This window comes from Gorilla gorilla, chromosome 18 (genome assembly GCF_029281585.2).
Source record: "Gorilla gorilla gorilla isolate KB3781 chromosome 18, NHGRI_mGorGor1-v2.1_pri, whole genome shotgun sequence".
Taxonomy (NCBI): domain Eukaryota; kingdom Metazoa; phylum Chordata; class Mammalia; order Primates; family Hominidae; genus Gorilla; species Gorilla gorilla.
In genome coordinates this window covers 75,919,869-77,073,301 of record NC_073242.2, presented here as the reverse complement: position 1 = coordinate 77,073,301, position 1,153,433 = coordinate 75,919,869, and the positions used below count along the sequence as shown (strand labels likewise).

At 40.6% G+C, this 1,153,433-nt stretch overlaps 5 protein-coding genes, 5 long non-coding RNA genes, 1 other non-coding gene and 3 pseudogenes across 32 annotated transcripts; 8 read left to right on the top strand and 6 right to left on the bottom strand.

The window, feature by feature from the left end:
- Positions 1 to 92,042: 92,042 nt before the first annotated feature.
- Positions 92,043 to 140,757, bottom strand: LOC115931081 (uncharacterized). Its single transcript, XR_004067648.2, has 6 exons — positions 139,410 to 140,757; positions 135,788 to 135,941; positions 120,955 to 121,191; positions 120,239 to 120,326; positions 93,176 to 93,328; positions 92,043 to 92,678 (listed from the first exon to the last, which is right to left on the bottom strand). It is a non-coding gene; the product is annotated as an uncharacterized lncRNA (long non-coding RNA).
- On the top strand, positions 113,255 to 150,055 carry LOC109023605 (uncharacterized). The gene is made up of 2 exons (XR_002003026.3): positions 113,255 to 113,944; positions 149,433 to 150,055. It is a non-coding gene; the product is annotated as an uncharacterized lncRNA (long non-coding RNA).
- A 105,145-nt stretch (positions 150,056 to 255,200) lies between these two features.
- LOC109023604 (uncharacterized) lies at positions 255,201 to 264,892 on the top strand. The gene is made up of 5 exons (XR_010131558.1): positions 255,201 to 255,317; positions 257,342 to 257,456; positions 260,422 to 260,585; positions 261,059 to 261,377; positions 264,736 to 264,892. It is a non-coding gene; the product is annotated as an uncharacterized lncRNA (long non-coding RNA).
- Positions 264,893 to 314,846: 49,954 nt separating this feature from the next.
- PHKB (phosphorylase kinase regulatory subunit beta) lies at positions 314,847 to 559,947 on the bottom strand. 8 transcript variants are annotated; one of them, XM_063700179.1, is made up of 33 exons: positions 559,803 to 559,930; positions 557,251 to 557,362; positions 523,519 to 523,608; positions 521,109 to 521,247; positions 517,909 to 518,008; positions 509,224 to 509,331; positions 505,405 to 505,485; positions 473,521 to 473,636; positions 467,087 to 467,245; positions 433,028 to 433,091; positions 425,611 to 425,706; positions 424,274 to 424,471; positions 419,916 to 419,973; positions 419,261 to 419,338; positions 416,946 to 417,104; positions 402,394 to 402,488; positions 372,261 to 372,316; positions 371,664 to 371,757; positions 366,249 to 366,332; positions 365,661 to 365,765; positions 364,239 to 364,321; positions 363,944 to 364,034; positions 354,285 to 354,346; positions 354,033 to 354,195; positions 353,052 to 353,133; positions 351,121 to 351,178; positions 348,820 to 348,910; positions 345,436 to 345,638; positions 325,680 to 325,814; positions 321,346 to 321,475; positions 318,361 to 318,468; positions 316,252 to 316,392; positions 314,847 to 315,618 (listed from the first exon to the last, which is right to left on the bottom strand). In XM_063700179.1, exons 2-33 carry the CDS (start codon positions 557,303 to 557,305, stop codon positions 315,481 to 315,483), a joined length of 3,420 nt encoding a protein of 1,139 aa, XP_063556249.1. In that variant the 5' UTR covers positions 557,306 to 557,362; positions 559,803 to 559,930; the 3' UTR covers positions 314,847 to 315,480. The 8 variants fall into 8 exon arrangements, with proteins under 8 accessions (XP_063556249.1, XP_063556250.1, XP_004057655.1 ...); XM_063700180.1 differs by having other exon boundaries at positions 557,251 to 557,345; positions 559,803 to 559,821; XM_004057607.5 differs by lacking the exon at positions 467,087 to 467,245 and having other exon boundaries at positions 559,803 to 559,929.
- LOC109023550 (NADH dehydrogenase [ubiquinone] 1 alpha subcomplex subunit 5-like) lies at positions 409,326 to 415,193 on the top strand (annotated as a pseudogene).
- On the top strand, positions 447,576 to 456,029 carry LOC109023549 (eukaryotic translation initiation factor 4B-like; annotated as a pseudogene).
- On the top strand, positions 559,883 to 864,830 carry ITFG1 (integrin alpha FG-GAP repeat containing 1). 6 transcript variants are annotated; one of them, XM_055366735.2, is made up of 19 exons: positions 559,949 to 560,392; positions 562,049 to 562,121; positions 567,111 to 567,256; positions 568,493 to 568,550; positions 569,810 to 569,884; positions 592,314 to 592,408; positions 644,194 to 644,304; positions 645,205 to 645,269; positions 655,262 to 655,343; positions 707,629 to 707,723; positions 710,030 to 710,202; positions 760,863 to 761,013; positions 762,816 to 762,924; positions 783,563 to 783,606; positions 802,302 to 802,380; positions 856,559 to 856,683; positions 857,387 to 857,469; positions 860,224 to 860,341; positions 863,446 to 864,830. In XM_055366735.2, exons 1-19 carry the CDS (start codon positions 560,185 to 560,187, stop codon positions 863,503 to 863,505), a joined length of 1,950 nt encoding a protein of 649 aa, XP_055222710.1. In that variant the 5' UTR covers positions 559,949 to 560,184; the 3' UTR covers positions 863,506 to 864,830. The 6 variants fall into 6 exon arrangements, with proteins under 6 accessions (XP_030858920.1, XP_055222710.1, XP_055222713.1 ...); XM_031003060.3 differs by lacking the exon at positions 644,194 to 644,304 and having other exon boundaries at positions 559,883 to 560,392; XM_055366737.2 differs by lacking the exons at positions 856,559 to 856,683; positions 857,387 to 857,469; positions 860,224 to 860,341; positions 863,446 to 864,830 and adding an exon at positions 826,795 to 832,190 and having other exon boundaries at positions 559,969 to 560,392.
- On the bottom strand, positions 701,508 to 721,961 carry LOC129527781 (uncharacterized). 3 transcript variants are annotated; one of them, XR_008672847.2, is made up of 5 exons: positions 721,471 to 721,961; positions 709,104 to 709,274; positions 708,710 to 708,811; positions 703,488 to 703,589; positions 701,508 to 701,791 (listed from the first exon to the last, which is right to left on the bottom strand). It is a non-coding gene; the product is annotated as an uncharacterized lncRNA (long non-coding RNA). The 3 variants fall into 3 exon arrangements; XR_008672846.2 differs by having other exon boundaries at positions 708,710 to 708,808; XR_008672848.2 differs by lacking the exon at positions 709,104 to 709,274 and having other exon boundaries at positions 708,710 to 708,808.
- On the bottom strand, positions 758,040 to 758,894 carry LOC115931093 (proteasome subunit beta type-5-like; annotated as a pseudogene).
- Positions 762,453 to 876,589, bottom strand: LOC134757506 (uncharacterized). Of its 4 annotated transcripts, none has more exons than XR_010131556.1 (6): positions 876,119 to 876,589; positions 865,417 to 865,581; positions 861,622 to 861,671; positions 857,629 to 857,670; positions 838,443 to 838,540; positions 762,453 to 762,557 (listed from the first exon to the last, which is right to left on the bottom strand). It is a non-coding gene; the product is annotated as an uncharacterized lncRNA (long non-coding RNA). The 4 variants fall into 4 exon arrangements; XR_010131557.1 differs by lacking the exon at positions 762,453 to 762,557 and adding an exon at positions 792,942 to 793,174; XR_010131554.1 differs by lacking the exon at positions 762,453 to 762,557 and adding an exon at positions 822,418 to 822,713 and having other exon boundaries at positions 838,399 to 838,540; positions 876,119 to 876,560.
- A 45-nt stretch (positions 876,590 to 876,634) lies between these two features.
- NETO2 (neuropilin and tolloid like 2) lies at positions 876,635 to 938,622 on the top strand. Of its 4 annotated transcripts, XM_063700184.1 has the most exons (10): positions 876,664 to 877,024; positions 886,180 to 886,429; positions 888,554 to 888,610; positions 891,217 to 891,357; positions 892,011 to 892,259; positions 897,687 to 897,731; positions 897,815 to 897,942; positions 910,820 to 911,048; positions 933,916 to 934,029; positions 936,457 to 938,622. In XM_063700184.1, coding segments are annotated over exons 2-10 (1,545 nt in total). In that variant the 5' UTR covers positions 876,664 to 877,024; positions 886,180 to 886,428; the 3' UTR covers positions 937,038 to 938,622. The 4 variants fall into 4 exon arrangements, with proteins under 4 accessions (XP_004057653.1, XP_004057654.1, XP_055222716.1 ...); XM_004057605.5 differs by lacking the exon at positions 886,180 to 886,429 and having other exon boundaries at positions 876,635 to 877,024; XM_004057606.5 differs by lacking the exon at positions 886,180 to 886,429 and having other exon boundaries at positions 876,657 to 877,024; positions 897,687 to 897,710.
- On the top strand, positions 899,569 to 899,671 carry LOC115931160 (small nucleolar RNA U13). The gene has a single exon (XR_004067707.1). It is a non-coding gene; the product is annotated as a small nucleolar RNA U13 (small nucleolar RNA).
- Positions 938,623 to 1,044,258: 105,636 nt separating the features above from the next.
- On the top strand, positions 1,044,259 to 1,061,742 carry DNAJA2 (DnaJ heat shock protein family (Hsp40) member A2). The gene is made up of 9 exons (XM_019012707.4): positions 1,044,259 to 1,044,819; positions 1,046,362 to 1,046,421; positions 1,046,744 to 1,046,967; positions 1,050,176 to 1,050,256; positions 1,050,694 to 1,050,827; positions 1,053,546 to 1,053,742; positions 1,058,931 to 1,059,075; positions 1,059,209 to 1,059,336; positions 1,061,115 to 1,061,742. The coding sequence occupies exons 1-9, from the start codon at positions 1,044,742 to 1,044,744 to the stop codon at positions 1,061,304 to 1,061,306; spliced, it is 1,239 nt and encodes a 412-aa protein (XP_018868252.1). The 5' UTR covers positions 1,044,259 to 1,044,741; the 3' UTR covers positions 1,061,307 to 1,061,742.
- A 24,526-nt stretch (positions 1,061,743 to 1,086,268) lies between these two features.
- GPT2 (glutamic--pyruvic transaminase 2) lies at positions 1,086,269 to 1,133,681 on the bottom strand. Of its 2 annotated transcripts, none has more exons than XM_055366732.1 (12): positions 1,133,529 to 1,133,681; positions 1,132,907 to 1,133,171; positions 1,119,850 to 1,119,939; positions 1,116,776 to 1,116,884; positions 1,110,560 to 1,110,693; positions 1,107,625 to 1,107,868; positions 1,100,846 to 1,100,925; positions 1,098,814 to 1,098,950; positions 1,095,156 to 1,095,330; positions 1,093,030 to 1,093,185; positions 1,090,528 to 1,090,640; positions 1,086,269 to 1,088,657 (listed from the first exon to the last, which is right to left on the bottom strand). In XM_055366732.1, exons 2-12 carry the CDS (start codon positions 1,133,147 to 1,133,149, stop codon positions 1,088,567 to 1,088,569), a joined length of 1,572 nt encoding a protein of 523 aa, XP_055222707.1. In that variant the 5' UTR covers positions 1,133,150 to 1,133,171; positions 1,133,529 to 1,133,681; the 3' UTR covers positions 1,086,269 to 1,088,566. The 2 variants fall into 2 exon arrangements, with proteins under 2 accessions (XP_055222707.1, XP_004057650.1); XM_004057602.5 differs by lacking the exon at positions 1,133,529 to 1,133,681 and adding an exon at positions 1,133,396 to 1,133,526.
- Between the last annotated feature and the right edge of the window lie 19,752 nt (positions 1,133,682 to 1,153,433).

Here is a 1,153,433-nt window from a genome sequence, read left to right as displayed (position 1 = left end):
ATAGCTGATGGTTATATGCTTCTCTGTTTTGCAGATGGGAGAACTAAAGCACAGAGAAGTTAAGTAACTCATCTAAGGTTACAAAGTCAGCTGGAGGAAGAGCTGGGATTCAAATCCAAACAGGCTAGTTCCAGAATCCATGCTTTAGTGGATTCCCAGTGTTCCCAGAAGAACCTTAAAAATTGACTTTCCAGCCATCATGGGACTGGAGGTCAGATGTGTCTTGTTATACCCCCTTTCTTCTGCAGATGGAACAACTAACCAGCACTAATGTTAACATAGAGATCATAATACTAGCAGAACAGACTATTTGTGGTAATGAGAACCTTTCATACAATCCATCCACCGTCATTGCCTGCCAACAGAGACCTCTTCACACTTCTTAAAGCTCTTTCTTCCAGGAAAAGGCCCCTTCCAGAACAGTCTCTAAGATCCACCAGAAATGATGATCTCTGGATTTGGTGCATACCATAGGTTAGTAGTGTTAATTAAAAGAAAGAAAAAAAGAAAAAACAAGCCTGTAATCCCAGCACTTTGGGAGGCTAAGGCGGGTGGATCACCTGAGGTCAGGAGTTGGAGACCAGACTGGCCAATAGGGCGAAACCCTGTCTCTCCTAAAAATACAAAAAATTAGCCAGGCGTGGTGGCAGGCGCCCATAATCCCTGCTACTCGGGAGGCTGAGGCAGAAGAATAACTTGAACCCGGAAGGTGGAGGTTGCAGTGAGCCGAGATAGCACCATTGCACTCCAGCCTGGGCAACAAGAATGAAACTCCAGTAGAAAAGGAGAGAAATAGACATTATTTCTTATGAAGGGTTACAGCCTACAAGGTGGCCATCCCATAGGCTGGGAAGCGAGTCTTTGGCAAAGAGCCCACAGTCTGGCACTTCAAAGGAGGAGGGGTTGGGGTGGGATCTTTGTGCTGAAGAGGTTGGTTAAACATACATATTCAACAGATTATGGGAGGAGCTATGAGTATTCATGAATATTCATAGTCCTGACACTTGCATATTGAACAAGCATGCATGTAACATACGGCCCATGTTTGCTCTAGAGCGGAGACTTAACATTTAAATGTATTACAGTTAGGCCTTGTATGTCAAAAGGTCTTTTCAGGACATGAAGGCACGCAAGTGCGCAATCTGTAAACCGACCAGAACCAGTCCATGGTCAGTGGTCTTCTCATCTGGAGAAAGTGATGGAAATCAGCCTCTTGTCCAATGAAAGCTACAGTTATGGCTGGTTGAACAGGGCCTGGGGGTCAATCAGCATCTGATGGGGCTGCGAATTGTTTTAATATGGCTTATCTCAGGGCCAGCACTTATTCAGCTTTTAGAAAGAAAGAAAAACCTTGTATCAGTTAGAACATAGTTTATTCTTTAAGTGTAGGGGGTGCAGGACTTAACCCTTGCCTGCCGGGGCCTTAGGTCACATTTGTAATTTGCTACATTACCACAAAGAGTCTGTTCTGTCAGTCTTATGATCTCTGCGTTAATAATAATGCTGGTCAGTTGTTCTGTCTGCAAAAGAGAGGGGGTATAACAAGACACATCTGACCTCCAGTCCCATTATGGCTAGAAAGTCAATTTTTAAGGTTCTTTTGGGGTCTCCTTGGCAAAGAGAGGGATTCGTTCAATCAATGGGGACTTAGGATTTTATTTTAGGTTTACAGAGCTTAAGGACCACAAAAAAAGCTAACAGCCCACCAGAATGTCTAGAAGAAAAAATCTTAACCTGCCTTGGGTTCCTGGCCCCTGTAAGAACTTGAAGAAAGCTATGGACCCACTATCCCCAAAAGTTTGTATATACTTGCAGGGTTATACATGACAAGGTTCTTATGATTTCAAGTGACAGAAACCCAATTCAAATCATCTTGCTCAAAAAGGGGAAAGTATTGGTTCACATAACTGTGGTAAGAGCAGAGATGCAGCCAGGTCCTACCAACAACTGGAACCAGGGACAAGGCCTTTCGTTTTTGCTTTTTTCCTCTGCCTCTTTTAACATGTGAGTTTCATTCTCTCTGATCCATGGTAAACAACATGGGTGAAATTGAGTCTCATTGCACATTGAAAAACCACATGTTCACCCCAGCTCCAGCTCAAAAATATCTGAGGAAGGGACTGTAATTGGTGTGAGTGTGGGCTCACACATGTGGCCATAGGAGCAGAGAACTGAGACCACAAACAGTTATCACCCAAGACAGAAGGTGGGATCCTCAAAAGAAGACAGGGTGTGAGGCAGACAAAACAGAGATGATCTCAATAAAGAAACCCAGGTAGGACCCCGGGTCTGGAAGCTAGAACTGTTTCTTACAAAATAAAGTGAAAAACTGAAGATATTATATGACTAATTCAGAAAGACACTGACCTCACACTAAATTATTGGAATAGTTCAAGGGAAATGTTTTGACCACGATTATCCAGAATGTAGCCTCCAAACTTTTTTTTTCTTTGCTATGAATTAGTAGCACAGCCCATATTCCTGTGACTTATAAAATAAAAATTACTTTAGAAAATAAAAAGAAGATATGGATTTATTTTTGGGAAATATAATGTTCTGTTAGCATGAAGTTTCTTCTGCTTCCAAATTTTAAAAGAGAAATAAAACACATTAGATCAGATTGATTTTGTTCAGGCTTTCTATATCCAATATTAATTGGGTACAATTGTTCGGAAGTGCTCAATTGTTAGGAAGTGCCTTTCTAAAGACATCCCCAACTCCAATTTTAGCCCCTTTCAACCTGTCCTCTGCATAGATGCCTGGCTAGTTAGCCTAAAACACTACTACTTCATTATGATTCTCCATAAATTCGTGGTTTACAAAACCACACTCGATGCGGATCCACCTTCCTAAACCAATCTCATCTCCAACTATTCCATCTGGGATTGCTTCCTCAACTCTTAAAGCTTCATGCTCATCTTCATTTCCGGCACCCTCATCTCCTTTTAACTTACTCTAAACATCCTCCACTGTTGAAAGCTCCATTCCATTTTCACCTTTGTAGAGGACTACCAAGCATCACAGAACATGCCAGTCATTTACCTTTTGCTCTTGATTCATTGCCACCTTTCTTCTGTTCTGCTCCATATGCAGGGAGCTCGTCCCTGCAAACTCCATTCCCAGGCATTCTTGTTAACTGGCTTCCAGACAGGTTCATCCATTAAGAGGTGAGATCCAGAAGACATCTCTGAAGAGTGGCATCTCTGAGGAGTGACTTCCCTCCTTTGTGGCCAACTCTACCTTCTGTGCTCTGGTAATAGCCTTTGCTGTCACTGATCTCTAGGCTGCCTCACTAACCCTGTTTGGTTTCCCAGGCCTTCCAACATGGCCATATCTTTGTAATGAGTCCCCCAAAATAAATTCTCTTTATTTGGCTACCTGGTATGGCTTCATTTTCCCTGGATGGACTCTGTTTGAAACTTCTGATCACCTCTCTAATCACTCTTTTCTCTGACCTCCCATAATAGATGTTGTATAGATTCACTTGTTTCAATAATATTTATTTACTTTTAAAAAGAGGTACAGTTTCTACTACTTCAAATAATATAAAATAATGAACAATGGAAACAGTTTTCTTCTCATTCTAAATACCCAGCCCTGTTTAGAGTAAACTAGAGTTAATAATATCTTGTATGTCCTTCCAGTGATTTTTATATGCATGTCCATTGGTACATGTTTTTAATAATGGAAGCATACCATACACATAGTTCTGCAACTTTCTATTTTCATTTAATAATATATTTTGTGGAGCATTTCTTAACTGTAGATATAGATCTACTTCAGCCTTTTTAATGGCCACTTGGAATCTCCTCGTATTGGGTACCATAGTTTGTTTAACCAGTCCTCTATGCATGTCATTATAAACCATCCCTGTACATGATTTTGTATACACCAACAAGTTCAGTAAATTTCTAGAAGAATTGCTAAGAAAAAAGATATGTACCTTTTTTTTTTGCCAGACATGGCCAAATTGTCTTTAAAATAAGTTGTACTTTTTACATTCCACCAAGATTATTTGTAAGCACTGTTTACCTACAACCTTTACAAAAATGGGTATTATCAAAAGGTTTTAATATTTGCCTATCTGGTAGGTGAAAAATTCTACCTCATCTCCAACCACTCAACTGGCATTATCTGCTCAGTCTTCCAAAGCTTTATGCTTACTTTAATATGCATTTTCACTATCTACTATTGTGGTTATACAAGTTAACTTGTAGCTCTTATTAGTATAACCACAATAGTAGATAGTGTATCAGAGCCTGTGCTAAGAGATGCTTTTCCTCCAACTTCAATAATCCTACAAGGAAGATATTTTCCTTGTTTTGTAGAGGAAGAAAATAGAGGCTCAGAAAGGCCAAACTCCAGAAATTTCTTCAAGGCCTCACAACTGGCAGGTGGAGGAGCTGGAATCTATCACAGAAGTTTATCCCCTGAGGTTATGATCTTTCCATCACACTACATAATCTATTGAATTACAGTTAGAATGTTAATCTTCTATTTTCAGTAAGGCTATTAGCTTCTTCAGCTTCTCAAAATAGGGACAATGTCTTATACTGTTTGGTAAATGAATAAAGTGCCAAATACTCAATTAGAATCTGTTAATTGAATAGAATACTTGTCCTAAGATACTACTTACCCACAACAGTGTTTTGTAAATGGTGAAATACTTTATAAATTACCACTATTCATCCTGGAAGTAAAGAGATGATATGATACTGTAAAATATGTGATATGAAAAATATGTGATTACAAATAATACTGTGAAAAAAAATTACCACTATTCTTTCCATGCCCGCAACTAGCACAGCACCCAGTACAATGCAGGAACTTAAAAAGTATTTGCTGAATGAATGAGTGAGTGACTTTTGGCCTGTGTTTAGAGAAGCTTTCCTGTTCTAAAGATGACCCATGAATTATAAGAAAATTGAAAGACCCCATTAAGTTTCAATGCTCAGACCCCATTAAGTTTCAAATAGTTTATCCTGGAATCCCCAAAGCCATCCTTTATGGAAGTTCTTTGATGTTTCTCAATAACCAGGCAGAATTCACATTTAGAGTACAGGCTCAGCTCCTGCTGGGTAGTGTGGACAGGTGAAGGGCTAAAGGACATAGCCATGTCACACAGATGGGAACCACAGTCCCCCAGCCCAGAGATCTGGATCCCTTCTGACGGGGCATCTATGGATAGGCTGGAGAAGCATGGCCTGTGCCATGACGGTAGGGGGAGCCTCACAATAACCCTAGAAGCCCGTGTAAACAAACCAGAAGTGATCCATCCATAGATTGACCCAAGTTAAAACAATATTTTCAGCCTCAGCCTCCACTCAAGATCAAGAATGTCATGAATTTCTACTATTCTACTGTATATTACTATACCACATGTACATTAATTGACTACTATAACACCTGTGTATTAATTGACTACTGGTCTTATTGATTCTCTCCTCAAACATTTTTTTTTGGTGGAGGGAGGGACTTACTTTGTTCTTCTTCCTCTGGTTTCTTAAGTTGAATACTGAGTAGTTTATTCTTAAAGTTTTCTAATTATAAAAACATTTAAAGTTTGAATTTTTCTATGAATTAACTTTATTTAGTCAGCCAATGCTTAATTATTGAGCATCTATTATTTACCTTTAAAATACTATTATGAGAAAGACAAGTTTCTTACCCTGAAAGAGCTTCCATTCTAGAGGAAATGAGAGGAAGACAATAAACAGGTATAATAAGTGCAATGAAAAAAACGAAATAGGTAATGGGATTGAGAGTGACTTGGGAAACTGCTTTAGACAGGTGATTCAACAAAGCTTTTTAAAGTAGACAACATTTATGTTGAATTATAAGTGAAAGGAAACAGCCAGGCAATGGTTTATAGCTGCACTATCCAAACTGGTAGCAACTAGATAACCAAATTGAATTGATTAAATTTTACACATTGAAATTAAAATTAAACTTAAAACTCAATTCCTCAGTTGTCATAGTCACATTTCAGGTGCTCTGCAGCCTCATGTGGTGAGGGGCTGCTTTATGGGATGTGCCTGGCATGGAATATTTCCATCCCCATAGGAAGTTCTGTTGGACAGCACTGGTCTGAAGCAGAGGAAAGGTTAAGACAGGAACTACCTTGGCACTCTGCTGGATGAAAAAAGGCAGTGCGGCTGAAGGGGAATGATAGAGGGGAGAGAGATAAGTGAGGAGGTTGGAGAGCTAGAGCTAGGTGGGAACAGACCATAGCAGTCCTTGATCACTGTGGCTCTTTATGCTGATTGCTGTGGAAATCCACCAAGGTGTTTTACACAGGGAGGCAACGATTCTGATTCTACCTCCAAAAGATCATTCTGAAGGTGTTGAAACTGAGTTTATGTGTTATTAATCCCAAACAAGTTTTGATTTCAGTTACAATTTTCTCTTTGAACAAAAAAAGTTATTTTAAAGATAGTATTTTTTAAAAATTTCCAAGTGGGAATTTTTTGAGGGGGCAGCAGGGGAAGGTTATAATTTCATTAATTTATGTTTTTACCGCTTTCTGGTCTGAAAATCAAAACTTGATTTCAGTTACAATTTTCTCTTTGAGCAAAAAAAAGTTATTTTAAAGATAGTATTTAAAAAAAAATTCCAAGTGGGAATTTTTTTGGGGGAGCAGCAGGGGAAGGTTGTAATTTCATTAACTTACATTTTTACTGCATTGTGGTCTGAAAATGTGGCCTAAAAAGTTTATGGTTTGAATAATTAAGGCTTTTGTTTAATTTTTATTTGTTTGAGTAAAGGGCCAATTTTTATAAATGGTTTGTGGGTATAAGCAGAAAAGAAAAGCAAGAATGAGTATTCCCTATTTATAGGGTATCAGATATATTTCAAGGTTGTTAATTGTGTTACTCTTCTCATTTATATCTTTTTAATGTTTCATTTAATTGAGCTGTCAAATTTCAAAGGAGATGTATCAAAGTCTTCCAATACTAATATGGTTCTGTCAAATTCTTCAGATATTACTAAACATTTCTGCTGCACGTATCTTCTTGATTAGTTGTTTGTTGCATAAAGATTCATATCTATTATTTTCTTCTCTGCATATTATATTTTTTGCTAACAAAAATTCTTCTGTTTCTGAAAGAAAATTATTCTTCTAGTCACAACACTTCTGACACCAGAGTAGGCACCCACAACACTTCTAACAGCAAAGGGGTGGGTTTTCTCCACACCAAGGAACTCTTTAACTCTCTGCAGACACCAAGTGGGTGTCCTACAGTTTAATTCAATTCCAACAATAACCACCTGGAATTAGTGTAGACCCCAAAGGTTAAGCGCTCAGTCCCACCAAACTGCCCTCATTCAGATACCAATCGCAAGTCTAGGCCTCCTGTACTTCTGACCAACCAGTTATAAATCAGGAGGGCCCACAACCACTCCTCAGGTTTGATCATTTGCTAGAATGGCCCCCAGAACTCAGGAAGTCACTTTGCTCATGTTTTCCAGTTTATTATAAAGGATACAACTCAGGAACAGCCAAATGGAAGAAATGCATGGGCAAGGTGTTGGGGGAGGAGAATGTGGACACCTTCTAGCACCTCCACGTGTTCGCTAACATGGAAGCTCATCCAATTTAATTGTTCAATAACTTTTTTAAAGTTTACTCTCCTGCACCTCTGTCCCCTTCCTGGAGGTGGGGGTGCCCAACTTGAGGCTATAAAGGGGCCCCATCCTAAGTCATCTCATTAGCATAAATTCTATGGTAATCAAAAGAGGTTCCTGCCAGGCACAGTGGCTCATGCCTGTAATCCCAGCACTTTGGGAAGTCAAGGCAGGTGGATAACCTGAGGTCAGGAGTTTGAGACCAGCCTGGCCAACATGGTGAAACTCTGCCTCTACTAAAAATATAAAAAATTAGCTGGACGTGGTGCCATGCGCCTGTAATCCCAGTTACTTGGATGCTGAGGCAGGAGAATACCTTGCATCTTGGAGGAGGAGGTTGCAGTGAGCTGCGATTGTGCCACTGCACTACAGCATGGGCCAAAGAGTAAGACTCCATCTCAAAAGAAAAAAAAAGATGTTCCTTATGAATAACAAAAAGCACTGATATCACTCAGGAAATTCTAAGAGTTTTAGGAGTTCCATGCCAGGAACTGGGGACAAAGACCACATATATTTCTTATTATACCATTATATATGTTTAACCTTTCCTCTATAGGTAGATATTCGAATTGTTTTTAATTTTTGCTATCTTCAACAATGCTCTTTATCCTAAACCTCTTTAGGCATATTACTCTCAACTCTGTTGTGTTGATGAAAAAAAAGAGAAAACATGAACCAATGTGTTTTGGGACACTATGAGATGTTTTTATTAGTCACGACCCTAAAGAATATGTGTGATGCTTTTTTAAGTTAAACTTTCTCCCTTGTTGACCCACCTTTATAGCTCTTGACACTTGGGAATTGATTTTACTACCATACTGTCAAAACTGGAGGTAACAAAACAAATTATGTTGAACAGCCTCCTTTAAGTTAGAAATTTAATACTAGTGATAAATGTACAGAAAGATTCACTAGATCACTGAGTGCAAAGTAAGAGTATTCAGAATAGAAGAAATCTTGCAGATGGTACAAAGACAACTTTGACATTTAATCCAACAGCATAAAACTGAATGAGATCAGAGGGACTTTGAAACTACAGTTCCATATGGCTGCTGTTACAGAAAATCACCAGGGACTGTTATCGAGTTTGTTGAACACTACCTATAATAAAAAATTATTATCATCTAAGGAAGGAAGAAAAATCATTGATTGCAAAGGTAGACACTCGATTGCTGTAATTCAAATGAAATCACTGGCACATTTGTCATGCCACAGAGAATACCATCTCCCACCTTTTCCCAATGAATTATTAATGGGGGGTTGGAGATTATTTAATAAAAGGCTGACAGGGAACTACTTTGAGCAAAACAAGTGTCGTTGACACTCAGAGAAGCAGGTGCTAATGAATAAACATTGTGGTGGTAGAGTACAATGAGGCGTGGAGATGATTTGGACATGCAGTGTGTGTGGACTAATTTGAGTGACACAGCCTATTCTGGGTGAAGAAAAATAAAACAATTAGAGCCTTCAAAGGGGAGATTTCATGCCAAGGAATCTATAAATATGATTTGTTTTGTGGTGATTCTTCCATTGAGATGCAACTCAGGCCAACAAAAGATTCAAGGTGAGAATTGAACTGACTGTGAAGATATCTTCCACCCTTACATTCTGGGATGAAATTCAATTAGACTCTCCCCTTGGATCAGAAATCTCCATGGGTCTCCATGCTGAAAGCCTAGCATGCCTGTAGCACACCTATCAGGTAGGGGGAACAGTCCCGAAGAACTAATAGACAAACATGCACTGAAATTTAAAACTACCTTTGCAAAAATTGAGACAGAAAAATCTGACATAGGAAAATTGTGACAGTGAAAGAAATCTGACCTAACCAACTCCATCTTGCTTCTAACCTCTAAGCCACCTTTGTTCATTCCTGAGTGTAGATTGAGCTAACTATGGGAGGAACTTAGTTTATAGTAGAACTTTGAAACAAAGGTAATAACAACCTCTTCCCAAAATAAACCCTCTCCTTGCTTGGGGTTCAGACCACCTTTCTAAAACCAACAAATTAGCCACAAGATTAGAAATTATGACTCAGGAGTCAGCCAGAGATCACAAGACTACTAACCTCCCCAGTTGCTTCTATAGAAAACATCACTATTGTAAAACCCGAGATTGGTGTTTGAGGTGTTTTTCACTCATTGCATATTGATGGACCAATTGGTGCCACCCAGGCTAGTAAACTGGCTTATCTGGTCCTGTGGTCTCCTCACCCAGGAACTGACTCAGCACAAGAAGATAAGCTTTGACTCCCTGTGACTTCATGCCCGCCTCAATCACTCTCCATTCCCTAGCTCCCTGCCCACCAAACTATCTTAAAAAACCCTAGCCCCTGAATTTTCAAGGAGGGTAATTTGAATCACAGTAAACTCCTGTCCTTCCACTTAGCTGGCTCTGTGTTTATTAAACTCTTTCTCTATTGCAAAAACCTGCTGTTCTCTGTGTATTGGCTTTTCTGGGCAGCAGGCAAGATGAACCCACCAGGCAATTACAAATTCACTGGCCAACAACTTGTTCAATGTCAATGCCTTAGGTGAGAAGATTTCTCTGACTTAGTGATATCCATGTCATTTCCTCCTTAGCAGATGTAAATTGCCTCTTTTTCTTGCAGAGCTGGGTTAGCAGTCACTTATTGGCAAGGCTTATGTGGTCGCGACACACCTTTAAATTGTGAACTATCACAGTGCATGTACGACTCCAGTGCTAAGGCAGCCCCATAATCTTCCAGGGCTACAGCTCCATATGTGTCAAGGATGGACAAGCTGGATGGACTGAAAGTTCTTGTAGCTTTTATACTCAACAATAATAAGAGACTTCACATTGTATAAATCCATTTCCTCCTGAACTCTGAACATATGATTAACAAGCTCTTTTTCCTCTATCTACTCTCAATGTTGAAAAAGCTTGAGCTGCTTTGGTCGAAAAGCCTTAGATTTTGTACCAAATGTACAGTTAACTAGTTCTTTTCAGCAATGTTAACATTGTTACATTTCTAAACAAATAACAAAAACAGCATCAAAAGTACCTGACCACCCACTTTCTCATATCTCATTTGATCCTTATCAAACCCCCTTTGCCCTCATTTAGTAAAGAAACCTATGTTCTAAAATGTAGGTAATTTGTCTAAGATCATACAACCAACAAGTGGGGAAGCCAGAGTTTGAATCTGTATTGGACTCCAAAGCCCAGTATTCCGATAATACCTTACTACTTATAAAGGGAGGTGGACTGTTGTAAAAAACACTAATGGCTAATTTTTTTATTGACAAATCATAGCTGTATACATTTACGGGATATAATGTGATGTTTTGATATATGCACATAATGTGGTATGATTACATCAAGTAAATTAACATATCCATCACTTTACTTACCTATCTTTTTTATGGTGAGACATTCGAGATGTACTGTCTTAGTTATTTTGAAATACATAATACATTATTATTGACTATAGTTACCCTGGTGTGCAATAAATCTCAAAAGCTATTCCTCCTGTCTATCTGAAACATTGTATTCTTTTGATCAGCAAATCCCCAATCCCTCCCTCCCAATGCCCTCCCCTCAGCCTCTGGTAACCATCATTCTACTCTCCACTTCTATGAGTTCAACTTTATCAGATTCCTCATACAAGTGAGATCACGCAGTATTGTCTTTCAGTGCCTTGCTTATTTCACTTAGCATAATGTCCTCCAGATTCATCCATGTTGTTGCAAATGACAAGATCTCCCCATTTTTAAAGGCTGAATGGTATTCTGTATACCACATTTTATTTATACCACATTTTATCTATTTTATATATATACCACATTTTCTTTATCTATTTATCCATTTATAGGCACTTATACTGTTTCCATATCTTGGTTATTGTGTATAATGCTGCAATAAACATAGGAGTGCAGATAACTCATTGACATACTGACTCCTTTCATTTGGATATACACTTAGTAGCGGGATTAGTGAATTATATGGTAGTTTTGCCTTTGGGCTTTGAGGAATGTCCATACCATTTTCTATAATGCTTGACATTCCTACAAACAACATGTAAGAATTCCCTTTTCTCTACATCTTCTCCAACACTTATCTTTCATTTTTTTATAAAAGTCATTCTAATAGGTATCAGATTATATCTCATTGTGGTTATACTTTGCATTTTTCTGATGATTAGTGTTGATGAGCATTTTTTTTCAGGTATTTATTGGTCATTTGTATGCCTTCTTTTGAAAAATATCTGTTCAAGTCCTTTGCCTATTTTTTAATCTGTTTGTTTTCTTGCTATTGAGTTATTTGAGTTCCTTACATATTTTGCATATTAATCCCTTGTCAGATGTGTGGCTTTTTTCCATCTCTGTGAAAAATGGTGAGTTTTTTTCATCTGAGCTTTTTTCATTTCTGTGAAAAACTACGTTAGTATTTTGATAGGAATTGCATTGAATCTATAGATCACTTTGGGTAGTTTGGACATTTTCAGAATGTTACTTCTTCTAGTCCATGAACACAGATATCTTTTCATTTATTTGTGTCTTCTTCCATTTTTTAAAGCAGTGTTTTATAGTTTCAGTATGCAGATATTTTACCTCTTTGGTTGTATTTACACCTAAGTATTTAAATATTTTTGTTGTTATAGTAAAGGGAATTGTGTTCTTAATTTTCTTTTCTGATAGTTCATTAGTATATATAATAGGAACACTACTGATTTTTATATGTTGATTTTGTATACTGCAACTCTGCTAGATTGATCAGTTTGAATAGCTTTTTTGGTGGAGTCTTTAGAGTTTTCTATGTATAAGATCATGTCATCAGCAAATATAGATAAGTTCCTTCTTTCCTATGCATATTCCTTTTGCTTCTTTCTCTTGTAATGGCTTTTATTAAGGAGTTTCTGTGTGCCAGAAACTATGCTGAATCATAATGCATCTATTCCTTACCAAAAACTTGTTAGAAAAGTAGTATTATTTTACAGAGGGAGAAGACACACTTGGAGAGCTAGAATCTCAGAGCTGAGGACGAAATGAGGTGCATCAGCTCCTAAAGTTCAATCACTGAGCCACTGAGCCATGCTGCCTCCCTCCCAAGGTGAAGAGAAAAGAGGTAGTGTTACCTACTCTCCAAAGCACCAGAAGGCATAGAGTTTTACATCAAATTATTCCCCAAAGAAAACCGGGTTTGCTCTCTCTCTGACAGCTTCCTAAAGCAATGCTGCTTTGGCACTGATGTTGAGAACAGAATGCTTCATTCGGAGAATCCAAGGCTCAACACAAGCCTTGAGAACACAAGGTTCCAGCTTCTCTGACCCTGAAAACACAAGGCTGAAATGCCCACTTTGGACCACAGCCCTGTGACTTTCTTTTGTATACAACACACAGCTGAGTTCACCATATGTCAAGGGAAAAACAGAAAACATGATGGAGTTTGAGAAGTTCTAGGGAACATTAGAAATGGAAATACAAATTATTAAAGCTTACTGAAGAAGCCTGATATGTAAGAGACCTATTCAGTCTGGAATAAGGAAGGCTGTGCGGATAAATGATTGAGCTGGATGGGAAAGTTGCCCTGCTGACCAAATCCTGCTATAAGATTTAGGGGATCCCCCAATGCCTTGAAAAGTAGTCTCCTACAGTCTTGCAACTTTGGAGGCATGTGTCCTGTGTCTGCAATGCCCTATACATCTCTTTCCCTATTTCTTAGTCATTTCCAGCCTCATTCATCAATGACTCAGGTATTTGGCTCAGGTCAGCTGTCCTTTCCCAGGGCCAATCCTGTCAGATCAATGGCTCAAAGCACTCTCTATCTGCCCATGAAATTCTATCTTTTAAGCTAGTTTTACTCAACAACCCCTCAGCACACTACTCTCCAACCTCTTGGAGACCTCTGGCCATTGACCCCTTTTTTTCCCTCTGTCTCCAACATTCTACCCCCTTCTCATTTTTCTCCCTATTTTAGCTAGACCCAAAGGACCACAACTCGTGCCTACGTGTCCCTTCTCTTCTTCCCTTTCAAGCACCTACCCTGACTTCAACCCTGAATGACTCTGATTACTTGCCACCTCCATGGCTGTATGTGGATTGCTAAGCACCACTAGAGAAAATTACACAAGTGGACTCATTGGTGCCACTAGAAATTCATGATCACCAGCCTTGAATGTCCAGGAAGCCTACCATGTTTTCCCGGTCAATCCACATTTTTATTATTTTCCAATTTTTCTCATCTCCATAATCTTAGATTCCCTTACCTTCTCATTTATTATTTATCCTCGAGCCTAAATATGCAAATGTTCCTGAACTAACATTATAGCATCTGCTGCTTGGGCCCCACCCAGATCTTCTTTTCAGGTATGGTCACTCTTTCCCCAGCTGCTGCAGGAGTTGCCACCCTTCTCTGGAGGATTGTCCTTGGGTTATATAAGCTGCCTTACCCAGAGATTGCAGGGAGGCTATGCATCCCACTCCACTTCCAGAAGGGCAGTCAATGGCCAGTTACAGACTGATACAGGAATATAGAAATCAAGCCCGCTTGCTGCAAGGACAAACTCTGTGGAAGCAATTCACACTCCAGAACCCCTGAGGGATCAGGCTGAAGCTTGGTTTCTGAAGCTACACCTAGGTCTAACTTTTACCCTACTACATCCTGCTTCCCCACCCTTTCTTACACATTTTTCTTGAGAACCCTTCTCAACAAATCACTTGCACAAAAATCCCCATATCGGGCTCTGCTTAGGGAACTTAACCTCAGATAACCACCTTCTTCTTTGCTTCTCCTTTCCTCCTGTGTTGAAGCTGAGTGATCTTATTCAAGGCCAATGCCTCCTCCTGTGCTTTGGGCCCCATGCTGTTCTGTCTTCCCAGGAACCTTGCACAATCAATAATCCTTATGTGTTTCCCCCCTTGGCTCCATCCCATCAGGATTAAAATAAGCTCAAGCTTCTCCCATCTTAAAAAAACAAATCTTCCCTTAATCCTCTCTCCTTTCCAGCTACTGCCCTCTCTCTCTTCTCTTCCACAGCCTAACTTCAGCATGAGGTTGTTGAAGCTTTAAAAAATTTCTTTTATGCTTACCTTTCCACTTCATATGCAGAACATAAAGAGTCCACACTGTGGAAGGATGAGAGATTTTGGAAGACCTCAAGATGTGGTGAGAAAGGAGCCCTTTGAGGACGTGCCTGCCGTTCTTACTGTTATTTTGAGCATTTCTGGCACCTGTGCTGGTGAATGTCGCCCTACATGGAGCTGTTTACATGCACCTCCTCCATTTCCTCACCTCCTGCTCTTTCCTCAACCCACTCCGATCTGGTCTCCTCTTCTGCCACTTCACCTCTGATCTCCGTGTTGCTAAATCCACTGGACATCTTTCAGTGCACGCCCCACTTGATTTTTCTCCTCCACTCTTTGCTGTGTTCGCTCTTTTTGGCTTCTCTGTCCTTGCATCCCTCGTGCCTGCCTCGCTGCCTCTTTTTGGCTCCTTTCAGTTGCTCTACCTTTAACCACTCATTCAATGTTGCTATCTCTCATAGTTCTGTCTGGAAGCAGATTTTTTTTTCACTCAGCGCCTGCCCTAAGCAACCTTATGCATTTCTAAGGCTTTAATCACCACGTCGATGAAATGGATCCCTAAATATACAGCCCAAGTCTTTCTTCTGAACTCCAGACTCATGTATTCAACTTTGTCACATTTCCACGGGGATACTTCAAATATGCCTTAAACAGAATATATCTAGAATTAAGTGCATATTTTTTCTACCAAAACTGCTTCAGCTTCAATCTTGATAGCCTTAAGAAGTTTTCATCATCACCCACATAATTTCTCAAGTCAATAATTTATGAGTCAGTTGTTATTTCTCTCCAACCTTGTATTCAATCAATCACCGAGTTCTAATAATTCAATGTCTTAAATATCTCTCAAATATATCTCCTTCCATTCATTCCCCAATGACAGTATGCTAGTTTAAGCCATCATTATTTCTTGTCTCAAGTATTTAAAAAATTTCTGTATCTATTGGGGGTTACTTGTAGGAAATGGAAATCACTTTACCTTTTAAGTCTAAAGGGATTTAATATGGGAAATAAGGAGGTTGCTTGCACAATCTTGGAAGGACTGGAAGGTTCTGGGCTAAGCTTCCTGGAATAACATCCAGAACAGCATCACAGAAAAGGCACAGCAGGGGAACTGCTACCCTAGCAGAACAAGGCTTTTAAAAGCACAAGACAGATTATGAAATCCTCCTGAAAAATCATTGGTGGTTTCCCATTGCTTGTTTTTTCTTTTCTTTTTTCCTTTCTTTGTTTTGTTTGTTTGTTTGTTTTTTGTTTGAGATAACATCTTGCTCTGTTGCCCAGGCCGGTGTGCAGTGGCATGATTATAACTCACTGTAGCCTCAAACTCCTGACCTCAAGCGATCCTCTGATCTTGGCCTCCCAAAGCACTGAGATTACAAGAGTGAGCCACTGCCCAACTTTCCCATTACATTTCAAATATAATCCAAATTCCTCATCACGGCCTATAGGTAGTGTTTATCATGTGCTTACGATGTGCCTGGCACTGTGCTAAGTGATTTTTGTGGATTAACTCATTTGATCCTCAGAATAAACCTATGAGGCAGATAAATTATCCTAGTTTTTAGAGATGAGTCAGTTATGATCTAGGAAGGTTAAGTAACATTCCCAAGGCCACCCACCCAGGAGGCAAGGCCATCAGACTTCCTGACTCATAGCCCATGCACACTTAGCACACTTCTGTCCCACTGTCTCCATCAAGACAGACCCTGAGAATGTCTCCAGCCTCGCTTCTCATCGCTGCCTCCTTCACTCCCTATTCTCTGCCAATGCCGGCCACCCTCAGTCATAGATGTGCTCTGTCTTGCCTCCAAGCTTTTGCACTTGGCTTCTTCTTCTTCTTCTCTGGAACATTCTTCCTCCTCTTTTTTCACCAGCTCATGTCTGCTTATCCTTCAGGACAACTCAATCAAATTCCCCCTCCTCCAGGAATCCTCTCTCCTGACCCCTTGGAAGTGGTAGAGTCTCCCAATTTCCCCATCTAGGGGTAATTACCCCCACATCTACTCTCCTGCAGCACTTCACACACATGGAATTATCCCCTAAATCATCTAGTAATTCTTTAATGTGTGCCCTCCCTATAAAGCTGCATGGTGGCAGCCACTGTGCCTGCTGGGTCCATCTCTCTCCTGGGGACCCAGAATTCTGCCTGCTACAAAATGGGCATCCAATAAATATTTGTCAAGCAACTCACTGGTAAGGGGAAAGAAATTTAAATAACTTAGTATCTAAAAGAAGGATAATAAAAATAAAAACTTCTCAACAAAAAGTGTGGGCAAACTCCCTTTGAAGAAAGAAAGAGGAGTGATTAAGGGAAGGAAGGAAGGCCCGCAGGACCTCAACCTCCTGACTTCATTAGGTGCAGAATGCAGCGGAAGACAGAAGTGGGACTGCAGTGTGACCAGCTCCCTGTGCGTAACTTTGTTCTCACCCCATGCCCACCTTGAAGCAGGACTCAGATGTTCCACGCTCAAGAATTAGTCCGAAATCCACAATGGTGTGTTGTTAGATCCAAATATGCAGTGCTATATTTCCAGGAGGTTGGAAGTTTGTGTTTCACACCGTGTGGCCAAATTGTGGTAAATATATCTTTAAACATCACTGCTCCATCCCCAAAGTCCTCTCTTGATGCCAGCCAATGGATCTCCTCTTTCTCCTTCGGAGTAGCTCTTCCACTCTGCAACCAAGACAGACTCAGCCTCCCTCTCACAGAGGCTGCCCATGTCTGTGTGTCCATCTTTCTCTCTTTGGATAAGGAGTATGTTTCACTCTTACCTTCTCCAGGGCACATCCTCACACTCAGTCCCTGCTCCATAACAAAGGCTCCTCTTTGGGAACCACGTCCCCTTGTCATCCAAAAGACCAACAAGATGGCTGAACAGAAAGGAGTGCTTTACTGGCAATCTCGATTTGCAAGCACAGAAGACAAAGTCTACAGTGTGGACCAAAGGTGCTCTCTCTTTGAAGAGGGGAATGTTGGATTAGGTTTTATGCCTCACAGGGCTGGTATCATATATACTCAGCAAGTTTAAAGGAAAAGTTATGCATATTTATGAGGGAAGCTGAGTGCATGTGGATTGGGTAAACATGTATGTAACATACATCTCATGCTCACTTTGGAGAGCATCAAAAGGAGATGGAATTTGGCTCTTTACATCAATAGGGGAACTATAGGATGCAAAGACAGTTTGTGTGCAGTCTCTATAAGCTGCCAAAACTGGCCTAAAATCTGCAGTAGCTTCTCAAAAGAGAATGTTTGGAAGGCTGGTCCTCTGTCCAGAGTTGTAGTGTCCTGATAGCTCCTATTTTAGTGAGTTTTGTAAGGGTGTAGTAGTTCTTACAGTAGGAATTTAAAAATGTACCATGGCAGCTGGGCCCTGAACTCTCAACCTGTAGGTACCTTTGCTTCCTTAACCTTAGGGCCTATCTTAGTAGACAAAGGGGTGTCTATGTTGGTCTCTCAGATCACATCCAAGGAGGTAGGGTGGACTGTAAATATAGTAGAGATATTTGGGGCATATTAAATCTGTGTAAGTTTAGGTTTTAATAATATTTTGTTCCCAACCATTGTAGACTCCCACATCAAGAACCATGCCTGACAGACTCAGATCACAGCTTCCTCTAGGATGTAGACGTAATATGCCCCCTTCTGCTCTTAATGCTGAGCTATAAATCTCAGTGCCCTGGGAAATAGAGGCTTCCAGAGAAAAAGTATGAGATGAAACAGCCTTTCCACCATAGTGAAACATGGAAAGAAGTCAGGTGACAATGTCAGACACTCATCGCCACGTTCTCCCTCATCCGGTAGACAATTTCCTGGGATTGGCAGAAATATCCCGACAGGTAAAGGAGAGTCAAGATCATTGTGGAGCTGGGGGTTGGGCAGTAGCATGCTTCAGTGGGCATAGCCTGGGTAAAAACTACACTTACCTGGCCATATGCAAGGTGGCCCAGGGCAATGATGTGGCATCTCAGAGTGAAAAGTCAGATAGATAGGAGGCTCTGTGGCAGCGTTTCTGACTCCTTCAGGCCTGTACGTGGACTCCTGGGGGCCCAGAAGTTCCTACATGCTCCTGTGAAGATCACAAGTACAGAGAGGACTACTGGTGCAGTGGAGGCCTGGGTCAGGAGGAGGGGCGCCATCAGGGGTGGGACCTTGGCTGGGTGTGGTGGCTTATGCCTATAATCCCAAAACTTTGGGAGGCTGAAGTGGGTGAATCACCTGAGGTCAGGAGTTCAAGACCAGCCTGGCCAACATGGTGAAACCCCATCTCTACTAAAAATACAAAAATTATCTGGGCGTGGTGGCTAGTGCCTGTAACCCCAGCTACTCAGGAGGCTGAGGCAAGAGAATCGCTTGAACCCAGGAGGCAGAGGTTCCAGTGAGCCGAGATCGTGCCACTGCACTCCAGCCTGGGCAACAGGAGCGAAACTCCATCTCAAAATAAAAGGTAGGACCTTGATGACCAGATGCCATGGCAGTGGTACCCAAGCAAATGGCAGTTCAGCCGTCGGACCAGCTGAGCCAGCCAACAGCAAAGATGGGAGGAGGAGGATAGCATACGGACCAGGTGTTATGAGCCCCATGCCAGGAGGACTCAAAGCTTTCCCCATATCCAGAAGTAAGGCAGAAGGAGGAGGAAAGAATCAATGGCTTTGAACTGACCAAATATTTTCTCCATAGAGACTTGCTGTTTAAATGCTAGAGGTGGTGAAACCATGATTTGGCAAGTTTAATGTGCATTGCCTGCCCCCTATCTCTTGCTCAGCAGAGATGGCTGAAGGTCTGTGAGGGTCTGGCAGCCCTGGAGCAACTGGAGATGCTCAGAGAGACCCAGCCCTTCAGGAGCAAGGCACAAGTCATGGGTCTAAATCCCAGTATCTACATAGCCTCAACCAGGATTCCAAGGGAGGCCGTGATGGAGCACAGCTCCTACCTTGACCTGAATGATCTGGTTGTTAATGAAACGTCATGCCCCTTCAGATCTCCCAAGATTGTGGCTCCCTGTAGCTAGAAGGCTATTAAAAAGAAAAATCCCAACTCTATTTTGAAATCCATATGATTATTTCTAGCAGTGAACCCCCCATCCCAGGGGATCATGAGGAGGAAGGAGTCAGCTGCTATTTTCATGGAGAATAAAGCCTGCCAAAGACACCCAGTGGGCTGGGAGAAGAAGTATTTCACAAGGTCATCAGGCTACAGCCTGTCTGCACACAAATTAGAAGTGGCATTGAGTGAAGACAAAGAAAGACAGGGTGAAGACCCCAGTTACAGGCTTCGTTTCAATGTGATTGTTGTGGTTTCTGGTTGTGGTCCTCAAAAGATTGTGGGTGGTGGTAGGCAAGACAGAGAAAGAGAGGAGCAGAGTTAGGAAGGGCTGAGCTGTTTAAATGCTATGGTTGGTCTTACAAAGTGATTGTTATCTCGAGGCCTAAATTCTACTGATTCAATTGCTCTTATTTGGATTTTCAAATTATTCTTGACAAGATAATAAGTCTCTTTCAAAACATTAAATCGGATAAATCTCCCGGCTGGAGGTCTCTCGTTCGATTTAATTTTCTGCAGATATTCTACGAATCTAATGAGAAATCAAAATGAAAGGGCTTAATTGGAATTCCTCTAATTCCCCAACACGAGGTCTCGTGTTAAAGAATGTGGAAGTAGACATGCAGTAAGATGTTTTCTTCTCTCTCTCTCTTTCTTTTTCTCTCTCTGGGTTTAGCTGAGTCCCCTCCTGACCTTTAGATGATCCTGTTAAACTTCCCAGTCTGTAGAAGGCTGAACATTAATTATAGAGCTTGATTTCTGCTTGTTTCTGTGGCCAATTTTAATACACTCCTCAGTTTTCTTTAGGTCTATTTAAGGCTGCATGTTGTGTCTTCAGCTAAGCTGTGTGGACACAGCAAATCAGATATCAGTTTTCAGAGCTGCTGTTCTGCAGAATTTGGAAGGCTGAGAACCAAGCTTGTAAAGTCCTGTGGGAATTGGTTTGCCAAAATTGACTGCTTCTATTCTTAGGAGCTTTCCCAGATTAGTGCCTTGGGCATCGTTTCCATCCATGTTAGGTAATAACCACTACCCTTTACTGAGCACTTACTATGTGCCAGGCACTTTGCCAAGCCTTTTACATGCCTGCTTTATTTAATCCATCTCCATGCAGCATCCCTGTGAGCCAGATGCTGTGATTATTCCCATTGTATAGAAGAGCAAGTCGGCTCACAGAGTACATGTCATTTATTCTAGGCTGCACCCTTAGTAAACAGTTTATGTACTGAGTAATAAGAACTCTCATTCTCATTACTCCAAGAAGAAAACATCTAAGTTAACATGAAAATCACTTTTAATGAGGTCCCAGGAATGATATACCTTTAGTTAACAGAGCACAATCCTTGTCATACATCCACTAACACATCCGTCCATAGGAACAAACTCTTAATTGCTTTTCAGGACTTTGTAAAAGAGGCAGGAGGAGGGAGGGGTGCTCTTGTTTCCTCACCAAAAAAGCTGCTGTCAACCAGATTGGGAGAGAAATTGACGTGACAGTAAGCAGCTTCATGTTCCCAGTATTGAAAGAGAAGGCAGAAGCATCACATTTGCTGTTCTTGGCAAAGATCCCACCTCATTAAAGAGGATATTGGTCACTTTAATGGTTTTGAGACAAATATGGAGAGAGTGCCTCACTAGAGAACCAAGTCAACTGACAAAAGAACACCTACCCCAGGCTTTACTTTCTCTCCTGCTTGCTACCTAGGCTGACAGCTCCACCTCCCAGAAGACAGATGCTCCTGTCGCACGCTATTAATGGTCATTCCAGATTAATGGAACCAAGAGGGTAAAGACCAGCCAGCAACTGCTTTGAATGGGGATTTGAAGTGTGGAGTTTGCTCTTGCCCCCATCACTTCTTGACTTTTATTACCGGCCATGATGACACTGCAAAAAAAAAAAAAAAAAAAGGAAAAAGAAAAAATTCTGGCCAGGAGCCTCTCTTAGACTGGGTTTGCTCACAAAACTTTACCATAAATATAAGAAGGTCTATGCCCTTGCTTCTAAATTCACAAGGAAGAAGTGCAGTGAAGAAGGGTAGAGGAAGTTTACTTTGGCTTAATCAGCACAAAAACTTTCCAAATGAGAAAAACAGTCATTATTCTAGGAGGCAGTGTCCTCCTTATAAATGGGTAACTATGACCTGACAGGGCTCAGCCTCGGCATCTGGAGCTGTAAGAACAGAGCTCTCCCCAACACCTGTCTTCTATCTGCAGCTCTTTTCCTCTCCCGGGCTGTCCCACACCCTCATTTTTGTCCTCCACTGGCATGGAAGGCATTTGTGCAGATGAGTTAAGGGAAATCCCCTTTGAAAAGCTTGACGGCAGGGACTAGAATTTGAGCTCTTCAGTGGAGAGAATAGTTTCTCCCAGTTTCCTATGTTATCCAAGAAGCAAATAGAGAACAAATAATTCAAATAGCAACATTGCAGCAAGCAAGGATGGAGCTCAGAGGGAAGGTGCTGACACTCATGCCTGTGCTGTGATGCTGTGGGTTGGGGCTTGCTATCTCTGAGATCCAGACCATGGCTGAGTCAAACTCATTATGAACCATTTATTATTTATACTTCTGACTGATTTCCAAGAGACTTGAGGTGGCTTACACCAAAAACCAAGCCTACACTAAGCCTATAAAAACAAGATTCAAATGAAAAGAAATAGGCATTGAAAAAAAGCAAAACTGAAAATATTATTGCAGAAACCTGGACTACAATAAGTAATAATTTTACTTTGAGCTTCCTGACATGCAAGGCAAAAAGGAACCATGACAAAGTACCTGCTTTCAACATCTGATTTTAAAAACATGCCAAATTTATCAGGATGTAGGGACTACTTTACTTTTCACTCTGTTCCACAGCTGCACACTATACCCCATGCAAAGTTCAGACAAAATGAGACCTTCCGGGATTTGCTAAGTAAACTCTTCAAAGCTCAAGGGAATCACAAATTTTTTCTCAAACAGTGACATTCTTTGATCATTTCTCTTATGGGGGAAGATAGAGTATTTGTTCATTTCTTGACAAACTCACAGTAGGACTCTGAACGGAAGTTCATTTCATCAAAATGCCCCCTGCAGGAGCAGACAAACAGTTTTCTGGTAGCAAAAGCTGAAGTTCACTTCTTCTGAGCCCCATGAAAAGAGATTAATTACTGTTTCCAAAGGACTGGTTACAGTGGGACACAATGGTATTCCAGAGAGCATTGAGCTGGGAGCCAGAATCACTGGGTTCTTGTTCCAACTGAACAGCTAACATAACTGTATGATATTGGGCAAGTCCCTTCTCCTTTCTGAGCTGCACTTTCCCATTTGTATCATGACAGGGTTGAAATAGTTCAGTGGTTCTCAACTCTGGCAGCATTTTAGAATCAGTTGGGGGAGGTTTTATCTTTTTTTTGAAGACAGGTCACCTAGGCTGGAGTGCAGTGATGAAATCACAGCTCACTGCAGCCTCAGCCTCCTGGCCTCAAGCCATCCTTCTGCTTCAGTCTCCCAAGTAGCTAGAGCTACAGGCACACGCCACCTTGCCTGGCTAATTCATATATTTTTAGTAGAGACAGAGTCTTGCCATGTTCCCCAGGCTGATCTCGATCTCCTAGACTCAAGCGATCCTCCCTTCTCAGCCTCCCAAAGTGCTGGGATTACAGGCATGAGACACTGTGCCCAGCCTAGGGGGAGCTTTTAAACATACACATGCCTGGTCTCTTCTACAGAGAAATAACATGTAATTTCCTAGGGGTGGAGCCCAGGCATCAGTATTGTTAAAAACACCTTAAGAAATTGTCAAGTGCAGCCAGCACTGAGACCACCGGATGCAATGATCTCTCAGACACCTCTCCAGATGCCTGCGTCCACAGAGACATCCTTATTGTGAGGGACACCTGGGTTATGATTCCCTTGGGCATGGGGCTCTTTCCCACAGAGTCAGCTAGGTTAAAAAGAGCAAAGCAGAAAGGTCCTACAAATCATGCAAAATGAGCTGTCTGCTTATGCAGCTGCACGGCAAAAATGCCTCAGTGTACAGCATGTATTTTCCCTTCTTGATGAGAAGCAGCAGCCTCAAACGCAGAGCATGAGCTCCATCGTCGGTGACCTCAGCCCACCTCTCCGGCTGCCTCCTCTCCCCACGCGGGCACTCTTACCTCACTTCACACGCCAGGTCCTCCCCACGGACATGCTGACGAGAAGCTGATACAGCTTGAGCTAAACCTCAAGGGCTGGCTGGCGAAATGTTACTAAAACACCAAATGGCTACTTCTGCCTTTATTTCAAGTATACATAATTCAGCACCTATGTGGCAGAGGCTGGATTAGGCTTGCTGCCTCATTTTTAAATATTTTACTGCATTTGTGAAACAGACGGATGATCTCCCTTCCCCACTGACCACGACCCTGAAAAGAATAGCAGCATCATGCAAGGAAGAGGTTTAGACGTAAACTTGATCCAGTGCTGCAGGGCCCCCTGTGGCTGTCCTTGAAGGATGGCCAAGGGACTCAGTGGAGCAGGTTGAGGACGGAGTCTACAAGGCAGTCCTCTCCAGGGAATGTGGTGGCAATGGCTTATCCTAGGACCTGGGGCCCAACTTGCATGGTTGAGCAGTAGGCCCATGCTCCAGCCCTTTACCATATCCCTCAAGTAATTTGATTGGACCCCATTTTAACATCTCGGTTAGGATGTCTTGGCCCTAGACTTTTTTTCCTTTTTTTTTTTTTCTTTTCTTTTAAAGACACGGTCTCACTCTGTCACCCTGGCTGGAGTGCAGTGACACAATCACAGCTCACTGCAGCCTCAAACTCCTGGGCTCAAGTGATCCTCGTGCCTCAGCATCCCAAGTAGCTGGGACTGCAGGCATGTGCCACCATGCCTGGCTAATTATAATTTTATTTTTTGTAGAGATGCATTCTCACTACGTTGCCAGGCTGGTCTCGAACTCCTGGCCTCAAGCAACCCTCCTGCCTTAGCTTCCCAAAGTGCTGGGATTACAGGCATGAGCCATGGTGCCCGGCCAAGAATTCTACATTAATTTTTAATTTCCTGGACCATTTGAAAAGAACATAATTGGTGTCTATATCATGATACTCTCACCTACTATACTTACCCTCTTCCTGCAAAAAACCAACTTTCTAGAAAACAGAACAAGTGCTATACCCAAAATATCTGACAAGAGTTCACCAACATAGAATAAACACTAAATTATTCAGAGGTTTGTGGTTCCACTATGGAATATAAAGACATAACACCTTGACAAACTGAAAATAATATAACCAACAAAAAATCACGAGGCAAGAGGAGAGACACAAAAACGTAAGCAGGATAAGGGACTCATCCACCATAGTTAGAGTCAAAATCCACTTCAGAAATTGAAATAGAGTTAACAACAGAAACAGAAAATAGAGTTAACAACAGCTTTAGAGTTAACAATTCAAAAGCTTTCCCAATATATTTTCTTGACCATAGAGAAATCCTCTTGGGATTTAATAATACTAGTTTTTTTTTTTTTTTTTTTTTTTTTTTTTTTTTTTTTTTTTTGTGAGATGGAGTCTCACTCTGTCACCCAGGCTAGAGTGCAGTGGTGCGATCTTGGCTCACTTGCACCCTCCATCTCCCAGGTTTGAGCAATTCTCCTGACTCAGCCTCCCGAGTAGCTGGGACTACAGGCTGTGCCAACACACCCAGCTAATTTTTGCATTTTTAGTAGAGATGGGGTTTCACCATGTTGGCCAGGCTGGGCTTGAACTCCTGACCTCAGGTGATCCGCCTGCCTTTGCCTCACAAAGTGCTGGGATTACAGGCGTGAGCCACAGCGCCGGGCCAGAATCTAATAATACTTGTAATAAGAAGTGTTTGATAGGAAATTTCTTCAGTTTCTCATCAGCTCTTTCCCATCTGTTGAATTCATACAGTTAAATTTAAATATTTTTATTTTTTTAAAGTATATATAGGGCAAATCTTTTTTTGTTTGTTTGTTTGTTTTGCTTTTTTGAGACAGGTTCTCATTCTGTCACCCAGACCGGAGTGCAGTGGCACAATCACAGCTCACTGCAGCCTTGACCGCTCTGGCTCAGGCAATCCTCACACCTCAGGCTCCCAAGTAGATGGGACTACAGGCATGCACCACCACACCTGGCTACTATTTTTATATTTTTTGTAGAGATGGGGCCTTGCTATGTTGTCCAGGCTGGTCTCAAACTCCTGGACTCAAGCAATCCTCCTGCCTCGGCCTCCCAAAGTGCTGGGATTACAGGTGTGAGCCACCCGCGCCTGTCCTAATTCAATTCTTAAAAGAGTATTTCTGTCTTTTGCTCCATGTATACATTCATTCCAGATGTCTGGAAACATGTTTACAAACTGTTAATACTAGACAGTGGAAGTTTAACTCGTTGTTTCAAAATTTGTGTTTTTCTGCCTTGTTTGCATTTTTACCATGTGCATGTACTGTATTTATATAAAAAAATGAAACCATGACTCAAAACAAGTCCATGACTAGGGGTCCATGGATAGCTTCAAGATGAACTCTAAAATGATGTGCAATATTTTATATATTCATATGTGCACATTTTTTTCTGGAAAATGTGTCATATTTTCATCAAATTATTAAAACCGTTCATGACTCCTGAGTGCAGTTCTCTATCTTCTACATTTCTTTCCTTCTTTTTTTTTTTTTTTTTTTTTTGAGATGCAGTTTTGCTCTGGCACCCAGGCTGGAGTGCAATGGCATGATCTTGGCTCACTGTGACCTCTGCCTCCCGGGTTCAAGTGATTCTCCTGCCTCAGCTTCCCAAGTAGCTGGGACTCAAGCATGTGTCACCACGCCCGGCTAATTTTATTTTGTATTTTTAGCAGAGATGGGGTTTCACTGTGTTAGCCAGGATGGTCTCGATCTCCTGATCTCGTGATCTGCCCACCTCAGCCTCCCAAAGTGCTGGGATTACAGGCATGAGCCACTATGCTCGGCCTTTACATTCCTTATACCTTTGGTTTTTAGGCTTCTAGCCAATAATACAGCTACTCTTGACTATCATCTCAGTGCCTCGCACTGTACCAGGAACTTTACATGTATTGTCTTTGGGTCCTCAAGCAACCTTATAAGGTAGATATGATCATTCCCATGTTATGCACAAATAAGGGTCACGAATGCTCAGTCACTTGCCCGAGGTCACACAGCAATCCGAGGTAGGGCTTGTGATCTAAACCCAGCTCTGCTTGTGTCTGAAGTGCACACTTGCCTTCCTACATTCTGCTTCCTCATCAGACAAGTCACTGGAAGTCATTCATCTGTCATTATTTGAGGACCTGCAGTGTGCTGGCAGGGTCCCAAGAGCTGGGAACACATCTGTGAACATCAGACAACAATCATGCTCTTCTGGAGCTGATATTTGATCATTATAATTCTCTGAGGCAGGCAGGTATCAGTACCCCTACTTACTAGACCATCCACCTAAACTTTAGAGAAGTTAAAGATTTACCCAAGTTATGCAGCTATTGGGTTATGGAGTCAGAATATCAAACCTGATAAGACTCATCCTTAAGTTTAAAATATGTGCTTATTTTTAAATCATGTTATACCTTAATAAAAATGGTGGAAGTGATAGAATATAAAGTTAAAGATAAGTTCTATCCTTCATTGTCTCTAGCCTCACCTAATGAAGGCTGCTGGACATCCTGAAACAGGCTATGTTTTTCCTCACCTCTCTCACATTTTTCCTTTCTGGCCCTTCTCTCCATTCAAATTGCCCTATTTTGTCACCCAGGATCCTCAACTTGCTCCCAATTGCTTAAACACAGCTGTCTGTCCTGCTCCCTCTTCTCCTACTCCCCAAAATACTACTTGGCACACTCTTTCTATGCACTCGTTGATCACTGAATACCTAGAGGATGCTGGGCATGATGGCAAGTGTGGGGAGGCACATTCAGAAAGAATAAGACACAGGCTGTCTCCCTCCAGGGGCCTGTATTTGCACTTTAAATTGGGATTTTTCAACCCAAAAAAGGCTCTAAGATCTAAAAATGCATCTCAAATGGTAGATTTTTCAGGTACTTTAAAAGATATTCCATTAGACCATTTGTTAATTATCCAGGAGCTTGCCAAAAATGCATATTCCCAGTCTCCCTCCTCAGATATTCTATACTCTATAGTTCTGGGGTGGGGGGCAGGAATCTGCACATTCAGCAAGTTTCCCAGGGTCCACGTACAACATTTTTTGAAAAGCACTGGTGTACTGGGGGAGATTGTATTGTGCACCCCCTCTAGGAATCCCACTGTGATGGCCACACCCATGATACTTCTGTTGAGGTTCTTATCACACTCGATTGCAGCTGTCTGTCCGTGTCTACCACCAGACAGTGGAACCCATTCCTATTCATCTTTGTAGCTCATGTCTCTGGCACATAGTGCCATACCAGAGACATGAGGTAAACATTTATCAGATGTATAAAGATGTGCACAACTCCACATTAGTCACACACACACACACATCATTGTCATCATCACTATCATCATCGTCATCGTCATTGTCATCTACTGTATTCACATGGAAAAAGCTGGTCCTAGCTCTGCCCCACTACATGGTGCCTGGCATGAATACCTGCTTTTGCAACATGCTAAGAAGGAAGGCTTCATAAAGCCATAGTTGACTTGGTAGCTGGAGAAAAGTACAAAGGCATATTGCAAGAAGAGAGTTAAACTCTTGATTTATTCCCATTTCCATCTAGCATGAAAGCTACAATAATAAAATTGAGTGTTTTGGTAAAGATCACAGAGCAAGTTGTTCAGATCTAGGGATAGAACTACACATTTTTTTTTTTTACTTTCTATGAAGTTCTTATTGCTCTGATCAAATCTAAGAAATCCAAACCCAAACATCTGTGATCTCATGCCACTATCTTATAGCACTTGTGGCACTAGTAAAAATATAATTATATATTTGTAAAATCTTATTTTTCATACTGTAGATACAATAAATATAACTAGAATATCTAATTCTTGATAGCAATGGATCGTCTTGCAATCACTCCACTTTGGGAAGCCCTACATTATATCAGGGGTTCATAATTGCTCTTCTAGTTTGGGAGCCACAGGGAAGGAAGCCCAGCATCATATGCAGAAATAAAAATGGAAAGATTTAAAAGAGAGAGAGAGATGAGGGAGAAAAGCAAGATGGAAAGGAGGGAGAGAGTGGAAGAAGGGAAAGAAGGAGCAAGAAGAAAAGACAGGAAGAAAGGGAGAAGAAAAGAAGCAAAGAAGGAAGAGAGGTCTGAAGCAACAGATTTTTATTTGAAGCTAACTGCATTATATGCACAGGGGATCATTTCACAACAGTAACTCACAAACAATAAGCTTGGATTAGTCGAAGGCACACTAAGGTCAGATTTGCTGTTTCCCACGCTTTCCTCATTGCAATGTATAATTAAGTGAATTTGGTAGGACACAAAGTAAAAATGCCCCTCCTTCATGGCATCCCTAATGCTTCTTGAGAGCCCACGAATGCATTTATGGCCAGTATCTCTGTAATCCTGGCAGCACTGTTTTTCACGTTCAGCTTCCAGGCACTTGATTGAGACTCCAGCACAATGCATACCTTATAATAAAACAGATAAGGTAGTTACTATGTTTAAATGGAGACAGCCCATTTGTGAATATGCCAGAATTTGCTGTAATAGAATTAAATAAGGAAAATACTATTGTGAACCCAGAAAATCTCTACAAGTGCTGAACTGCTTATAACACATTGCTCTGTACTTCACATATTTTGAAAAAACTTTAAAGGTCACCTAGTTCAATCTCCAAGCTATAAATTAAATATTGAAAAACAAAGTCACATTATCTTTTGAGAGGCCTCAGTTTCTTCATCTGTAAAATGAGAGGACTGAACAAGGTTTATTCCAGTTTCAACATCTCATAAGTCAGCAAGAATACCTAGGAGCAGTAATTAGTCATGGTCCCTTTGGTGCATGGTCAAGCATATTGAGTAAGGAATGAAAACTGTATCTCTCTTATTTGCTTCAAATATTAACTTACAAATGCTAACTTTAACTTGAACTGTGTAATGGCAATCTGATTTAGTCTGGAAATTATACCTAGATACATCTAGAAATAGAAACACTTCCACTTCTTTCAGGGATAACCTTTCATTTCCGTGATTTTACCTGACCCCTTACCAAATGCGAAACCTCAGTAGAAGTGTCAAAAGGGTAGCAAAGTTTCTAAAGAAAAAAAAAAGCAGGTTTTCTCAGACTTCCACAAATGCTAATTACTCATAATGACAAGTCATTATCCAAATCAATTTCTGGAAAGTCACAAGGACTTGACAGGTCAAAGCTGAAATGTCATCTCAGCCTCCAGTAAGAGACTCTGCCAAATTAACCTTCAGCATACCCACACACCCTTTTTCCAAAGGGAGGAAGCACAAATAGAAAGGAAGGTTCAGCACCTTGGAGAGAGGAAACAGACTCAAGGTATACACATGGGAAGATGAGAAAGGCCACTGAGCTCCAGGAGCTAAGGGCTGGTATAAGGGCATCCTCCAGCACAACTTAAGCTACATGACATAATTATGGCCTTTTGTGGGGACAGGACTCATGCAACAGACACAAATGCAGCTCTCTGAAATTCAGAAGTGGGGACATGGGAACATCTGAGCCCTTTGGGATAGGAAGAGGCTGAGACACTTGGCTGCCGATAGCACTGGATCTCATTAAAACAAATGCTAGTTCTAGACAGATTTCTATTAACAGATTTATTCATTATTTAATTTATGCATTTGAGCATGTATTTAGTCAACAAATGTTTTCTGAGTATCTACTTTTTGCCAACTACTATTCTAAGTTCTAGGAGTACAGTGGTGAATGACTTGGGTAGTGCTTGACCTCATCAGATTTCCAAAAGGAAAACAAATAGTAACTAAATAATCATTCAAATAAGAAAATATAATCAAGTTCCACACTTTATTGAATACACTAAAGAGAATGAATAGGGGAGAATGAGAGATTTGAACAGACTACTTGACTTAGTCAAGAGAGAGGACATAGATAAGAAGGCAGGATCTCCTAGTAGAGGGGCAGTAAAAGGACTAAGAGAAAGGGATAGCAGCATTCCAGGTGGAAGGTATATTTTGTGCAAAGTTCTGAGGTGGGAATATAAGAGGAACAAGAAAGTGAGGGCAGTGTGGTCGGAACAGAAAGCAAGTGTAAGGAGTAAGGAGTGCAGAGCCTGGAGTGGCAGGCAGAAGCCTCTGAATTACCAAGGCCAGGTAGGAACAGGAGAGAGGCAGAGAAAGAGGGTGGGAGGGAGCATGCTCTGAAATTCACAGGCCAAGTCTGGCACAGAGAACCAGATCCCTCGAATAAAGGAGGCTGCTTGAGGGCTGTAAGTACCTGAATAAATCATGGAGAGCATTGTAAGTGGAGGTAAAGAGTTTGGAATTTACCCCACATGCAACAGGAGGCCACCAAAGTATTTCAGTTGGAGGGCAATATGATCTGATTATTTTTTAAACGTCACACTGGATATACATGGTAGAAATGAAAGGACAAAACCACACAACATGGAGCATCTCAGAAAGATGATGAATTTGAAAAGCAACCCCACAAGTCTACGTACTGTGAGATACCATCTTTATACAGCTCAAAACCAAGAAAACTAAGCAATACATTATTTGAGATAATAATGTATTTCATCCGATAGATGGGATGAAAGAGTATTTGTAAAAGGGAACTATAAAGATGACATTCAGGATAGTGATTACCTCTGGGAAAAGAAAAGAGGGTGGGCTAGGGGACACAGAGATACTTAAGGTAGTTACTAGGTGCATGTTCTAGTCCTTAAGTTGGATGATGGGTTTTGGAGCATTTATTATATAAATTCATTAGGAGTCAACTGAAGTATTTCACTTGAAGACCAATATGATCTGATTATTTCTAAAAGATAACATTGGGTATAGATGCCAGAAATTTAAAAAAAACAAGAAATATACAACAGTTCTATGTATCAATTATTATATTTAAGAAAAAATTACTCATTCTGCCTACTACATGGAGAATGCATGAGTGGAATCAGTGAGACTAGTTAGGGGGCTGTTTCAGTTTCCTAGGTGGAAGCTTCCATTTTACAGACTCCAGAAGGTCTGAGATCAGGCCCATAGCCCACCATTATAGTGGCACCATTCCGTGTAAAATAATGGGATCAGTACATTTTTATTTAATAAGATCATGAATTTTCAAGTAGAAAGAGTGGCTAGATATATTGAAACTCAAGACATAGGCTCATAATGGTTATTGAACTATCAACTCTATAGCAACTGCATGTTTACAAATCACCTTCACATTCATTATCTGTTTTTCTCCAACTATACGACATTCATTCATCATGCAGGAGGGAAAGTGTCTACTCCAAGTTCACACAGCAAGGTGAGGATTGAGCTGCAGCTGGAACGCTCCAAGTTGGTGTACTCTTTCCAGGATATTTTGATGCCTTTCAAGCACCAAACATAAATGATTACCTTTAGTACTACCTCACCTCACCTCCCAAACCACTCTGTTTCAGCTCTATCATATTTTGGCAATTATCTTTCAAACTCTGTTGTCTGTATAGTTTGTTACACATGCACACACACATACAGAAATACACACATATATACGTATATATGTATATATATATATATATTTAGCATACCTATTCTCTATGAAATTTTCTAATTCTATATGCCCAGCCTCAACAATTTCATTTGTTCATTGAGGGTGATATTTAAGCTTTTTCTCTTTTTTTTGCAACCCATAGTGTTGCAAACATAGTGGGCATGTTGAGGTACTGCCACCTATCACCCCAGGGAATCCCCAAAATTGATTCAGTTACTCTAGTGACTAGGTGGGTTCTCCTTTTCCTCATTGCTCCAGGCTGCATGCTCTGTTACAGAAAAAGGCTTTCTTATACATGAGGGGACTGTTATTCAAGAAAACTATTCAAAACAAACTCACCCTCCTGCTAGAACTTTCTAAAATATAATCCCTACACCAGACACAGTATAGTTCATGAGCAAATCATCCTCTGCATTCTGGGGCAGCAGTTTCCAATTCGCCGGATGCTAAGACATCTGATTTCTTTTTACAAAGGCCCTAGGTTCCTTCCCTACTCTTTTTAATTATAATCCTGTATCCACCATCTCACTCAAGTCCACCATCAAGAATATAAGAAATCTATTCCTGAGCAAGGGAGTAACTAAGATCAGGGTCTATCCTAGGTCTAGAAGCAGAGCCATAGAAATCAAGATGTAGGATGCTGAGTAGGTAGATGCAAGGATGAAGCAAGGTAAAAAACTGGAAACATCAGGGCCTCAATGACCAAATCCAGGTAGGAGCTTAAGAGAGCAGTAGCAGGAAGTGTTAGGAAATCCTGTATTCCCAAGTTCACAAACTAAAACAGGAAAAAATGCACAGAAGGCCAGTCTCTAGGAGAGATGAATCTTTCTGAGGACCTTAAACATCTAGTGGATTTGTTTTTCTAAGAATAAAAATGTTAATATCTATTGAGCATTACATTCCAGGAACCACTATAATCTATTTCATGCATACTCTCATTTAATCTGCACAAAAATATGACTTTCCTTTTCTTCCATTTTGCCGAAGAGGAAGCTGAGACTTAAGAGAATGAAATGACTTACCCCATGTTACACAGCTACTGGGAAAGAGAAGAAACAGAGACAGAGAGAAGTTGGGCTGGATTTGAATCTAGACAGTCTCATGTGCAAGCTATCATTTAGCCAACAATTGATATTACTGTCAGGTGTTCTGTGGCCTTCAACTCCCTCCAAGATTTCCTGACAACATACATCTGTATTATAAACATTTTAAACCAATATATATTGATTTGGCATTGACAATTGCACATGTTTATTCTCGGAGATGACTAGAATGAGCTCAGGATTGAGAACCACTGCTTTGGGCTTGAAAAGACCCTGCAGATAAAGACATCAAGATGCTTTACCCTCGAGACCCCTTTGGAGGAGTCACTGTCTCCGTCGTAACTCTGCACAGTCCCTCCAGCAGCTGTTGGATGACTTCCATGCCCTGGAGTGTTAAAGGAGGAGAACGGGGGCAGAATTAGAAGATACAGAAGGACAAGTCGAAGCATCGTAATTCTGATTTTAAAAAATCAGGACACCATAGAAATTCTATTTCTGAAGATTTATACTCCACTTAATGCCATGAGGACTTTAGGTGGCTAAAAAAAATCTTGTAAACTAAACAGGGTTATTGGATTGTGAAATTGAGAGCCATAAAATTTAAAACAATTTCATATGAAACTTCAACTTTTTTTTGAATTTCAAAGTAAAAGAGGCAGTATCAAGAAAATTTGAATCTCAAACGAAGAGGAGAGGAGCCAAATTTCCCCTTTGCTGACAACTGAAAACCCATCATCAGTCCAGGGTGACTCAGGTTAAACACCTGCTCTGGGGCTGATGCCTGAACTTGCCCCTGATTCTTGCTGTATCAGGTTTGAGACTAAATCAGGCAACTCCTGTCTCCTAGATTCGTCTCAGTGTCTGCAGGAGCCCTCTTTCTTCTTTTCCTATGGAAAGGCCGTTATAATGTCTCACCCACTTTCGCCTCTTTGTGAACATGGCACCAGAACTTTGCACTTCACATGGTCTATAAGATGTCATCTTCTAATTTTTCCCCTTTTGTGTTAAATGTCTTTTTCCAGTTGAAAAGTAAGCTCTTTTAGTGTAAGGGCACTCTCTGATGCCACCCTTGCTTGTTCCATTCTCAAGTGAGCAGTAGCTTAGTGCAGTGACTATGATTTGAGTTTGAATTCTGAACCTCTGTGACATTGAACAGATTCCTTATCCATTTCTTCTGTAAAATAGGATTAAATAGGCAAAAAGTGCTTAACTCAGTATCCAGCATATATTCATTCCTCAATAAACCTTACTTAGCATTACCTTTTATTGACTGGAAGAAATGGCTTTAGGACTTCATACACAGCTGAGGCACTCTAATGGATGATTTCCTCATTTTTGCCTCTCCAAGTTCCCAGTCCTCCCTTTTCAATATTAGAAGCTGAACGCTTCTTCTATCCCCTCCCACCCCCATCACTACAGCTCCTCTCCATCTGATTCAAGTATCTATTACCATCTCATTGAGATGCCACTTAGACAAGGCCTTCAAATGTGGAGCTGCAGAAGGGGCTGGGTGTAGTCTGGGGTAAAGGACTGCCCATTAACATCCAATCCATAATAGAGACCATTATCTTGGCAGCAAAATACCCCAGCAGTAGTGATGTGAGGAAAGGGGGGTGGGTTACCAAAGCAACAGGGAGACTGGAGCTGCACTGTTTCTATGGCAACAGAGAGCAAGCACGAGCATTCTTCTAGTTGGAATGATGATTATTTAGGCTCTCACCAACAATATCAGTGACTCATCAGGTGGATTGTGTTGCAAAGTGTGGATTAGTAAAGGGTTTCTCTTCAAATCCTGGCAAGAACGAAGCCCACAATAGAGATCCTGACTCTTCAAGCTGGAGCCTGGACTCCTTTATTAGGAATGAAGGGTCTCTCTTTGGCTACTGGCCAATTAATTACCTCCCTAATATCAGCAATTCTTATTTATGATCTGCAATCTCCACGAGTAGCCTGCTTGGACAAAACCCATTTATGGAAATCCAATTCATAAGGTACATAAATTAAGTAGTAGAGAAGTGCCTACGCAATTTTCCCTTTTCCCTCAATTTTAATTTTATCAAAGAAACACACTCGCATCATTAAAAAGTCAATTTAGTGCTTAAAAACTTATAACAAGAAACATCAATCCCCACACATATAACACCCCTCCCTCTCCCTGGTTCCTAGAGGCAACCACTTTCAGGAACTTTCGTTTCATATCCTCTATTTACCTCCATATTTTCAAATATCTCCACATTGCCTACAATTTCCTATTAAAGTGGGTAGATAAAGCTCTTCACACCTTGCCTCTCTTAAACTCAACCTCCTAATATGATTATGCACCATTTAGTCATGCACCACTAAATGACAGGGATACATTCTGAGAAATGAGTTGTTAGGTGATTTTGTCCCTGTGCAAACATCACAGAGGGCACTTACATAAACCCAAATAGTAGAACCTACCACACACCTAGGCTATATGGTGTGGCCTATGGCTCTGAGGCTACAAACATGTATAGTATGCGACTATACTGAATACTGTGTATAGGCAATTGTAACACAATGGTGTTTGTGTATCTAAACATAACTAACCATAGAAAAGCTACAGTAAAAATATTGTATAAAAGATTAAAAATGGTACAGCTTGGTAGAGTATGTAGTATGAATGGAGCTTACAGGACTGGAAGTTGCTCTGGATGAGTCCGGGAGCTAGTAGTGAGTGAATGGGAAGGTCTAGAACATTACTGTACAATACTGTAGACTTCATAAACACTGTACACTTGGGCTACACTAAATTTATAAAAACTATTTCTCTTTCTTCAACAACAAATTAACCTTGACTTGACTATAACTTTTACACTTTATAAACTTTTAAACCATTTAAAACTTTTTGAGTCTTGCAATAACACTTAGCTCAAGACATAAACACATCGTACAGCTGTACAAAAAAATTTTTTTTTTTTATATCCTTATTCTATAACGTTTTTCCTATTTAAATATTTTTTAACTTTTTGTTAAAAACTAAGACACAGACACACATGCTAGCCAAGGCCTTCACAGGGTCAGAATCATCAAGACGTCACTAGGCTATAGGAATTTTTCAGCTCCAATATAACCTTATGGGACCACTGTCATGTATGCATGTGGCCCATTGTTGAGCAAGACGTCATTATGTGACACATGACTGTGTATCGCAACTTTTGAATAAATCCTATTTATGGATTATGATGTTTTCATCATTAAGGACATGGAAATATTGGCTCACTGCTGAACCAATTAGGGAAACTCAGTAACATGATTTTACACAGTCTGGGGCTGGAAGCTTCCCCATTCAAGATGCAGACCTGCACCCAGTCCTCTGGGTCTGGTTTGGTACATGGCCCTCCTCTGCACTTGGCGTCCGCATATCCGGAGGCTCTCTGTTCAGTTTCTCTGAATAATTCCCTCCCGCTTCTTGACAATTAGATCGGAAGACTCTGGCCCTTACCCAGACCCACATCCCTCCCTTGCTTGCAGCCTGCATTTCTGGCTCACCCTCAGCCATTGCTGGGGCCGTGGGTTCCTGAGCCTTTAAGTGGGCAGTTGGTTTGACCTTTCCTGCCACCGCCCTCTTGTACAAGCGGGTTCTGAGTTACAGATATCTTCTGGTGTTGTCCAAAATGGACTTGTGGTTCTGGTTCTCATGCTCTTGTTGTTTGGGGGTGACTTCCATAGAAGACGGCAGAAACTTCTTTGCCTTCATAAACCAGGGAAGTTTTCTTGAAGAAGTTGGCTGCCTGGAAGGTAATTTCCACTGGAGTGATTTTTGCAATGGAACTAAATTATATCAAAATACCTTCATAATTTTTAAATTACAGTACCTTACTTTAAATGTGTGACTATATAAACCTGTCCAGAGAATGATTTGGTTTGGAAAAAAGTGGATGAAATGTGAGGTTTTTTTTTTTGTTCTAGTATGTTATAAATCAAAGCTAGGCAATTTCACCTTTTGACTGAGGAAGATCACTTTTGAGACTCTATTCTAAGAAAAATAATTCAAGACAAGCACTAAATGAAATTGATCATTGCTCTGTTAAATATGATTGTGAAAATGGAAATGATCTAAATATCTAATGAGAAGAAAACTGATATGTGAATACAATGGAATGGTCTATTCAACATGGAAAATATGTCATTGTACTAAGTGAAAGAAGCTGAATGCAAAGTGGACTTTATGCTCTGGTTACAAGTGTGTAAAACAGCCATTTAATTTTTGTGTTGCAAATTCTCCATCTGTAAAATGGGATAGTAAATTAATTACCTTATAGAGTTGTCATGAGAATTAAAGGAAAGAATGCCCCTAAAGTTTTCAGCTTGTGCCTGACACACAGTAAACATACAATAAATGCTAGCTACTATTACTACTGCAATTACACAGTGCAATGGTACGTCTGTAAAGGTTGTGGGCTTATGTGTGTTCCAGTCTCATTTTTCTTGTTCTAGTATTACTTGTTCAGTAAATAAAAATCAAGACACACACAAAAAACCTCCATAATAATAAAGAAACCAGTATATTATAATGGCATGTTTGCAAGCATTTACATTCCCTGGCTCACTTGTTGGTTTAGAGCAATGGCTCTCAACATGGAGCCCCAGGACCAGCAGCAACAGTGTCACCTTCAAAGTTGTTAGAAATGCAGATTCTCAGGCCCCACCCAAACCTCTGGATCAGAGACTCTGGGGTGGGATCCAGCAATTTGTATTTTAACAAGCCCTCCAGGGAATTCTGTTTAGCCTGGGCTGCACTTTGGAATCATTTTAGGAGCTTAAAAAATAATAACGCCCGGCCCCACTCAGATCAATTAAATCAGACTCATCATGCATAGGGCTCAGGCATTGGTTTTTGTTTTTATTTTATTTTATTTTATTTTTATTTTATTTTATTTTTCTTGAGATGGGGGTCTTGCTCTGTCACCCAGGCTGCAGTGTAGTGATGCAATCTCAGCTCACTGTGGCCTCGACCTCCTGAGCACAAGGGATCCTCCCACCTCAGCCTCCTGAGTAGCTGGGACTATAAGTATGTTCCACTATATCTGCTAATTTTCATATTTTTTTGCAGAGACAGGGTTTCACCATGGTGCCCAGGCTGGTCTCAAACCCCTGGGCTCAAGTGATCCACCACCTTAGCCTCCCAAAGTACTGGGATTACAAGTGTGAGCCACCGTGCCAGGCCCAGGCATTGGTAATTTTAAAAAGCTACCAGGTGATTCTAATGCACAGCCAAAACTGAGAACCATTGATATAGAGAGAGATCACTATACAGAGAGGCCAAGTCAGATGGGAGGGGCAGATAGCCTTACACACAACCTTTTAACCCTGATCCACCATCCTTGGCTTCTGCAGGACTCTCTTGTTCCTATTCTTAATTGATACCAAGTCCAGAAGAGAAGAAGGGTGATTAGTAAGGCTCTTCCAAGCCTCCCAGACATGTGTTGATAGATCTTAAAGATCAAGTAGAAATAAAAATGAGAGAGGTCTGATGTGGTAATATGAGCCTGTAGAACATGGTTCTCTCTACATTTGAGAAAACTACTTTTTTCTCAAAAAAGGTCTTGGAGCATTGGTCTGGGTGCAAAGCTCTGGGTGCATTGGCCCCAAGGAAAACATGGCATTTTCTCAGCAGCCAGACCAGAGACAATCCCAAGTTCCCTCCATTTTCTGCTCATGACTCCCTCTCCCTTTGAGATTTGAGCTGTGTCCCATCAAAGAGTTTAAGGAATACCCTACAGGAGTAAGTTTTAGTTCTTGGCAAATTTTGTGCTTTCATCTTGGAGATTTGCCAACAAATTTCTATCAAGAAATGACAAAGAAATAAACACCCCTGTTTTATTTTCCCTTCGCTCCAATTTTCTCACTTGTTTGCTTTTATCCTGTTGAATCTTACATATTTGTATAATCCCCTCAAATCCTGTTTTAGAATTCAGTTGGGTAAAATAAATAAGAAGCTATAAAAGCCAATCAGTCATATTCTACATTTGCTTTTTTTTAACAGAATCCTTCATTTATTCAATCAGTAAGCATTTATTCAGTTCATTTTAAGACATTTCTATTGAGAACTTCTAGGTGCACTGGGAAAGCTACAAAAGAAATCAAGCTATAATGCCTTTCCTTTCTTTAAGCAATTTATTTACCATTGTTGGTAGATAAGAGAGAAACACCTGAAACAAACAAAGAACAGTATATGATAAATTACTGAGCTAAATACTATCAACTGTGACAGGAAACTGAGGTCTATAGAGTGCTTACTACAAATCAGGCAGTGGGCTAGATGTTTTCCATACATGGTCCCTCATGTTTTGGGTACGACCCTATAAGGTGGTAATTAGGGCAAGCCAACTTCACGGGCCAGAGCCTGAGAGCTTTGGATTGTGCCTGGGCAATTTACTTAACCTCTCTGTGTCTCAGAGTAAAATGAGGATAGTAACTTCCTATCTCAATGAGCAGCCCTGAGTCGCAAGTTCACGTAAAGCACATAGCACAGTGTTCAGTTCGTCTCAATTACTTAACATGCTTTGGTGCCTGGCACATACAGGCTATTCATCATTGTCAGATGGCATTTTAATTCCACTTTAAAGATGAGAAAACTGAGGTTGAAAGAGAATGTTATGCTTTCACGGAACAGCTACACTCCAAAACCTGTGTGTCTTCTCTTCTTTGTTTCTAAAATCAAGTGCCGAAATATTCAGCAGAGGTCCCAAGTGATTCACTATTTTGTTTGCATTATACAAACACTTTACAAACCCAAGGTTGAGCTCCACAAGGTCAGTTTGATTTGTCTCTTGATGTTTAATAAAGAGATATGTTGTAAGAAATAAGTTCCTTCCAGGCTAACAACCCTACCCAAGGCTCACACATGGCATGAAATCTAAGCCTCTGCAGGTCTCTTCACTGGGCCTTTGATGTTTTTCTCCTCTGGCTCAAGGCAAGCTCTCTTCCTGCCTTTGTGCCTTTTTCTCACTGAAACCTACCTGCCTCTCTCCTCTTCCTTCCATTCCTCCTCTTCCCCATCCCATACCCTCCCACATTCCAAGGCCCAACCCAGGCTCTCCTGTGGCTCCATCTCCTCCCTGCTTTCTCCTTTCTGCCTTCTCAGAGCCCATGCAGCCATGCTCAGTGCTTGGAACAAGAACCAGCCTTTGCTCACTGTGCACAGCACCCACTGGTATTATCTATTGAATCCTCAAAACCACCTTGATAATTGTGGTTTTAGCATGCTTACTTTACAGCTGAAGAAACTTAGGCTCAAAGGGGTTAAGAAATGTGTTAGAGGTCCCTCATCTTTTATAGAAACTGGAAGAGCTGACTATAAACCTAGTTCTCTGGCCTCATGCTGCAATCCATGCTGTTCATGCCTGGTAATCTTGGCCCTCCCACTAGACTACAAGTTCCTTGAATTCGGTGAGCACAGGAATGGGACTGTGTATAGAACTAAGCATTTAACAACTAACAGAGCAGTCCTCAGACAGAACTCTATGCCCTGGTAGAACTTTCCTTCCTATCACAGACCCAGATTGTGCAATTGAAGGAACCCCATTGGGCAGTAGACTGACACAGTAGGTGTTGCAAAGACATTCATGATAAAGAGCACAGACCTCAGTAGACCTCAGTGCCCCTCTTCAAATCAGACTTTCTGAGTAACTTGTCCCCTTTTCATTTGTTTCTATGCAAAATCCGAGGTCTTGTGGAGGATTATCTTGTTCAATACTTGAATGGCATGACTTCTGGACTTCTGGACTTCCATCTATTATTTATGCATTTAAAAATACCTATTGAGCACCTACTATGTGTATGGTCACTGTGCTAGGTGCTGCAACGTGAGGAAAAAAAGAGATGCAGTCCCCACTGTCATGAAATACAGCCATGTAATCAAAGAATCCCACAATTCTACCACAAGAAGTACTGTGATCGAGAGGTACATAATGCCGAGAGCATTTACGAGAGGATGTGGCCTGTCCAGGAGGTAAGAGAAAGCCTGCCTTGAGGAAGTGATCACTGAGCAGAGACCTGAATGAAAGTAAACACTATCTTAGAAAAGGAAATGGTGGGCTGCACACCACAGCTCACACCTGTAATCTCAACACTTCAGGAGGCTGAGGTGGGAGGATTGTTTGAGCCTAGGGGCTTGAGACTAGCTTGGGCAACATGGGGAGGCTCTGTCTCTACAAAAAATAAGAATAATTAACCAGGCACGATGGCACACGCCTGTGGTTCCGGCTACTTGAGAGGCTGAAGTAGGAGGGTTGCATGGGCTCAGGAGGTGGAGGCTGCAGTGAGCTGTGATTGAGCCATTGCACTCCAGCCTGGGTGACAGAGTGAGGTCCTGTCTAAAAAAAAAAAAAGGAAGTTGTGGAGAGAGCAGAGAAAAAGCCTTTTCGTGAGGCCACAGAAACAGACACAGGCGAAGGGAAAGTGATGGGAGGTGCAGCCGGAGAGGCAGGAGGGGTCATACTGTGAATGGCCTTGTGGACATGTGAAAGATTTGGGTTCTTATTTTAAAATCAATTGGAAAACCCTCAAGGATTTTAGGCAGAGGGTAACATCATAAGATATAAGTTTCAGAAAGCTTACATCATGGGAAACAGATGGGAGCCATGAACAAAGTAGACCAGGAGACTCAGCCAGAAAGGTGATGTGGGCCAGGGTGCTGATGGGAAGGCTCAAACAAGTGGGCCAGTGAGAGACATTCAAGAGATACAGTTGCCGCGATTTGTGATGGACTGGATGGAAGAGGATGGGAGAAAGACATGTCAGGGGAGATACCTCAGTGTGTCATTTGCAGCTTGGTGGATGAGGCTTCCATTCACAGAGATGGGAATATCCTGAAAGATGATGGCTTCTGAGGGAAACTCTTAAGTTCAGCTTTTATCAGGCTGAGTTTGAGGAAACTTTGATATATCCTTAAAGAATGTCAGGAAGGCAGCTAGGTGTATGGGTTTGGGATTTAAAAGACAGGCTTAGGCTTTTCTAACTTGAGGCTTATGAGGCATCTGCCTTTAGGGGGTAATTAAAGGAATGCTAATAGGAACTAGGACTAAGAATTGAGCTTCCTCAATTTTTTTTTTTTTTTTTTTTGAGATGGAGTTTCGCTCTTGTTACTCAGGCTGGAGTGCAATGGCACAATCTCTGGCTCACCGCAACCTCCGTCTCCCGGGTTCAAGCGATTCTCCTGCCTCAGCCTCCCTAGTAGCTGGGATTACAGGCATGTGCCACCACACCTGGCTAATTCTGTATTTTTAGTAGAGACGGGGTTTCTCCATGTTGGTCAGGGTGGTCTCAAATTCCCACCCTCAGGTGATCCACCCGCCTCATCCTCCCAAAGTGCTGGGATTACAGGCATGAGCCACTGTGCCCAGCCAGAGCTTCCTCAATATTTAATGGCAAAGATGAACCTGTAAAAAAACAGACATCATGGTCAGAGTGGTAAGAGGAAAGTCAGGACAGGACAGGGAGTGCTTTAAGCAGGATTTACAACATGGGGGTCATCTGGGCCCTAAGCTGAGCTTTGCAAGATAGTAATGCTAATAAAGCATTAGAAACATAATCTGTTGTCATCAGTGAATTTCATGGACATAAATGCCAAAAACCTCACATTGCAGCCCCCACCAAACACTCAAAACCTTGGTCTTGTTGAGTTCCAGTCAAGCTGTTTGAAAAAAAAAAGCTGGTCACTCATCCAAGCTATTCTAGCATTCCAATTCGGCAGAAGAAAAAAGACAAAGGAATCTGAATTCGTTGATAATCTTTGATCTATGGGTCAAGATAAGAAAGAGTAATTATCTGCAGCTAAAATCAAATCTCTCTCTCATCCAAAGGTAGTGAATCCCCAGGTGGGTGCAATGTGCACCTAATGAAGAGTCCATCTGTTACAAGAATTGTGGCAAAGCTCTGAGAGCATCGCAGCAGCCTATGACAAGACCACTTTGTCCTTTCAAGCATGTTATAAAGACTTGGGAAAGGCTTCGTTTTGCACCTGACATTAAAGCACCATTAAAGGATTTTGAATACACACTCAAAGCCAGGCAATTCTGAGGATGGCAGGAGTCATGAACTCATCCTATTACTCTTAGTGAGACAGAAAACATTTTAAAAAAAGAAGAACAAAGGTCTGTTTCAAGAACAGAAAAGCCCAGGAATGAAAGAGGAGGATTGTTACTGCATGTGGAATCTCAGCTTAAAATAGCACACAGTGTGCCTGACATCCTGTGAAGTAGCAATAGCTATGAGAACATCTGTGCTCAAACACATTGTCACATGGATGTGAGGCTTGAGCCCTTTCTTCCAAAACTCTGGGTGCAGGCAATTACCACCATGCTGGGGTGGGCAGGGGCCTCTCTGTCAGCCACATTTCCTCTCTGGTATGTGCTGGGGATCTGTAATTCACACCAAATTCACACAATGATTGGACCTAAGCATGCCTCTCACCTTTGGATAGCTAGTAGGTTCAACACCCATTGGAGAGGAAGAAGACAGAGGTTCTATGGTGGTGGTAGGGAGGGATAGGGAGGGACAGGTCTGTTGTTTCTCCATCATGAAGAATGATGCAATGGCTGCCATTTACTAAAGGTATACTGTGGGCCATAGACTGTACAAAACTCTTTATATAGGTAATCTCAAATCCTCACAAGAACTCTGAAAATTAGGTATTATTACCTCCATTTTACAGATAAGGAAACTGAGTCTGGGAGAGACTGTGAGTGCCCACGGTCACCCAACCGATAGCTAACCCAGCCAGGTGTGTCTGGCCCCGAAGTCCATCCTTCTTGGACCTTACCTGGGGTTCATACTTGGTTGTGGATGCAGAGTGTGAGATAGGGAGGAGGTGTTAGAAACTCAGTAGAAGAGGCCCGACACGGTGGCTCACACCTGTAATCCCAGCACTTTGGGAGGCTGAGGTGGGTGGATCATGAGGTCAAGAGATCGAGACCATCCTGGCCAACATGGTAAAGCCCCATCTCTACTAAAAATACAAAAATTAGGCCGGACGTGGTGGCTCATGCCTGTAATTCCAGCACTTTGGGAGGCCAAGGTGGGTGGATCATCTGGGGTCAGGAGTTCAAGACCATCCTGGCCAACATGGTGAAACCCCGTCTCTACTAAAAATACAAAAATTAGCTGGGTGTGGTGGCACGTGCCTGTAATCCCAGCTACTCAGGAGGCTGAGGCAGGAGAATCGCTGGAACCCGGGAGGCGGAGGTTGTAGTGAGCCGAGATCATGCCACTGCACTCCAGCTTGGTGACAGAGCGAGACTCTGTCTCCAAACAAAAACAAAAACAAAAACAAAAAAGCTCAGTGGAGGGGACATGCAGCGTCCATTGTCCCTTTCAGGAGACTGTCCCTCCCCCACGGGGTTAAATCATGCTGGGATGGAAATCTGGGCACCTGCTCTCCCACTGGGGAAGCTATCAGAGTTTCCAGAAGCTCCTTCTGCCAGATCTTTCCTCTGCTCCCCACAGACAGGAGTTTGGCTCCTGACCTAAGCTCAGCCAGCCAGGGTCTCTCTCCTGGGATACTGAAACAGGAGAAACTGGGTCCTGAGCAGAGAAACAAGGACAAAATAAATCATTGAGTTCATTCATTCCCACAGCAGAACCCACAAGAGAGTGCTGAGCACTTCCTGCCTTTTCCAGGCTCCATTCCTCAACCACTGCCCATCCAGTGAATTCTCTGCTGCTTGTGACCAGTTTCTCTTGCTTACAGTTGAAGAACCCTAACTAAAATAACCCAGTATATAAAAGAGTTCTGATACTTAATAAAACAAGGAGAAAGAACTTGGGAAAACATTTCAAAGACCATATAATGGGAGTAGGGGCCTAGAGGCCTTGGTGGAATCCACTGATGGCTGTGACCAACAGAACAGGGCAGAAGGGACAATCTACTGGTTCTGGGAATTGCCCTTAGCTGACCTGGAATCTTCCAGTTTTTCCTTTTTGGAACACTTTTTGAGGAGATACCGCACTTAGGAACCCAGCCACCAAGCTATGAAAACTCTAAGTCCCATGAAGAGGCCATGGAAGGGTGGCCCAGCCAGTAGCCCCCACTGAGCCCAGCTGCCAGCCAGCACCCACTGCCAGACTCGGAAGTGAGCCACCTTGGATGGCCGGCCCAGCCGAGCCTTCATCTGGCTGTGACCACGTGAGACCCTAAGCAAGAATCTCCAGGGGTACATGCAGAAGTGTGAACCATAATAATAAACTGTTATTTTAAGATACTAAGTTTTGAAGTGGTTTGTTACACAGTCATAGATAACCAGAACAGACGGCCTTGAGTGAGGATTGCTGGATAGAAGGAAAGGTGCTCTTACAATTTGATAGATATTGTCAAATTCTCCTCCTTGAAGGCTATACCAATTCACATATCCACCAAGGGTAGATGACAGTAAAGATGGGATTTTTTAAAGCCAAACTCCTTATATTTTTCATAGCTATAAGAAATCAAGGGCACTCATATATCACCTACTTGCACTCAGGATTTCAAAACTCTTGTCAAGGAAAAAGAATAGAAAAAAAGGTATTTGAAAGGAAGGGCAGGCTATTCAGAATTCTTTTTAACACCTTACAATATATCTTTGGCCTGTCACTCAATTTACTGGGCATCCTGGTGATAAATCATGCTAAAATTTGTGATAAAGGTAACTAAGCAGTGGCTTCTAATTAAATTTCATTTGTACAACAAATATTTTCTGAGACACAACTCTGTGCAAAGCATGGAGGGACCATGGAGAAGACTGTGGCACGAATGGAGCAGAGTTTACAGTGTCTCATAAATAAGTCAAGCCTGCTCCCTCTTTTCTGCAAAATTGGAGCAGCCAGCATTGCCTCCGCACCTTGATCCTGACGCTGGGCCAGCACCTTGATCCTTGCTCTTACTGCATGTGGGTTTCTTTATTCACCAACCTTTGTCTGTCTGAGAAGACTGACTGCCTCCAGTCCTGCTCGCTTTGGTTCCTAGCTCCCTAATAACATGACTTTACATAAAGTAGGTATTTTTGCTTTATTTGTTTTGGTTTTGCTTTTTTAGGGACAAGGTCTTACTCTGTCACCCAGGCTGGAGTGCAATGGCACAATCACGGCTCACTTCAGCCTTGAATTCCTGGACTCAAGCCATCCCCCCACCTCAACCTCCTGAGTAGTTGGGACTACAGGTATATACCATCACACCTGGCTAGTTTTTTTTTTTTTTTTAGAAATGGGATCACACTATGTTCCTTACCATTTTAACAAGCTGGTCTCAAACTCCTGGCTTCAAGCAAGCCTCCCACCTCAACCTTCAAAGCGCTGTGATTACAGATGTGAGCCACTGCACCCAACTGGGAAGTGGGGTTTTTACCCCTTCCTTCTTCACATCTGAAGAGACTTCCAGTATAGTCTCATTTTCATTTTGTGTGTGTGTGCATGCGCGTGTATGTGTGTTTGTGTGTGTTTGTGTGTGTGTGTGTGTGATTTCCAGATGCTGACACTTCTAGATCTCCGGAAATTAAAGTAGTTGGGAAAAGAAAGAGGGTGAAGTCAGGGAGAGAAGAAGGTGAGTGAGTAAAAGAGAGATGCCTCCTGTATCAGAGAGTGGACAGTTCTTTCACTCCAGGCCAGGGACAGTGAAGGAGAGAAGTCCTTTTTGCACATAATAATAAGAATCTGGACTACAACAAAGATTCTCTCCTTGAACAAACACTAATCAGGCTCCTCTGAGCTCTCTTTTCAACCAGCCCTCAACCCCAAGGTCTTGTCTTGTACCTACCCCACCCATTCTTAGCAAAGAGTCCTGCTAAGTCATCCCCCTACTGATCACGCTTGACATCTGATCAAGTTCTTCATCCCTCACCCTTGGTGTCTAAATCCTTGGCCTGCCTTTAGCGAGAATCCTATCAGGCCAGTGTTAAAGATCAAATGCGTGTGTCCTCTTGCCCCAAGTTATATGTGTCAGCCCTCACCCCCAGTGTGATGATATTTGGAGAAGGGCCTTTTGGGAGGTAATTAAGGTTAGATTAGGTCGTGAGGATATAGCCCTCGTGATGTAATTAACGGCCTTAAAAAAGAAAAAGAACTGACAAGATCTCTCTCTCTCTCTCACTCTCTCTCTCTTCATATGGACAAGAAAGGCCATATGAGGACACAGCAAGACAGCCACAAGCCAGGAGAGAAGCCCTTACCAGAACCTGCCCTTGCTGGCTTCCTGATGTCAGACTTCCAGCCTCCGGAACTGTGAGAAAATCAATGTCTGTTGTTTCAGCCATCCAGTCTATGGCATTTGTTATGGCAGTCCAAGCTAAGACAGTCAGTTTAGCAAGAAGTTCCTTGCCTTTGATGTCTCTCCTCAGTAATTTTCTATCCCCTGACCCCCTCACCCTACTGCTTGGCTGTAAATCCCCACTTATCCTTGCTGTATTTGGAGCTGAGCTCAATCTCTCTCTCCTATTACGATACTTCTATTGCAACAATCTTAAATAAAGTCTGCCTTACCATTTTAACAAGCTTCTGAATATATTTTTCTTTAGCAAGCAAACATGCAGGGTCTCTTTGTCTCTGTACCTGGCAAAGTTTCATCCATCCTTAAGTTCCAACGTTACCTTGTTTTCCATCTTTCCTTGAGGACCCTGGCCTCCCCTAATAGCAGGAAAGGCTCTCATTTAGCACCTGTCTCACTGCATTGTGGTTGGGGTTTTTACACGGCTGTCTCCTCTGTGGCAAACCCCTGGAGGCCGGACTGTGTCTGTCTTTGTGTCTGTCTTTGTGTCTCCAGCACCCAGTCCGGACCTCGCATGAGGAGAAGCTCACTTCAGCCTGTTTAACTGCACTGCCTCCCTGTAGAGTCAAGTCCTGTGCTCAAAGTGCAGGCAGACCTTTCTGGGCTGGGGAAGTCAGTGAGGGCTTCATGGTGGATGGGAAGGGCTCAACAAGGCAAAGAACAGGAAGGAGAGCACCACTGGCTTGGGAGTAGCATAGTAAACAAATGGAGGACTGTGGCACAGTCATCACGTGGGGAAGTGGTTCATCAGGCATCATCCAGCATCCAGAAACAGCTCAAGATTGGAGCAATTATTGTATATAAATTATAACTCAATTAAAAATTAGGCTTCTTATAAATTTATCTCCTGCAATGCAAGACATAGGAAACTTGGCAGGTTGTCAAGACAGACAGGACCAAGGACCTGGAATGTTAGCAAGATCCTGGACGGATGGCCTCTTACCTCTTGCTCTCTCCAAGCTCAACTTCTCTCAGACCAGCTGCATTGTTCCACACACATATAGTCCAGCCTGGATATCCCCAACTCACCCCCACAGCCCTGCAGTTCATAATACCTTCCAGCCTAACTGCACAGTGGATCTGCAGCATCTCACAGAGACACTAGTTAGTAGCAGAGTTAGGTTGGAAGGTATTATGGTCCCATCGGCTATGCTATGGGAAGGGGGATGCCTAAGAGGCTGTGAGGATCTACTTCCATGGTGGTGGAGAGAAGGAGGCCTAGGCTGACACATCCATGGATGTGTCAACGACAGGGCATGCTGTGGAACTTGTGATTGGGACCCTGTATTGAATCAGGACTGCAAATTTGAGTGCCAACTGGGCTAGACAGTTAATTTAAATGAATGAAGAGCATAACAAACTGGCAAGTTCATCCTCTGCCCCAAAGGGGAGCACCTGGACCAGAATAGAGGGTTTGCATAAAAATCGTTTAAAAATAAGAGGAAAATTGTGTCCAGAATTGGTTCCTTCCGGTGGGTTCTTGGTCTCACCAACTTCAAGAATGATGCCACGGACCCTTGCGGTGAGTGTTACAGTTAAAGATTGTATGTCTGGAGTTTGTTCCTTCAAATGTTCAGATGTGTCCGGAGTTTATTCCTTCCGGTGGGTTCGTGGTCTCGCTTACTTCAGGAGTGAAGCCGCAGACCTTTGCAGTGAGTGTTAAAGCTCTTAAAGGTGGCGGGTCCAGAGTTGTTTGTTCCTCCCAGTGGGTTGGTGGTGTCGCTGGCTTCAGGAGTGAAGCTGCAGACCTTTGCAGTGAGTATTACAGCTCATAAAGGCAGTGCAGACCCAAAGAGTGAGCAGCAGAAAGATTCATTGTGAAGACCAAAAGTACAAACATTCCACACCTTGGAAGTGGACCAAGGTGGTTTGCCGCTGTGGCTCGGGTGGCCAGCTTTTATTCCATGATTTGGCCCCGCCCACATCCTGGTGATTGGTCCATTTTACAGAGCAGTGATTAGTCCGTTTTTACAGAGTGCTGATTGGTGCATTTACAAACCTTTAGCTAGACGCAGAGCGTTGATTGGTGTGTTTTTACAGAGTGCTGATTGGTGCATTTACAAACCTTTAGCTAGACACAGAGCACTGATTGGTGTGTGTACAATCCTTTAGCTAGACAGAAAAGTTCTCCAAGTCCCCACCTGACCCGGAAGCCCGGCCGGCTTCACCTCTCAAAATTATGTCCTTTGCAGCAACATGGATGGAGTTAGAGGTCATTATGCTAAGCAAATTCATGCAGGAACAGAAAACCAAACACTGCATGTTCTCACTTGTAAGTGGGAACTAAACAATGAGCAAAGAGGGGAACAATAGACACTGGGACCGACTTGAGGGTGGAGGGTGGAGGAGGGTGAGGGTCGAAAAACGACTTCTCAGGTACTATGCTCATTACTTGGATGATGAAATAATCTACACCCCAAACCCCCAGGACACACAATTTACCCATGTAACAAACCTGCATGTGTACCTCCGAACCTAAAAGAAGAGTTTGCAAAAAAATGAAATTAAATAAAAACTAAAAATAAAATTAATTTGATTACAAAAAAAAAGAATTGGACCAACTGAAAGCCCCACAGGATCATGCACAGTATCTTTTAGGCAAGAAAGAGCCTATGCTCTAGAAATACTTTAATAGTGGGCTCCACGTTCCTCGGGGGGAGGGTATCCTGTACCCCTCCTAGAAATGCCTTTCCAAGCATGAGGACCACAGAGAGCAAGCACAAAGCAATCCAGGGCTCAGCTGCAGAACGGCACTCCATGCACAGAAATGCAGTTGTAAGCAGTGTAATAGCCTGCCTCCTCTCATTACAGAGGCTACCCTTCCTCACACCCCAGAGGTGCAGAGGCCTTCACATCTCCTGACAGCATTGGCAGGTGCACGTTGAGATTTCCGGGCCTCCAGATGGGGCTGCACCAACTGGCCCTAATTGCCATTTTGAGAAGCGGAGCAGACCTGTCTCATCTGGAAGGGCCCACGCTGGAAGCAGGAGCGTCTGCGTGTGCCCCAGCTGTCTCTCCTGGTGATCAAGCATTTCAACAGCACCCAGGAGAGGGCAGGAAGGTGCCGGGGTGAGCTGGCAAGGGCGAGTGTTCAGCAGTGAAGCTCAATCAGATTGCCTTTGTGTAGGTTACGCTCCAAACAGATCCTCTCTGGAGTTGGCTCTGGCAAGAAGCCAAGAGTGAAGCGCTGTAGGGAGCTCAGGGCCCTGTTTGCACTTCATCTCTGAGTCTTCAGCACGCCTACTTCATTCTTTTTCCACCCAACAGAGCAGCCAGCCCTACTTTCCTATCTACAAGGTAGCAGGACGGACCACCAGTTCCCGGTTCACATGGCCTCTCTTCCATCTCTTAGCTCCGTCTGTCTCTAACAGGAAGTGACTAATCAACCCAGCCGGCATTGGCCACCATGGACTGGCCACCAGCTGGCCTGTGGGGCATGGCCGCACCACACGAACATGGCCCTTCTCACTGCACAGAAGAAGTTGGGGGCGGGGAGCGGCAGTTCTCAGAGAAGAGGTAATTGTGCAGTGACTGGGAGACAACCACCAGGCTGTCCTGCACGCCTCCCTGGTGTGGGTACTGAGTACATGAAATCCTACTCTCTAATGTCATCAGTGACTCCTTCGTGCTCTGTGCTCCCCAAAGTTAGTCATCACCAACCATCTTATTTATTTATTTATTTATTTATTTATTTATTTATTTATTTATTTGTTGAAATGGAGTCTCACTCCGTTGCCCAGGCTGGAGTGCAGTGGTGAGATCTCGGCTCACTGCAACCTCCGCCTCCTGGATTCAAGCAATTCTCCTGCCTCAGCCTCCCGAGTAGCTGGGATTACAGGTGCGTGCCACCACGCCTGGCTAATTTTTTTGTGTTTTTAGTAGAGATAGAGTTTCACCATGCTAGCCAGGCTGGTCTCAAACTCCTGACCTCAAATGATCCACCCGCCTTGGCCTCCCAAAGTGCTGGGATTACAGGTGTGAGCCACCATGCCCAGCCCCACAAACCATCATGACAATTCTTGCCATCTTTGAGTATCCTCTCCAGTTATCTACATAACTTTAAAAAAATCAATACACATGTTTTATTTAAGTAAAATTTGGCCTTGGCCTAAGCAATAATAGTCATAAAGTATTTTTTTCTAGCTAAGATTATAATAAGGGCATGACATTAAATGAAAAGAGTTTGTCCATGATTTCCTAAAATGATTTCACATCCCCCAGTGATGTGAGTTCTGCACTTTGGGACCATTGCCCTCAGGAGGCCTCAGTAAAGAGGATATCAAAGGACAGTGGTCCTTGGAGCCAGACAGGACTCAGTTACAATTTCCTTTCTGGGCTATTCAATCTTTGGCAAGTCACAAAACTCTGCAAGCCTCAGTTTTTGCATCTGTAAAGTGGGAATGAACAACGCTTACTTCAAAGGAGTGTTATGAGGATTAAATGGAATGGAGTTTGCAAAGTGCTGGGCACAGTATAAAGGTTGCAGTGACTCGAAACCACGGATGCTTTCAAGGGTATGTAGAGTCTTCGAAGGATCGCCATTACTACCCACACATCTCAGAAATCATCTTGTATTCTTCAATGTGAACCAGGCTTCTGGGTGAAATCCCACCCCACCACCCCAAAAAAAAGCACAGGGATGGCAGCCCAGTGTGGTGGTTAAAGTGTTGGGAGTTGGCAGAGCCAAGTTTAAGTACTAGTTCTTCCATTTACTCGCTGGGTGACCTTGGGAAAGTAGCTCAACTTCTCTGTGCTTCTGCTTCTTCATCTGTAAGAATAATGACAATAGTGCCTACTTCCAAGAGGTTGTTGTAAGGATGAATGGAGGGGAGCTGGCCGTCCATGGCCTTTCATCTGCCTTTGTTCTAGGCCAGCAGAGTCATGACAGCAGTCACCTGCCATTAGTCACCGTGACTGTGACACTTGTTCATACCTTGACAAGAGCTATTTCAGGGATGTGATGAGCTGAGCCAGCTGCTGGAGAGGTACTCCATGGGAAAATGGGCTCTGCCATCAGCTTCATGAGCTCTGACAGTAATGTGTCTAGCAATGAAAACAGTCATCATTTTCCACGGCAAGAAGGGAAGGGGGAAAAAAGTATCTCCCAAACCTTTGTAAATGAGAAATAATTCATGCATGAAGAAAGTCATTCTAGAGAGATATTATTAAAATTCTGCCCTTTCCTGCTATTAGAAGAACAAAATAGGTAGAAGGAATTGGGGGAGGAGAATGGGGATTCTGCAGCTTCAAAACAAATAGGAAATGGCTTCTCTTTAAATGTTGACCTTAAGTCCTATCTCACTCAGGAGCAGACAGGAAGGAAAAGAGGAGGGGGAAGCAGTCACTGGGGAGCGGATGGGGAGATGGATGGGGGCCCCTTTAACGAACTTGTGATTGGGACCCTGCATTGAATCAGGACTGCAAATTTAAGCGCCAAATGGGCTAGGCAGGTAATTTAAATGAGTGAAGAGCATAACAAACTAGCGAGTTCATGCTCTGCCCAAAAGTGGGCAGCTACTGCTCAATGCAGACAATGCCTCATGTTAGAACACCAGCCCCAAACTGCCAGATCCTCCAGTCTTTCCAGAAAAGGCAAACATCTGGATTTTTCTTTTCAGTTTCTTTTGAGTGCACAATTTAAATATTTTTTTTTCTTTTTTAGACAGGGTCTTGGTATATCACCCAGGCTGGAGTGCAGTGGTACAATCATAGCTCACTGCAGCCTCAACCTCCTGGGCTCAAGTGATCCTCCTATCTCAGCCTCGTGAGTAGCTGGGACTACAGACATGTGCCACCATACCTGGATAATAATAATAATTTTTTTTTTTTGGAGATGGAGCCTCACTCTGAGGCCCAGGCTGGAGTGCAGTGGCGTGATCTCGGCTCACTGCAACCTCCGCCTCCTGGGATCAAATGATTCTTCTGCCTCAGCCTCCCAAGTATCTGGGACTACAGGCACGCGTTACCACACCTGGCTAATTTTTGTATTTTTAGTAGAGGCGGGGTTTCACCATATTGGCCAGGCCGGTCTCAAACTCCTGACTTCGTGATCGGCCTCCCAAAGTGCTGGGATTATAGGTGTGAGCCACTGTGCCTGGCTGTAAATAATTTTTGAACACTAAGCCAGCCAAACAACCAAACAAGCACCCATACACCTGTGGGCCCCATTTGATCCAGCAGAAACCAGTTTCCATCTCTGTTTTAACCTTTCTGTCTTTGGCCCACTGTCCCCTCACTGAGATGTCCAGGCTGTCCTGCTGGTACGGAGTCACAGCGCATGTCCCTGTCTTGGGGCCGACACACAAAATACTGAAGGACACATGCCCCTGTGTCGTTAAAGGAGGGAAAATTTACATCCACACCTGCCTACCAACCCTCTGGAACATTTTTTCCCTTAAAACCACTCAATTTTTTGAGGAGGAACATTTTTCAGCCTCAGATGTGTTTTCAGCCAGAATGTTCTCTCCGACACCAGCATAATCTGTTGTGACATAGCCTGTTTGGTTGACAAACGATGACACAGGGACTTGACAATTGGGACAGATTCCCACCGCAGGCTTGGCCCACTGCTCCTAGAAGGGTCCTCTTGGGATCCCGCATGGGGAGCACTGGCCGCCTCTCCCACCCCTGGCTGGTTGCCTGACACACAGCTCTCCCCAAGACGAAATCTTCAGCTTTTGATTGTAAATCCAAGAGCTGTGTTTTGTTCTTGAGTCATTTACACATGCAATCCTGAGATGGCGGCAGCCTCCCCGGAGGGTGATGTGTTTTGATGTCTGTATTTAGGGCTCGCATTAGAAGGCTTCTGGAGACACAAGCCTTGATATGAAATCCCTTCTGAGTAGATGACACACGGTACACAAACTGCTGGCTGGCTCAGCTATTTTTTTAATTGATAAAAATGGTATATATTTATGGTCTACAACACGATGTTTATATGTATACACACACATACACATATTGTGGAAAGGCTAAATAAAGCTAATAACATATGTATTACCTCACATACTTCTTTCTGTGGTGAGAACACTTAAATCTACTCTCTTGGTAATTCTGAAGTATGTAACACATTACCATTAACTGTGATCACCATGTTGTATGAACGATCTCCTGCACTTATTCCTCCTGTCTAACTGAGATTTCAGCTCACCTTTTATGACTGAGTGGAAACTCAGGCATCTTATAGAATATAAATTATTCTTATCATTATCATTTTAGAGATGCAAGTCTCACTATGTTGCCTAGGCTGGTCTCGAACTCTTGGCCTCAAACAATCCTCCCACTTGAGTCTCCCAAGTAGCTGGGATTAGAGACATGAGACACCGCACCTGGCTTGTTATAGAATATAAACTATTTCAGGGCCAAAATTGCCTCAGTAACTTAGCCATAAAATGCGGATAATAGCATGTATTCTTGGGTCCTTACTGGGATTAACTGAGAAAAGGTGCGTATCACATGTAGTTTTACAAGAGGAGATCAAACACTGGTTTCATTCTGGCTTTTCGTTGTTGTTGTTTGTTTGTTTGTTTGTTTTTGTTTTTGTTTTTTGATTTTTATTTTTTGAGATAGAGTCTCACTCTGTTGCCCAGGCTTGAGTGCAGTGGCACAATCTCAGCTCATTGCAACCTCCACCTCCCAGGGTCAAGCGATTATCCTGCCTTAGTCTCCTGAGTAGCTGGGATTACAGGTGTGTGCCACCACGCCCGGCTAATTTTTGTATTTTTTAGTAGAGACGGGGTTTTACCATGTTGACCAGAGGCTGGTCTCAAACTCCTAACCTCAGGTGACCCTCCTGCCTAGGCCTTCCAAAGTGCTGGGATTACAGATGTGAGCCACCACGGCCAGCCCTGTTTCTTATCTAGAAAATTTTAGCCCCAAATCAAGAGATCATTGGGGAGATAAGAATTACATTGATTTAAACATTTTAAACTTTATTACCAGATTTTACAAAAACCTTTTCCTACCATCAGAAAATCTTGGATTTCTCTAACACCTGTCCTCACTAGGTCCCAAAGTGTCCGTGTTGTTATTTCACTCACTTCATGTAGCAAAGACTAACGACTGAGCATCTGCCCTTGAACGTGTGGTTTATCTCGTAGTTTTGCTTACCTGGGAAGGAGATAACTTATGCTCTGTCTAATGCATGGGGCTGGTGTAGAGAGAAGAGAGTGGTAACCTGTGTGGGAGCCCCTTGAAGAACAGGAAAACCAATACGAAAACCCAAGATATCAGTCTGCTTGGCTCGCCCGGCGCATTCGAGAGTGCCTGGGAGCCGGTGTGACTTGGGCCATGCTCCTCAGAAGAGGTAGCAATGAAGCCCTACAAACCTGCTCAGTAAGGAAGCAGACAGGGCACTGAGGGGTGGGAGCACTGGCTCTAGGATGACACAGGCTGACAGGGTGAGCACTTTCACTCCCCTATCCCTTCACCCACCCTCAGCCCCTCTCTTTCACCAACGTCCCCACCCCGTCTCTCATAGACACTGTTGGCTTCCCCTTCAAAATGGACCCTGCCTTGACCATCCTCCCACTCACTAGTCCAAGCTACCACCATGATCACAACAGCCTCCTCCCTGGCCCCTCTTTCCCCTTGCCCCGCTGCAGTTCACCATCCACAAAACAACCAGAGTTATTTTTCACAGCCTATGTCAGCCCGGGGCACCCTGTCACTCCACAAGCCCCCAGTGGCCTCCATCTCCCTGGGGGTAACAGCCAAGTCCTACCATGGACCTGAAGGACCTGCCCATGCTGACCCCTGACCCCCGGCTCCCACCCCATGCCCACTCATCCCAGCCACACAGGCCACCCAAGAACTTCACATTCAGCCCTCAGCAGCCCTATGGGGAGGGGACTCCTCATCCCACAGGCAGGAAACATGGCTTGGAGAAGTCACTTGTATGAAGCCACACAATGAGGAGGTGATGGAGTCAGGATTTGAATCCAAGCATCCCTGCACACACTGATCATATTTACTTTTATCCTGCTATCTATATTTTAATAAGCCACTTCAAATCCACTTTGGAGTAGGTGAGGAAAAGAGGAAGAAAGACAGGGGGAAGGCACGGTTTTGGGCTCAGGACCAGCTACATCTCTAGACCAAGATTCACTGGAGGCCAAACTATTAAGTTGGTAAAAATCAGTCTAAATATTGTAGGCTGGGTTTGTCTGATGCTGCAGGAATTTGCAGACACAAAGGAAGAAGGCATATTTCTACCAGCAGAGAAATCCTGCCTAACCAGGCTAGCATTCGAGTTAACGGCACAGAAAATTTAGTTGAACCATCAGAAAATTGTTCTAATGTCCAGAGTTTCTGCTATTGTGCTGCTATTAACATGATGCTAATGAAATGTAATAAAATGTGGCTTGAAAAGGAAACCCATCTAATCTGAAACTTCAATTAATATGATTAAGATATAGCTTTTACACAATCAACTTGCATCTGATGCACATTCTGTGCTTTATGGATTATTACAGCAGAGCTAATGCAGTCAAATGAAGTTAAGTTGTGCCCAATTAACATTTGCAGCCAGCTCTATAGCCCAGAGCTCTGCTGAGGAAGATGGAGCGGAAGGGCCTGGGACCTGACTCCGTCCCTGAGGGGCACATCATCTCTGCTCTGCCTTCCACGGAACAGAGCAGCACCCAGCCTCCCCTGTCCTCTGCTTCTCTCCACTCCACAGCACCCAGCAACATGGGGAAGGGGCCATGACAATGGTCTTGTCCAAGAAAATGCAGTGTTCCAGGACTGAAAGAGGAGTCCTGCTTTGAATAAAAGGGGCTGAAAGTCAGTTGGCAGACACTGTCTACTTTTCCTTTCTTCCCTCAATATTCTATCACCAAATTCAACAGCTCTTGCTGAGCATCTACTATGCGCACGTTACCAGGGAAGAGGGAAAGAGATAGAAAGAGAAAAAAAAGACAGCTCTCAGGAAACACGGGGAGGCTTCAAGAGCACAGATGAGGCCGTGTGTGGTGGCTCGTGTCTGTAATCTCAACACTCTGGGAGGCCAAGGCAGGAGGATCACTCAAGACCAGGAGTTTGAGGCCACCCTGAGTAACATAACAAGACCCCTACCTCTACAAAAAATAAAATAATTAGCCAGTGTGGTGACATGTGCCTGTAGTCCCAGCTACTTTGGAGACTGAGGCAGGAGGATCTCCTGAGCCCAGGAGTCAGAGCTTGCAGTGAGCTAGGATAGTGCCACTGTACTCCAACCTGGGTGACAGAGTGACACCCTGTTTCTGAAGAAAAAGAAGAAGAAAGGAAGAAGAAGAAGAAGAGGAGGAGGAGAAGAGGAGGAGGAGGAGAAGAAGAGAAGAAGAAGGAGGAGGAGGAGGAGGAGGAGGAGGAGGAGGAGGAGGAGAAGGGGAAGAAACAAACAAAAAAAGGGCCACCGTGCAAAAATCTAATGTTGGTCTTCCGCCCTCAGAACAAAGCCCCTTCTCCCTGTCTCCAAATTGCAGCAGAGTTCAGCTGGGCATGGGCAAGGTAGCTGATGGCAGAAGCAGAGTGGGAAGGCTAGTCTTCTCTTCCTTCAGTGGTGCAGAAATCCAGAAGACTGTAATGGATTCTGCTCCAGGCTCAGTCCTCACGGTGTGAGTTGACCTCATCCCACCCTCTCCATTTCAAAGGCATGGCCTAAAGGGTAGTTTATACCTCTGACCATGGCAACTGGCTCAGGGATGTGCACACAATCAGGTTGGACCAATAAGAATCAGGCCTAGGACTTGCTCTGGGAACTACTGGAAAAGAGGTGCTCTCTTTTCCCTCTGATTGTTCAGCTGGAGGGGGTTGGCCAGGAGCTGCTGGGGGTGTTTTCCATCATGACGGATCCTGCTGAGAAAGAAGCCGACAAAGGAAAGCCAGACCAAGCCTGGGGAAAAAGAGAGTTCTGAAGACACTATCTGAGCACCTGGATCCAGTTGTGCCTGAAGGTGGTCCACCCCTCAGTTGCCTGCTGGCTAGGCTTATGAATTCTCCCTTTGAAAGCCAGTTGTAAGCCGGCTCATTGCAGTTCTGGCTGATACCAAGGCAGATGCCACAAGTACCAGAATTTTCAGGGCCCTGGAGCTGCTGGAGGGGCTTCCGCAGACTCCAGGGATGTTGCAGAACGGAGCTGAGGCCTCTCGTGGCCAGTTCTCTGTTCTGGTCAGTGGGAACTAAGCAGAGGATGCAAACTCACACAGCCCACCCTCCTCCTCCTCACTCCCCCTCCCCCTACTCCTTCCTCTTCTGCAACTCTGTCCCACGGAAATTTCCCAACAACCTTCAAAACCATTGCAGGGATCTTTCTCCAGTTAACCCACACTCTCTGTTTCCATTTGTGCCCAGCCTCCATGCAAGTCACATTTTCAGGAAGCTCATAGCCTGTGAGGCCCAAAGCAACACTAGCTGCTTTCCTTGGCTGACTTTTGTCCCAGCTCATGGCCTCATGTTCAGGAGACATCTCAGGGTAGGAGAATGAGGCAAACACGATCCTACTCTACATATCAGAGGTGTTACCATCAGAGTTAGTAGAGGTAGTGCCTGAGGACCTTACCTGAGAGGCTGCATTCTAGGTTTCTAGCCCCTACGACTGCTTTTGATTTCACTTCCAAACCCACATTGATAGTTCTCAAAGCTGAGTTGAGCAGGAAGACACAGAAATGAAGAAGGAGGAGAGGTGATCAAGATTTTTAATATTGGGTAGGCCTGGAAACAAAGCCCAATCCTGTCTTACAACAGAATGGCCTTTGTCAGTTACCTAACTTCCCCATGCGTTAGTTTCCACCTTGGCAAAATGGTAATACTTTCTCTATAGGTTCATTGGGGGACTCCATGAGCTGAGGTTGTGTATTGCTTATCTCAGGGTCTGACACATCCTAAGCTTTCTGTAAACCAGTTTGCATATTCCAGGCACCAAGCTAGGAGTGTTGGCTTGCTCTCATGCTTTCTCATTTAATAATCACAAAATCCCGTGAGGTAGATATTATTATTCTTACAGGCAAAGGCTATGTCAATCAGACTCTTGGTTGCAAAAAAAAAAAAAAAAAAAAAAGGCAGAAATATCTGGTCTCTTAGGAAAAAAGGGAATGTAATGAAAGGATATTGGAGGTTCAAAGAATCACCAGGAGGTCAGAGAAACAGGCTTGGGTGGGTCAGGCCACAGGACCTCTCTGGCCTATGCTTCCTTCCGCCACCGGCAGGGAGCCAACTGCCAGATGGTCTCCCAGCTTTTCCCAGTCATCAAGGTCATAGAAGACAGAAGCTGATGGACTGAACTTACAGCACATTTCTGTCTCCTGGCTGGGATGGAGGATGGAGGATGGAGGGAAAGTGGAGGAATGATTTGAGAGCCTCTGCTTCCATGGTAAGAGATGGACATAAGCACTGTCCTTCTTCAAAGTGTACAATGAGGTGTTTCCTGAATGGATATCAGGGTGATAATAGGATAAACGGCATTTGATTCAAGGCAGCCTAGAAGTCTAGAGGATCACTCGAAGGAATTAAACTTGGGAATGTTTAGTGACTTGCTCATTTAACAACAGCTCCCATTCACACACACCCATACACATTTGTAGCAGTCAAGGACAACTTGAAGTCTTGATTTCTGATCATCTTTTTTCCCACCCTTCTAGGACAAACTCATGCAAAGTGAGGGGAGGTGTGGTGAAAAGAGGTGCCAAAAGGGAAGTGAATAGGGTGCCCAGGTAAGCCTCACAGTTGTGCAGAGGGAAACCTGAGGCTGGTCAAATTGGCACGGCTGAGAGGAGATAGGGAGGCTATCTGGGATGGGAGCAGAGGGCATCTTCTCCAAACTAAGGAGGAGAAAAGAGAGAAATGCTGGGGGTGAAATGGGCATGTAGTGAGAAGCAAAGCACTCCTGGGGTTCCAGGTCTGGACAGGGAGTACATAGACATGCGTTCAGGGGCCAGAACGTTTGGACAGGCTGCCCTCAGGTGCTGAGTCAGTGCAGCCTGCAGCAGCAGCTCCTCCAAACACAGGAGCTCATAAATCACAGCTGACAAAGCAGGGGCTCTCTGCTGTGTACACCTTTTGTTTCACTGGAATATGCATGTGGACTTTGTGTGGTTAGGAAACTACATACGCACAGTGGAGTAGTTACTGGGCCAGAGAGCTGAAGTTAACAAAGGAAGAGATCATTTCTGCCCCAACCCCTTTGGGCAACAGCACAGTTTCCCAAACTTAAACTATTAGAATACAAATTGTACTATTATTTCATAAAATTGTCCTTTTATTCAGATTCACTTTTTAATCCAAATAAATATATATTTTTTAAATTTTAGATTCAGGAGTCCATGTGCAGATGTGTTTCATGGGTGTATGGTATAATGCTAAGGCTTGGGCATTTATTGAACCCATCCCCCAAATAGTGAACACAGTACCCAATGGATAGTGTTTCAGCCCTTGTCCCACTTCCTCTCTCCCACCTTTTGGAATTCCCAATGTCTATTGTCATCTTTATGTCCATATGTATTCAATGTTTGGCTCCCACTTATTAGTGAGAACATCCATTATTTGATTTTCCGTTTCCACATTAATTCACTTAGGATAATGGCCTCCAGATGCATCCGTGTTGCTGCAAAGAATGTGATTTTGTTCTTTTTTTAATAATTGCATACTATTCCATGGTATATATGTACCATATTTCCTTCATCCAATCCACCATTGATAGGTTCCTGGGTTGAATCCATGACTTTGCTACTGCGAATAATGCTGCAATAAACACATGAGTGCAGATGTCTTTTGGGTAGAAATATTTCTTTTCATTTGGGTACATAGCCAGTAATGGGACTGCAGGATTTAATGGTAGTTCTATTTTTAGCTCTTTGAGGAATCTCCAAACTGCTTTCCCCAAGGGCTAAATTAATTTACTTTCCAACAATATGTAAGAGTTCCTTTTTCTCAGCATCCTCACCAGCATCTATTGTGTTTTGACTTTTTAATAATGGTCATTCTGATTGGTGTGAGATGGTTTCTCATTGCTTTGAATCTGTAGATTGCTTTTGACAGTATGGACATTTTAATGATACTGATTCAATACATGAGCATGGAATTTCTGTTGTCTGTGATTTCTTTCATCAGTGTTTTGTAGTTCTCCTTGTAGAGGTCATTCATCTCTTTGATTAGATGAATTCTTAGGTACTTTTTGTATGTGGCTACTGTAAATGGGATCACATTCTTGACTTGGCTCTCAGCTTGAATGTTATTAATGTATAGAGGTACTACTGATTTTTATACATTGATTTTGTATCCTGAAATGTTGCTGAAGTTGTTTTTCAGGTCTAGGAGTCTTTTGGAGGAATCTTTGGAGTTTCTAGGTAAAAAGTCATGTCATCAGCAAACAGAAAATTTGACTTCCTCTTTTCCTATTTGGATGCTCTTTATTCCTTTCTCTTGCTTGATTGCTCTGGTGAGGACTTCCAGGGCTATGTGGAATATGAGTGGGGAGAGTGGGCATCCTTGTTTTGTTCTGGTTCTGAAGGAGAATAGCTTCAGCTTTTGCTTGTTCAGTATGATGCTGGCTGTGGGTTTGTCATATATGACTCTTATTATTTTGCAGTATGTTCCTTTGATGCCTAGTTTATTGAGAATTTTTATAATGAATGGATGTTGAATTCTATTGAATACTTTTTCTGCATCCATGAGATGATCATACTGTTTTTGTTTTTAATTCTGTTTATGTGGGGAATCCCATTTATTGATTTGCATATGTTGAACCATGCAAATAAATATATTTTTAAAAATATTTTAGACTTTCCACTACTGATGCGGCATGTAAGGAACTTGGAAATTGACACTCTGCCCCAACAAGTCAAAATCTGAGCAAGCTGAAAAATCAACAACTCTTCTTAGATCCATAAGACAAGTAAGGCCAGAGGGCAGACTGTTGCCCTCCACATTTGGAGAGACAGACAGGTGAATACAAACAACCAAAACTTCCCGGAGCAGAAACCCATGACCTGAAACCTCAGCAGAATCCAGTACTTGGATAGAAAAACCTGAACTGTAAATGAAAAATTGCTAGAGGCTCCTTGCAGACAAGTCTGAAAGTTAAACCTCCAGGGGGACCTAGTCGTGTGGGGCCCCCACACTTGTATGTTTTACACCTCCAGCAGCAATATCAGTTTCTCACAGTGAATATTGGAGAAAAATCCTCTTGTGCTTCCAACAGAGGAAGGAGAAAATGAATCATTCTGAAATATGCCAGAGCATTCTTCTTAACAAGACCTGTCCTTAGGAGAAGCTAGTTTACCAGAATTTATACTTCTGGAATTTTATCTGAAACTAACCGACCTGGGGAAAGAAAAATACCCAACTCCAGCCTACTCTGGCCAGTGTGTCCTACCTAAGGGTGGAGTTAAGGGGGCCTGAGAAGCATTTGTGAAGCCTACCACCCAGGGGTACGAGCTCACCAACAGACTGATCATAGGACTCAACAGTCCTAATCATAAGACTAGAGCATGCTTCCTATCCCCTACACCTTAACCATTACATTACTAAAGACTTTATTACTACAGTTCCTTTTACCCAGTACATTGTGCCTGGCTCTCAAAAAAAAAAAAATTACAGTCTGGGTGCAGTGGCTCATGCCTGTAATCCCAGCACTTTGGGAGGTTGAGGCAGGAGTGTTACTTGAGCTCAGGAGTTCAATACCAGCCTAGGCAACACAGTGAGACCCTGTCTCTACAAAAAAATTAAAAAATTAGCCAGTCATTTTGGCACATGCGTATAGTCACAGGTACTCAGAGGCTAAAGTAGGAAGATTGCTTGAACCCAGGAGATCGAGGCTGCAGTCAGCAGTGATCATACCACTGCATTCCAGCCTGGGCAACAGAGCAAGAGCCTATTTCTAAAAACAAATTACAAAGCATACAAAAAGGCAAAAAACACAGTTTAAAGAGACAGAGCAAGCATCAGAACCCGATTCACATATGGCAGGAATGTTAGAATGAGCAGATTGGGAATTTAAAAAACTATGATTAATATGCTAAAGGCTCTAATGGACAAAGTAGACAGCATGTAAGAACAGATGGGCAATGTAAGCAGAGAGATGGAAATCCTAGGAAAGAATGAAAAAGTAATTAATCAACTGGATATAATAGACATCTATAGACTACTTAATCCAACAACAGCAGAATACACATTCTTCTAAATCTCCCATGGAAAATTTACCAAGTTAGACCACATTTTGAACCATAAAACACACCTGTGCACATTCAAAAGAATCGAAATCATACAGTGTCTACTCTCAGACCACAATGGAATTAAACTAGTAATCAACAGAAAGATAGCTGGAAAATCCCAAAATATTTGGAGATTTAAAAATGCATTTCTAACACATTTGTAAAAGAAGAAATCTCAAGAGATATTTTTAAAAGTTTTGAATAAGATAAAAATAAAAATACAACTTATCAAAATGTGTAGGATGCAGCAAAAGCAGTGCTTCAAGGGAAATTTATAGCACTAAATGCATATATTAGAAAAGAAGAAAGATCCAAAATTAATAATCTAAGCTTCCATGTGAGAAAATTAGAAAAAGAAGAGCAAATTAAATTCAAGTAAGCAGAATAAAAGAATTAATAAAAATTGTCTTTTGCAGCAACATGGGTAGAACTGGAGTCCATTATCCTAAGTGAACTAACTCAGAAGCAGAAAATCAAATAGCACATGATCTCACCTATAAATGGGAGCTAAACAATGGGTACACATGGATATAAGAATGAAAATAATAGACACTGGGGACTACAGGAGGGGATAAGGTGAGGGACAGTGAGGACTGAGAAACTGCTTATTGAAGACTGTGTTCAGCATTTGGGTAATGGGTACACTGGAGGTCCAATCCCCACCATTGTGTAATATACCCATGTAACGCACATGCACGTGTCTCCCTTAATCTAAATATTTTTTAATCAATAACGCATTTAAAAAAATATATAATCTACCATTAATTCCATCAACTTCTAATACATGCCATAATAAACTGCCGTTGAATTTCTACTTGAAAGTTACATTTTTAAAGATCTTGCTCATAAACGGGATTTTCCTTACTCAAATTCTATTCAGTCTCCATGTTACAATATACGAATACCTCTTCTTTTCTTCTAAAAAAATTAAAAAATATTGTCATATCTAAAAAAAGTAATGGATATGTTCACTCATCTCCACGATATGTTTCAATTTAATAACGTAAAATATAATTTATAATGGAAAAGTAGTTCTGTAACAGTCTCAGATAACTGATAAAGTGCCATTGCATTGAGACTCACACTCTGGGAAATGGACTGAATTAGAGCATTGATACCTCACATTAGGATCAGAATGGAAGAAATCCGCTTTTTTGTGTCACAATATTTCAAAATTCAGATTTACATAAAATAAATGCACACAAATAGATTTCTGCTTTAAGCTATGTCAGCACAGTCACTGAGGAGCAGTATCTAGAATTCTGCCACCAAAGAGGTTTGTGGGATGTGGTTAGGTTTGCAAACTCCTGATGCAGCCTGTGTTGATCAGTGTGACTTCTTGCTGCAACATCCAATTATATGTGGTATATAGTGAAAGTGTCTCTGATCCATTCTTCCAAATTCCTTTCTTCTTTCCTGTCCCCACTTTTTTGGATGGCCTTTACTATTCATTACTTTATTGCCTATTTAGTAGTTTTCATCACATGTAAATAAACAATGTTCAGATAATTCACAGTACTCATGGTCAACTCCCTCAACCTAAACCTCAACTTCATTTTCGTGCCAATAATCTTGTGGGTGCAGGGAACTGTTGTTTCAAATATTCAGTCTTTTCTGTGTCACAGAAAAATAATCTGAGGAATTTTCCAATGATTAAATAAACAAGCGATATATTCTTTCCAAGTTTTAAGCCATGTTTGTATATTGGCAATACAGTTTGACAAATAATATAAATATGAATTGACAAATAATATTAACAATAATATTGAATGAAGATTCAAGTGTTTATCTTTTAAAGTTTGTTTGTTGTTGCATTGCTTCTGGCCAAGATGTCTCTATTGTAAAAACAAAAAATTAATGGTTATTTTCTTTCAAATATGCATAGTATATTTTTCAACGTTAGTCCAACAGTTTCATATATTCTCTGTTAACAAAAAAGATACTGGAGTTTAGGATGTTTTACATCTCAATAACAATAAAACTTATATTCAAAATAAGGATATAAAAAATTAAAGCAGAAATTAGTGAAATTGAAAACAGGAAATCAATAGAGAAAATTAAGAAAAAACAAAAGTTGTTTCTTTGAAAACATTAATTAATTTCTTAGCCTCTAGCTAGGCTAAGAAAAATGGAGATTACGTAAATCACTACTATCAGAAGTGAAAGAGGAGACATCAGTACAGATCCTGTGGCCATTACATGGATAATAAAAAAACTTTATGAATTACTCTATGCCCACAAATTTTATATCTTACATGAATGGACAAATTCCTTGAAATATATAATCTTCAAAAACTTACAAAAGAAGAAATAGACATTCCGAATAGGCCTATATCTACTGAAGAAATTAAACTATTAATTAATAACCTTCCAACTCTGAAAGCACCAGGCCCACATGAGTTCACTGGTGAACTCTACCAAACATTTAAGAAAGAAATTATACCAATTCTCTACAATCTGTTGCCAAAACTTAGAAGCAATAAAGATGTCTTTCAGTAGGTGAATGGATAAATAAACTGTGATACATTCAGACAATGGAATATTATTAAGGTCTAAAAAGAAATGAACTATCAAGCCATGAAAAGACATGAAGGAGATTTAAATGCATATTACTAAGTGAAAGAAGCCAATCTTATAATGCTACATACTGTATGATTCCAAATATATGATATTCTGGAAAAGGCAAAACTACAGAAATACAAAAGGATCAGTTGCCGGGGTTGAGGGTAGAGAGGGATAAATAGACAGAGACAGGGAATTTTGAGAGCAATGAAATGACTCCATAAGAACTATAATGGTGAATACATGTTATTATACATTTGTTCAAACCCATGGACTGTACATGATAAGGAGTGAACCCTAATGTAAACCATGGATTTTGGGTGATGATGTATTAATGAAGGTTCATCAATTGTAACAAATGTACGACTCTGGTGCAGGATATTGTTAATGGGGAGACTCTACATGTGCAGAGGCAGTGGGTGTACTGAATATCTCCATACCTTCCTCTCAATTTTGCTGTGTATCTAAAACTGCTCTTAAAAAATAAAGTATATTTTTAAAAAAGAACAGCATATATTCTGTAAGTGAAAAATGAATGTTAGCTATTCATTTTTAGAACAGAAAGTAACTATAGCTTTCTTCCTCCCTTCCTCCCTCCATCACTTCCTGCCCTCTTTTCTTCTTCTCTCTTTCCTTTCTTTCTGAAAAATTCAGTCCAAAAGCCATCACATGGGCCCAAGCAAGGTAGGTCTGTGTGGGTTTTGAGGCAGCCCTATGTGAGGTGTCACAAGTGAAAGAAGAAGGGCATCCCTGCAGCATGGGATGGGATGTCAGAGTCAGTGCATGAGGGTGGTAGGCAGTGGTGGTAATGCCCCAGTGCAAGGTGTTGAAGCTTGAGAAGAATGAAACACACCCATGTGTCGGGGAGGGGCAGTTAACAGCAGGGACCATGGGGTACCCTAAGAGGGCAACCGTGTAATCCAGTGTGGAGTGTTGGAGTCCCAGCTTGGTAAAGAGAACAACCATGGGGAGGGATGGCAGCAGTCAGCACAGGGTGTCAGGTCCAAGATGGGAGGGCAGCTGTGTGTGTTGAGGGGTGAGGGTAGCAGCAGCTGACAAGAAGTGTTGGAGCCTGAGCAGGGTGAGAAGCAAAAACACACAGGAATAGAAGAGCGATGGCCCAGTGTCAGGTGTCAGAGCCCAAGCACAGTGAGAAGGGCATCTGTGATTGAGGCCGCTATGGGGACTGGCCATGTATAGTGGAAAATGCTCCCAAAATAAATGTATTGAAGCTTGTGATATTGTGAAATATATATTTGGTCTTCATCCCCACTTCCTGTCATACAACTCCTAAACTCTCCAAAGTGCTGTTTTTTTGTATGTTGATGTTAACTGATAGCTTCAAGTGGGGCTGGTCACTGGAATGACCAAGGCAGGATTAGAGGGTTGGGACTTTCAGCCCCAACTGCCAATTTCTGAGGAGGGAAGAGGGGAGGGGGGCTGAAGGTCAAGTTGATCACCAATGGCCAGTGGTTTAATCAATCATGCCTACATCATGAAGCCTCCATAGAAACCCAAGAGGACAGGGTTGGAGAGCTTCCAGAGAGCTGAACATGGGGAGGTTTCTGAAGGGTGGTGAACCCAGGAGGACATGGAATCTCCACACCCCTTCTCTCATACCCCACTCTATACACCTCTTCATTAAATCCTTTCAATACACCAGTCAACGTAAGTGTTCCCCAGAGTTCTGTGAGCCACTCCAGCAAATTAATTGAACCCACAGAGGGGTTCATGGGAACTTCAACTTGAAGCTGATTGGTCGGAAGTTCTGTAGGCCCAGACTTGCGATTGGTGTCTGAAGGAAGGGGGGCAGTCTTGGGGACTGAGCCCTCAGCCTGTGGTATCTGACACTCTCGCCAGGTAGATAGGGTCAGAAATGAATTGGAAGACACCAAGTTGGTGTCTACTGCAGAATTAACTGCTTGCTTGCTGGTGGGGAGAAATCCCCACATATTCGGGAGTCATGAAAGTTTTCTTTGTTGATTGTTGTTGTGCTGGTGTGAAAGCAGAGGAGAAACACAGTAGGAGAGTTTTTCCAAAACAATGCTAATGGAAGCCAGGTTTCTCGTGGTTGGAGAAGGAGTTAAGAATATGGAAAGAGAGAAATGAAAATGAAACCTGTGGCATTAGGTTGGAATCAGTATGAACTCATGATAGGCAGAGAGATAACTAGAATTAAAAATAAATATAGATGTTTATATGTATACATATTTATAAGAGTGTGTGTGTGGAGAGAGAGAGAGAGAAAGAGAGAGAGAGAGAGAGAGAAAGAGCCAAAAGCCATAAGCACATTTATCACCCAGCTCTTACAATTTCTAAATACCATTCTCCACCAAAAGTAACCAGGATTCTTTGGAGAAGTGGCAGGTATCAAGGCTGGAGCTGAAGAGCCTGGAGAATCTTGTGCCAGAAAGCAAGGAGTGCTCAGAGAATGATGGAAACCTGAGAGAAGGAGAAAAGACAGACCGGAAAGGTTCTCACTGGTCAAATCTGGGACAGTTTGAACATCAAAATAAATAATGACAGTATTAGATTATAACTAGTTGAATAAAATAAGAATCTATCAGTCCATATAGATATAAATAAATAAATGGAAGAAAGAGAAAGCTTTTTCTCCCAGCAGAAGGAATGATAGAATTAGAAATTCACTGTTTGGCAACTATCAAGAGTAATGATTAATTCATCCAAAAAACATCAATGGATGCTAAAAGTAGTCCTTAAAATTTGAGGAGGAACAGGATATTTACATAGTATCAAAGTATCTCCCTATAAAATGCTTATAAATTACAAAGAATAAAAGAGTAGCTTTTTTATGGTGTAGAGACTTGACAGACACCACCTTAATCAAGTAATCAAAGTTAACATTAAAGTAATGGGACACATCAATGTCGTACGCCATTCCATATGATGCAATGGGAGGAACACAGCGTAACTTCTGTGACATTTTGCCAAAGATGCATTATCTTGGTCTAATCATGAAGAAATATCAGACAAATGCAAATTGTGGGACGTTCTAAAAATAACTGTCCTGTGATCTTGACAAGTGTCAAGGTCATAAAAGTCAAAGAAAGAGAAACTCTTCCAAATTGAAGAAGACGAAAGAGATCTAACTAAATCTAGTGGTGCTGGGTTGGATTATTTTGCTATAAAGGACATGTGGTATAACTGGTGAAACTTGAATGGGGTCTGGGGCTTGAATGGTAACTCATATTTTGATGATTGATTGTGGTTATGAAGAGAATGTTCGTGTTTGCAGAAATTACACACTCAATTACACATTCAGGGGTGATGGGCATCATATCACTTACCCGCTAATGGTCAAGGAAAAATATTTTGTAAATTGCTTAAACTTTTCTGTAAACTTGAAGTTGTTTCAAAATAAAAAATAATTATCTTTAGTATGTAAAAAGAAATTCACTGTAAAATAAATACAATAAAAAATAATGTTATGGCTGGGTGGGGTGGCTCACGCCTGTAATCCCAGCACTTTGAGAGGCCGAGGCTGGCAGATCACCTGAGATCAGGAGTTCAAGACCAGCCTGGTAAACATGGTGAAACCCCGTCTCTACTAAAAATACAAAAATTAGCCGGGTGTGGTGGTGGGTGTCTGTAATCCCAGCTACTCGGGAGGCTGAGGCAGGAGAATTGCTTGAACCTGGGAAGTGGAGGTTGCAGTGAGCCGAGATCATGCCACTGCACTCCTGCTTGGGCAACAGAGCGAGATTCTGTCTCAAAAAATAAAAAATTTAAAAGAATAACTTTATTTAACTAGCTAGTTCTGCTGCCTACCAAAAGAAGGGCTGGGGGCTTGAGATCTATTTTCCCCTTGTTTGAAATAGACATTAGCAAGTGTTCAGTGTTCAGGACATTCTTACAACAAACAGAATTTCTTCTGTCATTGGAAGGGGGAAACAAATTTTTTAAAAAGAATAACTTTCTGTTTGTGTTTACCTAAAATCATTTCCTCTACCACTCATAGTGTTTGGCCCACGCTTTAGGAAACACTGGAAAGCAATTACCCAACTATATATTTAATAAATGGTTATGTGTGAGTAGATACATCAGGATAAACTGTTTCTCTAATATCCCATTAATTTCTTGTAATAGAAGAATGCAGGCAATGAGAACATTGTTAATTGAAAATCTCAACTTATCTCCATGCTTGATCCCATTTATCTCAAATTCTTTCACACTTGACCAATGTAATGTTCAGCCTCCTTCTCTTGATACTCAGTCTTTGAGGCCTAGAGTGTCCATGGAATGTGTTCTGAGCTCCAGACTCCAATATTTAGCTGCCTAGTGGCACCTCAGTGTGTATACCACACCAGCAACAAAGCTAAATGTTTCCTCTCCTCCATCCCAACTCTCAAATATGCTCCTTTCCTGCCCATCCTGCCATGGTGAGTGGTGGCACCCTCATCTACCAGTTTCTCAAGCCAAGATCCTGGGCATCATTCCAGACCCCACCTGATCTCCCTTGTCATCTCCTTCCTTCTAGATTCTCTCCATAACTGAGGCCTGTGGTGCATACACATTTCCCCACATCCACTACCCCCATTCCAGGCCAAGCTCCTAACTGGCCACTCCACTCCCACCCCTGCCCCTGCCCCCCTCCAATTCACTCTCCAAGCTGCAGCCAGAGTGATTTTTTTTTAAAGAAAATACAATTTTGTAGCTCTCTTCCATAAAACCTTTCAAAGCTGCGCTGCCTAATGCAGTAGTCATTAGCCACGTGTGACTATTTAGATTTAAATTAATTAAAATGAAATAAAATTAAACATTCAGTTCCTCCATTGCACTAGCCACATTTCAAATGTTCAATAGTCATGCAGCTAATATAGGACAGCCCAGATGACAGAACACAGAAACTTTTCATAGGATAATGCTGCCTCAAAAGCTTCCCATTGCATTTGGATAAAGCCAAAATTCTTTGCGAGGTCTACATGGCCAACCTGATTAAATCTGAGCTCCTTTTCCAACCTTCTTGCCTGCCTCTTCCTCCACCATCACCAACTCCAGGCACACTGGGCTTCTTCTCATTTCCTCACACAAACCAAGGTCTTTGCTCTCTCAGGGCCTGACTTAAGGTGCTCCATCTGCCTTGAACATTTCCCCCATTCCCTGTCTCACTAACTCCCACTCACCTTTCAGACTTCAACTTAAACATCACTTCCCCCAAAAGGCCTTTCTTACCTCCCCAAACCAAATAATTAGACTATTATTATAACCTGTTTTTGCATCCTCTTTTTCTTCTTTTGTGTTATTTATCGTACCCACAATGGTGATATATTTATTTGGTGATATTTAATATATATCTCTCTAACACGGTTAGGAGAGAGACCCTAATTTTTTGTTCACCATTGTATCTCTGTTACCGAACCAAACTTGGATCCACTCACTCAGCACGCAGAAAAAGGAAAACAACAATACTAGGATTTGCAGTGAGAGAAATTGAGATGTTTATGCAGGGTACTAAGCAAGGAGAAGTGGGAGCTAACAATTACGATCTGAACTCCTCAATGGATTATAAGGGAGGGTTTTTAAAGGCAGAGTTACGTTTTACGAAAATAGAAGTTACAGGCAAAATCATGAATCAATACAGGGAGATTATATATTGCTTTGGCCTAGAAAGGCAGGAAATCTTGAAGCAGGGGCTTACGGTTCGGAGTGAGAGGTAAAGCTGGCTGGGCTTCTGGGTCGGGTGGGGACTTGGAGAACTTTTCTGTCTAGTTAAAGGATTGTAAACTCACCAATCAGCACTCTGTAAAAACGGACAGGTCAGCACTCTGCAAGATGGACCAATCAACACTCTGTAAAATGGACCAGTCAGCAGGACGTGGGCGGGGCCAAATAAGGGAATAAAAGCTGGCCACCTGGGCGAGCAGCGGCAAGCAGCTTAGGTCCCTTTCCACGATGTGGAAGCTTTGTTCTTAGCAATAAATCTTGCTGCTGCTTATTCTTTGGGTCTGCACTACCTTTATGACTGTAACACTCACTGCGAAGGTCTGCAGCTTCACTCCTGCAGTCAGCGAGACCAGGAACCCACCGGGAGGAGCAAAGCGTGCCAGAAGCGTGCCACGTTTAAGAGCTGTAACACTCACTGCGAAAGTCTGCGGCTTCCTTCCTGAAGTCAGCGAGACTATGAACCCACCGGGAGGAAGGAACAACTCTGCACGCGCCATCTTTGAGAGCTGTAACATTCACTGAGAAGGTCTGCAGCTTCACTCCTGAAGTCAGCAAGACCAAGAACCCATCAGAAGGAAGAAACTTGGGACACATCTGAACATCTGAAGGAACAAACTCCCGACACACCATCTTTAAGAACTGTAACACTCACCACGAGGGTCCGTGGCTTCATTCTTGAAGTCAGCGAGACCAAGAACCCACGGAAGGAACTAATTCCGGACACAAGAGGTAGATTTAGAGATTTTTTTTATTTGCAATTGGTTAAGGAAGTAAGACTTTGTATAAAACCTTGAAGTAAGCAGAAAGGAATGTTAAGGTTTGGCCTGTGGGCATGACTCTCCAGGCCTCTCAAAAAGAAATTGCAACAGAGGACAGTAGTCAGAATCTAAGTCCTCAGTTTTTGCTTATCTGTGGTCTTTGTGTCAGTGGTCAGAATTTTTCATCTGGTGGAGGTGTGGGGGTCCTGGTTTCTGAAAAACAACTCAGGGACATATATCCAGATGTTATCTTTAGCTTTTATAGGGAACCAAACATCTTGTGAATCTGGCTTCCTTGGGTGGCTATTGTTTACATTATTATTCTTTTTGTTTAGTGGGTTTTTTATTTGCTTTTTAAATTGCTAGTTGGCCGGCTATCTAGGTGCTTAGAATTTGTGTTGAGGGGATCAGAGAGGAGCCCGACAGGCCCATAAGAGGGGTCCCTATTCCATCTCATCTCTAGTGCCTAGCATAGTACCTGGCACAAAAAACCACTCAAAGATTATTTAATGAATGAAAAAAAGAGTGATTTTATAGCTATGTAATACTGTAATCTACAGGCTTTTGCAGGAATTCGGCTGTGTGTGATGTGAGTAGCAGAAATCAGGAAAAACAGTTTTCAACGCATCTTTCTACTTTACCGCTTCTTAACTGTGAGTCCCTGTCTTCAAGGAAATATTTTCTATTGAGGCAGTCCAAGAAAAGGCATTTTCTCTATTCTTTTGACTTCATAATCCAGTATCAGTTCCTCATCTGTGAAATGGGAATACATTCTCACTGCCTCATGTCCGGAGCTGTACTAGCAGATCTCCTGAGAGCCATTCCTGTTCCAATATATAATAGTATGACCCTGTCTAGGGGAGGCTGGTTTCCCCCCACTGGCAAATTTGAAACTTAAGTAGCCTACTACAGAGGCTAATTGCACAGGAAATGTAATTCCCAGATCATCAACTTCCTCCCTTCTCATGTTTCTGCTACTAGGCTGCCATTAACACTTAGCTTGAAAATGGCCTAATAGTATCAAGAAAGAAAAGAGAACAAGAAGAAACCGAATACCTGAAACACCCATAATCTGGATCATGTGCTACCAAAAAGGGATAGTTGATGTTGCTCACCAGAGAGCAGGCGTGAATTGGAGTCATTTCCACACAACCTGATGGGTAAAATTAACCATCTGTCTTGCCACAAATCCCTCTCCACAGGAGAGAGAAGACTCATCGGTCTCCTACTTAGATTCATAAAACAATAGAGCTGGAGGGGACATTAGCAGTTCTCATGTCCAAGCATGAATGTTCGCATTTGCAGAAGCGAACCAGGCTCTCAGGACACCATCCCGGGTCTCCACACTTGCAGCTCAGAGCATTGCCACAGCACCAGGTAACAGGTGGTGAGAGCTGAGTTCATATTGTGTTTCTTTATTGCCTCCCAGACCCAAGGTTGCCCCATCAAGAGTGACAGGCTAGGTGTATGTAATCACGATGCTGTCATACAGGTGTCAGAAGGAAGCTTCCATCTACATTCACCCTGAGGGCCTGACATTTGAGTCTTGCTTTAGATCAAATCAGAGAGTCAGAGGTGCTCCATTCTTAAACCACGCGCCTACATCAGGCCATGAGTCAGTAAGACTTCTCATACTCTAGGACTGATTCTTTCATTCCAAATGAGTGAGGGCACAGGATTCCCATTCAGTCATAAATTTCCTGCATCTTGGCATATTTAATGCAGAGACCAAGTCCTTTCCTCTATGCCTTCAAGACTCTGTCTTGATCTAGGTCCCAGGGCAGGAAAGTGGCTCTCTTATATCACCATATCCATCCAACAGGAACTGGACAATTGCAATTCAGCCGGTCTCCCACTTGCAGAAAGAATAGCTGACAAAAAGACATGTCATTCTTTTTCTGCCTCTCCTGGGTGAATCGAGTTAGGCATTGGGGCTGGGGAAAGGAATAGCTTGAGTATGGGGAAATAAAAATTGGAATAACTTCCCTACTGAGATCTCATTCAGACTGCAAACAATACTGATACAGCACAGAAAATTATTAAAGTTCCAGAGTACCCAAAATATGGTTTGGAAATCATGAAAGGAGGACCACAAATCAGAGTTTCTAGAGGTGAAGTCACTGATGAACCATTCTCCTCTGTCTCCCCACACCCATCTCTCTCTCATACACCTGAAGTTACTTTCACAGTATGCTAAAAACCTAGAAAATGGCTGCTCCAATGAAGAAATCTGAGCATTTTCTCAAAAGAAATACATTGGGATTCATGAGTTATTCAGAAGAAGTAAGAAGATTAAATTAATGTGGCCAACACAAATTCTGTTCTACCTGCCAAGGTCATGAGTTATAAACAGACAAGTTGCATCCTTTATTCTGCTACATAAACAGTGGCTTCTCTTCGGATTTCCTGCTGTTGGCTTCTGAGAACCATTGCCTGGGCTGCCAGCAGGGCTGCTAATTGGAGAGTTCAGCAGGTTTTTTCCTAAAAGTCAGGACAACATGGTGAAACTGGGCACATTGCCGCGGCTCCCCTAGCATCCTTTTGGAAAGCTTGCTCTTGTTCGCATAAATGAAACTTGCAAGGCATAGTAGACAGAAGGCTGAAGGTCAAATGATAAATTCTGAGTGCTAAGACATGCTTTACTAACTCAACTTCCATGTCCCACTGTGCCTCTGGTTATACAAGGCAAAGCTCCGGGGGTAAGGAGCAAAGATGCACAGACTCAGAGAGAGATGCAGGTTGCGGTCAAGACTGAGGGAAAAATGGTCACTGGCTGGGGACTAGTTACTATTGGTTGAACATCTACAATGTGCCAGGTATAGATAGATGGAAAGGTAGATAGGTGGATAAATATAGAGACAGAGATAGATAGAAGATACATATAGACAGCTAAATATAGCTAGCTAGATATAGATAGATGATAGATAATAGAGAGGGATAGCTAGATGATAGATAGTGATAGATGATAGATAAATGATAGAGATAGTAGAAAGATATAGATGATAGAGATGATTGATAGATGATAGATGTTTAGTTTCACATATAATGTGTATAGATATGTGTGTATAGGCACATATGCTTGTATATGCATATGTATCTTAAAGATATATATAGATAGATAGATATAGATAGATAGATATCTTTCCTTTACTGATGAGAAAATCAAAGCTCAGAAAAGTTGAGTAAGTGTATTGGCTTGTTCCCAAAACAACTTGAGACAAAGACTTGAGCACAGGTAGTTTATGTGGAGGTGACCCCAATAAGTGAGAGAGAGGGCATGGGAAGAGTGATACAAAAGAAGGAAGAGTCAACACAAAACACATCATTGAGCTGACAATTGCTATGGGCAGCTAGGCTCAATCCCACTGGATACTCTCTAGGAAACAGTGTAGAATATGCTTCAGAATTGCCCCTTCAAAGGATGAGAAGCCAGGCATCAATCCCCTGCATTTCTGGGCTGCACCCGTGTGATACTGTAATTTACAATAAGAGATGTATACATATATTGGTCTTCTTCCATGATTCCTGACACAGAGCTTCCAGAATTCTCTCTTAAAACTTAAGAATTTCTGGCATGGGGAAAATGTTGAATTGTCTCCACTAAGGCTTGACATCTTCCCCAAGGCAAGAACCTGTGGGAATGGGCTACAGGATGGTTGCCTAGAAAGTCCAGGCTGTCCTGACACTGCTTATGCCCAAACCCAGAAAAATAACACAACAAAGCGCAAAGAGTATGAGATCTGGAGTTGGGCAGGTCACTCTAGCAGGTTTCTGTGGCCTGGCATCATTTCCACTCAGCCTACCTGTGATTTCAGCTGCAGTTACGGAGAAAAGTTCCATAGACATGAACATTTCCCTCAAAGGCCAGCTGAATCTTAACCTATCAGCTTCCCTGCCTCAGATCTTCTCCAAAGGTGGGGATCCTCTCTCAGCTCACATGCAGGTTATGTGATAGAAAATCAAATCAATTGCAGAGTAAGAAAAACATTTTTTCCTACTACTGTACACTCTCAACACAACTCTTCTGTGACCAGATGTGTGGGGCTTTTCCCTGACACTAACCAATTATCCAACACCAGCTGGATGACCTAGAATTCAGTTCAATTCTGATGCTGTCTACCTGGAGTTACAGTCAGATTCTACAGATTGAGGACCCAGTCCCACAAGACTGGCCCTCACTTTGGATGCCAAATACCAGCCTGGGCCTCCTGGTTATAAATTGGGGTTCCCATGACTTCCTCCTTGGGTTCAATGATCATTTGCTAGAATAGCTCATAGAATTCAGAAAAACATTTCCTTATGTTTGCCAGTTTATTATAAAGAATATTACAGAGGATACAGATGAACAGCCAGATGAAGATATATATATATATATATATATATATATATATAGGGTAAAGTATATAAGAAGGGTGAGGAGCTTCCATGCCTTCTCCAGGTGACTTCTACATGTTCAGCAATGTGGAAGCTCACCGGACCCCACCATTCAGGGACTTTTATGGAGGTTGCATCACATTAGCATGATTGATCATTATCTCAATCTCCAGCCCCTCTTCCTTTCCAGAGGATGGAGGATGGAGCTGAAAGTTCCAAGCTTCTATCATGGCTTGGTCTTTCTGGTGACCAGCCCTCAACCAGAAACCCACCAGGAGTCACCTCGGTATAACAAAATATGTTCCCATCACTCAGGAAATTCCAAGGGACTGGGAGCTCTATGTCAGGAACCAGAATGAAAGACCAAATACTAGAACAGAAGATGCACCTAGCACCCCTCTCTGCTTAGGAAATTGTAAGGTTTTAGGAACTCTGTGCCAGGAATCAGGGATGAAGAGATATACACATGTAAAATATGTATAATATATATTATATATGTAAAATATGTATACCATAGATAATATATGTATGCAATACATATACATTAATATTTATATACATATATGTATATGTAAAATATAACATATAATAAAATATATATTATATATATTGGTCACAATATAAGGTCTTTTGAGATACACTATGTGCACAAGTAATGAGCTATCTATAAGATGTTCCGTAAGCCCAGGGTGAATGACAGAAAGTCATAATGGGAATGTCTGCACCAGATGGTGAATTAGACTTAGATATTAAAGGAAATTCCAGGGCCCTCAACAGATTGAGTGGTGCCCACCCACATTAGTGAGAGCAATATTCTTTACCCAGTCGACTGATATAAGTGCTAATCTCTTCCAGAAACAGCCTCACACACACATACCCAGAAATAACATTTTACCATCTCTCTGGGCATCCCTTAGTCCAGTTAAATTGACACAAAATTAACATCTCAGTGGCTGAAAACAACCACCACTTATTTAACACACAGTTCTGCAGGCTGACCATTTAAGGTGGGCTCAGCAGGATGGGTCTTCTGTCTTGAAGGTCACTCATGCAGGTCATGCTGGGTTGGTTCATCTCTGCTCTATATTGTCTCTTATCCTCCAGCAGACTAGCCTGGGCTTATTCTCATGGAAGCTAGCAGGGTTCCAAAGACAGCGTGAAAGTCTGCAAGGTCTCCTGAGGCTTAGGCTTAGAATTGGCACAGTGTCACTTCTACCACATTCTGTTGGTTAAATCAAGTCCCAAGGCCAGCCCAGACTTAAGGAAGGGGAAAAGACATTACCCACTGACCTTTTCATGAAAGAAGATGTAAATTCTTAATTTTAGAATTGACATGCATGATTATCTTGTGCAATTCCTTCATTTTATAAGTGAGGAAATGAGATTCAGAGTGAATGCTTAACTCATTCAAGATCACACAGCTTGTTAGTGGATATACCTGCTTCCCTCTAGTGAGCTGACCCAACCAGACCATATGGTAAAGTAATGAAACCAGTGAAACTACTCATCAAGGAGTGCAAGATGAGTCATTTGTGCTGAGAATAATGAAAATTTGTTTCATCTCCTTGCCCAGGGTAAGTCATGAAAAATTGCCCAGCCCACACTTCAAGCCACATTACTGCAATATTCCCTCAGTTAATCTATTCTTTATTGAGAATTAAATGATTTATAGCACAAAGCCCATAATTACAGGCATCTTTTAAAGATCTCTTCAAGACAAATGGCACAGGTATTGAAATATTCTGCTATGAGCCAATTTGGGTTTTTCAAAACAGGAAAAGGACACAAGGGACAGAAATTTTTAGTAAAGTTGTCATTTTTAGTTAATATACCAAGAAGAATGTAGCAGTTCATTGCATGCAATTCATCATTGTTCTTTCGTATACATTTTGATGAGCTTTCTTAAATTCTCTTGGTAAATCACAAATATTATGGGCTTTTTATTAAAACTTGGGAGCAACTAAGCATAAAATGAAATATGACTAGTTTCCAACAAGCCTGGCATTACCATTAATAGGAACATTTCACCAATGCAGGTTGCACTTGTAGATTTTGCTGAGTTATATTTTTATACTTCACAGTTCTGATTTGGGATAAGGAAAAAAAAACAAGCTACCCATTAGGCAGAGTACATAATTCATAACAAGAAACAACAAGGATCCTTTACATGTGCTATTCTGCAGAGACTACAGTCCTCAGCCACTGTCTGGACCTAACCTCAGGGCTGAAAAGGAGTGTGTAAGCAGTTTATTAAACATGTTTGCCTTTTCTTTACATTTAAATTTTACCTGGCACTTGAATTCTCGTGGTTAAAGATTAACACAATATAGACAAACTTGTGAGTAATGTCCACCTCCATATTTCCACCCCCAGCCACCTCCAGTGCCACTTACCTCTCAAGATGTCTTCATTTATGACACAGCATACAAAGGCTTTTTAAACTTTACATAAATGGCATTCCTTTCTACATTTTTGCACTTAAATTCACTTTTTACATTTAATCATATGTCTCAGAGATCTTTCCATATTGTCACATATAGATGCACATCTTTTTAAATGCTACATGGTATTTCGTAGTATAAAAGTATCATAATTTGACTCCCCTCTGTTGGTGGGCCTATGGATTATTTCTGATTTTTTTGTTATTACAACTAGTATTACAGTGAATATTCATGTGTGTATGTGTGTGTGTGTGTGTGTGTGTGTGAGTGAGATTGTGCTAATGCTTATTTCTATAGTATAACTCCTAGAAATAGAATTGCTTAGTTAGGGAAATAGGCATGCTAAGTTTCAATAGGCTTTGTCCAATTGTGTTTCGAAAAGGCTGCACAAATCATGTTTTGTGTTCAATGCAGACCAGATGGGGTTTGGAAAGCCCTGGAGTCAGACAGATAGAGTTCATATCCAGCCTCCACCACTTCCTAAGTGATGACGTGGGAAGTTATTCAAGCTATTTATGCCTCAATTTCCCCACTGCAAACATAGGACTAATGCATGTGCTTAAAGAGTCTGGAGAGTTTTTAATGATAGTGAGTTTAAATGGAAGTGCCTGGTCTATGATGGGTTTTCCCAAAAGTAATAATCTAATGTTCAAACATTCGTACGAATTAAAATCCCCTGTTTGCAGCACAGATTCTAAGGCACCATCCTCAGAGATGTGACTGGGGTGATCAGAAATACGGCCCTGAGTGTCACACTTTTTAACAAGTTTGCCAGAAGATTCTTTGAGAATCACCTCTTTACTAGGTAAGTCTCAAATCCACTGATGACTCCTTCCTCCTGAATGGAATCCTACTTAATGCAGACAGACAACGTCCTCCCCTTATTTCGAACTGTCTCTGTCCTTTGCAGTGTAAGAGTTAGAGTGAACGGGAAAGGAGCAGGGATGGACATAGCTATGTATATAATTTGTTAACCAGCCCTTTGAACTCCATGGGCTATGACTTATTTTTTGCTTTAAGGCAGAGAAAATTTTACATAATAAGTTTATAACAATCATAATTGCTCTTGGAAAGGAATAGTCCCGTATTCAGCTGGAGGAAATGCCATATGTAATCAAACCTAAAACGCTAAGAAATAAAAATGCTGTCACTTACAATTGTAAGATGTCTTTTATTGCAAGTTGCATTCTAATTTCAGAGAAGTTAAAATGTGAGAAAGTCTGTCTTCAAATTGATGAAATACAGAAATTTTTAATAAGTTATTCAACATGCAAGGGGAAAACACAAAATCATGTCCAACTACAAAAAGATGATCACCAAGCCGTCTTCTAAATGATGGAGTCTTGCTGCCTGGAGGTCATTTGGTTTGCTGAGCTCCCAGATGAGTTTGGGTATACAAAATGGGGTGAAAGGTAGGCAGAATTGCTGTGCTTGATAGAGGATAGAGAATTATGAAGTCCTGGGTGGAATACCAGGAGGTGAAAGAGAAGTGAGGATTCTGAGTACTAGAGGAAAGAAGAGCAAGAACCTTAAACACACGCACTCTTCATGAATGTGCACACTCACACACACATTCACCTTGCTCAAACACGGTCCCTGTGGAATATTCCTTAAATGTGGGAAGTGCAATGAAACCCCTTTCTCCTTTTCTTTACCGGATTTTCAGTAAGGTTGCCATTGCTCATGTAAACCAAAAATAAAATCCTAAGCTCCCCAACTGACTGAAAGGACACCCCTCTTGGCCAAAGGGCTCCCAGAGAAACCTGAAAAACTAAATTCCAGCCCAAGACAGGAAGGGAGGTCAGACACACTTCATTATACTCCTGCCTTTTTTGAAGTTTAGGCACAACTGACCAGCATCAACACTAAAATAGAGATCATAAGGCTTACAAAACACTCTTTGTGGCAGTTAGGTACCAAATTCCAACCTGGCTTTGGTATAGCATCACATGATGGATAGCAGACCCTGAAGGAAATCAAAATATTTTATACAAAAATGTATTTATTTGATATATTTTTAAATGGCTGTGCAAAGCCATTGTTTGTGGGGGAGAGATTAACTAGAAGTCTGACACCTTCTAAGGTCCAAAAAGAGACATTTACCATCTATTCTCTCTGAAGCTTATTACCTGGAGGCTTCATCTACATAGTAAGAACCTTGACTTCCACAACCTCCTTTGTCTTAATTCAAGCATTTATTTCCATTGACTTCATCTTTAGACAAAGCTTAACTGTTTCAACCAATTGCTGATCAGAAAACCTTTGACTTCACTTATGACCTATAAGTCATGACACCCCCCCACCCCACCCACTCCCCTACTTTACCCCCACCCCCACTCCCACTTCAAAATGATCTGCCTTTGCCAGCCAAACCAATCTATACCTTGCAAGTATTGTTTTATTGTTTTGCCTGTGTGTTCTGTGTCCCTAAAATGTGTAAAACCAAACTGTAACCCGACCGCCTCAGGCACACTTTCTCAAAACCTCGTCAGATTGTTCCGCAGGCCATGGTCACTCATACTGGCTCAGAACAAACCCTTTAAATATTTGACAGAGTTTGGTTTTTTTTTCATCAACACTCATTACACTCTTTATGTGAGTGAGTTCTTTGGGGGTACTTAGGTTTTATTTCCACCTTGGCCGTAAGCAAAGGCAGAACTCTCAAGCTGGGGGAACTGAAGGATGAGGAAATGGCTGCCAACTGGTTCACAGTATCAGGTTTTAACCTAATTCATAAGGAAGGAAACTGCATAAGAAGAGCTAAGAGGCTCATCTGACATCATTCAATGCATCCTAACCCCAGCTACAGTGCAGATCCCCTTGAGTTATCTCTGTTTCCAGGTCTTGCACTCCTCCTAAAATCAAAGAGTTGACCCCTCAGTAGTCAACATCGAATATTTTGCTCATTAAAATTTGCTTTGGGTGAAAATTTTAGACTCCAAGAGACCCGTTACTCCTAGTGAGTTATTCTGCTGTCCATTTTTCTACCGAAGCAATATTATACAACCTCCAGTCACTGACAGTGTGGCTGCACTCCTCTGTGAGATTTGTCTCCCTTTTCCTGGCATGCCCAAAGAGCTATGCTAACCCTGACCATGGCAAAAAGGCATGTGTAGTCAGGGAAATAGAGTTTTGTTCACAGTGGAATATCTGCTACAAAGAAGGGCAGCCATGTTGAGCTCTCTTCTGACCTCTCTTGGAGGAGTTATGACTGGATATCTTTGAGTGGACATAGCATTATAATTTGGATGTGCTGCAACTCTTGGCACTCTGGATGCCCCCAATTTAAGACTCAAACTGTCTTTAATAGAAAGGACCAGATCCATAGGCACTGTTAAACTTGGTTCTCAGCAATCATCCCAAAGGAACAAAGCCATCAAGAAAACCTGTTCTGCCTTTGCAAATTAAATGGAATGCTTAATAGTTCACATGAGGAAAATACAAAACCTGTAAACAGCTCTTTCAGGTTTAACAAGCTGAGGACTTACCTGAATGTTTTCTGCAACTTGACAATCAGAAGTGACGTCTACACAATGGGGTGTCACTCTTAGCAGATCCATTCTTTCTCTGCTAATACATGCAGGTGTCACATGGAATCCACTTCTTATTTAATTTTTTGCAGCATAATGCAGAACCAAATCACTAGCACCCCAGCAAGTTTCTAACGTGCTCCCACAGGATGAATAGAATCTCCAAAAGGACACACGCCTGTGCTGATTCCATTTTCTCACTGGGAAAACAGTAGAGGGAAAGAGAGGAGTTGTGCATAGACAATCATCTCTGGTGGGTCCATGCCTGTTTGTGGGTATTTTGTTCAACTTTATTGAGGCATAATGCACATTCAAAAGATTGCACACATTTTAAGTGCTCAGATCAATAACTTTGACAAAGGTATACACCCACATAACCAACACAATCAAAATATAGGACATTAAGGTCACCCCAGAAATTTTCCTTTTGACTTTTTGCAGTTAACTCCTCCCCAACCCACAGCCCTGGAAAATCACTGGTCTGTTTCTGTCACTGTATGTTAGAGTTCCCTTTTTTATAGTTTCATATAAATGAAACCATGTCACATATAGTCTTTCATGTCTGCATTTTTCACTAAGCAAATGTCTGTGAAGTTCATCCATGTTGTGTGTATCAGTTTTTGTCCCTTTTTATGGCTTTGTATGTTCCATAACATGGATGAATTACACTTTGTTTATCCATTCGTCGGGTGAGAGACATTTGGATTGTTTCCAGTTTGGTCTATTATAAATAAAGCTGCTATGAACATTTGTATACAACTGTTCGTGAGGAAGTATGTTTTCCTTTCTCTTGGGTAATAGTCTGAGACTGGAATTTCTGGGTCATATTGTAAGTGCATGTTTAACTTTACAAAATTTGTCCATTTGCCAATGTGTTTGCACTACTTTGTTGTTCTACAGTTCACCAACCCGTGGGATTTTTTTTATTTGTAGCACATTCTGGTGGATGTAAGAGGTATCTCGCTGGAGTTTTAATTCGCATTTCCCTAAAGACTAATGATATTGAGCATCTTTTCATGTGATTTTTGGTCATTCCTATATAGTGTTTGTTCAAATAATTTGCCCAGTTTTTACACTTTTTATTGAGCTGTATCTCCTTCTTATTGAGTGTGTGTGTATATATATTTCTTATATATTCTGGATGCAACTCCTTTGCCAAGTATGCTTTATATATATTTTCCATATGTTTTCTCCCAGTCTGTGATGTGCCCTTTTAAATTCTTAATGGTGTTTTTTTGTTGTATCGTTATTGCTGCTGTTGTTGTTGAGGGCGCAGATTTTTTTTTTAAATTATACTTTAAGTTCTAGGGTACATGTGCACAACCTGCAGGTTTGTTACATATGTATACATGTGCCATGTTGGTGTGCTGCACCCATTAACCCGTCATTTACATTAGGTATATATCCTAATGCTATCCCTCCCTCCTCCCCCATCCCAAACAGGCCCTGGTGTGTGATGTTCCCCTTCCTGTGTCCAAGTGTTCTCATTGTTCAATTCCCACCTATGGGTGAGAACATGCGGTGTTTGGTTTTTTTGTCCTTGCGATAGTTTGCTGAGAATGATGGTTTTCAGCTTCATCCATGTCCCTACAAATGACATTAACTCATCCTTTTTTATGGCTGCGTAGTATTCCATAGTGTATATGTGCCACATTTTCTTAATCCAGTCTATCATTGGTGGACATTTGGGTTGGTTCCAAGTCTTTGCTATTGTGAATAGTGCCGGTATAAACATAAGTGTGCATGTGACTTTATAGCAGCATGATTTATAATCCTTTGGGTATATACCCAGTAATGGGATGGCTGGGTCAAATGGTATTTCTAGTTCTAGATCCTTGAGGAATCACCACACTGTCTTCCACAATGGTTGAACTAGTTTACAGTCCCACCAACAGTGTAAAAGTGTTCCTATTTCTCCACATCCTCTCCAGCACCTGTTGCTTCCTGACTTTTTAATGATCGCCATTCTAACTGGTGTGAGATGGTATCTCACTGTGGTTTTGATTTGCATTTCTCTGATGGCCAGTGATGATGAGCATTTTTTCGTGTGTCTGTTGGCTGCATAAATGTCTTCTTTTGAGAAGTATCTGTTCATATCCTTTGCCCACTCTTTCATGGGGTTGTTTTTTTTCTTGTAAATTTCTTTGAGTTCTTTGTAGATTCTGAATATTAGTCCTTTGTCAGATGAGTAGATTACGGAAATTTTCTCCCATTCTGTAGGTTGCCTGTTGATGCTGATGGTCGTTTCTTTTGCAGTGCAGAAGCTATTTAGTTTAATTAGATCCCATTTGTCAATTTTAGCTTTTGTTGCCATTGCTTTTGGTGTTTTAGACATGAAGTCCTTGCCCATGCCTATGTCCTGAATGGTATTGCCTAGGTTTTCTTCTAGGGTTTTTATGGTTTCAGGTCTAACATTTAAGTCTTTAATCCACCTTGAATTAATTTTTGTATAAAGTGTAAGGAAGGGATCCAGTTTCAGATTTCTACATATGGCTAGCCAGTTTTCCCAGCACCATTTATTAAATAGAGAATCCTTTCCCCATTGCTTGTTTTTGTCAGGTTTGTCAAAGATCAGATGGTTGTAGATGTGTGGTATTATTTCTGAGGCCTCTGTTCTGTTCTATTGGTCTATATCTCTGTTTTGGAACCAGTACCATGCTGTTTTGGTTCCTGTAGCCTTGTAGTATAGTTTGAAGTCAGGTAGCGTGATGCCTCCAGCTTTGTTCTTTTGGCTTAGGATTGACTTGGCAATGTGGGCTCTTTTTTGGTTCCATATGAACTTTAAAGTAGTTTTTTCCAATTCTGTGAAGAAATTCACTGGTAGCTTGATGGGGATGGCATTGAATCTGTAAATTACCTTGGGCAGTATAGCCATTTTCACAATACTGATTCTTCCTATCCATGAGCGTGGAATGTTCTTCCATTTGTTTGTGTCCTCTTTCATTTTGTTCAGCAGTGGTTTGTAGTTCTCCTTGAAGAGGTCCTTCACATCCCTTGTAAGTTGGATTCCTAGGTATTTTATTCTCTTTGAAGCCATTGTGAATGGGAGTTCACTCTTGATTTGGCTCTTTGTTTGTTATTGGTGTAGAAGAATGCTTGTGATTTTTGCACATTGATTTTGTATCCTGAGACTTTGCTGAAGTTGCTTATTGCCTTAAGGAGATTTTGGGCTGAGATGATGGGGTTTTCTAGATATACAGTCATGTCATCTGCAAACAGGGACAATTTGACTTCCTCTTTTGCTAATTGAATGCCCTTTATTTCTTTCTCCTGCCTGATTTCCCTGGCCAGAACTTCCAACACTATGTTGAATAGGAGTGGTGTGAGAGGGCATCCCTGTCTTCTGCCAGTTTTCAAAGGGAATGCTTCCAGTTTTTGCCCATTCAGTATGATATTGGCTGTGGGTTTGTCACAGATAGCTGTTATTATTTCAAGATATGTTCCATCAATACCTAATTTATTGAGAATTTTTAGTGTGAAGTGTTGTTGAATTTTGTCAAAGGCCTTTTCTGCATCTATTGAGATAATCAGGTGGTTTTTGTCTTTGTTTCTGGTTATATGCTGGATTATGTTTATTGATTTGCATATGTTGAACCAGCCTTGCATCCCAGGGATGAAGCCCACTTGATCATGGTTGATAAGCTTTTTGATGTGCTGCTGGATTCAGTTTGCCAGTATTTTATTGAGGATTTTTGCATCAATGTTCATCGGGGATATTGGTTTAAAATTCTCTTTTTTTGTTGTGTCTCTGCCAGGCTTTGGTATCAGGATTATGCTGACCTCATAAAATGAGTTAGGGAGGATTCCCTCTTTCTGTTGATTGGAATAGTTTCAGAAGGAATGGTACCAGCTCCTCCTTGTACCTCTGGTAGAATTTGGCTGTGAATCCGTCTGGTCCTGGACTTTTTTTGGTTGGTAAGCTATTAATTATTGCCTCAATTTCAGAGCCTGTTATTAGTCTATTCAGAGATTCAACTTCTTCCTGGTTTAGTCTTGGGAGGGTGTATGTGTCCAGGAATTTATCCATTTCTTCTAGATTTTCTAGTTTATTTGCGTAGAGATGTTTATAGTATTCTCTGATGGTAGTTTGTATTTCTGTGGGATGGGTGGTGATATCCTCTTTATCATTTTTTATTGAGTCTATTTGATTCTTCTCTCTTTTCTTCTTTATTAGTCTTGCTAGCGGTCTATCAATTTTGTTGATCTTTTCAAAAAACCAGCTCCTGGATTCATTGATTTTCTGAAGGGTTTTTTGTGTCTCTGTGTCTTTCAGTTCTGCTCCGATCTTAGTTATTTTTTGCCTTCTGGTAGCTTTTGAATGTATTTCCTCTTGCTTCCCTAGTTCTTTTAATTGTGATGTTAGGGTGTGAATTTTAGATCTTTCCTGCTTTCTCTTGTGGGCATTTAGTGCTATAAATTTCCCTCTACACACTGCTTTAAATGTGTCCCAGAGATTCTGGTGTATTGTGTCTTTGTTCTCATTGGTTTCAAAAAACATCTTTATTTCTGCCTTCATTTCATTATTTACCCAGCAGTCATTCAGGAGCAAGTTCTTCAGTTTCCATGTAGTTGAGTGGTTTTGCGTGAGTTTCTTAATCGTAAGTTCTAGTTTGATTGCACCGTAGTCTGAGAGACAGTTTGTTATAATTTCTTTTCTTTTACGTTTGCTGAGGAGAGCTTTACTTCCAACTATGTGGTCAATTTTGGAATAAGTGCGATGTGGTGCTGAGAAGAATGTATATTCTGTTGATTTGGAGTGGAGAGTTCCGTAGATGTCTATTAAGTTTGCTTGGTGTAAAGCTGAGTTAAATTCCTTGATATCCTTGTTAACCTTCTGTCTCATTGATCTGTCTAATGTTGACAGTGGGTGTTAAAGTCTCCCATTATTGTGTGGGAGTCTAAGTCTCTGTGTAGGTCTCTAAGGACTTGCTTTATGAATCTGGGTGCTCCTGTATTGGGTGCATATATATGTAGGATAGTTAGCTCTTCTTGTTGCATTGATTCCTTTACTGTTATGTAATGGCCTTGTCTCTTTTGATCCTTTTTGGTTTAAAGCCTGTTTTATCAGAGACTAGGATTGCAACCCCTGCCTTTTTTTGTTTTCCATTTGCTTGGTAGATCTTCCTCCATCCCTTTATTTTGAGGCTGTGTGTGTCTCTGCATGTGAGATGGGTCTCCTGAATACAGCACACTGATGGGTCTTGACTCTTTATCCTGTTTGCCAGTGTGTCTTTTAATTGGAGCATTTAGCCCATTTACATTTAAGGTTAATATTGTTATGTGTGACTTTGATCCTGTCATTATGATGTTAGCTGTTATTTTGCTCATTAGTTGATGCAGTTTCTTCCTAGCATTGATGGTCTTTACAATTTGGCATGTTTTTGCAGTGGCTGGTATCAGTTGTTCCTTTCCATGTTTAGTACTTCCTTCAGGAGCTCTTTTAGGGCAGACCTGGTGGTGACAAAATCTTTCAGCATTTGCTTGTCTGTAAAGTATTTTTTTCTCCTTCACTTATGAAGCTTAGTTTGGCTGGATATGAAATTCTAAGTTGAAAGTTCTTTTCTTTAAGAATGTTGAATATTGGCCCCCACTCTCTTCTGGCTTGTAGAGTTTCTGCCAAGAGATCCGCTGTTAGTCTGATGGGCTTCCCTTTGTGGGTAACCCAACCTTTCTCTCTGGCTGCCCTTAACATTTTTTCCTTCATTTCAACTTTGGTGAATCTGACAATTATGTGTCTTGGAGTTGCTCCTCTTGAGGAGTATCTTTGTGGCATTCTCTGTATTTCCTGAATTTCAATGTTGGCCTGCCCTGCTAGGTTGGGGAAGTTCTCCTGGATAATATCCTGAAGAGTGTTTTCCAACTTGGTTCCATTCTCCCTGTCACTTTCAGGTACACCAATCAGATGTAGATTTGGTCTTTTCACATAGTCCCATATTTCTTGGAGGCTTTGTTCATTTCTTTTTACTCTTTTTTCTCTGACTTTCTCTTCTTGCTTCATTTCATTCATTTGATCTTCAATCACTGATACCCTTTCTTCCAGTTAATCAAATCAGGTGCTTAAGCTTGTGCATTCATCACATAGTTCTCATGCCATGGTTTTCAGCTCCATCAGGTTATTTAAGGACTTCTCTACACTGGTTATTCTAGTTAGCCATTCATCTAATCTTTTTTCAAGGTTTTTAGCTTCTTTGTGATGGGTTCGAACTTCCTCCTTTAGCTTGGAGAAGTTTGATCATCTGAAGCCTTCTTCTCTCAACTCGTCAAAGTCATTCTCTGTCCAGCTTTCTTCCGTTGCTGGTGAGGAGCTGCGTTCCTTTGGAGGGGAAGAGGCACTCTGATTTTTACAATTTTCAGCTTTTCTGCTCTGTTTTTTCCCCATCTTTGTGGTTTTTATCTACCTTTGGTCTTTGATCATGGTGATGTACAGATGGGTTTTTGGTGTGGATGTCCTTTCTGTTTGTTAGTTTTCCTTCTAACAGTCAGGACCCTCAGCTGCAGGTCTGTTGGAGTTTGTTGGAGGTCCACTCCAGACCCTGTTTGCCTGGGTATCAGCAGTGGAGGCTGCAGAACAGCCAATATTGCTGAACAGCAAATGTTGCTGCCGATTGTTCCTCTGGAAGTTTCATCTCAGAGGGGTACCTGGCCATGTGAGGTGTCAGTCCGCCCCTACTTGGGGGTGCCTCCCAGTTAGGCTACTTGGGGGTCAGAGACCCACTTGAGGAGGCAGTCTGTCCGTTCTCAGATCTCCAGCTGCGTGCTGGGAGAACCACTACTCTCTTCAAAGCTGTCAGACAGGGACATTTAAGTCCGCAGAGGTTTCTGCTGCCTATTGTTTGGCTATGCCCTGCCCCTGGAGGTGGTGTCTACAGAGGCAGGGAGGCCTCCTTGAGCTGTGGTGGGCTCCACCCAGTTTGAGATTCCTGGCTGCTTTGTTTACCTACTCAAGCCTCAGCAATGGCGGGTGCCCCTCCCCAAGCCTCGCTGCCGCCTTGCAGTTCAATCTCAGACGGCTGTGCCAGCACTAAGCTAGGGTCCATGGGCATGGGACCCTCCGAGCCAGGCGTGGGATATAATTTCCTGGTGTGCTGTTTGCTAAGACCATTGGAAAAGTGCAGTATTGGGTGGGAGTGACCCGATTTTCCAGGTGCCGTCTGTCACAGCTTCGCTTGGCTGGGAAAGGGAATTCCCTGACCCCTTGCACTTCCTGAGTGAGGCAATGCCTCGCGTTGCTTCAGCTCATGCTCGGTGCGCTACACCCACTGTCCAACAAGCCCCAGTGAGATGAACCCAGTACCTCAGTTGGAAATGCAGAAATCACCCGTCTTCTGCCTCACTCACGCTGGGAGCTGTAGACTGGAGCTGTTCCTATTCAGCCTTCTTGGAATTGCCCTTTTAATTGTGATGAAATCCAATTTGTCAAGTTTTTAAAAACTTACTTTATGTAAAAGCAGAGCATCTCCAAAAAACCTTTGTCTACCTCAATGTCATGAAGCTTTCTCTTATGTTTTCATGAAAAATCTTTATAACTTTATCTCTTGTGTTGAAGTCTATGATACATTTGTAATTCATTTTTGGTTATAGTGTAAAATATTGTTTTTTCCAGTTGTCCCAAATTTCAGCACAATTTGTTGAAAAGACTACTTTTCTCATTGAATTTCCTTGACTTCTTTGTCAAAACTCAATTGACCATAGATGTGTAGGGTTTTTTCCTAGACTGTATTCTGTTTCACTGACATATATGTCTGTCTTTATACTAATGTCACATTGTCTTAATCATTGCAACTTTATAGTAAGTATTCAAGTCACATAGTTGAGTCTTCCAACTTTGTTATTTAAAGAACGAAATTGAAAATTTATATTAATAAAACAACTAACAGTAGCATAGCAAATGTGAAACACTTAGGGATAAATTTGACAAAATATGTACAAGACTTGTACAATAAAAACTATAAAACGTTTCTTAAAGAAATCTAAGATCTAAAAATGAAGAGATATATAATGCTAATAAGATTGGAAGATTCAATATTTTAAAAATATAAGTTATCCCCAAGGTTGATGAGAGTTTTTTATCATAAATTGATGTTGAGTTTTATCAAATGCTTTTTATGCATCTATTAAAATAATCTTGTAGTTGCCTTCCTTGGTTTAATTAACATAGTGAATTACAGTGCTTGATCGTAGAATATAAAACCAGCCTTGCATTCCTGGGATAGCCACACCTTGTTATGAGGCATTATGTTTTAAAAATATTGCTGGATTGGGCTGGGCGTGGTGGCTCATGCCTGTAATCCCAGCACTTTGGGAGGCTGAGGCAGGCAGATCATGAGGTCAGGAGATCGAGACCATCCTGGCTAACACAGTGAAACCCTGTCTCTACTAAAAATACAAAAAATTAGCCAGGCATAGTGGCGGGTGCCTGTAGTCCCAGGAGCTTGCAGTGAGCCAAGATTGCGCCACTGCACTCCAGCCTGGGCAGCAGAGTGAGACTGTGTCTCAAAAAAAAAAAAATATTGCTGGATTGAACAGATACCCCATGAAAGATAATATTGAAAAGCCAATAACTACATGAAAATATATGCAATATCATTAGTTATTAGGGAAATGCAAATTTAAGCCACAATGAAATAATTATTTCACTTCCATTGGAATGACTAATGAAGAATAAAAATATCAAATGTTGGCAAGGACATAGAGCAACTGGAATTTTCATGTGATGCTGGTAGGAGTATAAAAATGCTGGAAACCTTGAGAAACCCCAACAGTTTCTTATAAACTTAAACATGTACTTTCTATATAACCTGGCCATTCCTCTCCTAAGTATTGTTTCAAGAAAAATATATGGCACAAAAAGACTTGAACACAAATATATACAGAAGCTTTATTAAAAATTGACAAAAGCTGTAAACAACCCAAATGTCCATCAACAGGTGAATTGATAAACAAATTGTGGTACACCCTTATGTACATACTCAGCCGTATAAAGGAACAGGTCATGCTACACACAGCAACATGGGGGAATCTCAGAGACATTAGGCTGAGGGAAAGAAAACATACACAAAACAATGTATGCTGTGTTATTCCATTTATATGAAATTCTAAAGTAGGCAGCAGATAGTAGGATTTAGATATGGGGAGATTGACTGGGAAGGCATATGAGGAAGCTTTTGGAGAGATGGAAATGATGGAAATGTTCTATATCTTAATTAGAACATAATTGGTGGCATTATTGGTTACATAAATGGTGGCATTTGTCAACAGTCATTGACCTATAGACTTCATATGTGAATTTTATTGTATGTAATTATATCTCAATAATATTGACTTAAATTTGATGTATTAAATTTTGCAATTATCTATTTATTTAGGTGAACGTCTTCTTCATTTGCCCTCAAGCTCCATGAGGTCAAGGACCATTTCTACTTTGCTCATCATTGAATTCCCAGTGCCTTCAAAGCACAGTATTTAGCAAATGGAAGGTACTCAACAAATATCTGTCAAAGGAAGGAAAGAGGAGGAACTTACAGTCATATTCAAAAATAAAAACATACACACATAGAAGGTGAAGAAGCAAAGCAGGGAATTAAATAACTGCTTGAACGGTTGAATTCACCAAGTAACAGAGCAACAGTTCCAGGATATGAGAAATAAATCTGTGTGTTCCAACGCCATTGAAGAAGGCACTTGGAAATAAGTGAGTTTTAAAAACTATAGAATTTAGAGGGGAGAAGTAGAGGAGAGATGGAATTTCTGGTAGAGAAAACTTTGTGAATAAAGGCATAGAAGTAAATGAGTGGTGAATGAGGTGCGAGGAGCTTTTCATCTTACTCCAAAGTATGCAAATAAAGAGAGTCATCCTGCAGCTCTAGCCCCATCCCTTAAATCCAGACCACTCTCCTTCTCCACTACCCTGTGCCATGCAGCCCCCGGGCAGCTGCCGTGATGGAGCATCCCACCCAGGCTGAGAACCCCACGACTCCAACGTTCTCACTGGTGCTTGGCGAGGCCCTGGTGCTTAATGGAGGTCCCAGGCCTGGGGCATGCCGCAAATGGGCTTCAAAGAGAGCATCACGGGTCTTCTCAGCACCGCGCTCACCGGAGACAGCAAATTACAAGCTGAAAATTCACTACATTTGTGAAAACCCTGAATTTATTTAGACAAAAGCAGATGGATAATCTTGTTACATTTCAGCACACCACACTTTATTCAGAGGAAATGAAACAACGCATTACGCGTTCCTTTCTTTCCATCTGCTCTCCCTTCCCTAAGTTCAGGTTTATTATTAATAAAATGAACTCATCCTGCCTCCCTTTCCATTCCATTAGCCTGTACTCCTAATTAAGTTTTGTTCACGTTGTCCTTTTCAGTGTCTCAGCAACTGTTTTTTCAACATAGCTTTTTTCCCCCAGACCTCAAATCATTTCTACAGATGAACTGCTGCCACCAGGAATATAAAATGTCTTTATCAAATTATAATTTTTCTCAAATGTTAAGAAATTATCTAGGCCCTTCTGTTCCCCCAAAAAAGGTCTGACTTGAAGGACAGATTCTGCAGAGGATTAGAATCAACTCTTGACTTGGGTTTTTGGGAGGAGGAGGCAGGAGTCATCTTCCTCTGATTCCAAGCAGCTTGACCTTGGTTAGTTCACTATTAGCCGGATTATTCACTTTCCCACTGCCCTCCATCCACCACTGGTTTGTTTATTTCATTTCCCAAAACAAATGTAATGAATGGGTACAGAAAGTGTCTCGAGAAAAACCCACTCTAAAATTAGCTGGGCATGGTGGTGAGCGCCTTTAATCCCAGCTACTCAGGAAGCTGAAGCAGGAAAATCACTTGAACCTGGGAGGTGGAGGTTGCAGTGAGCCGAAATCGCACCACTGCACTCCAGCCTGGGCAACAGAGCTAGACTCTGCCAAAAAAGAAAAAAAAAAAAAGAAAAAAGAAAAACCCACTCAAAAAAAAAAAAATGCCAGGGGTGGTGGTGGCTCACACCTGTAATCCCAGGTGTGAGGCTGAGGCAGGAAGATCGCTTGAGCCTAGGAGTTCAAGGCCAGCCTGGGCAATATAGTGAGACCCCATCTCTAGAAATAAATAAATAAATAAATAAACAAATGAAAAGCCCAAGCCTCAGAGACAGTAAAGACAGAAAATACGATTGTCAAAAAAGTGCTGAGAGGGATTCAGTGAGTCAAAGACGAGTCACCAGCCCTCCCTAAACTCCAGTCCACGTTCAAACAGGTTGGAATTTGTAGCATTTCTGTTCATAACCACGGCAGCTGGGAAAGCAGATTGTGCATGTGGCATTGTTGTCAACTTCTCTGGCCTGAGGAGTCTGAGTGTAGCTACTGCAATCTCTACCCCAGGCATTTTCCAGACCCCAGGCAGGCATGACTCAATGCCAGTGTCCCTCAGGCCAACATTCCTTTAGGTCATGTATATGCCTGCCTGGGAGAGGGAATTCTTCCTGGGGTTCGAAAGAGTGTGCTCTGGAATCTTGACTCTTGCAGTCAAATCCCAGCTCTGCCTCCACCTACCAGGGCAGACTCGATCCAGTGAATTTGTGCCTCTGTTTCCTCACCTGTAAAACAGGGCTAAAGATCCAAACCTACTTCATGGAATTACTGCAAAGATTGATGTGAGAAAGTCTGACAAGCGCTCAGCACAGGGCCTGGCACACGAGTGTGCAGAAAATATTGACTGTCGTTACTAATGGCAACTGCTGAGACTCTGATACTATTCAGGGAAAACTTCAGGTGTCCTGATTTGACCCCAGCTCATGCCGGCATACTTACTTCTGCACCCTAAGAACTAGGAAAGCCACATACAACTCAAGCCACAGTAGCTTACACCAGATATTAAGGAGATCGAAATGTCTCTCGGGTCAGTTCCATAGTCCACTCAACTGAGGAACCGTCATGCTGATGGAGGTTTTCAGGTAAATTTGAGTATTATCATGATTCTTCTCCTGGACACCAAACAAACCACAAAGGAAGTTATTCTCGACTACCTTATTTCAACCCTCCTGGAGGTTATTCATGTTTTCAGTTAGAATTTCCTTCCTGTGGCATTGCATTGCTAATAACGCCAGGTGAGACTGGTGTTAAGCATGGGTCAAGGAAGTCTGCTATTGGTGTTTCGAAAATCAGCAAGTAAAATCCATCCACTGCCCTCCACAATGCTAGGACCCAGATCACAGGGAAGCTGACCTGGCCTCTGGCCTTTCACTCTAATTGACTGTGGCCCTCCCCATGGCTGACCTCTGAAATCACCAAGCTATGGCAACTCGGACACTGAAGCCCTGATTAATGAGCTTTTCTGGAGCGCTTTACCTGTTACCTGTTTTGTACCTTGAGCAAGACACCTCTCTGACCAGGTGCTGTCCTTTCTCAAAGCAGGGGTGGAGCAAGCTGCTCAGGTCAGCCCCTGAGGCTGATCCTGCACTCTCAGTGAATGGCAGAGTCACTCCTGCCTTTTTCACAGCCTTTGAAAGGTTCTGGAATGAACCCACATAAACTACTGCTTGCAGAACGGATGGGCGAGTTCTTTATGACTCTGCTCCTGGGCTCTTAGTAAGCGCACATTTTCCCAAACTTAAATCTTCTAAATTGGAGTTGCCACCTTTAAAGGGTAAGCTGACCCAATGTCCTTGCTGGTCAAATAAATTTTTTGCAAATGCAGAAAAATACTTAACACTTTCCTTTTCAGACACAGGATGAAAGAGGGCACAAATAGGTCAGAATATTGGCTTAAATCAAATTGTGGGAGCCGTTTGAATTTACTTTTATAGATAGAAAAACTGGAAAACGTCAGTCCCTCCTACTTCCTCCTTCTGCCTATGTCTCTCACTCAGCCATTACATGGATGTGCTCTGGGGCCTCAGAATCTTCCAGGCAGACTGCCCTCCCCACTAAGCAGGCATGATCTGGACACACTGAAGCAGAAAGGCATGCCCCTTCAGAAAAGTCTGCCCCCAGTGCAGTGATTAAGGCAGGACAAGATGTCACCCCAGTGTTCCACCAGCACCTATGCCTCTCTGTCCCTAGGCTGTGCACCCACCCAGGCCAGCCGCATCACTTAGGTAACAGCAAATGTGAGCATCGCTGGTTGCTGTGGGAGGTAGAAAGACAGTAAAAGAATACCTCTGACCTGGAAGACTGTGCTGTCTTGGAGGGATCCAGGGTATAGTCCTAGAGAAACAACTTTAGGGCACTAAAGGCAAATAACATAAAATCTAGGGCTCTGGAGCCAGAGTCCCTGAGTTCAAATCCTGTCTGCATAATTGTATGAGCTTAGAGAAACTGCATTCCTTCCCTGTCCCTAAAACCTCATAGGGTAGTTATAAGGAAAATTCTGAATATGAAAAGTATTCAGTACAGTCTTGATTTTTAAAACTCTTATTGAAAAACTCAACCATCTCACATTACTGCCTGCCAACAGCTTTCACTCCCAGAAGGAAGAAGACCCAACCTCCCTTCATAGGACTGCACAACCTCCCCCTGCCACCTCTGTGGTCTTGGTTCCCCAACTCTCACCCTTGCTCACTCAGCCTCAGTCACGCTGGACTTCTTCTGCTCAAACACACAGGCCTTCCTCCCACGGCGGCACCACCACTCTGTCTGCATCTCCATCCTGAGTGCTCTCACCGCCTCCCCAAGCCCCTCACCACTACCGCTCTTCTCTCGGCTTATTCCCTAACTCTATTCAATGCCGTCTTTTCCGTGACCACTTTTTCTAGAATAAGAATGCACCTTGCTTGCTGTTTTGGACGTGGAGAAAGGGAAACCCTTGTCCACTGTTGGTGGGAATGTAAATCAATATAGCCACTACAGGAAACAGTGTGGAGATTTCTAAAAAAAAAAAAAAAAAGCTAAAAACAGAACTACCATACAATCCTACAGTCCTACCACTGTGTATCTATCCAAAGGAAAAAGAATTCAGCGTATTAAAGGGATACCTGCACTCACTTATTTATTTACTTTTTAATTTTTATTGATTTAATTATACTTTAAGTTCTAGGGTACATGTGCACAACGTGCAGGTTTGATACATAGGTATACATGGGCCATGTTGGTTTGCTGCACCCATCAACTCATAATTTACATTAGGTATTTCTTCTAATGCCATCCCTCCCCCAACACCCACCCCCCAGCAGGCACCAGTGTGTGATGTTCCCCGTCCTGTGTCTAAGTGATCTCATTGTTCAGTTCCCACCTATGAGTAAAAACATGCAGTGTTCGGTTTTCTGCCCTTGCGATAGTTTGCTCAGAATGATGGTTTCCAGCTTCATCCATGTCCCTACAAAGAACATGAACTCATCTGTTTTTATGGCTGCATAGTATTCCATGGTGTATATGTGCCACGTTTTCTTAATCCAGTCTATCATTATGGGACATTTGGGTTGTTTCCAAGTCTTTGCTATTGTGAATAGTGCCGCAATAAACATACATATGCATGTGTCTTTATAGTAACATGTTTTGTAATTCTTTGGGTATATACCCAGTAATGGGATGGCTGGGTCAAATGGTATTTCTAGTTCTAGATCCCTGAGGAATCGCCACACCAACTTCCACAATGGTTGAACTAGTTTACAGTCCCACCAACAGTGTAAAAGTGTCCCTATTTCTCCGCATCCTCTCCAGCATCTGTTGTTTCCTGACTTTTTAATGATTGCCATTCTAACTGCCACAATGAGATGGCATCTCATTGTGGTTTTGATTTGCATTTCTCTGATGGCCAGTGATGATGAGCATTTTTTCATGTGTATGTTGGCTGCATAGATGTCTTCTTTTGAGAAGTGTCTGTTCATATCCTTTGTCCACTTTTTGATGGGGTTGTTTGTTTTTTTTCTTGTAAATTTGTTTGAATTCTTTGTAGATTCTGGATATTAGCCCTTTGTCAGATGGGTAGATTGCAAAAATTTTCTCCCATTCTGTAGGTTGCCTGTTCATGCTGATGGTAGTTTCTTTTGCTGTGCAGAAGCTCTTTAGTTTAATTAGATTCCATTTATCTATTTTGGCTTTTGTTGCCATTGCTCTTGGTGTTTTAGTCATGAAGTCCTTGCCCATGCCTATGTCCTGAATGGTATTGCCTAGGTTTTCTTCTGGGTTTTTATGGTTTTAGGTCTAACATGTAAGTCTTTAATCCATCTTGAATTAATTTTTATATAAGGTGTAAGGAAGGGATCCAGTTTCAGCTTTCTTCCTATGGCTAGCCAGTTTTCCCAGCACCATTTATTAAATAGGAAATCCTAACCCCATTTCTTTTTTTTGTCAGGTTTGTCAAAGATCAGATTGTTTTAGATGTATGGTGTTATTTCTGAGGCCTCTGTTCTGTTCTATTGGACTTTATATCTGTTTTGGTACCAGTACCATGCTGTTTTGGTTACTGTAGCCTTTTAGTATAGTTTGAAGTCAGGTAATGCGATGGTTTGTTCTTTTTGCTTAGGATTGTCTTGGCTATGCAGGCTCTTTTTTGGTTCCATATGAACTTTAAAGTAGCTTTTTCCAATTCTTTGAAAAAAGTCACTAGTAGCTTGAATAGGATGGCATTGAAACTATAAATTACTTTGGGCAGTATGGCCATTTTCATGATATTGATTCTTCCTATCCATGAGCATGGATGTTCTTCCATTAGTTTGTGTCCTCTTTTATTGCATTGAGCAGTGGTTTGTAGTTCTCCTTGAAGAGGTCCTTCACATCCCTTGTAAGTTGGATTCCTAGGTACTTTATTCTCTTTGTAGCAATTGTGAAAGGAAGTTCACTCATGATTTGGCTCTGTGTTTGTCTGTTAATGGTGTATAGGAATGCTTGTGATTTTTGCACATTGATTTTGTATCCTGAGACTTTGCTGAAGTTGCTTATCAGCTTAGGGAGATATTGGGCTGAGACAATAGGGTTTTCTAAATATACAATCATGTTATCTGCAAACAGTGACAATTTGACTTCCTCTTTTCCTAACTGAATATCCTTTATTTCTTTCTCTTACCTGATTGCCCTGGCCAGAACTTCCAACACTATGTTGAAAAGGAGTGGTGACAGACAGCATCCTTGTCTTGTGCCCGTTTTCAAAGGGAATGCTTCCAGTTTTTGCCCACTCAGTATTATGTTGGCTGTGGGTTTGTCATAAATAGCTCTTATTATTTTGAGATATGTTCCATCAATACCTATTTTATTGAGAGTTTTTAGCATGAAGGGCTGTTGAATTTTGTCAAAGGCCTTTTCTGCATCTGTTGAGATAATCATGTGGTTTTTGTCTTTGGTTCTGTTTATGTGATGGATTGCGTTTATTGATTTGCATATGTTGAACCAGCCTTCCATCCCAGGGATGAAGCCAACTTGATCATGGTGGACAAGCTTTTTGATATGCTGCTGGATTCAGTTTGCCAGTATTTTATTGAGGATTTTTGCATAGATATTCATCAGGGATATTGGTCTAAAATTGTCCTTTTTTTGTGTCTCTGCCAGGCTTTGGTATCAGGATGATGCTGGCCTCATAAAATGAGTTAGGGAGGATTTCTCTTTTTCTATTGATTGAAATAGTTTCAGAAGGAATGGTACCAGCTCCTCTTTGTACCCCTGGTAGAATTCAGCTGTGAATCCATCTGGTCCTGGACTTTTTTTGGTTGGTAGGCTATTAATTATTGCCTCAATTTCAGAGCCTGTTATTGGTCTATTCAGAGATTCAACTTCTTCCTGGTTTAGTCTTGGGAGGATGTATATATCCAGGAATTTATCCATTTCTTCTAGATTTTCTAGTTTATTTGCGTAGAGGTGTTTATAGTATTCTCTGATGGTAGTTTGTATTTCTGTGGGATTGGTGATTATATCCCCCTTATCATTTTTTTTTTTTTTTGAGATGGAGTCTCACTCTGTTGCCCAGGCTGGAGTGCAGTGGCGTGATCTCGGCTCACTGCAAGCTGCGCCTCCTGGGTTCACACCATTCTCCTGCCTCAGCCTCCCGAGTAGCTGGGACTACAGCTAATATTTTGTATTTTTAGTAGAGACGGGGTTTCACCATGTTAGCCAGGATGGTCTCGATCTCCTGACCTCATGATCAGCCCACTTCAGCCTCCCAAAGTGCTGGGATTACAGGTGTGAGCCACCGTGCCTGGCCCTACCATTTTTTGTTGCGTCTATTTGATTCTTTTCTCTTTTTCCTTTATTAGTATTGTTAGTGGTCTATCAGTTTTGTTGATCTTTTCAAAAAACCAGCTCCTGGATTCATGGATTTTTTTGATGGGTTTTTTATGTCTCTGTCTCTTTCTGTTCTGCTCTGATCTTAGTTATTTTTTGCCTTCTGCTAGCTTTTGAATGTGTTTGCTCTTGCTTCTCTAGTTCTTTTAATTGTGATGTTAAGGTGTTGATTTTAGATCTTTCTTGCTTTCTCTTGTGGAAATTTAGTGCTACAAATTTCTCTATGCACACTGCTTTAAATGTGTCCCAGAGATTCTGGTGTATTGTGTCTTTGTTCTCATTGGTTTCAAAGAACGTCTTTATTTCTGCCTTCATTTCGTTATTTACCCAGTAGTTATTCAGAAGCAGGTTGTTCAGTTTCCATGTAGTTGTGCGGTTTTGAGTGAGTTTCTTAATACTGAGTTCTAATTTGATTGCACTGTGGACTGAGAGTTTGTTGTGATTTCTGTTCTTTTACAGTTGCTGAGGAGTGTTTTACTTCCAATTATGTGGTCAATTTTAGAATAAGTGTGATGTGGTGCTGAGAAACGTGTATATTCTGTTGATCTGGGGTGTATAGTTCTGTAGATGTCTATTAGGTCTGCTTGTTGCAGAGGTGAGTTCAGGTCCTGGATATCCTTGCTAACCTTCTGTCTCATTGATCTGTCTAACACTGATGTGGGGTGTTAAAGTCTCCCATTATTATTGTGTGGTTGTCTAAGTCTCTTTGTAGGTCTCTAAGGACTTGCTTTATGAATGTGGGTGCTCCTGTATTGGGTGCATATATATTTAGGATAGTTACCTCTTCTTGTAGAATTGATCCCTTTACCATTATGTAATGGCCTTCTTTGTCTCTTTTGATCTTTGTTGGTTTAAAGTCTATTTTTTCAGAGACTAGGATTGCAACCCCTGCTTTTCTCTGCTTTCCATTTCCTTGGTAGATCTTCCTCCATCCCTTTATTTTGAGCCTATGTGTGTCTCTGCATGTGAGATGGGTCTCTTGAATACAGCACACTGATGGGTCTTGACTCTTTATCCTATTTGCCAGTGTGTCTTTTAATTGGAGCATTTAGCCCATTTACATTTAAGGTTAATACTGTTTTGTGTGAATTTGATTCTGTCATTATGATGTTTGCTGGTTATTTTGCCTGTTAATTGATGCAGTTTCTTCCTAGCATTGATGGTCTTTACAATTTGGCATGTTTTTGCAGTGGCTGGTACCGGTTGTTTCTTTCCATGTTTAGTGCTTCCTTCAGGAGCTCTTGTACAGCAGGCCTGGTGGTGACAAAATCTCTCAGCATTTACTTGTCTGTAAAGGATTTTATTTCTCCTTCACTTATGAAGCTTAGTTTGGCTGGATATGAAATTCTGGGTTGAAAATTCTTTCCTTTAAGAATGTTGAATATTGGCCCCCACTCTCTTCTGGCTTGTAGAATTTCTGCTGAGAGATCCGCTGTTAGTCAGATGGGCTTTCCTTTGTGGGTAACCCAACCTTTCTCTCTGGCTGCCCTTAACACTTTTTCCTTCATTTCAACCTTAGTGAATCTGACAATTACATGTCTTGGGGTTGCTCTTCTCCAGGAGTATCTTTGTAGTGTTCTCTGTATTTCCTGAATTTGAATGTTGACTTGCCTTGCTAGGTTGGGGAAGCTCTCTTGGATAATATCCTGAAGAGTGTTTTCCAACTTGGTTCCATTCTCCCCATCACTTTCAGGTACACCAATCAAATGTAGATTTGGTCTTTTCACATAGTCCCATATTTCTTGGAGGCTTTGTTCTTTTCTTTTTACTCTTTTTTCTCCAACCTTTTCTTCTCACTTTATTTTATTAATTTGATCTTCAATCGCTGATACCCTTTGTTCCACTTGATTGAATTGGCTATTGAAGCTTGTGCATGCATCACGTAGTTCTCATGCCATGGTTTTCAGCTGCATCAGATCATTTAAGGTCTTCTCTACACTGTTTATTCTAGTTAGCCATTCGTCTGACCTTTTTTCAAGGTTTTTAGCTTCCTTGCAGTGGGTTCGAACATGCTCCTTTAGCTTGGGGAAGTTTGTTATTACCAACCTTCTGAAGCCTACTTCTGTCAACTTGTCAAAGTCATTCTCTTTCCAGCTTTGTTCCGTTGCTGGTAAGGAGCTGCGTTCCTTTGGAGGATAAGAGGCATTCTGATTTTTAGAATTTTCAGCTTTTCTGCTCTGGTTTCTCCTCATCTTTGTGTTTTTATCTACCTTTGGTCTTTGATGTTGGTGACCTACCAATGGTGTTTTGGTGTAGATGACCTTTTTGTTGATGTTGATGCTATTCCTTTCTCTTTGTTAGTTTTCCTTCTAACAGTCAGGTCCCTCAGCTGCAGGTCTGTTGGAGTTTGCCTGGGTATCACCAGCAGAGGCTGCAGAACAGCAAATATCTCAGAACAGCAAATATTGCTGCCTGATCCTTCCTCTGGAAGCTTTGTCCCAGTGGGGTGGCCACCTATATGAGGTGTCTGTTGGCCCCTACTGGGAGGTGTCTCCCAGTTAGGCTACACAGGAGTCAGGGACCCACTTGAGGAGGCAGTCTGTCTGTTCTCAGTGTGCAAACACTGTGCTGGGAGAACCACTGCTCTCTTCAGAGCTGTCAGACAGAGACGTTTAAGTCTGCAGAAGTTGTCTGCTGCCTTTTGTTCAGCTATGCCCCGCCCACAGAGGTGGAGTCTAGAGGCAGTAGGCCTTGTGGAGCTGCAGTGGGCTCCACCCAGTTCGAGCTTCCCAGACACTTTATTTACCTACTCAAGCCTCAGCAATGGCGGACGCCCCTCCCCCAGCCAGGCTGCTGCCTGACAGATCAATCTCAGACTGCTGCACTAGCAGTGAGCAGGACTCCATGGGCTTGGGACCAGCGGAGTCAGGCACAGGAGAGAATCACCTTGTCTGCTGGTTGCTAAGACCTTGGGAAAAGTGCAGTGTTTGGGCAGGAGTGCCCCCATTTTTCCAGACTGTCTGTCATGGCTTCCCTTGGCTAGGAAAGGGAATTCCCTGACCTGTTGTGCTTCCCCAGTGAGGCGACACCCCACCGTGCTTCAGCTAGCCCTCCATGGGCTGCACCCACTGTCCAACCAGTCCCAGTGAGATGAACCAGGTACCTCAGTTGGAAATGCAGAAATCACCCGTCTTCTGCATTGATCATGCTGGGAGCTGCAGACTGGAGCTGTTCCTATTCAGCCATCTTCCATTTTAGTGTCTGCACTCAAGTATTTATTACAGCACTACTCACAATAGTAAAGCTGTGGAATCAATTTAAATATCCATCAGCAGAGAAATGAATAAAGAAAACCTGGTATACCTACACAATTAAATACAATTCATCCATAAAATAGAAGAAAATCATGTCATTTGCAGCAACATGAATAGAACTGGGGGTCATTATATTAAGTAACATAAGCCAGACACAGAATGACAAATTTTCATGTTCTAACTCACATGTGGGAGCTAAAAATGTTGATATCGTGGAGGTGAAAAGTAGAATAATAGATACCAGAGGCTGGGAAAAATGTCGGGGGCAGAGGATATGAAGAGAGACTGGCCAATGGTTACAAACATACAGTTAGGCAGAAGTGCTAACTGGGCAACACAGTGAGACTTTGTCAAAAAAACAAAACAAAACAAAAAACCATACTCCCTTCCCTCTCTTCAGAACACAAGTTGGCTTCTAGCCATATCTGTGTCTTCCAAATTGCAGTTCTTAAGACTCCAATAAACACCTTCTTATATTGGATTGCAGTCTGGTCTTTTACCTCTTTTGAGTTGACAATTACTATGTGGCAGGTGGCTCAGGTGCCCCTCTTCCTATTGCCCAGCCTCAGTTATTTCCCTCTTGCTGGCTGGATCTCACCTCAAGCACTCATAGACTTTTCTTTCTGCCCCAGGGTCTTCTCTAATGTCCTAGGATTCCACTACTTCTGAACCCATGTGTCACCCTTGAATGTGAGGTTAATGTTCCCACAGGAAACCTACAACCAATGGAGGTGTTGTGAAAGCCATTGTTTCTTCCCTCCGTGCTTCAGGCAGACTGCCCTTCGAGGCCTTCTGCAGGCTTCCCCAGAGCAGTGGGATCCAGGCCCTAGGGCCCACAGCAGTAGCCTCAGTGTTGCATGCTTACAGAGGTTTCTTCTCATCCCTGTCTCCCTCTCCCCAGCCTCTCACATCTGCTCCCTGGGATCAATTCCCAGATAAAGCCCTTCCTCCACCAAGTCTTGCCTTAGGCTCTGCTTCTGGGGAAACACTGGATGCTGAGTTCCAAAGTGGCCTGAGGAAGTGGGGTCACAGAGCTGTGACCTGGGTGGATAAACCAAGAGGCTTCCTGGAGGAAGTGAGCTCTCAATTGCATTTCAGAGGAGAGGTATGAGAAAAGTCCTTCTGGGCTGTGATTCCTAAAGAGCAAAAAAGCTGAGTCCACAGTGTCACAGTCTCACTGTGGGAAGATAGTGACAGTGGCCCCAGGTTTCTGGCTTCTTCATCCTCAGCTCTTCTTCAGAGAGACAGGATTTATAAGAACGCTTTTGCCTTCCTAATGAAAATCTAGCCTTTGAAGTCTTATTATACTCTAATGGGGAAAAAATACCTCAATTTCATTTTTTCCGGCGGTAAGAGCAGCGATATTAAATGATCTAATTTACCCATTTTGAATACCACTCTGGTCGCTAATGAAGATGCATCTGCGACATAATGTGTGGTTCACACACAGGGCGTTGCTACTCAGATGAACACTGTGCAGATGGTTTCATGCAATAGGAAAACATCGCATGCAAATTTAATTTTTGTGAATCAAATGCTGCTTTCTTCTGGACTCACACGATAGTTAGAGAATCACAGTTTCTGTTGGTCAGGGCCTCGGCAGACGGTTCCCCCATACTCCCCTCCCCACTGCCAGGTGGCCGATGGCCCATAGGTAAATAGGTGGACAAGGGAGGGCTCCTTGTGCTGGAGCCATGCAGCACAAGCTCTGGGCAAGCACAAGTTTTTAGTAGTGTGTAAATAATTGCTAAATGTATTAATAATCACAAATAGGCTACCTGCTCTGCTGGTAGTATGTCATCACAACTGTCCTATGAGGTAGGCATACTATTATTTTCATTTTCATAACTGGGAAACCTAAGGCTGAGAGGCTAAGTGAATTGCCTGGGGGTCACACAGCTACCACAGCCACCCACTTTGCCTTAACTCTACACTCCTTTCCAGGAGGAGAAATTAAAATCCAAACTTGAGTCCTATGATTCCAAAACCTATGTTTTTGCTACTATGTCATAGAGTTACACAAGCTTCACAAATGATATTATACACTTTTATCTGCTTATACTGATAGACAGTAGTGCCCCTTTATCTGTGATTTTGCTTTCCACAGTAACCCATGCTCAGCCACAGTCTGAAAATATTAAATGGCAAATTTCAGATATAAACAATTCATCAGTTTCAAATTGCTCAGTGTTCTGGGTAGCGTGATAAAATCTAGCACCATGCCACTCAGCCCCACCTGGGATAAGTACCATCCCTTTGTCCAGCATATCCACACCATGTAAGCTACCCACCTTATACAATGTGATTGTATGGGAAAAACACAAGACATGTAGGGTTCAGTACTATCCTGTGCCCCAGATGATAATGATTGAAATTGACAGATTATTCCATTAAGTGTAATCTTCAAATTGAGGTTTTCAGGAATAGCATGCAAGAAGACAGTATGTTAGAGATTTATTGTGCTTATGAACTATTTTTGTACAATTATTATTATTATTGTTATTTGAGATAGAGTCTCACTCTGTCACCCAGGCTGGAATGCAGTGGCGCAATCTCAGCTCACTGCAACCTCTACCTCCCAGGTTCAAGCTATTCTCCAGCCTCAGCCTCCCGAGTAGCTAGGATTACAGGCAAGTGCCACCGCGCACCACTAATTTTCGTATTTTTTAGTAGAGATGGGGTTTCATCATGTTGGCCAGGCTGGTCTCAAACTCCTGACCCCAGGTGATCCACCCACCCCACATTGGCCTCCCAGAGGTCTGGGATTACAGGCGTCAGACACCACGCCAGCCTGTGCAATTATTCATCAGCTACCTTGGTAGTTCTAGCTGCGGTTTCAGGCATCCACTACTGAGGGTCTTGGAACGAATCCCCCAGGGAGAAGGGGGCACTGATGTGTACAGTAGTGGCTGTGTTAGTTGACGCTCAGGGCATATTAAAATGTTAGAAAAATTTCTTCACTGAATTCTTCTATCTGACCTAGTGCCCATCACAAGTGAGATTTATGATCTATGTTCTCTATGCTCCTTTTCTTCCACTCATCCTGGAGACATGGTAGATTAAGATGGAAATAATGATATAGGCAGAATTTCGAGAGAAAAACTCATTCCACAAGAGCTGGGGGGTTATGCCAAAAAGTTAACCACTGGGGACACTACCTTCTCAGAGAAAATCCATTATTCTAAGAGCAAGGCCCTGGGCATTTGGCCCTGCTTTAGACAAACTTGTCCTCATGAGCCATCAGCTGCCTTGGTGCTTCCAGCTTCCATGGCAGCTTGGCACGTATTCCTCTCAAATTCATCATTTATGTAATAAATCCCAAATGAGCTCCATTTCAAATGTGAATACACGAGGTGAACAAATTAATGATGAAAATTCATCTCTGAATATATTTATTTGTAATGATACATAAAGTCTGGTGTTTAAAAGAAACAATTCTCTAAGCAAAAAGGTACCCTTCACAATGTGAATTGTCGGAAGGCTAACTCCAAAGCAGAAGCAGCGCAGTATTTTTCTGCATATTAAATGCACAATCAAAGAACCATCTGCCCCAGATGATAATGATTGAAATCGACAGACAATTCCATTAAGTATAATCTTCAAATTGAGACTTTCAAGAACAGCATGCAAAAAGATGGTATGTGAAAGATTTATTATGCTTACGAACCATTTTTGTACGATTATTCAGAACAGACTGGGAGTAAATTATTTTATAAAATGTACTTGAAAATGAGTGTGTACATTTAGACCTTTAAAGCGTAATCATTTACTAAAGAGCTTCTAACAACCTGCCCTTTTATTTGGCATACAGTTTGTGTTTTAAAATGTCAGCTAAGTATTTCTTTGTTTAGGGATTTTTTTCAAGCATTTCTATAAGAAATGGAAAACAAAATGTGACTGCGAATTCAGTAAAATTACATCCGGAGGGACAGTGAACTCTCTGGGTGTGCTGTCCCCATTTTATAAATGGTGCTCGATGAAACAATGGAGGAGGTTGGTGTATTTTAAATATGGATGAGAAATAAGTAAGACAGGCACTAATGTCTTTATAGATTATTTATGCTGCCCTAATCTCACGCTTTCAGAAACTTTTAGCCACACTCTTACACCATAATTCAAGCTAAACTTCATTATCTTTCATATCTGTTCTCCTAGCGATCTTTCTTATGCCTTTGTTTCTTCAAGCAATTCAGACACTTCGCATTACCTCCTTCACTCCCTCACTTTGATCTTGTAGGACTTCAGGGTAATGCAGCATATTTCTCCTTCCTCTGAGAAGCCAGCCCCGGAATATTTGGATTTTATATGCACAATTATACCCTCGAATCTGGTCCACCTGCCTGTCTTCTCTTTTTGATAGCATGTTCTTTTTCATGGGGGAAGACCAAGGCAAAGGGGAGAGAAGGGCTACGTGGTATTTCTGCTGTTATGGCCAAGAAATATTTCAGAGTCTCTTGTTCTCTGTCCCATCCCCCTCTCGTGAATTCTCAGGGAAAGGAGGAAGACTTCTTACAAATCTAGCTTTTGGCAAACCTTTTGGAGGCTTACCACTGGCTACAAAATAAATTCTGCTAGAATGAAATATCAGCCTAACTAAGAGAAAATGAAGAGGTAAAGCGAATTAGGAGTTGTTGTACCATCAGAGACAGACATGAAGAAGGAGCCAGATTATTAATATTTTTTGTTTAATATTTAACAAACCAAGGCTCTACCCCTGCCAAAATTACTCCCCAAGTGTAAATCCGGCCCAGATGGAATGGGAGGTTTCTTTTCCCCACTGCAACATCTGATTTTTATTATTCTCTTTGCCACTCAAGAAATTGTCATGCACTCCAAATTTACTCTCTTCTCTATCTATCCTAGTATACCAAAACTCATCCTGTCCTTTACTTTGCCCTTGGGTTAAATACATTTCCAGTCCTTGAATGAATGAGTTCAAAGTATTTGCCACAGAGCTCACAAGTCTCCTGCTGTTTTCTCCTCCTTTGTCTAATGGTGACTTCAGATGCAGGGAAAGAACAGGGGTTTGTGACCAAATCAGAAAGCACTAATGAAAGCAATGCAGAGATCAGTTGGGGAAACCGAGGCCCAGAGAAAATGCAGCTAAGCCAAGGTCACATAGTCAGCATGCAGCAGATCTAGGGTCAGCCAATGTGAGGTGGAGATACATGAACTCTGAGGGCTGGCTACCAGGAATCCCAGCCTGGTTCTACTGCTTGCTAGCTGAGTATCCTCTTAAAGCCTCAGTTTTCCCACCTACAAATTGGGGTTATTAATTGATACTTGTGATAATTCTATGGGTAATATAGGAATAGTTCAACTAGTTATAGTTAGGCTCAATAACTGAGACCATGCACATTAAACTAACAAAAGACAGATTAGCAAGAGAAAAATTATGTGGATTATATTGATATTAATATTTTTATGTTTATAGGTACCTCTCATAGAAAAGGAAGTGATAATCCAAAGATGTAGTTAGGCCTGAGAGCTTACATACCATTTTAACAAAGAGTGATAAATGTGTGAAGTGACTGGACAAAGGAAAAGAGTTTGGGTTTTTAGGGGTGGTAAATTCTGGAAAGGTAATTATACAGGGAAAACTAAAGGAAGAAAAGGATTATTTCAGTAAGGTTTGTTTGTGCAGATTCAAGTCAGTGCCATCTCCCATGATAAGAGTCTTCTATTTTTGGTATGGGAGAAATGAGGGGGACACCTTCACAAATGGAAATTTATGCCCTGCATGTAGGCAGAAAGGAGGAGGATAGAGACCTTTGTTTGCATCTGCTGTTTTTGAATTGCCTTCAGCTCAAAATAATCTTCATGCTCAAGTGGCATATTTGGGGGTTGCATACTCTGAATCCCTTTGCAGTGTTAATGATTATACTAACAGAGTGATTAATTACAGAGTGATTATTCACCCAATAAAAGAATCTCCTCTTTACCCAAATGTTGCTACTATGGAACTCAATTTTCCTTTCTACCACCCTAAGATTTAATGTGCCCACTTACTATTCTGTCTCTAAAATTTTTATTCTCCCTATTCAAATTTGAGAATAAATGTTAATGAAGCAATCTGCCACTCCTTCTGCCCAAAGTGTTCTCAAAGACATTAAATAATATTCCCTATTGCCCTTGGTGATTGGCCACATAACTAAAAGTAAAAGGGAGGGGGCAGAGAAGGGTCAAAGAAGGAAGGAAAGGGAAAATGCACATAGTAGGAAAGGAATGGCACAGGAAGTGCCCTTCTGGATAGAACTTTCTATCCAGATGGATAGTTCTATCCCATCTGGATAGAACTTTTCAAAAACCATTTAATCCAACCCTTCTTATTACGTTTGAAGACACTGAGGCACAGAGAGAGATGGGTCTCCATAGTGGCAGAGACAGGTTATGAACCCAGGATCCACTTTCTCAAATTTTCCTCTGCCTAGAATGCCTTTCATTCTGAACCACTGTCCCAATATCACCCTCTGCCAAGTTAATGTCTATTAATTTTGAAATCTCAGCTCAAACATACTTTCTGGCAAGTCTTCCCTAACCTATCCCCTTCGTATCTGATCCAGGTTCCCCTAATGCACTCTCAGAGCACCTGCCAAGGTGTTTCTTCCCCAGTTCCCCATTCTCCACCCACCACCCCGGGCACATAATCGGCACTCCATAAACTCATGAGTCAATTAGCGAGGTGCAGACACGAAGCATGTGCTCTATGTGGGATGCCTTTCACTACAGCAAAGAAACATCTCCATACAATTCATTCATAAAGCAAGGGACAGAAATAGCTTCCATTCATGCATCTTTCAATAGGGAGATTCACACAGGATTCATTAAAGGAAACTTTTAATTGTGGCATTTACTCCTGCAGAGTCAATGTAGCTCTTTCTCTCTAGTCAGCTCCTTCTTTCAAGGCAAGCCCTGCTAGAGAGGACAAGAACTAATAAGCAAATTCCATGAATTGTTCTAGTGCTTTATTTTTTCTCTAACTCTTGCTGTTATCACCCCAGACATACTTTACGTGGAACAAGTTGATTAAAACATAAAGTGAAAATTCACTTTCTCTTAGGCTCTGCACTGTTTCGTTATTGGGATATAAAAAGATCCATGTGGCTTAACTAAATCCAAAAAAAAAAAATCCATCTCACGCTGTCTTATCTTCAGCTCTAAAGTTTAAGCTCCTTGCTGAGAAATGTGAAGCAAGAGAACTGACATTAATTGAGTTCCTACTATACTCCAAGCACTCGGCAAGAAAATCTTCATCATTTATTCATTCAGGAAATACTTGGGTACCAGGCACTGTTCCAGGAACTGGGGAGACAGCAATGGAAAAATAATAACTCCTGTTATCATGGAGTTTTGTTGTTGTTTGTTTGTTTTTAAGACAGGGTCACCCAGACTGGAGTGCAGTAGAGCAATCATGGATCACTGCAGCCTCAAACTCTTAGGCTCAAATGATCCTCCCATCTCAGCCTCCCGAGTAGCTGGGACTACAGGCACAATCACATGTCTCGCCTTTTTTTTTTTCATAGAGATGAGGTTTCTTTATGGTGTCCAGACTGGTCTCAAAACACCTGTCCTCAAATGATCCTCCCTCCTTGACCTCTCAAAGTGCTGGGATTACAGGTACAAGCCACTGTGCCCAGCCTTCATCAGAGTTTTCAGACAGACAGGAAGCAAATAGACATATCACATAACGTCAGATAGGAATTATGGCTATGAAGAGAAAGAAAGTAGGTTAAAGAATTCGGAGTGATAGGAGATATTTCAGGCTGGAGGGCAGGAAAGAACTCTTGCGGAGATGCCTCTGGAGGAGAGACTTGATTAATGTGAGCAAAAGGCTTGTGATTATTGGAAGCAAAACTGTTCCAGCCAGAGGAAGCAGCCAGCACAAAGGTCCTGAGGCAGGAAGATGCTTGGGAGGCTGGAGATGCAAGGAGGAGGCCAGCACACTGGGAGCACACAGAGCAAGGCAGCAAAAACCAGACAGATGGACAGAGAGGCAGACAAAGGTCAGATCGTGTAGCAGCACAAAGAATTTCAAACTCTATTCCCAATTTCATAACAACCCTTTGAAGGGTTTTGACTGAGGCCATGCGGCGATCTGACTTTCTTTATACATGGTTGTGTTTTATTTAGTCTTCAAAACTATCTTATGAGATAAGCAGCATTAACCTCACTTTACAGATGTAGGAAGTGGGAATGAGGGAGATTAAACATCTTGTCCCAGTTTATGCTGCTGGTAAATGGTAGATTTGTAATTCCAATTTAAAGTGGTGTGATTCCAAACCCCAGGCTCTTCACATCACCCCATGCCATCTGAGGACAGGAACTGTGTCTGGCATGACCCTGAAACATGATCAGAGTACCCAGCACGTGGCCACTGCCTGGTAAGTATTTTCTAAATGAATACATAAGACTCAACTCAAACTCTGCCACATTCCTGCAATGCCTGGGCGTTTGGGTCATTGACATGGCAAATATGGAGAGTACAGGGATTTTTACAATCCAAAAGAGAATGGCAAAGAATTAAGATGTTTTGATCTGTGCTCTATTTTGGGCAATAATTACCCTTCCATGGAAAAACATAACTTTTTTTCAGTGATTCCATTTTTTACCCCACTTGATACATTATCTCTTCTACATAAAGAGTTCTGCGTGCGCACACATGTCAACGCTATAACAGACAATCATCTTGCCCTTTCTAATAGTCCAAGGGTCTGTTGGAAATGACGTGCACTACAATTTAGCTGAGTGTTGAGTTTGCTCCTAAAGGCTATTCACATGCATATATCACGTCAAGAAGAGTAAACGTGAATGGATCCTATGCCTGTTCTCCTTCCTACACTCAAGTAACCCACCATGTAGCAGCAACTTTTTTTCACCCTTTCCCAGGGGTAAACTGAAAGACAAAAGACCATTTTCAGGTGAGTACCTATTATATACCCCTCTACTGACTCACAGCTCCCCACTGAATACCCCAAGGCTACTCCCTCGCAGCCATTCATACAATTAAGATGACTAAAGAAAGGAACTTGCATGTGCCAGCCTCTCCTCCCTACTGAATGCGCTGGTGAGCAGAGCCTCAAGCCTGCCCTGGCTCACAGGAGCCTCTCAGGTTCCTCAGGTGGAAGAGGCCAGGCACATTCTCACGCAAATATGAAATAGAAGAAAGGCACTGAAGGAAGCAAACCAGAGGTTCTAAGAGCTTTCCAGCCTGACCTCTTCTGGCGTGGAGGCACAGAGGCTTCTCTGATGACTGGTGACAGAGGATGGGTGGACACTGAGGAGATGAAGGGGGGAAAGGAGCAGCATTCTAGGCTTGGAGCTTTCTCGGGGCTCTGAAAAGCACAGAATCAAAGTGTGCAGAAGGCTAGCGTGATGGGTCACAGGGTCAGGGAGGGGGCTGCGGGTGGGAGACAGGGACTTTTAGGTTATGATCCTAACATCTCCTTTACGCCCCCAATACTCACAATACTGGGTGTTGACTCAGCCTCCATAGGAGATATCACAATGAGTGAGTGAAAACAGGCTCAGGAAATCCTCAGAGCTCCCAGGGTGTCTAGACACAGGGATTCTATAATCCTGCCAGGAAAGTGGGTGGGAGAGGGATTTGCAAAGAAAACCATTAACATCACTTCCCCAGGGCGAGGAACTCCAGGTGAGGCTCTGGGGGAACCTGACTATGTGCAGTCGTTTACAGCCTGGGTCTCCTGGAGCCTATGAAATGAGAAGCAGTCATTAGCACAGCAAGCGGCCCTCATCCTTCCTTCTCGATAATAACACTGTCACCAGAGGATGGAAAATTACCCTGACGTCTCTGTATCTCCAAATTGCACTTCAGAGACAGACTGCATAAGGCAAACAGACCCTGAGTGAAAACCTCCTGGCTAGACTTCCAAGCCAAGGCCTAATAAATAACCCTGAAATATACAAAGTGATGGCAGCTTTGCTCTGTGGCTCGTGGCTTCTGCCCTGGGAAGGACCATGAATTTCAGCATCTGACAGATGGGGTCAGAAAGTGGAGTCTGCCCGGTGGGTTGAGGATCTGCAAATTAACCCCATGGTGGTGGTTTCAGAACAAGTGTGCCTGCTCAGGCAAAGACTAACCTCTAAGAAAGGAGCAGGCCCAGAGGTGAGGCCCCCTGGGCGTGAAAGAATCAACCCCAGTCCACAAAGTCCAGAGATGAGACATCCTGCCTGGAGGAGGGAGCCCTGTGCATCGCAGAATCAAAGAAGCCAAACAGGATCTTTAGTGGTGACCGAAAATGCTCATGAGGAGAAAGGCTGCATGGCATTAAGTGAATCCCATTGAAAGGTACAAAATTTTCATAGTCTGTATTTTTCTTTCTCTGTCAAAAACACCACAATTTGCCAAAGCACTTTAGCAGTCATTTGTAAATTGGTCTGCCAGGGTCTCCATGAGAATGTTAAATGACAACAAGAAGAAATCAATATCTCATCACTGACGCGGGGCTGGGCATTCAAGTGAAATACAAGATTCAAAGTACCGATAGAAGGATGCAAGCATGTTGATCTCCTGGGAGGAAAAAAAGTTAAACAAAAGGTGACAAATGCCAAGCTAGAGAGACTCATCTAAATAGCTAATGCAAATAAATCCAACATAGACAGCTATAGATGTTGAAGCTTTTTTTTTAAATTAGATTTCTTCAGGGATTACTGATAAGCATCACATCAAAAAAGATGATCAAGAATAAATTGGTTCTCAAGCAATGGCTGCAAAAAAAATTGTGATGTGAAAATAAACAAAATATTCCTAATGTGAATAATTTAAAAATATAAACTTTGGAAATAGGAAATTTACAGAGTTTACTACAAAATCTGTATCCTAGAAGAGGTATTGCATTTAGAGGTAAGAGGCTGCATATAGGAAACCAATAATTGTTAGCATTTATCAAGTATTAGTTATGTGCCAGGTACATAACTAATAAGTGACTTTTTGTAAGTAGGTGGGTTTTTTGTGAACACTCAGTGAGCTCTACGGAGTATGTACATTTATAATCCTTATTTTGTAGATGAGGAAATTATGGCACAGAGAGGTTAACTATCTTATCCAAGATCACACGGCAAATCAGATCTAGGATTCCTGTCTCAGTTCCAGAGTTGTTGCTATTTGACTCTACTTTTTATAGGTGTCTATCCATTTGGCTTAGGAGAAAGGGAGTTTAAGAAGGACTAGCTACAGGTTCTCACTAGAACAAGAAAGAAATGGCTTAAGAGCTTTATCCAAATAAACTTTTTTTTTCTGGGAAGAGAGAAGGTAGGCATCATTTTGGGTGTGGCCGTCACCAAGGCTGAGTTTTGTTTTTGTTTTTGTTTTTGTTTTTCCCTTGATGCCTTTTCAGAGGCTTTAAGGTTCTGGCTGGAACTTCAAAGAGAATCCTGGGTTTTCTCTAAATACAGTTATATTTAGCAAAATAAATAAATAAACATGAATTGGGGAACAAGAGTCAGAATAATCACTTTCACATGTTTATCTCAAGCTGCTATAGGAAAAGAAAATTTAGCAAAGTAGTCATTTGAAATATTTTAAAATAATTACACAGCAACAAGCCAGAAAGCCAAAACATTTTCTTCTTTTTCAAGATATTCTGACTTCTTTTGCATTTCTACCTCTTGGAATAACAAGCCATCCTCTCTTTTTATTTCTTTTCTGTTTTGGAAAAGCTGCAAAAACACCTCTCAAACTCATGCAAATTATCAGTGTGTCCTGAAATATTTTCCTGAAACATTGCAAAGGCTGGTAATCAGATCTTTCAAGAATAAAACCGGGCTTTTTTTTTCTTTTTGGCTTCTGGTCTTAAACCACCAACATCTTTTTTTTCCTCCCAAATAAATATATGAATAGAATTCTCTTCCCAAACAACAAATGGATCATTTTCTTATTTTATTTTAGAAGGAAGATCTGGAGTCATTGTTGATGCAATTCAAGCCAACAGCTTCTACCAGTAAATGCCAATGGTCCTATTTTCTGTGCGTTTGATAGCCACGTTGCTTATTTATGGCTCTTTTATTATCCAGACCTGCTTGGCCGTGGATGAAGGCATTAAGTCAATTAATTGTGTTTGGATGCTGCAGGACTTGTGTTTTGTGAAGCAGCAGAGGATTGCAAGCTTGATTCTGAGGAAAGAGTCTCAGAGAGGGAGAAAGAGGATTAGATGGTTTTATGGGGAAAGCAGTGAAAGAGAGCCCACCGGCCAAGAGGCCCAGGTGTGAATTGAATGATGATGCAGAGAAGGCAAGGCGGCCAAAAGGAGCTGGCTCAGCTCAGTGGGATTCTTCCTCCCAGCCAGCAGATCAGGTCTCCCTCATGAGATCACAGCACACTCCCTCCTCCTCAGAGGTTTCTTTCTCTTTCTCTTTCTCTTCCCTTCTGTTTCCTTTACCATTCAGAAAGCCTTCTCCTTCACTCCTTCCCCTTTCTCGCACCTTCCCACCTCCTCTGTCTCTGTCTCCTTCTCTCCCATCTTCCTTTTATCTTGGATGCTTTACAGGACTCACTCCCTTTGGCTGGCAGGGAATTGATATGCAAGCTTTTGTTCTTTCAAGCTGTTTTTCTTTCCAAGAGACACAATACCTACCTTGTGTCATGTTCTCTTGTGTGTGACTAATGGTAACAGAACAGTTATAAGCTGTACATTTGTATTCTTAGAAAGCTTAAAGTAGTATGATTTTTAATAAAACAATTGTATTAGCACAAATTGTTTGCTTCTAAAACATCACATGTGAAAGCAAATTAAATGGCTTAAATTATATATGTCCATTGACTACTAAACCATTAGAAAGCAGAGACTAGTAATTCTTAGTTCCAAAGGCTGCATGAATTTTGTTGCCCGAAAGTTTCTAAGATGACTGTCTTTGGCTTCTAAGAACAAAAGGGCATCTGGGTGGGAGGAAATGGCAGATACCAAGACCAGTCATCTGCATCTGATTCCATTTCTAACATTCACTTTCTGTGCTGATTATCTCTTGACCTTTTGGATATAGCAATTAATATCAGTCATAAAATAAAAGGATTTAAAAACTATAGGTTTTCCCACAATTGAACTTTTACTGGGTGAATGAAGGAAGGAATGGATGGTAGAGGGATAGATGAATGGGTGAAAGATGGCTGGCTGGATGGTGAACAGAGGGATGAATGGTGGGTGAATGAAGAAATGGATAAGATGAATGGTGGATAGATGGATGAATGGATGGTGGATATGAATAGTCTCTTGGAGTCAAACCAAATCACCTGAGGAACATCAGCAACAAGTTTGCTCATTTCCAATTAAATGGGTGCCTGTTCTATGCAAGAGATCAAGGAAGTAGATGGATTTTTGTTTTTTTAAATTTTTTTTTATTTCCATAGGTTATTGGGGAACAGGTGGTGTTTGGTTACATGAGTAAGTTGTTTAGTGGGGATTTGTGAGATTTTGGTGCGCCTATCCCCCGAGCAGTATATACTGCACCTTATTTGTAGTCTTTTATCCCTCATCCCCTTCCCACCCTTTCTCCCTGAGTCCCCAAAGTCCATTGTGTCACTCTTATGCCTTTGCATCCTCATGGCTTATCTCCCACTTATTAGTGAGAACATATGATGTTTGGTTTTCCATTCCTGAGTTACTTCACTTAGAATAATAGTCTCCAGTCTCATTCAGGTCACTGTGAATGCCATTAATTCATTCCTTTTTATGGCTGAGTAGTATTCCATCATTCATTCATATATATATATATATCACAGTTTCTTTCTCATTGATTGATGGGCATTTGGGTTGGTTCCACATTTTTGCAATTGCAAATTTTGCTGCTATACACATGCATGTGCAAGTATCTTTTCCATATAATGGATTATTTTAAACGAGGTAGATGTTTTGAGGCAAAGAAGGAGAAGATGTTGTCCATGCCCTCAAAAAAGTTGCAATCTAATTTGGAAATAAGACAAAATAGAAATAACAATACACATTTGATTAAAAATTATATGGTACAGATTGTTCAAAGGAAACTCAGTCGGAAAAATATGGGGGTGGGGAATTGCAAGTAAGAAATGGAGTATTCAGGGAAGGCCTCATGGAAGAGTCCTCAACCAAGCAAGAGTTTAAAGGACAGATTACTTTTGAACAAGTGGGAAAGAGGGGCCATTCCTAGGGAGAAACAAATAAAATTTGGTGGCATCAAGTCATTTCTCTTTTACAGATAGTCTCCCATTGTTTGTTCAAGGGTTTTGAGGAAGAAACATCAAAATTTTGTCTTTTCTTCAATTGTATGCTCTGCTGCTAACACAGTATCTTGCACAAATGAGGAGCTGAATTAATTCATAGTGAATGAGTGAGTTGAATGAATAAATGGAGAGCTATAGCCAAAGTCTCTACCCAGACTATAGTCCCTCCTTGGGATTCTCGGCATGAAATGAAGCTCAACCACACTCTAGCATGGGTTGTATTGGATTAGATTTTTCCTGCACAAAGATCCCTGATAGCAACTTAAAATATGGATTGGGAGTAAGTTGACAAAATACAACTTGTACTTTGGCAATAATGGAGATAAACTAGTTTCTTCACATTTTTCTAAGAGGAACACTTTCATAGTTGAAATGAAAAGAAAAGGGCCAAAGGGGAAACCAGAGCCAAGCTTTGACACAATCTTAATTAAATACCTTTACTCCCAGCTTTTTAGAAAAATCAAATCTAGTAATATTTTGCCCATCGATTGTTCTTCAAGAGGATAATAACAAATCACTCCACTGGCTTTAGCCTTGCAACCAGCAGGGTGCAGTAATTTAATTAGCTGATGTGCTGTATCAGTAGTTTAGAGACTGCAGTTGTCTACTCTCTGAACTACATGGGAAGCTCGATTGGGAAGTGTTATGTCCTCTAAAGGTGAATGTCCTGGCCAACGGGTGGCTCGGGGAGTTTGCTAATGAGTTTTCTTTTCTTTTTTTTTTTGAGACAGGTCTTGCTATGTTTCCCAGGGTGGAGTGCAATGACGCAATCATGGCTCACTTGCAACCTCCACTTCCTGGGCTCAAGAAATTCTCCTACCTCTATCTCCTGAGTAGTTGGGACTACACAGGCACATGTCACCATCCCTGGCTATTTTTTAAAAAAATTTTATAGAGATGGGGGGTCTCACTATGTTGCCCAGGCTGGTCTCGAACTCCTAGACTCAAGCAATCCTCCCATCTCGGCCTCCCAAAGCGTTGGGATTATAAGCATGAGCCACCATGCCCATTCTATCTATTTTAACAACCCCATCTCCTATTCTGACTCTCTCTATTCCCTATTCCCTTGCTATGTTTATGCTTTATTTTTTTCCATTACCATGTATTATTATACAACATAGCTATATAGTAGTTGTCAGTCATCTCCCATGACAGTAAATGGGGTGAGAACCTTGTCACTTGCTAGTTGTACTCACTATGACTACTTTATCTTTGCCTGAGGCTAGAACAGTGCCAGGCACACAGAAGGCACTCAATATTTCTTTAAGAATGAGAAAATAAATTTATTGGGTTTTTGCTTTGCATATTTAGCCCTCAAAGAGCTAAGCTGCAAGTAAGAACTCCAACAAGACATTGTTTATTGAATACCCATTACGTGTGAGGCAATATGTTAATCACCTTACATTTATTAACTCATCTAATCCTCACGACACTGTGAAGTAGATACTATTATTACCCCTTTTATAGGTGAGCAGACTAATGAAGTCAGCCTGCTGGGCCTTGGGTTGTCAGAGAGAGATTCTGTATGAGGGCAATTATATTTAGGGCTATCCCCTTGGCAGCCTGTGTATGTTGAAAGTAAAGAAACCACTTGCATGATGATGATGACCTTGATGATGATGATGACCTTGATGATTATGATGACAACAACAATGATGATGATGATGACAATGGTGATGATGATGACATTGATGACGACAACGATGATGATGATGATGATGATGACAATGATGATGATGAGCTGATATATGAAGTACTAACCATGTGCTGGGCAGTACAGTGCAGTGCCCAGCACACGGTAAGTGCTGTGATATTTATTTAATCTGTACTGAAGCCTTAAAAAGTAGATGCTGATATTATCTTCAGACTATAGATAAGGAAAATGAGCATGAGATAAGTTAAATAGCTTGTTTAAGGTCACACAGCTACCAAGTGTCACAGTCTGGCTCCAGGGCCATGTAGAAATGCAAATGCCATCAAAGCAAAAAAATAAAAAGGAAAAAGGAAGTCCAAACAGAAGAGGATTCCAGAACTAGAGTCCACATCAACCTCGCGGATCCACAAGCTGGGACTCAGCAGATGCCCTCATCAGAGTGGAGTTATAAAGAATCCAGAGGCGAAGGCATTCTTTTTCCCTGAATAGACTTATACAATATTTACAGAAAACTGCTCATTGAAGAGACCATTAAAAGTGGAATCTCTTACCAAAAAGGACTTTTATACCTAATAATCACTAGATAAGTGAAAAAATTCATGCTCCATGGAGCTAAAAACACTCTCCCTAGGGGATGGAAGAAGCAGTCTCTAAAATAATAAAGGACATGTTGGATAATCAGTATACTAAATAATTTACACAAAAAAACACAAAAGGGCCCAGTTCCTTGCACTTACCTGAAGGATTTTTGTTGTTTTTGAATAAGGTTGTTTTACTTGCTTCTAGGTTATTTCTTTTTCCACTTGAACTGCCTCAAAAAGAGAACTTCAAAAGGAAAAGTTACTGGGAATGGAATTCAGTAATATTTAGGAAGAAGTGAAATTAAATATTATTTGATGCCATGATTCGTGGCTGTCCACACATAAGTTCCTGGCAAGGAGCTCACTTAGCTAAGCTTCAGGAAGAATATTCAATGGGTTTGTGAATTCTACAAACACACCATCATCACTCACTCACTCACTCTTACAATGTGGGTAGGACTCAGGGACAGGAGAGAAATAACCAAAGTCTGAGTTCTCTAGAAGCTCCCAGAGTAAAGACCAGAGGCTCCAGCTTTCCTATCACTTTTCTTCAGCCAACTAGAGTCTTAATAATTTAAACATTAATAGTTATTATTTGTTGAGCACTTTAATGAGCCAAGAACTATACTAAGTGCTTTCTGGTTATTATATCTTTTAAATTCTCACAATAAGCTCATGAGAGAGATAAAGGAATTAAGGCTGGAAAGGTGAGCGGCATTTACCCCAGCCTCCTAGCTAGTATGAGGTATGGCTGAGATTTGAACTGTGGCAGATCTCACTCCAGAGCCTGCACTGTCAGCCACCCCACAGTAGTGGTTAAGAACACTTTTGGAGTAGATTTGGCTCTAGACAGAGCTAAGTTCAATTCCTACCTCTAAACCTCACAGAATGAGGCCAGTTGAGAAATGGTTCCTCCAAATGAAAAGGTGGGCTCTTTGATCAGAAGAGGAAGTGGTGGGAGAAGAAACAGATTCAAACCAGCAGCTGTCATTTACACGTGCATGGATTTGTTTAGGAGGTCACTTTCCTCCTCACAGCCGGCAACAACATGATGGAATATTGACGCGTAGTCAAGGAACGCTGTCCAGATGTGACTGCCTTCTGAGAACCTGGGAATTAAGAGAGATAATTTCAAGGTACAAGAACCCTGAAGACAAGCCACATGCAATTCAGTGATGCCCAAGGCCACCTCTGCACTGGAAAGAGTGGTTTGTCACCTGTCGTCTCGAGTATCAGCTGAAATGTCATCTCATAGGGCATTAGAATAGAAAATGCTAGGCAGGGCAAGGTCAGCTGCAAGGTCTTTTTTTCATTTTCCTTTTTGAAAGGAGTCCAGCTTACTGTCTTAGGTCGGGGTCCCCAGAAGCAAACCCTGAGACAACTATTTAAGTGCAAGTTGCTTATTTGGTAGTTGATTCCAGGAAACCAGGAGGAAAGGGAAGCCAACACAACATGTTCATGGGTAGGCTCTTGCTGGAGGCATTTAGGGTTCAACCCTGCTCAGGACCTCCAGGGGACAATGTAGAGTGTGCCTCAGAGTCCAGGTACTTCTTCAACACCTCCCATCCATCACATCTTGAGGCTTGCTCCCAGGGGCAGCTCCCTGACGTTTCTGGTCCATCCTGCAGTTAGGCTGAGAATACTCAGGTGTCCAAAGAAACCTCCCAGGGAAAGAAGTAGAGGGAATTGCAGTCAGAAGCCACCTGGCTGGTGTGCATGGAGATTGGAGGTGCCAGGGGAGGAGGGCTAGGCACCAACAGTGCCTGCCGTGGGTGCAGAAAACTGTTTCTCTACTGGGAGAAAGGTGATAGCCTCTGTGTCAGTGAGAAGCTGAAGAAGCTACTTGGCTTCAACCAATTGTTGGCCATGCAAGAATGTGGACCCATTATTCGAGAGAAACTATAAATCTAAATTGTATTAGAAACCCCTAGATTTTCAAATGTCTTGGTAGCAAATTGAAAAATTTTAAAACACTGCAGGCTACACAAGCTCATGTGCTGGTCCCAGTTTGTAGCTTCTGATATAAGAGATCCTGATGCCATTGCTCAGTGTTGGTAATGCACTTGTTCCTTTCTTGAAAGGGCCCTCCAGCTGCCACCTCACAAGCCCTTCATCACATCCCAGGGAAGAACTCATTTTCTGAGTGAGGTTACTGCAGAGAACACATCTCAGAGTTGTCCCACCCGAGAGGTAGAATTCAAGGTGAAGGACTTTGCTAAAGGCATCACAGCTAGTTTGTGATACTAGGGTCTCCCAGCTGTCATCTTTTCTGACGATCCACCTGATAGTTTTATGATGATGCCACCTCTTTCAGGTAAGCCTTATCAGAAGTGGCTGCCTTAGATCAGGGCCTCTAGAGAGACAATATTTTCCCCCTCTTTTCCCACCTACCATACAGAGATAGAAATTTCTCAAGAGTGAATAGCAGCCATTTGATCCTATTTCTCTAATAACTTTCACACTAGGAAATTCTGTTCTCAACAGCCTTTCAACAGCATCCTAAAATGTAGAGTTTAACGGTAGACATGAGAACAATAAAAATGACTGTGGCAATAAAAGTGATTCTCTAAACACCCACAGACCACCTTGCACCTCTTTAAACTTCCTGAGAGGTCATAATCAGGGAATGAGGACCAGACTCATTCATTCATTCAGCAGGTAATTACTAGTGCTGAATGCCGGGCATGGTTCTAGGTGCTGAGGGTGAACCAACAAGCTCCCTTCTCTCATTCATAAACAACTTCTTCAGGGGAACACACACCCACATTGGAGAAGTTGAGAATGCAGCTCCAGCTTGACTTGAAAGAGCTGGGGCGCCTCCTTGACCAGATGAGGGTAACGCTCCTGACTTGCCCACCTTACAGATGTGTGTTGAAGTCAGATGAGGCGACAGGTGTGGAAGGAGTTGGGAAACTGAAGGACTCTTCAAGTTAAGGCATGTTTATTACTTGCCTTGTCTGTCCCTTTGGCCTTTCCCATGTGGAGGGGAACAATTGCATCTTGGGATCACACAGGATGAAGTGGTTAGGTAATGTCTTCAGTGTTTACCCCGAAGGAGGAGATGCCTGCTTTATCAATCGTTAGACAAAAAGGACTCCTGTCCACAAAGATTCACTGTTTCACAGCAAATTAAGGTGTTTTGCCTCAAACATTAGTGCTGGGAGATCCAAATCAAAGCCTGCAGCCCTGTGTTTGGATGTTTCTTATAAAGGTGCACTCAATAAATATTCATGCTATTCAAAGGAGTGAGAGCCAGAAAGGGTCACCTCAGCCATTCTCATTTAACCAGTGGGAAAATTGAGGTCCAAAGAGAGGAAGTGACTTGCCAAAGGCTGCTCAGCAGATTAGGGCAGAACAGAAGGGGAAGCCAGGTCTTAGTCCAAAGCACTTTCCACAACAAATTCAAAAGTGACCTTCCATATGAATGGTCTAGTTTATTCAATACATTTGTGCTGAGCACCTTTGGATGAATGGTCCTTGGGTAAGTGCCTTAGACAAGTGCTTTATTCAAATAAATGTCCCGGGTGCTTTTGGGGTTTTTCTGACTCAGCAGCTCTGAAGTGGAGCCTAGGAACCTACGTATTATGTATTACAGCAAATGCCTCTGGGTTATTCTGGGAGCCAGGCAAGTTTATGGAATGCCAGCCTGCATGGCCCGGGGCATGGTCTTAACCAAAGCTGGGCAGGACCATCTCAGAGCACACACTCCCAGGCTTCGCCTCCAGCGACACTTCATCATTATTTCACTGTACAGCAAATCCTCACTTCACGTCGCCAATATGTTCTTGGATGCTGCAACTTTAAGCAAAACAATATATAACGAAACCGATTTTACCATAGGCTAATTGATAGAAATAAGAGTTAAGCTCCTATGTTTCTGGTCACAGAAACATCACCAAACCTCTAGAAAAAAACCAAAACACTTCTGATATTAAACACTGAAATAAATGTGAACTATCCATACATCAAGAAAGATTAATTAAAAACAAGTAAGATAATTATTTACCCAATTATTCCAGTTAAGGATTTCAGGAGCCCATCCCAGCAGCTCAGAGCACAAGGAAGGAACTGACCTGGCTAAGATGCCATCCCATGGCAAAGCACACACACCCGCACTCACTCCAAATGGGACAAGGAGACGCACTAGTGAGCCTCCCATGCACAACTGGGATGTGGAAGGAAACCAGAGTATCCAGAAAAAATCACACAGGTATTGGAAGAACTTGCAGACTCCACACAAACAGTGGCCCCTGACGGGAATCAATTTCTTTTCCTTATCAATATTATAACAAAATGGCATTGAACAAAATGACATTATTTAAGGACCTGCTGTATTTCCAAAACCTTTCCAGGGTGAGCCTGATCCACACCATATGCTCAGGAAGTTCTGGCCTCGTTGTTAATTAGATCACTGCCATAGAGGCGGGGACACACCTGGGCTCAAGTCCCAGCTCCCCAATCACCAGCTGTGTCACCTGGGGTAAAGTTATTTACCCTCTTCAAAACACGGGGGATAATAGCAATAGAGCCCAGCTCAGAGGGATGTTTTGAGGATTAAATGGCATGATATGTGTTGGGCCTTTAACACAGTGTCTGGCGTATGGACACCCAAAGAATGCTAGCTATTATTTTTATTTTATGTAGTCTGGGAAACCTATACTTATCTGATAGGCGAAGACTCCACATAAAGCTACAGCCTCATGAACGTAAATAAGGTTGAAAGGGAGCATGTAACCAAACGTTTTGTACTGGACAGAAAAAAAATACAAAAACCTTATAAATCCAAGGCTGGGTATGGTGGCTCACGCCTGTCATCCCAGCACATTGGGAGGCTAAGGCAGGAGGATCACTTGAGCCCAGGAATTCAAGACAAGCCTGGTCAACATAGTGAGATCCTGTACCTACAAAAAAAATTGTTTAATGAGCTGGGTATGGTGGCACATCCCTGTAGTCTAGCTACTTGGGAGGCTGAGGTGGGAGGATCACTTAAGCCCAGGAGATTGAGGCTACAGTGAGCCATGATCGTGCCCCTGCACTCCGACCTGAAAAAATCCTATAGATAGGTAGTTTCAATAATAAACTTTGACCAAAAAAAAGAATCTGTTCCACTAGGTGAAAACTTCACTCTTTTCCTCCACATCTAAACTCTGTCTTCCTATATATTCTCCCCAGCTGAGGGATAATTCCCAGCATGAGCATTTCAGTATAGGAAGAGCTTGGAATGACCTTTGCATTCAAGCACACATTGTGGATTTCTCAGAAAATCTCCAAATCTTCCAAGGTTACTCAAGCACACACTGTTGAACTGATGATGTTCTGAATCAGGCCACTTTTTTTTTTAGCACCTTCCCTGATGAGGGGTTACCAGGAGCCATCCATTTTGTTGTTCTGCAAAGAAATTACCCCATTCCAGGGGATAAAACTGTTTCAAAGGAGCTAAGAAAATAAACACATTTTCTTTGTATTAAAGCCTCTGCCTTCTTTGAACTTCTCATTTTTAGAGTATCTCCACTGATAAGGACAAATGTAATTTTCACCATCAGTGGATCTGAACAGACAATTACATTAAGGCAAATAAGACAGGGTGAGGCCAATGATGTGAATCACATTGTATGCATCTCATGTGCAAACAAAACTCTCAGATAACAATGAACACCCTCGAAAAGCAGTCAACATTTTTTTTTTTGCATCTAATCAGGGCCCAATTTGCATAAACATTTCTTTACCTATCACCTCCACAAAATCAGTTACTGGCATTTGGAGATCTGGGAAGAGGCGAGAATTCAGTCAACATTTAAGACATTTTCCCTAAGGGAACTGCTCAACTCCCTTAGGAAGGGCTTACAGGTGCCTGGCAGAAGCCATGCCCTCCTTGCTGCAGCAGGGCAGGTTTACAAGGCACTCTCATGCGCGTTCCCTGATTGGTCCTCACCACAATACTCCAAGCTTGGAAATTCAGATCGTTTCTTATCTTTAACAACGAAGAGAAACCCAAGATTACAAGTGGTTTCATAGGAAATGGCAGGACTGGGATTGAAGTCTTACTTTCCTCTGGAGAAGCCTAGGTTTGCCTCTGAAATCTCCATCCAGTCAATGAGTATCAGCCAATCCAGTAGATTTGCAATGGTCTGATGCTGCTCTTACTCCCAAGCACAGAGGGAGACACTGGTTTAGAGCTCTGCAACGAAACAAAAACTTGGAAAAGGGCAGCAGGAACTGAGCTCTGCCCTGCTGAGGTTACCATTTTTGCAAGTGGCGTTTGAGCCAGCCAAGTGCGGGAAGCAAAAGGTTAGGCTCACAGAGTGAACTCCGTGTTGAGCTTTTGTGTGCGGGACAAAGGGAAAGAAATGATATTCAGGAAAGGAGTATGATGGAGACCATGGGGAGGGTAAGACAGGCCTGAAGCACATGTAGAGAAAGGCAACGGCCTGCTCCTTAAAGCCTCCCTAGTGCCTTGGCACCAAACAGAACAGAGGTCCAGGCAGATGTGCCTCGGAAAGGAAGTTGGCGGCTCGTGGGGTATTATTTGCAGGCTTCAACAAGCATGGCACTCAACGTTTGATGAGGGCCTTGGGTGCTATCCAATGTGGGGGTGCACTGGTGTCACAAAGCTAAGTGAACTCTCCCAGCCCACCCTCCACTCCTTGGCCATTGACTTGCTTCTGTCTCCCCCTAGCTGCTGATGTGGGTGGTGGAGGGCACTGATGCTACTTCTCTGTGTATGGGGGCAAGCATGGCACAAGAGGGAGGAAGGGATGAAGGTTGAGGTTTGCAGAATGGGTTTCTTTGGGTTTCTCCAGAGAAACAGATAGCCCATTAAAGGGTTCAGCCCTACGTTTTGCTACTTTATGCATCGTTCCCAGGGGGGGAAAAAAAGAGACAGAGAGAAAGAGAGAGGAAGGATGACAAAGGGCATTACTGGTGGGGAAAAACAGCTTGCAATCCATGACCTAGACATTTACTGGGGCTCCATCCAGCTCTGAGGCTCTAAGGTTTTCCCCTTTCTACCAAAAATGGACCTGCTTCATTTCTCTAGCCTAGTGTTTTCTTGCAGTGAGGTAAAATATCAGCAGGTATTTTATATGGTACTTGAAAAGCATTATTTTGATAGTTATGCATTTATTTTAAAGTATTGTCTCATGTTTACAGCAACTGGTGCTGGATTTGCATTTATGATAGTAATATGAAATGTCTTTTTAAAGTCGATTTATTTACACCTTTAAACAATGAGTTGCTTTCATTATTGAGTAATTATTAAGGAGTAGTGTATGTCTAACATGGCAATGGCAAAAAGCATGGCATCTCATTCACAACAGTTTGGTACCTGCTGTGCCAACCCAATTGGTGGAGTCGGCTAAGCACTAGCATAGAAGCCAGTGGAGTACCCAGCAGGACACCCAGACCCACCCCGTCTCATAGCAGGTCAATAGGAAACAATGGCTACTGCACAATAATTCACAACTGGCCATGCATGGCTCCCATCCCAGGGGCAAGGACAGGCTAAAGACACAAGATATAACAGGTGATGGCAAAGCAAAGGCACTGCCCACAAAGGGTAGAGTTGGGGAAGACCCATGGTCGGGGGGAAGGGATAGGACCCTTTCTGAGCTTGTGTCCAACCTCTGCCCTCTAGCCTAGCTGGTCTATACCATCCTATATCCCCGCTGTTTACTTTCACCTCCTTATTTTTATGTTTCCCATGACTGAAATGGCCTCTGCTCTCCTGTGTGTATTTCAGAATTCAAGTCCCACCTCCATAAAACCTTCCCTGAAACTCCAATAGCATAAATGTTCTGGTGCCTCCCTTTGGCAATTTCCATGCTCTGCCCCATATCGCTGCACCCTGCCTAGAGATGGCAGGAAATGCGCCCCATTGATGTTTGAGATGATTTAAGGGTGAGCTGACTCAGTCTTAAATAACATTAAATCACAAAGTGAGAAAGTCACTCCCTTCTGCTTCTGCTTCAGTGTGTCCGATTAAATCAAGAAGAAAGTCTCAGCTTGCAAGTAACATGTCTTTAACAACCACATCATTTGCTAATCTCCCCTTTTAACAAAGAGTTTTGGATGAGAACCCTCATCATGTAATAGTATTCGTCCAGAACTTAACATTATTTTGTTTTTTATATATGTATATATTTTTTAACTAAAGCAAATTATTCTGGGTTTTCATTTGAAATGGTGATTATTAAATCAACGTCTTTAAATAAAAATCTAGTCAACTGGAAGAAAATATTAGGCAGTAGCACATAATGCAGCTCCATGTAAGGTGCTGTTGTGTGGACATGGAAAACATTGGGAAGGTGCTATAGCAATGACCAACATTCAGAAAACATGGCAGCTTTTCTGTGGGTACAGTTAATCTGTTCATCTCCACAAGGCACAGATTGACTGGGATGCCAGGAGTGAGAGCCTGGCATCATCCTGTCCTGGCTTGTTGACCCCATCCTCCATCAGCTAGACTCTGTCATCCATAGAATAACAAAAAACAAGCAGTAAGCAAAAACACCAAATAGCAGCAACAACAACAACAAAACAGAGAAACAAAACACACTGGAAGGGGACTGAAGACTCATAGAACCAAGAGGAAGTGTGAAACTAGGGCAACCCAGTGACCTCTGAAGACCAAAAAGAGGGAGCATAGGAGTTTTCTGTGGGACGCACCCACCACTACCGTGAAAGAGCCCTGACTGACTATCCATTGGTGTGTTCAAAGTCTGTTGAGAGTGTTTGACTGACTGAGCTCAAGTCACAAGCTGGTATGTTGCTACCAGGGGACAGAAGAGGAAAGCACGGCCCCTCAGCTCCCACAGCTAGTAGCCAGGCACTGCCTCCTCACAAGACCACACTCAGTGGGGATTTCCTCTAACGAGGAGGGCTGCGTGGATGCTTAACAGCCCAAACATGACAAATGTTCACAAACACACACACACACACACACCTGCCTATGCTGCATTTCATCCCTGCTGCACTACCTAACGTACCTCCCTCTCAGTTATCCTCTCTCTCACAGGTATATTCAATGTTTCCCTCTGATATAGTTTGAATGTTTGTCCTCTCCAAATTTCATGTTGAAATATGACTTCCAATGTTGGAGGTGGGGCCTGGCAGGAGGTGTTGGGGTCATAGGGGTGGATCCCTTATGAACGATTTGGTGCTACCCTGGTGGTAATGAGTGAGTTCTTGCTCTATTAGTTCGTGTGAATGTTGTTTGTTTAAAAGAGCCTGGCCTCTCTCTTGCTCCCTCTCGTGCCATGTGACACGCCTACTCCCCCGAGCCTTCCGCCATGAGTAAAAGCTTCCCGAAGTATCACCAGAAGCTGAGCAGATGATGGTTTTATGCTTGTACAGGCTGCAGAGCTGTGAGGCACATAAACCTCTTTATAAATTACCCAGTCTCAGGTATTCCTTCATAACAACACAAAACAGACTAATGTACCCTCTTTACTTGCCTGTTCCCTTGAGCCTGTAAACACGTTTGAACCTCTCTTATCTTTAAAATCCCTCCTTTACCATACTTTACTTATAACCTATTCCCTAAGAGTTGGAAAAGTGGTCTTCACTCACCACCTGTACTTCCTCACCACTCATTCACTGCCCATCCCACTGCAGTCTGACTTCTGACTTCCCAGCCCTGGCACTCCCCTGAAGCTGTATTTTCCAGGGTTAACAATGAACATCAAGTTATTCAATCTGAACAGTACTCTCCAGTCTTGAGGTCCTTCGGGTGTTGATCACTCCCTGTTTTTCTGAAACACTCTTCCATCTTGGCTCTGAGACCCCTCACATCCAATTTTTCATTCAGTAGATGTATATGCATCACCATGACTCACTAGAGCAGGCACTGTGGTCATAACTGGAGATACCATAATAAGTAAGTTGGCCAGGGTCCTGTCCTGAAGGCACTGAGAACCTAGCGGGAAGACAAGCAACTAGGCCAAGGCCATAAAGCCTGACACTCAGAGGTGGTACTCAGCAGTGGAGTGGGTTGGATTGTTGTCCCCAATTCTTCACTTCCTTCCTATGATGAAATTGCATGCCCATGACCTCTGCCTTGTGAATCTGTACTATGGAGTCTGCTTTCCTGCCCCTCTGACTTTGAGCTTGGCCAGGTTCCTTGCTTTGATCAACAGAATGTGAGCAGATGTGACAAAGCAGAGGCTGTCTATGTGCTTACAGCTAGGCTTGGCCTCTTGCACTTCCACCACCTGCAAAAATAAGAGCATGTCCTAGAATGGAAGCACATCCTAGAATGAGAGACATGAGGAATAGACCTCATCAGCTGCAGCCTGCAGCAGAGCTGCCCCAGTTAGTGCCCCATGATGGGCAAAAAAATAAAATATTTGTCGTTGTGAGACACTGAGATTGTCAGTTTTCTGTTATATTAGCATTATAGCAGAACCCTGACTTTTTGTGTCAGACTGCTGACCCTCTGAGAGCACAGAGAGTGGGATCTAGCCTTACAGGGGTTGATGTGAGAAGGAGGTGTTGATAACTAAGCTGAGTCATGAAGGATGAGTAAGAGTTGGCCGAGAGAGTGGGATGGGGGGCAGAGGATTGTGGGGAGTTCCAATGGAAGAAGTAAATGCACTGAGATGAGAGAGGAGCCAGTAGGCTTGGAACAGACTCACTGTTAACTCTAGCTGGAGCGTGGAGTGCAGTACCTTGTTCCTCTGCTTCTCTGGGCCATCTCAGCACCTCCTATGGCTGTCTTTATCATCTTTGTGCTGACCTCCTGATTTTACAGCTCCAACTCAGACTTCTCTCAAGCTCCAGGATGCCATCTCAATGGGGCTCTCAAAGTCAACATGTCAGCATGTCCAATACTGACCTTCTTAGACCCCTTACACATGTTCTTACTGTGCTCCTGATCTCAGTAACAACTTCTGCCCCCACCCTTGCCAGTGCCAAGGCCAGGAGGCTTGGCCTCCTCCTGGAGTTACTTAGTTCCCCGCTTAGCTCTACATCCAATAGGTTCTGTCTAGTTTACCTTCTTACCTCCCACACCTGCTCCTGACTTTCCACTCCTCCTTCCACTGTGAATAGCCACAGTGTTACTGGACATCTTGACCTTGTTCCTAATTTTACTGGAAATCCTCTGATATCACCAATAGTAGGATGCATGTTAGTGACTTCTAATGTATACATTTATCAAGCTGAGAATTTCCCTTCTATTCATAGCTAAGACATTTTAAAAATAAGGAATAGGTGTTAATTTTGTAAATCATTTTCCTGAATTGATTGAAATAATCACATTGTGTTTATTTTTTAATGAGTTAATGAGATATCCTGAGCCATCATAAACCATACTTGGTGATGATGTAATATTCCTTTAATTCAATCCTTAATTTTGTAGAGGGACGGGTTCTGTTATCATTCTTGTGTTGATTTCTCCCAGTCAACATCTCCAACTCAGACTTTCTGCATTTATGTTCATGAGGGATATTGACATATCTCTTTCTTTGTAATATTATGTAATATTACATGACATATTTTAGTAATATTATTAAAAACTCATACAATAGGTTAGAGCCTTTTAATCATTTTCTACAATCCAGAAATTGTATGTGTATGTGTAAGTAGGTAGGTAGATAATGTTTACAATATGGAAATTATCCATTCCTTAATGGCTTTATAGAACTCACTTATTAAATTACTGGATCTAGGGTTAATTTAATAAGTGAGCTCTATAAAACCATTAAGGAATGAATAATTTCTAGGGTTATATCTTTGATTGCCTCTTCAATTGCTTGCATGATTATTGGTCTTCTAAACTCCAGTCAATTTGATTTTATCAATCAAATTTAATGAGTTTATTTTCTACTTTATTAACATACATTTTTATTAACTTTATTTAGCCTTTTTACTTTCTTTGGTTTGTTTTGTTACCTTTTCTAGTTTTCTGTGTTGAAGATGAGCTCATTAATTTTCACTATGTCTCTGCTTTCCATTGTATGCACTTAAAGCTATATATTTTCCTCTGAGTACCACCTTGGCCACCTCCCATTGGTTTTGATTTGTGGTGCCTCTATGGCATTTATTTAAAATGGCTTGTAACATCAATTTAGCTATCTTATATGGCAAGCCACTTCAAATTGTTTTTTGGCTCCATTTGGACATTTATGTCTTCCACATATACAGGTTGAGTATCCCTTATCCAAAATGCTTGGGACCAGAGTGTTGCGAATTTTTTTTTCAGATTCTGGAATATTTGCATATACATAATGGGATATCTTGGGAATGGGACCCAAGTCTCAACATAAAATTCATTTATGTTCCATACACCTTACACACATAGCCTGAAGGTAATTTTATATAATATTTTTAATAATTTTGTGCATGAAACAAAGTTTTGACTGTGACTCATCACATGAGGTCAGGTGTGGGATTTTCCACTTCTGGTATCATGTCAGTGCTAAAAAATTTTTAGATTTTGGGGCATTTTGGATTTCAGATTTTTTGATTAGGGATGCTCAACTTCTACAATAGACAGAATAGTTTAAGTTTCCTACTGTGGTTTTAATTGAGATTTTGTAATTGAGAGTTTATAGTTTAATTGGAAAGAATTAATGAGATTACCTAAGAATATAGTATATATCTACACTTGTTTAGATCTTTTATGTCCATCAGCAAATTTTAGTATTGCTTTTACATAGGTCTTTTGCATCTTATTAAGTTTGTTCTTGCTATTGTGAATGGAGCCTTTCCCCTTTATGTCTTCTAATTGGTTATTAATGATATATAGGATAACTAACAATTTGTACTTGTGACTTTCGTATTTTACTACATTATTAAACTCATCAGAATTAATAGTTATTTGGTTTATTCTCTTGGATTTTCTTGGTAGGCAATCAAATCACCTGCAAACTATTACACAAAATAGGTGTTCAATAAATACTTGTTGAATGTCTATGCTTATCTTCCAGGAAGTGGAGACAATCTTGTACAATTTAGATGTCCTCTAAGAGCCTTGCCCTACAGAAATCTCTTAACACTCTAAATTTGTTCAAAGAAATCTTTGTACCTTTGTGATTTATTTTACCACATCATATTAGCTATATTCTAGCCTTAAGTAATTTAGAAGAATCAAAACATAAACAATTCACACACAGCATTCTCACAAATATTAGGGCCCCAACAGCAGATACTTTCATATTTCTGAAAGGTCTTCCACATCAAATCTACGCTTCAAGAGTGGGAGTGGCACTCTCCTTCCACTTTGCAAAAGGACATTGAGGGAAAATGCCCTGTCTTCCTCTTTACAAGCACAGACTGACTTCTTGGCTCTACCAGCCCTTGCACACTCAGACTCTTCCTACAGAGAATGAGAAGAGAAAAGAAATGCTGAAGCTTGCCTTGGTGGCAACACCTATGCAGGATGACTTGAAAGATTCGAGAAAGGCAAACTATCCTCCCAGAAACAAATTTGCTTTTTCTATATTTGCTTTAAGCAATCCAAACTTTAAAAAAGCAATGCGGTCTAGGGAGAAGAAAGGAGGCAGGAAAATGAGCCCTTTGAAAATTCCTCTAGAGAGCCAACTATAGCCTATTAATATTAACACACAGTACCTCTACTCTTGGATGCTTTTGGAAAGCCATGGCTGACTCTCGGGAGCCCCGCTGTGCACGGTTCTTTTGAATGTTAGGAATAAAACCCACAGCCTCTGAGTCAGGCAGAAAAATGCCCATTTTCCTTTGTGCTCACACTTTCAGAGGAAGCTGCCTCGGGCAGAGAAAGGAAGAAGGAAAAGGATGAGAATTCTTAACAATAGGCAGTTCCTTGGCAAGGAACATCCTTTTTTATGAATCTTGCAAAGTGAAGGATGAACAGAAGACAATGAAATGAAACTCACATCCATCTTAAGAAAGTATATCTTTCTGAGATAGACTCAATTACTGATCCTGCGTGGACGGTGACTTGCAGCTGTTTGTACCTAAAGCAGCACAGTGAAAACAACAAAGAACCTCGGGTCTAAACAGAAAATGACTAGAGGGAAGGAAGACTTCACAAAATTAGAAGAAAGGGAAATAAGTGCCTCAGCTATTCCCTTAGGTACATGAGGCTGCTTACTGGAAATTCAGACTTGGCCTTGGACTTGAAATACTCACCAATAGGCTTCCTGAATGGGACCGGACTTACCAAGCAATGCCACGCTTGGCCCTACAGCTCCATATTGAGTCCCCTGAGCTGTGCTCCTTGTTTGCACATCCTTGTTTGCCATGATCTCCCGTTCCCCATTAACTTGCTAACTTCTGCGAGTCTTCACAGTCAGCTGAGATGCCACTTCCTCCAAGGACCCTAATTTTCCAGCCCCTGTGTCTGTCTCTAGCACAGCACCTATCACAGCAGATTCTAATTGTCTGTTCAGTGGTCTATCTTTTCCCAGTAGACTTCATGTCAGCTGGCATTGAATACTGCTCACCTGACACAGTGCCTGGTATAATACATGGTAAGAACTCAATAAATATTCATTGAATGAATGAATGAGCAAGGTATATAGACCAGCACAGCATTCCCAGGGGCATTAAGTTACGCTCTTGCCCTAGGGCTGCATTTCTGTTTGAAATGAAAACATTTTCAAGGTTAAACATATTCTTGGAGCCACATTTAATTGGCTGGCTTCCTGAACACTAAATCATTTAGTTTCAGGAGGAAGAATTTTTTTCCCTTGGCAAACATTTCCTAAAGAAAAGTGGATGAGGCAACTGTCAGAAGAAAATGAAGCATTGCTGTGAAGCTGCAGAGGTGTCTAAATACTGCCAAAGATGTCCCACAGGCTTGCCCACTCGGGGAATATCTATAAATATTTTCTGCAGTTAGCCTATTAAGACAAAATTATCTTGAAAACACTTTCTAAACATTAAGTCACAAGTGTTTGCTAATAATTCGTTGCCCTTCCTTCCTCTCCTTTCCAATACAATCGGATATGAAGGGTGCCCTTCATTTCACGACTCCATTTGAAATCTTTGCCCTTCCTTTTCATCTCTGATAAGGAAAGGCAAAATAAAATAGTTAAACTTTAGAGTTTGGTTAAAAGAATCTTTCACTCAAGTCAGGGGCTGCCATAATAAACTACCACAGACTGAGTGGCTTAACAACAGAGATTTATTTTTTCACAGTGCTGGAGGCTGGAAGCCAGAGATCAAGGTGTGGACAGTGTTGGCTTCTGACACCTCTGTCCTTGGCTCTGTAGATAGCCACCTTCTCCCTGGGTCTTCACATAGTCCTGTCTCATACGTGTCTGTGTCCAAATTTCCTTCTCTTGTGAGGTACCAGTCGTGTTGGATCAGGAGCCACTCTAATGACTTTATTTTAACTTAACTACCTCTTTAAAGACCCTATCTTTAAATACAGTCACATTCTGAGATACCTGGGGTTAGGACTTCAACAGATGAATTTGGGGGGGCAGCCCATAACAGCAGGATACAGTTTATTTCCTCAGACATTTCTGGGCACAAATGGAAGACACACGATCACAGACTCATGGACAACTTTTTTTCCAGAGTAAAAAGCTATCATCTCTTAAAAACCCAAGAAAAATGAAACCTGTCCATTCAACACAGGATGATCTGTACTGGGAAGTGCCAAGATGGGAAAAGCAGTGATTTGATTCTTCTTTGGTGTAAATGACCCCCCTCCCCATCTGTGTAGAAATGAGATCACTACAGACTTTCTTGGACTTCTATTCTAGTTTCCCCACCTACCTTTTCATTTCCAAGGTGACCAAGGACAAGGGTGGGAGTTGTCAGGGACTGATGAGGGTGGGTCCTTCCTGCCCTTCCCCAGGACTGGGATGCCCTTGTTGTGAGTGCATCACCTTCCTCAGGATTCAGGGCAAGAGCAGGAGGTTGTTCTTCTCTAAGGGAGAGAGAACAGGATGAAAAATGACTTTTGGATGTTGCAAACTACATCTGCCCTGACTTTGATTAAACATGCTGCTGACTGCCTTTAGTAGATAAGCAGTGTTTAATAAGATAGGTTAAACGTGCCATCACTCTTCACCTAGCCATAGAGATTTTTCTAGGCAGATGGGAACGCAGGCTGTCAGGAACATCACTTACCCTCATTTTGGCAACAGCAGGAAGACCTGGAAAGAAGTGTCAGAAGCGCCCGGGACAGGACCCTGCAGTGGACGCCTCTGGTTATTTCTTGTGCCCTGTCTCATTTCCCCCTTATTTTGCTCAGAACATTCTGATTTTCCTTTGGGGAAGATCCCTGATGTTCTTCCTACTGAGAAATTGCTGTGGTTCCTGTCCTTTCCAAAATCAGTAGGATTATTTATTTCCTCCTAATTACCTTTGATTCTGTGAACTAATATAGCTCCCACCCAGGCTTCGGTCTCCACCTTGACTCATATATCCAAAGACCTGTTTGACATCTCCACTTAAATATTTAGCAGGCACCCGAACTCCTAATCTAACCCCTGGTCTCTCTTGCAAACTTGTTCTAGCCACAGCCATCCCCATCAGCAGATGGCAACTCTGTTCTTGCAGTTACTCGGACAGAAACCTTGGAATCACCTGACTCGGGCTTTCACGTTCTACATGCAACCTGCCAGGAAATTCTGTGGACTCTCCCTTCAAAATTGATTCAGGACCCAACTTCTCTCACATCCCAGCCACCATCACCTCCTGCAGGATTTACCTCCTGGTTCTTCCATCACTTCCTACTGTCTGCTCCCCCCAGAAACCAGAGTGTGTCTTCCAAAACAAAAATCAGAGCATGCCTGCTGGACATGGTGGCTCACACCTGTAATCCCAGCAATTTGGGAGGCCAGGGCAGGCGGATCACTTGAGGTCAGGAGTTGGGGACCAGCATGGGCAATATGGTGAAACCCCGTCTCTACTAAAAATACAAAAATTAGGCAGGTGTGGTGGTGTGCACCTGTAATGCCAGCTACTCAGGAGGCTGAGGCAGGAGAATAACTTGAGCCTGGGAGGCAGAAGCTGCAGTGAGCTGAGATTGCGCCACTGCACTCCAGCAAGCCAAGATCGCGCCACTGCACTCCAGCCTGGGTGACAGAGTGAGACTGGGTCTCAAAAAAGAAAATGAGAGCATGTCAGTCCTCCATTCAGACCCTGCAGGCGCCTCATTTGATTCAGAGTAAGACTGAAAGTGCCTGCCACAGCCCTCAGGGGCCCATGTGATATCAGGCCCCTTTCTGCCTCTCTGACCTGGTCTGTTGCCACTCTCCCAGTTCAATCTGCACCAGCACATTGGCCTTCTTACTGCTTCTAGAACACACCAGCATGTGTCTGCCTTCGGGGAGCTCTGGCTGACAGCTCTTCACCCAGAGACCCCATGGCTAACCCCTCACCAACTCAGGTCTCCCCTTCCCTGAATGGCTGTCCAACCACTTGGGCACTCCTAATACCTTTGCCTTTGCTCAGCTTTTGTTTTTCTCACATATCCCATAGCTTACAGTAATTCCCCACTTAACACTATCCATAGGTTCTTGGAAACTGCAACTTTTAGGCAAAATGACATATAATGAAACCATTTTTACCATAGGCTAATTGATATAAACAAGAGTGATGTTCCTACAGCATATTTCTGGTCACAAAAACATCACCAGTCTCCTAAATAAGGACCCAAAACACTTCTGATATTAAACATTGAAATAAATGTGATCTATACATCCATTTAAGAATGATTAAGAAAAACAAATACGATCATTATTTACCCAATTTTTAATTTTTGGATTATGGCTGCATATGAGTTGTACATATTTATGGGACACATGATGTTTTGATGCAGGCATGCAATGCCTACTGATCAGATCTGAGTAACTGGAGTATCCACTACCTCAGATATTTACCATTTCTTGGTGTTAGGAATATCCCAAGCCCACTCTTTTAGTTATTTTTAAATATACAATAAATTATTATTAACTATAGTTAATTAATTATTAACTATAGTTGCCCTTTTGTACTACCAAATACTAGATCCTATTCATTCCATTTACCCAATTTTTGGTGAATCAGTGAGTCCCAGTGGTCATAGTCATAGTGGGTTAAACCAGGGAATAAACGTTTCCAAAGCAAATGTCTCAGGAGCACCTCCAGCCACCACAAAGTTCACAAATAATCACAAATATGGCAGGCTCATGGAACACATTCATGCCACGTCATTTAGTGTCATGTATTTGTGGGATTATCATTGACCTTACACAATTTTTATTTTACAATAATTTGCATTCATTCATTCATTCATTTATTCATTTCCCAACTCACTGATTCCAGTTCAGAGTTGCAGGTGGCCAGAGCTCATCCCAGCAGCTCAGGGCACAAGGCAGGCACCCACTGTGGACAGGACACCATCCCATCGCAGGGCACACTCACCCCCACACACACTCATTTCGACTGGGGCCATATAGACATGCCAGTGAATCCCATGTGCACAGCTTATGAATGTGGTAGGAAACAGAGTGCCCAGAGAAAACCCATGCAGAAGTGGAAAGAATGTGGAAGACTCCACAAAGACAGGGGCCCTGGCCTGGAATTGATTTCTTTTTCTTATCAATGTTATAATGAAACTACATTATCTGAGGACCTGCTGTACTTGCCTTTTCTTTATTGTTTACTGTCTGTCCACCCACACTTCCCCTTCCCCTCCCCCTTGCTGAACAAGAAACCAAGTTCTACATGCACAAGGATCTGTGTTTTGTTCTCTGAAGTATCTCAGCACCTGGAATTGTGTCTGGCACATATTAGGTGCTCAGTAAATGGTTGTTAAATGAAAAAAATAATAAAGCCCATATCCTTCCAATGAATCCCTCTTACTCAGTTTAGCTCAAATGTGCTACCATTGCTTGAAAGCAAAGCCCCCAACTGAGAGAGTGCCCTTCTCAGCACACCATGACTCCAAAAGAGCCTGCTATACCTTTCTGCACTAAGAAAAGGATCAAAATCAGACAGAAAAAGAAAAAATACAGACTTCCTGATTGTCTATATATAAATTCGGCTGGTCCTTTTGGCTGCCTGTGTTAGTCAGGGTTCCCTAGAGGGACAGAACTAATAGGATATATCCATATATATACATATATATGGATATATCCATATATATACACATATATAATCGTATATATATCCATATATATACACATATATAATCGTATATATATCCATATATATACACATATATAATCGTATATATCCATATGTATCCATATATGTATATATCCATATATATACACATATACGTATATATCCATATATATACACATATACGTATATATCCATATATATACACATATATGTATATATCCATATATATATCCATATACATATCCATATATATACGGGAGTTTATCAAGTATTAACTTACATGATCACAAGGTCCCACAATAGACCATCTGCAGGCTTGAAGAGCAAGGAGAGCCAGTCAGAGTCCCAAAACTGAAGAACTTGGAGTCTGATGTTCGAGGGCAGGTAGCATCCAGCACGGGAGAAAGATATGGGCTGGAGGCTAAGCCAGTCTCGCCTTTTCACATTTTTCTGCCTGTTTATATTCGTTGGCAGCTGATTAGATTGTGCCCACCAGATTAAGGGTGGGTCTGCCTTCCCTAGCCCACTGACTCAAATATTAATCTCCTTTGGCAACACCCTCGAAGACACACCCAGAAACAATACTTTGCATCCTTCAATCTGATCAAGTTGATACTCAGTATTAACCATCATGCAGCCCTTGTGGGTGGAAGTCAGTAGGAAAGTCGCTTGACCCAGGGCCAGGACACCCAGCTGTGCCTGCAGATCCTGCTGCTTCTGGAGGTGTGGCTTTGGGCATCACTAAGCCTCCCTGGACCTCAGTTTCTTCATCTGTAAAGCAGATCTAAAAACCCCTACACCTCAGGGTTGTTGCAAAGATTAAATGAGATCCTGAGTATCTGGGACTCTAAGGAGAGACCCCACACTCCTTACAGTCAGAGCAGCTCTGTGTTGCAAGGAAGGATTTGGACTCTGGGAGAGGCAAACCAGTTCAAATCCCACCTTCGCCACTTACTGCCATGCAGCCTCGGGCACATCACCTGGCCCCTCTGCGCCTCCATTGCCTGGTCTTTAAAAGGGGGATAATTAGCACAGCCTGTATCCGAGGACAGTCATCGGGATTGCTGAGTCCATGCCTGTGTTTTATCCCAGTGCCTGGCACGTGCAAAGTGCCCAATAATAATAATTTGTTGTTGCTATTGCAGGGGCTCAATAAATGTCATTTCCCTTCTCAGGACGAGAGCCTTGGCACCTGAGCCAGATCATTCATTTCTTTTTCTCTTTTGATGCCAATGATGACACATAACTTGCCCCAACAATGTAGCTCCCCGGGAAGATTTTGATGGGATAACAAAAATGTGTTTCTTGGGCTTTCTACAGCTACAGCCCTATGACTCCTGTCATGGAAGTGTCAAAACAAACCTGAAACATGCATGGGCTTTCTTCCAAGTCCTCTTGGAGAGGGAGAGATGTAGCATGCACTCCTTTCTTTCTCTCTGCACTGTCCCTACTCCCACCCACCCCAATCCTTCTGCAGCAACACACTGTGTCAGCCGTGCTTGAGTGGTTTGGTAAAACAGGGCTCATTTTAGCTCCCTTTGGCAGAACACAGGGTGGTGTGGAGACGGCCTGAGAGTAGAGGCACGTGAAAATTGTTCAGAAATGCCTGGGAGATGCCATCGGTTTGTACCAGGTGCTAGACGCTAGGGTTATGGCTGCTGTGCCCTCGTTGCTGACTTTGAGTCATGGCTTGTGAAACTCTGCATGCTGATCAGGAATCAGAGCAACTAAGGACAGACAAGGACACCCATCTACCTTGAGTCAAGTCCTTCAGAGTGATCTGAGATGCCAAGGGCAGCAGGTGGCTGCCAAACCTTATTGCCAAATTGTCATAGCTCCTTTGTTGTTTCTGGTTTTGATATCAATCTTGTAAAACAGAGACGCTCCTGCTTCCTAAGGTCTTGGAATCAGGAATTTGTAAAAAACAATTTCACTTCAAGCTTCCACAAACACACTGTTTCCCCTGCCTCTGCTTCCCTGTTGTGACCAGGAAGGCGGTACTATCATACAGTTAACCCTCCACATGAGATAAATAGGACTCTTTTGAAAGCCACTGTATTCCATCCATAAATTATCAGCTGTGCAGATGCAGACCTCTGGCTGACACAGAAATCACTCCTCCAAATCCCCACCATGTATAGGCATTTAGAAACAACTCATTGTACTTCACTGGTCCCCTGTTTCCCTTTAGAGAGGTTTATAGTGGTCAAGACTCTTGGGTACAGATGACAGAAACCCACCTGAAATTGATCTAAGCATGAAAGAAGACATACTATTCCCATGATAGAGACACTTGGGGGTAGTTCAGCTTCGGGCACAGCAGGATCCAAATGTCAAAAAAATATTTCCAGCCAGCTGCGGAGGTTCATGCCTATAATCCTAGCACTTTGGGAGGCCAAGGTGGAAGGATGGCTTGAGCCATGAGTTTGAGACCAGCCTGGGCAAGATGGCCAGACCCTGTCTTTACAAAAATAAATTAGCCAGTCATGGGTGATGTGTGTCTGTAGTGCCAGCTACTCAGGAGGTGCAGATGGGAGAATGCCTTGAGCCCAGGCATTCCAGGTTGCAGTGAGCTATGATCGCACCACTGTACTCCAGTCTGGGCAACAAAGGGAGACCCCATCTCACTCTGTTGAGCTCGCATTGTCCAGCTATATATATATATAGCTGACATATATATATATATATATAGCTGGACATATATATATATGTATAGCTGGACATATATATATGTGTGTATATATAACGATTTTATTACCTACATCTTACATCTTACCTACATCTTACCAGTTTAGCCTCCCCAGGAGAGTGAGGTTTGCTTTACTAATATTTCCAGCAAAAATCTTAGCAAAGGATGGCCATGTCTCTGAGTGGCCCTACCTGTGTCTCATGCCTATCCAGGACCCAACCTCTGTGGCTAGGGGTATATCCTCACACGATCCCCATGTTAATAGCTGTTATTGACTACTATGTGCTAAGTCTTTAACTATATTATTGCTCATCTCACAACAAAATGAAAGATATCTATTTACTATCCCCATTTTTCAAGTGATGGAACAGGATTAGAGACGCTAAATAACTTGCCCAAGTTCACATCCCCCAAATGGAGAAACTAAAATTTTGACTCAGTTCTCCAGGACTCCCTATCAGAGTGCCAAAATGGCCCATCTCCCTGCAGCTGCAGAATAAGTGAGCTGTCTCATAAAATGTGCATTCATTCCATAGACATTAATTAGGCACTGCTCTGTGCAGTCACAGGTTATGACTGGAAGATTCCTGGGGCATTTCAGCACTCCAGGCACTAGCTTCCTCAAGCCCCATATGGACCCCTTCTGGAAACCCACCTGGTAATAGTAGGACCCTGGTCTCTTGAGAGACACATGGCTCATCTGGTAATTCTGGGTAGTAGAACCTTTCCAAAGAGGAATAAGTCACCATTTGCAACTTCTGCCCTACCTGTTTGACTCACTCTCAAAAAGCCTACCATCTAGGTAAGATAAAAATAAAAAGTGGGTCACAGACCAAGTTTGCTTGGTCCCTATATTTTTTTCTGAATTGGATTTGTTGCCAATACTGAAAAGATAGGACTAATATTTCACATTCAAAGCCATGTTTCCGGTTTCTTCTAAATATATCAAATGTGGCAGCATTGAGGCCAGATTCTTAATGGCAAAGGTCAGTAGGAACTGACAAGATAACTGGCTGCTGCTTTGGGGTGGGGCGTGTGCTCTCCGGTTTGCCCTAGTCCCTTTCATTCCTTATTGCCTTACACCAAGGCTGCCTTACTCATTGACTTTACCTGCTGAGTGAGCAGCACAAATGAAGTGTGAAACAGCACAAAAAAGAGGCGATGAGCATGCAGAGAGAGGAGCAATGAGCTCCCCTGGGTGGAGAAGGGGAAATGAGAAAGAGGTCCCAGCCTTAAAGGAGGAGTAGGGTTTTAAATATCAAAGTTTCTTCACATGTAGGGTGGATTGTTATTGGTAGACTGGAGCACTGTGGGGAAGGGATTTGCCAAGGTGAGCGACGAGCATGGGGAAAGCTACAGGCAGAATGTCCACCTAGTGTTTGGGGAGCCCTGCCCGCAGAGGCAGTATGTCAGGAGGTCACATAATGGAGAACAGGCAAGATAAAAGACCAGCTGGACTGGATTCTGCAGCGGCCTCACCAGCCCACTGGGGCCTCTGAACACGCACACACACACACACAACCCCAACACACACAGGAGCTCATGGGTCCAGAGGTGCACTAGTGCCCACTGGGCCCTAGGGACCTCCAAGTGGGCCTGGGGCTGGGAAGCTGTGCTCCAGACTCAGGCATACCTCGTGCTCCCCATGAATGTGATTGTATCCTCCACCACCCTGGTGGGCATCTTGACCCATCCTGCAGGGGTCAGGGCCTCTCACTGCTCCTCCCAGCATCTTTAACACCTGCCACCCTGACTGCTCCTGAGCCAGCCTCCTCTCAGAACAGGGGCTTGTCCCCAGCTGATTCTGGGTCCCAGGGTTCTGTGTTGCCCTCCTTGGGCTGGGGCCAGTGAGGTGCATGAAGGGAGGGCAGGGAAGAAACAACCATGTGCCCAGCACGTCTGGTGCTTCCTCCAGCCCCACTTTGAAGGTCGACATCCTTATCCTGACTCTCCAAGGAAGAGCCTGAAGCTCACAGAGGTTGATGACTGACTGCAGACAAGGCCTCTCAGCATCCATCTCATCCTTTGTAGCATAAGGATCATGTACAAGTCTCCCAAGTTTTTTGTGAAATTTAGAAATAGTGTGTAAAGTGCTGGCCTGGTGCCTTGTATGCATTCATTAGTTAAAAATAATTAGTGAGCATCTATTATACCCCAGGCATAGTGCTTGGCACTAAGTTACAACACTCAACAAGGCAGACTGTAGAGAGTTACAGTCAGGGGTGTGTGTGTGTTTCTGTGTTGAAATTCTGTGTGTGTGTATGTTGGGGTTGTGTGTGTGTGTTGGATGTGTGTGTGCTGGGTATGTGTGTGCTGGGTGTGTGTGTGTGTTGGAATTCTGTTGGGGGTGTGCATGTGTGTTGTGTGTGTGTGCTGGGTATGTGTGTGTTGAGATTGTGCTGGGCTTGTTTGTGTGTATGTTGGGATTCTGTGTGGTGTATGTGGTGTGTGTTGGGATGTGTATGTGTGTTATGGTTGTGTGTGTGTGTGTTGGGTATGTGTGTGGTGTGTGTGTTGGGTTTGTGTTGAGGTTGTATGTGTTTTGGGGTGTGTGTGTGTTGAGATTGCGTGTGTTGGGGTTGTGTGTGTGCTGGATGTATGTGTGTGCTGGAGGTGTGTGTGTGTTGGAGTTGTGTGTATGTGTTGGTGCTGTGCATGTGTGTGCACTGGAGGCATGTGTATGTTAAGGTGGTGTGTGTGTGCTGAGTGTGTGTGTGTGCTGGGATTCTGTGTGTGTGTGTTGGGGGTGCATGTGTATTGGGGTTGTGTGTGTGTGCATTGGAGGGGTGTGTGTGTTGGGGTGGTGTGTGTGCGTTGGAGGTGTGTGTGTTGGGATTGTGTGCGTTGGAGGTGCATGCATTGGGGTTGTGTGTGTGTGTTGGGGTTGTGCATGTGTGCATTGGAGGTGCGTGTGTTGGGGTTGTGTGTGTGCGTTGGAGGTGTGTGTGTTGGAGGTGTGTGCATTGGAGTTGTGTGTGTGTGCGTTGGAGGTGTGTGTGTGTTGGGGTTGTGTGTGTGCGTTGGAGGTGTGTGTGTCGGGGTTGTGTGTGTGCACATTGGAGGTGTGTGTGTGTGTTGGAGGTGTGTGTGTTGGGGTTGTGCGTGTGCACATTGGAGGTGTGCGTGTGTTGGGGTTGTGTGTGTTGGGGTTGTGTATGTGCGTTGGAGGTGTGTGTGTTGGGATTGTGTGTGTGCGTTGGAGGTGTGTGTGTGTTGGAGTTGTTTATGCGGGTTGGAGGTGTGTGTGCGTTGGAGGTGCGTGTGTTGGGGTTGTGTGTGTGCGTGTTGGAGGTGTGTGTTGGGGCTGTGTGTTGTGTTTGTGTATGTGCGTTGGAGGTGTGTGTGTGTGTGTTGGAGGTGTGTGTGTTGGGGTTGTGTGTGTACGTTGGAGGTGTGTGTGTGTTGGGGTTGTGTGTGTGTCTTGGAGGTGTGTGTGCTGGGGTTGTGTGTGTGTGTGCGTTTGTGTGCTGGGGTTGGGGAAGTGAAGAGAATAAGTGACCATATACCACACAATGGAAAGGTGGCCACGGTGTTTTCGGAAGGATGGCAGCATGTCCCAGGGATAATATTGGATTTGGGAGTTCCGGGAGGATGTGCCATCTCCATGTGTTTACAAAACAAATTCAATGTGGCTGCACCAACAACGTGCCTTGGGGACAGGAGAGAAAGGAGGACAAAGAAGAGCGTGGGCTTAGATGGGGCCAGGTCAGGCGGGACCTCACCCACCGCGTGAAGGGGGTTGGTTTTCATTCCGAGGGCCCTGGGCAGCTGTGAGGGGGAGGAAATGAAGAGAGACAGGAGGTTCCATGCAGTAACCTCCCGGCTGGTCCTTTGGCCAGCCACAGTTTATCTCAACTCTGTAGGCAAAGCAATCCTGTTAAAACGTCCATCGGATCACACCGCGCCTCTGCTCAGCACCCTTCAATGGCTCCCTGTTTACCTCTGCATAAAAGCCGAAGTTTTCACAAGGCCCTGAGTGACCCGGCCATTACCTCCCTGCTCATTTCAGGCAACCCCACTCACCACCCCGCTAAATGAGATGACCCCAGCCACAGTGACCTGGCTGTTCCTGGAATGGCAGGCTTCCCACTTAGGGCTGAGATGGAACAGGGACCCCTCTTAGGGCCTGCTGCACCCCTCACCCCCACCCTCACTGCCCAAGTATGAAAATAAAGGAAAAATATTTAGTTCCTTCACGGGAGAGTCCAGGCACCCAGCTAGCCTTGAGGAGTAAAGGAGCCACCTGAGAAGTGAGGAGAAATGCAGATAGATCCCCACCAAATGGATCCACTGGCACACAGACCTCAGACCAGGGGAAACCAAGACAAAGCTCTGACCACCTGATCTTTGTTCTCAATTTCTTCCTGAGGGGCCTGGAGGAAGTCACGCCCACGGGTCAGATCTTACCATTCCTTTCTGCCGACCCCAAGATTTTAGAAAAAACTTCCCTTCCTTAACCAATCACAAATCAGAGTCTGAACCCACCTATGACCTTTTAGCCCCATGACTTCAGATATCCCACCTTTTTAGGCCACACCAATGTGTAACCCCCATGTGCTGATTTATGATTTTACCTGTAACTTCTGCTTTCCTGAAATTTTTCCCTGCCTGAAAAAACCCTTGCATGCAAGCCATCAGGGAGGTCAGGTCTTAAGTGTGAGCTGCCTGATTATCCTTGCTTGGCATCCTGCAAATGAATGCCCCTCTTTCTCTCACTGCAAACCCTGAGTGTGGACGTTTGCCTTTACTACACCAGGTAGGAAGACTCCATTCAGCTCCACCCTGGCTGAGCCTCTAGAAGGAATGCTCTCTCTTCTTCCCTCATCACCTTTATATCTTTGCTCAGATTTTACCTTCCCAGGGAGACTTACGATGACCACCTACTTTTTACTCAAAATTGCTCCCCACGGTACTCCTAATCCCCCCCTTTTTTGTATCTTGCTTTGCTTTTTCTAGAACCCTTATCTCCTAACATATTGTCCATGCCCTCTAGCCAAAACCCACCAGGAACACATACACAGCTGGGCTGTTTTTTTGGGGTGGGGGGGGTGGGGGGGGGTGGAGAGGACAGGGTCTCGCTGTTGCAGTGAAGGAGATCACATACCAGGGGACCTGAGGCTGCCTCCCTCATTGCAGTCATTGCAGCATGCAGTGGCACCTGTGCTCCTGGTGGCCCTTGCCTGGAGAACATTGACAATCCTATGTACGTTACTTGTTTGCTATGTTTTTCTTCTTGTCTTCCCCTTCTAGCTTCATGGAGGTAAGGAAGTTTTGACTGTTCCGTTAACTGATCCAAGTGCCTAGAACTATAATCACAGCAGAAGCCCAATTTATGTCATTTGCTGAGATGGGGAAGCCTGGAAAATGAGCGGGGTTTGCAGGCTGGGGCAGAATTAGGGAGGAATTGATAAGCTTGAGCTATTTCCAGTCACGGAATCATCGGTTCATCTTCCTATGTCAACCTCACCTACCACTCAGCATTGATCATAGCCCTGTCCTCGCCACCCCCCGCCACAGGCATGCCTCAGCCCTCAGTGAGCCCCTTAGCAGCAGCACGTGCAGCACCATTAAAACACACCCCAGGTGCCGTTCTAAACACAGCTTGTCTTAACCGGTTGGCACTCCTGTGATTTTTAGAGATGAGGAAACTGGGCAGGGCATGGTGGTTCACAGCTATAATCCTAGCATTTGGGGAGGTCCAGGAGGGAGGATCACTTGAGGCCAGGAGTTTGAGACCAGCCTGGGCAACATAGCAAGACCCTACCTCTCCAAAAAAAAGTGTTTAATGAAAAAAATATATTTTCAGAGGTGAAGAAACTGAGCACAAGAAGAATAAATAAGTTTTGAGCAGCCAAGCTGGAATTTCAATATAGATCGTCCAACCCCAGAGCCTAAACCTCTCAGAGCATTTCATGGCCATCAACTTAGATGCCAAGAAAGGAAGATGGGGTGAGGAGATGCGGCAACACCAAGGCAAACTTGATTTGAGGTGTAGCAAGAGGAGATAGTTTTCTTTCTGTTAGGAGGAGGCTGTCTGCAGCAAACACTGCTCTGTGTCTCGTGGGAAACCCCACAGGCTGCCCAAAGCCCTCACAGATGCCCGGTCCCATTCAGGCCTGACTCGTCCCATTGAGTCAGAAGGGTCTGGTGCCTCTGACACGATGCATCAACTGGGGCATTCATAAAAATGAAAAAGGAGCCAAGCCCGGCCCTTTTCCCCTATCAAAGGAGAGCAGCAGAGATCTGAAAAACAGGGTGATTAACTCCACCAGACACTCGAGTTGCCATGGATACTACCGACCAGCATGACATCTCTTCTGCCCCTTGGTTCTGAGGCTGCCTGTGCTCTTCAGCCCTGGCAGAGAGAGTTTTTCTCCTCACTTCCCCAAAACTGGTTCTAAAAGCACAAAAGGCATTTGAGGACCCAGAGCAGGGGAGAGCTCACTCCATCCCATGTCATCTTTTTCAAAACTACATTTTTCCGTCTCTGTTGCACATCATGTTAGCTGTATTCATGCTAATGGGAGATTGTGTGTGTGAGTACAGCTGTTCTAGAAAGTATGTATCTACTCTACGACTTATGATTAAATGCCTTGGAGGTCTGGAGAGAACTAAGAGGCAAATTAAAGAATTTTGTGGTTTTTTTTTTTTGGCGGCGGGGCGGCGGTGCAGGGGAACAGGGTCTCACTCTGTCGCCCCGGCTGGAGTGCAGTGGCGTGATCATAGCTCCCTGCAGCCTCCGACTCCTGAGCTCAAGTGATTTTCCCACAGGCACAAGCAACTGTGCTGAGGTCCATGAACCCTTGTGTCTGTGAATATGTCTGTTATAATGATTGTCACTGGTGATCTTGACAGCTATATTAAAATTACTGTTATCGGTAGAATGAAACCTAAACTTTGCCACTAAAGTGAAGTGCCCATATACGTCCACTCCAAGGACAGTGACTGATCTTTGTGTCCAGACTCAAGCTCTTACAAAAGACTGTGCCAGTCACTAACATTCTCAATAAACACTCATCAGATAATCATATTTGAGAGCTGTTTTTAACTTTTCAAATACTCATCTCATTTGAGCTTTACAACTAATGAAATCAACAGTAAGTAACAACTGTCTAACCCAGGCCAAAATCAGTAATATGAATTATAATCATTTTTAAATGCTACAGTGGGAACATATTTGAAATGCACAATCCAAGGTAGATTAATGGAAGGACAGAGGGACGACAGGTGGAGACGTATGTGAACAAGAAAATACAGCAGAATGTCAATAGTAGAATGCCTAGGTTGGACAAATTTCGAAGGTCCTTTCATTCCCCCAAATTCTATGTTTTTATATTGATTTTCTAAGTATTTTTCAGATACTCTAAAATGAAGATAAGTTAACATTGGTCAGCTAAGATCAATTTAAGGTTAATCTCTGCAGCAACTCAGAACTGATCCGAAATTTATCAATCGGGGGCTAGTGTATGCTGTGGTAGCAAACATCACTAAAATCTTGGGGCTTAAAACTACAGAGGTTTATCTCTTGCTTACACGATATGGGAACCACAGATGAGCTGGGGGCTTTGTGCCTGCATCGCCATTGACACTGTCCTCTTTGTTGTTCTCTTCCAGGGCCCAGTGAACAGAGCCCCTGGACATTGCCGGAAGGAAAGGAGAAAGCCCAGCAAAGCACACAACGTATCAGGCTTTTCATGTGTCATTGGGTGAAAGGAAGTCACATGGGCCAAGGAGGGGAAGCAGGTGTCATCAGAGCAGTTCCACAGTCCTGTAGGCACAGTAACAGGCATGCTCTTCTGTCCTTCTCTCCTTTTAGATTGTAAGCTACCCAAAGTCCATCTCCATGGGTTTTTTTTCCTTATGTGCAAACTACCATATGACAGGTGTGCCTGACAATAACTCAGGTATACCTGAGAATGATCCTGTAGTCCAAGAATGTTGGTTCTGAGCTCTGAACTAAGGAATCTGGGAGCTGCCAACCCAGAGGTTTACTCCTTATCTATGGAGCATAGGTGAACCCCTGGCCCATTTCTTGGAACAGCATGTGCCGGGAACCAAGGCCCTTTGTTTTGAGCTAGGTGGAGGTGGCCAGGTAGAGGTCGCCAGGAAGAGGTTGCTAAGCAAAGATTGCTATATTAACTGGGTGCTTTTTACAAACCATGGTGGTTACCCCATTCATCCAGCCACTCCTGGACTCCCTGTATGTTTAAGTTCCCCAATAAAACTTATGTCTTGCTCACTGTCTCTGGGTCTTTTCTTCAGCCTCTCAGACACGGTGCCCTCCCTGGGCTTGGACTCAGTGGGGGTACTACTCCACTACTACAATGCCCAAAAAATGCCCACCTCTTTCTGACACTCAGTAAACATCTGCCATTGGCAATGATTGAGCTTCTAACATCTTTACCCTATGAGGAAAAGCAGCTCTTTTCTATGTATGATACCCTTACTTTGCTGGCTCAAGGATGGTGTTCAGGGTGGGTCTTAGAACCTGTGGCACAAAAGCCTGTTGTTGTTTTCTTTGCCTGGTGGAGATTTGAGGCTCAGAGGTAGGAGGGTCTCTCTTTCTGGAGGCTCTCAACCTGATGCTTTGTTATTGTGTCTCTGCAGCAGGGAGCAGGGAAATGGGGAATCACTTAAGGACCCTGGGGCTCCTGTGGAATTTCTGCAAGAGAGAGGTGATAATAAAGACTCAATGGGGTGGGACAATTGGGAGGGAGGTAGCTATTAGCAGTCTGAATAAAAGGGAAAAGGGGGCTTTAAAGCAACCCTAAGGCTTGTTTTCGAGAAAAAGATCTCATCTCCTCATTCCTGTGGCTCCCTAACCCCCTGTGTGCCTCCCTTCCACAGATGTCTTTGAGTCTCTGTCTTGCAGTGATGTACGAGGCCAAGCTCCCTCCCCATAGGCCATCGAGCCAGATGATTCATGCTGAACAATCTAGTACATTCTAACACAGCCTTCTGTGAAAGGCAGCTTGGCTCCAAAGCTGCAAAATACAAAGCCTTTCACAGCAACAGCCAAACAGGTACATAAATGAATCAATACTCAAGCACTCAGCACATTCACGCATATTTACTATGGGAACACGCTGGACCAGGCCCAATACCTGGGCTCCTAACTGTGCTAGTCAATATCACTTGTCAATTAAAACCTAAAAGAGTTTTATCACTCCCCCTGACACCCCAGACTCCTGGCTCATAAAATGGATTTCAAGTCAGTGTAAATAGCTTGCTTTGCCCAGCAGCTGTGTTCCTGAAAAGTTTCTTGTAAATCAAATCATCTTTTAAAATGCATGAAACTTTCTGCTTAAAAGGGACCCTGTGATTAATCCTTTTGTAAGGCAAAACATCTTCCTGTAATATAAAAAATACTACTACCACCTCCCCCCATCTGGCTCTTCCTCCCCTTGCCACCTCCTGGTTGCCACCTGCCCAACTCCACTCCATTCCATAGGTCAGCTTTAGGTGCAAACACCATTTTTAAAGAGGATTCACATTTTTGTGACTTGGAAGCAAACCAAAGACCCATCTTTTTAACATGTATCTTACAAATATCCTGGTTGAAAAGCCTGCAGAATATACATCACTTGTTTGCAGATACCACAATACACAATCACCAGAAATGCTGATGAGCTTGGCTATGAAAGGAATGAGCTGATGCGCTCTGAGAGGATGGCTCATCATCCCTTACTCAAAACAAAATCGAAGGCAGCATCTTGGAAGGCAGGTGGAGACACGATTAAGGATGCCTTTACTTCCACTCCCCAGCTCACGCCACCGCTTCCTGCTAGTGAAGATTGAAAAGTAGAATGAATCATGGAAAATACCATTCTCCAAATGTCATTGGGAACATCAGTCTATACTTCTGCCTAAAAATGAGACTAAAGACTAGCCCCGCGTTTCTCCTTCTTCCAACATTTCAGATTTTTGTCATGCCTGTGAGCCACCTGTAGCATTACTTACTCGGTTTTAGTTAAATTGACTTCTTCTTACTTAGCCTCATGAGAACTGAGGGCCAAGGAAGAGCTTTCCCCTTGACCCTCTGAAGTTCTGCTGAAAAATCAACTCACAAAAGGCAGACAAATGTGTGTAATGTGTATACACAGGAGCCTTGAGAATGATGATGTAATTCCCTGGTTAGGTTCCAAAGCTTGCGTACCATCTCGAGGTTATAGAAATAATGCATGCTCAGAGCATGGCCCAAAACAGGTTAGGTTGGTAGATCAAGTTTAGTGCCAAGGCAGGTTATGAGAGGGGGAGAGGAAGGGGCCTGGCTACCAAAGGGGGTCTCGTTATGTAGAGTAAGCCTCTTGGGTGGCAGCCCTAAAGAGAATATATGGTAAATGTCCCTTTTCTGACATTTAAAGGGTCAGACTCTCAATCTCCCATAGATCCAGGAAAGGCCTAGAAATGGAAGGCCTGGCTGCATCCATGGAGATTCTCTACAGATGCAAATTTCCCCCACAAAAGACAGCTTTGTAAGCCACTTCTGTCTGTTGGCTCTGTGGCAGCCATTTCAAAATATGTCAGAGAAATAGATTTTGGAGTAAAATATGTTTATTTCCTTCAAGAAGCAATGAGATCCATGAAATTGCAGGTTTCAGATGTAGTTATATCTTTTCTAGAACACGTTAATGTGAGCTTATAACTGAAACCACCTTTGGAAAAATTATAACAGTAAGAAAATTATGACAGTGAATGAGATCTGATCTAACTCACTTCCATCTTGCCTTTAACCTCCAAACTGCCCTAATTATTCCTGGGCCTGGTCCAGGTTAACTTTGGGAGACATTTAGTTTATACTTCAAATGGTAATATCCCTTCCCCGAAACTCTACCACTTTTGTAAAGCTAATGAAAGACCACCAGGTCAGGAGGATGACATGAGCCTGAATTCTGCTAACATGTAAAGGATTACCAGTCATTATGCTGGGGTTCACAAGATTTGCAACTTTCCCAATTATTCCTGCAGATAAATCACTCTTGTAGAACATAAGATTAGCCTCTTAAGATGTCTTTTCAGGTTTTTTCATTTCTGATGACAGATGGCTCCACCTGGACCTACCAAGGGGTCTGGTGGTCCCACTCAGAAGCAGACTGAGCATGCAGGAGGATCACTTTCCACACCCCTATGATGGCATCCCCAACCAATCAACAGCACCCATTCTCTGGCCTGCCAAACTATCCTTGAAAAACCCTAGTCTCCACATTTTCAGGGAGACTGATTTGAGTAATAAAATTCCAGTCTCCCATTCAGCTGGCTCTTCTTGAATTAAACTCTTACTCTAATGCATTCCCCCATCTTGATAAGTCAGCTCTGCCTGACCAGCAGGCAAAATTAACACATTGGGCGGTTACATAACTATGTAAAAATGGGTTCATCCAGGTGCTACCTAAAGTCATTCTGTGGGCCACTATTGATACACGTACCACACTTTGCCACCACACTTTGAATGGACAAGGTAACCAAATATGATTGAGCCATGCTAGTCTTAATTCCCTTACCATTGTTTGCCTACCTGCGCCTGCATTCACTCAACAAACATTGGTATCTACCATGTATGGTCATTGTACAAGGCATGAATGAGGAGAGAGGAGAGACTCTGTGCCTTTGAGAGCTTACGGTTTGGTGGAGGAGGCTGAAAGAGAGAGAGTTGTGATCTAGCATGTTGTACAAAGAACTGGAGGAACACAGAAGAGACATGAGCTCTACTTCAGGAATAGGAACTTCAAAGACAGCACTTTGGCTGGGCTTAGAAGGGTGAACAAGATTCGCTCTGATGAGGGGAGTGAAGAGAAGACATTCCAGGAGAGAAAACAGCAGTGTACAAAGGCTCAGAGGTATGTGACAGGAAGATGCAGGCAGAAGGGGTGGGTGCTCTGGCTGGCAGGAGAGGGAACAACAGTTTTTAAAAACCAAATTATGGGAGTCTTTGGTATAGACTTGGTGATAATGTCCTCAAGGTTAATCCATATTGTTGCATGTAACAGACTTCCTTCCTCTTAAGGCTGAATGATATTCTATTACAAGTTGTTATAGATTGAATTGTGCCCTTACCCAAGTGTAGAAGGCTTAATTAACCCCCAATATAACTACATTTGGAAATAGGGCCTTTAAAGAGGTAATTAGGGTTACATGAAGTCATAAGTGTAGAGCCCTAACCTAATAGGACTACTGTCTCTATAGGAAGAGGAAGAGACACCAGGGAGGCACTTACGCAGAGAAGGGATGAATGGAAGGACATGGCAGGAAGGCAGTCTCCTGCCAGCCACGGAGAAAGGCCTCAGATAACCCAGCCCTGCCACACCTTGATCTTGGACTTGTAGCATCCGCAGCTGTAAGAGAATAAATTTCTGTTGTTTAAGCCACCCAGTTTGTGATATTTGGTTATGGTGGCACTGACAAATTAATAAATATGTATATATGTGTGTATCCATTCATCTGTCAATGGTCATTGGGATTGCTTCCACCTTGGGGTTATTGGGAATCATGCTGCTATGAACATGGGTGTGCAAAGATCTCTTCAAGACCTTGCTTTCAATTCTTTTGGATATATATCCAGAAGTGGAATTGCTGAATCATATGGTAATTCTATTTTTAATTTTCTTGAGGAAGTTTCATACTGTTTTCCATAGCAGCCGTGCCATTTTACATTCCCAGCAGCAGTGCACAAGGGTTCCTATTTCTCCACATCCTCACTAACACTTGTTGTTTTCTGTGGTTTCTTTCTTTTTTTTTTTTTTAATAGCAGCCATTCTAATCGGTGTGAGGTGGTATCGCATGGTAGCTTTTCTTTGCGGTTCCCTAATGATCAGTAATTCAGTGATATTGGGCATCGTGTCATGTGCTTATTGGCCATCTGTAAATCTTTGGAGATTCAATGTATATTCAAGTCCTTTAAACATTGCTGAATTGTGTTGTTTCCTTTTTTGTTGTTGAGTTTTAGGAGTTTACTATATATTATGGATATTAATCCATTATCAGTGTCTTCTTATATTAATAAGAAAAATAAAATGAAACAGTGGTAAAGTGTTGGGGCAGCAAAAATTTGGGGGGATGGTATGGAGAGATAATGGGCGATGTTTCTCAGAGCTGCTTTGAGTGGGATTAGGGGTGGGATGGGAACCTAGAGTGGGAGAGATTAAGCTGAAGGAAGATTTTGTGGTAAGGGGTGATATTGTGGGGTTGTTAGAAGGAGCATTTGTCATATAGAATTATTGGTGATGGCCTGGATATGGTTTTGTATGAATTGAAAAACTAAACGGAATAAGAGAAGAAGAAAAACAGGTATTAAAGGACTAAGAATTGGGAGGACCTAGGACATCTAATTAGAGAGTGCCTAAGGAAGTTCAGCATAGCCCTGCCAGCAAAGATTATTTATTTAAGAGTTGAGAGTGGCGGTTTGGGGATAGCACCAGGAGATATCAGCTGTGATGGCTTGGAGAAACAGTGTAAACTGGCAGTGTAAACAAGGACAGGGCATTTATGAGTAGTTGAGAATGGTGAATAGGAGTATGACTAGACAGAAGATAGTAGAGATGACAAGTTTTTTGGGGCACAGTCCAAATTGACCTGGTGTCTGGAATGAGACTGGGCCCTAAGAAAAAGGAGGGTCTACACAGGAGCTCAAATGGGCTGTACCCTGTAGCATTCCGAGGACAGGCCCAAATTCTCAGAAGGGAAAGTGTTAAGAGTATTGTCCAGTCCTTTTTAAGTTGGTGGCTGAGCTTGGTGAGGTGTGTTTTTAAAAGACCATTAGTTCACTGAATACCAAGAGCCTGAGAAACTGCTTGGGTGAGTTGACTAATAAAGGCTGGTCTGTTATCAGACTGTATAGAGGTAGGAAGGCCAAACCGAGGAATTATATCTGACAGAAGGGAAGAAATGACTGCGGTGGCCTTCTCAGACCCTGTGGGAAAGGCCTCTACCCATCCAGTGAAAGTGTCTACCCAGACCAAGAGGTATTTTAGTTTCCTGACTTGAGGTATGTGAGTAAAGTCAATTTGCCAGTCCTGAGCAGGGGCAAATCCCTGAGTTTGATGTGTAGGGAAGGGTGGGGGGGCCTGAACAATCCCTGAGGAGTAGCAGAATAGCAGATGGAACACTGAGAAGTGATTTCCTTAAGGATAGATTTCCACGACGGAAAGGAAATGAGAGCTTCTAAGAGGTGGGCTAGCAGCTTGTAACCTACATGGAAGAGGTTATGAAATGATGACAGGATAGAATTGGCCTGTGAGGCTGGAAGGAGATATTTTCCATGGTCTAAGAACTATTTGCCTTGTGTGGGAAGAGATTGATAGGTGGAAGTTTTAGTCGGGGAGTAGGTGGGAGTGGCCAACTGAGAAGGAGGAAAACTGCCGTGAGGGATAAAAGTTGGAATGCTAGCTGCTTTTTTAGCTAACTTATCAGCATAAGCATTGTCCTGAGCCATGGGATCTGATGCCTTTTGATGGCCTTTGCAACGAAAGGCCATCCAGCTTCCTTTGGAAGTAAAGCAGTTTTGAGAAGCATTTTTATTAAAGAGGCATTAATGATGGAGGACCCTTGCGCAGAGAGGAAACCTCTTTCAGCCCATATAAGAGCATGGTGGTGCAGGATATGGAAGGCATATTTAGAGTCAGTATAAATATTGATGTGTAGTCCCTTTGCAAGAGTGAGGGCCTGAGTTAAGGCAATAGTTCAGCTTGCTGAGAGGTAGTGGAGGGGGCAGAGTGGTAGCCTCAATGATAGGTGTGGAAGATACTATAGCATAGCCTGCCTTTGCTGGTGAGTGGCGATTAGGCCTAGTGGAACTGCCATCAATAAACCAAGTGTGTTCAGGGTGAGGAACAGGAAAGAAGGAAATATGGGGAAATGGAGTGAATGTCAGGTGGATCAGAAAGATACAGTCATGGGGGTCAGGTGTGGTATCAGGAATAATGTGGGAGACTGGATTGAAGTCCGGAACAATGGTAATTGTGGGAGACTTAACAAAGAGTGAGTATAGCTGAAGGAGCCAGGGAGCAGAAAGTATATGCATCAGGTGGGAGGAAGAAAAGAGATTTTAGAAGTTATGAGAAATGTACAGAGTGAGTTGAGCATAGTTTGTGATTTTGAGGGCCTCTAAAAGTATTAAAACAGTGGCAGCCACTGCACGCAGACATGAGGGCTAGGCTAAAAGAGTGAGGTCAAGTTGTTTGGACAGAAAGGCTATAGGGCGTGGTCCTGGTCGTTGCGTAAGAATTGCAACCACACAGCCCTGCACTTCGGCTGTGTGTAATGAAAAAGGTTAGGATGAGTTAGGGAGATCTAGTGTGGGAGCAGCTTTTAGGGCTGTTTTTAAGGAACAGAAAGGGGATTGGGGAAAGGATTTAGGCTCTGTGGGGTCAGCTAGGATTTAGGCTCTGTGGGGTCAGCTAGGTTTGCTTTTGTGAGTTTATATAATGGTTTAGTCAGGATGGTAAAACTAGGTATCCAAAGGCAGAAGTACCTAACCATGCCTAGGGAGGAAAGGAGTTGTTTTGTAGAAGGGATTTGGGTTTGGGAGATTAGCTGGACATGATAAGCAGGAGAGCACTTGTGTTTTCATAAGAATTATGCTGAGATAGGTAACAGATGAGGAAGAAATCTGGGCTTGACTGAAGTAATGGGGGCTGTCTGTGAAGCCTTGAGGCAGTACAGCCCAGGTAATTTGCTGAGCCTGATGGGTGTCAGGGTCAGTCCAAGTGAAAGTGAAGAGAGGCTGGGATAAAGGGTGCAAAGGAATAGTAAAGAAAGCATGTTTGAGATCCAGAACAGAATAATGGGTTGTGGAGGGAGGTATTGAGGATAGGAGAGTATATGGGTTTGACACTACAGGGTGGACAGGCAAAACAATTTGGTTGATAAGGCACAGATCCTGAACTAACCTGTAAGGCTTGTCTGGTTTTTGAACAGGTAAAATGGGGGAATTGTAAGAAGAGTTTATAGGCTTTAAAAGGCCATGCTGTAACAGGCAAGGGATAACAGGCTTCAATCCTTTTAAAGCATGCTGTGGGGTGGAATATTGGCATTGAGTGGGGTAAGGGTGATTTGGTTTTAATGGGATGGTAAGGGGTGTATGATCAGTCACCAAGGAGAGAGTAGAGTTGTACTATACTTGTGGATTAAGGTGGGGAGATACAAGGGGAGGATGTGAAGGAGGCTTTGAACTGGGGAAAAGGGCGGCAATGAGGTGTGGCTGTAGCCTTGGAATAGTCAGGGAAGCAGCTAATTTAGTTAAAATGCCTAGACCTAATAAGGGAACTGGACAGGTTGGGATAACTGAAAAGGAGTGCATAAAAGAATATTGTCCAAGTTGGCACCAGAGTTGGGGAGTTTTAAGGGGTTTAGAAGCCTGGCCATCAATACCCACAACAGTTATGGAAACAAGGGAAACAGGCCCTTGAAAAGAAGGTAATGTGGAGTGGGTAGCCTCCATATTGATTAAGAAGGGGACGGACTTACCCTCCACTGTAAGAGTTACCTAAAGCTCGGTGTCTTTAATGGTCCTGTAGGCTTCCGAGGCGATCAGGCAGTGTCAGTCTTCAGCAGCTAAGCCGAGAAGATCTGGAAAGGAGTCAGTCAGAGAGCCTTGGGCCAGAGTTCCAAGGGCTCTAGGAGTGGCTGCTGGGTGAGTTGGACAGTCTAATTTCCAGTAGGGTCCCACACAGATGGGACACAGCTTAGGAGGAATCCCAGGCTGTGGGCATTCCTTGGCCCAGTGGCCAGATTTCCGGCACTTGTGGCAAGCTCCTGGAGGAACACCTGGCCACTGTTGTTCAGGTGTTTTGAAGTTCTTGTGTGCTGGAGATGTGGCTGGGGTTTGTCTCACAGTGGAGGCAAGGAATTGCAACTCAGAAATACGTTGCTACTTGGCTGCCTTTTCTCTATTACTATACACCTTGAAGGCAAGGTTACTTAAGTCCTGTTGTGGGGTTTGAGGGCTGGAATTTAATTTTTGGAGTTTTATTTAATGTCAGGAGCAGATTGGGTAATAAAATGTATATTGAGAATAAAACGTATATTGAGAATAAGATGGCCTTTTGACCTTTTAGGGTCTAGGGCTGTAAAGTGTCTCAGGGTTGCTGCCCAACGAGCCAGGAACTAGGCTGGGATTTTATATTTGATGAAAAAGAGCCTAAACACTAACTGATTTGGGAGAGGTCAGATAAAGAAAAAGGAGTGTTAACCTTGACTATGCCTTTAGCTCCAGCCACCTTTTTAAGAGGAAATTGCTGGGCAGGTGGGGGAGGGTTAGTCATGGAATGAAACTGTGACCCAGACCGGGTGTGAAGAGAAGGGGTGATAAAAGGATTATAGGGTGGGGGAGCAGAGGCTGAGGAAAAATTGGGACCTAGCTCGGCCTGGTGATAAGCAGCCTGGGGAGGAGGGGAGAGGTCGGATGGTTCCATAGAAAAGGAAGATTCAAAAGAGGAAAGACTCAGTGATGCTTGGGCTTGGGACTGAGGGGACAGGCAGGAGAGAAAGAAGGAAGATTTGGGATGAGTTGCATGGGAACAGAGACTAGGGAGGGACTGCTGTGTAAAAGAATGCCTGGACATCGGGCACCTCAGACCATTTGCCCATTTTAAGACAAGAATTATTTAGATCTTGTAGGATGGAAAAATCCAAAGTGCCATTTTCTGGCTATTTGGAACCACTGTCAAGTTTGTATTGGGGTCAAGCAGTGTTGCAGAAAAAAATAAGATGCTTAGATTTTAGGTCACGCAAGAGTTGAAGAGGTTTTAAGTTCTTGAGAACACAAGCTAAGGGAGAAGAAGGAGGAATGGAGGGTGGAAGGTTGCCCATAGTGAAGGAGGCAAGCCCAGAGAAAAGAGAGAGTAGAGACATGGAGAGAAGGGGTCAGGGGGTGCTTGCCCCCCAGGAAAGTGGAGAAGGGGTAGAGACATGGAGAGAAGGGGTCATGGGGTGCTTGCCCCCCAGAAAAGTGCTACTTGCTGCTAAGGGTGAAGGACCAAGGCAGGCGTCCTCGCATGGTCAGACACCTCTGAAACGTGGGTGAATAATCAGGCAGGCATTAAACACCAAAGGAAAACTGTCTTTCTGAGTCTGTGACCAGCACCAGAGTTTTGGGTCCACGGATAAAATGCGTCTCCTTTGTCTCTACCAGAAAAGAAAAGGAACTGAAATTAAGAAAAGGGAGAGATTGAAGTATGGTGCCAAGATTGAAAGGAGAAAGAGGTTGAGGGATAGTGAGAGAGGTTGGAGAAGAGAGTAAAGAGAGGCCACTTACCAGATTTAAAATTGGTGAGATGTTCCTTGGGCTGGTTGGTCTGAGGACCCGAGGTCGTAGGTGGATCTTTCTCATGGATTAAAGAGCAGGAGGACAGGGGGTTGATCTCTCAAGGGAGGTCCCCTGATCTGAGTCACGGCCCAAATTTCACTTGATTTCACTCACGTCCATGTGAAGAGACCACCAAACAGGCTTTATGTGAGCAACAAGGCTGTTTATTTCACCTGGGTGCAGGCGGGCTGAGTCTGAAAAGAGAGTCAGTGAAGGGAGATGGGGTGGGGTCGTTTTATAAGATTGGGTAGGTAAAGGAAAATTACAGTCAAAGGGGGTTGTTCTCTGCCTGGCAGGGATGGGGGTCACAAGGTGTTCAGTAGGGGAGCTTTTGAGCTAGGATGAGCCAGGAGAAGGAATTTCACAAGATAATGTCATCAGTTAAGGCAGGGACAGGCTATTTTCACTTCTTTCGTGGTGGAATGTCATCAGTTAAGGCAGAACTGGCCATCTGGATGTGCAGGTGCATGTCACAGGGGATATGATGGCTTAGCTTGGGCTCAGAGGCCTGACAATCAGATATATGATTTGCAAATATTTTCTCCCATTCTATTGGTTGATTTTTTACTCTGTTTATATTGTATTTTGATGCACAATTTTTTTTATTATACTTTAAGTTTTAGGGTACATGTGCATAATGTGCAGGTTAGTTACATATGTATACATGTGCCATGCTGGTGTGCTGCACCCATTAACTCGTCATTTAGCATTAGATATATCTCCTAATGCTATCCCTCCCCACTCTCCCCACCCCACAACAGTACCCAGAGTGTGATGTTCCCCTTCCTGTGTCCAAGTGTTCTCATTGTTCAATTCCCACCTATGAGTGAGAACATGAGGTGTTTGGTTTTTTGTCCTTGAGATAGTTTACTGAGAATGATGATTTTCAATTTCATCCATGTCCCTACAAAGGACATGAACTCATCATTTTTTATGGCTGCATAGTATTCCATGGTGTATATGTGCCACATTTTCTTAATCCAGTCTATCATTGTTGAATATTTGGGTTGGTTCCAAGTCTTTGCTACTGTTAATAGTGCTGCAATAAACATACGTGTGCATGTGTCTTTATAGCAGCATGATTTATAGTCCTTTGGGTATATACCCAGTAATGGGATGGCTGGGTCAAATGGTATTTCTAGTTCTAGATCCCTGAGGAATCACCACACTGGCTTCTTACAAATAAATGGAACAGAACAGAACCCTCAGAAATAACGCTGCATGTCTACAACTATCTGATCTTTGACAAACCTGAGAAAAACAAGCAATGGGGAAAGGATTCCTTATTTAATAAATGGTGCTGGGAAAACTGGCTAGCCATATGGAGAAAGCTGAAACTGGATCCCTTCCTTACACCTTATACAAAAATTAATTCAAGATGGATTAAAGACTTAAACGTTAGACCTAACACCATAAAAACCCTAGAAGAAAACCTAGGCATTACCATTCAGGACATAGGCATGGGCAAGGACTTCATGTCTAAAACACCAAAAGCAATGGCAACAAAAGACAAAATTGACAAATGGGATCTAATTAAACTAAAGAGCTTCTGCACAGCAAAAGAAACTACCATCAGAGTGAACAGGTAACCTACAAAATGGGAGAGAATTTTCACAACCTACTCATCTGACAAAGGGCTAATATCCAGAATCTACAATGAACTCAAACAAATTTACAAGAAAAAAACAAACAACCCCATCAAAAAGTGGGCAAAGAACATGAACAGACACTTCTGAAAAGAAGACATTTATGCAGCCAAAAAACACATGAAAAAATGCACACCAGCACTGGCCATCAGAGAAATGCAAATCAAAACCACAATGAGATACCATCTCACACCAGTTAGAATGGCAATCATTAAAAAGTCAGGAAACAACAGGTGCTGGAGAGGATGTGGAGAAATAGGAACACTTTTACACTGTTGGTGGGACTGTAAACTAGTTCAACAATTGTTGATGCACAATTTTTAAAAACTTTCATGAAGCCTAATTTGTCTATTTTTTTCTTTCATTACCTGTGCCTTTGAGGTCATTTCCAAGAAATCATGACCAGATCAAATGTAGTAAAGATTTTGCCCTATGTTTTCTCCTAAGAGTCTTATAGTTGTAGGTCTTATATTTAGATCTTTCATCCATTTTGAGTTAATGTTTGTGTATGGTGTTAGGTAAAGGTCCAACTTGATTCTTTTGTGTGTAGATAACCAGTTTTCTCAGCACAATTTGTTGAAAAGACTATTCCCCATTGAATGGTCTCAGCACCCTGATCATCATCTGGCCAGTTTATTTCTGGGCTTTCTGTTTTATTATATTGGCTTATATGTCTGTCATTATGCCAGTACCACACTGTTTTGATTATTATTCTTTTTTTGAAACAGAGTCTCACTTTGTCACCTAGGCTGGAGTGAGGTGGTACAATCATGGCTCACTGCATCCTCTACATCCCTGGGCTCAGGTGATACTCCTACCTCAGCCTCCTGAGTAGCAGGGACAAAGGCACACACCACCATGCCCAGCTAATTCTTGTATTTTTTCTTTTTATTTTGTAGAGACAAGGTTTTGCCATGTTGCTCAGGCTAATCTGGAACTCTTGAGCTCAAGTGATCCTCACACCTCAGCCTCCCTGCTGGGATTATAGGTATGAGGCACCACACCTGGCCAATTACTATCATTTTTTAGTAAGTTTGGAAGCTAGGAAATATGAATCCTCTAGCTGTATTTTTTTTCTTAGGATTGTTATGGCTGTCCAGAATCCCTTGAAATTTCATGAAAATTTTAGAATATACTTTTCTATTTCTGAAAAAAAAGTCATTGAGCTTTTGATAGGGATTTCATTCAATCTGTAGATTATCTGGAGTAGAGTAACATCTTAAAAATATTGTCATCCAATCCTTGAACATATGATATATTTCCCTTTATGTCTTCTTCCATTTCTTTCAACCATGTTTTATAGTTTATAATGCGCAAATCTTTCACCTCCCTGGTTAATTCCCAATTGTTTTTATGCTATTGTAAATAGAATTATTCTTGTAATTTCCTTTTCATATTGTTCATTGTTCACACATAGAAATGCAATGATTTTTGTGTATTGACTTTGTATCCTACTACTTTACTGAATTTGTTTATTAGTTCTAACAGGTTTTTTGTGGAATCTTTAAAGTTTTCTACATATAAGATATCATCTGTCAACAGAGATAATTTTACTTCTTCCTTTCCAGTTTGGATGACTTTTGTTTCTTTTTCTTGCCCATTGCTCTGGATAGAACTTCCAGAACTACATTGAACAGAAGTGGCAAAAGTGGGTATCCTGGCCTTGTTCCTGAACTTAGAGGAAAAGCTTTCACTCTTTTACCATTGAGTATCATGTTCACTGTGAATTTTTCATAAATGGCTTTTATTATGTTGAGGTAGTTTTCTTCTAATCTTAGTTTATTTCATGTATTTTATAGCTATTTTATGCTTTTGTTTTTAAAATTCTATACAATAATTTACTTTCTCTGCAAGAATTTAAGGTAGATTTATGCACCAAAATTACAATGATACAGGTTTCTATATTTGTCCATATATTTACCTCTACTAGATAACTTTATATTTTCACATGTCTTCACCTTGCTGTCTAGTGTCCTTTCATTTCACCTTAGAAGACTCGTTAGCATTTCTTGTAGGGGAGGTTTAGTGGTAATACACTTCCTCAGCTTTTGTTTATTGGGGGAAATCTTAATTTCTCCTTCATTTTTGAAGGACAGTTTTGCCATATCAATTATTCTTAGTCAACAAGTTATTTCCCCCAGCAGTTTGAATCCCACTGCCTTCTGGTCTGTAAGGTTTCTGCTGAGAAATAACTTGATAATCGTATAGAGGCTCCCTTGTACATTGTAAGCCACTTTTCTCTTGCTACTGCTTTCAAGATTCTCTCTTTGTGATTCACCTGTGGCAATTTGATTAGAATGTGTCTCAGTGTGGGTCTCTCTCAACTTATCCTTGTTGGAATTTGTTGAGCTTCCTGAATTTGTTCTTTTTTTTTTTCTTTTTTGAGGTAGGGTCTCACTCTGTTACCTAGGTGGAGTGCAGGGGTGAAATCATAGCTCACTGCAGCTTCAACCCCCTGGGCTCAAGTGATCTTCCCAATTCAGCCTCCTAAGTAGCTGGGACCACAGGCATACACCATTATGCCTGGCTAATTTTTGTGTTTTTTTGTAGAGATAGGGGTCTCACAATCCTCCCCAGGCTGGTCTTGAACTCCTGGGCTCAAGCAATCCACCAACCTCAGCCTGCCAAAGTGCTGGGATAACAAGGAATTGCATATCCATTTATTTCCTCAAATTTGGGAAGTTTTCAGCCATCTTTTTTTCAAATAAGTTTCTCCCCTTTTTCTCTCTTCTCCTTCTGGAACTCTCATAATGCCTGTATTGGTCCACTTGGTGGCATCCCTTAACTCCCTTAGGTTCTCTTCACTTTTCTCCATTCTTTTGTGGTTTTTGTGATTTTCTTTTTTTTTTTGGTCTTATGACTTGAAAATGTAGAATGACCTGTCCTCAAGTTCACTGATTCTTTCTTCTGCTTGACTAAGTCTGCTATTGAGCTCTTCTACTGAACTTTTCAACTCAATTATTGTATTTTTCCACTTCAGAATTTCTGTTTAGTTCTTCTTCATAGTTTCTACCTCTTTGTTGATATTCCTAGTCTATCATACATCCTTTTCCTGATTTCTTCTCATTGTCTATGTTCTCTTTTATATGGCTGAACACCTCTAAAACCACTGACAGTTATTTTAAATGCTTTGTCAGATAATTCAGATATCTGAATGTCTTTAGTGTTCATTTCCAAAGATTTATTTCATTCCTTTGATTGAGTCATGTTTCCCTGTTTCTTTGTAAGTCTTGTGATCTTTTGTTGATATTTGGGGATTTGAATAAACACCTACCTCTCCCAGTCTTTATAGGCTGGCTTTGTGCAGAAAAAGACCTTCGCCAATGAGTCTGGCTAGAGGCTCGGAGACCTCTCAAACATTTTCTGGTCATATGTCTTCTTTGTACTTGTGAGTGTGTTTTTTATTCCAGTATATATGGCTGCTTTTAGCTGTCTTAATTTCCCTTACAAGCTTGCCCCTGCTTCTTCTCAGGAGCTTTTGGTTTCCATTTCTATTATATTCCTGTGACCATAATCTCTTGCTTCCCTAATGCCTGTCAGTGGAACTGCAGACTCCCTGCTGCTAACATGCTGCAGTGTTTGCCTCTATTTTCACTGTGGCCTCCAACCTGTTATCTAATCTATCCTTGGTATCTAAACTGCTGCCATTAGCACTCCAAGTTAGGAGAAACAGAACCAGTCCCTCAAGCAGCCCCCAATAAGCCAGAATGTTGAATTCAAGTTCCACTCTTTTCTTCCTGTCCCAAGGCAGGAGCCAGTAATCGGGAGGTTTCCTCCCAGTGGTGCTATGCACCGAGTGGGAAGAGAAGCTAGAGTGAGCAAAATGCCTTCAACTTTCCTTCACTTTTCAGCTTTTTTTTTTTCTTGGTTGTGCATTTCCCTGGGTCCTGTAGCTTCCCAAATGGCTTCCAGAATACTCAGAAATGTATTTTCATCCAATATTGCTATTATTTCAGGATCTCTGTAAGGGAATAAGGATGTTGAGCTTCTTAGTCCACCATCTTGCTGATCTCACCCCTATCAGTTGATTTTTGACAGAGGTAAAAAGGTAATTCAATGAGTAAATCATAGTTCTTTGATTGAATTATAGGCCAAATTGTAAAACCTAAAATTATGAAACTTTTACAAGAAATTCTAGAGGAAAATTTTTGTGACCTTGGTTATACAAAGATTTTTTTACATGTGATACCAAAAGCATGATCCATAAAAATTGTTTCAATATACTGGGCTTTATCAAATTTAAAACTTCTGCTCTTTAAATAATTCTATTAAAAGGAAAAGACATCTAAGATGGTAAATTTTATGTTGTATGTATTTTACCTTAAAAGAAAAATTGGGGAAACAGAAAAAGTCAGGACATGGACTGGGAGAGTATAGATTAGACTGGAGTAATGTATCAATTTTAATTTCATGAATTTATTGTTGTATTGTGGTTACTGTGGTTACTAAATTATTTGAAGGTAATGGAGCATAATATTAGCAACTTACTCTTAAATGGTTCAAGAGGAAATAAGTCTTTGTATTGTTTTTACAGCTTTGCGTAAGTTTCAGGTTGTTTCAAAAATGAAGGCTACTCTAACAATTTTAATACTTATTCAGATAAGTCTCAATGAAATTACAAATGTGAAATTATCAGAGCCCTTATCAGAGTAAACACAAGATGATGAGCATGAAATTGGCAAGACTTGGAGACTGTTTGGATGAGGGAGCAGTGATAACAGGTGGCGTCTAAGATGACACTAAATTTTGAGGTCTGGAAGATTGAGAAGATGTTGGTGTCTTATTAGAAAAAGAAGGGAAATAGAAATGCATAAGTCAGGAAGAAGATTAGGGTTGAGGAAGAAAAAGAATGAGTTTGTTATTGTGGAAACATTGAGTTGATAGAGTAGTTCATAGTATGTTCAGATTCCAGGTCCCCATGAGCATTTGGATAATAAGAGATGCTAGATGCAGTGTGTGTTTGTGTGTATATGTGTGTTTGTGTATGTGTGTACATGTATGCATGTATGTGTGTGTCTTTGGTTGGGGGAGCCAAGCAATGTTTGGCTTGGCTTGCTGTGGGTCCACCCCAATAACTGTCTGAATGTGCCACATCCCTACCATGAATTAGCCCTCTTACCAGTACCCCGGTTGTCCACACCAGTGAGGGGAATGGGCCTAAATATATAATTGATTATTCTTGGAAGATTGCCAAAAACAAAAGCCAGAAACCTCCCAAGCTGTTTCCAGAGCATAATGTATTTTCAGCGCACACAAATCTCCATTGCCAAATGGTCTGTCAATGGCCTGGATTGTTAAAGAGACTGAATGCATTTTGGTTGCACAGATGTGTCCTCTGATTACCTTATTATTTAATGCCCTCTATAAAAGTAACTTATGGCCTAGATACCTTATCTTGGCATTTGAGGTGCTCTCCAAACATAATTTTGTAGACCCCTTTCCTCTTGTCTCCCAACTAAGTCCTCACTCCAGCTAGCTTAGTCTCCTTTTCATTGTCAAAGCTTGTCTTGCTGTCTACCACTTTTGAGACCTTACTCACCCTGTTCTGCCACTTGGAATCCCCACTGTGTGCTGGCAGAGCATCATGCTAGGCACTGTGGAGGCACTGAGCTGATTAAGACACAACTTCCATGCTCAAGGAACTTGCATTCACAATAGAAATACAAGGTGCTTACATGAGGGAAATGAAAATCTTTATGAAGTTAGATGCGAGAGAGGAATGGGTGTGTGCACCTCTAGATTGGATAGATGCTTGCTTTTCCAATTATGACTTGCAGCGAAGCCAACCTGTCCCCAAATCATCCATTTACAAATGGCTTCTCCCACTTCCTGGAATGTACGCATCATGTTTTACCATGCTCGTTGTCTCTCATTCTTCAGGCCTAAATAAAAAATCTTTTCCTCAGAGTGGCCTTTCCTGATGCATTCCTACCACAGTCTACAATATGGTGAGAAAGTCTAAACTCATACTTCCTTTTTTTGTTCTTATCAGGTAAAACACCAGGTGCACTATAAAGAAATGGGGGCAAAAACCAAAGAGTTTCAGAATCTCAGACCTGGAAATGACCTTAGCCAGCCCAGCCTCTTGTGCAGCAGATGAGGAAACTGAGGTTCAGACAGGGAAAGTAGCTCACCAAACACCACACAGTTCATATGCTTGGGGTTGCAAGAATTAAAATCTCAATCCAAACAGGCTTACACCAAAAGGAATCTGTTAGTTCATATAATTGAACAGTCTAGAGGTATATCTAGCTTTAGATCAGACTTGATCTGGGACCCCAATACTAAGATTTGGATTAAGTCAGTCTCACTCTCCCGCCAACCTCTCTTCTCTTCTCCTCACTTCCTCCTCTTTCTTCTTCCTCTCTCTCTGTCTCTGTCTGTCTCTCTTTCTCCCTCTGTCTTTCTCTCTTTCTCTCCCTCTGGATCTCCCATTGTAGAACCAAAATGGGCATTAAGGCATCTTACATGCTTCCTTGCTAGGACTCCATTTTCCTCAGCAACTCAATTGAAGCTCCAGAAGTTAGCTTCATTGGCCTGATTCACCTGCCCTGGGACATAGTACATCTCTGAACCCAACACTGTAGCCATTGGAATGGGATGTGCAGATTGGCTTAAGCAAAACAGGACTTTGCCTTAGAACAGGAGGTAGGATCAGTTCACCAAAATCTAATGGCTGAGAAATGTTGGATGCCATTGTGAAAGGGAGAAGAGAATCAGTGCTAAGGATACAATCCACAGAAGTCCACCCGAGAAAGTTACTGGCAAAGTCAGGGCTGAAGGTCAGGTCTCTAGGCTCTAGGTCAATGGTTTCATCACATTCTTGGAAAAGTTCAGTGACAGCTAAGGCTCTGTCATAGCAAGATGTAGCCAATAGAGCTTTGCATTCAAACAATTCTGTGATGACTCCAAAGTGGGAATGCTAAATTCATCATTCCTCAGGCAGGGAGAGAGAAATAACTCCAGGATCTGTGTCCAGATAGAGACGGTACAAGAAGAAAAGGGATGATTCCTGGAACAAGCTGTAGATCCAAATCAGGAATTAGAAGTGGAGAACCTGAATAATAATTGTCCTCCATGTGTTGTCAATGGAATAGAATCTGCATAATTGATTTAATCTATACAAAGTGAGACAGGCCTTCTGGAAAACTGCCCATGAACAGATCAGCAAGACCCATAATTGGCATATTAGATGAAAATAAAGTGAAGACTAAAGATGGAATCCTTCCAACCTACAGTACTCAGAGCAAGGCAAACAGAGTCTGGCTGGTTGGAGTACAGCAGGAAGAAGGATGGCAGCTGTTAGTGATTCTGAGGCAGCCATAGTTTAGAGCTGGCTTCTTCAGGAATTCTTATCTGTGTGTTGTGTATAAAATTAAGCTCACACAATACACTCTATTCCCAATAATGTATCATTTAAGATGTGCTTGTTTCTTGGTTTAACCACATAAAAATATATCATCTGCTAAACCTCTTAGAGTCCTCCTACTCCTGTAACGATAACCACCCCTTGGCACATAATACTGTCACCAAATAAGCAGGAATGACTCATGAGTATTTTGATGATTTCACCTCCATCCTTCTTCAGTGTTCTCCTGGAGAGAAGGGCTAGAGAGACACAGGACAGTTCTATCCCACAAGAATCCCATTGTGGCACATATTTAATAAGAAAGAAAATTCACATTTCTTGGCAACTTGCTCCATAATCTAGTCCTGGCCTATCTTCTAAATTCAACCTGTCATGTGACCTGTACAGTTCCCATCACAACAAACATCTAGCAAAGAGTTTTCCCATATAACCCCCATGCTTGTTTGATGTGTTACCTTACACAAGTAGCATCCTTTGCTTTACCACACATCTATGGGCTAGACTCAGATGGTGGCCTCCAGTTTTGACTGCCAGATTAAAATACCGCCTTCTTGGTTAACCCTTCTTTGATTCTCAACAAGAAAAAAATGACTGCTCTCTCCTTTAGACACCACATCATTTTGCTTATTTCCCCCTTACACCATTCATTGCATGCCTTGTATTGCCAAGATTTGTGCATTCATCTTATCTTTCACATGGATCTCTGGATTTCCAAGGCAGATGCCACAGGTGATTTATGTCTTCAGTCCTAGCTTAGCTGGATTTATCAAAGAAAATGCATAGGGCAGGAACTGTGTGTATTTTGACAATGGTGGCATCTTGAGCAAGTGTGGTCAGATATCTTATGGAGGTTTTGAGGGCAAGGAAATGGGGAGAGCCCCTGGGTTCATTCTCTGATGAGACTCCCTGAAACCTTCCTTTCATTGCCTCAGTCTTAAGTCTTTCACTGTGGAGCTATTTGTCATCCTCAGCCCAGAGGAACCTTCACTCATTGAGTTACCATGACCCTGGGCAGTTACTAACCCATGAAGCAATTTCAGACCAATATTCTTGATGGTACCAATTATCTGTAAAACCATTTGTGAGGTGACATCCAGCTAGTAACATGCCCTGGGGTGGGATGTTTCCAGGAAAGTTGTCTAGATTACAAAAATAGACTCTTAGGCCACCAGTCACAGAATTAGATTCTGGTACCAACGACCATTTTGTTTTTATTTTGGATTTTTTTCCCACTGTGCTGCCACTACCATCTTATGCTGGGACTCCAGCTACCCAAACTGCCCTACTCCTGTGCAAAGTGACAGTGAATCTTCCACTAAGAATACGGGTTCTGGAGTTAAGATACAAGGTTTGGAACTGGCTCCTTTCATTGAGAGATCTTGAGCAAGTCATTTGACCTCTCTGAGTCTCCATCAATTTATCTGCAAAGCAATGAAAGCAATCGTGTCTATCAATAGGATTGTTTTGAAAATTAAGTTACCATGCAAAGAAAGCTCCTGGCATATAATAGCACTAAAAAATGCTAGCTAATATTTTATTGACTTCAATATCATTATTAGCAGAATCTCTAGTGACAAAATTCCCAGGTTAACATCTAAAGGGAGCCATAAAACAGACTCTTGACCACCCTCTTTCCCGGAGCTAAAACTCTCAAGATATCAAGACCCCTCTTCTGCCTGCAGAAATATCTGTTTTCATGCATCTTTGATAGAATGTACCTCATCCTTTTGTCAATCTGCAAGAACAAGAGCTAGAACCACCAGCTGGAAAATATGAGGATACTGGTGTCAACTCAATGTAACAGAACTTTCTCACAGACAGGGCTGTCCAATCATGAAATAGGCTGCCCTGGAGGTAGTGAATACCCAAGCATAGGAGATATCTAGGTAAAAACTGGACAAAGCCTTGTTGGAAATATTGTGAAATAACCCAGATATCATATCCAGGGATTGAACTAGAAGAACTTTGAGGACTTGACCAACCATAGAATTCAATACTATAGTTATCTTTTCTTTTTTTATTCCTAGCCTTTCCTTACAGAAAAATAATTTGATAACATCAAAAATTAGCCAAAACAGCTACTACAGCTGGAAGTCTGCTTTGTGGAGCATGGCATTTGCAAAGCAAAGATCCTGAAACTATGTTTTTTGAATAGTGGAAAAGAATTTCTAGTACACATGCTACCAACCCCTACAAAACTCATACTTGAGAAGTCAAAGAAAGCTCTACTTGGTAAGCTATTATTTTAAAAAGGCATTCACTGAATTGCTTAGCTATGTGCACCTTGAATTGAATTGAGTTCAGGAACAAAATGTATCAAAATATGTCTGCCTTCTAGGTTTTAATCTGTTACACTTTCTGGCATTGAATTATGTCCTTTATCTTCTGGGAAGAATAAAATCTCTCTTCCTAATCAAAGAGTACTTATTAGATGTCATAAGTATAATACAGAATTTAGTTTTTGTCATGGGAGATTCTAACACCCTTGGAATTTCTTGAGCCATAGGTGTCATTGTTATGCTAATAAGATTACTCATAGTGGGCCCTTAAATAGCTTGAGGATGGGGACTGATCACCAGAAAGACCAACAAGGTGATTAAAGTGTTGGGATTTTGGCCAGATCAACCTCCAGGAAGAGAACAGGGGCTGGAAATTGAGTTCAATCACATGGCCAGTGATTTAATCAAGTGTGCCTGTGTAATGAGACTCCAATAAAAACTCTGGATAACAAAGCTCAGTGTAGCTTCTTGGTTGCTAAACACACTGATGTGCCAGGAAAGTCACAAGCCTTACTCCCTGGAAATAGGGCATGGAAGCTCTATGTTCAAGACCTTCCTTCCCTATGTGCATCCTTTAAAATAAAGTTGTATTCATAAGTGTATTGCTTTCCTAAGTTCTGTGAGTCATTCTAGTGAACTATCAAAACTGAGAGGGTCATGGGGACCCCTAAACTTATAGCCAGTTCATCAGAAGTGCAGCCCGAAAACCCCCAGGGTGTGTTTGGTATCTGAAGTCAGCACAGTCTTGTGGAGGACTGAGCCCTTAAATCTCTAGAGTTGAACATTAATTCTGGGTGGCTAGAGTCAGAAGTAAATTGTAGGATACCAAGTTGTGGTTGAAATAGAATGGATGCCATAACAGAAAGTTATTACACTGGATAGGTTATGTCTTGGCTTTCCCTTCTATGAAAGTTTCGACCACAAAATATTGACAAGGATGAGGGGAAACCAGGGTTACAGACTAAGAACGTAAGTCTTAGGAGGTAACATAAGGAACCAGATGGGAAGAAACTGGGCCAGTGGAGGACACTGGGGAGCATGTAAGTTCTTTACTCCACAGGCAGCACAAGTAGGCCTGGTGTTGGAAATTTAGGAAAGGGTGGGAATATGGGCCAAAAGGAGTGCTTGTTATAAGTTTTCATTTAATTCTCCTACAAATTTATGATAGTCATCATCACTTTCTCTTTACAGATGAGAAAAATGAAACCCAAAGAGGTAGAGTAATAGGAAAAAGCCTGTACATGTCAGAGTCAAGATTCTTAACCCATATCTATTTGATTTTAAGCCCCTTGCAACATTTCATGCTGTCCTTCCCTGTAAGGGGGACTGGCAATGTCTCAGCACCCTGGTCACGATGGGAAGCCTCTGAACAAGAGATGGGAACACAGTCACTTAGCCAAGACTAGGGAGCAGTCTTTCAGTGGTAGGAGAGGGGAGAGGACAGGGGAGGAGAGGGGAAGGTTTTTGTGAGAAACTGAAGCATATGGCAAAGCTATAATGACTGAGATTCACATATGAAAACATAATACCATAAACAGAGTAGAGGGAGGAACCAGTCACAGAATCAAAGTAGAAAAGAGGCAGAGTCACACCAGCAGCATCTCCGTAGCCTGAGTGCTGAGCAAACTGGCTTTCCCCTCTTAGAGGTCAGAATCAATCCCAAAACCCCAGCTCTATGGCTGGAACTCCGTAGAGACAGGGTTTGGTGAAATAATGGAGTCATTGTTCTAAAAGGAGCAGCTAACGTAAGTACAACAGGCAGTAAGTGCTTGCATTGTGATGAAGCCTAAATCCAGCTGGATTTATAAGGAATCAAAACTCTTTTTAAAACTCAGTGTAGGCCCCCAAAAAATACATTCATCGTGTACCAGCATGTCATCCCAGGACAAGTGAAAAGTATAATATTCATTTAGGGAAAATAGGAAAAATGGGTGAGCTGGTTTCTTCCATCAGAAGGTGTTACAAGGCAGATACAGACCAGTTTTTTTTCTTAATTCACATAAGAATGAAATGTACTGACATCAAAATAGGAAGAATTGTTTGAGTGTCAAGGAAATTAAGAGGAATGAAAGCTGAATGAAAGCTGTGTCAAGAAGACCATAGATGGGTCTACCTTTCTTTTGATTAATAACCTTTCAGGGGTTTTATCAAGTTCTAACATCATGTTATCCAGTTTTTCAAGCACTATCATATGAAAGGCTATAAATTGACTTTTCATTTATCTAAATTGAAATTAAAGGTAAGTAACCCCTATCCTTTTAAATTATGTTGCATATTTAGGGTTTCACAAAATTTGAATCCACATATTCATCTGCTTAAAAGCAGTTAATAAAGCAACTGACTTACTAGATGACCCTCCAGCCCTGTGATTCTTAACTTTATTTTCAAACTTGTAAACTTTTTTAGTGTGACGTATATCACATATACAGAACAGTACACTATTCAGATTTTCTAATTCTTCTTGTGTCATTTTTAGTAAGTTGCATTTTAAAGAAAATTTCCTATTTTATCTATTAATGTTTTATGTCTGTAGGATTTGAAGTGATGCCTGCTTTGTTCATATCTGACATTGGTTATTTGAGTATTCCCTCTTTTTTTTAATCAGCCTCAAGAGAGATATCAAATATTATTAATCTCCTTAATAATTTAATATTTCATCAATTCTTCTCTTGGAGTTAGTATTTCCTTTCTTCTAATTTCTTCACGTTTGACTTCACATTCTTGTTCCAGCTTCGTAAAATAGATGCTTAGTTCATTGATAACAGCCCTTCTTTTTAAATATGCATTTAAAATTATAATTTTTCCTCTAGGCATAGCTTTAGTTACATTCCACAAGAAAGTTTTGAATGTATAATTTTTTTTTTTTTTCTGAGACAGTCTCACTCTGTCACCCAGGCTGGAGTGCAGTGGCGCAATCTCTGTTCACTGCAGCCTCCACGTCCCAGGTTCAACCAATTCTTGTGCCTCAGTAGCTGGGGTTACAGGCATGTGCCACTACGCCTGGCTAATTTTCTATTTTTAGTAGAGACGGGGTTTTGCCATGTTCGCCAGGCTGGTCTCAAACTCCTGGCCTCAAATGATCTGCCCACCTTGGCCTCCCAGAGTGCTGGAATAACAGGCATGAGCCACCACACTTTTTAAAGGGTCATTAATGCAAGTGAATAACTGAAAATGGTAAATTATTACAAATGATTTCTGTATGATTGAAAAGAATAAATATTTTGCAGTTTTTGTAGTCTTTTAATCTTTATAAAACACAGGTTATTCAAATATTGTATATTCTTACTGATTTTTTGCCTGCCTTTTCAAGCAGTTGCAGAAGGAAAGATACTTCTAAATCCCCGTTATGATTACAGATTTTCCTTTATTATTCTAGCTTTGTCATAATTTACTTTATACATTTTGAGGCTATGTTTTTAGGAGCATACAAATTTGGAACTGTAGTATTTTTCTGGTGATTTGAAAATATTATTATTTTGAGATATAACTCTACTGCTTTTACTATGTCTTATTGTATACTTTTTTTTAAGTGTCTGCTCTAGGGATTATAATAAACATACATCTGATCCTCATTATTTATGAATTTTATATTTGTGAATTCCCCTACTGACTAAAATTTGTTAACCACAGAGTCAATATTTGTGGCAGGCACTTTTGCAGTCCTTTGCAGACATGCAAAGAATGGTGACAAGTTTGAGTCACTCAATGTGCACATTCTCAGCTGAAGTTGAACCAGGTGACAGTCACTTCCTTGTTTCAGCTTTCATAATGTAGCCAACTGTCCTTTTCATGGTCTACTTAGTGCCACATTTTTTACACTTTTATGCTTTCTTTTTTGTAAATTCAATGTTTAAAATGGCCTCCAATCCTGAAGTGCTGTCTTGTGTCCTTAAGCGCAAGAATATTGTGCTGTGCCTTACAAAGAAAAGATGTGTGTTAGATCAGCTTTGCTCAAGAACAAGTTGAAGTGCTGTTGGCTGTGAGTTCAATGTCAATGAATCAACAAAATATATTAAATAAGGCACCTTTAAACAGAAACATACATAAAGCAAGTTTATGTATTGATCAGTTGCTAAAAATTTTGTGACCAAAGGCTTACAGGAACCTAACCCTGGAAGCAATAGTTTAATATTTGCTAATTCAATGCTCATGGAGATTTTATAGAACAAAACTACTATAAGTAACAAGAATCAACTGAACTTAAATTTTCACAGTCTACTTAGAATTAGTATTTATCACTTCATTTGGAATGTCAAAACTTTACCACCATACAGATTCCTTTACCCTTCCCTCTTTATCCTGCAATTATCATATGTAGTATATAAATGTATATTGAAAATTCTACTGGACAATGTTAATTTTTTTGTTTGTTTTTTTTTTTTTGAGACAGAGTTTCACTCTTGTTGCCCAGGCTGGAGTGCAATGGGCCGGTCTCAGCTCACTGCAGCCTCCACCTCCTGAGTTCAAGTGATTCTCCTGTCTCAGCCTCCCAAGTGGCTGAGATTACAGGCACCCACCACCACATCTGGCTAATTTTTGTATTTTTAGTAGAGACGAGGTTTCACCATATCGGCCAGGCTGGTCTCAAACTCCTGACCTCAGATGATCTGCCCGCCTTGGCCTCTCAAAGTGCTGGGATTATAGGCATGAGTCACCGTGCCTGGCCTTACAGTTTTTACTTTCAACCATCATTCATATCTTGACTTAAAAACTTGAAGGGAGAAAACAGTCTATTACATTTGCCAACAAAGCATTTCTGTTGTTCTTCCTTTACCTTGAATTTCTTTCTAGTATTATTTTTCTTCCACTTGACAAACATAAACATATTTTTACATATCTTTTAGAGCAGGTATGCTGGCAGTGAATTATCTTAATTTTCCTTCACCCAAGGGTGTCCTTTTTAAATCTTTATTCAAGAAAGATGTTTTCACTGGATACAGAATTCTGGATCTTTGAGCACTTAAAAAATATTGTTCCACTGCTTTATGGCCTCCATGGTTTCCAATGAGAAATCTGAAGTTATTCAGCTTACTTATGTCTGTCTTTCTCTGGCTGCTTTCACAATTTTTTCATCTTTGGATTTTAGCAGTCTAATTATGATGTGTTTGTGTGTATATTTCTTTGAGTTTGACCTGTCTGAGGTTTGCTGAGGTTCTTGAGTCTGTAACTTTATATTTTTTACCAAATTTGGGAAGCTGTCAACATAAAATATGTTTCTTCAAACATATTTTATTCACATTTCTTCTTCTGTTTTTTAGAAACTTCAGTCATGTAAGTGTTAGACCTTTTGATATTATCTCATGGGTAATTTTATTTTTTAATCTTTTTCTCCTCTGTCTTTCAGATTGGGTGTTCTCTATTTATCTATCTTCAAGTTCACTTACTCTTTCCTTTGTAATCTCCATTCTGCTACCAAGGATATTAAGTTAATGTTTTATTTCAGTATGTACATTTATATTCTAAATAGTTCTAAAACTTCCATTTGGCTCTTTTTTGTTTTATATCTGTGTATCTTTGCTGAAACTTTTTATTTGTTTCAAGATCATTCAAGCTTACTTCTTGGAGCATGGTTTTAATGGCCACTTTACAGACTATGTCTAATAATTCTGACATTGGAATCATCTGTTGTCTTTCTTCTTGCATGGTGTTTTATTTTTTCTGGTATTTTGTATGTTGAATAATTTCAGGTTGTATACCGAACATTTTGAATATTGTGTTGAGACTCCCAGTCCTATTTAAATCCTATGGAGAATACTTATTTGTTTGTTTATTTATGTTTAGGAGGCAATAGACTCAGTTAGGATCAGCCACAAGTTTTGATCAACTGTAGTTTCAATGTCAGTTCTGTTTTTAAATTATTTGCAATACTATTCAGACATATGCTGTGTGTGTCACCCACACCTAGGCCCGCTGGAGACTAGGCTGGTGGTCTACCCCTATAGTTCAGTTCTCAAAATCATTAGCATGCTGTTTACAATCAGCATGTGCTGCTTAGGGATTGAACCCATGGGTTCATCCATAACCTCATGGAATCCTTTTCTCAAGCTTTCCCCTCTCCACAATCTGATCTCTACACTCTCTCCTGGGGGCTGCTTTCCTGTCCTCTGGCTAGAAACCCTGGGCTTTAGTCTCCCTAAAGTGCTGTGCACTTCCCACCATTGGGGCCACCTCAGAGGCCAAGTGGTTTGAGTCTACAGAGAGAAAAAAGCAGTAAGGATCTCCCCACTTCTTCAGACAGCAGTTATAGCCAGAAAGAAGGATTTATGTTCCTTAGAATTTTAGGTGCTGGCCTGGCCACTGCTGCCATCATTGCCACAGGGAACTTTCAGGAATGATGAGAGAAATAAAAAATACAAACAAATTTCCCACACCTTCTCTGCTCTCTCTGTCTGCTAAGAGCTCCTCTGCCTACTTTTCTGACTCGAAAGGGGTTCCCTTGAAGCTAGCTAGCTTGCTTGCTTGCTTTGGGGATAGGATCCTGCTCTGTCCACCCAGGCTGGAGTGCAGTAGCATGAGCTTGGCTCACTGCAACCTCCACCTTCTGGGCTCAAGCAATCCTCCTACCTCAGCCTCTCGAGTAGCTGGGACTACAGGTGTGTACCACCATGCCTGGCTGGTTTTAAAATTTTATTTGGTAGAGATGGGGTCCCACTATGTTACCTGGGCGGGTCTTGAACTCCTGAACTAAAGTGATCTGCCCACCTCGGCCTTTCAAATTGCTGGGATTACAGACATGAGCTACTGCACCCAGCCTAAGGCTTTTTATTTTTTTTCACATTTAGTGAGCTGTTCCAGGATTCTCTTGCCTTTGAGCTAACACCAGAATATATAGAGGAGGAAATGGCAGGGACTTCACTGTCACATCAGCCATATTTCAAGTTCAGATTTTCTCCCCAGTCTGCCTGATCCCCATTTACTTTTCAGTCCTCAGATAGTTGCCCCACATATTCTGTTCCAGACTTTTAGTTGCATTCAGTGGGAAAAACAGAATAGAATGTGCTTAGTCCACCTTAATTGGAATTGAAAGTGGTTTGTGTATTTCTAAATTTTATAGAAATTGTATCAGACTATATTATTCGCAACATAATATTTCACCTAATTCTGTATTATCACATAGATCTGAATAATACAAACATATAAACTGCTGTATCTGGTCCCCTATTGATAAATATTTAGTTTGCTTCCAGATTTTTACTGTTGCAAGCAATGTTGTAAAGAACATCCTTGTACGTGTTTCCTTGTCCATGTGTGAGAGTTTCTCCAAGACACATACCTAGAGGTGTGATTGTTGAGTAGAAAGATATATCCTGTGTTTTACCAAATTGCTTTCTAAAGTAGTTGTATCAATTAACACTTCTTCTGGAAATGGTTTGGCATTCCTCACTCCTTTCCTACATCCTTGCAAGCAAATAGTGTTATCAGATTTTTAAAAACAAATGTTTCACTTTGATGGGTGTGAAATGGCATCGTATGATTGCTTTATTTTTCACTTCTCTTTGAAATTATCTTCTGACCTCATAAATACATATACACTCTAAAAGTAACATACGCTATTACAGAAATATAGAAAAATTGGGGAAAATAGAAAAGTATAAAGAAGATTTTTTTAAAAATCCAATAACCAAAAAAACTCCTGGTATTATCTTAGAATAGGAGGACAGGTAGTTAGAACTGGGCATGGTTGTTGAAGGGGATTGGGCGTTAGTGTAATATTTTAATTTTTTTATATAAAAATGTATTCATACATTTTATATAATTAAACATTAACTTTAAAATAAATGAGCCTCTTGTTGGGCTATGTCTTTCCATTGTATACATTGTATATTGATATGTTATATTATTACATAGATATGAGTAGACTATATTTGCAACTTAAAATCTTGATTTTTAAATTAATTATGACATAAAGACTTCTTTATAGAAGAAACATTTGTAAGCATCTTTAATGATTGCACAAAGTCCCATCTACTATAATTCACTAGATTGTTCGCCCCTTATGGGCATTGGAGTTAGTTTCAGTTTTTCCTCTTTGGTTGGAAAAATAACACTTCAAGGAACATCCATGCCAACATTCTGGATTGTTTTTTCAGGATAAATTCCTGGAAGAGTAATCAGCGAATTGAAGGATACAAATATTGTTAAGACTCTTGATATGTTCTACCTTATTGTTCTTCAGAAATATTGGGTCATTTCTAGCAATTCCATTATTGAGTATATATTCAAAAGAAAAAAAAATCGTTCGACCAAAAAAGACACATGCGCTCATGTGTTCACCACAACACTATTCCCAATAGCAAAGTCACGGAATCAACCTAGGTGCCCATCAATGGTGGACTGGATAAAGAAAATGTGGTACATATACCCCATGGAATACTACGCAGCCATAAAAAGAAAGAAATCATGTCCTTTGCAGCAACACAGATGAAGCTGGAGGCCATTATCCCAAGCGATTTAATGCAGCAACAGAAAATCAAATACCACATGTTCTCACTTATCAGTGGAAGCTAAACATTTGATACTCATGGACATAAAAATGGCAAAAACAGACACTGGAGACTGGTAAAGGGAGGAGAGAGTGGGGGCAAGGGTTGAATAACCATCTATTGGCTACTAGGCTCAATACCTGGGTGATGGGATCAATCGTACTTCTAACCTCAATATTAAGCAATTTACCCATGTAACAAACCTGCACATGTACCCCCTGAATCTAAAAGTTGAATGTATATTTAAAAAAAAAGAAAGAAGAGGTATTAGGTCATTTCAACCAATAATACATGAGAGCACTTTGTCAGTATTTGGAAGTTTTGTATTTTAACAATTCTCTAATTTCTATTTCACGTTGCTCAGAGAGGAGCTCTAAAAAATGTTATTTAATTTGTCTAAAATATAGTACACTACAGAGAGAGAGAGAGAGTACAGTAGGGGGGAGGGGAAGAAAAAGAGAACGCATTGTACTCCCAACTAAAATATCACGGTGGGCAATCACTGAGTGAATCAGATTTCAGGAAAGACAAAGAGAACAAAATTAATTTCCTCCTTAACAGAAAACTCTGTTTTCCAACTATTTTTTGTAGCAGCAGTCATGTCACTTCTCTTACTTTTAGGACCACCTTCTAGGCCCAGCCACAAGTAGGTAAGACAAAAAATTCCACTGGTAATTCCACTGGGACTTAGTCCACTTGCTCCATCCTGCAGGTGGAGGAAACTGGGAACCCCAGTCTTGCCCAGCAGAATTCATCCCTGCCCAAAACAACACAGAATGCTCATTTCATTTTACTTTGTGGCATTTTAGATCCCGTGGGAAACGCTATTAAGTGATTGAATTCAAAGCAGCATTTTATACTGTATATACAAAAAACAGCTTTTTGCCCACAGTAAACACACTTACAGGTTCTCTTTGCAACATTTAAATCATACAAAAATCAAATGCACACAAAATGTAGTCAGATAAACCAACTCATAATGCTAGAAGCTAGTATTAAACATTGAACATAGACTTACTTTGCAAAGATGAAAATAATTTGAGTTTACTACAGCATTATGTCTAATTTTTCTCTATGCATATTTTGTTATTGAGAAAAGAGCATAGGATTATTTTTATCATTTTTTTTTACTTAACTTTTTTAAGAGATAGGGTCTTGCTCTGTCACCCAGGCTGGAGTGCAGTGGCATGATTATACTTCACTGCAGCCTCAAACTCCTGGGCTCAGCATCCCTCCCACTTCAGCCTCCAGAGTAACTGGAACTACAGGTGCATACTACACTTGGCTAATTTTTTTTTTTTTTTTTGAGACAACAGAGCTCTTGTTGCCCAGGCAAGAGTGCAATGGCACAATCTCGGCTCACCGCAACCTCCGCCTTCCAGGTTCAAGCAATTCTCCTGCCTCAGCCTCCCAAGTAGCTGGCATTACAGGCATGCACCACCACGCCCAGCTAATTTTGTATTTTTAGTAGAGACGGGGTTTCTCCATGTTGGTCGGGTTGGTCTCGAACTCCTGACTTCATGTGATCTGCCTGCCTCGGCCTCACAAAGTGCTGGGATTACAGGCATGAGCCACCGCACCTGGTCCACACTTGGCTAATTTTTATCTTTTTTGTAGAGATGTGGTCTTGGGTTCGAGGCCCAGGCTGGTTTCTAACTCCTGGCCTCAAGCAATCTTTCTGCCTCAGTCTCCCAAAGGACTAGGATGACAGGCGTGAGCCTCTATGCCTGGCCTGATTTTTCACTTAACTCTTTAATGTAAGAAGTTTACCTGCTATTCATCACCCTCCATAATACTATTTTTAATAGCTGTGGAATAAACCATAATTTACCACTTGTCTTTAGTCGCCTGGAGAGTTATCAAATGTCAGGCCCTGTGCTAACCTCATTTAACCCACGTAATGTTCTTATAAGGCAGGTTCTATTATCATCCCCATTTGACAGACGAAACTGTTGCACTAAGTCTGGTATCTTATCTCGGGGATGAAAAAAGAAATCACGATCTAAACAGTGATCCCTGATTGCTAACTGAGATTTTCATAGAAACTGAGAGTCCAAATAATCTCTGTTTTAAAACTTCAGTTACCTTGTTTTAGCTGAGCTGGTGTCCATTTCTATGGAAACAGATGTAGCAGCAGAGGAGTGAAAATTGGCTTTGGTGAGCGTCAGAAACAATTGCTGCCCGAAAGCAGAACTGTCGCTTCCTAAATCACACCTGCCCAGCCTGAGACATAAGGGATATGGCTGGAGTTTGTAGATTATTGGCTTTGGAAAGTAGAAAGGAGAGTTCTGCCAAATTTGATGCTTAACTCCTCAGCTAAGTCTCACTAGTCAGTCTAAATAATTCAGGCAAAATTAGGGTACTTTTTTTTAACCCAGAGTTTGCAGAAACTCTGTCTAGTTGTCTCCAACATTTTTTAGGTAATTGCCAAATATTCTATCTCATTCACAAGGAAAAAGCTTGTTTTTACCAAAAAGTAATTACTGTCATTGAGTGACTATTCACTCTGTGCATAGCAATATAGGGTAATAATTTTATAATTACAATCTCACTCCTTAAGAAATTGTCACATATAACTTCAAGCACAAATAGTTTAAAGTTTATCATGGAAATTTTGAAACATCTACTAAACTAGATAGAATAAGGCAGAGTCGGAAAATTTTGTCCCGTGGGCTAAATCTGGCCTGCCACCTGTTTTTGCAAATAAAGTTTTAGTGGAATGCAGCCACATTTATCCATTTACATATTGTCTATGGCTGCTTTCACGCTGCAATGGCAGAGCTGAATAGTTGTGACAGAGACCATATGGCCTGCAAAGCCTAAAATATTTACTATCTGGCCCTTTAAAAAATAGTATACTGACCACTGATCTAATGAACACCTATAGACCCATCAGTCAGCTTCAGCTCATTAGAAGCATGCATTTGCAGGTGAACTTGACTGTTCGAAGTCTTTCTTAGTGCCCCTTATAAGCCATTCAATTATTTATGCAACATAAATATCAACAGTTAAAAATTGTTGCAAGTACAGGTACAATAACCAAATCGAGAAAATGTTTAGATAACAACATGGGATTGCTGTGATTTCTTCTTCCCTCTCTTGATGTATGTCACTCTGGAGTTGGGTACTGTAGGAAAAGAGAGTAGCACAAAACCCAAGGCTGAGAAAGTGAAAAGGTGCTTCAGAGAGGTGGGTGGCAGTGTAGGAGTGAAGGAAGAGCCGACAAGGAAATCTACAGAATCCTCTCCCCTTAACCCCAAGCCCCAGGAACCTGCCCAGCATACACCCCCAGCACTGATTCCAAGATTTTCTTAAGCTCGGCCCCGCGCTTGCTCTGCTATATAGAGCAGCTCATTCACCGGCTCTGGCCAATAAGTCCGCAGAAGACTCAAGTTTGTCCTGAAATACAAGGGCATGATCCTTGTCTTACCACAGGATTCTTCAGATCAAATGCATATATGCATACATGTGTTTCTTCAGAACACTGTAGTTCACACTCATAGTAGATTTGTAGTTCACACTGTAGTTCATAGTGTGGTAGATTTGAGAAATCATGTGGTGGGACCATCCAATTAACACTCAAGAATTTGGAGTGATGACATCACTATCATCACAAAAATGCAAGTTAAAACCACAATGAGATGCCATCTCACACCAGTCAGGGTGGCTATTATTAAAAAGTGAAAAATAACAAATGTTGGCAAGGCCATGGAGAAAAAGGAATGTTTATACACTTTTGGTGAGAATGTAAATTAATTCAACCCCATGGAAAACAGTATGGAGGATTTCTCAAAGAACAAAAAATGGAACTATCATTAAACTCAGCAATCAAACTACTTGGTATCTACCTAAAGGAAAAGAAATCACTCTATCGAAAAGACATCCACATTCATGTTTATCATCACACTGTTCACAATAGAAAAGTCATGGAATCAACCTAAGTACCCAACAACAGTGTATTGGATAAAGAAAATGTGGTCCAGCTACACCATGGAATAGTATGCAGCCATAAAAAAGAACAAAATCATGTCCTCTACAGCAACATGGATGCAGCTGGAGGTCATTATCCTGAGTGAATTAATGTGGAAACAGAAAATCAAGTACCACATGTTCTCACTCATAATTGGGAGCTCAACAATGGGTACACGTGGATGTAAAGATGGAAACAATAGACACTGAGGACTCTGAAATGAGGGACAGAGGGAAGGAGTCAAGGTTTGAAAAACCACCTATTGGGTACTATATTCACAGTCTGAGTGGTGGGTTCAACAGAAGCCCAAACCCCAGCATTATACCATACACCTGTGCAACACATCTGCACACGGACCCTCTGGATCTAAAATTAAAAATACTCCAGGCACAGTGGCTTATGTCTGTAATCCCAGCACTTTGAGAAGCTGAGGTGGGTGGATCATTTGAAGTCAGGAGTTCAAGACCTGCCTGGCCAACATGGCAAAACCCCATCTATACTAAAAAAAACAAAAAACAAAAAACAAAACAAAACAAAAACACACACACAAAAATTAGCTGGGCACAGTGGCCCATGCCTGTAATCCCAGCACTGTGGGAGGCTGAGGCGGGCAGATCACTTGAGGTCCAGAGTTCAAGATCAACCTGACCAACATGGTGAAACCCTGTCTCTTCTAAAAATACAAAAAATTAGCCAGGCATAGTGGCACTTACCTATAGCACCAGCTACTCGGGAGGCTGAAGCAGGAGAATTGCTTGAACCAGCGAGGCGGAGGTTGCAGTGAACCAAGATCATGCCATTGCACTCCAGGCTGAGCAAGAGAGACTCTGTCTGAAAAGAAACAATAATAAAAATTAAATAAATGACATTGAAAAAAATGAATTTGGAGAAAAACAAATCAACAACAATAACAACAAAGGGGAGAAGTTCTTCCTTTGTCTTCCCCACGTCTTGTAACATTTTTCAATGTGCTTTCAGATTTACCTATTTATTTTATCCTCAGAACCCGCCTTTGAGGTATGTAGGCAATTTACCTGAATCTGCCTTTTATAGATGAGGAGTTCAAAGCACCGAGAGCGAAACACCACTTCTAAAGGTCATGTAGGGGCAGGATAGTCCTGAAAGCCAGATGGGGAATCCAAGCAATCTGACTTCAACTTCAGATTCTAATGCATGCCACCTCTGTCTCCTTAAGCAAATTTCTTAACCCCATTTTATGTCTTTTTTCTCCTTTGTAAAAAGTGGATAACACCTAACAGGTATTTAACAAATTTTTTCCATAATGTAGTATCCTAGAGAGAAAAAAACAAGCTCAACATGATTTTTTAAAACTTGTCTGGAGTGCCCTGTGGGGTGGAGCCAAGATGGCCAAATAGGAACAGCTCCAGTCTACAGCTCCCAGCGTGAGCAACACAGAAGATGGGTGATTTCTGCATTTCCAACTGAGGTACCAGGTTCATCTCACTGGGGAGTGCAGGACAGTGGGTGCAGTGCACTGTGCATGAGCAGGGAGCAGGGAGAGGCATCGCCTCACCTGGAAAGCACAAGGGGTCAGGGAATTCCCTTTCCTAGTCAAAGAAAGGGGTGACAGACAGCACCTGGAAAATTGGGTCACTCCCACCCTAATACTGTGCTTTTCCAACGGGCTTAACAAAAGGCACACCAGGAGATTATATCCCGCACATGGCTCGGAGAGTCCTATGCCCACAGAGCCTCGCTCATTGCTAGCACAGCAGTCTGAAATCAAACTGCAAGGCAACAGTGAGGCTAGGGGAGGGGTGCCCGCCATTGCTGAGGCTTGAGTAGTAAACAAAGTGGCTGGGAAGCTCAAACTGGGTGGAGCCCACCACAGCTCAAGGAGGCCTGCCTGCCTCTGTAGGCTCCAGCTCTGGGGGCAGGGCACAGACAAGCAAAAGGCAGCAGTAACCTCTGCAGATTAAATATCCCTGTCTGACAGCTTTGAAGAGAGTAGTGTTTCTCCCAGCATGCAGCTTGAGATCTGAGAACAGGCAGACTGCCTCCTCAAGTGGGTCCCTGAACCCCGAGTAGCCTAACTGGGAGGCACCCCCCAGCAGGGGTGGACTGACACCTCACACAGCCGGGTACTCCTCTGAGACAAAACTTTCAGAGGAACAATCAGGCAGCAGCATTTGCGGTTCACCAATATCCGCTGTTCTGCAGCCACTGCTGCTGATACCCAGGAGTTTGTTGGAGTGGACCTCCAGCAAACTCCAACAGACCTGCAGCTGAGGGTCCTGACTGTTAGAAGGAAAACGAACAAACAGAAAGGACATCCACACAAAAAACCCATCTGTACGTCACCATCTTCAAAGACCAAAGGTAGATAAAACCACAAAGATGGGGAAAAAACAGAACAGAAAAACCAGAAACTCTAAAAATCAGAGTGCCTCTCCTTCTCCAAAGGAATGCAGCTCCTCACCAGCAATGGAACAAAGCTGGATGGAGAATGACTTTGACAAGTTGAGAGAAGAAGGCTTCAGAAGATCAAACTACTCCAAGCTAAAGGAGGAAGTTTGAACCAATGGCAAAGAAGTTAAAAACCTTGAAAAAAAATTAGACTAATGGCTAACAAGAATAACCAATGAAGAGAAGTCCTTAAAGGACCTGATGGAGCTGAAAGCCATGGCATGAGAACTACGTGATGAATGCACAAGCCTCAGTAGCCAATGCAATCAACTGGAAGAAAGGGTATCAGCAATGGAAGATGAAATGAATGAAATGAAGAGAGAAGAGAAGTTTAGAGAAAAAGGAATAAAAATAAATGAACAAAGCCTCCAAGAAATATGGGACTATGTGAAAAGACCAAATCTACGTCTGATTGGTGTACCTGAAAGTGACGGGGAGAATGGAACCAAGTTGGAAAACATTCTGCAGGATGTTATCCAGGAGAACTTCCCCAATCTAGCAAGGCAGGCCAACATTCAAATTCAGGAAATACAGAGAACGCCACAGAGATACTTCTGGAGAAGAGCAACTCCAAGACACATAATTGTCAGATTCAACAAAGTTGAAATGAAGGAAAAAATGTTAAGGGCAGCCAGGGAGAAAGGTCGGGTTACCCACAAAGGGAAGCCCATCAGACTAAGAGTGGATCTCTTGGCAGAAACTCTACAAGCCAGAAGAGAGTGGGGGCCAATAATCAACATTCTTAAAGAAAAGAATTTTCAACCCAGAATTTCATATCCAGCCAAACTAAGCTTCATAAGTGAAGGAGAAATAAGATACTTTACAGACAAGCAAAGGCTGAGAGATTTTGTCACCACCAGGCCTGCCCCAGAAGAGCTCCTGAAGGAAGCACTAAACATGGAAAGGAACAACCGGTATCAGCCACTGCAAAAACATGCCAAATTGTAAAGACCATCAAAGCTAGGAAGAAACTGCATCAACTAACGATCAAAATAACCAGCTAACATCGTAATGACAGGATCAAATTCATACATAACAATATTAACATTAAATGTAAATGGGCTAAATGCTCCAATTAAAAGACACAGACTAGCATTGGATAAAGAGTCAAGACCCATCAGTGTGCTGTATTCAGGAAACCCATCTCATGTACAGAGAGACACACATAGGCTCAAAATAAAGGGATGGAGGAAGATCTACCAAGAAAATGGCAAACAAAAAAAAGGCAGGGGTTGCAATCCTAGTCTCTGATAAAACAGACTTTAAACCAACAAAGATCAAAAGAGACAAAGAAGGCCATTACATAATGGTAAAGGGATCAATTCAACAAGAAGAGCTAACTATCCTAAATATATATGCACCCAATACAGGAGCACCCAGATTCATAAAGCAAGTCCTTAGTGACCTTCAAAGAGACTTAGACTCCCACACAATAATAATGGGAGACTTTAACAACCCACTGTCAACATTAGACAGATCAACGAGACAGAAAGTTAACAAGGATATCCAGGAATTGAACTCAGCTCTGCACCAAGCGGACCTAATAGACATCTACAGAACTCTCCACCCCAAATCAACAGAATATACATTCTTTTCAGCACCACACCACACCTATTCCAAAATTGACCACATAGTTGGAAGTAAAGCACTCCTCAGCAAATATAAAATAAAAGAAATTATAACAAACTGTCTCTCAGACCACAGTGCAATCAAACTAGAACTCAGGATTAAGAAACTCACTCAAAACCACTCAACTACATTGAAACCGAACAACCTGCTCCTGAATGACTGCTGGGTACATAACGAAATGAAGGCAGAAATAAAGATGTTCTTTGAAACTGATGAGAACAAAGACACAACATACCAGAATCTCTGGGACACATTTAAAGCAGTGTGTAGCGGAAATTTATAGCACTAAATGCCCACAAGAGAAAGCAGGAAAGATCTAAAATTGACACCCTAACATCACAATTAAAAGAACTAGAGAAGCAAGAGCAAACACATTCAAAAGCTAGCAGAAGGCAAGAAATAACTACGATCAGAGCAGAACTGAAGGAAATAGAGACACAAAAAACCCTTCAAAAAAAAAATCAATGAATCCAGGAGCTGGTTTTTTGAAAAGATCAACAAAACTGATAGTCCACTAGCAAGACTAATAAAGAAGAAAAGAGAGAAGAATCAAATACACACAATAAAAAATGATAAAGGGGGTATCACCACCGATCCCACAGAAATACAAACTACCATCAGAGAATACTATAAACACCTCTACACAAATACACTAGAAAATCTAGAAGAAAAGGATAAATTCCTTGACACATACACCCTCCCAAGACTAAACCAGGAAGAAATTGAATCTCTGAATAGACCAATAACAGGCTCTGAAATTGAGGCAATAATTAATAGCTTCCCAACAAAAAAAAGTCCAGGACCAGATGGATTCACAGCTGAATTCTACCAGAGGTACAAGGAGGAGCTGGTACCATTCCTTCTGAAACTATTCCAATCAATAGAAAAAGAGGGAATCCTCCCTAACTCATTTTATGAGGCCAGCATAATCCTGATACCAAAGCCTGGTAGAGACACAACAAAAAAAGAGAATTTTAGACCAACATCGTTGATGAACATTGATACATAAATCCTCAATAAAATACTGGCAAATCGAATCCAGCAACACATCAAAAAGCCTATCCACCATGACCAAGTGGGCTTCATCCCTGGGATGCAAGGCTGGTTCAACATATGAAAAATCAATAAACGTAATCCAGCATATAAACAGAACCAAAGACAAAAACCACATGATTATCTCCATAGATGCAGAAAAGGCCTTGGACAAAATCCAACAATCCTTCATGCTAAAAACTCTCAATAAATTAGGTATTGATGGGACGTATCTCAAAATAATAAGAGCTATCTATGACAAACCCACAGCCAATATCATACTGAATGGACAAAAACTGGAAGCATTCCCTTTGAAAACGGGCACAAGACAGGGATGCCCTCTCTCACCACTCCTATTCAACATAGTGTTGGAAGTTCTGGCCAGGGCATTTAGGCAGGAGAAGGAAATAAAGGGTATTCAATTAGGAAAAGAGGAAGTCAAATTGTCCCTGTTTGCAGATGACATGATTGTATATCTGGAAAACCCCATCGTCTCAGCCCAAAATCTCCTTAAGCTGATAAGCAACTTCAGCAACATCTCAGGATACAAAATCAATGTACAAAAATCACAAGCATTCTTATACAACAATCACAGACAAACAGAGAGCCAAATCATGAGTGAACTCCCATTCACAATTGTTTCAAAGAGAATAAAATACCTAGGAATCCAACTTACAAGGGATGTGAAGGACCTCTTCAAGGAGAACTACAAACCGCTGCTCAAGGAAATAAAAGAGGATACAAACAAATGGAAGAACATTCCATGCTCATGGGTAGGAAGAATCAATATCGTGAAAATGGCCATACTGCCCAAGGTAATTTATAGATTCAATGCCATCCCCATCAAGCTACCAATGACTTTCTTCACAGAATTGGAAAAAACTACTTTAAAGTTCATATGGAACCAAAAAAGAGCCCGCATCGCCAAGTCAATCCTAAGCCAAAAGAACAAAGCTGGAGGCATCACCTGACTTCAAACTATACTACAAGGCTACAGTAACCAAAACAGCATGGTACTGGTACCAAAACAGAGATATAGACCAATGGAACAGAACAGAGCCCTCAGAAATAATGCCGCATATCTACAACTATCTGATCTTTGACAAACCTTACAAAAACAAGCAATGGGGAAAGCATTCCCTATTTAATAAATGGTGCTGGGAAAACTGGCTGGCCATATGTAGAAAGCTGAAACTGGATCCCTTCCTTACACCTTATACAAAAATTAATTCAAGATGGATTAAAGACTTACATGTTAGACCTAACACCATAAAAACCCTAGAAGAAAACCTAGGCAATACCATTCAGGACACAGGCATGGGCAAGGACTTCATGTCTAGAACACCAAAAGCAATGGCAACAACAGCCAGAATTGACAAATGGGATCTAATTAAACTAAAGAGCTTCTGCACAGCAAAAGAAACCACCATCAGAGTGAACAGGCAACCTACAGAATGGGAGAAAATTTTTGCAACCTACTCATCTGACAAAGGGCTAATATCCAGAATCTACAAAGAACTCAAACAAATTTACAAGAAAAAAACAAACAACCCCATCAAAAAGTGGGCAAAGGATATGAACAGACACTTCTCAAAAGAAGACATTTATGCAGACAAAAAACACATGAAAAAATGCTCATCATCACTGGCCATCAGAGAAATGCAAATCAAAACACAATGAGATACCATCTCACATCAGTTAGAATGGCAATCATTAAAAAGTCAGGAAACAACAGGTGCTGGAGAGGATGTGGAGAAATAGGAACACTTTTACACTGTTGGTGGGACTGTAAACTAGTTCAGCCATTGTGGAAAACAGTGTGGTGATTCCTCAAGGATCTAGAACTAGAAATACCATTTGACCCAGCCATCCCATTACTGGGTATATACCCAAAGGATTATAAATCATGCTGCTATAAAGACACATGCATACGTATGTTTATTGTGGCACTATTCACAATAGCAAAGACTTGGAAACAACCCAAACAACCAACAATGATAGACTGGATTAAGAAAATGTGTCACATATACACCATGGAATACTATGCAGCCATAAAAAATGATGAGTTCATGTCCTTTGTAGGGACATGGATGAAGCTGGAAACCATCATTCTCAGCAAACTATCGCAAGGACAAAAAACCAAACACCACATGTTCTCACTCATACATGGGAATTGAACAATGAGAACACATGGACACAGGAAGGGGAACATCACACTCTGGGGACTGTTGTGGGGTGGGGGAAGAGGGGAGGGATAGCATTAGGAGATATACCTAATGCTAAATGACGAGTTAATGGGTGCAGCACACCAACATGGCACATGTATACATATGTAACAAACCTGCACATTATGCACATGTACCCTAAAACTTAAAGTAAAATAATAATAAAATTAAAAAAAAAGAAAATATGTGCAAGGCATAGAAGAAGAAAACTGTATAACTACTTAAAGATACTCCAGAAAACCAACATAAATGGGGAAATATACCATGTTCACGAATTGAAAAACTCAAGATGTCAATTTACAAAAAAAGAAAATACATGTACATTGAAAAACAAACAAACAAACAAAAAACTTGTTTGGGGCTTTTATAAGCGAGGTATGTAGGGTTAAGAGAAGCAGTGTCCTGCCCTGACTCTGGGTAAGTATTAAACGTAGATGATCATTCCAAATGGCAGAGAAGGATAGATGCCCATTGCTGGAGAGAATGCCCGCCATTTACCGGCTCTCACCTCAGACACACTTTCCAAAGCAGCAGCTCTAAATGATCAAACAAAGTAGCCACAGCTTTTAGTCTTGACGTTCAGAAACTTAATCTTCACCAAAAACTTGAGTGAGATGATTTTGGGGCTTAGTGAACAAAGTGACTTCTCCATCCAAAAGTCACCAAGGCATCAGGAATACAAGGGTGTTCATGCTTACAGGCTACTGACAACTGCACCTCCCCAGCCGTAGGGCTGCCCTTTGGGGAAGGGGAGATTTTGCAGGCCCTGTTGTGAAGACAGGCAGTGCAAGCAGAGGCTGTGGCACAAAACTACAGGGCTGCAGGCTGGCACACAATCAGCTAAACACGTGAATCGGCTAAATCACATTCTCTTCCTTCCGCCTGCTCAGAGTCACACCCCTGCATTCCGTTTGCCAGAGTGAGATTTTCTCCCCATCAGCCTATTCTCCTAGCATTCATCTGTCCTGTCAACACACCATAAATTGTTCATAATGCATCGCTCCAGAGCAGCACTGAAGTCATGAGAATAAATAGATCCTGATAGACATATTGCTACCCACCGAGATTGAACCGTTGAACAGCTCATGCATATTTAGGAGGTGTTGACTTGCTTCTCATCTCATCAGGCATTTGGGAAATTTTGCCGTAAATGTTCACAAGTGGGGGGTCTGATGTTGGAGGAGCCATGAAGAAGCAACGAAATGAAAGAGTTGGGAGCGGGGCACTTTCTAAGCTCTATCACTAACTGGAGTGGTTGGCTGTGAGTTTCTTAGCAAGTTTCTTACACTCTCTGGGTTTTAATTTGCTTATCTGAAAAGTATCTCAAAGGTCTCTCTTAGGTTTGAAATTCTGATTCTGAAGGAAACAGGTGTTTTCCACACGTCCCTTCTGTCCTCTTGCTCTCACCTGTCTTGGGGCCTTGAGTCACTTGTTCAGCCCCGGCCAGCACTGTGATGAGCAGCTCAGCCCAACTCAACCTCAGCCTCACAGGCACAAGACCCGACACTGGTTTGCCTTGGGCCTGCAGCACCCACCACTAGCTTCTTATCCTGGGACACACTCATTTGACACATGAACACCCAGGCTACAAAGTACTAGGCCATTCATGCCCTGTAGGTCAAAGGTTAGGCCAATGAGAGATGGGTATCTGGCAGAAACTCTCTTCCCTTACTCAATCAGATGGACTACGCTAAGGATTATCTTTTTATTTGGTCTTGAAGAAGATGGCCCCATGCAACAGAGCAACCAGTTACCCTTACCAAGTAGTGGCCAACTTATCACAGCTCTCCCTCCTTCTCTGGCTCACTCCCCTTGTCCCTGCGATTTTACTCCCTAATAAAGAGGTAACACATGAGCTTTGCCTCAGGCCTTGCTTTCTGTGGATACTAAGCTAAGACATTGGGAAGACCCATGAATCAGATCAGACAATGTGACAATTAATTTATAGTCCAATAGAAACACCCAGAGTCCTATGTTGCTATGTTGGGTTTGTGATGACTGTTGGGCATTTATTTGGGGCATTATCATTGAGCATTCACTTTTGTCTGTCTGTCTGTCTATCTATCTATCATCTATCTATCTATCTATCTATCTATCTATCTATCTATCTATCTATCTATCTACAGAAAGAGATAAAATTCCTTTTCAAAAATGATCTTAGTGGCCAGGCACAGTGAGTCACACCTGTAATCCCAATCCTTTGGGAGGCCAAGGGAGTAGGATCACTTGAAGCCAGGAGTTCAAGACTAGCCTGGGCAACACAGCAAAACCCCTGTCTCTGCAATTTTTTTTAATAAATTAGATGAGTACATTTGTGTGCACCTGTAATCCTAACTACTCAGGACACTGAGGTGGGAGGATCACTTGAGCCCAGGAGTTCAAAGCTGCAGTGAGCTTTCATCCTGCCACTGCACTCCACTCTGGATGACAGGGCAAGACTCTGTCTCTAAAAACGAAACAAAACAAAACAAACAATCTTCAATCTTTAAGTGAAACAAGAGGAAGACAAGACATGGACCTTCCTATGACTGAGATATCTAAGATAACCAGTGTTCTTTCTTCCATGGCTGCCTTGCTTGTCTTGAAGCCAAGAAGGCATCAGCACTCACCCCCATCTCCCAAAGGCTTTGACTATCCTCACTATCACCACTCCTTGCCACCATATCTGGGATTTTGATACTGGGTTTCTTCAGAAAATAATTTGACAAGAAATTTTTATGTGTTTCTACATAGCCTCACTGGAGAATAAAGGGTCCTGGTCATGAGAGAAAACACAAGTTCCAAGGATGGAAAACAAAATTCTAAGGTTTTATACAGAATAGTCTCGCTTCTCTATACTTTGGGTTATTCTCTCAGGCCCTGGAGATGCTCCTCAAATGTGCATCCTATCATGTATGGATTCTCCGGAGCTACCTCTGCCATCTACGCAGCATGCTTCCCCTGTCCCTACTGTCACCTTCTTCTGGTCACAAACATTTTTCCCTGCACAGGGCAGAGTATATGACCCAGGCTGGACCAATCAAGTACCTTTCCCTACTCCTCAAGCCAGCAACAGTTCTGGGGTGATAGGGGTACTTGACCCGATCTGGGTCACTCACAGAATTTCACTGTTGTTTTTCTTAACAGAACTAATATGAAAAACACTCCTTTTCCTTTGACAAAAGCTATAGAAATGAGATCCCAGAGTTTCCGGCAGCAGTGATCACAGCCACACAGAGAAGACGTGTCTGCTGTACAAGAGAATGAAGCCAAGACAGGGAGAAAACCAAGGACGAGAGATGAATAGAGACATATAGATCCTTGGTGTCATCAAGTTGCCAGTTCTGGTCTCTGAGCTTCACACAATCCTGCAGCTCATTTTTGTTCTCTGAGATACCCCAGTAACTTACCAATAAATTCCCATCTTTGCTTAAGCTGCCTGGAATTGGGTTTCTGTCACTTGCAATCAAAAGTATCCTGGTTAATATAGATGTGTATAAAATGCAAAGCTCTCACTCGAGTATGCCTTGCTAGTTTTTTCCCTCTGGGCACAAGAATAAATTTGATGCAGAGAGAAAGCAAGACCTTGCAGCTACCTTGTGCACTGGTTAGTTAAGTTGGATTTATAGATCATCCTTGGACATTGATCCATCCATCACTTCTTTTTTCATGCTATAGAGAGGTTTTATTTAGATATCTGCATAAACCAGAATAAAAAAACTGTAGCTTAAAATGACAAAGAAAAGTCAACAAAGCCAGTTTGCTCTGCTTGCTAATGTTAAATTTCATTCATGTGTATAGCAGATGGAGAAGGAACCAAGATGTTTAAATTTGTTTTTTGCCTGATTCAGACACACTGTCAGGTAGGTAGAAAGCCTGGGTTTATTCTTTGGATGGAGGCTTTTCAGCATGGACTTTTGTGATCATTTATTTTAATATATGTCAGAGGCACAGATAGTTAATTATGCAGTATGGAATACCTAATTGCAATCAATAATTACATGGGAAGCTACAGTGTGGAAAATAAAGAGTTACCAAAATAACACATTGTTTCTGACAAAATAAGAAGAAAGTATGGTTCTGGCTCCAGCAGGAACATCTGCCTACCATGCCCTGCCCACTCACCTGGGCAGATCTAACCCCCGTGCTCATGAACGTGAAATATCCCAAGATACCCGGAGGAGCTGACTCTTGTAGCTAGGACATGTCTTTCTCTGAAACAAATTATGTGGGCCCCTTTCTTGCTTGAAAAGAGCTGTGTTTTAAAAATCAATTCTCAGGCACCTGTCATTCTAGCTTTTGAAATGTCTTCTTCAAAGGTGTAGATGCTTCAGGATGGGGCCTCACAGCTCTACACTTGATGTGTCAGTTATCCAGCTCCAGCAGACCTGCTAGCCATGTGCTCTGGATCCCTGTAGGAGCCCATTCACTCCAATAAACAGCAGGAAATAAAATCCCTTTGCATTTGTGTGGCATTATCTGCTTCTCAAAGTCCTTCCATGTTAAACTTGACTTTCACCTATTAGGTTTATAAGGCAGGGATTATCATCACCATTTGATGGAGAGAAAAAAAACCGTGGATCATGAAAAGCTGCAAGATGAGTCAGCAAACTTATATAGATAGTATGACTTCCCTGTTACTCTACACATACCCGCCCCCCCCCCCACACACACACGAGAGATGTCAATTAGTAGTGATTATCTGCCGCCTGATTATTTACCCTGGAGATGTGAGACCACTCCTAGCCCTTCCTTACCTTGACCATGGTTACTCCATCACTGGATTAAAAAAGTTAACTGTATTAATAATCAAAGTATGGATCAGTGACCCCCTTCCTTCCTGCAATCATCAGCCAATTTTGAGTAACTGTGTGTCAATCCTCACAACTTCACAAGAAGAAAAATCTCATAATGTTATCAGTCTACCTCAAGACTCAGGATTCTTTTTGTTTTAATTTATTTCTAACTTTTATTTTAAGTTCAGGGGTACATGTGCAGGATGTGCAGGTTTGTTACATAAGTAAATGTGTGCTATGGTGGTTTGCTGCACAGATCATCCCATCACCTAGGTATTAAGCCCAGTGTCCACTAATTATTCTTCCTGATCCTCTCCCTCCTCTTACCTTCCCCCAGCCTCCGACAGGCCCCATTGTGTGTTGTTCCACACCCACCCCCACAATTTGTCCATGTGTTCTCATCATTTAGCCTCCACTTAGAAGTGAGAACATGCAGTATTTAGTTTTCTATTCTTGCTTTAGTTTGCTGAGGATAATGACCTCCAGCTCCATCCATGTCCCTGCAAAGGACATGATCTTATTCCTTTCCATGGCTGCATAGCATTCCATGGTGTATATGTACCACATTTTCTTTATCTGGCCTATCATTGATGGGCATTTAGGTTGATTCCATATCTTTGCTATTGTGAATAGTGCTGCAATAAACATACACATGCATATGTCTTTATAATAGAAAGCTTTATATTCCTTTGGGTATATACACAATGATAGGATTGCTGGGTCTAATGGCATTTCTGCCTCTAGGTCTTTGATGAATTGCCACACTGTCTTTCACAGTGGTTGAACTAATTTACATTCCCACCAACAGTGTAAAAGCATTCCTTTTTCTCCACAACCTCGCCAGCATCTGTTGTTTTTTTTGACTTTTTAATAACAGCCATTCTGACTTGTGTGAGATGGTATCTCACTGTAGTTTGGATTTGCATTTTTCTAATGATCAGTAATGTTGAACCTTTTTTCATATGTTTCTTGGCCACATGAATGTCTTCTTTTGAGAAGTGTCTGTTCATGTCCTTTGCCCACTTTGTAATGGGGTTGTTTGTTTCTTGTAAATTTGTTTAAGTTTCTTATAGATGCTGGATATTAGACCTTTGTCAGATGCATAGATCGCAGAAATTTTCTCCCATTCTGTAGGTCGTCTGTTTATTCTGTTGATAGTTTCTTTTGCTGTCCAGAAGCTCTTCAGCTTAATTAGATCTTATTTGTCTATTTCTGCTCTTGTTGCAATTGCTTTTGGCATCTTTGTCACAAAATCTTTGCCTGTGCCTATGCCCTGAATGGTATTGCTTAGGTTTTCTTCTAGGGTTTTTATAGTTTTGGGTTTTACATTTAAGTCTTTAAGTCATCTTGAGTCGATTTTTGTACAAGGTGTAAGGAAGGAGTCCAGTTTCAATTTTCTGCATATGGCTAGGCAGTTTTCCCAGCACCATTTATTAAATAGGGAATCCTTTCCCACATTGCTCGTTTTTGTAAGGTTTGTCAAAGATCAGATGGCTGTAGGTGTGCAATCTTATTTCTGGGTTCTCTATTTTGTTCCATGGGTCTTTATGCCTATTCTTGTACCAGTACCATGTTGTTTTGGTTACTGTAGCCCTGTAATATAATTTGAAGTTGGGTAGCATGATGCTTCCAGCTTTGCTTTGGTTATGTGTGTGTGTGTGTGTGTGTGTGTGTGTGTGTGTGTGTGTGTGTGTTTTCTCTTAGAATTGCCTTTGGCTGGGCAGGCATGTGGTGGTGCATGCTTGTAGTCCCAGCTACCTGGGGAGGCTGAGGCAGGAGAATCACTTGAACCCAGGAGGCAGACATTGCAGTGAGCCAAGATCAGGCCTCTCCACTCCAGCCGGGGTGATAGAGGGAGACTCTATCTCAAAAATAAATAAATAAATAAAAATAAAGAATTGCCTTTGGCCATTCGGGCTTTTTTGGTTCCATATGAACTTTTAAATAGTTTTTTCTAATTCTGTGAAGAACGTCAATGGTAGTTTAATGGGAATAGCATGGAATCTGTAAAATGCATTGGGCAGTATGGCCTTTTTCATGATATTGACTCTTCCTATCCATGAGCATGGAATGTTTTTCCATTTGTTTGTGTCCTCTCTCATTTCCTTGAGCAGTGGTTTGTAGTTCTCCTTGAAGAGGTCCTTCACTTCCCTTGTTAGCTGTATTCCTAGGTATTTTATTCTTTTTGTGGCAATTGCGAATGGGAGTTCATTTGTGATTTGGCTTTTGGCTTGCCTGTTGTTGATGTATAGGAATGCTAGTGATTTTTGCATGTTGATTTTGTATCCAAGCCTCAGGATTCTTAACATGAGTGTGTCAATTGACAAAAAATTAAAGTACCAACAAAGACCTTTAAAAAATCCCTCAAAAAAGTGGTACAGAGATAGAGGGAATATGGTCAGGGCACTAGATGGTAATTGAAATAAGCAATTTTCTTCAATCATTATTAAAAGAACATGAGCACAATATTACAAAAAAATTCTATAAAAATATCACCAAAAAATTGCAAAGATGCCTCTTTCATAAAACATTTGAAGTCATTGCAGGTGAATCTTACCAAGGAGAAACCTAAGGCAGTGGTGTCAGTGGAAGGCCAGCATCTAAGGTGAGGGAGAAACATGCCCTGATAATGTCTTGATGCATCTTTGTGATTTTGTACTATGTGAAACGTCACCATGCAGAAAGAGCACCAGAGAAGTGGTGATCAGGTCATCCTCACCTGCTATGATGAGGAGGCCTGGTGTCCACTGTGAGTCTATAGTAGATCTGCCACAAAAGGTCACTGGGGAGCTGTGACAAACAGAAGCCTGAATTCATCAGACAGTGAGTCGGTGAGAGGAGCTATCCCTGCTCAGAGTCCTACGACTTTTAAGCCAGCTGCTTATTGTTCCGGGTGCATAAGATCATTCCTGAGAGCTACTTACTAACTTGCTAACCTCAGAGAAAAGAGAAGAGTGGTTCTGAATAATTTGTGAAGAACATGGATAAACAGTTTTCAGAGCGTAGAAGACTGTTTAAAAATGGAGAGATAGAGATAAGGAGAGAGAGAGAGAAAAAAATGAGAGAGAGAGAGCTGCCTCTATTTTCTTTCTGTTTTTGGCTTCACATTGTGTATCTTCAGATCATCAAAGTCGGTGTTTCAAGCAACTCATGTTGAGAAGTGTGAGGACCACGCATAGATGAAGTAGGTGGACACCCACACTGTGATTTAAGGGGTGGGCAGGCTCCAGATCCTAATATAGCTCCTCCCCGGCTTGATGGAGCACATTAAATAGAGATTACCTCAGGTTCCTCTATTTAAATGCAAATAACTCTGGAAAAGATAATACATTATGAGAGTCATTAAACAGAAGTGTGATTAGCTTATCAGATAATTTTCCCACTAGACCCCTGAGAGAACCTTTTTCAAGGCTCACCTTGGCTTATGCAATAGTTTGTGATCTTGGCCAAATCCATTAGCCTCAATGTGCCTCCGTTCCCTGTTGTACAGACACCATGGTTTACCCCATCTGCCTCCAAAACACTTGTAAGAATTGAATGAGGTGATATGTTGGTAACAAAGAAACACAGACATTATGGCGGCATCTGAAGGAGAAGGATCCTGAAAGGTGAGAACTATGTTACACCCTAAGGACCAGTCTTGGACACCTATTTATTTTCATATCAGATGTCCCTTGGGAGTTCAAGGAAACAGCATTGACTTTAGAGTTAGAAGATCTGGATTTTAAAACTCTCAAACAGGAAAATAGGAGATTATGAGAAGGAAGTTACAAAATATTTAAACGACAAAAAAATGCTTGAAAAAATCCAATCTCACTAGTAATATAAGAAAGGCAAATTAAATCAGCAAGATGCCTTTTCACCCATAAAATGAAGAAAAGTATGTTTTTAAATAATAATACTCAGTGTGTATGAGTGTAGAGGAAAATGGGCTGCTGGTGGGAGTGCAAATTGGGCTATTTAGCAACTTGGATCAAAGGCCTTAAATTGTGTGACCCAGCAGTTCTAATTCTAAGAGTTATCTTGAAGAAATAAATAAAAACATGCATAAACATTTAGCTACAAGAGTTTTCATTACAGTATCGCTTATTGCAAAGACAATAGAAATGATCTAAATGTCCAACAAAAAATAATGGCCATAAATCATGGTATAAACCCACAATTATATACTCTTCCTATGTTGAAGTGTTGAAGAACTATGTTTATTAACACAGGGAAAAGTACCTAATAACTTTCTCAGTGAAAAACTTGTTGTAAATAATATAAATGAAGAGTGATGTCAGCAAGATAGCCCTTTGCACTCATCCCCCCTACAAGACATCCAAAGCAATGAATAAACAACTTTATTTTGATGAAAATAACTAAAGAAGAGTACCAAAGTACAGCAAAGGAGTAGCAGAAATCTTGTAGCAGATGCACACCCAGGAAGGCAGTATAGCAAAGTGAAGCAAACACTTACCACTGTCATCCTATTCCCCAGTCAGGACCAGTTGGAACCTGAGGGGAAAAGGTAAGCAAAAGGAACCCAGCATCCCCCGTCACCACCCTGGTCACAGTCTTCACCATTGATGACTCCTGTAGTCCTCACAGGTGCCCAGCTAAAGGAGCTGTCTGGAGTCCACATAGCTGTGCTTCTCCCAGAGAAGTAACTAATGGTGTTCTCCTCCCCTCCTGGCCCACGTGGCTACTGCTCTGCACCATCCTGGAACCAGAACCATTGCTGGAGTGTGCTCTGCTCCAGGGGCAAGTAGCTATTACACCCTTCCATTTCGGAGGGTTTGTCACCACTGAACACCCCTGCCTGGTGGCTCACCATATACAAGCCAAGCCAGACAGCTGTGCCCTTCCCCTCCCAGTCACTGCTGCACCCTGCCCTTTTGACACCTGTGCTGAAACAGCACCCACCCCCTAGGGAAACAGTGCCTTTGCCTCCCACAGCAGTCACACCCCTTGGCATCAGAGCTGAAATAGTGCCCCGCTTCATGAGTTTATCAATGTCTTGGCTGAGGTGAGTAGCTGCACCTCTTAGAGCTGGGCCAATGTGGCACTCTGTGTCCCAGGGAAACAGAGCACCAACTGAGCTGGGACACCTCACCCTCCAGGCCAAGCAACGATAGTACCCTGATTCCCTGGAACTGGACTAGCCCCCAGGGTCTGAGCTGTTGAGGCATCCCACCTCCCTGGGTGGTGGAGTCATTGCTGTATTGTTCCCTGCCCCTCAGGACCCAGGCTACAGCTGTGCCACAGCATTCCTGGATTCTTACTGCCACTGCACTTAGCCTTACAGGGCCTGAGATACTGCTGTGTCCCACCATCCCAGGGTCCAGAGCCACCACTATGTGGTGCCTCATCCCCCAAGGCCTGAGTTTCCACTGTGCCCTACTGACTCTGATTCCTGAATTGCTGCTGTGCCTTGCCCCCTGGAGCCTGAAACTGTAGAGCGCCTCTTCTTCCCCAGAGCTGGGTTAGAGTCACAGCTACAACCTAGCTCCTTAAGTCCAAGAGGCTGGAGTGTGCCTCAGAGTCACAGACTCTAGTTCTGTGATCAGCCTGCATCTACTCATGCCTGAGACAGTGACCTTGCACCTGAGATACCAGACACCATAGTAGAGTGGTGAGATCCTGAGTCTAGAACCTCCACTCTATAGCTGCTCTGGGCACCTGCACCCTGGACCCCAGAACCACTGTGGCTGCCTATGAGCCATAACTGAACTGACACCATAGGGGTGTCAGTTTATGCCCTTCAGCCATAAACTCCTGCAATCTAGGCCACTGAGATACCCACAGTCATCACCAAAATTGATCTCAGCTGAAGAACCTGTACAGAAGCTAAGCCACTGCATTCGCTTAGAAACAGATCCACTACATCCTTCCCAATTGTCACCCTAGACCCATCGGCAGGTGAAATTATTTCCTCATGAGAGTTTTCTCTGTAAAGTCTAGAAGATGTAACAGCTCCACCAGATGTGCAGACATTAATGCAGGGACATAGAAAACATGAAAAAGCAAGGACATATGATACCACAAAAGGAACACAATAATTATCCAATAATTGACCCACCCTCCAAAAAATGAAAATTTACAAATTGCTTGAAAAGGAACTCATCATAATGATCTTAAGGAAATACACTGAGATACAAAAGAATACAGTAGGCAAGTCAATAAAATCAGAAAAACAATTCATGACCTAAGCAAGAAATTCAACAAAGAGATTGACATCATAAAAAGAACCAAATATAAATCTTGGAGTAGAAGAATTCAATGAATGAAATAAAAATACAATTGGCAGCTTCAACAACAGATAGGTTAAGAACAAGAAACAATCTCTGAACTTGAAGACACGTCTTTTGAAATAACCCAGTCAGAGAAAAAAAAAAAGAATGAAAAAGAGTGAAGAAAACCTACAGGATCTATGCAACAGCATAAAGCAAACAAATAGTGATATTATGGAAGAGAGAAGAGATAGAGAAAGGCACAGAAAGCTTATTTAATGAAATAGTTACTGAAAACTACAAAGTCTTGGGAGAGATATGGACATTCGTATGCATAAAACTCAAAGGTTGGGAACAGATTCAACCCAAAGAGGTCCTCACTGAGGTACATTATAATCAAAATGTCAAAAGCCAAAGACAAAGAGAATTTTAAAAGCAGCAAGAGAAAAGTGTCAAGTGACACAAGATAATCCCAGTTAGACTATCAATGGCTTTCTTAGCAGAAACCTTGTAGGCCAGGAGAGAATGGGATGGCATAGTGAAATCCTGAAAATAAAAAAGACTGTCAGCCGAGAATACTCTACCCAGCAAAGCTGTTCTTCAGAAATGAAAGAGAACTAAAGTCTTTACCAGACAAGCAAAAAGAGAGAAAATTTATTACCACTAAACCTGCCCTATAAGAAATTCTTAAGGGAAGGAATTCTTCAACTAGAAATGAAAGGACAATACTATCATGAAAATATATAAAACTATAAAACTCATTGGTAGAGGTAAATTCATTGTCAAATTCAGAATACTTCATTACTTCAATGGTGGTGTGTAAATCTTTCAAATCTGTAGTATAAAAGTTAAAAATCAAAATGGCAAAAGAATAAATATGGCTACAATAAGTTGCTAAGGAATACACGATATAAAAAGATGTAAACTGTAACAATAAAAATATAAATTTTGGGGCAGAGGTAAAAGTCTAGAGTATTTTTATGTGACTGAAGTTAAGTTGTTTTCAGCTTAAATAGTCTATTACAACTGTAAGAAGTTTTATGTAAGCCCCATGGTCACCACAAAGCATAAACTACAGCAGATACACAAACAAGAAAGAGAAAGGAATTAAAACTTAGCACTATAAGAAAATCACCAAATCACAAAGGTAGACAACAAGAGAGGAAGAAAGGAACAAAGGAGATACAAAACAACCATAAAACAACAAAATAGCAGGTATAAGTCCTTACCTATCAATAATAACCTTAAATGTAAATTGTTTAAACTCTTAAGACATAAAGTGGCTGCATAGATTTTTTTAAAGATCCAATCATATGCTGCATACAAGAGACCTATTTTAGCTTCAAGGACAAACATTGGCTAAAAATGAAGGGATGCAGATATTCCATGCAAATAATAACCAAAAGAGAGCAAAGGTAGCTATACTTAATATCAAGTAAAATAGATTGCAAGTCAAAACTACTACTAGAAATAAAGAAGGCCATTATTTAATGATAGAGGAGTCAATTATTCAGGAGCACAGAAAAATTAGAAATATGTATGCACCCAATATGAAAGTACCCAAATAAATAAAGCAAAATTAATGACATGAAGGAATAAATAGAATGCAATAATAGTAGGAAACTTTAATATCCCACTTTCAACAATGAATAGATCAACAAACAGAAAATTAATAAGAAAATACTGGACTTGAACTGCACTTTAGACCAAATGGACCTAACAGACATATATATCATTTTCCACCTAATACCAGAAAAATACATATTCTGTAGTGCACATGGAATGTTTTCCAGGATAGACCATATATAGGACACATAACAAGTCTAAACATGTTCACGAAGATTAACATTATATCTACTATTGTTTCTGATCACAGTAGTATGAAACTAGAACTTAATAACAGGAGAAATCTTGGAAATTTTGCAAATATGTAAAAATTAAACAATATCTTTCTGAACAACCAATGGGTCAAAGAATAAATCAAAATGAAAAAAAATTGAGACAAATGAAAATAGAAACACAATACACCAAAAACCTATAAGACTCAGCAAAATCAATTTTTTTTTCCTTAGGGGGGTCTTACTTTGTAACTCGGGCTGGAGTGTGGTGATGTGATCATGATTCACTGATGGATCACTACAGCCACAACTTCCTGGGTTCAGGTGATCCTCCTGCCTCAGCCCCCTGAGTAACTAGGACTAAAGGCATGTGCCACCACACCCAGCTAATTTTTCAATTTTTTTAGAGAGGGGATCTTGCAATGTTGTCCAGGCTAGTCTCACACTCCTGACCTTAAGTGAGCCTCCTACCTTAGGCTCCCAAAGTGTTGGGTTTACAGGCATGAGCCACTGCGCCTGGCCAGTAAAAGCATTCTAAGTGGGAAGTTTAGAAAAATAAATGCCTCCACTAAAAAGAAAGATTCCAAATGAATAGCCTAACACTGTATCTCAAGGAAATAAAAAAGAAAAAGACAAAATAAACTAGCTAGTAGAAGGAAGGAAATAATAAAGATCAGAAGAGAATAAATCAAATAGAGAACAGAAAACCCATAGGAAAAAAATAATGAAACCAGAAGTTGGTTTTTTGAAAAAATAAACAAAATTCAACCAGGTATGGTGGCTCTTGCCTGTAATCCCAGCATTTTGGGAGGCCGAGGTGGGTGGACTATGGCATCAGGAGATCGAGACCAGCCTGGCTAACACAGTGAAACCCCATCTCTACTTTAAATACAAAAAATTAGCCAGGTGTGGTGGCATGCACCTGTAATACTAGCTACTCAGGAGGCTGAGGAAGGAGAATCACTTGAACCTGGGAGGCGGAGGTTGCAGTGAGCCAAGATTGCACCACTGCACTCCAGCCTGGGTGACAGAGTGAGACTCTGTCTCTAAATAAATAAATGCAAAACTTCTAGAAGCTAGACTAACTAAAAGAGAGAGACAGAAGACTCAAGAAATGAAAGTGGAGACATTACAACACTCACTTAATAAATAAAATGGACCATAAATGACTATTATGAACAATTATATGCCAATAAATTGGATAAACTTGAGAAATGGATAAATTCCTGGGAAATTATAACTTACTGAGATTGAGTCAGGAAGAAACAGAAAACCAGAACAGACTAGTAACAATAAAGAAAAGCCCAGGACCAGATGGCTTCTGATATTGTTTGGCTCTGTGTCCCCACCCAAATCTCATGTTGAATTGTAATCCTCAATGTTGGAGGAGAAACCTGGTGGGAGGTGATTTAATCATGGGAGAGAACTTCCCCCTTGGTGTTCTTCTGAGAGTTCTCCCCAGATCTGCTTGTTTAAAAGTGTGTAGCACCACCCCTGCCCTCCTGTCATCATGTGAAGATGTGCTTGCTTTCCTTTCACCTTCTGCCATGACTTTATGTTTCCTGAGGCTTTCCCAGAAGTGGAAACCTGTACAGCCCACAGAACCATGAGCCAATTAAACCTCTTTTTTTAAAAAAATAAATTACCCAGTTTCAGGTAGTTCTTTATAGCAGTGTGAGAATAAATTCGCACAAAAAAACTGGTACCAAGAGTGGGGTATTGCTATAAAGATACCTAAAAATGTGGAAACAACTTTGGAACTGGGTAATGGGCAGAGGCTGTAACAGTTTGGAGGGCTCAAAAGAAGACAGGAAGATGAGGGAAAGTTTGGAACTTCCTAGAGACTTGTTAAATAGTTGTGTCCAAAATGCTGATAATGATATGGACACATTGAGGTCTCAGATGGAGATGAGAAGCTTTTTGGGAACTGGGGTAAAGGTCACTCTTGCTATGCCTTAGTGAAGAGACAAGCAGCTTTAGTCCCCTGCTCTAGAGATCTTTGGAACTTTGAACATGAAAGTGATGATTTAGAGTATCCGGCAGAAGAAATCTCTAAGCAGAAAAGAATTCAAGATGTGACCTGGCTGCTTCTAAAAGCCTACACTCATCAGCATAAACAAAGAAATGACCTGAAATTGGAATTTATATTTAAAAGGGAAGAAGAGCATAAAAGTTTGGAAAATTTGCAGCCTGATCATGTGGTAGAAAAGAAAAACTCATTTTCTAAGGAGGAAATCCAGAAGGTTGCAGAAATTTGCATAACAGGAACTGAAAGTTAATAGACAAGACAATGGGGAAAGCGCCTTCAGAGACCTTAGCTGTAGCCCCTCCCACCACAGGCCTGAAGACCTAGGAGGGAGAAATGGTTTTGTGGGTAAGGCCCAGGGTCCTGCTGCTCTGTGAAGCCTCAGGACATGACATCCTGAATCCCAGCCACACCAGCTGCAGCCATGGCTAAGAGGGCCCAGATACACCTCAGGCCACTGCTCCAAAAGGTGCAATCAGCAAGCCTTGGTGACTTCCACGTGGTGTTAAGCCTGTGGGTGCACAAAGGGCAGGAGTTGAGGCTTGGGAGCCTCCACCTACATTTCAGAGGATGTATAGAAATGCTTGGATGTCCAGGCAGAAGTCTGCTGTAGGGGCAGAGCCCTCCTGGAAAACCTCTACTAGGGCAGTGCAGAGGGGAAATGTGGGGTTGGAGCCCCCACTCAGAGGTCCCATTGGAGCACTGCCTAGTGGAGCTGTGAGTAGAGGGCCACCAGCCTCCAGACCCAAGAATGGTAGATCCACTGACAGCTTGTACCATCTTCCTGGAAAAGCCACAGGCACTCATCACCAACCTGTAAAAGCAGTCACAGGGGCTAGACCCTGTAGAGCCATGGAGGCAGAGCTTCCCAAGGCCTTGGGAGCCCATCTCTTGTGTCAGTGTGGCCTGGATGTAAGACATGGAGTCAAAAGAAGAATATTTTATGGCTTTAAGATGTAATGACTGCTGGGTTTTGGACTTGCATGGAGCCTGTATCCCCTGTGTTTTGGCCAATTTCTCCCTTTTGGAATGGGAGCATTTACCCAATGTCTGTAGCCCCATTGTATCTTGGAAGTAACTAACTTGTTTTTTATTTTACAGGCTCATAGGAGGAAGGAACTTGCCTTGTCTCAGATGAGACTTTGGACCTTCGACTTTTGAGTTAATGTTGGAATGAGTCAAGACTTTGGGAAACTGTTTGGAAGGCATGATTGTGTTTTGACATGTGAGAAGGACGTGAGATTTGGGAAAAGCCAGGGGCAGAATGATATGGTTTGCCTCTGTGTCCCCACCCAAATCTCATGTCTAATTGTAATCCTCAACGTTAGAGGAGGGGCTTGGTGGGAGGTGACTGAATCATGGGGGGGGGGACTTTCCCCTTGCTGCTTTTGTGATAGAATTCTCTTGAAATCTCTTTGTTTAAAAGTGTGTCGCACCACCCCTTCTCTCTCCTGCTGCCATATGAAGATGTGCTTGCTTCCCCTTCACCTTCCACCATGATTGTATGTTTCCTGAGGCCTCACCAGTAGCAGAAGCCTGTATAGCCCACAGAACCATGAGCTGATTAAACCTCCTTTTTTAAAAAAAATTACACAGTTTTAGGTAGTTCTTTATAGCAGTGTGAGAATGAACTAATACAGCTTCACAGCTGAATCTGCCAAATGTCTAAAGAAGAATTATTATCAATACTAATTAAAGTCTTGCAAAAAAGAAATAGAGCTAGAGAATACTTCCAAACACATTTTACAAGGCAAGTGTCATCTTGATACCTAAGCTGGACAAAGGTATTACAAGAAAATAAAACTACAGGTCAATATCTCTGAGATAACTACAGGCCAATATCTCTGATGAATATTGATGTCAAAATCCTCAATAAAATATTAGCAAACTGAATTCAACAACATGTCAATAAGATTTTACATCACAACCAAGTGGGATAAATCTCTAGCATGCAAGACTGGTTTAACATATTCAAATCAATCAATGTAATACATCACATTAACAGAATGAAAAATAAAAATTTTGATCATCTCAACTGATGCAGGAAAAGCATTTGACAAAGTCCAGCATCCTTTCTTGATAAAAACTCTTAACACTTTAGGTATAGAAGGAAAGTCCTTCAACGGAATAGAGGTGTTTTATTAAAAACCTACAGCTAACATCATAATCAACAGGGAACAACTGACAGCGTTCTCGCTGAGATTCAGTACAAGGCAGAGGTGCCCACTCTCACCATTTCTATTCAACATAGAACTGGAAGTACTAGCAAGAGCAATCAGAAAAGAAAAAAAAAAGACACCCAAATCAGAACAAAAGAAGTAAAATTATCTCTATTTGCAGATGACATGGTCTTATATGTAGAAAGCCCGAGATATTTTACAAAACAACTGTTAGAACTAATAAGTTAATTCAGTAAAGTTGCAGGGTATAAAAATCAAACTGCATACATAAGTAACATTTCTATACACAAATAATAACCTAGCTAAAAAGAAATCAAGAAAATAATCCCATTTATGATAGCATCAAAAAAGATAAGAATAAATTTAATCAAGGAGGTGAAAGATATGTACACTGAAAATTTTAAAACCTTGATTAAAATGAAGGGTATCCCATGCTCATGGATTGAAAGAATTAATGTTGTTAAAGTGTCCATACTACCCAAAGCAATATACAGATTTAATGCAAACCTTATTAAAATTCCAATGGCATTCTTTATAGAAATAGACAAAAACATTCTAAAATTCAAATAGAATAACAGAAAACCATGAATAGCCAAAGCAATTCTGAGAAAGAAAAGCAAACTTGAAGACAACACACTTCCTGACTTAAAATTATATTACAAAGCTATAGCAACTTAAACAGTATGGTACCGGCACAAAAACAGAAACATAGACTAATGGAACAGAATAGAGAACCCAGAAATAAATCTAAACATATATGGTCCACTAATTTTTGACAAGGGCACCAAAAGGACACAATGGGGAAAGGATAGTCTCTTCAATAAATGGTGCTGGGAAAACTTGATTTCCACATGCAAAATAACAAAATTGGACCCTTATCATATACCACTAACAAAAATTAACAAAAAGTGAATAAAAGACCTAAATGCAACACCTGAATCTATAAAACTCCTAAAAGAGAGCATAAGGGGAAAGCTCTTTGATGTTGTTCTTGGAAATGATTTTTGGGGTATCACACCAAAGCTCAGGCTACAAAAGGAAAAATAAATAAATGAGACTACATCAAACGAAAAAGATTCCCCACAGTGAAGGAAGCAATCAACAAAATGAAAATGCAACCTATGAACTGGAAAAAAAATTTGCCACCCACATATCTGATAAGGGGTTAATATCCAAAATTTAATAAGAATTCTTACAACTCAATAGCAGTAAAAGAAATAACCAAATTAAAAAATAAGCAAAGGACCTAAACAGACATTTCTCAAAAGAAGACATAAAAATGACCAACAGGTATATGAAAAGGTGCTCAGCATCACTAATCATCAGGTAAATGCAAATTAAAAACACCATGAGATATTACCTCACACCCATTAGGATGGTTATTCTCAAAAAGGCAAGAAACAACAAATATTGGTGAGAGTGGAGTAAAAGGGGACCCTAGTACACTGTTGATAGAAATGCAGATTTGCACAGCCATTATGGAAAAAAGTATGGAAGTTCCTAAGGAAATTAAAATTAGAACTACCATATGGCTCAGCAATTTATCTTCTGGCCATATACCCAAATGAGATGATATCGCCACCTCATTAAGATATCTGCAGTCTCATGTTCATTAAAGTGTTATTCACAGTAGCCACGATATGAAAAAACCTAAATGTTCATCAATGAATGAATGGATAAAGAAAATGTGAGATATAAGTAAAAATAAACACTCACACATATACACACACAGTGCATATAGACAAACAATACAATATTATTCAGCCTCATAAAAAGAGATCCTGCCATTTGCCACAACATGAATGGACCTGGAAGATATCATGCTAAGTAAAATAAACCAGGCACAGAAGAAAAATAATGCATGATCTCACTTATGTGAGGAATCTTTTTAAAAGTCAAATATATAAAGATTGAGAATAAAACTGTGGTTTCCAAGAGCTGGTAGCAGGGAGGAAATGGGAAAATGTAAGTTGAAGGATACAAAGTAGCAGACATGTAGGATGAACACGTCTACAGAGCTAATGTACAACATGAAGACTATGGTTTATAAAATTGTACTGTATTTAGAAAAAATAAAAGGCTGATATAACAACTGTAAAGACAATATATGCAGGATTATATCATATATCTTCTATTAATCTATCTATCTGTATCAAGGGATGTTTACCAAAATGTTAGTAGTTCTCTATGGGTGTGGGGCCATATTTTCATTTTATTTTTTGTTTATCTGCATTTCTGACAAATTCTCACAATTAACTTTGCTTGCATATATTAAAAATATTTGTTTTACAAGACATCCATGGAAATGAGAGAAATTCCGATAAGAGTAGAGATTTTTAGATTCAAGCCAAAGATTTTTAATCCATAATGTGAGGGGAAAGGGAACTGCCTTCCCTACATAGTCTAGAGAACTCTCAGGAAAAAGGCATAAGATACGTGTGAAAAGAGTTTGAAACCCATAAATTTCCCTGTAGTGTGAAAGAAGTGGAAAACCACAGAAACGTTATTTCCATTCAGGCACTCGTGGAAAGAAAATTTGTTTCAGCACCACGGACAGCAAGACAGCCCCGTTGCTATGACCAGGGGCTGGGAAAGGTAGTGGGGGTGGGAGGTGGGTTGTCATGGGAGTGAGGAATGGTTAATGGGTACAAAAAATAGAAAGAATGAATAAGATCTATTATTTGATAGTACAACAATGTGACTATAGTCATTAGTAATTACATAGTTTAAAATAACTAAAATAGTATAATTGGATTGTCCGTAACACAAAGGATAAATGTTTAAGATAGATACCCCACTTACCCTGACATGATTATTATGCATTGTATGCCTTTATCAGAATAGCTCATGTACCCCATAAATATATACACCTACTATGATCCACAGAAATTTAAAAAAATTTTAAAGGAAGAAAGGCAAACAACGTTTTAAACCAGCTTTTAAGTGTGTCAGTTAACTCAAGAACTTATTTCGTTAAAATGGCTGCAGAGTGATTAGTCAATCCAATTAATTACTAAAATTCTCCTTTCTTCCCTCCATAAATATCTGCTTCTTTTACCTCTGGTGAAAATAGGGGACAGCCGGTACTTTTCTGCTATTGTCCAGTGCTCTCCACGCACGTGGTTCACTGGAAGCTTCATAATCAGAGAGGAGAGGACACATGCAAGGAACTTTAACCTCTCAACAGCAGCAGAACTACCCTTCCTGCATCCTCAAACTCTAAATCCTCACCAAAATGTAGTTCCTTGTTTCACATGTACCTGACATAATAAAGGGCTCTAAAGCACAATGCAGCCACTGGCATTGTATAACCTCCCACCCACTGAACCTCTCCCTCTGCTCCCTGCCAAGCACTTTGCAGGCAACAGCCACCCACATAGATCAGCTCCCAGACTCCAATCACAGCTCCAGGTCAGCAATAAGGTTCAGAACGAGAGGCAAGCCCATCTAGAGATGGGGCGAGGGAACTGGATGCCTCCAGAGATGTTTTCTGACCTCTAAAGCCCCTTTCTCCTCCATTCTACTCCTACAAAAGCCTGAATTTCACCTTTGAAGACATTCGTTCATTTTTCAGAAATATAATAAGGAAAATAGTGCCTGGCACTATTCTGGGCATGCAGGATACAGGCGGTGAACAAGGCAGATGAGGTCCCTGCAATCAGGGAATTTACATCCTGATGGAAGAGACAGACAACACACAAATAAATGAGACAGCGATAAGTACCATAAAGAAATTAGAAGAGGACCATAAGGAGAAACAGTGACTGGGTATTGGGTGGAGGCGGGCACCTTTGGATTGGGCGAAAAAGGAAAGCTTATCTAAGGAGACTTGAAAAATTAGAAGGCAGACATGAAAAATATCTGAGGGAGGAGTATTCCAGGCAGAGACATCAGTGAGTTGTAGAGGGTTTGAGTTGTGAATGAGCTCAGTGTTTTCAGGGAACCAGAAAGTTTAGAATCAAGGTGCAAGTGGGATGATATAGGACCAGGGAGGTGGGCAGAGGCCAGATCATGTGGGGCCTTGCAGGCCATGGTACAGAACTTGGTACATGCTTCTGTGTACAGTAAGAGGCCAACTGGGAGATTTTAAAACAGGAAATGACATGACTTTATGTATATTTCTAAAAGATCCCTCAGGCTGTTGAGTGTACATTTTTTAGTAACTTAAAACTCTACTTTTCCAGGTTCCCATTTAAAATGCAAACACCCTCATGAAGGTAGCATTTTAATAAAAGTCTATTGATCATACCCTCTTTTCCCATTCTCATTACAGTCCAGGAAGGGTGAAATCACTGGATGTCTGACTAAGGGCTCTGAATACAGGCATAAGTGTTTCAAACAGCAAGAACATACATATACCTAAGACCAAACAAAACTGACAAGAGATCTTGAAAACAGATTCTCCAGCAGGACGAGAAGGAGACATTGCAAACTGTGGAATCAACCAGTGCTAAATTCAAAATCTGGTCCCCTAGGTCCCCTGCCTACTAACAATGGGGCCTTAGGTAAGTTCCATTCCTAGAGAGTTGGTTACAAAAGCACATGGAATAAGCATTACTTGGAAATGTACTGAAATTCATCTCAGTTATCCCCGTGAATTCCTGAATTGGCTACCACACTATTGAAGCACATTAGGATTTAATTCAATATCATAACAACCAAATGTTTACAATATGCCCAGAACTATGCTAGGTGCTGGTGTTTCAAAGATGAATCAGTCAGCCATAATACCCAAATGCTTTTATGCACACTATCTTTCTCAGAAAGTGATAAAATTTTGGAAACAGACTTTGGCAAAGAAATCTTCTTAAGCTAAAAATAACAGGCAGGATAGATATTCCACCCACCCCAGTTTTCAAGCATTTTTAAATGTCTGTGTGACTCTCCACCGGTATAAAAGAATGTTGCTTTTTGGAATATCTTCTCATTCTGAATTAATTAGCAAGGTGAGCTGGAATCCATATCTAATTCTTAGGCGATTTGGCAAGATGGCAGTAGCTCTGCAGTGTAAACTGTTTACCAATGAAGCTAAAGCCTGTTCGTTTGATCTGCTGTGTGGCATGCTATTCAATTGCTCCAAGGGAGGGGAGGAGAGAGTATTTCTTCTAATAGTCAATCTTACCCATGATTGCAACGTCTGCATGCCAAATGAATTCACAACTACTAAAAAACACTTCTATGAAACAATCAGTTGCGGAACACATAGAAAATCTGCCATGACATGAATAGGATATGGGTGAAGGAGCAGAACTGTAGAGACTGCTGGAGAGAAGGGACCCTGTTGGATTGGGGCTCAAAAATGAGGACAAAGTCCCAGGCAGGATTGAGAAAAATGGACTAAAGTTCATTCTAAAGAGAAAAGGGAGGAAGGAGGGTCTCATTTTCTGACAGCTTTCCAAAGTTTCCTCCCACAAATTCTATCTTCTTTCCAATGCAACACCATAGCCACACACATCCTCAAAGCAAGGAAGGAGGTTGTTGAAACGGGTCATTCAAGGGCACATACCACCATGTTTGGATGTTTGACCATCTCATCCTTTGCTGTTCCAAATAAACAATTGGCATTCCAACCCACAAATTAAAAATCTCAAACATACTTTATAGCCAGCTCCCTCAAACCACAGCCTATCACTCAGCTCATATAGACAGGCCTTCATCCCTCAAAGTCAACTCACTGGGAATAAAAATATGTCTGGTCAAAGTTATTTTTCCTTTAAAATTGGAGTATTCTAAGAAGTTTTAAAAGGTTTTTTCCCTAACAATTTAGCTAATAGAGAGGGGAACCAAATATCGAAGTTGTCTATACCTTCCTAGTTCAATGCCAATTTGTTTTAATTTCAAACCTCTATATGATGAAATATAATGCAACTCAAGTAAGTAAATAAGTGACACTTTAGCAATCTTTACAAAAACAAAAACAAGAAAACATTTACTCAGGTCTTAAGATGAGGAGGTGGGATCATTGGTTAGTAACCTTGGGACCAATAACAAAATGATTTAAAAAAAAAACTTCAAAAACTTGGGGAGCGAATGTTGGTAGCTGTGTATAAGGAAGCATTTTCCAATGTAGTAAAAAGATTGGAATAGAAACGTAAACACTTGCAACATCATTTGTCTTACGTCAGTTCTCTGGGAAACAGACTGAGATGGAGATTTTCATGCCAGAAGTTTATTAAAGAGTGACTTAGGAATTAGCACCTGTTTGACAGTGAAGAAAGCAGAAATGGGTAAGGGGAAAAGGTGAACTTTGTTGCAGAAACAAAAAAGCCTCAACTGATCCCATGTGGAGCTCTGGTGCTAGAGTTACCCTTAGTTGCCCAGCCTGGAGGCAAGCAGGCTGGACCTTTGCATCCCTCATTGGCCAGCCCAGTCATTGACCTCAGGAACGGGCATGAACTTAGATGAGGTGGCTTTCTTGGGCTGAGGGCAAGTCCTACAAAGCTACTCAACCAAGAGCAGTTGGTTGCCACACTCCCTGCAGCTAAGGGAACAGATGCCTCAAACCTAAAGCAGATCTGAGCATCAAGCCACCACATTTTCTATATCACTGAAGGCCAGGGGTATGCCTGATTGGTCCAGGATGCACGTCTGCCCTCACAGAATGCCCTCAAACTTTCAACATTTCCATCCTGCCTTCTACCATTGGAATAGGTTCTCTTCCAACAGTACTCTCTGTTCACTGGCTTGGCTCTACCTGCCATCCAAACTGAGTCTACACAAACTTTGGTCGGCACTCTTATTTCCATTGAGGAGGGAAAAACCCGTTCTGGTGCACACGGACTCTCTGCTTCTCCTCTTTCCTCCATTCTAATGGCACTCACAGGGCTCCCGATGTTCTTGGCACTGCACTCAGCCCGGGATTTGCAAGATGAATAGGACACCATCCCTGTCCTTGCAGAACTCACAATCTGTTATTACAGGAAACAGTGAAGACAAATTTCAAAGCAATGTGGTAAGAGCAATGATAAATGTCATGAACAAAATATTTTTGAGAAGCTAAAGGAAGGAATGACCAAACTCTGCTTTGAGAACATCAGAGAAAGCTTTCTTCTGGAAGAGATGCTTGACCTTGACTTTGAAAAGTGGGTTGAGAGCTGCTGGACGGGGAGCTGGAGAGTGGATGTGCTAGGCAGGGTATGTGCAGAGGTGCGGGGTAGGGGCTAGAGTCATTTAGGTTAAGGTTTGGGGAACTATAAAGTGTGGCATGGCTTGGGTATAGGGTATGAAGAGCCCGTTGTGTCAAGCTAATGAGTTTGGATTTTATTCTGTAAGAAACAGAAAGCTAAGCTAATGGAAATTTTCAAGTCAAGGGTGACATAATCAGATTTATTTATTATTAAAATATTTAAAGAAATTGTGAAAGAAGAAAGAGAATGAAGGGGAATTTCCAAATAGGAGATCAGACAAGAGATGCGAAACATTTTGTTATTAAATATTCCAAATTTAGAGAATGTACTGAATATCTGGTTCATATAATAGATTCAATAAATCCTACCCTTTTGGGATATTTGCTTCAGATATTCTAAAAATAAGAAATAAAAGCATACAGACACTGTTGAAGGCCTTGTTGTGTCTCTTCCTTGATACTTCCCCTTCCTTCTCACTCCATACCCCCTGGGACAGGAGACAGGAGATACAGCCTGTGAGAGGAGGCTCTGGAAATAATTGAGGAGTGAGAAAATAAGGGATGGTTTAAAGCAATGGCAATTAGAAAGAAGGTGAGAGAACAGATTCAAGGGGCTTTCTGGAGTATAACTATAAAATTTGAGGGGAATAGATTAAATGAAGGAAAAGAGGAGGAGAGAAATGGATTACAATTCAGCCAGTGATACTGTTAAGGAAACTTAAGAATGGGTGTGGTCTTCGGAATACTACACAGCCACAAAAAAAAGAATAAAATCATGTCCTTTGCAGCAACATGGATGGAGCTGGAGGCCGTTATCTTAAGTGAATTAACGCAGGAAGAGAAATCCAAATACCACATGCTCTCACTTATAAGTGGAGCTAAACACTGAGTATCCATGGACACAAAGAAGGAGAAACAGACTCCAGCGCCTATTTGGGGGTGGAGGGTGGGAGGAGGGTGAGGATAGAAAAACTACCTACCGGGTATTATGCTGAGTATCGGGGTAATAAAGCGATCTGTATACCAAATCCCCACTCCATGCAATTTATCCACGTAACAAACCTGCACTTGTACCCCTTGAACCTAAACTAAAAGTTGGAAAGAAAGAAAAATCAGTGTGGCAAAGCAAGTTTGGATAAAACAATAAAGTTTGACTTGTATAGTTCTGGAGCTCCTTGAGATGTCAGGGCTAGAGTGACGCCCCTGACGTTCACATGTAGATGATGCGCTGAACTTTGGTCTCCTACACCCTCTGCCTTCTTGTTTCTAATTTTTGTCTTTATTGTAAACAGTATATAGATGGAGCTTCTGAGGGAACTGATTGCCAGATCAGAATTACAGAGCTACGAGGAAGGGAGCATTTGGCATCCGGGATTTGAACATACCAAGGATGCGCGGGAATTCCTCTCTTATAGCTCCCTCTTGCCAGAATCGACTATTATCATTTTGACAAACATTTGCTAATCTGATAGGCAAAGAATTGCTTCCCTTACTGTTGTTTAAATTTGCATGTCTTTGATTATACTGGAAGTTGAACATGTTTCCATATGTTTGTTTACTGCTTTGCGTTTCTTATTTTGTGAATCATCTGTTCATGTCCTTTGCCCATTTATCTAGTTAGGTTTAAATGTTTTCATCATCAGTTTTAAGAGTCCTTTATATAACAAAGCTATTAACCCAATGTCATGTGGCTGCAAATATTTTTTCCTCTGTGTTTGCCTTTTCATATGAGGTTGGGTTTCATTTTTCTTTTACATGCATATATTTTTCATACTTACGCTTCTGCTTAAAATCTTTCTGCATTCAATTCCTGAGCATGGTATGCAAGGCCCTTCAAGGAACAGCTCCTTCAACCTCTGTTCTGTCAGTTCATCCCACAAAATGCATGGTCTAGTTGTTCTCCTCCCACATAAATGCAAAAAGTCCTCCCATACTTCTAGGATGTAACACATCTTCCCAGGAGTCCTTCCTGCCCTCATTCACCAAAATAACTTCCAGTCCTTCCGGATGCACGGCAAGTCAGTGTGATGGAGGAGTTCCGTGCACGGGGTCCGGGTGAGAACTGCTGGCCTCGACTCCCAGCTCTTTGGCTTACTAGCTGCATTTGCCAGTTGACCTAAACTATCCAAGCCTCCATTTCCTTACATGTTAAATGGGGAAAAAAAAAAAAAAAAAGCAGTGGTTCCTCAAAACATGAACCACAGAGTTACCATACAACCCAGAAATTCCACTCTTCAGCACAGTCTCAGGAGAACTGAAAACCTACTGCCATGGTCTGAACGTCTGTGCCCCCCACTCAAAATTCATATGTTGAAAGTTAACCCCCAAAGTGATTGTATTAGCGGCCTTTGGGAGGTGATCAGGTCATGACTGGGATTAGTGCTCTTTAAAAAGAGACCCTAGAGAGCCTACCTAGGCCCTTCTGTCATGGGAAGACACATTAAGAAGGGGCCATCTATGAACCAGGAAACAGACCCTCACCAGGCACTGAATCAGCTTGCACCTTGCTCTTGGAATTCGGCCTTCAGAACTGTAACAAATAAATTTTCCTTCGTTGAAGCCCCCAGTTTGTCATGCTTTGTTATAGCCTCTCAGGAGACTCATACAATCACCAAAAGGCTGTTGAATGCCTGCTCGGAATTGAACACTCAGGAGAAAAGCAGCCCTAAGCGATGGATCAAGGAAAAGATGAATGCGGAGAGAGCCCAGCCTATGGGTCTCCCCGTCTATTCCTCTCCTCTCACCTCCTGTCCTTCTTTGCCACACCTGCGACCTCTCCAGCTGCAGAAATATTTACCAGGCATTGTTTAAACAAAAAGGAGAGCTGGTTCTAGGAAGAGCAGGGAAGAATAAGATGGAACCAATCCGGAGGCCAGAACCAATGTCCTGGCTTATAATTCAGAGCAGCCTCCTCCCTCTCCCACCCCCAGGGTGACTTTATCCTGTAAATTAATCCCATGAATGGTTTAAGACACAGGCACTGAATTAAATGTGGCTCATTTTCTATTGCAAATTCTCCTTACTGACTTAGTTACTTTATATGCCTGAAATTATTTTATTTTTAGTTAACACATTTTTTAAAAAACAGAATGAAATGCAAATCCTTTCAGAGCTTGTCCGACTCCTGTAAAGCTTAACTACATAAATTTCAATGTATTATTTATATCCAGATATGCTGCAGCTGAATTTCACATGTAAATGTTCAGAATTTCAAGTTCCTTAATTGAAAACTTAAAAAAAAAAAACTCTCTTCATCACCACTGGCTTTCTCCCCTCTTTTATGAAAGAGTCTGTTAATATGTTACAACATGGCCCTCTTGCACACCTTGGAAGGAGATCCAAGTCTTGTTCCCTTCTTGGTCCAGCCCTGTGACCTTGTGATGTCACATGATTTCAATAACATGAAAGTGAAAGCAGATGACTGTTTCATGCTCCGTGGAACTCCGGGTTCTAAGAATTTACACGGGGGTTGTAGAACGTTCTGGTAGGAAGGGGCCTGGGAGCTCCGTCCCTCCCCCTGCAGCATCGGGGGTATCCCTGCAGGCCCCAGGAATTCCGGTCTCTGGAGGCAGTTTCCTCCCCAACGCAGGAAGATGAGATAAGTGAGCTGGGCTCACGAGTGGGCTGCCTCTCTGGGGAGCTTGTCACTGTGCTGGCAATGACTCAGGGAACATTTTCTGGAGGAGGTGGGTTGCAGGAGCAAGAAGCCACCAGATAACTTGCCAGAAGAATGAATGAAGAAAGCCAAGGAGCCCCAAGCTCTCAGGGCCTAAGGAGAGGAGACTTTGTCCCTGGAAACTAGGAAGGCCAAGGGGATAGAGGCCAGGTGCAGACGGAGCCCACGAGGTCATTGTAGCCTCTGCCAAGTGCAGGGCACCCCGAGGGGCACATTCAACTGCATGTGTGTGGCTAGCTGGGCGCACAGGGGGTACCTGTGCACTGAGAACCACACCAGGAGACTGTTCCCAACAAAAGGGCGAAGTCCTAGGCATCTCCCCGAGGACTGCAGGGTGGGTGGGAGAGGGCTGGAAAGAGACCTTCCTGAATCCTCAAAGATCATGGGTAAGGAGGGAGTGAAAAGACCCCCTAAGTACAAACACTACCCTAATAATGGTAACACTGAGATAACAACTAGTGTTTCTTAAGCACTTAATATGTCAAGCAACAAAGTCAGCAGCTCACATTTATCTCAGTAATCTTCACCTGATTTCCAGGATGTAGATAAGATTACACCGTATTCCAAACGAGAACCCAGAGGCACAGAAGAATTAAATAATTTGCCCAAGACAATACAGCTAGGAAATTTCCCGACAGGGAGCTGTTCCTACAGGATCAGAGAGAACTTGAGTTTTCGGGCTTTTGGAAATGCGTGGAGCTTCTTGCTGTTGGTACCTCCTGCCTGAGCCCTACTGAATAAGTGTTTGGGGGTCCGTCCTGGGAAACCAGAAGGAGGGAGCTAGGGCGGTGCTACCCCCAGGCAGGTTGGGGGGAGAGAGGAACCCCTGAGGGCACAGTGAGGGTGGGGAAGTGCTGGAGAGAAGCGGGACACCGACCAGGAGGAAGGGGGTCCGCTGAGTAGCCTCGCCGCAACACCTCCTAACCTTCCATAAAATAGCAGGAAACATTGCTTGGGAATTTGGGGATTGGATCAGCCCAAGTTCTTGGCGGCGACCAACAAAAACACAGGGAGTCTGTTGAATGCATCAGCACCCTGGAATCTGGGGAAAAGGTAGGAAACCATGACATCTGGATGTTGAGCAAGGCCCGGGGAAGGGCTGCCCCTCCGCGCGCTTGAGCAGGGGCCTGAGCAGGGGCCTCCAAGTGTCCCCTCTGTGCGTGCAGCCCCTGCTCAGAGCCTAACCTCCAAGATATCCTGTTCCATCGCCGGTTCCCAGCAAACCAGAGGTGGGGAGAGGAAAGAGGGCTCTCTCCGCCCCAGTTCCTGCATTGGGAGCAGGACTGGAACAGGCCTCTCTTACCTAAGGTGGCAAACGCTGGGAGAGAGAAAACTCCCTGAAGGAATCTGGGTGCTGCTGGGCAGGGAGATGAATTTTAGGCAGGCAAATGTGAGAGGTGCACACTTGGGTGTTGGTGCAAATGAGCCTGAGACAGGAAAGTCTGAGGAAGAGAAGCCCATCCTCCCTGGCTCCCTCTGCGGAGGAATCCCACCTCCAAGTGCCGAGAGCGTCCTGCTGGTGCTCAGAGCGTCCTGCTGGTGCTCAGCGCATCCTGCTGGTGCTCAGAGCCTCTGGGGCGGCAGCAAGTCCCTCCACCCGGGGCACTGTTGTGGGTCCAGACGCAAAAGGTTGGAGGGAAGGGAGGCAACAACCAGTGAGACTCTAGTCTGAGGAAGTGGCTGGCAGGTCAGAAAGGACCCAAGGGTCTGGAGTGGACCTCCAGCAAACTCCAACAGACCTGCAGCTGAGGGACCTGACTGTTAGAACGAAAAATAACAAACAGAAAGGAATAGCATCAACATCGACAAAAAGGACATCTACACCAAAACCCCATCTACAGGTCATCAACATCAAAGACCAAAGGTAGATAAAAACCACAAAGATGGGGAGAAACCAGAGCCGAAAAGCTGAAAATTCCAAAAATCAGAGCGCATCTTCTCCTCCAGAGGATCGCAACTCCTCACCAGCAATGGAACAGAGCTGGATGGAGAATGACTTTGACAAGTTGACAGAAGTAGGCTTCAGAAGGTAGGTAATAACAAACTCTGAGCTAAAGGAGCATGTTCAAACCCATCATAAGGAAGCTAAAAACCTTGAAAAAAGGTTAGATGAATGGCTAACTAGAAGAAACAGTGTAGAGAAGACCTTAAATGACCTGATGGAGCTCAAAACCACGGCATGAGAACTTCGTGACCCATGCACAAGCTTCAGTGCCGATTGGATCAAGTGGAACAAAGGGTATCAGTGATTGAAGATCTAATTAATGAAATAAAGTGAGAAGACAAAGTTAGAGAAAAAAGAGTGAAAAGAAATGAACAAAGCCTCCAAGAAATATGAAACTCTGTGAAAAGACGAAATCTACGTTTGATTGGTGTACCTGAAAGTGATGGGGAGAATGGAACCAAGTTGGAAAACACTCTTCAGGATATTATCCAGGAGAACTTCCCCAACCTACAAAGGCAGGCCAACATTCAAATTCATGAAATACAGAGAACACCACAAAGATACTCCTCAAGTAGAGCAACCCCAAGACACATAATTGTCAGATTCGCCAAGGTTGAAATGAAGGAAAAAACGTTAAGGGCAGCCAGAGAGAAAGGTTGGGTTACTCACAAAGGGAAGTCCATCAGACTAAAAGCAGATCTCTTGGCAGAAACCATACAAGCCAAAGAGAGTGGAGACCAATATTGAACATTCTTAAGGAAAATAATTTTCAACCCAGAATCTCATATCCAGCCAAACTAAGCTTCATAAGTGAAGGAGAAATAAAATCCTTTACAGACAAGCAGATGCTGAGAGATTTTGTCACCACCAGGCTGGCCTTACAAGAGCTCCTGAAGGAAGCACTAAATATGGAAAGAAATAACTGGTACCAGCCGCTGCAAAAACATGCCAAATGGTAAAGAACATCGAGGCTATGAAGAAACTGCATTAATTAATGGGCAAAATAACCAGCTAACACCATAATGACAGGATCAAATTCACACATAACAATATTAACCTTAAATGTTAATGGGCTAAATGCCCCAATTAAAAGACACAGATAGGCAAATTGGATAAAGAGTCAAGATACATCAGTGTGCTGTACTCAGAAGACCTATCTCACATGCAAAGATGCACATAGGCTCAAAATAAAGGGATGGAGGAAGATCTACCAAGCAAATGGCAAGCAAAAAAAAAGCAGGGGTTGCAATCCTAGTCTCTGATAAAACAGACTTTAAACCAACAAAGATCAAAAGAGACAAAGAAGCCCATTACATAATAGTAAAGGGATCAATTCAACTAGAAGAGTTAACTATCCTACATATATATGCACCCAATACAGGAGCACCCAGATTCATAAAGCAAGACATTAGAGACTTACAAAGAGACTTAGACTCCCACACAATAATCATGGGAGATTTTAACAACCCACTGCCAATATTAGACAGATCAATGAGACAGAAGGTTAACAAGGATATCCAGGACGTGAACTCAGCACCAAGCAGACCTAATAGACATCTACAGAACTCTCCACCCCAAATAAATAGAATATACATTCTTCTCAGCACCTCATTACACTTATTCTAAAATTGACCAGATAATTAGAAGTAAAACACTCCTTAGCAAAGGTAAAAGAACAGAAATCACAACAAACTGTCTCTCAGACCACAGTACAATCAAATTAGAACTCAGGATTAAGAAACTCAATAGAAACCACACAACAACATGGAAACTGAAGAACCTGCTCCTGAATGACTACTGGGTACATAATGAAATGAAGGCAGAAATAAAGATGTTCTTTGAAACCAACAAGAACAAAGACACAATGTACAAGAATCTCTGGGACACATTTAAAGCAGTGTGTAGAGGAAATTTATAGCACTAAATGCCCACAAGAGAAAGAAGGAAAGATCTAAAATTGACACCCTAACATCACAATTAAAAGAACTAGAAAAGCAAGAGCAAACACATTCAAAAGCTAGCAGAAGGCAAGAAATAACTACGATCAGAACAGAACTGAAGGAGACAGAGACACAAAAAACCCTTCAAAAAATCACAGAATCCAGGAGCTGGTTTTTTGAAAAGATCAACAAAATTGATAGACCACTAGCAAGTCTAATAAAGAAGAAAAGAGAGAAGAATCAAATAGACACAATAAAAAATGATAAAGGGGATATCACCACTGATCCTACAGAAATACAAACTACCATCAGATAATACTATAAAAACTTCTATGCAAATACACTAGAAAATCTAGAAGAAATGGATAAATTCCTCAACACATACATCCTCCCAAGACTAAACCAGGAAGAAGTTGAATCTCTGAATAGACCAATAACAGGCTCTGAAATTGAGGTAATAATTAATAGCCTACCAACCAAAAAAAGTTCAGGACCAGATGGATTCACAGCTGAATTCTACCAGTGGTACAAGGAGGAGCTGGTACCATTCCTTCTGAAACTATCCCAATCCATAGAAAAAGAGGGAAATCTCCGTAACTCATTTTATGAGGCCAACATCATCATGATACCAAAGCCTGGCAGAGACACAACAAAAAAAAGAATTTTAGACCAATATCCCTGATTAACATTGATGCAAAAATCCTCAATAAAATACTGGCAAACTGAATCCAGCAGCACATCAAACAGCTTATCCACCATGATCAAGTCACTTTCATACTTGGGATGCAAGGCTGGCTCTTCATATGCAAATCAATAAACGTAATACATCACATAAACAGAACCAATGACAAAAACCACATGATTATCTCAATAGATGCAGAAAAGGCCTTCAATAAAATTTAACAGACCTTTGTGCTAAAAACTCTCAATGAACTAGGTATTGATGGAATGTATCTCAAAATAATAAGAGATATTTATGACAAACCCACAGCCAATATCATACTGAATGGACAAAGACTGGAAGCATTCCCCTTGAAAACCAGCACAAGTCAAGGTCGCCCTCTGTCACCACTCCTTTTCAGCATAGTGTTGGAAGTTCTGGCCAGGGCAATGAGGCAAGAGAAAGAAATGAAGGGTATTCAATTAGGAAAAGAGGAGGTCAAATTGTCCCTGTTTGCAGATGACATGATTGTATATTTAGAAAACCCCATTGTCTCAGCCCAAAATCTCCTTAAGCTGATAAACAACTTCAGCAAAGTCTCAGGATAAAAAACCAATGTGCGAAAATCACAAGCATTCCTATACACCAATAACAGACAGAGAGCCAAATCATGAGTGGACTCTCGTTCACAAATGCTACAAAGAGAATAAAATACCTAGGAATCCAACTTACAAGGGATGTGAGGATCTCTTCAAGGAGAATTACAAACCACTGCTCAATGAAATAAAAGAGGACACAAACAAATGGAAGAACATTCCATGCTCATGGATAGGAAGAATCAATATCATGAAAATGGTCACATTGCCCAAGGTAATTTATAGATTCAATGCCATCCCCATCAAGCTACCAATGACTTTCTTCACAGAATTGGAAAAAACTACTTTAAAGTTCATATGGAACCAAAAAAGAGTCTGCATTGCCAAGACAATCCTAAGCAAAAAGAACAAAGCTGGAGGCATCACATTACCTGACTTCAAACTATACTACAAGGCTACAGTAACCCAAACAGCATGGTATTGGTACCAAAACAGATATATAGACCAATGGAACAGAAGCCTCGGAAATAACACCACACATCTACAGCCATCCGATCTTTGACAAACCTAAAACAAGCAATGGGGAAAGGATTCCTTATTTAATAAATGGTGCTGGGAAAACTGGCTAGCCATATGCAGAAAGCTGAAACTGGATCCCTTCTTTATGCCTTATACAAAAATTAATTCAAGATGGATTAAAGACTTAAATGTTAGACTAAAACCATAAAAACCCTAGAGGAAAACCTGGGCAATACCATTCAGGACATAGGCATGGGCAAGGACTTCATGACTAAAACATCAAAAGCAATGGCAACAAAAGCCAAAATATATCAATGGAATCTAATTAAACTAAAGAGCTTCTGCACAGCAAAAGAAACTACCACCAGAGTGAACAGGCAACCTACAGAATGGGAGAAAATTTTTGCAATCTATGCATCTGTCAAAGGGCTAATATCCAGAATCTACAAATAACTCAAACAAATTTACAAGGAAAAAAAACCCATCAAAAAGTGGGCAAAGGATATGAACAGACACTTCTCAAAAGAAGACATCTATGCAGCCAACAGACACACGAAAAAATGCTCATCATCACTAGTCATCAGAGAAATGCAAATCAAAACCACAATGAGATACCATCCCACGCCAGTGAGAATGGCAATCATTAAAAAGTCAGGAAACAGCAGATGTTGGAGAGGATGTGGAGAAATAGGAATGCTTTTACACTGTTGGTGGGAGTGTAAATTAATTCAACCATTGTGGAAGACAGTGTGGTGATTCCTCAAGGATCTAGAACTACGAATACCATTTGACCCAGCAATTCCATTACTGGGCATATACCCAAAGGATTATAAATCATGCTGCTATAAAGACACAGGCACATGTATGTTTATTGTGGTGCTATTCACAATAGTAAAGATTTGGAACCAACCCAAATGTCCATCAATGATAGACTGGATTAAGAAAACGTGGCATATATACACCATGGAATACTATGCAGCCATAAAAAAGGATGAATTCATGTCCTTTGCAGGGACATGGATGAAGCTGGAAACCATCATTCTCAGCAAACTATCGCAAGGACAGAAAACCAAACACTGCATGTTCTCACTCATAGGTGGGAATTGAACAGTGAGATCACTTGGACACAGGGTGGGGAACATCACACACTGGGGCCTGTCAGGGGATAGGGGGCTGGGGGAGGGATAGCATAAGGAGAAATACCTAATGTAAATGACGAGCTGATGGGTGCAGCAAACAAACATGGCACATGTATACCTATGTATCAAACCTGCATGTTGTGTTCATGTACCCTAGAACTTAAAACATAATATAAAAAAATTTTTTAAGAAAGAAAGGACCCAAGGAAAGTTCACCATGGTGAAGTGAATGCACCTACTCCTGGGGAACAGGGAGGTAAAAAGAAACAAGTAAACCACCCATTAAAGAGAAACCATTCAGTTGCACCAGGCAGGTGCCAGGCATGGGAAGACATCAGCAGAGACGAGAAGCAGCACTCCCCCAGGAGCCACAGGGAGAGTTCCTCCCCACTTCCTCTATTTGCACATCTTTCTGTCCCACCTGGGGAAGCTGCTGATGCTTTTCTAAAGCTTGTTGCATGGCTGTTTTCACTTCCATTTGACTGCCCTTTGCCTTAGGTTTTCTTTCTCTCTCCAAGGCTGTTGGATTTAGAAGGAGGGGGAAGATGGCTCTGGACAGTCAGACACTGAGGGCGGTTGGAGGTGGACAGGGACAGAGGCCATGGACAGTGGGTGGGATAGAAGAGCTGCCAGAGTCTGGAGACCTGGCCTCCCTTCCCAGCCATACCACCTCTCCACCTCCCAACCCTGGGCACCCGGCTACCTCTAGCCCTAAAGGCGCCTTTGGGCAAAACAGAAAAAGCTACCCCTTCCTCCAGGAAGATGCAAGCTGTGGACGGCTTGGAAAATCTAGCACAAGCTGTATTTCAGCTCAACTCATGCCCCTCCTAGGTTCCTCATACAGTGAAAAACCTGTACAACTTCCTGTGGGAGTTCTGTTCAAATTACATAAACTCTGTGCCTCTGTTTCCCCATCTGCAAAAATAGGGACTAATACCAGCTGCCCAGCTTGAATTGCATATATGTATTCTTTTACTTTTTTATTGTGAAATATATCTTACAAACAGAAAAGTGGAGGAAACGATGTACAATGTCCCAGGGCTGTTTGAGGAGAATAAAAAAATGTCAGAGAAGGGACCATGGGAGTTAATGGTGCTGAGTTAACCTAACTGGTCATCGAGTCAGAGCCCGTGGTCTTCCCACCTTCAGAGGAGGTCTAGGCTGAGTATCTGCTCCCGTTCTGAACTGAGTGCCTTCTGGGGACTCAAAGTCAGGGGACTCCTGTAGCTTCCTGGCTAGGCCACAGTGGGGGCTCAGAGCTGAGCTACAGCACTGGTCCAAGCAAGTGGGAGTTGGGAAGGGGAGAAGGGGGTGTCTGGGAGGGTGAGGGCAGCAGTGAGGAGACGGACCCCTTCCTCCTGCCGGCACTGGTTCCTGTTGTGTGGTGCTGGGTTAAGGGCAGCAGCAGAGACACTGTAGGAGTTGGCTGGCAGCTTGCCCTGTCCTGTTCCCTGCTTCACAACCAAGGATGACTCTCCTGAGGAGGTGGAGCCTGAGTCACTCGCCCATTCAAACATTCAGCGTCTCTCAGTACAACAGATGAGAACTTCCTGACAGAGTCGGATTGACCTGACCCACTGCCTCGAAGCTATATGACCTGGGGCACACCACCTTACCTCTCGGAGCCCCAGTGTTTGTATCTGCCAACAGAAGTAATAGGACCTGTCTCATAGGATTGTGTCAGTTTTACCTGAGATAAGCAGCCAACAGACTCCAGCTATGGTTGTGATTGCAAGGGACTAGAACTCAGATCACCCAGTGGCTGGGCTCACTGCTTTCCCTGACCTCACGATGTTTCCTAATGGAAGCTCACCACCCTGCTCCTTTGAGAGGAAGCAACTCAAAGAACTTTTTCCTCCTGGTCACAAGGGTGATTTTTAATGAGAATCTTCAACAGCTTGAGAAGTTACGTAGGCATGTGCTGAGCAAAGTCACTTGATCCTGGCCTCTTGGAAGAACTCCTTGCCCTACTGACACTGAATGTGGTTGGGAAGAGCCTTGTCTCTTAGGAATGTTTTGTTTTTTTGTTCTGTTTTGTTTTGTTTTTGCAGAAGTCAATCTCTTTCCAGGTCCTTGGGAAAAATGTGTCAAAGACTATAGGGCTGCTGCCCCCAATATTCAACTCACCTTGCCTCTTGACTGCTCTATGTGGGCTGTGTCAGCCCCTCCTTTAAGCATAGGGGCACAGGGCCTTGGGTATGACAGCTACAAGGTGTTATTCATGGACAGCCATAACTGAATGGGCTCCACTCCAGAGAAGTGGAGCATTGAAGAGGATCCCCCACTTCCAGCCTGCTAAGGGGGATTAGAGATCATTTAGATGAAGGGGTTCATATACCTTTTGACAGGGGCTCGTCTATGGGTGGACCCAGAGCATTTCTAAAATCCCTGAAATTACTTACAAAATTTTACCTATGTGTAATATGTCAGTGACTTTAGGAAGAGACTGGAGAGTGTGCATTGGTTTTTAAGAGTGTAGAAGTCACGTGGTCACTTGGAATCAAAGGCCTACTGAAATCAACTGTTAGGTGGACAGAATGGCTGATGAGATGCATCATTATGGGCTTATGAAGAATGCAGAATGCAAGGTATTTCTCACTGTATTAAAAAATTTAAAGGAAAAAAGTTATAGGCTCTGAGTTATACATCTTTGGCTCAAGGCACAATAGGAGAACTAGGGAGTTTTTATAACTGCTACAAATGAGTCTTATTTTTTATATCCACAGGGTAGATATAAGCAAAAATGAGAATCAAAATCTGATCATTAAAGGATCAGCTTATAGCTGCTTAATTCTTAAAACCATTTATGATGCTTTGAGTACAAATTAAGGCATTAGATTGGTAAAAAATGGTATCTTGAGAATTAAATTGTTAATATTTGGGAGGAGTTAGTTGACTCTGAGTATTCTAAACCCCCAAATCCCATTGATGACCCTCTTGCAGTGGAAATGGCCATTCCTACTCTGTCTGAAGAGTGTGGTGCTGCCTCTGTTGAAGAGCCCACAATGACCTCACCTGAGGTGGTTACATTGCAAAGGAACATTAATTCTCCTCATATCCCATACTCAACGTCTCCCATTGCCTTTAGGCTGCACTCCAGACTCTAGAGTCAGATCAAACTCAAAGTCAAACCCATAAGGGGAAGGGCATAACACTAAAAATAATTGCAAAATTTGCAGATTCATCAGTAAATCTGGGGAAATGTATTAAATGGATTCTGAAAGCACTGTGCACAGGAGGCAGAAGCAGTTGTAGTTCCATCTGCATCCATCAATGTGAATGCACTTACTAGACTCTCTGGATTCAGTGTGCTGGAGACAGCTATGGTTCTAACTGTGGCTTATTTGGTTGAGTGAGAGTGGACTAAATGGTGAGTTACACTGAATGTAGTGTAAATGCCCGAAATTCCTTGGTACAATATAGGAGAAGAAATTCACAGACATAGGAGGATGGGAGTGTTGGAAGGGATTTATTATGCTAAATAAGATTTAGAGGAGGCTATTTATTTGTTTGAACTGAACTGTTGCACCAGGCCCAACAAACCAAATCAAACTGAAGTCACTCTTGCTGAAGTTCCATACCACCAAGCTGAAATTAAGCTGTTAATCTAACTTTCCAAGAAATCAGGAGAGAGATAGAATAACCAAATCTCCAAACAGGCCAGTTTAAGCCAGCATGATTTTAAAAAGTTCTTTCTGCTTTACAGGAAAAGTAACTTTGAAACAACCAACCCATTTTTTGTTCTGTTTCTGCTTTCCTCAGCCGTTTACTGTCTATAAAACCAACCTCCTTTGCTTGGCTCAACGGAACACTCATTTTGTTTTATAAGTTGTTGCCTTATTCTAGAATTGCAGATAAAAATCAATTAAGATCTTTAAACTGAATTTGTTGTAATTTTGTCTTTTGACAATCTTGTGTGACCTGCTCACCCAGCCCTTAACAATATGTTTCCAGAGGGCTCCAGAGACACTTCCTTCACTGGGGCATTGAGAGTTACATTATATTTCCACATGCCCAATTCCTTGAATCAGTCTCAATTCCTCTTTCTCTCCCATCCCAGATGGAACCCATAAGCAAATCACAGTGATTTTCTCTTAAAAATACATCCATAATCCAAGTGAGGTAAGAGGAAGGCTCAGACACTGGACCAAATTGAGGACTAGTTAAGACAGGGTCAAGGTGAAAGCAGCTTTCCATAAGACACCCCACCAGTGTTCCATGTCAGTTTACCATTGCCATGGCAATGCCTAAGATTTACCACCCCTTTCCATGGCAACACGAGAAGTTACTGCCCCTTACTAGAAATTTCTGAATACTCCATCCCTTAATTTGCATATAGTTAAAAGTGGTTATAAATGTGACTGCAGAACTGCCCCTGAGCCACTGCTCTGGGCACACTGCCTTATGGGGTAGCCCTGCTCTGCAAGGAGCAGGACCTCTGCTGCGGCCATACACTGCCACTTCAATAACAGCTGCTACCACCACCACCTCACCCTTGAATTATTTCCTGGGTGAAGCCAAGAACTCTCCCTGGTTAAGCCCCAAATTTGGGGCTTGCCCACACTGCATCACAAGTATGTCTTATCATGACAGCTGCTGTCTCTCCCAGTTACTTACATTAGGTGGCTGGTTTGTCTCCCTGACTCTTCTGCTGTTGGTCCCCTTCCTACTACCCTCCACACAAGAGTCAGAGTGATTCGGTGTTTTGTCTCTTTTCCAATAACCAATTCTCTAGTTCTCTGATACCAACTGAGTTTCCTATAATTCAATTCATTTCTGACACTAACTACCCAGAGTTAGCACAGACCTCCACAAGTTAAGGGTTCTACAAGTCCCACAAGGCTGCCTGTACTTCAGGGCCCAGCCACAAATGGGGTCCCCAGGCTACCTGCACTTCTTCCTGGCCAACTACTAATTCAAGAGTTCCCACGACTGCTCTCTCTCCTTCAGTTTGATAATTCACTAGAGTGATTCACAGAACTAAGGAAAGTGCTATCCTTACCATTACAGTTTTGTTACAAAGGCTACAACTCAGGAACAGCCAAAGGGAAGAGATGCACAGGTGAAGGCATTGGAAGATTGAGGGTGGGGTGTGCAGAATTTCTGTGCCTTCTCCAGGCAGTTGAACTTCCCAGCACATCAATATGTTCATCCACCTGGAAGCTCCCCTACTCTAGTAGTTTCAGAGTTTTAATGGAGCTTTTATTCCATAGGCAGGTTTAATTAAATCATTGGCCATTGGAGAACGAACTCCATCTGCAGTCCCATTCCTCTCCCTAGAGCTAGGAGGTAAGTCTGGAAGTTCTAACCCTCTAAGCAAGGGTTTGTTATTCTGGTGACCAGCCCCACCCTGAAACTCTCTAGGGCTTTCCCACCCCTTGAATCATCTTGTTTACATACAAAAAACACTCCCATCACTCAGCAAATTCCAAAGGTTTTAGGAATTCTGTGCCAGAAACTGGAGATGAAGACCACATGTATTTTTTATATCACCTTCTGCTAAACCACAAGCCATAGTATGTCACAACTCTGTTCAAAATCCTCATTTCCTTCAGAGTAAAAGCCAAGGTTCCCACAATGGCCCATAAAACAATACATTCTGGTCCCCCTGCCCTTCCCCTAACTAACTCCCTTCCAGCCACAAAGGCCTCAAATAATCTAGGCAGGTTCCCACTACAGGCTCTGCACAGTTGCTATTTCCTCTAACCAGGCACTCTGTCCCCAGAAACCAAGATGACTCCTTCCCTCTCTCCTTTTCTCAGAGGTCAACTGAGTTGTAAAGCCTTATCTGACCTCCCTATTTAAATTGTGACTCTCTTCTAAGACTCCATTGTTTTATTTTCCTCCAAATCACATATCACCAACTTGCCTACTATGTGTCCTGTTTTATTATCTGATTCCCTCCACGAAAATGGGTCTTCTTCTTCTTGTAGTTTTTTTTTTTTAATGTTTTGTTGCTATATTATACTAGTACATATTTTAGGGGTATGTGTGATATTTTGATACCTTTATACAATGTGTAATAATCAAATTAGTATCATTGGGATATACATCACCTCAAACATTTACCTTTTCTTTGTGTTGGAAATGTTAGAATTCTTCTCAATGAATTATTGTTAACTACAATTTCCCTACTATACTAGTGAATACTAGAACTTATTTCTTTTATCTAACTGTATATTTTTACCCCTTAATCCATTTATCTTCGTACCTCCCTTTCCTTTTCCCTTCCCAGCCTTTGGTGACCACCATTCTATCCTTTCCTTCCATGACATCCACCTTCTAAGCTCTCCCATATGAGTAAAACACATGATGTTTGTCTTTCTGTGCCTGGCTTGTTTCTCTTACCATAATGACCTCCAGTTCCATCTATGTTGCTTTAAATGATAAGGTTTCATTTTTTATGGTCAAATAATATTCCATTCTGTATAGGTACATTTTCTTTATCCATTTATTCATTAAGGGACACTTAGATTGGTTCCTTATCTTGGGTATTGTGAATAATGAGGCAATAAATATGGGAGTGAAGATATCACTTTCAGATACTGATTGCCTTTCTTTTGGTTATATACTCAGCAGTGGAATTGCTGGATCATATAGTAGTATTATTTTTAGTTTTTTTAGGAACCTCCATACTTTTCCCATAATTGTGTACTACTTTCCTCCCCAACAGTGTATGCATGTTCCCTTTTCTCCACATCCCCGCCAGCATTTGTTATTTTTTGTCTTTTTGATAATAGTCATTCTAACTGAGTGAGATGGTATCTCATTGTGGTTTTGATTTGCTTTCCCTAATGATTAGTGATGTTGGCCATTTTTCATATATCTACTGGCCATTTGTATTTCTTGTTTTGAGAAATGTCGATTCAGGTATTTAATCCATTTTTAAAACCAGATTGTTTGTTTTTTGCTATCGAGTCATTTGAGCTTCCTTTATATTCTAGATATTAATCCCCTGTTGGATGGAGAGTTTGCAAATATTTTCTCCCATTCTTCAGGTTATCCCTTTACTTCTTTTACCATTTCCTTTGCTGTGCAGAAGCTTTTTGGCTTGATGTAATCCCATTTGTATATTTTTGCCTTTGTTGCCTGTGCTTTTGAGGTCTTACTCAAAATCTCTTTGCCCAGATCAATGTCCTGTAGTGTTTCCCCAGTGTTTTCTTTTAGTGGTTTCATAGTTTCAGGTCTTACATTTAAGTCTTTAATCCATTTTGAGTTGATTCTTCTTTGTGGTAAAAGATGGAGATCCAGTTTCATTCTTCTACATACAGATATCCAGTTTTCTCAGCACTATTTATTAAAGATTATCCTTTCTCCCAATGTATGTTCTTGATGTCTTTGTCAAAAATAAGTTGCCCTAAGTGTGTGGATTTATTTCTGGGTTCTCTATTCTGTTCCAATGGTCTATGGGTCTGTTTTTGTACCAGTACATGCTGTTTTGGTTACTATAGATTTATAGTATAATTTTAAGTCAGATAGTGTGATACCTCCAGCTTTGTTTATTTTGTATCCTATAGCTTGTAGAATTCCTTAATCAGTTCTAGTAGTTTTTGAGTGGAGTCTTTAGGTTTTTCTAAATATAAGTTTGTTTCATCTGTAAACAAGTACAATTTGACTTCATTCCAGTTTGGATGCCCTTTACTTTTTTTTATCTTGTCTAATTACCCTAGCTAGGACTTGCAGTACAATGTTGAATAAAAGTGATGAAAGTAGGCATTCTTGTCTTGTTCCAGATCTTAGTGGAAAGGCTTTCAATTTTTCCCCATTCAGTATGATATTAACTGTGGATTTGTCATACATGGTCCTTATCAAGTTGAAGTATGTTTCTTCACCAATTTTTTGAGAGTTTTTTTCATTAAGTGATGTTCAATTTTCTTGAATGCTTTTTAAATATCTATTGAAATAGGGGGAAGGGCGTTCTCCATTGCTGAGGCTTGAGTAGCTCACAGTGTAAACAAAGAGGCCTGGAAGCAAGAACTGGGTGGAGCCCATCCCAGCTCAGCAAGGCCTACTGCCACTATAGATTCCACCTCTGGGGGCAGGGCATAGTAGAACAAAAGGCAACAGACAGCTTCTGCAGACTTAAACTTCCCTGTCTGACAGCACTAAAGAGAGCAGTGATTCTCTCAGCACAGCATTCCAGCTCCAAGAATGGACAGACTGCCTCCTCAAGTGGGCCCCTGACCCCTGTGTAGCCTGACTGGGAAACACCTCCCAGTATGGGCCGACAGACAACTGAAACAGGTGGGTGCCCCTCTGGGATGAAGCTTCCAGAGGAAGGATCAGACAGCAATACTAGCTGTTCTGCAGCCTTCGCTGGTGATACTTAGGCAAATAGGGTCTGGAGTGGACCTCCAGCAAACTCCAACAGACCTGCAGCTGAGGGACCTGACTGTTAGAAGGAAAACTAACAAACAGAAAGGAATAGCATCAACATCAACAAAAAGGACACCCACACCAAAACCCCATCTGTAGGTCAGCAACATCAAAGAACAAAAGTAGATAAAAACCACAAAGATGGGAAGAAACCAGAGCAGAAAAGCTGAAAACTCCAAAAACCAGAGCGTCACTTCTCCTTCAAAGGATTGCAGCTCCTCGCCAACAAGAGAACAAGACAGGATGGAGAATGACTTTGATGAGTTGAGAGAAGTAGGCTTCAGAAGGTCGGTAATAACAAACTTCTCCAAACTAAAGGAGGATGTTTGAACCCATTGCAATGAAGAGAAAAACTTCGAAAAAAGGTTAGACGAATGGCTTACTAGAATAAACAGTGTAGAGAAGACCTTAAACGACATGATGGAGCTGAGAACCATGGCATGAGAACTTCTTGATGCAAGCACAAGCTTCAATAGCTGATTCAATCAAGTGGAAGAAAGGATACCAGTGATTGAAGATCATATTAATGAAATAAAGCAAGTAGACAAGATTAGAGAAAAAAGAGTGAAAAGAAACAAACAAAGCCTCCAAGAAATATGGGACTATGTGAAAAGACCAAATCTACGTTTGACTGGTATACTGGACAGTGACAGGGAGAACGGAACACAGTGTAGAAAATGCTATTCAGGACATTATCCAGGAGAACTTCCCCAACCTACCAAGGCAAGGCAACATTCAAATTCAGGAAATACAGAGACCACCACAAAGATATTCCTCGAGTAGAGCAACCCCAAGACACATAATTTTCAGTTTCACTAAAGTTGAAATGAAGGAAAAAATGTTAAGGGCAGCCAGAGAGAAAGGTCGGGTTACCCACAAAGGGAAGCCCATCAGACTAACAGCAGATCTCTTGGCAGAAACCATACAAGCCAGAAGAGAGCGGGGGCTAATATTCAACATTCTTAAAGAAAAGAATTTGCAACTCAGAATTTCATATCCAGTCAAACTAAGCTTCATAAATGAAGGAGAAATAAAATCCTTTACAGACAAGCAAATGCTGAGAGATTTTGTCACTACCAGGCCGGCCTTACAAGAACTCCTGAAGGAAGTGCTAAACGTGGAAAGGAACAACTGGTACCAGCCACTGCAAAAACATGCCAAATGGTAAAGAATATCCAAGCTATGAAGAAACTCCATCAACTAATGGGCAAAATAACCAGCTAACATCATAACGACAGGATCAAATTCACACATAACAATATTAACCTTAAATGTAAATGGGCTAAATGCCCCAATTAAAAGACACAGACTGGCAAATTGGATAAAGAGTCAAGACTCATCAGTATGCTATATTCAGGAGACCCATCTCACATGCAAACACACGCATAGGCTCAAAATAAAGGAATGGAGGAAGATCTACCAAGCAAATGGAAAGCAAAAACAACAACAACAACAACAAACCAGGGGTTGTGATTCTAGTCTCTGATAAAACAGACTTTAAACCAATGAAGATCAAAAGAGACAAGGAAGACCACTACATAATGGTAAAGGGATCAATTCAACAGGAAGAGTTAACTATCCTACATATATATGCACCCAATACAGGAGGACCCAGATTCATAAAGCAAGTCCTTAGAGACCTAAAAAGAGACTTAGACTCCCAGACAGTAATAATGAGAGATTTTAACACCCCACTGTCAATATTAGAAAGATCAATGAGAAGGTTAACAAGGATATCTAGGACTTGAACTCAGCTCTGGACCAAGAAGGCCTAATAGATATCTACAGAACTCTACACCCCAAATCAACAGAAGATACATTCTCAGCACCACATCACACTTATTCTAAAATTGACCACATAGTTGGAAGTAAAGCACTACTCAGCAAATGGGAAAGAACAGAAGTCACAACAAACTGTCTCTCAGACCACAGCACAATCAAATTAGAACTCAGGATTAAGAAATTCACTCAAAACCACCCAACTGCATGGAAACTGAAGAACCTGCTCCTGAATGACTACTGGGTACATAATGAAATGAAGGCAGAAATAAAGATGTTCTTTGAAACCAATGAGAACAAAGACACAATGTACAAGAATCTCTGGGACACATTTAAGGCAGTGTGTAGAGGGAAATTTATAGCACTAAATGCCCACAAGAGAAAGCAGGAAAGATCTAAAATTGACACCCTAACATCACAATTAAAAGAACTAGAGAAGCAAGAGCAAACACATTCAAAAGCTAGCAGAAGGCAAGAAATAAGTAAGATCAGAGCAGAACTGAAGGAGACAGAGACACAAAAAACCCTTCAAAAAATCATTGAATCCAGGAGCTGATTTTTTGAAAAGATCAACAAAATTGATAGACTGCTAGCAAGACTAATAAAGAAGAAAAGAGAGAAGAATCAAATACATGCAATAAAAAATGATAAAGGGGATATCACCATCGATCCCACAGAAACACAAACTACCATCAGAGAATACTATAAACACCTCTGCACAAATAAACTAGAAAATCTAGAAGAAATGGATAAATTCCTGGACACATACACCCTCCCAAGCCTAAACCAGGAAGAAGTTGAATCTCTGAATAGACCAATAACAGGCTCTGAAATTGAGGCAATAATTAATAGCCTACAAACCAAAAAAAGTCCAGGACCAGATGGATTCACAGCCAAATTCTACCAGAGGTACAAAGAGGAGCTGGTACCATTCCTTCTGAAACTATTTCAATCAACAGAAAAAGAGGGAATCCTCCCTAACTCTTTTTATGAGGCTAGCATCATCCTGATACGACAGCCTGGAGGAGACACAACAAAAAAAGGGAATTTTAGACCAATATCCCTGATGAATATCAATGCGAAAATCCTCAATAAAATACTGGCAAACTGAATCCAGCAGCACATCAAAAACCTTATCCACCACGATCAAGTCACTTTCATCCTTGGGATGCAAGACTGGTTCAATATATGCAAATCAATAAAAGTAATCCATCACATGAACAGAACCAACGACAAAAAACACGTGATTATCTCAATAGACGCAGAAAAGGCCTTTGACAAAATTCAACAGCTCTTCATGCTAAAAACTCTCAATAAACTAGGTATTGATGGAACATATCCCAAAATAATCAGAGCTATTTATGACAAACCCACAGCCAATATCATACTGAATGGACAAAAACTAGAAGCATTCCCTTTGAAAACCAGCACAAGACAAGGATGCCATCTGTCACCACTCCTATTCAACATAGTGTTGCAAGTTCTGGCCAGGGCAATCAGGCAAGAGAAAGAAATAAAGCACATTCAATTAGGGAAAGAGGAAGTCAAATTGTCCCTGTTTGCAGATGACATGATTGTATATTTAGAAAACCCCATCGTCTCAGCCCAAAATCTCCTTAAGCAGATAAGCAATTCCAGCAAAGTCTCAGGATACAAAATCAATATGCAAAAATCACAAGCATTCCTATACACCAATAATAGACACACAGAGAGCCAAATCATGAGTGGACTCTCGTTCACAATTACTACAAAGAGAGTAAAATACCTAGGAATCCAACTTACAAGGGATGTGAAGGACCTCTTCAAGGAGAATTACAAACCACTCTCAACAAAATAAAAGAGCACACAAACAAATGGAAGAACATGCCATCCTCATGGATAGGAAGAGTCAATGTCATGAAAATGGCCATACTGCCCAAAGTATTTTATAGATTCAATGCTATCCCCATCGAGCTACCACTGACTTTCTTCACAGAATTGGAAAAAACTACTTTAAAGTTCATATGAAACCAAAAAAGAGCCTGCATAGGCAAGACAATCCTAAGCAAAAAGAACAAAGCTGGAGGCATCATGGTACCTGACTTCAAACTATACTACAAGGCTACAGTAACCAAAACAGCATGATACTGGCACCAAAACAGAGATATAGACCAATGGAACAGAACAGGAATAACAGAAATAACACCACACATCTACAACCGTCTGATCTTTGACAAAACTGACAAAAACAAGAAATGGGGAAAGGATTCCCTATTTAATAAATGGTGCTGGGAAAACTGGCTAGCCATATGTAGAAAGATGAAACTGGATCGCTTCCTTACACCATATACAAAAGTTAACTCAAGATGGATTAAAGACTTAAAAGTAAGTCCTAACACCATAAAAACCCTAGAAAAAAACCTAGGCAATACCATTCAGGACATAGGCATGGGCAAAGACTTCATGACTAAAACATCAAAAGCAATGGCAGCAAAAACCAAAATAGACAAATGGAAACTAATTAAACTAAAGAGCTTCTCCACAGCAAATAAACTGTTGTCTGAGTGAACAGGCAACTTACAGAATGGGAGAAAATTTTTGCAATCTACCCATCTGACAGAGGGCTAATATCTAGAATCTACAGATAACTTAAACAAATTTACAATTTAAAAAAACCATCAAAAAGTGGGCAAAGGGTATGAACGGACACTTCTCAAAAGAAGACATTTATGCAGCCAACAGACATGTGAAAAAATGCTCATCATCACTGGTCATCAGAGAAATGCAAATCGAAACCACAATGAGATACCATCCCACGCCAGTGAGAATGGTGATCATTAAAAAGTCTGGAAACAACAGATGTTGGAGAGGATGTGGAGAAACAGGAACACTTTTACACTGTTGGTGGGAGAGTAAACTAGTTCAACCATTGTGGAAGACCATGTGGTGATTCCTCAAGGATCTAGAACTAGAAATACCATTTGACCCAGTGATCCCATTACTGGGTGTATACCCAAAGGATTATGTTGATCATTTCAAAAAACCAGCTCCTGGATTCTTTGATTTTTTTGAAGGGTTTTTTGTGTCTCTGTCTCCTTCAGTTCTGCTCAGATCTTAGTTACTTCTTCCCTTCTGCTAGCTTTCGAATTTGTTTGCTCTTGCTTCTCTAGTTCTTTTAATTGTGATGTTAGGGTGTCAATTTTAGATCTTTCCCACTTTTTCTTGTGGGCATTTAGTGCTATAAATTTTCCTCTACACACTGCTTTAAATGTGTCCCAGAGATTCTTGTACATTGTGTCTTTGTTCTTGTTGGTTTCAAAGAACATCTTTATTTCTGCCTTCATTTCATTATGCACCCAGTAGTCATTCAGGAGCAGGTTCTTCAGTTTCCATGTTGTTGTGCGGTTTCTATTGAGTTTCTTAATCCTGAGTTCTAATTCGATTGTGCTGTGGTCTGAGAGACAGTTTGTTGTGACTTCTGTTCTTTTACATTTGCTGAGGAGTGCTTTACTTTCAACTATGTGGTCAATTTTGGAATAAGTGTGATGTGGTGCTGAGAAGAATATATATTCTGTTGATTTGGGGTGGAGAGTTCTGTAGATGTCTATTAGGCCTGCTTGGTGCAGAGCTGAGTTCAAGTCCTGGATATCCTTGTTAACTTTCTGTCTCATTGATCTGTCTAATATGGACAGTGGGGTGTTAAAATCTCCCATGATTATTGTGTGGGAGTCTAAGTCTCTTTGTAGGTCTCTAAGGACTTGCTTTATGAATCTGGGTTCTCTTGTATTGGGTGTATACATATTTAGTATAGTTAGCTCTTCTTGTTGAACTGATCCCTTTACCATTATGTAATGGCTTTCTTTGTCTCTTTTGATCTTTGTTGGTTTGAAGTCTGTTTTTTTGGAGACTAGGATGGCAACCCCTGTTTTGTTTTATTGTTTTTTTTTTTTTTTTGCTCTCCATTTGCTTGGTAAATCTTCCTCCATCCCTTTGTTTTGCACCTATGTGTGTCTCTGTACATGAGATGGTTCTCCTGAATATAGCACACTAATGGGTCTTGATTCTTTATCCAATTTGCCAGTCTGTGTCTTTTAATTGGGGCATTTAGCCCATTTACATTTAAGGTTAATATTATTATGTGTGAATTTGATCTCGTCATTATGATGTTAGCTGGTTATTTTGCCCATTAGTTGATGCAGTTTCTTCATAGCATCGATGTTCTTTACCATTTGGCATGTTTTTGCAGTGGCTGGTACCAGTTGTTCCTTTCCATGTTTAGCACTTACTTCAGGAGCTCTTGTAAGGCCGGCCTGGTAGTGACAAAATCTCTCAGCATTTGCTTGTCTGTAAAGGATTTTATTCCTCCTTCACTCATGAAGCTTAGTTTAGGGGGATACGGAATTCTGAGTTGCAAATTCTTTTCTTTAAGAATGTTGAATATTAGCCCCCGCTCTCTTCTGGCTTGTATGGTTTCTGCCAGGAGATCTGCTGTTAGTCTGATGGGCTTCCCTTTGTGGGTAACCCGACCTTTCTCTCTGGCTGCCCTTAACATTTTTTCCTTCATTTCAACCTTGGTGAATCTGACAATTTTGTGTCTTGGGGTTGCTCTACTCGAGGAGTATCTTTGTGGTGTTCTCTGTATTTCATGAATTTGAATGTTGGCCTGCCTTTGTAGGTTGGGGAAGTTCTCCTGGATAATATCCTGAAGAGTGTTTTCCAACTTGGTTCCATTCTTCCGGTCACTTTCAGGTACACCAATCAAACGTAGATTTGGTCTTTTCACATAGTCCCATATTTCTTGGAGGCTTTGTTGGTTTCTTTTTATTCTTTTATCTCTAACCCAGTCTTCTCACTTTATTTCATAATTTGATCTTCAATTACTGATACCCTTTGTTCCACTTGATCGTATCAGCTATTGAAGGTTGTGCATGCCTCACGAAGTTCTCATGCCATGGTTTTCAGCTCCATCATGTCGTTTAAGGTCTTCTCTACACTGTTTATTCTAGTTAGCCATTCGTCTAACCTTATTTCAAGGTTTTTAGCTTCATTGCGATGGGTTCAAATATCCTCCTTTAGCTCGGAGAAGTTTGTTATTACCGACCTTCTGAAGCCTACTTCTGTCAACTCATGAAAATCATTCTCCATCAAGCTTTGTTCCATTGCTGATGAAGAGCTCTGATCCTTTGGAGGAGAAGAGGCACTTTTGTTTTCAGAATTTCCAGCTTTTCTGCTCTGGTTTCTCCTTATCTTTGTGGTTTTATCTACCTTTGCTCTTTGGTATTGGGGTGACCTATAGATGGGGTTTTGGTATGGATGTCCTTATTGTTGATGTTTATACTATTCCTTTCTGTTTGTTAGTTTTCCTTCTAACAATCAGGTCCCTCAGCTGCAGGTCTGTTGGAGTTTGCTGGAGGTCTACTCCAGACCCTGTTTGCCTGGGTATCACCAGCAGAGGCTCTGTTGGAAACGCAGAAATCACTGATCTTCTGCATCAATCATGCTGGGAGCTGCAGACCGGAGCTGTTCATATTCGGCCATCTTGGAATGTAACCTGGTTGTTTTTCCAGTTTAAATATGATATCCCTACATGTAGACACTTTTGATATAGGCCCTACCTAAGCTTCCTGGACCTGTGGTTTGGCATATCTGTCATTAATTTTTGAAAATTCTCAACCATTATTGCTTCAAATAGTTCTGTTGTTTTCTCCTCATTCTGGAATTCACATTACATGTATGTTATGCCTTTTGTTATTGCCCCATGGTTCTTGGATATTCTGCTTCATTTTTTTATTCTTTATTTTCTTTGTATTTCAGTTTGAGGAGTTGTCTAGTGATGTATCTTTTTCCCCTTACTTCTGCTTGTTTTGGATTTATTTTGCTCTTTTTAAAATTTAGGCTTCTGAAGTGAGAGCTTAGATTATTTGTTTTAGACTTTTCCTCTTTTCTAATGGCATTTTGTACTATAAATTTAACTTTCAGCACTTTTTTAGCTTTGTTATACAAATTTTTATATGTTATATTTTCATTTCCATTTAGTTTGGTGTAGTTTTTATTTATCTAAGAACTTCGTCTCTGATGTGTGAGTTATTTAGAAATATATTGTTTAGTTGTCAAATGCCTGGCAATTTTTCTGTTATATTTATCTTATTGATTTCTAGTTTGATTCTATTGTGGTTAGAAAATATGTTCTTTGGCTATTATATAAAAATAAAAAATAACAGATGCTGGAAAAGTTGTGGAGAAAAGGGAACCCTTATACACTGTTGGTGGGAGCGTAAGTTAGTTCAACCACTGTGGAAAGAAGTATGGCAATTCCTTGAAGACCTAAAAGCAGAACTGCTATTCAACCCAGCAATCCTATTACTGGGTATATATCCAGAGGAATATAAAGCATTCCACCATAAGACACATGCACAGAAATGTTCACTGCAGCACTGTTCACAATAGCAAAGACATGGAATCAACCTAAATGCCTATCAATGACAGACTGGATAAAGAAAATGTGGTACATATACACCATAATTATGCAGCCATAAAAAGATGAGATCATGTTTTTTGCAGGAAAATGGATGGAGCTACAGGCCATCATCCTAAGCAAACGAACAAACCAAATACCACATATTCTCACTAATATGTGGGAGCTAAATGATAAAAACTTATAAACACAAAGAAGGCAACAATAGACACTGGGGTCTACTTGAGTGGGGATGGAAGGAGGGAGAAGAACAGAAAAGATAACTATTAGGTACTGAGCTTAATACCTGGATGATGTAATAATATGTACACCATACCCCTGTAACACATGTTTATCTATGTAACAAGCCTTCACATGTACCCCAAAACCTAAAATAAAAATTAAAAACTACACATTCTGTATGATTTTAATTTTATGATTTTTGTTGGCATTTGTTCTATGGCTCAGGACATGGACTATCTTGGAATATGCTCCACAGGCACTTGAAAAGAATGTGTATTCTGCTGTTATGGGTAGAATCTGCTATAAATTAGATCCTGTTGGTTGATGGTTTTGTTCAGTTCTTTTATAACTTGCTCCTTTTCTGTCTAGTTGTCCTATTGTGGATGTGTGTATTTCTCCTTTCAGTTCTGTCAGTTTCTGCTACACATCTTTTTCAGCTATGTTGTTTTATGCATATGGCTTTAGAATTGCTATGTTTTGTTGGTGGATTGGCCCTTTTATCATTATATAATGCCTCTCTCTGTCACTGATAATTTTATTTGCTCTGAATTCTACTTTGTATGATATTAATACAGCCACATCAGGCTGGGCGCGGTGGCTCACGACTGTAATCCCAGCACTTTGGGAGGCCGAAGCAGGCGGATCACGAGGTCAGGAGATCAAGACCATCCTGGCTAACACGGTGAAACTCCATCTCTACTAAAAATACAAAAAATTAGCCGGGCGTGGTAGCGGGAGCCTGTAGTCCCAGCTACTTGGGAGGCTGAGGCAGGAGAATGGCCTGAACCCGGGAGGCAGAGCTTGCAGTGAGCCGAGATTGTGCCACTGCACTCCAGCCTGGGTGACAGAGCTAGATGCTGTCTCAAAAAAAAAAAAAAAAAAAATACAGCCACATTGGCTTTCTTTTGATTAATGCTTACATGGTATATATTTTCCATCATTTTACTTTTAATTTGCGTATGTTGTTACATTTGAAATGAGTTTCTAATAGATTTTGTATACCTAGGTCATGTTTTTTATTCACTCTGCAGATTTATCTTTTACTTGGAGTAGATATACACTATTTACATTCTACATAATTGTTTATATGTTAGGGCTTAAGTCTGTGTATTTACCTTTCATTTGCTTTTTTGTTTGTTCTCTCCATTGTGTTTTCTTTTGCATTCTTTCCTATGGGTTACAGGAATTGTTTTTAGAATTCCATTTTGATTTATCTATGGCGATCTTCAGTGTATCTCTTACTATAGCTTCTTTAATGGTTATTCTAGGTATTATGTTGTGTGTGTGTGTGTACACACGCACACATATATATATGTATGTGTGTATATATAGAGAGTCGTTGTTTTCTAGCTTATGTGGCATACAGAAATCTTACCTTCCTTTACTTTCTTTCACCCTCCCCTATTTATAATTGTCTTAAATATTTTCTGTATATATATTTAGAATTCAAGAGCATAGCAAAGTGTATTGTCTTAGCCATATTTTTCCTTATCATGTCCCTTCTTCTTTCCTGATGTTTCTAGATTTCTACTTTTGTCATTTCCTTTCTGTTTAGAGAATATCCTTTAGCCATTCTTTGAGGATAGGTCTACAGGCAACAAATTTACTTAGGTTTACCTTGTCTGAGAATATCATGATTTCCCCTTAATTTTTGAAAAATATTTTCTCCGGGTATAGGATTATTGGTTGACAGTTTTCTTTTCTCTCAGCACCTGAAAAATATTGTGCCACTTCCTTCTGACATTCATTATTTCTTTCAGAAAAATGCTGCTGTTCTAATTTTTTCCTAATAGCGAAAGTGTCATTTTTCCTTTGGATTTCAAGATTTTTTTTCTTTAGTTCTCAGAAGTTTAATCATGGTGCATCTTGGAGTGAATTGTGAAGGTCTTATCTTATTTGGGATCTGTAGGTTGATATCTCTTGACAAATTTGGGGACATTTTCAGTCATTATTCTTCAAGTATTTTTTCAGCTATACTCTTTTTTTTCTCCTCCTGAGACTCCAGTGCCACAAATATTAGATCTTTTGTGATAGTCTTATAAGTCCTGAAATCCTGTTCGGTTTTTTAATTCTGTTTTCTCTCTGTTGTTTAGATTAATTTCTATTGTACTCTTTTCACTTATTCTCTCCTCTGTTCTCTTCATATGATGTTGATCTCATCCACTGGGGGTTTTTCTAGTCATTGTGTTTTTCAGTTCTAAAATTACATTTGGTTGGTTTTTGTGTCTTCTATCTATTTGCTGAGACTTTTTATTTTTTTCACTTATTACAAGCATATTCATAATTGCCTATGGAAGTATTTTTATCATGGCTGCTTTAAAATCTTTGTCAGATAATTCTAAAATGTCTGTTATCTGGTATTAATATGTATTAATTATCTTTTTTATTCAGTTTGAGCTCTTTCTGGCTCTTTTTATTTTGATTAGTAATTTTCAATTGAAAATTTGACATTTTCATATTATGTAATGAAACTCAAGATATCATTTTAAATTTCTTTAAGCTGTATTTTTCTGACACTACTCTGGAAGGGGAAGTAGGGGGGCTGCCATCCTGGATTACTACTGGATGGAAGTAGAAGTTCAGGTTTCTCACTCAGCCTCCACTGACACCTGTGTGTTGAGGGCTCTTTGTTATTGCTCATCAGGACTGTGATTTTCAGCTCCTCACATGGTCTCCACTGACACTAGTGGGGGTGGCCTCATTATCACTAAGCTATAGTAAAGGTCTTGACTCCTCTGGTTTTGATTTAACACCTAACCAATGGGGAGAGGATGACTACCTCATAACTGCTGAATGTGATGTAAGCTCAGGTACTCCACATAATCTTTGCTGATACACAAATCATACTGTCCCAGCTCCCTGCTTGTCTTCCTCTGACACCATCTTTTTGGGGTGGTATTGGGTTTCTTTCTACAGCCACACAAGGGTGAAAATCTAAGATTCCATTTGCCCCGTGATGGCATGGCGGGGCAGGGCAGGGGTGGTGCAGGGAAGGACAGAGACCACAGATGTTTTTCATGGTGTTTGGCTGAAGTGAAGAGATCATTGCCTGAATATTTTTTTTCTTTTGAAAGACTTGTTTGTTCTGATAATTTAATAAACCAATTAAATGTTTTAAATTTGTTTTTCTTTTCATATTCAAGGGTGGATTTGTTACATAGATATACTGCATAATGCTAAGGTTTGGGCTTCAATTGAACTGATTACGCATATAGTGGCCACAGTACCAAATAGGTAGTTTTTCACCCCTTGCCCTATTTCCTCCCTCTTTGGGAGTCCCCAGTGTCTATTGTTCCCATCTTTGTGTCTGTGTATACCCAATGTTTACCTCTTACTTATAAGTGAAAACACGTGATACCTGGTTTTTTGTTTCTGTGTTTTGTTTTTTGTTTCTTTATCCAATCTTGGATAAAGAAAATGTGGTACACGCAAACCATGGAATACTATGCAGCCATAAAAAGGAATGAAATCATGCCCTTTGCAGCAACATGGATGCAGCTGGAGGCCATTATCTTAAGTGAATTAACACATAAACAAAAAACCAAATACCACTTGTTTTGGGGCATGTAAGTTGATCCTATGTCTTTACTATTGTGAATAGTGCTGCGATGAACATACAATTTAGGTGTCTTTTTGATAGAACAATGTATTTTCTTTAGGATATACACCCAGTAATGAGATTGCTAAGTCTAATAGTAATTCCATTTTTAGTTCTTTGAGAAATCTCCAAATTGCTTTCCACAGGAGCTGAACTAATTTACGTCCTACCAAAAATGTCTGAGTGTTCCCTTTTCTCCACAACTTTGCCAACATCTGTTCTTTTTTGACTTTTTAATAATAGCCATTCTGACTGGTGTGAGATGGTATCTCAATGTGGTTTTGATTTGCATTTCTCTGATGATTTGTGATATTGAGCAGTTTTTTATACGTTTGTTGGTCACTTGTACATCTTCTTTTGAGAAGTGTCTATTCATGTCCTTTGCCCTCTTTTTAATGGGGTTGTTTGTTTTTTCTTATCAATTTGTTTAAATTCCTTATAGATTCTGGATTTTTCCCTTGTCAGATGCATAGTGTGCAAATATTTTCTCCCATTTTGTAAGTTGTCTGTTTTTTCTTTTCTTTTCTTTTCTTTTTTTTTTTTTTTGAGACAGAGTCTTGCTCTGTCACCAGGCTGGAGTGCAGTGGCGCAATCTCAGCTCACTGCAACCTCCACCTCCCAGATTCAAGCGATTATCCTGCCTCAGCCTCCCAAGTAGCTGGGGACTACAGGCACACGGCACCATGCTATACAGAAGCTCTTTAGTTTAATTAGGTCCCAACTGTCAATATTTGTTTTTGTTGCATTTGCTTTTGAGGACTGAGTTATAAATTCTTTGCTTGGTTGTCTACATATTTTCTATCTTCATAGGCTACCCCTTTCCTAGACCTTTATTGAGGCTTTTGTTGGTTTGTTTGTTTGTTTGCACTTGTTATTATTTATAGGTTGCCAGCTTCTTCAGCTCCAAGTCTAGGATGTATCTGGCCAAAAGAATGCCCAGAGTGCTCATCATCATAATGTTCATCAGGCCCAGAGTTCCCTAGTAGGCCTCCCTGATTCTCTTCATGTTACTTTGTCTTCTTGTACTTATTTTATATTAATGTCCAGGGATTTTCATTGTACTTAGAAAGAGGAATAGAGGGCCGGGAGCAGTGGCTCACGCCTGTAATCCCAGCACTTTGGGAGGCTGAGGCAGGTGGATCACCTGAGATCAGGAGTTGGAGACCAGCCTGACCAACATGGAGAAATCCCATCTCTACTAAAAAAAAAATACAAAATTAGCCAGCCATGGTGGCACATGCCTGTAACCCCAGCTACTCAGGAGGCTGAGGCAGGAGAATCGCTTGGAACCTGGGAGGCAGAGGTTGCAGTCAGACAAGATCGTGCCATTGTACTCCAGCCTGGGCAGAAAGAGTGAAACTCTGTCTCAAAAGAAGAAAGAAGAGAAAGAAAGAAAGAAAGAAAGAAAGAAAGAAAGAAAGAAAGAAAGAAAGAAAGAAAGAAAGAAAGAAAGAAAGAGAAAGAAAGAGGAATAGAGAAAAGTACACTTACTCCATCTTCCCAGATATAGAAGAACCACTTTTGCATTTGTCTTATTGAGTTGTATGTATAAAAAGCTTTTGATCGAATCTAACATCTAGTTATATTTAACTAGCTGTTTTATGACTTTTATGACTACAAGTCCTTTTTTAAAATATTTTTTACAGTTTTTTTCTTTCAGTCTGTGGTCTTTTTTTGAGAATGTATTTTTTTTGGATAAAAATAACTTTTATTCCTTTTAAATGTTAGTTTGCATCTGAATGAAAGGTGTGATCCAGAGAGTATAAGATCACTGGTTAAGCAGCACATCTCTGATGCCAAATTGACAGCACAAAGTCAAGAAAAACTTGTATATATTTTGCCTTTGGAAAGGACAAACAAATTTCCAGGTAACAAAATGTAAAGACGACAGAATGATTTGGGAATGCTGCTATTAACAATAACAGTGGTGATAAGAACAATGGCTAGTTTTTTTTTCAGTTTTTTTAAATTATTATACTTTATGTTCTAGGGTACATATGCAAAACGTACAGGTTTGTTACATATGTATACATGTGCCATGTTGGTGTCCTGCACCCATTAACTCATCATTTACATTGGGTATATCTCCTAATGCTTTCCCTCCCCCTCCCCCCACCCCTCAACAGACGCCAGTGTGCGATGTTCCCCTTCCTGTGTCCAACTGTTCTCATTGTTCAATTACCGCCTATGAGTGAGAACATGCAGTGTTTGGTTTTTTGTTCTTGCGATAGTTTGCTGAGAATGATGGTTTCCAACTTCATCCATGTCCCTACAAAGGAAATGAACTCATCCTTTTTTATGGCTGCATAGTATTCCATGGTGTATATGTGCCACATTTTCTTAATCCAGTCAATTACTGATGGACTTTTGGGTTGGTTCCAAGTCTTTGCTATTGTGAATAGTGCCGCAATAAACATACCTGTGCATGTGCCTTTATAGCAGCATGATTTATAATCCTTTGGGTATATACCCAGTAATGGGACGGCTGGGTCAAATGGTATTTCTAGTTCTAGATCCTTGAGGAATCACCACACTGTCTTCCACAATGGCTGAACTAGTTTACAGTCCCACCAACAGTGTAAAAGTGTTCTTATTTCTCCACATCCTCTCCAGCACCTGTTGTTTCCTGACTTTTTAATGATCACCATTCTAACTGGTGTGAGATGGCATCTCATTGTGGTTTTGATTTGCATTTCTCTGATGGCCACTGATGATGAATATTTTTTCATATGTCTGTTGGCTGCATAAATGTTTTCTTTTGAGAAGTGTCTGTTCATATCCTTTGCTCACTTTTTGATGGGGTTGTTTGTTTTTTTCTTGTAAATTTGTTTGAGTTCATTGTAGAGTCTGGATATCAGCCCTTTGTCAGATAAGTAGATTGCAAAAATTTTCTCCCATTCTGTAGGTTGCCTGTTCACTCTGGTGGTAGTTTCTTTTGCTGTGCAGAAGCTCTTTAGTTTAATTAGATCCCACTTGTCAATTTTGGCTTTTGTTGCCATTGCTTTTGGTGTTTTAGACACGAAGTCCTTGCCCATGACTATGTCCTGAATGGTACTGCCTAGGTTTTCTTCTAGGGTTTTTATGGTTTTAGGAAGTTCTGGCCAGGGCAATCAGGCAGGAGAAAGAAATAAAGGATATTCAGTTAGTGAAAACAGGAAGTCAAATTGTCCCTCTTTGCAGATGACATGATTGTATATTTAGAAAACCCCATTGTCTCAGCCCAAATTCTCCTTAAGCTGATAAGCAACTTCAGCAAAGTCTCAGGATACAAAATCAATCTGCAAAAATCACAAGCATTCTTATACACCAATAACAGACAAACAGAGAGCCAAATCATGAGTGAACTCCCATTTACAATTGCTTCAAAGAGAATAAAATACCTAGGAATCCAATTTACAAGGGATGTGAAGGACCTCTTCAAGGAGAACTACAAACCACTGCTCAAGGAAATAAAAGAGGATACAAACAAATGGAAGAACATTCCATGCTCATGGACAGGAAGAATCAATATCGTGAAAATGGCCATACTGCCCAAGGTAATTTATAGATTCAATGCCATCCCCATCAAGCTACCAATGACTTTCTTCACAGAATTGGAAAAAACTACTTTAAAGTTCATATGGAACCAAAAAAGAGCCCACATTGCCAAGATAATCCTAAGCCAAAAGAACAAAGCTGGAGGCATCACACTACCTGACTTTGAACTATACTACAAGGCTACAGTAACCAAAACAGCATGGTACTGGTACCAAAACAGAGATATAGACCAATGGAATTGAACAGAGCCCTCAGAAATAATACCACACATCTACAACCATCTGATCTTTGACAAACCTGACCAAAAACAAGCAATGGGGAAAGGATTCCCTATTTAATAAGTGGTGCTGGGAAAACTGGCTAGCCATACGTAGAAAGCTGAAACTGGATCCCTTCCTTATACCTTGTACAAAAATTAATTCAAGATGGATTAAAGACTTAAATGTTAGACCTAAAGAGTGTCGTTTGAAAAGTAAATGAATGGGTTTAATTGTGATGAAGTACAATTTATAATTTGGTGTGCTTTTTGTGTCATATTTAAGAAATCTCTCCAAATCCAAGGTAACTAAAATTTGTGTCAATGTTTTCAAGGTTTTAACATTGTAGGTGTTACATGTAGATCTATCATCTTTCTTATATTATAAACCATTGCTGTGTATTTGTATATGCCATGAAGTGAGGGTCAAGGGTCTCCCCCACCCATGAAGATATTCCATTCTTCAAGCACAATTTGTCAAATATTAAATGGCCATATGTCTGTGGATCTATTTCTGGACTCTATTCTGTTCCACTATTCTATACATCTGTCTTTAGACAAGCGTCACATTATTTGATTCTTGCAGCTTTATAATAAGTCTGGAAATAGGTAGGAAAGTCTTCTCACTTTGTTCTTTCTCTTCAAAATAATTTTGGTTATTTTAGGCCCTTTGTATTTTAACATAAATTTAAAATCAGTTTGTCAATTTCAACAAAAAATGCCTGTAGATTTTGATTGCATTGACTATATACACCAATTTGGGAAGAAATAATGTCCTAATAATACTGAGTCTTCCAGTGCATGGGTGTGGACTCCATTTCTTTCTGTTGGCAATGTTTTGTAGTTTTCAGAGCACAGGTCTTCATATCCTTTGTCAATTTTGTCCCTAAGTGTTTTCATATATTTTGAGGTTATGGTAAGTGGTATCTTTTTTTTTTTTTTTTTTTTTGAGATGGAGTCTTGCTCTGTCACCCAGGCTGGAGTGCAGTGGCACGATCTTGGTTCACTGCAACCTCCACCTCCCGGGTTCATGCGATTCTCCTGCCTCAGCCTCTGGAGTAGCTGGGATTACAGGCATGCACCACCATGCCTGGCTAATTTTTGTATTTTTAGTATAGACGGGGTTTCACCAGGAAACCGCTGTTGACCAGGCTGGCCTCGAACTCCTGAACTCAAGTGATCTGCCCACCTCGGCCTCCCAAAATGCTAGGATTAGCTGCATGAACCACCACACCCAGCCAGTATTTGTTTTTAAATTTAAATTGTGATAGTTTATTGTAAACATATAAAACAAAGTTTATTTTTTCCATATTGAGCTTGTACTCTGCAACTTTGCTAAACTCATTTATTTGTTCTAATAGGTTTTTGTAGATTTTTAGGATTATCTGCATAGATTATTATATCATATGCCAATAAAGAGAGTTTACTTATTCCTTTTCAATCTTTTATTTCTTTTTCTTTCTTCTTGTGCTGGCTTAGACCTCCAACAAAATGTTCAACTGAAGTGGTGAGGATAGACATTCTTGCTTTGTTCTGTATTGCATGGAGAAAGTATTCAGTTTTTCACCATTAAATATGTTATTAGTTGTATGTGGGGTTTTTTTTGTAGTTGTCCTTTGCAACTTTGCTGAGAGGTTATTATTTTTATTATAACTAGATATTAGATTTTGTCAAATGCTTTTTATACATTTGCTGAAATGATCATGTCATATGTTTTCTTTTTTCTGTTAATAAGATGTTAATAAGGTGAATTACAGTTTGATTTTCAAATATTTAATGAGCTTTTCATTTCTTACATAAGAATTTTTTTCTGTATCTATTGAGTTTTTTTCACTTCTAATTTTTTAATATAGTGAATTGCATTGATTTTCTTTTTTAAATTTGTATATATTCATGGGGTACTAGTGCCATTTTGTTACATTCATATATTGCACTGTGGTGAGGTCAGCGCCTTCAGGGCATCCATCACTGGAGCAATGCACATTGTGCCCACTTAGCAACTCCATCATTGCCTGCCTCCCACTCACTCCCATCCCTCCAAGTCCCCACTGCTCATCATTCCACACTCAACTTCCATGTGTACATGTTACTTAGCCCCCACTTAGGAGTGAGAACACGCGGTATTTGTGTGTCCGAGTTGTTTCACTTAAGATAATAGTCTCCAGGCCAAGGCAGGCAAATCACCTGAGGTTGGGAGTTCGAGACCATCCTGACCAACATGGCAAAACCCCGTCTCTACTAAAAGTACAAAAATTAGCCGGGTGTGGTGGTGGGCACCTGTAATCCCAGCTACTTGGGAGGCTGAGGCAGGAGAATCACTTGAACCTGGGAGGTGGAGGTTGCAGTGAGCCAAGATTGCACCACTACACTCCAGCCTGGGTGACAGAATGAGACTCCATCTCAAAAAAAAGAAAAAGATAATGGCCTCCAGTTCCATCTTTGTTGCTTCAAAAGATGTTATTTCGGAATACATTTATTTTTGAAAAGATACTTAGAGGTTATCCTTTGTGGGCAGAGGATTAAGATAAAGGCCACTCATAAAATGAGATCTTCCTTTTTCAATTAGAATGATGCCATCCAGGAGTCACAGAAGAGAAGTGGCAGCACTTAAAGACCTGAAGCAAGTTGGGCACAGTTTCTGTAATTGGCAGCAGAGCACAAGTGGTAATTAGAAATATGTGAAATAACATTTGATGGAAGTTATTTAATCATTGGGGTCTTTAAGATTAAAACAATGAGTAACTCTATGGTCCTACCTGCTCTGTGTGATTGATCATGATGTGGGTCTAGCAAATAGGACTCATTTGAGTCATTATTTTAAAAAAATCACAGTCCCTTACTCAATTCCAAGGCCTGAGTCAATTCATAGACCCAGAGCCCCTGGAACAAAGGGAAAACCAGGTAAACACTGAGTAAGAATAGTAAGATAACACAAATGTATACCGAGAATCTTCTTCCTTGCCATGGCCAAGAGGACTAGAGACCAGAGTAACTGATGATTAAGAAAATGAAAATACCAGAACCATTCAGAAATAATTAGACTCTGGCTGTGAGTAAGCACTAGTTCCTGGGAAATTCTAGAGTGCACTATGATCCACTTGTCAAAGTGTGCACTTAGAAAATTTTCTTCCCATCTCTGTAACTTCGGACTTCGTTAATTTAGAGGTTTTAGAATTCAAGAGGAAAATACTTCTAGCAGGGGGTTGCAGCAACACTTCCATTAAGCTGAAAATAGAAAATTCCAGCTGATCATTTTGACCTCTTCATGCTGCTGGAAAACAACCAAAAAATTATTGCGTCGGTTGAGGTAATTGATTCTAACGTTCAAGAGGAAATAGGGGTGTTGTTACAATAACAAGAACAAGAAGGAATATTTCTGGAACCAGAAGGTCCTTGAGAGAAACTCCTGGCCAATATTGCACTGGGAACAGTCTTAGGGGGAATGTAAATCCAGATGTAAAAAGAGGTTTCATGATCCTTTTCCTACTTCCCCAAAAGCTATTAAGGAGTGAGTACATGGCCTAAGCCTAACTGATTGGAAAATCTCTTTCTTTCTTTCTTTTCTTTCTTTCTTTCCTTCTTTCTTTCTTTCTTTCTTTCTTTCTTTCTTTCTTTCTTTCTTTCTTCCTTTCTTTCTTTTTCTTTCCTTCTCTCTCTCTCTTTCTTTCTCTTTTTTCTTCTTTCTTTCTCTTTCTTTCTCTCCTTTTTTTCTTTCTCTCTTTCTCTCTCTGTCTCTCTCATCTTTTAGTTAAAGGTGATAGGCTGAAAGAAATGGTTGGAGCTCAGACATTCTAGCTGGCTACACTGCAGAGAAAACCACTAGCTGCCCACTAATATCCATGCTCCCATCTCCCATAGTAAGCAAACCTTCGTCAACATTGGACAATGCATCTCACATAATTAGGAGAAAAAGAAATAGACTTATTTGTTCTTACAGCCACTAACTTGGAGGGTTTCTCTCACAATCCTAATACATACTCTAATGGTCAATTAACTTCTATCTTGATCTTAGACCTGGTGTCCAATCTTTGTGCCAATTCAGTGATTTCTATAACAAATATGGTAATTATCATTGTAATTACCCTTGGGTAAATGAATACCACAATCAGTCTTCAGCATTGCATTAGCTGAAAGGAAATTAGTTGACAGTCCTCTGAAAACAATGCTTTGTCATAGGGGATGCAAGTGTGGCAGAGATTACTGGTTGTTGCCAAATCTGTTTTCTCCTTCTCTTGTAATAATAGATCCCCCACATTTGCAGAATATATGGCTGTTCAGCATTCCTTGAAACAAGGTATATGACTAAGTCCTGGCCAATGGAATATAAGCAGAAGTGATTTGTGCAGCTTTCCAATTGTGCTCTTAAAAGACAGGAGAACACCCTCTCCTTACTCTGTCTGGAAAATAAATACAGTATGTGATGTGCTGTACTAGTGTATCAGGGTGGCATAGCAGAGACAGCAAAAAATATGTATATATATATATATTACATACACATATACACACACAGCCTGACACCATGGACTGCTATGAGTGAGAAAAACTTCTATCTTATTTAAAACACTTTTTGGGGTGGCAGTGGGGTGGTCTCATTAGAACCAATGTCCTAATTGATACACATGTGTTCTCAGCATAAAACGGAGATGTTGAAAGGAACACTCAAATGTGTGGATTAGGTGTCAGGAGAAGGGCTCTGGCTTCCCCAAGGCCGCTTACTTGCTAGGTGAGTTGGGCAAGTCCCTTCCATTCTCTGGATCTCAACTCCCCCATTGGTAAATGCAGCCCCTGACAGCCTGAACAGCCAAGACTAAGATGAGAACATGCCATGCCAAACATAACAATGAAAAAGAAAGTATAGGCACACTATAGGCACAAGCAAGTCCTGCCAAAGGCGAACAAATCCTCAGAAAACATCTTTTGAAATGCATGTAGTCAGGGAAACTCCATACCCTTTTATTTATTTATTTATTTATTTTGCTTGGTGTTATTCTCCAAGACATTTGTGTTTTTGAATAAATCTTGCACATTCAGTGCCAAACTTCCATCTGCCTCCTCCTGCTGAGAAGTCATAATGCCATGTTTATGACACCAGCCTCTGTTTCCATGGGGATGATTGTATCAGTGTGATTCCAGCATTATGACTTCTGGGTAAGTTTGAGAAGATGGGTGAAAGCAATGAAAAATTTTCAAGTGTACACATCTATTGTGATCCTGATAACTCACAGGAATGATACTGCTGAAAATAGAGACTAGGAATCAGACGGATGTCCACTAAAGGCTGAGGTCATTTTTTTCTGAGGGCTAAAAAGGATGTTTAACCCCTAAGTCCTTCCTTCTTGAAATCTTTGGTCTGCTTTATTTTAAATGTTTTGTTTTAGTTTTTAATATGACATAATTTGCATTAGGCATCTGTAAGGCTTTTATCTGCTCATTGCCTAAATCTTTCATCTGTATGGGGACTGCATTAAGCTCATCCTGAATAATGGCCTCTATTATTTAAATCCATTATTCAAATTCAATTTTTCTAAGAAGCTATCACTCCTATTCCATCTGCAAATATGAAAACTTAAATGTAAAGGTCCCTCTTCAAATTTTCCACAGGAAAAAAACATGTCATCCATTTAAATGCATGCTTCAGGCACTGCACATTCTGTAAGAAGGCAATTTTAAACAACCTATTTCTTTTTAATATCAAAATTGAGATTTTAAAAAATTTTGCTGATTACAAAAGTAATTCATATTTACTGTGAAAAAGAAAATCAAACACTGAAGAATTTGAAGTAGAAAGTAGCTACCCAAAATTCTATCCAAAATGGCTATAACCCACAGAAACATTGTTTTATCTCTATATTTTTCTAAATGTTGAAATATTAAAATCATGACTATTTACACAAATTGAATCATATGATTCTGTGGCAGACAATTTTCCAAAGATGGTCACAACAATATCCCTCATCCTGCACGCTTTTCTGCAAGTTCCTTGCCACTCTCCCATCAAGAAATGTTATTTCGCCACCTCCCTGAATCTCAGCAGGACTTTGGATTGCTTCAATCAATAGAATAGAGCTGATACAACGTTATACTAATTCTGTGTATAGCCTTTAACTGGCCTGGCAACTTCCACTTCCTGCTTTTCAGAAGGTAGACATGTTAAGAAGTAGGACTACCCTGAGACCACCATGCTAAGAACTGGAAGATGAGATACCTTGTTGAGAAGTAAAGAAATCAAAGTGCACCGAGGCACTAGACATGCTTTTCAAACGCAGATTTGTTTGTTGTTTGGTTGGTTTGTTGCTTGACTCTACTCTTACCTACATACATATCAACACACACAACATGTAAGACTTGTAAGTGAAGAAGCCATCTTGGAAGTAGATCCTTCTCTCCCAGCTGACCTGGCTGACTATAACACAAACCACCCAACCAAGCCCTTCTTGAGTGCTGATCTATTAAACCAGGAGCAGAAAAAAAGAGTTACTTTAAGCCCTTAAGTTCTGGCATTGTTTGTACCATTAACATTTAAATAACCAAAACACATGGTTGGAGCATTTTTTATTTTAAAACAAATTAAATCCATCTCACCTATTTTAGTAGCTCTCATAGTATTCTATCGTAGGCATTTACCCTATGTTAACTCAGCTTGAATAGATGTACTTTTAGACTATTTTCCATTTTTATTATGCTGTAGCAAATATTTGTTTACATTTATCTGTATCTATCTGATTGTTTTCAAAAATAAATTCTTCTAAGTCATATTACTGGGCCATATGGGAATTCAAATATTACATTTTGATATCTTCAGCCTGATTATATTTCAGAAATGTACAAATTTATTCTCACACCAGGAGCATGTAAGAGTTTCTCTCTCCCTCACTTTCATCATCACTGGATTTTATCAATCTTTATAATTTTAGCCAATCTGCTGACATATACATAGTTTCATTTTTATTGTTCACTTCTTATATTTGGTAAGTTGCTTACTTATCAAGTATAAACCATTTCAAAATCATTTTAAAGTTTAGTTTCTTACATAAATAAATAATTTTATAAATGTATGTGCAGCATATAGATAGTATATAGTATATATTGTATATATTATTGCTACTCACCAGTATTTCCATTCCTTCTTCCCCTCTAGAGGAGCACAAGAGGAACAGATTTCCCTGACTCCTTGAGCTTATCTATGACCACGTGCTTTGATTTGGGGGTTGGGGGGTGGGGAGAACAAGTTAATATGCATCAATTCCAGATGAAAATCTTTAATTGCTGGTGCATAATTCTTTATGTTCTCTCTTCCCTGGCTGCAGTCATCCTAAAACCATGTGTGGACAGAAAGAGTCCATAAGACCTAAACGTCCTGGAAGGTGAAGTCAAACCATTGAGAAAATTACTTGGAGAGTCTTCCAGAGGCTGAGACTTCACGTGAGCAAGAAATAAATGCTTGTTACATTAATGCATTGTGATATTGGATTGTTTAAGAATAATAATCTAACCTACCCTGACTGATATATACATGTATGATCCTAGATACACCTTTCAAATGCAGACTTGGTTGGTTGGTTGGTTTATAAGTTGCTTGACTCTACCCTTACCTACACATGTATCAACACGCATGACATACGTCATCTTAGTAGAAGGGTTTCAAAATCTGATATGTATCTTTCTATATTTTTCCTTTATACTCATAATACTATACAAATATTCATAGGAATGTGTGCATGTAAAGTGGGATCCTAGTCTTCGTTTTATGAAAAGAAAGTAGACTATTTTACACCTGTCTCTGTATCTCTCTGTATTTCTTACTCAGTAAGTGGTAGCCGTCTTACAGCTCTAATTCACTCATTTTACTGATTGCCAAGCAGAATGCAGTATGCATGATGCAGTAGACTTTATTCAACCAGTATTCCCCCACTACGGACATCCACTTTGATCTAGCTTTGTGGTATTAAAAACAATGCTGCAATAAACATTTTACTGCATTAATACATCTACTTTTACGTCACCGTGTTTTTTGTTTTGTTTTGTTTTGTATTTTTGGCAGAGTCTGGCACTGTCAGCCAAGCTGGAGTGCAGTGGCATGATCATGGCGCTCTGCAACCTCCACCTCCCATCTCAGCCTCCCAAGTAGCTGGGACTCTGGGCACGTGCCACCATGCCTGGCTAGTTTTTGTATTTTTTGCAGAGATGGAGTCTCCCTCTGTTGCCCAGGCTGGTCTCGAACACCTAGGCTCAAGTGATCTGCCCTCCTCAACCTCCCAAAGTGGTGGGATTATAGGCATGAGCCACCATGCCCGGCCATCTGCTTTTATTTCTATTGGCACTCTCAGGAGAGGCCTGGTAAGGTTAAAGGATACATGTGTTTTTGTTTTTCATACTTGCCACAAAATTACTTTAGCCAAAGGCTATGACACTGCACATTTCCACCAGGAATATGAGAGTATTACATTCTTATATCCCTAAGAGCATTAAGTTTTGTAGCTCTTTCCAATGAATTTAAACTGAAATCTCACTGCTCTTTAAATTTCCATTCTCTTGGCTACCAGTGAATTTAAGCATCTTTTTCTACATCCGTGGCCATTTAAACTTGCTCTTCTGTGACTTTTTGTTAGCCTGTTTTTTTAACAATATTCTGTTTCTCTTGTCAGTTTGGAGAAGCAGTTTGAATAATATAGACAACTTACCCCTATCTGACATTTGCATTACACTATTTTTTCTTGATCTACGTGTCTATTGATTTTAATTGCTTCTTTAGCAACACAAAGGTCATTATCTACTTTTTTTCTTTTTCTTTTTCTTTTTCCTTTTTTTTTTTTTTAAGAGATGGAACCTTGCTCTGTTGCCCAGGCTGGAGTGCGGTGGCACAATCATAGCTCACTGCAGCCTCAAACTTTTGGGCTCAAACAGTCCTCCCAAGTAACTGGGATCACAGGCACATGCCACCACACCAGCCATTATCATTTCTCTTATAGCATCTAAGTTTCTTCCCCTTTTTAAGAAACTCACAATGCCTATGTTACAAGATTTACAAGATTTTCTTAAAAGAGTTTTTGTTTGTTTGGTCAGTTTTGTTTTTCACACTTGAGCATTTCAATCCTAAGAAACCTATTTTAAAATTAAGATATTATTTATATAAAATAAAATGCACCTATTTTAAGTGTACAGTTTGATGACTGTGTTAACTGTATGAGATCAAGTAATCACAGTCAAGAGTTAAAACAGTTCCCCCACCATGTTTTCCTCTGCCCCCTGCACCTCCACCCCCTTCCAGGAAATCACTGGCCTGCTTTCCATTATGACAGCTTTGTCTTTTTCTAGAATTTTGTATAAATGGAATCACTCAGTATAGACTTATGTTTGTTTTTTTTCACTTAGCATAATGATGTTTTTGAAATTCATCCATGATTTTGAGTACATTAATCTTTTGTTACTTCTTATTACATACCAACTAAACATAGTATAGAGAAATCACAATTTGTTTATTCACCAGTTTTTGTCTATTTTAAATTATCAGCTATAAATATTTATGTACATGTCTCTGTGAACATGTATTTATTTCTCTTGGGCAACTACCTAGGAATGGAACTTCTGGGTCATACGGTAAGGGTGTGTCATGAAGTTCAAGATACTACCATATCTTGTTTTCCAAAGTGACTGCACTATTTTGCATTTTAACCAGCAATGAGTGAGACTTACAATTGTTCTACATCCTCATCAACACTTGGTATTGTCAGTATTTTTCAGTTGAGCCATTCTAGTAGGCAAGTCATGGTAGTTTTTAATAAGCTCTGATGACTAGTGATGTTGAATCTTTTCATATGCTTATCGGCCATGCACATATCTTCATTTGTAAAATGTCTGTTCACAAATTTGGTCCTTGTTTTACAAAACCTTCTTCTCCCTCCTTTTTCTTGGGGGGTGGGGACAAAGTCTTGCTCTATCACCCAGGCTGGAGTGCAGTGGCATAATCTCAGCTCACTGCAACTTCTGTCTTCTGGGTTCAAGCGATTCTTGTGCCTCAGCTTCCTGAGTAGCTGGGATTACAGGCGTGCACTACCACACCTGGCTAATTTTTGTATTTTTAGTAGAGACAGGGTTTCACCATGTTGGCCAGGCCAGTCTTGAACTCCTGACCTCAGGTGATCCACCCACTTCGGCCTCCCAAAGTGCTGGGATTACAGGCATGAGCCACGGTGCCTGGCCTATGAATATCTTTATGCCAATCTTGATTGCTTTAGATTTATAGTAAGTCATAAAATCAGATAGTTTAGGTCTTCTAAATTAATTCTTCTTTTTCAGATTATATTAGCTATCTAAGTTCTTTTTATGTAAATTTTCAAATCTACTTGTCAATTTCTTCCAAAAGCCTATTGGTTTTTACTCTTCTCAGAGCCAGGAGCATCCCAGATGCAGAGTCCAGAACTGGGGGGATGTGGTACTGAGGGAGCCCAGAGCGGATGGAATAACAAGGAAGGAATTTGCCTTCCTGCTTGAAGCATCTAACGAATCTGACAAAGTATATTAAAGAAAGTGTCTCAAGACACTGGACATCAGGTAAAGATGAATAGGGATCCCTGAGAGATGGGATACAAATTAGACGAGCCCTACCTTTGAGGTGCTCTTCTAGCTATGGCCTGGAGAGCATTTCCAGACACAGCACACGGACAGGCAACCCAGGAGGAGCACAAGAGTCTCCCTAAGCTGAACTAGGATGGGGCATGGGGGACCCTGGGGCTGAGGCTGCTAGAATTCACAAGGCAAGATACTGAAGAGAAGAGAGCTGCAAAGAAATAGAACTCCAGAGATCTACAAAAGTTTCAATACTCTTCAGCGTGTGCATGTGAGAAAACTATCAAAAGGATTAGAGGGAAAAATCCCTACACGGGGTGGGAATAGTGCCTGTTCATACCATCTGGAGTGGAAAATCTTCATAATTACAGGGATTGGTAGAATATTCAAGAGTCTTGCCTCACAGTGGAGAAAATTTTACCCTAGACTAAATGTTGCTCTGCTCTCTCCTTACAAAGCTTAAAGGAAGACTCAACAGGATGAAATTGTTTCCAAGTCACTTAACTGCATCCTAGAATGAACTCAAGTATATTTATAGGAATACAATAATGTACAGCCCTCAACAAGAGAAATTTCACGAAGCTTGGCACACATTCAAGAATAACGAGGCATGCAAAGAAGTAGGACAAATGCAACCATAATACAGAGAAAAGCCAATCAAACAGACCCAGTAATGACACTGATGATGGAGTTAGTAGACAAGGCCATTAAAACAGTCATTATAACTGCGTTCCATATGTTTGAGAAACTTGAACATGATAAGTAGAGACATGGAAGGTAAGAAAACACTCAAATTGAACTATTTTTTCCCATCTTCTTTTGTTCATCTTTGTTGTCATTTTATTTCTCATTCTGTCTTCAAATCCATTTATCCTTCCTCTGTCATAGCCATTTGGATTTTCATTTCATTCAGTGAATTTATTTTTATTTCAGAGATTGTATTTTTCTAGAATTTTAAAATTCTAGAATTTTTATTTCTGTTTATCTGCTGAGAGTTCTTTTTCTATGCTGAGATTTTCATTGACAATATGTTTTGTTTTACTTCACTGAGAATACTTAGAAGAGTCACAGTCTCTTGAGAATATGTTCTATTTTCTTAGTTCTATGTATGTTAATATTGGATTATATCCTAGATATTATGAATGTTAAGTGAAAATTTTTGATTCTATTATTTGTTCTCTTATAAGTGTTTTTTCCTTTGTTTTAGCAGATAATTTTGTTGCCTGGGCTTACCCTTCAGACTCTGCTTCTTGAACAGTGTCAGTGGCTGTAATCTCAGTTCAGATCTTTTGTCTTTAACTGAGCTGCTTTAAGTCTTCTGCATAGGTGTGGTTTGAGAGCCGGTCAGACTGGGTACACAGAACGGCCCCCAACACCGCAATTCTCTTCAGTGTTCATAGTAGTCCAGCTTCAATTTTCTGGTTCCCCAGGCCAGAAAGAAGGGATGCTTGTTTGTCCACATGCACCCCAACAGCTGCTGTGTGCACTATATGGAGCCACAGAGATGGGACCTTTCCTGGGCAACTTCTCATCTCCCCTGTCCAAGTAGGTGGACACTTCACATTGGTGTCTGTCTGCTTCTCTTCCTCTCCCACACTTTAAGGCAATTACTTTTGTATTATGTCCAGGTTTAATATCTGCTTCCTCATAAGAGGGAGGTTGGGTGGGTTACTCAGTATGGCCTTTGTCCATCATAACTGGAACCTGGACCAGGGAGAAATGTATTTTTGGAAAGAGTATTAGATAAGAGTCAGTAAGCTGGATGGCAAAATGTTCTAACACATTTATTACATAACTTCTTTTTTCCCCATGGAGTTAACCAGTTTTGTCATATGTTAAATTCTCAAGTACTGGTACTTATTTTGAATTCTTCTATTTTCCTGATCTGTTTATTCCAACACAACTATAACATTGATTTTAAAACAGTGACTTCCTGGTATAATCTTAAAAGGTGAATTTTCCATCATGGTTATTCTTCATAGTTTTCTGGCTTATTCCTAGGTACTTTTTAAAATACATATTCTAGGATTATTCATCCAGATTTTTAAAATATTTCTAGTAGTACTTGGAATTACATAAGGTTTACATATTTACTTAGAAAAAACTAATACTTAAAATAAGTCATCCCCTTCAAGAACAACTTTCTTGGGGAGACCTTCCTGTTGTCAATATGATTTTCTAATTATCTTCAAATGGTCCTGTGCCTTTAAAATAATGTAAATTTTATTCTAAACACTATATAACCTGTCTTTTATAAATAATGCTTTCACATTTTTATGTACTGATTTTTAGGGCAATGTATTTCATTTTTTATATTATTCATATTCAGCCATCTTTCTAAAATTTCATAGCTTTTTTAAAAACAATTAAAAAATCCTCATAACCCAACCTTTGAATTTTCTGAGTTTATAGATAACCATTAGCAAAACATAGCTATAACTCTTTGTTTTTCCAATATTTATACCACTTATTTCATGCTTTGCATTGTTGCATTTTTACAGACTTAGTACTAAATACTGACCACACTATGCATCCCTTATCAATTGTCAGATTAACCAAAATGAGTTTATTTGCTGTTCATTTTTGCTGTTGGAATTTTTAGATTATGATTTATTTTCATAATTCAAGTAGTTTCTTTTTATTGCATAGCTACTGAATTTTATTAAATATTTCTGTATCTGTTAATACAATATGACTTTCTCCCTTACTGCATTATTATAATGGATTAGACTGATAGATTACAATATTGACCTTGCATTCCTTGAATAAATCATATTTAGTTATTATTTTTATACATAAATTCTGAAAGTATTGGCAAATAGAGTTTAGCAATGCTTCTATATTCATAAGGAACATTGGTTTAAATAAATTTTATACAAGAATTATCAGGAATTGGTGTTCAAATTATGCTGGTTTCATAAGGTGAATGCACGAGGTTTGCATTTTCCATGGCCTGAAATACCTAAATAACATGGGAATGATCTATTCTTTAAAGAATAAATTCATCTTGAGAATGGTACCAATTATAGAACTTGAATCAACTTTGAGACTTTCCTATGGCCATTAGTTTATTCAAGTTTTCCAATTTCTGAGTAAAATTTAGTGATTTTTATTTTGCTAGGAACTATTTCCTTTGGGTGTTAAATCTGGATAACATAGAGTTGCACACAGTATTATTTTGTAATTTTTAAAATGGTTATAGTCCCTTGTGCCTTCCAAATCTTGCCTATTTTTGTCCTCTTTTTCTTGCCTTAATTAAGCTTGCAAATGTTTCTGCTTTATTGGTTTTTTTCAAAGAAACTATTTTTTGGATTTATCTTTTCCTTCTTCTGTTTCATTATTTCAACTTTTATGTCTATTAATTCCCTCTTCTTACTTAGTTTATTCCATTCCTTCTTCTAACTTTATGTAATGAATATTTTGCTCCTTTCATATTTTTGTCTTTCTTTTTTTAAAAATGAAGGCATTTAAAGCTCTAGATTTTGGAGTTCAGCTTTTGATGGGTTCTTTTGTCTGTGATTTTTTAAAAAATTCTTCTCTAATTCAAGGGTTTTCTAAAAATATGCTTTTACTTCCCAAATAAAATTTTTCTTTATTATTGTTTTACTATTTACTGCTAATTTTATTGCATTATTGGAACTGCCAAGTAAAAAGGGGTCCCTGGAGAATCTCCCACCCACCTGAGCACTAAGAGGTTTGGGTGGAGCCTCGGGAAGTTTGTGCTTTGCAGGAGGGAGGATCCTGGCTTCTCCTGTTCCTGGGTGGTGACCTGAGATTCATTTGCTGAGGTGGAGAGCCTGTTAGGAGGACTCCATCTCACTTTGCTAAGTTGTTTTTCCTTGTTCTTTTTCACCCAATAAATTCCATTCCTCACCCTTCTGTGTGTCCATGAGCCTAATCTTTCCTGGTTGTGTGACAAGAACCCAGTTTTTTCTACAACAGTATAATCAGAGAATGGTCAGAAAATTTTAAGGTTTTCTTCATGGTCAAGACCATTTTTTAAACATGTATTCAGACATAGAAAAAAACTCCTCTTGTATTCAAATGACGCAAAGTTCTATATACAATTATCATATCAAGTTTGAGTGTGGCCAAATTCCTTTTCAAATGATTTTTTTCTTAATTTTGCTCAAAGGTACACTGGAACCAACTGGAAGAGCACTAAATTGTCAAAGCTGGAACATTTTGAGCAACAAAATAAAGAAAGTAGTATAGAGTGATAGCCTAATGTGTAAACTAAATAGCCATGAATTCATTCTGATATAAATAAATGATTGAATAAATAAATGATTGGGGGAAAATAGATAAATCTCCCTGGAGAATTCCAAATAATCTACATAGCAACTCTAGCCTTGAGTATATATGGAAACTAACTACCCACCTCTTCAGTGTGGGCTGTGCCTAGTGACTTCCTTCCACAAAGTATAGAACAGACGGGGGAAGGATGGAGAGCAACCTTACAGTGGAGAAACATGACAGGTGCTACTTCATCCATGTGATCAGTGTTAGCATCTGCATGATGACTCATGCCAATAGTATGTCCCCTTGATATAATGTACTGGGAGTGGCACTTTACCTCTGCAGTACTCTCCCAAAAACTCCAGTCTAATCGTGAGAAAAATATCAGACAAATATCACTGGAGGGGCCCTGCAAACTATCTGACTAGTACTCAAAACTGTCAAGGTTGACACATCAGCAAAAATGTCAGAATAAGGACCTGCCAAAGCTCTCTCTCCATAAATGCAATGTTTAAAACTGGCAAAAATCATCATCAGTCAACTCTTTCAAAACCCTGGAAATTAATATCAGGCTTGCAGCAACTTTGAAAGCATTTAGCCAAAAATGCTTTCAAGCAAACAAAAACTCTGAATCTCAGTAAGAACAGCAAGCCTTGTGGCATTTTAGCTTCTTATTTCCATTCCCCATTCCACAGCACTGGGGAAGCCTTGAAAAATAACAGCCTGCACTCCTGGTATAAGAAGGGGCAGAATGCACTTATAAGTGGGAGCTGAGTGATGAGGACACATGGATACATTAGGGGCACAACACACGCTGGAGCCTGTCTGAGGGGAGGGGATGGGGGTAGGGAGAGCATCAGGAAGAATAGCTAATGGAAGCTGCGCTTAATACCTGAGTGATGGGATGATCTGTGCAGCAAACCACAGTGGCACATATTTACCTATGTAACAACCTGCATATCCTACACATGTAACCCTGAACTTAAAATAAAAGTTGAAGAGAAAAAGAAAGAAGGAGAAGAATGGGGCTGGAACTCTTTCTCAAAGCCTCAGTACCAAAAAGAAGTCATTATTTGACCATTCTAGTTGTTTCTTGGAAGACCCCACTCAAAGGTTTGTCTTTATTTGACTTCACTAGAATTATCCCAGTGCTAGAAGTTTCTCTCTGGAAGACATTTGTCAAATGTTTTAAAATCTTGGCTACTTCAGGCAATGGATAACAGTTGGGGCAAACAATAGATTAATCCACAGCTTAAAAGGAAAGGCTGAGGAATGAGATTTCCATAGATGCCAAAAGACCACGGACTAGACATGGAGCTGTGCACATGCTCAGGAAAGACCTGAGACTGGAGGCTCTAAGCTGTCAAAGCAGAATGATTTTGAGGCTTTGTGAAAGCAGAAAGTGAAAGCTGAGGCAGAGTTGTAAATCGCTTTGCTGAGTTTGGAAGCTGTGCTTCAACATGCACTCAGAACCCACTGGCAAATACACAGAGACTTATTGGCTCCAGGCATTTAAGGTAATGTCTGTCTAATCAGCTGACCACTAAGCTAATCAAGTAGCGACTTCAGTGTTCACATATGAAAAAGATAGACTTTAGAGGATTCGTTCAGAAGTCACTAAATAGATGATATAAACTACAACAAGCAGCACCAGCAAACCCTGGGTAATGGAGAGAATCTGATTTCCAGAGTTACCATATTTATTATTTGAAATGTCCAATTTTCAACAAAAAATTATGATATGCACAAAAGAAGCTATGATCCATACACAGGAATCAAATGAAAATTGTCTCTGAGGAAATCCAGACGTTGGACTTACTGCACCAGCTATTTTAAATATGTTCAAAAAGTAAAACAAACAAACAAAACACCATGTCTAAAGACCAAAAGGAATCAGAAGAGCAATGTGTCCCCAAAGAGAAAATATCAATAAAGAGATAGTAATTATAAAAAGGAACCAAGTAAAAAAGCTGGAGTTAAAAGTGTAACTGAAATGAAAAAGTCATTAGATGGGCTCAATATAGGATGTAATGCAGATGTAAGCAGGCAGAAGAAAGAATCAGTAAATGTGAAAAATAGCTCAATTAATATTATTCATTCTGAGGAATAGAAAGAAAAAAGAATGTAGAAAAATGAACAGAGCCTCAAAGACCTATGGAACCCTGTCAAGCACACCAACACAAGCATAATGAGAGTCTCAGACAGAGAGAGGGGGAGAGGAGGAAGGAGAAGAGAGGATGGGCAAGGGCAGAAAAATATTTGAATAAATAATGACTGAAAACTTCCCAAATTTAATGAAAGACATTGAATCTACACATCTAAGAAGCTCAATAAACTCTACATAGTATAAACTCAGAGATACACATCTAGACACACCTTAAATGGTCAAAAGACAAAGAGGGAATATTGAAAGCAGCAAGAGAAAAGTGACTCTTAACAAATGAGGAATCCTCAATAATATTAACAGCTGATTTCTCATCAGAAACCTTGGATATTAGCAGGCAATGCTATGACATATTGAAAATGCTAAAAACAAAAACTGTTAATCAAAAATTCTATATCCAGAAAAACTCTTTCGAAAAATGAAGGGGAATTCTAGACATTTCCAGTTAAACAAAAACTGAGAGAGTTCATTACTAGTAGATCTGCTCTACAAGAAATACTGAAGAAAGTCCTTCAGGCTGGAATGAAAGGACATAGGACAGTAACTCAAATCCACATGAAGAAATACAGCATATCAGTAAAGTTAACCACACAGTTAAATATAAATGACATTTTAAATGTATTTTTTGTTTGTAACTCCATTTTTTTCCTGTCTGATTTAAAAGACAACTGCATAAGGCAATAATTATAAACCTGAGTTGATGGGCACAAAGTGTATTAAGATGTAATTTTGGACAAAAACATAAAGAAAAGGGGAAAAGAGATACATAGGAGCAAGGTCTGTATACATTATTGAAAATAAGTTGGTATTAAGCTGAATTCTCTTGTTATAAATTAAGATTTTAATGGTAATTTTCAGGGCAACCACCAAGACAAAACTCAAAAATCTATAGTAAAAGAAGTGATCATGGAATTTAAATGATTCACTGAAAATGTCTAGCACAAAAGAAGGAGGTAATGAAGGAAATGAGAACCAAAAAATACATGGAATATAGAATACAAGTAGTAAAATGGCAGACATAAATCCTACCTTATCAGTAACTACATTAACTGTACATGGATTAAATGATCCAATTAAAGATACGGATTGGCTGAATGGATTTTTAAAATATGATTCAACTATATGCTACCTACAAGAGACTCATTTTACATTCAAAGATGAATAGGTTGAAAGTAAAATATAGAGAAAGCTAGACCATGAAAACAGTAACAAAAAGAGAGCTGGAGTTGCTATACTAATATGAGACAAAATATTCTTTAAGACAATATTATTACTATAGACAAATTGTAACAACTTATTTAGGAGTGTATTATTTACTTTCCAAATATGTGTGAATTTTTCAAATTTCCTTCTGTTATTGATTTCTAATTTCACTCCATTGTGGTCAGAAAACATACTTTGTATGATTTCAATTCTTTTAAGTCTGCTGAGACTTATTTTATGGCCTAACGTGTATTCTATCCTGATAAATGCTCTATACGCACTTGCAAAGTATATGTATTCTGCTGTCATTGAGTGGAGGGCTGTATAAATACGTATGTACGTATGTATGTTAGGTCTGGTTGGTCTATAATGATGTTCAAGTTTTATATTTCCTTTTTTATCTTTTACTTAGTTGTTCTATCCATTATTGGAGTATTGAAATCTCCAACAATTCTGCCACTGATGGGAGAAATAGCAGAAGGAAGGAAATAATAAACATTAAAGTGAAACTAAATTAAGAATGGAAAAAATAAAAATCAATGAAATCAAAAGCAAGTTATATGGAAAAATCAATGAAACCAGAAGCTAGTTATATGGAAAAATGAACAAAATTGAAAACTTTGATCTAGACTGACAAAGAAAAACAGAGTAAAATTACTAAATCAGGAATGAAAGAGAGGACATTACTATCAACCTTACGAAACCAAAATAATTATAAGGGGATACTATCAACAAATGTATATCAACAAACTATATAATTTAGGGGAAGCTTGTCTCTTTGTAGAAAGAGACAAACTACCAAAACTGACTCAAAAAGAAATAGAAAATCAGAATAGACCTAAATAAATAAAGAGATTGAGTTGGTAACCAAAACACTTACTGGAAAGTAAAGCCCAGAACCAGATGGCTTCCTTGACGAATTCTACAAAACATTTAAATACATGAATTCACACCAATTCTTCACAAAGTCTTTCAAAAAAATAGAAGAGGAAGGCCAGGCACAGTGGCTCACACCTGTAATCCAGTGCTTTGGGAAGCCAAGGAAGGAGAATTGCTTGAGGTCAGGAGTTCAAGACCAGCCTGGACAACATTGTGACACCCTGTCTCTATAAAAAATTTAAAAATTAGCCAGATGTGGTAGCAAGCACCTGTAGTCCCAGCTACTCAGTTGGCTGAGGCAGGAAGATCACTGGAGCCCAAGAGTTTGAGCCTGCAGTGAGCTATGATTGTGCCACTGTACTACAGTCTGCATGACAGGGCAAGACCCTGTCTCTCTAAAAAAAAAAAAAAAAAAAAAAAAAAGAAAGAAAAAAAGAAAAAAAAAAGGAAGGAAGATTCATTATCCTAATACCAAAACAAGACAAAGACATCACAAGAAAAGGAAATTACATGGAAATGGGTGCAGAGGTCCTCAAAAAAGTACTAGGAAACCAAATCCAGCAGCATATAAAAAGGATTATAAATCCTGACCAACTAGAATTTATCCCAGGAATCCAAGGTCGGCTCAATATCTGAAAATTAATCAACGTAATACATTTCATCAATAGAATAATAAACAAAAACCAAATGATTACCTCAATAAATGCTGAAAACCATTTGACAAAATCCAGCACCCTTTCACAACAAACTAGTTTTAGGGCTCAGAAAATGATACCCCAAAGTGAAGGCCTCAGAGCAAGCCTCAGAAGTAAGGTTTCTCTCTGACCTTCTGCCCTCCTGTCTCTCACCCCTCTTTCTCTCCAGCAAGCCATAGAAATTAGAATTCCTCTTTCCCAAGGTGGATCATAGAATGCTTTTTCCCAGAAGCTAGTTATAAACATGAAAACATTACTCTAATCTTCCCCCCACCTTTCTGTGTAAAAGCTGGCCATAAAGAAATTATCTAACCTACCTTGTTTGATAGTAGATCATAAGACCCCCATTCCAGAAAGGGATGCCTCATACCTGAGAAGAATTAATGCTGTATAGAGAGAGTCCAAGAAGAATCTGAATAGTAAGGCCTTGCTGGGTTTCCCCACCTCAATCTACTAGCATTAAATCAGAGCCTTGATGTTCAATCATATTTCTATACTGCTGTTCTTTCTTTACCAAATCTAAGCATAAAAATGGATAGCTTTCCCTGTATCTTTGGGTCTTTATTCTAAAGCCTCCAGTGTTATATAAAACTATAATTAAATAAGTCTGTTATGCTTTTCTCTTTTTAACCTGTCTTTTGTTATAGTAGTGTTGGCTGTGACCTTTATGATGTCGGGGGAAAGGGATAATCTTTTTGCCCCTGGACTAGGAATACAAGGGCTCTTACTTAACCTGATGAAGGGCATCTGGAAACCCACAGCTGACATAATACTTAAAGGCAAAAGACTGAGTGTTTTCCCCCAAATCAGAAATAAGACATGGATGCCCACTCTCACCACTTCTATTCAATATCATAGTGAAGGTTCAAACCAGGTGATTGGTCAAGAAAAAGAAATGAAGGACATCAAGACTGGAAAGGAAGAAGTAAAATGATTTCTATTCATTGATGATATGATCTTAGAGAAAACTCTAAAAGCATCCACAAAAAACTATTAGCACGAATAAACGAGTTCAGCAGGGGTGCAGGATACAAGATCAAAATGCAAAAATAATTGTGTTTCTCTACTCTTTCTTTCTTTCTTTTTCTTTAATTTTCTTTTCTTTTCTTTCTTTCTTTCTTTCTTTCTTTTTTTTTTTTTTGACAAAGAGTCTTGCTCTATTGCCCAGGCCGGAGTGCAGTGGTGCAATCTTAGCTCACTGCAACCACCACCTTCTGGGTTCAAGTGACTGTCCTGCCTCAGCCTCCCAAGCAGCTGAGATTATAGGTGTGCACTACCACACCCGGCTAATTTTTTTTTTTTTTTTTTTTAGTAGAGATGGGGTTTCGCCATGTTGGCCAGGCTGGTCTCGAACTCCTGACCTCAGGTGATCCACACACATCAGCCTCCCAAACTGTTGGGATTACAGGCGTGAAATACCATGCCTGGCCTATACTCTTCCAATGAGAAATTCAAAAATGAAATTAAGAAAAGCAATTCCATTTACTAATAGCATGAAAAAGAATAAAATACTTAGAAATAAATCAAACAAAAGAAATGCAAGATTTGCACATTGAAAACTATAAAACATGATGAAAGAAATTAGCCTGAGGGAGGAGCCAAGATGGCCGAATAGGAACAGCTCCGGTCTACAGCTCCCAGCGTGAGCGACGCAGAAGACGGGTGATTTCTGCATTTCCATCTGAGGTACCGGGTTCATCTCACTAGGGAGTGCCAGACAGTGGGCGCAGGCCAGTGGGTGCGCGCACCGTGCGCGAGCCGAAGCAGGGCGAGGCATTGCCTCACCTGGGAAGCGCAAGGGGTCAGGGAGTTCCCTTTCCGAGTCAAAGAAAGGGGTGATGGACGCACCTGGAAAATCGGGTCACTCCCACCCGAATATTGCGCTTTTCAGACCGGCTTAAAAAATGGCGCACCACGAGACTATATCCCACACCTGGCTCGGAGGGTCCTACGCCCACGGAATCTCGCTGATTGCTAGCACAGCAGTCTGAGATCAAACTGCAAGGCGGCAGCGAGGCTGGGGGAGGGGCGCCCGCCATTGCCCAGGCTTGCTTAGGTAAACAAAGCAGCCTGGAAGCTCGAACTGGGTGGAGCCCACCACAGCTCAAGGAGGCTTGCCTGCCTCTGTAGGCTCCACCTCTGGGGGCAGGGCACAGACAAACAAAAAGACAGCAGTAACCTCTGCAGACTTAAATGTCCCTGTCTGACAGCTTTGAAGAGAGCAGTGGTTTTCCCAGCATGCAGCTGGAGATCTGAGAACGGGCAGACTGCCTCCTCAAGTGGGTCCCTGACCCCTGACCCCCGAGCAGCCTAACTGGGAGGCACCCCCCAGCAGGGGCACACTGACACCTCACACGGCAGGGTATTCCAACAGACCGGCAGCTGAGGGTCCTGTCTGTTAGAAGGAAAACTAACAAACAGAAAGGACATCCACACCAAAAACCCATCTGTACATCACCATCATCAAAGACCAAAAGTAGATAAAACCACAAAGATGGGGAAAAAACAGAACAGAAAAACTGGAAACTCTAAAACGCAGAGCACCTCTCCTCCTCCACAGAATGCAGTTCCTCACCAGCAACTGAACAAAGCTGGATGGAGAATGATTTTGACGAGCTGAGAGAAGAAGGCTTCAGACGATCAAATTACTCTGAGCTACGGGAGGACATTCAAACCAAAGGCAAAGAAGTTGAAAACTTTCAAAAAAATTTAGAAGAATGTATAACTAGAATAACCAATACAGAGAAGTGCTTAAAGGAGCTGATGGAGCTGAAAACCAAGGCTCGAGAACTACGTGAAGAATGCAGAAGCCTCAGGAGCCGATGCGATCAACTGGAAGAAAGGGCATCAGCAATGGAAGATGAAATGAATGAAATGAAGTGAGAAGGGAAGTTTAGAGAAAAAAGAATAAAAAGAAATGAGCAAAGCCTCCAAGAAATATGGGACTATGTGAAAAGACCAAATCTACGTCTGATTGGAGTACCTGAAAGTGATGCGGAGAATGGAACCAAGTTGGAAAACACTCTGCAGGATATTATCCAGGAGAACTTCCCCAATCTAGGAAGGCAGGCCAATGTTCAGATTCAGGAAATACAGAGAACGCCACAAAGATACTCCTCGAGAAGAGCAACTCCAAGACACATAATTGTCAGATTAACCAAAGTTGAAATGAAGGAAAAAATGTTAAGGGCAGCCAGAGAGAAAGGTCGGGTTACCCTCAAAGGGAAGCCCATCAGACTAACAGCGGATTTCTCGGCAGAAACCCTACAAGCCAGAAGAGAGTGGGGGCCAATATTCAACATTCTTAAAGAAAAGAATTTTCAACCCAGAATTTCATATCCAGCCAAACTAAGCTTCATAAGTGAAGGAGAAATAAAATACTTTACAGACAAGCAAATGCTGAGAGATTTTGTCACCACCAGGCCTGCCCTAAAAGAGCTCCTGAAGGAAGTGCTAAACATGGAAAGGAACAACCGGTACCAGCCGCTGCAAAATCATGCCAAAATGTAAAGACCATCGAGACTAGGAAGAAACTGCATCAACTAATGAGCAAAATCACCAGCTAACATCATAATGACAGGATCAAATTCACACATAACAATATTAACTTTAAATGTAAATGGACTAAATTCTCCAATTAAAAGACACAGACTGGCAAGTTGGATAAAGAGTCAAGACCCATCAGTGTGCTGTATTCAGGAAACCCATCTCACGTGCAGAGACACACATAGGCTCAAAATAAAAGGATGGAGGAAGATCTACCAAGCAAATGGAAAACAAAAAAAGGCAGGGGTTGCAATCCTAGTCTCGGATAAAACAGACTTTAAACCAACAAAGATCAAAAGAGACAAAGAAGGCCATTACATAATGGTAAAGGGATCAATTCAACAAGAGGAGCTAACTATCCTAAATATATATGCACCCAATACATGAGCACCCAGATTCATAAAGCAAGTCCTGAGTGACCTACAAAGAGACTTAGACTCCCACACATTAATAATGGGAGACTTTAACACCCCACTGTCAACATTAGACAGAACAACGAGACAGAAAGTCAACAAGGATACCCAGGAATTGAACTCAGCTCTGCACCAAGCGGACCTAATAGACATCTACAGAACTCTCCACCCCAAATCAACAGAATATACATTTTTTCAGCACCACACCACACCTATTCCAAAATTGACCACATAGTTGGAAGTAAAGCTCTCCTCAGCAAATGTAAAAGAACAGAAATTATAACAAACTATCTCTCAGACCACAGTGCAATCAAACTAGAACTCAGGATTAAAAATCTCACTCAAAGCCGCTCAACTACATGGAAACTGAACAACCTGCTCCTGAATGACTACTGGGTACATAACGAAATGAAGGCAGAAATAAAGATGTTCTTTGAAACCAACGAGAACAAAGACACAACATACCAGAATCTCTGGGATGCATTCAAAGCAGTGTGTAGAGGGAAATTTATAGCACTAAATGCCCACAAGAGAAAGCAGGAAAGATCCAAAATTGACACCCTAACATCACAATTAAAAGAACTGGAAAAGCAAGAGCAAACACATTCAAAAGCTAGCAGAAGGCAAGAAATAACTAAAATCAGAGCAGAACTGAAGGAAATAGAGACACAAAAAACCCTTCAAAAAATCAATGAATCCAGGAGCTGGTTTTTTGAAAGGATCAACAAAATTGATAGACCGCTAGCAAGACTAATAAAGAAAAAAAGAGAGAAGAATCAAATAGACGCAATAAAAAATGATAAAGGGGATATCACCACCGATCCCACAGAAATACAAACTACCATCAGAGAATACTACAAACACCTCTATGCAAATAAACTAGAAAATCTAGAAGAAATGGATACATTCCTCGACACATACACTCTCCCAAGACTAAACTAGGAAGAAGTTGAATCTCTGAATAGACCAATAACAGGAGCTGAAATTGTGGCAATAATCAATAGTTTACCAACCAAAAAGAGTCCAGGACCAAATGGATTCACAGCCAAATTCTACCAGAGGTACAAGGAGGAGCTGGTACAATTCCTTCTGAAACTATTCCAATCAATAGAAAAAGAGGGAATCCTCCCTAACTCATTTTATGAGGCCAGCATCATTCTGATACCAAAGCCGGGCAGAGACACAACCAAAAAAGAGAATTTTAGACCAATATCCTTGATGAACATTGATGCAAAAATCCTCAATAAAATACTGGCAAACCGAATCCAGCAGCACATCAAAAAGCTTATCCACCATGATCAAGTGGGCTTCATCCCTGGGATGCAAGGCTGGTTCAATATACGCAAATCAATAAATGTAATCCAGCATATAAACAGAGCCAAAGACAAAAACCACATGATTATCTCAATAGATGCAGAAAAAGCCTTTGACAAAATTCAACAACCTTCATGCTAAAAACTGTCAATAAATTAGGTATTGATGGGACGTATCTCAAAATAATAAGAGCTATCTATGACAAACCCACAGCCAATATCATACTGAATGGGCAAAAACTGGAAGCATTCCCTTTGAAAACTGGCACAAGACAGGGATGCCCTCTCTCACCACTCCTATTCAACATAGTGTTGGAAGTTCTGGCCAGGGCAATCAGGCAGGAGAAGGAAATAAAGGGTATTCAATTAGGAAAAGAGGAAGTCAAATTGTCCCTGTTTGCAGACGACATGATTGTTTATCTAGAAAACCCCATTGTCTCAGCCCAAAATCTCCTTAAGCTGATAAGCAACTTCAGCAAAGTCTCAGGATACAAAATCAATGTACAAAAATCACAAGCATTCTTATACACCAATAACAGACAAACAGAGAGCCAAATCATGAGTGAACTCCCATTCACAATTGCTTCAAAGAGAATAAAATACCTAGGAATCCAACTTACAAGGGATGTGAAGGACCTCTTCAAGGAGAACTACAAACCACTGCTCAAGGAAATAAAAGAGGATACAAACAAATGGAAGAACATTCCATGCTCATGGGTAGGAAGAATCAATATCGTGAAAATGGCCATACTGCCCAAGGTCATTTACAGATTCAATGCCATCCCCATCAAGCTACCAATGACTTTCTTCACAGAATTGGAAAAAACTACTTTAAAGTTCATATGGAACTAAAAAAGAGCCCGCATCGCCAAGTCAATCCTAAGCCAAAAGAACAAAGCTGGAGGCATCACACTACCTGACTTTGAACTATACTACAAGGCTACAGTAACCAAAACAGCATGGTACTGGTACCAAAACAGAGATATAAATCAATGGAACAGAACAGAGCCCTCAGAAATAACGCCGCATACCTACAACTATCTGATCTTTGACAAACCTGAGAAAAACAAGCAATGGGGAAAGGATTCCCTATTTAATAAATGGTGCTGGGAAAACTGGCTAGCCATATGTAGAAAGCTGAAACTGGATCCCTTCCTTACACCTTATACAAAAATTAATTCAAGATGGATTAAAGATTTAAATGTTAGACCTAAAACCATAAAAACCCTAGAAGAAAACCTAGGCATTACCATTCAGGACATAGGCGTGGGCAAGGACTTCATGTCCAAAACACCAAAAGCAATGGCAACAAAAGACAAAATTGACAAATGGGATCTCATTAAACTAAAGAGCTTCTGCACAGCAAAAGAAACTACCATCAGAGTGAACAGGCAACCTACAACATGGGAGAAAATTTTCACAACCTACTCATCTGACAAAGGGCTAATATCCAGAATCTACAATGAACTCAAACAAATTTACAAGAAAAAAACAAACAACCCCATCAAAAAGTGGGCGAAGGACATGAACAGACACTTCTCAAAAGAAGACATTTATGCAGCCAAAAAACACATGAAAAAATGCTCATCATCACTGGCCATCAGAGAAATGCAAATCAAAACCACTATGAGATATCATCTCACACCAGTTAGAATGGCAATCATTAAAAAGTCAGGAAACAACAGGTGCTGGAGAGGATGTGGAGAAATAGGAACACTTTTACACTGTTTGTGAGACTGTAAACTAGTTCAACCATTGTGGAAGTCAGTGTGGCGATTCCTCAGGGATCTAGAACTAGAAATACCATTTGACCCCGCCATCCCATTACTGGGTATATACCCAAAGGACTATAAATCATGCTGCTATAAAGACACATGCACACGTATGTTTATTGCGGCATTATTCACAATAGCAAAGACTTGGAACCAACCCAAATGTCCAACAATGATAGACTGGATTAAGAAAATGTGGCACATATACACCATGGAATACTATGCAGCCATAAAAAATGAGTTCATGTCCTTTGTAGGGACATGGATGAAATTGGAAACCATCATTCTCAGTAAACTATCGCAAGAACAAAAAACCAAACACCGCATATTCTCACTCATAGGTGGGAATTGAACAATGAGATCACATGGACACAGGAAGGGGAATATCACACTCTGGGGACTGTTGTGGGGTGGGGGGAGGGGGGAGGGATAGCATTGGGAGATATACCTAATGCTAGATGACGAGTTAGTGGGTGCAGCGCACCAGCATGGCACATGTATACATATATAACTAACCTGCACAATGTGCACATGTACCCTAAAACTTAAAGTATAATTAAAAAAAAAAGAAATTAGCCTAATTATTCATAATAATCAAAAAGTGAAAATCACTCAAATGTCTATCAACTGATGAATGGATAAACAAAACATAGTATATATACATATACACATTAGAATGTTATTCAGCCATAAAAAGGATTGAAGTATGATACCTGCTATACTATGAATGTGTCTTGAAACCATTATGTTAAGTGAAAAAATGCAGTTACAAAAGGCCACGTATCATATTATTCTTATGTATTTAAATTATCCAGATTAGGCAACTCTATAGAGATGGAAAGTAAATTAGTTGTCGCCTAAGGCTGAGGAGATGAGGTGACTGGAGGGTGATAAAGGGTATAGGGTTTCTTTCTAGGGTGATTTAAATGTTTTTAAATTGATTGTGATGATTATTTCACAACTCTGTGAATACTAAAAAACATTGAACTGTACACTTCAAATGGATGAATTGTATGGCATGTGAATTATATCTCAATAAAGATGTTACCAAAAAATAACTGTCACGGTCATCAAAAACAAGGAAAGTCTGAGAAACTGTCACAGCTAAGAGGAGACTGAGGACACTTGATGACTTACTATAATGTGGGATCCTGATGGGATCATGAAATAGAAAAATTAAGGAAATGCGAATAAAGTACGTATTTACCTCATAATAATCTATCAACATTGGCTCATTAATCACAATAAATGTTCCATCCTATTGTTAAGATGTTAACAATAGCAGAAACTGCCTATGGGGTCTATGTACTATCTTTGCAATTTTTCTTTCATCTAAAACTATGCTAAAATTAGAGTTTATTTATTTCTTTAGAGACAGAGTCTCACTCTGTCTGTCGCCCAGGCTGTATAGTAGTGGCACAATCTCGGCTCATTGCAACCTCTGCCTCCCAGGTTCAAGTGATTCTCCTGCCTCAGCTTCCCGAATTGCTGGGACTCCAGGTGTGCACCACCACACTCGGCTAATTTTTGTACTTTTAGTAGAGACGGGGCCAGGCTGGTCTCGAACTCCTGACATCAAGTGATCCACCTGCCTTGGCCTCCCAAAGTGCTGGGATTACAGGTGTGAGCCACCACGCCTGGCCAAGTTTATTTTTAAAAAGACATCTTTGCAATTTTGAAAGAGGTGCTTGAGAAGTCCATTTAAGTACATTTGTATCAATTCTCCCTTGCTTTACATATTTAGTTGCTATTGTTTTTGGTGCACACAGATTTGACTTATTCACACATCATAGCTTTTATCAGTAGCTTTTTATGTTGTTCAGTGCTCTTTCCCCTAAATCCCATGTTAATTTTAATAAGGCTATTTTAGCAGCCCCAGGGCACACATGGTTTCTGCGTGGCCACAGTGAAGTGGCATCTTTGGTACTCTTACTCACCTTCTGTCCTCATCATAGACTACTTCGGAGTCTCCACCACTTTAAGACTTCGGGAACTTTTTTGCTTCACCTATGTCCCCACCTCCCAGTTCATAAATTTGCTGAATACTTATTAGAATCCCCCACATCCCTTCTATTTCAAGGATTTTTGCCTTTGCTCACTTGTGTTTCATGACAGCAACCTCTCCACATCCATCCATAGTGCTTTTGTTATTTGCCTCATTTTTCTGGTTTCCTGCAACTTGAGTTGCGGGGGGCAGTTAGTGATTTCTTAACTATTTTCTTCAGATGGAGCATGTGGGTGATATACACCAACGTTTGCATAAAGAGAATATTTTTAGATCCTTTTTTAACATTTTATATCCATTTTTAAACCCTTCACTACTTCAGAAATCAAAGGAATCCTGAAGTTTATGAACAATTGAAGAAGGCATTAATGAAGAGAGATCGCGATTCAAACTGTCTATCCCTTGATTTCTGCAGAAGGGTGGGAAGATCTGTTTCCAGTCTGGGAAAGGTGGAGGTTTTTCTCTTCCTTGAGAGACTCAGAAATCTCCAGGAGTGGTCTGAGTGCAGTGGCTCACATCTGTAATCCCAGCACTTTGGGAGGCTGAGGTGGGCGGATCACCTGAGGTCAGGAGTTTGAGACCAGCCTGGCTAACATGACAAAACCCTGTCTCTACTAAAAATACAAAAATTAGCTGGGTGTGATGGCACACACCTGTCATCCCAGCTACTTGGGAGGCTGAGGTAGGAGAATTGCTTGAACCTGGGAGGCAGAGGTTGCAGTGACCAGAGATTGCACCACTGCACTCCAGCCTGGGCAACAGAGTGAGACTCAGTCTCAAAAATAAAAGAGAAAGAAATCTCCAGGAGTGAAGACAGAAACTGAAGGAGCAGCCAGAAAGTATTTAATGCAAATGTCAATACAGTCAGCCTAAGTAGAGGCCAGCTCAGCCCATTGGAAAGGGAGTTGAAGGTAAATAGAGCAGAGACTCTGGGAAAGGAGCCAGCCAAGCTAGCCCAGGTGATAAGAGGTAGACGATCCTTTTTTGCTCTCACCTCAGAGCCTTCACCACGCAAGGCCTGGTTTTTCAAATAGCCTTCCTTACAGATAAAAGCCATGCCTCAGTACAAATGAATTCTTGCTCTGATACCACTCAGATGTATTTTAAAGCATTGTTCCAACAGACTGATTCCACAGTAAAAGAGAGGAAGGGCAGGGTGAGAGAAAGGAGCCCAGAAGTTTCCTTGTCTGTCTCTATGTGAATCCGCCAGGCCTTTGTTAACAATCACACTTAACTTGAGAGTATCTGGAAGAACGGGCAATTTTTCATTTTCCAGAGAGAATGGCCAGCACCTATAGCTTTAATAGATCCAGAGAAAGAATAAACATAACATTTAGGATCTCTGACAAGGTTAACTGAAGATTCCACCCCAGGACAAGTGGGGTGAGTTACTTTGCTATTTCCTCCTATATATGATATAATTTTTAGTATAATCACATTTTCTCAGACCTCAAGGAAGAGCCCTAGGGGATATTTTTAATTATAAGGTAGACTTAGCATTTGGCCCTATGTATTATGAAACATCTTTGCCAATGTCAGATAGTTGAGTCCTAGGACCAGATGGGAGCATTCATACAGGCTTATACGAGGCACTTCATTTCCTCTTATCCTCAAATCTGCTCTCACCTCATCGTCTGAATGTACAACATCTGAGGCTTTGTTCTCCCTTGCACTCTCTGATGGGAAGCTGTATAATTCGATCCGTTGTACATTAAAGGTGTTTCGTTAGGATGATCATTTAAAATACACACACACAAAGGCACACTCCAGGGTGCCACATATTAAGCATTTCATCTTTTCTTTTAAAACAATCAGAGCTAAATGTTTTTACAGATAATCCCAGACCTCATTATAGGGGAGTAAGTGCACACTCTTATAAACCATTCTTTCTCAATAACCTGGCTTATGAATATCTTCCTCTGCTCTCTTCCCAATTTCACATTTAACCCAGTTTCCTACCTTTTGAAATTCAGCAGAATCTTCTCTGTCTTGTGTAGCCTTGGCTGTGTTCTCCTGACCTCAGGTCCAGAGACGATTCCTGTGGGTTATCTACCTAATGCCACCCACAACATGAAAGCCAGCCTGTAGCCGGCTGTCAGGAGCTGCTGCCTTCATGTGATTATCATGCTCTGCATGCCTTTTGGAAAGGAAAAAAAAATCAGTGAAGCACTGCTGGTCTTGCTGCATCTTCAGGATTATTATTATTATTATCATTATTGAGAAATAGTTGACTCTGCAACTGGACAGATTCTCCTTCAAAAGGCAAAGATGCCATAGGAGCAAAGGAGTCGAGACACCTCGTTGTCTATCCCCTGCGTCTGGGATGGGCTGGGGCCATTCTAGAATTTCAGTGCATTCATTCTCTCCACATAGGATGGCTCAATGTTTATGCTTAATTGCAATAAGTTTCCTTAGCATAACAGAAGCTTCGCTGGACATCCTCCAGTTCTCCCAGTTAACAGCGATGTCCCTCCTCCTCTACCAGGCTGAGCCATTATAATCTCTTCCTCAGGAATATGGATTGGGAATGTATAGCAAGGCCCCTGGTATGTAAACGCAGGTACTGCTGGTGGCTGTGTTTTCTACTGTGTGGACTGGAGAACGAGGAAGCAAAGACACAGGAGGAGGAGAATGTCCAGAGAGGAGTGAGATGAAAGCAAGGAAAGGGTCCCCCTTGCTGACAGCCAGGCCCCTCCCTGGTTCCATTCTTCCCTGAAAGCCTTGCTGCATCACGGGTCCGTGAGTACCGTTCTATGCTTACAATTCTCCCTCACTTATTTTGTTTTTGTTTTTTGAGGTAGGGTCTCACTCTGTCATCCAGGCTGGAGTGCAATGGTGCGATCTCAGCTCACGGCAATCTCCACCTGCCAGATTCAAGCGATTCTCCTGCCTCAGCATCCGGAGTAGCTGGGACTACAGGCGTGCGCCACCACACCCAGCTAATTTTTTGTAGTTTTAGTACAGACAGGGCTTCACCGTGTTGGTCAGGCTGGTCTCAAACTCCTGACCTCAAGTGATCTGCCTGCCTTGGCCTCCCAAAGTGCTGGGATTAAGGTGTGAGCCACCGCACCCAGCCTCTCCCTCATTTATTTTTTCCCTTAAAACAGCTCAAGTAAGCTTCTGATATAACCAAAACCTTCCTTACTGATAAACACATGTAACTTTTAAAGAATTGTTATTCTTTCTCTTTTCCTTTTGCCTCTTCCACTTTATCATCTGGTGTTTTGCCTTCGTGGTTTTGCTGTGGACGCACATGTACGCTTGTGCGTTGTAAGATGACTTGCCAGTCCATATGGAAAAAATGAAAGACAGATTCATCCTATTCATAAACAAATGCAGGGAAAGGCATTTCAGAGCCTGCCCTGGTGAGTCACCTGCACCCCCTCCTGTGGGGCAGTCACTCTTTAGCACAAGTCTGTGTGGAAAGGCAGAGGTGGGGATTGTAGGCACTTTCATTTTTTTTTTTTTTCAAGAGAAACCAGAAATAACCATTTTTATGAGAAATCTCTTAATTTTGAATTGTCGACACAAATTATGTTTATGCAGGAGACCAGCCCCCTGCCCCCTGCAAAAAAAGTTTGCAGGCTGCTTGAGCTCTCTACTTTACATCCTGTTAGTCATACTGTGGTCTGAGGACCCACAGCATCAGCAGCACTCAGGAACTTACCAAAAATGCAGATTCTCAGGCCTACCCCAGACAGGATGAGTCAGAATCTGTATTTTAACAAGGTCCCCAGGTCATTTGTCTGCACATTAAAGATTGAGAAATCCTGGCTTAGTTCACTAGTTCCTAAATTTGGCTGCATATTAAAACTGCCCAAAGAACTTAAAAAAAAATAGTAATACCTGAATTCCACTCCCAAGGATTTTGTTTTAATTAGCCTGGAATGCAGCTTGGGCATAAAAAAATAAAAAAATAAAAAATTCCCTGGGTGATGTTAACAGGTAGCAAATGTAAATGTAAAGAACTGCTGGTCTACCACAGGACCCAACACCACTTCCTACTGCCTCCCAGGTACTGTCCAACAGCTCACTCAGGCCTCATCCGCCTTGGCTCCTGAATTGGCAGCTCCAGGTCTGGAGTCTCAAGACTTTCACAGGAGGTGCAAATTGTAGCTCCACAAATATTGCCAGAAGATAATTTTGGGAGAGGAGTGGGGAAGAGCGTTTCAATTTTTTTTAATTTGATGATCCTAAATTAGAAGACAGGACTTTCTCAAATGCCACAAAGAAATAGTGAGTATGAACATCTTAGAAAAATAACTATTATAGTCAAAAGTACTCAATTGCACAGTACAAAGACTCCAAACACACAGGATTTAAACCTGTATCTTAAATGATCTTAGGCTTCTGAAAATCCCAGTTCTTTGAAAATGTGGCCAAATAAGAAGGGAGAGAATAACAACAGCAAAATAACCAAGGTTGAACCCTGCGAGAAAGGATGCTTAAAATTAGAGTGCAGGAAAAACATCTTCTTTTACATTCTGACCCCTCGTCTCACCACTCTGATCATTGCTTCTATAATACATTCCAGCAGCTAACACAAGCTTTTTGTTTGTATCTGAGTGTCCGTATAAAATTCTTCCAGTGTGATAAACTGCAAACAAAAACCAAACCCCCAGTTTTTTATCCCCCCTGTATCAATGCCCTGTGCAATGTGATCTGTGGCTCCTCCCCTCATGAGGTAGAGTCTTTCACCCCATCCTTTGAATCTGGGCTTCCTGTAGCCAATAGAATGTGTGGAAACTGTGCTCCCAGTCCTGAGCCTAAGCTTTAAGAGGGCTTGCATGCTGCTGCTCTCTCTCCTGGAGCACCAGTACTGCAAAGTGAGCAAGCTGGATTCGCTGGATTTGGAGAAGACCCAAGGCCCTCCTAGACCTCTCAACAGCCAACCAAACCCCAGCAGTTGAGAAAGCCCTGCCAATATCAGCAGTCACCTGCCTAACCCACAGCTGACCAAAAATGCATGAGCAAGCCCAGTTAAGGCCAGAGGAATCACCCAGCTGGCCTACAGCATAGTGAGTTAAGTAAATACTTCATTGGTTACACAGCAACAGCTAACGGACATACCCAGCTTAGAGAATTTCAATTTAAACATTAATGTTCTAAAGAAATGGAGTTCAAAGAAATAACTGGAAAATAGTTAAGCAAAACTCGGGAACACTAAGGAAAGAATAAGCTTCTTTTGTCAATTTTGTTCCTCCATTGAGTCATTTAGGGACTGCTGTGTTACTTTGCTAAGTCAAGGAGCTGAGCAAAATTGAGGCCAGCTGGTTGGAGGTGGTGCATATTGAGAGGATGTCCCTGGGCACCAGCATCTGACAATGACTTCCTATCCACTTCCTAATTCCACCTCCACTACTGCTCCTTTTATATTTTCATCTACATTATTGAGCATTGTAATTTGAAGACCAAATTTAAATATGAACAATGTTCATGTTCTGAATAACATCACGTTTATGGATTCCTTAGATAATTCTTATGACTGAGTACGATTTCCAAAAAGATAAAAACATCACATGTCCTAGGGCTTTCTGCAAACTTCCTAAGAAAACGGAACTGTTTCATAAGAAACTGCTTTCAATATTCTTGTTAGAAAATCAGTTTAAAATTTAGCTCAAATGGCAAAAGAAAAAAAAGTCAGCATTTATAAGATACCATATGCATCACAGACTCAGTCTTCTCTCTCCTCTAACAAATTAGAAGTAGTGTTTAATCCTTGGGCAGTAGGCAGCTTTGTAGACAAGAGAATTATTCTGCTTGTAGCTCCCTATGACACAGGATTAAGGCTGGATTTCTGCAAACTTCTCCTCGCCTTCATAGCTGACTTGATTTGCCAAGAAGTGAACAGAATCAACCACATAATCCTATTCTAAGGCCATTCATAGTTTCTGAAGAAGGCCGGTGGCTGCCCCAGATCATGGGATAGCCCAAAGATGAACAATATTTGTATTGAGAAGCCAGATCTACTTTCAGGAGGTAAATAGAAGACTCACTTCCAGGTAAATACAAGACAAATGAAGGAAATTGCATTTTTCTCTTAATAGTGAGGTTGGCAAGCCAAGCACATGGCATATTTATGGATCTCTGTCCTGGGCATTATGAAGAATAAAGAAGCCATCTCCCACGCAGTGACTGCTCTCAAGGAGCTCACAATCTGGTTAAGGAGACATGATGTTCGTATCCAAGAATGAGGCATGTAGATCAATACTTCCAAGAGGTATAGTTCAGATGGTAAATGGTACCTGAGTGACCAGAGTTAGAGGACACAAGACTATGCTGTGAGCTGGATAAGTCATGGAAGGCCATGGGAAAAAAACCAAGAAATCAATGGCAAGATTGAGCATGCTATTTATTAACTACTCCTCTAGAAGTATGTCCTGGCTGGCTGACTCGTTCATACACACACACACACACACACACACACACGCGCACGCATGTGCGCGCAATGATAATGCTGTATTTGTCCCATCAAACCACCCATCTACTGAGAGTCTCAGGAGAGACAGCTGTGTAGTAGGTCGCTATTGTCATTTCTTCACATTATCTTGAGCTAGACACCACCTAGGACAGGTAAGCTCCTAGAGAAGGAAATGGTCCCAGGTGTTACCAGTGAGATGAGAGCAACCCAGGCATGTGAATCGGGAGCACACAACAAAGCATCTTTTGATACGTCCTTGTGAATAGCAATTCTTAGAAAGCTTTTCCATCGGGCACCATCTGGATGCATAACTACCATTATGACAAAATAGCACTTGCTTCCACTCCAGCCATGCTTATATCTTATATCATTGGCTCATAAAACTTGGGAGTTTTATGAGCCTTTATTCATTTCGTTTATTTTTTTTTTAGACGGAGTCTCACTCTGTCGCCAGGCTAGAGTGCAGTGGCGCGATCTCGGCTCACTGCAATCTCCACCTCCCACGTTCAAGCAATTCCCCTGCCTCAGCCTCCTGAGTGCCTGGGACTACAGGTGCCCGCCACCACACCCGGCTAATTTTTTTGCATTTTAGTAAAGACAGGGTTTCACCATGTTGGCCAGGATAGTCTCAATCTTCTGACCTCATGATCTGCCCGCCTCAGTCTCCCAAAGTGCTGGGATTACAGACATGAGCCACCATACCCAGCCGAGCCTTTATTTTTAAAAATTAAGAAAAACTTTATCTTTACACAGTTGGTTTTCAATACAATCGTAGCACATTTTCCAAAATGCCAAGTAATCTCAAAGTAATTTACATATGAGCTAGGAATATGTCAGGTTTTCAGGATATTTCTCTTCCTACCTCCTAAATTGTGCTCTGACGAATCTAGTAGTAAAATTAGTTAAGTATTCAACTAGGCACAAACTGCATGATTAGAGAGGATAGCTGTGAGAGCTGGAAGGAAACCAGCCTGATTTAAAATTTATCAAGAGATGATTTAATTCCACACAATGAGCATTTCCTGCACTGTGAGGGAACTGGTCATCATTATTCATTAAGACACAACCCACATGCAGTTAGATTAAGGGATGATCATTTGGGGACCTCACTAGTTTTTCCATACAAATTTGACCCCATAGTCCTAGCAGCGCAGACCAACCTATAGATGGCAATTTTACCTTGTGGGTCATTAAAACGAGCCTCTCCTTCTAGCTTTATCCAGCAGACACTGCCTAGCCATGCTACAATTAACCTGAAATGTGCTGCACACGTTGCATCTTGCTGCCTTAATTAAAGTACACCAATCATCCAATTACACTGTGTAATTTCTCAAGCCTCTCTTAAAACAAGCCCCATGAAAGCCAGGAGGAAAAATCCAACTGAAGAAGGAAGCCCCAGGATTTGAATAGGTTCTAACCACAAAGTCTTCAATTTGTTCCTAGGTGTATAATAAGCAGAAATGAAACAAGATTCTTAATCTCCTGCATGGCCTTCAACAGGAAGGAAACACAGCTCAGCTGAAGGAGGTAAACATGAAGCTGCTCACCCAGCTTCATGCTACGCTACGTCTGGCCTCTCCAGTTGTTTCTCTCCCTCTAGGCTGACCAAGCTGGATGGCCTCACCTTGACTGCTAACACATAAATCTTTGCAAGGAAACAGTTCACTTAACTGACTATATCGTCTACTAGCAAGGTCATTCTTTACATTTGATAAAGTGACCTACAAAAGGGATCTTTTGCAGAATGAGTGCAACAAAATGTCTCTTTACAAATAAAAGCCAAGCGTCCATGCATAGACTTCTCTTGATAAATGTAACCAAGACTTTCTGACACAACACAAATTACTCAGTACCCATGATATTTAATCTCAATCGTCCTACATGGGGACCTTGACATTCAGAGTGAGTAAATAATGTGCTTACAGACAGACAGGAGGTAAGTGGCAGAATAAGACAATGTTGTTGGACAATTTGAGAAAACAAGGCCAGATTCTATCCACTTCTTCTCAGAGGACTGTGAGACATGGTTGGGAGTATGGACTCCAGAAGCAGATCAACTTGGGTTTGAATTCTGTGTTTATTGCTTTCTAGCTCCATGGCCTTGACAAAGCTATTGAACCTCCCCTGAGCCTCAGCTTCTTCATCTCTAAGATGGAAAAACTCCCGTCTATCTTAAAAGATTGCAATGAGGATGAGATGCAGTAAGAATGCATGTGCAGTATCTGACGTGATGAGCATATTCAGTTGATGCTGGCTATTATTATTTATGGAACAATTGTCCTTGGTTTCATCTCCTTTCAGTCTCTTACTGAAGTCGCTTGAAAGCTTTAGGTAAAACAACTTCCAACAGATGGATCTAAGAAGCAACTGGAGATCATTTGCCATGATGGTGATGAAGCATTAATTAAGTTGGAATTACCACCCAAACTCAACCAGGCAGGAGAGATCCAGGAGGAAATCCAGTCTATTGGTTTCTCAGCAGAAGAAGAGCTCTGCTTATGGTAAGACTAGAGCTGGAGGCAGAGGGATGTGGAGTTGAGTGGAGGTGGGGAGCCCTTATCACCTATGGCTTTCACTTTGGTTAAGACTGCGTTTTTTTTTTTTTTTGAGATGGAGTTTCACTCTTGTTGCCCAGGCTAGAGTGCAGTGGCACAATCTAGGCTCACTGCAACCAATGCCTGCCAGATTCAAGCGATTCTCCTGCCTCAGCCTCTCCTGAGACTACCTGTGGGCACGTGTCCCAATGCCCGGCTAATTTTTTTGGTATTTTTAGTAGAGACGGGGTTTTGCTGTGTTGGCCAGGCTGGTCTCAAACTCCTGACCTCAAGTGATCCACCCGCCTCAGCCTCCCAAAGTGCTAGGATTACAGGCGTGAGCCACCGCGTCCGGCCTAAGACTGCATTCTTTGCACTACACCCTTGACCAAGATGAATCTTGAACACAGAGTGCTGCAAGAGACTCCATTTCAATCCACTGGCTCCCAGGGCCAGCCATCTGCCTTATCCAATTGGGAAGCAGAGATGAAATTAAATTGCTGCAGCATCTCTCCCCTACTCCTGAGAAACCAGTGAAGGATGGCAGACTGGCTGGCTATGGCCATTTAGAAAGCAGACCATTCTGTGTTAATGAGGCAGAAACCAGCCGGACTGCAAAGCCAGGAAAGATGCATCTTTTCTGCGTTCTTGTAGAGGGACCTCGGGGAAAGACAATATCCTACAGCAAAGTGCATGAAAGGAATCAGTATCTTGTTAGTACAGTGACATCTCTATCTGTTCAAAGTTTCCCAAACCAGAAGGGGCATGAAAAACTTTTCAAAGAGTTAGAAGAGTAACCAAAAATAAGATAAAAGAATTATATATGAGCCCACTGCCCAAACTTCAAAGCAGCACAGCTCACCCACAGCATGGAGATGAAAGGGGTTGGATTGGATCTGAGAGCCGTCATGAAAGACCTAGGTGGACCAGAAGCAAAGGAAGCATCCAGTCCCATCCAGAGGCACCATGGGGAGGGGAGGGAGAAGAGGCTGAGGATGCTGTTTCTCCCAAGGTGATGCTTCCCCAGTGTTTCTTGTCGTTGTTCCGCATTCTATGTTCTATGTTGACATAGGTGAAAGACATCAAAGAGCCTCAGTGTGAAAGCAAGACCACAAGATACAGCATTCTTTTCACAAGAAATGCAGAGAAACAGCCCGGAGGTGACCTGTGCTTGCTGCAGCCCATTCCCCAAACAGTGGGCCAGGGACCTCTGTCGTAATTATGCTTGCAACTCAGCGATGTATTTCATCACCCGGTAGTGGGGCTGCTGCCAATTCCACCTCTACGAAATGTTGCAGAGTAGAAACATTTTACAGGAAGAATGTTGTCAGAGTGCTGTTCATCTCCACTGAGGCACAGACAGAAGAATAAATAAACCCAGGCTTGCAAAGTGGGGGTTGGTTATGGTCTCACCCTCTTTCTCCATCCCTTTATGAGTGAGACCACCATGGCTTGGGAGAGTTAACCAATTTCTGTAAGGTTTCGCAGCGAAGGTCAGAAATAGAACTAGGACTAGAATCTACACAGATTGAGAAGAACAAAACTCTTCATCGTTAGGAAGTTAAACCCAGGAGTGTGACTGAATGGATGGGAAATGAAAAACAGGATTGATTTTCTTACCATTGTGACAGCTCATAAGAATCTTTCAAAATCCTTCCCAGGCCTAAGAGGCTACAAACCATGAAAACAACAACAACGAAGAGGAAAAGCCAGGAGTTGGGTGGCATGTGGGCAGGAGATACTGGAGGATGCAAGGCAGGCAGATCATCGAGGAAGACCACTGGGCTGAAATTTTACCACAGTTTGGCCTCAAGCAGAGAAATGAGAGCTTCCAATATATAAGGCGCCCTTCTGGTTGCTGCTGAGCACACAGAGATGAAGAAGCACCGGCCAGAGGGCAGGGTGAGGAATAATGCCGCAGTGTCAGACACAGATCTGACAGAGTCACTTTCATGTACATTTCCTCATAGTGAGCCCCTGAGCTAAGTATTGTTTTCTCTATTTTACAGAAAGAAACATCAAACCGTGACAGAAAAAGAGTCAGTGTGATGTATTTGCGCATTCTCTTCCTGTCTCTCTATGTAAGAATTTAGGCAGAAATAGGTAAATACATAGAGAAACTAGGATGTGTTCATGAAAACTGATGTTTCAACAAATCTAAAGACAGTAACATGGGAAAATGAAAGAAGCTCTCTGGTGTCTGCAGCCTCGCCATCTCCTCACGCACAAGGATGTGTCTCCTCGAAAGTGCCCTTGCTCTGCAGCTGAACCAGAGGCTGCCTGACCCTCTCCACCACAGGGAGCGAGGCAGAACACCACTGTGAGGCTTCCCTGAGGCGCAGGTTAAGACAGGTGGACATCTTCTGTAAACAGTAGAGAAGTCACAAAAGGTTTCTGAACAGAAGAAGAATCTGATTGGATATGATGCTTATAGGGGAGCTGGACTGGGAAGACAAAACTCAGGTTTGAAAAGCTGGTGGGAAGATGTGGAGCAGTCAAGACGAGAGGTAGCAAAGAGAGGTGCTGAAAGTGGAAAGAGAAACAGGGCCCTACCTTTAGACAGCCTGCAGGGTGAATCCACGTAGATGTGATCATGTGGTACGGTACCATTAGGCCAATGCATGCATTTAGCAAGACTCTTCTAGAGATGACGGCTTCAAGCCAAAGGGCTATTATGGTGGGAAGTGTACCCCAGTAGGTAGTTGGGGAAGGGCGTCTTTCTGGGAGGGAAGACACTGGAGCCTCTCAAATCCTGGCAAAGCGACTCCTGCTTTCCTTAGCTTCCCATCACCAGAGAGCACCTTTCTCAACCACATCAACCAGATAAGAAATGAAAAGACAGGGATTTTTTTTTGTTCTGTTCCATCATTGGTGTCCTTGTCTCTTCCCCTTGTGCCCATGTTCTAACCCAGAAGTGTTGTTCCACCAAAGCCACCTTGCTGGTTCCCTGAAAAGCAGGCAAAATCCTGTCTTGCTCCTGAGAGACTATTAGAAAAGCACTTTGATGATTACCTTTTGTTAATGTGCAGAACAGATTTTTAAATCGTCAGTTCTATTACCCAGCCCTATCCCTGGGCTTCCTGCAGAGCTGACCCCGTGCCCTGCTTTCTTCATCTATCACAAACATAAAAACTCTTTAAAGATCCATTACCTCCTCCTGCACCCCCCATTATTATAACCTTCATTCCAGCTGTCAAGAGACCTTGCTAAAGAAAAGAATGCTATAATTCAGCATTAGCTTACCAGAAAACACTGGTGGGAGTTGAAATCACAAGCAGGCAGAGAATAAAGTAGAATCAAAATTCGTCATGAAGCCATTTTCACCTCCCACCCTCCACTGTAACCAAGACAATAACCCTTGTTTGTGAGGAGCATAAAGATTTGCTCCTGTGTATCTTAGGAAGAACATTGTGATGGTTAGCCCCTGTTATTTTTCTTAAGTGTCAGGATTCTCACTCCTGCCCTGGAAAAGAGCCATATATTTTAGAAATGCTCTGATCTCTTATCCACAATCAGCAGGGGAAAAAAATGTATAATTTAGCTAACTTTCAGCAGACGATGTCTGGACTGGATTCCAAAAGCAGATGACGTGGGTAATTGGCAATTCTCTGCCACTGAGGACCATGACAAATATTGCAGAAGGGCTTGGCCAATGCTTCGGCAAGAAGTCCTTTGGAAGCCCTCAGGTGCCTGCCTGTGCCCTGATTGGGAGATGGGGAAAACAGCTTTTGGAGTAGGCTGCTGGCTTCAGGCACCTAGCGATTGGATGACAGCAATTTTAAAGGTAGAGAGCTAACTCTACTAATGTGGCCAAGTCATCTTAATTAAAGCCAGAATCACTTTATTAAAAAGAAATGGCGTTTGAGTTCGGAAATCCAATCTAAGTTGCCACCACGAATTGAAAAGGATGGAGGGCACTGGCTGATGATGCAGCAAAAGGCACATGGGATTTTCAGTTGCTTTTTTTTTTTTTTTTTCCATTTTCGAGATAGAGTCTCATTCTGTTGCCTAGGCTGGAGTGCAGTGGTGCAATCTCAGTTGACTGCACTCCTGGGCTCAAGCGATTCTCCTACTTCAGACTCCCAAGCAGCTGGGATTACAGGCTACACCCCCACACCTGGCTATTTTTTGTATTTTTAGTAGAGACTGGGTTTTGCCATGTTGGCCAAGCTGGTCTTGAACTCCTGACCTCAAGTGATCCGCCTGCCTCAGCCTCACAAAGTGCTGGGATTACAGGCATGAGCCACCACATCCAGCCTAGTTGCCTTTTCTTAAAGCTAGTCTTAGATCAAAGGCCAAGTGGCTAACTGGGGCCAGGGGTGGTGGTCTGCTGAGAACTAGTGACTCTGGGACTTGGCTTAGATACTGCACAAACCCCCATGAGCTTTTTACCAGGAGCTGTCCCTCTGTGTTCCCAACCCTTCAGAGTCCCTTAAACTCTTATTCCCCATACCAAGGCATTCATGTCGACCCTTCCACCCCTTGCACACTTAAAAACCTCCAGTGTTTTCCCACTGCACTTAGATCAAAACCCAAACTTCTAGCCAAGTCCTGCAGGGTTCCCAGCTAGCTCCTGCCCCACCCTCGAAACTCACATATACCCAGTCACTTCTGTTCACTCCAGTTCAGCAACTCTGGATTTCTTTCTATGAACACAATGGACTTGCTCCTGCCTGGGACTCATGCAATTATAGATTTATCTTCCTGGATGGCTCTTCGCTCAGAGCATGGCTGATTCCTTGCTGTAATTCAGCTCAGATGTTACCTGTTCAAGAAACTTTTCTGACCCACCCTGTATCAATATCCCTCGCTCCTTCTGTAACTTTCTAACCACTACTCTGCTATTTTTCTTTGTCATCCATCTCCAACATTACTATGTATCTTTACTGTTTATTATTCTGTTTCTCCACACTAGAATATAAGCTCCTTGAGAACAGAGACCTTGCATGTCTTGGCCACTACTAAATCCCTAGCAAGTGCTCAATCGATATTTTTGAATAAATGAATGAATGAATGAATCACTCAATCTGTTAGGAGAATCACTGCCACAAATAATTGAAAATTCAGAAGCAAGTCTTTAAAAATCTTGCAGCAATCAAGCAAGTCCATGTGATGCCAGTCTGGTTATACTGTAGAGAGAATTCCGCATGCATTTGGATGGGAGCCACCACTGAAGCTCCAGCCAGCCCTGTGCTCCTGGCTGGCACTTGACAGAAGTAATTTGTAGGAACTCACTTTATAGCCAAAATCAGGAGTTCTAGTTTTTGCTCCCCAGAGCCATTGACATGCACTTATGGGTATTTTTACCCAGAGATGCATCCCGCAGCTGGCCCATTAATATCTTACATAAACAAGCAGCAAGGAGCATCAGTTGAAAGTCTTTAAAATAATGTCTCAAGCAGTCTATGCACAGGCAGTAATCTTAAAGCCAGAGTGATGCCTCTACTTGGGAAGAGGGGCCTGCCATAAAAAAGAGGCTGGAATTGAACCCTCCTTCTGAAGTCCACTTACCTACCCTTTCTTTTTACACATCTAGTTAAATGTTGTCCAAAGCTTCTTACACATCTATTTAAATGTTGTCCACACGCACACCCAGGGAACACAAAAATAAGGCAATTTTTCCAGTTACCATGCTCACTGGAGCATATTTTGCTTCATCTTGAGTCATCAATCTGGAAAGGAAAGTAGAATGAGATGAAACTAAATGGGGCCAAACACATCGATCGAGTTTGGTTCCCTTTAGAGCCATTCTAAAATAAATAAAGGTGAGTGCTTTGTAGAAAGAAGAAGATACGGACAGGCTGAACTCTCCCCTATAGCATTTACTTTCCCTAGAAATTGTAGGTAATAACTCTGTGGAGTGAGTTGTGCACAGAGCTTTGAATGTTCCCTCAGTATGAGGACTGTGACACGTGGAAGCATTTGGCTGTATCTGCAGGTTTGGAGCTGGCCATGTGCTGGAAGAGGAAGGCTTTGGGAGGGGAAACCAGGCAACAGCTCCAGGGCTCTGATAGGCTTGGGGCCTCTAGATTCAGGTCACTGCTTTCAGCATGACAGAGGTCTCAGGGCATTTCCATAAAAAGCATTAAAATAGTAGGGTGTAACATATTTAAAGCCAATCTTTCTCAAATCTAAGAAACACAAAACATTGACAAAGCCACACCCACTCAGAAGGGCAGCCTTGTCATTTACTCACCATAGGCGCCACTCAACCTCGTAAGCACATACCTCATACGAGTCACCACGTCGTATGCTAGGTAATCAATGCTAAGCAAAATAGACAAGTTCCCTGCCTCTTCTAGAGCTTTCGTTCAAATGTAGGCCTGTCTTTTTTTTCTTTTTAAGACAGTTTTATGGAGATATAATTCACATATCACACAACTCACCCACTGGAAGTATACAATTCAAGGCTTTCAGTATTTTCACAGAGTTGTTCAACCATCACCATAATCAGTTCTAGAATATTTTCATTATCCTAAAAGGTAACACAAGGTTTTAAGGAACTAATCACTTAATTATTGAGTTGTAATCATGATTATTCCTTCTACTTCCCTGAAAGAATAAAGCATGTATCATGAGGAGGCCTCTGGTCTTGGGGTTTCGATAAGGCTCTCAGCAGTGACATTTGCACTGAGAGCCGATGGCGGAGTAGGAGAAAGCCAGGCAAAAGGAGTGAAGTGAACAGGAGGAGGCAGCAAAAACACAGGCGTAAATTAGGCTTTGTGGTGGATCTATGGAACTGAGAAAAGGACATTGAATTTTATTTTAGAGCAATGGGTTTTCTATTGTTTAAAGAGTTTTAAGTTTTCCTGGCTACTCCCATCCTCCATGTCCAGATTTTCATTTCAAAAAAGTATCTCCTGCTGATGGTGAGAGAACGGATTGGAGGGAGGCAAGCATGAAGGCAGGAAGATCAGTCAGGAGCCCATCACAGAAGTCCAGCGAGGAGATGAGAGTGGCCTGGATCAGGACAGTGGAAATGCGGGCAGTGAGTTCATTCAAGATTTATTAGGAACAGAACTGAAAGACCTTGGCAATTGATTCACTGGGAGGAGTGATGACTTCTAAATTTGATGCCTCCACTGCTGGGTATATGGGTTACAGAAGGAAAACTGGAAGAAAAGTAAGATTTTTGAAGTTGGTAGAAAGATCACTAGGGTTTGTGACCAAGCAATTAATGGGTTCACTGTCCTATGCACAGAGGCCAATACCATGGCACTGGCTTTTGAGAAAAGAAAAGTTTTATTGTGAGTCAACCAGCAAGGAGACAGGAGGAAATGCTCAAATCTGTCTCCCCAGCCTGGGGTTTTGGTTGGGTTTTATAAGTGTAGGTTAATGAGGTGTGATCTGATTAGATCTCGCAATGAGGTGATGTTGGGAAGAATGATCTGACTGGATTCTGCCATGGGATGACTCTAGAGCTCGATCTGATTGGATCCTAGATCCTGCCATGTGGTATCCACTTCTTAATTCCATCCCCACTCCTTCACCCAAGCACTTAGGTTCCCCCTTTGGCTGCACATTTGGTTCATCTGGGCATGCTCAGGTTATATGACCTCAACCCAGAGATCCATGGCAAATGAAAAACAACTCACAGCTTTGTTACAAAAAGCCAAGCCAGATTGGTCTGGTGTGGTTACAGGCTCAACATTGGATATACTGACTGAGCTGTCAGGTAGGTAGTTGAATATGACTCTGATATCAGAGGTGAGGTCTGGGCTGAAGAAATAAATGTAAGAGTCATTGTTGCACATTGGCCATTGATGTACTGCAAGTAGGTGAGGCCACCCAGGGAGAGATGACAAAGCACAGAAGGGGCCTCAGGCCAGGTCAAGGGAAGCTCCAACATGTCAATGGTAAATGGAAGAGGATGTGCTGGTAAAGAGGCTGAGGGAGAGCTGCCGAGAAGGAGGAGGTCAACCAGGAGCATGCGATGACCTGGAGCCAAGGGAAGATGGTATTTTAAACGGTGAGAGGCTATTTGTTTAAAAGCTGCTGAGAGATGAAGGCTAAGAGAATGTCCTTTGAACTTGACGACACGAAAATTATTGGTGCCCTTAGCAAGAGTCATTTCAGTGACAGAGCAGTTGGTGGAAGAATGGAGAGAACATGTGCAGACAACTCTTCTGAGAACTGTGGCTGCACATGGGAGGAGGAAAATGGCCTGGATGGAGGGCCATGTGGAGTGAGGGAGGAAGGGTTATTTTAAGATGGGGGTGATATAAGCAAACTGTAATGCTAATAGAAAGGATCCAGTGAAAAAGCGGGTAAGAGAGATGACTGCTGGATAAGGTGCTTGAGATGGGGGAGTGGGGCTGAGACCCCAGCACATCCACAGGAACTGGCGTTAGTTGGAAGGGAAACTTGCTTTTGCCTGGTGGGTCCTAGAGCAACAAACCTTGGTTTCACTACAGCCAGCACTGAACCCGGGCCACACTGGAGGCAGAGATGTTCTCCAGAAGCCTCACTGGACATCATCTGCTACTCACCTACTCGCCATGCCACTGGGAGTGGGATGAAAGGTCTTCTCTTTGCCCCTCACCAAACACAACTCCCTCTTTCTCTCTTGCATTAAACACATGTTTTGAGAACAGGACATCAGAGGTATCCAGGAACCTCATGGATGGAGAACCTATATCTACCTCCTGCCTCCTTGCACAGCTGAGACTTCAATTTATGCCTCACATATCAAAATACCCTTTCTCGATGCCCCCTGCTCCTCAGAGTTCAGATCTTCTATCCTTCACCTCCTTGGGATAGAAATAAATGGCGACACCGCGTGGTGTGTCAGAAGTAGCATATCCCTCCAGAGAGGCAATGTCACCCCAAGACATCATTTCCCCAAACGCAGCAAGACCGGCCTTGAAGGGGATTGTGGCAACAGAAGAAAGCGGCTGCTGCCTGACTCCGTACCCCACTTCTGGTTCATGGGGTTCATGAAGCCTCAAGCCTGAGCTGTGCAGGGGGCCACTCCCCATCACTTCCACCTGCACCCACCACTGGGCACACTTTGGCCCGGCCCTGGCCACAGAGGTCAAGTGCATTGGCCTTCCGTGCAGCTGCACCATGGTCAGGCAGGGGCAAGAACTGAGCTGGATATTGGGCCACAGGTTTAGGAGGAAGGGAACCACCTGGGCCCCAGAGCAGGAACCAGTAGTTGTGAGGACATAGGGAATGATGCCCGTGAAGGGTCCTTGAACGGGGAACTAATGTGGTGAATTATTGTAATTGTTATTTTGGAATTTTTTCTGCATTCTCCTTTTATAAAAAAGTTATTGTGGGTACAGAGTAGGCATATATATATTTATGGGGTACATGAGATAGTGGTGTGTGCCTGTAGACCCAGCTACTTGGGTGGCTGAGGCAGGAGAATGGCTTGAGCCCAGGAAGTCAAGGCTGCAGTGAGCCCAGGAAGTCAAGGCTGCATGATAATGCCACTGCACTCCAGCCTGGGTGACAGAGTGAGACCTTGTCTCAAAATAATAATAATAACAATAATAATAGGCTGGGTGCCATGACTCACACCTGTAATCCCAGCACTTTGGGAGGCCAAGGCAGGCGGATCACCTGAACTCAGGAATTCAAAACCAGCCTGGCCAACACGGTGAAACCCCGTCTCTATTAAAAATACAAAAATTAGCCAGGCGTGGTGGTGGGCACCTGTAATCCCAGCTACTTGGGAGGCTGAGGCAGGAGAATTGCTTGAACCCAGGAGGCAGAGGTTGCAGTGACCCGAGATTGCATCCTTGTACTCCAGCCTGGGTGACAAGAGCGAAACTCGGTCTCAAAATAATAATAATAATAATATTAATAATAACAACAACAATAGACAACAATAGGTCTTATTCATTCTCTCTAACTATATTTTTGTACCCATCAAGTGAAGTATTAACATTGGGAGGATTTGGCAGAGATTCCTGTGTGGAAGGGCTGAGGTCAGCCCAAGGCCCATGCGATCACTCTCCTTCATGCCAACGTGGACATATTAAAGTCAGGCTCCCACATGTACAACAATGCAATGTCTGTTAAAAGATTCAAAAATGGTCAAGCTTCATTCTTCTGCAGCGTGTGATAGGATAACCACCCTGCAGACCTGCTGTCTTATGGCAAGTAAACTTCGATAATTATATACCATATATTAAAGTGTTATAATACTTTTCAGGGTCCTTTCTCATTTATGATCCTAATTTTAGACTCTGATTAGGGTCACTCCTGGTTCCTCTGCTTCTGATGAGGAGAGGGAGCTGAGAGATCCAAGGAAGAGCACCTGTCCTCCAGTTAATGGGAAAGCGTGGAGAGGGAAGCCAGCCGTTTGCTTCACCTCACACTCTGCACTCCTGCTCTGGGCCTCTTCTCAGTTAACAGAAAAACCAAACTCTATACGATGTTTTAAAGAGGTTGATTCTGACCAATAGGAGTGACCACGGCTCAAGGAAATACAGTCTCAAGGAGTCCTGAGGAAGTGAACCCCATGCGATTGGATTACAGTTCGGTTTTATAATGAGGGAGGCAGGAGTTACAGGCAGAGACATACTTCAGCACTGGGAACCAATACATTGGTTTGGCCCAAAAAGGTGGAATATCTTGAAGCAGGGGCTTAGCAGTTATAAGTGGATTCAGAGATTACTTGATTAAAAGCATAAGGCTCTTTCTAAAACTTGGAGTCAGCAGAAAGGAATGTTTTAAATTAAGATAAGGATGCTATGTAGCAATATTGAGGGCCTGCAGGTATGACTTAACCCTTGCCTTGCATGGCCTTAGATCTTGTCTATAATTTGGTATCTTATTGTCACAAAGAGTCCATTTTGCTAGTCTTATGATCTCTATTTTAACACTAATGCTGGTCAGCTGGGTATTAAAAGGGAGAGGGGATAATGAGGTATGTCCAGCCTCCCTCCCCATCATTGCCGGGAACTTCTTTTTCTTTTTTTTTTTTTTTTTTGCAACGGAGTCTTGCTCTGTCGCCCAGGCTGGAGTGCAGTGGTGCAATCTCGGCTCACTGCAACCTTGGCCTCCCTGGTTCAAGTGATTCTCTTGCCTCAGCCTCCCGAGTAGCTGGGATTACAGATGTGCACCACCATGCCCAGCTAATTTTTGTATTTTTAGTAGAGATGGGGTTTCACCATGTTGGCCAGGCTGGTCTCGAACTCCTGACCTCAGGTGATCTGCCTGCCTTGGCCTCCCAAAGCACTGGGATTACAGGCATGAACCTCCACGTCCGGCCCAGGAACTCCATTTTTAAGTTTTTTTCTGGGGTTCTCTTGGCCTAGGGAGGGTTTCTTCCATCATTAAGGGGCTTAGGATTTTAGTTTTAGTTGACAAATCCCAGGAAGCTTTCACAGTACAATGTATTTAATCAAAGAGCTGTGACTAAGCTCTATCAAGGATATAAGGGGCCAAGGCAAAGGAAGAAGGAATTGCGTTGGGATCATCCTCCACCTCCACAGCAGAGAAAATTAATGGCACAGTCCCTGATGCATTTGAGAGAACCACTTAGCTAACTGCTGATTCTGCTAGTTCAGGTTATTTACTTACCCACTCAACAGAAGTTGAAAAATCACCTGTATTATTAATTTGCCTAAAACCTTCCAGCTTCAGAATGTGACTCAAGCTATTTTTACAAAGCAAAGTTGGAATTCTAAGCTTTTTGCTTACAAATTACTAAAGTCATTCATCAGCTGTTCACATAAACGCCAGGCTTAGAATTTTTTTTAACCTTCCATTTTTCAGATAAGATCAACATGCACAGGTTTACTGAATTGCTCTAATTCTGATTGCACACTCATATAAAACTACCAAAACAGCCTTTAGTCCCTTTCCTATTTTCAGTCAATCAGATAATTCTATCTCCCTTTAGGCAAATCCCATTCATAATAGATATTTATTGTCCAGTCTCTCTCTCTTTTTTTTAATCAATTAGCAAGCATTTATTTAGCCTGTACGACGTGTTCAGCTCTGTAGTGGGCACCGGGTGAAGACACCCAACTTATTTAGCCTTTATTGGATGCTGAGCTCAATCCAATAAAGTAGAAGCTGAAGCTTCTACTTCAGCTAAAGAAAGTGCTGACCTTCTGAATCATTAATTCACCAGGGAATCATCTGTGGTCTATAATTGTATGGCGTTACATGGAATCCCTGAATTCAAAGATAAAACCCAGTAGAAACTCTAGAGTTCTGGAAGACAAGAGGAAACAAGAAAGGAAGGACTGAGTAAGACAGAAGGAGAAGTGCATTTCAGACAAGGGGACCCCCAAAGTGTGTTTGTTTTGAAGGCTGTGAATAGCTGGGACTGACTCACAGAGGCAGAAAATAGGGAGCCAGTGAAGGTTTATGAGTGAGGTGATTATAGATATTCAATTCTGCTGCAGTGGATAGAAGGTTTTCCTGACAGAACCCTGACTCAATTGTCAATGAGAGCTGTTCTAGTAGGCAGCTCCCTCATGTAGGGAACAGATAGTGAGACTCGAGTCCTACAAATGGATGGGCAGAGGGCATAGTACTTATTGGTGGGATAGATCCCCTTAGCAACAGGAAGTCACCTGCTCATCCTGTCAGTGGAAGAACCCAGGAACAAAGGAACCCGCAAGGATATTTGGGGTATGGGAGAAAAAGGGAAGGGGCACATTCATTCCCAACAGTATCGATGCGAGCAGTCCCACCGTTTGATCACACGTTCCTTAAAGGATTCTAAACTCGCCAGGATAGCATCATTCTTTTCTAATGCAGCAAGAAAAATATCAGGACAACCCAGTCTAGGTCACTGTTCTTTTTAGTGGGGCCCGGGGAGGATGGGGACTGGGAGGTGGACTCTAAGGTGAAAATAAAAGGTGCCATCCCCTATAGAAGATGTGCTCCTGCAGGTGCAGGTCTGAGTTGTTAGGGACTAAACCTCTGGATTCAAAAGAACCATCCCGCATGAGTACAACCCTGGAAATGCCAGGGCCTGCATGCAGTCTCTGCCGCCCACCTCCCCTGACCCCTCTGCAGTGCCCCTCAGGGGTTTCACTCCATGTGGGTCCTCACCAGGATCAGGGCAGGGCACAGCTTGGGAAGAAGCCCCTGTCTCTCCTCCTAATCATGGCATACAAAATGCATGGTTTCAACCAAATCCAGGTTTTTCTTTAGAAACCATGGATCTTAAAAGGTGTTGAGTCCTGGACAGGAAGAGATGTTTACAAGCGCTTCTGTGTTTGTCAATCAAAGGTGCCATGCCCATGGGAAGCAATGACCCGAGAGACGACTCCCCCAACCAAATCTCTGGAATTCTAAGGACAGCCATCCTGAACTGGGCTCAGGAGCTCCATTAAGGATGCGGAGGGAAGATGCAATGGAGCAGAGGCAGAGGCAACAGAAATAGAAGGAAGTTTCCATTCTTAGAACAGGGGGGCTCTCAGGCAGGGCACGTTGGCTCACGCCTGTAATCCCAAGCACTTTGGGAGGCTGAGGTGGGCGGATCACCTGAGCTCAGGTGTTTGGGACCAGCCTGACCAACATGGTGACCCCGTCTCTACTAAAAATACGAAAATTACCCTGGCATGGCGGCGCACGCCTGTAGTCCCAGCTACTTGGGAGGCTGAGGCACGAGAATCACTTGAACCCAGGAGGCAGAGGTGGCAGTGAGCTGAGATCACACCACTGCACTCCAGCCTGGGAGACAGAGCAAGACTCTGTCTCGAAAAAAAGAAAAAAAAAAATGAAGAACGGGCGGACTGACTCTCCCTCCACTGAGGACACCACTTTAGACTTGCTTTTTCTTAGCCATTGTTGTTGTTGACTAAAGACAAAAATTAAGCTTTTAAAGAATTAAAGTTAGTTTTATTCAGAAGTCTTAATGAGGACAATAGGCTGAGACCTAGGGCCCAGAGCAGATGGGTCAGATTGCTCCAAAGCAGTTTCAGCCACAGCTTATATGCAAGTGGCGGGGGTTGAGTATGTGCAAAATCACGTCAAAGTTTGGATGTGAGAGTACATCTGGTTCTAGATGACTACCCTTTCAGATGTTATCTTATGTGCAGGCAAAGGCGAAGGTTCAGGTTATTTATCTTTTCAAGAATGTAGTGACTCAGGGAGGATGTGGGTGGCCGCGGGCTCTGTCCTGCCTTGTCCTCAAGGCATTGTTCCAGAGGACTGCATTTCATCACAGTGAGGGGTTCAAGCAGAAATGAGCAAACATGGCTTTTTATGTTTGCTATCTTGTCTCACAATTGTCATTTAAAAAAAGAATACAGAAGTTAAAAAATAAACCAAAAGGAGCTGGTTTAAAAGGTAAGGCAGATTAGTGCAGGGAGCTGAGAGCCCAGATCTGGAATCCTGCAGACCTTGGCTCTAACCCCCGCCCTGCCACTGGCCTGGTACAGGCCTGTTTAACCTCTTAGCTACTCAGCTTTGTCATTTCTCAAACAGAAGCAGCAACAGTCTCTTCCTCACAGAAACGGTGTCAGGGCTAAATGAAATCAATCACAAAAAGCGTTTAGCAAAGATGGAGCCAAAACTCCTGACGGACACTGGGCCAGGTGTCCCAGGGAGTGGGTGGCCGGGCCCCGTGCAGGGTCTGACAGACACTGGGGTTAGTGTCCTGAGCAGTGGGTGGCCAGGCTCCAGGCAGGGTCTCATGTACTCTGGGGCTGGTGTCCCAGGCAGTGGGTGGCCAGGCTATGGGCAGGGTCTGATGGACACTGGGGTGGGTGTCCCGGGCAATCGACGGCCGAGGTCTGGGCAGCGTCCCATGGGATGCATCTGGCTCCCTGGCTTTTCAATTTCTTCCTGGGGCTGCAGCCATCCATTCCTCTGAACTGAAAGCTGAGTCCTAAACCACATCATCTCTTTGTCTCATTTGTGGTTTTCGATGACAGACAGTGAGACAGGCAAGTGAGCAGTCCCCACTCCCTGTTGGGGAACTTTCTCCTGGTTTGAGCCAGATATCAAGTGGGTGGTTACTGAGAAACGAAGCCACTGGGTCCTGGGAGTGGGAGCAGAAAGGAGATGTCAGATTCCGAAGACAGAAGACAACAATAGGACTTGGCAATTGATAAAGAAGGATATTAAGTATGAGTGCAGGTTCTGGGATAATGGGGAGGCCATAGAGAAGAGACCTTAAATCCAGAATGGAGAACATCTGTATTGGGAGGAAATAGCAAGTTCTACAAAATTTGGATAAGGGGTTTGATGAAAGATAGTAGGACAGATAAGTGGAAGTTTCTGGTGGTTAAATAGCAATACAGGATCCATATCTATTCATATCTATATACATGTGTCTATACATCAAGATGTGTGTGTGTGTAGGAGTTATCAGCATAGAAGTGAAATTTAAGACAAGGGAATGAGAAGCTCTTCGAAAGACAGACACAAGGGAGTGAAATACTTAAAGGAAAGGGGATACAGTTACCGCCCACCACCATGCCTGTCTAATTTTTGTATTTTTAGTAGAGACGGGGTTTCACCATGTTAGCCAGGATGGTCTCAATCTCCTGACCTCGTGATCCACCAGCCTCGGCCTCCCAAAGTGCTGGGATTACAGGCGTGAGCCACAGCGCCCGGCCAGAAATCTTAAAACTAAACAGAATCTTGTTAATTGAGGGCAGATTAATGATTTCAATGGCTGGAGAATCATTCCGCTATTTTTATTTATTTATTTATTTATTTATTTGGAAAAGGAAGTTGCAGGAAAAAATCAGATTCAAAGCATCTCCTTTCTGCCTGGATTCATCCTGTTGTTTTCAACCCAGAGTCTTGTAGGAAGTTGTTCAGAAGGGAAACGATCGTGCTGCAAAACTTCTAGGTCATGAGCTGTGCTTTCATAATTTGCAATGTCTCTATCAAAAAACAATTGAATCTGAAGAACCAGAAACACGTGTTGCATGAAAGGTTCCAGATTACAGCTCCCACTTTCAGCCTCAGAAAACAAACACTTCTCTAAATGATCCCAACCCTTCTGAACCCATTATCTTTACTGGTGGCTCAGCTGGCATTTGAGCCAAAATTGCCACTTAAACCTGCCCCATTTAGTTCACTGTACTGATTGCATAAGATGGGACCGTTAATTATCTACCTCACATTCTGTTTCTCCTCCACCATGGTAGGGTGGGCACTTGACAGTGGGCGACTGACGTTACCGAGTTTCTTCACTTTCATTTTATGGTGGGATCTCAAAGGGAATGAAATACACTCATGCTGGGAATGTCCGGGCTTATTTAGTAGCTCTTAGTGCTTTCCACAAGATGGAATTGGGGCCTGCTTTTTCTGTCAGATATGCCTCAGGTAATCTTTCAGCAAGAAAGGATTAAGCCAGGTTTCAGAATAAATACACTTCTCTCAGAGCTGCAAGGTTGCCAGCTTCCTCATTTAGGGAAGCTGCTCCCCGTTGCCCCCATTCTGTTTTCCACAAGATACCGTACCTGTCACAGAGGAGCCAAGGCTACTGTAAACGGGGGCACAGGCCGGGTGACAGCGGGTCGCTCCAGCCCTACCCCGGGATTCTCAGCTCTTGGAAAACAGATGAGCCTGTTTCTTCATGAAGCACCTTTGAGGCAGTCATGTCACAAGTTTGAGAATTTTCTAATGTTGCTATGTATCATTTACATTTAAAATTTAAAATGTCTTCTACATCTATGCAAAATGAGAATAATAGTTCTTACCTTATAAAGTAGAGCTGATATACATAGGGCACTAAGCCCAGCACGTAGTATACTAGGTGTTCAAAGCTATTATTAGTCTCCATCATTACTCAATTAGGCTGACTGGGGGTATAGCTATCTAACAGTTCCTTCAAAAAACAGGTTTTGGGGACTAAATAGTTAATAATAATGTCTACTTGAAAATTACTAAAGGAATAGACCTTAAATGTTCTCACCATTAAAAAATGTGAGGTGATAGATATATTAGCTCGATTCATTTCACATTGTACATCATAAATGGATATAACTTTTGTTAATTACACCTTAATAAAACTGGGGGGAACCCAGATCTTGGATTTATTCTGTTTTCCTGTTATTAAATTTGTTTCACTTTATCATTTTCATTCTTGTGCTTATGTTTACTTTGTCATAATTTTAAGTTTTTTTTTTTTGAAATTAACATTTAGTCAATTTATTTCCATTCTGTCTTATTTAGTACGACATTTAAAGCTGTGGATTTTTCCTCTGAATATGGTTTTAGCCATCTTATATATAGAAATTCCATCATAGTCCAGATATTCTGAAATTTTAGTTTTGGTTTCAATTTAGAAAGGAATTTCAAAATTTACAAAAGGTTGGGTTTTGTTTTTTTTCTATTTTGGATATTAAACTATAGATTTTTTTTCTTTTGTTTGACATAAGAGAATGCAATCTGTACTATTTCTAATTTTGCAATGCATGGAGGCTTTCTTTGGCACCCAAAATATGATCAGTTTCAAGAAATGTCTCAGGAGCAAGAGAAGATACAATCTGTTTGAATATGGAATTAAATGGAATCTTTGTTTGGATATGGAATTAAATATTTATATATTAATATGTAACAATAATTACATATTATTCCCATCCTCTATATCACTATTTATATTCATGGATTTTATTTGTCATAGGTGTTAAATTCCCTCTGATTATGTTTTTGTTTCTCTTTGGATTTGCAGGTACTTGTATGTGTGTGTGTGTATATATTTAATTAATGTATTTATTTATTTGAGAGACAGGGTCTCTCTCTGCCACTCAAGCTAGAGTGCAGCAGTGCGATCATGGCTCACTGCAGCCTCAAACTCCTAGGCTCAGGTGATCCTCTCGCCTTAACTTCCCTAGTTGCTGAGACTACAAGCTCAAGCCACTGCACCTGCCCACTTTATATATTTTGATACTTATACTGTGTAAACTGCTAGAACAAGTAGACCCTTGCCTCCCTGACCCAAATAAATATAATAGTTTATGCTTTCCGTTTCCTATTTTAGATAGAATTAAACAAATATTTGAATTATTTCCATCCAGATAAGTGGGATACAGTTTCCGCCTTCTGCTAGAACCCTGGCTCAATTGTCAATGACAGCTGATCTTGTAGGCAGAGTGGGTGTGGAGAAAAGAGAGACAGCCTCACAGGAAGCTGGGCTGAAGCCGTGTGGCCATCTTCAATGCCATCACCTTGGTCATTGTCATTCCAACCTATGGGGAAAGGGACAAGCACAGAGGGCAGGCAGGAAGGTTTATGGGCCAGGCCTGGGGTGGCACTCACCTCTGCTCACATTCCATTGAAATCCCAAGCAAATGCAGGGTGTCTCTGAACGGCTATATACTTACCTATAATTTTGGGTCATGCAAGGGGAGAATAGGTTTTGGTGGACAGCTAGCAGTTTCTGCCAGAATGCTGTTTTGTGTTGTATAGAGATGTCGGCCATTTACATTCTTGTTACAGATGCACACTTTTTTTTTTACCTTTAATTCAATGCCGTCTGATATTAAAGTGGAGAATCCCAGTTATATTGGATCTGGAGACTGTCATTTCTCTATTTTTTTATCTTGAGCTATATGGTCAATTTTGTGATGCATTCTCACCCCTGCCACCCTTCTGGTAATTTAAAATTACTTAAAAATTTAATTTTTTTTTTTTTTTAGAGGCAGAGTCTTGCTATGTTGCCCAGGCTGGCCTTGAACTCCTCCTGGGCTCAAGTGATCCTCCCACCTCTGCCTCCCAAGTAGTTAGGACTACAGGCACATACCCCTCCACCTGGCCACTTTTGTATTTTAAAGGATAAACTTTAAAAACTTTTAATATTTTGATTAACTTTAAAAAACAAAGTGAATATTGACTTCTTGCTGTGAAAGACAAGGAAATTAGCTCACTTACACTGGCCGCTCAGCCCCTACTGCATTGTCAACAAGCTCTAGGATTTTTGTCCCAGCCCATTAGTTATATTATTTTAAATTGTGAAGCTTGTTTTTCATTTTTACATTCTTTGCTGTAACTGTAAATCTCATTATTAATTTTAAATTTTAATGGAGTCATAGTTCATAGTTTTGTTTTTGAGACAGGGTCTCACTCTGTGGCCCAGGCTGGAGTGTAGTGGTGCTGTCACAGTCCCCTGCAGCCTTGAACTCCTGGGCTCAGGCAATCCTCCTGCCTCAGCCTCCCTGGTAGCTGGGAGTACAGGCACCTACCACCACACCTAGCTAATTTTTAAATGTTTATTTTGTAGAGACAGAGTTTCGCCATGTTGCCCAGGCTGGTCTTCAACTCGTGGACTCAAGTGGTCTGTCTGCCTCGCACTCCCAAAGCGCTGAGATTACAGGTATGAGCCACTGCGCCCAGCCCATAATTACTTCTTATGTTTTGTGTCTTCTTGGTTACTATACTCTTCACATCAATTCTCTTGGTTGACTGGATTTCGTCAAATATTATTTTCAAGAGAGGCTTGCAGGTGTTATGATTCCTGAGTCCTTGCATATTTTAAGGATTCTTCATTTGCCTTTATAAGCATTTGGGGAAAAAAAATCTCAGGTCACGTTGCACAACATTGAACTGATGTGGAGAAACTGAGTGATAGATGACTTTTTTTGGCATAAACTTCTCCAAGTAAATTCTCCCAATGTATGTTTCAATGTTGCTCATTCTGTATTAAATTTTTCTGAAACATGATGTGTTCTCCTGATCTGCAGATTTATTTATTTAAGGAAAACATCATTTACTTGAATTTTTTCTGTGCCAGTCTCATATCCTTCTCTACCTACCAATTTTCTTTATGTTGGATCAACCTTGTTTACCCCAATCTCTATTTTTTGTCCATCTGATCAAATATTCCCTGATCAGAGGCCTTCCCACAACCCCAGGAAATCTAATAACCTTTGTCACTCTTTCCTCCTCATCCTGCCTTATTTTCTTCCACAGCATTTATCATCAGTACATACCACCTATGTCCTCACCCCAATTAGAACATAGCTCCACAAGGACAGGGGATTGTCTTTTTTTTTTTTTTTAGCCCTGTGCCAGAACAGCGTCAGGTACATATAGATGATGCTCAATAAGCACTTGACTGAATTATCTCAAGGGTTCTGTGTGTTGGCAACTCAATTTTTAGCTGTGTGTATTTTGTTCTTTGCTGTTTCTAATTTATGAAACTCATTTCCTTAGCTCTAAGTTTCCTTTCTATTTTATTGTAGTGTCTTATTTTGTCTTTGACTTGTTTTTTCATTGATCCTTTTTCTCTTTAATTTCTTTTAGACTATAGGGCATTTGATGTGGAGGATGTTCTATTTCCTAGAGTAAATTTTCTTTCAGAGTGGGTTCTATATCTATCTTTTTTTTCCTGTAGCATTATTTACATTGTTTACAGGCATAAGGCTGGGTACGGTGGTTCACACCTAATCCCAGCACTTTGGGAAGCCAAGGTGGGCAGACCGTCTGAGGCCAGGAGTAAGAGACCAGCCTGGGCAACATAGTGAGACCCTGTCTCTACAAAAAATAGTTGATGGGCAGTTTCTCTGCATCTTTCTCATGGCTGCACAGCAGCCTTGTGGGTCCCCAGTTACAGTGTGGGTGGTCTTCGAAACTCTCCCACCCAACCTGAACTCTTTGGTCTTCTCCAAGCTGCTTCCAGCCGAGTCCCTTCCTCTTAGACAATAAGACACAAGTCAGGAATATGCAGTCCTCAGAGGACAGAGAACTCAAAAAGTACCAGCACAAGAACCAACCGAGCAGAGGGGAAAGGGACTGACGGACAGCCCTGCCCTAAGTTCCCCACTCCCGTGAGGAGGAAAGCCCCAAAGCCATCTGTTTCCCCCACTTTTCCTCCCTGGCTAGGAGGAGAGGAGGAGCAACTTCTGGAGAGATGGGAGTGAAGGAGGTGGGATTTATCCCTGAGGCTAAGCATTTCTGTCACAAGTGAAAAAGTTTACCCTGTTTGGCAGAACCACCCACATTGGAAGATACTGTCCTTGGAAACAGGATATGCCCTGGACTAGGCAGAGTGAATTTTGTCCAGTTTTAAACAACATTACAGAAATAATAAGAAGAGGGGACAGTCAACTCCAATCACCACTCCTCATAAGCCTCGCCCTCTCAGGTAACAAGAACCAGGTCAAGACCAGCTCCCAGACCACGTGCCATTGGAGACAGTGAGTTCTGGGGAACCTTGCTCCTCATCTGCCTCCCTCCCAGACAGAGTCAGAATGCCACTCCCAACAGCTTTCCCTTCCTTGGGGAGCAGGACTGAGACAGTCATGAGGTCAGTGCACTGCACAAGGGAGCCAATGAGAATGCAGCTGGGGTCTGAAATCCAGTTTACTCTGAGCCATGTGTCCTGGTGTGGGGTTGCATCTGCTCAGAGAAAGGACCTTTCTCTGTACAAAGGTGCCACTCACTCACACACAGGACTGAGCGTGGGCTGGCAGTAGCCCTGCTATATGATGCCGGATGATGTTATATGTGGTGGGGGAGGAGCTTCCACCTTGGAGAAACACTTTCTGAATTTTCCCCTAAGTGCCGACTCAACAGGCGTCTGATTCCCTCCAAATGCATTTGATTTTTCACAAATTAACTAACCTTGTCCTTGCCCATGCACAGCTTCTAGGAAGCCAGAGTATAGGAGCCAAATTCTAATTCTAGTAGGTCTCTTGTCCGCTGCTGCTTTTCAGAGTTTATGGTGTGAGGCTGTACTACCCACTTCCTTTGTTTGAATGCTGCCGGTATGGTTTTGCTGGTCCATTCTGCCTCAGTTTTCATTCATGTTTTTAGTTTCTGAGATGGAGGACTTTTATTATATGGCTGCATACTGCTATATGCTACTTCCAACCTGTCCTTGATTTAAATGTGGTCTTTCTGTGCTGCTATAACTGTTGCCACATTGTGAAGTGTGAATATGCATTTTCACATGCCATCTATTTAATATACATGCTCATAAAGGCTTAAAGCGTCTGCATCTACTTTTTTTTTTTTTTAAGAGGCAAGAGTCTTGCTCTTTCACCGAGGTTAGAGTGCAATAGTGTGACCCTAGCTCACTACAGCCTCCAACTCCTGGACTCAAGCAATCCTCCTGCCTCAGCCTTCTGAGTGGCTCGAACGACAGGAGTGAGCCACCACACCTGGCCCTGAATTTACTGTTTAAGAGTTTTGGTGAAAAGCTAAATGTATTCAGGTGTCCAATAAATGTTATTTGGTGTGAATAAGGCACCACAGGCTTATAACATATTGAAGATGACATCAAGTTGATCCCACATTCTGATTTTTTAAATAATTTAAATTCTGGGATACAAGTGCAGGATGTGCAGGCTTGTTACATAGGTAAACATGTGCCATGGTGATTTGCTGCACTTATCAACCCATCACCTAGGTATTAAGCACCACATGCATTAGCTATTTGTCCTGATGCTCTCCCTCCTCCCCACCCCTCTGACAGGCCCCAGTATGTGTTGTTTCCCTCCCTGTGTCCATGTGTTCTCATTGTTCAGCTCCCACTTACAAGTGAGAACATGCAGTATTTGGTTTTCTGTTCCTGCGTTAGTTTGCTGAGGATAATGGCTTCCAGCTCCATCCATGTCCCTGCAAAGGACATGATCTTGTTCCTTTTTATGGCTGCACAGTATTCTGTAGTGTATATGTACCACATTTTCTTTATCCAGTCTATCATTGATGGGCATTTGGTTGATTCCATGTCTTTGCTATTGCAAATAGTACTGCAATGAATATAGGTGTGCAGGTATCTTTATAATAGAATGATTTATATTTCTTTGGGTATATACCCAGTAATGGGATTGCTGGGTCAAATGGTATTTCTGGTTCTAGGTCTTTGAAGAATCACATTGTCTTCCACAATGGTTGAGCTAATTTACACCCCCACCAACAGTGCATAAGGGTTCCCTTTTCTTGATAATCTCGCCAGCATCTGTTTTTTCTTGACTTTGTAATAATCGTCATTCTGACTGGTGTGAGATGGTTATCTCATTGTGGTTTTGATTTGCATTTCTCTAATGATCAGTGATGTTGAGCTTTTTTTTATATGTTTATTGGCCACACAAATGTCTTCTTTTGAGAAGTATCTGTTCATGTCCTTCGCACCCCCCCACCTTTTTTTTTTGAGACAGAGTCTCGCTCTCTCGCCCAGGCTGGAATGCAGTGGCACAATCTCGGCTCACTGCAAGCTCTGCCTCCTGGGTTCATGCCATTCTTCTGCCTCAGCCTCCCAAGTAGCTGGGACTACAGGCGCCTGCCACCACGCCTGGCTAATTTTTTGTATTTTTTAGTAGAGACGGGGTTTCACTGTGTTAGCCAGGATGGTCTCGATCTCCTGACCTCGTGATCCGCCTGCCTTGGCTTCCCAAAGTGCTGGGATTACAGGCGTGAGCCACCGCAGCCGGCCCCTTTGCCCCCGTTTTAATGGGGTTGTTTTTTCTTGTAAATTTGTTTAAATTCCTTGTAGCTTCTGGATATTAGACCTTTGTCAGATGGATAGACTGCAAAAGTTTTCTCCTATTCTGGCTGTCCATTATGATGATAGTTTCTTTTGCTGTGCAGCAGCTCTTTAGTTTAATTATATCCCATTTGTCAATTTCTGCTTTTGCTGCAATTCCTTCTGATGTTTTCATCATGAAATCTTTGCCCATGCTTATGTCCTGTATGGCATTGCCTAGATTTTCTTCTAGAGTTGTTATAGTTTTGGGTTTTACATTTAAGTATTTAATCCATCTTGATTTAATTTTTGTGTAAGATACAAGGAAGAGGACCAATTTCAGTTTTCTGTATATGGCTAGCCAGTTTCCCCAGTGTTATGTCTAGACCATTAGCTTTTTAAAGAAGACCACCAGAGTCCAGAGTTAAAGTCAAGCGGCAAGGATCTTTACTACAAGTTTGAACCTGGTCCCTCCATTCCACAGCATACAAGAGGGCCCTGAACAATGCGAGTGTTTGCTTTTTATAGCCTGAAAGTTACAGGGGAACAAAGGAATTCTTTTGGTTCCCCCTCTTTCAGTAAAACTTTGAACGGCTGTCTCCTTATCGGAGACTTTCCTGGTGGTGTTTGTACTGGGCTCAGGAAGTTTGAGAGATATATGGCGATATGTGGTGAGATGAGAGGATGGGATGTGTTTGTACTGGGCTTGTTTGTTTTGAGCCCGGGGCTGAGGAATGTGCCCGGCTCCTTTCACCAGCACCATTTATTAAATAGGGAATCCTTTCCCCATTGCTTGTGTTTTATCAGGTTTGTTGAAGATCAGATGGTTGTAGATGTGCAGTCTTATTTCTGAGATCTCTATTCTGTTCCATTGGTCTATGTGTCTGTTTTTGTACCAGGATCATACTGTTTTGGTTACTGTAGACTTGTAGTATAGTTTGAAGTCAAGTAGTGTGATGCCTCCAGTTTTGCTCTTTTTGCTTAGGATTGTCTTGGCTATATGTGCTCTTTTTTGGTTCCATATGAATTTTAAAGTAGGTTTTTTTCTGATTCTATGAAGAATGTCAATGATAGTTTAATGGGAATAGCATTGAATCTATTAATTACTTTGGGCAGTATGGCCATTTTCACAATATTGATTCTTCCTATCCATGAGCATGGAATGTTTTTCCATTTGTTTCTGTCCTCTCTTATTTCCTTGAGCAGTGGTTTGTAGTTCTCCTTGAAGAGGTCCTTCACTCCCCTTGTTAGCTGTATTCCTAGGTATTTTATTCTCTTTGTAGCAGTTGTGAATGGGAGTTCATTCATGATTTGGCCCTCTACTTGTCTATTGTTGGTGTATAGGAATGCCTGTGATTTCTGCACATTGATTTTGTATCCTGAGACTTTGTTGAAGTTGCTTATCAGCTTAAGAAGCTTTTGGGCTGAGATGACGATGAGGTTTTCTAGATATAGGCTCATGTCACCTGCAAACAGACACAGTCTGACTTCCTCTCTTCCTATATGAATACCCTTTATTTCTTTCTCTTGCCTGATTGCCCTGGCCAGAACTTCCAATATTATGTTGAATAGGAGTGGTGAGAGACGGCATCCTTGTCTAGTGCCAGTTTTCAACGGGAATGCTTCCAGCTTTTACTCATTCAGTATGATATTGGCTGTGGGTTTGTCATAAATGGCTCTTATTTTTTTGAATATATTCCATCAATACCTAGTATATCAAGAGTTTTTAGCATGAAGGGGTGTTGAATTTTATCGAAGGCCTTTTCTGCATCTATTGAGATAATCATGTGGTTTTCGTCATTGATTGTTTCCCCATTTTAATTTTTAAAAATTGAAATATGATGTTTTCAGGCTTAAATAACAGCAGAAAATCTGGAAAACATCCTGTTTCTTAAAATGATGCTCTGAAAATGTAGTTGAACTTGATATTCAGTCAGGAGTTTCCAACAGATGTTGCTTGTACAATAAATTTACGCAGTGAATCTGCCATTGTGATAGAGGAGGCTTTAAATCAGATTTAAATCTTGTCATGCCTAAATAAATGTGCTAATATTTCCAGTCGGTCTCTAGTGCAGCTGTTAAAACATTTGGGCTCTGTAGACCAAATGAGACTTCTAAATTTCATATGAGTTCTGTGTTCTAATTCTTATTATTTTTTGCTTTTCTAGTAAGAAAACAGGCATTGGCTTTTGTAAAGGTGAATATCAAGATTTACTGATTCTAAATATAACTTTCAGAACAATAAATTTTGAATCTCAAAGCACGAAGTCAATACGTGTCACAGATTCTGAATGCTTTCAGGAGTAGCACAGGAAAACTTCAGAATTTTGCATATGTAACATTTAAGCAGGAAGCTAACACTCAGAAAACACATTTGCAAGTAATGTTTGATTTCAACTAGGATAGCAGTTTTCTGGTAACTTTGCTCAGCTAATCAGATTTTTAAAAAAAATTCTTAAAACTACAACACAGTTTCCTAAAAATTTCGGCAAACAAAAATTTTAAGTCTTTTGTTTCCCTTTCTTTAATTTCCAGTTTCTCCAGTTATGAAGTGTCAGTTCTCAATTCCCTCTCCATGAACTTCATGCTTATGTTTTTTTCAGGCGTAAGTTTTACAAATTAGCTTCACCCTTCACGACTATCTTTTCATAAACTCTCTTAACATATTGAGTCAAGTAGTTTAATTCTATTCTTTGTCAATCCCCCTCCTTAGTTCTTTAGGGTCCAACTGTGTCTCATTCATTTCAATTTTGCCAACTAATATCCATACAATTTCTTATGCAAGATCTCGGCACTGTACCTCAATATTATGAGAAATGTGACTGACAACAGATTTTTCCATGTGCTCACACATCCATTCATTTGATATCAATTGACTCAATACTGAAGCCACTCATCCTTTCTTACATCCTTTCAAAACACTACAAATAAGCTGCATTTTTTATGTGACAAATCTATCTTCTCAGGTGAAACTCCAGTAAGATTGATCAGAAAAACAACTCTCTTTGGGGTAAGGGCTCAAACTCATGGGCCTTTTTTTTTTTCTATTTAGGAAATAAATAAAATGTAAATGTTTAATCTACTTTCTACTTTTATTGAAGTTTAAGTAAACTGGGCAACTAAATGTGTATAATGGTAGGTACCATAGATTCTCTTCCATTCTACCTCTAAATCAATTAAATGAAAACACTCGGGAGTTTGAAGCTCAATCTTGTGAACCTAGGAACAAAGAATGTCCAGATATGTTCATTAATTCAGAAATAAAATTTAATGACCCTTAATGTTGTTTTTACTAGTAGAAAGTAGGTTAACAGTCCTTAAATTTAACATATTTCTTTTTCTTTTTCTTTTTCTTTTTTTTTTTTTTTTTTTTGAGATGGAGTCTCACTCTGTCACCCAGGCTGGTGTGCAGTGGCAGGATTTCAGCTCACTGCAACCTCCGTCTCCTGGTTCAAGCAATTCTCATGCCTCAGAGTCCTCAGTAGCTGGGTTTAAAGGCATGCACCATCATGCCTGGCTAATTTTTGTATTTTTAGTAGAGACAGGGTTTTCACCATGTTGGCTGGGCTGGTCTTGAAATCCTGACCTCAAGTGATCCACCTGCCTCAGCCTCCCGAAGTGCTAAGATTTCAGGTGTGAGCTACTGTGCTGAGCCTAAATTTAACATATTTTTGAACAATCATAGACATGTCCTATTTTTAGCAGGAGCTCAAAGAAAATGTTTGATAAGGTACAGATTTATTATATTTTAGTCCAACCCCTATATTTAGCAAATACAAAACCATAGTCATGTTTACAATGTAAAAACTGTAGAATAGCTCTGTATACTAAAATATTATTAATAATGCAGTTTTTGAGAACCAAAATATCAGCTGGCTGACTTTGCTTTTATGATGTACATTAACATCTTTTAGCATGACAATACCACTAAGAGAAGTTCACCATTCTTTCAATATCTTTTGATTTCCAGTATGCATTACTAGTTGGCAAATTTATTTTAATGGCAGTATGGTAAGAATTCAGTCCAAAGAGCAAAGATTCATTTTGATGAACTATTTGATCATAAAACATGCAGTGGCAAATTTTCAATTCATAAACTATTTTTATCACTCAGTGAGGATTACTATTGTAGTTGGCATAATCATGAGAACTTTTTCCTGCTTGATTAAAAGCATTTACCATTACCATTAGATTGGCTATGACATGCAAGAGGTCCATAACCCCGCCAAGGATGTGGCATTCACCTCCCCAGCATGCTCAGTTCGTATATTAATGGCTGCCTTGATTAAGCTTGAACATGAAACACAACACACTTCAGAACATGTGTCTCAACAGAGCTTCCTACACCTTCCCCACTAGCTAATCAGACACGGGTCATCATTGTTTGGCTTGACTTCTCCTTCCAGCAGCAGATTCATCACCGCCTTTGTCAAATAGCTGCATGTTCCTCTTTTTCCCAGGGGAGGAGTGTTGTAAAAGGAAGTCATGTCATCCTACAAAGGAAAACAGTAAGCAAGGCATTCGATCTTCTGTTTGTAAAGAGTTGACAGGTAAAATCCGTGTCAGCTTAGGGGGAAAAATAAATTCACATAAAGATTTCCTTATGGAAAATATGAGATTCCTGAGCTTTTCTTTCATTTTCCTGAGGTGTATATAAAACAAAGACAGATATTTTTAGTATTCTCTCCTTTGTTGATAATTTTTATTTACTTAGAGAACCTCTTTACAGTTGAACATAAAATATTAAACAGAGAACCTGGAAGGGCCTATATTAGGCAGTACACAGCACCAACGTAGCCTGTCACTGCATTCTATTGTCCCCAGAATTTAATTTTATAGCCTTCTGGAGTCTATGCCTCCTCTCTGATAAAACATTTTTATGCTAACCATATAAAGGAAATTTATCTCTTTCTAGATCTCTTTTTTGTCAGAACTTCACAGCTGAACTGACTAGTAATTAACTAAAAAGTAACATTAATTCCTCGAAAAAGGCAGACTGCCCCTCAAGTATCCTATTTTGCACCTGTGAATCTGTTTTATAAAGTAAATGAAAAGAGATTAGGGATATTTTAAAGAATTGAGACAATGAAAAAATTCTCAAAAAAAAAAAAAAGCTGTGTACTTACTTGTTTTTCAATTTCCTTTAGCCGACTCTGATCTTTTTGAAATTCATTAAATGCTTCTTTGACCAGTCTGTCTAGATCTACTTTGTCTTGAAATTCTAGCTCGGGGTTTCTTTCCAGTACAATGGATACAACCATAAGTAACTAGAAGAGACAGACATTGAAAGCCAACTATATGAACCATAATAGTGACATGTTTTCACCCTTTGATCAGATGAATGGGTGATCCAAAGGATATTCTATATGATGGGGGCTCAAGGATCACCTATGGAAGGAATCTTCCTAATTTTGCAAGTTATTTGCATAAATTCCGTTTGCAAAGTGCACCTTTTTTTTCATTGTGTGTATCCCTAGAAATGTTTTTTAATCAGTTAAATAAAACCGTTAACTTAGAAAAATGACTTTCCTAACCCATCATGTACATAATACATGATACCCTATTCACCCAAAGTGTCTGAACTCTTTCTAGGCCTTTGGGTGTCAATCCTTGTTGGCAAGACACCAAAACACTGTCTGTGGAGAGAGGGGTCAGGGACCAAAGCCAGAGAAGCCAGGTAGGTTCAATGGAGACTCTGGACCCAGGTTCAGGATCAAACGACCTGGAGCCCAGGACCCAAATGAGTATAAGTCTGTGATGCCACAGTAGTTTCTCAAGGGATGGCCATGTTTTAAAAAAATATGTTTAACTCTGACCCCTGTGACAAAAGTCCTATTTGGTCTGTATAAACTATCTTAGTTTAATGAATCACCCTATTGCTTGGCCATCACATACACCTATCCTAAGTGGTAATGTTCATTTTAGATGCTAAATTCCTATAAGCAAAAATAATATCTGCATATGCAATAATTGGTAAAGGCTCTCTGATGATGTTTATGGCTCCTAATTTGTACACTGAACAGGAAACACGCCTCATAGTTCCCAATTTTGGATTCTTATTGACTGTATTTTATCTCGATGCTTCAAAAACAGAACCTGAAAGAACCAAAGGAAACACAGTAAAATCCAGGGGTCACAATGTGGGAAACCTTAGGGCAGGCCTTTAGCCATGAGAATATGAAGTTTTGCTGTAGGTCTAAAGGAAAGTGTCTTCTGCAAAGGGAATGACCTCACTGTGGTCAACAAGAAGGATCTCTATGTCTACTATACGTCCCAGATGCTGGGTACTAGACATGGAAGGCATTCACCTGCCTAATAACCCCGTCTTTTCGCAACCCAGTCTGCCTCATGCTGTGAAAATGATTGGCTGATACTATTCCACATCCTGGGACATCAAAGAGGAGGCTAAATCTACTCAGCTCTGACTGCAGCTCCAGACATGCTAGATTTTAGGAGGTGCCATGTCCAGGTTGGCAGTCACACAGAGCTTCTGTAGCAATAAGACATATTATCTACCCTTGAGAAACACAAAAGTCGGATGGATACATTCCCAGGGAAAGAGACAAAGTGCGGATAAGCTAAATATTAAATTCATCAATTGGTGGCTTCTCTATGTATTTGGGGTGATGTTTAACATGACAAAAGGGCACATGTGTTCTGTTAATTTTACATGTAACTTTATACAGGGCAGTGATACACCATGCAATGACATGTCTTCTCTGCACATAGAGATGTCTAGAAAGATGTCCCTCAAAATATTAACAGCAATGATCTCTTGCTAGTGAGTGTGGGGGAAACTTATATTCTTTTCTATAATTTTCTAAACTGCTGAAACTTTCTACAATAGTTGTGCTTATTTCTGTGAATAGAAAAAAAAAGAAAAGAAAGTGAATAGAAAAAGGTCACCTCCTGTACTTTTATGATGTGGCTGATACACTTGATGCTGAGGGGTGATTGTGTGGCTGAAAAGCAGGGGTCGGTTCTCCCTTCCTGGAGGAGCCTGAGGTGTCTGAATTGCTCGTGTGCCTTGCCTTGGGTCAGGGGTGGCCATCTTCTTGAGGACTCGGCTGGGAGAGATCAAGGCTCCGGAAAGAACAGGGTTCTGGGTCTCATAGGAGAGATCGGGGTACCGGAAACAATAGGATTCTGGGTCTCATAGGCAGTTTCCCTTATACTAGTTTTCACGGAGCAGAGAGAAGGCATTTATTCAGCAATCTTCATTTCTTACTACTCACCTCTACAACGATCTGTCTGTACTGTGGCTGGTCAATATTTCCCAACGTGTCTTCAACAAGGAGAGAGAAATTCATCTCATACATGGTCATATCTGACAGGGTTGGTTGCTGAAAAAAATAACTCCACATTAACATGCTGAACCGTTATGCTCTGGTTCTCATTTAATAGAATAATTTCATTTTCTAATCATTAATAGTTTCCAGTTTTTATAAAACCTTGGAGAACATTTTCAGCTACACAACTGGATTTTATATATGTCAAACTACTAAAGCCAACCAGCTGACTATTGTGATAAATTAAACCTCCCATTTTTAGTAGTTACCTTCACTATATTAATGTTTTTGAGAAAAAGGACTATGTTAGAAGGCCACTTTAATACACAAAAGGAATAGCCAAACACTGAGACGACAAATAGTGTACATATTGCTTTCAGAATTTACACGAGAAGTTATGCTTGCTGTCAGGCTCCCGCACAGAAGTCACCTGCTATTGAATTTACATCATTTCTGTGGCAGCTCCTTTCTGACCTGGCAGCATAAAAATGCATACAAACAAGCAAAAACAATATTATGTGCAGAACTGGGAAGGAAACAGGAAAAAAGCGATGCTAAAAGAATTTCCTCTACTCTGCCCTTTATCTTTCATTTAAAACAAGAATACTGTGTAGTTTTCCATTCATTTCTTCACAATCCAAATGAAAGCAGAAAATAAACTAAAATTCAAATCCGAATCTGGGCATGGGGAATATTCCTTAGAGGATGGAAGGGAAGGCTCTGAACATTAGGCTTGTATGGTGGAAGGCAGATGGGGTGACTAGATCATTACCAGAGAGGCAGAAATGATGAGACATACTTGTTTTCACCTCAATGATAGTTTACAGTGAACTCAGTCAGGTTCAGAACTATGTCTATCTACTTACCACTCAAAATGGGACCCAATGTCCTCTTTCAATCAAGTGACAGCAAAGTTGTTCAGCCTGGTATAATAATGCCTTAGTCTATATTCATAGATATTCAATACAACTAACTATTGTATTTCATAGTCAATATAATCCAACATATTATTAATGTTTACAGGTAGTACCTAATTTGGGGAAAATAAAGCCCCATTGCTAAACACAGTTATAATTGGCTAGATCTCTAGCAATGGGCTTAATGGGGTTACAGAAGGAAAGGAAGACCCTTTCTTGGTTTCACATTAATTTTTTCTTAATATATCTCATTAAAAAAGTCAACCTAGCTACTGTGCAACTACAGAAGAGATACCAAGCTTGCCTTATTTCCTACTCTTCTGAAAGGACTTAGGGTAAGTAGTGTAGCAGAGAAGTTAAGAGAAAAGGCTCAGCAGCTACACTGCCAGGGGTCACACCCTGGGGCAGCTACTTACTAGATGTGTGACCTTGAGGAAATCATTTATCTGTGTTTCAGTGTCCTCTTCTGTCAAACTGGAATACTAATAACAAAGCATCAGCCTCAAAAAATTGTCGAACGGATTAAATAAGCACTTAGAAAAGTGCTTGGTGCATAAAAATACTTAACATGTGTTTATTGTCTTATTGTTACTTTTAGCAAAGAGAGGATATTAGCAAAGCAAGGATACTACATGTTAAGTGGCCCAGACTGCCAGACAATTAAATGAAAATCTGGTAAGTATTAGTAGGGGCTGAGAAAGAAGCTAACAAGTGGTTGTGAGCGTGCACTGCCCAGGGAGGCAGACAGGAGGCCTTGCCAGAGGGTTTGAACTCGAGCAATGAGGCGCTGCTCTCTGCTCTCAAGAGATGGTGCTGCTCCTGAACAGTAATCATAGGGCACCCAGGAGAGGGCTGGGCCCTGCACTGACAGTCAAATGAAACTACTTGCAGTCTGTGAACAGTATAAATACTTTTTAGAAGTTTTTATGCATTTTTTTGAATAAGTAATATATTCACAGCATTCAGACTTTGAAAGGTTTAAAAGGGTTCCAGGGAAGAGCCCACACCATCCTCCCAGTCACACAGTTCCTTTTACCAAAGACTAAGAAAAGAATACTACCAATTTCCTATGGGTCCTTACAGAGACACTCTTAGGTAGATACAAGCAAAATGAGTGTGGGTCTGTGCCTTTGAGAATACTTTATTTGTATAAAGAACTACATCAAAATTTATTTGGTTGAGATTTCAACACTAAAAACAATTACAGTACTCTATTTCCAAAAGGCTAATCCTTCTCTTTTGTGTATAAGTAGAATGACTTAGATGCCAGGATTAAATAATCACATCAAAGAAGCAGGCCAGTGTATATCACATGGGAAACCATCAGAAGGAGAGGGCACTAACTCACTTGGACCACAGGTAAGGTACACCTGGAGTGAAGTAAGTGATTGTCTGTCCAATGACCTAAAAAGTTACTGCATTTTTCACATTCAACACAATTCCTAAGTGGTGATTTCCTCATCCACAGCACTACTAGGCCCCATTGTTTCTTAGGTCTGCTCTGGTTCTGTCTTTCCAATGCATGCTTTACTGTTTGTGAGGCACCCCAGCACTGACCCACCACCACTTGGGGGTAGTGAAGGGGTACCCACGTTTAAAGTAAAGCCAATATAGGAAACTCTAAGCTGGTAAGTAAACAAAGGAAGGACAGCTTGCTCAACAAGAGGTTTGGCTATGTGATTTTTAAAAAGGGAATATCCTCAAAATATCTAAAATATGACAATACCAACAATTTTTTTTTTATTAAATATGACTTCCAGCAATATAGCCATTTGGTAAAGTGAGCCTTTTCTGCCTACAGGGACACTAAATTTGAAAAATAAAAGTAACTCAGATTGGGGAAAAAAATTTTCAATCCAATTGATTAGACGTCTTATTTTCTAGTATTTCATTCCTTCTTTGAAAATACTCTTAGAACGCTGAAAAGGAGAAAAGTTATTTGCAGTGCAAGAGGAAAGGATTCACTACCCTTTGCGAAGTCTCCTTTCTTTATGTGAACATGGTGGGGCTTTACCTGAGGCAAATGCTTCCCAGCAACAATGATCCCATTAGGCGTGCGCTCCAGAATCTGCCATACTCGGTCATAGAACCCGGTGGGAGTTCTATTCAAAGACCCATCGATCTGACGCCTGTTCAGCCAACATCTGTAACAAAAGGCAAATGTCTCAGAGTTAAAGAACAAGCTTGTTCTGGTAGACAGCAGGGCTTTCAATATGAACTAATTGTTCTGATAGGGTAAGAAATAAAAGCCAAAGGCCATCAATGATGCATATCTCCGTGTGTTACAGAGGCTAGTAAATATTTCATAATGAAAACAGGGCTGGCAGGACAGGAGGAAGTCTCCAAGATTCTAAAAAATTTAACAGACAAAATGTTATCCTGTAAGTAAGCTATGAATTGCTTACTACATGCTCAAATGATTTTCAAGTATACAGAGCAGCTCCCTTTAAAAACACAGCAGCTGTGAATTTCATAATAACTTGATGTTGTTTTCACATATAATAAAATGTAAGCTCCATGAAGGCACGGAAATCATATAATTTGATCACTCCTATACACCTCTCCCAGAAAGGTGCTTAGTAAACACTTAAAAAGTGAATGAATAAATGATGTTCAAAAAAGCATTTTATATAGAATAAAATTACCTTATTTTAAACCTTATAGAAGTTTGCTATTTAGACATAGCTAAAGTTCTCTTGCTGAAAAAAGATATAAAATCTTACATTATAATAACAGAATGTAGTGATACACCAAAATTTTATCTTTTATTTTCATGGATTAAGCATTTAAGTATTAAATCTTAAAGATACAATACATCATTCACAAACTGCTAAAAATATTCTTGCAAAAGTTGAAGAAAGGACAGATACATTTATTTATTTGTTTATTTATTTATTTATTTGACAGGGTCTTGCTGTGTCACCCAGGCTGGAGTGCAATGGCTCGATCATAGCTCACTGCAACCTCTAATTCCTGGGCTCAAGCGATCCTCCCACCTCAGCCTTTCCAGTGGCTAAGATTACAGACATGCACTACCATGTCTGGTTAATTTTTAAATTTTTTGTTGAGATGGGGTCTGCCTATGTTGTCCAGGCTGGTCTTGAGCTCCTGGCCTCAAGTAATCCTTCTGCCTTGGCCTCCCAAAGTGCTGAGATTATAGGCATGAACCACGGCACACAGCCCAGATACATGTTTTTTACACTTAGTATTTTAAAAGACAGCAGAGTGAAATGTATACTCAATTACAAGGGAAATATGTCATGACCAACACTATTTCTAGGTATGACAATAGCTATGCAGGATACAGTAAACAGAAAAAGACATGTTTGCGCTGGAGAAGGAGGACCAATGAAAATTTATCACTACATAGGTAAGAGGGGCATCTATTTTTGGATACATAAAATTTCTTTTAATAGGCACAGGCTTGCATTGCTGGGTTTAGTGTTTCACCAAAGTGACAAAGCTCAAACGTCTAAGGGTTCCTTGGTGATGTTTTACTTTAGATAACTGGATACCCCACTGCCTGCATTTTATTTTCCCCTCATTCCCTTTGTTTGGCAATGAAAAAATATGTTTTTGGAGTTATATGAAGTTATGATTAATACTTTAAAAAGGAGATACTTCGTAGGACAACAGAAAAAGTAGAAACATGAGAATACTCATAATGGAGGTAGAAAATTATTTTGAAAGATCCTTTATTTTTTGTCTTTTCATTTTGAAAAATTTCAGACTTACCGAAAAGTCATGAATATAAACCATAAAGTTCCTGTATACTCTTTACTTAACTTCCCTTTTCCTTTTTTTTTTTTTTTTTTTTGAGACAGGGTCTGATTCTATCACTGAGGCTGGAGTGCAGTGGTGCAATCTCGACTCTGCAGCCTCAGCTTACTGGGTTCAGGTGATCCTCCCACGTCGGCCTCCTGAGTAGTTGGAACTACAGGCATGTGCCGCGACATCCAGCTAATTTTTGTGTTTTTTGTAGAGATGGGGTCTTGCCGTGTTGCCCAGCCTGGTCTCAAACTCCTGGGCTCAAGCAATCTGCCTGCTTCAGCCTCCCAAATTGTTGGGATCACAGGTGTGAGCCATCGTGCCTGGCCTTCCTCTACTCTTGTTATCTTACATAACTGTAGTATAAAACCAGGGAGTAAACAACGATACAATACTATTAATTAATCTATGGATCTAATTCAAATTTTGTCAATTTTACCACTAATATTCTTGTTTTGATCCAGAATCCAATCCAGAATTGGTGTTTAGTTTCCGTGTCTCCTGAGGCTCCTCTAGCAGTTTATTGGTTGTCCTTTATCTTTCATAACCTTCACACTTTAGAAATGTCAGTTATTTTGTAAGATGTACCTCAATTTGGGTTGGTCTGATGTTTCCTGATGAATAGACTGAGATTATGCATTTTTGGCAAGAGTATCTAGAAGTGATGTTGTGCACTTTTCTTATTTATTTACTTATTTTTATAGAGATGGGGTCTCAGAATGTTGCCCAGGCTAGTCTCAAACTCGTGGGCTCAAAGGACGCTCCTGCTCCAGCCTCCCAAAGTGCTAGGATCACAAGCTTGAGCCACCATGCCCGGCCCATCATGCCCTTTTCAATGCATCATATCAGGGGATATATGATTTTGATGTGTCTTATTACTGGCGATGTTCACCTTAATCTTTTGGTTAAGGTAGAGTCAGCTGGGTTTCTCCACTGTAAAATCACTATTTTTTCCTTTACAATTTAAGCATCTTGAGTGGAAACACATTGGAATGATGAAACTCTCCATTTTTCATCATACTTCCATGCAATGATGGTTTTTGCCAGCAACAATGATAACTATTGTATTTGTCTATTTTTGTCATCCTATCTACACTTATAATTGGAATTCTATTATAAGAAAGGTCTCTTCACTCCCATTTGTCTATTTATATAAGCATAGACTCATGGGTATGTAAGAATGTTTCTTCCCATTTTCCTTTGGGATTTTGGTTGTCTGTCCCTCAATTTTTAAGAATTCTTGGTTATAAGCTCTTTGTGGCATATGTTTTGTTCCAGCTTCTCAGTTATCTTTTGACATTGGTTGTCTACTTTTTGCCATACAAAGTGTTGTTTTTAATTTTCATATAGTCTTATTAACTTTTCTTTTGTTGTCCTTGGGTTGAGTCATTATTAGAAGGTCTTTCCCATATTAAGAGTAAAAAGGAATTTAACCATGTCTTCTTGTTTTCTATTATTTCATTTTTACATTTAGATTTCTAATCTATTTGGAGTGTATTCTTATGTGTGGTATAAACTACAGGTGTGATTATATCTTTTTGCAAATGGCTATCCAGTTGTCTCATCACTATTTAAAAAGTCCATCCTTGGCCTTTGTCACACATTAAATTTCCATATATACTTGGGGGTCTATTTCTGGACTTTCTATACTGTTCAACTCTTCTATTTGTCTGTTGTGCACCAATATCACACTGTTTTAATTACAGAGGCTTTATAGTATGTTTTAATGTCTAGCAGGGCAAGTCCTTCTTTTATGTTTTTCTGATTATTCTTATGTTTGTTTTTCCATATGAAGTTTTGTATTAACTTGTCTTAACCTCATAAAAACAGCTAGTTGAAATGTTTTTGGAATTGAATTATATTTACAACTGACATCTTTATAACATGAATGTTCCTATTTAAGAACGAGGATGCCTTTCCATTTATTCAAATTTACTTTTGTGGAAGACAGCTTTTGTAAATGGCCTAGGCAGATTTTTCTAGGCATATAGCTATACCACTTTGGTAAATGCCAGGCACAAATGTACTCAATAAATACTTTCCTAAATACTTACATTAAAGCTATTTCTGTAATAAAAAAGTTCTTCAAGTCAACACAATCCACAAGTATTTGTTTTGTTCTTAGTGTAAGCTTAGCACAAGTCTGGAAAGGGTTTAGCATTGAAGTCTATTTAGGGAGACAAAGTCACAGGCAACATATTTAAATAATGTTACCAAACCCAATCCTATCTGCCAAAATGCTGGGAGGAGATGGTGAGTGCCACAAAGGTTCAGAAAGGAAACTGACTTCAGAAAGTGGTATGAGGTGTTACATTTTGCACAGAATAATAAAAATGAAGAAATGCTTATAAACTATACTGGAAAAAAAGCATAAAATTCAAATCAATGCAAAATAATAATTGAAGACAGACATTTTGATTGGTCTTTCTGTTTACACTTTCCATCTAGTGGGGTGGCCTCTGACACTCTGTTGAATTTTACTTATTAATATCTTATCAATTTCATAGATATATCAAGCTAAAAATTATGATGTTATTGTAAATCCAGAGTATCATGTAGGTAACAAGGGGCCCTTATTACCTTCCATTCTGTTGAGGCTGCAGAATATCCAGCAGAAGCTGTTTAACTTCACTAGGTGACAGCTGATACAAGTCCAAGGCTGGCTGGTCTCCGCCACGGATCTGAAGTTCATACTCCATGGCATGGATGATCCACCTGAAACAAAACAGGGGAAGCATGAATCAATAACTCTTGAAATAAAATCACCTTCTGCTTCTCTCAGTAATGCCCTTAATAGCACTGACCCATTCAAAGGAGAATGAAGAAGAGGCCATTTGAGTTTCCTGAACCGTTGATACAATTACTTCCATCAAGATTATGTGACATGATCAGACTCTTAAAAATGAGGCCTGCCCTTGCACAGGTGGTGAGGTTGTACAACATTAAAATAGGTAAGTACTTAGGTTCTTAGCAAGTAAGATTTTACCCATCCATTGTGGTATTATTCTGTACATAAACAGCTGCCACACTGTATTTTCTTAACACTAGATACATGCCAAAAAAAAAAAGGAAAGAGAGCTAGAGAGAAACAACGCATTTCAAGAAATAGGCTGAGATATGCTATTATGTAAATGTTCCTTTCTCTGAAATCTCAAGCTTTTTGTTTTAAACCAATTTCCTTTACTTTGTAGTCATTCCTTTGGGGTGAGAGGAGACAGACAAGTACCTATCTTTGAAATATAAGGACACAATTAGTTATAACTTAGTTATAGTTGTACATTAAAGATGTACTTTAACCAATAGGTTGCAGAAGAGCCAAAATATTTAATTATTTTATGTGTAAATAATTTTTTGAGGAGGTTTTAAAAAGCATTTTTGTAGATTCATCTCATTTCTTCCATTTACTATATTCTGAGGACAGAACTCAGATAAACTAGTTATGAAAACCAAAGAAAACTCTGGAAATAATACTGTGCCTTAGGGAATGAGAAATTTACACACCATTAGGAAAAGCCAGGGAATTAGTTCACACAGCAGATTCCTATGCTTCATCCTTAAATCCTTCAGTGAACACTGCACAAAGAGAGGCAGTGCAACTGAGCATCTGGAAAGAATGCATCTTTATTCACCCATGCTGCCTTTCTCCCCCATGCCTTCTCTTTCTCTTCATACACTTCCTTGAAAGGCAACCTACAAGGATATTGCAGGTACAGAGATGAAAATGTTAGGGTAGATGTATTCAAAAGATTGAAGTCCTTCTTTCTGCCAATGCTGGTTTGCAAAACAACAGTGAGGCATCCTCATGGGATGACTAATGTCTCTCGATGTAGAGAACCGTAAGAAAAAATGCTAAGCCTTACCCAGTGATCCAGAGAGGGTGTCAACCAGGCCTGGTGGGCCAGGCCATAAGCCACAGGGTAACATGTATCAAGCTCTATGACAGTTCTAACCTCCACTGCCCTGAGCTCAGACAACTCTCAGCTCTTCCTACCTTCTCCCCTATTGTTTGTTGTTGCCATTTCTGGAAGTTGGGAGTTTAGTCTAGGGTAACACTGAGATGGATTATAAGGGCATGAGAGATACACAAGGATGAAACATACTAATTTTTAGAAATCAGTACTATTATTGTTGATACTATGGAATGAATATTTAATAGCTGCTCATTGGTAAGAGCAATAAAGATGAAGTATTTACAAACAACAAATGCCTGAAAGCTTCCTGTTATATACAACAACAAAACATGTAACAGAATCAAGATTTATCATTTATATTTCTCTTGTCAGTCGAAAAGAAAGACTGGACTACACCTATGTTACTGGCAAAGACTAGGCTTTCTTTACATCGTCCTCATTCTTATTGACTGTATTTAGCACAAATGTTACACAAGCATAAAAGTAACAAGAACATAGTTCTTTTGGATGCTTTGATGTTAAAGCTGCTTATGAAATTAGCTATTACAGCAACATTTTAGTTACAATAAACTACTCAGTGGGCCTCTTCTTTAAAACGAAAAGTTATATTTTTATTTTATAGACCAGGCATAGAATTGTCTTCTACTTATTTTATTTATTTATTTTATTCATTTCTTTACTTAGATTTAAAACTTACATTTGAGGCAGCTTAGAATAACAGAAGGAATACTGAATTAAACATCGAAAGACCTGCCTGTTGGTCTCCTCAATAAGTCAACGGAATGAAAAGGAAAGTGGGATTTCCTGTTGTAGATGAAGTGATTTAACAGACATAACCACTAATACCATGAGTCTTGTTTTATGTAATGATTCAAAAAGAGACCAACTGTAAAAAGTCATTTCGGGGATAACCCAGAGAAATTTAAATAAGAATTGAGTATCTGGTGATATTTTAAAAAATTACTGCTAATTTTGGTGGGTATGATAATGGTATTGGGATTATTGAGATACTGTCCTTTTTTAGAGCTATATACTCACTAAAATACTCACAGGTAAAAGTTAAATGTCTGGGATTTGCTTCATAATATACTATAGCAAAATAAAAGATAAAGCAAATATAGCAAATACAAATAGCTAAGCACTGCTTATACCCACTAAATAGTGAGTACATGGGAATGTACCAAGTAAGTCATTATACACTTAAAAGTCTTCATAATGAAAAGCAAAGACAGACTTAAATACCAATTCTGTCACTTACCAACTGTGCCCCACTGGCAGATTATTTTTCAAATGGGAATACTACTATTGCTCATTGAACTTACTTTATGAAATTATTTTGAGGAACAAATAATGTCTATAAAAAGGCTCTGAAATGTTAAAGCATCATAAAAATGTTAGTAAATTATTGTTATGTGATTTCTTAAACTCAGTTTAGAGGAAGGTAATGCAAATTTTTAATTCAAGTCTTGGAGTTACTTAAGCAAGTGTCACAGTCAATTAACTTCAGGAGGTATCTTCTAAAATAAATAACATTTTTATTTTTAAAAGGCTTACTTTTTAAACTCTGCCACTAACTTGAGTTATTAAAACTAAACATAGTTTATCACATTTATCTTTTAAAATCCTTAGTATCACGCACAAAGATAGCTGGAGACCTTAATGTTTTACCTTGGACTTCCATTTACAAAATCTCAGCAGTTTTGTGGGCAGATTATTGACAACACTGTTCTCAAAAATCATCAAAGAAAGAAGGTTTTTCACTCATTCAACCACAAATAAATACAATCTGTCATATTATTAAAATACATTTATTGGCTGGGTACGGCAGCTCATGCCGGTAATCCCAGCACTCTGGGAGGCTGAGGCGGCGGATCATGAGGCCAGGAGATTGAGACCATCCTGGCTAACACGGTGAAACCCTGTCTCCACTAAAAATACAAAAAATCAGCCAGGTGTGGTGGCAGGCGCCTGTAGTCCCAGCTACTCAGGAGGCTGAGGCAGGAGAATGGTGTGAACCCAGGAGGCGGAGCTTGCAGTGAGCCGAGATCACGCCACTGCACCCCAGCCTGGGCAACAGAGTGAGACTCTGTCTCAAAAAAAAAAAAAAAAAAGAAAAAGAAAAAAAACCACATTTATTCATTAAAATTGTTGGTCAAACTAATCTTTTTATACCTTGGAATTCTTCAAATAAAAACAGCAAAACAGCCTTAGACATAAACCATGAAACTATTAATAGCAGTCAGAAATCTACAGAAAGTAAATTACCAAGGAGTAACACAGTTAAGAATATCAAAGACATTTTATCCATTTGTAGGACTACTAATAAAGAAGGACATAGGAAAATCAGGCTAATTATCCCCTCATTCCCAATGACAAGGCCATAAAATCTGATTTGATAATTTTAGTACAAAAGCATTTTTTTTTTTCTTTTTGAGGAGGAGTCTCGCCCTGTCACCCAGGCTGGAGTGCAATGGCGTGATCTTGGCTCACCGCAACCTCCGGCTCCCAGGTTAAAGTGATTCTCCTGCCTAAGTCTCCTGAGTAGCTGGGATTACAGGCGTGCACCACCACACCCAGCTAATTTTTGTATTTTTAGTACAGACGAAGTTTCACCATGTTGGACAGGCTGGTCTTGAACTCCTAACCTCATGATCCGCCCACCTCGGCCTCCCAAAGTGCTGGGATTACAGGCGTAAGCCACTGTGCCTGGCCAGTACAAAAGCATTTAAATACAAAATAGGGAAAGGAAAAGATGGATGGATGGAAGGAAGGAAGGAAGAAGGAGGAAGGAAGGAAGGAAGGAAGGAACAAAGGGCAAAAGAAAGAAAATGTGGAAGGTCAAAATAATGAAGGTTATGGATGGCCCAGAGTCTTATACATTCAGTCTGTGTAAGAGCCAGAGATGCTCTACTCGCCAACAAGCAAATGAGAAAGTGGTAGATACACATGACTGACCAAATCAACCTTCATATATAACCAGGTTTGACTTGAGGACAATGAATTCTTTGGGACTGCTGGAAAAACGCAAAAGGGAATGTTAGTATTCTTCAGACAGTTCTGGGAATAAGCTTATCCTTTTAAAAACACTCTTTTTTTTTTTTTTTTTTTTTTGAGACGGAGTCTTGCTCTGTCGCCCAGGCTGGAGCACTAGAGTGTAGTGGCACGATCTCGGCTCACTGCAAGCTCTGCCTCCCAGGCTCACGCCATTCTCCTGCCTCAGCTTCCCAAGTAGCTGGGACTACAGGCGCCCGCTACTACGCCCAGCAAAGTTTTTGTATTTTTTAGTAGAGACGGGGTTTCACCGTGCTAGCCAGGATGGGCTTGATTTCCTGACCTCGTGATCCGCCTACCTTGGCCTCCCAGAGTGCTGGGATCACAGGGGTGAGCCACCGCGCCCGGCCTAAAAACACTCTTGTTTGGAGGCTAGTAAGGATACAGTGTGTGTATTGGCATGTTTCTTTCCCATATACCCCAATTAAGGAGTACAATATGAAATAAAGTACATGGAAATCTGACAGCAGTGGTAAACCAGAACACCTGAAATTTTATTTTATTTTTTTTGAGACATGGTCTTACTTGTTGCCCAGGGTGGAGTGCAGCTCTGTGATCTTGGCTTACTGCAATGACCACCTCAAGCAATCCTCCCACCTCAGCCTCCCGAGTAACTGGGACTACAGGCAGGCACCGCTACACCCAGCTAATTTTTAATTTTTTTGTAGAGAAGGGGTTTTGCCATGTTGCCCAACTGGTCTCAAACTCCTGGGCTCAAGTGATTCATCCACCTTGGCCCCTCAAAGTGCTGGGATTACAAGTATAAGCCACTGCACCTGACCAGCTGAAATTTTCTGGAAAAAAAAAAAAGCCATACAGAATAGAACTGATCCTTGGAAAAAATAATTTTTTTTTAAATAATCATTTTAAGATTTCCAGATAATACAAGGATCTGCTAAGTTTGCTGTTAAACAAATGATTGGAGGTGGAGCCAAGATGGCCAAATAGGAACAGCTCCGGTCTACAGTTCCCAGTGTGAGCGATGCAGAAGACGGGTGATTTCTGCATTTCCATCTGAGGTACCGGGTTCATCTCACTAGGGAGTGCCAGACAGTGGGTGCAGGACAGTGGGTGAAGCCCACCGTGCGAGAGCCGAAGCAGGGCAAGGCATTACCTCACTTGAGAAGCACAAGGGGTCAGGGAGTTCCCTTTCCTAGTCAAAGAAAGGGGTGAAAGACAGCACCTGGAAAATTGGGTCACTCCCACCCTAATACTGTGCTTTCCCAAGGGGCTTAAAAAACAGCACACCAGGAGATTATATCCCACACATGGCTTGGAGGGTCCTATGCCCACGGAGTCTCGCTGATTGCTAGCACAGCAGTCTGAGATCAAACTGCAAGGCGGCAGCGAGGGTGGGAGAGGGGCGCCTGCCATTGCCAAGGCTTGATTAGGTAAACAAAGCAGCCAGGAAGCTCCAACTGGGTGGAGCCCACCACAGCTCAAGGAGGCCTGCCTGCCTCTGTAGGCTCCACCTCTGGGGGCAGGGCACAGGCAAACAAAAAGACGGCAGTAACCTCTGCAGACTTAAATGTCCCTGTCTGACAGCTTTGAAGAGAGTAGTGGTTCTCCCAGCACACAGCTGGAGATCTGAGAACAAGCAGACTGCCTCCTCAAGTAGGTCCTTGACCCCCGAGCAGCCTAACTGGGAGGCACCCCCCAGTAGGGGCAGACTGACACCTTACACGGCCGGGTACTCCTCTGAGACAAAACTTCCAGAGGAACAATCAGGCAGCAGCATTTGCGGTTCACCAAGATCCACTGTTCTACAGCCACTGCTGCTGATACCCAGGCAAACAGGGTCTGGAGTGGACCTCTAGCAAACTCCAACAGACCTGCAGCTGAGGGTCCTGTCTGTTAGAAGGAAAACTAACAAACAGAAAGGACATCCACACCAAAAATCCTTCTGTACATCACCATCATCAAAGACCAAAAGTAGATAAAACCACAAAGATGGGGAAAAAAACGGAGCAGAAAAACTGGAAACTCTAAAAAGCAGAGCACCTCTCCTCCTCCAAAGGAATGCAGCTCCTCACCAGCAACAGAACAAAGCTGAATGGAGAATGACTTTGATGAGCTGAGAGAAGAAGGCTTCAGATGATCAAACTACTCCGAGCTACAGGAGGAAATTCAAACCAATGGCAAAGAAGTTAAAAACTGTGAAAAAAGATTAGACGAATGGATAACTAGAATAACCAATGCAGAGAAGTCCTTAAAGGAGCTGATGGAGCTGAAAGCCAAGGCTCGAGAACTATGTGAAGAATGCAGAAGCCTCAGGAGCCCATGCGATCAACTGGAAGAAAGGGTATCAGTGATGGAAGACGAAATGAATGAAATGAAGCGAGAAGAGAAGTTTAGAGAAAATAGAATAAAAAGAAACGAACAAAGCCTCCAAGAAATATGGGACTATGTGAAAAGAGCAAATCTACGTCTGATTGGTGTACTTGAAAGTGACGGGGAGAATGGAATCAAGTTGGAAAACACTCTGAGGGATATTATCCAGGACAATACTTCCCGAGTCCAGCAACGCAGACCAACATTCAGATCCAGGAAATACAGAGAACGCCACAAAGATACTCCTCGAGAACAGAAACTCCGAGACACATAATTGTCAGATTCACCAAAGTGGAAATGAAAGAAAAAATGTTAAGGGCAGCCAGAGAGAAAGGTCGGGTAACCCACAAAGGGAAGGCCATCAGACTAACAGCTGATCTCTCGGCAGAATACAAGCCAAAAGAGAGTGGGGGCCAAAATTCAACATTCTTAAAGAAAAGAATTTTCAACCCAGAATTTCATATCCAGCCAAACTAAGCTTCATAAGTGAAGGAGAAATAAAATACTTTACAGACAAGCAAATGCTGAGAGATTTTGACACCACCAGGCCTGCCCTAAAAGAGCTCCTGAAGGAAGCACTAAACATGGAAAGGAACAACTGGTACCACACACTGCAAAAACATGCCAAAATGTAAAGACCATCAAGGCTAGGAAGAAACTGCATCAACTAACGAGCAAAATAACCAGCTAACATCATAATGACGGAACCAAATACACAAATAACAATATTAACTTTAAATGTAAATGGGCTAAATGCTCCAATTAAAAGACACAGACTGGCAAATTGGATAAAGGGTCAAGACCCATCAGTGTGCTGTATTCAGGAAACTCATCTCATGTGCAGAGACACACATAGGCTCAAAATAAAGGGATGGAGGAAGATCTACCAAGCAAATGGAAAACAAAAAAAGGCAGGGGTTGCAATCCTAGTCTCTGATAAAACAGACTTTAAACCAACAAAGATCAAAAGAGACAAAGAAGGCCACTACATAATGGTAAAGGGATCAATTCAACAAGAAGAGCTAACTATCCTAAATATATATGCACCCAACATAGAAGCACCCAGATTCATAAAGCAAGTCCTTAGAGACCTACAAAGAGACTTAGACTCTCACACAGTAAAAATGGGAGACTTTAACAACCCACTGTCAACATTAGACAGATCAATAAGACAGAAAGTTAACAAGGATACCCAGGAATTGAACTCAGCTCTGCACCAAGTGGACCTAATAGACATCTACAGAACTCTCCACCCCAAATCAACAGAATATACATTTTTTTCAGCACCACACCACACCTATTCCAAAATTGACCACATAGTTGGAAGTAAAGCACTCCTCAGCAAATGTAAAAGAACAGAAATTATAACAGTTTCTCAGACCACAGTGCAATCAAACTAGAACTCAGGATTAAGAAACTCACTCAAAACCGCTCAACTACATGGAAACTGAACAACCTGATCCTGAATGACTACTGGGTAAATAACAAAATGAAGGCAGAAATACAGATGTTCTTTGAAACCAATGAGAGCAAAGACACAACATACCAGAATCTCTGGGACACATTCAAAGCAGTGTGTACAGGGAAATTTATAGCATTAAATGCCCACAGGAGGAAGCAGGAAAGACCCAAAATTGACATCCTAACATCACAATTAAAAGAACTAGAAAAGCAAGAGGAAACACATTCAAAAGCTAGCAGAAGGCAAGAAATAACTAAAATCAGTGCAGAACTGAAGGAAATAGAGACACAAAAAACCCTTCAAAAAAATTAATGAATCCAGGAGCTGGTTTTTTGAAAACATCAACAAAACTGATAGACCGCTAGCAAGACTAATAAAGAAGAAAAGAGAGAAGAATCAAATAGACGCAATAAAAAAGGACAAAGGGGATATCACCACCGATCCCACAGAAATACAAACTACCATCAGAGAATACTATAAACACCTCCACGCAAATAAACTAGAAAATTTAGAAGAAATGGATAAATTCCTCGACACATACACCCTCCCAAGACTAAACCAGGAAGAACCTGAATCTCTGAACAGACTAATAACAGGCTCTGAAATTGTGGCAATAATTAATAGCTTACCAACCAAAAATGGTCCAGGACCAGATGGATTCACAGACAAATTCTACCAGAGGTACAAGGAGGAGCTGGTACCATTCCTTCTGAAACTATTCTAATCAATAGAAAAAGAGGGAATCCTCCCTAACTCATTTTATGAGGCCAGCATCATCCTGATACCAAAGCCTGGCAGAGACACAACCAAAAAAGAGAATTTTAGACCAATATCCTTGATGAACATTGATGCACAAACCCTCAATAAAATACTGGCAAACTGAATCCAGCAGCACATCAAAAAGCTTATCAACCATGATCAAGTGGGCTTCATCCCTGGGATGCAAGGCTGGTTCAACATATGAAAATCAATAAATGTAATCCAGCATATAAACAGAACCAAAGACAAAAACCACATGATTATCTCAATAGATGCAGCCCTTCATGCTAAAAACTCTCAATAAATTAGGTATTGATGAGACGTATCTCAAAATAATAAGAGCTATCTATGCAAACCCACAGCCAATATCATACTGAATGGGCAAAAACTGGAAGCATTCCCTTTGAAAATGGGCACAAGACAGGGATCGCCTCTCTCACCACTCCTATTCAACATAGTGTTGGAAGTTCTGGCCAGGGCAATTAGGCAGGAGAAGGAAATAAAGGGTATTCAATTAGGAAAAGAGGAAGTCAAATTGTCCCTGTTTGCAGATGACATGACTGTATATCTAGAAAACCCCATTGTCTTAGCCCAAAATCTCCTTAAGCTGATAAGCAACTTCAGCAAAGTCTGAGGATACAAAATCAATGTGCAAAAATCACAAGCATTCTTAGACACCAATAACAGACAAACAGAGAGCCAAATCATGAGTGAACTCCCATTCACAATGGCTTCAAAGAGAATAAAATACCTAGGAATTCAACTTACAAGGGATGTGAAGGACCTGTTCAAGGAGAACTACAAACCACTGCTCAAGGAAATAAAAGCGGACACAAACAAATGGAAGAACATTCCATGCTCATGGGTAGGAAGAATCAATATCGTGAAAATGGCCATACTGCCCAAGGTAATTTATAGATTCAATGTCACCCCCATCAAGCTACCAATGACTTTTTTCACAGAATTGGAAAAAACTACTTTAAAGTACATATGGAAACAAAAAAGAGCCCGCATCGCCAAGTCAATCCTAAGCCAAAAGAACAAAGCTGGAGGCATCACACTACCTGCTTCAAACTATACTACAAGGCCACAGTAACCAAAACAGCAGGGTACTGGTACCAAAACAGAGATATAGACCAATGGAACAGAACAGAGCCCTAAGAAATAATGCCGCATATCTACAACCATCTGATCTTTGACAAACCTGACAAAAACAAGCAATGGGGAAAGGATTCCCTATTTAATAAATGGTGCTGGGAAAACTGGCTAGCCATATGTAGAAAGCTGAAACTTGATGCCTTCCTTACACCTCATACAAAAATCAATTCAAGATGGATTAAAGACTTACATGTTAGACCCAAAACCATAAAAACCCTAGAAGAAAACCTAGGCAATACCATTCAGGACACAGGCATGGGCAAGGACTGCATGTCTAAAACACCAAAAGCAATGGCAACAAAAGACAAAATTGACAAATGGGATCTAATTAAACCAAAGAGCTTCTGCACAGCAAAAGAAACTACCATCAGAGTGAACAGGCAACCTACAACATGGGAGAAAATTTTTGCAACCTACTCATCTGACAAAGGGCTAATATCCAGAATCTACAATGAACTCAAACAAATTTACAAGAAAAAAACAACCCCATCAAAAAGTGGGCGAAGGACATGAACAGACACTTCTCAAAAGAAGACATTTATGCAGCCAAAAAACACATGAAAAAATGCTCATCATCACTGGCCATCAGAGAAATGCAAATCAAAACCACAATGAGATACCATCTCACACCAGTTAGAATGGCGATCATTAAAAAGTCAGGAAACAACACGTGCTGGAGAGGATGTGGAGAAAGAGGAACACTTTTACACTGTTGGTGGGACTCTGAACTAGTTCAACCATTGTGGAAGTCAGTGTGGCGATTCCTCAGGGATCTAGAACTAGAAATACCATTTGACCCAGCCATCCCATTACTGGGTATATACCCAAAGGATTATAAATCATGCTGCTATAAAGACACATGCATACGTATGTTTATTGTGGCACTATTCACAATAGCAAAGACTTGGAACCCACCCAAATGTCCAACAACGATAGACTGGATTAAGAAAATGTGGCACATATACACCATGGAATACTATGCAGCCATAAAAAATGAAGAGTTCAGGTCCTTTGTAGGGACATGGATGAAACTGGAAACCATCATTCTCAGCAAACTATCGCGAGGACAAAAAACCAAACACCGCATGTTCTCACTCATAGGTGGGAACTAACAATGAGAACACATGGACACAGGAAGGGGAATATCACACTCCAGGGACTGTTGTGGGGTCGAGGGAGGGGGGAGGGATACCATTAGGAGATATACCTAATGCTAAATGACAAGTTAATGGGTGCAGCACACCAACATGGCAGATGTATACATATGTAACAAACCTGCACATTGTGCACATGTAACCTAAAACTTAAAGTATAAAAAAAAAAAAGATTAGATGATTTTGTGCACTTAACTAAGCCATATTCTATGGACTGAATTCTTTCTCCCCCTCCAAATTCATATGTTGAAGCCCTAACTCCAGTGTGATGGTATCTGGAGATGGGGTCTTTGGGAGGTAATCAGGTTTAGATGAGGTCGTGAGGTTGGGGCCCGTATGCTGGGATTAGTACCCTTATAAGAAGATATACCAGAGAGCTCTCTCTCTCCATCAGAGGACACAGGACACAGAAGGCAGCCATCTGCAAGCCAGGAGGAGAGCCCTCACCAGAAACCAAATCGGCAGGGACCTTGACCTTGGCCTTTCCAGCCTGCAGATTGTGAGAAAATAAATTTCTGTGTTTAAGCCATTCCATCTATGGCATTTTGTTATGGAAGCCAGAGCTGACACACCAAATGACAGACGATGGGAAAGTTGCAAAGAGGGACTTTTTTTGCTTGATTCATATTAATATGGAGAGGAATACAATTTGATGAAGCAAAATGAGCTATCTGTTTGGTGACTGAAGGATGTGGATTCCCTCTATCACTGATACAATCACAATAGAATAGAGGTTGGGGAGCTTCATCATCTCACCTCCTTACCTCATATCAAATGTCAAAAGCAAAGACCTCAGAATGAGTATCAGAACCATGCTAATGAACTTGGTGCTGTAATTATTTTCTCTTTCCTTTAGTGCATAAGCAATGTTATAGTCTGCTATCTATGACAACAATGGCTCTCTCTAAGCTTCGGATGTGTGATCCACAGATACAGTTTCAGGCATCAGAGGACAAGGTACGTCTGGATCATAATTGCTTACAGAGGATGCCCTGGCAGTATGAAAAGCAGAGATGAAAAAGACTTGATAACACATATCCTCTGGGGTTATCTCTAAGTAAAGCTTGACTGACAGACCTGCAGCAGAAAGCAGTTGATTGGAGGTCTTTACAGTAATGGGCCTGTCAGGAACTTGATCTATTTCAACAGGAAAGCTGGAGCACAAATCAATAATGAGACAGCAAATCAAATCATTATCAGACCAGAATACCATTCCTGTGAGCAGGTTAATTTTGTTCACTGGAGTGCCTGATAGCAGTAAAGTTGAAGAAACTGCATTGGCAAGATTAACCTTGGAAAAAAGAGAAAAGAGACATGGTGCTATTGGCTTAAAAGCAATTGAAGTAGTGGGTAATGCAAATAAATAAAATTTAAAAAAACACTAAGAGAGAGTAGTTAAACCTGAGATAAAAGTATACTCAATGCAAGGGAATTCTGGTTAAGATGTACCATGACTAAGGCAAATGTTCTTATTTCTTATGGCCATTCAGACTAGTGAATGCTGGCATCCAAGAAGAATATGATATCAAAACATGACCAATCAATCAATCTCTTTAATCATAATTAACATTTAAAAGAGAGAAACAATAGCAAAAAGCCAAGTAAGAATGAGTCTGATGTGCTTATTGTACCATAAGGCAGTAAAAAAAGAATACATTCTATAAATCCCCTCCCTTTCTTTTAAAATTGTGCTACAACCACTACAATACACAAAGGACTAACTCAGAAACAGTTACATGTTCAACAATTTATAGGAAATTTGACATTCAAAGACTTTATAAATGAATAATTTGCTCACCAATTTTAAGCAAACTAAAAACCTTCTAGGGACTAATTCAAGGTAAAATTTGTAAAGAAACATACTGAGTATGTATTTGCTGCTGCTAATAAACAAATATGCAAGGGGCCCATTCACTTAAAGGGGTTGAGGCCTTAGTATAATTTATTGAGGATGAAGTCTAATAAAAACATAGAAGACACAAAAGTATCTTTTTACTCTTGAGAGGGGCACTATCACAAGCCCCACAGACAGGATGACAGTTATCTGAAGTTGTCTGATATCCCTAGGGCAGAAACAGCATTCCCAAGCCTTTATTACTGTGGTGGAAGAGTGCTGTGGGTGTAGGTCTGAAGGGATTTTGGGGTGTTTGCCACAGGTGTCGTGAGTGTCTACCAGGTGACGGAGAGGTGACATCATGTTAGATGGCAAGAGATCATCCCAATGGGATTCTGAGATGGAGTTTCCATATGAGATGCTTTGGGATCATTCCACTGGGCCTACAGGGGACTCAACCATGGCTGAAAGGGCCCCCTCCTCCAAGGTGAACTTCTCTTGTGAGAGCACACGGCCTTTGCAAACCTAGGACCAGAAGACAAGAATGAGTGAGATGGAGACAGAGAGAGAGAGAGTGTGTGGGTGTGTGTGTGTATGTGTGTGTGTGTTGGGAGAAGAGGGAGGTTCCTCCTACGGCACCTTGAGATTTGTGGTGTGTAAAAAGCACTCCTCAGATGGAGCTGTTCTCCAAATGTCATGGGGAGAAGACCTCAAATTATCAAATACGACAGTGATAATGTTGAAGCTCTGCCCTTGCAAAACATCTTCACATTTGTTACCCAGAATCACCACATCCAACGAGGACACCAAAGCAGGGATAGCCCCGCTGTTACTGACCAGGGTAAGAGGGGTGGAAGAGGGGTTGGGGAGCATGAATTCTGCATCACCCACACTAGTTCCAAATCCTGGTTCTTGGCCTGTGATCTTGGGAAAGTTATCTAATTTTGCAGAATTTCAAGCACCTTGTGTGTAAACTTACAGAGTTTTTGTTGAGGATTATCTGAGATAACCCAAAGGGCAAGCACCTAGAAAATGGGCCCTCAGCAAACATTAGATCTCTTCCTCTGAACATAAGAAAGGGGAACTCATTTGCCTGAGATAGTCACTTAAGTTACTGGCAGAAATGGGAATAAAATTCAAGGCTTTCCACTTGTAACTCTCAAATTGGTGTTATCCAGAGAGCTGAATTCAGTGGCAGGGGTGGTTTTGCCTTAGGGGAGGTGGAAGATTTTCCGTAGAGGAGTTACGCAGCAACTGTCTACCATTTGTCCTTATCCCAGTGTCTCTATCTTTGCTGGTTCCAGTAAACAGTACTAAGGGCTCAGTGCATATTCAGTAGCTCACACATTTTGGACTGGCTGTTAACTTCGAACAATGACATCTGCCCTGGACCTACAAAGAAGGGTTAGTCTTCAAGAAAATATTATTTCCTCTGCAAATACTGACCTTGAAAGTATGACAAAATATAATTTCAAATTATTCTTATGCTTTGCCTCCTAAACCAATGTTGATGCAGCAACAGGCAGGCAGGTTTACATTTCAGAAAGCTTTTTTTGTGTGGTTAACATAATGAGGCTCTGTATTTGCCAGAGGTATCCTAGAATATTACAAGGAAGTGAAAAGTCTGCTCTAGACTTCTCTGAACTTTTCATAGCATCTTAATATTAGGTTAGTGCAAAGCAATTGTGGTTTCAGCCACTACTTTCGATGGCAAAAACCACGATTACTTTTGCACCAACACAATATATCTACTGTAGTATACAAGCGGCCAACTTAGAATCATCCCATTTTCTCTGTCTTGTGATGAATAAAGGTGCAAAATCTCATTTATTCGGTCTGTTAACTTGTACCTACTCAAGTCCCTTACACTGTAAAATGCTCAACAGTACTGATCCTAGATTGGAGGCCTGGCAGACAAAAGACCAAAAAAAAAAAAAAAATCTGGCATCTGGCACATCATAGTTACTACATGAACTTGAATACAATATGGATCATACATTGAAATCATGTATGAGAGATCATAAAGGCCATAAAGTTTTAGAAATAAACACTAAAGCCTGTTTCTGTGAGATAATGGCAATAGTACACAGAAGCAAAAACATGCAGAAAGTACTCAAGACTGAAGAATAAGAACACTGGAGTCAGGCAGACCTGGGTGTAAATCCCGGTTCTTCCACTTACTGACAAAGACAGCCTATGTACACTCTCCAAATCTCAATTTCTTTGTTGTAAAATGGTGGTTCTAGTGCCTACTTCAAAGTTGTTGTAGGGATTAAAACAGATAATATATGTGAAGAATTTTTATTCTTCTTCTATTATTCATTGCTTAGCATATAATGGATATTCAATGAATAATATTTGTGGCTATAGTGATGGAGGAAGAGAAGGAGGATGGTTTACTAGAGTGATCTTTTGAGTGCAATGATCACGTTATTTAAACTTGTCTCCTCTTAGATCGTTACTGGAAACACTGCTAAGAGATGTACGATTGTAAGGCAACCTGTCCTATACTCTGATATGATTAATTACACCATTCCATTAATAACTCCGTGGAGAAAAGTGCTACATCCTGATATCTTCTGTATATATGAATGGACTTTCATAAAAACAAGGCCCTGTTTAACTTGGTCATTTCCTGAAGGACATTATTTAATTAAATCTTCTTTTATACTTAATTCCAATATCATGTGGCACAAAACCAAGTATGTTTATCAAAATTAAGAGCCATTTACTTCTCTAAGAGTACAGAGACATGCTTTCTTTTTGCTTTTCCTAAATTCCACATTACTAGCTCAAAGCAAACCACCTGACTCTGCTTATATACCGTATGTTAAACAATCCAATATTTATTGAGTATCTCTGATGAAAGAGACTGTAAGACAGATGGGAAGTAATACAAGATCTAGTTCCTATCCTTAGCAGAAGGAAATTTCTTAAATAAATCACTCCTTAATAAAAAAAAAATACCAGATTGCTTCCCAGCTGAAATAGTCCCAGTGGTTAGAACTGATCTCGTGAGACCCACATAAGAGTGAAATGTACATCGGCAGGGACACTATTAATACTCGCAATGAGAATATAATGCCACAATTCCAGAATGAGTTTCAGGATGGTGAATAATTAAGGTTTCATAGCAAATTTCTTTATGAGTCAGTTGACTGTTAAATACTAAGTCACATGTTGCCACCTGACATTTTTACTTTGGGTAACACAGTATAAGGAAAAATGGTATGTCATTTCTCATGGAAAGCACCGAACATACAGAGTAACAGATATAAACACAGAAAGAATGCTATTTTTAGAATAAATATCCATTCCCATGAATAGAAAGAAGCATCAGGTTAGAGTTGAATTCAAGAAAGGGAATTACATGAGATTTGTAGAGGACCTAAATTAGCTTAAAATGCTGAATAAGCAGTAAAGGAAAAACTACTATAGACTGAAAAACACAGCAGCGTAAAATCTTGGGAAACTGTTTACCTTCACTCTAAGGCTTTGTTGAAACCTCTGCAAGGATGGCTGTCACTTGAAAAGGCTCCCTGAACACTTATTACACTTATTTCAAAGAATGTGCTTTGGAAGACTTATAACCTATACTTCTCAGTCTGTCTCAGATCAATGCCTGAGTCTGTGACAATAGAGTACTTTTATACCATGTACAGAGATGGAGAATCACATTTCTTTTCATCTGGAGTTAACTCACATGAAAGAACCATTTCTCTATCCTCATGTGGAGTCAAGAGGTTGGAGTTGAAAATATCAGGGCAAACAGACTGAACAAATCAGGATATAACTCAAAGTTCTTATAACTGATTCAAAATAGCTCCGAATCTTTGAAAGAAACTATTTTAAGGGATAAGAGTGAAGGTCAAATTCTATGCAGGTAATTTACTTTCAATCAAAAGAAAGAAGAGACAAAGATAAGGAAATTTGACTGAAATATACTGTAGTTGAAATCAGGCAAATCACTTAAAAATAATAAGCTAAAGTAATTTTTAAAATAATACTGAAAAATGTAACTTAGAAAGTAGAAATCTCCTAGAGAAAGTAACTGACACCAATTTGATATGTATTTTTCAGATACTTTTGCACACATACATTACACAGATATATGTATGGTATTATTATTGTTCTTTTATAAAAAGTGGAACAATACACTGCACCTTTTTTTACATTTATCTAGGACATTCATAAATGTTGGTATATAGGACTTTATCTCGTTCACTGTAGGTAGCACAGCATTTTTTATATGGCTAAAAACCAATTTATTCAAACTATTTCCTACTAAGGAACATCTAGGTTGTTCGCAATGTTCCACTATTTCGGATAATGCTGAAAGGAAGACTGCTGCAAAATATATCTTTATGGTACTTGTGTGAATACTGTGAACTCCTTGGATGAGAACTGATGAATTACGATGTATGCAGATATTGCCAAATACGCAATGCATTTTTCACATGTGATTTTGAAGGAAAAAATGGGTAATAATGTTTAAAAAAGTACGTCACATTTACGTGTAAAACTAGTGGAATGAAAAGGAGCTCAACCCAACAATAAACAGAAAAGGAAAAAAGTTATAAGAAAGCATGGTAAATTATAAAGTATAAAATGTAGAAATAGGTCAAAATGTAAAAGAAAGAAAACAAATATGAAATATATATTTCTATTAAAAGACAACATTATGTATATAGTTAATACTACTGTACTGTATATTTAAAAATGGTTAAGATGGTAAATTTTATGTTACATGCTTCTTATAAGATGCTCTCAGAGTATATTAATACAGCATAGTGCTGAATATAAAAACATACATAATACATACAAAATTATAAAAGAACATTGAATGCAAAAAGGATGGAAGACAATATAGCAAGCTAATAATGACAGATGGAGAAAGGTATGGCAATAATATTTGACAAACATAATTCAATTGTTTTTTATGCATGGTAACAGTACCGTGTTTATGCTTTGAAAACGTTCTTATGTTTTTGAGATACAAATTTAAGTATTTACAGATTAGAAGATATGGATTTGCCTTTCAAAACTGACAGGGTACTGTGGGAGCAGGTGGTTAGTAGATGGGGGTATGGGTGAAGTAAGACGGACCAGATGATAATATTGTTGAGGCTGGCTGATAGTATGGGCACATAAGTCTGTATTATACTAGTCTCTGTATTTTTGTAAATGTTTGAAGTTTAAAAAAAAAGTTGAAAAGTAATCAATGACATGAAGATATATTGGTAAAAGTTATGAAGAGACATGGACAAAATCAAAGTTTTAAACTACATAAAGCAGCCAGGTGAGGTGGCTCACACCTGTAATCCCAGTACTTTGGGTGGCTGAGGCAGGCAGATCACTAAAGGTAAAGAGTTCAAGACCAGCTTGGCCAACATGGTGAAACCCTGTCTCTACTAAAAATACAAAAATTAGCTGGGTGTGGTGGCGCACGCTTGTAATCCCAGCCACTTGGGAGTCTTAGGTGGAAAGATTGCTTGAACCTGGGAGGCGGCAGTTGCAGTGAGCTGAGATCGCACCACTGCACTCTAGCCTGTGTGATAGGAATGAGACTCCATCTCAAAAAACAAAAAACAAAAAACAACTACATAAAGCAAAACTGATACAAATAAAAATGCAACGAGAAATTGATACAACCACAATTATAATGAGAAATTAAGAGTTTTATCAGCAATGACCAAATAGAGATAGTAAAGATATTAAAATTCCAGTTTTACAGTTAGCAAGCTACATATACTTATTTCACACTCATACACATACATGTATGTTTGCACCCAACAGAGAATGTATATTCTTTTCAAACACTTGAGAAACACCCTCTAAAGTTGGCCACCTGTTAGATTACACTATAAGCTCAGATATCATTGGGCTCTTTTACAATCAGGACATACTCACATGATACTTGTACAATAAAAAATGTATTTAAAAAAGAAACATTTATACTTCCTTAGCTTGTCATAGACTTTTAAAACATATCTCATTTCATTTTCATATAAAACAAAGAAACTGGTATTAAAGTGAGGCTAGAGAGGTTCAGTCATTTATCCAAGGTTACTGAGACAACAATGGCAGTTGGAACTTGAACTCAGTTCTGCTGAATTCCAGAGCCTGGTTAATTTTTCCTACACCATGCTGCCTCATAAAATTCTTGATTACAAATATTCAAGATCATCAGAGCCTTATTTTGATTTCTTCTCCAAGAACAACAATATTAAAAATCAATAAATAGATTTTGGTAGAAAATGGGTATAGAATATTCTTAAAAGGACCAAATTTTTATCTGGATGTGTCCTCCTGACAGTTTTACTGAAAATCATTCTTTTCTTAAGTCCTATCCATTTTATTTCTAGGAATTTTTGCAAGTACTGTGCTTAGCGTTTTACACGACACAGCTGTTGAAATTTCTGGGGTTTGATTTTACCAGACAAAGGAGTTACTTCACTATGTCTAACTCGGGTGTGAAATAAACGTTAAGGATTCTTTCAGGCTAGTGGCATTTATTTTTCATACCCCCAGATATTGCCTGCATGGCTTAGAGGACAGGTGCTCTTTGCTGAATACTCACCAGACACCAGGAACATTGCTTCACTTGGAGAGGCCGGGTCTGTTAGAGGACAACTTGAACAATTCTCTTTATGCAAATGCAAAGGACTTCACTCACCCGATTCGTATTTTCAGCATGCCACTGAATAACTCAGGGTTATTGGAGATGATCCAGCCAATATGGATGACCAGTTCTTGCTGAATGACCGCTTCCCTCTCATCATGGGTGTTACACTTATAATAGATGATGTTTTGAATCACTCTTGGAGACAAAGGATTAGAGATAACTTCTTCTTCATGCCCAAAGGCACCCAGAGTTACCTACGAGTGGCAGAATTTTATTGAAAAATTCTCCTAGCTACTAAAAGATAAAAATTAAAAAAAATCAAGGCTCAGAATGACTGGCAGGCTGAAATTACTCTATATAAGCTAGGGAATTAGGTAGAATAACTGTTCCTGGTATTTATTAAAATGGGTTTCAAAGCGTGACTCCCACTGGAATTCATGATGGTTCACAGTCTAGTCTAAAATATAAGGGCAGGTGAGGGTTCCAGTTAGGGGAGTGGAGGTCAGTGGATAAAAGCAGGGAAGGAATATAAATAACTATTAAAATTATTCTGAATGACTTTAGTACTAGAAACTCCCCAGAGAAACCAGAATAGGTTGAAGAGTTTCACTTTACTGCAGTCTACACAATTTGGTATTTGAGAGATAAACTTTTTGATTCTTTTATAGTTTCTCAGGCAGATCCTTTTGCCTCAGCAACACTATAACCTTTCAAAGGCAGGTGTGAGGCCACCCAGTTCCTGTGTAGCCCTCATTTTTCTGGGCATAATGCAAGGTGGCTGGTGAGGGTTAAAATATGTGGTGACAGATCTCTCACCTGTGGAGGGGAAGGAACAGGCTGCCCACAGCCTGGGACAGGAGACAGCATAGAGTGAAATGGCCAAAAAAACTCCGGGCAGAATGCTGCTGAAGCTGGCAAGGGGAATAAGCTGGTCTCTCTCTCTCCTCTATACCTGGCATTCTTCTCCCAGGGGACTCTGCAGGCCGCCCTTCTCCCTGAATACCCCTTTCCATCTCTTTTCCATGTACAGTGTACAATTATAAAAGGCAGGAAAAAAGAATAGCATATCAAAGGCCACAGAGATGAGGGGAGAGAGCAGAACATGGAGTCTATTGCCTCAATTTTGTAATGGAGTGAAAACTGTGAACTGCTGGTTTATTATATCACAAGTGGCACGAACCAGTTAGTCTGCGTGTGAATACTTTTATTAAAATGTCAGTGTGTAAAGAAGAAAACAAACAGAAGGCACATCATTGCCTCTAGAAGCAATGATGACTAAGCCATGATTTCATTCCACAGAGCTTGAGGTGATCCGAATGTGCTTGGTAGAAACAATATTACTTCAGTACTTAGGGTGGCATTTGAATAACGCACGAGTAAAAATTCTGAATGCTCCATTCTCATTTCTCTTTTGTAAAGAGGTAAGATGCGGTCAGAGAATGGACTCCATGCCTCTGGTAATGAAGCTGAGCTACTGGCCTCCGAGTCTTGCCCAGCTCTGTAAGTGACTGTTACCCTGGGAGACACGCTAGTGTGATGAGCAATGGTCCAGGCACAACCTTAGGGCAGGCTCTGAGGCTTCCAGGATGTAGGAGCAGGATCTCAGGATCACAGGCTGCAAGCCCCCTTTAGATACTGTGTAGATTGGACAGAACCAACCCTAACCCACCCTTTCTCCCAGTGTCAGGTGCTGATGACCCTGAAGGTCTCCAAAAGCTTCTGAATGTTCATATGCAGAGTTAACTCTCTTTTCAGAAATGCTACAAGGATCCAAAATCCAAGGAAAAATATCTTCTCAAAGCCTGTTTAACTTTCTTTCAGAGGTGGCTTGGTTCAGGGTAAAAACACAAGACTCTGGCTGGAGATGAGAATTCTGGTGAGAAAAGGCACTAGATAAGTTACTTCCTGTATTTTGGTCTGTTTTAGCCAACAAACAGGGATAAAAATTCTACCTCTCAATAATTTGGAGAAAATAACATATATGAAGTGATTTAACTTTTTCTTAGGAGTTTTCTTATTTTTTCTTTTTAATTTCTTTAAACGACAGGGTATTGCTGTGTTGCCCAGGCTGGAGTGTATGATCACAGCTCACTACAGCCTCAAACTCTTGGGCTCAAGCAATCCTCCTACCTCAGCTTCCCAAGGCACTGAAACCAAAGGCATGTGCCACCAGGCCCAACTATTTTTTTTTCTTTTTTTTGCAGAGATAGGGTCTTGCTATGTGCTCAGGCTGGTCTCGAATTCCTGGCCTCAAGTGATCCTCCCGCCTTGGCCCCCAAAGTGTTTGGATTACAGGTGTGAGCCACCATGCCCAGCAGGAATCTTTTATCTTTTATTAGTACAATTATTTTTAATTATTAAATATTACAGGAAACAATAAATAGCTTATTATTCTAACATTTCAAAAGCTAAATGTAAGGATGAATAATTTTAATCTTAATGAATTAAGAGCCCTGAAATATGACCAATGGGTTGATTCCATTGAAGAGCGTTAAAGTACTTCATATTACTAAAGATTATTATATCCCCAGATTAACTCTCAGGAAAACACAATAAAGCACATATATTCCCAGAGAAGAGACAGAGAGTAAGTGGACAGGTTTTCATTCTAATCAAAGGATGATTCAGCCAGGTAAATTAGAGCTTATAGAAAACAAAACAGAAAATGAGCAGCCACACCCCACATGCAAGGCTCAATTGAACCAACATTCACCAAGTGCTTTTTCCAAGCAAGGCCCCATGCTGGGCACACTGGGACGTGTACTGGACAAGACCCAGACTCTGACCCCTGGGGGTTCACAGCCTACCATGAGGTGAGAGACACACATTCAAATGAACTGGGACCCAGGGCAGATTGTGGGAATTGTCACAGACCTATTGTGAGACTCCAGAGAGAGAGACCACTGCTAACTGGAGATGGCTCCGTGAGGAGGAGGTGACAGAGTTGGCCCTGGTGAATGGGGAGGAGCTGGGGTTAGAGATGGCCTGGGGCAGGGGATCTGGGGAGCAGCACTGGCACGCAAAGACCCTGGCTGGGCATGAACACCATGCTTTCTAAGTGGGGAGATCTCATGTGGAGCAGAAGGGAAGATGCGCCCTTCGCTGTTCACCTACCTCTGCTCTGCCTATCCAAAACCTGTCTGGAGTACTTCAGCAGTTATTGGTCCATTTTCTACATTAGCATCTGCATTGATCTCAACTCAGGAGTTGAAGATTATAGCTCTAAGGTGCAGCAGGAAAGGGGAAGGCCCATTTAATAACTTTCTGACTAGATTTTGCTTGGGGAAGGAGACTTTGATAGAAAGTGCCTGAGCCCTTATAAATCTGATTGTAAGAGGCCTATGACATTGAGGTTTGCCAGACTTAAAATTAAGGGTCCTAGCCAGAAATCTTTGCAACTGGGACCAAATAAGTGTCTGAAAAGCAAATACTTACCTGTTTGCCCTGCACTAAAACATTAGTAATGGATGGGGCCAGGCTGTCCACTACTTTACTTAAAAGACTTGCTGCACGGCGTACAACCGACCTGGGGGCAAAGAAGAGAGCAGGCCAGATGTTCACAAATCTAAAAGATGAGGAATGCATGGGGCCCTGATTTGGTAATCTTTAAATATACACAGTGGAATCCTCACATCATCATTTGGAGGAAACACTGCCCAGGACATTGAACCTAACAGCTGAAATTTCCCAGACTGCAGGACCATTCAGAATTAGGGAGGGATCCCTCCACCTCATCCCTGCCACCAAGCTGTGACAAAAATATTATTGATGAAACTATTGATATAAAAAGCAAAAAAAGAAAACCTAATTATTATTTTGATTAGGGAGGGAGGGTGTATAGGAGGGATTAAGAGGGTATTCTGATTTTGCATTAACAAGTTCATTACTAAATCTGTCACTAGTACATGTGACCTATTTCTATAACCACTTTAAATCATGTTTCTTTTGGTGCCTAGATAACCAAATCTCTGGATTAGAGGATTCACTTAGTACTGAATTTTAGAAAGTGCTACAATGAAATACCAGTATTTCTTTTTACTGATAAAGCCATAATGTTGGGGGAAGGAATTCACACTGCTATTTTTATATTACTGAAAAAGTCTTAGAACCTAGGGAGAACAGATTTTTTTTTTTAAAGTACAGCACGTGCAATACATAAGACAATTTTTTTCCCTCAAAAGTAAAAATTCACGTGGAACTTTTAGAGAAATAAAAATGTAGGTTTGAAACTGGCTGCAATCTTCATGTATTTCAGGATATCCACAGAAGCTGACTTATAAAAAGCATTTATATTCCTTAATTTCAACATAGATGACTAAAAGAAAATTAAGTCAATAACTAATAAAGTTAGTGAAACAAACACTTCCTACTTCTAGAGAAGCTTTCACCCACACACTATAAGACCAAAAGACATATTTAACCTTCAGAGTGCAAATAAGCCCACACATTTCAAGCAGCTTGGGTTTTCAAATTCTGTGCATGTTACCTGTTTCCCATGTACCAGAAAAGTAGTAATGTGTGGGGCTATAGAGGAAGAAAATTTCTGGGTAAATGCAGCCCCGTAGCGCACCGCCAACCTGGGTGTGTCAGTGGAAAGCCATAAAAGGGAAAATAGAGTAAATAAAACTTCCAGGAGTTCTTCCAAACATAACAGTCAGCATTCTAAATGTTTGCTAGTTAATGATTTATCTGAAATGCATAAAGTGTAATACATAAAGCAAGAACAGATGTGCTTAATCAAAAATAAGACTACAGACCACACTTGAAACTTACTGGCTAAGAAAGTTTACCAGAACTATCACTTATTGGCTTGATGTCTTACTGTACTGAGAATTTACAGTGAAAATTTGAAAGATTTAACTATAGGATTATTACATTATTTCTTCTGAGGAGGAACGGCATATTTATTATAAAAATAGAATTGAAATATTCTAAGAGATTGTTTTGTTTAATCCCTTTATTTTAGGGATTAGAAACCTGAGGCTCATTAAGGTTAAGGGAGTTTCTTATGACATTCTTGAGACTTTTTTTTTTTAAGTGGATAACGTATCATTAAAAAAATGTGTGCATGTGTATATATATCTATACATACGCTCTGACTTTCAAAATTTGTTAGATTCTGCTAGTAAAACTGTTAGAATTACATCAAAATGCAGAGGGCCATATGAATTGGCCCTCCATTGTGAATTTAAACAATTTTATTTATTTAAACTTTCCTACTTCTTTTTTTTTTTTTCAATCTCTGGGAACAGACTACCTCTGTAGAACAAATTGGTTATTTTTCGTGAAGCAACTACAATCACTGGGATTCATTCAACTTAAGTGACAAGACAATAGCCTTCTAAGTATATTATTTTTGCTTATGATTAGATAAATCACTGGTCTCTTTTCATGGCCTTCTATAATAGCAGAACAGGTTTCCTAAATTAAAAAACAGAACTTAAAGCACCTTGTTGGGGCAGAGGAGGTGTACAGCAGGAAAGAAACCTTAGCATACCATTCCAGCGAATACTCTTCAGGTTCAATCCCTACAGTGTCTTTGTTCTCAGAATTTTGGTGGAGGCAGTGGGGGGAAAGACATGCTACATAGGCACATTCTTAGAAAGTGCTGTAACCTTGGAGGTTAAAAGTAAAAATTAGGATGAATAACTATCTTTAATATTGGTCCATTTTCTTTAGGCTACCGAATATGACAACACAAAAATAAAACATAACAACAAGGACACTAATACAAACCAAAGTTTTTGGCTGCCAGCTCTTCTATAGACTCTCTCAATGTGATCAGAAACGGTACCTAGACATTGGATAATAGAGTCTTTGTTGAATAAAGCTTTTAATTAAATGCACATTTATTCCTCTTAAAAGTACTCATTTTCACTGTGCTTCACTAGAGTTGATACATCGATCCATTAATGTTCTGAACTGACATATTTAAATATGTAACTCAAATATGTAGAGTGTGACTATCCCCAGCACTTGATACTATTTAGTCTGAGTATGTAATATTGGTATTTTATTTCTCGAAATTCAACTGTTTTCCTAATTAATATGCAATCTAAACTTTTAACAAATACAAATGCTATTTTAATTTACTGCAGAAAAAAAGAAAAGAGAATATAGTAAAATAATTAGCAATTGAACAAATACTGTAGACTCTAATATATATGAGTTTTCATTTATTTGTTCAATAAAACTTTACTGAGGCCTTGTTATGTACCTGGGGCTATGATCATTCCAACATATGCTACTGCTCAAAAGACACCAGTGGGTTTCATTATTTGGCCACTGATTTTGCCTGTAAAATCACAATGTGACAGGAAAGAGCGCCAAAAAGAAAACAAAGATAAAAAACAAGATCTTTAACATTTTACTCTAAACTTTTTACAGCCTTTTAACAAATTGGATAAAATTATATTCAGATTCTGTAGATGCATATGATTTTCAAAGTTTCAAATAAGGTTTTATAGATTTAAAACATTTAATGAATATTATTCTCAAATTTATAAAAATGGTTTAAAAAATCATTCCCTTAGCATTTTCATTATAAACTATTTTATATAAATTTTCTTTTATTTAAAAGCACTAAAACTTTTAAATTAAAAAAACAGCCATTCTGAATTCTAGGTTTCTAATGAAATGTTTGATTTTTAAAAATCCTACTGTTTTAGATAAAGTGCAAATTTCAATGAATGTCCTAAATATAACTGAGATTCTGCTTATACTTACAGTTTTAAGACTAATTAGCAACATGCAAGATTCTGTTTGAAATTTGCTAAAAGTTCCTCTGCCTTTAACAAGCTAAGAAATTGAAAACTATTCAATTCACATCTATAATACTGAAGAAGGTTATCTCTTAGATATAATAAGGCAAAAACTAAGTAGATCTCATTTGAATAAATAACTACGCTCAGTTAATTACCAGAACTATATGTATTATTAATTCTACTGCTGTTTTTCAGTTCTAACCATATCAACACACACCTCTTAACAGAGTATTTTCAAATAAGCCAAACATTTTTGAATAGCTAGACATTAAGTACTTGAACTGTATTCTGTATTATTCTGTATTATAAAATGTCAGAAGCGGACCATGGTGGAGAACTTAAAGATTCCTTACAGTGGTGACTCCACATGCAAGTGTGAATCTGGGGGATAACTGGTTTTCATCCTTAATGCAGAGTGGACACAGACATGATTACAAATGATTTATTTTTATTAACCATCTTCAGAGCACAATTCTATTAAATGCCATGTTCCATTTCAAATGGCTGCTGCAGACCATGAGAGAGCTAATTTTTATAGACATAACAATTCAATGTTATTCTGGAAAAATTAGAGAAGATAAAACTGGAAACAGAAACTGTCAATAAACAACTATGGAATTCATCAGAGGTTAACAGGCACAGGCACAATCCAAGCTCCAATACTTTTCAGACAATCAGAGAAACAATCAAGCATCACTGCATGAAAGCCAGTTAGGGGTTCATACATCAGTCTCCTCCACTCTAGGGGGTATGAATGAACATTTTCCATTCAAAAGTGAAAAAGAAGGTTTAATGAAAGGAGAAATAACTTGTAACATTTTAGTGGATAGCTTATGCATATTTGATATATGTTCAAGGCTAGAGAGGTCCTCTTAAAATGTTCTCTTAGACATGCACGCTTACCTTCCTTTGTGATGAAGTTGGGGCCTTCTCTTTTGAGCAGTATACCCAGCAGGATGGCTTGGCTAGCCAGACAACTGCAATCCTGAAAATATAAATCACGGTGAGGAACTGGAATGAAATGGGTACAGCAGTTACCACACAGGGTAACTAATCACAAAACCACATGATGCAGAGAAGAAACACTTTACTATGTAACTAAGGAAAGATAAAATGTCATTGATATAATATCAAGCATAAGATGACATTATACAACGATTCATATTTATCTTAGATATCTTAGAGATAGAGGGTAGACAAGTGACAAGCTGGCTTCCTGGGGTGGTAGAATTTAATAATTAAATTTGCCAGAAAACAAGATAAGTAATGAACAGAAAATATTTTATCTACAAGCATTAATATTGATTTTGCCACTCTCTGAGAGACTTGGCCAGGTCATTTAACCACTCCCTTCTTGATTCTTCTTATTGGTAAATGGGAGACCATGTTGCTAGCAAACTGTTGTGAAGAGATGGATGATAGGAGGGGACTTGTTTAGAGTGTTTATTACATATTACGGCACTGTGCTATAAGCACAGTGAAAGGATTGCTTTACTCAGTGACAGGACTGACCTAAAGCAAGCATTAGACCTAAACACTGGGGCAGGGGACAAGATGGGGGCAGAAAGGGAGAAAGAGGGCACTGAAAGGGAAATCTGGAGAACCCAAAGGCAACTATCATTGACTTCTTTAATGGCTCATACCATACTTGTATATCCAAGACAAACATATTCACCTGCACTTCTTAAGCATTTTTAAAGATATCCATGCAGATGTTAGACCAAGAGAACAACTTCTCATGGTTGCCCTGGGAGTAGACAAGTCATCCACCTCCAGATTAATTGCTACCTTCACTGACAGGACAAAAAGACATATGGTCTGATTCTGGGAGCTTCTGCTCCAGCAACCTCACTTAGGGCCATGTGGGAAGTGCATCTGTCTCACATTCAGTTTTTGAAGAATTTCATGGGTGGGTTTGTCCTTCCATTCACTAATGTTGACATCTGGCTGCTGTCCCAGTTCAGGAGCACTAGGGGTGCTGCTTTGCCGTTTGACTTTTGAATGTTTGGGAGGTTCTAGTTCCTCAAAACTCTTAAATTCTGGAAGCCTGAAAATTAAAAGAAAAGGTTTCATATTTTCTGCTTTTCTAATGTAATTTCAAAAAACCCAAAAATGAAATAACCCAAAGGGACTTACTCTTCTGTGTCACTGATTCGTAGGAAATCAAGTTGTTCTACTACAGCTCCAGATATTAGTGTCTGAAACGTGATCGAAAAAGATTAGAAACTCTTAGATACATCAAGCCATACTCTTATGGCCTGTGTGCATACCTTTCTGTAATTAAGTAATACTTCAAAAAATTGCTTAAAAATATATACAATTCTGAAGCAATTCTTAAATGAACATTCTAAAATCACACAGGTTTCTACACACACAAAAAACCCCTAAAATAGAATATACACGTCGTTACAAGTTTATGAGTCATTATAAATAGGTCAACATGAGATGGACTCTCTGTTCTTAGAATTGCAGGCATTTACTTTTAATCTGGAATTAAAATAATTCAGTAACCATTAAAATGTTAAAAAAAATAACATTTCTGACCGGGTGCAGTGGCTCATGCCTGTAATCCCAGCACTTTGGGGTGTCAAGGCGGGTGGATCATGAGGTCAAGAGATCAACACTATCTTGGCTGTCCTGGTGAAACCCCATCTCTACTAAAAATACAAAAATTAGCTGGGCGTGGTGGCATGTGCCTGTAGTCCCAGCTACTCAGAAGGCTGAGGCAGAAGAATCACTTGAACCTAGAAGGTGGAGGCTGCAGTGAGCCAAGATTGCACCACTGTACTCTGGCCTGGCAATAGAGTGAGACTCCGTCTCAAAAAATAAATAAATAAATAAATAAAATAAAATAAAATAAAATAAAATAAAATAAAATAAAATATCCAAATTAGGAAAAACATAAAATACTAAAATTGCTTTGGGAAAAGATGTGAAATTGCACTGTGGATTCTGCTACTGTAATGTATTTCTGGGCCATCCAATGATAGGATGCCGACAAGTCTCCATTTTTTTCAGGAACATGAAGGTATTGGTTATCCAGGCTAATGCTTCTCTGCATTCTGGCATATGGCTACCCATATTTGGCCATTTTATTTTCCATTAGTTTCTGATTATAGGTTGAACAAACTAAATGACCTTAAACACTGTTTGTGTTTGTCAGTGGTTCATGGTGAACAGTATGAACAGTATAAATGAATGATAAACCTACAATGATTTTTAGCATTATGTGTCACTTCTAATTATCTGATGAATTGTCAGAGAAAATTGAGAAATGTACTCATAAAAAGCAAGCCATAAATTATTACTTAAAAGTAAGGCAATATTTATTACATATTTATAAAATATTTATAACATATATTATTTTCTCTATTTTCTCACTGTTCATCTCAAATGTGAAAAAACAGGACACAGGGAATGTTGCTTTTGTTGGCTAACTACCCAGAATAGTAGCGCCTTCTCCTCTAGCGGAAACTCATAAACAAAGTAGATCAACAAATGCCCATTTACAGATGGTAGGATGGACGTGTTAATAGCAATCATAATAAAGCTTCCTTGAGTTTGAGTGAGAAAGGCCGAATATGCAGTTGATCTACACATTTTTACTAGCCTGGCTATAGTCAGATCACTCTTGAACAGTAAGTTCCCTAAGAGCAGGGTCTGTGCCTAGGCAGGTTCATTGAATGATATTTCCTAATATGTAGGCTAGCATGTATACAACTTGCTCTTTAGTTAAATGATTTGTTAGACAAATATTTATTGAAGGCCTACTAGGTACTATGTTAGGTATTGAGGATACAGCATGAACAAAATACATAACATTCTTGCCTTCTTGAAACTGTTCTTATAGGTATGTGTAGGGGATAGACAATAAAAAAGCTACACACACACACACACACACACACTGTCATGCATTGCTTAATGACCAAGATACATTCTGAGAAATGCATCATTAGGCAATCTCGTTGTTGTGTGAACACCCATAGAGTGTACTTACACAAACGTAGGTGGCATAGCCTACTAAGCACTAAGCTATATGGCACAGCCTATTGCTCTTAGGCTACAAACATGTACTGAATACTGTAGGCAACTGTAATACGATGATATTTGTGTATCTAAAGATAGAAAAGGTACAGTAAAAATACAGTATTAAAATCTTATGAGACCTCCATTGTATATGTGGTCCATCATTGACTAAAACACATATGACCCTCTCTGTGTATACAATAATTATTATAATATATATTAATGCTACATATATGTATTTATTATGTCAGATGGTGATAAGTGCAAAGTAGAAATAAGAAAGGTAGGGGATGGGGAGTACCAGAGCAGGGGAGTAGGATGAGGGTTGTTAGCCATTTCATATAGCTGATCAGAAAGGATTTCTCTAATAAAGTAACATGCAATCAGAAACTGAAGAAAGGACTATAGTCAATGATATGGATCTGAAGGAAGAGTGTACAGGGCTGGGAGTGGCAAGTGCAAAGGTCCTGAGGCAGGAGCATGCTTAGTGTCTTTGAGAGCAGCGAGGAGGAAAGTGTGGTTGAAACAGAGTAGATGGGGCAGCTGGTAGGAGATGAAATCAGAGATGCAGGTCCAGATCACGGAGAGCACACAGACCATTTGAAGAACTTTGGTTTCCACTTTGTGTGAGAGAGGAAGTCATTGGAGGCTTATGATATATGACCTAATCTGCTTATGACCAGGTAGAGCATGAACAGACTGTCTTATTAGTTGGAATTTAGGAGATGACTGGAAACCTAGGTGAGGGACAATGGTAGCTTGGACCATGATAATAGCACTGAAGGTGATGGGAAGTGGTTAGATTCTGGATACAATCTGAGGATAGAGACAATAGGATTTAATAATAAATTGTAACACAGGGTATGAGAGAAAGAGAGAGTCAAGAATTACTTAATTCTTAAAGCTGATAGCTAATGCTGAAACAGAAAAAAAATTCTATTTAATAATTTCCATTTTATTAGCCTACTCACCCTTATATTCTAATTCAGCCCATAAAATAAATGTTTATTCTGAGTTAATAGACAAATGCTAAATTCCATTAATAATCTATAGGGCTTTTGATTAAAAAAAAAATTCAGTTGGTTGTAGAAGCTCCTATATTAGTATTGGAAAAAGCATACTTAACAACAAATTTGCTAGGCATTAGTATTCTATTTCTGATGGTAATTAAATAATACTGTACGTGTCAAATGCAATATAATATTTAAAACACTCAATTATATCCCACCGGGTCCTTTCCAACAGACCATCCTACCTAAGATTGCATTCCTTCCCATCACTCTCCCAACCTACCTTTGTTTTCTGTTGGGCTCTCCCTTTAGAATTTAAGTCCCATATGGTCAAAAACCTTGTGTATCATATTCACCACTACATCCCTAGTGCCTACGGTCGGAGCACAACAAATATTTGTTGAATCAATGAGCCAATATTTAAATATTTCCCACAGATAACAGTAGTGAGGAGAGTACTCTGGGGATGCAGAGATGAGTGAACCTTGAGCTGAAAAAGATTACAAACCACAGAGCGAGGCAGGCAGAAGAAACTAGCTAAACATACAATGAAAGAAGAGCCATAGCAAACATTCAAGCAAAATGTCATAGAAGGACAATGAAAGGAGAAATTAATTCCAGTCCCCAAGGCTTCACTAAAGAGGAAACATTCACCTAAGCTGTAAAATTAAAGTATGACATAGAAACAAAAAAAGAAAAAGGCAACTCTAAAATACCATCATAGCATGAGGGGAAAAAAATCCAATTACATTTAGAGATTTGGAAGCCAAGTATATTTGGGGCATGGAAAGCATGGCTAGCAACAAACTGCAAGGAGAGATGTCCTTGGTAATGGGGCTGGGAGAGAAGGCTGGGATCCTAGTAATGAATGAAACTGTGGATCAGGGGATAAGGAAATTTGAAAGGATCTGAAATAAAACCCAAGAGGAGCATATAGATGCCATTTTCATTTATTATATTAGTAAAAAAAAAATGGAGGCTGGAGTGTGGGGGGAATGAGGAACTGTTGTTTATGAGCATAGAGTTTGAGTTTTGCAAGATGAAAACAGTTCTAGAGATTGTTTGCACAACAAGGTGAATGTAGTTAACACCATTAAACTGGACACTTAAAAATGATTAACATGGCAAATTTTATGTTATGTATGTTTTACCACAATTTTTAGAGATGGCAAAGTACATATTTAAATTCAGAAGATCTTCAAAAATATTGTTGACATTTTGGGTTACTGATGACTGTAAGTCTAGAACAGTTATGTACTTACATTTTGCTTTTGATAAATATTTTTAATTTAAATAAAAGAAGGAAAAAGTAAAAACACAAATGGTGAACTTCCATTTACATTTTTTAAAAAATGTAAAACTTGGCCAGGCGCGGTGGCTCACGCCTGGAATCCCCGCACTTGCAGAGGCTGAGGCGGGTGGATCATGCGGTCAGGAGATCGAGACCATGCTGGCTAACACGGTGAAACCCCATCTCTACTAAAAATACAAAAAATTACCCTGGCGTGGTGGCACATGCCTGTAGTCCCAGCTGCCTCGGTAGGCTGAGGCAGGAGAATCGCTTGAACCTGGGAGGTGGAGGTTGCAGTGAGCCAAGATCGCGCCACTGCACTCCAGCCTGGGCGACAGAGTGAGACTCTGTCTCAATTAAAAAAAAAAAAAAAAGTAAAACTCTTTGAATCATGACAAAACTACTGACCTCTTTCTCCTATAATTTCTGAAACACAACTAAAAATGGGAAAATGAGATAGGTAGTGAAGTAGACATTAAACTCTGCTGCTGAAAAGAAAGTGATGAAAGTTCAGGTGCTTGAGTATAAAAAGTAGTGAACTAGGAATGGGAAACCATGAATTCTATTCCCTTCTGCAGTAACTAGTCTTAGGACTACAGACAGTTACTGTCCTACAAAGAGCTCTAGTTCTGTTTGTAAAATGAGAAGATTAGATGAAATATCTTAAGGTCTTGACCAACTTGAGCTTTGTGTATAAGGATATATAAGCAAAAAGTTTCCCAATTTCAGATGACGCAGGATTAAAAAGGATATCATTCTAACTTTAAAACTCTATGCTGTGCTTGACATTAAAATAAAACAAAAAGAAAAGGAGAAACCTTCAATTTGACTTGAGAGAAAATCACCACACTTTGCACTGTCTTTGTAATTTGTCTATGACTCTTCAAATAAAATGAAAACTCTCCACAACATGGCAGAATATTAAACTTTAAAGTAAAATTATTTTCAACTCAAAGTCATCACAAAACTAAGAATTTGTCAGCATCAGAGGCTAAAACTGATAGCTTATGATATGCCCAAAGTAAAAGCTTAAAAGTATTTTGATTTATTCTTAAAATAAACATCTTTTAAAATTAAGTCATTTAATCCACCTGAAATGTATTTTGGTGTACGATGTGAGGTGATACTCTAACTTCCTTAATTTTTCCCAAAGTATATATTAAATAATCTATACATCCACCATTAATTCATTGTTTCCTTGATTACATATTATTTTAAGTTCCTGTGTGTATACTGGGGTGTTTTTCTGAGTTTACCTATCCTCTGCCATCAATTATAGTGAATAAGTACTACATTGTTTCACTGACTTCTCAATTTTGGTGACTGAATTTTTCATTTAGAATTTCTATTTGATTCTTTTTAAATGTACTATCAAAGTTTCTAATAAAATTCTCCAACTTGTTATCTAATTTTTTTCTTTTCTTTATTTTTTTATTATATTTTAAGTTTTTGGGGTACATGTGCACAACGTGCAGGTTTGTTACATATGTATACATGTGCCATGTTGGTGTGCTGCACCCACTAACTCATCATTTAGCATTAGGTATATCTCCTAATGCTATCCCTCCCCCCTCCCCCCACCACACGACAGGCCCTGGTGTGTGATGTTCCCCATCCTGTGTCCAAGTGTTCTCATTGTTCAATTCACACCTATGAGTGAGAACATGTGGTGTTTGGTTTTCCGTCCTTGTGATAGTTTGCTGAGAATGATGGTTTCCAGCTTCATCCATGTCCCTACAAAGGACATGAACTCATCATTTTTTATGGCTGCATAGTATTCCATGGTGTATATGTGCCACATTTTCTTAATCCAGTCTATCATTGTTGGACATTTGGGTTGGTTCCAAGTCTTTGCTATTGTGAATAGTGTCGCAATAAACATACGTGTGCATGTGTCTTTATAGTAGCATGATTTATAATCCTTTGGGTATATACCCAGTAATGGGATGGCTGGGTCAAATGGTATTTCTAGTTCTAGATCCCTGAGGAATCGCCACACTGACTTCCACAATGGTTGAACTAGTTCAGAGTCCCACCAACAGTGTAAAAGTGTTCCTATTTCTCCACATCCTCTCCAGCACCTGTTGTTTCCTGACTTTTTAATGATCGCCATTTTAACTGGTGTGAGATGGTATCTCTTTGTGGTTTTGATTTGCATTTCTCTGATGGCCAGTTAAGCATATTGATCATAGTTATTCTGACGTCTATGTCTGATAACTCTAATATCTGAACCAATGTAGGTGGCTCTCTGTTGTTTGATCACTTGTGGCATGCCTGATAATTTTGAATGAAAGACAGACACTGTACATATTTGTAGAAATACTTTGAGGTTCTGGATAATATTATCTACTACTCTTTGTGAGGAGTGAACTATTTCTGCTTCCCTTTTAGTCAAAGGTATAGCTTTTCAAGAGGGTCATCTGGAAGTCTGAAGTATTTATTGAAATCCCTCTTCCCTGGTGGGCCCTGAACTCTAATTTTTGTCCTTAACCATATGAAATTGCGAAAAGCTCTACTCCACTGAAATTACCATGATTATAATAAACTAGTAGACTAATTTAGGAGGTACTCACATTTTTGTAATAGTCTTTTCATCCAAGAATATGGTATAGCCCATTATTTATTCAAATCTTATATTTCTCTTCAAAATTATCTAGGTCTTTTTTTCCCATATAGGCCCACATATTTCTTAAAAGGAATAGAAAAATGCCTAGGTACATCCTGGAATGGGAGGGACACTTAAGCATAAAAACAAAAGTAGATTTCTGGCTAATATGACCAAGACATATCTTTAACTCCTGTTTTTCCTAAAATCCCAAAAATGATAGTGGAAAAAAATGTTTAAGGTATAAACCTACTAAGGTATAAATCCATTAGGACAAAGAGAACAGGAAAGAGCCTCAGGACCCTAAGATCCAGACACTGCTGGGATTCACGGACACTCCACATAGGAAGACTGGGTCCAAAAGTTCCTTTCCATTCCCTAAACACTTAAGGAGTTACTATCTGCTTCCAGCTCCCTGATTTTTGAGAGACAAAAGGCTTTTTCTCTGGTTAAAGACACTGCACTCAAGAGTATATGGCATAGTGGAGAGCAGGAGATACAAGGATTAAACAGTGGATTTGGCTGGAGACTGCATACTTCACAGTGGGATCCCTGGTTCCCTTCCTCCACCCTGCTTTCAGGACATGGAAACAAAGTTTATGTCGTTTGGTCATGAGGTTAGAGATGAACTTTCTGGGCAGACTGAAAAGCCTTAGAGAAAAGAATTCCAAATATTGGCACCTGAGGCTTTCTACAACAAAAAGGAGCTTTTGCCATCAGATCACCTTATAAGTGAATTCATCAAGAATCTTTCTCCTACACACAGGAAGAAACATTTAAAAAAAAAAAAAGCTCAATATCACTAAGCATCAGAGAAATGCGAATCAAAGCCACAATGAGGTTGGGTGCAGTGGCTTATTCCTGTAATCCTAGCACTTCGGGAGGCCGAGGCAGGAGGATCACTTGAGCCCAGGAGTTTGAGACCAGCCTGGGCAACACAGCAAGATGCTGTCTCTACAAAAAACTAAAAAATTAGTTGGGCATGGCGGCATGTACCTGTAGTCCCAGCTACTTGGGAGGCTGAGGTGGGAGGATCCCTTGAGCTTGGGTGGTTGAGGGAGCAGTGAGCTGTGTACTCTACTGCACTCCAGCCTGGGGGACAGAGCGAGACCCTGTCTCTCAAACAAACAAAAGAAATAAACAACAACAACAACAACAACAAAAAACAACCCACAACGAGATACCATCCCACACCAGTCAGAATGGCTAGTATTAAAAGTCAAAAAACAATAGATGCTGGTGAAGCTGTAGAGAAAAGGGAATGTTTATACACTGTTTGGTGGGAATGTCAATTAGTTTAGCCACTGTGGAAAACAGTTTGGAGATTTCTCAGAGAACTTAAAACAGAACTACCATTCAACCCAGCAATCCTATTACTGGGTATGTATTAAAAAAAAAAAAAAAAGACCACTAGAGCAGGAACGAGGGCAAGGATTGAAAAACTATTGGGAACTGTGCTTAGAACCTAGATGATGGGACCGCTCACACCCCAAATCTCAGCATCATGCATATACCCAGGTATATGTATCCCCCTGAATCAAAAATAAAAGCTGAAATAATAAGAAAAGAAAAAAAGAATCTTTGTATCCAAGCACACAGCTTCCTATGAACTTTTTACTCCTTTACTTTTAAAAATGAATAAATAGCTAAAGAATACCGGACATCTGACAAATGCCTCCAACATGAAAGACTGAGGGAAAAAACCCCGAAAGAGATAATACAGAGGAAAGGAAAATTGAAGAAAAAAAAGAAAACCTCTAGTTGATATCCTCAGAAAAGATAAAATATGACATCCATGAAACATCCATAGGACAGAATACTATGAAAAACGAAAATTTAAAACATGATAGCCAACATGCAAAACTCAATAGAAGAACTGCAAGATAAAAATCAAAGAAATTGCCCCAGGAGGCATTACAAAAAGACAAAGCAACAGAAAATAAAGGAAAAAAGATAAATGCTTAGGTAAAAATCAAGTATGCAAAATACAATCACCAGGGAATGAGTATATAAACGTGCCATTTATACTACTACATAGGTCTTTCTTTATAAACTTTCGTCTTTCTTATTTAATACTGAGCACCTACTATGTGAAAGACCCCATGGAATAATCATTATTATTTTACAGAAATAAAGTATATAAGCCTATATAATAGACTGCAGTCTTAGTAGTTTAAGTTAAAGGTCACGAAAGCATGGTGAAGAATAGAAGTATATTTGTGGTCTGCATGATTTTGTACAGCTGCCCTTAAAGTCTGGTAAGACCTCAAAGCCCAGTGACCTTGAAAGAAGGAAGGATAGTCCAGGCAGAGAAAATGGTGTGAGCAGAGGGACAGAACCCCACAAAATTCAAGACACAGTAATTATTGTATTGGCTGAAGCACAAAGAGTGTTTAGTAGGAGAGAACTGTGGACAGAGAGGCTGTTATGACCAACAGTGAACCAAAGAATGTTTCTGTAATTTAGGAGCTATGAAGATAATGCTGTGAAGTTCTGAATGGAACAAGGTTTATTCCCAGGTTGGATGTTAGTATAGAGCAGGGAAAAGAGTACTGGACCAACAGTCAGCCAACTTGCCCCTAAAAGCCCAAGGTTATAAAGCAGGTCACTACACCACTATGGACCTAGCTTTTAGAGATGAGCTACTGAAGTCTAAAATTCTGCACAGGAAATTGCTGCAAGTGTTCAAGCATCTGACTTGGTGGGATCAGATAAACTGGAAAAGTGACAATAGGAATAGGAAGATAGGTAGAGAATAAAACCTTAAGTCAAAAACCTTAAATAGACCATACATTAAGAAACATAGCTGTACTGTAGATTAACTGTCCTGAAAATAGATGCATACTGAAAATCAGAAGGCTACCTGTAGACGATCCACATGAACTTTGACTCCTCCAATTATTCCTTTTTTAAGGGCTGCCAGCATATCTAATATGGGGTTGAACCGGCTACCTCTAAAAAATATAAATAAACAAAATGTACAGATTAACAACAGAATGGTAAATTAATAATCTAATACTAAGTGCCCCTTATATATACAAAGTATTCCACCACATACTAAGAAGGATACAAAAACATCCAAGGAGGCCTTTCTTCCCAAGGGCTCACTGCGTTCATGTCAGTGAGACACACGTACCTTACTTCTTTTATCAACCTACCTTATATTGTCTTCCCGGATGAGAACAAGGAAAAGTGGACGTCCATGCATTTTCCAATATTGTTTAATGAACTGCAGCGCATTCTGTCAAACAGAATGAGGTAGGATGTAATGGCACAGTATCTAAGATGAACAGGATGCTCAACCATGAGTGCCAAAGAGCCAACAAAATTCTTATGTAGCAAGACAGTTCACAATCCAACCCTGAATAACTTAGACTACTTAGGGGTAGAAGTACTCTAGCAGGTTCTCTGGGTACACGCAAGTTATGCTGAACACCACTTTGAGTTCAATGATTTCAAACTTTATTCTTAAAAGTAATCACGCTACATTTGTTTTAATGTTTTTCCCCCCTTTTTTTTTTAATTTTAATCTATTTATTTGTTTATTTATTTAGATACTGCCAAGACTGGTCTAGAACTCCTGGGCTCAAGTGATCCACCTGCCTCAGCCTCCCAAAGTGCTGAGATTACAGGTATGAGCCAATGCGCTTGGCCTCCTTTTTTTAAAAAGCCTACAAAATACAGTTCAAGAATGGCCTCAGGGGGAACAATCATGCCAGCTGTCCAGAAGATTAACTCACTTCATATTACTAGGGATTTATATTACAGCAGGTGGAGGAGACTGGACTGAATTTATACAGACCATTAGCAATGCAGAGGGAGCTCTTTATTTGATTAAACTATCTATCTATCTATCTATCTGTCAATCAGTCATCTGAAAGACTTACATAAAATCATCATCATCACATCAAAAACTTACATAATACTTCACCACATGCCAGGCACTATTCTTAGTACTTTACATATATTAATTCTTTTAATCTTCAGAACACCCCTTAATTATTATTCAGTTTTACAGATGGGAAAACAAGGCACAGAGGAGTTAAGTAACTTGCCCAAGAACACACAGCTGGCAAGTGGCAGAGCCAAGATTTTAACGAGTGCAGTCTGGCTCCAGATTTCATGCTCTAAATCATGATTCTAACCTTCTCTGCTCTGTCAGTAGAAAAGGGAGTGAAGATTTTAACTCATGGAGTTATGAGTTAGTTGAGGTTTTACTGGATATTTTTCATAAATAAAATTATTTTGCTAATTTACCTTTTGTTCAAAAAGACATAAACTGTCATATGAACATATTTTTCAAAATAGGTCCCCCTGTTTTTCTGAATTGTATCTTTTCATCTCATTTGTATAAAGGCACAAGGGGCAGTCATACAACTGTATATAAGACGAGGTCATCTATTATGCCAATGCTGCAAGTAATTTACACTCTCCAAAGCTATGCAGGTGGTTTTACTGTCATGCTTTACACTGTGTTAACCCAGTGTCACAGATACCTGGGAGTACTCAATATAGTAACATATGATAAAATCAGTGGAAACAAAGTCATTCCATTTTTAAGAAAGGTGTTCCGAAGCTACCTTTATGTCATCTATCAGCAGGAAAACATCCTGAGACATGTAGAAATCACTTAGGTCGAAAATAATCGGGTAACAAACCACAGTCTTTCCTAGAATGCGATAAATCTGTAAGGGAAAAAGTTTTAAAACAAATAACTAAAGAACATACCAAAGGCAAAGGTGCAGCGCTGTAAGTCTCAATAAAGATAAAAACTGATGTCTAATTCTGAATAAGCACATAAATTAATAGCTTGCGACATCCAGAAAATATTTAAAAATTTTTAAGTTTCTTGATGGAATCAGTATACCAATAAACTTAAAGCAGTCTACCTCTAATATGATGGAAAAGTCTGTGAGTAAATATTGTTATAATTAGGTATTTTACAATGCTTAGAAAAAATATATTTAGCAGTGAGGTGCTCCTTCATATTTATAAGACTTCCATGATATGATGCTAAATAAGTAATGTTTACTAGCAGAAAATAATACTTCAGATAAGTAGTCTGAGTACATAATGAAAATGAAAAAGGATGCATAGCAGGTCAAGCACCATTTCAGTATGCGGTATTAGAATCCAAAAACTACTTTTTGAGGACATTTCATGAGTACCTTTGATGTACCGAGGCAGCCAATGGGCCTGTCTGGCCTTCCAGAGAGTCCTAACTTTTCATTAATACCCAGCTGCAAATAAGCCTGTAAGACGCAAGTTTGTAAATTAGAGTCAGGTAAGAATCCATGTCACTTTCTCACCCCTGAGTATTGTCCTGTTAATTTTTGATCTTTCCAGAGAGAAAGAAGCTAGGGAACCCTAATCCAAAAACTTGTAGGAAGACAAGCTAGCCAAAGATGTCAACTTAGATTTTGGATTACCGAGAGATTTGAGAGCAAAACTTTTGCAGATCTACTTAGCAACATTCTTAAATTTGATATTGTTCCTATACTGCTATAAATGTACAACTTGCATGGCTCTGATCGTAAAAGAACACAGAGAGGCTAATGCTTCCTGTATCATTAAAAAAATCCAGTTGTTTAACATTTTAAAAACTAGGGCCATAATCTCCTACTAAATTTCCACCTTTAAGTATTTCCCACAAAAATGAAAATGGCTTCATTGATTTTTTCTGATTATATACATTTTATGAAATATTCAAACCACGTACTCAAAGTGAATGTTCCTGTTTATTTTCACAATCCCTTTTGCAACAACTATTTCTCTGGTATACGCTGAAAGGGGTATATATAGTTCATTGTATGATCCCTAAGGGGCACCAAGATAGGGTTAAAGACTCTTAAAAGTACATCAATAAATATATACTCATATTATACACAGGTCAATATGTGTGTATATTTACATAAATGGGTTCATATATATTCTGTGTCCCATTTTTTAAACTTAATATTGTGGTATTCCAGTTTCAAGATGTTAAAATGGGCTGGGCGTGGTGGCTCACGCCTGTAATCCCAGCACTTTGGGAAGCCGAGGCGGGCAGATCACGAGGTCAGGAGATCGAGACCACCCTGGCTAACATGGTGAAACCCCGTCTCTACCAAAAATACAAAAAATTAGCCAGGCGTGGTGGCGGGTGCCTGTAGTCCCAGCTACTAGGGAGGCTGAGAAAGGAAAATGGCATGAACCCAGGAGGCAGAACTTGCAGTGAGCCATGATCGTGCCACTGCACTCCAGCCTGGACAACAGAGCGAGACTCCGTCTCAAAAAAAAAAAAAAAAGATGTTAAAATGAGTCTATGCATTTTCTGTACATTTCAATGTTGAAATGATTGAAGAAATATTAAAACTGAAGGGGAAAGCTGGGCGCAGTGGCTCACGCCTGTAATCCCAAAACTTTGGGAGGCTGAGGTGTGTGGATCACCTGAGATCAGGAGTTCAAGACCAGCCTGGCCGACATGGTGAAACCCGGTCTCTACTAATACTACAAAAATTAGCCGGGCGTGGTGACACATGGCTGTAATCCTAGCTACTCGGGAGGCTGAGGCAGAAGAATTGCTTGAACCCAGGAAGCAGAGGTTGCAGTGAACCACGATGGTGCCATTGCACTCCAGTCTGGGAGACAAGAGAGAAACTACATTTCAAAAATAAATAAATAAATAAATACATAAATAAATAAATAAAAACTGAGGGGGAAAGTCTGCAGAAGTATTACAAAATAGGGAAGGGTGCCACAGTGGAGCAGAAACTTCTAGAATGTCTATAAGGTTAAAAACAGATAGTCTTGGAATGAATTAGGAGTTAACCAATGTCAGAGCTGAGCACTTAATCTAATCAAGAAGCCCCTTTACCTTTTTAAACTCCTATCTCCTGATAAAGATAGCTCCCAATTTTTTGTTATTTTAAAAATAATTCAATAGACATCTTTGGACAGTGTGTTATTATATCTGCAGGATAATTTCCTAGACTTGCTGGATCAAAGAGAATACATTCTCTTTGAAATATAATGTGAGGTTGGTCACCCTCTAGAAATAATGTACCAATTTACATTGGTATTAACTGTGTGCAGGCCTTGCCACCTTCTTGGGTCAAAATAATATTTCATTTTATTTTTAAACTACTATATTAAATTGTTTTGTGGTTCAGCATTTTCTAATATATTTAATGACTCTTTGTATGTTCTGTAACTTTTTTCATTTGTTCCCTTTTCTATGAGGAATTTGGCATTCTTTTTTATTTCAAGAAATCTTGGTATATTGAGAGTATTGCCCCTTAAATCAAATACTTTGCCCAGTTTGCTCCTCTTCAGTGTTGTTATGAAATGTGAGAATGACTGCACAGTAGGTGGAATCTCATTTCAACATGTGGTATTTCAATATAAACATTTTTCTACTAGAAAATTTCACAAGCACCTTTGATATGCCAGGCTGTTTGCTATACTTAGTTATACAGTATTTGTCAATCATTTCCTCAATGGCTTTTTGGCACTGGTATCATTCTAAAAATGGACTTCCCTTCCCAACAGCTAAAACATATTCTCTTATTTTTTTATTCTAGTGCTTTTATATTTAAATAATTTTAAAAGTTTTCAATTTTTGATCTGTCTGCAATTTATTTTTACATTTAATGACAGAAATACATCTAACCTATATTTTCCTAAATGGAAAATCAAACCAACTATCTCTACACAATCTACTGATTGTGATTTGGACCGATTTCAAATAACAACTTCATTGTATACAAAATTAGTGGTGTTGCCAGAGCTCTCTGTTCACTGACATAGTGCACACATCTATGTGAGAGTTGGGTTTGTATCTCTTTCTCCTTTCGAATTGTACATTCCTGTAGAACAGCAGCCCAAGTTGGCACTGTGCCTAGTATGTAGCTGGTGCTCAGGAAATACTTGATAGATGAATGAGGGAGCAACTGAATGTTCTCCTGAGCCACACATGCTGTGAATATTGATTCTGGAATAGCAGTGGTTTTAGACAAAGTCAACTGGCCAGAAACAGTGCTTTATAAGCATTATTTTGCATAGCTGCACTGAAACCATAGCACATAACACTAGATGCAGCCCCCTTTCCCTCATATATTAATAGTTTCAAATTTTCAGAAATAAATGTATGGTAAAATGTGTTGATCTAGGTGGGGGTCCTTTAAATACTACTCTTTATTACAGTAAAAGGATTCTCAACTTTCTGAACCATGGTATGGCAGTCTGTGACAATTTATTTAGTGCTCCCCACATTCCAGGGTGCATATAACACTGCCCCCATGTTGTACACATTCATACCATTTAGTGCACCGAAAGACACAGTAGTGACCAAACTACCCGGAAATACATAGAGCAGAAACTACCCGGAAATACACAGAGCAGAATTCTGTATTCAGATCCCCATGAAGCAAATCACACTACAGTCATCACATCATGAATATTAACCACATGCTGTGTAAAAGCCCTGCTCTCAGCTGTCTGCCCTCACATCCTCTTCAGTGGGCTGAGGGAGGGAGTGGCTTCTCAGAAGAAAGGGAGCAACCGCTGGCATAAGAATATGTGCATCGGCTAAGATTTGAGGGAACACCTTTACTTTTAAAAGGCAGACTTATAAGGAGCAGAATACTAGGCAATATATCTTAGCATATATCCAAAGAGCAGCTTCTTAGGAACACAGATGCTACAGCTACAACCAAAAAACAATCTTCCATCTCAACACATGCACAGGAAGGTTGGCTCTTGCTCACAAGTCTGTCTTTTCAGCCACACTACACCAAAATTGCAAGTCATTTGTTAACACCATTTTTAAAACAAGATGTAAAATAAGCCAGGAACTGTTGTAAGTCTTTACTTGCTCTGTAACAGAATGCCTTCTACTGCCTCTGATTCACAAGCACCTTGTATGAACATCTATTATAACAGTTATCAAAGTGAACTGTAATTCACTGTTTTTTTCCTGTCAAACCAATAAACTCAGAGGTCACTGAGAACAGGGACAAAGTCATTTCATATGAGTGTTCTACACAGTGCTCTGCATATAGCATGTGTTTGTTGCTGAATGAATGAATACCACATTCAAGTCATTTGCTCACCATGTTAGCCTTTTAAATCTTGACTGCATGTTGTCTGGTAGGATATAAACTCACCTACTATTAAAATAAGTTGCTAATATTAATTAGACTAGAAAAAACAGATTTGGGTTAATTTGTTTTAAGAGTATGTTTATCAAAGAATAAGCTTTGTTGGCGTTCTCTAGAGCTTTCAGCAGGAGAGCATAAAAGTGTATTAGCAGCCGACAGCCTGCAGCTGAATACTAAGAGCACAGCATAAGAGCCTTAGATTTTGGCATCCTTCTCTCTCCCTCCACGTTGCCTCCGCTCCTTGCCTTGTACCATTATGTACATCTGGGCGTGAGTTTAAATTGTTACCTACTCTAGGGATCCTTGTATTTTCAGCTTTATCTCTTGGCAGGGTAGTGGTGGTTAAATTTATTGGAGAAGGTATAAGGACTCTCCAAGAGCTGGTGCTCTTGGTGACCTGACACCCAGGTTCTGGTTTGTGTTGCCTAATGTCAAGATCCAGGCCTGATACTGGAGTCCTGCATTTTCCCATGTAACATGTACCTCTCTTCTCTAAGCCTTCATTCTTCTGTTATAGCAACAAGACTTTGACTACAACCATTTATATTTAACCTAATAAACTTAATCATGTCCACTTGAGATACACTGTTATAAAGACTTCTACTAAACACTGAGCAGTTTGTTCTTATGTTGTTTTTAACAATTACTAAATAAAAATGGCAGTGTATAAATAAGTAGTGGGTAGGAGTCAACAATGTCCTGTCTCTAACGAGCAAGAACATTCACAAGCATAGGCAATAATGGATCCATCTGCAGAGCAGTGCATGCAAAAGGCCTCAAATGTCACCTTTTAATTCCATCCCAAATAGGTATGGAACTACATCAATGATAAATACAGATGTTACTTTTACTTTATAATTGCTTTGAGACCCAGCAAACCAAAGGGGTTGAAATTACTTCAGACACCAAACAGTAAGGCAAGAGAAAAAAAGGAAAGTAGTGAATATCAAAAATATTTAGGTATGAGTACTTTTTTTTTTAAAAAAACCTCCTCACACCTAAATATTTTTTGATAATCAAAGATGAAAAAATCAAAGATAAAAGGATGAAAAAACCAAATCAAAATGTAAGAATACATTTTGATAAGAGGAAAAAAATCAAATCAAAATATAAGAATAATTTCATTCCTATTAAAATTAAGACTAACTTGTTATTTAACTGCTCAGCCTAGGTTAGTAATAGAGTTTAGAAAGAAGTAGGAATCAACAAGACCTATAAACACAACGTACACACACATGCACACACACACATACACAGTGCAAAGTTTTTTTTTTAGTAACAATGTCCATTAAAGTGGACTTTTCAATTTAATTAGAAGCTTTTGGATTACTGGTCCTATATCAGAATCAGATTTTAACTGTGTGACTTGTCTGTAAACTAAGTCCAACCATCAAGCTCTAGTACCTCTACAAAGTAAGGAAAGTAAAAGGCAGAATCACTTACTTTCACAAGCTCCTGCTGAGGCCATATCTGAATGGGTTCTACTTGTTGAGGAGTTTGAGTTTGAATACCATATGTGTTCAGAAAAACTTGAAGTCTAAAGATCATAGGGATAAAAAGAGACGTTTTAAGACAATGCATTTACAGTTTAGGAAGCAGTGAAGGAGGAAGATAAAAGGGAACATGTTAACTTGGAGGGCATTATTAATTTGTTAGTATTAGCAATTTGCCATCTACACTAGATTTCAGAGGCCCATATGGATCCTCCATGAAGCATCACATGGAAACATTAGGGGCTGACAGGGAGGGTAAGCACTGATTTTGGTAATCCCCATGTGTTTGCATGAATTTCTCAAAACTACAACCCAGGCAACACTGGCACTGGTCAGTCTTTAATATTCACCTCAACTAAAACAAAATTATTTTTAAACACGAAAAGAATATGCTGGTCATTTAAAGTGATATTAATGATATCCTTGAAAGCCTGTAAAGGAGTTTCTGAAGTTAATCTCTTCTACCATAATCGATATTGTAAACATAAAGCAATCATTTCTCCTCCCCTCCCCACAAAAAAACACACCACCCACTTGGATTTCATACCTTTGGCTTTCTGCTATAAGTGCCACATGAACTACCAAGTCATTTTCCAGTGGGCCCTGTAATGCAGAATAAGGGAGGGGGAAAACATTTTAAAAGATCTGGTCATCATCAACTACAATGAGAAACAAGGACAATATTAACCATCTCTAAGCAGTTCATTAAAATGATGGACACCAGCTGGCTCTCAGCGGCCACCTTTCTTTCCTTGCTCGCCACTGCCTACTAATCAATTTGATGATATAGACAGAGTAATGGAACACAAAGGAATGGAAAGCCATAAACCTCATCACTACCACAGGGGCTAGCCTGTCAGAGCTATTTTGAATGATGCATAAGAGCAGTTTGGGGACTGAGAGTCATTTTCCATCATTTAACTCTAAAGGGAAGAGGAGGAACTAAAAATAAAAACCCAATTTATGTGTTCTCTGTAAAAAAAATGATAGTTAAAATTGTTCATTTGACATCTTAACCACATATAAGGTTATTCCCTTTCTTGTTAACCAGTTTTCCTTTGGCACCTTATACATCAAAATAACTTTATTCTAATATATAATTCTTATAATAGAGCATGAACTACCCAGTTGACTATGTAATTAACATTATATTCATTAAATGCAAGCTGTTGGACTTAATAGTTCTAATCAAAGACAGTGTTGGATATTTGCTACTCATTTTTTGTGTGATAAAGATTCACTATAACATGTATTATACATTGTTAAATTGAACCCAATTTTGAAACCTGTATATAATTAACAGAGAACATTAAGAAGCACCAATAAATTACAGTATTAGGGAGCTCTGAAAATACTGATCAAACATAACTCTTTTATATAATGGATCCAACGGTCCCAATAATATGCTGTAAAATATTTGATTTATCATCAATCAGTTCCTCTCTATGGTATTCAATATGCCACTGAAATTTATGTATGATGGAAGGCAAGAAACACCAGCATACATATATCAGCAGTAAATACCATACAATCAAAGGGATGGTTCCCAGAATCATCGTCAAAGTGCCATTTCATGCAGACTTTCATGTGATTTAAATGAATGTGTAAGAGAAAATGTGATTTAACAATCCAACAAAAACAAATACCCATTTAAAATGTTATAAATTCTGTTTTTACTTGATAAAGACCTCATAATTAAATGTTTTCCAAAAGGGTGAGAAAAAACTTGTTTTCAAAGCCTCATCAAGATTTCTAACAAATGAAAAAATTAAGCCCTATTTCTCTTGGATGAGATCTAGTATTTACTGCTTTAAAAGGATGAGTAACCTTAGAATAGGCCATTATGTACAATCTTCAGGACAGTTGTGGGATTCTTAAATAAAAAGCAAATGAAAACATACAGAATACAGATGATATTTCAATAACAATAAATAAGGCAGTTTATAGATTGTAATTGGCCAACTGGAATCTTCTTTTTGAATCATAGGCCTGTTTAGGATATTGTTTCCACTTGTATGACAGAGTACTCAGATCTAAAATGGCCTCTATACATGTTGAATCATACTGAGCATCTAGTTAGGGGACTATTAGATGGCTGAAGAGCTCTTTTGTTGTAAAAACTAAGCATTTCAAATAGTCTGGTTCACAAACCATCTACCACAACGAGCTTGGACTTACAACTCCAGCCCAAGTGGGACCTTTTGCCCCATTCACCATTGAGAGAAAGAATTCAGCATGGGCAGCCCCACTCGTAAAACTCTCTTCCTTTCACTGCCAAAGTTGAAACTATCTGTTCTGTTTTTACCATTTTCTTCAAACCACCACCATTGATTTGTTTGTTTGTTTGTTTGTTTCAGACAGGTTTTCACTCTATTGCCCAGGCTGGAGTGTAGTGGAGTGATCACGGCTCACTGCAGCCTAGACCTCCTGGGCTCAGGTGATCCTCCCACCTCAGCCTCCCAAGTAGCTGGGACTACAGGTGCGCACCACCACACCTGGCTAATTTTTATATTTTTTTGTAGAGACAGGTTTCACCATGTTGCCAAGACTGGTCTTGAACTCCTGGGATCAAGCGATCTGCCCACACTGGCCTCCCAAAGTGTTGAGATTACAGGTGTGAGCCACTGAATCCAGCAAACCACCACCATTGTTGTCCAAAACCCATTAAGTCTCTCTGTTAATTTCCTAATAGTAACTAATACCTTCTTTTCTGAATGGCATTTTTCCTAACAATATTGTAATAATTTCTGCTTATAGGTTACAGACAAACACACACACACACACGTATATACACATACTCAAGCCCTGTGTGGTACTAGTAATCTCCATTTTACAGGCATTTGTTGACTCATTCATCTGATCAAGCGGACACTAATCCACAAGACTCCATGTTAGAATATGAATATGACCCAATGTCCCTCCTTGAGGAGTTCAGTCTACTAGGAGAGATGGATAACAGATAAGTTTTCACATGTGTGTTTATTATCACGTAAAAGTATTTTACTGGTATCTTTCTTTGGCAGATCTACCTCATTAAAAAAAAGTGACTGAAGGACATGATATTCTGTGGATATACCATCCTTTATTTTTAAAATGTTTATGTTGATGGATATTTAAGTGGTTTCCAATTTTTCATTTCTGCAGAGAATATAATAATTGTCCCTATCTCAGAGAACTACTGAAGATTTAGGGAGAGAACAAAGTGCTAAGCACAGTATTTCACACAAAAACACTGAATAAAGGATGTTAATTTTTGCTGTAGTTGCACATTTGCTTATTGTTATCTTCACACCTATCCTTGGACAGCTGCTCCCCTCTTCCTTGTCTAGATTTGCTATAATGCCTATATTGCCCTAGATCCCATTGGCTTCCACCATTCTAAGACATTTGGATTATCTGTCATCCTATTTTTTTATATGGCTAGTTCTTCCCCAAATGATTCTGAACATCTTTTTAAAGACATCCTCAGGTGACTTAACACCTTCTTTAATGCTATGGTCTGAATGTGCATGTTCCTCCTGAAATTCAGGTTGAAATTTTAGCCCCCAAGGTGATGGTATTGGCAGGGGATAAGGGGCTGGGGAATGGGAAGGGGTGCTTTGGGAGGTAATTAGGTCATGAGGGCGGAACCCTCATGAGCAGGATTGGTATCCTTATAAAAGAGGCCCTGCACCCTTTCCATCATGTGAGGACACAGGGAGAAGGCACCATTTATGAACCAGAGAGAAGGCCCACACCAGACACTCAATCCACCAGCACCTTGATCTTGGATCACCCAGCTTTTAGAACTGCGAGAAATAAATTTCTGATGTTGATATGCCACCCAGTTTATGGTATTTTGTTATAGCAACCTGAACAACTAAGACACTTAGCTACTACCCATTTTTTTCCTTTCATTTCTCAAATATAAGACTATAACTATGTCCTTACCCTTCTTGCCTCTGTACTTCTGCCCTCTACAATCTATCCTGCCCTGTCTTTGGAGATACATAATCCCAACACAAGTCTATGGTCACATATTCATTCTATTCATTCTCTTTTTCTCAAATCTCATCCACTCTAGCAGCTTTAAGCTATTATCTCTAAGTGTCATGGGATCCTTGGGGTGTTGCTTTGCCAGCCAGAAACCTCTGTGGCCAGTGGAGCCTTTTACCTGAATATTGCCCACACCTACTGGGCTCGTTCCACCCACTTGGCCTGGTAGGCTGTGCTCAGCTTGCACTACCAGCCTGAATCCCACACTTGCCGAGGGTGAGCCAGGTGTTGGGTGGGGGGCGTGTGTTTCAGCCTTGTTTGTGTTACAGCTCTTTCAGTCCTGTGATTTGGTGAGTCCCAAGTTCTTGTCCCATGTCCAGAAGAGTGAGGTACACAGACAACTGGAGGGTAAGCAAGGCGGAGAGGAGCTTTACTGAGTGACAGAATAGCTCCCAGGAGACCCAAAGTGGGTAGCTACTTTTTGCAGGCAGGTCATTCCGATGAGTGTCCAGCTCTCAGCTGAGAGGAGACCCGCAGTGGGAGCTCCTTTCTGCAGGCAGCTCATCCCAATGAGTCAAGGAGACCTGAAGACCTGAAGTGGGTAACTCTTTCCTGCAGCTGGTAGTCCCTACATCTGTCCAAGTCTGGCTGAGTCTGGCGGTTTTTATGGGCTCAGAAGGGAGGAAGCGCATGTTGATCGGTCCATGGGTGGCCATGGGTGGGCCCAGAAAAAGCACAGGTTCTCACTCTGGGCTGCAGACTCCACCCAGGGGTGGCAGCCAGGCCCCCAGGCTTCAGGTCATCCCTGGTTTGAAGGCAGGGTTTCACCAGGGACCCGCCCAGGAGCCTGTTTTCCTCCTGCCATCATCAACATGCTGTCCATGGTGCCCAGGCTGTTTGTGCCAAGGGATACCTGCAGGCCCACAACAAGCTGCCCTTAGCCCCACCGGCCTCCCTCCTGTGCTCATCGGCGCTCAAAGCCCAGAGGGGGCTGAGGCAGCAGGGGGATGGCATGTCAACACTGCCCTGAGCGTGCGCACACCCAGCTGTGTTGCATCAGCACCCAGGCTCAGTCACAACTTTGTTCCGTACTGCTGCAGGTGCTGGGAGTGGGGAATGGGAGCAGGCACTTCTGAACCTGTGGGGACCGGGGGCTTCCCAGGCCCCCAAGAGTGCAGTGATGCCTGGGTCTGGAGCTGCGGCTGGGCAGCTGTAGCTGCACCTGAGAGCATGGGGCTCCTGCCCCACCAACTCAGTAGGGAGTGGGGCTCCTGCCACCTCCTGGCCCCCTCTGGCTCCATGAAGTGTGCGGCCCTGGCCACACTTCCCCTGCTGCAGCTGGTGTCCCCACAGTGGCTGCTCTAGACAGGTTGCCACTGCTATTATAAGCAGATGCTTCCATGTTTATATTTCTAGTCTTGACCTTTCTCTTAAGTTCTAGTTCCCACATTTTAAACTGTTTTCTGGACATTTTCTCTTGGCTATTTCCAAAGTTAATAGATTGAAAACTCAACTCCTCATCATCAACCCCACCTCCATCCCAAACAGGTTCTTATTCTTTAACCCTCAATTAATGGGTCACTCTAGCTCAGAACCTCAGAATCATCTTTGATGCCTTTTACATAACCTCCATATGCAATTAGTCACCAGAATCCTGTTAGTCCTTCCTTCACACAGTATCTTGAATGTTGTTTTCTTTGCATTTCTATAGCAATATTCAGGATTTAAAAGTAGCAACAACAGCGAACTCTTTATATAACTATACTCCACATGCCAGGAACTGCTTAAGTGCTTTATCAAACTATTATCCCATTTTACAGGCTTAAAAATGAGGCACAGAAAGTTTAAGCAATTTATCCAAGGACACAGACCTAGCGGAGCTAGAATTCAGACCCAGGCAGTCTGACTGCAGATTCTGTGCTCATAGTCACTCACTTATCCTGCCTCTCAAAGAGCAGAAAGCAGGCAGACTTTAGATTGAAAGATCTACCTACAAGTCCTATCTTGTCACTTCCTCCAGCAATGATCCTGCTCATCTGATAGGTGCCTTAGATTACTGTGGACAAAACTGACCTGATCTCCATCCTTAAATCTACTGACTCCCAAAGCATTCCTTATCTCTATAAGACCCCATATTATGAGCTCATTTGCTCTGGCCAAAAAATGTGTAAGTCATCCTAAATTCCTTTTTCCTTCAAACCCCATAACCAGTAACAGCTAAAAAAACAAAACAAAACAATGACAAAAACTGAGAACACTTATTGAGAATCAGGTGGCTATATTAAATTATATACCCTTAAACACCCCTGTTAGGTAGGTTACTATAATTATTCTCATCTACTGATGAGAAAACTGAGGCAAAGAGTGGTTAAAAAACTTATCCAACATCATACAGCTAATACATAAAGCTATTAAGTGGCAACATGGAGATTCAAACATGCGCAATCCAATCTACTTATCCATTATAGTATACTGTATGCCTCTGTGACGTGCTGCTAATTCACCAAGAACTCGTATTGGCTCTACCTCCAAAATATGTCTCAAACACACCACTTCTCTCCTTCTCCACTGCTAATACTACTCTACTTAAAGTAACCATGATCTTTTACTTGGTTAAGTAACTGGTCTACTTACCTCAGTCTTAAACCCCATCCCACCCATTCACAGCAGTCCATCCTGAAAACAGTAATTAAAAAGTGTAAATCAGATCATCTCACTACTACTCCACCCCACCCACACATGCACATGCTTATGAACACCCTGCCTAAAACTCTCCAGTAACTTCCTGTAAAATGATAACAAAACTGCTTATCAGGCCCAAGAGGCCCTCCATGATCTAGCTCTGGCATGCTTGCCTCTGCTTTCTTATTATCCCTTCTCTTCTTCACCATGTTTTAGCCACCCTGGGTCCTCTCTGTCCCTTGAACATACCAACTATATTCCCATCAAGTGCACTGGTTACTGCTGTCTGGTGTGTTTTCTCCTCCAGGTTGCAGAATGAATGCTCTCTGGTCATACAGGTCTCAACCATCATCCCTGCCACATAGGCCTCCTCTCTCCACCATGACCAAAGTTGTTCTCCTCAGGCATCTCCAACCCCAGTCTACCACTTTACCTTATTTTGTCTGCCTCATAGTACCTGTCCGATACAGAAATTATATCATTTATTGTTATTCATTCCCTTCAGAAAGTAACTCCCTGAGGGCAGGGAACTTGATCTAGCTGGTCTACTGCCACCTCCCCACACATGGAACATAGTAGGCATCCTTACTATTTGATGAATGACTGCCCACGCAAGTTTCTCAATTCTTTGCTTATCTGTAAAATGGGAAAAATATTTACAGTGCCTACCACAAAAGGAGAGGATCAAACAAAAGAGGGCACGTAAAATATTTGCAAACTTTGATCTGTTACACAATGATATTTATACTATTATTTGCTGTGTGACTCACTATGTCACTTAACCTCAATAAGCCGCAGTTTCCTCATCTATAAATTGAGAATAATAAAAATATCTATTTCCTAGGGTTATGAGAATAATACATAATATATAAGCATTTAACACTGGCCTATAGTAAGTGTCCAAAAAAAATTAGCCATCTATCAATGCCAGCAACACAACCACAACCCTGGGTCACTGCAATAGGCTTCTTCAGCTTTCTGCTCCACACTTGCCTTTGCCCATTGTCTGCGCTTTATGGTCAGGTTCATTTTCTTGTATCAATGATTTGCACAAAGGAGGTGGTCAAAAAATATTTCTTGAATGCATGAAGAAAGGAGACAGAGAAGAGTTAGTAAACAGATATAGTTACACAATATTTAGGATATTACCTCTCTACCCCAAAACTAATGTTTCCCAAATAAAGCCCAAACTTCTCGAGGACTTTTACAGCTCAGGGACTACCTACTGTTCCCTGTTGGTCTCCCACCTGTTTTAGAGTACTCCACTAAAAAACAGTTCACTCATGTCCATCTTATGTTTCTGTCCACTGTCCCTTTACGTTTGGACTGCTCTCTCCATTCCTTTATCTATCCAGATCCTGACTCGCTCTTTTAACCTAGTCTCCTCCCAAACTCCCCCAAACATCAGGGTATCCAAATATTTTTTGTCCCTACTAGGAATAGCTGGCACTGCCTGTATGAGACACTTGGCATGAGTCTTGGACCACCTCATGCCATGCCTTTGGAAGGGTTATTTAGCTTTTAGAATGTGTATGAGTGGTCTGTGAAACTACAGGGGCCCCTCATGTTTACTTTTCTCACTTAGGATGTAGGAACTACCTTGTACTAAAAGAAAAGCAATTGTTATTCATTTGATGGTTTGGAGGAGGAACTTTTTTTTTTAGTATTGCTGGTTACATTTATTAACAATACACAAATCTTCCCTTGAGCATACCCAACAAATGTTTGCAAATATAAACAAGGATACTTTTAACAAAAGAAAATAATCAGTAAAATGTACACATTTATATACACTATAAAAGAGTGTACATGTCACAGTAACAATACGGTTTAGGACCAAAACCCTGTAGTTAGAAATATTCTCATTCAAAATTTTCATTTCTATAAAGTCAGATTGTATTTTTCTAAGATTTTTTCATTGTAATGAAAACCTCACATAACCTAAATTTAACATCTTAACCATTTTTAAGTGTACGGTGGAAGAGGAACTTTTATAGCATAACTTCTCTATAAGCTGGGCACTAACTATATTAATATTGCAACTCATCATGCTCAAAATTTAAAACTACGGTAATTAAGACACTGCATGTCTATCTGTCTAGATTCTAGTTTTTAAATTACTCAAATCAGGTCAAAGTAGTAAAGCCAGGATATTTGCAGCTGGGGGCTATAAATAAAACAGTGTAATAAAACTTTCAAAGGGCACACAGAGAAAACTTAATGTGAATGTGCCCTAATAGTGTTTCTTTTCCTTGCTCTTTTTTTCTAATTTAATTTTTTCAATAGATAATTCATTCATAAGGTTCAAAAATTTAAAAATTATGAAAAAGTTTTTGGTGACATGTCATTCCCATTTGGGACCTTCATCCCCACAGTTCCCCTCCATCTAACAACCAATCACTGCTATGATTATTTATGCCTTGCTCTAGCATTTCCTCATGCCTACAACAGCAAATGCAAATGTATATTATTTTCTTAACATTTCTACACAAAAGTTACTCTCAGCACCTTTTTCTAGTTAATAATTGTATATCATGGAACTCTTTTCATATATTAACACATAGAACACGTCCTCATTTTCACTCTAACTGCTTGGTATTCCATTTTGTAGATGTACTATATGTATTAATGTCATCTTTACACCTTTTGATAATCAATTAAGGCTAGTCAACCTTTTACACTGAAATCTCTGGAAATGGTTATGGTTACACAGTGGCACCATTAAACATCAGGTTTTAATTCTGCTTATAAAAGTAGAATAAGCACTCAAACTAAATCATTCAGAGGCATTGCTACCACTGGATTATGTGGGTAACTGGAGGACTATTATAAGAAAAGATCAGTAGGTTTGGGTTTGGGGAGGGGGCAGTGAGAAGTGTCTGAGTCTTTTCTAGGAGGGTGACACAGAAAGAAGCATAGACGTCCATTTACAACATATGGAAATACACAACAGCTTGTTGATAAGAGTTATCTCATGGGATTGCTGGGTCAAATGGTGTTGCTGACTCTAGATCCTTGAGGAATCGCCACACTGACTTCCTCAATGGTTGAACTAATTGTGGCACTGTTCACAATAGCAACCAACCCAAATGCCCATCAATGATGGACTGGATAAAGAAAACGTGGCACATATACACCACGGAATACTATACAGCCACAAAAAAGGATGAGTTCATGTCCCTTGCAGGGACATGGATAAAGCTGGAAACCGTCATTCTCAGCAAACTAACAGAAGAACAGAAAACCAAACACTGCATGTTTTCATTCATAAGCAGGAGTTGAACAATGAGAACAAATGGACACAGAGAGGGGAACATCACACACTGGGGCCTGTCGGAGGGTGGGAGGCTAGCGGGGGGACAGCATTGGGAGAAATACCTAATGTAGATGACGGGTTGATAGGTGCAGCAAACCACCATGGCACATGCATACCAATGTAACAAACCTGCATATTCTGCACATGTACCCCAGAACTTAAAGTACAATAAAAAAAGAGTTATCTCATTATGTTCTTGCTTACATTTGTTTTGTAGTCTGGTTTGGAATGTTAAGGAATTAATATATCTTGACAGCTTGCTATATGCCACGTGTTATTTAAGAGCTTTTTTGAGTATTCTCACAAGAACTCCCATTTTAAAGATGAGGAAACTGAGGTGAAGAGCGGTTTAATAATTTGTCAAAGGTTACACATCTAGTCAGTGATAGAGTTTAACCTGACTGCACGTATGTCCAGGTCTGAAGTCAATATGGCACATGTCACAGTATGTATTTCACAGATTATGTGCTGCTTGCTATAGCAGGCAGAGATCTCTAGAGAAACAGGAAAGAGAGAGAGGAAGGAAGAAGAAGAAAGAGATTTATCATATGGATTGGCTCACACAATTACAGAGGCAGGCAAGTCTCAGGATATGCAGGTGAGCTGGCAAGCTGGAGACCCAGGAGAGCTGACAGTTTAGTTCCAGTCTGAGTCCGAAGGCCCAAACCCAGGAAGGCAGACAGTGTCATTCCAGTCTGAAGACTGGCAGGCTCAGACCCAGGAGTAGCTGATGTTTCAGTTCAACTCCAAAGACAGGAAAAAAGCCCATGTCCCAGCTGGAAGGCAGTCTCACAGGCAGAATCCTCCTCTTCCTCAGCGGGGGTCAGCCTTGTTCTTTTCAGACTTCTAGCTGATTGGATGAGGCCCATTCCCATTAAGGAGGAAAATAAGCTTTACTCAGTCTACTGATTTAAATTTTAATTTCATCCAGAAACACTGTCACAGAAACACTCAGAATAGTGTTTGACCAAATAGCTGGGCAGCCTGTGGTCCAGACAAGTTGACACGTAAAATTAACAATCACATGGGGGCAGGAACATGCTACATTCATGGGGAGTAGAGTCTGCCAAATCTCACCAACAGTCTCTTCTTCAGACACCTGAGATCAGGTTTTAAGAAAACTCAATTCCAAGCATTGTTTACAAAACACCTATTTTCTTATCTGCTTTTGCTTTTTTTTTTTTTTTTTTTGCGACTGTTTCCCTTCTGTCACCCAGGCTGGAGTGCAGCAGCGAAATCTCAGCTCACTGCAACCTCTGCCTCCCAGGTTCAAGTCATTCTCATGCCTCAGCCTCCCAAGTAGCTGGGATTACAGGCATGTGCCACCATGCCCGGCTAATTTTTGTATTTTTAGTAGAGACAAGGTTTCACCATGTTGGCCAGGCAGGTCTTGAACTCCTGACCTCAGGTGATCTGCCCACCTCGGCCTCCCAAAGCGCTACGATTACAGGCCTTATCTGCTTTTTGATAGAATATAATTCTTTAGTTCTTTTTTTTTTTTTTACTTTAAGTTTTAGGGTACATGTGCACAATGTGCAAGTTAGTTACATATGTATACATGTGCCTTGCTGATGCGCTGCACCCACTAACTCGTCATCTAGCATTAGGTATATCTCCCATTGCCATCCCTCCCCCCTCCCCCCACCCCACAACAGTCCCCAGAGTGTGATGCTCCCCTTCCTGTGTCCATGTGATCTCATTGTTCAGTTCCCACCTATGAGTGAGAATATGCGGTGTTTGGTTTTTTGTTCTTGCGATAGTTTACTGAGAATGATGATTTCCAATATCATCCATGTCCCTACAAAGGACATGAACTCATCATTTTTTATGGCTGCATAGTATTCCATGGTGTATATGTGCCACATTTTCTTAATCCAGTCTGTCATTGTTGGACATTTGGGTTGGTTCCAAGTCTTTGCTATTGTGAATAATGCCGCAATAAACATACGTGTGCATATGTCTTTAAGGCAGCATGATTTATAATCCTTTGGGTATATACCCAGTAATGGGATAGCTGGGTCAAATGGTATTTCTAGTTCTAGATCCCTGAGGAATCGCCACACTGACTTCCACAATGGTTGAACTAGTTTACAGTCCCACCAACAGTGTAAAAGTGTTCCTATTGCTCCACATCCTCTCCAGCACCTGTTGTTTCCTGACTTTTTAATGATCGCCATTCTAACTGGTGTGAGATGGTATCTCTTTGTGGTTTTGATTTGCATTTCTCTGATGGCCAGTGATGATGAGCATTTTTTCATGTGTTTTTTGGCTGCATAAATGTCTTCTTTTGAGAAGTGTCTGTTCATATCCTTTGCCCACTTTTTGATGGGGTTGTTTGTTTTTTTCTTGTAAATTTGTTTGAGTTCATTGTAGATTCTGGATATTAGCCCTTTGTCAGATGAGTAGGTTGTGAAAATTTTCTCCCGTTTTGTAGGTTGCCTGTTCACTCTGATGGTGGTTTCTTTTGCTGTGCAGAAGCTCTTTAGTTTAATTAGATCCCATTTGTCAATTTTGTCTTTTGTTGCCATTGCTTTTGGTGTTTTAGACATGAAGTCCTTGCCCATGCCTATGTCCTGAATGGCAATGCCTAGGTTTTCTTCTAGGGTTTTTATGGTTTTAGGTCTAACGTTTAAGTCTTTAATCCATCTTGAATTGATTTTTGTATAAGGTGTAAGGTAGGGATCCAGTTTCAGTTTTCTACATATGGCTATCCAGTTTTCCCAGCACCATTTATTAAATAGGGAATCCTTTCCCCATTGCTTGTTTTTCTCAGGTTTGTCAAAGATCAGATAGTTGTAGATATGCGGCATTATTTCTGAGGGCTCTGTTCTGTTCCATTGATCTATATCTCTGTTTTGGTACCAGTACCATGCTGTTTTGGTTACTGTAGCCTTGCAGTATAGTTTGAAGTCAGGTAGCGTGCTGCCTCCAGCTTTGTTCTTTTGGCTTAGGATAGACTTGGCGATGCAGGCTCTTTTTTGGTTCCGTATGAACTTTAAATTCTTTAGTTCTTGATAAGCAAATATAAAAACGACTGCCTTTTCTGTTAAATCATATAGCATGTAAAGCTCATAATTCTAATTTTTGCAGTTGTATTGAGCCCTGGTCTAAGTAGTTTTATTTTTATTTATTTATTTTTTTGAGACAGAGTCTCGCCCTGTCACCCAGGCTGGAGCGCAGTGGCGTGATCTAGGCTCATTGCAAGCTCTGCCTGCTGGGTTCACGCCACTCTCCTGCCTCAGCCTCCCAAGTAGCTGAGACTACAGGTGCCTGCCACCATGCCCGGCTAATTTTTTGTATTTTTAGTAGAGACGGGGTTTCGCCGTGTTAGCCAGGATGGTCTCGATCTCCTGACCTCATGATCCACCCGCCTCGGCCTCCCAAAGTGCTGGGATTACAGGCGTGAGCCACTGCGCCCGGCCAGTAGTTTTATTTTTAATATGCCCTATATTGCATAAAATAATCTACTGTGTCTGGCTTACATAGGTCTTTTATTGAAAGAAAGGCAAGGGAGGAGGGAGAGAAGGAAAGAAAAAGGAGCCAACAAATAAATGCATCCTCCAGGCTGGTCTTGCTCAAGGGCAGTGTATTTGAAACATTCTATGCCTCTGCTTTGGGGGCCTTACAGAACACTCATTTATGCTCATTAGACTTCATCAGTAGGTCCTGCCAACATCCAGCATTTTTTCATTACACTCATTTTTCAGCAAAACCTCATTAGCTGAAGAAATCAGGCAGATGCTTTATACGTCTCAATTCCAACTGGAAACACTGCACCCCCAGTATTTTTCCCATAGAAGCCAAGTAACAGGCTGCAGTAGTTTGAACACAGCCATGTCCTGACTGAGACACACTGGCATCTTGTTCTGACATTTCCAACCAAGCCAAAGCAGCAACATGTGAAAATTAATAGGAAAGCAGAGGAAAGTTAAGTAGAAATATCAGAGGAATAACAATATCAAGCATGGTTAAAAAGCTAAACTTGGCTCAAGAGTCAACTTGGCCTGGGAGAAAATGGTCCTTTAGGCTCTTGTGTATTTATATATTGGATTAGTGATTATATAAGCTTTCTATTTAAGAGGAAAACAAATGAATTTTTAAAAGTATTCCCAGACCTCAAACACATTGTTTCAAATGCCCAAATGAACAAATCAGGCAATGCTTTTTGACAGCAGTTCTTTCAATGACTGCGATTATAGTGGAAGAGAATACCGAACGCTTTGTCACAATGAATTGATTTGTAAAACTGTTTCACCCCTTTCTAAGTACTTGCTGTAACTGGTGTTTCTATATTTTTATCTTAAGGAAATGACAGTGCTAACAGTCTTGCATACTGCGTAGAAACAATGCCAAAATGGCCACATGAACCCAGGTGGAGAAACTCTGACCTACGGTGTTCTCATAGCTTTAATCACGACAAAGGGGAAGAACAAATGACGAGAACGCCATAGAAACACAACAGGAAAGATCAACATCAGGAAAGATAAGTAAGATGAGGGTGAAACAGAGCAGGAAGAGGCAGAAAGGGGAGAACAGATTCCAAGAATCCAGTCATTTAACTCTCAGGTTTTTTGGTCATTTAGAAACACCTCAGGTGGTGGGTTACAAGCAAAGAAAGGTCCCTAGTGGTAAACCATAAGAAACCAGGTTTTAGAATCATGGGAGAAAAAGAAGCAAGTCCAGTAAACCGATGTGTTTTTAATTTTTCTCCTTCGGATGCTTGTACCAACGGGATCTGTTCCCTGGGATTTGAGTTGAAAATGTCAGAGATGGGAGGGGGCCATTTTTATCATTTGGCTGTAGGAGGGGTCTACGAGAGAGACTAGTGGCAGGACTCCATTTCAGCCAGAGCAGCACAACTATTTTATATGCTGAAATTCTACTTAAGATTTTGTCTGAAAATTGGCTTTCCTTGATAAAATCAGTAATCCACTTGATGGATGAGAAGACTGAGGCCCAGAGAGGGGAAATAGCCCAGGTCCCTTTACAAGTTAGTGGCAGTCCCAGAAGCAGAATCTCTGTTTCTGGACTGACTTGTTCTAGAGTTCTCTTCGCTAAGTCAGACTGCTGCATCTTACTGGCTGTACCATAAACTTTTCAGTTCACTAGAGAATTGCCAAGTGCACCATTCCACTTAGGAGTGGAAATGAATGCAAAGGCCATATGTGCAGTTATTACAGTGTGAAAGCCACCTAAGAAGAGAGGCCTTGGAGGGGAAGGGCATGAAAACCTGCTCTACTTTCTTCTTTGGCACTTGATGCTCATCTAAATGACAAAAAGACTGGGCTGGAAAGACAATGCAAGGGCCAACTTGAGGCAAGATTTATCATCACTGGGTCAAACCCAACAACTACAGAGGCACCCAGCAGGCTCTAGAATCCAACAAGCCTTTAGCACCACAGAGCCATCTTCACTGTGTTGAGGCCAAACTATTTCTAGTGCGGATTCACACAGGGGACCCAACTGCAGAGGAGATACTCCACCATCACTCTTTGCAAGTAAACCTAAGGGTTTTCTATATCAATGAGATAATTTAACAGTTTTGTACACTAGAAAGGTTTCTGCTAGTGAGAAACCCTTGAGAGTTTGCTGAGTTTTTCATGCATCCAGACTTAGTAAGCACTAGGATGGCAGAAAGATGAATGAAACATTTTCTCTATTCTTTATGAACTCACCATATAAGAGAGAAGACAACTACATAAGGACTTCAATAGGATATTAAATATGATGCTCTTAATGGGTACTTTGAGGGCAAGACAGGCAGCATCCAACTTAGCCTCAGGGAATTGACAAGGACTTTATAGAAAAGGTATCTGAGCTGTTCTCGAAGATAAAAACTTGCCATTAATGAATTGATTCATAGTTATCATTTACTATGTGTCATTAAGACAATAAAGTCCTCTAATCAAACTTACATTTCAGTGAGAAAGATGATTAAATTTATATAAATAAACATAATAAAAGTAAAGGGTAATATATTAGAGTAACTGAAGACAGAGGCTACTTTAGATTGATGGTCAGAAAGTAACTCTTAGAGGGTGTCATTAAATCTGAGACTTAGAGACAAAAAGGAGTGTGCTAAGGTCTGGTAATAGACACTTCAGGCAGAAGGAAGAGTGTGCAAAGGCCCTGAGGAGGAGAGAGCCTGAAGTGCTGGAGAAACTAAGAGGAGACCAGTGTGTCTGGAGCATAACAGGCAAGCAAAAGAGTGACAAGAGATAAGGGTGGAGACAGCTAAGGCCCCACAGGGCCCTACAGGCAACAAGGCATTTGGCTTTCATCTAAGTGGAATGAAAAGCTACTTAAAAGGGTTTCAAACAAGGAAAAGACTCAATATAATCTACATTTCTACAACAATAGTAATAAACACATATATGGTACTTATATGGGCCAGGCCCTGCCTAAACACTTTACATACATATTAACTCACATGATGGTGGCTCTCTTGCTGCCATATAGAGATGACTTGCACGGGGCAGAGTAGACATATGGAGATTAGTTGGAGCCTGCAGTTGAGAGATAATGGTGACCTGGACTATAGTGAAGTGAAGAGGCGGGAAGAGGGAGCTAGTGAAAATATTTGGGGACTATTTAGAAAACAGAATTCTGATAGGACTGGATTTAGAAGAGAAGAGGTGAGGCAGGCAGACAGGAATCAAAGATTACTTCTATGCTTTTACAGAGTTTAAAGGAGGAAGGAGTGTTCAATTGTGTTGGATGTCTTTGAAGTCAAATAGACTGGCATCTGAAAAGAGATCATTGGAGTTATCAATTAGGAAGAGATTAATAACCCATTGCATGTGGTTTTTGTAGAGTGACAGTGTAAGAAGCCAGACTGTGCATTACAAGGAGTGACTGAGAACTGAGGACATGAAGATGGTGCAAGCATTTTTCTAAGCTGTCTGAAAGGGAAGGAAAGAAGTAAAGTAAGACAGGCCCTTGAGAGAGGTAAATAGCTGCGGAGCACTTAAATACAGTCAGGGAAAGAAGTAAATAGAGAGAAAGGTACAAAATATAGAGGAAAGACTGAATATCAATTGGAACAGCCAAAGGTAGAGGGAAAAAAGCTGGGTGAGTTAATGCCTGGGGATAGAGGTTTTTCTTAGTCTTCTGGGATTCAGAGGAAGAGTTCCAGTTGTAATTAGAAGCAATGATCTTGGCATGTACTAGAACCCATTAGTCTAGTTTTAATTTTACTTTTATAAACCCTTCTGAGAAATTAAAGCTCCATCTCCCACTTTGCACAATTTTGACTTAAGTACAAGGAAGGGCTCATGTTCTGCTACATAGGGTTATTCATTCCTCTTTGCCATATTAAATTCATCTTCTTGGGCTGAATTTATAGTTTCTTCTGATTAATGATATGATTAGGAGCCATAATCAGTGTCCAGATACCTGACCATGTTACAGTGTCCCTTTCAATTCATCTTCATAAACCAGTTGGTTCTACAAATCACAGGCTCCCATAAAAGATGTTTTTAAATAAGGTTGGGGAAACAATAAAGATGCTCACAGAAATAAATGAGGAGAACATTAAAATATAAATATTTGCTCAAAACTCATGGAGATTCGTAAAGTTTATGAAAATTATTCATGAAAATATACAAAAATTATAGGAATTATATGAATATGTAGCCTTCATTGAGCTTCTACAAAACATTTTCAAAAGGCAGGTTTCTTAGGCATTATATTCTGATATTTCTAATTCAATACCATTCTTAAGAAGTATAGGATACAACAGAATAATGTAATCTGAGAAGAAATAAGCAATTAAGCTATATCTCTAACAAATCAAAACTGTCAGGCTGGGCGAGGTGGCTCACGCCTGTAATCCCAGTACTTTGGAAGGCCGAGGCGGGTGGATCACTTGAGATCAGGAGTTCGAGACCACCCTGGTCAACCTGGTGAAACTCCATCTCTATTAAAAATACAAAAACAAATTAACCAGGCATGGTGGCAGGTCCCTGTAATCCCAGCTACTCAGGAAGCTGAGGCAGCAGAATCACATGAACCCGGGAGGCAGAGATTCCAGTGAGCCAAGATTGCGCCATTGCACTCCAGCCTGGGCAACAAGTGCAAGACTCCATCTCAAGAAAAAAAAAAAAAAAAAAAAAAAATCAAAACTGTCAATATATGGAGCTAATTAAAAAATTAGCTCCATTAAAAACTGGAACCAAAAAAAAAAAAACCAAGTTCAAAAGCCATTAAAACAATGGCTTCTGTCTATACAGTGATAGTCTTAATCACACAAAGGGATAAAAGAAATCTAACAGGTTAAATGCTAAACATTCAATTTCTTTCTAAGTTGAATACAGCCTAAAAAATATATCCAAAACGTTGAAAATATAATGTTTTCCTCCAGACTTTTTAGGATTTTTTCTGATCTCTTTAATGAGAAAGAAATATTACTTATATAATAAATTATTGAAATAAAAAACAGCAATAATATTTATTTAGCTTGCATAATGTGTCAGACATTTGGTTAAGAGGTTTACATAAACTATCATTTAATCATAAACACAACCCTGAGTTAGGGATCATTATTCCCATTTAAAATACGACAAAAGTGGGGCTTAGAGAGATTAATTCAATTGTCCAAGGTCACACATTTAATAAGTGGAAGAGACAGGTTTTATAGCTAGGCCTGTATGAGATGCAAAGCCACTATACTATATTACTTCCTTAAAAACAAAAATTTATTACACATATATGCAGTGTTCTTTGATCTTTAGGAAAGTAATTCATGCAAAATTCTATGCATTTGTATATTTAGAGGAGAAAGCATGAAACTCCCACTTCCTCATTAATTTGAAAAATGAGAGACCAAGTGTACTATATGTTTTTAGCTGAGATCTATATAAATATGTACATGATTTAGCAAACAAGTATTGACTTTCATCCTCAATTTGGAAACTTGCAGCACAGAAAATAAGCTCTTATGACTAAAAAGCATTCCTTTCATATTGGCCTTTTCTCCAAAGACTGTCAAAGTAGATCAATCCATTTTAATTGGCATATTAAATGGGCTAGTCTACTTCACAGATTCAAAGCCTGGGTGTCACTGAATGCAAAACTGAATTCTCTCAAGGGTGTGTCAATACACATGATCTGCTCTATCATAATAATTCTGCCATTAACGTAAAATATTGCCTCAAGTAGCTGACCAAAAATACTTGTATTTTATTCACCTGCATGACGGCAAAAATACATGGAACTCTCCAAGGACCTCATGAGAGAAAAATCATTCCTCAAGAAAGCAGACGCTCCCAAAGCCCAATCCTTTGTTTTAGAAGGGGGCAACTTGTCAGGATATAGATTATTAAACAAGGTGGAGCTAGAAGGCGTTAATTGATAGGTTTTCTTCAAAGATCACTAGACCTTTAAAACTGTGAATAGATTCAAAACAGGAAAAAACGTGAAGTAGGTAAATTTCAGGTTAAGTTCACAAATTTATTCATATTTATGAATAACTGAGATTTCTTTCCTTAGAGAAAAATGTCAGAAATATAGATTCATTAAAACAATACTAGATCATAATAATCCTTGTATATCTTTATTCTGGACCATAAATCTTGCTTTCTTACTTCTATTTTTCCTTCTTTTACATTTTAGCCATGAGTATAAGAAGTTTCCATCCTATAGATGAAATATTTCATTATACATCATGCCTATTATCGAAACTTTTAATTTTAATAGGTTAAGTGGGTTAATTAGAATGATGTTATTAAATGTGTTTAAGCTCATTTTTTTGACTTCCAATTCAAGTTTTCTCAGTTCTGGATTTTTTTTATCAAGGCATTGAATTTTAATTGGCTCAGGTATAAATACCAATTGATAAGAGACTCTTCATTACCCTTCAAGACGGCAGACAGAATTACCTGAGGAGAAACTCCGTGCGGCTGTGGCATATTCAGGCTAGGCTCTCTCAGAAGCATCTTTGATGCCTTGACTATTTTATTCTGTTTTACTAAGATAATCATAAGAACTTCTATTCAGTACTCAAATTCACTCCCATGCTTGGGTTTTTGGTCCCACACAAACGCTTTATTTCTTTGCCAAGCTAGTGAAGTTGTTGTTGTTATTTTTTAATCTTTTAAGTAGAAATTATGTCTCAAACTGGTTAAACTATTTGAGAGCATTAGAACACACTGAGCCAGATAAAACTGAGCCACATGCATAATTTCCTTAAATCACCTTAAATATCCTTAAATCTTTTTAAGGACTAATAAATCTTTAAAAACTGAATAGATTTAGAACAAAACTTTAAAAAGGGAAATCGCTACAAGTCCATATTGTAGGAGTGCTATATAATGTATCTACCAAATTAGGAGGGGTTTATAACCTTTCTTGGATTGCAGTAAACTCAACTTCCTGAGCAGATGGTCTTCCACCATATAATTCCTCTTTAACTCCCTACAGTCTGGCGTCTGGGCACACTACTCCACTAAAGTCACTTAAAGGTTACCAATAACCTAGATCATGGAAGCCAGCAACAGAAGCGCTGGAAGGGGATTTATGAATTAAACCCAGCCAAATAATTTTACAGATTAGAGAACTACACTCCAGAGATGCTAGGAGTCCTTCCCCAGATTATACTGCAGTGAATCACACAAGGTCTAAAGAACTAGTACCTGAATTTCTGCCAGTGCTTTGCTGCTCCTCCCAGCCAATGAGGTAGTCAGCCTTCCTGAACCAAGAAATCAAAATTCTTTACACTTTATACCGTTTTAAACTTCTTGCTAGATTACACTGTCCTGCCCTTCCTAGAACATCTCTTTTTTTTTTATTTTTTATTTTTTATTTTTTTGAGACAGAGTCTCACTCTGTTGCCCAGGCTGGACTGCAGTGGCACAATCTTGGCTCACTGCAACCTCTGCCTCCTAGGTTCAAGCAATTCTCCTGCTTCAGCCTCCCGAGTAGCTGGGACTACAAGTGCACGCCACCACACCTGGCTAATTTTTGTATTTTTAGTAGAGATGGGGTTTCACCATGTTGGCCAGGCTGGTCTTGAACTCCTGACCTCGTGATCCACTCGCCTCGGCCTCCCCAAGTGCTGGGATTACAGGCGTGAGCCACCGTGCCCGGCCAGAACATCTCTTTACTCCACCATCTGCATTACCTATACTGTGGGAAAGAATGAAGCCTGAGCCTGGCCTTCCAAGAATTGTCTGCTCCCATAGGTTAATTTCCACCATGAACCATGTTCAATAGAATACAATCTTGCATCTTTTATTTATATTAACTACTGGGCACCTCAATTAATTGTCATGTCTGCATTGGAACTATCAAAATACAAGTAACAACAACTGCTAAGCCCAAGGTTGGATTCAGAAGCATGCAGTGTGCCTCCTGTGTTCTTAACCATTTTGCTAGGCAGAACATCCAACAATATGAAACCTTTCCTATTTGTACTCTTGAATATTGAAATAGCATTTTCACATCAGAATATTTTTTTCTATAATTCTTCCTTTGACACTAGAATGGCTTATTTATGTAAAAATTCTGCTGCATCCAACAACATCTATTTTGAGAAAAAACATCAATTTTTCTTAAATTGGTTTAAAAACAAAATGAAGGGAGAAAAAAGCTATTCCTGGCTGGCTATTGCCTGTTAAATATAATAGTTTCAGACAATATTCCAAAAACATTTAAAAAGGTATTAGGTGTATTTTCCTATTTAACCAGGAATCTTCTGTATTCTAATTAGTATAATACACGTGTAAAAATAAGTCCATTTGCTATAGAACTCCAGAAACCCAACCCCTAGTTACTATAAATAGATGTTCTCTAACGGTCACCTTATACCTAGCGGACAACTGTAATGCAAAATACAGTAAATCAATAAAATGCATATGGCCAGCTGCTTGCAGTTTCTGCTGCAACCAGAGCTCTCCCAAGTTTGAATGAGCTGCAAAGGCTGGAAACAAACACTCTTCAAGAAACCATTATCTCACATTAGCATGGCAGAGGCGCTGCAGTATGAACAACGAAGGTATCACTCGTAGATAATCAGTGGGCACTAGAATTACCTAGGCAACAGAAGATGATGGGCCCTTTAACAGGAACAAGTCAGGGTGAATGGGGAGAGGGAGTAAACACCTCCTGAAAGCGTTTTCCTTTGGATAAGGAAGAAGAAAATCCCTACTAAAATTACTGTTATAGATTTGTGGACTTGGTTTCATCCTAGCATAACAGGGAAGAAGAAAGAAGGAAATAATTCACATGATGATATAATGAATCCCAGCATACATTTTGTACTGATGGGGCATCTTTGTGTTTAATTTTTCAGATCACTTTCACAGAACTCTCAGCATCCTAAGGCACAGGTGCAACTGTGTTCCTATGATGTGATATTCAGCCAGGCTGTTCAAGAACAAGCTATTTCTCCTGTTAACTCCTTCACACCATTACAAAAATCACTGCTTCCAAATGCTTGACATTCCCTCCTTCCTTTCATTCTTCAGTTAACACCTTCATATTGGTTCTGTCACTTGACAACTGTGTGACCTTGGAGAGATTACTAAACCTCTCTGAGACTCACGTTGTCTACCTGTAAAATGGATATAATATTTGTCTCAGAAAAAAATGTTAAAATCAGATATAATGTGGGTAAAAGTGGCATGTACAGTGCCTGTAAACGAAAGAAACACAATCAATAGTAGTTATCATTGTATCTATCACTTCTATTCTCTGGTCCTGTCAAATACCAAACTAGGCTAAGAGAAGGCAAGAGTAAGACACATTCTCTACTCTCAGGACCTCTTTGAGGAAGTCAGGCATGTAAACCAACAACTACAATAGTGACAAGTGTTGTAACACAAAGTATGCAAAAGAAATCAGTCTTAATGGCACAGCTTCTAAACACATGACTTGTTTTCCGGGAGTAATTTATAGGATGGGATAATATGGTATTTTGTATAATTTATTTTCCCCAAATCAAATGTGACATAGAAAAGTGGGGGTAGAAAAGCAGACACTGTTTTTCTAAGAATAAAGTTTATAAGAATAAAGACCTGTTTATAAGAATAAAGGACAGTCCAACGAACAGTTTGGGGTAAATTTTCTTTCAAATATGACTTTCTCAGACAACATAAATAAGTCTGGTGTTTAATTTACTTGGTTTGTATCTATTTGGGGACATCACAATTATTTAGTAAATATCTACTCTGTTCATATATATCACAGTGTTCGGTTTATTCCCTAAGATCGGAAGAAACATTGAGTATAGAAGGAGAAAAAGACATGCAACAGAAATAACGAGGAAAGACTCAAGCACAGCAGGTGAGGCCTGGGCTCCTAGTTCCAGAGAGCAGAGTGCACATATGCTCTCAGTTCTCATCTCTCTTCAGACCCCAGAGAAAAGACCAGCTACAGATTTAAAATAAACAAAAAAGACTAAGCCAGAGCAATGAAAAAAAGAAAGAAGGTCATGAGACAACAAGGTATTTAAACACATTTCTAGTGTAAAAGATGGCAAATAAAAATGCATTAACGAATAAAGCAGAGCAGAGAAAACCTGCATAAAACAAACGATACCACTTAGAGTATCACCAAAGTGCTGCAGCAGGTATGGGAGCTGACTCACCAACTAGAAGGGCCCCAGAGGGGCACTGGATTTGCAAGCACAATGGAGTAAAGGTGGGAGAAGCGCAAGTGAATAGAAGGACTGATTAAAGGCCACAGTGGCCAGCCCCATGTACCACACAGGGAATCACGGTCAGCAATAAAGCAGGGCTTTTCTCCAAATATACAGAACAAGCTGGCTGGGATGAGTTAAGGCTTCCACTGCAAACAACAGATTCTTAAAGCCTTTCATGTTCTGGCATTTGGCAAGGGTGATAAGAGTCTTCTTTGTTCCCAACCAGATCCCTGACTCATCAATAAGGTTAGCCAGGAGACAAAACTCCCATCACATCTCCCTCACCTCTGGATGGGATGGTGGGAGTAGCAGACTACTACTTAATACACTGAGAATAATCAGCCCACTTATCACACTAATATATGATTGAATTATGAGAAATACCAGGTATGTGACAAAATAACCAGTGGGAAGAAAGAAAAACACCATATTAATGAAACACACAAACATTAGTATGGAAATTATGCTTAGTGAAATAAGCCACACGCAGAAAGACAAATATGAGGTAACTATAATAGGCAAATTCATACACACAAAAAGTAGAATAGAGATTACCAGGGGCTGGAGGGAGGAAAGAAAGAGGGTCACTGCTTAATGGGTACAGAAGTTTTGTTGAGGATGATAAAAAAGGTTTTCATATACATAGAGGCAATAGCTACAATGATACATTGTAAATGTACTTATTGCCACTGACTTGTACACTTATGAATGACTGAAATGATATATATCGTTTTATATGTAAATATATAAAAAATTTATATTATATATAAATATTATATATTTTATATACATTATATTACATAAATATAGTTATATTATATATAAATATTATATATTTATATACATTATATTATATAAATATATTAATATTACTTAATATATACTTATATATAATGTATTTTTATACATTATATATTCTTGGGAATAGGCCCCCAAATCTGGCCATAAACTGGCCCCAAAACTGGACATAAACAAAATCTCTGCAGGACTGTGACATGCTCGTGATGGCCTTGACGCCCACACTGGAAGGTTGTTGGTTTACCGGAATGAGGGCAAGGAACACCTGGCCCACCCAGGGCAGAAAACTGCTTAAGGTGTTCTTAAACCACAAACAATAGCACAAGTGATCTGTGCCTTAAGGACATGTTCATGCTGCAGATAACTAGCCAGACCCATCTCTTTATTTCGGCCCATCCCTTTAAATCTTATGACTGGCTTGCTGTCAATAAATATGTGGGTAAATCTCTGTTCAAGGCTCTCAGCTCTGAAGGCAGTGAGATCCCTGATTTCCCACTCCACACTCTATATTTCTGTGTGTGTGTCTTTAATTCCTCTAGAACCGCTGGGTTAGGTTCTCCACAGCCGAGCTGGTCTGGGCAATATATAATATTTATATGTAAAATATTATATATTAATATATGATACTTATATGTAAAATATATATTAACATGTTTTATATTTATATTTATATATTATAAATATATATTTATATTTACATATAAATATATAAAATATATATTAATTGACATATTATATATCATATATATTTTACTTTATTTAAAAAAAGAAAAAATTTACTGTGGAGAATCAACAAATGGTGACAACTGGATAACCATATACAAAGAATGAAGCTGGCTCTATGCCTCACACCGTATATAAAATTAACTCAGAATGGATCACAGGTCTAAGTATACGAGCTAAAACTATAAAATTCTTAGAAGAAAACACAGACACAAATCTTCATGACCTTGGATTAGGCAATACTTTCTTAGACATGACACCATAAGCACAAGCAACTAAAGGAAAAAAATAGATAAATGAGGCTTCTTCAAAATTAGAAACTTCCGTGCTTCAAATGACACCAAGAAGAAACTGGAATGATAATCCACAGAATGGGAGAAAATATTTGCAATCATATAAAGGTCTCAGAATACATAAAGAACTGTTACAATACAATAATAAAAAGAAACTATTAAAAAATGGCCGCAGTATCTGAATAGTTCCAAATGTTCTAAAATTGGTTCTGGTAAATATACTAAAAACCATTTCATTGCATGCTTTAAATTAGTGAATTGTATGGGATGCAAATTATACTTCAATAAGGCTGCTATTAAAAATAAATGCTCAATAAATGATAGCCATTATTGTTTAAAAAAGTACTCTGAAGAAAAATATGAGTAAAGGAACAGAATAAATCTTTTTTACTTGTAGAAAGACTTACGAACATACATTATCCACTATAAAAATTGGAAGTAGGAACAAGATGGCCTAGACAGATAACTATTAAAGGATTCTGAAAGCTGGAAAGAAAGCAGACTGGACTGGCCAGAGGCCTCAGCACTTGAAGAATGGCAATGCAGTGAGACTCTTGAGACTACACATATGCTAGGCTGGGCAGTGCAGGAGTCTGCAGCCTGAAATAACCAATAGGCATAGAAAAAAAGAAAAATCTGTTTTCTCTCACCAGAGGACAGGGAAATGCAAAGCACAACAGAGACCAAGTGGGGAGCTCTAATCTCAGCTATTCAACTGAGGTACCAGCTGGCCAATCTGTCTTTAGCAGCAACTTCAAAGTCCTGGTGAGCCAACCCAACCTCTGCTTCACAACCACAGCGCTGATGGGCCAACATATTTGCAGCATCAACAAAGAAGCCCCAGATGGCTTTCCTGACTCCACAATGTTCTACTACTCAGGTACCCTTGGGCAGTCCAATTCACCTGCAGAGGGTTCAAAGCAATGACAGGTCTACTTGACCCCTGCTCCACAGCAGGGGCAACAGCAATTAGGCTGATCCTCCCATGTCAGCTGAGCCTGGTAGCTTCTGGCCCTCTACCCAGTGGCATAAGGAGACTTAGGACAAGAAGAAACGGGGCATTATCTGCAGAGGAAACAAATTTGAACTGACAGGGAATTTCTCATTTGAAACTACGGAAGCCAGAGGAAGTGGCACAATATTTCTTAGTGCTGAAGTAAGACAATTGTTAACTAGGAATCCTATATCCAACATAACTACCCTTCAGGAATGAAGGTGAAATAAAGATATTCTCAGACAAAGGAAAACTAAGAAATTTGTTGCTAGCAGACCTACCCATAAATAATGTCTAAAGGAAGGTCTCCAAACAGAAAGAAAATGATAACAGAAGAAGGCTGGGACATTCAGAAAGGAAAGAACATAAATGGTAAAAACTGAGGTCAGTACAATAGACTATCCATCATCCCATGAACTTCTTTAATCAAAGTTTATGGTTGAAGCAAAAATTTTCACACAATTTGATGTGCTGCTCAATGAAGAGAGAGGAAATATTTTTAAAAATTATGTTTAAGAAATGAAGAAGGTAAGGGAAACTAATGGAAGAACTAAGGTTTCTATAATTCACTTAAAGTGGCAAAATGATACCACTGCACTTTTGATAACTTATGTATGTATACAGTAATTCCTAGAACAACCAACTAACGAAAACTTAAAAAGTGATATATGAAAAAACATTATAAATGAACATTATGAATAATTAAAGTGGAATTCTAAGAAATGTTCGAATAACCTCTAGGATATTCTTCAATGTGTGAATGGTTAAACAAAGGTACCACCATACCATGGCGTACAACTCAGCAATAAAAAGAAACAAACTATGTGATATGGTTTGGATCTATGTCCCCACCCAAATTTCATGTCTAGTTGTAATCTCCAGTGTTGAAGGTAGGGACTGGTGGGATGTGATTGGATCATGGAGGTGGAGTTCTCATGAATGGTTTAGCACCATCCCCCTTTGGTACTGCACAGTGAGTTCTCATAAGATCTGGTTGTTTAAAAATGTGTAGGCCCTCCCCCTCACTCTCCTGCTCCTGCTTTGCCTTCCTCCATGAGGAAAACCTCCCTGAGGCCTCCCCAGAAGCCTGGAAGCTGCTATGCTTCCTGTACAGCCTGTGGAACCTCTTTTCTTTTACAATTAAACCTCCTTTCTTTACAAATTACCATGAGCCAATTAAACCTCTTTTCTTTACAAAGTACCCAGTCTCAGGTACCTCTTTATAGCAGTTGAGAATGGACTAATACACTGTTGATACATGCAACAACTTGGATGAATCTCATGGAAATTATGTTGAGTGAAAAAAGCCAATCCCAAAAGGTTAGGTACACTTCAATTTTTATAACATTCCTAAAATGACAAAATTATAAAATAAAGAACGGATTAGTAGTTGCAACGGGTTAAGAACTGTGGTGAAGGAAGTGGGTATGATTATAAAGGAATAACACAAGGAAGCCTTATGGTGATATGGGATGGTACAATTAAGTATTTTGACCGTGACGGTGGTTACACAAAATTACACAAAATTTTAATAAAATGTAATTAATGTAAAATATAGCCAAAAATAAAGAAACAGAAAACATTTGAGAAAAAGTAAAAGACTCACAAGATGATAAGAGTGTTTTGCATGCCTGAGGCCTTGGGCCACAGTGTACCAGTTTGTCCAGAGAGTTGGCACTAACAATGTGATTTATGGTGAACATCTGGTTTTTCCCTGTGGGGCTGGTGCTTAAACAATTGAGATGCTGCATGCCTACATAACCGACCTTTAGTAAAAACTATACACAATGAAGCTTGAGCAAGCTTCCCTGGTTGGCAACACTATGCATGTGTTGACATATCCTCACTACGGTAATTAAGAGCATCTCATTTGACTCCACTGGAAGAAGACACTCGGAAGCCTGTGCTGAGGTTCCTCAGGACTTGCCCCATGCCTTTTCCTTTTGCTGATTTTATTCTGTATCCTTTCACAGTAATCAACCCTAAGTCTAAGTGTAACAGCTTCTGAGTCCTGTGAGTCCTCTAGTGAATTACAGTGGCTGAGGGCAGTCATGGGATCCCTGACATACCTTCTTTTGGGAACAAGCACTTCTACCATTTTCAGAAACTGCTTGGACTTTACTATTCCCTATTTACTTTCCTAATTTGTGGTAGGGTTTAAAGCACCTAGTGAATTCCCAAAGATCAGTTAGTTACAAAATCTGACCTGGTCAATCATGACTAAGCGGCTACTGACACCAACATTTCAAACAGAGGGCTGCACATCTGGGGATATGTCCGACCCCTCTATTTCATCAGTCCACTTCACCCAGCCCCGGGAACAGACATGGGCATGCCAGGTCTTGCCTACTGCTTAAAATGGCTGAGAAAGTGGCAAGGCAGCTTCAGTATTTTATATACCACCACAACCAAGCTGCCAACCACATGGGGACATATCCACTCCCAGTAGTTTTTTGCTGCAAATCTCCCCATCACCTCCCTCTCAGAAACTGTATACAACACTGCACAGAGGTAATCTGCCACGTGGCTACAGGAGAGGAGCATTTCTCTTAGCTAGGATGTGGATCCACTTGGGAGGCATGACACAGATAATTCAGTAGCAGCAGTACAAAGTAATTTTGACATAAAACATACCTGTAGAGTGAATTCTCTTTAGAATTCACTCTCAGTCACTCATCTCCTGATAAGCTTTCTTGAGCAGGAGAGAAAGAGTTGCAAGTAGTATATTGTACACCAAAATTTACACATAACCCATAGCCATCATTATATGTGTCAAGCATGAAACAACTGTTTAAACTGATGATTTTGTTAGCCATATGCCTATGAAATGCTTTGATGTTCTCTGGCTCCTGTCTGCACACCTCAAATCTGTGACCTATTAATTTATTTTCTAAGAAAAGGCTTTGAGGTTTCATCACTCTAGAGAAGTGGGTCACACATGTGAAATACTATTTAAGTGATACACATTAGTCTTAAAATGGCTCAGTCATAGCACTGGTAATATGAAGTTGGATGAATTCTCTATTTTGCCATGTCTTCAAGTAAAATGGTGTATTTCAAATCGGTACAGACTGTACACTTGCACTGTACCTACAAACACTTGTTTTGTTGACACGACACATTCTGAATCCATAGCTACTAAATGCAAAAATTTAACTATTCCTTCCCCAACACATCGCCAAGTGCTGAGAACAACTCTGCCAATTGTACCAACAAGAGCGGTAACTAAGATAAAGGCCAAATACCCCCTTACATAAAGAGCTAATAGGCCAGCGAGAAATTTTCATCACATATTAACACAGGAATTTTATGTTCTTGAGAAAACCATAGCATTTATTTACAAGTCTCTCAAATAGCTTCTCATCCATAAACAACTCAGAGTCATTACATGTTTTGTTGAAGACCAGCAAAACAGTCAGAGAAACAGTGCAATAGAATCTAATGGGGCCGTTGGCTCTCCCTTTCTCTTATTAAAACAAGCACTTATTGCTCTGTGTGTGTGTGTGTGTTTGTGTGTATAATACATATTTTTTTTAAAAAAAATAAGGAACATTTCCATTTGTAAGCCTATCTTCTGTAAGCGTTGATACCAATCTTATTAAATGCATGTTAACTGCTTAGAATCCCAGGCACACATGCAGGTTCATTCCCTTTCTCTTCAGGCAGTTTCCACAATCCACAACATTCTCATTTTAACAGTCCTCATTACTGGTATCATTTAATACTTGAGGGTTTTCTCAAGTCAATACCAACCTTGCTGATCCTACAAACACTTATTATGTTGACACAACACAGTCTGAATCCATAGCTACTAAATGTAAAAATTTAAAAACTATTCCTTGCCCAACACGTCACCAAGTCACTGTTGCTGTAACAACTGTCAGTCACGCAGCCCTGTCATGAGCCACAGCACAGGAGAGACATCAAGCACAGGCCTTTTGGGGGATCCCACTCCCTTCAGTCATTGGTCCTCCTGCCACCCAGATGCACTGCTTCTTCTCAAAGACACTTGACACCTTAAACTCAACATTCTGAAGATGGAAATGTTTACCTGCAAGGCACTTTGTTGGACCCATCTGAAATCTACTTCCTCATTAACAAATAGCCCTTTACCACAAGTAAATCTTAACTAACCAGAAGAGGGAGAAACCTTTCCATCAGAAGGAACAACAAAAACCTATTCAGAACAAAAATTTCCTCTTCAATTAAGCTTAAATGTCTCTGGACGAGTCTAAATCAAGAAATACAATAATTCTTTACCTGATTGGAAAACCTCATGCTCACGTTACGTTGATCCTTCAGTGGGACATAGCGCTGGACAGGATCAATGTCTTTAGGACTAATTAGTTCATCAGCTGAAAAAAAGAAGGCGAATGACATTATCGAAAATGCATTTGCATAACACTATAAACCAACTAGACTTTTAGAAATACTCCAACAAGAGAAGAATATACATTTTTCTCAGTGTACATGAAACATCCTCCACCAGGATATACCACATACTAGGCCATAAAATAAGCCTCAATATATAGAAAAGGACTGAATCATAAAAAGTATATTGTCTGACCACAAGGGAATGGATTAAGGCATCAATAACAGAAAGAAATCTTATAAGTTCACACATATGTGGAAATGAAAACATACTACTAAATAACTAATGGGTCAAATAATAAATCAAAAGGGAAATGAGAAAATATATTCTAATATACTTTCTGATGAGATGAATGAAAATAAAGACAAACACCAAAATCAATGGCATGTGGGTAAAACAATGCTCAGAGAAAAAATTATAGCTATAAATTCCTATATTAAACAGAAGAAAAATCTCAAATCAATAACCTATTTTTCCACCTTAAGACAGTGGAGAGATGGCTGGGCACAGTGGGTCATGCCTGTAATCCCAGCACTTTGGGAGGCCGAGGTGGGCGGATCACAAGGTCAGGAGTTTGAGACCAGCCTGGCCAACATGGTGAAACTCCATCTCTACTAAAAATACAAAAAAAAAAAAAAAAAATTAGCTGGGCATGGTTGTGTGTGCCTGTAATCCCAGCTACTCAGGAGGCTGAGGCAGGAGAATTGCTTGAACCCGGGAGGCGGAAGGTGCAGTGAGCCAAGATTGTGCCACTGTACTCCAGCCTGGGCAACAGAGAGAGACTCCATCTCAAAAAAAAAAAAAAAAAAAAAAAAAGACAGTGGATGAAAAAGAGCAAACTAAATCAAAAGCAACAGAAGGAAGGAAATAATAAAGATTAGAGTGGAAATTAATGAAACAGTATAGAAAAACAATACAGAATCAAGGAAATAAAAAGTAGTTTCTTAAAAAGCTCAATAAAACTTGCAAACCTTTAGCTAGATTGACCAAGAAAAGAAGAAAGAAGACTCGAATTACTAAATCAAGAATTCAAGAAAGAAACATTACTACAGAACTAAAGGATTATAAGAGAATAATATCAACAAACACATGCCATCAAATTAGATAACCTAGATGAAATGGATGAATTATTCCCGGAAAGACACAAACTACCAAAACTGACTCAAGAAGGAATAGAAAATCTAAACAGATTGGTAAGAAGTACATAAAGTGATTGAAACTTTACACACACACACACACACGCATCCACACATAGTTCAGGACTAGATGGCGTCACTGGTGAATTCTACCAAGCAGTTAAAGAAAAATTAAAACCAACCTTTCACAAACTGTGCCCCCCCCCACCCACAAAAAAAGAGTGAACACCTCCCAACTCATTCTAAGAGGTCAGTATTATTCTAATACCAAAATCAAAGTATCACAAGAAAATTACAAAGCAAAATCTGTATGAATATAGACACAAAAATCCTCAACAAAATACTAGCAAACCAAATCCAGTAACATAAAGAAGGGATTACACATCATAACCAAGTAGAATCTATCCCACAAATGCAAGGATGGCTTAACATCACAAAGTTAATTACTAATAGACCATATCAACAAAATAAAGGGGAAAACACTATGTGATCACTTCAACAGACTGAGAAAAAGCATTTGACAAAATTCAACATCCTTGAATAAAAAGCATTCAACAAAGTAGGAACAGAAGAAAATGTATTCAACCTAATAAAGGGAATCTATGAAAAAGCTACAGCTAATATCACACTCAATGGTAAAAGACTGAATGCTTTTCCCCCAAAGATCAGGAATAAGACAAGGATATCCACTCTCACCACTTCTATTCAACATTGAACTGGAGGATCCAGCCAGGGAAACTGGGAAAGAAAAAGTAATAAAAAGTATCAGATTGGAAAGGACAAAGGCTATGGTAATTAACAGTGTGGCATTAGCATAAGGATAGAGACAGAAATAGAATACAGAGTCCAAAAATAAACCCTTGCATGTATAGTCAACTGATTTTTGACAGGGTGCCAAAACAATTCAGTAGGGAGAGAAAGGATTTTTCTTTGTTTTGTTTTGAGACAGAGTCTTGCTCTGTTGCTCAGGTGGAGTGCAGTGGCACAATCGCAACTTTCCCCTCGCAAGTTCAAGCAATTCTGGTGCCTCAGTTTCCTGAGTAGCTGGGATTACAGGCATTTACCACCATGCCTGGTTAATTTTTGTGATTTTGTAGAGACAAGGTTTTGCCATGTTGGCCAGGCTGGTCTCAAACTCTTGGCCTCAAACCTCAGCCTCCAAAAGTGTTGGGATTACAGGCGTGAGCCACCATGCCCAGCCAAAAAAAGTTTTTTTATTGACAAATAGTGCTGAGACAATTGGATATTCAAATGCAAAAGAATGAAGCTGGACCTTTTCCTCACACCATATATAAAATCAACTCAAAATAGATCAAAGAGTTAAATGTAAGAGTTAAAACTATAAAACTGTTAGAAGACAACATAGAAGTAAGTCTTTGTGACTGATTTAGACAAAACTATGGCATCATACCAAAAGTGATAAAAGAAGTAAAGAGATAAATTGGATTTCATCAAAATTATAACTTTTTTGTGCCACAAAAGATCCATCAAGAAAGTGAAATAACAGCCCAAAGAATGGTGAGAAAACATTCACAAATCAGATATCTTGTAAGGGATTTAAACCTAGAAGATATAAAGAATTCATAACAACATAATAATAAAAAGAAAAAAACCCAATTAAAAATTAGCCACAGTGTCTATATAGGCTTTTCTCCAAAGGAGATATGCAAATTACCAATAAGCACATGAAAAAATGCACAACATTAGTCATTTGGGAAATGCTAATCAAAACCACAATGAGGTATCACTTTATACCCATTAGGAATGCTACAATTAAAAAAAGAAAATAGGTAAGAACAAGTGTTGGCAAAGATGTAGAGAAACAGAAACCCTCAAATAGTGTTGATGGGAAAGCAAAATGATACAGCAGCTTTGGAAAACAGTCTGGAAGTTGCTCAAAATGTTAAATGTAAGACTTAGCATAGACCCAGCAATTACATGCCTAGGTATACATCCAAGAGAAATGAAAAATATGTTAAACAATAATTTTATATAAAGTTTATAGCAGCATTATTCATAATAGCTAAGAAGTGCAAACAACCCAAATGTTCATCTCCTGATGAATGGGTAAATAAAATGTAATGTATATATACAATGGAATATTGTTCTGCCATAAGAAAGGAATGAATCGCTGAAACATGCTACAACATGGATAAACCTTGAAAATATTATGTTAAGTGAAAGAAGCCAGACACAAAGGCCCATTATCAGTTTCGAGTTACATGAAAGGTCCCAAATAGGTAAATCTATAGAATTAGAGAGTAGGCTAGCCATTGCCTAGTGCTGGGGGAGAGGGTGAAGTGATGAGAAGAAATTGAGGAGTGACTACTACTGGGCATGAGGTTTTTTGGCAGGGAGATGATGAAAACATTGTAAAACTGATGGCAGTGACAGTTGCACAACTCTATAAATATACCAAAAATCACTGAATTGTAAACTTTAAATAGGTAAAATATATGGTATGTAAATCACATCTCAATAAAGCTATTTTAAAAATAATAGGAAAGAAGTCAGATTTCTTTCAGAAAAATCAGAAAAATAATAGGAAGGAAATCAGTTTGTTAAGAAATAATGTTTCCTGATACAAAATTCTAAAAGAGATTTCTGAGAAGGGGCGTTTTTTTATGGGGCACTGACCAACATGAAGGCAACGTCCTCAATTGCTGTTGCACTGTAAAAATGGAAGCCCTTTTAACGTGGTAGTTCCTTATGGCAACTTTTGATAAAATCCTAGGGTATAACGAGGATGGAAATTTAGAGTGAGAGGCAGTGGGGAGGAAGGCACTAAGTCTGTGGTTCTCTGATGTCTTCTGCTGTAACACACTTGAAGGATACCCATCAGCACCGGAGGCTCACTCACTACAGCAGGATTTCTCCATGGGCCTGGAAGAGAACATGCAGGGGAGGGGTGGTAGTGGTAGGAAAAGCCCCTGAAATGCAATTCTGCAAAACCTCCTTGGAGTGCAAGTTGTCAGTTATCTACACAAATTTACAGTGAGCGTATTTTCCAACCCAGCAAGTCTGCATCTGTAAAGTTATCTTAGTTATGCTCACACATGTGCAAATTAATTGAACAAAAACAAAAACAAAAATCCAACTTCTAAAGTGAGTCGGCACACTTCTTCATTTTTACTGCATGTAAGCTATAAAACATGTTTATTTCATTCTTGATCTTTGGCTCTACACTGATCACTTAAAAACAATACTATGCTGAGTTTTGTATAAATGTACCCATGTATAATATTTACTAAAAAGATTACCGTTCATTTTCCATAGCTTTTTATAAATTGCTTTTAGGTAGTGAATATGACAAAGCAAGGAACCAATGGTTATAAATTTCTTTGCAGTTTTAGGAATATTTCTATACTAGATTTCTATCCTGGGGTATCTTCCAGGCACATCTGCATTGTTATTTGAGACAAAATCACCAAAGGATTTTAGTAACTCTTGGAAGATCTTTTCAATAATAATTAAAGTAGTATTAACAGTAGAATAACAAGAAGGAGGAGGAAGAGCAGCAGCAGAGTCTGCCAGAGCCACCGCTGCCTCTGCAGCAGCAGCAATACCTACACAGTTATTAAGCTCCAGGCATTGTTTTAAGTATTTCACATATATTCATTCATTAATCCTCACAACAACCTTATCACTTTACAGATGATGAACCAGAGGCACTTGAGTGTTTAGGCAACTTCCTGGTGGTTGGTACAGAGCAAACCTGAGACACAGTCAGTCGACTCCCAGAGTCTGGGCTCTTAATCACATACTAATCCTGCCCTTTAAGAACACTGACATTCTACATAACATGGGTGAAAATAATACCAGAAGGAGGATGAAATAAAAAAAACTATTTAGACATGTTACATTTTTCCTATCGAAATCAGGTTGCATATTACAAATGTTCTTCTTTCTCTCTGAAAAAAAAAATACACTTTTTCAAAATTTAAACCAAACCAATAAAAGCAGATATCGACATATAACTTTAATGTACTAATTTCAGTTTAGCTCATGATACAGGGTTGATTAGTACACTGATATTCTAGATAGGCAGTAAATTATTTCCGTATCTCAATTGTATGATCACTGAGAATGTGAAAAAATTTCTAAAACCAACAAGTTTTCACTGTCATGCTATAGAAACTAAATTCTATCTTTATTACAGTATTTTGTCATTTATAAATAGTGACAGATAAATTAAAAAACCTTATATCCTTGTAAAGCATAAATGCTAATCTATTAAAATTGGTAAGAATCGAATGGTTAACCAAGTCTTCCAAAAGCTTATTTCTTTGCATTTCCTTCGTATTTCTCTCTTTGTGCCACACTTCATCTAGCTTGATGTTCCCACTTACACCACGTGCTCATGTATAACCTCATAGACTGTATGCTTCTTATACATGATGCCCAGTACCTAGCAGAGCCACCAGCACCTAGTAGGCACTCAATACACTTACTAAGCAGAATAATAAATTAGTGGGTTAGCAAATACAGAAACACTAATTGCCATAATCATTACTTTAATTTCCATAATGGTAAATGTGAGAAATATCATTAAAAGGTCAAGTTTATGGGCACATTTTTTTCCCCACTGCATTGATTTTTATCATTCAGGAGGAAAAAATAGAGGCCTTTATTGTGCCAATTCACTGAAACTGATTTTCTGGTGAAGAGTGACAATCCTGAAAGAACTTATAGCCAACAAACTACAGAATATTTCAAATGAAAATAAAAGAACGAGGGTAAGAGATAATGGCTTTCTACATTTACAGTACAGCACCACACCTCCAAGATAATCAAGAATTTCTATAAAATGGAGATATCTGTCTTTAAATCCTTAGAAAATAGGAATTAAGTTAATTAATTTTTTTTTCACAGAAGGTTTATAAAATATACCCTGGGCTCACCCCAAGCAAAAACTGTCCAGCGTAAAAAGAAAATATTAAGAAAAATCTCTGTTTCTTTAATGAAATAATAATTTAAAGAAAATTTAACAGAGCAAGTATTTTTTATCATAACACAAAAATTACATAGGACATACTAAAATAGGCTCAGCAGATACTTACAGGGTAAAATTATGTACTTCAAAGCCTAGCTGATTCTCAGCTGTGGTGACACATATTAGTAACACATGTATTATGAAATGAGCTATTTGGAGAAAAAGAAAATGCAGATCCTTAACCTCATATTATACCAGAAAATTCCAAATATATGTGTGTGTGTGAGTGTGTATGCATTTTAGTCAACTGATTAACAAGGATGGACTTTCTAAAATTAAATGGTAAATTCCACAGCAAAAACTAAATACGAAAACACTGGTAGATCTGAGTGTGTAAAGATTTTAACTTCTGCTCATGAAAATATAGCAAAAGCAAAATTTAAAGGCAAACAAACTAGGAAAATATCAGAGAGGTTTTATACACTTAATATATAAAACATTCATGTAGGCTGATAAGAAAAACCATAAAACCAAGATTAAATGGGCAAAAAAAATTACTAGACAATTCACAGAAGAGTGACTAAGAAATATGTTTCTAATAGTCAGAATATAAATGAAAACAAGACTCAATTTATTATCTTATTAGGTGAGCAATGTTTTTGTTTTTAATAGGAATATTTAATGCCACAGAGGTTACAGGTGACACAAGCACCCTGTAGAATCCTGAATAAATCAATAAACTCTGCTAGTCATGAGCTCTGTAACCTTGGGTGAGTTGTTAAACTCTTATGGGCCTTAGTTTCCTCACCTATGCCACATAGTACCCATCTCAGAGAGATGTTAGGAGGATTACTTAGGATGATGTTTGTAAGAGGCAGAGCACAGAATGTGACATATTTTAAGGCAGGCATTATAGTAGTGTTTCTGAAAATCAGTGTGACAACATGTATGAAAAGCCCTCTCAGACTCTATTACTACTTTCATATTCAACTTTACTAATATATGTAAGGATGAGAATAATTTCTATGCAAATTTTCTAGCACTTGTACTAATTCAATAAAAACATTTTAGCTTTAAGAAAGTCAGTTATTGGCCAAGCGTGGTGGCTCATGCCTGTAATCCCAGCACTTTGGGAGGCCAAGGCGGGCAGATTGCCTGAGCTCAGGAGTTCGAGACCAGCCTGGGCAACATGCTGAAACCCCGCCTCCAATAAAAATACAAAAAATTAGCTGGGCGTGGTGGTGAGCACCTGTAGCCCCAGCTACTCGGGAGGCTGAGGCAGGAGGATTGCTTGAACCCTGGAGGCAGAGGTTGCAGTGAGCCGAGATAGTGCCACTGCACTCCAGCCTGCGCGACACAGCGAGACTCCATCTCCAAAAAAAAAAAAAAGAAAGTCAGTTATTTATACATAAAGCTAAAGAAAGTCTTCCCAGGTGAAGGCTTTAAAGTAATACTACATGTGCTTCCCGATGTTTATAATGCCTGCTACACAGAAATCCCACTTTAGGTCACTAGCCATCACATGGGTAACATGAGAAAGATAATGAAAATATTCTTGAAGTTTCCTGAAGTGCAACAACTGGGAAATCTCTTAGCAACCAACATGTAAAAATATACCTATACACTCTTATCTATTCATTTTATCTTGAACGGAGCAGTAAGAAAACCACGTGCTATCCTGAAGAGTCAACTGCATTTGGAGACAACAGATCAAAGAAAATCAAGACCTCAGTTTCTTATGTCCTTATATACACTAGGGGACACTTGATGAATGATTTTAAGTTTAAAAAGCATTAGATTTCCAGGTTTACTCAGTAGCTTTTATATTTGAGATCAATTGGGCAAGAAATGTCATGAATAAAATCAAATGCAAAAGGACTTATTTTTGTTACATACACTGGAATTAGGAAGTGGTGTGTCAGAATAATTAGGTTGCCCTTAGAGAGAGAGAGAGAGAGAGAGAGAGACAGAGAGAAGTATTTCCTATAACTCTTGTTAGTGAGCTACTGGATAACCATAGTCACTATCAAAGAGTAGGCCTCTATAAATAGAAGCAGAGATCAACAAGTAGATGAATGGTAAAGTATGAACAGAAAGTGGAAGAACCATTTAAACATGTATTTGTCCCATACTAAATGCTTTATGTGTATTTCCTTACCAGCTAATCCTTATAACATAAAAATAAAAAATTAATGCTCATGGAAGTTAAGAAAACTCAGATCACACAGGTAGTAAGTGGCAGATTTTACATTCAAATCCTGGACTGTCTGATTCCTAAGCTCATGATCCACAAACTCTTGACCTTTCACTACAGCACAGGAAAAATGTAAGAAAAGAAAAAAAAAAAAAAAAAGGAAGAGAAGCTAGGGAGGGAGAAAGTAGAAGAAAAAGATGATAATGTCAGAGAAATAATCCGTAACCCCATGGTTACAAGTTTGCTGGGTGTTAATAATCATTTAAAATATAATTTCTACAGGAAAAATAAATTGGCTTCCAAACAATCACTTACCAAAGAACTTTGGGAACCCAAGAAATTAAGTTGGGAACTTCGTATATACATAACACTTTGGATATTTTAAAGTACTTCTGTATCTATTTTATCACTTTAAAAGTAGCTTGTTAGTGTTCCAAGGAAATTAAATAATACCCATCCCCAAAAGAAAAAGATCCTGCCAGGCATGGTGATCTGTGGCCATAGTCCCAGCTACTCAGGAGGCTGAGGTAGGAGGATCACTTGAGCCCAGGAGTTTGGGACTCCACTGAGCTATGATGGTACCACTGCACTCCAGCCTAGGTGACAGAGTGAAACTCTCTTGTCTCTTAAAAAAAAATTATGTTGTGAGATTCAAGCAAATTTTCATTAACCTGAGTATTCTGGGAGTTTGTGTATATTGGAGAGAAAGTTGTAGTTAACTAAAATTGCTTAATATTTAAGTTTACCAAGAGAATATATCTTGTTTTAACCATTCATGTTTATTAATGTTTTCAAAATATCCACCCTAAAAAATTATTGTATTCACCTGCCTTAAATTATACAATACGTAAAGTTCTAATCTTTAATGAGCTGGGATAATGTAGTAGTACCTGAATGAAGATCATCGCTATGAATGTCTGATGTACAGGATAAGAAAAGTTGGTTGCATATATGGAAAAGACAAGCTGAAGTCTAGAAGTCAGTTTTTTTTTGTTTGCTTTTTTTTTTTTTGAGATGGAGTCTTGCTCTGTCACCCAGGCTGGAGTGCAGTGGCATGATCTTGGCTCACTGCAACCTCCGCCTCCCAGGCTCAAGCGATTCTCCTGCCTCAGCCTCCTGAGTAATTGGGACTACAGGTGTGTGCCATCATGGCTGGCTAATTTTTTGTATTTTTAGTAGAGATGGGGTTTCACTGTGTTAGCCAGGATAGTCTTGATCTCCTGACCTCATGATCCGCCTGCCTCGGCCTTCCATAGTGCTGGGATTACAGGCATGAGCCACCACACCTGGCCCTAGAAGTCAGATTTTTAAAAGCTGATATGATAGTATCTCTTTTTAGGACATAGTGAATAAGAACATATATTAAAGTTATATAATGGCCTTTATAATGGTTATCTAATGGTTTTAGAGTAATGTTATCATTAACTTTATATTTCTTTAGTTTTCTGAATCTCAAAAAAAATTTCAATTCAAACATCAAAATTTTCAAGCAATTTTTTGAGACAGGGTCTCACTCTATTGCCCAGGCTACAGTGCAGTGGTGCAATCATGGCTCACCACAACCTTGACCTCCAGGGCTCAGGTGATCCTCTGGCCTCAGCCTCCTGAGTAGCTGGGACTACAGCTATGCACCATCATGGCTGGTGGGCAGAGCTCAGGAGTTCGAGACTAGCCTGGGTAACATGGTGAAACCCCATCTCTACTAAAAATACAAAAAATTAGCCAGGCGTGGCGGCATGCACCTGTAGTCCCATCTACTAGCGAGGCTAGTCGCGAACTCCTGGGCTCAAGCCATCTGCCTGCCTCAGCCTCCCCAAATGCTGGGACACAGGCGTGAGCCACTGCACCCAGCCTCAAGTGATTTTTAATGCAATAAATACAATCATGTGATGATGCATAAAGATGTCCCATAAGATTACAATACTGTATCTTCACGTATAGACATCTTCACGTATAAACATTTTCTATGTTTAAATATGTTAGGTACACAGATACTTACCATTGTGTTACAATTGTCCACAGTACTCAGTATAGTAACATGTTCTACAAGTTTATAGTCTAGGAGCAATAGGCTATATCATATAGGCTAGGTACGTCGTAGGCTAAAAATCACCTAATGACACAATTCTCAGAATGTAGCCCTACCATTAAGCAATGAATGACTGTACTTTTAAGGTTATTTATTTTTGCAAATAGCTCAAAAAAGGTACTCTGCTTTCTTTAGACTGGTCTTACATGAATGGTTTCTAAACTTTCAAATTTGAATAACAGTTGAAGGTATAACTAACGACCATTTTATTCTAAGACACGTCAAATATATCTTAAGATACGTCTTACGGGGTTTCAAGTGTACATGTTTATAATATATTTACCAGCTATATAGAAAATATTGATTTTCTAAAAGTATAAATTTTATAAGAGAAAAGGAAATACTGTGAATAATTACTTATTTTTTAAGAGCACAGTGGGGAGTTCAGGCCTTGGTTCAGGAAACAGCATACTGTGTCTTTCCTTTAACAATTGAATAGAAGTCACAGAGTTTTGTTATATAATTATTTACTTAGGCATACATAAAGCAAAATATTATTAGACTTCACTGAGATACAAACTGGCCTGAATTAGTGAAAGTCATATATTTTTAAAGATTCACTGTTACATTATTTTCATGTAAAAACAGTAACCACAATTAGCTGCCCACAAAATGTTGTCAAGCAGAGATCCAACTGAGGCTCCTTTAATGAATAAAGACTTTTTAAGTAAATTTGTATCTGGAATCTTAATGAAAATCCATAGAAGTCTGATGGTTCTTAGGGCTAGTATACAATAGTTAAGAGCAACTAAATGATTCAATCTTCTGAGACGTTATGCGTCTTAACCAGTGGGTTGTTAACCAGATAACACAAAGCTAGGCTAGACTACTAATGAATATGCAATATTTCTTTTTTTCAGCTGGAGATATGTATGTGGTTTCATAGTATGCAAAATACCGTCTTCATGTTCTCACTGCCTTTTCAGAAGATCAGCAGGGAAAAGAGAAACTGACTTTCTTTAACGGCAGCTCTGCAGTATTTCTTCTTCTTTTTGGTCATGAAACAGAAATGGAGGCATGACCTGTACTACTTCTGTTCACTCTGGTCTTAATATGAGAAAATACTATCTTCATTCAAGACCTGTCTACATTCAACACATTTATTACGGAAAGTTCAATGCTTTTTTACTGATACTATTGTCAATCTTTTTCTTTTTTTAAAGCTCAATTTGCTTATGTAGGGTGTAGTCAATTCCACCTTCTCAATTCACTAGCCTTGTCAATTTTATCTAGAGGCTTTGCTCAAACAACATTCTTTCTAGTTGTACTAAACCCAGGCTGGATATATGGCAAAAAGCAGGATAAAGAAGGTTTTAATTTCATATCCCAGATCCCAGGTGCCAGTTTTTAGCCTCAGAATCACAGAAAAAAATTCCTCATGCTCATTTGTAATTTCGGAATATAGAACATAAAAACCTATAATTCTAATGTTAAAATTCTTATCCTTACATAAGTTAACTAGTACTCTACTAAAATATGTTTTACTTAACTGTAACAACAAAGCTTCTTTGTAATTATGCTAGTGAGACAGAAATAACATTCTAACCAGAGATAACCTTCCCAACTTGGGTTGATTCTAAGAAAACTATTTCATGTGTTGATCGAATCGTCGGCGCTGTCAGGGCGGGTGTGCTGAAGAAGACCACTGGCCTTGTGGGATTGGCCGTGTGCAATACTCCACATGAGAGGCTAAGAATATTGTACACAAAGATTCTTGATGTTCTTGAGGAAATCCCTAAAAATGCAGCATATAGAAAGTATACAGAACAGATTACAAATGAGAAGCTGGCTATGGTTAAAGCAAAACCAGATGTTAAAAAAATTAGAAGACCAACTTCAAGGCAGTCAATTAGAAGAGGTGATTCTTTAGGCTGAACATGAACTAAATCTGGCAAGAAAAATGAGGGAGTGGAAACCATGGGAGCCATTAGTGGAAGAGCCTCCTGCCGATCAGTGGAAATGGCCAATATAATTATTAAGTGACTTTGGTGTGTTGATGGGAAACTGATGTAATTAAATATTCTGCTATATTAAGGGCGTGTTCATATTACTGACATTTTATAATCAAGAAAAGTGATATAGAAAATATGTAGGAGAGTGTTAAAATTGGTGATTATGGTAATATGGTCATGTGAATCCATTTTTGATTTATAAAGTATTCACACAGGTTATTTCAAAGATGATATTTATATGAACAGAGAGGTCATGGGAAGATTTGAAAATTATTAAAGAAAAATTCCTACAGATCTTCAATGCAGAGACCATAATCAAAAAGTAAAGTTTCTTTAGTAGTATGTTCAATATATCATTTAATTTTTCAAGTTATCCTGAAGAAGAAAAGGTCCTTAACTATTATAGTCTAAACAAATTTATAGATCACTGTTTGAGGTAAATAATATGAGTGAATATTTTCAAACGTGATAAAATAGCACAAGTGGCTGGTGATAAAATTTGAAATTATGGTTAACCTCAGCTGTGATCTTATGTATGTAAAGCAAAATTTAAATATATAATTATAGGTTGATTACAAAATCCATAATGTCATTTTATTTTAGTCATTATTTGAATTATACCATTTACTCTGTTTTCTGATAGTTTTAGTTTTATTATATTTTGTTGTTACTATATTATATTTGAAAACCTTCAAATTAGAATACATTGTACAGTTGAAGAAATTGACTTGGCACTTAAAAGAAAGATTTCCCATTGCACAGAGGTTATTGGAGAAACTTTTCCTTTTGTTGCATTTGTGGAAGTTAGTTTTCTGGCCCGTGGCCTTTAATTTTCTTAATCAACCTAATTACATCAGGATAGAGGTAGAGTTTCTGTAAGAGACATTAAGAGTTCCTGAAATTTATATCTGGCATATGGATAGGCTTATATTCAAAACATCTTAGTCATACGACTATAAATTAAAAGCGGAATCACTAAAAAAAAAAAAAAAAAAAGAAAAAGAAAACTATTTCATGTGTCTTTCCCCCCCCGCTTTGGAAATTCTAAAAGCAAAGCCTATAAATAATATCAACACCTTGTCAAAAAGCTGTCCCTTTAAAGGAGGAAGAAAATGTTTCTTCATGTTCTTAAATTAGCATTAGGTATATATGGAGACCCAGAAAATATAGTTAGGAAAGGAGCAAACTGAAAACAGCGTTAACTTAGTTTTCACTTATTTGGTTAGCTTCTGCCTGTTCTTACATATCATTTTATGTAAAGCTCAAATTGGAAATCTGTCCTGTGAAATATTCTTCCCTAATGGAATATTTTTTTAAAAACCGAAGATGATTACTCTTATGGCACAAATTTATTAGCATTTATGCAGTAATGCTAGAAACAACAAAAATCATAACAGTATTTTATACAGTAGGCAGTTCTTTTAGTGCAGGTACAGTATTTACAGTTAGCCTATTTCAAAATATTTTGCCATAAAGGAATTCTGACTCTAAAGTGATAGCCTTTTTGATGTAAATGCTAACAACGTTTAAAATTTGAACAAGGAATTTGCAGGAAGAATGCATAATGCTTTTTCTGTGTTTATCAAATTTGTCTTCATTTCAAAGTGTGCAAGAGTGCTATGATTCAGTTCAAGTTGTAGGAGAAGATGAAAAATAATTCTTCAAAGAATAATGAATAATGGTCCTATTAAACCTCCAACTAAAATTGCCACTATATATTTATTGGAAAGAAAAGAACTTTGAGATGACCAATACATTTTGGCAAGTGGTCTACTAAAGGTATGACCAAGCATGACTGTTACTGTTTTCTTAAGTCAGAATTTTTAACATATCATATAAAAGTAACTCAAAGTTTCTATAATCTTCTGCATGAAACCTATATAGTAAGCCAAATGCAGCCCCCTAAATGATCACAAATGGTACCCATACCTATTTCGCTTTCTTTCCAGAAACTGTCCATCATCATTCAGTGAAATAGATATATTAATATACCACTAGATACTAGGAAACTCCCTAAAGACCTCTTAAGACCATGAAACACCACCCAAATACAACATAAACACCAGCAAAGGCATATTTATTTCTAATAGCTTAATAACAAGGAAAAAAATACCATTCCCAATCTTCTCCACTTACTCAGGAGTTTTGCGATGATATAAAGTGCTTGTCCCCAAAGAAACAGTTTTCCATCACGGCCACAGTTGCTAGGAAATCGTTTTTGACTACCAGGGTTATTTTTTTCATATTCTACAAAGTCAGCTGGCACATAATAGTACTTTGGTACAACAGGATATCCTATGGAGTTTAAAAATAAGTATTTAAAATATAACAAATCTGTATTAGTCCACTCTCATGCTACTAATAAAGATATACCCAAGACTGGGTAATTTATAAAGGAAGGAGTTTTAATGGCCTCACAGTTCCACATGGCTGGGGAGGCCTCACAATCATGGTGGAAGGCGAAGGAAGAGCAAAGGTACGTTTTATACGGTGGCAGGCAAGAGGGCTTATGCATTTACAAAACCATCAGATCTCCTGAGACTTATTCACTACTATGAGAACAGTATGGGGGAAACCGCCCCCCATGATTCAATTATCTCCACCTGGCCCCACCCTTGACACATGGGAATTACTATAATTCAAGCTGAGCTTTGGGTGGGGATACAGCCGAACCATATCAAAATTACTGTCTTTCCCAAAATTTCCCTTCAAGACACTGTAATGATTAGAAAGCAGGGAGAGAGAATTCTTATACAGGAGGCAACAGATTTGATAAGCTATAGAAAGCTGGATATTCTGGTTCCTTTCAGATATTGCCAGTGAAAATCATGGAGAAAAAAATTGACTTAAAACACTAACTCAACAGCAGATTGTTATGCTTTGGCTAACAATAAGTACATAATCTCCCTCAACAACATTTAATTTTAATACCTTTAAATGAATCAACAAATACACAGTATGCAAATATTTAGAGCCACAGAGGAAGCTATTTTTAATAGGATTATTCTGTAGAAGCTTCACAAATGAGATACTGTGTAATCTTAAACGAAGAATTATAACTCTGAGCCATTGCTAGAGCAAAGAAATCCCCATTTAAACATTAAGCCCATTATCTGCCATTCAATATCACCGAAGAGAAAAAGCCATCTCCCCCGTGACCATTTAAAAATGGGTTGGTAGGAACTAAAATTATTATTTAATAGTAGAATCTTTGTGGATGATATAATGGGAAAATAATCAACAATCTATGTAGGATGCTACAGGAGACTTTTTGAAATATTAGCCCACAGTAAACTTAATTTTTCTAATGAAATTGCACAGATTTCCCTAAAATTTTGCTTCCTTACATATCAATCAACAATATTTGTGTCTAAAATCAGTAAGAAGGTCTATGATATACAGATAATACTTTGAACATCACTCTCTGAACATGATGAAGCCTGAAGTGAGGTACATTAAACTACTACATCTCAATGCATCAAAGATCTAATACTAAATATTAAAAGATCTGCTTCAAAGGATTTCAAATATTACATGCATTACAAAATGTAATACATTATTTCTCACATTGGACAAGTGATTATTTGTAGCATAAAGACAAATATAACTTTTAAAAATTAATATTCACTTTGAAATCAGTTTATCCATAAACATTTCACAACTTTTAACATTACAAGCATGTTTGTGAGCATATAATATTAAGTATTTACTCTGAGATATCTGTGGAAAACCCCAAAGAATATCACAAATTTCATGTGAGATAGGAATGGGGCTCAGTGCTGTGATTGTCAATACTTTAAAGCCCCAAAGACATCTAGAACATCTCATTTGGAATTCCTTTGAAAATTGGTTTTCCAGTTATATGGAAAATTCAGCTATGTTTTTTGAGGGTCCCTGCTGGTGTTTGACTGAAACCAATATACCCTTACTCCTAAGACTGGGCCTTCTGACCATTTCTAAAATATTAAATCCATCCTGAAAGGATGATGTTTTAGCACCATGGCAGATGTTCAAAATACAATGCTAAGGACCCTAGAAAAAACTCCAAAGAGGGGGCCAGAATATTCTCGGCAATTCTAGTGCCTTTAGACAAGAGCAGAACCTCTCCAGGTAGCCCTCCGCAGGAGGGGCACTCACCTGACTATAGCATTTTTGGTGACCTGGATAAAAACTAGTCACTTTCTATACAGAGTAATGGAGTTACATAGTAAATAACAGATGGAGGAACTCAGTCCACCTGACAAACTATTTTGGAATGACTATTGCCATGTCCACCTAGATTCATCTCCATCTTTGTCTTGCTTAATCTTCTTTCTGATTTCATATCAGGGATCATTCATTTTTTTCAATTTAATACAAATTATTGTTTTTTACAAAGGACTCACTTATACATTTCAAATAAACATTCAGGAAATGTTGGTAGGAAGAATTTCTTAAAAAAACAACTATACCTTCTGTGGTATGATGAAGTACTGGAGTCAAAAGATCCTGATATTCCTGTACTTGCTTAGGATTGCCTCTAAAAACTCCTAAAATATAAAATATAAAATCCAATAGCAGCTGAGCTTAATAAGGATCTCAAAAATTTTACCTTAGAAAAAATATATTAGCCCAGTTACAATTATTTTGGTAATTTTCTATGCCAATGGTAAAATTAAAGTGGAAAAAAAATGCAATTCTGTGTGATATTTTTCCGAAATTGGTTTTAGAAAGTCATGTTAGCATTTAGAATTGAAAACTGAATTTTAATTGAATTTTCCCTATTCCTAAGTATAAATGTTACAGACATTCACATTATCATGGATTACAGTATTAATGATTTCTACTAACAAAAATTTTTCTTTGTAAATATGAACAAAATATATATGCTATCATTTTTTAAATGCTTCCAAGTGTTTTTTTAATTCTTTAAATGATTTAGCATTCACTCAGAAAGCAAAAGAGTAGTATATACAAATGCAGGGCAATTAACATCACTGAAGCGCAGTCTATTTTTCCAGCTGAAAAGAGTCATAATTTATTTCTGCTCTTCTTTAAACCACTTAAATCCTACAGCTTAAATTTCAGGAAAAAGCTTGCCTAAATTTCAGGAAAAAGTTTACTTACCATCAATCATCATATAAAGGAAAAATATGGGAAATTCACATTCAATGCCATCAAATAGCTAAAACAGAAAATAAAACATTAAATTTTACACTAACAATTAAATTATTATTATTATTTTGAGACAAGATCTCACTCTGTGGCCCAGGCTGGAGTGCAGTGGCACAATCACGGCTTTCTGCAGCCTTGCCCTCCTGGGCTCAAGGGATCCTTTTTCCTGCCTCAGCCTCCCAAGTGGGAGGGCTGGGACTATAGACACAAACCACTATATCTGGCTATCTCTGTCTCTCTTTCTTTGTTTCTTTCTTTCTCTCTTTCTCTCTCTCTCTCCCCCCTCCCTCCCTCCCTCTCTCTCTCTCTCTCTCTCTCTTTCTTTCTTTCTTTCTTTCTCTCTTTCTTTCTTCTCAGAGATGTGGTCTCCTCTCTGTGTTGCCCAGGCTGGACAAACCCCTGGCCTCAAGAGATCCTCTTATCTTGGCTTCCCAAAGTGCTGGGATTACAGGCATTACAGGCATGAACCACTGTGCCCAGCCACTAACAATTAAATTAGAAGAACTATAGTTAGGCGATATGTCAAAGATTTGTTTATAGCAATAAAGTTGAACTGATTTTGTAAGCAGTTTCCTTGTCCTTTTTTTAAAAAAATTTTTCCTCAGGTCTTATTATTCAAAAGCTCACTCATTCAGTCCATCAAACTGCAGTCCTTCAATAAATATTTACTGAATACTTACTAATGCCTGGAACCAACTAGACAGAGAGCTACTAAGACAAAAGACAGAGAACTTCCCTCAGAGGCTCACAGCCTAATAGGGAGGCCAGCATGTAAATAAACAACTACTATGCAGTAGGAAATATCTACACATGGTATGTCAGGCTCATAGGGAGTGGAACACCTGAGTCTGCCTTGGAATCAGGGAATGTTTACAGGAAAGGAGATGTTTCAGCTAATGCTGGATGGACTTCACTGGGGAGATGAGCTAAGGTAACTCAAGGCAAAGGAAGTAACAGTTACAAACCACAGATGCACAGAATCACAAAGTATGTTAAAGAATCTACCAGCAATTCATTATTTCTGGAATAAGCAAGGACGAAGTAGTGAAAACTGAAACCCAACAGATGGGCCAGGCCAGCCAGATCGGGAAGGGCCTTGCAGGTCATGCTAAGTAGCTAAGACTTTGGTCTGGAAATAAAAGAGAACCACAGGTGAATACTCAGCAGGATCAGATTTACTCATTATATTTACTTGCTAGACTGAGCAGCTGGTAATACTGAAGAGAGTTGTAGGGCAAAAAACAGGACCAGCTGGAATTCTGCTGGAGCAAAATCCAAAGAGAAAAGATGACAACCTAAACTGAGCTTTCTCAGCTTCAGCACTACTGACATTGTGGCCAAATAATTCTTTGTTGTTGGGCTGTCCTGTGTGGTGCAGGAATGTTTAGTAGCATCCCCAGTATCTACCTTCCAGATGTCAGTAGTACCTACTATATTGTGATAACCCAAAATGTCTGCAGACATTGTCAAATGTCTCCTGGAGGGCAAAATCGCCCCAGATCCATTAGCCTAAACCAGGGAGTAATAGAGAGGAAAAAACAGAATTTTAGGATTTTTAGGAGGCTAAATCTGCCAGCCTTGGTGATTGACAAAGGTAGATGGGTGAGAAGGAAGTGCCTAGAATGACTCTCAGGTATAGGGCTTGGGCACAGGAGTGGAAGCTGAATACAGGCAAACTGTAAGACATCTAAGCGAGGATGTTCACAAGGCAGCTGCATACAGGGGTGGGCACTTGAGGAGAGGTATGAGTTAGGGATGGAGATCTGTGGTTAATAGCTATAGCTGAAGCTAAGAGTTCACAGCCAGAATGAAGAGAGCTAGGGCTGTGGATGGACCCTAGGAGAAGAGCAAGGTTTAAGAGGGGGCAGAAGAGGAGGAACCTGCAAAGGAGACTAAGAAGTAAGTGAGAGAAGTGGAGAATAAAGAAATGGGTCACAGCCAATGGAGAATGTTCCAACGAACAAGACTCAGCAAAGACACTCAAATGCCAAGTTCTGTGAAACGAGATCAGAAAAGCATCCACTCCGACTCAGTAATGTAAATGGATTGAAGCCAGCACAGCTACTGGGGAGTGCTCAGAAGTAAGCCAGTTTGTAAGGGGAAAGAGTAAGCGGGATGTAAACAAGGAGACACCAAGTAGAGGCCATGCTTTTCAGATGTGTGGCACCAAGAGAAAGAGGATGGAGGTGGACAAGGAAAGGGCTGAGGAAGGGTTTCGTTTGGTTTCTCAATGATAAACATCAATGTGCTTAATGAGGAAAAAAGCTAATTTAAGTTGGGGAAACAAGACAGAGAAGTAGAAATGGAGATGAGGAGAAAAAAGAAAGAGAAATAGATATCCTTCTATCACAGAAGAAAACAAGTGAGGGTGTCAAGAAAGTAAAAGAGAATAGGATGGGGTATACGCAGGATGGGTTAGCCTTAGAACAGAGAGCTCCTTCTGTGAGGCAAGAGAGATGGAGGTAAGTATGGATGAAGGAAAGACACAGTGGAGGAGACCATGCAGAAATGAAAGGCTATCAAGTAGAAAATAAAAAGGAAAGTCTGCGAACTTGAGTACAAACAGGAAAAAGCTGGAAAAGCTTTCATGGGGAGTTCCTGGCAGAGTCAGATAGCAGGACTTACAAGAACTGACAGCAATGATGAGGCTGAACCAAGAAAGATCTCCTGACTGTGGGGCAGCTCCTACCCACAGTGCTGTGGCTTTCCTTGGTGGTGCTCAGCAGAAGGTGCAGAAAGCTTGCTGGACAGATCCAAAGTTGGAAGTGTGCGAGGTGGTAGTTAGTTGCAGGTGGTCCAATTCAAATGTAAGTGCTGTAAATATTGGCACAGAAAATGTATTAAATAGGAAAGAAACATTTGAAGGTGTTTAAGAGATAAATGGATCTTTTGGCCCAACCTAACAGATTGTAACACCGCCAACACTGCTAAAATTTCAAAAGTGCACACGATAAAATGGTTTCCAAGTGATAGTCAACTGTGAAATTAAATAAAGCTGGATGTGGTGGTGTATGCCTGTAGTCCGAGCTACTTGGGAGGCTGAGGCAGGAGAATCACTTGAGCCCTGGAGTTCCAGTCCAGCCTGGGAAACATAGGGGTATCTGGTCTCTATTTAAAAAAAAAAAAAAGAAGTTAAATAAAATGATAAATAGCTTGTCTAGTTTTTCTGCAAAAGTGTATGTTAAATTTTAATATAGTATGTTAATTGCCAAACAACTTAAAAGGTATAATGTTGCCTACATATTTTCTACATACAGATTCCTAGGGACCTCACCTACCTTCAGTGAGTGAGCCAATTATGCCCATGCATACAAAATACCTTTCAGCCGGGCACAGTGGCTCATGCTTGTAATCCCAGCACTTTGGGAGGCCTAGGAGGGCAGATCACTTGGTCAGGAGTTCAAGACCAGCCTGGCCAACATGGTGAAACCCCATCTCTACTAAAAACACAAAAAAATTAGCTGGGCTGGGCATTGTGGCATGTGCCTGTAATCCCAGCTACTCAGGAAGCTGAGGCAGGAGAATTGCTTGAACCCAGGAGGTGGACGTTACAGTGAGCTGAGATCATGCCACTGCTCTCCAGCCTGGGCAACAGAGCAAGACTCCATCTCAAAAGGAAAGAAACAAAAAACCAAAATACCTTTCAATACACTACATTAAAGCAAAGTCCTCAGCAATGTGCATGACTTCTTACTTTTTTGGGGTGCTATTTTCTAGATGGCTTAAAAGCAGCTAGTATAAAACTACATATAGTGATATAGGTGTTTTGAAATACAAAATATTTTAAAACTAAACATTTAGAGGACTATATTTTAAAAGAAAGTGTCTAAATGAAACAGATAAGGGAAGATGGAATGGCCTACCAGTTTTAATAAAAGAATTTGCTTAATAGATTGAAAGGAATATTACAAACAGATATTTAATATTATATAAGACAAATAGTATGGATCAGGCAAACACAGGACTGAAAATGCAATAGAAAAATTATTCACCCAATAAATCAACATGGCCCATTATCAGTAAATACCTCACTGGTAATAAGAGCTAACACTTCTGAGCATTCACTATGTGCCAAGCACTATTCTAAGCACTTTTATGTAAGTTATTTAATCGTCGTAAGAACCTCATGATATAGGTACTATTATTATTTTACCAATGAAAAAATTAAACACAGAGAGAGATTAATTAACTGGCCCAGGGCCACATAGCTAGTAAGTAGCAGAGCCAGAATTCAAACCCAATGGTCAGTCTCCTGAATCTGTGCTTTTGATTGCTCTGATATGCGATTACCATGGAATATTTTTTAATACCTTAATTTCAGCTGGCTTGTAGTAGCATCTGTTGGGATCTTCCAATGATGTTCTATACCCATCTCTCAAGAAACGTTTAAATCCATATTTTCCTTTTAATTTTCTAACCACTTTATCAAGTGTCTGGCTAAAAAGAACTTCATCATCCAGGGCAAATGCAGGATAACTGATGCAGGGGAGCAGGGCAGCATCTGTATTCTGGAGGCAATGAGAAAGAGAGACTGTGAGTGTCCACAGCGATGTGATCAACACAGCCCAAGGAGAATGATAGAGATGAAAAGCCAGTGAGGTTATGCAGTCAAAAGTGAGCACACTCTGCTCCCAGGATCAGACAGATGTTTCTATGGCATGTTCCAGGAAACCTTACAGAGGAGATAAAACTTTATTTGTTGATAGTATTTTCAAGATTCAATGGGCTCAAATGTCAAAATATTAATTAAAATGGTGCACAAAAATTTAATAGTTGTCACAACTTAGTTTTTCACAACAATTTGCTTATAATAATGAAAAAGAGGAAACAACCTAAATGTCCAACAATTAGTTGAGTAAATTAGCAATTATTAAAATTTATATTGTAGAAATCTGTTTACTGGTATGGGACAATACCCAATATCCATTCACAGAGCTAGGTTATCAATCAATATAAAAAGTATTCTTACAGCTTTGTAAAAGAAAAATATTATATATGTCTAAAAATAAGTGAAAACATATATACCCAAATGTTGTCAAGATTGTATTAGAGTAGTGGCATGAGTGGGTATTATATTATTTGCTTATTTGGGGAGCCTTTTTTTTTAATGATAATCTTACATTACTTACACAAAAGAGTTGTTTTGAATAACTAAATTATTCCACTTTGGGTGTTTTCTAAATAACAGAACCACAAATAGTCCCTAGAAAATTCTGCAATCAGGTAGGATAAGCATACAGAAGTTCATCAGGCAACGGGAAAAAGTGAATTGAATGAGAGAACAGAAATAAGGAATGGAAGGTTATTTTATCCAAAAGATATATACACTATGAAAAATATTTTTCTAATATGCCATGGCAAAAAAATAATTCACCTTGGCCTAATGTTGCTACTCCCCCAAAAGAAAAGTCTATTTTTCTATTCTCCTGCAAAAGATTCAAAGGCCAAAGCAGCCGTGTCCACAATTCTTGTCCACTTTCTAAGACTTCCCCAGGCCAGAGGAGTAAGGGGCAATATCTATCATGTCCTCTTATCCCTTCTGGACGACCACTAACATTTTAGAGTACTTTATTGGAAATTAAGATAAAACTACATAGAAATCATAAACAATAGTTCATGTTAAATTTATCATTATTAAATGTCTCACATGTGATCTTGATTCTCTGGGTAACAGCGAGCACAAAGTTTGCCTGTTGCGATTGTGAGCATCGAGATCCACAAATATAACTGACCATGAACAGCCCTGGAGAGAGAAAAAGAAAAACATTTCCTAAATTAAGAAAAAAGACTTGTAGAACTTTGGCATTTTGACTGTGAAAACTTCACAAAAATACTGACATTGTCTGCATCTTGAGTGTGGAGTTCCAGAAGATTTAAATTTTGTTTGTACTTTCAATATTTCTCAAATATCCTGCAATAAACATTAATTTTATAATCATAAAAATGTTATTTTTGTTTTCCCTAGTTTTCCTTGACTTTCTTATAAATCAAAATGTACTGATTACAAGATAGCCAATATATTAGTGACATTTATTTTAATGAAAATACAATTAGTTTAGCTAACATGACAAAGAATGAGAATGCAGATTCATAAAATCCGAGTTGTACATTCCTCATAAATATTGACTATATGATCAAACTAAACAAATTTAGATACAATCTAGATGAATGTAAAAGAATACTGGATTAAAATATGAAGACAGGAGAATCTCAAATAACAATAAAGCAACTAATCTGAACAAATATTCACCACATCAGGCACTATGCTTTATGTGTCACATGGATTGTCTCATTTAATATCCGTATGTAGATGTTGTTTTCCCCATTTTACTGAAAAGGACATTAAGACTTACTTTAACAGAGTAAAGTTTCAAAATCAAGTCTCTGACACAGAGGCCCATTCTTTAAACACTAGATTATACAATTCCCCCATATATATATATTTTATACAATTCCCCCATATACGTATATATGCACACACACATATATATATTTCAAGTAAGAAAAAAAAAGCTTGAATAAAACAAATAGGTGTAACAGAAAATCTTAATCTATCTGCTAACCAGGTTAAAACTAGTGCATTCCATATTCAACAGCTTTACTGGGGAGCTAAATATTTGAAATCACATAGAACTGGATGGGAATAAGGAGAATACTCAGAAAAATACATGGGGAAAGGGAGAAGAGAATTATAAATTTCATGTTATTTTAATACTATTTTCTGAATCTCATCCCAATTCTCACCAACTTCACAGATGCATTCAAACTGAAACAAAAATATCTCCAACCAATCACCTAGACTGAACTTCAAAATCTAGCAGCACCAGACCCCATATCCAGATGTCAGATTCACTAGAGGTATTTTTTTCCTAGTAGCCCATGTTTGTACATGAAAATTAGCTCATAAAATAGAATGATTTCTCATTCAGAATATCATTTTAAAATCTTTTTAAAATCTGACAAGTAAATTAATAAATGAACAGTGATTCAGTGAGGCTGTCTCTCAACCACCAGATGAATGGTAAACTGTCCTTTCTGTCACTCCGGAGTTCCAACCTCCCATCTCTACTGGTTCAGGAGCAGCTGCCGCTGGCAAGGTACTGTGCACTCTGCTTTCAGGAAAACAAACAAGATCAAATTTCACCTGTGCTCTCAAGGAGCTGACCCAGGCAACAGTCCTGAACAAGATTATTAAGAAAACAAAAAGGCAGCATACCACAACACATGACTTGGTTTCACCAAAGTTAGTGGTTTAAGGGGGAGAAGAAAATTATAAAACAAGTCCCCAGGGAAGTTGGGGCACTTCATAGAGAAGGTGAGGACCATAGCTAGGCTCTGAATTTTGGTGAAATGGGAGCAAGTAGGGTAGTTAGAACAAAACAGCAGAGAAATAAATGGATATAATATGTTAGGAGCCTATGAATACACAAAAAATAGGAGCTATAATTTATCTTTAGGCCAAGAATTAATAAAGTTATTTGCATACCAAACTATCTGCCTGGAATTAAATTTTCAAAAGATACAATCTAAGTAGGATAATTCATAAATAATGAAGTGAAATGGCAAATTTGGCAATTCTCTATGTTACTTGATTGATGTAAACAGCCAACTTCTATTTTCTGGCAGTAAATAAATGGCTTATTTGTCTAAATTCATCAAAGTATTTATTCAGCTCTCAATTTTTCTCTGCCAACCTAAGAAATATGCCCAAAGGGAAAAATAATCTTATAATGTTACCATATTTTAACACCAAGACCAAAGGGTGATTAACTATATTGTTTGGCTGTCTTCTTACAAAAATATCCCATGCTTTAGGCATTACGGTCCAGATTTCCAGGAGGGTAAAATCTCCCCAGGTCATGGGCAGCTATTCCCAATCCAGAAGCAAGTCTTTTTAAGAGTCATCAAGGAGAACCCACAGATGGAATTAATTATCACCTACTTTAAATCATCAGACACATTAATTTAAGGCCTGCAAATTTCAAAGGAAGCTAGATGTCTGCACTGCTTTGAACACTTTGCATAACATGAGCAATCTCTCTAGTCATTACCTTTTAGATTCTGGTCTCGGCTCATTTGTCAGTATCTTGATTTCCCCAATTAAGGATAGGAATATGAAAGGATGTTTTATATGTATATGTCACTTCAGAGAATCAGATAACTTTGGATATTTTATTTTCATCTTCCATTTCCTGAAAACATTATAATTCTGCCATAATATCCTGATTCCACCTAAAGAGCTTATTTTAAGACTGACAGCTCAAACTTTACTCCCTAACCAAGTTTCTATAATTGTTTTAGTCTAGTAAATGCACTGGGACTGGAAGATGAGTCTGAAACCTGACCACTGTCATGGGGACTTGAGTTCCAGTGGTGGGGAAGGGCTGCACTGCACTTCCCTTAATCCCATGACCACAACAACCACTTTTGAGACAGTCCCTAAGGCCAAGGGTACCAACTGTAAACATAAGACTTTGCTGATCTCACTGGTCTCAATTAAAAAGAAAACAATTTGAAGACTGATCTTTCTTTTCTTCATTAATCACTTCTCAGAGCCTGAGCTAAGGGACTTGCTGCCCTCATCTAGACTCAAAAAATAAAACAAGGTACAACTAGTCATTGGATCTACCTATCGTACATGATCTTCACATTCTTATTCTGGAACAAAACCACACCGCAAAACTATGGTCAGATTTTCTCCCCTAGTTCAGTTATGAGGCTGTCACTGAGCTCTGTAGCAGAGCCTGGAGAAATGTATTCTTCCGGAAAGGGTATTTACTGATAGGAATTTCCCTTCTGCACCAAGGCTGTGGTGGCAATAGATGTGTAAATAGCCAACTTTTGCTTACTGACCCAACAGCTCTTTCCAGCAGCCCCTCTCACAACCCAAGCTTCTTCGTCCTCATGCACATACTGTGAAAGGAATTCTCAAACTACAGAGAAAGATAAATTTGAACATGAATTTTCAGGGTCTCAAAAGAGCAGAGCTGAGACTCGAACCCAGGAATCACAAAACTGTTGCTTACTATCACTATGACATTTGATGAAAATAAATTCTGATAGACTAAAATATTACTGTTTAAATATTATCAAACATTATTTAAATAATATTTAAATATATTTGTCATGAAATTTATACAGAATATATTTGAGATCATGATGAAATATGTGATTCCCATATTGAGGATTATATATGTTTCTAAATGTAGCTCTGCCCCAAATTGGCTTTTATTGTAAACAAATCATTACAGAAACTAGGCTTTTTTATCACATCTTATTCTCAGTGTCCCAAAGAAAAATAAATTTGGAAAATAGTTTCAGAAAAAGATTTAAAGTGTTTTTTTTCCTTGAATAATAAGGAAAGTTATTATTGGAAAAAAAGGAGGAAGTATAGGAACGCATAATAATCATAACCAAAGCAAAAAACTTTACCACCCAACAACTGCCCGTAAAAATAAAATTAACATTTGTTTTATCTCATATGCTGAAGCCAGGGGCAAAAGGCAAGCCTTTCACACTATTTGTGAAATGGATACCTCTTTCAGAAGCTCAATAATTATTAAGCAAAAAACAGCTTAAGAGTTTTCAAAGAAAATGCACAGCTCCCAATTCTAAAAGTAGAAAGTGTCCAACAGCTGAAATTTCCCATACCAACAAGTTGATCTTCTATTAACAGATTCATTACGGAGTGGCATTGGTTTAATTCCTGGTTTTGCCCCTGTGTGGTGTGATCTGAGAAACACTACCTCAATCTTCCGATCATTCATTTTGAGAGAGGGGCTCTACCATCTCTCTTGAGTTGCCACCAAGAAGGAATGTACTTTTTGAAAGTTCTAAATTAATTTAGTTAAAGACACACGATCAGGTCTTCCAAAACCTTATACCAATGGCCTTTAGAAATAACCGTGAATATCAATATGATCTGAAATCCCTCAAGTCTTGAGGTGGTTTCTATGGATTTTCATTTGAATAAAAGCATTTCTTTATGTCAATTCTTTTCCCAGCAACTGACTTTTAATTAGATCACAGCTCTTTTAAGTATATACAATGACATTATAAAATGATTAAACACTAAAAAGATCACATGCACTTTTAAATGTGCCACTGTTTAGCAGGCACATTATTAATTTAACTGCTGTAGAGGTGGTAATAGTAACATTTTCAAAGTCATATTTCTGCAATTCTCCACATCAGAAAAAAGAGACTAAAGGGAATTTGTAAAACTAGGACACTGACACTACCTTGTAAAAATGGAAGATGAAGGGACTTTACTGGTAACATGTGATATTCTTGTGGCTAAAGAAATAAGACATGGCCCGGCGTGGTGGCTCGCGGCTGTAATCCCAGCACTTTGGGAGGCCAAGGCGGGTGGATCACCTGAGGTAAGGAGTTCAAGACCAGCCTGCCCAACGTGGTGAAACCCCACCTCTATTAAAAATCCAAAAATTAGCCGGGTGTGGTGGCACACGCCTGTACTCCCAGCTACTAGGGAGGCTGAGGCAGGAGAATCGCTTGAACCCAGGAGGTGGAGATTGCAGTGAGCCGAGATCGTGCCACTGCACTCCAGCTTGGGTGACAAGAGCAAGAAGCTGTCTCAAAAAAAAAAAAAAGAAAGAAAGAAAGAAGACATTATCTGTCCATATTTCTATCTGAAACAATCAAGTAGTAGTCAATTCAGCAAATATTTGGTGCATAGCTCCATTGGAAATAGACGTGACCTGAACAAGGCCAAAAATTAACTCGGCTTAGAGCAGTTGTTCTCACCCTTGATTGTATATTAGAATTCCTGAGAAGTTCCAAAAAATCTCAATGCCAAGGCCTCCCCCTACACCAATTAAATCAGAATCCCTGGAAATAGAGCTCATATATGAGTATTTTTTTTAATTCCTCAAATGATTCCAATGCATAGTCAAGATTGAGAAACTGGCTGAGGAACAATATCAGCAATACAGTTATAACTCAGAATCCAAATGCAGAGTAAAGTAATTTAGTGATTTTAGAATTATAGCTGAGCAATTTATGAAAACTTCCTGGGAAAAGTAGAGCACTGAAAGATGGGTAGAGTCAGGAAATGTAGCTTGTATGTATGTGTGTGAGTATACACACAATTGGAAGGGGTGCATACAGGTATGTAAGCAACATACGCTAAGACTCAGGTACTTCAAAGGAGATAAAACTATTGCAAAAAAGAGCTGGCTACTACCATGTAACAGCCAACCAAGAGACACTCAGCTCCATTCAGCTCAGTATTTGGTATGTCACAGAAGCCAGGTTAGCAAGACCTGTACCTTTCCAGACTGCTGATAACATCAGCTCTGGTTTAATCCATGCCTCCTCTCAGTCTCCTTGATATATGCTCTAGAAAGCTTTCAGTTCTTTCTCATTTCCCTTCCTTTGTATTACTATTACTTCATAAATAATAGCAACAAGAGTCGGCCGCGCATAGTGGCTCATGCCTGTAATCCCAGCACTTTGGGAGGCCGAGATGGGTGGATCATCTGAGGTCAGGAGTTCGAGACCAGCCTGGCCAACATGGTGAAACCCCGTCTCAACTAAAAATACAAATATTAGCCGGGCATGGTGGCAGGCGCTTGTAATCCCAGCTACTCGGGGGTCCGAGGCAGAAGAACTGCTTGAACCCGGGAGGCGGAGATCGCAGTGAGCCGAGATCGCGCCATCGCACTCCAGCCTGGGAGACAAGAGCGAGACTTTGTCTCAAAAAAACAAAAATAAAAAAAACAATAGCAACAAGAGATGGCATTTATTAAAAGTTTAATCTCTGCAAAGCACTATGCTAACTAACTTTTATTTGCATGAAAACCTCCTGAGTTAGGTCCTATTATCATTATCTTTATTTTTTTAGAGGAAGCTGAGGCTTAAATAGCCATACTCACTGGTGGAACTGAGTACAGAGCATGCAGTGATCCTGTCTCCTGACCCCTAATATAATGCCATTCTTTAAAGTCATTTTATCCTCCTACTCCTGTCTGTCTATCTATCCATCCATCCATCCATCCATCCATCCATCCATCCATCCATCCAGGAATATGAAAATGGGTGATCCAGAGTGTGCGGTAATTCCTCATGACCTTCATATAGACAGAGCCCATCCATCCTCTAGAGGGAGTTGGGATGAGAAGAGTGCTTGTGCACGTAAGGAGGAGAAGAGAGGTGGCTGCATTAATATACTACAATTAAAAACATTCTTAAATTCAAGACTTGAGTAAATAGTATTATAATTGCCATAACAAAAACCAGGTCTTTTTTTTGCACAACTGTGTAACCTCCTAAAATGTTTCTTTACTGACTTAGCATTTCAGTAGCTTAGGATTAATTATATTATCAGTTAGAAACTTCACTTTACCTCACCATCTTAGGAATCTTTATAAAAACTGCTAAAGAAAATTGGCCTACTTCTTGATCCAGAGTAGTAACCTCGATTCCTACATTTTATTCCTTTCCACTGACAACTCAATCCATGGTCACTTGATTAGATTCTTTCAGTATAAAAACTGGTTAAAGATCTAATGAAAATTTAAGACGACCTTCAGGGTTTTTTTTTCATCCCCAGAGAAAATGAGATTTTAGACATTTGATTATAGCCAGTTGAAGGTGAAGCTAGGATCAAAACTCCCAATTATCTGGCTAAATACATCACACAAATTCTCTTCTACATGAGATATACATTGAAATACATTACATTGAAACCAACATGAAAACTGACATAAAAAAATATATATACAATGCCAAATACATTAAAAAATGTGAAACCCTCTACAAAATGAGTAATAGATTTGACGGAAAAGTCACTGAACCAAGGAAATCAGAATTCTTTATCAAAAAAAATTTTCTTTTTTTTTTTTTAAAGAAATTAAGCAATGGTCTTTAGTTAGAAAACTAAAATTTAACTGGCAAATCATTTTCAAAGGAAAAGTTCAAGCATGAGCTTCTACATAAATTTTGGACATTCTCTGATTATAAGCAAATGACTTTGTTAATGAATAGCCAAATTAATTAAATGTGCAATTCAAATAATCAAAGATTCTGGGGGTCTTATTTTTTACCTGGTTGCCAAAAAGGTTGAATCCATTAATTGCTTCTAGAGCTGCTTTTGCTAAACCAACCGAGCTAAAACAGAAAAGGAAATGCTTTATTACTCTAATGTATGTGGCTACAAAATCAGAACCATTATCTGATGAATATTCACGAGCAAATTTCTTTATTAACATTTATAACAACTTCTGTAAGAAGAATAATGTCTAAGAGACCTCATTCTGACATTTCACTATTTTAATTTTTCTTTTTTATAGTTAGTGATCACCTGGGAAAAATATTTCTAGGTTCACCTTGATCTAAACTAATGGTCATACTATTGATGGGAGTAGTTTTAATTCCAGAATCATTTTTATTCACTAACTCAAGAAAAAAAGAAGAACTTTAGAGGAAGGTATATTATGATGATAAATGCAGTAATTAGCAGGAAATCATTAGTTCAGATCAATGTAACGGAGCTTTTCTGACATCAAATCTGAGTCTTAAGAAAGATCTTGCATATCATACAACTATCAGAGTGTGGCTTAAGGTATCCTTCAAACACTCTTGCCTAACATCCAAAAAATAGGCATTATTTTATGCTCACAGAACAACTGATCACCTTATCTCTTATTTTTTGCTATATTCTTCCCTTTATAGTAAAATGAATACTATTTCCCTTAGTGTCCTACTCTTCTGGCCTCTCAAATGCCATATACTATAGTGCTGGAAAACGGGAAGACCCATTTCATTAAAAATATGATATCATCTTTTAAGTATCTACCTTTAAATATTTTATATCTAATACCCAGTTTAATTATTACAAATTTTTATTTGTTTTACTCAAAGCAAGTGTATTTGCCATTAATATCATTTAAAGCTAATGATCTGTCATCTATTCAGCATTTCTCTGAAACAGATTATCAAACTATGGTCCCCAGAGCAGCACCTTCAGTATTACCTGGGAACTTGTTAGAAATGCTAGTTCCTATTTCTTCTTGGGAGTAGGGCTCCATAATCAGTGTTAAAAAGCCTTCCAGGTGTTTGAATGCACTTTAAGTTTGAGAGCTACTGTTCTAAGCTATTCATGTCATCATCATCTACATCCTATAAGTTGTTTCATAACCGGTTTTTAAGAAATCATCACTTTTATTGCAGGACAATAAATAGGTCAGACACTTATTTTAAAGATACATGGATGGGAAGATGGAGTAGACATAATTTTCCCTAGTCTTCTCACTAAGTACAACCAAGAAGCTTGGACATTACATATAAAACAAACATAAAAAGACTTAGAAACATGGGTAGAAGGCAGTCTAGCTATGAACTTCAGGACTCTATGAACAACACTATGATAACTGCCCTGGGTTTCCTTTTTGCCTTATTTATACCAGTCTTAAAGTCAAAGGAGCCAACCACTGAGAAATGCCAGCACATGCATACAAAAAATCCCTAACAAAAGCCTGTCTCTCTAGCCAAAGGACAGGAAAAGAGCAGCCTAGCAAAAATAAAACTTTTAGACAATAACCACTCAGAAAAAACTTTACCCTACCCCCATCCATTCCAGCAAAGGCTGAGTAGAAACCGAGACTTCTACATTCCTGAGTCTATCATGAGGCACAATGCTCAACTCCCAACTCTCTTAGTCATGGTGGTGTCAGAAAACTACAAGGAAGAAGTCAACACTTTCATTTCCAATAGGTGATAAAAAACCATTTCATCACCAATCAAGAGGTCACACCTTTTCTCCTGCCCTATAAATGGAGACCAAATGAGAACCAGTAATGAAGCACTCCTATATTTCCCAGCCAAGGAGGTATTAGTGGAGGCCTACTGGGGACCTGGATGTCAACAAAAATAATGGCCTTATATTCCTACCTGGCAGTAATGAGGTGATGTGCCCTCACCCCTTCTTCTACCAGAGTGGTATAAGAAAATACAGCTAAAACAGAAAGTTAAAATAAGATCTAGGGTCTTATACTATTATGCCCAAAATACCTATATGTCAATCAAAAAACACTCCTCATACCTGGAAACTGAAAGATCTCAAACCAAATGAAAAAAATACAATCAATGGATGCTAACATTGAGAAGAAAGAGTTGTTAGAATTATCTGACAAAGATTTTAAAGCAGCCATGATAAAAGTGCTTCAATAAGCAATTACGAACATGCTTGAAACAAATCAAAAAACCATAAATCCTTAAGTAAGAAACAGAAAGTATCAGCTAAGTTTTTAAAATTGAGAAATATAATAGTGTAAATAAAAAGTTCAGTAGATAGGCTCAACAGCAGAATCATGAGGACAGAGGAAAGAATAACCAAACTGGAAGACAGAACAACAGAAATTATCCAATTTGATCAAAACAAAGAAAATAGAATGGAAAAAAATGATCAGGGCCTCAGGGATTTGTGGGATCATAACAAAGTATCTAACATTCATGTCACCTGAGTTCCTAAAGGAGAGAGACAGAGGGCAAAGCAGAAAATTCCCACTTAGCAAGAGCCATAAACCTACAGATTCAAGAAGCTGAGTGAAACACAAACAGAATAAATTTTAAAATGTCCATGCTAAGACACATCGTAACTTCTAAAAATTAAAGACAAAGAAAAAAATCTTGACAGTAGCCAGAGATAACACATTACCTATAGGGGAAAAATAATTAGAATGACAACGGATTGTTTATTAGAAACCATGAAGGCTAGGATGTGGCACAAGAGTTTCCAGTGATTGAAAGAAAAAAACTACCCACTCAGAAAGTTATACCAGTAAATACATCACTTAGCAATCAGGATGAAACCAAGACAATCTCAGATGAAGGAAAATAAGAGATTCTATCACCAGCAGACCTACCCTGAAAGAATGGCTAAACTCCATTCTCTAAACAGAAAGGTAATTTTTTAAAAAGAGGAAAAAACATACATCAGAACACCAAAAAGAAACAAAAAACATGGTAAGCATAAATATGGGTAAATACATGTTTCTTCTCCTCTTGAATTTTGACAGTTGAAGCAAAAATTATAACACTGTCTGATATGATTCTAAATGTGTATGGAGGAAATATTTAAGATAACTATTATAAATTCAGAATGGTAATAAGACATAAATGAAAGTAAGTTTTCTATACTTCATTTGAACTAATAAAATAATGACATCACTACACTGAAGTGTTACCTACAGCAATCACTAAAAAGCTATACAAAATGATACAATCAAAACCACTATTGATAAATCAAAAAGAGATTTTAAAAAAATCTTTAAGTACCCACAGGAAGGTAGGAAAAATAAAACAGAAAGATGAAAAACAGAATAAACAAACAAAAAAATCAATAAAATGGCATCAGCTAAGTTAAGAAAAGGTGGAAAACAGTTAAAAATAACATTAAAAAAGACAAATAAAAAAGAAAATGGCACACTGAAGCCCAAACATATGAGAAATTAATTAAAAGCATGAAATACGCCAATTGAAAGAAAGAGATTTGCAGAGTTAAAATATGGCTCACCTATGTATTGTCTATAAAAAAGTCCCCTCAAATATAACAATATAGACATGCTGAAAGTTAAAGGATGGAAAAAGATATATCACACAATCAAAATAATGCAGGAGTGACTATATTAATAATAGATAAAGGAGACTTTAGAGCAAAGAAAATTATCAGAGACAGAGAAGGATATTATAATACATAATAAAAAAGATCAATCCACCAAGAAGACATAGCAATCCTAAATGTGTATGCGCCAAACAGAGTTGCAAAATGTGTGAAATAAAACTGATAGAACTGAAAGAATAGACAAAACCACAGTTACAGTTGGATACTTGCACACTTTTCTCCTTTTCTCTCAACAATTGGTAGAACAACTAGACAGAAAACCAGCAACGATACAGAGGAACTAAATGAGCATTGACATTCAAAATCCTTAAAAACACATTTGCAAACAATATTCAGCAATATGTAAGCTGAATTATCACCATGACTAAGTAGGGTTTACTCCAGGGAAACAAGGCCGGTTCAATAATAAAAACCCAATTAATATAATTACCATGTTAACTGGCTAAAGCAAAACAAAATAACATGGTCATATCAATTGATGCAGAAAATGCATCAAACAAAATTCAACATCCATTTATGAGAAAACTCTCAGAAAACTAGGAATAGAGGGAAATTCCACAATTTTTTTTAATGATGTGTCTTTCTTTTAATCTATAAAAATTTAAGGGGCACAAGTGCAGTTTTGTTACATGGAAATAGTGCATAGTGATGAAGTCTGGGTTTTTTTTGTTGTTGTTGTTTTCTTTTGTTTTTTGAGACAGAGTTTCGCTCTTGTTGCCCAAGCTGGAGTGCAATGGTGCGATCTCAGCTCACCACAACCTCCGCCTCCCGGGTTCAAGTGATTCTCCTGCCTCAGCCTCCTGAGTAGCTGGGACTACAGGCAAGCACCACCACACCCGGCTGATTTTGTATTTTTAGTAGAGACAGGGTTTCTTCATGCTGATCAGGCTGGTCTTGAACTCCCAACCTCAGGTGATCCGCCTGTCTTGGCCTCCCAAAGTGCTGGGATTACAGGCATTAGCCACCACATCAGGCCTGGGCTTTTAGTGTAACCATTGCCTGAATAATGTTCATTGTATCTATTAAGTAATTTCTTATCCTTCAAACTCTTCCCACCCTTCCACCCTCTCCAGGCTCCAATGTCTATCATTCCACACTCTATGTCCATGTGTACACATTATTTAGCTCCCACTTTTAAGTGAGAATATATAGTATTTGACTTTCTCTTTCTGAGTTAGTTTAGTTTTACTAAAGATAATAGCCCCCAGTGTCATCCATGTTGCTATAAAAGATGTGATTTCATACATTTTATGGCTGAACAGTATTTTTTGTGTACATATACACATTTTCTTTATCCAATCATCTGTTGATGAATACGTAGGTTGATTCATATCTTTGCAATTGTGAATTATGCTGCGATAAACATATGAGTACAGGTATCTTTTTGATATAATAATTTCCTTTCTTTTGGGTAGATATCCAGTAGTGGGATTACTGGATTGAAAGGTAGTGCTATTTTAAGTTATTCGAGAAACCTCCATACTGTTTTCCATAGAGATTGTATTAATTTACATTCCCACCAACAATGTATCAGTGTTCCCTTTTCTCCAAACCCTTCCAATATGTTAGTTTTTGACTTTTTAATAACAGCTATTCTGACTGCTGTAACAATATATCACTGTGGTTTTAATTTGCATTTTTCTGATGATTAGTGATGTTGAGCATTTTTTCACATGCTTGTTGGCCATTTGTATAAATTCTGCAATTTGATTTACAAAACTTCTACAGCTAACTCTACTTGATGGTGAAAGAAAAACTGAATGCTCCCTTTCAAAACAAAAATGTCTGCTCTCACCATGACTAACATAGTACTGGAAGTTCTATGTGGTAAAACAGGACAAGAAAAGGAAATAAAAAGAATATAGCTGAGAAAGGTAGAAATGAAACTGTCTCTTTGCAGAGGACATAGGCTATGATTTGAATGTGGTTTGTTTAATCCTGCCAAGTCTTATGTTGAAATCTGATCCCCAATGTTGGAGGTGGGGCAAGGCAGGAGGTGTCAGGATCCTCATGAATGGCTTGGTGTCATTCCCATGGGATTGAGTGAGTTCTTAGTCTGAGTTCCCGTGAGAACTGGTTGTTGAAAAGAACCTGGCACCTATTATTCCCTCTCTTGTCATGTGATTTCTATACTCCAGCTCCACTTAGCCTTCTGTCCTGAGCTTCTTGTATATACAGCCTGCAAAACTGTGAGCCAAATAAACCTCTTTTCTTTATAAACTACCCAGGCTCCAGATTGGAGACATTGTTAGCATGCCTCACCCACTTGCAAAGAGCAAAATAACGTGCAGAGATTTATGCTCTAAACTTTTATCCAAGAAGAAACACAGTAACTCAACAGAAAAAATGAAAGAAACTTCAGACATTTTGAAAGCTGTGGGTGGCAACCTACATGCTGAGTCAGGTGAAAATCTGTCTCCAGGGTGTGAAAGCGGGGAGACTGCCTCCGTGATCACACATTGACACTGGGGAGCCGGGCAATCCAGGCCACAGGGGAATGTCTCAACCCTACCAAGCACTGGTGCTAATTTGGTGAGCCACAAGGAGCATATGAGAAGTGATGGCTCATGCCTGTAATCCCAGAACTTTGGGAGGCTGAAACGGGTGGGTCACCTGAGGTCAAGAGTTCAAGACCAGCCTGGTCAACATGGCGAAACCCTGTCTCTACTAAAAATACAAAAATTAGCTGGGTGTGGCAGTGCATGCCTGCAATCTCAGCTACTCAGGAGGCTGAGGCAGGAGAATCGCTTGGACCCAGGAGGTGGAGGTTGCAGTGAGCCAAGATCGCGCCACTGCAATCCAGCTTGGGCAACAGAGCAAGACTTCACATATAGGAGGAGGAGGAGAAGATGGCCGAATAGGAACAGCTCCGGTCTACAGCTCCCAGCGTGAGCGACGCAGAAGACGGGTGATTTCTGCATTTCCATCTGAGGAACTGGGTTCATCTCACTAGGGAGTGCCAGACAGTGGGCGCAGGCCAGTGGGTGCGCGCACCGTGCGCGAGCCGAAGCAGGGCGAGACATTGCCTCACCTGGGAAGCCCAAGGGGTCAGGGAGTTCCCTTTCCGAGTCAAACAAAGGGGTGACGGACGCACCTGGAAAATCGGGTCACTCCCACCCGAATATTGCGCTTTTCAGACAGGCTTAAAAAACGGTGCACCACGAGACTATATCCCACACCTGGCTCGGAGGGTCCTACGCCCACGGAATCTCGCTGATTGCTAGCACAGCAGTCTGAGATCAAACTGCAAGGCGGCAGCGAGGCTGGGGGAGGGGCCCCCGCCATTGCCCAGGCTTGCTTAGCTAAACAAAGCAGCCTGGAAGCTCGAACTGGGTGGAGCCCACCACAGCTCAAGGAGGCTTGCCTGCCTCTGTAGGCTCCACCTCTGGGGGCAGGGCACACACAAACAAAAAGACAGCAGTAACCTCTGCAGACTTAAATGTCCCTGTCTGACAGCTTTGAAGAGAGCAGTGGTTCTCCCAGCACGCAGCTGGAGATCTGAGAACGGGCAGACTGCCTCCTCAAGTGGGTCCCTGATCCCTGACCCCTGAGCAGCCTAACTGGGAGGCACCCCCCAGCAGGGGCACACTGACACCTCACACGGCAGGGTATTCCAACAGACCTGCAGCTGAGGGTCCTGTCTGTTAGAAGGAAAACTAACAAACAGAAAAGACATCCACACCAAAAATCCATCTGTACATCACCATCATCAAAGACCAAAAGTAGATAAAACCACAAAGATGGGGAAAAAACAGAACAGAAAAACTGGAAACTCTAAAACGCAGAGCACCTCTCCTCCTCCAAAGGAACGCAGTTCCTCACCAGCAACGGAACAAAGCTGGATAGAGAATGATTTTGACGAGCTGAGAGAAGAAGGCTTCAGACGATCAAATTACTCTGAGCTACGGGAGGACATTCAAACCAAAGGCAAAGAAGTTGAAAACTTTGAAAAAAATTTAGAACAATGTATAACTAGAATAACCAATACAGAGAAGTGCTTAAAGGAGCTGATGGAGCTGAAAACCAAGGCTCGAGAACTACGTGAAGAATGCAGAAGCCTCAGGAGCCGATGCGATCAACTGGAAGAAAGGGTATCAGCGATGAAAGATGAAATGAAGCGAGAAGGGAAGTTTAGAGAAAAAAGAATAAAAAGAAATGACCAAAGCCTCCAAGAAATATGGGACTATGTGAAAAGACCAAATCTACGTCTGATTGGAGTACCTGAAAGTGATGCGGAGAATGGAACCAAGTTGGAAAACACTCTGCAGGATATCATCCAGGAGAACTTCCCCAATCTAGGAAGGCAGGCCAATGTTCAGATTCAGGAAATACAGAGAACGCCACAAAGATACTCCTCGAGAAGAGCAACTCCAAGACACATAATTGTCAGATTCACCAAAGTTGAAATGAAGGAAAAAATGTTAAGGGCAGCCAGAGAGAAAGGTCGGGTTACCCTCAAAGGGAAGCCCATCAGACTAACAGCAGATTTCTCGGCAGAAACCCTACAAGCCAGAAGAGAGTGGGGGCCAATATTCAACATTCTTAAAGAAAAGAATTTTCAACCCAGAATTTCATATCCAGCCAAACTAAGCTTCATAAGTGAAGGAGGAATAAAATACTTTACAGACAAGCAAATGCTGAGAGATTTTGTCACCACCAGGCCTGCCCTAAAAGAGCTCCTGAAGGAAGCGCTAAACATGGAAAGGAACAACCGGTACCAGCCGCTGCAAAATCATGCCAAAATGTAAAGACCATCGAGACTAGGAAGAAACTGCATCAACTAATGAGCAAAATCACCAGCTAACATCATAATGACAGGATCAAATTCACACATAACAATATTAACTTTAAATGTAAATGGACTAAATTCTCCAATTAAAAGACACAGACTGGCAAGTTGGATAAAGAGTCAAGACCCATCAGTGTGCTGTATTCAGGAAACCCATCTCACGTGCAGAGACACACATAGGCTCAAAATAAAAGGATGGAGGAAGATCTACCAAGCAAATGGAAAACAAAAAAAGGCAGGGGTTGCAATCCTAGTCTCTGATAAAACAGACTTTAAACCAACAAAGATCAAAAGAGACAAAGAAGGCCATTACATAATGGTAAAGGGATCAATTCAACAAGAGGAGCTAACTATCCTAAATATATATGCACCCAATACAGGAGCACCCAGATTCATAAAACAAGTCCTGAGTGACCTACAAAGAGACTTAGACTCCCACACATTAATAATGGGAGACTTTAACACCCCACTGTCAATATTAGACAGATCAACGAGACAGAAAGTCAACAAGGATACCCAGGAATTGAACTCAGCTCTGCACCAAGCGGACCTAATAGACATCTACAGAACTCCCCACCCCAAATCAACAGAATATACATTTTTTTCAGCACCACACCACACCTATTCCAAAATTGACCACACACTTGGAAGTAAAGCTCTCCTCAGCAAATGTAAAAACAGAAATTATAACAAACTATCTCTCAGACCACAGTGCAATCAAACTAGAACTCAGGATTAAAAATCTCACTCAAAGCCGCTCAACTACATGGAAACTGAACAACCTGATCCTGAATGACTACTGGGTACATAACGAAATGAAGGCAGAAATAAAGATGTTCTTTGAAACCAACAAGAACAAAGACACAACATACCAGAATCTCTGGGATGCATTCAAAGCAGTGTGTAGAGGGAAATTTATAGCACTAAATACCCGCAACAGAAAGCAGGAAAGATCCAAAATTGACACCCTAACATCACAATTAAAAGAACTAGAAAAGCAAGAGCAAACACATTCAAAAGCTAGCAGAAGGCAAGAAATAACTAAAATCAGAGCAGAATTGAAGGAAATAGAGACACAAAAAACCCTTCAAAAAATCAATGAATCCAGGAGCTGGTTTTTTGAAAGGATCAACAAAATTGATAGACCGCTAGCAAGACTAATAAAGAAGAAAAGAGAGAAGAATCAAATAGACACAATAAAAAATGATAAAGGGGATATCACCACCGATCCCACAGAAATACAAACTACCATCAGAGAATACTACAAACACCTCTATGCAAATAAACTAGAAAATCTAGAAGAAATGGATACATTCCTCGACACATACACTCTCCCAAGACCAAACCAGGAAGAACTTGAATCTCTGAATAGACCAATAACAGGAGCTGAAATTGTGGCAATAATCAATAGTTTACCAACCAAAAAGAGTCCAGGACCAGATGGATTCACAGCCGAATTCTACCAGAGGTACAAGGAGGAACTGGTACCATTCCTTCTGAAACTATTCCAATCAATAGAAAAAGAGGGAATCCACCCTAACTCATTTTATGAGGCCAGCATCATCCTGACACCAAAGCCGGGCAGAGACACAACCAAAAAAGAGAATTTTAGACCAATATCCTTGATGAACATTGATGCAAAAATCCTCAATAAAATACTGGCAAACCGAATCCAGCAGCACATCAAAAAGCTTATCCACCATGATCAAGTGGGCTTCATCCCTGGGATGCAAGGCTGGTTCAATATACGCAAATCAATAAATGTAATCCAGCATATAAACAGAGCCAAAGACAAAAACCACATGATTATCTCAATAGAGGCAGAAAAAGCCTTTGACAAAATTCAACAACCCTTCATGCTAAAAACTCTCAATAAATTAGGTATTGATGGGACGTATTTCAAAATAGTAAGAGCTATCTATGACAAACCCACAGCCAATATCATACTGAATGGGCAAAAACTGGAAGCATTCCCTTTGAAAACTGGCACAAGACAGGGATGCCCTCTCTCACCACTCCTATTCAACATAGTGTTGGAAGTTCTGGCCAGGGCAATTAGGCAGGAGAAGGAAATAAAGGGCATTCAATTAGGAAAAGAGGAAGTCAAATTGTCCCTGTTTGCAGACGACATGATTGTTTATCTAGAAAACCCCATTGTCTCAGCCCAAAATCTCCTTAAGCTGATAAGCAACTTCAGCAAAGTCTCAGGATACAAAATCAATGTACAAAAATCAAAAGCATTCTTATACACTAACAACAGACAAACAGAGAGCCAAATCATGAGTGAACTCCCATTCACAATTGCTTCAAAGAGAATAAAATACCTAGGAATCCAACTTACAAGGGATGTGAAGGACCTCTTCAAGGAGAACTACAAACCACTGCTCAAGGAAATAAAAGAGGATACAAACAAATGGAAGAACATTCCATGCTCATGGGTAGGAAGAATCAATATCGTGAAAATGGCCATACTGCCCAAGGTCATTTACAGATTCAATGCCATCCCCATCAAGCTACCAATGACTTTCTTCACAGAATTGGAAAAAACTACTTTAAAGTACATATGGAACCAAAAAAGAGCCCGCATCACCAAGTCAATCCTAAGCCAAAAGAACAAAGCTGGAGGCATCACACTACCTGACTTCAAACTATACTACAAGGCTACAATAACCAAAACAGCATGGTACTGGTACCAAAACAGAGATATAGATCAATGGAACAGAACAGAGCCCTCAGAAATAACGCCGCATACCTACAACTATCTGATCTTTGACAAACCTGAGAAAAACAAGCAATGGGGAAAGGATTCCCTATTTAATAAATGGTGCTGGGAAAACTGGCTAGCCATATGTAGAAAGCTGAAACTGGATCCCTTCCTTACACCTTATACAAAAATCAATTCAAGATGGATTAAAGATTTAAACGTTAGACCTAAAACCATAAAAACCCTAGAAGAAAACCTAGGCATTACCATTCAGGACATAGGCATGGGCAAGGACTTCATGTCCAAAACACCAAAAGCAATGGCAACAAAAGACAAAATTGACAAATGGGATCTAATTAAACTAAAGAGCTTCTGCACAGCAAAAGAAACTACCATCAGAGTGAACAGGCAACCTACAACATGGGAGAAAATTTTCGCAACCTACTTATCTGACAAACGGCTAATATCCAGAATCTACATTGAACTCAAACAAATTTACAAGAAAAAAACAAACAACCCCATCAAAAAGTGGGCGAAGGACATGAACAGACACTTCTCAAAAGAAGACATTTATGCAGCCAAAAAACACATGAAAAAATGCTCATCATCACTGGCCATCAGAGAAATGCAAATCAAAACCACTATGAGATATCATCTCACACCAGTTAGAATGGCAATCATTAAAAAGTCAGGAAACAACAGGTGCTGGAGAGGATGTGGAGAAATAGGAACACTTTTACACTGTTGGTGGGACTGTAAACTAGTTCAACCATTGTAGAAGTCAGTGTGGCGATTCCTCAGGGATCTAGAACTAGAAATACCATTTGATCCAGCCATCCCATTACTGGGTATATACCCAAAGGACTATAAATCATGCTGCTATAAAGACACATGCACACGTATATTTATTGCGGCATTATTCACAATAGCAAAGACTTGGAACCAACCCAAATGTCCAACAATGATACACTGGATTAAGAAAATGTGGCACATATACACCATGGAATACTATGCAGCCATAAAAAAGGATGAGTTCATGTCCTTTGTAGGGACATGGATGAAATTGGAAACCATCATTCTCAGTAAACTATCGCAAGAACAAAAAACCAAACACCGCATATTCTCACTCATAGGTGGGAATTGAACAATGAGATCACATGGACACAGGAAGGGGAACATCACACTCTGGGGACTGTTGTGGGGTGGGGGGAGGGGGGAGGGATAGCATTGGGAGATATACCTAATGCTAGATGACGAGTTAGTGGGTGCAGCACACCAGCATGGCACATGTATACATATGTAACTAACCTGCACAATGTGCACATGTACCCTAAAACTTAAATAAAAAAAAAAAAAAAAGACTTCACATATAAAAGAAAAAAAAATTGTTTTGCGTCCACTCCCACACCCTAGCAGGGATGGAGGGAAGCCATTGCTGATCCTACTTCATAAGGGACCTCACAGAATTCTGCCAGCTAACTCAAGACAGTGGTCACAGGTTGGAAGAAGCTGCCAACTAAAATAAGCAATCTAATCTACTGTGGGTATAAACCCCATTGATCAGAAATGAGAGGTGAGCAGGAAGCAGGCTTTTGCCACAGAGGCAGGTGCTGGGAGCCCCTGCTTTGCAGGCAAACTGGGAGGGGTGTGGCCTGGAAGCCTTGGTCTTTGTCTTGGGCAGGAGGACTTACAACCCGGGGCAGTTTTGCATGCTGAGGGCAGACTGCCTGCGACCCAGCTGTTGCCAGAAGTCTGTGAGTGTGAGACCCAATGTGTTAAGAAAGTGAGAGCTAGGTGGGTCTCACTGCTGCCTGTTACCCCTCTCCCCTCCCTGAGGATTCTTTTTTTTTTTTTTTAATTTTATTTTTTTATTGATCATTCTTGGGTGTTTCTCGCAGAGGGGGATTTGGCAGGGTCATAGGACAGTAGTGGAGGGAAGGTCAGCAGACAAACAAGTGAACAAAGGTCTCTGGTTTTCCTAGGCAGAGTGTTTGTGTCCCTGGGTACTTGAGATTAGGGAGTGGTGATGACTCTTAATGAGCATGCTGCCTTCAAGCATCTGTTTAACAAAGCACATCTTGCACTGCCCTTAATCCATTTAACCCTGAGTGGACACAGCACATGTTTCAGAGAGCACAGGGCTGGGGGTAAGGTCATAGATCAACAGGATCCCAAGGCAGAAGAATTTTTCTTAGTACAGAACAAAATGAAAAGTCTCCATGTCTACTTCTTTCTACACAGACACAGCAACCTTCCGATTTCTCAATCTTTTCCCCACCTTGCCCCCTTTTCTATTCCACAAAACCGCCATTGTCATCATGGCCCGTTCTCAATGAGCTGTTGGGTATACCTCCCAGACGGGGTGGTGGCCGGGCAGAGGGGCTCCTCACTTCCCAGTAGGGGTGGCCGGGCAGAGGCGCCCCTCACCTCCCAGACGGGGCGGCTGGCCGGGCAGGGGGCTGACCCCCCCACCTCCCTCCCGGACGGGGCGGGTGGCCGGGCGGGGGCCTGAGCCCCCCACCTCCCTCCCGGATGGGGCAGCTGGCCAGGCGCAGGGGCTGACCCCCCCCCACCTCCCTCCCGGACGGGGCGGCTGCCCGGGCGGGGGGCTGACCCCCCACCTCCCTCCCGGACGGGGCGGCTGCCGGGCGGAGATGCTCCTCACTTCCCAGACGGGGTGGCAGCCGGGCGGAGGGGCTCCTGACATCCCAGATGGGGTGGCGGGGCAGAGGCGCTCCCCACATCTCAGACGATGGGCGGCCGGGCAGAGACGCTCCTCACTTCCTAGATGGGATGGCGGCCGGGAAGAGGTGCTCCTCACTTCCCAGGTGGGATGGCGGCCGGGCAGAGACGCTCCTCACTTTCCAGACTGGGCAGCCAGGCAGAGGGGCTCCTCACATCCCAGACGATGGGTGGCCAGGCAGAGACGCTCCTCACTTCCTAGATGGGATGGTAGCCGGGAAGAGGTGCTCCTCACTTCCCAGACGGGGTGGCGGCCAGGCAGGGGCTGCAATCTCGGCACTTTGGGGGGCCAAGGCAGGCGGCTGGGAGGTGGAGGTTGTAGCGAGCCGAGATCACACCGCTGCACTCCAGCCTGGGTGCCATTGAGCACTGAGTTAACGAGACTCCATCTGCAATCCCGGCACCTCGGGAGGCCGAGGCTGGCGGATCACTCGCGGTTAGGAGCTGGAGACCAGCCAGGCCAACACAGCGAAACACCGTCTCCACCAAAAAAATTCGAAAACCAGTCAGGCGTGGCGGCACGCGCCTGCAATCCCAGGCACTCGGCAGGCTGAGGCAGGAGAATCAGGCAGGGAGGTTGCAGTGAGCAGAGATGGCAGCAGCACAGTCCAGCTTTGGCTCGGCATGAGAGGGAGACCGTGGGAAGGGCAGAGGGAGAGGGAGGCTCGGCATGAGAGGGAGACCGTGGAAAGTGGAGAGGGAGAGGGAGAGGGAGAGGTGAAGTTCGATTCTTTTATGCAACAGAGGCAGTTCCGCTCCTCTGTGGAGCATTACCCCAGTGGCCAGGGAACTGCCCTCGGATCGCCACTGGGGTCACAGCCTGAGTCCACACCTGGTGAGCCAGAGTGAGGACTTGCCTGATCCAGGCCCCACAGGCTATGCCCCTAGCCTAACACCACAGACAGGGACTTTAGGGAGTTCCATGACCCTGCCCATTGCCTGGGATATGAGTGTTTCCCCAGGGTAACATAAGCCAAGTATAAATCCCCAAGGCCACCACTGCAGCTGGCTCTCTCCTGCTAGTGCCACTTCACTGTGAATCCTACTGCTCCTCTGAATTTGTCTATCCTGTGCAGCTGTCTCAAGCCAGTCTGGTATTGGGGGCTGTTTACAAGGGATCTAGTGATGAGAAGACACAAGGGTTGAAGGTACTTGAGCAGAACAAACTTCTGCAATGGGTATGCATCCAGTATGGTGCCCACTCCTACAGCTTAGGACCAGGCAGAAAGGGAAAGGACCTTGTATGAGCAAGATAATGGCCTCAACAAGTCCCTAAATTGTAGTTGGAGGTCAACTGACACAGCCCTCTACAATGTCTGCTAACATCATAACACGGTGCTCAGGAAGGAGAAAACTTTTGCATGACCTCAGCTAACACTATTACTCACACCACTCAGGCTGCTCAGGAGGCCTTGGGCCTGTTCATGTACCCGGTACATTACTACTACATCTGACAATTGAGAAAGCCACTGCACTAAGGCTACTTATAACCAAGGAAATCTTACAGAGTCTATGCCACTCCCCTACTGCCACCATCAGAGTTGGTGCTTGAACCTGCCCTTATGAGATGAGAGGACAGGTCAGCCTTGCCCAGCTCCACCCAACATCACCCATCTCTGGAGCTAAGAGTGGGGACCAAACCATTACACATCCCGCAGACCTGTCCACAGCCTGAAGCACTAAAGAGCTTCTCCAGAGCTTCTCCAGATGGTTGACTATAGATGCTAGTAACCAATTCACCTCAGAAGAAAGAAACAAAATCATAAATAGTCACATCCCAAATAGAGTGTTACAGGCAGAGGGCTGGAGTCCATCGGAGAATTCACTGGAAGAATCCACAACACGCACACAAGAGAAAGTAACAAGAAGCTGGAAGAGTATCAAACCCTGAGAGACTCAAGTATTCTGTGGAAAGGGGATTCTCTAGCCTTTGACTGCTGGTATCCAAACTCAAGGAGAGCTTCGCTGCCCTCATGAGTCCAAATGCTGGAGTGGGCTGCAATCTGGGGACTTCTTGGGTCCTTGCTCACACAAAGTCCCCTCCCTTTCCCTCTGGTCCTGAGCTGTAGTAGCAGGCAACATACTGGGTGTGCACCCGTTGTGATCATTTGTTTTGCTTGAGGAACTTCAGCCCTTGTGTCTTCCCCATGACTATATCCCTTGCCAAGATTCTCCAGCACAGGCCTGGATTGTGGCAATCCCTGAGGCGGCTAAACCCAGATAAGCAGCCGGATTCACAGTAGTCTGGCCCGCACAGATCACCATTCCCATGGGAACGGGGAGTGCACCACACAAAGGGAACACCCCTTGGGACAAAAGAAACCAAAGTATGAACCTTGAGTACCACAACTTCCTGCCTATGGGAAGTTTCTTTCAGTAGAGGAACAGGTGCAGTACTGGGCTCCGTGGGGAAAGACTAAGGTTCTACTCTAGCAGTGGAGGAGCCCCGGTACTTGTGAAGGGGCTTCTCTCCCTCTTGTTCAACAACGCAGATACAGCTGGGGCTTCTCCCACAGGAGCTCAGTGAGAGTAGACCTATGGAGGACCTTTCTCAAGCACTTTGGGGTGACTGCATCGCCTTGGGAGGAGTGCCCTCTGGGCTCAGGCTTTCATGAGAGATAGAGTCCCACTGTCTCTGGATATGGAATGTCAGTGTTCCTGCAGATGGACAGAGGTGCTTGTCTGATCTAAATATCCAGAATATAGGGATGAGGGGGGATGACAGGGAGGTTGCTTTCCTGCTGGCCTGGTAGTGAAGCTGAGGTGGCTCCTTCCCCTCCCATAGTGAAGACCTCAGTGCATTTCACTGGGAGCCCCCCGCCCCCAGCTGCCTCTGTCAAGGTTGAGACTTTTGTCCACCACTGGGGTACTGCATATACCCACCACCTGCTTCAGCTGCAGCTGGTTTTCACCCATGGGCGCCTCCTACTGGCCTAAAGGCTGAACTATTCTACCCTAGTGAAAAAAAGACTTGGGGAGGAGAGTAGTGCACACTACTGGGGAACAAGATAAGCTTCCTGAGACCTCTGCCACTCTGGCCCCACAGGAGACAGTGAACCTTCCCACACACTAAGTACACTGCTACTAAAACCAGCACCTGAGAAAGCCATCACACACAGATTCTCTATAACCAAGAAACTCAACAGAGACTTTGCCACTGAAAGCACCCAGAGCTGAAGCTAGGTGATTACAAATGATACACATTAAAGTCACATCCTTAACGGGGGGAAAAAAAAGAACCCAGTCAAATCAAAAGTAAATTCAATAATAATAAGAAGAAATAGTTACTCCAGATGGGAAGAAACCAGAAAAATAATTCTGGCCATATGAAAAAACAGTTTTATTTACAATACCACCCCCTCCCCAATACATACTAACTCTCCAGCAATGGATCCAAAACAAAATTAAATCTTTGAAATACCAGATAAAGAAGTCAAAATATTCATTATAAAGTTACTCAATGAGATCCAAGAGAAAGTTGAAAACCAATATAAAGAAATAAAAAAAAATACAGGATATGAATGAAATTTTCTAGAGAGGTCGATATTAAAAAAAAAAAACAGAACTTCTGGAAATGAAGGACTCATTTAGGGAGTTACAAAATGCAGTGGAAATTTTTAACAGACTAGATCAAGTAGAAGAAAGAATTTCAGAGTCTGAAGGCAAGGCTTTCAAATTAAACCAGTCAGACAAAAATTAAGGAAAAAGAATACAAAGAAACAAACAAAATCTCCAAGAAATACGGGACCATGTAAAACATCCAAATCTAAGAATCAAAGTTGTTCCTCAGGGAGAAGAAAAAGCAAAAAGTTTAGAAAACCTACTTCAAGGAATAATTGACAAAAACTTTCCTAATCTTGCTAGAGATTTAGACATCCAAATACCAGAAGCTCAAAAAACTCCTGGGAGATTCATTGAAAAAAGGAGATCACCAAGGCATATGGTCATCAGGCTATCTAAAGCCAATGCAAAGGCAAGAATTCTAAGGGCAGTGAGATAAAAGCATCAAATAAATGATAAAGGAAAAACTATCTGACTAACTTCTCAGCTGAAATCTTATAAGGCAGAAGGGATTCAGGTCCTATCTTTAGTCTCCTCAAACAGAAGAGCTGTCAGACAAGAATTCTGCACAGAGCAAAATTAAGTTTAAGAAATGAAGGCAAAATAAAGACTTTCAAAGAAAAGCAAATACTGAGGGAATCCGTCACCAGTAGGCCAGCTCTATAAGAAATGCTCAATGGAGTTCTAAACATCTAAATGAAAGGGCTAGGCCAGGCATGGTGGCTCATGCCTGTAATATCAGCACTTTGGGAGGCCGAGGCAGGTGGATCACTTGAGGTCAGAAGTTCAAGACCAGCCTGGTCAACATGGGTGAAACATCGTCTTTACTAAAAATACAAAAATTAGCCAGGCGTGGTGGCGTGCACCTGTAAGTCCCAGCTACTGGGGAGGCTGAGGTAGGAGGATCGCTTAAGCCTGGGAGGCAGAGGTTGTAATGAGCCAAGATCATGCCACTGCACTCCAGCCTGGGTGACAGAGTGATTCCATCCCAACAAATAAATACATATATAGACACATACATAAATGAAAGGGCTTATAACAATAACACAGTAAAGAAAACAAAGCAACTAGGTAACAATCAATATGATGACTGCAAGAGTAGCTCCATATCAATACTATTTTCGAATGTAAATGGTGTAATGCCCCACTTAAAAGATACAGATTGGCAGAATGGATTTTAAAAAACACAGACCAAACATCTGCTGCCTTCAAGAGACCCACCTAACCCATATAAAGATTCTTGTAGAGTCAAGGAAAGATACGGAAAAAAATATATTACACATGAATGGACACCAAAAGAGAGCAGGAGTAGCTATTTTATATGAGAAAAAACAGACTTTAAATAAAAAGACAAAGAAAGTCATTATATTATAACAGAACAAATCAACAAGAAGATATAATAATTCTAAATACATATGCAGCTAACACTGGAGCACCCATAGTCATCAAACAAATTCTGCTAGACCTAAGAAGAGAGGTAGACAGCAAGACAATAATAGTAGGAGACTTCAACACTTCATTGACAGCACTACATAGATCACTGAGGTAGAATGTCAACAAAGAAACACTGGACATAAACTGGACTCTAAAACAAATGGACCTAACAGACATTCACAGAACATTCTACCTGAAAACTGCAGGGTATACATTCTCATCAGCACATGGAACATTTTCCAAGATAGACCATATAACAGGACACAACACAAATCGCAATACATTTAAAAAATCAAAATCATACCAAGTATCTTCTTAGACTACAGCAGAATAAAACTAGAAATTAATTCTAAGGGGAACTCTCAAAACTATACAAATACATGAAAATTAAACCATATGCTCCTGAATGATTTTTGAGTCAACAATATAATCAAGATGAAATTTTAAAAAATTTTGAAATGAATAGTAACAGTGACACAAGTTACCCAAATTCCTGGGATACAGCAAAAGCAGCGCTATGAGAAAAGTTTATAATGCTAAATGCCTACATCAAAAAGACAGAAAGATCAAAGACTGGCAACATAATGTCACACCTCAAGAAACCAGAGAAACAACAAACCAAACCCAAAGCTAGCAGAAGAAAAACAAGAGAGATCAGAGTAGAACTAAATGAAATTGAAACCAAAAGACAATACAAAAGATCAATGAAACAACAGGTTGGTTCTTTGAAAACATAAACAAAAATGACAGACCACTAGCTAATCAAGAAAAGAAGAGAGAAGATTCAAACAAGCTGAATCAGAAATGAAAACGCATACATTATAACTGATACTGCAGAAATACAAAAGATCATGCAAGACTACTATGAACACTTCTATGTGCACAAGCTAGAAAATCTACAGGAAATGGATAGATTCCTAGAAACACACAACCTCCTAAGCTTGAATCAAAAAGATAAAGAAATCTTGAGCTGATCAGTAACAAGCAGTGAGATTGAATCAGTAACAAAACATCTCCCAACAAGATAAAGACTAGGATCAGACATATTCACAGCTGAATTCTACCAGACATTTCAAAGAACTGGTACCAATCCTAGTAAAACTATTCCAAAAGACAGAGCAGGATTCCCTCACTCATTCTACAAAGTCGGTATCACCCTGATACCAAAGCAAGGAAAGGACCTAACAACAACAAAAAAGAAATACAGACCAACATTCCTAATAAATACAGATGCAAAAAGCCTCAATAAAATACTAGCAAACTGAATCCAACAGCGCATTGAAAAGATAATTCAACCTGATCAACTGGGCTTCATCCCAGGGATACAAGGATGGTTCAACAAATGCAAGTCAATAAATTGATTCATCACATAAACAGAATAAAAAACAGAAACCACACGATTATTTTAAAAGATGCGGAAAAAGCATTCGATAAAATCCAGCATCGCTTCATGATAAAAACCTTGAACAAACTAGGCATGGAAGAAATATACCTTAAAATTACAAAAGCCAAAATAAGACAAATCCACAGCCAACATCATATTGAACAGGGAGAAGGTGAAAGCATTTCCCCCTAAGAACTAGAACAAGACAAGAATGCCTGCTTTCATCACTTCTATTCAACATAGCACTGGAAGTCCTAGCCAGAGCAATCAGGCAAAAGAAAGAAATAAAGGGCATGTAAATTGAAAAAGAGGAAGTCAAACTATCTCTTTTTATACCTCTGATTTTACACCTAGAAAACTCTAAAGACTCCTCTAAAAGACTCCCAGATTTTATAAATTCAGTAATGTCTCAGGTTACAAAATCAAAGTACACAAATCCATAGCACTGCTATGTATCAATAACGAACAAGCTGAGAATCAAATCAATAACTCAATCCCATTTACAATAGTTGCGAAGAAAAAAAAAAGAACTACAAAACAGTGACGAAAAAAATCAAAGATGACACAAATGGAAAAACATGCCATGCTCAGGGATTGGAAGAATCAATATTGTGAAACTGACAATACTGCCCAAAGCAATCTATAGATTCAATGCAACTCCTATCAAAATACTAAGGTCATTTTTTCACAGATTTAGAAAAAAACAATCCTAAGGTTCATATGCAACCAAAAACTATCCTGAATAGTCAAAGTAATCCAAAGCAAAAAGAAGAAATCTGGAGACATCACATTACCTGAGTTAAAATTATACTACAAGGCTATAGTAACTAAAACAGTACAAAAATAGACACACAAAGCCTCTCCCAACATGGCAGCCTCAACAATACCAGTTTCCAGTGTGACCCATTATTGACCTTCAAGAACTAAGCAAAAAAGAAGAATAAGAAGGGGAAGACTCTCTCCCTAACAGACTCTCTGGCTGAGGATGGGGGGACTGGTGGAGGAAGCATCTATGTTTCCAAACCAGTCAGCTGGGCTCATGAAACAGATGACCTGGAAGGAGATATTTCAACAACTTGGAACAGTAATGATGAAGATGTGTATAGGGCACCTCCAATTGACCGTTCCATCCTTCCCACTGCTCCAGGGGCTGCTTGGGAACCCAATATCGACTGGAGCCATCTTCCCAAATTGTCACCCTACATTGCTTTTCTAGGGAACCTACCCTATGATGTGACAGAAGAGTGCATTAAGGAATTCTTTAGAGGACTAAGTATCAGTGCAGTGCTTTTACCACGTGAACCCAGCAATCCAGAGAAGTTGAAAGGTTTTGGTTATGCTGAATTTGAGGACCTGGATTCCCTGCTCAGTGCCCTGAGTCTCAATGAAGAGTCTCTAGGTAACAGGAGAATTTGAGTGGACGTTGCTGATCAAGCACAGGATAAAGACAGGAATGATCGTTCTTCTGGCTGTGATAGAAATTGCGATTATGACAAAACAGATACAGACTGAAGGGCTCGTCCTGCCACAGACAGCTTTGATGACTACTCACCTAGAAGAGGTGATGATAGCTTTGGAGACAAGTATCGAGATCATTATGATTCAGATTGGTATTGTGATGAGTATTGGGATGGCCCACGCACGGATATGGATTGATATGGCGACTGGGATTGCTATGATGACCAAGGCAGCAGAGACTATGATAGAGGCTATGATTCCCAGATAGGCAATGGCAGAAAAGCATTTGGCAGTGGGTACCACAGGGATGATGACTACAGAGGAGGTGGGGACTGTGATGAAGACTGATCCAACAGACGGGATGATCGGTCATAGAGCTCCAGAGATGATTACTCTTGGGATGATTATAGGCGTGATGATAGAGGTCCCCCACAAAGACCCAAACTGAATCTAAAGCCTCAGAGTACTCCTAAGGAAGATGATTCCTCTGCTAGTACCTCCCAGTCCAGTCAAGCTGCTTCTATCTTTGGAGGGACAAAGCCCATTGACACAGCTGCTAGAGAAAGAGAAGTAGAACAGCTACAGAAGGAACAAGAGAAGTTGCAGCATCAGCTGGATGAGCCAAAACTAGAACGATGGCCTCGGGAGAGACACCCAAGCTGGCAAAGTGAAGAAACTCAGGAACAGGAACGGTTGAGGACAGGAAGTGAGTCATCACAGACCGGGGCCTCTGCCACATCCGGCAGAAATGCACGAGGGAGAGTGAGAAGTCTTTAGAAAATGAAACACTCAATAAGGAGGAAGACTGTCACTCTCCAACTTCTAAAACTCCCAAACCTGATCAGCCCCTAAAGGTAATGCCAGCCCCTCCACCAAAGGAGAATGCTTGGGTGAAGTGAAGTTCTAACCCTCCTGCTCTATCACAGAGCTCAGATACAGAGCAGCAATCCCTACAAGTGGTGGGGGAAAAGTAGCTCCAGCTCAACCATCTGAGGAAGGAACAGCAAGGAAAGATGAAAATAAAGTAGATGGGATGAATGTCCCCAAAGGCCAAACTGGGAACTCTAGCCATGGTCCAGGAGACAGAGGGAACAAAGACCACTGGACGGAGTCAGATAGGAAAGATGGCCAAAAGGATCAAGAGTCCAGATCTGCACCTAAGCCATATAAACCCAAGGAAAATCTAGCTTCCAAGTTCAGTTCTGCAAGCAAGTATGCTGCTGTCTCCGTTGATGGTGAAAATGAAAACGAGGGAGAAGATTACACCAAATAGACCTCAACATCCTGTGCTTTCTCCTACTTTCTCTGCACCCTGGAACATTCGAGAGCAAATCAAACCTCTATCCAGACAAGACAAAATAAATCTCACCATCTCCTGGGAAAAAAAAAAAAAGACACACAGACCAATGGAACAGAATAAACAGCCCAGAAATAAGCCAAATACCTAAAACCAACTCATCTTTAGCAAAGCACATAAAAACACACACTGGGGAAAGAATACTCCGTTCAATAAATGGTGCTGGGAAAATTGAACAACAACATGCAAAGAATGAAAATGGATTCCTATCTTTCACTATATTCAAAAATTAACTCAAGATGGATTAAAGACATAAGTCTAAATCCTGAAATCATAAAAATTCTAGAAGAAAACCTGGAAAAACTCTTCTGGACATTGGCCTAGGCAAAGAACTTATGACTAAGACCCCAAAAGCAAATGTAACAAAAACTTGTAAATGACATGTAACTAAACCAATGGATCCAGCAATCCCACTACAGGGTATCTACAGAGTCCATAAGGAACTCAAGCAAATCAGCAAGAAAGGAAAAAATCCCATTAAAAAGTGGGCAAATGACAAGAGCAGACATTTCTCAAAAGATACACAAATGGCCAACCAACATGAAAAAAATGCCACTAATGTCAGTAATCATCAGGGAAATGCATATTAAAACCACAGTGAGATACCTCCTTACTCCAGCCAGAATTACCATTATTAAAAAGTCAAAAAACAACAGATGTTGGTGTGGATGCAGTGAAAAGGGAACACTTATACACTATTGATGGGAATGAAAGTTAGTACGATATTTATGAAAGACAGTATGGAAATTTCTCCAAGAACTAAAAGTAGATCTACCATTCAATCCAGCAATCCCACTACTGGGTATCTACCAAAGGAAAAAAAGTCATTATATAAAAAAGATACCTGCATGTGTATATTTATCGCAGTATAATTCAAAATTATAAAGACATAGAATCAACTTAAGTGCCTATCAACCCATAAGTGGATTAAAAAAAAATGTGACATACACACACACACACACACACACACACACACACACCATGGATTGCTACTCAGCCAAAAAAAAAAAAAAAAAAGAATGAAATAATGTCTTTTGCAGCAATGTGGATGCAATTGGGGGCCTTATCCTAGGTGAAGTATCTCAGGAATGAAAAACCAAATGCCACATCTTCTCCCTTGCAAGTGGGAGCTAAATGAAGGGTACACAAAGGCATACAGAATGGTATAGGGGACACTGCAGGCTCAGAAGACTGGAGGGTGAGAGGGGGCTGAGGGATAAATAATTACATACTGAGTACAATGTACATTATTTGGGTGATGGGTACCCTTAACGCCCAGACTTCCTCAGTATAAAATCCATCCATGTAACCAAAAACCATTTGTATCCCTAAATAGAAATACAATTTTAAAAAGAAAAAGAAAAAAAGAAAGTAGGGTTCCAATATTAAGAAAGAATGTTAAACCTACTCTATGCTCTAGAAATGGAAGAACAAAGTCTGAATGACGGCACATCTTTTTGCAGCATGGTTTCCTGAATATTTTAAGCCCACTGGTAAGACCTGATGCTCAGAAAAAAATGATTCCCTTGAAAATATTACTACTTATTGACAATATACCTGGTTATCCAAGAGCTCTAATGGAGATGCACAAGGAGATTAATGTTTTCATTTCTACTAACACAACATTCATTCTGCAGTTCCATGGATCAAGGATTAATTTTACTTTCAAGTTTTATTATTTAAGAAATGTCTTGCAAGGCAACAGCTGCCATAGATAGTGATTCCTCTGATGGATTTGAGCAAAGTAAACTGAAAATCAGGGAAGGACTTGCCATTCTAGATGCCACTAAGAACATTCAAGATTCATGAGAGGAAGTCAAAACGTCAATATTAACAGGAGTTTGGAAGAAGCTGATTCCAAATGTCATGGATAAGTGTGAGGAGTTCAAGACTTCAATGGAAGAAGAGTGAGCAGATGTGGTGGAAATAGCAAAAGAACTAGAATTAGAAGTGGACCATAAAATGAGACTAAATTCCTGTAAACTCAAGATAAAACTTGAATGGATGAGGAATTGATTCTTATGGATGAGCAAAGAAAGTGGTTCTTGAGATGAAATTTACTCCTGGTAAACAGCTGTGAATATTATTGAGTTGACAACAAAGGATTTAGAATGCTTCACATACTTAGCTGATAAAGCAGTGGCAGGGTTGGGGAGGACTGACTCTGATTTTGAGAAAAGTTCTAATGTGGGTATAATGCTATAAAACAGCATCATGTGTTACAGAGAAATCTATTGTGAAAGGAAGAGTCCTTCAATGTGGCAAACTTCATTGTTGTCTTATTTTGAGAAAGTGTCACAGCCATTCCAATCTTCAGCAACCACCAGCCTGATCAGTCAGCAGCCATCAAGACTGAGGCAAGACCTTCCATCAGCAAGAAGTTTACAACTCACTGAAGGTTCAGAAGACTGTTAGCATGTTTAAGCAATAATGTATTTTTAACTAAGGCAAAGTCCTTTTTCCAAGATGGACACCCACAATGACAAAACCACATCACTGGAGGGTGCTGATCTTACCCTGCTGATTCTCAACTCAACAGAGGCTGGAGGAGGCAGAAGCTGCATCTCTTTTTGTTCAGCAATTTGTTGCTTTTGTCTACCAAGTGCAGGAAATCCTTTAAGATAAAAAATAAAATAGTGCTGAACAACCTGTGGACAGCTAGCTATGTGGACAAAGTGGGGAATGGCCACATCTCTACTGGGAGGTCCCTTCTCTTGGGCTGGCCCATGGCGAACTTCGTGGCCACATTTTGGGCTCTGAAGATTACCAGCTGTGGGTCACTTCTGGCATGAAAAAGGCCCCATGTCCACTCATTGGGCACAAGCATTCTTACAGAATTAAAATGAGCCATCCTCAAGCCATTATGCTCCTGCCACAGGGACAGGGAACTCCATCTCTCCTTCCATCTTTCAGGAGCCCTTCTTTTGGCAGGGGTCTAACACTTGCCAGGACAACCTATGCATGACTCTACCAGCCTTAAAGCTAGGCCAGCTCTTTGGAGCTTCTCTCACAGATGTTTGTGAGAATGACAACATACCCACCCCTCTCTGGATATGCCTTTTTAAAAAGCAACCAAAAAGGTCCACTCAACAGAAGGTATCTTCAGAAAATTGGCAAATATAAAATAATATCGAGCCCTAAAGGAGAAACTAAATTCTGGAGATAAAGTGAACTTGGACAATTTGAGACCATTCTTCTGGAAACATCATTCTTAAATGAAAGAATATCCAAGGAAGTTTATTTTCATCCAGTCTCTATGATGAATGGCTTGGTGTATTCATCAAGGGAATGAAGAGGAGAAAATAATTGCTATCCAGAGGCTTTTAGACCAGCTGCCAATGTTGTTCTCTTGAGATACCTTTTTGGAGTGTACACACTGAATATTGCTCATCCAATCAGATAAAAGCTTATAATTTATCAACATGTATAGCCCCAAGCATTCTTCAGCTGTCCACTTCCTGCAGCTCAAAACTAGAAAATGCATTCACAAAAAGTCCAGTGTGATGACTCTGATTTTAAAAAAGAGAATTCACAAAAAAGGTTTCTCTTGTACAATTTCTCATTGAAAACTGCCTCATGATATTTGGAAAAGACATCACTTCCCTCTTTGGGAAGAACTCAGAGTTGTGATAATAGCCAGAAGGCTTTAGTGAAAACAGAGCAACCTCTTTAATCCAAGCCAGTGAGAGTCATGGTGGTTTACAAGAAAATCACAACTGTAGAATGATGCCCAGGCCCATCTGGAATGGGTCCACCCAGCTACCTGCCCACTGTTTTTTAAGTTACTGAAGATTCAAATCTCCATAGTCGCATCTGACTCTTCCTTTCCTTTCATTTCCTAAAGTATTCCACTGAGAACAATTTTCCCAAAATGTTTGCAGAATTTTGCTGAATTTGGATTAAATTCTCAGGTTATTTCCAAAAATAAGTAAATTTATTGGCAAAAGAATGAACATGTGGCACCTTAAACTAAGACAACCACCATGGATCATGTTTTTAAATCACTTATTTTTAGTTGAACACCGAATGAGCACCTTCCAACATCCCAGCTCATCCCATTTTCCTTTTCCTTATACCATATATACATATTTGCAAAAATCTTCCCACAAAATATATCTTCTATCTTTCCATCCCTATCATATCGTATTATTACTTTTCAATTGATATAAAATAAATATATAAATTTTTGGAGTAAAAAAGAATTCTATACTTTTAACTCTTACATATAGGTATAGGTCTTTGATCTCTTTCATATTAATTTTTGTATATGGTGTGAAATAGGGGTCCAGATTCATTCCTCTGCATGTGGACATCCAGCTATCCCAGCACTATTTGTTGACAACTATCCTTTCCCCCTGAATTGTCTTTGCACATTCATGAAAATCGATTGATTACAGATGTGTGGGTTTATTTCTGTACTCTTAATTCTGTTTCACCGATCTCCTTGTCCTTATGCCAGAACCACACTATTTTAATTATTGTAGCTTTGTAGCAAGTTTTGAAATTGAAAAGTGTGAGTCCAGTTTTGTTCTTTTTCGAGGTTGTTTTGGCTAGCCTGGTTCCCTAACTTTTCCGTGTGCATTTTAGAATCAGCTCGTCAATTTCTGCAACAAAGATAGTTGGATTTTTTACATAGATTACATAAACACAGGATGTCTTTCCATTTATTTAGGTCTCCTTTAATATCTCTCAACATTTCTTTGCAGTTTTCAATATACAAGTACAAGAACCTATACAAGTCTTACACTTCTTTTGTTAATCCCCTCTACTTTTAAGATGAGGGAACAAGCCCAGAGCGGCTTTAAAATCCATTCTTACTTGTGCTCTTTGGTGAAAACTTTGTACCCTACTAGAATCTATGCTGACCAGTTTACCCTGATTTTTCAAGAATAATTGAGCCAATAATCTGGATTTAAGATACTATCCTAATGAATCTAATCTGCAGCCTAGCATATCACTGCTAGTGAAGGTTCCCTGCCAGTGAAGGAAGTACTTGCTTCCACAGGTTAAACAAATTTCATGACAATTCATATGGTACTGTTAGCACACTAATGGCAGCAGGCTCTTTGCAGGTCCAAAGTTTTTTTTTGGAGAGAAATAACAAGGGCTGGAATCTAAAGGAGTAAAATCCAAGTGAAGGACCCGTGGTGGTTTAAAGCACATCTGAAATTCTTTGACACTCCTCCCCATCAAGAGATGGAGTCTAATATCCCCTGCTAGACTATGGCCTGGCCTTAGTGACTCTAACAAATAGGATGTGGTGGAATTTACACTGCATGACTTCTGAGTCTAGGTCATAGACAGGAAAACAGCTCCCACCTAACTCTCTGCCTGGGATTCTGGGCCTTGGAACCCAGCCACCATGCTGTTAGGAAGCCTATATGGAAAAACTTCACATAGGCCTTCCAGTGGACAGGTCCTGCCAAGGTCTTAGTCAACACTCAGATACCTGAGTGACAAAGCCTTCAAGATAAGCCCAGCCCCAGTCACAATGCTGACAAACACATTAGAGACCCTGAGCAAAAACTGCCTAGCTTAACCCAGTCTACCATCTTAATAATAAATAATAATGTAAGACAATAATAATAAAAGATTGTGGTTGCTTTTATGCCTCTAAGTTTGGGTTTATTTGCAACAATAGGTAACTGGAAAAAAGCTTAAGTCAGTTTGCAAACTCTACCATGTACCCAGAACAATTAGGCCAATTACAATTTTGCATACTGTAAAATAGTAACCAAATTATGGTAGTATTGGAACAAGAATTTTAGAGCCTTAGACCCTAAGGGTTAGAAAAGCCCCTTGGGGTTGTATATTTGGACTGCTTGTGTAAAAACATTCATTGTTAACTTGCTTTCTTCCTTAAGAATGTGTTCCCGATGACCCAGGAGCTCCCTTAGACCCCAGTGCACAAAAACCTACATTCAGTTAACCCAGTAATACCATAAAACTTCCTCCTACAGTATGAGGTACATATTTTATTAAATATTTACAGTATTTTGAAATGTAAAGAGAAAATAACTTATTCAAAAGGCGAACACATATGAAATTCAGTACTTAGAAACACAATGTAGCCAGTCCAAGGTTCTGTCTTTAATGATACAAAAAAACAGCTACGGGATGAATTTGGAAATTGTCATCTAAATGTGGCATTTTAAAAGAAACAAGGCTGGGCACGGTGGCTCATGCCTGTAATCCCAGCACTTTGGGAGGCCAAGGTGGGCAAGATCACTTGAGGTCAGGGGCTCAAGACCAGCCTGGCCAAAATGGCAAAACGCTGTCTCTACTACAAATACAAAAATTCTCCAGGCTTGGTAGCACATGCCTGTAATCCCAGCTACTAGAGAGGCTGAAGCAGGAGACTTGCTTGAACCCAGGAGCAGAGGTTGCAGTGAGCCAAGATCACACCACTGCACTCCAGCCAGAGCAACAGAGTGAGACTCTGTCTCAAGAAAACAAAAACAAACAAAAGACAGAAACAAATACTGTATCTGAACTAGAGTAAAATTCACAAATATGTTAATTTATCATCCACTAGTTATTCAAATCTCTGGCAACAGCAAGCTATTTAGAAACCCAAACACAATCATAACATGACCTCATATTTTTTTTAATTTTTTTATCTTATTATTATTATACTTAAAGTTTTAGGGTACATGTGCACAATGTGCAGATTAGTTACATATGTATACTTGTGCCATACTGGTGTGCTGCACCCATTAACTCGTCATTTAGCATTAGATATATCTCCTAATGCTATCCCTCCCCCCTTCCCCCACCCCATAACAGTCCCCAGAGTGTGATGTTCCCCTTCCTGTGGCCATGTGTTCTCATTGTTCAGTTCCCACCTATGAGTGAGAACATGCAGTGTTTGGTTTTTTGTCCTTGTGATAGTTTACTGAGAATGTTGATTTCCAATTTCATCCATGTCCCTACAAAGGACATGAACTCATCATTTTTTATGGCTGCATAGTATTCCATGGTGTATATGTGACACATTTTCTTAATCCAGTCTATCATTGTTGGATATTTGGGTTGGTTCCAAGTCTTTGCTATTGTGAATAGTGCTGCAATAAACATATGTGTGCATGTGTCTTTATAGCAGCATGATTTATAATCCTTTGGGAATATACCCAGTAATGGGATAGCTGGGTCAAATGGTATTTCTAGTTCTACATCCCTGAGGAATTGCCACACTGACTTCCACAATGGTTGAACTAGTTTACAGTCTCACCAACAGTGTAAAAGTGTTCCTATTTCTCCACATCCTCTCCAGCACCTGTTGTTTCCTGACTTTTTAACGATGGCCATTCTAACTGGTGTGAGATGGTATCTCACTGTGGTTTTGATTTGCATTTCTCTGATGGCCAGTGATGATGAGCATTTTTTCATGTGTTTTTTGGCTGCATAAATGTCTTCTTTTGAAAAGTGTCTGTTCATGTCCTTTGCCCACTTTTTGATGGGGTTGTTTGTTTTTTTCTTGTAAATTTGTTTGAGTTCATTGTAGATTCTGGATATTAGCCCTTTGTCAGATGAGTAGGTTGCGAAAATTTTCTCCCATTTTGTAGGCTGCCTGTTCACTCTGGTGGTAGTTTCTTTTGCTGTGCAGAAGCTCTTTAGTTTAATTAGGTCCCATTTGTCAATTTTGTCTTTTGTTGCCATTGCTTTTGGTGTTTTAGACATGAAGTCCTTGCCCATGCCTATGTCCTGAATGGTAATGCCTAGGTTTTTTTCTAGGGTTTTTATGGCTTTAGGTCTAACGTGTAAGTCTTTAATCCATCTTGAATTAATTTTCATATAAGGTGTAAGGAAGGGATCCAGTTTCAGATTTCTACATATGGCTAGCCAGTTTTCCCAGCACCATTCATTAAATAGGGAATCCTTTCCCCATTGCTTGTTTTTCTCAGGTTTGTCAAAGACCAGGTAGTTGTAGATATGCGGCGTTATTTCTCAGGGCTCTGTTCTGTTCCATTGATCTATATTTCTGAAATGGATAAATTCCTCTACACATACACCCTCCCAAGACTAAACCAGGAAGAAGTTGAATCTCTGAATGGACCAATAACAGGCTCTGAAATTGTGGCAATAATCAATAGCTTACCAACCAAAAAGAATCCAGGACCAGATGGATTCACAGCCGAATTCTACCAGAGGTACAAGGAGGAACTGGTACCATTCCTTCTGAAACTATTCCAATCAATAGAAAAAGAGGGAATCCTCCCTAACTCACTTTATGAGGCCAGCATAATCCTGATACCAAAGCCTGGCAGAGACACAACAAAAAAAGAGAATTTTAGACCAATATCCTTGATGAACATTGATGCAAAAATCCTCAATGAAATACTGGCATACCGAATCCAACAACACATCAAAAAGCTTATCCACCATGATCAAGTGGGCTTCATCCCTGGGATGCAAGGCTGGTTCAATATACGCAAATCAATAAATGTAATCCAGCATATAAACAGAACCAATGACAAAAACCACATGATTATCTCAATAGATGCAGAAAAGGCCTTGGACAAAATTCAACAACCCTTCATGCTAAAAACTCTCAATAAATTAGGTACTGATGGGACGTATCTCAAAATAATAAGAGCTATCTATGACAAACCCACAGCCAATATCATCATACTGAATGGGCAAAAACTGGAAGCATTCCCTTTGAAAATGGGCACAAGACAGGGATGCCTTCTCTCACCACTCCTATTCAACATAGTGTTGGAAGTTCTGGCCAGGGCAATTAGGCAGGAGAAGGAAATAAAGGATATTCAATTAGGAAAAGAGGAAATCAAACTGTCCCTGTTTGCAGATGACATGATTGTATATCTAGAAAACCCCATTGTCTCAGCCCAAAATCTCAAGCTGATAAGCAACTTCAGCAAAGTCTCAGGATACAAAATCAATGTACAAAAATCACAAGCATTCTTATACACCAATAACAGACAAACAGCCAAATCATGAGTGAACTCCCATTCACAATGGCTTCAAAGAGAATAAAATACCTAGGAATCCAGCTTACAAGGGATGTGAAGGACCTCTTCAAGGAGAATTACAAACCACTGCTCAATGAAATAAAAGAGGATACAAAGAAATGGAAGAACATTCCATGCTCATGGGTAGGAAGAATCAATATCGTGAAAATGGCCATACTGCCCACGGTAATTTATAGATTCAATGCCATCCCCATCAAGCTACCAATGACTTTCTTCACAGAATTGGAAAAAACTACTTTAAAGTTCATATGGAACCAAAAAAGAGCCCACATCGCCAAGTCAATCCTAAGCCAACATGATCTTACATTTTAATGGCAATTTCTATTGTTGGCAATACATATTGTTGTAAGAAATTCAAAATATTTTAATGGTACAAGACACTCTCAGGAAACTAAATTATTCTATTATAAGCTATTGAACATATTAATAGCAGATGACTAATATGAATAGAATATTGACTGATTTGATTATTGCAAGATGGTACCTTAACATCTTTATTGTAATATTCACTGAAGAGAGCTAAAATAAAGCAACATTTGTTTGGGAGATAGTGATTTGTTGCATAAATCAAAGCTTTTATGGAAAAGATAGGTCTGTCTATTTAATTTCACACCTACCATGGAATTCACAAAAGTAACTGGCAGGCATGAGAACTAAATTCACAATCTTCTGTTCATTAACACTGTTTTAAATCCCTGAGCTACCAATCATATTTCCTAGAAGAACAAGGACTTCACAGTACTATGGTTTCAAAAAATATAAGTGAATTGTTCAGTATGGCAAAGATACATAAAATGAAGCAGAATGGTTGGACAGTAGCTTCTATCATAGTTCGATGAAGAAAATATCAAAAATGACTTAAGAAGACTAAGTAGTTACTTTAAGTAATAAGCACCATATGGAATAAAAGGGTCACTGAAAGCCTCTTAAACTGAGTAAAGTGGTGCTATGATTGTTATTTATCTGATATTTTAGTGATGGCTTTCTTTATTAGAAAAGCGAAGAGAATAGAACATAAAACCACTTTAAAAAGCTAAAAGTCAGGAGTCTGGCAAGATGGCCAAATAGGAACAGCTCTGGTCTGCAGCTCCCAGCAAGACCAATGCAGAAGGCGGGTGATTTCTGCATTTCCAACTGAGGTATCCAGCTCGTCTCACTGGGACTGGTTAGATAGTGGGTGCAGCCCACAGAGAGCGAGCTGAAGCAGGGTGGGGGGTCGCCTCTCCCAGGAAATGCAAGGCTTCAGGGAACTCCCTCCCCTAGCCAAAGGAAGCGGTGAGGGACTATGCTGCGAGGAACGATACAATCTGGCCCAGATACTACACTTTTCCCACAGTCTTCGCAACACACAGACCAGGAGATTCCCTTAGGTGCCTACACCACCAGGGCCCTGGGTTTCAAGCACAAAACTGGGTGGCCATTTGGGAAGACACCGAGCTAGCTGCAGGAGATTTTTTTCATACCCCAGTGGCACCTGGAACGCCAGGGAGACAGAACCGTTCACTCCCCTGGAAAGGGGGCTGAAGCCAGGGCACCAAGTGGTCTAGCTCAGCAGATCCCACCCCCATAGAGCCCAGCAAGCTAAGATCCACTGGCTTGAAATTCTCGTCGCCAGCACAGCAGTCTGAAGTTGACCTGGGACGCTCCAGCTTGGTGGGGAAAAGGGCGTTCACCATTACTGAGGCTTGAGTAGGTGGTTTTCCCCTCACAGTGTAAACAAAGTCATGGGGAAGTTCCAACTGGGCAGAGCCCACCGCAGCTCAGCAAAGCTGCTGTAGCCAGACTGCCTCTCTAGATTCCTCCTCTCTGGGTAGGGCATCTCTGAAAAAAAGGCAGCAGCCACAGTCAGGGGCTTATACATAAAACTTCCATCTCCCTGGGACAGAGGGAAGGGGCAGCTGTGGGCGCAGCTTCAGCAGACTTAAACGTCCCTTCTTGCCAGCTGTGAAGAGAGCAGTGGACCTCAAGTCTGCTAAGGGTCAGACTGCCTCCTCAGGTGGGTTCCTGACACCTGTGTCTCCTGACTGGGAGACATTTCCCAGCAGGGGCCGACAGATACCTCATACAGGAGAGATCCAGCTGGCATCTGGCGGGTGCCCCTCTGGGACAAAGCTTCCAGAGGAAGAAACAGGTGGCAATCTTTGATGTTCTGCAGCCTCCGCTGGTGATACCCAGGCAAACGGGGTCTGGAGTGGACCTCCAGCAAAGTCCAGCAGACCTGTGGCAGAGGGCCCTGACTGTTAGAAGCAAAACTAATAAACAGAAAGGAATAGTATCAATATCTTAACAAAAAGGATGTCCACTCAGAGACCCCATCTGAAGGTCACCAACATCAAAGACTAAAGGTAGATAAATCGACGAACGGGGAGAAACCAGTGCAAAAAGGCTGAAACTTCCAAAAACCATTAGCCTCTTCTCCTCCAAAGGATCACAACTCCTTGCCAGCAAGGGAACAAAACTGGATGGAGAATGTTTGATGAACTGACAGAAGTAGGCTTCAGAAGGTGGGTAATAACAAACTCCTCTGAGCTAAAGGAGTATGTTCTAAACAAATGTAAGGAAGCTAACAACTTTGAAAACAGGTTAGATGAATTGCTAACTAGAATAACCAGCTTAGAGAAGAACATAAATGACCTGACAAAACTGAAAAACACAGTACGAGAACTTCATGACACATACACAAGTTATCAAGAGCCAAATCAATCAAGCGGAAGAAAGGATATCAGAGATTGAAGATCAACTTAATGAAATAAAGCGAGAAGACAAGATTAGAGAAAAAATAATGAAAAGGAATGAGCAAAGCCTCCAAAAAATATGCGACTATGTGGAAAGACCAAACCTATGTTTGGTTGGTGTACCTGAAAGTGATGGGGAGAATGGAACCAGGCTGGAAAACACTCTTCGAGATATTATCCAGGAGAACTTTCCCAACCTAGCAAGACTGACCAAATTCAAATTCAGGAAATACAGAGAACACCACAAAGACTCCTTGAGAAGAACAACCCCAAGACACATAATTGTCAGACTCACCAAGGTTGAAATGAAGGAAAAAATGTTAAGGGCAGCCAGAGAGAAAGGTTGGATTACCCACAAAGGGAAGCCCATCAGACTAACAGCAGATCTCTCTGCAGAAACCCTACATGCCAGAAGAGAGTGGGGATCAATATTCAACATTCTTTGTTTTTTGGTGTGTGTGTGTGTGTGTGTGTGTGTGTGTGTGTGTGTGTGTGTGTGTGTTTGAGACGGGGTCTTTGTCGCAGTGACACAATCTCGGCTCACCGCAAACTCTGCCTCTTGATTTCAATGGGTTCAAGCAATTCTCTGCCTCAGCCTCCCGAATTGCTGGGATTACAGGCACCCGCCACCACACTCCGCTAATTTTTGTATTTTTAGTAGAGACAAGGTATCACCATCTTGGCCAGGCTGGTCTCGAACTCCTGACCTTGTGATCCACCTGCCTTGACTTCCCAAAGTGCTGGGATTACAGGTGTGAGCCACCACGGCCTCAACATTCTTAAAGAAAAGAATTTTAAACTCAGAATTTCATATCCATCCAAACTAAGCTTCATAAGCGAAGGAGAAATAAAATCCTTTACAGACAAGCAAATTCTGAGAGATTTTGTCACCACCAGGCCTGCCTTACAAGAGCTCCTGAAGGAAGCACTACATATGGAAAGGAAAAACCAACACCAGCCACTGCAAAAACATGCCAAATGGTAAAGACCATCGACACTATGAAGAAACTGCATGAAGTAACGGGCAAAACAACCAGCTAACATCATAATGACAGGATCCAATTCTCACATACCAATATTAACCTTAAATGTAAATGGGCTAAATGCCCCAGTTAAAAAACACAGACTGGAAAACTGGATAAAGAGTAAAGACCCATCAGTGTGCTGTATTCAGGAGATCCATCTCATGTGCAAAGACACATAAGCTCAAAATAAACGGATGGAGGAGTATTTACCAAGCAAATGGAAAGAAAAAAAAAGAAAGCAGGGTGGCAATCCTAGTCTCTGATAAAACAGACTTTAAATTAACAAAGATCAAGAAAGACAAAGAAGGCCATTACATAATGGTAAAGTGATCAATGAAACAAGAAGAGCTAACTATCCTATATATATGTGCACCCAATACATGAGCACCCAGATTCATAAAGCAAGTCCTTAGAGACCTACAAAGAGACTTACACTCCCACACAATAATAGTGGAAGACTTTAACACCCGACTGTCAATATTAGACAGATAACGAGACAGAAAATTAACAAGGATATTCAAGACTTGAACTTAGCTCTGGACCAAGTGGACCTAACAGACATCTATAAAACTCTCCCCACCAAATCAACAGAATATACATTCTTCTCAGCACCACATCGCACTTATTCTAAAATTGACCACATAATTGGAAGTAAAATACTCCTCAGCAAATGCAAAAGAATGGCAATCATAACAAACTGTCTCTCAAACCACAGTGCAATCAAATTAGAACTCAGGATTAAGAAACTCACTCAAAACCACAAAACTACATGGAAACTGAAGAATCTGCTCCTGAATGACTACTGGGTAAATTACGAAATGAAGGCAGAAATAAATAAGTTCTTTGAAACCAATGAGAACAAAGACACAATGTACCAGAATCTCTGGGACACAGCTAAAGCTGTGTTTAGAGGAAAATTTATAGCACTAAATGCCCACAGAAGAAAGTGGGAAAGATCTAAATTCGACGCCCTAACTTCACAATTAAAAGAACTAGAGAAGCAAGAGCAAACAAATTCAAAAGCTAGCAGAAGACAAGAAATAACTAAGATCAGAGCAGAACTGAAGGAGATAGAGACACAAAAAACCCTTCAAAAGGATCAAGGAATCCAAGAGCTGGTTTTTTGAAAAGATTAACGAAATAGACCACTACCAAGACTAATAAAGAAGAAAAGAGAGAAGAATCAAATAGACACAATAAAAAATGATAAAGGAGATATCATCACTGATCCCACAGAAATAGAAATTACCATCAGAGAATACTATAAACACCTCTATGCAAATAAACTAGAAAATCTAGAAGAAATGGATAAATTGCTGGACACATACACCCTCCGAAGACTAAACCAGGAAGAAGTCGAATCCCTGAATAGACTGATAACAAGTTCTGAAATTGAGGCAGTAATTAATAGCCTACCAACCAAAAAAAGCCCAGGACCAGACGGATTCACACCTGAATTCTACCAGAGGTACAAAGTGGAGCTGGTACCACTCCTTCTGAAAGTATTCCAAACAACAGAAAAGAGGGACTCCTCCCTAACTCACTTTATGAGGCCAGGATCATCCTCATAACAGCCAATAACCAATAAAAGCCTACCAACCAACAAAAACCCAGGACAAAATGGATTCACAGCTTAGAAGGGATGTACTCAGTGTGGCAAGAAAAGGAAGAGCCAGTCACTTCAGCTGAGGCCCTAGTGAGCACCAAGGCAACACTCAGATTATGCTCTGTTCTCTCTCTGACTCCTGGTACAGATGACGGTATAGCACAGAGAAAGGAGAGTGGCAGAGAAAGTGTCAGACTACAAAGGGAAGTGTAAGTACTCATGGCAAGTATTGCTATGTATTAATTCAAGCTGTCTGAAATTATGAGAACAGTTTCAGGATATAACAAGGATACTGCACTAAACAGTAAAGAATAGATCCAATTAATCCCAAATAGTTCTGGGGTATCCTACAGCAGAGACAGACTAAGAGGTGTGACTTGATCCCAGGCTAGTAGCAGCTCTACATTCCACTACACAGGCCTAAGCACAGAAAGATACTGGCCGCCCACTACCACAGCCATCACTACCTCCGTGAGCACATGGAGTTCAATTCTCTCGCAGTTTCAAAATGTATCCTTTGGACATCAGAGGTGATAGATTCAAAACAGGCTTGTGAAGACCTGACTTTGGAAACTTTCAAATAAAAAATTAAGGTTAAAGTTCTTTTGGGGAATTTTAAAGTGTTATACCATGGACAAGTAGAACATCAATGTCAAATAAAGTATAAAACCCATCATCCAAACTTAAACGACAAACTTCATCTCTCATCCATTTGAACAAAATCGGCCTACTACAATTAAGATTAATTTTGCATGCAAACGATGGCAAAAAAAAAAAATCATGTAATGATTTTTCAAGCCTTCAAATAAAAACCTTAATGAATCAATTTAAAGACTGCCACCTCAGTTATAGGAATACAAGTTGGAGCCTGTTTTGTCACCAGGGACCTTCTGACATCCTCACTTTCTAGGGTCAGTAGTAACTTTTATTTAAGGTTCTTTCTGAGTTTACTACAGGTTAGCATTTTTTTTTTCTTTCTTTTTGTGATGGAGTCTCATTCTGTCACCCAGGCTGGAGTGCAGTGGCACGATCTCGGCTCACTGCAACCTCCACCTTTCAGGTTCAAGAGATTCTCCTGCCCCAGCCTCCCAAGTAGCTGGGATTACAGGCGCATGCCACCATGCCAGGCTAATTTTTGTATTTTTTTTTAAGTAGAGACAGGGTGTCACCATGTTGGTCAGACCGATCTCAAACCCCTGGTGTCAGATGATCTGCCCGCCTCAGCCTCCCAAAGTGTTGGATTACAGGTGTGAGCCACTGCACCTGGCCTACTACAGTTTTTATAAACAGAAAAACTTCTATTCCAAATAGTTCACGCTGAAAATATGGCAACGGGGTCAGACTGACATATATTAAATGCTTATTAAGAAACAAGGAAGATATCTGATAATCATATGTACTGAAAAGGTAAATTTTAAAAATCATCTTATCAGATCAAATTTCTTATAATTTGAGTGATAATCTGGAATGTTGAGAACTTAATTTGGACGAGGGCTGAATTATAACATCATCTATTTAATTTTAGTATTTGCCAGAATCTGTTTAATGTCTGAAATGAGCTTTCCACAAATTATTCCTCTACTTCACTGACTTTTTCATTGATTGATACTATTCTGGTCTATACTGTAAAAATTCCTCACATGAATCACAAAACCTAAAGAAAAAGGTTTCCATGTTAGTTAAGGATTAATCTGAAAGTCCTTTTAATTTAAATATTTTTTATTTTTTATTAAAATGTTCCTAAATGTGTAAGTACACTAGCATTCTAGTTCTTATGCTAGGCATTCAAATGCTTTATATATACTATTACAACAATGACAACAATTATTATAACAATGACATAAAGTAGAAATTATTATCTTTATTTTACAGATGAGAAAACTGAATCATGAAAAGGTCACATAACTTGTTGAGGGTTACACAGCTAGCGATCTGGAGCTGGTTTTTGGTTTACTAAATATCTTATGTCATCTTATTTTTGTGTGTGTGATTAGTCTATCACAAAATAGAGAACACTTTGGGTTCCTCTCAACCAGTGTTTTCTACAGTGTTTCTTTTTTTTTTTTTTTGAGACGGAGTCTTGCTCTGTCACCCAGGCTGGAGTGAAGTGGCACAATCTTGGTTCACTACAACCTCCGCCTCCTGGGTTCAAGCCATTCTCCTGCCTCAGCCTCCCCAGTTGCTGGGATTACAGGCACGCACCACCATGCCCAGCTACTTTTTGTATTTTTGGTAAAGACGGGGTTTCACCATGTTGGCCACGCTGGTCTTAAACTCCTGGCCTCGTGATCTGCCCACCTCGGCCTCCCAAAGTGCCGGGATTACAGGCGTGAGCCACCGTGCCCAGCCTCTAGACTGTTTCTTTACTTAATTTAAGTCCCAATAATCCAAACTGACAGTGATAACTTTTAGCTTAAATTCTTACATCTTTTAGTGCAACATGGATAGGACTTACTGAACTATATTATTTTGTTATTAAAATATGATCTCCTAGGCATAAAACTAGGATTTAGGAAAGGTACAATCAGTCACTAAAGCTACTTCCTTAACCTTAAGGATTAAAAGAAATTCATAAACTACTAACATCAGTTATCAGCTATTGTTGCTTATTCAAACGCACTAAACCACAGCTCAAGATGTTGATCACACACCTTACTGATAACAATGAATGTTAAGTTTTATGTGAACAGTGTAAGCATCCGTGGGCAGGATAAAAATCAGCTCTATAACATGGAAGGAAATTTTATATTCAGTGCATATACAACTGGTGTTTGAAAATTTTAATGTACTTGACATTTCAAATGAGATAATTTCAAAGAGGAAAAAGAAAATGACTTGGTTGAGCAGAAAGGCCAAGCTGTGGATTAATGATGAAGGCTGACATGCATGTACTGACACCTTGGGAGGTTGGGAAAGACACCTACTTCTTTCTTGCATCTGTTTATGGGTACTGAGGATGGGCTCTTTTGTGTTAATTTTAAGTGACTTCCATCTGCATCATAGGTAGAAAAAAATTGCTACAAATTAACATATGAATCACAGTTCCAATCTAATGCTTCAGTATTTCTTCATATTCAAATTCCATACATTTAATTAAAAAAAAAAACCTCAGAAATCAGCAAATTACCTCGAATGTAGCTCTGTGCTGCCATTATTATATTTGCTTCCTCTTTCCCAGACACCAAAGTCAGGCACACGGTAAACTCTTTCCACACAAAATACAAGGTTTTGAATAAAAGAGACCTAAAAGAAAAAGAAATGACACATAAGGACATATGCAATAACAGGACATAGGCCGGGTGTGGTGGCTCATGCCTGTAATCCCAGCAATTTGGGAGGCTGAGGGGAGGGATTACGTGAGGTTGGGACTTTGAGACCAGCATGACCAACATGCAGAAACCCGTCTCTACTAAAAAATACAAAAATTAGGGGTCCGTTCCAAGACAGCTGAATACGAACAGCTCCGGTCTTCAGCTCCCAGCATGATCAACGCAGAAGACGGGTGATTTCTGCATTTCCAACTGAGATAACCGGTTCACCTCATTGGGAATGGTAGGACAGTGGATGCAGCCCACGGAAGGCGAGCTGAAGCAGGGTGGGGCATCGCTTTACCCAGGAAGCGCAAGGGGTCAGGGGATTTCCCTTTCCTAGCCAAGGGAAGCCGTGACAGACTGTACCAGAAAAATTGGGACACTGTCACCTAAATACTATGTTTTTCCACTGGTCTTGGCAAACGGCACACCAGGAGATTATATCCTGCACCTTGCTCAGCGGGTCCCATTGCCATGGAGCCTTGCTCACTGTTAGAACAGCAGTCCGAGATCGAACTGCACGGCAGCAAGCCTGGCTGGGGGAGGGGGGTCCACCATTGTGGAGGCTTGAGTAGGTAAACAAAGCAGCCAGGAAGCTATAGGTGGAGCCCACCACAGCTCAAGGAGGACCCCTGCTTCTGTAGACTCCACCTGTGGGGGCATGGCATAGGTGAAAAAAAGGCAGCTGAAACTTCTGCAGAGTTAAACGTCCCAGTCCAACAGCTCTGAAGAGGGCAGTGGTTCTCCCAGCACAGTGTTTGCCCTCTAAGAACAGACAAACTGCCTCCTCAAGTGGGTCCCTGACCCCCATGTAGCCTAACTTGGAGACACGTCCGAGTAGGGGCTGACTGACACCTCATACAGCTGGGTGCCCCTCTGAGTCAAAGCTTCCAGAGGAAGGTTCAGGCAGTAGTATTTGTTGTTCTGCAATATTTGCTGTTCTGCAGCCTCCACTGGTACCCAGGGAAACAGGGTCTGGAGTGGACCTGCAGCAAACTCCAACAGAGCTGCAGCTGAGGGGCCTGTTAGAAGGAAAACTAACAAACAGAAAGGAATAGCATCGACATCAACAAAAAGGACATCCACACCAAAACCCCATCTGTAGGTCACCATCATCAAGACCAAAGGTAGGTAAAGCCACAAAGACGGGGAGAAACCAGAGCAGAAAAGCTGAAAGTTCTAAAAACAGGAGTGCCCCTTCTCCAAAGGAACGCAGCTCCTCACCAGCAACGGAAAAAAGCTGGATGGAGAATGACTTTGACGAGTTCAAAGAAGTAGGCTTCAGAAAGTTGGTAATAACAAAATTATCCGAGCTAAAGAAGGATGTTAGAACCCATTGCAAGGAAGCTAAAAACTTTGAAAAAAGATTATATGAATGGCTAACTAGAATAAACAGTGTTGAGAAGACCTCAACTGATCTGATGGAGCTGAAAACCATGGCACAAGAACTACGTGACACATGCACAAGCTTCAGTAGCCAATTCGATCAAGTGGAAGAAAGGGTATCAGTGATTGAAGATCAAATGAATGAAATTAAGTGAGAAGAGTTATTTAGAGAAAAAAGAGTAAAAAGAAATGAACAAGGCCTCCAAGAAATATGGGACTATGTGAAAAGACCAAATCTACGTTTGATTCGTGTACCTGAAAGGGATAGAGAATGGAACCAAGTGGAAAACACGCTTCAGGATATTATCCAGGAGAACTTCCCCAACCTAGCAAGGGAGGCCAACATTCAAATTCAGGAAATACAGAGAACACCACAAAGATACTCCTCGAAAAGAGCAACCTCAAGACACATAATTGTCAAATCCACCAAGGTTGAAATGAAGGAAAAAATATTAACAGCAGCCAGAGAGAAAGGTCGGGTTACCCACAAAGGGAAGCCCATCAGACTAACAGCACTAACAGCAGACCTCTCGGCAGAAACCATACAAGCCAGAAGAGAGTGGGGGCCAGTATTCGCCATACGTAAAGAAAAGAATTTTCAACCCAGAATTACATATCCAGCCAAACTAAGCTTCATAAGTGAAGAGAAATAAAATCCTTTACTGACAAGCAAATGCTGAGAGATTTTATCACCACCAGGCCTGCCTTACAAGAGCTCCTGAAGGAAGCACTAAACATGGAAAGGAACAACCAGTACAAGCCACTCCAAAAACATGCCAGATGGAAAGACCATCGATGCTAGGAAGAAACTGCATCAATTAACAGGCAAAATAACGAGCGAGCATCATAATGACAGGATCAAATTCACACATAACAATATTAACCTTAAATGTAAATGGGCTAAATGCCCCAATTAAAAGACACAGACTGGCAAACTGGATAAAGAGTCAAGACCCATCAGTATGCTGTACTCAGGAGACCCATCTCACATGCAGAGACGCACATAGGCTCAAAATAAAGGGATGGAGGAAGATCTACCAAGCAAATGGAAAACAAAAAAAAGCAGGGGTTGCAATCCTAGTCTCTGATAAAACAGACTTTAAACCAACAAAGATCAAAAGAGACAAAGGCAGCCATTACATAATGGTAAAGGGATCAGTTCAACAAGAACACCTAACTATCCTAAATATATGATAAGTGCACCCAATACAGGAGCACCCAGATTCATAAAGCAAGTCCTTAGAGACTTACAAAGAGACTTAGACTCTCACACAATAATAATGGGAGACTTTAACACCCCACGGTCAATATTAGACAGATCAACAAGACAGAAGGGTAACAAGGATATCCAGGATGTGAACTCAGCTCTGGAACAACTGCATGTACTAGACATCTACATAACTCTACACCCCAAATCAACAGAATATACATTCTTCTCAGCAACACATCGCACTTATTACAAAATTGACCACATACGTGGAAGTAAAGCACTCCTCAGCAAATGTAAAAGAAAAACAATCACAACAAACTGTCTCTGAGACCACAGTGCCATCAACTTACAACTCAGGATCAACAAACTCACTCAAAACCGCACAACTACATGGAAACTGAAGAACCTGCTCCTGAATGACTACTGAGTACATAATGAAATGAAGGCAGAAATAAAGATGTTCTTTGAAACCAACAAGAACAAAGACACAACGTAATAGAATCTCTGGGACACACTTATAGCAGTATGTAGAGGGAAATTTATAGCACTAAAGGCCTATCGGAGAAATTGGGAAAGATCCAAAATCGACACCCTAACATCACAATGAAAAGAACTAGACAAGCAAGAGCAAACACATTCAAAAGCTAGGAGAAGGCAATAAATAACTAAGATCAGAGCAGAACTGAAGGAGATAGAGAAACAAAAAACCCTTCAAAAAATCAATGAATCCAGGAGCTGGTTTTTTGAAAAGATCAACAAAATTGATAGACGACTAGCAAGACTAATAAAGAAGAAAAGACAGAAGAATCAAACAGATGTAATAAAAATGATAAAGGGGATATCACCACTGATCCCACAGAAATACAAACTACCATCAGAGAATACTACAAACACCTCTATGCAAATAAAGTAGAAAATCTAGAAGAAATTGATAAATTCCTGGAGACCTACAGCCTCCCATGACTAAACCAGGAAGAAGTTGAATAGCTGAATAGATCAATAACAGGCTCTGAAATTGAGGCAATAATTAATAGCCTACCAACCAAAAAAAGTCCAGGACCAGATGGATTCACAGGCGAATTGTACCAGAGGTACAAGGAGCAGCTGGTACCATTCCTTCTGAAACTATTCCAATCAATAGAGAAAGAGGGAATCCTCTCTAACTCATTTTATGAGGCCAGCATCATCCTGATACTAAAGCCTGGCAGACACAACAAAAAAAAGAGAATTTTAGACCAATATCCCTGAAGAACATCGATGCAAAAATCCTCAATAAAATACTGCCAAACTGAATCCAGCAGCACATCAAAAAGCTTATCCAACACGATCAAGTTGGCGTCATCCCTGGGATGCAAGGCTGGTTCAATATACGCGAATCATTAAACATATCCGTCACATAAACAGAACCAAAGACAAAAACCACATGATTATCTTAATAGATGCAGAAAAGGCCTTTGACAAAATTCCAACAGCCCTTCATGCTAAAAACTCTCAATAAAATAGGTATTGATGGAATGTATCTCAAAATAATAAGAGCTATTTATGACAAACCCACAGCCAATATCACACTGAATGGGCAAAAACTGGAAGCATTCCCTTTGAAAACTGGCACAAGACAGGGATGCCCTCTCTCACCACTCCTATTCAACATAATTTTGGAAGTTCTGGCCAGGGCAAATAGGCAAGAGAAAGAAATAAAGGATATTCAATTAGGAAAAGAGGAAGTCAAATTCTCTCTGTTTGCAGATGACATGATTGTATATTTAGAAAACCCCACTGTCTCAGCCCAAAATCTCCTTAAGCTGATAAGCAACTTCAGCAAAGTCTCAGGATACAAAATCAATGTGCAAAAATCAAAAGCATTCTTATACACCAATAACAGGCAAACAGAGAGCCAAATCATGAGCAAACTCCCATTCACAATTTCTACAAAGAGAATAAAATACCCAGGAATCCAACTTACAAGGGATCTGAAGGACCTCTTTAAGGAAAACTACAAACCACTGCTCAATGAAATAAAAGACGACACAAATAAATGGAGGAACATTCCATGCTCATGGATAGGAAGAATCAATATTGTGAAAACGGCCATACTGCCCAAGGTAATTCATAGATTCAATGCCATCCCCATCAAGCTGCCAAGGACTTTCTTCACAGAATTGGAAAAAAGTACTTTAAAGTTCATATGGAACCAAAAAAGATCCCGCATTGCCAAGAGAATCCTAAGCAAAAAAAATGAAGCTGGAGGCATCACGCTAGCTGACTTCAAACTATACTACAAGGCTACAATAACCAAAACAGCATGGTACTGGTACCAAAACAGAGATATACACCAGTGGAACAGAACAGAGGCCTCAGAAATAATACCACACATCTACAACCATCTGATCTTTGACAAACCTTACAGAAAGAAGAAATGGGGAAAGGATTCCCTATTTAATGGTACTGGGAAAACTGGCTAGCAATACGCAGAAAGCTGAAACTAGATCCCTTCCTTATACCTTATACCTTATATGAAAATTAATTCAAGATGAATTAAAGACTTAAATATAAGACCTAAAACCATAAAAACCCTAGAGGAAAACCTAGGCAATACCATTCAGGACACAGGCATGGGCAAGGACTTAATGACTAAAACACCAAAAGCAATGGTAACAAAAGCCAAAATAGACAAATGGTATCTAATTAAACTAAAGAGCTTCTGCACAGCAAAAGAAACTACCATCAGAGTAAGCAGGCAACCTACAGAATGGGAGAAAAATTTTGCAATCTACCCATCTGACAAAGGGCTAATATCCAGAATCAACAAAGAACTTAAATTTACAAGAAAAAAATTAAACAACCCCATCAAAAAGTGGGCAAAGGATATGAACAGAAACTTTTCAAAAGAAGACATTTATGCAGCCAACAGACACATGAAAAAAATGCTCATCATCACTGGTCGTCAGAGAAATGCAAATCAAAACCACAATGAGACATCACCTCACATCAGTTAGAATGGCGATCATTAAAAAGTCAGGAAACAATAGATGCGGGAGAGGATGTGCAGAAATAGGAACACTTTTATACTGTTGATGGGAGTATAAACTAGTTCAACCATTGTGGAAGACAGTGTGGTGATTCCTCAAGGATCTAGAACTAGAAATACCATTTGACCCAGCCATCCCATTACTGGGTATATACCCAAAGGATTATAAATCATGCTACTATAAAGACACATGCAGATACATGTTTACTGCAGCACTATTCACAATAGCAAAGACTTGGAACCAACCCAAATGTCCATCAATGATAGACTGGATTAAGAAAATGTGGCACATATACACCATGGAATACTATGCAGCCATAAAAAAGGATGAGTTCATGTCCTTTGCAGGGACATGGATGAAGCTGGAAACCATCATTCTCAGCAAACTATTGCAAGGACAGAAAACCAAACACCACATGTTCTCACTCATAGGTGCGAATTGAACAATGAGAACACTTGGACACAGGGTGGGGAACATCACACACCGGGGCCTGTCATGTGGTGGTGTGATGGGGGAGGGGTAGCATTAGGAGAAATACCTAATGTAAATGACGAGTTAATGGGTACAGCAAACCAACACGGTACATGTATTCATATGTGACAAACTTGCATGTTGTGCACATGTACCCTAGAACTTAAAGTATAATAAAAAAAAATAAAAATTAGCCAGGCGTGGTGATGTATGCCTGTAATCCCAGCTACTTGGGAGGTTGAGGCAGGAGAATCACTTGAACACGGGAGGCAGAGGTTGTGGTGAGCCAAGATCGCCCCATTGCCACTCCAGCCTGGGCAACAGGAGTGAAACTCTATTTCCAAAAAAAAAAAAACAACAGAACATTTAGATTAGATACTAAAGAGAATAAGTAGATACCATTTGAAATCCAAATACATACTTGTCTCCCAACACATTTTTAATATGCTCAAATATGTGTGATTATTTCTCCGGGGAACCCGTCCCCAGTGTTTTATTGGGGGAACCCATCCCCAATATTTCAATGTAGGTTCTTTTATTTTCCCTAAGCGTTGGCCAGTCTGAGAAATAAAGAGAAAGAGTACAAAGTGAGGAATTTTACAGCTGGGCCGCCAGGGGTGACATCACATATCGGTAGGACCATGATGCCCACTTGAGCTGCAAAACCAGCAAGTTTTATTAAGGATTTCAAAAGGGGAGGCGGTGCAAGAACAGGGAGTAGGTCACAAGATCACATGCTTCAAAGGGCAAAAAGGAGAACAAAGATCACATGCTTCTGAGGAAACAGGACAAAAGGCAAAACAGAACTACTGATAAGGGTCTATGTTCAGCTGTGCACGTATTGTCTTGATAAACATTTTAAACAACAGAAAACAGGGTTCGAGAGTAGAGAACTGGTCTGACCTCAAATTTACCGGGGATAGGTTTTTTCCCTACCCTAATAAACCTGAGGGTACCGCAGGAGACCAGGGCATATTTCAGTCCTTATCTCAACCACATAAGACAGACAATCCCACAGTGGCCGTTTATAGACCTTCCCCAAGGAATGCAATTCTTTTCCTAGGGTCTTAATATTAATATTATTTGCTAAGAAAAGAATTTAGTGATATCTCTCCTACTTGCACGTCCGTTTATAGGCTCTCTGCAAGAAGAAAAATATGGCTTTTTCTGCCCGACCCTGCAGGCAGTCAGACCTTATGGGTGTCTTCCCTTGTTCCCTAAAAATCGCTGTTATTCTGTTCTTTTTCAAGGTGCACTGATTTCACATTGTTCAAACACACATTTTACAATCAATTTGTACAGTTAACGCAATCATCACAGTGGTCCTGACGTGACATACATCCTCAGCTTACAAAGACAACAGGATTAAGAGATTAAAATAAAGACTGATGTAAGAAATTATGGAAGTATTATTTGGGAAGTGATAAATGCCCATGAAATCTTCACAATTTATGTTCCTCTGCCGTGGCTCCAGCCAGTCCCTCCGTTTGGGGTCCCTGACTTCCTGCAACAATTATTATATTGCTATGAATACTATTATACATTTTTTCTAATATTAAGCTCACTTAAGCTTAGAGTCTAATATACAGTATAGAAATAAAATTTAAATCTTCTCAATGCTCCAATGGAATGTATCCAATAGATACATTCTTCAACAATGTATCTATTATTGTTTATAAGGACTATACATCTTAAGCACTAAGACAAGTATAAAACATTGTTTTTATACTAGATATAATATGTGTAATCTGAAATGTCCCTATGAAATGTTAAATAAGTCTAAAACTTTAGATATTAAAAAAAAAAGTACTTATCTGTTCTGTAAAGTGCCAGTTCCATGTTGTGTCAACCTTAAGTTCTGAGTCTATTCATTATCCTGAAATCCAATCTTCCTCCTGCCTTTTGTATAGCTACAGGTACGTTGTTATAAACTCAAAGCTCACAGGTGGAAGTGGGCTCCAACCAAAGGGCCAGGAGTCAGAGCTCCCAGGTAAAGATTTCGGACATGTGACAAAATTTATACTCTCAAAAGAAACTATGGAAAACCAAGATTATGGTGAATTCTTAGTTAATAATGTTCCTTTATTTTAATAAGGACAATTTCTTATGTGGGCTACAGGTTCTGATTACAGGGTTTGAAATTTAGTCATCATGTTAGGTTCAATATGGCAAACTGAATACATGCATCTGCCTACCCTTCAACACAAACCCTTCTGAAGTGGTAATACACATGTCTCACCTTCATCCTACACACACATAATTAATATAATGTATATACTTTTAAGAAGGAAACAATAACACAGAAAGCCAAGGTGAGATTCCATCAGTAGACCAGAAACTTTCAGAAACTACAGGAAGCGAGAAAGCACAGGGGAGGGAACTGGTGGAGAAATCAAAGCAGAGGAAACCACAGCCTCTCAAAATGGTGCTTCCTTGTTTTCTAGGGCCTCCAGGAAATCTCTATGCTCAGAGTCAACAAACACAGAGATAAAGAGTTGATCAGGGATAAGTCTACCCAGGTTATCTCATGAAGGATGAATGGCTGGGGCACCTGAATCCATGATGTTTACATTCTCCTCCCCAACAGAGACATTTGCCCTCAGGGGCAAGCATACCTCCCTCATTTCAGTGAAGGAAAGAGCAACCAGGGTGTTAAGGCCTCACAGAAATAGAAGAGAGTGTGAGTTATTTCTAGATTTCTCCAAAACATGCACCTATTCCAGAACCTCTTCACCCAAGGGTAGAACAGTACATCCCACAGTAAACTTTTTTAAATTTTGAATATTGATCAGGGTCCCCTCAGCTTACCCAACTCGGGCTACCTTGCCTATATACCTTAAGGGAAACCTTCCTGTGTAAACAACCTGCTCACTTTCATGATGTTAGCTATTTCATGGTCTTCAAAGTTATTTAGATTTTATAACACAACAGAAAATACTTGATAGTTTTTCAGGTCTCTAAGTTTAAAGCTTTGTGGCTAGGTGCAGTGTCTCATGCCTACAATCCTAGCACTTCGGGAGGCTGAGGCAGCCAGTTCACTTGAGCCCAGAAGTTCAAGACCAGCCTAGGCAACATAGCAAGACACTGTCTGTACAAAAAAATTAAAAAATTAGCTGGGCATGGTAACATATGCTTGTGGTCCCAGCTGCTCGGGAGGCTGAGGTGGGAAGATTGCTTGAGCCTGGGAGGCTGAGGACAGTGAGCTGTGATCATGCCACTACACTCCAGCCTGGATGACAGAGAGAGACCTTGCCTCAACTTAAGAGAGAGAGAGAGAGAGATTTTCCATGTATGTTTACAATACCTGCTTACAATTCAGTGATTTTTCCATTCTAATCCTGAATACATATAACCTGTACCTTTGCTTTGAAATATTTCCACTTGAATTTCCCATTAAACAATATGTTCTAAACCCTTCCACCAAGAAGCACTTTTCAATTCTGCTTTTTTCCCCATCAGACCACTCTTTTCCAGGCTCTCAGTCTAGAAATCTTGAGATCAACTTTGACTACTGTTCAACAAAATTTATATGAGGACATTGATTTGGACTGAGTTCCTGCAGTAGGCCCAAGAAACCAGACCAAACCAGAATGGAGTCACTTATGCTAGGTGACACACAGTCAAACTGAACATTGAAAGGGGCCAGTTTTCTGAAGAAAAACAAACAAACAAAAGCAGGAGATTCACAGCAGCCAATCAGAAGGGGCCCAGTTTCCCTGAGCTGGCATGATAAAGAAGTCCTTTCTACTTTAATCCTATAAGGAAAGTAACTTTGAAACAACCAATCAGCTTTTTGTTCCCTGTTTCTGCTTTCTTCAGCCCTTTTCTGCCTATGAAGCCAACCTCTTATGCATAATTCATTGGAGAGCCTTTGCTAGATCTTTGGAAGAAACGCCACTGATTCATGAGTCACTAATAAAAGTCAATTAGATCTTTTGAATTGTTGCAATTTTGTCTTTTGACACTACTATGTTTCCTTTTAACCCCATATTCATTTGACAAGAAGCCTATTTTTCACATTGCTTCTTTAATCAAAAAAGTTTTGTGAATTCTGACAGAGTATTACAATTCTCATATTTGACATTCAAACCCTCTACATAATCTTCCCACCCTGTCCCCACAGAACTCTATTTATTCCACAATCCTCCGACAGGAACCTGGGATCTAATTGGGCTGGATGGCCATTAGTCTTGCTCATTTCCAAATGAAAACACTTTTCTATGAATCTTCCTTCAGCCCCCGTTCAAAACTTTTCTTAGTGAAGTCTCTAATTTCTCCTAACTCTCACTATACTTAAGAGCCAAGACCACGGCTCTTAATTTTTGTTCCAAGTGTGTTTTTTTTCTTACCTCTAACTAGTACACAGGTCTACCATCTCTTATTTGCAATTCTGAAATGCCACAAGTTCTGAAATCCAATTGTTTTTTCTTAACTCATTTGTCAGCAAAACCCAGAACTGAGATGAGATTAGCTGCCTTATGTTCCTCACTTTGTGTGAATATGTATACGTCTTACTGCAAAAATATTAATGTGCAGATTCTGCCCTAAGCCATGCTGGGGTTACTATATAATAAAAGGTATCAAAACAGTATTACTTTTATTTAAATCCAGCAAGTTTTGAAATCTAAAACATATTTGGTTCTAAATGTTTTTTCACATAAGAAACTGTGGTCCTGTATAACTTCTCTGAGCTCAGAAATGTAAAACTTCTTGTAGTTCTCACACAAATAATACTATGATTTAGTAAGAACTGGCCTCTTGAGGAAGTATAACATTGCTAGAATATAAAAATAAAGATCGGCCGGGTGCAGTGGCTCACGCCTGTAATCCCAGCACTTTGGGAGGCTGAGGTGGGCGGATCACCTGAGGTCAGAAGTTCGAGACCAGCCTGACCAACATGGAGAAACTCTGTCTCTACTAAAAATACAAAATTAGCTGGGTGTGATGGCACATGACTGTAATCCCAGCTACTTGGGAGGCTGAGACAGGAGAATCGCTTGAACACGGGAGCCGGAGGTTGCTGTGAGCCGAGATCGCGCCACTGACTCCAGCCTGGGCAACAAGAGTGAAACTCCATCTCCAAATAAATAAATAAATATCATAACCATTTCCATGGTCAGGGTATTCTGTGTATTATTTTCAATCCTGACTCTAGTTTATGTACTCAATGTTGTTAGCCCATTGTTGCATCTTCATACCAATTTCTAATTTCTGTTACCTTGCTTTGAAAGCATGTACCTTTGATATCCACTTCTGCAAAAAGTATGTAGAGAAATATTTCTAATTGGAAAGAGCTAGAACAGTCAGATCCAAATGTCATCTGTCGTATTTTCAGTATGTTTTAAGAGTATCATTAAAACAATAATGCAAATATCTGAAATACTTTCAAAACAGAGTTAAATGAAATACAACAATAACGTTTGAGATTGAATTAGAGTAAGTATTGTACTAAAAATCAAAATCTTAATGGACTTTATAAAATTTAAGGTGTGTGTGCTAAGAAACAAGTTAGAGATTGAGCGGGACTTACATTGTATAAAATACAGTTTTAGTTCACCACAACTCCAAAAGCAAACAATTATTTAACTCTCTCTCCATATGTTACTAAAAACAATCAGTATAATAAATCAGTATAACCAAACTGTATAGTAACTCCTCAATTCTGAGGGATAGGCTCTTAAAAACATCTATGGTAATATAATTTGTTAACAAGAAATTTATTATGGAGAAATTAGATAAGGAGATACTGAGTTTATAAATGACCACTGAATGTTCACTAAAGTAAAACAATTCAGACCAAGCACAAATGCTAAGTTTAAAGGAAGTTTTTATTATACATGTTAAATTAGTAATACTGGGTACTATACAAATGATTTCCATTTACTGTTCCTTTACCACTAGAAACATTTCAGGATTTCTCTTCCCTAAGTTTCAAAAAGATATTTGTCAGTTAATTTGTCTTAATGAAGATAAGGGCTGATTAAAAGGTTTTCTCCCCTGTGTCTTGTACAGCTAAATGCTTAAGGTTTTTATGATTTCACACACTCTTTAGTGTAACTGAGCCCTACCTGCAGTGAGTAACTGCTTAGGAACAACAAAGCTTTGCGTAACCTTAATTTACTTCAAAAACTCTCTCCCTGATACCCAAAGTGAAGTAATTTTAGTCCTCCTTGTATTTCACTGTCATTTCTCCTTAGCTTATTTCTTCCTCACTCATTCCTCATTTCTTATGACCTCAATAAATTTTATGTTATTCTGCCACATGTCCCTCAATTTCGATTTGTCTAATACTTTCCCATGAATGGACAAAAGTAATGCATTTTTGGCAAGAATATCATAGAAATAATGTTGTGACTTTCTTAAAGCACCATAGCACAGGATTCATGATGTCAATGTATCTTCTTGCTGGTGGTAACAACCATGATCACCTAGTTACAGTAGCTCCTACTTTATAATGTTATCACCTTTCCCTTGGTAGTTAATAAATATCTTGAGGGAAATGCTTTGGAACTATGTATAAATCCTGTTTCTCCTCATAATTTTATGTACTAATTTCAGCATTTATCAGTGGATCTTGTTTACAGTAATTATCACTAGTTCTTGCCTAAAGGTTATTTTCTATTTCCCTCTTTATTTCTACATTTATGAATTAAAATCCTACCATAACAGTTTTTTAATGCAACAGTGCTGCAATGAAATTTTAGTATGTCTCTAGGAAAGAGCTTCCCAATCATTTTGACATCATGGTACATATAGAAATATTATTTCTATACATACATTGAAGTAACTGGACAAGACTCCTGGCAGCCAGAGGTTATCAGCCAGTGAGGTATGGCTAAGTCCAGGCCCCACCAACACCTTTAGGATGAAGACTCATTACCATGGCAAATCTGTAACCTGTCTGTGGTACCCTAGTAAGAAAGCTCTAATCTAGTGATGGCAGTGGTGGGCCATCTGGAGTGGCTGCTGTTATCACGCCAGCTGCAGCAGGTAGGTACACCCGTGCTGCATGCTCTGTGGGGTTGGCCGGAGCCAGGAACAAGAGGGAGTCCCACCCCTTCCGAGCTTGGGTGGGAGCTCCCCAGATGCCACTGCAGCCGCCCAAGCCACAGCTGAGGACCAGGGTATCTCTGTACTCTTGGGACCCGGGAGGAGGGGGGAGCCCCACCATCCTGGGTGCAGCTGCAGCCACCCAAGTTGTGGCTGTGGACCCAGGCCTCCTACTCCACAGAGCAGGCAGGAGCCCCGCCCTCCCTCGTGCAGCTGCAGCTGCCCAAGTTGTGGCTGTGGACCCAGGTCTCTCTGTGCTCTTGGGGGGCCAAGAGCACGCAGGAGCCCTGCACCTCTGGCACAGCTGCGGTTGCCCAAACTGTGGCTGCAGACCCAGGCATCTCTATACTCTTGGGGGCCCAAGAAACCCCCTCCCTGCCCTCACAGGCTTGGAAGTACCTGCTACTGATGCTTGGCTTTTCCCTGCTGTCAGTACCCACTATGATCTTGGAGCAAAGTCAGGGTTCAGCCCGGATGCTATAACAGCCCAGCCAAGTGTGCACATGCTCAGGGTGGTGCAAACATGCCAGCCCCCTGCAGCCTCGGCCCCCTCCAGACTCTGGGCATTGATGAGCACCTAAGGGAAGCCAAGGCAGGGTTGAGGGCGGCCTGGCACTGGGCTGCAGGCCCTCTTGGCACCTACAGCCTAGGTGCCATGAACAGGCAGGAGGCAGACAGGTTCCTGGGCAGAAGGGGGCAGGTTCCTGGTGAGGCCCCACTTTCAGGCCAGGGAGGGCCTGAAGGCTGGCAGCTGGAATGCCAGTCCTGTGGACTGGGGTGAGAACGTGTGGTGCCTTTTTTGAGCCCGCCTATGGACCAATGGGCATGCACTTCCTCACCCCTGAGGCCCATAAAAGCCCCAGGCTCAGCCAGAGCTGAGCAGGCATCGGGATGATTAGCCGCAGAGAAGAGCTACCTACTCCAAGGCTTCCTCTCTGCTAAAAACTGCAGATGTCAGGACAACCAGGTGCAGAGAGGAGCAACCCACTCCAGAAACTCCTCTCTGCTGAGAGCTGCAGAGACGATGGGATAACCTGCTTGCAGAGGGGAGCTTCCCACTCCACGGTCTCCTCCCTGCTAGGAGTTGAACACTTATCAGGATAACCTGGCTGCAGAAAGAAGCTACCCACTGCAGGTCTCCTCTAAGTTGTTCCACTGCTCAATAAAGCTCTCCTTCATTTTGCTCACCCTCCACTTGACTGCATACCTCTCTCTTCCCAATCACAGGACAAGAACATGGGACCCATAAAATGGTGGGGCTAAAAGAGCTGTAACGCAAATAGGGCTGAAACATGCCCCTTGCCTGCCACATTGTGGCCCTTTGGAGAGCCCAGACGTGGGAGCTCCCTGAGCCAGGGCTGACTCCCTCTTTGGGGTCCTGTGGTTCCTGACATCTCCAAGCTTCCGGGTGCCACTGCGTTCCCCAGTGCCAGCTGTGGAAGCTGCTTATGGTGCACCTGGTCCAGTTGCAGCCTCACAGAGTGCTGGCACCCATGCCAACACCTAGAGCTGCCCACCCCGTTGCAGCAGCTAGCATATCTGACTGTGCAGTGTCCAGACCCTACACTTGCTCGTACACCCCTCACCACTCCACATCTGGCTCATCCTTGGCAGGCATGGGATCCAGCCTGGTAGCATGAGCCAAGTGGAATGAGCCCAGTGGACTGGAGCAAAACTTGGGCAAAGGTGCCACTGGCCACAGAGGTTTCTGGCCAGAAAAGCAACACCCCAAGGATCCCATAACACTAGGGTATCATCTAAAAGCTGAACTGGTGAATTGTACACCAAGTGCACCTTCAATTTTACTAGATATTGTCAAATTGCTCTCCAAATTAGTTACAAGAACTTATGCCCACCTCAAGAGGGCAGAGAATTATCAATGCTTTGTATCCTTCACTGATAAGTAGGGTTATCTAACTCTTGTTACACAAGTCTGATGCATGTGAAGTGGCATATAATCGGGGTTTAAATTTGAATTTCCCTAATTAGGGGCCCTAATTTCCTGTTTTTTAAATTGAGGGTTTTTAAAATTGATTAAGTAATAGTTCTTTATTCTAGATACATATCTTGTGTCAGATACCTGTGTTACAAATGTCTTCTCTCAAGTCTTGGCTTTTCTTTTCACCTTGTTTATTGTTGTTTTTTGATGAGCAGATCGTTACTTTAATGGATCAAATTGATTTTATGTGTGTATGCATTTTATACTTTTATGTCTTACTGAAGAAAGCCTCCCTTCCCTGAAATCAGAAACATATACTCTCCTAAAATTTCCTCTCCAACAGTAGTTCTCAGATTGTGATATAGGAAAATTAAGAGACCATGAAGTTAAAACTATTTTGCCTCTCACTGTCTCACAAACATAACGTGAGTTTTCTAGTGGCTACATTATATACGTAATATTGCAATACATTGATGGCAAAAGTGGGTAGAGAATCCAAGTGTCTTCTATTAAGCCAAAATTTAGAGATTTCCAAAAATGTAGAGCAATGCTATTATTTTCACTCAATTATTTTTATTTTGGAAAAGTTATTTTTATTAAAAATATAGTATTTATTTTAGCCTGTAATGGAGTATTTTAAAATTAATAAAATAAATACACTCAATGTATCTTTTACTTTCTAATATAGTAACTATCAAGAGATGTAAACACACACAAAACAAATGTAAGCATATAAGGTCAAACAAAAACTCTACGGGGTTCTCAAAATTTTAAGAATATAAAGGACCTTGAGATCAAAAAGTTTGAACACCCTTGCTCTAAAAGTATAACCTTTGTGCCTTTCACAATTCACACCTGGGAACTGATTATCACATAAAAAGTGGCTTCCAATATCTTTTATAAAAATAATGAAAATCCATTTATTGATGAGTTCACCCTATGGCTCTGGAAAGCCTACACTTTCATAAATCTAACTCCATATATGTATGTGTGTGTCGGGAGGGGGTGTATATAAGTCATTTCTGGGCCTTCAATTCTGTTCCACTGACAATATGTCTAGCACCATACCAATATCACATTGTTGAATTTCCATGGATGTATGGGGTTTATATGAGGTAAAGTAAGTCTCCCTTCATATTTTTCCTTCTCCAAAATCGCCTTGTGTATTTTACAGTTTATTCTTCTAAATAAATTTTAGGATGAGTTTCTCAAATTCCATTAAAATTCTGTTGAGACGTCTATAGAAATTTTGAGTTTAGAGATTAATAATATAGCAAGAATCAATATCTTTACATTATTAAGCATTCTTGTGTATTGACATTATTTATGCTAATATTTATTTAGATCTTCATTTTATGATCCAAGTTTTATAATTTTGTCCATCTGCTATTAGGTTCTTTCCCAGGTACTTTAGAGTATAATATTTACTTTACATTAGACCAATTTTCTGACTAGTTATTGCTGCTCTATAGATAAAATTATTGCTCTCCAAATTATTGCTCTCCATATGTTGATCATGTATCCAGCTTTACAACTATATTTTTAATGACTTTTAGTAGTTTATCTAAGAATTCATTTCAATTTACTAGAAATTCATTTTAATTCACTAGAAATGCAAACTTTTTCATTTCTGCCATTGCCATCCACACCTATTACTTCTTGCCTTATTGCTTTGGCTAGGTCACCTGTACAATGTTAAATAGGAGTTTAGTGGCCAGGCGCAGTGGCTTTCCCCTGTAATCCCAGCACTTTGGGAGGCTGAGGCAGGCGGATCACTTGAGGCCAGGAGTTCAAAAACAGTCTGGGCAAAACCCATCTCTACTGGGTGGGCGAAACCCCATCTCTACTAAAAATACAAAAATTAGTTGCGCATGGTGGTACACGCCTGTAATCCCAGCTACTTAGGTGGCTGAGACATGAAAATTACTTGAACTCAGGAGGCAGAGGTTGCAGTAAGCCGAGATCATGCCACTGCAATCTAGCTTGGGTGACAGAGCAAGACTCTGTCTGGGAAAAAAAAAAAAAAAAAGGAGTTTATATAATCGGTATCTCCTTTTCTTGTCCCTCAAACTAAAGAGTCTGATTCTAATGTGATATCTGCTGTAGATTTTTGGTAGATATATTTTATTAGATTAAGAAAATTCCATTTTATTAGAATGCTTTTCATGAATAGGTGATGAATTCTTTGCCAAATATGTTTTATGCACCTATTGAAATGGTTATATGGTTTTTCTTTCTTCCTTAATTTGCTAATGTAATGAGTTACACTAATGGATGTTCTCATTTTAAATCATCCTTGTATTTCTAAGATTAAACACTACCTGGTCCTGGCACATGATGCTAACTGACCACCAATATCTAGTCTCTCTTCCTTTCTTGATAATAAAACCCTGATTTTTAACTTCATAAGGCTCCACAGCAGCAGGAATGGCTGTGTGACCAAGTTCTGGCCAATGAGATTACACAGATGTCATGGGACCAAGCTTCTAGAAACTTAAAAAATATGTATGTTTTTTAGGCTGGGTACGGTGGCTCACGCCTGTAATCCCAGCACTTTGGGAGGCAAGGTGGGCGGATCACGAGGTCAGGAGATCGAGACCATCCTGGCCAACAAGGTGAAACCCTGTCTCTACTAAAATACAAAAAGTTAGCCAGATGTGGTAGCGCGTGCCTGTAGTCCCAGCTACTCGGGAGGCCAAGGCAGGGGAATTGCTTGAACCCGGAAGGCGGAGATTGCAGTGAGCCAATATCACACCATTGTACTCTAGCCTGGCAACAGAGCAAGACTCTGTCTCCAACACACACAAAAAAAAAAAAAAAATTATTTTTTAAAGATTTTTGTAGCAATGAGTTCTTGCTTTATTGCCAAGGCTGGTCTCAAATTTTTGGCTTCAAGTGATCCTCCCACCTCAGCCTCCCAAAGACTTGGGATTAGAGATGTGAGCCACTGCACCTGGCCTAGAAACTTCTTTAAAGCCTCTTCTTTTTTGATTCTTACATACAAGTGTAGACATGATACCTAGAGGAATACCACCTATATTATGATTATTTGGATAAATGTCTCATGCCAAATACAGCAGAGGGATAGAAAAGGAATCCATATCCCTGATGACTGTTAAAGCCTAGGAAAACACTTCCAATCCCCAGCGTTTTTGATGTATAAAATAAATCCTGGCCAGGCATGGTTGCTCACGCCTGTAATCCCAGCACTTTGGGAGGTTGAGGTGGGTGGATCATGAGGTCAGGAGTTCAAGATCACCCTGGCCAAGATGGTGAAACCCCCTCTCTACTAAAAACACAAAAATTACCCGGTGCAGTGGCAGGTGCCTGTAATCCCAGTTACTTGGGAGGCTGAGGCAGAAGAATCGCTTGAATCTGGATGGCAGAGGTTGCAGTGAACTGAGATCATGCCACTGCACTCCAGCCTGGGAGACAGTGAGACTCCGTCAAAATAAAAAAAATAAAAAAAAAAAAAGTCCTTTATTCATTGAAACCACTGTTCGATGGGTTTTCTTTTATTTGTAGCCAAGTGAAACTTTACATGATACCTTATCCATGACTCATTTACATTCTCATTCTCCATGTTTCCAAAAGAATACACGAAAAAAAAAAATATTGAGCCTGGTTTAAAATTTGATTTTTTCATACTAACCTCATCAACTTTTATAAAATTATACCAATCTCATAAAATTTATCAAGGAGCTTTTCCTATTTTATAAGGCAGGAGTTATATCTTCCTTTAAGCTTTGATAAAATGTGCCTATTAACTAGCTAGAGAGCTATTCTCTTTTTGGAGAAGATGAAGAGAAAAAGGAAGATTTCTGAAAAATGATTTACTTTCTTCAAAGGCTACTGATTATGCATTCCTAGGGAGGTGAAATTGGTTCTCAAGAGAGCAAGGGGCAAAAAAAATCTTAGCTATTACAATAAGGTCTGACCCTTCAAAGCTCAATTCTACCCAATAAAATGTTACTCTTTAGTATTTAATTTCTCACATTAGGGAGAATTTAAATTAAATAGTTTTCCCTTCCTTGGAGGCAACAAAAATAACAACAACAATAAAAAGCTTAAGAACTGTTATAAGTCTATTTCATTATTCTATTTCTTTCAAGTCACTTACAGTAACTATTTCTTTGCTAAGGCTGCCATATAAAATACCATAGTCCGGGTGGCTTAAGTAACAGAAATTTCTCTTTCCACAGTTCTGACAGTGGGAAGTCTAAGACCAAGGTGTTGGCAGGTCTGGTTTCTCCTGAGACGATGCTCTTTGGCTAGCAGAAGGCCATCCTCCTGCTGCTTTGTCCTCATGTGGCCTTTCCTTTGTGCACACACACCCCTGGTATTCCTTTCTACAACAAAATTTACTTCCCTTATGAGGACACCAGTCAGACTGGATTAGGTTTCACCCAAGGGCCTCATTTTAATTTACCTCTTTAAAGACCCTACCTTTAAAACACTATGTTTATATCTCCAAATAGTCACATTCTGAGGTAGCAGGGGCTACAGCTCCAATGTATGAATTCTGACGGGACATAATTCAACCCAAAACAGTAAATTATGGTGTTTCTAGAACACATTCCATTTGGAAAGTTTTAAAATTTATTGCCGTGCACTTTCTTATAGCAGATTCCTTTTTTCTCTTTTAATCTCTACTTATTTACAGTTATGTTCTCCTTTTCATTGTGAATATTGTTTCTCTGTTTAACTCTTCCTTATCTGCTTGGTAAATTTTTTAAGAGGTCAGTTTATATTGTTAATCTTTTTTAAAAAATAAAACTGTTGGTTTTGAGAGTCTCTATCCTACCTTTATATTTGATACCATTATTCCTATATTTATCTTTATTACTTTCTTCCTTCTACTTGCTTTGTGTTTACTAAGGCATACTTTTCCTAACATTTAAAATCTAATATTTAACTTATCAATTTTCCATCATAACTCTTTTCTACTATCTGCATGTGATATAGTTTGGATGTGTGTCCCCTCTAATCTCATGTTGAATTGTAATTCCCAGTGTTGGAAGTGGGACCTGGTTAGAGGCGAGTAACTCACGGAGGCAGATTTCTTATAAATGGTTTAGCACCATCCCCTTAGTGCTTTCCTCGAGATAGTGGGTGAGTTCTCATGAGATCTGGTGGTTTAAGACTGTGGCACCTCCCTCCCCACTCTCTCTTGCTCCTGCTCTGGCCATGTGACTTGCCTTCTCCTGTTTTGTCTTCTGCCTTGAGGAAAAGCTCCCTGAGGCCTCTCCAGAAGCTGAGCTGATGCCAGTGCTATGCTTATAGAGCCTGCAGACCTGTGAGCCAATTAAACCTTTTTTCTTTACAAATTACCCAGTCTCAGGTATTTCTTTATAGCAATGCAAGAACGGCCTAATACAACATTCAAGGCTAAAAACTGCTCACCAATAACACTTCCGCTATATGCTACAAGTATTGATAAGATGTGTTTTCATTTTTGTTCCATGGTATTTCTCAATTTCCATTTTCATTTTTTCTTGAAAAACCATAAAATAAAAGCTATTTTTTTTTTCTTTTTGCTTTTTTGTTTAAGAGATGGAATCTTGCTCTGTCACTCGGGCTAGAGTTGAGTGGTGTCCTGACAGTTCACTACAGCCTTGAACTCTTGACGATGGGGGCTGGTTGGGAGGGAAACCAGCTATATGATTAGAGGATTAAAACTTTCAGTCCCAACTCTCAACCTCCAGGAAGAGGACAGGACCTGAAGGTTGAGCTTATCAGCAACGGTGAATAATTTTTTTTTTTTTTTTTAGAAGAATCTCACTCTGTCGCCCAGGCTGGAGTGCAATGGCATGATCTCGGCTCATTGCAAACTCTGCCTCTTGGATTCAAGTAATTCTCCCTGCCTCAGCCTCGCGAGCAGCTGGGATTACAGGTGCCCGCCACCATGCCCAGATAATTTTTGCATTTTTAGTAGAGACAGGGTTTCACCATGTTGGCCAGGCTGGTCTCGAACTCCTGACCTCAGATATCCATCCGCCTTGGCCTCCCAAAGTGCTGGGATTACGGGCGTGAGCCACCGCACCCAGATGGCCTACTCATTTTTTTTAACCCAATTTTGAGGCCCTGGTTAGAGGCTGGTTAGTTCTTCTTGAGTAGCAGATCTATACCCCAACCACTTCCCAGATTAGCTCTCACACTGGACCATTATGTATCTACCCTAACTGCCCCAGGGCCAGCTATCCTACAAAGTGAGAAAACCCGCATACAGGAGCCACAGAAAGTACTCAAATTCGCTAATCCATAGGGAGCCCAAGAAACCTAGCTAACCCTCCCTTCCTCATTATGCTTTTATAAACTGTTCCCTACTGTTGAAGCTTGCTGTTCACCTGCCCTCTGGTACAACTCCCTGTGTGGCCCTACATGGGGGCTTTCATTCACAGCTATAAATGACAAACAGAGTGCACTTCATCTAAAGATGAATAATGAAGAGTTGGGCATTTCACTTAAGATGAACAAAGATTTGTGCTTTTCATCATTGCGTTGTTTTCGGCTAGCAAAAAAAACCCTTAAAGCTCATAAAACACACGGTGGGGCAGATTAATGGATTAACGCCGTAAGGTCATTTAGGGACCCAAGTTCCTTCCATCTCTTGTTCCCTAGGAGTCTTCTTAGGCAGGGGAGAAAAGAGTTATTTTTATGTATTTTGTACAAGATGTGTTTTGTTCAATTCAGATTGACAGTCATCATCTCTTCAAATAGTGCTTTTCCCCAATTCTCTCCATTTTGAAATAGATTTACCTTATTTCATATATTTTTTCCTATTTATACATCTCTTAACACTGATAGAAAGTAGTTATCTTTTTAATGCTCTGCCTTATTGAAGAAAAAGCCACCCCTTTCCTAAAATAGTGATCATTTGTGGGTAAAAACTCCAGACATATTAAAATCAAAGAATAAATCTTTTCTCAACTAAACTGTACCTGCCTCCTGCTCAAAATATTAAAATAGTTTGTCCTTGGGGAATTCTCCCTCTCCTGCAGGTGACAAGTGAACTGTATGCAATACTAAAGAACTTTCATCCAAGGATTTCAAGATTTTAGGGAAAAAATGGATAATTTATGTAATTATAATAAAAATTCTACTGAAAATTCACAAACTTTGCCTGATTCAGAATACTAAAGCCAACTAAAAAGTAATAGCCACTTTTCAATACCACTAGATAACAAATAATATAACTTGATTTAAAAATTCCCATAAAAGAATTTTTAAAAAAATTTTAAAAGATTTTTAAAAATCATAAGTGAGTCAAGTAGAATTTTCATGATATAGTAAAAAGAAAAATATTAAAGTGTTCCCTTTTAAGACTTCCCAGTCAGGCAACATGGGGATACTGAGTGAAGGAATTTCAGAACTGGAAAAAATATCCTCAAAGAATGTTATTAGCAGATCAAACACAAATGAATACTAACATTAGCCCCTAATCTTATCATCAGTAGCTTCATACCCATGGTGGCTGAGAATATGTGGTCAATAGTAACTGATTCAAAATACACAGATACTGCAAAGAAAAAGGCACGCACCACCACTCCCAGGTAATTTTTGTATTTTTAGTAGATAGAGGGTTTCACTATGTTGGCCAGGCTGGTCTCGAACTCCTGACCTCAGGTGATCCACCAGCCTCAGCCTCTCAAAGTGCTGGGATTACAGGCGTGAGCCACCCCACCCAGCCTGGTTGTATATTTCTGACACATGTTACAGAATGTCAGGCAGCCATTAAAAGTGTTGTATATAGATGTTTAAATGTAGCAAAATGTATGCAGCATATTAAAGTATTTTTTTTAAGGCAGTTAAAAAACACATTAGGACTCCAGGGTTAATTGATCTTACAAAATGACTGAACTGCAGGATAAAAGGGTTTTCTTTGGCAGGAGGGGAAGGTACAAATATAAAGTTACATAAACAATAATTACTAAAAAACAAACGGAATCCAAATCACGGAATAGCAGAGGAAAGGCCTCAGGAAATCCAATTGTTCACACAAGCAGTAAGAATATTGACAAAACTCATCAAACTTTTTCAGAACTCCGGAAATTCAACAAGAGCATACAACGATCCGAGCATTAAATCAAGAAAAATGGCTGAAATCTCACTAAGTAGAGTGAGCTTTGGGTTATGTGAAATTGCCCTATTCTCAACCCTTCTCCCCAACTCTGTAGTAGGTTTCTATATCAACAGCCACAAAATCATAGTACACATGAAAAACCAGCAGACTAGCAACAACATGAAGGAGGAACAGAACAGCTTTAGAACTCCCCCAAATCACCATCTTAGTAAACTGTTACTATTTGAATGTCTGACAGCTCCTTGAACACAGGCATTAAGAGCTTTTCTTTAAATGACCTCAGAGCTCACATAGATGCAAATGGCCTTTTTTCTAGGCATATAAAGGAAATAATCAGTTGCAACCATTTAACACTGCAGCTGCCTAAAACAAATTTTCTTAAACCTGGGGGATGAAGTGTCCACGGGGGCCACTGAAAATCTCCAACATATTCCTGGAAAGTCAGAAAGCTATGCACACACATAGGTGTGGGCCTATAGTAAGTAAAGACCTGAGCTAATACTCCCACACCTCTGGCTGAACTGGATGCTCTACAAAAACAGGAAGTGAAAGCTCAAGTAGAATTGGGCACTTCCTATGAGAGCTTTCAAGTTATGCCTAACACATACAGTGAGAACCTCTGCAAAGGCTAGGAGACTGATTCGTTCAAAGCATTTAAGTAAATTCCTGTTCAATCATTAACTGACCAGTAAGCTAACTCAGCAAAGACCTCAATGGCCACCTATGACAAAGAATACATAATTCACAGAAAATTTTCAGGAAAGATGCTAAACAAACAGGCAACTCCACAAATATAAACATCAACACCACCACACTTTGAAGTAGGGAGACCTGATTTCTGGAGTTAATATATTATTCTAAATGTCCAGTTTTAACAAAGAAAGATGAGACATGCAAAGAAACAAGAAATTGTGGTCTGTATATCTGAAAAATGAAATTAATAGACACTGTCCCTGGTAAAGTCCAAACACTGGACTTACTAGACAAAGACTGTAAATCAAATATTCTAAATATGCTCAAAGGGCTGAAGGAAATCATGTACAAAGAACAAAAGGAACTCCTGAGAAAGATGTCACACCAAATAGACAAAATCAATAGAGACAGAAATTACTAAAAAAAAAAAAAAAAATTGAGTTGAAAAGGGCAATAATGTGAATAACCATATTCAATAATGTACAGAGATCATACCAAGGATGTTTTCCCACCATCATGGAATGAAATTATAAATCAGTAACAGAAAGAAATTTAAAAATTCACAAATATGTGAAAATTAAAAACTGTACTACTAAATAAACAATGGGTCAAAGAAAAACTCACAAGAGAAATACAAAAACACATTGAGATGAATGAATAAAAAAACCACAGAATATCAAAACTAATGGCATGCAGACAAGTAGAGGGAAATTTATAATTGAAAATGCCTGTATTTTAAAAAGAGGAATGATCTCAAGTCAATAATTTAATCTTTTAGCACAAGAAACTAGAAAAAATAAGAGAAAAATGAACCTAAACCAACCAGAAGGAAAAAAATAATAAAGACTAAAAAAAAAATAAATAAAATGGAGAAAAGAAAAATAATTTTAAAAATAAATAAAACCAAAAATTGATTTTTTGAAAAGGCTAACAAAAATCAATAAACCTTTAGCTAGGCTGACCAAGAAAAAAAGGGATAAGACTCAAACTATTAAAGGAAGGATGAAATAAGGGACATTAACATCAATCTTAGAGAAATGAAGAGGACTTAAATAGGATACTATGAACTAATATGTGCCAACAAATTAGATAATCTAGATTAAATAGACAAATTCCTGGAGAAACACAAACTACTAAAACTGACTGAAGAAGAAATAGAAAATCTGAAGAGAAATGGTAATCAAAAACATTTCCATAAAGAAAATCCCAGACCCAGCAAGCTTCACTGATAAAATCTATCAAACATTTAAAGAATTAATACCAATCCTTCAAAAAATAGAAGAGGAAACATTTCCTAACCCATCCTAGGAGTCCATTATTGGCCCTGGTACCAACACCAGACAAAGGTATCTCATCCACATATATAAACCAACAAAACACAGAATGGATATATACCAATATCCATTATGACTATTAATGTAAAAATACTCAACAAAGTATCAGCAAATGAATGCAGTGACATTTAAAAAGGATTATACATCATGACCAAGTAAGATTTATTCCAGATATTTTAGATGGGTTCAAAATAAGAAAATCAATCAATGAAGTAGTATATATCAATTAAATAAAAAACAAATCACATAATCATCTCAACAGATAGAGAAAAAATATTAAAAATTTAACAACCTTTCATGATGAAAGCACTCAAGAAACGAGGAATAGAAGGAAACTTTCTCAATCTGATGAAGGGCATCTCCAAAAAAACCCACAGATAACATTTTTTCTCTTCTTTCCTTTTTTTTTGAGACGTAGTTTCGCTCTTGTTTCCCAGGCTGGAGGGCAATGGCACAATCTCAGCTTACCACAACCTCCGCCTCCGGGTTCAAGCAATTCTCCTGTTTCAGCCTCTCCAGTAGCTGGGATTACAGGTGTATGCCACCACGCCAAGCTAATTTTTGTATTTTTTAGTAGAGACAGGGTTTCATCACATTGGTCAGGCTGGTCTTGAACTCCTGACCTCATGTGATCCACCTGCCTCGGCTTCCCAAAGTGCTGGGATTACAGGGGTGAGCCACCGCACCCAGCCCACAGGTAACATTTAATGGTGAAAGATTAAAAGGTTTTGCCCTAAAATCAGGAACAAGACAAGGATGTCCACTCGCAGCCCTTATTTTCAAGATTGTATTGGAGCATCTATCCAGGGAAATTAGGTAAGAAAAAGATTTAAAAGCCATCCATATTGGATATGAAGAAGTAAACTATCACTATATGCAAATGACATAATATTCTACATAGAAAACCTAAAGAATTCATAAAAACGATTAAAGCTTAAACACGAGTTCAAGATTGCAGAACACAAGATCAATTTATAAAAATCAAATGAATTTCTATATGATAGCAATGAACATTCTGATAATAAAATTAAGAAGCTCCATTTAACCTAGTATACAAAATAAAATATGCAGGAAGAACTTAAAAGAATGAAAGAATAATGTATTAAAAACTACAAAACCACATTAGAAGAAATTTTAAAAGACCTATGACACCTAAAGCACAAGCAACAACAACAAAAAATTAGATAAATGGGACTTAATCAAAATTAATAAAAAGCTTTGAGCTTCAAATGGTATTATCAAGAAAATGAAAACACAACCCATTCTCTGTTTTCCCCACAATAATATGGACTGCATGATGTTACAGACTAAACTCTTTTTTCATTTTTATATTCTCGCTGTTTGGCCCATTATGGAAACTCAATAAATGTTTATCAGATAGTTGTATAATCCATGCAAGGATGCATGAACAAATAGAAACAACTATACATGAATAAACCTGTAAGCCTTAGTTCTCTTTGGCTGCCTTTGAAGCTTGAATATGATGTTGCCACATGACATATATGTCACTCATATCTGTACAGGTTAAACAGAGATCTAACACTCACTGTCAGCATAGAAAATGAACTGAGTCAGACTACTTGGTTTAAATCCAAGCCCTGCCACGTACTACATGTGCGACCTTGATAAGCCACTTAGTGGCTCTCTGCATTATTTTGGTCATTTGTAAAATGAAGATAGTAACTGTACCTACCTGACAGAGTTGCTGTAAGGATTAAATAAGTTTTTCTATATGCAAAGCACTTTGAACAATGACAGCACATAAGTTCTATATAATGTTAGTCATTATTACTATTGCTACATATAATTTTAGAAACAAGGACAGTGTTATCTTTCTATTTTTAGAGGAAAAACCATCCATAAATAGTTTTGAACAACTTACTTATTTCTCTGTGTAAACTGATGACAAGCAGGAGCTAAGAATACCTTATAATGCCTCTAAGATTACTTATAGAAAAGATTTGTTCCAACTTTTGAGATAGAAACCCCTCAAGTTCAGCCTGATAACCATCTCATAGCAAAAGGTAGAATCTAGGACACAAAGCTTCCATACAATAAATAGAAGCCAGAAAAAAAATTTAATATTTTAAAGAGAAAACGTGTACACAAAACATGTACACAAAACATGTACACAAAAACATGTACACAACAACTTAGTAAATAGTAATAGAAAATAATAGAATAAAATACCTATCTTTAAAATAAAAGTCTTAGTATACAAGGAAAAAAAATCGCACCTTAAAAAATATCTCTAACGAAGTTCAACTAAAAACTACTGCTAAAAATAGCAGGCTGGCTCCCGATCATACGTAACTCCTAGTATCTAAGCCCTTGTGTAAATCCTGCCTACACTGAATAGGGATGACTTATGTAATAAATAGGATACTGTATAAATGTGACTTCTGAGGCTAGGTCATACAAAGCACTGTATTTTTTATCTTGTTTTCTTGGATCACTTGCTCTGGAGGAAACCATCTGCTATGTCATGAGGACACTCAAAGCAGCTCAGTTGGAAAGGTCTCTTGCTAATAACAGCTGGGGAGAAACTGAGGCTTCCTGCCAACAGCCATATGACTGAGCCATCTCAGAAGTGGGTCTTCCAGTCTCAGTAAACCCTTCAGATGAGTGCAGAGCCAGCTGACATCTTAAGTGCAGCTTCATGAGAGACCCCAAGCCAGCACCACCCAACTTAGCTGCTCCCATATTTCCTGACCCATGGGCTGTGAAATAATAAATGTTTAATCTTTTAAACTAAGTTCTGAGGTAGTTTGTTACATAGCAAAGATGACTAATACAATAAGAGAGAAATTCCATGTGTCATCCAATCTGAAACATGACATACTTGAAAAGAGCTGCTAGGTCATATGGTAGAAAACATCTTTGCAAAAAAAAGCAAATGACACATGAGTTCATAAAGGGGACTTTCACAGGTCTTATGTTGAACAAGCACCTACAGTTTTGTGCACAATTTTTATTATAAGGCTTGCAACCTAAATGTGCTCTTAACAACTTCCATAAGAGACATAAAAAAGTATCTCAAACACAAAACAAAATTTCATTGTTATACAAATTTGAGGGGGTACTTTGACTTTAAATGAAGTAAGTTTCTCTGGACCCACTTCTAAATGATTTCTTTCTTATTTCTATGAATCTACTTTTAGAATATTTATTAATGGAGAATGTCATGAAACGAGACATGGAACGCCACATAGCAGTTCATTACTTTGCCCCCCTCCAACAGATGTAAATAAGTTATCTCTATCAAAAGGATTGACTTAGGTAAATTTATATTTAGGTCTAAGTTTAACATATATGATGAGTTTCTCTCTAGATGAAGAAAGCAAACGGCAGTACAAGGGCAGAACTACAGAACTTTGTCTTTTTCAAAGTTTTTATTTTTAATAAAAAAATGAGTATGACCAATATACACAGCAAGACTATTACAGACACTAGGAAATACTGATACCAAGGAAACACGGTACGCCTGTGTAGGCAACGAAAGATGTTAGAAAATTAGTATACATTACTGTGCCTGCCCTTAGGAAATACATTCTGCAGCAAAGTTCATCACCACAAACATGGCCACTCAGTAGGTTTACTGCCCCTTTGTAAAGGTGCACATGACCCTTAAGACCATGGCCCTCTCCCAAAGGAACTACAGTATAGATACAAATTTTATAAAAACAACAGAACCAGTAAAGGTATGATGAGCTGCAAAAGAAAGGCTTATCAAAAACCCCAAAGTCCAGACAATGCAGTACCTATATTTCATTACATATGTATGTGTGTGTGTGTGTGTGTGTGTGTGTGTGTGTGTGTGTATGTGTGTGTGTGCACATATGTATATCTCCAAACTCTGAATTCTTCAATCCTAAGAAAAAGAAGCATTAGGGCAAATTTTAAATTTTATAGTAAATAGAGAAGGAAATAAATGGTAATCCCACTGACATCCTGGGTCCTTAGATTGTCTTAAAATGTGAGTATAACTAGGAACTGAAGATGTGGTAGGGTTATGAACTAGCCAAACCAGAGCCTAAGACACAGTTAAAAAAGAAAAGGCTTCCAAGTCATACCACTTTTCAAAGGATTGAATCCTCTGAGATCTTTAGATAAAAAGAATTTCATTAACTGATTCTATGCAGGTCCATTTACTGCCTCTCCATATGATCCAACACATTATATAGAATCTCAAGGAAAAAGACGGTGAGCGGAAATGACATGTTTTATTACTCTAGGATTTTTAAGTGTACATATTGAAGGCTACTGATAATTAGCTGCATAAAAACTTCACATATAGTAAATAAAAACCATAAGGCCAAGAAAAACCACAAATAAGAAATTTTTTTTAAAAAAGCAGTTTAAGAAGGTAAGGAAATATCCAAAAATTTTAAAGCTTACATAAGCCATATAAAACCAAATGGAATGGCTAAAGTGATATAATATTCATGAAAAATGGCAGTTGACAAATAAAAATACAAAATGAATTATGACACATATTGAGAAAGCAAAAAGTAAAATTTTTACAATTAAAAATAAATTACTAAACAAGGCCAGGTGCAGTGGCTCCCAGATGTAATCCCAGTACTTTAGGAGACTGAGGTGGGCTGAGTGCTTGAGCCCAGGAGATTGAGAACAGCCTGGGCAACATGGTAAACCCATCTCTACAAAAAATACAAAAGAAATTAGCCGGGCATGGTGGTGTGCATCTGCAGTCTCAGCTACTGAGGAGGCTGAGGTGGGAGAATCACCTGAGCCCAGGAAGTTGAGGCTGCAATGAGCTGAAACGGTGTTACTGCACTCCAGCCTGGGCAGACAGAGTGATACACCGTCTCAAAAAAAAAAAAAAAAAAAAAAAGTACTGAACAAAACAAAGCCACTTGTAAGGAATATTAGTTGCCACTAATTGTAAACGGTTATCATAAGATGTTCCACAGGGATCTAGGATATTTCTCCCAGTGCTTTGGAGATGTTATGGGTGGAAAAATTGAGAAGCTAAGTGGGCTGGTTCTGGAAGGCCTCCTCTCCTCAGTCAGAGTCATGCCTCTTTTATTTGTTTTATATATTGGCATGCTCTTTAAGATTGATCTAAAACAGGAGTTTCCCAGCTCCTCTCCCTTATTTGTTTTATATTTTAGCACGCTCCTTAAAATTGGACTAAAACAGGAGTTTCCCAGCTCCTCCCTGACCCCAAATGCTTGAATAATCCCACTTCACAATATTATAAACACTAACAATTATTTGGATGAAATGAAACCATAGAATTCTTTGACAAATCAAATAGAAGAAACCATACTGGGTATTATTAATTTCTTATGACCATAATTTCTTCTTCATTATTTATCTTCACTTCTAAATAGAATTTATTTATTGTATGAGACTATAAACTCATACACTATAAGTGTGTATGAGAATATAAACTACTAGAGGGCAGGGCTACATGCACCTATTTTGTAGTACCCTCAGTATGGTCCAATGACAATTTTGGTGTTGAGTGTCTGATGTAATTGTTCTCCCTTGCATGGATCACAGGAGAGGAATAGTAACAAACATATATAGTACATCTACCCTTTCACAGAGTTCTCACTGCATGTACCAAATAATAAAAGCTTTTTTGCTCCTACTGTGGCACATTTCAAAGTACATCAGCGCATGTGCTTGTGTGTTTGTTCAAGCATTAATGCCTGTGAAAGAAATGCTTCTCATCTTTGGAATATGAATTCTTTACAATTTTCCTAATAAGAATAAGAACATGGTATTCGTCTTTTGAAAAACATGAAGAACCCTACTGAGATCCTACAAATAAAAATAATATAACAGGATAAAAGTTTCTCTTTACTTTTCAAAGGGTGAGTTACGAAATGCCACGATGTAAAACAAAAAAAAGAGGCCGGGCACGGTGGCTCATGCCTGTAATCCCAGCACTTTGGGAGGCCGAGGTGGGCGGATCACAAGGTCAGGAGATCGAGACTGCCTTGGCCAACGTGGTGAAACCCCGTCTCTACTAAAATACAAAAAATTAGCCAGGCGTGGTGGCGCGTGCCTATAATCCCAGATACTTTGGAGGCTGAGGCAGGGGAATCGCTTGAACCTGGGAGGCAGAGGTTGCAGTGAGCTGAGATCATACCACTGCACTCCAGCCCCATGACAGAGCAAGACTCCGTCTCAAAAAAAAAAAAAAAAGACAATAATTGAGAAAATCTGCAAATGTTATTTTGCTTTGTTACTAAAATTTTTTAAAAGTTACATGTTTTATTTTAGATCACCTGAAATACAGTCTTCACGGGAGTAAAGTTTTACAACCTGTTACACATTGTGTTCATTTTAAAAGTGCAATGCATTGAAGATATAAAGACTTTTTCATTCAACAACCAACATCTACTATCTGATTATATAAATGTAACAGGAATACATTTTACATAAACTAAAAATAAGTTGCGAAAACTAAAAAAAAAATAGATATTTTCAGAGGTGAAATTTAGTAGTAGAAAATTTGGGGAAATCATACCTCATCAGTGTTGTAGATAATCTGGAGTCCTGAGGAAATCATTTCCACAAGGTAAAGGAGATAGAGTGACACTGCATTTATCTGCAACAAACAGAAACATTAAAAGGTTAAAGGAAACAACCAAAACAAGTTATAAAATTAATTAATTAAGGCTAAAATTACAAGTCATTTGCTCTAATAGTGTCATAAAACTATTTCCTTTCCTACTGTGAAATAAAGGTGTTGTGAATTTAGTTCATAATAAAAATCCCAGCTTTGTATGTAAAATTCTAAATTCTCAAATTCATTGTAATGGATAACACTGGATTAGGGAAACAGCTTCAAATAAAACTGTAACAACTGTTTCTACATCATTTGTTTTCTTTACATGGCAAAAAGAACTTTGAAAAAAATAGGAATATATCATTTGTTTTTTAAGATTTATTTTCAAGCTTTGGGTCTAAAGTACTTCTCCTCTACTTTGGAATAGTTTTGCCCCACAGGCAGTATGAAATGCCAATCCATCTCAAATACATGGAAATGAAAAAAGATATTTGGTAAGCAAGACACTATGATGATGCCAGTACCCCATAAACAATAGGCAGTGCATCTTGAAAACAGTCTTATATTCAACGAATACAGAATTTCTGTAAACAACTGCAGGAACATATTAATGTTAATGGTATAATTTAAAACATGTTTATGAACAAATTAGTTTTATGAACAAAGGAGGTATTATTTTAGTGTATTAAAAATAGATATTTTCTGATCTAAACAAAAAAATACTAATATCACTTTAACAAAAAAGGATACTCACAGAATCCTGAATGGGATGTGTGAATTGTCTCAGGTAAAGAAGCAGGAAACGTACGTGCCACAACAGGCACAACCCTTGTGTGGTTCATTTTAGGTGTCAATTTGACTGGATAAAGGGATACCTAGACAGCTGGCAAAGCATTATTTCTGGGTACATCTGTGAGGATGTTTCTGGAGGAAGCTGGCACGTGAGTTGGCTGTCTGAGTGGGGAAGACCTGTTCTCAAGGTCGGCAGGTGCCACCCAATTGACTGGGGGCCACCCAGATGGAACAAAAAGGCAGAGGAAGGGTGAATTCTTGCTCTCATACACCCTTCTTCTCGTGCCTTTGGACATCAGAACTCCAGGTTATCCAGCTTTTGGCTCCAGGGCTTCCATCAGTGGCTCACTGGGCTTTTGGGCCTTCATCCTCCAACAGAGTTACACCACTGGCTTGTACGGTTCTGAGGCTTTCAGATGTGGACTAAGCCACATTAGTGGCATCCTTGCTTTTGCAGCTTGCAGATGGCCTCTCATGGGACTTCTCAGCCTCCATAATTGTGTGGGTCAATTCCTCTAACCTCTCCTTCCCTCCCTCCCTCTCTCTTTCTGTCCCTCTCTCCTCTCCTCATCCTATTAGTTCTGTCCCTTTGGAGAATCCTGACCAATACACCTTGAAAACACAATGCTAAATTTAAAAAGCCAGTCACAAAAAGATCATTTATTGTATATGAAACGCCAAGAGTAGGCAAATCCACAGGGACAGAAAGACTGGTTGCTGCCTAGAGCTGGGGGGCTTTGGAGAATATAGGGAATACAAAGTTTCTTTCTGCAGCCTAATGGGTACAATGTTTCTTTCTGGGGTGATGACAATGTTCTAAAATTTATAGTGATAATGGTTGAGAAACTCTGAATATACTAAAAACCATCAAATTATATACTTTAAATAGGTGAATTACATGTTACATGAATTGTATCTCAATAAAACTGTTATTAAATAAGTAAATTTTTAAAAAGGCAGTGAAAAACTTTCAGCCAGGAAACTGTAAGCCTGAGTTAAAAACAAAGAGAAAGCAAGATGTAATTTTGTTTCCATAGAATTCTAACATAGATTATTTCCCTCTGACAGCCCCAGTGGCTATGTCTCCCATGACTCTCCTCCAGCCCAACTGAGTAATAGATGGAAAATTGGGGCAGAAAATTATTGGTGCCCTGGAGGCTTTGGGCAGAGGAGCCCAGGGCTTGGCACTGCTGGTGGCCCTCTGAGGAACCAGGCTGATTCTGGGTGTCTCCTGACTTCCTGGCAGTCAAGAGTCCATTGGATATCAGGGTCTTGTCAAGGTCCAAGTGGGCCACACAGGAAGATGCAGTAGTCTGGTTTTAGGTTTTTTAGACTTACACCAACATTTTAGTGACTCTTCTTAAAACATGGTTGCATGGTGAGAAGGGTTTCATCCCACTGCCAGGCTCCCCTAGATGTTCTCTTACAGCATTGACACAAGCCTGTCAAAAATGACTTCAAAGAAATTTCACTCCTATGGGCAGCCTTTTACAGGGACCTCTAAGAGCTCTCTGCTCTGACTTGTGGGATGCTTCTGTAAGAAAATGTCAGTACATGGCAAGTTGTAAAGGGACTGCCACATAACAGGTTGACCAAAATTTATTTAAGGCCAACTATGTGCCAAGCACTGAGCTGAATCTGGGATACAAAGATAAATAAGCTATTATCTTCTGAAAACCCTACTTCTGATAGCAAACATATTTATCAAAGGAAAAGGCAAATAAAATCTGATTAAAGGTTAAGGTTGAGAAACTACATATTCATGTAACACTAACTCTCCAAGGAGCTGTTTACAAATAAGTACAAGAGTTTTTCCTGCATATAAATGACAGCACCGCACTTTCTGTGTTTAGAGAAGACATACTAAAGTAAGACATTTCAGGTATCTAAAGTGAGACGGACTATAAAAAGGAGATACTCGTAATTTAGTAAGGAATAGATGAATAGTTAAGTACTCTGTCCCAAAGACAGAGAACCAAATGATGAGCAGAAAATCAATTAAACATAAATAGAATATATTTGTATCCCAGAAACAACAGACTGTCCAGGTAAAAAACAATACACTGATGTAAGAGGGGAATAAAATGAAAAAAATATATCTAAAACCTCCAGTGTGTTCTAAGCATAGGTATAAAATTTAATATATAAGACAAAATTTATGGACTTCAGAAATACCTTTTGGAATTACATTTCAGTGGCATGTTTTTAGCTTTACTGAAGGATGATACATTAAGAAATGAACTGCTGTGTAACAAAACTGATTTGCTATTACACCACTGTGAACTGTCTTTTTTCCCCTAGTTCCTAAATGTTGAAATTCTTCTAAATTTGATAACATGTAAAAACTTTTGTCACTGAAAGAACTGTAGGCTTCCTTCTTTTGCACATAAATAATTTTATAGTCTATCCATTTACCCTTTTTGCTTGAAGACCAAGAATTCACTCGGATTTCATGTTCAATTGCCACAACTAACTCAGCCCTGGTGGCTGCCATTTCACTTTCTTCTCTGTTTCAGGGTTGATTCTATACTTCTATTTTGAACAATTTATAGAATCTAATTTGAAAATTATTTTTAAACAGACTCAAATCTTCTATGACAGGGCTCCCCCACGCCTGGGCCACAGACTGCTATGGGTCCACGTCCTGTTTGGAATGGGGCCGCACAGCAGGAGGTGAGCAGCAGTGAGCAAGCATTATCGCCTGAGCTCTGCCTCCTCTCAGATCAGCAGTGGCATTAGATTCTCAGAGGAGTGCAAACCCTATTGTGAGCTGCACATGCGAGGGATCCAGGTTGTGCTCTCCTTATGAGAATCTAATGCCTGATGATCTGAGATGGAACGGTTTCATCCCAAAACCATCCAGCCCCTACCCCATCCATGGAAAACTTGTTTTCCACAAAACTAGTCCCTGGTGCCAAAAAGGTTGGGGATCACTGTTCTATGCTATATAATATAAGGAGAATAAAATGTATAATCTCTTTTTACCTGAAGATGACCATATTCTTCATAGGAGAGCAACTCATCTCCTGTATGCACATTGAAAACAGAGTGAAGACATGTTGTTGGGCGTGGATCCTGCTTAAACTGCTGGACCTAGAATGAAATATAAAATTAAACAACATTAGTAATTCATAAACTTATCCAAGACTATAGATTAAAAGCTATTTTTCATGAAACTTTTTAATGAACAAAGCTAAGGCAGAGGACTGAACAAAGCAGAAACGTTACCTTTTCTCAAGAAAAACAAAAAGTTCATAACTACTAACTTGATAGAGTTAACATGATTCTCAATTGATATTTCACATGCACAGCAACTCAGGTATAGTATGGAGCAGGTTAATGTAGTAGCAATGGCTTTTGCAATGTTTTGCATCTTATTTTGTTTTAGAGTAAAATTCTGCTTTATGTTGTGAGACAGGATTTCAGTGATAGTATTCCACTGAGCTGTTATTTGGAAATGCCTACATGACACTCATAATGAAAAAGGACCACAGGCCAATTCTAGTTCAGTAAGTGTTCAAATTTCAAATACAATTTCTTTCTCTAAGGGTCACAAATTTTAATGTACGCTACTGTTAACATGCTTTCATTTCCCCTTCCATATATATTGTACTCTCATTACTAAGGCACCAGCTCTAAGAGAATATAGGCCACGCCATTATTTATTAGCTAGACATAAAATTTTACCATTTTAGAACAAGTAAATACCTAAATAATCCAACAGAAAAACTCTGGGGACCAAAAAATCCACCCATTTCTTTACGGCCTGTTCAATTCAACATGGCAAACATTTACTGATGCCAATGATGTGACAAGTACTGTGCTAATTCCTGGAAGTCTGAGATAAATAAGAACAAAAAAATGAATTCAAAGATATATACCTCTAGGTAAATGCAATAATTTACTTCTCTTTTAAAGAGAAATAAGAGAAATAAGTGATGATAATACCTAAGTGGTTGCAATCTTGCCTTGTTTCAATTCACTATGAAACTATATAGAACCATCTTTTCTTCTCCATCTTTAAAAATTCTTCTTCTCCTTAAAATACTATTGTAAAAAAATCTTCTTTTATACTTTTTGAACCCTCACCAAAATTCCTTCCTCTGGACTCCCACATCAATGTAGTTGTCACTCAATTATTTTCCCTGTTTTATACTTTTACTAGCTGTGTGTATCTCCCTGTGAAATCATATAATACACATTTGGTCTACCTTCCTAGTTCTGGGCACACGGCTCCAAGAACCCTTCGAATTTCCTGAGCAACAGGGGCAAAAAGAATGTTGTTTGTTCATATAAGTCCCTTTCAACCATACCTGAGTTTTTGCTAATAATGTGACTCTTGATAGCTCCCTAGATAGCTTCAAGATGGGGGACTGATTGACAGAGGAACCAACCAAGGGATCAGAGGGTTGGAACTTTCAGCTCCTCACCTCCACTCCTTACTTCAGGGGACGTGCAGAAAGGAAAAGCTGGTGATTGAGTCAATCACCAATAGCCAGTGATTTAATCAATCATGCCTACATAACATGGTTGCTATAAAACCCTAGATGATGATGTCTGGAGGGCTTCTGGGTCAGTGAACACATCTGCATGCCAAGAGGGTAATGCACCCCAGATACCACAGGGACAGATGATCCTGTGCTCAGGACCTTCTGCACCTTCTACCACTTCATCTGGTGTTTGTTTATATCCTTTGAAACAAACTGGTAATAGTAAGTAAAGTGTCTCCCAAGTTCTGTGAGCTGTTATAACAAAGTATTGACACCAAGGAATTATTATAGCCAAGTCAGAGAGAATTGTGGGTAGCCTGGGGATCTACTACTTACAATTGGTGTCGGAAGCTGGGGGTAGTCTTGTGGGACTGAGTCTGAACCTATAGGATCTGTTTTAACTCCAGGTCATTACTGGAAGAATTGCAACAAACTGTATATACCCAGTTGGTGTCTCAAATTCGAGAACTGCTTGGTATGGAAAATCCACACATTTGGTGTCAGAAGTGTTGTTAGTAGAGAAACAGCATTGCTGTAGAGTCCCAGTATCTTGTAAGCTTCTAGAAGCTATGCTGTCCAACATGGTAGCCACTAGCTACATGTGACTAATTAAATTAAATTACAATTAATTATATTAAATTAAATAAAAAATTAAGCTCTTCAGTCACAATGGCCACATTTCATGAAATCAATAGCCACATGTCACTAGTGGGTACTGTATTGCTCAAGAGTAATATGGAACATTTGTATGCTCATAAAAAGTTCCATTGGGCAATATTGTTCTAGAGGGAGGTTACATCTTTACCATCTCCAAGTGCCCTACACAAACAAATACAGCCCTCCTTATGATTAAAGAACCTAATCAGCAAAATAAAAGTCTGAACCTATCAGTATGTAATCAGGACCTAGAGAATGGGTACAGTTAGGGATGTAAGTTCTCTACTGATAAAGTGACAAAGCCATCTGGTGTTAATTCAGAGAAGATGACTATCCCTTCTCAATATCTGAAACTGCTGGCAGTAATCTGAACCTACACAAATAGAAATCAATGTGGTCACTCTTTTTGCACTATCATCTCGAAGTCCTGAATATTATTCTGAGCTCCTATATAAAAAATAGGTAAAATTGAAGCAAAACACATTTTAACCACTTGATACAGATCTAAAAGGATAAGGTTTTATCAGTTTAATAAAGTGACTCCTGCAGTTGACAAGGTGGTGTTTGTCATTTGTCTTCAAGACATGCAAGAACCCAGCAGGACAATTTATATTCAATCACTATGTCAGGGGAAAAGCAACTATTAAATGATTAAAGTTGCTCAAATGGGGGATTACATAAGTACATTTTGAGTTTTAAAGCCATTAAAAGACAAGTAATTTAAAATTCAGAAAAAAATAAGGTCCAAAGTATAAGCTTTGAAGATTAATGGGGCATGCTGTATGTCAATTACAAACAAAAAGTTCTCTTGAAAGCAGTCAAAAACAAGAGGATGCTAATTAGTATTTTGTATGATTCTGGCATCTGGCAAGTAAAAATAAAGATAATAATTAAAGCAAAAGTTTCTAGACTAAAATAAATCTAGAATAATGCCTCTTCCACTCGTATTTTGCTTAGATTTTTCCTGAAAACTTTTATTATTGTGAATAAACAGTTTATCATTTGGGAAGAGGTAATTGAGTATTTTGTCATCCATTTTTAACTTATAGCCTTAAAACATTCATTTAGAGGAAAAAATCTTCTCATAAGGGAATCCTGGAAAAATAAATTTTATAAAAGTTAATGATTTCTCATTAATTAGAAACTAGCATTTAAAAAAATTTTCAGTAGATAGATACAGCAACATTTATAGCCTATTATAAAGCAAATGTCTGCCCTCCAAACTAATTGCAGATTGAATCAACTCTGAAAAACTCTGAATGCCTCTCTGTAAGCAGAATTATAAAAGACAGTAAATAAGAGAATAGGTATCTGCACACTGAGAGGTAAAACATAGCTGACATTAATAAGCAGGCATTAAGATAAGTGTCAAGACAATAAAACCCAGAAAACAGACTGCTCTAAATTCTTTAAATAAATCAATAATAAGTCTTTGTATTCACTCAAATTCATAATCAACTTAAAATATCTCTTTTAGCTAGTATTTTTAGAAAATACATCAGGAAGCATGTTTTATGATGAGAAATCAATAGAAGTGGAGAAGGGAGACTTTCTAGGTCATGATTTTACTTCAAAAGACAACATGAGGCTAGAGGTCAAACAGTGAATGAACACTACAAATGTGCTTTGCTTCAGTTTCAAGGGAAGACCAACACAGAAATATTTCCACATTTTAAGACATGTTTATATTTCCTCTTGCAACAGTATTGTAAAGGAAATGGCCAAGACTGGAGGAAAAGAACGGCAAGCAGCAACAAGATGTGAAGGTATGGTGAGAGGCTCTGAGCTGGGTGCATGCTTCAATCTCCCTGAGTAAGTCCCTCACACTCATATGCACTAGAATAATATACTCCTTACATTTCATATTTACATTAATGGTCTATATCATAGCTACATAGGAAAGAAATGATAATCCCTTGTAATTTAAAGAATGTAAGATAGCTTAACTGGGCCAGACATGGTGGCTCATGCCTGTAATCCTAGCACTTTGGGAGGCCGAGGTGGAAGGACTGCTTGAGCCCAGGAGTTCGAGACCAGCTTGGGCAATATAGTGAGACCCTGTATCTATTTTTAAAATTAAAAAACAAAAACAACCTTAGGTCACACTCAAACTGTATCAAAAGAAAACATATTACAATTGTGATGACTGGTTAATAAGGTTGAGTAAGAAATGCCATTATAAAGTCAAAACACCTTTGTAAAGTCAAATCTCAGTAGAAAAGGCCACTAACAATTGGCTAATGGCCAGGTGCTAATGGTCTACATCATAGCTACATAGGAAAAAAAAATGATAATCCTTTATAATTTAAGGAATTTAAAGTAGCTTAAGTTGGCCAGGCATGGTGGCTCACGCCTGTAACCCTTGCACTTTGGGAGGCTTAGGTGGAAGGATTGCTTGAGCCCAGGAGTTCAAGACCAGCTTGGGGAAACATGGAGAAACCCTGTCTCTACAAAAAATACAAAAATTAGCTGGGTGTGTTGATGCATGCCTGTAGCCCCAGCTACTTGGGAGGCTGAGGTGGGAGGGTTGATTGAGCCTGGGAGGTCAAGGCTGCAGTGAGCTGTGATTACACCACTGCATTCAAGCCTGGGTGACCCAGAGAGACCTCGTCTCAAAAAACCAGCCAAACAACAACAACAAAAACAACTGGCTAACCGTGCCACAAGGAAAAAACCTTAATCCAAGCTTGTCAACCCGTAGAGCATGACAGCTTTGAATGCAGTCAAGCACAGATTCGTAAACTTTCTTAAAACATTATGAGATTTGTTTTGCAATTTTGTTCTTTTTTTAGCTCATCAGCTACGGTTGGTGTTAGTATATTTTATGTGTGGCCTAAGACAATTATTCTCCTTCCCATATGGCCCAGGGAAGCCAAAAGATTGGAAACCCCTGCCTTAAACTAATACATTATTAGACTTCCTTCTGATAATTCTACTTTGTCAGCTTGTTTGGCAAACCCACGAAAGTCATGATTTTGATTTTCACAATGTGTCCTAGAGAGAAAAGTTGAATTCATAAAGACATTATGCATTCATGAAATGATACAAATGAAATAAACAATAACATCTCACACTTAGGAAAAAATTAACTTTAATCACAATTATTTCAACATAACATATGACATACTAGTTTAATTCCAGTATGTCAATCTGTGGCATACTACTTTATTTCAAGCATCTGAAAAACCTTTGCAATATTGATTTGTACAAATCTCAATAGACAAATTAAAGGTTTTTCATATGTCTCTATTATCAGCTTATGAATAAATATACTTTTTCTCTATAACATTTTCTTGTTGTCATATTCTGGTAGCAGAATATTAATGATTTTTTTTTATTTTGACTTGAATTACAGGCCTGAAGAAGAAGACTTGTTATCACTCTTTTTATTATTTTTTTCTTTCTTTTCTTTTTTTTTTTTTTTTTTTGAGGCGGAGTCTCACTCTGTTTGTTGCCCAGGCTGGTCTTGAACTCCTGACCTCATTACCTGCCTGCCTCAGCCTCCCAAAGTGCTGGGATTACAGGAGTGAGCCACTATGCCCAGCTTATTATTTTCTCTTTTTTCTTTTTCTTTTTTTTTTTTTGAGACAGTTTCCCCTCTGTTGCCCATGCTGGGAAGCAATGAGATCTCAGCTCACTGCAACCTCTCCCTCCCAGGTTCAAGTGATTTTGTGCCTCAGCCTCCTGAGCAGGTGGGACTATGGGTGCGCACCACCAAATCTGGCTAATTTTTGTATTTTTGGTAGAGACGGAGTTTCACCATGTTGGCCAGGCTGCTCTCGAACTCCTGGCCTCAAGCGATCCACCCGTCTCTGCCTCTCAAAAATGCTGTGATTTTAGGCGTGAGCCACCATGCCTGGCCTATTATTTTCAAGTGCAAATTAAAACAATATGTTTGTATGATAAAAAATATACAAAATATTAAGTGATCAAAACTGCCTGCAAAGTTACTTGTGTGCATCTCTGCTAAAATACAGAAGTTGGAAACGCATCTGAAACACAGGGTCTAGAAGGGAAAGGGAATACTACTAATGATAACGACACAAATATTTACTGTACTTTCACCCGGTACCAGCCCTTGTGCTATGTGCTCTCTCTCATCCAAGTACTGACCAGGCCTGACCCTACTTAGCTTCTGGGATCAGACGAGATAGCGCGTTCAGGGTGGTATGGGGGCAGACACCATGTTCTCTATACATTCTCTGCTCTTCCCCACCCCCACCCATTCTGACTTCCGTGGCCGCCCTCCTCCTATATCCACCAACACCTTTTCTGGGGTCTGATGAGTGTGTGGGCATTGGGCACCTTAATCCAGCATTCGGTTCATCCCGCAGAGCCAGGTCTGCTTACCAGAAGCGGCCCACTAGGCACTCACATTCCATACCCGGCTCCACACGCCAGCAAGCCAGGCTTCTTACCCAACTAAAGTGTGAGAGTAGGTGGAGATCCTTTGGGTCGTAAAACCTCCAATCATTCACTTTACAGATGAAACCATGTGGGGTGGGTTTTGGAAGAGTGCCAGCCATCCTGAGAGAAACCTCGGAGGGAACCAGCCACTAGATGGTTCCATCAGTCTTTCACCCCTATACCCAGGTTGGATGACCAATTTATTTACACATCAGGACTGCTAGGGACTTCCACTAGTTTCCTCCGGCTTTGCCCTGACCATGCACAGTTCATCATCTTTCAGGTCCTAACACGTGCCCTGGTGCTCCACCTCTGGGGCACCGCCCTGGGTGAGATGGGCCAGTGGTGCACCCTCAGGGGACTGGAGAGGCCTCAGGATCCCACCTCAGCCAGTGAGTGCGCTGGCCTTCACCTTCACTGCGCCAAGGCGGCTTTCTTGCAAAACACTGACTCACTCACATGAGTTATTTCTTAACCCTTATAAAACCTAATAAGGGCAGTATTACTGGTATCCACATTTAACAGATGAAAAAAAACGGGGCACATGGAAATTAAATAATTTGTCCAACATCACACAGCTGGAAACAGACTGGAAACCAGTACATTCATTTATGCAGATTGTCCTGAAAAGAGTTAATATAGTAGGCCTGAGACTGCTAACCACAGAAAGAATTGTTTGTAAGGTTGCCCCTTGGCTGATATGTGGACACTCAGATCATGAAAGGGTTTCCACTATTCCCTCACAAGAGGGGCTAAACCTAAATGTAAACCTAAAGTGTTTACATGAACAATGTGGTTGATACTACACACCTGGTTTCCTTCTGGATGTCTGGAACTTTGGTGAGTGCTAGACAGAGGATACCCATATGACCAACCACTAACAAAAACCCTGAGCAATAAAAATCTCAAGCTTCTATTGAACTTCCCTGACAGACATTTTACATATGTTACAATTAGTCACAATCAGTTGCTGGGGGAATGAAGTGCATCTGTGTGACCCCACTGGGGAGGACTCCTAGGTGCTGGCATCTGGCTTCCTCCAGACTGTGTTCCATGCACCTTGACCCTTTGCTGATTATGCTTTGTCTCCTCTCATGTAATAAACCATAGCCACAACTATGACTATCTGATGAGTCATGTGAGTCCTCCTAATGAAGCATCAAACCTGTGGATGGTCTTAGGGACCCATATGCATTGATGTACACATATGGGCACTTACTATATTAGGACCTGGGATCACAGAGATGTAGGTAAGTAAGGGAATAGCCATTATATTTGTACAGAGCTTTATAGTTTTTTAAATGTTGTTATGTATATTATTTTCTTTAATTTCCACATAACGCTGTAAAGCTGTTTTCTTTTTTTTCTTTTTGTTTTTTGAGACAGAGACTTGCTCTGTCGCCAGGCTGGAGTGCATTGGCATGATCTTGGCTCACTGCAACCTCCGCCTCCCAGGTTCAAGCGATTCTCCTGCCTCAGCCTCCCGAGTAGCTGAGACTACAGGTGCACACCACCATGCCCAGCTAATTTTTGTATTTTTAGTAGAGACAGGGTTTCACCATGTTGGCCAGGATGGTCTCGATCTCTTGACCTCGTGATCCGCCCACTTCGGCCTCCCAAAGTGCTGGGATTACAGGCGTGAGCCACCGTGCCTGGCCTGTAAAGCTGTTTTCTAAGCCTATAATTCCTAGCCTTTTTGTATGTAAATGAATGAAGTGTTACATTTTTAAACTAAAGTTCACTTAAGCCAGAGCAATTCACACGTCCAAAAGTAATTCTGACAAGGATATTCTTTAATAAAATATTGGTTAGAATTATCGATATTGTGAGGTTCCTGAGAAACTGGGTCTTTATCAAGCAACACCAGATGCAAAACACAAACAAATCCAAGTCTAAATAACAATTCTCAATCACCTCTTGCTTAAGGTGTTCCTTCAATCTCAGGATTTCAAACCCTGGGCTAAAATGGCAAAGGCTGTTAACCTATCTAGGCCACCCTAGGATGTGGCTTTCCCTTTGAAAAGTACATTCTTCTTCAGAAGAAACCATTGCGATACTAGTTAAATTAATCCCTCAGAATGATGGGAGAATTCCCGTCCACACCACAGTGTTTTACCTTATCGGCCTGACGCATATAGCAGTAGAGAATTCCTCTCATGCATTTTATAGCTGAGTGCTCCAGCTCATGGGTCCTTCCTTTGTCATCATCAATTCGCCTGGGTGAGAGAGATAACTCATGAAACAAATTGGAAATGCATTTGAAAAGGAAGCAGAGCTTTTGATAATTAAGTATTTAACTATCTGGCTAATCCTGTGTTCTGGTGACGTCTACCAATTCTGTCACAGTGAAACTCCATTTTCCCAGCAAAAGTAGAAATGCTGCAATGAAAAAAAAAATCCTATGATGAAACTTAGGCAGATTTTTCCTTCTTTCCAGGAAGTAAGCCAACTTCTTTTAAAAATAGTATACAATATTTCTACAGCGATTTGGCTGAAACTTTAAAGAATATTTCTATTGGAAAAAAATCCACCAACAGATTGTTTTAAATTCACTGTTATGAACTAAAGCCGATTTTTATTACCTATCCCTGTAGGTTATGCAATGGCCGCTTGGATTTAAGTAGTAGCCACAAGTTAAGGTAGGTGCTGCCTTTCTTTGCTCTGCAGTGTGTTCAATACCATCAGAGCAGGCATTTAGTCATAGTCAAGGATGCCTTCAACTAAACACACATCCAGGATGATACATGATGTATTTTGGCATAAAGCTTTATATTCTTTGGTTTTAATTTAAAATCAATTGAGCATATTTTACATCTCTTGCTTTTAAAAATAAAGAACACCTAAAATCTAACTATTTAGTTTAATAGTTAGATTAACCTAAATACCTTAACCAAACCTAGTTTGGTTAAGATGTTCCTTCTGTCCACAAGTTGCTTTTTATTATAAATCAGTAACTTTCCAAAGGTGGATGAGAATCACCCACTACTAAAAAATAAAAGTGATTTATTCATTGTTTCACTTAATCTTAACTAAAAATATCTGGCAATCATTCTCACATGATTAAAAAGTATCACTTCTCTCCTTAAAAAGTATATTATAATTACCTCCCAGTTAAATCATAGATTGCATATACCATTCACTATTGGGAAGAATGATTATTATTTTGACATAGTATGGTGAATGTCAGTAAAAAGTAAATTATTCATCATTAGCACATCATACCTTCTTTTTCATGCTGGCATTGCACAAAAATTAGCATGAATTTGCTCTATACAGTACTTTTCCCCTTAAGGTCAGACACAAGTGTTTTAATAGAGGCATATTCCACATAGATAGTGTGCCTGCAAAATGAGGACTTTAAAATCTCTATCTGATGTTAGAAGCATTCCGGGAAAAGGTTAATATCTGACCTTTGTCCATATGCTGCCTATCCTCTTGTATTTGTTAAAGTAATTTTCCTGTAAACATTTTATTTAGAAAAATTTCAAATCTACAAAAAAGTTAAAAGGATGCTATAATGAATAAGCCTTTTGGTCGTCACTTAGATTCACCATTTTAACATTAGCTTGCATTCTCTATAATACTGTCTTCATTGTTTGAAAGTAAGCTACGAACATCATGACCCTTCACTCCTACACACTTCAGAAGTATCTCTAGAAAACAAGCAGATTTGCCTACATAACCATAATACCATTATTATACCTAAGAAATTTAATACTGATACTATATGATCTAATACATAGTCTTGGCTCAAATACTGAAGTGTCCCAAAAACATACTTTACAGTATTTTTAAATGCATGACCCAATTAAGGATCATGTATTGCATTTGTCTGTTGTATTTCTTTAGTCTCTTTTAATCTAGCCATCCTCATACTTATTTCCTAGTCATCTGTAATAGCGACATTTTTAAAGAGTCCAGGCAAGTTGCCTTATAAACAGCCACAATTCAGCTTTGTCCGATTTTTTGTTCATATGTAGACTCATGTTAGATAACTTGGTAAGATGTTAGCACAAGGTGTATTTCCCATTGTGTCAAATCAGGAATGGCAATTAACATCAGCCTGTCTCATTATTGGCTTCACCATTTGGTGAAGGTGCTACTGATGCTCCCTGTACTCCTAAGATCAGTACCAGTTTTACATTTAATAAAGCCATATTGTCCTTACCTAGAATATGTAAGGAAATGCTTTTAGTGATGTCAGCATTCAAGTGTGGTAAAGAAGACTACTGCATCTTATCTCAGTGTTTGATTTTCTTTTTAAAATCCAACACATCAGTAATTTCAAACAGATAAATCGTGTTCATGTGGAAGATACAATTTTTAAATCAGAAACATAACTATGGATCACTTTCAGAAAATTAATATTCAGAAAGTTAATCTTACTGATCTTAATTATGGTTAAAATGTATTACAACTATGTGTTAGCATCCACATTCAGTGCTTTCTACATATAATGAAATAAATAAAGGAGAAATTTTGTATTGTCAAACTATTTCTTTTTTTTTTTAACTTTATACAATTATTTCACTTATGACCAAACTTAATAAGAGATACTATGCTGAAGTGCAGTGATAAAACCAGAAATTGGGTAGGGGAAAAGAATTCTGACCCTGGCTCTATCATTAATGAGTTGCATCATTTTGAACAAATCTGTTAAGTACTTGGGGTTCTAATTTTATTATCTGCAACATTTAGTCATCATCAGTTCTCTCCATTATTGAAACCAATCAACACAATGAGAGTGGGTAGGTAGTTCATTCTACCAATGACTAAAAATGGTGATTTACAAACCTAGAGACAAGAAGTTTTGGTCACAAAGTCATAAAATCTTAGAACTGGTCTGATATAAGCTCTTAGAAAAATGAAACGGTTTAGGCTGGGCATGGTGGTTCACACCTGTAATCCCAGCACTTTGGGAGGCCAAGGCTGGCAGATCACTTGAGGTCAAGATTTCGAGACCAGCCTGGCCAACAGAAACCCCATCTCTATCAAAAATACAAAAATTAGCCAGGCGTGGTAGTGCATGCCTGTAATCCCAGCTAGTAGGGAGGCTGAGGCAGCAGAATTGCTTGAACCCAGGGGGCAGAGGTTGCAGTGAGCCAAGGTCATGCCACTGCATTGCAGCCTGGGTAACCTCATCTCAAAAAAAAAAAGAAAATGAAAAGGTTTAGAGGCCTAAAAAGGGATGTGAGCAGTCATAGGTCACACAGTGAGTCAGCAGCAGAGCCAAAAGATAGCGGCTCAATTAGTCTTGGTCCTACAAAACCCTATTATCCACTCTCAAAGTTACGAGGAGAACACACACCAGCTCACCTGTATGCAAGAGCCAAAGCCCAGGTCCCAGCAGCGCAGTATAGGCTGTCCTGGATCTTGGCCTTCTGGTCACCACCGCATGTTTTAGTGGGAAAGAGACCAGTAGTTGGACTTTGATACAGCAGCAATGTTGACTTGACTGCAATTGAGGACAAGACAAAGAATGAACTGTACAGCCAGTGACTTTCCTTGGGCTAAATGTTTTAATCTTCTTTGGTTTCCTCATCCCACTTCTGACGATTTTGTTTCTAAACTTGCTATAGTACAATACTTCTGAAGATGTGGAAACAACTTCATGTCACTCCAGCATTAGTGGGAATCCACCCTACATAAAGAAATCTTTCCAGTTTTAGGAAAGGACTCAGCTAATTAGGACTTAAAAAGCCTTTAGCACATCTCCGGTAATGTCAATGTGTGTTAGAAATCTTATTAGGACAACATCAGGTACAGAGGGAAAAAGAGATCAAGCAAAAGACTAAGTACAATATTTTTTAAAAATCAGTTCAATAGGTAAACTTAAAGCAAATGCACAAGAAAGAGTAGCATACATTTAGTAAATCACAAAGCCACCTCAACTGCTACAGTAAATGATCAACAATGTAGGAGGGGCGAGGGAAAGATCACAGAACAGGCTGGAATCCTGTGTTTCACTGATGACTAAATTGTGCCTGGTCTTCAGAGGGAGTGTACAGTATTCATTTTACTTTATTGTACAGGTTAGGAAAATGTTTAACATTTTAAAACTGAATTCCATCCATATATAACATGAACACAGCAGCAAGTAAATAATTTTTTATGAACATTTTACTTAAATAAGTCTGAAATTAATGTTTTATTATCTTTTATAAATGAGCTCTAAAATAGGAAAACACATACACTAAAATTATATTTACTAAAAACTATTTTATTGCTATCTAACTATAAATGGATGGGTAATGCTTTTCCTAAAATGCATTACATTAACCTTATCTAGATTGGCAACTACCTTTTTGTTTTGAGACAGGGTCTCACTCTATAACCCAGGCTGGAATGCAGTTGCATGATCATAAGCTCACTGCAGCCTCTAATCCCTGGGCTTCAGTGATCCTCCCAACTTAGACTCCCAAGTAGCTGGGTCTACAGGCAATCGCCACCATGCCAGGCTAATTTTTAAGCTTTTTGTAGAGATGGAGGGCTTGTTATGTTGCCCAGGCTGGTCTCGAACTCTTGGGTTCAAGCAGTCCTTCCATCCTGGTCTCCCAAAGGGCTAGGATTACAGGCATGAGAGATCACACCTAGCCATGTTATCTACTTTTTAGGATAGTTTTCCAAAGGTCAAAAACATTCTGTTCTGGAGCTGGGATCACAGGAGTGCACCACCACACATGGCTGATTTTTGTATTTTTAGTAGAGACGGGGTTTCTCCATGTTGGTCAGGCTGGTCTCAAACTCCTGACCTTGTGATCCACCTGCCTCAGTCTCCCAAAGTGCTGGGATTACAGGCGTGAGCCACCAGGCCCGGCCTCTAAATTGATCTTATCATAATCATTTCTTTCAGAAAACCAGGGTATTTATTATTTTTTCCAGTGTAAAAAATTAGTCCTAAGAGTCCAAAATACACAATTGACATAAAAAAAATAGTTAGTTCTCTTTAGCTAGTTATTGCCAAAAAGATAATAAAATGGGCAACTTAATGCAAGCAAGAATCTTGACCAAAAGAAGTAAGATTGAAGTTTTATATGAAGTTGAAATAGACAAAAAAATCCATCATCTTAGGGGGAGAGAAATCAAATTTTATGTTTTCTGCCATCCTAGTACAAGTAAATGGCATAAAATGTAAACTGACAAAAAGATTAATATGCATTCTAATAGATGGTCTGACAAACAAAGAGGAGGCCCTTATACACATATCTGAAAGTTGCTTACTCACATTGAAAAACAAAATTTGCAAGGCTGGTCCTGGAAAAACAAAATAAAACAAACAAAACACCAGCGCCCTGATATTAATAATACTAACTTGTGATTATCTCTTGTATCTCAATGAATTAGAAACGGATATAAAAAGTTTAGGACTATCTGGGAACCATGTTTAGGTAAATGAGCAAATTAATACTTATACAAAATATTTGTGTATTAATCAAGAAACATCCTCAAGGTCTCAAATCTGGTAATATTTAGGAAGATTAAAAAAACACAGAAGATATTGGTGACAGTTTTAAAATTCTTCAAGGGCCAGATATGATCTGCCAGATTCCTTTTATAGTCCTGATAATGACATACAATTGGAATACACAGCTACTTAAGCACTGAAAGTACCCCAACATCCCAATGATAGAACAATATCATCCACATAATGTACATGATTTAACTAGGGCAAGGGGAATACCAATCGCAGATACCTAAGGACACGTTTTCCTCAGGTTTTGCTCACCAATTCTGTAATAATGGTCCAACTTATCCCAGAGAGTTTCATTATCAGGTCTTGGAAGATTAATGCTTTTAAGAGGTTCATAAACTGAGCCTAAAAGAAAAAATAAAAACCCATCAAATTCAGTCATTTTCACAAAGATAAACAAAGAAAAACTCTAAACAAATGAAGAAGCAGTGTTTAATCTAACTGCCATTATTTTATGTGAAGTACCATACTTTACTACTTGTAAACCTTCTTGCTGGGGGAACAAGAGGGGGAATAAAGTACCTTTGAAAATAAATACAGAAGAACTTGAAATGTCATGGGATATTCCCACCCTTACCTCCAGCACTCAATCCAACTAACTGATGTGTACATGGTCCAAACAACTAAGTGTCACTAATACTCATGTGGTAGTCATTTGTCAATAGATTCTAGTTATTAAGAAATATGTCTAATTATGGGACCATAAATCCAAACTTCATTCCTTATGCTAATGTTTCATTACACAAATTTTTCTCAAATAATCATACCCCCAAACCCTCAAGGAAAGAAGATAATGTTCACATACTCCAAAGCCATCCACTGCATGAATATTCAGCTAGGTTTCATGCTGAAATTCCTAATCCTCTACTTTCTCCCAGGGAGATGATATTCTTGCCTTATTATCTGTACTATAAGCAGATCATTTCTACTTCCCAGCCTTGAAAACTACTCAAAGGTGTTAGCAGAGTCAGCTGCTCAAAAGCTACAAAATACACAATAATCATGATAATTTGCCACAAAATGGATATAGAAAATTGTTCACTTGACTAGTGCACTTTCTCAACTGCTAACTGAAAGACAGACATCTGAACCTTCAGCCATCAGACTATGTACCGTCTCTCATTCTTGTTAAAAGCACTCAGAAATTATAAACATCTCAAGGTCACAATTAATCCACCTCTGGATTCAGGTAATGTATAGCATATAGCCTAAGAACATAGCACAAAAATGAACCTATAATTTACCTAGTTGGGGAAATCACATTGGCACAGATTAAGATTCTGTTTTTAAAGAAAATTAAAGTCTTTATACTCATAAAATTGCTATGTCCAACACGCTAGTTTAAAGCCAAGGTTTTGGGAAGCCTTTATGTTTAAGCAGATAGTAACATTAAGAAGAAAGTAAAGAAAGAGCGTATACATTCAGGCAACAGTCTCATTATCTTTTGTTGAAAAGATAGACTAAGTACTGTCTCTCATTCTTGTTAAAAGCACTCAGAAATTAAAAACAACTCAAGGTCACAATTAATCCATCTCTGGATTCAGGTAATGTATACCATATAGTCTAAGAACATAGCACAAAAATGAACCTATAATTTACCTAGTGACAGAAATCACATTGGCACAGATTAAGATTCTGTTTTTAAAGAAAATTAAAGCCTTTATGCTCATAAAATTGTTGTGTCCAACATCCTAGTTTAAAGCCAAGGTTTTGGGAAGCCTTTATGTTTAGGCAGATAGTAACAATAAGAAGAACGAAAAGAAAGGACCTATACATTCACGCAACAGTCTCATTATCTTCTGCTGAAAAGATAGGTAATTTGTAGATAAGACTTGCTCTGAGCGAAAAGAAGATTTTCTTACAAGAGTATTCACAATGGCACCAACAGGAATGGGTTCATAGTGAGGAACGGAGAGACCTGTCAACATACAGAACATCAGTACTCCTTTCCTGCTTCAAAGGAAAGGACCCAGCCACCCCTCCAGTCATGCCCTTGCCTTCCTGTATTCAACTAGCTCCAGGCAGGTATAAGTATATGGGTAGCCTGGCAATCAGAAAGGAGTAATATGCCACTGCTAGAGCATAAGGTAATAAGCTCTAGGAGTCTATACACTCCCAGTGAAGCTCATTCACTATAAAAGAAAATAAATTAGGTACAAATAATCATAATTTATAAATTGTGCATATGTATATATAAAAATTAAAGGGGACACCTTTGCTGAGGTGGAAGAATTGTGGGTAACATTTCTGTTTTTATTTAGATCTCTATTAGTAGAGGTAGTATTTTGCTTTACATACAAAACATAAATCACCAAGAGTTGAGTATATAATTCCATTAAAATTAAATGATACATGAGCATATGGATATAGAATATGCAAACTTAAATCAACCTGCATTACAATGGTAGGTGAATTGATTTTGAGAGATTGTTTTAATGATATTTATACCAAGATTTTAGATTTAAAAATATTTATTTTTAAAAGTGCTAGGATATTTAAGAACTAAGGGACTATAATGATTCTGTCATCTAATTTTTCTTAAAAAAAAAAAAGGAGGCCGGGCGCGGTGGCTCACGCCTGTAATCCCAGCACTTTGGGAGGCCGAGGCGGGCGGATCACGAGGTCAGGAGATCCAGACCATCCTGGCTAACATGGTGAAACCCCGTCTCTACTAAAAATACAAAAAAAAAATTAACCGGGCGTAGTGGCGGGCGCCTGTAGTCCCAGCTACTCGGGAGGCTGAGGCAGGAGAATGGCGTGAACCCGGGAGGCGGAGCTTGCAGTGAGCTGAGATTGCGCCACTGCACTCCAGCCTGGGCGACAGAGCCAGACTCCGTCTCAAAAAAAAAAAAAAAAAAAAAAGAAGGAGTTCTGTTACAGGCAACAATAAATAAACAAAAGGAAAATCAGACCTCTCAAGAAAATAAGTATCTATTCAGTAAGAGGAAAAATAGAAGATGTTCAAAGCATAGCAGAAAAGGGTAAAAGTAAAATCATCTAAATTATACATTCAAAGAACACCCATGATAAGTCAAGAACAGCTTGGTTAGATAAATGTTATTATTTTAGTGATCACCATTGTATTGTTTCTAAAGTAACTACATAAAATTAAACAAGGATGTTCTACATAATTAACAAGGATGTTCTACACAATTTATGGTAAACAATACCACAAATCTAAGTCAAAGGAAAAGTAATCAATGTTAACATTTTAAACAAAAATAGGACATCTGGAAAGCATCAATGCCAGTAAAAATGGAGACAGCAATTAATAGAGCATGAACTCCCAAAGCAAATTAAAGAGCTACAAAATAACAGAAAATTCTACTAAATGTTCCAATTGAAATGAAATTGTAAAATGTTAATTTTTCTTTTCCATGCTTTTCCCATTCGCATTATGTCTATACGCACACATCACAAAGTAAAATAAAACTTATCAGTGATAGGAGAAAAATAGCTCAGAGCAGACTGAGCTAGGTGAGGTATGCAAAACTTACCAGGCTCAGGAAGACAAGAGTAGGGGACTTCAATCACACTTTCCTTCCTATGCACCCACACCCAAGGGCCATGTTTACAGGCATTTCTGTTCCTGACTAGCTGCCTTACCCATTATCTTCCAGTTCCTGGAATTTGTGACACAAAGAACAATACAGAGCTAATCAATAACTTTTGTTATATTAATATAAGTTACTGGAAACACAACTTAGAAGCTGCCTCTTTCCTTTAAAATCCACCTGTAACTGATGCTAATCAGAAGATATATTCAGGGCAGCTTCTATCTATGCTTCCACATAGATTTAGGCTTGAATACTCTATAATGAATCACATTTTCGGAATCTAGTTATTTAAGGTTAACATTTTGGTACCCTAGATGAGATCGGAAGTGGACCTCCAGAGAGCCCCACCACTTTACCAGCAATCGGCACCTTGGTACCAATACGATAAGTCCTCCTTCACCCAACCTTGCCAAAGTCAGCAGGAATCTCTGCTAAGGCCCCTGTTGGGATCTGAATCCTCCTGGCTTGATTAAGGATTAAGACTTTATTCAATTTGTACATATTCTTAACTAGTTGAGGTTGGAAGTGAAGCTCTATAAAAGGCAAGAGTTTCATTTGTTATTCTCTAGAGATCTGTTGACCTCGGATTTGTGACTTTCATTTTTCTCTGAAGTTAAGGTTTTATTTTGAACTACTAGTTGGAGTTTTTCAACCTTTTCTATAGTTTAAACTTTGGTCTTTGAAAAGAGGAAGTGAATCTTTGAGGCTTAAGTGAAAAACATGTAATTTTAAAAACCGGTTAAATTCTGAAGCTTGGTTCAATTGATAAATCTAAAATGTTCTTGAGTGACCAAAATAATAAAAGGCTCTCATGAGTCCCACTAGGTTTCTGGTCATTCAGGAAGGAAAATGAAAATTATGGACAACTATCTCTAAAACCTAGACTTTGTCCTTAAAGGGTGACCCACCTTTAGAAACACCAGCTGGATTTATATTTAATGCTTATGGTGCCTCTTCATGCTAACATTTAGAAAACTGGTCACACGTAACTAAAGATGACCCCAAATTACAACGGTTGAAATAGTGTACTTTTAAAATACCTCAACTAGTTTATCTGTACTCTCAATTTTAAAAAGCTAGCTCTAAAATAAAATAACTAGGAGAGCTATTTTCAATGATACTTAGAAGTTTCTAAAAGAGGTTCTGACAAAGTTATTTCTTTGCAAAAGGAAAATGTAAAATTTTATAAAGTGACTTTTAAAATGAAAAATGCTGCTGAAATTGTTCCTCTTCCTCTTTCTGTTTATTCTAACTGCTCTTCCCTTCCCCTCTCCTGCTCCTGGTGTACTGGCCTCATTTCAGGAATGAGACAGCAAGTATAAAGAGGTCCCCAGAGAACTTCCAACTGGGAGGAGTGTGCAATGGGGTGGAGCCTCGGGAAGTGCGCACTGTTTGCTAGAGGGAGGAGCCTGATCTCCCCTGTTCCAGGGTGGTACCTAGGATTCAATCTACGAGGCGGAAGTCAGCTAGCAAGACTTTCGCTTTGCTGAGACTCTCTGTTTACCTTTGTTTTCCTTTTTGCCCGATAAATTTTTCTTGCCCTTTAAAGTGCCTGCAAGCCTAATCTCTCATGGTTGTGTGACAAGGACCCCATTTTTAGGTGAACTAAGGAGAAAGTCCTACAACAGTTTAGCACCCAACGTGGGGCTTAAAAAAGGGTGAGTGAGATGCAAACCAAACCTATTTTTATCTCATTTTTAAGCCTTTTCATCCTCAGACTTCTGAGGGCAGGGGAAACCATGCCCCAACCCCCGTCACTCCCAGGTGCTGATAAGGTCAGCCTCAGTCTCCATGGCATTTTCATTTCTTTTTTGTGACGGAAGGGCGAGCAGCGGCTCCCGCCACCCTCCCCTCCCTGCCAAGGCTGGGGTGCGTGAACCAAGGGTGCACAACAGCAGGCAGCTCTCCCTGCCATGCATCCATAGAGCCTTCCGCTCCCCCAGCCAGAAGGTCCCACTCCCTTGAACAGTAATGAAGTCTTTCTCACTGGTGGAGGAATCCATTTGCATAAAAATAAGAGGTTCCTCTTTAGGCATTTTAAACTGGTTTTTTTCTTTCCTTTTCTCCACCAGATCAGGAGTTGACTTTTAAATTAGCTTTTTTTTCCTTTTAGAAGACATTTTAACTAGGCTAGGAATGGTAAGGATCACTGTTTATATTCTCAGTAGAGTTTTAATTGTGAAAAAGGATTTGTGAGGCTGGTCTTAATCTGTAGCCAATCTAGTGTACTTTGTCCATCTTTCCATAGCAAACTTTGTGGCAGGCCTCCATCCTGTTTTACATCCTTGGGAGCAAGGCCTGCAACCACGTGGCAATGTTTTGTTCTAGCCTCACCATTTTACAATGGCAGCCAGGAGTTCAATCCTGCCTTAGGAAATGAGTTCTTTCTAGTTTGATATCTGCAGGACCTTTGCCATTTTTTGATTCCCTGCCCCTCCACAAACTGACTTGGATTTTCTTTCTCTGAGCCTTTAGTAAAGTTTGAAAGCCAGAAATATCAGCTGTTTGGCCTGGCTAAAGTCAGGTATTAAGAAATTTTAAAAGGACCTTATTAAAGAGTGCTATGGCTAAAAGTCAGTTTAATTAAAAGCAGATATTCAAGCTCCAACAGCCTGGGACTCCTTGGGAAAAACACGGGGCGCCAGATATCCCATTTTGCAAAAAACCTCTGTTTTCCTCATGAAACCCCAGGAACTGGAAGTGGATAAATCCCTCTCAGAATTTAGGGTTCTGTTCTGTTTTGCATTGTGTTATCCGGCATTTTTGACTTTTGGGAGTATCAGAAATTACTTCACATTATGAGAGATACGTAAAGACTGGCAAATGAAAGGTCTTGCAACTACTGAATCTTCTTCTGTCTGCCTGTCAGTGTAGCTATATATGTGTCGAGTGTGATGTCTATAAAAAGACCTCTAAGTAATTGGCCTAAAGGAAGAAAAGTGCTTGGATGAAATATTTTTTAAAGGGAAGATAAAAGCTATGGTACCTTTTAGTTCACATGACTTTAATCTTTGGGAAATAACAACAGCCTTAAAGATTATTAGTAAAATGCAGATGTCACCAAAATGTAAATAGGAGGACTAAATTATGCAGGTTAGATACTAGGCTCACTAAATGTTTTAAGGTTACAAACTGCCTTTTGGGTTTTAAGAACTATTTGACTTGCTTGCTCCACAACTGGTAAGGCAATTGACATATAGACATAGTTCTATATGTCTGTAAGGGACATATACTTCCTTACAGACATATAGAACTATATGTCTGTCCCTTTATAGACATATAGAATTAACCACACCCTTAATTATGCTGGAAGGAGTCAATTATGCTGGCTGTATCTGGCACACAATTAAAACAACTTGCCAGGATTTACATTAAAGTTCAAATTGCTAGGAGGTACCATTAAAACACATAATTGAAACTACTGGAAACAGACTTACATGCTAGGTGTATAAGAACAGTAAAATGTGTTTTTAATGAGAGATTATTAGAAGATAGGAAAATGTAAAGTATTGGCTAGGGTTAAAGAATTGTTTTGAATTAGATAAGGTAAAGCTGAAGGTTCAAACAAGTGGCAGAAGGATCGTGGAAATGATTCTTGCAGAAGAGGCTTTCTGTGTGAACATGTTGACTAGGTTCCGGGGGTTATTATGTGGTTTCTCTGTGGGTTGAGCATTGGAATGAAAGCACAACAGGGTACTCTTGGGGCACTGATCTGCCCTTTGGCAAAATTTGGAAAGGGTTATAAAAGGTTTTTGCTTCATTAAAATTTCTCAGTCAAATAATTTATGGTAATCTGGAAATAAATTTCATAACATCAAGTGTGTTAATCCTCTAACATATTTAACAGGCTTCCCAAAATCAAACTTGAGCCTCAAAATTGCCTTTCCTGATACCTGGCTTTTGGCAGGCTTTAGAGGGCCCCTGGAGCCTCCAGAAAAGAGGTAAACAGGATCATCTGACATGTTTAGTTACATGGGATTGCCAGAATGATGTTCAATCTTCTTTAGGTTATATTTTGGTGAATACTAATATTTGCTCCAAAACTGTAAGGAATTTCTAAAATTTAATGTCTAAGTATATGTTAGCAAACATAAGGTTAAGCTATTATAAACCACAGAGATCACCAAACTTCTTTCTCAATTATGTTTCTAACTGTAACTACCCTGGACATTTCTATTCACAGATAATTGTTGTCTTCTTCTAATTCTTTTCAAAAGATGGTTTATAGTAAGTGATAGAACTTTGACAGGTGCTCTCAAATACAGGTTTCTGATAACTTTGTAGATTGTAATAGTGGAATAAAGAAAAAATGTACAGGACTCATGAAGAGCTGAAATGTTCATGAATATCAAGAATTGAAGAACTAAATGGACTGAACTCAGAAAGCTGAAGCAATTATTTTTGACTTCTGCTTGAAATATTGCTGATCCTTGTTTTGTTTTTCAGTGTGAAGGAAACTTATTTTAAACTATTTATAGCCTTTAATAATTGAGTAAGGTATATTCCTGTGAACAAAATTTGGAGCATGTTTGTTTCTCTCTGCCTGATTCCTCGCGAACCTGGAAACTATCTGTGAGTATTCTTAACTTATGGCAATATAGATGTTTGCATCAGTGCAATAAGAATCCATTTTTCTTTTGCAGCAGGACACAATTGGAGAAACTGGTTGTTTTACCAAGATTTCACTGGAACGGTATGCTTCCCTTTAAAGAGTCAAGCTCAACTTGCATAGCTAATAAAAGCCCCATGGTAAAAACTGGCCTCATACCATTGCCTACGCAGTTCTCATACAGTGCTCCTAACCCGTGGTCAGTAAAGAATGTCACTTTCTAACAGGCCTACGAACTTCAAGTTTATCTTGGGACCTTAAGAGAGAGGGTTACCCAACTCACAGGGTATTTGAGGATACAAACCCATGGCTGGGCTCAGCTTTAAAAGGTCTTATCTGAGATTCCTTGTGGAACAGAGTTCCATCGAAACCAATCTAAAAAGCCTATGTAGAAATAGTTATTCTTGCTGTACTTTATGCAAATAGTCAGGATAAGTATAAGACTAAAGTCTATGTTGCAAACAACTCAGTCCTATCATGATTTGTTTCGTTTTGTTTTTTAGCAAAAACGAGTATTGGAGGAAGAGAAATTATGTTTCAAAACATATCATACATTTGTCATTAAATTCTAAACTCATTGGAGTTCTCCTCACGAGGTCAGGAGATCGAGACCATCCTCGCTAACATGGTGAAACCCCATCTCTACTAAAAATACAAAAAATTAGCCAGCCATGGTGGCATGCACCTGTAGTCCCAGATACTCGGGAGGCTGAGGCAGGGAGAATCGCTTGAACCCGGGAGGTGGTCACAGTGAGCGAAGATTGCACCACTGTGCTCCAGCCTGGGCGGCAGAGCGAGACTCTGTCTCAAAAAAATACAAATACAAATAAAAAAACAGCCATACTACTCAAAGCAATTTACAAATTCAATGATACTCCTATCAAACTACCAATGACATTTTACACAGAAATAGAAAAAAAAATTTTTTTAATTCATATGGAACCAAAAGAGAGGCAATAGCCAAAGCAATCCTAAGAAAAGAACAAAGCTGGAGGCATCACACTACCTGATTTCAAACACACCACAAGGCAGCTATGGTAACCAAAACAGCATGGTACTAGTATAAAAACAGACACATAGACCAATGGAACAGGCTACAGAAACCAGAAATAAAGCTGCACACCTACAACCACCAGATCTTTGACAACATTGAAGAAAACAAGCATTGGGGAAATGACTCCCTATTCAATAAATGGTACTGGGATAATTGGCTAATCATATGCAGAAGATTGAAACTGGATCCCTTTCTTTTACCATGTATAAAAATCAGCTCATAGTGGATTAAAGAGTTAAATGTAAAACTTAAAACCATAAAAACCCTAGAAGAAAAGCTAGGAAATATCATTCTGAACATAGGCCATGGCAAAGATTTATAACAAAGAATCCAAATGCAATTGCAACAAAAACAAAAACAAAAATTGACAATTGGAACCTAATTAAACTAAAGAGCTTCTTCACAGCAAAAGAAACTACCGATAGAGCAAACAGACAATCTAGAGAATGGGAAAAAAATTTGCAAACTCTGCATCCAACAAAGGTCTAATATCCAGAATCTGTAAGCAATTTAAACAAATTAATAAGCAAAAACTAAACAACCCTATTAAAAAATGGGCAAAGGACATGAACAGACACTTCTCCAAAGAAGAGATACATGCAGCCAACAAGCATATGAATAAATGCTGAACCTTACAAATTATTAGAGAAATGCAATTCAGAACCACAATGAGATACCATCTCACACCAGTGAGAGGGGCTATTATTAAAAAGTCAAAAAAATAACAGATGCTGGCAAAGCTGCGGAAAAAAAGGGAACATTTATACACTGCTGGTGGGAACATATAAATTATTTCAGTCACTGTCGAAAACAGTTCGGAGATGTCTCAAAGAACTTAGAACTATCACTCGATCCAGCAATCCCATCACTGAGTATATACTCAAAGGAATATAAATCGTTTTGCCATAAAGACACATGCATGTGTATGTTCACTGCAGCACTATTCACAATAGCAGGGTCATGGACTCAACCCAGGAGCCCATCAACATTGGATTCATTCAAAAGGTGGTACCTATATACCATGAAATAACATGCAGCCATAAAAAAATGGAATCACGTCCTTTGTAGCAACATGGATGGAGCTGGAGGCTGTTATTCTAAGCAAATTAATGCAAAGACAGATAACTAAATACCACATATGCTTGTTTATAAGTGGAAGTTAAACACTGAATACCTGTGGACACAAAGAAGGGAATAATAGACACGGAGGCCTCTTTGAGGGTGGAAGGGTAGGAGGAGGGTGAAGACTGAAAAACTACCTATTGGGTACTATGCTCATTACCTGAGTGATGAAATAATCTGTACACCAAACCCCTGCAACACACAATTTTCCCATGTAACAAATCTGCACATGTACTCCCTCAACCTAAAATAAAAGGTGGAAAGAAAAAAAATATATATATATATAAACTCTTGTACCTAATAATATAACATTTGGCCTAGGTATGTTTTCTCACAGACATAATATTTTAAGGCACGATTTCAAACCTATCACAGGCATATGATGTTTACAAATAGCTTAGATAATAGAGCTTTATGGATAGTTGCATTAATGTCTGCAAAAATCCTCATTGCCTGAAGCAATATAGTGATTTAAAAAACATTTTACATAGCACTCCCTACTGGATACTGATACTGGAAGTTAAAAATATTATACAAACAACATACTTTCAGATTTCTTTGGGTTTTGGGTTCTAGCAGAAAAATACACCAAATCTGTGAAAATAGAATCTTACCCCAGGGAAGGAATCAGTCAGTGTTTACCATCTGTGTTTCATTAATGATTCTCTAATTTTGGGAACTGAGCAACTTGAGGTTCACCACTTCTAATTTCCAACTTCAGATTCTTCTCCTGCCTTAGCTAACTGTGATTAGATAATCTTCCAGTTATGGGACATGTAAAGAATAGCAATTTTTCAGAATCAGGAATAAATCTCTGAAAGCCTGAGGTGTACAATTTTTGAAGACTGTGTTGCAGAAGTTAACAAACTAAGAAGTATGTACAAAGAAGCAGTGAATAATCCAAATCCCTAGGCCAAGATGTTCCCCAAAAAGATAATCAAGAAGTAAGCATAATCCGAAGATCTTTTATCATAGAGGTCAAAGAGTCCCATAGTTCCATGAGGTTTGTATATTCCGGGTACTCATACATGCACACAGGAGGGTGAGGAGGGCAGAAAGGTTGCAGACAGGGTAGGCATGGGAGAGCAGAGGAAAGAGGCTTGTATATGAACATACAGTCTATCAGCAAACTACATCTTTGGCTTATTAAGTAAATTATTAAGGCATTAATATTTGAGCTGCTGAGACAGCAAGCATTCCCATAGAACAACAGTCTATATGTTTGTCCTATGACTCATCTATATAAGATACAATATATTTTCAAGCAGTTTTGAAATTTAAATTACATCATCTTCAGGCAATAATTTCTTCTTCTTAAAATTCCGATTTACTCCTTCACTGATACAAACTAGCGAAAGGACAAGTCATCCAATACATTCTCAACTTTGGATCTCTAATGCTGGCACATAGGAGGTTCTCGGTAAATATTTATGAACTGAACTGAGTGATCCACAATATCGGGGAGGCCTTCTTTAATTCCCACAGCAGTTAATTGTTCGATCTTCTGCAACCTTAATCACTGCTTGTTTATCAAAAGTGATCACAATACATTTTATTTGCACCATTTGATTAATGTGTTATTTTCCGTACTACATTGGAAGACGGTCAATTACAGGAACAGTATCTAATACATGGTAGGTGACAGTAAATGTTTAGTAGGAAGGAAGAAAAAGGAGAGAAGCTGACAAAATATGTTTCAGGAAACTTTTTTTTTCTTTTTACTACTTTTTTTTTTTTTAATCTTTTGTCAACCACTGACTTTCAACAGAAAGCGGTGAGGGACCAGGCACAGTGGCTCACGCCTATAATCCCAGCACTTTGGGAGGCCAAGGCAGGAGGATCATTTGAGCCCAGGAGTTCCAGATCGGCCTTGGCAACATGGCAAAACCCCATCTGTACAAAAAAATTTAAAAATCAGCCAGGTGTGCTGGTACACGCCTGTAGTCCTAGCTACTCAGGAGGCTGAGGTGGGAGGATCGCTTGAGCCCAGGAGGCAGAGGTTGCAGTGAGCAAAGATCACGCACCTGGACTCCAGCCTGGCGACAGAGTGAGACCCTATCTCTAGATAAATAAATACGAACGAACGAAAGAAAGCAGTGAAGTTGCTCTGCTATGTATGAAGTCCTGACCCAGAAGCGTGTTCAGGAAACTTTTGATGACCAGTTTACAAATTTATTCTCACAGACTACCCTATCTCCTGCTACTGTCCCATCCACATTCGCTGATTTAATAATGTAGTTCCACCTGCTGAGCAAGATTTCCATGATTAGACAAGTTGGAAAATTTGTCTTCCTCACTTTAGAATGGATGCATCTTAACCTCTATAGTTAAAAAGACTTGAATATACTATACATAGATTCAGCACTGTGAGCATCTTCAAGATGACGGATATCTCTTTGAGAACAAAAGAAACAAAACTTAAACCATGATTTATTTTCTGCACAGTTGCACCATACACCGAAATTTAAAATATTATGGAACAAATGTGCTCTCAATGGAGGAATAAATAAATAAATTATGACACCTTCATTCAATGAAGTATGTTAAGACAGTTTAAGGAATAAGGTAGTTCTATATGTATTATGAAAGACTAAATACAGTGTGGAAAAGTAATGTTACAGAAGAAAAGATGTTTATCATGATCCTAGGTGTTGAAAAGCTAAGCAACAATAACTATATATGTATAACATTTGAAATGTACATGCATATATAGATAACTAAGTACTTTAAAATGCCTAGAAGGATACACACCACATTGTTAAAAATGATTACCACTAGGGAAAGGAGTGTGATTTTTATTCTTTATAGTTCTGATTGTAAAAATACTATATGAAAATATTATATGCATTTACTACTTGTGCAATTTTTTAAATGGAAAAAGGAAATTTGAATGCCTAACTACTTATGCATTGCACAAGATAGTTTATATACATTATTCCATCCCATCATCCTGACAAAGCTGTGAGACTGGTATCACAGCCTTGTCATACCACATGGAGGCACAGAGAAGTTGTTAAATGGCAGTCTGAATTTGAAAACAGGGCTCTGTGAAGACAAACTGTACATGTGCACTTTTCCTTATACCATGAAACCTCACAAAAAAAAATGCTTCACTGAGAAGCATTGAGCCTTTAATCCTTGCTTTCACTTTCTGCTTTAAACAGGAGATTGCTCCAAAATTATTTGTATATGCATACATACATATATACATACTTTTATTTAACAACTCCTATTTATTATTATACTTCATTTGAACCCTCAAGATTTCGAGTCTACGTTTCTCCATGATGGATAGCAAGGTGGGTAAGAAACATATTTCACATGTAAAATAAGAAATGGCAAACATGAAATAATATAACTTCATAAAAAAGAAGCAAAATTTGCCTATTCAACTTATCCAAATAATATGTGAAAATCCCATTCCACCATTCCCATTTTATTTTTAATAAAAAGGTATTAAGTTCTTCCAGTGACCTTTAGAGAAAGAACATGGCCTATAAAATCTATTTCAGGATATTAAACCTGGTTGATGTTTCATGTGTTGACCTTATGAATAGCAATCACTCAACTAGATATTTCATTTTCCTTTCTTATTTATACTACCTTCCCATAATATACTATGATTTTGTATGATTTCTGTGAGGTCAGAGCTGTATTCTGACAATTCTAATCTTTCTATAAAGTTTTTGGAACTCCTTTTTAGGAAACAAATGCATTTAGAAGTGGTTATTTAATGTTATAAATGGCAATTGTTTTATTCACTGAAGTAACCCCAGTGCCACCAGTGCCTGGCACATAGTGAGTGCTTAATAAGTATTTACTGAACAAAATGAAATTACTATACTCTGATGTCTAAACCTTACCAAAAGTTACTGTGACTCAGCCACAATGAATAAGGTGATGAATCAGTGCAGATGAAGTGAAGACTCACTCATCAATAACCTTAACTATAACTATAAGGTAATTCATTGTTCTCTTCTATTGAGTGTGTTCTATTCTATTCTCTTATGTTCTGTTATTCTATTGCTTATAAACGGAGATGGGAATGATATAAAAAGATGATTAAAAAACGATTTGACCAATGGCAGCACCACTAGAATAAACGTATGTAGCCTTACAAGTGGATCACTTTATAGAGAATAATACTAATCTGAACACATAATAAGATTTCTCAAGAGAAACTCAGGGTCATTATTTCATACTTATACTACAAGTAAAAATTTAAAATTCCAAACTTCTAAGGCTTAAATGACAGAGTCTTAGTTCACCATATTAACTGAATTATATGGAGGGGAAAAGAACTTCACTATATACTACTTTAAATCTTTACAGAAAGAGCCAGGTGTGGTGGCTCACACCCATAATACCAGTACTTTGGGAGGCCGAGGCAGGTGGATCACCTGAGGTCAGGAGTTTGAGACCAGCCTGGCCAACATAGTGAAACCGCGTCTCTACTAAAAATACAAAAAATACAAAGCTTAGCTGGGTATGGTGGTGGGCGCCTGCAATCCCAGCTACTCGGGAGGCTGAGGCATGAGAATCGCTTGAACCCAGGAGGTGGAGGTTGCAGTGAGCTGAGATCATGCCACTGCACTCCAGCCAGGGTGACAGAATGAGACTCTGTCTCCAAAAAAAAAAAAAAAAAAAAAAGGAAATTATTTAATAGGCCATAGGCCAGGCATGGTGGTTCACACCTGTAATCCCAGTACTTTGGGAGGCCAAGGTGGGTGGGTCATTTAAACCCAGGAACTCGAGACCAGCCTGGACAACATGGCAAAACCCCATCTCTCCTAAAAATACAAAATTTAGTCAGGCATGGTGGTGTGTGCCTACAATCCCAGTTACATGGGAGGCTGAGGTGGGAGAATCGCTTGAGCCCAGGAGGCAGAGGTTGCAGTGAGCGGAGATCACTGCCACTGCACTCTAGCCTGGGTGATAAAGTCAGAGCCTATCTCAAAAAAAAAAAATTAATTGTATTATGTCTTGTTATTATACTGATAAAGATGTTATATTAGGCATTTTATTGTGTCATACATTATTCTACACAAGTCCTACAGAAATAATACTTTCAAGTCATTCAGCATTTTGAAAAATAGACCCAAACCATTTCCATTTCTCATTTACACTTTGATGAAGCCTGTTCTATATTCTTGTCTTGGCAAAATTCAGCAGTACATTTAATATGAATGTTACTGCTACAATTAGAAATTGTATAGAAATTATAATCTGTATAATTAAAATGAATATGGGAAGTCTTGAATGTTAGCAGGAAAAAACACAATAAACTATAAATTAGCAAAGTAAGCTGACTGTAAATAAAAACCAGAATAAAACTAGATATACTTCTGAAGGACAGTATAGAGTTTGTAGGTAATGAATGCTAGTTAATTTTCTTCCAATCGAAACACACTCAAGTTTTGTTTATTGGCTAAGTGAAACAAGGAAGAGATGGCATTAGCCTTTCCCACACTATACTTACGTACAACCCCCAGACTTCAGTGATTTGTTCCAATGCTGTCCTGAGAATCCGTCTAAGGAAGTGCCTTGCAAAGACCTACCTATAGTATAATCGTTAACTGACCAAACTTTCTCATACGGAATCCAAGCCACATTTTTCACAAGCCAGCTTTCATTCTTTAGTGAATAAGGTTAAACCCAATGTTAAATCAAGTAAAAGAGAGAAACTGCCTTCCCCTACCCCAGCCCTCGGAGTATCAACAAACTGCTGGAGGGGAGAATGTCTTCATAGCTAAAAGGTCATAGAAGGTCTTCATAGCTAAAAGGTCATAGAAGGTCTTCATAGCTAAAAGGTCATGGAAGGTCTTCATAGCTAAAAGGTCATGGAAACAACAAGCGTTTTGAAAACAGGAAGAACTGGGCTGCAATCACAGCTGTATCACTTTGTAACTTTCAAGACCTGGGCTGTCTCTGAGCTAGGTCTTCTCATCTGAAAAGTGGAGAAAATTATATAACCTCACAGGGATGTTGTGAGGCTTAAGTGAAATATTTTAAATAAAGCAACACACAGTGCATATTAAATATGAATTGTCTTCTCTTCTTTGCCTTAAATTTTGTCATCTACTTCAGCACTTAGGACAGGACTGGGGCACAGTGTGGGAAACCAACGATTTCTGGATTAATTGGCTTTGTCAGGTTAATGTCAGAATCCTCTTGATCAATGCAAGAATGGATGACCCACATAATGATTTTTAAATCAGCAAATTAAATAATCAGTAATTTTTAAAAACAGAAAAAGACAACTAAGTGAAATAATGTGAAGTTAAAGCAGCCTTGGGCTGCAATGGGTAGTTTAGTGATTATGAGCAGGAGCTGCAGAAAACCAAGATTACCACTTTTTCTAACCATGCCAGAGGGAAGAGCATTAATTATGTCAGATGAGGGATAAAAGCGCCAATAAAATATGACCCTGTGCTACACAGGAGTGATGCTAATAAGTCTTCAAGAAAAATTTTATAACCAAAATGAATGATCATTTCTGAAGCATGACTATTCAGAGCTAACCTTAATTTCACGAAAAGTCACTAACAACCGTCATGCCTAACTATAGTTGTCAAACATCCCAGAAAACCATGCTGTCTCTGTGGGAGACAAAGCAAACTCACAACCCTTGGGAGAGGAACCAAATATCTCATAGAGAAGTATAGAATGAGCATGAAGTTGTCACACCCACACTATAATGAAGACATCGAAATGTAAATTAATCTACTTTCTAATAAATACATTTAAAATTACAGAACTGGAAAGCTATAATAGGCATTCTTTAAGTTCTAATTCATCATTCAATATGCTATTCAGACCATCTAGTTTGGCTTAAAATTTTTTTCATGTCTATTCTAAGTGTAGCTTAACTTTACCATATTTTTATGGACTATTAGTTTTTTATGTAATACGAAACTGAAAGAATGTGACTATGGGTGAACATTACGTCTATTAAAATTTTGCAGTACTTTAATTTGCATTATAATTTAGCTATAAGAATTTTATTGTAGCAAAAAATTGAAATGAAAACTGGAGTTATGACAATGGATATTGAAGGTACTCAGCTTATACTACAGCAAATGAAACTAAACTACTTCTGTAACATGAAACTACAGTGGAAATCAGCCTTGAACTTGTCAGTTTTTTGTAGTTAGTTTGAAGACTGTTTGCTGTTTCCTCTACTTTTCAAAGAAAATTATATTTCTTGAAGCACCTACCACTATTTTTATGGTCATTCCATAATACTGTTGAATCTTATAAGGATACCTAGGAAAAAAAGAACTTCTAAAGCCAGTGTTTAATACTATTGTTCTCTTTTAAATGATAAGCTGCATGAAATATGAAAGAGGCTGGAAGGAACCCAATCCCACCAGCATCAGCAAGAGCCTCCACAAAGACCTTTAAGCAATTAGCACATCAGTTTCTCAAAGATACACATGTGGAAAAATAAACTGGACTCGGGTGGAAATCAGCTTAACTTCTAGTGCTAACCAGTTATACCTCTGATTTCCATTCAATTGGTTAGGCAACTCTCTGAAAATGGAGGCGGTCATTACATCCTGAAGCAGAGCTCCCTACTGAAAGGAGAACTACATGATCCTCAGGACACAGAAGGGATTACTAATTACTGTAGTCATGAATGATAAACAGATGAGACAGGAGATGTATATATATATACTCATTTCCAAGAGCAACAGTTGGAAATTTTAACGTTTATAGCAATGTACAGCAATGGCCTCAATATGGAACCCTGAAGTGGGTTCAGATGAGTAAAAGGATCTGGGCTAGGTAAATCCAGGCCAGAAGTCAGAACCTGGAGTACACCAGCAAACTGACAGAAGCAGAGTGCCATACCAGTGAAAGGAAGCTGCAAAAACAGCCATGGATCACACCCAGGAACTGTGGGGTTATGCCCAGTGGGAATCAGGGATGCAGATAATGACATATTTATTCAAAGACTAAGTTCAAGTTTGGAATATGAGGATGCTTAATTCAGAGCCCAAGATCTGCAATCTGAATTAGAAGACAAAGAAGAGATGAAGATGGCACAAAGGACTGCTGCTTAACAAATATGATGCTGTAGATAGACTTCTGCTCTTCAAAGTGCAGGCCATCCACAGGCAGCAAGGGCCTCACCTGGGAGCTTGTTAGAATAGCAGTTTCTCAGGCCCTATCCCAAACCCGCTGAACTGGATCTGCATTTAATTAGATCCAAGGCTCTACAGTGATAGTACTACTCTCTTGCGAAAAAAAAAAAAAAAATGAGAGAGAAGAGGGGAGGGAAGAAGAGAGGGTGTGAGATGTTGAAGATGCCAGAGATGAAAATTAGACAGCAGCTTTGTTGTCTTAGGAAAATCTAGCTCTACAATCTCTAGAAAGTAAGATCATGAACCAACTAAAACAGCTTAAATATCAAAACATCTTGTTCATCAAAGCTTGCTTTAAGATCTTTGCATCACCGTACTGACAAATCCAAAGCTATTATCTCATCAGCTCAACTCTCACAATCACAATCAGTTCTCCACCTTGTAAGATTTACCTTGAAATCATCCAGCCTCGGCCCTAAAACTGTATAAGTACTTTCCCCTAACTCCCCCGACAGTCAATGATTGAGTGCCATAATATTTTGAAGCAGAAAAAAATATTAACAAGTATCTGGTCTAAGTCCCTTATTTCGTGGAAGAAATTCACAACTTGCTCAAGGATGCAGAGCTTGTTAAGCATAAAACCAACACCAAAAACAAGATCTCCAGACTCTATTCAGGGATCTGATATTTTTAAAATACATTCATTATTTTGGTCTGTTTATTCTGGACAAGGTCATTTCTTTATGCTACTGTAATTCACCAGTGTACCCAGAACACCATGCTTAGTGGGTGCTGTCAATATGCAACATGCCAGAATGAATATAAACACATAAATTTAATTTTAACCAAAGAGCTCAAAAAGGTTAAGAATAATATTATAGTATGATTATCAGCATCCTAATAAGAACAATATCAGAGCATTTACCACACGCAAAGTACTGTTGAGAGCTATTTACATATGATTTCATTTAATCCTCACAATAACTCTCCTAATAATAATGGTACTATCATTATCATTCTAAAGATTTTTTTTTAAATGGGGTTTAGTAACTTAACCAAGGTCACACTGGTAGCAAGTGGAAGACCTAGGATTTAAACACTGAAATAGGCTTTGTTTCTTTTTTTCAGGTAAAGCAAAAAAAAAAAAAAAAAAAAAAATCACAGCAATATATAACCTGCTTCCAAGGTAACATTTAAATCAGAAATACTGCTTTAATGACAATTTCAATTTTCCCCAAAATATGAAGGGGTTTCTAAGCAATTCTGGTATTGATCGCTGCACTCTGTCCATGTCAGCCATGTAAATGAACCATTTCAGCTGTCATGTTACTTGACGCATCTGTCCTTTACCTAGATTTCACTTCTATTTCCATTTCAATACCATATTAGTTGAAGACAACTGCAGTTCACAAGAATAAAAATAACTCTCATCTTGTAAATTAAATACATGATAATTGCTAGACTCTGCTTTAAAGAGGTCTAAGGCAAAAACATAGATTTTTTTCTCTAGTGCATTATTTAGCACTATGTTCAAGACTTTTCCAGAAATAGACGTTATATCACTTCTTATTCTGAAACTTACTCTAGATGGCAAGATTTAGGAAGCTTTTCTCTATTTTATTTAAAAGTATATAATTTTCTCTTTCTTTACCATATTCCTGAAATTTAAATGGTTAAGTTCAAATTCCTCGGTATCTTAGGTAAAGTTTACACTATGACACACAAGGCCTATTAAACAGCACTGACTCACCCTATGCATGAAGGAATAAACATGCTACTGGTGACTTACATTTGGATTACAATGTAGATGAATCATCTATGTGATTTCTTCCATTTTCTCTTCAGGGAAAGAAAAAATCAGTACACAGAGATAGCTCAAAGTTTGTATACAAGGGGTAAAAGCAGTCAGAGCCATGTAGTTTGGCCTTGGAGATGCTGTCCACAGTTTAATAGAAAAATCAAAAGTGCCCTCACCACGTCATAAAGCTATTATAAACCTAGGTCAGTATTTTGTTATATTTATTACATTTATTTTATGAGTCTGAATTTTGAAACTTTTTGGACTTGACCAGTAGAAGACTTTTTTTTACTATGAAAATATGTTCTTATTCAAAATCTGCAGGAAAATAAATAAACTGAATTTTATTCACCAAGTAAAAAGGTTAAATTATTAGACAACACATAGTGCTGGAAAGTTCATTCTGAACCAAAATTGTACTAATCTTCTAACATGATTAATTAATTCATTCAACTTGTATTCTTATTCAACATTGAGTCCCCAGCACCAAGCCTTGTATCAGGGGCTATACAAAGCTGCAACAAATCTTGTCCGTGACCTGAAGGATTTCATAGCCTAGTAAAGAAGAAAGATATATAATTATCTAATAGCAATGCAGTGACATCAGAGCCAAAAGAAGCCTGTATAAAATGTCATGGGAACCAGTAGAGCAATTAATTGAAACCTGAAATGCAGAGAAGGGAGTTGTCAGAAAATATGTAAAAACAAGAGATCACTAGAGCAGAATAAAAGATTATGGAGTGCACCAGGCTTACAGAGAAAGGCTATTTAATACAGAGGGAACTTCATGATAAAGGTGCAGAAGCCAGAAAGAGAGTGACCCACCTGGGAACTGCCAGGTACATTAATAACACTGCAGCAGAGAATGTGAGGAAGACAGGAGGCTGGATAGGTATCCAGAAGTCTAATAGGGAGGATGCTGAACAGCAGATTCCAGGTTTGCATTTTATTCTTTAGAAACTGAAGAGCCATTGGGGCATCATATGATCCAAACTCTAGAAGATATATCTGTTGGCAGAGCAAAGGACTGCTAGACAGGGAGTAAGCCCTAGGCATAAAAGTCTAGTTTGGGTCAAAACAATCATTCTAGGGCCTTGAATTAAGACAGTGACGCCAGTAATGTACAAGGGAGGAAATATTCAAGAAATATTTAAATAGTAGAATTTAAAAAACTAAGAAGGACTTAAATTTGGTATAGGTCTTAGGTATAAGTATCAATATAATGAGAATGAGATACAGCAGAAGAAAGAGTACACTGATAAATTCTAACTCTCAAATAGTTTATTTCTTCAAATTATAATAACTAAAACCTTACATCCTGATAGATCTTTTTATCCTTGAGGTCATTGAGCAAATGACTATTATCAAAACTACAAGCCTATTAAGAATTGGGATAAAGTGGGTATAACAAACTAATTGAGCTTTACTGTGTATTTCCATGAAAAAAAGATAACCAAACAAGAGGATCTCTGAATGGGCACAGAAAGAAATTTATATAAAAAGATTCCACAAAACTAAAATAATTTCTGTCAGAAATACGTAAGTTAAGAAAACACGCTTTTATTTTAAAAACCTCTATATTAAAGATATTTATCATGAAAACTACCAGTGGACTACATAAAATCTGCTTAACACAAATGAAAGTTAAGGCCTTACACTTTAAAAATCAAGGCTCACTCATATAATCCCAGCACTTTGAGAGGCTGAGAAGAAAGGATTGCTTGAGGATAGGAGCTTGAGACCAGCTTGGGCAACATAGCAAGATCCTGTCTCTAAAACAAGAAAAAAAAAATTAGCTGGGCATGGTGGCACATGCCTGTAGTCCCAGTTACTCATGAGGCTGAGGCAAGAAGATCACTTGAGCCCAGAAGTTCAAGACTGCAATGAGCTATGACTGCACGACTGCATTCCAGCCTGGGAGATCAAGGAAGATCCTGACTCTAAAAATAAAATAAACATGTTTATATAAGCCACAGTTAAAAGGGGCTCAATTTGAACAGGAAAACTGTCAAAGCAGGAAGAACATCAATGGAAATGATTAACACTCTCTGTCAATGCTTACCGCAATACCAAATAAAGCTGCTTAATTAAGATTATTTTTTAAATAATTATTTTTAAAATATGACATATTTTTAAATGTTATTTGGAAGCATGGGAATTTGCTAAGAGAAATGTCACCAAATGGGGCATGGTTCTATTTCCTACATTTAGCAAAGCCTTATGATGCACAGTGTATTTTCTCTAGAGTTCCATCTGAGTTTCTCACTACAAATTTCCAGATGAAGTCCCCTAATCAAATCTATAGCATCAAGTTGGCCAAAGCCTAAGAGTGATGCCCACTTTGGAGTCATTTAGCCATAGAATGTTCCATTACTCAAAACTTATTAAATGTATTGTTTTTGCTTAAGGACAGAGGAAATAATAAGGCTGCCTCTATTAAGACATCAAGTTCTGTGGTCAAGTTCCCGAGATAGAAAAAGAAAGAAAAAGCATGCTAGAACTTGAGATGTCCCAACTTCCATCTTCAAAATATATCAGCAAACACTTATATAAAAACATTTAAAATCAAAGATCACAGTAAATTTAAAGGTTTAGTCTCTTGTCCTTAATTTTTGAAGAGTTAGACTTGCATGACTCCCATTTAGCCACAAAGATGGAAATTCATGACAAAACTTATTTAGCAGGCAGTGAAAAAAAGATGAGACTGAAATCATCCTAAATCAGAAGCCATTAAAAGTTTAGATGTGAATTATAAAAAGTTAACAATAAGCTGTCCTGTAAGCAGAAAACCCCATGAAAGAAATAGTCCAGGCGCAGTGGCTCACACCTGTAATCTCAGCACTCTGGGAGGCCGAGGCGGGAGGATCACCTGAAATCAGGAGTTCGAGACCAGCCTGGCCAAAATGGTGAAACCCTGCCTGTATTAAAAATACAAAATTGGCTGGGCATGGTGGCGCATGCCTGTAATCCCAGCTACTTGGGAGGCTGAGGCAGGAGAATCGCTTGAACCTGGGAGATGGAGGTTGCAGTGAGCTGAGATTGCGTCATTGCACTCTAGCCTGAGCAACAAGAGCAAAACTCCATCTCAAAAAAAAAAAAAAAACAAGAAAATAGTCCACTGACTGAAGTCACAACAAGCTAATTCTTTTTGACATATTGTTGATTTATAACTAATCAATCATCAGATATTTACAAGTGAGCCGACAAAGTTAATGCAACCAAAGTTAATATACAAAGTAAATGTACCACATTTTTTTTCAGTATATAGAAAATTATTTACTGGTTCAACTATTGGAGGAAGACAGAAACATAATAAAGAATACAAGTTAAGCACCTGATGAGTATATTTTCAAAACATACCAGGTAGCTAAAATATGTATGAAGAGGAACTATCCACAGCTCAATAGCCCAATCCCAGACTCTGTGTCTGTCCTTCCTAGTCTCCTCCACAGCTTTAGCAATAAGACTTGATCTATAATCCAAATAACAGCATAAGTGTTCATCTCTATGGCTGGTGCCTATTTCAGTCCTGAGCTACAAGACTTGAATCTTAAATTGCCAAAAAGGAGGGCCATGTAAACACTGTGAGGCTATTGATAACAAAGGGAGTAAAACAACAAACTTTAAAAGATTTTATATGACAAATGAAAAATCAATGATATATATTTTGAAAAAAGAGCATATATGACATATATCAGAACCTATAAAAATGACAAATTTCAATTATTACACAAGATTCTCGAATGTTGACCAAAGGGTACAAAGTTTCAGTTAGATAGGAGGCAAAAGCTTCAGTGACCTACTGCACAGAATGGTGGCTATAATCATAAAACGTTATATATTTCAAAATTGCTAGAAGAGTAGACTTTAAATGTTTTCATTACGAAAAAACAGTAAGTATGTGAGGGGCCAGATTTGTTAATTAGCCTGATTTAATTATCCAATACTGTAAGCATATACCAAAACATTATATTGTACCCTGCAAATATATACAATTACTATTTGTCAATTAAAAATAACTTTAAAAAAATTCTCATTAAGGCTGTTGGAAATCACTTAATGTTTAGGTACCACAACTGTTCATCTACACAAACCAACATCGTCATGAAAATTTGTGAAATATGAACTGAAAGAGAAGAAAGCTATAAAACCAGTAAAGTTAAATATAAAGAATAATTCTTTTTTAATGGACTAATAATCATGTGATTGTTGGTAAAATAAACTAATAAAGTCTATAAGAAAAAGGTAACAAATAATAAAATAAAAAACAGCAACAATTGTTTCATCTTTTAAAAACCATTTCTAATCAAGGCAACCAAGGCCTAATGCGAAAAAGAAAATGAGAACAAGTATGAATGTATTCAAAATACATCATAGAGGCCACGTGCAGTGGCTCACGCCTATAATCCCAGCACTTTGGGAGGCAGAGTTGGGAGGAGTGCTTGAGCCTGGGAGTTCCATACCAGCCTGGGCAAAATAGTGAGGACTTGTCTCTACAATAAAAATAAATAAATAAATAAATAAATTAGCCAGGCATGGTAGTAGTGCACACCTATAGGCCCAGCAGAAGGGAATGCTTGAGCACAGGAGACCGAGGCTGCAGTGAACTGTGACAGTGCCACTGTACTCCACTCCAGCCTGGGTTAGAGAGCAAGACCCTGTCTCAAAAACAAAAACAAACAAACAAACAAACAAACAAACACAGATCCTAGAAGCTACAATGAACCATCAGAAAGCATCTTCAAGACTAAATATGTAATATATGCAGTTACAATTTTCTATTACTTGTTTTCTTTTTATTTATTTTTGAGACAGGGTCTCACTCTGTCACCCAGGCTGGAGTGCAGTGGTGCGACCTCATTGTAGCCTCAACCTTTCAGGCTCAAGCTGTCCCTCCTGCCACAACCTCCAACCAGCCATCCCAGGCACCACAACACCTGGCTAATTTTTGTTTTTTGTTTTTTTTTGAGATGGAGTCTCGCCCTGTCGCCCAGGCTGGAGTGCAGTGGCACGATCTTGGCTCACTGGAAGCTCCGCCTCCTGGGTTCATGCCATTCTCCTGCCCGGCCTCCCGAGTAGTTGGGATTACAGGCGCCCACCACCACGCCTCGCTAACTTTTTTGTATTTTTAGTAGAGACGAGGTTTCACTGTGTTAGCCAGAATGGTTTCGATCTCCTGATCTCGTGATCCGCCCGTCTTGGCCTCCCAAAGTGCTGCGATTACAGGCGTGAGCCACCGCACCCAGCCTAATTTTTGTATTTTTTGTAGAGATGGTTTCGTCATGTTGCACAGGCTAGTCTCAAATTGGGCTCAAGCAGTCTGCCTGCCTTGGCCTTTTGAAGTGCTAGGATTACAGGCATGAGCCACCGCAATGGGCAGTTGTTTTCTAATCAGGGATTTGAAAATAGATGTGTCCCGAAACCATAAAAGATATGTCTTAATTGCATATATTTTCTAAAAGTCCATTATCTTTTCAGAGGTAAATTAAATGTCTAAATGCATCCTTCTGCCTGAATCAAGCAAAGAATCAAGGACCTTGTGTAGCTTTGCAGACTATTCCTCAGAATAGAAGGGTCAACATGCCATTTTAAAATGTGAAAACAGAATAGCATAATGATATAAAACTAACTGTATCTAAGATTTTACTATATATACACACACACGTATTTCGCACATATACTTTTTATTTTTTGAGACGGAGTCTCTCTCTGTCACCCAGGCTGGAGTGCGGTGGTGCAATCTCAGCTCAATGCAAGCTCCGCCTCCCGGGTTCACGCCATTCTCCTGCCTCAGCCTCGCGAGTAGCTGGAACTACAGGCGCCCGCCACCACACCCCGCTAATTTTTCTGTATTTTTAGTAGAGAGGGGGTTTCACTGTGTTAGCCAGGGTGGTCTCGATCTCCTGACCTCATGACACATATACATTTTATATTTGTATATATGCACCTTAATTAATTATGCATTAGAACCTACCTACCATTTATACCTCTGACTCAATAAACTCACTTTCTAAAGTTAGTTTATTCTCCGTTTAACACGAAATGGGCCACAGGAATATTCTTCCAAAAGTGAGTTTACTGAGTCAGGGATATGTAGATTCTAATGCATAATCAAGGTGGCCACATCTTCTGAATCCAGAATGATGATATACTCAATATCTGTGCCTTCACAGCCATTCACTATCAAACATAGATTGAGTGGCCCTATGCACCCAGCATGGTGCCAGGTGTTAAACATAGAGCTATATGACACACAGCTTCTGCCATGAGGTTGCTCCCCGCCTTTTTGTCACCTTCCAGTCTATTTTTACATAACAGACAGAGAATCATCATAAAATACTAATCCAGCCTTACAACTCCACTGCTTCAAATTTTCACATTCCCTTCCATTTATAATAAAATTCAAACATCTTCAAGGCTCCCAAGACCCTGCCCATCTCAGGCCTTCCTCTCACCCATTCCTGTCATTCACAATGCTTTACCCATAATGGCCTTTTCAGTACGCTTTAAATACCCAGCTCTATCTAGCCCCAGGATCCTCAGCCTAGAGTCCTCCTTACCCCAACTTCTCCACTGACTCCGATTTCTAGGAGTTAAATATCACTTCCAGAGAGGCTTTCCTTGAAGTCCCTACTTCAACTCTGCAGGAGATAGAGAGCTGATGAGTGGTGTTAAGCAACCACTTAAGGGTTAGTTCATTTTAGAAAAATCACCCAGGCAACAATAGTGTGCATTGACTAGGGTGATAGTACAAGGAGAGGTTATGGCTCTAGTAACAAAGTTCAGTAGGAAACAACTGGAGGAGTCCAGGAGAGAGACAGAGTGAATGTATACAAAAGCACTGGTCGCCTTGAGTTCTGCATAAATTCCATCAGGCTATTAGCTCTCTCAACCACTATTATTTATTACAAACTTCCTACATCAGAGAGGTCCAATAAACATCAGTTAATTAGAAATGAATGAAAGAAGAACAATAAACATCAAGAAGACATCAGTAGTAACCACTGTTGTTTATTTATGGAGTACTAGGCACTATAGATGAAGAGAAGGAAGGCAGCAGTGGCTAGGAGAATAGGGTCTGCCAGAGTTTGGGTGACTTTAAGTAAGTTACTTTACTTCCCTGTGCTTTGAGTTTTTCAAAAGGGAATAGTAATAACACCTACAAAAGAGGATGTTGGGAACAGGCCCCCAAAATCTGGCCATAAACCAGCCCCCAAACTGGCCATAAACAAAATCTCTGCAGCACTGTGATATGTTCATGATGGCCATAACGCCCACTCTGGAAAGTTGCGGGTTTAAGGAATGAGGGCAAGGAACACCTGGCCCACCCAGGGCAGAAAACCGCTTAAAGGCATTCTTAAGCCATACAACAATAGCATGAGGGATCTGTGCCTTAAGGACATGCTCCTGCTGCAGCTAACTTGCCCAACCCATTCCTTTAATTCGGCCCATCCCTTGTTTCCCATAAGGGATACTTTTAGTTAATTTAATATCTACAGAAACAATGCTAATGACCGGCTTGCTGTGAATAAATACGTGGGTAAATTAGAGGGTCTCAGCTCTGAAGGCTGTGAGACCCCTGATTTCCCACTTCACACCTCTGTATTTCTGTGTGTGTGTCTTTAATTCCTCTAGCGCCACTGGGTTAGGGTCTCCCCAACCAAACTGGTCTAGGCAAGAGGATTTCTGTGAGATTTAAATGTAAAGCACTACTTGTAACACATTAAGTACTCAATAAAGATTAGCTGCTTAAAAAGTTGTCACTGCTGTCATCATAGCATGAAAAATCATTATTATCATTAGTACTACTACTACCACCACTAGGTACTTCCAGACATTACTTCATCTTCACAAAAGAACTTATGAGGGATATACTATTATCTCCATTCCATAGTATGGAAAATTAAGTGCAAAACATTAGACACAATTTGTTTGGTTTTAGGGGGAAAAACATTTTGTTTATTTATTTATAATAATTTCAAATTTTGTTTTTGATTTAGGGGTACATATGCAAGTTTGTTACCTGGGTATATTACGTGATGCTGAGGTTTGGGGTGTGAATGATCCCATCATTCAGGCAGTGAATAAAGAACCCAACAGTTAGTTTTTCAACCCCTGCCCTGCCCCTCTCCCTCACTCTCCCCTCTAGCAGTCCCCAGTTTCTACTGTTGCCATGTTTATGTCCATGAGTATCCAATGTTTAGCTCCCACTTAGGAGAACATGCAGTAGTATTTGGTTTTCTGTTCTTGTGTTAATTCACTTAGGATAATAGCCTCCAGCTGTATTCATGTTGCTGCAAAGGACATGATTTCATTCTTTCCACAGCTGTGAATTATTCCCTGGTGTATATGTACCACATTTTCTTTATCCAACCCACTGTTATTGGGCACCTAGGTTGATTCCATGTCTTTGCTATTGAGTTCACACAGTTTGTAAGTATCAATACTAGTATTTGAACCTAGTTGTATGAGTCTAACATCTATATAATAACCACATTATGACACTGTCTCTCAAAAGAAGCAGGACAGTCTCCAGTGTGATAGATATTATATGATTTACTGAACATTTTTTATGTTCCAGGCACTCTTCTGGACTCTAGGGATATGGCTATGCACAAAACAAGTAAGTCTCTGCTTTTATATAGCTTATATTCTAGTGGATGAAGATGAACAGGAAAACTAAGAAGGGGGAAAAAATTACCTAATAATAAGGACACTACAAAGAATTAAAATTAAGAGTGATGTGTCTGGGGGCTACTTAGATTGGGTGGGCAGAAAAAGCCTTTCTAAAGAGGCTACATTTAAGATGAGAACCTAAAACTCAACCAGAAGGAACAAGCTACCCAAACAGCAGTATAGAGAGCTTTCCAGGCAGATAAAATAGCTATTAGAGAGAGCCTAAAAAGCTATACTACAGAGCCTAAAGTGCAAGTTAGATTGCATCTCATGGACCCAAAGATAGCAGTGGAGAAGAAGAGGAGAATTCTGTGAGGAGGTCAGAGGGGCAGGCAAAAGCCATGTCACCTGGGACTTTGTCATTCAAAGGAAGGGAATGTAGAATTTATTTTTATTTATTTATTTATTTTATTTTGTGAGACACAGTTTCGATCTTGTTGCCCAGGCTGGAGTGCAATGGCACGATCTCAGCTCACTGCAACCTCCACCTCCTGGGTTCAAGCGATTCTTCTGCCTCAGCTTCCCGAGTAGCAGAGATTACAGGCGCATGCCACCATACCTGGCTAATTTTTTGTATTATTAGTAGAGACAGGGTTTCACCATGTTGGCCAGGCTGATCTCGAACTTCTGACCTCAGGTAACCCACCCACCTTGGCCTCCCACAGTGTTGGGATTATAGGCGTGAGCCTGGGAATGTAGATTTTATGCTAAGTAATGACAGATACAATAGGAGGGCTTTAAGCAGTAAAGTGACATGAGCTGACTTGCATTTCTTAAAGACCCATCTCACTGCTTGGCAGAGAACAGACTGTAGTGAGATAAGAATGAGGAAACAGGAATTCAGGCTATTTCTGTAGTGTGGACCAGAGATAAAAGTGGCTTGGACTAGGGAGGTAGGAGCACAGCTGGAGAAAAACAGATTTGGTATGTGTTTTAGAGGTGGAGTAGAAAGATTTTACAGATTAACTGAATAAAAAGGTTGAAGGAAAGAGAGGAATAACCTTTTTAGCTTGAGTAGCTGGAAGAATAATGGTTTAGTTTAATGAAATGAAGTATATTTAAGGAAGAACATGATTGGGATAAGAATAAGAGTAGAAAATAAGAGTTCTGTTTTGTTCTGGTTACATTTGAAATGCCCATCATATACCCATTTGGAAATGTGCATAGATACCTGGATCAGAATCAGGAATTCTAGGGAGTTCCTCTTACTCTCTCATTTCACAAAAGACTGAAGATAAAACAGCACAAGGAAAATCGCTTTTAGAATGCACAATGTGAGTACTGGTGATAATCTAAAGCAGTGAGACAAGCTGTTGTGCTCTTCATGAAACCACTTCACTTATGAAATGTGAAGCATCATTTTTGCTGAGCATAATGACACAGCCTGAGGGTCAATGAGATTCATGCCAAGGGGGTTAAGTCATATGATATGGCCTCTATTTCCTAAATCTTATAAGATTACAGGGCAGGTCCTAGTAAGAGGTCAGAGGTCCAAGTAGGATACAATTAAGGAGTGCTTCTGAGAATTCCATGCTACATGAAGCGAGCCCAGTGCATATCTGAGACAAAAATATCTTTTAAGTATACGTAAAATAACAACTGCTCTACCTGCAATCTAATAGGAGTTTCCATGGAAACTATCAGAAACAATTTCTTTTGAGTTACAGTGATTACTGACAAAAATAAGATGGACGTAGAGTAAAATAAAAGCTAAATTTACAAAATGGAATGGACCATATTAAATAGCACAGCTCTATTAATATTAAATTCTGAGTAATCTGATTCAAGCTAGTTGTATTTAAGCATGACAGATTTTCTTAAAATGGCTATTTTGAGGGTAGATACCAAAATGAGAGAGATAAGAAATCATATTTGTTGTATATAAGTCATTAGTCTTTAATACACATCAGCAATATTGTAAAAGACACATATTTTTAGGAAAGATAACTAAAATTTATTGTGCAGTTACTAAATATCAGGTGTTTTGCATATAACATCTTGTTTGATCTTCACAATAATCTCTCCAGGTAGGTTTTATTAACATCATTTTTACAAAGCAAGAAGCTGAATCTCAAGAAGATATAGCTTCCTCAGGATCAAATAGGTAGTAAACAACAGAGCCTGAATCAGACCCAGGTGTAGGTGAACACCAAATGTACACCCTTTCGTTAGGCTCTTAAAGGAGGCCACAACCCACAAGAGTTCAGGAGACTCGGGCCTATGTTCTCTTCCAATCACAATAATCTTTTTGATTAGTTGACGGTTAGATTAGTCAACTGAAAACAAGACTGCTGTATAAATTCCTTAAAAAAACAATATCAGGCATATACAATTGAAAGTTTTGTTTTGCCCAGAATATACAATAAAATTTTAACAGGTACTGATTTGCCCATCAAATTAAATTAACAAAAGAAAATTAATCAAAGAACATAAAGAGAAACAAGTAAATGAAAAGACTCAAGTCCTATGTTGAAGCTCACTTACCAGCTGGCTGATAAACTTAGGGAGCCAAGATAGATAAGCTCATGAGCCATTATAAAAAGGAATAACCTCTTAAATTATCTTTGTCATTTAAGAATAAAAGCAAAAATGCCAAGCCGTTTCCTACCTCATCACAATATGCTATAACCATTATTCCAAGTAATTGAACTGTATTGCCAAGGTGATTGCTACAGCTGACCAACTATGCTAACTTAATATAACTGTAGTGGCCACATGAGAAACGGAAGCAATCTAAGGTATTGAATGCTACATTCCTTCTCTAATAATTATTTAATTTATTTTGGCTGTTGAATTTCTTTATAAATTCTTGGTTTTGTACATTTGACTCCAAGGGTCTTTAAAGAAAAACCTGAATATCTAGATCCCTCTTTCAGTTTAAGCAGTCAAAACAAATTTCTTTCAACCACAGCAAATACTAGTACATTAGTAGTAACAGCACAACTCAAGTATGCACACACAGAAATATAGGATTCACACTAAATTCCATAAAGAGGAGAAACAAAGAAAAAACAAAAAGCAGAAACATATCCAGAAGGAATATGAAGGGTTAAAATACATAAAACAATGCAGGTACATTGAAAATAAGTTTTTCAAAATCAAGATACTACTGGCTTTCACTTTTGGCAATATTGGATAGTTTCTGGCCAAAGTACCAATGAAAAGCTCAGCTGTGAAGCAAGGATGTGCTTTAAAATAATTGTCAAATGAAATCGCACAATAAAACATATGCCTATAAAGATAATGTCCAAAGAGCTACAATAGGGGAAGAAAATCATTTCCAATATAAATGGAGTATTTCTAAATAAGTAAGAAATTATAAATGCAAACCACTCAGAGTACTTAAACGCAAACACGACAGGCCACATTCAAAACACAATGCAAAGTTAAGCCTAACACCAGCAGGTATGGTGCTTATTATTTTAACAGATACAAATTTTAAGTGTGTCTTTATAGTTTTACTAAGTTTTGGTTAGATGAACTCCCAAAAAAGTGTCAACATTGAAAGTAATGTATAAAGAATCATTCTTCAAAACGGATTATAACATTAAAGTTTGATATTTTTCTAGTCTGTTTCTTGGTGCATTCTATTTCAATCTGATGATACAGTACAGGAAAAGCGTCTTGTATATGCCTTCAAACACTCTATGTAATGTTAAAGCACAGTTCTTGGGTTTAGAAATTTTCAGGACTGTTGATGCATAAAAGCTATCTTTAAACATTCTATTTCCCCATTACTACTGAATGACTGTGCTAGTGCTTAAAACCACTTTCCTTCTTAGTAGAAAAGCCAAGATGGAAAACAGAGCTTGGTGCTTATAAGGAAAGAAAACAGAGTCTAGAGATATATGTCCTCCTGTTCTTTTAGTTCAAAGATAAAATCAGAAATCAATTGGCATTGTTACATGTAACACTTTGTCATTTAGCAGATGACACCTAGAAATAGAAATCATTTTAGTTCCTTAAAGAGTTTTTGTTTTCTCCTGTTTGATTCTTCCTTAAGCTATTTCTTATTTATTTTCTTTAAGATTTTCCTCCTCTATCTTGCCAGAACAGGACTTGAAATATAAATGAAAATGAATGAAGAGGGAGAAACACTTCTGAAAGGCTATGGTGAAGCCAAGGAGTTTTCACTGTGTTTGGGGGTGCTCATCTCACATTTGCCTGTTCATGAGTCCTGAGGCTTGAAATATTCTGCTTAAGAGGCGTTATAGAAAAGGTAACCTCTTACCAGCAGGCTTCTCCGAGTTTTCTAGTACATAATAGGTTTTAAATGGCCCAAGTTAGGCCACAACTACAGAAAAGGGCTGTAAATGCTTGAGTTTTCATTTCAGCTATGTGGCCACCTAACTAAATGTGTGTCTTGTTCTGTAAAGTGACACTGAATACATCCAAAGGGCTGGTTGCTAATGGGAATGCATAGGTAATCATGTCTGGGTCCATGAATCACCCAGAAATTGTTTTCAAAATCCTGTGCACACGTCTGAAGAGCAATTCCATAGCTTTCATCCAGCTCTCAAAGGGGTGCATCAACACAACGGTCAAAGAGCCATTGTGCCAACATCTGTTCCAGCCCTTACACCAGGATGCCACAGGATAAAGGCCAAAGCACATGGCCTCAAAATATTCCCTGGGGCAAGTTGCTTCCTGTCTGTGAAAACGTGTATATTAATAACCTGCTTCACAGTAAGCTGAGAAAAACAGATAAGTGGGATGTTGACCAAAATTTCCTAATTTGTAGAAGTTACTTCCATTGTGGCAAGAAGACAAAAATCATTTAAGAAATATGCTATGTGCACATTTGACAATGGGAGTTCTCAGACACTAAGGAACTGCCTCTGCTTGCAAATATCTGGGCAGGCACTCCACTCTCTGTCCTTTTCACATCCCACATGAGAAGAACACAATAGGCCACATTCAAAACACAATGCAAAGTTAAACAAAACACCAGCCGGGTACTCAGGCCTGGGCCCACCAAAGAAGAAATAAAGACATAATGAATGATATCTTATAGTGAAATCAACCTTCAGAAACAAAGGTATTTAAAATTACCAAGTGACCCTTTTGGGGTCTACAACACTTACCAGACCTTAAGAAAGCAGAAGACGGAGAGACGACTGCATCAGGTGAGCAGGCCATTTCAAATTGTTGGCTCTAATCATAAGCGTCTCAGGCTAAGCTATAGCAATTTTAAAACTGTTTAGTAAAGGTTAGAAGCAATCAGTGTTAAATTAATTGAAAGCAGTGTGAGCAGTTATTAACATGATGCAGTATGCAACAAAGGCAGTAACTGAGGATCATTATAATTTTATTTTCTCTTTTATGACTTGAAAATGTGATTTTCTTTGCTTTGATAAATTACACTTGCTCATATGGATGAGGCAGAAACTATATAATATCCACTTATTAAACATTACATAAAAGTAGTATCCTCTGTTGTGCAGTGAAGTAATTATGCTACTATGTAACAATGCTCAGAACTCTGTGCGGAGGACTCTATACTGGAGTCAGGTTACTCAAGTGTCTAACAAAGCTCCATTTATATATTCTTCTAAAAGTAACAAACAGAATCAAGTTGATTGCTTTTAATGATACAGGAAGTTATTAACTCGAGTTATTAACTTTATCCTCTGTACTTCATATACTTATAAGAATCTGAAACCTCAAATTTAACTATTAATTTGGACGAATAACTTCAAGTGGTATCTCTTTACTACTATGATGTAAACATACAGGAACATTCAACATTGATACTATGCACTTTGCACATAAAAGTGGATTTAAATAACTGCACTCAACAACAGTTAACACTAGAATTTTTTTTCTCAGCTAAGAAAAGAGAAGTAAGGTTTTCAAAGCTTACTATTATGACATGCATTTCAGAGGAAACAAAGACTGACGAAGAAAATCAACTCTATGAGCTTATGAAAGTTAAAGAGAAATGTTGCAAAAATATATGTTGGGGGCAGTACTCAGGTCCCTGTAAGAAAACTCCAGTTACTCTCTTTGTTCAGACATAACCAATCCAATAACACTTTTTATATCCAGATAGCCACATCATTAGTAGCCAACTCAGTATTTCTATATCACACAAAAACAATTTAAGAAAAAGTGTGAAACAAATACATGTGACTATTCCAAGTCACTTTATTGATTCTTAGTAGTACTAAGGACTACTTTTTGAAAAAATTATCTCATACTTCATAGATGGTAATTTTACTATAACCCTAAGTATATAAGCTGAACTTTTTGTAAGGTATAAAAAAACAGTGTTGGGTGTATGATTTCTGAAATTAGATTTTCAGAAATTAGATTTACTTTCTCCAAAAAAAAAAAAAGTCAGTGTGCATAACAGACAACTAAGAACTTCATAAATAGGAAAAGCCCAAAACGTAAGGAGAACATATTAGGTGAGAAAATAATTTCTTTTTTTTTTTTTTTTGAGACGGAGTCTCACTCTGTCGCCCACGCTGGAGTGCAGTGGTGCGACCTCCACTCACTGCAGCCTCCGCCTCCCAGGCTCAAGCAATTCTCCTGCCTCAGACTCCCAAGTAACTGGGGTTACAGGCGCCCGCCAACACGCCCAGGTAATTTTTGTATTTTTAGTAGAGATGGGGTTTTACCAGGTTGGCCAGGCTGGTCTCGAACTCCTGACCTCAGGTGATCCGCCCGCCTCGGCCTCCCAAAGTGCTGGGATTACAGGCGTGAGCCACCGCGCCCGTCCGAAAATAATTTCTTAATATCAATGCAAGTGCAAAGTTAATTTTCCTAGCTAACACCTTTCACACCCGCCCCCCAATAATGACATAGTTCGTCAATTATTTAAAAGGGAAGCTCCTTAGCTGAAAACCTGCATTCCGTCGTTCACCTTTCCTGTTTAAGTGCATGCCTTTTGTTCAAGATTATATCCAGCCAACCAGGAATACGGGAAGTTTTAATAACGCCACAAGTCATGACGCTACAATTTGAACAAGTCAGTTCGGGACACTTGGAACTGTTAAAACTGCCTGCAAGGCACCTTCTGACCTCTATGCTTTCGGGTTTGGAAACCACACAACCTGAGGCCATTTAAGGAGCCCTTTTCTTTCTGAGCCCTAACTATACTCTTCAAGATCTGAGGCCCAGTCTCCTTCAGTTTCTGCTAGACAGATGACAGGTCTACTGCTTAGAACCTGTGGGGAATGTAAAAGGGATATAAGACATAAGGCAAGGAGCCCAGACGCCGGCTTTCTACAGCCAGATCATAGTTACATCTGACTTGGTCTGATTAAGCTATCTGACTTTTGCAGAGAACATTCACAGGGAGGACACATTCCCTTTCCCAGGAATGTGCCGCCGCCCGATTTTTAAGTTAGAAGACTCTAAGGGAAGTCCGGACCCCTGCCTACTTTCCGAGTGGGGCTCACAAGCGGAATAGAGTCGGGGGGCACACACAGAGTGGAGCTGGCTCTGCCACCTAATTTTTAGAGGTGGAGGAAGATATTAGAAACAAGGCCAGAGCCGCCACCTGCTTTCTAAGGAGGAACTCGGGGCACAGGTTCATTCCCAGGGCCCCCACCTGCCTCCCACCAAGGCGCTTGAGGGGAAGCACCACCCAAGGTACTCGGGTGGGGGGCGGCGCCCCAGCCAGCCAAACCTGAGCGCTTGGTCCGAGCTCTTCGCTCCAAGACCTTCCAGCTCACTTCTGCCGTGAGTCCCGCCGCCCCCGCCATCGCGCTCCGGCCGCCGCCTTGGCCACCGCCCACGGGGCCGCCTGTCAGCAATGCCGGGCCACGCCCCCCCGCACGACACTGTCGGGAGGCGCGCTTGCCGGAAGTGAGCGTGAGGGCGGCTTTCACCCTAGCTCCACTGCTTTTTTAGCGTCGGAAGGGCAGCCCTAGTGGGAGAGAGAAAAAGGAGCCGGCAGCGGCTCTTACGCGTCCCGGGGCTGCGCGCCACTCTCTCTGCCGGTAACGCGGTGCTTTGCGGCTGTCGTCAAGCGCGGCGTTGGGCCGGCGGGCGGGGGCTGAGGGGCTGCCATGGCGGCGGCGGGCCGGCTGCCGAGCTCCTGGGCCCTCTTCTCGCCGCTCCTCGCAGGGCTTGCACTACTGGGAGTCGGGCCGGTCCCAGCGCGGGCGCTGCACAACGTCACGGCCGAGCTCTTTGGGTCCGAGGCCTGGGGCACCCTTGCGGCTTTCGGGGACCTCAACTCCGACAAGCAGACGGATCTCTTCGTGCTGCGGGAAAGTCAGTGCTTGCCGGGCCCTCCCTCTGTTCGCTGTCTGTGTGCCTCTCCCGGTGTTCCCCAAACCCATTGCCCAATGGCCGGTCCTTCTGCATTTCCTGGTCCTTCTCTCCCAGCCCTGTGGCCTTCCCTTTAGCATTCTTAACAGCTTGTCCTTTTGCACCACCCTTTCCAACCCCAGGTTCTGACCCAGCTACCCTACAGTTTGACCTACCCTCAAAAGCCCTGACAGCACCTCAGTTTTGTTCCTAAGAAGTCTGCGGCCTTCACCCAGTCACCTTACCCCCTCCTCCCCATGGAATCACCTGTCTTCCAAAGTGCTTCCTGATTCCTAGGAATCTGTAGCTTGCCTCAACGTTCGCTCCCAAGGCCCACTCATTCCTTTCTATTTTGCTTCAGTCTTCCTTCCCCGTTGATGAACATGAAAAGGTGCAACTTGACAATCTCTTCTCATAGGGGTCTTCTTCTTGCCTCCCCACCTACCTAATTCGCCCACCCCTCTCTTTGTCAAGGCCACAGCTTTCTATGAAGCGAATGTACCCTTCCAAGGGCCTAAACACTAAACAGCTCACACAAGCATTTTGCAGGGACCACTGGTAAACCTAATGCCTCCTTGGGAAAGCAGTCTCAAACTACAGAAATTTCTCTCTTGAGCTGCCTGTTCTTTCGTGTACTCCTTCCTCATCTTGGTCCTCACCTTAGTGTTCCAAATGTCTACTTTCTTTGCTAACTTGTTCTTGGAAATTCTTTGCTTTGACAGTCGTTAAACTAACTTTTTTGTAAATCTTGATGCTGACAGTGGGCATTAGGGGGTCTTAGCGTTCTTGAGTACCTACAGAAGCAGGTGCTGCTTGAAGATCAATGCTGTGAAGGAAGGAAGGAAGAGCTACTCAGCGCTTGCCTGACAGGATCCTGAACCAGACTTCTTGGAGCCCTTGCCGGGATGCAGGAGCCTCTTACAGACCCTGAATATTTTCCCAATCTTTTTGACTCCTCATTTTGCAGTGTACTGCCAAACCTGTTGCTGCTGTGTCCAAACTGGATACAGAGAGTAGCCTTGACTTTAAAGATGGCCTGTGTTTGATTAAACAATTCCAAAAGTCTGTCTCAATGAGTGCTAATTGAGCTCCAAGAATGTGTCAGCCTCTGGAGGATGGCCCCATAGGAGGAGGGTCTTGGAGGATTCAGCATTTTCTGCTCACATGCTTAATTATGTCGTTGTCAGATATCTACAATGGGAGTCCCTGCATCCTTGGTGTGATGCATCTGTGTAATGAACCAAACAGCCTTACAAGGGACAGCATTTCTAGATTCGGGGAAGACAAGTCTTGACATGTAGTATAGTTATAAGGCATCTTCTTTATATGGTTCTTTTAAGTCAACCAATCTGACTCCTTGCAGAATCCACTGGCTTCAGTTTCTCTTGATCAGCTGTTTTTTCCCATGTTCATCCTTACTATTTCTCTGCTACTTTGAACTTGTGATGTAATGTTAGGCATCTCCATTGGACTAGTGGGACTATGCTTGAGAGGGCAGATGAACTGGAGTAGAATAAAAGTTTTCTTGTTGAGAACAGTGCCCAGAAACCTTCTTGTAACCACTGATTAGATATCTTATCAGCAAACATTTTTCTAATATCATATATTTGTTTTCTTTAGGAAATGACTTAATCGTCTTTTTGGCAGACCAGAATGCACCCTATTTTAAACCCAAAGTAAAGGTATCTTTCAAGTAAGTACAAATATGATTATTTTGATAAAAGTTTAGTCATTAATGTAATAATGGATATGCAGTAGCTGATTGGTTGTCTTTAAAGTCAGCCTTAGTGTTGGGATGCAAAACCACTATTTGTGAGGTATGAGTAGCAAGTGATTTTTTGGAAAAATAGTGAAAATACCAAAGTTTAAAAATGACTTTAAAGAAATAAATTTGAATGGATCCAGGTTTGTTTCTATATAAACACCCTTTACTTCCTTGCAATCTCATATCCCTTCTTGAATGTGTCTCGTTCTGTGCCTCATCTTGAGGGAGCAGTCACTCACAGTAGTCTCATTGTATTAGCCATGTGTTGTGTTTTGTGGAAGAGGGGCCTATTTTGCAGTGGGGAAAAAGTCAGTGTTCTAATTTTTTTGTTTAATTGACTGATGGTGAGTTTTTAAGGTTGACTTGGAAGGAATTCAAGTTTAATTACCTGAATTTTTAAAATGTTCAAGTAATAGTTATTTTTCTTTTCTGTGGTTGGCATTGCATGAAACAATGACCACTCCCACACCTCTACCTCCATGATAGTAACCCAATACAGTTTTGAAACTACATTCATTTGAAACTACAAACTACATTTGAAGCAAGCATTCGTGGCTGTCTGAATTCAAGCAAGAAGAGATGGGTCAGTGCAGGCCAAAGGGGCAGCTTCCAGAGTCATGGAACTTGAGCTTGACCTTAGTATAAATAAAAAGTTAGGTGAAGACGTTCAACTTGGAAGTTCAATTTTGGGGACAGAGCATTTATAAGAGATAAAAGTAAGAACAGCATGTTATGAAGAGGAGGTAGAAAGATCTGCCTGACAAAAGTGGAAGGTACACTTCGGGGAGTTAAGGACTAAGAACATGAGATAAGAAGGGCAGACTGGGAGCCTTCAGATATAAAAAAAGAGTTTGAATGCAGTCCCATTAGAAGAGGGGAATCATCAGGTCCTTGTGCAAAGGAGAGATGATGAAAACAGTATTTTAAATTGATTTACTTGTAAACTATATGCAGAATGAATTGGTTTGTAGAAGATTAAAGACTACTTAGGAAACTGTATTTAAAAAGTCCCTGTGTGGGCTGGTTAGTTCTCAGACTCTACAGTATTTTGAGTAAACTCAAACTCATGTTAAAAGAAAAAAATGGCCTTGAACTAGAACTTTGAGGGGAAAGTTATAAACGGATAAACAGGAACTTATTTCCCTTGAGAAGTGTTTTTGGGTAGTGAATGTCAGCATGCTTGGAGTGGGGAAGAAACTGAAGTTGAGTGTATATGAGAAGTGAACTAACTGCATAGAGGTGATTTTTTTTTATTAGAAATTAAGGAAATTTAAAGGATGTAAATGGCATGTGTTCTGATAAGTTAAAACAAATATCCCAATTAATTTTTTTATTAATGCAATGTACTTTCAAAATTTAGAAACTCTTGTTTGTGTTATAATTTAAAATATTTTTCAAAGTAAAAATAACTATTCTTCACCCTTATTCTCCCCCACACCCCTGTTTCTCTCTCAGATGCAACCACTTTTAAAACCTGTAGCTGATTCTTCTAGTGTTTATTACCATATTTTAAAATAAAATTTTACACTATTTTCTTGAATTATCATTTTTAAATATTCATTTCTTGTTTTTTAAGTAACATAACTTATCTACATTGTCCCAGTGTAATTAAATCATAATTTTTTGTTAAATTAGTAATCATTGTTTACCTTTTAACCACGTGGTGTCTATGTACTTCAGAACCAAGTAATGTACAGTATTTCTTTTCTTTTTCTTTTTTTTTTTTTTTTTTTTATCTTGAGACAGAGTCTCACTCTGTTGCCCAGGCTGGAGTGCCTTGGCATCATCTCAGCTCACTGCAACCTTTGCCTCCCGGGTTCAAGCTATTCTCCCACCTCAGTCTCCCAAGTAGCTGGGATTACAGGTGCCTGCCACCATGCCTAGCTAATTTTTTGTATTTTTAGTAGAGATGGGATTTCACCATGTTGGCCAAGCTGGTCTCGAGCTCCCGACCTCAGGTGATCCACCTGCCTCGGCCTCCCAAAGTGCTGGGACAGTACTTCATTTTTTGTGCAGCTTGCCCTACTGGAATAAATGATTGCTTTTTAAAAAATAGATTGCATAGTTTCTATGTATATACCCTTAATTTCTTTGCAGATATTCCATCATATCTGCCATATACCTATCATGCATTTTTGTTTTTCCCATTGGATCCTCTACATTCCTATCCAGTCTGGATTCATTCTCTAGGCCTTTTGTAGACTTACTATGTGGGGAATTTCCCCATGTAAAAAAAGAAATTTCCTCATTTACTTCACGGGGGTGTGTCTTTCCAGAAATTCCTGAGAAAGGATGCCTGATAAGTCCTGTCACATCCAAAAAGTTTTTCTACCCACTTTTTTTTTTTTTTTTTTTTTTTTTTTTTTTTTTTTTTTTTAGAGACAGAGTCTCACTCTGTTTCCCAGGCTGGAGTGCAGTGGCACAAGCTCAGCTCACTGGAACCTCCACCTCCCTGGTTCTAGCAATCCTCCTGCCTCAGCCTCCTGAGTAGCTGGGACTACAGGTGCACAACGCCACGCCCAGCGAATTTTTTAGTATTTTAGTAGAGACAGGGTTTCACCGTGTTGCCCGGGCTGGTGTCAAAACTCCTGAGCTCAGGCAATCCACCTGCCTTGGCCTCCCAAAGTGCCAGGATTGCAGGCATGAGCCACCGCGCCCGGCATCTACCCACTCTTAAAAGTTTGGTTAGCTTATTGTGTTCTAGCTTCATGGGTTGCAGTTTTAAAATTCAACCCTCTTCTTTCTCCTAATCTTTTAAATGTAAATTGTTTTAATTTTGGAAGCTATTGGAGTCTCTTCTTTTTCTATTTTGTTCTGATTTCATGATGATGTGCCTTGGTATAGATTTGTTTTTCTTTTTTGATAAAGACAGGGTCTTTCTCTGTCACCCAGGTGAAAAAGGAGTGCAGTCACACAATCATAGCTCACTGTAGGCACATAATCCTGGGCTCAAGCTGTCCTCCCACCTTCGCCTCCCAAAGTGCTGCAGTTACAGGAACGATTATTCTTTACTTATTATGCTAGGCATTATGTGGGCCCTTTCAAGCTAGAGGCCTCTATCCTTGGGGGCTTTTTGAAATACTCTTACATTATTAAATATTTCTTTGAAAAATTTTTTTGTTTGTCTCTTTTAGGAATTTCTATCAGTTGATTATTAGTCTGCCTGGGTTCATCCTTTATTCCTTTATCTTATCTGTTTCTTATTTTTATCATTTAGTTTTGTTTTATTTTCCTTTGCAGGAGGTTTTCTCAACTTTCCCTTTTAAATTCTAAGTCCTTTTTTTTTTTTTTGGTGGGGGATGGAGTCTTGCTCTGTTGCCCAGGTTAGATAGAGTGCAATGGTCCAATCTCGGCTTACTGCAATCTCCACCTCCTGGGTTCAAGCGATTCTCCTGCCTCAACCTCCCAAGTAGCTGGGATTAGAGATGCACGCCACCACGCCTGGCTACTTTTTGTATTTTTAATAGTGACAGGGTTTTACAATGTTGGCCAGGCTGGTCTCAAATTCCTGACCTCAAGTGATCCACCCACCTCCACCTCCACCTCCCAAAGTGCTGGGATTACAGGCGTGAACCACCGCGCCCAGCCAGGTGTCACATTTTTAATTTCCGAGGTTTTTCTTTTGTTTTCTTACTGATGTTGTCTTTTAGCATACTGTTGTTGGTTTGTTTTTTTTTTTTTTATAGACAGACTTTTTTCTCTTTTCTCAAGTGTAATTTTGAAGTTTTCTTTTGTTGCATTAGTTCTGTTTTCTTCAGGTTCCTTATTGCTATTTGTTTTAGCTCTCTTTAATAGTCAAAGTTTTCTTCAGAAGGCAGGTGTCTACTCACCTTTTCAAGTAAGGTGCAAAAGAAATAATTGGAAATGCATTGCCTAGTGGGACTAGTCTACTATCTTTTGCCCTGCATGTATGTTCTTGACAGACTAACATTCTAGAAATAGGGTAGAGCTGTAGGCAAGGGTTAAATTGTTCCTTTTGTAGGCTTTTGGTTAACTCCTGTGTCTAGCTTAAGGCCAAAACCTTACCCATTACTGTAATTTAAATCCTTAATTCCTGAGACTTTCCAGAAATACACCACTTGGTTCTTACCTTGCTGAGGGAGAGGGAGAAAGAACTACTACTGATGCATTAAGAAAGTAATTATCTATAGTCTAATTGGAAATTTGCTGTCTTGCTATTTGATCTGAGTAGAATTAAATATAAAATGAATTTAAGGCCTAATTTTTGCTTGGGTCGCTCAGACAACAAGACTGCAGGACGTTAAGCTTTCAAGATTCATATAAATGATTTTAGAATTATTTTGTTAATAAAAATATATCAATACCTATGAAAAGGAAAAAATAAAAATATACATATAAAGTTAGATATATATTTTTGGATGCTATATTGTTTGCCAAGTTTGGTTAAAAAAAATTCCATTCTTAATTTACTAGCTTTCAGAAATAAAATGATTTTTTAATTTTTACTGTAAATTTTGAATTTATGTTAAAATCCAAACTAAATATTTTATAAATAATATCTTTTAATTGAAAACATCCCAGTGATAATGCTTACTGCTTTAGCAATTATGAGCCTCCATTTGTTAGAAACACCATCCGAATGTCTTGGTGTCCTTGACAAAGGAACTATATAGAAGGGCTATACTAGCCATTGCTTGAACATAATAAACACGTTTTCTCTCGACATATTTCAGATTTGTCTTGTTTCTTGAGACTATTCTGCATTCATTCTGAACTCTTTTTTAGACCAAAGAGGTCTAAATACATGACGGATGAAAAGATAGGAAAGAGAAGGCAATCAGTCAGTTCTGTTAAGTTTTAAGTTTTTCATTGAAAATATTTTTGTATGGTAGAAATACAGAATTGTCCTTTTCCATTACAACATGTCTGATATTTGTAAATGCTTGTTTCTTTTAGGAATCACAGTGCATTGATAACAAGTGTAGTCCCTGGGGATTATGATGGAGATTCTCAAATGGATGTCCTTCTGACATATCTTCCCAAAAATTATGCCAAGAGTGAATTAGGAGCTGTTATCTTCTGGGGACAAAATCAAACATTAGGTGAATTTGTTTTAAAAATTTTTAATATTTATCATTGAATATGAAGGTAAATGTAACAAAATATTGTTCTGAAATCATTTCAAAAATACTGTTCTTGGGTGTCAATAATTGTAAAACCTTTTTTCAAAGTTTATTTCCTGATTTTTCTTTTTCAACCCTGAACTGGGCAGGGATCATTTCTACTGACAAACTTCATTCTTACTAGCTTAAAGAGGACAGAGATTTATTAAAGGGTTTTAGTGGCTCACAGAATCATTGAGATGGCTAAAGAATAAACTCTAGTTTGAGCTTTCAGGAGCAATCCCAATATCATCAAAAAAGCTACTGCCTCTTTCCCCTATCAGAAGTGGCTAGTTACACAACTGCTGCCAGAATGATGCTGTGCCTGCAGTGATTCTCACTAGCAAAATGAATGCTGCACCTGGTCTCTTGATACTCCCAAATTCAGTGAGCAGACACAGATAGAAATAGCAGAGAAACAGCCTTTACCTCATTCATGCCTTTAAGACTCACAGTGTGTCTGATTGGCAAGGCTTAACTTTTATTCAGCATCTCAGATGCAACAATATCTGGAAAATGCTATTTTTGGTTTCTAGTCTCCTTAGCACAGGAAAGCACAAAAAAGTTGAAGTATGGTTCGAGAGTCAGTCTACCATACCTAGTCACAAATCATCAAGCCTTATCTGGAAAGCCGATTAGTTATACCTAAATAGGCAACTTTGTTCATGGAGCCAAATTTCAGTCATGTTTTCTGCACCATTTGGGAATGTAAACAGTAATCGCAATACATTATATTCATTAAGTCAATAAATATTTACAGAGGGAGTACCATGCACAAAGCTTGTATGTAAGCATGTACATTTTAGAACCAGGAAGTTTTGCATATGTGGCCTTCTTTACACCAAAACCTTGTTAATTGTCAACCTCTCTAGCACTAAATTGTGTAAAGACAAAGACTCAGCTAGCAAATATTTAGATGCATACCTCAAAAGGAGGTTATTGTAATGCTAGTCTTCACTGTAGAATGTATTCTCCCAATATTTTGTCTTTGCAAGCTTGATGTTCATTTGAACTAGATTTATAGTATCTCATTAATGATAATAGTTGGAATAAATCAGAGATAAATCTAGAAAAGAGTAGAAGAATATTTTTTCCTAAGTGTAGATATCAAAAGTAATATAAAATGCCTGCTAATTCATATATATATATATATATATATATATATCTTTTTTGCAGATCCTAACAATATGACCATACTCAATAGGACTTTTCAAGATGAGCCACTAATTATGGAGTAAGTATGGGCTTGCTTCCTTTGAAACGATTTTAAACTTAAACATAAAATAAAATCTTCACATAGGAAACTACTTTGCTTAGTAATAAAAATACTAAATTCACTCAGAGGCCTGCACCTTTGATTATATTGTATTTATTTGCCATCAGATAGGACAAACAAAAATGAAATTTATTATTTTGGAAAGTAGAAGAGATTTGTGTTTTTGTTTCAGTCGCTTCAAATGTGTCCATTATGGATCTATGCTGTCATTACTGAAAGAATTAAGATACCTGTTTTTGAGTAAAACTGTTATATTTGATATTTAGGATACAGTTTCCTCTAGAAATTTAGAAAGATTCCTATATTAAGGAGAAATTTTTGTTCTTTTTATAATATAACTCCTGCTTTGTGTTATCATTTATATTCTCACTGTAGACTCATGTACCAGCATAATTGATTTAAATAATTGATGTAAATTTGGATTTGCAAATTTCTGACAGCATATTTTGGTAGAGGTCGAGATCATTCCGGGGACTAGAGCAAAGTTTGGCCATATTCTTGTTTCCAGTACTGTCTTTCTTACAGTTATTAAAATCATACCCATACAGCAATGTGTCAGTGGCCATTAGAAGTCTGAACTGTAAATCCATGGATTAATCTTCTTAACGGTGCCCCGCTAGATTTCTTTCATAGTTGTGTATTTTTTCATTGTTAAAATATTCAATGGCCAGTATGAAGTTTTATACCAACTAGGATTATTTTTCTAGGTTATTTCTCCTAAGCCCATCTAAGTAAACAAGTTGGCTTAGGATTCTGAAGTAAGTTTCTAGGAATTAGTGCCGTATCCTTATCATTCAAGGGTAGTCTAGATAATGCAAAGATTACAGACATACCCAAAATCTCACAAAACGAATTTATTTCTTGCTCTTACTATATGTCCGGTGTGAGTCAACAACAGGCTCTGCTCTGTGCTGTTGCTTAAAGTCAGGCCATCAGAGAGCCCACTGTCTTTGTAGCTAGTCCATCTGAATCACAATGCCTTCTCATTGCCATGGCAAGCCTGGAGAGGGCTGGAGGGGCTGGTAACAGAAATTATACACTTTGGCCTAAAAGTGACACATGTCACTTGTGCTGACATTTGACTTACTACTTATCACTAGATACTGGCGAGCATTGTAATGTCTACCACACTTCCCAAAAGTTACCGTTTCTTTTAGAGCTAAATTAGAAGTAAGTATTTAAAGAAATAGCTGCTTATTGTTTTAATTTTTTTTCAGTTTCAATGGTGATCTAATTCCTGATGTTTTTGGTATCACAAATGAATCCAACCAGCCACAGATACTATTAGGAGGGTGAGTAAATATGATTATAACTATGTAATTAATCGTATATATTGCTGCTACTTTAACCATTGGAGAAAAAATAGCTCATTGGAAATCCTTGTTTTTAAAGATTTTTAAGTGGGCATTTGGTTAATATATATAAGCTTTCTCAAATAGTTTGGATTTGGCCTGCACCTGCTTTCCAAGGGCCAGCTTACTCCTTTTATCTCTTTGAAAAATTAGAGATTGAAACTTTACAGGTCCCCATTTAAATATTGGTTCATTAAATGTTTTTGAAATGGATAGATTTCACGTAAATAGGGAGGATACCTGCAGTTTTGAGTGGATCCTGCCTTAGTACCTTAGTCATGTTAGCTGCTAGACTTTAATTGATAAGATTTGTTTCTTTCTGTCATTTGTTCAGTGAGCAGTCAATAACGGTCTAGTAATATAAGCACTCCTCTAAGCTCTGGAAACTTGTCAGTGAATACATTATCCTTCACCAGTATGTGTGCTAGGCCTCTCTTACTATCTAAGTATGCAATTCTTAGGGAAAAGTGCCTGGAATCTTGCAATTCCAAGATATTCATTGTAATTACTCTGGATTTAAATAGAACTGGTCTCGTAGCACAAGAATTCCTGATAGCAAGATACTTTTCATAAGATACCTTCAACCCAGTTAATTTTTTTTCTGTATCTGATAAGGTAAAGTTTAGTTCAAGAGTACAGAACACATTTATTTACTTTTTTGTCTTTCTGAAAGTACAAGGGACCACCCTTATCAATCTGTCTTTCCCAGCTACTTGGAACTCTAGTGACTTTTCTCTTTGTGTTTTATAGAAATAGTTTGTTTTTATGATTCACTTTTGAAATGTGATTTGTAGGTATGCAGAGGAGTAAATTGTGAAAATTTTTAAGGTATTCTGAAGAGACATTTTAACATTTCCTATTACTTTTTCTGGTCTACGGCCATACCACCCTGAATGCGCCCCATCTCTTCTGATCTCGGAAGCTAACCAAGGTCAGACCTGGTTAGTGCTTGGATGGGAGATCCCCTATTACTTTTTCTGTAGGTTTTTAATAAAGAATATGGGTGCTTTGATGCTAGTAATAGTGAACTTTGAAATAATTGTTGTGAATCCTGAATGAGAAACCTGTTTTTTTCTCCAAACTTTGAAAAATATCTTGAAGAGAGTCTTGCTTTAGAGACAAATTGGAAGGAGATCCTGATTTGCTTTTGTGGCCGTATCCAAGAGGAATTGAGTGCAGGTGGGGTGCAGGGAAAACACAGTCCACTCCCCACCACCACTCCGCTCCTTCCACAGCAAATGGGGACTGCTCAGAAAACCCTGTCCTTTCTTTTCCTCTCTTCAAAGGCAGACATGTGATTGAGGATGTGATGGTGACTTCTGGCCGGTTTTATTTTGTGGTAACTTCACTTTAGTCAGGGAAATAATTGGAATATCTTTAATCTGCTGTAGTTTGACCTTTAGAAATTGAAAGTGAGAAAGCTATTGTTGATAATTCACAAAGTTTTAATAAAACTTCTATTACCTGTACAGATTTTTTACTTAATCTGCGAGAAAACTATTTAGAATATTATGGAATAGTGCCATAGCTTCTTTATTTGTTCTTTATATTAGATTTTTTTTCTCTGCTTCATGAACAAGTTCAGATTTTAAAACATTATGCCTGAAGACATGTCCAACTTTATTTTTTATATGTTATATTCTGGTCCAATATACTAGAGTAATAATACTCTGGTATTTTAGGATATCTGTCATTTGAACCTCAGTTACAAATTAAACAATAGTAGCTAACCATATCTAAGTGATAAGTTTGCATCTAAGATTTGTCCTGATGCCAATTTGAAGATATATAAGCTGACAGAAATATGCATTGTTTAGAATGACTGTAGTCTAACAATATCATGGTTCAGACAACAGAAAGCTGAATATGCCCCTGTGGCAGCAAACATTAATATGTTACTAAAATATGAAAAATATGTTTAAGCAATGTCAGTTTTATAAACAACAGATAAGATATGTACATAGGTGCGTAAGTGAAAAAGTCATCAGCATTGACATTTTGGGCTATTCACGTGACCTTGATTGGCAGCCTAATCTTATTTATCAAGAAATCTACCTTTTACAACTTAAATATTATGCTTTATGTATATGCTAAACCCAAGATTATCTTTAATTGAATTTGACCAGCGCTTTGGTTTGGGAAGCATGCAATGATCTTTAAATTCAGTGTGAAATGCTTCTGTAGAATTATAGCAGAAAGCCGTTGCTATAACCTGGCTTAGTGCAGACATGCAAATCTGAGATAGCACAACCAGTTTGGCTGGACTAAAGGTACAGATGATCAGTCTAAACAGCAGTGGTGATAAGCAGAAGAATTCCTTATAATTGGTACAGTGGGGTTATCTAACAGGAACAGGAAGGGCACTCACTGCATCTAATGAGGTTCAGGAGATAATTGAAGTGTGTTAAATGGTCAAAGGTGAGACTTCAGTTTGAGCTTCAACTTCACTTATAATGACTTGAAATAATGTAATAATGTGCCATATTACTTAGAAATAACACCTAGCTATTAAGTGTCACAGCAGCTTCTGCAGTGATGTGACGTTATTGTTAATGAGCATTTTCTATAAGAGGACATTGGAAACTGATGTTGCATACTCATTCAGAATATTGTTTTTAATGTTGAAGTGAAAACACTTGTACCTGTAATTTTAGTCAAAACTAAATATAATGTTGGTCTGTTAAAATTTTCTGACTCACATACTGAGTTCAAATACGTTCTAGGTCAGGCCCAAGTTGTATACTTGGAGATATTAATGTAGGTATGTGACAGATATATACTTTGCCGTACACTGTTTACATCACAAGTGATCGCATGAAAATATTGAATGTAGTATAAGTAGCACTGAAAGCAATCATTTTTAACTGTTGTGTGGGTAGATTTTGCCCCTCCATTATCAAAAAAACTGTATTCTCTATTTAAATGTAGTCAGCTACTATCAATCCAGAAGAAATAAATCTCCATTTTTCCATTTAGCCTTTCATATTTTCTCACATTATAACCAATGACTGATTTATTAAATCACCCTTCAGTTTTACTGTTGATTTTGTTTTTTGCTGATACATTACAGAAAATATTATAAATATTTGTTTTAATGAAGTGTGATATTGTATCACTTAAATCTATTGTTTAGTAAGAATATGAAAATTATGATGAGGTTTATAACACAAAATAAAACCAAATAATACTCAAGGCAGCTTTTGACTTTGTAATCAGCGTTAATACCCATAACAAAAAAAGATAACTTTGAGATCATTTATATTTTCTTCGGATTCCCCTGGCAGCACCCTCCCTCTCATCCCATACAACATTCATATTTTTAATACTATTGTTAAAAGGAATCTATTAAAATCTGAGAGATCAGGTATTTTTTTCTAATCAGTATTTCCATGGAAACGTTACATCAGTTTTTTAACTTTTCTCTTTTCCTAAAGGAACTGTGCTATTAGAGATACATTAATTTCTTTTCCCAGTGTTTCTCACCCTAACCTTTTTCTTTTCAAAGTTAAACTGCAGAAATAGTGAAAAACTTTTAGCAGATGACTTATATGGTGGTTATTTCAAGTGGCATGTTCATTTCTTAAGGGTCTATAATTTTATTTCCTATAGTCCCACCAGATGTGATGGAGGGGTCAATTAAATTACCTCAGATTTTTGCTTGAACATGGGAGGCAGAGGTTGCAGTGAGCCGAGATCACACCACTGCACTTCAGCCTGGGCGACAGCAGAGTAAAACTCTGTCTCAAAATAAATAAATAAATAAAAATTTAAAAGTTAATTACCTCAGATTTCTTGGTGACTTATACTGCTTTATTTTATGTTCTGATTGGTAGTATTATATTTAAGTGAAATTGTTTGTTTCTAAGTAAATGGTTTTAAGATGTTATCAAAATTTACTCACCTTTTAGTTAAATCTTAATAATTTTTAGATGTATATTTGTAATTCGGAAAGATCATCTTCTTTTGAGAAAAGTATAGTGTTACAGTTTCTGTGCAAAAAAAATTGATAGTAACATTTCCTTTTATTGGAATATATTAAAACTTTGTTTCCTTGTTTGGGGAGAAACCATTTTGCTTTATTTCATTACTGTTAATACCTGTGTATGTATTAAAACTAGTATAGGCTAGGGGCAGTGACTCATGCCAGTAATCCCAACACTTTGGGAGGATGAGGCAAGAGGATCACCTGAGCCCAGGAGTTCAAGACCAGCCTGGGTAACACAGGGAGACCCCATCTCTACATACAAAGAAAAAGAAAAAATTAATCGAGCATGATGGTGCACTCCTCTGGTCCCAGCTGCTTGGGAGGCTAAGGTGAGAAGATTGTTGATCCAGGAAGGTCCAGGCTGCAGTGAGCCGTGATTACACCACTGCACTGTAGCCTGGGCAACAGAGTGAGACGCTATCTCAAAAAAAAAAAAGAAAAAAACTAGTATAGTTGAAAAATCCATGTATATAGCAGGCTTTGAGTAAGATTAGTATCTATTACCATTTCAATTTAGGGTGAAATGAATCAGAATCATAATTTCTGAAAATATAGATTAAGTCCTCTTTCATTAGATTCTAGTTGCATTTTTTCAAAATGTATACACTGTTGAAAATGCCTTACAAATACTTGATTTTTATCAGTCTGGAGGCCTAAGCTCTGAGTTCTAGCTCCTGAGTGAGTTTCACAGTAGTCCTGACTGGAGGTGTGCGTTCAACTGTGGGACGCGTGCTTCTTTTCAGACTGCCTGTTCTTCCACTGTATTTGCCTGTCTTAGTAGTCAGTGCTGTCTCTTAGGTGTAGTCTTACTGTTGCACCCCCTAGGAAGGTAGAAACATTGGGACAAAGTATAATAAAACATGACTGAAAGAAATCTTCATATTTTCTCTTATGTAAGAAATCTTCGTATTTTCTCTTATGTACCTGAGACATTATTGCTGAGAGGTCCTTAAGATTTATCCAGAACCGCACCTTTGAGTTCTCATTGAAGCCCAGAGTGAGTGATTCATGAGGAATTTACCAGGGTGACTTTGTTCTCTAGTGATGCTTTTCCCAGTCTTCTGTGTATCTTGCTGGGGAGGCACACCACGGAATTGTACAGCTTATCTGTCCCTTTGGAGGCTCAGAGTTGGATAGGGAAATAAGAGAGCAAAGAGTATCTCAAACAAGCTTGTTGTTGTTTCATTAAATGTTTATCAAGTAAGTCTGGGGTTGGCACTTAACATCAGTTGCCTCTTTTTTTTTCTTTCTTACAACAGATAGCTTGTGTGGCTAACAGTGACTGAAGAGTCTTAATTCAAAGATTAAGTGACTACCACAGGCTCACAAATACGTAAATAAATGCTAAATCTGGGAATTGAATCTGGATCTTCCAAGTTCTAAAGGCTGTGCTTTTGCCTTCGTTCTTGTACCATCATTATTATAGTCACAGGGGGCCTTTGGTGGTGCTCCTTCATATGGCCTCCCCCTCTCTCTCCATGGCTAGCTTGGACTTCATTGTAGCATAATGGGTGCTTTTCAAAAGCATTCCGTGAAACGTAGGCAGAAACTGCATGTCTCTTAAGACCCAATCCTGGAAGTTAAACAAGTGTCATTTCTTTTATATTCTCTAGGTCAAAATAGGTCATGGGACTAGCTAAGATTCAGTGGAGTTAGTAGATTATAGACTCTACCTCCTGATACAGGCAAAATTGAATGCAAAAGAGCATGTGAGATGGGAAATAATGTGACCATCTTTGAAAACACAATGTGCTAGCCTGCGTTTGTTTACTTTATCATAAGTAAAGACTTGCAAAGGAATATGGAAATACAGATCATTTTAAGCATGTCAACTTCTAGAATCTCAGGCTTCATAGGTGTTCTTAGCTAAAATTGATGTGCCTGAGAGTGTACCTGTTTTCACTATAACTTTCTCCTTCACATGAGAATGCTGTCTTCCTTACATTTCCTAAATCTTACTAATGGTGATTTGCTGGGGTGTGAAAACCCATAGATATCAAACGTGGGGGAAATCTTTTTTTTTTTTTTTTTTTTCCGAGACGGAGTCTCGCTCTCCCAAAGTGCTGGGATTACAGGAAGAGCCACCGCGCCTGGCCTGGGGAATCTCTTATAATTAACTAAGACATCTCAAACTAATAGAACTTCCAGTTTTTCTTCTTTTTTTTTTTTTAATGTACATTTCTCTTAACATGAAGCTTGCATACAAAAGCAGACATCATGGTCCATGTTGATGTATTCTGAATTCGGATGCACTGGAGTGGGGTTGTGGTAGCATGACAGTTTTTGTTTTAATGACTTTGCCATTTCATTACGTGAGTATTGTCAAAAAATCCATTATTGTTGAGAGAGACCCTTGGGAGAGCAAAGAAAAGAGAGCATCTGTAAGAAAAACCAAATTCCAAAAAGCCGATCTTATAACTGTTGTTAACACTGTATCCCAGGACAGATCATTAATTGGAAAGAAGGTAACTTTCATGCCAAAGTGATTTTGGAAGGTAAAATGATTGTTGCAGATGTGACTGGAGTATTCTCTAGGACCATCAAATTCGTAGATAAAGCTTTTGCATAATTTGTTGTATATTTGGTATCTTTTTCTATAATGTAGCATATTTTATAAAATCATATCAAGAAAATTCCATTTAAAGTGAAGCATCTTATTTTATCTTATGAAATTTTATTTTTACTATTTTCTGTATCCTGTTAATGTAATAATACTATCGCCTAATAAATAAATTTACATGCTGGCTTCTGAGCCAAATAATTTTTTACATATATACCTTTTTCTTTTATTAAATTCATAGGAAAAGTTTGTCATGTTTAAGAAAATGAGAAAGACATAGTGTTATTCTTTTTTTAATACACTAAGTACTCCAAAAGCCAGACCCCAGAGTTCACTATGCACATAAATTTACTGAAGAACTATTACATCTTTTATCATATTTCTTGTAACATAAATTATTTTAGCTGCATTATATTGCATTGCTGTAAGTTAATTAATGAGAAATAGCATGTTGCTTTACAATCTTATTTTTATAACCTATTTTATAAAAGTAGATAAATCAGTTTTATCTGATTTACATTATTGTACTCTTGATTGTTTTTAACAATGTGTCCTACAATATACATTGAGTCATTTCTCAGCAGTTTTTATAATATTCCTTGAAACACATATTAGCACATTTATTTGAATTGAAAATAAAAAACAAGGTCACACTCTTTCTCGCAGAAAATGACTTTCATTTGGAAACAGCTTTTATACTAAGGACTGGCTTTGCGAATTAGGTTATATGGCAGATATTTTCTGTAAATTGAATGAACTAGATCAGTTCTAAATTTCTTTTTGTTTTTTCCTTACATTTTATTTTATTTTATTTATTTTATTATTATTATACTTTAAGTTTTAGGGTACATGTGCACAACGTGCAGGTTTGTTACATATGTATACATGTGCCATGTTGGTGTGCTGCACCCATTAACTCGTCATTTAGATTAGGTATATCTCCTAATGCTATCGCTCCCCCGTCCCGCGACCCCACAGCTGTCCCCAGTATGTGATGTTCCCCTTCCTGTGTCCATGTGTTCTCTTTGTTCAATTCTCACTTATGAGTGAGAACGTGCGGTGTTTGGTTTTTTGTCCTTGCGATAGTTTGCTGAGAATGATGGTTTCCAGCTTCATCCATGTCCCCACAAAGGACATGAACTCATCCTTTTTTCTGGCTGCATAGTATTCCATGGTGTATATGTGCCACATTTTCTTAATCCAGTCTATCATTTTTGGCCATTTGGGTTGTTTCCAAGTCTTCGCTGTTGTGAATAGTGTCGCAATAAACATACGTGTGCATGTGTCTTTATAGCAGCATGATTTATAATCCTTTGGGTATATACCCAGTAATGGGATGGCTGGGTCAAATGGTATTTCTAGTTCTAGATCCCTGAGGAATCGCCACACTGACTTCCACAATGGTTGAACTAGTTTACAGCCCCACCAACAGTGTAAAAGTGTTCCTATTTCTCCACATCCTCTCCAGCACCTGTTGTTTCCTGACTTTTTAATGATTGCCATTCTAACTGGTGTGAGATGGTATCTCATTGTGGTTTTGATTTGCATTTCTCTGATGGCCAGTGATGATGAGCATGTTTTCATGTGTTTTTTGGCTGCATAAATGTCTTCTTTTGAGAAGTGTCTGTTCATGTCCTTTGCCCACTTTTTGATGGGGTTGTTTGTTTTTTTCTTGTAAATTTGTTTGAGTTCATTGTAGATTCTGGATATTAGCCCTTTGTCAGATGAGTAGGTTGCAAAAATTTTCTCCCATTCTGTAGGTTGCCTGTTCACTCTGATGGTGGTTTCTTTTGCTGTGCAGAAGCTCTTTAGTTTAATTAGGTCCCATTTGTCAATTTTGGCTTTTGTTGCCATTGCTTTTGGTGTTTTAGACATGAAGTCCTTGCCCATGACTCTGTCCTGAATGGTACTGCCTAGGTTTTCTTCTAGGGTTTTTATGGCTTTAGGTCTAACGTGTAAGTCTTTAATCCATCTTGAATTAATTTTTTTATAAGGTGTAAGGAAGGGATCCAGTTTCAGCTTTCTACATATGGCTAGCCAGTTTTCCCAGCACCATTTATTAAATGGGGAATCCTTTCCCCTTTGCTTGTTTTTGTCAGGTTTGTCAAAGATCAGATAGTTGTAGATATGCGACATTATTTCTGAGGGCTCTGTTCTGTTCCATTGGTCTATATCTCTGTTTTGGTACCAGTACCATGCTGTTTTGGTTACTGTAGCCTTGTAGTATAGTTTGAAGTCAGGTAGCATGATGCCTCCAGCTTTGTTCTTTTGGCGTAGGATTGACTTGGCAATGCGGGCTCTTTTTTGGTTCTGTATGACTTGGCAATGCGGGCTCTTTTTTGGTTCCGTATGACTTGGCAATGCGGGCTCTTTTTTGGTTCCATATGAACTTTAAAGTAGTTTTTTCCAATTCTCTGAAAAAAGTCATTGGTAGTTTGATAGGGATGGCATTGAATCTATAAATTACATTGCACAGTATGGCCATTTTCACGATATTGATTGTTCCTACCCATGCGTATGGAATGTTCTTCCATTTGTTTATATCCTCTTTTATTTCATTGAGCAGTGGTTTGTAGTTCTCCTTGAAGAGGTCCTTCACATCCCTTGTAAGTGGGATTCCTAGGTATTTTATTCTCTTTGAAACAATTGTGATTGGGAGTTCACTCATGATTTGGCTCTCCGTTTGTCTGTTTTTGGTATATAAGAATGCTTGTGATTTTTGCACATTGATTTTGTATCCTGAGACTTTGCTGAAGTTGCTTATCAGTTTAAGGAGATTTTGTGCTGAGACGATGGGGTTTTCTAGATATACAATCATGTCATCTGCAAACAGGGACAATTTGACTTCCTCTTTTCCTAATTGAATGCCCTTTATTTCCTTCTCCTGCCTAATTGCCCTGGCCAGAACTTCCAACACTATGTTGAATAGGAGTGGTGAGAGAGGGCATCCCTGTCTTGTGCCAGTTTTCAAAGGGAGTGCTTCCAGTTTTTGTCCATTCAGTATGATATTGGCTGTGGGTTTGTCATAGATAGCTCTTACTATTTTGAGATATGTCCCATCAATACCTAATTTATTGAGAGTTTTTAGCATGAAGGGTTGTTGAATTTTGTCAAAGGCCTTTTCTGCATCTATTGAGATAATCATGTGGTTTTTGTCTTTGGTTCTGTTTATATGCTGGATTACGTTTATTGATTTTCGTATGTTGAACCAGCCTTGCATCCCAGGGATGAAGCCCACTTGATCATGGTGGATAAGCTTTTTGATGTGTTGTTGGATTCGGTTTGCCAGTATTTTATTGAGGATTTGTGCCTCAATGTTCATCAAGGATATTGGTCTAAAATTCTCTTTTTTTGTTGTGTCTCTGCCAGGCTTTGGTATCAGGTTGATGCTGGCCTCATAAAATGAGTTAGGGAGGATTCCCTCTTTTTCTATTGATTGGAATAGTTTCAGAAGGAATGGTACCAGCTCCTCCTTGTACCTCTGGTAGAATTTGTCTGTGAATCCATCTGGTCCTGGACTTTTTTTGGTTGGTAAGCTGTTAATTATTGCCTCAATTTCAGAGCCTGTTATTGGTCTATTCAGAGATTCAACTTCTTCCTGGTTTAGTCTTGGGAGAGTATATGTGTCGAGGAATTTATCCATTTCTTCTAGATTTTCTAGTTTATTTGTGTAGAGGTGTTTATAGTATTTTCTGATGGTAGTTTGTATTTCTGTGGTATCGGTGGTGATATCCCCTTTGTCATTTTTTATTGTGTCTATTTGATTCTTCTCTCTTTTCTTCTTTATTAGTCTTGCTGGCGGTCTATCAGTATTGTTGATGTTTTCGAAAAACCAGCTCCTGGATTCATTGATTTTTTGAAGGGTTTTTTGTGTCTCTGTTTCCTTCAGTTCTGCTCTGATTTTAGTTATTTCTTGCCTTCTGCTAGCTTTTGAATGTGTTTGCTCTTCCTTCTCTAGTTCTTTTAATTGTGATGTTAGGGTGTCAATTTTGGATCTTTCCTGCTTTCTCTTGTGGGCATTTAGTGCTATAAATTTCCCTCTACACACTGCTTTGAATGTGTCCCTGAGATTCTGGTATGTTGTGTCTTTGTTCTCGTTGGTTTCAAAGAACATTTTTATTTCTGCTTTCATTTCGTTATGTACCCAGTAGTCATTCAGGAGCAGGTTGTTCAGTTTCCATGTAGTTGAGCGGTTTTGAGTGAGTTTCTTAATCCTGAGTTCTAGTTTGATTGCAGTGTGGTCTGAGAGACAGTTTGTTATAATGTCTATTCTTTTACATTTGCTGAGGAGTGCTTTACTTCCACGTATGTGGTCAATTTTGGAATAGGTGTGGTGTGATGCTGAAAAGAATGTATATTCTCTTGATTTGGGGTGGAGAGTTCTGTAGATGTCTATTAGATCTGCTTGGTGCAGAGCCGAGTTCAGTTCCTGGATATCCTTGTTTACTTTCTGTTTCGTTGATCTGTCTAATGTTGACAGTGGGATGTTAAAGTCTCCCATTATTATTGTGTGGGAGTCTAAGTCTCTTTGTAGGTCTCTAAGGACTTGCTTTATGAATCTGGGTGCTCCTGTATTAGGTGCATATATATTTAGGATAGTTAGCTCTTCTTGTTGAATTCATCCCTTTACCATTATGTAATGGCCTTCTTTGTCTCTTTTGATCTTTGTTCGTTTAAAGTCTGTTTTATCAGAGACTAGGATTGCAACCCTTGCCTTTTTTTGTTTTCCGTTTTCTTGGTAGATCTCCCTCCATCCCTTTATTTTGAGCCTATGTGTGTCTCTGCACGTGAGATGAGTTTCCTGAATACAGCACACTGATGGGACTTGAATCTTTATCCAATTTGCCAGTCTGTGCCTTTTAATTGGAGCATTGAGCCCATTTACATTTAAGGTTAGTATTTTTATGTGTGAATTTGATCCTGTCATTATGATGTTAGCTGGTTATTTTGCTTGTTAGTTGATGCAGTTTCTTCCTAGCCTTCATGGTCTTTACAATTTGGCTTGTTTTTGCAGTGGCTGATACCGGTTGTTCCTTTCCATGTTTAGTGCTTCCTTCAGGAGCTCTTTTAGGGCAGGCCTGGTGGTGACAAAATCTCTCAGCATTTGCTTGTCTGTAAAGTATTTTATTTCTCCTTCACTTATGAAGCTTAGTTTGGCTGGATTTGAAATTCTGGGTTGAAAATTCTTTTCTTTAAGAATGTTGAATATTGGCCCCCACTCTCTTCTGGCTTGTAGAGTTTCTGCTGAGAGATCAGCTGTTAGTCTGATGGCCTTCCCTTTGTGGGTAACCCGACCTTTCTCTCTGGCTGCCCTTAACATTTTTTCTTTCATTTCAACTTTGGTGAATCTGACAATTATGTGTCTTGGAGTTGCTCTTCTCGAGGAGTATCTTTGTGGTGTTCTCTGTATTTCCTGAATTTCAGTGTTGGCCTGCCTTGCTAGATTGGGGAAGTTCTCCTGGATAATATCCTGCAGGGTGTTTTCCAGCTTGGTTCCATTCTCCCCATCACTTTCAAGTACACCAGTTAGACATAGATTTGATCTTTTCACATAGTCCCGTATTTCTTGGAGGCTTTGCTCGTTTCTTTTTATTCTTTTTTCTCTAAACTTCTGTTCACGCTTCATTTCATTCATTTCGTCTTCCATCGCTCGTACCCTTTCTTCCAGTTCATCTCATCGGTTACTGAGGCTTGTGCATTCGTCACGTAGTTCTCGTGCCGTGGTTTTCAGCTCCGTCAGGTCCTTTAAGGGCTTCTCTGCATTGGTTATTCTAGTTATCCATTCGTCTAATTTTTTTTCAAAGTTTTCAGCTTCTTTGCCATTGGTTCAGACTTCCTCCTTTAGCTTGGAGTAGTTTGATCTTCTGAAGCCTTCCTCTCTCAACTCGTCAAAGTCATTCTCCATCCAGCTTTGTTCCGTTGCTGATGAGGAGCTGCATTCCTTTGGAGGAGGAGAGGTGCTCTGATTTTTAGAGTTTCTAGTTTTTCTGTTCTGTTTTTTCCACATCTTTGTGGTTTTTCTACCTTTGGTCTTTGATGATGGTGACGTACAGATGGGTTTTTTGTGTGGATGTCCTTTCTGTTTGTTAGTTTCCCTTCTAACAGTCAGGACCGTCAGCTGCAGGTCTGTTGGAGTTTACTAGAGGTCCACTCCAGACCCTGTTTGCCTGGGTATCAGCAGCAGTGGCTGCAGAACAGCGAATATTGGTGAGCCGCAAATGCTGCTGCCTGATCATTCCTCTGAAGTTTTGTCTCAGAGGAGTATCTGGCCGTGTGAGGTGTCAGTCCGCCCCTACTGGGGGGTGCCTCCCAGTTAGGCTACTCAGGAGTCAGGGACCCACTTGAGGAGGCAGTCTGCCTGTTCTCAGATCTCAAGCTGCGTGCCTGGAGAACCACTACTCTCTTCAAAGCTGTCAGACAGAGATATTTAAGTCTGCAGAGGTTATTGCTGTCTTTTGTTTGTCTGTGCCCTGCCCCCAGCAGTGGAGCCTACAGAGGCAGGCACGCAGGCCTCCTTGAGCTGTGGTGGTCTCCACCCAGTTTGAGCTTCCAGGCCACTTTGTTTACCTACTCAACCCTGAGCAATGGCGGGCGTCCCTACCCCAGCCTCGCTGTGGCCTTACCGTTTGATCTCAGACTGCTGTGCTAGCAGTGAGTGAGGCTTCGTGGGCATAGGAACCTCCGAGCCAGGTGCAGGATGTAATCTCCTGGTGTGCGGTTTGTTAAGCCCGTTGGAAAAGCACAGTATTAGGGTGGGAGTGACCCGTTTTCCCAGGTGCCATCTGTCACCCCTTTCTTTGACTAGGAAAGGGAATTCCCTGACCCCTTGCGCTTCCCAGGTGAGGCGATGCCTCGCCCTGCTTTGGCTCACACACAGTGCACTGCACCCACTGTCCGGCACTCCCCAGTGAGATGTACCCGGTACCTCAGTTGGAAATGCAGAAATCACCCGTCTTCTACGTCGCTCACAGTGGGAGCTGTAGGCTGGAGCTGTTCCTATTTGGCCATCTTGGCTCCACCCCCAACTCCTTACATTTTATTATGGAACATTTCAAACATATAGAAAGGTAGCTGAATGAGACAGTGAATATGCTTCTAATAGAATGTACCTGTCACCCTGCTTCAGCAGTTACCAGCGCATACCCAGTTATTTTTTCATCCACAACTTTTCTTCCATCTTCCTTTTTTTACACCTTGGACATTTTGAATCTATAAATATTTCAACATATATCCTTAAGAGATAAGGCTTTTTTTTTTTTTTTTTTTTTTTTTTTTTTTCAGGAGATGGAGTCTCACTCTGTCACCCAGGCCGTAGTGCAGTGGTATGATCATAGCTCACTGCAGCTTTGAGCTCCTGGCCGCAAGCAGTCCTCCTGCCTCAGCCTCCTGAGTAGCCGGGACTATGGATGCATGCCACCATGCCTGACTAATTTTTTAAAATTGTTGTTGGAGATAGGATCTCACTATATTGCTCAGGCTGGTCTTGAACCCCTAGGCGCAAGTAATCCTCCCACCTCAGCCTCCTGAGTAGCTGGAATTACAGGTGTCAGCCACTGTGCCCACCTAAAGATTTGTTTTCAAAAATACATGATCACAACATGTTCATCACACCTAAAAAACTAAGAATAGTTTCTTAATATTACATTTCCAGGAATATTTTGATCAAAATATATTAAAGCATACAAAAATGTAGAAATATTTTATTAAACCGTATATTATTGGCAAAGATACAATAAAAAGATTTCTCAAACCCTTTATTAGCCTACTTTTACTTGATTAAATGAGGTGCCTCTAAATGAAGAGTAATTGGTATAGCTAATAGTTATTTTTTTAGTGGTGCTTATAGTTATTTGATAAACGTTTGTAAAGCCTTTGGTTTACTTCTCAAAAATTGAGAAGCAAATGGGTCTAATGAATTGATTATGCATCCTTTTACAATTCCAGGGCTTTCCAGCTGCTTACTTTGAACAGCTTAAAGGAGGAAGACCTAATGGATAGAGCACTGAAAGTTGTTTTTTTTGATAAGTAACTGTGATTTTTTATATTTGACTACAGAGGGGTTCAAAAAACTGAGAATCCTTGCTGTGATAAACCTTTTTTCATTCTAATCTGCCTTTTCACATGAGCAAGATTTCTTAGCATTTACATCTATGAAAATGAAAAGTAAGAGTAGACTGTATGCCTGGATACTGTCTCATTCTAGCAAGAACGCATATTATTTTAAGGATAAATAAACTAATATATTTTAAAGCTTTGTTCATCACTCTTAAAAATGCGTTTCCAATAAAATTTTACCTTTGGCTTAATTATCAAACTAATAAAATGTATTTTCATCAATTGTGTGCTGACAGTTTAAATAATTCAACTTCAAAGGGAGTTTTTTTAAACGCTGAGATCCATGAGCAAAACCAATTAAATGCAAACTTTATTTTTTTTTAGCTGATTTTTTTTAAATTTTATTATTATACTTTAAGTTTTAGGGTACATGTGCACAATGTGTAGGTTTGTTACGTACGTATACAAACTTTATTTTATATGATAGTTCATAGATGTATTTTTTGTTTGGAGAATTATCCCAGAACCATCACTAAAAAGACTCCACAAATAAAATCATTTTACATCATGATAAAGTTTTCTGAGAAAAATGGAATGGAAGTAGAAGTTCAAGGATAAAAAGGAAAGATGTACAATTTCTGAATATTCAAGTAGACCTGTATGTGTTTTTTTTGTTTTGTTTTGGAATTCTTTTGTGGATGATGGGGGATGGATGACAATTCAATTATATTTATATTCCACTGGATGCATTTTTAAAGTAATAATTTTAAAATTTTAACAATTATAATAGATTCAAATATTATCTATTTTGCAGCTATTTGTGCTGATGAAAACGTTTAGATTGTTTTCTTAGAAATTATTTAATGTGTTAGCTGGTATATAGTTTTTCAGCATTCAAAATTCTTTCGAAGCATATCTGGGCAAAGATGTTTGAAGACCACAGGACTAAAGAACTAGGCAGCCTGGAGAAGTAGATTCTTCTTCATGCCAGAACCATCTCCTAGTAACTGCTTTTACCTGGATATCTTAAATAATGATAATTCAATATAAGCTGATCATTCAAAAGTGGGTGGATTAGCAGTCATATGAAGAACAGTTACCACAGGCAACCAAAAGCTACAGCTGACATTAATTACATTTAAATTCATTCTTTGACAAATTCATCCTTTGAGATTAAGGGTGATGATGCCCACAAATTAGAAAACTTTGATATAATTTTGTTTCTTGTGCGGGAAAAGCTAGTAATTGGAATTTTCTACAGAGGTCAAGAAATGTCAATGAATACACTCAGTGTGGCTTAGAATGACCCACTTTTTCCTCTGTTTCTCTTTTTTTGTAATCAGAGCAGTTTTTATTTGTGACCTTAGCCTTCAAATGGAGTTGGGCACATATATGAAAATATTATACTTTATGTGAGTTCAGTTGCTTGAAAAATATGGTATCTGCTTTTTATTGCTGAAAAACTATAATTTGTACAAAGAGCAACTTTTTTTCTTTAGCTTTTAAGTTCAGGGATACATGTGCAGGATGTGCATGTTTGTTACACAGGTAAATGTGTACCATGGTGGTTTGTTGCATGGATCATCTCATCACCTAGGTATTAAGCTCGGCATCCCTTACCTATTCTTCCCTGATGCTCTCCCTCCAAGCCCCTGCCTCTCAAAGGCCCCAGTTTGTGCTGTTCCCCGCACCCTATGTGTCCATGTGTTCTCATCATTCAGCTCCGACTTATAAGTGAGAACATGTAGTGTTTGGTTTTCTGTTCCTGTGTCAGTTTGCTGAGGATAATGGCTTCCAACTGCATTCATGTCCCTGCAAAGGACATGATCTCATTCTTTTTATGGCTGCATTATATTCCATGGTGTATACATGTACCACATTTTCTTTATCCTATCTATCATTGACAAGGGTTTAGGTTGATTCCATGTCGTTGCTATGGTGCATAGTGCTGCAAGGAACATATGTGTGCATGGATCTGTATAATAGAATGATTTATATTCCTTTGTGTGTATACCCAGTAATGGGATTGGTAGATCAAATGGTATTTCTGCCTCTTGGTCTTTGAGGAATCACCACACTGTCTTCTACAATGATTGAACTAACTTATACTCCCACCAACAGTGTAAAAGTGTTCCTTTTTCTCCACAACCTTGCCAGAATCTGTTGTTTTTTGACTTTTTATTAATCACTATTCTGACAGGCGTGAGATGGTATCTCATTGTGGTTTTGATTTGCATTTCTCTAATGATCAGTGATGTTGAGCTTTTTGTTCGTGTTTTTTGGCCACAGGAATGTCTTCTTTTGAGAAGTATCTGTTCACATTCTTTGCCCATTTTTGAATGGTTTTTTTTTTTCTTGTAAATTTGTTTAAGTTCTATAGACTCTGGATATTAGAACTTTGTCAGATGGATAGATTGCAAACATTTTATCCCATTCTGTAGGCTGTCAGTTCACCCTGATGATAGTTTCTTTCGCTGTGCAGAAACTCTTTAGTTTAATTAGATCCCTTTTGTCAGTTTTTACTTTTCTTGTAATGCTGTTGGCATTTTCATCATGAAATATTTGCCTATGCCTGTGTCCTGAGTGGTATTGCCTAGATTTTCTTCTAGGATTTTTGTAGTTTAGGTTTTATATTTTAAGTCTTTAATCCATGTTGAGTTAATTTTTGTATGTGGTGTAAGGAAGGGGTCTACTTTCCATTTTCTGAATATGGCTAGCCAGTTCCAAAGAGCAACTTCAACGGTAGAAGGATTAATGAATATTACTTTCAACTATAAACCTATTAACACTTTAGTTCTTATTGACAACTATATATATATATATATTCAGTTTTTATTTATTCACTTTAGTTCTTATTGACAACTATACGTGTGTGTATGTGTGTGTGTATATATATGTATATATATTCAGTTTTTATTCATCTTAAAATGCACCACAAAAGAAACAACTGTTCTTTCATTTTCTGTACACCTTTGGTAAACATCAGAACAGTAAATAGACACTGTATAAAATAAACTCTTAAGGATCAGTTGCTGCCTTTTAAGAGGTGTAACTGTAAAATAGCAAAACGTAGCCAATAAGTATAAAATTTAAAATACTGTGAAGAACTTAAGTGTTGATTTTAAATGTTCAAAATGGCAAGATTGCAATTAGTATATTGTTAGGAGTGGCAGATTCATATTTGTTAGGAGCCAGGAAGGAAACCAGAGTGAGTGAAGCAATTTGGGAAAATTAACACTTGGGTTGTCTTTAGACGCTAGCTCTGTCTGAACAAAGCCAGTTGGTTGCCAGACCTTCTGATACTTCTGGTATTTCCAGAGAAGCTGGAAATCCAGACTTTTATATGAAATCAGATTGTCTTTTTAAGTTATAGCAATGAATTCAAGATTCTTAAAGGAGTATATGGGCCCAATAAAACACATCTTTATGCTCAATTTGGCTGATGGTCTGTCCCTTTATGACTTCTGATTTATCACTTTTCTAGAGTCTTCCTTTGAAATAAACATTTGGTTTAATAGCTCCTAGGAAAAAATGTCACAAGGTAGTTGAGTTTTTCCAAATTTCTAGCCATAATTTATTTCAGAGTTAGCCTACTAAAAAATTTGTAGGGAATGAGATCAGTAACTGCTCAGGTTAGAGACAGAGCCACATGATCAACCTCATTGAGCTTTACTCTATAAAAGTCTGTGTTTTTAATCATTCTTGGCCTATAACATGAATTTGATGGCAACATTAGGAAAGTTTTCTGAAATTACTTTGGGTTAAACTTGTCAGAGAATCTTTAACCCAAGTCTGATTATTTTGTTAGTAATTTAAAATACTTTAATGCTTAGAAATTATTGAACTGATGGATAAATGGTCTATCTTAAAAATAAGTTAAGCAGTCATTATTAAGTTGAATATAAGTGAAACTATTTTAAAGATTTCTAACCTTGTATATGGTGAAAGAATAGTCAAATCAGTTGCTTGGCGTGAATTACCTTACAGCATATGCTAAATGCAATTTCTCAATTCATTTTAATATTTTCTTATTACCATGACGTTATATTATAGAGTTTAGGTTAAAATAATGAAATTAGTCTGTATGAATACTGCTTGGTTTTGATTTTACTGTCTTATTTAGGTTAAAGTGTGTTTAGGCCCTGCTTGTGCTAAAATATGTGTAGAAGGCTATTGGAAAGAGGTTGCTGTTTGTAGAATACATTTTGTGTAGAGAAAATTTTCTCCTGATGAATGCTTATTCTTTTTCCCAGATTCCACCTGCCAAGAACAAATTAGTCCATTGTGTCTTGCTGATTTCCAAAGACATCAATACCAAATTCACAATTATAAACCTTTTAAATTTGCTATCCAGTCAGTTGAATACTGCGCTGACAATTAAGTTGGACTTAAATAGCCTTAAATTGCTCTATGGAGATGACATATCTCTGGTTTCATATTGGACTGGAACATATTACTATGAAAACGGTAGTGACTTCTAACTGCAGTAGAGAAGAATAGGAAATGCTGCTTGAGACTGAGGTTCAGTCTAGCCGGTATTCACTGACATTTCATGGGAGCCAGGTCCTGGTTAGGCATTGTGGCTACAGATATTGATGAGTCAAGGTTTCTGGGGAAGCTTTACAGCATCAAAGAGAAAGTTCCTAAAGTAACTTTAATGCAAACCAAAATGCTGTTAGGAAGGAAAAGTGTGGCAGGAAAACAGAGAAGAGAGAAGATCTTTTGGAGAAAGCTGATTTGAGTAGAGCCTTGGTAAATGGGGGTATTCTCACCTAATGAGAAATTATAGGGGAATGACTTTATTTAAACTTGCTCTTTCTTCTGTAGTTGATAGAAGTACTACCAATGTTACCTTCTGGTTTTGATATTTATACTGTGGTTATATAAGATGTTAATATTAATGGAAACTGAATGAGAGATAAATGGAAACTTTGTGCTATGGGCTTTCCTTAGTAAGATAAAATTCACATAACATAAAACTTTAAATTTATCATAGAATCCCTAGGTGTATAATTGATAAAGTGTACAATTTAGTATCATTTAGTACATTTACAATTTTGCACAACCATCAGCTCTATCTGGATCCCCCACCATTTTATAACTGCAAAGGGAACCCTGTACCCACTAAGCCAGCAGTCCCCAACCTTTTTGGCAACAGGGACCGGTGTCATGGAAGTCAGTTTTTCCATGGACAGGGTCAGAGGCCAGGTGGTGGGGGTGGTTTTGGGATAAAATTGTTCCACCTCAGATCATCAGGCATTAGATTCTCATAAGGAGCACACAACCTAGATCCCTTGAATGTGCATTTCACAATAGGGTTCTCAGTCCTTTGAGAATCCAATGCCACCGCTGATCTGACAGGCGACGGAGCTCATGAGGTGATGCTCACTTGCCTGCCGCTCACCTCCTGCTGTGTGGCCCAGTTCCTAAAAAGCCATGGACCTGTAGTGGTCCACAGCCCAAGGGTTAGGGAACCCTGCATTAAGCAATCACTCCCTTTTGTCTCTCAGCACCTGACAACCACAAATCTGCTTTCTGTCTCTATAGATTTAACTATTATGAATATTTCACATAAATGGAATTCTCCAGTACGTAACCTTTTGTTTCTGCCTTTTTTCACATAGTATGTTTTTAAGGATCATCCATTTTGTACTAGTCTGTATTGTATTAGTAATTTAGTCATTTTTATGGCTTAATAATAGTCCATCGTATAGATATATGACATTTTGTTTATCCATTTATCCACTGATGGGAATTCATGTTATTTCCACTTGTGGGCTATTGTGAATAGCACTACTAGGAGCATTCATTTTTCAAGTATTTGTTTACTTATTTTTAATTATCTTGGATATATAGCTAAGCATAGAAATGCAGGATCATATGGTAATTCTGTGTTTAACTTTTTGAAGAACTGCCAAACTGTTTTCCAGAGATCCTTTTAGTTCTTTCATCCATTCTGAGTTAAATTTTGTATGTAGTGTGAAGTAGGGACTTCAATTTATTCTTCTGCATGGTCCAAAACTTTAGAATTAATATTTGTAAAAGAGAATCATTATTATTTTCCACTTAGAAAACCTTATATGACATTAATCATTTATTTTCTGATTCATTTAAAAAAGATTAAAGATAATAAATATGACTGCTAAAACTATAAAACTCTTAGAAGAAAACAGGCAAATTTTCATGGCCTTGCATTAGGAAATGGATTCTTTGATATGGTACCAAAAGAACAAGCAAGAAATGAAAAATTGATATATTGGACTTAATCAAAATTAAAAACTTGTACTATCAAGAAAGTGAAAAGATGTCCGGGCATAGTGGCTCACGCCTGTAATCCCAACACTTTGGGAGGCCGAGGCGGGTGAACTGCCTGAGCTCCAGAGTTCGAGACCAGTCTGGCCAACATGGTGAAACCCTGTCTCCACTAAAAAAAAAAAATACAAAAAATTACCCAAACATGGTGGTACATGCCTATAATCCTAGCTACTTGGGTGGCTAAGGCAGGAGAATCGCTTGAACCGTGGAGGCGGAAGTTGCAGTGAGCAGAAATCGCACCACTGCACTACAACCTGGGTGACAGAGCGAGACTCTGTCTCAAAAAAAAAAAAAAAAGAAAGAAAAGTAAAAAGACAACCCACAGCCTAGGAGACAAGTCATATACTAGATAAAGGCCTAATGCCCAGATTATATAAAGAACTCTTAAAATGCACCAACAGGGACTGAGGGTAATGGTCTTATAATCCCAGCCCTTTGAGAGGCCAAGGAAGGAAGATCCCTTTAAGCCAGGAGTTCAAGACTAGCCTGGGCAAAAAGGCAAGACCCCTGTATCTAAAAATAAATGGATAGATGGATGAATGGATGGATCGATGGATGGATAGCAGTAAAGCAATACATAACATACATAACACAATTTAAGAATGGAAAAATAATTTGAGTAGACATTTCTCCAGAGAATGTATACGGATGGCCAGTAACCACAGCAAACATGTTCAGCATCATTAGCTATCAGGAAAATACAAATCAAACCACAGTGAAATACTGTATCACACCCTCTAGGATAGCTGTAATAAAATAAATGGACAAGAATAAGACAGAATTTGGAGATACTGGAATTCTCCTACATTGCTGGGTACAAATGTAAGATGGTGAAGTGGAAAACAGTTCAACAATTCCTCAAAAAGTTAAACATATATTCCTCTATGACCCAACAATTCCACTCCTAGGTATTTACCAAAAAGAATTAAAGACATATGTCCACATAAAAACTTGTACATGAATGTTTGTAGCAGCCAAAAAGTGGAAACAAGCCAGATCTTCAGATGAATGGATAAGCAAAATGTAAACCCATATAATGGAATATTATTCCGCTATAGAAAGAACTGAGGCACTGATACATGTTTCAACATGGATGAACTTGAAAACATTATTCTAACTGAATGAAGCCAAACACAGAAGACCACATATTGTATGATTTCATTTATGTGAAATGTCCTGAATACAGACAGAATGCAGATTTGTGGTTGCCAATAAGGGGAAATAGAGTACACAATTTCTTTTTTGGTGTGATGAAAATGCTTTGGAGTTATATAGTAGTGACGATTGTACACTGTGAACATACTAAAAACCACTCACTGCACTTTAAGAGAATGAATTGTATGTTGAATATATCAATAAAAAATAAATTTAAGTGTTTTGCATGCAGAGATTTTTATTTTAAAATAATGCTCATTTGATGTTTACCTTAAGAAAAGTATTATTTTATTTTTTAGGAATTTATCATGGCATCCAGCATTGACCACTACAAGTAAAATGCGAATTCCACATTCTCATGCATTTATTGATCTGACTGAAGATTTTACAGCAGGTGAGTTGCACGTAAATCTGGAATTGTTTTGAGTTACCAAAGAAGTATGGGATTTTATTTACTGTACACTTTGTATTTAATTGCTAATGAAGTAAATGTTGAAATTAATGTTTAAAGGATGTTAGAAAGTCAGTGATTTGGAAACATGGAAAAAGTACTGACTGTAATAAATAAGTCTTTAGCTATTGTTGTTTTTGTTGTTCGTTAATAACTGCCTCAGAATTTGAATTCTCTACTTTTTATGAATTCATGATAATTTCAGCACATATTGCCTGCTGTTTTTTTTACCTTTTTTATTAAAAATTTTTAAAATAATATGTGCTACAAATTTAACAATAAGAAAAATCTTTAGCTTATGTACAAGAATAATTTCACAGGCTTTTAAAACTTGTTATCATGGAAAATTTTAAACAGAAAATTGGACAGAATATTATAATATATGCACATTTAACTGTCACCTAGCTTCAACAATTATATGGCCCAATCTTGTTCCCCTGTAAATGCATCTACAAGTTCCTCCTATCCAAGATAATTTTAAAGTAAATCCCAAACATATAATTTCATTTTTAAATATTTCCATCTGTATCTCAGATTGCAAGGACTTTTTTATTTAAAACTGCCAGATCCTTTTGAAATCTAAAAAAATTACACAATAATTTCTTTTTTTGAGAGGGTCTCACTCTGTTCCGCAGGCTAGAGCACAGTGGTACATGCGATCACAGCTCGCTGCAACCTCTGCCTCCCAGGCTCAAGCTATCCTCCCACCTCAGCCTCGAGAGCATCTAGGACTACAAGCATGTGCCATTATGCCTGGCTAATTTTTGTATTTTTTGTAGAGACAGAGTTTCCCCATGTTGCCTAGACTGGTCTTAAACTCCTTGGCTCAAGCAATCCACCCACCTTGGCTTCCCAAAATGGTGGGATTACGAGCATGAGCCACCACACCCAATCAACAACAATTTCTTAATGTCATTGAATATCTAGTCATTATTCAAAATGCTCAGATTTTCTCCGACATGTTTTTATCAAATCAGGAAGTTAAACAAGGTTCATGCCGAAGTAGAGAAACCATCTGTGCTGTACACATCTGTGCTGTACAGTTGTGTGGATTTTTCAGATTGTATCCCAATGGAATTAACATGTTACGTGTTACTATGTTCCTAGAATCAGAATTCTTTTTTTTGGAGACAGAGTCTCACTCTGTCGCCCAGGCTGTAGTGCAGCGGTGCGATCTCTGCCCACTGCAACCTCCGCCTCCCAAGTAGCTGGGACTACAAGCGCATGCTGCCACGCCCAGCTAATTTTTTTGTATTTTAGTAGAGATGGGGTTTCACCATGTTGGCCAGGCTGGTCTCGAACTCCAGAGCTCAGGCAATTCACCCACCTCGGACTCCCAAAGGGCTGGGATTACAGACATGAACCACTGCGCCCAGCCACAGAATCAGAATTCTTTTGTGGGTGGTGGGAGTGGGAATATCAAGAATATTTCCTAGGTGTTGCTGTATGTTTCAGTTCATTAGGTGATGCAGTTTAAGTTCTCTCTCTTCTGTGATATTAAAATTGATCAGTAGGTTCAGTTTTCCTCAGCATAGATCATCTATTACAGTATTCTCTAATGGTTAGGAGGTATGAATGATTATTGTCAGCCCTATTATTTCAGTAGGAGTTGCAAAATTGTGACACACTAAATCTGTCACTCTACTGCAGGTATAATTAGCTAAATTTTCTGTTAAAAAGAACTGCCATCCTCAGTTCTTTAGTCACTTGCAGTACAGTTGAGACAGGCAAGATAAATACTTGATTGCCCCACCCCCGCCCCCGCTTCCCACTTGTTTTTGTGAGCATTCAAACACTTAACAGTCTGATTTTACAGTTACATTTTTATATAATGTACTAATTGCAAATGAGTAAAGCAGGCCTAGTGGCTGTGAGATGTAATAAAACTTATTTTCTTCAAAAGTATTCCATGATGCAAAACCTAATTTTCATTGAGAAACAGGTAGAAAATAATATTGCATAATTTAAACCTCTTAATTCTGGATTGCTTATGACTTTTCCTACAACATTTTCATTACTGACGTACGATTTTCAAAGTTAAAAATATTTAGTGCCCAAATACACTGTGGATTTTACTGACTTAAAACCACAAATTTAACCTTTTATCTAGTAAATTTTTTATGAATCTAAGATTCTAGGTACTTCAATATGCTTGGTATGTTTTGGTGGGGAAGAGTGGGGAGAATTTAAGAAAAGAAAACATATTATTTTTAGTGTGGTTTATCTGGTATGCCAAATCACATGAAAACCTCAATAATAAGGTGTTGACTACATTGCAGTGGAAGTTGTCTTAGAAACTTGCTTTTCGAGATGAGAACATTCTATACTTATAGGTTCATTTTTTTAATCTTATTTTTGTTATACACACACATCCAAACTTTTGTTTCTTACAATTCCTTTTTAGGAAAAATCTATCTTAATGAAGCTTTAGAAATATACTTTTAGTTCAATAGTATGAGACTTCCTTAAACAATACTGACTTTGCATTTAAGTAAGCCGCCACCAGGGCTGCTGCTACCCATCTGCACAAGCAAAGTGAATGAAGAAGAAATAAGTCTTTCCTAGACATGCAAAAGCTGAGGGAATTCATTACCACTGGAATGGCCCTACATGAAATTCTTAAGCGAGTCCTGCATTTGGAAGCATAAAGACAGTATCTACCATGATGAGATCACACAAAGTATAAAACTCACTGGTAGCTCAGACACACAAATAAAAAAAGAGAAAGGACTCAAATGTTACCAGTAAATGTTACCAGTACAGAAAACCACCATATCTCATTGATAAACAATAAGAGATAAAGAAAGGACAAAGGATACGTATGCAAAACAACCAGAAAACGATTCATAAAATGAAAGGAATAGGCCAGGTGCAGTGACTCACTCCTGTAATCCCATCATTTTGGGAGATTGAGGCAAGCAGATTACTTGAGCTTAGGAGTTTGAGACCAATCTCCGCAACATGGTGAAACCTTGTCGCTATCAAAAATAAAAATTAGCCAGGTGTGGTGGCACACGCCTGTGATCCCAGCTACTCAAGAAGCTGAGGTAGGAGAATCACTTGATCCTGGGAGGCAGAGGTTGCAGTGAGCTGAGATCATGCCACTGCACTTCAGCCTGGGTAACAAGAGTGCAGACGTTGTCTAGAAAAAAAAAAAAAAGGAGAGTCGCTTCCAAGATGGCCAAATAGGAACACCTCTGTTCTGCAGCTCCCAGTGAGATCAACGCAGAAGACGGGTGATTTGTGCATTTCCAACTGAGGTACCTGGTTCATTGCATTGGGACTGGTTGGACAGTGGGTGCAGCCCAAGGAGGGCAAGCTGAAGCAGGGTGGGGTGTCGCCTTACCCAGGAACTGCAGGGGGTCAGGGGATTTCCTTTCCTAGCCAAAGGGAAGCCGTGACAGACTGTACCTGGAGAAACAGTACACTCCTGACCAAATACTGTGCTTTTCCCACGGTCTTAGCAACCAGCAGACCAGAAGATACCTTCCCGTGCCTGGCTCCGCGGGTCTCACACCCACGGAGTGTTGCTCACTGCTAGCGCAGCAGTCTGAGATCAACCTGCGATGCTGCAGCTTGACAGGGAGAAGAGCATCCAACATTGCTGTGGCTTGAGTAGCTTACAGTGTAAACAAAGCGGCCTGGAAGCTCGAACTGGGAGGAGCTCACTGCAGCTCAGCAAGGACTACTGCCACTAGATTCCACCACTGGGGGCAGGGCATAGCAGAACAAAAGGCGGCAGACAGCTTCTGCAGACTTAAACATCCCTGTCTGACAGCTCTGAAGAGAGCAGTGGTTCTCTCAGCGTGGCATTCGAACTCCGAGAACGGACACACTGCCTCCTCAAGTGGGTCCCTGACCCCCGTGTAGCCTGACTAGGAGACACCTCCCAGCAGGAGCCGACAGACACCTCAAACAGGCAGGTGCCCCTCTAGGACAAAGCTTCCTTCCAGAGGAAGGATCAGGCAGCAATATTTGCTGTTCTGCAGCCTTCGCTGTTGATACCCAGGCAAACAGGGTCTGGAGTGGACCTCCAGCAAACTCCAACAGACCTGCAGCTGAGGGCCCTGACTGTTAGAAGGAAAACTAACAAACAGAAAGGAATAGCATCAACATAAAAAGGACATCCACACCAAAACCCAATCTGTAGGTCACCAACATCAAAGACCAAAGGTAGATAAAACCACAAAGATGGGGAGAAACCAGAGCAGAAAAGCTGAAAATTCCAAAAACCAGAGCACCTCTTCTCCTCCAAAGGATTGCAGCTCCTCACCAGCAAGAGAACAAAATTGGACGAAGAATGAGTTTGATGAGTTGACAGAAGTAGGCTTCAGAAGGTCGTTAATAGCAAACTTCACCAAGCTAAAGGAGCATGTTCTAACCCATCTCAAGGAAGCTAAAAACCTTGAAAAAAGGTTAGGCGAATGGCTAACTCGAATAAACAGTGTAAAAAAGACCTTAAATGACTTGATGGAGCTGCAGAACCATGGCATGAGAACTTTGTGACGCATGCATGAGCTTCAATAGCTGATTCGATCAAGTGGAACAAAGAGTATCAGTGATTGAAGATCAAATTAATGAAATAAAGTGAGAAGAAAAGGTTAGAGAAAAAAGAGTAAAAGGAAATGAACAAAGACTCCAAGAAATATGGGACTATGTGAAAAGACCAAACCTACGTTTGATTGGTGTACCTGAAAGTGATAGGGAGAATGGAACCAAGTTGGAAAACACTCTTCAGGATGTTATCCAGGAGAACTTCCCCAACCTAGCAAGGCAGGCCAACATTCAAATTCAAGAAATACAGAGAATACCACAAAGATACTCCTTGAGAAGAGCAACCCCAAGACACATAATTGTCAGATTCACTAAGGTTGAAATGAAGGAAAAAATGTCAAGGGCAGCCAGAGAGAAAGGTCGGGTTACCCACAAAGGGAAGCCCATCAGACTAACAGCGGATCTCTCAGCAGAAAACCTACAAGCCAGAAGAGAGTGTGGGCCAGTGTTCAACATTCTAAAGAATTTTCAACCCAGAATCTCATATCCAGCCAAACTAAGCTTCATAAGTGGAGGAGAAATAAAATCCTTTACAGACAAGCAAATGCTGAGAGATTTTTTCACCACCAGGCCTGCCTTACAGGAGCTCCTAAAGGAAGCACTAAACATGGAAAGGAACAACCAGTACAAGCCACTGCAAAAACATGCCAAATGGTAAAGACCATCAATGATAGGAAGAAACTGCATCAATTAACGGGCAAAATAACCAGCTAACATCATAATGACAGGATCAAATTCAGACATAACAATATCAATCTTAAATGTAAATGGGCTAAATGCCCCAGTTTAAAGACACAGACTGGCAAATTGAATAGAGTCAAGACCCATTGGTGTGCTGTATTCAGGAGACCTCTCTCATGGGCAGAGATGCACATAGGCTCAAAATAAAAGGATGGAGGAAGATCTGCCTAGCAAATGGAAAGCAAAAAAAAAAAAAAAAAAATCAGGGATTGCAGTCCTGGTCTCTGATAAAACAGACTTTAAACCAACAAAGATCAAAAGAGACAAAGAAGGCCACTACATAATGGTAAAGGGATCAATTCAACAAGAAGAGCTAACTATCCTAAATATATATGCACCAATACAGGGGCACCCAGATTCATAAAGCAAGTCCTTAGTGACCTACAGAGAGACTTAGACTCCCACACAATAATAATGGGAGACTTTAACACCCCACTGTCAATATCAGACAGATCAACAAGACAGAAGGTTGACAAGGATATCCAGGACTTGAACTCAGCTCTGGACCAAGCGGACCTAATAGACATCTACAGAACTGTCCACCCCAAATCAACAGAATATACATTCTTCTTAGCCCCACATCACACTTATTCTAAAATTGACCACATAATTGGAAGTAAAGCACTCCCACAGAAATACAAACTACCATCAGAGAATACTATAAACACATCTATGCGAATAAAAACTAGAAAATATAGAAAAAGTGGATAAATTCCTGGACACATACACCCTCCCAAGACTAAACCAGGAAGAGGTTGAATCTCTGAATAGACCGATAACAGGCTCAGAAATTTAGGCAATAATTAATAGCCTACCAACCGAAGAAAGTCCAGGACTAGACGGACTCACAGCCGAATTCTACCAGAGGTACAAAGAGGAACTGGTACCATTTTTTCTGAAACTATTTCAATCAATAGAAAAAGAGGGAATCCTCCCTAACTCATTTTATGAGGCCAGCATCATCCTGATACCAAAGCCTGGCAGAGACATAACAAAAAAAGGGAATTTTAGGCCAATATCCCTGATGAACATCGATGTGAAAATCCTCAATAAAATACTGGCAAACCATCTCATGCCAGTTAGAATGTCGATCATTAAAAACTCAGGAAACAACAGATGCTGGAGAGGATGTGGAGAAATAGGAACACTTTTACACTGTTGGTGTGAGTGTAAGTTAGTTCAACCATTGTGGAAGACAGTGTGGTGATTCCTCAAGGATCTAGAACTAGAAATACCATTTGACCCAGCAATCCCATTACTGGGTATATACCCAAAGATTATAAATCATGCTACTATAAAGACACATGCACACATATGTTTATTGTGGCACTGTTCACAATAGCAAAGACTTGGAACCAACCCAGATGTCCATCAATGATAGACTGGGTTAAGAAAATGTGGCATATGTACACCATGGAATACTGTGCATCCATAAAAAAGGATGAGTTCATGTCCTTCGCAGGGACATGGATGAAGCTGGAAATCATCATTCTAAGCAAACTGTCACAAGGACAGAAAACCAAACACCACATGTTCTCACTCACAGGTGGCAGTGGAACAATGAGAACACATGGACAGGGGGCGGGGAACATCACACACCAGACCCTGTCGCTGGGTGGGGGACTGTGGGAGGTATAGCATTAGGAGAAATACCTAAGGTAAATGACGAGTTGATGGGTGCAGCCAATCAACATGGCACATGTATACCTATGTAACAAACCTGCACGTTGTGCACATGTACCCTAGAACTTAAAGTATAATTTAAAAAAAAAGGAATAATTAATCACCTATCAAATATAACCTTGATTGTAAATGGCTTAAATTTTCCACTTAAAAATATAGACTGGCTAGTCCGGGCATGGTGGCTCACCGCTGTAATCCCAGCACTTTGGGAGGCCAAGGAGGGCGGATCATGAGGTCCGGAGATCAAGACCATCCTTGCCAACATTCTGAAACTCTGTCTCTACTAAAATACAGAAAGTTAGCTGAGCATGTTGGTACGCATCTGTAGTCCCAGCTACTCAGGAGGCTGAGGCAGGAGAATCGCTTGAACCCGGGAGGCAGAGGTTCAGTGAGCCAGGATCGCGCCACTGCTCTCCAGCCTGGTGACAGAACGAGACTCCATCTCAGAAAAAAAAAAAAAAAATATATATATATATATATGTGTGTGTGTGTGTACATATATATGTATATATGTGTGTATATATACATATATATACACACACACATACGTTTTTAGACTGGCTAAATGGATTCTTTTAAATGACCTACCTAACTTTATGCTGCCTACACAACACTCACTTCACCTGTAACAACATGTATAGACTGAAAGCTAAAGGGTGAAAAGAGATATTCCGTGAAAACAGAAACCAAAAATGAGCAAGAGTTCTTATACTTATATTCGATGAAAGGTAATTGAACAAAAAAGAGACATATAAGGTCTTTATATAATAATAAGGAGAACAATTCAGCAAGATAATGTAATCTTAATATATATGCATCTAACAGTGGAGCACCCAGATACATAAAGAAAATATTATTATATCTAAAGGCAGAGATAGACTCTGTCTTAATCCATTTGTGTTGCTATAAAGGAGTGCCTGAAGCTGTGTAATTTGTAATGGAAAGGGGTTTAGTTGGCTCACAAATCTTCATGCTTTACAAGAAACACGGTACCAGCATTTGCTTCTGGTAAAAGGCTCAGACTGCTTCCACTTGTGGTGGAAGGTGAAAGGGAGCTGATATGCACAGAGATCATGTAGCAAAAGATAGGACACGAGAGAGAGAGGGAAGTACCAGTCTCTTTTTAACAGCCGGATCTCGAGGATATTTTTATGGAAATTAATACAGAACTCAATCATTACCGTGAGGATGGCACCAAGACATTCATAAGGGATTTGCCCCCATGATCCTCACACTTCCTCTTAGGCCCACCTCCATCATTGTGAATCAGATGTCAACGTGCTTTCTAAACTATAGTAGACTCCATCCAGTTCATTAATAGTTCAGCACTTCAACATCACACTCTCACTGTTGCACAGATCATCTAGACAGTCAATAAAGAAACATTGGATATAAACTGTACATTAGACCAAATAGGCCCAACAGACATTTACAAAACATTTTATCCCACAGCTACAGAATACATATTTTTCTCATCAGAATATTATTACTTTTCCAGGACAGACCAGATGTTAGGCCACATAAAAAAAATCAACTAATTTTTAAAAATTGGCATCATATCAAGCGTCTTCTCATGCCACAATGGAATACAACTGGAAATCAATGACAAGAGGATCTTTGGAAACTGTACAAGTACATGGAAATAAAACAACATGCTCTTGGTCAACCATTTACTCAATAAATTAAGGCAGGGCATGGTGGCTCGTGCCTGTAATCTCAGCACTTTGGGATTGAGCTGCAGTGAACCATGATTGCACCATTGTACTGCAGCCTGGGCAGCAAAGCAAAAGCTGGTCTCCAAAAAAAAAAAAAAAGAGAGAAGATAAAGAAAAAAAGGTGAAAGAGTCTGCCCAATAAGACCTGAAGTAGGGCGGGCGTCGTGGCTCACACTTATAATCCCAGCACTTTGGGAGGCCGGGGTGGGCGGATCACTTGTGATCAGGAGTTCAAGACCAACCTTGCCAACATAGTGAACCCTCATCTCTACTAAAAATGTAAAAATTAGCCAGGCATGACTGGGCATTTGTAATCTCAGGTACTTGGGAGGCTGAGGCAGGAGAATTGCTTGAACCTGAGAGGCAGAGGTTGCAATGAGCTTTGTGCCACCACACTCCAGTCTGGGTGACAGAGTGAGACTCCATCTCAAAAAAAAAAAAAAAAAGACCTGAAGTAAGGCCATGAAAGTGCAAGGGAACAGGTGCAGTGGCTCACGCCTATAATCCCAGCAGTTTGAGAGTCCAAGTTGGGTGGATCGCTTGAAGTCAGGAGTTCAAGACCAGCCTGGGCAAAATGGCAAAACCCTGTCTTTACGAAAAAGTACTAAAAAATTAGCTGGACTTGGTGGCATGCTCTTGCAGTCCCAGCTACTTGGGAGGCTGAGATGGGGGGATTACTTGAGCTTGGGAGGTTGAGGCTGCAGTGAGCAATGATTATGCCACTGCACTTTAGCCTGAGTGACAGAGTGAGACCCTGTCTCAAAAAAAAATTAAGAAGGAAGTCCCCTGGGGCCAGGTGGTCAAAGCCACAATACACTATGATTGCGGCTGTGAATAGCAACTGCGCTCCACCTTGGACAACATAGACAGACTCTGTCTCTAAAACCAAACAAAAAAACTTAGAAAGCCAAATCCAAGAACACGTCAAAAAGATAAAACAACGTGAACTAGTGAGATTTATCTCAGAAATACAAGGATGGTTCAACATATGCATGTTAGTAGATTAAAAATAGATATCTCATGCTCATGGACCATAAGAATTATCATCATTATATGACCATATTTCCAAAAGCAATCTACAAATTCAGTGTAATCTCTATCAAAATAACAATGGCATTCTTCACAGAAATAGGAAAAACAATCCTAAAATTTTTATGAAACAACAAAATATACTGAGTAGTCATAACAATACTGAGCAAAAAGAACAATTCTGGAAGCATCACACTGCCTGAGTTTAAAATGTGCTACAGACATATACTACAAAGTTATAGTAACCAAAACAACATAGAATTAGTATAAAAACAAACACAGACACAAAGACCAGTGGAACAGAATAGAGAACCCAGAAATAATTCCACAGCCAACTGAATTTTGAGAAAGGCACCAAGATTATATGTCATGGAATAGAAACTTTCTTTAATAAATAGTGCTGGGAAAACTGTACATCAGTATGAAAAAGAATGAAATTAGTCCCCCCACCATGATATACAAAAAATTAACTCAAAATGAATGACCCAAAACTATAAAATTACTAGAAGAAAACATAAGGGAAACACTTCAGGATATTGGTCTAGGCAATGATTTTATGGCTAGGAGTTCAAAAGCTCAAAAACAAACAAACAAAAAAATTTCAAAAACAAAAAAAAAGATAAATGGGACTATGTTGTGCTAAAAAGCTTCTGCACCTCAAAGGAAACAGTCAGCGGAGTAAGAGGCAACCTGTATAATGAGAGAAAATATTTGGAAACTGTTCATTAGGCAAGGGACAAATATCCATAATATACAATGAACTCAAAGAATTCAACGGTAAGAAAGCAAATAATCTTATTGAAAAGAGGGCAAAGGATCTGAGTAGACATTTCTCAAGAAAAGATATACAAATGGCCAATAGGTTTATGAAAAAATGCTCAACATCTCTAATCATCAGTGAAATTTAAACTACAGTGAAATATCTCATTGTTATTCAAATGGCTGTTATCAAAAAGATCAAAAAAAAATCTCAAATCCTGCTGAGGATGCAGAGAAATGAGAACACTTATACATTGTTTGAAATGTAAATTAGTACAGCCATTATGGAAAACAGTATGGATGTTTCACACAAAAACTAAAAATGGAACTACCATACCATCCAGCAATCCCACCAATGGGTATTTATTCCCAGGGAAAGGAAATCAGTATATTGAAGGGATATCTGTACCCCCATGATTATTGCAATAGTACTCAAAATAGGCAATATATGGAATCAACCTGAGTGTCCTTCAGCTAATGAATGGAAAAAGTATGGCATATATATGCAATGGAATCATATTCTGCCATAAAAAAAGAATGAAAGCCTGTTATTTGCATCAACATGTGTATTGAGATCATTATGTTAAGTGAATTAAGCCATGTACAGAAAGTCAAATATCACAAGTTCTCATTCATATATGGGAGCTAAAAGAGTTTATCTCATTGAGATAGTCAATAATAGTTACCAGAAGCAAAGTGTAGAGTGGGAGATGAAAAAAGAGTGGTTAATGGGTATAAATATACAGTTAGAAGAAATAAGTTCTAACATTCAATAGCACATTAGGGGAACTGTATTTAACAACAGTATATTCTGTATTTCAAAGTAGCTAGAAGAGAAGAATTGAAGTGTTCCTGACACACAGAAATAAATATTCAAGATGATAGATGTCCTAAATATCCTAGTTTGATCATTATATATTATACACATGTATCAGAGGCATTTGCTTAATCTGTTGTATAAAATGTATAGCAATTATCTTTGATGAGTGATCTTTCAGAAATTATATGAGGAAGTTTTAAAATGTTAATTATTGTAGTTGTGTTATATAGAACCCTGTTTCTGCTTTTGAAATCATTTCAGCAAACCTTCAGAGTACCTGCCTCATGCAAAGGCCTCTCTGCTATTCATTGTATGAGATACAAAGATGACAAGAAGTGCCATCAGCCATCAAAAACAATTTAGTTTACTGGGAGTAGCTGACAAGTCTAGCCATTATATGTGGCAGAATGAAATAAGTGCATATTAGTTATGAACTACTATGTAGCAATAACAGAGGTAATAGTAAGCAGTAGTCCCGCTATCTTGGGACTGTCATGTTCTACAAATTTAGCTAAGAATTTGGCCAATTTTTATAAAATGGTATACACTTCTCATTGTCCAGAATATATTCATTCCTAGAACACTGTGTTAGTCCTTTCGTGTTGACATAAAGAAGTACCTGAGACTGGATAATTTACAAAGAAGGGGTTTATTGTGGCTCATGGTTCTCCATGCTTCTTCTGGGGAAGCCTCAGGAGGCTTCCACCAATGTTGGAAGGCAGAGGGAGAGCAAGCACATCATATTGTGAGACAGGAACAGAGAGAGAGGGGGGAATGCCAGGCTCATTTAAACAGTCAGCTCTTGAATGAACTCAGAACCATGGGGAGGGCACCAAACCATTCATGAGGGGTCCACTCCCATTACCCAGATAGATACCTCCCACTAGGGCCTACCTCCAACATTGGGGCTCAGATTTTAACATGAGATTTGGAGGGGACAAACATCTAAACTATATCAGACATACAAAACTTTTGCAAACAATAAGCTTTAGCTGAAATTCTTAATATAAAGAGAACTTCCTGTTGAAGAAAAAACAATGTGTGAATTCTCAGTTTTTTCTTTTTAAATATTTTTACTTCTTAATTTTTTTAAATAGTCAAATCTATATGACTTCTAATGACTTATCCACTATATGATTATAACAATTTATTTAACATCTCTTTTTTTTGAAGTTATGTATGTTGTTTCTGGTTTTTTAAATTTTTATTTTATTTTTATTCCTCTGGTGCCTGATTTTGTGGACATCGCTCATAATCTCATGAAGAGTTTCTGCATATGAAATAAATGGTTAAACAAGTATAAAGTTGTTTTTTGTTTTGTTTTGTTTTGTTTTTGAGACACGGTTTCGCTCTTGTTGCCCACGCTGGAGTGCAGTGGTGCAATCTTGGCTCATTGCAGCCTCTGCCTCCTGGGTTAAAGGGATTCTCCTGCCTCAGCCCCCTGAGTAGCTGGATTACAGGCGCCCACCACCATGCCCAGCTAATTTTTGTATTTTTAGTAGAGACGGGGTTTCACCATGTTGGCCAAGCTGGGCTCGAACTCCCAACCTCAGGTGATCTGCCCACCCCAGCCTCCCAAAGTGCTGGGGTTATAGGCATGAGCCACCGCACACGGCAAGATTTTTAAAGAGGTGAAACACTTATCTTGCCCTGAAGAAAGGCTCATGAGAGTGCTTATTTCTCTTATTTTTGCCAACACTAGGTGTTACCTTTTTTGAATTATCATTGGATGATTGGATCCAATCATTATGATTGGAAAAAATGGTATTTCATTATGATTTTGATATGCATATCTTACATTATTGAAATGGAATTCCTTTTTCATATGTGAAAACCATTTCTGTTTTTTCTATTACTGATTTTTAGCTTTTCCTAAATTCTCTGCTTTGCAAATTCTGTTATTCTGACAACCAAGGCATTTATATACAACCACAGGCAATTCCGATTCATCTCTGCTACAGCTTTCCAAATAGTCTTCAAGGACTGAAGTTCTTTAATACCACATTCTTTATAGTAACCTGATCATGTCATTCTGATCGTCTCACTTTCTTCGATAATCCACTTTAAGAAAATAAATTCTGGCTTTTAGTAACCCCACTCTTCCATGCATAGCAGAAATGGCCATCTGTTACCTAAAGTCGACTCTGTTATATTCCTTTATTCTTGCAAAGGAAATTCAAGCTTATCTTTTCACCTCATTTCATAACTAAAGAATAAGCATCTGCATTGAGGAAACAATGACAAAATATCAGCATCCAGGTTCTTGTCCAACAATGGAATATATGTATCATAAGGACGGCTGAGAATGAAGATTTTTATGGTTGAAACTGCAGACACATGGGAACATTAATATCCCTTGATATTCTTGATTTGAAGAATTTGATTTTAGACAACAGTGTATTTGAGGCAATGGATGGGATATTCATGCAGGCAACCAGTTTCAATTTGTCCCTAGAGCCTGAAAAACAGATCAAGGTCAGAGCCTAAAAAGTGTAGGGTTCTTGCATATTGTTGAAGCCGTGAAAATGGCTAAGCTTCAATAAGGTGAACTTATAGTGGTAAAAACAGAAGGCTATGAACTCAACATTTATTTTATTTTATTTTATTTTGAATTATTTAAAAATAGTATAATTAAGGTAAGAAATTAAAACAGTTCAAAAGTATATAAAGGAGAGGCAACTACTATCTTCATTTTCTTCTTCCTGAAGTGTTCTTTGCAGATACATGCACATTTTCCTTTTTTATCCGAATGGAATTGTGTATAGAATTGTGATTCTTTCTTAATTCAGATTTATTAGTATATTGACACATATGGATTGACCTGGGTTTTTGTTGTTGTTGTTTTGGGGGATTTTGTTGTTGTTGTTGTTGTTTTTGTTTTTTGTTTTTTGTTTTTTGTTTTACGACAGAGTCTCACTCAGTCACCCAGGCTTGAGTGCAGTGTCGGGAGCTCAGCTCACCGAAACCTCTGCCTCCCAGGTTCAGGCAATTCTCTTGCCTCAGCCTCCCTAGTAGCTGGAATTACAGGCATCCATCACCACACCCAGCTAATTTTTTTGTATTTTTAGTAGATACAGGGTTTCAACCCTGTTGGCCAGGCTGGTCTTGAACTCCTGACCTCAAGTGATCTGCCCACTTGTGCCTCCCAGAACTGGGATAAAAAAAAAATAGATCCGTGATATTATTCCATTACATACAGATTGTAAAATTCAGTTAAACATTCATCTCTTGGTGGGCATTTGTGTATTTCTTTTGTTTGTTTGTTTGCAGCATTGCTCTGTTAAACCTTTTTATAAGTACATCTCGGCTGGGCGCAGTGGCTCACGCCTGTAATCCCAGGACTTTGGGAGGCCAAGGCGGGTGGATCAACTGAGGTCAGGAGTTCGAGACCAGCCTGGCCAACATGGTGAAACCCCGACTCTACTAAAAATTAAAAAATTAGCCGGGCATGGGGGCAGGCGTCTGTAATCCCAGCTACTTGGGAGGCTGAGGCAGGAGAATCACGTGAACCTGGGAGGCAGAGGTTGCAGTGAGCCAAGATCGCACCATCACACTCTAGCCTGGGGGATAAGAGCGAGAATAAGTACATCTCTATGTTCTTGTGCAATCCTAGGAGTATTAGACAGTCCCTGCACCTTACAGTTTTATTTTTTTGCAAATCAAATGATATTTTATTTGATTTTGGAGTTGCTTTATTGTGTCTGTGGGCTATGTACTACAGTATTTTTTTCAGACAAAGTCTTGCTCTGTTGCCCAGGCTAGACTGCAGTGGCGCCAACTCAGCTCACTGCAGCTTCAACTTTCTGGGTTCAAGTGATCCTCCCACTTCAGCCTCCCAAGTAGATGGGATTACAGATGTGTGCCATCAACACCAGGCTAATTTTTAAACGTTTTATAGAGACAGGATTTCTCCGTGTTGCCCAGGCAAGTCTCGAACTCCTGGGCTCAAGTGATCTGTCCACCTTGGCCTCCCAAAGTGCTAGGATTACAGGTGTGATCCATTTGACCTGGCCTTAAGTGTTTTTGTGGTTAGCAGGTCTTATTCTTTCATTTCTATATTTAGCAATCCCTTAAAGAACTCTTGTAAGGCTGGCATAGTGGGAATGAATTCCCTTAACATTTGCTTGTCTGAAAAGGATTTTGTTTTTCCTTAGCTTAGAAGAAGTTTTGTTTGGCAGAATATCAAATTCTTGGTTGGTTCTGCTCTTTAATTATCCTGAAAATAGGCCCCCGGTCTCTTCTTGCTCGTAGGTTTCTGCTGAGAGGTCCACTGCTAGCTTGATGGGGTTTCCTTTGTATGTGACCTGACCCTTCTCTCTAGCTGCTTTTTTCTTTCATGTTGGCCTTCGAGATTCTGATAACTATGTGTCTTGTGGATGGTCATCTTGTATAGTATCTCACAGGAATTATCTGAATATCTTAAATTTGCCTGTCAACCTCTCCAGCCAGACTGGGGGAAATCTTATGGACTGCATCCTCAAATATGCTTTCCAAGTTGCTTACAGCCTCCTACTGGCTCAGGAATGGCAATGTGTGGTAGGTTTTGTTTCTTTATAAAAGCACATGTTTCTCAGAGGTTTTGTTCATTTTTCAAAATTCATTTTTCTTTTTTTTGTCTGGCAGAGTTGATTTGAAGGACCAGTCTTCATGCTCTGGGAGTCTTTCCTCAGTTTGTTCTATTCTGTTTTTAATTCTTCCAACTGTTTCATGATTTTTTTTTTTTTTTTTTTGAGACAGAGTCTTGCTCTGTCACACAGGAGGGAGTGCAGTGGCGCAAATCTTGGCTCACTGCAACCTCCACCTCCTTGGGTTCAAGTGATTCTCATGCCTCAGCCACCCAAGTAGCTGGGACCACAGGCACACGCCACCATATCCTGCTATTTTTTTTCTTTTTTTTTTAATCTTCAGTAGAGACTGGGTTTTGCCATGTTGGCTAGGCTGGTCTTGAACTCCTGACCTCAAGTGAGCCACTGTGCCCAGCCTTTGTAGTGAATTTTTTGACTTGAGAAGTTCAGTTTGTTTTTTTCTTAAAATGACTACGTCGTCTTTCAACTCTTGGATCATTTTCTTGGATTCCTTAGATTGGGTTTCAGTTTTCTCCTGGATCTCATTTAGCTTTTTTGCCCATCCAGATTCTGAATTCTGTGACTGTCATTTCAGCCATTTCAATCTGGTTAAGAAATGTTGCTGGGGATCTAGTGCAGTTGTTTGGAGGTAAGGAGACACTCTGACTGAATTACCAGAGTTCTGTGCTGATTCTTACTCATCTGAGAGGGCTGGTATTCCTTTATCTTTTTGAATTTGCTATTGTTTGGATGGTGCTCTTTGTTTTTATGTTCTGTATTTCCCTTGAGGGTTTGACTGTGGTTTAAGTTGAATATTGGCTTTGTTTCTGGGTTATTTCTGAGGTCCAAAGCTCTGTACAGGATCTTTGTTTGTGGCTAGATTTCTGCATTGGGTTTCACAGTCAATGTATGCTGGAAGAATTTTTTTTGGTGGTGTAATATAGGTTGCTATGCAGTAGATGGCACTTAAAAGTAATGTGTAGCAGGTAAACTTACTCAGCAGTGCGCCTCTTTTGTGTTTGACTACATTTGCAAGAGCGCTCTGTGATTGGGGAGACTAGGGTGGCAATGATGACCTCCTTGCCAGACCTGTTCCCAGGCCGTATGGGAGTCACCTCCAATCATTAGGACTGCACCCATCTTTCCTTGGCTCCAGTGGCGGTCCTGGCGGGCTGTACCTTCCCTTTCCTTAGTGGTTGTCCGAGTCAAAAGTGGGTCACTATGAGACCAGCATTCAGAGTCCTGCTGGCCGTCCATCTTTGCTTGGCAGAGTCAGAGCAGGTTATAGGGTATGTCTGCAAGTGGTCTGTTCACGCAGTAGGTCAAGGGCAGGGGACCTCTGGGCAGGGCGTTATTTCCCTGAGTGTGCAGCCGGTATGGCGCCCACAGCCCAAGGTTTTGTCACTCAGCAAGACAGTTTTTGGGACCACCCAGCACACCCTCCCTCCACCAGTCTCCTTCTGGTGGCCTCCCCGGTATCTACCCCAACCAGCTAGTTTTGTCTTCCAAGCCTCCTGCCCCCAAATCACTGGGGTTGTGTTGTGGTTGTAGGACTACTTCAGTCACAGGCTGTGGCTGGCATATGGGCGACACCCTTCCTGGCCCATACCTGTGGAAGGAGGCATGCCCAGTTCCCATGCCAGTCCACAAATCTGTGTCTCATTTTTCTCAGTGTTCTGAGAGTGGGGCTCCTCCTCCATTCAAGTGCCAGCCACAGATCTCAGTTTGGCACTCCTGAGCTGTGTGCTCTCACCTGGGGCCTGAACCTGCAGCTTTGTCCACTGTCCCTGGGTCACCGGAAAGCCTGCAGGTAGGGCTGGCAGCAAAGCACTTGAACTGCTCAGCAGAGGTTGTGCTGTGGGCATGCTCTGGTGGGAGCTGCCAGGCAGGGGCCTTGGGAGAGGCTGGCGGATGGGGTGGCGAACAAACATACCCTGGTCCCACAGGAAAGACAGCCCTGCTGTTTCCCTGGCCCTGGTTAGAGCTACCCAGAAGAAGATGGAGAGCCTTGGGGAGTGGGTCCCCATTGCTGTTTTGCCACAGATGCCCTGCACACAAAACCCCTCAACCTCTGCGCAGGCTCAATCTCTGTCTCTGCCTACTCTCCAGGTAGATTGCCTGCCAATTCCAATGTCTATGGGGGTTGTGGGGTGTCTTGTAGCCAAGATCCCAGAGGTTCGTGTTGAGAGCGGGCTGTGCCACAGTTCCTTCACTCACACCTTCCTTAGGAGCTGTTTAGGGCCAGGAACTCGCCAAGGTGCTCAGTAAGGCCAGGCAAGGGTTCCAGCTTCCTCCCTCTTCAGACCTGTTGTCTGCGTCACCTCTCTGCCAACTCTCAGTGTTTTCTCTCAAAAGATCTGTTCAAAGTATATTGATTTCCTCAATATTTTAGTCTTTCTCAGTGGGAGAGGCACTTCCTGGCTGTGTCTAGTCAGCCGTCTTGTGCTGAATCACTCTATATCTTATTTTGATTACCATTTCCTGAATTATATAATTAATATTATTAAATAGCTTTTCATATACTAACTGGCCATTTACAATTATTTTTCTTGGAATTGCTTATTTACTACATACTTTGCCCATTTTTCTGTTAGAGGGTTTTCTTTTTTTAGAGACAGGGTCTCTGTCACCCAGGCTGGAATGCAGGGGCACCATCACAGCTCACAGGAGCACCATCACAGCTCACAGGAGCCTCAACCTCCTGGGCTCAAGTAATCCTCCCACCTCAGCCTTCTGAGTAGCTGGGACTACAGGTGCATGCCACCATGCCTGGCTAATTTTTCTTTTTATTTTGTGGTAGAGACGAGGCCTCACTATGTTGGCCAGGCTTGTCTTGAACTCCTAAGCTCAAACGATGCTCTTGCCTTGGCCTCCCGGAGTTCTGGGATTATAGGCATGAGCCACTGCATCCAACCTGAGTTTTTTTCTTGTCTTTTAATAATATTTATTTCTGAAAGTTCTTTGTGTCTTAAGGAAATTAATCCTGCTTTTTGATATATGCTCTACGTATCTCCAGCTTGTTGTATAACTTTTTACTTTGCATAACAGGTTTTTTTTGGCTGTATAGAATTGTTAAATATTTACTAATCAAATTCATCTTTTCTGTCATGATATGTGTTTTGTGTCATGCTTGGAAAGTGCCATTTGTATGTAAGATTTTTTAAAACAAGTTTTAAAATTTTTTTTGTGGGGTCAGGTGCAGTGGCTCACGCCTGTAATCCCAGAACTTTGGGAGGCCGAGGCGGGTGGATCACAAGGTCAGGAGATCGAGACCATTCTGGCCAACATGGTGAAACTCCATCTCTACAAAAAAAAAATACAAAAATTAGCTGGGTGTGGTGGTGTGCGCCTGTAATCCCAGCTGCTCAGGAGGCTGAGGCGGGTGAATTGCTTGAACCCAGGAGGTGGAGGTTGCAGTGAGCCGAGATCGTGCCACTGCATGCCAGCCTGGGGGACAGAGTGAGACTCTGTCTCCAAAAAAAAAAAAAAATATATATATATATATATATGTATATATGTATAGTGTGTGTATGTGTCTTGTTATGTATTTGCATTTAAATCTGTGATCCAGTTGGATTTTTTTTTTGGTATTTTGGTTATATCTTTAGATATTCATCTCTCTGTTTTGATGACCCTGAGGATTCCTTATTTAGCAGCACAGATCTAATTTTTCCATAGTTTTTCTCTCGAGAGACTCAAAAACTTCAATGCAGAAGTCAAAAGCTGAATTTTGGCCCTTTTTGCAGTCTTGTTATGATAACCCTAATTTTCCCCTAGGCCACAAGCCCTTTGAGAGGATCCAGGAGGTCAAAATAATTTTTCATAAAACCCATAAAAAATTGTTTGCTTTTTTTTGCTCTTTTTCTTTCACAAGTATATATTAGCATTTTCGAGAGACTTCATAACATTTAATGACTTCGTTACTCTGACACGTTACTTATATGTGTATGTATTCATATGTTTTAAAAATGTCTTTTAATTTTTAATATGGTAAAAATCAACAGGTATAGATCACATAAACAAAAGCTCTCTGAGGTCCTCAGTAATTTCTAAAAGTATAAAGAGGTACTAAAACTAAAAGGCTTGCAAACTCCTGCCCTACGCAGTTACCTTTGGCTGACTGGGAGCACTGTCCCAAATAATGAGAAAGAATAATCTAATATCTCCAATATAGACATATATCCATTCAAGATAAGATCTCAGCCATGACAAGTCACATAAATTAGAACTGTCTCTCTGAGCACCATGCCTGTTTTTGCTTTCCTTTTTTTTGGAAAATAGTTATCATGGTTCTGACTATGGCCCTGAGATAAAGGAAATAGAGTCTGGTCTATTGATGAGATATTAAATATATAGTCCTCAACCCCAGGGACTCTTTACCTTTTTCTTTATTAGATCATTTCTCTACTTCTTATAAAACTGGAAAGATATCACTTTACATGGCCTTTAGCCTCACCTTTATTGGTCAAGCCAAGTATATGTTTTACTTTTAGAACTTGTAAGCTCACACTCAGAATGCCTGCTTAGGAACTTCTTTGTGCAGAGTGGATGGGACCTGTTGGACATTTAAAAGGGCAAGTGTTATGTCATCGGCCAAGGGAAACATAACCTGAAAATTTCTTTAATATCACACATACTTTTCATTCATTCATTCATCAAATTGAAAATTATTTACTGAGACTTTACTCTTCCAAGCATTGTGCTAGGAACCAAAGACGAAAAAACAAGATCACCAGACTCAAATAATACTAAAGCATAAACCTCAAGGAAGTGGTTATAGCCCGGCATCACTCTATTCATTCTGTACTGAAAATTTTAAACTTGGTTTTTAAAGACACTGATTTGCGTTTTAAAATGCAGTGGAATTTCAGCTCCAGATGTACAGTAATACCCTGAGTGTCAGTTGTTTGTAGTATATTTAGTGGAGCTATACAGGAGTCTTATTTTTCTTTCTTTGCACATTCTTGGTGATCTCATGGCTTTAATAAGCACCATCTACTGGGTCATAACCCTGCATACTAATAACATATGTATGTATATGTCCAAGCTAGATGTCCCACTATGCTCCAAAGCCACATAGCAACCGCCTACTAGCCATGTCCACTTTTATGTCCATGTCTGATAGACAGTTCAGACTATTTTTCCCAAAAAGAATCCCTGATCTTTCCTCCTAAACCACCTCAACCCTTAAGCTTCCCATCTCACTAAATGGCAGTCCTGTCCTTCCAATTCTGTCAAAATGTTGAGTTGGCTGGGCGCAGTGGCTCACTCCTGTAATCCCAACACGTTTGGAGGCCAAGGCAGGCGGATCACATGAGACCAGGAGTTCTAGACCAGCCTGGCCAACATGGCAAAACCCTATTTCTACTAAAAATACAAAAAGAAAAATTAGCCAGGCATGTCTGTAATCCCAGTTACTAGGGAGCCGAGGCACGAGAATCACTTGAACCCAGGAGGCAGAGGTTGCAGTGAGCCGAGATCACACCACTGCACTCCAGCCTGAGTGACAGAGCAAGACTCTGTCTCAAAACATAAAAAACATTGGAGTCATCCTTGCCGCCTCTTTCTGTCACACCCAACATCAAGTCTGCAAGGAAATCCTGCTCATTCTTCCTTTGAAATATTTCCACAACTTGTTCACTTCTTACCACCTCCACTGTAACCTCCTGGTTCAAGTCGCCATCATTTCTCACCTGGATTGTTTCACTTACTGGTTTCCTTGCGTCCACCCTTGTCTCCCATTATCCGTTATAAATGTAAATGACTCTTCCCAAAATCTTCCAGTGGCTTCTTCATTACATTTGGATAAATAGCCAAAGTCCTTAAAACAGCCTACTAGGCCACACTTACTCGGCCCACCATTATCTCCTCGACCTTCCATTCTATTTTCCCGCTTGATGCCTTGAGCTAGCCTGCCAGCCTCCTTATTGTTTCTTAAATACAAGACAAGGTCCAACCTTAGGACTTGGGTTGAATAACTATTTTCTCTGCCTAGAATATTATTCCTGCGGATATCCAGATCACCTCCCTCAAGTTATTTCTCAAAATATACTTTACCTTCTTCACATCTTTATTTAAATGTTATATTCCTTCTCAGTGAGGGTTGCTATATTCAAAATCACAACTTTCAAACACTCTCCTTTGCCCTTACCCTTCTTTAGTTTTTCTTCAAAGCCCTTTCACCTGCTAAAATACTATATACTTAATATTTTTATTGCTTCTTCCCATACTAGAATGCAAACTCCATGAGGGCATAGATTGTTTCTTCGGTTCACTGTCATTTCTCCAGTGCCCAGAACAGTGCCTGCCATCAAATACGGACTTGACAGATACCTGTTGAATAGCCACATTTTGGGGGAGAAAAGAGAACCTTAAGGACAGCTAGCATATTTTTAAGTACTCAAACTGTCCCTAATTGGTAGGCCTTTTTCAGCTAAAGATTTAACAACTAACAAAAGGAGCTCTTGATGAAATTGGCGTTAGTTTGCAGAAGTTCAAACATACACTATTGAATGAGTTTCCTTTTAAAAACCCCCGAAGATTTTCAGAAATGCATACAATGCTTAGATACTTTGGCTGTGGGAATTTTATCTAAGCAGACATAGAAAATAACAGACACATTTTTCAAGAATTTTGTTTCTTTTTCTAAAAATACAAATTAAATCACTCCAACCTTAAGATATCATAAGGTTATCATATAAATCGCTTCTAAATGCATCATTTGAACTGATTCAAATTCTGTTCTAAAAAATAGTTGATCTTTATCAGCCAAGATGAAGAGACCTGTTTACTAAAAACTGCAGTTGGTTCTGATATTATCATTATGTTCTCTGATAAGGAAGGGGCACCAGAGAGACAAAGTAATGGAAAATGTTTTATTTCAAGTATGCCGTAACTTCTCTATGTGTACACACATATATTCCTGGACTAAACACTTCTGAGAGAAACTTCACAGAAATATTCTGTTGTAGCTATATTACATCTGCTTATTTCATAATTATAAGTATCTATTATTAGAACCAGGACTTAATCCAGGAAAGTACCCCCCTTATTCATCCCCCCAAAAAGTCAGAGCATCAAACCTGCAACAAACGTTTAGTCTTTATCTGAAATACAGTCATGAATAAATAATGAGAATAATAACTACCATTTGTTGAGCATTTAGATGAGGCTAGCACTGTTCTAAGCACTATATATGTATTTGCTTTTTCATCCTCACAATCACCTTACAGAGTAAGTTCTGCAATTAACCCCAGTACGCATATTGTAAAACTGACATACAGAGGTTCAGCAGCTTCTCCATGGAGCCCAAGGGCCTTTCTGCCTCTAAACTTTCATTTGATATAAAATAAATGTTAACATAAAATTTTTTAACCATTAAATGCACATGTACGTTTTCATTGGCTCTTAAACAAAGAAGGAAAGAAGTTGTGAAAGATATTTTTAAGACAACTGGGAAAATATGGATATATATTGCCCACAAAAATAAAATGTTCTATTCATAAACAGCCTAAAACCTATTTTTAAACTCCCTAGGTGGTCACCTGGTTAAGAATGGACTAATACATGCTCACTTTAAATACTCAGACGTTACAGACATATGGTGCAGAAAGCAAAAGTTTCATATTAACTGAAACTCTAGATATTAATATAGCTACTGCTTTGGTCTGTGTATACCAGATTGATCTTCTATGCGTATTCTCTACATACAAGAAAATATACGAGGTTTTTGTTTTATGGAGTTTTTTTAAATGATATAGGGAGTATATCAAAATATAAAACCACTTTTCATCAGATGATGTCATTACAATAAAATCAAAGGAAAGCCACAAATTGGGAGACGATATTTGTGACATATATTATATGACCAGCCATGAATTGAGTTCCAAAGTGGAGAACTCCTATAAATCAAGAAAATAAGATAAACTACTAGAAAAAAATGGGAAAAAAATATAAATGGGCAAATCAAAAATAGGAAAGGCCAATAAACATATGTGTTTAACATGTATGGAAATCAGAGAAATTAAGTTAAAACCACAAGATAACATTTTACATTTGTGACATTTGCAGAAAGTATTAATTGGAAAGACCGCTTTGATTACAAGTGAACAAAATTAAAGAACTAAAGCTTAAACACATTAACATGGATGAGTCACAGAAACAATGTTGAGCAAAAAAAAATTTCAGAAAAGTGATAACATTTAGGTAAAGTTCAAACTCATGCAAAACTAAATACTATGTATATGTGCATGTGTGTGTGCATACGTGTATGTGTCATAAACTATAGAGAAGAAGGGAAATAATAGAAAGTAACCTTTGTAGAGGAGGAAGAAAAAACATTTATCAGAGACATGCTAGAATTGAGTGGCAAAGGGGCTACCTGTTTGTTAAGGGAATAGAGTATTTATTAGTCTTTATATCTCTAATATGTTGTTTAGCTTATATGAGTTATTTCACATTTTTTAAATGATTACCAATAAAGGGGGCCCTGTACTATTTTGTAACTTAATTTTTCACTAAATTTCTTAGAAGTCATTCCATGCCAGTACTTAGATGTACCTTATTTATATCATAGCTGAATTATACTCTCTTACGTGTTGCGTATATTTCTTTTAACTTATCAAGTCTTGCCATTAAAGGCAGATTGGAAAGGCTCCCAGTAATAAGTGCACTTACCATAATCTGGTCTGTGAAGGGACTGTCTGTGTTCTTGAGGATTTTTCATGTTGTCTCTAGAACACTAGCCCCCAACCCTTTTGGCACCAGAGAATGGTTTCTTGGTAGACTATTTTTCCACAGACGAGGCCTAGGTGATGGTTTCAGAATGATTCAAGGGCGTTACATTTATTGTGCACTTTATTTCTATAATTATTATTATTATTACATTGTAATATGTGATGAAATAATTATACAACTTACCATAATGTAGAATCAATGGGAACCCTGAGCTTGTTTTCCTGCAACTAGATGGTCCCATCTGAGGGTGATGCCATGCGGCTCAGTTCCTAACCAGTTCTGGTCCGTGGCCTGGGGGTTAGGGACCCCTGACCTAGAGAAACCACCTAGAGTAAGCATTTCTGTCTCTCCCTCTGTGTGTGTATGTGTGTATGTGTGTGTGTGTACCAAGAGAGATCAAAATCAACTTTTTTCCCTGAACTGTCTAAAAGTGAGTATTAAATATCTTAACACTTCACCTATAAAATACTTGCACATGCATCTCTGAAGAGTAAGGATGTTCTCCTGTACAACTACAGTGCCATTAGCACATCTAAGACAATTAATGGTAATTGCATAATGTCGTCTAATAACCAACATATGTTCATATTTTCCCAGTTGTCTTAAAAATATCTCTCACAACTTTTCTTCTCTTATTTAGGAGCCAGTGAAAACATACATGTGCATTTAGTGGTTATTTCTCCATAGTCTCTTTTAATGTAGCTAAAGCGTCACCCCCCAACCTCCTTTTTTTTTTAAAATGAAAATGACTTTTTGAAGAGTCCAAGACACTTGTATTATAGAATTGGCCCATATGGGCCGATTATAATATAATACAGTGGACCCTAGAACAGCCCACATTCTGGCTGTATCTGGTTGCTTCCACACAGTGTTTAACTTTTGAGTCCTTACTTACAGTTAAAAAAAAAAAAAAAAAAAGGTAGGTAACCTTGGTATTGTTGGCTTGGTGTAATTAAGTGACTGAACCAATTATTTTGTGTGTTATGAGGAAAGGGAGGGGGCAAATTCTATAAATACGCAAATATCTTTTTAAAAAATTTATCAAGTACAATGAGTTCTTATTACATTACTATAATTTTGCAGACAGAACTTTGTTGACCGTAAGCATTTATAGACCCTCTTTATGATCTTTTAAAAAGCAGTAAATTTATATTGTTATTTTTCTTATTATAATAGTGCAGTGTATTAGTTATTGCATAGCAGTAACACTGGAATTTCTATGGTTCTTGCTTCAGTTCAGATAGTTTGTAGTTGTTGCATGAAGTATGGTTCTTTTCCCATGTGTTTAAAAGAATTATATTTCAGCACACAAGATAATAATGTTGTACATTTATTCTTTGGTCCTATGCAAAGATATTTGACACACATTTATATTATATAATTTTAGAAATAAAAAACATAGCCTCCTTATGTGCGTGATTAATTTGGTCATTTAAATCACTGACCAGCAAATCGAGTCTCTAAAAGCTGTTGAGATAGACAGAATCATTTTAGTCAACTGGGCATTTGATACCAAGTGGAAATAGTTCTCAGATATTTGTCATCCCAGAGGGATAAGTGAACGTGAACCCCCATGTGCACTGGCTCGGGCAGCCAGAGCCGGGATGCTGTGGGGAGCAATGGTTGTGACATCCAAACAGGGCACAGTTTAGGTTCTCCCCACAGCCTTGATTTTGGGCAAGTCCCTTTTGAGACTGTCTCATTTGTAAAAGTGGGGATAATATCATGTAACTTGATGTGGTGGCTTTAAAATGTTTCTGACAGAACTATAAGAATTTATTTTATATCACAACCTGTACACACATAGTTACACCATGCACTTTTACAGATATATACTTATAGACATATAAACATTTTTATATAACAATGCTTATTTATACTGTGGTACAAGTAAATTTCTAGATGTTGATAAAATTTATTTCATGACCTTCTAAAGGATAATCATCTTCAGTTTGAAAACGCTATATAAAGATTCGGTGAGTTTCAGATTCTGCTACAAAAATGATGCTGCCATTTTGGTTATTCAGTCACCAGATATTTATGCACAGTTGTCATGTGCCTATATGAACAAAACTAGACGTCTCTGCCCTGTGGAGTTTGCAGCCCCTTGGGGATGAGAAAATAAACGAGAAAATATGTCATCATGAAGAGTATTCTGAGTTGTGAAAAAACACATAAGGGGCTCTGTGAAAGAATACCAAGGAGGATCGGCTTTAGAGTGGACATGGGATGGGGGGTAGTGGGAGTCAGCTGATGCCAGAATGAAAAAAAACCAAAGGAACCAGAGCAAGAATAGGGGAGAGATTCAGTGGGATGCTAGTGACCAGACAAGCTTGAGAATTATGCTTTAAGTCATGACTCCCAGAGGTCTCTGATTTTTTTTTTAATGAATCTGTTATAATCAAACACATAAAGAGTGCTTTGCACAGATAATTTTCAAAATTGATTTTAATATTTATCTGTTCCATTTAATAGTTACCTGCATTGTCCATCACCTCCACCTTGTTTCAGACACCCAGTCCCATGGACACACCTAGTCCTTACCTCCCAGAACTTTTCACAACCTCCTGCCCTTCTGGCTCTTAATTAACCTCTAGGTAGCATCTGACACTTCCTACTTTTGTGTCCCTTTTTCTTTTCAATGTCCCATAAGTGTGGGTAAAGCTCAGGATTTTGTACTCAGCCCTTTTCCTTTTTTATGTAAAACACTCTCCTTGAGTACTTCATGGACTTGGCCACTTCCACAGCTTCTATCAGTTACATTAGTTATGCTACCAGCTCCCAAATTTATGTATCTTATTCTAGACCTCTCACGGATTTCACCCCATATCCCACAGATATTTCAACACATTATCTTTCCTTAAAACCTCTTCATTCTGCTGTTTCCTATCCTAGTGGGTGACACCATCTTCACAGTTGTCAAGTCATTTCCAAGAGTCACTCTTGACTCCTCTCTTTCTCACACCTCACATCCAATCAGTTCCCAAATCTTCCTGATTCCCCCTCCTAAAAACTTTTTGAAACCATCAACTTCTGTGCATTCCATTGCAGCTACTCTGGATTCGGCTACAAGTACCTCCTGCTTACTTTATCATGACAGTTGCCAGACTGGTCTTATAGCCACCAGTCTCCTTCCCTTCCTGTTAAATCTCCAGATGGCCAACATCCTAACATGTAAATTAAAGATGAGATCTTATCACACCCTTTCTGTGTGCCTCTGTGTGGCACCTTATAACCAACAGAAAGAATCGCATGCTTTTTGTCATGGTGCACAAGGCCTTTTCTGGTCTGGTCCCCGCCAAGTGCTCTAGCTGTAACTCTCTTGAACCCCCATCTCGTCCTTTGTGCTCCTGCCACATGGAGCTTACATGCTGTTTCCTCTACCCCAGATCTTCCCCTACCTCTTCGCTTCCCCTACCTCTTTGCTTCCCCTACCTCCTTTCGCTGAACTGACTTTTACATACCCTTCAGGTCTCAACTGACACCTCTTTTTTCTGGGAAGCCCCTAGAATACAATGACCACTATTCTGTGTACTTGGTTATTTACTTGTCTTTGTCCCCTAGTAGAATGTCAGCTCTTGGGGAAGGTGACTCTGTCTTCCCTGTTAACTGGTTTTGCTCCAACTCCTGACACAATGCTGGTGTCTAGTGGTGTGTGTGTGTGTGTGTAAAGTGACTCTGTCTTCCCTATTAACTGGTTTTGCTTCAAGTCCTGACACAATACTGGTGTCTAGTGGTGTGTGTGTGTGTGTCTGTCACCCAGGCTGGAGTACAGTGGTATGTTCATAGCTCACTATAGCCTCAAACTCCTGAACTCAAGCAGTTCCCCCACCTTGGCCTCCCAAAGCACTGGAATTACAGGCCTGAGCCACTGCACCTGGTCTCTAGTAGTACATATTTGAATGAGTGAAGGAAGGAAAGTACAAGCAAGCCAATTGCAAAGAAAGACAGTGGAGCCTCATGGTTAAGAATGCAGGCTCTGGGGTCAGGTGGATCTGGGTGCCAGTCCTGATTCTACCACTGACCAGCTGGGCAAATTTAGCCTCATCTGTAGAAATGGGACTGTTAGTAGTTCCTGCCTTGCAAGGTGAGGAATCGAATGAGAGAACACATGCAAAGTATCCAGTACAGTATCTGGAGCATAATCAGTGTATCATAAAGGTTAGCTGTGATTTCCTTCCATTCTGATCTATAAACAAATAGAATCCAGAAGCCTTCCAGTTATCACTGTATTATTTTTTACAATAAAAGCATACATATGTAGAGAAATAAATGACCCCACTGACAGAGATTGCCTAAGATACGAGGCATGTTATTATATATGGCCTTCAACCCCTGAAAATATTAGGAAAAGGTAACTGACTTCCCAGTTGGATAAAAATACAATTATCTTATGAGACAAAATCTTCACTCATTGTAGGGAACCATCAGACTACATTAAATTAAAAATATGCTTTATAAATGTATTCTGCACGAAATGGAAGGGAGAATTTATTGTAGCCGATAACAGATGGGAAAGAATGTGAGCTTTCTGAACTTTTTTTTTTTTTTTTTGAGACGGAGTCTCGCTCTGTCGCCCAGGGTGGAGTGCAGCGGCATGATCTCAGCTCACTGCAAGCTCTGCCTCCTGGGTTCATGCCATTCTCCTGCCTCAGCCTCCTGAGTAGCTGGGACTACAGATGCCCGCCAACATGCCTGGCTAATTGTATTTTTAGTAGAGATGGGGTTTCACCGTGTTAGCCAGGATGGTCTCAATCTCCTGACCTTATGATCCGCCCGCCTTGGCCTCCCAAAGTGCTGGGATTACAGGCGTAAGCCACTGCGCCCGGCCACTTTCTTAACTTTCTGTGATGGAAACCACTGTCTACAAAGGTGTGTCTCCTAAAGTGTTCTTTTTTAAAGAAGGAAAATAAAATGTAGCTCTCAGTAAAAATTCGCTTAGTAGAATCCCTCCATTTGCCTTTATCTCATTTTTGCTGAATTTATTATCTATTAGTAGATGATACCAGTTAATTTATTTACACTTTGGTAACATTTCTTATACTCTGCAATCTCTCTGAGTGCCTCTAGCCCTCTTTTTGGTCTGTAAAGAGAGGGAAGCACTTCTCAGAGCTGATTAAGGGTAAAGGGAGGGATGTACTCTTGTCTCCTTCCTGATAATAGAAGATTCTTCCCATTGTAGGATTTATCTAGCTTGATCCATGCATGTGGTTTGAAGAATTGGGCTTCTCTCTCTAATAAATGTTCCCTGAAATATTGTCTGGTGAATAAGCCTTCCCAAAGTATGAACAAAGTGCCATTGAAATAGTATTAGCTCTTTAACGTCACTAGGGCTTCATTTGGTACACTAGAGAAGGAATAAGTGACTTTTTGGTATTGTGATATCATTCTGAACAGAAAACCTGCCAGCAGATTAAATTCTTTACCTGACAGAAAAGATGTGATTCATTTTGGGACATTATTGCCTTGCTGACCTTGTTTGGTGTCTAATTTATTTTTAGAGAGAAGAACAGGAAAGGAAACTTAAATCAAGTTTAATATTTTCTTTTTAGAAACAGATTGCCTTGCTTTTTATAAATTACCATCATCACTGAAAGTAATGCTGACTGAAGTGATCCAAACAAACTTACAGAGCAGCTAAAAACTGGTACAAATCCAGAAGCTTAAGTTGTTAGTAATGATTTCCTTCTTGAAGAGGAGGGTTAAAATAATTGAAGAATAGCGAGCCATGTTTTAGCTTTAGTGAATATTTCCAAAATCTAGCAGTATGGTTTATGCTCACTTTTTCAGGAGGAATCCAGATACTTCTTGATTCAGGCCTTTTTTTTGTTTTTCTGGCTCATGCTTCCTGCCACTTCTTTTCTTCATCAGCGCCTGTAAATAGACACTGGGGATGAAGAGAGAGGAAATTAAAGTTTTTCATATTTTCTCTGTTGTTAGTAGTTGAAGGAGGTGTGTGACAGGCTGTTAAAAGCCATGCAGCTTAAAGTCTGAATTTCAAGCTAGTCTACTGTGTGTGTGGTCAAATGTGGGACATGATGTGTCTCATCCAGGGCTTGACTGCTCTAATAAGGAGATGAGCCATTAATAAAGCATTGAAGAATGATTAAAGACATACTTGAGAGTGCTTGTAAACTGAAAAGATAAATTATTGATAAGGCTCCAAGTGTATATAAAGCCTCCCAACTCAGTGATATTGTAACATTGATTTGCTCAAAGACCTTCAGTGGCTCCTCTTCATCCTCTAAGGTAGAGGCTAGTTCCCTTGGCTGCCTACAGTGTGATCCTCTCTTCCTTTCTAGCTTTCTCTCCTGGTCCCCTGCTGGCATCCTGTGCTTAAGCCAAACTCTCCTTTTCCCAGTTTCCTCTAGTTTTCCTCATTGCCTTGCCTTTGCTGCTTCCTCTACCTCAGGGTTTCTTAATCGTGGCACTGTTGACACTTTGAGCAGGATCCTTGTTTGTTGTGGGGAGCTGCCATATGCATCGTAGGATGTTTAGTTTAGCACCATACCTGGCTTCTACCATCTGAATACCTGTAGCAACCAAAAATGTCTTTAGACATTGTCCAGTGTCTCCTAAAAGGCAAAATAGTCCCTGGTTGAGAATCATTGTTCTACCTAGTAAGCTGTCAACCTGTCTACATCATACTTGTCTTTCTTTCAAGCTTTATCTCAAATGCTATTTCCTCTAAGACTTGTTACTGTTTTCTCTTTGCTTACTTATCTTGTTAGCCACTCCATTTCCCATGCCCAGTAAGAGTGACCATTACCTTGAGCTCTGTCTCCTAACTTACCCATCCCTGACCCCTGTGCTCCCTCCCCAACACTTCCACTCTGTCTTCTGGAACACCAGCTCCACCATCAGCTCTCATCTGCATTCTTGCTTCTTTTCACAGAGTTCCTTTCACAGTTGTGGAAGCATCCCCCATAGCTGCCTCTAATGGAATATGCCACATGCCTCATATTTTGGTGTTTAGAGATCAGCAACTTTAATCCCCAGTACCACTTTCAAATTATTTCTCCCCGAAATATCTGCAAATCTCCTCCTATGAGGTTTCTGCCACCCAGTTACACCAAACGTCATCTTCCTTTTTTTATTACTAGCATCTATCAATTTCTAGTTCACTGGAGACATAATATCTTCTGGACAGTTGTCTAACTCTTGTCATCATTTTAGGTGATTTCAGTGTCTGCAGAGACGAGTCAGCCCAGCACCAGGACCTCCCCACCTCAGCCCGCTCAGTTCGTTCCCTGCACCTTGTAGGTACCAGAAAATATACCATCTCCAAAACCACCAGTCACATAGCCACTCTCCTACTACCACCCCTTATCCCTCTAGGTTACATGCTTAAGTGCCCTCCCTGCAACGCTTTTTGGATCTCACTGGGGCCTGCAGTCCACTGATCCTGCTACTTTATATCCACTCATCCCTCATCCAGCCTCCATTTCCCTCCTATCCATGGTAAATTATTACTAACCCTCTCTTGCAAATATGCTTGGCTTCTCTCATTCTCTCACATTCAGACACCCTAATTCTAGGTAAACCCAGCCAACTTCCTTCTTTCTCTTTCTCTCTTTCACTCACACACACACACACACACACACACACACACAATAATTATTAGGTTAGGAGACTGTCCTTGATCTCAGTCTCACATTCTAAATTCAAGTCCTCATTGTGTTCTTTCTCATAGTTCCTGAACTTTTTCTTCATTTCTTCATTTCTTCATTTCTATCACAGTTTGAATTTGAAGTTCCCTTTCTCATCTTCATGTATGGCCGGTGTTCTGTCTTGCTCCTTTCTTCTGCTCTTCTCCTCCCCTCCCCCTCTACTTCCTCCCTCCCTTTTGCTCCCATTGGAGAAGCAAGCAATGCATACATTTTAGCAACGGCTAACAGCTGTACCTGCTCCATTTTGGCATTTAACAATGTATTTGCTCTGAGTTGCAGCCGATTAACTTTTCTTCAGAGGCAAATGTAGACTTATCTCTCCTTCTCCTGACCACCCACCACACTATACTTAAGAAAATGGAAAGGGATAAGTGAGTGTTTTCTGCTACAATCATGTAGACTAAAGTAAAGGAATATCCTTTGGATAACAGATTAGATGTAAATTGGGTCTTCAGATATCTAAAACATTAGGCAGCCTTTTACCAAGAGACTGATATGACATTTAGCAGCAGATTGTGTTACATGGTTTGATATTTCTTCACACCTGCTTTCTGAATATAGATGTGTTCTTAATTTGATATCTAGGATTGCATACTGCTGACGATAGACATGAGGCAATAACATTGTATTTTCTGCATAAATGCATGAAAGTGTTTGAAACTTTCACTTTTTTGACATTTTGAAATTGTATATTTTCATTATTAAGAGAACTCTAGAAGAGAAACTCCATTTAAAAACAGTATATGGTGCCGGTAAATACTCAGCTCTTACTATAAAGTGAGGGCACATTTTTTAAATAACAAAATAGAATTACTTTTTGCTTTTATTATACAGTGTTTCCCATCTATTAATTTATCCCCAACAGTGATCCTTAGTCACCTAAGGGGATTGCTTTCAATCATAATTGACAGATTTGTTCTGACATTTTAACTTTTACTAGTTACTTTTTTCATGGGTTTAGACTGTAATACAGATTTTTGAATCAAGCTTTTTGTCTGGGCATGAAACATGATTTAGACAGTGTGACCTGCCAGATCTTTTAATCAGAATGACAATTTACGGCATCCCTAAGCAGCATATATTATGCCAATGAACATAAATGATCATGGTGTCTCATTGATATTTTCATTTTGTATTTTTATTTTTATCTAATTAGACTCTTTAATGAGCTGTATATATTGTGGAGCAAAATGTCATCATAATTTTAATATACAATATAATGAATATATGGTAAATAGCTTTAAATTGTTTGAATTCTTATCTAGTTAGGTTGAAGATGAACTAAGTCTGTTTCTATCCAATATAGTTAGTTTACTGTGAACTAAAGTCTATTAATACTAAATGTTCTAGACCACTGATGTGGTTAAGAAGGAAATAAAATTAGCATGCAACTTCAATAAGCCATGTAAAAATGCTTGTCCAAGATGTTCACATTTCTCTTAGTAGAAATTGTCCATAATCATAATGGACTCTTCATATTGTATATTGGCATGAAAAACAAAAAATATCTAAAAAGTATTATTTAGCTGCACCACTCCTGTCTATCTCCCAATACCAACAGAACTAATTTTTTTCATAAATGGTCTTTTGAAAACTAGCTGAAGTCATGGAGTAACATGAAACTTTAGTTTTTAATTACTGGAGATCTCATTTCACCCTTAGCACTCAGGATCTCAGATATCATTCATAGGAATCAGGTGCTTATTACTTGAGAATGTTTTTGGTATACATTTTTAGAAATACAAGTTAATAAAATATGGGATAAAATGAGCTGAAATTATGTAGGATGACCTGTTACAAATTGAGAGATTTATAGAGAGATGTGTCTTTTTTTTTTCCATTTAGATTTTTGGAAGCACCTTAATTATAGTGCTTCTGGCGAGTAATGAAAACTTGGCCTTTCTGCTCTAGGAAAACATAGTCCACATGACACAGTACTTTTGTCAGAATTCTCAAAGACAGTGTGTGTTTGTGTTTTTGTGGCCTTTACCTAAAGATAAATAGAATTTTGTTTCTGAAAAAGCTTTAAAAAGTGAAAATAGTGTATGTCGATGAGTCATGAGCGATTCTCAAACAAATCTACCAGGAAGGCAAAGTGAGCTAAGGTTGAGGGTACTTTTTGACACCTTAGAATTGCTCAGCTGACTTAAAAGTATATAATATTTTCTCATCGATTTAGTAATTCTGATCAGTATGCTAAATGTACACACACACACTTTTTCTTAAAAGCAGCACAGACTATATCTTCCAGATGGCTTTGATAAATCTAGGCTTAAATTCTTCTGTCCTCTTGGGCCACAGTGAATCTTTTGTGAACATTAAAAATATGATGCAATGGGTTCTCTTACAAAAACATGTAGAATCTGTACTAAATAAGTTCTTAAATCCTGCTGCTCTGGAGTATATCTTTCCCATTGCTCACAAGCATTTCTATCATTATCCTGAAATTAATGCTAATTCCAGCATACAGATCCAAGTATTTTAAAAAGTTGAGTTATCCTTTAGGATGAGTCCTAACCTATTCTGTTGACCAAATTTTAATTCACATAAAGAGACTTAAAACATACGTTTTAAATGACACTGATATGTTAGTGTGTTATGTTTACCTATAGGCAACCCCTTAATCTCCAAAACATGTAGCAGCCAAATGTTTGATGAAGTCTATTATAATTACATGGTCTTGTATTTAGTGACTTAACTTTGTCACTGTAGAAAAACCAAAACAAATTTCTTTTTTTTTTTTTTAGACAGAGTTTTGCTCTGTTGCCCAGGCTGGAGTGCAATGGGGCGATCATGGCTCACTGCAACCTCCGCCTCCTGAGTTCAAGTGGTTCTCATGCCTCAGCCTCCCTAGTAGCTGGAACTACAAGCCCTTGCCACCACGCCCAGCTAATTTTTATATTTTTAGTAGAGACGATGTTTTGCCAAGTTGGCCAGTCTGGTTTCAAACTCCTGGCCTCAAGTGGTTCTCCCACCTCGGCCTCCCAAAGTGCTGGGATTACAGGCATGAGTCACCACACTCGGCTGCCACTGCTCATTCTTGAAGGATCTTTCCAATCTACCAAGGACCTTCTCCTTAACACCTAGGAGTTCAATACCAGTATAGCCCCTTGGATAGTGTATGGTGCACTGCCTCATAGCATCACACTGCTAGTTATCTAATTATGCTAAAGGAATACAGGCTCAGGCACCCTCGAGTACAGTGTAGTCAGAAAAGGAGCAGACACCTTAAGGGGTATTGTTGGCTCTTGTTAGAGGGCCAGGAAACTCTGGGGACCATGTCACCTTCCCTATCTCTTCCTAAGCATCTAAGTTCTAGTTGCCCTAAAATGGCAGTGCTACCTCATCTCTTAATATTTGTTTCTCCTCCCTCTACTAGCTGGTCAAATTTATCTGTCTTTCTCCATTTAGAATTCTGGTCCAACAAATAGTTATTATCCATCTTTGGACATAGCTTCTCATGCTTGGCCTCTTCTTTAGTTACCTGCCAGTTGTGGAGGGGTGGCCTTGGATTAAGACACCTGTGAGCTAGTCAGTACTTTTCTGATCAAAAACCTGTGGCTGGGTGATTTTTCTGTTACTTACATTTAGGTTGTTAAATATTTTGTCCCAGAGGGCTCTGTAAATTTTGTGAGACCAGTGTCAGATATTGTTCCTTACTGTACATGAGAGCACTTCAAAGAAGCTAAGATTTATTAAGCCCCTTACAACAGAGCACTGTGTTAGACAGTCTCCATACATTATTTCATTTCACCCTTTTCCGATTCATGCGTGAAATCAACTTACTATAAATGGTGATATTATACCCACTTTATTGATAAATTAATTAAGAAGTAGAGAAAACAAAGGCCCATAAGTCACATAGCTAATGACTGGCACAGCTGACTCTGATTCCCAAACCTGTGTTCTTTGCAGTCTATACCATAATGTGTAAAACTCAAGTCCTTACAATAGATCACAGGGTTCTGCACAGCCTGATGCCTCACATTTCAGATCTGATCTCCTCCTCTCCTGCTCTATTTCCCTGTCCCAGCCACACAGACCTCCATGGCCTGTGTTCTTGAGACACACTGTCACCTCCAGCCTTTACACGGCTGAGGCCCAGCAGGACGCTCTTCCCCCAGATATCCACAGGGCTCACTTCCTCATCTCCTTCACATCTATTTGTTTTGTGGTTTTTGTGGGCGTTTGTCGTTTTGGGGTTTTTTTGTAGAGACAGAGTTTCTTTATGTTGCCTGGTGCTGATCTCAAACTTCTGGGCTCAAACGATCCTCCCTCCTCAGCTTCCCAAAGCACTGGGATTACAGGCATTAGCCACCGCACCCAGCCTCCTTCAGATCTTTACTCAATATCACTTTGTAAGTTTGCTTTCATTAAATTCCAAACACCCCTCCCACATGGACACTTCTTATCTTTATTTTTCTCTTTAGTGTGACCTATTTTACTTACTTATATGTAAAAATAAAGGAGCAAAAGTTTCCGCCAAGAAATACTCTTGTATTTCCAGCTAGAACAGTACTTGGCATATATTAAGCACCCAATAAATATTCCTTGAAAAATGGACGAAGGGATAGGTGTATATGTCTATGCATATATGTCCCAATAATGAAATAATTCCTAGGATATTAATGCGTCAGAGGTAATATAACTGAATTCTGATTCCCATATGAGAGTGTCAGAGTGGGCAGAAAATAATTTAATAACCAAATCCTTCAGTAATCTAACAAGATGCATGCACATATATATTTCTAATATTTATCCTGACTTTCAAAAAGGATCTTCAGAAGCCTTTCACATAGGTCACATAAGTATAACAGAATTATACTTAGTGTTTTTATTACTGTTTCTGAAAGAATTTGAAAGAACTTTAAACACTATATATGCTGCAAAATATGGACAAAAAATTTAAAACGTCTCAGAGATGATCTGAAAGATCCCAAGAGTTGTTAGGCCCAGGGCATTAAATACGACCTAAACATTTAAGCAACATTAAAAATTTGTGCACTAAATTTTACTCTGAGTAAATTGGTAGCTAAGACAAAAAAGGAAAGTTGTTTGAATGTCTCATAGAGGAAGGTACCCACATTCATCTACAGAGATACGTTTACTTGGAACTTCAATTCTGTGAAAATATAGGTGTCTTTATATAGACTCTCGTCAACTGTAGGATTATAAAACATTCAGAAACTTTGCTCAAATGTACACTGTGTATAAGTGCCTTGTATAGTAGTTGAGGGCATAATATTAAATTATAACTAAGTCAACACATTTCCCTGAGTAACCTGATCTGAAGTTCTCTGCCATGTCCCTTTCCCACCTTTGTGCCTCTGCTTGTGGCTTCTCCGTGCACCTGTATGTGTCCAGATAGTCCCTGTGCTTCAAAGCCTGATGAAACTTTCTTAATGCCCCCCAGCTGCTAAGATTCTCTACAGGCTCGGCATTCCCATGGACTTTATTTGTCTCTTCCTAAATGATATTTTTCACTTCAACTTCATATAAAAATTATATAAAATTGAATTACAAGTATTTGAAATAGTTGTCTAATCACTCAAACTAGATTTTTCTTTAAGTATAATGTATTATATGCAGTTATATTCATTAAATATTTGTTAAGAGAGCAAATGAGCCTATTTCAGTATTGGATTTTTAAAGTAATACCAAAATATTTCTGTTAATAAGCATTATTGGCCGGGCACGGTCACTCACTCCTGTAATCCCAGCACTTTGAGAGGCCGAGGTGGGCGGATCACCTGAGGTGAGGAGTTTGAGACCAGCCTGGCCAACATGGTGAAACCCCATCTCTACTAAAAATAAAAAAATTAGCCGGGCGTGGTGGCGGATGCCCTGTAATCCCAGCTACTTGGGAGGCTGAGGCAAGAGAATCGCTTGAACCTGGGAGATGGAAGTTGCAGTGAACCGAGATCGCGCCACTGCACTCCAGCCTGGCGACAGAGTAAGACTCATCTCAAATAAATAAATAATAAAAAACAAGAATTATTATATCTGGTTTTATTTCATTCCGAAGTTATGTCAGTTTATGTAAGGTTATTTGCAGCATTCATCTGTTTTTTCCCCTTGATTTCACATACAGAACTCATTACCAAATAAAGATCAAAGACTTAAAAACCTCACAACAAACTTTCAGCTAATGATGCTTCCTAAGGAATTCTCTGTCACAATGACTGGTGATGTCAGCCCATGTCATGCCTATGTCAGATTCAGTCCTGATCCTCAGTGATTACCACCTTTATCTAAGTGTGTATAACTGTCCATCTGGTGAACTGAATGGATGAGCTCCAGTCTTAACAGATTGAAAAGGAATGCTTCTCCATACACATCTCATGCTGCTTTTCTTTCCACGTGGAAGTTCATGGACCTGAAAATGGCTTATTTTAAGCTTTGTACCCAAACTAAAATCTTTGAATTCGATAGGCATTTTTTGTTCAGTCTGACAAGCTCTTTTGGTGAACTTGTTTAATCCACTGACAAGTTATTAATGTTCTTATTGCAACAGTTGAGTTTACATCTGCCTTCTGTTTACTATGCCTCAGTCCTTTGGTCCTCTGTTCCTACATTACTACTTTCTTTTGCTTTCAGTGAATATTTTCTATTGTAACATCTTAATTCCTTTAGTAACTTTTTTAACTTTTTATTTTGATTAGTGGTTGCTATAGGGCTTACTACATATATCTTAACTCATCAGAATCTACTTCAGATATGTACTAACTTAATTGCAGTGAGACATGGAAATGTCACTTGTTTATAGCTCTATTCTCTTTCCCCCTTATTGTAGTACATATTACATCTATATATGTTACAAACTCATCATACTTTGTTATAATTATTACTTTATATAATTTTATGTCTCTTAAGCTTAGAGAAGACAGTAGAGCAGATATTATTTACAATGTTTGTTATATTAACCTTCTTAGTTACTGTTTCTGGTTCTCTTCTTTATTCCTGTGAATTCAAGTTACCATCTGGTGTCATCTTCTTGGTCCATTGCAGTTTTGCTCCCACTCACCTTCTTGGTGTTGCTGGCAAATATATTACATTTCTATATATTATGGGCCTAGTGATACAATTATATACATATTGTTTTATTACAGTTGTATTTTAAAATCAGTTAAGAAAGGAGAAGGAATATACATTTAAACTGTCTTTTATAACTACATAATTCCTTTACTAATTACACCGTTTTTTCCTATGGATTTGAATTGCTATCAGGGGTCATTTGCTTTCATCCTGAGCAACTTTAGTATTTTTTATAAGGTTGTTGCGGGACAGTCAGACCGAAAAAGGTTCAGGAGAGTTTATTAAATTAAGGTGATCACCAGCTCAGCCAGACATATGTCCAGAAAGTCTGAGCCCTGAAAAAGGGCTTTTCCTACTTTTAAACATCTTAAGGTGGGAGCTAACATGAGGCGGGAAGCGAGTTACAGAAGCAAGGAACAAAGGCAGCATTACAACATTCCTTATATCTTGAGGGAAACATGTCTTGCAACCTAAACTTACCAGTCTTGTGACCCTGCAGCCGTGCAGGAACTTCCTGGGCCTGTAATAAACTTTGAGGAATATGGAGTTGGGGAGTACGGATAAGGTACACTGTCCACAGAGAGAGGACAGGCTGTTAATATTCTCTTTTAACTTGAGTGTAGGATGGGGTCACACTTTGCAGCAACTTTAAGAGGATTTTAAAATTTCTTTTACTACTACTATTAGGTTATAGTTGATTTCATTAATTCCTTCTTCAAGGTGAGTCTGCTAGCAGTGAATTATCTCAGTTTTTCATTATCTAGAAATGTCTTTATTTCCTCTTAAATTTTAAAATTAGTTTTCCTGAATGTAGGACTTTTGGTTGACAGGAGCTTTTTTCTTACATCATTTGGAGTATGTCATCCCACTGCCTTCTGGCCTTCATTGTTTCTGATGAGAAGTCACCCATTAAACTTATTGGGATTGTCTTCTATGTGATGAATAGTTTTTCCCTTGCTTCTTTCAAAAATTTTCTTTTTCTTTGGTTTTCAGCATTTTTGCTATGATTTATCTATCTGGGTCTCGATCTCTTTGCATTTGTTCTGCATCACATTTATTGAGCTTCTTAGGTGTGAATATTAATGTTTTTCATCAAATTTGGGAAGGTTTTAGCCATTATTTCTTCAAATTTTTCTTTGTCTTCTCTCTCTCTCACTTCTACTGGAGAACTTCCATTATGTATATCTTGGTGTACTTAATTGTGCCCCACATTTCTTTGAGATTCTTTTCATTTTTTCCTTATCCTTTTTTTCTCTCTGTTTTTCAGGCTGCTTAATCTGTCATGAAGTTTGCTAATTCTTCTGGCAGTTCAAAGCTAACGTTGAGCCCCTCAAGTGAATTTTTTATTTCAGTATATTTACTTTCAGTTCCATAATTTCCATTTGGTTTTTTATCATTTCTGTCTATGGATATTTTATATTTGATAAGGCACACTTCACTTCTTTAAGCACAATTTCCTTTAGTTTTTTTTTTAACATTTGTAGTGGCTGCTTTAAAGTTTTTGTCTGTGAAATTTACATCTGGTCCCTCTCACAGCACTGTCTGTTGCCAGGTATTTGGTTTTCTGTTTTCCTGTATATGGATTATACTTTCCTGTTTCTTTATGGGTCTCATAATTTTTTATTGGACATTTAGGTAATTGTTATGGTCATTCCACAGAAAAAGTATGCACAGTCTTCCCTCCAAAATTTGGCTCAAAAGCCAAGAAGGTATGAGAAGGTTTTTTAATCACATAAAGAGGCTTTCTGGGAACCGCAAGGCAGGCCTTCCAAACTGGTCTGAAAATGGTTTGAGAGATCAAGGACAGGAGACTGCCTTGGAAGGTTATTTGTGTGCTGTTTGGAGGTGGGGCCTGGGTGAGGTTCCTATGCATGAGTAGGGCTTGAGGGGCATGAACCTCCCACCAGCACCAAAGGAGGCTGGCTTTTTTACCAGCTTGCCCAGATATAGGGCACAAGAGGAAAAGGGAGGGGTAAGATTTAAAAGCTGTCAACAGACAAATATTAAAAAATGGAGCCAGATTCTTTTCCACAATAATATACTGTAGCAACTTTGGATACTGCCCTCCACTCCCCAAAGCTTGTTATTGTTGTTTGCTTGCTTATTTGTTTAGTGACTGGCTAGACTATTTCAATAAAGATTATTTTCCCTGTAGTGTGAAGCCTTTGATGTTGCTCCTCAGAGGCTACAGCTTTGGAGATGTACCTTGTCATCCTGGTATGACACTGCTTTTATAGCAGGGCTCTCTTTGTCTCTTTCTGGATCACACTCAGCTGTTAGACTTCAGTAATTGCCAGCTGATTGCTCTATTTTTGACAATACCTTGGGTCATAAATTGCTCCATGGTCTGATATAATTAAGTTTGGATTCCTTTGCAGGTTTGTTCTGTAGGTTGGTGTTGTAGGTTTATCCAGACTTCAGGAAGGTTATTTGTAGTTCTTCATTCCCTAGTGCTCTCTGTTAAGCCCTGGTCTGTGATTTAGTTTGATTCTTTCATGAGGCTGACTGCCTTCTCTCTATTGCTTTCCATCAAACCTCCATTTGTTTTGAATATACCCTTAGGCTTGAACTTCCCCACACTCTGTTTTAAATATTAGGGGACAGCTTTGTAGCTGCCTGTTACAGCCTGATGCTTCTCCTGGGCAGAATCCCTGAGCATGGCTCCAGAGGTGAGAGTGAGGACAGTGACACACTTTCCCCCTGAGAGGCATCCCTGCTTTAGGATCAGAACACTGCATTGGAGTGGTAGCTTCTGATCTTTGCTTCCCTTTCCGGCATTGAACCAAAGGCCTACAAAAGGGGTGGTGTGTGAGTCGCTAGTGCTGCACGAGAGATAGATCCTCCACCTTTGTGAGTAGGGGCTGGATTGAAGAAGGGGTGTCCCCAGCCTCTTGACCTCACACTCTTGGAATTTAGCCTCTACAGCATATAGCAGGAGGAGATGAGCAATGGTGGCCTGCCCCGCAAGAAGTTACCACAGTCCTTGACTAGGAGCTGGGTGGAGGGGGAGCCCTGTGTTTTTGGCTGCAGCTTCCTGAAGCAGAGTTTCCTTCACACTGAGCTAGGAGGAGGAGAGAAAGAGCAGGTAGTGGTTCAGAAGTCACAGGCTCTTGCTCTTCTTGTCTGATTTCAGTATATTTTCTTGAATAAATGTTTCTTCATTTGTTATATGCTCTCAGAACAATTTCCAGAGACTGTAAATTTTTTTTAAATAATTTCCCCCAGTTATGCTTGTTTTACTGGAGAGCAGGTCTGTAGGGCTCACACTGTCATTCCAGAAGGGAATTTTTACAATTGGTAGGCATTTGCTGACCTAAAACTCATCAGTCCTAATGCCGGATAACAGATGTTTTTTTGTTTAAGTCAATGGCCTTGAATTTTGCTCACTGTTTTGGCTGTGGCTTTTTTTAGGATGAAGGTTTTATCATGTATGCTCCAAAGGAATATTCTGCCATGTTATAGATTAGTCTGTAAGTTAAATATGATCAATTTACAAAACAGCATTAGAACTGTCCTGTCTAGCTTAACAGCCTTTCCTTGTTTTTAGTGCAGTGTTTTAAGTCTTCAGTTTTAAAAGCTCAAAGTTTTGGTTCTCTTGTAAGGCCCTTTGACATTAAAAAAGAAAGGTTGAAGTCTTCTCATTGAAGTGAGCACTCAGCATGACCTATAACTAGCATTCTGCTATTACAACAGGCGGAGAAAACTGAGGAAAAAGAAGGTTCATTAGAAGTTCTTAGTCACTGTAAGGTTTACTCTTGGCTGCATTAGAATGATTGAAGATAGGCTTTCAGAGTTAACATTTTTTTTTAATTATTTCATGTAGCTTTTGAAAGGAAGCCTTAATATTTTTAATATACATTTCATTTTCATGTTTAATCACTATTATACTTGTTTCTGCTTCAAGAGAAATTTTTTATAGTTTCACATATTAAGTTTAGGGACTACTTTAATCAAATGCCATATGCTGGGGAAATTATTTACTTCTCAGAATTACCAACTTCAGATTGTGTACAACTGGAATGCATATAAGAGCAATTTTTATAATTAAGTGTATTTAGTGTGTATTTTACATTAATAAACTTTGTTTAATTTTTTTGAACTAATTTTGTTAGAGGCCATGAGTATGCCTCATTATTTTAATAAATTACTTTAACCTGAAGTTTCTTAATAATCTGATTATTTGATTTTAACTTATTTCAAACATGCAAACCTTTATAAACACAATGTCACGTGTTGGTAATGTTAGCATTTCACTAATGTGAATATAATAACTTCTTAAAACGAATTGCACAGTTTCTGACCAGTGCAAATGTCACTTCCTCAGTGAAGCCCTCCTCAAATTCGTCCAACAAGAGAGTACCTCTGCCAGCTCTGTTCCAATAGTATGTATTCATAATTCTAGCAGAGCCATTACCACATAGTATTTGTCAATTTCCACATCTGCCTCCTCAAGGAAGGAGTAGAGAGAAGTAGTAGAGACAGTAACCTCACCACGTTGGCCAGGCTGGTCTTGAACTCCTGACCTCAGGTGATCTCCCCACCTTGACCTCCCAAAGTGCTGGGATTACAGGCGTGAGCCACCATGCCCCGCCATCATTTGTGTTTATCTCTCCAATACCTAGTTGAGTGCCACGCAGTCAGAGATATTTAAAAGATGTTTGAATCAGTTGGTGGATATGACGTGGAAAAAAAATTTGATGATCATTCTTTCACATCATTTTATAGGCAAGTAAGTGAAGTCCAGAAAGGTAACATTTTGCTTTACTTTTTCCAAGTTATCAGACTGTATTACTTCAGGCATTTTATCACTACAGTGCTCTAGCTTCAGGAAAAATATTCCCTTCCAGTATGTTCCAGAAATAATGTGTGGAAACCTTAGAGACAGGTTATTTCATTAAGACCAGGGTTATTCTAGCAGAAAATGCCTCTCTGGTGTGTAGAAAGTGAACTAAGAATAGTTAAAAAAAGAAGACAGTACACAAATCAGGTTTCCAGACTAGATGGAGCGTAAGTGCCTACTGTTAGAGGTTTGATTTTCAGTTACAATGAGTTTAAATCATTTTAAATAACTAATTTTGTATTTTTAACCATCCTTCCCTTGGATTTACAAGAGAAATAAACTGCTAACCTTAGCTGACCACCTGTATCATGTTTTGCAGTTCAGTCTGAGGTAGCAGTTATTAGAGAGACCAGCAACTTCTCATAACTCTTGGAGCATTATCACCTTGATTGAATTGTGCCACTTAAGAAATAAATCACTTTGAAGTTGAATTTGATTTTAAATGTCTGGCCACAATTTTTGTGAATAAAATTAAGAGTTTTTTTCTAACACATACCCCATGACTAGGAGTCCATCATGTCATGAAAATTTAGAGTTCTGTCAAAAATGTTTCTCTCAGGAGACAGAGAAATGCATTAAAAAATGTAATTTTTGGAAGTCCTTTAACATCAGTATAAACTGACATACAGTCTTTTCTTTTCTTTTGAGATGGAGTTTTGCTCTCGTTGCCCAGGTTGGAGTGCAATGGCATGATCTTGGCTCACTGCAACCTCCACCTCCTGGATTCAAGCAATTCTCCTGCCTCAGCCTCCTGAGTAGCTGGGATTACAGGCATGCGCCACCATGCCAAGCTAATTTTTTGTATTTAGTAGAGACGGGATTTCACCATGTTGGTCAGCTGGTCTCGAACTCCTGACCTCAGGTGATCCAACCACCTTGGCCTCCCAAAGTGTTGGGATTACAGGCGTGTGCCACCACGCACGGCCCAGTCTTTTCATTTGGAGGAAATAAATACTCAGAAATCCAACATGCCATGTTTCAGCTGCTAAAAAAAACATTTTTGGATAGTAGCGCTTGTGTAGGCAGCTATTGAGCAGCTAGAAAGTGTAACATCTTTGTAAATCTATAATGAGGCACAGGTGGACAAGATAAGAAAGCGTCAGGATTTTGGAATGAAAGTGATGAATGAAAGTTAAGTAACCTTAGTGCATAAACCAAATTATTGCAGACTGATTTCATTGCCCTAAGAAAACGCGTCAGGGCAAATATAATTCTAAAATTTATATTTTAAAACCTTCATTTTAGTTAATTTACATAAATGAAAGTTGATGGGAAGTCAGAAAATCTTAGCAATTATTGATGCCAGGGTCCTGTTCTCCAGTTATTTCCATCATTAAGTATTATCTCTGTTGACTTCTTTACCTTCTGGAACATAGAGGACTTTTTGAGAAAGGGGAGAGTCTTATGTTTGAAGTTTGTATTAATGTCTGTTAACCCATATAAACATTCCAATATTGAAAATATTAAATCTACAAAATCTCCCTGAAATTCCTTAAGGTCCTGACCTCACAGGGGTAGAGGAAATATGTGACTTCACTTGATACATATATTTAACACCAGAATTCAAAATATTGCTAAGTCTTTGGGGACCATTAACTTACCACAATTGTCTTGATTACATTTCTCCTAACAATTCAACATACAAGTTATGAAAAATAAATTCCTATGATAAAAGTGTAGTAATTGGAAAATTTTTACTCCTCATTTGTTAATAACCCTCATCAAGGGAAAATTATAATCCCCTTAGACATTCCATTTCAGTGCAGTTAACAGGTTCCTATCATTATTTGCTGCCAGCAGCCTGTTACTTGGAATTTATTGGTTTTGCCTAAAATTTTTAGTTTATATACAATCTGAAATAAATAAAGCCAGTGGTTTCCACCACCCACCCCCACCCCCCCGACTTCTGATCATGATTTCACTGACGACGGAAGACAGGGTAGGAATGTGTTCATTGTTACCATTAGTGATTTCAGCCTTGTGTGCCTGGATTCCAGAGTGTGGTGTCTGCGTCTCTCTGTATCTTGTTGTGTACCTTCTTGAATTAGAGATCATCAGAGCTGTCTGCTAAGTATGGTGAATCTTCATTTTGGACCCCATGTTTCAGGAAATAGAAAGAAAGTCTAGATAGAAGATAATGAACTTAAAAGTTGAAATTTTAAAATGATTCTTGGAAATGTAGACTTGTGAATGGGGAACAATTCAAGCACGTTTCTCATATCATCTTACTAAATTAGTGCATCTTTATAAAAGATGATCTGGCAGAATTATTTGATATAGGAAATAGGGTTGATCTTCTGCAAACAAAAATATAACTAATGCAATCATCTCTATCAGAGGTTTCAAACCAATACTCATGAGCAAAATCAGCCTGGAGACATGTTTTGAGTTTTTTTGACCCATGCTGTGTTTCAGATATTTTGAATTAAGTTTCAGTATTTCAAAAGTATGATTTTTCATATTAAAAATCATATTTCTGTAACAACAATTGTCTGGAGCTAATTAATTCTGTCCCTCTGGTCAGTGATGATCTCTTTTGCTTCATCCAGTTCCCTCACTTACTACTGTCTGTCTTATCCTGAGATGCTTATTCAATTTGTATGCCCTTGCCTTTTTACTATTTGATCATCTTGTTTGTACCAGGCCTTCTTAACTTATTTAAGTTAAGGCCTTATGCCTTATAGCATTTCAATTGATGACCTCTGAGCTACAGAATGCAATTAAACTGCTGCTGCAAAGAGTGAGAGCTGGCATGACCTGGTTTGTCTTAGTGATTTCAGCAGTCATATGGCCTTCAGTATACTTTTTAATGAATAAGTGGAGGAAAAGGTGTTTTATTTTAAAGATATTTTTATTCTACATTGTTATGCTGCCCTTCCACTAATATAACTGGGCCTAAGAGAAACTGGATACTACTATAGAACAAATATAAACATGAGCTTGGCGTAGCCTCCTAGCTTGAGCATAGAAACAGTATAAGTTATGATACTGCTTGCCATTCTTTGTGGAAATGTCTCCAGACATTTCAGCTTACAGAAAATACTACGAATGTTTTATTAACTATGTTTTTCTAAAATAACCCATAATATTACTCCTTTGTGAATAGTAACTATTACTATCCAAGGAGAATTTCTTCATGCAGGAACTCAAAATAATATTATGAATAGTTTTTTTTTAATTTCCATCGGAATATTTTTCTTAAAACTTGAGACATCACACTAAAGGATATAGTGCCTGAAATCACAATTTTCAACATCTTCTTTTATACCATAGTGTATCAAAAGGATATTACATGCTCATGATTAATCATTAAGCTTTGTTTTGAGTTTTTCTAATATGATTTAGTTCATTTAGACTTCCAATTTAAGTTTCTAAAACTCCTGAGGCTTCTTTTTAATGCCAGCTTTAACCAGAGAGCTCTTCATTTGAAAGGAAGGCTAAGCTGCAGTTGACAAAGATTAAAATGCAGTAGCTTACTCCTTTCAAGCTATGAATGGAGATAATTGAAGCACAAACCATTTAATGTTTTTGTACACACTTGTCTATGTCTCTGTAGTTTCTGCGGAAGAAACTGCATGTGCATTGAATATTTTCACTATTTTACTTGTTAAATGAATCTAATGAAAAAGAACTTAATTGAGTTTGGAGTTTAAATCCTGAATTTTTCATGAAATCGTGATGTGATCTTTTGTTATGGAGTATTTGTTCAAGTGAATACCAGTGATATCAGCTATCATTATGTTGTTTCTATTAGCATTTTTAAACTTAGTTTTTAAAAAAGGAAAGACAAACCCATATCCAAAATATATATGGTTCCTGTAAATGAATTGCTGGCACTTCCAGGGTGAAAGGGGTCCAATGTAGTCGCCAAGCCACCAAATCTTTATTCCAAGCCACAACTCACCCCACGCTCCCTATACCAACCCTGTTCTTCCAACTCCCACCCTGCCTTGATCAAATACATGCAGAACTTAGTCTCATGCACACTCTTCTGGCTCCTGCCAGTACGTGTCCACTAGGTCCTTGACTTAATTCACAGTGCAGTCCCTTTCTCATACCTGTCCATCACATTCCTGGCTAAGTTTACACTGTAATTTAACCTTACTTTTTGGCCTAGTGTCCAGGCGATAAGGTGGGCAGAGCATAGGAATGGGGGTGTGTGTGAATCACGTAATGAGGGCAGGAACTTCTCTGTCATCATCATCAAACAGGAAAGAAGACTAGCTGTTAACAGCAAAGAGTGGGCTACTTCTACAGACTATGAAGTTTTGCATGAATCTGAGGACTCAAAGTTTCTGCTTCATCAACCTAGATGTTCCCTTTCCATGAATCATGTATTTTGTTTCCAACCTAGGGCTCTAACCTTAGCATAGCAGAGCTGCTATGGTTGAGAATTTAACCTTCTTGGGTTCTCTTCTTCTGCTCTTACTGGTCAAAGTCCTCCTTGCCCTTTTGGTGTGGGATGTAAGAACCTCTTTTTTTTTTTTTTTTTTTTTTTGGCTACCCAAGAGACCCTCTTCCTTTCACATTTAGCTTTTAATTTCTGATCAGTCATGTTCAGCCTTTGTGTCTGTCTTGTACTGCCTCAATTGAGCTTAGCAATAGCTGTCTAATTACCCTGTCCTTAGCATTAGTGTTTGCCTCATATTTATCAAAAAAGAAAACACAAAATATCACACCCCCACTAGTGTATTTCCTCCCACCAGAATACTATCGCAAGACAGCAGCAGTAAAAGATAAGTGAGGGAAAAGGTGTTTTATTTGGGGGCTGCCTCTGCCTTATCCCCAGTGAAGGAACCCATATTGCCTGCCCCATGAAAGGTGATCCAACTACAGAATCTCATCTCTTTTTTTTTTTTTTTGAGATGTAATCTCACCCTTGTCACCCAAGCTGGAGTACAGTGGCGCCATCTCGGCTCACTGCAATCTCCACCTCCCAGGTTCAAGCAATTCTGCATTAGCCTCCTGAGTAGCTGGGATTACAGATGCACACCACCACGCCTGGCTAATTTTTGTCTTTTTAGTAGAGATGGGGTTTCACCATGTTGGCCAAGCTGGTCTTAAACTCCTTACCTCAGGTGATCTGCCCACCTCGGCCTCTCAAAGTGCAGGCATTACTGGTGTGAGCCACTGTGCCCAGTCCAGAATCTCATCTTAGTGTCTGTTTTCTCAGATCACTTTTGGTATCAACTATTGTTGGTTGGGTTTCCTGGGAAGCAGACTTTGAGACTGAGATTCACCGGCATGAAGTTTCATTTTAGAGTCAAAACCAGTGGACGGCATGAGACAGAAACAGAGTTGGGCTGCAATTCAGTGTCAGTAAAAGCCTCAAGGGGACCCCTGGGGAGCTCTGAATGTGGAATGGCCCTGTAGAGTTGTCCTGAGTTGTGGTGAGTGGGTCCAGCCTTTATACCTCCAAATTGACCATTGATTGGATGCAGACTAGTCCAGAAAGGGATGCAACCTTCTGCAAGGTAGCTCCTTTTCAGCCGAAGTTGTTCCAAAGAGGGCTAACCACTTAGGATTGTCTGCCAGCAATATTTCTAGAAGCTGAGAGAATAAATCCTTAATTCCCAAAAGGGCATCTGGGTGGCATGTCACATCCATGACAGTTTCTGGAGTACATTTCCTTAATTTTATTTTGTGAATTACTCTTAGCCATGTGAGAGGGTGAGAACTTTATTGCTTCATTGATTAAAAATTTTCTTTAGGAGTTTCTTCATTCCCATTTCATTCAAAGTCTGAGGCATGATTCTTTATATTTAATTACTAATAATTAATTTTCTCTATTTTTGTTTCTCTGTGTAATGAATCATTTATTTTTTCTATGCCCCTTTACATAATTGAATGGTAAAATGATATTTTTTTAAAAATCTGTTTTACAAGATACTTCCAGTCCCTCAACTAGCTTTACTACTTTTCAAAGTTTTAATAAATAGCTAGCGAAGCCATGGAAATAGAATCAGCATTGTGCGTTATAGTTCCTAAATTATTTAAATATGCATGAAAGAAGAGGGCATAATTTTCAACTTCTATGCAAATATAGATTCTAATAGAACACCAGTGGAAAAAAATTTTTGAATTGGTTTTCAAGGAGTGGCGATAAATTGCTGGTAGTTACACCACTCCCTCTAACTATCCCCCTTAACCATATCTTAACCATATGTGGTCACAGAGTCATTCTTCTAATCCCATGATGCTAACTGCCTTATGAAGACACCAGACCTTTGATTTCTTGTTGAAAACATGTCTCCACATTTATTCTATTTTCAAATGGGTTAAGAGTTTCAAAAGTTGGATATTTTCAGTTTGAACGAATTCACCTGTAATGTGGTAGCATGCTTGCCCCTTTTCTCGGTTTTAGTTCTTTCAAATACGTCAGAACTTGCACTCATGCCTCCCTTAGTGATTCTTAGAATTCTCTTTGGCTGTTAATCCCTAATCACTTTCTTATGCTGATTATTCCCATTTTCAGATGCTATAAAAATGTAACACCTTTTAAACATACTTAGTACAGTAGTCACTGTGATTATTTTTAATGAAACATTTTAACGTAGACCCTTCTTTCCCCAAGACTTTCCATTTAAAGACATAATAGAGCAATTATTTTTACACGTCCAAGCAAATTTGCAAGAACTACAATATACATATAGCATGTTGTCCATAATTATCCAACAATCATTTGAACATGTTATATTTCCTAGCTTATAGAAACAGCAGGGATAGAAAAATCCGTTAGGCATGATTCCTGCCCTCAGGGAGCTTTGGACAGGCAGATGTGAAGCCAGAATACCATGGTAGGTTGTAATCACTGCCGTGACGGAGGTAGCAAAGGAGAATAACAGCGGAGGGAAAGCTATGTCTAGGGAGAGGAAGGAACTCTAGAAGGAAGAGGACATTTCAGCCAATTTTGAAGAATCCATTCACCAAGTGGCTGTGAGGTGGAAAGGTACTACAGAGACAAGGAATGAGATGTACAGAGGCAAACAGAGGTCAAAAAACATGATAAAATCTGGCGACTACTTTGCTCTGTCTGAACACAATCTTCTTGTGAGGGAGTAACACAGAATTGAGGCTGGAAAGGTAGGTAAGGTAGCCTTCACATAACAGCTGAGGGATTTGCCCTTCATCTTGGAAGAAAAGGAATGAGATCAAATGACTTTGGAAGTAACACGTCATTGGGAGTGCATGAGTAACAGTAAACAAATGACGTTCATAGAGGACTACATTTGCATATCCACAGGCAAAGCATTTTCCTTGTTGTGGAAATAAATACAGAGCTATTTGATACATGGACAAAAGAATGGTTCCACTTGGAATGAGGAGTTTTGAGTTCAACTAATTATAAAAATAAATTCCTTAGCTTTTGGGTGATTCCATGAAAATCTTTATGATTACAATTATTAGATAAATTAGCTTCATCAAATTCATATGACACCCTTACAGAAAACACATTAAAATGTGAATGATAGTTTTCTGAGCATATCTAACGTAGGAAGGAAAAAAAAAACCTCTTTTTTTCAGTAGCTATGGCCTTCACATCACTCTGAATCTTTTTTTTTTTTTTTTTTGGTGAGACAGAGTCTCCCTCTGTCGCCAGGCTGGAGATCAGAATCTCGGCTCACTGCAACCTCCGCCTCCTGGGTTCAAGTGATTCTTCTGCCTCAGCCTCCCAAGTAGCTGGGACTACAGGTGCGCACCATCACACCCAGCTAATTTTTGTATTTTTAGTAGCGATGGGGTTTCACCATGTTGGCCAGGATGGTCTTGATCTCCCACCTCGGCTTCCCAAAGTGCTGCGATTATAGGTGTGAGCCACAGCGCCCTGCCAGTAATTTGTTTTTTAAAGCATAGAACAGTAATGTTATTTTAATATTCCTATAAGCCACCTCATCGTTTTAATACCTTATATGTTCACTAAGTAAAATTGCCATGATACAAACATAATAAATGCTGCTACTAGAATAGATTTGTTTGTAGTAATAGGCCTTTACAATAATAGGATGTTTCATTTGACTGTGAACCTATTTTTTTCAAAGAAATTTTATTAAAATTATTGTACTTTTCATTAAAACAACCATTCGTTAGCTGGAATTTATGAAGACAATTCTATTACTGAAAATTTGAAACATAATTTATTCATTTAACATGAGTGCAAAAACTTTTGGGTGATGAAATACTGTTATTTAAAATAATGCTGAAAACTATGATACATAGGTAAGTGTTCCTTGCTTTCAGGGTGAGAAAGCAAATGTGATTGCGATCAGAATATCTGTTTTAAAAAATATAGTACACTTTGGAATAAAAAAGATTAAAAGCCACATGATTTAAAAAAAGTGCGACACATAACTATTCTTGGAAATAAGGAATATTCTTGAAGGACTAATACCAAATATCCTCGTTAAATACATTTTCTTTAATGCAGGGTCATCTGCTTTTTTTTTAATGGGATGAAACTTGTTAAAATATAATTTAAAATATGTTTAAGTAGAATTGTATTAATTCTTTTAATGTATTGCATTTTTTTCTGTTTTTAAATGTACACATCAGTAAGACTACAAAACTTTACGTTTTTATTATTTTTCCTTCTAGATTTATTCCTGACGACATTGAATGCCACCACTAGTACCTTCCAGTTTGAAATATGGGAAAATTTGGTAAGAAATCTTTTCCTTGAAGCATTTTAAAATGATGGCTTTCAGTAAAAGCACACAATTTTAGAAAATAAAATGAAAATAATCACTTGATTGATTTCAACAATAAATAGAAAACTTTAAGAGCCTTTGTTTGCATTGCTGCATTCAAACTACTGAATATTTCTGAAGGAAGTGATTCATTCAGCATCAGTTACTCTGCAGGTTTTTAGGCATGACTGCCAATTAAACCAATCAGGCTGCCCTAATGTGCATGTTAACAGGACCCCTGCTGTGCTGTCAGCTGTTGAGAGAGTTACTGTCATTTAATTTGTCAGCATGATGGTTTATGAAAAAAACTATTTTAATAAGACCAATTTTTCCCCTTTGCCTTTAGGCTTATATAAAGAAATAACACAACAAACACCAAACTTACTGCCAGGTTGACTAGGATTAAGAAATCTTTCCCAATAGGGTTTTTTTTTTTTAATTGTAAGTAGAAGATTCCCAAAATGATGTCATGATTTTGTTTTAGTTTTAGCTTGATATGAGTTATATGATGGATTAATTAATGAAGAATAAACAACCTGAAATTTTAAAGTTAAATTTCAGGCTACATAGTAGAAGACAGGATCTGAGACCAGACCAAACTGGCCATCACAGTGACATTCGTGAAGTATTGGCCAAGTATCGAACCCCACTTTCCACACACAGAAAATGGGCGTAAGAGCCTCTGCTTCACAGGATCTTTATGAAGATCAAATGAAACAGTTTGTGTAACATGCCTGACACGCAGTAGGCATTTATCGAATTTTAATTTTAGGTCTGTTGATTTCCCATCTGCAACTCCTGATTGTATTTTATTCAATCCAAATTAAACCCATAACTTTTATAAATTTTATTAAAATGCTGATAAAAAATAAGCAGATTTTTGAAATGTAAAGCACAAACTTATGGAAGGAGACTCAGACTCATTGTCAGCCATCCCTCATAATATGGTAAGTGATGCTGGTCATGACTCAGATCTCTTCATGGAAGGAAACTATGATGGGGGGTTGCTTTGTTTAGATGAAATCAGAGCTTCTGACTACTTCTAAGCTCAGCAATTTGATTCTTTTTTTTGTTGTTTTTTTAAATGGGGCAAGGGGAAGTAAGACATCCAAATCAAAAAAGACTTATTTAATGTATTACTTTTTTTAAAAATGCAGTTATATTTGTTTTTCTGATAATAGAAATATGGTTGCTATATTTTTATGACTGCCATACATTAAGTCCCCACTGCTGGGGGAAGTTTGTTTGCAGGTGGCCTTTCATTGCTACCACAAGTGAATCTTCTAGTATTAGAAAATGAGAGGTGTATTTGATTAACTTGTATCTGAGGGTCGGGAGAAGCCTCATTATAAATAATTAGAATATCTATAGAACATAATGAAACACCCTTAAGTATCTGAGGTTCTTTCAGTCTAGGCTGATTTAAACTTAATGGAATGAAGCAACTCAATAGGAGAAGATTCTTGATGAATAAAATAGATTTTGACTGGGTCTTTTGTTATTGTTTTCTTTAAAGAAAACAAATAAATTCACTGTTAGAAAATGGGGACTAAGGGTTTTTCTTCTTATAAAGGGCTGGATCAGTAAGTAACTTTTAAAGAAAAAAGTATTTTTAAACTCTTGTTAAAGATGGTAAGGCAGATTTTCTTCGAGAGTGCTCCTACAGTGGGGTTTTGCAGTAGGGGGAAGAGATTGGACTCACCTCCAAATACAAGGAAAATCAGGATGTTATAACCAATGAGCAGGATGGGGGTCAGTGGAAGGGAAATTACTTGGGCAGGGTAGTGGTTGGGATAAGTTAAGCAGAGTTCTCGGAGGAGCCTAACCAAAGTTTGGTCAAGGAGATAATCTTTCTCAGTTTCCACAGTAACAATAGTTAATCATTAGTAGATTCAGAATTAACTAGGATAGATAAAGTTTGGTTTTCATAAAATGAATGATCATTTTCAATTAGAGATTGGACAGAGACTTTGCAGTCACATACTAATTTGCCAAAAAAATCTCAAAACCTATAAAACCACATTAGCCAGTAGAAGAACGAAAGCTCAACAAATCTTCTTACGTATCAGTTGCATGTACAGCCCCATGGTAGTGCTCTGGCAGATACAGAAGTGAATAGGGCTTGTAGGCTAGGAGCTGGGATGTGAGTGTGGATGACCCTGGCTGGTATGATGAGATATACATTATGCTACAGGAATTCAAAGAGCAGTTGCTTCTATCTGATTCCAGAATTATCAGTGAAGGCCTCAAGAAAGATGTGGTATTTAGGCCAGGTGTGGTGGCTCACACCTGTAATCCCATCACTTTGGGAGGCTGAGGCGGCCAGATCATCTGAGGTCAGGAGTTCAAGACCAGCCTTGCCAACATGGTGAAACCCCGTCTCTACTAAAAATACAAAATTAGCTTGGTATAGTGGTGCACACCTGTAGTCCCAGTTACTCTGAGGCTGAGGCAAGAGAATCACTTGATCCCGGGAGGTGGAGGTTGCAGTGAGCCGAGATTGCACCACTGCACTCCAGCCTGGGCAACAAGAGTAAAACTTCATCTCAAAAGGAAAAAAAAAGAAAAAAAAAAGATGTAGTATTCAACATGGCTAGTATGAATTAAAGGATTTTAGTGATTTGGAAGTGAGAAAGAAAGAGGAAAAGGCAGGCAAGAAATTGCACAGGAGACACAAAACACATCCAGATGGTATAAAGTAGCTGATTTAGGCCAGAACATAAAAGAGATATTGAAATGTAAGACTAGAAAAATTGGTTTATACAAGATCAGCAAGAGCTTTGATCTCTAAACTAAGTAATATGATCTCTTAAAAATCTAGTGAGAAGCTATTGTTTTAGGACTGAGAGTGAGATGAACTGAGCCTTCATTATTGCAATTAAATTGGCCACTGTATATCAGATAGGTTAGCATGCAACATCTGGACGTAGGGAGATTAAAGTTTATAGTAAATTTAGGAGGAATTTATAATAACCTGGGAAAGAGATGAATGATTAAAGAAGGAAATGTTGGAAATAGACAAAAAGGGTTAGATATGAGAATATGGGATGACCATTAACACAGTGCTTACTTGTGTTTTCTTCTGGTGAGCAATAAGAGAAATAGAGGCCAGGCACAGTAGCTCACACCTGTAATCCCAGTACTTTGGGAGGCTGAGGCAGGCAGATCATTGGAGTTTGGGAGTTTAAGACCAGGCTGGCCAGCTGGTGAAACCCCATCTCTACTAAAAACACAAAAATTAGCTAGGTGTGGTGGCACATGCCTGTAGTCCCAGCTACTTGGGAGGCTGAGGCAGAAGAATCGCTTGAACCCGGGAGGCAGAGGTTGCAGTGAGATCATGCCACTGCACTCCAGCCTGGGAAACAGAGCAAGACTCCATCTCAAAAAATATATATATAAAAAGAGAAATAGAAAAGACAAAAGAAGTAACTAATTTTGGGCAGGAAAAAAATTATTTTAGAATAGAGATATGTCTCCCAACTACTCAGGAGGCTGAGGCAGGAGGATTGCTTGAGCCCAAGAGTTTGAGGCTGCAGTGAGCTATGATTGCACCACTGCACTCCAGCCTGAGCGACAGAGCAAGACCTCATCTCTATATTAAAAATTTTTTTAAAAAAGCAAAAAACAGAGACATGTCAAGGAAGTGGTTAGAAATGTAGGAACAGAACTCAAGGAAGAAAGTAGGTAAGTGTCGTGGAGGAAGAGTGAAGAATGGCAAAACCAGAGACCATCCTGGCTAACACGGTGAAACCCCTCTCTACTAAAAATACAAAAAATTAGCCGGGTGCAGTGGCGAGCGCCTGTAGTCCCAGCTACTGGGGGGCTGAGGTAGGAGAATGGCGTGAACCCGGGAGGTGGAGCTTGCAGTGAGCCAAGATCGCACCACTGTACTCCGGCCTGGGTGAAAGAGCGAGACTCCGTCTCAGGAAAAAAAAAAAAAAAAAAAGAGTGGCAAAACCAGATCCTTGGACACCCTTTATGTCAGAATTTTTCAGCCTTGGCACGTCACCATTTTGAGCCAGATAATTCTTTCTGTGAAGAACTGTCTTGTTCATTGTCGATTGTTTAGCAGTGTCCCTGACCTCTTCTCACTAGTTCATAGTAACCACCTCCCAGTTGTGACAATCAAAAATGTCTGCAGACATTGCCAGATGTTCTCAGGGGACTAAAATTGCCTCAGTTGAGAACCACTGCTTTACATAAATAAAGATAGGGGCATGCAGTCGTCATTACATACTGCTTCATGGTCAGTTTTTACCTTTATAAATATGGCAGTTTTAACATTAAATATTAAACATGAAAGCCAAAGCATTGGTAGTCATCCATGAAAGGCTACTTGCTACCACATGACACATTTGGTTGGAATTCAAGTAGAAAATAGCAGAAAGTCTTCTTGTCAACAGGTGTGGGTTAACTGCTTCAGTGGTTTTGGTAGTTGTGGTAGCAGTAGTAACAGCATTACTACTAGTGTTACTACTACTATTACTAACATTAAATGCATGCTGTGTGCTAGCCACTATACTGAGCATTTTATATGGATTATCTCCTTAATCCTCACAAAATCCTTGTAAAAATACATTTTTTAATAAGTCAAGGAATGCTTAAAGAAGGACTAACTTATTCCTGCCTCATGGCTAGCAAACAGTGGAGCTGAGAGTTGAGCTAGGAAATCTGTTTCTAAACCTTCTACCCTTAAGTCATTGAAATTAGTACACAATAATTCCAGAAACCAACTCAGAAAAGAAAAGGTAAAGAGATGACTGCAACAGAAGCCCCTAGTGAGTTCGTTGAATTCTGGATTGCAGGGAAACAGTGCAGATCGGTAAGAACATGCTGCAGTCAAAGGATCCAAAATTGCAGCTAACTAGGAATAATTTCTAGTGTTGCATAGCACTGCAGTTGACAGGATGACTGCGATTAACAGTAATATATAGTTTCAAATACCTGGAATTGACACAGGATTTTTTCAGTGCCACGTTGCCAGCTAGAGACCTCCACCGCTGGTGGGGCCTCTGCTCAAGTTTCACTTACAACCACTGGGCTGGCTCTGCCCTCTCGACCCGGCAGGCTGTGTTTGGCTCGCACTACCAGTCCTAATCTCACACCCACTGTGGGCAAGCCAGGCACTGCATGATGAGGGGTGTATAAGCAAGCAAGTGCAGGGCAGCTGCCCCAGGAGCCAACTCCATGCAAGGCTGAGGCTCAACCAGGCATACTACAAGCAGCTTCTGACTTAGGTGCCAGCGTTTGGACAACGGGAGCATAGTGGCATTTAAAAACTTGGAGACACCAGCAACTGCAGGGCCCTAAAGGGGGTGTTACAGTGGACAACCAGAGATTGAGCAAGGTGGAGAAGAGTTTTATTTAGCAACAGAATAGCTCTCAGTGGACAGGGGACCGGAAGTGGGCAGCCCCTACCCAAAAGCAGGGAATCCCCATGTGTGGCTGGGTCTGGGGTTTTTATGGGCTCAGAATGGGGGAGTGCATGTGGATTGGTCCATGGCGGCCTGGGAAAAGCACCATTTTATTGTCTAAGAGGCATCAAGGAAGTTCTCACTCTGGTTGGGGACTTTACCCGGAACTGGCTGCTTGGTTTCAGGCTTTAGTTTTTCTTTGGTTTGAAGGTCGGGTTTCACCGGGGACCCATCCCTATTTGCCTAGGAATTTGTCTGCCTCCTGCCGCTATTAGAAGGAGGATATTGAGGCCAGGCACAGTAGCTAACGCCTGTCATCCCAGCACTTTGGAAGGCCAAGGCGGGCGGATCACAAGGTCAGGAGATTAAGACCATCCTGGTTAACACGGTGAAACCCCATCTGTACTAAAAACACAAAAAAAGTTAGCCGGGAGTGGTGGCAGGTGTGTGTAGTCCCAGCTACTCGGGAGGCTGAAGCAGGAGAATGGCATGAACCCAGGAAGCGGAGTTGCAGTGAGCCAAGATCGCGCCACTGCCCTCCAGCCTGCGCAACACAGCGAGACTCCATCTCAAAAAAAAAAAAAAAAAAAAAGGAGGATATTGAATATTCTGAATAGTAAAAAATGATAAATGTTTGAGATGATCGATATGCTAAAAACCCTGATCCAATCACTATACAAGTATCACAACATCACTGTGTGCCCCATGAGTATGTATAATTATTATTTATCAGTTTTTTAAAAATAGTACAGTATAAAAAAAAGTAGTATTGTTTGTTTCATAACAAAATTACTCTCATACTAAAGAACATAAATATACAAATAGGTGGAGATTCCAATCCAAAAGTAAAAGAGAGAGTCAGACCATGGAGTAAATGAGTACCAAATGGCATCCTGTGAAAAAAGCACTTTCAGATCATAAGCACAGGACTGCCATTATGACAGCACCATATAGGTGCCTGATACATTGCATTTTGCAGAACACTGTTGTCTTTCATTCCATTTGACCTCTCCAGAACCCTGCAAGTAGACAGTATGTTTAATCCCTTCTAACAACTGAAGAACTGAAGCCTAGAACGATGAGTGGCTGTCCCAAAGTGACATAACTTTTCAAGGAAAAAGGACTGGAACCCACCTCACCTTACTCCAATTCTAGTGTTCTTTGCACCAGACTGTTCTCCCAGAATATGTTCAAAATGAAAAACAGTATTGATCATGTTTCTCCTGCCTCATTAATAGCTACCGAGCAGCTTCATCTTTGAAAATGAGCGTAGTTATGCTGCACTTTAAAATGTATTATCTATTGAGATAAAATATATTGATGATGCAGTTTATTAAATCATTTCATTACATATTAAATATGTAAGCTGAATGGAAATGAAGTTATATATGTTTATACTGCTAAGCAAAGTAAAGAACAAGCGATGATAATAATGGAAAAGTTGTCTAATAAAGTGTTGTCTTTTCCCCCAACTCTGTCACATGTCTAATGTGTTCTCCTTACTCTCACTATGGCCAGAATGTATTCTTTTCCTCCAGCAATTGAAAGTGGGCATTGCTCTTCTATTGATGCTCAGTGTGAAAGTGGCATCTTAGAAGACATGGAAGGCTGTTACTTCAATATTTCTTGATAGAGATAAATCATGAGGTTATATCTATATATTTCTAGATATATTTACCAAAATTCATAGACCTTCAGTGGGGTAATTTGTTCACTTCAGTTAGTATATTGAGTTGATATTCAGCTTTATCTCATAGAAGGCTGATATATTTTAAGAGAGATTTTTCCATTCATTCATGAAACATTCTATCCACTCTACACAATGCTGAATGCTGTGATCTTTTTTTTTTTTTTTTTTTTTTGAGATGGAGTCTTGCTCTGTCACCCAGGCTGGAGTACAGTGACTCAGTCTTGGCTCACTTGCTCGCTCCACCTCCCAGGTTCACGTGATTCTCCTGCCTCAGCCTCCCTAGTAGCTGGGATTACAGGTGTGCACTACCATACCCAGCTAATTTTTTTTTGTATTTTTAGTAGAGATGGGGTTTCATCATGTTGGCCAGGCTGGTCTTGATCTCCTAACCTCAAGTGATCTGCGTGCCTCGGCCTTCCAAAGTGCTGGGATTGCAAGTGTGAGCCACCATGCCCGACCAATGCTGTGATCTTTTTTTTTTTTTTTTTTTTTTTATTGAGACGGAGTCTCGCTCTGTCACCCAGGCTGGAGTGCAGTGGTGCAATCTCGGCTTACTGCAAGCTCCGCCTCCTGGGTTCACACCATTCTTCTGCCTCAGCCTCCTGAGTATCTGGGACTACAGGCACCCGCCAACATGCCCGGCTAATTTTTTGTATTTTTAGTAGAGACGGGGTTTCACCGTGTTAGCCAGGATGGTCTTCATCTCCTGACCTGATCTGCCCACCTCGACCTCCCAAAGTGCTGGGATTACAGGCATGAGCCACTGCACCGGGCCAATGCTGTGATCTTTCTAAAATGAAAAAGCACTTGACACTTCAGCTAGGGATTTGGCAACTATGACACGTCTCTAGTGCAGTTTCAGGTTCTAGGTAAGACTGGAGGGAAAGCCTAAGGCTTAATACCCTTACTAAATAAGATGTCTATAGAAAATCATTGAAAAATACATCAGATGCTTTAATAATGGGAGGGGAAACATGTTTCTGCACAGGGACAATGAAGTGTTAAAGTGGTTGGAACATTGCTTGTCACATGAAAAATCTTATTTCCTTACTCATGGTCCTCAAGCATTTGGGTTTTGTGCTTTTGTTATAACATTTCTCTGTAAAGATCAGCAGTGATTTCTTAAGAAACCAACTTGCAGATTGTGATAATATGAAATACAAATTTGGCGTTAGTCCCCATTTCCTAACATAGAACTTCTGAAAGACCTAGAATCTCCAAAGGGATGTCTGTTTGTATGCTAATGAGTTGATTGGTGGATGGCAACCCCAAAATAACTTCAGAATGTGACTGGTCACCAGAATGACCAAGACATGATTAGAGGATTGGGACTTTTAGCCCTTCCCCACAACCTCCAGGAATGGGGGGAGAGTCTGAAGGTTAAAGTAATCACCAATGGCCAGCGGTTTAACCAATCATGCCTACATAATGAAACCATCATAAAAACCTAAAAGAACTAGGTTCTGAGAGCTTCCTGATAGCTGAACAGGCGGAAGTTCCTGGAGGTTGGAGTGCCCAGAGAGGGCATGGAAGCTCTGTGACCCTTCCGTACCTCACCCTACTCATCTCTTCATCTGTATCCTTTGTAATATCCTCTATAATAACTCAGTAAATATGTTTCCCAGAGTTCTGTGAGCCACTCCAGCTGTGAATCCAAAGAGGGGGTGGTGTGAGTCCCAACTTGAAGCTGGTCAGGCAGAAATACTGGAGGTCCAAACTTTGGACTGGTGTCTGGGGTAATTTGAGGGACTGAGCCCTCAACCTGTGGAATTAGAGGACAGCCAGGTGGTATCCACTGCAGAAATGATTGTTTGTTTATGGTGGGGAGAAGTCCCCCACATTTAGTCACAGAACTCTTATGTCTGTTGATTCTTGTGAGAGAGCATAAGGGAGAAAACCAGTGCTCGTTTTTTCACTCAGACAGATCTACAGTATCCTTAGAGGAGCAAAGAAGGAAAAACTCATTTTAAAGTGTACAGATATCCTGTATACAGTATGTAGGAATCAGAGTCAGTATCTCAAACAGAAAATAGAGAGGTCAGTGATAAGAAGAACTCTGTACAAACCTGAGAGCTCAGAATTTCAAATTCATTGTTTTGATTTCTTTTTCTTATGTAATAATTAAAATTAAGAAGGGAAAGGCAATAATTTAAAGAAATGCATATTATTTTTGGTAATCAGATGTGTGCTGTTTTTGTTTGGAAAGAGTGAGTAAAACAAAGGATCGCTGATAAGCTCTCCTTTTCTATTTAGCTTAGGCACCTCTGCTTCTCAGTCAGCACATGGCTGCTGTTGCAATCCTTTGCTTCTCTTCTCATTGATATGTAGACTTGAGTTGATGGATTGGCCCTTTAAGGATCAATGAAATTCTCCTCTCATTTCAATATCTTTTCTTAATTGTTCCCAACAGAATCTTCTTCCCTTAAAATCTGCAAAACATGTCTTTGTACTTATACTAATTATGTGTTACCGTCAGAAATCCTATTTTTCTGACTTATATTCTATCTCCCAACTGGACTGTAAGCTCTTTGAGGATAGGAACTAGTTTTATAATTCTTTATATTTCCAAAGCCTTCCACAGTACTTGAAATTATTACTCTCTGAAATTATGGTGATGATTTGGTAAAAGATACTAGAATTGACAGCAAGGAAAGCATACCAGATTCATATTTTCTTCCTCAACTCACAGGAGTTTCCTTTGCTTCAAAATAAAAGTGAAACAGGAGATTGGAATAATTTTTGTGCAATACAACAAAATACTGAAGTTATTTATTTCCCCAGTTCAGTTAGAATGCTTTGTTTTACACTTAACAAATGAGTGGATTAAGATGGTCTAATTCAAAGTTTTCTTCATTTAACAGGATGGAAACTTCTCTGTCAGTACTATATTGGAAAAACCTCAAAATATGATGGTGGTTGGACAGTCATCATTTGCAGACTTTGGTAAGATTTGGTAAAAAAAAAAAAAAAAGGCTTTTGCCTTTCCAATTCTCTCCTTCTTTCTATTTATGTTAATTCCCCATAGCAGGAAATAACTCCAGGGTCTTCAGAGCTATTATAGCTTCAAAAGATGCCTATTCCATAATAGTATTGTACATGACATGTCAATTCCTTAATGAAATAAGGAGAAATTTATGATGTGTTTAAAAAATAGTTTGATACTGTTTGCAGAAATAATACGCAAAACAAGAAAATCTACTGAGACTTTTTCTAGAGAATACCAGGTATTAATTACCATAAATTCTTCACGTATATACAACATATGGAACAAATAGAAGTGAAGGAGTTAATCTGACCTCTTAAAACCAATACTAAAAGCCATTTTTATTTACAACTTAATTTTAAAGCAGAGTAATGTCTATTATGAATTACCCAAAAGAGGACATATGAATTTCTGTTTTCCGTAAGATTCTGCACAATCAAGTTCACATTGGTCAGGAACTTCCAAAGCATATGTGGCTCTTTTTATCATTTGTCAGAGTAATTGTATGAGATGGGAAAGTGGTCTGCCCCACCTAAAAGCTGTTCAGTGCTTGTTCCCATCCCGCTGATCCTTCATTATGCCAATAAACCACCGTAGGCTTTCCTCAAAATGTAGATGAGACATCACCATGTTCAGATACCTCAGCTTCTTCATATATAAAATGGGAATGACAGTAATATCCACCTCTAAAGGCTATTATGAATAGCACAATGTAAATGAAGCACAGTGACAGGCTTATAGCAAGAGCACAAGAAGTTAGAGTTTGAGCTGGGTACAGTGGCTCTTGCCTATAGCCCGAGCTACTTGGTAGGACTGTTTGAGCTCAGGAGTTCAAGTCCATCCTGGGCAACATAGTGGAACCTCATCTCAAATTGTAGTTTGAGTCTATTCATTGGACTTACATGTTTTTTGTTCTTGTTGCCTCTGCTGCTCTGTATGCAGCTGACTAAACCAAGTCACTGTTCAGTGTCATATGGATGTATCCCAACACAGCTAAACCAGGAGGTTTGATAATGTCATATCATGGAAATTTTAACATGAATCTCTATGTTGTCCTGTATTTTAGTTATATTGAATATTATGTTAATTTTAAGTAAATTTCTGTTGCCTTTACAGTTTTTAGTGCCAGTAGTCAAGTGATAGAACACATGACGTTATTTTTTGGAATTTGCTGGCTAATTTGATTAGCTAGATTAATAACAGCTCTATCTGCAAGTCTCTCTTTAGGAAAAAAGTGTATATGTACTATATAATTTTCAGGGAGTACAGAGATCTCTCTGACCCCCTTAAACCCTGGTTAAAAACTCCAAATTAAAGTTATGTCTTTTATGATCGTGTGTTTTATATCATAAAATGCCTTACTTTTAACAAAATTATTAGTAGCTTTACTTTGAGGATTTTTTACAATTTTGCTAAACATAAACGTTTGCATGTTAGTGTTTTTAAGATGTGCAGATTATAAGACACAGTCAAATTAAGAAACAAATCTATTGCTCTGTGTTTTTAATAGCTTTGGGTAGTTCATCAGTAAACTTTTTTAATAGTACACTTTTAATAAATATCACACATTGGCTTTTTAAAAGTTCATGTATTTTTAGTTGAATATTGGCAAAAAAGACTGCTGGGTCCAAAAATATGAATATTAACACATCAAAAAGATGCATTTTTCCTGTGAAAAGTGTACATTTGAATATGTTTGTGAATTGCATCCAGCCCTCCATCTTCCTTTCCACCTACTTCCTTTGAACCAAACAAGGGAAGTGACTGACAGCCAGGAAGTCAGCATGATTCAAGAAATTTACCATTCATTTGATAAAGAGTGCACATGCTTAAATAAGTGATGTAAGTGACAAGAAGTCTGTACCAAAGAGAAGTGTTTAAATGGCTCCCAGCTCACTTGTCTAAAAAAAAAGAGAAGACTAGAAAGGAACAGAGCCAAAGGGTAATAATGGTTTTGTTAATGTAGGAGAATAGATTATCTTATTCCCTGTTTTCCAAATTTTGTTATGTGGCTAGAATAATATGTTAATTTAATAGCAAAAAAGTAAATTATAGAGAAGTAGTAGTCAACAATGGCAAGAAATAAACCAAAGTATATACTTACTGCCCAGTAAAAAAAGTTATCATAGAACTTTTGAGTTCATGTAAAATTGATACTATTTTCTGAGTGGCATGAACGACTCATTTAGAAAAGGTCGTGTATGGCTGGGTGTGGTGGTTTGTATCTGTAGTCTCAGCTTCTCGGGGCTGAGGCAGGAGAATTGCTTGAGCACAGGGGGTCAAGGCTGCAGTGAGCTGTGGTCAAGCCACTGCACTCTAGCCTAGGCAACACAAGTGAGACCTCATCTCTAAAAAAAATTTTTTTAAAGAATGAAAGAAGAGGTTGTGTAGTTTCACAGGGTCTTTAACACCAAATAAAATGTAAAAGTTAGACCTCTGAAAAAAATTAAACTTCTATTATGCTTTAAATATTGTGCTGAATACTATGTAAGAAAACTAATTTTAAAGGTAACATCCTTGTCTTTAGGAATTTTACAGGCCTGGTGCAATAATTCACGCCTGTAATGCCAACACTTTGGGAGGCTGAGGCGGGAGGATCACTTGAGCTCAGGAGTTTGAGACCAGCCTGGGCAACATGATGAAACCCCATCTCTACCAAAAATACAGAAAGATTAGCTGGACGTGTTGGCACAAGCCTGTGGTCCAGGCTACTCAGGAGACTGATGTGGGAGGATCACTTGAGCCTGGGAGGCAGACGTTGCAGTGAACAGTGATCGTGCCACTGCACTCCAACCTGGGTGGACAGAGTGAGACCCCCTCTCAAAAAATAAATAAATAAATAAAAAAGAAAGAAAGAAATTTATAGTCCAGTTGGGAAGACAGAATATGAATATGTTAAAAAAAAATACAAGAGTAAAGCAACAAGTAACTGCCACAATATAAGAGAAACCAAACTGCATTTCATTGTTGATTATGAAATTAATGCCATGGAAAAAGTGCTAATAAGTCTTGTGGAAACATAGATTATCCTAAGCTGAGAAAGGGTACAAAAGCCTCATGGAAGTGGTGCGATTTTGTACTGGACTTTGGCTAAAAATATGTGGAGACATAAAAATGGTTTGGTTAGTGACTAGTGAATAAACCACTTTGGGTTGAATCGACAGTTTCTGTAAAAATGTAGAAGCATAATAAATGGCCTGGGAGTCCATTGGATTACCAAATGAATAACAGATGAACAAATGTTGATTTTATTCTGTAGAAGTGATGGGAAATAGTAGAACAATTTTGAACATCTCTTTGTTAATACCTTTTTTATTAACTTCAGAAAGTAAAGTTGAACAAAATCTTCTGGTCTGGTGGGATATGCATAATGTAATGCTTCTTGAGCATGCAGTAGGAGTTCAGAGGAAGATTATTAGAACCTCTGAAGTGCCTGAGATTTTGATGTTAAAAGAGAGGCAGATTTAAACGCTCTTAAAATGCAGTATTTTCTAAAGGTGGAAACCACTCAGGAGACAGGTCAGGGCATGAGGTGGTGAGAGCCGGAGCTGGACTACATCAGTATGTAGAGGGAATCAGTAAATTTGCTGATTGGTTTGAAACTAGAGAGAGTAAAAAGTAAAAAATTGACTCTGAATTACCTAAAAAAGGGCGCTACTATTCACAAAGATAGGTAAATCAGGAGAGGGAGCTGGATTGGGTACTGAGACGCTTTAAAGTTATCACATTAATCGTGCTGTAAAGACAACAAAGCCATCACATTTAGCAGACCTAAGATGAGGGAAAAAGCCAAGGCAGGTGTGAGAGCCCTTTAAGAGGGAAGAGGTCAAGACTGAGATGAGCCCTCCAAACAAGAAGGTGTAAAATGGAGATTGACAGAGGGCTAAGGAGGGAGAAAAATGGGTGCTAAAAGGTGGTCAGAAACCATCGGCAGATACTAAAATATAATACAAAAGAAGACCAAGAAAAGACCTTTAGATTTTCATTTTAGCAGGGTATTAGTGGCCCAAAAGTTATCATTTGCAGAATTCTTAGAGCAGTCCCTGAGTCATAGAAACTACCCAATAAATACTTGCTGCTACTGGTAAGTGTCAGATGAGGTTCTGGGCCCTGGTCTCATATTTGGAACATCTGCAACCCATAAATATCTCTCATAGCTAAGAAATAATCAAGGAAGGTGTATCTTCTGGAAGACATGTTTTCTGTCTTGCCCTACTATATCTTCCTTTTAAACTGTATTTTAATCTTGAGTCTCTTTCTACGTAGGCTCTGAATATCAAATCTAGAATTCCTATACGGTGTTATCTCTTATTAAATTATATAGGACAAAAAGTCAATAGAAATTAGACAGAGAAAATGGGTATCAATTTTGTATGTAATACTAGGTGTAGTGGAAATCAATAAAAGCTATAAAACTGAAGGGAAAACAGAAACCTTATACAGAATGTCAGCATTTTTTACAGATTGAATTATTGTAAATGTCATATAAATTTATTTATAAGTTATACGGATCTCATGCTAACTGCTGTGTATCACATCTTCAGAAGGAGATCACACTTTCTTCTTCAAGTAAAGGGAGAATACTGGGCATGATGAATTGGGCCTTGGAATTTTCAGTCAGATCTAAATAATCCTATAAAAAATAAAGGAACTAATGAAAATGGAAAACTGTCATTCGTGAAAGTTATAAACATACTAGAAAATCTTGAACAACTTAAAGATAGTGTCATTGATGGTTAACCCCAAATATGATTCAATGAGTACACCCAGTACCTAGCACAGTAATCAATGACATTTAGTAAAGTAAAGGAGAAAGGCAGGGACACCCCACATTAAAGTTGTTTTGTGAAGCCTTATAATATTTGGTTAAGATTCAGATGTTAATTCTAAATTAACCATCGTGGAGCTGATTTCAAAGCATTTATAGCAATTATGCTTCCTTTGTTTTATGGCTAGGTGTATTCAGTAACCATCTGACAAATTAAAATTGTTTCTTGTTCATGTTTGATCTGGAAAGTAAATCAGATGCGCCGTGTGTGGAAATGTAAATTTTACATTTAGTCTGAATGCTAATTGGTAATTGAATGTTCATATTCTCTCTCACAAAAGAATTTTAAAAATCAAATGCCTTCAAATAAACAGGTGATGATTATATTATAAAAGAAGCTAGAAAGCAGAAAGTTCTGGGTGCTATGCTTTCTGTACTTGGTCTTATTATGTAAATCATTTAAGATTGGCTTTTGGTCCACAGTCTTACATTAATGGCACTCTTGTTTGTTTGTTTGTATCTTATAGTTGAAAATTGGCTGCTGTTTTGTTAAGTAGCCCTTTTCATTAAAAAGGGACATTGAACACTAGTCAAAAAATCAATAAAACAGAGAAGTGTTTGAAGTTGCAGATATTCTCTCTTAAATGTACTACTGTACCATATCACTGTCATTGCCAGTCAGAAATTATCCAGTAAATACAAATATAGAGTACATTAATATGTATAATATGGGCAAATTAGATGTAAGTGCTGCATTATAATACTTTGATATTCTTTGAATTGTATGGTACATACATAGGATTCAGTCAAATAGTTCAGTCTGTTTATTCTTTAAAATTGTGGAGCAATTCGTTTTCCTTCCATTTAGTTGCCTTTCTGTTTTATAATGAAATATTTTTATTGTGTACAAGGCGTTGGTTAATGAATTCAAAAAATAGTTTTAGAGTTCCTACTATTTGGACTGGCTGTGTATTATATGCTTGGCATATAGCCAAGTGTCAAGCATACAAAAACCCTGTTCTCATGAAGTTTAAATTCTATTGAGGGAAGAAAGACAAAAACAATTAAATTAATAAGGAATTATTAGAAAGTTGTAAGAGCTCTGAGGGAATTAAACAAAGGGCTATAATAGGAAATGAGAAGGGCTATTTTAAGTAGCTCGTTGGAGGTTACATCTGATCTGAGACTTGAGTGAAGTTGTAGAAGGTTTTTGGGGAAAGTGCTCCATGCAGATGGAACACATAAGTGAAGATTCTAAGGCAAAAGTAAGCTTGATGTTCAAGGAACAAAAAGAAGGCTGGCACTTGGCCAGGTCTTGTAGTGCTTTGTGGACAAAGGTAACAAGGAGTTTGGATTTTATTCTAAATGTAACTGGAAACTTCAAGGAGACTAGTTAAGAGGCAAAAGCTATGGGGACTTGGACCAGGGAAACCACCAGGAAATGGATAGAAGTAGTCTTATTTAGCACATATTGGAGACAAAGTTGACAAGAAATGCTGATGGATTAGATGTTGAGGGGAAGAGAAAAAGAAGACTGATTTCTAGATTTTTGGTTTGAACAACTCAGCGCCATTTGATGAGGTAGGAAAGGAGTAGGAAGAGGAACTCTGGAGTTCTGTTAATTGATAGTTCTGTTTGGGACATGTTAAGTTTGAGATGTCTGTTAGAAGACAAAATGAAATACAAATGGGAGATAAAAGCTCTGGAGAGACACAGAGTTGGATATTAACATGTCCTTGTTTAACTGCCATTTAGAAGACAGATAATGGATAAATGAAGGAGCGCATGTCCAAAGCATCCTGCCTTTGTTTCTAACATTATAAATGCACCTTTGCTCCAGTCACATTGCCTCCTTGGTGTTCTGCAAATTGTCCCTCCTGAGGCCTTTGCCCTTGCTTATCCTTCTGCATGATATTCCTCATGACTCACCCCCATACCACCTTCTGGTTTTGCCACATCACCCTCTCCTGGAGGCCTTCCCTGACCACTCTATTTAAAACTGTAAACCCTACCCCCAGCACTTCTGCCCTGCTTTCCTGCTTTATTTTTCTCCATTGCAGACTATTGCTGACATGGTATTCATTCTACTCATGTGCCCTCACCAGAACTCCATTGGTGTATTTTGTCCACCATTATATCTCTCAAGCCTATAGCAGTGCCAGTCACATTATAAATACTAATGAATAATATTAAATGAATTATTTAATTAAATGAAAAATGCTCTATTCAATTGGATATTAACTATTCAGCATTAACATTGAAAATTTTAAAATATTATAAATGGTTTTTAAGAATTAAGTTTAGGAAATATTAAGACCTTCAACTATAATCCTAAACAAGAACTTCTGAGATTCATTCATGATAAAGATTAACATATCATTACTTTTGCTTATTTTGATTAAAGTTAAGTGATTAAAAATTGTTCTGAATCTAAAATGCATGGGTGCTGATTTCAGTAGGAGACATCCTGGATCCTTATAAATTGTTAATTCTTAGTCTTCCTATTTACATTTTCTAATTCATGAATTCTGACCAGTAGATAACAACATACATTATCTACAGTATTTACTGTTATTTAGCATTTAGATAGACAACTGTATTTGTACAGCTTCTTAATATCCTTTTGTTTGTTTATAGTGCTAATTCTGTTTCCATGTATTCAAAGTCATCATAATCAGTTAAAACAGTTCTCCCTCTAACCTGCGGGACCTTTGTCTCCCTCAGCCTACTCCGCTCCTATCCCATCAAAAAAGGACAATGCTATTAGAAATTTTTGGTAAAACAAATATTTTATGTGCACTCATTGCCACAAAGCACCCAAAGTGGTGAGGTGTTCTTAGAGTACTCTTCTAATACTTGCAATACTCTTTCAAACAAATAATAAACCCAGGTCATTAGTATTTCCTTTTCATTCCATGTCTGTGATGATTGCAGTGCAATAGTTACCACAGCAAAAGTGATTAGTTCCTGAGTTTCTACCTTGTAGCAAAGACTTCTCTGAGGCATCTATCTTGGTGAGTCATGGATGCCAGATGTGATTCTGATAAATATTTTGAATGCTTTTTGATTGGAAATCATAATTTATATAAAAATTATAAAATGGCTGCTTCATAGTCTTGACTTTATACATATTCAACATCTAAAGCAGACTAGGCTTTCTTTTAAGGTATACAAATATGAGGAAAAACTAGGACTCTATATCCCTGGAGCCATTTTGTACAGTTTTGCATATAATAAATTCATGCCTTTCTAGGTAAGAGTGTTTTTTTCCTAAATATACCTCTGACATATTGTATTCTCAAGACTGTACTGTGCATTGCATTTAATTTTTTTTTTTTTTTTTGAGACGGATTCTTGCTCTGTCACCTAAGCTGGAGTGCGGTGGCATGATCTCAGCTCACTGAAAGCTCCGCCTCCCAGGTTCACGCCATTCTTCTGCCTCAGCCTCCTGGGTCGCTGGGACTACAGGTGCCCGCCACCACGCCCGGCTAATTGTTTTGTATTTTTAGTAGAAACGGGGTTTCACCATGTTAGCCAGGTTGGTCTCGATCTCCTGACCTCACGATCCGCCCACCTCAGCCTCCCAAAGTGGTGGGATTACAGGCGTAAGCCACTGCGCCCAGCCGCATTTAATTTTTTTAATGATGAATGGTATTATGAATGTATACTCAGCCTTTTCAATATTAAATTTAGCATACTTAAAAATGCTATGGGATAATATTGTATTTTACATTATTATATTGCTATTTTGTAATTTAATAGATGGTATGTTTAATACTTTCTAATATAACCCACAAATTAATTGGAATATTTGTCACTCTAAGCCTACCCTAGTTAATATAATTGATCTATGATAAATGGAGCACCCCATGAAACTGTTCTGTTAACTATGCATAGCTCTTTCTTTTTTTTTTTATTGCAACAGTACTATGAAAGTGATTATTGCAGATAACTTGGCTGTTGTTAGACCTTACAGATATATATAGCTAGGAAGGACCAAAAGATGGTGAGATTTATTTCTCTATGGCACATTACACCTGAGAGAAATTCCCTGCCATGAGTCAGAGTGGCATAGAAGCTCATTATGAAGAGCCTAATGCCACTCCTAGGCAGAAAATATCCTGCCCTATCTTCAAACATGTCTGACTTCCATTTCAACCCCATATTTTCCCCTCCATAACTCCACATTTTCACTCTGTGTAAATGCCCCATTCATTGATAAGTCATAGTTGTGCTTCTTGGATGTAGGCATGTACACAGCTTTTCTGTGCTTAACCTTAACCCAATGAAGAGCTGAATAATGAATTGATGGGTTGAATGAATGGTGGGTGATGGATGGATAGTGACTGAATGGATGAAAGTGCCCTTTACTACTTATCACTTTTTCACAGCAATCCATTCCCTCCGACTCTCTCACAAAGCAATCCTATTTTCCTGTTCGGTTCCCTAGTAGCAAGACAGTTCCCTTTTAGTCCTTGTTACACACAGACAAGTGGACATTCTCTGTATTTAACTTGCCCCTGCCTATCATCACATCACCCTCTGTAACTAATATATGTTGAATTTAATCAAGAGAAAGCTTTCAAGTTTTTGTTAATCAGTGACATTGAAAGGATTTACAAGTTTTGTATATTGCAAATGTCTCTTTGCTTCTTTTTCATAATGCTCAAAAATAGTTATTTTTGGCAGAAACTATTTTATAGAAAATATTTTACATTTATCTCAAGTAATCTTTCCAAACCTTTCTGAGGTGAACAATATTATTTAGCCACATTATAGAATGTGGTAATAGGGGTTCAGAGAAGTTAAGAAACTTGACCAAGGGCACATAGCTAGGGAGGGAGTGGCAGAGCTGGGACATGATCTTTGGCTCTGTCTCACAAGCTGTATCCTTACCTTAAACACTATACACTCCTTCTTCATCTGCATTAGTTTAAATTTTAAAATATGTTATCATCTTCAATAATGGTCACCAACAGTGACCTACTAGTATATGCTGTTTGCTTTTAGAACCATGTGTTTTGATAGTGAATCTTCTCCATCTGCTCCCTGTGGTTTTCACATATTATTTTTAGAATTTTTATACTCTTTGACCACTCTCCCAAGTCATCCATCTCAAAAATATGATTATGTATATCTATAATTCTAGAATATATAATGTTTATGGATTCCAGAAAAAAATAAACCCAAGCAATAGTGATTTTGATATAAAATTTATTAAAAATTGATTTCTGTTGGAATAAAACAAGCTTTCAGAATATAAATTTTTTGTAGGTTTTTGTAAATTTTTAGTTAACATGTAATAATTATACATATTTGTGGGATACAATGTGATGTTTCAATACATGTATACATTGTGTAATGTTCAAATCAGTAATTAGCAAATCTATCACCTCAAGCATCGTTTCTTTGTGGTGAGAACATTAAAAATAATCTCTTTTAGCTATTATGAAATACACAATACATCACAGTTACCTATAGTCACCCTACTGTGCAGTAGAACACCAGAAAGTATTCTGCCAGTCTTAACTGTAACTTTGTGCCCTTTGACCAAGCTCTCTCCATATCCTCTCCCCAGCCTCTGATAATCACTATTCTCTCTACTTCTATGAGATCTACTTATTTTAGATTCCACATATGAGTGAATTCATATGGTATTTATTTTCTGGGTCTGGCTTATTTCACTTGACATAATGACCTCCAGGTTCATCCATGTTGTCGTAAATGACAGGACTACATTCATTGTATATAGATACCACATTTTTTTTTATCCATTCATACATTTGATGGACTCGGGTTGTTTCCTTATCTTGGCTACTGTGAATAGTGCTGTAATAAACATAGGGATATAGATATCTCTTGAAATACTGATTTCATTTCCTTTAGCTATATACCCAGTAGTAGGATTGCTGAATCATATGATAGTTCTATTCGTAATTTTTTTTTAGGAAACTCCATACTGTTTTACATAATGGCTGTACTAATTTACATTCCCACCAACAATATGTCAGGGTTCCCTGTTCTCCACTTCTTCACCAACACTTGCTATCGTTTTTCATAATAGCCACTCTAACTAGAGTGAGGTGATATCTCGTTGTGATTTTGATTTGCATTTTCTGATGATTCATGATGTTGAGCATTTTTTCATATACTTATTGGCCATTTCTGTGTTGTCTTTTGAGAAATGTCCATTCAGGTCTTTTGCCCATTTTTAATCCAAATTTTTTTTGGTATTGAATTCTTTGGGTTCCTTATTAATTCTTATATTACCACTGTCAGATGTATAGATTGCAAATATCTTTTTCCATTTTTTAGGTTGTCTCATCACTCTTACTTGTTTCCTTTGATGTGCAGAAGCTTTTTAGTTAGCTGTAATCTCATTTGTCTACTTTTGTTTTTGTTTCCTGTGCTTTTGAGGTCTTATCTAAAAAAATCCTTGACGAGACCAATGTCATGAAGTATTTCCCCATGTATTTTTTTAGTAGTTTCAGAGTTCTGAGTCTTACCTTTAAGGCTTTAACCTATTTTGAATTGATTTTTTTAATATGATGAGAAATGGGGGTTGACTTTCATTCTTCTGCATGTAGAAATCCACTTTTCCCAACACCATTTATTGAAGAGACTGTCCTTTCCCCAGTGTGTGTTCTTGCTACCTTTGTCAAAGATCAGCTGGCTGTAGACGCATGGATTTATATCTGTATTCATATTCTGTTCTATTGGTCTATGTTTCTGTTTTTATGACAGTATCATGCTGTATTGATTACCATAGCTTTGTAGTATGTTTTAAAGTGAGGTATTATGGTGCCCCCCAGCTTTGTTCTTTTTGCTTAAGATTGCTTTGGCTATTCAAAGTCTGTTGCGGTTCCACACAAACTTCAGGATTTTTTTCCCTACTATTGTCAAGAATGTCATTGGTATTTTGATAGGGATTGCAGTGAATCTGTAGATTGCTTTGGGTAGTGTGGTCATTTTAACCATATTCTTTGGTTATATTTATGAATTCTTGCAATTCATGAACACAGGGTATCTTTTCATTATTTGTATCTGATTCAATTTCTTTCATCAATTTTCTAGTTTTGTTATAAAGATCTTTCATCTCCTTAGGTTTAACCTCAGTATCTTATTTTTTTTGGAACTATTGTAAGTGGGATTTTTTTCTTGATTTCTTTTTCAGATAGTTCATTATTATGTATAGAAATGCTACTGATTTTTGCATGTTGATTTGTATCCTGCACCTTTACTGAATTCATTTATTAATTCTAAAAGGTTTTTTTTTTATAGAGTCTAGGGTTATATAAGATAATGTCATCTGCAAACAAGAACAGTTTGACTGCCTCCTTTCCAATTTGAATATCTTTTAATATCTTTCACATAATTGCTCTGGCTAAGATTTCCAATTTTTTTTTAATAGAAGTGGTGAAACTGGGCATCCTTGTCTTCTTCCATATCTTAGGGGAAAAGCTTTCTTTCAACTTTTTCCTTTTCAATTGATGTTAGCTGTAGGTTTGTCATATATGGTTTTTATTGTGTTGAGGTACATACCTGCTGTACCTAATTTGTTGAGAGGTTTTTATCACAAAGGGATACTGAATTCTGTCAAATGCTTTTTCTTCATCTATTATTGTCAATCTCATTTATTGATTTGTGTATATTGAACCATTTTTATGCCTCTGGGATGAATCCCACTTGATCGTGGTGATTCTTTTTTTTAATTTTTTTTAAATTATACTTTAAGTTCTAGGGTACATGTGCACAATGTGCAGGTTTGTTACATATGTCTACATGTGCCATCTTGGTGTGCTGCACCCATTAACTCGTCATTTACCATTAGGTATATCTACTAATGCTATCCCTCCCCCCTCACCCTACCCCACAACAGGCTCCGGTGTGTGATATTCCCCTTCCTGTGTCCAACTGTTCTCATTGTTCAATTCCCACCTATGAGTGAGAACATGCGGTGTTTGGTTTTTTGTCCTTGCGATAGTTTGCTGAGAATCATGGTTTCCAGCTTCATCCATGTCACTACAAAGGAGATGAACTCATCATATTTTATGGCTGCATAGTATTCCATGGTGTATATGTGCCACATTTTCGTAATCAAGTCTGTCATTGTTGGACATTTGGGTTGGTTCCAAGTCTTTGCTATTGTGAATAGTGTCGCAATAAACATACGTGTGCATGTGTCTTTATAGCAGCATGATTTATATTCCTTTGGGTATATACCCAGTAATGGGATGGCTGGGTCAAATAGTATTTCTAGTTCTAGATCCCTGAGGAATCGCCACACTGACTCCCACAATGGTTGAACTAGTTTACAGTCCCACCAACAGTATAAAAGTGTTCCTCTTTCTCCACATCCTCTCCAGCACCTGTTGTTTCCTGACTTTTTAATGATCGCCATTCTAACTGGTATAGATGGTATCTCAATGTGTTTTTGATTTCCATTTCTCTGATGGCCAGTGATGATGAGCATTTTTTCATGTGTTTTTTGGCTGCATAAATGTCTTCTTTTGAGAAGTGTCTGTTCATATCCTTCGCCCACTTTTTGATGGGGTTGTTTGTTTTTTTCTTGTAAATTTGTTTGAGTTCATTGTAGATTCTGGATATTAGCCCTTTGTCAGATGAGTAGATTGCAAAAATTTTCTCCCATTCTGTAGGTTGCCTGTTCACTCTGATGGTGGTTTCTTTTGCTGTGCAGAAGCTCTTTAGTTTAATTAGATCCCATTTGTCAATTTTGGCTTTTGTTGCCATTGCTTTTGGTATTTGGGACATGAAGTCCTTGCCCATGCCTGTGTCCTGAATGGTATTGCCTAGGTTTTCTTCTAGGGTTTTTATGGTTTTGGGTCTAACATTTAAGTCTTTAGTCCATCTTGAATTAATTTTTGTATAAGGTGTAAGGAAGGGATCCAGTTTCAGCTTTCTACATATGGCTAGCCAGTTTTCCCAGCATCATTTGTTAAATACGGAATCCTTTCCCCATTTCTTTTTTGTTAGGTTTATCAAATATCAGATAGTTGTAGATGTGTGGTATTATTTCTGAGGGCTCTGTTCTGTTCCATTGGTCTCTATCTCAGTTTGGTACCAGTACATGGCTGTTTTGGTTACTGTAGCCTTGTAGTATAGTTTGAAGTCAGGTAGCGTGATGCCTCCACCTTTCTTCTTTTGGCTTAGGATTGACTTGGCAATGCGGGCTCTTTTTTGGTTCCGTATGAACATTAAAGTAGCTTTTTCCAATTCTGTGATGAAAGTCACTGGTAGCTTGATGGGGATGGCACTGAATCTATAAATTACCCGGGGCAGAATGGCAATGTTCACGATATTGATTCTTCCTATCCATGAGCATGGAATGTTCTTCCATTTGTTTGTGTCTTCTTTTATTTCATTGAGCAGTGGTTTGTAATTCTCCTTGAAGAGGTCCTTCACATCCCTTGTAAATTGGATTCCTAGGTATTTTATTCTCTTTGAAGCCATTGTGAATGGGAGTTCACTCATGATTTGGCTCTCCGTTTGTCTGTTTTTGGTGTATAAGAATGCTTGTGATTTTTGCAGATTGATTTTCTATCCTGAGAATTTGCTGAAGTTGCTTATCAGCTTAAGGAGATTTTGTGCTGAGACGATGGGGTTTTCTAGATATACAATCATGTCATCTGCAAACAGGGACAATTTGACTTCCTCTTTTCCTAATTGAATGCCCTTTATTTCCTTCTCCTGCCTAATTGCCCTGGCCAGAACTTCCAACACTATGTTGAATAGGAGTGGTGAGAGAGGGCATCCCTGTCTTGTGCCAGTTTTCAAAGGGAATGCTTCCAGTTTTTGTCCATTCAGTATGATATTGGCTGTGGTTTTGTCATAAATAGCTCTTATTATTTTGAGATACATCCCATCAATACCTAGTTTATTGACAGTTTTTAGCATGAAGGGCTGTTGAATTTTGTCAAAGGCCTTTTCTGCATCTATTGAGATAATATGGTTTTGTCTTTGGTTCTGTTTATATGCTGGGTTACGTTTATTGATTTGCATATGTTGAACCAGCCTTCCGTCCCAGGGATGAAGCCCACTTGATCATGGTGGATAAGCTTTTTGATGTGCTGCTGGATTCGGTTTGCCAGTATTTTATTGAGGATTTTTGCATCGATGCTCATCAGGGATCTTGGTCTAAAATTCTCTTTTTTTGTTGTGTCTCTGCCAGGCTTTGGTATCAGGATGATGCTGGCCTCATAAAATGAGTTAGGGAGGATTCCCTCTTTTTCTATTGATTGGAATAGTTTCAGAAGGAATGGTACCAGCTCCTCCTTGTACCTCAGGTAGAATTTGGCTGTGAATCCATCTGGTCCTGGACTTTTTTTGGTTGGTAAGCTATTAATTATTGCCTCAATTTCAGAGCCTGTTATTGGTCTATTCAGAGAATCAACTTCTTCCTGGTTTAGTCTTGGGAGAGCATATGTGTCGAGGAATTTATCCATTTCTACTAGAGTTTCTAGTTTATTTGTGTAGAGGTGTTTATAGTATTCTCTGATGGTAGTTTGTATTTCTGTGGGATCGGTGGTGATATCCCCTTTATCATTTTTTATTGCATCTATTTGATTCTTCTCTCTTTTCTTCTTTATTATCTTGCTAGTGGTCTATCAATTTTGTTGATCTTTTCAAAAAACTAGCTCCTGGATTCATTGATTGTTTTGAAGGGTTTTTTTGTCTCTATCTTCTTCAGTTCTGGTCTGTTATTTCTTGCCTTCTGCTAGTTTTTGAATGTGTTTGCTCTTTCTTCCTTCTCTAGTTCTTTTAATTGTGATGTAAGGGTGTCAATTTTAGATCTTTCCTGCTTTCTCTTGTGGGCATTTAGTGCTATAAATTTCCCTCTACACACTGCTTTGAATGTGTCCCAGAGATTCTGGTATGTTGTGTCTTTGTTCTCATTGGTTTCAAAGAACATCTTTATTTCTGCCTTCATTTTGTTATTTACCTACCTAGTAGTCATTCAGGAGCAGGTTGTTCAGTTTCCATCTAGTTGACCAGTTTTGAGTGAGTTTCTTAATCCTGAGTTCTAGTTTGATTGCACTGTGGTCTGAGAGACAGTTTGTTATAATGTCTGTTCTTTTACATTTGCTGAGGAGTGCTTTACTTCGAACTATGTGGTCAGTTTTGGAATAGGTGTGGTGTGGTGCTGAGAAGAATGTATATTCTCTTGATTTGCGGTAGAGAGTTCTGTAGATGTCTGTTAGGTCCGCTTGGTCCAGAGCTGAATTCAATTCCTGGATATCCTTGTTAACTTTCTCTCTCATTGATCTGTTTAACACTGACAGTGGGGTGTTAAAGTCTCCCATTATTATTGCGTGGGAGTCTATGTCTCTGTGTAGGTCTCTAAGGACTTGCTTTATGAATCTGGGTGCTCCTGTATTGGGTGCATATATATTTAGGATAGTTAGCTCTTCTTGTTGAAGTGATCCCTTTACTATTATGTAATGGTGTTCTTTGTCTCTTTTGATCTTTGTTGGTTTAAAGTCTGTTTTATCAGAGACTAGGATTGCAACCCCTGCCTTTTTTTGTTTTCCATTTGCTTGGTAGATCTTCCTCCATCCCTTTATTTTGAGCCTATGTGTGTCTCTGCACATGAGATGGGTTTCCTGAATACAGCACACTGATGGGTCTGACTCTTTATCCAATTTGCCAGTCTGTGCCTTTTAATTGGAGCATTTAGCCCATTTACATGTAATGTTAATATTGTTATGTGTGAATTTGATCCTGTCATTATGATGTTAGCTGGTTACTTTGCTCATTAGTTGATGCAGTTTCTTCCTAGCATCAGTGGTCTTTACAATTTGGCATGTTTTTGCAGTGGCTGGTACCAGTTGCTCCTTTCCATGTTTAGTGCTTCCTTTAGGAGCTCTTTTAGGGCAGGCCTGGTGGTGACAAAATCTCTCAGCATTTGCTTGTCTGTAAGGTATTTTATTTCTCCTTCACTTGTGAAGCTTAGTTTGGCTGGATATGAAATTCTGGGTTAAAAATTCTTTTCTTTAAGTATGTTCAATATTGGCCCCCACTCTCTTCTGGCTTGTAGAGTTTCTGTTGAGAGATCCGCTGTTAGTCTGATGGGCTTCCCTTTGTGGGTAACCCGACCTTTCTCTCTGGCTGTCCTGAACATTTTTTCCTTCATTTCAGCTTTGGTGAATCTGACAATTATGTGTCTTGGAGTTGCTGTTCTCGAGGAGTATCTTTGTGGTGTTCTCTGTATTTCCTGAATTTGAATGTTGGCGTGCCTTGCTAGGTTGGGGAAGTTCTCCTGGATAATATCCTGCAGAGTGTTTTCCAACCTGGTTCCGTTCTCCCTATCACTTTCAGGTACACCATTCAGACATAGATTTGATCTTTTCACATAGTCCTATATTTCTTGGAGGCTTTGTTCATTTCTTTTTATTCTTTTTTCTCTAAACGTCTCTTCTCGCTTCATTTTGCTCATTTGATCTTCCATCACTGATACCCTTTCTTCCAGTTGATGGAATCGGCTATTGAAGCTTGTGCATTCGTCACGTAGTTCTCGTGCCATGGTTTTCAGCTCCATCGGGTCCTTTAATGACTTCTCTGCATTGGTTATCCTAGTTAGCCATTTGTCTAATTTTTTTTTCAAGGTTTTTAACTTCTTTGCAATGGGTTCAAACTTCCTCCTTTAGCTCGGAGAAGTTTGATCATCTGAAGCCGCCTTCTCTCAACTCATCAAAGTCATTCTCTGTCCAGCTTTGTTCCATTGCTGGTGAGGAGCTGCGTTCCTTTGGAGGAGGAGAGGCACTCTGATTTTTAGAATTTTCAGTTTTTCTGTTCTTTGTGGTTTTATCTACCTTTTGTCTTTGATGATGGTGACATACGGATGGGGTTTTGGTGTGGATGTCCTTTCTGTTTTTTAGTTTTCCCTTTAACAGTCAGGATCCTCAGCTGCAGGTCTGTTGGAGTTAGTTGGAGGTCCACTCCAGACCCTGTTTGCCTGGGTATCAGCAGTGGAGGCTGCAGAACAGCGAATATTGCTGAACAGCGAATATTGCTGATCAGCAATTGTTGCTGTCTGATCGTTCCTCTAGAGGTTCCGTCTCAGAGGGGTACCCGGCCATGTGAGGTGTCAGTCTGCCCCTACTTGGGGGTGCCTCCCAGATAGGCTGCTTGGGGGTCAGAGACCCACTTGAGGAGGCAGTCTGTCCGTTCTCAGATCTCAAACTCTGTGCTGGGAGAACCACTACTCTCTTCAAAGCTGTCAGACAGGAACAGTTAAGTCTGCAGAGGTTTCTGCTGCCCTTTGTTCGGCTATGCCCTGCCCCCAGAGGTGGAGTCTACAGAGGCAGGCAGGCCTCCTTGAACTGTGGTGGGCTCCACCCATTTCGAGCTTCCCGGCCGCTTTGTTTACCTACTCAATCCTCAGCAATGGTGGGCGACCCTCCCGCAGCCCTGCTGCTGCCTTGCAGTTCGATCTCAGACTGCTGTGCTAGCAATGAGCAAGGCCCCATGCGCGTGACACCCTCCCAGCCATGCACGGGATATAATCTCCTGGTGTGCCATTTGCTAAGACCATTGGAAAAGCACGGTATTAGGGTGGGAGTGACCCGATTTTCCAGGTGCCATCTGTCACAGCTTTGCTTGTCTATGAAAGGGAATTCCCTTACCCCTTGCACTTCCTGGGTGGGGCAATGCCTCGCCCTGCTTCGGCTCACGCTCAGTGCGCTGCACCCACTGTCTTGCACCCACTCTCCGACAAGCCCCAGTGAGATGAACCCGGTACCTGAGTTGGAAATGCAGAAATCACCCGTCTTCTGTGTTGCTCACGCTGGGAGCTGTAGACTGCAGCTGTTCCTATTCGGCCATCTTGGAACCACCCCAATCGTGGTGAATCTTTAATGTGTTGTTAAATTTGGTTTGCCAGTGTTTTGTTGAGGCATTTTTGATCTATGTTTATCAGGGACATTGGCCTGTAGTTTTGTTGTTGTTGTTGTGTCCTGGGCTGGTTTTGATATCAGAGTAATTTTGTTCTTGTAGAATAAGTTTGTAAGAATTCCCTCCTCTCCAGTTTTCTGGAATACTCTGAGAATTGGTATTAGTTCTTCTTTACATGGTTTGGTAGAATTCAGCAGTGAAGCCATCAAGTCCTGGGCTTTTCTTTGATATGAGACTTTATTACTGATTCAATCTCATTACTCATTGGCCTGTTTAAATTTTCTATATTTCTTCATGAGTCAATCTTGGTAGGTTGTGTATATCCAGGAATTTATCAGTGTCTTCTAGATTTTCCAGTTTGTTGGCATATAGTTGTTCATAATAATCTCTTATGTTCCTTTGTATTTCAGTACTATCAGTTATAATGCCTGCTTCTTCTCTGATTTTAAGTATTCTCTTTTTTCTTAGTCTAGCTAACAGTTTGTAGATTTTGCTTATCTTTTCAGAAAGCTAACTCTTCCCTTTATTGATCTTTTGTCTTTTCTGAGATACATGTCTATTGCTCTAGTCATCCCTCTGACTACTGCTTCTGCTGTAACCCATGTGTTTTGATATGTTGTATTTCATTTTCATTTGTCTCTAGAAATGTTTTAACTACTTCATTGACCATTGGTTCTTCAGGAGCATGTTGTTTAATTCCCATGTATTTATATAATTTTCCAAGTTCCTCCTGTATCAATGAGTATTTTTATTCAGTTGTGGTTGGAAACAATACCTGATACAATTTCAGTTTTTGAAAATTTATTAAGACTTGTTTTGCAGCCTACCATATGGAGGAGGGAATTCTTCCAAACTCATTCTGTAAGACCAGAATTACTCTGATATCGAAACCAACTGGACACATCTTGGAGAATGTTCCATGTGTACCAGGAAAGTATGTGTATTTTGCTGCTGTTGGATGGAAAGTTCTGTATATATCTGTTAGGTCTGTTTTGTTCTAAGTGAAGTTCAGTTCTGGTAGTTCCTTATTAATGTTGAAAGTGGGATACTGAAGTCTCCTAGTAGTATTGTATTACTATTTATTTCTCTATTCGTGCCCATTAATATTTGCTCTATATATTTAGGTGCTCCGATGTTGGGTGCATATATGGTCATTTTCCACGTTGTGCCATTTTGGTCAACCATGGACCACATATACAATGGTGGTCCCATGAAATTATAGTACCATTTCTTTGCTGTGCCTTTTCTATGTTTACATATCTTTAGACACACAAATACGCATCATTATGTTACAAATTGCCTACAGCAACCTTGTCCAACCTGCAGCCCATGGGCTGCATGTGGCCCGGGACAGCTTTAAATACAGCTCAGCACAAATTTGTAAACTTTCTTAAAACATGAGTTTTTTGGCTGGGCACAGTGGCTGATGCCTGTAATTCCAGCACTTTGGGAGGCCAAGGTGGGCGGATCTCTTGAGGTCAGGAGTTCAAGACCAGCCTGGCCAACATGGTGAAACCCCGTCTCTACAAAAAATACACAATAGCCAGGCGTGGTGGCACGCATCTGTAATCCCAGCTACTCAGGAGGCTGAGGCAGGAGAGTTGCTTGAACCCAGGAGGCAGAGGTTGCAGTGAGCCGAGATGGTGCCACTGCACTCCAGCCTGGGCGACAGAGTGAGACTCAGTGTCTCAAAAAAAAAAAAAAAAAGTTTTTTTGCAATTTTTTTTCTTTTTTAGCTCATCAGCTATCATTAGTGTTAGTGTATTTCATATGTAGCCCAAGACCATTTTTCTTCTTCCATTGTGGCCCAGGAAGCCAAAAGATTGGACACCTCTGAGTTAGATGACTTGCCAATTCCTTTTTGGTCCTGCCTTACCTACTGTTTTAGCCCTTGCTAAACACTATAGTAATTATTTGTTTACTTCTTTTTTCCCCCACTTTCCTGGGAGTTCCTTGAAGACAGAGACCATAACTTTTCATATTTCTATTTCCAGTGTTTAGAATAGTGGCTGGCTAAATGTCCATCAACAGATGAATGGATAAGAAAATGTGGTACTTATACACAGTGGAGTACTATTCAGTCATAAAAAGGAATGAGATCCTGTCACTTGCAACAGCATGGATAGCACTGGAAGTCATTATGTTAAGTGAAACAAGCCAGGCACAGATAGACAACATCCCATGGTCTCACTTATATGTGGAATCTAAAACTGAAAACAATTGAAATGGACATAGACAGTAGAAGGATGGTTATCAGAGGCTGAGAAGGGTAATGAGGTGTGTGGGGAAGGTGGGGATGGCTAATGCCTGTACCAAATATCTCAGGTAACCCATTAATATATATGCCTACTATGTACCCACAAACATTAAAACTTAAATAAAATAAAAATAGATTGGTGGATGACACATAGTAACCCTTAATAAATGTTGACCAAATAATTCCTTTGGAAAAACTCTGCTAAATAAATTATTTTAAGTTTTTAACAGTTTTATTGTAGTAAAATTTACATATCATAAAAGTCTTCCATTTTAAGTGTAGAGTTCAGTGAGTTTTAATAAACTATGAGACAGTTGTATAAGCATAACAACAATCTCAGTTTTGGAATACTTCCATTAACCCAGAAAGTTCCCTCCTGCCCACATATAGTCAGTCTCCACTCCTACCACAGTCCCAGATGACTACTAATCTACTTTTTTAAAAATTTGGTTAAAATATGTACAACATAAAATTTGCCAGTTTAACCATTTTTAAATGTATTAATTCAGTGGCATTAATTACATTCACACTGTTGTGCATCATTAACCACTATGTATTTTCAGAACTTTTTCTATGCCTCTAAGTAGAAACTCAATAACCGTTAAGCAATAATTCCTCATTCTGATAACCTCTAATCTACTTTCTGTCTCAATGAATTTGCCTATTCTAGATATTTCATATAAGTGGAATCCTACAATATTTCCCCTTTTGTGTCTGACTTATTTCACCTAGCATAATGTTTTTGCGGTTCATCCATGTTCTGTCCGGTATCAGAACTTCATTTCCATTTTGATTATCTGTTTATGTGTTGATGAACTCACGAGTTGTTTTTACCTTTTACCTATTGTGAATAATGCTGTAGTCTATGTGAATCCCTGCTTTCACTTATTTTTAGTAGGAGGGAAATTGCTGGGATGTAAGGTCATTATATGTTTACCTTTCTGAGGAACTAAAAACTATTTCTATAATGTAAACATTTTACATTCCTACCAGCAGTGCGGAAGGGTTCCAGTTTCTCCACATCATCACTAACGTGTTATTTTTCTTTTTTTTTTTTTTTTTTTTTTGAGACGGAGTCTGGCTCTGTCGCCCAGGCTGGAGTGCAGTGGCTCCATCTCTGCTCACTGCAAGCTCCGCCTCCCGGGTTCACGCCATTCTCCTGCCTCAGCCTCCCGAGTAGCTGGGACTACAGGCGCCCCCACCACGCCCGGCTAATTTTTTTTGTATTTTTAGTAGAGACGGGGTTTCACCATGTTAGCCAGGATGGTCTCGATCTCCTGACCTTGTGATCCGCCCGCCTCAGCCTCCCAAAGTGCTGGGATTACAGGCGTGAGCCACCGCGCCCAGGCCCGTTATTTTTCTTTTTAAAAAAATTATTAGAGCCTTCCTAGTAGATGTGAAGTGGTTTTTCGTTGTGGCTTTCGTTTGTGTTTCTCTAATGACTGATGTTGATCTTCTGTTTATGTTCTTATTGGCCATTTTTATATCTTCTTTGGATAATTGTTAATTCAAGTTCTTTACCTATTTTTTAACTGGGTGCTTTGTCTTTTTATTATTGAATTTTTCAAGTTATTTAAATATTCTACATATTAAATCCTTTATGTGCATATTTAAACATATCTATGTAAACAGATGTGATGGGAAAATATTTTCTCCCATTCTGTGAGTTGTCTTTTCACTAAGGGTTTTATGATTTTAGCACTTAAATGGAGATTAGTAGAATCTAGTGTAAGGTAGTTTTTGTACATGGTATGAGTACAAAAAGATGCTGGGTCCTTTTTCGTGTGGAAATCCAGTTCTAACATCTGTTGAGGAAACTATTCTTTCTCCAGTGAGTGGACTGGGTACCCTTGTCAGGTGGCCATACGTGTATGTGTTTATTTCTAGACTGTAAATTATATTCCATTGGTCTATGTCTGTTCTTATGCCAATACTATATTGTTTTAATTACTGTAGTTTTTAGTAAGTTTTAAAGTTCAGAAGTGTGAGTCTTCCAACTGTATTCTTCTACTTCAGAATTGTTTTCATTATTCAAGGCTCCTGCAATTCCACATGAATTTGAGAATCTTCTTTTCCATTTCTGCTAAAAAGGCTGTTGAAATTTTGAGTGTGATTGCATTGAAAGTGATGGCTTTGAGTAGTATTGACAAATTAACAATATTTAGTTAGTTCCAACCTGTGAATACAGACTGTCTTTCCATTTATTTAGGTCTTTAATTTGAATTTTCAGGAATGTTATATAGTTTACAAGCATTTCATCTCTTAGGTTAAATTTACTCCTAGGTGTTTTGTTATTGTACATATTATTGTAAATGAAATTGCTTGCTAAATTTTGGGGGGATTTTGCATTGGTGTTTTATAGAAACACAACTGATTTTTTCTTGTGTGTTGATCACAAGATCAACCTGCAACTTTGCTGAATACATTTATTTTAATTCTCTTAGCTTTCTTGTGGATTCTTTGGGATTTTCTCAATATAGCGTCATGTCATCTCTAAATAGAGATAGTTTTCTTTCTTTCTTTGCAATTTTTATACCATTTATCTCTTTCCCTGTCTAATGCTCTGGCTAGAATTTCCAGTATGTTGAATAGCAATGCTTAAAGTGGGCATCCTTAACTTCCTGAACTTAGGGGGAATGTTTTTAGTTTTTCACCATTGAGTATATTAGCTGTGGGTTCTTTATAAATTCATGTTCAGAAAATTTCACTCTACTTCCATTTTTCTGAGAGATATTATGAAAGTGTGTTGAATTTGTCATGTGCCTTTTATGTGTCACTTGAGATGATCATGTGGGTCTTTTTCCTTCATTCCATTACTGTGATGTATTACATTGATCAATTTTATGTTGAATCACCCTTGCATTTCTGAGATAAATCCCACTTGGTTATGGTGTATAATCATTTTAATATGCTGAGGGTTTTTTTGCATCTATTGCTCAGGAATTTTCCTTTGATGTCATTATCTGACTTTGATATGAGAGTAATGCTGCCTTCATAAAACGAGTTGGGAAGTATTTCTTCCTCTTCTTTTTCTGGAAGAATTTGAGAAGGTTTGATGCTAATTCTTCTTTAAATGATTGGTGGTATTCAACAGAGAAGCCATCTGGTTGGACTTTTCTTAGTTGGGAAATTTTTGATTCATGGTTCAATCTCTTTACTTGTTATAGGTCTGGTGAGAATATTAATTTCTTCTTGAGTCAGTTTAGATAATTTCAGTATTTTTAGGAACTTGTTCATTTCATCTGAGTTATCTGATTTGTTGTCACACAATTGTTAATATTTTTATAATGCGTTTTATTTATCTGAAGTCAACAGTAATATACCCACTTTCATTTGTTACTTTAGTTATGTACATCTCTCTTTTTGTCAATCTAGATAAAAGTTCATCCATTTTTTAAATCTTTTCTAATGGTCTGTCTATCCTGTTTTCTTTATCTTTCTCTAGTTTTATTGTTTTCTTTCCTCATCTTTGCTCTTTGGACTTTGTTCTTTTTCTGGTTTCTCAAGGTGTTCTTGATTTGAGATCTTTTTTCTTCTAAAGCTATGAATTCCCCCAAGTACTGCCTTTGTGGATCCTGTAAATCTGGGTATGGGTATGTTATATTTTTATTTTCATTTGTCTCAAGTATTTTCTTTTTTTTCTTTTTTTTTTTTTTTTTTTTTCAGTGGTGCAGTCCTAGCTCACTGCATCTCCAACTCCTGGGCTCAAGGGATCATCCCACCTCAGCCTCCAGAGTAGCTAGGATTACAAGTGCGCACCACACCTGGCTAATTTTATTATTATTTTTATTTATTTATTTATTTATTTTTTACAGATGGGGTCTTGCTTTGTTTGTTGCCCAGTCTGGTCTCAAACTCCTGGCCCAAGCAATCCTCTTGCCTCAGCCTCTCGAAGTACTGGGATTATAGGCCTAAGCTACCATGCCTGGCTTTTAAGTACTTTCTCATTTCCCTAGTGATTCTTCTTTGACCCATTGGTTGTTTAGAGTGTGTTAATTTTCATGTATTCGTGAATTTTCTTGTTTCTCTTCTGCTATTGCTTTTTTGCTTCATTCCATTGTGATTAGAGAATGTGCTTCTTACATTTTGAGGCTGTTTTTAGGTGTATGTATGATTACAGTTGTTATATCTTCTTGGTGAATTGTCCTTTTAGTCATTATACAATGTTCTTATTTGTCTCTCATAACAATTTTTGACTTAAACTTTTGTCTATATGAATATAACCTCTCCGGCATTGTTGCCCATTCTTTCACTTTCAACCTATTTGTGTTTCTCTATGTAGAGTCTCTTATAGACAACATATAGTTGGACCATGTTTTTTTAAAATTCATTCTGCCAATCTCCTTTTTGATTTGAGTGTTTATGTACACTTAAGATGATTAACTGATAAGGAAGATTTTGCTTCTGCCATTTTCCTATTTGTTTTCTATATGTCTTTTCACTTTTTTTCTCTTTCATTTCCTCCTCCTTTTATGTTTAGTTGATTTGTAGTGAATGGTTTTGATTCTTTTCTCATTTCTTTTTGCACATATTCTATATTTTCATGTTTGTGGTTACCATGGGTATTACATTTAACAACTAAAGTTGTAGCCTTCTAATTTGAATTGAAACCAGCTTAATGTAATACCACACAAAAACTCTGCTACTATATAGCTCTTTTATTCCTGTTTATGTTATTGATGTCCCAGAATATATCTTTATATAATTTGTGCTCAATACATAATATTTATACATTTGTCTTTTAAATCATATAGCAAATAAAAAGTTGTGTTACAGATAAATAATACAATAATACTGGCTTTTATACTTGCCCAGGTATATGCTTTTACCAATAATCTTTTTTCTTTATATGGCTTCTTAGCATTTCTCATATAGCAGGTCTGATAGTGGGAAAAAAAATTCCCTCCGCCTTTATCTGGGAATATCTTACATTTCTTCTTTGTTCTTGAAGGAAAGTTTTACATTATATAAAATTTTGGGTTTACTGTTTTTCTTTGAGTGTTTTAAATACATCATCCCACTGCCTGCTGGCCTCTGTCGTTTCTGATGGACTGTTAATCTGAGTATCCCTTTTTCATGATGAATTGGTTTTTTGTTTGTTTTTTCTGTTCTCAAAATTTTCTTTCTCTTTGGCTTTAATAGTTTGGCTGTGTGTCTTGGTGTGGGTCTCTTTGAGAGTATTGTATGTGGGCTTCTTTGAGCTTCTTGGATTTGTAGATTCATGTTTTTTCTCAAATTTCTAAAGGTTTTTGGCCATGATTTCTTCAAGTGTTCTCTTTGTTCTCTTTTCTTTTCTGGCAGTTTTATAATGCATATGGTGATCCACTTGATGGTGTCCCTTGGGTTCCTTGTGCTTTATTTTTCTTCATCGTTTTTTCTTTGTGCTCCTCACACTTGATGTCATTTGTCCTATTTTCAAGTTCACTGTTTCTTGTGCCTGTTCAAATCTGCTGTTGAGGCCCCCCCATTTCTAGGGAACTTTATATTTCAGTTATACTTTTCAGGTCCAGAGTATCTGTTTGGTTCATTTATAATCTCCTTATTGATATTCTCATTTTGTTCATAAATCATTTTCTTGATTTCTATTAGCTACTTGCCTATATTTTCTTTAGCCCTTTGAACATATTTAAGATAGTTGTTTTAAAGTATTTGTCTAGGAATATACATTATTACAGTCATTATAGAGAACAGTTTGGAGGTTCCTCAGGAAACTAAATATAGAGCTACCATGTGGATCCTGCAGTCCCACTGCTAGGTATATGCCCAAAAGAAAGGAAATCAGTATGTCACAGAGATATCTGCATTCCCATGTTTATTTTAGCACTCGTCACAATAGCCAAGATATGGAAGTCCATCAACAGATGAATGGATAAAGAAAATGTGGTACATCTATATAACTGAGTACTATTCAGGCATAGGAAAGAATGAGATTACATCATTTGCAACAACATGGAGGGAACTGAAGGTCATTCTGTTAAATGAAAGAAGCCAGGCGCAGAAAGACAAACTTGGCATGTTCTCACTTATTTATGGGATCTAAAAATTAAAACGATTGTGAACTCATGGAAATCGTGGAAGGATGGTTACCAGAGGCTGGGAAGAATAGTAGTAGGGAAGTGGCGATGGTTAATGGGTACAAAAACAAATAGAAAGAATGAATAAGACCTAGTATTTGTTAATGCAGCATTGTGACTATAGTCCATAATTAATTGTACATTTTAAAATAGAAGAGTAGAATTGGATTGTTTGTGCACAAAGGACAAATGCTTGAGGTAATGGAGAGACCCCATTTACCCTGATGTGATTATTACACATTGTATGTCTGTATCAAAATACGTCATGTAACCCATGAATGTATACACCTTCTATGTACCCACAAAAATTAAAAATTTAGAAAAAAAAAAAAAGTAAAGTTTTTGTCTGGTAAGTCTGATGCCTAGGCTTCTTCCAGGATTTTATCTGTTGGTTAATTTTGTTTCTTTGAATAGGCTATAATTTTTTTGTTCTTTGTATGCCTTGTGATTTTTTTGCTCTAAACCGAACATTTAGATATTATAATGTAACTCTGGAAATCAGGTTCTCACCCACTCCCATCGTTTGCTAGGGTTTTTTTTCTCTGTTTATAATGCCATTTTTTTTTGTTTGTTTGTTTGGTTTTGAGAAGGAGTTTTGCTCTTGTTGCTCAGGCTGGAGTGCAATGGCATGATCTCAGCTCACTGTAACCTCCACCTCCTGGGTTCAAGCAATTTTCCTGCCTCAGCCTCCCGAGTAGCTGAGATTACGTGCACCTGCCACGGCGCCTGGCTAATGTTTTTTATGTTTACTAGAGACAGGGTTTCACCATGTTGGCCAGGCAGTTCTTGAACTCCTGACCTCAGGTGATCCACCCACCTCGGCCTCCCAAAGTGCTGGGATTACAGGTGTGGGCCACTGCGCCTGGCCTATAGTGCCATTTGTTTAGTAATTTTCCAAACTATTTTTTTAAAAGACTGTATTCCTTGTCATGTGTGTCACTGAAATTTCTGTTCCTTCAGTTTGTGTTCATCTAATGTTTTGACAGAGATTTCCTTGAATAGCAGGAACTAAAAACAAACAAACAAACATGAAACCAAGAAATAAAACAAACAGCAATCATATTTCCCAGTCTTTGCAGACTGGCTCTGTGCTAGGGCACTTCTACAGCACTTGCACTGGGGCTCGCACGGAGTCTAGGGAACAGCCCATGTGAAAACTCAGGGTCTTCTCAGGTCCCTTTCTGAGCACACATCTTGCCCTGGCAATGCGTGTGGTTTTCTGAACACCACCATACCTCTCCCCGCAACCCTCCCCCACTGCATCTCACCATACACGAGTGTTTTTTTACCTTCTGTCGCAATTGCGATTTTATTGGTTGTGTTGAGGATCACTACACAGACATTTCAGTTTGTTCACAATCCTTAACGTATGTACCAAAAATCTAAAAAGCCATGCATTGTGATTCTTTTTTTATTTTTATTTTATGAGACAGAGTCTCACCCCGTCACCCAGGCTGGAGTGCAGTGACGCGACCTTGGCTCACTGCAACCTCCACCTCCCGGTTTCAGGTGATTCTCCTGCTTCAGCCTCCCCAGTAGCTGGGATTATAGGCTCCCACCACCACGCCCAGCTAAGTTTTGTATTTTTAGTAGAGATGGGGTTTTGCCACATTGGCCAGGCTGGTCTTGAACTCCTGACCTCGTGATCTACCTGCCTCGGCCTCCCAAAGTGCTGGGATTACAGGCATGAGCCACCGCGCCTGGCTGTGATTCTTTTTTAAAGTTATTCCACTGACCTTCCAGCTGAAAGTTTGGAGTCAAAATTTCCACAAGAGGATATCAAGTACCTATATAGGTCTTCAGCATTCATCAGCTGTCCTAATTTCTTTTTTTTTCTTTTTCTTTTTTTTTTTTTTTTTTGAGACAGAGTTCGCTCTTGTCACCCAGGTTGGAGTGCAATGGCACCATCTCAGCTCACTGCAACCCCCGCCTCCCTGTGATTCTCCTGCCTCAGCCTCCCAAGTAGCTGGGATTACACGTGCCCACAGGCATGAGCCACTGTACCCAGTCTCTTTTTTTTTTTTTTCTTTTTTTGAGATGGAGTCTCGCTCTGTCCCAAAAGCTGAAGTTCAGTGGTGTGATCTTGGCTCACTGCAACCTCCGCCTCCTGGGTTCAGGCAATTCTTCTCCCTCAACCTCCCAAGTAGCTGGGATTACAGGCATGTTTCACCATGCCCGGCTAATTTTTATATTTTTAGTAGAGACAGGATTTTGCCATGTTGGCCAGGCACGTCTAGAACTCCTGACCTCAGGTGACCTGCCTCCTCAGCCTCCCAAAGTGCTGGGATTACAGGCATGAGCCACCATGCCCGACCCCTAATTTCTTAACGAATTTCCCTTAGCTTTTTCTCCAGTGCCTTATATGCCGTTGTATGACTTGATCCATCATCTTTTGCCTCAGGTATCTGTGGGCTTTGGAGTGTTTTGAGTAATGTCTGCTGCTTTTCTGTCCTTAGTTTCAAGTTAGCCAAAAGAGAATCAAGCACCTTCTGTCCATCTTCCAGATAGTCCCTAGACACATTAGAACAGACATACACAATGATTTATAAGTGAGATCTGCTGTATTTCCTCAAATCCAGGGACCAGTGTTGTCACTGCTTCAGCACTGCTACCACGGCCGAGAGCAGCAGGACAAGGGCAAGGAAAAATGCTGTCAAATTTTCCTACCATTTTCAAGTTGCCTGTTTCTTGATTCAGCATTTGCTTGGTTGCTGTCAACCTTTGACCATTTTCCAGAGTTCTGACAGTTATTTCTGATAGTTTCAGCTTGTTTTTTCTGAGTGTCTGTGAGAGATCCAGGAGCTGCCTACTCTTCCATTTTGCTGACATCATTTGATCTACTTTTTGTCTCTATACTTTGGCCTATTCTAGACATTTTATGTAAATGGAATCATACTGTATTTCTGGCTTGTTAGCATCTAAGGTTCACTCATACTGTAATATGTATTCGTAATTTGTTCCTTTTAATTGCTGAGTGGTATTCCATTGTATGAGTATATGACATTTTATTTATCTGTAAACTGTTGAGGGAGACTTTAGATTATTTCCAGTTTGGGGTTACTAGGAATAATACTGCTGTGAACATTTGTTTAAAAGACTGTGTGTAGATACGTGGTTTCCTTTTTCTTAGTAATACCTAGGAGTGGAAATACCAGATCAATATGATAAGTGTATTCTTAACATTTTATGTTTCCAAAGTGGCTATCCATATTGTTACTACCAGGAATGTATGAGATTTCTATTCTCTCTACATTCTTGTCAACAGTATTGTCATTCTTTTTTATTATAACTATTTTATTTGGTGTGTAGTGGTGTCTTATTTTGCCATTTATTTGCATTTCCCTTATGACTAATGATGCTGAACATCTTTTTTATATGTTTATTTGCCATTTGTTGGTTTTTCTGTTGTGAAATGTCTATTCCAATTCTTTGTCCATGTTTTAGAAACCCGTTGTGTGACATCTTAAGTTATAGTACTTCTTTGTATATTCTTCAAACAAATCCTTTATAAGATACATGATTTGCAATTCTTTTATTCTCCACTCTGCAGCTTGTCTTTTTATGTCTTAATAGGATTTTTTGTTGTTTTGGGGGACTTTTGGGTTTGTTTTTTCTTAGAGTCTCGCTCTTGCAACCCAGGCTGGAGTGCAATGGGCATGATCTGGGCTCACGGCAACCTCCGCCTCCCAGGTTCAAATGATTCTCCTGCCTCAGCCTCCCTAGTAGCTGGGATTACAGGTGCCCACCACCACGCCTGACTGATTTTTGTATTTTTAGTAGAGACAGGGTTTCACCATGTTGGCCAGGTTGGTCTTGAACTCCTGACCTCAGGTGATCCACCCTCCTCGGCCTCCCAAAGTGCTAGGTTTACTGGCATGAGCCACTGCACCCAGTCGTCTTAATAGGTTTTATAAAAGCATGTATGTGTAATTTTTATCAGGTCAGGTTTATCCAATTTTGCTTTTAGTATCATGTTTCTCATGTCATATCTAAGAATTCTTTGCTTAATAACCTAAGGACAGAAAAATTTTTTCCTGTTTTCTTCTATAAGCTTTCTAATTTTAGCTCTGTAAGTCTGTGAGTCATTTTGCATTAATTTTAAATAAATTCTTGGTAGTTATCAAAAAAATTTTTCTCATCTCAGAACACTATAAGAATATTTTCTAATTATAATATTTGCATGTATAGAGAGTAATATCATAAAATGGGACCTGTCTGAAAAATTAGACTAATGTTGACTGATGATTATTTGCTATAGCTCAGGGTGGGGAAGGAGCTGCAGGAATTTCTTGTTTGTCAGAGTTGAAATTATGTAGACCCAAAAGTCAGCGTTATAATCCAGCTAACAGTTCTCCACCTATATAAAACTGTGTAATTTGCCTTGACACAGGACTTCAACCAAGCAGTGAATCATTGACCAAAAACACAATGAAACAAAATCTGAGAAATCACTTGCTCTAGGAATTTTTTGAGGTTCACTGCTCCTATATTTAAGTGTTTGTTTAATATAGAATAAAATGTATTTTCTTTTTTATTCTTTTTTTTTATTCTTTTTTAAGACAGGGCTCACTCTGTCACCCAGTTTGGAGTGCAGTAGTGAGATCACGGCTCACTGCAGCCTCAACCTCCCCAGGTCAAGCAATCCTCTCACCTCAGCCTCTTAAGTATTTGGGACTACAGGCACACACCAGCACACCCAGCTAACTTCCTTTGGCCATGTTGCCCAGGCTTTTCTTGAACTCCTGGGCTCAAGCAGTCCACCTGCTTCAGCCTCCCAAAGTACTGGGATTACAGATATGAACCGCTGCACCCAGCCTGAAATAAATTCATTCATGTATTGAGAGGTTCTTTGAATGAGAGTAACATTCATGGATTTCATTGTATTTAGCAAAATCAATGATTAATAAAATAGAACATGATTAAAAGCCTTTTCACATACTAACACTATTATTTCACAACTTTCTTACTGGTGGGCCAAAATACCAATATGGTAAATGGTGTGCCAGATGATATTGTGGGTATCTAAATTGAAAGGCACTATTTCATATAAAATGAAGTCATGTAAATGTGGTATCACAGTTCATTCAATTTTAAAATCTCAGTTCAAACCATTATATTTTTCAGTATTTAATATTGCTTAGTAAAGACCTAGTCTGTGATGAAGACTGTTTTCCTGCTTGAAGAGCAAGGTAAAAAGAGCAGTTCCTTAAAGCACGAAACAGGTCTTATGTCCACTCTGCTTCTTTTGTGGATTAGAAAACTGACCATAGGGAAGTACGGTAACATACCTCTAATCCTAAAGCCAAACAGTTCTTGGTATGAATCCCAGCTCTACTGCTTACCAACTTCATGAACTTATAAAAGGTATGTGGCCATTTTATATTATGGTTAATACAGTGCTTATATACTTCATTAAAAGAAAAATTTTGTAACGAATGTTTGCTTTTCTTATTTCTAAACTAATCAACTCAAAATAAGGTAAAAAGTCATATTTAAGGGCATATTCTCCAGTATTGTCCATTTACCTTCAATCCAGAGAAAAACCATATTTTTCAGCTGCTTGCTAGGTCTCTAATTCTGGATGAACCTTTGACAAACACTTTTCAGTTTTAGGAAGAGAGGAGACATCCTTGGATAATGAACTTAGGCAGACTTGAGTTAAAATTCCACTTTTGCCTGCCATGTATTGGCTTTTTCCCTGGGTGATTAATATTACCAAGCATCAATGTCCTCATCTGTAAATTAAAGATAATACTCTGTTATTCATAGTTTTTGTCAGAATTAAATATTAATGTAGTACATATAAAATAACCTCTACTAGGACTTAGTAGATATTCAGGAATTATCAATTTCCTTCTTCCATCCCAGGACATACCCTTCATGTGTATAGGAATAGAAAAAAGAAAATAAGAACAGCTTTGGGCATTGTATATTTATTAAAATTGAGACAACTGCATGTGTAGGTGTTTTTCTCCCTTTCGGTGATTAATTCAGTGCTTATGAACACAATTAAAGTATGTTTATAAATATGATAGTAAATGATGTTTCAATTATTTCATAGATGAATAACCTCGTAAATTGTTCTAGTACCTTTGAATAAACTGCTGCTGTAATGCAGAAGTTAGCTGGAAAGACTGACGTGAAAATCCTGATGTTGTTCACTGACTTATGCCTAACAAATTGAATAATTACCTGGTTCTGGGCCATTCCTAAATAGAGCTTGCATGGGTTGAAGGACCCCATGACTGGAGTCAAGTCTTGCCTCTCCCTGTCTGTCTGATCCCAGACAAATGGCTTAACCTTTCTGGGCCTCCATTTTCTCATCTATAAAATGATGGAGATAAAGGACATAATTTCTATGGCCTTTTATAGTTCTAACATATGTAATTTGAAATCAGTGAGAAATAAGTCAAAGCTGATTGTTATATTCTGTTGACTGATTATTTAAATTAAAAGGATTGATCATTAGGAAAATATGAACAAAATATGTAAATGAAACACCAAGTTACAGGGATCTTTACACTTGTTAATAGTTAGAACATTTTACTTTTAGTGGCCGTGAAGTGCTTGTAGAGGTAAAAGCTGCTATAGAATTCCTTGTGCACCTTGCTTTTGAATACAGCAGCTTCATATTTGATTCCCTATTTTTCCCTTGAAAGGATGGATAACAAAGATTTTAATCTTGAAAATGAATATTCTGTGAAATCCATGGAATATCATTGTTAGCAGCTGTTTATTTCATCCACCTCTACCCTTCTTTTTTTTATTTTATTTTATTTTATTTTATTTTATTTTATTATTATTATACTTTTAAGTTTTAGGGTACCTGTGCACGATGTGCAGGTTAGTTACACCACCTCTACCCTTCTGGCAAAAAGTTCACAGCTACTTGTGAAACAAGGATTTAGTCAGAGTGAGAAAACCGCAACACTGGTTCAGACATTTCATACATAAGAGTCTTTTATTGAAAGAACAAAATGAGCTTCTTAAAGACAAGGTGCTTTGACCTAAGAATTTGATGTCCTAATAATATTTGGGGTATTTGAGAAGATTATGTATTTAGCTGTTTCATAGGTGATCAAAAATACCTGCAAGTGGAAATTATAATTACAGCTTTGAAGGGAATTAAAGATGTTTATCGTCTGAGTAAAAGTACTAATTAGCTCATAGATCGTACAACAAAAATTACTAACAACACCTAAAATACTTTTCTCATGAAAATTTCAAAATTAGCATGACGAGACTGTTCTTTTATTTTTCAAAAGACTATTTCAAGTTAGTCTACTTATTTCTGAAACTTGACCCTTCTTTTACTTTTAAACTAACCCATGTTTATTTAGAATATTGTGGGTTATAAAAGGATCTGAAAGGTAAATCTCACAAAGATAGATATTTCAATGAAAGAAGAGTATAAGCAGAAGTTAGGATAACCTTTATTCGCAGTTTTTATCAACGTTCACTGTAATGGATCCATTTTCTTTGGGTTTTTGTTTTGTTTTATTTAATTGTTAATTTTAGTTTAGATTCAGAGGGTCCATGTGCAGATTTGTTGCATGGGTATATTTGCATGATGCTGAGATCTGGGCTTCTATTGATCCTGTTACCCAAGTAGTGAACACAGTACCCCATAGGAAGTTTTTCAGCCCTTGCCCTCTTCCCTCTGTCCCTCCCTTCCTCCTTCCTTTTGGAGTCCCCAGTGTCTGTTTCTATCTTTACGTCCATGGGTATCCAGGGTTTAGCTCCCACTTGTAAATGAGAACATGCAGTATTTGGCTTTCTGTTTCTGTGTTAATTCACTTAGGATAATGGCCTCCAGCTGCATTTACGCTGCTGCAGAGGACATGATTTTGCTCATTTTTATGGCTACATAGTATTCCATTGGAACCACATTTTCTTTATCCAGTCCACTGTTGATGGGCACCTAGATTGTTTCCATGTCTTTGCTATTGTGAACAGTGCTGTGATGAACATACAAGTGCAGATGTCTTTTTGGTAGAACAATTTATTTTCCTTTGAGTGTATACACATTAGTGGGATTACTGGGTAGAATGGTAGTTCTCTTTTAAGTTCTTTGAGAAATCTCCAAGCTACTTTCCACAGTGGCTGAATTAATTTACATTTCCACCAACAGTGTGTGCTAAGCATTCCCTTTTCTCTGCAGCCTTGCCAGCATCTGTTATTTTTTGACTTCTTAATAGCCATTCTGACTGGTGTGAGGTGGTATCTCATTGTGGTTTTGATTTGCATTTCTCTGATGATTAGTGATATTGAGCATTTTTTCATGTTTGTTGGCTGCTCGTATGTCTTCTTTTGAGAAGTATCTGTTCATGTTCTTTGCCCAGTTTTTAATGGTGTTATTTTTGTTTTTGTTGATTTGCTTAAGTTCCGTATCAATTCTGGATATTAGTCCCTTTTAGAATGCATAGTTTGCAAATATTTTCTCCCATTCTATAGGTTGTCTTTTTACTCTGTTGATAGTTTAGGTTTTTTGTTTTTTGGGTTTGTTTATTTGTTTGTTGGCTATGCAGAAGCTCTTTAATTTCATTAGATTCAACTTGTCAATTTTTATTTTTGTTTCACTTGCTTTTGAGGACTTAGTCATAAATTCTTTTCCTAGGCACATGTCCCAAAAAGTATTTCCTAGGTTTTGTTCTAGAATTTTTTAGGTTGAGGTCTTACATTTATGTCTTTAATCCATCTTCAGTTCTTTTTTATATATGGTAAGAGGTAGGGGTCCAGTTTCATTCTTCTGCATATGGTTAGCCAGTTTTCCCAGCACCATTTATTGAATAGAGAGTCCTTTTTCCCTTGCTTATTTTTCTCAACTTTGTCAACGATCATTTTTTTATGGGTGTGCAGCTTTATTTCTGGGCTCTCTATTCTGTTCCATTGGCATGCCTGTCTATTTTTTACCAGTACCAGGCATTTTCAGCCCTCTTTAAAGGTCACTCTATCATTTATGTTCTCCAGAAGAAACTAAGAATCTGTAACCTATCCCTGCCCAAATGTTGACATTTGGCTTATGTAAAAGCAACTGTCTTTGATATTGTAGTGTCACCATTTGACACTTCTGAGTGTCTTATTCTAACAATTACTACCACATATTTAGCTCTTATGTGCCAAGAACTATGCAAAGGGAAGTAGACGAGAATATGGGCTCTGGACGCAGGCTGCCTGAGTTTGTATTCTGATTCTGCCTCTTACTAAATCTGTGTTCATGGGCAAGGTACTTAACCTCTTATACTTCCATTTCTCCTTCTGTTAAATGGAGGTCATAATATAGAATAATAACACAATTTGAGTTGTTATGAAGATTAAAGGAGATAATACATGTATAAAACTCATAACTGTTTTGCACATAGTAAACACTCAGTGACTGCTTATTAGTGTCATCATCGTCATCATCATCATTTAATCTTTACAAGAAAACATTGGGATAGTATGCATTTTACAGACAAAGAAACTGAGGCTTAGAAATCATAAATAACTTTCCCAAGGCAACACTACTAGCAAGTGATAGCTGAGATTTGACCTCAAGTCCTTGTGATGAACTTAAGCCCATGCTCCTAAAGTAGACTGTGGCCTTAGTGGAAGTGGACTGCTGGTAGCATTTTAGAATGTCATACATGGAATCTAGCCTTCTCATTTTGTGGATAGAAAAACTGAATTGACTAAGCACCCTAGTAACAGACATTCCTGAAAGCAGTATCTTTCCCATTGTCCTTTCTGCTGCCCCCAAGCATGACTTCTTTTCTTAAGAATTCTTTAGAATAGCTTTAATCATTTGCATTTTGATTCTCATCTTCTGCCCAAATATAAAATCCTAGATTGTTAGGATTAAATGAAAGCTTTTGTGTGTAAAGATTTCATTTTAAAATGATATTACTTTACCATCATTTTATGGTGCTTTATTCTAATCATAATAAGAAGGAACCATTTTTCAGTCCTTGCTGCCTTAAGCGTGGAATTTTATATTTAAATACGTTTCTGTTCTTTTGGTCTTAGGCTTTATTTTGAATGCAGGATCATACTGAGAAGAGACTAGCAGCCACCTTTGCCTACCTTGTATCGTGGGTGTGAATAAATGTATAAAGCAAAAAATAGGATTTTATTTCAGTTTCTTGCTTATTTTTAGAATTCAGATTATGGGTTTGAGTTAGCTAGTAGTTTGTCATAATAGGTTAGTTTATTAGTAAAATGAGAGACTGTTGACAGAAAAAAGTTTAATCTCTTTCATTTAAATGTGCTAATCTTAAAATGATTCCCCAACGGAATTTATTTTCTGTCATATCGAGAGCACTCAGAAGTAAATAGACAAAAGAATTAATAGCCCTTAAGTATCACTCTGCTTGGTAGAAAATAAGAATGTTTAAGCTAATTAGTTATATAACAAGGATATACTAAGTATTTTTCTTCTGTTTTAACACCGTGTGTAGGAAATGTGTCTAAATTTCCTTCTTCTCTACTATTACATTTACTCCAAATTTTAAGTTATATATGGTTTGATTTTTTTAATTATTATTATTATACTTTAAGTTTTAGGATACATGTGCACAATGTGCAGGTTTGTTACATATGTATACATGTGCCATGTTGGTGTGCTGCACCCATTAACTCGTCACTTAGCATTAGGTATATCTCCTAATGCTATCGCTCCCGCCTTCCCCCACCCCACAACTGTCCCCGGTGTGTGATGTTCCCCTTCCTGTGTCCATGTGTTCTCATTGTTCAATTCCCACCTAAGAGTGAGAACACGTGGTGTTTGGTTTTTTGACCTTGCGATAGTTTGCTGAGAATAATGGTTTGCAGCTTCATCCATGTCCCTACAAAGGACATGAACTCATCATTTTTTATGGCTGCATAGTATTCCATGGTGTATATGTGCCACATTTTCTTAATCCAATCTATCATTGTTGGACATTTGGGTTGGTTCCAAGTCTTTGCTATTCTGAATAGTGCCGCAGTAAACATACATGTGCATGTGTCTTTATAGCAGCATTATTTATAATCCTTTGGGTATATAGCCAGTAATGGGATGGCTGGGTCAAATGGTATTTCTAGTTCTAGATCCTGGAGGAATTGCCACACCAACTTCCACAATGGTTGAACTAGTTTACAGTCCCACCAACAGTGTAAAAGTGTTCCTATTTCTCCACATCCTCTCCAGCACCTGTTGTTTCCTGACTTTTTAATGATCGCCATTCTAACTGGTGTGAGATGGTATCTCATTGTGGTTTTGATTTGCATTTCTCTGATGGCCAGTGATGATGAGCATTTTTTCATGTGTTTTTTGGCTGCATAAATGTCTTCTTTTGAGAAGTGTCTGTTCATATCCTTCGCCCACTTTTTGATGGGGCTGTTTGTTTTTTTCTTGTAAATTTGTTTGAGTTCATTGTAGATTCTGGATATTAGCCCTTTGTCAGATGAGTAGGTTGCAAAAATTTTCTCCCATTCTGTAGGTTGCCTGTTCACTCTGATGCTGGTTTCTTTTGCTGTGCAGAAGCTCTTTAGTTTAATTAGATCCCATTTGTCAATTTTGTCTTTTGTTGCCATTGCTTTTGGTGTTTTAGACATGCAGTCCTTGCCCATGCCTGTGTCCTGAATGGTATTGCCTAGGTTTTCTTCTAGGGTTTTTATGGTTTTAGGTCTAACATGTAAGTCTTTAATCCATCTTGAATTAATTTTTGTATAAGGTGTAAGGAAGGGATCCACTTTCAGCTTTCTATATATGGCTATCCAGTTTTCCCAGCACCATTTATTAAATAGGGAATCCTTTCCCCTTTGCTTGTTTTTGTCAGGTTTGTCAAAGATCAGATAGTTGTAGATATGCGACATTATTTCTGAGGGCTCTGTTCTGTTCCATTGGTCTATATCTCTGTTTTGGTACCAGTACCATGCTGTTTTGGTTACTGTAGCCTTGTAGTATAGTTTGAAGTCAGGTAGCATGATGCCTCCACCTTTCTTCTTTTGGCTTAGGATTGACTTGGCAGTGCGGGCTCTTTTTTGGTTCCATATGCACTTTAAAGTAGTTTTTTCCAATTCTCTGAAGAAAGTCATTGGTAGCTTGATGGGGATGGCACTGAATCTATAAATTACCTTGGGCACTATGGCCATTTTCACAATATTGATTCTTCCTACCTGTGAGCATGGAATGTTCTTCCATTTGTTTGTATCCTGTTTTATTTCCTTGAGCAGTGGTTTGTAGTTCTCCTTGAAGAGGTCGTTCACATCCCTTGTAAGTTGGATTCCTAGGTATTTTATTCTCTTTGAAGCCATTGTGAATGGGAGTTCACTCATGATTTGGCTCTCCGTTTGTCTGTTTTTGGTGTATAAGAATGCTTGTGATTTTTGCAGATTGATTTTGTATCCCGAGACTTTGCTGAAGTTGCTTATCAGCTTAAGGAGATTTTAGGCTGAGACGATGGGGTTTTCTAGATATACAATCATGTCATCTGCAAACAGGGACAATTTGACTTCCTCTTTTCCTAATTGAATGCCCTTTATTTCCTTCTCCTGCCTAATTGCCCTGGCCAGAAATTCCAACACTATGTTGAATATTAGTGGTGAGAGAGGGCATCCCCGTCTTGTGCCAGTTTTCAAAGGGAATGCTTCCAGTTTTTGCCCATTCAGTATGATATTGGCTGTGGGTTTGTCATAGATAGCTCTTAGTATTTTGAGATATGTCCCATCAATACCTAATTTATTGAGAGTTTTTAGCATGAAGTGTTGTTGAATTTTGTCAAAGGCCTTTTCTGCATCTATTGAGATAATCATGTGGTTTTTGTCTTTGGTTCTGTTTATATGCTGGATTAGGTGTATTGATTTTCATATGTTGAACCAGCCTTCCATCCCAGGGATGAAGCCCACTTGATCATGGTGGATAAGCTTTTTATGTGTTGCTGGATTCGGTTTGCCAGTATTTTATTGAGGATTTGTGCCTCAATGTTCATCAAGGATATTGGACTAAAATTCTCTTTTTTTGTTGTGTCTCTGCCAGGCATTGTTATCAGGATGATGCTGGCCTCATAAAATGAGTTAAGGAGGATTCCCTCTTTTTGTGTTGATTGGGGTAGTGTCAGAAGGAGTGGTACCAGCTCCTCCTTGTACCTCAGGTAGAATTTGGCTGTGAATCCATTTGGTCCTGGACCTTTTTTGGTTGGTAAGCTATTTATTATTGCCTCAATTTCAGAGCCTGTTATTGGTCTATTCAGAGAATCACCTTCTTCCTGGTTTAGTCTTGGGAGGGTGTATGTGTCGAGGAATTTATCCATTTCTTCTAAATTTTCTAGTTTATTTGCGTAGAGGTGTTTATAGTATTCTCTGATGGTAGTTTGTATTTCTTTGGGATCAGTGGTGATATCCCCTTTATCATTTTTTATTGTGTCTATTTGATTCTTCTCTCTTTTCTTCTTTATTAGTCTTGCTAGCAGTCTATCAATTTTGTTGATCTTTTCAAAAAACCAGCTCCTGGATTCATTGATTTTTTGAAGAGTTTTTTGTGTCTCTATTTCCTTCAGTTCTGCTCTGATCTTAGTTATTTCTTGCCTTCTGCTAGCTTTTGAATGTGTTTGCTTTGCTTCTCTAGTTCTTTTAATTGTGATGTTAGGGTGTCAATTTTGGATCTTTCCTGCTTTCTCATGTGGGCATTTAGTACTATAAATTTCCCTCTACACACTGCTTTGAATGTGTCCCAGAGATTCTGGTATGTTGTGTCTTTGTTCTCATTGGTTTCAAAGAACATCTTTGTTTCTGCCTTCATTTCGTTATGTACCCAGCGGTCACTCAGGAGCAGGTTGTTCAGTTTCCATGTAGTTGAAGGGTTTTGAGTGAGTTTCTTAATCCTGAGTTCTAGTTTGATTGCACTGTGGTCTGAGAGACAGTTTGTTATAATTTCTGTTCTTCTACATTTGCTGAGGAGTGCTTTACTTCCAACTATGTGGTCAGTTTCGGAATAGGTGTGGTGTGGTGCTGAAAAGAATGTATATTCTGTTGATTTGGGGTAGAGAATTCTGTAGATGTCTATTAGGTCTGCTTGGTGCAGAGCTGAGTTCAATTCCTGGGTATCCTTGTTAACTTTCTGTCTCATTGACCTGTCTAATGTTGACAGTGGGGTGTTAAAGTCTCCCATTATTATTGTGTGGGAGTCTAAGTCTCTTTGAAGGTCACTCAGGACTTGCTTTATGAATCTGGGTGCTCCTGTATTGGGTGCATATATATTTAGGATAGTTAGCTCTTCTTGTTGAATTGATCCCTTTACCATTATGTAGTGGCCTTCTTTGTCTCTTTTGATCTTTGTTGGTTTAAAGTCTGTTTTATCCGAGACTTGATTGCAACCCCTGCCTTTTTGTTTTCCATTTTCTTGGTAGATCTTCCTCCATCCCTTTATGTTGAGCCTATGTGTGTCTCTGCACATGAGATGAGTTTCCTGAATACAGCACACTGATGGGTCTTGACTCTTTATCCAATTTGCCAGTCCGTGCCTTTTAATTGGAGCATTTAACCCATTTACATTTAAGGTTAATATTGTTATGTGTGAAGTTGATCCTGTCATTATGATGTTAGCTGGCTATTTTGCTCATTAGTTGATGCAGTTTCTTCCTAGCCTTGATGGTCTTTACAATTTGGCATGTTTTTGCAGTGGCTGGTACCAGTTGTTCCTTTCCATGTTTAGTGCTTCCTTCAGGAGCTCTTTTAGGGCAGGCCTGGTGGTGACAAAATCTCTCAGCATTTGCTTGTCTGTAAAGTATTTTATTTCTCCTTCACTTATGAAGCTTAGTTTGGCTGGATATGAAATTCTGAGTTGAAAATTCTTTTCTTTAAGAATGTTGAATATTGGCCCCCACTCTCTTCTGGCTTGTAGATTTTTAAAGATATATCCCAAAATTTTAAAGTACTATTGATAGAAATATTTCTCTTCATTTTATATGACATATGAACAAACATTATAGAAAAATTATACTGTATCTGTGCATAGTTAAATATGCACATATTTATTTTTGGTAAGAAAAGCTAAAATGATTATAATTTCATAGCACATTTAATACTTCATATAAAACAATAGCCATAGAGTTTTAGTGTTTAATCATAAGAATTTTGAGAATAATCTAGTCCCGTCTTCCTCTCCCTGTTCTCTTCCAGACTTCAGAAAGTAAAATAAACAAGGCTGTTGCCACGTAGAATGTTTAGGAGACATTTCCACCATCATTATGGTGACTGGGCTGGAACTGGGTATACTGAGACCCAATCTCAGTCCACCCCATTACTAACCCAATTCACTGAGATAGTCAGCCTTTACCTTGATTCACATATTGGAGAGAAGAGGGGAATCTCAGAACAGGAAAAAGAATAGGTCATGACTTTGCTTTATCAAATTCTGAGTTAGGAAAAAAAATCATCAAGGTATAGTAGTTGTCTTATTCCATTGTTACTTATAAAAGAATTTCTGAAACTGGGTAATTTATAAAGAAAAGAAATTTATTTCTTACAGTTATGTAATCTGAGAAGTCCAAAGTCAAGCAGCCACATCTGATAATAGCCACATCTGATAATACCAGAGTCCTGCTGGTGGGGACTCTGCAGAATCCCAAGGCAGCACAGAGAATCAAATTACTAGGGGGCTGAGCCTGCTAATGTGGTAGCTCAGGCCTCTCTTCCTTTTCTTATGGCACTTTGATTATCATCTTCTTCCCAAATATAAAATCCTATGGTTCTCCTCCCATGATAACCCATGTTCTTTGCCATGATCACCCATGAATTCATTAACATATCAACTAATTAACTCATGAATGAGTTAATCCATTCATGTGGGGAGAACCCTCCTGACCCAGTCACCTCTTGAAGGCCACACCTCTCAATAGTGCCTCATTAGGCATTAAATTTCAGCATGAGTTTTGGAGGGGACAAATATTCAAATCATAACAGTAGTGAAAGAATTGGTATACTCAGCAAAACAGAAAAGCATCACTAGATAAGTATCCATGAGATATTATTGAAGCCTGGCAATTATTTGGGAATTTAAATAACAAATAAAAATATTTATATCAATCAGAACAATAAATAGAATGGTTTATCTCAGACCTTGGCAAGAGAAAAATAATCATCCTGAATGTCCTTTCTGATGGCCAAGTATTCACAAAGCTTAAGTTTATATTAAATACAATGTGATGACTATAGTTAATAACAATATATACTTGGAAATTGATAAGAGAGTAGATTTTAAGTGCTCTGAACACACAGAAAAAATGTTAAATATGTAATAAATGCATGTGCTAATTAGCTAGATTTAGCTATTCCACAGTGTATTCGTATTTCTTTTGTGTGTGTGTGTGAGACAGAGTCTCACTGTATCGCCCAGGCTGGAGTGCAGTGGCATGATCTCAGCTCACTGCAACCTCCGTCTCCTGGGTTCAAGCAATTCTCCTGCCTCAGCCTCCCAAATAGCTGGGATTACAGGTTCCTGCCACTATGCCTGGCTAACTTTTTGTATTTTTAGTAGAGATGGGGTTTTGCCATGTTGGCCAGGCTGGTCTCGAACTCCTGACCTCAGGTGATCCACCTGCCTCGGTGTCCCAAAGTGCTGGGATTACAGGTTTGAGCCACCATGCTTGGCCTGTATTCATATTTCAAAACATCACGTTGTAGATCATAAATTTATAAAGTTTTTGTCAATTAAAAATTAATAATTTTTTTTTACAAAAACTTATATTAAAGCTAATTTAGTTAACTTTCTGTGTCCTTGGTACCATGTCACACTTTCCAGCGTTACTATGTCTGACAGTGACTGGCAGCATCTTAAAGAAGTATAGCTTTTCTTTTCTGATCATGTTCAGATTCTTTAATAGTATATATTTCTTATTTTTAAAGTTCCACTAAGGCACTAGTACTTTGTAGACTTCTCTTCAATAACGTAGGTACATTAATTCTGTATATGTGCGGAACTTTAAAATCAACCTGTATGCTATTTAACATCTGAAGCATAATAAGTAAACCCATGTACATATTCATAATTCTTTCATTTATGCCATTTAAAAATTAATATTTTGAAGAAATTGTTTATCCCTTCCACATAGTAATGTAGATGATACGATCTTTTTTTTCTTTTTTTCCATTTGTATTAGCACTTGTTTCACATTGTCATAATTTGGTTTATGAGCATTTTAAAAATAAAGAATTGTAAATATGTTCATGCATGCCATATATTTTTATACTATTCAATTATTTTAAAATTCTTAATTTTATTCTCTAAAAGTATCTAGCCTGGTTTATATAATTGTTGTTTCCTGTGATATCAAAAATGTAGCACTGTGTGTGTTTGTAAAAGATACAGTCTTGCTGTGTTGTCCAGGCTGGAGTGCAGTGCCCATCTACAGGCACAGTCATAGTTCTCTGCAGCCTCCAGCTCCTGGGGTCAAGTAGTCCTCCTGCTTTGGCCTCTCAAGTAGCTGGAACTAACATGTACCACCATGCCCCACTCTGTACTTTTGTGAGAATAATTTCTCTTATGTTAATGATGTGTTCTGAAAAATATAAAGTTATATGCTTCACTGTTTTCAAAAGTAAAAAGGAAATGGATTTTTAAAAATTTCAGCCTGTATTTCCAGCTTTATATTAATAATGAATCACAAAAGAAAATGTCATTTTATATGTAAATACATTATCTGTCATATATCCCTTATCTCTTGCCAAGTATAATGAGAAAGCCATTATTTCTGTCTATATTCAGAGTCCATTTTAGCAAGAAGTGCAGTTTCAGAGATTCTGCATAGAAATCTTTCAGCCCTGGGTCTCACATATTAAAAGCCTTGAATTCTATTTAAAACCTTCTACCATTAATTAGTCATGTGATTTGTGGTATTTATAGCTCATCTATGCTACAGTCATCCATGAGTAGATTTTCCAGATGGTGGAAGGAGGCATTTTGACTTATTCCCTGTGTTAGCTGTCATGCCATGTTCTACTCTGTAATCAGAAATCACTGATTTATTTTTGTTTTTGAACTCAGAGTTCCAGATTGTAGATAGAAATATTTAGCCATTCCATTTACAATTTTTTTTCGCCATCTATGGAGCAACATTTGTCAAATTCTAAATTGTTAGTTTCATTTTTCATGACCAAGTGTTTTAGTATTTCCACTGACAACTTTGCAGTGGGTTTTTGAAGTGAGAACCCTGAAGAAAAAGTACTTCTGTCCTTCCAGGAGTAAATGCCTTTTTTTACTCTTTTGCCTGTGTCCCAGGCAGAGCATACCACTGTATTAAATACACAGAATACCACAGTGATAGGGCTAGATAGGGATAATGGACTCCTTTATGTTTGTTTACTGCTTTAAGGGTTTTTTTCCAATTCTTTCTTCCACATTTAATCCTTACAGTGATCACATATGGTAGCTAAGTTATGTTCCTTTTAATCATTTTACAGATAAAAGACAAAGCGAAAGAGATTTAGTTTCTTTTCTGAAAAGTATATATCATTCAGTAATTGGTGTGGAACAGCTAACCAGATATCCATCTGTGAAAAGTGCAGTACAACTCACAATTGTATATCAAAATAAATTTCAGGTTAATCTAAGACTTAAAAGTAAAACTAATGCTCCAAAGTACTAGAACAAAACAGGGTGTGGGTGGGGGAAACAGAGTTATATGTGTGTACTGGAAATGCCTTTATAAAATATAAGCAAAACATGGAAGCCATAAAGCAAAATATTAGTAAATCACAGATAAAAGAATAATTTTCTTAATTTTGAAAGGGCTGCTACAAACTGGCAGGTAAAAGACCAACAACATTATTCATTAGAAAACAAAAATTAAAACCACAGTGAGATATCATTTTCACTTATCAGACTGGCAAAAAGTTAAAACATTTGATAATTGAGGTATTGGTGTAACCTCTCTTGTAGTGATTCTGAATGTGTGATCCAAAATATGGGCCTCTGCCAGGCGTGGTGGCACACGCCCATAATCCTGGGTACTTGGGAAGCTAAGGCAGGAGAATGGCTTGAACGCAGGAGGCGAAAGTTGCAGTGAGCGGAGATGGCGCCACTGCACTCCAGCCTGGGTGACAGAGTGAGACTCTGTCTCAAAAAAGATATGTATATATATTTGGGCCTCTGGATGGGTGGCTCCCTGAATCTCTTTCAAGGATTACAGAAGGTGAAAATTATTTTTACACTAATACTAAGATATTATTTGACTTTTTCACATGTTGACATTTACAAGGACAAAGCAAAGCAATGGTGGATAAAGCTGCTTCCAATGTAGCACAAATCAAAGTAGTAGCACCAAACTTCACTAGTATTCATTGTGGTCTTCATCACCATATATTCACAATTTTAAAATGAAGGAGGGGGAGGAAGGGAACAAGAAACGTGGTCAGTTTCACTTAGTAATTCTTTCGCTGAATCTGCAAAAAAACAATAATTTTAGTAAGTCTCAACCCTTGAGTATACAGCTTTATAATAGTCTGTGTTGGAAAATATGTGTAAAACACATCTGCATACCAAGTATGTTGGTTGTGTTGACGAAAAGCAGTGGTGAGATTAAGTTGCAAGCTAAACTAGCTACTTCTTAAAATACCATTTCTTACTTGAAAGAACAACTTGACAGACAAACTACTGTTATTCCAGCTTCGGTAGTTGATGGACATTTTCTCTAAAATAAACGAAGTGAGCTTGTCACATCAAGAAAACAACTGACAGGATTCAGTACCAGTGATAAAATTTGAGCTTTCAAGCAAAAATTTGAATTTTGGAAAACTTCTATCTGCAATGAGCTGACAGCTTCCCAACATCTAAAGACTTTTGTGATGAGATTGTAGTGATAGCAACAAATGTGAATTTTTGATATGGCATAATGAAGTGTATCAACATTTAGAAGGTCCACATAACCAATATTTTTCAAATGATCAATGTGTGATTTCACAGTCATGCATTTTACATGAATGCATAGATGGATATGAAGCATTCATTCAAAGTGCAAGATAGACCAATGGTTTTAATTAACAGAGTAGGAAAAATTCATTGATATGGCTTTAGATTCCTCATTGCAAATAACCGTTAAAAAAAATTACTTGTTGAGTTTGACGATAGATGCGATAATACCCAGGGTTGTCTGAAAAGGCTATTTTAATACTTCTACCAGCTGCATTTTTTCGTATTTGTCAACCAAAACAACATATTACATATTACAACAGATTGCATATAAAATCAGTGTTAAAATATAATTTTATTTTAAAGCCAGGCAATTCTACTCTTTTTTCAAAAACTTTTTGTTTTGTAAAAGATATTTTTCATGAAATTGTTATTTGTGTTTACATGTAATATATTTATGGTTATTTTAACTTAATAAAAATATTGAACTATTTCTGTCTTAATTTTTAATACAGTAAATAAGCATAGATATAAGTCACATAAACAAAGCTCTTTGGGGTCTTCAGTTTTTCAGAGTATTTAAAAGTTTGAGAACTATTCTTCTATGGAGTGTAAAATATAAATTTTAATTTAATGTAACAATTGAAACCATAATTTTCATTTTAGGAATTTATACTACAGATATAATCTCACAAAGGTGAGATTAAACAAAATTATTCATTGTTGGATTGTTTGGATTATCAAAAGGTTGGAAACAACCCAGCATTTGCATATCAATAGAGAATCAGTTACTGAGATACCTTCATACAATGTAATACTATATTATCTATATGACACAGATACAGATTTACCATTATGAAACCATCTCAAAGATTATTAAGTCAGAAATTTAGGATGCCAGAAAATGTGTGGAGTACACTACTATTTGTGCAAAATTATATGTAGTATATGTATTTGCATAGATTGTCTTGGAAGGTTAGACAAGAAACTGCTATGGTGGTTGCCACTGGAGGGGAGCAGGGAATGGAGTAAAATGACTTTTTTTTTTGGTTTCTTAAGATTGCGTGCCTGATTACTCATTATTAGCAGCTAAGCTAGGTTAAAAATGCAAATCTAACTGTTCCTAATTTTATCTTCTTTCCATTACGTTAAAATCTCCACATACCGTTACCAAGTGTAAAGACATTCACAGAAAACAGTTTCTTTATGTAGTGGTATGTGTTTTATTACCGTAGTGAGCTGACATGTCTAAAAGACATGAGATTATGTAGAAGATGTCCTGGAGTCCCAAGAGGCTGGAGCAGTGTTCAAAAGGAAGGGATACAGAGAGTCCTAAAGGGGTAATATAATTTGATTAGCAAGAAAAGAAGTTTATTCTAAATGAAGAAACATGATCAAGACATTAGAAGTAGGATGCCCATTGCACCCCCTGGCATCAATGGGGGACCAGTGTAGATTCCTGAGAGCAAGTGTCCCCATCCAGTCAGCTGGAGAACTTACGAACATACAAGGTGCTGGGCCCCACCTCCTGAGATTGTGGTTTGTTAGATCTGGGCAGGAGCCTAAGAATTCTCATGTCCAACAACTTCCCAACCGATTCAGAGGCTGCAGAACCACTGCTTTAGAGAAATTGTAGTTAACAAAGTTGGAAAGGTAATCTGGGGCCAGAACAATGAGTTCTAATTTGCTTAAACAATTCCACAGGTCAGTTAACTTCATTAGAATGAAAATATTAAGAATGTTTAAGAGAATAAGTGATATATGTGAACTTTTTTATGTGTATCTTTTATTGTTCTCTGCTTAATTAAAAACAAAAATTATATATAAAAATTCATTGTAATCCATTTTTATGACAAGAACAATAACACTTTAGTTTTGCTTTTAAAATTAAAAATTTTCTCTAAATCAGTTTTAGTTTCTCTAAATCAGTTTTAAACCCTTAATTCTATTTCAATAAAGTATTTATATGTTTTAGAGAAGAATTTCATTTGTAATTTGGCTAAAGTTACCATCAAAGGGAAGTTAGCATGTGTTTGTTAGTTTAGGATGATCAGTCCTGAAAAAGGCTGATTTTTACACTGGTTTTTGTAAATATAAGTAAATCAAAATGCTATTCCATCTGTTGCAGTTTCTCTTGAGTTTTTGAGAAAGAATTTTGGCCTTCAAGAAAACCTGAGACACGTATTTACTGAAGTCCCAAAGAAAAGACAATCCAAAGTTATAAATTCCTGGTTCTTCTTTAAGTACTGTGCCAAGTTCACAGGCTACCATCTCCATCAGCATGCCCTTCTTTGTAATCTACTCACAAAGAGACATTATTTCTCTGAGAATTTGCTTAAAGTAATTCTAGCTCCTAACCTTGTGCCTCTGATTTTTCCCATGTTAAAAGTACTTTCTTCCCCAGGCATAATAATATATTAAAACATAAAATATTCCTGTAGTGTGAGATTTAAAAGATATGCAAATTAAAGGCAAAGAAAGACTGTGGAAACATTCCAAATGAAAGGAGGCTATTAAGTAACAGCTTTATGCAATTTCTAGTCCTACACTGTATCCTGTGCTGCAGGGACAAAAATGCTGTACGGAACAAGAGGTCAGTGGACAAAATTGAAATATAGATAGCACATTGGATAAATGCATTGTTCGTGTGTAAACTGTGAATTGTTAACTGTATTGTAGTTATGTAAGAGAATATCCCTACTCCTAGGGAATGCACAGTGATACATTTAGGGACAAAGGACCTTAATGTATGTACTTATATACATGGTTCAGAAAAAAATTTATTTCAAAGAGGAAAAGAACACAAATAATTTTGTAAAAGGGGTAAAATGTTAACAATAGGCAAATGTGGTTAAAGGCTTAACAGATGTTTCTTGTACTATTTCTCTTATTGCAACTTTAAGTATAAATTACTACCAAATAAAAAAGCTTTTAAAAAAGTACAAAAAACTGAAATATGTAAATTTAAAATCTTCTCTCCTTTAAAAGAGCAAATTTCCTTTGAAATTATACTCTTGAAATTGTACTCTCAAAAAGCATTTCTGTCATTTCACCTAAATATTTTTTAAAAATAAGGCCAGAGGCAGTGGCTCATGCCTGTAATCCCAGCACTTTAGGAGGCCAAGGCAGGCAGATCTCTTGAGGCCAGGAGTTCGAGACCAGCCTGGCCAACATGGCGAAACTTGGACTCTACTGAATATACAAAAATTAGCCTGGCATGGTGGCAGATGCGCGTAATCCCAGCTACTCAGTAGGCTGAGGCATGAGAATTGCTTGAACCCGGGAGCGGGAGGTTGCAATGAGCTGAGATCGTGCCACTGCACTCCAGCCTGAGCGGCAGAGCAAGACTCTGCCTCAAAAAAAATAATAAATTATATATATGTATGTGTGTATATATATATATATATATATATATATATATATATAGCATTTAGAATAGCACAAGAAACACATTTTGTGATTGAGTTTAGTTTTCTGTGACCATATCTATAAAATATTACTGATAATTTATACTAAAATGCATGATTATGCTGTTTCCACGAGTTAGATATATGTTTACTAGGTAGTTGTTAGAGCACTTGAAAAAATACCAGCCAATTCATTGTCAAAAGAGTCATGAGATATATGAAACTACTTGGAAGAAAGAGAAACTAGGGGAGAAGTAAAGTATGAATAAGATTCTAATATGAGCATTTTGTCATTGGGGTAAAAATGAAGGGAAAAGCCGTGGTAATGCTCTTCAAATTGTTCTCCCATTAATTTACAGTAGAATGATTTGGTTTTAATGAAGTCTATGTTATCACTTGAGCCAGTTTGTAAATCACATTTTTGTATTAGTTCTTTCTTACTTGGCTAGCTCTCAAACTTTTTTTTTTTTTAAGCAGTGATATATGTTTATCTCCTTGGAAAACCTTCTCCTTTTCAAGTATTCCTGCCTAGAATTGCATCTTTGTCTCTCAATCTATTTAATTCTCAGTAGTCCAAATCTATATGTTGCCAAATTACAGATGTTCTCTACATATTTTATTATTAATTCAACTATTGTATTTAATGTTGCACTCCTCTAAGGCAGGATTTATCATAATGTTATTAATCACGAGTATCCTAAGTAATCAAATCATGAAATTAAATGAAAGAAATTCAGTTTTTACTTTGTTGTGCATTTTTAATTTTCCATGCTGAAGTCAGTTTCCATTGGCTAGATTTTAATTCCACTCAGCCTAAAATTCTTTTGTTTTCCTTTTGAATACATTATTGGAGACTTGATAGGCTTTTGATAACTACATAGCTCTCAATACGTAAGTATGCTTCACTAAATATACAATGAAGCATATTTCTGTATTAATAATCCTTTTATTTTCTTCCAAGTGTATATACTACCTCAGGCACGAGTTAAATAATACAATAAACAACAGCAATAAATCAGTGATTAAAGCAATACAAAATCAATCCCCAAATTAAAAAACTAAGTGACTGTGCATTGTGAATGTCCACATAAAGAGACTTAACTCTGCGACATCAAAATCTGTAAACCCCATCAGGTAGCAGGGACATTAGATGGGAGAGAGCACTAGAGAGCTGACACCTCAGTAATGTCAGTAACTTACTAACTTCCTCCATAACCTCACCTCTGTAGGCCTTAGCAGAATACTGTGCTTTGTAAAAAACAGTCACTTGGAAAGGATATCTATATTCCTTTCATTTGCTTTTTCATTGATAAAAATTTATTGGTACTTTTAAGAAGCCAGAGTGTTGAGAGCTTTATAACTCTTGGATCGAAGTTCATCCAGAATAAAGTCTCTTACGTATGTATGAAGTTAAGAGTCTCACGTTTAAAATACTCTGTATAATAATGGACTACTGTTGATATGCTTATTTTTCTCTTCTATGGCAGCAGTGATAATTATGTAAATAAGTCAAAGCTACATTTTAAAAAATTGATGGTTTTAACATTTCAGGCTGAAATGGGGTCTCTTACCAACACTATACATTTTCCTTTTTATAATTTCAACTTTTATTTTAAATTCAAGGAGTCCATGTGTAGGTTTGTTACATGGGTTGGGGTATGACTGATCCCATCACCCAGATAGCATAGGACCCAGTAGTTTTTCAGCCCTTGCCCCCCTCCCTCCTATAGAAATACTTAACCACACAGAAGTGTGCAATTTAGAGCAAGACACAGTCCAGATAATCAGTTGCAAGGGCCAGAGTAATTTTTTAAATAAAATCATATTCATTTTGAAGCCATGTGTCAAATTCTTCTGTTTTATCCAGATCGATGTAGACTTTGAACAAATAGTAAATTTAATATACCATACAAGAACACTTTATTTTGTGACTATTAATGGACTCTTGAAGTTTCTTTTGGCAGATGGAGATGGACACATGGATCATTTACTGCCAGGCTGTGAAGATAAAAATTGCCAAAAGAGTACCATCTACTTAGTGAGATCTGGGACGAAGCAGGTATATCAAGTTGTTTTTTAATGTAAACATTTTTTTTTATGTGCTTGGAAAAAAATCTTCTAAGGTTAGAAAAGATACCTGTAGAATCAGAACAGAGGGAACCCCAAAATTAAGTTACCAACTTCCTCATTTTAACTTAATGAAATGCATTTAAATATATTATTTTTTAATTTGTTGAGGGAAAAGCATTGTTATAATTATTTATAGTGAAGAAAACCCATTCTGGATACTATAATTAAATGATCTTTTAGCTTTTTATATGCCAGGAATATGGCAAAACACACTATAATAAAAGGTTACTTAGAAGAACGTTGTATCTATTTTCGACACTGATCTTTTTATTTGTGTTATTTAAACCTATTTTGTTATCTCATGCTGACTTTTACCTGTAGTTTGTAGGTAAGCAATTTAGAATCTGACAGTCACAGTGGAGGATTAATATGGGAATGATAGGTTATAACAATAATATTAGAATTAATGTTTCTTTTGGAGGGTAATAAATGATAGAATAACGTATTGACTTTTATAGCCCTTATGGAAAAGGAGCATCATATTTTATGTGAAAACAAATCTTCACACAGTCAGCATTCTAAAAGCATTTAACTGGCCAGTCTGAGTACAGTGGTGTTAAGTGAATACAGCCAGTTACAGATTTCCTTGTTGCTTCTCCACCCCCAAAGCTTCACTTTACTAGCCTTAAAAATAAAATAAATGAAAACATTTAACTGTTATACCTATAAGTTTTATCTTGAACTTTTTTTAAGGTTTTGAATCACTTAAAACTTTAGGTCAAGTAACTATTATTGGTTCATAATTATTAGTAATCCTAGTAATTATTGCCTATCGACAGACTACTGTAAGAATATTTTCAAATTATACAGTCATCTGTCTCTGGGAAGATAAATGTCACAGTTCTTTGGTGACTATTACCAGTGTCATATTGATACTGAAAAATCTTTTTACTTTTTAGGCCTTAATACATTTACCTTAACAGGAATACTTTATTCAATGTGGTTTATCCTCATTAATAACCTGTCAGCCTCTTCAGAAATTTGTGATAACGTGGCATTTTGTGAAATTCTCATCTGCTGAAATAAAACCCAACAATTTTTTAAAAACCAAGTGAAACCATTGAAACATTTTAATGATATATAAAATAATACTGTTTTGCTTAAAGATTGAAAAATTATTAAAGATGCATACCAATTTTTTTTAAAAACTCATTTTCTGTAAATATGTCTTTACCAAGTTTCCTTTTTCCCTGGTAAATTATACTTTCTTTGGAAAATACATAAATTGTTGGAGATACCCTGTTTATTAACCCCTTTTCAAGAAACCATCTTTAATATAATTTGACTTGCAGCCATATAAATGAGTCACCTGCTTAGAAGGAAAGGAAGGGAATCTCTAGGCATGTTTGGCCTCCTGCCATCTCAAGTCAGCTGTGCCTGCTTCTGCTCGGACATCTTCAGGTTATGTGGCAGCATTCATACGCAGCAAATTGTGGGCACAACTATAACTTTAATGGCATGATTTCCTCTCTTCAGATTTCTAGTTATTAAAAAGTGAAGATTTATGTTAATCTGAGGAGAAAGGGATTTCCAAAGCTCATTTTCAAATGAGCTTTCTGTTCTCTTCATGGCCATTAATATAGAAATAAAGGAATTTACTAAAAATGTAGCTTCCGGCCGTTTTAGTGACAGAGCTCAGTCTTCTTGGCTGAGAAGTGCCTGTCAGTTACTGATGAAGCCTGTCAGGCCTGGTGTTGTTTGGAAAGACTCAGGAGCTGCTCGGCTGGAAGGCAATGACTGAAGTCATCTGCATGTGTAAGAGGCACAGCAGTAGAATGAACAACGGGGTCTCTGTCATGTTCTAACTTTCCTCCTAAGTTGGTCCTCCCGAAAGCACATCAGTATTAGATGATATTACAGCTTGCTCTAGTTTTTTTTAAACGTTCATTTGAGTGTTTCTGTGTGACACAGTTTTAAATTATGTAATCTGACTAGATGTGTATTAATATCAGTTCAATCCTAAGATTCATATGGTATTGTGAAAAACTTTCTAAGGCTTTCTGTGTCAGTTCAGACAAAAATAACTAGGATAAATTATAAGGGAAAGTACTTTTTTTTTTCCCAGAGTGTCACCTATTCATCAGAGTAAATTATGATACCCTACCATATTGTAGAGATAAAGAAGTTAAGTAAAATAATGCTTATCTTGAAAACTTAATGGATCGTTTGTTTTGCAAATTATAAATTTTTTTATAAAATAACTATAAAGTCTGATCTTTTTCTCTTAATCCATAGTGGGTTCCAGTCCTACAAGATTTCAGCAATAAGGGCACACTCTGGGGCTTTGTGCCATTTGTGGATGAACAGCAACCAACTGAAATACCAATTCCAATTACCCTTCATATTGGAGACTACAATATGGATGGCTATCCAGACGCTCTGGTCATACTAAAGAACACATCTGGAAGGTAAGGAAATTAAATCAAGTGAGAAATATTTGTAAACTATGTGAGAAATATTTGCAAACCATGGTACTTTGCAACTGAATAGTACCTAAATATGTTATAATCTCTTAAATAAGGAACGTGATGAGCTCAGTTCCTGTTTTTAAATTTGGTCCCTGCACTTCTCACAACTGCTTAGTTGTTTTTTTTTTTTCACAGATTCATTATCTGTAAAACAAAAATGAACATTTAGTCTAAAGTAAACAGTTATATTTCACTCAATAAAACTTAATCTTTAAAAGTTCAAAAGTTGTTATAGGCAAATGACCCAATTATATTTTGAGACCGAAGACACTGGTGGTTAAGAACTGACTCTAGGCTTTGATCTCAGTCCAACCACTTACCATCTGTGTGACTTTGGTCATATTACTCAGACTCTTCATGTGTGAAATAAGTGTAATAATTGTACCTCTGTCATGGAGTTATAGTAAAGATTAAATAAGGTAAAAGTAAATGAACCACTTAGATACTCTTGGCATACTCATTTTACATTTAGTAAATGTTGTTACATTATTGTTGCTTGTTTTGTAATGACATTGGAAATTCCACCATGACTATTGATACTTTTTGTATATGTCAACTGTGAGTACATTTATTGCATTAGCAGTGACTTTTAATGCTGCAATTACTTTAATTTTTGAAATAGAAGTATCAGTAGATAAACCAATATAGTTAAACTCATAATTAGCTTGAATCCTGACAGATGCCATAAATATGAGTATTCCTAAATTTTAATACCTTATCGTTTTATTCATCTCACAATTAATTATATTCCTTAGCCCTTATTCTTTCTTTCCTTTTACATTATTTTTCTGAGCATTAATTTATTTGTTGACGCTGGAATTACTAATGATTCAGCTCCATATTCAGAACCAGGCTCATGATACAAAACAACTTCTCCAGAAGAAGTCAGACCTATTACTGCTTTTAACTCCAAACAGTGTTGTCCTGAAATCTGATATTTAGAGAAATATTTATCATTAGTGAGTGTCCCTAAACTATTTATAGAAAAGTATGGAGAGTCTGTACGTTAACTTTCCTAAGCACGTTGGTTTGAAATTATAATGTCTCTGCATCGTGTTTGTAGAGTTTTCCAAGGACATGATCAGGGTGCTCTGTTATGCAGAGTTTACTTGTAACCTATGTGTGTGAAACAGATCTGATATAGCCAAAACAAATTTCTGAATGGAACGTGAGTGTTGTTCCTTTTAAAAGCATAGTGGCACATAAAAACAAAGAACTGTAAAACTACTTTATTTTAGACATTGGCTCTATTCAGAAGAATAAGAAATTACATTTTAAATTCATTTAATCCTGTGATTACTCATCCTTAGAATATCTAAATAATTTATATTTTACTATAAAAGTTCTTTATCAACAGTGTTTTTGTTAACAATTCCTTTGCCATTCAGCAATACAGATGGTATCAACTGCTAACTCAGCAGTGAACATTTTAGCTCTGCAGGAAAAATAAAGGCAGTTGTACTTTTTTATGAAAGTCTTAATACCATTATAAAAGCAGTTGTGTAAACCTCAGTTATTTCTTTTCTGTTCTTTTAAGATGGATGAGAATTGAAGGATAGATTTCAGTTCATCTTAGTGTTCATTCCATCACAGATGAGAAGTAGCCCTAACTTTAAATTAAATATAAATATTATTTAGAGTTGCTGTTACATTTCTGTAGGAAAATTTGACAAATCATATGAAAATTAATGTTCTAGACCTTGTTAGATCATTTTCTAAAATTCAAAAACAGATTGTGATTTCCTAGTAATAAGTAAATGTTTGATTAACACTGGTACTATAGAAGTTATGTTAATAGGCCGGGCGTGGTGGCTCAAGCCTGTAATCCCAGCACTTTGGGAGGCCGAGGCATGCAGATCACGAGGTCAAGAGATTGAGGAGACCATCCTGGCCAACATGGTGAAACCCCACCTCTATTAAAAATATAAAAATTAGCTGGGCGTGGTGGCGGGCGCCTGTAGTCCCAGCTACTTGGGAGGCTGAAGCAGGAGAATCGCTTGAACCCAGGAGGCAGAGGTTGCAGTGAGCCAAGATCACACCATTGCACTCCAGCCTGGGTGACAGAGCAAGACGCCATCTCAAAAAAAAAAAAAAAAAAAAAAAGAAGTTATGTTAATAATGTATCATTATGTCGAGCACATAGAGTGAATATTTCTTCCTTCTTTTGAGAATTTAATCTAGTGACTGTGTTTAAGAATGTGACTCCTAGTCTTCATTCTGACTATTCCTATCACCTTTGTATGATACAGTGAAAATGTTGACATATTTAAGAAGAGTTTTATTGTTACTAATATATTGCAAGTCACGAATGAAACTGGATAGCAAAACCTGAGCTTCCACTGGGCTCTTATCGGAGTTCCAAGCCTAGAAGTAGCTAAAAATAAAAAAAGTTTTTGGCAGCAAAGAAGCACACTCAGAAGTCTGAGTATCAGCCATGAGAACATCCCAAGCCTATTAAATGGCAAGTAAATCTGTAAATGGCCAAATGTAATATATTGCCTGTTAGTTAATGCTGGGAAGAAAATGGCTTTTGTTTATAAAGTAATTTTAGTTTGTATTACTTTACCATGGTTTTTCATGGGTTGGTTATTATCTTTATTTTATAAATATGAAAATAGTCTGAGATAAATCAGACAGCTTATCCAATATCATGCATCCTAATTCAGTTATAATCTGCATTTTCATCAGCATCCTCAGCTTTATACAATAATTTAGCTTCACGTTATTGACCCTGACTCATCAATGAAAGGTTACATTATGTTGCAGATGTTCTACTTTTTCAAAAGGCATGGAGGTTGATAGTACAAAGGCCTACATCTGTGGGAACATTTCTAGCCACTATTCTTTTTCACGTTCTCTATGAAGTAGAGATGCCGGTGAGGCTGCAGAGAAAAGGGAACACTTATACACTGTTAGTGGGAATCTAGATTAGTCGAGCCACTGTGGAAAGCAGTTTGGAGATTTTTCCAAGAACTTAGAACTGCCATTCGACCCAGCAATCCCATTACTGGGTGTATACCCAAAGGAAAATAAACTGTTTTACCGAAAAGACACATGCACATGTATGTTCATTGCGGCACTATTCACAATAGCAGAGACGTGGAATCAATGTAGGTGCCCATCAATAGTGGATTGGATTTTTTAAAATATGGTATAAATACATTATGGAATACCATGCAGCCATGAAAAATAACAAAATCATGTACTTTACAGCAACATGGATGCAGCTAGAGGCCATTTTCCTAGGCGAATTAACACAGGCACAGAAAATCAAACACTGCATGTTCTCACTAATAAGTGGGAGCTAAACAGTGCATACTCATGGACATAAAAATTCCAACAGTAGACACTGGGAACTACTAGAGAGGGAAGAGAGGAAGGAGATCAAGAGTTGAAAAACTAACAATGGGGTACTGTGCTCAGTACCTGGGTGATGGGATCAGTCACACCCCAAAACTCAGTACCATGCAGTATACCCATGTAATAAATTTGCACATATACCCTGTGAATCTAAAATAAAAGTTGAAATTATAAATGTTAAAAGAAGAAAGAAATATTGTCCTGGATGTAAACTCATTCTGTGTCATTATTGAAGAAGACCTCATATTGCTATGTTCGCTTGCCTTCACTCAACCAACTCCAACTTGATTAGCTGGAATTTGTAAAGATCAAAAAATTTTCTTTCAATAATATTGCCTATTCATCTGCTATAATGAATCCCATACTAAAATTCTTAGTCCCATAATAAAATGGAAAAAGAACTCCACTAATTAGTTCTGAGGGAAGAAACCTCTGTAGACAGTGAGAGTTAATTCTACCATTAATTCCAATGGAGATATATTAAAAGATACATTACACATTATTTATCAGCAATCAATTTTTAATTAAAGTTTTAATAAATACCCTTACACACTAAATTTATAGGTATAAAGTTGCATTCCTTTATGATTTTTAAATTTTCTCTAAGTCTTTAGATACGACTCCTTCATGTTTTTAGTATTATTTGCCTTTTTAATTTCTTTCATCAGACTTGATAAAGGCTTCTTTCTCCGTGTTTTTTTTTTTTTTTTTTTTGAGACGGAGTCTTGCTCTGTCACCCAGGCTGGAGTGCAGTGGCGCGATCTCCACATACTGCAAGCTCCGCCTCCCGGGTTCATGCCATTCTCCTGCCTCAGCCTCCCGAGTAGCTGGGACTAGAGGCGCCCGCCACCACGCCCGGCTAATTTTTTGTATTTTTAGTAGAGATGGGATTTCACCATGTTAGCCAGGATGGTCTGGATCTCCTGACCTTGTGATCCACCCGCCTAGGCCTCCCAAAGTGCTGGGATTACAGGCGTGAGCCACCGCGCCCGGCCTCTTTCTCCATTTTATTATTTCAGTCATGTCTGTGTTTTTGTTAGTATTGTACAGGTTCAAAGAGTCACCTTTATTTTCAGTAAGATGAATTTCTTCTATGAATATTTTATGTTTATTTTTACATTTTTTCCTGTTTTGCTTTCTTCAAGTTTTTTTTTATTTTTTACATTATTTCATTGAATACTAAACTAATAGAAGTTTACTCTTTTCTATTAAGTGCTTTTAAGACTAAATATTGTGAGCTTGACTTCAGGTCATATATTTTGATAATAAGTGGTTTCATTGTTCTTTTTTATTTAAAATCTTGCATATAGACAGAATTATTTAGAAAGGTATCTTAAAGGGTTCACATAAATATGTTTGGGCCCAAAGTTGTTTTTATGGTGGTTTTTTGGATTTTAGTCTATCTCTTCATTTTTTATCCTTTTAATATGGCATTGCAAATATAAATGTGGCTTGTGCAGTACTTTTAGAAACTTGTTGAAATGTTTCTGGTGGTTTAATAGCTCAGTCAATGGTTATCTGAAATATCATTCCAGTTAATTATGTTATTTAAATCTTTATTTTTATTTTCTTTTCTGCCTTTTGTTGGATTATTCAACATTTTCTTCCTTTTATAGTTCCTAAGGTGGTTAACATATTAAAATTTTTATTTTTGTCATTGTGGTTATTAAATATTAATACCTATACTTAAATTTTACCTTTAATGAACTACTGGAGTTAATATGTAAGGCAAGTATTTTAGGACACTTCTAGTTCTCTCTCTCCCCACCCCGATTACTTCTCGTTCAGTGGTATTATCAATTGATGGAATGATTTTCACGTTTTGTTGCTACAGTTATTTACACTTAGCTACAGGGTTTACTGATTTCTCTGATCACCACTGAATATTATATCTTTTGTTCTTTCTTCAGTTTCCATTTTTCTGGACACATTATCAAGTAATTCTATCTGGGAGAGTCTGCAGCCTCTTTCTGAAACTTTACATGTCTGAAATTTTATTTATTTTCCCCCAGCCTGAATTGCTAACTTGGCTGAGTATAGAATTCTAGATTCAAAATTATTTTACTTCATATCCTTAAAAACACTTCACCATTAAATTCTGATATTCACTTTTGCTAGTCAAGTCTGGTGATAATCTGATTGTTCATTGCAGGTAACCTCTTATGTTCTTTCTAAGATACTGGATTTGTACTTTATCCATAGTAGTTTGAAATGTTACCATGTGGAGTTGAATTGTGACTCCTGTAAATTTCTATTTGTTATTTTTGTCTTCTGTTTCATTCTCTTAGGTTTTTTTTTCTTGGTTAATTTGTTTCTAAAGCTCATATTAGAACACATGAGGGAAGTTGTAGGTCTGCCCTCCTTGTCTCTCTGCCCATACCCTCACATTTTTTAACTTGTATCTTTTGTGCTGTGTTCTTGAAAAATGTCTTTGTTCAGCTCAATAACTACCCTGATTATAGAAGTGAACAAGGCAGAAATGAAATTTACTCACTACAAAGTACTAGTCACCACTGTGAAAGCAACCCAGAAAATATTACTTACTGACAGTGGGTCATAAGTATCATTTTCCAAGCAGTTTATATGTATAAGACAGCACATCATTAATTACAGAGAGAGAGTAGTAAATGATATATGAGTGTATATACTTGTCTTTCCAGACAAATTATGTTGGTAAATTTCATTACTTATACACTAGTGGTACCAAGATAAATTTCATCATTTTCCATATGTCCATGAAGTGCACTGAGTACACTTCTAAATTTGTTTTTACATAAAATTATACTGTGATGAAGTGAAGTAAGCTTTTTAGCTGTTGAATCATCAACATATACAGTTAACTTTTGTATTTCATAAGGCAGTGCTGGGAAAGGAGAATGCCATTGTGAGATAATATACTTAAATCCATTTTATTTAATATCAATCAGCTTTTTTACAAGAATAGTGGCCACAAAGTTTTATGACTCCTAAGGAATAGTAGCAGTCCTCTTCAAAAGAAGAGTGACATGGAAGATTTTGCACTTTTTTTTGGTAAATCTTAACCATCTGTATGAATCAGACTAGTGGTTATCGTGTGTGGAATCACCAGGATGACAAGATGGAAAATCCCTCTCCTAATAGTCTGTGAATAGGACAAGACTTAGATTCAGGCCTGTCTTGTTATATATATACTTTCAGTCACATATATTAATAAAAGGAGAAATAAAACACAAATGGAGAAACAAATGTACAGACAACATTTATGCTCAAAGGAATTCAGGTCAGCATGCATTGTGAAACACATGCACTACGTCATCTCTCACATACAGTTAACTGAAAAGTTTATTGTTAAATGCACCTTTGGATAAGAGAATTAAATAAAGATCATGTACTTTGGATCTCAGTTGAAATGCCAGTGCTGCCACTTATACTTCTGTTTCCTTTTGTCACTTACTTGACCTGTCTATGTATCTGTAAATTTATAAAATGAAGGTGGTTATACCTACCCTGAAAATTCCTTGTGAAGATTGAAATACCATTCTTTTCCCTTTCCCTCTTAAGCTTAACTAAGAAACCGTAATTAAGCTAGACTGGCACAACATGAGCGATGACTTTAATTCCAAGAGATCTGTGACAGCTAGGTAACCTCCTACCGACTGTAGACTACACAGATTATTGATACGGAAAGAACTGATGGCTATTTCATTTCTATTCTTTTTCTACAACTATAAATCCCAAAGGGTTGTTTATTTATGTTTCAGAACATTTAAAACATGTAAGTTAAAATGTATCAACCTAAGAATTTTTTTTTTTCCAAATCCCAGTGACTTAGTCCGATCAGACTAATTTAAGTAAGGGTAGAATCAGTTGAAAACTTGCAACAGAAAATTATTAACAGGCCAGGTGTGGTGGCTCAAGTCTGTAATCCTAGCACTTTCAGAGGCCAAGGTGAGAGGATCGCTTGAGCCCAGAAGTTCAACACCAGCCTGGGCAACATAGTGGGACCCCATCTCTACAAAAAATAAAATGAAATAAATTAGCCAGGCATGGTGGCAGGCACCTGTGTTCCTAGGGACTCAGGAGGCCTGAGTAGGAGGATCACCTGAGCCTAGGAATTGAAGGCTGCAGTGAGCTATAATTACACCACTGCATTCCAGCCTGGGTGACAGAGTCAGACCTTGTCTCTAAGGAAATAAAAGGAAAAAGAAAATGGCTAACACTAAAAGGGAGGATTAAAAGGTTTCAGCAGGAAGTATATTTCTGTAGATTTCCGGAAGTAACTTAAAATGTCCAAATCTTTCCGGATCCTCACTTTGCAGCCTTTTCCCCCTAAGGCTGATAGATTAAGTGCTATATTGGGTAACTGTTTTCAATGTTGTGTATGTGAGTTTTTAAAGCTCATAATAAGTCTTTGGTAGCAAGATACATCTCTTTACATAAGCCCATCACCTTTTCTCACTTTCTTCATAAGCAAAGACAGAAATGAAGAATATATACTATACGGAAAGAATGTAAAAGGAAAATATAAATCAGCATTATTGTCTTTTTTTTTTTGAGACGGAGTCTCGCTCTGTCATCCTGGCTGGAGTGCAGTGGTGCAATCTCGGCTCACTGCAAGCTCCGCCCCCTGGGTTCACGCCATTCTCCTGCCTCAGCCTCCAGAGTACCTGGGACTACAGGCGCCCGCCACCATGCCTGGCTAATTTTTTGTATTTTTAGTAGAGACGGGGTTTCACCTTGTTAGCCAGGATGGTCTTCATCTCCTGACCTCGTGATCCACCCGCCTCAGCCTTCCAAAGTGCTGGGATTACAGGCGTGAGCTACCGCGCCCAGCCTATCATCTATTTTTCTTCACATATTTGTCACTAAATCTAAATATCAAGACCTCGTCTCTGTTTTTGTAGAGAAGAAGCTTAGTTCAGACTGATCTAAGTGTTTTCTTCATACCAGTGTGCAAACATAGCAAATGTAAGTCAGGTAACAAGGCGATGTGGCACAGTGGCATGAGAATTAGACTTGATATAAAAAGATTTGCTTTAAAGGCCTAGCTTAGTGTCATAATTTCTGCATCTGTGAAATGAAGCATATACTTCTGGTGCATTACGGAGAAGTTGTCAAAATAAGAGTGTAAATGAGAGAGGAAAGTATGGGGTGTTCCACTAAATTAGGCTTTATTTATCTTTAATTTCTTGGTAACAGCTTTTTAATCCCACAAAGTAAGTTTTTACAACGTTTAAATTGTCTGTGTCTAGTGATTGCAGCATTAAGATCTTGGACATAGGGCTGAAGGGCTCCTCAAGTACCGCCAAAGTGGGAGCCCAGGCAGAGGAGGCACCGAGAGCGAGGGAGGGCTGTGAGGACTGCCAGCGCGACCTCTCAATAGTATAATCATTTAAATATACTATGTATTAGTCATTAACATTGCTAAAAAAAATACCAAAAATGTCATACCTAAAGAAGAGGTCTTTTCCTCAGCAGGACTTCTTTTAACTGAAGTATTTGGGAGCAGTGCTTATGACTTATTTTAAAAGACAAATTTCTCTAGTCTTTTAAATATGAATACAAATTTTGACTATTAAAAGTGACTGGTAACCCTTCCGTTAATAGAAAAAAAGCAAATACAAGTTCCTCGAGAGCAGGAGTCTTAAAGAACCAGAATAATTCCCTCTCTGTTTTAGTAGCAGGTACTTATATTTTCTTGTGCTTCTTTTCAAATTTACCACACCATAGCATTGCTTTTATAATCAGAAACCTCAGAAACATAAAGATTTTTTTTTTTGAAGACTCATTGGGGAAACTAGACAAGGTCACATCTATATGGTTGGCTGCCTTTTCAGTATTTGGCATCCTTGAGAAAATACCTAATGAAGTGAGTTAGTGGGCCAAGTCTTGAGTTTGCCCAGTGCTATAGTCTAACAATAAAAAACCTGGTTGATTTTGATCAACCAATAAAATGAGTCCTGTTAAACAAAATTTTAAGTAGGACTTTTGAATAGGTTGTTGGAAATAAGCACCAGATATAGATGAAATCGTTTTATAATTGATTCTCTGTCAAATCAGGCATTCCCTATATTATTGTCATTTGTCAGTCATGAAATATTTAGCTAGAAAAAATTGGAAATAGCTGGGCACGATGGCTCACGCCTGTAATCCCAGTACTTTGGGAGGCTGAGGTGGACGGATCACTTGAGGTCAGGAGTTCAAGACCAGCCTGGCCAACATAGTGAACCCTTGTCTCTACTAAAAATGCAAAAATTAGCCAGTATGGTGGCGGGCGCCTGTAGTCCCACCTACTCGGGAGGCTGAGGCAGGAGAATTGCTGGAACCTGGAAGACGGAGATTGCAGTGAGCTGAATCGTGCCATTGCACTCCAGCCTGGGCGACAGTGCCATCTCAAAAAAAAAAAAAAAGAAAAGAAGAAGAAAAGAAAAAGAAAAATTGGAAATACTGCCAGTTTGAAATAGAATTCATGTTTACTGTAAATCAACACAGACTCAGTAAGGCACTTGCGGGTTTGACCTTTTTATATTATAATACATTAATTTACATTTTCTCTAGTTTTTAGTCCATTGTCTCTCAGTGAAAATCTGCACCAAGAATCATCTTGAACAATTTGTTCCTATGGGAAGGAGGATTGCTTAATGGTGCTTGTTTTGTTCACTGATCTGTGTGTTTTATTCTCATTTGTCTTTTAGTAAATCTCTCTAGTCATGAATGTTATTTACTTTTATTAAGGCACATAGATTTCTGTGTTTCAATACTTTTTAAAAATTGTACTCCTGGGCTTTTAGGGCTGAAAGGAAATATAAAATCATATAGTCTACTTATTTATGAATTAATTAGGGCACAGAGAACTTAAGTGATTTATCTAAGATCACTCACTTAGTAGTAGAATTGAGTGGATCACTCAATTAGAAGTAGATCCAGTTCATTGCATAATCTTTTTTACTGTGCTATGTATTTATTCAATAATTTGTCTATACTTACAAAGGAGCATTATGCTAGAATCTGAAAATAAATAACTGAAATTCGGTACTCGCTACCAGCACTAACATTCTGTATTCAGAATTCCATCAAGTGTTTCAAGATGTCTTTTTTATATTAAACTCTTTAAGCCATCTGCCTTCTATTTTAATGTATATTATAAGAATCATTAAAGCCAAATTTATTGTTAAAATCTTGGAGATGCATAGACAGCAGCCCTTCAGCTGTGAGTTTTTGCCTCCATGGCTATCCAAACACATCATTTTACCACCAAGTAACAGTCACTGGAATTCAGAACTGTCACTCTAGGAAAGGTGGAATAGTCTCCAGTTCCTCCAGGTCTTTCTTTGCCCAGGGACCTTATCCTTCTTCCCTTACCTGCTGCCCTCAGGGGTGTGAAGAACTGGACCTTCTCTCAGCCATTCATGTCAGAGGTCTCCAACACACCATTGTGACCAAGTGGTAGGGATGGCTGACTAGAAGCATTTCAAGCACACCTCATACTTCAAAGAGCAAAATAGCATATAGACTATTACAGTTAGAATAGATTTTCCAAGAAGGAACATGAGGAAGTCAACAGAAAAGCAACAAGAAAAAAATAGGAAGCAGAAGGAAAACAGGAAGCCGATTTGACCAGGGTGGGCCAGGAACTGGGAGTGATTCCCCATTACAGGAAAAGGTGAATGAAACTCTTTCTGCAGTCCACTTTCCCACTGGGGAATCATACAATCCAGACCATAGGAGAGTACTATGTCCCTCTCAAGTCCTGAATCTAACTTAGGGAGTAGCCAGGAGACTATGAGAAGGAACTACTCCAGGGAAAGAACATCCCATGCCCTTTCTGAAACATAAGTGGCAACCGTAAGACACCACTCTTTATCCTACCTTTTAGCAGACTATGCACAGTCCCAGGAACGAGGCCAGAACTGATAAGCAAATGTGGCATTGGCTCCAGCCAAGGTTATGGGATTCGGGAACCTCCCCATCCTGGAATTGGGCTAGGAGGGGTTTCACTTGGGAGCCACAGTTTTATGGCCTGGGGTTATATTGCAGTCCAAAGACAAACTGCTTGTGATTTGGCTGGCTGCCTCAGCTCAATGCCAGTGGCAGGCCATAGGATGGTATCCCGCTAGGTTGAGAGCATGAGAGCAAGGCAGGTCTCACTACCACCTGCTAAGCTATGGAACCCGAGCCACCCCACTTTCCCCATGCTGGTTAGTTGGAACAGAAAGAGTTGCTCCACTTCTCCCTGAACTATTGCTCCAGTGGCCTGAGAACTGTCCTCCAACCCCCATCAAGGCTGGCACTTGTACTGGCCATTAGGAGGACCAGGTATAGACCTGCCCATCTCAGCCCCACCCTGCTTTCTCCTCTACCCAACACCACCAGCTTTCCCCCCTATTTCCCACCTTGGAAGCAAAGTACAGGACTGAGACCGCTGAGAATTCCGTGGCCCAACCCATTGCCTGGGAAACCCAAGTACATCACCAAGTTAACAAAGGTCAAGCCTTAACTGTAATACCACCACTGCAGCTGGCTCTCACCTGCACGCACTGCCTACTGGCCAGGATATCAACATGCACAGCCACTACAAAGTCTGATACAGTTTCATCCTAGAAGTAAACAGCATTGCAGCCTAAAAGGAAACAGCATTGTCTAACCTAACCGAATATTCTGAATGTCAGACAAAGGTGAGTAAAGGTAGCAGATCTCATTCCTGCCTGTCAAAGCCATGGTGCTGGTACCGCCCTTCACTCCCCAAGCGGAGACCTCAGCAGATTTCACCAGGGGCCTGAGGACTCCCCCACCACCCCTCTCAGGGCTGGTGTGTACATCTGCCATGGGGGGCCTGAGTGCAGGGTTCCCCAGTCTGGCTTTACTCAGCTTTACCACCCCATCCTAGAGAGAAGGTGACTCAAGCCCTTGAGCACTCCAGGGCCCAGCCCACCACCTGGGACACTGAAGGCGCTTCTACAGGTGTTAACAAAGATCACATATAAACCCTACTGCTATCATGGCAGCCTGCTCTAACTGGCATGTACCACCTACTGACCAGGTCAGCCTCCAAAACACAAGGCAAATCTGCTGAAAAAGATGCACAGCACTCAGGAAGGAGACAGGCTTCATGTGACCTCTGCATCCACCGTCACCCATGCCACCCTGGCTTCTCAGTATTTTGAAGTGGCTTCTTCATCCACCCAGTACACCGCTACTACAACTGCCATTTTATAAAGCCACCACATTAAAGCTATTTATAACTAATATTGTACAGAGTCTTTGCTACTGAACATACCCAGAAGCAAAGAGAAACAGCCCTACATAACATCATAGTCACATCCTGAAGAGAAAAAAAAAAAAATTCCCCCCAAAGAAAGTAAATTCAAAAGCAAGAAGAAGCAACTGTTTTCTCATATGCAAAGAAATCAGTGTTAATAATGCTGAAGTATTTAATAGCAAAGGGTTATGGCATCCCCAAAGAAACAGTAATTCTCTGGTAATAGATCCTAACCAAAAAGAAATAATCAAAATACCAATTTAAATTATTGATTGTAAAGAATCTCATGGAAATAAGACAAATCTGAAAACCAGTACTGACGAATCAACAAATTAATTTTGAATATGAATGACAAGTGTACCAATGAGATGGATATCATTATTTCTAAAAAAGCCAGAACTGCTAGAAAATAAAAAATTATTGAAGGAATTAAACAAGACAGTTGAAAGCTTCAACAAGAGACTAGAGCAAGCAAAGGAGAGAATCTCACTGCTTGAAACAAATCTTTTAAATTAATAGAGTCAGAAAAAAATAAAGAACAAAGACTTCAATATGTACTACATAGTAATGATTACACTTATGAATCCTTGGTATTTCCAAAAGAGAAGAAAAAGTAACAAGACTGGAAAATCTATTTAAGGAAATACTACGTTAAAATTTCCCTAGTCTTGCAAAACATTTACATATTCAAATATAAGAGGCCCAGCAAATACCAGAAAAGTGCATTGCAAGACATAGTTCACCAAGAAATATAGTCATCAAACTGTATAAAGTCAACATGTAGGAAAAAATCTGATGTCTAGTTGCCTATAAGAGAAACCTTATCAGAGTAGCAGTGGACTTCTCAGTGTGAGACTTAACAAGCCAGAATGGATTGAGAGCCTTTTTTCTGAGTTCTTAAAGAGAAAAAAAAAAAAAAAAGCAAACTGTCAATCAGGAATTTTATATACTGGTAGAATAAGCTTGATAAATGAAGTAGAAATAAAGTCTTTGCCACAAAAGCAAACATCAAGGGAAGTGGTCACAAATAGACTGGACCTACAAGGAATACTCAAAGGAATTCTAAACATGGAAACAAAGGGTTAGTACTTACCACCATAAAAGTGCGGGAAAGTATAAAATATTAACCTTGAATGTAAATGACATAAATATTCCACTTAAAAGATATAAATTGATGGAATGGGTTTTTAAAAATCAGCCATCTACATGCTGCTTATAAGAAATCCTCTCTGCTGGTAAAGACACTTACAGACTGTGGGTAATGGAGTTGGAAAAAGATTTTCCTCACATGAATGGAAACCAAAAGCAAGCAGGAGTAACTATATTCATATCAGATAGAACATACTTTAAATCAAAAACAGTAAAAAAGAAAGAATGTCATTTTATAATGAGAAAGGAATCAAGTCAACAAGAGAATATAACAATCCTAATATATGTACACCCAGCACCAGAGCACCCAGATTCCTAAAACAAATATTACTACACCTAAAGACAAAGATAGACAATAATACAATAATAGTGGGGAACTTCAACAGGCCACTCACAGCAACTGACAGAACATTGAGACAGAAAAACCACAAACACTAGACTTAAATTAGACTCTAGACCAAATGGATTTAATAGACACATGTAGAACATTCTAACCATATAATTCTTCTCATCGGAACATGGAACATTCTCCAAAATAGACCATATGTTACCACAAAGCAAGTCTCAAAAAATTTTTAAAAATCAAACTCATGTCAAGTATCTTTTCAGATCACAGCAGAATAAAACTAGAAATCAATACCAACGGAAATTCTCAAAACTATATAAATAGCCAGGCGCGGTGGCCCAAGCCTGTAATCCCAGCACGTTGGGAGACCGAGGCCAGTGGATCACCTGAGGTCAGGAGTTTGAGACCAGCCTGACCAACATGGCGAAACCCCATCTCTACTAAAAATACAAAAATTAACTGGGCGTGATGGCGTGTACCTGTAATCCCAGCTACTCAGGAGGCTGAGGCAGGAGAATCGCTTGAATCCAGGAGGCGGAAGTTTCAGTGAGCCGAGATTGTGCCACTGCACTCCAGCCTGGGCGACAGAGCCAGACTCCATCTCAAAAAAACAAAACAAGAAAGTGTATAAATAGACAGAATTGACAACACACTCCTGAACAGTCTTTGGATCAACAATGAAATTAAAAAGGAAATTAAAATTTTTTTGAACAGAATGAAAGTGGAAACAATATGTTAAAACCTCTGGGATATAGCAAAAGCAGTGCTAAGAGGGAAGTTTATAGTGTTAAATGCCTACATTTAAAAAAAAAAAAAAAGGCTGTACTTGGTGGTTCATCTCTGTAGTCTCAGCGCCTTTGGGCAGCTGAGGCAGAAGGATCCCTTGAGCCCAGGAGTTCAGGACCAGCCTGGCCAACATAGCGAGACCTACCTCTACAAACAATTTAAAAATAAAATAAAATAAAAAACAAAAAAAACTTAGCCGGGACATGGTGATGCATGCCTGTAGACTCAGCTACCTGGGAGGCTAAGGTGGGAAGATCGCTTGAGCTCAGAAGGTCTAGGCTGCAATAAGTCACGATTGTGCCACTTGCACTTCAGCCTGGGCAACAGAGTGAGGCCCTGCCTTCAAAAACAAAGGTAATTAACAAACTAACATCAAACCTGAAGGAACTAGAAACACATGAACAAACCAAACCCAAAGCTAGCAGAAGAAAAGAAATAATAAAAATTAAAGCAGAACTAAATAAAATTGAGACCAAAGAAATACAAAGAATCAAGACAACAAAAAGTTGGTTGTTGAAAATGTAAACAAAATTGATAAACCACTCCCTCTAATAACCAAGAAACAGAAGATTCAGATAAATACAATCAGAAATGAAAAAGAAGACATTACAACTGATAGAACATAAATATGAAAGATCATCAGAGAATGCTATGAACAACTCTATGCTCACAAACTAGAAAACCTAGGGGAAATGGATAAATTCCTGGAAACGTAACCTCTCAAGATAGGAAGAAATATAAATGTTGAACAGATCAATAATGAGTGGTGAGATTAAATCACTATAAAAACATCTCCCCAAAACAACAAAAGAGCTGCATGACCATGTGGATTGACAATCAAATTCTCCCAAATGTACAAAGAAGTACTGGTACCAGTTCTACTGAAACTGTTCCAAAAAATCAAGGAGAAGGGAATCTTCCCTAACTCATTATATGAAACTGTTATCACCCTGATACCAAAGTTAGACAAGTACACAACAAAAAGAGAAAATCTGGTGAACATACATGCAAAAATCCTCAACATAATACTAGCAAATCGAATCCAACAGCACAGCAAGATTTATTCCAGAGATGCAAAGATGGTTCAACATATGCAAATTAATAAATGTGATTCACCACATAAACAGTGTTAAAAACTGTATGATCATCTCAGTAAATGCAGAAAAAGCATTTGATGAAATTCATCTCTTCGTGATAAAAATCATCAAAACCTAGGCATAGTGAGCATGCCACAAAATAATAAAATCCATATACAACAAACCCACAATCAACATCATACTGAATGTGGAAACATTGAAAGCTCTTCACCGAAGAACTGGAACAAGACATGTATACCCACTTTCACCACTCCTATTCTAAATAATACTGGACGTCCTAACCAGAGAAATCAGACAATAGAAAGATATGAAAACCATGCAAATTGGAAAAGAGAAAGTCAAACTATCTGTATTCACTAAAGATATGGTCTAATACCTAGAAAAATCCTCAAGACCTCTCCAGAAAACTCTTAGTTTTGATAAACAAATCTAGTATAGTTACAAGATGCAAAATCAACATACAAAACTCTGTTGCATTTCTATACACCAATACAAATCAAGCTGAAAAACAAATCAAGAAGGCAGTTTCATTTACACTGACTACAAAAGACAAAATAAAATACTTAGGAATATATTTCACTAATAAGTTGAAAGATCTCTACAAGGAAAACTACAAAACTTTGATGAAAGAAATTGTAGATGGCACAAAAAGATGGAAAAACATCCCATGGTCCTGGAGCAGGAGAATCAATGTCATTAAAATGACCATAACGCCCAAAGCAATATACAGATTCAGTGCAATTCCTATGAAAATGCCAGTGTCAGTTTTCACAGAATTAGAAAAAACATCCTAAAATTTATATAGAACAAAAGAAAAGCCCAAATGACCAAAGCACTCCTGAGCAAAAACAAACCTGGAGTCATCATATTATCTTATCTCAAATTATAATACAAGGCTACAGTAACCAAAACATAGTACTGGTATTAAGTAAAATAGACACATAGATCAATGAAACAGAATGTGGAAACCAGAAATAGAGCCAAAAGTCTACAGTTAACTGATCTTTGTTAAGACAAAAACAACAATCAGTAAGGACAATCTTTTCAGTAAATGCTGCTGGGAAAATGGGACAGCCATATACAGAATAATGAAAACTAGACCCCTATATCTCACCATATATAAAAATTACCTCAACATGGATCAAGAACTGAAATATAAGATCTGAAATAATAAAAATACTGGAAGAAATCCTGGAGAGAAAACTCTTCTGGCCACCAGGCAGCTAATTCATGACTAAGGCCTCAAAAGCATAATCAACAATGACAAAAATAGACATATGGGACTTAATTGAACTAAAAAGCTTCTGCACAGCAAAAGAAATAATCAACAGGGTGAACAGACCAGCTGGCAAAATGGGAGAAAATATTTTTAAACTACAGATCTGATTAATGATTAAGGACTTATATTCAGAATTTATAAATAATCCAACAACAACCAAAAAAAACAAATACAAGTAACCCCATTTAAAAGTGGGCAAAGGACTCAAGTAGACATTTTTCAGAAGAAGACATATAGATGGCCAAGAAGCACATAAAAAAATGTACATTACTAACCCTCAGAGATACGCAAATCTAAACCACAATGAGACATCATCCTACACCAGTCAGAATGGCTGTTACCAAAAACTCTATAATAATAGATTTTGGCAAGGATACAGAATTAAGGGAACTCTTATATGCTGTTGGTATGAATGTTTATTAGTACACCTGTATAGAAATCAGTTTGGAGACTTCACAAAGAACTAAAAATAGAACTACCATTTGATGCAGCAATCCCACTACTGGATATCTACTCAATAGAAAATAAATCATTATACCAAAACGATACCGGCACTTGTATATTTATTGCAGCAGTATTCATACTAGCAAAGATAATGTAATCAAACTAAGTTCATAAACAGATGACTGCATACAGAAAATATGATATATATCACATTTATATATCATATTTATGATATATTATATATCATATTTATGATATATTATATATCATTTGTATATGATATATATTATATATCATTTGTATATGATATATATTATATATCATTTGTATATGATATATATTATATATCATTTGTATATGATATATATTATATATCATTTGTATATGATATATATCATTTGTATATGATATATATCATTTGTATATGATATATATCATTTGTATATGATATATAATATATATCATTTGTATATGATATATATTATATATCATTTGTATATGATATATATTATATATCATTTGTATATGATATATATTATATATCATGCTTGTATATGATATATATTATATATCATGCTTGTATATGATATATATTATATATCATGCTTGTATATGATGTATATTATATATCATGCTTGTATATGATGTATATTATATATCATGCTTGTATATGATATATATTATATATCATGCTTGTATATGATATATATCATATATATGTATATACATATATACAGATACACATGTATGTATATGTGTATTTGTATGTATGATATATATATCATATATAGAGAGAGAGAGAGCATGGAATACTACTCAACCATAAAAAAGAATGAAGTCATGTCTTTTTCACCAACAAGGATGGAATTGGAGGCCATTATCTTAATTTAAACAATTCAGAAACAAAGTCAAGTTTCTAATGTGCAGAATGGACATAGATTGTAAAATAATAGTCACTGAAGACTTGGAAGGGAAGGAGGGTGAGGGGGGTTGAGGGATAAGAAGTTACTTAATGGGTTCAATGTACACTATTCAAGTGATCATTACACTAATGTCCCAGACTTTACCACTGTGCAACATACCCATGTAAAAAAAACTGCACTTGTAGCCTTGAGTATTCATGAGTAAATAAAAGGGAGAAAAGTCTGCACAGAGCCTATATTACTACACTCATCCATAAGCAAAATCACCACACTATTCCCAACTGGCACAATAAAATGAAACTCTAAAGTCTTTTTCTAGAACAGGCACACTAGGAAATTTGGAATCACTGATTATTTCATCGAATACAGAGACATCAATATAGGGATACAGAAAAACACATTAAAAAGCAAGGAAAGGCTGGGCACGGTGGCTCACGCCTCTAATCCCAGCACTTTGGAAAGCCGAGGCAGGTGGATCACGAGGTCAGGAGTTCTAGACCAGCCTGGTCAACATGGTGAAACCCAATCTCTACTAAAAATACAAAACTTAGCTGGATGTGGTGGTGGGCGCCTGTAATCCCAGCAACTTGGGAGGCTGAGGCAGGAGAATCTCTTGAAACCAGAAGGTGGAGGTTGCAGTGAGCCGAGATCGTACCACTGCACTCCAGTCTAGACGAAAGAGCGAAACTCTGTCTCAAAAAAAAAAAAGCAAGGAAAAATGGCATCATGAATGCCATATCATATCTCTAATAATGTATCCCAATGTAAAAGAAATCAACAGTTACCAGAAAAGGAATTCAAAATAATGATATTACGGAAACTCAGTGTGACAAAAGAAAATACATGTAGACAATTCAACAGTCTCATAAAAACAATACGAGACTTAGATAAGAAATTCACAAAGGGGTATAAATCATAATAAAAAAATAAAAACCACACAGAAATCCTGCAGCTTAATTACTCAATGAATGAAATAAAAAATAAAATAGACAGCTGCAGTAGCAGACTTCATCAAACTTAAGAAAGAACCTTTAAATATGTAGATCTGTCATTTCAAATTACCCAGTCAGAGATAAAAAGAAATAAGAATGCAAAAGAGTGAGAGAAATCCTACAAAACTTAAGTTACACCAATAGGCACACAAACAGTAATCTTATGGGAATTCCAGAAGGTGAAGAGAAGGAAAATTACATAGAAAATCTGGTTAATGAAATAGTAGATGAACACTTTCCATGTTGGTGGAGAGAGATGGACGTTTCAATTCAGGAATCTCAAAGGTCTCCAAAGAGAATCAACTGCAAATGGTCCTCCCCAAGGCATATTGAAATTAAATAGTCAAATGTCAGAGACAGAAAAAAAATTTTAAAACAGCAAGAGAATGAGGAGAAAAAGCAAAAAAGAACAGCAAAACAGTCAAGTCACATACAAAGGAATTCCAATTAGAATAACAGATTTCTTGCAGAAACCTTACAGGCTATGAATGAGTGGGATGATGTATTCAAAGTGCTGAAAGAAAAAATAATTGTTTTACATGATACGACCGAGAATACTGTAACTGTAAAAACCAAAGAATACTATAACCACCAAAGCTGTAGTTCAGCAGAGAGAGAGAAATAATGTCTTTCCCAGAAAAAAATCTGAGAGAATTTATTACTGCTAGATCAGCCTTACAAGAAATAGTCAAGGTAGTCCGAGATCTAGCAGCCACAGGACAATATTCACCATCATGAAAACATGAGAAAGATAATAGAACAGATATTAAAAGAAAACAGAGACAAGAATTAAACCTTGTCGCTGCAAAAAACTGTGAAACCACATTCATAAACAAGATTGGAATAAAGAAACAAAGTATATAGAGAAAAAACAGAAAACATTCAGCAAAATGACAGGAGTAAGTCTTCACCTATCAGTAATAACCTTGAATGTACCTGCATTAAATTTCCCACTTAAAAGATACAGACTGACTGAATGGATTTAAAAACAAATATGGCCCATCTATACCTACTACAAGATACTCACTTTACCTGTAAATACACATATAGACTGCAAGTGAAGAGACGGTACAAGATGTTCCACACAAACAGAAGCCAATTGAGCTGATATCGCTACATTTATTTATAAAAAACAGACTTTTTAAAAACTCTAAAAACAGACAAAGTAATTATTATATAATGATTGAGGAACTGATCCAGCAACAGGATATAATAATTCTAAATGTAAATACACTCAATGCCAGAGCACTCCGATATATAAAGCAAATATTCTTAGATCTAAAGGGAAAGGTAGACTTCAATACAATAATAGATGGAGACGTCAGTAACTACTCTCAGCATTAGATAGATCATCTGGACATAAAACCAACAAAAACATTGCTTTCAGATTGTCCTTTAGACCACATGGACCTAACAGACATTTACAGAACATTTTATCCAACAGCTACAGAAGGCACATTCTTTCCATCAGCACTCTCCAGGGTAAGACCACATGGCAGACCACAAAACAAGTCTCAACAAATTTTTTTAAATTAAAATTATATTAAATATCTTTTCTGACCACAATGCAACAAAACTAGAAATCTGTAACCAAAGAAACTTTTGAAATTGTGCAAATATATGGAAATTAAACAGTATGCTTCTGAATGACCAATGGGTCAATGAAGAGATGAAGAAGGTATCTTAAATGGGTTTTGAAGCAAATGAAGATAGGAAAACAGCATACCGAAACCTGTGGGATACAGCAAAAGCCGATATAAACACCAACATCAAAAAACTAGAAAGATTTTAAATAAACCACCTAACATTGCGTGTCAAAAATAGAAAATCATGAAGAAACCATACCCCAAGTTAGTTGGAGGAATGAAACAATAAAAATCAGAGCAGAAATTTTACAAATTGAGACTACAAAACAACAGGATGGATGAAGCAAAAGTTGATTTTTGAAAAGATTAACATAAATTTACCAATAGCTAGACTCATCTAGATTAAAAAAAAAAGAGGAAAGGCCCCAATAAATAGAATCAAAAAGGAAAGGGAGACATTAAAATTGATATCACAGAAACACAAGGACCATTAGAGACTATTACAAACAACTATATGCCAACAAATTAGAAAATCTAGTGTAAATGGATGAATTCATGTACACATACAATCCACCAAGATTGAACCAAGAAGAAACAGAATACCTGAACAGACCGATTAGAAGTAATGAGATTTAATCCTGAATAAAATGTCTCCCATTAAAGAAAAGCCCAGGACCCAGTAGCTTCAGTACTGAATTCTATAAAACATTAAATAAAGAACTAATATCAATTCTTAAGGTATTTCAGAAAATTTAGGAGGTGGAAATTCTTGCATACTCATTATACAAGGTCACCATTACCCTGATACCAAAACAAGACAAGGGTGCAACAGAAAAAGAATAGTACAGTTTAATATGTCAGGTTAGTTGAGATGCAGAAGTCCTGAGCTAAATACTCACAAACTGAATTCAGCAGCACATTAGAAAGAGCATTTACCATGTTCAAAGTGAATTTATCCCAGGAATATAAGGATGGCTAAACTATACAATTCAATAAATGTGATACACCACATTAACAAAATGAAAGACAAAAACTCTTTGGTCATCTCAATAAATATCGAAAGAGGATGTGATAAAATTCAGCATCCTTCATCGTAAAGACTCTCAATAATTTAGGTACAGAAGGAATATACCTCAACATAGTAAAGGATATATATGACAAACCTACAGCCAACATTATACTACACGAGGAAAAGTTGAAAGCTTTTCCTGTACGATTTGGAAGGAGACAAGGATACCCATTTTACTTCACCTTTTTTAAGAGTCTCGCTCTGTTACCCAGGCTGGAGTGCAGTGGTGCGATCTCGACTCGCTGCAACCTCTACTTCTTGGGTTCAAGCGATTCTCGTGCCTCAGCCCCAAGTAGCTGGGACTACAGGTGTGCACCACCATGCTGGCTAGTTTTTGTGTTTCTGGTGGAGACGGGGTTTCACCATGTTAACCAGGCTAGTCTCGAACTCCTGAGCTCAAGTGATCTTCCTACCTTGGCCTTTGGTCTAAGCGACAGAGCGAGACTTTGTCTCAAAAAAAAAAGAAAACAAAGAAAACCAAAAGTAAATGCTGTTGAGGATGCAGAGGATGGGAAACTCTTATACATTGATGGTGGGAAAGTAAATTAGTACAGCCATTACGGAAAACAGTGTGGAGGTTGCTCAAAAAATATAAAAAATAGAACTATCATACCTGCCATACGTTCCAGCAGTCCTGCCACTGAGTATCCCAAGGAAAGGAAATCAAAGGATACCTGTACCCCCATGTTTATTGCAGCTCTGTTCACAATAACCAGGATATTAAATGAACCTAACTATTCATCAAGAGATGAATTGATTTTTGCAATGTGGTATATAAACACAATGGAAAATATTTAGCCATTAAGAGTGGAAATGTTGTCATTCATAACAGCATGATGAGCTTGGAGGACTTTATAAAAGTGAAATAATCCAAGTATAGAAAAGTGAATAACCACATTCTCATTCATGTGGAAGCTAAAATAGTTTATCTCAGAAGTAGAGAGTAGAATAGTTGTTACTTAAGATAGAGGTTATTGTGGAATAGGTGAACGCCAAGGGTTGGTTAATAGACTCTTTCTCAAAAAAATAAAAATAAAAATGTACAGCAGGACCATTTCTCCTAGTCTACAGGATGCAGCTAGGAAGACTTCCTGGAGAAAGTAATGTCAGCAGTTGAAGTTCTTATGTGTGGATAACACTGTATAAGGCAGAAGATAATTGAGTAAATTGAGATATTTATTCTTGCCATGCGTTCTAACAGAAGAGATTAATGCTCACTTTTCACCTTAAACTGTGAATAGACATTTTTCCAAAGAAGATATGCATAGGATAAAAAGGCACATAAAAATTTGCTTAACATCATTAGTCATTCGTGAAATTCAAAACAAAACCACAATTAGATACCACTTCACACTCACTAGGATGGCCAGAATCAAAAACAGACAACCCTGGTATGGTGGCACACACCTGTAGTCACAGCACTTTGGGAGGCTGAGGTGAGGGAATTGCTTGAGCCCAGGAGTTCAAGACCAGCCTGGATAACATAGTGAGGCCCTGTCTCTACAAAAAATTTTTTATAATAGCCAGACATAGTGGCAGGTGCCTGTGGTCCCAGCTACTCAGGAGGTTAAGGCAGGAGAATCACTTGAGCCCAGGAGGTCAAGGCTGCAGTGAGCTGTGTTTGTGCCACTGCACTCCTGCCTGGGTGACAGAGCAAGCCCCTGCCTCAGAAAGAAAGAAAAAAAAAATAGAGCAGTTGGTCTTGCAGCAGCTGGGCTTGGTGGCTCACGCTTGTAATCCCCCTTTGGGAGGCCAGGGCATGAGAATCACTTAAAGCCAAGAGTTCAAGACCAGTCCAGGCAATAGAGCAAGATCCCCACCTCTAATTTAAGAAAAAATTATATGTAAGTATATATATTTAAATAGAGAACATTTCTGTTAACACAACGTTATTCTGGACAGCATTTCTCTGTATGGTGTACAGAGTTAGAATGGTCTTCGGGTCTAGTTGCAGCATCATTTCTTAACCAAGTGTCCTTGCATTAGCTCTGATACATCTGATCTTCAGCTTTATCTTACAAATGCAGCTAGCAATTGATGTAGGTCTTGCTTGCCTCAAAAAGCCAAACTTTTGAACAAATTTATTATCTTAACATTCCTTGAATGTGAACTACCTGAGAGGAAGTTGTGATTAAGTGAAAGAATATAGATTTTGTAAGTTTACCACATATTAAATGTGAGATGTTCAGTGAGTTTTTTAACCTCTCTCAGCCTTGCCTATCTCATGAATACAATAGGGATAGTAATCCATACCTCATAAGACTGGAGGAATTAAACTGTATAATGTATCAAAGCTCAGTACCTAGCACATAGTATATAAGCAATATGGTGCTACCCAGATCTCTCTTTAGGACTTAAGGACCTATTTCCTGGGCTGCTGAGAAGGCTGCCATCTGACAGCCATTTGCTATTAACACTCTCTGGCAATTATCTTTTTTTTTTTTTTGAGGCAGGGTTTCACTCTTGTCACCCAGGCTGGAGTGCAATGGTATGATCTTGGCTCACCACAACCTCTGCCTCCCGGGTTCAAGTGATTCTCCTGCCTCAGCCTCCCAAGTAGGTGTGATTACAGGCACCCGCCACCATGCCCAGCCAATTTTTGTATTTTTAGTAGAGATGGGGTTTCACCATGTTGGCCAGGCTGGTCTAGAACTCCTGACCTCAGGTGACCCACCCACCTCGGCCTCCCAAAGTGTTGGGATTACAGGTGTGAGCCACCGCACCCAGCCTCTGGCAATTATCTTTAACAAAGAAGGCCACTTTTTCTAGTGATATGCCTCCTTTATCATATCATATAATTGACGGGGCAGTTAAAGTCCCAGCCTCTGCACCCATAATGGAGGACAATTTGGAATGGCCATCCCAACTTCAGAGCTTCCTGTGGGATAGATTGAGGCCTTTGTTAAAACTGCATCACAGTCTAAATTCTCCCTCTACCTATGTAGAGTTCAATGTAATAAATTTACTGCTGTCCTGTTTCCATCTCAGATCTCCTTCCCAGGGAACCCAACTTGCCCCAGGCAGTGATGTTACTTCCATCTCCCTATACTGAGCCCCTTCCCTCTGTAGTCTGCCATGTGGAGGAGTGTCAGGAAAGGCTTTTGGGAGAAAGTGGTACTTACACTGAGTGTCAAAGGAATTACAAATAATTTAGCAGTGGGTAAGTGTGGGGGTGAGTTTCAGGGAGAGCAACACTTGCCAAGGCACAGATGATCAGAGGCAGAGGGTACATGAAAGAATTATAAGCAATATTATTATAACGCGTGTTTACAAAATTCTTTGAATTGACTGCTACTGTTTTCTACAGCTCTTATGTAATATAATTGTGTAGGAAAAACTCTCTCTGCCTGTTTTTCCTCTACTCTCACACCACAATAGTTACTAACATAGAAGACTTGGGTGACCATATGTGTGGGGTTTTTGTCCCCACACACAAAGCAGCAGACACCAGCTGGGTGTCCTCTAATTCAGTTCCAACACTCCCGGAGATAGTGTCAGATCCAACAGGTTAAGGGCTCAATCCCCAAGACCACTGCCACATACACACTAGTTGCAAGCCCAGGCCTCTGAAATTTCTGTCCAACCAGCGTCAGGTTGGGGTTCCCATGACCCCCTCGTTTGGTATGAGTTAATTTGCTGGAGTGGCTCACAGAACTCAGAGAAACACTTACTTATATTGACAGGTTTATTATAAAAGATATAGATGAAGAGAGGCATAGGGTGAGGTACGGGGCAGGGGCTCAGAGCTTCTAAGCCCTCCCTGGGCACAACCCCCTCCAGCAATCTCCACTTGTTCAGCTTGGATGTTTACTGAACCCTTTCCTTTTGGGTTTTTATGGAAGCTTCATTGCATCAGCATTCTTCCCCCAGGGTATAGGGTGGGACTCTCTCATGGGAGTGTCTTAAGACCCAGGATCAGAAAGGAACATTAGCGTGAACGGAGAGCAGGAGAAGGTCAGAGGTCTGCCTCTGAGGCCTAACACACCCAACATTACAACAAAAGACTGTAAGGAGGGCTATGGGAGTTTTGAGCCAGGAAAGGTGGAAGAAAACTAATATGTATAACACCACAATAATAACAATAATACTTGACATGTGTAGAGTAATTCTGATGTTGTTCTATGTAAGTTTCTATAACATGATAGCTTCAATTTTTCAAATGTTTTCATTCCTTCAGAATAAATATTACACCATAAATTCTAATTAAATATATGTGTGATTCAAGAAAATTATACAAGCTTTGGGTTTTCATCTGCAAACTTAAGAATACTTATTTGAGGACATTTTGTTTTTTGAAGATTCAGAAACAGTTATTCTTCCATGAATTATTCCAAGCACATGAATTTTTTTAAAGATACATTTCAAAAATAGCACATTCATTCTTCTCTTGACTCTCTAAGGAGCACAGAAAACAATTTTAATGGGGGTGGTTGTGGGGAAGGTGAGCATAGTTGACTTGCCCCATTATGCATTAATCTGACAGGTAGCTAAAGAATGTAATGAAATAGCTGTTTGGATTGTATTTATTGTATTTAAAGATGTATTAAAACATCTATCACTGTTTAGATGATGGCTACACTGTATATTATGACTGCAAAACAGGATCAATTAAACTGAGTTTCATCTATGAACATTAAAACACTTGTGAGTGTGAGGAACGTGTTTTGTAAGGCTACTATATAATGAACACAATATCTATTTAAGTAAGTTGCATATATTCTTGACTAGAGAAATATATCTTATTGGTGCTCTTTTTTTCCTAGAATTTTTGTGTACTTTTATTCTGCTTCATTAATGTTTTTATAAATGTATAATTGTTTAACACCTTTGTGGAAGTAAATACACATACCATAAAATTCACATGTTGAAAGTGTACAATCTAATGGCTTTTGGTATATCCACAGAGGTGTGCATCCATTGCCACAGTCAGTTTTAAAACATTTCTGTTACCCCAAAAAGAAAACCTCACACTTCTAAGCCATCACCTCCCAAGCCATAGACAGCCACAAATCCATTTTCTGTCTCTACAGATTTGCCTATTGTAGTCATTTGACTAAAATTGAATCATTATAATTCATGATCCTTCATAATTGGCTTCTTTCACTTAGCATAGTGTTTTCAAGATTTACCCTTAATATCAGATATATCAGTTCTGCATGTCTTTTTATTGCCAAGTAATTTTCCACAGCATGGATATACCACATTTTATTTATCCATTCGTGAGCTTCAAATGTTGACTGACACAATATTGTAGAAAGGTACCAAGAGTGAACCTGGTTTGTGTATTAGTTTCCTATTGCCATAGTAACAAATTGCCACAAATATAGTGTCTTTTAGGAAAACACAGATTTATTATATTCTGAAGTCAGAAGTCTGAAATAAGTTTCACTGGGCTAAAGTCGAAGTGTTAGCACCACTTGTTCTTCTGGAGGCTTAGGGGAGAACTTGTTTCCCTGCCTTTTCCAGCTTCTTAAGAATACCAGCATTCCTTGGCTCATGGCCCCATCCTCTATCTTCAAATTTCACAGTGTAGCATATTGGTTTTAGTCAGGGTTCTGCAGAGAAACAAAACCAATAGAATGGACAGAGACAGGATTTATTATAAGGAGCTGGCATGGTATTGCTATAAAAACAGACACACAGATCAATGGAACAGAATGGAGAACCCAGAAACAAACCCACATACCTTCAACCAACTAATATTCAACAAAGTTGACAAAAATACACAATGGGGAGAGGACAGTCTCTTCAAAGAATGATGCTGGGAAAATTGGCTAGCCATATGCAGAAAAATTAAACTGGACCCCTGTCTCTCACCATATACAAAAATTAACTCAAGGTGCATTAAAATCTTAAATGTAAGACCTGAAACTATAAAAATCCTGGAAGAAAACCTAGGAAAAACTCTTCTAGACATTGGCCTAGGGAGACTTTATGAATAAGTCCTCAAAAGCAAACACAATAAAAACAAAAATAGATACATGGAACTCAGTTAAACTAAAAGGCTTCTCTACATAGCAAAATAAATGATGAACAGAGTAAGCAGACAGCCTACAGAATGGGAGAAAATATTTGCAAACTGAACATCTGACAAAGGGTTAATATCCAGAATCTACAAGGAATTCAACTCAGCAAAAAAAAAAGCAACCCCATTAAAAACTGGGCAAAGGACATGAACAAACATTTTTCAGACAAAGACATACAAGTGACTGACAAGCATGAAAAAATATTCAACATTACTAGTCATCAGAGAAATAAGAATTAAAACCGCAATGAAATATACCATCTTTCACCAGTCAGAACAGCTGTTAAGAAGTCAAAAAACAACATGTTGGCGAGGATGTGGAGAAAAGGGGCCACTTATTTGCTGTCACTGGGAATGAAAATTAATACAACCTCTGTGGAAAACAGTATGGAGATTCCTCAAAGAACTAAAAATAGAATTACCATTTGACGTAGCAATTCTACTACTGGGTACTTAACCAAAGGCAAAGAAATTATACCAAAAGGATACCTGTACTCATATGTTTTTTGCAGCACTATTCACAGTAGCAAAGCTATGGAATCAACCTAAGTTCCCCATCAACAGATGATTGGATAAAAAAAATATATATCGTATACATATACACCATGGAATACAACTCATCTATAAAAAAGAATGAAATCGTGTCTTTTGCAGCAACATGGCTGGAACTGTCTTAAGTGAAATAACTCAGAAACAAAGTCAAATACTGCATGTTCTCACTTGTGAATACAAACTAAATAATATGTACACATGGACATAGAGGATGGAGTAGTAGTGAAGACTCGCAAGGCTGAGGGGGTGTAAGGGATGAGAAATTACTTAATGGGTACAACTCATGGGTACAGTAGTATATATTGTACCAATGTAGTAATTTCTCATCCCTCATACCCACTCAGCCTCATGGGTACAATATATACTACTGTACTGTACATGGGTACAATGGGATATATTGTACCCATGAGGCTGAGGGGATGTGAGGGATGAGAAATTATTACATTGTATAACTATTAACTGTGTATACAAATAGTATATATTGTACCCGTGAAGCTGAGGGGAGGTGAGGGATGAGAAATTACCTAATGGGTACAGTATATACTATTGTATACTAAAAGCCCAGACTTCATCACTACGTAATATGTCCATGTAACAAAACTGCACTTGTAGCCCTTAAATCTATAAAAATAAATAAATAGTAAAAACAGAAAAATAACAAAGGCAAATCAAAAGCTGGTTTTTGGAAAATATCAACAAAATTGTTAAACCTCTAACAAGACTGACAAAAAAAAAAGAGAGAAGATTGTTAGTTTTTAAACAATAACAAAAATGAAACAGAAGATTTTACTACAGGTGTTCAGATGCTTAAAGGATTAGTGTTGTTGCAATGAACAACCCTCCATGCATAAATTGACAACTTTGACTTAATTTAACAATTCCTTGAAAACCACACACTATCAAAATTCATTCAAAGTGAAATAGATCATAGGAACCATTGTATAACTATTGAAGAGATTAAAACTTTTCCCACAACCCTTCTGAAAAAGAAATCTCCAGGCCCAGATAGTTTCATTAACAAATTCTACCAAACCTTTAAATAATTCCAATTCTACATAAGCTCTTCCAGAAAATAGAAGTCTAAGGGACACTTCTCAATTCAACTAAATTTAGGAGGCTGATGTTAACCTTAATGCCAAACCAGGCAAAAACAGTACAAAAAAAGAAAACTACAGACTAATACTTCATGAACAGAGATGAAAAATTACCCAACAACAAATTAGCACATTGAATCTCTGATTCTCCAGTACCACTTATGTGCCCAGTGATCCAAGCCGCTGACACCAAATTCCCAGAGTAAGTGTGCAATTCTACATTTGTTAAGGATTCTGTTCCACAAGACTGCCTTGACTTCATATCCCGATCTCAAGCTCCAGTCCCCAGGATACCCAAATTTCTCTCCAACTTGGCTACAAATTCAGGAGTCCTCATTCCTCCCCATGTTCGATAATGTGCTAGTAAGACTCACCAAACTCTGGAAAATGCTATACATTCTATTGTAGTTTATTCTAAAAGAAGCAAGTGAACAGCGAAATGAAGAGGTACATTAGGGTAGGGTCACAAGGGTCATAAGCATGGCCTTTTTTGTCCCCATGGAGTTAGAGTGTCCCACCCTCACAACTGGATGTATTCACCAAATCCTGTCGATTAGAGGTTTTTAGGGAGGCTTCATTACGTAGGCATGATTGATTCAGTCATTGGCCACTGGTCATTGGACTCAAGCTGCTCCTCCTCTCTTTTCTGGGACGATTAGGGGGTGAGACTGAAAGTTCCAACCCTCTGATCAAAGATTGTTGTTTCTGGTGAAAGGACTCATCCTGAAGCTATCTAAGGGCCTTAGCGTAAACTCAAGATAGATGAGATAGCTCATCTCATTAGCATAAACTCAGATAATTGGAAGGGCCTGTTATGAGTAACAAAAGATGCTCCTATTGCTCAGGAAATTCCATTTAGGAGCTCCATGCCAGAAACGGGGGACCAAGACCAAATATATATTTCCCATTATACCAAAGAATCCCAGCAATATATCAAAAATAATACACCACAACCAAGTGGGCTTTATTCCAGGGATGTACAGTTATTTAATATTTAAAAATCATTTTATTCCTCCACTTACTATTTTAAATAAAGGAAAAAGCATATCAATTCATGTAGAAAAATCATTTAACAAAATTCAATGCATTCATGATAAAACCTCTCAGAAATACAGGAATAAAGGGAACTTCATCAACTTGATAAAGAGTTATAAAAAATCTACAGCCAACCTTATAATTAATGGTGAAAGTAAAAGTAATGCTTTTCTCTAATACTGAGAATAAGGCAAGTTTGTGTTCTCTCTCTACTCCCATTGAACCTGGTACTGGAAGTCTTACCCAGTGCAGTAAAGCAAGAATATGAAATAAAAGACATACAAATTGTAAAGGAAGAAGTCAGACTTCCCCTATTGAGGTGACATGATTGTTGGTGTAGAAAATTTGAAAGAATTAGGGAAAAAAAACTCATGTAACTATTAAGTGAATTTAAGATAGTAGCAGGATACAAGATCAATACACAAGAATCACTCTTATTTCTATATATTAGCAATGAACAACTAGAAATAGAAATCAATACAATTCAATTTAAAGCAGGATTAAGAAACAAAATACTTAAGTATAAATGAAACATATTAAGTATCTATATGTCATTAACTCCAAAATGCTGATGAAAGAAATGAAAGAAGACCATTGGTGAGACATACCATATTCAGGCACTGGAAGACTCAACATCCAAAAATATCATTTCTCTCAATATATAGAGTTATCGTCATTCCTATCAAAATCGCAGTAGAGTTTTTTTGTAGATACAGACAAACTGATTCTATAATTTATATGAAAAGACAAAGGAACCAAAATAGCTAAATCAGTTTTGAAAAAGAAGATAAAATTGGAGAAATCACACTCCCTAAGTTAAGGATTTTACTGTATAGCTACAATAATCAAGACAGTGTGGTATTGGCAGTGCAGTAGACACATAGATCAGTGGAATAACTTAGACTGCCAAACAAGTACAGCTTACTGGTACAGCTAACTGGTGTTTAAGAGAAATGTAGTCGTGGTTCAATGGAGAAAAGATAAGTCTTTATAACAGATGGTATTGGAAAAACTGGGCATCCCTAGCAGGGAAAAAAAAACCTTGACTAAACATCATATCTTACACAAAAACTAACTCAAAATAGATTACAAGCTTAAATGTAAAACATAAAACGATGAAACCTTTAGAAGACATAGAAAGTCTTTGTGACCTAGATTGAGTTAGTTGAAGAGCTCTTAGCCATGACACCAGAAACACAGTCAACAAAAGAAAAAGGCTGATAAGTTGACCTTTATCAAAATTCAGACCTTTACTTCACAAAAGACATTGCAAAGAGGATGAAAAAACAAGCCACAGACTAGGAGAAATAATAATTGCAAATCTCATTCACAAAGGATTTGTATTCACAATATATAAAAAACTCTAAACTCAAAAATAAAAAAAATAGGAAGATTCAGAATGTAACTTGGTTCCTAATTTTTTATGAAGGTTAAACTTTGAATGCAGAAGAAATGTAAGAATTTCAAGTCTTTCATAAGTATTCACCATTGCTTAAGTTATTCCCTTATCATAAATTGTACATAGCTGTGCTGTCAGTGAGTAATATTTAGGTTGACATAATTCCTATTAGCTGATAATAATCATTTCCACTCCAGTTGCTGAGTTATTTTCCCTTCACATATGTTAAGTCTCTCCCTTCCTCCCCATTGCCACTACTGGCTTTTCCCTAGAGTAACAGCATTAGAAGTTCAAAAATATCACTTTCACAACTTTTTTTTCTATACAGAAATATTTTTTATCTAAGCCTGTATGTGACAGATCTGTCACAGAATAGCAGTGAAATTGCTGGTCCAGGCAGGAATAGAAAGAGCAGAAACAAGTCGGCCTGCCTCGCATGCTTTCTCATCTCTCTTGCATACTGCCTGGACCATGGACACTTGTGCATAATGCTCTACCATCTGAAATGTGGAGCGAGGTAGCAGCAGCCGCCCCTTCTGTTCCTGCCCCAGACTGACTCAGCCCTAGTCCCAGTGCCTGGAAAGAAACTCCATTTGTAAATGTCCTCTTCCAATCACCTTTCAAATCACCACCACTCTGAGAAATCTTCACTTTTGGTCATGTTTGTTCAGATTATTCCGGTACAACTGAGACCCCTGTGACTTGTGTTCTCCTCAACCCCACCACTATTCTTTATGTCTGTTCTATTTACATGAAAACATGTTAAACACTGACACTTTTATACACAAAATCTCCATTTGTAATCTCCGTTAAGTAAGACTGCTTTAAATAAAGACTGGAAGCAGACCTCAAGACCATTGAACAGATATAAACTTAATCTCCCCTTTAGACAATAGGAGTATGAGGGAACACAGGTAGATATGTGAATAAATAATTGGTTTAATGCTGAAACAAATTTATTCTGCCTTATATTTTATATGTAATTTTGTGATATACTTTAAAGGTTATCTGTTTGCCCAAGATATTTGTTCTGATTATGGGCAATTCTGAGCTTGAACTGGGACATAAGCTTGTCTCTCCCAAATATAATAGCTGAAATAAGTGTATGTGCTAGCATATCACACACAGCCATCTCCTTACAGAATAAGAAATTTAGTAGCATATTCTTCAAAACACAGTTGTGTTGTTGTAGTATGTATTTTTTGTGTGTACATACTACTTCTTCAAAATCCACTCTGTAGTTTACACTAAAGCACATCTGAATTCAGAGTAGCCACATTTCAATTCCTTAGTAGCCAAACGTGAATAGTTCCTACTATATTGCATGTTGAAATGGTCATATCTAATTTTCTTTTGAAGTTTCAAGGTACTGTGTTCACTGCCATATTGTAAATATATTGTTATACAGTTGACCACTGAAAAGTACCAGTTTGAACTCTGCTGATGCACTTATGTGGAATTTTTTCAATAAATACAGTCAGCTCTCCTTACCTGTGGATTCCACATCCACTACCAAACGCAGATGGAAAATATAGTATTCGTGGGATGCATACCCTTGTACATATTTCCTATGGCATCGGACCCCAAAGGGCTGACTATGGACTTCTGTGTGGATTTGGGTATGGGTACTGGGGGCTGGTCCTGGAACCAATCTCATGTGTATACCTAGGGACAATTGCATTTAATTTTTACAATTTGGGAAATTAAAATGCATGGATTATATTTCCAATAAAACAAGCAAACTGATTTTAAGATAATATAATGTTTTTGATGAGCTATATAGCTCAGTTAAAATTATAATCTAGTACATTTTTATATGTAATTGTGTATAAGCTGCCACAATAGTAATGATAACTCGGTGGTATTCAGTAGGCTCTTCTCATGTGACAAAACAAAATGGGAGAGAATAGGGATAATTATAGCTAGCTTAATGTTACAGATGTGCACAGAATGAATACAGGTTATTTTGTTTGCAATCTCAGCTTTTCTCGATCTTATTTAGGTAATAATGATCTATCTTGTGGTCATAAAGATATTTTCCTGTATTTTATCATAAAAGTTTTAGAATTTTACTTTTCATATGTAGGCTTTTAATGTACCTAAACTTTATTTTTGTGTATTGCATCAAAAGAACCTAGTTTAATTCATTTCTCTTGGATAACCAGTTGTCCCCATGCTTAATGAGTAGTGTATTTTTCCCCACTGACTTGTAATGCCACGTTTGTGTGTATCCAGTTTCTCTGTGTGTGTGGTCCTATTTCTGTGCCTTCTATTTTGGTGCCTTACGTTAATTATCAGTCTGTGCACTGATTCCACATACTATTAATCATTCTAGCTCTAAAATAATGTTTGATATCTGATAGGGAAATACCTTCCCATGTAATTTTGTCTTCAGAATTGTCTTGACTATTCTTGTCCCTTTGTCCCTTCACATGAATTTAGAATTAATTTTTCTTATTTGACCAAAAAAAACTCTGTTGACTTCTTGATTGATTTGATTACATTTTATTTAAAGATTAATTTTTGAGGAACTATTTGTGATGTTGAATCTTCCATTCGATAACATTTATTCACATTGTCTTTACATTTCCCCTGGTAATGTTTTGCCATTATCTTCATAAAACTCCTACACAGCTTTTGCTAGATTATTTTTTAAAACTTAGAGATTTCATTGTTATTGAATGAGATTTTTTTTCCTATTACTTTTCTAATGACTATTATTGAAATTTAAGGAGGCTATTGATTTTGGTATGTGGATCTTATATTCATCAATCTGACTTTATTCTCTTATTCTAATAATTGGCATATTCTCTTGGATTTCCTATATAGATAATTATTTCATTTGAAAATAAGAATGATCTCTTGCTATGTAAGTATTGTATCTCTTCTTTCTTTTTTGGTCTTATTGCATTGGCCAGGACCTTCATTACAGTGTTGAGTAGTCATGGTGTTATTTGGTATCATTGACTTGTTCATGACCATACATTCTTTTTATTCAGAAGAGTTTATTTTGTAATATGTAACAGAACCATGTATGACTTAATAGAATGTAAATATAGTACAGTATTTTTTATTTTATTTATTCTTCTAATCACAGATTATAGCAATTTAGGAAGTACAAATTTTAAAAGCTTAAAAATCACCCAGAGATGATCACTGTTTGCATTTTGATATGTGGCAGAATCACAAATTAGGTTTTAAAGTCAGTCTAAAAATGGCAAAATTACTCTTTAAAATCCATTAAATCACTCACAAGTTAAAATATACATATATGGATTTGTGTCATCTTCCCTATACATATACAGTAATATATATTGTAAGATAAAATGGAGAAGATTACATATGAAAACACAATTCTCTAGCCTTTTTACTATACCTCTACAGTTGGTGAAAAACAGATTATATATTGATCTCCTACAGCATGCCAAGCATGCAGTTGGATTCAGAACATTAAATCTGTGTGGATTAACTCCAGCATGTACGTGATTTTTATCTTACTAGCTTGAGAAGCTATGCTTGTGTGATGCAACTCTCTCATATAAAATGTAGTGTATTTTATATAGCTATATTTTATAAATACCTATTATTGTGTATTTACTTGATAGCATTATTATTTAGCCCCATAAATGACATTTCACAAACAGTGCCCTGTATAATCCAAAAACAGCAGTTGAAGAAATATAATAACAAAGGAGAGGACTGGGATTCTCAAATCCAAAGAAAATATATTATTCCAGGTCCTTTCAGGAAGTAGACATTCAATGTCAGCTAAACAGAGTAGAATAACAGATTCATACATGTCAGGTACATGTGGAAATTTAGCAAAAGATTTATGAACATGAACCCAAGCAGAGGAAACTATTAAAAATAACAGACATGTGATATGTAAAATTCACCAGATAAAATCCCTGGTTGTGTTAGCCACACTTTCAAAATTCTATTGTTCATAAGTCTTAGAAATTCCTTCCCTCCCGTTCTTCCCATAGTGAACAGAGTTTGAATTATATTTCAATTCTTTACATACTACAGAGTTTGAAATAGAATTCTAAAGAGTGAAGGAGCAATCATGGACTTTCTGAAAGGCTTTTTCATTATGGCTAGGGTATTTAAGCAGACTTACTCAGATTTGGTCCACAAAACATCTATTGGACTCATGGCCTTTCCCACTGTAGTTCATCTCTCTATGTCTTCAACAGCTTGTTAGCAGAGTATCCTTATATAGAAGTGAGAGTTTATTAGTGGTATTTTCTACAAATTTTCATTATCATAGGTATTCTATTGTTTGGCAGTTTTAAAGCTACCATTATAATAAGAAGAGAGAATTTCATCTCATAGCATGTGAAGCTTAAATCTTCAATTGGGTCACTTGGGGTCACCCAAGGCCAACAGTAACCTGAAAAGGAAAAAGTTTTCAGTTTTTTTACTAGAAGGGCTAATTGTGTTACATCTGTTCTTTCTTTCAGCCCAAGTTTTAGTTAATTGTCTAAATGTTCTGTTCTCTGCTTAGCAAAGGATTTAATAGCTGATTTTATATACATTCCTGGTTTAATCTTACTTTAATACACTTTCATTGATAGGATAAATGCCCCTTCTTAAGGTGGGCAATTCTGTTAACTCAGCATGTTGTCAAACTTCTCAAGATGATAAGATTGAATCTTACATTTGGTTAGTTCTTTTTTTTTTTTTTTTTTTTCTTTTTATGAGATGGAGTCCCTCTGTCCCCCAGGCTGGAGTGCAATGGTGTAATCTTGGCTGACCACAACCTCCACCTCCCAGGTTCAAGCGATTCTCCTGCCTCAGCCTCCCGAGTAGTTGGGATTACAGGCACCCACCACCACACCCAGCTAATTTTTGTATTTTTAGTAGAGATGGGGTTTCACCATGTTGGTCAAGCTAGTGTTGAACTCCTGACCTCAAGCAGTCCACCTACCTCGGTCTCCCAAAGTGCTGGAATTACAGGCGTGAGCCACCACGCCCAGCCAATTAATTCTTGTGTCTCATAGTTATTAAAGTACATGGATTTCTTACCTTTTATGAGCTACTGAATATTTCGTAGAAACCCTGGAGGAGGAGTTTGCAGTGAGCCAAGATCACACCACTGCACTCCAGCCTGGGCAACAGAGTGAGACTCCATCTCTAAATAAATAAATAAATAAATAAATAAATAAATAAATAAACTAATAGATTCTTTTGAATATAGGTAAATTAAAACATGACAAAATATTTTCTACTCACCTATTTGACAGAAACTTTTCAGCAGTCACAGTGTTATATTCCATTAGGTTTCCCTTTCAGTTGGCCTCCCTCTACAAAAGATGCTCGCTTCCTTTTTTCATTCAGGTAACATGTGCTGTCTCCCCCACTGAGTCACATATCCTAGACACTGACTGGGGATAAATGGATTGCATTTGCCCAGAGATAAAGTTAACTTTATTGTGAATATCAATTAATTGCCTTTGACTATTTCTTGTTGTCAGTAGCATATGTTGCAAAACAGTTCAATAATATTTAGTATTTCAAAGTGAAAGTTTTATATCAGCTTAGCTAAGCATTCTGCACTTACCGATAGTAGGCAGCATGGGTTTCAGAGCATCATTTTTTTAATGTTTAATTTTTAGAGGATTCCTAATGGACTTATTTGTGTTTCTTCTTAATTTGTTTTTCTTCTCCATGTAGAACTGGCTTTCCTAAGGTTTATACAGTAAGACAGACGTATCCCCACATTGAAGCTCTTTCCATTTGAGTCTAGGCTGATAATGAAATTGGGGAATTAAGGAAGAGATTTGGAGACAATCTGGAAGAGGAGAACTCACTGAATATAGAAATGACTAAAATGGACATGAGCTCTAAGGGCAGCCAAGGAGAAAAATCAGACTTTAAGTTAAATGATCCATAAGCTACCTCTCTTAATGAGAAGTAAGACAGTTGCTTACAGCACATTAACAACCTAGAATAACCCAAACCTCATCAAGTGGTAGTGTATTGAGTAACACCACCAATTTTATAGCCTTTGAAGATAAATTAAAACCAGCCTCAAAAAAATTGCATACTAGATATACAAATATTGGCATATTCAGAGAAGCAACATTTAATATGTACATTTTACACATTATGTCACTTAAACATTTACCATGAGTTTTTTAAATAAGTTGAAATGTTCTGCAGTTAACTTTTGTATTAACCACTTTGTTGAGATATAATTCACACACCATACAATTCACCCATTTACTCTATACAATTTAGTGGCTTTTAAAAGTGTATTCAGGCTGGGCGCAATGGCTCACGCCTGTAATCCCAGCACTTTGGGAGGCCGAGGCAGGCAGATCACTTGAGGTCAGGAGTTCGAGACCAGCCTGGCCAACGTGGTGAAACCCCATCTCTACTAAAAATGCAAAAATTAGCTGGGTGTGGTGGCGCGTGCCTGTAATCCCAGCTACTCAGGAGGCTGAGGCAGGAGAATCACTTCTACCTGGGAGGCAGAGATTGCTGTGAACCGAGATCACACCACTGTACTCCAGCCTGGGCAACAGAGCTGGACTTCAATTAAAAAAAAATGTATTCATATTGTTGTGCATCCATCATCACAAGCAATTTTAGGACATTTTATTACCCTAAAAAGAAGCCCCATTCACCTTAGCTGTTACTCTCCAATTCCCCTACGACTTCGTCCACTGCCACCAGACCTAAGAAACCACTAATCTTCTTTCTGTCTCTATAGCTTTCTGTCTCTATAATTGGACCTGTTCTGAACATCTTGTATATGCAGTTATACAATATGTGTTACTTTATGACTGGTTTATTTGACTTGGTATAATGTTTTCAAGATTTTTCTGTGTCGTAGTATGTAGCAGTATTCCTTTCTTTCTGTTGTCAACAGACCATTATATGGTTATACTACGTTTCATTATTCATCCTTCAGTTGATGGACACATGGGTTTTTTGCACTTTTTGGCTATTATGAATACTGCTGTGAACATTCATATGCAAGTTTTTATGTAGACATGTTTTCATTTCTCTTGAGATATACCTAGGAGTAGAATATTCTTTAGAGGTGGAACTCTGGTTTTTGTTGTTTGTTTGTTTTTGAGATGGAATCTCGCTCTGTCGCCCAGGCTGGAGTGCAGTGGTGTGATCTCAGTTCACTGCAAGCTCTGCCTCCCGGGTTCACACCATTCTCCTGCCTCAGCCTCCCGAGTAGCTGGGACTACAGGCGCCCACCACCACGCCCAGCTAATTGTTTTGTATTTTTAGTAGAGACGGGGTTTCACCATGTTAGCCAGATGGTCTCGATCTCCTGACCTCGTGATCCGCCCGCCTCGGCCTCCCAAAGTGCTGGGATCACAGGCATGAGCCACTGCCCCGGCCAGAACTCTGTTTTTAACTGAGGAACCACCAGACTGTATTTCAAAGCAGGTTTGCCATTTTATATTCCCATCTGCATTATACAAGTATTCTCGTTTTTCTATATCCTCACCAACCTCTGTTACCTGTCTTTTTTATTTTAGCCATCCTGGTGGGTGTGAAGTGTTATTTAATTGTGGTTTTGATTTGCAGTTGTCTAATGGCTAATGATGTTGAGCTTTCTTCACGTACTTGTTGGCCATTTGTATCTCTTCCTTGGAAAACTATTCAGATTCTTTGCTTTTTTAATAATTGGGTTATTTGTCTTTTTGCTATTGAGTTGTAAAATTTCTTTAATACATTCTAGATACAAGTCCCCTATTAAATATGAGATTTCAAAAATTTTCTCCCTTTCTGTGGGTTGTCATCTTACTTTCTTGATAGTATTTGAAGCACAAACTTGATGATGTCAAGTTTATTTTTGTTATTGTTATTTGTGCTTTTATCATTAGAGTTTCATATATTTTTAATAGCTTAATTGGGGTTTAATTGGCAGAGTAAATTACTTATCTTTAAAGGTTGTAAGTCGATATGTTTTGGTATACAAATGTATCTATAAAAATATCACCACAATCAAGATAATGAACATATCCATCACTCACAAAAGTTTCCTCTTAACCCTGTGTAATCAGCACTTTCCCCATCCCACAGGAAACCACTGATCTGCTTTCTGTCACTGTAGATTAGATTGCATTTTCTAATATTTTATATTAATGGAATCACACAATATCTGTTCCTTTATGTCTGGGTTTTCTTATGCTGCATAATAATATTGAGATTCATCCATGATTTTACATGTATCTTTAGCTCTTTGCTTATTATTCCTGAGGAATATTCCATTGTATGGATGCATCACAATTTGCTTATATCCATTTACATGTTGATGAGCAATTAGATCTATATCAGGTCTGACTGCTACAAATAGTCAGCTGTGAACATTCATGTGCAAGTTATTGTCTGAACATATGCTTTCCTTTGTAAATACCAAGGAATGGAGTAGCTATGTCTTTTGAAACATGCATGTTTAACTTTTTAAGAAAATGGCAGACATGCCAGTTTCTCCACATTTTCTTCAAAATTGGTATGGTTGGTCTTTTTAGTTTTATCTGTTCTGTTTGTAGTAGATGTTCTTGTAGTTTTAATTTTAGTTTATTTAATAAATTAGGATATTTGTTTTCTTATTATTGAATATTAAAAGATTTTTATATATTCTGGGTACAAGTCCTTTGTTATTGGATATGTCATTTGCAAATATTTTCTTGCAGATCTCTAGCTTATCTTTTCATTTTCTGAACAATGTCTTTCAAAGGGGAGAAGTATCTAGTTTTGGGAAAGTACCATATTTCAATTTTTTTTATAGATATGGTTTTAGTGTCGTAACTAAGAAATCATTACCTAACACAATGTTTTGCCCTAGAAATTGAAGAGGTCTGGATTTTACAATTTAGGTCTGTGATCCATTATATCCGAGTTCCTTTTTTGTAAATTGTTCCAACACCATTTATTGAAAATACTTTCTTTTCCCACTCAATTGCCTTTGATCCATGATGAAAATCAGTTGACAATATATGTTTGGGTATATTTCTTCATTCTCTTTTCTGTTCCCATGATCTATTGTCCATCTTTGTGGCAGTACCACACTTGATTACTATTGTTTAAAATGAGTAGTCAATTCAGATAGTATATGCCCTCCTTCTTTTCCAGAGTTATTTTGGCTGTTCTAGTTTCTTTATATTTCCTATAAATTTTAGGGTCAGTTTGTCAGTTTCTGCAAAAGAAATACGAATAAAAAGTCTGCTGAGAATTTTATTGGGATTACAATGAAACTTCAGGTCAATTTGGGGATAAATGACATCTTAACAATATTGCATCCTCTGACTATGAATGTAGTGCATATATAGCTTTTTTATTTTAGATGTTTAATTTTTTAACAGTGTTTCTAGTTTTCAATGTACAGGTCTTATGCATCTTTTGTCAGATTTATACCTAAGTAGTTTATATTTTTGATGCTATTATGCCTGGTACTTTTTTTTTTTTCAATTTTTTTTTTTTTAATAGAGACAGGGTCTTTCTATGTTGTCCTGGCTGGTCTCAGACTCCTGGGCTCAAGCAATCCTCCTGTCTTGGCCTCCCCAAAGTGCTAGGATTACATGTAGGTGTGACCCACTGCACCCAGCCAGTATTTTTAATTTCAGTTTCCATTGTTCTTGACTATTGTATTTATATCTGCCACCTAGCCAAACTTACTAGTTCTAGTAATTTTTTCATAGATCTCATATGATTTTTCTAAGTACATGGCCATATAACTTGCAAATAAAGACAGTTTTACCTCTTTCTTTCCAATCCGGATGTCTTTTGTTTTTCTTTCGTTTTACAATGGCTAGAACCTGTATATTCATTGCTGACTGGAAGTGGTGACAGCACGCATTCTTGCCTTATAAGAACAGGGACCTTAGGAGGACAGCATTCAGTCTTCCACCATTAGTATGATGTTCACTGTAGGTCTTCTGTAGATGCCCTTTACAATGTTGAGAATTTTTTTTCTATTCCTAGTTTGCTGAGAGTTTAGATCAGAAATGGGTTTTGGATTTTGTCAGATCCTTTTTCTGCCTTTTATTAGATGATTGTATGATTTTCCTTTTTTCGTTTGTTAAACTAATGAATTACACTGATTTATTTTTGAATATTAAAGGAACTTTGCATTCCTGCAATAAATTCAACTTGGTCATGATTTTAGTATTTATAATATTCCTACAGTGTTCACTTTGCAAGATGCTGTGTTCACTGAAACATGCTCTTATCAGAAGTATGTCCTCTCTGTGTGATTGGCTGGTAATCACAGAGCAGAGACATGGTTCAAAAAATGCACACGTTTCAATGAACACTGAACTGTGCAAATCAAGATCTGACTGTATTATTGAATTTGATTGGCTAGAATTTTGTTTTAAAACACTGCATCTATCTTCATGAAGAATATTGGTCTGTAGTTTTCTTATGATGTCTTTCATTTGGGTGTTTAACACTGGTTTCACAGGATGAGTTGGGAAGTATGTCTTTCTCATCTATTTTCTAAAGAGTTTGTGTAGTACGTGTATTATTTCTTCTCTCAATATTTGGTACAATTCATCAGTGAAGCCATTTCGGTCTGGAGTTTTCTTTTTTGGAGACTGTTACACTGAAATTTCAATTTATCTCTTCTTGAGTAAGCTTTGGTGTTTTGTGACTTCCAGGGAATTCGTCCATTTCATCTAACTTATCAATTGTATTGGCACAAAGTTTTTTATAACATTCCCTTATCCTCCTTTTAAAATCCCTAAAATTTGTAGTGATGTTAACTCTGTCGTTCCTGATATTGGTACTTTTTACCTTTTCTCCTTTTTATTTTTTTAATGGCCATTCTGAGTGAAGGCTTATCAATTTTATTGTTTTTTGCAAGAAACCAGCTTTTGTTTTCATTGATTTTTCTCTATTTTTTTCCTGTTTTCTATGTCACTGATTTTCTCTACTATTATTTACTTTTTTCTCCTTAATTTACATTTTATTTGCTCTTCTATTTTTGGCTTTTAAGAAAGCAACTGAGGTCATTTGTTTGAGACTTTTCTTCTTTTCTACTATAGGTGTTTAATGATATAAATAGTCCTTTAAATACTACTATAGTGACATACAACAAATCTTGATGGCTTCATTTTTATGCAGCTCAAAGTACTTTCGAATTTTTCTTTGTACTCATGGTTTATTTAGTAGTGTTTTATTTTCAGTTTTAAAAAAATTTGGAAATTTTTGAAATAACTGTTATTGCTTTCCCATTTAATTCCGTTATGATCAGAGAAAATATTTTATATGACTTAAATTATTTTATATTTATTGAGACTTGTTTCAGAATCCAGAATATGCTCTATCTTAATAAATATTTCATGTTACGTCAAAAGATTGTATATTCTGGTGTTGCTGGGTTGTGGTCAATAAACGTCAATCAGGTGAAATTGGTTATTATTGTTTGAGTCTTCTTTATCCTCGTTGATTTTATGTCTTTTAGTTTATCAATTATTAAAAGAGACATATTGGAATCCATGACTATAGTTGTGAACTTGTCTGTTTCTTCCACAGTTCTTCCAGTTTTTGTTTCATGTTATTTGAAGTTATGTTATTAGGCCTATAAACATTTAGGATTCTTATGTTCTCTAGAACTGACTCTTTTATATGAAATGACTCTCTTTGTTCTGGTGATATTCTTTGTTCTGAAGTCTACCTTCTCTCTTATTAATATTGTCACTCCAGCTTTCTTTTTATTTGCCTTAACTTGCTATATCTGTTTTTAACCTATGTAAATAGTTTTGTTGAGATATAATCACTTGCCATACAATTCACCTATTTAAAGTATACAGTTCAATGGTTTTTAGAATATGCATAGAGTTATATAACCATCACCTTCAAGTTTAGAACATTTTCATTAACCCCGAATGAAACTCTTACCCCTTAAGCAGTCATTCCCCCTTTCCTCCAATTCCCTTAGCCCCAGCTAATTACTAGTCTACTTTCCATCGCTATGGATTTTCCTATTCTGAACATTCCATATAAGTGGAATATATGTTGTCCTTTGTGACTGGCTTCTTTCACTTAGCATGTTTTTAAGGTTCAGCCATGTCTTTGTATAATAGATTCCTTTTTTGGCCAAATAGAATTTTGTTATATAGATATACCACATTTTGTTTATCCATTCATCAATTGATAGATATTTGGATAGTTTCTACCTTTTGATCCCTTTAAATACTACTACTATGAACATTTTTCCATATAAGTTTTTGTGTAGCCATGTTTTCATTTTCCTTGGAATATATCTAGGAATAAAATCCTGGGTCAAATTTTAACTCTATGTTTAATCTTTTGAGTAACTGCTAGACTGTTTTTCAAAGCTGCTGTACCATTTCACATGTCTCCCAACAGTGTATGAGCTTCCAATTACTTCACATTTTCTTGAACACTAGTTATTATCTATCTTTTTCTAAAAATTGTAGCTGTCTGGCTGGGTGCAGTGGCTCACGCCTGTAATTCCAGTTCTTTGGGAGGCCCAGGTGGGCAGATCACTTGAAGTCAGGAGTTCAAGACCAGCCTGGCCAACATGGTGAAACTCCATCTCTACTAAAAGTACAAAAATTAGCCGGGCATGATGGCAGGCGCCTGTAATTCCAGCTACTCCAGAGGCTGAGGTAGGAGAATGACATGAACCCAGGAGGCAGAGGTTGCAGTGAGCCGAGATTGTGCCACTGTACTCCAGGCTGGGCAACAGAGCGAGACTCCATCACAAAAAAACAAAAACAAACAAAAAAATTTTACCTGTTGTACTGGATGTGAAGTGTTGTCTCATTGTGGTTTTGATTTGGAGTTCTCTGATGGCTAATTTTGTTGAACATCTTTTCATGGGCATATTGGCTGTTCGTATATATTTTCGTATATATTTTCCTTGAAAAAATGTCTGTTCAGCTACTTAGTTCATTTTTTAAATTAGGTTGTCTTTTGTTATTAAATTGTGAGAGTTTCTTGTATATTCCATATGCAAGTCTTTTTCAGATATAATTTGCAAACATGTTCTCCCATTTTGTGGGTTGTCTTTTTGCCTTCCTTGGGGTGATCTATCTTTTATCATTGCTTTTACATCTTACCTATTTGTATCTTTATATTGGAGGCAATATATAGTTGAGTCTTCATTTTTTAATCCAATCTCACAACGTATGGCTTGTAGTTTGTGTGTTTAGACCCTTTATATTTCATGTCAGTATTGATATTGTTAAAATCTACTTTCTTGTTTTTGTCCTCTTTCTAAAGGTTTTCATTTAAATTAAGTGAGTATTTATATGATTCTATTTTATCTTGTTGTTGATTTATTCATTAGAAATCTTATTTTAGTGAATACTATAGCGTTTATACATCTTTAACTTATCCTAGTCTATCTTCAAACAGTATTATAGCACTTCACGTATAGTTTCAGAACCTTTATGATAGTATATTTATATTTCTCCTCTTCTGGTTTTAGTGCTATTTTATCACACATTTTACATCTACTACCTTATTAACACCATACTATGTTGGTTTTTGTTTGTTTAAACAGTTGATTCTCCTTAAATAAATTTAAATAATAAGAAAAAGACTTTTCTGTTTGCCTACATGTTTGCCATTTTCAGTGTTCCTTGTTTTGTGTAGATCTAGAGTGTCATCTGGTGTCATTTTCCGTCTGCCTGATAGACTTCCTTTAACATTTCTTATACTGCTATAAAGAAAAATATAGACATAAATGACTACATAAATATTAAAAACCTTTTAGTGAAGGGTACCATAAAGAAAATTTTAAAAACAAAATAAAAGGCTGGGAAGTATTTACAACATATCAGGTAATAATAACAGCAGTACTTAATAATAATAATAATAGCAGTTATTAAATGTGTACTGTGCTATACTAGGCACTATACTGAACACTTCACGATGTATTTTCTCATTCAATCCTTAGAACAGCTGTTTGAAGGTAATGTACTATTATGACTTCCATCTTACAAACAAGGATATGAGACTAACAGATAAGTGGCTAAAGTCTCTAACAATAAAAGATCTAAAAATCAATGAAAACATAATTTTAATTGGCAGTTCTTCAGAAAAATGTGAATGGCTTATAAACATAAATGTAATACTCAGCTGCTGTCATCATCAGAAGAATGAAGTTATTTTTAAGCTCTTCAACTGTCAAGAGTAAGATGCAATGTTACTAATACCGGCAAGATATAAAAAGACACTCATACATTGTTGGAAATAAAAGTTGGTATAGCTTTTCAGAGACCATTTAGCTTTAACTGTTGACATTTAAAATATCCATATCCTTTGACCAGATGACTGTCATCTGGAATTTCTCTTGCAAGTTCCCAAAGAAAAATTTCTCTCTACTGTCTGTGTGTGTGCGTGTGTGTGTGTGTGTGTGTGTAATAAGGAACAGTTGGCAATAACCTGACCATCAATAGCATAGTGTTAAAATGAATGATGGCTTGGCCGTATAATGGAATAACCATTGGAAAAACATGAGACTGTGTAGAAACAGGCAATTTGATAGGCTACTAATGGGAGACTTAAATTGGTATACCTTCTCATGGGGGATGTTTTCAATATAGGGATCAAAAGTCTTCAATCAGACTATATCCCATTCCCCTTTGTGTATGCTATATAATGTAGTGGAAAGAAAAATATTATAGAAAAATATATGTATCAGAACCCAATTAGGTTTTTTTTAAGGATATATGTATTTACATACTTATATGTGCCTAGAAGAAAGCTTAGAAAGATGCATACCAAATTATTAACATTGATTATTCCTGGAAAGGAAGGATTTTGACTTTTTAAATCTCTCTATTGAATGTTATGATCGTTTTTGTAATCATTTTTAATAAAAAAATTTTTAAGATATATTAGTTATAATTGCCAAGAACACATAGAGAAATTGACTAAAAAGAAGCAAGACTCTTTGTCCCCAATGGTTTCTAAACCAAATGGGTAAAGGTTCTTCCTCCTTTGGCTTAAATCAAATTTTATTTTTAAAGGCAAGATGCTGGGTTCTACTTGTAGAGCTCTGTAGAATTTTAAAGAACTGAACTGTTACGAACCTCATGTTTCACAATACAGGACCAAAGTAGCTAGGGAGCTCTAAGACACTTATAATCTTTACCAACTGATATCAAAAATTAAGAATGACATTTTATTTATTCATTTATTTATGTATGTATGTATTTATTTATTCATTCATTCATTCATTCATTCAGGTAAAGTAGTGAGTAGAGTACCTTAACATCCAAGAAAGTAAAATAGCCACCTCTGCAGCAGCTCATTAAGGACTGGTAACACATAGAGGTCAGTGTTCCAGAGCTTTAAAAAAAAGTATTGATACAGTTGAAGACCCCTCCACTAGAGATAAGATGAAGCACTGTATCCATATTACCAATGACAGTCACCCAAGAAATGCAAACAGCTATATCACCCTCCCTCCTGGGGTAGATCCATCATACTTGTCATGAAGATCAACTGCATTGTCACTGGAGACTTGGATCCAGCCATCCCTCTGCACATGGTAGAGGTTAGCAGCACCTCCTGAGTAGGCAACTATGCAGGTGGCTTGGTAGATGGCTTGGTAGCTTACCTCATGGGCCAGATCATAGGCCTGCTCCATTTCCAGGTTATAGGAATAGCCCTGATTCATAACCCCATAAGCATACACAGAGCCAGAACCTACAGAGAAGGTGGCCCCTGAGATCTGATTCCCTTCAGTGTCCATGTAGCAGAGGCCAGGGCCTCTCCTATCCCAGCCACAGATCATGTTGCCCATGGACAGCCCCATGCCTTTGTACTGATACAATATGTTGGCAAGCAGCTTGGAGGCAGCTGTTACAGGGATGCATTCCTTATTTCAAAGCTCATACATTTGACTTTGCCGAGCCAACAGCCATTCTCAGAAGCTACAGTTCCCTGTGCCCCTAGCCATGATGGCTTCGGGTAGGGGTTGATCTCTGTCACCTTCTTTACCATCTGGAGGCAATGTAAGCACCCACTGCAGCCCTATAGTCTGCTGCAACTATGACTCCATGCCAGAACTTGAAGACCAGGGTGGTGATTCCATGAATCATTTTGATTCCCCGCTCCTCTGAGACTCCCCAACTGGGCATGGCCAGCCTCAGCCCATCAGTGGGACTCCCTGGACCCAGATCCAGCAGATCTGCATAAACTGTGAGTCCAGAAAACCTGCACTGGTTCACAGCAGCCTCTCCAACTAGCTGACCAGTTCCATGTCTAGTGTGGGCAACAAAAGGAATAACATTTTAAATTGCATGACTGCAAAAGGGTTTTTGTTGTAGGTTGTTGTATATTTGAAATTGTGACCAGACTTATAATAATGAAATATGTGCAGTAGTTTTGCAAAGGAAAATAAGGATGCATGCTCACTCAAATGTTGACCATATGATGCATAGATTATAGAATATTGTAGAAAGTCCGCTTTTATCACATGTTCTCATGTTTTAATACAATCTTCTAATAACAGAGTGTGCTACATCTCTGTGAAATATCTAGAAAAACTCTTTAGCTAAAAGGGTAGGATGGGTAAGTTACCAGGAAAAATTTTTATAAATTAGAATTTTAAAATTCATTGTTAGACAGGAGACAAAGAAGAAATCATTTATTCTTTCTAGTGGACAAATACTGTTCTATAATAGGTCGTGAACAAAGTCACCTGAGAGTTTTCCAAGTAAATGTTATGGTCTGAAAGATTTTTTTCATTTGTTAAAGAATTGTTCTGGTAAACTATTTGTTTTGGAATTTTTCATCTGGAAAAATAGTTTGAAGCCAATCATATATTTACTAGACATCATGCAAATTGAATATTTGGTACATTGGTTTCTATTCTGTGTTAAACGCTTAGAAATTTTGCTTTCTTATAATCAAACTCACCCAGAGCCACAGTAATATTTTTATATGAACAAAAGAAATCTCTATTTACTGATTTATTTAAAGTAATTATTAGAGGGCAGACATGGTGTCTCACACCTATTATCCCAGCACTTTGGGAAGCCAAGGCAGGAAGATCACTTGAGCTCAGGAGTTTGAGACTAGCCTAGGCGACATGGCAAAACCCTGTCTCTACAAGAAATACAAAAATTAACTGGGCATGATGGCACACACCTGTAGTCCAGCTACTCCGGAGGCTAAGGTGGCAGGGTCACTTGAGCCCAGGAGGCAGAGAGGTTGCAGTGAGGTGAGATTGCACCACTGCACTCCAGCTGGGTGACAGAGTGAGACTGTCTCAAGAAAAAATGAAAAGTAATTATTATTAGAGAAAAATTAAACAATAATAAAATTTAGGCCGTATCATCTATTATTTTCTATATGCATAGAGAAAAGTGAAAGAATATACATATTTTGGGAAAATGCCTAGGAGCTATTACATAAAATAACACTTTACAAAGTTACTTCTATATCTAAAGAAAATATTTTTATATGGCATTGTATTGCATTCTATAGTAAAAATGAAGATAATATAAACACTTTCATTGAGGACTAACTGGATGCCAGGAGTTGTTCTAAGTAACTTTCCTTGCAGTGTTTGATTTCATGTTAACAACCTATGCTCTAAGTACTCTTATTATACAGCTTACAAATGAGGATCTGAGTCTTAGAGGTTAAATAACTCACTCAAGGCCACAGAGCTGCTAAATAACAGAGCCAGGATTTGAATCTAGGTAATCTAGCTCCAGAATCTAAGCTCATAAATACTTTGCCTCTAGAGTAGGATTCAAGAGGGAAGACTTCATGGCTATGCAACGTATGATGCTTCTGTTATCTGAGAGATGCTTGGCAATATCTGCCCTACCACCTATGAGAGCAGCTGAAATTCTGTTGTAATAGATTCATTGCTTTGAGTTTATGAGACATTCTAGTTAAAATGTAGATATTCATTGAAAAGTAATACACATCTAAACAGATAATGACAGTGTGCAGGAACTGAGGGTCAATGACTATAGAGTAGTAAATGAGGAAGAAGGGATGGACTTGGAAACTCCATAGAAAAGGAAAGAAGCCAGCAACCAACTAGCCTACAAAATCAGAGGATTTTTGCCAAAGGTTGAAAAGGGATAGCCAACAACTTTTTAATGACAGTACTATAAACAAAAAATGTGGAGATTTTTTCGTGTAATTTCACTGTGTACCATTTACCGTCTCCTTTTAATCTAGGAAATACTACAGAGCCGATGCCACAGTGTTGATGTTTATATTAACCAAATGCCTTTCCTTTGGCGCACAGCAACCAGCAGGCCTTTTTACTGGAGAACGTCCCTTGTAATAATGCAAGCTGTGAAGAGGCGCGTCGAATGTTTAAAGTCTACTGGGAGCTGACAGACCTAAATCAAATTAAGGATGCCATGGTTGCCACCTTCTTTGACATTTACGAAGATGTGAGTTCAGAGCTGGGCTGTGTGTTTGAAGTTTAATTGCCATTCACCTTGTCACACTTTAGCTTCATTCCATTTGACCAGAAAATGTGGACAACACAACAAAAAGTAAATGAGTTAATTAAGGAAAGCCCCTTTTAATGTTAAATGACAGATGAAACAAATCTATTGACAACATTGGCTGATCAGTACAGTCAAATATTAAAACTCTCTTACTTCATTTTGGGCATATTTGGATTAAACCACTAAAGCATCATGCTCTAAGACTGGCAGACCTGAATGTTCAACAGTAGACAAAATTACAGCCAACAGGCCAGGCGCGGTGGCTCACATCTGTAATCCCAGCACTTTGGGAGGCCAAGGCAGGCGGATCATGAGGTCAGGAGATCAGTACCATCCTGGCTAACACAGAGAAACCCCATCTCTACGAAAAATACAAAAATTAGCCAGGCGTGGCGGCGTGTGCCTGTAGTCCCAGCTGCTGGGGAGGCTGAGGCAGGAGAATGGCGTGAACCCGGGAGGCGGAGCTTGCAGTGAGCCGAGATTGCGCCACTGCACTCCAGCCTGGGCAACAGAGCAAGACTCCGTCTCAAAAAAAAAAAAAAAAAAATTTACAGCCAACAAATAACAGACCCTTGAATCTGCACAAGATCACAGAAGAATGATTTAGTGCTCACTTTTATCTTTGTGACGCAGAGTAGCGTCTATTTCCACAGATTCTTGTGACTCTGACTGATTGCCAGGTGACCTTGTGAAAGGCTTTAAGGTTCCAGTTTTCCCCTTTGTAAGGTGAAATGCCAGTTTACCACTCTGAAAAATAATAAATTCTGAAAAAAGCAATGTTAAATTCCAGAATTAATGTATCACAGCATATCCTTGTAAGATAATTTATTTTTAAAAGTTAAGTGCCCAATAGGACATTTATGTCCCCATTTACCCCATTTTTTATTTTATTTTGTTTTTTATAAGAGACTTATTCTCAATTATATGAATTATTCAGGTCCTTGTTTTCCCGTTTCTCCTGCAATCAAATCTTGTGTTATTTCACTTTTCATTAGCAGATTCCAACCATAAAAGTAATTGACAGAAATATCACAAGGGGACAAAGCAAGAGAATTGACTACAAATCCATTTTTAATTTCTGTACATCGAAAATATGAATGAAATTTTAAATTGTTTTAAAACTGGGAAATAAATTTTCTATGAAAGTCAAATAGTTAATATTCATAATATAAAAGGGCTTATACAAACTGATATCATCAAAAATACTCTGCAAAACAAGAACATAGTTTACTACAAAAAGCCAAGTTGCTGACATATTTAAAAATATGATAAATGATCAACTTCATGAAAAGAATCAGAGGAATATCAATTTAAATAAGCATACATTTATTTCCTTCGACAAAATTAGCAAAGCTGCCTCCTTTTTGAAAGCAAATGATAAAATGCTGTGGTGGCAAGGGCAGATGAAAAGGTACTCCCCCTGATGGTTGGAAAGGGTCTGGCAGGTCCACATCATGGGCCTTTGAAACTTCATGCAAATTTGACTGGAAAGAAACATACCAAAATGCTAATCATTATCTCCAGAGACTAAAATTACAGATTTTTTTATTTTATTTATATTTTACTATTGAAACTTGTGTGTATATACTACCTATTTTTAATAGGGATTTTATTTTAAACATGAGGATGAATAAATAAGGCTATATTTACTTTATAAACAATATGCCATGCATTTTAATGGTCATTTTTTTTTTAGTTGGTCTAATAGTTTGTTCTTACCATTTTTGTTTGTTTTTTTCCAGGGAATCTTGGACATTGTAGTGCTAAGTAAAGGATATACAAAGAATGATTTTGCCATCCATACACTAAAAAATAACTTTGAAGCAGATGCTTATTTTGTTAAAGTTATTGGTGAGTAAAGTACTAACATTTAATTTTGTTCTCTTTCTCTTCCCCTCTCTCCACATATTCCAAAGAGCAAGGACGTGCTCCGATGTACAACCCTCTAGATCAGATCAACCAGTACAGCACCATCCTGTCTATATACGTAGACCCCATTCAGATTTCACCAGCTATCCCAGCAATATTCTTTTTTCTTTCTGGCCCAGGATTCTGTCCGGAAATATCTATTGCATTTAATTGTCCCATCTTTTCAGACTTCTTCAATCTGGACCAGTTCCTCAGTCTTTTCTTATTTTTCATGTCCTTTTCAGTTTTAAAGAATCCAGGCTTTGCATTCTGTGAGAAAGCAGTTTCCTCATTACCCAACTTAGGTCATGAATTATTTGCAGAAATTCCACTGCAAGGAGTTGCAGAATTGATGCTGTGCATTTCTCAGTGCATCATATCAAGAAGCACATGATGTTGACCTGTCCTACCACCATGACGTTAACCTTGTTCACCTGGTCACCTTGATGATCACCAAGTTTCTCTACCCTAAACTCACTGTTTTCCCCTTTGTAATTCATTAGTGTTTTGGGGGGCAATATTCTGATATTACATTAATAGGCTTTTCTTTATGAAACTTTTGCCTAGCCCCGTTAGAGTATATTGACAACTCCCTGAATCAACCTTCTACATTTGTCAAATAGTGATTCTCTATTTTCATCAATTGACATTCTACTGTTCATCTTGTACCCCCCTTGTCCCAAGCCTGGAATCAGACATTTCTCCAAGGAATCAGACATTTCTCTCTTTTAGTAGAGAACAGTATTTCAAAACCACATTCTGAAATGGTTGCCCAGTGTGCTCGTTGCTACTGGGTTGTCATTTCTTCCAGGTTCTCTCAATGGACACAGCTAGGAGAATACAGGTATGGATTCACATAAGTACATACAAGTGTACACATTTGTAACTATTTTTACATCTATTTACATTTGTATAAGCTAACTATAAAACCATGAATTCTTTGCAATAATTTCATTTTTCATCCAAATGGAGCACTTCAGGGTTCCTTCTAATTTCGTCTGTTTTTGTAGATATCTCTTCCAGCAGTGAGAAACGTGACTTCTGTTTTCCTCATTGTGTTACTTATTTTTTCATTGTAACCAGTTCCCACCCATGCTAGTAGTATCCTCCACCTGACCCCCATGTTTGTCATAAAGACCCTGTACATGTTTTGTTAAGTGCATGCCTAAGTATTTTATTTTCTTTAAGATGGCTGTAGAGGATATTGTGTTTTTAGGTTTTGCTTTCACATATTTTAGTGTATGGAAATGAAATTTATTTTTGTATGTTGATCTTGTATACAGTGACCTTGCTTGACTCACTAACTGGTTCTAGGAGGGTTTTTTGAAGATTCCTTGGGATTTTCTACATAGACAACTTTGTCTTCTGCAAAGAGAGATAATTTTCTTTCTAATCCCTATGTCTTTTATTTTTCTTGTGCTGGCTAGAATTTTCATTTACTATATTGAATAAGTGGTGAGAGTGGACATACTTGTCTTGTTTCCAGTGTTAAGGGGAAAACATTTTGGCTTTCGCCATTAAGTGTTATATTAGCTATAGAGTTTTTTGGTAGATGCTTTGTATCATATTAAAGAGGTTCTCCCTATTCCTACTTTGCTGAGAGTTCTATCCTGAACTGGTGTTAGAGGTGACTGTTTTTGCATTACTATTGTGATAGCCAACACCAAGAGACCCATATTGATTTGTGTGACAAAAAAAGGCACATGTACTTTGTAGAAATATTTATTACAGTTTTGAAACAAGCATAAATAGCTGAACCCAGAAAAGCAACAGAACGTATTAGTGTTGAGATTTATTTTGAGAGATGAAACTGATATAATATGCATCCTTCCTTTCTAAACAGCAAATTCAGTCTTATTTGAGCTAAGAGTTTCACCCATCTTCATTATTACTGCAGCCACAAAATACTGATACATGAGTCTAATCATTTCTATACTTTTTATTATCCATGTCCTCTCTTTTGCCATTTTCAAGAAAGTATTATTTGGCTATTTTAAAGCTAAAAAAATTTAAATATACTCTTTATTTGGTATGATGTTAATTTTGGAGTTGAAGTACATTCCTTATCTCTGTCCTTCTTCAACTGGACACCTCTAGATAAGAAGGCAAGAAATTCTTAAAACTTTTGCTAACCTAATTGTGTATGTAATTAGAATAACCAAGTTCAGTTAATTGAAACAATGAGTATTGGAGTAAGAGTTTGGGATTTGATTCCTTAGGGATAAACTACTAAATCCAGGACAGTCATTTGACTGCTGCAGATTTGAGTTCCCAGGGGAACCAAACAGAAGTCACACAATATCTAGGATGAAAACATCTCAAAAAAAAAAATCAGTCCTCCCAGCACTTCGGGAGGCTGAGGCAGGCGGAGCACTTGAAGTCAGGAGTTGAAGACCAGACCAGCCAACATGGTGAAATCCCTGTCTCTATAAAAAATATGAAATTTAGTTGGGCGTGGTGACGTGTGACTGTAGTCCTAGCTACTCAGGAGGCTGAGGCTGGAGCCTGGGAGGCGGAGGTTGCAGTAAGTCAAGGTGGCATCACTGCACTCCAGCCTGGGCTATAGAGCAAGGCTCTGTCTCAAAAAAAAAATAAAAAAATAAAATAAAATCAGTTATTTTACCTTTGCTCACGAGCATCATCCTTCTTGGTGAAAAGCAGCGTATTTTTAGTCTTCATTTATTTTAATATCACATTTAATCTCTCCTTCCTCCATCCATTTCAGAATGCTTGGCAAGCACTCTGAAATCTAGGCTTATTTATTTGTGTCATTCACATTAACATCTCTCTTACTCCTAGTATGCTTTAATGATCTAAGCAACTTAAGAGCAGCCTCTGTCTTATTTGTCTTTGATTGCTGGGTGCCTAACACAGGGCCTGGCACATAGGAGACATTCAATAAATTTATGTCAAATAAATGTCCAGCTATCTTTTGAGGCATGGATTGGCTATCTTGATTAACAGTGTTCCCTTCTTCTCTAGTACTTAAGCAACACTTGATGCCTCTGACTCATCTGTGTCTCTAAGAAGCATTCTACCAAAACAGGTGAAACTCCAATTCAAAGTCAGATTTCCACCTTGACCTGTTTGCTGATATTAGGGACACAACTAAGTCAGTCGTTCATTTCTTGAAAAGATTGAAATGCCTTTCCTGGTTTAACTTCTCAAGTTTACCCATCTTTTGCAGATTCTGTGTGACTAGAAACTCTAATTTACATAATTTCTCAGGCTTACACCAAAAATGCACAGAAAGAGTAACACACGATGAGTGACAGTGAGTTTTTCCTGTCATTATTTTAATGGGCTCCTGTAAAACTAACCGTTTTGCTCCAACCTAGCATAAGTGTGATTTGCTTCAAAAATATACATTAAATTTAAATTAATAATTCTCTTTCAAAATATTGTTTTCTTTCTGTTTAATGAGATAACTGTGGAATTTTTCCTTCTTTCATTTGAATTTTGCCAGTGTACTTCAATAAACTTTTTTGAGATAGAGTCTCGCTCTGTTGCCCAGACTGGAGTGCAGTGGCGCGATCTTGGCTAACTGCACCCTCCGCCTCCCAGGTTGAAGCGATTCTCATGCCTCAGCTTCCCAAGTAGGGGGATTACAGACATGTGCTGCCATGCCTCGCTAATTTTTTGTATTTTTAGTAGAGACGAGTTTTTGCCATGTTGGCCAGGCTGGAGCCAGTGTACTTTAAAGGAACTATTTTCTCAAGTCTGAAGCTTAAAAAAAAAAACAGATTTATTACTTAGTTCATCTGAATGTGGTATGTGCCTGTGCATACCTGGACAGATTAAAGATTAATTCTTTCTAGGACAGATGTTACGCATTAAGTACTAAGGAAAATTTCAAGTGCAAGAGATATTAATCTGTATATTGTTAAAACAAATCAAGTTCTCCCTGTGCTCAGCAAGTTCTTTTATTCAAGCCTTAAAACTACTTTTATACTAAAAGTTCTGTTTTATACTCTTAAAATAGAATGTGATTGAACTGTCTATACTTGTAAGTTTTGCTGACTAGCATGAGGGCCTGGGACTCCACTGCTTTCCATGCTCAAGTCTGCAAGTTCTTCCCTCGCACAGAGGTCCCCAGCCAGGTAGAACGGATGGGAATCAGAGCATAGGGTTTTTGTAACATTTATAAGATATTCCAATTCCCAGTTGTAATAATAATAATAATAATATGCTAAAGAGAGTAGGCAGTTCTCAGGGTGAGGCAAAAGAAGGTCTGACTTTTTTTATATTGATCATTTAGAAATTATCCACGTGGGAAAATGTATGCATATAATTTAGGGTCCCAAGTTCTTTCTTGGCATTTATTCATTTACATTTTTTTAAATTACAAAAACAAGATCTTAGAGATGGGGAAAATCTCAAAAGGCATCTTGCCCAAGTCTAACCTAATGCAACATCTTAGCTTCTGCTTGAATGCTTTGTACTAAAGGAGACCTCACCTCCTCATAAGGCAACACAGACTTCTTTTATGAATCAGTTTAGTTGTAAGAAAATTCAAGTCAAAATGTGCATATTTAGTTAGTTCTGTCCATTGATACTCATGTCTGGTGTATAGTAGGCCCTTTATAGGTATCTGTTGAATTTTTTAAAAATTGTTCCAATAAAATTACTCTAGTTTTTATTGTTAAAGCACACCCTGACGCAGGGGTCCCAAACCCCAGGCTGCAGACCAGTACTAGTCTGAGACCTATTAGGAACCAGGCCGCACAACAGGAGGTGAACGGCCGGAGGGCGAGCAAAGCTTCCCCTGTATTTACGGCCACACCCCATCACTGGCATTACCACCTGAGCTCTGTCTCCTGTCAGAGCAGCAGTAGCATTAGATTCTCGTAGGAGCACGACGCCTATTGTGAACTGCACATGTGAGGGATCTAGGTTGTGTGCTCCTTATGAGAATCTAACTAATGCCTGATGATCTGAGGTGGAACAATCCTGAAACCATCACCCATCTAACCCCCATCTGTGAAAAAATTGTCCTTCTTCTGCAAAACCCATCTGTGGTGCCAGAAAGGTTGGGGACCACTGCCCTAACTTATAATCATAATAACAGAATACTCAGAACACATCATGGTCCTGCTCAGGAAAATGTAGCCTTTACATCATTAAATAGTGAGACAGCAAACTAACTGACAGTGAAATGACATGTCTGAGCCCTTCTTTAAAGTAATCCAGGGATGTGGAAGCTAGGTATACATGAAACAAGGTTGGCCATGTGTTGTTGACAGTTTTTGAAATTGTGAGAAATGTGTGTGAGGTTCATTCTGCTATTCTTTTCAGTTTTATATATGTTTATACTTTTGTTTGAAATGTTCTGTAGTAAAAAGTTAAAACAGAAAACTGAAGAGAGTCTTGAGAATCTCTAATCTGGAGTTTAAGAATCCCTGGCCTTCAACTTACCACCGTAAATCAGGACAAGTCACCCTGCAGTCTCAGTAACATTATCCTGAGGAGAGGATTCTCCACACATCTCCATGCTGAGACCCATAGATAGCCAGTTTGGTGCAGGAGGTTTTAGTTTTAGAAAACAGGATAACTTTGCATTAAAGATATTAACATAAATATTAATAATGTAATTTACAGAAAGGTCACAGGAAATGAGATCCCAATTTAGAGCAATCATTTGGAAGAAAAATAACCTTCTAGTTGTTTTGAGATGCCCTTCCACTCTTTCCTTTGATTATCGGTTGTTTGCCTTAAGTCAGTCACTAGCACGTAATTACCCTTCACAGCCATCGGCAATGTCCACAGCTGATTTTGCTCTTAAATTATTCTGTTACTCTAATCTCAAACCAGCCTATACTAAATGCCACTGTTTTTCAGTTAAGGAAATTGGGGATACTTAAGCTTTTATATGTGGCCATGGCAATGTAAACTGCCCTTCTGCTTCTCTTACGCACAGCACAGCAGATCCACAGCACTTACATGAAGACGGGGACCTTGCGTATTACAGAATTGTGGGGTCCCCTCTCCCCTGAATCAAGACTAGTTACTAGCTCTCATCTTTTATTGTCATTCTTGTCAGATACACTTGGAGGTTCTGAATCTTAATTCTAGTCTAGAACTTAACTCATTTCTAACAAACCTGGATGAACCCTGTTTCCCCTAGGACTTTTAAAATTGTAACAGTATCTTCACCTTTGTTTACCAAACAAGATGAGACCTTTCCTTTGGGAAAGCTTTCTTTTTTCTTTTTTTCTCCAAAAGCAGATACTTAATGGGAAAGCTTTTATTCCCCTTGCCTGCCTCTGGGTTTTGTTGAAATAATATGGAAGTTTAATTTCTGGATGATTAATTTTGTTTTACTTTTTGTGCCTTCCATTTTATAAATCCTTTCTTAATAATTCACAACCATATTATCAGTAATTAAACAAATTTTACCAGCCTTATTGCCACCTTTTTTCTTATATACCACATTTTCCCCTATTTCTTTTGGTGAAGTATTTTCTCAAGTTATTTTCAGAAAAATTGTACTTAGGTTAATATATTTTCTGAGTACTGGTATGTCTTAAAATATCTTTCTCTTGCTCTTACTGTTAACAGTAAGTTCGCTGTTACAGAATTTTATAAACATTGCTCTATTTTCTTCTTGCATATAGCGTAGTCCCCACTTATCCACAGTTTCACTTTCTGTGGTTTTAGTTACCCATAGTCAACTGTATTCTGAAAAGATGTGAGTACAGTATAAGAAAATATTTTCAGAGTGAAAAACTACATTCACATAACTTTTATTACAGTTTATTGTTACAATTGTTCTATTTTATTATTAGTTTATTGTTGTTAGTCTCTTATTATGCCTAATTTGTAAATTAAACTTTATCATAGGTATGTACATATAGGAAAAAACAGCATATTTAGGATTCAGTGCTCTGCACAGTTTCAGGCACCCACTGGTGCTCTTGGAACATGTCCCTTTGGATAAGTGGGGGCTACTGTAATATGCTCATCTTTGAAATTCCCTCCTGTTCCTGTGCATGTTCTGTTTAGGTGGGGGCCATTTATATGATTATTCCTGTTAGTCTTCCTTCTCTTAAGCTGTTGCTTTTCTTCTTGTGCATGAGGAGTTTTCTCTGCTTACATTTCTTAAAAGAATCAGTGTTGGTGGGTAGTGCGGGCGGGGTGGGTCACTATATACTTCTGCCCATCAGACAATTGCCACTGCTTCCTTTTTCCTTTCCCCTTTGGGGCTCACAAGCTGGGAGCCCACCAGGGGTAGAAGCTATATTTGAGCAAAGTGGTGGCTTGAGGGCTCTCAGACAGGAGAGCTGAAGTGATGCCTTAGAGTTCAACTCCAACTGCCTTCTCTGTGAAAGTCACTAGCAAGAGACACAAGAGCCCTGACTTACTCCTGTGGCCTCAACCGAGGGCGTCGACAGGCTCTCTGAGTCTGAACACATTTGTGCATTCCAGTGGGAAGTAATGAGAGGATGTTACAGGGAGGAACTCACTGCTTTGCTGAGCTTTTTTGTGTTGTTTCATCCTCTATGCTAAAAAGTTTGTGTTTTGGGCAACACTGTGCAGTTAAATAGGGCACTGACTAGAAGCACCAGCAAATCCCCCACTTTACTTAGCTATCAAGAACTACCAAGTAACAAATGCAGCTTTTCTTGTCACAAGCCTCGAGCCTGTTTTCCAGAGACCCTCCGTTCCCCTTCTTTCCTCAGCCCTGGCATGTTTCCCCTCTCAGCTGCCACAGCTCTGAGCTGAAAGGTTTCCCAATGAGCTGCTGGGGGGTCCACCCCCATTGCCCCAGTAGCTCTGACCTGCTCAACACTAATTAGCTCTTTCTCAATCTTACTCACCTATTCAGTATCCTTTAAGAATTTCTCAAGATATCTGTCATTTATTATTTTTGAACATTGCAGTGACATTTAGGGAATTAAGGAAGGTAAATAATATGTTTTGTTTTTGAAATTGTCTCCTAGAAGTTATTTCAAACATACTGACCCGGAACCAATATGTTTTCTGTTTTTTAATTCCTTGTTTAACATTTTTTAATTTAAGGGGTACAATATGATATTTTAGTATATGTATACCTTGTGAAATTATTAAATCAGACAAATTAACATATCCATCATGTCACATACTTACCATTTTTTTATTCGATATGTTCTTAAAGATCAAACTGCTCCTGACTTTAGCAAAAATTTTAACAAATTTATATGTGTATGAAATATATGTATATATATTTATATAGGTATATATTATATAACTACCATATTTGATACTTAATATGTTTGTACACATAAAGAACAAGATTAAAATTGCTTCAAAAATATTTCTGTATTTTTTTACAAAGAGCATATGATTTTACAATTTAATAAAATAATTAATGAAAGATAGGTAATCAATAACAGACCAAAAAATCTTCCATAGAATATCTAAAATAATGTTGTCTAAATGACAAGAATGTCTGGAAGCAGGTACTTGATTTTACACATGTGCTCAAAGCTTGAGTAATTTTTAAAGAGGTGGTAATGTTTTTGTGTTCGTATGTCTTAAAGAAACAAAGCTTAAAGACATTTTCAGAGAAGGAATATGAATAGTCACTCAGAATCCAGGCAGGAATTTTTTACTTTAAACACAACTAAAACCATTATACAGTATTGACCTTTACAGCTTTGGCTATTTAACTCATCCTTCTCCCAACCTGCACGTTGGCTTAGTGTTACAGTATTTATGCACGATTATTGCCATATTTGGGTTTTGGTTTTGACATTCGTGTGAAATAGCTAATATAAACTGAATCACAATGCTAGAAGCCAAATTTTTATACTTTAAATATCTTTAAGAATACATGGACTGTAACATACAGTATGGTTTAACATGAAATGATAAAATCCTAAGCATTATCATGTTAAAAGAAACTTACAAATTGCACATCCCATTGTCCATGTTTTAAACTACAGATTAAATCTCCTAATAACCAGTATTTCACATAGCTCATCAAGTGTTTTAATTACTGCTTTTTATTTGTGAATAGGCTGTTTTCATATTTTTTTAATCTTTAAAAACAAATTTGGTTTTAAAAGTCCCTAGGAGTATTAGAAATTACTTTTTGGAACAGCTCATGTAAAAGGGTATTACACAATGTTATAATAATCCTGTGTAGAATTTTTGTAATTTCTTTTTCTTTTTTGAGACACAGTCTCGCTTTGTCACCCAGGCTAGAGTGCAGTGGCATGATCTTGGCTCACTACAACCTCTGCCTCCTGTGTTCAAGCAATTCTCCTGCCTCAGCCTCCCAAGTAGCTGGGATTACAGGAATACACCACCACACTCAGCTAATTTTTGTATTTTTAGTAGAGATGGGGTTTCACTGTGTTGGCTAGGCTGGTCTCAAACTCCTGACTTCAAGTGATCCACCCACTTTGGCCCCCCAAAGTGGTGGGATTACAGGCATAAGCCACTGTGCCCAGCCCATAGTATGATTACAAATAATATGTAATTACAAAAGCTTATGAAATTATTAAAAATTCTTAAACTTCTAGAGTTAGCCAAAATTAGCTAGTGAAAAAACATTCAGTTACACTTGAACTAAGCAACACAGAGAGAATTACACTTGAACTAAGCAATACAGAGAGACACTTAAAAATCAAACAAAAACAGTTCTTGCCTTCAAGAACCTCACAGGGGCAAAGAACACAAATAGTAGAAGACTAGAATTGCATACAGGTGTCTGTCCTGTTAAATTTCCCTTTTCCATAATGGGCCCTTTATGTATTTTAGCATACCTTCCCATTTATTATACTTACTTAAAAAAATAAGTTTCACTTCACCCATAAACCTATATTTTTATATCAGTAATATAACTGTCTCACTTTTAAAAAATGGGCTTTTGCTGTAATCATAGTAAATTCAGCCTTGGCACATTTAATAGTGTTTGTTTTTAACCTAACTGAAGCACAGGTGATGAAATTTTTATTCTGATATCACTGGGGAAATTACATATTTGCACTCTTTTAATAGACTACTTTAAATAATTTTTACTTGTTCATAAGCTTGACATTGTGGAGTTTTTAAATTATAATTTCAGGGTGACATTAGTGGAATCACCATCAGTCTATCCTTTTACTGTTTTGATTATGCCAGAGAACTTTAACACATTATTTCTTTTTTTTATTGGTAAGGTTTTGGTTTAGTATTTATTTAGTTTTGTTTTCTGATTACAAAAATAAGAGAGCCTATTGTAAAACATTTGGAAAGTCAGGAAAAGTATTTTAGAAAAGCTGTGCTCTTTGCCACTTAGATAAAACCACCATGAGCACTGAGCATTCTCTGCCTGCTTCTGCTGGTCTCTGAAGTTTCAGGCACACTGAAAGAAGGTGCAGCAATGAAAGCTGATACCTCTAAATCCTGAAATCCAGAATGATAGAATCTATAGTTTGTTTTATAAACAAAACAGTAATAGCTAACATTTATTGTTTATCATGTGCCTTCTGCTTTACACAATTGCTTCCTATAATAGTATCCTATATTTAAGTTTTAGATGAAAATACGTGAGTATGTATGTAATGTTACATATGCTGTAAGGAAAAAGAGAATGCAGAAAATTAGCTTACATAATAGCAAGTTCCGTTTCTGGTTCTGCTCTGCATTTCTGACATTGAGAGGATGCATCATCCATGATCCAGCCTCGTTCATTCAGACCCAGACTATTCAAGGCTCTGTTCTCTAGATAGTTTTGTCACATGTGAGCAAACTTACACAAAGAGCCCTTTAAACCCAGGCTACTTTCCTGTGAGCTAGGGTGAGTATTAAGTACCTGAAACTACCAGATAACAATATAGATCCCGGTTTGGAATCAAAGAATTATGAAATAATTTATAAGGTTTATAAAAACTCCAGTTTAGAGGTCTTTATAAACCTTATAAATTATTTCATCCAACTCTCTTACTTTAAATGTTTTTGTAAAACCATAAAAGAGAGAGAGGTGAAGTGATTTGCCCATGATCACATCTTTCATTAGCTAACACAGCAAGACGTGGCCCTACTTGAGATTTTCTGTGCCAAATGAATAGGAAGCTTGAAAGGAGTGGCACTTACAGCTTTGAGCCAGCATTGGTGTCAGATATTTGCCTTGAGGTTTACCCTTATCAACACTCATGACCTAAAGACTTAGTTTCTGTAGTAGCAGATTATTAATAACAGAAGATGAACTACTAACATACATATAAAACTTACACTCTGTTGTGTTTTCCAGCAGTATTTAAATCAGTTCTGCCTTTTATGAAGAATTTACATCTAATTGTAATAAACTGTGATTGAAACCATATTCCTGATGAGTCTGTCCCTTTAATATATTGAGCAATAAGAGGGGAAAAAATGAGAATAAAAATTTTCTTTATATGGTCTGTAAATTTCAAGAAACCTAATGTTTTTCAGACATTTTCAAATTTCATTAACTCAAGAGGGGAAGAAGATAGTAAGTATGAGAGTGGGTGTCCTCTTTTTTTCTTATAAGAAAACTAGGCCATGCATGGTGGCTCACACCTGGAATCCCAGCAGTTTGGGAGGTCAAGCAAGGCAGGCGAATCACTTGAGGCCCCAAGTTCGAGACCAGCCTGGTCAACATGGTGAAACCCCATCACTACTAAAAATACAGGTGTGGTGGCAGGCGCCTGTAATCCCAGCTACTTGGGAGGCTGAGGCACAAAAATCACAGGAGGTAGAAGTTGCATTGTGCCAAGATGGTGCCACTGCATTTCAGCGTGGGCAACAGAGTGAGACTGTCTCAAAAAAGAAAACTAAAGGGTGGGTCACAGAGGATTTGAGTGGTAAAACCAAAGCTAAAAGTAAAATTTCATCCTTCTGTAGCACTCCTTAACAAAAGCAGTATCATTACTGAATGTAGCTAAAGACATATTTTCCTACCTTACATGAAACATACATAGCTAGTAGAGCCCAGAAGCCACGCAGTCTGAGTCAGCCTCACCTGCTGCATAGCCGTATAGATGTCACTGGGAAAAGGTCAAGTTCTGTAGGTAAAATAATTTCTGAGTGGACACAGATTAACCTTTATAATATTATGTTGAGAGTTCAGAATTCCTAATTAAACAATATTATGAACCAGCATGATAATTAATCAAGGGTTAGTATTGTTTCTCCTTGAATCTGTGGTTGCAAAAACCAAGGAAATGCATACTCTATTTGTATTATGTAGACATCCCTTTTTATAACACATATCTATGGCAAATATGTATCATATTTTTTCATGTTTAATACCTAGTTTGACTTTATTGTATAAAATTTCTTAGTGGAGAAAAGATGTGGCAAAGTTAAGGTTACATTTAAGTCTTATCATGTGATCCTAATGTTATAATGTGAAACTTCAAATTTGACAGGAGGTCTTGTGAAAAAACAAAAACAGATGCAAGAACCAAGTTTTTAGCTTCTTGTACACAAAATGGAAGAAACTATTACATGATTTTTGAATTGTATTATGTGATTAATACTAATGTGATTATGTGATATATTAGTAAATACTCTAGACTATGCTAACCAAGACACAGACATTTTATCTTATACAGAAAATAACCCAATAGTTCATCGATTTCTCATCTCCTATCATAGTAGGATAATGTGTTCTTTAAATGAGTTAGTTTCTTGTTGCTTGTTGAAAGCAGACTTGTTGCACATAGTCTTGCAAAAGAGTTCCATTCACCTTGTGACCGTGAGTATGGTCCGAATCTTCAGTTCTTCAGTTTCCTCTTCATTTAAAAAAAAAAAAAAAAAGGAGGAGGCAGGGGACAATTAGAATTACTTCACAGTCTTGATATGAAGATTAAGGAAGACCATTTGTAAAAGAAAATTCATGTGTTCACAGCTTGGCACTTACCAGAAGATAAATAAATGGTCTTTTTAGATGTTTGATAGTCTTTTCTGGAGAATAGTTTCATTGTGTATATCAAAAGCTTTCAGATTGAACCCAGAAATTCTGTTCTATACATTTATTCCAAGGAAATTGTCAGAGATGTGCCAAAGATCTATGTATAAATGTACCAGGTCCATAAAGCTGATCTTGCCAATGGTGTTTTTAGGAGGAAAAAAAATTGGGGTATGAGGAGGGGAAAAACCTAAACATCCTAATGAAAAGAAGGGGTAAATACACACACACATAAATGGAATACCATGCAATTATGGGTTGAAGTAATAAGTGTGGGGGAATTACACAATAGTATGTAGTATGATTTCATCTACATAATTTTTTTTTTTTTTGAGACGGAGTTTTGCTCTTGTTGCCCATGCTGGAATGCAATGGCATGATCTCAGCTCACTGCAACCTCCACCTCCTGGGTTCAAGAGATTCTCCTGTGTCAGCCTCCCTAGTAGCTGGTATTACAGGCACACACCACCATGCCTGGCTAATTTTTTTGTATTTTTAGTAGAGACGGGGTTTCACCATGTTGGCGAGGCTGGTCTTGAACTCCTGACCTTAGGTGATCCACCCGCCTCAGCCTCCCAAAGTGCTGGGATTACAGGCATGAGCCACTGCACCCGGCCTAAAAATGTTTTTTAAAAGGAAGTATGTATGTGTATTAGTCTGCTCAGGCTTCCATAACAAAATACCACAGGCTGAGTGTCTTAACAGAAATTTATTTCTCACAGTTTTAGAAGCTAGGAAGTTAAAGATCAAAGTGCTGGGAAGGTAGATGCACTCTGAGCAGCCTCATCTCCTGGTTTCTAGGTGGCTGCCATCTCAGTGTGCTCTCGCATGTTCTTTTCATGTGCATGTAGAGAGAAACAGCAAGCTCACTTATTAGGAGACACTGATCCTCTCCCTGTGACCTCATTTAACCTTAATTGCTTCCTTAGAGGCCCTGTCTCCAAGAACAGCCACACTGGGGGTTAGGGCTTCAACATATGACTTTGAGGGAGGGGGTACTCATTCAGTCCATAACATACAGAGGGGTAAACACACACACACACACACACACACACACACACACACACACGATGGAATACCATGCAATTATGCATAACATAAGAGACAGGACAAAACCAAACTTTGTTTCGTCTACTCTCACACAGTCACTACAACACAGAATATTTTATCTCTGGTCACCAAAATATGTAGGGATTCTGCCTTCCCCCTCCGTACACCAACCAATCAATCAATTCTGACACTATCTACCTAGAGATAATCTGTCAGATCCCATAGGTTGAGGGCTCAGCCCCTCAAGATTGCCCCACATTGCAGATGCCAATCACAAGTCCCAGGTCAGGACCTGTACTTCTGACTAACTGGCCATGAATCAGGGTTCCCATGACCCCCTCCTCGGGTTTGATTTGCTAGAGCAGCTCACAGAACTCAAGGAAACACTTTACTTACGTTTACCTGCTTATTATAAAAGGTATTACAAAGGATACAGGCAAACATCCAGATGGAAGAGATGCATAAGGCCCTGTTTTTGAACATGATGTAAATGAAATCATACAGGATGTGCTCTTGGCGCCTGGCTTCTTTTGCTCAACACTATGTCTGAGATTCATCCAACACATTTATTTATTTAGAGACGGAGTCTCCCTTTATCACCCAGGCTGGAGTCCAGTTGTGCAATCTCAGCTCACTGCAACTTCCGCCTCCCAGGTTCAAGCGATTCTCCTGCCCCAGCCTCCCGAGTAGCTAGGATTACAGGCACCTGCCACCACTCCCGGCTGATTTTTGTATTTTTAGTACAAACGGAGTTTCACCATGTTGGCCAGGCTGGTCTCGAATTCCTAATCCACCCACCTTGGCCTCCCATAGTGCTGGATTACAGGAGTGAGCCACTATGCCCAGCCCAACACATACTTTTAAATGGAACTTTATGAAACATATTTGCATGCATCTTGGTGTTTTTACCTTAACAAAGTATAAGCCCCCTTTCAAGTCAGCACTTACAGGCCTCCTTCATTCTTCTGATACCTCCATATCATTCCATAATGTTATATATGTTCCACAATTTATTTCACTTTTTATCTCTCAGTGGATATTTATCTGGTTTCCAGTATTTCATAGACATGAGTTGAAGAGACTGTGTTTTTAATGTTAATCAATAATAACAAATTATCTTCCCTGAAAGTTGTAGGGATTTATATTTTCACCAGCATATGACACTATCTAGTTTACCACATACTCATCTGAGAGTTCTTAATTTTTATTTCACTAGTGAATTTGTTTTTAAAATAAGTAATGCAGATGGTCTATTAAAAACTACAAGAGTATATGATAAAAGTAGGTCTCCCTTTTACTCATCTCCCAGTGATACAGTTCTCTTCCCAGAGACAACCTCTTTGTATCTAAGATATTTTATGCATATACGTATATATATGTATAATCTAGAATACATTCAGTAGTTAAAGAAGCAATTTAAACTTCTTTAACTACTGAATAGTATCATATAGTATGGTTACAACATAATTTAATGAGTTCCTTATTCACATATATCATGTGTTTTTCAAACTCTTATTATGAATAGTGCTGTAATGAATATCCTGTAGGATAAATTATTAAAAATGGAATTGTTAAAGAATACATATATATTTTTAAATAAACATTTTATTGAAATATAACATATAGAAAAGTATACATAAGTGCACAGCTCTATAAATTTTAACACAGTAAACGTACCCATGCAATTACACCCAGATCAAGAAACAAATACTACCAATATCCAAAATGTGCCCTCCAGCCCCCTTATTAGTTATTAACCCAATTCACCTAAAGTAATTGCTGTTGTAATTTCCAATACCACAGATTAATTCTCCCTTGTTTTGAACTTTATATTGTATTTTTTAACAGATGTCCCTTCACAGAAATTGTATAATTTTCTACTTCGACCTACAGTATATATATGAAAAATGAAAATGCTCTTTTCCTAACACCTTCACCAACCCAAGGGGTTATTAAACTTTTTGATCTTTGCCAGTTAGGTGAAAAATATGTCCTATTTTTATTTCATATTGTTCTTATAATGAATGAAGTTCAGCATTTTTTCATATATTTAAGAGGCATTTGTATCTTTATTTCTATCTATAGTCCTTGTCCTTTCTTATTTTCTAATTGATTTATAAAATGTACTGTAGTATGTATTAAAGAGCCCTTTGTGATAATATATTTGTTATTTTCCTTACAGACAATTTTATCATGCTTTTCTTTTTCACCTATCTCTTGGGAATAAAATTGGTTTTTTTCCTAACTGGTGCAGTTGAGTGTCTTTCTCAGTGTTTTTTTTGATTATTTGCATTTTCTCTTCCAGATATTGCTTCTTGAAATCCTTTGTTTTCTGTTGGATTATTTTCTAACTGATATCTAGAAGTTCTTTTTATATTAGCAATAGTATCTCTTTATACTGTTATATTACAAAAAGGTCACCCCCTTTGTCACTAGTCTTTTAAAATTTTATGGTATCTTTCTTATTTTGTAACAGCTTTATTGAGATATAATTCACATACCATATCATGACCCATTTGAAGTATACAATTTAATGGCTTTAGCATAGTCTCAGCGTTGTGCAACCATCACTGCAATCATTTGAGAATATAGTCATCACCACAGAAAGAAACCCTGTACCTATTGTCTGTCACTCTTTTCTTTTTTTTTTTTTTTTTTTTTTTTTTGAGACGGAGTCTTGCTCTGTCACCCAGGCTGGAGAGCAGTGGCGCGATCTCAGCTCACTGCAAGCTCCGCCTCCCAGGTTCACGCCATTCTCCTGCCTCAGCCTCCCAAGTAGCTGGGACTACAGGCACCCGCCTCCACGCCCAGCTAATTTTTGTATTTTTAGTAGAGACGGGGTTTCACTGTGTTAGCCAGGATGGTCTCGATCTCCTGACCTCGTGATCCGCCTGCCTTAGCCTCCCAAAGTGCTAGGATTACAGGCATGAGCCACCGCACCCGGCCTTGTCTGTCACTCTTAGTCCCCCATCATCCCCCAGCTCTAGGCAACCACTCATCTACTTTATGTATCCATCGATTTGCCTATTCTGGACTTTTCATATAAATGGGGTCATATAATATATGGTTATGTGTGACTGGCTTCTTAAACTTAGCATAATGTTTTCAAGATTCATCCATGTTGTAATATGCGTCAGTACTTTATTCCTTTTAATTGCCAAATAATATTCTGTTGCATGTATATTCCAGATTTTGTTTATCCAGTTATCATTTGATGGACATTTGGATGGTTTCCACCTTTTGGCTATTATGAATAATACTGCTATGAACACTGATGTACACGTTTCTGTTTGGATATATGTTTTTTTGTTTTTCTTGGAATATAGCTGGAAATGAATTACTGGGTCAAAGGAGAACTTTATGTTCAGCCTTTTAAGGAATTGCCAGATTGTTTTCCAGAGCAGCTGCACCATTCCACATTTCCATCAGAAATGTATGAGAGTTCCAATTTCTTCACATCTTCAACAATATTTATTATTCTTGGACTGTTTTATTATAACCATCTTAGTGTGTATAAAATGTTAACTCATTGTGAGTTTTTTTTTTTTTACCATCTTAACCATGTTTTAAATTGTGGTAAAAACGTGTCACATAAAATTTGCCATCTTAACCATTTTTAAGGTATAGTTCAGTGGAGTTATGTATATTTGCATTGTTGTGAAACACATCTCCAGAACTTTTTCTTCTTGCAAAGCTGAAACTCTATACCCATTAAACAGCTCCCTTTTTTCCCTTTCCCCTACTCCCCACTAAGCACCATTCTACTTTGTCTCTGTGAATTTGACTACTTTAGATAACTCATTAAATGAAATTATACAATAAATGACTGCTTATTTATCCTAACATAATGTCTTCAGGGTTCATCCATATTGTAATATGTGACAAGATTTCCTTCCTTTTTAAGGCTGAATAATACTCCATTTTATGTATTTACCATATTTTATTCATTCGTCTGTCAGTGGACATTTGGCTTGCTTCTGCCTCTTGGCTGTTGTGACTAACGCTGCCATGAACGTGGGCATGCATCTCATAATGATTCTGCTGTATATTTTTCTGATGGTTAATGATGTTGTGCATCTTTTCATGAGCTCAGTGGCCATCTGTATATCTTCTTTGGAGAAATACCTATTCAGATCCTTTTCCTGTTTGTCATCTGGGTTGTCTTTTTATTGTTCAAGTTTAAGAGTTCTTTTATTATTATGTCTCTGTCAAATATACATTTTACGTAGGGAGGTAAACTCTAACTTTATTTTTTTCCAAGTAACCAATTATCCAGCACCACTTATTGAATAATCCATCTTTTTTTTTTTTTTTTTTTTTTTTTTTTTTTGAGACAGGATCTCCGTCTGTCACCAAGGCTGGAGTGCAGTAGCGTGATCTCAGATCACTGCAGCCTCTGCTTCCCGGCTCAAGTGATCCTTCTCCCTCAGCCTCCTGAGTAGCTGAGACCACAGACGTGTGTCACCACATCTGGCTAATTTTTTTTTTTTTTTTTTTTTCTGGTAGACAGGGTTTCTCCATGTTGTCCAGGCTGGTCTCAAACTCCTGAGCTCAAGCGATCCACCCACCTCAGCTTCCCAAAGTGCTGGGATTACAGGCATGAGCCACTGTGCCTAGCCTGAATAAGCCATCTTTTTTCCTCCTTTAACAAGTATTTATTGAGCAAATGTGTTGGGTGAGACCCTGAGAAAATAAGGACAGAATGATGCAGAGGTAACATCTGCGTGCAAAGACATATGTGTGCATCAGTAACTGTGGGTCAGCAAGATAATGGTTTCAATGAAGGCTTATGCAAATCATTTTGGAACAGTTGGAAAAGAAGTACCAATATCTACCTAAACTTTAGGGAAGAAGATAAAAGGAGAGTGAGAAGTTAGGGTTTTCATAATAAAAGAGTGAGAACCAGGCACTCTGCTGGGGTAGGAAATTTAAACATTGAAAACTGCTTGCAAGTGTAAAATATTTATTTCACTGTTTCCTCAAGTTGTATTTAATGTAAATATTCTATAGTAAATGAACAGGTATTCTCTTTTGTGATGAAATATATCATGTTTATTTCTTGGTGCCTTTTACCTTACATACTCTGTATCTTAGTCCATTTAGGCTGCTATTAATATAAAAAAAAATCTGGCCAGACCCAGTGGCTCACACCTGTAATCCCAGCACTTTGGGAGGCTGAGGCAGGCGGATCACAAGGTCAAGAGATTGAGACCATCCTGGCCAGCATGGTGAAACCCCATCTCTACTAAAAATACAAAAATTAGCTGGGCGTGGTGGCGTGCACCTGTAGTCCCAGCTACTAGGGAGGCTGAGGCAGGAGAATTGCTTGAACCCAGGAGGTGGAGGTTGCAGTGAGCCAAGATCGTGCCACTGCACTCCAGCCTGGCGACAGAGCAAGAGACTGTCTCAAAAAGAAAAAAAAAAAAAACACCTTAGGGTAATTTATAAACAACAGAAATTTATTGCTCACAGTTCTTGAGGCTGGGAAGTCCAAGGTCAAGGCACTGGCAAATTCAGTGTCTGGTAAGGTCTCACCTCTACTTCAAAAATGGCACCTTGTTGCCACATCCTCACATGGCAGAAGGGGTCAGAAGAAATTACTGGAGCCTCTTTTGTCAAGGCATTAATCCCATTCATGAGGATGGAGCCATCGTGACTTACTGTCTTCACAAACGCCCCACCTCTTAACACTGTCATGTTGGTTATTAGGTTCCAAGATATGAATTTGGGGGGATAGCAACATTCAGATCATTACACCCTGCCTAAGTCAAACATTTATATTAGAATGATTGTCATTCCATAGTCGTGTAATATAAACAAACAAAAGAAACCATTTTCTTCTGGATATATTTTAATCTACAGACAAATATTCATAACTAAGAAAATAATTTGTGCCTACTGAGAACTATCAGCTCTCTTTCTTTATCTTATAACATATAGCATTTTAAAATGATAGCATATAATGTCTGCTTTCTTATCAAAGGTATCACTTCACCAAAAGTGGTAGAAATATGGTTTTATTTCAGAATTCATATTATTTAGATAAAGATTGTTCAGATATTTTAACCTCTTTTTGCTGGTTATACAATAAATGTATCATTAAGTTATTTTGTATATTTGTTGTAGACTCATCAATTATTTTATAGTTATGCTCTCTATATTAGCTATCAAGGGTACCCAAAATCTTTGACCCAGAATTACATGAATGAAAAAAGTCTAGTTTGAGATATAAAGTACTGAATGTAGATGTTTTTCTTAGTATACATTTTAGTTGGTTCTCATTTGGCACCCCTCTGTCAGAATCTAAGTCATCCTTGGAATTTAGCTAACTAATTGGAAAATAGAACCAACAGGTTCTATTTTAGGTATGGTATGATATAATCATAATTTATCTCACCTATATAGTTCACAAAATAGTAGCATCTTGACAGTTTAATAAAGGCTTTTGAAATATTGGTATAAAGTGAACAACAGAACTTTAATTTGCTCAGATCTAAAGAAATTGAATTGGTTTCTGCTTGTGATTATGAATCAATAGAGTATATTAATGGATCTTAGGGAGAAAATTAGAGCTCACTTTAAATATAAACTTATAATAGTAATAATTGCCTGTTGTTTATTTTTCCACAGTTCTTAGTGGTCTGTGTTCTAATGACTGTCCTCGTAAGATAACAGTAAGTAAATTTAAATCTGTTATAAATATGTCTGTGAAAATTCTATGTATAAGTAGACACACACAAAATAGTTGTTATAGATTATCAAATATCATTATTATCTGGCAGTGATTAAAGAATCCTTCATTACTCAAGAAAACTGTGCTGAAAGTAAAGTACCCTTCCTAAAAAAATGTCTTACCTGAACGGTCGTCTTTATGAAGCCTTTTCTGATATCCTTAGCAGAATGACCACCCCTCCAATTATTTTAAGACATTTTGGCATTTATAATATTTCATTACACTTGTTTAGATTAGATGCCTCTCCACACGAGACTGTAACCCCCTGAAGTCAAGAACCATGTCATCTTGTGTACCTGGTATAGGTCACAGAGACAAGCATATAGTAGGCAATTAGTGACTTTTTTGTGTGTAGTCTTAATATTGACTTGCTGTCTAATAGAATGTTTCAGTGAAATAACAAATGTGAAAATAATTAGTTTTTGACAGACCAATTCATGTAAACTGTAATAAGAATATTGTATTTGAAAGCATGCATGTGTTTGTGTGTGTGTACAGGGAACTGTTTGGGGTCTTTGTAGTAATCCTTGTTTCATAAGAAATTAGCCCCTATTTAAAGACAAGGAAACTGAGACTCAGAGAAGTTAAATTATCCAAAGTCATGGAGCTGTTAAATAGTGGAACTGCAATACAAACTAGGTGTTCTCATTATTGTCTCATTTTCTTAACAGTGTCATTAAACATTACATTGACAATATTTTATGTATAGTTGGGAAACTTCCCATATTTAAGAAGTGTAGAAACAGACCCTGACACAGGGATATAATCTAGACTCAAACTGGGGGCAACACCTCTGAAGTAGTGAAGAAAGCAGCAGTGGCAGAAGGAGAAGATGCATGGGGAGCTCTGGAGCTAGGATGATCCTTCAAATGTGGCCCGAACTGAGCCAGAGGGGCGCGGCTTTTGAACTCTTGCATCAATCACACATCACATCCAGACAGGCCGCCAGGAAAGTGTTAACGTTTATATGAGGCAGCTCTCTTTGGCTAAGAACAATCTCCAGGTAGGAACCCTGCTGTGAGCTGTTAGCAGCCAACACAGGCCAGCTCAGGGAATAAGTGTGTAGGTCCTGAAGAGAAGATCTGGATGAGGCGTCACCACAGTCACTGCAGCATGCATGTGAATGTTTGGTCCAACCCATATACTTTTATATCACTGTAAAACTGTGGATGGGATTCATCAGCCTAAAGATTAACTTGGTTATTCAGGTATTATCTACCCACTTTGTGAAGCATTCAGACCTACATTTCTCCCTCTAACTCACCATATCTCCCTTCTGTGGCTCTTTGATTATTACATGGTGGCCATGTAATAACTTTAAAAATTTATATTTGAAACCACTGATTTTACTTACAAGTTCTAGGTGAAAGTTTGATAGTAAGGGCTGTATAGCCAAGGCAGGTGACACTTTTTTTTTTTTTTTTTTTTGAGACGGAGTCTCACTCTGTCCCCCAGGCTGGAGTGCGGTGGCGCGATCTCGGCTCACTGCAAGCTCCGCCTCCGGGGCTCACGCCATTCCCCTGCCTCAGCCTCCCGAGTAGCTGGGACTACAGGTGCCTGCCACCATGCCCGGCTAATTTTTTGTATTTTTAGTAGAGACGGGGTTTTACCGTGTTAGCCAGGATGGTCTTGATCTCCTGACCTCGTGATCCACCTGCCTCAGCCTCCCGAAGTGCTGGGATTACAGGCATGAGCCACCACACCTGGCCAGGCAGGTGACACTTCTAAGATCCATAAGGCTTCCTGTCTCCTTATCTTAAAATATTAAGCCACTTCTATTTTACAGTGAACAGAATCATTTGGAAAGTCACATAAGTAAAGTCCAACATGCAGAGCTGCCTTTATAATGATTACCGTTACCGCCCAGCACCTTTGGGCTTTTCTGCAGATAATGTATCTGCCTCCCATTCATTCATGACTTTCTTTGAAATTAAGATCCTGTTAAGCTGCCCTTCACACATATCATTTTCCTTCTCTCTGATATTTTACTGATATCATAGATCACAATTTTATCAGCATGTAAACAAATGCACAGTGTACTTACCCAGTATCACAAATGTCAAATGTATGCCCACTTGCGAAATTATTTACTTCTTGAAAAAGTAGTTCTTCTTCATATTCCTTTGACATCAGATCATAGTAAAAAGTGTTATATTGGATGTGACCCAGTGTGAAACTGAGAGAGAAAATATACATCCCATATAGTATTCTTTACCACTTGAGTTAATTCATGAGTTGAATAGCTCTTCTGCTGGTTATGTGTTCTGTCACACCTGATAGGCAGACTATCAGGTGTATAGAAAGAGGAAAAAATTACTGAGCTCATGAACCGATCCCACCCATATTCCTTCATCTCCATTTTGAAAACTTCAGAGTGTTTTATTCATATTCAGTTTTAGCTATTCACTCCCATGGCCATAACCTGGACCTTATCTACCAGAATGGTTTCACTTCTGAAACCCTAATTTCATTTATCCAACTCTGACCACAGCCTATTTTCCAGCCCTCCCACTCTGTTACTCTAATTATACCTGTTCCACTTTAAAACCATTAGTCTCTTGACCTGTATCAGCCCAGTATTGTCTTTGCCCACCTCCTTATTTAGTTACCACACACCAACATTACTTCTGCCAGTACCTTTAACTCCTATAAAGCACTGACTTTCCAGTATACCTGCCTGGGAAAATTTCAACCCTGGGTTAGTCCAGCTATCTCTTATTCCCTCCTATGCCTAGTATACTGGGCATTTCTAAAGAAAAACCTGTAGCTCTGCGTATTGGCACTACCCCTCTGTATTAGTCCGTTCTCATGCTGCTATGAAGAAATACCCATGACTGGGTAATTTATAAAGAAAAGAGGTTTAATTGGCTCACAGTTCTGCATGGCTGGGGAGGATTCAGGAAACTTACAATCATGGTGGAAGGCACCTCTTCACAGGGCAGCAGGAGAATGAGTGCCAGCAGGGGAAATGCCAGATGCTTATAAAACCATCAGATCTCCTGAGAATTCACTGTCACTAGAACACCATGGGGGAAACCACTCCTGTGATTCAGTTACCTTCCACCAGGTCCCTCCCATGACATGTGGGGATTATGGGGATTACAATTCAAGGTGAGATTTGGGTGGGGACACAGCCAAACCATATCACCGTAATTCATGGTCTTCAACCTCAAATGAGCTTTTTTTAATTATATCACAGTTTTATATGGAATCCAAGTCATATTTTCTTCCATTTCTTTTTTCTGGCTTGTTTCAAGATTTTCTCTTTGTTTTTGATTTTTTGCATTTCGAATATGATATGCTTGGGTATAGATTTTTTCAATATTTATCCTGCTTGGTGTTCTCTGAGCTTCCTGGTTCTGTGGCTTGAGGTCTGTCATGAATTTTGGAAATTGCTTAATCATTATTACTTCAAATATTTATTCTTTTGCCTTTCTCTCTTTCTTCTTCTTGTATTCCTACTACGTGTATTTACACCTTTGGCATCTTCAAGCTTAACTGATTCTTTCTTAGGTCATGTCCAATCTACCAATGAGTCCATCAAGGCATTCTTCATTTATTACAGTTTTTTTATTTCTATTTCGTTTTGATTCTTAGTTTCTATCTCTCTGCTTACATTAACCATCTCTTCTTGTATGTTGTCTGCTTTTTTCCATTAGCACCCTTAGCATGTTAATCATAGTTATTTTAAATTCCTGGTCTGATCATTCCAAAATGCCTGCTATATATAAGTCTTGTTTTGATACTTCCTTTGTCTCTTCGGACGTTTAGTTTTGTTTTGTCTTTTGCCTTTCTGCATGCCCTGTAATTTTTTATTGAAAGCTGGATATGATGTATTAAGCAAAGGGAACTAAGGTAGACCTTTACTGTGGAAGTTTTAAGGTTGATCTGACTGGGAATTAGGCTGTATATACTGTTCACAGTAGCTGTTGTGTTGGAGGCAATTATTTCCTCTAGTGTCCTTGTTTTTGTCTCCTCTGGTGTGTCGGTTTCCCTACAGACTCCTTCTTAAATGAAAGATAATGATTACAGTGCTTTGGGCTGTAATTCCCTGTTATACAGGAGCCCAGTTGATGAAGTACTGGGATAGGAAAAGTGTTCTGTCATCTTGTCATTAGGTCTCACTCTTTTAGTGAACCTGTGTCCCTGGGCTGTGACCTTCACAAGTGCTTCTCAGCTTCCCTGTCTTCTTAGGTGAGATAGGAGGATGAGAGGGAGCTGAAGTTGAGTATTTCCCTTTCCCCAGGTCAGTTAGGCTTTTGTTAAACCCAAGTCAGTTAAGCTGTAGTAAAAGTTTTCTTTGAAGGCAGGCTGTTAGGGAGAACAGAGAGCTCCGGGCATATTTCAGAATGGTTACCTTCTCATGCTACTGCTGGAAACATAAAGGTATTTTTCTCCAGTCTTCACAGTGAGAATCTGGTGGAATTCCTGGAGGTAAAACTCAACAAAAGTGTAAGTGTGAGGGTTCCCCCCTGCCCTGAACCCTTGGAGTTTTGAACACTGAAGCTAGTCTACACTGAGCCTCCAGCAGTTTTTCAGTTAAGTCTTCCTACCTGTATTGGCTCCATCTTTGATCTTCTGCTCTTGGGCTTCTGCTTCTTGTAAGCTGTGACTCTGTTTCCACCTGTCTGTCTCTCCAGTTTGCAAAGTAGCAGTTTGTCCTGTGACCTTAGTTCTCTGAAAGATCTAAGAAAAGTTGTTGATTTTCTGTTTCTTTGCTTTTTTCTTATTATGAGAACTAGAGTGACAACATTAAGGAACTTTACATGTCAGACCAGAAACTGGAAGCTCTCCTTGCATTTTTATTGGTTTTGCTTTATTTGAAGTTTGTTTTTGTCCATTTTACTTCATGGCTTTTATCAGTGTATCTTGTGTGTCATTTATTGCTCTTTATCTTGATTTTTTTAACTTTTTAAAAATTTGCAAACATCTATGAAAGTATAAATCAGTATAATAAAACTCCTTGGATGGGCACAGTGGTTTATGCTTGTAATCCCAGCACTTTGGGAGGTCGAGGCAGGAGGATCTCTTGAGCCCAGGAGTTTGAGATCAGCCTGGGCAACGTGCTGAAACCCCATCTCTACAAAAAATACAAAAATTACCTGGGTGTGGTGGTGTGCACCTGTACCCGAGCTACCCGGGAGGCTGAGGTGGAGAATCACCTGAGCCTGGGGAGGTAGAGGCTGCAGTGAGCCATGATCATGCCACTGCACTGCAGCCTAGGCAACAGAATGAGACTGTCAAAAAAGAAAAAAAAAACAAGAACAAATAACATAAAATTCTTGTGCCCATACCCAACTTCAAAAATATCATTATATGCCCAATTTTATTTCACCCATACCACCACCTACCTAGAGTATTTTAAGGCTAATCCATCATCTCTAAATACTTCAGTGTGTTGTAAATACACATTTTACTTACTATACCAGAAGTTCTCTTTCTTCATAAGAACTATTTAATACCCTTTCTACTTTCCCAGTTTCCAGTTCTCAGTAGTTAACCTTCCCTCCTACTTCAAAAAAGAAAATAATCCATAAAATGCAAATCTCTTCAACTATCTACAGTAATTTTGGAGAAGTTATTTCACTTCTGTTAAGCCTCATTCTCCATGTCTGTAAAACTAACCTATGTAAGTTTCCTATCACTGCTGTGACAAATTAACATAAACTTAGTGGTTTAACACAACACAGATTTATTCTCTTACAGTTCTAGAGGTTGGAAGCCTGAACTGTGTTTCACTGAACTAAAATCAAGTTGTCAGCAAGCCTACCTTCCTTTTTGGAGGCTTTGGGGAGAATCCGTCCCCTTACCTTTTCCAGCTTCTTGAGGCTGCATATCTTCCTTGGCTCATGGCCCTTTCCTCCATACCCAAAGCCAGTAGTGTTGCATCTTCAAATCACTGGCACTAATGCATACTGCCTTCCTCTTTCTCCTATGGGGAGCTTTGTGATTACGTTAGCCCCACCTGGATATTGCAAGATACTCTACCCATCTTGAGATCTTTAATGACATCTGCCAAGTCCTTTTTGGCAGTATATTCAGCAGGCTCTGGAAAGTAGGACATGGACATCTTTGGAGTACCATTATTCTGCCTATCACATTACCTTAAGGTTATTGTTAAAATTAGAGGAATTAATGTAGATAGACCATAGTAGGCCCTAATACACAATAAATGCTCAAAAAGTTTAGCTGCTATTATTTGTCAATGTTATTGTTTATACCCCTGCCTCTATAACATCCCTATATTGGTAGGGATAGTAAGTTCCAAATATTTTGAGAGATGTTGGTGTTCCATTTGTGTTTCAGGTATGACTAGAGGTATACTAGACTTCTTGACTTTTTCTTACTGTGTAAATCTTTTTAAACATCACAAATTTATGAAATATGGATATGGTAAATATCAGTATTATTAGTGAGTGCTACCATAAATATCTGTGAATCAAAAGAGTATTTATATTCCTGTTTTCTGATTTTTTTTCCTTCAAATATCCAACTAATTTTTGAAATCTTTTATTCTCAGTATAAGGCATATTCTGACCTTTCACTATGTCAGTGGAGATAATGGCGTTTTTCTCTGTGACTTGGTAATTCTTTTCACCAAAGTCTAGTGACTTTTTCCACTTCGTGGATTATGAATCTAGAAGCAGGCAGATAAGTACTTTTCCCCTTGGAGAACAGACGGTTTAAAAGTAGTCTTTGACTTCCCCATATACAAAAAGACTCTGTGCACATTCCTTTCAAAGAGCTCCATGGAGGCAGAAAACAGTATCTTTTTTTCTTGACAGTATGTCCTGGAACCTAACAGAGGGACTGGTGCTTAATAATTTGTCAGTTGGGCTGGGCGTGGTGGCTCACGCCTGTAATCCCAACACTTTGGGAGGCTGAGGCGGGCAGATCACGAGGTCAGGAGATCAAGACCATCCTGGCTAACACGGTGAAACCCCATCTCTACTAAAAATACAAAAAATTAGCCGGACATGGTGTCGGGCGCCTGTAGTCCCAGCTACTCGGGAGGCTGAGGCAGGAGAATGGCGTGAACCCGGGAGGCGGAGCTTACAGTGAGCCGAGATCACGCCACTGCACTCCAGCCTGGGTGACAGAGCGAGACTCCGTCTCAAAAATAATAATAATAATAACAATTTGTCAGTTGACCTCTGCAGCATTAAACATAATCCCTTCCTCCACAGCCATTCTCATTGCTTTTCCTCTTGACTGAAAATCAGCGTGCCAGCTGTGCTGTGGGTCACACCTGCCTCCTCTCCGGGAACCTTATGGGCCTTGTTCCACTGTTTATTTGGCCTATGTATCTGGCCTCCATTTGTCTGCTGGTGTCTTTCCTTCAGCAGTTAAGGATGCCTAAGTCTCTTATCTGTACATGTGTACATATGTACCTTCTGAAACCCACATCCCCTCCAGCTACTACCCATCTCTCTTTTCTTTTCTCAGCCAAACTCCTTGAGTTGCCTGCATTTGGATCTCTCAAATTCCTCACCTCAGTATCCTTAACCCACTGTTATCGTCTAGCCTTTGAGCTTATGCCGCTGCAGCTGCATGTGATACTGCCAACACTTACCGAAACACTCCCTTTTCTCGGCTGCCTTCCTGCTCTTTCTCAGCTCTCCTCCTACCTCTCTGTCCATTCTTCCGGGTTTCTTTATGAACTTCTCTTCTGCCTATCTTTTAAATGTTGGTGATTTTCAGGTTCCATCCTAGGTTCTCTTCTCACTATATATACAGTAGTCCCCCCTTATCCACAAAGACGCATTCCAAGATCCCCAGTGGATGCCTGCAACCTCGGATAGTACTGAACCCTATGCACTTTGTTTTTCCTACACGTACGTACCTATGATAAAGCTTAGTTCAGAAATTAGGCACAGTAAGAGATTCACAACAACAATAACTGATAATAAAATAGAACAGTTATAACAATATACTGTAATAAAAGTTATGTGAATATCTCTCAAAATACATTATGGTATTGTACAATGAGTAACTAAAACCACAGGACATGAAACCGCACATGAGCAGCGACTACTCTAAACTCTTTAAGTGATCTCAACCACTTTCCTGAACATCAGACCTTTGTATCTAAGTCCCTTACAAGGAAGGACCCTGAAATGTAATGTTCCCCACCCCCCAAAAACCCAGTCCTCTTCCCATGTTCCCTGGCTCACTTTTTCCTTTCCCTTGTCTCCCAAATCTACTAGATTATCATTCTTTCCCCACAACTGTCCCTTCTCTCTGTCCTGTTACTTTATTTCAGGACTTTTTTTTTTTTTTTTTGCCTGACTGCTGCAGTTATCTAAGCTATCCTTCAAAAACATACTACAACAGTGATCTTTCTAAAACACAAACCTTCAGTGGCTACCCTTTACCCTTGAGAGATGATCTAAATCTAGCTTCCTGAGATAGAGCCCTGGTTTACCCCTTCAGCCTTATCTCTTGCAGTTTTTCCTCAGGCCCTCCCACAACTCTGTAATCAGATCTCTGAACCACTATGTTCTGTCACCTCTGTCACCTCCTGCTCCTGCACCTGCCTCTGTAACAAAGCCTTCTCTTCTTCACCTTCTCCTAGTTTGCTCTGTGTAACCTTCAGGTTGGCACTCAGACAATATTTCCTCCGAGAAAGCATTCCCTGGCTTCCGTTTGACATAGAGTTGGATGCACCTTCTGTTGTTTCTTAGCACCCTATGCCTAGTCCTACTACTGTCACTTATTATAGTTTAAAGCGGGTGAGTATCTGTGTTAAGTCCCTTCAGGATTGTGTCTTATTGATTATTCAGTCTTTACTCCCCAGCACAGTGCCTGACACATAGTTACATGACAAATATTTGAGGTATGAATAAATGAGCTTTCTCTAGAATTTGGTTTGCTTTTTAATGGGCCGTCATTGATAAGTTTACCATCGCATCTCTCACCCCAATAGCATATTCACTGTTAAGTATGAAAACTTGAAAAATAAATTACAAGCTATTTACAAGAGAAATGCATTCTGGAAAAGCTCTGATGCAAAGGAAAAACATTCCCCGTTAATGCTCACAGAAATACCTCCTAATGAAACACAATTGTTTCCATTGTTACAACAATTAATTTTTAATATATGCAACAGAACAACGTGACTTTAACTTTTTAATCTTTTCAATCAGAAGGGGTCTCAGGCTTTTACCTATTCTATTTAGGAACATTCTGACAAAGTACAGGACAAGTACATTTATCTTTGGGTCAGACGCCACGGCTTACACCTGTAATCCCAGCACTTTGGGAGGCTGAGGCAGAAGACTGCCTGAGCCCAGGAGTTCGAGACTTGTCTGACTAGCCTGGGCAACATAGTGAGATCCTGTCTCTACAGAATAAAAATGTTTTACATTAGCTGCATGTGGTGGCACACGCCTGTAATCCCGGGTACTCAGGAGGCTGAGGTGGGAGGATCGCCTGAGCACAAGTCAAGGCCATAGTGAGCTGTGATCGCGCCACTGGGCTCCAGCCTGGGCAACAGGGTGAGACCTTGTCTAAAAAAAAAACAAACAAAAAAAAACCTTCTTATCTTTATTTTGGTGAAGTGAATGATCTTACTTGGTATTGTTTTACCATGCTTTAAAATATAGCAGGCATTACTTCAACCACTATTTATTGATTATAACTGATTTATTTGACATTCCTTAAAATATTACTCACTCCTTAATTCTGTTTGCCTTTCTTTTATCACACCTGACAGTGGTGATATCATGCTTCCTGTACCAAAGATAGAAAAATGATGATATGGATATTTTCTGCATTTAACATGCCTTTTTACAGTCCTTTACTTACCTTAGTCAGAGGGAAAATATCTTGCAGTTTTCATAGGAAAATAACCAAAATTAAAGGAAATAATGTTTTATTTAATGTCTTAAAGAGCAAGAAACAATATAAAAATTTCAATATTAAACTAAATTGGGCATTACAGCTAACGTTAATGAAGATAAAGACAAATGCCAGTGAGTGTTCACTTAAAAAATAAACAGGATTTTTAAAAATTACCCTTGAGAAAAGTTAAGTCCATTCTATAAGTCAGCTATTTTTCTAATATTTTAGAATCATGAATTTATATCATATAATAGCTATGATTATACCTAATACGGTATCTTTTATATGTTTTTCCATTTTTATTTCATCATCCAGAGCCAATGATTTGAAGTATTATTTGCGCTCCACTATACGAGCCCAAGACCTTGAAACAAACCCTAGGTAATCAAATAATTGACACTAACATAGAAACCAACATTTGGCTTACTAAAAAAGTCTCTAAAGAAAACAGAGGTATTCCAACCCCAATTTTATAAGACAATAGGCACACAAGAGATCAGGTTAGTTAGAAAGAATCTATATGATACAACACCTAAACTGCATTACATCAGTGTGACACATCCTAGAATGAGAAAAAGGGTGCCAATGATAGTCTTTTTTTACTGATAGTATGAAAAATTGAACCATCACTAATATGTCTAAATTTAACTTCCCTGAATTCTTTCAAACAAGCATCAGATGTGACATTTAAAAGGACGCCCTAATATAACCCAAGTATGTAAAAGGTATGAAAGATACAACAATACTCCTTGTACCTTTATTGTATAGAAGAAACACAAAGTAAAAATTATTCCAGATCTCTTGGCATTTTCTATGAGCATAACTATTTTTAGTATATTTTGTAGTAAACATTCATATGGAGGTAAGTGGCAGTATTTTAGAAGAAAAAAATGAAGTTTAATGCTATGACGTATGGGATAAGAAACCAAAAGACCTATAGGCCCAGGTATCAGTTGTATCATTTCAGTTGAGAAAGGAAATTGGGAATTGAATTGTTCATTATACAGATGGTGTAGAAGAGCAATTCTCAAACTTCTTGGTCTGTGGACCCCAAACTTTTCTTTATGTTAGATATATCTACTGACATTACTTTGTTTGAAATTAAAACTGAAATAATTTTAAATGATATTGTTTTTAAAAGATAACCCATTATATTAACATAACCAATTTTATTTTTTTTAAACTATATTTTTCATATTAAAATATTAGGGAAAGAGAGGCATTGCTTTATGTTATTACAAATCTCTTTAATGCTTAGTGTAATAGAAGATAGCATATTCCCTTATCTCCTTTTACATTCAGATTTTTGTGGTATGTTGCCTTGGTTGAAATAGATGAAAAAAATTCAGCCTCACATAACTATATAATAGAAAAGGGAGTGTTTTAATAGAAACCATCATTCTCAGCGAACTGTCGCAAGAACAAAAAACCAAACACCGCATGTTCTCACTCGTAGGTGGGAATTGAACAATGAGAGCACTTGGACACAGGAACGGGAACATCACACACCGGGGACTGTTGTGGGGTGGCGGGAGGGGGGAGGGATAGCATTAGGTGATATAACTAATGCTAAATGACGAGTTAATGTGTGCAGCACACCAACATGGCACATGTATACATATGTAACAAACCTGCACGTTGTGCACATGTACCCTAAAACTTAATATAAAAATACAAAAATTAACCGGGTGTGGTGGCACATGCCTGTAGTCCCAGCTACTCGGGAGGCTGAGGCAGAAGACTTGCTTGAACCCTGGAGGCGGAGGTTGCAGTGAGCCCAGATTGCGCTGCTGCACTCCAGCCTGGGTGACAAAACGAGACTCGGGTCTCACACACACAAAAAAAGTTATTTTGTTAGTAGTTGCTCTCAGGATTACAATTAACATCGTAACTTAGAAACAATCTAGTTCATATTAATCCAGCTTAATTTTAGTAGCTTGTAAAAACTTTGCTCTAACATATCTCAGTTTACTTACTCCTCCTCAATTTGTACTATTATTGTCAATACAAATTACATCTTCAAGCATTATGAGACCAACAAGATGGTTTTATAATTATTGTTTCAAACAATAGTCTTTTATATCAGGTAAGAGAAAAGAGCTACAAACAAAAATATATTTATACCATATTTACCTACAGATCCTTTTTTTTTTTCCAACTTCGTCTTCGCAGAATACTTAGAGTTACCTTTAACAGTACTCTTTATTTATTTGTGTGGATTCAAATTACTGTCTAGTGTCCTTTCAGATCAGCCAGAATTCCCTTTAATATTTCCTACAAGTCAGGTGTGCTAATAACAAGTTCTTTCTGGTTTTATCTGGCAATATATTAATTTCCCCCCATTTTTGAAGGGTATTTTTGCTGGATTTTAGGCTTCTTGGCTGACAGTCTTTTTCTTTTAACACTTTGAATTTATCATCCTATTGCCTTCTAGCCTCCTGGGTTTCTGATGAGAATTGAGCTGTTAATCTTTCTGAGGATACCTTGTCCGTGATGAATTGCTTGTCTCTTGCTGCTGTCAACATTCAATCTTTGCCTTTCAAAATGTTAACTATGATATGATAGGCAGGGTTTGACTGTGATGTATCTTGGTGTGGATCTCTTTGAGTTTACCCTACTTGGCGTTCATTGAGCTTTTTGGGTGTACAGGTTAATGTTGCATTAAATTTAGATAGTTTTAGCCATTATTGCTTCACATATTTCTACCTCTTTCCTCTCTTCTGGGACTCCCATTATTGTTGGTATTCTTAATGGTGCTCCATATGTCTCAGAGGCTCTGTTCATTTTTTTTTATTCCCTTTTTTTCTATCCTTCAGACTAGATAATATGAATTGACATATCTTCAATTTTGCTGATTATTTCCTTGCCAGGTTAAATCTCCTATTGAGCTTTGCTAGTTAATTTTTCATTTCAGTTATTGTATTGTAGAATTTCAGTTTTGTTCTATTTTGTGATTTCTCTTTATTGTTACTGTGGTGAGACACTGTTCTCATAATTTTCTTCAGTTATTTAGACATGATTTCCTTTCCTTTAATTCTTTGAAGAATCTTTTCTTTTTTGACAAGGTCTCAGTCTGTTGCCCAGGCTAGAGTGCAGTGGTGCAATCATGGCTCACTACAGCCTCAACCTCCCAGGCTGAGGCAATCCTCCCACCTCAGCCTCCTGAGTAGCTGGGACCACAGGCACTTGCCACCATGCATAGCTAATTTTTTTAACTTTTCATGGAGACAGAGCCTCCCCATATTGCCAAGACTGGTGAACATGTTTATTATAGCAGATTTAAAGTCTTTGCCTAGTAAATCTAACATCTGTGCTTCCTTGAAGGCAGTTTATTTTGACTGTTTTTTTTTCCGCGATGTATGAGCCATACTGTTTCTTTGCATGTCATAATTTTTTTTATTGAAAACTGGACATTTTTAACTATATGTCAACTCCAGAAATCTTCCCAGATTTCTCCCATTGCCTGGGTTTGTGGTTTTTGCTCTTATTGCTGTTTGTTCAGTAACTTTCCCAGACTAATACTGTAAAGTCTTCATTTTTTGTTGTGTGTTGCCACTCAGCTTAATGGCCAGCTGTGATGGCCAGAGATTTCCTTAAAAGAGAGGTTAGGCCCTTCTCCAGTCTTTCTGGGGCACAAACATAGTGCTGCATATGTTCATGGACTTCTAGATTCCCAGAAATAAGTGAGAGCTTTTCAGAGTCCCCTATGAATATCTCATTTCCATTTTTCCTTTTAAGATTTGGTCAACCTCTCATTAACCCCAGCTGATAATCACTGCCTCAGGCAGCTGCAATGTTAAACAATTGCTGATGATTATTTTCTTTTATTTATTTATTTATTTATTATTATACTTTAAGTTTTAGGGTACATGTGCACAATGTGCAGGTTTGTTACATATGTATACATGTGCCATGCTGGTGTGCTGCACCCACTAACTCGTCATCCAGCATTAGGTATATCTCCCAATGCTATCCCTCCCCTCCCCCCACCCCACAACAGTCCCCAGAGTGTGATGTTCCCCTTCCTGTGGCCATGTGTTCTCATTGTTCAATTCCCACCTATGAGTGAGAATATGCGGTGTTTGGTTTTTTGTTCTTGCGATAGTTTACTGAGAATGATGATTTCCAATTTCATCCATGTCCCTACAAAGGACATGAACTCATCATTTTTTATGACTGCATAGTATTCCATGGTGTATATGTGCCACATTTTCTTAATCCAGTCTATCATCGTTGGACATTTGGGTTGGTTCCAAGTCTTTGCTATTGCGAATAGTGCTGCAATAAACATACGTGTGCATGTGTCTTTATAGCAGCATGATTTATAGTCCTTTGGGTATATACCCAGTAATGGGATGGCTGGGTCAAATGGTATTTCTAGTTCTAGATCCCTGAGGAATCGCCACACTGACTTCCACAATGGTTGAACTAGTTTACAGTCCCACCAACAGTGTAAAAGTGTTCCTATTTCTCCACATCCTCTCCAGCACCTATTGTTTCCTGACTTTTTAATGATTGCCATTCTAACTGGTGTGAGATGATATCTCATTGTGGTTTTGATTTGCATTTCTCTGATAACCAGTGATGGTGAGCATTTTTTCATGTGTTTTTTGGCTGCATAAATGTCTTCTTTTGAGAAGTGTCTGTTCATGGGGTTGTTTGTTTTTTTCTTGTAAATTTGTTTGAGTTCATTGTAGATTCTGGATATTAGCCCTTTGTCAGATGAGTAGGTTGCGAAGATTTACTCCCATTTTGTGGGTTGCCTGTTCACTCTGATGGTAGTTTCTTTTGCTGTGCAGAAGCTCTTTAGTTTAATGAGATCCCATTTGTCAATTTTGGCTTTTGTTGCCATTGCTTTTGGTGTTTTAGACATGAAGTCCTTGCCCATGCCTATGTCCTGAATGGTACTGCCTAGGTTTTCTTCTAGGGTTTTTATGGTTTTAGGTCTAACGTTTAAGTCTTTAATCCATCTTGAATTGATTTTTGTATAAGGTGTAAGGAAGGGATCCAGTTTCAGCTTTCTACATATGGCTAGCCAGTTTTCCCAGCACCATTTATTAAATAGGGAATCCTTTCCCCATTGCTTGTTTTTCTCAGGTTTGTCAGAGATCAGATAGTTGTAGATATATGGTGTTATTTCCTAAATAGACATCTACAGAACTCTCCACCCCAAATCAACAGAATATACATTTTTCTCAGCACCACACCACACCTATTCCAAAATTGACCACATAGTTGGAAGTAAAGCTCTCTTCAGCAAATGTAAAGGAACAGAAATTATAACAAACTTATCTCTCAGACCACAGTGCAATCAAACTAGAACTCAGGATTAAGAAACTCACTCAAAACCGCTCAACTGCATGGAAACTGAACAACCTGCTCCTGAATGACTACTGGGTACATAACGAAATGAAGGCAGACATAAAGATGTTCTTTGAAACCAACGAGAACAAAGACAAAACATACCAGAATCTCTGGGACACATTCAAAGCAGTGTGTAGAGGGAAATTTATAGCACTAAATGCCCACAAGAGAAAGCAGGAAAGATCCAAAATTGACACCCTAACATCACAATTAAAAGAACTAGAAAAGCAAGAGCAAACATATTCAAAAGCTAGCAGAAGGCAAGAAATAACTAAGATCAGAGTAGAACTGAAGGAAATAGAGACACAAAAAACCCTTCAAAAAATTAATGAATCCAGGAGCTGGTTTTTTTGAAAGGATCAACAAAATTGATAGACCGCTAGCAAGACTAATAAAGAAAAAAAGAGAGAAGAATCAAATAGACGCAATAAAAAATGATAAAGGGGATATAACCACCGATCCCACAGAAATACAAACTACCATCAGAGATTACTACAAACACCTCTACACAAATAAACTAGAAAATCTAGAAGAAATGGATAAATTCCTCGACACATACGCTCTCCCACGACTAAACCAGGAAGAACTTGAATCTCTGAATAGACCAATAACAGGAGCTGAAGTTGTGGCAATAATCAATAGTTTACCAACCAAAAAGAGTCCAGGACCTGATGGATTCACAGCCGAATTCTACCAGAGGTACAAGGAGGAACTGGTACCATTCTTTCTGAAAGTATTCCAATCAATAGAAAAAGAGGGAATCCTCCCTAACTCATTTTACGAGGCCAGCATCATCCTGATACCAAAGCCGGGCAGAGACACAAGCAAAAAAGAGAATTTTAGACCAATATCCTTGATGAATATTGATGCAAAAATCCTCAATAAAATACTGGCAAACCGAATCCAGCAGCACATCAAAAAGCTTATCCACCATGATCAAGTGGGCTTCATCCCTGGGATGCAAGGCTGGTTCAATATACGCAAATCAATAAATGTAATCCAGCATATAAACAGAACCAAAGACAAAAACCACATGATTATCTCAATAGATGCAGAAAAGGCCTTTGACAAAATTCAGCAACCCTTCATGCTAAAAACTCTCAATAAATTAGGTATTGATGGGACGTATTTTCAAGAAACTTTACAGTGATGGAGCTTGTTCACACAGAGCAAGCTCTCAGTCCATTAAAAAAAGACAAACCCTGAGAAGAGAGCTTTTCAGGGAGCTTCCAGAAAGGTCATATAGTGACATTTCTCTGGGAATGGATCTTTGGCGAGCTCTAAACCTGTTCTGCCCCCTCCAGTACCTGGTAGGCTCTTCATTTTCATAGCTACCCTACTTGCAAAGCTCTTGGTTTTCAAGGCTACTTCAGAGCTGGGGAGAAAGACATGGAAATAGAGCAATTTAAAACACAACAGAGGTAATTATTCTTACCAAAATTCAGCTATTTTTCTTAAATGAGTGCTCCTTGGATTCTTGCAAAGTTCTGAAAAAGTTGATTTCAACAGCTTTCTGCCAGTATTCTCATTGCTTTTATTGAGGAGCAGATTTTTTTGAGGTCCTTACCATTCCAGAAGTGATTCTGCACTACTCTGTTACACTAAAATATATTGGTCTACCTTGCACTTTAGATGGATCTTTTACCCGTGAATGGTTTTGTACTATCATGCATTGGTCATTTTGGAAATTTTGGTTTACTGAGTTATGCAGATCTTCCTCATGTTAACACATTTTATTGTATGATATTTTTAAATAACATTTGTTAATATTACCACTGATTGCCTCAGAACAGTTTCTTAAGTATTGGGAAGATATCAGGCTCACAGTGGCAGATCCAAGTTTTTCAAAATTAAAATATTCACTTAGAAGCTCAAATTTTATCATTAGCGACAAATACTGTCATTTGTTTTTCTGAAAGTGGCAGACTCACTTTGTCCATTTTCAAGAAAACGTTAGCTAAATACCCAAGTCAGAATCTCCGTTGTTTGGTGCCACTGCTAATTACCCATGTCTTTGTTTTTGCTCTGTTAGTACAAATGTTAACTCAGTGTAAAACGCAAATGATGTCTTAGTATTATTATGAAAATAGTTTTTACCTAATGTGACCTTCTGAAGGTATTTTGGGACCCCCAGGGGTTTCTTGTAACACTCTTTGAGAACCACTGTGTAGAGGAACTGGATCAGGATTTCTAGACCTTGTCTTCAAATATCAAAATGACTGGCCCGTGATGATAGGTGAGCTTCAGCTTTACAACTCATATCAGACACATGCTGACCTGATTTTTTTTAACTGAATACAGATAGGAAAGAAAACAATGCTTTTCCTTGCCCATCTGCAAGATAAGAATCTAGAGACAACATTTTGCTAATTCTCTCATGAAAGTAGTGTGTAGTACAAAGCGTAATATTCATCTTTCCACATAAAAATGTTTATTAAGTTTATTTTGCATATTTGTGTGATTTCTTCATGAATCATTTAATCAATTAGTAATGTCTTATGAGTAATTCCATCCTTATAGCAACCTATTTTCTCATAGCCATTGGAAGCATATGGACTTCTAAAAATCTTAAAATATCAGTCAGGCAATTGTGATGTTGATGAAATCATACTACTTCTTACCATCCTGGAGAAAAATCATTGTTAAAGCATCAGTAGCCTATCTAAATGTCATTATTAACTTTTCTATACTTTTCTGGGAAGATCAGTAGAATTTTGAGGCTGAGAAAAATATTCAAAAGAATGTAAAGCATTTCTTAAACATTTTGTCATCTTAGGATGTCCATTGCAATCTTCGGTTTCTTTATGTTCTATTTAATTAGCCTTGGTTTCTAAAGAGAAGGAGTATATCATTTTATTCAAGGTTTGAGGAATGTTCCAGAAATAGGAAACAAGTTAGAGATAGACCTCACCATTGTAACTGAGGCACTGTCAATCCATCAGAATTTTCTTAAATGAAAAATAATGTATTCTCTAAATGTGCAGGAGTTTAAATGTGGTGGAACTAATCATCAGTATTTTTTATTCTATCGTAATTATTGTGGATGGATTTTATTTATGTTGATATTTTAGTGGGAAAATGTAAACCATGTCCAATCCCTCCCTGAAGGGAAAAAGCAATGCTATATTCAACAGAATATTTGGTCTTAGAAATACCCAGTTAAAATAATGAACTAAATAAATGCAACTATTAAATCATTTAAAGTCTTAAGAATTTTCTACTAATCAGGTTTTCTTTTTGTTTGTTTATTATTTTTTAACACTAAGATCCTAGGAAACAACAGGTTTTCTTTTGATGTGCTGTTAATGGAAGGGGTCTCTAGGTAACTGTCATCTGTGTAAGAATTTTTTGCTTTGAAAGAAATTTGCCTGAAACTTCCAATAATTCACTTATTTTCCAAGCCTTAACTATTTTTTTTTTCTATTGCAGCCCTTTGGAGTGAATCAACCTGGACCTTATATCATGTATACAACTGTAGATGCAAATGGGTATCTGAAAAATGGATCAGGTAAGACCAGATACATTGTCCATAATGTATAAAAGCTTCTTCAGTCAATATATTAGCAAGGTAAACTGGTGGAAAAAATTATGTTTTCACACTCCTTAATAACATCTTCACTTTTATTATACTTAGTCTTTCCGTAGACTTACATTGGTAGATTATAAAAGGTTCTTATGACAAAAAATGTTCACTTTCAATTCTTCATATATCCCTATTATGATGGAGCCAACTCATTATCCTTATTTTTTAGTTGAAGTAGCAGAGAGATTGGGTGAAATTACTTGTGTTATCTTGGTCAGAAAGTGAAGTGCAAATTAGTTAATTAAGTTCATCTTAGAAGACGTATAAATTAAGAATCCAATTAATAGTATAATATAAACTACTCCTAGTTTTTTTTATTATGTAGAATAGAAGCTGTAATACATAGAGAGGGTTTTTTGATATATTATTATAAAGAAAAAATCTGGTTATACATTTAAATAATAAAGGAAAATGCAATTAAGACAATAAAAGAAATAAGATTGAGCAAAGGATGTCTGCTTTTAACAGATGGCTGACTGACTGAGGTTAGATCCAAATTACAGTAAATACAACTGTGATAATTCCAGTTATCTAAAGAAGAAAGGGAATCTGAATATGCTTCTTTTAAGATGCCTAGAGTTTTAACCATGAAGAAGTATAAGCAGAGTTGCTGTCACTCCTCTATTTTTTTGGCCAAAAAAGAAAAAGGAAGAACTCATTATATGGACATTGCCATGTTATATAATGGCCTTACTAAATCAAATATACCCCAGAGTGAGTTTACTTTTTTAGCTAATTGCACACGTTTAAGAGTCTCAGTTGTACTGCTTGCTTCAGCACAGAAACATTCCATATAACAAAATTTTTTTAAAAATTCAAGGAGAAATTAACAAACACAATTATACTTTATTTATTTATTTATTTATTTATTTATTTATTTATTTGAGACAGAGTCTCACTCTGTTGCCCAGGCTGGACTGCAGTGGCGCGATCTCAGCTCACTGCAAGCTCCACCTCCCGGGTTCCCGCCATTCTCCTGCCTCAGCCTCCCGAGCAGCTGGGACCACAGCCGCCTGCCACTACACCCGGCTAATTTTTTATATTTTTAGTAGAGATGGGGTTTCACCTGTGTTAGCCAGGATAATCTCCGTCTCCTGACCTCATGATCAGTCTGCCTCGGCCTCCCAAAGTGCTGGGATTACAGGCGTGAGCCACTGCACCTGGCCACAATTATACTTTAATATACCACTGTCAGTCACAGCAGTTCAAGATAAATAAGGATATAGATAATTTGAACAAATTACTTCTTTATGTTTTTAATTCATGTACATATTAAACCTTTACAAAAAAGGCTCTGGGACCAGCTGGTTTTATCAGTTAATTCTTTTATACTTTGAAGATGCAGATGATTTCAGTGCTAGGTAAGACGTTCCAGAAGACAGGATGACAAGATGAAGTTACTTATTGCATTTCATGAACCTAGTATAACTCGGGCAGAGCCAGCATACTCAAAACCAAAAACTAAGTTCACTGGTGGGATATCAATGAAAATCCTATCTAAAACCTAACAACTTAAATTTGTCTGTATTTTTAAAGAATTGCTTACTTAACGTAATCAAGTAGATGATTATCTAAGGAATGCACTGATGGCTTAAAATGGGAAAATCTCTTAATTGTTATAGCAGTGCATCAGTTTTTAAAATACTTTCTTTTTCTTTTTTTTTCATATAATGATACATTGTGTACATCTCTCCATATCTGTTCATACAGATAATCCTGATTTCTTTGGGGGCTATTTTGTATAAAGATACAATAGCTACTCTAGCCAATCCTCTATTTTTTGTTTTACTATAATACAACAATACAACAGTAAACATCTATTTGCATATATTTTTATGCAGTTAAATGAATAATTCAGGCCAGGTGCTCATGCCTGTAATCCCACCACTTTGGGAGACCAAGGCGGGTGGTTCACTTGAGGTCAGGAGTTCAAGACCAGCCTGGCCAACATGACAAAGCCCCATTTCCACTAAAAATACAAAAGCTGCACGTGGTGGCGGTGGCCTGTAATTCCAGCTACTCAGGAGGCTGAGGCATGAGAATCACTTGGACCTGGGAGGTAGATGTTGCAGTGAGCCGAGATCACACCACTGCACTCCAATCTTGGTGAAGGAGTAAGACTGTCTCAAAAAAATAAATAAATAAATAATAAAATAATAAAATAATTCTCACTTCATAGAAAAAAGTTAATAAAAAATTAACATTTATCTTGAGGAACACAATTTCAAGAGATTCACTTTCCACTTTGTACATTTCTGTAACTGTTGACTAGTTTTCTGTTCTTTTTCATTGTTTAAAAAAGATGCGCTGGGTGCAGTGGCCCATGCCTGTAATCCCAGCACTTTTGGAGGCCAAGGTGGGCGGATCACCTGAGGTCAGGAGTTTGAGACCAGCCTGGCCAAAATGGTGAAACGCTGTCTCTACTGAAAATGCAAGAAAAAAGAAATTAGCCAGGTGTGGTGGCACATGCCTGTAGTCCCAGCTACTTCGGGAGGCTGGGGCAGGAGATTCATTGAACCTGGAGGCAGCAGTTGCAGCGAGCTGAGGGCATTGCACTCCAGCTGGGTGACAAGAACAAAACTCCATCTCAGAAAAAAAAAAAAAAAATGGGATTCTTGATTCAGTCAACAAAATTTTCACCAAACTTATACTGCAAACTAGACATTGGCACCTAGTATTGAACTCCATTCAGTAATATTCACTACCCATTACTATTTTTTTAAGTGAATGGAACAATATTTACTTAGCATGATTTTTAAAAATCTACCCCAAAACAGTAATGGAACATTAGATTTATTCTTATTATATCTAATATTTACCTGTTTCTAGATTGGAGTAGAAATCGGGAGGGAATTTGTAGGCATAAAAGGAAATGAAAAAATATCTAAGGTAAAAATAAATGCAGTTGAGTGCATAAATCAAATGAATGCATAAATTTTCATGGCAGAACACTGAAAACAAAAATAAAAAGCCCTCACAAACTTGAAAAAAATCTAAATAGAGATATAATAAATTATCCCATTTTATAATATTCTCCAGCCTACAAAATATTTTAAGATAACTTTTGATGTTTATAATAGTTGGAGGAAGACATATCTGCATGTAAAATCCAAATTGTATGTGCGTTATTTTAAGTGTGTCTGTGTGTAGGAAAAATATCTAAACAAAATGACGCATAAAATGTTACCACAATTATCTCTTGGTCATGGGAATGCAAATTGTAGGTGTGTGATTTTTAAGTGTGTCTGTGTGTAGGACAAATATATAAACAAACTAACGTATGTTACTATGATTATCTCTTGGTTTTTGGATTTTATATATTTCTTTGCATTTTTGTTTACTAAATATATATTGCTTTTTAATTTAAGAAAAAGGTTTTAAAATATTTCAAACATATGCTGTATTTCATGCATAAAATGTATTCTAAGCAAGGAAGTAGCACTTAATTTAATTGACTGAGGGAGTGCCATCATGAAACCCTGCCCCAAATTTTAAAGGATGAAAATTCCCAGTTTAAATGTTAAGCATGTTGAACTCCAAAGAAACATTACTGGGCTAAACCGTACCTTCCATCCCATCCTACCCCATCAGCAGAGAATGTTCCACTGTAGGAAGAGGATGACTACATTTACGTATTTCGGAAACTACAGCCTTGGGTTTCTCCTAGAGCATCTGAGAGTCACTCACTACCCATTGTCGGGTCATAAAATTAATGTAGTAGCTTTTAGAGTATTTTACTTAATAGAATAAAAGAGAACAGTAGAAAACAATCTATTGATCAGAGTACATCCCAGATGGTAAAGTATTGTTTCATGAAATTTTTATTTAGTTGTGTGTGCATGTGTGTGTTTTCACACTGGGTAATAACATAGGATGTAGTTTTTATTGTGGGCTGTGATCAGAAAAGTTTGAAAACCACTGCCAGAGAGAAATAACAACAACATAAATTAATATTATTCAGTAAAGGCCTGGCCCAATTATCCTATTGCTTACAGATAGATTATCATTCTTACCCATTACTCTGCAGTCTTAGTCCATTTCCTAGCAAAGCCTGAATGGCCAAACATTATTAGAGAGTTACATTACAGAGGAGTCATTAATTTTCTAAATAATAGTTCCTGTAACAGATTTAAAAAATAAAAATAAAGTACATTTATTATAAACTTTTTAGGAGCTTAAACTCCTCTGGTTTTGAATCTAGGATTTTGTTTACTACTCTTGTAAATTACCCAGGGATCTGCAATGGGCATCCAAATTGCCTAAACAATATTTGATAAGAACTTAATAGAATCGAGTACATTGGCAAAATTTTGTAGACTAGTGAGTTGTTGGTCATTTATGAATAATAACATTATTAGACCAAGAATTGCTTTTCTACCCCATAAATGACTTATTTGGCCATACTGTTTAAATCCAGAGCAAAATCATTTTCCTTTTTCCTCTGTGGTTACTATTTGTTAATATATCTGAGAAAAACATAAGTAACCTTTGCCTTCTGTGTACCCTTAGTGTATGCAAGAAGTGATGTTAAGCAATCACATACTGTGATGTAGGGGAAAAAATATGTCTTCTACGACACACACTCATTCAACACAGAACACATCTGTGACCAGATATGTAGGGTTTTACCCCACATCAACCTATTCTCCAACACAAGCTAGGTATCTCATAATTTAATTCAATTCTGACACTTTCTGGAGGCAGACTCATATCCCACAGTTAAGGGCTCAGTCTCACAAGATTTTCCCCACTTTGGATGCTAATCACAAGTCCAGGCATCCAGTATTTCTGATGGAGAGTCTATAAATTGGCATTTCCCATGACTCACTCCTTCATCAAGTTCAGTCATTTGCTGGAATGGCTCACAGAACTCAGGGAAACACTTACTTACATGTACTGGCTTATTATAAAGATATTATGAAGGATACAGATCAACAGCCACATGAAGAAATACATAAGGTAAGGTTCAGAAGGGTCCTGAGCACAAGTCTTATGGAACTTGGGGTGCACCACACTCCCAGCCCATGGATGTATTCAGTAACCCAGAAGCTCTCCAAATCCTATCCTTTTGGGATTTATAGAAGCGTCATTGTGGAGGCATTATTGATTAAATTACTGGCCATTAGTAATCAACTCAACCTTCAGCCCCCTCCCCTCCCGTGACATAGCAATTCTAATTGCATCAAAAAACAGAGCTGCAAAATGTATGAAGCCAAAATTGAACTGAAAGGCGAATAGACAAATCTACATTTATAGTTGGAGACCTCAATATCTCTCTCTCAAGATTTGGCAAACAGTTGGAAAATCAGCAAGGATACAGAACTCAGCAATATCATCAACCAACAGGATCTAGTAGACATTTATAGAATAATCTGCCCAACAACAGCAATACATTCTTTTCAAATGCCCATGGAACATATACTAAAATATACTGAGTTCTGGGCAATTAAAAAATTTTAATTTAAAAACCTCAAAAAATTTAAACAAGTGAAACCATAGAGAGTATTCTCCAACCACAATGAACTTAAAATAGAAATCAACAACAGAAATTCCTGTTGTAAAATCTCTAAACACTTGAAACTTAAACATCTTATTTCTAAATAATCCAGAGGTCAAAGAGAAATTTTCAAGGGAAATTTTTAAAATATATTGAGCTGAATGAAAAGAAAAATACAACATATCAAAAACTTGGGGACACAGCCAAAGCAGTGCTGAGAGGAAAATTATAACAATGCATGTGTATAAGAGAAAAGAGTAAGTCTCAAATTAATAACGTAAGCACCCACCTCAACAACCTATGAATAGAAAAGCAAACCTAAAGTAAACAAGAGGAAGGAAATAAATAAGAGCAGAAGTTATTGAAATTCAAAACAGAAAAACAAAAGATAAAATCAGTTAAACAGGAAATAAACAAAATTGACAAATCTGTACCAGGACTGACCAAAAAAAAAGAGAGAGGAGCCATAAATTGCCAGTGTCAGGAATGAATCAGATGACTCACTGTGGACCCTGAAGATATCAAAAGGATAATAAGGGAATAATATGCACATGCATTGGACATCTTAGAAGAAATGGACAAACTGCTTGAAAAACACAAACTATCACAAATTATCCAATATAAAATATATCATTTGAATAATCTTAAAATTACTAAGGAAATTGGGTTCATAATTTTAAAACTTGCAAAAAAGAAATAGGTAGACCCAAATGGTAAGAATTATACCACACATTTAAAATACAGTTAACTGGTAGAGTGCGATGGATGGCTCATGCCTGTAATCCCAGCACTTTGGGAGGCCAAGGCGAGAGGATCACTTGAGTTCAGGAGTTTGAGACCAACCCAGGCAATATAGTGAGATCCTGTGTCTACAAAAAAAAATTTTTAAATAAGCCAGATGTAGTGGCATGTGCCCATAGTCCCAGCAATTCAGGAGGCTGAAGTGGGAGGATCACTTGAGCCCTGGAGGTCAAGGTTACAGTGAGCCACAATTGCACCACTGCACTCTAACCTGGGTGACACAGCAAGACCCCGTCTCAAAAAAATAAAATAGAGTTAACTTCAAATTCTGTACAATCTCCTTTAGAAAAAAAAGGAAAATTTTCTGGTTTGTAGGTTTACCCTGATACCAAAACCAGACAAAGACAGTACAAAATCCCTGTAGACAGATAGTCCTCATGAATATAAATACAAAAATCATGAAAAACGTATTAGTGGGACAAACATGGTAGCTCATGCCTGCAATCCCAGCACTTTGAGAGGCCGATGTGGGAGAATCACTTGAGCCTAGGAATTTGAGACCAGCCTGGGATACACAGTAAGACCCCTTCTCTACCAAAAAAAAAAAGAAAGAAAAGAAATTAGTGAGTAGAACACATACAGCATTATATAGAAAGAATTATACACCATGATCAAGTGGGGGTTATGCCAGGGACACAATGCCAGTTCAAGATTAAAAAATCTATTAGTGTAGTACACCACATTGACAGAGTAAAGAAGAAAACAAACCACATGGTCATATTAACTGATGCCGAAAAAGCACTGAAGTTTAAACTATTCATGATAAAAACTGTCATAAAAATAGGGATAGAGAATAACTTCCTGAATTTGATAAAGAATGTTTACAAGAAACCTTCAGCTGAATTTATGCTTAATGATAAAAGACTGAATGGTCTGCGTCAAAGATTAGGAACTAAGCAAGGATATCGCCTCTAAACACTCTAATTGTGAATTCACTGGAATAAGGCAAGAAAAGGAAACAAAAGGCAACCAAGTTGAAAGGAAAGAAGTAAAACCATCACTATTTCCAGATGACATAATTGTATACATAGATGACCTCCAGGAATAAAAAACACACACTCAGCAAAAACTGCTTCAACCAAGAAGTACATTCAGCAAGGTTGCAGGATACAAGAACGCAAAAATCAGTTGTGTGTCTGTACATTATCAACGGATACATAGACACCAAAATTAAAAATACATTTCTATTCACAATCACTCAAAAAATGTGAAATACTTAAGTATAAATTTAACAAAACATATAGAGGACTTATATGTTGAAAACTACGCAATGCCAGTGAGAGAAATCAGTGGTCTAAATAAATGAAGAGATACGCAAGGTTCATAGATTGGGAGATTTAAGAGAGAGAGATATCAGTTTTCCATAAATTGCCTTGCAGGTTTAACACAATTCCTTTCCACGTCCCCGGAACGATATTTTGTAGATATAGACAATTTCATTAGAAAATATATATGGAAAGGCCAAGGAGCTATTAAGTTACTGCAAAAGTAATTGTGCTTTTTGTCATTTTTTAATGGCAAAACCACAATTACTTTTGCACCAACCTAATAGAACTGAAACAATTGGAAAAAGAAGAATAAAATAGGTGGAATTCGTCTATGTAATTTCAATTATAGCTGCAGTAATCAAGACTGTATGGTATTGGCAGAAGTACAGACACATTGATTATGAAATGGAAGACAGAACCCAGAAATAAGCCCATACAAACATGCCTACCTCATTTTTGACAAAGGTGCAAAAAGCAATAAAGGAAAGATAGATTTTTCACAAAGTTACAAAAAGGAATTCAAAGTGGATCATGGACATAAATGTAAAATATGAAACTATAGATCTTCTAACAAGAATCATGAGGATATTTTCTGGATTTAAGGCTTGGCAAAGAGTCCTTAGACTTTACACCAAAAGCAAGATCCATTAAAGGAAATATTTACAAGACTTCATCAAAACTTAAATAGTTTTGCTCTGTGAAAGACCCTGATAAAAGGATGAAAAGACAATCTACAGCCCGAAAGAAAAATATTTGCAAATCACATATCTAACAAAGGTTCAATATCTATAATATATAGAGAACTCTTCACACTGTCAAATTAAAACATGGACAAGAGACATGAAGAGACATTTCACTGAAGAAGATACATAGGTAGCAATTAGCACATGAAAAGACGTTAACAGTATTTAATTAGGGAAATGCACATTAAAACCACAATGGGATATACTACACACCTATCGGAATGGCTAAAAATATAAAGTGACAACATCAAATGCTAATGAGGATGCAGAGACAGTAGATCACTTATAGCTTGTATGAACGTGAAATGTTTTAGTCACTCTGGAAAATGTTGGTAGTTCTTAAAAAACTAGACATGCAACTACTGTATGACCCAGCAATTGCAGTCCCAGGCACTTATCCCAGAGAGATGAAAAGTTAAATGTTCACTCAAAAATCTACACGTGAGTGTTTATACCAGCTGTATTCATAATAGCCCTAAACTAGAAGCAACCCAGGTATCCTCCTGTGGCTTATTAAAATCTTTGGTACATCCATGCCATGAAACACTACTCAGCAATGAAAAGGAACAAACTATTTTTCACAGAACAACCCAGATGAATCTCCAGAGGATTACATTGAGAAAAAGCCTATCCCAGAAGTTTATATACTATATGATTCTATTTGTATAACATTTCTAAAGTGAAAAAAAGTTATAGAAATGAAGAACAAATTAGAGTTAGACAGGGATTTAGGAGTAGGTGTGGGTGACGGGGAAATGGTTGTGGCTATGAAAAGACAGTATGAGGGATCCTTGTGGTGATGGAAATGTTCAGGACTTCACTGTCTCAGAATCAGTATTTTACTGGCTTTGATAATATGCTCTCATTTTGTAAGATGTTACCATGAGTGAAAACTGAATAAAGGGTACATGGGATCTTTGCATTATTTCTATATCTGCATGGAAATCTAAAATTATCTCAAAATAAAAAGTTTAGTTTAAAAATCACTGTAAGATCTGTGGTGGTAAAAATAGTATCTGTAACTATTTGCAGCCTAAAATACCATTGTATATTTGTATAAGGTTCCATAGAGTAACAGTATGTTATGCTTCTTTGCTTTTATTGGAATTATATCAATACTATGGTAATATTGGTTATATAATGATCAGTAGTTCTGATCAGATAGATAATATTAAATGAATACTTGGGATATGATTTATTTTACAGTTACAATGATGAATTAAAATAGGAAACATTTTAGTAAATATAGTTTGGTAGACAAAATATATTCCAATTTCAAATCTATAAAAGAAATATGTAAAAGAGTTTTAGTAATAAAGTAGGTGGGAACCACTTCGTTAGATTTCACTGAACTTTGGCTATCTTGATTTTTAATACTTTTCTCATGGCTCAATTTTTAATTCTCAATTTTTTCAGTCTTCCTTATGTTTTCCCCCTTCTTATTCTAAGTTGGATGACAATGATAAACATTTAAAGTATTTGAATAATTGTGAGGAAGGATATTTTTTAAATCTCTCTTGTCTCTCAATTCCCAGATACCCTCACTTCCCTCCTCTCCCCTCCCTGCATTGTACTCATGGAAGGAAGATGGGTTGACCATCTGACTTCCTCAGTCAAAAGGTTTTACTCTTACAAATGTGATAACCCTGATTTTAGAAACCTAATAACAAACAGAGAAGTTGGTTATCTCTAATGGTATCCCACTTATGTAGGATGAGAAGTGATTCCAGATAAGATGATCAGCTTTTTCTGAAATTACGTTCTCCAGTATTTTTCAAACAGGAGAAACATGGAGTCACACTAGAAGTTTTATTGATTACCACCAAAACTTCTTATGGTTGCCAACAGAAAATATTAATATTTGACTTCTAAGATAAAAGCAATACAATTAAAGTAAAGGACTGGTGCCCATCGATGTTAACCACCTGATGTCAGGTCCTTTCGTTTGTTCTAGAAGTACAGCTCCAGGTTGTAGAAGATACAGTGCCTCATACTAGTCTCATAGCTGGAAAGATATATAAGGCTTAAAGACTCTGGGAATAAATAATAGCTTACACTTAATGAGTACTTTTAGTGTGCCAAACACCTTAAAGTTCTTATACATGGATTAGTTTTTTTAAGTCTCACAAAGGCCAGTAACGTAGTTCATTATTGTCATCCTCACTTTAGAGCTGAAGAATCTGATTCATACAGAAGTTAAGGACTTCCCCAGAGTCACACAGCTAGTATGAGGCAGAGCCTGGATTTGAACCCAGGCAGCCTGGCTCCAGGTTCTCTAGTCTTAGCCATCTTTTATAATAAATGATAATATGACCTCATATTTATAAATTATTTTAAAGGTAGTGGAATAAAGTTTCTGAAGTCAGCACTCCTGATTTCAAGTCTTGGCTTTTCCAGTCTCCTGCTATGTTACCTTGGGCAAATTATGTAACCTCCCCAAACTACAGTTTTCTTACTGTAAAATGGTGACAATAATTATGAGATAATGCATACTAAGGGCTTATACAATGCCTGGTACATAGTAATTATTCAATAAATTCATCTAGTAAGCATTTATTGAATGATTTCACTCTGTCTGGTACAGTTCTTGGCTGAGTAAGTATATATTGTTGAACAAACCAGATAATGTTGTTGCTCTCAAGGCAGTTACATTCTGTGGAAGGGGCGGGAGGGTGGGGAGAGAGAAAATGGGAAAATACCAGGTAGTGAGTTAACGTCCTGTGGCCCCCAGGGCCCTGCAAGTTCTGGATCTCTGTTCTCTCTCTGACGGCATCTACTTCTACTCTCCCGCCTTCTTAACTCTGCATCTGTTGTACGGGCCCCTTTGCTGCCCTGCATTCACCAAGCTCATCCCCTCTCCCTGGGACACCTGTCTTTGGATATCCTCATGGCTTACCTGCTTCATGTCTTTGTTCAGCTGTCAGCTCACTGAGCACTTCCCTAATCACTTTTTTGAAAACCACAACACTCCCCACTCCTCACTGTTCCCCTTCTGTACTTCATCTTGTGCCAAAGCACTTGCCACCTTCTAATTATTTTATTGTGTGGTACCTCCATTAGAATATAAGAGAGCAGGCCGGGCGCGGTGGCTCACGCCTGTAATCCCAGCACTTTGGGAGGCCGAGATGGGCGGATCACGAGGTCAGGAGATCGAGACCATCCTGGCTAACACGGTGAAACCCCATCTGTACTAAAAATACAAAAAAATTAAATGGGCGTGGTGGCAGGTGCCTGTAGTCCCAGCTACTCGGGAGGCTGAGGCGGGAGAATGGCATGAACCTGGGAGGCAGAGCTTGCAGTGAAGCCGAGATGGCGCCACTGCACTCCAGCCTGGGCGACAGAGCGAGACTCCGTCTCAAAAAAAAAAAAAAATAAGAGAGCAAGGATCTTTGTCTTGTTCACTTCTGTATTCCCAGCACCTAGAGAAATACTATCATAATACTGAATAAATATTTGTTGAATAATTGAGTGAACAAATAAAAGCAAAAAGAGGTCCATGTAATGGAGAGTGGTTTGAGTGCTACTTTAAGTTGGTTGATCAGGGAGGGCCTCTCTTGGGTAGAAAACTTAGTTGAGTTGTGGCTGTTGGGATGTCAGTCAGATGAAGTATAGGAAGCATTCAGGCACAAGATGCCAGCAGCTCACACTAACATGGTAGCAGTGATGGAGAGAAATGGGCAGGCTAGGGATGTGTTGGGGAGATGGCATCAACTGCACTTCTTCATGGACTACTATGGAATGGGTGAAAAAAGGGAAATCAAGAGTGAAATCTGAGGAAGAACCTTGAATACCTGCTAAATGAAAGAAGCCACAAACAAAAGGCCATTTTTGTGGTATTATTCCATTTATAGGAAGTGCCTAGAATAAGCAGATCCATAGAGACAGAAAGTAGATTCTGGTTCCCAGAAGCTGGTAGGTGAGAGTAATGGGATGATTGCTGATAGGTATGGAGTTTCATATTGAGGTCGATGAGAATGTTCTGGAATTCGATAGTGGTCAGGTTTGCCCAACTCTGAGAACATACTAACAAACTGCTGAATTGTATACATTAAAGGTACATTTTATGGCATGTGAATTATATCTCAATAAGAATAAATCACAGGATATGAGGGCTTGAGCCATAGGTAGCAGGGTAGCTGTCTCTTACTGAGAAAGATGACTGGTGAGGAGCAGTTTAGATGGGGATGGGGGAGGTAATCATGTGTTCTTTGGATCCAACTGGAGAGATCAAGTTGGTATTATAGCTTAGATAGTAAATATTAACTATTATTATCAAATATTTAATGCCTGGCCAGGCGTGGTGGATCACGCCTGTGTTCCCAGCACTTTGGGAAGCCGAGGTGGGTGGATCACTTGAGGTCAGGAGTTTGAGACTAGCCAGACCAACATGGTGAAACCCCGTCTCCACTAAAAATATAAAAATTAGCCAGGCGTGGTGGCGGGCGCCTGTAGTCGCAGCTACTCAGGGGGCTGAGGCAGGAGAGTAGCATGAACCCAGGAGGCAGAGGTTGCAGTGAGCCAAGATCATGCCACTGCACTCCAGCCTGGGCAACAAAGTTAGACTTAAGATAGATAGATAGATAGATAGATAGATAGATAGATAGATAGATAGATAGATAGATAGATAATTTAATTCCAGCTGGGGAAATTAACAAACAACTATGACTCTGATTAATTAAACTGAATTGCACACTGGTTGATGATACGATAGGAGTGGATGTTCAATCTCTGTGTGTGTTCCTAGGATGAAGTCTGTTGAAGTATGGAGTTCTCACTGGTTGCTCCAATCCTGAAAGCCTGGTTACTTCCTGTAGTTAGAGAACTTCTTTCACAGAAAATTTCTTCAGAAGGCTAGAAGCTCATAACTTTATTAGAATAATCACATAGCGTAGAAAACCTTGATCAATAAAAATGATCCTTTTCTCCTCTCCCAGGCTGATTATGCAGGAAATGAGGAGTTTTTACCCCCTAATTTACTTTTTCTCATCCCGATTCAGAAATACACTGACTTGCATTGAGTGCAGTAAGAATCTGAGTCTGAAAATTTGTACGAATTGTCTTTGGACCAGTGGTTCTCAATCAGGGGTGATTTTGACTCATGGGAGACATTTGACAATGTCTGCAGGCATTTTTGATTGTCACAACTGGGAGGGTGCTACTGGCATCTAGTGGATAGAGGCCAGGAGGCTGCTAAGCAAACTATAACAGATAGAACAGCTCCCTCAACAAAAAATTATCCATCCCAAAATGTCAACAGTGCTGACTTGAGAAATCCTGATATAGACTATAAAACTCACAAATATCATAAAACTTTATAAACTTATGAATATTCAGCTATGATTCCAAACTTCTACGGATATTTGGAAATCCTTCCCACCTTCCTATGTAAATAGTAGTATTATTTGCCAGGCATCATGTGGCATTGTAAACAGACAGATGAATTAGGAAAAGATTTGGAGAGGCAGGAGAGGTACATCTGATGGTCCTGGGACCTGTCTTTTGATAGTTTAGCAAAGTGCTGGCTCAGCACATGAGTTTAGAGAATACAACAGCCTAATAATTGAAGCTTAGTTCCTGACACTCCTCCTTTCTAACAAAGACAGTTTTCTCAGCCAGGAAGCTCTCATGTCTTCTAGATATTCCCAGTCTTCTTCCAATGTCCATATAAAATTTAAAATGCCACAAAAACTGGGGCACTTGAGTATTTTCCACGGTGCATCCCGCTGCAGTTGATGCATGCACCTTAATAATACAGGATGGTAGGGGGAAAGGGACCCAGGCATTCAGCTACTGCTCTGCCTGTCAGTGGTTCATTAACCCTTATTTTACTTTTAATACCACCTGGTACAAATGATGTGTGTATGCATACCTCCTTAGCATAACAGTGAGACAAGAAATAGTTAAAAGAGCTATAATAGAAATAAAAACAAATGTTTTAAAAACCAAAAGCTAACAAAATACGAAAGCATTTCTATTAGCTAAAATGCTGAATTTATTATCTTTAGAAGCAGTTTAGGAAGGAAAGGGAATATGATGTGTATCTTAGAAATACTCTAAGCTTATAAAGTCAGCTAGTTTTAAGGTACCTGTTGGAGTCACTGAGGGAAGGAATGACTCACAGAAATTCAAACTTTGAAATCATAAAGTAGTTGTTTTGAAATTTTTGTTATGGAAGCTTGTTACCAAGGGTGAATCTTCGGCAGAGTTGGTATAGGTGTGGTTGACAAGATTTAGCTATAACAAGTGGGCTGTCAGATGCCATGGGAAGATTTTACTGGGGATAAAAATACTAATAATATATGTATTGGACAAAATTACATTTTTATATGGGACCATGGACAGTTTTTCTTAGCATCACCACCATATTTGGCAGGGGTGGGGACTTTTCATTTTTGTTTTAAGTTGTGGTGAAATACATATAAACATAAAATATATCATCTTAACCATTTTTAAGTATACAGTTCAGTAGTACTAAGTGTATTCACATTGTGTGCAACCATCACCATCATTACTCTCCAGAGCACTTCACCTTGCAGACTTGAAACTCTGTACCCATTAAACACTAACTCCCCATTTCCCTCCTGCTCCAGCCCATGGCATGTACCATTCTACCTTCAGTGTCTATGAATCTGAGTACTCTAGGTCAGGGGTCCCCATCCCCCAGGCCACAGACCAGTACCAATCCATGGCCTGTTAGGAACCGGGCCACATAGCAGGAGGTGAGCAGCAGGTGAGCAAGCAAAGCTTCATCTGTATTTACAGCTGCTCCCCATCAATCACATTATAGCCTGAGCTCTGCCTCCTGTCAGATCAGCCGCTGCATTAGATTTTCACGGGACCATGAACCCTATTGTGAACTGTTCGTGTAAGGGATCTGGGCTGCACGCTCCTTATGAGAATCTATGCCTGATGATCTGTCACTGTCTCCCATCACCCCCAGATGGGACTGTCTAGTTGCAGGAAGACAAGCTCAGGGCTCCCACTGATTCTACATTATGGTGAGTTGTATAATTCATTACATGTTACAATGTAATAATAATAGAAATAAAGTGCATAATAAATGTAATGTGCTTGAATCATCCCAAAACCATCCCAGCCATCCCCTGGTCCGTGGAAAAATTGTCTTCCACAAAACCAGTTCCTGGTGCCAAAAAGTTTGAGGACTGCTGCTCTAGGTACCAAATGTAATTGGAATCACACGGTATTTGTCTTTTTGTGACTGGTTTATTTCACTTAGCATAAAGTCCTTGAGGTGCATCAGTGTAGCATGTTTCAGAATTTTCTTGCTTTAAGGCTGAATAATATTTCATTTTAGGTATATTCCACATTTTTTCTATTCACTCCCCCAGTTCATGGACACTTGGGTTTCTTCCTCCTTTTGGCTATTGTAATCCTGTACATGGGTGTACAAATATCACTTGGACACCCTGCTTTCAGTTCTTTTGGGTATATACCCAAAAGCAGACTTGCTGCATCATATGATACTTCTGTATAATTTTTGAAGGAACCACTATACCATTTTCCATGGTGGGTCTACACACCATTTTATATTCCACCAACAGTACACAGGGTGCAGTTTTCTACATTCTTGCCAACATTTAGTTATTTTTACTTTTTGGCAGCCATTCTGTTGGGTGTGAGGTGGGATCCCATTGTAGTTTTGATTTGCATTTTCCCAATATTGCACGTATTGTATTTGCTTATTGGCCATTTATTTGTATATCTGTTTCGAAAAATATCTATTCAAGACCTAGGCCCATTTTTTTCTGTTTTGTTGTTGTTGAGCACCCCCAGATGTTTTCAGATTTCTGCTTGAAGCAATACCTGTTATCTAAGTGTTTTCTCATTATGTTTCTTTTTTTTTTTAAGTTACACCTGCACAGCAGCCTTTCAAATAATTACACATTCACAAGGTAGAATATGGAAAGAATTAACACTAGGACAACATTAAAGAATACTGTTTAGTGTGTATCAGTGAAGGAACAGCAGACATTTAAAAAATTATGAGAAGGGGTTTTAATGTTTTGTCTGTGCCATCTTTGTTTCTAATATTTAGTTTTCTAATCTGAAAACCAATCCTGAGTTTATCAAGATTGTGGCATAATTTTCTTTCAACGTTAAATTCTTCAGACCACTAGTTTCTCCTTTCCTAAACTACTTGAGTGTATTAAATGGTACCTTGCTAGGTGAAAGAGATAATTTACCCCTTAATAATAAATAGCCATCTCATCTCAACTTTTATTCGGATATCACTAAAAGAAATTATAAAGTATTTATTAAAGAATGAATGTCTACTATTATCTAGTTCAACATAAAAGAATAACAATAGCCTCATATAAACATGTGACAGGGAGTACTATTTACTTCTTAGCGTTCAGCCTATGAGTTAGCCCTGCATGTTCTGATCTGGGACTATAAGTAACACTGTTATGTCTCCTTTGTATGGTAAAACTGTTAGTACTGTGTATTACTGAAAACCTTTTAAAAGTAGTTCTGCTTACATGGAAAAGGTTTAAACATACTAAATGTCAGATACACAGTCAAGATGATAAATTTAATAGGAAAATCTATTTATATATGGTATTGTGCCAGACCCCTTGATGAGGATACAAAGATAAACAATACAAGGTCAGCCCTTTTGCTAAAGGGCTAGTGAGATTACTGCTAAGATTTATATAAAACTTTAGACCACTGTCAGAAAAGATTATAACATGATTAATTGTAAGATAACATATATAGAGTGCCCAAAAAAAGAAACAAATTTCTTTTTTTGCTGAGAACTTGATTGAAGTAGGAATTCATGGGTCCTCAATTCATCCCATCACACTGGTTAGCTCCTTATTCATGTTGTCTTAAAATCAAGAAACTGTGAGAATAAGGATTTGATACAAATATAAATTCAGTAAGATATTTTTAGTTCTAAATAAGGGCAAAATAAAAATTTTCTCCTAGCCGGGCACGGTGGCTCACACCTGTAATCCCAGCACTTTGGGAGGCTGAGGCAGGAGGATCACGAGGTCAGGAGATCTAGACCATCCTGGCTAACACGGTGAAACCTGTCTGTAATAAAAATACAAAAAATTAGCCGGGCATGTTGGCGGGCACCTGTAGTCCCAGCTACTTGGGAGGCTGAGGCAGGAGAAATGCGTGAGCCCGGGAGGTGGAGCTTGCAGTGAGCCGAGATCTCACTACTGCACTCCAGCCTGGGCAACAGAGCGAGACTCCGTCTCAAAAAAAAAAAAAAAAAATTCTCCTAAATATAAATTCAGATTCTTTCTTCTCATGAAGTTTCATTAATTTTAGAAAAGATGATATAATTATTCTGAAAATAAGTGTTTGGGTCCCACTATCAGGTATATAGTACAGCTGTGATTAAATCTGTAGAGAACAAATATTCTCCTTATTGGCAGTGGTTATCAAACTCTGTTGTTTTTAAAAATCCTGATGTCCATTGTTATTATCCAGTAGGACTTTTAAAACATATTATTGGGAAAATGGGCCAGGAATTTAGTAAATTGGTGATGTATTACAGCTTTCCCTTTGATGCATATATCGTTTGTTTAGTACATTTTTAGCTTCGATTAGAATAATGATTCTCAGACATCAGCATACATCAAATCACCTAGAGAGTTAATTAAAACACACCTTTCTGGGCCCCACCACCAAAGTTTCAGCTGAGTAGGTCTGCTATGGGGCCACAGAATTTTCATTTCTAATAACGTCCCAGGGGCTCCTTCAGGAGTCCAAGGAGCCTGAGAAATCTTAGATAAGGATGTTTTACAACTATAATTATACACAAAGTTTGAAGTATACATATTATATTTTCTCTTTTTTCTCTGGTTTAAAGCTTAATAGGTATTTAGGAGCCACTGACCTAAATGACCTATAAGTAATTCAGCTTCTCCATATCCCCATAATTGAAAGTTTTCGTCAAGTGTAATGATATCTAAAAATATAATGTAGGAAATAAACTTCTGTTGTTGTTACTAATCATTGTCATCACTTTTGTTAATATCTGTTCAAGGTATATCATTTTCCTGGGGTAAAGAGAGCTATCAAATTATTTCTAATTTTTAATCCCTACTATGTAGAAATGTACAAATGAATAATTAGCAGTGGCCCCTCTGAATTTGAAATGCCATTTTAATTTTTTGTGTGGTAAATTTTGTGAAACTATCAAGTATAGTCATGCATAGCTTAATAGGGAGAGTAAGTTTTGCAAAATGCATTGTTAAGCTATTTCATTTGCAAACATCATAGATTGTACTTACACAAACCTAGATGGTATAGCCTACTTCACACCTAGACTAGATGGTATAGCCCAGGGGTCCCCAACCCCCTGGACCGTATGGGTCCCTGGCCTGGTAGGAAAGGGGCCACACAGCAGGAGGTAAACAGCAGGCAAACAAGCAAAGCTTCATCTGTATTTACAGCCACACCCCATCACTCACATTATGGCCTGAGCTCCACTTCCTGTCAGATCAGTGGCGGCATAAGATTCTGATAGGAGTGCAAACCGTATTGTGAACTGCGCAGCACTGCCAGGGATCTAGGTTGTGCACTCCTTATGAGAATCTAATGCCTGATGATCTGTCACTGTCTCCCCCAGATGGGACCACCTAGTTGTAGGAAAACAAGCTCAGGGCTCCCACGATTCTACATTATGGTGAGTTGTATAATTATTATATACATTATATACATAATTATATACATATAATTATTATATACATTATATATTACAGTGTAATAACAATAGAAATAAAATGCAAAATAAATATAATGTGCTTGAATCATCCCAAAACCATCCCCCACCCCCAGTCCATGGGGTCCATGGAAAAATTGTCTTCCACAAAACCAGTTCCTGGTGCCAAACAGGTTGGGGACTGCTGCTATAGCCTACTATTACGCCTAGGCTACAAACCTGTACAGCATGTTACTGTACTGAATCCTGTAGGCAGTTGTAACACAGTGGTAAGTATTTGTATATGTAAAGATACCTAAACATAGAAAAGGTACAGTGAAAATAGGGTATAAAAGATTTTTAAATGTTACCACACTTACCATGAATGTAGCTTGTACAACTAGAAGTTAACTCTGGGGTGAGTCTTGAGTGAATATGAAGTCCTAGGACATTACTGTGCACTATTGTATATTTTATACACACTGCATGCTTAACCTACACTAAATTTGGTTTTTTTGTTTTGTTTTGGTTTGGTTTGGTTTGGTTTGGTTTGGGTTTTTTTGGAGTCTCGCTTTGTTGCCCAGGCTGGAGTGCAGTGGCGTGGTCTCGGCTCACTGCAACCTCTGCCTCCCAGGTTCAAGCAATTCTCCTGCCTCAGCTTCCAAGTAACTGGGATTATGGGCCATGATGCCCAGGTAATTTTTGTATTTTTAATAGAGATAGGGTTTCACCATGTTGCCTAGGCTGGTCTTGAACTCCTGGCCTCAAGTGATCCACCTGTCTCAGCCTCCCAAAGTGCTGAGATGACAGGTGTGAGCCATTGTGTCCAGCCTACACTAAATTTGTTTTAAAAAATATTTTTCTTCAATAATAAATTAGCCTTAGCTTACTGTAACTTCTTTACCTTGTTAACTTTTAATTTTTTTAGTTTTTTGACCCTTTTGTAATAACTTAGCTTAAAACACAAAGACATTGTTCAGTTGTACAAAAATTTTTTTAATTTTTTATTTTTACTTTTTAAATCTTTAGTTAAAAACTAAGACACAAACACCCACATTAGCTTAGGCCTGCACTGAGTCAGGATCACCAACATCACTGTCTTCCACCTCCACATCTTGTTCCACTAGAAGGTCTTCAGGGGCAATAACACCCTTGGAGCTGTCCATCTCCTATGATGACAATACCTTCTTCTGGAATACCTACTGAACGGCCTGCCTGAGGCTGTTTTACAGTGAACTTTTTGTTTTTAAAAGTAGATGGAGTACACCCTAAAAGAATGATTAAAAGTACAGTATACTAAATACATAAATCAGTAATATCATTTATCACTATCAACTATTATGTACTGTACATAATTGTATGTGCTATACTTGTATACACCTGGCAACACAGTAGTTTTGTTTACCCCTGCATCACCACAAACATATGAGTAATGCCTTACACTATGACATCATGACAGCTAAGATGGCACTAGGCCATAGGAATTTTTCAGTTCCATTATAATTTTATGGGACCACCATCTTTTATGTGGTCCATTGTTGACTGAAATGTCGTTATACAGTGCATGATGGTAATTTGATGTGGCATTCTAATACACTGGCAAAGCTGGGAACTAATATTTGAGCTCAAGTTACTCATCCTATAATTGTTTCAAGTAAACGTATAGAAAAGATTAGACAGTTTTGTGGTTGATGGCCGAATAATTTTGCTGTTTTCTTTATAAGATTTGATTGCAACAGAACCAATATTTTGTTTTCTTAAACTTCAATCCGTAATAACAGTCTGATTCCACTACCTACCACAATGTAATCTCTGAGCCCTATAAAAAGAAATTGTACTACAGAGCTTATCATATCTCAGCATTCCCTAATTTGAAATACAAAATCAATGGGGCAAACATACTAAAGTAAAGTCAGAGAAAATTATTTTGTCATGTAGTTCTCATGATGAGGAAACAAAAAAGATCCCCTCACGTTTCTGGCAGGGGTGAGAAACAGTAACCATTTTGAAATGTGGCCAAGGCTCTCTCCATCTCTAGGGAACAGACTTTACTCAGGCCAAGGCACTTGCCTGGCTCCAAGCCCTCAGCCTTCCTGTCTCACCCAAGTGGATGTTGTGCAACTCAGACCAGGGATGTAGAGCTACCAAAAGACTGTTGATGAAAAAGCCAAACTCTGTCAACTATTTAAAGAGGTTTATTGTGAGCCAATTTGAGTGACCATGGCCCGGGGAACATTCTCAGGATGTCCTGAGCAAGTGTGGCAAGGCGGTCAGGTTACAGTTAGATTTTATACATTTTAGGGAGACAGAAGTTACAGGTAAATACATAAAGCAATACATGTAAGATATACATTGATTTGGCCTGGAAAGGCAAGACATCTCGAAGGGTAGGGGCTTACAGGTCACAGGTGGATTCAAAGACTTTGTGATTGGCAGTTGGTTGAAAGAGTTAAGCTAAAAACTTAGTAGAAAGAAAGGCTTGAGTTAAGAGAAGGGGGATTGTGGAGGCCAAGGTTCTTGTTATGTGGATATACCTCTAGGTAGCAGGTTTCCGAAACTAGAAGGTAACTAACTGTTTTCAGACCTTAAAATATGTCAGACTCTTAATCTCTCCTAGATCTGAGAAAAGCCTAGCTGCATAAATGGAGATTGTCTGCAAATGTAACATTTCCTCCACAAAAGACAGCTTTGCATGGCCATTTCAAAATATGTTAAAGAAATATATCAATATTTTGGAGTAAAGTACTTTTATTTCCTTCAGGGCCTGCTATCTGTCATGTGATGCTATACCAGAGTCAGGCTGGAATCTGGTAACTTTTTGCCAGAGAGTGTTTTGTCAGCCTTAGGATCTCTAAATTTTGTTGTTGTTGTTTTGTTTTGTTTTGTTTTTTTGAGACGGGGTCTCACTCCGTCACCTAGGCTGGAGTACAGTGGCACAATCTCAGCTCACTGCAACCTCTGCCTCCTGGGTTAAAGCGATTCTCCTACCTCAGCTTCCCGAGTAGCTGGGATTAATTTTTGTTTTTTTAGTAGAGATGGGGTTTCACCAGTTGGCCAGGCTGCTCTTGAACTCCTGACCTCAAGTGATCCACCTGCCTCAGCCTCCCAAAGTGCTGGTATTATAGGCGTGAGCCATGGCACCTGGCCAGGATCCCTATTTTAATGTTAATGCTGATCAGTTGTGCCTAAACTCCAAAAGGGAGGGAGTACAGCAAAGCGTGGGCAACCTCCCTTCCAATCTTGAATGGGAATTCGGTTTTCAGGTTTCCTGTGGCCCAGGAGGGCTCAGTTCAGTTGGTTGCGGGGCTTGGGATTTTATTTTTGGTTTTCAAGACTGATTATTCTAAAATCATAAAATTTTAGAATGCTTCCCCCCACCTCAGCACTTTACCACCACACCCCAGGGCTCAATATAATAGTGGAGCATTGTAAGTAAACAAACTGCAAGAGCAGACGATAAGGAAAATTAGAGTGTCAGAAGGAGAAGAGAGAACAGAGCAAAAGAAATAGGTGAAGTAATTAATAGCCAAGAATCTTCTAAAAGTAATGACACACCAAACCACAGGTTCGGGATGCTCAGACCACACCATGCAGGATAAATACCAAAAAACAAAAAAAAAAAAAAACTACACTTATGCATATCATTGTCAGACTGCAGAAGAGCAACGACAAAGAAAAATCTTGAAATAAGCCAGAGGAAAAAATACCTATAGCAGAACAAGATTAGAATTACAGCTACCTTCTTCTCAGAAAGCATGCAAGTAAAAAGAAAATGCAGTGAAATATTTAAAGTGTTGTAATGCCAAAAGAAAAAAACACCAACCTACAATTCTGTATCCAGCAAAATTATCTTTTTAAAGTGAGGGAGAAATACACTCATAAGTGGGAGTTGAACATTTAGAAGACATGGACACAGAGAGGGGAACAGCACACACTAGGGCCTGTTGGGGGTTGTGGGGTGAGGGGAGGGAACTTAGAAGACAGGTCAATAGGTCCAGCAGACCACCATGGCACACATATACCTATGTAACAAACCTGCACATGCTGCACATGTATCCCATTTTGTTTTGTTTTTTAGAAGAAATAAAAACAACAACAACAACAAAAAGAAAGTGAGGGAGAAATAAAGGCTATCAGACAAACAAAAACTGAGGAAATTGATTAAGAAATGAGGACATTGATCAAGAGATAAGTTATTCAAGGAGAAGGAATATGATAAGTCAGAAACTTGTATCTACATAAGGAAGGAAGAACATTAGAGAAGGAATACCTGGATGTAAAATAAGGTCTTTTATTTTTCTTATTCTTAATTGAGCTAAAAAAAACTTTGTATAAAGTAATAATAGTAGCAGTGTACTAGGTGATTGTGGCATATGGATAAATGACATGAGAGACAGGAATGCCATAGAGATGGGAAGAGAAAATTGGGAGTACTGTTATTTACTTCAACTGGTTCTTTCCTGGAAATGACAATCAAGGGTCTCCTTTCTACCAGTTTTGTGTGATGACTCTTCCAGTGAAACAATAATGGGCTATAAAACTTTAATAACCTGTGTCTTCAAAATTGAGTGATTTTGTAGCACCACCACCCCACCCCTCAACATTACAAACACATCCACACATTTACAAAGAACTAAAGAAGAGATGAGGTTAAATAAGGGTAAGGGGTAGGAAAAATAAAATAAAAAGAAACTTATAAGGACAAATCTATAAAATAAGTAGGAGCAAGTGAAAAAAAGATGAAAGCAAGAGAATAAATAGAAATTGTTAAGAGAGTCATAGAGAATGGACAATTGAAAAGTTCAAGAGCATCAGAATCATTTGTAAAGTGTGTGTTAGCTGTGGAGGTGTGGGGGATGGTGCACATATACAGCAAACTCCACAGTGGGTTACTCTGAAGATTTTTTTATTATTATTCAAAAATTTATTGAGGGGAGTCGGGGGCAAGGGGAGGGAGAGCATTAGAACAAATACCTAATGTATGTGGGGTTGAAACCTAGATGATGGGTTGATAGGTGCAGCAAACCACCATGGCACATGTATACCTATGTAACAAACCTGCACATTCTGCACATGTATCCCGGAACTTAAAATAAAGTTTTAAGTATATATATATATTAAGTAGAAAAAGTATTTTTGAACATCTACCAAATACAAGCTGTAATCCCAGGCACATTGAGGAGAAGTGTGAAATATATTCATTGTCCTAAAGAGTCTACAATTTATTTGCAGCGAGAAATAAGAAAAAAAACTAGAGAACAAGATGAGCTGCTAATGAAAGATTTCTCAGAAGGGTGTTTATAAGTGACTGACTTCACTATTCATTAGCCCTTTCTTCTATAAACTTAGGTGTCCAGAATGGAGTCTTATGAAAGAACGAGGATTCAATATTCTACAAGACGTCCTAGAAATCTGATACCCTTGACCTTGTTTGCTGGATAACTGTGCATGATACTTTGCCAGGTGCTGTGAATATGAAAATATACTTAGATGAGGTTACCATTATCAAGAACTTTATATATTAGGAGCCAGACATATACATTTGAAAATACCCTCATAAATAGTCATTACAAAGCAATAAGTGCCATAGAGTTCAAAGAAAGACCATTATTGACTGAATTGATCAGGTAACACTTTGTCAAGGAAGTCTTCATTTGAAGGATTGGTATGCATGGACCAGAAAAAGTGAGTAAGAAGAAATGCAGATGTAGCATTAGCAAAGTCAACATAATGGGAAATGTAACTTTATTAGGAGAATACACACAAAAATAATTTAACAATCAAAAAAGAAAAATCTTGTTCTGGTTTTTTAACGCTATAGTAGACACAAAAACTATAATATATTTAAATGTTTTCTCTTTATTTCTTAACTTCATTGAGGAAAAACTCATATTCTAGACAGATATTCCCATTGGTTTCACTTAGTTGCTCTAGAATTTCTGAATAACTTGGTAAATAGCCTGGAATTTTATTTTTTAATTGTTCTTTACACAAAACATTTATTTTTCATTACAGTTTAGTGAACAGTTTACTAACCATAATAATAATACATTTAACTTAATTATGTATATTCACCAAAAGTAGTAATTGAGAAGATTAATCCTCCTGTATTTCAAGATTTTACTTTATTTGTATTTATTTATTTGAGACAAGGTCTCACTCTGTCACCAAGGCTAGAGTGCAGTGCTGTGATTATAACTGACTGCAGCCTCAACCTCCTGGGCTCAAGAGATCCTCCCACTGCAGCCTCCCTAGTAGCTGGGACTACAGGTGTGCACCAACACACCCAGCTTATTTTTTATTTTTTGTAGAGGTGAGGTTTCACCATGTTGCCCAGGCTGGCCTTGAACTCTTGGGCTCAAAATATAGCCTTGGCCTCCCAAAGTGCTACATTTTACATTTTAAAGATGTCAATAAAAAATCTAAAATAGGCCTTTTGAATGTAGGTTTTGTTGAAACAGAAGAAACAAAAATTATTTAATAAAATAAAATAGGCCTGGTTGCCCATTTTTTGAAATATACTTAAATGTAAAGGATAGATAAGAAAGAACAAAAGAATGAATAATGAGTGAAAAATCTTTTAACCTCTGCAGGCCTAGATCTGAAAAAAAAAATTTTTTTTAATAAAATTAAAATAAAATTTTACAAAATATTTTAACCACTATAGTTTTGAGATCTTGTGGTTTCCCATCCAACATGTAAAGAGGTTGGAAGTTGTACTCTTATCCTCACCAAAAAAAAAAGAACAAACTGAAAATCAACAGTTCTTAGATCCATCAGAGAATGAAGACACGGGACAGACCACTGCCCCCAAAACTAGAATAGACAAATACAGAGAATCACAGATTACTGAGTAGAAGCCGCAGCTAGAGCCAGCAACTGGTAGGAACACTTCAAGGGCAATTGACTAATTGCTAGAGACTGAGAATGAGACTCGTTTAAAACATTAAGAACTCCTGGAGGCCCAGCCTTAGAGTACCTATCAAGTTCTCAGGGTCAAAAGCTGAGGGGAAAATGCCCTTGTGTTTCTGTGTGTGTAGAGGGAAGAGAGTAAACATTTTAAAAAACAAACAAACAAACTTCCAGAGTTACTGCTCTCCTTAACAAAGGCGTGTCCTCAAGGGAAACTATTTTACCAACACCTAACCAAGTTGGGTTTTACCAGAGTCTAACTGACATGAGAGAAGTGAAATACCCAACTCCAGCCCCCTTTAGCCTATCTCACCTAAGGGGCAGGTGGGTGGTTGGGGGGGCAGGTGGGTGGTTGGGGGGACAAGACTAACAGTTAAAGGACCATTAAACACTTACCCTCCCCTGACGCCTTGCCATCACATTAATCAGTCTGCTATATAATAATAGGGATTATAATTGAGCAAAGCTCAGGCCCTATTTCAGAAGGAATCTCTAGTGTTTCATAATGAGAGGATGAAGAAGTCAATAACAATAAATAATAAGGAGTCTCTAGGGAAACCCAAATACTACAGAGGAAACAAAAATAAGCATTAGATGATGTTTTCGTCTCTGACATCTACAGCTGCAACTACCAGCAAAGGCAGCCTAACTCATAGCTAGATAACCTCACACTAAATGTCTACTTACCTTGTTCCTTTTATGCAATACATCATGTACAGCTTTCAACAACAAATTACAAGCCACACTAAAAGGCAAAACAAACAAAAGCCACACACTCTGAATGGTTAAAGCAAGTAGAAGAACTAGACTCAGTTATGGCAAAGACTGTCAAATTATAGAGACAGGGAATTTAAAATAACTGTGGGCTAGGTGTGGTGGCTCACACCTGTAATCCAGCACTTTGGGATGCCAAGGCAGGCGGATTGCTTGAGCCCAGGGGTTCGAGACTGGGCTCGAGAAATAACAAAAATTAGCCAGACATGATGGCACTTGCCTGTATTCTCAGCTACACAGGAGGCTGAGGTGGGCCTAAAGCCCAGGATATCGAGGCTGTAGTGAGCCAAGATCGCATCACCGCACTTCAGCCTGGATGACAGACCAAGACCCTGTGTTAAATAAATAAATAAAGGGCAGGCGCGGTGGCTCACGCCTGTAATCCCAGCACTTGGGGAGGCCAAAGTGACCTCTGGCCTCACCTGAGGTAAGAAGTTTGAGACCATCCTGGCCAACATGGTGAAACCTTGTCTCTACTAAAAACACAAAAAAATTAGCTGAGTATGGTGGTATGTGCCTGTAATCCCAGCTACTTGGGAGGCTGAGGCAGGAGAATCATTTGAACCCAGGAGTTGGAGGTTGCAATGAGCCTGTGATTAATATGCTAAGAGCTCTGATGGAAAAAATGCTAGAAATAAAAAACACTGTAATACAGGCATGTCCAATCTTTTGGCTTCCCTGGGCCAAACTGCAAGAAGAAGAATTGTCTTGGGCCACACATAAAATACACTAACACTAATGATAGCTGATGAACTAAAAATTAAAAAAAAAAAAAAAATCTCATGATGTTTTAAGAAAGTTTATGAATTTGTGTTGGGCCACATTCAAACCCATCCTGGGCCACATGTGGCCTGCGGGCAGTGGGTTGGACAAGTGGCTTGCCGTAAATAGGAATGAAGAATGCCTTTGATGGGCTTAGACGTGGCCGAGGAAAGAATTAGTGACCTTGAAGATATGTCAACTGAAACTCCCCAGACTGAAAAGTGAGGAGAAAAAAGAAAAATACAGTTTACCTTAATGAACATTCAGGTATAAAATGCTACACTAATGGCCCCCAATAATTCATGCCTCCCCAGTATTCATACCATTATTAGCCCCAACCCACACTGACTTTGGCCAAGGAGACATCAGCAAACATGACCCAAGCAGAACCCTGATAGCCCTTATACTGTGGGACTTGCCCTCTTGGAGTGTGGCCCTGAGATAGCATGTGAAAAAAGCCAGGCTAGTCTCCTTCAGGATGAAAGACCATGAAGAGGCAGGCCAGTGCAGTCATCCCACCAAACTCCAACCCCAGGTAACACCAGCTGAGTGTAGCTGCATGAATAACTTAGTCAAAACCAGCAGAAACTGCCCAGTCAACCCACTGAATCATGAGAAATAAAATGATTCTAGTTCTAAGCCAGTAAATTTTAGGTTAATTTGTTACACAACAATAATTGCAAGAAAGAATGTAGTATTCTGCTTTGCTTCATGAGCCACATATAAGCAAATTTACAAAGATGGAAGTATTGACACGGATAAAGACATATGTTCGGGCAGCTCAGGCATGAGTGGATAGGAAAGGGATAGAAACATAGAGAAGCAGAAGGTGACAATTTAAGAGTTTAAAAGAATATGCATACTGACAGTCACAACTTTAATAATGTCCTCTAGGAAGAAGGTACACATGAAAGAACTGACTTTGCTAAAGGAAAAATTTAAAGGTGTTTTTGTGTTTTATGTCTATTGGTAGCTAGTAATTGCCTCTAGGTCTCTCCAAGTTGAGTAACATGTATGTAATAATAACTACCTAGTCTAATAAACATTTCTTGTAAAATCACATGTTTCAGTAAAAATAACCTATCTTGCAATTTGGGACTAAAAAAACTCTTCTCACCTTTTGTTTTAAAGTAGGTAAGCATCTTTTATCCATGTACCAGAACTAAACAGTTTTGCTCCCTTTTTTTTTTCTTCCTACTAAAAAAAGGCCCCTTATAAGTGAAATGACCATTGTTTTCCCTCTCAGAGAGGTACAGATCTCCAACAAGGAAAATTAAGTGCACTAAGTCATAAGTCAAGCTTTCCCATTTAGCTCATTTTTACAACATTGTTCACTTTGGAACCTGAGGGATTTTTTTTTTTTAATCCAGAGGATGACAGCTAAAACATAATTGCACATAACCTCAGAAAAGTTTACCACCCTAATGCAACTCAAAAGGAACACCTACCATTAAATTGGAACTCCACAAGCAATAACACCTAATGCAGTTTGGTTTTATGGGAGCTGTGTGGATTTCCTTTATTGTATCCCTTTGCATTATTTTTCACATGCATTTGCAATGGCTTTTTACCATTCCTTCATTAGAGGCTTTTGTGAATTAAGGTTAGAAAAGCAGTTAACAAAATCAAACTACTCAGTTCTTCAAAAAATTAAACACAGAGTTAGCATATGACTCAAAATTCCACTCCTAGGTATATTCCCAAGAGAACAGAAAACATGTCAACATAAAACTTGTACATGAATGTCCATAGCAGCATTATTCATAATCTCCCAAAAAGTGGAAACAGACGAAATGCCCATGAACTGATGAATGGGTAAACCACAGATATGGTATATTCATACAGTGGAATATTATTCAGTCACAAAAACATGAAACGTGCAACAATATGATGAACCATGCTAAACTATTCTAAGCGAATACAGCCAGACACAAAACGCCACATATTGTCCAACTTCATTTATATGAAAGGTCCAGAATAGGCAACTTCATAGAGGTAGAAAGGACAGTAGTGGTTACCAGGGGCTGGAGGGAGGAAGAAATGGGAACTAAGTGCTCTTGGGTGTGGGGTTTGTTTTTGTGGTAATGAAAATATTCTGGAATTGGTGTCAGTTGCACAGCCTTGTCAGTGTACTAAAAACCACTGAATTGTATACTGTAAACTGGTGGGTTTTGTGGTATGTGAATTATATACCAATTTAACACAAAAGAAGAGACATAAAAACTACTCACATTCTAAATGTATAACTGGGAAGTAGGCTGACAAGAGCTTGAACCAGGGTGCCACTTTCTTCATTTATTCCAAAAAAGAAATTAGAATAACCTTCATTAAAAACTGTTTATGGGGCTGGGTGTGGTGGCTAAAGCCTGTAATCCCAGCACTTTAGAAGGCTGAGGCAGGTGGATCACTGAGGTCGGGAGTTCAAGACCAGTTTGGCCAACATGGCAAAACCCTGCCTCTACTAAAAATACAAAAATTAGCTGGGCATGGTGGCACACATTTGTAATCCCAGCTACTTGGGAGGCTAAGGCAGGAGCATCACTTAAACCCAGGAAGTGGAGGTTGCAGTGAGCCAAGATAGCGCCACTGCACTGCTTTGTAGTTTACAAAGCACTTTTTTTGTATTTTTTTTTTATTATTACACTTTAAGTTTTAGAGTACATGTGCACAATGTGCAGGTTAGTTACGTATGTATACATGTGACATGCTGATGCGCTGCACCCACTAACTCGTCATCTAGCATTAGGTATATCTCCCAATGCTATCCCTCCCCCCTCCCCCCACCCAACAACAGTCCCCAGAGTATGATGTTCCCCTTCCTGTGTCCATGTGTCCTCATTGTTCAATTCCCACCTATGAGTGAGAATATGCGGTGTTTGGTTTTTTGTTCTTGCGATTGTTTACTGAGAATGATGATTTCCAATTTCATCCATGTCCCTACAAAGGACATGAACTCATCATTTTTTATGACTGCATAGTATTCCATGGTGTATATGTGCCACATTTTCTTAATCCAGTCTATCATCGTTGGACATTTGGGTTGGTTCCAAGTCTTTGCTATTGTGAATAATGCCGCAATAAACATACGTGTGCATGTGTCTTTATAACAGCATGATTTATAGTCCTTTCGGTATATACCCAGTAATGGGACGGCTGGGTCAAATGGTATTTCTAGTTCTAGATCCCTGAGGAATCGCCACACTGACTTCCACAATGGTTGAACTAGTTTACAGTCCCACCAACAGTGTAAAAGTGTTCCTATTTCTCCACATCCTCTCCAGCACCTGTTGTTTCCTGACTTTTTAATGATTGCCATTCTAACTGGTGTGAGATGGCATCTCATTGTGGTTTTGATTTGCATTTCTCTGATAGCCAGTGATGGTGAGCATTTTTTCATGTGTTTTTTGGCTGCATAAATGTCTTCTTTTGAGAAGTGTCTGTTCATGTCCTTCGCCCACTTTTTGATGGGGCTGTTTGTTTTTTTCTTGTAAATTTGTTTGAGTTCATTGTAGATTCTGGATATTAGCCCTTTGTCAGATGAGTAGGTTGCGAAAATTTTCTCCCATTTTGTAGGTTGCCTGTTCACTCTGATGGTAGTTTCTTTTGCTGTGCAGAAGCTCTTTGGTTTAATTAGATCCCATTTGTCAATTTTGGCTTTTGTTGCCATTGCTTTTGGTGTTTTAGACATGAAGTCCTTGCCCATGCCTATGTCCTGAATGGTAATGCCTAGGTTTTCTTCTAGGGTTTTTATGGTTTTAGGTCTAACGTTTAAGTCTTTAATCCATCTTGAATTGATTTTTGTATAAGGTGTAAGGAAGGGATCCAGTTTCAGCTTTCTAAATATGGCTAGCCAGTTATCCCAGCACCATTTATTAAATAGGGAATCCTTTCCCCATTGCTTGTTTTTCTCAGGTTTGTCAAAGATGAGATAGTTGTAGATATGCGGCGTTATTTCTGAGGGCTCTGTTCTGTTCCATTGATCTATATCTCTGTTTTGGTACCAGTACCATGCTGTTTTGGTTACTGTAGCCTTGTAGTATAGTTTGAAGTCAGGTAGTGTGATGCCTCCAGCTTTGTTCTTTTGGCTTAGGATTGACTTGGCGATGCGGGCTCTTTTTTGTTTCCATATGAACGTTAAAGTAGTTTTTTCCAATTCTGTGAAGAAAGTCATTGGTAGCTTGATGAGGATGGCATTGAATCTGTAAATTACCTTGGGCAGTATGGCCATTTTCACAATATTGATTCTTCCTACCCATGAGCATGGAATGTTCTTCCATTTGTTTGTATCCTCTTTTATTTCCTTGAGAGTGGTTTGTAGTTCTCCTTGAAGAGATCGTTCACATCCCTTGTAAGTTGGATTCCTAGGTATTTTATTCTCTTTGAAGCAATTGTGAATGGGAGTTCACTCATGATTTGGCTCTCTGTTTGTCTGTGATTCGTGTATAAGAATGCTTGTGATTTTTGTACATTGATTTTGTATCCTGAGACTTTGCTGAAGTTGCTTATCACCTTAAGGAGATTTTGGGCTGAGACGATGGGGTTTTCTAGATATACAATCATGTCGTCTGCAAACAGGGACAATTTGACTTCTTTTCCTAATTGAATACCCTTTATTTCCTTCTCCTGCCTAATTGCCCTGGCCAGAACTTCCAACACTATGTTGAATAGGAGTGGTGAGAGAGGGCATCCCTGTCTTATGCCAGTTTTCAAAGGGAATGCTTCCAGTTTTTGCCCATTCAGTATGATATTGGCTGTGGGTTTGTCATAGATAGCTCTTATTATTTTGAAATATGTCCCATCAATACCTAATTTGTTGAGAGTTTTTAGCATGAAGGGCTGTTGAATTTTGTCAAAGGCCTTTTTTGCATCTATTGAGATAATCATGTGGTTTTTGTCTTTGGTTCTGTTTATATGCTGGATTACATTTACTGATTTGTGTATATTGAACCAGCCTTGCATCCCAGGGATGAAGCCCACTTGATCATGGTGGATAAGCTTTTTGATGTGTTGCTGGATTCGGTTTGCTAGTATTTTATTGAGGATTTTTGCATCAATGTTCATCAAGGATATTGGTCTAAAATTCTCTTTTTTGGTTGTGTCTCTACCCGGCTTTGGTGTCAGGATGATGCTGGCCTCATAAAATGAGTTAGGGAGGATTCCCTCTTTTTCTGTTGATTGGAATACTTTCAGAAGGAATGGTACCAGTTCCTCCTTGTACCTCTGGTAGAATTCGGCTGTGAATCCATCTGGTCCTGGACTCTTTTTGGTTGGTAAGCTATTGATTATTGCCACAATTTCAGCTCCTGTTATTGGTCTATTCAGAGATTCAACTTCTTCCTGGGTTAGTCTTGGGAGAGCGTATGTGTCGAGGAATTTATCCATTTCTTCTAGATTTTCTAGTTTATTTGCGTAGAGATGTTTGTAGTATTCTCTGATGGTAGTTTGTATTTCTGTGGGATCGGTAGTGATATCCCCTTTATCATTTTTTATTGCGTCTATTTGATTCTTCTCTCTTTTTTTCTTTATTAGTCTTGCTAGCGGTCTATCAGTTTTGTTGATCTTTTCAAAAAACCAGCTTCTGGATTCATTAATTTTTTGAAGGGTTTTTTGTATCTCTATTTCCTTCAGTTCTGCTCTGATTTTAGTTATTTCTTGCCTTCTGCTAGCTTTTGAATGTGTTTGCTCTTGCTTTTCTAGTTCTTTTAATTGTGATGTTAGGGTGTCAATTTTGGATCTTTCCTGCTCTCTCGTGGGCATTTAGTGCTATAAATTTCCCTCTACACACTGCTTTGAATGTGTCCCAGAGATTCTGGTATGTTGTGTCTTTGTTCTCATTGGTTTCAAAGAACATCTTTATTTCTGCCTTCATTTCGTTATGTACCCAGTAGTCATTCAGGAGCAGGTTGTTCAGTTTCCATGTTGTTGAGTGGTTTTGAGTGAGATTCTTAATCCTGAGTTCTAGTTTGATTGCACTGTGGTCTGAGAGATAGTTTGTTGTAATTTCTGTTCTTTTACATTTGCTGAGGAGAGCTTTACTTCCATGTATGTAGTCAGTTTTGGAATAGGTGTGGTGTGGTGCTGAAAAAAATGTATATTCTGTTGATTTGGGGTGGAGATCTCTGTAGCTGTCTATTAGGTCCGCTTGGTGCAGAGCTGAGTTCAATTCCTGGGTATCCTTGTTGACTTTCTGTCTCGTTGATCTGTCTAATGTTGACAGTGGGGTGTTAAAGTCTCCCATTATTAATGTGTGAGAGTCTAAGTCTCTTTGTAGCTCACTCAGGACTTGCTTTATGAATCTGGGTGCTCCTGTATTGGGTGCATATATATTTAGGATAGTTAGCTCTTCTTGTTGAATTGATCCCTTTACCATTATGTAATGGCCTTCTTTGTCTCTTTTGATCTTTGTTGGTTTAAAGTCTGTTTTATCAGAGACTAGGATTGCAACCCGTGCCTTTTTTTGTTTTCCATTTGGTTGGTAGATCTTCCCCCATCCTTTTATTTTGAGCCTATGTGTGTCTCTGCACGTGAGATGGGTTTCCTGAATACAGCACACTGATGGGTCTTGACTCTTTATCCAGTTTGCCAGTCTGTGTCTTTTAATTGGAGCATTTAGTCCATTTACATTTAAAGTTAATATTGTTATGTGTGAATTTGGTCCTGTCATTATGATGTTAGCTGGTTATTTTGCTCATTAGTTGATGCAGTTTCTTCCTAGTCTCAATGGTCTTTACATTTTGGCATGATTTTGCAGCGGCTGGTACCAGTTGTTCCTTTCCATGTTTAGCGCTTCCTTCAGGAGCTCTTTTAGGGCAGGCCTGGTGGTGACAAAATCTCTCAGCATTTGCTTGTCTGTAAAGTATTTTATTTCTCCTTCACTTATGAAGCTTAGTTTGGCTGGATATGAAATTCTGGGTTGAAAATTCTTTTCTTTAAGAATGTTGAATATTGGCCCCCACTCTCGTCTGGCTTGTAGCGTTTCTGCCGAGAGATCTGCTGTTAGTCTGATGGCCTTCCCTTTGAGGGTAACCCGACCTTTCTCTCTGGCTGCCCTTAACATTTTTTCCTTCATTTCAACTTTGGTGAATCTGACAATTATGTGTCTTGGAGTTGCTCTTCTCGAGGAGTATCTTTGTGGCGTTCTCTGCATTTCCTGAATCTGAATGTTGGCGTGCCTTGCTAGATTGGGGAAGTTCTCCTGGATAATATCCTGCAGAATGTTTTCCAACTTGGTTCCATTCTCCCCGTCACTTTCAGGTACACCAGTCAGACGTAGATTTGGTCTTTTCACATAGTCCCATATTTCTTGGAGGCTTTGCTCATTTCTTTTTATTCTTTTTTCTCTAAACTTCCCTTCTCGCTTCATTTCATCTTTCATCGCTGATACCCTTTCTTCCAGTTGATCGCATCGGCTCCTGAGGCTTCTGCATTCTTCACGTAGTTCTCGAGCCTTGGTTTTCAGCTCCATCAGCTCCTTTAAGCACTTCTCTGTATTGGTTATTCTAGTTATACATTCTTCTAAGTTTTTTTCAAAGTTTTCAACTTCTTTGCCTTTGGTTTGAATGTCCTCCCGTAGCTCAGAGTAATTTGATCGTCTGAAGCCTTCTCTCAGCTCGTCAAAGTCATTCTCCATCCAGCTTTGTTCCATTGCTAGTGACGAACTGCGTTCCTTTGGAGGAGGAGAGGCGCTCTGCTTTTTAGAGTTTCCAGTTTTTCTGCTCTGTTTTTTCCCCATCTTTGTGGTTTTATCTACTTTTGGTCTTTGATGATGGTGATGTACAGATGGGTTTTTGGTGTGGATGTCCTTTCTGTTTGTTAGTTTTCCTTCTAACAGACAGGACCCTCAGCTGCAGGTCTGTTGGAGTACCTGGCCATGCGAGGTGTCAGTCTGCCCCTGCTGGGGGGTGCCTCCCACTTAGGCTGCCCAGGGGTCAGGGGTCAGGGACCCACTTGAGGAGGCAGTCTGCCCGTTCTCAGATCTCCAGCTGCGTGCTGGGAGAACCACTGCTCTCTTCAAAGCTGTCAGACAGGGACATTTAAGTCTGCAGAGGTTACTGCTGTCTTTTTGTTTGTCTGTGCCCTGCCCCCAGAGGTGGAGCCTACAGAGGCAGGCAGGCCTCCTTGAGCTGTGGTGGGCTCCACCCAGTTCGAGCTTCCAGGCTGCTTTGTTTACCTAAGCAAGCCTGGGCAATGGCGGGCGCCCCTCCCCCAGCCTCGCTGCCGCCTTGCAGTTTGATCTCAGACTGCTGTGCTAGCAATCAGCGAGACTCTGTGGGCGTAGGACCCTCGGAGCCAGGTGTGAGCCAGGTGCGGGATATAATCTCGTGCACCATTTTTTAAGCCCGTCGGAAAAGCGCAATATTCGGGTGGGAGTGACCCGATTTTCCAGGTGCCGTCTGTCACCCCTTTCTTTGACTAGGAAAGGGAACTCCCTGACCCCTTGCGCTTCCCGAGTGAGGCAATGCCTCGCCCTGCTTCGGCTCACACACGGTGCGTGCACCCACTGACCTGCGCCCACTGTCTGGCACTCCCTAGTGAGATGAACCCGGTACCTCAGATGGAAATGCAGAAATCACCCATCTTCTGCGTCGCTCACGCTGGGAGCTGTAGACCGGAGCTTTTCCTATTCGGCCGTCTTGGCTCCTCCCACCTACAAAGCAGTTTTATAAAACATTAGAAGTTAAGTACTATTAATTATGTGGTAATTTCCTCACCGAATCCATGCAGTAGATGATACTGTTTGCTATAGTTATTCTAATTCTACAAATGAGGAAACATTCCATTATATTTTCATTTTTGTACCTTTAAGCATCTCCAGGTCAAGGTTTGTCTCTCTTTCATCTGTGTAAAAGGCATACAGTGTACATTCACTAAATGTTTAGATGAATGAATACACAAACTAAGGCTCAAGGGGGTCAAGGGATTACTAAAGATCAAATAAATCAGTGTTAAAGTACATACTTTTGGCATTCAAATCCCATGTGTTTCCCATAATACCATATTTTCAAGTCTCCTGTGTTCCCTACACGTTTGTTCAAGCCCCATTAGGTAAGCTGATATCATGTTGTTATTCAAAGCCCAAATAGATGTCTTCCACAGTAATCATTGACATGGCATATCATAAGACTTCAAGGAAAACTAAAACAACTGCACAAATTTATTTACTCGAAAACCTTCAGTTTATTATAGCAGACATCTACTAAGTGCCTACTGTGTGCCAGCCACTATGCTGTATTCCCCGGGAATAGAACGTGAAAATGAATAATTATCTAGACTGGAAGTATCTAAGCACCTCTTTTAATGAAACTTCTTTCTGTCTACCACATATTTCATCACTTCATCCTATCAGCTATCTATAAACTGAGTTCAGATATAATTCAAAATATGCCAAAGGAGTAACAGTCAGTCAGTGGATTTCTTTATTCGCAATCATAACTCAACTTTCAGGAAAAGAGGACAACCGTCGTTTTAAGAAGTCTTCTATAAACAGTGATGATCCTAACTTCCAAAAATCTAAGAACTCAGCATTTGAGCATGGAGCCTCACAAATTCCCCATATACTATTCACTTAGGGTAATTTAAGATCTTTCTTTCTGGAGCCACATTCTAGAGATCTTAGTACCACCACATACTTTTAAAAGGTATTAACCACTTCTCTCATGGATTATGGCTTTCAGTGAAGACAGCTTATTTCTTTTTTTTTTAAATAAAAACAACTTTATTAAGGTATATTTTACATATCAAAAAATTATTCATCTTAAGTGTACAATTCAATGATTTTTAGTGACTTTACTCAGTACAACCATTACTGTAAATCAGCTTTAGAACATTTCAATTCCCTCACAATAAAATCCCTCTTGATCAATGTTTTTATATACTTTAAGTTCTAGGGTACATGTGCACAACATGCAGGTTTGTTACATATGTATACATGTGCCATGTTGGTGTGCTGCATAGTATTCCATGGTGTATATGTGCCACATTTTCTTAATCCAGTCTATCATTGATGGACATTTGGGTTGGTTCCAAGTCTTTGCTATTGTGAATAATGCCGCAATAAACATATGTGCACATGTGTCTTTATAGCAGCATGATTTATAATCCTTTGGGTATATACCCAGTAATGGGATGGCTGGGTCAAATGGTATTTCTAGTTCTAGATCCTGAGGAATTGCCACACTGTCTTCCACAATGGTTGAACTAGTTTACAGTCCCACCAACAGTGTAAAAGTAAAAGTGTTCCTGTTTCTCCACATCCTCTCCAGCACCTGTTGTTTCCTGACTTTTTAATGATTGCCATTCTAACTGGTGTGAGATGGTATCTCATTGTGGTTTTGATTTGCATTTCTCTGATGGCCAGTGATGATGAGCATTTTTTCATGTGTCTGTTGGCTGCATAAATGTCTTCTTTTGAGAAGTGTCTGTTCATGTCCTTTGCCCACTTTTTGATGGGGCTGTTTGTTTTTTTCTTGTAAATTTGTTTGAGTTCATTGTAGATTCTGGATATTAGCCCTTTGTCAGATAGGAAGATTGTAAAAATTTTCTCCCATTCTGTAGGTTGCCTGTTCACTCTGATGGTAGTTTCCTTTGCTGTGAAGAAGCTCTTTAGTTTAATTAGATCCCATTTGTCAATTTTGGCTTTTGTTGCCATTGCTTTTGGTGTTTTAGACATGAAGTCCTTGCCCATAGCTATGTCCTGAATGGTATTGCCTAGGTTTTCTTCTAGGGTTTTTATGGTTTTAGGTCTAACATTTAAGTCTTTAATCCATCTTGAATTAATTTTTGTATAAGGTGTAAGGAAGGGATGCAGTTTCAGCTTTCTACATATGGCTAGCCAGTTTTCCCAGCACCATTTATTAAATAGGGAATCCTTTCCCCATTTCTTGTTTTTGTCAGGTTTGTCAAAGATCAGATAGTTGTAGATGTGTGGTATTATTTCTTGTCTTTATGCTGAGCACTAAGTAGGACTGTTTAAAAACCAGGAGCATTTATACAGTGACACTAAAATAACACAGGTCTTGGATTTGTAATTTTGTCACAAAATCCACTCACATTGGAAACTAGATTTTCCCAAAGTCCAAGTAAAATGGTGTGCCTTAGTTGAACAGGCCAGGAGAAGATTTTACCATCAGGCAGGGCCCAGCTGCTATGTTCTTTTTTCTATGTGGGTAACCATCCATTTAATTAAAGTCAGTGAATTTTAAAACAGAAAAATAAGAGGATAAGCTTTATGATTTAACAAGTGTCTTAAATGTCAAGTGACTATAGCCTAAAACATCTCCAGATTTTAAAATGAAATGTTAATATCTTTATTCTCAGTCATAATATCTTTTGGCGTCTTTTTACATTCAAAATCTGTTTTGTCCTTTTTTGTTTTCACTTCTGAATTCTGGGTGTCAAATTATAATATGATATTGTACAATTAAGTTTATCCTGTTAACAATAAATAGTCCCTTAGCAATTATTGTACTCTGTATATAGGAATTAGTTATCCAAATAGCTAGCTAAATACTTCAGCAATTAATTTAAATGTTAAAAATCATCACTGCAGTAATACATTTCATCACTTGCTTTCTTTGGCCAATATTCTAGCCTAGTTGATAATTTTTATTTAAAAGGTGGTCCCTGGGATTTTACTGGAAATTAGTATAACAACCATGATCTTCTGTTATCCAGAATATTCAGGGCATTGGGTTCTCAGATCAAAACAAATATTTAAATAAGAAGTCATTAAAATCACCTTATTTTTTAATTGATGTCTTATAGAATTACAATATGTATATGTGGCATCTAACATACATATTCTTTTCTAAAAGTTTACATGTCAGTTGTTTGATACATGGAACACCTTTTTTGTACATATTTAAACATATCAAGGAAATAATCACATTATCAGAGTAGACCATAAACTCCAATTTAATTGCTAGCCTTTTTTCTGGCTAGACCATCTGATTTGATATACTTTATATCAAATACTATACACTTTATAATGAGTCTCATCACATTAAATAACACAAATTATTACCCCAAGTTGGCATTTAGAAACAAGGGAGTATGATAATTGTATAGCCGGGAAGATTTTAATAGATATATCAGCCTGGTGATGTGGCTCACACCTGTAATCCCAGCTACTCAGGAGGCTGAGGTGGGAGGATCACTTGTAGCCCAGAGCTCGAAACCAGCTTGGGCAAGACAGTGAGACCCCTTCCCTTAAAAATTTTAAAAAATAAAAGTAAATTAGCCAGATATGATGTCATGTGCCTATACTCCCAGCTACTCTGGAGGATGAGGCCAGAGGATCACTTGAGCCTAGGAGTTCAAGGCTGCAGTAAGCTATGGTGTGATCATAGGCACTCCAGCCTGGGTAACAGAGCAAGACCCCATCTCTGTTTAAAAAAAAAAAGAAGAAGAAGAAGAAGATGTATGAGAAACCCTATTAGCAATGCAATTAGACTAGCAGCAAAGGAAAGCAAGTGATAGTGTATTTTTTAATTGTTAATTTTATCACTTATCAAAAAAGGCTTGAACCATTGACTTTAATAGAATACTGATTACTCTGATAATTTTGGGATGAGAAAACAAACATATCAATACTTGGAACACAGTCTCTTTCTCCATCCCATCCTGCTACCAGAAAGAAGAATAACATATCAGTCACCTAATGGGCAAAGAACACATTGATTAGGAAATAGCTGTCACTTATAGTTGAAAGACTCAAGGCAGATGTGACAATATAACAAATGTATGATTCTCTTAGGCAGCTAGAAAATTAGAAACAGGCCATTAAAATGTACATGCTAGTTAGTAAGAGGAAATGCCACTGGCCAAATCATTTGTAGGTTAGAGTCCCTATGTAATGACATATGTTTAATATTAAAGCTATCTGTGAATATATTTTTCTTTCAGAGTCTTCGCTTCACTCTTCTTAACTTCTGCCATTCCTGTTATTATCCAGCTTGCCATTCTCCAAATTACATATCTTCCTGACAAAAAAAAATTGTCTTTTATCTGATTCTCTTACTTATATTTTCTTATTTAAAAATATAATTTAACAGTCACACCAGGTGGAACAAAAACATGGTGTTTCTCTTAGAATTCCCCTGTGAGTAATGAGAACAGTCCTGAAATTTTTACTCTGCCAAGTGTAACCCTTTGAACTATCTGGAATGAGCCAGAGAACTTCAGCTTAGTAGTGTAGGTCACAGGCTAGTCCATAGCCACACTGTCTTTTTCATATTCTTACCCTGCAGGGATATAACTGGATTAAACTCTTCCTGAGCAAATTGGCATCCCTCATTAAAGATCAACAAGAGTAACCAGGCTCATTCCCCAGAGAACTGCATCAACAGCCCAACTTTAGGTCTACAATAGGAACCTCCCAAAGTTCAAGGTGTGCTCAGTGAGCTTAGACACACCAATGAAGCACACCCTGGACTTGTAAACATTAGCTGGGCACAGTGGCACACACCTGTACTCCCAAGTACTCAGGAAGCTGAGGCAGAAGAATCCCTTGAGTTCTAGGCTGCGGTGATCTACAATCACGTCTGTGACTAACCACTGCACTCCTACCTGAGCCACATAGCAAGACTGCATCACAAAAAATTGCCACAGAAGTCAACACATGCCATGGTAGCTGGACCCTTTGACTGGGTATACAATGTTCCCGATTCCCAGAACATGTATCATAAGACCCCACAAATAGGATAGAGAGGCAAGGAGTAATAGGAGCAACTGGCATTGGAGAGGTTGCTCCTTGTCATTAGAAGTCCTTTTCATAGAGCAGTAAGACAAATACTGCACTTCCTTTTCTTCTGAAGACAAAATCTTGGATGATGATAAAGGCTAAAGGGCATGGGATTTGGAATTAGGCTGCTGAAATTAAATCCCAGCTCTATGTAATGAAATAATATTAAAGCTATCTGTGAATATATTTTTCTTTCAAAGTCTTAGCTTCACTTTTCTTGTTTATTTAATTAAAATTAAAATAGTTTAAATTTAAATTATTAATTTATGTATTAATATGATTAATTTAATTAAAATTAAAGTTTTAAATTTTCTTAAATTTCCTCATGATAGAGATAATAATATTATCTACCCTCATACAATTATTGTTAAGAATAGTTGAAATAGTACACAAGAAGTACTTGCCACAGATTTTGGCACATTATAATCATTCAAAACCTGTCAAATCTTTTATTATTTCTTACAGAAAATATTCTAATTTTTATCCTTTATTCTCTTTTGGTGTTCTTTGTCTCCATTTTAATTAATGTCAATATAGTATTGTTTCAGATACCATGATTATCAGATAAGATGACAGACTGTTTCAGATATTGTTACTATCAGTTTGAGATTAACAACTTCTTGGAACAATTTTCTCTTTGAGTTACACAAAATATTGATTATCTGAATGTGTCCTTTTATCTTGTATCTTCTTTTCATCGAGATACCATTTTTCCTTGACTCAGGGCAGTGCCAGTAGAGTTGTAGGTATTACCGTTAGATGAAAATTCCTTGTGGTTTAAAACCTTTCAGAGAGGCCGGGCGCAGTGGCTCATGCCTGTATTCCCAGCACTTTGGGAGGCAGAGGCGGGTGGATCACCTGAGGTCAGGAATTCGAGACCAGCCTGGCCAACATGGTGAAACCCTGTCTCTACCAAAAATACAAAATTAGCCGGACATGGTGGTGTACGCCTCTAATCCCTGCTACTCAGGAGGCTGAGGCAGGAGAATTGCTTGAACCTGGGAGGCGGGGGCTGCAGTGAGCCGAGATCGTACCACTGCACTCCAGCCTGGGCAAGACAGAGCAAGACTCTATCTAAAAAAAACATAAAAACCTTTCAGAGAAATAGAATTCAGTGTTATGTTGACTCAGAGAAAAACACATACACGCACACACACTCATGTTCACATACCAAGAAAGGTAAGTTTTCAGTGACTTTTTTCTTCAGCTAGTGGGTCTTCCTCTTCCTACCTGTTATATCAGTGTGTATGTATTATTTAAGTTCTATTTTTGACAAATAGATGTCAGAGCTAGAGTATTCTAGCGCTAGAATCTAATACTTCATATCTAGTATTTGTAGACAGCAAAGTTGGCTTCAATATCTTGCCTAAAAATAGAATGCATGGGAATTATTACAATGTAATTTATCTCCTATACTGCATTGTTAATTAATTCAGGATCCTAAATTACAACATAACCTGAATGACATTAATCAAAGTTGCATGTCAGTGTATTATTCTCATGGAGAATAAGAACAAAGCAACCTTGAAAACTTTTTTTGTTTGTTTTTGTTTTTTGTTTTGTTTTTTGAGACAGTTTTGCTCTTGTTGCAGGCTGGAATGCAGTGGCACAATCTCAGCTCACTACAACCTCCACCTCCCTGGTTCAAGTGATTCTCCTGCCTCAGCCTCCCAAGTAGCTGGGACTACAGGCACGTGCCACCATGCCCAGCTAATTTTGTATTTTTAGTAGAGGTGGCGTTTCACCATGTTGGTCAGGCTGGTCTCGAACTCCTGACCTCAAGTGATCCACCCACCTCAGCCTCCCAAAGTGCTGGGATTATAGGCGTGAGCCACTGCGCCCAGCGAAAACTGTTATTTTTAAAAAATTACATAAATAACATGTACTTGAAGTATATTGGAAAATCAGACTATAATGCAAGCCTGGACAGAAGCACACAGGCATTTGAATCTGGTGGTTGGAGTGTCTGATATCACAAATGCCTTTAATGTATTTATTATAAAATATTAAAAACTTATCACAGATACTTTACCTTTGGGTAGACAATCGTGATGTGCTAACATTTATGTGGTATAAATTGATATAGTATTTTTTGTTGTCTAATACCATATTTCAACTGAAATATGTTACAAGTGTTAGGTCTGACACATTTGGAGGATTAAATTTTCTTTCAATTATTTATTAATTTAACAAAAATATATTGAGTGGCTAATATATGCTAGGCCTGTTCTAGGGTCTTAGAATACAGAAGTGAATAAAACAGACTCAAATCTCAGCCCTCATAGAGATTGCATTCTAGTGGGGGAAGACAGACAATAGGCATACTAAGTAAGTTATTTAATACTGTCTAGTGTTAGGCAGTGTTACGTACTGTGGGTGGGAGGAAGAGGGAATAAAGCAGAGTAAAAGGGATTGGGATTGCTGGGCAAGAGGGTCTTTGATTGTATGTAGGATTATCAGAGCAAGCCTCTCTGAGAACATATCATTTGAACAAGGATTTGAAGGAGGTAAGGGAGTTAGACATGTAGTTATCTTTGGAAGGCCATTCCAGGCAAAGAAGAAAGCCAGTGCAAAGGCCCTAATATATAAGCACTCCTAGAATTTCCAAGGAACAGTGAAGAGGCCAGTAAGTTGCAGCAGAATGAAAGAGGGAGGTTACAGAGTAGAAAATGAAGACACAGTTAAATGGGAGGTGGAGAGTGTACACTAAGTAGGACATAGGACAAGACTGTAATCTGAGTGAAACTGCAGACTAGAAGGAACAACAGTTAAAGCAATGAGACCAACTAGAAGCTATTAAAATACTTCAGTTTAGGAACATACCTATTTGGGGTAAATAATAAGAATAATTCAGGCAAAAGTTGGTGGTGGCTTGGACCAAGGTGATAGCAGTGGAAATAGAAATGAGTGTCTAGAGTTTGTATATATTTTAAATTGTGGATATTTATTCAATTTCTTGGCAGATTGAATATAGAGTATAAGAAAAAGAGAGGCCTGTAACTATAACTATAGGGTTACTGGCATGACTAAGTGGAAAGTTGGAATGGCCATAACTGAGATGGGGAGCAGGTAGGGGGAATAAAATCAGGGATTATGGGGGGTTTTTTGGTTTTGTTTTGAAATGGTGTCTCACTATGTTGGCCAGGCTAGAGTGCAGTGGCACGATCATGGCTCACTGCAACCTGCGCCTCCCAGGTTCAAGCGATTTTCCTGCCACAGCCTCCCGAGTAGTTGGGACTACAGGCATGCGCCACCACGCCTAGCTAATTTTGTTGTACCTTTTAGTAGAGACAGGGTTTTGCCGTGTTGGCCAGGCTGGTCTCAAACTCCTGACCTCAGGTGATCCACCCGCCTCAGCCTCCCAAAATGCCGGGATTACAGGTGTGAGCAACCACACCCAGGCCTGGGGATTATGTTTTGAATACATTAACTTGGTAATATGTGTTAGACATGAAAATATTGATGTTTAGCATTTAGTTTGATATGAGAGCCTAGAGTTCAGAGATTGGCAGTCTATGCTGGAATTATACATTTGGGAGTGTTGGGGACTAACCTAAGTCAAGTTAGTTATATATAAGTCTTAGGTTCTTTTGGCAATAACTGTAGCCATCAAAGAATGTAGTTACCAAACATTGGTAACTACTTTCCTTACTGCCAGTAAACATAAAAGAAAATCTCTAACCAAATTCTGTACAAATAAAGACATTAATGAAATAAACATTCATTAGCAAGCAGATACAAAACTATTCATATGTTTTATATACTCTCTGAGTATTTAGGTAATCCAGCCACTACTTTGCATGAATGGTTAACTTAAGGAAGATAAGACATATATCACAAAACTAAACAATATCTTGAGATAACTAAAAACAAAACACAAACAAAACCAAACATATTGGATGAAGCAAAAGCAGTACTCAGAGGGACTTTATGGCTGTAAATGCAATGTTAAAAAAAACAAAGATCTCAAATCAGCAACCTAATTTTATACCATAAGGAACTTGAAAAGAAGACCAAACTAAACTCAAAGCCAGCAGGAGGATGGAAATAATAAAGATTTCAGCAGAGATAAATGAAATAGAGAAAAATAATCATCATAGAAATCAAAAGTTGGTTCTTTGAAAAGATCAACAAAATTGACAATCTATTAGCTAGACTGAGTGTTTAAAAAAAAAAGGGAAAAGGCAAATAACTAAAATCAGAAATGAACAATGGGACTTTGCTGCTGACCTTATAGAAATTAAAAGGATTGATAATACTATAAACAACTGCATATCAACAAATTAGACAATCTAGGCCAGGCACAGTGGCTCACACCTGTAATCCCAACACTTTGAGAGGCCAAAGCGTGAAGAATGCTTGAGGCCAGGAGTTTGAGATCAGCCTAGGCAACACAGTGAGTCCTTGTCTCTACAAAAAAATTTAAAAATTAGCCATGTGTGGTGGCATGCACCCGTAGTCCTAGCTACTCAGGAGGCTTAAGCCCAGGAGTTCAAGGCTGCAGTGAGCCATGATTGTGCCACTGCACTCCAGCCTGTGTGGTAGAGCAAGACCCTGTCTCAAAAAAAAAAAAAAGGCACAGTGGCTCATGCTTGTAATCCCAGCACTTTGGGAGGCTGAGGTAGGCAGATCACCTGAGGTCAGGAGTTTGAGACTAGCCTGGCCAACATGACGAAGCACCAGTCTACTAAAAATACAAAAATTAGCTGGGTGTGGTGGTGTATGCCTATAATCCCAGCTACTTGGGAGGCTGAGGAGGAGAACCACTTGAACCCAGGAGGCAGAGGTTGCAGTGAGCTGACATCATACCACTGCATTCCAGCCTGGGTGACAGAGTGAGTCTCCATCTCAAAAAAAAAAAAAAAAAAGATAATCTAGATGAATCAAAGATGTGCCTGTAATCCCAGCACTTTGGGAGGCTGAGACAGGCGCAGATCACCTAAGGTCAGGAGTTTGCGATCAGCCTGGCCAACATGGTGAAACCCTGTCTCTACTAAAAATACAAAAATTAGCTGGGTGTGGTGATGCATGCCTGTAATCCCAGCTACTTGGGAGACTGAGACAGGAGAATCACTTGAACACAGGAGGTAAAGGTTGCAGTGAGCCAAGATCACACCATTGCACTCCAGCCTGGATAACAGAGCAAGACTCTTGTCTCAAAAAAAAAAAAAAAGTGTTCCCTAGAAACACACACAATACAAAACTGACCCAAGAGGAAATAGACAATGTCAACCTACCTGTAACAAGTAAAGAGATTGAATCAGTAATTGAAAACCTCCTGAAAAAGAAAACTCAGGGACCAGATGGCTGCACTGATGAAATTCTACCAACAGTTTCATGAAAGGAGAATTTCATCACTTTTACTGAAACTCTTACAAAAACTAGAAAAGCAAATACTCCCTAACACATTCTGTGAGACCAGCATTACTCTCATACCAAACCCAGACAAAGATACTACAAGAAAGCTACAGACCAGTATCCCATATGAATATTGATACAAAAATCTTCAACAAAATACTACCAAGCAAATCCAGCAGCACATTAAAAATATTTATACATTATGACCAAATGGGACTTGTCCCAGGAATGCAAGGATTGTTCAACTTAAGACAGTCAATCAGTGTAATACATGGCATTAATAGAACTAAGGGAAAAATAATACATGGTCATTTCAATAGATACTAAAAAAAATTTGACAAAACTCAACATCCTTTTATAATTAAAACACTCAGCAAACTAGGAATAGAAGGGAACTTCCTTAACATCACAAAGGGCATTTATAAGAATAATCACAGCTAATATCATCCTTTATGATGAAAAGCTGAAAGCATTACTTCTAAGATCAGGAAGAAGATGAGGATGCCCACTTTCACTCCTGCTATTCACCTTTTTACTGGAATTCCTGCACTTAGCAATTCGGCCAGAAAAAGAAATAAAAATCTTCTAAGTTAGGAAGATGCAAAATGATTTCTATTTGCAGGTGACATGATTCTGTATACAGAAAATATCATATAACTCACAGAAAAAAATACTGCAGCTAATTAACAAATTCAGCAAAGTTATAGGGAACAAGATCAACACCCAAAAATCAGTTGTTTCCATATACCAGCAAAGAAATTTTTAAAAAAGAAAAAAAAATAGTTCAGTTTGCAACATTTAGAAGAGTAAAACACCTAGGAATATATTTAACCAAAAAATTGAAAGATTTATCCACTGAAAACTAAAAAACATTGCTGAGAGAAATTAAAGAAAATCTAATAAATGGAAAGACATCCCATATTCATGGATTGGAAAACTTTAAGATAGCAATATTCCCCAAAACAATCAACAGATTCAAGTGGTCTGTTTGCAGAAATAAAAAGCCAACCTTCAAATTGATACGAAACTGTAAGGGGCCTCAAAAAGCCAAAACAATATTGAAAAACAAAAGCAAAGCTGAGAGGACTTACACTTTCCAAATTCAAAAGTTACTACAAAGCTACAGTAATCAACAAGCATAGTGCTGGCATAAAGATAGACATATAAACCAATGGAATAGAATTGAGAGACCATAAATAAATCCAAACATCTATGGCAAATTAATTTTTGACAGGAGTACCAAGACCATTCAATGGAGAAAGAAGAGTACCTTCAACAAATCATACTAGAACATTTGTATAATGACATGCAAAAAAAAATGAAGTGGGACTCCATATAAAATAATTAACTCATATATAATAATTAACTCATGGATCAAGGACCTCAATGTAAGGGATAAGGTTGCAAAATTCTTAGAAGCAAACATAGAAGTAGATCTGCATTTCCTCAGATTTGACAATGGATTGTTAGATTTGACACCAAAAGCGCTAGTAACAAAATTTAAAAATAGATTAGATTCTGCAAAAATGTAAAGCTTTTTTGCATTAAAAAACATTTTCAGCCAGGTGCAGTGGCTCATGCCTGTAATCCCAGAACTTTGGGAGGCCACAGCATAAGGCTTGCTTGAGCCCAGGAATTTGAGACCAGCATGGACAATATAGTGAGAACTTGTCTCTAGAAAAAAAAAAAAAAAAAAAAAAACTTTTAATTCGCCAGAGGCAATGGCACAGGCCTGTGCTCCCAAGCTACTTGGGAAGCAGAGCTGGGATCACTGGAGCCCAGGAGATCGAGGCTGCAATGAGCCATGATTGTGCCGCTGCACTCCAGCCTGGGTGACAGAGCAAGAGCCTGTCTCAAAAGAAAAGTCTTTTTTCTTTTCAACAAACTGAAAAGGGAGAAAATATTTGCAAATCTTATCTCTGATAAAGTTCTAGTATCCAGACTATAAAAAGAATGTTTACAATTCAACAACAAAAAAACAGCCCAATTATAAAATTGACAAAGGACTAGACATTTCTCCAAAGAATTCCAAAGTAGCCAATAAGCACAGAAAAAGATGTCCTACATAATTGGTCATGAAGGAAATGCAAATCAAAACCAGACTGAGTTACCACTTCAGAACCACTAAGATGGTTTTAATTAAAAAGACTGAAAATGACATGTCAGCAAGGCTGTGAAAAATAGGAACCCTCATACATTGCTGGTGGGAATGTAAAATGGTGCAGCTGCTGTGAAAAACAATATGGCAGTTCCTCAAAAAATTAAACCTAGAATCACCATATGATCCAGAATTTCTAATATATACTCAAAAGAACTGAAAGCAGGGTCTCAAAGAGGTATTTGTACATCCATGTTCATAGCAGCAATAATAGCCAAATAGTTCATAATAGCCAAAAGGTAGAAACAACCCAAATGGCCATCAACAGCTGGATGGATAAACAAATCAAAGTGTATACATAAAATGGAATATTATTTTTCCATAAAAAGAGATGAAGTACTTTTCATGCGCGTCCGTGTAAAGAGACCACCAAACAGGCTTTGTGTGAGCAATAAAGCTTTTAATCACCTGGGTGCAGGCAGGCTGAGTCTGAAAAGAGAATCAGCAAAGGGAGATAAGGGTGGGGCCGTTTTATAAGATTTGGGTAGGTAAAGGAAAATTACAGTCAAAGGGGGTTTGTTCTCTGGCAGGCAGGAGTGGGGGTCGCAAGGTGCTCAGTGGGGGAGCTTTTTGAGCCAGGAAAAGGACTTTCACAAGGTAATGTCATCACTTAAGGCAAGGACCGGCCATTTTTACTTCTTTTGTGGTGGAATATCACCAGTTAAGGCAAGGACCGGCCATTTACACTTCTTTTGTGGTGGAATGTCATCAGTTAAGGCGGGGCAGGGCATATTCACTACTTTTGTGATTCTTCAGTTACTTCAGGCCATCTGGGCGTATATGTGCAAGTTACAGGGGATGCAGTGGCTTGGCTTGGGCTCAGAGGCCTGACAGTACTGATACTTACTATAACTTATATGACCCTTGAAAACATTATGCTAAGTGAAAGAAGCCAGACACAGTTGGTCACATGTATGGTACCTTCTATATGAGGTATCTAGAGTAGACAAATCCATAGAGAATGAAAGCAGATTAGAGGTTACTGGGGGAGTACAGGGTGTTGTTATAGGGTGATGAAAAAGTTTGCAAACAAGAGAGAATTGATAGTTGCACAACATTGCAAATACACTAAAGGCCATTTGATTCTACACTCTAAAGTAGTTAATTGTATGCTATGTGAATTTCAGCTCAATTAGAAAATAAGAATGGACTGAAATGGATGCTTTCACTGAAAGCTAATGGAAATGTAAAGTGATGCAACCCTCTCCTTAGGAAACAAGGTTTCTATATTCAAGAATAAGTTCTAAACTTTTACTACTCTTTGATCCAGTATTCTGTATCTAGGAATGAAAGAAACTAATCTGGGTGCAAACAAATATTGATTGGCAGAGATGTTCACTAAAGCATTCTTTTTTTAATAGTGAAGGATTAGGAAAATTCCTTTATCTCCAACAATATGGAATTAATTTTTACATAAGATATTATATAGGCAGGAAAATTATATTTTTGTAATGTCTGTGTAGATATCACTTTAGAAAAATAATTTTAGAAGTATACATAATAATACATGTCTTTTACGCTGTTTCCTTTGGCTTTCTCTTAATGGGATTTTGGTGTTTCCATCATTTTTCTCTCTGCTTATTTATTTTTCAAGAATTTTCATGATGACTAAATACTCATAAATAATACTGAGTGAAAATAATACTAAACTATGCTAAAATGTGTTTATTTATGCACGCACTTGCCTTGGAGAAAAAAAGTATGTGACTAAAAGTATGCTAAAATGTAATAATGATTATCTCTTCATTTTAAGTTGTTGGATAATTTTACTTAGATTATTCTCCTTATACTTTTAAGCTTGCTTATTGCATAGACAATTTTAATAGTATAAACAGGAAAACAGAAGCCTAGTTTGATGTCATGTAGACAAAATAAGTCTTTTAACATAAGGGGTTGTGGAGACCAAGGTTTTATCATGAAGATGAAGTCTCCAGGTAGCAGGCTTCAGTGACAGTAGATTATAAATGCTGCTTCTCAGACTTAAAGAGTCTGTTCTATCAGTCTTAAGGGCTTTGTATTGATGTTAATCCTGGTCAGCTGTGCCTGAATTCCAAAAGAAAGGAGCGTATAATGAGGCATATCTGACCCTCACTTCCGGTCATGGCCTGAACTACTTTTTCAGGTTAACTTTTGAATGCCTGAGGGGAGGGTCCATCAGTTAGAGTTTTATTTTTGGTTTACTTCTGTTAAGTCAGTCTTTGCTAGTAGTGTCATGAAATCAGCTTGTGTTTAATTTTGGGTTTGTTTGTTTGTTTGTTTTTGAGACAGGGTCTCACTCTATCTCCCAGGCTGGAGTGCAGTGGTACAATCACAGCTCACTACAGCCTCAACCTCCCTGGGCTCAGGTGATTCTCCCAGGTCAACTCCCAGGTAACTGGGACTACAGGCACATGCCACCATGCCTGGCTAATTTTTGTATTTTTTGTAGAGGTGGGGCTTCACCACATTGCCCAGGCTGGTCTGAAAAGTCCTGAGCTCAAGCAATCCACCTGCCTTGGCCTCCCAGAGTGCTGGGATTACAGGCATAAATGGCCTGTGTTTAATTTTTAATTCAACTCTGTAAGAATAAATTTTATCTTAATAAAGACAGCTAACATTATTATTTACTATGTGAGATACTCTACTTTTAAACATTATCTTTCAATCAGCTCAATTCCACAAGGTGGACTAATTCTGCAGCCCGTGCTGTTCACTATACTGTTTTCCAGTTTCATACACATTGTTAATGCCTATCCTTAAATTCATGTTCCTTTTCATTATACCTTACTGTTTCCAACTTAAGAACTATATAAATAATCAGGTAAATATACTTTCCAGTGATTGCATATTTTTGGATAACATTAGTGATGTTTAGCAGAGTCCCCTTGAATATTAAAATATTTATATATTAATTAACTTTGTCATTTAAATGTTAAGTTTAAGCATGTAGAAAAATACCTAGAAAATACATATATTGTATAAAAGTGAATTACAATAGGGAAAGATTGACTATTGGAATGGCAGTGTGAGGACCACATGAACTTGCTCTCCCAGAGCCCCCAAAAAGAACAACAACAAAAATACTGGCCAACCATATAATATCCACCATTTCAGAACTCTGGAAATTAACCAAAGCCACAGAATGGACTGAGTATTGTCTATTCTAACTACTGATCCTTGATAAGACACCAAATCTATGGCATTTTTATCTTGGAGCTATTCCCATCCTGCCCCCCTTCTCAACTGAGTAGTGCAGTAGCCATGGAAAGCCAGTGGCTTCACAGCCAATGGATATGACTGACCTCCTTGGAGCTGCATGAAAATCTCCATCCCTATTACTATCAACATTTTGTCTGAACTAGCAGCTCCCTGGAAAATCTTCATTCTCAGCATCTTGGCTATTTCATTTGACTAGGGCATTACCAAAAACAACAGTAATCTGCTGACAACATCTCAGCTATCTAAGCATGTGATTAAAGGTGGAGGAAACAAGATCCTGGTCAAAATATAAGAGGAATTCTTAGAAAACTGGAAAACATACGCAGCTTTAAAAAGCTACAACATATTTTTGGGGATCTAGAAGACTTTGCAAATTCCTAGAAAGGAAAACACCTCATTCAAATACTCAGCTCCCTTCTGCTTCACCATGAAGCCCTGCGTAAGCAGGAAATGAAAACTAAGGCTGTCCTTTTCTGAACTTTGAAGGCATGCCTTCACACACAAATCACTTTGACAAAGGGTGGGAGATGTACAGGCAAGAGATTTAGGGAAATCTTACAACAAATCACTGGCTGACCACTAAATAATACTGACCCAGGTATGCCAAGTAGGAAGCCAGATGTAGAATAAAAACTTTAAAAATAAAAATTAGAAAGACCCTGGGGCAACCGCTGCAGGGAATACAGAATCCACAGAATTCACTACATGAAAAAAAAAAAAAGTCACTAAACAAATAAACAGTAACAAAAACAACAAACCCTTGGGTGGGGTTAAGCGATACCAGAGTTATCAATATTATCTTAAAAGTCCAGTTTTCAACAAAAATTATAAGACATACAAAGAAACAGGAAAGTAGGCTAATACACATCTCTTTAAAAAAATAAAAAGACAACAGAAAATGTGCCTACAGGGCCAGATGCTTTACTTAATTGGTGTGTGTGTGTGTGTGTGTGTGTGTGTAGTTGAGCTTCTTTCACGTGTTTATTGACCATTTTCATGGCTAATAACTATTAGTCATTTGGGAAATGCAAGTAAAAACCACAATGAGATACCACTTCACAACCATGAGCATGGCTATAATAAAAAAGACACAACAAAAAGTGTTGTTGAGGATGTGGAAAAATTTGAACCATTATCCATTGCTGGTGGGAACATAAAATGGTGCAGGTACTTTGGAAACAGTTCGATAGTTCCTAATGATGTTAAACACTTAGCTACATAATCAAAAGAAAGGAAAACAAGAGTGAATACAAAAATAAACCTGTATATGAATGTTCACATCAGTATTTTCATAGTAACCAAAAATGGAAATGACTGAAATGTCCATCAATTAATGAAATTAATTAATGAAACAAAATGTATATACAACAAAGTGGAGTACTATTTGGCAAGTAACAGTAATAAAGTATGGAAACATGCTACCATATAGATGAACCTTGAAAACGTGCTAAGTGAAAGAAGCCAGTCACAAAAGACCACATTGTATGATTGCATTTATATGAAATCTTCAGAATAGGCAAATCTATTGAGTCAGAAAGCAGATTAGTGATTACATACAGCTGGAAGTGTGCAGGTTGGAAACAGACATGGCTTCTAATGTGTATGGAGTTTCTTTCTCAAGTGATAAAAATGTTCTAAGATTAGATTGTGGTGATGGCTGAACAAGTCTTTGAATATACTCAAAACCACTTAACTGTACACTTTAAACGGGTGATGTGTATGGTATGTGAATTATATCTCAGTAACGCTGTTTTCTTTAAAAAGTGAATCATTGGCTGAGCACGGTGGGTCACGCCTGTAATCCCAGCATTTTGAGAGCCCGAGGCAGGGGGATCACTTGAGCCCAGGAGTTCAAGGCCGGGCAACATAGTAAGACCCCGTCTCCACAAATATTTAAAAATTAGCCGAGCCTGGTGGCACATGCCTGTGGTCTCAGCTACTTGGGAGGCTCGGAAGGAGGATAGCTTGGGCCTGAGAGGTCAAGGCTCAGTGCAGTGCTACTGCACTGCAGCCTAGGTGGCAGAGTGAGACCATGTCTCAAAAAAAGAAAAAAGTGAATCATTAATATTAATGACCTGTATGTTTCATTTCACATTTTGAAACATGATACATTCCAGTACCTAAATTTTTAACATTTTATCATTTTAATATTTGATGGGAGCAATGTTTCCAGAGATGTTTTTAATTTTTTTTTAATTGAATAACTCTAGCTGGCCAACTCAGCCAATCTGCACATTTAGCTCTCCAACTACCATACAACGTGCTTGGTTTAGGTCGGAGCGCAAATTTTCTTGACCATCTCTATGTTGGTATTCCCCGTCCATCTGGAGAAAAAGTGAGTAAAAATTCATTTTGTTTACAATTAATCTATGTTTTAATATTCACTATTTAAGTATTTAAATTAAATAATTTGAACCTAATTGAATTTGAATTCAAATAAACCAAATATTTTTATTCCCTTTAAAGAATAAAGAAAAATTTATTGGTAGTGACCTAAGCTTATCTTACTTAGAGCACATCATGATTTTAAGATACCGTGTAGTTTTTCCCTCTCCTCTCCCATAAACGTCACCTATCCCTCTATCCTGCTTTTTCATCCTAACATTTTTCACCACCTAACGTGTACATAAATATTTTAGTAACATAAATAATATTATTATACATATGTGTATTATTTATATAATATGTAAAATCATATTATTTTACTTGCTTTATTGTCAGTCTCAATTTGAATTTTAGCTCCAAGCAGCATTTGTACATAGCCCTTTGAACAGTGCCTGCTACATAAGTGTCTAATAAATATTTGTTGAATGAATGAATTCATAAAACACAAATATAATCTTTCCCAAAAAGATGAGAAAATTTTCCAACAGATGGCACAAAAGCCTTATTTTTGGCTTAATATTGGTAAACATAGCTTAATCCATACCTAGAATTTGAATTTCTCAAAGTAGCTAGATTTTTCATTATTTATTTAGAATAATAATTGTGTTTTTTAAATGTGCTGAATGTTAAATGTTCTTAAATTCTTCTTCCAGTCTATACGAAAACAAGAGTGGACTGCAATCATTCCAAATTCCCAGCTAATTGTCATTCCATACCCTCACAATGTCCCTCGAAGGTAATGTACTTGCTTGAACCGATTTGTTAAAGACACTGCTAACTCTGAATTATAGATACAGTGATGTCTTTTAAACTCTCTCATATTCCTGCTGTGTTCCCATGAGTGCCCATCCCTTAATTTGCTTACGGCAAACTTTAAATGACTAAACATACTTACATAAAAGGTCCCAGACATTTTTCATGAAGAACAAATTCAATCCTATTAGAAAAACAGTAGGTTAACTAATTAGGGATTTATACATATTCTGCTTAAATAAACTGCTCTTCAGTTTACTAGTTATAAATTCAAACTTTCAGGATACTAAATCTTTGTATAAAGCACTAATCTTTTAAATAAATTATTTGAGAAGTAGTATATATCCCACAGTGGTTGGGCACAAATTTTGGAGTTAAATAGACGTAGGCTAAAACAATTCAGCTCCATTGCTGGCTGACTGCAAGAGTAGGAGCCAGTCCTTTGTCCTCTCCAAGACTCACTTTCTGCATCTGAGGGTGAAATATACTTAACACAGTGCCAAGCATGTGGTAAGCGAATGGTAGGTATTTTTATCCTTATTAACAGAATACATTCATTTCATAATACAGCATTTAACTTTAAATCCTTAAATTTTATTCATTTTTATTTAAATTCCTAGATTGATTCTATTCCTTTTAAATTAGGCGATAAAAGTATTCACTAACATTTAAATTTCATAGGGAAAAATATGCTAGACAAATATCAATATGAGAAAATAACCAAAGAGAAATGGTGAATTTATCTATGAATATGTAACCAGTGGGGTCCCCTGCTTGTTACATTCCCTCTGAAAATACCAGCTTCATCATTCTTTATTAAACATCTCGATCGAATGTTTTGATTGCCAAAACCAGCTTATGCCACCTCATGAGCTGACTCTGCATCTCTATTCAGTGAAGTCACACTGAAATCAGTTATGGTAGGAGAATCTACTCCATGAAAATTGGCAAGTACCATAAACAAGGCTTCCCGAACCCCTCTCTACCTCAGAGCCAGTTTACCAGCATACCAGCAGATGCATTTTATGGTAAATTAATGGGCTTCAGAACCAAACTGCTTAAGAAAATAAACTTTATCACAGCCTTATGCTTGGAATAAGATGACATCATTGAAACAGTTATAGTCCTGGTTCAGATTTTTTTTAATGAGCCTGTATTGTATGTTTGTGTTAGTTTTCTATAGATGAAATTTACAGTAAAACTAGAAAATCTGGACCATGAGTAGGAAACTATATAAAGTACGGTACTTCTATACAGCTCAGTAGCATGACTTTTTTTCACTGCCACGGACATAGAACAGTCTCTTAAGATGGTGTGGTAAGCAAAAAACAACAACAACAACAAACAAAAGAAGCAACAGCAAAATGTAGAAGAGTATGTATAATAAGCAGCCATTGTGATTTAAAAAGAAGCCATCTATACATACATGTTCATACATGTATAAAATATCTCTGAAAGGATATGCAGGAGACTGGTAAGAGTGACTGCCTCTGAGGAGAAAACTGAGGATTGACTTTTGTCTTTTTTTTTTTTTTTTTTACCAAAACACTTACATTCCTGATTTGTTAAAAATCTATTTTAAAAGTAGAACTACCAAAAACATCTCATAAAAGAACTGTTTTCTTAAGTATGAGTATACTAAGAGTAGCTTTCAACTAATTAACAGTATTTGTTTTCTTAAGGTTTACTTACTCTTCTGAATTTCCAGAAAATTATACCATAGCTTTTTTCCATAATCTCAACATTTTTCATGTTTCTCTTACTCTTTCCAAAGAAATGTTCTTTTCAAATTTATGTACATAATAAAAACCAAATTGATTTTAGTTTTTGAGGTGTATTTTGAGGTTATTGACTAGAAGCTAACTTATGGATCAATAAATTTTAATTATCCCAGAATAAATCAATAGGTACTTGCTATTTACCAGAACAGTCTTACCTTTATTAAACTTTTAAAATAAAAATATAGCCATTACCTATTTCTAGGAAGAACAAAAAGTTATGTGTATATAACAACCTGCAGACTTGGTGATACAGTCCTTAGTTTTAGGCTTTCAGGGTGTGCAAATGCTGTATTACATGGACAGTTTTAGAAGGAAAGAACTAGTTCTGTTTACTAAAGACCTCTAGTCTGTATATTGCCATTAACAGTGAGGGACTAAAGATGATTTTGTAAGTGATCTGAACCTAAAAGTCATTGTAGTAATGTAAACACTCCAACATGATATAAAAATTATAGAAGTTTTGCATAAGCCATCAACATTTATGTTTTAGTTGGTCACATTATATATGTGACACAGGTCAAAAATAAGATGATACAGAAGGCTTCTAGGATCATGTGACTACCTTGCTGTAGAGTTCAGGTTTTCAAATTAAGCAGGTAAATCAAGATGTAAAAAAGATGTCTATGATTATCCAAAGTACCCTTGGATATGTTTACCTAAAAATAATTCTCAGAGGATCAAACTTGGAAAATGAAAAATATTGAAATATCTCATCAAAAATTCTATTTCAGTTGTCTAGGTAAAATATAAACTGCAGACTCATCAATATTCTCAGCACTATCTGATTTTTAATTGTTTTTGTTTTATTTATAATGAATGGACTGATGAATTAATGGTTTAATGAATACATTGACTGTTTAATTAATTAATAAGCTATTTTGCTTTGGGGTCTCAATATAACTTTGTTATTTTTAAATAAAATTTGTAATTTTAATTTGTTCTGTTTTTATCTACAGTTGGAGTGCCAAACTGTATCTTACACCAAGTAATATTGTTCTGCTTACTGCTATAGCTCTCATCGGTGTCTGTGTTTTCATCTTGGCAATAATTGGCATTTTACATTGGCAGGAAAAGGTTTGTTCATTTAAAGGAAGCATTAACTTTGGTTAATTTATTCTAGTAATACATACATTGCTCTTTAAAAACACTGTATTTATTTTAAACTTTTTTCATATGACTAGAATTTCATCATTTTTCAAGTTCTGTTCAAAGCATCATTTTATTGATGATAATTTCTTTTATCCCTGGAAGTTACTAATATCTCCTATCAATTCATACAAATCACAAGAGATGTCTACTTTAAAAGTTTGATGCGGTACGGTAGTAATAAAGTGATCATCCGGAAATCAAAAGGCATTTAGAAACAATTTCATAATGACCTGAAAAATAATAATGATTTTAAAAAATGAACGTGTGTTCAGTATGTACTGATAAAGCCATGGACATTCTTTGGCTAGGATTATCAGCTATCTCTTTGAAAAGAATTAGAGTGAAAAGAGGTTAAATTATTTTCTTGAGGTTTAGGTGGAAGGTAACAACTGAAGCAATAAACAGCCAGGCATGGTGGCTCATGCCTGTAATCCCAGCACTTTGGGAGGCCAAGGTGGACAGATTGCTGGAGCTCAGGAGTTTGAGACCATCCTGGGCAACATGATGAAACCCCGTCTCTACAAAATACACAAAAATTAGCCAGGCACCATGATGCAAGCCTGTAATCTCAGCTACTCAGGAGGCTGAGGTGGGAGAATCACCTGAGCCCAGAAAGTTGAGGGTACAGTGAGCTGCGATTGCACCACTTCACTCCAGCCTGGGCAAAAGGAGTGAGACCCTGTCTCAAAAAAGAAAAAAGCCATAAACATCTTTTTCATCTATCAAGTATTCTTTGCATTAAACTGATTTCTGTTCTTTAGTATAATACTCTAAATAATAATTGAAAACAAAACTCCCAAATATGTAAAAGATTTTTATGCAATGTTTATGTGAAGAAAAAAGAGGCTATCACTGTAAATTAGCAGTTTAGATATATGTGAAAAAGCTAGTTTCTATTTATATATGGGTTCCAATCAATGCCCTCAAAAAAGGGCTGCTTTGTGACCCCAAAGAAAGGTGTTTTTCTTTTTTTGCACCTACACTCTGGATTGACATGCCATCATAATCATTTTTTGCTAGAATTACCGTGTTTGTTCTTTTAACATATGAAAAAGAGAACATATTAGTTGTTCTATAAATGCTCATAGGCTTGTCACTTTTAAAAAATCACTCCTTTACATATCAAAAACAGTAACATGAAGTTACATATTCAATTAACCTTAAGATTGCAACTTAAGAGTAAGATCAAGGACAACCATACATACTTTGTCCAGAAGTATCAGAATATCATCTGAAAGATTCCACAGTTCTTGACCTGTGAAGCAAAGGAAATGAATTTCATTAATTCCTCAGTAGATCTGATTACAGCATAAACATTGTGTGCTTATAACAATAATTATGCAGCGGCCAAAAATGAAAGTTTTAAGTACAAGTATATATTTGACCATGTATATACTGTATCTCCTGTGGCACTGTGGTATCTCAAAAGAGGTAGAACCTCTTTAACCACTTTTTTACTTATGCAGGCTGGCTCCTTCTACCATTTTCTCAATGCAGGCTTTCCCCAGTGTCTGCCCCTGGCCCTCTTCTTTCAACACTTTCCCTGCCAATTTCATCTAAAATCATGGCTTCAGATATCCCCAGCTCTCATCTCTAAAGGTCCTTCCCCATTTCCAACTGTCACCTTGATAGCTCAACCTAGATGACTTACAGCACCTCAAAACCAGCATTCTAAAGCTTCATCTCTCTTATTTAACCTACAAGATTTCATCACTTGCCTATGGACTCTGCCTCTGTAAGAAGTTCTACAGCTGACTCCACTTCTACATTCCTACTACACTGCCCCTTCTTACATCCTACTTGGTCTCTTTCTTTCCGTTCTCTCCCCTTTCCATTCTCTCCCCTTTCCATTCCATTTAGCACACTGCTGCCAGTGATTCATTCTGTTTAGCCTTCATCATATCACTCCCCTGCTGAAAAAGCTCTAGTGAATATCCATTGCCTTTTATGTATAAAATCCTTGGCCTGGCCTGCATATGACTTCCATGTGACTCCACAGTCTTATTTTTTACCAGTTGCTTTCACATATCCGTGCTCCTTCCAGCCTTCTAATGATTGATCATGTTGTAACCCCAGCTTGGAGTGAATACCACTCTCCCCATTTCCATGCTTTCAAATGCTTTCCCTGTCTTTTCAAAGCTTTCCCTTTCCTCACCCGGATCTAGAAGTAGTCTCTTAGACTTGGTAACATTTTTCACTTTTTATCTTGAACTACAGTTATACAATATGTTTTGCATTTGTCTTTTTGGAGAACAAGATACAAAACTGAGGTTTTTTTAATATTAAAATAGCAAACACAGTATTGGTATTGGGAGTATTGGAAGCAAAGGGCCAATGAATATCTGCTAAATTGACAAGTTAATGAAAAAATAATTAGTACATTAGTACTCTGTCACCCAGGCTGGAGTGCAGTGGTGCAATCTTGACTCACCGCAACTTCCGCTTCTGGGTTCAAGCGATTCTCCTGCCTTAGCCTCCCAAGAAGCTGTGATTACAGGTGCCCACCACCACACCCAGCTAATTTTTGTATTTTTTTGGTAGAGACGGGGTTTCACCATGTTGGCCAGGCTGGTCTCGAATTCCTCACCTCAAGTTATCTGCCCTCCTTGGCCTCCCAAAATGCTGGGATTACAGGCATGAGCCACCACCACACCTAGCCATTAGATTTGTTTATTAACATCAGGGTTAAAAATGACAGAAAAATGCAATCATTGATTCATCCTTATAGAATCTAATACTTATTCCTATTTTCAAGTAGATAATAAATAAGAAGCTAAGTATTTAAGGACCCTAAGTATTTAATGTGCCTTAAGTATTCAAGTATTTATTGTTTTTTATTCAATTAGATCATTAATTATAAAACAGCTACTATAAACTACAAAAATACTAGGACTATTGAATTAGGAAATCATATCTATTATCTGCTAATTGCTGGAGACTTTTAAAAATGAATCACTGTGTATTTCAGAAATGAGTCTTTTCATAACATCTTTCTACCATTTATAAACGAGTCTAAAATTCTTTTTCAGAAAGCAGATGATAGAGAAAAACGACAAGAAGCCCACCGGTTTCATTTTGATGCTATGTGACTTGCCTTTAATATTACATAATGGAATGGCTGTTCACTTGATTAGTTGAAACACAAATTCTGGCTTGAAAAAATAGGGGAGATTAAATATTATTTATAAATGATGTATCCCATGGTAATTATTGGAAAGTATTCAAATAAATATGGTTTGAATATGTCACAAGGTCTTTTTTTTTAAAGCACTTTGTATATAAAAATTTGGGTTCTCTATTCTGTAGTGCTGTACATTTTTGTTCCTTTGTGGAATGTGTTGCATGTACTCCAGTGTTTGTGTATTTATAATCTTATTAGCATCATGATGATGGAAAAAGTTGTGTAAATAAAAATAATTAAATGAGCAGGAATTTTTGTGTCCACTTGACTTGGTCTTGCTTCTTATTCTAATGAGCAAATTATACTTTTGTGAATATATCACGGAGTCATTATGCATTCAGCTTCATCACAGCAGGTCAGGGGTCTCACTGATGGCATACAATATAGTGATCGGGTACTCTGACTTGGTAGCACAGTAAGACAGACTTGCCTTAAACTCCTAATTCAACCACTTACAAAGTCATTGTTTGAACTTGGCTCTTGTTTAACCTCTGTAAGCCTCAGTTTTCTTGTTTATTCAGTGGGGCTAATACTTGAGTTACTGTAAACATTAAATGGGATGATGTATGTGAAGTGCTTAGCTTGGTGCCTAGCACAGAGTAAGTGGTCAGTATGTGGTAGTTGTCATTATTAATATTTTAGATGATCTTCTTAGACTTATACATCTAATTATAGAAATATATAGACTTGATAGAATTTTATTTTCAGGCATGAAGAAATATTCTTTGGAAAAGCTAAATTTTTGGTGATTGACATATTTACTTGCTCATATTAACTAAAAATTATAGTACTCTCCAAGAATTAATGTGCCCTAAAAATTTTCGTCCAAAAACTTATCCTTATCATGTGATAATGAAGAACATTTGATTTCTTGAAAGGAAACTGCTGTAGGCAGCATCTGGGAATGCAAATCTTCAATCACATTTCTATTCTCAAACGCTTGGAGAAGTCTATAATTTACATTCAGACTTCAATGCAAATTTTGTATTGTGAACTTCACATTTCCAAAAAGTTACTTTAAAAAGACTTTAAGACTGAGAAAAAAAAGTTTATCAATGCTAATAATTTTCTAGTATGCAAATGGACATGTGATGCCTATAAAACACAAAAATTTCTCTGAAAACAATTCTGTTCATTTTTTTCTTTATAGTTCTCTGAGATTGGCATGTGTTTTTACTTTGTATCTAAGCATGTTAACATGTCTTCTTAATAAATATTCCTTATTGAAACAAAGTATTTCAGTGAGTTTTTAAATAATTATTTTAGAGCATGAAGAGACCTTAGAGCTTATGAAAGCATTTATCTGGACTGGGAGACCAGGGTAAGGTGACTTGCCCACTGCCTCTCTGTGGGTCAGGGGCAAGATAGGATTCTCCTGACTGTAATACTCAGTTAAATTCACTAGTTATCAGCCCACAGCACTGTCCCAGGCACTACGTGACACTTTCTCAAAGATAATTGGGATCATTATTGATATAGCCTGAGTCTTCAAACTCATGTGAATCAGAGTTTACAAGACAAAATGTTAATGACAATTAAAACTACAATCAGTGACATTAATACTGCTTCTGTATTTCCAAATGCAACTTTAATATCATTTATTAAGGGACAGCAGGTAAAAAATATATCACAACATTGAGAATCACTAACAAAAACCTTTGTTTTGATTTTGAATATTGCAGTGGAAAGAGAGCAAGGCTTTGAAGTCAGACCAGTCTGGATTCAGGGCCCAACTCCCCGATTTCATGACTCTGAATCAGTCACTTCTTTGAACTTTCGTTTCTTCATCTGTAAAACAAAGGTAATGAGTGATACCTACCTTCAAGGACTGCTGTGAGTCTGAAATGGCAGTTTGTACACAGAAGATGCTTGATAAGTGCTGTTTTTCTTCCTTTCCATTTCCCATGACAGTGACAAACTAACAGTTATTTTCTGAGATTTCTTTCCCACTGACTATATGTTAGTGTTATCCATCTTTGGGGAGCTAGGAAGAGTAATTAAGAATTCATAATCATTTTGAAGATACTGTAAATATGTTAATACACCATTTATTTGAACTAGCCCTTTACATTTCCCCATCCTTGCAAGTAGCTAGAATACCTCATAAAAAGAAACAAAAACTTAAATCATGTCCAGCAGACCTCAATGGTATACCTGAGATTGATCTAGGATACTTAAGGGCTTACTCCTCAGGATAAAGGTGAATTAAAACCAGCCCTTGTGATTACCTGCACCTGACCAGTTATTTTAAAAGGCTAATTAAATAGACAGTAGATTAGGGAGTGCTTTTGATCCACAACCGTACAAGGGAAAGGAAGGAAACAAAATTAGGCAGAAAAATTGAACTGTGATGCATTCTCAATGAAATGCCTCATACAACCCTACATCGAGTTCTGAGATAGGATGACCTTTCCTATCTCCTAACCTGTCCCAAGTTAGAATATGAAGGCTGGGCCTTTACATTCCCACATTCATCAGTTATAGGGCACAGGCTGCCCCAAAGGCCTCTAACAAGAAAAGGAAAACTGGTACAAATAACCAGTATCAAAAATGAAAAGGGTATAACTACAGATAATCTATTTATTAAAACTAGGAAGACTTTGAGAATAACTTTATACCAATGTGCCAAGACCAGCTCAGTCGGGGAGATCCTAACCCAGCGGCACTAGAGGAATTAAAGACACACAGAAATATAGAGGTGTGAAGTGGGAAATCGGGTCTCACAGCCTTCAGAGCTGAGAGCCCCAACAGAGATTTACCCACGTATTTATTAACAGCAAGCCAGTCATTAGCATTGTTTCTATAGATATTGGATTAACTAAAAGTATCCCTTATGGGAAACGGGATTAACTAAAAGTATCCCTTATGGGAAACAAAGGGATGGTTTGGCTAGTTATCTGCAGCAGGAACATGTCCTTAAGGCACAGATCGCTCATGCTATTGTTTGTGGTTTAAGAACGCCTTTAAGCAGTTTTCCGCCCTGAGTGGGCCAGTTGTTTCTTGCCCACATTCTGGTAAACCCGCAACCTTCCAGTGTGGGCGTTATGGCCATCATGAACACGTCACAGTGCTGCAGAGATTTTGTTTATGGCCAGTTTTGGGGCCAGTAGATGGCCAGATTTTGGAGGGCCTGTTCCCAACACCAATGTATCTGAAAGTTTATACAAAATGGACCAATTCCTAGGAAAATATCACCAAAACATACTCAAAAAGAAACAAAACCCTAAATATTCCTTCTGGTGGATGCTGTGGTGTAGTGTCCAGATCCGGCATCAAGAATAAAGGACTTATTATCCTAATTTCTGGGAGTGTCATCACTGTTCATCTGCCAGCCTCATCTGGAGAGCAGACTCACCCAAGATCAGGCCCCTCTTCTTAACATAAAAATCCTAAGTGTTCATAAACTAAAAAGTAAAAACCGCCAGACCTGTAAGGAGAAACAAACTCACGATTTAAGTGGGAGACATCAACACTTTTCTACAGTAACTGAAGGAAAAAGTAGGCAGGAAATCAGAAAGCTTAGAGCTGACCTGAAAAGCACTCAGTCAATCTAACCTAGTGGATATTTATATAACACTCTAACCAACAGCAGCAAAATAGTATTTTTCAGAGCACATGGAACACTTACCAAGATAGACCATATTCTGGGCCATAAAACAAGTCCTACCAAATCTAAAAGAATAGAAATCATACAAAGTAGATTATCAGACTATAATAGAATTGAACTAGGGAGATCCATGGAAAATACCCAGATATTTTAAATAACCATAGGGTCAAAGAGGAAGTCTCAAAGGAAATTTTAAAATATTTTGAGCCAAATGAAAAATACAATGTAACAAAATTTGTAGGAGGCAGTGCTGGGGGGTGGTATTTATAACATTAAATGCACATATTAACAAAGAAGAAAGGTGATGAAAGAAACCAAGGAAGACTTCAATGGAAAGACAGTGTGTTCATGGATTAGGAGATGCCAGTACTCCCCAAAGTGATCTGTATACATTTCACACCATCCCTATCAAAATCCCAGCAGTATCTTTTTGTGGACATGGACAGGATTTTGTGCAACTTATATGAAAGAGAAAATAAACTAGACTAGTTTAAAACAATGTTGAAAAAGAAGACAAAGTTGAAGAAATCGAACTATGTGACTTTAAAACTTATTATAAAGCTTGAGTAATAAAGATAGTGTGGTATTGGCAAAGAGAGACACACAGACCAATGGAATAAAATTGAGTCCAGGAATAAACTCACACAAATATAGACATTTGATGTTTGACAAAGATGTAAAAGTTACTAAGTGGAAGACAGTCTTTTCAACAAATAGTGTCAGAACAATTGATCATCTGTATTTGCCATAAATACAAAGGGCAAAGGAGAAAAAAAGAACCTTGATCTAAACCTCATACCTTACACAAAAATTAACTCAAAGTGGGTCATAAATTTAAATATAAAATGTAAAACTATAAAACTTTAAAAGAACACATAGAATGTCTTCATAGGCTAGGGGTAAGCAGAGTTCTTAGAAATGACACCAAAGTTATGATTCTTTTTAAAAACTGATAAATGTGACTTCATCTAAATTAAAAATGTTTGCTTTGACAAAGACACTTCCAAGAGAATGGACAAGCTATATATGCAAAGAAAAAAAATTTTTTTTTGAGATGGAGTCTTGCTCTGTCACCCAGGCTGGAGTGCGGTGGTGTGATCTTGGCTCACTACAGCCTCCGCCTCCCAGGTTCAAGCAATTGTCCTGCCTCAGCCTCCCAAGTAGCTGGGACTACAGGTGTGTGACACCATGCCTGGCTAATTTTTGTGTTTTTAGTAGAGATGGGGTTTCACCATGTTGGTCAGGTTGGTCTCCAACTGCTGACCTCAAGTGATCCACCTGCTTCAGCCTCCTAAAGTGCTGGGATTATAGGCATAAGCCACCATGCCCGGCCAAGAAAATATTTTCAAATCACATATCCAACAACAGACTTGTATCCTGAATCTATAAAGAACTCTCAAAACTCAACAATACAAAAACTCAGACAAGATGACACCTAAGGAAGCTCCTGCCTCTCCCAAAGCTGAAACCAAAGCAAAAGCTTTGAAGGCCAAGAAGGCAGTGCTGGAAAGCATCCACAGCCACACACAAAAAGGAGTATCTGCACTTCACCCACCTTCCAGCACCCCAAAACACTACAGCTCTAGAGACAACCCAGATATCCTCAGAAGAGTGCCCCCAGGAGAAACAAGCTTGATCACTCTGCCTGATTCCCTGAGCATTGAGTGCCATGAAGAAGACAGAAGATAACAACACACTTGAGGTCACCGTGGATGGCAAAGCCAACAAGCACCAGAGCAAACAGGATGTGGGGAAGCTCTGCAACACTGATGTGGCCTGATCAATCAGGCCCAATGGAGAGAAGGCATGTGTTTGACTGGCTCCTGCTTATGATGCTTTGGATGTTGCCAACAAAACTGGAATCATCTAAACTGAGTCCAGCTGGCTAATTCTAAATAGACATCTTTTCACCAGTAAAAATAAAAAACAATTTGAGTGGGCAATAATTTGAGGATACTTCACTAAAGAGGATATATGGGTAGCAAACAAGCATATGAAAAGATGTTGAACCGGATAAGCCATTAGGGAAATGAATACTAAAACTATGAAGAGATACCAATACACATCTATCACGAATAAAAAGTGCTTTCATGGATAAAACAAAGAATACTGACAATTCAAAGTGCTAATGTGGATGAGGAAAAACTAGAATTTTCATATATTGCTGGTGGGGATGCAAAATAGGAAAGCCACTCTAGAGAACAGTTTGGCACTTTCTAAAATCAATTGCATTTTTATACGCCAGCATGAACAATTAGAAAATGGGATTTAAAAACAGGTAACATTTATAACAGCATCAAAAAAGTCAAGTACCTGGGAATTTGTATAACACAAGATGCAGCATACATCTCTGTCTGGTAAATTATAAAACTTTTCTGAGAAACGCTAAGGAAATTTTCAATAAATGCACATCTGTACCATGTTAATGGACAGGAAGACTCAAAATTGTAAAAATGTCAAAGCCCTCCCAACTCCACTCATCCCAACGGGGTGTTGTGTTGCTGAGCTTGCTAAGAGGTTTCTAAAATGTACACGGAAATATAAAAGACCAAGAACAGCCAAGACAATCTTGAAAAAGAATAAGGACCTGCTCTACCAGGTAACAAAATAATAAAGTTAGGGTGATGAGGCCAGGCATGGTGGCTCATGCCTGTAATCCCAGCACTTTGGGAGGCCGAGGCGGGTGGATCATCTGAGTTCGAGACCAGCCTGGCCAACATGGTGAAACCCTGTCTCCACTAACAATACAAAAATTAGCCGGGCATCATGGCGCAAGCCTGTAATCCCAGCTACTCGGGAGGCTTGAGGCAGGAGAATTGCTTGAACCCAAGAGGCAGAGGTTGCAGTGACCCAATCATGCCATTGCACTCCAGCCTGGACAACAAGAGCGAAACTCTGTCTCAAAAAAAAAAAAAGTTAGGGTGATTAACAGAGTGCGGTATTGGTGAAGAGATAGACAGACCAATGGAACATATTAGAGAGTGCAGAGAAAGACTCATACACATGGAAGTCTAATTCAGGAAGGAGGTAACACCACAGAGCAGAGGAATATGAACGGCCTTTTAACAATAAGCTGAGACAATTCTTTAACTAAAAGATAACTGCACTCCCATCACACAGAAAAATCAATTCCAGGTGGATTGAAGGTGAAATGTGAATGCAAATTTATAAGCTTCTAGTACTTAATTTAATAACTTCATGATATTAGAGTAAGGGTGGGTTTCCTATTCAAGTCATTAAAAAAACACTATAAAGGAAATTTCTGATATATTGAAGTATATTAAAATTAGTAACTCTGTCCACAAGAACTATAAGAAGTTCGAAAGTGTGAAGAGATAAGTCACCAAATGAAAGAAGATATTTTCAACAAATAAAAATGACTGTATTCAAAATCTAGAAATCCTACAAAATCATTTAGAAAGAAAAAGACAGCTCAATAAAAAATTGAGCAAAATGATTGACAGAAAGTATTAACTACTGACAATAACCAAATGTTGGTATGGATGTGGTGCAACAAAAGTCTGATACACTCTTAGTGGGACAAAGTTTAAAAAAAAAAAAAAGTAAAAGCAGTGGTTGGTTTTATTTAGAGTAGAAGATATGCATACTCTAAATCTACATATCACTTCTACTCTTAAGAAATTCTCACACGTGCACCAGGCTATAGGCATAAAAATATTCATAGCAACTATGTTCATAATGGCCAAAATCTAGAAACTGCCTAAATATCCATCTACATGGATTTTTATACAATGAAATACTATACAGCCATGACATTTCATGAACTACACTTGCACACACCACATGGATTAATCTCACAAAGTTAAGCCAAAAAGCAAAACACAAAAGCATACACACATCATGATGCACTCATACATATAAAGTTCAAAAACAAGAAAAATTAAATTATATTGTTTAAGGATATATTTATTTAAAAAACTACAAAGAAAAGGTAGGAAATAACAAAAGTCAGAATAGTGATAAACTCTAGGGAATTGGGAGAAGATTATGACCAGGCAAAGGCATATGGAGGACTTTAGTATGTAAGTGATGTTTCATTTCTTGATTTGGGTAGTATTTTCATGGCCCTTCACTTTATTAAACTGTACATACATATTTGTTTAAGGTGCTTTTCTAAATATGGATTATATTTCACAATTTAAAAAAAAAAATCTTATAAAACTTTCCCAAAGATCCCTTTCTGGATCATATATCTAGAAACAGAAGTTTCATTACAAGTCTTAGATTACATATTTTATAGCACAAAATAGTTTGAGATTTAATAGTACAGTAATTTAGATATACCTTTCTCACAAATATAAGAATTAAATAACACTGACATATAGTTGAATAGATGCATTCCAGTCATGTTTGTTTTAAATAGTGTAAGAATATAAGCCAGCACAGACAGTCACAGTCCGTTAAGCCCTTAAGTTGAATTTATAAAGAATTTTTATTATTTAACAAACATTACCAAATAACTGCATCAAGAATTTACACTTATGGTTTCATACTGCACCAATAAACTAGCATTTGTTTCAGCTTTTAGTAAATAGGTTTTTTTTTGGAGGAGGGGGTGTTGATTTTAATGAAAGAACACCAGGTTAGAAAGTAAATAGGTTTAAGCAAACATATCTCTTTTCAACATGGGATTTTGGTTTTAAAGAAAAAAAAAGATACCATATATGTTAGTAACTTTATTCTAAGAAATATACAGTCATATGTCACTTAACGACAGACATACATTCTAAGAAATGCATCATTGTGCAAACTTCAGAGTGTCCTTACACAAACCTAGATGGTGTAGCCTATTACACACCTAGGCTCTACAGTTTATCGTATTATTCCTATGCTACAAACCTGTACAGCAAGTGACTGTACTCAATAGTGTAGGCAATTACTTCCTACACACAATGGTAAGTATTTGTATATCTAATGATATCTAAACATAGAAAAGGCACAGTAAAAATATGGTATTATAAGCTTATACAGTTGTGTATGTGGTCCATCATCCACCAAAAGGTCATTATGCAGCACATGACTAAAATTAGGGCATTTCTTAGTTTTTCACAATCAAAGGAAAGTAACTAATGACCAGAAATTTTCTTGACAATTTGAAATTTTCCTGGTAAAGATGAAATATTTTATGTTAATAGGAAGCAATATTTCTTAAAAGCGTTCTTTGTTTAAAATTATGCTAACCAGAAATTTAGAAGTTTAGGGGACAGTGTTACTGAAAGAATTCTTTGACCCCCTGACAGCTCTTCTTCAATATCAATAACACAGGAATGATTGTGGCTCTTGCATTTTATGGGCTGAATTGTGTTTCCCGTAAATTCACATGTCGAAGCCCTATCCCTCTATATAACTTTTTGGAGACAGGGCCTTTAAGGAAATAGGTAAGGTTAAATGAGGTCAGAAGGGTTGGACCCTAATCCAATAGGACTGGTGTCCTTATTAGAAGAGGAAGAGACCAGGGGTGCGCACAGAAAGAGTAAAAGGCCACTGAAGACACAGTGAGAAGGTAACGGTCCGCAAGCCAGGAGAGAGGCCTCAGCAGAAACCAGCCTCCAGAACTGTGAGAAAATACATTTCTACACTATAAGCCACCCAGTCTATAGCTACACTGTAATTCTGCCATGGCAGCCTGAGCAGACTAACAGAATGTACTTTTTAAAAATTACAATTTTCCTCTTTTCCTTCCCTAAAAAAAAACCTACAGTTGTGTAATAAACACTGAAATCTTCATATACTGAGAACCCACCTGATTGTTTTTCACTAAATGTCACCATTGCTGTAGCCATATTTGCACCCTGTAAAGATCCATATTATATTTTACTACAAACAGAGCTTCTGCACATAAAAGTTTGGTTCTTTTTAAATTCCTCTACCTTCCTTAGTTATAATCTCTGTATTAGCTGGTTCAGCCTGCCACAACAAAATACCATAGACTGGGTAGCTGAAACAACAGACATACTTCCTCACAGTTCTGGAGGCTAAAGTCTCAGATCAAGGCAGGAGCCAATTCAGTTTCTGATGAGGATGCTCTTCCTGGCTTGCAGATGACTGCCTTCTTGCTGTGTCCTCACATGGCCTTTCCTGGTGCCTGTGCATGAAGAGACAGCAGGCTCTCTGATATCTCTTCCCATCAGTACACTATTTCTTTCAGATCAGGGACCCACCCATACGGCCTCATTTAACCTTAATTACTTCCCTCAAGGCCCTCCTCTTCAAATACAGCCACACTGTACGTTAGGGCTTCAACATATGAACTAGGAGGGGACACAGACAGTAAGTAACAATCTCCAAATGCAACAACCTGCTTTCCTCGGCTGTCATGTAATAAAATGTTAACACTCCCAAACAATAGCAAAACAGAGACACAACAAAAATCTGTTAAGTGTATAAACATTGACAATAAAATGCTTCCTTTTAAAAAGTGGTTCATTCAGCCGGGCGTGGTGGCTCACACCTGTAATCCCAGCACTTTGGGAGGCCGAGGCAGGCAGATTACCTGAGGTTGGGAGTTCGAGATCAGCCTGACCAACATGGTGAAACCCCGTTTCTACTAAAAATACAAAAAAAAAAAATTAGCCAGGCATAGTGGCAGGCGCCTGTAATCCCAGCTACTCGGGAGGCTGAGGCAGGAGAATCGCTTGAACCTGGGAGGCGGAGGTTGCAGTGAGCCATTGCACTCCAGGCTGGGTGACAGAGTGAGACTCCGTCTCAAAAAAAAAAAAAAAAACAAAAAAAAAAACAAGGTTCATTCTAGTAACAAGTAAATGCCATGCAATACCATTCAAGTACTACATGGGACTTGGTCAGAGAAAACCCAGTTCAAACTATAGGAATGATTGTGAGGAGTTGGAGAGCCTGAATGGATGCCTGGGAGACTGGCAGGATGCAAGGAAAGCCGAGCCCTCAGTCACCTGGAAACTGCCAGGTAATCTGGGAACAGACTGGGTGCTACTGGGTGATCTTCCAGGAAAATAATAATTCAAATACAGAACGCCCAAGTGAGAGATATGAAAACGCTTCCCTTTTGATTTGGCTAACATATGGCCACACAGTAGTCTCAGCTACGATCTGTGCTTTCCTACATTCCTCGAAAAATCGACTGCAGACGATTCCACCAGCACATCTAAAAAAGATAGGTGTCTTAAAAGGGAGCCACAAAATGAACATTCCCAATTGGAATCTACTCCCAAGCCAACATTCTAGAGGAAAAAAGACTTTTTAGGTTTAATCAAAATAATACAAGTAAGAGCTTCTAAAGTAAACGTAGAAGTATTACAGATCTACTTTTGGAATTCTTGTGGTTGCTCTAATCTCTCCCCTTTTATTACAACCTCAAATGCCAGATGAATGTTCCCAGAACTCCATTACTGCACTATTAAAAGTAATCATTTACCTAACTAGCATTTGAGCACCTATCTCCATAATCAAAGCCCACCATGTCCAACCTCTTCTTTAATACCAAACACAACACTTGCCCCACGTTCCAGGCTCATCCTGCTCCCTGCCTCCTGAGCTCTTCTTCTGCCTCCTCTCCTCTCGCCACCCCAAGCATTTCCATGGTTTGCGTGTCACCTCCTTCAGGAAGTCTTCTCTGACGACATCACACGCAGATTTTTCCTTCAGTCAACAACTTCACATTAAGAAACTATTATGTTCTTAATTTGAGAGCCCCTTCCTCTCAAATTTTTTTGGTTCACTGTTGTCTGTAACCTATACTTAATATTGTCTTCTTACTCTCCTATTCTACTAATATGCTACATCATTATTATTATTTGAGACGGAGTCTCGCTGTTGCCCAAGCTGGAGTGCAGTTCAAGCGATTCTCCTGCCTCAGCTTCCCTAGTAGCTGGGACTACAGGCGCGTGCCACCACGCCCAGCTAATTTTTGTATTTTTAGTAGAGATGGGGTTTCACCATGTCGGCCAGGCTGGTCTCAAACCTCTGACCTCGGGTGACCCGCCTGCCTCAGCCTCCCAAAGTTCTGGGATTACATGCGTGAGCCACCTTTTTATATCCGTGGGAAAAAGTTCTTAAATGTTTTATTTCCTAATTGGTTCTCGTGTGCGATCTTAACTGTAGTAGGTGGTTACCTTTAGGAACCCAAACTTACCCATCTTTTATGCCCCCATTCACAGCACATGGCAAAGGGTGAAACACCTCGATATTAATTGGTGTTAAGTATGTTTTTCCTTTGTAAATCTCATGAATTATTTATGCTTTTTACCTTTCCTGAAGGAATACAAAGTGAGAGAGAAGAGCTTAACACCTGAAAAATTTTTCAGTTGCCTGACATTGTCTTTAGCTACAATTGGTTGGTTAGACAAACGTTTACAGAGTTCCTACTACACGCAGAGACAGGCATAAATATTCTATTATGGTAAGGCCTTGATCACGGTTGTTATCTCCAGCACCAATCATTGTCTTCTGCACATAATTAACACCCAATACGTATGTGTGGAGTGAAAAAAATGAATGCAGTCGGCCTGCCTGCAAGCAGCTGATATTTTAATGGTGTGAGGGTGAGGGAGATATAAAGGATGAACAAATAAATGAGGAAGGTCATATCAGTGTGATAATCGCTATGGAGAAAATAAAGCAGGATCATGAATACCACCAACAGCCAGGCAGTTGTTGGCAGACCTGGAGACTCCCATCAGCTGGCGAAGCTGCCCAGCGTAGTGGTTAGCTGCTAGGAGGGCAGCCCCGGGGGAGGTGCACAGCCATGCCGCTCATTCGCTACGCGGCTCTGGACGAAGGGCTTCACCTCTCTGGCCTCGACTTTCCAATCCCCTAAAACCTACTTCATGAGGGGGAGTCTGAGGAGTTGGTACTAAAGTGCCTGTCAACCTGGCGGGCGCTAGGGAAACACCGGCAGCGCCGCGGGTCGGGAACTCACCGGCGCGAAGGGCACGGAGAGCCTCGGGCTCCCTCTGCCGATGTCCGCGCTTCCCTGCCCAGGGTCGAGCAAGGCTGAGCTGGGCAAAGTTTTGACCTTGAATGGAGGTCTGGGGGACCAGGGACCGGCGCCCCTCTCTGTCTGCTAGGGCTGGCGGAGACCCGGCAGGCCGGCGAGGGTGCGGGGCCGAGGTGGGCGGCGCTTCCCGGGCGCCTCCGTCAGACGGGAGGCATCGAGGGCTCGGCCAGCTGCCCCGGGCGCCCTGCGCGGCGGCTGGGCACGGGCCGGTCCCTGCCCCGGCGCCGGCCTCTCGGACGAGGCCGCCGCGCAGCCACGGCGAGAGGCGCCCTCACGGCCCCCGCGCCCAGGCAGCTCTCAACCCTAACGGCAGCCGGCGGGGAGCGACGCCGTCCCACGGCGCGAGGCCGCGGCGGGCGCGCGAGGCGCGGGGCGGGGCGGGCACATGCGCACAGGCCGCGCAGCCGGCACGCGGCGCTCGCGCTCCCTGCTTAAATGAGCCTGGGCGCCCCGCGCCCGCCACTTCAGTGGATCCCGCGCCAGGGCCGCGGGCGGAGCTGCCCGCCGGTCCCGCGCCGCGCGTCCGCACTCCTCGGCCCTCGGGCGGTCGATGGGACGGGGCGCCGCGGAGCAGGAGGCGGCGCCCGTCGGGGTGCTCGGGCCGCGCGGGAGCCCACTGGGGGGCTCAGGCATGGCGGGCCGCAGGACCTGAGCTCTCCTCAGGGGAGCGGGGAGGCAGCTGCTGGCCGGCGATGGGGACGGAGTGGGGCCGTCGCCGCCGCGCCGAGCCGTGAGCGCCGAGCCACCGCCGCCGCTACCTCAGCCCCTCGCGAAGCGCCGAGCAGCTCGGGAACATGGCCCTGGAGCGGCTCTGCTCGGTCCTCAAAGGTAAGGACCGGCGCTGGGGCCGCGGACGGCGCCCCCTGCGGGCCGAGGCTGGCGCGCCGCCCTGCCCGCGCCTCTGTGTCCCTTACCCGCGCCCGGGACCCGACGCGCCTCTTTGTCTGGCGGGGCTCGCGGCTACTCGGAGCGGACCGCGGGGCGCGCGCCCTGCCCGTCTCCACCGGCTCTCCGGGCGCGCCGCCTCCGACCCCTGCGAGCCCGGCCGACGTTCGCGGGGCGCGTGTGGGAAGAGGGATCGGGTCGGGAAGGCGGCCAGGAGGCCCCTGGGCCCGGCAGGGCCCTCCCGGCTGCGCCCTCGCGCCGCTTCCGTAGAATTCCGCGCGTCCCTTTGCAAAGTTGTGAGATTCCTGTCGTGGAGCGGAGGCCGCTCTTTCTCCAGATGTGATGGCAAAAAGTAATTCCACGAGAACAATAAAAGCCGCGGCCGTGACGTCGTGCAGCGGTTTTCGAATAGCCCCGCGGCGCCTGCACCTCGCGGTGGGGAACGGGGCCTGCCGGGCCAGCCGGGTCCCACCTGCTGCGGCCACGGAGGCTGCGGCACCACTGCGGGCTCCGGGGGCGGCGCGCGGGCGCCGCGGACCCGGCTTGTCCCGGCCCCCGGGGAGCGCTGCTGCTCGGGTGCTTCCCGGGACGCGGCGCTCCTCGCGCTCCGCCAGAGGTCTCAGAATTCCCCGCCGCTGGTGTTCGGTTCTTACTAATTTGTTGTACTGGGAATTAAAACAGTTGGCTTGCCCAGAGCACAGAGCTCTAAAACATACTCCACCCGCTTTGCATTTCCCAGGAGGTGGTAATTTAGATGAAAATTTATATACATAGATAATTAGGATTGGAATACAAAGTTGCTCCTGAAACTCGGACTGAATAAATCGTCTTTTCAATTTCCAGAGGGAAAACAGCACCACCACTCAGTAAAGGACTTCCCTTTTCCCCCCTGCTGATTTAAATTGAAAGCTGACATGTTTGTAATGTCGTAACATGTTCTTTTTTAAAAAATTTCGAGGGTACGGCTGAGGCATTATTAACGGTGTCGTGTATAACTCAGCACTGTATCTTAATATTTGTAGAGTGACTTTTTTCCTGCTCCCTAACAGCACTTTTTTCAAATTTGTTTTATTAGAAAGTTCAGTGTAATTTTTTTTAATTGGACACATTGTCTACTCTCCACATATTCCTAAATTCGTAATTGAGATTTTAGTAATTCGACACGTTTAACTACCCCACTGTAAACGTATCTACAGCTTGTACTAAGGTAACCTAGGACTTTCTAGCTGATGAATATTACACAAACCGTAAATCCGTAGTGATTCCTTTATTACAATTGAAAACAACTCTGAAATTCATCCTGTGGCTTTCATATCTCTAACTCCTAATTTTTACAGTCATTCCTGGGAAAGGAATGTTTTTACTCTTTCGTGATAAACCGTGTGCACACTAGGATTTCTGATCGTGTTGCTTATCTGAATTTTCTGCCGTTGTCGGATTGCGCCCTCACTACGGTAAGGTTGTCAGCATGCTACTGACCGTGCATCCGAGAGCACCCCCGGATGAAATCGCGTAGATCTGTCACACCGCTTTACCTGCAGAACTTGATAAAATCGAGCTGGATAGGGTAGGGGCTGGTAGAGCCTCCTCCAATGGTGAAGGGATTTGCAGCGTTTCTGCCTTTGCCTTTCCCGTGGGTGCACACTGCCCTCTCTGGCCATCGTGGTGAAGCGTTGAGTGTTGCACCTTTCAGGAAAGGATTCTGGTGATGGCAGAGCTACGGTGAAAACAATATAGTGTCTGGCTTTTCTTTTTTCAGTGTTAGCCTACACTATTTTTACATGCTGGAGTATTTTTAAAGCTCAAGCTGAATTATTATTGTTGTTGCTGCTATTGGTGGCGACTTCCTAGAGAGAAAGCAAGTTATTTTTAAAGTCTTCTGTGGTATCAACTTGTAAATGCCAAGAACTGGTCTGGAAAGATTCAAGAAATTGTTAACAGTAGTTGATTCTAATACGGAAATCTAGGGGATTGAAAGACAGGAATGAAGGGAAGACTGGTTTCACTGCACACCCATTTGTATCACTTGATTTTGGTTTTTTTTTTTTTTTTTTTTTTTTTTACCAAACGCATGTATAATTTATTTAAAAATCAATATTTTAATTTTAAAAAGTTGCCTTTAAAAAGATATTGGCCTTTCCCATTACAAACTACTCATTGTGTGCCCCAAGGCATGAAGAAGTTTTCCTTTTATCCTATAAAGTGAATTGCTTTAACATCAAAGAGGTTCTTATCTGAAGCAGCTGTTTAACATTTACATAATTGTGGATATTACCCACAGAAGCCTTGTTTGAAATATTATGGTCAGTTTCTACTAAAATAAATCAGCCATAATGAGTGTGTGAGATTTTAAGTAGAAAGTAATTTTAGTTCTTTAAGATGCCACTGATTATTCTTGTTTTACTTTCAGCCATTAAGACAAAAGAATAACCTTACTAGGCTTTTAAACCTTTCCTATGCTGTTGAAACTAAAAAATTCACTTTTAACTGTGATCACTCTAGGCCTCACAGAATTTGAGTTAATCTTCTGTCAAGGTTAACTAAGCATTATAGTCTCATGAAAATATTACATGAGGATTATAAATCCATTTTTTGTTCTTATTCTGCACACTTGCTTCAGGAGAATCTGTTCAACTCAGCAATATTTCAAGCTGTAGAAACTGGTTAAATTTGTAATGTAACAGCAAAAATATTCCTTGGCACTGTATTTAAAAATCTTGTCTGAGACGGTGCAAGTATTAACTCGTTTTTCATTCTTACGTTTCACCCAGGACTATAAACTAGTTATACAGAAATAAGTGTGGTACTGAAAAACTTGTCCTTTAATACTAAAGCCTTATTAAAAATCAGCTTTTTGGCTTTTCCTTCCAGGGGTTGGGAAAAACTGTTTTAACACTGTCAATTGAAAAGTCTTATTAAATAATGGTTTTGTTGTAGTAAATCCTCAACTGCAATCTGGTTTATCTTTCATTTTGAAATTAAAATCACTATTTAAGAAAAACCCTGCATGACAAAACAAGTTGAAATCAAAGCCATTTTCAGTCCTTTTTAGAAAAGATAGAAAAATGATAGACTAGAAATAAAGTTTAAATCTGAAATTTTAAAACAATAGACTACCTCCTTCTCTTGGGGTACCACCCATCCAGCACAATCTCCTATCATTTTTCAGCTTACGCTCCTGTAGAATAATTATTTATACTTAGAAATACGTCTCCCTGAGGCACTGGAGATTGAAATTATTATGATCTTTGAGTTGGAAAGGAGCATCTTAAGAGGTGGTCTAATCCAATGGTTTCCAAACTTCAGAGGAACTTTTGTGAGGAAGCACTTGAAAAACAAAAGAGAAAAGGACAACAGAACAGAGTTGCTGTGATTGGTGGGAGGCCTTGCTCTCTCAGTCACCTCCAACACCAGGGTGGCTCCAAGAACTGACACTTCAACGGGTTTGTTATATTGCTTCCAAAATTACAGGGTATACTAATCTGAAAGTTCAATCCTTTCTAATCAAAATGACATTAAGACATGTTGGTTTAAATATGCCTGGAGTAACATTGGAAATTACAGCACTAGAAGATACCAAGTAGTCTTTCAAATATGACCTGATCATGTTAGAAGGTGATGGTAGTCACTGTACAGTCAGGAGGACTGATGTGTAATTAAAATAGAGCTTACAAAAGCGCCATCTCAGATCAGCTCGACTAAGGAGTTTGTCACATTCTGCAGGAAAGAGAAAGCACTTCTGCTATAGAGTTACTCTTTCTTACTAAAGTGATTGGCATGTCATTAGCATATGTAGGCTGGAGTGATCCCAAAGTTCACCATCCATCTTTGTTCTTAACTAGTAAAGTATGATTGAGTTTGATTAAATTTGGGTACTTTTTTTGTTCTTTGGAACATAGTTTATCAAAAACAAGTGACTGCCATGTCAAATAGTATGTGGACTCTAATTGAACTCTGTTCTGCTGTCATTATAGGAAATGGTAATGAGCAGAGAGACCAGGTAGGTGGTTCTCTGTGTTGGATTTTAAAAGCTTTATGTTTACCACTGAGTTGCTTAACACAGGAAGACGTAGAAAGAGACACACTTAATTACTAACAAAGGTAAATTGAGCCAGCTTGAGGAAAATAACAGTGGTGGCAGGGTATCTCAGGAGGGTGGGGGGGAATCTCAGTTCTTTTCCCATCCCCTGATTTGTGCTCACATTTAAAAAAGCGAGGTCACATGTGTGGCTACTGTTTGTTCATCCAAGATGTGTGCCTGTCAGTTATTGTGCCATGTGTTTGCGGTTACAAAGAAGATGCACTGGAGTCGCGCTCAGTCACCCCCATGTGTTCATCGTGTCTGTATTGAATACTGCTGAGGCCAGACAGTCTTTTAGGCTGTGGAGATGCATCAGTGAATCAGACAGACAAGGCCCTTCTTTCTAGTAAGAAGAGACAGACAACCAACAAGCCTCAAAATACCAGGTAATATAATAATGAAATAAAGCAAAATGAAGGAGAAAATGTAGTGCTTATTTAGAAATTGGGAAAGCCTCACAAGACCTGAACAACAGGAAGGAATCAGCCAAAGAGATTCTAGGCCGAAGGCACAGCTGGTTCCTGAGGCAAGAATTAGCTTGATGTGTTTTGAGTGATGGGAAGGCGGCCTGTGTTCTAGTAGAGAGCGCTCGGAAGGCCAGAGAGACACGCAGGCTCCAGGTCACATAGTACCTCCGAAGTCAGAGTAAGGGGCACAGATTTGTTCTAACTATAATGGGACTCTACTGGAAGATTTTAAGCAAGGCTGTGATGTGATCTGATTTGTATTTTGAAAAGGTCACTGGCTGCTGTGTACATAATACACTATAGGGACTGTGGCAGAAACTTCCAGTTGTCTAGAAATGTCCATTTAACTATTTGTCAGTAATTCTCTGAATTTAACTGAGCACACAGTTCCCCAAAATGAAAACTATTTACCAGTTTCCTGTTGGTTTAGGTGACCATGTGACTAAGTCTAGCCAGTTAGATATAAGTAGAAAATGATGTGTGCAACTTAGGGGAATTGTTGTTTTTGTTGTTTAAACTTTTATTTTGAAATCATTGTAGATTATGGGCAAGTGTTTTTGTTTTGTTTTGTTTGAGATGGAGTCTTGCTCTGTCACCCAGGCTGGAGTGCAGTGGCACGATCTTGGCGCACCACAACCTCTGCCTCCCAGGTTCAAGCGATTCTCCTGCCTCAGCCTCCCCAGTAGCTGGGACTACAGGTGCGTGCCACCATGCCCGGCTAATTTTTGTATTTTTATTAGAGACGGGGTTTCACCATATTGTTCAGGCTGGTCTTGAACTCCTGACCTCATGATCCGCCCACCTCAGCCTCGCAAAGTGCTGGGATTACAGGCATGAGTCACCGCGCCTGGCCCTGGGCAAGTGTTTTTAAAGAAAGAGAGAATGCCCTTTATCAAGTCATCATTCTTGATAACTAGAATGCAGACATGGGAGCTATAATGAAGTTAGAATAGCTGGCACTCCAGCCTCATACTGGACCATAGGGTGACCTTGGAAATGAGCCTCTCACAGCTGGGTAGTGAGACAGAAGGAACCCAGGTCCTGGTATTTATAGAGCCTTCACTCTGACACTTGACTCCCTATGTCCAGCTTGTTCGCATGACAGAGCAATGTATTTCTATCTTGTTTTAAACTGTTAGTTTAGGTATTTCTGTTACTCATGCCAAACCTAATGCTAACATAGAAGTGTGCAAAATCAGTTTAAGAACAAAAAAATTAAAAAACAGATGGAGAGCTGTTGAATGATCAGAAGTGAAAAGTCTGAATGCAGTCAAGTAAAATTAATCTGGAAAGGGTTCCTGGAGAAAGCAGGTTTTAGAAAATGTACTTTCATGGAAGCAAAGAGGTCCAAGGTCCCTGGCAAGTGCAGATGTTCAGAAACAAGAAGTATTTGTTGGAGCCCTTATAAGAATAGATAGTAGAGCCTTCACCTCAAGTTCAGCGTTTCCGAAATCGACTCAACTCCTTTCCCCCCCCCCACCCTGCCCAATCCATATTGGTCCAAACATGTCTCCTGCCACCACCAAATGAGGGAAAAGGCCACCTCTCGCTGCTGCTTTCAGTAATCTGCCATGCTCCTGTTGCAGTGGTTCTCACAGTGTGGTCCCAGCTCCAGCAGCTTATGCATCCCTAGAGAATTTGTTAAAAGGCAGATTCTCAAGGCCTGCCTCAGACCCAGTGGATCAGAGTCTCTGAAAGTACTCCCATCTGTGAGTTAATAAACCCAAGGTGATTATGATGCACATTAAAGTTTGAGGACCACGGTCACAGTGATTCATTTCCCACACCTGGAAGTAGAAATGCTGGTGGGATTTGCACATTTTTGAGCCTTAATATATTCTACCACATTAACCTCCAAAAAGTTGTGCCAGTTTGTAATCCAATGGCATTATATGAGTATGTCAGTTTCCTATAGCCTGACCAACACTAGAATCTGTACATGTATATATGTATGTATGTTTGTATGTTTGTAAGGCTGAATTTTTGGGTTTTGGCACATTTTTATGATGGTCTAATCTTTTTTCCCCCATTTATTATTAGTTTTTATTTATGTGTCTGTCGTTAGTAAATGAAGGTGCTCTTCACCTCAAAATATATACATAATTCACCTTTTTTTTCCCAATCTAGTATTTATTTTTTGTTTTTAGCTTGAAGGCGAGATCTATTTTTATTTCAAAGAATTAATATGTTATCCCAGAACCATTTATTAAATCCATCCTTTCACCAAGGATTTCAAATACCATGTATATCATAATAAATTCTTGGGGCTGGGTGTGGTGACTCATGCCTGTAATCTCAGCACTTTGGGAGGCTGAGGCGGGCAGATCACTTGAGGCCAGGAGTTTGAGACCAGCCTGGCCAACACAGTGAAACCCCGTTTCTACTAAAATAGAAAAAATGAGCTGGCCATGGTGGCGCATGCCTGTAGTCCCAGCTACTCAGGAAACTGAGGTACGAGAATTGCTTGAACCCAGAAGCAGAGGTTAAGTGAGCCAAAATCACGCCACTGCACTCCAGCATAGGCGACAGAGTGAGACTGTGTCTCAATCAGTCAATAAATAAAAATTCTTGGATATATATATCTATTTCTGAGCTTTTAATTTTTTTACATTTTGTTATCTATAAGGTGCTGGAGAATAAGGACCTTGTCTGTTTGGTTCATTGCCACCAGGAAGTGACTCACCACCTGTTAGACAATGGGATCCTGCATGCATTTAACAGATCATCTGTTTCTTCCTATGTCATTGCTACATTTTTTAATTACTGTAGCTTTACAATAAATATATATTGTTTTTATTTATTCTATGTGATTTCTAAATTTTCTTTGGCCAGTATAACAAAGTCTTCAAGATGAGCATCAGAAACATTTTGTTAAGTCCAAAAACAGGACCCACTAAGAGTTTGATTAAAATATTAAATGTATGGCCTATTGGAAAGACTCATTATCTTTGCAGCATTATTTTACTACTCAGAAACATGTTACTGCTCTGTTTTATTCAGTATATTTATTGTTTATTTATTTTAGTTTTACTTTCTTCCCTTAATAGGTGTAATAATTTTTCAAATAATTCTCTTGAGGTTTTTAGGTTTTCAATAACATTGAAATCTATAAATAATAATTTTGTCTTCTTTCCAGTATTTATTGCATTCACTAGAATTGCCACTATTAAGTAATAGTGAAAAGAATAAATTTGACTTTTTTTTTTTTTTTTTTTTACATTGGAAAGTAGGCCTTAAAACTGGAAGGCCTAGGAACAGAATTATCTGCTTAGAGCTAAAATGACAGTGATTCAGGGTAAAAAGAGGAGGAATAAAGGGAGTGGCTTTGAGGATTGTTTAACAGCCTGAATAGCACCTGTCTTTTATCATTTGAGTGACTTCATTTTAGGTCAGATCTGTACACAGGTTATTATAAGGCTAAATTCAACTCTAGAACCAGGAGTAACATCATAAATGGTGGACATTACCTTTCTCAAGCATCAAATCACAAGCAGTTCTCTGTACAATCAAATTGCATGGTTAAAGAGTTTAGAATTATTTTTGTGTAGATTTCTGCCTTATAGAATTAGCGCCTTCCTATATACATTATCATTGAATTCAAAGTGTGAGGTCTTCCTGTATTTGAGATATAATTGATCCTTTTGGTAAGAGGAAACAGTGGCACCTAGATTGGGAATAAAGACAGAACAAAGAACCACAGAACTGCTTCATGTGCTAAATAATTGCAGGGTTTAGCATTAATGGAATTTGTGTTAATATCTCAGCCTGATTATAACTCAAGCAGTGTACAAAGACCTTGTTATACAACTCAGGAAACTGTGTTTATAATGATACAGAATTTAGAATGGATTAATAGTCACAACTGTATTACCAAAAACTGTATCAGTAAATCTTTCTATCCCTAATTGCTGTGCAGATTCGCCCTATTCTTTATACGTCGTTTTTATATTTAGTGGCACAGCTCATTTGGTCGATTGAGTTGTGAATAGCTAGTAATTACTTGAGAAAAAAAGAAAACTGTGCAGCCCTCTAAATAAAGTTGAAAAGAATATAATAGGCTATTTGGCCTTGCAACTTTATTTTCAGTATGATTGTTCTACCTTACTTGTGTATTCTGTGCAAATTTCATAAAGCAGTTATTTTATACAGGCACATTTTTATTGGTCATTGTATACCGTAATTGTGCTGGCACAGTTCATCCCTTTGCCATAGTTGCCGTTGCTGTCTTGCCTTCAGTTTATTGGCCTCTTACATGCCCTGTGTGCTGGCTTTGTGTGGTTATTTGCTTATAGATGGATTTGTAAATGTCAAACTGGTAAATAGTTACACCTGTGATTAAGGAGGAACGGTATACTGAGCACGAAATATTGACCAGTGGCATATGATCTGAATGATATGCCTGGGGAGATAGTGTCTTCTAATGAGATAAATTGACACAAATGGTTGGGTTATTTGCTGAATTATCAAATACCTACTATTACCTGACTTTTCTTTTTGATCATAAATCTTCTGTTTTAAAAAATGTTTCAAAACTCCATTCTTCTAATCAGATCCAGTGTAAAGATGTGAAGAGTTCAAGATCTCAGCATAACGTGAGATCTTCAACACTACCATCAACCAAAGAAAGGGAAGGGGGAAATTAACGTTATTGAGAAAAGACAAGAGGAGACACAGAGGTCAGCAAGGATGCAAGAAACCAAGGATGAAGAGGTCAAAGAATTAGATTTTAAGATACGAACTGAATAACAAGAGCTACCTCTTAACCATTTCTACGTTGGTGACTTTGGTAGTAGACACCCAGTACGTGCTATTGAGTGAACAGTGGTAACTGTCTACCAACCACTTGCACTAGCAGACTCCAGTGCCTCCACCTCCCTCACCCCTCACGTCCTGTAAGTTGCACTTGACTCTACACCTGAACCATGTCATTAGTTTCTCCTCCTTTCCCTTTCCACTGCCACCACTCTGCTTCAAAGATGGTAATGCAAACATGATCACCTTTCCTTCCTAATCTTCTCTCTTCTCATTAAAAGTATAGACCCCACACAACCATTAGGATTATTGGTCTAAAACACAGAAGTGATAATGTCATACACTTGTTTAAAAACCTACAAGGGCTTCTCATTATAGTTAGAAGTCCACACTTTTTAGCATGCCATTCAAAACTTGTTACAATCAGATCTCACCCAACTTTTCTCTAACCTACTATACCGCTGTAGCCTTCCACTTGCCAACCACACTGTATTACTCAGAGTTCCCTAAAACCTGCTGTAGGTTAGAGCTCATGCCTCCATGTTTTTATTTTGTTTTATTTTATTTTATTTTATTTATGTTATGTCATTTTATGTTATGTTATGTTATTTTATGTTACTTTATGTTATTGAGGCATGGTCTCACTCTTTCGCCCAGGCAGTAGTGCAGTGGCACGATCATGGCTCACTGCAGCCTCTTAACTCCTGGGCACTAGTGATCCTCCTGCCTCAGCCTCCCAAGTGGCTAGGACTATAGGCACATGCCACCATGCCTGGCTAATTTTTTTTTTTTTTTTTTCCGTAGAGACAGGGCCTCTGGAACTCCTGGGCTCAAGCAGTCCTCTCGCCTCGGCCTCCCAAGGTGTTGGGATTTGCAGGCATGAGCCACCAGTGCCCTGCCCTCCATGTTCTTATTTAAGCTGTTTCTTTCTCCTTTTCCTGGGCTCAAGGACTGTAAGGTCCAACCAGAGTATGCCTTCTTTTTTGGGAGTTTTCCTCATTCTATTTCCCTTAACCCCCAGCAGAATGGACCTTCTGCTTCCATTATGCCTTCTGCTTATCTCCTGTTAAACTCCGTTTCACCTTGTATTGTAGATTCAACAATACATTGATTCCTTGTGGATGCTGGTTTGTCCTAATATCCATCATTTATTTAGCAGAATGCCTGGCACATAAAAGTACTATACACATTATCTCATTTAATCTTCACAACCACCAGTGAGGTTGACCTATTTATACGTCATCTCCATTTTACAAATAAGTAAACTGAGCTGAAAAGGCCTCACAGCTGGTAGAAGGCAAAACTTGAACCCTAGCCTAGATTCATGAAACTCCTTAAGTCCACACTCTTAACCATTTTGCTCGATTTCTCTCTCCACACCTGTGCATCCTTGGTGCCCGCTCTTCAGTGGATACTCTGTAAGCGCCTATTCACTGAATGAATAACTCCAGTTCAGGCAGTAGTTCAGGACAGGCTGGAGTATGGTTTCCTTTGAAAGGGAGAGTGCAGCATCCATGAAAATGTTTCTTTAAATCTTCAAACCACATACACAAAACAATTCAATATGTTGTTGATTGGGTCTCAGAAATGTTCAACATGGAAAAAAGCTTCAGTGTTAAATATGGCTAGCCTTTGTAGCACAGAGCACAGCATAGTACTGCACAATGATAAGACAGTTTGAATTGATTTCTAGGAGACTGCTGCCCCCTTACTTCTGTCTTGATTATGAATGTTCTCAGAAAACAGATATAATCTAATTGAACTTTCACTGCCATAGCACATTGCAGAGCCAGCGATACTGCATGTAAACTTTGAGATGGACTACAGTAAATAGAGGAATAGTTAGGATGAGCAAGGTCTGTTGCAAAAAACAAGTGTTGTTTTTTTTTTTTAAAACAAAAAAACCTATTAAGTTGAAAAATGCTTTCAATGCCATGTATTATTAAATGCTTATAAATGAGTACAAAACCACTTGTCTTTTCTTGGGTTATCTTAAGGGTTAGGTAGCAAATCAGAACATAACATTTAATGCTTAAAGATCTTGAGAGTGAATTTTGAGTAATAAGTAGTGATTTTAGTTAATCTTTTTTTGTCATCCAATTTTCTTTATTGACTTAGTAAAATGTAGCATAGATTCAATTTCATAACTTTTCTTCTCTGTTATTTCTCTAGTGTTGTTAATAACAGTACTGGTAGTGGAAGGGATTGCCGTGGCCCAAAAAACCCAAGGTAAAGTACTTACATTGGTGACTTACTGCATGTTTAAGACAATGGACTGGCTTATTTGAAAGGATTGCAACTTTTGGGTACTATTTTCATAATCCCTTTGGGGTGTTCCAGTGACCTAAGGCTTTCTGTCAACCCATCAGCCTCAATTTAACTGGGTTTAGCTGCAGTTAACTAAATTGTCAGCATAAAGTCTTGCCCTGATAAATTTTTAAAATTGACATCACTAGTAGCCCCTAGCATACTGTGGATTATGTCCAAAAATTAAAGGAGATTTACATTTTATCACTAAGCAAAAATAAAAGTCCCTTTTTCTAATTTAAACAAATGAAACACTTCAATTAATATCTTATTCAAAGTCCTTTGGTTCTGTTCTTTTGTCTTGATTTATGTTTGATGATTAGCTAGTGTGATTTTTTTTAGCCAGATTTTTATGTCTGAATTTAGTACATTTCCAGTGTAACGTTGTTTGTTTTTTATTTTCATCTAAGTAATACATACACATGATAAAAATCAAAGCATTCCTAAAAAGTTAATTAGGAAAAATGAGTTCCCCATCTTGCCCTACTTAACTTCCTGCTCCATGGAAATAATCACTCTTAGCTGATTCTTTTGGTATTTCCCTTCCTTTCTCTAAATAACATGCTGTATTGCTACTTCTTGGTTATTTCAGTTTTGTAAATTAGATAATGATTTTTCACCGTGGAAGATGAGAATTTAGCTCTTTCATGCACCTACCGTCCACCCCATCCATATTTGAGTGTTCTCGTACCTTGCATTTGTAGCACCCTTCTCAACACAGTTCTGTCATAATTCTGGTTAACTCAGTATTCAGGATTTACATTAAGTCACTCATTCAGCTGAATTTTGTCCTTAGGAAATCTTCTTTTTTTTTTTCTGTTTTAATTTTTAAAATTCCCTTTCCTCCATTTTCTCTCTTTTGCCTTTTCAGGAATTCTGTTATTTTACTTGGTTATGGCCCTCTTGGTTTTTGTTTCTGGCTCTTCTGTTTTCCATCTTTTTGCTCCACATTCTCTGAGACTTCCTCAACTTTACCTCTAAACCAGGAGTTAGAACACTTTTTCTGTAAAGGGTCAGATCGTAAGTGTTTAAGGCGCTGTAGGTCCTACAGTCTCTGAAGCAACTCTTCGAATTCCTCAACTCTTCTGTCCTGGAACAAAAGCACACAAATGATGGGGATGGGTATATTCCAGTAAAACTTTATTTACAGCAGGCTCCAGGTCATGTTTGGCCCAGGGTCATAGTTTGCTGAACTCTGCTCTAAATGTTCTGCTGATTTTTTTCATCTCTTCTGTTTTTGGAAGCTTTTTTGGTTCTGTTTTCTGAATATAATATTGTTTGTACAGTATCTTTGTTTTTGTCTTATGGATTTACTTGCTTTTCTTTCTCAGGATATTAAATGATTGTTTTGTAGTGGTGGTGGTTTTTAAATATTTTTCTTGCATAGTCTTTATCTCCTCAGAGTTGCTTTTCTCCAGTTTTTTATTATTATTATTTATTTATTTATTTATATTAGAGATTTTCCTCCAATGTCTGGTGATCCTTGAGGGCTCATATTTTAAGAGGAGCACTAAAAACTGATCGTTAACTGTCTGCAGGTGTGAGCAAGGATCAGTTACTGGCTCTCACTGTTGACAGATCTAACATTGGGGAACTCCTGCATCTGCATCAAGCCTTTCCTAGGGGCTGTTTCGATTCCCAGAGAAGAATCTTTTCTTTTCCTGCTTAAAGGCTCAATATCTGACCAGGAGGCCTTTGTGGGAGTTAAGCAGGAAACGAAGGCTGGGACATGTGCTAACATTCACTCATCTCCCTGTTTTCGTTCTCAACTGTGCCTGGTGTCCCCTAGTCCAGTAACCCTGTTGTTTTACCTTCTCCAAAGAAATCACCTTTAGTGTTCTGATGTGGTTGTAGAGCTGCTAGATTTGTGGAGGAGGAAAGGGTACTGAAAATCCAACTCATTCTAAACAGACTTTTAACTAGCCTCGTGTTTTTAAAAAGCCCAATTTCACTCACCACCCCCCACCCCACTTCCTGGTACTGCCAGTTGTTACTGCTATATCTACCCCTCTCTGTTTAAGAGTTTATACCCTTTTAAAAATCCTTTTATTGTTGTTTAAGTGGAGTTTGAGGAAGGAGCTCAGCTACGTGCATGTGTTTAGTCTATAATCTTCAACTAAAATCCCTCTGTAACCTTTGAATCATCTTTTACTGTTGTGTTAAACTAAGTTTGAGGGCCCCATATCAGAGATCGACTCCTGGGATGCCTTTATTTTTAGGTTAGAACTGAATTGTATTGCATCTTACTGACTTAGCAGATTCCCCCATATGGTTTTGCCCTTTGTTAAGTGCCTATAAGCCCTTTATTTCCCTGTTCTCTTACACGGCAAACTTGTCCTCTCCCAGCAAGTTTTCCCTCCCTCTCTTTCACTTCTGTACTCAATTTATTGTGCTAAATTTGACAGTGGTTCTTAGAAAATTTTATATATGTATCACAGAGTGAGCAATCGTTTGGAAAGTGGTGGGGGAAAGAGAAGAATGATTCTCTTTTGCTGTAATGAGTGTTTTAAATGCCGTTTTTCCCTAAGATGGACAAAATATTGGAATCAAGCATATTCCTGCAACCCAGTGTGGCATTTGGGTTCGAACCAGCAATGGAGGTCATTTTGCTTCACCAAATTATCCTGACTCATATCCACCAAACAAGGAGTGTATCTACATTTTGGAAGGTATTTGAACGATTTCTTTTATTGGATGAATTTTTACTTTATTGTAAAACTAAATATGTTGGTAAAATGACCTATGTAAACCAGTTTGAATGAAATTTAAACATGTATTTGAGTTAAACTATAGTAATGATAAGTATTTCTGCATATTGAATACATTAACAAGATACTAGCAGAAATGTTAGGGGATGTTTGAATCTCCCAAAGTATAATTCAACTAGGTACATTAGTATGTATGAAAAACAACTTTCTCTGATAAGAAACTTTAACTTACTGGCATCCCTTATAAGGCTTAATTCAAATTTATGTCCACATAAGTGAGTTCTTTTCATTTCTTCTGTTTATTTTTCTGTGTATTGTGGTACTTTGTATCTTGAACTAAGTATTAGCTTCTTGACTCTTCAGTTTGAATCACTCAAAAATATTTAATTTAGTAGATAGCATATGCCAATGGAAAAGATTACTATAGTTCTACAGGGTAGCATTATTTTTAATGTAAGATACAACATTTATCATGACTTGTATAGCAATTCTTACTAAGACCTTTGTCTGTGAAGCAGTTAGCAGAACAGTTATTCTGCTTTTCTCATTTGTGTCAATACATTTATATTCTTTCTTGTTTGTGTTGTCCTGATTTGCTTACTCTTATTTTCTAGCTGCTCCACGTCAAAGAATAGAGTTGACCTTTGATGAACATTATTATATAGAACCATCATTTGAGTGTCGGTTTGATCACTTGGAAGTTCGAGATGGGCCATTTGGTTTCTCTCCTCTTATAGATCGTTACTGTGGCATGAAAAGCCCTCCATTAATTAGATCAACAGGGAGATTTATGTGGATTAAGTTTAGTTCTGATGAAGAGCTTGAAGGACTGGGATTTCGAGCAAAATATTCATTTATTCCAGGTAAAGAATAAGTTATCTTTTAAGTGGTTGGGCATCTCACTCTAACTCTGATTTTAGAATCTTAAGGTTAGAAAAGAGATTAATTTGGTCAAGTTAATCAAATCAAGATTTTAAACAAATTAGCAAAGTCAAGGGGAAATTAGTCCATGAACAAATAAGAAGTTAATAGAAATTGGACGTAGAAACGTATCACTTGAATTTTGAAGCATATCAGAGATGGTGCCACATTTTCTTAGATTTTTTTCTGTCTTATAGCACATGCTCAGGCTAACATTTAAAATACATTTAAAAATAAATAATTTTAAAAATAATTCAACAAATTGTCTTGTTTTCAGAATTCCCACAAAAATTGTTTTGTATGATTTTTCTCATTTAGCTGTTAGAATTAACTACTCAACTGAATGAATACTCTAGAATATATTGAGCAATAGAAAGAATACTGCTCTGCACTTGGATGTCAAAGATCTGGGTTTAAATTCTTTCTCTGCCTCCTAATAGCTATAAGACGATTAAGCACAGAATTATGTTTGAGATTGGCCATTAGTAAAATGGGAATGCCTGCTATGTTAGTTTATTGATGCTGCCATAACTAATTACCTCAAATTTGGCCACTTCAAACAGCAGAAACTGATTTTCTCGCCGTTGGGGAGACCAGAAGTCCAAAATTGAGCAGGGCCTCATTCCCTCTAGGAACCTGGGGGAGAATCCAGTCTTTGCTCCTTCCAGCCTCCAGTGCGTGCCCCAGCATTGCTGGGCTGTGGCTGCATCACCTCAGTCTCAGCCTCCCTCTTCACAGCTCTTTCTACTCTTTTCAAGATCCTTAACCTAATGGCATCTTTTGTCTTGTAATATTTACTCTTTTAAAAAACTATATGTGTGTGTGTGTGTGTGTGTGTGTATAGATATATATGTAAGTGCACCCTACTACTCACAGGTTATGGGGATTCCAATGTGTGTATATTGGGGGGCTACTGTACCATCAGCCTGCTCCACCGTGTTACCTGCCCCACAGTAGGTGAGAACACTCTGAGAACTGTAAAGCCCTGTCCAGTATGGCGTGTACATATCCCTAATGCAGAAACAGAGATGTGCAAGTTATTGTTCCTGTCTTCACCAAGCTTACACACTAACAAGATGAAAAAATAACAGTAAAACAACTGCATGATCTTTTTGCTTTTATTTTTCATGCAAGAAATTTAATTGGAAAAAATTAAAACATTGAAATGAAAAGAAAATATCCATAATCCTTCCACCCTGTATATAAAATCAGTGTCAACAATTTGGTGTATATCCCTTCCAGTGTTTTTCTATATCTGTTTCTTTTGTTTGTTATACAAGATTGGGATTATGGTACACATATAACTTTATTATCTGCTTTTTTGCCTGAAAAACAGATGTTTGCCTGTTAGTACTTATGTAGGAAATTTTAAGCTTTGCTTCAGTATTTATCTGCTCTTTTTAAAAATTTTTTTCTATATTCTCCATAGCCAACCAAGTATTTATTTGCACAATGCCAAAAGGATATTTCCAAAAAGTAAAAATTGTCTAATAGACTTTATTTTTTAGAACAGTTTTAGGTTCACAGCAAAATTACACAGGAAGTAGAGTTACCATAAGCCTCCTGCCTCCCTTTCCATCAGCATCTTGCACGAGAGTGGTGCATTTGTTACTAATGATGAGCCAACATCCATGCATCATTATCACCCAAAGCCTGTAGTTGACATTAGGGTTCACTCGCAGTAGGGTGTGCTCTGTGGGTTTTGACAAATGCATGATGACATGTATCCGCCCTTACAGAACCATACAGAACAGTCCCACTGCCCTAACAGTCCCCCGTGCTCTGCCTGTTGGTCCCTCCCTTTCCCCAAACCACTGGCAATCGCTGATCTCTTCAGTATCTCCCTAGTCTTGCTATTTCCAGAATGTCATGTAACTGGAATTATACAGTATGGAGCCTTTCCCAGTTAGCAATATGCATATAAGTTTCCTCCATGTCTTTTTGTGGCTTGATAGCTCATTTTTTACACCAAATAATACTTCATTGTCTAGATGTACCATGGTTTGTGTATCCATTCTACTGAAGGACATCTTGATTGCTTCCACATTGTAGCAATTATGAATAAAGCTGCTATTCATGTGTAGGTTTTTGTGTGGACGTGAGTTAATTCATTTGAATAAATTCTAATACATGCCACAACATGGATGAACCTTGAAACATTATGCTAAGTGAGATAAGCCAGACGCAAAAGCACAAATATGACTCCATTTATATAAGGTATTTAAAGTAGTAACATTCATAGAAACAGGAAGTGGAATGGTTATCAGGGTATGTGGGGGAAGGGGGAAGGGGAGTTAATGTTTAATGGGTGTAGACTTTCAGCTTGGGATGATTAAAAATTCTGAAAATAAAAAAATGGTGATGGTTGTACAACATTGTAAATGTGCTTAATGCCACTGAATTGTAAACTTAAAAATGGTGGAGCCAGGCGTGTGGTGCACACGTGTCATTCCAGCTACTCGGGAGGCTGAGGCTGGAGGATTGCATGAGCCCAGAAGTTCGAAGTTATAGTGAGCTATGATCACACCACTGCACTCCAGCCTGGATGACAGAGCAACACCCTGTCTTAAAAAAGATCAACATTATGAATTTTATGTTATGTATAATTTACCACAATTAAAAAGTAGTAGCAGCCAGATGTGGTGGCTTACACCTGTAATCCCAGCACTTTGGGAGGCTGAGGTGGGTGGATCACATGAGGTCAGGAGTTTGAGATCAGCCTGGCCAACATGGCAAAACCCCGTCTCTACTAAAAATACGACAGTTAGCTGGGCGTGGTGGTGCACGTCTGTAATCCCACCCACTCAGGAGGCTGAGGCAGGAGAATCGCTTGAACCTGGGAGGTGGAGGTTGCAGAGAGCCAATATTACACCACTGTACTCCAGCCTGGGCAACAGAGCAAGAATCTGTCAAAAAAAAAAAAAACAAACTAGTAGCTAGTAAGCTGTTTTTTCACAGTGGCAGGGAAAAGAAAGATACACAGGATATCCTGCCTTGTGAAATAGTCCACAGGAGTTTGAGAACCAATAGTTTATATCGAAATGACTGATTGGATTAAATTGGTCAGGTATTTTATTTTTATTAACTAAATCAACTAACTGAAGTAATTGAAACATTAGTGTCATGAAGACACTGTTAGAATAGATGGTGGCTGCACATAAGTTTAGACTACTTGACAGAAAAAGACATCCAAAGAATACTCTTATTTGAATAATGTTTTTAAATATTTAAAGACAAAGTCAGCCAACTTCGTATGTAAAGATACTTTGGAGTCAAGTAGCTCTTTTTCCTCTATTCATGTTATAGATCATGTGAGCAACTTTAAATGGCCTATAGTTAAAATATAGACAAAGTATAATAAAATGCTTAGGATTTCTAGGGTTTATCACCTTTCATTTGCATTTTATAGTGCTTCACAGTTTTGATAGACATTATATTTAATTTTGTGCTAATGACTAATGTCAGGAGGATTATGTAATATTTTACAGATGAGGAAACTGAGTCAGATTAAGTGATTTTCTTGGTTCATAGAATGGCAAATCCAGGACTAGATTGCATTTCACTAGGCAATACTTCCTACTCTATCATGTTGCCTTTATAATGTGAATAAGGTCACATTGGAGAAAAGCCTTATTAAAAAAAAAATGTGGATGAGGAGTCCACAATTTTATCACTAAAAGAGAAAACCAACACATGTCAAAATAAATAGGCAATGCATAATTAGCTAAATATGTCTGTCTGATGTTATTTTAAGTCATGTTAATAAAATAAATTTTGTCTAGGAGGTGGTAAATCTGGAAGAAACCTATTAACAGTGGTGAGAAGTTCATATTTTTTTAATGAAATTCTCTACTGAGGGAGAGGCTGTTAATGGGTTGTTAGTTCCTGGACGTAACTGAGATAATTATGGACATTTTAATGCAATAATGACAATATCCTAGATTTCTGGAATACATATGAAATAGTTCTGATTAATCTGCCAGACAGTTCCTGTGATTCCCCTCCGCCATGCCGTTTAAGATTTAAATTTCTCTTTGACATTTCTCTGCAGAAGAGCAGAAGTGTCTGTTGTCCTCTTTCAGCAAGGATGAGTTTTGTTTATAAAGTTAAAAAAAAAAGTTGCTGAGATATATTCTACATAAGCTAATAATTTTTTTCCACTTTTTAAAATATGTAATTTGATAACTTCCTAAAGTATCTGGAACTAAAAACAACAGTTTTAACAGGAATTGAGTCTCTAGTTGTACACAATTAAATTGCGTATTGAAATAGATTTTCCAGTCCGGGTGCAGTGGCTCATGCCTGTAATTCCAGCACTTTGGAAGGCCGAGGCAGGCAGATCACAAGGTTGGGAGTTTGAGACCAGCCTGACCAACACAGTGAAATCCTGCCTCTACTAAAAATATAAAAAATTAGCTGAGCGTGGTGGCAGACACCTGTAATCCCAGCTACTCGGGAGGCTGAGGCAGGAGAATTGCTTGAACCCGGGAAGCAGAGGTTGCAGTGAGCCGAGATTGTGCCACTGTACTCCTGCCTGGGCAACAGTGTGAAACTCCATCTCAAAAATAAACAAAAATAAAGAAATAGATTTTCCAGAAATCTGAGACATTTTAGACAACCCAGCAATTTTTTTTTTATTCTGGCTGTTAGGTATATACACAGGTTCTATCTGAACTTTAAAATAATTTTTTAAAGATACCTGTGTTTATAATTTCTAAAACTTTATTGTGGTAAAAAATATACATAACAAAATTTGCCCTTTAACCTTTTTTTTTTTTTTTTTAAGACTCATTTTGTCACCTAGGCTGAAGGGCAATAGTGCTATCTCTGCTCTCTGCAGCCTCAACCTCCTGGGCTCAAAAGATCCTCCCAGGTCAGCTTCCCAAGTAGCTGGCACTACAGGCATGAGCCACCATGCCCAGCTCTCTTTAACCATTTTTAAGTATGTAATTCAGTGGCGTTAAGTACATTCACAGTATTATGCAACTATTACCACCATCCATTTAGGCCGAAGTTTAGAAGACAAATTGTAATATGCTTCAGCAGAAAGGAACTTCATTCCTTTTTAAGGCCAAATAATATTCTGGTATATTGTATATGTGATGTTCTGTTTACCTGTTCAGCTCTGACAGTTGATGTGAGTTTGCAAGTAGCATGAATAAATTATTCACTATGGAACAAAAATATAAACGTGATTAAATAAATGTCGATCCTGTAAGTGAGCTCCTAAATGACCAATGATATGTAGTTTTCACCAATGAAAGCTTCTCTTACCTTGCTATGAAATGGAACGTTAGATGTAATGTAAGACATCGAGGCTTAAAGTAACTATCTCAGTACCAATGACTTTCTTCTTTTTTCTGTTACAGATCCAGACTTTACTTACCTAGGAGGTATTTTAAATCCCATTCCAGGTTTAGTATATTACCACTTGTTCCTCTTGGCATTTTTGATCAGTCTTATGTTCCTTTGAACACCTTTCATGTATTCCTTCCAGATTGTCAGTTCGAGCTCTCGGGAGCTGATGGAATAGTGCGCTCTAGTCAGGTAGAACAAGAGGAGAAAACAAAACCAGGCCAAGCCGTTGATTGCATCTGGACCATTAAAGCCACTCCAAAAGCTAAGGTATTATTATGTATTGAGTCGCTTCAGAGAAGAACATCATGATAAGGCATGATTTGCAAAATGTGTAATTTTGGTTTGTGTAAATATTTATTGACTACATAAACTGATACTGCAACTTTTTAAAATGTATTTTATTTCACTTACTTTATTGGCATCTACTAAGATCCCAGCATTATTATAGTTAAATAAACTGAAATTCTTCAGGAATATTACATATATATTAAGATTCTCAATTATAAAAGATTAAGATTCTTAAGACCTGTCAGTTCCCAGTTGGTGAGTGTGCATATTGATCAGTATGATTATAGATTCATTAACATCTTTATGAGGAAGAAAATAGGCTACAAGAGGTGAAAATGTGTTCTCAAAAGTTACAGAGTTGGTCGTAGCAATCTAAAAGCGAAAACCCAAATGTGTCGAGTCTGTTCTTACCCTGCCATCCTCTGCTACTCATGGGGTGCTTTTATTGGAAAGAACTGTAGGGAAGGATGTTTTTAAATAACTCTGACAGATTGAGATTGGATACTTTTGCATTTAATGTATACTTCTAGGAATATCAACATAGTTAAAATTATATTTAATGCGTATTATGTAAAAAGAGGGAAAAGAGGAGAGAGTGAGGGTGGGAAAACATACCTCTCAAGAATCATGAAAATCAGATTTAAAGATTGGGTAATATGATAGATAAGGTAACCTGAAAACCCATCTTCTAGAAGACACGTGGAAACATTAGGTAAAATATGACAGATAATTCTTTTAAAAGCATATTTGTAAGCTCCAGGAAGGAGAAAAAGAGGGTAATGCTTATGGATGAGAAATGAAGAAAGAGAACTGTAAATTAATAAACTGAAATTGATGTTACAGATGCCCCTGGCTGACTTTTATAACCTGTTACTGCACAGGGGTAGACATACTGGGAGCTTCCTTTTAATTCCCATACTGAGAAAAGAAGAGTCCTGGGGTTCACGTGGCCTTTGTGAGACTCACATGAAGCTGGAGCCCTCAAAGGGAGGCAACTCACATGAAAGCATAGATTAGAAAAAATGTTTCACTACCACATGCTGATGACAAAGAAGCTTGTTTTTCTGGGTTTAGTCTCAGGGTGGGGTTGGAGGTGAGGGTGGGGTCCCCCCTAGCTTTATACTTAGAAACCCTGCCTTTATTAGGGTTTGAGAAATAAATTTACATTCCCTGCTCATCCCAGGAGTCATGAAGTCCAAGGACTGACAGAATGGTCCTGGGTGCATTAAACCTTTGAGTCACCTGGCAAAAATAAATCTAAAAGTCACCAAGAAAGCTGCAGGGTTGGCATGGATAAAACACTGCTGCAGGTCAGCTCACAGCCCGCAGATTCTAAAACCCCTATGCTCACAGCCCACCATGGGTACGAGTTCACCGACATAACAAACAGGAAGGAGTTCCTTAGATCCCCAAGAACTTGAGTGTTTCACGTATCCTACAAGAAGGAAACAGAGATGAGAAAGAAAAATGACCACGTCCATTTTTAAAATAACCAAATAGGAGGTCTATAAGTTAAAAGTATGGCTATTAAAAGATGTGTCTGAGGAAATTACCCAGAGTGTATCGCTGGAAGAGGTGGCAGTTTATTGGGATTTTCCATAACTGATACTCGGTAGTGTGTAAGTCTGATGCCCCGATGTTCACGCACACATTTGACGTGCGCCTCCCTCCAGCCTTGTTACCATGTCGGCACATTGCCTATCTGACGTGAAAAGGAAAAAAAAGAAAAAAAATTACAAAAACTGATGAAAAGCATGACACAGGGTGACTCCCAAGCAGGAAAAAAAAATTTAAGTGACACTGACATTGTACCCCACAGACAAGGAGAAAAGTTATTAAACAGTAGAGAAAATAGTCTACAAAAGGATGCTATTAAGATTGACACCAGAATTATCAATAGCAAAATAGAAGCCTGAAGACAATAGAATAATGTCTTCATAGTGTTAAGAGTGTTCATTGTCATTTAAGAATGAAGGCAGTGGCGGGGATGTGGGGATGATTAATGGGTACAAAAGTATAATTAGATAGAATTAATATCTGGTATTTGATAGCACAACACAGTGACTACAGTCAACAATTTATTGTACAGTTTAAAATAAGCATAATTGGGTTATTTGTAACACATGATAAATGCTTGAGATGATGGATCCCCCATTTATCCTAATGTAATTATTATGCACTGTATACCTATATCCTGATAGCTCATGTACCCTATAAATACATACATCTATTATATACCCATAAAAGTAAAAAATAAAAGAATGAGGGCAAAATTAAGATGTTTCTCTGCAAAGTAATAAATGAATTAAATGCTACAGTTAAAATCCAAATATATCTTGTTTACGGGATAATTACAGGAAAATTTGAAAATACAAAACTAGGAAAGAAATAACAGACAGATGTCAAAAAAGAGCTGATGTAACTATTAAAACAAGTCAAGAATGTCTCTATCTCACTAGATAAATCTCAGGTATTAATATAGCCTTAAAATGCACAAAACAGGTTGTTGATTGTCAAGGAAAATTGACAGATCCATAACATAGTTAGTAATTTTTTTTTACTTCTTAGTAATTAACAGTTCAAGCATACAAAAAGTTAATATGGTTCAAAAGATTTAAATTACACAGTATGTGCTTAATGGACACAGTATCTTGCTCCCAACATCCAGAGAATAGGCATTCTCTACTAGCATTCATAAAACATTCATCAAGACAGATACACATGCTCAGCTAACAAAGGAAGTCTGAACATATATGCAGAGCATCATGTGACAGAAATGCAGTTAAACCAGAAATCAGCAACCAAAGATTACTTTAAAACTCCATATGTTTGGAAATATAATAATATACTACTTAGTAATTTGTAAGTCACAGAAGAAATCAGTATGGAAATTTGAGTACATTTAAAATGCATTAATGAAAATACTACATAAAAAAAACTGTGGTACAGCTAAAACAGTACTTTGAGAAAAAAGACTGAAATTTAATAAGTTAAGACTCAAGAAGTTAAAAGAAAAATCCAAAGAAAGGGCAATCATAAAACAGAAATTAAAAAAAAAAACGAAGATACAAAAAGAATAAATCAGTGAGGCCTGACATCGGCCCTTTGTAAAAGGTAACAACACAGGCAGACTTATGCCAAGATTGATCTAGAAAAAAAAAGACATAAATAGGCCGAGTGTGGTGGTTCACGCCTGTAATCCCAGCATTTTGGGAGGCCGAGGCAGGCAGATCACGAGGTCAGGAGATCAAGACCATCCTGGCTAACACGGTGAAACCCCGTCTCTACTAAAAGTACAAAAAATTAGCCGGGCATGATGGCGGGCGCCTGTAGTCCCAGCTACTCAGGAGGCTGAGGCAGGAGAATGGCCTGAACCCAGGAGGCGGAGCTTGCAGTGAGCTGAGATCACGCCACTGCACTCCAGCCTGGGCAACAGTGCAAGACTCCATCTCAAAAAAAAAAAAAAAAAGAAAAAGAAAAAAAGACATAAATAATATTAGAAATGGAAAAGTTATAAAGCAACTACAGCAAGGATTTAAAACTATTATGAAACAAACCAAGTAGAAAGTAGATCTGCCGAACAAAAAAGGAAAGAAACTGTTTCTTTAATAAATAAATGACAATGGGGGAAAAAGAAAAAACAAGAACCTATAGATTAAAAGAGATATAAAAGTCAAGTGAACTTACTGATTCAAACAAACTATAAATGGAGGGAACTGATGACAGAAGTTTGAATGCTGGTATTTAATATTAAGTTATTTATTTGTTTGGTTTGATAATAGGATAAAGGTTATTTTTTAAGTGGCTTTAGTGATACAGAAATGTTTACAGATGCAATGATTTAATGTCTGAGATTTGTCTCTAGTATGTAAGAGGTAGAAGTTAGGAGAGACAAAATAAGATTGGCTAGGTTATAATTGTTGAAGTTGGAAGCTGGGTACACAGATATTTTTGTCTGTTTTTGCATATTTGAAATTTTAATAAATGTTTTAGACTATCATAAGAGAATATTATAAATAATGATTTGTCAGTAGATTTGTAAAGGGTATATATAAATGGTGATGTTTGGAGAGTATGGAGGGAATCCCGGCTTTTTTCTCTCTTAATCAGAACTCACAACAGGTTGGGAGACTAAAATTCTAAGGAAAACTTGTGTTTCTGGCCAGAGGAACTAGATAGAGGAGACCATGTTGTCATCTGGAGAATATGAAGAAGTCTTGGAGAGGAGAGAACTAGAGCAGGGAAGCACTAATGCAGGCTTTCTTTCTGAGGTGCCTGTGTGTGGAACAGATCCAGGGAAACGTGGCAGCAGTGTTGGGAACCATGTTACAGTATAAACCACCTCTAAGTCCCTGAGTGTGTCACACACTGGGCAAGCCTACCCAGCACAGCAAAGTCTTTGAACATTGGGACCACCACCCAAACAAAGAGAGACAGAATTTGCAGTGCGAACGCAACTTAGTTGATTGTCTGCAGAACCAAAACAAATAACAAAAAACGACATCCTCCAGGGATTTTTTAACAGGATCCAAGTCACACAGCATAATATTTAAAATGTCCAAGATACAATGAAAAATCACGTAGAGAGAACTAGGAAAATCTGGTTAATTTTTAATGAAAGGCAACCAATAGATCCCAACCCTAACCCAAATATTAAGAACTATCCAAAAATCTTTTTTTAATTTAAAAAAATGTTTTTAATAGAAATGGGATCTCACAGTGTTGCCTAGGCTGGTCTCAAACTCCTGAGCTCAAGTGATCCTCCTGCCTCAGCCTTCCAAAGTGCTAGGATTACAGGTGTTAGCCACCATGCCCAGCCAGAATTATCAAAAATTCTAAAGCAGTGATAGAACCATGCTTCATGAGATAGCAGTAAACACTCTCAAAGAGTAGGAAAATAGGACTCAGCAGAGAAATAAACTAATTTTTTAAGTGAAAAATTTAGAACTAAAAGAAAAATCTGAATTTTTAACAAATAATCACTGTATGAGCTCAATAGGAAAATGGAGAAAATAGAAAGTCACTGAACTTGAATCAGTAGAAATTATCCAATCAGAAGTACAGAGGGGAAAAGATTGAAAACAAAGTAATTGAAAACTGTCTATGGGACAGTTTCAAAGGGCCTAACATTTGTGTTATTTAAGTCCTAGCGGGAGAAGAGATTGGCACAGAATAAATATTTGAGGAAAAAATTGCTAAAAAGTCCCAAACTTGAAGGACATACATCTGCAGATTTAAGGAGCTCAGTGAACACCAAATAGGATAAACAAAAACAAAAAGCAATACCTGCACACATCAAAATCAAATTACTTGAAATCAAAGATTGAGATCTTGAGGTCTACCAGAGAAAAATGATGCATCTTGTATAAGGGAGCAGTGATTTGAATGACTATTTTTTCTCTTTAGAAATGATGGAAGCCAAAGATAGTGGATCAGAATCTTCACAAGCTGGGATAGGCAGTAAGGGGAACTGTGATGCAAGACTTCTTTCAAGAATGATAAAACTAAGAGAATTTATCACCTATGCACTTGCTATAAAGGAAGTTATTTAGATAAAATAAATGATACTAGAAAAAAATCATGAAACTTCATGAATAAAGGGAAACGAATGGTAAATATCTGGGTAAATTTCAACCATTTTACCAGTATCAGGAATGAAGGAGAGAATTCTATCACTACAGACCCTACCAATATTAAAAGGAGTAAGGAAATACAGGGAACAGCTCTATGCCAGAAAATCAGATGACTTCAATGAAATGGGTAAATCTCTTAAAAGCTACACAGCTGCCCAAACATGTCCCAGTAGACATACACAACCCAAATCATCCTGTGCTTATTCAAAAAATGAATTCGTAAACACCTTCTAACAAAGAAAACTCTAGGCCTAGATGGGTTCGCTGGCAAATTGTACCGAAGATATAATGCCAATTCTTTAGTATCATCCAGGAAATGAAAGAGCAGGGAACATTTCTAAACTTACTTTGTAAGATAAGCATTACCCTGATACCAACGGACAAAGAGACATTGTAAGGAAACTATTGATCAGTATTCGTCAAGAAAATAGATGCAAAAATTTCAATAAAATATTAGCAAATCTAATTCAGCAATATAAAAAAATACATAATAGTAAAGTGTGGTTTATCTCAGGAATGCAAGTCTGGTTCAACATTTGAAAAATCAATGTAATTCACCATAAAGACTAAAGAAAACTATGATTGTCTCCATTTGTTAAAATTCATCACCCATTCATGATAAAAATCTCAGAAACATAGGAACAGATGAGACTTCCATAACCTGAAGAAAGGTATCTACAAAAACCTACCAGCTAAACCAGGCACAATGGCATGCATCCATAGTTCCAGCTGTTAAGGAGGCTGATACAAGAGGATTGAGAATCACTTGAGCTCAGGAGTTCAAGGCCAGCCTGGACATCATAGTAAGAGCCTGTCTCTTAGAAAAAAAAAAAAAAAACAGAAAACTCTACAGCTGACACCATACTTAGTGGTGAAAACCTGAATTCTTTCCCCTTCAAAATCTGTAGCAAGCTAAGTCCTATTCAATGTTACACTAGAAGTTGTAGCCAGTACAAAAAAGCATACAGATTGAAAAAAGAAGAAATCAATCTTTTTGAAGATATCCTTGTCTATATAAAAATTTCCATAGCATCTGAAAAGCTCCTGGAACAAATATATCAGGTTAACAAGGTTGCAGGATGGAAGACCAGTATACAAAAATCAATTGCAGGTCAGGCACTGTGGCTCCCACCTGTAATCCCAACATTTTGGGAGACCAAGGCAGGTGGATTGCTTGAACTCAGGAGTTCAAGACCAGCCTGGTCAACCTGATGAAACCCAGCCCCTACAAAAAAAAAATATATATATATATATAAAAATTAGCCGGGCATGGTGGCTGCACCTGTAGTCCCAGCTACCCGGGAGGCTGAGGCAGGAGGATCACTTAAGCCAAGGATGCGGAGGCTGCAGTGAGCCAAGAGCACACCACTGCACTCCAGCCTGGACAACAAACTGAGACCCTGTCTCAAGAAAAAAAATCAGTTGAATTTTTATATACTAGCAATGAAAACTGTAGTTCAAAATTAAGAAAACAGTACCATTTAAAATATTACTCCACCAAAAAAAAAGTGTAGTATCTGTTAACTGAAAACTTAAAAGACCATAATGAAAATATTCAGAGATGACCTAAGTAAATAGATATACTGTGTCAATGTATTGATAGGCCCAGTAGTGCTAAAATGTCAGTTCTTATGAAAATGATCTACACAGATGAATACAATTTCAATCAAAATCACAGCTATATTTTTTGTAAAGATTGACAAACTGATTCTAGAACGTAATGGAAAAGCAAGGGATTACAGAAGCCAAAATTATTCTGAAAAAGAACAAACATGGAAGACTCATGACCTGATTTCAAGACTTAATGTGAAGCTTCAGTAACCAAGGCTGTGGTACTGACAAAGGACAGACACACAGATCAATGGAACAAGATAGTCCAGAGATTAGATTTCTGCAAATATGATTCATTGATTTTTTTGACATTAAAAGGAAATTGAGTGGAGAAAGGATAGTCTAACAGATGGTGCTGGAACAATTGAACCTCCATATTCAAAGAAAAAAAAAATGAACCCTCACCTGTGGGGTGTAGGTGTTGCCTCACCTACATCCAACACTGTATTTAAAAATTAACTCAAAATAAATCATGGACATAGATGTAAAATTATAAAACATTTAGAGGAGAATGTATGAAAAGAATCTTACTGGGTTAGACAAAGAGTTCTTAGATGCAACACCGAAAGAGTATCCATAAAAGAAAAATTCAGGCTGGGTGCGGTGGCTCACATCTGTAATCCCAGCACTTTGGGAGGCTGAGGCGGGCAGATCTTGAGGTCGGGAAATCGAGGCCATCCTGGCTAACACAGTAAAACCCCATCTCTACTAAAAATACAAAAAATTAGTTGGGCATGGTGGCGGGGGCCTGTAGTCCCAGCTACTCAGGAGGCTGAGGCAGGAGACTGGCGTGAACCCGGGAGGCGGAGCTTGCAGTGAGCCGAGATCATGCCACTGCACTCCAGCCTGGGCAACAGAGCGAGACTCCGTCTCAAAAAAAAAGAAAAAGAAATTTATAAATTGGACTAATGAAAAAGCTTTTCTCTGTGAAAGACACTGTTGAGTGGAAAAAAAAAAAAAAAAGCCACTGACTGGGAGAAAAAAAATCACCTATGAAAAGATTTCTTTCATCCAGAACTCAAAACTCAACAATAAGAACAAAACCCAATTATAAAACAGATTTCAACAGATACTTCACCACAGAAGATTTAATCGTTACAAAAATGCAAATTAAAACCACAATGAGATGGCACTATTCTCCATTAGAATAACTGTAATTTAGAAAAATCACTAAGTGCTGGGAACTATGTAGAGCAGCTGAAACTCTGATACAGTCCTGGTAGGAGTGCAAAATGATAGAGCCGCTCTGGGAAACAGGTTGGTGGTTTCCTATAAAGTAACTGTGTGACTCAGCCGTCTCTTCTGGGTGGGTACCCGGGAGAAATGAAAGCTTATGTTTATGGAAAAAAACCTATAAGTAAATGTTCGTAACAACTTTATCTGTAATAACCAAAAACTAGAAATGTTTCAAGTGTTCTTTAGCTTTTAAAAGAATAGGCCAGGTGCGATGGTTCACGCCTATAATCCCAGCACTTTGGGAGGCTGAGGCAGGGGCATCACTTGAGGTCAGGAGTTCAAGAGTAGCTTGACCAACATGGTGAAACCCCGTCTCTACTAAAAGTACAAAAAATTAGCCGGGCCTGGTGGCAGGTGGCTGTAATCCCAGCTACTTGGGAGGCTGAGGCAGGAGAATTGCTTGAACCCTTGAGGCGGAGGTTGCAGTGAGCCAAGATTGCACTACTGCACTCCAGCCTAGGCAACAAGAGCAAAAACTCCATCTCAAAAAAAAAAAAGAAAGAAAGAATAAACTGTGGTACATCCATATAGTAACATCTATTCAACAATAAAAAGGGATAAACTACAGCTACATGCAGTAACCCCAAATGCATCATGCTAAATAAAATGAGCTAGACTCAAAGGATACATGCTGTGTGATTTCATTTATATGAAATTTTGGAAAAAGTGAACTGTAGAACAAAGAACAGATCATTGCTTACCAGGGATGAAGACTGGAGATGCATTTTGACTGCACAGTGACAGCACAAGAGAAGTTGAGTGGGTTGTGGAACTGTTCTTGAAGTGTCAGCAAGGACTGAGTAGTGGATTGAGTAGAGCAAGCAGACTCAAAGAATTTGCTTTAGAAGTATAAATTGTCTCATTAGAATTCAACTGTAAAGAGAAAAATGTATATAAATTGGTACAACCACTTTGGAGGGCTATTTCAGATGTGCTCTGGTAAAGCTGAAAATGGTCACATGCTACTACACAAGTATACTTCTAGATGTATACCCAAATGAAATTGTCATACCTGTGCATAATGAGAAGACAACAATGTTTACAGCAGTATTAGCTAATTATAAAAGTAGAAGCAAGCTAAATGCCCAATAGGAGAATGGATACACAGTGATTTATTTCTATAATTGGTATGAGGTTTTAAAATATGTGGAACAATACCACATATTTTTATAGATATGTAAGTATGAAAATATTAAGTGCTTTAAATAAGTGAAATTAAACAATATTTATTAGATCTCATTCTTCATTGAAATATTCCATGAAAAGATAATTCCATATTCACAAATTTTTAGGAGCGTTACCTGGAATATTGACTATAGAAGAATGTTGTATTGCTTTTAATAAAAGTAAATCAGTTAAACTTAAAAAAATTATACAGTTGACATGGGAATTGGATCAAATTTTAAAATTTGAATGTTTAAATGTGTAAATAGGCCAGGCGCAGTGGCTCACGCTTGTAAACCCAGCACTTTGGGAGTCTGAGGCAGGCGGATCACTTGAGGTCAAGAGTTCGAGACCAGCCTGGGCAACATAGTGAAACTCCGTCTCTACTAAAAATACAAAAAATTAGCCAGGTGTGGTGGTGCACACCGGTAGTCCCAACTACTCAGGAGGCTGAGGCACAAGAATCTCTTGAATTGGGGGTGGAGGCTGCAGTGAGAGCCACGATCACGCGACTGAACTCCAACCTAGGAGACAGAGTGAGATTCTGTCTAAAAAAAACAAACAAACAAAAAAGTGTAAATAGATGGTTTTATTTAAGAAATCTAAATTAAATGTTAAAAGTCACCATTACCCTTGAATACTAAATGTGAGAAACTAGTTCATGGGTGATGTTTAAGAAAAATATCCATTTATAAATATAAAAAGGAAGCCAGTCACGGTGGCCCACGCCTGCAGTCCCAGCACTTTGGGAGGCCGAGGCGGAAGGATCACTTGAGCCTGGCAGTTCAAGACCAGCCTAGACAACATGGCAAGACCCTGTCTCTATTTTTAAAATTAAAAATATATTTTAAAAATAAATATACAAAAGAAGGCATCGATGTTTAAGAGTATACAAATAGTGTTTTAGTCCACTTTTATCAGTGGCCTTTTCATGATAGTAGCTTTCTGGGGATTTCATTTCTGTTGGGGTCTTCAGGGGCTCCAGTAAATAGCATCCCTTTTCCCTGGTGGAGTGGTGAACCAATTGAGAAATAAAAGTGTCAGTGGGTAGGGAGTTGGAAAAGCCTCTTTACCACAGTGAAGGCTAGGATAGAGAGAGCAACGCAGAGAGATGATCTAATTCGTGTTGGCAACTCCTTGCCCACCAGTTCTACGTCTCACCTAAGTCTAGAACAGCCCATTCCACTCCAGGGAAAGTTTGCATCTGGAGAGCAGACCGGCCTACCCAGTCCCACTTCCTATGAGGGGAGGGAAAAAGAAACCAAACTCCCACCATCCGGGTAACTTGCCCTGCCTCCCTGGGTAGGATATAGGGATAGGGTAAGAGGTCACTTACTTGATGAAAGATGTAAGTAAAAGATCCCTTCTCATGCAATCTGGAGTAAAAGAAAAGTAGTTTATGCCCTTCTCCCAACATTGCAATTTGTCAGATTCACGTTATGAATATTTCCCAAAAATTTGTTGAACTAAACAATTCAATATTTAGCTGTATTTACAGTAGAAAAGTGCTATGATCTTGTTATTATTTATCTTTAACTCGATGTTTTTTTAAAAATATGTCTTTGAAGAGCATTTACTATAGCCTTATATAATACCATATTTATTTGGATTAAAAGAAAAGCAGAGAGTAAATATAAATACTTCAGACAGCTTGATTATTCTACTGATACTTCTACCAAGTCATAGTTTTACAAGCCTAGTCACTTTCTCATTGTCTGCTATGAGCAACAATAATACTGGATGAAACTGAGCCAGTGACCTTCCATTGGAAGACATCACAGTCTAGTGGAAGAGGGAAGTCATTACAGCATTGGAGCTCGCTACCAGAGTGTGAGCGGAGGGTTTGGGTTATATAAGTGATGGAAAACTAATGAGAACTGTTGATATATTTAGGAAAACATATTGCTTCTTTGTTAAAATACATGCATGAAGACTTTGTAAAGTTTTGAACTGGAAATCCTATTTCATTACCAGTTTTCCACCATTCTCACGGAAGTGGTGAACCAGTCATTTCAAATAAACCAAAATTATTTAGTCAAAATGTAATTCTTTAAGCTATATTTTGTAAGTTGTTCTCTCTTAGTTTTATGCCATCAAGGTATTTGGTGGGGTGGAGGGGAATATATGACATGACATTTTTGTTTTATTAATCTCTTTGAATTAAAGGGTAGGTGTGGCATACTGCTCCCTCAGAAATAATAGCTAGGAAGTGAATACTCATTAGATGTCTTGAATGGCAATTCAAAGGTAATCTTTATTCACTCACTCAAATTTTATTTTAATGATAGAGTCACATATGAGAAACTAGAGCCCAAACAGGGAACACTGTGTGAGTACATAAAGCGCTTCATGGAACGAGAAGGATGCACATTTAGAGTCAGACCAACCTGGGTTTAATCCTTGCCACCGAATAACAGATTCATCTCTGCCCACAAAAAAACATGATATCTACTTCATTAGGCTCTTCTGGAGATTAATGCTTAAAATCTAAATTCACAATGTAAGAGAAATCGCCAAACAACAATGGGTCAAGAGTGTTTAGGAAATAACTTAGAACCATTTAGCTATAAAATTTGAATGGGGGATGCTAATAGAGCTTCCTTTGATAGTACAGTTGACGTCTGCCTGTCTGAAAATGCAGGTATTGTTAAGAGGTGAAATAAAGCAACCATGTAGAACAGTAGGATATTGTGTAAATAAATAATAGGACATCCGGGAATAGGTATGGCTAAGAATATAGATAAAAACATTTTTATATGTTATAGCTAAAGTAGGATGTGTATATCTTACAATTAAACACAGGTTTTTTTAATGTGCAGAAAAAGTGAAAAGAAACTCACCAATTAATCACATGCATTGTTGGAATAATAGAAATATGAGTGATTATTTTATTTTCTCCCCTGTCCAGTACCATGAGATTGCTTTTATAATGAGAAAAATGTGAGATAGTTATGCCTTGTGAGCAAAAAGTTTCTACTCTTTATAGACAAAACACAAAGTAAGTTCCTTAATACTTGGTTCCATTATAAAGACAACCAAAGAAACAGATCATTAATTTTAGTTCCTCTCACTATTTAGGCATCAGCCATTTATCTATTATGGTTTTCTGTCAGCTGTCATTCGGTGTCCCATGTTGTCTGTGGAAAATAGAAATAGAAAAATTCAAAGTAATATATCTTTTTAAAAGCAGTGTTTTTGTGTTAATATTACAGATTTATTTGAGGTTCCTAGATTATCAAATGGAGCACTCAAATGAATGCAAGAGAAACTTCGTTGCAGTCTATGATGGAAGCAGTTCTATTGAAAACCTGAAGGCCAAGTTTTGCAGCACTGTGGCCAATGATGTAATGCTTAAAACAGGAATTGGAGTGATTCGAATGTGGGCAGATGAAGGTAGTCGGCTTAGCAGGTTTCGAATGCTCTTTACTTCCTTTGTGGAGCGTAAGTAAATAATTCCTATAGTATTGAGATCTTTTACATATTTTTCACTCATTCACAGTACACTCAGCATTTACTTTTTTAAAATATTTATTTTAGGATGTATTTTTTTTGTTTTACTACAGCTCTTTTTAATGCAAGAATCTTATTTAAATTTAAAATATTTTAAATTTTATTTAATTTTTAGAGGTGGGGTGTTGATTTGTTGCCCAGGCTGGCCTTAAACTCCTGGGCTCAAGCGATCCTCTGCTTCACCCTCCCAAGTAGCTGAGACTGCAGGCACACGGCACTATACCAGGCAGCATTTACTTTTGACAAAAATGTGCAAGTCACAAGGTAGAAGCAACTATATCGTGGTCCCTGTTCTCTTGGAATGGACTGGTATGGGTGAAAAAACCATGTTAACATATCAATTGGAACACTCATTATAAAGGTGTAAACAAATGGTAGAGATTGCAGACAGGGAAGACTTATACTTTCTCTCAAGATTTTCTAACTTATTAGTAGTATTAATTTAGCTTGGTGAATAGTTATGAATCCACGAAACTATGGTCATCAAAGATTTAGATATGCCATAGATCTTTTTCTTTTTAAATAACTTTAAACTTACAGAACATTGTAAAAATGATAGATGCTCTATGTGCCGTTCACTCAGATTCCCCTAACGCCAACATCTCTCAAAGCCAGAGTAAAACTGAAAATTAACACAGATACGATATTATTAACTAAGCTATGGACCGGTCCGGTATCTCTAGTTTTGCCATGAAGGTCCTTTTATGATCCAGTTTCCCACATTGCTTTTAGTTGTCAAGTATCCTTAGCCTTCTCCATCTGTGACAGTTACTCTGTCTGCATCTTTCCTTGGCACATTGTCAAGAGTACTAGCTAGCCAGTTTAGTAGAATGTCCATCAGTTTGGGTTTGTCTAATGTTTCTTAGGGATTCCATTGAGGCTGTGTATTTCTGTCAGGAATACCACAGAAACTATGTTGTGCCCTTCTAACTACATCATGTCAGTGAAGCAGGGGTACATGGTACCATTTTGTCTTATTGCTGGTGATATTAACTTTGATCACTTCATTAAGGTGCTGTCTGCCAGTTTTCTTCACTAAAAAGTTGCTATTTTTTTCCTTTCTAATTAATAAGTCTCTTTGAGACTATGCCAGTATCTTCTTACCCACTAATTTTAGCATCCATTGTTGGCTTCTGCCTGTAACAGTTACTACTGTAGAGTTTACCTAATCATGATTTTCCATTTCCATCATACCTTCTGTATACATTAATTAACATTCTGCTGTGAGAAAAACTATCCCTTTTTCCTCACTTATTCAGTTATTAATAATTACATCAGTATGGGCTCATGGATATTTTATTTTATTCTATTGTTATAATATTAATAATATTATTATGACCGGGCATCGTGGCTCATGCCTGTAATCCCAGCACTTTGGGAGGCCGAGGCGGCAGATCACTTGAGGTCAGGAGTTCGAGACCAGCCTGGGCAACATGGGGAAACCCACGTCTCTACTAAAAATACAAAAATTAGCTGGGCATGGTGGCAGGTGCCTATAGTCCCAGCTACTCAGGAGGCTGAGGTGGGAAAATCACCTGAGCCCAGGAGGTCAAGGCTGCAGTAAGCTAAGATCACACCACTGCACTCCAGCCTGGGTGACCAGAGTGAGACTGTCTCAAAAAAAAATTATTGTTTTCTATGATACTAACACTATTTTGTTGCTCAAAGCCCGAGCTTCAGCCATTGGAAGCTCCTTCAGTTTGCCTCCTCTGTCCTCTCAACATACCGAATTAATAGTTTTTAAATTATTTTCTTACTTTACGGCAATGCTGGATGAACCAGGTTCAACTAGTGTTTTCCCTGACCCAACGCTGGACCAGCTGCATTTCCAAGGAGCCCTTTCTTCATCTTAAACAGCGAGAAACCTGACTAATTATCTGAAATGGATTAATTTGTTTAATCCTAATATACACAAAAAGTAACTTCACAATTGCTAATCCATATCCCTTTGAGAAATTTCCTAACAAAATACCTTACGTACAGTTCTTTTTATGTTTAACTTTACTGTCAAGATACTGTTTTCCAGTTACTCAGGCTAGTGGTTTATATTTCATTTTGTGCCCCCCCCCCAACATCATGGTGTCTGTACATTGTTTTTATGTGGGGGTTCTGGAAACATAATTGTTGTTCCTAGAGAGCCCACATCCCAAGAGGGACATTTGGAGGTGTCCTTGCCTCCTTCATTCTCTGCCTTCCATTTCTTCCCTCTATCTGGATTTCTTTTTGCACAAATGAGGAGATACATCTGTATTTTCTTATGTGCCATTTTTTCTTATATGAAGGACAGCATTATTCTTTTACACTTCATGTTTTTAACTTAAAAGTATATCCCAGTCAGGTGCAGTGGCTCACACCTGTAATCCCAGCACTTTGGGAGGCCAAGGTCGGCAGATCACTTGAGGTCAGGAGTTTGAGACCAGCCTGGGCAATGTGGCAAAACCCCATCTCTACTAAAGATACAAAAATTAGTGGGGCATGGTAGCACGCGCCTATAATTCCATCTACTGGGCAGGGTGAGGCATGAAAATTGCTTGAAACTGGGAGGTGGAGGTTGCAGTGAGCTGAGATCAGGCCACTGCACTCTCCAGCCTGTGTGACAGAGTGAGACCCTGTCTCAAAAAAAAAAAAAAAAAATTATATCCTGGAAACCATTCCATATCAATTCATAGAGCACATTTTTATTTTATAGCTGCATAGTACAGCATTGTATACACCAACTTTATTTTATCTTCTACTTATGGTGGGCATATAGGTTATTCCCAATATTTGCAGTTATAAACAAGCTACAGTGAATAATGTTATGCGTATGTCTTTTTGTATTGTTAGAGACATATCTTCAGGATAAATTCCTAGAAGTGGGATTGTTTGGTTTAAAAAGTTGTGTAATTTCGTTAGATATTGCCAAAAACCCTTCCGGAAGGGTTGTAGCTTTTTTTTTCAACTGTGGCAAAATATACATGGCATAAAATTTACCCTCAGTCACTTTTAAATGTACAAATCAGTGGCATTAAGTACATGCACATTGTTGTGCAACCATCACCACTGTCTTTAGAGCATTTTTATCATCCCAAACTGAAACTCTATACCCGTGAAACAGTTCCTTCCCATTTTTCTCTCTCCCTACCCTGGTAACCTCTATTCTTCTTTCTGTCTCTGTGAATTTCCATATTCTGGGTAACTCATAGTAGAATCATATAATATTTGTCCTTTTATGTCTGGCTTATTTCACTTAGCATAATGATTTCAAAGTTCATCCGTGAAATCTTTCCATGGTTCATCCATGAAATCTTTCCGTGGTTCATCCATGCGGTCATATGTATCAGAATTTTATTCTTTTTTAAGGCTAAATAATATTCCATAAGTAAATGCCACATTTTCTTCATACATTCATTCATCTGTTGATGGATGTTTGATTGTTTCTACCTTTGAGCTATGATGAGTACTGCTGCTGTGTAGAATTGCTGGATCATATGGGAAATCTGTGTTTAAGTTTTTGAGGAACCAGCAAACTTTTCCACAGTGGCTGCACCATTTTACACACCGACCAGCAGTGCACAGAGGGTTCCAGTTTCTCCACATGTTCACCAATACCTGTTATTTTTCATATTTTTGGATAATAGCCATCCTAATATGTGTAAAGTAACATCTCATTGTGGTTTTGATTTACCTAATGATTAGTAATGTTGAGCATTCTTCCATGGGCTTCTTGGCTATTCATACATCTTCTTTGCAGAAAGGTCTCTTCACATCCTTTGCCCGCTTTTGAATTTTTTTTTAAGTTGTAGACGTTCTCTGCGTATTCTGGATATTAATCCCTTATTGTGTATGTGATTAGCAGACTTTTTTGCATTCTGTTTGTTGTCTTTTCACTCCCTTGATATAGTGTCCTTTTGGGTACAAAAGTTTTTAATTTTGATGAAGCCCAAATTAATGTGGTTTTTGTTGTTGTTGTTTTTGGTGTGATATCCAAGAAATCATTGTCAAAACCAATGTCATGAAGCTTTTCTCATATGTTTTCTTCTGAATTTTATAGTTTTAGCTCTTGTAATACATTTAAGTCTTTGATGTATTTGGAGTTAATTTTTGTATATAGTGTAAGTTAAGGCTCCAACTTCATTCTTTTTCGTGTGGATATCCAGCTTTCCCAGGATCATTTTTTGAAAACACTGTCCTTTCCCATTGAATGGTCTTGGCACCCCTGTCAAAAATCAATTAGATCTGGGCACAGTGGCATACACCTGTAGTCCCAGCTATACAGGAGGCTGAGGCAGGAGGATTGCTTGAGTCCAGGAGTTTGAGACCAGCCTGGGCAGGAGTTCAAGACCAGCCTGGTCAACATAGCAAAACCCCATCTCTATTTTTCTTTAAAAAAGTAAAAAAAAAAAAAAAGACCAGGCACAGTGGCTCATGCCTGTTATCCAAGCACTTTGGGAGGCCAAGGTGGGTGGAACACCTGAGGCCAGGAGTTTGAGACCAGCCTGGCCAACATGACAAAACCCCATCTCTACTAAAAATACAAAATTTAGCCAGGCGTGGTGGCACACGCTTGTAATCCTAGCTTCTCAGGAGGCTGAGGCAGGACAGTCACTTGAACCTGGCAGGCAGAGGTCACAGCGAGCCGAGATCACGCCACTGCACTCCAGCCTGGGCAACAGAGCTAGACTCTGTCAAAAAAAAAAAAAAAATTATGTGAAGATTTATTTCTGGCCTCTCAATTCCATTGGTCTGTATGTCTGTTGTTATGCCAGTAGCAACTGTTTTGATTACTGTAGATTTGTAGTAAGTTTTGAAATCAGGAAGTATGAGTCCTCCAACTTTTTTCTTGTTTTTCAAAACTGGATTGGCTATTCATGGTTCATTGAGATTTCATGAAATTTAGGATGACTTTTTCTATTTCTGCAGAAACACTGTTGGGATTTTAATAGGGATCATTTTAAATCTGTGGGTCACTTTGAGTAATATTGTCATCTTAACTGTATGAAGTCTTCCCATTCATGAACACAGGATGTATATTCCCATTGATTTTTCATCTGTAATTCATTCAGCAATGTTTTGTAGTTTTCAGCATACAAATGTTTTGCCCCCTTAGTTAAATTTATTCCTAATATTTTATTCTTTTTAATGCTATTATACTGGAATTATTTTCTTAATTTCCTTTTCTAATTGTTAATTGGCAGTGTTTAGAAATGCAACGGATTTGTGTATGCGGGTTTTGCATCCTGCAACTTTGTTGACTTAGTTTATTAGCTCTAACGGGGGTGTGGGTGGGGGGGTGGGTGTGATCTTTAGGGTTTTCTGCATATAAGATTGTGTTGTCTGTGAACAGAGAAAATCTTATGTCTTCCTTTCCAATTTGGATACCTTTTATTTCCTTTTCTTGCCTAATTGCTCTAACCAGAACTTCCAATATGTATTCAATAGAAGTGAAATTGGGTATCTGTCTTATTCTTGATCTTAGTGGAGCTCTGTCCTTCACTACTGATTATGATGTTAGCTTTGGGTTTTTCATATATGGCCTTTGTCATGTGAAGGAAATTTTTTTTCTATTCATAGTTAATTGAATGTTCTTATCATGAAAGCCTGTTGAATTTTGTCAAATGCTTTTTTAAAAATTCATTGAGTTCATCATGTAGTTTTTTTCCCTTACTGTAAATGTGATGTATTAAATTGGTGGACTTTTGTATATTGAACCACTCATGCATTCTTGGAATAATTCCCACTTGTTCTTGGTGTATAATCATTTTATATGTTGCTGAATTCTGAAGTAGTAATTTTCTTGAGGATTTTTATATTAATATTCATAAGGGATATTGGTCTTTAGGTTTTTTTGTGTATCTTTTTCTAGCTTTGGTATCAGAGTAATTCTGGCCTCATAGAATGAGTAACTAGTTCTGGCCTCATAGAATGAGTAACTAGTGTTTGTTCTTCAACTTTTTCAAAGAGTTTGAGGATTAGTGTTAATTTTTTTTTATTATTACAATACTTGAAGTTCTGGGATACATGTGCAGAACATGCAGGTTTGTTACATAGGTATACACCTGCCATGCTGGTTTGCTGCATCCATCAACCCATCATCCACATTTCTCCTAATATTATCACTACCCTAGGCCCCCATCCCCCAACAGGCCCCGGTGTGTGACGTTCCTTCCCCTCCCTGTGCCCACGTGTTCTTATAGTTCAGCTCCCACTTATGAGTGAGAACATGCAGTGTTTGGTTTTCTTTTCCTATGTTAGTTTGCTGAAAATGATGATTTCCAGCTTCATCCATGTCCGTGCAAAAGACATGAACTCATCCTTTTTTATGGCTGCATAGTATTCCATGGTATATATGTGCCACATTTTCTTTATCCAGTCTATCATTGATGAGCATTTGGGTTGGTTCCAAGTCTTTGCTATTATGAATAGTGCTACAATAAACATGTGTGTGCATGTGCCTTTATAGCAGCGTGATTTGTAATCCTTTGGATATATATCCAGTAATGAGATTGCCGGGTCAAATGGTATTTCTGGTTCTAGATCCTTGAGGAGTCTCCATACTCTTCTATGATGGTTGAACGAATTTACACTCCCACCAACAGTATAGAAGAGCTCCTGTTTATCCACATCCTCTCCAGCATCTGTTGTTTTCTGACTTTTTAGTGATAGCCATTCTAACTGGTGTGAGATGGTAGCTCATTGTGGTTTTGATTTGCATTTCTCTAATGACCGTGATGATGAGCTTTTTTTCATGTCTTTCTTGGCTGCATAAATGTCTTTTTTTGAGAAGTGTATGTTCATATCCTTCACCCACTTTTTGATGGGGTTGGTTTTTTTTTTTTCTTGTAAATTTGTTTAAGTTCCTTATAGATTCTGGATATTAGCCCTTTGTCAGATGGATAGATTGCAAAAATTTTCTCAGATTCTGTAGGTTGCCTGTTCACTGTGATAATAGTTTCTTTTGCTGTGCAAAAGCTCTTTAGTTTAGTTAGATCCATTTGTCAATTTTGGCTTTTGTTGCCATTGCTTTTGGTGTTTTAGTCATGAAGTCTTTGCCCATGCCTATCTCCTGAATGGTATTGCCTAGGTTTTCTTCTAGGGTTTTTATGGTTTTAGGTCTTATGTTTAAGTCTTTAGTCCATCTTGAGTTACTTTTTATATAAGGTCCAGTTTCTGGAAGGGGTCCAGTTTCAGTTTTCTGCATATGGCTAGCCAGATTTCCCAATACCATTTATTAAATAGGAAATCCTTTCCCCATTGCTTGTTTTCGTCAGATTTGTCAAAGATCAGATGGTTGTAGATATGTGACGTTGTTTCTGAGGCCTCTGTTCTGTTCCATTGGTCCATGTATCTGTTTTGATACCAGTACCTTGCTGTTTTGGTTACTGTGGCCTTGTAGTATAGTTTGAAGTAAGGAAGCATGATGCCTCCAGCTTTGTTCTTTTTGCTTAGGATTGTCTTGGCTATACAGGCTCCTTTTTGGTTCCTACGAAATTTAAACTAGTTTTTTCTAATTCTGTGAAGAAAGTCAAATGGTAGCTTGATGGGGATAGCATTGAATCTATAAATTACTTTGGGCAGTATGGCCATTTTCACGATATTGATTCTTCCTATCCATGAGCATGGAATGTTTTTACATTTGTTTGTGTCCTGTCTTATTTCCTTGAGCAGTGGTTTGTAGTTCTCCTTGAAGTGGTCCTTCACATCCCTTGTAAGTAGTATTCCTAGGTATTTTATTCTCTTTGTAGCAATTGTGAATGGGAGTTCACTCATGATTTGGCTCTCTGTTTGTCTATTATTGGTGTATAGGAATGCTTGTGATTTTTGCACATTGATTTTGTATCCTGAGACTTTGCTGAAGTTGCTTATCAGCTTTAAGGAGATTTTGGGCTGAGACGATGGGGTTTTCTAAATATACAATCATGTCATCTGCAAACAGAGACAATTTAACTTCCGGTCTTCCTGTTTGAATACGCTTTATTTCTTTATCTTGCCTAATTGCCCTGGCCAGAACCTCCAATACTATGTTGAATACGAGTGGTCAGAGAGGGCATCCTTGTCTTGTGCCAGTTTTCAAAGGGAATGCTTCCAGCTTTTGCCCATTCAGTATGATATTGGCTGTGGGTTTGTCATAAATCCCTCTAATTATTTGGAGATACGTTCCATCAATACCTGGTTTATTGAGAGTTTTTAGCATGAAGGGGTGTTGAATTTTATTGAAGGCCTTTTCTGCGTCTATTGAGATAATAATGTGGTTTTTCTCATTGGGTCTGTTTATGTGATTTGCTTATGTTGAACCAGCCTTGCATCCGAGGGATGAAGCTGACTTGATTGTGGTAAATATGCTTTTTGATGTGCTGCTGGATTTAGTTTGCCAGTGTTTTATTGAGGATTTTCACATCGATGTTCATCAGGGATATTGGCCTGAAATTTTCTTTTTTGTTGTGTCTCTGCCAGGTTTTGTTACCAGGATGATGCTGGCCTCATAAAGTGAGTTATGGAGAAGTCCCTCTTTTCTGTTGTTTGGAATACTTTCAGAACGAATGATACCAGCTCCACTTTGTACCTCTGGTAGAATTCGGGTGTGAATCCATCTGGTCCTGGGCTTTTTTTGGTTGGTAGGCTATTAATTACTGCCTCAATTTCAGAACTTGTTATCGGTCTACTCAGGGATTCAACTTCTTCCTGGTTTAGTCTTGGGAGGGTGTGTGTGTCCAGGAATTTATCCATTTCTTCTTTATTTTCTAGTTTATTTGCGTAGAGGTGTTTATAGTATTCTCTGATGGTAATTTCTATTCCTGTGGGATCAGTGATGATATGTCCTTTATCATTTTTTATTGTGTCTATTTGATTCTTCTCTCTTTTCTTCTTTATTAGTCTGACTAGCGGTCTATCTATTTTGTTAATCTTTTCAAAAAACCAGCTCCTGGACTCATTGCTTTTGTTTTTTTTGTGTCTCTGTCTCCTTCAGTTCTGCTCTGATCTTAGTTATTTTGTCTTCTGCTAACTTTTGAATTTGTTTGCTCTTGCTTCTCTAGTTCTTTTAATTGTGATGTTAGGGTGTCAATTTTAGATCTTTCCCACCTTCTCCTGTGGGCATTTAGTGCTGTAAATTTCCCTCTAAACACTGCTTTAGCTGTGTCCCAGAGATTCTGGTACGTTGTATCTGTTCTCATTGGTTTCAAAGAACTTATTTATTTCTGCCTTAATTTCGTTATTTACCCCATAGTCATTCAGGAGCAGGTTGTTCAGTTTCCATGTAGTTGTGTGGTTTTGAGTGAGTTTCTTAATCCTCAGTTCTAATTTGATTGCACTGTTGTCTGAGAGACTGTTTGTTATGATTTCTGTTCTTTTGCATTTGCTAAGGAGTGTTTTACTTCCAATTATGTGGTCAATTTTAGAATAAGTGTTATGTGGTGCTGAGAAGAATGTACATTCTATTGATTTGGGTTGAAGATTAGTTTAAAGTCTGTTTTATCAGAGACTAGGATTGCAACCTCTGCTTTTTTTTTCTTGCCATTTGCTTGGTAAATATTCCTCCATCTGTTTATTTTGAGCCTATGTATGTCTTTGCACATGAGATGGATCTCCTAAATACAGCACACTGATGGGTCTTGACTCTATCCAATTTGCCAGTCTGCGTCTTTTAATTGGGGGCGTTTAGCCCATTTACATCTAAGGTTAATATTGTTATGTGTGAATTTGATCCTGTCATTATGATGGTAGCTGGTTATTTTGCCCATTAGTTGTTGCAGTTTCTTCATAGTGTCAATGGTCTTTAAAATTTGGTATGTTTTTGCAGTGGCTGGTACCAGTTTTTCCTTTCCATATTTAGTGCTTCCTTCAGGAGCTCTTGTAAGGCAGGCCTGGTGGTGACAGAGTCTCTTAGCATTTGCTTGTCTGTAAAGGATTTTATTTCTCCTTCACTTACGAAGCTTAGTTTGGCTGGATATGAAATTCTGGGTTGAAAATTCTTTTAAGAATGTTGAGGCTGGGCGCAGTGGCTCACACGCCTGTAATCCCAGCACTTTGGGAGGCCGAGGCAGGTGGATCACGAGGTCAGGAGTTCAAGACCAGCCTGGCCAAGATGTTGAAATCCCATCTCTACTAAAAATACAAAAATTACCCAGGTGTGGTGGCAGGCGCCTGTAATCCCAGCTACGCGTGAGGCTGAGAGAATTGCTTGAACCCATTGAACCCAGGAGGCAGAGGTTGCAGTGAGCCTAGATTGTGACAGAGCGAGACTCCATCACATACACAAAAAAAAGAATGTTGAATATTGGCCCCCACTCTCTTGTGGCTTGTAGGGTTTCTGCAGAGAGATCCGCTGTTAGTCTGATGGGCTTCCCTTTGTGGGTAACCCGACCTTTCTCTCTGGCTGCCCTTAACATTTTTTCCTTCATTTCAACCTTGGTGAATCTGACGATTATGTGTCTTGGGGTTGCTCTTCTCAAGGAGTATCTTTGTGGTGTTCTCTGTATTTCCTGAATTTGAATGTTGGCCTGTCTTGCTAGGTTGGGGAAGTTCTCTTGGATAATATCCTGAAGAGTGTTTTCCAACTTGGTTCCATTCTCCCTGACACTTTCAGGTACACCAGTCAAACGTAGGTTTGGTCTTTTCACGTAGTCCCATATTTCTTAGAGACTTTGTTCGTTCCTTTTAATTCTTTTTTCTCTAATTTTGTCTTCCCGCTTTATTTCATTAAACTGATCTTCAATCTCTATATCCTTTTTTCCGCTTGATCCATTCAGCTGTTGATACTTACATATGCTTCACGAAGTTCTCATGCTGTGTTTTTCAGCTCCATCAGGTCATTTATGTTCTTCTCTAAACTGGTTGTTCTAGTTAGCAATTCCTCTAACCTTTTTTCAAGGTTCTTAGCTTCCTTGCATTGGGTTAGAACATGCTCCTTTAGCTCGGAGAAGTTTGTTATTACCCACATTCTGAAGCCTACTTCTGTCAGTTCATCAAACTCATTCTCCATCCAGTTTTGTTCCCTTGCTGGCAAGGGGTTGTGATCCTTTGGAGGAGAAGAGGAGTTCTGGTTTTTGGAATTTTCAGCCTTTTTGCAGTGTTTTTTCCTTATCTTCATGGATTTATCTACCTTTGGTCTTTGATGTTGGTGACCTTTGGATGTGGTTTATGTGTGGACGCCCATTTTATTGATGTTGATGCTATTCCTTTCTGTTTGTTAGTTTTCCTTCTAACAGTCAGGCCCCTCTGCGGCAGATCTGCTGGAGTTTGCTGGAGGTCCACTCCAGACCCTGTTTGCCTGTGTATCACCAGTGGAGGCTGCAGAATAGCAAAGATTGCTACCTTTTCCTTTCTCTGGAAGCTTCGTCCCAGAAGGGCACCCACCAGATGCCAGCTGGAGCTCTCCTGTGTGAGGTGTCTATCGACCCCTTCTGTGAGGTATCTCCCAGTCAGGAGGCATGGGGATCAGGGACCCACTTGAGGAGGCAGTATGTCCCTTAGCAGAGCTCGAGTGCTGTGCTGGGAGGTCTGCTGCTCTCTTCAGAGCCGGCAGGCAGGAACGTTTAAGTCTGCTGAAGCTGCACCCACAGCGGCCCCTTCCCCCAGGTGCTCTGTCCCACGGAGATGGGAGTTTTATCTATAAGCCCCTGACTGGGACTGCTGCCTTTCTTTCAGAGATGCCCTGCCCAGAGAGGAGGAATCTAGAGAGGCAGTCTGGCTACAGCACCTTTGCTGAGCTGCCGTGGGCTCTGCCCAGTTCAGACTTCCCTGTGGCTTTGTTTATACTGTGAGGGGAAAACCATCTACTCAAGCCTCAGTCATGGCAGATGCCCCTCCCCCTACCAAGCTCGAGTGTCCCAGGTCAACTTCAGACTGCTGTGCTGGCAGTGAGAATTTCTAGCCAGTGCATCTTCGTCTGAAGGGCCCCGTGGGGGTGGGAGCTGCTGAACTAGACCACTTGGCTCCCTGGCTTCAGCCCCCTTTCCAGGGGAATGAACAGTTCTGTCTCGCTGGCATTCCAGGCACCACTAGGGTATGAGAAAAAACTTCTGCAGGTAGCTCGGTGTCTGCCCAAATGGCCGCCAGTTTTATGCTTGAAACACAGGTCCCTGGTGGTGTAGGCACCCGAGGGAATCTCCTGGTCTGCGGGTTGTGAAGACCATGGCAAAAGTGTAGTATCTGGGCCAGAATGCACCGTTCCCTCATGGCTTCCCTTGGCTAGGGGAGGGAGTTCCCCGACCCCTTGAGCTTCCCAAGTGAGGTGACCCTCCACCCTGCTCCTACTCGTCCTCCGTGGGCTGTACCCACTGTCTAACCAGTCCCAGTGAAATGAGCTGGGTACCTCAGTTAGAAATGCAGAAATCACCTGCCTTCTGCCTTGATCTCATGGGGAGCTGCAGACTGGAACTGTTCCTATTCGGCCATCTTGCCCAGGAATCAACTGATTGGTGTTAATTCTTTACGTGTTTAGTAGAATTCACCAGTGAAGCCATGTGATCCAGAGCCTTTCTTTGCTGAGAAGTTCTGGATTCTTTTTTTAATCTCCTTGCTAGTTTTAGGCCTATTCAGATTTTCTTTGGCTTCATTATGCAGTTTTGATTGTGTGTTTCTAGGAATTCATCCATTTCCTCTAGGTTGTCAGTTTGTTGGCATACAGTTGTTCTTAGTATTCACTTATGATTCTTTTTATATACGTAAGATCTGTAGTAATGTCTCCAGTTGCATTTCGGATTTTAATAATTTGAGTCTTTTTGTTCTTAATAATTCTAGCCAAAGGTTTGTCAGTCTTGTTGATCTGTCCAAAGAATCAAGTTTTGGGTTTTTGCTCTTTTTCTGTTTTCTGTTTTATTTATTGTCATTCAAATCTTTATTATTTTGTTACTTCTGCTAGCTTTGGATTTAGTTTGTCTTCTTTCTCTAGTTCCTTAAGGTACAAAGTTAAGCTATTGATCTAAGTTGTTTCTTCTTTTTTAATGTAGGCATTTACAGGCATTTACAGGTGTAAATTTCCCTTTTACTACTGCTTTTACTACTCCCCATAAGTTTTGGCATGTTTTGGGTTTCATTTATCTCAAGGTATCTTATAATTTCCCGTGGATTTCTTTTTTGAAATCACAGCTTTAAAAGTTGTGTAAGAGTGTGTAGTTTAATTTACACAGACTTGTGAATTTTTTCATTTTCCTTCAGTTGTTGATATCTAGTTTCATTCCATTTTGATTTGAAAATAAATTTTATATTTCAGTCATTTAAAATATATTAAGACTTGTTTTGTGGCTGAACATATGTAGTCTATTCTAGAGACTGTCTGATGTGTAACTGAGAAAAATTACATTTTTCTGTTATTGGGTGGAATTTTCTGTATATGTTAGGTCCATTTGGTCTGTAGTGGTGTTCAGGTCCTTTATTTTCTTACTGATGTTCTGCCTGGTCATTCTATCCTTTATTGAAAGTGGAATGTTGAAGTCTCCAATTACTATTGTACAAGTGTCTACTTCTCCCATCAGTTCTACCAATGTTTGTTTCATATATTTTAGGGCTCCTTTGTTTTTAGTCCATATATGTTTATAATCATTATATCTTCTGGGTGAATTGACCCTTTTATCAATATACCGTGTCCTTTTTTATCCAAGACTAGTCTTGCCACCCACCAGCTGTCTTTTAGCAACTATTTGCATGGAATATCTTTGTCCATCCTTTTACTTTCAACTTTTTTATATCTTTAAAGTAAGTGTCCTACAGGCAACATATAATTGGATCTTGTTTTTTCCCATCAATTCTGCAATCTCTTCTTTTGATTGGAGAGTTTATTTATGTTTAATTGCTGATGAGGAAGGTTCTGTCACTTTGCTACTTGTTTTCTGTGTATCTATAGCTTTGTTGTCTCTCATTTCCTCCATTACTGCCTTCTTTTCTTTAATTGATTTTTTTTTGTAGTGACAAGTTTTGATTCCCTTCGCATTTCCTTTTGTGTATATTTTATAGATATGTTCTTATGGTTACTATGGAGATTGTGTTTTTATGAACTGCTTACGTTTTTAAAAGTTATCTTCACTATTTGGTAAGCATGTGGGAAGTTTTTCTTATTAAAGGTTGTAGCTCATACACAGACAACCACCACAACTTAAAAGTGGAGAAATTTTGAAGACAGATATTAGGATTCTTCTTTGGGTTCCTAGGCCAGGCACAGCGGCTCATACATGTAATTCCAGCTTTTGTGAGGCCGAGGCGGGTGGATCGCTTGAGCTCAGGAGTTTGAGACCAGCCTGCCTAGCCAACATGGTGAAACCCCATCTCTACTAAAAATACAAAAATCAGCTGGGCGTGGTGGTATGCACCACTCAGGAGACTGAGATGGGAGGATCACTTGAACCCAGGAGGCAGAGGTTGGAGTGAGCTAAGATTGCACCACTGCACTCCAGCCTGGGTGACAGAGCAAGACCCCGTCTCAAAAAATAAATGGCCAGGCGCGGTGGCTCATGCCTGTAATCCCAGCACTTTGGGAGGCCAAGGCGGGCAGATCATGAGGTCAAGGAGATTGAGACCATCCTGGCTAACACGGTGAAACCCTGTCTCTACTAAAGATACAAAAAATTAGCCGGGCATGGTGGCGGGCACCTGTAGTCCCAGCTACTCGGTAGGCTGGGGCAGGAGAATGGCGTGAACCTGGGAGGCGGAGCTTGCAGTGAGCCAACATTGCACCACTGCACTCCAGCCTGGGTGACAGAGTAAGACTCCGTCTCTAAATAAATAAATAAATAAATAAAACAAACCTTCCTTTAGGTTCCTGAAAAATCAAGTGAATAAATTCCCACCAGGAAAAACTGTTTCTGCTATATTTCTTTGCTTTTCTATCTCCTTAAACTCCTCAGCCAATTAGCTAAGAATTAAAAAAAAAAAAAATCCAAGTGATATATCAGTACTTCCTAATTTTTTTTTTATTTTGCTTATCATAAGTGCAGATCATATTACCAGTAGCTTTGGCAAAATCTGCTTTCCAAAATACCATCATTTTTTTACTTGAATTTGAATGGCCCTTAACTTTAACCTACATTTGGGCAGGGCTGGTTAGCCTCTTCTGACTGTTTCCTCAGATTCGTCTCCTGTATGAAGAATAATACCATTTTAAGACACATCTGAACTGCCCAGATATAGTTGAGTTTGTATGTTCACATCACATATATTTTAAAATTATAAGTGGTATATCTTATCTATTGTCATGAAAAGAAACAAATATTTTGGCCTTTATATCCTGACTGATGAATATGGTATAATGGTAAGCTGTATGATTTGTGCAAATACAGAGTTTGTAAATACAAAAGTGTGACAGTAAGATATCAGATATTTTTGACAAATTTGAAAATTAATAGTTTTTCTCAATCTTGTAATTTCAAGGCATTATATTATTCCATGGATTCTGTATTAAAATCATGACTGTTTATGACCATATACAGGCTTTCTTATAGCTGAACTCTTCTATCTAGAATTTTAAAGGTCTTCATGAGATGCCAAATGGTCAATTGGGTTATGAAGCCAATTTGGTCAACCAGCCTTCCTACCCGCTTTCCATGCATTTCTTTGGCATTTGTCATGTGAGATACTGTGTTTGATGCTAGGAAGATACAAACATGCATGGAACAATACCTGCCCTAAAGGGTTTTCCAGTCAGTTAGGTAAGGTGACATAGGCAAATAGTGACAGTGTAGGATTGACCGTGACGAAGACCCTTTGAGACATAAAACAAAGTGTTCTCCTGTTAAATATCCAAGTTCCTTCAAACAGGCAGCATCAATTATGGAGGTGGTGGTCTTTGAGTGCAGGTCCTTTGGTGTGTCCTTGAGAGTAGATATATTTTGAAGGTAGGAATGTTCATTGAGGCTGTTATTTTAGACAGAAGCAATAATGAGCAAAGCATTGAAGCAGAGCTAAGGTGGGCCACAAGAAGTTGGTAGAGGGAGTGGCAGAGAAAGGAGGCAGGAAAGGTAGATTAAAACTGGATGAAGCCCTTTGAAAAAAATCAAAGGGAAAATGTAGACTCATCTTACAGTCATCAGGGAGTTGACACTATAAAGTAACATCTTCAGCGCTGTGCCTTAGCTGGGGCATGGATATGAGTTAAGAGTTTACTTCCATAGTCACAGCGGGAAGCCGTGGAGGTCTGAACCTAAGCAGGGGCAGTGAGGACAAAGAAGAGTGGGGAAACGGAATCCACAGGATTCAATGACCCATTCAATGAAGGCTAAAAGAATGAGTCAGTCACCTACAATTTTGAGTCTGACTGACTTGGAAAATGAAAACTGAACAGACAAGATGGGGAAAGTGTCATGTTTTGGACATGGTGAGCTCCTTGGGCAGCTGGAAATGTCGGGAGCTCACGGTGGCATTTGCTGAGAGTGAACTTTGCTGCTGCTGCTTCCTTCACCAGGGAGAGAACCTGAGCATGTTTCTAAAACCTTTTAAATTTGAGAACTTTTCAAACTTAAAAAACTATGCAGAGGCTGTTTCACTGTGTCAAATAACTACAGATCAGTGCTTTATACAGAGACGTAGCTAACAAGAAAGGCTTTTAGCCTTCTTATTTTTCCCTCGGTTTCTGTGCACCTGTGCTGTCCAGTCCAGTGTCCGCCAGCCACCTGCAGCCTCTGAGCACTTATAACATGGCCCGTCTAAACCGACGTGTGCTATCATTATAAAAACGCCTCCCAGATGTCAGAGGCTTGGTATGAAATAAAGAATGTAAAGTATCCCACTAACAGTATTTTATGCTATATGTTAAAATGAGAATGTTTTGGAAATTGTTTCAGGGCTTCCAACAGCATCCCCATGTTAGGTGCCTTGCTGGAAGGACTCTAGAACCCAGCACTTATTTGTACTGCACTCACAGCTGGGATGGAGGACAACAAAAGGGAGCCGCCAGGGAGAGGCTGCCAGGGTCTGGACCGATCCTTGCGCAGGTCCACATACCGCGTCCTTTCCATGAGGGGCATTCTGAGTATGCCTGTTTCTCCAACAACAGCAAATGGGCATGGGCTGGACACAGTGGCTCACACCTGTAATCCCAGCTCTTTGGGAGGCCAAGGTGGGAAGATTGCCTGAGACCAGCCTGGGCAACATAATGGGACAACATCTCTACAAAAAAAAAAAAAAAAAAAAAAAAACCAAAACAGTTTTAAATGAGTTGGGCATGGTGGTGCAAACCTGTGGTTCCAGCTACTCTGGAGGCTGAGACAGGAGGATCACTTGAGCCCAGGAGGTTGAGGCTGCAGTGAGCTGTGAATTATGCCACTGCATTCCAGCCTGGGCAACAGAGTGAGACTCTGTCTCCAAAAATAAAAATAAAAATGCAGTAGCACATATGCAGTGTTTCTGCCCAGAGAAGCCCATTAGAGACTCAGCACCCAAGGTTCTTATCAGAGTCTGGTCACATAGGCACCCTCTGCTTTGCATATATCAGAATTTCAGACTCTTAGCAGGAAAGCAAGTATTTGGCGTAAATGACATCTTTTATGCAAAGTCTAGGTACAATGAAGTACCCTTATCTGTTAGGGAATGGATGGCACCCAAGGGCCAGTCTTGCAAGCAGAACCTTTCAAAGGTAGCACCCTCAGGCCTGCTATAATGTTGACTCTTTCTGCACAGATATGTTGGGTTAAATAAACTATATAAGTCAAATTAATTCCACCAATTTCTTTTTTACTTTTTAATGTGGCTACTTGCTCACATTTTTTACTCACATATTTATTTTGGGCAGCACTGGTCTATATCCATGATGAGAAATTCTTCTCTAATGTGTTTTAGTTAAGGTATTTTCTCTATATACACTAATTTTTTTTTTTGTTAATACAAATCTGATAATTAAACAGGTGAAAAGCCTCCCTCAAGTGATATCTTTATATTAACTAATCACCAAATGTAAGAATAAGTTTAAATTGTAAGGCTGCAATAGATTTAACTTCATATCCCAAATTTAGCTTTATTACCCAAGAAAAAGAAGAAAGCCGCCCCTTCAGAAAAAGTGTGTGTGATTAAAATAAGGGATTTAACAGAGTTTTTTAAAAACAAGAGCCAGCTTGAAAAACCTCCATTTGGAAAGCAAATTTCAGAGCTCCAATTAGTAAATTTTTTCATGCTTATCATTAATTCAAATTATTGAACTATTTCTTTTGTTCTCCTCTAAGCTGTGATTTGTAATTGTTACAATTTCACCCATGGAAACAATTAGTATTTCAGAAGAGTTTTATATAAATGGGCTAATTCTGCATGAGAGATTCAGTTCATGCCTACCCATTGTAGATTGCAGATATAACTGAAATAGAATAATTTTGCTAAAATGAATGATACAGAATAGCAATCAGGATATATTTGGCTTCTTCCCAGGCACTGAATACTAATATATACCTCACTCTTTAAGAAAGAAACAGTTTTAGGAAAATAATTTCTAGGACTAGAACTGTGAAAGCAGCAGCAGATATTTTTGTTAGAATAAACCCGTAATGTGATTTTCGGTGACATACTGCCTGCAGGCCCCCTGCAGGCTTTGCTGAAGGACAGCCATCCTTCAGCATCATTGCCACATCTCACTGAAATTGGGGGGGACACAAAATCCCAGCCCTCCCCTTCCTTTCCACACCATGACCCAGCAGTGAGGAACGGCAATAGGTAGAGAGTTCTCAGGCTATAAGTGGAGTTCATAACTGGCACTATTTTTGCTGTCTTTTTTTATATAAAGACTTGTAGTTTAATCATTTTATTATTTGAATTGAAGCATATCATTAAAATCCCATATCAATAACTGATGCTTGATTGTCATTTCCACCAGCCATGCTTAACCAATGAAAAGCCATAAAGGTTAATGTAGGTGTAATTATTAATATAACTCACATTTCTATGAAACAAAAGCTGACAATATCAGTGCTGTTTTCTAATCACTTTAAATAATATGGAGAGCAGTTGTAAAGAATTTATAATAAAAACCGAAGACATTTTCCTCTCACTGCTCAATCAGTGATGAACACGGAGTGGTAAACCTGTCTTTAAGGCCACCTTTGAAGTTATAAAGAGCCATCAAAGGGGGGGGGTCACATGATGTTCTGTAGATAAACCTTAAAAACCAATGGTAGTTTTATTCATGAAATCCGAATGCCAAGGACCCACAGTGCTGTTTATTACCTCATTCAGCCTGTCTTGAAAATGGCTTATCTTTCCTGCATCCCCTTTTTGTGAACTAGATAAAATAGGTAGTAGAATTAGAACATAATATGCAATTATATTGTATGTAATAGAATTACAGTGTGATATATAAATAAAAAAAGAAACTCCAGTTTGTAGAAATGAGGAAATCAAAATTGCTATATGTTTCTCTTGGCCGTTTTTTAATATTTTTCGGTGCCCCCATTTGTATGATACAGTTTTATGATATCTATGACAAACCCAAGTAGGTGCACTAGCTAATTTTGTAGCTAATTTTGTAAAGTGAGTAAAACACCACCATACACTCCCCAGCCCTCAATATGATGGCATGTTTGTGTAACTGATACCTGTTGTCTTTCCGATGAGCCGTGGAACCATCAATGTTATCTAAGAACCATGAAGTAATTATTTCAGTGGTTTTAGTGATACCATTTTGACAGGTTAGCAGTCTCTGGATAAATTACTTATTAGATACATACATCATTTGAACTTAAATCTAAAACAGAAGTATCATGATTGAGACCACTGATTGCATAGTCTCATCAAATTTTGGAACCGGAAGTCTGAGATACACTGTATTCCATCCCCTTCATTTTAAAAGAGGAAGCCAAGGCCCAAGGAGGTTAAATACCTTAAAATGTGGATTAACTGGTAATAGAAACCATTTTTATTGATTACTAGCCCATTGTTTTTTTCTGCTTTCTGCTGCATGGTGCTATTTCCCAAGTTCCTTCACAGTTCGTAGCTATTGTGGACTCTTCAGTCATGTCAGCCACCAAGGGGTTCTCATACTTGAACTGCAGCGGCTGAGTACTCCGCAGGTGAACAAGCTTAACAGTTTAGTGTGAAGACTGTTGAACTGTATATAGAGAAAGAAGTCTAAACTCAACTGCAGGTTGGCTTACAGTGAGGAGGGGGAAGGGATAAATGAACCCTAGTTCATAATGACTATAGATTTTTAACCTGTTGTACTGAAACTTGGGTGAATACTACCGTTTAGGGCATTCTGCTTAAAGAGAGATTATGGTCACACTCTTAATAGCAAAGCAATTTTGGATATTCACCGTGGACCTACATTTGTCAGATTATGTTTTGGAGTTATCTAGGTACCTAATAAATGCCTGTTTTTACAGCCCATGTTCACAGCCCATTGAGAAACAGACAAAGTGGGTAAGGCAGATGAATGAAAAAATGTCAGTTTTATTACTGATAATGTACTGCAACTGGAGAATGTGGTCAGATATTCCAAACTTCCTATGACTGCACACTGAAGAGTCTTCTCTTTGGAGGGGAGAAAAATAATGCTCGTGGCTGTTTTTAAAATTATGTTTATTATATATTTATTAAGAGAAAGATAATATTTAGAAAAAAATCTCATTAGTCAAGTAAAATTTTAGATATTCTATCTTGAAAAACCTTCTGAAAACAGTATAAAAAATATTTGAGATATGTCAGTATAACATAGAGCAATATTCGATTCTCCCTCCTTGGTGCAGCAAATATTTTCTGAAAATCAAAAGTACAGAATCTTTTAGGCAGGAAATACATTTTGTCCAATTATAATTTTAGAAGTCAAAATTGTTAAGGTTTTTGGACCAGGCACGGTGGCTTACGCCTGTAATCCCAACACTTTGGGAGGCTGAGGCAGGCAGATCACTTAAGGTGAGGAGTTCAAGACCAGCCTGGCCAACATGGTTAAACCCCATCTCCACTAAAAATACACAGATTAGCTGGGCATGGTGACACGTGCCTGTAGTCCCAGCTACTCGGGGAGGCTGAGGCAGGAGAATTGCTTGAACCTGGGAGGCAGAGGTTGCAGTGAGCTGCGATCATGCCACTGCACTCCAGCCTGGGCAACAGAGCAAGACTCCATCTCCAAAAAAAAAGAAAAAAAAAATTGCTAAGGTTTTTGGGCTTCTGTCGTACTGAATGGGAAAATAATAAGCTGCCTCACTTCTTGACTTTCATATGTTTTGTTTGTTTCTTTACACTGAAATAGTTAATACTACTCTACTGGACTTCTGCCTCCAAACCAGGAGTTTATTTCCTAACAGAAGTAAGCACACTGACTAATAATAGTCCATTCTAACAAAGGTTTACATACACAAGGGTAGGTGCCAAATAGAGGAGTATGTGGAGTGTGATAGGAACACACAGGAGTGACTGGCTACCCCAGAGAAGCAAGGGGATTTTCACAGACGGTAACATTTGAGATGATACTGAAAGATGAGTAGGTGGCCGCCACAAAGAGAAAGAAGGAGCCAATCCAGGCTGAAAGAACAACTTATGCAAGTAGGAAATTACATGGTATATATTCCATATACCTTTAGTGTCCTTAAAACAATGTTTTTGAATCCAGAAGAGTGGATTTTTTTTATTATGGGTAAAATATACATAACAAAATTTATTATTTTAGCCATTTTAAGTATACAGTTCAGTAGCATTAAGTACATTCACATTATTGTGCAACCATTACCACTATCCATATTCGGAAAGTTTTTGTCTTCCCAAACTGAAACTCTGTACCCATTAAACATCACCTCCCCATTCCTTCCTCTTTTTGGACCCTGGTAATCTCTATTCTACTTTCTGTATCTATGAGTTTGCCTCTTCTAGGCACCTCAATAAGTGGAATCATACAATATTTCTCATACAATAATTAATATGTAATTATAGTGCTGGGCACGGTGGCTCACACCTGTAATCCCAGCGCTTTGGGAGGCCAAAGCAGGTGGATCACGAGGTCAGGAGTTCAAGACCAGCCTGGCCAACATAGTGAAAACCCGTCTCTGCTAAAAATACAAAAATTAGCCAGGCATGGCTCGTGCCTGTAGTCCCAGCTACTCGGGAGGCTGACGCAGGAGAATCACTTGAACCCAGGAGGTGGAGGTTGCAGTGAGCCAAGATCATGCCACTGCACTCCAGCCTGGCGACAGAGTGAGACTCCATCTCAAAAAAAAAAAAAAAATTTAATTATAAATAATTATGCTAAGTGAAATATGTGGCTTTGTCCATGTTGTATGTATCATAATTTCATTTCTTTTTATGACCGAATCACATTCCATTGTCTTGTGGATGCTACATTGTTTATCCATCCACCCATCAATGGGCATTTTGTTTGTTCCCACTTTCTGGCTGTTGTGCATAATGCTGCTGTGAACGTTGGTATGCAAGTAACTGAGTTCTTGGTTTCAGTTCTTTGGAGTAGGTAGCTAAAAGTAAAATTGCTGGATCATAAGGTAATTCTATCTTTAACTTTTTGAGGAGCCTCCAGATAATTTTCCACAATGACTGCACCGTTTTACATTCTCACCCTCAGTACAGAAGGGTTCCAGTGTCTCCACATCCTTGCCAACATTGTCTTTCAAAGTTTTGGAAAAAAAAATCTACCAGACTGTATACTGGTTCCATAAGAACCATTGAAAATACATTCATTATCATTATATTAAAAGTGACCTTTTGGGGCCTAGCATAAGAAAAAGTTTGAATGAGCCAGCATCAGAGAATATTGACGTTTGTCTTATTGTTTGAATAGTACAGAGTTTATTCAAGGAAAGGCCTTTGCGGTAAGAAAGTACTCTTATAAAGTCAGATTTGTTATGTATGAAATAAAATCAGGTGGTATGCCTGCTCTTTGCAACACTGTTTTCTCTTCCTGCAGCTCCCTGCACAAGCAGCACTTTCTTTTGCCATAGCAACATGTGCATCAATAATTCTTTAGTCTGTAATGGTGTCCAAAATTGTGCATACCCTTGGGATGAAAATCATTGTAAAGGTGAGTTTGATGTAAAGGCCAACCTTTTTGAGAAAAGAGTGGCTATTGCCCTTCATTAAGAACTTAAAATGTTATTTTCTACAACAGTGCTTAGCATAGCTGCTTTTTGTTTGTTTGTTTGAGACGGAGTCCTGCTCTGTCGCCGAGGCTGGAGTGCAGTGGCACAATCTTGGCTCACTGCAAGCTCCGCCTCCCGGGTTCACACCATTCTCCTGCCTTAGCCTCCCAAGTAGCTGGGACTACAGGTGCCTGCCACCATGCCCGGCTAATTTTTTGGTATTTTTAGTAGAGACAGGGTTTCACTGTGTTAGCCAGGATGGTCTCGATCTCCTGACCTCATGATCTGCCCACCTCGGCCTCCCAAAGTGCTGGGATTACAGGCGTGAGCCACCGCGCCCAGCCTAGCATAGCTGCTTTGACAAAAATGGAAACATGTAAATGTTCTTTTAAATGGATCATAGACCTGGGATGTGGTGAAAAGCATACTCTAAACAAAAGCATTTTTTGTCTACAAACTGTTAAGTTGTTCTAAAGTGTATTGTGGCCAGGCGCGGTGGCTTACACGTGTAATCCCAGCACTTTGGGAGGCTGAGGCAGGCGGATCACCTGAGGTCAGGAGTTCGAGACCAACCTGGCTAACATGGTGAAACCCCATTTCTACTAAAAACACAAAAAAATTAGCTAGGCGTGGTGGCACGCACCTGTAATCCCAGCTACTCGGGAGGCTGAGGCAGGAGAATTGCTTGAACTCGGCAGGCAGAGGTTGCAGTGAGCCGAGATCACGCCATTGCACTCCAGCTTGGGCAACAAAAGTGAAAACTCCATCTCATCCAAAAAAAAAAAAAAAGTATATCGTGGTATGCCTTGCCCTTATTTTGTTACTGTTGTTGAAGTTTGTCATTTGTATTGTAAACATACCTTATTTAGTTGTCAAAATAATTTAGAGGTTAGCCTGAAGTATGTGGAAACACTATTTAATAAAAGTCAACTTGCAGATTCTGTCTTAAAACATAAAAGCAGAAACATTCTATGAACTGCTTTTTTTATTTCATAACATTTCCTATGCTGTATTCCCAGTGTGTACTCACTGAAAGATAAATGCAGCTTGTGGTAATGGTTGAATGTCTGCAAGCTGGTCGTCAGATCACTGTGTAAGAACTAAAGGTGATCTTCCTTTTATCCTCTAAGACAGCAGTCCCCAACCTTTTTGGCACCAAGGACTGGTTTTGTGGAAGACAATTTTTTCACAGAACAGGGGTGGGGCAGGGGGGTTGGTTTCAGGATGATTTAAGCGCGTTACATTTATTGGGCACTTTATTATTATATTGTAATATATAATAAAATAATCATACAACTCACCATAATGCAGAATCAGTGGGAGCCCTGAGCTTGTTTTCCTTCAACTAGACAGTCCCATCTGGGGGTGATGAGAGACAGTGACAGATCATCAGGCATTAGATTCTCCTAAGGAGCTCACAGCGTATATCCCTCATATGCACTTGGGCTTCTGTCATACCGAATGGGAAAATAATAAGCTGCCTCACTTCTTGACTTTCATATGTTTTGTTTGTTTCTTTACACTGAAATACTTAATACTACTCTATTGGACTTCTGCCTCCAAGCCAGGAGTTTATTTCCTAACAGAAGTAAGCACACTAATAATAATCCATTATTATTATCCATAATAGGGCTCCTGCTCCTGTGAGAATCTAATGCCACTGCTGATCTGACAGGAGGCAGTGCTGCGGGTAATGTGAGTGATGGGGAGTGGCAGCAGATACAGATGCAGCTTCACTCGCTCACTCGCAGCTCACCTCCTGCAGTGATACCCAGTTCCTGTCTGTGGCCCAGGGGTTGAGGACACCTGCTGTAAGAGTTCAATAAATATCTTACTGTGGAAAGGTGATCTAATCTGATATGGCTGTCGTAAATACTCGACATGAAGTGTTTTCAGTTAATCATTCAAAAACAGTAGGTCATGATAATGTACTGGATGGGTTAGTCTGATGATGTTAGTTTGCTCTCCCTGGGGTCATCAGTAGATGTGGGTATACCTGAACACAGCAGTGGGTCAAACCTACCATAAAGCAGAAAGCTAAACTTGATAGAACAAGAGTATTTACTTGGCGTAGTCTATATTTGTATATTTGATTTGATTTGCAGAATGTATGCATTTATGTGTCTTCTGAAGAAACGGACCAAGAACTTTATCTTCTGTAATCTATCTATCAGTACTGCGATTGGTAACTTTAACCAGAAATTATAATAGGGTTGTTTTATTTGTTTAAAAACCTAATTGTAAATTGCATTGTCTGTAGTATATTTGGCCCAAGTATTCTGTTTTACCTAAAAATACCTTACTAATTTGTACCAGGATTCATATTAATGTATTTTGAAAACTTAACGTTTCTCATTTTCTTTCTGCAGAAAAGAAAAAAGCAGGAGTATTTGAACAAATCACTAAGACTCATGGAACAATTATTGGCATTACTTCAGGGATTGTCTTGGTCCTTCTCATTATTTCTATTTTAGTACAAGTGAAACAGCCTCGAAAAAAGGTCATGGCTTGCAAAACCGCTTTTAATAAAACCGGGTTCCAAGAAGTGTTTGATCCTCCTCATTATGAACTGTTTTCACTAAGGGACAAAGAGATTTCTGCAGACCTGGCAGACTTGTCGGAAGAATTGGACAACTACCAGAAGATGCGGCGCTCCTCCACCGCCTCCCGCTGCATCCACGACCACCACTGTGGGTCACAGGCCTCCAGCGTCAAACAAAGCAGGACCAACCTCAGTTCCATGGAACTTCCTTTCCGAAATGACTTTGCACAACCACAGCCAATGAAAACATTTAATAGCACCTTCAAGAAAAGTAGTTACACTTTCAAACAGGGACATGAGTGCCCTGAGCAGGCCCTGGAAGACCGAGTAATGGAGGAGATTCCCTGTGAAATTTATGTCAGGGGGCGAGAAGATTCTGCACAAGCATCCATATCCATTGACTTCTAATCTTCTGCTAATGGTGATGTGAATTCTTAGGGTGTGTACGTACGCAGCCTCCAGGGCACCATACTGTTTCCAGCAGCCACCCTTTTCTCCCATCACAACTACGAAGACCTTGATTTACCGTTAACCTATTGTATGGTGATGTTTTTATTCTCTCAGGCAGTCTATATATGTTAAACCTATCAAGGAACTTACTCTATTCAGTGGAAACAATAATCATCTCTATTGCTTGGTGTCATTGATAGGAAGCAACGCCAGTTAAAGAGCATTAGAAGAGGTGGTTGGATGGAGCCAGGCTCAGGCTGCCTATTCGTTTTAGCAACAAGAAGACTGCTCTTGACTGATACAGCTCTGTCAATATTTTGATGCCACAATAAACTTTAAGATTTTTCTTTACATTCCTTTTATTTTTCCTTTCTCTAAATTTAATTTGTTTTATAAGCCTATAGTTTTACCATTTCATTTTCTTACATAAGTACAAGTGGTTAATGTACCACATACTTCAATATAGGCATTTGTTCTTGAGTGTGTCAAAATACAGCTAGTTACTGTGCCAATTAAGACCCAGTTGTATTTCATCCATCTGTTTCTTCTTGGCTAATCTCTGTACTTCTGCCTTTTAATTACTGGGCCCTTATTCCTTATTTTCTGTGAGAAATAATAGATGATATGATTTATTACCTTTCAATTATATTTTTCTCAGTTATACTAGAAAATTTCATAATCCTGGGATATATGTACCATTGCCAGCTATGACTAAAAATTTGAAAAAGATAAAAATTTCTAGCAAGCCTTTGAAGTTTACCAAGTATAGTCACATTCAGTGACAGCCCATTCATTCCAGTAAAGAGTCATTTCATTCACTTTGGGAGAGGCCTATATTTACATTTATTTGCAATGTTTCTCTTCGCTAGATTGTTACATAGCTCCCGTTCTACTGGTTTTGCTTACCCCATATGGTAACCAAGGTTAGATGCCAGTTAAAATTCCTTAGAAATTGGATGAGCCTTGAGATTGCTTCTTAACTGGGACATGACATTTTTCTAGCTCTTATCAAGAATAACAACTTCCACTTTTTTTTAAACTGCACTTTTGACTTTTTTTATGGTATAAAAACAATAATTTATAAACATAAAAGCTCATTGTGTTTTTTAGACTTTTGATATTATTTGATACTGTACAAACTTTATTAAATCAAGATGAAAGACCTACAGGACAGATTCCTTTCAGTGTTCACATCAGTGGCTTTGTATGCAAATATGCTGTGTTGGACCTGGACGCTATAACTTATTGTAAAGACCTTGGAAATGTGGACATAAGCTCTTTCTTTCCTTTTGTTACTGTATTTAGTTTGTGATAAATTTTTCGCTGTGTGATATTTATGCTCTAAATCACTACACAAATCCCATATTAAAATATACATTGTACCTGACCCTTTAATCATGTTATTTATGCCACCAAGGTTGTGGATCTTAAGGTATGTATGGAAAGGAACTCATTTATCAAATTGTAAGTAATACAGACATGCCATTTAAAAGAGGTAAATTCTTGTTTTCTATATTTTGTTAGTAAATTCTCAATGAAAGAAGTTGAAGTTTCACTGGATTTCATTAACTTTTAAATATTACATACATGTGTTTTCTCAGATTAGTGAAAATTGTGACCTTAAATTTAATACACATATACTGCCTCAGAGTGCTTTCTTGTATCAAAATTTTTGTTTTTTAAAAAAGTAGATAATATTTAGGAGACAGAAAAACCTATACATAATGTATTCATGATTTAAATTTTTTTAAGTCAGCATAGTTTCTTGTTTTAAAAATATAACGTGGAAACATGAAAAGATGCATATAATATTCAATGAACTAATACCAGAGACAGCTAAGTTTTTTCAGTAGTTATGCTGAATAGCATTTTAGTAGGTAACTTACGCCAGCTAACATTTGAACAGCATAATAAATACTTAATATAACAACAACTATGATCTTATGATGATAAAAGGGAAGTTAGCATATTTTCTATGTAAAATTATTCATTTTTTAAAATAGCTGTTAAACCTATATTTAATCTTTAGATTATAATAACAAATAATACAGTATGCTAAACTATATAGTCACTTGTAACTACATTTTTGTATTTGAAATTTGATTTCTATTTATAAGGTCTTGAAGAGGCCTACAAAATACAGAGCCTTTAAAGAAGACATAACAGTAAAATAGAACAGAAGTACACAGTTTTATACGAGTCAATGTAGCAAGTAACGTTTAGACAGTAAGTTTGGTTCTGAATTTTCTGGCTGCTAAAACAGTTTTTGCTTTTCACAGTAGAAAAACTTACATGCAGAGGCTAATTTCCTCTTGAACTACAGCATGAGGGTCTGTATATAGGAACATTTCTTCAGAATGTAAAAAAGATGCAAAATGCAGACAGAGGTTATAATGGTGCTTCTTAACCCAGTGAAGGCACAACTTAATGTCGTCTAGGAACATTGGTTTGGGGTCAGTCTGTATTTTCAGGGATAGAACTAAAGAACCAGATGATCAATAGCTAAGCCAGCCTTAGCCTGTCACATGTTATACACCTTCATTGAATCATAGATGGGCATTAGATCTCATTTATTTATTAAACTTCTCTATGCTTTTGGAAGAGGTGAGAATGGAACTAATAAATCTTAGGCATTATTGCCAGAATAATGCTAATTGCTGTATATACAGCCTTTAATCTTTGAGATCAGTGAGAAAACTTTACAAATTGCTTACTAAAATGAAAGCCATAAAATTTAATAACAGAAGACATGAAATTTAGCAATCTTGTGGAATTCATTACACAGTATTAACTGTCACGCAGGGTACTCCAGACAGTGTCCCAGTGTTGAACACAAAATGTAAATCTGGAGGGGGTAAATATCTTCAATTCAGAAACAGCGTTAAGTATACCTGTATAATACTGTCACCATTATCTTCCATCTGCAATTCACCGTATCATCCCCCAAATGCCCACAGATCTATTGCAGGAAACCTACTAATCCCAACATCTAAAGCATGTAGGAATAAGGTGTGATATTCCTTTTTTGTGTGGGGAGAGTTTCAATCTAAACGTTTAACAAAAGGCAAAGAATGTTCACATTTTACATCACAAAAGAGATTTCAAAGACTCCTTTAACCCGACAGCGCTTATGTCAGTGTCTTTGTCATGTTTCATAGAATTGTTAGACTTTAAAAGAACCTCCTGAAAGTCTGCCTCTGAACATTTGTATGGTTCTGCCAATGTCTGATGAGAAGAATGCTTCCCTGTTTGAGGAGTGTGTTCACTGATGAGAGGGGACGGGAGAAGCCTGGTTGTGATTTCAGGAATAATTCTCAAAGGAGATTATACTCTTATTGCAAAATGGGGTCTGCTATATATTGTTCATGTCACTTTATTGCAAGTATTAAAAATAATATGCCTTGAATCACACTGATTAGACCCAGAAGGATCATTGAGTTTTTGGTGGTTTTAAAGATCCGAGAAAGACCTATCTGGCCCAAGTGTCTTAATGAGAAGACTGAAGCCCACAGAAGTGAACTCAGCACCAGTGTCTCAAGAACCCCAGTACTCTTTGGTTTTTTTTCTTTTTTGAGACGGAGTCTCGCTCTGTCGCCCAGGCTGGAGTGCAGTGGCGCGATCTCGGCTCACTGCAAGCTCCGCCTCCCGGGTTCACGCCATTCTCCTGCCTCAGCCTCCCAAGTAGCTGGGACTACAGGCGCCCCACACCATGCCCGGCTAATTTTTTGTATTTTCAGTAGAGACGGGGTTTCACCGTGTTAGCCAGGATGGTCTCAATCTCCTGACCTCGTGATCCACCCGCCTCGGCCTCCCAAAGTGCTGGGATTACAGGCGTGAGCCACCGCGCCCGGCCTTCTGTTTTTGTTTTTGTTTTTCTGTTTTTTTGTTTTTTGAGACAGAGTCTCGCTCTGTCACCCAGGCTGGAGTGCAGTGGCGTGATCTCGGCTCACTGCAAGCTCCGCCTCCCGGGTTCATGCCATTCTCCTGTCTCAGCCTCTCGAGTAGCTGGGACTACAGGTGCCCGCCACCACGCCCAGCTAATTTTTTGTATTTTTAGTAGAGACGGGGTTTCACCATGTTAGCCAGGATGGTCTCGATCTCCTGACCTCGTGATCCGCCCGCCTCGGCCTCCCAAAGTGCTGGGATTACAGGAGTAAGCCAAGGCGCCCAGCCCAGCTGTACATTTTAAAAGTCAAGCACTTCTGTTTAGCAGCCCATGTAAGCTTGTCAATCATTCTGAATTGAAATGTAATTTATTCTGTAATTTCTGCAATGCATTATATTTCCCCTTTTCTTTAAATGTATGTAACATTGTGTTCTACAGTTTTGCTGCCATGATTCCTTGGCACCGTGAATTCTTACTAAGCAATGTTTGTTAACAGTATACAGGCTCGATACTAGGCAGGAAGAGCTCCTGTGTTCTTGCTTTTTTGATCTTTTTTAAATCTAAAGGAGACGTGTATTCTAGAAATTAAATATTTGTGTGCCATATCTCTTGAGTTTTGGAGAATGATTGGAGTTTGAGTTACTGTAAATAACAAGATTATCTTGGATATTTTAGTTTTCTGCAAAATCACATGTTTTATATACCTCTGCTAATAATTCAAAACTCTGAATTTGCTTTACTTTAACTTTTTAAAAATGTATTTTTGCAATTGGTTTAATGACTACCAAAGCCTAAAAAGCTAATGACTAGGGTGCATGTTTAGTATGCACTGTCTAGTGTAAGCTTTTTAAAAGCAGTAGATTTTTATTAGAGATGAACTTCCAGGCCATATGAGAATATGCTTAATCCTAGATTTGGCATTTTATAGAAAAGAATTTTGACTCTTGAACTAGAATTAAAAACTTGTTCTGATTTCCTTGCTTGCCTCAATTTCTAAAGTCTAGGAGTGGCAAAGAATTTAGATCACTTATACTAACAGAATCTGTATTTCCTTCCAGGGCAAAGTTGGCATTTCCTATCCACTAGCTTCCAAAATACAATAATCCTAGTTATGATAAGGGCAACCTTATTTTATTACACTTAGAACCATTTTATGTTTTCAAATTCATTAATCTTCAAGTGAAGATGAACTAAAGAAAAAAATGCGTTTTGTCCCAGGTTGCCTGCAGGTTCCAGTCTGCTGCATCCGGTCACTGAAGAGGCAGTGAGGACTGTCACAGAGTGGGCTGGAGAGCCAAGCTGTCCTTTCGGGATGCACAGTGCACCAGCCATAACACAGCTTAGAAACATGGATGAGTATACCTCAAGACAGGTGAACACGGAGTGGGGAGCAAAAGAAGGCAGAAACTCCTCTGAGTTTCACAAGCATCAGGCACAGATCAGGGCACAAAGGAAGAAGAAAGGTTTCCCACTGGTCTGTCTCTGTAAATTGTTACAGAGCAATTTTACTTTGTGTTATTTAGGATCAAGAAACAAGTGTTATTTAAAAGTTCTCTTACCCTCCAACCTTTGTCATACTCCACAATATCTGATGCCATTTAGGCCTCTGAGCCAGTACACATTTTATTGAAACTTTTTTTCTTTTGAGGCAGAGTCTTGCTTTGTAACCCAGGTTGGAGTGCAGTGGCACAATCTCAGCTCACTGCAGCCTCGACCTCTTGGGCTCAGGAGATCTTCCCGCTTTAGCCTGCCTAGTAGCTGAGACTACAGGCATGCACCACCACACCTGGCTAATTTTTTAAAATTATTTTTGTAGAGACAGGGTTTGGCCATGTTGCCAGGCTGGTCTGGAACTCCTGAGCTCAAGCAGTCTGCCCGCCTAGGCCTCCCAAAATGTTGGGATTACAGGAGTGAGCCACTGCTCCTGGCCCAGCTGAATTTTTTTTTTTTTTTTTTTTTTTTTTTTTTTAAGAAATGGAGTCTCACTATGTTACCCAGGCTGGTCTCGAACTCCTGGGCTCAAGCAATCCTGCCTTGGCCTCCCAGAGAGCTGGGATTACAAGCATGTTGAAACATTTTGAGTAGTTGTTGATTGCTAAAGGAATTTTCATCAGAAATCTAGGTATTCAGCCATGCTTTCCAAATCTTGCTTTATTTTTCCATTGATAATATTGGTCCTATTAAGTGGTGGTGTAGAGAAGTATTCACAAATTTCAAACCAAAAAATTATGTGAATAGTAGGGGAATTATTTCTGTACCCTTGAGTTATTTTATCACTGTTGTGTGTACACCTCATAAGAAAATTCCACTCTGAGAATGAGCACAAGGAACAGATAGGAAATGTGCATCTGGTGCTGATGTGTAGCCCTGCGCCCTTCAAATCCATGTGTGCAGGCAGTCACTTCCTCAGTCATTAGCTTTTCATCTGAAACAACAAAGCTAGTGGTAGGCAGCTTCTGAGATGGTTCCCAGTGAAGCCTGCTCGCTGGTGTACACTCTTGTATAACCTCCTGTCCTTGGGTGTGAGCTGCACTTAGTAACCTGCTTCTAAGGAGTAGAACATGGGGGAAGGGAGAGAGCACACCTGAAGTTTGGTGGCAGAAGGGCTCTGGCTTCTGTCTCCTCACCCACTCTTAACTTTCATGCTTTCCTGCTCAGAAGGTGAGGTGTTCTTTGGAAAGGCCCATGTGACAAGAAGCAGAACTTTCCAGCCGACAGCTAACATGGAACTGAGGCCCTCATTCCAACGGCCTCCAACTGAATCCTGCCAACAAGGCATGAGTTTGGAAGGGGATCCACCCCAGTGGAACTCCTGAGATGACTGCAGCCAACACCTTGATTGCAGCCTTGTGAGAGACAAACCAAGATGTTTGTTTAAGTGCTAAACGTGGGGATCATTTTTATGCAGTTACAGATAACTAATACAAAGCTAGAAAAAGAAAAAGGCATAATACAAATTTCAGCATCTTAATGAGTCTGCCAGCATCTGAAGAACTGAAATAAGGCGAACTGGTCTTCCTCCTGCATGAGCACCTGTCAGCTATCTTAGTCTTACCTTAAATAAAAACACTTAACCAAATACATTAACTCTCTCAAGGACAGCAAAAGATATTGAAATTTGATGATTCTGTATTTGAAATGTAAATCAGATTACAATTAAACTCTAACTCTTGAATACTGTCCCTTTTAAGTCACCAAATCTCCTTTGAGTAAGATGAAATTATCTAAAAACGAATAAAGGATAAAATTTTTATTCTGATTCTATATTCTTTCATATTTCCAATTATGTAATATTAACATTGGGTTTCCTAGAAGGCATAGCTAATTTGCAACTCTATCATTAAGAAGATTCTTGGGACAACTGATTTACAAAAAAACACAACAAAAAGGCAGGTGTGTCACTGAGAAAGAAAAGCCTTTTGTGTCCAGAACACATTCTACCCTCAAGATGAGAAGTGTAGCCAAAGCAGTTCTATACAGAGATTTTTCTATTATGATAAAAAATATATACATAAATAAGATTTCCTGGAAGAGAATGCTCTTTTTTGCTTTGCTTTGGCCAAAATGATTAAAAGACCAAGTCAGGAAAGTTTTTCTTTCTGAATTGTTTTTGATAGCTGACTGACAGCCACAGCTACCTGCTATAAAAGATAAAATTATGTCTTTAACTGTATCAGTGCATAAATTTTTCCTTTGAATTTGAAGGAAGCTGCTATTGCTGACATTGTTTTGCCCTGTGGGTATACTTATGGCCTAAGTCCTTGTCTGTTTTTTGTTTTTTGTTTTTTGTTTTTGAGAAGGAGTATTCGCTCTGTCGCCCAGGCTGGAGTGCAGTGGTGTGATCTCGGCTCACTGCAAGCTCCGCCTCCCGGGTTCACGCCATTCTCCTGCCTCCGCCTCCCGAGTAGCTGGGACTACAGATGCCTGCCACCACGCCCGGCTATTTTTTTTTTTTTTTTTTTTTTTGTATTTTTTTAGTAGAGACGGGGTTTCACCGTGTTAGCCAGGATGGTCTCAATCTCCTGACCTCGTGATCTGCCCGCCTCGGCCTCCCAAAGTGCTGGGATTACAGGCGTGAGCCACCACGCCCGGCCTAGCCTAAGTCCTTTTCTAATATGAATCTGTCAGCTCTTTGCCACTAGAAATAGTATGGTGCCTGTTACTTTGGAAGCACCTCCTTGTACTCCAAACTCTGCAAGAGAGGCACCAAATGAGCCTCTGTTGTTCCCCATCCTGCCATTTTTAATTGCTAGATGGCAGTCTCTGCTTCTGGAAGGACCTCACTGAGCTGCTCTTCTGCAGGGGTGGGAGAAGGGCCTGCCTTTCCGCAGGAGCCCTGTGGGTGTTCTCTCCGTCATTTAAAAATAAGCACTCCCCACATGCCATACACTGTTCCTGTCCTGCTGTTACTGCCTCCATTTTTTTTTTTTTTTTTTTTTTTTTTTGAGGCAGAGTCTCTATCACCCAGCCTGGAGTGCAGTGACGTGATCTCGTTCACTGCAACCTCCGCCTCCTGGTTCAAGCAATTCTCCTGCCTCAGCCTCTAAGTAGCTGGAATATTTAGGTGCCCGCCACTACACACGGCTCATTTTTATTAGAGACGGGGTTTTGCCATGTTGGCCAGGCTGGTCTCGAACTCCTGACCTCAGGCAATCCACCCGCCTCAGCCTCCCAAAGTGCTGGGATCACAGGAGTGAGCCATCGCGCCTGGCCACTGCCTCATTTCTTGGCTTTTCCCCATTACCCACAAATAACTCACAGATTTTTTTTTTTAATGGAGTCTCCTTTTGTCACCCAGGCTGGAGTGCAATGGTGCAATCTCAGCTCACTATAACTTCCACCTTCCGGGTTCAAGCTATTCTTGTGCTTCAGCCTTCCAAGTAGCTGGGATTACAGGCGTGTGCCACCACACCTGGCTAATTTTTGCATTTTTAGTAGAGACAGGGTTTTGCCATGTTGCCCAGGCTGGTCTCAAACTCCTGACCTCAGGTGAACTACCCGCCTCAGCCTCCCAAAGTGCTGGGATTACAGGCGCGAGCCACTATGCCCAGCCAGAAACTGCCTTTATCCAAAGCCATGTCTTAAAGCATGTGCCAGGGAATGCTTCTATTTTAAGCTGGCATTCTCACCTCTTTGCCCTGAAAAAAAACAGCTTGCTTCTCTTCCCCTCATCAGGTAGGCAAAGAAAGTGATTGCACACTGTTTTTAATTGCAGGTTTACATAAGCCCACAATTCGAGAGCATTGATTTGTTGGACTGTAATCTACACTTTAACACACTGAGCTGCATTTAGGCAGCATGCCAGATGTGTAAAGTTGGGATTTAATGACATTTCAGTAGCAGCCCCAGAATTTAGTACAGTACTACTGTCGAATACTAATGTTCCACTAGCAAGAAAACAGAAACAGCTTCATCAGTTACCTTTTTGTCCCTTTCTTGAAGATGGAGAAACTGAAAGCAATTAACTGTTTCTTGGAAACTTCATCTTATAAAGAAACTCCAATCAAGAGCATCCCACCATAGTTGTGGCTATGTTCATGCCACTTTAGCAATCAACCAAAGATTAATTTTTAACACTTTAAAATATTATGCTGCCCATTTATGAAGTTGGGGATTTTCCTGATGACTTTATCAAGCATTTTTACTTTCTGAAAGTGATTATGTACATGAAAAGTGCTACAAAGTCACCATGTGTTATTTCTGCTTTTCCATTTATTTTTAAATAGCAGAGGAGAAAATCTAACTTTTGAAAAAACACATATTCTGATCCTAAAGGATAGGGTTTCTCAAGCTCAGCACTGCTGATGTTTTGGACTGGGTAACTCCTCGCGATGGGAGGGCCAGCCTGTGCACTGCAAGGGGCAGCAGACCACCCCCAGCAGTGATGAGCAAAACTGTCCCCAGACATGGCCAGTGTCTCCTCTGAGAAGGTGATACAGGGAAGGAGAGGGGCAAAGTCAAGCCCAGTTGAGAACCACTGCTATAGAAAACAAAATTACACTAAAAACTGTTGAATTCTACTTTAAAGAAATATTTCAAACTTATGAAAGGGTTTGGAGAACAATGAGTACCAACATACCTGGACCCTGCTAAAGAAGTTATGTCTGTAAACACAATTACACCCCACTGCGGTCCTCTCCTGGCTTTACTTTCCCCCAGAGATCCTGACCATGGTGGTGATCGTTCCCCTGCGGGTATTAGTTAGAAGTTAACTGCTGTTTCTCTAACACTTGTGGCTGATCTTCAGAGTTTCTCATGCATATATCAAATCTACAATTGCTATTTCTACCCTCTTTCTGAACAAAACAAGAACCATACAACACCTGAGCCGTATTCACCCCTCTTCCATCTTATGTTATTTTCATTTAGTATTTTAGTTACTTGTTTTTTATATTTCCCCAAAATGGCCAATTTTTTTAATCTTTCTGTTCCTTTATTGGAGCAAGATTCCTGACTGGTATACAGTGATGTATTTACTAAACAGAGACCTGTGCAGAAATTACATACTATTCATCTAGATACATTGCTACACTTTTGCCTATTGATGGACCCATTCCATTTATCAAGTTTTATACATCAAAAAGCTTGTGAATTTCACCAGACTGTCCATTAATTCACCTCTGAAAAAAGTGGCATTTAATTTAAGCTATTATATTTTACAGCATTAAAAAGCTTATGCATTAGGGTACTTCTCTGCACAATGGCATTAAGCAGACAGAGCTGAGTCCATTATCTCACCCCAGTGTTTTTGTTTTTATGGTAAATACTTAGATTTTTCTCTATGTTTATCTGCTCATTTTCTCTCCATACTTTATTGCATTCCGACCTTACATCTGGGATCACTTTCCTTCTGCCTTCCTTTAAAAATTATTTATTGACACTGCTGGGTGATCTGTTCAGTTTTTGCTTTTCAGAAAATCCCTGTTTCCTCCTTCTTGTATGATACTTTATCTGGGTATGAAAGACTGCATTGACTGTTCCTTTCCCACAGTGCTTATTTCATGATCATGATCATGACTTCTTTTATAAACCTAAGTTCCCATATCTTTAATCTGTCTTTTCCCACTTAACTGATTCCACAATATTGTTTAGCCATTTCACTACAATATGTCTACATGTGTATTTATTTTTATATTTTTCTTGTGATTCCATATGCTTCTTCAGTCTAAAGATAAGTATCATTCTGGAAAATTCTTTCATGTTTCTTAACTTTCAGTATTTCCATGTCTTCATATTTTCATTGTGATACACATTTTCTCTTAGCCACGTCTCATCTTCTGTGTAACTGCCCAATGAGTACTTAATGAGTACTTAATGTGAATGATTATATTGTTTATTTCCAGAAATCCTATTTAGTCCCTTTAATTTTTTTTTTTTTAAGAGACAGAGTTTTGCCATGTTGCCCAGGCTGGTCTCGAACTCCTGAGCTCAAACGATCCACCCACCTTGGCCTCCCAAACTAGGATTACAGGTGTGAGCCACTGCACCTGGCCTAGTTCTTTCAAAAATTTGCCTGCTCTTTTTCTATGGTTTTTTTTCCTGCGTTTTTCTTTCTCTTTTTTTTTCTCTTTAACGAATTTAACCATTTTGTTTGTTTGTTTGTTTGTTTGTTTGTTTTTTGAGACAGGATCTTGCTGTGTTTCCCAGGCTGGAGTGCAGTGGCACCATCACAGCTCACTACAGCCTTGATCTCCTGGGCTCAAGTGATCCTCCCACCGTAGCCTCCCAAGTAGCTGGGATTACAGGCACATGCCACCATGCCCAGCTATTTTTTGCAGTTTTTGTAGAGACTAAGTTTCATCATGTTGCCCAGGCTAGTCTCGAACTCCTGACCTCAGGTGACTTGCCCACCCCAGCCTCCCAAAGTGCTGGGATTACAGGCATGAGCCACTGGGGTGCCCGGCCGATTTCCTTTTTTTTTTTTTTTTTTTTGAGACAGAGTCTCGCTCTGTCACCAGGCTGGAGTGTAGTGGTGCGATCTCGGCCCACTGCAACCTCTGCCTGCCAGGTTCAAGTGATTCTCCTGCCTCAGCCTCCTGAGTAGCTGGGACTACAGGCACATGCCACCACGCCCAGCTAATTTTTGTATTTTCAGTAGAGATGGGTTTTCACCATGTTGGCCAAGATGGTCTCAATCTCTTGACCTCATGATCCGCCCACCTCAGCTTCCCCAAGTGCTGGGATTACAGGTGTGAGCCACTGCACCCAGCCCGATTTCCTTCTTTTTTAATGCTCGGTAGTATCCTATTATATGTAATGGGATACTATTATCCCATGGGGGTATGCATATATACACACACACACACCACATTTTCTTTATCCTTCCTTCCACAGATGGTCACGTAGGTAAATTCTGTATCTTGGCTATTGTGAATAGTGCTATGCAGTAAACATGGGAATGCAGATATCTCTTCAACATATTGATTTCATTTCCTCTGGAAAATACCCAGAGTGGGACTGCTGGATCATATAGTAGATCCACTTTTAATTTTTGGAGAAACCTCCGTGCTGTTTTCCATAATTGCTGTACTAATTTACACTCCCACCTACAGTGTGCAGGGTTTTCCTTTAATGGCCGTTCTAACAGGTGTGAAGTTATATCTCATTGTGCTTTTAATTTGCATTTATCTGATGATTCGTTATTTGGGGCAATTTTTCATATGCCTGTTGCATTTGTATGTCTTCTTTTGAGGGATGTCTGTTTAAATTATTTGTCCTGAAATCTTTTTTATATGGTTTATTTTTGTCAAATCAAGAAGCAATCAAGGGGCCTCTTGTTCTTCCAGAAGGTCATTTCAACAGTGTGAGAGAGATACCATCAAGAGCTTCAGTTTGATCTCACATCTTCCTGGGGCCCACAACTCCTGCCAACCCCCTGGAGTTCTAGACAGACCCCCAAGAGCATTGGCTGCACGTCGCCATTGACTTTTTGTTCAGATGTGATGGGTTGACTAGTTTGTGGTGAAGTTACGTAGCACAATTTTTATCTGCAAATGCTAAGAGATAAGCCCAAAAAGAGCCTGTGTGGGCACTGGCACATTTATGTGAATATTCAAAACCATCCTCTTCCCAATTTTAAAAAAAACCACGCCTGACAGTAATTAAAGCAGTAAAGACAGATTTTATTCAGGAACTGTTGCTGTTGGGGAAAGAGCCCTCAGTGTGGAACTGGGCTCACTTCCGAATACAGCATGAACAAGTAGGGACAGTGGCCAGGAGCAGGGTGGGGGCAGCAGGTGGAAAATTACGGAGAGTACGCGAGGGGTGCAGAGGGATTCTGGTTCATCAGATGTAACACGATTCTCCCCAAAGGCAGGTTAGAGTGGGCAGGCATTACCTGGGGGTGAGGGGTGGGAGAAGAATTCGAGCCAATATCGAGGGTGATTAGATACTGAGGTTGGGGATGGGGGTCCTCCACATTGACTTATGAAGATTTCTGCTACTGCTGGGTGACGGAGGCCTGAACAAGGACAGACTCCAAGGTTGAGGCCTAGAAGGCCGGAGAAATCTGACGTTTAGTTAAGGAGTCTTTGTCACCACCAACAGCAGGATACGCGTTCCTCTCAAGGGCACACAGGATGTGCTCCAGGCTGGAACACACATTAGGACCCAGAACAGGTATTCACAAATTTAAGAAGTTTAAAATCATACAAAATATCTTTTCTAAACCACGATGGAAGGAAACTAGAAATCAATAGCAGAAGGAAAACCTGAAAATGCACAGATATGTGGAAATTAACACTCTTAACCAGTGGGTCAAAGAAGAAATCACAAGGGACATTGGAAAGTATCTTGAAACAGAAACTGAAAATGAAAACACAACATCCCAAAACTTATGTGAAGTAGTAAAAGCAGTGCTCAGAGGGAGGTTTATAGTAGTAAACACATTTTAAAAATAAAACTCTCTAGGCCGGGTGCAGTGTCTCACACCTGTAATCCCAGCACTTTGGGAGGCCAAGGCAGTTGGATCACTTGAGACCAGGAGTTCAAGACCAGTCTGGCCAACATGGTGAAACCCTGTCTCTACTAAAAATAGAAAAATTAGCCAGGCGTGGTGGTGCATGCCTGTAATCCCAGCTACTCAGGAGGCTGAGGCACATGAATTGCTTGAACCCGGAAGGCAGAGGTTGCAGTGGGCCAAGATCACACCACCGTACTCCAGCCTGGACAACAAAGTGAGACCCTCTCCAAAAATTAAAAAGATTAAAAAAAAAAAAAGATCTTGAACCAGCTACCTAACTTCACCTTCACACCTAAACAAACTGGGAAGAGAAGAACAAGCTAACCCCAAAGTTAGCAGAAGGAAGGAAATATAAATATTATCAAATAATATTATAAATAATAAAAATTAGAGCAAAGATAAACTAAGTAGAGACTAGAGAAACATCATCTTTTATTTCTTCTTATGCATTGTATGAAGAGAAAACCCAAAGTGGGTCACAGCTCTCAGTCTTTGTAACCTAGAAGTACATACTGCAGCGTAAGTTTCTTCCAGTTCAGTTTCCTTACATTGATGATAAAACTCTTGACATGCCCCAGCATCCATTAAACTGCCCTGAGCCCCTCATTCCCTATTTTTCTATACTTTTTTTTAAGAGACAGGGTCCCACTCTGTCGCCCAGGCTGGAGTGCAGTGTTGCGGTCATAGCTCGCTGCAACCTCCAACTCCTGGGCTTCAGAGATCCCGCCACGTCAGCCTCCTGAGTAGCTGGGATTAAAACCCTGAATCACCGCCTGGCCTTCTGTGATGTTCCTAAAGGAAATCTAGGGATACACTGTTCTTGCCCCCAACTAATGTATCATCCACTGGGGACTCAAAGAAATAAAACAGCACATGAGAAACAACAAATGCTGGATTGACTGACCAGGAAGGAATCAAGCAGGGAGGCCCTGCAGCGCTTCCAGCGCTTTTCTGAAGGTGGAGAGGGACCAGCTGAGGAGGAGGTGAGCAGACTTCCTAACAACCGTAAGACTCAGATTGCAGGGGGCATTCCTCAGTTGCACAACAAATTGGGAACTGTGGGCTAAAATGAAGGTTTTGCTGAAAGAAAGGAAGAAGGAACCCATTGTGCCTCTGACTAAATGTAACCAGCCCCTTTCCTGCACCTCTAGCACATACCTGGTGTCCCACTCACCCAGGTATATATATATATATTTTTTTTTAAAAAGAGAAGCAGCCTGTGATGCTAAAGGAAGTAGAACATAGATGACTATTGAGGTTGCTCAGAATCGCCTGTGTACTTTCATGCACATCCAGACTCCTGGATCTGACGCCATTACACCTTTCCATCTTAATGAGTTGGAGATGAAAGGGAATAGAACAAGCTCCAAGGAAACCAGAAGAGACGAAAGGACCTCAGTTTCTTCAAATAACTCCAAAGACTTGAGAGACTCAGATTCCACTTGATGGAAAAAATGCCACAGCTCATGTCAGCAGTGGGAATGCAGCTGCAGAGAGCCCTGAAAAGAAATCAATGAGCCCGAGCCATACAATACTGGGGCTCCCTTGATCTTGGTCAGTATGCCCTTGGGGATAATGTTCCTTCTCATTCAAGACAGAATGGACAAAACTACAATCACCTTCCCTCCTTTAGAACAAAGCCTTTGTGTTAGTCAAGACTCATTGACTTGAAAATAATAAAAATAACAACCTAACACAACTCAGTTTTTTGGGGTTTTTATTTCTATTTCTTATTTTTATTTTTATTTTTTAGAGGTGGATCTCACTCTGTCATCCAGGCTGGAGTGCCATGGCATGATTATAGCTCACTACAGCCTCAGTCTCTTGGACTCAGCCACACCTGGCTGGTGATCGGTGGGAGTGTGTCTCTAGGCTGCCCAGCTCACCATGAGGTTTGTTCTCTGTGTGACCACATCCCAGCGCTCTCCCCTGCCCATAGTTTATGGCCCAAACCATGGTTGCCTGGTGTCACCTCCCAGCCTGCACCTGACCGTGGCTCGCTGTCCCTCATTTTCTCTCTGGCTATGGCCATGGGCCTGTACATGAGGCTGCTTCCCTTCTGAACAGATTTCTGGCTTCCTTCTTCAACTGTGGCTTGAACTTTTATTCTGTTATTCATTCCACAAATATTGCCGGGGCATTACCAACTGCCAAGTATAAAGGGTCCGTGTTGAACAAGGTAGACCTGGTCCCTGTTCACGTGAACTTAGGTGCCCTTAGAGAAGGTTGTTAAGCAATTACAATACTAATAGACCAGGTGCGGTGGCTCATGCCTGTAATCCCAGCACTTTGGGAGGCTGAGGTGGGAAAATTGCTTGAGCCCAGGTGTTTGAGACCAGCCTAGGCAACATAGGGAGACCTCTATCTCTGCTAAAAATTTAAAAATTTAGCGGGGCGCAGTGGTGCATGCCTGTAGTCCCAGCTGCTCGGGAAGCTGAGGTAGAAGGATCACTTAAGCCCAGGAGTCTGAGGTTGCTGTGAGCCATGATTGCAGCACTGCACTCCAACCTGGACAACAGAGTGAGACTCCATCTCTAAAAATAAGTAAATAAATAATAATAAATAAAATAAAATAAAAATCTGATGAGTGATAGGAATTAGAAGGGCCTGCAAGAGCACGTGGCAAGACCCTAAACCAGTCTAGTGCTCAGAGAAGGGCTCTGTGAACGCCAGATAGTTTGAAGAACAAATGATGAGTTCAAAGTGGGCTGTGTTGTATGTGCAGGACCTGGAGACATCCGGGTGAGTGTCTCGCGCTTTGGATTGTGTGGCCTGCTGCTGCTCTGGGCAAGCACTCTCCCACCCAGACCCGACCCAGTGCCCAGGGACCCAGCCAACACAGGCCTGAAAGACCCCATGCTCTCCAAGTTCACCTTAAACATGATGCTGACACATCCAGGTTCGTCATCAGAATGTCCTAGGCCAGCAAAAGAGATGAAAGGGAGCTAAAAAGATGCTCTGTGTGAAACAAGAGCTGCTCCCGGGAAGCCAATAATTACACGCTGTGCTTATCATGCTGAGTTGTCAAAAAAGCTTTCTTCTAAACACCAAGCAATTAAGAAAGGGGCAGCAAATATTTGCTGATTGATTGATGATGGTTCCCAGGGATGGGCCACAAAAACAAGAGTTCTAACTGAGGCAGGCATAACAAGCAGCGTGGGGTCAAAGAAAGGGGTGAGAAGCAGAGACAAGGGGGGCGGCACTGGTGGGGGGGCCTGGCACATGAGCTCCGCGTAGCAAGGTTCCCACCTCTGTCCCCTCCCCTGGCTGGCTTTTACCCCTCCTTGCCACCAGTCTCACTCCTCCTCCTTTCTCCCTCTCCTCCTCCAGCCTTTGCTGCTCTTAATGACACTTCTGATTCTCCGGGCTCCCTGGAAGAGCCCCTCCCAGACCCAGCTCTGGGCCTCCCTAAGCCCTTCCCTTAAGGGTGGTGCCACCCCCAGGCTCACCAGAGCCCTCAGGGTGGGCCTCAGCCATGGGTGGGGGACTGAGAAAGTGCTGAAGTTTCCCACAGTTCTGGAGTTCACACTACGGGTATTTGAATGTAATATCCCCTGTAAACCAAGGATTGCAGAGAAAGCTTTCTCAGACTGAAATACATGTGATAAGAGGGAAATGATTTTTTTCAAGTTTACAAAAAGATCAGAACTGATTATGGCTAATAACACACAAGAGGAATGGAAAAAGCTGGGCGTGGGGGGTGCATGCCTGTATCCCAGCTACTCGGGAGGCTGAGGCAGGAGGATTGCTTGAGCCAGGAGGTCAAAGCCAGCCTAGGCAACATAAACCATAACTATTTAAAAAAAAAAAAAAAAGATTTTTAAAAAATCTTCCTTCTAGAGGCATTAAAAAAGGGTTTAAAAAATTTCAACTATAGGCTGGGCATAGTGGCTCACACCTGTAATCCCAGCAATTTGGGAGGCCAAGGTGGGTGGATTGCTTGAGGTCAGGAGTTCAAGACTAGCCTAGCCAACATGGTGAAACCCCGTCCCTACTAAAAATACAAAAATTAGCCAGGCATGGTGGCACACGCCTGTAATCCCAGCCACTCAGGAGACTGAGGCAAGAGAATTGCTTGAACCCAGGAGGCAGAAGTGGCAGTGGGCTGAGATCACACCACTGCACTCCAGCCTGGGCAACAGAGCAAGACTTTGTCTCAAAAAGGAAAAACAAAAAATTCAACTATAGTTATAACTCAAAGCAATACCCATACACTTTCCCCACACCAGCAGAACTGGAAATTGAAAATTGCATGTGACTGTGGCCATAGACAAGCTCTGGGCGCCCTGAGCCTTAGACTAACCCAGCACCTTCCACCAGGAGGCCAACCTCAGCTGTTCCCTACTGTGGATTTACCCATCAAGCCAGTGCCAATTCAGTCTGAGGGTGGAACAGCCAATGGAGAAAGTGACTTTATTGGGATTTTCACCTCACTCGTTGGGAGAAGCAGAGACGTCGGCCCCTGCTCCAGGAGACTGCCCTCCTGGATCAAAAGGAGGCCACCTTTTCCTGCACCATAGGCCTTTATTAATTATTTTAATAATCTTTCACTACCAAAGCAATATATGTGAATTTTAGAAAACAGGAAAATACTGATGATCCCCAAATAAAAATAACACATTTCCAACCACTCAGAGACTACCACTATAGCTCGTCTACATCCTTCCAGATTTTTCTGTGTATTAATATATATGTGTATTGTTTTTACTAAAATGAGGTCACACCATACATATTGATTTTTTTCCTTTCAACTTTCATTGTGAAAATGTCAAACCTACAATAAATTGAAAAAATGGCTCCCATTCATAAATTGGTGCCATTTTGCCACGTTCGTCTTGTCTGTCTCCCCAATGTCTATATAGATTTCTCTATATCTATGTCCAGACATAGCGAGACCCATATAGAGTAATACATATATATATATAGAGAGAGATTAACCATTTGAGACTAAGTTGCATATATCATTACCCTTCCCCCTAAATACCTCAGCATGTATCTCCTGAGAACAAGGATGTCCACCTACACCACACACAATTATCACATCCAAGAAATTTAGGCTGGGCATGTGGCCCACATCTGTAATCCCAGCACTTCAGGAAGCCAAGGCAGGATGATTGCTTGATCCCAGGAGTTTGAGACCAAATTCGGCAACATAATGAGACTTCATCTCTATGAAAAAGTTTTTTAATTAGCTGGGCGTGGTGGTGCACACCTGCAGTCCCAGCTACTTGGGAGGCTGAGGCAGGAGAATCCCTTGAGCCCAGGAGGTTGAGGCAACAGTAAGCTATGATCACACCACTGCACTCCAGCCTAGGTGACAGAGTGAGACTCAGTCTCAAAACAAAAAACAAAAAAAAAAACAAAAAAAAACATATTTCACAGTGATACAATATTATTAACTAATACACAGTTGATATTCAATGTCCCTTAATTGCCTAATCCTTACCTCCTAATCCTGTCCCTTACAGTTGGCACTAAAGGTTGGGTTATTCAGGAGTTCACACCAAGATGGATTGGGGGTACAAAATGTTTGTTTGTTTGTTTGTTTTTGAGACGGAGTCGGGCTTTGTTGCCCAGGCTGGAGTGCAGTGGTGCCATGTCTGCTCACTGCAAGCTCTGCCTCATAAGGCATCTGTGCCTAGGAAAGGAAGCAGGACTGAGCAGAGGAAGAACTGCCACACGGGCCTGACCCAGCCTCAGTCCACCCAATGGGGAAGCTCTGGAGTGAGAATTGCCCATCACATTGTCTTATATGGAGCCAGAAGGGCCTTGATGGCCCCTCCTGAATCAGTATGCATGGGGCTGACCTTGGGCAAGGCAGCTCTCCAGCCAAAGCAGATCCCGAAGAGCAAATAGCAGGGGCCATCTGCTGGCCACATTCTCGGCAGGAGGCAGCCCGTTGCGGGGGTATCTGGGTGGCACACTTCCATATCTTCTGGATCCGATCGAGGGTCACATGTTACATTAAGTCATCACGTCTCTTCAGTCTCCTTTAAATTATAACATTTCTGTCTTAGTCTATTTGGATTGCTATAACAAAAATACCATAAACTGAGCAGCTCATAAGCAACAGAACTGTATGTCTCCCAGTTCTAGAGTCTGGGAAGTCCAAGATCAAGGCACCAGCAGATTCAATACCTGGTGAGGCCCTCTTCCTGGTTCATAGATGGCTGTCTTTTCACTATGTCTTCACGTGGTGTAAGGGGTGGAGGATCTCTCTGGGGCCTCTTGTTTAAGGGCACTGATATGGTTTGGCTCTGTGTCCCCACCCAAATCTCATCTCAAATTGTAATCCCATGTGTCAAGGGAGAGACCTGGTTGGAGGTGATTGGATTATGAGGGCGGTTTCCTCCATGCTGTGCAGGTGAGTTCTCATGAGGGCCGATGGTTTTAAAGCGTGGCACTTCCCCATTGCTTGCTCTCTCTCCTCTGCTGCCATGTAAGACATGCCCTGCTTCCCCTTCGCTTTCCCCCATGATTGTAAGTTTCCTGAGGCCTCTCCAGCCATGTGGAACTGTAAGTCAAACCTCTTTTCTTTATAAATTACCCAGTCTCAGGTATTATCTTTAGAGCAGTGTGGAAACAGACTAATACAGACACTAATCCCATTCATAAAGACATCACTCTTGTGACCTAATTACCTACCAAAGTCCCCACCTCCAAATACCCTATAGTGGGGATTAGGTTTCAACATATTAATTTGGGGTACAGCAACACTCTGTCTATGGCAATTTCCCCTGCCTTTTTATCCTTTATGAGATTAACATGTTTGAATGGCCCAGGCAGTTGTTTTGCAGAACATCCTCCTTTTGGATTTGTCTGATAATATGGAGCTTCCTAACTCACTTTGTTCAGTCCACAGTCTCCCTTCCATTTTCATACACATTCCTGCCATGTAATACCTAGATGACAGTCAGACTTTCCTGATTACAGCCACTTCATCCACACCACTGTCCAATCCAGTACCACAGACTGCACCTGGTGGCTACCTTCCTTCTCTGTCTTAGTCCAGCACGGTGTTCCTTTTATGAGATGGAACATGGAGAGGCTGGGCCACTTGTCTTGCAGGGCACCCCATGTTCTGGTTGCTTCCATGTGGTGTCATTTAGTTGGATCCCCTACTTGATGAATTCAAGTGACACATTTTTGGCTAGGCTGCATCACAGGTGGTGTACTTTGAGAATCACACACGAAGTGCTCTGTGAGCCTTGAAATACGAGTCTTTTACTGGGTTTCAAATGCTCACTGCTCCCTCTCCTAGCTCCACCATTTACCAGTTTCACAGGGAGGAGTGCGCCTATTCCTATTGCCGCATTCCCCAGCAGGGGGGTGAGAGGTGAGATGGAGGCTTAGGTGGGATGAGGGGTGGAAGGCAGTGAGGAAAGCCAGGGAGCCAGGAGATTTGCATTCTCATCCTGACTCTGTCCTCACCTTTCTATGTGACTTTAAGTAAGCCCCTTGACTGCTTGTCCCTACAACACAAATAGAACGTTTCTTGCCCTGCCTACATTGGAGGCAGTGAACAGGATCCCATAGAGTGTAGACGTGGAAGCACTTTCCAAACCAGAGCACATCAGGGGTAAGGGACGCTTCCCACCAGGAGGTCAGGGCAGGGGCCAGATCATCCTCGTGGCATGATTAGAGCTCGGTGGATCATGCGGCTTTATAAGCCGCACGATTCCCTTCCTGACGTTCGGGACTTTCACTGTGCCAAGCAGATCCGCATCTCCTTCAGTCCTACCAGTGACCCCGGGTGTAGGAGGCCAACTCTCAGAGACGGTCGCACCCAGCCTGCTACTGCCACACCTGCTAAGCCCAACCTCCCCTCAGGAACGGGCATGAGCTCGAGAGGCGGAAGTAAAAGGATTCAGATCCCTTGATTGAGCTCCAGGAACAAGGACTGGAAGCCGCCTCTGGCAGGGTGGCCGGGATTTGAGGTCAGCCCAGGCCAGCTTGGGTTGGATGCGGCTTCCCAGGGGTAGAGGGAGCAGCTCATACGTGCCAAGGATCCCACACAGCCTGGAAGCAGTCACTTCCCAGCTGCTGGACCTCAGGGAAGGAGGCCCAGAGAGTAGCCCAGGGAGGGTACAGCAGGCGGTGACTGTTGATGGACTGGGTGTTAAATGGCTGCAGAACATGGCAGCTTCAGGCCTCGGGGCCCGGGGAAAAGTTCATTCCTGCTTCTACCCAGAGTTGTAGGTGGTGGAGAGGCTTGAAATGGGGAGTTACTGGCGTCTTTTAACCAGGCCTTCTGGGGGGTAAATATTGTGAATATTACTCCTGCCTGGAATAGCCCTTCTAGGGTTTCCAACTAGAGGCACCTGGCCTGGTCAGACTTCCTCATTCAGCCAGTGTAATGGTGGTGCTGCTTTCAGACGGGCTTGAATGTGTTAGGCACTCTCCAGTTTGCCACAAGCACCACCACTCCCTACTGTCTCAGTTCAGTCCTGTGATCAGTTTTATTGCTGCCAGATTGTAGTACCCACCCTGCCCCTGGAAGAATTGAGATTGCGAGCTCACAAGCAGGCAGTCCCCATTGCAACTCCTGCCTCTTTGGCCAGCAGCAGCCATGATCAGCCATTGTGAAAACCGAGACTGTGGTCCCAATAGGGGCCACCTGCCAAGCCTAAGTGCCTCTCCACCATAGTGCTGATCCCTGCCATCCCAGGACTTCAGATTGATCCTTGAGGCCAAATGTAGATTCCTTTGTGAAAGGAGATGGCCGTATTACCTCACTAACAGCTTAGCACCAATTGGTTAATAAAATACCAGGAGAGAAAAAGAGAGGAAATTGGCATCTATTAAGAGTTCACTCCGTGCTAAGTCCTGGATATACCATCCCACTTAGCCTCCCAACACCACTGTAAGACAGGTGGTATCCCCATTGTACATATTGGAAAACCAAGGTTAGCTTCCCTTAAATTGCACAGACAGTAGAGCACAGCAAGTTTTTGAACCCGGATCTGAATGTGAGACTGTGCTTTTTCCTCTATCCACACTGTGTCACCACAAGCACCTTCCGTGTGCCAGGCACAGGACTGGGCACAGTCTGTCCTTGCCCAGCTCCCAGTCTGGCAAAAAGGACTTCGTATGTGCACTCCGCCCTCATCCCTCTCCCAAAGCTCAAGCCAAGTTTCCAAAGAATGGCAGCTGCCACTAGAGGGATGGGAGGTTTTAGGTGAAATGCAACATGAATTACTTTGTTTCAATAGTTACATATTTAATATAAAATTGGGAGGCCGAGGCAGGCAGACCACGAGGTCAGGAGATCAAGACCATCCTGGCCAACATGGTGAAACCCTGTCTTTACTAAAATACAGAAATTAGCTGAGCGTGGTTGCGTGTGCCTGGCGTAATAGCTGGCGTAATTAGCTGGCATAATCCCAGCTACTCGGAAGGCTGAGGCAGGAGGATTGCTTGAAACAGGCAGTCAGAGGTTGCAGTGAGCCAAGATCACACCATTGCACTCCATCCTGGGCGACAAGAGCAAAACTCCGTCTCAAAAAAAAATACAGCGAGTTCATCAAATACATGATTTCACAGACTGTGATAATTGTGATATAATAAGAAGTATATATTTTGGGTTTTGTCTCCAGCACCTAGCCAGAACTCCTAAAACCCGTGTAATTTCCTGAGTGGTAGGGAAGCTAGATATATCTTTTGGTCTTATAAAGTTAGCCCTCCATATCCATGGGTCCCGCATCCATGGATTCAACCAATCTCTGATTGAAAATATTCAGAATAAAAAATGGGCTAGGTGTGGGTGTGGTGGCCCACACCTGTAATGCCAGCACTTTGGGAGGCCAAGGTGGGAGGATTCCTTAAGCCCAGGAGTTTGAGACCAGCCTGGGCAACAAAGGGAGACCTCATCTCTATAAGAACTAAAGAAATTGGCTAGGCGTGTTGGCACATGCCTGTAGTCCCAGCCACTTGGGAGGATGAGGTGGGAGGATCCATTGAGCCCAGGAGGTCAAGGCTGTACTGAGCTGAGATCATACCACAGCACTCCAGCCTGGGTGACAGAGCAAGGCCCTGCCTCAAAAACAAACAAACAACAAAAAAAGGATGGTTGCATCTGTACTGAACACTGTGTAGATCTTTGTTATTATTCCCTAAACAACACAGTATAACAACTATTTGCTTGTATTAGGTATAACTGATCTAAAGATTGTTTAAAGTATATGGGAGAATGTACATAGGTTATATGCAAATTCTACACCATTTTATATCAGGGAATTTAGCATCCATAGATTTTGGTTATAGGGGAGGGGGATCATCTGGAACCAATTCCCCATGAACACAGAAGGACAACTGTATTTGTCTTTGACTCTGGTTCCTGACACAGAGCTTCTAATCTCTTGGAACTTCCTGCGTGGTAGGAACATCTTTTGTTCTAACAAGATGACTCTGGATTGGTGCCAGGATGGGGCTGATCACCAGAGCCATGATTAGAGGCTTGGAACCTTGAACCTCACCCTCATCCTCTGAGTAGGGGAGAGGCTGGAGAGTGAGTTAAAAAATCAATCATGCCTACGTGATGAAGCCTCCATAAAAACCCCTGAGCTGCAGGGTTTGGAGAGCTTCCCGGGTGGTGAACACATCCACATGCTGGGAGGACGGCACCCCCCAGCTCCACGGGGACAGACATTCCCGAGCGCAGGACCTTTCCAGACCTCACCCTATGTGCCTCTTCATCTGGATGTTCATCTGTATCTGTTGTAATATCTTTTTTTTTTTCTTGAGACAGGGTCTCATTCTTTCACCCAGGCTGCAGTGCAGTGGCATGATCACGGCTCACTGCAGCCTCAGCCTCCCCAGGCTCAGATGACCCTCCCACCTAAGCCTCCCAAGTAGCTGAGACTACAGGCGCATGCCAACACGTCTGGCTAATTTTTGTATTTTTTGTAGAGACGGGGTTTCGCCATGTTGCCCAGGCTGGTCTCCAACTCTTGGACTCAAGCAATCCACCCGCCTCAGCCTCCCAAAGCGCTGGGATTACAGGCGTGAGCCACCATGCCCAGCCAATTGTAATATCCTTTATAATAAGCTAGTAATCATGCTTCTCTGAGTTCTGTGAACCATTCTGACAAATGATTGAATCTGAGGGGGTTTTGGGAACCTCTTATCTATAGCCAAGTGGGACAGAAGCATGGGTAACCTGGGGACCCACCACATGCAGTTGGTGTCTGACATGGGAAATGGTCTTATGGAATAATGCAGCAGCCCTCCACCTGTGGGAATTGGGCTGAGTTACTGGATGCCCAGTTGGTATCTGCAGAGAATTAGAGAATTGCTTAGTGTGGAAAAACCCACATATTTGATGCCAGAAGTTCTGTTTGAGCTGTGGAAGAGAATTGGAATTTTCCCTGCACACAGACATTGCTTCAGATGAGGGCACAATAGTTGGCCATACGAGGCCTGAGTAAATGCCATGAGACAGGAGAGGACATTGCTCTGTGGGACCTACTGGGCCACAGTAGTCCTACTGGGCATGAGCTCACGCCATCTCCTCTGCCAACTTTCCTGCCCTCCGCAGGGCTACTGAAAACAAGACCTCCAGCTGGCCTTCTTCAAGTCTACAACGTTTCTGACTCATTCCTGGTCAAACCTGGTGGCCTCATCCTCACCCCCAGGACTGTTTCCCAGCCACTGTCTCAGGTCAGTGGATGAGACTCGGGAAGGAGGCCAGGGTCTTTGGGACACCTTCAGTGTCCAGGAAAATGCAGGCTTTAAAAGGAAGTCACCAAGAGATCCCCATTCCCTGTGCTGGGAACCCCATTTGGCAAATACACACAGACACACACATGCACACAGACACACACAGAGACACACAGAGACACACACAGATACACACACAGACACACATAGAGGCACACACAGACACTCTCACACAGAGACACACACAGACACACACACGGATACACACACAGACACAGACACACACACAGACACACACAGACACACACACGGATACACACACAGACACAGACACACACACACCCTCTCAGACACACACACACCCTCACACATAGAGACACACACAGACGCACACACACATGGATACACACAGACACACACACCCCCTCTCACACAGACACACACCCTCACACAGAGACACACACAGACACAGACACACACACCCTCTCCCACAAACACACACAACACACCCTTACACATAGACACAGAGACACACACAGAGACACACACAGACACACCCTCACACATACAGACGCAAACAGATACACACACAGACACACACAGATACACACATATACACCCAGCCCCTACCATCGTCACCTTCTCAGAAACTACAGTACAATTAGGGCAGCATTCTGGGAATTAGGAAAATTAGACCCTTGGAAAGGGAAATAGCTGTAAGTGATTGAGAGCAATTTTCCTGACAAGAACTCATGGGAGGCAGAGATTTCAGTTAATTCAAAGAAGAAAGCGAGGTCTTCTCTGGGCTGGGGCATCACTGCCAAAGCACCCCCAGTGGCCCCCAAGCAATGAGATTTCCAAACCCCACTGCAGATGCTTCCTTTCCTGAAGAAAGTGAGTTGGGCTCCCAAGGCGTGTGGCAGGGGCTAAGGAGGGAGAAGAATGATAGAAAGACAGTTACTCCTCCAACTAGAATGACTGAAAATAAAAACCAAAAAAAAGAAAGAGGCAGAGAAAGCTGCTCCTTAAAAAGTCAGCTTCCAGGACAGGCCAAGTAATAAGAAGAGCTGACATTTAGGGGGCAATTGCCCCCAAGCGCCAGCCCCTGTTCTTTTTTTTTTTTTTTTGAGACGGAGTCTTGCTCTGTTGCCAGGCTGGAGTGGAGTGGCGTGATCTCGGCTCACTGCAACCTCTGCCTCCCGGCTTCAAGCAATTCCCCTGCCTCAGACTCCTGAATAGCTGGGATTACAGACGCGTGCCACCACGCCTGGCTAATTTTTTGTATTTTAGTAGAGACGGGCTTTCACCATGTTGGCCAGGATGGTCCCGATCTCCTGACCTTGTGATCCGCTCGCCTCTGCCTCCCAAAGTGCTGGAATTACAGGCGTGAGCCACCGCTCCTGGCCGCCAACGCCAGCGCCTGTTCTAAGCCCCATACAATGACCCTGTAGGATAGGTTCTGGCATTTTCCATCCCCATTGTACAGACAAAGGAACTGAGGCTCAGATGGGGCTCAATTACTTGCCCTAGGTCCCCCAGTGAGAGAGAAACTTCTACTGTACTGAATTTTGGAAGCTCTAACAAAGACTTAAGCATGCCCACTTCGCTGGAAGTGCACCATTAGGAACTTAGCCAAAAATTCCACTAAAAGGCAAATTATTGACTCCATTTTCAGCCCTTAAGACCTCTGGGCTGAGGATAAGATGGACGAAGGGCACAAAAGCCAGTGCAACCTGCCTTACCTGGAGATACTGATGGCAGCAGGAAGGTGGAGCGGTGGGCTGCACACTCCATGGAGCCGGTGGGAGCCCCACCCCTTCTGAGCTGGGGCAGTAGCTCCCTGGGTGCCGCTGCAGCTGCCCAAACCGTGGCTGCAGACCCAGACCTCCTGCTCTATGAAGCAGGCAAAAGCCCCGCCCTCCTGGGCAGGGTTACAGCCACCCAAACTGCGGCTGTGGATCCAAGACTCGCTGTGCTCTTGAAGGGGGCCTGGGAGCAGGCAGGATCTGCCCTTGCGGGTGCAGCTGCAGTCCCCCAAACTGTGGCTGCAGACCTGGGCCTCCCGCTTCACAGAGCAGGCCGGAGCTGGGGACAAGCGAGTCCTGCCCCTTCCAGGTTGGTGGGACAGGAGCTCCTGGATGCAGCTGTGGCCACCCTCCCAGGCGCAGGCCCCGTGCATCTCTGCAGCCTGCATCCTCAAGGCGGCTGGGGAAGACCGCCTAGCCTCCTGTCCCTGCTCCTGCTGCCTGGCTTCTCTCCCCTCCTGGCGCCCACTCCGATACTGGAGCAGGGCTTAGGGCCGAGCCCCAGGGGTCATGAATGGCAGCAGGAGGCAGACAGATTCCTGGGTGGAAGCAGGGGACCCCAGTAAGGCCCCACCTTCAGGCCAGAGAGGGCCTGAAGGCTGGGGGCTGGGCTGCCAGTCCTGCGGACCTGAGTGCGGACTCATGGTGCCTCTTCCAGGCCCACCCATGGCCACCCATGGACCAGTGGGCATGCACTTCCTCACCTCTGAGTGACATAAAAGCCCTGGGCTCAGCCAGAGCAAGAGAGAGGATGGCCAGAGCAGGGCAGAGAAGGTGAAGGACAGAGAGAGGACAGGAAGACCAGCTACAGAGAGAGGCTATCCTTTCTGCTCAGAGCTTCAGAGACCTGCAGAGATGTGGGAACAACCTGCCTCCTGGAGAGGAGCTACCTTTTCCAGGGCCTCCTCTCTGCTGAGAGCTGAACTGGATGGGCGACCTGCCTACAGAGATGAGCTACCCACTGTGGATCTCCCAAGCTGTTTTAACGCTAAATAAAGCTTCTCTTTGTCTTCTTCATCCTTCACTTGTCTGAGTACCTCATTTAGAACTCAAGTGAAGGCCCATGGGCCACAGAAGTTTCCAGGAAGAATATCAACATCCTCCTCAAAGATCCCTTAACAATATCAGTAATCTTGGGACTCCCTTTCCCCAGAAGGGACAGCCCAAGAATGAAAGACACCCAAAGGGAAGGAGAGCCAAAGCCCTCGCACCCCAGCATACCACAGCAGTGGCCCCAGCAGCATTACTGGCGTCTGCTCCCCACCAGGCCTGGCCATGGCTTCCTTGGTAGCCTGCATCCTTGCAAGCAAATGATCTGCCTGCAGTGCACAGAAAGGAAGCCCGGATGAGCGAGGGCATGGCTTTCCTTCCCTCCCAACCGGTAAGGAAGGCCAGGAGAGACGTGTACTGTTCACCTCCATGTTCCTTGTGCCAAGAGAGTGTGTTTTGAAGTGAATTAAAGTGCCCTCGAAGACTAGAAAACAGGGAGGGATGGGCAGAGTGGCTCGCACCTGTAATCTTAAGGTTTTGGGAGGCCAAGGCAGGAGGATTGCTTGAGCCCAGAAGTTTGAGACCAGCCTGGGCAACATGGTAAAACCCTGTGCCTACAAAAATATATATATAAATTAGCTAGGCATGGAGGCTCATTCCTGTAGTCCCAGCTACCTGGGAAGCTGAGGCGGGATGATTGCTTGAGCCCAAGAAGTCAAGGCCGTGTGGCTATGATCATGCCATTGCACTTTAGCCTGGGCAACAGAGCAAAACCCCGCCTCAAAAAAATTAAAGAAAAGAGAAAGAAAACAGAGAGAAAGGTCTCTTTCCGAGAGTTAAACTATAAAATCAGCTCAGGGCAAAGCAGAACCATGCGCTGTCACACTAGAGAAACAGCAAGGCCAACCAGGACCTATTATGAGCACCAAAAACGTGTCTAAAGACGGCACGTGTTCCAGCCAGGTACGGTGGCTCGTGCCTGTAATCCCAGTACTTTGGGAAGCCAAGGCAGGTGGATCACCTGAGGTCAAGAGTTTGAGACCAGCCTGGCCAACATGGTGAAACCCTGTCACTGCTAAAAATACCAAAAAGTTAGTGGTGCGTGGTGGGATCCAAGCTACTCGGGAGGCTGAAGCAGGAAAATTGCTTGAACCCAGGAGGTAGAGGTTGCAGTGAGCCGAGATCGTGGCCACTGCACTCCAGCCTGGGCGATGCAGCGAGACTCTGTCTCAAAAAAATAAATAAATAAAAATAAAGGCAGCATGTGTCTGTGAGAAGGGGGTGGCCAGCTCTGCAAGCAGAGGAGAGGGGAACCAGCGCCAGAGACAGACCAGAACAGTGTCCAGCAGAGCAAGTGGACCTGTCTCAGTTCATTAAAAGAAGAAATGCTTGACCTAATGGGTTCCGGAGGAAGGCAGGACCACACTGGGAGAAGACCACCACTTCCCAGGGCACAAGTCACTGGAATCCCTAACCGACCTCCATCACATGTGCCCACCATGAACCCAGGCCTGCCATGTCATTGGCCAGCAAGGAAAGAGGGCTGGTCAGGCCATACAGATCTCTGGTCTACCCGGCAGTATTCGTTTTCATGGGTGATCTCTCGGTGAGTAGATACTCTGCCTCTGTCTCTGAGGGTTCTGGAGGTGTGCATTGGCCTTCCTGAGTCTGAGATGCTGACCAGGTAGAGACTGTGAGCCTAGGGCTGAGGGTTGGACCAGGGACTGTGGTGAACCCACCAGGGGAAAAACTGCTATCTGGATTCAGCCTCTCCCCTCAGTGTCTGCGAGCACTTTCCACCAGAACCTTCTACACAAAGCGGGTGCTGGGTATTGGATGGATAAGTGGACAGACAGACACACAGGCAAACAGAAGTGTTACTGCAAGTTGAAGCCTCCTGTCTGGCCCCTAAAGCTGAGCCTTTTCCACCATGTGTGCCATCTCTTCAGCCTTTTCCTCTCTCCCTGCTAGGACTGGCTTAAGGCCAGGACCTGGGGCTGCTCACAAAGTTCTTGCTGGCTGTTTTGTTTTTTTTTTTGTTTGTTTGTTTTTTCACTAGAGACAGTGTCTTGCTATGTCGCCCAGAGTGCAATGGCACAATCACAGCTCACTATAGCCTCCAACTCCTGGGCTCAAGTGATCTTCCCACCTCACCCTCCAGAGTAGCTGGGATGACAGGCATGTGCTGTCCCACAACTGGCTAACATTTTTTTTTTGAGACGGAGTCTCGCTCTGTTGCCCAGGCTGGAGTGCAGTGGCGTGATCTCCGCTCACTGCAAGCTCCACCTCCCAGGTTCATGCCATTCTACTGCCTCAGCCTCCCAAGTAGCTGGAACTAAAGGCACCCACCACCACGCCCGGCTAATTTTTTGTATTTTTAATAGAGACGGGGGTTTCACCACATTAGCCAGGATGGTCTCGATCTCCTGACCTTGTGATCTGCCGGCCTAGGCCTCCCAAAGTATTGAGATTACAGGCGTGAGCCACCGCGCCTGGCCAACATTTTTATTTTTTGTGGAGATGGGTTCTTGCTACATTGCCCAGACTGGTCTTGGACTCCTGGGTTCAAGCGATTCTCCCACCTCAGCCTCCCAAAATGTTGGGATTACAGGTGTAAGCCAGTGTGCCCGGCCTCTTGCTAACCATTTGAGCTGGAGTCCAGCAGCAGGAACAGATGCAGTAAGCTTCATACAGTGGGAAAAGAATCCCTGTCCTCACTAGGGAGGGTCCTGGCCTTACCCCTTTCCAGCTGTAGTACTTACCACTTAGAATGGGATAGAAGGTGGGGAGTGGTGGCTCACACATATAATCCCAGCACTTTGGGAGGCCAAGGCAGGCAGATCACGAGGTCAGGAGATCGAGACCATCCTGGCTACTGCGGTGAAACCCCGTCTCTACTAAAAATACAAAAAATTAGCCCAGTGTGGTGGCGGGTGCATGTAGTCCCAGCTACTCAGGAGGCTGAGGCAGGAGAATGGCGTGAACCCAGGAGGCAGAGGTTGCAGTGAGCCGAGATCACGCCACTGCACTCCAGCCCGGACAACGGAGTGAGACTCCATCTCAAAAAAAAAAAAAAGGATAGAGTCGGGGACAAATTTCCCAGGGCAGTGTCCAACTGAAGGCCACATTCCACAGGCCACCCTTTTCTGGTGTCGTCTGTGGCTTCATGACACCAGGAGATAGACGTTTTATAGAAGATGATTTGTTGTTTGTTTTAGAAACAGTGTGAAGTCTCTACCAAGCTCTGGGCATCAGCTGGTCACATGTTGAGGAGAGGCACACAGTGCGGGCCACTCCTACCCATGGCAGTTCTCAGCATGTGCCTTGATGACCTCCACCCAGAGAAAAGCCCGGCCCAGGACCAGACAGGAGAAAATCAAATAGTGCAGTGCATGCTCCAGGGGCCTGCCCATCATGGAGTTCCGGGCCCTTCCTCATCCTCCTTCATCGTTCATGGGACTGCTCTAGCAGGGCAGAAGGAGCTGGGCCTTTGAAGTTCAGAGACCTCGGTTCGAGCCCAAGCCAGGGCTGTTGGGTGCAGTTGTGTGCCTTGTGCCCCACGTCTGTCTCGCAGGGTTCAGCTGCCAGCTGTGCACCTGCAGGGCTGGGTTTCCCTGAAGGTGCCAGATGGGCTACTGGGGGTCCATCAAGGCCCTGCCGTGACTCGCCTATGCGAGTTTGGGAAAGTCATGGCATCTTCAAGCCTTGGTTTTCTCGCCTGTGACCTAGGAGTATGGTGATATTTGTTCCACCCTCCTTGCAGGTGTGTATGTGGTTCAGCCACATGTAAGACTTTGTGAACCACAGAGACCTTGGCCTGTGGACAGAAGGCACAACTCCCAGGCTGTCCTCGTAGTTGCGGCCTAAGCTCTCCACATGTCAGAGCCCGCTCCTGGCCTTCTCCTGGGACCTGGCCGTCCTCTAGGACTCTTTCCCCCTTTGTCATCTGCTCCTCCTTCATCCAGTTATTTTGCCTTCAAGACCTCTTCTCAGTTGCTGATAAATTTTCTTTACTGATTTTTAAAACCATTATTGTAAAGATAACCAATGGTCCTGATTTGAACAAAAATTGAAGAGGTCTTGGAGGCAGAAGAGGAAAAGGAGAGATTTCCCTTCCCATCAGCCACATCCTCCAGATGGCAGCTGGGGCCTCTCCATCCTACATCTTCAGCCCCGCATCCTAGAAGCCAGCTCCTTGTTCTCCCGAACAGCCCAGGACTCGACACACAGACCTGCCCAAGTGGCCCCCCTGCCCCACTCACGGAAATGAGCTTGCACGTACACCCTTAAGCAAGTAACGTCAACCTCACTGAAATGTTCATAGGGAAGGAAAGAGTTCACGGCGCACACCCCTCAGCAAATAACATCCACCCTGTCCCTTGGTCATCTGTGGGCAGCAAGGTCAATCCCCCCACCTGCTGGGGGAGGGAGGGAGGCTGCCACCCACATCCCACTTCCAAAGGGCTGGTTTAGGGGTGGAGTGAGGGTGGGGGCTCCCAGCTGGTGGTGCCTTCCAGAGAAGGAGCTGACTGAGGTGGGTTGACAGCTTTTTCTGATGTGTCAATAAATCACAAATCACTGCCTGAATCACCAGAACCAACTGTCACTTTATAAATTCCAATCCACAGAAACCCATTGCCCCTTCCCCAGTGCATTCCCTTCCTTAGGCAGCTGCCAAACATAAAGCCCTGGTTCTGGGCATCCCACATGCCTCTGCAAGTCTTTGGTAGCTCGAGTGGGTGCTGGGGTGGGCGCGGGGGAGAGAGTGCGGTGCTTTCTGGGTCTTTAGAGGAGATCAACCAGTGGCCAGGAGGTCTGGCTTCTGGTCCCAGCTGAGTCCTGACTTACAGTGGGACCTTGGGTGAATCCCTTTCCCTCTGTTGGCCTACTGCCTCTAACCAGCATTTACTGAGCTCACTGACCGCTGCAATTGACTTGTAATATGTCTTTGAGTCCTAACAATCATTCCATAAGGCAGTTACTCGCTATTACTGTCGTCTTTTTTTGTGATGGATTTAGAAGCCTCAAACATGCAGAGGTTGAAGAACGCGCCTAAAGGTCCTAAGGCTAGCAGTGGGCAGAGCCGTGGTCTCCAACCACAGCCCTGCATGCGCAGCTGCCCATGCACTGGGCTGGGGGATTCTTTGGCGCAGTGGGAGCCTGTTACCTTTCTGCAAGGGATTTGGGGGATGGAGAGGAGACACAAATCATGGAAAGCACTCTTTGGATTCCTGATTACTCAGGGAGGCCCTCAGGGTGAGTGGGGAGAAGGCAGAGGATGTCTCCACCCTGATTCCTGGAGTGAGAGCCTCCAGGGATTCCAAGTCCTGCCCAGGGCAAAGGCCAGGGGCCACTTCATGGACACCTTTGCCTCTCGAACCCCTCCAACCACAAGGTGGCCATGGACTCCTCTCCCTCAAAAAATCAAGGCTCCCCATGGCTGGCTCGGTCAGTCCTGCCCAGAACACAGGGGTGGCATGAATAAGCCCTGTGCCACACTGGTGCTGTGATTTGGGGGTTCAGAGAGGGTGTAGTCTCAATACTATTTGCCCTTCACTGGGGTTCCTCTGCAGCGGGCATTGAGAACCAGGGGCCTTCCCTGGCTGCCGCAATCCCTGCAGAGACCCACAAGGAGGAGAGTCCCGGGAGAACCTGGAAGTCTTGGTGGAAAGGGGACAAGACTCCAGTCCCTGCCACGTCATGCTTCCCAGGGACCCCAGCCAAGGTCCTAGGTTACAACTCATGATTTCAAGAGACAGAAACCTGAATCCAACCAATTCAAGTAAAGGGTGCTTATTCAGAGGATACCGGGGCTGGTCACCACTGGGGTGCCTCAGGGACAACTGGAATAAAGGACTCAAACACCACAGGATGTTGCCTGTCCCTGCGCTCCCCATCTCTGAAGCTGCCTTCCTGCTGCTGCCTGGCCTCCTGTGCAGGGGAAGAGCAGGGCTGCCATGGCTCCAGCCATCGCCAGAGGGATATTGCCTCCCTTGCCTTAGCACCAGCCTAACGCGTCCCAGACAGAGGCTGTGGTTGGCCAAACAGAGATCAGTAGCCCATTCCTGGCCCAATCAGCTTTGGCAAGGGGACAAGGCCATATGTCAGAAGCAGACCCGCCAGGCTTACCTGCATCCAGATCAATCCCAGAGAAGGAGACACTCTGGGGACCAGGAAGCCACTCCAACTGGGGTCTGTTGGAGCCTCTCTGAGCCTTCATTTCCTCACCAGTGAATTGAAGTGATATTTGGCCAGCTCAGTGGCTCACGACTATAATCCCAGTGCTCTGGGGAGCAGAGGAAGGAGGACTGCTTGAGGCCAAGAGTTTGAGACAAGCCTGGCAACATAGTGAGATTCCATCTCCACAAAAATACAAAAAATAATTAGCTGGGCATGTGGTGCCGCTTGTAGTCCCAGCTACTCAGGAGGCTGCGGTGCAAGAATCGCTTGAACCCAGGAGTTTGAGGCTGCAGTGAGCCTTGATTGCAGCACTGCGCTCCAGCCTGGGTGACAGAGCAAGACACTGTCTCAAAACAAAACAAAACAAAGCAAAAATGTGATAGGTACCTTCTTCATGGGCAACTGTGAGTTATTGATGAGATGGTGCATGCAGAAAGAGTGCTTGGTGGCTGAAAGGACTTGACAAAGATTAGCTTTGGATTATTGCAGCTGTTGATGGTGTTGCTAATCAAAGGACTTGCTCTGCCAAGGACTCCAGCAAGGACTGAGGTTCCTGCTATGCAGACTGTGGGTAGAGGCTTAGTGCTCCCGAGCCCTGCTTCTCCCATGGTCCCCCAGTGGCCTCCTGAGTGGGCCATGGCCCTGAGCTCAGCGGGCACCAGGACCCTCCCCAGGCCAGCTGAAGAGGCGGATTCCAGAACAGCCTCCTCCCCAGCTGGGAACACCTCCCCAGATCTCAGTTCCCTTGCCTATCAGATGGAGGACATCAGATCTGCTTTCCTCTTCTGCAGTGGTGAGGAACAAGCAAGAAGACATGAGTGGAAGGAAAAACTAATGTGTCTTATTAGCAGTTTATTGTTGTTGTTAATTATCATCTCCAGAAAACTGCTGGGATTACAAGCCTGTGTTTTCTCACATCTCTCTAAAGGCCATTACCACGAGGGGAGCCAGCAGACTTAATTTGTGAATGCTAGCTACTAAATTATGCAAAACCAGATCTGCTAATGAATTTTTCCCATGGTGGCGGCTGGTGCTGAGGAGTTTGCAGGTACACTTCTTGGAGAGAGGGGTGGAAAGGGGCCTGGGTATTCACTGTTCCACCTCCACACTCAGAACCCACCTGCCTTCACCCACCCCTGGGACAAAGGCTGCCTAAAATGTGAATTCCCAGCTGGGAGAGGCATCAAGATGGCTGAATAGATTATTTGGTCATTCAAAGTGGTTTTTGTTTTTTTCAGTTTGAATAGACTCAAATAGCTTGTCTCAGAAGGAAGAAAAAGGCTGCTGTTGAATTGAATGTAAGCCTGCAAATGACTTCTCTCTCTCTCTCTGCTCTATTTCCGAAAGCTATTTATAGATTAGAGGCCTGTCATTGCAAATTAGGGACATTTTCTTCCTCCCCCATCCTCTACTACTCCAGCCCCAGCTCCTTGAGGGCGGTGGTCACTGGGCAAGCCCAGGATCAGCACTGTGCAACGGACAGCCTGTGCACATCCGCTTCTGAAGACAGCTGCCCCCTGCTTCCACTCCTGACTGTGAGCTCCTCTAGGAGAGGGGCTGGGTCCGCATGTCCAGGACCAGGCTGAGGCTGGACACAGGGTAGGCCTCATCACATCTGTGAGATGGGTGCTTCAAGGACAAGCTCAGAAACCTGCCCTGACTTATCAAGGCCAGAGAAGGTGATTCATCAGAAGGCTCCAGGCAGCTCACAGATGAAAAAGTGGGCTGTGTGGACTTTCCCAGCCTGGAGGAGGGCAGGAGTCAGGCCAGCCTGGAAACCTGGCGGCAGGAGCAGGACTTTCAGGGCCCAAATCCTCTCCAGGTATTCTATGCCCAGTGGTTCAAATCCCACAGGGCCACACTCACTATGTAATCTCGGACACGTTTCTTAACCTCTCTGGGATTGATTTATCCTGTGTAATCGGGATCACAAAGCCTTCCTCCCCATCTCCCCATACCCAGGTGTAAGCCTGCTGCAGTCATGCTGTTCTTTGAAAAAAAAAATTTTTGAGACAGAGTCTCACTCTGTCACCCAGGCTAGAGTGCAGTGGCGTGCTCTCAGCTCACTGCAACCTCTGCCTCCCAGGTTCAAGTGAGACTCATGCCTCAACCTCCCGACTAGCTGGGATCACAGGCATGTGCCACCACGCCCCGCTAATTTTTGTATTTTTATTAGAGACGGGGTTTCACCATGCTGGCCAGGCTGGTCTCGAACACCTGACCTCAAGTGATCCGCGATCCGCCCACCTTGGCCTCCGAAAGTCCTGGGATTACATGCGTGAGCCACCGCTCCCGGCCTATTCTTGAAATTTAAGTGAAACTGGCAGGGACCTCAGATCCCTTGTCAGTGGAAATCCGATATCCCTGTGCCCCAAGATTTCTGCGAATCCTTGGAGATTACACCCAGCCTCACTCAAATTTTTTTTTGCATTTCTGTTGAGCAACTAGATGATCCAGGCCAACCACAGTGGTTCACGCCTGTAATCCCAGCACTTTGGGATGCCAAGGCAGGTGAATCATTTGAGCCTAGGAGTTCAAGACAAGCCTGAGCAACATGGTGAAACACCTTCTCTACAAAAAGTACAAAACTTAGCTAGGCATGGTGACATGCACCTGCAGTCACAGCTACTAGGGAGGCTGAGGTAGGAGGATCACCAGAACCTGGGGAGGTCGAGGCTGCAGTGAGCTGTGATCATGCCACTGCACTCCAGCAGACAGAGTGGGTGACAGAGTGAAGCCCTGAGGGAAAAAAAAGAGAGAGAGAGAGAGAGATAAAAGAGGTGGGGGAGAGAGAGAGAAATAAGAGAAGAAGGAGAGGAGAGGGGGGGAGGGGAGGGGAGGGGAGAGGAAAGGGAAATTTACTTCCTAAATGGGCACCCTTCTTTAGAAGTGCCAACCACTAAAATAACAATTTTTTCACACTCAGTAAATGCAGATCAGATAAGTGCTTTGAAAACCGCAAAGTACGGCCAGCATAGGAAGGTTATTAAACCCGTTCCTCTTAGTCCCATTACGGACAGCACTTCCTGGAAGGCATCTAAATGCTCTCTGCTCCAGCACTGTTGGCCTTGTAAGAGAACAGGAACCTGTGGAATTTTCTGAAACAATCCTTTCAGGCTCCAAAGAACCCACTCCCATTATCTTGAATTAAATCCATTCCAACCATCGCCTTCCACTTTTTTAATTTTTGTTGGAAAATAATTTACATACAGAAAAGTACATCATTAACATTCACACCCGGTTCAAGACACAGCGCACACTCAGCTCCCAGAAACTTCCCTTCCAGTCACTGTCTCCAAAGCTGACCTCTAACGGCCGACATGCATGCCTGCTTCTGTATCTGTGAATGGAGTCCTACCATAGATGCTTTGCGCTCAGCTTCTCCCACCCCACAAGACATCTGCAGGATTCAATCACATGGTTGTATGTAGTTTAGATAATCATTCTCATTGTTTCATCATCGTCTCTCCTGTGGAAATAATTGTTTTTCATCTACTGTTGATGAGCATTTGGGTAGTTTCCAGTCTGGCTATCGTGACTAGCACTGCCTTGGACATTCTAGTCCATGTTTCTTTGGCACACATAGGGCTGTGTTTCTGTTGGGTATCTGCCTAGGAGTACAATTTTTGGTTGGTAGGGTAGTCATGTATTCTTTTTTTTTTTTTTTTTTTTTTTTGAGACAGAATCTTGCTCTGTCACCCAGGCTCACCGCAGCCTTGAAATCATGGGCCTTGAAATCATGGGCGTCAGTGATCCTCTCCTCTTAGCCTCCTAAGTAGCTGGAACCACAGGCGTGTGCTAACATGCCTGGCTAATTTTTTATTTTTATTTTTATTTTTTTGTAGAGATAAGGTCTCACTATGTTGCCCAGGCTGGTCTCAAACTCCTGAGCTAAAGCAATCCTTCTGTGTTGGCCTCCCAAAGTGCTAGGATTACATATGTGAGCCACTAAGCCTGGCTGTGTTAATCTTTAATAGAACAAGTGCCAAATGGTTTTCATCCCATCTTTTCTTTCTTTCATGTTTTATTTATTTTTGAGGCAGGGTCTTGTTCTGTTGCCCAGCCTGAAGTGCAGTGGTGCAATCATGACTCACTGCAGCCTCGGCCTCCTAGGATCAACTGATCCTCCCATCTCAGCCTCCCGAGTAGCTGAGATTACAAGTGCACATCAGCATGCCTGGCTAATTTTTGTATTTTTTTTTGTAGAAACAGGGTTTCACTATGTTGTCCAGACTAGTCTCGAACTCCTGGCCTCAATCCTTCCTGGCCTCAGCCTCCCAAAGTGCTGGGATTATAGGTGTGAGCCACCATGCCCGGCCCGGCTTTACCCTTTCTTTCGAGTGTTTACTCTCAGATCACCTTCTGCGGGGAAGCGATGTTAAGTGGCTTGTTCCAGGCCACATGCCCAGCAGTGGTAGAGCTGAGATTTGAGCTTATGCAGGCTCCCTCTCAGAGTCTGTACTCTTAATTGCCAGGCTACACTGCCTCCCTGTTTCTGAGAAGAGTCTAATGTACCATATAAAGTTGTGTGCAGTGTAAACCTCCTGAAAAGGAGCCCTGAGCTTAGGGCTCCTTAGGGGTTGTGTGGAATATTTTATTTTTATTTATTTATTTATTTATTTTTGAGAGTGTCTCGCTCTGTCGCGCGGGCTGAAGTGCAGTGGCGCCATCTCGGCTCACTGCAACCTCTGCCTCCGAGGTTCAAGTGATTCTCGTGCCTCAGCCTCCTGAGTAGCTGGGATTACAGGCATGTACCACCACACCCAGCTAATTTTAGTATTTTTAGTAGAGACAGGGTTTCGCCATGTTGCCCAGGCTGGTCTCAACTCCTGGAGCAATCTATCTGCCTTGGCCTCCCAAAGTGCTGGGATTACAGGCCTGAGCCGCCATGCCCAGCCGGGGAGCAGAATATTTTATAATGGGCAGTGGGCACATCTGCTTTTCGCTCCAGGAGGAAACACTAACACTCACCTCTAAGGTTGTTTGTTGTACAAACATCCTAGAAAGATCACCTAGAACCAAGGCACCCTCTGCTCAAGAGATGTGCAGACATGTGAGGCCCATGGAGGATTGTCTCCTAACAGCTGCCCCAGCCTGGACTTTGGGCTGTGGCCACATCTAACATCTGCTGCCTCCATCACCAGCAGAGATGCCGCGGCTGCCTACAGAGCCAGAGGGAAGGGAGACTGTCGTGCCATCTGGAGGCAGCCCATGAGCAGCTATGGGGCCAGTCGCCACCAGGCCTGTGGGCCCTGGAAAGACTATGGGCTTTGGCAGGGCACAGTGGCTCATGCCTGTAATCCCAACACTTTAGGAGGCCAAGGGCAGATCACCTGAGGTCAGAAGTTCAAGACCAGCTTCGCCAGCATGGTGAAACCCCATCTCTACTAAAAATACAAAAATTAGCTGGGTGTGGTGGCACATGCCTGTAATCCCAGCTACTTGGGAGGCTGAGGCAGAAGAATTGCTTGAACCCAGGAGGTGGAGGTTGCAGTGAACAGAGATCGCGCCACTGCACTCCAGCCTGGGCAACAGAGCGAGACTGTCTCAAAAAAAAAAACAAAAAAAAACAAGACTGTAGGTTCTGAGGGCACCAGCTGCTCCCATCCAGGGCCACACCCAGGCCTCCAGGAAATAGCCATTGTCCCCTCTGCCCTCTGCCTCCCCCTTAGGTATCCTCTGCCTCTTCTGGACCTTCTCTTTCTCGCTTTATTCTCTCTTCATTGCTTTGCGTTTCCTGCTGGCTTTTTGCAGATCTCTCTCGCTCTCTTCCTCTCTTGATGATTTTATCTCTGGGGCTGTATGCAAACTTTAGCAAACAAACTAAACACATGCACACCACGCATATGAGAAAAGAAGAAAGCGAGGATCACCCACAATCCCCCCACCCAGAAGTAACCACAGTGAACATTTTGGGCAGCATCTCCCCAAAGGTTTCTCTTTTTTTTTTTTTTTTTTTTTTTTTTTTGAGACAGAGTCTCGCTGTTGCCAGGGCTGGAATGCTGTGGCGCGATCTCGGCTCACTGCAAGCTCCACCTCCTAGGTTCACGCCATTCTCCTGCCTCAGCTTCCTGAGTAGCTGGGACTACAGGCACCCACCACCACGCCCGGCTAATTTTTTGTATTTTTAGTAGAGACAGGGTTTCATCGTGTTGGTCAGGATGGTCTCGATCTCCTGACCTCGTGATCTGCCCACGTCGGCCTGCCAAAGTGCTGGGATTACAGGCGTGAGCCACTGCGCCCAGCCCAAAGGTTTCTCTATAGACATAGCCACATATGTCACATATCCACACATATCAACATACTCACCACAAAACTGGGATCCCATGTAGACAGAGCTCACGCTTCCTGAGCTACTCCGGAGAAGACGAGGCCTGTGGAGGCCACAGGGCCGGGGAAGACTTTCTTCCCCTTGAGAAAGAAAATGAGAGAGAACTTGGGACCACTGCTAGCTGCACGGAGCCTTGATCTTCCAGGACACCAAACCAGCCTGTGTCCCCTCTCCCAGCTCATCCCTGCCAGCAGGGTCAGGGGTAGGATCGAGTCAGGGAGAAGGCTTAGCTATGAGGGTCCTCGGGATAGCGACGGAGGCAGGACCACATCTGCTCCCCTCAGCCTTGAGCAGGCTTCCAGGAGGAGGTGAGACCTCCGTGCACATGGCAGGGTCTCCATGGATTGTGGAGCAGAAGCCTGACGAAAGTGTGTGGGCGGGGTGGAGGGATACATGTCTGTATGAGTATAACCACACACTCACACAGACCTCCATCTTCAGTCCAGCAACCACTGAGGGAGGGAGCGGTCCTGCCACAGCCGCACAGCCACTTTTCTTTTTTTTTTTTTTTGAGACAGAGTCTTGCTCTGTCACCCAGGCTAGAGTGCAGTGGCACAGTCTCAGCTCACTGCAACCTCACCCTCCCGAGTTCAAGCAATTCTTATGCCTCAGCCTCCCGAGTAGCTAGGACTACAGGTATGTACCACACCAGCTAATTTTTGTATTTTTTGATAGAGATGGGGTTTCACTATGTTGGCCAGGCTAGTCTCAAACTCCTGACCTCAAGTGATCCACTCACCTCGGCCTCCCAAAGTGCTGGGATTACAGGTGTGTGCCACCGCACCCAGCCTTAATTTTTGTATTTTTAGTAGAGATGGGGTTTCATCATGTTGGCCAAGCTGGTCTCGAACTCCTGTCCTCAAGTGATCTGCCCGCCTCAGCCTCTCAAAGTGCTGGGATTACAGGTGTGAGCCCCCATGACCAGCCCCCTTTCCTTGGACTCAAACCTACCCCAACTCCCATTCTTGGATGTGCCTTAATCCTCAATCCCACCCCAGGTTGAGCTGAGAGGGCAGCCTGAGGCTGGAGGGGCTGGGAAGGATTCACGGGTTTGGTGGGAAACATTTAGGTGGTTTATAAATTTTCACTATTACAAATAATGCGCTTCCAAGGTTTTCATCGTTTTATTTTATTTTACTTTACTTTATTTTTAGAGACAGAGTCTTGCTCTGTCACCCAGGCTGGAGTGCAGTGGTGCAATCATAGCTCACTGCAGCCTTGAACTATTGGGCTTAAGCCAACCTCCCACCTCAGCCTCTTGAACAGCTAGGGCTATAGGTGCACACCACCACGCCAGGCTAATATTTTTTTAAATTTTTTGTAGAGACGGGGGTCTAACTGTGTTGCCCAGGCTGGTCTCAAACTTCTGGACTCAAGTGATCCTTCCGCCTCAGCCTCCCAAAGTGCTGGGATTACAGGCATGAGCCACTGTGCCCAGCCTCCAAGATGTTTAAAGCACCATACTTGTTACAAGAAATTCAGACAATAACCAAGTTCATAGAATTACATCAGAAATTCTCCCTGAACCCACCCCGACTTCAGTTCCACTCTCCACGGAAAAGTGACCACTGAAAATAGGTTAGCATCCTCTTAGAGTTATTCTTGGACATAGACAAAAATATGAGCCCATATGAAATTGTGTTTTTTTAAATCACACACAGATACTTCTTTTTCTCACTCACTCAACAAGACTTCATGGGCCTTTTCCAAGCCAGTGCATAGAGAGCGGCCTCATCAATATGAAGGTTTGCTCTGAGAGGAGAACCAAGTCAGCCTAAGACGTTTTGGCCTTTCCACAAACATTTGCATACACCTGCAATGCTGGGCAGGCTCTGGAGGCAGAGAGACCTGGGCTCAGAGCCCACCTCCATGCTCCACAGCCATGTGATCTTGAGGAGGTCACCCTCCTGCCTGAGTACCTACCTTGGGTGCTATTGTGAAGGTGAAGTAATAATCTGTATGGGAGGCTTGGCAGAGCACCCAGCTCAGAGAGGGCCCTAAATGATGGAAACTGTGACTGTTACCTCCAAAATGAGGCAGCCACAAGCATAGCTGCATAGCCTTCCATGGGCCACCGCCTTTTCACCCTGCTGAAGAACAAGGAGCTTGTTTCCAGTTTTCACCATTTGCTCTTTTATTCAACAAACAAGGTCACTTCCTCCTGCTATGTTTTTCAACTCACTACATGTGAAGCATTTGTTGGGAAAGAAGCCGTATTGACCCCCATGCTACTAAGCCACCTTGGGCAGCGCTTGGTGTCTCTGAACCTTGCTTCCTGTCTGTAAAATGGAGGAAAATTCAATTAATCTTGTCTCTGCACCTGGCCAAGGTTTCCTGGAGGACAAATTAGAAAGTGGCTGTAAAAATGCTTTGCAAAATCTGAAGCAGTGTAGACACATGAGGGAATGTTATGTGGACAGGACTATGGCCCTGCTAGATTCTATCCTCTTGGGAGGGAGGGCAGACACTGGGGACTCGGTAATACTTGCTGAATAATGAATGAAACTTCTCATCTGAAAAATAAGGAAATCAAAGGCCCGGTGTCTCTGGAATGTTTAACAAGGGAAGAGGAGAAGGAGGAAAGGCAGAGCCTACCCTGACTGTGTTCCTCTTGTCTTTTCTCCTCCCACCCTTCTTCCTTCCTTCCTTTCTTTTATTCAACACATATTCTCTCCCCTGGTTTTTTGTTTTGTTTTGTTTTGTTTGAGACAGGGTCTCACTCTGTTGCCCAGGCTGGAGTGCAGTGGAGCCATCTCGGCTTAGTGCAACCTCTGCCTTCTGGATCTGCGTCATGAGATCCTCCCTCCTCAGCCTCAAGTGTAGTTGGGACCATGAGCAGGCACCACCATACCCAGGTAATTGTTTTGATTTTTAGTGGAGAAGGGGGGTGCTCACTATGTTGCCCAGGCTGTTCTCAAACTCCTGAGCTCAAGTAATCCCTCCATCTTGGCCTCCCGAAGTGCTGGGATTACAGGAGTGAGCCACCTCCCCTGTTTTTTAAGGGGAGGAAAGAGAGTGGTGAAAGGGGAGGAAAGAGAGGGCAACAGCTCCTCATTTTGCACACCTCACGGTTTACAAACACAGTCACATGATGAGTGGATGTTCTCATTGGACCACTGAGGTACACTCGCCTGTAGTTCCAGCACTTTGGAGGCTGAAGCGGGAGGATGGCTTTAGCCCAGGAGTTCAGGACCAGCCTGGGCAACATAGTGAGACCTCATCCCTATATAAATTTAATTTTATATATGTATATATTTTTAAATAGTAATGAAGTATGTCGCAAATACTTCATGGTACATACTTACACCAAAAGTTTTTTTGGCCGGGCACAGTGGCTCACGCCTGTAATCCCTGCACTTTGGGAGGCTGAGGCAGATGGATCACTTGATGTCAGGAGTTCAAGACCAGCCTGGCCAACATGGCGAAACCCTGTCTCTATTAAAAATACAAAAATTAACTGGATGTGGTGGTGCACGCCTGTAATCCCAGCTACTCGGGAGGCTGAGGCAGGACTTGAACCCGGGAGGCGGAGTTTGCAGTGAGCCAAGACTGCGCCACTGCACTCCAGCCTGGGGGGCAGAGCAAGACTCCGTTTCAAAAATAAAATAAAATAAATTTAAAAATTCATTTGCTATTTGAAATTTGAATTTCACTTTGACATCCTCTTTTTTGGCGGGGGGGACAGTCTCACTCTGTCCTCAAGCTGTGGTGCAGTAGCACGATCTGGGCTCACAGCAGCCTCAAACTCCTGGACTCAAAACGATCCTCCCGCTGAGGGAAAATGTACTCCCATTTGACAGACGTCGAAACTGAGGCCTGGAAGAAGTTATGCAATCTCTCCGAGTCACGCATTACATCTGAAATCCTGCGCGTCCTTCGCCAGCTTTCTCTGTCTCTCTGCCGTCCTGTCCCCTCTAGACCAACCATCAGTTAATAGTCTGAATGTCTGGAAGGACAGGGCTCTGAGTGCCTCCCTTCCTCGGGGCCGTGCACTCTCTCTCCGACCAGCGATTTGTCACGGGTCTCGTGAGAGGAGCCGGGTGGGAACGGCCGCGTCCCCGCTCCCGCCCTCCCTCCCTTGCTTCCTGGACGCCGCTGGGAGTCGGGCCTCGCGGTGGATGGCACGATCGAGACCCCTCTCACCAGAAACACGCGGCCCGTTCTCGCGTGGGGCTTTGGTGGAGACCCTCGACGCCAAGGCGGGGGCTTGTCCGCGGTTTTCCCTTCTCCTCCCGCCCCGCGGGGAGCTCGGCCCTCCTCCTGCGGCGGGGAAGCCATTTCCCGAACCCGCGCGCCCTCTGGCGGCCTGAGCCGGTGCCGAGGCCAGGCTGTGTTGACTCCGCCCGCGAGCACCCTGCCTGGGGACCGCGCGCCGCGGGGCAGCTTCCTATCTTCGCCTCGGAGGGACACAGCTCGCCTGGGCGCAGACCCCCGGCGCGGTCCTCGCGGCCTCCCCGGCGCCCTCCCGCGGGGTCCTCCCAGCCGCCGCCTCCGGAGTCTCCCGCCTGCCTGTGTTCCCGGCCGCGTGGCACCTCCCACCGTGGAACGGGGCGGCTGCGGGACGTGTTCCTCTCCCCACTGGACTCAGATTCTTCCAGGGGAGATCCCGCCGGAGGCGCATCCCCGGAGTCTCCTCCCCGGAGCCTCATCCCCAGAGAAGAGTCTGGCACTGGGCCGCCTTCGCTGTGGGCTGTCGGCCACTTCTGAAGAAGGTGCAAGTGAACCGCAGATAAACCAGCGAAGGCGCCACCCGAGGGCCTGGAGTGCGGAGGGAGTCCCCCCTGAGGGCTGCTGAGGGGTTGCCTCGAGAAATACAGGGCGACCCACCCAAATCTGAATTTCAGATAGACAGCAAGTACTTTTTTTAGTGTAAGTATGTCCCGGCCGGGCGCGGTGGTGCACGCCTGTGGTCCCAGCACTTTGGAGGCCAAGGCGGGAGGATTGCTTGAGCCCAGGAGTCTCAGAACCAGCTTGGGCAACATGGTGAGACCTCATCTCTATAGAAATTTAATTTTACATATGTATATATTTCTAAACAGTAATGAAGTATGTCTCAAATACTGCATGGTATACTCAAATACTGCATGGTACATACTTACACTAAAATTTTTCCATTGTTTATCTGAAATTTGAATTTAACTTTAACTGACAGCCTCCTTTTTTTTTTCATACAGGGTCTCACTCTGTCACCAGGCTGTGGTGCAGTGGCACTATCTTGGCTCACTGCAGACTCAAACTCCTGAGCTCAAACGATCCTCCCACCTCAGCCTCCTGAGTAGCTGGGACTACAGGCATGCACCACCATGAAACTGGCTAATATTTTTATTTCTTGTAGAAACAAGGTCTTGTTATGTTGCCCAGGCTGGCTTCAAACTCCTGGGCTTGGGTGATCCTCCCACCTCGGCCTCCCACAGTGCTGGGATTACAGGGATGAGCCACCGCTCGCGGACCTCTATTTTTATTTGCTAAATCTGACAACTCTAGCTGGGTGGAGTCATGGCCATAAAAAACCCATCTGAGCAAAATGGGGCTAGGGGAATGAGGGAATAGGTAGAAGTCCTCAGAGAGACTGGGACAGGGCAGGAGGGCTGAGTCTAAATCCAATTTAGGCCAGGGAGAAGAGAACAGTAATGCAAACTTCACGTTTTTACATGGAACTCACAGCCACGTCATCTAGGGATGGTGAAAACAAGGAAAACTGCCTGTTCCTCAAGCTTCTGCTAAAATATTGGTTTCTCCAGCCTCTCCAACAATTGTATCTGCAGGACACACCGGGCATGTGGAAGATTTCCTCCAAATTAATCACCCAACCCCACCGTTAAGCACAGAAATTGGGACACTTTCCCCCATGACACCTAGAGGGCATCAATACTTGGTGTGAAATGAATTGATTCGAGAGAAAAAGCTGTGACCCAGGTGGAGCCTGCTTGTGCTACACCTCTCCATGCTTCGGTTTCCTCATCACTAAAGTGAGAATAATAACTGAGCATACCTTATAAGGTGGTTAACAGATGTATCTGAAACAATGGCTGGCTCATAGTAAATGCTGCATAAATGTGAGCCCTTACCTTTATTATTATTGCTTAAACAGCGCTTACTGCAATAGGTATCTCCACTAATTTTTCTCCTGGAATTCCTGCATTCTAGTTATTTCCCACATTTGGTGGCACCTGTAACAATTATAACACATCCTGGGGGGATTTCTTTCCCTTCCTTGAGCAAAGACGCGGGCTCTGAGAGTGATGTGATAATGGCATTTCCTCGGTGAAACAATCTCTTGGTCTCACTTCCCTGTGACCACTGCTATGCATCTATGTCCCTAGCAATATTCGAACTCATTTATAATGACTTCTGGTCATTGCACTGGACAAGAGTTTGATGGCTACTAGGCCTCTTAATTTGACCGAAAAACATTTGAAGCATGAAGCCACGTGAAACAATCAGTGCCAGCACCATCACGAAATATCCTTTTATTTGAAACCGATTTGGAGTGTCATTTTTTATATTATGGATGATCCATCTTCAGATTCCAACTTCTCGGCATCTGCGTTCTCCTGCACCAGGAGTGAGAGAACAGCAGCAGGCCTGCCCTGGGCCCTGGCAGCCAGGGAGGCACCACCCCCAGGAATCAGATTCTCAGGACATGCCAGGCACACCTGACACTTGGCTTCTTCACCAGCATCGTTTCACCTGCTGTTGACAGCAAGGCATTAGCACAAAAGGAAATTCCCGCTGAAAGTCCTGGAGCTGCCATCAGCCAGTGCACCCAAACACCATAGATAGTATTGGCTGCTTTTGGTTGGTGTTCATGCCAAATTTGATGTTCAAATTGAAAATCACCCCTGAGAAAAACAGCCATGAAATTATAATAAATAATAATCTCTCAGTCTGTGCCTTGCCATGCCAAAAGAGCTGAATTTGAAAGTTGTTTTTGTTTTTGTTTTCAAGATAGAGTCTTGCTCTGTTGCCCAGGCTGGAGTGCAGTGGTGTGATCTCAGCACGCTGCAGCTTCGACCTCCCGGGTTCAAGAGCTCCTCCCACTTCAGCCTCTTCAGTAGCTGGGATCACAGGTGCATGCCACCATGCTCGACTAATTTTTGTATATTTTTGTAGAGACGGGGTTTCACTATGTTGCACAGGCTGGTCTCAAACTCCTGGGCTCAAAGGATCTACCTGCATCAGTCTCCTAAAGAACAGGGATTATAGGCATGAGCCTATAAAACAACCTGGCCAAAAAGTTTTTTAAAAGGCTGGGTGCAGTGGCTCATGCCTGTAATAAAAGAAAAAGAAAAAAGCTTTTAGCAAGCCAGGTGTGTTATTTTCCGCAATGACAAAGAGAACATATTCATCTGCATTTTTTCCACTTTCCGTATAAATGCTTTAGAGTAATATCAATACACAATCCATTTTTTTTTTCAGATTACTTCAACCTGCCCACACCAAAGCTTAGGAGATAATTGATATGTGTGCATTCTTTTTAAGCACAAAAGAAAGTAGAAAGACTGTGTGCCATGGTTCATGTCTGTAATCTCAACATTTTGGGAGACTGAGGTGGGAGAATTCCTTGAGGCCAGGAATTCAAGACCAGCCTGGGCAACATAGCAAGACCCCATCTCTACAAAACTTTTAAAAAGCCGGGCCTGGTGGCATGTGGCTGTAGTCCCAGCTACTCGGGAGGCAGAGAGAGGAGGACTGCTTGAGCCTAGGCATTGGAGGCCACAGGGAGCCATGATCACACCACTGTACTGCAGCCTGGGCAGCAAAGCAAGAGACTGTTTCAAAAAAGAAAAGAAGAAGAAGAAGGAGAAGGAGAAGAAAAAGAATGAGAGAGAGAGAAAGAAAAGAAAGTGGAAAGATTCTGCCCAATAAGATCTGAAGTACAAGCATGAAGTGCAAGAGGCCAGGCATGTTAGCTCATGCCCGAAATCCCAGCACTTTGGGAGGCTGAGGTGGGCAGATAGCTTAAGCTCAGGAGTTCGAGACCAGCCTGGACAACATGGCAAAACCCCGTCTCTACAAAAAATACAAAAAACTTTCCGGGGCCTGGTGGTGAGTACCTATAGTCCCAGCTACAGGGAGGAGGATCGCATGAACCCAGGAAGTCAAGGCTGCAGTGAGCCGAGATCATGCCACTGCACTCCAGCCTGGGCGACAGAGCAAGACTTTGTCTAAAAAAAAAGAAAAGAAAAGAAGAAAAAGAAAGTGCAAGATTGACTCACAGCCTGAGTCTGTCCTGCTTCCCCTGTGGTGGGCTCACAGTTCCCTTCACTGTCTTAGGAATCGCCTGGGAAGATTTCTTTCTCTCAAAGCCAGAGACCACATGATTCCTTTGACCTTCATTTTACTGAAAAAGAACAACACTGGGAGCTGTTGCTAGGCTGAGGAGCCCAGGGCTTCCTGGGCCTGGCAGGTCCAATTCATTTATCCTGCTCTTTGTTTGGAAACTCAGATTGACCTTAATGATGGGAAATAGGGTGGCTTCTAGGAGCATCTCTGGATGTTAATGGAGGCTGGGCACCCTTTCTTTAAATAGATATTGAAATATGCAAGAACACCTAAGTCATCTGGACACACACTTACTAAGCTACTTTAACTGCTCCTGGTAATTAGACACTAAAACTCCAGCCATTGCACTTGTCTCCATTGGAGGAGGAAATTCATTGTTTTAATCACCACCAGTAAACTTAGAGTTTTATTTCCACAGAAAGACCCATGAAACAGAAACTGGAGATAAGGATGGAAAAACAATTTCAATGTTTGTACACATATTTTAGAACCTCTCTCTCCCACTCCTTCTGCCTCTACCCCAGCTGGGGGCCATGTGTGTGGAGGGAGGCGGTGGGAGGTCAGCCTGACCGTGATGGGTTTTAGACCATCTGTTCTCTGCTACCAAGGCCAGGACAGGACTGGGGGCAGCGCTGAACCAGAGTTCATTTATAGGAGAAGCCTGGGGAATGGATGGCTCCAGCCTCCCTTCTACCTGATGGTTCAAACCCAGAGGCCTGAAGGGGCGAAGTGTCCACCTCACCTGTCAGGCTGCTGGTAGCCTCTTTCTGCTTTGTTTGTTTGTTTATTTATTTATTTATTTTTGAGACAGAGTTTCGCCCTTGTTGCTCAGGCTGGAGTGCGATGGCGTGATCTCGGCTCACTGCAAACTCTGCCTCCCAGGTTCAAGCCATTCTCTTGCCTCGGCCTCCTGAGTAGCTGGGATTACAGGCATGCGCCACCACGCCTGGCTAATTTTTGTATTTTTAGTAGAGACAGGGTTTCTCCATGTTGGTCAGGCTGGTCTCAAACTCCCGACCTCAGGTGATCTGCCTGCCTCGGCCTCCCAAAGTGCTGAGATTACAGGCGTGAGCCACCGTGCCAGGCCCAGCCTCTGGATTTATGATTGTCCATGGATCAAGATCCTTGGACTTTCAATGATACAAGATAATGCATTACGGATTCCTCATCTTCCAGATGTGCCTCACTGCTGTTATGATGGGCGTGCTTTTATTCACTGGATTCACAAGATGTCTTACATGTAAGTAGGTACTGATCAGTGTTAGCAGAATGTTAATGAGCCATTATATACTCATGCTTTAGAATGTCTTGGTCAGATAAAAACTTTGCCAATATAGCATTGGCAAAGGAATTCTAAAGATTTTATGCTGACCAAATATTAAATAGTTTGAGGGATCTTGTGTTGAGCAAATGTAGTCAGTGGTCCTCTGTGAGCCAATATAAGGAAGATAAGGAAACTCTGTGGACAGTCTTTGAGATCTAAGCCACCCTAAAGGTGAGGAGTCAGAGGGTTTCTTTTTTTTTTTCTTTTTCTTTTTTTTTTTTTTATGTAGTCTCACTCTATTGCCCAGGCTGGAGTATGGTGGCATGATCTTGGCTCACTGCAACTTTTGACTCCCTGGTTCAAGTGATTCTCCTGCCTCAGCCTCCCAGGTAGCTGGGACTACAGGTGCACGACACCACGCCTGGCTAATTTTTGTATTTTTAGTAGAGACAGGGTTTTGCTATGTTGGCCAGGCTGGTCTCGAACTGCTGACCTTTTCCCTGAGCCTGAGACCCAAAACTCCATCTGCCATCTTGACATCTCCACGTGGACGAGCCCAACTCAACACATTCAAACCAAACTCAGGCGCTTCCCCCACCTGCCCCTCCCATTACCCCTCCGGTGCTCCCTGTCTCAAGGAAGGATTCCCCAACCTTCCAGTGCAAAACCCAGAAACCTACAGTCACCTACCTGTGTCTGTTTTGAGACACTTCCCTCACCCTCAGCCTCTATAGCAGATGCTGCTGGTGCCTGACCCACATGCCACAGGACTGACCTTGTCCATGGCATTGGCACACGCCTAACCACCAGGATCTGTACAAGGAAGCCAGGGAAAGCCATTCTTCCTAGGCAAGGCAGACTGGAGATGCCAGGAAGTTAGAACTCTCCAGGAACAGCCTTTGGCCAGTGACTGATGGCTCCCTCATCCGTCTAAAGTGTATGTTTCATTCCTTTCACTGAATTTCCCTGTGTGTATATTTTTAAAATTCCATTTAAAAACTTAAACTAGGCTGGGTGCAGTGGCTCATGCTTGTAACCCTAGCACTTTGGAAGGCCAAGGCAGGTGGATCACTTGAATTTAGGAGTTCGACACCAGCCTAGCCAACATGGTGAAACCCTATCTCTACTAAAAATAGAAGAAAATAGCTGGGCATGGTGGCGCGCACCTGTAATCCCAGCTACTTGGGAGGCTGAGGCAGGAGAATCCCTTGAACCCGGGAGGCAGAGGTAGCAGGGAGCCGAGATAGCACAACTGCACTCCAGCCTGGGTGACAGAGTGAGACTCTGTCTCAAAAGAAAATTAAAAATAAATAAATAAAAAGTTAAATTAAAAATGGGGCTGGGCGCTGTGGCTCACACCTGTAATCCCAGCACTTTGGGAGGCTGAGGTGGGCAGATCATGAGGTCAAGAGATCGAGACCATCCTGGCCAACATGGTGAAACCCCATCTCTACTAAAAATACAAAAATTAGCTGGGCCTGGTGGCACACGCCTGTAGTCCCAGCTACTCGGGAGGCTGAGATGGGAGGATTGCTTGAGCCCAGGAGTTTGAGATCAGCCTGGGTCACATAGTGAAACCCCGTCTCTACAAAAACATACAGAAATCAGCTGGGCCTGGTGGCACATGCCTTGGTCGCAGCTACTCAGGAGGCTGAGGTGGGAGGATCACCTGAGCCCGGGAGGTGAAGGTTGCAGTGAGCTGAGATTGCACCACTGCACTCCAGCCTAGGTGACAGAGCAAGGTGACTCTGTCTCAAAAAAAAAAAAAAAAAAAAGTGCCTGGCACAAAGCAAACACTAAATAAATAAAAGCTATTATGGAGGGAATAATGCTGTTCCTTCCAAGCGTCCACTACAATTGTCAATCCAGGAAGCTCAGCCATTTTAACCTGTGCCTCCAAATGCCCCTGATTTCCCTTAGTTTCTGATCGCTGAAGAAGATCCAGGCCAGCCAGGAGCTGTCTGGGGGACATCGCCTACAGGCAATCCCCTCACCCAATTATAGTGAGAAGCCAGTGAGCCTTGGAGATATTGAGGCTTACAAGCACAAAGCATGATTATCGCATGTTTAGGGGACCCAGGGCAAAAGCTGTCCCTCAAGTGAATTGGAAGCCCCAAGGCCTACACCAGGCTGCTCAACTGGTTCCATCCACCTGCTGTTGGCCTTTTTTTTTTTTTTTTTTTTTTTTTTGAGACAAAGTCTTGCTCTGTTGCCCAGGCTGGAGTGCAGTGACACGATCTCGGCTCACTGCAACCTCTGCCTCCTGGGTTCAAGCGATTCTCCTGCCTCAGCCTCCTGAGTAGCTGGGATTACAGGCGCCCACCACCTCACCCAGCTAGTTTTTATATTTTTAGTAGACACAGGGTCTCACCATGCTGGCCAGGCTGGTCTTGAACTGCTGACCTGAAGTGATCTGCCTGCCTCGGCCTCCTCAAGTGCTGGGATTACAGGCCTGAGCCACCATGCCTGGCCTGCTGTTGGCTTTTGAGTGGGTGGACACACATTTAATTAGGTTCAATTGGAGGTTATCAGAAAGAACCAGGATGTCAAACACTTCCTCTCTGAGATTCAGCCAGTGGCCTGACCTGCTATGTGGCAATCTGATTATGGTTTACTTGGGCATCATGTCCACAGAAATCCCAAAGGGCGGTGGCGTCAGTGGCATCATTTGCTGGAGCAAAGCATCCTTGGTGCCAACCCTTTGAGACACTTGACATGTGCTGTCTCATCAACTCACTCCAAAGTTACTCTTCTTAAAGGTTCTGAAGCTCAGAACAGTCAAGACAGTTGCTCAAGGTCACACAGGCAAGATTGAAAACCAGATCTGCCTGGCCTAAATTCTTTCTCCAAGGTCCCATCCAGTGACCTGAATCCCAAACTCAGGGTTCCTGGACCTCATCCTCCCACTCCTCATTCAGTACCTCTGGGAACGGGCCTGAGAATTTGTGTTTTAAAAGTTTCCTGGGCAACTCTGAAAATCAGCTACATTTAAGAACCATTTATAGGAAGCCATTGTTTCCCTAAATCCAAACAAAATGGCCCTATGAAGCTGTTTGTGGCCTTGGCCCAGTTTAACCACTGGCTTTATACAATAGGCTAACAAGTCAGTGTCTAACTCATAAATTATGTCTGATGTTATTTCAAATCAAGCCTTTTGGCACCTCAATATATAACGTCCTTTATTTACTGACGAAATCTCTCTATTCTAAAAGAGCACTTATTCCTTGACTGCGAACACTGCAGACCCCTTCAGCCCTGTGCGCTTCTCACACTATAACCTTCTAGAGGCAGAGATTGAGCCCCTATCATCTCACCCTGCACAGAAAGACATTTAATACGTTTCTTACCCCAGCACACGTGACTTGATAGGAAAAGGCATTTTCCTAGTCAACCTCCAATTTTACAGCAGCAATTTTGGTTCCTTTCTGGAGTTCTGCAGGTTCCTTTCTGGCAGGAAGATTAGATCAAGAGGTGCATTAAAGGTACAGTTCTGTGCCCTCCAAGACACTAATAGACTGGAATCATGTCAGAGCTTTCTAGAGCAGAACTATCTCTACAGTCAGAACTGAGTCTCAACCAATTCAGGAGACAAGTTGCTACTTATGAAAAGAAGACTCATTGAGTTTATAAATGGATTTTTTATGGACTTCTTGCCCAGCTTCTGTTTCCAGCACTGAAGCGTGCTAGATGACACTTCTAACAAATGCCTTTCCCGATTCAGAAACTGAGCTTTAGATAAGAACCACTTTTACTAAGCCAAAGAGTCTATCTAAATAGTAGCTTATTTCATAAAGACTGTATTTCTCTCTATTAAAACACTATAACCCTATTGTGTTCAACTATCACTCACAGAAAGCCTTAAGGAGCAATAACTTAGTGGCAAAAGTAAATGTTTAAATACTCTATAAAAATATATATATAGTTATATAGACATACTTAAACATTTAAAAATAAATGGCTGGCTCTCCTGTTGAGCCTCTTTCCTGCAGAGTTGGCCAGAAAAGATATTTTTTTTAAGACTTGCAGGTTTTTGTTTTTTTTTTTTAGGCAGAGTCACACTCTGTCACCCAGGCTGGCATGCAGTGGCATGATCTTGGCTCATTGCAATCTCTGCCTCTTGGATTCAAGCGATTCTCGTGCCTCAGCCTCCCAAGTAGCTGGAGTTACTGGCACCCGCCACCACGCCTGGGTAATTTTTGTATTTTTAGTAGAGATGGGGTTTCACCCTGTTGGCCAGGCTGGTCTCGAACTCCTGACCTCAGGTAATCCACCCGCCTTGGCCTCCCAAAGTGCTGGGATTACAGATGTGAGCCACTATGCCTGGCCAGAATTTATTTTTAAATCTGGAAAAGGCAGATAAAATATCAGCAGTATAAATGATGCCAAAACAATTGAATAAAGAGTAGAACTTTCCATGAATTAACTCATCTACACCATGTTAAGAAACCTGTCTGGGTTGGGCATGATAGCTCATTCCTATAGTCCCAGCACTTTAGGAGGCTGAGCTGGGAGAATCGCTTGAGACCAGGAGTTCAAGACCACCCCGGGCAACGTAGCAAGACTTCCTCTACAAAAATTTGAAAACAGCCAGGCATGGCTGAGGTGGGAGGATCCCTTGAGCCCAGGAGTTCCAGGCTGCAGCGAGCTATGATCGTACCACGGCACTCCAGCCTGGGTGACGAGAGCAAGACCTTAGCTTAAAAAAAGAAAAAGGCTGGCTGGGTGCAGTGGCTCACGCCTGTAATCCCAGCACTTTGGGAGGCCAAGGCAGGTGGATCACTTGAGGTCAGGAGTTCGAGACCAGCCTGGTTAACATGATGAAACCCCGTCTCTACTAAAAATACCAAAAAAAAAAAATTAGCTGTGTGTGGTGGCGTGCTTGTAGTCCCAGCTACTTGGGAGGCCGAGGCAGGAGAATCACTTGAACCCAGGAGGTAGAGGTTGCAGTGAGCCAAGATTGTGCCACTGTCCTCCAGCCTGGGCAACAAAGTGAGACGCCATCTCAAAAAAAAAATTTTTTTTTTTTAAAGAAAGAGGCTGGCCACGGTGGCTCATGCCTGTAATCCCAGGATTTTGGGAGGCCAAGGCGGGCAGATCACTTGAGATCAGGAGTTCAAGACCCGCCTGGCCAACATGGTGAAACCCCGTCTCTACTAAAAATACAAAAATTAGCCAGGGGTGGTGGCAGGTGCCTGTAATCCCAGCTACTCGGGAGGCTGAGTCAGGAGAAATCGCATGAACATGGGAGGCAGAGGTTGCCTTGAGCCCAGATGGCACCACTGCACTCTGGGCTGGTCAACAGAGAGAGAAGAAAGAGAGAGAGAAAGAAAGAGAGAAAAGAAAGGAAAGGAAGGGAGGGAGGGAAGGAAGGAAGGAAGGAAGGAAGGAAGGAAGGAAGGAAGGAAGGAAGGAAGGAAAGAAAGAAATGAAGGAAGGCAGGCAGGCTGTTCGACCCTTTTCCACTGAATTGTGGTTTGCCTGAATGGCATCAAGATCATGCGTGTATCAAGTTTGGTTAGTGCAATTGACTTAATCCTTGCTCATCTGGCCCTGGTTGAGTAACATGTGGGATGTGGAATTGATGCCTTGCTCATCTCCACACCTTTTACTGAGCCCCTACTCCAGGCCCAGGCCTCTGCTGGCCCCAGGGGCCAAAGATGCTCAGGGTCACTATCGGAGCATTTAGCCACTGTGGCCTTTTAGTCCATACAGATACTATATGGATATAAACCAGTCACACACTGAGGAAGAGGCACAACTGAGTTGGAGGTGGGGACAGGCAGAAACGTTTCACAGGAGGAGATTTTGCAGCCGTGTGTTGTAGGATGAACAGGAGAACAAGTGGCAGGTCATAGTGTCTCCAGGTATTGAGTCAATCAGCTAATTGCTGCACAGCCCTTCACTACATGCTGTGTGGCCTGTGTGGTGTGGTGTTCTGTCTGCTTGCAAAAGTCATCTCCTCTTGAGGAAAGTGTTTCTGGCAGAAGAGTTCTCCAGCACACACCCTCGACTTTCTGATTCTCAGTTTCAGTGTTTGCTTTTGTTTACCCGGTGGACCGGTCCCTGAAGCCTGTTGGTGGCAGTGGTGACTGGGAGCGCCTCTCTCCCGCCTCATTAGGATGATCCACCTATTGTCAGCCACAGCTCCTTGCAGGAAGCTGTCATGTGAGCTTGGATATGTCACTCCACCGAGTACTCATTTTCAGCTCCTTTACTCCTTCTTCCCATGTGAACCCACCACCTTTCAGTCCAGCGTCCTGTGTAGACCAGGAGGAGAACACGTGCAGTGGACCACCAAGCCCTTGGGAACAGGGACTGTGGGGAATGCTCCAAGACAGAAGGAGTTTCAGCGGCCTGAGTCCTCACCCAGGCCTGTGGAGAGCAGTGACCTGTTTTGTCAAGGCTGGTCGAAGGTGTTCTCAAAGCCTTCCAGATAGCACCATTTGTGTACTGTGGGCCCCACTTGAACACCCAATTTATTAAAATCTGAATTGACAAAACAAATACCTCAAGGGTGCACCAAGTTTTATGCCTTCTACTCAGCATTCAGAGTGCTTCTTCAATCGGAGATTCCTGTGTTGCAGCAAACCTGACTATTCTTTTTCCATAGGGTCATTCTTCACAGTGTTCAATTATCTCAAATTCTCAAGGGCACTCGTCCTTTTGATGCTGTGTCTGCTGATCCCCTCTGATGGTGGGTCCATTTCTCATACGAGTGCATCTTTCTCATGTGTGAGTGTGTATATGCATGTGTGTGTGTATGTGTGTGCGTGTATGTTCGCGAGCACGTGTGTGTGCATGTGTGCATGCGTGTGTGCGTGTGCGTGCGTGTGTGTGTGTGCGTGTGTGTTCGCGAGCACGTGTGTGTGCATGTGTGCATGCGTGTGTGCGTGTGTGTGTGCGTGTGTGTGTGTATGCATGTGTGCATGTGCGCGGGTGCATGCGTGCATGTGCATGCGTGTGTGTGTGTGCATGTGTGTGCACAAGCATGTGTCCCATGAGCTCTGGCATGTGGAAATGGCCCCATAGAGCAGCTCTAGGTTTGCTTCTGCTCAGGACCCCAGTATTTCACCACACTATGATTCGTTTTCATGTTCATTTATTGGCTCCTTATGGCCACAGCAAGCAGGAAGAGTCCATTTGGATTCCACATCCTTGTGTGGTACAGGTTTGGGGGTTCAGAGTCTCAAGGAAGCCTTTTTTCTTTTCTCACCCAGAGCCATGGCAAAATTAACTCCTATGCTTGGGTAGGAAGGCAATGTTTTTCAGTCCCCTGGACACAGTGGTCCTGCCATTCCAGGCCTCAGATTTTAGCAGAGGCCAGTTACAGCTCCCCATCATTTGCACGCTGGAGGCTGGGTCTCCTATCCCACCATGGCTAATAAGCCATCTGGGCCGATATCTAGGCCACTATCTACCTAAGCCATCATGGCACCAGCTCACATGGGTACCACTCTGGTGCAAGCTGCCCTTCATGGCTGGTACCTGGGAAATTCTCTTCTTTATGGCTTGGCCATGGATTTGAACTTTTAAATATATATAATTTTTTTTAAGACAGGGTCTTCCTTTGTCTCCCAAGCTAGAGTGCTTTGTCTCCCAAGTAGCCCAATCTCGGCTCACTGCAACCTCTGCCTCAGCCTCCCAAGTAGCTGGGATTACAGGTGCATGCCACCACACCTGGCTAATTTTTGTATTTTCAGTAGAGACAGGGTTTCACCATATTAGCCAGGCTAGTCTTAATTTCTGACCTCAAGTGATCCGCCTACCTCAGCCACCCAAAGTGCTGGGATTACAGGCGTGAGCCACCATGCCTGGCCTAAAAAATATATTTTTAAATTTATTATTGGCAGGAAGAGGGGGATCCACATTAGTTCATTGTATCATCTTCTGAAACCCATAGAGTCATTATTTTTTTAAGTAGTATATAAAAACTTGTGTAATTGGCTGGGCACAGTGGCTCACACCTGTAATCTCAGCACTTTGGGAGGCCAAGGTCGGTGGATCAAGAGGTCAGGAGTTCGAGATCAGCCTGGCCAACATGGTGAAACCCCATCTCTACTAAACATACAAAAATTGGCTGAGTGTGGTGGCACACACCTGTAATCCCAGCTACTCAGGAGGCTGAGGCAGGAGAATTGCTTGAACCTGGTAAGTGGAGGTTGCAGTGAGCTGAGATTGCACCACTGCACTCCAGCCTGGGCAACAGAGCAAGACTCTGTCCAAAAAAAAAAACCATGTAATTGTTACATGGAGCTTCCTGACAGCCAAAGGGAAATGAGATATATACAAGGTTCTTTTTCTCTCTCTCTCACACACACACACACACACAAAAGAAGAAAATATTGTCAAGTATAAGAAAAACTTACTTTTTACCTTAGCACAATTTTTTTTTTGAGACAGGGTCTCACTCTGTTGCCCAGGAGTGCAGTGGTACGAGCACAGCTCAGTGCAGCCTTGACCTCCCGGCTCCAACAATCCTCCTGCCTCAGCATCCCAAGTAGCTGGGACCACAGGCACCTGCTACCATACCCAGCTAATTTTTCACATTTTTTTGTAGAGATAGGATCTCCGTATGTTGTTTGGGCTGGTCCTGAACTGCTGGGCTCATGCAATCCTCCTGTCTCAACCTCCCAAAGTGCTGGAGTTACACGAGTGAACCTCCCATGCCCTGCCCTACCTTCATAAAATTAAACCCTGATCTTCCAGTATTGGAAATAGAGGGAGAACCTCTAGGTGGGAGGAGTAGACAGCTCCTGTTATTCTAAATGTGTGTATAATGTTTACATTTTTTCTTAATATAAAATTAATAGGTGCCAGTTGTGGAAAATATGACAACTCCATATAACAAAAAAGAAAGTAAAACTCTTGGTTACTTGATGTTCAATAAACCATAACCTTGGTCATGCATCTGCAGAATACTTAGAATTGATATGCAGAATCATGACTCTGAGGTGTCTCCTGAATCCTCAAAGAAAGACGAAGCTTGCCAAGGAGGCAGAGTGAGTGGACTCTGACATCAGGCTGCTCTGCCACTTGCTGCATAACTATAGCAGGCACATTAACCTCTCTGTATCTCAGTTTCCTCAGCTGTAAAACTGGAATAATAACAGTACCTACCTGAAAGATTGCAAAGATTATATGAGTGAATAAATATAAATTCTGGGCACATAATAGGTGCTATATAAAGGTTTGCTATTTTCATAGAAATCATTTTAGGCCAGGTGTGGCGGTTCACGCCTGTAATCCCAGCACTTTGGGAGGCCAAGGCTGGCGGATCACCTGAGGTCAGGAGTTTGAGACCAGCCTGGCCAACATGGTGAAACCTCGTCTCTACTAAAAATACAAAAATTGGCCGGGCATGGTGGCGTGTGCCTGTAATCTCAGCTACTTGGGAGGCTGAGGCAGGAGAATCCCTTGAATCTGGGAGGCGGAGGTTGCAGTGGGCCAAGATCGAGCCACCACACTCTAGCCTGGGCGACAGAGTGAGACTCTGTCTCAAAAAAATAAATAAATAAATAGAAGAAATTATTTTAATGTTATAGTTTAATTATTGGCAAATTGATCATACACAAAAGTCACATCTGGTAACTCATTTGTCTAGAAGAGTTGATGAACCAGGACACTGCTTTCCTTGACCATGTTGGATAATAGGAAGCTCACGTCCTTGTTGTACAGGAACACAGTAGACAGGATGGTTAACATGAGTCTGAGCTCATTTTTAGCTTAATATAGACACAAACACCTAGATACAGAAATAATCATAGATTTGTGTGCATGCATGGGTTGGTATGCATGTACATTTTTCCCAGCTCTGCCCACTGAGCGGGCCTCAGTAGCGACGACCACAGCCAATATCCAGGTCTTGTTTGCTAAACAGTGTTCTCCAATGAAAGGAACCAGGGCTCCTTGGAGAAATGGTTGATGCTAGAAGTAGAGCAAGGCAAATACAAGATAAGCCTGGAGCATCTTGCAATGCCAGAAAGTTTAAAAGAGCTTAAAAAACAAAAAAGATGGGGGCGTGTGGGCAGGTCACAGGGACCCCAGGGCCAACCGGAAAGAACTCCAACAGCCGAAGCTGGAATAATCTGAGCAACAAAATAATGATAGTACTGGACTATAACCTAAAATATAACATAAATACACTTGCGTCCATACACTGCGTCCCAGAAGATCATAATTTATTTATGACAGAAAAGATTAATAAATAGAAGAGACAAATCTTCCTCAAAGAAGAATGCATGTTGATGCTCCCCGCCAGGAAGTGGAGCTTAACCTCCATCTCACCCTATATGGGCCACACCTAGTATTTTCCTTCTTTTTTAAAGAAATAATTTTAAAATAGGCCAGGTACAGTAGCTCATACCTGTAATCCCAGCACTTTGGGAGGACAAGGCAGGTAGATCACTTGAGGTCAGGAGTTCAAGACCAGCCTGGCCAACATGGTGAAACCCCATCTCTACAAAAATACAAAAATTAGTCGGGTGTGGTGGTGGGCGCCTGTAATCCCAGCTACTTAGGAGGCTGAGGCATGAGAATCGCTTGAACCAGGAGGTGGAGGTTGCAGTGAGCCATGATCACACCACTGTACTCTAGCCTGGACAACAAACTGAGACCTTGTCTCAAAAAAAAAAAAAAAAAAATTGGCCGGACACGGTGGCTCACGCCTGTAATCGCAGCACTTTGGGAGGCTGAGGTGGGTGGATCACAAGGTCAGGAGTTCAAGACCAGCCTGGCCAACATAGTGAAACCCCGTCTGTACCAAAAAAGTACAAAAATTAGCTGGGTGTGGTGGCATGCACCTGTAGTACCAGCTACTCAGGAGGCTGAGGCAGGAGAATCTCCTGAACCCAGGAGGCAGAGGTTGCAGTGAGCTGAGACGGCACCATTGCATTCTAGCCTGGGAGACAGAGCAAGACGCTGTCTCAAAAAAAAAATTGTAAAACAAGAATTTTTTTTTTTTTTTTTTACATAAATAGAGAGCAGGGCAGGGTGGTTCACGCCTGTAATCCCAGCACTTTGGGAGGCCAAGGCGAGTGGATCTCCTGAAGTCAGGAGTTCAGGACCAGCCTGGCCAACATGGTAAAATCCTGTCTCTACTAAAAATACAGAAATTAGCCAAGCGTGGTGACAGGCGCCTGTACTCCAAGCTACTCGGGAGGCTGAGGCAGGAGAATCACTTGAACCCGGGAGGCGGAGGTTGCAGCAAGCCGAGATCATGCCATTGCACTCCAGCCTGGGTGACAACAGCAAAACTGCGTCTCAAATAAATAAATAGAGATGGGGTTTAACCATTTTGCCCAGGCTGGTCTTGAATTCCTGGGCTCAAGTGATCCACCCGCCTTGGCCTCCCAAAGTGTGGGATTACAGGCATGAGCCATCATGTCCAGCCTTCTAAATTTTATTATTGTTAATTTTTGTAAAGAGGAGGTCTTGCTATGTTGCCCAGGCTGATCTCAAACTCCTGGTCTCAAGTGATTCTCCTGCCTTGGCCTCCCAAAAAGCCAGGATTACAGGCGTGAGCGACTGCACCCAGCCTATTTTGTAATTTTAATAAGAAGAGCCATGTTATTCCTCTCAAATGGTTCAAGGTCACATGGTCCTAATGTTGTTATTTACAATCCCATTGTCTTCTAGGCTTTGGCGCTTTATTCATTATTTTATTTTTAAAAAGCAGAACGTGGAATCTAGAATCCCTTATTTTTATCATTTCTTGAAGCACAACAAAAATGATTGTGAAGCAACTGCAAGTTTAAGGTATGCTAAAAAAGACTAATAATAATCCCAGCACTTTGGGAAGCCAAGGCGATGTATCACGAGGTCAGGAGTTCAAGACCAGCCTGGCCAACATAGTGAAACCACATCTCTACTAAAAATACAAAAATTAGCCAGGCACAGTGGCAGGTGCCTGTAATCCTGGCTACTCGGGAGGCTGAGGCAGGAGAATTGCTTGAACCCAGGAGGCAGAGGTTGCAGTAAGCCAAGATCGCACCACTGCACTCTAGCCTGGGCAACAGAACAAGACTCCCATCTCCAAAAAAAAAAAAAAAAAAAAAAGATTAATAATAAAGGCTGGTCATGGTGGCTCACACTTGTAATCCCAGCACTTTGGGAGGCCGAGGAGGATGGATTGCTTGAGGTCAGGAGTTCAAGACTAGCCTGACCAACATGGTGAAACCCCATCTCTACTGAAAATACAAAATTAGCCAGCTGTGGTGGTGCATGCTTGTAATCCCAGCTACTCAGAGACTGAGGCAGGAGAATCGCTTGAACCTGGGAGGCAGAGGTTACAGTGAGCTGAGATTGTGCCACTGCACTCCAGCCTGGGCTACAGAGCAAGATTTTGTCTCAAAAACAAACAAACAAATGACTAATAATAAATCAATAGAACATTTGCTAATTTGCCAAGGCTTGTTTTAAATTAAGTGTAAATTATAAAGAAAAAATATCCTGGCCGAGTGCAGTGGCACATGCCTATAATCCCAGCACTTTGGGAGGCCAAGGTGGGCAGATCACAAGGTCAGGAGATCGAGACCATCCTGGCTAACACGGTGAAACCCCATCTCTACTAAAAATACAAAAACAAAATTAGCAGGGTGTGGTAGCGGGTGCCTGTAGTCCCAGCTACTCAGGAGGCTGAGGTAAGAGAATGGCGTGAACCTGGGAGGTGGAGCTTGCAGTGAGCCAAGATCGCACCACTGCACTCCAGCCTGGGCAACAGAGTGAGACTCTATCTCAAAAAAAAAAAAAAAAAGAATAAAAAGAAAAAATATCATATCCCACCAATACCCTTGGAGGCGTTTCCTCTGCATTTAGTGCCTGGAATGCATTCTGATTTTCCAAGGCTCCTTCTGCAGCTCTTGTCATTCATGTCCTTTTCTAAAAGGCATTTTCTCCATGCGCAAATTTCTTTCAGCGCAAATTTTTGCTCTGTGCTTATTCTCTGAAGAAAGATACCAACGGTGCCACCATTTGGAAGGAGTTTTAATTTCTCACTGGATTAAAAATAATCTCTCTACTGTCTGTATTTATTTGATATAAGCTGCCAAAACTTACCTATGGAGTCTCATGCTTTCACTTTTATAACAAAAGAAGTATAAACCAGAAAGTCTAAAATAAAAGTCACAACCTGGCAACCCACAGGCCAAATTGGGCACACAGGTTTATTTTAGTAAGTCCCATATAACTTAAAAAAACAATCAAACAATTTTACATGAAAATCTGGATTTCTATATTCTCTTGAAACAGCAGTTCTGGCAACCTGGGGCTCACATTTCCGTATGGCTACAACTAGCTGGATCCGAAAAGAGCGTTCCTCATCGAGCTGACTTATGGGCCCTCCAGAACACCACAGTCCTCTTCCATCCAAATTGTACAACATCCAGCTTGCCCCACACGTGCCTCTCTGCAGTGCATCGAATTTCCCAGTCCTGATCTAGAATATCAAATACCTTCTTGGTCTAAATGATTTCCTTCAAAATGTCATAAAGAGAAAAAGAAAATCACTAATGACGTGAAGCAAAATGGACCTTGTACAAACCTTATATAAAACAAGCTTAAAGCCATTACTTTACACATTTCTACAATGAAATAATAATTTTTTTAATTTTTTTGCAGAGATGGGAGTCTCACGATGTTGCCCAGGCTGCTCTGGAACTCCTGGCCTCAAGCAATCCACCTCCCTCGGCCTCCCAAACTGCTGGGATTACAGGTGTGAGCCACCACACCTGGCCCAACACCATCTTATTGTAAGTGTTCTACTTTTAAAATGATACTCTCGAAGCTGTCAGCCAAAATTTGGGGTTCTTGATACAACACTACTCAGGGCAAGAAACAAAGTCACTTTCCAACCAGGCCCTGTGGTCCCAGTCTTATGAAGTCTTAGCAACTTTTTTTTTTTTTTTTAACAATCTTGCTCTGTCACCCAGCCTGGAGTGCAGTGACGCAATCTCGGCTCACTGCAACCTCCGCCTCCCATGCTCAAGCAATTCTCCTGTCTCAGCCTCCTGAGTAGCTGGGACTACAGGCGTGTGCCAAGACGCCCAGCTGATTTTTGTATTTTAAGTAGAGACGGGGTCTGGCCATGTCGATCAGGCTGGTCTCGAACTCCTGGCCTCAAGTGATCCGCCCACCCGGCCTCTTAGCAACTTTAAATTACATGCTTGGTGTTTTCCTAAATTTGAGGTGTAATGGTGGCTAGAAAACATCAGTTCTCAGATGATGAAGCATGATCAATGGTGTTGAAAGAGGGAAACAGATGAGTGCCTTTACTGCCTCCTTCACCATAGTGACAGCACAGCTAGAGAGATGTGAAACTTTGCGCGAAAATGACAGAGCCTGCTCCAGGCAGAGCGGCACAAACACAACTGAGAGTGCACTCCTGCATTCTGACCACAGGTGGCACCTGAGCGTGTCGTAGTCGTCCACATCCCAACTGTTCAGGCTATGTTGGACACTGACTTTCTAACGTCTGTGCCTTAAGCAAAACTGTACGTTTTCACTTCTTTCCTAAAAACTTCATCTGTAATTACACTAGACAGCAAAAAAAGGACCTGATTTTTTTCAGCCTAATAGAATGTATATCCCACTTTAGTCCGTATTTATTATAATAAAATTGTTTTTGTTTTAAGTATTTCTAAATTATCCCCTATCCCCCACATCTTACAGCCCTAAATCAAGAGCCATACACACTATGTCTTGGACTCATGATCTTTTATATCTATCTGTCTATGGTCAGTGGGAGTTGGTAGAGAAGTATCTGGAAAGTGGGGTCAGAGGCAGGAAATCACAAAGGCCAGTTGTCCAGCAGGGAGAGAGGACCAGTGTGAGCCTGCGAGACACAGGCACCTCCCATGCCCCACCTGAAACTACTCTATCTCCTGAGACTAAAGGCTTGATCCAGGCCACCTTCTGGACCTGGTGGCTCTGCCTCCCGCCTGGGCCATCTGAGCTGCCCTCCTTAGGGCTTCTCTTCTCAGGACAGACAAAGAACAGAATCTATGCCCTCTGCTTCAGGCTTGCCAAAACCCAGCGCGTTCTAACCTCATGACATGGGACAGAAAGAAGATTAAACTTTAGGACATAGAGCCCTCAGGAAAATTAAATGCACACCAGGTAGCGCATTTCTACTAGATTATTCTTTATTGTTTTTGTTTTGTTTTGTTTGTTTGTTTTTGAAAACGGAGTCTCACTCTGTTTCCCAGGCTGGAGTGCAGTGGCGTGATCTCGGCTCACTGCAACCTCTGCCTCCCGGTTTCAAGTGATTCTTGTGCCTCAGCCTCCTGAGTAGCTGGAACTACGGGTCGTGCCACCACACCCAGCAAATTTTTTTGTATTTTTAGTAGAGATGGGATTTCACCATGTTGGCCAGGCTGGTCTCCAACTCCTGACCTCAGGTGATCCACCTGCCTCAGCCTCCCAAAATGCTGGGCTAACAGCTGTGAGCCACTATGCCCAGCCTAGATTATTCTTTACATGATGTCACAGGAAGGGCTGATTGCCATGGGACCAGATACAGGTGAAGGAGAAGACCAGCCTGGCAGAACTAAGACCAAAAGAACTAAGACCAAAAGAAATGCGAAGAGAATAATAACACTGTAGTAGAAGAAGGTTCACCTTTGCCCTTCCCTACCCGCTGCCTGCATTTATCCCACACAAAAGCAAAAGAGGCCTTAATTGAGGGGCTGGCAGACTGGGTGGGGCAAGAAAAGAGAAGAGAGGGAAAGTGATGAATGTGGATAATGGGAACCAGTGCTTTCCCATAGACAGTGTGGAAGAAAACACGTTGCAAGCAAAGGATCTGAGAGCATAGGAGGCCTGTGTTCCCCTGTGTGGGAAAGTTGCAAAACCCCAGAAAGGAAATGAACACATAGGCGTCTAGGGGGATGTGGCCACAGAGGGTGACAGTTACTTCCTAAGCCTGTGCACAGCAATGGAGGCCACAGAAGAATAGCCCTGACCCTATTCACCACAGCATGGACCAGTCCACCGGACCTGACCAGGCAGACGTGGATGGATGGCTGTGTGGACACCTGGTAGGCAACGTAGAGGACAAACCCCAACTTCCTGGTATTACAGAAGCCCTGGGGCTTAGACAATACCCCAGGGCAGGGAAGAATGCCACATTTCCACAACCTTAGTCAACTGGGGGTCCTGGGTAGAAGTTAAATTGGGTTATAGGCCAGGCGTGGTGGCTCACGCCTGTAATCCTAGCACTTTGGGAGGCAGAGGCTGGCCAATCACCTGAGGTCAGGAGTTTGAGACCAACTTCGCAAACATGGTGAAACCTCATCTCTACTAAAAAAATACAAAACTTAGCTGGGTGTGGTGGTCCGTCCCTGTAATCCTAGCGACCCGGGAGGCGGAGGCTGCAGAACTGCTGGAACCCAGGAGGCGGAGGCTGCAGTGAGCCGAGATTGCACCACTGCACTCCAGCCTGGGCAACAGAGCAAGACTCCGTCTCAAAAAATAAATAAATAAATAGGCTACAGAACAATAGAAAATGCTCTATTTCTTGAACACCTCAGCTGTATATCCACCACAAAGTAGAAATTGGTCTCGTTTTGGGCAAGAATGACAGCACTGTGAATTTTAAGTCATAAAACATTCCCTGCCACACACACCACGGTCAATGTGTCTGAATAATGCATGGTATTGTATTACTTATTGGAAATGAGTGGTTTATTTTATGATCTAAATTTTAAACCCTTTAGTATGCCTCCCAAGGGATCATCTGATTTGGAAAAAGAAAAAGAAAATCTAAAGAATGAATAAGACTACAGAAAAAATATAAACGGTTTTATTGGGTTTTTTCTAATATGAACTCTGCATTGGCCAAAGAAGGTAAAATAATAAACCCATCTGTTTTGGGGTACAGTTTTTATCAAAATTTGGTGAAAATGGAAAGATGTATGTTGCATGCCCTTATTTGTATACAGAATGGGGATATATATGCATAGAAAATACCTGCGATGATGTCTAAGAGACAATTATTAACAGAAATTGCTTCCTGGTGGAGGGGACTAGGGATCCAGAGTGGGGAAGAAATCATTTTCTACTTATGCATGTATTACTTTAATTTTAAAAGCAACATCAGCAATTAGCCAAAGAAAAAGCCAAGGTCATCTGTAGGTCAAAACTATCAGGAAAGTAGGCTGAGGAAGCAAATGAGCAAAGAGTAGGATAAAGGAGGATGCCAGAACTGCGGGCACGCAGCTCCTACAGTTTTGGTTCCAGATTCCTGGTGATGTGTCTTAGTCCATTTTGGCTGCTACAACAAAATACCATCAACTGATGTCTTCTAAATGACAGAAATGTATTGTTCATATTTCTAGAGGCTGGGAAGTCCAAGATAAGGCATGAGCAGATCTGGTGTTTGGCAAGGGCCTGTTTCTGATTCATTGATGATGACTTTTTGCTGTGTTTGAATGAGCTCCCTCAGGCCAATTGTATGAGAGTACTGATCACCTCTCAAGAGGGCCCATCTCCCAACATCATCTTAGGGGTTAGAGATTCAACCTGTGAATTTCGGGAGGACACAAAGTTTCTAACCATAGTATGGTGTTTTCTAGTCTTGGATCCCAGAGTTCAAACCTTGTAAATCCTATAACAAAACATTATTTTTTCCCATTTTTATCAAAAATAGAGATTTATTATGTCAATGTGACATAATGGCATAAAGCACTAAACCATTTGACAGGGCATCCTTTCAAAAGTGAAAAGCAGTGTTTGATTATATAGCTTCCCCACTAATCCTTGTTACCAACAGCTACTTAATCTAATCCTCAAGATGGAGTACAATATTCTTTCTGCAACACACTGAATACTCACTTCAATTTATTGTATTTTTTCTAAATATACCTCTCTTCCTTCTGGCAGCAGGGACATTTCATTAGCAAATAAATGGGGTCTTGTGCCCTTCTGACAGTCTCACACCTGCCCAACAATCCCAGACCCTGGGTCTGGCCAGGGACAGGCCAACTCCATGGTTCTCTGCCAAGGGAAGTCCTGGAAAGGCTCTGTGCTCAAGACAAGCCCCTAGGCCACCCCGAGGGAGGGGGATCGTTCCAGGATAAGGGAAAACCAAAAAGAAATTGAACATGGCTGGGGTCGGTGGTTCACACCTGTAAGCCCAGCACTCTAGGAGGCCAAGGTGGGCAGATCGCTTGAGCCCTGGAGTTCAAGACCAGCCTGGGTTTCACATGGTGAAACCCCATCTCTATTAAAAATACAAAAATTAGCCCGGCGTGGTGGCAGACCCCCGTAATCCCAGCTACTCAGGGGGCTAGGTGGGGGAATCGCTTGAACCCGGGAGGTGAAGGCTGCAGTGAGCCCAGATGGCACCACTGCACTCCAGCCTGGAAGACCCTGTCTCTTCCGGGGCAGGAAGTTCCTTCGCTGCCAGGGTTCGGATGCCGCAATAGCCTGCTCTCCCTGTTTCAGGATGCGCTTCTGCACCATCTGCTCCATGCACTCGGCCAGTTCCTGGGCCAGCGGCGGCGCGTGGGCCTCAGCGCTTGGGGGACCCTCCTCTGGCGCGGGTTTCTCTGGGGCCTTCTGGCCTCCTTTAGCCACAGAGGCCCTGTTCAGGTTTTCTCCTTATTCTCCTGGCTCCCGCCCAGGGGGTGCACTCTGGAGGCGGCGTCGCTGCACGTGGGCTGCCCTAAGCATAGACAGACCCTGGAAGGATCCAGGCGCAGAGAGCAGGGGTCTGCGGGACGCGCGGGCGGGACCCAGGCCTGGGGCCGCGGGTGCCAACCAGGGAGGATGTCCTGGGGCCTGGAGAAAGGGAGGTAGCCAGAGGGCCACGCTTCTTCTCCACACCGCTCACCGCCGTGAGCCGCGGTCCAACAAAACCTTTACACGAGTAGGCTCAAGGGGATCTTACCATCCCTTACCATCCAAAGAGCCCTAACTAAAGTCTTCGATCTTTTGAGAAGGAAGTCTGATTTGAAAACGAGACGTCTCAACCAGCACTTCCAGCTTTCCGTATTAGCAATAGGAAGAATTGGATTCATTTTTTACTCTGTGTTTTTCGCCCTTTATGGCTGGGCTGCAAAGCTGCCTCTCGCCTGCCTTCCCTTGGCCACAATTCTAACAGACGGGCTGAATTCTGTATCATGTGGCTTATACGCTCTGTTCTGGCAGATCTGTATAGTTGCTAATATGAGGGTGCATTTTACTTATTAATATATTTCAGGGTCTGGTAATTTGTTTTCTGTAAAGGGCCAGCTAGTAAATATTTTAGGCTTTGCAAGCCTTTGGGCTCTGTCACAACTACTCAACTCTGCTGTTGTGCTGTGTAAGCAACCACAGACAATACTAAATGAATAGGCACGGCCGTGTTCCAATAAAACTTTATTTACAAAAACAGGCAGAAAGCTGGATTTGGCCCACAGACTGTAGTTTGCTGATCTCTGATATATTTTATTGTAAACAAAATAAAAAGCACCCACAGGGAGAGCAAGAATCGAATTCCCAAGAGGACAGTGTATATTGTCAATGGCTAAATGTAGGCTTTGGAAGATTAAGTTTTCTCAAACCTATGTCCCAGCTGGGCATGATGGCTCACATCTGTAACCCCAGCACTTTGGGAGGCCAAGGCAGGAGGATCACTTTAGCCCAGGAGTTTGAGACCAGCCTGGGAAACATAGGGAAACCCCATGTCTACAAAAAACACAAAAGAGTTAGACCAGCATGGTGGCATTTGCCTGTAGTCCCAGCTGCTCAGGAGGCTGAGGTGGGAGGATCATGTGAGCCTGGAATATAGAGGTTGCCATGAACCATGATTGTGCCACTGCACTCCAGCCTGGGCAATAGAGTGAGACCCTGTCTCAAAAATAACAGTAAATAAATAAATAAGAAATAAGAAAACTCTCCCAGTCATTGCTATGGTTTGAATATTTGTTCCCTCCAAAACTCATGTTGAAATATAATCTCCAATAATTTGGCAGTACTGAGAGGGGAGGCCTTTAAGAGGTGATTGGGTCATGAGGGCCCTGCCTGTGTGAGTGGATTAACCCATTACTGGATTAATGGATGAATGGGTTATCATGGGAACTGGTGTCGTTATAAGAAGAGGAAGACAGAACTGAGCAAGCACACTCAGTCCCATACCCTGTGATGCCCTGTGCCACCTTGGGACTCTGCAGAGAGTCCTCACTAGCAAGAAGGCCCTCACCAGATGCAGCCCCTTGGCCTTGGACTTCTCAGCCTCCATAACTGTAAGAAAAACATTCCTTTTCTTCTTAGATTTCCCAGTTTTGGGTATTCTAAAATAGAAAATAGACTAAGATGATCATTGAAACACTTAAATATATAGAAAGATTTCTTTTTTGAACAAGAAGAACATATTTATACAGACAATTTGGGATGTATGTATCTTGTTTCTAGGTCAGCAATGGTGGGTGGATTATTTGCATCTGATTAGTCCTAGAACATTTTACTCTCTCCTTTTCTAGTCATTCTTCTCCTTCAATGTTCTTACTCTATGTCATTTTGGTGTTCCACTTGAGTCTCACAGACTATTTGATATTTCCTCTAATTAGCATTTCTTCCATGGCTTCTCAGAGTTGTTACATGCCATTCTGCTATTTTTTTAAATAATAATTTGTTTTAAAGCGATGAGGTCTTCTAGGGTTTTTATGGTTTTAGGTCTAACGTTTAAGTCTTTAATCCGTCTTGAATTAATTTTTGTAACTAAAGAGCTTCTGCACAGCAAAAGAAACTACCATCAGAGTGAACAGGCAACCTACAAAATGGGAGAAAATTTTCGCAACCTACTCATCTGACAAAGGGCTAATATCCAGAATCTACAATGAACTCAAACAAATTTACAAGAAAAAAAAAAAACCATCAAAAAGTGGGCGAAGGATATGAACAGACACTTCTCAAAAGAAGACATTTATGCAGCCAAAAAACACATGAATAAATGCTCACCATCACTGACTATCAGAGAAATGCAAATCAAAACCATGATGAGATACCATCTCACACCAGTTAGAATGGCAATCATTAAAAAGTCAGGAAACAACAGGTGCTGGAGAGGATGTGGAGAAATAGGAACACTTTTACATTGTTGGTGGGACTGTAAACTAGTTCAACCATTGTGGAAGTCAGTGTGGCAATTCCTCAGGGATCTAGAACTAGAAATACCATTTGACCCAGCCATCCCATTACTGGGTATATACCCAAAGGACTATAAATCATGCTGCTATAAAGACACATGCACACATATGTTTATTGCGGCACTATTCACAATAGCAAAGACTTGGAACCAACCCAAATGTCCAACAATGATAGACTGGATTAAGAAAATGTGGCACATATACACCATGGAATACTATGCAGCCATAAAAAATGATGAGTTCATGTCCTTTGTAGGGACACGGATGAAATTGGAAATCATCATTCTCAGTAAACTATCGCAAGAACAAAAAACCAAACACTGCATATTCTCACTCATAGGTGGGAATTGAACAATGAGAACACACGGACACAGGAAGGGGAACATCACACTCTGGGGATTGTTGTGGGGTGGGGGGAGGGGGGAGAGATAGCTTTAGGAGATATACCTAATGCTAAATGACGAGTTAATGGGTGCAGCACACCAGCATGGCACATGTATACACATGTCACTAACCTGCACATTGTGCACATGTACCCTAAAACTTAAAGTATAATAATAATAAAAAATAAAAGTAAAAAAATAAAAATAAAATAAAAAAATAAAAGAGGTGAGGTCTCACTGTATTGCCCAGGCTGGTCTTGAACTCCTGGGCTCAAGCTATCCTCTTGCCTTGGCCTCCCAGAATGCTGGGATTACAGGTGTGAGCGAATGTGTCCAGCTTTATTCTACTATGTTTGTACTGCTTGCTTTTAAGTCTTTGATAAAGTAATAACATCTCAGAATATATAACTCTTACAAATGCTTAGGTAAACTGTATTAATAAGAGTCAACACTTATTAAGTATCAGAAATTTTTTCAAGGGATTTACCTGCATTGACTTAGTAATTCTACAAGGTAGGTACCAATCACTCCCTCATTTCACAAATGGAGGAACCAAGACATGAAGAGGTTAGGTCACATGGCTCGTAAATCATGCTCAGCCCTGAACTCCTGCAGCCTCCCCCAGGGCCCTTGCTATTAGCCACTCCACTGTGCCATGCTATGTTGCAGAAGGCAGATGCTAAGATGGCCCCCAAATTCCCACCCACTGTTGTACACAGCCTAAGTGTGAGTGGGCTTACAAACATAATGAGATATCACAATAATGATTATGTTTCTTTATACAGAAAGAGGGATTTTGCAGATATGATTAAGGTCCCTGATCAGTTGACTTTGAGGTAATTTTAAAAAGCTATCTTAGGTGGATCTGACCTAATCAGTTGAGCCCTTAAAAGGCCTGAGTCCTTTTGGAAGTCAGAGATTTAAAGTGTGAGAAGAGGCCACATTGCAAATATAACAGAATGATCTCTAGAAACTGGGAGTGGTCCCTAGTCAACAGCTATCAAAACCACTGGGGCCTTAGTCCTACAGTTGCAAGGATATTAGTTCTGACAACCTGAGGGAAACCAGGAGTGGATCTTCCCCTAGTGGAGCCTCCAGATGACGGCTGCTGGCTGACACCTTGATGGCAAGGTGAGACCCTGAGCAAACACCCCAGCTACACTGTGCCCAAACCTCAGACCTATAAGAATTAGCTGATGGCCAGGCACGGTGGCTCATGCCTGTAATCCCAGCACTTCGGGAGCCAAGGTGGGTGGATCACCTGAGATCAAGAGTTTGAGACAGCCTGACCAAAAATTAGCTGGGCGTGGTGGTGGGTGCCTGTAATCCCAGCTACCGGTAGGCTGAGGCAGGAGAATTGCTTGAACTGGGGAGGTGAATATTGCAGTGAGCAAAGATTGCGCCACTGCACTCCAGTCTGAGCGACAGAGTGAGACTCAGTCTCAAAAAAATAAAAATAGGCCAGGTGTGGTGGCTCACACCTGTAATCCCAGCACTTTGGGAGGCCAAGACAGACGGATCACATGAGGTTAGGAGGTCGAAACCAGCCTGACCAACATGGTGAAACCCCGTCTCTACTAAAAATACAAAAATTGGCCAGGCATGGTGGTGGGCGCCTGTAATCCCAGCTGCTTGGGAGGCTGAGGCAGGAGAACCACTTGAACCCGGGAGGCGGAAGTTGCAGTGAGCCGCGATCATGCCATTGCACTCCAGCCTGGGTGACAAGAGCAAAACTCCATCTCAAAAATAAATAAATAAATAAATAAAATAAAAATAAATAAATATTAAATAAAAAATTTTTAAAGGGATATCCTGAAATATGCATACTTTTTTTTTTAGAAAGTCACTAGGGGATGGGCATAGAAAGCAATATGTTAGTTGAAGGTCTTAGTGGGTAGTAACGCCTGTGAAGTGGAGGAAGCAGGAAAGAAAAGGGGGACAGGCGCCGTGGCTCACTCCTGTAATCCCAGCACTTCAAGAGGCCAAGGTGGGCGGATCACTTGAGGTTAGGAGTTCAAGACCAGCCTGGCCAACATGATGAAACTCTGTCTCTACAAAACATACAAAAATTAGCCAGGTGTGGTGGTGGGTGCCTGTAGTCCCAGCTACTCGGGAGGCTGAGGCAGGACAATTGCTTGAACCCAGGAAGTGGAGGCTGCGGTGAGCCGAGATCATGCCACTGCACTCCAGCCTAGGTGACAGAGCAAGGCTCTGTCTCAAAAACAAAAACAAAACAAAAACAAAAAAATGGAGAAGGAGAAGAGGATAGCTAAGAAATGCAGAGGTGCAGAGTTATTAGTTCTAGGATCAACAGTTGCAAAACAACATGAATGGGTTTTATGGCCTCACCGCATGCTTGAAATTATCCTGGGTGGGCCTAATCTAATCAGGTGAGCCCTTAAAAGGGACTAGACATGCCCAGCTGAACTTGGAGAAATCCACACACACCTTTCTACACAGAGATGTCACTGACTGATTTCACAGTTGAGCACCAGTTGTAGGTCCAGAAAATCCTGCTGAATTCACTCCCTCAGCATACAACTGGTTCTTCTCTGCATCAGTTTGTTATCACTTGATCCCTTAGAACTGTCCCTGTTGCCTCCCTGCTTTTTTTCCTTTACTCTGTCTTATCCATCAAACACACAGTAGATATTTGTCAATTAATTACAAGAAAGTGAAACTGAACCAGAAACATTAAAAAATGCTTCAAGGAAATGCCTTTGTGTTAAGTCAGACAGGAGTTCCCTGCCCTGACTGCCTTATCACTTTACATTTCCAGACATTCTTTTATTTTTATTATTTTATTTTTTATATTTTATTTTTATTTTATTTTATTTTTATTTTTATTTTTGAGACAGGGTCTCGCTCTGTCACCAGGCTGGAGTACAGTGGTGCAATCTCGGCTCACTGCAACCTCTGCCTCCTGGGTTCAAGCGATTCTCCTGCCTCAGCCTCCCCAGTAGCTGGGAATATTACAGGTGCGTGCCACCATGCCTGGCTAATTTTTTTGTATTTTTAGTAGATACAGGGTTTCACCATGTTGGCCATGCTGGTCTTGAACTCTTGACCTCAAGTGATCTGCCCACCTCAGCTTCCCAAAGTGCTGGGATTTTCCTAAGAGTCCTCCAAATTAAAACATACACCAAGGTAGCACAAATGAAAGCAAAACTCATGTCTTGACAGCTTCTCTACCTTTTTTTTTTTTTTTTTTTTTTGTGAGAGGGGTTCTCACTCTGTTGCCCAGGCTGGTCTGGAACCCCTGGGCTCAAGCAATTCTCCTACTTCGGCCTCCCAAAGTGCTGGGATTACAGGTGCGAGTCACTGCACCCAGCCTAGCTTCTCTACTTTGGCCAATTAAATCAACTTTCATTGGCTTGTAATGCACCATGGGATCTCAGGTTCACTCTACCAGCATCCCTGAAATTCACAATTGTGTAAGCAAGACACCAAAGTCAAAAACCATTAAAGGGAAAGATAAAAAGATCTGACTGCAAAAAATTTCTGAACATGAAAAAAAAACTAAAAGGCCAGCAATAAACTGAGAAAAGAATTGGATATATAAGACAAAGCGTTAATATATTTAATTATATATAAACACTCATAAATCTGTATGAAAACATAAACAACCAAATAGAAAAGTGGGCAAAAGACATGGATAAGCAATTTAAAAATAGCTAATAGACTTGATAAACTTTTTTTTTTTAAGAGAGGGTCTCGCTCTGTCACCCAGGCTAGAGTACAGTGGCTTGATCACAGCTCACTGCAGCCTCAAACCCCTGGGCTCAAGAGATCTTCCTGCCTCAACCTCATGAGTAGCTGGGACTACAAACACGCGCCACCATGTCTGTCTAATTTTTTCTTACTTTTTGTAGAGACAGGGTCTCACTATGTTGTCCAGGCTGGTCTCGAACTCCTGGGCTCAAGCGACCTGCCTGCTCAGCCTCCCAAAATTCTGGGATTACAGGTGTGAGTCACCGTGCCTCACCTGTTTCCTCATTTTTTAAAAATAGTGGGGTATGTTTCATTGTATGGATACCCCATTACTTATTTAACAAATCCCTATTGCATCTGTGTCTATTTTGCTAGTATAATTAGTGCTGCTGTATACATGATTTTACTTAAATATTTGTGCACATACATGGTTATTTTCTCAGGATACATTTCTAGCCATGTCTCTAAGTGCTGGGATATGTTTTTTGTTTTTTGTTTTTTTGAGACAGAGTCTCACTCTGTCGCCCAGGCTGGAGTGCGGTGGCTGGATCTTGGCTCACTGCAACCTCTACCTCCTGGGATCAAGCGATTCTCCTGCCTCAGCCTCCTGAGTAGCTGGGATTACAGGCGTACACCACTACATCCCGCTAATTTTTTGTATTTTTAGTAGAGATGGGGTTTCACCATGTTGGCCAGGCTGGTTTTGAACTCCTGACCTCAAGTGATCTGCCTGTCATGGCCTCCCAAAGTACTAGGATTACAGGCGTGAGCCACCGCGCCTGACAGGTTATGTTTTTTATTTAATTTTATTTATTTATTTATTTATTTATTTATTTACTTATTTATTTATTTATTTATGAGACAGGGTCTCACTCTGTCACCCAGACGGGAGTTCCATGGCATGATCTCTGCTCACTGCAACCTCCGCCTCCCAGGTTCAAGCAATTCTCCCGCCTCAGCCTCCCAAGTAGCTGGGACTACAGGCGCATACCAGTATGCCCAGCTAATTTTGGTATTTTTAGTAGAGATGGGGTTTCCTAGGGGTATGTTTTAACTTAAAAAAAATAGGTGTTGGCCAGACATGGTGGCTCACGCCTGTAATCCCAGCACTTTGGGAAGCTGAGGCAGGCGGATCACATGAGCCCAGGATTTTGAGATCAGCCTGGGCAACTTGGCAAGACCCTGTCTCTACAAAAATACAAAAATACAAAAAAAAAAAAAAAAAAAGGTGGCGCATGCCTGTGTTTCCAGCTACTCAGGTGGCTGAGGTGGGAGGATCACTTGAGCCCGGGAGGTGGAGGTTGCAGTGAGTTGTGATCTGCACTCCAGCCTGGGTAACAGAGCGAGAACCTGTCTCAAAAAAAAAAAAAAAAAAAGAAGAAGAAGAAACACATTATGTTCTGATACAAGGAGCACTTCAAAATATATTGTTAAGTGCAGAACAAGACGTGGTGTTTACCTTTCATGCAAAAAAAGAAAAAAATCAGAATACGTATGTTTATATTTTCTGGTATATCCATAAAGAAACTCAGAAGGAATGCAGTGTATTGGAAGTGGGGTGGAGCAGGGAGCTAGAGTGAGAAAGTGATGTCTCACTGTGTACCTTTACAAATATTTTACATTCTGAAGAATGTAAATGTATTAATTATTCAAAATAATAGAATTACATTAATACCAAAAAAATTCATTATATATAAAGTAAAAATTCAGGTTATAAAGTACAAATGCAAGACTATGACAACGTAATTTATTTTTGTTTTTAAAAAACCTATCTGGGCCGGGTGTGGTGGCTCACGCCTGTAATCACAGCACTTTGGGAGGCCGAGGTGGGCAGATCACCTGAGGTCACGAGTTTGAGACCAGCCTGGCCAACATGGTGAAACCCTGTCTCTACTAAAAATACAAAAATTAGCCGGGCATGGTGGTGGCAGGTGACTGTAATCCCAGCTACTCGGGAGGTTGAGGCAGGAAAATCGCTCGAACCTGGGAGACGGAGGTTGCAGTGAGCCGAGATCATGCCATTGCACTCCAGCCTGGGGACAAGAGCGAGATTTTGTCTCAAAAAAAAAAAAAAAAACCTATCTGTACTTTCCAATTTTTCTATAATGAATCAGTATGGCTTATATAAAACAATAACTTTCTGCCTGTAGTCCCAGCTACTTTGGGAGCTGAGGTGGGATGATCACTTGAGCCCAGGAGTTTGAGGCTGCAGTGAGCCATGATTGTATCACTGCACTCCAGCTGGGGCAACAGAGTGAGACCCTGTCTCAAAAAATAAAATAAAATAAATAATAAAACAATAACTTTAAAAATACATGTGTGTATATGTATATATAGCTAAATATAGATAGATATTAGTTTGGTACAAAAGTAATTGTGATTTTTGCTAATTACTTTTGTCCGCCAGAATTCATGTGTTGAGACTTACTGGCCAATGTGATGGTATTGAGAGGTGGGGCCTCAGGAGGTGACTAAGTCATGAGGATGAAGCCCTCAGGGATGGATTAGGGTTCCTATAAAAGGGTGAGAGCAGGTGTTCACTCTCTTCTGCCCTGAAACTATGTAAGAACATAGCATCTGTGCCGTTTTCTTTGCCTTCCAATCTCTTTTACCACATGAGGGAGGATGCAGCAAGAAGGCCTTCAACAGACACCACATGCCAGTGCCTTGGACTTCCCAGCCTCCAGAACTGTAAGAAATAAACTTCTGTTCTTTATACATTACCTGGTCTGTGGTGTTTGTTATAGCCACCCAAACGGATTCAGACACTGACTTTCCTTCTCCTTGCAGGAGGCCTCACTATCAGGCCAAAAGATTCCTTGAGAATGAACTCTATGTAAAGGAAGCAGGATGACGGTGTTGGAGGATGCAGAGGGGGACCCAGTAGGGGTGTGAGCAAAGGTTGTCAGCACCAGCGACTTCCCCAGAGCTGCTCTTTCCTGTTGCAGAGGCCGACAATTCTATGGAAGCACAAGGTGTGCCTACAAAGCAATGCAACACAAATGCACATCAACAAACAAGAACTTAAACATACCAATTACTAATTATCTTCCTCTCTTACTTAACCACAGCAATCATTTTAGGACAATCACTTAATGCTAACAACGTTCTTTTATAAAACAATCTGAAAGTGCCAATTTTAGATTCTTGACAGCCTATCACTTTATTTAAATTTTATTTTAAATATCTTTAGTGGTGATAAGTCTTTTTTTTTTTTGAGACGGAGTCTCATTCTGTTGCCAAGGATAGAGTGCAATGGTGCGATTTCAGCTTACTACAACCTCTGTCTCCCAGGTTCAAGTGATTCTCCCACCTTAGCCTCCCCAGTAGCTGAGGTTACAGGCGCCCACCACCACGCCTGGCTAATTTTTGTATTTTTATAGAGATAGGTTTTCACCACGTTGGCCAAGCTGGTCTTGAACTCCTGACCTCAGATGATCCCACCTACCTCGGCCTCCCAAAGTCCTGGGTTACAGGCTTGAGCCACCCTACCCGGCCAAGTCTCTCTTTTTTTGAAACAGGGTCTCTCTCTGTCACCCAGGCTGAAGTACAGTGGCACAATCATGGTTCACTGCAGCCTCAACCTTCTAGGCTCAAGTGATTTTCCTGCCTTAGCCTCCCAAGTAGCTAGGACTACTTTTTTTTTTTTTTTTTGAGGCAGAGTCTTACTCTGTTGCCCAGGCTGGAGTGCAGTGATGCAATCTCGGCTCACTGCAACCTCCACCTCCCAGGTCAAGCGCTTCTCATGCCTCAGCCTCCCAAGTAGCTGGGACTACAGGCAGGCACAACCAAGCCTGACTAAGTTTTGTGTTTTTAGTAAAGACGGAGTTTCACCTTGTGGGCCAGGCTGGTCTTGAACTCCTGACCTCAAGTGATCCGCCTGCCTTAGCCTCCCAAAGTGCTGGGATTACAGGCGTGTGCCACCGTGCCCACCCGATGTTTTGTTTTTTTTTTTTTTTTTTTTTGAGACAGAGTCACATTCTGTTGCCCAGGCTGGAGTGCAGTGGTGCAATCTCAGCTCACTGAAGCCTTGACCTCCTGGGGCTCAAGTGATCCTCCCACCTCAGCCTCCCAAGGATCTGGGACTACAGGTACGTGCCACCACATCTGGCTAATTTTTTTTTTTTTTTTTTGTAGTTTTTTGTAGAGACAAGATTTCCCCATATTGTCCAGGCTGGTCTCAAACTCCTAGATTCAAGTGATCTACCTTCCTTGGCCTCCCAAAGTGCTGGGATTACAGGCATAAGCCACCATGCCCAGGCCTGGCTAATTTTTTTTTTGGTAGAGATGGGTTCTCACTGTGTTGCCTAGGCTAGTCTTGAACTCCTGGACACAAGCCATTTTCCCAACTTGGCCTCCCAAGGTGCTGAGATGACAGGCATTAGCCATCTCATCCAGCTGATAAATGTTTTTTTGTTTTTGAGATGCAGTCTTGTTCTGTCTCCCAGGCTGGAATGCAGTGGCACAATCTCAGCTCACTGCAAGCTCCGCATCCCGGGTTCACGCCATTCTTCTGCCTCAGCCTCCCGAGTAGCTAGGACTACAGGCGCCCGCCACCACACCCGGCTAATTTTTTGTGTGTGTTTTTTTAAGTAGGGATGGGGTTTCACTGTGTTAGCCAGGATGATCTCAATCTCCTGACCTCGTGATCCGCCCACCTTGGCCTCCCAAAGTGCTGGGATTACAGGTGTGAGCCATCGCACCCAGCCTCCAGCTGATAAATCTTTATCCTTGGATGAGAGAGTTAATTGAAAGGGTTCTTCCTCCCTCCCTCCCTCCCTCCCTCCCTCCCTCTCTCTCTCTCTCTCTCTCTCTCTCTCTCTCTTTCTTTCTTTCTTTCTTTCTTTCTTTCTTTCTCTTCTTTCTTTTTTTTCTTTCTTCTTTCCTTCTTTCTTTCAAGATGGGGTCTTGCTATGTTGCCCAAGCTGGTCTTGAACTCCTAGGTTCAAGAGATCCCACTAACTTGGCCTCCCAAAGTGCTGAGATTACAGGCATGAGCCACCATGCTCAGCCAAGAGTTAATTTTTTTGAAGAAAACAAAATGTATTCCAGGACAAGACTGGGGTATACAGTGGTATACCAGTTATCTATTGTGGCTACCCCAAACAACAGCCATAGCTAGTGCATGATTCTGTGGACTGGCAATTCAGGCTGGGCTGAGCTGAGTGGTCCTTCTGGTCCTGTCCAGGGTCTCCCATAAATCTGCAGCTAATAATCATAGCAGTTAGTCTGAGGGCAGGTCTGATTGACATGCCTAACAATTGACTCAACTTTTGATTGAGATGACATGGGTGACAAGGCCATATGTCTCTTATTATTTAGTAGGCTAGCCTGGACCTGTTCATATGGCAGCTCAGCAGGTTCCAAATAAGAAAGTAGGCTGGGTGCAGTGGCTCACGCCTTTAATCCCAGCACTTTGGGAGGCCGAGGGGGACAGATCACCTGAGGTGAGGAGTTCGAGACCAGCCTGGCCAATATGGTGAAACCCTGTCTTTACTAAAAATACAAAAATTAGTTGGGCATGCTGGCACATGCCTCGAATCCTAGCTACTGGGGAGGTTGAGGCAGGAGAATTGCTTAAACCTGGGAGGCAAAGGTTGCAGTGAGCCAAGATCATGCCACTGTACTCCAGCCTGGGCAACAAAGTGAGACTCCATCTCAAAATTCAAAAAAAAAAAAAGAAAAGAAAAGAAAGAAAACGAAAGTAGAAGCATGCCAGGGCTTCTTAAGGGCTACACATGGAACTGGAACATCACTCTGCCATATCTTATTGGCCAAAGCAACACAGAAGACCAGCCCAGATTCAAGGGATAAAAAAACAGAACCCACATTTTGATGGGAGGAATTGCAAAGTCACATTGCAAAGAGGGATGAAGATAGGAAGGGATGGAGAATTTTGGTTATGTTTACAATCTGAAATAAATATAATTGAGCCAATCAATACTATTTTGGATTTTTTTAAAAACCTGAGTCTAAAGTCTGATTTTCATGGATAACTGCCTCTTGAGGACATTTTGAAACAGTACACAAATACCTTTTTAAGTAAAAACAGCATCAGCACCACTGAAACAAATGCACATTCCCCCACCCCCCACACGCCCACACCAGCCAGATGACCAGTCTGGAAGCCAGCACTCATCCAGGGTCTATGTTCTGGTGTGCTTGCTTAAAAACATTATGTTTTCAGCACCATAAGACAGGGCAAACTTTTTTAAAGAAAAAAAACAAAGCATTTATTTTTTATTTTTCTGAGACAGAGTCTTACTCTGTCACCCAGTCTGGAGTGCAGTGGCATGATCTCGGCTCATTGCAACCTCTGCTTCCCGGGTTCAAGCCATTCTCCGGCCTCAGCTTCCTGTGTAGCTGGGTCTATAGGCTCACACCACCATGCCCAGCAGCTAATATTTGTATTTTTAGTAGAGATGGGGTTTCGCCATGTTGACCAGTCTGGTCTTGAACTCCTGTCCTCAAGTGCTCCCCCGGCCTTGGCCTCCTAAAGTGCTGGGATTACAGGTGTGAGTCACTGCGCCTGGCCTACTTTTATAATTTTATATACAGTTTTTTGTTGTTGGTTCAGACAAGATCTGACTCTGTCATCCACCTGGGCTCAAGTGATCCTCCTTCTTCAGCCTTCCAAGTAGCTGGGACTACGGGTGTGTGCCACCACACCTGCTAATTTTTCTGATTTTTAGTAAAGATGAGGTCTCACTATGTTGTCAGGCTGGCCTTGAACTCCTGAGCTCAAGCTCGGCCTACCGAAATGCTAGGATTACAGGCATGAGCCACTGTACCCAGGCCATAGTTTATATATGTGTGTGTGTATATACATATATATATTTTTTTTTTTTTTTTTTTTGAGACAGAGTCTTGCTCTGTCGTCCAGGCTGGAGTGCAGTACAATGATCATAGCTCACTTCAGTTTCCTGGGCTCAAGCGATCCTCCCACCTCAGCCTCTCAAGTACATAGGATTACAGGCATGAGCCACCACACTTTAACTGACACATTCTTATAGACCGACTTTCATTTTGACAAACATTGCTAAACCAAATTTTTTGTTTTTGAAACAGAATCTTGCTCTGCCCCCCAAGGCTGGAGTGCAGTAGCACGATCTTGGCTCACTGCAACCTCCGTCTCCTGGGTTCAAGTGATTCTTGTGCCTCAGCCTCCCGAGTATCTGGGATTACAGGCACCTGCCACTACAGCCGGCTAAGATTTTAGTAGAGACCGATTTTCACCATGTTGGCCAGGCTGGTTTTGAACTGCTGACCTCAAGTGATCTGCCTGCCTTAGCCTCCCAAAGTGCTAGGATTACATGCTAAGCCTATTTTTAAATAATCTCTTTAGTGTATCTGAGTTGGCTATATTGCCACAATAATTCAACTTCAGACTTGCAACCAACATCCAGAATCACCAGACTCATGTGGGTCACATTCTGGAGCTTATGGAATCCAGAGGATGTTTCATGCAAACAACATGCATCAAACCCAGCTAGTGAACTTTTAAAAGCCTTTCAAAATACTTTAATAGTGGAGGTGCATATGGCAAAACACACTCAATCACCTGAATGTCTGTGTCCCACCCAAACTCATATGTTGAAACCTAATCACCAATGCAATAGTATTAGGAGGTGGGGCCTTTGGGAGGTGATGAGGTCATAAAGGCTCTGCTCTCATTAATGGGATTCATGCCCTTTTATAAAAGAGGTTTGAGAACTGTTTGTTGCTTCCATTATGTGAGAACACATAAAAGCCACCATCTAGGAGAAACTAGCCCTCACCAGACACCAAATATGCCAGCACCTTGACCTTGGACTTCCCAGCCTCTAGGGCTGAGATTACATTTCTATTGTTTATAAATTATCCAGTCTATGACTGGGCATGGTGGCTCATGCCTGCAATCCCAGCTTTTTGGGAGGCCGAGGCAGGTGGATCATCTGAGGTCAGCAGTTCAAGACCAGCCTGGCCAACGTGGTGAAACCCCATCTCTACTAAAAACACACACACACAAAATTAGCCAGGCATGGTAGTGCACACCTGTAGTCCCAGCTACTCGGGAGGCTGAGGCAGGAGAATCTCTTGAACCCGGGAGGTGAGGTTGCAGTGAGCCGAGATCGGGCCACTGCACTCCAGCCTGGGTGGCAGAGCAAGACTCCGTCTCAAAAAAAATAAAAATAAAAAATAAATTACCCAGTCTAAAGTATCTTGTTAAAGCAACCCAAACAGACTAAGACAATATAGATATAATATAAAGAATATAATGCCTTTAACAGACTAAATTATATTTGTGTGCACAAGCATTCTTGTGTACATGGAGAAAGGTCAGAAGGATACACACCAAACTGCTGAAAGTAGTTATCTCAGGAATTAGTCACAATATGATAAGAAGCTGGAGGCAGAGGCCAGGGAGTGGGGAAAAGGGAACTTCCACTTTTAGGATTATTTATTTATTTGAGACAAGCTCTCGTTCTGTCATTGAGGTTGGAGTATAGTTGTGCAATCTCGGCTCACCACATCCTTGACTTCCCAGACTCAGGTGATTCTCCCCTCCCAAGTAGCTGGGACTACAGGCATGCACCACCACACCTAGCTAATTTTTTGTATTTCTTATAGAGACGAGATCTCACCATGTTGCCCAGACTGGTCTCGAACTCCCGGACTCAAGTGATCCTCCTCCCTCAGCCTCCCAAAGTGCTGGGATTACAGGTGTGAGCCACTGCACCCAGCCAGAGCTCTAAAAATTTTGTACTATTTGAATTATTTACAACAATACTATAATTTATAATATTTGTGTATTATTTGTTAAAAGGCAAAAAGTATGAATAATGTTCATCGTTTACAATCCTTTGAATCAAAACAGTCTTCTAATGTCTACTCTAATTTCCTAGTCTGGAAATGCATTCCTTTCTTCCACATAGGTCCTGAATTGAAGCCAGGGTCACGCAGATTTGTGATATTTTTATGTTGCTTGTTTTATTTTGTAAGAAAGAGTCTGACTTCACTTTCTGTGTTTGGCTGCTGCTATCTTTTAAGGTTTTCCCCTCCTACCCCACATCTGAGCAAGCTAAGAAAGCAAGTCCTCCCTCCCTTGGTTCAAACACCACAGGAAGACACCCTGGCCTCACTCCATAACCATTAGAAAAACCCCAAGCCCCCCCTCCTGCCTCTGATCTCTCAGGTCATTTGCAGACCATCTTGGGAAGCCTGCCCTGCTCTCTCCAGAAACACTTACTATGTGAGCAATAAAATGTTCATACCCTCTTGGGGTGTGTGTGAGTGTGTGTGTGTGTGTGCGCATGATGTCATTAGTCATGATATCCAAAACAAATTTAGGGTAGGGGTCTGTTCTGCCTTTTTGAAATTGCCACGTTTTAAGGCCAATTTCCTGTACATCTAAAAGAAAAAACAAACTCGTGTTTCCTCTCTATTCTACTACCATTCTCAACACTTCCAGAATTTCAATTCCAATACCAGTTGTGTGCTGGTTTTCCCATCCCAACCAGTTGCCCAACTCTCTGGACACAGGTGACCGAGGATACAATTATGACCCCAACTACCTGCACTTAGCAGATCCCATGGGGTAAGGGCTCAGTCCCACAAGACTGCCCTCACTTACAACATCAGTTCCCAGTTACCCATATTTCTGTCCAATTTGGCTACAAATCAGAGATTCCCAACAACCCCTCCTCGAGTTTTATCATTTGCTATGATGACATGATCATAGCTCACTGCAGCCTCCTGGGCTCAAGCGATCTTCCCAACTCAGCCTCCCGAGTAGCTGGGACTACAGGTGCCTGTTACCATACCCAGCTAATGTTTTTGTAGACATGGCATCTCACTTTGTTGCCCAGGCTGGTCTCGAACTCCTGGCCTCAAGTGATGCACCCATCTATGCCTCCCAAAGTGCTGGGATTACAGGTGTGAGCCAGTAACCCCAGTTGACACACGTATGTAATGTTTACTGGTTTATTATAAAGGATATGACAAAGGACACAGAGGACCAGCCAGCTGAAAAGGTACAGGGGACGAGGTCCAGAAGGGTCCGGGGTGCAGGAGCTTCTGTCCCGGTGGAGTTGCTATGCACCACCTTCCCAGAACTTGGATGTGTTCACTGACAAGGAACTCTCTAAACCCTGTTTTACCCTTTGAGACTGGCTTCTGTCCATACATAAAAACAGTATGTTTTTACTTTCATAATGCATTTTGGATTCACTCATGCTGTGTCAGTAGTTGTTGTTGTTTTATTGTTGAGCAGTATTCTATAGTATGGTTGTGCCATAGTCAGTTTAACCATTCATCTGTTAAAGTCCTTTGGGGTATTTATGGAGGCTTCATTGCATAGGCATGATTGATTAAATCACTGGCCATTGGTGGTCAACTTTCATCCCCCTCCCCTCTACAGAGATGGGGATGCTGAAAGTTCCCACACCCTAATCACATGGTTGGTTCCCTGAACACCAGCCCCAGTGTTGAGGCTCTCCAGGAACTTCAGGCCACCAGTCATCTCATTAGCATACAAAAGCCCTTCTCACTTTAGAGATTCCAAGGGTTTTAGGAGCAGTGTGCCAGGAAAGGTGGGCAGAGACCAAATACTTGTTCCTTATTAATTATGTCACACACCAATTGCTGGTTTTTTTAAAAAGGACATATAGGCCAGGTGCGGTGGCTCATGTCTGTAATCCCAGCACTTTGGGAGGCCAAGGCGGGAAGATACCTGAGGTCAGGAGTTCAAGACCAGACCAGGAGTTCAAGACCAACATGGTGAAACCCCGTCTCTACTAAAAAATTAAAAAAATTAGCTGGGCATGGTAGCAGGTGCCTGTAATCCCAGCTACTCAGGAGGCTGAGGCAGGAGAATCACTTGAACCCAGAGGCAGAGGTTGCAGTGAGCCGATATCGCACCATTGCACTCCAGCCTGGGTGACAGAGTGAGACTCTGTCTCAAAAAAAAAAAAAAAATTGACAGGTACTATAATTGACTCCTTTGGTATACAGTTCTATACATTCCAAAGCAGGCACAGATTCATGTCAGCACAATAGCAATCGAGATGTGGAAAGGTCCATCACCCCCCAAATTCCCTCAGGCTGCCCCTTTGTAGCCAAACCCTCCCCGCCACCTAACCACTGCCAAACACTGATCCGCCCTTCATCCCTATGCTGTTGCCTTTCCAGAATAACATATAAATGGAATTATGCAGTATTTAACCCTTTGAGACTGGCTTTCAGTAAAGAAAAACAGCACGTTTTTACTTTCATAATGCATTTCTGATTCACTCACGCTGTGTGTGTCAGCAGGTTGTTTTTATTGTTGAGCAGTATTCTATTTTATGGTTGTGCCACAGTTCACTTATTCATTCATCTGTTAAAGGACATGTGGATTATTTCCAGTTTCGAGCAGTTATGTTAGAAACACTTAAATTTGCTGTTTAAACAATAACCTTTTTTTAAAGAGATCGGAGTCTCACTATGTTGCCCAAGCTAGTCTCAAACTCCTAACCTTGAGCAATCCTCTTGCCTTGACCTCCCGAAGTGCTTTGGGATTCCAGGTGTGAGCCAGAGCACCCAGCCATAAGATATCAACTTCTATAAGCACCTGTGTTACCAGTTGAGGGTGTCCAGGTTCTTGGCGTTTTGAAGAAAGAATTGGACAAAACATATAAACAAAGCAAGGAAATAATAAAGCAACAAAAGCAGAGACTTATTGAAAATAAAAGCACACTCCACAGGGTGGGAGCGGCCCGAGCAAGCGGCTCAAGGGCCCAGTTACAGAGTTTTCTGAGGTTTAAATACCCTCTACAGGTTTCCACTGGTTACTATGTAAATGAAGAAGATGAAGTTACAAAGTCATTTACTCTGTGCCCGCCCTGTTTAAATGAAGAGGATTTAAATGAAGAGGAAGCCATTATCCAAAGGGTTTGTACCATTTTGCACTTTCACCAGCAATGTATGAGAGTTCTAGTTGGACCATATCCTTGCCAGCACTCGGTGTTGTCACTCTTTTTATTTTATTTTATTTCATTTCATTTTTGAGACTGGGTCTTACTCTGTCACCCAGGCCGGAGTGCAGTGGCATGACCACAGCTCACTGCAGCCTCAACCTCCTAGGCTCAAGTGATCCTCCCACCTCAGCTTCCCGAGCAGCTGGGACTACAGGTACATCCACCAGGCCTGGCTAATTTTTGTATTTTTAGTAGAGACAGGGTCTTGCTGTGTTGCTCAGCCTGGTCTCAAACTCCTGGACTCAAGCAATCCTCCTGCCTCAGCCTCTCAAAGTGCTAGGATTACAGGCATGAGCCACCATGCCTGGCCAAGGTGTTGTCACTCTTTTACCTTTTTTGTTTTGGGGGATTTCTTGGGAGACGGTTTTGGTTTTGGTGTGTACTGGTATCTCATTGTGGTTTTAACTTGTATTTTTCTATTTTTTTCTTTCTTCTTCTTTTTTTTTTGAGACAGGATATCACTCTGTTGCCCAGGCTGGAGTGCAGTGGTGTAATCAAGGCATATTGCAGCCTTGACTTCAGCCTCAGGTGATCCTCCCACCTCAGTCTCTCAAGTAGCTGGGATTACAGGGGTACACCACCACACTTGGCTTTTTTTTTTTTTTTTTTTTTTCTTTGTACAGACAGGGTTTCGCCATTTTGCCCAGGCTGGTCTCCAACTCTTGGGCTCAAGTGATTCACTTGCTTTGGCCTCCCAAAGTGCTAGTGATGGCAGTAGCTGCTGCCATCACGCTGGCTGCAGCAGGAAGGCATAGCTGGGGCTGCACACTCCATGGAGCGTGTGGGAGCCCCACCCCTTCTAAGGCGTAGTGGGAGCTCCCTGGGTGCGGCTGCAGGCACCCATACGGAGGCTGCAGACCCAGGCCTCCTGCTCTACTGAGCAGGCAGGAATCCCACACTCCTGGATGGGGCTACAGCCACCCAAACTATGGCTGTGGATCCGAGCCTCCCTGTGCTCTCGGAGGGGGCCAGGAGCATGCAGGGTCTACCCTCCTCTGTGCAGCTGCAATGCCTGACCCTCGGCTGCAGACCTGTGCCTCCCACTCCACAGAGCAGGCAGGAGCCGGGGAAAAGCAGGAATCCCCCCCACTTCCACGTTGGTGGGCGGGAGCTCCCAGGGTGTAGCTGCGGCCACCCTCCCAGCTGCAGGACCGGGGAGTCTCTGCAGCCTGCACCCTCGGGCTGGGAAGGCCCCCTATCCACTTCTCTGCAGGTTTGGGCTTTCTGCTTCCACTACCTGGTCCCTTTCCTTTTCGGCACCTGCTCTGATCAGGGAGTTGGGTTGGGTTGGAGCCCTGAATAGCAGTGGCAGGCCTGGGTGGAAGGGGGTGGATCCCAGGTAAGGCCCCATCTTCAGACTAGGGAGGGCCTGAAGGTTGGGGGCCGGGCTGCCAGTCCAGCTGACCAGAGTGGGGACTCTGCGTTCCTCTTCTGGGCCCGCCCATGGCCAACCATGGACCAATCAGCATGCACTTCCTACCCTCTGAGGTCCATAAAAGCCCTGGGCTCAGCCAAGAGCAGGGCAGAGAAGGGCCAGCAGAGGAAGAGAAAGGAGAGGAGTACCCTATCTGCTGAGAGCTGTAGAGCAGACCTGCCGTCAGAGAGTAGCCACTCTCTCTAGGGCCTGCTGCAGAGAGGAGCCACTTTCTCTGCTGAGAGCTGCAGAGATGACTTGCCAGCAGAGAGGAGCCACTCTTTCCAGGGTCCTCTCTCTGCTGAGAACTGCATTGAGACAACCACTTGCAGAGAGGAGCTACCCTCTCCAGGGCCTCCTCCCTGCTGAGAACTGAACACTCCACAGATGATCTACCTACAGAGAGGAGCTGTATACACTGCGGGTCTCCTCTGAGCTGTTATAATACTTAATAAAGTTCATCTTGTTCACTCTTCACTTGTCTGTGTACCTCATTCTTTCTGGAAACCTGACAACCAAAGCCAAAATCAACACCCTAAACTGACACCCCAAAGATCCTGAAACACTGGATATGAGGCATGAGCCATCAAGCCCAGTCTTGTATCTCTCTAATGACAAAGGATGTAAGCATCTTTTTATGCACTTATTTGGACATCCGTATACTCTCTCTGGTTAAGGATCTGTTCAAATTTCTTACCCATTTTTAATTGGGTTATTTGTGTTCTTATTTGTTAATTAGAGGTTTTTATATATTTCGATGCAAGTTCTCCAGAGATTTTACCTTTTGAAATGGGAAGAAATCTAAAGTCAAGAGCTTTGGGAAAGGGATGGTAGTTCAAAATAAATCTGCATTATTTCTGATGAGGCTTAAAAAAATTATGACTCCATAATCATAGATCAAAAGAACCTGTTATAACACAGGTATTAGAAAGCAATGATTAAATCTGAACTGTAAGCTTCCAGCATTACCGTATACAGTATAGATTACCATATACAGTAGATTACAGTATAATTACCAGTACACACTATCTACTGTATACAGTACGTTACAGTATAATCTATACTGAGCATAGAAAGATCCATTATGACCTTTTTACTATAACTTAAGTGATCAAATGTGCATTCTATTTTGACATATATGCTTGAAGACTTTCAAATAAAAGACCACATTTTTTAAAAAGAAAATATAGGCCAGGTGCGGTGTCTCACGCCTGTAATCCCATACTTTGGGAGGCCGAGGTGGGCAGATTACCTAAGGCCAGGAGTTCAAAACTAGCCTGGCCAACATGGTGAAACCCCATCTTTACCAAAAATACAGAATTAACCGGGCGTGGTGTGCGCCTGTAATCCCAGCTACTCAGGAGGCTGAGACAGGAGAATTGTTGAACCTAGGAGGCAGAGGTTGCAGTGAGCCGAGACTGCGCCACCACACTACAGCCTGGGTGACAGAGAGAAACTGTCTCAAATAAATAAATAAATAAATAGAAATCATTATTGAATTATAATATGTATTTTAAAAGCATAAGAAAAGAAAAAATAAATAAAAAGCACAGAAGCATACATTTCTGAGCAGAACCCTATTATCACTTGCAGTGTGTGTGTGTGTGTGTGTTTAAACATTAAAAACCTTTCTGTTTTGCAAACAAGGATTTTTAAATAAACTGATATATGGAAAATGCTTGGGAACATAATATATTCCGAAAACTTCATTTATTCAGCAAACATATATTCAGTGTCTACTCTGTGTCAGGTACTTTGCTAGGAAATAGAGAAATAAAGACTAAAGCCACAACCCTACTCATAAGGAGCCTGAAGTTGCACATATTCCAGTGTGGGAAGTGCTAAGCTGCACAAGTACAAAAGTCAAGACATTGAACAGGGCATGCTACTTTGCACTACCTTTTCCCAGGGAGTCTTACATTTTTGCTTTACATATACGAACAGTGTTTCAATACAACATACTGAGTACGTTTGCAGATACAACTCAATATCAACCGTACCTGCATTTGCCCACACTGGTCCTCACCCTTCAACTCCTGTCTTTCTTTCACAACAGATCTATAAGCTGTTATGTTCTGTGTTGCATTCAGAATACATTCAGAATCCAGCCACTGCTAAATATGTTGTACCACTACCACCCTGGACATCTCTTGCCTGGATGATTGTAGCAGCTTCCTAACTTCTGCACTTACTGCTCTTCCATCTATTCTCAATGCAGCAGTCAGAGAATCCTTTGAAAATGTCTATCCCATCACATTACTTCACTGCTCAAAATCCTCCAATGCCTTCCCATCTCACCCTGGGTAAAAGACAAAGTCTGTACAATGCACAGAAAGCTCTACATGTCCGGGCGCGATGGCTCACACTTCCTAGCACTTTGGGAGGCCGAGATGGGCAGATCACTTGAGGTCAGGAGTTCAAGACCAGCCTGGCCAACATAACAAAAACTCATTTCCACTAAAAATACAAAAAATTAGTTGGGTGTGGTGGCACGCACCTGGAGTCCTAGCTACTGGGGAGGCTGAGGCAGGAGAATCACTTAAGCCATGGAGGTGGAGGTTGCAGGGAGCCCAGATCATGCCACTGAACTCCAGCCAGAGTAACAGAGTGAGACTCTGTCTCAAGTAAAATAAAAAGAAAGCTCTACATGACCTGCCTTAACTTACCTTTCTGTCCTCGCCTCCTGCTCTACTTACAAGAAGGCTGCTTCTGCCTCAGTGTCTGTTCACCTGTTGTTCCTTCCATTCAGACTGGCATGCTCTTTCCCCACATATTTTAAAGCTCCCTCCTTCACTTCCTCCAGGATTTTACTCAAACGTCACCATCTTAGAGAGATCTCTGGCCACCATATCTAAAATTTCAATAGCATGCATAAACTTGTATATCCCTCCCCCAACATTTCCTATTCTTCTTTCCTGATATTTTTCCCCTTAGCATTGATCACTATCTCACTTATTATATACTTATTGTTTACCGGTAAACTCCATGAGGGCAGAGATCAAATATAGATGTGTTTCACTGATGTTTCCACCAAGTGCCTAAAACTATATAAATATTTAACTTAATAAATTTCCCAGGCCAGGCGAGGTGGCTCACACTTGTAATCCCAGCACTCTGGGAAGCCGAGGCGGGCGGACTGCCTGAGCTCAGGAGTTCAAGACCACCCCGGGCAACATGGTGAAACCCCGTCTCTACTAAAATACAAGAAATTAGCCGGGCATGGTGGCAGGTGCCTGTAATCCCAGCTATTCGGGAGGCTGAGGCAGGAGAATCACTTGAACCCAGGAGACAGAGGTAGCAATGAGCCGAGATCGTGCCACTGCACTCCAGCTTAGGCGACAAAGTGAGACTCTGTCTAAAAATAAATAAATAAATAAATTTGTGGAATGAACAAATGGATGAATAAAAAAATACTTTATACAAGGAATTCATTTATTCAATCCATAGATATTTACTGACTGCTTATTATGTACAAAGCACTTTTTAAAGGAGAGGAAATAAGAGAGACATAGTTTGCACTTCCATGAAACTTACAGAAAAGTGAGAATGAATCTTTAAACCATTTTCACACTCAAAAAATTTACTGCACAACAGGACATAAAAACCTAAGTTCTTTAGCCAGGCATGGTGGTACATGCCTGTAGTCCTAGCTACTCGGGGGGCTGAGGCAGGAGGATCACCTGAGTCCAGGTGTTCGAGGTTGCAGTGAGTTATGACTGTGCCACTGCATGCCAGCCTGGGTGATGGAGCTAAGATTGCCTTTTTTTTTTTTTTTTTTTTTTTGAGACAGAGTCTCGCTCTGTCGCCCAGGCTGGAGTGCAGTGGCGTGATCTCAGCTCACTGCAAGCTCCGCCTCCCGGGTTCAAGCCATTCTCCTGCCTCAGCCTCCTTAGTAGCTGGGACTACAGGCGCCCGCCACCACGCCTGGCTAATTTTTGTATTTTTAGTAGAGACAGGGTTTCACTGTGTTAGCCAGGATGGTCTCGATCTCCTGACCTCATGATCCACCCGCCTTGGCCTCCCAAAGTGCTGGGATTACAGGCGTGAGCCACTGTGCCCGGCCAAGACTATCTCTTAAAAAAAAAAAAAAAAAAACCTAAATTCTGCACAAATCTATATACCCTTACAGACCGTCTTAAAACCTAACAATTATAGTATTGTTTATCACACATCTCTAAAGAGCAATGAAATTTTTTTTTTTTTTTTTTGAGACGGAGTCTGGCTCTGTCGCCCAGGCTGGAGTGCAGTGGCGCAATCTCAGCTCACTGCAAGCTCCGCCTCCCGGGTTCACGCCATTCTCCTGCCTCAGCCTCCCGAGTAGCTGGGACTACAGGCGCCCGCCACTACGCCCGGCTAATTTTTTGTATTTTCAGCAGAGACGGGGTTTCACCATGTTAGCCAGGATGGTCTCGATCTCCTGACCTCGTGATCCGCCCGCCTCGGCCTCCCAAAGTGCTGGGATTACAGGCGTGAGCCACCGCGCCCGGCCCAATGAAATCTTATTAGTGGTAAACCACACTCACTTCATAATGTCTTATCCAAATCTGGAATCCAATTGCTGTAAAACATTGGCAGTGTTGAAAGCTACCTTCACTGTGCGTGGGGCTTGGAGGAAAGAGACCATGCCTATTCTGCAGTGCCTGGCAAAAAGGGAATTTATTATTGTATAATAAATGTGAGTTGTTGACTCGCTCAGCAAAGAAGAAGAGCCACAACATGTGGCCTTCCCCAGAGTGGCATTTAAAAGAGTAGTCACAACTAATATTTAGAACTTCATTAGTCCTGCTGAGAAGAGAGATACAAAAACTCATAAGGAATTCTTGCAGAAGTTGAGGCATGCCGCTTCACTTAAGGCCACCATTAAATAATGGTTTTCTAGATAAGGAGCGCTATTCATTCCTCTTAGTCAGTCCACTAATCTGGCAGGAAAAGAGTACGTAAATGGCTTAGCTTTAGTTTGCTGAAACAAAATTTCAGAATGCGATTTTTTTCCCAAGGAGAGACAGATTTACACTACAATCATTTCACTGTGCTTCATCCCTCATGGAGATCTTTCTTTTTTTTTTCTTTTTAGACAGGGTCTCACTTTGTCAACTAGGCTGGAGTGCAGTGGCATGATTACATCTCACTGCAGCCTTGACCTCCCGGTCTCATGTGATCCTCCCACCTCAGCCTCCCAAATAGCTGGGACTACAGGCGTGCACCATCATGCCTGGCTAATTTTTTTGTATTTTTTGAAGAGACAGGGTTTCACTGTGTTGCCCAGGCTGGTCTTGAACTCCTGGACTCAAGTGATCTGCACACTTTAGCATCCCAAAGTGCTGGGATTACAGGTGTGGGTCACCATGCCCAGCTGAGATCTGTCTAAAGACAATTTTACTGTGCTTTCTTTCAGAAGAAAATAGGGCTTCCATTGCCAAGGTCAACAGTCTGGATTTCTGTGTGTTTTTCCAGTTGGACCTGAGTAGCTTGTTTCTTTAGTAGGGAAAATCTGCCAGCCAAGTTCACAGCTAACCACAGCTAAAGTAATGTCTCCATTACTTTGACCTAGAAACTGTAATTCAATGCTACTGTTCTTACGATTTCAAGGTATCTTTCCCTGAATCATAGAAGAAAGCTAATGACTTCGAGCTCAAATGGCAAGTACTGATGCTGATGGCTGCTGACTAGATAGTCCACTGGGAGCTCTTTAGTTCTGCAATAATTTGAAATTAATTCCTTCTTTTCTAAGTAAAATTCAAATTTTTTTTATTAAAGCAACTTTCTTTAAAAATTAAATTATTAAAAATAAATTCAGAATTTGATTCAGCTTTGTAGAAGGCCCCAATGCATTAGATCCTGGTTTCTAAAAGCTGGGAGATAAAGACTAACTTCTAAGGGATTTTCATCTCTGGCATAGATACATATCTTAATTACCAGATAGCAAGCTAAGTGCCTAGCAATAAAGAACGGATTAAATAAACCATGGTACATCTTCACAATGCCATGTTGCTATTTTTTTAAGTGAATAACAAAAAAAAAAAAAGAATGAGGAAAATTTATATGTACTGATATGAAAAGATTTTCAAGATTCATTAAGTGAACAAATCCAGAACAGTATATATGCTACTTTTGTATTAGGGATAAGAATATAAATGTTAAGGCTGAGCACTGTGGCTCACACTGGTAATCCCAGCACTTTGGGAGGCCGAGGCAGGCAGATCACCTGAGGTCGGGAGTTCGAAACTAGCCTGGCCAACATGGTGAAACCCCATCTCTACTAAAAATACAAAAATTAGCTGGTTGTGGTAGCAGGCACCTGTAATCCCAGCTACTCAGGAGTCTGAGGCAGGAACATCGCTTGAACCCGGGAGGCGAAGGTTACAGTGAGCTGAGATCGTGCCACTGCACTCCAGCCTAGGCAACAGAGCGAGACTCCATCCCCACCCCATTCCCCAAAAAAAGAAACAATGGAAGGATAAGTAAGAACTATGCAAGAACTATAAGGGTTAGGGTGAGGTCAACAGGGGTGGAGAAGACAGAGGTGGGATCAAGATTTCTCTTTGTATAATTTTTATATAGTTTAGACTTTTGAATCACATAAATGAATTAAATAATTTTAAAAATCTTAATTTCCTTTGAAAGCAAGATGTCTCGATTCATATGCTCATAGGTCTAGGAAATATTCAAGGTGAGATAAAACTATGAAAAATAAGTTGATCTTGAAAGTCATTTAATGGCATTTTTCTAATGTAGATTAAATCAAGGTATTTTGTTTGCTTTCCTTTTCCATTTAACTGATAAATCCTTCAGATCCAGAAATTTAGAGAGAAAACACTGGGACAAGACTAGATTAGAACTGGAAAAATATCTGATATATTTTAATATAATTAAAGTTTTATAATAAGTCATCCTTGGGGTTTGTGCAACCAGATCACACTAGATTTGAAACTGTTTCAAAGCAATATTGGCTGGTACTAGCACAAGTTATAGTCCTTATAGACTGGGTCCAAAATTATCACAAGCCTGAAAATCTTGCTCCACGCTCTCTGGAATTCACTGTCTATCAAAATCCTGATAGCCTTAATTTCTCTGTTCAAGTGGAAACCTACAGCCTTCTCAAATTGTAACCCTAATTCACCCTTCAGAGAATTAGGGTGATTTCAACCAGTCCCCAGACCTTGAATGCCACCCTAGAGTAAGTGCCGCAAAACCTATCTTCCAGCCCTGGCCTCTTCCCTGAGCTCCAAGTGATTAGGTCCAATTCCTTAATCTACATCTCTGCTTAGATATCTAAATTTCAAATTTAACTCTGCCAACATAGAATTTTTTTTTTTTTTTGAGACAGGGTCTTGCTGTTACCCAGGCTGGAGTGCAGTGGTGCCATCATGGCTCACTGCAGCCTCAACCTCCTGGGCTCAAGCAATCCTCCCACCTCAGCCTCCCCAGTAGCTGGGACTATAGGCGTGTACCACTACACCCACTAATTGTTTATTTTTTGTTGATATGAGGTCTCCCTATGTTGGCCAGGCTGGTCTCAAACTCCTGGTCTCAAGTGATCCTCCCACCTCAGCCTCCCAAAGTGTTGGTATTACAGGCACCAACCACCACACCTGGCCCCAAAATAGAATTCTTGATTCACACAACCACCAAATCTGCTCCTCCTCCAATCTTTTTCAACTCTATAAATGACTCTTCCACTGGCTTGGTGCCTCAAGTGAAAAATCTGGAAGTCATCTTGATTTTTCTCCTTTCCAACACCCACATCAAATCCATCAGCAAGTCCTATAGGATCAAGACCCATATCTATTGATAGTACCACATTCTCACTAAAATCCCACTGTCAAACATTATCATCTCTTCCCTTCACACTCTCAAAAGTACTTGCTCTCATTCTCACCAATGGCCTCCACTTCGCTAAATCCAATCCTGATGTAGTTGAAGGATTGCTGGAGTCACAGTATTAGAGGGAGTGGAAAGATAAGAGGTAGAGGTCAGAGAATGAGATTAAGGAGGGTTTCACAATGACAAAGTTATATGATCATGGAAGTGAATAGCTGAGGAGTATAGGACAAGATCACTGGATATGAGTTGAAGGAACAGAGAGGTGAGGGTGTTGGAAGGACCATTTACATATACACTGAAAAAGCCAAGAATTAAGACAGGAATGGAGTTGGACAGACAGTGAGCCAGAAACCAGTATTTTTGAGAAAGCAGGAGTGACTTTGGGGGAGCTGATAAATTGACAATGCAACAAGAGATAGTAGGTGGTATATTCTAGTGACCTGAGAGTAAAAGCTATAGGTTTTTAGGAATGTGAGAGGGTGAAATATCTGGAAACAGCAATAAGGATCAGGTATTTCATCTCCAGGCTTTAGTAGACTTCCAAAATATAGTCCAAATCCATCTATTCCTCCTCATTTTCACGTTTGCTATCCTAGTCTAAGCTGTCTATCTTCATCTGTCTCTCTTGTCTTCATCTGGACCCCTGCAATTGAGCTTCCTAATTGTTTCCTTGATGGTTGATTTACCCACATTTTGTGTCTCTTTGATACTGTGATTTGTTTTAACCCAATAAAATTCACTAAGGAAAAAGTGCCTGATACAAAAAAACTGAACTCCAGATTGTGACTACCTTCATGACTAATTCAGAAGTGAAGGAGCTTTCTGTATTCCATTCATTTTTTTCTCTTTCTTAGCTATGATATCTTTCCTTTTTTTCTGATTAAGCGATATTGAGACCTCTTAGTGTTATAGCTAGGAGAAAGATTTGGCACTTAAAATGTCACTGCAGATTTAGATGATTGTTCTAATGCTTAAGGCATGGAAATTTTATTAAGCAAGTTTATTCTGACTTTTTTTTTTTTTTTTTGAGACAGGGTCTCGCTCTGTCACCCATGCTGGAGTACAGTGGCACGATCTCGGCTCAATGTAACCTTCACCTCTCAGGTTCAAGTGATTCTTATACCTCAGCCTCCTGAGTAGCTGGGATTACAGGTGCACACCACCATGCCCAGCTAATTTTTGTATTTTTAGTAGAGACAGGGTTTCTCCATGTTGACTACATTGGTCTTGAACTCCTGGCCTCAAGTGATCTGCCTGCCTCAGCCTCCCAAAGTGCTGGGATTACAGGCGTGAGTCACCATGCCCAGCCTATTCTGACTTTAAAACAAATATTTTAGGCAGGGCATGGTGGCTCACACCTGTAATCCCAGCACTTTGGGAGGCCAAGGCGGGTGGATCACCTGAGGTCAGGAGTTTGAGACCAGCATGACCAATATGGAGAAACCCCGTCTCTACTAAAAACACAAAATTAGTAGGGCGTGGTGGCACATGCCTGTAATCCCAGCTACTCGGGAGACTGAGGCAGGAGAACTGCTTGAACCCGGGAAGCAGAGGTTGCAGTGAGCCGAGATCGAGCCATTGCACTCCAGCCTGAGCAACAAGAGCGAAACTCCGTCTCAAAAAAAAATAAATATTTTAAAGACTGTATGTCAGAACAAAATCATGTGTTCTTCACGTGCAAAATTTTTTTTCAAAAATGTTCAAATATAGGATAACTTTAGACTACTTAAGAAAATACAATGCCCTCACCTTACCTCAGATCAATTCAGTCACGATTTCTGGGAGGAGAGACCCAGAAAATAGCATTTTTAAAAGTTCCCCTAGCGGTTCTGATGAGCAGTCAGTGAACTGTCCTAGGTCTTACTTCTTTATACACTGGTAATATGTTGAGGGGATTCCCAAATTTACATCTCCAGTTTGAACACCTGCCCCTTTCAACTCTATTCTTACAAGCCCAGCTGCTTGGCTGGGTGCAGTGGCTGTAATCCCAACACTTTGGGAGGCTGAGGTAGGAGGACTGCTTGAGCCCAGGAGTTTGAGGCTGCGGTGAGCTATGATTGCACCATTGTACTCCAGCCAGGGCAATGGAAAAAAAAAATCAAACTGCTTAATATTTATCCAATAACAAGTGTTGGCAAGGATGTGGACAAAAGCAAACCCTTGCACACTGTTGGTAGGAATGTAAATTAGTACAGCCACTCTGGAGAACAGCATGGATGTTCCTCAAAAAACTAAAAACAGAACTACCATAAGACCCAGCAATCCCACTTCTGGGTGTATATCCAAAAGAACTGAAATCAGTATGTCAATGAGATGTCTGCACTCCTATGTTCACTGAAGCATTATTCAGAATAGCCAAGACATGGAACCAACCTAAGTGTCCATCAATGGATGAATGGAAAAGAAAATGTGATACACACATACACACACACACACACACACACACACACACACACACACACACACACACACAATGGAATACTATTCAGTTATTAATAAGAGGGAAATTCTGCCTTGTTTTTGAGATGGAGTCTTGCTCTGTTGCCCAGGCTGGAGCGCAGTGATGCAATCACAGCTCACTGCAACCTCTGCCTCCCAGGGTCAAGCGATTCTCCTGCCTCAGCCTACCAAGTAGCTGGGTTTACAGGCACGTGCCACCATAACCGGATAATGTTTTTGTTTTGTTTTGTTTTTCCTGAGATGGAGTCTTGCTCTGTCACCTAGACTGGAGTGCAGTGGCGCCATCTCGGCTCACTGCAACCTCTGCCAGGTTCAAGCGATTCTCCTGCCTCAGCCTCCCGAGTAGCTGGGATTACAGAAGTGTGCCACCATGCCCAGCTAATTTTTGTATTTTTAGTAGAGACAAGGTTTCACCGTGTTGGCCAGGCTGGACACAAACTCCTGACTTCAGGTGATCCACATGCCTCGGCCTCCCAAAGTGCTGGGATTAGAAGCCTGAGCCACTACACCTGGCCTAATTTTTTTATTTTTAATAGAGATGGGGTTTCACTGTGTTGGCCAGGCTGGTCTTGAACTCCTGACCTCAGGTGATCGGCCTCCTTGGCCTCCCAAAGTGCTGGGATTACAGGCGTGAGCCACCACACCTGGACAAAAAAGAGGGAAATTCGGTCATTTGTAACAAAAGAATTGAACCTGGAGAACATTATGCTAAGTGAAATAAGCCAGGCACAGAAAGACAAATACCACATGATCTTGCTTACATATGGGATCTAAAAATCTTATGGAAGTATAGTTGTGGTTATCAGAGGCTGTGAGGAGAGGAGGAATGAGGAGATGTTGACCAAAGTGTACACTTTCAGTTTGACAGGAAGATAATGTTTTAAGATCTGTTGCACACCATGGTAACCGTAGTCAACAATAATGTATTGTATATTTTAAAATTGCTAAAAGAACAGATTTTAAATGTTCTCACTACAAAAAAAAATAAGTATGTAAGGTGATGGATATAGCAGTTTGGTATAATCATTCCACAATGTATATTATACATATATTAAAACATTGGACCGGGCACAGTGGCTCACACCTGTATCCCAGCACTTTGGGAGGCCGAAGTGGGCGAATCACCTGAGGTCAGGAGTTCAAGACCAGCCTGGCCAACATGGTGAAACCCCATCTCTACTAAAAAATTACAAAAATCAGCCAGGCATGGTGGCAGGTGCCTGTAATCCCCACTACTTGGGAGGCTGAGGCAGGAGAATTGCTTGAGCCCGGGAGGTGGAGGTTGCAGTGAGCTGAGACCACACCATTCCACTCCAGCCTGGGCGACAAGAGCGAAACTCTGTCTCATAAAAAAAAAAACAAAAAAACTGTACGAGTTTGAGACCAGCCTGGGCAACACAGCAAGACCCTGTCTCTACAAAAAACAAAAATATTAGCCAAGTGTGTGTTGGCACACAACTCAGGAGGTTGAGGTGGGAGGACTGCTTGAGCTAAGGAGTTTGAGGCTGCAGTGAGCTTTGATCTTGCCACTGTACTCCAGCCTGAGTGATACAGTGAGACCTTGTCTCAAAAATAAATTTAATTTAAAAAATATTTCCTTGAATGTTAATAAATTAACATGAACTTTTATTTTCACACTGCCCTCATTTCTGCTCAACATCTAATTCTATCAGTTCAAAGGTGAAAATACATCCAGAAGCCAATTCCTCACCAACTCAACATCTTCTATCTTGGCCCAAGTCACCTCTCACCTAGGTTTTATTACAATAGGTTCTCAACACAGCTAACGGAATGATGTGTTTAAAATGCACTTATGTCTCTCCTCTAATCAAAATCCTTTAATAGCATAGCCAGGAGTGGTGGCTAACACATGTAATCCCAGCATTTTGTGGGGCTGAAGCAGGCGGATCACTTTGAGCTTAGGAGTTTCGAGACCAGCCTGGGCAACATGGCAAAACCCTGTCTCTACAAAAAATATAAAAATTAGCCAGGCATTGGTGGTACATGCCTATAGTCCCAGCTACTCAGGAGGCTGAGGTTGGAGAATCACTTGAGCCCAGGAAGTGGAGGGTGCAATGAGTGGAGATGGCGCCATTGCACTTCAATCTGGGTGACAGAGCAAGACTCTATCTCCAAAAAAAACAAAAAACAAAAAAAACAAAATCCTTTAACAGCTTCCCAGCTCACTCAGAGTAAACATCAAAGTCTTTATAGTGGACCTGATTGAGTCCCCGACAACCTCTCTGATGTGAGCTCTTTCCAAGATCTCCCTACCTTGCTGCTACCCAGTCATACTGGCCTCCTTCCTCTAACAAACCAGGCATGCTCTGCCTTAGGGCCTTTGCAGGCCCACTGCCTCGGCAATTGTTTTCTCACATATCCTCAAGGCCCTGCTTCCTCTAGATCACTGTTCAAATGTCACCTTCCTCAAACACCTTAAATAAAAATTGTTCCCAACCCCAATACTCTCGTTTTCTCTACAGCACATAATACCATCTGATACGCTATGTATTTACTTGTTTACTGCCTGCCTTCCCCACTAGATGTACATTCTGTAAAGGCAGCGATTTTGTTTCGTTTATGGCTGTCCCCTATCCTACCAAACAGTGCCTGCCACATAGGAGGGTCCACAACACATATTTGTTGAATGAATGAATCTATAGATAAGTGAAAAAAACTCAGATTCAGATTCTCGCACTCAACAATTGACACAGAAGACTTCTGTGACCAAATATGTGGGGATTTCTCCCCACGAACAAGCAAGCAATCAATTATACAGTAGACGCCAGGTAGGTGACCTCCAACTCAATTCTGACACTATCTACTTGGTAGCATCAGATCCCATAAGTTGAGGGCTCAGTCCCCTCACTTCTGATACCAATAGCAAGCCCCAGGTTGTTTCACCTGTGTCTCTGACCAGCTGAATAGAAATTAGGGTTCCCATGAACGCTTCCTCGGGTTTGATTAATTTTGCTACAGTGGCTCACAGGACTCTGGGAAACACATTTACCAATTTATTATAAGGAATGTTACAAGGGCTACAGATGGAGGGATGCACAGAGCAAGGTATGAGGGAAGGGGCACAGAGCTTTTATGCCCAGGTGCCCCACCCTCCAGGAACCTCCACATGTTCAGCTATCCAAGAACTCCAACTCTGTCTTCTTTGGCCTTTTGTGGAGACTCTACTGGACAGGTATAATTGACAACCAGGTAAAAATGTGACTGGACAAAAAGGTATGATCTAATATTAACAGACTGAGTGGGGAAACCCAGCAAGGCCTGTCTGCTTAGATTCCTCATGGCCTCTCTGTGCAGCACTCCCTTCTTGAGGATATGGAACAGGACCCCTTCAGAAATGGAAGTCTCATGACCTACAATCAGACAAGATAGGTCAGAGAATTCCTTCTCTTCTCATAATTAAAAATATATTTTTTTAAAGATAGGGTCTCACTCTGTCACCCAGGATGGAGGGCAGTGGCACAATCATAGTTCACTGTAACTTTCAACTCTCGGGCTCAAGCGATTCTCCCACCTGAGCCTCTCAAATAGCTAGCATGACAGGTGCACAACACCCAGCTAATTTTTTCTTTCTTCTTTTTTTTAGAGATAAGATCTTGCGAGCCGGGCATAGTGGCTCACACCTGTAATCTCAGCACTTTGGGAGGCCGAGGCGGGCAGATCACTTGAGGTCAGGAGTTCGAGACCAGCCTGGCCAACATGGTGAAACCCCATCTCTACTAGAAATACAAAAAATTTGCCCAGCACGGTGGCAAATACCTGTAGTTCCAGCTACTCGGGAGGCTGAAGCAGGAGAATCACTTGAACCTGGGAGGCAGAGATTGCAGTGAGCCAAGATCGTGCCACTGCACTCCAGCCTGGGTGACAGAGTGAGATTCCGTCTCAAAAAAAAAAAAAAAAAAAACTCGCTATGTTGCCCAGGCTGGTCTCAAATTATCCTACCACCTCGGCCTCTTGAAGTGCTGGGATTACAGGTATGAGCCACCACTCCCCAGCCCCAGCTAATTTTTAAAAAATTTTGTAGAGACGGGTCTTGCTATGTTGTCCAGGCTAATTGAATTTTTTTTTTTTTGAGACGGAGTCTCGCTCTGTTGCCCAAGCTGGAGTGCAGTGGTGCGATCTCCGCTCACTGCAAGCTCGGCCTCCCAGGTTCACGCCATTCTCCTGCCCCAGCCTCCCAAGTAGCTGGGACTACAGGTGCCCACCACCACGCCCGGCTAATTTTTTGTATTTCTAATAGAGACGCGGTTTCACCGTGTTAGCCAGGATGGTCTTGATCTCCTGACCTCGTGATCCACCCACCTCGGCCTCCCAAAGTGCTGGGATTACACGCATAAGCCACCGCGCCTGGCCTTTATGTATATTATGTATATATTATATATATATTACAGTGGTAATGAGGTGTGTGTATATATATACACATATATGTGGAGAACATATATATTCATATTCATATCTCATATTATCACAATAGACATATCTTTTCCACTATTTTTCCCACACTAATTGTTAGATGGCTAAATTTATTGGGTCAATTTCTCTGCTTACTATACCACTGCAATTATATAAGCAAACTGAACCTTTGGAAAATGCTAATTAATAAGGCAGGGTTTGACATGACTGGGTTTGAAAGGCCAGCAGTGGGGCTAGAAATACCTACCACATAGAACTGTGCTGCCCCATCACTGAATAATCTACTTTAAGCACTGAAAGAAATTCAGAGATTATTCAGTGATCCAAGTCCCACAATTTTTTCTTTCCAGAGTACCAACTATCATTAAATTATGTGGTTCTGACACCCTCATAACAAGAAACATCAGTACCTTCTTCTGTATCCTCCCAAAATATTTTAACCTGTATCACTTACTCTATACATTCAAACCTAGTTAAAGCAGAAAGCAAAACTACTTTCTGAACTGCCTGAATGATATATCTGGAGTTGTCTAAGTAATGGATTACACAGTTCCCAATTACTTGTGAACAGTATCAATGGTCTTCAAAAATACTACAGTTCCTATACCCCCCATCCCAGTCCATATCCACCTCCTCTCCACCCCAACCCCTCACAGTTACACAAGCATACTAAATCAAAGCAAAGGAATTGAACACCAATATAAGCCTGGCAGAAATCTGAAATCACTGCCACCTCAAACTTTAGATCACTGCAGCGCTCAGGTGTACTGTGACTCAGCATTTTACAGTGCCTGAGACATGAAATGAGATAAAGGTCCTTTTCCCTTCACAGCATTGGCTAAACATGAAGCCAAAATAAATATGCTACCTCAAAACAGTTAGTGGCTGGAACATTACAGTGCTCACACTGACACAGGTTTATCTCAGTCTGTGATCCTTGGGAGGAGACTCTGTGTCAGTTTAAGCACACAAATTTCTTCTGAAATAACTCGAGCTATAAAATTAGCAAATTATGCTGACTACAATTAATACTCAGAAATGGAGAAAATATTGCAAAGAAATGAAAATGAAATTCAAAAATAGTTACTGTGGTTACTGGTCTAGTCAGGTAAAAAAATAAAATAAAATAACAAGAACAAAAGAGGGAATTTACCCAGCTACTCTTCATTACAATATCAGAAGCTAAAATGGCATCAAGAGAGAATTTTTTCCTCTTGCAAAAAAAAAACTGAGTAAAACTGAAACAAATAGGAAACTCCAGCCCTTTTAAACTGTTCATGGGCAGAAGGAAAATAAGATAAAACAATATGAAACAAATAAGATAAATTAATATGAAGGTTGCAATAAAGACAGATTTTCAGTTCATATTCTTAGGTGGAGCAGGAACTAACAGAGAAATGAGACGAGAGAAAATGATAACCGACAAGCAAGGAGATCTGGGAAGATGAGGTCATGAAAAGGGATGGAGGGGCATTCCCCATAGGTAATGGAGGAAGTCAGGGAATCCCAGTAGAAAAGCCAGAAATTTAAATGAGAAAAGACAACGTAAGCATATGGGCCAAAAACAATAGTTAATACTTAATTTCTTTCAGCTTCTAAGTAATTTTTAAAATTTTAATTATTTATTATTATTTTGAGACAGGGTCTCACTCTGTCACCCAGGCTGGAGTGCAGTGGTGTGATCTTGGCTCACTGCAACCCCCACCTCCTGGGCTCAAGGGATTCTCCCACCTCAGCCTCCCGAGTAGCTGGGACTACAGGCGTGCGCAACCACCCCCAGCTAATTTTTGTGTTTTTAATAGAGACGGAGTCTTGCCATGTTGACCAGGCTGGTCTCGAACTCCTGACCTCAAGTGATCAGGACTTGAGGCAGGAGTGATCCCGCCTCAGCCTCCCAAAGTTCTGGGATTACAGGCCACTGCGCCCAGCCCTAATAGAAATGTATAACTCTTTTAAACCAATGATATAAAAAATAACAAGCCCCATCTCACACCTGAGGAAACAACCTCAGAAAAGTTAAGTAACTTGCTGAAGGTCACATTGTTCCTAAATGGCAGAGTCAGACTACCAACCCACACAGTCTAACCTCGCCATAACTTTACACCGTCTCTTATGAACATCTCAAAATATGAAAAGTAGAGAATTGGATTTTACAGCCGTGCATGAGGATGACGTCAGCATTTACACGGCAACGGCGGTTGGCAGAGGCAGTGGCTCAGGCCTGCAATCCCAGCACTTTGGGAGGCCAAGGTGGGTGGATGATTTGAGATCAGGAGTTCGAGACCAGCCTGGTCAACATGGTGAAGCTCCACCTCTACTAAAAATACAAAAATTAGCCGGGCATGGTGGTGGGCCCCTGTAATCCCAGCAACTCGAGAGGCTGACGTGGGAGAATCACTTGAAGCCGGGAGGTGGAAGTTGCAGTGAGCTGAGATGGCGCCACTGCACTCCAGCCTGAGCGACAGAAGGAGACGCTGTTTCAAGAAAAAAAAAAAAAAAAGAGTTCGAGATCCTACCACAATTTTTGTACCACAAAAGGTACAAACGAAGGGTGGTGGGAACTCGAATGAGATAGCAGTGTTCACCAGTGTCCAGTAAAGGAAGACTTCACAGAGGGAGCAGGATTTCAGATGGGATTTGAGGAAAAGGGTTTAAGGACTATTAATGACTTATCACTGATTACTCTTAGGGTTTTCAAGCTAAATTTCAGAGTCCTTGTCATGGCATTCAGGCCCTCCACAACTAGGTCAAAGGGAACGCCAAGGAAGAAACATTATCCTGAGTGAGATGCTTATGCTGAAGTCTTTGCTATCAGTTCAGGTTCCAAGGGATCAGAAAACCTTACTTTTCTGTCTCCATAAACCGTAAATGGGTTGAAGGCAGGCACTTTTGTAACACTCCTCTCCCCGGACCAGGCCTCTGTACATCATAGCACTTGGTAGACGCACAGCATACTTTCTGAGCGAAACTAAAAGGAATGTAAATCAAGTCACCTGGTGGCCAGACTTGCCTTACACCATCTAAACCTCTGGTGTTAGCTAATTTTAAAGCTATCAAGTAAGAGACACGTGGTCCAGATGCAACATGCGGACCTTGGTTTGGACCTGGATGCCACAAACCAATTGTAAAAGGACATGAGATCATCTGAAAAACCTAAATATGGACTGGGAATTAGATTAAGGAATTGTTAATTTCATTAGATGAGATTACATCGTTATGCCTTTAAAAGTTGTCTCTTAGATATTAAATATATACACTTAGGGTATTTATGAATGAAACGGTTTCCCTTAAAACACTAGAAATGTATGGTGGAGCGAATGAAACAGGTTAAAATGTAGCTAACTGCACTATGGGGAGTAATATACTGCTTTTGCTGAATGTTTCAGAATTCTCATAATATAAAACACAACATACACCCACACACGCCCCCCAGTTTTTTTCATCGTAAGCCCCGAGGGAGCCGGACCCAGAGGGTCCACCGACCTCCCGGATTCTAATAACGACCTCTGCGCGCCAGGCGGGCCTCCTGCGGAAGCCGGGGCCCATTTTCTTTCGAAGCTAACGAAGCTGCTGCGCAGGCCTGTTAATTCCCTCAGCAGCCAGTGCGAGGTTAAACACGCGACCTCGCAACCATGGCTTTTGAGAGGAAGCTGAATTCCTGGGGTGCGCCGTGCAGAGTTCTTCATTTCCTACGTTGGCCCTGCCCAGCCGCCTGGACCTGGAGGAAAACAGAGCACCTGCCCCACTCTTCAATTCTTCGACCCCAGTGGCAGCGCCTCGGGCGCTCGGGGGCGGGCTCCGCACAGCGACGTCACGGCGCACCGTGCGCTGGGTCAAAGTTCAGCCCCGCCCCCGCTTCCCCCTCGCTGTCTCCCTCGGCCTGTGCCGCCGCCGACGCCGCTTGTGGGCCGCTCTGTCTGCTTCGCCACCTTCTCCCCTAGCACTGCCCGGCCGGCCGCCATGGCTAACGTGGCTGACACGAAGCTGTACGACATCCTGGGCGTCCCGCCCGGCGCCAGCGAGAACGAGCTGAAGAAGGTATCCGGGAGCGGGCCGGGCGGGTGTGAGGGGCGCGGGGCCTGCGCGGCCAGGGATGTCTTCTTCAGCCAGGCCGCGCTACTGGGCTGCCCGCGAGCCGGCGCCGGCCGTGACTGGCCCGGGCTGGGAGTCGGCGGCGGCGGCGGCGGGACCGGCCTCGCTGCGAGCCGCGCACTCCGGCCTCGGCTGACCTTGGGGCCGCCGGCCCCGCCCGCCCGCAGATGCAGCAAATAAAACTCACTCCTGCGCAAACACGATGGGAGCCCTTCCTTCCTCCCTCCTTGGGCGAGCGCCGGGGGCTGGTATCCCCCGGGAGGCAGCAGCTCGCCCGGTCCTCCGCGTCGAGGTCACCACCCTGGAAAAACAGGTTGGACCGAGGTGCTCAGCGCATCCCGGCCCCGGGAGAGAAGCTGTCCGCCCCGCGGCCGTCGGCCCCGGGTCTGGTGCTCCGCGGGGAGGAACTGCGGGGAGGTCGAGGCCGCCCCCACAGAGCGCCTCGGGCGGATGGGGTTGTTTCTTGGGTTCCGCGGCCGCCGGCTGCGGGAGCTCCTCCCTCTCTTCCTCCCTCGCCCATTGACCCGGAGGTAGCTGGGTCTGTGTTTGGATGCATTGTTCTTTGGGCAGGTAATGCTAATGTCCTGTACCTGCTTAGGAATAAGCCGTGGTCCCAGCCAAACGCCTGAGTGTACAGTAAACGTAAATAGAAGGCCTTATTATTGCTGTTTGCAATGCTGTGATATCTTTCATCTCAGGATTTCAAAGCACACGAGGCATTTAAGCCCCACAGCATCCTCACCAGGCTAAGAGCATCCAGATTTGTAAGCCGAGAAAAATGAGAATGCTCTTTAGGCAGTGAGAAGAGTACAGTGGACTTCCTGTTACCTTACCGGAAATGCTAGTCTGTATTATATAATTCACGAGCCTCCGTGAATGAAGATTTAAGTGCTTTAGGACCCAAACACCTCGTTGAGAGTGTGTGCAACTTCTCTACCACCGAAGTTGCCACCACGACCCCAGTTAACCACCACGTGCAAATAAAACACCAAAAGACGCTAAATAGGACCACCTTTACTTTTTCATGATGTTACAGTTAGAAGGAAGGCATGAGCCATCGGGAGCAGGAATTGTGACTTTAGCTTGATTTATAGTAATGTTTTGCAGTCCGCAAAGCTTAACAGTCATTTATCTCGAATTTATTAGGGTCGTCTTGGTCTGGTTACTTGGCCATCAAAGACACTTGACAATAGGGAAAATATGGATAATGTTTGAACGTTTTGTTTTTCCCTGTGGCATTGCTTCATTGTTTTATCTGGTTTTCACGTCACTGTAACCTGTTTTCAAGTATAGCTGCTGTCTACTTGGTTGTATTACATTAGTAAACAGTATCGCGAGAAAGTGCCAAAGAATCCCTACGAATAGAAAATATTTTTGAAAGGTTATAACTCTAGAACATTACTTCTCAGAAAAGTGGATATTAAGTTATTACAAAACTTTAAACTGGTGTTTAGTTATAACCTTTTTTGTTTTTATCCATTTTCAAAGGCATACAGAAAGTTAGCCAAGGAATATCATCCTGATAAGAATCCAAATGCAGGAGACAAAGTAAGTTATTTGCACCTTTTTTATTCCGGGGGTTTTAGCTTTAACTTCAATTGCCCTCCTTGAAAAAAAGGAATGTTGCAGGAAAAAAATCCAGCTATGCCCACACAGCCACATTTTCATAATGTCAAGAGTATTTTAGTTTTAGAATAAGAGTACTACCATTCTGAGGAGTGGTGGGTGGTAAATAGAACCAGAATCAAGTCAAAGGTAACTTGTCCCTTTTTTTTTTTTTTAGAATTAAATGAATTCTGGATTCCTGTAGCTTCTCCCCACTCTTCTACTTGAAAATGCAATTATTTTTATTTTTACCTTTTCTTTATAGTTTAAAGAAATAAGTTTTGCATATGAAGTACTATCAAATCCTGAGAAGCGTGAGTTATATGACAGATACGGAGAGCAAGGTCTTCGGGAAGGCAGCGGCGGAGGTGGTGGCATGGATGATATTTTCTCTCACATTTTTGGTGGGGGATTGTTCGGCTTCATGGGCAATCAGAGTAGAAGTCGAAATGGCAGAAGAAGAGGAGAGGACATGATGCATCCACTCAAGTGAATATCTTGTTTTGTTGTTTTAAAAAATTAAGTACTTTTTGTCAAGTGGGATAATGACTCAGTAGATGAAAAAAAACTCATAGAATGTTCTGTCCTTCATTAGAAAAACTTCCATTTGCCTTGTCTTTTGGTGACTAAATTGAATTTGATTATCTGAATGTTTCTATTTTGCTGTAGCTCTTAAAAGGACAGTCGATATTTTTTAATGAGAGGAGGGTGATTTTATATGGTTCTGAGGCAGCTTGTTATTATAGGACTTAAAATTTCAACTGTGAAGATCATTTTCTCTCTCTCTCTTTTTTTTTTTTTTTTTTTTTTTTTTTTGAGACCGAGTTTCGCTCTTGTTGTCCATGCTGGAGTGCAGTGGCACAATCTCAGCTCACTGCAACCTCTGCCTCCTGGGTTCAAGCGATTCTCCTGCCTCAGCCTCCCGAGTAGCTGGGATTACAGGCATATGCCACCACGCCCGGCTAGTTTTGTATTTTTAGAAGAGATGGGGTTTCTCCATGTTGGTCATGCTGGTCTCGAACTCCCAACCTCAGGTGATCTGCCTGCCTCAGCCTCCCAAAGTGCTGGGATTATAGGTGTGAGCCACTGTGCCCGACCTTTTTTTTTTATTTTTATTTATTTTTTTTGAAATGGAGTCTCACTCTGTCGCCTGGGTTGGAGTGCAGTGGCACCATCTAGGCTCACCGCATCCCCCTCCTCTCAGGTTCAAGACGTTCTCCTGCCTCAGCCTCCCAAGTAGCTGGAATTACAGGCACCCACCACCATGCCCGGCTAATTTTTGTATTTTTTAGTAGAGACAGGGTTTTGCCATGTTGGCCAAGCTGGTCTTGAACTCAAGTGATCTTCCTGCCTCATCCTCCCAAAGTGCTGGGATTACAGGCATAAGCCACTGCGCCCAGCCTATTTTCTTTGAAGTATATGAATCTTCCAAGTTACCTTTTATTTAAAAACTAAAAATGAGTGACTGTCTGCCTACTTTGTGTACATGTTAGAGTCACTCATTGCTTGATCCTCAGTGTGAACTCTTCTAAGTTGGTTTCCATGGAGCTTGCTGGCTTCCAGCCTGACCTTAACCTGCCAACACATGAATGGTGCCTGACCTTGGTCTTAGACTGTGAATCCACAAGCCCTCTCCAGTATGAAAATAGCTGTTTCACTTTGCAAAATCTGGGAGGTCTTTTTTCCCATTCTTTTTTTCATGGACCAATAAATGATTTTATTAGCAAATGTCAGTGGCCGAAGTTCAGGTACTTATTTAAAATATTTCATAATATCCTAGTTTATACACTTGAGTAAATTAGAGGGAGTCATGTTATCTGTTAACTTGAGTCTCATTGAATCCTTAAATTTGTTTTTTAAAAGAATTTACCCTCAGAAATTAACATTTGGATACCATTCCAATGGTAATATTTGTGCAGTGCAGGTTAATTCGTTTATATTTTTCTTTAATATAGAAATGGTCTAAAAAGAAAATAGGGTCAAAAGAGTGCTGTCTGTACTTTATGGTTCTTCATGTTTAAAAAAAGTTATGCTATATAGTGAAAGTTTTCTGCTGTTTTAACATTTCAGGTTTTCCTGTTATTACAAATACTATGTTTATAATACTGCATTCTATGATTTATTTACCTTTTATATAGGGTATTCCCAGGTTTTTTCTCTGTAATAGATACTGCTGCTATGAGTATCTTTATGTAGAGCTTTGTTTCTCCTTCGCAGAGATTCCCAGGCAGGCATGAGTGTTTTGAGGCTGATAAATACAACTAAATTGCCTTGCAGAGGGATTGTGCCAGTTTAGGCCCCACTAGTGGAGAGTGCCAGCCTTGCCAAACCATTACCTGCATTTTTCCTTCCTTGGCCTTCTTTGTTGAGATGTGTATTTTTTTCTGGCTTAGGATACTGGTTGTGCATACCAATTGTAATTTAATATGTAGGGGAAGAAAGCCGATTTTCTTTAAATGATTTGTTATGCAGAGTATACAAGATGCAACAAGCGTTTTGGTCTAAAGCTCAGCTGTTGATAGGTCATTATTTGACAGTGTTGTTGGTAATGTTTTGTCCATACGTGTGGTATTCTTATCCTGCCTACAACAGTTTTAAGTTTCTGAGAATAACAATTTTAAGAAAGTTTGAATATCACAAATTAGTATAGGTGCTTTGTAAAATACTTTGAACTATTTTTTTGTTCCTCTAACTCCCAGGATTTTAAAGCAGATCATTACGGGATGACCATTCCTAATCTGAAATCTGAAATGCTCCAAAATATGAAACTTTTTGAGCACCATCATGATGCCACAAGTAGAAAACTCCACACATAAGTACTTGTCTCTCACTCTGTCCCCCAGGCTGGAGTGCAGTGGTACGATTTCAGCTCACTGCAGCCTCAATCTCCAGGGCTTAAGCAATTCCCCTGCCTCAGCCTCCTGGGTAGCTGGGACTTCAGACATGTCACTACACCTGGCTAATTATTTTTTATTTTTTGGTAAAGATGAGGTCTCTCTAAGTTGCTCAGGCTGGTCTTGAACTCTGGGCTCAAGCAATCCTCCCTCCTTAGTCTCCCAAAGTGCTGGGATTATAGGCATGAGCCACTGCACCTGGCATGAAAAACTATTCTATCCCTCCTTTCTGTCATACTATAGGTAGGGCCACTTTTATTTTTTTGAAGACATATGCCATCTAAGTGACTCCCTTAAGCCGAAATATAACTTTGTAGCCTTTCTAAATTGTCCATGGAGGAAACAGGGACTCTGGAGCCAGACACCTATGTGATCTTGGGCAAGTTACTTGACTGTTCTGTGCCTCAGTTTTATCACATAAAATGGGAATAGTAATTGTACCTCTTCTGAAGGGTTTTTATTAGGAGTTAGGTGGAGGACTTATGCCTCAGAACAGAAGGTTGTGATATTTGAGTTTGCAAAGTCATCAGCTTTATCAGAAATTCCACCACAGCAAATTGTTGGCCTGATGCTATAGGCTCTGGCTTTGGGTATCATATATATACTGTCTGTAGTCATAAAATATTTCTGTTAATTTGAGCCATAAAATAAGCCTCAGTTTAATTGATTTAATGTGAGATTATGAGGTGTTTTTGAATTTGTTTTAAAAGTTGATAACGAATTTGTTGTATCAGCTGTTACTTATATCTTGTATTTGAGAAAATGTGGCAAAATTTGATTGAAGCCGATTCTTTTCTTTCCAGAGTATCTTTAGAAGATCTGTATAATGGCAAGACAACCAAACTACAACTTAGCAAGAATGTGCTCTGTAGTGCATGCAGTGGGTAAGTGTGTCCTCTGGTTTATTGGGTACATTTTGTCTGTTCTTTTAAGTATCACACTGAATGTCTATACCACGTAAAAATTGTTATAAGTTAAAACTTATGGCTGGGTGCAGTGGCTAACACCTGAAATCCCAGCACTTTGGGAGGCCGAGGCGGGTGGATCACCTGAGGTAGGAGAATCGCTTGAACCCGAGAGGTGAAGGTTGCAGTGAACCAAGATTGCGCCACTGCACTCCAGCCTGGGTGACAGAGTGAGACTCCATCTCAATAAATAAATAAATAAATCTTAGCAGAACATTTTCTGATACTTCTGGAAGTCAATTTAAATACAAGTTATTGGGGTTGAAGATGAAGGTAAAAGCACAATTTCTGTGTGTCATAGCTTATTGGAGTGGTTTGTGGACAAAAACCTAATGCATAACTTGTGCTTGCTTTAGCCAAGGCGGAAAGTCTGGAGCTGTCCAAAAGTGTAGTGCTTGTCGAGGTCGCGGTGTGCGCATCATGATCAGACAGCTGGCTCCAGGGATGGTACAACAGATGCAGTCTGTGTGCTCTGATTGTAATGGAGAAGGTATGTGTGCCAGTACTTCTCTGCTTTTATGTTGGAATGGATTGAGAATGCAGATATTGGAGAGGTTTACAATTTTTTATTTCAAAGGGTATTTTTATATGTCTTATTAAAGAAAAAGGAGGCTGGATGCGTTAACTCATTCCTATAATTCCAGCACTTTGGGAGACAGAGGTGGATTGCTCGAGCCCAGGAGTTTGAGGCCAGCTTGGGCAATATAGGGAGACCTCATTACTATAGGGGAAAAAAGTGTGGAAAAATATGTAATGAGGGGCTCAGGGCATGTCTGTGGTCCCAGCTGCGTGGGAGGCTGAGGCGAGAGGATTGCTTGAGCCCAGGAGTTCGAGGGAGCAGTGAGCCGTGATCATACCAGTGCACTCCAGCCAGGGTGACAGAACAAGAACCTGTTGCAAAAAATAAAGAAAAGATAAAAGTGTGAAAGTAATTACTCCATTATGCCTAAGCCCAGTGAACATAGAGAAACAGTAGATTTGTATTGTGTTAGTGAAAGGTGACTCTTTTTAATTCCGAAAAGAGGAGCAAGGTGATTATTTGTCCCTTTGCTATTTCCTTCTTTATCAAATATAACCTTTTATTTACTCTCTCTGTAGGAATGACCACCATAGGAGGACTATCTCCTTTATCACATAGAACCTTTTAAACTACAAAGGGACAAATAATCAAATAATAAATAACTAAACAAGTAATTGTTTAGTTATTCTGATAAGTGGAAGATTTCACTGTAACCTTTAGTTGGCTTTTCAGAATTGATCTTGAGATTGAAGCTGTCCTTACAGAAGTAAATAATTTAGTCTTTGTGGGCCAAATAGTTTTTGTCACAACTACTCATCTCTGACTTTTTAGTGCTTTTATGGCCACAGACACATGGATATGGCTGTGTTCTGATTAAAATTTTAATTATAAAAACACATAGCTCCTCCCACCCCTACCATTCTAGAGCAGTGCTATCCAATAGAATTTTTTTCTGTGATGATGGAAATGTTCTGTATCTGCAGTGTCCAGTACAGTAGCCATTAATCACCTGTGACTACTGCATATTTCACATGTGGCTAGTGTGACTGTGGAACTGTGTTAAATTTGAACTAATTTAAACATAAACAAGTAGCTACAGGTTGATAGTGGCTACCATATTTGACAGTATAGTTCAATAGCATCCTTTTCCAAATTGCTATTGGAAGTGATGAGATAATTATGAGAAGTTACATATGATATTTCCTTCCTGGAGAGTCTTGGCATTTTACTTTATTTTTTAAAATTATTATTATTATTGGAGATAGGGTCTTGCTGTCGCCTGGGCTGGAGTGCAGTGGCACACTCTTGGCTCACCGCAGCCTCCACCACCCACGCTGAAGCAATCCTTCCACCTCAGCCCCTCGCCCCACAATTAGCTGAGACCACAGGTGCTTGCCACCACGCCCAGCTAATTTTTGTATTTCTTGTAGAGATGGGGTTTTGCCACATTGCCCAGGCTGGTCTCGAACTCCTGGGTTCAAGTAATTCTCCTGCCCCAGCCTCCCAAAGGGCTGGGATTACAGGTGTTAGCCACCACTCTTGGCCTGCTTTTATTTTATTATAAGTGCTAACTCCCACTATCAAGAAACCAAAGTTAACTGAAATCTTCCTCATGTACCATTACATTTTTCTTTTTTCTTTTTTTTTTTTTTTTTTTTTTGTGAGACGGAGTCTTGCTCTGTTGTCCAGGCTAGAGTGCAGTTGCGTGATCTCAGCTCACCGAAGCCTCTGCCTCCCTGGTTCAAGTGATTCTGCTGCCTCAGCCTCCTGAGTAGCTGGGATTACAGGCGTCTGCCACCACGCCTGGCTGATTTTTGTATTTTCAGTGGAGACGGGGTTTTGCCATGTTGGCCAGGCTGGTCTCAAACTCCTGACCTCAGGTGATCCTCCCGCCTTCGCCTCCCAAAGGGCTGGGATTACAGGTGTGAGCCACCATGCCCGGCCACCATTACCATTTTGAAGAACGTGTTTTGCAGAACATACTTTGCAAAAGTACTGTTACAGAAACAGTCCCTAAATAATCAGTTATACACATCTTTCTAAGCCTTCAAATGTGCTGGTAATTAGCCATTAGAAAGTGACGCAGTTTTTTCACACTATAATGTGTATAATCACGGTTTTGCTTTTTAATACCATAATTATAAGAGAAAAGCTGTGTTGCCCTAAACATGGTATGGATACATTACATGCTGAAATAGTGGGAAGCTGAGTCCTTCAGGCAGTCTGCAGTAGTAAGATGTAAGTTTTTGTTGTTCAGAATAGTGCTTTTTTTTTGTTTTGTTTTGAGACATGGCCTCACACTGTCACCCAGACTGGGGTGCAGTGGCATGATTATAACTAACTGCAGCCTCGAACTCCAGCAGTCCTCCCTCCTCAGCCTCCCCAGTAGCCAGGATTACAGGTGTGCACTACCATGCCGGCTAACTTTTTTTATTTGTAGTAGAGGCAAGGTCTCACTGTGTTGCTAGGCTGGTCTCAGATCCTGAGCTCAAGTGATCCTACCACCCTGACCTTGCAAAATGCTGGGATTGCAGGCTTGAGCCACACTGTGCTTGGCCTCAGAATGCTGCTTTGAATAAAAATTTAGGTAGCGATTAAAAGAAGTTCAGAAAGCATATTTAAAGAATAAGGGTATTAAGAGTACAGTATAGTACTCTTGCTGAAAGTTTCAATGACTTCTCTTTCCAGGAGAGGTAATTAATGAAAAAGACCGCTGTAAAAAATGTGAAGGGAAGAAGGTGATTAAAGAAGTCAAGATTCTTGAAGTCCACGTAGACAAAGGCATGAAACATGGACAGAGAATTACATTCACTGGGGAAGCAGACCAGGCCCCAGGAGTGGAACCCGGAGACATTGTTCTTTTGCTACAGGAGAAAGAGCATGAGGTGATTTTCCTTTTTTTAGTTTTTTGTATTTTGTTTTATTCAGAAGTACTTCTTGTTTGTGAGAAATAGGTTAGATCTGTTTGGAGTCCCTGGAGCAACACTGAACACTGGTGAAGTTAAGGGCATCATGGCAAGTTCCTAAGATGGGCTTGTGTAAGAAAGACTAACAGGGCAGGTGCAGTTAGAAGCACTGTAAGAGCCAGTTTTAGTCCTGGCTTGGTATTTTCCCCCCCGCCCTCAGTTGGAGTTTCACTCTTGTTGCCCAGGCTGGAGTGCAATGGTGCGATCTCGGCTCACTACAACCTCTGCCTCCCGGGTTCAAGTGATTCTCCTGCCTCAGCCTCCCGAGTAGTTGGGACTACAGGCATGCTTCTTCACTCCTGGCTAATTTTTATTTTTAGTAGAGACAGGCTTTCTCCATGTTGGTCAGGCTGGTCTCAAGCTCCCGACCTCAGGTGATCTACCTGCCTCAGCCTCCCAAAGTGCTGGGATTGAAAGCGGGAGCCACTGCGCCTGGCCTTGGTCTTTTGTGTGTGTGTGTGACAGAGTCTTGCTCTGTTACCCAGGCTGGAATGCAGTGGCACGATCTTGGCTCACTATAGCCTCCACCTCCCAGGTTCAAGCGATTCTCCTCTGGCCTGGTCATTGACTAACACTTTAACCATAGGTAATCTTACTGTCTCAGTTTCTTTGTTTATGAAAATAAGGGCACTGGGCGTTGGACCAGTTGGTCTAAGGCAGCCTGTATTTTCACTGTGAAACTCTGCTGCTCTGTTGATTTGGTTTTTACTTATTGGGTACCCAAGTGAGCTATCCTTGAAAGGGTTCTGGGATTTTTTTTTTAAAAAAAATTTTTTTAGAAGCTTCTGAAGAATGTGGTCACTAGTGTATGTTTTGGGGGGTTTTTGTTTTTGAGATGGTCTTGCTCTGTCGCCCTGGCTGGAGTACAGTGGTGTGATCTGGGATCACTGCAACCTTCGCCCCTGGGCCCGAGCAATCCTCCCATCTCAGCTTCCCAAGTAGCTGGGACAACTGGTGCACCATCATGCCCATCTATTTTTTTGTTTGTTTTTTGTTTTTGGGGGTTTTTTTTTTTTTTGTATTTTTAGTAGAGACAGGGTCTTGCCATATTGCCCAGGCTGGTCTTGAACTTCTGAGCTCAAGCAATCCTCCTGTCTCGACCTCCCAAAGTGCTGGGATTACAGGTGTGAGCCACAGTGCCCAGCCTAGTGTATGTTATTTTGATTTTAACATTGCACTTTTATATTTTTAATGTCCATATTGTATACTGTAGACCCTACTCAAAGAATATATCTGGAACTATTTCATGAAAAACCTCTCCAGTAATCACCTAAATTCTTGAATGTTAGAAGCACTTGATAGGACTCTAGCTTTGTACTTGATCACATTTACTCATGTGTTCCTCTGAAAATCATTACATCACAGGTTAACCACCTTTTTAGTTTGTCCTAAAATTTTCTCCTATGCATAAGCCCAATGAACATGGAGAAATGGTAAATTTGTATTATGTTCAGTGAAAGGTTATTCTTTTTAATTCTAAAAAGGTGGGCAAGCTGATTATTTATCCATTTATAATTTAAAGGTTATATTTGATAAAGAAGGAGATCGTCCTTCTGTGGTGGTCATTTCTTCAAATAGAGTAAATTTTAAAAATCACTTTAAGAATCCAGTAGAGAACAACAAAGCCATATTGAGATGCAGGTTTTAGGAATTTGGTTGTAATCCCTCACAAGGTCAGACTTGATCTCCTGGACAATCAGAGCATGCTAGTCAGCTTTCATGACTCAGCAAAGCTACAAATTATGTATTTTGGCTTTTTGTGGAAATTGCCAACCCTACAAATAGCAAACGTCTCCTCGGTTGTCAAAAAGTAAGAGTAGTTTTTAGAATTCTGCCTTTGGGTCTTGTAGGATGAAATATTTACAAGATTTGCTATTTGTTAACATTTTAGCTACTTCCTTGTTCATTCAGTCTTGCTGCTGTGCACACCACCATACCAGGAATATGAGGGAGAAAGCTAGCAAGACAGCTAAATAATTGGAAATTCTGCTTGGAGGTTAGACTGTGTTGTAAAATGGTACAGACAGTGCCTGGGCATTTTCATTGATAGAATCCTTGGAGTCGTTTGGGGTTCGTTGTCAAATGATGTCTGGCAGTGCAGCAGCATGATAGGAAGTGAAGAAGGAATGCTTATTTGCAGAGGAAGGATGACTTTTTTTTGGTTCGAGGCATGTCAAACTGATGGTAAAACCTTTTTTATCCCTAAGTTTAATGTTGCTGCATAATTAAATTGGGTTTTTAAAAGTAGATCATTGGATTTGGAGGCAAAGGACTTAAGGTCTGGGCCCCGTTTACTAGCTTTGGCTTCCCTGGACTTTTTGGATATTAAAGAGTCAAATGAGATTATGAATAAGCTTCTTTCTTGGGGCCTGTGGGGAGGTGTTGGGAAGTAACTCATCTCTGAAAATTGTTGGCAGCAGTGGAATTGGCATGGAATTTTCAACAGGAGGCAGATGTAGCTAGTTGTCTAAAGTAGAAAATAGAAGATGGTAAAGGTTAGAATGGAAGTTTGTCTCGTTCCTTCTTGGGAGTGCTGTATCATCTATAGTCATCATCTTGCCATGTCACTTGTCAGTGTGCCTGTTTGTGTGTCTCAGTGGTCTGGTTACCACAGTGCACTTGTACAGCATCAAACCACAGAACCTGGTGATGTTAGTCACGCCTCTATAACCTGTACTTTTGTTATTCAGAAATTATGACTTTTAAGTGTTTTCTGGTCTAGTACTTGGTGGTCCCTCCTCATTAATCTTGTTTTTCAGAAACTCTCTGGCATTCTTGCTTGTTTATTCTGTTTAAACTTTTAACATCAAATTGTTTAGCTTCCCCCCTCCGCTGCAACAACCATCCTGATAATCATAATCATTTTTTATTGAAATCACTTACAGTTGAACTCTCCTGTACAAGAACATGATGTGTATCTCTTCCTGTTCCCTTTTCTTTTTTTTTTTTTGAGACAGTCTTGCCCTGTCGCCCAGACTGGAGTGCAGTGGCGCAATTGTATTTTTAGTAGAGATGGGGTTTCACCATGTTGCCCAGGCTGGTCTCAAACTCCTGACCTCAAGTGATCTGCCTACCTCGGCCTCCCAAAGTGCTAGGATTGTAGGTGTGAGCCACCGTGCCCTGCCCCACTTTTTCTTTTTATTTTTTTTGAAATGGAGTCTCACTCTGTCACCCAGGCTGGAGTGCAGTGGCGCGATCTCTGTTCGCTGCAACCTCCACCTCCCGGGTTCAAGTGATTCTCCTGCCTCAGCCTCCCAAGTAGCTGGGACTACAGGCTCATGCCACCACACCCAGCTAGTTTTTGTATTTTTAGTAGAGACAGAATTTCGCCATGTTGACCAGGACCTCAGGTGATCCACCTGCCTCAGCCTCCCAAAGTGCTGGGATTATAGGCATGAGCCACTGCATGCATCCTAAAATAGTATGACTTTAACAAAGGATATTTGGTAAGATGGTTCTTAGAACACTGGCATTTTACAGTATACGTAGCATTTGTTTTAAATTTATTATTATTATGTTTAAGAGACAGGATGTCTTTCTGTCGCCCAGGCTGGAGTGCAGTGGCTGGATCATTAATGAGGAGGGACTGCCCCTGCAGGCTCCAAATCCTGGGCTCAAGGGATCGTCCTGCCTCAACTAGCCTATTGTATGTTTTAATTTTTTGTCTCCCTATGTTGCTGTTTTGAACTGGCCTCCCAAAGCTCTGACCCTGTATTCAGCTTTTTAAAATTTTTTTATTTTTTTCTTATTGAGATGGAGTCTCGCTGTGTCGCCCAGGCTGGAGTGCGGTGGCGTGATCTTGGTTCACTGCAGCCTCCGCCTCCCAGGTTCAAGTGATTCTCCTGCCGCAGCCTCCTAAGTAGCTGGGACTACAGGCGCGTGCCACCACACCTGGCTAATTTTTGTATTTTTAGTAGAGATGGGGTTTCACCATATTGGCCAGGCTGGTCTTGAGCTCCTGACCTTGTGATCCGCCTGCCTTGGCCTCCCAAAGTGCTGGGATTACAGGTGTGAGCCACTGCACCTGGCCTACTTAGCATTTTTAATGCGTTGAAAAATCCTGCATTAAAGAAACTATTGGTCCTGTTGTGAGGAACACTTGAATATATGTGCATAGATAACATACCTTCTTGGATCTCAAACTTTAGCACACACACAAGAATTGCCTGGAGGCTTGTTAGGACTACAGATGCTGGATCTTGCCTGCCTTGTTTCTGGCAGGAATGGAAGTGGGGCCCAAGAATATGTGTCCCTAACAAGCTTCCTGAAGCTGCTGGTTGAGAACCACACTTAGAGAATCATTGGTTAAGGTAATGGTTTAACTTTGTTTAATGGGTAAACTTAGGAGAGTAACATAGGAAAAGAACCTGTCTACCAGATTTTCTGTAAGTGAACCGGCCAGGATTGTTCTTTACAAGAAGAGTGACCATTGTAAAATCTAAGCAAAAATTGCAGGTTGGGCGTGTGAAGTTGGATGTATTTTTCCTACACATTGAAGGCTCAGAAACATTCTTTGTGCTTATTCTCAATACCTTTTGCATTACCTAGTCCATAGGCTTATAGTGTAATATTGAATGAGCCAGTTTTGCATTTTAGTGAGATGTGAGACTTGTTGGTATGTGTGTGAAGCACGGAATTGAGCCACTTGACTTTGCTGGCTGGGTGTTACTGGTTGATGTTGGGTTTTATGTTGATCTTGGACTCTCCCCCCTTCCCTGTTATGATCATGTTTGGGGAGCACTCCAGGATGAGCCTGTTCTGTAGGAGCCCTCTGGGCATTCTGTACCTTTTTCACCAGAGGCAGAGTCTGAAAGTGGGCAATAATTGCAGAATATACCTGGCACTGTTTTGAGGGCCTCAGTTCTGTTGCTCTTATATATGCCGTTGTTTACCAGTTCCAATACACCTTCCTCATGGAAGTTTCTCACATACTACTTCGGAATAGCTAGCTTTCCTAATGCAGTTTAGGGCACTAGGGACAGTGGCACTTTGGATTTGCAGTGAGTGGTAGAAATAAGGTTTTGAAATTAAGTCAAGGAACATAATGCTGCAGGGTGTACCTCCATAATTTTTAAGAAAATGTATTTATTTTGTGCTTTATTTATAGGTATTTCAGAGAGATGGGAATGATTTGCACATGACATATAAAATAGGACTTGTTGAAGCTCTATGTGGATTTCAGTTCACATTTAAGCACCTTGATGGACGTCAGATTGTGGTGAAATACCCCCCTGGCAAAGTAATTGAACCAGGTAAATCTTGATTTTGTCCGATTCTGGTTTTCAAGTATTTTTACAATTTGTAATTTTTTTATACTGCATAACTCTAAAAAAATTGAACACCTCTTTTGGGTAAAATTATTAATCATTTCCTTTTAAATAATAGGATGTGTTCGTGTAGTTCGAGGTGAAGGGATGCCGCAGTATCGTAATCCCTTTGAAAAAGGTGATCTTTACATAAAGTTTGATGTGCAGTTTCCTGAAAACAACTGGATCAACCCAGACAAGCTTTCTGTAAGTGTTCTTTAAATTAAACAACAGTCGACTTCCAAGTTTGGAGTTTGGTTTTTGGTTTTTTAGACAGGGTCTCTGTCACCCAGGCTGGGGTGCAGTGGTGTGATCGTGGCTCACTGCAGCCTTGACCTCCTGGGCTCAAGCGATCCTCTCACCTCAGCCCCCAAGGAGCTGGGACTACAGGTGTGTGTTGCCATGCCTGGCTAATTTAAAAAAATTTTTTTGAGACACAGTCTCACTGTGTCACCCAAGCTGGAGTGCAGTGGTGCAGTCTCGGCTTTGTACCCCGCCCCCCGCCTCCCAGGTTCAAGTGATTCTCATGCCTTAGCCACCCAAGTAGCTGGGATTACAGGCATGAGCCACGATGCCTGGTAAGTTTGTTGTTGTTGTTTGTTTGTTTGTGGGTTTTTTTGTTTTTTTTGTTTTTTTGAGACGGAGTCTTGCTCTGTCACCCAGGCTTGAGTGCAATGGCACGATCTCAGCTCACTGCAAGCTCCACCTCCTGGGTTCATGCCATACTCCTGCCTCAGCCTCCCAAGTAGCTGGGACTACAGGCACCCGCCACCACGCCCCGCTAATTTTGTTTTTGTATTTTTAGTTAGAGACAGGGTTTCACCATGTTAGCCATGTTAGATCAATGGTCTCGATCTCCTGACCTCGTGATCCACCTGCCTTGGCCTCCCAAAGTGCTGGGATTACAGGCGTGAGCCACTGCACCCAGCCAAGTTTCTTTCTTTTTAAGAGAGTCTCGCTCTGTTGCCCAGGCTGGCGTGCAGTGGCATGATCATGGCTTGCTACGGGTGTGCACCACCACACCCGGCTAATGCTTTTTAAAACTTTTTATAGAGATGGAGTCTTGCTATGTTGTCCAGACTGGTCTCAAGCAATCCTCCTGCCTCCCGAAGTTCTGGGATTGCAGTCGTGAGCCACTGCACCCAGCCGACTTCAAGTTTCTTAATAGTCATGTTACTTTCAATTTTAAAGTATATTTGTGTGATTGGTAGGCTTTCCTAGTTGTTAGGAAATGGGGTATTGCTGGTGTAAATGTTGATGGGGCCAAGCAGGGAATTGTAGAGGAGTAAAGTAGACCCGGTGTGGGTGGTGGTGAGGAGTAGCACTCCCTGGAGAGAACAGATTCCTCATCTGCAGAGGGCAGGACCACTACCCCTTTCTCATCAGCTGGTGTCCATGCCGGATGCAGGAAGGTGTGTCTCCTGTAGAAACTTTCTAATGTTTAAGTATTGGCAGATAATGACCTTTTTTTTGGTTCTTAAAGCAATAGATGGGTTGCACAAAAGATGTCTGCAGAATTTGGCCTGTGAGTGATGAGTTTGTGATCTTTTACTTAGAGTTCAAAGTCCAGTCCACATTCCTTTTTTTTAACTTTTTTTTTTTTGAGATGGAGTCTTGCTCTGTCACCCAGGCTGGAGTGCAGTGGCACAATCTCAGCTTACTGCAACTTCCACCTCCCGGGTTCAAGCGATTCTCCTGCCTCAGCCTTCCGACTAGCTAGGATTACAGGTACCCACCACCATGCCTGGCTAATTTTTTGTATTTTTAGTAGAGACAAGGCTTCACCATGTTGTCCAGGCTGGTCTCATCTCCTGACCTCATTATCCGCCCACCTCAGCCTTCCAAAGTGCTGGGTGGGATTATAAGCATGAACCACCACACCCAGCCCCTTTTTAAACTCTTAAACAGACACTGGATTCTATGTATCAAAAGGAAAGTTGATGAAAATATTACAACCAACCTGGTTTTTGTTTGTTTTAATAAAGGAACTAGAAGATCTTCTGCCATCTAGACCGGAAGTTCCTAACATAATTGGAGAAACAGAGGAGGTAGAGCTTCAGGAATTTGATAGCACTCGAGGCTCAGGAGGTGGTCAGAGGCGTGAAGCCTATAATGATAGCTCTGATGAAGAAAGCAGCAGCCATCATGGACCTGGAGTGCAGTGTGCCCATCAGTAAACTCTGCAAACAAATTGCACAGGTGGATTTTCTTTCCACATTTGCCTGATTTGTTCTCAGCAATCCAGCTGGAGTGTCTTATCAATCCAGATGAACTGAGGGACATCTGTTGGTCTATGTATAACTTTTAAAATTGGTATAGTATCTACAGAGTGTATAATTTAAACTAACCACAAAGCTTTACATCTTCATTTCGACTGTTCCATAGCAGAATAAAGCACTTGAAAGGAAAAGACTCCCTTTCACACATGGATTATTATAAGTTTCAATCCTGGTATCTGTGCTTGATTTTTATCAGTTTTGTGTAGATTTTTATGTTTCATATTTTAAATTTAAATCCCACATTGTAAAGTTTGTACAATTTGTCCTGAAGCTTTGTGTTTGGCTGCACCTGCATAAGCTGCTACAAATAGAATAAAGAATTTCGTAGCCTGTATCTATCATTTAGATGCATGGAAAAAAATGGGCTTTGCACACAATGGGTTTGGAGCTGACTGGGAACAATGGAAAAAATTACATTAGCTGTGGTTGTAAAGTTTTTTTGTTTTGGTTTTGTTTTTTTTTCTTTTTTTTTTTTTTTTTTTTTTTACCATCTTGTGAAAGGTTTCTGAAACTCGATAATAAAAAGCGGTTGGTGTAAATTATTCTTTTGTGTCACATTTTTAGAAGGAAAAACATAAAAGAATGTATCCTTAGTACTGGTTCTTAAACAGCCCATAAAAACCCATTGGCCTGAAGCTTATCTCAGGCCTGTGCCCATCTTATAGTCTTGGAAGACAAAAGGCTGGTAGAGACAGTCTTCAGTGGCTTCAGTGATGCTCTGTAGAGGCCAGGGTGTCTTGAGTGCTGTAACTCCCAAGCACTGGGCTAGCCTGACTTCTGTATCTCCCTACCACCACCCCCTTAAAAAAATAAGGTAACAGCAAATCTATAGTAAAACCATGTCTGCATAGAACATGTTCAAATCCTCTGTTTTCATTAAATGTAAAAGTAAAAGATGCTGTCTCCATTAAGTTGAATATTTGGAATTGGAGAAGCCATTGAGTATTATTTTGCGTTTCTATAATGTTTTATAGAAAAGTAAGATGCTTATTCAGAATTTAAGAATGAAGGCAACTGAAATATGCATTGTTGTAGTTATTTATATTTCAAACTAAAAATAAGCAAAAAAAAAAGCCGGTTTGAGAAAAATCAGGTAAAATTGATGAAAAGGATGTTGTGTTTCTCTTTCCATCATCTGGTTTTTACCATTTCACTCTCAGTAGGTATTTTTAGAACACACTTATTTGAGGGAAGAGACATCAGATGCACAATTTTACATTTATAAAGGAACAAATGGGGAAAACTGAAAACTAAAAATTTTAAATGTATTAAATGCCATCCCTGAGCCTAAATCTAGTATTTGTAGTTTATTTCTAGGTCTGCTAGAACCTGAAAACCTGAATGAAAAAAGGTGTGCTGACACTAATCAAGTCCTGTGAGGTTTAAATTACTGACCTATCCACTCTACCTCCATTGTACAAAAAATATTTTACAACAAGCCTGGGTAAGATTCAACAGCATAGTAGTTTTGTATCCAAGGTTACTTCCCCACAACCACTTTAAACATAAGAAATGTGGTGGCAATATAAAGTTTGTAGCCTTTCCAATAAAGGTTTATAAAACAGTTGTTCAGTGTAGTCTGTCTTTCATTTCTACCCAGGTGTTTTGACTGTAGGCAAGAAAACTATTGGAAGAGAGTTTCTGTTAAGGTGTGTTACTTCACTTGGTCTCCTTGCTCTAGTTTGTAGAGCACCTGTCTAGAGAACCAACCATACAGTGTCACCAGCACAGATAACTTTTTGTAACAGCTTTATTCAAGATATGATTTACATACCATAAAATTTACCACTTTAAAAAATTTGCCACAATTCAGTTGATTTCAGTATATTCAGCCATCTCCACTAATTTCAGAACATTTTCATCAAAGAAGAAACCCTCTATCCATTAAGTCACTTTCTGTTCCATTCTCTCCTCAACTCCTGGTGTAATCACTAATGGCTAATTCTGCTTCTAAATATTTGCCTATTTTGGACATGTTGTATAAATGAGATCAAAATATGTGGCCTTTAGTGATGCATTCATTTAGCGTAATGTTTTCAGGGTTTATCCTTGTCGGCAGCATGGATCAGCACAGTAACGGCAGGGACCTATTCTGAGAAGTGCATGGTTAGGCGGTTTCATCATGCAAACAGAGTGTACTTGCACAAACCTAGGTGGTGTAGCCGACTATACACCTATATGGTGTAGTGTATTGTTCCTAGACTACAGACCTGTACAGCTTGTTAACATAGGCAGTTGTAACACAATGGTAAGTGAACAGTTTTCTGTTTACCATTTGGTACAGTATAAGTACCTTATATGAGAAAAGGGCCTGGCATGGTGGCTCACGCCTATAATCCCAACACTTTGGGAAGCCGAGGTGGGTGGATCACCTGAGGTCAGGAGTTCAAGACCAGCCTGGCCAACATGGCAAAGCCCTATCTCTACTAAAAATACAAAAATTTGCCGGGTGTGGTGGCATGTGCCTGTAATCCCAGCTACTCGGAGGCTGAGGCCAGAGAATCACTTGAACCCCGGAGGCAGAGGTTGCAGTGAGCCGAGATCACGCCACTGCACTCCAGCCTGGGCAACAGAGTGAGACTCTGTCTCAAAAGAAAAAAAGAAAAAATGGTACACTTGGATAGGGCTCTTACCATGAATAGAGTTGGCAGGACTGAAGTCCTGATTCGGGTGAGTCAGTGAGTGGATGTGAAGGCCTAGGCCATTACTGTAGAGATTGTAAGCACTGTACACTTAGGATACACTACATTTGTAAAACCTTTTTCTAAAATAATAATTGAGGCTGGGCATGGTGGCTCGTGCCTGTAATCCTAGTACTTTGGGAGGCCCAGGCAGAAGGACAGCTTGAGCCCAAGAGTTCAAGACCAGCCTGGGAAACATAGAGATCCCATCTCATAATTTTTTTTTTTTTGAGACAGAGTCTTGCTCTGTTGCCCAGGCTGAAGTGCAGTGGCGCGATCTCAGCTCACTGCAACCTCCACCTCCCGGGTTCAAGCAATTCTCCTGCGTCAGCCTCCCAAGTAGCTGGGACTACAGGCACGTGCCACTACGCCTGGCTAATTTTTGTATTTTTTAGTAGAGACGGGGTTTCACCATGTTAGCTAGCATGGTCTGGATCTACTGACCTCAGGTTATCTGTCCGCCTTGGCCTCTCAAAATGCTGGGATTACAGGTATGAGTCACTGTCCTCGGCCATCAAAAGTCTTGTAATTAATCTTCAGTTGCAAAAGATTTGGTAAAATTAGGAAGCCCACATCACCTGGCACAGACTTCTAGGGAACATTTTAAGTATGGTTGGTTATTTTTAATTTCCAAAAGTTAGTTAAATCTCTGGTCAAAGTGAACCATTAGCCAGTGCCACTGTGAGTCAAGCTAAACACGTTAGAAAACTTAACTTCTGCTGGGCGCAGTGGCTCACGCCTGTAATCCCAGCACTTTGGGAGGACCAGGCAGGCGGATCATGAGGACAGGAGATCGAGACCATCCTGGCTAACGGTGAAACCCCGTCTCTACTAAAAATACAAAAAAATTAGCCGGGCATGGTGGCACATGCCTGTGGTCCCAGCTACTTGGGAGGCTGAGGCAGGAGAAGCTTGAACCCAGGAGGCAGAGGTTGCAGTGAGCCGAGATTGCACCCCTGAACTCCAGCCTGGGCAACAGAGCGAGACTTTGTCCCAAAAAAAGAAAGAAAACCTGACTTCCCAGCTATAGGAAGAAAAGAACCTGAGAAAGCTTATACCAGTGGTGGGTTGAGAATCTTGAGTGATGAAGCTTACCATTCTATGTGTGAATAGGTATCCCCTTTCATAATCTACAAATAGTATACAAATTTTTTTTTCTGTTAGGAAAGCAATACATGATCGTTAACAAAACATAGAACTATCGACTTTAAAAAATTAATCTCCCCCCAATCCAAATCATGTGCTCATGAGACTATCAACACAAAGTTGGTTTTTTGTTTTTGTTTTTGTTTTGTTTCATTTTGTTTTTTTCTTGAGACGGAGTCTCCCTCTGTCGCCCAGGTTGGAGTGCAGTGGTGCAATCTTGGCTCACTGCAACCTCTGCCTTCTGGGTCCAAGCGATTCTCCTGCCTCAGCCTCCTGAGTCGCTGGGATTACAGGCATGCGCCACCACGGCTGGCTAGATTTTTGTGTTTTTGTAGAGACGGGTTTTCACTATGTTGGCCAGGCTGGTCTTTAATTCCTGACCTCAAGTGATCTTCCCGCTTTGGCCTCCCAAAGTGCTGGATTACAGGTGTGAGCCACCACGCCCGGCCTTGGTCTTTTTTTTTTTTTTTTAAATACATATAGAACTAAATTTTCCAACCTGTTCCCAGATGCAATCACTTTTACCAATTTCTCACGTGTGTGTATGCAAAAATGGGATAAAATAACTTATTTTTACAACTTTTGGTCTTATTATTCCTTTGGCATATTTGCATACTAATACATAAATATCTATTTTTAATGATTTTAAAGTTCTGTTGTTTGAATGAACCATTTCCTACCTATTGATAGATGTTCGAATTGTTTCCAGTTATTACAAACAATGCTGTGGATAACAGCTTCATACATATGTCGTTGTGCATTTGTACACAATGCTTCAAACCAGATTACAAAGTTAAGCTTCTAGTGCATAGAACACTGGCATATAGTAGAACCTAAATAAATGTTTATGAATGAAGGAAGTGCTTCTTGACCTCTTAAACCAAATCTAAGATCTGGAAGATCTGAAATAATGATCTAAATCCCTGCAAAGGAGCTCTAGAAAAAACAATACATCCCCGTTAGCACATGAGGATTAGGGGACGGAACCAAAATATATTTTACAAGAATATAGTGCAACACGGTTGGGCACTGATTTCTTAACTTCTTCACCACAAGGACCTCATGCAGGAATATTTTGCTTGGCAAACAAGTAATGATTACTTACATTTTTACTTTTTTTTTTTTTTCTTTTAATGGAGACAGGGTCTCATGCTCACCGGACTGGAGTGCAGTGACACAAACAAAGCTTACTGCAGCCTCGACCTCCTGGGCTCCAGTGATCCCCCTGCCTCAGCCTCCTGTGTCACTGGGACCACAGGTACGTGCCGCCATGCCCGGCTAATGTTTTTACCTATTTAGGCACAATTTTAAGTCCTGAAAGCTATGATGTGACTCACAGCAAAATCAAGCCTATAAAATGGGGATCTATGTTTAAAAGGGGATCTACTTAATTTTAGAGAACGCAAGATTCAGTGAAGGAGAATGCCTGTATAGACACCTCCTGAAAAAATACAGGTATTCTTGTAGGGAAACATCCACCCGAAGACAGCCCAGTACCAAGCTTTATGTGCTAATCCTGATGTCACTGGGAAGCTGGGTTCCCCTGTTGGCAACTGATTCCAGCTGGACTCATCTACAATGTTCTGGCCTTGCCCAGACATCTAAAGCTCGATTCCAGAGAGCTCATTGGGAGAGTTGAGCTGTTCCCTCTGAAGGTATAGCCTGTCCCTAGCCCCAAGCCCTCCTGATTCCCAGGCTTTCCAAACAAGCCTGTTAATGTGGGTAGCAGTGGCATGACAGAACAACATGGTGAAACTCCATCCAATTCTTTTCTCACCTCATTGGCTCAGGGACATGTCTTATGGCTGAAAGTCGCTAGCTTCTAGGTCCTAAGATCTGACCTTGGGACCAGAGACCTCTGAGCTAGAGAGGTCTAGCATGATCCTGGACATCAGTCAGTAGCTGGATACCCAGAATCATCCTCCCAGGAATAACAGAGAGACAGTGTTGGATCTTCCATGTGTATCCTGACAGTTTAGAGATGTTCATGACAATGGCTTCACTACAGAAGTTTAGGCTTTGAATGCTTCATTACTGGCTATCAAAGAAAGGAGATTCAACATTTTAAAAAATTTTTATTAATGATTGATTGACTGATTGAGATGGAGTTCTGCTCTTGTAACCCAAGCTGGAGTGCAATGGCGCGATCTCTGGTCACTGCAACCTCTGCCTCCTGTGTTCAAGTGATTCTCCAGCCTCAGCCTCCCAAGTAGCTGGGATTACAGGCACCCGCCACCATGCCCAGCTAATTTTTGTGTTTTTAGTAGAGACGAGGTTTCACCATGTTGCCAGGCTGGTCTCAAACTCCTGACCTCAGGGGATCTGCCCGCCTTGGCCTCCCAAAATGTTGGGATTACAGGTGTGAACTACCACTCTTGCTCTGTTGCCCAGGCCAAGTGCAGAGGCTTGACCTCCTGGGCTCACTGCAGCCTCCGCTGTGGAGTGTAGAGGCTTGATCTCAGTTCACTGCAGCCTCCACTTCCCAGGCTTAAGCAATCCTACCACCTCAGCCTCCTGAGTAGCTGGGACCACAGGTGCACACCACCACACCTGGCTAATTTTTGTATTTTTTTATAAAGATGGGGTTTCAGTATGTCACCCAGGCTGGTCTCAACTTCTGGACTCAAGCAATCCTCCTACCTCAGCCTCCCAAAGTGCTGGGATTCCAGGCATGAGCCACCATGCCCAGCCTCCTTTAGAAACCCTCTGATTCGGCCAGGCGTGGTGGCTCACGCTTGGAATCCTAGCACTTTGGGAGGCCAAGGCGGGTGGATCACAAGGTCAGGAGTTCAAAACCAGCCTGGCCAACATAATGAAACCCCGTCTCTACCAAAAATACAAAATTAGCCGGACATGGTGGCATGTGCCTGTAATCCCAGCTACTCGGGAGGATGAGGCAGGAGAATTGCTTGAACCCGGGAGGTGGAGGTTACAGTGAGCCAAGATCACACGACTGCACTCCAGCTTGGGCAACAGAGTGAGACTTTGTCTCAAAAAAAAAAAAAAAAAAAAAAAAAGAAGGCGGCGGCTGGGCGTGGTGGCTCATGCCTGTAATCCCAGCACTTTGGGAGGCATGTGGATCACGAGGTCAGCAGATCAAGACCATCCTGGCCAACATGGTAAAACCCTGTCTCTACTAAAAAAAAAAAAAAAAATTAGCCAGGCATGGTGTCATGTGCCTGTAATCCCAGCTACTTGGGAGGCTGAGGCAGGAGAATCATTGAACCAGGGAGTCAGAGGTTGCAGTGAGCTGAGATCATGCCACTGTACTCCAGCCTGGGCAACAGAGTGAGACTCCATCTCAAAAAAAAAAAAAAAAAGGATAAAATGAAACCCTCTGACTCCTCACCTTTAGGGTGGCTTAGATCTCAAAGACTTTGTCCACAGAGTTTCCTTATCTTCCTTATATTGACTCACAGAGGACCACTGACTACATTTGCCCAGCACAGGATCCCTCAAACTATTTAATATTTGATCAGCATAAAATCTTTAGAATTCTTTGCCAATGCTATATTGGCAAAGTTTTTATCTGACCAAGACATTCTAAAGCATGAGTATATAATGGCTCATTAACATTCTGCTAACACTGATCAGTACATACTTACATCTAAGACATCTTGTGAATCCAGTGAATAAAAGCACACCCATTATAACAGCAGCTAGGCACATCTGGAAGGTGAGGAATCCGTAATGCATTATCTTGTATCATTGAAAGTCCAAGGATCTTGATTCATGGACCATCATAAATCCAGAGTTAGGGCCGGGCACGGTGGCTCACGCCTGTAATCCCAGCACTTTGGGAGGCCGAGGCGGTCGGATCACAAGGACAGGAGATCGAGACCAGCCTGGCCAACATGGTGAAACCCTTTCTCTACTAAAAATATAAAAAATTAGCTGGGCATGGTGGCGCACACCTGTAATCCCAGCTACTCAGGAGGCTGAGGCAAGAAAATCACTTGAACTCGGGAGGCAGAGGTTGCAGTGAGCCGAGATCGAACCATCATACTCCAGCCTGGGTGATAAGAGCGAGATTCCATCTCAAAAAAAAAAAAAAAAAAAATCCAGAGGTTGGCCTAAGAAATTAGAGTGGGCACAGAAGAAGTTAAACCTCAGCACATGAGCTCCCCAGCATGTACCATACTTATCTTTAAGGTCCTGGGCTTAAACCCCTGATATACTGATCCACAGAGAGAAAGAACTTTGTTCCACCCAAATAAACTGGATCCCAGACCAGGCTGGTCACCTCATTTCCCTTTGTTTGCTTTAAGAGGACAGAAAAGACTATGCCAGGAGAATTTGGAGCTTAACATGGGCGTTATTTTTGTATTTTTGCCAGCTGTATTCAATTCCCTTTCTTTGGGTAATTGCATTCTGATTTTCCTCTAAAGTCAGGGGTCAGCAAACCACAGCCCAGGGGCCAAATGCAGCCTACCCCCTGCTTCTGTAAATAAATTGTATTGGAATACAGCCACGCTCATTCTTTTACATATTTACTATGATGCTTGCATACTACGATGGCAGGGTCAAGCGGCTGCAACAAAGACCATATATTCTGCAAAGCCTAAAATATTTACTACCTGGCTCTTTATAAGGAAAGGTTTAACACTTCTGCTCTCAGGGACCACAACCTCACTGACTCTCAATCCTTGTGAATCAGAACTAACCTGTAATTTATCCACTAATAAATTTCCTCTTCTGTTTGAGTAGGGTTTTCTGTCACTTGGCAACCAGTTGAGTCCTACCTGATACAAGGTTGGCTGAGCAGAAATCACTCTTTCTACTGGCCTGGCTTAAAAAAACACCCGCCCAGAGAAATGGCATCATAGATAGGCAGGAATTATGTTCCTTTCCCCAGAAGCTGCAACTTGTTTTCTGCTAATGCAATCAAATATTTGAAATAGGGAGTTTCCCAGAAAATGCCAGGTTATGGTCACCATCCGGTGGTGCCTCATTTATGTACTGACAGTGGAAAATGACAAGCGTGTGTGTCTGGTGAGGGAGCAGTAGCACTATTGACTAACAGGTAGAGCAAGAGATGGATACTGGCTGCCTCCACATCTCGGGGTGTGGACTGTGTCGCAACAGCCAGCCAGCATCATGGAATAATTTGTCTGTAGCAGGCTCAGCACTTAGTGTTTTACACGTGTTATGTCACACAAAACCCACAACAACCCTGTAAGGTAGAAATTATTACTGCCCCAGTTTACAGATGAGGAAGCCAAATATCTGATATATTGGCCGGGCGGTGGCTCACGCCTGTAATCCCAGCACTTTGGGAGGCTGAGGTGGGTGGATCACTTGAGGTCAGGAGTTTGAGACCAGCCTGGCCAACATAGTGAAACCCCATCTCTACTAAAAATAGAAAATTAGCCGGGTGTGGTGGCACATGCCTGTCTGTAGTCCCAGCTACTTGGGAGGCTGAGCCAGGGAGGCAGAGGCTGCATTGAGATCGTGCCACTGTACTCCAGCCTGGGCAAGACAGAGTGAGACTCCGTCTCAAAACAAACAAACACCAAATATCTGAGATATTGAGGAATTTCAGAAAGATCACATGGCCAGGAAGTGATCAAGAGGGGATTCCAATTCAAGTCCAAACTCCAAAGCTCATGTGCTTCAACACGATGCTTTACAACCAAGTCAACAAACCCTGAAGAAGTAGCAACTCTTTTCTTTACACTTCAGCAAAGGTCCTGGGTAGGGTCTTATTGGTCTGGTGTGGGTTTTGTGCCATCCTTGCACCAATCACTGTGGTTAAGGTGCACATCGTGCATTGAACAGCAGGGCCTGGGTCACATGCCCAACCATGAGGCTGAGGTGGGCCTATTCTCTTCTAAATGATCTGACAGTGGCAGTGCCAGCCTTTCCATGTAAAAGGGGCTTGGGACTTGAAGGACACAGCAATTTATGCATTGGAGAAACATCTATTGTCCACATTAAAGAATACAGCAAGGAGGGGTAGGGTTTCAAAGACGAAAGCCTCTGTTGAGCATTCCTAGATGCCAGGTACTGTTTACGAGCTGTGTGCCCCAGACATTTTGCACTTTCATCTTAGGAAGCGGAAACTGCTAAGGTGGAGGACTAGGGTTTGCTTAAAAACAAAACAAGCTGGGCGCAGTGGCTCATGCCTATAATCTCAGCACTTTGGGAGGCCGAGGCAGGCAGATCACTTGAGGCCAGGAGTTCCAGATCAGCCTGGCCAAGATGGTGAAACTCTGTCTCTATTAAAAACACAAAAATTAGCCAGATGTGGTGGCACACACCTATAGTTTCAGCTACTTGAGAGGCTGAGGCGGGATGTTCGCTTGAACCCAGGAGGCAGAGGTTGCAGTGAGCAGAGATCGTGCCAGTGCACTCCAGCCTGGGCAGAGTGAGAACCCTGTCTCAAAACAAATTTTTTTTAAACCCCACAGCACTGCAGGTGGGGATCACACATAGGTGACCAGCTCCCCCTGGTGCTTAAACAGTTTTTCATCCAGAAGTTTCCTTTTTAGACTTTTATCATGGGGAAGTATGGCTGTGCAACAAGATTGAACACAAGAATGGTTATTGAAATATTGTCATAATGGTGAGAAGTTGGAAATAACCTGAACATCTCCCGTTAAATTTTGTTATGTCCATTCAATGCATAATGTGTAGTTATTAAAAAGCAATGTTGAGACCCTGTGTGAAAAAAAACACAAAAAGGCATAGAGTGCCTGAATGGATAAAGATGTAAGTGAACAGACAACTCAGAATGGAAGAAAATATTGCAGACTGTCCATCTGACAAAGAATTAATAACCAGAGTGTATAAGGAACACAAATAACTCAATTGCAAAAAAAAATTATTTAAGAAGGGCGAAAGATCTGAATAGACATTTCTCAAAAGAAACCTACAAATGGCCTACAGGTGTATGAAAAAATGCTAATTACTAGTCATCAAGGAAATGCAAATCAAAACCACAAGGAGGGCCGGGCGCGGTGGCTCACGCCTGTAATCCCAGCACTTTGGGAGGCCGAGGCAGGGGGATCACTTGAGGTCAAGAGTTCAAGACCAGCCTGGCCAACACGGTAAAACCCTATCTCTACTAAAGATACAAAAATTTAGCCAGGCATGGTGGAACATGCCTGTAATCCCAGCTACTCAGGAGGCTGAGGCAGGAGAATCACTTGAACCCGGGAGATATATTTCAAGACAGCTAAAAGAAAATAATTCAAAATTCAAACTTTTCTTTTTTTTTTTTTTGAGACAGAGTCTTGCTCTTGTCGTCCAAGCTGGAGAGCAATGGCACGATCTCGGCTCACTGCAACATCCACCTCCCAGGTTCAAGTGATTCTCCTGCCTCAGACTCCCGAGTAGCTGGGATTACAGGCGCCTGCCACCACGCCCAGGTAATTTTTGTATTTTTAGTAGAGATGGGGTTTTGCCATGTTGGCCAGGCTAGTCTCGAACTTCTGACCTCATAATCCATCTGCCTTGGCCTCCCAAAGTGCCGGGATTACAGGCATGAGCCATCACACCCAGCCTATTAATTCAAACTTTTCTAGTGGAAAAAAAAGACCAGTGGCCTAGAATGGTGGCTCATGACTGTAATCCCAGCACTTTGTGAGGCTGAGGCAGGAGGATCACTTGAGGCCAGGAGTTTGAGACCAGCCTGGGCAACATGGCAAGATCCTGTCTCTATAAAAAATAAAAAATCTTAGCTGGGTGTTGTGGTGCACACCTGTAGTCCCGGCTACTCTGGAGGCTGAGGCAGGAGAATGGCGTGAACCCAGGAGGCGGAGCTTGCAGTGAGCAGAGATCGCACCACTGCACTTCAGCCTGGGCGACAGAGCGAGACGCCATCTCAAAAAAAAAAAAAAAAATGCGTTCATAACTGTTCTGATGGAATACGCACAAAGTCGAAAGTAATGATTTTCTCTGGGTTTGAGGATTATGGGTGTTTAAAAACATTTTTATTATAAAAATTTATTATAAAATTATACACACGCTGGGCACGGTGGCTCACGCCTGCAATCCCAGCATCCTGGGAGGCCGAGGCAGGCAGATCACTTGAAGTCAGGAGTTTGAGACCAGCCTGGCCAACATCGTGAAACCCTGTCTCTACTAAAAATAGAAAAATTAGCTGGGTGTGGTGGAGTGTGCCTGTGGTCCCAGCTACTCGAGAGGCTGAGGCAGGAGAATCGCTTGAACCAGGAGGTGGAGGTTGCAGTGAGCTGAGATCATGCCACTGTACTCCAGCTCAGGTTACAGAGTGAGACTCAGTCTCAAACATAAAAAAAAAAAAAATTATACACAAAAGTAGAGAGAATAATATAATGAACCTCTATATGGCCATTGCCCCAACTGATTCATTAATTATTTTTTATTTTGCCACACTTGTTTTACTTATTATTATTATTATTACTATTTTTTGCAAACTGATCCCTCTCTCCTGAAGTATGTTATTTATTTAGAGACAAGGTCTCACCTGTCGCCCAGGCTACAGTACAGTGGCACAATCTTGGCTCACTGCAGCCTCAAAACTCCTGGGCTCAAGGGATTCTCCCACCTCAGCCTCCCACGTAGTTGACATTACAGGTGTGGGCCACCACACTGGCTAATTTTTGTATTTTTTTTGTAGAGGTGGGGTTTCGCCATGTTGCCCAGGATGGTCTCAAACTCCTGGGTTCAAGCAATCCTCCTGTGTCGGCCTCCCAAAGCACTGGGATTACAGGAGTGAGCCACTGCCCTGGCTTGGAAGTATTTTAAAACAAATACTACACCTCACTGATTTTTATTCCTACATAACGTCAACATGCATCTTTTTGAAGGACATTTCTTATGTGTTTCTGATGTCATTACAATACAACAAAATAAACAATAAACCCTTTGTATTCCGCACTACTTAGATCATTTCACATTTTCATGAGTGATTCTCCTTTCTTTTTCTTATCTGCATTTCCTAATTTTTTACAATAAACATAACATATATTATTTAAAAACAACAACTATACAAAAATTAGCCCGACCTGGTAGTGTGCACCTGTAGTTACAGTTATTAAGGAGGCTGAGGTGGGAAGATCCCTTGAGCCTGGGAGTTCAAGGCTGCAGTGAGTTGAGATTGTGCCACTGTACTGCAACCTGGGTGACAGAGCAAGAGCCTGTCTCAAATAAATAAATATATAAATAAATAAAATAAAAGCAACAATTAAGACATTAAAATTCTTTGATGTACTTTTCTTTCTTTTTTTTTTTTTTGAGACAGGGTCTCACTCTGTCGCCCAGGCTGGAGTACAGTGGCACAACCTCGGCTCACAGCAACCTCCCCCTCCTCACTTCAAGCGATTCTCCTGTCTCAGCCTCCCGAGTAGCTGGGAGTACAGGCACATGCCACCACACCAGGCTAATTTTCCTATGTTTAGTAGACGGCGTTTCACCATGTTGGCCAGGCTGGTCATGAACTCCTGACCTCAAGTGATCCGCCTACCTCAGCCTTCCAAAGTGCTGGGATTACAGGGATGAGCCACTGTGCCTGGCATGATGTACATACTTGGTAACACAGGTTACATTAAGCAATTAAATACCAAATCTGATTAATCTAGCAATGATCTAAACACAAATAAAGGCTTGCAACTTTTTAGCCATTTGAGATGGAGTTTCGCTCTCGTTGCCCAGGCTGGAGCGCAATGGCATGATCTCGGCTCACTGCAACCTCTGCCTCCTGGGTTCAAGCGATTCTCCTGCCTCAGCCTCCCAAGTAGCTGGGATTACAGGTGTGCACCACCATGTCTGGCTAATTTTGTATTTTTTTAGTAGAGACAGGGTTTCACCATGTTGGTCAAGTTGGTCTTGAACTCCTGACCTCAAGTGATCCACCCACCTTGGCCTCCCACAGTGCTGGGATTACAGGTGTGAGCCACCGTGCCCAGCCATTTAACAACCTTCCTTCCTTCCTTCCCTCGCTCCCTCCCTCCTTCCTTCCTTCTTTTCTCTCTCTCCTCCTCCTCCTTCTTACTCCTCCTCCTCTTCCTCCTCTTCTTCCTCCTCCTCCTCCTCTTCCTCTTCTTCTTCCTCTTCTTCCTCCTCCTCCTTTTTTTTTTTTTTTTTGAGATAGGATTTCACTCTGTCGCCCAGGCTGGAGTGCAGTGGCACAATCTTGGCTCACTGCAAACTCTGCCTCCTGGGTTCAAGTGATTCTCCTGCCTCAGCCTCCCAAGTAGCTGGGACTACAGGCATGTGCCACCATGCCCAGCTAATTTTTGTATTTTTTTGTAGAGATGGGGTTTCACCATGTTGGCCAGGCTTGTCTCAAGCTTCTGACCTCAAGAGATCCACCTGTCTCGGCCTCCTAAAGTGCTGGGATTACAGGTGTGGGCCACTGCACCTGGCCAATTTATCATTTTTTCATTCCCACCACCAGTGTTTCAATTGCTCCACATTCTTGTGGACAAAAAAACATTGTCAAGCTTTCTCATTTTGGTCATTTTGGCTGGTCCCTAGTGCTCTGAATTTTCATTCCTTTTCAGGACTGCTGATGTTGAGCATCTTTCCATGCTTCTATTTAATTTTTTTACATGTCCCTGACTTGAAGCTCAGATATTTCCACGGTCTTACTGGCCTTGTGTACATCTTCTCTTATAAAGTGTCTGTTCAAACCTTTCCCCTATTTTTTTTAAACTGTTTTGTTTTGTTTTTTTAAGTGATAGGGTTTCACTCTGTTGCCCAGGCTGGAGTTTAGTGGCACGATCACAGCTCACTGCAGCCTCGAACTCTTGGACTCAAGTGATTCTCCCGCCTCAGCCTCCCGAGTAGCTGGGACTGTAGGTGCACAACACTGTCAGGGGAGTTCAAACTAGAGTGACTCCATCTTGAATGGGGGCTGGGTAACAGGAGGCTGAGACTTGCTGGCTGCATTCCCAAGAGGTTAGGCATTCTTAGTTGCAGGACGAGACAGGAGGTCGGCAAGACTGGTATCACAAGACATAGGTCATAAGGGCTCTACTGATAAGACAGGATGCGGGGAAGAAGCTGGCCAAAACCCACCAAAACCAAGATGGTGACAGAAGTGGCCTCTGGTCATCCTCACTGCTCATTATACCCTAATTATAATACATTAGCATGTAAGAGGCGCTTCCACCAGTGCCGTGACAGTTTACAAAAGCCACAGCAACAACAGGAAGTTGTATATATGGTAACTAACAGGAAGTTACCCTATAAAAAGGGGAGGAAACCCCAGCTCCGGGAAATCCCCACTCCTTTCCTGAAAAACTCATGAATAATCGACCCCTTGTCTAGCATGTAATCAAGAAATAGGCCAGGCGCGGTGGCTCATGCCTGTAATCCCAGCACTTTGGGAGGCCAAGGCAGGTGGGTCTCTCGAGGTCAGGAGTTCAAGACCAGCCTGGCCAACATGGTGAAACCCCATCTCTACTAAAAATATAAAAATTAACCAGACATGGTGGCTCACACCTGTAATCCCAGCTACTTGGGAGGCTGAAACAGAAGAATCACTTGAACCCAGGCAGCAGAAGTTGCAGTGAGCTGAGATGGTGCCACTGCACTCCAGCCTGGGCAACAGAGTGATTCTGTCTCAAAAAAAAAAAGAAAGAAATATTTGTGGATCTCAAAGTTGCAAAGATATTCTCTTAGGTTTTCTTCTAGAAGCTTTACAATTTTAGCTCTTAAATTTTAGGTCTGCAATCCGTCTAAAATATAGCATATATAGAGGTAGGCATTGAGGCTTATTTTTTCCCCATATGGATGCTTTAGCATCCAAGTGTTTTAGCGCCATTTATTGAAGAGACTTTCCTTCTCCATTGTGTTTACTTTGGCATACTCGTCAATATAAGTGTGTGAAAAATATATGCGTGTGTGTGATTGCATGCAACATATGTATGTGGTCTATTTTATGCCAAAGTGATAAATGCATGGGAGTCTATTTCTGGACTCTATTCTGTTCCATTATTTGTCTGCCCTTTCAGCAGTACCAGACTGTCTTGATTACTATGGTTTTATTTATTTTATTTTTGAGACAGGGTCTCACTCTGTCACCCAGGCTGGAGTGCTGTAGCACGATCTCAGCTCATTGCAGCCTCTGCCTCCCAGACTAAAGTGATCCTCTCACCTCAGTCTCCCAAGTAGCTGGGGCTACAGGCGCATGCTACCACACCTGGCTAATTTTTCTATCTTTTGTAGAGACGGGGGTTTCGCTATGTTGCCCAGGCTGGTCTCAAACTCCTGGGCTCAAAGGATTCACCAGCCTTGGCGTTCCAAAGTGCTGGGGTTACAGGCATGACCCACCAAGCCTGGCTGATGATTACTATAGTTTTAGAACAGGCATATGGTTTTTTGTTTGTTTGTTTGTTTTTGTTTTTGAGACGGAGTCTTGCTGTGTCACCCAGGCTGGAGTGCAGTGGCATGATCTCAGCTCACTGCAACCTCCGCCCCTAGGTTAGAGTCATTCTCGCGCCTCAGCCTCCCAAGTAGCTGAGATTACAAGCACCCACCACCATGACTGGCTAATTTTCATACTTTTAGTAGAGACAGACTTTCGCCATGTTGTCCAGACTGGTCTCAAACTTCTGACCTCAGGTGATCAACTCACCTTGGCCTCCCAAAGTGCTGGAATTACAGCAATGAGCCACCGCACCTGGCCTAGAACAGGCATATGTATATTGAATGCTGACGATACCAAAATGCTCTCTCAAAAAGTTGTATAAATTTGGCCGGCCATGGTGGCTCACATCTGTAATCCCAGCACTTTGGGAGGCCAAGGTGTGTGGATCACCTGAGGTCAGGAGTTCGTGACCAGCCTTGCCAACATGATGAAACTCCGTAAATTAGCCAGGTGTGGTGGTGGGCACCTGTAATCCCAGCTACTTGGGAGGATGAGGCAGGAGAACCGCTTGAACCTGGGAGGTGGAGGCTGCAGTACCTGGGAGGTGGAGGTTGCAGTGAGCCGAGACTGCACCATCACACTCCAGCCTGGCCAACAAGAGTGAAACTCTGTCTCAAAAAAATAAAAATAAAAATAAAAGTTGTATAAAGTCACACCACTACTAACAGTGTATCAGTGTTGGCTTCCCCTCTCTTACCAGCATGGGGTATTATCAACCTTATAAATCATGGGACCAGGTCTTAGTCACTGCTGTGTCCCCATCACTTAACCCTGTGCCTGGTGCACAGCTGCTAAGCCAGTGTTTGATGAATGAATAACATGAGGCTTTAGCATATCTGTAAATATGCCAACACTCATTCAGATGCCCTGGTAGGTAACAAAGATAAGGCCATTAAATTAAACTCCAGGCAGCCAGGTGCAGTGGTTCACATGCCCAGCCGCTCACACTTATATACCATATTTCCTTGAATGAGTGGGGTTTTGACACCCAATGTATATCATGATGCTGGCCCGAAAGACTGGGGGCATTTTGCTTTAAAGCTTTAGTTTAGAAATGGCAAACAGCAGCTTAACTTAACCATAAAAGGACAAAGCCCCACAAAGGTCTTTTGGGGGAGGACTTTACCTTGTGTAAATGCCAAGGAGTCCAAATGGTCCTAGTTCCTAACTGGAGCCAACATGTCAATATAGATCTTCACCAAAAACAAATGTCCATGGCACCAGTCTTCATTAGGTAGGCCCAATTAATTTATTTTTGGGTTTCTTTTTTCATTTGGTTTAAAGATGTGGTCTTGCTCTGTTACCCAGGCTAGAGTACAGTGGTGTGATCATAGCTTACTGCAGCCTTCAACTCTTGGGCTCAAACCATCTTCCTGCCTCAGGAAGTAGTCTCGGGTAGCTAGGACTACAAGTATGCACCACCATGCCCGGCTAATTATTTTATTTTTGTAGAGACTTGGTCTCACTATGTTTCCCAGTCTTGTCTCAAACTCCTGGCCTCGAGTGATCCTCCCACCTCAGTCACCCAAAGCGTTGAGATTACAGGCATGAGCCACTGCGTATGGCCAGTAGGTTCAATTTAAGAACATGATTTTTGCTATTATAGTGTAACTGGATCCAATGCACTTTTCATTTCAGGAACTGTGACCAAAAAAAAAAAGGCAGACCAGGCAAGATGGCTCATGCTTGAATCCTAGCACTTTGGAAGACACAGGCGGGAGGATTGCTTGAGCCCAGGAGTTCAAGACTAGCCTGGGCAACATGGTGACACCCTGTCTCTACAGAAAATTTAAAAATTAGCCAAGCGTGGTGACATGAGCCTGTGGACCCAGATACTCAGAAGGCTGAGGTGGGTTAGTTACTTAAGCCCAGGAAGTCAAGGCTGCAGTGAGCTATGATTGCAGCCTGGGGGACACAGCAAGATCCTGTCTCCAAAAAAAATAAAAAATAACTAAATAACTAAATAAAAAAAATAACTAACCTGTGTACTTGTCTTACCGGAAAGGGGTCCCTCCCGATCCAGGCCTCGAGAGGGTTCTTGAATCTCCTGCAAGAAAGAATTAAAGGTGAATCCACAGAGTAATGTGAAAGCAAGTTTATTAGGAAAGTAAAAAATAAGAGAATGGCTACTCCATAGTCAGAGCAGCCCCAGGGCTGTTGGTTGGCTATTTTTATGAATATTTCTTGATTACGTGCTAGACAAGGGGTGGATTATTCAAGAGTTTTCTGGGAAAGGGGTGACAATTCCCAGAACTGAAGGTTGTTCCCCATTTTAGACTGTATAGGGTCACTTCTTGATGTTGCCATGGCATTTGTAACTGTCACGGCACTGGTGGGAGTGTTAGCATGTTAATACATTATAATTAGCATATAATGAGCAGGAAGGACCACCAGAAGTCACTTTCATGGCCATGTTGGTTTTGGTGGGTTTTAGCCATTTTTTTCTTTTTTTTTTCAGAGTCTTGCTCCATCACCCAGACTAGAGTGAAGTGGCGTGATCTCTGCTCATTGCATCCTCCGCCTCCTGGGTTCAAGCGATTTTCCTGCCTCAGCCTCCTGAGTAGCTGGGATTACAGGTGCCCGCCACCACACCCAGCTAATTTTTTTTTTTTTTTTTTTGTATTTTTAGTAGAGATGGGGTTTCACCATGTTGCCCAGGCTGGTTTTGAACTCCTGATCTCAAGTGATCTGCCCGCCTTGGCCTCCCAAACTGCTAGGATTACAGGTGTAAGTTACTGCACTCGGCCCTTAGCCACTTCTTTATTGCATCCTGTTTTATCAGTGGGGTCTTTGTGTCCTGTACCTTGTGCTGACCTCCTATCTCATCCTGTGACTTAGAATGCCTCACCTCCTGGGAACTCAGCCCAGTAGGTCTCAGCCTTCTTCTACCCAGTCCCTATTCAAGATAGAGTCACTCTGCTTCAAATGCCTCTGACACTCTGGCTAGCAGAATACGTTCATGTGTTGGAAATGTTGGGAAATGGCCCTAGCTGCCTCTAAATGTCATTTTCACAATGTATTTGGCATACTAATGGCATATTTTTTCCTTCAATTCGAACATATATTGAACACTTATATCAGCACTGCTCTAAACCAAAGATAATCAGCTAAAGTGCTCAACAAACATATTTGCTTGCTAGGAACTATGCTAAGTTACACACACACACACACACACACACACACACACACACACGCATTTTTTTCTCCCATTTAATTCTCATATTTATTCTATTTGTGTTTCTTTATGTTGAGACAGAGTCTTGCTCTGTCCCCCAGACTGGAGTGCATGCAGTGGCGCCATCTTGTCTCACTGCAACCTCTGCTTCCCCGGCTTAAAGGATCCTCCCACCTCAGCCTCCCAAGTAGCTGGGACTATAGGCATGTGCCACCATGCCTGGATAATTTTTGTACTTTTTGGAGAGACAGGGTCTCACTATGTTGCCCAGGTTGGTCTCAAACTCCTGGACTCAAACAGTCTTCCCGCCTTAGCTTCCTAAAGTGCTGGGATTACAGGCATGAGCCACGTGCCCAGCCACTCACACTTATTCTATTACCCAATGAGTGGGTATTAGCCCCGTTTTACAGTGTTAACACTGAGTAATCCTACAGCTGGTAAGGGGTAGAGCCAAGGTGCATGCCATGGTCCACCTACCCTGGACGCTGCTCTTGGGACAGTCCCTTTGGTGTTCTGCCTCCCAGACCATAGTGAAGAAGAGGTGTCATGCCCTGGTAGGGAACACTGGCCTGGAAGAGTTCATGGTGTTACAGGTAGTTAGGGCTGAGTGGCGCAGCAGAGGGCTCTCTCCCACCCGTTAGGAATGTCGAGTGATAACATTGCCTCTCTAAAAGGGATAAACTGGGAGCCCATGCCAGGGAGAGGCCATTTCCTGATGATCCACACCTGTTGCCCTAAAGTGTTAATTGAATGCAGGCACCAGGGAGAGGCAACTTCCCGGGCACGTGCATTAAGATGCACCGCATTAAATGGCGGGTGGGGCACAGTGGCTCCCGTCTGTAATCCCAGCACTTTGGGAGGCCAAGGCAGACGGATCACGAGGTCAAAAGATCAAGACCATCCTGGCCAACATAGTAAAACCCCGTCTCTACTAAAAATACAAAAATTAGCTGGGCGTGCTGGCACCTTCCACCACTAACAATGGAACTGCTAAGAATGGCCCGCAATGGTCCTAAATACAAGGGTGGGAGAGAGAAGTACCCTCTTTATGTAAGTACATTCCTTATACGGCATTATTTTATTTTATTATTATTTTTTGAGACGGAGTCTCACTCTGTTACCCAGGCTGGAGTGCAATGGTGCAATCTCGGCTCACTGCAACCTCTGCCTCCTGGGTTCAAGCAATTCTCCTGCCTCAGCGTCCTGAGTAGCTGGGACTACAGGCGCGTGCCACCACAGCCGGCTGATTTTTTGTGTTAATAGTAGAGACGGGGTTTCACTGTGTTAGTCAGGATGGTCTCGATCTCCTGACCTCGTGATCCGCCCACCTCAGCCTTCCAAAGTGCTGGGATTACACACATGAGCCACCGCACCCGGCCGGTATTATTTTAGAAACCAAGAACTGTACACAACCTAAATGCTGGAGGTGCCATGAATGACAGTCATCCATGGAATGGCTGAGGCAGCCATAGAAACTGCCCACCAGGCTTTTTTTTTTTTTTTTTTTTTTTTTGATGGAGTTTTGTTCTGTCACCCAGGCTGGAGTGCAATGGCGTGATCTCGGCTCATTGCAGCCTCCTCCTGGGTTAAAGCAATTCTTCTTCCTCAGCCTCCCAACTAGCTGGGATTACAGGCGGCTGCCACCACACCCAGCTAATTTTTGTTTTTCATCAGGCATTTTTATTAACATGTTGTAACATTCAAGGGGAAACAGGACCCAGAACTATGCGCCCCCGTCAACCACATAAAAATATTCTCAGGAAAAGAACAGTAAAGAAATATTCCCAGAATGTTAGACTTGATTAACTCTGGTTAGAGGATCACAGTGGGTTTCACATTTTCTTTATTTTCTGGTTTTTCCATATAAACGTGTTTACTTTGATAAAATATTTTTTGAGAATTTCACACTTTTATGTAATATACACTTTTATGGTCTGACTTTGTTCTAAACATTACTGGGATTCTGGGTTGCTTTTTGTTTTTGCTTTTAAGAGATAGGGTCTCTCTTAAAAGCAGTAGCATGATCTCGACTCACTGCAGCCTCAACCTCCCGGGCTCAAGTGATACTCCCACCTGAGTCTCAGAGTAGCTGGGACTACAGACATGTGCCACCACACCTAATTTTTGTGTTTTTGTAGAGACAGGGTTTTGCCATATTGCCCAGACTGGTCTTGAACTTTGGGCTCAAGCAATCCACCTGCCTCAGCATCCTGAAGTTCTGGGATTACAGGCATAAGTGGATTGGGTTTTATTTTTGTTGTTGTTGAGATGAAATTTTGTTCTTGTCGCCCAGGCTGGAGTGCAATGGTGCAATCTCGGCTCACTACAACCTCTGCCTCCCAGGTTCAAGCGATTCTCCTGCCTCAGCCTCCTGAGTAGCTGGGATTACAGGTGCCTGCCACCACGCCCAGCTGATTTTTTGTATTTTTAGTAGAGCCGGGTTTTCACTATGTTAGCCAGGCTGGTCTCAAACTCCTGAGTTTTTTAAAGAGAGATAGTTGATGTTTTTATTAAGCTGCGTATGAATCCACTTTTAAAGTTTTGGCTGGGCGTGGTGGCTCATGCCTGTAATCCCAGCACTTTGGGAGTCCGAGGCGGGCAGTTCACAAGGTCAGGAGATCGAGACCATCCTGGCTAACACGGTGAAACCCTGTCTCTACTAAAAATACCAAATAATTAGCCGGCGTGGTGGCGGGCGACTGTAGTCCCAGCTACTGGGGAGGCTGAGGCAGGAGAATAGCGTGAACCCGGGAGGCGGAGCTTGCAGTGAGCTGAGATCGCGCCACTGCACTCCAGCCTGGGAGACAGAGTGAGACTCCATCTCAAAAAAAAAAAAGTTTTAAAATTTAGTATCTTCAAAAGGACTTTGAGGGATGCCCCCAATATTTGCATTCAGAGCAAAGGCAGATGAAATTGGAGAGAGCCAAAAGGTCAGTATGTCTTTTTTTAAAGTGGAAAATAAAATCTCTCTCTGACTCTCCAGCTGACCTGTGCTTCCTAAGGAAGAGAGCTGATGGATGGATGGCAGTAATGTTCATCTTCCTTCTTCTTGGAGTTCTCCCCACCTGGGGGGCAGAGTGACAGGATATCAGCAGACAGCACTGAGAAGTGGTCAGGTGCCCACCAGTGGAAAACAGCATCATCCCCTCCCTTCTACGCATCACCCACTTTTTTTTTTTTTTTTTTTTTTTGAGACAAGGTTTGGCTCAGTCACCCAGGTTGGAGTGCAGTGACATAATCTTGGCTCACTTCCACCTCCGCCAACACCCTACTTTTTTTTAAGAGACTGGGTCCTGCTCTGTGGCTCAGGTTGACGTGCAGTGGTGCTGTCACGATTCCCTGCAGCCTTGAACTCCTGGGCATCAAGCGATCCTCTGGCCTTGGCCTCCTGAGTAGCTGGGACCATGGACATGTGTAACCATGCCTGGGTAATTTTTAAAAATAGTTTTTGTAGAGGTGGGTTCTCACTGTTGCCCAAGATGGCCTCAAACAAACCTCCTGCCTCCGCCTCCCAAAGTGCTGGGATTACAGGTGTGAGCCAGCACGCTCAGCCCCTCAACCCACCCTGAACTCACCCCTCCCTCCTCTATCCCTCTCTGAAAAGGCCCTGTGGTAAATGGGTTTTGCTGGGGCAGCACCACATCCAACTCCCTTTCCTATGGGGAGCAGCGTCTCCTCTTCAATGTTATGGCCCCAATGGGCTCCACCTCCTCCTGCTGTGTGAACAGGGCCACCCAAGCTCCTTATTCTCATGGGTCAGAGGTGGGCTCAGAGAAAGGCACATGGGCCCAGGCAGCCAATCAGGATCCTCCCTTCGGATTTTTTCAAGTGGAGTTGGATGAGACAGACTGCATTTAACAGAGTGAACTTGAAAACCGAAGCAGGCTTCCCTCCCAGGTGCACGAGGCCATACTTCCTCTTTCTGCTGACGCTACTCTGAGTGGATTTCTATCACTTCCAACTGAAGTAATTTTTTCTTTCTATATTTTCCAAATTTTAAGAGACTGAGTCGGCTGGGCACGGTGGCTCACGCCTGTAATCCCAACACTATGGGAGGCCGAGGTGGGCGGATCGCCTGAGGTCAGGAGTTCGAGACCAGCCTGACCAACATGGAGAAACCCTGTCTCTACTAAAAATACAAAACTAGCTGGGCATGGTGGAGCATGCCTGTAATCCCAGCTACTTGGGAGGCTGAGGCAGGAGAATCACTTGAACCCAGGAGGCAGAGGTTGCAGTGAGCCGATAACACACCACTGCACTCCAGCCTGGGCAACAAGACTCCATCTCAAAAAAAATAAGGAAGAGACTGGGACTCGCTGTGTCACTCAGGCTAGCATGCAGTGGCATGATCAAGGCTCACTATAGCCTCAACCTCCTGGGCTCAAGTGATCCTCCCACCTCAGCCTCTCAAGTAGCTGGGACTATAGGTGTGTGCCCCGACACCTGGCTCATTTTTTCAATTTTTTTTGTAGAGACAGGGTCTATGTTGCCCAGGCTGGTCTCGAACTACTGGGCCCGTGATCCTTCTGCCTCAGCCTCCTATGCAGACAGGGCCACAGGTGCACACCACCATGCTCAGCTAGTTTTTTGAATTTTTATCGAGATAGCATCTTTTATGGTTGCCCAGGCTGGTCTCGAACTCCTGGGCTCCAGCAATCCTCCCACTTTGGCCTCCTAAAGTGCTGGGATTATAGGTATGAGCCACTGCGCCTGGCCACCAAATTTTCTTTAGTGAAGACACAGAAATTTGAGTTTTGAGAAAAAGTCCTGAATTCCAAAATCACACATCAAAATCAAACGTCGATATGGGAAATGAACGAACTCCCTCTTATAGACAATTCCCCCTTTGCCCACGGGCCTCCAGTGCTCCCTCGCCCACCCTCCCCAGCCCCGGGGAAGAGGCTGTTTGTTCTTATTTCTCTTCCACCAGGGAGCCACGGTCTGTGTTCATTTTAATCACATTCTATTTCAAAGAATCCATGAAGTTTCTCCACCATAAGTGAACAAAAAAGCAGCGCACAGGTCTTAGGATCAAGCCCTAAGATGACATGGAGGCCGGGCGACGTGGCTCACGCCTGTAATCCCAGCACTTTGGGAGGCTGAAGCAGGCAGATCACCGGAGGTTGAGAGCTTGAGATCAGCCTGGCTAACATGGTGAAACCATGTCTCTACTAAATATATAAAATTAGCTGGGTGTGGTGGCACGCGCCTGTAATTCCAGCTACTTGGGAGGCTGAGGCAGGAGAATCGCCTGAACCTGGGAGGCAGAGGTTGCAGTGAGCCGGGATCGCGCCACTGCACTCCAGCCTGAGCCCTGGGTGACAGAGTAAGACTCGGTCTCCAAAAAAAAAAAAAAAATGAGAAGCTGTGCCTGGAGTTCTGTCATGTTTGGGGGAAATGCCCGTTATTGTGCTGGGAACATAAATTACAAAGAGTGAAGGTGTAAAGTTAGTAATATCCTCAATGTTTACATTCAAACTACAATGAAAGTTAAACGCAGTCACCATTTTGGACATTTTATTTATAGAAATTTCCAGCAGAGCCATTGTTAAGTACCTCTGTCAGGAGATACCTGTGAGAACCTAGACGGGAAAACAGCCACAGGTTGATCTGCATCTGTTCTTCCCCAACACTCCACACACACCAGAACAGGAATAGCCAGGCAAGCCTCTGGGTGCGCGGTGATGCACTGTCTGAGGCACAGCCCAGCACGTGCTTCCTCAGCACATGCTACACACACAGATCTGGACGAATGACAGAAACTTCACAGATGTAACTTCCAAGTGCGACCTCAAATGACAACTTTCTCAGGTGGTGCCTGGACAGGAAAGGCACCGGAACAGAATCTGTAGAAAACCAAACCTATCATGATCAGCATTCCTACCCGACGTTAACCTCCTAGACTAGCTGACCTTATTTTGAAAGAAATCAAGTGTATACAGTCTCTTCTTAAAAAACTGTGTAAACGTTGTAAAGTTTTTAGGGGCTGTTTATAATCTGAAGATTTATAAAAAATTACTGGACTTGTTAGGACTATAAATACTAACCCCGCCTCCCCCATGAAAAAAGCAATTGTTACAAAAATATAAAAAATATACTAGCTTCTACGATTTAACCTTTTCACCAGAAACCTCACGACTCTGGGACTAATCCTGGTTTATATACCACACAGCAAGCACAAGTGCAATTTTCTCCATTTTTTAAGGAAGGAAAAGTTTTAGAACATTCCCTTTTGTTATTTGAGATTGTGGCTACTTTCTTCATAGGGGCTGTGATGTCGGTGGGTAAGGACAGTTGGGAGTTTCTGTTTCCTCTGCACGGACCCGGTGTGGAAATCACAGCATAGAGGCTGCTGCCTCACTCCTCGGCCTCTTCTGCTTTCTCTCCAGCTTCTCCAATCCCATTTTGGGACATGCGGGGTCCCAGGCTCCTGAGCTTCCCTAACTTCCCACTGGGAAAGGCAGGGAGGATGGGGAAGCTCCCAGTGAGGGAGGCGAGGGCTAAGCCCGTAGCACCGCAGCCTCGAGTGTGGTCGGCCCACCCAGGGCTGCTAATGGCAGAGAAGCCGCATGCTGGGGGATGGCACCCTCCTGTCCTGGGAGAAGCCTGATGCCACAGGTCAGAGTCTGCAGCCTGGGAGGGGAGCCGGAAGCTAACATGAAGGCAAAACACTCTGCATGAAAGCACGGCAATGAACCTCCAACCACGACTCACTGACTCCTCCACAGCAGCCAAGCTGCCAGGCACTTTTACCACCTAAAAGCTAGGAAACCGACCAGATTCAGGCTCGCCACCATTCAAGAAAGGACAGGGCCTTGGCTGCTCGGCAGGTCCCGGGGATTGCCCTTGTGGGGAGGATATTTTCAGCCCTCGTTTCCCCGCTGTCGCCAGCAGGGGGCGGTGTGCTCACAGGCTCGGTCAGGCCCCGGAGAGAACAGGCACCGGTCACCCGCGGGATGGGTCCACACCATTCCAGCGGCTCTCTCCACGAAAGTGGGACACTGCCGGGCCACACCATGTGTCACTGAAATTCAGGGAGACCTCTCAGACGGGGTTCCAGCCTACGCATGTTCAAGGGAACCCCTCATTCCCAAAGCCCGCCGGGCGCACAGAATTCTCAGGCCTGGCTGCGTTGCTGGGAAGCGGAGGCCCAGTTCCTCCTGCAGCCTGGCTCACACCCACGCCTCACCGTGGGGCCCTCTGACCGTGGCCGCAGCCCCCAGCATCTACCCCAAGCTAGTGCAACATCCTGCCCAGTCCACGTGCTACTGCGCTCCCCGCGCCTGCCTCCAGGCCACCGGGCGGACCCTTTCTCAGCCCCAGGGGCCTTCCAGGCCCTTCTGTTCAAAGGACCGGATGCTTCACACCGCTAAGGGCTTTATTTCACAGATCATGGTGGTGAGTTTGGATTTCCAGCCCTCACCACGGTTAAGTCACACATTTCCCGACACCTGCTCATTTCTCCAGATCTGAAACATCTCACCCAACACATCCTAGTTGTTGTAAACCCCAAATGAACTTTCCAGAAGCAAAAACAATAACAGATTCAGAGAACCCTGGTCACACCTGCTGAGCAGGTCCCCTCTACTCTGGTTGCATATAGAATGCTTGTTTGCTCAAAAGAGAGGCGCTCTCAACATCAAGGCACAAAGAAAGACGTCTCCGGGGGCAAAATGATGACGAAGTGACCAGCGGCCTCTGCGAGGCCCGAGGCAGAGTCACGGGGGAGGCGAGTTCAGCCTGGCGGGCATTGGGAGGAAGAGCCAAGGACAGGTCTCCCGCTGGGGCTCAGGCGTCCTCATGCGTACTTCTCCAGGAAGTTGATGTGGAAGTCTTTCACCTTCTGCAGCACCGTTTTCAGCTTCTCCACTGGAGGGAGGATAGTCATCCTGGCAGGAGAGACAACAGTGTCAGCCTGGCTGCTCTGCAAGATGGGAGAGGAACGAATCCAGCGGCTAAACTGCCTCTAGGAATGGAAGAGGGAGGTCTGCCTGGTCTGCTTCGACAGCTCCAGCCCGGACAGTGCCCAGCACTTGGACCACTTTCCCCTTCATTCACATGTTGGTTTTTTCACCCAAGTAATACACGTGAACAAAAGCAATAAACTGGAGCAGCATTTAGGCTAAGACATATCCACCCATTACTGCAGAAGGCCTGCATCACCTTTTTTTTTTTGAGATGGAATTTTTCTCTTGTTGCCCAGGCTGGAGTGCAATTGCGCGATCACTGCAACCTCCACCTCCCAGGTTCAAACAATTGTCCTGCCTTAGCCTCCCGAGTAGCTGGGATTACAGATGCCTGCCACCACGCCCAGCTAATTTTTGTATTTTTAGAAGAGACGGGGTTTCACCATGTTGACCAGGCTGGTCTTGAACTCCTGACCTCATGATCTGCTCACCTTGGCCTCCCAAAGTGCTGGGATTACAGGCATGAGCCACTGCACCTGGCCACATTTTTTTTTTTTTTGGAGACAGGGTCTCACTCTGCTGCCCCAGCTTGAATGCAGTAGAGTGATCACAGCTCACTGCAGCCTCAAACTCTTGGGCTCAGGCGATCCTCCCATCTCAGCCTCCCAAGTAGCTAGGATTACGGGCATGCGCCAACATCCCTGGCTAGTTTTTAAACAATTTTTTGTAGAGACAGGGTCTTGCTATGTTGCCCAGGCTGGTCTTGAACTCCTGGACTCAAGCCATCCTGAATTTGGCCTCCCAAAGCGTGTGAGCCACTGCACTCAGCCCTCTGGAACATTTTGACCACTAATCAGAACTTTCTCTAGAGTATGACTCGGGCTTTCCTAGAGTTTCAGAGAGAGATTTCACTCCTACCTGAGGGGCCTTTTTTTTATCTCTAGTCAGTCTGACAGTGAGACACCCTCCAGTCACAACTCTGCTCCAAAGGAATTTCCAAGTTGCCACAGTAACTAACACCTCCCTCTGGTGCACCAAAATGCTCCCTGGCCTTTCCGGCAGCCCTCTTGCTTAAATCACTTTCTCATCAAGCCATCAACCACTGAGATGAGCCTGACCAGGGGTGGGAAGGCCAACCGGACAAGGTTTGTCCATCAAGGGACACGACCCACGACCTTGCCTAAGTCAAGACTTGGCTCCGGGTGCTAACAGCTCATGCCATTTCTTTTTTTTAGCATCTGCTGCAGGAGACCTCTGAGAGCAACGTGTGCGGGGAAGATGTTGTTCTGAAGAGAACTGGCATCAGCGGAAAACCTCTGCTCCAGCCAGCTCAGCTCTGGGCACTGGCATTCCCATCCATGCAGGGCCAGAACGGGGTATGCCCTGGGCGTGAGTGGAGCAAATTCCACTGCAGTTCCTCGGCAGGCTCCGGGATCACAGGCAGCGCCATGGCCCAGGGTGCCGCCAGGAGCTACTAAGCACATGCCAGCACCACTCCAGGCACTGGCAGCTGTGTGCTGCCATCGCAGAGTTGAAAACGGACAGCGAAATAAAAAAACACCCTACTAGGAACATTTCAGACAGCGATGGGACAGATGGCGGAGGGGAGAGACAGAATAGTCAAGGAAGACCTTTCAGGGAATATAACCCTGAGCAGACAACCACCCAGATTTTCTTAATCCCTGGGCAGGGTCTGAGCTTGGCTCTGCAGCAGGACAGAGTAGGGGTGACTCGAGAGAGGACAGGGTCTCCGCACCTCTCTCTTTGAAGTAGTCCTCTGCTCCATGTCAAGAAGTCCACATTTCCCTGGACAAGACCCGGACCAGCCCCTAGTGCAGAGAGGAAGTCATACCTGAAGTGGTAAGTGCCTTCCCTCTGCCCAAAGCCACTGCCGGGCACGACACAGATGCCAGTCTCCTCCAGGAGCTTCATGCAGTAGAACATGTCTGGAGCCATTTGATGGGCCTATGGGAGCAGACAGAGCTCATGATCATTCCTGGCTTTGCAAACACACCATTCAACCCTCAAAGCCAAATGTAATCTAAATGGCAGGTCTCTCTCCCACGGCAGTGCCCTTCTCCCCTTCCGCTCCTAGAGGACCAGGGCCAGACGCTGGGATACTGCTGGTGGCTGGTGCCGGGCACAGACACCTGAAAACTACTGCAGGACAGCCAGGTGTAGGTAGTGGTGCTCCTGCCCGTCATCGGGCAGTGCCCATCACCAGGCAGCCACTCAACAGGCATCAGCAGTGGCTTCCTGCAGGTCAAGCTGCATAATCCTCTGAAAATGGGGCCCTGGGGTCTGCACACAATTTTCATGGAACGAGCTTCTCTGAGGCACTCTCAACACTGCTTCCCACACACTGGTTTGCATGACCACCCGGGGAGCCTCTTAACTACGGATTCTCAGGTTCTATCATCAGGGATTCTTTTTTATTTTTTTTTTTGCAACAGAGTCTCCCTCTGTCACCCAGGCTGGAGTGCAGTGGTATGATCTCGGCTCACCACTACTTCCGCCTCCTGGGTTCAAGCAATTCTCCTGCCTCAGCCTCCTGAGTAACTGGAATTACAGGCACGTGCCACCACACCTGGCTAATTTTTGTATTTTTAGTAGAGATGGGGTTTCGCCATGTTGGCCAGGCTGGTCTCGAACTCCTGACCTCAAGGGATCTGCCTGCCTCAGCTTCCCAAAATACTGGGATTACAGGCGTGAGCCACCGTGCTTGGACTACACCAGGGATTCTTTTTTTTTTTTTTTTTTTTCTTTGAGACAGAGTCTCACTCTGTTGCCCAGGATGGAGTGCAATGGCGTGATCTCGGCTCACTACAACCTCCAGCTCCCGGGTTTAAGCGATTCTCCCTGCCTCAGCCTCCAGAGTAGCTGGGATTACACTGCGGGCCACCATGCCCAGCTAATTTTTTTAATATTTTTAGAGATGGGGGTTTCACCGTGTTGGCCAAACTGGTCTTGAACTCCTGATCTCAGGTGATCCACCTACCTTGGGCTCCCAAAGGTGATTACAGGCATGAGCCACCACACCTGGCCCAGGGATTCTTTTTTTTTAAATTTATTTAAGAGAAGAGATCTTGCTCTCGCCCAGGCTGGAGTGCAGTAGCATGATCACAGCTCACTGTAGCCGCAACCTCCCAGGCTCAGGCGATCCTCCCACCTCAGCATCCCAAGGAGCTGGGACCACAGGCATGCACCACCCAGCTAAGTTTTAAATTTTTTGTAGAGAGGGTTTCACTATGTTGCCCAGGCTGGTCTCGAACTCCTGGGCTCAAATGATCCTCCCACTTCAGCCTCCCAAAGTGCTGAGACCACAGGTGTGAGCCACTGCACCCAGCCTAACACTAGGAATTCTGATTCTGTAGGTCTAGGATGGGGCCTAGACTTGGGTGTTTAACAAGGTACTCAGGAGGCCGAGGCGGGCAGATCACAAGGTCAGGAGATCGACACCATCCTGGCTAACACGGTGAAACCCCATCTCTACTAAAAATACAAAAAATTATCCGGGTGTTATGGCAGGCGCCTGTAGTCCCAGCTACTTGGGAGGCTGAGGCAGGAAAATGGAGCGAACCTGGGAGGCCGAGCTTGCAGTGAGCCACGATCGCACCACTGCACTCCAGCCTGGGCAACAGAGCAAGACTCCATCTCAGAAAAAAAAACAAAAAACAAAAAAACAAGCCAGGCAGTGGCTCATGCCTGCAATTCCAGCACTTTGGGAGGCTGAAATGGGAGGTTCCCTTGAGGCCCAGGAGTTTGCAACCAGCCCGGGCAACAAAGTAAGACCCCATCTCTCTCTATAAAAATGTAATTAAAACAAAACAAACAAGCCAGGCACAGTGGCTCAAGCCTGTAATCCCAACTCTTAGGGAGGCAGAGGCAGGAGGATGGCTTGAGCCCAGGAGTTTGAGACCTGCCTGGGCAATCTAGCGAGACCCGTTCTCCACAAAAAGGAAAAAAAAAAAAAAGGCCCTAGGTGATCGGTGCACACACTGAAGTTTGGGAAGCACTGCTCCAGAATGCAGTGGCTGGGTGGAGGTGGTAGCTCCTGCTGCTTCCCCCGCAGGCATCTCACCCGGGCACCGCCCTTGGGAGCAGCAGCATTCACAGAGTCCAGATCAGCTCCTTTCCCCTGGGGTCCACCTCATGTTTGCCCATCAACACAGCACACGGCTGGGCCTCCAAGAACCTGTCATCTTTACACGGTCAACACCCTCTGGCCGAGAGGTGCGTACAGTTCCGAGCCTCCAGGGCCAGCACTTCTGCTCCCCAAGATAAGCAGGGGCCCCCAACCCAGCATCTCAGGTGAACCTGGTAAGAGAGAGCCAGCCCAGCCCATGCCCCAGACCTGAGCAGCCTCCACAGCTTTGGCAGGAATGAAGATCCGAGGGAAGGCGTACATGGCCCCCTGCAAGGGGTTGCAGTGAATTCCTGGGACTTGGTTAAACAGGTCTTCCGTCAGCTTTGCTTTTTTGGCCAGATTACCCAGGACTGACTCCTTCTCCTGATGAGAGATGGAAACAGCACAGCAGTCAGTATCTCTGGATAAAGATTCACTCCAGCCACTGATCTTTCCTGCAGCACTTGCGGAAATCCCAGATGATGACTTTGCTCCAGCTTTGAACACATGTCCCCTCTGACCCAGGCGTTGACTCGGATTTGCTCTGCCTGGGTCACATGCCCCATGCACACCACACAGACGGAGTGGGTGGGGTGGTCTGTTCCTTCGACACTGGGGTATCAGACAGACTGACCAAAGAAGAGCTTGTGTGAGCCTGAGCACAGCAAAACAGGGAGGTGGGTGGAACACATCTCCCGGCACAAATTCTTCCACAGCGCTCACCCTGGGAGGCTACCACGTGCCCTGGGGTGTGGGGCACACAGACACCAGGGAGTTCTACGCCAAAGGGTAGAGCCCAGCAGCCTGTGTCATGGGTTCTATTCTCGTACCAGGATGTCTTTCCAGAAAATGAGAAAAACCAGTTGTTGCCTGTCAGTCTGTATGGACTTGGCTCTGGACGGAATTCCTCAGAACGTGCTTCTAGGACACATGCCCATTCTTCTGCAGATGAGCCCCACCAATGCATCTGGGGGGACCAGCGCGCCCCACCCTCTGTCTGTGTGGTGTGCATGCAGCACAGGACCCAGGCAGAGCAAGTCAAGGTCAGTGACTGGGCCTGAGCTGTGCGTATGTCCACGGCTGGAGCACAGTCACCGTCCAGGGCTTCCACAGGTGCCGCCGGCCAAGTGGCGTGGAAGGTGTGGGCTGCAGATGGAGGCATAAGCACTATGTGGCCTGTCCACGTGGGGAGCATGGTTCAGCCTGGAATCACGACACGGGCCACAACACAGATGGACCTGGAGGACATCATGATAAGGAAAATAAGCCAGTCACAAAAAGACAAATAAGACATGACTCTGCTTTTTTTGTTTTTAAATGGAGTCTTGCTCTGTCACCCAGGCTGGAGTGCCATGGCGCAATCTCAGCCCACTGCAACCTCCGCCTCCCGGGTTCAAGTGATTCTCCTGCCTCAGCCTCCCGAGTAGTTGGGATAACAGGCATGTACCATCCCGGCTGATTTTTGTATTCTTAGTAGAGATGAGGTTTGACCATGTGGCCGGGCTGGTCTCAAACTCCTGACCTCAGGTGATCCGCCTGCCACAACCTCCCAAAGTGCTGGGATTAGAGGCATGAGCCACTACGCCCAGCCAACATGACTCCATTTATATGAGGAACCTCAAGGAGGTGAGTGCAGAGAGAAGGGGGTAGAAGGGTGGCTGCTGGGGCTAAGGGGAGAGCAGGGTAGGGTGTTAGTGGGTAACAGGTAGAGCTCAGTGTGGGATCATGGAACGGCTCTGGAGATGGATGGCAGTGATGGCCGCACAACAGTGTGAATGTCCTGAATGCCAGAAAACCGAGCACTTTATAAAGGTTAAAAAGGTCGACTTTATGTGTATTTTACCACAATTTTTTAAAAAAGAAGTGAGCCTGGACCAGTTGGGAGCTGACTTCTAGGTTACTTGACCCATAAATTCCTTTGTTTGAACTGGTCAAAGCTGTCAGAGCTGGAGGACCCTGCCAAGCTGTGAGGACACAGGTTGGCAGAGGCAGGTGGGGGCCTGGGATCGATGCTGCGCCCCTCCACCTCCTCGTCTTCTTTTCAGTTTCATGAGTCCCCCCAGTGTGTTATCGGGACACAGCTCCCTTCCCTCTTCGACACTCGCCATGAGGAAGAGGAAGGGTTCACCTGCCCACACACACTCACAGTCCTCCTACTTCCAAACAATGCCCAGCTGCACTTCCAGACTTCAACTCATAGGGGTGGTTCAGGCTCTGAAGAGCCATGAGTGCACCTGCAGGCCACACCCTCAGGAGGCTGCTGTCTGGCCATCTGGAGACAGGCTGGCCACTGGCCCAGCAGGAACTCTCGTGACCCCGGCCACAGGGGTGCAGACGCATCACAGTGGACTCACTCGGCTGAATTGCTCAAAGGACTCCTCTCCTGCCACCGGGGGGTTCACGACAATGTCCATGGCGGCCTGCCCAGACACTGGGGGGCACAGGCGCACCGACAGCAGCTTCACCAGCTGGCCCTTGATCTCAGGGTGCAGGTTGATCACCTCCATGTAGCCTCCTCTGTAACCACACCTGGAGGCCGAAGAGAGGGAGAGGACCACCAGTTATAGAAAGACCTCAACAAAGTGCCATTTGGACAGCCCGAATCGAAAGCATTCCCACACCCAACACCAAATGGCCAGGTGTGGCTGAGTTCTTGCCAATGGAAGGTGAACAACAGTGATGACTGTGTACAAATTCCTATTTTTTTCTAAGAGACAGGATCTTTTTCTGTCACCCAGGCTGGAGTGCAGTGGCATGATCATAGCTCACTGCAGCCTCAACCACCTAGGCTCAAGCAATAGTCCCACCTCGGCCTCACAAATAGCTGGGACTGTAGGTGTGTGCCACACCTGTGTGTAGGTGGACCTTTAGGTGTGTGCCACCATGCCTGGCTAATTTTTTTACTTTTTATGTATGTAGAGATAGGGTTTTGCTATGTTGCCCAGTCTGGTCTTGAACTCCTGGCCTCAAGCGATCCTCCCACCTCAGCTTCCCAAAGTGCTGGGATTACAGGCGTGAGTCACCGTGCCAAGTTCTGTAATTTATAGCCAAATTATAAATCAAATCATATGAAAATAAGCTGAGGACACGTGATGAGTTTTAAAAAAAAATCTTTCCAGACCAAATCAGCAACATACATCTCCTTCTCTGGTGTGTGGCTGCAAACGTTCACACTAACGACCACAGGAACGCAGGTGCCCGGAGGCAGGAACCTGGTCACCTTCCTCCATGCATCCCCCACCCCCAGCCTCAGAGCATCTGACACAATGAGATGCTTAGTAACATGCTTTTGGGGGAGCCGGGTGAAGTGGCTCAGTCCTGTAATCACAGCACTTTGGGAGGCCGAGGTGGACAGATCACTTGAGGTCAGGAGTTCCAGACTAGCCTGGCCAACATGGTGAAACCCGTCTCTACTAAAAACACAAAAATTAGCTTGGCATGGTGGTGCATGCCTGTAATCCTAGCTACTTGGGAGGCTGAGGCAGGAGAACTGCTTGAACCAAGACCGGGAGGCAGAGGTTGCAGTGAACTAAGATCGCACCACTGCACTCCAGCCTGGGCTCCAGAGCGAGATTACATCTCAAAAAAACAAAACAAAAATCAAAAAAACCATGCTTTTGGGATCACACTGCTGAATGGAACTGGCAAAGATTCCCATCTGATCCCTGGACTGGACGTTTCAAGGTGGGAAGATAAATTCTAACATCTCAGAAAAGTGTCCTGTAACAAAAATGGAAAGAAAGAACTTTCTGCTTAATCCTTTGCTGATGAGCAGAGAATCAAAATGAGTAAAGCAGTCAGACCCTAATTCATCCAGATCTGAGAACACCGGGCACGACTCAGGATCCCAACATGAGGGCACTGACTGGTAGCGTAATCAATAACTGAGATGGGGCAATGGATAAGTGTGTGGTAAACATGCTTGAGTTTGAAAACTGAGTTCACCGAGAACAGATTTGTTTAGGAAAAGAGCTACAGAGCAAAAGGAAGTCAAGCAAGGAGCCACAACTGCTACAGGGTAGACCAGAAAGACCAGCCTGTTAGCCTGCGCCCAGATCAAAGAAGCCCAAGAACAGTTTGGCAGCCATCCCAAGGGGACTGCTCCCTTGACCTGGCGGAAGTATTCCTTTGAGCTTCACGCTTACACTGTTCCAGCCTAACAACCAAGAGCCCTCCCCATGCCGACACCTGGCACAGAATAGGACCCCACCAGTTGGGAACACATGCCCTTTGCTGCAAACCCATTTGTCTCTCCTCAGTCTCTGTGGCTTCCTCCTCTTTCCCCTAACCTCCCAGCAGTGGGGGCCCAGGCCCAGGCCTCACTCCATGTAAGTATGAGATGTGTCCAGGCTTAGAGCTCCAACAATCTTACAATTCACACCCGGACATCTCCCAAACTTAAACCACCCACCAGAGGTCAGCCTGCCTGGAGACTTACACATCTCTCTCCACCTGGACGCCAAGCTGGCATGTTTCAGTTTAACAGGTCCAAAACCAAACTCCTGCTCTTTCCCCTTAAACCTGCTTCACCCTCAGCCTTCCTCATCTGTTGACTGCAACACCATCCTTCCTGTTGTTTGAACAACTAAGGATTCATCATGCAGTGGCGTAATCAGCTCACCGCAGCCTGGAACTCCTGGGCTTAAGCGATCCTCCCATCTCAGCCTCCTGAGTAGCTGGAAGCGCGCACCACCAAACCTGGCTGAGTTTTAAAACATTTTTTTGTAGAGAAGGGGTCTTGCTATATTATCCAGGCTGATCTCAAACTCCTGGCCTCAAGTGACCCTCCCACCTCGGCCTCCCAAAGTTCTTGGATCACAGGCGTGAGCCACTGCACCTGGCCAGGATTCATCTTTGACTCTTCTCTCCCACACCTGTCTTTTCCACCCACAATTCCTATCAACTCCACCTTCAAATACATCCAGGATCCTCTCCCCATCTCTGTCTGGTGCACGATATCTCACCTGTGAGACTGTAACAGCCTCCTGGCCTCTGTCCCCATCCCCCATCACACAGCAGCCAGAAGGAGCAACACACCAGCTAAGCAAGGCCACACCCCCTCCAACAGCTCCTATCTCATGCTGAACACAAGTGAAAAATACAATCAGCAAAGTGGACCAGGTGACCTGGCCTCCTATAATTCTCAGGTCTCCACTCCTGCCACTGCCCCCGTGCCCCCTCCTTTCCAGCTCCTGGCTGTTCCGCCAACATGGCAGGTGTGTTCCGCCAGCACAGCAGGTGTGCTGCTACCACAGGGTCTTTGCCCAGGCTGCTCCCGCTGCCTGCAATGCTCTTCCCCCAGATATCTGCACAGTTCCCCACCACACTCCTTCGGGGTTTAACTCAGAAGCCAACTCCTCAGTGAGGCTGCACCACTTCAGCCTTTGACCCCACCCCTACCTCTCTCCTAATGACTGTTCTCCGTGGGACGCACGATTTACTCATTTGCCTACAGCTCTCCCCCCTCACTAGAACCCACGCTTTGTGCCGGCAGGAGGGTGTTCGCTGCGGCATCCGCGGTGCTGAGATCAGTGCCGGACTCATCGTAAGTGCTCAGTAAACATTAGCTGAATGAACAGACACAGGATTACAGCTGACCCTTTAGCCTCTGAGGTCACACAGTGCCTAAGGCAGCCCTGCACCCAGAGCACAGCCAGTCAGCCTAACAGCATCTGTTTGTCTGCTCTATCTGCTCTCCCTGACCTCTCAGACATCAGTCAACCTTGGAACAACAGTGACAGAGAAAACACCAGGTGTCGCAAGCTGCCATGTAGTCCTGTTTCCACTCCATTTGTCCGTTGTCAGGCTTCTCTGAGCACGCCCTTATTTGAGCCCCTGTACCAGGGCTGTTCTCACACCACGGCTCTCCCACTGGGGAGATGCAGCAGAAGCAACAGATAAGGGCAGCCTTCTCTCCATCCAAGTGAGTGGACCATGGGACAGGGCAGAGGAGCCGGCAGCGTGAGGATCTGGCAGGCCCAGCAGTGGCAGAGGGAAGGGAGGCCCACGTACTCGCCCATGTAGCCCTTGGAGGTGGAGTGGAAGGAGGCAAGCTCCACGTTGCTGGAGTACTCGGGCCCCATCTCGTACAGCACCTTCTTGAAGGAGTGGAATCTGCAATCTGGAGAGTACACGTTGTCCTGGTACACCTGCGGGGGCACGGCAGGGACGGTCACCAAAGGGCCCTCAAAGAGGCTGCTGCCCAGTGTGGCCAAGGCAAGGGAGGGCACAGGTGCTGTGGGCCATGAGGCCCAGCCGGCCCAGCCTCCTGTGCCATTCCAGGGATGAGCCAAGTGTGCCTGAAGGAACTTTCTGGAATAAGCAAGGAGGCAAGGACTCAGGCTGGATGCTGAGACAGCTCAGGAGCTCACTTGATTTCTCTCACACTCGTCCCCACCCAATCCCCAGACTTCCCTTCCACCCCATCTGACCAGTGATGGTGCTGAGACCCCCATCCTCCCAAGCAGACGCTCCTCCTAAAGCACGGTGCTTCCTCGCTTTACCAACACTGGTGACGACGGCATTAGTGCCCCTTTCCTCTGACCTCCTATTTGAAGAGCTAACCCTGTTGGGTTTCCTTTGCAACACTTAACCCCCCCAGAGTGGAATCATTGTGTTCTTCCACCCACTTTTCCCTGCCAGAGCAGCACTTATACCCGTTTGGTTGTTTCCAGTCCCCAGAGTCCAGCACTCACAGCTGGCAGACACCCACCCTGGCCTTTGAGGTTAATTCTCCATCTATTTTGGAGATCAGAGAAACTGAGCCTTTCTGGGGCCCTGGGGATCAGTCGGAGGGTCAAGCTGGCTCCATTGCCAAGCCAGGCCCTGTCCTCCTTGTCCTCCTCTTCCCAGACCCAGAAGGAAGTTCTGTATACCAGGTTGTGAGGAAAACCATGGGTCTCTCTGCTGCCCTTTCTCTCCTTTAGAAATGAAGATATCAGGCCCATCTACTATTAAGGCAACAATTTGATGGGTAAGCTGTGTGTGTGTCTGTGTGTGTGTCTATGTACATGTGTCTGTGTGTGTCTGTATGTACATATGTATATGTGTGTATGTCTGTGTGTGTATGTGTGTGTGTGTCTGCATTTATGTGTGTGGCATGTGTGGGGGGGTGACAAGAAGCAAAGAAATGAAGGCAGCAGGCTAGAAGCTGCAGCTCGCCGGAAACCATGCAGAAATGAAGAGGAAATAAAAAGAGGATTTGCTGGAACCTCAGTTTCTTTCTTACAAAACAGAAAAAGAATGAGCAGACCTTGGTTCCAGAACTGGAGTTCAAGAAGCAACAGGTACCGGGTTAAGATCCCTTCCTGAGATGTAAGCGAATTAAATGAGACAGTAGATACAGAAGCGCTGGGAGGCACAGAACTGCAGCTTTATGAGGAGTGGGCGTCAGTCATTTCTGCCACTGGGAACCCACCCTCCTTTGTTGGGTAGGAGCCCCCTCAATTGGCCCTCAAGGAATAACCCTCCTTGGTTCTCTATCTGGAGGTTTGGGAGAAGAAAGCAGAGGGCCCACCCTATGCTCTGGGCCTGGCCAATCTGCATACTGGAACCCCTACATCACAGTGATTGGTTCAGCAATGGGCGTGTGACTCAGGCTGAACCAATGAAGCTCAATTCTGAGACTTGCTGCAACCACCAGGGCAAAAAGCCCTCTTTCTAGGCTGGGAATCTCTAGGCTGAGAAGATAACAGGCCTGTGTATGAGGCCAACACAGAGGGGTAGAAAAGGGAAAGAGGACCTGAAAGATAAGGTCCAAGCCCCTGGATCCAGCTGCGTACCTGTGACCCCACTGGCATTTTTTCTTTTTCCTTTTTCTTTTGGAGCTTAAGTGATTTGGGCTGAATTTCTGAAATTTACAACCAAGAGTACAAACCAATAAAGGGGTAAATTAAGTCACAGTCCCACAAGTTGTAACACTAAATATCCTCACCCTAGGCCAGAATCATTCCTCCAACACCAAGACAGTTCTCTCTGGCTGCAGAACAATGGGGGCTGGGTCCCGCCCTCTAGAAGAGAAAGCTAGTGCCCGGGACATTCTTACCTCATCAGCCAGGAGAAAGAGCTTCTCTTCCCAGGCAAAGTGGATCACATCTTCTATGCACTTTCTGCTTTGTACCTGGCCTATAAAATCCCCAAGAAAACCAAAATGTCGGTTGTAATGCTGTTTAAATTGTCCCCAGGTCAGAAGCCCATCCAGAATCACTCAGTGCCCTGTGTTCCCTTGAGACCCATAGAACACCCTCCCCCCAGAGGCCCCCCTCCCCAGCTGCCATGCATGATGGTGTAGTTGGCCTCCAGGGACGCCCAGAAGAGCAGCCTGTGTGTCTGACTCTCCTCAGCCAGTTATGCGAGGGAGAAGGGGTTCTCACCTGGCTCTCTTATTATTTTTTTTAATTTTTTTGAGACGGAGTCTCGCTCTGTCACCCAGGCTGGAGTGCAGTGGCACGATCTCAGCTCACTGCAAGCTCCGCCTCCCGAGTTCATGCCATTCTCCTGCCTCAGCCTCCCGAGTAGCTGGGATTACAGGCATGCACCACCATGCCTGGCCAATTTTGTATTTTTAGTAGAGACGGGGTTTCTCCATGTTGATCAGGCTGGTCTTGAACTCCCAACCTCAGGTGATCCGCCCGCCTCGGCCTCCCAAAGTGCTGGAATTACAGGTGTGAGCCACCACGCCCGGCCCGGCTCTTATTTTTATGAAGGCTTTGTGTGTAGGTGTGGTGTGGTATGTGTAGGTGTGGTGGGGTGTGTGCACGCATACACTCACATGTGCATGTGTCTGTGTGTGGTGTGTTGGCATGGTGGGGTGTGTGTGTGTGTAGGTGTGGTGGGTGTGTGTGTCTGTGTGGTGTGTGTGTAGTTGTAGTGTGGTGTGGGGTGTGTGTGTCTATGTGTGTAGGTGTGTGTGTAGGTGTGATGGGGTGTGTGTGTAGGTGTGGTGGGGTATATGAGTCTGTGTGTGGGGTGTGTGTATGTGGTGTGTGTGGGTATCGGTGTGGTGAGGTGTGTGTGAGTCTGTAGTGTGGGTGTGGGTGTGGTGGGGGTACGAGTCTATGTGGTGTGTGTATAGGTGTGTTGAGGTGTGTCTGTGTGTGGTGTGTAATGTGTGTAGGTGCGGTGGGGTATGTGTGTATTTGGTGTGTGTGTAGGTGTGGTGGGGTGTGTGTCTGTATATGTTGCATGTGTAGGTGTGGTGGCGTGTAAGAGTGTGTTTGTGTCTGTGTAGTGTGTGTGTAGGTGTGTTGGGGTGTCTGTGTATGGTGTGTAATGTGTGTGCAGGTGTGGTGGGGTGTGTGTGTCTGTATTTGGTGTGTGTGTAGGTGTGGTGGGGTGTGTGTCTATGTGGTATTTGTGTAGGTGTGGTGGTGTGTGTGTGGGTGTCTGTGTGCAGTGTTTGTAGTATGTGTCTATGTGTGGTGTGCGTGTCTCTGTGGTGTGTGTGTATGTGGTGTGTGTGTGGTATGTCTGTGCTGCAGAACAGAAAGGCATGGAAGCATCATAAGGAGCAGGGAGAAAAGGCCTGCTACAATGGCTCACGCCTGTAATCCCAGCGGCTTCGGGAGGCCAGGGTGGGAGGACCGCTTGAGCCCAGGAGTTCCAGACCAGCATGGGCAACACAGCAACACCTCAACTCTACAATAAAAATTATCCAGGTGTGGTGGCTTATGGCTGTAGTCCCAGCTACTTCGGAGGCTGAGGCTGGAGGATCGCTTGAGCTCAGGAGTTTGAGGCTGCAGTGAGCTATGACTGTGCCACTGCACTCCAGCCTGGGTGACAGAGCAAGACCCTGTCTCAAAAATAAAACAAAGAGCAGGAAAATACAACTGCAGGAGTTAAATCTATCAGCTTGTGCCCTCCCCCGATTACTGCACACCAGCAGCAGATGGTGAAGAGACTCGCATTGGCTGTGGCCACCGGGTGAAGAGTTAGCTCCTTTCTCCCCAGAGAGGCACCCATGAGCTCCACAAGGCAGGGACAAGGCCTCTCCCCGCTCATCGTCTGCCCTGGAAGACAGCACTCAACAGATGCTCAAAAAATAACTGCAGAATAAATGCTAAGTGAATGGGCCTGGGCACCAGCTTTGGTGTCTCCTGTCAGCTGCTACCATGCATCACTAAAGATGAGCACGCTGCAGGACTCAACGCTAACAGAGAACACTTACAACACATTTTATTATTTCTCTTTAATTTTTGAGATGGAGTCTCGCTCTGTCGCCCAGGCTGGAGTGCAGTGGCACAATCTCAGCTCACTGCAACCTCTGCCTCCTGGGTTCAAGTGATTCTCTTGCCTCAGCCTCCCGAATAGCTGGGACTACAGGCGTAAGCCACCATGCCCAGCTAACTTTTGTATTTTTTGTAGAGAAGAGGTTTTACCATGTACCCAGGGTGGTCTTGAACTCCTGACCCCAAGTGATCCACCCGCCTCGGCCTCCCAAAGTGCTGAGATTACAGGCGTGAGCCACCGCACCCAGCCCCCATTTTAGAGAAATGAGTGCAAACAGCAAGATAGTGATCCATCCGTTCACACGAAATGCCACGGGTACAGGTGAGCAGGGAAGGAGTAAACGCAATGAGGTAGAAATGGGACCTTTCCTCGGTATTTCCTGAGACCTGCTTTGAGTGTGGCACCGGGAATATCTGATGTGCTCACAATATCCTCTGGAAAACCACCACTATAATCAGGCTTGCTAACTTCTTAACAAGGGCTATGTTTGTTTACTATATGCCTGTGTATATTACATATATATCTAAGTGTGTGTACATATGTGTCTATACATGCATGTATGTATATTCTTTACAGTGTCTTGCTCTGTCACTCTTGCTGGAGTGCAGTTACATGATCCTAGCTCACTGCAGCCTCAAACTCCTGGGCTCAGGCCATCCACCAACCTCAGCTTCCCAAAGTGCTGGGATTACAGGCATGAGCCTCTGTACCCAGCCTATTATTGTGAGTGTGTGTACATATATATATATATATACATACATACATACATATATATGCAAAACAGTATATAGAGTATCTTACCTTTTTGTTAATAATACCTATATTCTGGTCTATGGAAAAATATAAAAAATATGCCTGGAAAAAACATACACACATACCTTGTAAGACTGTGGCATGATTCCATTAGAATTTCTATCTTGAACTAGCTAAGCAATGAACCAATTCCTTTACTAACGGACCAACTTTTCTTTTGCCAAGAAAGCACCAACTAGGCTTCCTATTTAAAAAGCTCAGGGTTCTGGGATGCCAGGAGGGTGGCAGGCCCCAGTTTCTATAAGAAACCAGCCACTATTCTCACAGACAGAGAAGGGCTGGGGGTTCTGAGGACAGCAGAACCTGCCTGTAATTCCTCCTGGTCTTGCCCTTCCATGCTTGTGATGCCACAAACTTTATCCTGTTGGAATGCAAACCAGGATTTGAGCACCAGAAAAGCTGTGTTCACTAAATGCTAAAGGAAACACAAGCGACTAAGCAAGAACCAGAGCCTTTTTAAAAAGACTTCAGCCCAGTAAAGGAAATGAGACCCAGTGTGTGCAAATAATACTGCTGTTACACACAGCGCGAGGATAAGGGCAGAACTTACTTCTCTCCAGCGCCTCAGAGCATGCCCGCTGAGCCAGTGAACAGATAAGTGCATGAACAGTGGGGCAGGAGAAGGGAATGTCATATATGGCATTAGAGAAGCCAGGGCACAGCTGGGGGAGACATGAGACATGGCTTTGATACAGGCCCCAAAGGCTGGAGAGGGGTCTCCCAAGTACCTTTCGAAGCTGGGCCAAATTAATTCCCCAAAAGCTGATGGGAACATCTGTAGCTGGTGACTGAGCATCCTCCTTTGAGTGACAGATCACGACTGTTCACCTAGTTTGGATGTTTGTCCCCACCCAAATCTCACGTTGAAATGTAATCCCCATGTTGGAGGTGGGTCTAGTGGGAGGTGTTTGGGTCAAGGGGGCGGACCCTGAAAGTCTGCGGCATCCCCTGCCCCGCCCTGATTCTCTCTTGTTCCTGCTCTTGCCATGCGATGTGCGTGCTCCCCCTTCACCTTCCGCTTTGACTGGAAGCTTCCTGAGGCATCCCCAGAAGCTGATACCACCATGCTTCCTGTACAGTCTGCAGAACTGTGAGCCAATCAAGCCTCTTTTCTTAAAAATTACCCAGTCTCAGGTATTTCTTTATAGCAATGCAAGAATGGCCTAATACCACTGTCCTATGGGGAACTCCAGCGGGAGGCCTGGGACACAGAGCTGCCAATCAGAGTCCCAGGGATTTGACTGGTTCAGGAATGGGCAGGTGACCCAACTTGGGAATGGTGAAACTCTGGAAGAGGCTCTGCTGTAAGGTAGCTCAGCTGATGGCAATGGCTGAAAGTGCTGAAGCCACTCCAAGGATGGATTCTTCCTGAGGACTGCAACCCAGAGGAAGGTACAGCTGAGGAGGGGACCGAGGCTCCTGTGACACGGACTCTGACTCAGGCGCACTGCTTCAACCCTGCACTCCACAGTTCCACCCTCCAATCCCTTCAGTCTCAAGTTGGGTTTCTGTCTTGAAACCAAAAGGGTCCTGGTTTAAGAACCCAGTCCACTCTGACACCTTTAAGCCACCCTGGTCACAGTGTGTGGTCCAGACAAGACATATGGTCATCACAGGTGGGTTTCTATTTTCCAGAGACCCTCTTCTCACAGCTGACTGACTCTCACACAGTGAAGACCCCGGGAGCAAGGCCAGGTCCTGCCCACTCATAAAGTTATTCTTTATAAAAATTACTTATGTCAATATATCAGATTAATAGAAAATGACCTCTTTACTCAGAGCAGGAGACTTCTCTGGTACAATGACTTCTTCTCAGTCAGGTGAAAAGATTTATGTAAACACCTGGCCAAGAATGTGTTGACTCTGTGATGTGGACTAGGTACAGTGTCTTTCCCAAGATGTTGCAGAACTTGCTACCCAAAGTGTGGTCCTGGGCCCGGCATCAGTATCACCTGGGAATTTGTTAGAGATGCAAACTCTCAAACCATACCCCGGCCCAGTTACATCCAAGTGTCTGAAGTGGGGCCCCGCAGCTTGGGCACCATGCTTCTGAGGCAGTGGGTCTCAGCCTCGGCAGCACAGGCTACTGATATCTCAGAGATCCTAGGGTGTGGCCTCAATTTTGACATTTTTCAAAGTTCCCTTTGTGATTCTAATGTACAACCAGGATTGAGAAGCCAGCTCTATGTTATTTTCCTACTGAATCTTTATCCCCCACACTCCCAGGAGTTAGGGTAAACAAGCCAGTGGTATCGCCAGCTGCACCCATTTTCTGCACTCGGGAATTCAAGGGGTGTTTTCAGCTGACTGAAGCATCATTTGATGTTCCCGAGAAACAGATTCCACAACCAACTCCAATGCATTTTGGCCCTGACCCAATTTATCTCAACAAAGGAGGAGAGAGGAGCCCTTGTTCCCTGTGTCCAAATAGCACTGGGGGCATATGAAGGCAGCGGCCCAGAAAGATCAAAACAGGCAGGACTGCAGGCTTTTTTTAAAGAAAAATATGCAAAATTGGGGGGCGCTTTTCAACTTCTGGAAATTAGTGGTTTTTTTGGTTTAGTTGCTTTTGTTTTGAATATGACATTTTCCTCTCAGGCCTTAAAGGTACACAGCAGTGCTGTATCAAAGAAAAACCAACACACACACCAGCATTCTCAAAATCGGTTCAGAAAAATAAGGAAGAGTGACGGTAAAATGAGGCCTATGATTAATGGTAAGTTTGTGAGTAAATAATCTCAAGGAGGCAAGTCTTTGCAAATGAAGAACAGGGGAAAAAAAACACCCAAAAAACCAGTCTTAAAAATAACAATACAACCCTGGCTGGGTGCAGTGGCTCATGCCTATAATCCCAGTGCTTTGGGAGGATCACTTGAGGCCAGGAGTTAAGACCAGCCTGGGACACACAGCAAGACCTTGTCTCTACAAAAATAAAAAATTAAAATATTAGCTGGGTGTGGTGGTGCTGCCTGTAGTCTGAGCTACTCAGGAGGCTGAGACAGGAAGATCTCCAGGAGTTCAAGGCTGCAGTGAGTTATGATCATACCACTTGCACTTCAGCCAGGCCTGGAGCCACAGAGTAAGACCCAATCTCTATAAAATAATAATTATTATTCAAACTGCCCAAGAAAATGTCTGCATTTACTCACTTTTTAGACAAGGTCTCATTCTATTGCCCAGGCTGGAGTGCAGTGGCATAATCTTGGCTCACTGCAACCTCTGCCTCCTGGGTTCAAGCGATCCTTCCACTTCAGCTTCCCTAGTAGCTGGGACCGCATGTACCACCACACCTGGCTAAATTTTTTTTTTTTTTTTTTTTTTTTTTTTTGAGACAGAGTCTCGCTCTGTCACCCAGGCTGGAGTGCAGTGGTGTGCAGTCTCAGCTCACTGCAACCTCTGCCTCTGGAGTTCAAGCAAATCTCATGCTTCAGCCTCCTGAGCAGCTGGGACTACAGGCGCACACCACCATGCCCCGCTAATTTTTGTGTTTTTAGTAGAGACAGGGTTTCGCCATGTTGGCCAGGCTGGTCTCCAATTTCTGACCTCAAGTGATCCATCTGCCTCGGCCTCCCAAAGTGCTGGGATTACAGGCATGGGCCACCGCACCTGGCCTACTCACCTCTTGAGGTGGCCTGTGGCAAATTTTATGGCTTTAGGTTAGCAAATCTGGAAGGGAAACTAGGGGCAGAGAGACCCTCCAATTATTTAACTCTGGTTTCTAGACAGCCAGTGTATCAGCCACCCCCACCCTCTACGAAACTGGTGAGGAAGTAAAGTGCAGACCTGTGGGGTTCCCAGGGTTGATTATGCAGAGCACCTTAGGGTCACAGTGGTCTTTGGCCTCCTGCACCGCCCGCCGGAGCTCATTCACATTCAGCGCCCAGCAGTTCTCCTCGTCCAGGTAGTAATTCACCTGGATGGCGTCGAGCTCAGAGATGACAGCTGAATAGAGGGGATACTGTGGGATGGGGATCATCACACCTGTCCGTGACTTGCCGCCCCCGGAGACGAGGATCTTCAGGATTGTCTGCAACAGAGAAGTCACATCTAGAAAGCCAGCACTACTTCCCATCCCTGACCCAGCCTTTCACCCGTGGCCCCACTGCATGCCTCCAGTCCAACTCTGTGCAAGTCGCTTTACTTCCCCGAGTCTCAGTTTCCTCATCTGTAAAATGAGGGCAGCTGCGAGGAGTAAGCAAAATACAACATTCTAAAGTTCTCAGCACAGTGCAGAACGTGTAGTTAATGACTCAGTACTTAGGCTGGGCACAGTGGCTCACGCCTAAAATCCTAGCACTTTGGGAGACTGAGGCAGCCAAATCGCTTGAGGCCAAGAGTTCGAGACCAGCCTGGGCAACACAGTGAGACCTCCACCTCCCTACTTAAAAATTTAAAAATATTATTTTTCTTTTAAAAAAATATATTTTTAAAAAGACTCAATACTTGTATTTTTAATACTTCTAAAATAGTTCCCACACTAGCCCTGTCTCAGAATTATTCTGACCCTGCTCCTGTAATCCTGATTCCCTATGTCAGGGGTGGGGCCCAGGAATGTGTGTTATCAGTATTAGTGCCCAAGGTTGGAAAGACCCCACCCCACACCCACCCCAACAGGGGACTCTTAAAATGGGATAAAATACCCATCTACTGCCACCAGGTGGCGCTTTGACCTGTTTTCCAAGCTGAGCAGGATGCTTGTTTAAGATTTCTGAGAAACCAGGCCATGGGATTCCTTTGGGGTATTGGTGGATGTGCCAGTAATTCATTGAATTAATTAGCCAAAACCCTCTGCAGGGAGAGTCTCCACCTTAAACACGGGCATAGGTCCTTTTTCAGACTCAGTTCCTTGCTACAAAAATACCACGAGATTTTAAAGTACAATGACTTGATTCTTTCCGCTGAATCTTGTGGACACGCCCCCTTCCCTCCTCCAGGAACTCTTCCCACACTGGGCATTTCTGGGATTCAAGAGAGGCCTTGACAGCAGAAGGCAATGGAAGATGATGTGATTGGTAGCTGGAGCTCCAATGTTAGAGTCCCAAATGTCACAAGAACTGACTCTAGGCAGGTAGACCACTTAATGTCTCCGGGCCTCCATTTCCCATGGGCTCCAATAAGAGCTTAATGTGTAAGAAAGGCTTTGGGAAAGGAAAAAAGCACTCAACAAACAAGAGCCTTACAGGTCAGGAAACAAAGCCCCATTAAAGGAAGGGTTCAGACAGCACATGGCTCCCTGAGAATAGATGAGTTGACAGCACCCAGCACCATTCCAGGCCCTGGGAGGCGTGTGCAGAAAGGGACAGGCAGGCAACCAGTCCCCCACCCCAGGACTGCAGACTCACCAGTCCCCCAAGCCCAGGACTGCAGGCTCCATCAGTCTCCCAAGCTCAGGACTGCAGGTTCCACCAGTCCCCCAAACACAGGACTGCAGGCTCCACCAGTCCCCCCCCGGGACTGTAGGCTCCACCAGTCCCCCCCAGGACTGTAGGCTCCACCACTTCCCCAAGCCCAGGACTGCAGGCTCCACCAGTCCCCCAAACACAGGACTGCAGGCTCCACCGGTCTCCCAAGCCCAGGACTGCAGGCTCCACCGGTCTCCCAAGCCCACGACTGCAGGCTCCACCGGTCTCCCAAACCCAGGACTGAAACCTCCACCGGTCCCCCAAACCCAGGACTGAAACCTCCACCGGTCCCCCAAACCCAGGACTGCAGGCTCCACCAGTCCCCCAAGCCCAGGACTGTAGACTCCACCGCAAGTAACTCCACTGCACTCCAGACTGCAAGTAACCACTGACCCCAGCCCTCCCCGACCCCATCGGTAGCTGACCCCAGCCCGAGACACCTCCTTTTGCCTCCTGTGCCCCTCCCAGCCAAAATTTAAACTTAGGAACAGAAATCTAACTGCTCCACCTCCTTCTCCTTCAAACCCTTCAGTGGCTCCCTGTTGTTCTTAGCACAATGACCCAAATCCTCAGCATGGCCTCTAAGGCCCTGTACTGGTGCCAGCTGCCTTGCCAGCCCACGCCTGGTAACTCCGACCCTTGCTGTGCACTCATCCCCCAGCATCTCCAGTTTCCAGCACTCAGACTCCTGCCAGCTTTTGGCCTCTGCACACAGTGACCTTCAGCTCAGAGCACACCCCCTCTCCCAGTTCACTCCTGTGTGTCCCTCAGGTCGGTGTCTACTCGGCCTTCCTTGGAGACTTCCCGCCCCCGCTCGACCAGGTCGGAGTTCCCACTGCTCCTTCCCATAACACCCTGTCCTTCTCTACTGCAGAAGAGAAACTAAAAGCTTGTGATGTGCATTTATTTTTGTGGTATCAGCTGGTCTGCTCTGCCTGTGTAGGCAGAGGCCAAATGATGTGTTTGGTTTCCCATTGTCTCCCCAGCATCTGGCACAGGAGGAACACCAGTACGTGCAGAACCACAGAAAGGCCAGTGGCTACCCTCGGGTGTCCCCCGGCTTCTCTGCAGCTGGACCTGCTGGTGTGCACTCCGGACAGAAATCGAGGCTGCAGTAGCGTCTAGGCTCATGAAGACTAAAAGAGGCAAAGACTGCAGGCTGCCAGGGCAGGAGGACCAGAGGGTGGCCACCCGTGCTGCCACCCTCCCTGCTAGCCTGACTCCCTGCTAGCCAATTCCAATGCTGGGCCCTAACAGGCAAGGCTGCTCTTCATGTGGGTAAACACTGGATAACAACGAGCCACCCTCACACGTACAGAAATGCCGTCACTAGCTCCCGTGGTCAGGTAGATGTTGTCGGGGTCCGCAGGCACACCGCCATCCCTCCTGGTGATGTAGGCAGCCACGTCTTCACGGATGCAGTTGACACCCTGGCTAGCACTGTAGGACCCTGTAAGACAGCAGGCAAGACAGTAACAGAGGCAGGATGTCTGGCTCCACAGGGTCAATATAATGAATATCCATATAATTAGAGGGATGCCTGTTTGGGGTGAGGGTCTCGGGTGGGGCCCAACTCCCATTGCTTTGGAACTGTGGCAAACTGCTTAACCACCTGTCTTGGCTTCATCCACCCACCCCTCTATCCATCCACCCACCCCTCTATCCATCCACCCATCTACTCATCCACCCACACATCCATCCACTCATCCACTCACTCACCCAGTACTGACTGAGTACCTACTATGCATTACACATTATTCTAGGCCCTGGCTTCTACTCAGTCAAATTGTGTCCACAACTGTTCCACCCACCCTCCTCGGATTTATATGTGATCTGTGACAATGTCAGTCACTAGAGCTGGGATTCCCATGCCTTTACCATGGTTGCCTACACATGGTTCCATAGGACTTGAGAGAGTGGGCCAACACTTAGGCTCCAAAATAGCACCCCCTGGGCTGGGCACAGTAATCCCAGCATTTTGGGAGGCCAGGCAGGAGGATGACTTGAGCCCAGGAGTTTGAGACAAGCCTGGTCAATGTAGTGAAACCTCAGCTCTACAAAAAATACAAAATCAGCCAGGTGTGGTGGCATGCGCCTATAGTCCCAGCTACTTGGAGGCTGAGCTGGGAGGATCGCTTGAGCTCAGGAGGTAGAGGCTGCAGTAAGCTATGATGACACCACTGCACTCCAGCCTGGAGTGAAACCCTGTCTCAAAAAAATAAATAAAAATAAAAACAAAAACCCCACATTAGCACCACTGGCCAGCCCCAGGCACCCAGGGCTCTGACCAGCATCAACCACAGATCCCTGGGACTGCAAGGCGTCCTCCAGCCCCCAGTCCCATGTGAACATACCCTCCCGCTGCCATTTAGGGTTGAAAGCCATTTATACTAAGTTCAAAAACAGGTAAAACTAACGAATGGTCCCGGAAGCTGAGCAGTGGTTAACTGCTCTGGGGTGGGGGTATTGACTAGAAAGACCCACGAGAGAGTGTACAGGGGGTTGGCAGCTCCGTATCCAGAGCCTGGTGGGGAGACATTGATGTGTGCATGTGTGAAAGGTATTCCAGCTTACGTTAACATTTTTACCTCCATAAAAAAGATTTTTTTAAATGTCAGGCCACTATTTAGGTTTTTGAAAATAAAATGAAAAGATGTATTTGTACAGGTGCAAGATCTCTCTGGAAGAAGACTCAAACTGGTGAGGTGAATTCCCTGTGGAAGTGCATGGGGGCTGGGGGTCAGACGTGGAAGGCAGATGTTTCATTGTATATTATTTTAGATCTTTTGAATTTTACACCGCATTTAAAGAAAACCAGACTATTCCTTCTGTGGTTACTGCAAAAACCACCCCCAGGAGGCAGGATGGCAACTGGAAGTAGCAGATTCTCCTCTGGGGCCTCAGCATGCATCAGTTCAGGCCTGGCATCGAGGAGGAACACAGTCAAATGCTCTGAACTGGGGTCGGGCGCAGTGGTTCACGCCTCTACTCCCAGCACTTTGGGAGGTTGAGGCAGGCAGATCACCTGAGGTCAGGAGTTCGAGACCAGCCTGGTCAACATGGTGAAACCCCATCTCTAAAAAAAATCAGCCAGGTGTGGTGGCAGGTGCCTGTAATCCCAGCTACTCAGGAGACTGAGGAAGGAGAATCACTTGAACCCGGGAGGTGGAGGTTGCAGTGAGCCAAGATTGTGCCACTGTACTCCAGCCTGGGCGACAGATTGAGACGGTCTTTAAAAAAAAAAAACAAAAAAAAACCCTGAACTGGAATCCCCCAGCTCTGCCTCAGCCTCTCTGCGCAGCATTGGGCTCTGCACAGCTGTAAAAGGAGCAGCCAGACCAACACTCTAAGGTGCCAACTGGCAAACGTTAACTTGTGTCACTCTGGGTGGTGGGCATGGGCTTCTGTCACGTTATTTTGAGTATTCTAATACATTTGGAGTATTTTGTAAGTTTAAAAAAGGGTAGGTGCAGATGCTGGTGTTAGAGACCTCCCCCAACAGGTGATTTAGTTGCTATTTCTGAGCCTCTGTAAGAGAGACCTTCTAGGACTCCTTGCTTCCCTTCACCCCTTTTCAATGCCCCACCTTCTCCTCCTCAAGGCCTCCCATTCTTCCTGCCTCTAAGAGCATCCACTTCCCTGAACACCCAGGCCTTCACCCATTAGCAAGCCCTCTGCTTCTCTGAATGTTACTTCTGTGGGTCACAGACTTTCTACCCTTCCAAGGAGGCTCCTGGGTTTCTTTTTCTTCAGATCTCACGTTATGCTCCAAACCACACTGATCCTTCTAGGCTCATTTCTAGTCTGTCTCCAGGAGGCCTGCCCTAAAGATTCTGCTCCACCTCCAGCCAATCTCTCAGCCTATAATTTCTCCAGTTACTTTATTATTTATTAGTTTATTTAAGAGACAGGGTCTCACTTTGTTGCTCAGGCTGGTGTGCAGCGGCACGATCATAGCTCACTGCAGCCTTGAACTCCTGGGCTCAAGCAATTCTCCCACCTCAGCCTCCCAAAGTGCTAGGATTACAGGTGTAAGCCACTGTGCTGGCCCCTCCAGTTATTTTGTACAGAAGCAGCCCTGCCCTCCCCATGCTGACTCTTGACTCTTGGTTCCTCCAGGGCAGGGGCTGTTACCCGTTTCTTCTGTGCATTTCTCTCGGAGCACCTTGCCCACTGCGGGCTGCGCTCCACTACACCCCGCTGAGGACCCACTGCCAAACTCCCACCTCATCGAACACCACTGCCCTAGGGCCCCTTCATTCAGTCACATGGAGGTCCCAACTTTAGGGCCTTTGCACACACTGTTCGCTGGTCCGGCATGCATTTGCAGGTTCTTACTCATCCTCCCCATGAGCGTGAATGCCACGTTTCCCCTTAAGCTCTTCCTCTCCATTAGAGCCCCTCGTTATAATCCTGCAGCTCTCTCCGAGATCTCATGAGAACTAGTGATTACACATTCGTATATATTCTTTTTCATGTTTGTTTCTCCCAAATCTGATAGCTTTGTGAGCACAGAAGCTCCACCCACCTTGCTCACCAGTGTCTTTGGTGTCTAGAACACAGCCTGGTACGTGCTCAGGGAGGGGCTGGACAAGGGCACACAGCTCCTGCCCCACCCCAGGCAGGTGCTAGGTTTTACCTCAACCCCATTAAGATCCAGGACAAACCTGAGAACCAAATTGCTCGTCAAACAGAACATAAATGAAGTTGCTGGGTGTGGTGGCATATGCCTGTAATCCCAACTACTCTGGAGGCTGAGGCAGGATGATTGCTTGAGCCCAGGAGTTCAAGAGTAGCCTGGACAACAGTGAGACCCTATGTCTACAAAAAATATAAAAGTTGGCTGAGTGTGGTGGTGTGTGCCTGTAGTCCCAGCTACTTGGGAGGCTGATACAGGAAGATTGCTTGAGCCCACGAGGTCAAGGTTACAGTGAGCTATGATTGTACCACTGCACTCCAGCCTGGGTGACAGGGCAAGACCCTATCTCTTAAAAAGGAAAAAAAGAAAAACAAAAATAAAAACATGAAGCCCTGCTAAGAAATAATAATTTTTTTTTTCTTTTGGAGGGGACAGAGTTTCACTCTCATCACCCAGGCTGGAGTGCAATGGCATGATCTCAGCTCACTGCAACCTCCACCTCCTGGGTTCAAGCAATTCTCCTGCCTCAGTCTCCCAAGTAGCTGGGATTACAGGCACCCGCCATAATGCCTAGCTAATTTTTGTATTTTTAGTAGAGACAGGGTTTCGCCAAGTTGGCCAGGCTGATCTCTAACTCCTGACCTCAGGTGATCAACCTGCCTTGGCCTCCCAAAGTACTGGGATTACAGGTGTGAGCCACCATGCCCGGCCCAAGAAATAATTTTAAAGGGTATGATAAAAACACATCCTGAGTGGCCAGGTGCGGTGGCTCACGCCTGTAATCCCAGCACTTTGGGAGGCTAAGGTGGGCAGATCATGAGGTTAGGAGTTCAAGACCAGCCTGGCCAATATGGTGAAATCTCATCTCTACTAAAAATACAAAAATTACCCAGGCGTGGTGGCGCGTGCCTGTAGTACCAGCTACTCAGGAGGCTGAGGCAGAAGAATCGCTTGAACCCGGGAGGCAGAGGTTGCAGTGAACCAAGATCGTGCCACCGCACTTCCAGCCTGGGCAACAGAGTGACACTCTGTTTCAAAAAAATAAATAAATAAAATCTCTGGATGAGCTTCAAGACTTTGTATACATATTTAATAATCTCCCTGTGGGTCAGGGTGGCCATGGAGCATAGTGACATGCTCCATTTCTTTTTACTCCTGTGGGCAGAAAAGTGCTCAGGCTGCCCAGAGCGTAGGTGACAGAGAGTGACACCACTATGTCCCTGTCATGCGAAGGACCACACTGTCCTGCCCCCTGGAATGGGCAGGGCTTGTCTACAGCTAACAAGGGGCTTTAGCACACATGAACCTTCCTTGCAAGCCCAGGAGGTGGGTACAAAGTACTTCCTGGCTGAAGGATGAGAGAGACTCCAAGGACTCCTACCTCACCTGTGTTTATGAGGTCCTGGAACAGGGCTCAGGGTGGGTCCCAAAAACCATGAGGGCCAACTGGTCTTTTGCTCTAATACCCCACGAGGGAACTCACAGGGAGACAGTCTCTCAGCCCCACTACCCCAGCTCTGGCTCACACGAAGTTGCAAAAACCTGTTGATGAGGCTTAGCATGCGGAATAAAAATCCGTACCCGGTCCCCAGACACTCGCATCAGACACACAAAAGGCACATTCCCCTCCCCCTGCCTCTCAGTTGGGGGCTTCCAGGAGTTTTAGGCCCATGGCCATGGGGTCTTTGGGAAACACCTTTGCCCTTGGGGCCAGGCAGAGGGTGCAGGGGGGAAAGGAGCCCGGAAGCCGGGCCTCTGGGCTGCAGGGCTGCTTTCTGCCAGCCTGTGGTTTAGGTCTTGGCACACAAGGCCCCAGCCCACACCCCATCCAGGCTGGCAGGTGGGAAAGCAAGGGGCAGCTGGCCCCCTCCTGAGAGAGACAGTGTCCAGACTCAGAGGGAGGGCAGGGGGGCCACAGCCAGGAGGGTAAGCACAGGGCCGTCAATAAGGGACGGAGCAGAAAAAGTTGGCAGGGGTGGCGGGAGATGGAGACAACAAGGGGGGCCACTCCCCTGCTGAGCAAGCCACTGGAATCTGTCCCCACCCTCAGCTCCACTTTCGGGAACATCAGGGCTCATATCCTAGGAAGACTCTAAGAACAACAGCAGTTTTCCTCAGGGCGAAGGAAGCCGGATTCCCAGCGTGGGTGCTGCATGAAGGAACCAGCAGAAATAAACAGAGGAAAGAAAATGACAGAACAAAAAGCTGGAGGCCCAGAGGCTGGAACTCCATCACCGCAGGGGAGGGAGAGAATCATCTTCACATCTACAGGGGCCAAGTTCCAGGTCCACTCTGTGGAGCCTGGTGCCACGTCAGGATGCAGACATTGGGGCATGGGTCCCTGAAAGGATGAGTGAGGGCCGGCTTGAGGGGAACGCCATGAAGTACCAGGGGGTACTGGCACCATCAGACTGAAGAAAGCCACAGAAAGGGGCCAGAGGGGTCCCAAGGTGCTTCCCTTCCCCAGCAACTGGCTGCCATCTCCAAGACAGTGCAGAGACATGTTCAGAGCTGGAGGCCACAGAGAGGCAAGGATGCTGAACGAAACTGGGCACTGCGTTTCTACCTGGCCTCCAGCTGCTGGGTGAAACCTGCTGTGACGAAGGCAGGCTCAGCTGCTGTCCAATGAGGCTGGCTCCGAGGAGGAGCACCCACACCCGGCATGATGCAGGCACTTGCACCTAAAGGTGGCACCAGCACCGCCTGCTTAATAAACGAGGCCAGCAAGGTGTGAGTGGGAAGAGGACGCTATTTTTTGTTTACTCTGTGTGCTGTCAGCCACCCACACACGTTCACACACCCATTCGCATGCAGGACCCTCTGCTTGAGGCTGGGGCCGCCTGGGAACACTCATTCATTTCACGCCTAGGGGCCTGGCAAGTTAGGGCCTCACCCAGGCTGTTCCCGCCACAAGCCTGCAGGATCCGCCGGGCACGTTTCTTAGCATCTTCTGGGAAGCTGGGGCTGTCCAGCAGGTTTGGGTAGGTGCATAGTGCCATCACCTGGGGGAACAAGACACAGGCTGAGCTCCCAGCACCCCCACTCCTAGAGCTCCAGGAGGAGCACAGAGGCCACTGGGAGGATGACAGCTCCCAGGGATGGGGCTGACGCAAGCCTCTCTGCGAGGACTCAGCCTGTGGGAGCTTGGGAGTGGGAGGGGAAGACGCTGAGCTCTCTGCAGCAGAAGGGGAGAAGTTGAGAGTTGGGATGCACTATGACCTGGGCTGCTGGAAGAGGAGCCAACGATCAGAATGAGGCTGCTACTTCGCCCCTGGCCCAAGCTCTTCCGCTAGGGACAGTGGGCTCACACACCCAAGGCACAATCAGGGGTTTGCAGAGCAGGCGGCAGGTGATGCCCAGCTGGGTGGAGCATGGCTGCAGAACCCCCTACTCCCAGCCTGAGCTCCCTCAACGCCCTAGGCCCCCTCCCCCTGCATTCCTCATCACCCCCTTTCCTCCCTAGATGAAAACTGAACCAGCTTTCTCTTCTCTGTAACAGAGAACATCACCCCAACCCCACAAATTAAGAGGATTAAGCAAGCAAATGTGTACAAAAGTGCTGGTAACCCCATCTCGCCCGGCAAGTTGAGGCTGGCACTGAGGAGCCAAGCCAGGTGCACTGAGGGGGTCAGGACTTGTGGCTCTGACACCAGTGGGGTGACTTCAGTGAGCGCCTGGCTTCATGGAGCCCAGCTTCTCTTCATCTGCACAATGGGCACTGAGCTGGCCTGCCCACCTCCCAGGGGCACCTGTGCAGGTCAGAGGAGATGTGTGAAGGCTGGAGGCAGCTGGCACCAGGCTGGAGAGGCTGGGCATGCCATGCACAGTGGCAGGGCTGGACCTGGGAACACGTCTCCAGCAAATAAGGCTGAGTAAGGCCTGTTCTGAAGCCTGCCACAACTTAAACCCAGGCCCATGAGGGGACCTCTCCTGAGAGGCCACTCTCACTTGGCCCTCCCCTTCAAAGCTCACGCTCCAGGGAAGTCAGGGCCCTCTGGCCTCCTCCCACCTCATTTCCATGGCAGAGCCACTCTGTGTGGTCTGATTCATTTCCCCTTCCTGGGCCCAGCATGGGGACTCTAACATCCAGGGCTGCTGGCCTGCTCCAAGGGTCAGCAGCAGTGGCCATGGGAGGGAGGCCCAGTGAGCTCCCCTCAGACCAGGGCCAGCCTCAGCTCCTCTCCCTCACTGCCCTGTGACAACTCCCTCAGGGGCTGTGAGCTGAGCCCTCCCAGCCCCTCCCCAGTGCTCTGCCCCAGAGAACAAGGCAGGGAACAGGGAACTGGGGTTCTTGGGGCTCAACCTCCCTGATGGCCCTAGCCCATGAACCTTAACCACACACAGCACTGCATTTTGATCCAAAATGGGCCTCAATCCCAGTGTGGCTCAGGAGGTTGAGGCAGGAAAGGATTACTTGGGTCCAGGAATTCGAGACCAGCCTGGGCAACACAGCAAGACCCTGTCTCTACCAAAAATTTTAAAAATTAGCTGGGTGTGGTGGCATACACCTGTAGTCCCAGATACTCAGGAGGCTGAGGCAGGAGGATTGCTTCAGCCCAGGAGTTTGAGGTTACAGAGAGCAGTGATCATGACAATCGCACTCCAGCCTGGGCAACAGAGAAAGACTCTGTCTCTAAAAAAAAAAAAAAAAATATATATATATATATATATATATATATATGTGTGTGTGTGTGTATATATATACACATATATATGTATATATATATACACATATATATGTGTATATATATACACATATGTATGTGTACATATATGTGTGTATATATACACATATATATGTGTGTGTATATATATGTGTGTGTATATACATACGTGTGTGTGTATATATATATATATGTATATAAATATAAATAAAACAGGCCAGGTATGGTGGCTCACGCCTGTAATCACAGCACTTTGGGAGGCCGAGGCAGGCGGATCATTTGAAGTTAGGAGTTTGAAACCAGCCTGGCCAACATGGAGAAACCCCATCTCTACCAAAAATACAAAAATTAGCCAGGCGTGGTGGTGCATGCCTGTAATCCCAGCTACTCAGGAGGCTGAGGCAGGAAAGCTGCTTGAACCCAGGAGGTGGAGGTTGCTGTGAGCCAAGAGCATACCATTGTACTGCAACCTGGGCGACAAAACAAAAACAAAAACAAAACCTAAATAAAACAAAACAGGCCTCAGTCCTTCTAGAAAAAGCTGTCACACACTGGGTCTCCCACCTCTGTTCTGCCCTGGGGCATCTCCCACCCCACCGCCTCCAGCCCACCAATCCCATAATCCCACAATCCCGGCCCAGGCAGCACTCTCGAGGTTAGTGCTCAGACTGAAACATGGAAGCCGCCTTCTCCTGGAGCCTGAGGAGGGAGCTGGGTCACTGCAGAGGCAGCCAGGGGTGCAGCGGCTCACAGTGGCCGTCCCCAATCTGGAGCTCCTGTGCTGGGCCCCAGGAGGCCTCTGCACTCATCACCTCACCAAGGCCCGGCAATCTCCCGAGGCGGCGCTCTGCCAACTTCCACCTGCCCAAAGCCACCCAACTGGTACGCAGCAGAGCCCACACTCACACCCAGGAGGGTCTCAAGTGGGAAGCCACATCCTGCCCCCACCATGACACCTCCTGCTGCCCCCCGACGCCTCCTCCCAGCCCAGCCAGCCTTTCCCTGTCCCCTGGGCTGCCGCCTACCCCACCACTGCCTTTGCCCACCAAGTTCCTAACTCAGCTCCCAGGACCCCGCCTTGTGGAAGAGTCTCCCTGGGAGGCTCCTACACCACAGCAACCCCAAAACAGGTCTGGGAATTTTCAACAACCTCAGAAAGGCAGGAAGGAGGCTAAGGGAGACAGCCAGAGGGTATCAGTCTGGGAGGGCCTGGACATCGAGGGGGCAGAGGACGGCCCCTATGACGGCCCGCCAAGCCCAGGGCCCTGCCCTCCTGCAGCCTCTGCTCCTGGGGGCGGCTCACCTGCCGGAGGAAGGTGATTGGCTGCTGCCCCATAGCCTGGGCGTCCCCGATGTTGGCTCGGATGACCTCTGTGAATGGCTTTTTGATACCCTGGGCAGAGAGAAAGCAACAGGTGGTTACTTAGAAACTCTTAAACCCTGGATTCCAGAGGCCAGGCAAGGTTCCCGCAGGATATTAATAAACAGCCCTATTTTGAGCCTTACCAAGTATCTGACTTGGTGCCAGGCCTTTGACATGCCTGGTCTCATTTAACCTTCACAGCCACCCCATGAGGAAGAACTAGTATTAATCCCATTTGACAGATGAGGAAATCAAGGCTCTTAAAGGGTAGAAACTTCCTCAAGGTCACATAATTTTATTTTTTTGAGACAGAGGCTTGCTCTCTTGCCCAAGATGGAGTACAGTAGTGCCATCTCAGCTCACTGCAACCTCTACCTCCTGGGTTCAAGCGATTCTCGTGCCTCAGCCTCCCGAGTAGCTGGGATTACAGACGTGCACCACCACGCCCGGCTAATTTTTCTATTTAGTAGAGACAGGATTTCAACGTGTTGGCCAGGCTGGTCTCCAACTCATATGATCCACCCACCCCAGCCTCCCAAAGTGCTAGGATTACAGGCGTGAGCCGTTGCGCCCGACCAGCATAATTTTATTTATTACTTATTGTTACTATTTTGTAGAGACAGGGTCTCACTCTATCACTCAGGCTGAAGTGCAGTGGTGTGATCATGGTTCACTGCATCCCCGACCTTCTGGGCTCAGGCGATCCTCCGCCTTGGCCTCCCAAAGTGTTGGGGTTACAGGGGTGAACCACTGTGCCCAGCCACATAACTGATTAATATAAGTGATGGGAATGAATATAAGTACAGGAAGACGGATTCCAAGGTCACTCTTCTTAACCACTATGCTCCTCCTCTGCCTCCCACTTTCCAGAAGGGCTGGAAGAGCTTTTCTGGCTGCCCAAGCATCCCGAACAGCTGCTACTCCGCTGCCTGACTGCCACCACACAGGGAAGTCTAAAAGGCAGCTCCGGGCCAGATGTGTGGGAGGGAGGCAGGGGTCAGCAGCAGAACATGCCAAATGTCAGGCACACAGGGTCCCAGACTCCTCTGCATCCTGCCCCAGGCGCAGCTCTACCGCAATGGTCTAAATGACTAGCCAGGGACACTGAGGACACCCTCCCCATCGGAAGACATGGATCAGCAGGGAATCCTCAGGGTCATTTTCTTGCAACCCATTCTTTGCAGAATGAAAAATCTGGGCTGATTTTCACATTAAAAAAAAAAAAAGCATCAGGGATTAAAAAGACTGACTGAAGAGCAAATTGAGGCCACTGCCTAAGCAATGTGTGTAGCACAGAAGAGAGATCACAGAGAGAAGCCCAAGACCCTTGTGACATCACTGGGGAGGTGACAGAAGGACACCATGGCTGCTGCAAAGGCGAAAGCAGAGCTTGACATAGAGAATTACAGGGACCTGGAAACGTGGGAATCCTGCACATTTCCCTGATAAACCCAATCAGCCACTGGGAGAAATGCAGTCAACAACAGGTTCAAGGACTTCCCGGGGCAGCTGAAAGGATTACCTGAAACAAACAATGTGAAAGCCCTTAGCAGAGTACAAATATCATCTTACAAAAGCCGGCCCAGGAACAAGGTCACCAGGGTCACAGTGGGAGGAAAAACGGGCTCAGCAAGGTGGTGGCCACAGCCCGGGTGGGAGGGCCTGGCTTTTGTCCTGTCTCCAGCTGCCCCTTCCCCAAAGGTACCCCAAATACAAATTTTACAGATATAACTCTGTGCTTGTGACACTTGTCTTTTCTCCTTTTCATGCAATGTGTGAATAAAAGCAACTTTAGAAGACATGGCCTTTTCAAAATCAGTAATGTATACCTTAAGTAAAAACCAGTGGCTGGACGTGGTGGCTCACACCTGTAATTCCAGCACTTTGGGAGGCCAAGGCAGGAGGATCCCTTGAGGCCAAGAGTTCAACAGCCTGGGCAACACTTTCAAGTTGCCCAAGACCTTGTGTCTACAAAAAATTAAAATTAGCCAGGCATGGTGGCACATGCCTGTAGCCCCAGCAACTGGGGAGGCTGAAGTGGGAGTATCACACTTGAGCCCAGGAGTTCAAGGTTGCAGTGAGCTATGATTATGTCACTACTCTCCAGCCTGGGCATCAGAGTGAGACCCTTTTCTTTTTTTTTTTGAGACAGGGTTTCCCTCTGTCACCCAGGCTGGAGTGCAATGGTGTGATCTCGGTTCACTGCAACCTCCACCTCCCGGGTTCAAGCATTTCTCACGCCTCAGCCTCCCAAGTGGCTGGGACTACAGATAAGTGTCACCACACCCGGCTAATTTTTGTATTTTTAATGGAGATGGGATTTCATCATGTTTCCCAGGCTGGTCTTGAACTCCTGAGCACAAATGATCGGCCCACCTCAGCCTCCCAAAGTGCTGTGATTACAAGTGTGAGCCACCTCGCCTGGCCTGACCCTGTCTCCTAAAAACAACAACAAACCAGCGGGCTTGAGAGACAAAAGCAGCAGCTAAACATGTTTTCCTGGCCCTAGTGTGCCACCCCTAAGCCCTAAGCGAGGAGGCATGCGGGACTGAAGAAGATGCCCCGGAAGTGGCTCTGGACCATCATAAACAGGGCGTAAGTCCTACAAGCTATGTTTCTCAGGGAAGGGGGTCCTCTAAGCCCCTTGTGGCCCATCTGCTGAGTTCTTCAGTGTCTGGCCAACATGGATAAGGATTCTCAGTGGCGGCCAGGTGCGGTGGCTCATGCCTGTAATCCCAGCACTTTGGGAGGCTGAGGCGAGCGGATCACGAGGTCAGCAGATCGAGACCATCCTGGCTAACACAGTGAAACCCCGTCTCTACTAAAAATACAAAAAATTAGCCAGGCGTGGGGGCGGGCGCCTCTAGTCCCAGCTACTCGGGAGGCTGAGGCAGGAGAATGGCATGAAGCTGGGATGCGGAGCTTGCAGTGAGCCGAGATTGCGCCACTGCACTCCAGCCTGGGCGACAGAGCGAGACTCCGTCTCAAAAAAAAAAAAAAAAAAGATTCCCAGTGGCATCCAGACGCAGCCACTGTGTCTGGAGAGCCAGGGCAGCACTGCCCACTGCATGGGGGTACAGGCACTCTGGAGAGGCTCTGGCTGCAGGGGTGTGCAGCCCCCATGCTCATCCCACAGCCAGGATCCCAAAAGGTTGAGGGTGTGGGCAGTACCCAAGCCTCTGTGTGCAAAGGGACGGGCCCGATCCACTGCTTGGCACTGGCCTGGGCTCCTGGCATGGGGTCCTTGCTCAGCCTGACTGAATTGTTGCAGACCCCAGGCCTAGCTCGCTGAACCTGGGTGATTTCTGGGGTGTGGATACAGCCCGTTCTTCACAGGGAGTAAATCTGTCACAGTTGTGAGGCCCAGGAACCAACACACAGCTGTGGGCCCTGGGCCAGCCCAACACAGGGAGAGAATAACGCCTGGAACAGAGCCCTGAATGTTCCTTTCCCGTGCCCTCCCCCGCACTGCTCGACCAACGCAGGGCCGCTGCCGCGAAGCCTGGGAACACAGCACCTCCATTCTTGGGTCTTGGTGCCTGCAGATCCCGGACACTTTGCTATGATGGATGAGCTGGGGGTCAGGACACTGGCTACCCTGAATGGATGAAGAAACCAGCCCACCCAGCCAAGGGCCACCATGCAGAAGAAACTGTTCTGAGCACACTCCTGCATCCGGGAACTCAAGGTCTACATGGGACGGGAAATACCAAGAGCCCTGGGGTAGACTCCCAGAGTGACTGGTCCAGAGCCCACAGGCACAGCACCCATGGGAACCTCGCCCCTGCCCTGCCCTCAGGGCCCTGCCAGCTCAGAGGGACTAAGGAGCCGCAGCATCCTGATTCCTCTCACGGCATTCTAGAGCCACCTTCGAATCCACCTGCACATATCCCTCCCAGAGCCACCTCCCCTGTGCGGCACAGATGCACGGAAGGTCCTTCCCAGGGAGGGCTCCCCTCCCGCCACTTTGGCTCAAGCAGGGATCAGGGGAGGGTACCAACCCCCCAGCTCTAGGGACGGCATATTTCATAGGGTGTTAGCAGGGAGAATAACTGTCCTCCCCAACCCACAGGCCTCGCACCAGCACGAGGGTCAGAGGCGGATGGATATTCTAACAAGGCACAGCAAAGGAAACAATCAACAAAAAGGCGGCCCACGGAAGGGAACACCGTCGGCCTCCGCATCCGTGGCTCCAGCATCTGGGGACTCAACCAACCGTGGATCAAAAATATTCAGGAAAGGGCCGGGCACGGTGATTCAAGCCTGTATTCCCAGCACTTCGGGAGGCTGAGGCGGGTAGATCACGAGGTCAGCAGACCGAGACCATCCTGGCTAACACAGTGAAACCCCGTCTCTACTAAAAATACAAAAAAATTTGCCAGGCGTGGTGGCACGCGCCTGTAGTCCCAGCTATTTGGGAGGCTGAGGTAGGAGAATGGTGTGAACCCGGGAGGCGGAGCCTGCAGTGAGCCGAGATTGCGCCACTGCACTCCAGCCTGGGTGACAGAGCAAGACTCCGTCTCAAAAAAAAAAAAAAAAAAAAATTCAGGAAAAACCCTGCACCTGTACTAAACACATACAGACTTTTCTTGTCATTGTTCCCTAAACAATAGAGTTGAACCATTATTTACACAATATGTACTACGTATTATATGTAATCTATAGAGGCTGTAAAGATGATTTAATTATACGGGAGGATGTGCATAGGTCATATGCAAATACTACGCCATTTATATGAGCATCCTTGGATTTAGGTATCCGAGGGAGGGCCTCCTTGGATACTGAGAGACAACTGTATTTGTAAACAAAATATCTGATAATGGGATCCTTATATCCAAATATCAAATATATGCAAATAAGGAATTCATACAACTCAAGAAAAAAAACTGATTAAACCTGATGTAAAAATGAACAAAGGATGTGAAGAGTCTTTCCACAAAAGACACACAAATGGTCAACAGATACATGAAAAAGATGCAAAACATCTAATCAAACACAATTCAAAGCCACAATGAGATATCATCTCATACTTGTTAGCATGGTTATTATAAAAAGTTCAAAGATCAGTGTTGGTGAGGGTGTGGGGAAAGGGAACCCTGCACACCACTGGTGGGAATGTAAATTGGTATAACCATTATGGAAAACAGTATGGAGGTTCCTTGAAAAACTAAAAACAGAACTACCCTAGGATCCAGCAATCTCACTGCTGGGTAGAGATCTGAAGGAAATGAAATCATTGTCTTGAAGAGATGTCCGCACTCCCTTGTTCACTGCAGCACTATTCCTAAGAGCCAAGATATGGAACCAACCTAAGTGTCCATCAGTAGATGAATGGATAAAGATATGGTACATATACACAATGGACTATTATTCAGCCATTTAAAAAATAAGAAAATCCAGCCATTTGCAAAAATATGGATGAACCTGGAGGACACTATGTGAAGTGAAAAAAGCCAGACACAGAAAGACAAACACTGTATGATCTCACTCATATGTGGAATCTAAAAAAGTTAAACTAGTCTAAAGAAGTTGAACTAATAGGCCGGGCGCGGTGGCTCACGCCTGTAATCCCAGCACTTTGGGAGGCCGAGGCAGGCGGATCACGAGGTCAGGAGATCGAGACCATCCTGGCTAACATGGTGAAACCCCGCCTCTACTAAAAATACAAAAAAAAATTAGCTGGGCGTGGTGGCGGGCGCCTGTGGTCCCAGCTACTCGGGAGGCTGAGGCAGGAGAATGGCGTGAACCCGGGAGGCGGAGCTTGCAGTGAGCGGAGATCGCGCCACTGCACTCCAGGCTGGGTGACAGAGCGAGACTCCGTCTCAAAAAAAAAAAAAAAGTTGAACTAATAAAAGCAGAGGTGATAGCTGCCAGCAGCGGGGTTGGGGGAGTGCGTATGCGGCAATGTTGGTCAAAGGGTACAAACTTTCAGTTGTAAGATGACACATTTTGCAAGTTGTAACTTATTTGTGGGAGCTAAAAAATTTTAAAAACTGAACTCGTGAAGATGGAGCATAGAAGGATGGTTCCCAGAGTCTGGGAAGGGCAGTGGGGTGGGTGGGGAGAAGTGGGGATGGTTAATGGGTACCAAAAAGTAGAAGGAATTATCTAGTATTTGACACCACAACAGGGTGACTATAGTCAATAATAATTGTACATTGAAAAAAAAGCTAAAAGAGTATATATAATTGGATTGTTTGTAAGACAAGGACAAATGCTGGAGGGGATGGATACCTCATTTACCCTGATGTGATTATTACACACTACATGCCTGTACCAAAATATCTCATGTACCTCATAAATAATACATCTACTGTCCGGGCGCGGTGGCTCACGCCTGTAATCCCAGCACTTTGGGAGGCCGAGACAGGCGGATCACAAGGTCAGGAGATATTAGCCAGGCATGGTGGTGTGTGCCTGTCATCCCAACTACTCGGGAGGCTGAGGCAGGGGAATCCCTTGAAGTCAGGAGGCGGAGATTGCAGTGAGCTGAGATTGCGCCACTACACTCCAGCCTGGGCAACAAGAGCGAAACTCCATCTCAAAAAAAAAAATTAGCCTGGTGTGGTGGCAGGTGCCTGTAATCCCAGCTACTCAGGAAGCTGAGGCAAGAGAATCACCTGAACCCGGGAGACGGAGGTTGCAGTGAGCCAAGATTGCACCATTGCACTCTAGCCTGGGCAACAGAGCGAGACTCCATCTCAAAAAAATAGTAATTTTAAAAAATATGAATAAGTTATGGGGATCTAATGTACAGCATGGTGACTATAATTAATAATACTGTATTTTTCGGCCATGCACAGTGGCTCATGCCTGTAATCCCAGCACTTTAGGAGGCCACAGCGGGTGGATCACCTGAGGTTGGGAGGTCGAGACCCGCCTGACCAACACGGAGAAACCCCATCTCTACTAAAAATACAAAATTAGCTGGGTGTGGTGGCGCATGCCTGTAATCCCAGCTACTCGGGAGGCTGAGGCAGGAGAATTGCTTGAACCCGGGAAGCAGAGGTTGGGGTGAGCCGAGATCACACCATTGCACTCCAGCCTGGGCAACAAGAGCGAAACTCCATCTCGAAAACAAAACAAACAACAACAAAAAAAGCCAAAACAAAAAACCTGTATTTTTTACTTGAAATTTGCTGAGAACAGGACTTAAGTGTCTCAGGCGCACACTCACAGATGGTGACTATGTGTGGTAAAGGATGGAGTATTAATAATTGACTGTGGTAATCATTTCCATGTCATATTACATATAGAATGTATATAAATGTTAAACCACCACACTGTGTCCCTTGAATATATACAATTTTTCTTTGTCAATTATATTTGTCTCCCCCTCAATAAAAATGGGGAGAAAAAAACAGGCACAAGGCTGTTTCCTTATGCAAGGGATGGCTCTGGTCACTTCACATGGCCTGTGGGCAGAAAGGATGGCAGGGAACTTTCCTCCAATTCAACAAATACTGGTCACCCATGCCCCAGTGACAGCCATGAGCAGCACAGATGAGACCGCCGCCCTCCTGAGCCCAGGCTGGTGAAGAATAAGAAGGGGGTGCAGGGAAGGAGAATGGCAGGGTGTGGGAGAGAGGACCCGCAGGCCCCAGACCTAGGAGCACAATGTGAAAATGCTCCCGGGCTCCTGATCCCAAAAAGGGCACTCACTGACTGGGGCTAGGGCGGGCAGAAAGCTCCAGCAAGAGGCCCCAAAGACAAACACCAACTAGACCCCACAGTCCCAGAAAACAGCTCCATTTCACAGCTGAGGCTCAGCACAAGATCTGGTCCCAAAACAGAAAGACAAGTGAAACCAGAAGAAACCGGAGCTGCAGCTACACACGTCTGTGACTGAGAGTGCAGGCAAGAGCCTCCAGGGCTGAGCTGCCAGATCACTGAGGCAGGGAAGACAGGGTGTAGGCCCCTGAACTCTGGGCATCCGTGGGGTGGTCAACTATAGAAGCCCAGATTCCAAGGCAGAAGCAGGGGTGAAAGCTGAATAAACTCCAAACAGGATAGTGCGAGTTGCTCAAGACAGCAAGGCAGAGGCCCAGGAGGAAAGAGCAAGCCCTACAGAACACTTCCCAGACCCAGAGCCTCAGGAAGTGGGAAAGACAAGCGACCTTCAGCACTTCTTATCCCCAGACCACTCTCATTAGCTTGAGAAGGAAGACTTGGCAGGTCTAATTAGCTTCACAGCTGTTGAAAGCATTATCATTAATATCTCAAACTAGTCTTTCAGAGAAATAAACTGGTCACATTTTGCAGAAGAGTAAACCAAGGCTGAATGACTTGTCTAAGGCCCATAGCACACAAAGGCAGAGCCCAGCATACGTGTGGTGACTGACTTGGGCAGGCTGGGTAGGCGGAGGGTTCATCCTATTGGAAGCCTACACTACAAATTTTAAAGTAGCATCTAGGCCAAGCACAGTGGCTCACACAGGTAATCCTGGCGCTTTGGGAGGCTGAGGTGGGAGGATCACCCAAGGCTAGCAGTCTGAGACCAGCCTGGACAACATAAGCGAGATCCCATCTCTACAAAAAAGGAAATTAGCCAGCATGGTGGCACACACCTGTAGTCCTAGCTTCTGAAGAGGCTGAGGCAGGAGGATCACTTGAGCCCAGGAATTTGAGGCCACAGTGAGCTATAACTGCACCACTGCACTCCAGCCTAGGAGAAAGAACAAGGCCCTGTCTCTTTAAAAAAAAAAAAAAAAAAAAAAAAAAAATTAACAGCCTGGGCAACATGGCAAACCCTGTCTCTACAAAAAAATGCAAAAATTAGCCAGACGTGGTGGCATACGCCTTGTGGTCCCAGCTACTCAAGAGGCTGAGGTGTAAGGATCGCTTGAGCCCAGGAAGTTGAGGCTGCAGTGAGCTGAGATTGCGCCACTGCACTCCTGCCTGGGTGACAGAGCTATGGAATCCTTTCACCAGGTGCTCTGCAAACAGTATGGGCTGTTTGGCTGAACAGCTATAATTAACAATTAGTATTATTATTTAATAATAATTACAAAGGAAAAAGTAGCTGGGTGTGGTGGCTCATACCTACCCACCCAGCACTTTGGGAGGCCAAGGTGGGAGGATTACTTGAAGCCAGAAGTTTGAGACCACCCTGGGCAACATAAGAAGACCTGGTCTCTATAAAAAATTTAAAAATTAGCCGGGCATGGTGGTGTACACCTGTAGTCCAAGCTGCTCAGGAGACTGAGGTAGGAGGATGGCTTGAGCCCAGGAGTTCAAGGCTGCAGTGAGTCATGACTGTGCCACTGCATTCCAGCCTAGGCAATAGAGCGAGACCCTGTCTTTAAAAAAATAAAGTAGCATCTGGCCGGGCACGGTGGCTCACGCTTGTAATCCCAGCACTTTGGGAGGCTGAGGCGGACAGATCACAAAGTCAGGAGTTCAAGACCAGCCTGGCCAACACAGTGAAACCCAATCTCTACTAAAAATACAAAAAATTTAGCTGGGTATGGCGGCGGGCACCTGTAATCCCAGCTACTCGGGAGGCTGAGGAAGGAGGATCGCTTCAACCCGGGAGCGGAGGTTGCAGAGAGATGAGATCGCATCACTGCACTCCAGCCTGGGTGACAGAATTAGACGCAGTCTCAATAAATAAATAAAGTAGCATCTAAATGCCACAGAAAACAACGAGTGAGATTCACCACATGTGCTTGGCACACACAGGGTTTCCAATCTTAGTTCTTAGCTAACTATAGCCACGTGCCTTAGCACCCTCTGCTTTTACCTTTGTTTGGATGCAACACACACTGATGTAACCAGTAATTGTCAGTCTTCCCCTCAGTTCTGAAAGTCTGCCCTGACTGTTGCCTTACAACTAGAAGCAAAGCCATTCCTGTCTCCACTTGTACCAATCCCCAACCCCCATCCCCCAATAAAGCAAGGGAAAAAGTAGGTTGAGGAAGAACTGTCAGATCTTTTCAAAACTCCTTTTAATTGCAGCTTATTTTTAAGTGCTGCTCGCAGTGAACACCAGGATCTGAAAAGCTAAGATAGGTTCTCCCCTTTGGAGCTGCTGTCAGGGAGAAGCAGGGCCCCTCTAAGAGCACAGAGCTGGGGCTGCAGGAGAATGGCCCCTTTCACAGCCCTTAGCCCACCTCCCCGCCTCCTTCAGGCTCCACTACCAGAGAAGCAAAAAGGATAGGGACTCAGCTTGGCCAGCCACCCAAAGTCAAACACCAGAGCCACATGTCCAGCCAAACGGCCCACATTGTTTGCAGAACACCTGGTGAAAGAATTCCATAGACAGCATGAAGGCCTTGGTACCACCAAGAGTCACCCTGAGTCCCCAAGGACAGTTTTGAATGGACAAGGAGGTATAAAACTGAGGGCAGGGGGAACCCTGGCCCAGCCAGGCCCAGCCAGGCCACATCTGTTTATACTCTAGGGAACCTGAGGCCCAGGATTCACCCCAAGTCACCCTACTCCCTACAAATCCTAGCCCATCCCATCTCTAACCAATCAGTTTTTGTTTGTTTTTTGAGACGGAGTCTCGCTCTGAGCTCTGTTGCCGAGGCTGGAGTGCATCTCGGCTCACTGCCACCTCCACCTTCCGGGTTCAAGCGATTCTCCTGCCTCAGCCTGCCGAGTAGCTGGGGTTACAAGCGTGTACCACCATGCCCGGCTAATTTTTGTGCTTTTAGTAGAGACAGGGTTTCCCCATGTTGGCCAGGCTGGTCTCGAACTCCTGACCTCAGGTGATCCACCCACTTTGGCTTCCCAAAGCGCTGGGATTACAGGCGTGAGCCACCATGGCCGGCCTCTAACCAACCAGTTTTGATCACGACAGTTCAAAACAGAAGCAGAAAAACCAAAGCTGCACAAGGAGAAGGCAAGCCAGAAATAAAAAGAAAGGACTGGGGAAATGTGGCTCTCGCAAGAAGGGCACTGTTTAAGCTGGCAAGGGGAAGCAAGGCTGTCTCCCAAGAAGGAAGGGTTTCAATGAGGCTATCTAAGCTGGTCTGGCCAGCACCCACAGCCGGGGAACTGAGACTCACAGTGAGAAGAGAATGAGAAGGGATGCGCTTGAATGAAACTACCACAGAATGTAGGTGGCCAAAAAAACTCAACTAACTCAGGAGTAGGATATGGGGGTGTGGAGCTTCTGTCTCAGAAATCAGAGATGTCCCTGGCCCAGGGACCAAGAAATTTGCCCACCTGCAATCATCAATACACACCCCTGCTGGAAACCCTTCCTGGTTCCCACCTCCAGCCAAAACGCACCATGACGTCCTAATCCCAGCACACAAGACTCCAGTCCACCTTTTCTGTCTCATTCACCTCCCACATCCCTCTGTTAGTGTTCCACTACAGCACCAGCCCCCTTCCCCAAATGCCCAGAACTCCCCAACCTCCTGTGGTTGCTCACAGCACTGCTCCCACTTGGAAGGCTCTCACATATTCTGCCTGCTAAAAAATCCCAACACATTCTTAAAGAATCGGGGGAAGGGGACTCAGGCTCAGAGAACAACGTGGCAGTCAGATTCCTCAAGGCAAAGACAGTGCCCTTCTGTCCTCATCATCCTCAAGCCTCATGGAGCCAGCACAGGAGTTGCTATTTAGCAAAAGGCAGAGGTAATTCCTGGAACCCCTGCCAGCTCAGGAACCAGAGAAATCAGCTGTAACGTGATAAACCAGGAACGCGTTAATCCCAGCTGTGTTTTAGCAGGGAGGCTGTTGCGTCAAGGAGGGCCAGCTCCAGCCTGCCAGACATCAACAGCCCGTGTTCTCTGCCCGGCCCACCTCTGGGTCAGGGAGGCACAGAAACAAAGCCAGCCTCCTCCCGACAGCTTTAAACTTAGCCCTGCAAGGAGTCCGCAGGAGACTGGACTCTGACTTGTCCAGCTCACTGTTTCGAGTCAGCAGAACTGAGTGTCTCAACAAGGTCTCAGGAGGCCCAGGAGCTCATTAAAACCCCCAAGTCCCCACTGGAATGGGACCAAGTGTCATGATCCCCCTGAAGCTTACTGCCATGCATTCATGGGACACTAGTGACCTGGGTGAGGGCAAGATCAAGGAACCCTCCTTCCCACTTCTATTCTCAGTCAGACTCTCTCTAGCAAGCAGCTAGGTGATTATTAGCTTCTTACAAATCTTAGGAGTATTTACTTTTTAAGATAACCCCTCCTGGCTCTGCCTCCTGAATTCCACCCAGGCTATAACTCTCTCCTAGGTCCTAGGGACCCCTCTATCACCCACCCCAGACATCCTGGTTGTGGGGAGGCAGAAATCCTTCCTGGCTGTGGGCTCATCTTACATGAAGCTATAAACTCAAGCCAAGATCCTAGCCAGCCGGCCGACCACCAAGATGAAGAAAGTCCCAGGGCCCCCTTACCAAAGCCTGACAGGCCCAACTCTCTGGTTCCCCACCTCGGTGACTGTCCCCAGACCACAGAAGTGGCTGGTCGGCCAAGGCTCCAGAGGGGCCTAAAGGAAGGAATTCTGCCGACTCTCTTCCGGGAATCAGGATTGGCAAAGACCCTAAAGGCCAAAGACACGGAGAAAGAGACTAGGGAACAGACCCAAGTTTCCGCAGAGCCCCCCCAACCCCGTCTCCCTTCCTACCTAAAATGGTTTCCCTCCCACCGCCCCCATCCCAATCCTCTTCCGTTTTACTTTCTTCCAAGAACTTATCACTGAGACTCTATTGCTTCTTTCTTCATTCGCTTATGTTCCTCCCTCCACTGGACCTTGGTTCCACGAGGGTAGGGCAGACACAACGTGCGGTGCCTGGCAGCACGGCCCGCTCAACAATTGACGAATTCAATTCAACAAGTGAACCGTATTGCAAGGCCTGAGTGCCGGGTGCTGGGCACCAGTAAGTGAACGGGCGGGAGGGGGCATTCTCTCGTTTTAGCCAGGTTTGGCTGACTGAGGAGCTGGCCATGGGGGTGGACGTCGTGGGAAGGACCCCAGCTGGGGCTGCTGCGGTTTTTCCCTTGCTCAGCGGCCCCAGCCTCCCCGGGGCCCAGCGCGCGCTCACCCGCTGCAGCTCGAGCTCGATCTCGCCGGCCTTGAGCACGATGGGTCCCCGCACGGCGTACTCCACCGCCTTCACCTGCGGGTTCATGGACTCCAGCGTGAGGATGCGCTCGCGCCGGCTGCGCTCGGGCCGCACCTTGAGCACCGCCGAGGCCTCGGCGGCCGCGCTGCTCTGGCTGCGGCCCCAGGAGCTGGGGGTCCGGGGACCACAGCCCCGCCGGACCAGCGCCGCCGCCCGCTGCATCGCGCGCTTGCGGAGGGAAACCCTGGCACAAAAAGAGAAAGAGAACAAACACGTCGCGCACTGCCCAGGCGTGCAGCACTCCCCCACAAGCCCAGCCAAGGGCTCTTTCAGCGAGCGGTGTCAGCCTGGCTTCGGCGCTGGTGCCCATCCCCCGGCGACCCGGACCCTCCACGGCGCCGCTGAAGCACCAACGCACACCCAGCCGGCTTTCGCAAAGGCTGCGCCGAAGGCATGCATGCAACGTGCCTGTCGCCCCTGGTAGGCCCTCGCCGCACTCGGTTAGCTTGCGCGCCTGGAGCAGCTACCCAGCCCCGGCGCCCACAGCCGCATCCCCGCTCCCGGCGCCCGCGCCGCCCGGCCCCTGCGCTCGCACACCCACCACCGTCGGGGCCGCCCCGGGCCTGTGCGCTGCCTCCTGGGCCCTGTAGTTCTCCTGGCTGCTCCGGAGCGGCTGCGGAGAGCGACGCGAACTACAAGTCCCACAGCGCCCCGCGCCGGGCCGGACCGGGACCGGACAGTAGGCGGGAACGTTCGTCCGAACGTGTCCGGGGCTGGGCGGGCTCTTTGTCCCAGTTGAGGGGCTGGAGAGCCTGGGGGGGCGGGGCAGGGGCCGTGCTCTGTGTCGCGTCTGCGAAGCTAGAGCTGTTGGCAGCCTGTCCCCAGTGGCGCGTCCGCCCCCCTACCGCCCTCACTGCCCGCACCTGCGAGGACGCAGGCTGCTGGATGGTGCAGTCATCGCCCCGAGTTTCATCATCCAAGGCCACACGGTGCCTGCGGCTGCCCACCAGAGCTGGCAGGAAGGCGGGTGAGGAGTCTGGGACTTGGCCACGCCGCCCTGACTCCCGAACGCCAGCTTCCTTCTCAGCAAAACGGGGATCTGCCCACGGCCTCTGAGGGTTGTTGTGAGACTTCAAGGACCATCTGCCAAGCGGTCAGGTTTTCCCGACCACTCCATCTGACCCCCGACCTCCATCACTTCCGTTTTATTTTCTGCCTACCATCTGAAATTATCTTCGGTTACTTTTTACTGGCTTATGGTTTACCTCCCCCGACTAACCGTGCGAGCTCCAGAGGGGCAGGGGCAGTGTCTTTCTTGTTCATGGCATTCGCAGCACCTCTAACAGTTCCCGCCACAGAGGAGCCACTCAGTAAATATTTGTTGAAGAATGAATGCCCAGCACAAGGGGGCTATTATGTTTGGTAACGGTGTCTGCTGGCGAAAGGCTCCCTGGCTTGCCCAGAGCAAGAGCAGGGCAAGACTAGGAGGTGGCGTAGGGTGGCGCAAAGGGAGTTCTGGAAGACTCGGAGTCTAATGGAGACACCAAAATCTACAAAATCAAAAATACAAATACAGAATCTACAAAATCCCGTCTAGGTCCCAGATTCTCCATGTGCAAAATGAGTTAAATACCCTCTAAGGTCCTTCCCCTTGGAAATTCTGTGAGTCTGGGTGTTTTCAACCAGAAAAACAGCCCAGAGCTCCCACATCCCGACACACACACACTCACATTAGGTTTATGAAAGTTGGGGCAGCAGTGTAGGGGAGAAGGTAGACCTGAGTCGGAATATCCACAGTTGCATACAGCCGTGCACTGCTTAACTGAGTTTGTACTACCTCGTCTTCGTAAAGCCTAGTTTCCCCATGCGTAAAGTCAGGGTAACACCTACCTCATACTGTGATTAAATACATTGGTTGCCAATAAAAGAGGAAGGGAGGTGGGGAGAACAGAAACCGAAGATATCTTTGAGTATTCCTATGTCTGCAAACTGGCTTGGTCCACCAAAGGCGCTGGAAAGTTATTTGGGCTCTCATGTACTGGTTCCACCCCTGCACCTTTGTCTACACTAGGTCTTGATGGCCAGGTATTCAGTTTCCAGGTAAAAGTCTTCCCCAGTGAGCTTAGCTCCTCCTTCAGTGTCGCCGTCATCAACTGCCCAGTTGAGACACAAACATAACCCTCCACCTCCAAAACACGCTTGACCTTGACTTGCATGTGATGTCCATGCGGTCCCTTGCTGTCCACCCACGGGTCAGTGTACTACGCTCTTCTGTTATCTCTGTCTCTGATCAGTAGGGACAGGGGAGGAGGGGCTTAGAGAGGTGATCACAAATCTATTTCCACAACTGAGAACAACAAGCACACAGCCTTCTTATGTGTGCTCCTACGTCATCACTGTGAAAAACAAGTCGAGTGCCTAATATGCCCTCTGCCAACCTGTCTCTCTGAGATTGCATGAGGAAAAAAGCTTCACTGATTTCTTGTGAACCACTGTACAATTTGCAAAGCACTTTCTTACCCAAAAGCACAGGCAGTATTATTCCCACTTTATAGATGAGGCTCAGAGAGGTTAGGTGACTTGTTCAGGTAGTACAGCTAAAAGGAGAGCAGGAATTGTGATTTCTAACCCAGTGCTACAGCCCATGCATGCAGGGACCAGTCTTGTGTAGCTCGCTGGGTTTGGAAATTCGAGCTTGCTGTTACAATGCACAGAGCCTTTGAAAAATTTCTGGGTGGTGGTTGTGATGACGATGGTGGCAATAGCATGAACTTTGCTTTTATTTTTTATTTTTGTACACAGCTAACCCAGTCCAAAAGCTTGCGTGTGTGTGTGTTCATTTTGTTTTGTTGTTCTCATCTGATTTTTTTATTTTATTTTTATTTTTATTTTTTGAGACAGAGTCTTGTTTCTGTCACCAAGGCTGGAATGCAGTGGCATGATCTCATCTCATTGCAACCTCTGCCTCCTGGGTTCAAGCGATTCTTCTGCCTCAGCCTCCTGAGTAGCTGAGACTACAGGCATGCATCACCATGCCTGGCTAATTTTTTTTGAGGGTAGAGGGGGGCGTATTTTTAGTAGAGAGAAGGTTTCCCGATATTGGCCAGGCTGGTCTCGAACTCCTGACCTCAAGTGATCCACCCACCTCAGCCTCCCAAAATGCTGGGATTACAGGGGTGAGTCACCTCACCCGGCCTAGTGATTTGCTTTTATTTTGCCCTCTAGACCAGGTGGGGATGGATAGGATCTGGCTCCTAAATATTAAAGCTAAAACCTGATTGAAATGATCATTAAAGCCCTCCCTATAAGCTAAATGAGAGCTTCAAATACACAGCAAGCTCCTATCAACCCACATAGCTGGAGAGTCGTATGTTTGCAAGACATAATACCCGTCTTTATTCCATAATTTAACAAATTCTTCTTGGGCACTTACCCTGTGCCAGGCATGAGGCTGAGTTCTGGGACTACAAAGAGTCAAGCTGACTGTTCCTACATGTGTAGAACATACAGTTTCTTAGGGAAGGCGGAGGTCATCACACATGATTACAAACTGTGATAACCCCTCGGGATAAAAAGGGCGGAGTTTTCTGAGAGTTCAGAGGTCTGCGCAAAGATTTCCCAAATGAGGTGGCCCATGAGCTGCTCCCACCCCAGCCCTGGAAGGTTGATAAGAGACGTTACTCCTGGCCAGTGTGGAGATGCGCCTAGCCTGGGATTGCTGTGGCACCCTAAGTGAAGAGGCAGGTACTCAGCATATAAGAATCCAGCCGTTTCCATAGCTCCAGGGCTTCCCCAGCAGGTTACCTGAGGCTTTGTCAGGCCTATTTTTCATTCCCTGCCCATTCCTACTTTCTCCCACTTCCTCTTGCAAGAGTTGATCCCTAATACCCATCTTGCTCCTTACACCCCATCTCAGTGTCAGTGGTGAGATGGACAGCTTCCCGGTCTGGGACCACTGAAGATCCTGAGGAACTCTAAGAAGGCCATAGTGACTGCAGGGCAAACAATTAAGCAAAATGGGAATCAGTGAGGTGAGCTGTGTCAAGACAGGCAGGCCAAGTCCTGAATGTAAGAATTTTGGTCTTCATCCTAAGAATAAATGGAAGCCTCTGGAAGGCTTAAAGTAGGGGAGTGACATGATCAGATTTCTATTTTAAATTCTGTTGCACGGAGGATGGATTGGAGGTGTGCAAGGGAGGTTGCAGGAGGATTAATTGTGGCTCCAACAAGGTCCAACGTTGGCCTGGACCAGGGTGTGGGGGATGGGAAGTGGCTAGGTTCTTCTGTATCCCCAACACCCAGCGTATTACCTGACACATAGGTCTTCAGTAAAATGTTGAATGGATGTTGAAGTAGATTCTGTACAGTCCATGCTCTCCAGATATCTGCAGTCCAGCAGGAGCTGAGTGGCGTAGGTAAGTATGCTAAGGGCAGCCCCCAAGAATGCAGGCTACCCCGTCCTTGGAGGCAGTAAGGGCTGTTCATAAATAACCACAGAGCAGAACAGAAAGTGAGAGAATCTTTGGAGAAGATCAGGTGGGCACTGTGGGGCTGCAAGGAGGGACAGCTAATCTCCCAGAATGCCAGATCATGCCTGGTCTGGAGGCTTGGGGAACTCTTTCAAAGGTAACTCTTAGTCTCTTGCTCTCGAGGGAGCCTGATGGAAGTTAGTGCTCTCAGCCAGTTGTGGTGGCTCACACCTGTAATCCCAGTGCTTTGGGATGCCCAGGCAGGAGGATCACTGAAGCCAGGAGTTGGAGATCAGCCTGGGCAACATAACGAGACCCATCTCTACAAATTAAAAAATTAACTGGGCGTGGTGGTGTGCACCTATAGTCCTAGCTATACAGGAGGCTGAGGCAGGGGAATCGCTTCTACCCAGAAGTTCTAGGCTGCAGTGGGCATGATTGTGCCACTGCACTTTAGCCTGAGTAACAGAGCAAGAACTTGTCTCCAAAAAAAAAAAAAAATTAGTGTGTAATTAATCAAATGCCTTGGCTTATGGTCCAGGGTAGTGATTCTAAAGTGTCCAAGGATCACCTGAGTATTTGCTTAAAATGTGGATTCCAGAGTCTTGCCCCAGACTTGCTGATTTTGAAATTCCAGGAGTGGGTTGGCCCAGGAATTTTCCTGTAATTAGGATTCTGATATGCACTAAAGTTTGAGAAATCCAGGTGCAGGACCAGGTGCAGGGTGTGTTTCTTTGGGAAAAATCCAGATCAGGGAGGTCTGAATTCTGATTCCAAATTTGTTAATAATCTCCGGTATGACCTGGAGCCAGTTCTATCCTCACCTTGTAGCCTTTGCTTCTTCTGCAGCACTGCCTACACTTCTGCCCGACTTCTAGTCACTTGCTCTTCTGAGAAGTTTGAAGATGTTACAGCCTCCCCTTCCAACTCAACTGAGTCCTCGAGTCACAGCCCCTGCCTCTATTCATTAAGCCTCTGTTTCCTCACCTGCCAGTGAGAGTGACCACAGTACCTGCCTCAAAGTGTTGCTGAGAAAATTAGAGATGATATTTTAAATTTTTATTTTTCTTATGGATGTTTGGGTAGATTAGGAAGTCTGAAAGCATCAACACTCTATTGTTGTGTGTGTGTGTTTGTGTGTGTGTTTTGAGATGGGGTCTCCCTCTGTCATCCAGGCTAAAGTGCAGTGGCATGATCATCTTACTAGATCCTCAAACTCCTGGACTCAAGTCATTAACCCTCCTCAGCTTCCCAAGTAGCTGGGTCTATAGCTGCATGACACCATGCCTGACTGTTGTTAATGGTGGTTATCTTTGAGTGGTGGGATTATTGGTAACTAATTTTTCTTTTTGTTTAATGTACTTTCAACGTTTTAAGAAATTTTTAAAATAATAAATAAATTTTAAAAAAGAAACCTAGAATGGTCATATGATCTAGCAATTCCATTTCTGGGTATATCACGAAAGAATTGAAGGCTGAGACTTGAACAGATAATTATAAACTAATGCTCATTATGGCATTATGGCAACTGCTAAAAGGTGGAAACAACCCAAATGTCCATTGACAGATGAATGGGTGAACAAAATGTGGTATATATACACAAAAAATATTAGTCAGGCCTGATGTGGTGGCTCACACCTGTAATACCAGTACTTTGGGAGGCCGAGGTAGGTGGATCACGAGGTCAGAAGTTCAAGACCAGCCTGGCCAACATGGTGAAACCTCGTCTCTACTAAAAATACAAAAATTAGCCAGGCATGGTAGTGCATGCCTGTAATCCCAGCTACTCGGGAGGCTGAGGCAGGAGAATTGCTTGAACTCGGGAGGTGGAGGTTGCAGTGAGCCGAGATTGTGCCACTGCACTCCAGCCTGGGCGACAGAGCGAGACTCTGTCTCAAAAAAAAAAAAAAAATATATATATATATATATATTAATCAGCCTTAAAAAGGAAGGAAATTGTGACACATGCCACAACACAGATGAAACTTAAAGACATTATGTAAAGTGAAATACACCAGATATAAAAGGATAAATATGTATGATTCCACTTATTTGAGGTACCCAGAATAGGCAAACACATAGAGACAGAAATTTAAATATAGGTTACCAGCCAGGTGTGGTGACTCACACCTATAATCCCAGCACTTAGGGAGGCCACAGCAGACAGATCCCTTGAGCCCAGGAGTTTGATATCAGCCTGGGCAAAATAGTAAGAACCTATCTCTACTAAAAATAAAGTAAATAAATAATAAATTAAAATAGAGGTTACCAAGAGCTTGGGGGAGGGAGAATGGGGAGTTACTGTTTCTTGTGGGTTTTTTTGTTTTTTTTGGTTTTTGAGACAGAGTCTCGCTCTGTCGCCGAGGCTGGAGTGCAGTGGCACAATCTGGGCTCACTGCAACCTCCGCCTCCTGGGTTCAAGTGATTCTCCTCCGTCCGAAGTAAATGGGACTACAGGTGCATGCCACCATGCCTGGGTAATTTTTTGTATTTTTAGTGGAGACGGGGTTTCACCATGTTAGCCAGGATGGTCTCCATCTCCTGACCTTGTGATCCGCCTGCCTCAGCCTCCCAAAGTGCTGGTATCACAGGCATGAGCCACCGCACCCTGCTGGGAGTTACTGTTTAATGAGTACATAGTTTCAGTTTGCAACATGAAAACGTTCTGGAGATGAACAGTGGTTATGGTTGCATAATGTGGATGTATATAATGTCACTGAACTGTACACCCCCAAATAGTTAAAATAGAAAATTTTATGTACATCTTACCATATTATAATATGAATAAGGATTTCCTGTGTGATGGAAGATAATTTAAAAAGGGAAAGAGTGTAAATCTTAGAGTGTTTGTGGCCTTATTTCAGAGATGGCGACTGAGCAGTTTCTGGGGGTGTTAGAAGGTATTTGGGTATTTGCTTGGAATCTCCCTCCAACTCCTACATTTTAGTCAGCTTTAATCCTTGCCCTTCGTGTTTTTCTTTTTTTTGAGATGGAGTCTCGCTCTGTCGCCCAGGCTGGAGTGCAGTGGCCCGATCTTGGCTTACTGCAAGCTCCGCCTCCCCGGTTCACGCCATTCTCCTGCCTTAGCCTCCCAAGTAGCTGGGACTACAGGTGCCGCCAACACGCCCAGCTAATTTTTTGTATTTTTAGTAGAGATGGGGTTTCATCGTGTTAGCCAGGATGGTCTTGATCTCCTGACCTCATGATCTGCCTACCTCAGCCTCCCAAAGTGCTGGGATGACAGGCATGAGCCACCACGCCTGGCCCATGTTTTTCTTTCTAAATGAAGGCCTCATTATTTTTGTTTGTTTGTTTTTACATAGAGACAAGTTTTTGCCATGTTGCCCAGGCTGGTCTTGAACTCCTGGACTCAAGGGATCTGCCCGCCTTGGCCTCCCAAAGTGCTGGGATTACAGGTGTGAGCCACTGTGCCCGGCCTTCTTTTTTTTTTTTTAATTTAAGTCAGGCTCAAGTTTTTAGGGGATGGTCAGGGAAATTTCGTTGAGATCCTACTTGCTCTGAGTCTCCTTGAAGCAAATCATTGCCTCTAACAAGCAAATATTAGTTTAGGTGAGCTAATAGCTGGGACACATGTATCCCAACGCTCTCACCATGACGTTCAAAGTGGATTAAAGATAAACTTATGATACTAAGCTAAGCTATACACAAACAAGGGACACATTCTTATGTAACTTACAGAGGTTAAAACTGAGTAAAGACATTTTACAAAAGTGGTGTTTACAATTCAGTACTGCATTGATAACATTTCAAAGCACTGGCAGGCACGTTTCGGTCTTGGCAGTGCACTCAACCAAATCCAGGTGGTTTCGGAGAATGAGGAGAGGCTGGAAGAGCTGTAGCGAATGAACAATTGTATAAGCTTCATGAGCAAATAAAACCTTTCATTCAGAGGGTGTTTGTTGTTCCATATTCCTTGATTTCTTGCTTCCTGATCTTTAGGGATCTGAGGACTCTTATTTGCGCCATGGAAGACATATGGAAACAATTTCAGAAACACCCCAAGGGACTAATAGAATCCTTATCTGCAAACTCAGTGATTTCAGCTGTTGAATGTGCTAAAACACAGACAAAATATTAAGCAATGGCTCAAATCAGTATTTCCAGAAGGTTTACTTATCTAGTTTTCCTAGATATTTTCATAAAGCCACAGAATTTTTCAACTAGAGAAGCTCACAAAATAGTTTTGGGACCTAGAAACAGGAGAAAAAAATAATCATACAATACCATAAGCCCTATGCTTTGTAGTTCTCATTTATTCTTTTTGTTTTTGTTTTTGTTATTTTTGAGACACAGTCTCACTGTGTCACTCAGGTTGGAATGCGATGGTGCGATCTCGGCTCATTGCAACCTCTGCCTCCTGGAGTCAGGTGATTCTCCTGCCTCAGCCTCCTGAGTAGTTGGGATTACAGGTGCCCACCACCATGCCCAGCTAATTTTTGTGTTCTTTCAATAGAGACGGGGTTTCACCATGTTGGCCAGGCTGGTCTCGAACTCCTGACCTTAAGTGATCCACCCACCTCGGCCTCCCAAAGTGCTGGGATTATAGGCGTGAGCCACTGCGCCCGGCCTATGCTTTTATTTTTTTGAATTCTAGTTTTTTTGGTATCTTTTCTTTTCTTTCTTTTTTTCTTTTTCTTTTTGTTTTAGATGGAGTCTCGCTCTGTTGCCCAGGCTGGAGTGCAGTGGCATGATCTCGGCTCACTGCAACCTCCGCCTCCCAGGTCAAGCAATTCTCCTGCCTCAGCCTCCTGAGTAGCTGGGATTATAGGCACGCACCACCACATCCAGCTAATTTTTGTATTTTTAGTAGAGACAGGGTTTCACCATGTTGGCCAGGCTGGTCTTGAATTCCTGACCTCGTGATCCACCCGCCTCGGCTGCCCAAAGTGCTGGGATTACAGGCGTGAACCACTGCACCCGGCCTCTGTTTTTTGTTTTTTTTAGAGGTAGGGTCTTGCTCTGTTGCCCAGGCTGGAGCAGTGACACGATCCCGGCTCCCTGCAGCCTCAAACTCCTGGGCCCAAGCAATTCTCCTATCTCAGCCTCCTGAGTAGCTGGCACTATAGGAGTTTGCCACCATATCTGGCTGATTTTTTATGTTTAATTTTTAGAGACAGGGTCTTGCCATGTTGCCCAGGTTGGTCTCAAACTCCTGGGCTCAAGTGATACTCCCACCTCCGTCTCCTAAAGTGTGAATTCTAGTTCTTATTCATTCTTCAGAAGAAACAGGCAGAACTATTTACCTAGAGTATTATCTATGATTTGGGTTTAGCACCAGGTAGGCCTGGCACAAAGCTTTCTTTTTTTTTTTTTTTCCTTCAACTTTTATTTTAAGTTCTGAGGTACATGTGCAGGACGTGCAGGTTTGTTATATAGGTAAACATGTGCCATGGTTGTTTGCTGCACAGATCAACCCATCACCTAGGTGTTAAGCCCAGCATCCATTAGCTATTCCTCCTTATGCTCTCTTTCCATCCCACCCCCAGCTTTATTAATAATAATATTATATAACATTTATAGGTAATATTTATTAGACTTTTAAAATACATTTTCTTAATAGAAATGGGGTTTTGCCATGTTGCCCAGGCTGGTCTCAAACTCCTGAGCTTTAAGCCGTCCTCCTGCCTTGGCCTCCCAAAGTGCTGGGATTACATACAGGCATTGAGCCACTGCACCTGGACTTTTGGACTTTTTTTTTTTTTTTTTGAGACAGTCTTGCTCTGTTGCCCAGGCTGGAGTGCAATGGCATGATCTTGGTTCACTGCAGCCTCTACCTCCCCAGTTGAAGCGGTTCTTTTTTTTTGTTTGTTTGTGTTTGAGATGGAGTCTGGCTCTGTCGCCCAGGCTGGAGTGCAGTGGCGCAATCTGGGCTCACTGAAAGCTCCGCTTCCCGGGTTCACGCCATTCTCCTGCCTCAGCCTCCTGAGTAGCTAGGACTACAGGCGCCTGCCACTACGCCTGGCTACTTTTTTTGTATTTTTAGTAGAGATGGGGTTTCACCTTGTTAGCCAGGATGGTCTCCATCTCCTGACCTCGTGATCCGCCCGTCTCGGCCTCCCAAAGTGCTGGGATTACAGGCGTGAGCCACCGCGCCCGGCCTGAAGCGATTCTTGTGTCTCAGCCTCCCAAGTAGCTGGGATTACAGGTGCCCTGCCACCATGCCTGGCTAATTTTGGTATTTTTAGCAGAGATGGAGTCCCGCCATGTTGGCCAGGCTGGTCTCAAACTCCTGACCTCAAGTGGTCCATCCTCCTCAGCCTCCCAAAGTGCTGGGATTATATACAGGCATTGAGCCACCACACCCAGCCTTATTGGATATTTTTAATGTGCTGGATACTGCCCCAAGTGCTTTATTGCATCATCTCATAGATGCCTTAGAAGAACCCTATGACATACCACCGTTATCGCCATTGTACAGATAGGAAAACTGATGTTCAGAGAGGTTGGGCTACTTATCAAGATTACATAGCTAGACTGGGCACAGTGGCTCATGTCTGTAATCCCAGCACTTTGGGAGGCTTGAGCCCAGGAGTTCGAGACCAGCATGGGCAACATAGCAAGACCTCATCTCTACCAAAACATAAAAAAATTAGCCGGACATGGTGGCATACACTTGTGGTCCCAGCTTCTTAGGGGCCTGAGGTGGGAGGATACTCTTGAGCCTGGGAGGCTGAAGCTGCAGTGAGCTGTGATCATGCCACTGTACTTCAGCCTGGGCAACAGAGGAAAAAAAAAAAAAAAAAAAGACATAGCTAGGGTGGCAAATCTAAGACTTGAACTTAGGACTCCATGGGTTCAGTGCTCAATCTCACAAGACTGCCCCCACTTCAGACACCAGCCACAAGTGGGGTCCCCAGGGCACCCACACTTCTGCCCAGCTGGCTAAAAATTCGGGAGTTCCCATGACTTACCCCCCTGTATTCAATAATTCACTAGAATTACTCACACAACTCAAGAAAGTGCTATAATTATTATTACAGTTTTGTTTTAAAGAATAAAACAAGAACAGCCAAAGAACAAGGCGTGGGAGGCTGGGAGGGGCACAGAGCTTCCATGCCCTCTCTTGAGCATGCCACCCTCCCACTACATTGATGTGTTCAGCATCCCCTAAGTATAGTTACAAACAGAAATTACAGTAATACTGGTTTTCATATTTGTCTGTGTATTTACCTTTGCTATGGAAATTTATATTTTCATGTGGCTTTGAGTTACTGTCTGGTGTCATTGCATTTCAACTTGAAGGATTCCCTTTAGCATTTCTTGTAGGGTGAGTCTAGTGATAACAAATTTCCTCAGCTTTTATTTAGAAATGTCTATTTTCTTCTTTGTTTTTCATTTTTAATATTATTATTATTTATTTATTTATTTATTTTTGAGACAAAGTCTCACTCTGTTGCCCAGTGGTGCGATCTCGGCTCTCCCAAATTCAAGCGATTCTCCTGCTTCAGCCTCCCGATTAGCTGGGATTACAGGGATCTGCTACCACGCCTGGCTAATTTTTTGTATTTTCAGCAGAGACAGGGTTTCATCATGTTGTCCAGGCTGGTCTCGTCCTGACCTCAGGTGATCCGCCCACCTCGGCCTCCCAAAGTGTTGGGATTACAGGCATGAGCCACTGTATCCGGCCAATTATTATTATTATTATTTTTTAGAGACGGTGTCTCACCATGTTGTCCAAGCTGGTCTTGAACTCCTGGGCTCAAGTAATCCACCTGCCTCAGTCTCCCAAAATGCTGGGATTACACATGTGAGTTACTGTGCCCAGTCTCTTCTTTGTTTTTGAAGAACAGTTTTGCTGGATGTAGAATTATCAGTGACAGGTTTTCTCTTTCAGCACCTTACATACAATTGTGTGCCATATAACAACATTTCAATGACAGAGCATGTATACAATGGTGATCTCATAAGATTATAATACCATATTTTTACTGTGCCTTTTCTATGTTTAGAAATGTGATGTGGTTTGGCTCTGTTTCCCCACCCAAATCTTATCTTGAATTGTACTCTCATAATTCCCATGTGTTGTGGGAGGGACCTGGCGGGAGATAATTTCAGTCATGGGAGTGGCTTCCCCCACACTGTTCTCGTGGTAGTGAATAAGTCTCACAAGATCTGATGGTTTTATCAGGGGTTTCAGCTTTTGCATCTTTCTCATTTTCTCTTGCTACCACCATGTAAGAAGTGCCTTTCCCCTCCCACCATGATTCTGAGGCCTCCCCAGCCATGTGGAACTATAAGTCCAATTAAACTTCTTTTTCTGGCTGAGCGCAGTGCCTCACGCCTGTAATTCCAGCACTTTGGGAGGCTGAGGTGGGCGGATCACCTGAGGTCAAAAGATGTAGACCATCCTGGCCAACATGGTGAAACCCTGTCTCTACTAAAAATACAAAAATTAGCTGGGCATCGTGACATGCGCCTGTAGTCCTAGCTACTCAGGAGGCTGAGGCAGGAGAATCGGTTGAACCTGAGAGGTGGAGGTGGCAGTGAGCCAAGATCGCGCCACTGCACTCCAGTCTGGCGACAGAGAAACACTCCGTCTCAAAAAAAAAAAACTTACTTTTCTTCCCAGTCTCAGGTATGTCTTTATCAGCAGCATGAAAATGGACTAATACAGTAAATTGGTACCAGGAGAGTGCGGCATTGCTGAAAAGATACCCGAAAATGTGAAAGCAACTTCGGAACTGGGTAACAGGCAGAGGTTGGAACAGTTTGGAGGGCTCAGAAGAAGAAAGGAAAATGTGGGAAAGTTTGGAGCTTCCTAGAAACTTGTTGAATGGCTTTGACCAAAAGCCTGATAGCGATATGGACAATAAGGTCCAGGCTGAGGTGGTCTCAGATGGAGATGAGGAACTTGTTGGGAACTGGAGCAAAGGTGACTCTTGTTATGTTTTAGCAAAGAGACTGGCGGCATTTTGCCCCTGCCCTAGAGATTTGTGGAACTTTGAACTCCAAAGAGAGATGATTTAGGGTATCTGGCAGAAGAATTTTCTAAGCAGCAAAGCATTCAAGAAGTGAGATGGGTTCTGTTAAAGGCATTCAGTTTTATAGTGGAAGCAGAGCATTCAAGTTTGGAAAATTTGCAAAGTGACCATGTAATAGAAAAGAAAAACCCATTTTCCAAGGAGAAATTCAGGCCGGCTGCAGAAATTTGCATAAGTAACTAGCAGCCAAACGTTAACCCCCAAGACAATGCGGAACGTGTCTCCAGGGCATGTCAGAGGCCTTCATGGAAGCCCCTCCCATCACAGACCCGGAGGGCTAGGAGAAAATGGTTTGGTGGGCCAGGCCCAGGGTCCCCGTGCTGTGTGCAGCCTAGGGACTTGGTGCCCTGCGTCCCAGCGTGGCTGAAAGGGGCCAACATAGAGCCAGATTCCAGGACAGGAGAGGAGGATAGGCTTTTTTTTTTTTTTTTGAGACAGAGTTTCGCTCTTGTTGCCCAGGCTGGAGTGCAATGGTGTTTTCTCGGCTCACTGCAACCTCTACCTCCCTGGTCCAAGCAATTCTCCTGCCTCAGCCTCCTGAGTAACTGGGATTATAGGCATGAGCCACCACACCTGGCTAATTTTGTATTTTTAGTAGAGACGGGGTTTCTCCATGTTGGTCAGACTGGTCTTGATCTCCCGACCTTAGGTAATTGGCCTGCCTCACCCTCCCAAAGTGCTGGGGTTACAGGCATGAGCCACCACGCCCAGCAAAGGATAGGCTTTTGAGGACTGTTTGTGATAGATGATACGGCAGTGATGCAAGCAAGCCCCAGACAGATGAGGCCAGGGGCTGCTGGCCACAGGCTCCTTCCCTACAAGTGCAAAGAAAAGTGCCAGCTCATAAGCTGGGGATGAGCTGGATGTGTTCATCTAGCTGCAAGGCTCTGGTTCCAGCTCCCAGCTTTTCTTTCTTTTTCTTTCTCTTTCTTTCTTTCCTTCTTTCTTTCTTTCTTTCTTTCTTTCTTTTTCTTTCTTTCTTTCTTTCTTTCTTTCTTTCTTTCTTTCTTTCTTTCTTTCTTTCTTTCTTTCCTTCTTTCCTTCCTTCCTTCCTTCCTTCTTTCTCTCTCTCTCTCTCCTTCCTTCCTTCCTTTCATTCTTTCTTTCTTTTTTGATGGAGTCTCCCTGTGTCACCCAGGCTGGAATGCAGTGGCATGATCTCAGCTCACTGCAAGCTCCGCCTCCCGGTTCACGCCATTCTCCCACCTCAGCCTCCCGAGTAGCTGGAACTACAGGTACATGCCACCATGCCCAGCTAATTTTTTGTAGTTTTAGTAGAGATGAGGCTTCATCATGTTGACTAGGCTGGTTGCAAACTCCTGACCTCACGTGATCTGTCTGCCTCACCCTCCCAAAGTGTTGGGATTACAGGCGTGAGCCACCACACCCAGCCCTAGCTTTTCTTTTTTGCCTTAGACTCAAGTACTCAGCTTGCTGGATTAGATACTTGGTTAGACAGTTTGGCCACCAATGCAGAGCTCTCCTTTCTTGTTGCCTCAGGACACAGAGAGCAGAGGATCTCAGCTTTTGAACAGTTTGGGGAAACAGAGCATACCAAAAAATATGAGAAAAATACAAATTTTACAAAGACCTGACAATCTTGTACTAGTCTAGAGTATCCAGAACCCTATTATGGTCAGAGCCTCTCAGAGATGAAGAAATGCTCCAGCCAATTCCATTGTTTGAGGGTTTGTTGTTGTCGCTGTTGGTTTTTTTTTTTTTTTTGAGACAGGGTCTCACTCTGTCACCCAAGCTGGAGTTCAGTGGCATAAACACAGGTAGGGCAAGTGATATGGTTTGGCTGTGTCCCCACCCAAATCTTATCTTGAACTGTAGCTCCCATAATCCCCACATGTTATGGGAGGGACCCAGTGGGAGGTAATTGAATCATGGGGGTGGTTATCTCCATGCCGTTCTAATGATAGTAAGTGAGTTCTCACGAGATTTGATGGTTTTATAAGGGGCTTTTCCCTTGCTCTGCTCTGTAGTTCTCCTTCCTGCCACCATGTGAAGAAGGACGTGTTTGCTTCCCCTTCCACCATGCTTGTACTTTTCCTGAGGGGCTTCTCCAGACATGCTGAACAGTGAGTCAATTAAACCTCTTTTTTTTTTTTTTTTTTTTTGAGACGGAGTCTTGCTCCATCGCCATGCTGGAGTGCAATGGTGCGATCTAGGCTCACTGCAACTTCTGCCTCCGGGGTTCAAGCAATTCTTCTGCCTCCCGGGTTCAAGCAATTCTCCTGCCTCAGCCTCCTGAGTAGCTGGGACTACAGCCATGTACCACCACACCCAGCTAATTTTTTTTGTATTTTTAGTAGAGACGGGGGTTTCACCATGTTGGCCAGTGTGATCTCGATCTCCTGACCTTGTGATCTGCCTGCCTTAGCCTCCCAAAGTGCTAAGATTACAGTCGTGAGCCACCGTGCCTGACCTAAACGCCTTGCCTTGCCGATGGAGTCTTGCTCTTGTTACCCAGGGTGGAGTGCAATGGCATGATCTCCGCTCACTGCAACCTCCACCTCCTGGGTTCAAGCGATTGTCCTGCCTCAGTCTCCTGAGTAGCTGGGATTACAGGTGTCCACCACTATGCCTGGCTAATTTTGTATTTTTAGTAGAGACAAGGTTTTGCCATGTTGGTCAGGTTGGTCTTGAACTCCTGACCTCATGATACACCCGCCTCAGCCTCCCAAAGTGTTGGGATTACAGGCATGAAGCCACTGCACCTAGCCTCTAAACCTCTTTTCTTTATAAATTACTCAGTCTTAGGTATGTCTTTATTAGCAGCATGAGAACAGACTAATACAATAAATTGGTACCACAGAGAGTGGGGCGCTGCTGTAAAGATACCCAAAAATGTGGAAGCGACTTTGGAACTGGGTAACAGGCAGAAGTTGGAACAGTTTGGAGGGCTCAGAAGAAGACAGAAAAATGTGGGAAAGTTTGGAACTTCATAGAGACTTGGAAGGCTCAGAAGACAGGAAGATGTAGGAAAGTTTGGAACTTCCTAGAGACTTGTTGAGTGGCTTTGATCAACATGCTGATAGTGATATGGACCATGAAGTCCAGGCTGAGGTGTGATCAGATGGAGATGAGGAACTTGTTGGGAACTGGAGCAAAGGTCACTGTTACTATGCAAAGAGACCAGCAGCATTTTGCCTCTGCCCTAGAGATCTGTGGAACTTTGAACTTGAGAGAGATGATTTAGTGTATCTGGTGGAAGAAATTTCTAAGCAGCAAAGTGTTCAAGAGGAAGCAGAGCATAAAAGTTTGAAAATTTTCTAGCCTGAGGATGCAGTAGAAAAGAAAAACCCATTTTCTGAGGAGAAATTCAAGCCTGCTGCAGAAATTTGCATAAGTAACAAGGAGCCAAATGTTAATGACCAAGACAATAGGGAAAATGTCTCCAGGGCATGTCAGAGACCTTCATGGCAGCTCCTTCCACCACAGGCCTGGAAGGAGGCCTAGGAGAAAAAAATGGTTTCCTAGGCTGGGTCCAGAGCCCCCCTGCTGTGTGCAGCCTCAAGACTTGGTGCCCTGCATCCCAGTCACTCTAGCTATGGCTAAAAGGGGTTAAGGTACAGCTTGGGCCATGGCTTCAGAGGGTGCAAGCCAAAGCCTTTGCAGCTTCTGCATGGTGTTGAGTCTGTGGGTGCACAGAAGTCAAGAATTGAGGTTTGGGAACCTCTGCCTAGATTTCAGAGAATGTACGGAAACACCTGAATGTCCAGGCAGAATTTCGCTGCAGGGGCAGAGCCCTCATGGAGACCCTCGGCTAGAGCAGTGTGGAAGGGAAATGTGGGGTTGGAGCCCCCACATAGAGTCTCCACTGGGGCACTGCCTAGTGGAGCTGTGAGAATAGGGCCACCATCCTCCAGACCCCAGAATGGTAGATCCACCGACAGCTTGCACCATGCACCTGGAAAAGCTGCAGACACTCAACACCAGCCCATGAAAGCAGCCGGGAGGGGGCTGTGCCCTGCAAAGCCAAAAAAGTGGAGCTGCCCAAGGTGGTAGGAGCTCACCCCTTGCATCAGCATAACCTGGATGTGAGATATGGAGCTAAAGGAGATCTTTTGGAACTTTAAGGTTTAGTGACTGCCCTGTTGGATTTTGGACTCGCATGGGGCCTGTAGTCCCTTTGTTTTGGCTAATTTCTCCCATTTGGAATGGGTGTATTTACCCAATGCCTCTACCTCCATTGTATCTAGGAAGTAACTAACTTGCTTTTGGTTTTACAGGCTCATAGGCAGAAAGGACTTGCCTTGTCTCAGATGAGGCTTTGGACTTGGACTTTTGAGTTAATGCTGGAATGGGTCAAGACTTTGGGGGACTGTTGGGAAGGCATGATTGCATTTTGAAAGTGAGGACATGAAATTTGGGAGGGGCCGGGGCAGAATGATATGGTTTGACTTTGTCCCCACCCACATCTCATCTTGAACTGTAGTTCCCATAATCCCCATGTGTCATAGGAGGAACTCAGTGGGAGGTAATTGAATCATGGGGGCGGTTACCTCCATGCTGTTCTCATAATAGTGAGTGAGTTATCACAAGATCTAATGGATTTATTTATTTATTTATTTATTTACTTGTCTATTTATTTTGAGATGGAGTCTCACCCTGTTGCCTGGACTGGAGTGCAGTGGTGCAATCTTGGCTCACTTCAACCTCCACCTCCCGGGTTCAAGTGATTCTCCTGCCTCAGCCTCCTGAGTAGCTGGGATTACAGGCGCCCGCCACTACGCCCAGCTAATTTTTTGTATTTTTAGGAGAGATGGGGTTTCACCATGTTGGCCAGGCTGGTCTTGAGCTCCTGACCTCATGATTCACCCACCTTGGCCTCCCAAAGTGCTGGGATTACAGGTGTGAGCCACTGTGCCCGGCCGAGATCTGATGGTGTTACAGGGGGCTTTCCGTCCCCTTTGCTCTACACTTCTCCTTGCTGCCGCTATGTGAAGAAGGATGTGTTTGTTTCCCCTTCTGCCATGATTGTAAATTTCCTGAGGCTTCCCCAGCCATGCTGAACTATGAGTCTATTAAACCTCTTTTCTTTATAAATTACCTAGTCTTGGGTATGTCTCTGTTAGCAATGTGTAAACAAACTAATACAGTAAACAAAACATGAAACTTCCTTCCTTTTTTTTTTTTTTTTTGAGACAGAGTCTAGCTGTGTTGCCCAGGCTGGAGCGCAGTGGTGTGATCTCAGCTCACTGCAACCTCTTACCTCCCAGGCTTGAGCATTCTCCTGCCTCAGCCTCCTGAGTAACTGGGACTACAGGCATGTGCCACCATGCCTGGCTAGTTTTTGTATTTTTAGTAGAGATGGAGTTCCACTATATTGGCCAGGCTGGTCTCAAACTCATAGGCTCAAGTCAGCCGCCCACCTCGGCTTCCCAAAGTGCTGGGATTACAGACCTGAGCCATCATGCCAGGCTCCTTCCATTTTTAATGTGGCTTTTTCTTAGATGTGCATTCACTCAGTTGCTGGTCTTTTTATTGATTTCCACAGTCCCTATTAAGTTATTTTAGCCAGTTTCTAGTTGTTCATTTAATGTTTCCATAGTGGAAACAAGGACTTGAAGCTTTCTAGTCCACCATCTTGCTGGTAACACTCCAAGCTTGTTTCTTTGTTTGTTTGTTTGAGGCAGAGTCTCGCTCTGTTGCCCAGACTGGAGTGCAGTGATGCAATCAGGGGTCACTGCAGCCTCAACCTTCTGAGCTCCAGCCATCCTCTAGCCTCAGCATCCTGAGTAGTTGGGATTATAGGCATGCGTCACCATGCCCAGCCTTTAAAGTAAATTATAGTAAATTCTTCAATATGTATCTCCAAAAATAAGAACATTCTACTCCATAACTACAATACCATTATATTATATGTACACATTTAACAAGTTTCATAATACTACCCCAGTCCATATTCAAGTTTCCCTAATGTAATTATTATATATTTTATTTCATCATTATTTTTTAAACTTTTTATTATAAAACATAACACAGATATTTAAAAAACACCAAACATACATATGGTGAATTATTAAAAATGAACACCCTTACAGCTACAACTCAGGACTAGAGATAGAACTGCCAGCTACCTCTGAAACTATCCACATACCACATCCCAATCACAACCATCCCTCCCTCAAAGTGACCATGATTATAAGCAAGATGCCTGAGTTTTTGCACGTTGAGAGGTTGTTAGTGTTTGTGTCCCTTATACTCAGATACAAAATCTTGGCTCACACTTTCCTTTCTTTGGAGACAGGGTCTTACTCTGTCACCTAGGCTGGAGGCAATGGTGCAATGAACTCACTGCAGCCTCAACCTCCCAGGCTCAAGCAATCCTCCTGCCTCAGCCTCCTGAGTAGCTGGGACTACAGGTGTGTGCCCCAACGCCCACCTACTTTTTGTATTTTTTGTAGAGATGGGTTTTCACCATGTTGCCCAGGCTGGTCTCCAACTCCTGAGCTCAAGTGATCCACCTGCCTTGGCTTCCCAAAGTGCTGGGATTACAGGCATGAGCCACCATGCCCAGCCAATATGTAATCTTTAAGAAAGTTGTCTTGAATTATAGGTTTTGAGCTGGGCATGGTGGCTCATGCCTGTAATCTTGGCACTTTGGGAGGCTGAGGCTGGGAGATCACTTAAGTCAGGAGTTCAAGACCAGCCTGGCCAACATAGTGAAACCCTGTCTCTACTAAAAATATAAAAATTAGCTGGGTGTGGTGGGACACACCTGTAATCTCAGCTACTTGGGAGGCTGAGGCAGGAAAATCGCTTGAACCTGGGAGGCAGAGGTTGCAGTGAGCCAAGATCACACCACTGCACTCCAGCCTGGGCAACACAGTGAGACTGTGTCTCAAAAAACAAACAAACAAACAAAACCAATTATAGTTTTTGGTATTTGCCACATTGTTCCTTTAATCTGGTTTTCTTTTGCAGTTACTTCTATTTATAATATGTTGGAACTGCCAATCTGAAATAATCAAAAGGATCAGAATCCAGTTTTTTTTTTTTTTTTTTTTTTTTTTTTGAGACGGG

Bases quoted from the DNA above. Each gene is read 5' to 3' on its own strand.
- ITFG1 (XM_055366735.2), top strand. From the start codon at position 560,185: ATGGCGGCGGCGGGCCGGCTGCCGAGCTCCTGGGCCCTCTTCTCGCCG. The intron at 568,551-569,809 runs GTAAGTATGGGC...ATTTTTTTTCAG, and splicing joins GATGAGCCACTAATTATGGA to TTTCAATGGTGATCTAATTC. The intron at 710,203-760,862 runs GTAAGGAAATTA...TTTGGCGCACAG, and splicing joins CTAAAGAACACATCTGGAAG to CAACCAGCAGGCCTTTTTAC.
- NETO2 (XM_004057605.5), top strand. From the start codon at position 876,991: ATGGCCCTGGAGCGGCTCTGCTCGGTCCTCAAAG. The intron at 877,025-888,553 runs GTAAGGACCGGC...TTATTTCTCTAG, and splicing joins GCTCTGCTCGGTCCTCAAAG to TGTTGTTAATAACAGTACTG. The intron at 892,260-897,686 runs GTAAAGAATAAG...TTTCTGTTACAG, and splicing joins AAAATATTCATTTATTCCAG to ATCCAGACTTTACTTACCTA.
- GPT2 (XM_055366732.1), bottom strand. From the start codon at position 1,133,149: ATGCAGCGGGCGGCGGCGCTGGTCCGGCGGGGCTGTGGTCCCCGGACC. The intron at 1,116,885-1,119,849 runs GTGAGCCGCCCC...TTGTTCCCCCAG, and splicing joins CAATCACCTTCCTCCGGCAG to GTGATGGCACTATGCACCTA. The intron at 1,100,926-1,107,624 runs GTCTGCACTTTA...GGGATTTTATAG, and splicing joins CAACCCTGGGAACCCCACAG to GCCAGGTACAAAGCAGAAAG.
- DNAJA2 (XM_019012707.4), top strand. From the start codon at position 1,044,742: ATGGCTAACGTGGCTGACACGAAGCTGTACGACATCCTGGGCGTCCCG. The intron at 1,046,968-1,050,175 runs GTGAATATCTTG...TTTTCTTTCCAG, and splicing joins GACATGATGCATCCACTCAA to AGTATCTTTAGAAGATCTGT. The intron at 1,050,828-1,053,545 runs GTATGTGTGCCA...TTCTCTTTCCAG, and splicing joins CTCTGATTGTAATGGAGAAG to GAGAGGTAATTAATGAAAAA.
- PHKB (XM_063700178.1), bottom strand. From the start codon at position 559,878: ATGGCGGGGGCGGCGGGACTCACGGCAGAAGTGAGCTGGAAGGTCTTG. The intron at 509,332-517,908 runs GTAAAACACTGT...ATTTCATTCTAG, and splicing joins ATATGCGTCAGGCCGATAAG to GTCCAGCAGTTTAAGCAGGA. The intron at 315,619-316,251 runs GTAAGTACACAG...TTTCCTTTGTAG, and splicing joins TAAAGGAAATTGAAAAACAA to GATGACATGACTTCCTTTTA.